This window comes from Pan troglodytes, chromosome 23, assembly GCF_028858775.2.
Source record: "Pan troglodytes isolate AG18354 chromosome 23, NHGRI_mPanTro3-v2.0_pri, whole genome shotgun sequence".
NCBI classification, from domain to species: domain Eukaryota; kingdom Metazoa; phylum Chordata; class Mammalia; order Primates; family Hominidae; genus Pan; species Pan troglodytes.
The window spans coordinates 3,698,492-4,851,924 of NC_086016.1; positions in this window are offsets into that span (position 1 = coordinate 3,698,492).

Below are 1,153,433 nucleotides of genomic sequence, written 5' to 3' on the forward strand. Positions count from 1 at the left end.
TACATAAAATATCAAAGAGTACACCAAATATGTGTTATATATATTGTAAATAAACTATCAAAAACTACAGTAATTATATGTAATATACTGTAAATAAACTATCAAAAATTACAGTAATTATATATAATATACTGTACATAAAATATCAAAAATTACACCAAATCTATATTATATACTGTAAATAAAATATCAAAAAGTACAGTAAATATACATTACATACTGTACATAAAATATCAAAAAGTACACCAAATATGTGTTATATATACTGTAAATAAATTATCAAAAACTACAGTAATTATATGTAATATACTGTAAATAAACTATCAAAAATTACAGTAATTATATTTCATATACTGTACATAAAATATCAAAAATTACACCAACTCTACATTATATACTGTAAATAAAATATCAAAAAGCACAGTAAATATACATTACATACTGTACATAAAATATCGAAAAGTACACCAAATATGTGTTATATATACTGTAAATAAACTATCAAAATCTACAGTAATTATATGTAATATACTGTAAATAAACTATCAAAAATTACAGTAATTATATTTAATATACTGTACATAAAATATCAAAAATTACACCAAATGTTTATTATATACTGTAAATAAAATATCAAAAAGTACAGTAAATATACATTACATACTGTACATAAAATATCAAAAATACACCAAATATGTGTTATATATACTGTAAATAAATTATCAAAAACTACAGTAATTATATGTAATATACTGTAAATAAACTATCAAAAATTACAGTAATTATATTTAATATACTGTACATAAAATATCAAAAATTACACCAAATCTATATTATATACTGTAAATAAAATATCAAAAAGTACAGTAAATATACATTACATACTGTACATAAAATATAAAAAAGTACACCAAATATGTGTCTTATATACTGTAAATAAACAATCAAAAACTACAGTCATTATATTTAATATACTGTACATAAAATATCAAAAATTACACCAAATCTATATTGTATACTGTAAATAAAATATCAAAAAGTACAGTAAATATACATTACATACTGTACATAAAATATCAAAAATTACACCAAATATGTGTTATATATACTGTAAATAAACTATCAAAACCTACAGTAATTATATGTAATATACTGTACATAAAATATCAAAAATTGCACCAAATGTTTATTATATACTGTAAATAAAATATCAAAAAGTACAGTAAATATACATTACATACTGTACATAAAATATCAAAAAGTACACCAAATATGTGTTATATATACTGTAAATAAACTATCAAAAACTACAGTAATTATATGTAATACACTGTAAATAAACTATCAAAAATTACAGTAATTATATTTAATATACCGTACATAAAATATCAAAAATTACACCAAATCTATATTATATACTGTAAATAAAATATCAAAAAGTACAGTAAATACACATTACATACTGTACATAAAATATCAAAAAGTACACCAAATGTGTGTCATATATACTGTAAATAAACTATCAAAAACTACAGTAATTATATTTAATATACTGTACATAAAATATCAAAAATTACACCAAATCTATATTATATACTGTAAATAAAATATCAAAAAGTACAGTAAATATACATTACATACTGTACATAAAATATCAAAAAGTACACCAAATATATGTTATATATGCTGTAAATAAACTATCAAAAACTACAGTAATTATATTTAATATACTGTACATAAAATATCAAAAATTACACCAAATCTATATTATATACTGTAAATAAAATATCAAAAAGTACAGTAAATATACATTACATACTGTACATAAAATATCAAAAAGTACACCAAATATATGTGTCATATATACTGTAAATAAACTATCAAAAACTACAGTCATTATATTTAATATACTGTACATAAAATATCAAAAATTACACCAAATCTATATTATATACTGTAAATAAAATATCAAAAAGTACAGTAAATATACATTACATACTGTACATAAAATGTCAAAAAGTACACCAAATATGTGCTATATATACTGTAAATAAACTATCTAAAACTACAGTAATTATATGTAATATTCTGTAAATAAACTATCAAAAATTACAGTAATTATATTTAATCTACTGTACATAAAATATCAAAAATTACACCAAATCTATATTATATACTGTAAATAAAATATCAAAAAGTACAGTAAATATACATTACATACTGTACCTAAAATATCAAAAAGTACACCAAATATGTGTTATATATACTGTACATAAACTATAAAAAACTACAGTAATTATATGTAATATACTGTAAATAAACTATCAAAAACTACAGTAATTATATTTAATATACTGTACATAAAATATCAAAAATTACAGCAAATGTTTATTATATACTGTAAATAAAATATCAAAAAGTACAGTAAATATACATTACATACTGTACATAAAATATCAAAAAGTACACCAAATATGTGTTATATATACTGTAAATAAACTATCAAAAACTACAGTAATTATATGTAATACACTGTAAATAAACTATCAAAAATTACAGTAAGTATATTTAATATACTGTACATAAAATATCAAAAATTACACCAAATCTATATTATATACTGTAAATAAAATATCAAAAAGTACAGTAAATACACATTACATACTGTACATAAAATATCAAAAAGTACACCAAATGTGTGTCATATATACTGTAAATAAACTATCAAAAACTACAGTAATTATATTTAATATACTGTACATAAAATATCAAAAATTACACCAAATCTATATTATATACTGTAAATAAAATATCAAAAAGTACAGTAAATATACATTACATAGTGTATATAAAATATCAAAAAGTACACCAAATATGTGTTATATATACTGTAAATAAACTATCAAAAACTACACTAATTATATGTAATATACTGTACATAAAATATCAAAAATTACACCAAATGTTTATTATATACTCTAAATAAAATATCAAAAAGTACAGTAAATATACATCACATACTGTACATAAAATATCAAAAAGTACACCAAATATGTGTTATATATACTGTAAATAAACTATCTAAAACTACAGTAATTATATGTAATATACTGTAAATAAACTATCAAAAATTACAGTAATTATATTTAATATACTGTATATAAAATATCAAAAATTACACCAAATCTATATTATATACTGTAAATAAAATATCAAAAAGTACAGTAAATATACATTACATACTGTACATAAAATATCAAAAAGTACACCAAATATGTGTCATATATACTGTAAATAAACTATCAAAAACTACAGTAATTATATTTAATATACTGTATATAAAATATCAAAAATTACACCAAATCTATATTATATACTGCAAATAAAATGTCAAAAAGTACAGTAAATATACATTACATACTGTACATAAAATATCAAAAATTACACCAAATACGTGTTATATATACTGTAAATAAACTATCAAAAACTACAGTAATTATATGTAATATACTGTACATAAAATATCAAAAATTACACCAAATCTATATTATATACTGCAAATAAAATATCAAAAAGTACAGTAAATATACATTACATACTGTACATAAAATATCAAAAATTACACCAAATATGTGTTATATATACTGTAAATAAACTATCAAAAACTACAGTAATTATATGTAATATACTGTACATAAAATATCAAAAATTGCACCAAATGTTTATTATATACTGTAAAAATATCAAAAAGTACAGTAAATATACATTACATACTGTACATAAAATATCAAAAAGTACACCAAATATGTGTTATATATACTGTAAATAAACTATCAAAAACTACAGTAATTATATGTAATACACTGTAAATAAACTATCAAAAATTACAGTAAGTATATTTAATATACTGTACATAAAATATCAAAAATTACACCAAGTGTATATTATATACTGTAAATAAAATATCAAATAGTACAGTAAATACACATTACATACTGTACATAAAATATCAAAAAGTACACCAAATGTGTGTCATATATACTGTAAATAAACTATCAAAAACTACAGTAATGATATTTAATATACTGTACATAAAATATCAAAAATTACACCAAATGTTTATTATATACTCTAAATAAAATATCAAAAAGTACAGTAAATATACATTACATACTGTACATAAAATGTCAAAAAGTACACCAAATATGTGCTATATATACTGTAAATAAACTATCTAAAACTACAGTAATTATATGTAATATTCTGTAAATAAACTATCAAAAATTACAGTAATTATATTTAATCTGCTGTACATAAAATATCAAAAATTACACCAAATCTATATTATATACTGTAAATAAAATATCAAAAAGTACAGTAAATATACATTACATACTGTACCTAAAATATCAAAAAGTACACCAAATATGTGTTATATATACTGTACATAAACTATAAAAAACTACAGTAATTATATGTAATATACTGTAAATAAACTATCAAAAACGACAGTAATTATATTTAATATACTGTACATAAAATATCAAAAATTACAGCAAATGTTTATTATATACTGTAAATAAAATATCAAAAAGTACAGTAAATATACATTACATACTGTACATAAAATATCAAAAAGTACACCAAATATGTGTTATATATACTGTAAATAAACTATCAAAAACTACAGTAATTATATGTAATACACTGTAAATAAACTATCAAAAATTACAGTAAGTATATTTAATATACTGTACATAAAATATCAAAAATTACACCAAATCTATATTATATACTGTAAATAAAATATCAAAAAGTACAGTAAATACACATTACATACTGTACATAAAATATCAAAAAGTACACCAAATGTGTGTCATATATACTGTAAATAAACTATCAAAAACTACAGTAATTATATTTAATATACTGTACATAAAATATCAAAAATTACACCAAATCTATATTATATACTGTAAATAAAATATCAAAAAGTACAGTAAATATACATTACATAGTGTATATAAAATATCAAAAAGTACACCAAATATGTGTTATATATACTGTAAATAAACTATCAAAAACTACACTAATTATATGTAATATACTGTACATAAAATATCAAAAATTACACCAAATGTTTATTATATACTCTAAATAAAATATCAAAAAGTACAGTAAATATACATCACATACTGTACATAAAATATCAAAAAGTACACCAAATATGTGTTATATATACTGTAAATAAACTATCTAAAACTACAGTAATTATATGTAATATACTGTAAATAAACTATCAAAAATTACAGTAATTATATTTAATATACTGTATATAAAATATCAAAAATTACACCAAATCTATATTATATACTGTAAATAAAATATCAAAAAGTACAGTAAATATACATTACATACTGTACATAAAATATCAAAAAGTACACCAAATATGTGTCATATATACTGTAAATAAACTATCAAAAACTACAGTAATTATATTTAATATACTGTATATAAAATATCAAAAATTACACCAAATCTATATTATATACTGCAAATAAAATGTCAAAAAGTACAGTAAATATACATTACATACTGTACATAAAATATCAAAAATTACACCAAATACGTGTTATATATACTGTAAATAAACTATCAAAAACTACAGTAATTATATGTAATATACTGTACATAAAATATCAAAAATTACACCAAATCTATATTATATACTGCAAATAAAATATCAAAAAGTACAGTAAATATACATTACATACTGTACATAAAATATCAAAAATTACACCAAATATGTGTTATATATACTGTAAATAAACTATCAAAAACTACAGTAATTATATGTAATATACTGTACATAAAATATCAAAAATTGCACCAAATGTTTATTATATACTGTAAAAATATCAAAAAGTACAGTAAATATACATTACATACTGTACATAAAATATCAAAAAGTACACCAAATATGTGTTATATATACTGTAAATAAACTATCAAAAACTACAGTAATTATATGTAATACACTGTAAATAAACTATCAAAAATTACAGTAAGTATATTTAATATACTGTACATAAAATATCAAAAATTACACCAAGTGTATATTATATACTGTAAATAAAATATCAAATAGTACAGTAAATACACATTACATACTGTACATAAAATATCAAAAAGTACACCAAATGTGTGTCATATATACTGTAAATAAACTATCAAAAACTACAGTAATGATATTTAATATACTGTACATAAAATATCAAAAATTACACCAAATGTTTATTATATACTCTAAATAAAATATCAAAAAGTACAGTAAATATACATTACATACTGTACATAAAATGTCAAAAAGTACACCAAATATGTGCTATATATACTGTAAATAAACTATCTAAAACTACAGTAATTATATGTAATATTCTGTAAATAAACTATCAAAAATTACAGTAATTATATTTAATCTGCTGTACATAAAATATCAAAAATTACACCAAATCTATATTATATACTGTAAATAAAATATCAAAAAGTACAGTAAATATACATTACATACTGTACCTAAAATATCAAAAAGTACACCAAATATGTGTTATATATACTGTACATAAACTATAAAAAACTACAGTAATTATATGTAATATACTGTAAATAAACTATCAAAAACGACAGTAATTATATTTAATATACTGTACATAAAATATCAAAAATTACACCAAATGTTTATTATATACTCTAAATAAAATATCAAAAAGTACAGTAAATATACATTACATACTGTACATAAAATATCAAAAAGTACACCAAATATGTGTTATATATACTGTAAATAAACTATCAAAAACTACAGTAATTATATGTAATACACTGTAAATAAACTATCAAAAATTACAGTAAGTATATTTAATATACTGTACATAAAATATCAAAAATTACACCAAATCTATATTATATACTGTAAATAAAATATCAAAAAGTACAGTAAATACACATTACATACTGTACGTAAAATATCAAAAAGTACACCAAATGTGTGTCATATATACTGTAAATAAACTATCAAAAACTACAGTAATTATATTTAATATACTGTACATAAAATATCAAAAATTACACCAAATCTATATTATATACTGTAAATAAAATATCAAAAAGTACAGTAAATATACATTACATACTGTACATAAAATATCAAAAAGTACACCAAATATGTGTTATATATACTGTAAATAAACTATCAAAAACTACAGTAATTATATTTAATATACTGTACATAAAATATCAAAAATTACACCAAATGTTTATTATATACTGTAAATAAAATATCAAAAAGTACAGTAAATATACATTACATACTGTACATAAAATATCAAAAAGTACACCAAATATGTGTTATATATTCTGTAAATAAACTATCAAAAACTACAGTAATTATATGTAATAGACTATAAATAAACTATCAAAAATTACAGTAATTATATTTAATATACTGTACATAAAATACTAAAAATTACACCAAATCTATATTATATACTGTAAATAAAATATCAAAAAGTACAGTAAATATACATTACATACTGTACATAAAATATCAAAAAGTACACCAAATATGTGTTATATATACTGTAAATAAACTATCAAAAACTACAGTAATTATATGTAATATACTGTACATAAAATATCAAAAATTACACCAAATGTTTATTATATACTGTAAATAAAATATCAAAAAGTACAGTAAATATACATTACATACTGTACATAAAATATCAAGAAGTACACCAAAAATGTGTTATATATACTGTAAATAAACTATCAAAATCTACAGTAATTATATGTAATATACTGTAAATATACTATCAAAAATTACAGTAATTATATTTAATCTACTGTACATAAAATATCAAAAATTACACCAAATCTATATTATATACTGTAAATAAAATATCAAAAATTACAGTAAATATACATTACATACTGTACATAAAATATCAAAAAGTACACCAAATATGTGTTATATATACTGTAAATAAACTATCAAAAACTACAGTAATTATATGCAATATACTGTACATAAAATATCAAAAATTACGCCAAATCTATATTATATGCTGTAAATAAAATATCAAAGAGTACAGTAAATATACATTACATACTGCACATAAAATATCAAAAAGTACACCAAATATGTGTCATATATACTGTAAATAAACTATCCAAACTACAGTAATTATATTAAATACACTGTACATAAAATATCAAAAATTACACCAAATCTATATTATATACTGTAAATAAAATATCAAAAAGTACAGTAAATATACATTACATACTGTACATAAAATATCAAAAAGTACACCAAATATGTGTTATATATACTGTAAATAAACTATGAAAAACTACAGTAATTATATGTAATATACTGTATATAAAATATCAAAAATTACACCAAATGTTTATTATATACTGTAAATAAAATATCAAAAAGTACAGTAAATATACATTACATACCGTACATAAAATATCAAAAAGTACACCAAATATATGTTATATATACTGTAAATAAACTATCAAAAACTACAGTAATTATATGTAATATACTGTAAATAAACTATCAAAAATTACAGTAATTATATTTAATATACTGTACATAAAATATCAAAAATTACACCAAATCTATATTATATACTGTAAATAAAATATCAAAAAGTACAGTAAATATACATTACATACTGTACATAAAATATCAAAAATACACCAAATATGTGTTATATATACTGTAAATAAACTATCAAAAACTACAGTAATTATATTTAATATACTGTACAAAAAATATCAAAAATTACACCAAATGTTTATTATATACTGTAAATAAAATATCAAAAATTACAGTAAATATACATTACATACTGTACATAAAATATCAAAAAGTACACCAAATATGTGTTATATATACTGTAAATAAACTATCAAAAACTACAGTAATTATATGTAATATACTGTAAATAAACTATCAAAAATTACAGTAATTATATTTAATATACTGTACATAAAATATCAAAAATTACACCAAATCTATATTATATACTGTAAATAAAATATCAAAAAGTACAGTAAATACACATTACATACTGTACATAAAATATCAAAAAGTACACCAAATATGTGTCATATATACTGTAAATAAACTATCAAAAACTACAGTAATTATATTTAATATACTGTACATAAAATATCAAAAATTACACCAAATGTTTATTATATACTGTAAATAAAATATCAAAAAGTACAGTAAATATACATTACATACTGTACATAAAATATCAAAAAGTACACCAAATATGTGTTATATATACTGTAAATAAACTATCAAAAGCTACAGTAATTATATTTAATATACTGTACATAAAATATCAAAAATTACACCAAATGTATATTATATACTGTAAATAAAATATCAACAAGGACAGTAAATATATACTACACACACTATGTAAAATATCAAAAACTGCACCAAATATATATTATATAATTTACATAAAATATCAAAAGGACACCAAATATCTCTTATATACTGGACATAAAATATCAAAAATTACAGTAAATATATTTCATATATTGTACATATAATAATAACTAAAAGTACACAAAATACATTTTATATACTGTAAATGAAATATCAAAAGGTACAGAAAATATATATAACATACTGTACGTAAAACATCAAAAAGTACACCAAATATGTGTTATATATACTGTAAATAAACTATCAAAAACTACAGTAATAATATGTAATATACTGTAAATAAACTATCAAAAACTACAGTAATAATATGTAATATACTGTAAATAAACTATCAAAAACTACAGTAATTATATGTAATATACTGTAAATAAACTATCAAAAATTACAGTAATTATATTTAATATACTGTACATAAAATATCAAAAATTACACCAAGTGTTTATTATATACTGTAAATAAAATATCAAAAAGTACAGTAAATATACATTACATACTGTACATAAAATATCAAAAAGTACACCAAATATGTGTTATATATACTGTAAATAAACTATCAAAAGCTACAGTAATTATATTTAATATACTGTACATAAAATATCAAAAATTACATCAAATGTATATTATATACTGTAAATAAAATATCAACAAGGACAGTAAATATATACTACACACACTATGTAAAATATCAAAAACTGCACCAAATATATATTATATAATTTACATAAAATATCAAAAGGACACCAAATATCTCTTATATACTGGACATAAAATATCAAAAATTACAGTAAATATATTTCATATATTGTACATATAATAATAACTAAAAGTACACAAAATACATTTTATATACTGTAAATGAAATATCAAAACGTACAGTAAATATATATAACATACTGTACGTAAAACATCAAAAAGTATACCAAATATGTGTTATATATACTGTAAATAAACTATCTAAAACTACAGTAATAATATTTAATATACTGTACATAAAATATCAAAAATTACACCAAATGTATATTATATACTGCAAATAAAATATCAAAAAGACAGTAAATATATACTACACACCCTATGTAACATATCAAAAACTACAACAAATATATATGATATAATTTACATAAAATATCAAAAGGACACCAGATATATCTCATATACTGTACATAAAATATCAAAAATTACAGTAAATATATTTCATATATTGTTCATATAATATTAACTAAAAGTACACCAAATACATTTTATATACTGTAAATAAAATATCAAAATGTACTGTAAATATATATTACATACTGTACATAAAATATCAAAAAGTACAGCAAATATGTGTTATATATACTGTAAATAAACTATCAAAAACTACAGTAATTATATGTAATATACTGTAATTAACTATCAAAAACTACAGTAATTATATTTAATATACTGTACATAAAATATCAAAAATTACACCAAATGTTTATTATATACTGTAAATAAAATATCAAAAAGTACAGTAAATATACATTACATACTGTACATAAAATATCAAAAAGTACACCAAATATGTGTTATATATACTGTAAATAAACTATCAAAAACTTCAGTAATTATATGTAATATACTGTAAATAAACTATCAAAAATTACAGTAATATTTAATATACTGTACATAAAATATCAAAAATTACACCAAATGTTTATTATATACTGTAAAAAAAATCAAAAAGTACAGTAAATATTCATTACATACTGTACATAAAATATCAAAAAGTACACCAAATATGTGATATATATACTGTAAATAAACTATCAAAAACGACAGTAAATATATGTAATATACTGTAAATAAACTATCAAAAACTACAGTAATTATATTTAATATACTGTACATAAAATATCAAAAATTACACCAAATCTATATTATATACTGTAAATAAAATATCAAAAAGTACAGTAAATATACATTACATACTGTACATAAAATATCAAAAAGTACACCAAATATGTGATATATATACTGTAAATAAACTATGAAAAACTACAGTAATTATATGTAATATACTGTAAATAAACTATCCAAAGCTACAGTAATTATATTTAATATACTGTACATAAAATATCAAAAATTACACCAAATGTTTATTATATACTGTAAATAAAATATCAAAAAGTACATTAAATATACATTACATACTGTACATAAAATATCAAAAAGTACACCAAATATGTGTTATATATACTGTAAATAAACTATCAAAAACTACAGTAATTATATGTAATATACTGTAAATAAACTATCCAAAGCTACAGTAATTATATTTAATATACTGTACATAAAATATCAAAAATTACACCAAATGTTTATTATATACTGTAAATAAAATATCAAAAAGTACATTAAATATACATTACATACTGTACATAAAATATCAAAAAGTACACCAAATATGTGTTATATATACTGTAAATAAACTATCAAAAACTACAGTAATTATATGTAATATACTGTAAATAAACTATCAAAAATTACAGTAATTATATTTAATATACTGTACATAAAATATCAAAAATTACACTAAATCTATATTATATACTGTAAATAAAATATCAAAGTTACAGTAAATATACATTACATACTGTACATAAAATATCAAAAATACACCAAATATGTGTTATATATACTGTAAATAAACTATCAAAAACTACAGTAATTATATTTAATATACTGTACATAAAATATCAAAAATTACACCAAATCTATATTATATACTGTAAATAAAATATCAAAAACTACAGTAAATACACATTACATACTGTACATAAAATATCAAAAAGTACACCAAATATGTGTCATATATACTGTAAATAAACTATCAAAAACTACAGTAATTATATTTAATATACTGTACATAAAATATCAAAAATTACACCAAATCTATATTATATACTGTAAATAAAATATCAAAAAGTACAGTAAATGTACATTACATACTGTACATAAAATATCAAAAAGTACACCAAATATGTGTTATATATACTGTAAATAAACTATCAAAAACTACAGTAATTATATGTAATATACTGTAAATAAACTATCAAAAATTACAGTAATTATATTTAATATACTGTACATAAAATATCAAAAATTACACCAAATCTACATTATATACTGTAAATAAAATATCAAAAAGTACAGTAAATATACATTACATACTGTATATAAAATATCGAAAAGTACACCAAATATGCGTTATATATACTGTAAATAAACTATCCAAAAGTACAGTAATTATATTTAATATACTGTACATAAAATATCAAAAATTACACCAAATGTTTATTATATACTGTAAATAAAATAACAAAAATTCAGTAAATATACATTACATGCTATACATAAAATATCAAAAAGTACACCAAATATGTGCTATATATACTGTAAATAAACTATCTAAAACTACAGTAATTATATGTAATATACAGTAAATAAACTATCAAAAATTACAGTTATTATATTTAATATACTGTACATAAAATATCAAAAATTACACCAAATCTATATTATATACTGTAAATAAAATATCAAAATGTACAGTAAATATACATTACATACTGTACATAAAATATCAAAAAGTACACCAAATATGTGTCATATATACGGTAAATAAACTATCAAAAACTACAGTAATTATATGTAATATACTGTAAATAAACTATCAAAAATTACCTTAATTATATTTAATATACTGTACATTAAATATCAAAAATTACACCAAGTGTTTATTATATACTGTAAATAAAATATCAATAAGTACAGTAAATATACATTACATACTGTACATAAAATATCAAAAAGTACACCAAATATGTGTTATATATACTGTAAATAAACTATCAAAATCTACAGTAATTATATTTAATATACTGTACATAAAATATCAAAAATTACACCAAATGTATATTATATACTGTAAATAAAATATCAACAAGGACAGTAAATATATACTACACACACTATGTAAAATATCAAAAACTGCACCAAATATATATTATATAATTTACATAAAATATCAAAAGGACACCAAATATCTCTTATATACTGGACATAAAATATCAAAAATTACAGTAAATATATTTCATATATTGTACATATAATAATAACTAAAAGTACACAAAATACATTTTATATACTGTAAATGAAATATCAAAAGGTACAGAAAATATATATAACATACTGTACGTAAAACATCAAAAAGTACACCAAATATGTATTATATATACTGTAAATAAACTATCAAAAACTACAGTAATAATATTTAATATACTGTACATATAATATCAAAAATTACACCAAATGTATATTATATAATGTAAATAAAATATCAAAAAGGACAGTAAATATATACTACACACCCTATGTAACATATCAAAAACTACAACAAATATATATGATATAATTTACATAAAATATCAAAAGGACACCAGATATATCTCATATACTGTACATAAAATATCAAAAATTACAGTAAATATATTTCATATATTGTTCATATAATATTAACTAAAAGTACACCAAATACATTTTATATACTGTAAATAAAATATCAAAATGTACTGTAAATATATATTACATACTGTACATAAAATATCAAAAAGTACACCAAATATGTGTTATATATACTGTAAATAAACTATCAAAAACTACAGTAATTATATGTAATATACTGTAATTAACTATCAAAAACTACAGTAATTATATTTAATATACTGTACATAAAATATCAAAAATTACACCAAATATTTATTATATACTGTAAATAAAATATCAAAATGTACAGTAAATATACATTACATACTGTACATAAAATATCAAAAAGTACACCAAATATGTGTTATATATACTGTAAATAAACTATCAAAACTTCAGTAATTATATGTAATATACTGTAAATAAACTATCAAAAATTACAGTAATATTTAATATACTGTACATAAAATATCAAAAATTACACCAAATGTTTATTATATACTGTAAATAAAATATCAAAAAGTACAGTAAATATTCATTACATACTGTACATAAAATATCAAAAAGTACACCAAATATGTGATATATATACTGTAAATAAACTATCAAAAACTACAGTAAATATATGTAATATACTGTAAATAAACTATCAAAAACTACAGTAATTATATTTAATATACTGTACATAAAATATCAAAAATTACACCAAATCTATATTACATAGTGTAAATAAAATATCAAAAAGTACAGTAAATATACATTACATACTGTACATAAAATATCAAAAAGTACACCAAATATGTGATATATATACTGTAAATAAACTATGAAAAACTACAGTAATTATATGTAATATACTGTAAATAAACTATCCAAAACTACAGTAATTATATTTAATATACTGTACATAAAATATCAAAAATTACACCAAATGTTTATTATATACTGTAAATAAAATATCAAAAAGTACAGTAAATATACATTACATACTGTACATAAAATATCAAAAAGTACACCAAATATGTGTTATATATACTGTAAATAAACTATCAAAAACTACAGTAATTATATGTAATATACTGTAAATAAACTATCAAAAATTACAGTAATTATATTTAATATACTGTACATAAAATATCAAAAATTACACCAAATCTATATTATATACTGTAAATAAAATATCAAAAATTACAGTAAATATACATTACATACTGTACATAAAATATCAAAAATACACCAAATATGTGTTATATATACTGTAAATAAACTATCAAATACTACAGTAATGATATTTAATATACTGTACATAAAATATCAAAAATTACACCAAATGTTTATTATATACTGTAAATAAAATATCAAAAAGTACAGTAAATACACATTACATACTGTACATAAAATATCAAAAAGTACACCAAATATGTGTCATATATACTGTAAATAAACTATCAAAAACTACAGTAATTATATTTAATATACTGTACATAAAATATCAAAAATTACACCAAATCTATATTATATACTGTAAATAAAATATCAAAAAGTACAGTAAATATACATTACATACTGTACATAAAATATCAAAAAGTACACCAAATATGTGTTATATATACTGTAAATAAACTATCAAAAACTACAGTAATTATATGTAATATACTGTAAATAAACTATCAAAAATTACAGTAATTATATTTAATATACGGTACATAAAATATCAAAAATTACACCAAATCTACATTATATACTGTAAATAAAATATCAAAAAGTACAGTAAATATACATTACATACTGTATATAAAATATCAAAAAGTACACCAAATATGCGTTATATATACTGTAAATAAACTAACAAAAACTACAGTAATTATATTTAATATACTGTACATAAAATATCAAAAATTACACCAAATGTTTATTATATACTGTAAATAAAATAACAAAAATTCAGTAAATATACATTACATGCTGTACATAAAATATCAAAAAGTACACCAAATATGTGCTATATATACTGTAAATAAACTATCAAAAACTACAGTAATTATATGTAATATAGTGTAAATAAACTATCAAAAATTACAGTAATTATATTTAATGTACTGTACATAAAATATCAAAAATTACACCAAATGTATAGTATATACTGTAAATAAAATATCAAAAAGTACATTAAATATACATTACATACTGTACGTAAAATATCAAAAACTACACCAAATATGTGTTATATATACTGTAAATAAACTATCAAAAACTACAGTAATTATATGTAATATACTGTAAATAAACTATCAAAAATTACAGTAATTATATTTAATATACTGTACATAAAATATCAAAAATTACACCAAGTGTTTATTATATACTGTAAATAAAATATCAAAAAGTACAGTAAATATACATTACATACTGTACATAAAATATCAAAAAGTACACCAAATATGTGTTATATATACTGTAAATAAACTATCAAAAGCTACAGTAATTATATTTAATATACTGTACATAAAATATCAAAAATTACACCAAATGTATATTTTATACTGTAAATAAAATATCAACAAGGACAGTAAATATATACTACACACGCTATGTAAAATATCAAAAACTGCACCAAATATATATTATATAATTTACATAAAATATCAAAAGGACACCAAATATCTCTTATATACTGGACATAAAATATCAAAAATTACAGTAAATATATTTCATATATTGTACATATAATAATAACTAAAAGTACACAAAATACATTTTATATACTGTAAATGAAATATCAAAAGGTACAGTAAATATATATAACATACTGTACGTAAAACATCAAAAAGTACACCAAATATGTGTTATATATACTGTAAATAAACTATCAAAAACTACAGTAATAATATTTAATATACTGTACCTATAATATCAAAAATTACACCAAATGTATATTATATACTGTAAATAAAATATCAAAAAGGACAGTAAATATATACTACACACCCTATGTAACATATCAAAAACTACAACAAATATATATGATATAATTTACATAAAATATCAAAAGGACACCAGATATATCTCATATACTGTACATAAAATATCAAAAATTACAGTAAATATATTTCATATATTGTTCATATAATATTAACTAAAAGTACACCAAATACATTTTATATACTGTAAATAAAATATCAAAATGTACTGTAAATATATATTACATACAGTACGTAAAATATCAAAAAGTACACCAAATATGTGTTATATATACTGTAAATAAACTATCAAAAACTACAGTAATTATATTTAATATACTGTATATAAAATATCAAAAATTACACCTAATGTTTATTATATACTGTAAATAAAATATCAAAAAGTACAGTAAATATACATTACATACTGTACATAAAATATCAAAAAGTACACCAAATATGTGTTATATGTACTGTAAATAAACTATCAAAAACTACAGTAATTATATGTAATATACTGTAAATAAACTATCAAAAATTACAGTAATTATATTTAATATACTGTACATAAAATATCAAAAATTACACCAAATCTATATTATATACTGTAAATAAAATATGAAAAATTACATTAAATATACATTACGTACTGTACATAAAATATCAAAAAGTACACCAAATATGTGTTATATATTCTGTAAATAAACTATCAAAAACTACAGTAATTATATGTAATATACTGTATATAAACTATCAAAAATTACAGTAATTATATTTATTATACTGTACATAAAATATCAAAAATTACACCAAATGTTTATTATATACTGTAAATAAAATAACAAAAAGTACAGTAAATATACATTACATACTGTACATAAAATATCAAAAAGTACACCAAATATGTGTTATATATATTGTAAATAAACTATCAAAAACTACAGTAATTATATGTAATATACTGTAAATAAACTATCAAAAATTACAGTAATTATATTTAATATACTGTACATAAAATATCAAAAATTACACCAAATCTATATTATATACTGTAAATAAAATATCAAAAACTACAGTAAATATACATTACATACTGTACATAAAATATCAAAAAGTACACCAAATATGTGTTATATATACTGTAAATAAACAATCAAAAACTACAGTAATTATATTTAATATACTGTATATAAAATATCAAAAATTACACCAAATGTTTATTATATACTGTAAATAAAATATCAAAAATTACAGTAAATATACATTACATACTGTACATAAAATATCAAAAAGTACACCAAATATGTGTTATATATACTGTAAATAAACTATCAAAAACTACAGTAATTATATGTAATACACTGTAAATAAACTATCAAAAATTACAGTAAGTATATTTAATATACTGTACATAAAATATCAAAAATTACACCAAATCTATATTATATACTGTAAATAAAATATCAAAAAGTACAGTAAATACACATTACATACTGTACATAAAATATCAAAAAGTACACCAAATGTGTGTCATATATACTGTAAATAAACTATCAAAAACTACAGTAATTATATTTAATATACTGTACATAAAATATCAAAAATTACACCAAATCTATATTATATACTGTAAATAAAATATCAAAAAGTACAGTAAATATACATTACATACTGTACATAAAATATCAAAAAGTACACCAAATATATGTTATATATACTGTAAATAAACTATCAAAAACTACAGTAATTATATTTCATATACTGTACATAAAATATCAAAAATTACACCAAATCTATATTATATACTGTAAATAAAATATCAAAAAGTACAGTAAATATACATTACATACTGTACATAAAATATCGAAAAGTACACCAAATATGTGTTATATATACTGTAAATAAATTATCAAAAACTACAGTAATTATATGTAATATACTGTAAATAAACTATCAAAAATTACAGTAATTATATTTCATATACTGTACATAAAATATCAAAAATTACACCAACTCTACATTATATACTGTAAATAAAATATCAAAAAGCACAGTAAATATACATTACATACTGTACATAAAATATCAAAAATACACCAAATATGTGTTATATATACTGTAAATAAACTATCAAAAACTACAGTAATTATATGTAATATACTGTAAATAAACTATCAAAAATTACAGTAATTATATTTAATATACTGTACATAAAATATCAAAAATTACACCAAATCTATATTATATACTGTAAATAAAATATGAAAAATTACATTAAATATACATTACGTACTGTACATAAAATATCAAAAAGTACACCAAATATGTGTTATATACTCTGTAAATAAACTATCAAAAACTACAGTAATTATATGTAATATACTGTAAATAAACTATCAAAAATTACAGTAAGTATATTTAATATACTGTACATAAAATATCAAAAATTACACCAAATCTATATTATATACTGTAAATAAAATATCAAAAAGTACAGTAAATACACATTACATACTGTACATAAAATATCAAAAAGTACACCAAATGTGTGTCATATATACTGTAAATAAACTATCAAAAACTACAGTAATTATATTTAATATACTGTACATAAAATATCAAAAATTACACCAAATCTATATTATATACTGTAAATAAAATATCAAAAAGTACAGTAAATATACATTACATACTGTACATAAAATATCAAAAAGTACACCAAATATGTGTTATATATACTGTAAATAAACTATCAAAAACGACACTAATTATATGTAATATACTGTACATAAAATATCAAAAATTACACCAAATGTTTATTATATACTCTAAATAAAATATCAAAATGTACAGTAAATATACATCACATACTGTACATAAAATATCAAAAAGTACACCAAATATGTGTTATATATACTGTAAAACTATCTAAAACTACAGTAATTATATGTAATATACTGTAAATAAACTATCAAAAATTACAGTAATTATATTTAATATACTGTACATAAAATATCAAAAATTACACCAAATCTATATTATATACTGTAAATAAAATATCAAAATGTACAGTAAATATACATTACATACTGTACATAAAATATCAAAAAGTACACCAAATATGTGTCATATATACGGTAAATAAACTATCAAAAACTACAGTAATTATATTTAATATACTGTACATAAAATATCAAAAATTACACCAAATCTATATTATATACTGTAAATAAAATATCAAAATGTACAGTAAATATACATTACATACTGTACATAAAATATCAAAAATTACACCAAATATGTGTTATATATACTGTAAATAAACTATCAAAAACTACAGTAATTATATGTAATATACTGTACATAAAATATCAAAAATTACACCAAATGTTTATTATATACTGTAAATAAAATATCAAAAAGTACAGTAAATATACATTACATACTGTACATAAAATATCAAAAAGTACACCAAATATGTGTTATATATACTGTAAATAAACTATCAAAAACTACAGTAATTATATGTAATACACTGTAAATAAACTATCAAAAATTACAGTAAGTATATTTAATATACTGTACATAAAATATCAAAAATTACACCAAATCTATATTATATACTGTAAATAAAATATCAAAAAGTACAGTAAATACACATTACATACTGTACATAAAATATCAAAAAGTACACCAAATGTGTGTCATATATACTGTAAATAAACTATCAAAAACTACAGTAATTATATTTAATATACTGTACATAAAATATCAAAAATTACACCAAATCTATATTATATACTGTAAATAAAATATCAAAAAGTACAGTAAATATACATTACATACTGCACATAAAATATCAAAAAGTACACCAAATATGTGTTATATATACTGTAAATAAACTATCAAAAAGTACAGTAATTATATGCAATATACTTTACGTAAAATATCAAAAATTACACCAAATGGTTATTATATACTCTAAATAAAATATCAAAAAGTACAGTAAATATACATTACATACTGTACATAAAATGTCAAAAAGTACACCAAATATGTGCTATATATACTGTAAATAAACTATCTAAAACTACAGTAATTATATGTAATATTCTGTAAATAAACTATCAAAAATTACAGTAATTATATTTAATCTACTGTACATAAAATATCAAAAATTACACCAAATCTATATTATATACTGTAAATAAAATATCAAAAAGTACAGTAAATATACATTACATACTGTACATAAAATATCAAAAAGTACACCAAATATGTGCTATATATACTGTAAATAAACTATCAAAAACTACAGTAATTATATTTAACATACTGTACATAAAATATCAAAAATTACACCAAATGTTTATTATATACTGTAAATAAAATAACAAAAATTCAGTAAATATACATTACATACTGTACATAAAATATCAAAAAGTACACCAAATATGTGCTATATATACTGTAAGTAAACTATCAAAAACTACAGTAATTATATGTAATATACTGTAAATAAACTACCAAAAATTACAGTAATTATATTTAATATACTGTACATAAAATATCAAAAATTACACCAAATGTTTATTATATACTGTAAATAAAATATCAAAAAGTACAGTAAATATACATTACATACTGTACATAAAATATCAAAGAGTACACCAAATATGTGTTATATATATTGTAAATAAACTATCAAAAACTACAGTAATTATATGTAATATACTGTAAATAAACTATCAAAAATTACAGTAATTATATATAATATACTGTACATAAAATATCAAAAATTACACCAAATCTATATTATATACTGTAAATAAAATATCAAAAAGTACAGTAAATATACATTACATACTGTACATAAAATATCGAAAAGTACACCAAATATGTGTTATATATACTGTAAATAAATTATCAAAAACTACAGTAATTATATGTAATATACTGTAAATAAACTATCAAAAATTACAGTAATTATATTTCATATACTGTACATAAAATATCAAAAATTACACCAACTCTACATTATATACTGTAAATAAAATATCAAAAAGCACAGTAAATATACATTACATACTGTACATAAAATATCAAAAATACACCAAATATGTGTTATATATACTGTAAATAAATTATCAAAAACTACAGTAATTATATGTAATATACTGTAAATAAACTATCAAAAATTACAGTAATTATATTTAATATACTGTACATAAAATATCAAAAATTACACCAAATCTATATTATATACTGTAAATAAAATATCAAAAAGTACAGTAAATATACATTACATACTGTACATAAAATATAAAAAAGTACACCAAATATGTGTCTTATATACTGTAAATAAACTATCAAAAACTACAGTCATTATATTTAATATACTGTACATAAAATATCAAAAATTACACCAAATCTATATTGTATACTGTAAATAAAATATCAAAAAGTACAGTAAATATACATTACATACTGTACATAAAATATCAAAAATTACACCAAATATGTGTTATATATACTGTAAATAAACTATCAAAACCTACAGTAATTATATGTAATATACTGTACATAAAATATCAAAAATTGCACCAAATGTTTATTATATACTGTAAATAAAATATCAAAAAGTACAGTAAATATACATTACATACTGTACATAAAATATCAAAAAGTACACCAAATATGTGTTATATATACTGTAAATAAACTATCAAAAACTACAGTAATTATATGTAATACATTGTAAATAAACTATCAACAATTACAGTAATTATATTTAATATACTGTACATAAAATATCAAAAATTACACCAAATCTATATTATATACTGTAAATAAAATATCAAAAAGTACAGTAAATACACATTACATACTGTACATAAAATATCAAAAAGTACACCAAATGTGTGTCATATATACTGTAAATAAACTATCAAAAACTACAGTAATTATATTTAATATACTGTACATAAAATATCAAAAATTACACCAAATCTATATTATATACTGTAAATAAAATATCAAAAAGTACAGTAAATATACATTACATACTGTACATAAAATATCAAAAAGTACACCAAATATATGTTATATATGCTGTAAATAAACTATCAAAAACTACAGTAATTATATTTAATATACTGTACATAAAATATCAAAAAGTACAGTAAATATACATTACATACTGTACATAAAATATCAAAAAGTACACCAAATATATGTGTCATATATACTGTAAATAAACTATCAAAAACTACAGTCATTATATTTAATATACTGTACATAAAATATCAAAAATTACACCAAATCTATATTGTATACTGTAAATAAAATATCAAAAAGTACAGTAAATATACATTACATACTGTACATAAAATGTCAAAAAGTACACCAAATATGTGCTATATATACTGTAAATAAACTATCTAAAACTACAGTAATTATATGTAATATTCTGTAAATAAACTATCAAAAATTACAGTAATTATATTTAATCTACTGTACATAAAATATCAAAAATTACACCAAATCTATATTATATACTGTAAATAAAATATCAAAAAGTACAGTAAATATACATTACATACTGTACCTAAAATATCAAAAAGTACACCAAATATGTGTTATATATACTGTACATAAACTATAAAAAACTACAGTAATTATATGTAATATACTGTAAATAAACTATCAAAAACTACAGTAATAATATTTAATATACTGTACCTATAATATCAAAAATTACACCAAATGTATATTATATACTGTAAATAAAATATCAAAAAGGACAGTAAATATATACTACACACCCTATGTAACATATCAAAAACTACAACAAATATATATGATATAATTTACATAAAATATCAAAAGGACACCAGATATATCTCATATACTGTACATAAAATATCAAAAATTACAGTAAATATATTTCATATATTGTTCATATAATATTAACTAAAAGTACACCAAATACATTTTATATACTGTAAATAAAATATCAAAATGTACTGTAAATATATATTACATACAGTACGTAAAATATCAAAAAGTACACCAAATATGTGTTATATATACTGTAAATAAACTATCAAAAACTACAGTAATTATATTTAATATACTGTATATAAAATATCAAAAATTACACCTAATGTTTATTATATACTGTAAATAAAATATCAAAAAGTACAGTAAATATACATTACATACTGTACATAAAATATCAAAAAGTACACCAAATATGTGTTATATGTACTGTAAATAAACTATCAAAAACTACAGTAATTATATGTAATATACTGTAAATAAACTATCAAAAATTACAGTAATTATATTTAATATACTGTACATAAAATATCAAAAATTACACCAAATCTATATTATATACTGTAAATAAAATATGAAAAATTACATTAAATATACATTACGTACTGTACATAAAATATCAAAAAGTACACCAAATATGTGTTATATATTCTGTAAATAAACTATCAAAAACTACAGTAATTATATGTAATATACTGTATATAAACTATCAAAAATTACAGTAATTATATTTATTATACTGTACATAAAATATCAAAAATTACACCAAATGTTTATTATATACTGTAAATAAAATAACAAAAAGTACAGTAAATATACATTACATACTGTACATAAAATATCAAAAAGTACACCAAATATGTGTTATATATATTGTAAATAAACTATCAAAAACTACAGTAATTATATGTAATATACTGTAAATAAACTATCAAAAATTACAGTAATTATATTTAATATACTGTACATAAAATATCAAAAATTACACCAAATCTATATTATATACTGTAAATAAAATATCAAAAACTACAGTAAATATACATTACATACTGTACATAAAATATCAAAAAGTACACCAAATATGTGTTATATATACTGTAAATAAACAATCAAAAACTACAGTAATTATATTTAATATACTGTATATAAAATATCAAAAATTACACCAAATGTTTATTATATACTGTAAATAAAATATCAAAAATTACAGTAAATATACATTACATACTGTACATAAAATATCAAAAAGTACACCAAATATGTGTTATATATACTGTAAATAAACTATCAAAAACTACAGTAATTATATGTAATACACTGTAAATAAACTATCAAAAATTACAGTAAGTATATTTAATATACTGTACATAAAATATCAAAAATTACACCAAATCTATATTATATACTGTAAATAAAATATCAAAAAGTACAGTAAATACACATTACATACTGTACATAAAATATCAAAAAGTACACCAAATGTGTGTCATATATACTGTAAATAAACTATCAAAAACTACAGTAATTATATTTAATATACTGTACATAAAATATCAAAAATTACACCAAATCTATATTATATACTGTAAATAAAATATCAAAAAGTACAGTAAATATACATTACATACTGCACATAAAATATCAAAAAGTACACCAAATATGTGTTATATATACTGTAAATAAACTATCAAAAAGTACAGTAATTATATGCAATATACTTTACGTAAAATATCAAAAATTACACCAAATGGTTATTATATACTCTAAATAAAATATCAAAAAGTACAGTAAATATACATTACATACTGTACATAAAATGTCAAAAAGTACACCAAATATGTGCTATATATACTGTAAATAAACTATCTAAAACTACAGTAATTATATGTAATATTCTGTAAATAAACTATCAAAAATTACAGTAATTATATTTAATCTACTGTACATAAAATATCAAAAATTACACCAAATCTATATTATATACTGTAAATAAAATATCAAAAAGTACAGTAAATATACATTACATACTGTACATAAAATATCAAAAAGTACACCAAATATGTGCTATATATACTGTAAATAAACTATCAAAAACTACAGTAATTATATTTAACATACTGTACATAAAATATCAAAAATTACACCAAATGTTTATTATATACTGTAAATAAAATAACAAAAATTCAGTAAATATACATTACATACTGTACATAAAATATCAAAAAGTACACCAAATATGTGCTATATATACTGTAAGTAAACTATCAAAAACTACAGTAATTATATGTAATATACTGTAAATAAACTACCAAAAATTACAGTAATTATATTTAATATACTGTACATAAAATATCAAAAATTACACCAAATGTTTATTATATACTGTAAATAAAATATCAAAAAGTACAGTAAATATACATTACATACTGTACATAAAATATCAAAGAGTACACCAAATATGTGTTATATATATTGTAAATAAACTATCAAAAACTACAGTAATTATATGTAATATACTGTAAATAAACTATCAAAAATTACAGTAATTATATATAATATACTGTACATAAAATATCAAAAATTACACCAAATCTATATTATATACTGTAAATAAAATATCAAAAAGTACAGTAAATATACATTACATACTGTACATAAAATATCGAAAAGTACACCAAATATGTGTTATATATACTGTAAATAAATTATCAAAAACTACAGTAATTATATGTAATATACTGTAAATAAACTATCAAAAATTACAGTAATTATATTTCATATACTGTACATAAAATATCAAAAATTACACCAACTCTACATTATATACTGTAAATAAAATATCAAAAAGCACAGTAAATATACATTACATACTGTACATAAAATATCAAAAATACACCAAATATGTGTTATATATACTGTAAATAAATTATCAAAAACTACAGTAATTATATGTAATATACTGTAAATAAACTATCAAAAATTACAGTAATTATATTTAATATACTGTACATAAAATATCAAAAATTACACCAAATCTATATTATATACTGTAAATAAAATATCAAAAAGTACAGTAAATATACATTACATACTGTACATAAAATATAAAAAAGTACACCAAATATGTGTCTTATATACTGTAAATAAACTATCAAAAACTACAGTCATTATATTTAATATACTGTACATAAAATATCAAAAATTACACCAAATCTATATTGTATACTGTAAATAAAATATCAAAAAGTACAGTAAATATACATTACATACTGTACATAAAATATCAAAAATTACACCAAATATGTGTTATATATACTGTAAATAAACTATCAAAACCTACAGTAATTATATGTAATATACTGTACATAAAATATCAAAAATTGCACCAAATGTTTATTATATACTGTAAATAAAATATCAAAAAGTACAGTAAATATACATTACATACTGTACATAAAATATCAAAAAGTACACCAAATATGTGTTATATATACTGTAAATAAACTATCAAAAACTACAGTAATTATATGTAATACATTGTAAATAAACTATCAACAATTACAGTAATTATATTTAATATACTGTACATAAAATATCAAAAATTACACCAAATCTATATTATATACTGTAAATAAAATATCAAAAAGTACAGTAAATACACATTACATACTGTACATAAAATATCAAAAAGTACACCAAATGTGTGTCATATATACTGTAAATAAACTATCAAAAACTACAGTAATTATATTTAATATACTGTACATAAAATATCAAAAATTACACCAAATCTATATTATATACTGTAAATAAAATATCAAAAAGTACAGTAAATATACATTACATACTGTACATAAAATATCAAAAAGTACACCAAATATATGTTATATATGCTGTAAATAAACTATCAAAAACTACAGTAATTATATTTAATATACTGTACATAAAATATCAAAAAGTACAGTAAATATACATTACATACTGTACATAAAATATCAAAAAGTACACCAAATATATGTGTCATATATACTGTAAATAAACTATCAAAAACTACAGTCATTATATTTAATATACTGTACATAAAATATCAAAAATTACACCAAATCTATATTGTATACTGTAAATAAAATATCAAAAAGTACAGTAAATATACATTACATACTGTACATAAAATGTCAAAAAGTACACCAAATATGTGCTATATATACTGTAAATAAACTATCTAAAACTACAGTAATTATATGTAATATTCTGTAAATAAACTATCAAAAATTACAGTAATTATATTTAATCTACTGTACATAAAATATCAAAAATTACACCAAATCTATATTATATACTGTAAATAAAATATCAAAAAGTACAGTAAATATACATTACATACTGTACCTAAAATATCAAAAAGTACACCAAATATGTGTTATATATACTGTACATAAACTATAAAAAACTACAGTAATTATATGTAATATACTGTAAATAAACTATCAAAAACTACAGTAATTATATTTAATATACTGTACATAAAATATCAAAAATTACAGCAAATGTTTATTATATACTGTAAATAAAATATCAAAAAGTACAGTAAATATACATTACATACTGTACATAAAATATCAAAAAGTACACCAAATATGTGTTATATATACTGTAAATAAACTATCAAAAACTACAGTAATTATATGTAATACACTGTAAATAAACTATCAAAAATTACAGTAAGTATATTTAATATACTGTACATAAAATATCAAAAATTACACCAAATCTATATTATATACTGTAAATAAAATATCAAAAAGTACAGTAAATACACATTACATACTGTACATAAAAAAACAAAAAGTACACCAAATGTGTGTCATATATACTGTAAATAAACTATCAAAAACTACAGTAATTATATTTAATATACTGTACATAAAATATCAAAAATTACACCAAATCTATAGTATATACTGTAAATAAAATATCAAAAAGTACAGTAAATATACATTACATAGTGTATATAAAATATCAAAAAGTACACCAAATATGTGTTATATATACTGTAAATAAACTATCAAAAACTACACTAATTATATGTAATATACTGTACATAAAATATCAAAAATTACACCAAATGTTTATTATATACTCTAAATAAAATATCAAAAAGTACAGTAAATATACATCACATACTGTACATAAAATATCAAAAAGTACACCAAATATGTGTTATATATACTGTAAATAAACTATCTAAAACTACAGTAATTATATGTAATATACTGTAAATAAACTATCAAAAATTACAGTAATTATATTTAATATACTGTATATAAAATATCAAAAATTACACCAAATCTATATTATATACTGTAAATAAAATATCAAAAAGTACAGTAAATATACATTACATACTGTACATAAAATATCAAAAAGTACACCAAATATGTGTCATATATACTGTAAATAAACTATCAAAAACTACAGTAATTATATTTAATATACTGTACATAAAATATCAAAAATTACACCAAATCTATATTATATACTGCAAATAAAATGTCAAAAAGTACAGTAAATATACATTACATACTGTACATAAAATATCAAAAATTACACCAAATATGTGTTATATATACTGTAAATAAACTATCAAAAATTACAGTAAGTATATTTAATATACTGTACATAAAATATCAAAAATTACACCAAATCTATATTATATACTGCAAATAAAATATCAAAAAGTACAGTAAATATACATTACATACTGTACATAAAATATCAAAAATTACACCAAATATGTGTTATATATACTGTAAATAAACTATCAAAAACTACAGTAATTATATGTAATATACTGTACATAAAATATCAAAAATTGCACCAAATGTTTATTATATACTGTAAATAAAATATCAAAAAGTACAGTAAATATACATTACATACTGTACATAAAATATCAAAAAGTACACCAAATATGTGTTATATATACTGTAAATAAACTATCAAAAACTACAGTAATTATATGTAATACACTGTAAATAAACTATCAAAAATTACAGTAATTATATTTAATATACTGTACATAAAATATCAAAAATTACACCAAGTGTATATTATATACTGTAAATAAAATATCAAATAGTACAGTAAATACACATTACATACTGTACATAAAATATCAAAAAGTACACCAAATGTGTGTCATATATACTGTAAATAAACTATCAAAAACTACAGTAATGATATTTAATATACTGTACATAAAATATCAAAAATTACACCAAATGTTTATTATATACTCTAAATAAAATATCAAAAAGTACAGTAAATATACATTACATACTGTACATAAAATGTCAAAAAGTTCACCAAATATGTGCTATATATACTGTAAATAAACTATCTAAAACTACAGTAATTATATGTAATATTCTGTAAATAAACTATCAAAAATTACAGTAATTATATTTAATCTGCTGTACATAAAATATCAAAAATTACACCAAATATATATTATATACTGTAAATAAAATATCAAAAAGTACTGTAAATATACATTACATACTGTACCTAAAATATCAAAAAGTACACCAAATATGTGTTATATATACTGTACATAAACTATAAAAAACTACAGTAATTATATGTAATATACTGTAAATAAACTATCAAAAACGACAGTAATTATATTTAATATACTGTACATAAAATATCAAAAATTACACCAAATGTTTATTATATACTCTAAATAAAATATCAAAAAGTACAGTAAATATACATTACATACTGTACATAAAATATCAAAAAGTACACCAAATATGTGTTATATATACTGTAAATAAACTATCAAAAACTACAGTAATTATATGTAATACACTGTAAATAAACTATCAAAAATTACAGTAAGTATATTTAATATACTGTACATAAAATATCAAAAATTACACCAAATCTATATTATATACTGTAAATAAAATATCAAAAAGTACAGTAAATACACATTACATACTGTACATAAAATATCAAAAAGTACACCAAATGTGTGTCATATATACTGTAAATAAACTATCAAAAACTACAGTAATTATATTTAATATACTGTACATAAAATATCAAAAATTACACCAAATCTATATTATATACTGTAAATAAAATATCAAAAAGTACAGTAAATATACATTACATACTGTACATAAAATATCAAAAAGTACACCAAATATGTGTTATATATACTGTAAATAAACTATCAAAAACGACAGTAATTATATTTAATATACTGTACATAAAATATCAAAAATTACACCAAATGTTTATTATATACTCTAAATAAAATATCAAAAAGTACAGTAAATATACATTACATACTGTACATAAAATATCAAAAAGTACACCAAATATGTGTTATATATACTGTAAATAAACTATCAAAAACTACAGTAATTATATGTAATACACTGTAAATAAACTATCAAAAATTACAGTAAGTATATTTAATATACTGTACATAAAATATCAAAAATTACACCAAATCTATATTATATACTGTAAATAAAATATCAAAAAGTACAGTAAATACACATTACATACTGTACATAAAATATCAAAAATTACACCAAATGTGTGTCATATATACTCTAAATAAACTATCAAAAACTACAGTAATTATATTTAATATACTGTACATAAAATATCAAAAATTACACCAAATCTATATTATATACTGTAAATAAAATATCAAAAAGTACAGTAAATACACATTACATACTGTACATAAAATATCAAAAAGTACACCAAATATGTGTTATATATACCGTAAATAAACTATCAAAAACTACAGTAATTATATTTAATATACTGTACATAAAATATCAAAAATTACACCAAATCTATATTATATACTGTAAATAAAATATCAAAAAGTACAGTAAATACACATTACATACTGTACATAAAATATCAAAAAGTACACCAAATGTGTGTCATATATACTGTAAATAAACTATCAAAAACTACAGTAATTATATTTAATATACTGTACATAAAATATCAAAAATTACACCAAATCTATATTATATACTGTAAATAAAATACCAAAAAGTACAGTAAATATACATTACATACTGCACATAAAATATCAAAAAGTACACCAAATATGAGTTATATATACTGTAAATAAACTATCAAAAACTACAGTAATTATATGCAATATACTTTACGTAAAATATCAAAAATTACACCAAATGTTTATTATATACTCTAAATAAAATATCAAAAAGTACAGTAAATATACATTACATACCGTACATAAAATGTCAAAAAGTACACCAAATATGTGCTATATATACTGTAAATAAACTATCTAAAACTACAGTAATTATATGTAATATTCTGTAAATAAACTATCAAAAATTACAGTAATTATATTTAATATACTGTACATAAAATATCAAAAATTACACCAAATCTATATTATATACTGTAAATAAAATATCAAAAAGTACAGTAAATATACATTACATACTGTACCTAAAATATCAAAAAGTACACCAAATATGTGTTATATATACTGTACATAAACTATAAAAAACTACAGTAATTATATGTAATATACTGTAAATAAACTATCAAAAACTACAGTAATTATATTTAATATACTGTACATAAAATATCAAAAATTACACCAAATGTTTATTATATACTGTAAATAAAATATCAAAAAGTACAGTAAATATACATTACATACTGTACATAAAATATCAAAAAGTACACCAAATATGTGTTATATATACTGTAAATAAACTATCAAAAACTACAGTAATTATATGTAATACACTGTAAATAAACTATCAAAAATTACAGTAAGTATATTTAATATACTGTATATAAAATATCAAAAATTACACCAAATCTATATTATATACTGTAAATAAAATATCAAAAAGTACAGTAAATACACATTACATACTGTACATAAAATATCAAAAAGTACACCAAATGTGTGTCATATATACTGTAAATAAACTATCAAAAACTACAGTAATTATATTTAATATACTGTACATAAAATATCAAAAATTACACCAAATCTATATTATATACTGTAAATAAAATATCAAAAAGTACAGTAAATATACATTACATACTGTACATAAAATATCAAAAAGTACACCAAATATGTGTTATATATACTGTAAATAAACTATCAAAAACGACAGTAATTATATTTAATATACTGTACATAAAATATCAAAAATTACACCAAATGTTTATTATATACTCTAAATAAAATATCAAAAAGTACAGTAAATATACATTACATACTGTACATAAAATATCAAAAAGTACACCAAATATGTGTTATATATACTGTAAATAAACTATCAAAAACTACAGTAATTATATGTAATACACTGTAAATAAACTATCAAAAATTACAGTAAGTATATTTAATATACTGTACATAAAATATCAAAAATTACACCAAATCTATATTATATACTGTAAATAAAATATCAAAAAGTACAGTAAATACACATTACATACTGTACATAAAATATCAAAAATTACACCAAATGTGTGTCATATATACTGTAAATAAACTATCAAAAACTACAGTAATTATATTTAATATACTGTACATAAAATATCAAAAATTACACCAAATGTTTATTATATACTCTAAATAAAATATCAAAAAGTACAGTAAATATACATTACATACTGTACATAAAATATCAAAAAGTACACCAAATATGTGTTATATATACTGTAAAAAAACTATCAAAAACTACAGTAATTATATGTAATACACTGTAAATAAACTATCAAAAATTACAGTAAGTATATTTAATATACTGTACATAAAATATCAAAAATTACACCAAATCTATATTATATACTGTAAATAAAATATCAAAAATTACAATAAGTATATTTAATATACTGTACATAAAATATCAAAAATTACACCAAATCTATATTATATACTGTAAATAAAATATCAAAAAGTACAGTAAATACACATTACATACTGTACATAAAATATCAAAAAGTACACCAAATGTGTGTCATATATACTGTAAATAAACTATCAAAAACTACAGTAATTATATTTAATATACTGTACATAAAATATCAAAAATTACACCAAATCTATATTATATACTGTAAATAAAATATCAAAAAGTACAGTAAATATACATTACATACTGCACATAAAATATCAAAAAGTACACCAAATATGTGTTATATATACTGTAAATAAACTATCAAAAACTACAGTAATTATATGCAATATACTTTACGTAAAATATCAAAAATTACACCAAATGTTTATTATATACTCTAAATAAAATATCAAAAAGTACAGTAAATATACATTACCTACTGTACATAAAATGTCAAAAAGTACACCAAATATGTGCTATATATACTGTAAATAAACTATCTAAAACTACAGTAATTATATGTAATATTCTGTAAATAAACTATCAAAAATTACAGTAATTATATTTAATCTACTGTACATAAAATATCAAAAATTACACCAAATCTATATTACATACTGTAAATAAAATATCAAAAAGTACAGTAAATATACATTACATACTGTACCTAAAATATCAAAAAGTACACCAAATATGTGTTATATATACTGTACATAAACTATAAAAAACTACAGTAATTATATGTAATATACTGTAAATAAACTATCAAAAACTACAGTAATTATATTTAATATACTGTACATAAAATATCAAAAATTACACCAAATGTTTATTATATACTGTAAATAAAATATCAAAAAGTACAGTAAATATACATTACATACTGTACATAAAATATCAAAAAGTACACCAAATATGTGTTATATATACTGTAAATAAACTATCAAAAACTACAGTAATTATATGTAATACACTGTAAATAAACTATCAAAAATTACAGTAAGTATATTTAATATACTGTACATAAAATATCAAAAATTACACCAAATCTATATTATATACTGTAAATAAAATATCAAAAAGTACAGTAAATACACATTACATACTGTACATAAAATATCAAAAAGTACACCAAATGTGTGTCATATATACTGTAAATAAACTATCAAAAACTACAGTAATTATATTTAATATACTGTACATAAAATATCAAAAATTACACCAAATGTTTATTATATACTCTAAATAAAATATCAAAAAGTACAGTAAATATACATTACATACGGTACATAAAATATCAAAAAGTACACCAAATATGTGTTATATATACTGTAAATAAACTATCAAAAACTACAGTAATTATATGTAATATACTGTAAATAAACTATCAAAAATTACAGTAATTATATTTAATATACTGTACATAAAATATCAAAAATTACACCAAATCTATATTATATACTGTAAATAAAATATGAAAAATTACATTAAATATACATTACATACTGTACATAAAATATCAAAAAGTACACCAAATATGTGTTATATATTCTGTAAATAAACTATCAAAAACTACAGTAATTATATGTAATATACTGTATATAAACTATCAAAAATTACAGTAATTATATTTATTATACTGTACATAAAATATCAAAACTTACACCAAATGTTTATTATATACTGTAAATAAAATATCAAAAATTACAGTAAATATACATTACATACTGTACATAAAATATCAAAAAGTACACCAAATATGTGTTATATATACTGTAAATAAACTATCAAAAACTACAGTAATTATATGTAATACACTGTAAATAAACTATCAAAAATTACAGTAAGTATATTTAATATACTGTACATAAAATATCAAAAATTACACCAAATCTATATTATATACTGTAAATAAAATATCAAAAAGTACAGTAAATACACATTACATACTGTACATAAAATATCAAAAAGTACACCAAATGTGTGTCATATATACTGTAAATAAACTATCAAAAACTACAGTAATTATATTTAATATACTGTACATAAAATATCAAAAATTACACCAAATCTATATTATATACTGTAAATAAAATATCAAAAAGTACAGTAAATATACATTACATACTGCACATAAAATATCAAAAAGTACACCAAATATGTGTTATATATACTGTAAATAAACTATCAAAAAGTACAGTAATTATATGCAATATACTTTACGTAAAATATCAAAAATTACACCAAATGGTTATTATATACTCTAAATAAAATATCAAAAAGTACAGTAAATATACATTACATACTGTACATAAAATGTCAAAAAGTACACCAAATATGTGCTATATATACTGTAAATAAACTATCTAAAACTACAGTAATTATATGTAATATTCTGTAAATAAACTATCAAAAATTACAGTAATTATATTTAATCTACTGTACATAAAATATCAAAAATTACACCAAATCTATATTATATACTGTAAATAAAATATCAAAAAGTACAGTAAATATACATTACATACTGTACATAAAATATCAAAAAGTACACCAAATATGTGCTATATATACTGTAAATAAACTATCAAAAACTACAGTAATTATATTTAACATACTGTACATAAAATATCAAAAATTACACCAAATGTTTATTATATACTGTAAATAAAATAACAAAAATTCAGTAAATATACATTACATACTGTACATAAAATATCAAAAAGTACACCAAATATGTGCTATATATACTGTAAGTAAACTATCAAAAACTACAGTAATTATATGTAATATACTGTAAATAAACTACCAAAAATTACAGTAATTATATTTAATATACTGTACATAAAATATCAAAAATTACACCAAATGTTTATTATATACTGTAAATAAAATATCAAAAAGTACAGTAAATATACATTACATACTGTACATAAAATATCAAAGAGTACACCAAATATGTGTTATATATATTGTAAATAAACTATCAAAAACTACAGTAATTATATGTAATATACTGTAAATAAACTATCAAAAATTACAGTAATTATATATAATATACTGTACATAAAATATCAAAAATTACACCAAATCTATATTATATACTGTAAATAAAATATCAAAAAGTACAGTAAATATACATTACATACTGTACATAAAATATCGAAAAGTACACCAAATATGTGTTATATATACTGTAAATAAATTATCAAAAACTACAGTAATTATATGTAATATACTGTAAATAAACTATCAAAAATTACAGTAATTATATTTCATATACTGTACATAAAATATCAAAAATTACACCAACTCTACATTATATACTGTAAATAAAATATCAAAAAGCACAGTAAATATACATTACATACTGTACATAAAATATCAAAAATACACCAAATATGTGTTATATATACTGTAAATAAATTATCAAAAACTACAGTAATTATATGTAATATACTGTAAATAAACTATCAAAAATTACAGTAATTATATTTAATATACTGTACATAAAATATCAAAAATTACACCAAATCTATATTATATACTGTAAATAAAATATCAAAAAGTACAGTAAATATACATTACATACTGTACATAAAATATAAAAAAGTACACCAAATATGTGTCTTATATACTGTAAATAAACTATCAAAAACTACAGTCATTATATTTAATATACTGTACATAAAATATCAAAAATTACACCAAATCTATATTGTATACTGTAAATAAAATATCAAAAAGTACAGTAAATATACATTACATACTGTACATAAAATATCAAAAATTACACCAAATATGTGTTATATATACTGTAAATAAACTATCAAAACCTACAGTAATTATATGTAATATACTGTACATAAAATATCAAAAATTGCACCAAATGTTTATTATATACTGTAAATAAAATATCAAAAAGTACAGTAAATATACATTACATACTGTACATAAAATATCAAAAAGTACACCAAATATGTGTTATATATACTGTAAATAAACTATCAAAAACTACAGTAATTATATGTAATACATTGTAAATAAACTATCAACAATTACAGTAATTATATTTAATATACTGTACATAAAATATCAAAAATTACACCAAATCTATATTATATACTGTAAATAAAATATCAAAAAGTACAGTAAATACACATTACATACTGTACATAAAATATCAAAAAGTACACCAAATGTGTGTCATATATACTGTAAATAAACTATCAAAAACTACAGTAATTATATTTAATATACTGTACATAAAATATCAAAAATTACACCAAATCTATATTATATACTGTAAATAAAATATCAAAAAGTACAGTAAATATACATTACATACTGTACATAAAATATCAAAAAGTACACCAAATATATGTTATATATGCTGTAAATAAACTATCAAAAACTACAGTAATTATATTTAATATACTGTACATAAAATATCAAAAAGTACAGTAAATATACATTACATACTGTACATAAAATATCAAAAAGTACACCAAATATATGTGTCATATATACTGTAAATAAACTATCAAAAACTACAGTCATTATATTTAATATACTGTACATAAAATATCAAAAATTACACCAAATCTATATTGTATACTGTAAATAAAATATCAAAAAGTACAGTAAATATACATTACATACTGTACATAAAATGTCAAAAAGTACACCAAATATGTGCTATATATACTGTAAATAAACTATCTAAAACTACAGTAATTATATGTAATATTCTGTAAATAAACTATCAAAAATTACAGTAATTATATTTAATCTACTGTACATAAAATATCAAAAATTACACCAAATCTATATTATATACTGTAAATAAAATATCAAAAAGTACAGTAAATATACATTACATACTGTACCTAAAATATCAAAAAGTACACCAAATATGTGTTATATATACTGTACATAAACTATAAAAAACTACAGTAATTATATGTAATATACTGTAAATAAACTATCAAAAACTACAGTAATTATATTTAATATACTGTACATAAAATATCAAAAATTACAGCAAATGTTTATTATATACTGTAAATAAAATATCAAAAAGTACAGTAAATATACATTACATACTGTACATAAAATATCAAAAAGTACACCAAATATGTGTTATATATACTGTAAATAAACTATCAAAAACTACAGTAATTATATGTAATACACTGTAAATAAACTATCAAAAATTACAGTAAGTATATTTAATATACTGTACATAAAATATCAAAAATTACACCAAATCTATATTATATACTGTAAATAAAATATCAAAAAGTACAGTAAATACACATTACATACTGTACATAAAAAAACAAAAAGTACACCAAATGTGTGTCATATATACTGTAAATAAACTATCAAAAACTACAGTAATTATATTTAATATACTGTACATAAAATATCAAAAATTACACCAAATCTATAGTATATACTGTAAATAAAATATCAAAAAGTACAGTAAATATACATTACATAGTGTATATAAAATATCAAAAAGTACACCAAATATGTGTTATATATACTGTAAATAAACTATCAAAAACTACACTAATTATATGTAATATACTGTACATAAAATATCAAAAATTACACCAAATGTTTATTATATACTCTAAATAAAATATCAAAAAGTACAGTAAATATACATCACATACTGTACATAAAATATCAAAAAGTACACCAAATATGTGTTATATATACTGTAAATAAACTATCTAAAACTACAGTAATTATATGTAATATACTGTAAATAAACTATCAAAAATTACAGTAATTATATTTAATATACTGTACATAAAATATCAAAAATTACACCAAATCTATATTATATACTGTAAATAAAATATCAAAAAGTACAGTAAATATACATTACATACTGTACATAAAATATCAAAAAGTACACCAAATATGTGTCATATATACTGTAAATAAACTATCAAAAACTACAGTAATTATATTTAATATACTGTACATAAAATATCAAAAATTACACCAAATCTATATTATATACTGCAAATAAAATGTCAAAAAGTACAGTAAATATACATTACATACTGTACATAAAATATCAAAAATTACACCAAATATGTGTTATATATACTGTAAATAAACTATCAAAAATTACAGTAAGTATATTTAATATACTGTACATAAAATATCAAAAATTACACCAAATCTATATTATATACTGCAAATAAAATATCAAAAAGTACAGTAAATATACATTACATACTGTACATAAAATATCAAAAATTACACCAAATATGTGTTATATATACTGTAAATAAACTATCAAAAACTACAGTAATTATATGTAATATACTGTACATAAAATATCAAAAATTGCACCAAATGTTTATTATATACTGTAAATAAAATATCAAAAAGTACAGTAAATATACATTACATACTGTACATAAAATATCAAAAAGTACACCAAATATGTGTTATATATACTGTAAATAAACTATCAAAAACTACAGTAATTATATGTAATACACTGTAAATAAACTATCAAAAATTACAGTAATTATATTTAATATACTGTACATAAAATATCAAAAATTACACCAAGTGTATATTATATACTGTAAATAAAATATCAAATAGTACAGTAAATACACATTACATACTGTACATAAAATATCAAAAAGTACACCAAATGTGTGTCATATATACTGTAAATAAACTATCAAAAACTACAGTAATGATATTTAATATACTGTACATAAAATATCAAAAATTACACCAAATGTTTATTATATACTCTAAATAAAATATCAACAAGGACAGTAAATATATACTACACACACTATGTAAAATATCAAAAACTGCACCAAATATATATTATATAATTTACATAAAATATCAAAAGGACACCAAATATCTCTTATATACTGGACATAAAATATCAAAAATTACAGTAAATATATTTCATATATTGTACATATAATAATAACTAAAAGTACACAAAATACATTTTATATACTGTAAATGAAATATCAAAAGGTACAGAAAATATATATAACATACTGTACGTAAAACATCAAAAAGTACACCAAATATGTGTTATATATACTGTAAATAAACTATCAAAAACTACAGTAATAATATGTAATATACTGTAAATAAACTATCAAAAACTACAGTAATAATATGTAATATACTGTAAATAAACTATCAAAAACTACAGTAATTATATGTAATATACTGTAAATAAACTATCAAAAATTACAGTAATTATATTTAATATACTGTACATAAAATATCAAAAATTACACCAAGTGTTTATTATATACTGTAAATAAAATATCAAAAAGTACAGTAAATATACATTACATACTGTACATAAAATATCAAAAAGTACACCAAATATGTGTTATATATACTGTAAATAAACTATCAAAAGCTACAGTAATTATATTTAATATACTGTACATAAAATATCAAAAATTACATCAAATGTATATTATATACTGTAAATAAAATATCAACAAGGACAGTAAATATATACTACACACACTATGTAAAATATCAAAAACTGCACCAAATATATATTATATAATTTACATAAAATATCAAAAGGACACCAAATATCTCTTATATACTGGACATAAAATATCAAAAATTACAGTAAATATATTTCATATATTGTACATATAATAATAACTAAAAGTACACAAAATACATTTTATATACTGTAAATGAAATATCAAAACGTACAGTAAATATATATAACATACTGTACGTAAAACATCAAAAAGTACACCAAATATGTGTTATATATACTGTAAATAAACTATCAAAAACTACAGTAATAATATTTAATATACTGTACATAAAATATCAAAAATTACACCAAATGTATATTATATACTGCAAATAAAATATCAAAAAGGACAGTAAATATATACTACACACCCTATGTAACATATCAAAAACTACAACAAATATATATGATATAATTTACATAAAATATCAAAAGGACACCAGATATATCTCATATACTGTACATAAAATATCAAAAATTACAGTAAATATATTTCGTATATTGTTCATATAATATTAACTAAAAGTACACCAAATACATTTTATATACTATAAATAAAATATCAAAATGTACTGTAAATATATATTACATACTGTACATAAAATATCAAAAAGTACAGCAAATATGTGTTATATATACTGTAAATAAACTATCAAAAACTACAGTAATTATATGTAATATACTGTAATTAACTATCAAAAACTACAGTAATTATATTTAATATACTGTACATAAAATATCAAAAATTACACCAAATGTTTATTATATACTGTAAATAAAATATCAAAAAGTACAGTAAATATACATTACATACTGTACATAAAATATCAAAAAGTACACCAAATATGTGTTATATATACTGTAAATAAACTATCAAAAACTTCAGTAATTATATGTAATATACTGTAAATAAACTATCAAAAATTACAGTAATATTTAATATACTGTACATAAAATATCAAAAATTACACCAAATGTTTATTATATACTGTAAAAAAAATCAAAAAGTACAGTAAATATTCATTACATACTGTACATAAAATATCAAAAAGTACACCAAATATGTGATATATATACTGTAAATAAACTATCAAAAACGACAGTAAATATATGTAATATACAGTAAATAAACTATCAAAAACTACAGTAATTATATTTAATATACTGTACATAAAATATCAAAAATTACACCAAATCTATATTATATACTGTAAATAAAATATCAAAAAGTACAGTAAATATACATTACATACTGTACATAAAATATCAAAAAGTACACCAAATATGTGATATATATACTGTAAATAAACTATGAAAAACTACAGTAATTATATGTAATATACTGTCAATAAACTATCCAAAGCTACAGTAATTATATTTAATATACTGTACATAAAATATCAAAAATTACACCAAATGTTTATTATATACTGTAAATAAAATATCAAAAAGTACATTAAATATACATTACATACTGTACATAAAATATCAAAAAGTACACCAAATATGTGTTATATATACTGTAAATAAACTATCAAAAACTACAGTAATTATATGTAATATACTGTAAATAAACTATCAAAAATTACAGTAATTATATTTAATATACTGTACATAAAATATCAAAAATTACACCAAATCTATATTATATACTGTAAATAAAATATCAAAGTTACAGTAAATATACATTACATACTGTACATAAAATATCAAAAATACACCAAATATGTGTTATATATACTGTAAATAAACTATCAAAAACTACAGTAATTATATTTAATATACTGTACATAAAATATCAAAAATTACACCAAATCTATATTATATACTGTAAATAAAATATCAAAAACTACAGTAAATACACATTACATACTGTACATAAAATATCAAAAAGTACACCAAATATGTGTCATATATACTGTAAATAAACTATCAAAAACTACAGTAATTATATTTAATATACTGTACATAAAATATCAAAAATTACACCAAATCTATATTATATACTGTAAATAAAATATCAAAAAGTACAGTAAATGTACATTACATACTGTACATAAAATATCAAAAAGTACACCAAATATGTGTTATATATACTGTAAATAAACTATCAAAAACTACAGTAATTATATGTAATATACTGTAAATAAACTATCAAAAATTACAGTAATTATATTTAATATACTGTACATAAAATATCAAAAATTACACCAAATCTACATTATATACTGTAAATAAAATATCAAAAAGTACAGTAAATATACATTACATACTGTATATAAAATATCAAAAAGTACACCAAATATGCGTTATATATACTGTAAATAAACTATCCAAAAGTACAGTAATTATATTTAATATACTGTACATAAAATATCAAAAATTACACCAAATGTTTATTATATACTGTAAATAAAATAACAAAAATTCAGTAAATATACATTACATGCTGGACATAAAATATCAAAAAGTACACCAAATATGTGCTATATATACTGTAAATAAACTATCTAAAACTACAGTAATTATATGTAATATACTGTAAATAAACTATCAAAAATTACAGTAATTATATTTAATATACTGTACATAAAATATCAAAAATTACACCAAATCTATATTATATACTGTAAATAAAATATCAAAAAGTACAGTAAATATACATTACATACTGTACATAAAATATCAAAAATACACCAAATATGTGTTATATATACTGTAAATAAACTATCAAAAACTACAGTAATTATATTTAATATACTGTACAAAAAATATCAAAAATTACACCAAATGTTTATTATATACTGTAAATAAAATATCAAAAATTACAGTAAATATACATTACATACTGTACATAAAATATCAAAAAGTACACCAAATATGTGTTATATATACTGTAAATAAACTATCAAAAACTACAGTAATTATATGTAATATACTGTAAATAAACTATCAAAAATTACAGTAATTATATTTAATATACTGTACATAAAATATCAAAAATTACACCAAATCTATATTATATACTGTAAATAAAATATCAAAAAGTACAGTAAATACACATTACATACTGTACATAAAATATCAAAAAGTACACCAAATATGTGTCATATATACTGTAAATAAACTAACAAAAACTAGAGTAATTATATTTAATATACTGTACATAAAATATCAAAAATTACACCAAATCTATATTAGATACTGTAAATAAAATATCAAAAATACAGTAAATATACATTACATACTGTACATAAAATATCAAAAAGTACACCAAATATGTGTTATATATACTGTAAATAAACTATCAAAAACTACAGTAATTATATGTAATATACAGTACATAAAATATCAAAAATTACACCAAATGTTTATTATATACTGTAAATAAAATATCAAAAAGTACAGTAAATATACATTACATACTGTACATAAAATATCAAAAAGTACACCAAATATGTGTTATATATACTGTAAATAAACTATCAAAAACTACAGTAATTATATGTAATATACTGTAAATAAACTATCAAAAATTACAGTAATTATATTTAATCTACTGTACATAAAATATCAAAAATTACACCATATCTATATTATATACTGTAAATAAAATATCAAAAATAACAGTAAATATACATTACATACTGTACATAAAATATCAAAAAGTACACCAAATATGTGTTATATATACTGTAAATAAACTATCAAAAACTACAGTAATTATATGCAATATACTGTACAGAAAATATCAAAAATTACGCCAAATCTATATTATATACTGTAAACAAAATATCAAAAAGTACAGTAAATATACATTACATACTGCACATAAAATATCAAAAAGTACACCAAATATGTGTTATATATACTGTAAATAAACTATCAAAAACTACAGTAATTATATGAAATATACTTTACGTAAAATATCAAAAAATACACCAAATGTTTATTATATACTGTAAATAAAATATCAAAAAGTACAGTAAATATACATTACATACTGTACATAAAATGTCAAAAAGTACACCAAATATGTGCTATATATACTGTAAATAAACTATCAAAAACTACAGTAATTATATATAATATACTGTAAATAAACTATCAAAAATTACAGTAATTATATTTAATATACTGTCCATAAAATATCAAAAATTACACCAAATGTTTATTATATACTGTAAATAAAATATCAAAAAGTACAGTAAATATACATTACATACTGTACATAAAATATCAAAAAGTACACCAAATATGTGTTATATATACTGTACATAAACTATCAAAAACTACAGTAATTATATGTAATATACTGTAAATAAACTATCAAAAATTACAGTAATTATATTTAATATACTGTACATAAAATATCAAAAATTACACCAAATCTATATTATATACTGTAAATAAAATATCAAAAAGTACAGTAAATATACATTACATACTGTACATAAAATATCAAAAATACACCAAATATGTGTTATATATACTGTAAATAAACTAGCAAAAACTACAGTAATTATATTTAATATACAGTACATAAAATATCAAAAATTACACCAAATGTTTATTATATACTGTAAATAAAATATCAAAAAGTACAGTAAATATACATTACATACTGTACATAAAATATCAAAAAGTACACCTAATATGTGTTATATATTCTGTAAATAAACTATAAAAAACTACAGTAATTATATGTAATAGACTATAAATAAACTATCAAAAATTACAGTAATTATATTTAATATACTGTACATAAAATACTAAAAATTACACCAAATCTATATTATATACTGTAAATAAAATATCAAAAAGTACAGTAAATATACATTACATACTGTACATAAAATATCAAAAAGTACACCAAATATGTGTTATATATACTGTAAATAAACTATCAAAAACTACAGTAATTATATGTAATATACTGTACATAAAATATCAAAAATTACACCAAATGTTTATTATATACTGTAAATAAAATATCAAAAAGTACAGTAAATATACATTACATACTGTACATAAAATATCAAAAAGTACACCAAAAATGTGTTATATATACTGTAAATAAACTATCAAAATCTACAGTAATTATATGTAATATACTGTAAATATACTATCAAAAATTACAGTAATTATATTTAATCTACTGTGCATAAAATATCAAAAATTACACCAAATCTAAATTATATACTGTAAATAAAATATCAAAAATTACAGTAAATATACATTACATACTGTACATAAAATATCAAAAAGTACACCAAATATGTGTTATATATACTGTAAATAAACTATCAAAAACTACAGTAATTATATGCAATATACTGTACATAAAATATCAAAAATTACGCCAAATCTATATTATATGCTGTAAATAAAATATCAAAGAGTACAGTAAATATAAATTACATACTGCACATAAAATATCAAAAAGTACACCAAATATGTGTCATATATACTGTAAATAAACTATCCAAACTACAGTAATTATATTTAATACACTGTACATAAAATATCAAAAATTACACCAAATCTATATTATATACTGTAAATAAAATATCAAAAAGTACAGTAAATATACATTACATACTGTACATAAAATATCAAAAAGTACACCAAATATGTGTTATATATACTGTAAATAAACTATGAAAAACTACAGTAATTATATGTAATATACTGTATATAAAATATCAAAAATTACACCAAATGTTTATTATATACTGTAAATAAAATATCAAAAAGTACAGTAAATATACATTACATACCGTACATAAAATATCAAAAAGTACACCAAATATATGTTATATATACTGTAAATAAACTATCAAAAACTACAGTAATTATATGTAATATACTGTAAATAAACTATCAAAAATTACAGTAATTATATTTAATATACTGTACATAAAATATCAAAAATTACACCAAATCTATATTATATACTGTAAATAAAATATCAAAAAGTACAGTAAATATACATTACATACTGTACATAAAATATCAAAAATACACCAAATATGTGTTATATATACTGTAAATAAACTATCAAAAACTACAGTAATTATATTTAATATACTGTACAAAAAATATCAAAAATTACACCAAATGTTTATTATATACTGTAAATAAAATATCAAAAATTACAGTAAATATACATTACATACTGTACATAAAATATCAAAAAGTACACCAAATATGTGTTATATATACTGTAAATAAACTATCAAAAACTACAGTAATTATATGTAATATACTGTAAATAAACTATCAAAAATTACAGTAATTATATTTAATATACTGTACATAAAATATCAAAAATTACACCAAATCTATATTATATACTGTAAATAAAATATCAAAAAGTACAGTAAATACACATTACATACTGTACATAAAATATCAAAAAGTACACCAAATATGTGTCATATATACTGTAAATAAACTATCAAAAACTACAGTAATTATATTTAATATACTGTACATAAAATATCAAAAATTACACCAAATGTTTATTATATACTGTAAATAAAATATCAAAAAGTACAGTAAATATACATTACATACTGTACATAAAATATCAAAAAGTACACCAAATATGTGTTATATATACTGTAAATAAACTATCAAAAGCTACAGTAATTATATTTAATATACTGTACATAAAATATCAAAAATTACACCAAATGTATATTATATACTGTAAATAAAATATCAACAAGGACAGTAAATATATACTACACACACTATGTAAAATATCAAAAACTGCACCAAATATATATTATATAATTTACATAAAATATCAAAAGGACACCAAATATCTCTTATATACTGGACATAAAATATCAAAAATTACAGTAAATATATTTCATATATTGTACATATAATAATAACTAAAAGTACACAAAATACATTTTATATACTGTAAATGAAATATCAAAAGGTACAGAAAATATATATAACATACTGTACGTAAAACATCAAAAAGTACACCAAATATGTGTTATATATACTGTAAATAAACTATCAAAAACTACAGTAATAATATGTAATATACTGTAAATAAACTATCAAAAACTACAGTAATAATATGTAATATACTGTAAATAAACTATCAAAAACTACAGTAATTATATGTAATATACTGTAAATAAACTATCAAAAATTACAGTAATTATATTTAATATACTGTACATAAAATATCAAAAATTACACCAAGTGTTTATTATATACTGTAAATAAAATATCAAAAAGTACAGTAAATATACATTACATACTGTACATAAAATATCAAAAAGTACACCAAATATGTGTTATATATACTGTAAATAAACTATCAAAAGCTACAGTAATTATATTTAATATACTGTACATAAAATATCAAAAATTACATCAAATGTATATTATATACTGTAAATAAAATATCAACAAGGACAGTAAATATATACTACACACACTATGTAAAATATCAAAAACTGCACCAAATATATATTATATAATTTACATAAAATATCAAAAGGACACCAAATATCTCTTATATACTGGACATAAAATATCAAAAATTACAGTAAATATATTTCATATATTGTACATATAATAATAACTAAAAGTACACAAAATACATTTTATATACTGTAAATGAAATATCAAAACGTACAGTAAATATATATAACATACTGTACGTAAAACATCAAAAAGTACACCAAATATGTGTTATATATACTGCAAATAAACTATCAAAAACTACAGTAATAATATTTAATATACTGTACATAAAATATCAAAAATTACACCAAATGTATATTATATACTGCAAATAAAATATCAAAAAGGACAGTAAATATATACTACACACCCTATGTAACATATCAAAAACTACAACAAATATATATGATATAATTTACATAAAATATCAAAAGGACACCAGATATATCTCATATACTGTACATAAAATATCAAAAATTACAGTAAATATATTTCGTATATTGTTCATATAATATTAACTAAAAGTACACCAAATACATTTTATATACTGTAAATAAAATATCAAAATGTACTGTAAATATATATTACATACTGTACATAAAATATCAAAAAGTACAGCAAATATGTGTTATATATACTGTAAATAAACTATCAAAAACTACAGTAATTATATGTAATATACTGTAATTAACTATCAAAAACTACAGTAATTATATTTAATATACTGTACATAAAATATCAAAAATTACACCAAATGTTTATTATATACTGTAAATAAAATATCAAAAAGTACAGTAAATATACATTACATACTGTACATAAAATATCAAAAAGTACACCAAATATGTGTTATATATACTGTAAATAAACTATCAAAAACTTCAGTAATTATATGTAATATACTGTAAATAAACTATCAAAAATTACAGTAATATTTAATATACTGTACATAAAATATCAAAAATTACACCAAATGTTTATTATATACTGTAAAAAAAATCAAAAAGTACAGTAAATATTCATTACATACTGTACATAAAATATCAAAAAGTACACCAAATATGTGATATATATACTGTAAATAAACTATCAAAAACGACAGTAAATATATGTAATATACAGTAAATAAACTATCAAAAACTACAGTAATTATATTTAATATACTGTACATAAAATATCAAAAATTACACCAAATCTATATTATATACTGTAAATAAAATATCAAAAAGTACAGTAAATATACATTACATACTGTACATAAAATATCAAAAAGTACACCAAATATGTGATATATATACTGTAAATAAACTATGAAAAACTACAGTAATTATATGTAATATACTGTAAATAAACTATCCAAAGCTACAGTAATTATATTTAATATACTGTACATAAAATATCAAAAATTACACCAAATGTTTATTATATACTGTAAATAAAATATCAAAAAGTACATTAAATATACATTACATACTGTACATAAAATATCAAAAAGTACACCAAATATGTGTTATATATACTGTAAATAAACTATCAAAAACTACAGTAATTATATGTAATATACTGTAAATAAACTATCAAAAATTACACTAATTATATTTAATATACTGTACATAAAATATCAAAAATTACACCAAATCTATATTATATACTGTAAATAAAATATCAAAGTTACAGTAAATATACATTACATACTGTACATAAAATATCAAAAGTACACCAAATATGTGTTATATATACTGTAAATAAACTATCAAAAACTACAGTAATTATATTTAATATACTGTACATAAAATATCAAAAATTACACCAAATCTATATTATATACTGTAAATAAAATATCAAAAACTACAGTAAATACACATTACATACTGTACATAAAATATCAAAAAGTACACCAAATATGTGTCATATATACTGTAAATAAACTATCAAAAACTACAGTAATTATATTTAATATACTGTACATAAAATATCAAAAATTACACCAAATGTTTATTATATACTGTAAATAAAATAACAAAAATTCAGTAAATATACATTACATGCTGTACATAAAATATCAAAAAGTACACCAAATATGTGCTATATATACTGTAAATAAACTATCTAAAACTACAGTAATTATATGTAATATACTGTAAATAAACTATCAAAAATTACAGTAATTATATTTAATATACTGTACATAAAATATCAAAAATTACACCAAATCTATATTATATACTGTAAATAAAATATCAAAAAGTACAGTAAATATACATTACATACTGTACATAAAATATCAAAAATACACCAAATATGTGTTATATATACTGTAAATAAACTATCAAAAACTACAGTAATTATATTTAATATACTGTACAAAAAATATCAAAAATTACACCAAATGTTTATTATATACTGTAAATAAAATATCAAAAATTACAGTAAATATACATTACATACTGTACATAAAATATCAAAAAGTACACCAAATATGTGTTATATATACTGTAAATAAACTATCAAAAACTACAGTAATTATATGTAATATACTGTAAATAAACTATCAAAAATTACAGTTATTATATTTAATATACTGTACATAAAATATCAAAAATTACACCAAATCTATATTATATACTGTAAATAAAATATCAAAAAGTACAGTAAATACACATTACATACTGTACATAAAATATCAAAAAGTACACCAAATATGTGTCATATATACTGTAAATAAACTATCAAAAACTACAGTAATTATATTTAATATACTGTACATAAAATATCAAAAATTACACCAAATGTTTATTATATACTGTAAATAAAATATCAAAAAGTACAGTAAATATACATTACATACTGTACATAAAATATCAAAAAGTACACCAAATATGTGTTATATATACTGTAAATAAACTATCAAAAGCTACAGTAATTATATTTAATATACTGTACATAAAATATCAAAAATTACACCAAATGTATATTATATACTGTAAATAAAATATCAACAAGGACAGTAAATATATACTACACACACTATGTAAAATATCAAAAACTGCACCAAATATATATTATATAATTTACATAAAATATCAAAAGGACACCAAATATCTCTTATATACTGGACATAAAATATCAAAAATTACAGTAAATATATTTCATATATTGTACATATAATAATAACTAAAAGTACACAAAATACATTTTATATACTGTAAATGAAATATCGAAAGGTACAGAAAATATATATAACATACTGTACGTAAAACATCAAAAAGTACACCAAATATGTGTTATATATACTGTAAATAAACTATCAAAAACTACAGTAATAATATGTAATATACTGTAAATAAACTATCAAAAACTACAGTAATAATATGTAATATACTGTAAATAAACTATCAAAAACTACAGTAATTATATGTAATATACTGTAAATAAACTATCAAAAATTACAGTAACTATATTTAATATACTGTACATAAAATATCAAAAATTACACCAAGTGTTTATTATATACTGTAAATAAAATATCAAAAAGTACAGTAAATATACATTACATACTGTACATAAAATATCAAAAAGTACACCAAATATGTGTTATATATACTGTAAATAAACTATCAAAAGCTACAGTAATTATATTTAATATACTGTACATAAAATATCAAAAATTACATCAAATGTATATTATATACTGTAAATAAAATATCAACAAGGACAGTAAATATATACTACACACACTATGTAAAATATCAAAAACTGCACCAAATATATATTATATAATTTGCATAAAATATCAAAAGGACACCAAATATCTCTTATATACTGGACATAAAATATCAAAAATTACAGTAAATATATTTCATATATTGTACATATAATAATAACTAAAAGTACACAAAATACATTTTATATACTGTAAATGAAATATCAAAACGTACAGTAAATATATATAACATACTGTACGTAAAACATCAAAAAGTACACCAAATATGTGTTATATATACTGTAAATAAACTATCAAAAACTACAGTAATAATATTTAATATACTGTACATAAAATATCAAAAATTACACCAAATGTATATTATATACTGCAAATAAAATATCAAAAAGGACAGTAAATATATACTACACACCCTATGTAACATATCAAAAACTACAACAAATATATATGATATAATTTACATAAAATATCAAAAGGACACCAGATATATCTCATATACTGTACATAAAATATCAAAAATTACAGTAAATGTATTTCATATATTGTTCATATAATATTAACTAAAAGTACACCAAATACATTTTATATACTGTAAATAAAATATCAAAATGTACTGTAAATATATATTACATACTGTACATAAAATATCAAAAAGTACAGCAAATATGTGTTATATATACTGTAAATAAACTATCAAAAACTACAGTAATTATATGTAATATACTGTAATTAACTATCAAAAACTACAGTAATTATATTTAATATACTGTACATAAAATATCAAAAATTACACCAAATGTTTATTATATACTGTAAATAAAATATCAAAAAGTACAGTAAATATACATTACATACTGTACATAAAATATCAAAAAGTACACCAAATATGTGTTATATATACTGTAAATAAACTATCAAAAACTTCAGTAATTATATGTAATATACTGTAAATAAACTATCAAAAATTACAGTAATATTTAATATACTGTACATAAAATATCAAAAATTACACCAAATGTTTATTATATACTGTAAAAAAAATCAAAAAGTACAGTAAATATTCATTACATACTGTACATAAAATATCAAAAAGTACACCAAATATGTGATATATATACTGTAAATAAACTATCAAAAACGACAGTAAATATATGTAATATACTGTAAATAAACTATCAAAAACTACAGTAATTATATTTAATATACTGTACATAAAATATCAAAAATTACACCAAATCTATATTATATACTGTAAATAAAATATCAAAAAGTACAGTAAATATACATTACATACTGTACATAAAATATCAAAAAGTACACCAAATATGTGATATATATACTGTAAATAAACTATGAAAAACTACAGTAATTATATGTAATATACTGTAAATAAACTATCCAAAGCTACAGTAATTATATTTAATATACTGTACATAAAATATCAAAAATTACACCAAATGTTTATTATATACTGTAAATAAAATATCAAAAAGTACATTAAATATACATTACATACTGTACATAAAATATCAAAAAGTACACCAAATATGTGTTATATATACTGTAAATAAACTATCAAAAACTACAGTAATTATATGTAATATACTGTAAATAAACTATCAAAAATTACAGTAATTATATTTAATATACTGTACATAAAATATCAAAAATTACACTAAATCTATATTATATACTGTAAATAAAATATCAAAGTTACAGTAAATATACATTACATACTGTACATAAAATATCAAAAATACACCAAATATGTGTTATATATACTGTAAATAAACTATCAAAAACTACAGTAATTATATTTAATATACTGTACATAAAATATCAAAAATTACACCAAATCTATATTATATACTGTAAATAAAATATCAAAAACTACAGTAAATACACATTACATACTGTACATAAAATATCAAAAAGTACACCAAATATGTGTCATATATACTGTAAATAAACTATCAAAAACTACAGTAATTATATTTAATATACTGTACATAAAATATCAAAAATTACACCAAATCTATATTATATACTGTAAATAAAATATCAAAAAGTACAGTAAATGTACATTACATACTGTACATAAAATATCAAATAGTACACCAAATATGTGTTATATATACTGTAAATAAACTATCAAAAACTACAGTAATTATATGTAATATACTGTAAATAAACTATCAAAAATTACAGTAATTATATTTAATATACTGTACATAAAATATCAAAAATTACACCAAATCTACATTATATACTGTAAATAAAATATCAAAAAGTACAGTAAATATACATTACATACTGTACATAAAATATCAAAAAGTACACCAAATATGTGTTATATATACTGTACATAAACTATCAAAAACTACAGTAATTATATGTAATATACTGTAAATAAACTATCAAAAATTACAGTAATTATATTTAATATACTGTACATAAAATATCAAAAATTACACCAAATCTATATTATATACTGTAAATAAAATATCAAAAAGTACAGTAAATATACATTACATACTGTACATAAAATATCAAAAATACACCAAATATGTGTTATATATACTGTAAATAAACTAGCAAAAACTACAGTAATTATATTTAATATACAGTACATAAAATATCAAAAATTACACCAAATGTTTATTATATACTGTAAATAAAATATCAAAAAGTACAGTAAATATACATTACATACTGTACATAAAATATCAAAAAGTACACCTAATATGTGTTATATATTCTGTAAATAAACTATAAAAAACTACAGTAATTATATGTAATAGACTATAAATAAACTATCAAAAATTACAGTAATTATATTTAATATACTGTACATAAAATACTAAAAATTACACCAAATCTATATTATATACTGTAAATAAAATATCAAAAAGTACAGTAAATATACATTACATACTGTACATAAAATATCAAAAAGTACACCAAATATGTGTTATATATACTGTAAATAAACTATCAAAAACTACAGTAATTATATGTAATATACTGTACATAAAATATCAAAAATTACACCAAATGTTTATTATATACTGTAAATAAAATATCAAAAAGTACAGTAAATATACATTACATACTGTACATAAAATATCAAAAAGTACACCAAAAATGTGTTATATATACTGTAAATAAACTATCAAAATCTACAGTAATTATATGTAATATACTGTAAATATACTATCAAAAATTACAGTAATTATATTTAATCTACTGTGCATAAAATATCAAAAATTACACCAAATCTAAATTATATACTGTAAATAAAATATCAAAAATTACAGTAAATATACATTACATACTGTACATAAAATATCAAAAAGTACACCAAATATGTGTTATATATACTGTAAATAAACTATCAAAAACTACAGTAATTATATGCAATATACTGTACATAAAATATCAAAAATTACGCCAAATCTATATTATATGCTGTAAATAAAATATCAAAGAGTACAGTAAATATAAATTACATACTGCACATAAAATATCAAAAAGTACACCAAATATGTGTCATATATACTGTAAATAAACTATCCAAACTACAGTAATTATATTTAATACACTGTACATAAAATATCAAAAATTACACCAAATCTATATTATATACTGTAAATAAAATATCAAAAAGTACAGTAAATATACATTACATACTGTACATAAAATATCAAAAAGTACACCAAATATGTGTTATATATACTGTAAATAAACTATGAAAAACTACAGTAATTATATGTAATATACTGTATATAAAATATCAAAAATTACACCAAATGTTTATTATATACTGTAAATAAAATATCAAAAAGTACAGTAAATATACATTACATACCGTACATAAAATATCAAAAAGTACACCAAATATATGTTATATATACTGTAAATAAACTATCAAAAACTACAGTAATTATATGTAATATACTGTAAATAAACTATCAAAAATTACAGTAATTATATTTAATATACTGTACATAAAATATCAAAAATTACACCAAATCTATATTATATACTGTAAATAAAATATCAAAAAGTACAGTAAATATACATTACATACTGTACATAAAATATCAAAAATACACCAAATATGTGTTATATATACTGTAAATAAACTATCAAAAACTACAGTAATTATATTTAATATACTGTACAAAAAATATCAAAAATTACACCAAATGTTTATTATATACTGTAAATAAAATATCAAAAATTACAGTAAATATACATTACATACTGTACATAAAATATCAAAAAGTACACCAAATATGTGTTATATATACTGTAAATAAACTATCAAAAACTACAGTAATTATATGTAATATACTGTAAATAAACTATCAAAAATTACAGTAATTATATTTAATATACTGTACATAAAATATCAAAAATTACACCAAATCTATATTATATACTGTAAATAAAATATCAAAAAGTACAGTAAATACACATTACATACTGTACATAAAATATCAAAAAGTACACCAAATATGTGTCATATATACTGTAAATAAACTATCAAAAACTACAGTAATTATATTTAATATACTGTACATAAAATATCAAAAATTACACCAAATGTTTATTATATACTGTAAATAAAATATCAAAAAGTACAGTAAATATACATTACATACTGTACATAAAATATCAAAAAGTACACCAAATATGTGTTATATATACTGTAAATAAACTATCAAAAGCTACAGTAATTATATTTAATATACTGTACATAAAATATCAAAAATTACACCAAATGTATATTATATACTGTAAATAAAATATCAACAAGGACAGTAAATATATACTACACACACTATGTAAAATATCAAAAACTGCACCAAATATATATTATATAATTTACATAAAATATCAAAAGGACACCAAATATCTCTTATATACTGGACATAAAATATCAAAAATTACAGTAAATATATTTCATATATTGTACATATAATAATAACTAAAAGTACACAAAATACATTTTATATACTGTAAATGAAATATCAAAAGGTACAGAAAATATATATAACATACTGTACGTAAAACATCAAAAAGTACACCAAATATGTGTTATATATACTGTAAATAAACTATCAAAAACTACAGTAATAATATGTAATATACTGTAAATAAACTATCAAAAACTACAGTAATAATATGTAATATACTGTAAATAAACTATCAAAAACTACAGTAATTATATGTAATATACTGTAAATAAACTATCAAAAATTACAGTAATTATATTTAATATACTGTACATAAAATATCAAAAATTACACCAAGTGTTTATTATATACTGTAAATAAAATATCAAAAAGTACAGTAAATATACATTACATACTGTACATAAAATATCAAAAAGTACACCAAATATGTGTTATATATACTGTAAATAAACTATCAAAAGCTACAGTAATTATATTTAATATACTGTACATAAAATATCAAAAATTACATCAAATGTATATTATATACTGTAAATAAAATATCAACAAGGACAGTAAATATATACTACACACACTATGTAAAATATCAAAAACTGCACCAAATATATATTATATAATTTACATAAAATATCAAAAGGACACCAAATATCTCTTATATACTGGACATAAAATATCAAAAATTACAGTAAATATATTTCATATATTGTACATATAATAATAACTAAAAGTACACAAAATACATTTTATATACTGTAAATGAAATATCAAAACGTACAGTAAATATATATAACATACTGTACGTAAAACATCAAAAAGTACACCAAATATGTGTTATATATACTGCAAATAAACTATCAAAAACTACAGTAATAATATTTAATATACTGTACATAAAATATCAAAAATTACACCAAATGTATATTATATACTGCAAATAAAATATCAAAAAGGACAGTAAATATATACTACACACCCTATGTAACATATCAAAAACTACAACAAATATATATGATATAATTTACATAAAATATCAAAAGGACACCAGATATATCTCATATACTGTACATAAAATATCAAAAATTACAGTAAATATATTTCGTATATTGTTCATATAATATTAACTAAAAGTACACCAAATACATTTTATATACTGTAAATAAAATATCAAAATGTACTGTAAATATATATTACATACTGTACATAAAATATCAAAAAGTACAGCAAATATGTGTTATATATACTGTAAATAAACTATCAAAAACTACAGTAATTATATGTAATATACTGTAATTAACTATCAAAAACTACAGTAATTATATTTAATATACTGTACATAAAATATCAAAAATTACACCAAATGTTTATTATATACTGTAAATAAAATATCAAAAAGTACAGTAAATATACATTACATACTGTACATAAAATATCAAAAAGTACACCAAATATGTGTTATATATACTGTAAATAAACTATCAAAAACTTCAGTAATTATATGTAATATACTGTAAATAAACTATCAAAAATTACAGTAATATTTAATATACTGTACATAAAATATCAAAAATTACACCAAATGTTTATTATATACTGTAAAAAAAATCAAAAAGTACAGTAAATATTCATTACATACTGTACATAAAATATCAAAAAGTACACCAAATATGTGATATATATACTGTAAATAAACTATCAAAAACGACAGTAAATATATGTAATATACAGTAAATAAACTATCAAAAACTACAGTAATTATATTTAATATACTGTACATAAAATATCAAAAATTACACCAAATCTATATTATATACTGTAAATAAAATATCAAAAAGTACAGTAAATATACATTACATACTGTACATAAAATATCAAAAAGTACACCAAATATGTGATATATATACTGTAAATAAACTATGAAAAACTACAGTAATTATATGTAATATACTGTAAATAAACTATCCAAAGCTACAGTAATTATATTTAATATACTGTACATAAAATATCAAAAATTACACCAAATGTTTATTATATACTGTAAATAAAATATCAAAAAGTACATTAAATATACATTACATACTGTACATAAAATATCAAAAAGTACACCAAATATGTGTTATATATACTGTAAATAAACTATCAAAAACTACAGTAATTATATGTAATATACTGTAAATAAACTATCAAAAATTACACTAATTATATTTAATATACTGTACATAAAATATCAAAAATTACACCAAATCTATATTATATACTGTAAATAAAATATCAAAGTTACAGTAAATATACATTACATACTGTACATAAAATATCAAAAATACACCAAATATGTGTTATATATACTGTAAATAAACTATCAAAAACTACAGTAATTATATTTAATATACTGTACATAAAATATCAAAAATTACACCAAATGTTTATTATATACTGTAAATAAAATATCAAAAACTACAGTAAATACACATTACATACTGTACATAAAATATCAAAAAGTACACCAAATATGTGTCATATATACTGTAAATAAACTATCAAAAACTACAGTAATTATATTTAATATACTGTACATAAAATATCAAAAATTACACCAAATCTATATTATATACTGTAAATAAAATATCAAAAAGTACAGTAAATGTACATTACATACTGTACATAAAATATCAAAAAGTACACCAAATATGTGTTATATATACTGTAAATAAACTATCAAAAACTACAGTAATTATATGTAATATACTGTAAATAAACTATCAAAAATTACAGTAATTATATTTAATATACTGTACATAAAATATCAAAAATTACACCAAATGTTTATTATATACTGTAAATAAAATAACAAAAATTCAGTAAATATACATTACATGCTGTACATAAAATATCAAAAAGTACACCAAATATGTGCTATATATACTGTAAATAAACTATCTAAAACTACAGTAATTATATGTAATATACTGTAAATAAACTATCAAAAATTACAGTAATTATATTTAATATACTGTACATAAAATATCAAAAATTACACCAAATCTATATTATATACTGTAGATAAAATATCAAAAAGTACAGTAAATATACATTACATACTGTACATAAAATATCAAAAATACACCAAATATGTGTTATATATACTGTAAATAAACTATCAAAAACTACAGTAATTATATTTAATATACTGTACAAAAAATATCAAAAATTACACCAAATGTTTATTATATACTGTAAATAAAATATCAAAAATTACAGTAAATATACATTACATACTGTACATAAAATATCAAAAAGTACACCAAATATGTGTTATATATACTGTAAATAAACTATCAAAAACTACAGTAATTATATGTAATATACTGTAAATAAACTATCAAAAATTACAGTTATTATATTTAATATACTGTACATAAAATATCAAAAATTACACCAAATCTATATTATATACTGTAAATAAAATATCAAAAAGTACAGTAAATACACATTACATACTGTACATAAAATATCAAAAAGTACACCAAATATGTGTCATATATACTGTAAATAAACTATCAAAAACTACAGTAATTATATTTAATATACTGTACATAAAATATCAAAAATTACACCAAATGTTTATTATATACTGTAAATAAAATATCAAAAAGTACAGTAAATATACATTACATACTGTACATAAAATATCAAAAAGTACACCAAATATGTGTTATATATACTGTAAATAAACTATCAAAAGCTACAGTAATTATATTTAATATACTGTACATAAAATATCAAAAATTACACCAAATGTATATTATATACTGTAAATAAAATATCAACAAGGACAGTAAATATATACTACACACACTATGTAAAATATCAAAAACTGCACCAAATATATATTATATAATTTACATAAAATATCAAAAGGACACCAAATATCTCTTATATACTGGACATAAAATATCAAAAATTACAGTAAATATATTTCATATATTGTACATATAATAATAACTAAAAGTACACAAAATACATTTTATATACTGTAAATGAAATATCAAAAGGTACAGAAAATATATATAACATACTGTACGTAAAACATCAAAAAGTACACCAAATATGTGTTATATATACTGTAAATAAACTATCAAAAACTACAGTAATAATATGTAATATACTGTAAATAAACTATCAAAAACTACAGTAATAATATGTAATATACTGTAAATAAACTATCAAAAACTACAGTAATTATATGTAATATACTGTAAATAAACTATCAAAAATTACAGTAATTATATTTAATATACTGTACATAAAATATCAAAAATTACACCAAGTGTTTATTATATACTGTAAATAAAATATCAAAAAGTACAGTAAATATACATTACATACTGTACATAAAATATCAAAAAGTACACCAAATATGTGTTATATATACTGTAAATAAACTATCAAAAGCTACAGTAATTATATTTAATATACTGTACATAAAATATCAAAAATTACATCAAATGTATATTATATACTGTAAATAAAATATCAACAAGGACAGTAAATATATACTACACACACTATGTAAAATATCAAAAACTGCACCAAATATATATTATATAATTTGCATAAAATATCAAAAGGACACCAAATATCTCTTATATACTGGACATAAAATATCAAAAATTACAGTAAATATATTTCATATATTGTACATATAATAATAACTAAAAGTACACAAAATACATTTTATATACTGTAAATGAAATATCAAAACGTACAGTAAATATATATAACATACTGTACGTAAAACATCAAAAAGTACACCAAATATGTGTTATATATACTGTAAATAAACTATCAAAAACTACAGTAATAATATTTAATATACTGTACATAAAATATCAAAAATTACACCAAATGTATATTATATACTGCAAATAAAATATCAAAAAGGACAGTAAATATATACTACACACCCTATGTAACATATCAAAAACTACAACAAATATATATGATATAATTTACATAAAATATCAAAAGGACACCAGATATATCTCATATACTGTACATAAAATATCAAAAATTACAGTAAATGTATTTCATATATTGTTCATATAATATTAACTAAAAGTACACCAAATACATTTTATATACTGTAAATAAAATATCAAAATGTACTGTAAATATATATTACATACTGTACATAAAATATCAAAAAGTACAGCAAATATGTGTTATATATACTGTAAATAAACTATCAAAAACTACAGTAATTATATGTAATATACTGTAATTAACTATCAAAAACTACAGTAATTATATTTAATATACTGTACATAAAATATCAAAAATTACACCAAATGTTTATTATATACTGTAAATAAAATATCAAAAAGTACAGTAAATATACATTACATACTGTACATAAAATATCAAAAAGTACACCAAATATGTGTTATATATACTGTAAATAAACTATCAAAAACTTCAGTAATTATATGTAATATACTGTAAATAAACTATCAAAAATTACAGTAATATTTAATATACTGTACATAAAATATCAAAAATTACACCAAATGTTTATTATATACTGTAAAAAAAATCAAAAAGTACAGTAAATATTCATTACATACTGTACATAAAATATCAAAAAGTACACCAAATATGTGATATATATACTGTAAATAAACTATCAAAAACGACAGTAAATATATGTAATATACTGTAAATAAACTATCAAAAACTACAGTAATTATATTTAATATACTGTACATAAAATATCAAAAATTACACCAAATCTATATTATATACTGTAAATAAAATATCAAAAAGTACAGTAAATATACATTACATACTGTACATAAAATATCAAAAAGTACACCAAATATGTGATATATATACTGTAAATAAACTATGAAAAACTACAGTAATTATATGTAATATACTGTAAATAAACTATCCAAAGCTACAGTAATTATATTTAATATACTGTACATAAAATATCAAAAATTACACCAAATGTTTATTATATACTGTAAATAAAATATCAAAAAGTACATTAAATATACATTACATACTGTACATAAAATATCAAAAAGTACACCAAATATGTGTTATATATACTGTAAATAAACTATCAAAAACTACAGTAATTATATGTAATATACTGTAAATAAACTATCAAAAATTACAGTAATTATATTTAATATACTGTACATAAAATATCAAAAATTACACTAAATCTATATTATATACTGTAAATAAAATATCAAAGTTACAGTAAATATACATTACATACTGTACATAAAATATCAAAAATACACCAAATATGTGTTATATATACTGTAAATAAACTATCAAAAACTACAGTAATTATATTTAATATACTGTACATAAAATATCAAAAATTACACCAAATCTATATTATATACTGTAAATAAAATATCAAAAACTACAGTAAATACACATTACATACTGTACATAAAATATCAAAAAGTACACCAAATATGTGTCATATATACTGTAAATAAACTATCAAAAACTACAGTAATTATATTTAATATACTGTACATAAAATATCAAAAATTACACCAAATCTATATTATATACTGTAAATAAAATATCAAAAAGTACAGTAAATGTACATTACATACTGTACATAAAATATCAAATAGTACACCAAATATGTGTTATATATACTGTAAATAAACTATCAAAAACTACAGTAATTATATGTAATATACTGTAAATAAACTATCAAAAATTACAGTAATTATATTTAATATACTGTACATAAAATATCAAAAATTACACCAAATCTACATTATATACTGTAAATAAAATATCAAAAAGTACAGTAAATATACATTACATACTGTATATAAAATATCAAAAAGTACACCAAATATGCGTTATATATACTGTAAGTAACTATCCAAAAGTACAGTAATTATATTTAATATACTGTACATAAAATATCAAAAATTACACCAAATGTTTATTATATACTGTAAATAAAATAACAAAGATTCAGTAAATATACATTACATGCTGTACATAAAATATCAAAAAGTACACCAAATATGTGCTATATATACTGTAAATAAACTATCTAAAACTACAGTAATTATATGTAATATACTGTAAATAAACTATCAAAAATTACAGTTATTATATTTAATATACTGTACATAAAATATCAAAAATTACACCAAATCTATATTATATACTGTAAATAAAATATCAAAATGTACAGTAAATATACATTACATACTGTACATAAAATATCAAAAAGTACACCAAATATGTGTCATATATACGGTAAATAAACTATCAAAAACTACAGTAATTATATGTAATATACTGTAAATAAACTATCAAAAATTACCTTAATTATATTTAATATACTGTACATTAAATATCAAAAATTACACCAAGTGTTTATTATATACTGTAAATAAAATATCAATAAGTACAGTAAATATACATTACATACTGTACATAAAATATCAAAAAGTACACCAAATATGTGTTATATATACTGTAAATAAACTATCAAAATCTACAGTAATTATATTTAATATACTGTACATAAAATATCAAAAATTACACCAAATGTATATTATATACTGTAAATAAAATATCAACAAGGACAGTAAATATATACTACACACACTATGTAAAATATCAAAAACTGCACCAAATATATATTATATAATTTACATAAAATATCAAAAGGACACCAAATATCTCTTATATACTGGACATAAAATATCAAAAATTACAGTAAATATATTTCATATATTGTACATATAATAATAACTAAAAGTACACAAAATACATTTTATATACTGTAAATGAAATATCAAAAGGTACAGAAAATATATATAACATACTGTACGTAAAACATCAAAAAGTACACCAAATATGTGTTATATATACTGTAAATAAACTATCAAAAACTACAGTAATAATATTTAATATACTGTACATAAAATATCAAAAATTACACCAAATGTATATTATATAATGTAAATAAAATATCAAAAAGGACAGTAAATATATACTACACACCCTATGTAACATATCAAAAACTACAACAAATATATATGATATAATTTACATAAAATATCAAAAGGACACCAGATATATCTCATATACTGTACATAAAATATCAAAAATTACAGTAAATATATTTCATATATTGTTCATATAATATTAACTAAAAGTACACCAAATACATTTTATATACTGTAAATAAAATATCAAAATGTACTGTAAATATATATTACATACTGTACATAAAATATCAAAAAGTACACCAAATATGTGTTCTATATACTGTAAATAAACTATCAAAAACTACAGTAATTATATGTAATATACTGTAATTAACTATCAAAAACTACAGTAATTATATTTAATATACTGTACATAAAATATCAAAAATTACACCAAATGTTTATTATATACTGTAAATAAAATATCAAAAAGTACAGTAAATATACATTACATACTGTACATAAAATATCAAAACGTACACCAAATATGTGTTATATATACTGTAAATAAACTATCAAAACTTCAGTAATTATATGTAATATACTGTAAATAAACTATCAAAAATTACAGTAATATTTAATATACTGTACATAAAATATCAAAAATTACACCAAATGTTTATTATATACTGTAAATAAAATATCAAAAAGTACAGTAAATATTCATTACATACTGTACATAAAATATCAAAAAGTACACCAAATATGTGATATATATACTGTAAATAAACTATCAAAAACTACAGTAAATATATGTAATATACTGTAAATAAACTATCAAAAACTACAGTAATTATATTTAATATACTGTACATAAAATATCAAAAATTACACCAAATCTATATTACATACTGTAAATAAAATATCAAAAAGTACAGTAAATATACATTACATACTGTACATAAAATCTCAAAAAGTACACCAAATATGTGTTATATATACTGTAAATAAACTATCAAAAACTACAGTAATTATATGTAATATACTGTAAATAAACTATCAAAAATTACAGTAATTATATTTAATATACTGTACATAAAATATCAAAAATTACACCAAGTGTTTATTATATACTGTAAATAAAATATCAAAAAGTACAGTAAATATACATTACATACTGTACATAAAATATCAAAAAGTACACCAAATATGTGTTATATATACTGTAAATAAACTATCAAAAGCTACAGTAATTATATTTAATATACTGTACATAAAATATCAAAAATTACACCAAATGTATATTTTATACTGTAAATAAAATATCAACAAGGACAGTAAATATATACTACACACGCTATGTAAAATATCAAAAACTGCACCAAATATATATTATAAAATTTACATAAAATATCAAAAGGAGACCAAATATCTCTTATATACTGGACATAAAATATCAAAAATTACAGTAAATATATTTCATATATTGTACATATAATAATAACTAAAAGTACACAAAATACATTTTATATACTGTAAATGAAATATCAAAAGGTACAGTAAATATATATAACATACTGTACGTAAAACATCAAAAAGTACACCAAATATGTGTTATATATACTGTAAATAAACTATCAAAAACTACAGTAATAATATTTAATATACTGTACATATAATATCAAAAATTACACCAAATGTATATTATATACTGTAAATAAAATATCAAAAAGGACAGTAAATATATACTACACACCCTATGTAACATATCAAAAACTACAACAAATATATATGATATAATTTACATAAAATATCAAAAGGACACCAGATATATCTCATATACTGTACATAAAATATCAAAAATTACAGTAAATATATTTCATATATTGTTCATATAATATTAACTAAAAGTACACCAAATACATTTTATATACTGTAAATAAAATATCAAAATGTACTGTAAATATATATTACATACAGTACGTAAAATATCAAAAAGTACACCAAATATGTGTTATATATACTGTAAATAAACTATCAAAAACTACAGTAATTATATTTAATATACTGTATATAAAATATCAAAAATTACACCTAATGTTTATTATATACTGTAAATAAAATATCAAAAAGTACAGTAAATATACATTACATACTGTACATAAAATATCAAAAAGTACACCAAATATGTGTTATATGTACTGTAAATAAACTATCAAAAACTACAGTAATTATATGTAATATACTGTAAATAAACTATCAAAAATTACAGTAATTATATTTAATATACTGTACATAAAATATCAAAAATTACACCAAATCTATATTATATACTGTAAATAAAATATGAAAAATTACATTAAATATACATTACGTACTGTACATAAAATATCAAAAAGTACACGAAATATGTGTTATATATTCTGTAAATAAACTATCAAAAACTACAGTAATTATATGTAATATACTGTATATAAACTATCAAAAATTACAGTAATTATATTTATTATACTGTACATAAAATATCAAAAATTACACCAAATGTTTATTATATACTGTAAATAAAATAACAAAAAGTACAGTAAATATACATTACATACTGTACATAAAATATCAAAAAGTACACCAAATATGTGTTATATATATTGTAAATAAACTATCAAAAACTACAGTAATTATATGTAATATACTGTAAATAAACTATCAAAAATTACAGTAATTATATTTAATATACTGTACATAAAATATCAAAAATTACACCAAATCTATATTATATACTGTAAATAAAATATCAAAAACTACAGTAAATATACATTACATACTGTACATAAAATATCAAAAAGTACACCAAATATGTGTTATATATACTGTAAATAAACAATCAAAAACTACAGTAATTATATTTAATATACTGTATATAAAATATCAAAAATTACACCAAATGTTTATTATATACTGTAAATAAAATATCAAAAATTACAGTAAATATACATTACATACTGTACATAAAATATCAAAAAATACACCAAATATGTGTTATATATACTGTAAATAAACTATCAAAAACTACAGTAATTATATGTAATATACTGTAAATAAACTATCAAAAATTACAGTAATTATATTTCATATACTGTACATAAAATATCAAAAATTACACCAACTCTACATTATATACTGTAAATAAAATATCAAAAAGCACAGTAAATATACATTACATACTGTACATAAAATATCAAAAAGTACACCAAATATGTGTTATATATACTGTAAATAAACTATCAAAAACTACAGTAATTATATGTAATACACTGTAAATAAACTATCAAAAATTACAGTAAGTATATTTAATATACTGTACATAAAATATCAAAAATTACACCAAATCTATATTATATAATGTAAATAAAATATCAAAAAGTACAGTAAATACACATTACATACTGTACATAAAATATCAAAAAGTACACCAAATGTGTGTCATATATACTGTAAATAAACTATCAAAAACTACAGTAATTATATTTAATATACTGTACATAAAATATCAAAAATTACACCAAATCTATATTATATACTGTAAATAAAATATCAAAAAGTGCAGTAAATATACATTACATACTGTACATAAAATATCAAAAAGTACACCAAATATGTGTTATATATACTGTAAATAAACTATCAAAAACTACAGTAATTATATTTAATATACTGTACATAAAATATCAAAAATTACACCAAATGTTTATTATATACTCTAAATAAAATATCAAAAATACAGTAAATATACATTACATACTGTACATAAAATATCAAAAAGTACACCAAATATGTGTTATATATACTGTAAATAAACTATCAAAAACTACAGTAATTATATGTAATATACTGTAAATAAACTATCAAAACTTACAGTAATTATATTTAATATACTGTACATAAAATATCAAAAATTACACCAAATCTATATTATATACTGTAAATAAAATATCAAAAAGTACAGTAAATACACATTACATACTGTACATAAAATATCAAAAAGTACACCAAATGTGTGTCATATATACTGTAAATAAACTATCAAAAACTACAGTAATTATATTTAATATACTGTACATAAAATATCAAAAATTACACCAAATCTATATTATATACTGTAAATAAAATATCAAAAAGTACAGTAAATATACATTACATACTGTACATAAAATATCAAAAAGTACACCAAATATATGTTATATATACTGTAAATAAACTATCAAAAACTACAGTAATTATATTTAATATACTGTACATAAAATATCAAAAATTACACCAAATCTATATTATATACTGTAAATAAAATATCAAAAAGTATAGTAAATATACATTACATACTGTACATAAAATATCAAAAAGTACACCAAATATGTGTTATATATACTGTAAATAAACTATCAAAAACTACAGTAATTATATGTAATATACTGTAAATAAACTATCAAAACTTACAGTAATTATATTTAATATACTGTACATAAAATATCAAAAATTACACCAAATCTATATTATATACTGTAAATAAAATATCAAAAAGTACAGTAAATACACATTACATACTGTACATAAAATATCAAAAAGTACACCAAATGTGTGTCATATATACTGTAAATAAACTATCAAAAACTACAGTAATTATATTTAATATACTGTACATAAAATATCAAAAATTACACCAAATCTATATTATATACTGTAAATAAAATATCAAAAAGTACAGTAAATATACATTACATACTGTACATAAAATATCAAAAAGTACACCAAATATATGTTATATATACTGTAAATAAACTATCAAAAACTACAGTAATTATATTTAATATACTGTACATAAAATATCAAAAATTACACCAAATCTATATTATATACTGTAAATAAAATATCAAAAAGTACAGTAAATATACATTACATACTGTACATAAAATATCAAAAAGTACACCAAATATGTGTTATATATACTGTAAATAAACTATCAAAAACTACAGTAATTATATGTAATATACTGTAAATAAACTATCAAAAATTACAGTAATTATATTTAATATACTGTACATAAAATATCAAAAATTACACCAAATCTATATTATATACTGTAAATAAAATATGAAAAATTACATTAAATATACATTACGTACTGTACATAAAATATCAAAAAGTACACCAAATATGTGTTATATACTCTGTAAATAAACTATCAAAAACTACAGTAATTATATGTAATATACTGTATTTAAACTCTCAAAAATTACAGTAATTATATTTATTATACTGTACATAAAATATCAAAAATTACACCAAATGTTTATTATATACTGTAAATAAAATAACAAAAAGTACAGTAAATATACATTACATACTGTACATAAAATATCAAAAAGTACACCAAATATGTGTTATATATATTGTAAATAAACTATCAAAAACTACAGTAATTATATGTAATATACTGTAAATAAACTATCAAAAATTACAGTAATTATATTTAATATACTGTACATAAAATATCAAAAATTACACCAAATCTATATTATATACTGTAAATAAAATATCAAAAAGTACAGTAAATATACATTAAATACTGTACATAAAATATCAAAAAGTACACCAAATATGTGTCATATATACTGTAAATAAACAATCAAAAACTACAGTAATTATATTTAATATACTGTATATAAAATATCAAAAATTACACCAAATGTTTATTATATACTGTAAATAAAATATCAAAAATTACAGTAAATATACATTACATACTGTACATAAAATATCAAAAAGTACACCAAATATGTGTTATATATACTGTAAATAAACTATCAAAAACTACAGTAATTATATGTAATACACTGTAAATAAACTATCAAAAATTACAGTAAGTATATTTAATATACTGTACATAAAATATCAAAAATTACACCAAATCTATATTATATACTGTAAATAAAATATCAAAAAGTACAGTAAATACACATTACATACTGTACATAAAATATCAAAAAGTACACCAAATGTGTGTCATATATACTGTAAATAAACTATCAAAAACTACAGTAATTATATTTAATATACTGTACATAAAATATCAAAAATTACACCAAATCTATATTATATACTGTAAATAAAATATCAAAAAGTACAGTAAATATACATTACATACTGTACATAAAATATCAAAAAGTACACCAAATATGTGTTATATATACTGTAAATAAACTATCAAAAACTACAGTAATTATATTTAATATACTGTACATAAAATATCAAAAATTACACCAAATGTTTATTATATACTCTAAATAAAATATCAAAAATACAGTAAATATACATTACATACTGTACATAAAATATCAAAAAGTACACCAAATATGTGTTATATATACTGTAAATAAACTATCAAAAACTACAGTAATTATATGTAATATACTGTAAATAAACTATCAAAACTTACAGTAATTATATTTAATATACTGTACATAAAATATCAAAAATTACACCAAATCTATATTATATACTGTAAATAAAATATCAAAAAGTACAGTAAATACACATTACATACTGTACATAAAATATCAAAAAGTACACCAAATGTGTGTCATATATACTGTAAATAAACTATCAAAAACTACAGTAATTATATTTAATATACTGTACATAAAATATCAAAAATTACACCAAATCTATATTATATACTGTAAATAAAATATCAAAAAGTACAGTAAATATACATTACATACTGTACATAAAATATCAAAAAGTACACCAAATATATGTTATATATACTGTAAATAAACTATCAAAAACTACAGTAATTATATTTAATATACTGTACATAAAATATCAAAAATTACACCAAATCTATATTATATACTGTAAATAAAATATCAAAAAGTACAGTAAATATACATTACATACTGTACATAAAATATCAAAAAGTACACCAAATATGTGTTATATATACTGTAAATAAACTATCAAAAACTACAGTAATTATATGTAATATACTGTAAATAAACTATCAAAACTTACAGTAATTATATTTAATATACTGTACATAAAATATCAAAAATTACACCAAATCTATATTATATACTGTAAATAAAATATCAAAAAGTACAGTAAATACACATTACATACTGTACATAAAATATCAAAAAGTACACCAAATGTGTGTCATATATACTGTAAATAAACTATCAAAAACTACAGTAATTATATTTAATATACTGTACATAAAATATCAAAAATTACACCAAATCTATATTATATACTGTAAATAAAATATCAAAAAGTACAGTAAATATACATTACATACTGTACATAAAATATCAAAAAGTACACCAAATATATGTTATATATACTGTAAATAAACTATCAAAAACTACAGTAATTATATTTAATATACTGTACATAAAATATCAAAAATTACACCAAATCTATATTATATACTGTAAATAAAATATCAAAAAGTACAGTAAATATACATTACATACTGTACATAAAATATCAAAAAGTACACCAAATATGTGTTATATATACTGTAAATAAACTATCAAAAACTACAGTAATTATATGTAATATACTGTAAATAAACTATCAAAAATTACAGTAATTATATTTAATATACTGTACATAAAATATCAAAAATTACACCAAATCTATATTATATACTGTAAATAAAATATGAAAAATTACATTAAATATACATTACGTACTGTACATAAAATATCAAAAAGTACACCAAATATGTGTTATATACTCTGTAAATAAACTATCAAAAACTACAGTAATTATATGTAATATACTGTATTTAAACTCTCAAAAATTACAGTAATTATATTTATTATACTGTACATAAAATATCAAAAATTACACCAAATGTTTATTATATACTGTAAATAAAATAACAAAAAGTACAGTAAATATACATTACATACTGTACATAAAATATCAAAAAGTACACCAAATATGTGTTATATATATTGTAAATAAACTATCAAAAACTACAGTAATTATATGTAATATACTGTAAATAAACTATCAAAAATTACAGTAATTATATTTAATATACTGTACATAAAATATCAAAAATTACACCAAATCTATATTATATACTGTAAATAAAATATCAAAAAGTACAGTAAATATACATTACATACTGTACATAAAATATCAAAAAGTACACCAAATATGTGTTATATATACTGTAAATAAACAATCAAAAACTACAGTAATTATATTTAATATACTGTATATAAAATATCAAAAATTACACCAAATGTTTATTATATACTGTAAATAAAATATCAAAAATTACAGTAAATATACATTACATACTGTACATAAAATATCAAAAAGTACACCAAATATGTGTTATATATACTGTAAATAAACTATCAAAAACTACAGTAATTATATGTAATACACTGTAAATAAACTATCAAAAATTACAGTAAGTATATTTAATATACTGTACATAAAATATCAAAAATTACACCAAATCTATATTATATACTGTAAATAAAATATCAAAAAGTACAGTAAATACACATTACATACTGTACATAAAATATCAAAAAGTACACCAAATGTGTGTCATATATACTGTAAATAAACTATCAAAAACTACAGTAATTATATTTAATATACTGTACATAAAATATCAAAAATTACACCAAATCTATATTATATACTGTAAATAAAATATCAAAAAGTACAGTAAATATACATTACATACTGTACATAAAATATCAAAAAGTACACCAAATATGTGTTATATATACTGTAAATAAACTATCAAAAACTACACTAATTATATGTAATATACTGTACATAAAATATCAAAAATTACACCAAATGTTTATTATATACTCTAAATAAAATATCAAAATGTACAGTAAATATACATCACATACTGTACATAAAATATCAAAAAGTACACCAAATATGTGTTATATATACTGTAAATAAACTATCTAAAACTACAGTAATTATATGTAATATACTGTAAATAAACTATCAAAAATTACAGTAATTATATTTAATATACTGTACATAAAATATCAAAAATTACACCAAATCTATATTATATACTGTAAATAAAATATCAAAATGTACAGTAAATATACATTACATACTGTACATAAAATATCAAAAAGTACACCAAATATGTGTCATATATACGGTAAATAAACTATCAAAAACTACAGTAATTATATTTAATATACTGTACATAAAATATCAAAAATTACACCAAATCTATATTATATACTGTAAATAAAATATCAAAAAGTACAGTAAATATACATTACATACTGTACATAAAATATCAAAAATTACACCAAATATGTGTTATATATACTGTAAATAAACTATCAAAAACTACAGTAATTATATGTAATATACTGTACATAAAATATCAAAAATTACACCAAATGTTTATTATATACTGTAAATAAAATATCAAAAAGTACAGTAAATATACATTACATACTGTACATAAAATATCAAAAAGTACACCAAATATGTGTTATATATACTGTAAATAAACTATCAAAAACTACAGTAATTATATGTAATACACTGTAAATAAACTATCAAAAATTACAGTAAGTATATTTAATATACTGTACATAAAATATCAAAAATTACACCAAATCTATATTATATACTGTAAATAAAATATCAAAAAGTACAGTAAATACACATTACATACTGTACATAAAATATCAAAAAGTACACCAAATGTGTGTCATATATACTGTAAATAAACTATCAAAAACTACAGTAATTATATTTAATATACTGTACATAAAATATCAAAAATTACACCAAATCTATATTATATACTGTAAATAAAATATCAAAAAGTACAGTAAATATACATTACATACTGCACATAAAATATCAAAAAGTACACCAAATATGTGTTATATATACTGTAAATAAACTATCAAAAAGTACAGTAATTATATGCAATATACTTTACGTAAAATATCAAAAATTACACCAAATGGTTATTATATACTCTAAATAAAATATCAAAAAGTACAGTAAATATACATTACATACTGTACATAAAATGTCAAAAAGTACACCAAATATGTGCTATATATACTGTAAATAAACTATCTAAAACTACAGTAATTATATGTAATATTCTGTAAATAAACTATCAAAAATTACAGTAATTATATTTAATCTACTGTACATAAAATATCAAAAATTACACCAAATCTATATTATATACTGTAAATAAAATATCAAAAAGTACAGTAAATATACATTACATACTGTACATAAAATATCAAAAAGTACACCAAATATGTGCTATATATACTGTAAATAAACTATCAAAAACTACAGTAATTATATTTAACATACTGTACATAAAATATCAAAAATTACACCAAATGTTTATTATATACTGTAAATAAAATAACAAAAATTCAGTAAATATACATTACATACTGTACATAAAATATCAAAAAGTACACCAAATATGTGCTATATATACTGTAAGTAAACTATCAAAAACTACAGTAATTATATGTAATATACTGTAAATAAACTACCAAAAATTACAGTAATTATATTTAATATACTGTACATAAAATATCAAAAATTACACCAAATGTTTGTTATATACTGTAAATAAAATATCAAAAAGTACAGTAAATATACATTACATACTGTACATAAAATATCAAAGAGTACACCAAATATGTGTTATATATATTGTAAATAAACTATCAAAAACTACAGTAATTATATGTAATATACTGTAAATAAACTATCAAAAATTACAGTAATTATATATAATATACTGTACATAAAATATCAAAAATTACACCAAATCTATATTATATACTGTAAATAAAATATCAAAAAGTACAGTAAATATACATTACATACTGTACATAAAATATCAAAAAGTACACCAAATATGTGTTATATATACTGTAAATAAATTATCAAAAACTACAGTAATTATATGTAATATACTGTAAATAAACTATCAAAAATTACAGTAATTATATTTCATATACTGTACATAAAATATCAAAAATTACACCAACTCTACATTATATACTGTAAATAAAATATCAAAAAGCACAGTAAATATACATTACATACTGTACATAAAATATCGAAAAGTACACCAAATATGTGTTATATATACTGTAAATAAACTATCAAAATCTACAGTAATTATATGTAATATACTGTAAATAAACTATCAAAAATTACAGTAATTATATTTAATATACTGTACATAAAATATCAAAAATTACACCAAATGTTTATTATATACTGTAAATAAAATATCAAAAAGTACAGTAAATATACATTACATACTGTACATAAAATATCAAAAATACACCAAATATGTGTTATATATACTGTAAATAAATTATCAAAAACTACAGTAATTATATGTAATATACTGTAAATAAACTATCAAAAATTACAGTAATTATATTTAATATACTGTACATAAAATATCAAAAATTACACCAAATCTATATTATATACTGTAAATAAAATATCAAAAAGTACAGTAAATATACATTACATACTGTACATAAAATATAAAAAAGTACACCAAATATGTGTCTTATATACTGTAAATAAACAATCAAAAACTACAGTCATTATATTTAATATACTGTACATAAAATATCAAAAATTACACCAAATCTATATTGTATACTGTAAATAAAATATCAAAAAGTACAGTAAATATACATTACATACTGTACATAAAATATCAAAAATTACACCAAATATGTGTTATATATACTGTAAATAAACTATCAAAACCTACAGTAATTATATGTAATATACTGTACATAAAATATCAAAAATTGCACCAAATGTTTATTATATACTGTAAATAAAATATCAAAAAGTACAGTAAATATACATTACATACTGTACATAAAATATCAAAAAGTACACCAAATATGTGTTATATATACTGTAAATAAACTATCAAAAACTACAGTAATTATATGTAATACACTGTAAATAAACTATCAAAAATTACAGTAATTATATTTAATATACCGTACATAAAATATCAAAAATTACACCAAATCTATATTATATACTGTAAATAAAATATCAAAAAGTACAGTAAATACACATTACATACTGTACATAAAATATCAAAAAGTACACCAAATGTGTGTCATATATACTGTAAATAAACTATCAAAAACTACAGTAATTATATTTAATATACTGTACATAAAATATCAAAAATTACACCAAATCTATATTATATACTGTAAATAAAATATCAAAAAGTACAGTAAATATACATTACATACTGTACATAAAATATCAAAAAGTACACCAAATATATGTTATATATGCTGTAAATAAACTATCAAAAACTACAGTAATTATATTTAATATACTGTACATAAAATATCAAAAATTACACCAAATCTATATTATATACTGTAAATAAAATATCAAAAAGTACAGTAAATATACATTACATACTGTACATAAAATATCAAAAAGTACACCAAATATATGTGTCATATATACTGTAAATAAGCTATCAAAAACTACAGTCATTATATTTAATATACTGTACATAAAATATCAAAAATTACACCAAATCTATATTATATACTGTAAATAAAATATCAAAAAGTACAGTAAATATACATTACATACTGTACATAAAATGTCAAAAAGTACACCAAATATGTGCTATATATACTGTAAATAAACTATCTAAAACTACAGTAATTATATGTAATATTCTGTAAATAAACTATCAAAAATTACAGTAATTATATTTAATCTACTGTACATAAAATATCAAAAATTACACCAAATCTATATTATATACTGTAAATAAAATATCAAAAAGTACAGTAAATATACATTACATACTGTACCTAAAATATCAAAAAGTACACCAAATATGTGTTATATATACTGTACATAAACTATAAAAAACTACAGTAATTATATGTAATATACTGTAAATAAACTATCAAAAACTACAGTAATTATATTTAATATACTGTACATAAAATATCAAAAATTACAGCAAATGTTTATTATATACTGTAAATAAAATATCAAAAAGTACAGTAAATATACATTACATACTGTACATAAAATATCAAAAAGTACACCAAATATGTGTTATATATACTGTAAATAAACTATCAAAAACTACAGTAATTATATGTAATACACTGTAAATAAACTATCAAAAATTACAGTAAGTATATTTAATATACTGTACATAAAATATCAAAAATTACACCAAATCTATATTATATACTGTAAATAAAATATCAAAAAGTACAGTAAATACACATTACATACTGTACATAAAATATCAAAAAGTACACCAAATGTGTGTCATATATACTGTAAATAAACTATCAAAAACTACAGTAATTATATTTAATATACTGTACATAAAATATCAAAAATTACACCAAATCTATATTATATACTGTAAATAAAATATCAAAAAGTACAGTAAATATACATTACATAGTGTATATAAAATATCAAAAAGTACACCAAATATGTGTTATATATACTGTAAATAAACTATCAAAAACTACACTAATTATATGTAATATACTGTACATAAAATATCAAAAATTACACCAAATGTTTATTATATACTCTAAATAAAATATCAAAAAGTACAGTAAATATACATCACATACTGTACATAAAATATCAAAAAGTACACCAAATATGTGTTATATATACTGTAAATAAACTATCTAAAACTACAGTAATTATATGTAATATACTGTAAATAAACTATCAAAAATTACAGTAATTATATTTAATATACTGTATATAAAATATCAAAAATTACACCAAATCTATATTATATACTGTAAATAAAATATCAAAAAGTACAGTAAATATACATTACATACTGTACATAAAATATCAAAAAGTACACCAAATATGTGTCATATATACTGTAAATAAACTATCAAAAACTACAGTAATTATATTTAATATACTGTATATAAAATATCAAAAATTACACCAAATCTATATTATATACTGCAAATAAAATGTCAAAAAGTACAGTAAATATACATTACATACTGTACATAAAATATCAAAAATTACACCAAATACGTGTTATATATACTGTAAATAAACTATCAAAAACTACAGTAATTATATGTAATATACTGTACATAAAATATCAAAAATTACACCAAATCTATATTATATACTGCAAATAAAATATCAAAAAGTACAGTAAATATACATTACATACTGTACATAAAATATCAAAAATTACACCAAATATGTGTTATATATACTGTAAATAAACTATCAAAAACTACAGTAATTATATGTAATATACTGTACATAAAATATCAAAAATTGCACCAAATGTTTATTATATACTGTAAAAATATCAAAAAGTACAGTAAATATACATTACATACTGTACATAAAATATCAAAAAGTACACCAAATATGTGTTATATATACTGTAAATAAACTATCAAAAACTACAGTAATTATATGTAATACACTGTAAATAAACTATCAAAAATTACAGTAAGTATATTTAATATACTGTACATAAAATATCAAAAATTACACCAAGTGTATATTATATACTGTAAATAAAATATCAAATAGTACAGTAAATACACATTACATACTGTACATAAAATATCAAAAAGTACACCAAATGTGTGTCATATATACTGTAAATAAACTATCAAAAACTACAGTAATGATATTTAATATACTGTACATAAAATATCAAAAATTACACCAAATGTTTATTATATACTCTAAATAAAATATCAAAAAGTACAGTAAATATACATTACATACTGTACATAAAATGTCAAAAAGTACACCAAATATGTGCTATATATACTGTAAATAAACTATCTAAAACTACAGTAATTATATGTAATATTCTGTAAATAAACTATCAAAAATTACAGTAATTATATTTAATCTGCTGTACATAAAATATCAAAAATTACACCAAATCTATATTATATACTGTAAATAAAATATCAAAAAGTACAGTAAATATACATTACATACTGTACCTAAAATATCAAAAAGTACACCAAATATGTGTTATATATACTGTACATAAACTATAAAAAACTACAGTAATTATATGTAATATACTGTAAATAAACTATCAAAAACGACAGTAATTATATTTAATATACTGTACATAAAATATCAAAAATTACACCAAATGTTTATTATATACTCTAAATAAAATATCAAAAAGTACAGTAAATATACATTACATACTGTACATAAAATATCAAAAAGTACACCAAATATGTGTTATATATACTGTAAATAAACTATCAAAAACTACAGTAATTATATGTAATACACTGTAAATAAACTATCAAAAATTACAGTAAGTATATTTAATATACTGTACATAAAATATCAAAAATTACACCAAATCTATATTATATACTGTAAATAAAATATCAAAAAGTACAGTAAATACACATTACATACTGTACGTAAAATATCAAAAAGTACACCAAATGTGTGTCATATATACTGTAAATAAACTATCAAAAACTACAGTAATTATATTTAATATACTGTACATAAAATATCAAAAATTACACCAAATCTATATTATATACTGTAAATAAAATATCAAAAAGTACAGTAAATATACATTACATACTGTACATAAAATATCAAAAAGTACACCAAATATGTGTTATATATACTGTAAATAAACTATCAAAAACTACAGTAATTATATTTAATATACTGTACATAAAATATCAAAAATTACACCAAATGTTTATTATATACTGTAAATAAAATATCAAAAAGTACAGTAAATATACATTACATACTGTACATAAAATATCAAAAAGTACACCAAATATGTGTTATATATTCTGTAAATAAACTATCAAAAACTACAGTAATTATATGTAATAGACTATAAATAAACTATCAAAAATTACAGTAATTATATTTAATATACTGTACATAAAATACTAAAAATTACACCAAATCTATATTATATACTGTAAATAAAATATCAAAAAGTACAGTAAATATACATTACATACTGTACATAAAATATCAAAAAGTACACCAAATATGTGTTATATATACTGTAAATAAACTATCAAAAACTACAGTAATTATATGTAATATACTGTACATAAAATATCAAAAATTACACCAAATGTTTATTATATACTGTAAATAAAATATCAAAAAGTACAGTAAATATACATTACATACTGTACATAAAATATCAAGAAGTACACCAAAAATGTGTTATATATACTGTAAATAAACTATCAAAATCTACAGTAATTATATGTAATATACTGTAAATATACTATCAAAAATTACAGTAATTATATTTAATCTACTGTACATAAAATATCAAAAATTACACCAAATCTATATTATATACTGTAAATAAAATATCAAAAATTACAGTAAATATACATTACATACTGTACATAAAATATCAAAAAGTACACCAAATATGTGTTATATATACTGTAAATAAACTATCAAAAACTACAGTAATTATATGCAATATACTGTACATAAAATATCAAAAATTACGCCAAATCTATATTATATGCTGTAAATAAAATATCAAAGAGTACAGTAAATATACATTACATACTGCACATAAAATATCAAAAAGTACACCAAATATGTGTCATATATACTGTAAATAAACTATCCAAACTACAGTAATTATATTAAATACACTGTACATAAAATATCAAAAATTACACCAAATCTATATTATATACTGTAAATAAAATATCAAAAAGTACAGTAAATATACATTACATACTGTACATAAAATATCAAAAAGTACACCAAATATGTGTTATATATACTGTAAATAAACTATGAAAAACTACAGTAATTATATGTAATATACTGTATATAAAATATCAAAAATTACACCAAATGTTTATTATATACTGTAAATAAAATATCAAAAAGTACAGTAAATATACATTACATACCGTACATAAAATATCAAAAAGTACACCAAATATATGTTATATATACTGTAAATAAACTATCAAAAACTACAGTAATTATATGTAATATACTGTAAATAAACTATCAAAAATTACAGTAATTATATTTAATATACTGTACATAAAATATCAAAAATTACACCAAATCTATATTATATACTGTAAATAAAATATCAAAAAGTACAGTAAATATACATTACATACTGTACATAAAATATCAAAAATACACCAAATATGTGTTATATATACTGTAAATAAACTATCAAAAACTACAGTAATTATATTTAATATACTGTACAAAAAATATCAAAAATTACACCAAATGTTTATTATATACTGTAAATAAAATATCAAAAATTACAGTAAATATACATTACATACTGTACATAAAATATCAAAAAGTACACCAAATATGTGTTATATATACTGTAAATAAACTATAAAAAACTACAGTAATTATATGTAATATACTGTAAATAAACTATCAAAAACGACAGTAATTATATTTAATATACTGTACATAAAATATCAAAAATTACACCAAATGTTTATTATATACTCTAAATAAAATATCAAAAAGTACAGTAAATATACATTACATACTGTACATAAAATATCAAAAAGTACACCAAATATGTGTTATATATACTGTAAATAAACTATCAAAAACTACAGTAATTATATGTAATACACTGTAAATAAACTATCAAAAATTACAGTAAGTATATTTAATATACTGTACATAAAATATCAAAAATTACACCATATCTATATTATATACTGTAAATAAAATATCAAAAAGTACAGTAAATACACATTACATACTGTACGTAAAATATCAAAAAGTACACCAAATGTGTGTCATATATACTGTAAATAAACTATCAAAAACTACAGTAATTATATTTAATATACTGTACATAAAATATCAAAAATTACACCAAATCTATATTATATACTGTAAATAAAATATCAAAAAGTACAGTAAATATACATTACATACTGTACATAAAATATCAAAAAGTACACCAAATATGTGTTATATATACTGTAAATAAACTATCAAAAACTACAGTAATTATATTTAATATACTGTACATAAAATATCAAAAATTACACCAAATGTTTATTATATACTGTAAATAAAATATCAAAAAGTACAGTAAATATACATTACATACTGTACATAAAATATCAAAAAGTACACCAAATATGTGTTATATATTCTGTAAATAAACTATCAAAAACTACAGTAATTATATGTAATAGACTATAAATAAACTATCAAAAATTACAGTAATTATATTTAATATACTGTACATAAAATACTAAAAATTACACCAAATCTATATTATATACTGTAAATAAAATATCAAAAAGTACAGTAAATATACATTACATACTGTACATAAAATATCAAAAAGTACACCAAATATGTGTTATATATACTGTAAATAAACTATCAAAAACTACAGTAATTATATGTAATATACTGTACATAAAATATCAAAAATTACACCAAATGTTTATTATATACTGTAAATAAAATATCAAAAAGTACAGTAAATATACATTACATACTGTACATAAAATATCAAGAAGTACACCAAAAATGTGTTATATATACTGTAAATAAACTATCAAAATCTACAGTAATTATATGTAATATACTGTAAATATACTATCAAAAATTACAGTAATTATATTTAATCTACTGTACATAAAATATCAAAAATTACACCAAATCTATATTATATACTGTAAATAAAATATCAAAAATTACAGTAAATATACATTACATACTGTACATAAAATATCAAAAAGTACACCAAATATGTGTTATATATACTGTAAATAAACTATCAAAAACTACAGTAATTATATGCAATATACTGTACATAAAATATCAAAAATTACGCCAAATCTATATTATATGCTGTAAATAAAATATCAAAGAGTACAGTAAATATACATTACATACTGCACATAAAATATCAAAAAGTACACCAAATATGTGTCATATATACTGTAAATAAACTATCCAAACTACAGTAATTATATTAAATACACTGTACATAAAATATCAAAAATTACACCAAATCTATATTATATACTGTAAATAAAATATCAAAAAGTACAGTAAATATACATTACATACTGTACATAAAATATCAAAAAGTACACCAAATATGTGTTATATATACTGTAAATAAACTATGAAAAACTACAGTAATTATATGTAATATACTGTATATAAAATATCAAAAATTACACCAAATGTTTATTATATACTGTAAATAAAATATCAAAAAGTACAGTAAATATACATTACATACCGTACATAAAATATCAAAAAGTACACCAAATATATGTTATATATACTGTAAATAAACTATCAAAAACTACAGTAATTATATGTAATATACTGTAAATAAACTATCAAAAATTACAGTAATTATATTTAATATACTGTACATAAAATATCAAAAATTACACCAAATCTATATTATATACTGTAAATAAAATATCAAAAAGTACAGTAAATATACATTACATACTGTACATAAAATATCAAAAATACACCAAATATGTGTTATATATACTGTAAATAAACTATCAAAAACTACAGTAATTATATTTAATATACTGTACAAAAAATATCAAAAATTACACCAAATGTTTATTATATACTGTAAATAAAATATCAAAAATTACAGTAAATATACATTACATACTGTACATAAAATATCAAAAAGTACACCAAATATGTGTTATATATACTGTAAATAAACTATCAAAAACTACAGTAATTATATGTAATATACTGTAAATAAACTATCAAAAATTACAGTAATTATATTTAATATACTGTACATAAAATATCAAAAATTACACCAAATCTATATTATATACTGTAAATAAAATATCAAAAAGTACAGTAAATACACATTACATACTGTACATAAAATATCAAAAAGTACACCAAATATGTGTCATATATACTGTAAATAAACTATCAAAAACTACAGTAATTATATTTAATATACTGTACATAAAATATCAAAAATTACACCAAATGTTTATTATATACTGTAAATAAAATATCAAAAAGTACAGTAAATATACATTACATACTGTACATAAAATATCAAAAAGTACACCAAATATGTGTTATATATACTGTAAATAAACTATCAAAAGCTACAGTAATTATATTTAATATACTGTACATAAAATATCAAAAATTACACCAAATGTATATTATATACTGTAAATAAAATATCAACAAGGACAGTAAATATATACTACACACACTATGTAAAATATCAAAAACTGCACCAAATATATATTATATAATTTACATAAAATATCAAAAGGACACCAAATATCTCTTATATACTGGACATAAAATATCAAAAATTACAGTAAATATATTTCATATATTGTACATATAATAATAACTAAAAGTACACAAAATACATTTTATATACTGTAAATGAAATATCAAAAGGTACAGAAAATATATATAACATACTGTACGTAAAACATCAAAAAGTACACCAAATATGTGTTATATATACTGTAAATAAACTATCAAAAACTACAGTAATAATATGTAATATACTGTAAATAAACTATCAAAAACTACAGTAATAATATGTAATATACTGTAAATAAACTATCAAAAACTACAGTAATTATATGTAATATACTGTAAATAAACTATCAAAAATTACAGTAATTATATTTAATATACTGTACATAAAATATCAAAAATTACACCAAGTGTTTATTATATACTGTAAATAAAATATCAAAAAGTACAGTAAATATACATTACATACTGTACATAAAATATCAAAAAGTACACCAAATATGTGTTATATATACTGTAAATAAACTATCAAAAGCTACAGTAATTATATTTAATATACTGTACATAAAATATCAAAAATTACATCAAATGTATATTATATACTGTAAATAAAATATCAACAAGGACAGTAAATATATACTACACACACTATGTAAAATATCAAAAACTGCACCAAATATATATTATATAATTTACATAAAATATCAAAAGGACACCAAATATCTCTTATATACTGGACATAAAATATCAAAAATTACAGTAAATATATTTCATATATTGTACATATAATAATAACTAAAAGTACACAAAATACATTTTATATACTGTAAATGAAATATCAAAACGTACAGTAAATATATATAACATACTGTACGTAAAACATCAAAAAGTACACCAAATATGTGTTATATATACTGTAAATAAACTATCTAAAACTACAGTAATAATATTTAATATACTGTACATAAAATATCAAAAATTACACCAAATGTATATTATATACTGCAAATAAAATATCAAAAAGACAGTAAATATATACTACACACCCTATGTAACATATCAAAAACTACAACAAATATATATGATATAATTTACATAAAATATCAAAAGGACACCAGATATATCTCATATACTGTACATAAAATATCAAAAATTACAGTAAATATATTTCATATATTGTTCATATAATATTAACTAAAAGTACACCAAATACATTTTATATACTGTAAATAAAATATCAAAATGTACTGTAAATATATATTACATACTGTACATAAAATATCAAAAAGTACAGCAAATATGTGTTATATATACTGTAAATAAACTATCAAAAACTACAGTAATTATATGTAATATACTGTAATTAACTATCAAAAACTACAGTAATTATATTTAATATACTGTACATAAAATATCAAAAATTACACCAAATGTTTATTATATACTGTAAATAAAATATCAAAAAGTACAGTAAATATACATTACATACTGTACATAAAATATCAAAAAGTACACCAAATATGTGTTATATATACTGTAAATAAACTATCAAAAACTTCAGTAATTATATGTAATATACTGTAAATAAACTATCAAAAATTACAGTAATATTTAATATACTGTACATAAAATATCAAAAATTACACCAAATGTTTATTATATACTGTAAAAAAAATCAAAAAGTACAGTAAATATTCATTACATACTGTACATAAAATATCAAAAAGTACACCAAATATGTGATATATATACTGTAAATAAACTATCAAAAACGACAGTAAATATATGTAATATACTGTAAATAAACTATCAAAAACTACAGTAATTATATTTAATATACTGTACATAAAATATCAAAAATTACACCAAATCTATATTATATACTGTAAATAAAATATCAAAAAGTACAGTAAATATACATTACATACTGTACATAAAATATCAAAAAGTACACCAAATATGTGATATATATACTGTAAATAAACTATGAAAAACTACAGTAATTATATGTAATATACTGTAAATAAACTATCCAAAGCTACAGTAATTATATTTAATATACTGTACATAAAATATCAAAAATTACACCAAATGTTTATTATATACTGTAAATAAAATATCAAAAAGTACATTAAATATACATTACATACTGTACATAAAATATCAAAAAGTACACCAAATATGTGTTATATATACTGTAAATAAACTATCAAAAACTACAGTAATTATATGTAATATACTGTAAATAAACTATCAAAAATTACAGTAATTATATTTAATATACTGTACATAAAATATCAAAAATTACACTAAATCTATATTATATACTGTAAATAAAATATCAAAGTTACAGTAAATATACATTACATACTGTACATAAAATATCAAAAATACACCAAATATGTGTTATATATACTGTAAATAAACTATCAAAAACTACAGTAATTATATGTAATACACTGTAAATAAACTATCAAAAATTACAGTAAGTATATTTAATATACTGTACATAAAATATCAAAAATTACACCAAATCTATATTATATACTGTAAATAAAATATCAAAAAGTACAGTAAATACACATTACATACTGTACATAAAATATCAAAAAGTACACCAAATGTGTGTCATATATACTGTAAATAAACTATCAAAAACTACAGTAATTATATTTAATATACTGTACATAAAATATCAAAAATTACACCAAATCTATATTATATACTGTAAATAAAATATCAAAAAGTACAGTAAATATACATTACATAGTGTATATAAAATATCAAAAAGTACACCAAATATGTGTTATATATACTGTAAATAAACTATCAAAAACTACACTAATTATATGTAATATACTGTACATAAAATATCAAAAATTACACCAAATGTTTATTATATACTCTAAATAAAATATCAAAAAGTACAGTAAATATACATCACATACTGTACATAAAATATCAAAAAGTACACCAAATATGTGTTATATATACTGTAAATAAACTATCTAAAACTACAGTAATTATATGTAATATACTGTAAATAAACTATCAAAAATTACAGTAATTATATTTAATATACTGTATATAAAATATCAAAAATTACACCAAATCTATATTATATACTGTAAATAAAATATCAAAAAGTACAGTAAATATACATTACATACTGTACATAAAATATCAAAAAGTACACCAAATATGTGTCATATATACTGTAAATAAACTATCAAAAACTACAGTAATTATATTTAATATACTGTATATAAAATATCAAAAATTACACCAAATCTATATTATATACTGCAAATAAAATGTCAAAAAGTACAGTAAATATACATTACATACTGTACATAAAATATCAAAAATTACACCAAATACGTGTTATATATACTGTAAATAAACTATCAAAAACTACAGTAATTATATGTAATATACTGTACATAAAATATCAAAAATTACACCAAATCTATATTATATACTGCAAATAAAATATCAAAAAGTACAGTAAATATACATTACATACTGTACATAAAATATCAAAAATTACACCAAATATGTGTTATATATACTGTAAATAAACTATCAAAAACTACAGTAATTATATGTAATATACTGTACATAAAATATCAAAAATTGCACCAAATGTTTATTATATACTGTAAAAATATCAAAAAGTACAGTAAATATACATTACATACTGTACATAAAATATCAAAAAGTACACCAAATATGTGTTATATATACTGTAAATAAACTATCAAAAACTACAGTAATTATATGTAATACACTGTAAATAAACTATCAAAAATTACAGTAAGTATATTTAATATACTGTACATAAAATATCAAAAATTACACCAAGTGTATATTATATACTGTAAATAAAATATCAAATAGTACAGTAAATACACATTACATACTGTACATAAAATATCAAAAAGTACACCAAATGTGTGTCATATATACTGTAAATAAACTATCAAAAACTACAGTAATGATATTTAATATACTGTACATAAAATATCAAAAATTACACCAAATGTTTATTATATACTCTAAATAAAATATCAAAAAGTACAGTAAATATACATTACATACTGTACATAAAATGTCAAAAAGTACACCAAATATGTGCTATATATACTGTAAATAAACTATCTAAAACTACAGTAATTATATGTAATATTCTGTAAATAAACTATCAAAAATTACAGTAATTATATTTAATCTGCTGTACATAAAATATCAAAAATTACACCAAATCTATATTATATACTGTAAATAAAATATCAAAAAGTACAGTAAATATACATTACATACTGTACCTAAAATATCAAAAAGTACACCAAATATGTGTTATATATACTGTACATAAACTATAAAAAACTACAGTAATTATATGTAATATACTGTAAATAAACTATCAAAAACGACAGTAATTATATTTAATATACTGTACATAAAATATCAAAAATTACACCAAATGTTTATTATATACTCTAAATAAAATATCAAAAAGTACAGTAAATATACATTACATACTGTACATAAAATATCAAAAAGTACACCAAATATGTGTTATATATACTGTAAATAAACTATCAAAAACTACAGTAATTATATGTAATACACTGTAAATAAACTATCAAAAATTACAGTAAGTATATTTAATATACTGTACATAAAATATCAAAAATTACACCAAATCTATATTATATACTGTAAATAAAATATCAAAAAGTACAGTAAATACACATTACATACTGTACGTAAAATATCAAAAAGTACACCAAATGTGTGTCATATATACTGTAAATAAACTATCAAAAACTACAGTAATTATATTTAATATACTGTACATAAAATATCAAAAATTACACCAAATCTATATTATATACTGTAAATAAAATATCAAAAAGTACAGTAAATATACATTACATACTGTACATAAAATATCAAAAAGTACACCAAATATGTGTTATATATACTGTAAATAAACTATCAAAAACTACAGTAATTATATTTAATATACTGTACATAAAATATCAAAAATTACACCAAATGTTTATTATATACTGTAAATAAAATATCAAAAAGTACAGTAAATATACATTACATACTGTACATAAAATATCAAAAAGTACACCAAATATGTGTTATATATTCTGTAAATAAACTATCAAAAACTACAGTAATTATATGTAATAGACTATAAATAAACTATCAAAAATTACAGTAATTATATTTAATATACTGTACATAAAATACTAAAAATTACACCAAATCTATATTATATACTGTAAATAAAATATCAAAAAGTACAGTAAATATACATTACATACTGTACATAAAATATCAAAAAGTACACCAAATATGTGTTATATATACTGTAAATAAACTATCAAAAACTACAGTAATTATATGTAATATACTGTACATAAAATATCAAAAATTACACCAAATGTTTATTATATACTGTAAATAAAATATCAAAAAGTACAGTAAATATACATTACATACTGTACATAAAATATCAAGAAGTACACCAAAAATGTGTTATATATACTGTAAATAAACTATCAAAATCTACAGTAATTATATGTAATATACTGTAAATATACTATCAAAAATTACAGTAATTATATTTAATCTACTGTACATAAAATATCAAAAATTACACCAAATCTATATTATATACTGTAAATAAAATATCAAAAATTACAGTAAATATACATTACATACTGTACATAAAATATCAAAAAGTACACCAAATATGTGTTATATATACTGTAAATAAACTATCAAAAACTACAGTAATTATATGCAATATACTGTACATAAAATATCAAAAATTACGCCAAATCTATATTATATGCTGTAAATAAAATATCAAAGAGTACAGTAAATATACATTACATACTGCACATAAAATATCAAAAAGTACACCAAATATGTGTCATATATACTGTAAATAAACTATCCAAACTACAGTAATTATATTAAATACACTGTACATAAAATATCAAAAATTACACCAAATCTATATTATATACTGTAAATAAAATATCAAAAAGTACAGTAAATATACATTACATACTGTACATAAAATATCAAAAAGTACACCAAATATGTGTTATATATACTGTAAATAAACTATGAAAAACTACAGTAATTATATGTAATATACTGTATATAAAATATCAAAAATTACACCAAATGTTTATTATATACTGTAAATAAAATATCAAAAAGTACAGTAAATATACATTACATACCGTACATAAAATATCAAAAAGTACACCAAATATATGTTATATATACTGTAAATAAACTATCAAAAACTACAGTAATTATATGTAATATACTGTAAATAAACTATCAAAAATTACAGTAATTATATTTAATATACTGTACATAAAATATCAAAAATTACACCAAATCTATATTATATACTGTAAATAAAATATCAAAAAGTACAGTAAATATACATTACATACTGTACATAAAATATCAAAAATACACCAAATATGTGTTATATATACTGTAAATAAACTATCAAAAACTACAGTAATTATATTTAATATACTGTACAAAAAATATCAAAAATTACACCAAATGTTTATTATATACTGTAAATAAAATATCAAAAATTACAGTAAATATACATTACATACTGTACATAAAATATCAAAAAGTACACCAAATATGTGTTATATATACTGTAAATAAACTATCAAAAACTACAGTAATTATATGTAATATACTGTAAATAAACTATCAAAAATTACAGTAATTATATTTAATATACTGTACATAAAATATCAAAAATTACACCAAATCTATATTATATACTGTAAATAAAATATCAAAAAGTACAGTAAATACACATTACATACTGTACATAAAATATCAAAAAGTACACCAAATATGTGTCATATATACTGTAAATAAACTATCAAAAACTACAGTAATTATATTTAATATACTGTACATAAAATATCAAAAATTACACCAAATGTTTATTATATACTGTAAATAAAATATCAAAAAGTACAGTAAATATACATTACATACTGTACATAAAATATCAAAAAGTACACCAAATATGTGTTATATATACTGTAAATAAACTATCAAAAGCTACAGTAATTATATTTAATATACTGTACATAAAATATCAAAAATTACACCAAATGTATATTATATACTGTAAATAAAATATCAACAAGGACAGTAAATATATACTACACACACTATGTAAAATATCAAAAACTGCACCAAATATATATTATATAATTTACATAAAATATCAAAAGGACACCAAATATCTCTTATATACTGGACATAAAATATCAAAAATTACAGTAAATATATTTCATATATTGTACATATAATAATAACTAAAAGTACACAAAATACATTTTATATACTGTAAATGAAATATCAAAAGGTACAGAAAATATATATAACATACTGTACGTAAAACATCAAAAAGTACACCAAATATGTGTTATATATACTGTAAATAAACTATCAAAAACTACAGTAATAATATGTAATATACTGTAAATAAACTATCAAAAACTACAGTAATAATATGTAATATACTGTAAATAAACTATCAAAAACTACAGTAATTATATGTAATATACTGTAAATAAACTATCAAAAATTACAGTAATTATATTTAATATACTGTACATAAAATATCAAAAATTACACCAAGTGTTTATTATATACTGTAAATAAAATATCAAAAAGTACAGTAAATATACATTACATACTGTACATAAAATATCAAAAAGTACACCAAATATGTGTTATATATACTGTAAATAAACTATCAAAAGCTACAGTAATTATATTTAATATACTGTACATAAAATATCAAAAATTACATCAAATGTATATTATATACTGTAAATAAAATATCAACAAGGACAGTAAATATATACTACACACACTATGTAAAATATCAAAAACTGCACCAAATATATATTATATAATTTACATAAAATATCAAAAGGACACCAAATATCTCTTATATACTGGACATAAAATATCAAAAATTACAGTAAATATATTTCATATATTGTACATATAATAATAACTAAAAGTACACAAAATACATTTTATATACTGTAAATGAAATATCAAAACGTACAGTAAATATATATAACATACTGTACGTAAAACATCAAAAAGTACACCAAATATGTGTTATATATACTGTAAATAAACTATCTAAAACTACAGTAATAATATTTAATATACTGTACATAAAATATCAAAAATTACACCAAATGTATATTATATACTGCAAATAAAATATCAAAAAGACAGTAAATATATACTACACACCCTATGTAACATATCAAAAACTACAACAAATATATATGATATAATTTACATAAAATATCAAAAGGACACCAGATATATCTCATATACTGTACATAAAATATCAAAAATTACAGTAAATATATTTCATATATTGTTCATATAATATTAACTAAAAGTACACCAAATACATTTTATATACTGTAAATAAAATATCAAAATGTACTGTAAATATATATTACATACTGTACATAAAATATCAAAAAGTACAGCAAATATGTGTTATATATACTGTAAATAAACTATCAAAAACTACAGTAATTATATGTAATATACTGTAATTAACTATCAAAAACTACAGTAATTATATTTAATATACTGTACATAAAATATCAAAAATTACACCAAATGTTTATTATATACTGTAAATAAAATATCAAAAAGTACAGTAAATATACATTACATACTGTACATAAAATATCAAAAAGTACACCAAATATGTGTTATATATACTGTAAATAAACTATCAAAAACTTCAGTAATTATATGTAATATACTGTAAATAAACTATCAAAAATTACAGTAATATTTAATATACTGTACATAAAATATCAAAAATTACACCAAATGTTTATTATATACTGTAAAAAAAATCAAAAAGTACAGTAAATATTCATTACATACTGTACATAAAATATCAAAAAGTACACCAAATATGTGATATATATACTGTAAATAAACTATCAAAAACGACAGTAAATATATGTAATATACTGTAAATAAACTATCAAAAACTACAGTAATTATATTTAATATACTGTACATAAAATATCAAAAATTACACCAAATCTATATTATATACTGTAAATAAAATATCAAAAAGTACAGTAAATATACATTACATACTGTACATAAAATATCAAAAAGTACACCAAATATGTGATATATATACTGTAAATAAACTATGAAAAACTACAGTAATTATATGTAATATACTGTAAATAAACTATCCAAAGCTACAGTAATTATATTTAATATACTGTACATAAAATATCAAAAATTACACCAAATGTTTATTATATACTGTAAATAAAATATCAAAAAGTACATTAAATATACATTACATACTGTACATAAAATATCAAAAAGTACACCAAATATGTGTTATATATACTGTAAATAAACTATCAAAAACTACAGTAATTATATGTAATATACTGTAAATAAACTATCAAAAATTACAGTAATTATATTTAATATACTGTACATAAAATATCAAAAATTACACCAAATCTACATTATATACTGTAAATAAAATATCAAAAAGTACAGTAAATATACATTACATACTGTATATAAAATATCAAAAAGTACACCAAATATGCGTTATATATACTGTAAATAAACTATCCAAAAGTACAGTAATTATATTTAATATACTGTACATAAAATATCAAAAATTACACCAAATGTTTATTATATACTGTAAATAAAATAACAAAAATTCAGTAAATATACATTACATGCTGTACATAAAATATCAAAAAGTACACCAAATATGTGCTATATATACTGTAAATAAACTATCTAAAACTACAGTAATTATATGTAATATACTGTAAATAAACTATCAAAAATTACAGTAATTATATTTAATATACTGTACATAAAATATCAAAAATTACACCAAATCTATATTATATACTGTAAATAAAATATCAAAAAGTACAGTAAATATACATTACATACTGTACATAAAATATCAAAAATACACCAAATATGTGTTATATATACTGTAAATAAACTATCAAAAACTACAGTAATTATATTTAATATACTGTACAAAAAATATCAAAAATTACACCAAATGTTTATTATATACTGTAAATAAAATATCAAAAATTACAGTAAATATACATTACATACTGTACATAAAATATCAAAAAGTACACCAAATATGTGTTATATATACTGTAAATAAACTATCAAAAACTACAGTAATTATATGTAATATACTGTAAATAAACTATCAAAAATTACAGTAATTATATTTAATATACTGTACATAAAATATCAAAAATTACACCAAATCTATATTATATACTGTAAATAAAATATCAAAAAGTACAGTAAATACACATTACATACTGTACATAAAATATCAAAAAGTACACCAAATATGTGTCATATATACTGTAAATAAACTATCAAAAACTACAGTAATTATATTTAATATACTGTACATAAAATATCAAAAATTACACCAAATGTTTATTATATACTGTAAATAAAATATCAAAAAGTACAGTAAATATACATTACATACTGTACATAAAATATCAAAAAGTACACCAAATATGTGTTATATATACTGTAAATAAACTATCAAAAGCTACAGTAATTATATTTAATATACTGTACATAAAATATCAAAAATTACACCAAATGTATATTATATACTGTAAATAAAATATCAACAAGGACAGTAAATATATACTACACACACTATGTAAAATATCAAAAACTGCACCAAATATATATTATATAATTTACATAAAATATCAAAAGGACACCAAATATCTCTTATATACTGGACATAAAATATCAAAAATTACAGTAAATATATTTCATATATTGTACATATAATAATAACTAAAAGTACACAAAATACATTTTATATACTGTAAATGAAATATCAAAAGGTACAGAAAATATATATAACATACTGTACGTAAAACATCAAAAAGTACACCAAAGATGTGTTATATATACTGTAAATAAACTATCAAAAACTACAGTAATAATATGTAATATACTGTAAATAAACTATCAAAAACTACAGTAATAATATGTAATATACTGTAAATAAACTATCAATAACTACAGTAATTATATGTAATATTCTGTAAATAAACTATCAAAAATTACAGTAATTATATTTAATATACTGTACATAAAATATCAAAAATTACACCAAGTGTTTATTATATACTGTAAATAAAATATCAAAAAGTACAGTAAATATACATTACATACTGTACATAAAATATCAAAAAGTACACCAAATATGTGTTATATATACTGTAAATAAACTATCAAAAGCTACAGTAATTATATTTAATATACTGTACATAAAATATCAAAAATTACATCAAATGTATATTATATACTGTAAATAAAATATCAACAAGGACAGTAAATATATACTACACACACTATGTAAAATATCAAAAACTGCACCAAATATATATTATATAATTTACATAAAATATCAAAAGGACACCAAATATCTCTTATATACTGGACATAAAATATCAAAAATTACAGTAAATATATTTCATATATTGTACATATAATAATAACTAAAAGTACACAAAATACATTTTATATACTGTAAATGAAATATCAAAAGGTACAGTAAATATATATAACATACTGTACGTAAAACATCAAAAAGTACACCAAATATGTGTTATATATACTGTAAACAAACTATCAAAAACAACAGTAATAATATTTAATATACTGTACATAAAATATCAAAAATTACACCAAATGTATATTATATACTGCAAATAAAATATCAAAAAGGACAGTAAATATATACTACACACCCTATGTAACATATCAAAAACTACAACAAATATATATGATATAATTTACATAAAATATCAAAAGGACACCAGATATATCTCATATACTGTACATAAAATATCAAAAATTACAGTAAATGTATTTCATATATTGTTCATATAATATTAACTAAAAGTACACCAAATACATTTTATATACTGTAAATAAAATATCAAAATGTACTGTAAATATATATTACATACTGTACATAAAATATCAAAAAGTACAGCAAATATGTGTTATATATACTGTAAATAAACTATCAAAAACTACAGTAATTATATGTAATATACTGTAATTAACTATCAAAAACTACAGTAATTATATTTAATATACTGTACATAAAATATCAAAAATTACACCAAATGTTTATTATATACTGTAAATAAAATATCAAAAAGTACAGTAAATATACATTACATACTGTACATAAAATATCAAAAAGTACACCAAATATGTGTTATATATACTGTAAATAAACTATCAAAAACTTCAGTAATTATATGTAATATACTGTAAATAAACTATCAAAAATTACAGTAATATTTAATATACTGTACATAAAATATCAAAAATTACACCAAATGTTTATTATATACTGTAAAAAAAATCAAAAAGTACAGTAAATATTCATTACATACTGTACATAAAATATCAAAAAGTACACCAAATATGTGATATATATACTGTAAATAAACTATCAAAAACGACAGTAAATATATGTAATATACTGTAAATAAACTATCAAAAACTACAGTAATTATATTTAATATACTGTACATAAAATATCAAAAATTACACCAAATCTATATTATATACTGTAAATAAAATATCAAAAAGTACAGTAAATATACATTACATACTGTACATAAAATATCAAAAAGTACACCAAATATGTGATATATATACTGTAAATAAACTATGAAAAACTACAGTAATTATATGTAATATACTGTAAATAAACTATCCAAAGCTACAGTAATTATATTTAATATACTGTACATAAAATATCAAAAATTACACCAAATGTTTATTATATACTGTAAATAAAATATCAAAAAGTACATTAAATATACATTACATACTGTACATAAAATATCAAAAAGTACACCAAATATGTGTTATATATACTGTAAATAAACTATCAAAAACTACAGTAATTATATGTAATATACTGTAAATAAACTATCAAAAATTACAGTAATTATATTTAATATACTGTACATAAAATATCAAAAATTACACTAAATCTATATTATATACTGTAAATAAAATATCAAAGTTACAGTAAATATACATTACATACTGTACATAAAATATCAAAAATACACCAAATATGTGTTATATATACTGTAAATAAACTATCAAAAACTACAGTAATTATATTTAATATACTGTACATAAAATATCAAAAATTACACCAAATCTATATTATATACTGTAAATAAAATATCAAAAACTACAGTAAATACACATTACATACTGTACATAAAATATCAAAAAGTACACCAAATATGTGTCATATATACTGTAAATAAACTATCAAAAACTACAGTAATTATATTTAATATACTGTACATAAAATATCAAAAATTACACCAAATCTATATTATATACTGTAAATAAAATATCAAAAAGTACAGTAAATGTACATTACATACTGTACATAAAATATCAAAAAGTACACCAAATATGTGTTATATATACTGTAAATAAACTATCAAAAACTACAGTAATTATATGTAATATACTGTAAATAAACTATCAAAAATTACAGTAATTATATTTAATATACTGTACATAAAATATCAAAAATTACACCAAATCTACATTATATACTGTAAATAAAATATCAAAAAGTACAGTAAATATACATTACATACTGTATATAAAATATCGAAAAGTACACCAAATATGCGTTATATATACTGTAAATAAACTATCCAAAAGTACAGTAATTATATTTAATATACTGTACATAAAATATCAAAAATTACACCAAATGTTTATTATATACTGTAAATAAAATAACAAAAATTCAGTAAATATACATTACATGCTATACATAAAATATCAAAAAGTACACCAAATATGTGCTATATATACTGTAAATAAACTATCTAAAACTACAGTAATTATATGTAATATACAGTAAATAAACTATCAAAAATTACAGTTATTATATTTAATATACTGTACATAAAATATCAAAAATTACACCAAATCTATATTATATACTGTAAATAAAATATCAAAATGTACAGTAAATATACATTACATACTGTACATAAAATATCAAAAAGTACACCAAATATGTGTCATATATACGGTAAATAAACTATCAAAAACTACAGTAATTATATGTAATATACTGTAAATAAACTATCAAAAATTACCTTAATTATATTTAATATACTGTACATTAAATATCAAAAATTACACCAAGTGTTTATTATATACTGTAAATAAAATATCAATAAGTACAGTAAATATACATTACATACTGTACATAAAATATCAAAAAGTACACCAAATATGTGTTATATATACTGTAAATAAACTATCAAAATCTACAGTAATTATATTTAATATACTGTACATAAAATATCAAAAATTACACCAAATGTATATTATATACTGTAAATAAAATATCAACAAGGACAGTAAATATATACTACACACACTATGTAAAATATCAAAAACTGCACCAAATATATATTATATAATTTACATAAAATATCAAAAGGACACCAAATATCTCTTATATACTGGACATAAAATATCAAAAATTACAGTAAATATATTTCATATATTGTACATATAATAATAACTAAAAGTACACAAAATACATTTTATATACTGTAAATGAAATATCAAAAGGTACAGAAAATATATATAACATACTGTACGTAAAACATCAAAAAGTACACCAAATATGTATTATATATACTGTAAATAAACTATCAAAAACTACAGTAATAATATTTAATATACTGTACATATAATATCAAAAATTACACCAAATGTATATTATATAATGTAAATAAAATATCAAAAAGGACAGTAAATATATACTACACACCCTATGTAACATATCAAAAACTACAACAAATATATATGATATAATTTACATAAAATATCAAAAGGACACCAGATATATCTCATATACTGTACATAAAATATCAAAAATTACAGTAAATATATTTCATATATTGTTCATATAATATTAACTAAAAGTACACCAAATACATTTTATATACTGTAAATAAAATATCAAAATGTACTGTAAATATATATTACATACTGTACATAAAATATCAAAAAGTACACCAAATATGTGTTATATATACTGTAAATAAACTATCAAAAACTACAGTAATTATATGTAATATACTGTAATTAACTATCAAAAACTACAGTAATTATATTTAATATACTGTACATAAAATATCAAAAATTACACCAAATATTTATTATATACTGTAAATAAAATATCAAAATGTACAGTAAATATACATTACATACTGTACATAAAATATCAAAAAGTACACCAAATATGTGTTATATATACTGTAAATAAACTATCAAAACTTCAGTAATTATATGTAATATACTGTAAATAAACTATCAAAAATTACAGTAATATTTAATATACTGTACATAAAATATCAAAAATTACACCAAATGTTTATTATATACTGTAAATAAAATATCAAAAAGTACAGTAAATATTCATTACATACTGTACATAAAATATCAAAAAGTACACCAAATATGTGATATATATACTGTAAATAAACTATCAAAAACTACAGTAAATATATGTAATATACTGTAAATAAACTATCAAAAACTACAGTAATTATATTTAATATACTGTACATAAAATATCAAAAATTACACCAAATCTATATTACATAGTGTAAATAAAATATCAAAAAGTACAGTAAATATACATTACATACTGTACATAAAATATCAAAAAGTACACCAAATATGTGATATATATACTGTAAATAAACTATGAAAAACTACAGTAATTATATGTAATATACTGTAAATAAACTATCCAAAACTACAGTAATTATATTTAATATACTGTACATAAAATATCAAAAATTACACCAAATGTTTATTATATACTGTAAATAAAATATCAAAAAGTACAGTAAATATACATTACATACTGTACATAAAATATCAAAAAGTACACCAAATATGTGTTATATATACTGTAAATAAACTATCAAAAACTACAGTAATTATATGTAATATACTGTAAATAAACTATCAAAAATTACAGTAATTATATTTAATATACTGTACATAAAATATCAAAAATTACACCAAATCTATATTATATACTGTAAATAAAATATCAAAAATTACAGTAAATATACATTACATACTGTACATAAAATATCAAAAATACACCAAATATGTGTTATATATACTGTAAATAAACTATCAAATACTACAGTAATGATATTTAATATACTGTACATAAAATATCAAAAATTACACCAAATGTTTATTATATACTGTAAATAAAATATCAAAAAGTACAGTAAATACACATTACATACTGTACATAAAATATCAAAAAGTACACCAAATATGTGTCATATATACTGTAAATAAACTATCAAAAACTACAGTAATTATATTTAATATACTGTACATAAAATATCAAAAATTACACCAAATCTATATTATATACTGTAAATAAAATATCAAAAAGTACAGTAAATATACATTACATACTGTACATAAAATATCAAAAAGTACACCAAATATGTGTTATATATACTGTAAATAAACTATCAAAAACTACAGTAATTATATGTAATATACTGTAAATAAACTATCAAAAATTACAGTAATTATATTTAATATACGGTACATAAAATATCAAAAATTACACCAAATCTACATTATATACTGTAAATAAAATATCAAAAAGTACAGTAAATATACATTACATACTGTATATAAAATATCAAAAAGTACACCAAATATGCGTTATATATACTGTAAATAAACTAACAAAAACTACAGTAATTATATTTAATATACTGTACATAAAATATCAAAAATTACACCAAATGTTTATTATATACTGTAAATAAAATAACAAAAATTCAGTAAATATACATTACATGCTGTACATAAAATATCAAAAAGTACACCAAATATGTGCTATATATACTGTAAATAAACTATCAAAAACTACAGTAATTATATGTAATATAGTGTAAATAAACTATCAAAAATTACAGTAATTATATTTAATGTACTGTACATAAAATATCAAAAATTACACCAAATGTATAGTATATACTGTAAATAAAATATCAAAAAGTACATTAAATATACATTACATACTGTACGTAAAATATCAAAAACTACACCAAATATGTGTTATATATACTGTAAATAAACTATCAAAAACTACAGTAATTATATGTAATATACTGTAAATAAACTATCAAAAATTACAGTAATTATATTTAATATACTGTACATAAAATATCAAAAATTACACCAAGTGTTTATTATATACTGTAAATAAAATATCAAAAAGTACAGTAAATATACATTACATACTGTACATAAAATATCAAAAAGTACACCAAATATGTGTTATATATACTGTAAATAAACTATCAAAAGCTACAGTAATTATATTTAATATACTGTACATAAAATATCAAAAATTACACCAAATGTATATTTTATACTGTAAATAAAATATCAACAAGGACAGTAAATATATACTACACACGCTATGTAAAATATCAAAAACTGCACCAAATATATATTATATAATTTACATAAAATATCAAAAGGACACCAAATATCTCTTATATACTGGACATAAAATATCAAAAATTACAGTAAATATATTTCATATATTGTACATATAATAATAACTAAAAGTACACAAAATACATTTTATATACTGTAAATGAAATATCAAAAGGTACAGTAAATATATATAACATACTGTACGTAAAACATCAAAAAGTACACCAAATATGTGTTATATATACTGTAAATAAACTATCAAAAACTACAGTAATAATATTTAATATACTGTACCTATAATATCAAAAATTACACCAAATGTATATTATATACTGTAAATAAAATATCAAAAAGGACAGTAAATATATACTACACACCCTATGTAACATATCAAAAACTACAACAAATATATATGATATAATTTACATAAAATATCAAAAGGACACCAGATATATCTCATATACTGTACATAAAATATCAAAAATTACAGTAAATATATTTCATATATTGTTCATATAATATTAACTAAAAGTACACCAAATACATTTTATATACTGTAAATAAAATATCAAAATGTACTGTAAATATATATTACATACAGTACGTAAAATATCAAAAAGTACACCAAATATGTGTTATATATACTGTAAATAAACTATCAAAAACTACAGTAATTATATTTAATATACTGTATATAAAATATCAAAAATTACACCTAATGTTTATTATATACTGTAAATAAAATATCAAAAAGTACAGTAAATATACATTACATACTGTACATAAAATATCAAAAAGTACACCAAATATGTGTTATATGTACTGTAAATAAACTATCAAAAACTACAGTAATTATATGTAATATACTGTAAATAAACTATCAAAAATTACAGTAATTATATTTAATATACTGTACATAAAATATCAAAAATTACACCAAATCTATATTATATACTGTAAATAAAATATGAAAAATTACATTAAATATACATTACGTACTGTACATAAAATATCAAAAAGTACACCAAATATGTGTTATATATTCTGTAAATAAACTATCAAAAACTACAGTAATTATATGTAATATACTGTATATAAACTATCAAAAATTACAGTAATTATATTTATTATACTGTACATAAAATATCAAAAATTACACCAAATGTTTATTATATACTGTAAATAAAATAACAAAAAGTACAGTAAATATACATTACATACTGTACATAAAATATCAAAAAGTACACCAAATATGTGTTATATATATTGTAAATAAACTATCAAAAACTACAGTAATTATATGTAATATACTGTAAATAAACTATCAAAAATTACAGTAATTATATTTAATATACTGTACATAAAATATCAAAAATTACACCAAATCTATATTATATACTGTAAATAAAATATCAAAAACTACAGTAAATATACATTACATACTGTACATAAAATATCAAAAAGTACACCAAATATGTGTTATATATACTGTAAATAAACAATCAAAAACTACAGTAATTATATTTAATATACTGTATATAAAATATCAAAAATTACACCAAATGTTTATTATATACTGTAAATAAAATATCAAAAATTACAGTAAATATACATTACATACTGTACATAAAATATCAAAAAGTACACCAAATATGTGTTATATATACTGTAAATAAACTATCAAAAACTACAGTAATTATATGTAATACACTGTAAATAAACTATCAAAAATTACAGTAAGTATATTTAATATACTGTACATAAAATATCAAAAATTACACCAAATCTATATTATATACTGTAAATAAAATATCAAAAAGTACAGTAAATACACATTACATACTGTACATAAAATATCAAAAAGTACACCAAATGTGTGTCATATATACTGTAAATAAACTATCAAAAACTACAGTAATTATATTTAATATACTGTACATAAAATATCAAAAATTACACCAAATCTATATTATATACTGTAAATAAAATATCAAAAAGTACAGTAAATATACATTACATACTGTACATAAAATATCAAAAAGTACACCAAATATATGTTATATATACTGTAAATAAACTATCAAAAACTACAGTAATTATATTTAATATACTGTACATAAAATATCAAAAATTACACCAAATCTATATTATATACTGTAAATAAAATATCAAAAAGTACAGTAAATATACATTACATACTGTACATAAAATATCAAAAAGTACACCAAATATGTGTTATATATACTGTAAATAAACTATCAAAAACTACAGTAATTATATGTAATATACTGTAAATAAACTATCAAAAATTACAGTAATTATATTTAATATACTGTACATAAAATATCAAAAATTACACCAAATCTATATTATATACTGTAAATAAAATATGAAAAATTACATTAAATATACATTACGTACTGTACATAAAATATCAAAAAGTACACCAAATATGTGTTATATACTCTGTAAATAAACTATCAAAAACTACAGTAATTATATGTAATATACTGTAAATAAACTATCAAAAATTACAGTAAGTATATTTAATATACTGTACATAAAATATCAAAAATTACACCAAATCTATATTATATACTGTAAATAAAATATCAAAAAGTACAGTAAATACACATTACATACTGTACATAAAATATCAAAAAGTACACCAAATGTGTGTCATATATACTGTAAATAAACTATCAAAAACTACAGTAATTATATTTAATATACTGTACATAAAATATCAAAAATTACACCAAATCTATATTATATACTGTAAATAAAATATCAAAAAGTACAGTAAATATACATTACATACTGTACATAAAATATCAAAAAGTACACCAAATATGTGTTATATATACTGTAAATAAACTATCAAAAACGACACTAATTATATGTAATATACTGTACATAAAATATCAAAAATTACACCAAATGTTTATTATATACTCTAAATAAAATATCAAAATGTACAGTAAATATACATCACATACTGTACATAAAATATCAAAAAGTACACCAAATATGTGTTATATATACTGTAAAACTATCTAAAACTACAGTAATTATATGTAATATACTGTAAATAAACTATCAAAAATTACAGTAATTATATTTAATATACTGTACATAAAATATCAAAAATTACACCAAATCTATATTATATACTGTAAATAAAATATCAAAATGTACAGTAAATATACATTACATACTGTACATAAAATATCAAAAAGTACACCAAATATGTGTCATATATACGGTAAATAAACTATCAAAAACTACAGTAATTATATTTAATATACTGTACATAAAATATCAAAAATTACACCAAATCTATATTATATACTGTAAATAAAATATCAAAATGTACAGTAAATATACATTACATACTGTACATAAAATATCAAAAATTACACCAAATATGTGTTATATATACTGTAAATAAACTATCAAAAACTACAGTAATTATATGTAATATACTGTACATAAAATATCAAAAATTACACCAAATGTTTATTATATACTGTAAATAAAATATCAAAAAGTACAGTAAATATACATTACATACTGTACATAAAATATCAAAAAGTACACCAAATATGTGTTATATATACTGTAAATAAACTATCAAAAACTACAGTAATTATATGTAATACACTGTAAATAAACTATCAAAAATTACAGTAAGTATATTTAATATACTGTACATAAAATATCAAAAATTACACCAAATCTATATTATATACTGTAAATAAAATATCAAAAAGTACAGTAAATACACATTACATACTGTACATAAAATATCAAAAAGTACACCAAATGTGTGTCATATATACTGTAAATAAACTATCAAAAACTACAGTAATTATATTTAATATACTGTACATAAAATATCAAAAATTACACCAAATCTATATTATATACTGTAAATAAAATATCAAAAAGTACAGTAAATATACATTACATACTGCACATAAAATATCAAAAAGTACACCAAATATGTGTTATATATACTGTAAATAAACTATCAAAAAGTACAGTAATTATATGCAATATACTTTACGTAAAATATCAAAAATTACACCAAATGGTTATTATATACTCTAAATAAAATATCAAAAAGTACAGTAAATATACATTACATACTGTACATAAAATGTCAAAAAGTACACCAAATATGTGCTATATATACTGTAAATAAACTATCTAAAACTACAGTAATTATATGTAATATTCTGTAAATAAACTATCAAAAATTACAGTAATTATATTTAATCTACTGTACATAAAATATCAAAAATTACACCAAATCTATATTATATACTGTAAATAAAATATCAAAAAGTACAGTAAATATACATTACATACTGTACATAAAATATCAAAAAGTACACCAAATATGTGCTATATATACTGTAAATAAACTATCAAAAACTACAGTAATTATATTTAACATACTGTACATAAAATATCAAAAATTACACCAAATGTTTATTATATACTGTAAATAAAATAACAAAAATTCAGTAAATATACATTACATACTGTACATAAAATATCAAAAAGTACACCAAATATGTGCTATATATACTGTAAGTAAACTATCAAAAACTACAGTAATTATATGTAATATACTGTAAATAAACTACCAAAAATTACAGTAATTATATTTAATATACTGTACATAAAATATCAAAAATTACACCAAATGTTTATTATATACTGTAAATAAAATATCAAAAAGTACAGTAAATATACATTACATACTGTACATAAAATATCAAAGAGTACACCAAATATGTGTTATATATATTGTAAATAAACTATCAAAAACTACAGTAATTATATGTAATATACTGTAAATAAACTATCAAAAATTACAGTAATTATATATAATATACTGTACATAAAATATCAAAAATTACACCAAATCTATATTATATACTGTAAATAAAATATCAAAAAGTACAGTAAATATACATTACATACTGTACATAAAATATCGAAAAGTACACCAAATATGTGTTATATATACTGTAAATAAATTATCAAAAACTACAGTAATTATATGTAATATACTGTAAATAAACTATCAAAAATTACAGTAATTATATTTCATATACTGTACATAAAATATCAAAAATTACACCAACTCTACATTATATACTGTAAATAAAATATCAAAAAGCACAGTAAATATACATTACATACTGTACATAAAATATCAAAAATACACCAAATATGTGTTATATATACTGTAAATAAATTATCAAAAACTACAGTAATTATATGTAATATACTGTAAATAAACTATCAAAAATTACAGTAATTATATTTAATATACTGTACATAAAATATCAAAAATTACACCAAATCTATATTATATACTGTAAATAAAATATCAAAAAGTACAGTAAATATACATTACATACTGTACATAAAATATAAAAAAGTACACCAAATATGTGTCTTATATACTGTAAATAAACTATCAAAAACTACAGTCATTATATTTAATATACTGTACATAAAATATCAAAAATTACACCAAATCTATATTGTATACTGTAAATAAAATATCAAAAAGTACAGTAAATATACATTACATACTGTACATAAAATATCAAAAATTACACCAAATATGTGTTATATATACTGTAAATAAACTATCAAAACCTACAGTAATTATATGTAATATACTGTACATAAAATATCAAAAATTGCACCAAATGTTTATTATATACTGTAAATAAAATATCAAAAAGTACAGTAAATATACATTACATACTGTACATAAAATATCAAAAAGTACACCAAATATGTGTTATATATACTGTAAATAAACTATCAAAAACTACAGTAATTATATGTAATACATTGTAAATAAACTATCAACAATTACAGTAATTATATTTAATATACTGTACATAAAATATCAAAAATTACACCAAATCTATATTATATACTGTAAATAAAATATCAAAAAGTACAGTAAATACACATTACATACTGTACATAAAATATCAAAAAGTACACCAAATGTGTGTCTTATATACTGTAAATAAACTATCAAAAACTACAGTAATTATATTTAATATACTGTACATAAAATATCAAAAATTACACCAAATCTATATTATATACTGTAAATAAAATATCAAAAAGTACAGTAAATATACATTACATACTGTACATAAAATATCAAAAAGTACACCAAATATATGTTATATATGCTGTAAATAAACTATCAAAAACTACAGTAATTATATTTAATATACTGTACATAAAATATCAAAATGTACAGTAAATATACATTACATACTGTACATAAAATATCAAAAAGTACACCAAATATATGTGTCATATATACTGTAAATAAACTATCAAAAACTACAGTCATTATATTTAATATACTGTACATAAAATATCAAAAATTACACCAAATCTATATTGTATACTGTAAATAAAATATCAAAAAGTACAGTAAATATACATTACATACTGTACATAAAATGTCAAAAAGTACACCAAATATGTGCTATATATACTGTAAATAAACTATCTAAAACTACAGTAATTATATGTAATATTCTGTAAATAAACTATCAAAAATTACAGTAATTATATTTAATCTACTGTACATAAAATATCAAAAATTACACCAAATCTATATTATATACTGTAAATAAAATATCAAAAAGTACAGTAAATATACATTACATACTGTACCTAAAATATCAAAAAGTACACCAAATATGTGTTATATATACTGTACATAAACTATAAAAAACTACAGTAATTATATGTAATATACTGTAAATAAACTATCAAAAACTACAGTAATTATATTTAATATACTGTACATAAAATATCAAAAATTACAGCAAATGTTTATTATATACTGTAAATAAAATATCAAAAAGTACAGTAAATATACATTACATACTGTACATAAAATATCAAAAAGTACACCAAATATGTGTTATATATACTGTAAATAAACTATCAAAAACTACAGTAATTATATGTAATACACTGTAAATAAACTATCAAAAATTACAGTAAGTATATTTAATATACTGTACATAAAATATCAAAAATTACACCAAATCTATATTATATACTGTAAATAAAATATCAAAAAGTACAGTAAATACACATTACATACTGTACATAAAAAAACAAAAAGTACACCAAATGTGTGTCATATATACTGTAAATAAACTATCAAAAACTACAGTAATTATATTTAATATACTGTACATAAAATATCAAAAATTACACCAAATCTATAGTATATACTGTAAATAAAATATCAAAAAGTACAGTAAATATACATTACATAGTGTATATAAAATATCAAAAAGTACACCAAATATGTGTTATATATACTGTAAATAAACTATCAAAAACTACACTAATTATATGTAATATACTGTACATAAAATATCAAAAATTACACCAAATGTTTATTATATACTCTAAATAAAATATCAAAAAGTACAGTAAATATACATCACATACTGTACATAAAATATCAAAAAGTACACCAAATATGTGTTATATATACTGTAAATAAACTATCTAAAACTACAGTAATTATATGTAATATACTGTAAATAAACTATCAAAAATTACAGTAATTATATTTAATATACTGTATATAAAATATCAAAAATTACACCAAATCTATATTATATACTGTAAATAAAATATCAAAAAGTACAGTAAATATACATTACATACTGTACATAAAATATCAAAAAGTACACCAAATATGTGTCATATATACTGTAAATAAACTATCAAAAACTACAGTAATTATATTTAATATACTGTACATAAAATATCAAAAATTACACCAAATCTATATTATATACTGCAAATAAAATGTCAAAAAGTACAGTAAATATACATTACATACTGTACATAAAATATCAAAAATTACACCAAATATGTGTTATATATACTGTAAATAAACTATCAAAAATTACAGTAAGTATATTTAATATACTGTACATAAAATATCAAAAATTACACCAAATCTATATTATATACTGCAAATAAAATATCAAAAAGTACAGTAAATATACATTACATACTGTACATAAAATATCAAAAATTACACCAAATATGTGTTATATATACTGTAAATAAACTATCAAAAACTACAGTAATTATATGTAATATACTGTACATAAAATATCAAAAATTGCACCAAATGTTTATTATATACTGTAAATAAAATATCAAAAAGTACAGTAAATATACATTACATACTGTACATAAAATATCAAAAAGTACACCAAATATGTGTTATATATACTGTAAATAAACTATCAAAAACTACAGTAATTATATGTAATACACTGTAAATAAACTATCAAAAATTACAGTAATTATATTTAATATACTGTACATAAAATATCAAAAATTACACCAAGTGTATATTATATACTGTAAATAAAATATCAAATAGTACAGTAAATACACATTACATACTGTACATAAAATATCAAAAAGTACACCAAATGTGTGTCATATATACTGTAAATAAACTATCAAAAACTACAGTAATGATATTTAATATACTGTACATAAAATATCAAAAATTACACCAAATGTTTATTATATACTCTAAATAAAATATCAAAAAGTACAGTAAATATACATTACATACTGTACATAAAATGTCAAAAAGTTCACCAAATATGTGCTATATATACTGTAAATAAACTATCTAAAACTACAGTAATTATATGTAATATTCTGTAAATAAACTATCAAAAATTACAGTAATTATATTTAATCTGCTGTACATAAAATATCAAAAATTACACCAAATATATATTATATACTGTAAATAAAATATCAAAAAGTACTGTAAATATACATTACATACTGTACCTAAAATATCAAAAAGTACACCAAATATGTGTTATATATACTGTACATAAACTATAAAAAACTACAGTAATTATATGTAATATACTGTAAATAAACTATCAAAAACGACAGTAATTATATTTAATATACTGTACATAAAATATCAAAAATTACACCAAATGTTTATTATATACTCTAAATAAAATATCAAAAAGTACAGTAAATATACATTACATACTGTACATAAAATATCAAAAAGTACACCAAATATGTGTTATATATACTGTAAATAAACTATCAAAAACTACAGTAATTATATGTAATACACTGTAAATAAACTATCAAAAATTACAGTAAGTATATTTAATATACTGTACATAAAATATCAAAAATTACACCAAATCTATATTATATACTGTAAATAAAATATCAAAAAGTACAGTAAATACACATTACATACTGTACATAAAATATCAAAAAGTACACCAAATGTGTGTCATATATACTGTAAATAAACTATCAAAAACTACAGTAATTATATTTAATATACTGTACATAAAATATCAAAAATTACACCAAATCTATATTATATACTGTAAATAAAATATCAAAAAGTACAGTAAATATACATTACATACTGTACATAAAATATCAAAAAGTACACCAAATATGTGTTATATATACTGTAAATAAACTATCAAAAACGACAGTAATTATATTTAATATACTGTACATAAAATATCAAAAATTACACCAAATGTTTATTATATACTCTAAATAAAATATCAAAAAGTACAGTAAATATACATTACATACTGTACATAAAATATCAAAAAGTACACCAAATATGTGTTATATATACTGTAAATAAACTATCAAAAACTACAGTAATTATATGTAATACACTGTAAATAAACTATCAAAAATTACAGTAAGTATATTTAATATACTGTACATAAAATATCAAAAATTACACCAAATCTATATTATATACTGTAAATAAAATATCAAAAAGTACAGTAAATACACATTACATACTGTACATAAAATATCAAAAATTACACCAAATGTGTGTCATATATACTCTAAATAAACTATCAAAAACTACAGTAATTATATTTAATATACTGTACATAAAATATCAAAAATTACACCAAATCTATATTATATACTGTAAATAAAATATCAAAAAGTACAGTAAATATACATTACATACTGTACATAAAATATCAAAAAGTACACCAAATATGTGTTATATATACCGTAAATAAACTATCAAAAACTACAGTAATTATATTTAATATACTGTACATAAAATATCAAAAATTACACCAAATCTATATTATATACTGTAAATAAAATATCAAAAAGTACAGTAAATACACATTACATACTGTACATAAAATATCAAAAAGTACACCAAATGTGTGTCATATATACTGTAAATAAACTATCAAAAACTACAGTAATTATATTTAATATACTGTACATAAAATATCAAAAATTACACCAAATCTATATTATATACTGTAAATAAAATACCAAAAAGTACAGTAAATATACATTACATACTGCACATAAAATATCAAAAAGTACACCAAATATGAGTTATATATACTGTAAATAAACTATCAAAAACTACAGTAATTATATGCAATATACTTTACGTAAAATATCAAAAATTACACCAAATGTTTATTATATACTCTAAATAAAATATCAAAAAGTACAGTAAATATACATTACATACTGTACATAAAATGTCAAAAAGTACACCAAATATGTGCTATATATACTGTAAATAAACTATCTAAAACTACAGTAATTATATGTAATATTCTGTAAATAAACTATCAAAAATTACAGTAATTATATTTAATATACTGTACATAAAATATCAAAAATTACACCAAATCTATATTATATACTGTAAATAAAATATCAAAAAGTACAGTAAATATACATTACATACTGTACCTAAAATATCAAAAAGTACACCAAATATGTGTTATATATACTGTACATAAACTATAAAAAACTACAGTAATTATATGTAATATACTGTAAATAAACTATCAAAAACTACAGTAATTATATTTAATATACTGTACATAAAATATCAAAAATTACACCAAATGTTTATTATATACTGTAAATAAAATATCAAAAAGTACAGTAAATATACATTACATACTGTACATAAAATATCAAAAAGTACACCAAATATGTGTTATATATACTGTAAATAAACTATCAAAAACTACAGTAATTATATGTAATACACTGTAAATAAACTATCAAAAATTACAGTAAGTATATTTAATATACTGTATATAAAATATCAAAAATTACACCAAATCTATATTATATACTGTAAATAAAATATCAAAAAGTACAGTAAATACACATTACATACTGTACATAAAATATCAAAAAGTACACCAAATGTGTGTCATATATACTGTAAATAAACTATCAAAAACTACAGTAATTATATTTAATATACTGTACATAAAATATCAAAAATTACACCAAATCTATATTATATACTGTAAATAAAATATCAAAAAGTACAGTAAATATACATTACATACTGTACATAAAATATCAAAAAGTACACCAAATATGTGTTATATATACTGTAAATAAACTATCAAAAACGACAGTAATTATATTTAATATACTGTACATAAAATATCAAAAATTACACCAAATGTTTATTATATACTCTAAATAAAATATCAAAAAGTACAGTAAATATACATTACATACTGTACATAAAATATCAAAAAGTACACCAAATATGTGTTATATATACTGTAAATAAACTATCAAAAACTACAGTAATTATATGTAATACACTGTAAATAAACTATCAAAAATTACAGTAAGTATATTTAATATACTGTACATAAAATATCAAAAATTACACCAAATCTATATTATATACTGTAAATAAAATATCAAAAAGTACAGTAAATACACATTACATACTGTACATAAAATATCAAAAATTACACCAAATGTGTGTCATATATACTGTAAATAAACTATCAAAAACTACAGTAATTATATTTAATATACTGTACATAAAATATCAAAAATTACACCAAATGTTTATTATATACTCTAAATAAAATATCAAAAAGTACAGTAAATATACATTACATACTGTACATAAAATATCAAAAAGTACACCAAATATGTGTTATATATACTGTAAAAAAACTATCAAAAACTACAGTAATTATATGTAATACACTGTAAATAAACTATCAAAAATTACAGTAAGTATATTTAATATACTGTACATAAAATATCAAAAATTACACCAAATCTATATTATATACTGTAAATAAAATATCAAAAATTACAATAAGTATATTTAATATACTGTACATAAAATATCAAAAATTACACCAAATCTATATTATATACTGTAAATAAAATATCAAAAAGTACAGTAAATACACATTACATACTGTACATAAAATATCAAAAAGTACACCAAATGTGTGTCATATATACTGTAAATAAACTATCAAAAACTACAGTAATTATATTTAATATACTGTACATAAAATATCAAAAATTACACCAAATCTATATTATATACTGTAAATAAAATATCAAAAAGTACAGTAAATATACATTACATACTGCACATAAAATATCAAAAAGTACACCAAATATGTGTTATATATACTGTAAATAAACTATCAAAAACTACAGTAATTATATGCAATATACTTTACGTAAAATATCAAAAATTACACCAAATGTTTATTATATACTCTAAATAAAATATCAAAAAGTACAGTAAATATACATTACCTACTGTACATAAAATGTCAAAAAGTACACCAAATATGTGCTATATATACTGTAAATAAACTATCTAAAACTACAGTAATTATATGTAATATTCTGTAAATAAACTATCAAAAATTACAGTAATTATATTTAATCTACTGTACATAAAATATCAAAAATTACACCAAATCTATATTACATACTGTAAATAAAATATCAAAAAGTACAGTAAATATACATTACATACTGTACCTAAAATATCAAAAAGTACACCAAATATGTGTTATATATACTGTACATAAACTATAAAAAACTACAGTAATTATATGTAATATACTGTAAATAAACTATCAAAAACTACAGTAATTATATTTAATATACTGTACATAAAATATCAAAAATTACACCAAATGTTTATTATATACTGTAAATAAAATATCAAAAAGTACAGTAAATATACATTACATACTGTACATAAAATATCAAAAAGTACACCAAATATGTGTTATATATACTGTAAATAAACTATCAAAAACTACAGTAATTATATGTAATACACTGTAAATAAACTATCAAAAATTACAGTAAGTATATTTAATATACTGTACATAAAATATCAAAAATTACACCAAATCTATATTATATACTGTAAATAAAATATCAAAAAGTACAGTAAATACACATTACATACTGTACATAAAATATCAAAAAGTACACCAAATGTGTGTCATATATACTGTAAATAAACTATCAAAAACTACAGTAATTATATTTAATATACTGTACATAAAATATCAAAAATTACACCAAATGTTTATTATATACTCTAAATAAAATATCAAAAAGTACAGTAAATATACATTACATACGGTACATAAAATATCAAAAAGTACACCAAATATGTGTTATATATACTGTAAATAAACTATCAAAAACTACAGTAATTATATGTAATATACTGTAAATAAACTATCAAAAATTACAGTAATTATATTTAATATACTGTACATAAAATATCAAAAATTACACCAAATCTATATTATATACTGTAAATAAAATATGAAAAATTACATTAAATATACATTACATACTGTACATAAAATATCAAAAAGTACACCAAATATGTGTTATATATTCTGTAAATAAACTATCAAAAACTACAGTAATTATATGTAATATACTGTATATAAACTATCAAAAATTACAGTAATTATATTTATTATACTGTACATAAAATATCAAAACTTACACCAAATGTTTATTATATACTGTAAATAAAATATCAAAAATTACAGTAAATATACATTACATACTGTACATAAAATATCAAAAAGTACACCAAATATGTGTTATATATACTGTAAATAAACTATCAAAAACTACAGTAATTATATGTAATACACTGTAAATAAACTATCAAAAATTACAGTAAGTATATTTAATATACTGTACATAAAATATCAAAAATTACACCAAATCTATATTATATACTGTAAATAAAATATCAAAAAGTACAGTAAATACACATTACATACTGTACATAAAATATCAAAAAGTACACCAAATGTGTGTCATATATACTGTAAATAAACTATCAAAAACTACAGTAATTATATTTAATATACTGTACATAAAATATCAAAAATTACACCAAATCTATATTATATACTGTAAATAAAATATCAAAAAGTACAGTAAATATACATTACATACTGCACATAAAATATCAAAAAGTACACCAAATATGTGTTATATATACTGTAAATAAACTATCAAAAAGTACAGTAATTATATGCAATATACTTTACGTAAAATATCAAAAATTACACCAAATGGTTATTATATACTCTAAATAAAATATCAAAAAGTACAGTAAATATACATTACATACTGTACATAAAATGTCAAAAAGTACACCAAATATGTGCTATATATACTGTAAATAAACTATCTAAAACTACAGTAATTATATGTAATATTCTGTAAATAAACTATCAAAAATTACAGTAATTATATTTAATCTACTGTACATAAAATATCAAAAATTACACCAAATCTATATTATATACTGTAAATAAAATATCAAAAAGTACAGTAAATATACATTACATACTGTACATAAAATATCAAAAAGTACACCAAATATGTGCTATATATACTGTAAATAAACTATCAAAAACTACAGTAATTATATTTAACATACTGTACATAAAATATCAAAAATTACACCAAATGTTTATTATATACTGTAAATAAAATAACAAAAATTCAGTAAATATACATTACATACTGTACATAAAATATCAAAAAGTACACCAAATATGTGCTATATATACTGTAAGTAAACTATCAAAAACTACAGTAATTATATGTAATATACTGTAAATAAACTACCAAAAATTACAGTAATTATATTTAATATACTGTACATAAAATATCAAAAATTACACCAAATGTTTATTATATACTGTAAATAAAATATCAAAAAGTACAGTAAATATACATTACATACTGTACATAAAATATCAAAGAGTACACCAAATATGTGTTATATATATTGTAAATAAACTATCAAAAACTACAGTAATTATATGTAATATACTGTAAATAAACTATCAAAAATTACAGTAATTATATATAATATACTGTACATAAAATATCAAAAATTACACCAAATCTATATTATATACTGTAAATAAAATATCAAAAAGTACAGTAAATATACATTACATACTGTACATAAAATATCGAAAAGTACACCAAATATGTGTTATATATACTGTAAATAAATTATCAAAAACTACAGTAATTATATGTAATATACTGTAAATAAACTATCAAAAATTACAGTAATTATATTTCATATACTGTACATAAAATATCAAAAATTACACCAACTCTACATTATATACTGTAAATAAAATATCAAAAAGCACAGTAAATATACATTACATACTGTACATAAAATATCAAAAATACACCAAATATGTGTTATATATACTGTAAATAAATTATCAAAAACTACAGTAATTATATGTAATATACTGTAAATAAACTATCAAAAATTACAGTAATTATATTTAATATACTGTACATAAAATATCAAAAATTACACCAAATCTATATTATATACTGTAAATAAAATATCAAAAAGTACAGTAAATATACATTACATACTGTACATAAAATATAAAAAAGTACACCAAATATGTGTCTTATATACTGTAAATAAACTATCAAAAACTACAGTCATTATATTTAATATACTGTACATAAAATATCAAAAATTACACCAAATCTATATTGTATACTGTAAATAAAATATCAAAAAGTACAGTAAATATACATTACATACTGTACATAAAATATCAAAAATTACACCAAATATGTGTTATATATACTGTAAATAAACTATCAAAACCTACAGTAATTATATGTAATATACTGTACATAAAATATCAAAAATTGCACCAAATGTTTATTATATACTGTAAATAAAATATCAAAAAGTACAGTAAATATACATTACATACTGTACATAAAATATCAAAAAGTACACCAAATATGTGTTATATATACTGTAAATAAACTATCAAAAACTACAGTAATTATATGTAATACATTGTAAATAAACTATCAACAATTACAGTAATTATATTTAATATACTGTACATAAAATATCAAAAATTACACCAAATCTATATTATATACTGTAAATAAAATATCAAAAAGTACAGTAAATACACATTACATACTGTACATAAAATATCAAAAAGTACACCAAATGTGTGTCATATATACTGTAAATAAACTATCAAAAACTACAGTAATTATATTTAATATACTGTACATAAAATATCAAAAATTACACCAAATCTATATTATATACTGTAAATAAAATATCAAAAAGTACAGTAAATATACATTACATACTGTACATAAAATATCAAAAAGTACACCAAATATATGTTATATATGCTGTAAATAAACTATCAAAAACTACAGTAATTATATTTAATATACTGTACATAAAATATCAAAAAGTACAGTAAATATACATTACATACTGTACATAAAATATCAAAAAGTACACCAAATATATGTGTCATATATACTGTAAATAAACTATCAAAAACTACAGTCATTATATTTAATATACTGTACATAAAATATCAAAAATTACACCAAATCTATATTGTATACTGTAAATAAAATATCAAAAAGTACAGTAAATATACATTACATACTGTACATAAAATGTCAAAAAGTACACCAAATATGTGCTATATATACTGTAAATAAACTATCTAAAACTACAGTAATTATATGTAATATTCTGTAAATAAACTATCAAAAATTACAGTAATTATATTTAATCTACTGTACATAAAATATCAAAAATTACACCAAATCTATATTATATACTGTAAATAAAATATCAAAAAGTACAGTAAATATACATTACATACTGTACCTAAAATATCAAAAAGTACACCAAATATGTGTTATATATACTGTACATAAACTATAAAAAACTACAGTAATTATATGTAATATACTGTAAATAAACTATCAAAAACTACAGTAATTATATTTAATATACTGTACATAAAATATCAAAAATTACAGCAAATGTTTATTATATACTGTAAATAAAATATCAAAAAGTACAGTAAATATACATTACATACTGTACATAAAATATCAAAAAGTACACCAAATATGTGTTATATATACTGTAAATAAACTATCAAAAACTACAGTAATTATATGTAATACACTGTAAATAAACTATCAAAAATTACAGTAAGTATATTTAATATACTGTACATAAAATATCAAAAATTACACCAAATCTATATTATATACTGTAAATAAAATATCAAAAAGTACAGTAAATACACATTACATACTGTACATAAAAAAACAAAAAGTACACCAAATGTGTGTCATATATACTGTAAATAAACTATCAAAAACTACAGTAATTATATTTAATATACTGTACATAAAATATCAAAAATTACACCAAATCTATAGTATATACTGTAAATAAAATATCAAAAAGTACAGTAAATATACATTACATAGTGTATATAAAATATCAAAAAGTACACCAAATATGTGTTATATATACTGTAAATAAACTATCAAAAACTACACTAATTATATGTAATATACTGTACATAAAATATCAAAAATTACACCAAATGTTTATTATATACTCTAAATAAAATATCAAAAAGTACAGTAAATATACATCACATACTGTACATAAAATATCAAAAAGTACACCAAATATGTGTTATATATACTGTAAATAAACTATCTAAAACTACAGTAATTATATGTAATATACTGTAAATAAACTATCAAAAATTACAGTAATTATATTTAATATACTGTATATAAAATATCAAAAATTACACCAAATCTATATTATATACTGTAAATAAAATATCAAAAAGTACAGTAAATATACATTACATACTGTACATAAAATATCAAAAAGTACACCAAATATGTGTCATATATACTGTAAATAAACTATCAAAAACTACAGTAATTATATTTAATATACTGTACATAAAATATCAAAACTTACACCAAATCTATATTATATACTGCAAATAAAATGTCAAAAAGTACAGTAAATATACATTACATACTGTACATAAAATATCAAAAATTACACCAAATATGTGTTATATATACTGTAAATAAACTATCAAAAATTACAGTAAGTATATTTAATATACTGTACATAAAATATCAAAAATTACACCAAATCTATATTATATACTGCAAATAAAATATCAAAAAGTACAGTAAATATACATTACATACTGTACATAAAATATCAAAAATTACACCAAATATGTGTTATATATACTGTAAATAAACTATCAAAAACTACAGTAATTATATGTAATATACTGTACATAAAATATCAAAAATTGCACCAAATGTTTATTATATACTGTAAATAAAATATCAAAAAGTACAGTAAATATACATTACATACTGTACATAAAATATCAAAAAGTACACCAAATATGTGTTATATATACTGTAAATAAACTATCAAAAACTACAGTAATTATATGTAATACACTGTAAATAAACTATCAAAAATTACAGTAATTATATTTAATATACTGTACATAAAATATCAAAAATTACACCAAGTGTATATTATATACTGTAAATAAAATATCAAATAGTACAGTAAATACACATTACATACTGTACATAAAATATCAAAAAGTACACCAAATGTGTGTCATATATACTGTAAATAAACTATCAAAAACTACAGTAATGATATTTAATATACTGTACATAAAATATCAAAAATTACACCAAATGTTTATTATATACTCTAAATAAAATATCAAAAAGTACAGTAAATATACATTACATACTGTACATAAAATGTCAAAAAGTTCACCAAATATGTGCTATATATACTGTAAATAAACTATCTAAAACTACAGTAATTATATGTAATATTCTGTAAATAAACTATCAAAAATTACAGTAATTATATTTAATCTGCTGTACATAAAATATCAAAAATTACACCAAATATATATTATATACTGTAAATAAAATATCAAAAAGTACTGTAAATATACATTACATACTGTACCTAAAATATCAAAAAGTACACCAAATATGTGTTATATATACTGTACATAAACTATAAAAAACTACAGTAATTATATGTAATATACTGTAAATAAACTATCAAAAACGACAGTAATTATATTTAATATACTGTACATAAAATATCAAAAATTACACCAAATGTTTATTATATACTCTAAATAAAATATCAAAAAGTACAGTAAATATACATTACATACTGTACATAAAATATCAAAAAGTACACCAAATATGTGTTATATATACTGTAAATAAACTATCAAAAACTACAGTAATTATATGTAATACACTGTAAATAAACTATCAAAAATTACAGTAAGTATATTTAATATACTGTACATAAAATATCAAAAATTACACCAAATCTATATTATATACTGTAAATAAAATATCAAAAAGTACAGTAAATACACATTACATACTGTACATAAAATATCAAAAAGTACACCAAATGTGTGTCATATATACTGTAAATAAACTATCAAAAACTACAGTAATTATATTTAATATACTGTACATAAAATATCAAAAATTACACCAAATCTATATTATATACTGTAAATAAAATATCAAAAAGTACAGTAAATATACATTACATACTGTACATAAAATATCAAAAAGTACACCAAATATGTGTTATATATACTGTAAATAAACTATCAAAAACGACAGTAATTATATTTAATATACTGTACATAAAATATCAAAAATTACACCAAATGTTTATTATATACTCTAAATAAAATATCAAAAAGTACAGTAAATATACATTACATACTGTACATAAAATATCAAAAAGTACACCAAATATGTGTTATATATACTGTAAATAAACTATCAAAAACTACAGTAATTATATGTAATACACTGTAAATAAACTATCAAAAATTACAGTAAGTATATTTAATATACTGTACATAAAATATCAAAAATTACACCAAATCTATATTATATACTGTAAATAAAATATCAAAAAGTACAGTAAATACACATTACATACTGTACATAAAATATCAAAAATTACACCAAATGTGTGTCATATATACTCTAAATAAACTATCAAAAACTACAGTAATTATATTTAATATACTGTACATAAAATATCAAAAATTACACCAAATCTATATTATATACTGTAAATAAAATATCAAAAAGTACAGTAAATATACATTACATACTGTACATAAAATATCAAAAAGTACACCAAATATGTGTTATATATACCGTAAATAAACTATCAAAAACTACAGTAATTATATTTAATATACTGTACATAAAATATCAAAAATTACACCAAATCTATATTATATACTGTAAATAAAATATCAAAAAGTACAGTAAATACACATTACATACTGTACATAAAATATCAAAAAGTACACCAAATGTGTGTCATATATACTGTAAATAAACTATCAAAAACTACAGTAATTATATTTAATATACTGTACATAAAATATCAAAAATTACACCAAATCTATATTATATACTGTAAATAAAATACCAAAAAGTACAGTAAATATACATTACATACTGCACATAAAATATCAAAAAGTACACCAAATATGAGTTATATATACTGTAAATAAACTATCAAAAACTACAGTAATTATATGCAATATACTTTACGTAAAATATCAAAAATTACACCAAATGTTTATTATATACTCTAAATAAAATATCAAAAAGTACAGTAAATATACATTACATACTGTACATAAAATGTCAAAAAGTACACCAAATATGTGCTATATATACTGTAAATAAACTATCTAAAACTACAGTAATTATATGTAATATTCTGTAAATAAACTATCAAAAATTACAGTAATTATATTTAATATACTGTACATAAAATATCAAAAATTACACCAAATCTATATTATATACTGTAAATAAAATATCAAAAAGTACAGTAAATATACATTACATACTGTACCTAAAATATCAAAAAGTACACCAAATATGTGTTATATATACTGTACATAAACTATAAAAAACTACAGTAATTATATGTAATATACTGTAAATAAACTATCAAAAACTACAGTAATTATATTTAATATACTGTACATAAAATATCAAAAATTACACCAAATGTTTATTATATACTGTAAATAAAATATCAAAAAGTACAGTAAATATACATTACATACTGTACATAAAATATCAAAAAGTACACCAAATATGTGTTATATATACTGTAAATAAACTATCAAAAACTACAGTAATTATATGTAATACACTGTAAATAAACTATCAAAAATTACAGTAAGTATATTTAATATACTGTATATAAAATATCAAAAATTACACCAAATCTATATTATATACTGTAAATAAAATATCAAAAAGTACAGTAAATACACATTACATACTGTACATAAAATATCAAAAAGTACACCAAATGTGTGTCATATATACTGTAAATAAACTATCAAAAACTACAGTAATTATATTTAATATACTGTACATAAAATATCAAAAATTACACCAAATCTATATTATATACTGTAAATAAAATATCAAAAAGTACAGTAAATATACATTACATACTGTACATAAAATATCAAAAAGTACACCAAATATGTGTTATATATACTGTAAATAAACTATCAAAAACGACAGTAATTATATTTAATATACTGTACATAAAATATCAAAAATTACACCAAATGTTTATTATATACTCTAAATAAAATATCAAAAAGTACAGTAAATATACATTACATACTGTACATAAAATATCAAAAAGTACACCAAATATGTGTTATATATACTGTAAATAAACTATCAAAAACTACAGTAATTATATGTAATACACTGTAAATAAACTATCAAAAATTACAGTAAGTATATTTAATATACTGTACATAAAATATCAAAAATTACACCAAATCTATATTATATACTGTAAATAAAATATCAAAAAGTACAGTAAATACACATTACATACTGTACATAAAATATCAAAAATTACACCAAATGTGTGTCATATATACTGTAAATAAACTATCAAAAACTACAGTAATTATATTTAATATACTGTACATAAAATATCAAAAATTACACCAAATGTTTATTATATACTCTAAATAAAATATCAAAAAGTACAGTAAATATACATTACATACTGTACATAAAATATCAAAAAGTACACCAAATATGTGTTATATATACTGTAAAAAAACTATCAAAAACTACAGTAATTATATGTAATACACTGTAAATAAACTATCAAAAATTACAGTAAGTATATTTAATATACTGTACATAAAATATCAAAAATTACACCAAATCTATATTATATACTGTAAATAAAATATCAAAAATTACAATAAGTATATTTAATATACTGTACATAAAATATCAAAAATTACACCAAATCTATATTATATACTGTAAATAAAATATCAAAAAGTACAGTAAATACACATTACATACTGTACATAAAATATCAAAAAGTACACCAAATGTGTGTCATATATACTGTAAATAAACTATCAAAAACTACAGTAATTATATTTAATATACTGTACATAAAATATCAAAAATTACACCAAATCTATATTATATACTGTAAATAAAATATCAAAAAGTACAGTAAATATACATTACATACTGCACATAAAATATCAAAAAGTACACCAAATATGTGTTATATATACTGTAAATAAACTATCAAAAACTACAGTAATTATATGCAATATACTTTACGTAAAATATCAAAAATTACACCAAATGTTTATTATATACTCTAAATAAAATATCAAAAAGTACAGTAAATATACATTACCTACTGTACATAAAATGTCAAAAAGTACACCAAATATGTGCTATATATACTGTAAATAAACTATCTAAAACTACAGTAATTATATGTAATATTCTGTAAATAAACTATCAAAAATTACAGTAATTATATTTAATCTACTGTACATAAAATATCAAAAATTACACCAAATCTATATTACATACTGTAAATAAAATATCAAAAAGTACAGTAAATATACATTACATACTGTACCTAAAATATCAAAAAGTACACCAAATATGTGTTATATATACTGTACATAAACTATAAAAAACTACAGTAATTATATGTAATATACTGTAAATAAACTATCAAAAACTACAGTAATTATATTTAATATACTGTACATAAAATATCAAAAATTACACCAAATGTTTATTATATACTGTAAATAAAATATCAAAAAGTACAGTAAATATACATTACATACTGTACATAAAATATCAAAAAGTACACCAAATATGTGTTATATATACTGTAAATAAACTATCAAAAACTACAGTAATTATATGTAATACACTGTAAATAAACTATCAAAAATTACAGTAAGTATATTTAATATACTGTACATAAAATATCAAAAATTACACCAAATCTATATTATATACTGTAAATAAAATATCAAAAAGTACAGTAAATACACATTACATACTGTACATAAAATATCAAAAAGTACACCAAATGTGTGTCATATATACTGTAAATAAACTATCAAAAACTACAGTAATTATATTTAATATACTGTACATAAAATATCAAAAATTACACCAAATGTTTATTATATACTCTAAATAAAATATCAAAAAGTACAGTAAATATACATTACATACGGTACATAAAATATCAAAAAGTACACCAAATATGTGTTATATATACTGTAAATAAACTATCAAAAACTACAGTAATTATATGTAATATACTGTAAATAAACTATCAAAAATTACAGTAATTATATTTAATATACTGTACATAAAATATCAAAAATTACACCAAATCTATATTATATACTGTAAATAAAATATGAAAAATTACATTAAATATACATTACATACTGTACATAAAATATCAAAAAGTACACCAAATATGTGTTATATATTCTGTAAATAAACTATCAAAAACTACAGTAATTATATGTAATATACTGTATATAAACTATCAAAAATTACAGTAATTATATTTATTATACTGTACATAAAATATCAAAACTTACACCAAATGTTTATTATATACTGTAAATAAAATATCAAAAATTACAGTAAATATACATTACATACTGTACATAAAATATCAAAAAGTACACCAAATATGTGTTATATATACTGTAAATAAACTATCAAAAACTACAGTAATTATATGTAATACACTGTAAATAAACTATCAAAAATTACAGTAAGTATATCTAATATACTGTACATAAAATATCAAAAATTACACCAAATCTATATTATATACTGTAAATAAAATATCAAAAAGTACAGTAAATACACATTACATACTGTACATAAAATATCAAAAAGTACACCAAATGTGTGTCATATATACTGTAAATAAACTATCAAAAACTACAGTAATTATATTTAATATACTGTACATAAAATATCAAAAATTACACCAAATCTATATTATATACTGTAAATAAAATATGAAAAATTACATTAAATATACATTACATACTGTACATAAAATATCAAAAAGTACACCAAATATGTGTTATATATTCTGTAAATAAACTATCAAAAACTACAGTAATTATATGTAATATACTGTATATAAACTATCAAAAATTACAGTAATTATATTTATTATACTGTACATAAAATATCAAAAATTACACCAAATGTTTATTATATACTGTAAATAAAATATCAAAAAGTACAGTAAATATACATTACATACTGTACATAAAATATCAAAAAGTACACCAAATGTGTGTCATATATACTGTAAATAAACTATCAAAAACTACAGTAATTATATTTAATATACTGTACATAAAATATCAAAAATTACACCAAATGTTTATTATATACTCTAAATAAAATATCAAAAAGTACAGTAAATATACATTACATACTGTACATAAAATATCAAAAAGTACACCAAATATGTGTTATATATACTGTAAATAAACTATCAAAAACTACAGTAATTATATGTAATATACTGTAAATAAACTATCAAAAATTACAGTAATTATATTTAATATACTGTACATAAAATATCAAAAATTACACCAAATCTATATTATATACTGTAAATAAAATATGAAAAATTACATTAAATATACATTACATACTGTACATAAAATATCAAAAAGTACACCAAATATGTGTTATATATTCTGTAAATAAACTATCAAAAACTACAGTAATTATATGTAATATACTGTATATAAACTATCAAAAATTACAGTAATTATATTTATTATACTGTACATAAAATATCAAAACTTACACCAAATGTTTATTATATACTGTAAATAAAATATCAAAAATTACAGTAAATATACATTACATACTGTACATAAAATATCAAAAAGTACACCAAATATGTGTTATATATACTGTAAATAAACTATCAAAAACTACAGTAATTATATGTAATACACTGTAAATAAACTATCAAAAATTACAGTAAGTATATTTAATATACTGTACATAAAATATCAAAAATTACACCAAATCTATATTATATACTGTAAATAAAATATCAAAAAGTACAGTAAATACACATTACATACTGTACATAAAATATCAAAAAGTACACCAAATGTGTGTCATATATACTGTAAATAAACTATCAAAAACTACAGTAATTATATTTAATATACTGTACATAAAATATCAAAAATTACACCAAATCTATATTATATACTGTAAATAAAATATCAAAAAGTACAGTAAATATACATTACATACTGCACATAAAATATCAAAAAGTACACCAAATATGTGTTATATATACTGTAAATAAACTATCAAAAACTACAGTAATTATATGCAATATACTGTAAATAAACTATCAAAAATTACAGTAATTATATTTAATATACTGTACATAAAATATCAAAAATTACACCAAATCTATATTTTATACTGTAAATAAAATATCAAAAGTACAGTAAATATACATTACATACTGTACATAAAATATCAAAAATTACACCAAATATGTGTTATATATACTGTAAATAAACTATCAAAAACTACAGTAATTATATTTAATATACTGTACATAAAATATCAAAAATTACACCAAATGTTTATTATATACTGTAAATAAAATATGAAAATGTACAGTAAATATACATTACATACTGTACATAAAATATCAAAAAGTACACCAAATATGTGTTATATATACTGTAAATAAACTATCTAAAACTACAGTAATTATATGTAATATACTGTAAATAAACTATCAAAAATTACAGTAATTATATTTAATATACTGTACATAAAATATCAAAAATTACACCAAATCTATATTATATACTGTAAATAAAATATCAAAAAGTACAGTAAATATACATTACATACTGTACATAAAATATCAAAAAGTACACCAAATATGTGTCATATATACTGTAAATAAACTATCAAAAACTACAGTAATTATATTTAATATACTGTACATAAAATATCAAAAATTACACAAAATCTATATTATATACTGTAAATAAAATATCAAAAAGTACAGTAAATATACATTACATACTGTACATAAAATATCAAAAAGTACACCAAATATGTGTTATATATACTGTAAATAAACTATCAAAAACTACAGTAATTATATGTAATACACTGTAAATAAACTATCAAAAACTACAGTAATTATATGCAATATACTTTACGTAAAATATCAAAAATTACACCAAATGTTTATTATATACTCTAAATAAAATATCAAAAAGTACAGTAAATATACATTACATACTGTACATAAAATGTCAAAAAGTACACCAAATATGTGCTATATATACTGTAAATAAACTATCTAAAACTACAGTAATTATATGTAATATTCTGTAAATAAACTATCAAAAATTACAGTAATTATATTTAATCTACTGTACATAAAATATCAAAAATTACACCAAATCTATATTACATACTGTAAATAAAATATCAAAAAGTACAGTAAATATACATTACATACTGTACCTAAAATATCAAAAAGTACACCAAATATGTGTTATATATACTGTACATAAACTATAAAAAACTTCAGTAATTATATGTAATATACTGTAAATAAGCTATCAAAAACTACAGTAATTATATTTAATATACTGTACATAAAATATCAAAAATTACACCAAATGTTTATTATATACTGTAAATAAAATATCAAAAGTACAGTAAATATACATTACATACTGTACATAAAATATCAAAAAGTACACCAAATATGTGTTATATATACTGTAAATAAACTATCAAAAACTACAGTAATTATATGTAATACACTGTAAATAAACTATCAAAAATTACAGTAAGTATATTTAATATACTGTACATAAAATATCAAAAATTACACCAAATCTATATTATATACTGTAAATAAAATATCAAAAAGTACAGTAAATACACATTACATACTGTACATAAAATATCAAAAAGTACACCAAATGTGTGTCATATATACTGTAAATAAACTATCAAAAACTACAGTAATTATATTTAATATACTGTACATAAAATATCAAAAATTACACCAAATGTTTATTATATACTCTAAATAAAATATCAAAAAGTACAGTAAATATACATTACATACTGTACATAAAATATCAAAAAGTACACCAAATATGTGTTATATATACTGTAAATAAACTATCAAAAACTACAGTAATTATATGTAATATACTGTAAATAAACTATCAAAAATTACATTAATTATATTTAATATACTGTACATAAAATATCAAAAATTACACCAAATCTATATTATATACTGTAAATAAAATATGAAAAATTACATTAAATATACATTACATACTGTACATAAAATATCAAAAAGTACACCAAATATGTGTTATATATTCTGTAAATAAACTATCAAAAACTACAGTAATTATATGTAATATACTGTATATAAAGTATCAAAAATTACAGTAATTATATTTATTATACTGTACATAAAATATCAAAACTTACACCAAATCTTTATTATATACTGTAAATAAAATATCAAAAATTACAGTAAATATACATTACATACTGTACATAAAATATCAAAAAGTACACCAAATATGTGTTATATATACTGTAAATAAACTATCAAAAACTACAGCAATTATATGTAATACACTGTAAATAAACTATCAAAAATTACAGTAAGTATATTTAATATACTGTACATAAAATATCAAAAATTACACCAAATCTATATTATATACTGTAAATAAAATATCAAAAAGTACAGTAAATACACATTACATACTGTACATAAAATATCAAAAAGTACACCAAATGTGTGTCATATATACTGTAAATAAACTATCAAAAACTACAGTAATTATATTTAATATACTGTACATAAAATATCAAAAATTACACCAAATCTATATTATATACTGTAAATAAAATATCAAAAAGTACAGTAAATATACATTACATACTGCACATAAAATATCAAAAAGTACAGCAAATATGTGTTATATATACTGTAAATAAACTATCAAAAACTACAGTAATTATATGCAATATACTTTACGTAAAATATCAAAAATTACACCAAATGTTTATTATATACTCTAAATAAAATATCAAAAAGTACAGTAAATATACATTACATACTGTACATAAAATGTCAAAAAGTACACCAAATATGTGCTATATATACTGTAAATAAACTATCTAAAACTACAGTAATTATATGTAATATTCTGTAAATAAACTATCAAAAATTACAGTAATTATATTTAATCTACTGTACATAAAATATCAAAAATTACACCAAATCTATATTACATACTGTAAATAAAATATCAAAAAGTACAGTAAATATACATTACATACTGTACCTAAAATATCAAAAAGTACACCAAATATGTGTTATATATACTGTACATAAACTATAAAAAACTACAGTAATTATATGTAATATACTGTAAATAAACTATCAAAAACTACAGTAATTATATTTAATATACTGTACATAAAATATCAAAAATTACACCAAATGTTTATTATATACTGTAAATAAAATATCAAAAAGTACAGTAAATATACATTACATACTGTACATAAAATATCAAAAAGTACACCAAATATGTGTTATATATACTGTAAATAAACTATCAAAAACTACAGTAATTATATGTAATACACTGTAAATAAACTATCAAAAATTACAGTAAGTATATTTAATATACTGTACATAAAATATCAAAAATTACACCAAATCTATATTATATACTGTAAATAAAATATCAAAAAGTACAGTAAATACACATTACATACTGTACATAAAATATCAAAAAGTACACCAAATGTGTGTCATATATACTGTAAATAAACTATCAAAAACTACAGTAATTATATTTAATATACTGTACATAAAATATCAAAAATTACACCAAATGTTTATTATATACTCTAAATAAAATATCAAAAAGTACAGTAAATATACATTACATACTGTACATAAAATATCAAAAAGTACACCAAATATGTGTTATATATACTGTAAATAAACTATCAAAAACTACAGTAATTATATGTAATATACTGTAAATAAACTATCAAAAATTACAGTAATTATATTTAATATACTGTACATAAAATATCAAAAATTACACCAAATCTATATTATATACTGTAAATAAAATATGAAAAATTACATTAAATATACATTACATACTGTACATAAAATATCAAAAAGTACACCAAATATGTGTTATATCTTCTGTAAATAAACTATCAAAAACTACAGTAATTATATGTAATATACTGTATATAAACTATCAAAAATTACAGTAATTATATTTATTATACTGTACATAAAATATCAAAAATTACACCAAATGTTTATTATATACTGTAAATAAAATAACAAAAAGTACAGTAAATATACATTACATACTGTACATAAAATATCAAAAAGTACACCAAATATGTGTTATATATATTGTAAATAAACTATCAAAAACTACAGTAATTATATGTAATATACTGTAAATAAACTATCAAAAATTACAGTAATTATATTTAATATACTGTACATAAAATATCAAAAATTACACCAAATCTATATTTTATACTGTAAATAAAATATCAAAATTACAGTAAATATACATTACATACTGTACATAAAATATCAAAAATTACACCAAATATGTGTTATATATACTGTAAATAAACTATCAAAAACTACAGTAATTATATTTAATATACTGTACATAAAATATCAAAAATTACACCAAATGTTTATTATATACTGTAAATAAAATATGAAAAAGTACAGTAAATATACATTACATACTGTACATAAAATATCAAAAAGTACACCAAATATGTGTTATATATACTGTAAATAAACTATCTAAAACTACAGTAATTATATGTAATATACTGTAAATAAACTATCAAAAATTACAGTAATTATATTTAATATACTGTACATAAAATATCAAAAATTACACCAAATCTATATTATATACTGTAAATAAAATATCAAAAAGTACAGTAAATATACATTACATACTGTACATAAAATATCAAAAAGTACACCAAATATGTGTCATATATACTGTAAATAAACTATCAAAAACTACAGTAATTATATTTAATATACTGTACATAAAATATCAAAAATTACACAAAATCTATATTATATACTGTAAATAAAATATCAAAAAGTACAGTAAATATACATTACATACTGTACATAAAATATCAAAAAGTACACCAAATATGTGTTATATATACTGTAAATAAACTATCAAAAACTACAGTAATTATATGTAATACACTGTAAATAAACTATCAAAAATTACAGTAAGTATATTTAATATACTGTACATAAAATATCAAAAATTACACCAAATCTATATTATATACTGTAAATAACATATCAAAAAGTACAGTAAATACACATTACATACTGTACATAAAATATCAAAAAGTACACCAAATGTGTGTCATATATACTGTAAATAAACTATCAAAAACTACAGTAATTATATTTAATATACTGTACATAAAATATCAAAAATTACACCAAATCTATATTATATACTGTAAATAAAATATCAAAAAGTACAGTAAATATACATTACATACTGCACATAAAATATCAAAAAGTACACCAAATATGTGTTATATATATTGTAAATAAACTATCAAAAACTACAGTAATTATATGTAATATACTGTAAATAAACTATCAAAAATTACAGTAATTATATTTAATATACTGTACATAAAATATCAAAAATTACACCAAATCTATATTTTATACTGTAAATAAAATATCAAAATTACAGTAAATATACATTACATACTGTACATAAAATATCAAAAATTACACCAAATATGTGTTATATATACTGTAAATAAACTATCAAAAACTACAGTAATTATATTTAATATACTGTACATAAAATATCAAAAATTACACCAAATGTTTATTATATACTGTAAATAAAATATGAAAAAGTACAGTAAATATACATTACATACTGTACATAAAATATCAAAAAGTACACCAAATATGTGTTATATATACTGTAAATAAACTATCTAAAACTACAGTAATTATATGTAATATACTGTAAATAAACTATCAAAAATTACAGTAATTATATTTAATATACTGTACATAAAATATCAAAAATTACACCAAATCTATATTATATACTGTAAATAAAATATCAAAAAGTACAGTAAATATACATTACATACTGTACATAAAATATCAAAAAGTACACCAAATATGTGTCATATATACTGTAAATAAACTATCAAAAACTACAGTAATTATATTTAATATACTGTACATAAAATATCAAAAATTACACAAAATCTATATTATATACTGTAAATAAAATATCAAAAAGTACAGTAAATATACATTACATACTGTACATAAAATATCAAAAAGTACACCAAATATGTGTTATATATACTGTAAATAAACTATCAAAAACTACAGTAATTATATGTAATACACTGTAAATAAACTATCAAAAATTACAGTAAGTATATTTAATATACTGTACATAAAATATCAAAAATTACACCAAATCTATATTATATACTGTAAATAACATATCAAAAAGTACAGTAAATACACATTACATACTGTACATAAAATATCAAAAAGTACACCAAATGTGTGTCATATATACTGTAAATAAACTATCAAAAACTACAGTAATTATATTTAATATACTGTACATAAAATATCAAAAATTACACCAAATCTATATTATATACTGTAAATAAAATATCAAAAAGTACAGTAAATATACATTACATACTGCACATAAAATATCAAAAAGTACACCAAATATGTGTTATATATACTGTAAATAAACTATCAAAAACTACAGTAATTATATGCAATATACTTTACGTAAAATATCAAAAATTACACCAAATGTTTATTATATACTCTAAATAAAATATCAAAAAGTACAGTAAATATACATTACATACTGTACATAAAATGTCAAAAAGTACACCAAATATGTGCTATATATACTGTAAATAAACTATCTAAAACTACAGTAATTATATGTAATATTCTGTAAATAAACTATCAAAAATTACAGTAATTATATTTAATCTACTGTACATAAAATATCAAAAATTACACCAAATCTATATTATATACTGTAAATAAAATATCAAAAAGTACAGTAAATATACATTACATACTGTACCAAAAATATCAAAAAGTACACCAAATATGTGTTATATATACTGTACATAAACTATAAAAAACTACAGTAATTATATGTAATATACTGTAAATAAACTATCAAAAACTACAGTAATTATATTTAATATACTGTACATAAAATATCAAAAATTACACCAAATGTTTATTATATACTGTAAATAAAATATCAAAAAGTACAGTAAATATACATTACATACTGTATATAAAATATCAAAAAGTACACCAAATATGTGTTATATATACCGTAAATAAACTATCAAAAACTACAGTAATTATATGTAATACACTGTAAATAAACTATGAAAAATTACAGTAAGTATATTTAATATACTGTACATAAAATATCAAAAATTACACCAAATCTATATTATATACTGTAAATAAAATATCAAAAAGTACAGTAAATACACATTACATACTGTACATAAAATATCAAAAAGTACACCAAATGTGTGTCATATATACTGTAAATAAACTATCAAAAACTACAGTAATTATATTTAATATACTGTACATAAAATATCAAAAATTGCACCAAGTGTTTATTATATACTGTAAATAAAATATCAAAAAGTACAGTAAATATACATTACATACTGTACATAAAATATCAAAAAGTACACCAAATATGTGTTATATATACTGTAAATAAACTATCAAAAACTACAGTAATTATATGTAATACACTGTAAATAAACTATGAAAAATTACACTAAGTATATTTAATATACTGTACATAAAATATCAAAAATTACACCAAATCTATATTATATACTGTAAATAAAATATCAAAAAGTACAGTAAATACACATTACATACTATACATAAAATATCAAAAAGTACACCAAATGTGTGTCATATATACTGTAAATAAACTATCAAAAACTACAGTAATTATATTTAATATACTGTACATAAAATATCAAAAATTACACCAAATGTTTATTATATACTGTAAATAAAATATCAAAAAGTACAGTAAATATACATTACATACCGCATATAAAATATCAAAAAGTACACCAAATATGTGTTATATATACTGTAAATAAATTATCAAAAACTACAGTAATTATATGTAATACACTGTAAATAAACTATCAAAAATTACAGTAAGTATATTTAATATACTGTACATAAAATATCAAAAATTACACCAAATCTATATTATATACTGTAAATAAAATATCATAAAGTACAGTAAATACACATTACATACTGTACATAAAATATCAAAAAGTACACCAAATGTGTGTCATATATACTGTAAATAAACTATCAAAAACTACAGTAATTATATTTAATATACTGTACATAAAATATCAAAAATTGCACCAAGTGTTTATTATATACTGTAAATAAAATATCAAAAAGTACAGTAAGTATACATTACATACTGTACATAAAATATCAAAAAGTACACCAAATATGTGTTATATATACTGTAAATAAACTATCAAAAACTACAGTAATTATATGTAATACACTGTAAATAAACTATGAAAAATTACAGTAAGTATATTTAATATACTGTACATAAAATATCAATAATTACACCAAATCTATATTATATACTGCAAATAAAATATCAAAAAGTACAGTAAATACACATTACATACTATACATAAAATATCAAAAAGTACACCAAATGTGTGTCATATATACTGTAAATAAACTATCAAAAACTACAGTAATTATATTTAATATACTGTACATAAAATATCAAAAATTACACCAAATCTATATTATATACTGTAAATAAAATATCAAAAAGTACAGTAAATATACATTACATACCGCATATAAAATATCAAAAAGTACACCAAATATGTGTTATATATACTGTAAATAAACTATCAAAAACTACAGTAATTATATGCAATAAACTTTACGTAAAATATCAAAAATTACACCAAATGTTTATTATATACTCTAAATAAAATATCAAAAAGTACAGTAACTATACATTACATACTGTACATAAAATGTCAAAAAGTACACCAAATATGTGCTATATATACTGTAAATAAACTATCTAAAACTACAGTAATTATATGTAATATTCTGTAAATAAACTATCAAAAATTACAGTAATTATATTTAATCTACTGTACATAAAATATCAAAAATTACACCAAATCTATATTATATACTGTAAATAAAATATCAAAAAGTACAGTAAATATACATTACATACTGTACATAAAATATCAAAAAGTACACCAAATCTGTGTTATATATACTGTACATAAACTATAAAAAACTACAGTAATTATATGTAATATACTGTAAATAAACTATCAAAAACTACAGTAATTATATTTAATATACTGTACATAAAATATCAAAAATTACACCAAATGTTTATTATATACTGTAAATAAAATATCAAAAAGTACAGTAAATATACATTACCTACTGTATATAAAATATCAAAAAGTACACCAAATATGTGTTATATATACCGTAAATAAACTATCAAAAACTACAGTAATTATATGTAATACACTGTAAATAAACTATGAAAAATTACAGTAAGTATATTTAATATACTGTACATAAAATATCAAAAATTACACCAAATCTATATTATATACTGTAAATAAAATATCAAAAAGTACAGTAAATACACATTACATACTGTACATAAAATATCAAAAAGTACACCAAATGTGTGTCATATATACTGTAAATAAACTATCAAAAACTACAGTAATTATATTTAATATACTGTACATAAAATATCAAAAATTGCACCAAGTGTTTATTATATACTGTAAATAAAATATCAAAAAGTACAGTAAATATACATTACATACTGTACATAAAATATCAAAAAGTACACCAAATATGTGTTATATATACTGTAAATAAACTATCAAAAACTACAGTAATTATATGTAATACACTTTAAATAAACTATGAAAAATTACAGTAAGTATATTTAATATACTGTACATAAAATATCAATAATTACACCAAATCTATATTATATACTGCAAATAAAATATCAAAAAGTACAGTAAATACACATTACATACTATACATAAAATATCAAAAAGTACACCAAATGTGTGTCATATATACTGTAAATAAACTATCAAAAACTACAGTAATTATATTTAATATACTGTACATAAAATATCAAAAATTACACCAAATCTATATTATATACTGTAAATAAAATATCAAAAAGTACAGTAAATATACATTACATACCGCATATAAAATATCAAAAAGTACACCAAATATGTGTTATATATACTGTAAATAAACTATCAAAAACTACAGTAATTATATGTAATACACTGTAAATAAACTATCAAAAATTACAGTAAGTATATTTAATATACTGTACATAAAATATCAAAAATTACACCAAATCTATATTATATACTGTAAATAAAATATCATAAAGTACAGTAAATACACATTACATACTGTACATAAAATATCAAAAAGTACACCAAATGTGTGTCATATATACTGTAAATAAACTATCAAAAACTACAGTAATTATATTTAATATACTGTACATAAAATATCAAAAATTGCACCAAGTGTTTATTATATACTGTAAATAAAATATCAAAAAGTACAGTAAATATACATTACATACTGTACATAAAATATCAAAAAGTACACCAAATATGTGTTATATATACTGTAAATAAACTATCAAAAACTACAGTAATTATATGTAATACACTGTAAATAAACTATGAAAAATTACAGTAAGTATATTTAATATACTGTACATAAAATATCAATAATTACACCAAATCTATATTATATACTGCAAATAAAATATCAAAAAGTACAGTAAATACACATTACATACTATACATAAAATATCAAAAAGTACACCAAATGTGTGTCATATATACTGTAAATAAACTATCAAAAACTACAGTAATTATATTTAATATACTGTACATAAAATATCAAAAATTACACCAAATCTATATTATATACTGTAAATAAAATATCAAAAAGTACAGTAAATATACATTACATACCGCATATAAAATATCAAAAAGTACACCAAATATGTGTTATATATACTGTAAATAAACTATCAAAAACTACAGTAATTATATGCAATAAACTTTACGTAAAATATCAAAAATTACACCAAATGTTTATTATATACTCTAAATAAAATATCAAAAAGTACAGTAACTATACATTACATACTGTACATAAAATGTCAAAAAGTACACCAAATATGTGCTATATATACTGTAAATAAACTATCTAAATCTACAGTAATTATATGTAATATTCTGTAAATAAACTATCAAAAATTACAGTAATTATATTTAATCTACTGTACATAAAATATCAAAAATTACACCAAATCTATATTATATACTGTAAATAAAATATCAAAAAGTACAGTAAATATACATTACATACTGTACATAAAATATCAAAAAGTACACCAAATCTGTGTTATATATACTGTACATAAACTATAAAAAACTACAGTAATTATATGTAATATACTGTAAATAAACTATCAAAAACTACAGTAATTATATTTAATATACTGTACATAAAATATCAAAAATTACACCAAATGTTTATTATATACTGTAAATAAAATATCAAAAAGTACAGCAAATATACATTACATACTGTACATAAAATATCAAAAAGTACACCAAATATGTGTTATATATACTGTAAATAAACTATCAAAAACTACAGTAATTATATGTAATACACTGTAAATAAACTATCAAAAATTACAGTAAGTATATTTAATATACTGTACATAAAATATCAAAAATTACACCAAATCTATATTATATACTGTAAATAAAATATCAAAAAGTACAGTAAATACACATTACATACTGTACATAAAATATCAAAAAGTACACCAAATGTGTGTCATATATACTGTAAATAAACTATCAAAAACTACACTAATTATATGTAATATACTGTACATAAAATATCAAAAATTACACCATATGTTTATTATATACTCTAAATAAAATATCAAAAAGTACAGTAAATATACATCACATACTGTACATAAAATATCAAAAAGTACACCAAATATGTGTTATATATACTGTAAATAAACTATCTAAAACTACAGTAATTATATGTAATATACTGTAAATAAACTATCAAAAATTACAGTAACTATATTTAATATACTGTACATAAAATATCAAAAATTACACCAAATCTATATTATATACTGTAAATAAAATATCAAAAAGTACAGTAAATATACATTACATACTGTACATAAAATATCAAAATGTACACCAAATATGTGTCATATATACTGTAAATAAACTATCAAAAACTACAGTAATTATATTTAATATACTGTACATAAAATATCAAAAATTACACCAAATCTATATTATATACTGTAAATAAAATATCAAAAAGTACAGTAAATATACATTACATACTGTACATAAAATTTCAAAAATTACACCAAATATGTGTTATATATACTGTAAATAAACTATCAAAAACTACAGTAATTATATGTAATATATTGTACATAAAATATCAAAAATTACACCAAATGTTTATTATATACTGTAAATAAAATATCAAAAAGTACAGTAAATATACATTACATACTGTACATAAAATATCAAAAAGTACACCAAATATGTGTTATATATACTGTAAATAAACTATCAAAAACTACAGTAATTATATGTAATACACTGTAAATAAACTATCAAAAATTACAGTAAGTATATTTAATATACTGTACATAAAATATCAAAAATTACACTAAATCTATATTATATACTGTAAATAAAATATCAAAAAGTACAGTAAATACACATTACATACTGTACATAAAATATCAAAAAGTACACCAAATGTGTGTCATATATACTGTAAATAAACTATCAAAAACTACAGTAATTATATGTAATATACTGTACATAAAATATCAAAAATTACACCAAATGTTTATTATATACTGTAAATAAAATATCAAAAAGTACAGAAAATATACATTACATACTGTACATAAAATATCAAAAAGTACACCAAATATGTGTTATCTATACTGTAAATAAACTATCAAAAACTACAGTAATTATATTTAATATACTGTACATAAAATATCAAAAATTACACCAAATGTTTATTATATACTGTAAATAAAATATCAAAAAGTACAGTAAATATACATTACATACTGTACATAAAATATCAAAAAGTACACCAAATATGTGTTATATATACTGTAAATAAACTATCAAAATCTACAGTAATTATATGTAATATACTGTACATAAAATATCAAAAATTACACCAAATGTTTATTATATACTCTAAATAAAATATCAAAAAGTACAGTAAATATACATCACATACTGTACATAAAATATCAAAAGGTACACCAAATATGTGTTATATATACTGTAAATAAACTATCTAAAACTACAGTAATTATATGTAATATACTGTAAATAAACTATCAAAAATTACAGTAATTATATTTAATATACTGTACATAAAATATCAAAAATTACACCAAATCTATATTATATACTGTAAATAAAATATCAAAAAGTACAGTAAATATACATTACATACTGTACATAAAATATCAAAAAGTACACCAAATACGTGTCATATATACTGTAAATAAACTATCAAAAACTACAGTAATTATATTTAATATACTGTACATAAAATATCAAAAATTACACCAAATCTATATTATATACTGTAAATAAAATATCAAAAAGTACAGTAAATATACATTACATACTGTACATAAAATATCAAAAAGTACACCAAATATGTGTTATATATACTGTAAATAAACTATCAAAAACTACACTAATTATATGTAATATACTGTACATAAAATATCAAAAATTACACCAAATGTTTATTATATACTCTAAATAAAATATCAAAAAGTACAGTAAATATACATCACATACTGTACATAAAATATCAAAAAGTACACCAAATATGTGTTATATATACTGTAAATAAACTATCTAAAACTACAGTAATTATATGTAATATACTGTAAATAAACTATCAAAAATTACAGTAATTATATTTAATATACTGTACATAAAATATCAAAAATTACACCAAATCTATATTATATACTGTAAATAAAATATCAAAAAGTACAGTAAATATACATTACATACTGTACATAAGATATCAAAAAGTACACCAAATATGTGTCATATATACTGTAAATAAACTATCAAAAACTACAGTAATTATCTTTAATATACTGTACATAAAATACCAAAAATTACACCAAATCTATATTATATACTGTAAATAAAATATCAAAAAGTACAGTAAATATACATTACATACTGTACATAAAATATCAAAAATTACACCAAATATGTGTTATATATACTGTAAATAAACTATCAAAAACTACAGTAATTATATGTAATATACTGTACATAAAATATCAAAAATTACACCAAATGTTTATTATATACTGTAAATAAAATATCAAAAAGTACAGAAAATATACATTACATACTGTACATAAAATATCAAAAAGTACACCAAATATGTGTTATATATATTGTAAATAAACTATCAAAAACTACAGTAATTATATGTAATATACTGTAAATAAACTATCAAAAATTACAGTAAGTATATTTAATGTACTGTGCATAAAATATCAAAAATTACACCAAATCTATATTATATACTGTAAATAAAATATCAAAAAGTACAGTAAATATACATTACATACTGTACATAAAATATCAAAAAGTACACCAAATATGTGCTATATATACTGTAAATAAACTATCTAAAACTACAGTAATTATATGTAATATACTGTAAATAAACTATAAAAAATTACAGTAATTATATTTAATATACTGTACATAAAATATCAAAAATTACACCAAATCTATATTATATACTGTAAATAAAATATCAAAAAGTACAGTAAATATACATTACATACTGTACATAAAATATCAAAAAGTACACCAAATATGTGTTATATATACTGTAAATAAACTATCAAAAACTACAGTAATTATATGCAATATACTTTACGTAAAATATCAAAAATTACACCAAATGTTTATTATATACTCTAAATAAAATATCAAAAAGTACAGTAAATATACATTACATACTGTACTTAAAATGTCAAAAAGTACACCAAATATGTGCTATATATACTGTAAATAAACTATCTAAAACTACAGTAATTATATGTAATATTCTGTAAATAAACTATCAAAAATTACAGTAATTATATTTAATCTACTGTACATAAAATATCAAAAATTACACCAAATCTATATTATATACTGTAAATAAAATATCAAAAAGTACAGTAAATATACATTACATACTGTACATAAAATATCAAAAAGTACACCAAATATGTGTCATATATACTGTAAATAAACTATCAAAAACTACAGTCACTATATTTAATATACTGTACATAAAATATCAAAAATTACACCAAATCTATATTATATACTGTAAATAAAATATCAAAAAGTACAGTAAATATACATTACATACTGTACATAAAATATCAAAAATTACACCAAATATGTGTTATATATACTGTAAATAAACTATCAAAAACTACAGTAATTATATGTAATGTACTGTACATAAAATATCAAAAATTGCACCAAATGTTTATTATATACTGTAAATAAAATATCAAAAAGTACAGTAAATATACATTACATACTGTACATAAAATATCAAAGAGTACACCAAATATGTGTTATATATATTGTAAATAAACTATCAAAAACTACAGTAATTATATGTAATATACTGTAAATAAACTATCAAAAATTACAGTAATTATATTTAATATACTGTACATAAAATATCAAAAATTACACCAAATCTATATTATATACTGTAAATAAAATATCAAAAAGTACAGTAAATATACATTACATACTGTACATAAAATATCAAAAAGTACACCAAATATGTGCTATATATACTGTAAATAAACTATCAAAAACTACAGTAATTATATGTAATATACTGTAAATAAACTATCTAAAATTACAGTAATTATATTTAATATACTGTACATAAAATATCAAAAATTACACCAAATCTATATTATATACTGTAAAAAAAATATCAAAAAGCACAGTAAATATACATTACATACTGTACATAAAATATCGAAAAGTACACCAAATATGTGTTATATATACTGTAAGTAAACTATCAAAAACTACAGTAATTATATGTAATATACTGTAAATAAACTACCAAAAATTACAGTAATTATATTTAATATACTGTACATAAAATATCAAAAATTACACCAAATCTATATTATATACTGTAAATAAAATATCAAAAAGTACAGTAAATATACATTACATACTGTACATAAAATATCAAAAAGTACACCAAATATGTGCTATATATACTGTAAATAAACTACCAAAACTACAGTAATTATATGTAATATACTGTAAATAAACTATCAAAAATTACAGTAATTATATTTAATATACTGTACATAAAATATCAAAAATTACACCAAATCTATATTATATACTGTAAATAAAATATCAAAAAGTACAGTAAATATACATTACATACTGTACATAAAATATCAAAAAGTACACCAAATATGTGTTATATATACTGTAAATTATCAAAAACTACAGTAATTATATTTAATATACTGTACATAAAATATCAAAAATTACACCAAATGTTTATTATATACTGTAAATAAAATATCAAATAGTACAGTAAATATACATTACATACTGTACATAAAATATCAAAAAGTACACCAAATATGTGTTATATATACTGTAAATAAACTATCAAAATCTACAGTAATTATATGTAATATACTGTAAATAAACTATCAAAAATTACAGTAATTATATTTAATATACTGTACATAAAATATCAAAAATTACACCAAATCTATATTATATACTGCAAATAAAATATCAAAAATTACAGTAAATACACATTACATACTGTACATAAAATATCAAAAAGTACACCAAATATGTGTTATATATACTGTAAATAAACTACCAAAAATTACAGTAATTATATTTAATATACTGTACATAAAATATCAAAAATTTCACCAAATGTTTATTATATACTGTAAATAAAATATCAAAAAGTACAGTAAATATACATTACATACTGTACATAAAATATCAAAGAGTACACCAAATATGTGTTATATATATTGTAAATAAACTATCAAAAACTTCAATAATTATATGTAATATACTGTAAATAAACTATCAAAAATTACAGTAATTATATTTAATGTACTGTACATAAAATATCAAAAATTACACCAAATCTATATTATATACTGTTAATAAAATATCAAAAAGTACAGTAAATATACATTACATACTGTACATAAAATATCAAAAAGTACACCAAATATGTGCTATATATACTGTAAATAAACTATCAAAATCTACAGTAATTATATGTAATATACTGTAAATAAACTATCAAAAATTACAGTAATTATATTTAATATACTGTACATAAAATATCAAAAATTACACCAAATCTATATTATATACTGTAAATAAAATATCAAAAAGTACAGTAAATATACATTACATACTGTACATAAAATATCAAAAAGTACACCAAATATGTGTCATATATACTGTAAATAAACTATCAAAAACTACAGTAATTATATTTAATATACTGTACATAAAATATCAAAAATTACACCAAATCTATATTATATACTGTAAATAAAATATCAAAAAGTACAGTAAATATACTTTACATACTGTACATAAAATATCAAAAAGTACACCAAATATGTGTTATATATACTGTAAATAAACTATCAAAAACTACAGTAATTATATGTAATATACTGTACATAAAATATCAAAAATTACACCAAATGTTTATTATATACTGTAAATAAAATATCAAAAAGTACAGAAAATATACATTACACACTGTACATAAAATATCAAAAAGTACAGCAAATATGTGTTATATATACTGTAAATAAACTATCAAAAACTACAGTAATTATATGTAATACACTGTAAATAAACTATCAAAAATTACAGTAAGTATATTTAATATACTGTACATAAAATATCAAAAATTACACCAAATCTATATTATATACTGTAAATAAAATATCAAAAAGTACAGTAAATACACATTACATACTGTACATAAAATATCAAAAAGTACACCAAATATGTGCTATATATACTGTAAATAAACTATCAAAAACTACAGTAATTATATGTAATATACTGTAAATAAACTATCTAAAATTACAGTAATTATATTTAATATACTGTAGATAAAATATCAAAAATTACACCAAATCTATATTATATACTGTAAATAAAATATCAAAAAGCACAGTAAATATACATTACATACTGTACATAAAATATCGAAAAGTACACCAAATATGTGTTATATATACTGTAAGTAAACTATCAAAAACTACAGTAATTATATGTAATATACTGTAAATAAACTATCTAAAATTACAGTAATTATATTTAATATACTGTAGATAAAATATCAAAAATTACACCAAATCTATATTATATACTGTAAATAAAATATCAAAAAGCACAGTAAATATACATTACATACTGTACATAAAATATCGAAAAGTACACCAAATATGTGTTATATATACTGTAAGTAAACTATCAAAGTCTACAGTAATTATATGTAATATACTGTAAATAAACTACCAAAAATTACAGTAATTATATTTAATATACTGTACATAAAATATCAAAAATTACACCAAATCTATATTATATACTGTAAATAAAATATCAAAAAGTACAGTAAATATACATTACATACTGTACATAAAATATCAAAAAGTACACCAAATATGTGCTATATATACTGTAAATAAACTACCAAAACTACAGTAATTATATGTAATATACTGTAAATAAACTATCAAAAATTACAGTAATTATATTTAATATACTGTACATAAAATATCAAAAATTACACCAAATCTATATTATATACTGTAAATAAAATATCAAAAAGTACAGTAAATATACATTACATACTGTACATAAAATATCAAAAAGTACACCAAATATGTGTTATATATACTGTAAATTATCAAAAACTACAGTAATTATATTTAATATACTGTACATAAAATATCAAAAATTTCACCAAATGTTTATTATATACTGTAAATAAAATATCAAAAAGTACAGTAAATATACATTACATACTGTACATAAAATATCAAAAAGTACACCAAATATGTGTTATATATACTGTAAATAAACCATCAAAATCTACAGTAATTATATGTAATATACTGTAAATAAACTATCAAAAATTACAGTAATTACATTTAATATACTGTACATAAAATATCAAAAATTACACCAAATCTATATTATATACTGCAAATAAAATATCAAAAATTACAGTAAATACACATTACATACTGTACATAAAACATCAAAAAGTACATCAAATATGTGTTATATATACTGTAAATAAACTACCAAAAATTACAGTAATTATATTTAATATACTGTACATAAAATATCAAAAATTTCACCAAATGTTTATTATATACTGTAAATAAAATATCAAAAAGTACAGTAAATATACATTACATACTGTACATAAAATATCAAAAAGTACACCAAATATGTGCTATATATACTGTAAATAAACTATCAAAAACTACAGTAATTATATGTAATATACTGTAAATAAACTATCTAAAATTACAGTAATTATATTTAATATACTGTACATAAAATATCAAAAATTACACCAAATCTATATTATATACTGTAAATAAAATATCAAAAAGCACAGTAAATATACATTACATACTGTACATAAAATATCGAAAAGTACACCAAATATGTGTTATATATACTGTAAGTAAACTATCAAAAACTACAGTAATTATATGTAATATACTGTAAATAAACTAACAAAAATTACAGTAATTATATTTAATATACTGTACATAAAATATCAAAAATTACACCAAATGTTTATTATATACTGTAAATAAAATATCAAAAAGTACAGTAAATATACATTACATACTGTACATAAAATATCAAAGAGTACACCAAATATGTGTTATATATATTGTAAATAAACTACCAAAAACTACAGTAATTATATGTAATATACTGTAAATAAACTATCAAAAATTACACTAATTATATGTAATATACTGTACATAAAATATCAAAAATTACACCAAATCTATACTATATACTGTAAATAAAATATCAAAAAGTACAGTAAATATACATTACATACTGTACATAAAATATCAAAAAGTACACCAAATATGTGTTATATATACTCTAAATAAACTATCAAAAACTACAGTAATTATATGTAATATACTGTAAATAAACCACCAAAAATTACAGTAATTATATTTAATATACTGTACATAAAATATCAAAAATTACACCAAATGTTTATTATATACTGTAAATAAAATATCAAAAAGTACAGTAAATATACATTACATACTGTACATAAAATATCAAAAATACACCAAATATGTGTTATATATACTGTAAATAAATTATCAAAAACTACAGTAATTATATGTAATATACTGTAAATAAACTATCAAAAATTACAGTAATTATATTTAATATACTGTACATAAAATATCAAAAATTACACCAAATCTATATTATATACTGCAAATAAAATATCAAAAATTACAGTAAATACACATTACATACTGTACATAAAATATCAAAAAGTACACCAAATATGTGTTATATATACTGTAAATAAACTACCAAAAATTACAGTAATTATATTTAATATACTGTACATAAAATATCAAAAATTTCACCAAATGTTTATTATATACTGTAAATAAAATATCAAAAAGTACAGTAAATATACATTACATACTGTACATAAAATATCAAAGAGTACACCAAATATGTGTTATATATATTGTAAATAAACTATCAAAAACTTCAATAATTATATGTAATATACTGTAAATAAACTATCAAAAATTACAGTAATTATATTTAATGTACTGTACATAAAATATCAAAAATTACACCAAATCTATATTATATACTGTTAATAAAATATCAAAAAGTACAGTAAATATACATTACATACTGTACATAAAATATCAAAAAGTACACCAAATATGTGCTATATATACTGTAAATAAACTATCAAAATCTACAGTAATTATATGTAATATACTGTAAATAAACTATCAAAAATTACAGTAATTATATTTAATATACTGTACATAAAATATCAAAAATTACACCAAATCTATATTATATACTGTAAATAAAATATCAAAAAGTACAGTAAATATACATTACATACTGTACATAAAATATCAAAAAGTACACCAAATATGTGTCATATATACTGTAAATAAACTATCAAAAACTACAGTAATTATATTTAATATACTGTACATAAAATATCAAAAATTACACCAAATCTATATTATATACTGTAAATAAAATATCAAAAAGTACAGTAAATATACTTTACATACTGTACATAAAATATCAAAAAGTACACCAAATATGTGTTATATATACTGTAAATAAACTATCAAAAACTACAGTAATTATATGTAATATACTGTACATAAAATATCAAAAATTACACCAAATGTTTATTATATACTGTAAATAAAATATCAAAAAGTACAGAAAATATACATTACACACTGTACATAAAATATCAAAAAGTACAGCAAATATGTGTTATATATACTGTAAATAAACTATCAAAAACTACAGTAATTATATGTAATACACTGTAAATAAACTATCAAAAATTACAGTAAGTATATTTAATATACTGTACATAAAATATCAAAAATTACACCAAATCTATATTATATACTGTAAATAAAATATCAAAAAGTACAGTAAATACACATTACATACTGTACATAAAATATCAAAAAGTACACCAAATATGTGCTATATATACTGTAAATAAACTATCAAAAACTACAGTAATTATATGTAATATACTGTAAATAAACTATCTAAAATTACAGTAATTATATTTAATATACTGTAGATAAAATATCAAAAATTACACCAAATCTATATTATATACTGTAAATAAAATATCAAAAAGCACAGTAAATATACATTACATACTGTACATAAAATATCGAAAAGTACACCAAATATGTGTTATATATACTGTAAGTAAACTATCAAAAACTACAGTAATTATATGTAATATACTGTAAATAAACTATCTAAAATTACAGTAATTATATTTAATATACTGTAGATAAAATATCAAAAATTACACCAAATCTATATTATATACTGTAAATAAAATATCAAAAAGCACAGTAAATATACATTACATACTGTACATAAAATATCGAAAAGTACACCAAATATGTGTTATATATACTGTAAGTAAACTATCAAAGTCTACAGTAATTATATGTAATATACTGTAAATAAACTACCAAAAATTACAGTAATTATATTTAATATACTGTACATAAAATATCAAAAATTACACCAAATCTATATTATATACTGTAAATAAAATATCAAAAAGTACAGTAAATATACATTACATACTGTACATAAAATATCAAAAAGTACACCAAATATGTGCTATATATACTGTAAATAAACTACCAAAACTACAGTAATTATATGTAATATACTGTAAATAAACTATCAAAAATTACAGTAATTATATTTAATATACTGTACATAAAATATCAAAAATTACACCAAATCTATATTATATACTGTAAATAAAATATCAAAAAGTACAGTAAATATACATTACATACTGTACATAAAATATCAAAAAGTACACCAAATATGTGTTATATATACTGTAAATTATCAAAAACTACAGTAATTATATTTAATATACTGTACATAAAATATCAAAAATTTCACCAAATGTTTATTATATACTGTAAATAAAATATCAAAAAGTACAGTAAATATACATTACATACTGTACATAAAATATCAAAAAGTACACCAAATATGTGTTATATATACTGTAAATAAACCATCAAAATCTACAGTAATTATATGTAATATACTGTAAATAAACTATCAAAAATTACAGTAATTACATTTAATATACTGTACATAAAATATCAAAAATTACACCAAATCTATATTATATACTGCAAATAAAATATCAAAAATTACAGTAAATACACATTACATACTGTACATAAAACATCAAAAAGTACATCAAATATGTGTTATATATACTGTAAATAAACTACCAAAAATTACAGTAATTATATTTAATATACTGTACATAAAATATCAAAAATTTCACCAAATGTTTATTATATACTGTAAATAAAATATCAAAAAGTACAGTAAATATACATTACATACTGTACATAAAATATCAAAAAGTACACCAAATATGTGCTATATATACTGTAAATAAACTATCAAAAACTACAGTAATTATATGTAATATACTGTAAATAAACTATCTAAAATTACAGTAATTATATTTAATATACTGTACATAAAATATCAAAAATTACACCAAATCTATATTATATACTGTAAATAAAATATCAAAAAGCACAGTAAATATACATTACATACTGTACATAAAATATCGAAAAGTACACCAAATATGTGTTATATATACTGTAAGTAAACTATCAAAAACTACAGTAATTATATGTAATATACTGTAAATAAACTAACAAAAATTACAGTAATTATATTTAATATACTGTACATAAAATATCAAAAATTACACCAAATGTTTATTATATACTGTAAATAAAATATCAAAAAGTACAGTAAATATACATTACATACTGTACATAAAATATCAAAGAGTACACCAAATATGTGTTATATATATTGTAAATAAACTACCAAAAACTACAGTAATTATATGTAATATACTGTAAATAAACTATCAAAAATTACACTAATTATATGTAATATACTGTACATAAAATATCAAAAATTACACCAAATCTATACTATATACTGTAAATAAAATATCAAAAAGTACAGTAAATATACATTACATACTGTACATAAAATATCAAAAAGTACACCAAATATGTGTTATATATACTCTAAATAAACTATCAAAAACTACAGTAATTATATGTAATATACTGTAAATAAACCACCAAAAATTACAGTAATTATATTTAATATACTGTACATAAAATATCAAAAATTACACCAAATGTTTATTATATACTGTAAATAAAATATCAAAAAGTACAGTAAATATACATTACATACTGTACATAAAATATCAAAAATACACCAAATATGTGTTATATATACTGTAAATAAATTATCAAAAACTACAGTAATTATATGTAATATACTGTAAATAAACTATCAAAAATTACAGTAATTATATTTAATATACTGTACATAAAATATCAAAAATTACACCAAATCTATATTATATACTGTAAATAAAATATCAAAAAGTACAGTAAATATACATTACATACTGTACATAAAATATCAAAAAGTACACCAAATATGTGCTATATATACTGTAAATAAACTATCAAAAAATACAGTAATTATATGTAATATACTGTAAATAAACTATCTAAAATTACAGTAATTATATTTAATATACTGTACATAAAATATCAAAAATTACACCAAATCTATATTATATACTGTAAATAAAATATCAAAAAGTACAGTAAATATACATTACATACTGTACATAAAATATCAAAAAGTACACCAAATATGTGTTATATATACTGTAAATAAACTATCAAAAACTACAGTAATTATATGTAATATACTGTACATAAAATATCAAAAATTACAGTAATTATATTTCATATACTGTACATAAAATATCAAAAATTACACCAACTCTATATTATATACTGTAAATGAAATATCAAAAAGCACAGTAAATATACATTACATACTGTACATAAAATATCAAAAAGTACACCAAATATGTGTTATATATACTGTAAATAAACTATCAAAATCTACAGTAATTATATGTAATATACTGTAAATAAACTATCAAAAATTACAGTAATTATATTTAATATACTGTACATAAAATATCAAAAATTACACCAATTGTTTATTATATACTGTAAATAAAATATCAAAAAGTACAGTAAATATACATTACATACTGTACATAAAATATCAAAAATACACCAAATATGTGTTATATATACTGTAAATAAATTATCAAAAACTACAGTAATTATATGTAATATACTGTAAATAAACTATCAATAATTACAGTAATTATATTTAATATACTGTACATAAAATATCAAAAATTACACCAAATCTATATTATATACTGTAAATAAAATATCAAAAAGTACAGTAAATATACATTACATACTGTACATAAAATATCAAAAAGTACACCAAATATGTGCTATATATACTGTAAATAAACTACCAAAACTACAGTAATTATATGTAATATACTGTAAATAAACTATCAAAAATTACAGTAATTATATTTAATATACTGTACATAAAATATCAAAAATTACACCAAATCCATATTATATCCTGTAAATAAAATATCAAAAAGCACAGTAAATATACATTACATACTGTACATAAAATATCGAAAAGTACACCAAATATGTGTTATATATACTGTAAGTAAACTATCAAAAACTACAGTAATTATATGTAATATACTGTAAATAAACCACCAAAAATTACAGTAATTATATTTAATATACTGTACATAAAATATCAAAAATTACACCAAATGTTTATTATATACTGTAAATAAAATATCAAAAAGTACAGTAAATATACATTACATACTGTACATAAAATATCAAAGAGTACACCAAATATGTGTTATATATATTGTAAATAAACTATCAAAAACTACAGTAATTATATGTAATATACTGTAAATATACTATCAAAAATTACAGTAATTATATTTAATATACTGTACATAAAATATCAAAAATTACACCAAATCTATATTATATACTGTAAAAAAAATATCAAAAAGTACAGTAAATATACATTACATACTGTACATAAAATATCAAAAAGTACACCAAATATGTGTTATATATACTGTAAATAAACTATCAAAACCTACAGTAATTATATGTAATATACTGTAAATAAACTATCTAAAATTACAGTAATTATATTTAATATACTGTACATAAAATATCAAAAATTACACCAAATCTATATTATATACTGTAAATAAAATATCAAAAAGCACAGTAAATATACATTACATACTGTACATAAAATATCGAAAAGTACACCAAATATGTGTTATATATACTGTAAGTAAACTATCAAAAACTACAGTAATTATATGTAATATACTGTAAATAAACTACAAAAATTACAGTAATTATATTTAATATACTGTACATAAAATATCAAAAATTACACCAAATGTTTATTATATACTGTAAATAAAATATCAAAAAGTACAGTAAATATACATTACATACTGTAGATAAAATATCAAAGAGTACACCAAATATGTGTTATATATATTGTAAATAAACTATCAAAAACTACAGTAATTATATGTAATATACTGTAAATAAACTATCAAAAATTACACTAATTATATATAATATACTGTACATAAAATATCAAAAATTACACCAAATCTATATTATATACTGTAAATAAAATATCAAAAAGTACAGTAAATATGCGTTACATACTGTACATAAAATATCAAAAATTACACCAAATATGTGTTATATATACTGTAAATAAACTATCAAAAACTACAGTAATTATATGTAATATACTGTACATAAAATATCAAAAATTGCACCAAACGTTTATTATATACTGTAAATAATATATCAAAAAGTACAGTAAATATACATTACATACTGTACATAAAATATCAAAGAGTACACCAAATATGTGTTATATATATTGTAAATAAACTATCAAAAACTACAGTAATTATATGTAATATACTGTAAATAAACTATCAAAAATTACACTAATTATATATAATATACTGTACATAAAATATCAAAAATTACACCAAATCTATATTATATACTGTAAATAAAATATCAAAAAGTACAGTAAATATACATTACATACTGTACAAAAAATATCAAAAAGTACACCAAATATGTGTTATATATACTGTAAATAAACTATCAAAAACTACAGTAATTATATGTAATATACTGTAAATAAACTATCAAAAATTACAGTAATTATATTTCATATACTGTACATAAAATATCAAAAATTACACCAACTCTATATTATATACTGTAAATAAAATATCAAAAAGCACAGTAAATATACATTACATACTGTACATAAAATATCAAAAAGTACACCAAATATGTGTTATATATACTGTAAATAAACTATCAAAATCTACAGTAATTATATGTAATATACTGTAAATAAACTACCAAAATTACAGTAATTATATTTAATATACTGTACATAAAATATCAAAAATTACACCAAATGTTTATTATATACTGTAAATAAAATATCAAAAAGTACAGTAAATATACATTACATACTGTACATAAAATATCAAAAATACACCAAATATGTGTTATATATACTGTAAATAAATTATCAAAAACTACAGTAATTATATGTAATATACTGTAAATAAACTATCAAAAATTACAGTAATTATATTTAATATACTGTACATAAAATATCAAAAATTACACCAAATCTATATTATATACTGTAAATAAAATATCAAAAAGTACAGTAAATATACATTACATACTGTACATAAAATATCAAAAAGTACACCAAATATGTGCTATATATACTGTAAATAAACTATCAAAAACTACAGTAATTATATGTAATATACTGTAAATAAACTATCTAAAATTACAGTAATTATATTTAATATACTGTACATAAAATATCAAAAATTACACCAAATCTATATTATATACTGTAAATAAAATATCAAAAAGCACAGTAAATATACATTACATACTGTACATAAAATATCGAAAAGTACACCAAATATGTGTTATATATACTGTAAATAAACTACCAAAAATTACAGTAATTATATTTAATATACTGTACATAAAATATCAAAAATTACACCAAATGTTTATTATATACTGTAAATAAAATATCAAAAAGTACAGTAAATATACATTATATACTGTACATAAAATATCAAAGAGTACACCAAATATGTGTTATATGTATTGTAAATAAACTATCAAAAACTACAGTAATTATATGTAATATACTGTAAATAAACTATCAAAAATTACAGTAATTATATTTAATGTACTGTACATAAAATATCAAAAATTACACCAAATCTATATTATATACTGTAAATAAAATATCAAAAAGTACAGTAAATATACATTACATACTGTACATAAAATATCAAAAAGTACACCAAATATGTGCTATATATACTGTAAATAAACTATCTAAAACTACAGTAATTATATGTAATATACTGTAAATAAACTATCAAAAATTACAGTAATTATATTTAATATACTGTACATAAAATATCAAAAATTACACCAAATCTATATTATATACTGTAAATAAAATATCAAAAAGTACAGTAAATATACATTACATACTGTACATAAAATATCAAAAAGTACACCAAATATGTGTTATATATACTGTAAATAAACTATCAAAAACTACAGTAATTATATGCAATATACTTTACATAAAATATCAAAAATTACACCAAATGTTTATTATATACTCTAAATAAAATATCAAAAAGTACAGTAAATATACATTACATACTGTACTTAAAATGTCAAAAAGTACACCAAGTATGTGCTATATATACTGTAAATAAACTATCTAAAACTACAGTAATTATATGTAATATTCTGTAAATAAACTATCAAAAATTACAGTAATTATATTTAATCTACTGTACATAAAATATCAAAAATTACACCAAATCTATATTATATACTGTAAATAAAATATCAAAAAGTACAGTAAATATACATTACATACTGTACATAAAATATCAAAAAGTACACCAAATATGTGTTATATATACTGTAAATAAACTATCAAAATCTACAGTAATTATATGTAATATACTGTAAATAAACTATCAAAAATTACAGTAATTACATTTAATATACTGTACATAAAATATCAAAAATTACACCAAATCTATATTATATACTGCAAATAAAATATCAAAAATTACAGTAAATACACATTACATACTGTACATAAAATATCAAAAAGTACATCAAATATGTGTTATATATACTGTAAATAAACTACCAAAAATTACAGTAATTATATTTAATATACTGTACATAAAATATCAAAAATTACACCAAATCTATATTATATACTGTAAATAAAATATCAAAAAGTACAGTAAATATACATTACATACTGTACATAAAATATCAAAACGTACACCAAATATGTGCTATATATACTGTAAATAAACTATCAAAAACTACAGTAATTATATGTAATATACTGTAAATAAACTATCTAAAATTACAGTAATTATATTTAATATACTGTACATAAAATATCAAAAATTACACCAAATCTATATTATATACTGTAAATAAAATATCAAAAAGCACAGTAAATATACATTACATACTGTACATAAAATATCAAAAATACACCAAATATGTGTTATATATACTGTAAATAAATTATCAAAAACTACAGTAATTATATGTAATATACGGTAAATAAACTATCAAAAATTACAGTAATTATATTTAATATACTGTACATAAAATATCAAAAATTACACCAAATCTATATTATATACTGTAAATAAAATATCAAAAAGTACAGTAAATATACATTACATACTGTACATAAAATATCAAAACGTACACCAAATATGTGCTATATATACTGTAAATAAACTATCAAAAACTACAGTAATTATATGTAATATACTGTAAATAAACTATCTAAAATTACAGTAATTATATTTAATATACTGTACATAAAATATCAAAAATTACACCAAATCTATATTATATACTGTAAATAAAATATCAAAAAGCACAGTAAATATACATTACATACTGTACATAAAATATCGAAAAGTACACCAAATATGTGTTATATATACTGTAAGTAAACTATCAAAAACTACAGTAATTATATGTAATATACTGTAAATAAACTATCAAAAATTACAGTAATTATATTTAATATACTGTACATAAAATATCAAAAATTACACCAAATCTATATTATATACTGTAAATAAAATATCAAAAAGTACAGTAAATATACATTACATACTGTACATAAAATATCAAAAAGTACACCAAATATGTGCTATATATACTGTAAATAAACTACCAAAACTACAGTAATTATATGTAATATACGGTAAATAAACTATCAAAAATTACAGTAATTATATTTAATATACTGTACATAAAATATCAAAAATTACACCAAATCTATATTATATACTGTAAATAAAATATCAAAAAGTACAGTAAATATACATTACATACTGTACATAAAATATCAAAACGTACACCAAATATGTGCTATATATACTGTAAATAAACTATCAAAAACTACAGTAATTATATGTAATATACTGTAAATAAACTATCTAAAATTACAGTAATTATATTTAATATACTGTACATAAAATATCAAAAATTACACCAAATCTATATTATATACTGTAAATAAAATATCAAAAAGCACAGTAAATATACATTACATACTGTACATAAAATATCGAAAAGTACACCAAATATGTGTTATATATACTGTAAGGAAACTATCAAAAACTACAGTAATTATATGTAATATACTGTAAATAAACTATCAAAAATTACAGTAATTATATTTAATATACTGTACATAAAATATCAAAAATTACACCAAATCTATATTATATACTGTAAATAAAATATCAAAAAGTACAGTAAATACACATTACATACTGTACATAAAATATCAAAAAGTACACCAAATGTGTGTCATATATACTGTAAATAAACTATCAAAAACTACAGTAATTATATTTAATATACTGTACATAAAATATCAAAAATTGCACCAAGTGTTTATTATATACTGTAAATAAAATATCAAAAAGTACAGTAAATATACATTACATACTGTACATAAAATATCAAAAAGTACACCAAATATGTGTTATATATACTGTAAATAAACTATCAAAAACTACAGTAATTATATGTAATACACTGTAAATAAACTATGAAAAATTACAGTAAGTATATTTAATATACTGTACATAAAATATCAAAAATTACACCAAATCTATATTATATACTGTAAATAAAATATCAAAAAGTACAGTAAATACACATTACATACTATACATAAAATATCAAAAAGTACACCAAATGTGTGTCATATATACTGTAAATAAACTATCAAAAACTACAGTAATTATATTTAATATACTGTACATAAAATATCAAAAATTACACCAAATGTTTATTATATACTGTAAATAAAATATCAAAAAGTACAGTAAATATACATTACATACCGCATATAAAATATCAAAAAGTACACCAAATATGTGTTATATATACTGTAAATAAACTATCAAAAACTACAGTAATTATATGTAATACACTGTAAATAAACTATCAAAAATTACAGTAAGTATATTTAATATACTGTACATAAAATATCAAAAATTACACCAAATCTATATTATATACTGTAAATAAAATATCATAAAGTACAGTAAATACACATTACATACTGTACATAAAATATCAAAAAGTACACCAAATGTGTGTCATATATACTGTAAATAAACTATCAAAAACTACAGTAATTATATTTAATATACTGTACATAAAATATCAAAAATTGCACCAAGTGTTTATTATATACTGTAAATAAAATATCAAAAAGTACAGTAAATATACATTACATACTGTACATAAAATATCAAAAAGTACACCAAATATGTGTTATATATACTGTAAATAAACTATCAAAAACTACAGTAATTATATGTAATACACTGTAAATAAACTATGAAAAATTACAGTAAGTATATTTAATATACTGTACATAAAATATCAATAATTACACCAAATCTATATTATATACTGCAAATAAAATATCAAAAAGTACAGTAAATACACATTACATACTATACATAAAATATCAAAAAGTACACCAAATGTGTGTCATATATACTGTAAATAAACTATCAAAAACTACAGTAATTATATTTAATATACTGTACATAAAATATCAAAAATTACACCAAATCTCTATTATATACTGTAAATAAAATATCAAAAAGTACAGTAAATATACATTACATACCGCATATAAAATATCAAAAAGTACACCAAATATGTGTTATATATACTGTAAATAAACTATCAAAAACTACAGTAATTATATGCAATAAACTTTACGTAAAATATCAAAAATTACACCAAATGTTTATTATATACTCTAAATAAAATATCAAAAAGTACAGTAACTATACATTACATACTGTACATAAAATGTCAAAAAGTACACCAAATATGTGCTATATATACTGTAAATAAACTATCTAAAACTACAGTAATTATATGTAATACACTGTAAATAAACTATGAAAAATTACAGTAAGTATATTTAATCTACTGTACATAAAATATCAAAAATTACACCAAATCTATATTATATACTGTAAATAAAATATCAAAAAGTACAGTAAATATACATTACATACTGTACATAAAATATCAAAAAGTACACCAAATCTGTGTTATATATACTGTACATAAACTATAAAAAACTACAGTAATTATATGTAATATACTGTAAATAAACTATCAAAAACTACAGTAATTATATTTAATATACTGTACATAAAATATCAAAAATTACACCAAATGTTTATTATATACTGTAAATAAAATATCAAAAAGTACAGTAAATATACATTACATAATGTATATAAAATATCAAAAAGTACACCAAATATGTGTTATATATACCGTAAATAAACTATCAAAAACTACAGTAATTATATGTAATACACTGTAAATAAACTATGAAAAATTACAGTAAGTATATTTAATATACTGTACATAAAATATCAAAAATTACACCAAATCTATATTATATACTGTAAATAAAATATCAAAAAGTACAGTAAATACACATTACATACTGTACATAAAATATCAAAAAGTACACCAAATGTGTGTCATATATACTGTAAATAAACTATCAAAAACTACAGTAATTATATTTAATATACTGTACATAAAATATCAAAAATTGCACCAAGTGTTTATTATATACTGTAAATAAAATATCAAAAAGTACAGTAAATATACATTACATACTGTACATAAAATATCAAAAAGTACACCAAATATGTGTTATATATACTGTAAATAAACTATCAAAAACTACAGTAATTATATGTAATACACTGTAAATAAACTATGAAAAATTACAGTAAGTATATTTAATATACTGTACATAAAATATCAAAAATTACACCAAATCTATATTATATACTGTAAATAAAATATCAAAAAGTACAGTAAATACACATTACATACTATACATAAAATATCAAAAAGTACACCAAATGTGTGTCATATATACTGTAAATAAACTATCAAAAACTACAGTAATTATATTTAATATACTGTACATAAAATATCAAAAATTACACCAAATGTTTATTATATACTGTAAATAAAATATCAAAAAGTACAGTAAATATACATTACATACCGCATATAAAATATCAAAAAGTACACCAAATATGTGTTATATATACTGTAAATAAACTATCAAAAACTACAGTAATTATATGTAATACACTGTAAATAAACTATCAAAAATTACAGTAAGTATATTTAATATACTGTACATAAAATATCAAAAATTACACCAAATCTATATTATATACTGTAAATAAAATATCAAAAAGTACAGTAAATATACATTACATACTGTACATAAAATATCAAAACGTACACCAAATATGTGCTATATATACTGTAAATAAACTATCAAAAACTACAGTAATTATATGTAATATACTGTAAATAAACTATCTAAAATTACAGTAATTATATTTAATATACTGTACATAAAATATCAAAAATTACACCAAATCTATATTATATACTGTAAATAAAATATCAAAAAGCACAGTAAATATACATTACATACTGTACATAAAATATCAAAAATACACCAAATATGTGTTATATATACTGTAAATAAATTATCAAAAACTACAGTAATTATATGTAATATACGGTAAATAAACTATCAAAAATTACAGTAATTATATTTAATATACTGTACATAAAATATCAAAAATTACACCAAATCTATATTATATACTGTAAATAAAATATCAAAAAGTACAGTAAATATACATTACATACTGTACATAAAATATCAAAACGTACACCAAATATGTGCTATATATACTGTAAATAAACTATCAAAAACTACAGTAATTATATGTAATATACTGTAAATAAACTATCTAAAATTACAGTAATTATATTTAATATACTGTACATAAAATATCAAAAATTACACCAAATCTATATTATATACTGTAAATAAAATATCAAAAAGCACAGTAAATATACATTACATACTGTACATAAAATATCGAAAAGTACACCAAATATGTGTTATATATACTGTAAGTAAACTATCAAAAACTACAGTAATTATATGTAATATACTGTAAATAAACTATCAAAAATTACAGTAATTATATTTAATATACTGTACATAAAATATCAAAAATTACACCAAATCTATATTATATACTGTAAATAAAATATCAAAAAGTACAGTAAATATACATTACATACTGTACATAAAATATCAAAAAGTACACCAAATATGTGCTATATATACTGTAAATAAACTACCAAAACTACAGTAATTATATGTAATATACGGTAAATAAACTATCAAAAATTACAGTAATTATATTTAATATACTGTACATAAAATATCAAAAATTACACCAAATCTATATTATATACTGTAAATAAAATATCAAAAAGTACAGTAAATATACATTACATACTGTACATAAAATATCAAAACGTACACCAAATATGTGCTATATATACTGTAAATAAACTATCAAAAACTACAGTAATTATATGTAATATACTGTAAATAAACTATCTAAAATTACAGTAATTATATTTAATATACTGTACATAAAATATCAAAAATTACACCAAATCTATATTATATACTGTAAATAAAATATCAAAAAGCACAGTAAATATACATTACATACTGTACATAAAATATCGAAAAGTACACCAAATATGTGTTATATATACTGTAAGGAAACTATCAAAAACTACAGTAATTATATGTAATATACTGTAAATAAACTATCAAAAATTACAGTAATTATATTTAATATACTGTACATAAAATATCAAAAATTACACCAAATCTATATTATATACTGTAAATAAAATATCAAAAAGTACAGTAAATACACATTACATACTGTACATAAAATATCAAAAAGTACACCAAATGTGTGTCATATATACTGTAAATAAACTATCAAAAACTACAGTAATTATATTTAATATACTGTACATAAAATATCAAAAATTGCACCAAGTGTTTATTATATACTGTAAATAAAATATCAAAAAGTACAGTAAATATACATTACATACTGTACATAAAATATCAAAAAGTACACCAAATATGTGTTATATATACTGTAAATAAACTATCAAAAACTACAGTAATTATATGTAATACACTGTAAATAAACTATGAAAAATTACAGTAAGTATATTTAATATACTGTACATAAAATATCAAAAATTACACCAAATCTATATTATATACTGTAAATAAAATATCAAAAAGTACAGTAAATACACATTACATACTATACATAAAATATCAAAAAGTACACCAAATGTGTGTCATATATACTGTAAATAAACTATCAAAAACTACAGTAATTATATTTAATATACTGTACATAAAATATCAAAAATTACACCAAATGTTTATTATATACTGTAAATAAAATATCAAAAAGTACAGTAAATATACATTACATACCGCATATAAAATATCAAAAAGTACACCAAATATGTGTTATATATACTGTAAATAAACTATCAAAAACTACAGTAATTATATGTAATACACTGTAAATAAACTATCAAAAATTACAGTAAGTATATTTAATATACTGTACATAAAATATCAAAAATTACACCAAATCTATATTATATACTGTAAATAAAATATCATAAAGTACAGTAAATACACATTACATACTGTACATAAAATATCAAAAAGTACACCAAATGTGTGTCATATATACTGTAAATAAACTATCAAAAACTACAGTAATTATATTTAATATACTGTACATAAAATATCAAAAATTGCACCAAGTGTTTATTATATACTGTAAATAAAATATCAAAAAGTACAGTAAATATACATTACATACTGTACATAAAATATCAAAAAGTACACCAAATATGTGTTATATATACTGTAAATAAACTATCAAAAACTACAGTAATTATATGTAATACACTGTAAATAAACTATGAAAAATTACAGTAAGTATATTTAATATACTGTACATAAAATATCAATAATTACACCAAATCTATATTATATACTGCAAATAAAATATCAAAAAGTACAGTAAATACACATTACATACTATACATAAAATATCAAAAAGTACACCAAATGTGTGTCATATATACTGTAAATAAACTATCAAAAACTACAGTAATTATATTTAATATACTGTACATAAAATATCAAAAATTACACCAAATCTATATTATATACTGTAAATAAAATATCAAAAAGTACAGTAAATATACATTACATACCGCATATAAAATATCAAAAAGTACACCAAATATGTGTTATATATACTGTAAATAAACTATCAAAAACTACAGTAATTATATGCAATAAACTTTACGTAAAATATCAAAAATTACACCAAATGTTTATTATATACTCTAAATAAAATATCAAAAAGTACAGTAACTATACATTACATACTGTACATAAAATGTCAAAAAGTACACCAAATATGTGCTATATATACTGTAAATAAACTATCTAAAACTACAGTAATTATATGTAATATTCTGTAAATAAACTATCAAAAATTACAGTAATTATATTTAATCTACTGTACATAAAATATCAAAAATTACACCAAATCTATATTATATACTGTAAATAAAATATCAAAAAGTACAGTAAATATACATTACATACTGTACATAAAATATCAAAAAGTACACCAAATCTGTGTTATATATACTGTACATAAACTATAAAAAACTACAGTAATTATATGTAATATACTGTAAATAAACTATCAAAAACTACAGTAATTATATTTAATATACTGTACATAAAATATCAAAAATTACACCAAATGTTTATTATATACTGTAAATAAAATATCAAAAACTACAGTAAATATACATTACATACTGTATATAAAATATCAAAAAGTACACCAAATATGTGTTATATATACCGTAAATAAACTATCAAAAACTACAGTAATTATATGTAATACACTGTAAATAAACTATGAAAAATTACAGTAAGTATATTTAATATACTGTACATAAAATATCAAAAATTACACCAAATCTATATTATATACTGTAAATAAAATATCAAAAAGTACAGTAAATACACATTACATACTGTACATAAAATATCAAAAAGTACACCAAATGTGTGTCATATATACTGTAAATAAACTATCAAAAACTACAGTAATTATATTTAATATACTGTACATAAAATATCAAAAATTGCACCAAGTGTTTATTATATACTGTAAATAAAATATCAAAAAGTACAGTAAATATACATTACATACTGTACATAAAATATCAAAAAGTACACCAAATATGTGTTATATATACTGTAAATAAACTATCAAAAACTACAGTAATTATATGTAATACACTGTAAATAAACTATGAAAAATTACAGTAAGTATATTTAATATACTGTACATAAAATATCAAAAATTACACCAAATCTATATTATATACTGTAAATAAAATATCAAAAAGTACAGTAAATACACATTACATACTATACATAAAATATCAAAAAGTACACCAAATGTGTGTCATATATACTGTAAATAAACTATCAAAAACTACAGTAATTATATTTAATATACTGTACATAAAATATCAAAAATTACACCAAATGTTTATTATATACTGTAAATAAAATATCAAAAAGTACAGTAAATATACATTACATACCGCATATAAAATATCAAAAAGTACACCAAATATGTGTTATATATACTGTAAATAAACTATCAAAAACTACAGTAATTATATGTAATACACTGTAAATAAACTATCAAAAATTACAGTAAGTATATTTAATATACTGTACATAAAATATCAAAAATTACACCAAATCTATATTATATACTGTAAATAAAATATCATAAAGTACAGTAAATACACATTACATACTGTACATAAAATATCAAAAAGTACACCAAATGTGTGTCATATATACTGTAAATAAACTATCAAAAACTACAGTAATTATATTTAATATACTGTACATAAAATATCAAAAATTGCACCAAGTGTTTATTATATACTGTAAATAAAATATCAAAAAGTACAGTAAATATACATTACATACTGTACATAAAATATCAAAAAGTACACCAAATATGTGTTATATATACTGTAAATAAACTATCAAAAACTACAGTAATTATATGTAATACACTGTAAATAAACTATGAAAAATTACAGTAAGTATATTTAATATACTGTACATAAAATATCAATAATTACACCAAATCTATATTATATACTGCAAATAAAATATCAAAAAGTACAGTAAATACACATTACATACTATACATAAAATATCAAAAAGTACACCAAATGTGTGTCATATATACTGTAAATAAACTATCAAAAACTACAGTAATTATATTTAATATACTGTACATAAAATATCAAAAATTACACCAAATCTATATTATATACTGTAAATAAAATATCAAAAAGTACAGTAAATATACATTACATACCGCATATAAAATATCAAAAAGTACACCAAATATGTGTTATATATACTGTAAATAAACTATCAAAAACTACAGTAATTATATGCAATAAACTTTACGTAAAATATCAAAAATTACACCAAATGTTTATTATATACTCTAAATAAAATATCAAAAAGTACAGTAACTATACATTACATACTGTACATAAAATGTCAAAAAGTACACCAAATATGTGCTATATATACTGTAAATAAACTATCTAAAACTACAGTAATTATATGTAATATTCTGTAAATAAACTATCAAAAATTACAGTAATTATATTTAATCTACTGTACATAAAATATCAAAAATTACACCAAATCTATATTATATACTGTAAATAAAATATCAAAAAGTACAGTAAATATACATTACATACTGTACATAAAATATCAAAAAGTACACCAAATCTGTGTTATATATACTGTACATAAACTATAAAAAACTACAGTAATTATATGTAATATACTGTAAATAAACTATCAAAAACTACAGTAATTATATTTAATATACTGTACATAAAATATCAAAAATTACACCAAATGTTTATTATATACTGTAAATAAAATATCAAAAAGTACAGTAAATATACATTACATACTGTATATAAAATATCAAAAAGTACACCAAATATGTGTTATATATACCGTAAATAAACTATCAAAAACTACAGTAATTATATGTAATACACTGTAAATAAACTATGAAAAATTACAGTAAGTATATTTAATATACTGTACATAAAATATCAAAAATTACACCAAATCTATATTATATACTGTAAATAAAATATCAAAAAGTACAGTAAATACACATTACATACTGTACATAAAATATCAAAAAGTACACCAAATGTGTGTCATATATACTGTAAATAAACTATCAAAAACTACAGTAATTATATTTAATATACTGTACATAAAATATCAAAAATTGCACCAAGTGTTTATTATATACTGTAAATAAAATATCAAAAAGTACAGTAAATATACATTACATACTGTACATAAAATATCAAAAAGTACACCAAATATGTGTTATATATACTGTAAATAAACTATCAAAAACTACAGTAATTATATGTAATACACTGTAAATAAACTATGAAAAATTACAGTAAGTATATTTAATATACTGTACATAAAATATCAAAAATTACACCAAATCTATATTATATACTGTAAATAAAATATCAAAAAGTACAGTAAATACACATTACATACTATACATAAAATATCAAAAAGTACACCAAATGTGTGTCATATATACTGTAAATAAACTATCAAAAACTACAGTAATTATATTTAATATACTGTACATAAAATATCAAAAATTACACCAAATGTTTATTATATACTGTAAATAAAATATCAAAAAGTACAGTAAATATACATTACATACCGCATATAAAATATCAAAAAGTACACCAAATATGTGTTATATATACTGTAAATAAACTATCAAAAACTACAGTAATTATATGTAATACACTGTAAATAAACTATCAAAAATTACAGTAAGTATATTTAATATACTGTACATAAAATATCAAAAATTACACCAAATCTATATTATATACTGTAAATAAAATATCATAAAGTACAGTAAATACACATTACATACTGTACATAAAATATCAAAAAGTACACCAAATGTGTGTCATATATACTGTAAATAAACTATCAAAAACTACAGTAATTATATTTAATATACTGTACATAAAATATCAAAAATTGCACCAAGTGTTTATTATATACTGTAAATAAAATATCAAAAAGTACAGTAAATATACATTACATACTGTACATAAAATATCAAAAAGTACACCAAATATGTGTTATATATACTGTAAATAAACTATCAAAAACTACAGTAATTATATGTAATACACTGTAAATAAACTATGAAAAATTACAGTAAGTATATTTAATATACTGTACATAAAATATCAATAATTACACCAAATCTATATTATATACTGCAAATAAAATATCAAAAAGTACAGTAAATACACATTACATACTATACATAAAATATCAAAAAGTACACCAAATGTGTGTCATATATACTGTAAATAAACTATCAAAAACTACAGTAATTATATTTAATATACTGTACATAAAATATCAAAAATTACACCAAATCTATATTATATACTGTAAATAAAATATCAAAAAGTACAGTAAATATACATTACATACCGCATATAAAATATCAAAAAGTACACCAAATATGTGTTATATATACTGTAAATAAACTATCAAAAACTACAGTAATTATATGCAATAAACTTTACGTAAAATATCAAAAATTACACCAAATGTTTATTATATACTCTAAATAAAATATCAAAAAGTACAGTAACTATACATTACATACTGTACATAAAATGTCAAAAAGTACACCAAATATGTGCTATATATACTGTAAATAAACTATCTAAAACTACAGTAATTATATGTAATATTCTGTAAATAAACTATCAAAAATTACAGTAATTATATTTAATCTACTGTACATAAAATATCAAAAATTACACCAAATCTATATTATATACTGTAAATAAAATATCAAAAAGTACAGTAAATATACATTACATACTGTACATAAAATATCAAAAAGTACACCAAATCTGTGTTATATATACTGTACATAAACTATAAAAAACTACAGTAATTATATGTAATATACTGTAAATAAACTATCAAAAACTACAGTAATTATATTTAATATACTGTACATAAAATATCAAAAATTACACCAAATGTTTATTATATACTGTAAATAAAATATCAAAAAGTACAGCAAATATACATTACATACTGTACATAAAATATCAAAAAGTACACCAAATATGTGTTATATATACTGTAAATAAACTATCAAAAACTACAGTAATTATATGTAATACACTGTAAATAAACTATCAAAAATTACAGTAAGTATATTTAATATACTGTACATAAAATATCAAAAATTACACCAAATCTATATTATATACTGTAAATAAAATATCAAAAAGTACAGTAAATACACATTACATACTGTACATAAAATATCAAAAAGTACACCAAATGTGTGTCATATATACTGTAAATAAACTATCAAAAACTACACTAATTATATGTATTATACTGTACATAAAATATCAAAAATTACACCATATGTTTATTATATACTCTAAATAAAATATCAAAAAGTACAGTAAATATACATCACATACTGTACATAAAATATCAAAAAGTACACCAAATATGTGTTATATATACTGTAAATAAAATATCTAAAACTACAGTAATTATATGTAATATACTGTACATAAACTATCAAAAATTACAGTAACTATATTTAATATACTGTACATAAAATATCAAAAATTACACCAAATCTATATTATATACTGTAAATAAAATATCAAAAAGTACAGTAAATATACATTACATACTGTACATAAAATATCAAAATGTACACCAAATATGTGTCATATATACTGTAAATAAACTATCAAAAACTACAGTAATTATATTTAATATACTGTACATAAAATATCAAAAATTACACCAAATCTATATTATATACTGTAAATAAAATATCAAAAAGTACAGTAAATATACATTACATACTGTACATAAAATATCAAAAATTACACCAAATATGTGTTATATATACTGTAAATAAACTATCAAAAACTACAGTAATTATATGTAATATACTGTACATAAAATATCAAAAATTACACCAAATGTTTATTATATACTGTAAATAAAATATCAAAAAGTACAGTAAATATACATTACATACTGTACATAAAATATCAAAAAGTACACCAAATATGTGTTATATATACTGTAAATAAACTATCAAAAACTACAGTAATTATATGTAATACACTGTAAATAAACTATCAAAAATTACAGTAAGTATATTTAATATACTGTACATAAAATATCAAAAATTACACTAAATCTATATTATATACTGTAAATAAAATATCAAAAAGTACAGTAAATACACATTACATACTGTACATAAAATATCAAAAAGTACACCAAATGTGTGTCATATATACTGTAAATAAACTATCAAAAACTACAGTAAATATATGTAATATACTGTAAATAAACTATCAAAAACTACAGTAATTATATTTAATATACTGTACATAAAATATCAAAAATTACACCAAATCTATATTACATACTGTAAATAAAATATCAAAAAGTACAGTAAATATACATTACATACTGTACATAAAATCTCAAAAACTACACCAAATATGTGATATATATACTGTAAATAAACTATGAAAAACTACAGTAATTATATGTAATATACTGTAAATAAACTATCCAAAACTACAGTAATTATATTTAATATACTGTACATAAAATATCAAAAATTACACCAAATGTTTATTATATACTGTAAATAAAATATCAAAAAGTACAGTAAATATACATTACATACTGTACATAAAATATCAAAAAGTACACCAAATATGTGTTATATATACTGTAAATAAACTATCAAAAACTACAGTAATTATATGTAATATACTGTAAATAAACTATCAAAAATTACAGTAATCATATTTAATATACTGTACATAAAATATCAAAAATTACACCAAATCTATATTATATACTGTAAATAAAATATCAAAAATTACAGTAAATATACATTACATACTGTACATAAAATATCAAAAATACACCAAATATGTGTTATATATACTGTAAATAAACTATCAAATACTACAGTAATGATATTTAATATACTGTACATAAAATATCAAAAATTACACCAAATGTTTATTATATACTGTAAATAAAATATCAAAAAGTACAGTAAATACACATTACATACTGTACATAAAATATCAAAAAGTACACCAAATATGTGTCATATATACTGTAAATAAACTATCAAAAACTACAGTAATTATATTTAATATACTGTACATAAAATATCAAAAATTACACCAAATCTATATTATATACTGTAAATAAAATATCAAAAAGTACAGTAAATATACATTACATACTGTACATAAAATATCAAAAAGTACACCAAATATGTGTTATATATACTGTAAATAAACTATCAAAAACTACAGTAATTATATGTAATATACTGTAAATAAACTATCAAAAATTACAGTAATTATATTTAATATACGGTACATAAAATATCAAAAATTACACCAAATCTACATTATATACTGTAAATAAAATATCAAAAAGTACAGTAAATATACATTACATACTGTATATAAAATATCAAAAAGTACACCAAATATGCGTTATATATACTGTAAATAAACTATCAAAAACTACAGTAATTATATTTAATATACTGTACATAAAATATCAAAAATTACACCAAATGTTTATTATATACTGTAAATAAAATAACAAAAATTCAGTAAATATACATTACATGCTGTACATAAAATATCAAAAAGTACACCAAATATGTGCTATATATACTGTAAATAAACTATCAAAAACTACAGTAATTATATGTAATATAGTGTAAATAAACTATCAAAAATTACAGTAATTATATTTAATGTACTGTACATAAAATATAAAAAATTACACCAAATGTATAGTATATACTGTAAATAAAATATCAAAAAGTACATTAAATATACATTACATACTGTACGTAAAATATCAAAAACTACACCAAATATGTGTTATATATACTGTAAATAAACTATCAAAAACTACAGTAATTATATGTAATATACTGTAAATAAACTATCAAAAATTACAGTAATTATATTTAATATACTGTACATAAAATATCAAAAATTACACCAAGTGTTTATTATATACTGTAAATAAAATATCAAAAAGTACAGTAAATATACATTACATACTGTACATAAAATATCAAAAAGTACACCAAATATGTGTTATATATACTGTAAATAAACTATCAAAAGCTACAGTAATTATATTTAATATACTGTACATAAAATATCAAAAATTACACCAAATGTATATTTTATACTGTAAATAAAATATCAACAAGGACAGTAAATATATACTACACACGCTATGTAAAATATCAAAAACTGCACCAAATATATATTATAAAATTTACATAAAATATCAAAAGGAGACCAAATATCTCTTATATACTGGACATAAAATATCAAAAATTACAGTAAATATATTTCATATATTGTACATATAATAATAACTAAAAGTACACAAAATACATTTTATATACTGTAAATGAAATATCAAAAGGTACAGTAAATATATATAACATACTGTACGTAAAACATCAAAAAGTACACCAAATATGTGTTATATATACTGTAAATAAACTATCAAAAACTACAGTAATAATATTTAATATACTGTACATATAATATCAAAAATTACACCAAATGTATATTATATACTGTAAATAAAATATCAAAAAGGACAGTAAATATATACTACACACCCTATGTAACATATCAAAAACTACAACAAATATATATGATATAATTTACATAAAATATCAAAAGGACACCAGATATATCTCATATACTGTACATAAAATATCAAAAATTACAGTAAATATATTTCATATATTGTTCATATAATATTAACTAAAAGTACACCAAATACATTTTATATACTGTAAATAAAATATCAAAATGTACTGTAAATATATATTACATACAGTACGTAAAATATCAAAAAGTACACCAAATATGTGTTATATATACTGTAAATAAACTATCAAAAACTACAGTAATTATATTTAATATACTGTATATAAAATATCAAAAATTACACCTAATGTTTATTATATACTGTAAATAAAATATCAAAAAGTACAGTAAATATACATTACATACTGTACATAAAATATCAAAAAGTACACCAAATATGTGTTATATGTACTGTAAATAAACTATCAAAAACTACAGTAATTATATGTAATATACTGTAAATAAACTATCAAAAATTACAGTAATTATATTTAATATACTGTACATAAAATATCAAAAATTACACCAAATCTATATTATATACTGTAAATAAAATATGAAAAATTACATTAAATATACATTACGTACTGTACATAAAATATCAAAAAGTACACGAAATATGTGTTATATATTCTGTAAATAAACTATCAAAAACTACAGTAATTATATGTAATATACTGTATATAAACTATCAAAAATTACAGTAATTATATTTATTATACTGTACATAAAATATCAAAAATTACACCAAATGTTTATTATATACTGTAAATAAAATAACAAAAAGTACAGTAAATATACATTACATACTGTACATAAAATATCAAAAAGTACACCAAATATGTGTTATATATATTGTAAATAAACTATCAAAAACTACAGTAATTATATGTAATATACTGTAAATAAACTATCAAAAATTACAGTAATTATATTTAATATACTGTACATAAAATATCAAAAATTACACCAAATCTATATTATATACTGTAAATAAAATATCAAAAACTACAGTAAATATACATTACATACTGTACATAAAATATCAAAAAGTACACCAAATATGTGTTATATATACTGTAAATAAACAATCAAAAACTACAGTAATTATATTTAATATACTGTATATAAAATATCAAAAATTACACCAAATGTTTATTATATACTGTAAATAAAATATCAAAAATTACAGTAAATATACATTACATACTGTACATAAAATATCAAAAAATACACCAAATATGTGTTATATATACTGTAAATAAACTATCAAAAACTACAGTAATTATATGTAATATACTGTAAATAAACTATCAAAAATTACAGTAATTATATTTCATATACTGTACATAAAATATCAAAAATTACACCAACTCTACATTATATACTGTAAATAAAATATCAAAAAGCACAGTAAATATACATTACATACTGTACATAAAATATCAAAAAGTACACCAAATATGTGTTATATATACTGTAAATAAACTATCAAAAACTACAGTAATTATATGTAATACACTGTAAATAAACTATCAAAAATTACAGTAAGTATATTTAATATACTGTACATAAAATATCAAAAATTACACCAAATCTATATTATATAATGTAAATAAAATATCAAAAAGTACAGTAAATACACATTACATACTGTACATAAAATATCAAAAAGTACACCAAATGTGTGTCATATATACTGTAAATAAACTATCAAAAACTACAGTAATTATATTTAATATACTGTACATAAAATATCAAAAATTACACCAAATCTATATTATATACTGTAAATAAAATATCAAAAAGTACAGTAAATATACATTACATACTGTACATAAAATATCAAAAAGTACACCAAATATGTGTTATATATACTGTAAATAAACTATCAAAAACTACAGTAATTATATTTAATATACTGTACATAAAATATCAAAAATTACACCAAATGTTTATTATATACTCTAAATAAAATATCAAAAATACAGTAAATATACATTACATACTGTACATAAAATATCAAAAAGTACACCAAATATGTGTTATATATACTGTAAATAAACTATCAAAAACTACAGTAATTATATGTAATATACTGTAAATAAACTATCAAAACTTACAGTAATTATATTTAATATACTGTACATAAAATATCAAAAATTACACCAAATCTATATTATATACTGTAAATAAAATATCAAAAAGTACAGTAAATACACATTACATACTGTACATAAAATATCAAAAAGTACACCAAATGTGTGTCATATATACTGTAAATAAACTATCAAAAACTACAGTAATTATATTTAATATACTGTACATAAAATATCAAAAATTACACCAAATCTATATTATATACTGTAAATAAAATATCAAAAAGTACAGTAAATATACATTACATACTGTACATAAAATATCAAAAAGTACACCAAATATATGTTATATATACTGTAAATAAACTATCAAAAACTACAGTAATTATATTTAATATACTGTACATAAAATATCAAAAATTACACCAAATCTATATTATATACTGTAAATAAAATATCAAAAAGTATAGTAAATATACATTACATACTGTACATAAAATATCAAAAAGTACACCAAATATGTGTTATATATACTGTAAATAAACTATCAAAAACTACAGTAATTATATGTAATATACTGTAAATAAACTATCAAAACTTACAGTAATTATATTTAATATACTGTACATAAAATATCAAAAATTACACCAAATCTATATTATATACTGTAAATAAAATATCAAAAAGTACAGTAAATACACATTACATACTGTACATAAAATATCAAAAAGTACACCAAATGTGTGTCATATATACTGTAAATAAACTATCAAAAACTACAGTAATTATATTTAATATACTGTACATAAAATATCAAAAATTACACCAAATCTATATTATATACTGTAAATAAAATATCAAAAAGTACAGTAAATATACATTACATACTGTACATAAAATATCAAAAAGTACACCAAATATATGTTATATATACTGTAAATAAACTATCAAAAACTACAGTAATTATATTTAATATACTGTACATAAAATATCAAAAATTACACCAAATCTATATTATATACTGTAAATAAAATATCAAAAAGTACAGTAAATATACATTACATACTGTACATAAAATATCAAAAAGTACACCAAATATGTGTTATATATACTGTAAATAAACTATCAAAAACTACAGTAATTATATGTAATATACTGTAAATAAACTATCAAAAATTACAGTAATTATATTTAATATACTGTACATAAAATATCAAAAATTACACCAAATCTATATTATATACTGTAAATAAAATATGAAAAATTACATTAAATATACATTACGTACTGTACATAAAATATCAAAAAGTACACCAAATATGTGTTATATACTCTGTAAATAAACTATCAAAAACTACAGTAATTATATGTAATATACTGTATTTAAACTCTCAAAAATTACAGTAATTATATTTATTATACTGTACATAAAATATCAAAAATTACACCAAATGTTTATTATATACTGTAAATAAAATAACAAAAAGTACAGTAAATATACATTACATACTGTACATAAAATATCAAAAAGTACACCAAATATGTGTTATATATATTGTAAATAAACTATCAAAAACTACAGTAATTATATGTAATATACTGTAAATAAACTATCAAAAATTACAGTAATTATATTTAATATACTGTACATAAAATATCAAAAATTACACCAAATCTATATTATATACTGTAAATAAAATATCAAAAAGTACAGTAAATATACATTAAATACTGTACATAAAATATCAAAAAGTACACCAAATATGTGTCATATATACTGTAAATAAACAATCAAAAACTACAGTAATTATATTTAATATACTGTATATAAAATATCAAAAATTACACCAAATGTTTATTATATACTGTAAATAAAATATCAAAAATTACAGTAAATATACATTACATACTGTACATAAAATATCAAAAAGTACACCAAATATGTGTTATATATACTGTAAATAAACTATCAAAAACTACAGTAATTATATGTAATACACTGTAAATAAACTATCAAAAATTACAGTAAGTATATTTAATATACTGTACATAAAATATCAAAAATTACACCAAATCTATATTATATACTGTAAATAAAATATCAAAAAGTACAGTAAATACACATTACATACTGTACATAAAATATCAAAAAGTACACCAAATGTGTGTCATATATACTGTAAATAAACTATCAAAAACTACAGTAATTATATTTAATATACTGTACATAAAATATCAAAAATTACACCAAATCTATATTATATACTGTAAATAAAATATCAAAAAGTACAGTAAATATACATTACATACTGTACATAAAATATCAAAAAGTACACCAAATATGTGTTATATATACTGTAAATAAACTATCAAAAACTACAGTAATTATATTTAATATACTGTACATAAAATATCAAAAATTACACCAAATGTTTATTATATACTCTAAATAAAATATCAAAAAGTACAGTAAATATACATTACATACTGTACATAAAATATCAAAAAGTACACCAAATATGTGTTATATATACTGTAAATAAACTATCAAAAACTACAGTAATTATATGTAATATACTGTAAATAAACTATCAAAACTTACAGTAATTATATTTAATATACTGTACATAAAATATCAAAAATTACACCAAATCTATATTATATACTGTAAATAAAATATCAAAAAGTACAGTAAATACACATTACATACTGTACATAAAATATCAAAAAGTACACCAAATGTGTGTCATATATACTGTAAATAAACTATCAAAAACTACAGTAATTATATTTAATATACTGTACATAAAATATCAAAAATTACACCAAATCTATATTATATACTGTAAATAAAATATCAAAAAGTACAGTAAATATACATTACATACTGTACATAAAATATCAAAAAGTACACCAAATATATGTTATATATACTGTAAATAAACTATCAAAAACTACAGTAATTATATTTAATATACTGTACATAAAATATCAAAAATTACACCAAATCTATATTATATACTGTAAATAAAATATCAAAAAGTACAGTAAATATACATTACATACTGTACATAAAATATCAAAAAGTACACCAAATATGTGTTATATATACTGTAAATAAACTATCAAAAACTACAGTAATTATATGTAATATACTGTAAATAAACTATCAAAACTTACAGTAATTATATTTAATATACTGTACATAAAATATCAAAAATTACACCAAATCTATATTATATACTGTAAATAAAATATCAAAAAGTACAGTAAATACACATTACATACTGTACATAAAATATCAAAAAGTACACCAAATGTGTGTCATATATACTGTAAATAAACTATCAAAAACTACAGTAATTATATTTAATATACTGTACATAAAATATCAAAAATTACACCAAATCTATATTATATACTGTAAATAAAATATCAAAAAGTACAGTAAATATACATTACATACTGTACATAAAATATCAAAAAGTACAACAAATATATGTTATATATACTGTAAATAAACTATCAAAAACTACAGTAATTATATTTAATATACTGTACATAAAATATCAAAAATTACACCAAATCTATATTATATACTGTAAATAAAATATCAAAAAGTACAGTAAATATACATTACATACTGTACATAAAATATCAAAAAGTACACCAAATATGTGTTATATATACTGTAAATAAACTATCAAAAACTACAGTAATTATATGTAATATACTGTAAATAAACTATCAAAAATTACAGTAATTATATTTAATATACTGTACATAAAATATCAAAAATTACACCAAATCTATATTATATACTGTAAATAAAATATGAAAAATTACATTAAATATACATTACGTACTGTACATAAAATATCAAAAAGTACACCAAATATGTGTTATATACTCTGTAAATAAACTATCAAAAACTACAGTAATTATATGTAATATACTGTATTTAAACTCTCAAAAATTACAGTAATTATATTTATTATACTGTACATAAAATATCAAAAATTACACCAAATGTTTATTATATACTGTAAATAAAATAACAAAAAGTACAGTAAATATACATTACATACTGTACATAAAATATCAAAAAGTACACCAAATATGTGTTATATATATTGTAAATAAACTATCAAAAACTACAGTAATTATATGTAATATACTGTAAATAAACTATCAAAAATTACAGTAATTATATTTAATATACTGTACATAAAATATCAAAAATTACACCAAATCTATATTATATACTGTAAATAAAATATCAAAAAGTACAGTAAATATACATTACATACTGTACATAAAATATCAAAAAGTACACCAAATATGTGTTATATATACTGTAAATAAACAATCAAAAACTACAGTAATTATATTTAATATACTGTATATAAAATATCAAAAATTACACCAAATGTTTATTATATACTGTAAATAAAATATCAAAAATTACAGTAAATATACATTACATACTGTACATAAAATATCAAAAAGTACACCAAATATGTGTTATATATACTGTAAATAAACTATCAAAAACTACAGTAATTATATGTAATACACTGTAAATAAACTATCAAAAAGTACAGTAAGTATATTTAATATACTGTACATAAAATATCAAAAATTACACCAAATCTATATTATATACTGTAAATAAAATATCAAAAAGTACAGTAAATACACATTACATACTGTACATAAAATATCAAAAAGTACACCAAATGTGTGTCATATATACTGTAAATAAACTATCAAAAACTACAGTAATTATATTTAATATACTGTACATAAAATATCAAAAATTACACCAAATCTATATTATATACTGTAAATAAAATATCAAAAAGTACAGTAAATATACATTACATACTGTACATAAAATATCAAAAAGTACACCAAATATGTGTTATATATACTGTAAATAAACTATCAAAAACTACACTAATTATATGTAATATACTGTACATAAAATATCAAAAATTACACCAAATGTTTATTATATACTCTAAATAAAATATCAAAATGTACAGTAAATATACATCACATACTGTACATAAAATATCAAAAAGTACACCAAATATGTGTTATATATACTGTAAATAAACTATCTAAAACTACAGTAATTATATGTAATATACTGTAAATAAACTATCAAAAATTACAGTAATTATATTTAATATACTGTACATAAAATATCAAAAATTACACCAAATCTATATTATATACTGTAAATAAAATATCAAAATGTACAGTAAATATACATTACATACTGTACATAAAATATCAAAAAGTACACCAAATATGTGTCATATATACGGTAAATAAACTATCAAAAACTACAGTAATTATATTTAATATACTGTACATAAAATATCAAAAATTACACCAAATCTATATTATATACTGTAAATAAAATATCAAAAAGTACAGTAAATATACATTACATACTGTACATAAAATATCAAAAATTACACCAAATATGTGTTATATATACTGTAAATAAACTATCAAAAACTACAGTAATTATATGTAATATACTGTACATAAAATATCAAAAATTACACCAAATGTTTATTATATACTGTAAATAAAATATCAAAAAGTACAGTAAATATACATTACATACTGTACATAAAATATCAAAAAGTACACCAAATATGTGTTATATATACTGTAAATAAACTATCAAAAACTACAGTAATTATATGTAATACACTGTAAATAAACTATCAAAAATTACAGTAAGTATATTTAATATACTGTACATAAAATATCAAAAATTACACCAAATCTATATTATATACTGTAAATAAAATATCAAAAAGTACAGTAAATACACATTACATACTGTACATAAAATATCAAAAAGTACACCAAATGTGTGTCATATATACTGTAAATAAACTATCAAAAACTACAGTAATTATATTTAATATACTGTACATAAAATATCAAAAATTACACCAAATCTATATTATATACTGTAAATAAAATATCAAAAAGTACAGTAAATATACATTACATACTGCACATAAAATATCAAAAAGTACACCAAATATGTGTTATATATACTGTAAATAAACTATCAAAAAGTACAGTAATTATATGCAATATACTTTACGTAAAATATCAAAAATTACACCAAATGGTTATTATATACTCTAAATAAAATATCAAAAAGTACAGTAAATATACATTACATACTGTACATAAAATGTCAAAAAGTACACCAAATATGTGCTATATATACTGTAAATAAACTATCTAAAACTACAGTAATTATATGTAATATTCTGTAAATAAACTATCAAAAATTACAGTAATTATATTTAATCTACTGTACATAAAATATCAAAAATTACACCAAATCTATATTATATACTGTAAATAAAATATCAAAAAGTACAGTAAATATACATTACATACTGTACATAAAATATCAAAAAGTACACCAAATATGTGCTATATATACTGTAAATAAACTATCAAAAACTACAGTAATTATATTTAACATACTGTACATAAAATATCAAAAATTACACCAAATGTTTATTATATACTGTAAATAAAATAACAAAAATTCAGTAAATATACATTACATACTGTACATAAAATATCAAAAAGTACACCAAATATGTGCTATATATACTGTAAGTAAACTATCAAAAACTACAGTAATTATATGTAATATACTGTAAATAAACTACCAAAAATTACAGTAATTATATTTAATATACTGTACATAAAATATCAAAAATTACACCAAATGTTTGTTATATACTGTAAATAAAATATCAAAAAGTACAGTAAATATACATTACATACTGTACATAAAATATCAAAGAGTACACCAAATATGTGTTATATATATTGTAAATAAACTATCAAAAACTACAGTAATTATATGTAATATACTGTAAATAAACTATCAAAAATTACAGTAATTATATATAATATACTGTACATAAAATATCAAAAATTACACCAAATCTATATTATATACTGTAAATAAAATATCAAAAAGTACAGTAAATATACATTACATACTGTACATAAAATATCAAAAAGTACACCAAATATGTGTTATATATACTGTAAATAAATTATCAAAAACTACAGTAATTATATGTAATATACTGTAAATAAACTATCAAAAATTACAGTAATTATATTTCATATACTGTACATAAAATATCAAAAATTACACCAACTCTACATTATATACTGTAAATAAAATATCAAAAAGCACAGTAAATATACATTACATACTGTACATAAAATATCGAAAAGTACACCAAATATGTGTTATATATACTGTAAATAAACTATCAAAATCTACAGTAATTATATGTAATATACTGTAAATAAACTATCAAAAATTACAGTAATTATATTTAATATACTGTACATAAAATATCAAAAATTACACCAAATGTTTATTATATACTGTAAATAAAATATCAAAAAGTACAATAAATATACATTACATACTGTACATAAAATATCAAAAATACACCAAATATGTGTTATATATACTGTAAATAAATTATCAAAAACTACAGTAATTATATGTAATATACTGTAAATAAACTATCAAAAATTACAGTAATTATATTTAATATACTGTACATAAAATATCAAAAATTACACCAAATCTATATTATATACTGTAAATAAAATATCAAAAAGTACAGTAAATATACATTACATACTGTACATAAAATATAAAAAAGTACACCAAATATGTGTCTTATATACTGTAAATAAACAATCAAAAACTACAGTCATTATATTTAATATACTGTACATAAAATATCAAAAATTACACCAAATCTATATTGTATACTGTAAATAAAATATCAAAAAGTACAGTAAATATACATTACATACTGTACATAAAATATCAAAAATTACACCAAATATGTGTTATATATACTGTAAATAAACTATCAAAACCTACAGTAATTATATGTAATATACTGTACATAAAATATCAAAAATTGCACCAAATGTTTATTATATACTGTAAATAAAATATCAAAAAGTACAGTAAATATACATTACATACTGTACATAAAATATCAAAAAGTACACCAAATATGTGTTATATATACTGTAAATAAACTATCAAAAACTACAGTAATTATATGTAATACACTGTAAATAAACTATCAAAAATTACAGTAATTATATTTAATATACCGTACATAAAATATCAAAAATTACACCAAATCTATATTATATACTGTAAATAAAATATCAAAAAGTACAGTAAATACACATTACATACTGTACATAAAATATCAAAAAGTACACCAAATGTGTGTCATATATACTGTAAATAAACTATCAAAAACTACAGTAATTATATTTAATATACTGTACATAAAATATCAAAAATTACACCAAATCTATATTATATACTGTAAATAAAATATCAAAAAGTACAGTAAATATACATTACATACTGTACATAAAATATCAAAAAGTACACCAAATATATGTTATATATGCTGTAAATAAACTATCAAAAACTACAGTAATTATATTTAATATACTGTACATAAAATATCAAAAATTACACCAAATCTATATTATATACTGTAAATAAAATATCAAAAAGTACAGTAAATATACATTACATACTGTACATAAAATATCAAAAAGTACACCAAATATATGTGTCATATATACTGTAAATAAACTATCAAAAACTACAGTCATTATATTTAATATACTGTACATAAAATATCAAAAATTACACCAAATCTATATTATATACTGTAAATAAAATATCAAAAAGTACAGTAAATATACATTACATACTGTACATAAAATGTCAAAAAGTACACCAAATATGTGCTATATATACTGTAAATAAACTATCTAAAACTACAGTAATTATATGTAATATTCTGTAAATAAACTATCAAAAATTACAGTAATTATATTTAATCTACTGTACATAAAATATCAAAAATTACACCAAATCTATATTATATACTGTAAATAAAATATCAAAAAGTACAGTAAATATACATTACATACTGTACCTAAAATATCAAAAAGTACACCAAATATGTGTTATATATACTGTACATAAACTATAAAAAACTACAGTAATTATATGTAATATACTGTAAATAAACTATCAAAAACTACAGTAATTATATTTAATATACTGTACATAAAATATCAAAAATTACAGCAAATGTTTATTATATACTGTAAATAAAATATCAAAAAGTACAGTAAATATACATTACATACTGTACATAAAATATCAAAAAGTACACCAAATATGTGTTATATATACTGTAAATAAACTATCAAAAACTACAGTAATTATATGTAATACACTGTAAATAAACTATCAAAAATTACAGTAAGTATATTTAATATACTGTACATAAAATATCAAAAATTACACCAAATCTATATTATATACTGTAAATAAAATATCAAAAAGTACAGTAAATACACATTACATACTGTACATAAAATATCAAAAAGTACACCAAATGTGTGTCATATATACTGTAAATAAACTATCAAAAACTACAGTAATTATATTTAATATACTGTACATAAAATATCAAAAATTACACCAAATCTATATTATATACTGTAAATAAAATATCAAAAAGTACAGTAAATATACATTACATAGTGTATATAAAATATCAAAAAGTACACCAAATATGTGTTATATATACTGTAAATAAACTATCAAAAACTACACTAATTATATGTAATATACTGTACATAAAATATCAAAAATTACACCAAATGTTTATTATATACTCTAAATAAAATATCAAAAAGTACAGTAAATATACATCACATACTGTACATAAAATATCAAAAAGTACACCAAATATGTGTTATATATACTGTAAATAAACTATCTAAAACTACAGTAATTATATGTAATATACTGTAAATAAACTATCAAAAATTACAGTAATTATATTTAATATACTGTATATAAAATATCAAAAATTACACCAAATCTATATTATATACTGTAAATAAAATATCAAAAAGTACAGTAAATATACATTACATACTGTACATAAAATATCAAAAAGTACACCAAATATGTGTCATATATACTGTAAATAAACTATCAAAAACTACAGTAATTATATTTAATATACTGTATATAAAATATCAAAAATTACACCAAATCTATATTATATACTGCAAATAAAATGTCAAAAAGTACAGTAAATATACATTACATACTGTACATAAAATATCAAAAATTACACCAAATACGTGTTATATATACTGTAAATAAACTATCAAAAACTACAGTAATTATATGTAATATACTGTACATAAAATATCAAAAATTACACCAAATCTATATTATATACTGCAAATAAAATATCAAAAAGTACAGTAAATATACATTACATACTGTACATAAAATATCAAAAATTACACCAAATATGTGTTATATATACTGTAAATAAACTATCAAAAACTACAGTAATTATATGTAATATACTGTACATAAAATATCAAAAATTGCACCAAATGTTTATTATATACTGTAAAAATATCAAAAAGTACAGTAAATATACATTACATACTGTACATAAAATATCAAAAAGTACACCAAATATGTGTTATATATACTGTAAATAAACTATCAAAAACTACAGTAATTATATGTAATACACTGTAAATAAACTATCAAAAATTACAGTAAGTATATTTAATATACTGTACATAAAATATCAAAAATTACACCAAGTGTATATTATATACTGTAAATAAAATATCAAATAGTACAGTAAATACACATTACATACTGTACATAAAATATCAAAAAGTACACCAAATGTGTGTCATATATACTGTAAATAAACTATCAAAAACTACAGTAATGATATTTAATATACTGTACATAAAATATCAAAAATTACACCAAATGTTTATTATATACTCTAAATAAAATATCAAAAAGTACAGTAAATATACATTACATACTGTACATAAAATGTCAAAAAGTACACCAAATATGTGCTATATATACTGTAAATAAACTATCTAAAACTACAGTAATTATATGTAATATTCTGTAAATAAACTATCAAAAATTACAGTAATTATATTTAATCTGCTGTACATAAAATATCAAAAATTACACCAAATCTATATTATATACTGTAAATAAAATATCAAAAAGTACAGTAAATATACATTACATACTGTACCTAAAATATCAAAAAGTACACCAAATATGTGTTATATATACTGTACATAAACTATAAAAAACTACAGTAATTATATGTAATATACTGTAAATAAACTATCAAAAACGACAGTAATTATATTTAATATACTGTACATAAAATATCAAAAATTACAGCAAATGTTTATTATATACTGTAAATAAAATATCAAAAAGTACAGTAAATATACATTACATACTGTACATAAAATATCAAAAAGTACACCAAATATGTGTTATATATACTGTAAATAAACTATCAAAAACTACAGTAATTATATGTAATACACTGTAAATAAACTATCAAAAATTACAGTAAGTATATTTAATATACTGTACATAAAATATCAAAAATTACACCAAATCTATATTATATACTGTAAATAAAATATCAAAAAGTACAGTAAATACACATTACATACTGTACATAAAATATCAAAAAGTACACCAAATGTGTGTCATATATACTGTAAATAAACTATCAAAAACTACAGTAATTATATTTAATATACTGTACATAAAATATCAAAAATTACACCAAATCTATATTATATACTGTAAATAAAATATCAAAAAGTACAGTAAATATACATTACATAGTGTATATAAAATATCAAAAAGTACACCAAATATGTGTTATATATACTGTAAATAAACTATCAAAAACTACACTAATTATATGTAATATACTGTACATAAAATATCAAAAATTACACCAAATGTTTATTATATACTCTAAATAAAATATCAAAAAGTACAGTAAATATACATCACATACTGTACATAAAATATCAAAAAGTACACCAAATATGTGTTATATATACTGTAAATAAACTATCTAAAACTACAGTAATTATATGTAATATACTGTAAATAAACTATCAAAAATTACAGTAATTATATTTAATATACTGTATATAAAATATCAAAAATTACACCAAATCTATATTATATACTGTAAATAAAATATCAAAAAGTACAGTAAATATACATTACATACTGTACATAAAATATCAAAAAGTACACCAAATATGTGTCATATATACTGTAAATAAACTATCAAAAACTACAGTAATTATATTTAATATACTGTATATAAAATATCAAAAATTACACCAAATCTATATTATATACTGCAAATAAAATGTCAAAAAGTACAGTAAATATACATTACATACTGTACATAAAATATCAAAAATTACACCAAATACGTGTTATATATACTGTAAATAAACTATCAAAAACTACAGTAATTATATGTAATATACTGTACATAAAATATCAAAAATTACACCAAATCTATATTATATACTGCAAATAAAATATCAAAAAGTACAGTAAATATACATTACATACTGTACATAAAATATCAAAAATTACACCAAATATGTGTTATATATACTGTAAATAAACTATCAAAAACTACAGTAATTATATGTAATATACTGTACATAAAATATCAAAAATTGCACCAAATGTTTATTATATACTGTAAAAATATCAAAAAGTACAGTAAATATACATTACATACTGTACATAAAATATCAAAAAGTACACCAAATATGTGTTATATATACTGTAAATAAACTATCAAAAACTACAGTAATTATATGTAATACACTGTAAATAAACTATCAAAAATTACAGTAAGTATATTTAATATACTGTACATAAAATATCAAAAATTACACCAAGTGTATATTATATACTGTAAATAAAATATCAAATAGTACAGTAAATACACATTACATACTGTACATAAAATATCAAAAAGTACACCAAATGTGTGTCATATATACTGTAAATAAACTATCAAAAACTACAGTAATGATATTTAATATACTGTACATAAAATATCAAAAATTACACCAAATGTTTATTATATACTCTAAATAAAATATCAAAAAGTACAGTAAATATACATTACATACTGTACATAAAATGTCAAAAAGTACACCAAATATGTGCTATATATACTGTAAATAAACTATCTAAAACTACAGTAATTATATGTAATATTCTGTAAATAAACTATCAAAAATTACAGTAATTATATTTAATCTGCTGTACATAAAATATCAAAAATTACACCAAATCTATATTATATACTGTAAATAAAATATCAAAAAGTACAGTAAATATACATTACATACTGTACCTAAAATATCAAAAAGTACACCAAATATGTGTTATATATACTGTACATAAACTATAAAAAACTACAGTAATTATATGTAATATACTGTAAATAAACTATCAAAAACGACAGTAATTATATTTAATATACTGTACATAAAATATCAAAAATTACACCAAATGTTTATTATATACTCTAAATAAAATATCAAAAAGTACAGTAAATATACATTACATACTGTACATAAAATATCAAAAAGTACACCAAATATGTGTTATATATACTGTAAATAAACTATCAAAAACTACAGTAATTATATGTAATACACTGTAAATAAACTATCAAAAATTACAGTAAGTATATTTAATATACTGTACATAAAATATCAAAAATTACACCAAATCTATATTATATACTGTAAATAAAATATCAAAAAGTACAGTAAATACACATTACATACTGTACGTAAAATATCAAAAAGTACACCAAATGTGTGTCATATATACTGTAAATAAACTATCAAAAACTACAGTAATTATATTTAATATACTGTACATAAAATATCAAAAATTACACCAAATCTATATTATATACTGTAAATAAAATATCAAAAAGTACAGTAAATATACATTACATACTGTACATAAAATATCAAAAAGTACACCAAATATGTGTTATATATACTGTAAATAAACTATCAAAAACTACAGTAATTATATTTAATATACTGTACATAAAATATCAAAAATTACACCAAATGTTTATTATATACTGTAAATAAAATATCAAAAAGTACAGTAAATATACATTACATACTGTACATAAAATATCAAAAAGTACACCAAATATGTGTTATATATTCTGTAAATAAACTATCAAAAACTACAGTAATTATATGTAATAGACTATAAATAAACTATCAAAAATTACAGTAATTATATTTAATATACTGTACATAAAATACTAAAAATTACACCAAATCTATATTATATACTGTAAATAAAATATCAAAAAGTACAGTAAATATACATTACATACTGTACATAAAATATCAAAAAGTACACCAAATATGTGTTATATATACTGTAAATAAACTATCAAAAACTACAGTAATTATATGTAATATACTGTACATAAAATATCAAAAATTACACCAAATGTTTATTATATACTGTAAATAAAATATCAAAAAGTACAGTAAATATACATTACATACTGTACATAAAATATCAAGAAGTACACCAAAAATGTGTTATATATACTGTAAATAAACTATCAAAATCTACAGTAATTATATGTAATATACTGTAAATATACTATCAAAAATTACAGTAATTATATTTAATCTACTGTACATAAAATATCAAAAATTACACCAAATCTATATTATATACTGTAAATAAAATATCAAAAATTACAGTAAATATACATTACATACTGTACATAAAATATCAAAAAGTACACCAAATATGTGTTATATATACTGTAAATAAACTATCAAAAACTACAGTAATTATATGCAATATACTGTACATAAAATATCAAAAATTACGCCAAATCTATATTATATGCTGTAAATAAAATATCAAAGAGTACAGTAAATATACATTACATACTGCACATAAAATATCAAAAAGTACACCAAATATGTGTCATATATACTGTAAATAAACTATCCAAACTACAGTAATTATATTAAATACACTGTACATAAAATATCAAAAATTACACCAAATCTATATTATATACTGTAAATAAAATATCAAAAAGTACAGTAAATATACATTACATACTGTACATAAAATATCAAAAAGTACACCAAATATGTGTTATATATACTGTAAATAAACTATGAAAAACTACAGTAATTATATGTAATATACTGTATATAAAATATCAAAAATTACACCAAATGTTTATTATATACTGTAAATAAAATATCAAAAAGTACAGTAAATATACATTACATACCGTACATAAAATATCAAAAAGTACACCAAATATATGTTATATATACTGTAAATAAACTATCAAAAACTACAGTAATTATATGTAATATACTGTAAATAAACTATCAAAAATTACAGTAATTATATTTAATATACTGTACATAAAATATCAAAAATTACACCAAATCTATATTATATACTGTAAATAAAATATCAAAAAGTACAGTAAATATACATTACATACTGTACATAAAATATCAAAAATACACCAAATATGTGTTATATATACTGTAAATAAACTATCAAAAACTACAGTAATTATATTTAATATACTGTACAAAAAATATCAAAAATTACACCAAATGTTTATTATATACTGTAAATAAAATATCAAAAATTACAGTAAATATACATTACATACTGTACATAAAATATCAAAAAGTACACCAAATATGTGTTATATATACTGTAAATAAACTATCAAAAACTACAGTAATTATATGTAATATACTGTAAATAAACTATCAAAAATTACAGTAATTATATTTAATATACTGTACATAAAATATCAAAAATTACACCAAATCTATATTATATACTGTAAATAAAATATCAAAAAGTACAGTAAATACACATTACATACTGTACATAAAATATCAAAAAGTACACCAAATATGTGTCATATATACTGTAAATAAACTATCAAAAACTACAGTAATTATATTTAATATACTGTACATAAAATATCAAAAATTACACCAAATGTTTATTATATACTGTAAATAAAATATCAAAAAGTACAGTAAATATACATTACATACTGTACATAAAATATCAAAAAGTACACCAAATATGTGTTATATATACTGTAAATAAACTATCAAAAGCTACAGTAATTATATTTAATATACTGTACATAAAATATCAAAAATTACACCAAATGTATATTATATACTGTAAATAAAATATCAACAAGGACAGTAAATATATACTACACACACTATGTAAAATATCAAAAACTGCACCAAATATATATTATATAATTTACATAAAATATCAAAAGGACACCAAATATCTCTTATATACTGGACATAAAATATCAAAAATTACAGTAAATATATTTCATATATTGTACATATAATAATAACTAAAAGTACACAAAATACATTTTATATACTGTAAATGAAATATCAAAAGGTACAGAAAATATATATAACATACTGTACGTAAAACATCAAAAAGTACACCAAATATGTGTTATATATACTGTAAATAAACTATCAAAAACTACAGTAATAATATGTAATATACTGTAAATAAACTATCAAAAACTACAGTAATAATATGTAATATACTGTAAATAAACTATCAAAAACTACAGTAATTATATGTAATATACTGTAAATAAACTATCAAAAATTACAGTAATTATATTTAATATACTGTACATAAAATATCAAAAATTACACCAAGTGTTTATTATATACTGTAAATAAAATATCAAAAAGTACAGTAAATATACATTACATACTGTACATAAAATATCAAAAAGTACACCAAATATGTGTTATATATACTGTAAATAAACTATCAAAAGCTACAGTAATTATATTTAATATACTGTACATAAAATATCAAAAATTACATCAAATGTATATTATATACTGTAAATAAAATATCAACAAGGACAGTAAATATATACTACACACACTATGTAAAATATCAAAAACTGCACCAAATATATATTATATAATTTACATAAAATATCAAAAGGACACCAAATATCTCTTATATACTGGACATAAAATATCAAAAATTACAGTAAATATATTTCATATATTGTACATATAATAATAACTAAAAGTACACAAAATACATTTTATATACTGTAAATGAAATATCAAAACGTACAGTAAATATATATAACATACTGTACGTAAAACATCAAAAAGTATACCAAATATGTGTTATATATACTGTAAATAAACTATCTAAAACTACAGTAATAATATTTAATATACTGTACATAAAATATCAAAAATTACACCAAATGTATATTATATACTGCAAATAAAATATCAAAAAGACAGTAAATATATACTACACACCCTATGTAACATATCAAAAACTACAACAAATATATATGATATAATTTACATAAAATATCAAAAGGACACCAGATATATCTCATATACTGTACATAAAATATCAAAAATTACAGTAAATATATTTCATATATTGTTCATATAATATTAACTAAAAGTACACCAAATACATTTTATATACTGTAAATAAAATATCAAAATGTACTGTAAATATATATTACATACTGTACATAAAATATCAAAAAGTACAGCAAATATGTGTTATATATACTGTAAATAAACTATCAAAAACTACAGTAATTATATGTAATATACTGTAATTAACTATCAAAAACTACAGTAATTATATTTAATATACTGTACATAAAATATCAAAAATTACACCAAATGTTTATTATATACTGTAAATAAAATATCAAAAAGTACAGTAAATATACATTACATACTGTACATAAAATATCAAAAAGTACACCAAATATGTGTTATATATACTGTAAATAAACTATCAAAAACTTCAGTAATTATATGTAATATACTGTAAATAAACTATCAAAAATTACAGTAATATTTAATATACTGTACATAAAATATCAAAAATTACACCAAATGTTTATTATATACTGTAAAAAAAATCAAAAAGTACAGTAAATATTCATTACATACTGTACATAAAATATCAAAAAGTACACCAAATATGTGATATATATACTGTAAATAAACTATCAAAAACGACAGTAAATATATGTAATATACTGTAAATAAACTATCAAAAACTACAGTAATTATATTTAATATACTGTACATAAAATATCAAAAATTACACCAAATCTATATTATATACTGTAAATAAAATATCAAAAAGTACAGTAAATATACATTACATACTGTACATAAAATATCAAAAAGTACACCAAATATGTGATATATATACTGTAAATAAACTATGAAAAACTACAGTAATTATATGTAATATACTGTAAATAAACTATCCAAAGCTACAGTAATTATATTTAATATACTGTACATAAAATATCAAAAATTACACCAAATGTTTATTATATACTGTAAATAAAATATCAAAAAGTACATTAAATATACATTACATACTGTACATAAAATATCAAAAAGTACACCAAATATGTGTTATATATACTGTAAATAAACTATCAAAAACTACAGTAATTATATGTAATATACTGTAAATAAACTATCCAAAGCTACAGTAATTATATTTAATATACTGTACATAAAATATCAAAAATTACACCAAATGTTTATTATATACTGTAAATAAAATATCAAAAAGTACATTAAATATACATTACATACTGTACATAAAATATCAAAAAGTACACCAAATATGTGTTATATATACTGTAAATAAACTATCAAAAACTACAGTAATTATATGTAATATACTGTAAATAAACTATCAAAAATTACAGTAATTATATTTAATATACTGTACATAAAATATCAAAAATTACACTAAATCTATATTATATACTGTAAATAAAATATCAAAGTTACAGTAAATATACATTACATACTGTACATAAAATATCAAAAATACACCAAATATGTGTTATATATACTGTAAATAAACTATCAAAAACTACAGTAATTATATTTAATATACTGTACATAAAATATCAAAAATTACACCAAATCTATATTATATACTGTAAATAAAATATCAAAAACTACAGTAAATACACATTACATACTGTACATAAAATATCAAAAAGTACACCAAATATGTGTCATATATACTGTAAATAAACTATCAAAAACTACAGTAATTATATTTAATATACTGTACATAAAATATCAAAAATTACACCAAATCTATATTATATACTGTAAATAAAATATCAAAAAGTACAGTAAATGTACATTACATACTGTACATAAAATATCAAAAAGTACACCAAATATGTGTTATATATACTGTAAATAAACTATCAAAAACTACAGTAATTATATGTAATATACTGTAAATAAACTATCAAAAATTACAGTAATTATATTTAATATACTGTACATAAAATATCAAAAATTACACCAAATCTACATTATATACTGTAAATAAAATATCAAAAAGTACAGTAAATATACATTACATACTGTATATAAAATATCGAAAAGTACACCAAATATGCGTTATATATACTGTAAATAAACTATCCAAAAGTACAGTAATTATATTTAATATACTGTACATAAAATATCAAAAATTACACCAAATGTTTATTATATACTGTAAATAAAATAACAAAAATTCAGTAAATATACATTACATGCTATACATAAAATATCAAAAAGTACACCAAATATGTGCTATATATACTGTAAATAAACTATCTAAAACTACAGTAATTATATGTAATATACAGTAAATAAACTATCAAAAATTACAGTTATTATATTTAATATACTGTACATAAAATATCAAAAATTACACCAAATCTATATTATATACTGTAAATAAAATATCAAAATGTACAGTAAATATACATTACATACTGTACATAAAATATCAAAAAGTACACCAAATATGTGTCATATATACGGTAAATAAACTATCAAAAACTACAGTAATTATATGTAATATACTGTAAATAAACTATCAAAAATTACCTTAATTATATTTAATATACTGTACATTAAATATCAAAAATTACACCAAGTGTTTATTATATACTGTAAATAAAATATCAATAAGTACAGTAAATATACATTACATACTGTACATAAAATATCAAAAAGTACACCAAATATGTGTTATATATACTGTAAATAAACTATCAAAATCTACAGTAATTATATTTAATATACTGTACATAAAATATCAAAAATTACACCAAATGTATATTATATACTGTAAATAAAATATCAACAAGGACAGTAAATATATACTACACACACTATGTAAAATATCAAAAACTGCACCAAATATATATTATATAATTTACATAAAATATCAAAAGGACACCAAATATCTCTTATATACTGGACATAAAATATCAAAAATTACAGTAAATATATTTCATATATTGTACATATAATAATAACTAAAAGTACACAAAATACATTTTATATACTGTAAATGAAATATCAAAAGGTACAGAAAATATATATAACATACTGTACGTAAAACATCAAAAAGTACACCAAATATGTATTATATATACTGTAAATAAACTATCAAAAACTACAGTAATAATATTTAATATACTGTACATATAATATCAAAAATTACACCAAATGTATATTATATAATGTAAATAAAATATCAAAAAGGACAGTAAATATATACTACACACCCTATGTAACATATCAAAAACTACAACAAATATATATGATATAATTTACATAAAATATCAAAAGGACACCAGATATATCTCATATACTGTACATAAAATATCAAAAATTACAGTAAATATATTTCATATATTGTTCATATAATATTAACTAAAAGTACACCAAATACATTTTATATACTGTAAATAAAATATCAAAATGTACTGTAAATATATATTACATACTGTACATAAAATATCAAAAAGTACACCAAATATGTGTTATATATACTGTAAATAAACTATCAAAAACTACAGTAATTATATGTAATATACTGTAATTAACTATCAAAAATTACAGTAATTATATTTCATATACTGTACATAAAATATCAAAAATTACACCAACTCTACATTATATACTGTAAATAAAATATCAAAAAGCACAGTAAATATACATTACATACTGTACATAAAATATCAAAAATACACCAAATATGTGTTATATATACTGTAAATAAATTATCAAAAACTACAGTAATTATATGTAATATACTGTAAATAAACTATCAAAAATTACAGTAATTATATTTAATATACTGTACATAAAATATCAAAAATTACACCAAATCTATATTATATACTGTAAATAAAATATCAAAAAGTACAGTAAATATACATTACATACTGTACATAAAATATAAAAAAGTACACCAAATATGTGTCTTATATACTGTAAATAAACTATCAAAAACTACAGTCATTATATTTAATATACTGTACATAAAATATCAAAAATTACACCAAATCTATATTGTATACTGTAAATAAAATATCAAAAAGTACAGTAAATATACATTACATACTGTACATAAAATATCAAAAATTACACCAAATATGTGTTATATATACTGTAAATAAACTATCAAAACCTACAGTAATTATATGTAATATACTGTACATAAAATATCAAAAATTGCACCAAATGTTTATTATATACTGTAAATAAAATATCAAAAAGTACAGTAAATATACATTACATACTGTACATAAAATATCAAAAAGTACACCAAATATGTGTTATATATACTGTAAATAAACTATCAAAAACTACAGTAATTATATGTAATACATTGTAAATAAACTATCAACAATTACAGTAATTATATTTAATATACTGTACATAAAATATCAAAAATTACACCAAATCTATATTATATACTGTAAATAAAATATCAAAAAGTACAGTAAATACACATTACATACTGTACATAAAATATCAAAAAGTACACCAAATGTGTGTCATATATACTGTAAATAAACTATCAAAAACTACAGTAATTATATTTAATATACTGTACATAAAATATCAAAAATTACACCAAATCTATATTATATACTGTAAATAAAATATCAAAAAGTACAGTAAATATACATTACATACTGTACATAAAATATCAAAAAGTACACCAAATATATGTTATATATGCTGTAAATAAACTATCAAAAACTACAGTAATTATATTTAATATACTGTACATAAAATATCAAAAAGTACAGTAAATATACATTACATACTGTACATAAAATATCAAAAAGTACACCAAATATATGTGTCATATATACTGTAAATAAACTATCAAAAACTACAGTCATTATATTTAATATACTGTACATAAAATATCAAAAATTACACCAAATCTATATTGTATACTGTAAATAAAATATCAAAAAGTACAGTAAATATACATTACATACTGTACATAAAATGTCAAAAAGTACACCAAATATGTGCTATATATACTGTAAATAAACTATCTAAAACTACAGTAATTATATGTAATATTCTGTAAATAAACTATCAAAAATTACAGTAATTATATTTAATCTACTGTACATAAAATATCAAAAATTACACCAAATCTATATTATATACTGTAAATAAAATATCAAAAAGTACAGTAAATATACATTACATACTGTACCTAAAATATCAAAAAGTACACCAAATATGTGTTATATATACTGTACATAAACTATAAAAAACTACAGTAATTATATGTAATATACTGTAAATAAACTATCAAAAACTACAGTAATAATATTTAATATACTGTACCTATAATATCAAAAATTACACCAAATGTATATTATATACTGTAAATAAAATATCAAAAAGGACAGTAAATATATACTACACACCCTATGTAACATATCAAAAACTACAACAAATATATATGATATAATTTACATAAAATATCAAAAGGACACCAGATATATCTCATATACTGTACATAAAATATCAAAAATTACAGTAAATATATTTCATATATTGTTCATATAATATTAACTAAAAGTACACCAAATACATTTTATATACTGTAAATAAAATATCAAAATGTACTGTAAATATATATTACATACAGTACGTAAAATATCAAAAAGTACACCAAATATGTGTTATATATACTGTAAATAAACTATCAAAAACTACAGTAATTATATTTAATATACTGTATATAAAATATCAAAAATTACACCTAATGTTTATTATATACTGTAAATAAAATATCAAAAAGTACAGTAAATATACATTACATACTGTACATAAAATATCAAAAAGTACACCAAATATGTGTTATATGTACTGTAAATAAACTATCAAAAACTACAGTAATTATATGTAATATACTGTAAATAAACTATCAAAAATTACAGTAATTATATTTAATATACTGTACATAAAATATCAAAAATTACACCAAATCTATATTATATACTGTAAATAAAATATGAAAAATTACATTAAATATACATTACGTACTGTACATAAAATATCAAAAAGTACACCAAATATGTGTTATATATTCTGTAAATAAACTATCAAAAACTACAGTAATTATATGTAATATACTGTATATAAACTATCAAAAATTACAGTAATTATATTTATTATACTGTACATAAAATATCAAAAATTACACCAAATGTTTATTATATACTGTAAATAAAATAACAAAAAGTACAGTAAATATACATTACATACTGTACATAAAATATCAAAAAGTACACCAAATATGTGTTATATATATTGTAAATAAACTATCAAAAACTACAGTAATTATATGTAATATACTGTAAATAAACTATCAAAAATTACAGTAATTATATTTAATATACTGTACATAAAATATCAAAAATTACACCAAATCTATATTATATACTGTAAATAAAATATCAAAAACTACAGTAAATATACATTACATACTGTACATAAAATATCAAAAAGTACACCAAATATGTGTTATATATACTGTAAATAAACAATCAAAAACTACAGTAATTATATTTAATATACTGTATATAAAATATCAAAAATTACACCAAATGTTTATTATATACTGTAAATAAAATATCAAAAATTACAGTAAATATACATTACATACTGTACATAAAATATCAAAAAGTACACCAAATATGTGTTATATATACTGTAAATAAACTATCAAAAACTACAGTAATTATATGTAATACACTGTAAATAAACTATCAAAAATTACAGTAAGTATATTTAATATACTGTACATAAAATATCAAAAATTACACCAAATCTATATTATATACTGTAAATAAAATATCAAAAAGTACAGTAAATACACATTACATACTGTACATAAAATATCAAAAAGTACACCAAATGTGTGTCATATATACTGTAAATAAACTATCAAAAACTACAGTAATTATATTTAATATACTGTACATAAAATATCAAAAATTACACCAAATCTATATTATATACTGTAAATAAAATATCAAAAAGTACAGTAAATATACATTACATACTGCACATAAAATATCAAAAAGTACACCAAATATGTGTTATATATACTGTAAATAAACTATCAAAAAGTACAGTAATTATATGCAATATACTTTACGTAAAATATCAAAAATTACACCAAATGGTTATTATATACTCTAAATAAAATATCAAAAAGTACAGTAAATATACATTACATACTGTACATAAAATGTCAAAAAGTACACCAAATATGTGCTATATATACTGTAAATAAACTATCTAAAACTACAGTAATTATATGTAATATTCTGTAAATAAACTATCAAAAATTACAGTAATTATATTTAATCTACTGTACATAAAATATCAAAAATTACACCAAATCTATATTATATACTGTAAATAAAATATCAAAAAGTACAGTAAATATACATTACATACTGTACATAAAATATCAAAAAGTACACCAAATATGTGCTATATATACTGTAAATAAACTATCAAAAACTACAGTAATTATATTTAACATACTGTACATAAAATATCAAAAATTACACCAAATGTTTATTATATACTGTAAATAAAATAACAAAAATTCAGTAAATATACATTACATACTGTACATAAAATATCAAAAAGTACACCAAATATGTGCTATATATACTGTAAGTAAACTATCAAAAACTACAGTAATTATATGTAATATACTGTAAATAAACTACCAAAAATTACAGTAATTATATTTAATATACTGTACATAAAATATCAAAAATTACACCAAATGTTTATTATATACTGTAAATAAAATATCAAAAAGTACAGTAAATATACATTACATACTGTACATAAAATATCAAAGAGTACACCAAATATGTGTTATATATATTGTAAATAAACTATCAAAAAGTACAGTAATTATATGTAATATACTGTAAATAAACTATCAAAAATTACAGTAATTATATATAATATACTGTACATAAAATATCAAAAATTACACCAAATCTATATTATATACTGTAAATAAAATATCAAAAAGTACAGTAAATATACATTACATACTGTACATAAAATATCGAAAAGTACACCAAATATGTGTTATATATACTGTAAATAAATTATCAAAAACTACAGTAATTATATGTAATATACTGTAAATAAACTATCAAAAATTACAGTAATTATATTTCATATACTGTACATAAAATATCAAAAATTACACCAACTCTACATTATATACTGTAAATAAAATATCAAAAAGCACAGTAAATATACATTACATACTGTACATAAAATATCAAAAATACACCAAATATGTGTTATATATACTGTAAATAAATTATCAAAAACTACAGTAATTATATGTAATATACTGTAAATAAACTATCAAAAATTACAGTAATTATATTTAATATACTGTACATAAAATATCAAAAATTACACCAAATCTATATTATATACTGTAAATAAAATATCAAAAAGTACAGTAAATATACATTACATACTGTACATAAAATATAAAAAAGTACACCAAATATGTGTCTTATATACTGTAAATAAACTATCAAAAACTACAGTCATTATATTTAATATACTGTACATAAAATATCAAAAATTACACCAAATCTATATTGTATACTGTAAATAAAATATCAAAAAGTACAGTAAATATACATTACATACTGTACATAAAATATCAAAAATTACACCAAATATGTGTTATATATACTGTAAATAAACTATCAAAACCTACAGTAATTATATGTAATATACTGTACATAAAATATCAAAAATTGCACCAAATGTTTATTATATACTGTAAATAAAATATCAAAAAGTACAGTAAATATACATTACATACTGTACATAAAATATCAAAAAGTACACCAAATATGTGTTATATATACTGTAAATAAACTATCAAAAACTACAGTAATTATATGTAATACATTGTAAATAAACTATCAACAATTACAGTAATTATATTTAATATACTGTACATAAAATATCAAAAATTACACCAAATCTATATTATATACTGTAAATAAAATATCAAAAAGTACAGTAAATACACATTACATACTGTACATAAAATATCAAAAAGTACACCAAATGTGTGTCATATATACTGTAAATAAACTATCAAAAACTACAGTAATTATATTTAATATACTGTACATAAAATATCAAAAATTACACCAAATCTATATTATATACTGTAAATAAAATATCAAAAAGTACAGTAAATATACATTACATACTGTACATAAAATATCAAAAAGTACACCAAATATATGTTATATATGCTGTAAATAAACTATCAAAAACTACAGTAATTATATTTAATATACTGTACATAAAATATCAAAAAGTACAGTAAATATACATTACATACTGTACATAAAATATCAAAAAGTACACCAAATATATGTGTCATATATACTGTAAATAAACTATCAAAAACTACAGTCATTATATTTAATATACTGTACATAAAATATCAAAAATTACACCAAATCTATATTGTATACTGTAAATAAAATATCAAAAAGTACAGTAAATATACATTACATACTGTACATAAAATGTCAAAAAGTACACCAAATATGTGCTATATATACTGTAAATAAACTATCTAAAACTACAGTAATTATATGTAATATTCTGTAAATAAACTATCAAAAATTACAGTAATTATATTTAATCTACTGTACATAAAATATCAAAAATTACACCAAATCTATATTATATACTGTAAATAAAATATCAAAAAGTACAGTAAATATACATTACATACTGTACCTAAAATATCAAAAAGTACACCAAATATGTGTTATATATACTGTACATAAACTATAAAAAACTACAGTAATTATATGTAATATACTGTAAATAAACTATCAAAAACTACAGTAATTATATTTAATATACTGTACATAAAATATCAAAAATTACACCAAATGTTTATTATATACTGTAAATAAAATATCAAAAAGTACAGTAAATATACATTACATACTGTACATAAAATATCAAAAAGTACACCAAATATGTGTTATATATACTGTAAATAAACTATCAAAAACTACAGTAATTATATGTAATACACTGTAAATAAACTATCAAAAATTACAGTAAGTATATTTAATATACTGTACATAAAATATCAAAAATTACACCAAATCTATATTATATACTGTAAATAAAATATCAAAAAGTACAGTAAATACACATTACATACTGTACATAAAATATCAAAAAGTACACCAAATGTGTGTCATATATACTGTAAATAAACTATCAAAAACTACAGTAATTATATTTAATATACTGTACATAAAATATCAAAAATTACACCAAATGTTTATTATATACTCTAAATAAAATATCAAAAAGTACAGTAAATATACATTACATACGGTACATAAAATATCAAAAAGTACACCAAATATGTGTTATATATACTGTAAATAAACTATCAAAAACTACAGTAATTATATGTAATATACTGTAAATAAACTATCAAAAATTACAGTAATTATATTTAATATACTGTACATAAAATATCAAAAATTACACCAAATCTATATTATATACTGTAAATAAAATATGAAAAATTACATTAAATATACATTACATACTGTACATAAAATATCAAAAAGTACACCAAATATGTGTTATATATTCTGTAAATAAACTATCAAAAACTACAGTAATTATATGTAATATACTGTATATAAACTATCAAAAATTACAGTAATTATATTTATTATACTGTACATAAAATATCAAAACTTACACCAAATGTTTATTATATACTGTAAATAAAATATCAAAAATTACAGTAAATATACATTACATACTGTACATAAAATATCAAAAAGTACACCAAATATGTGTTATATATACTGTAAATAAACTATCAAAAACTACAGTAATTATATGTAATACACTGTAAATAAACTATCAAAAATTACAGTAAGTATATTTAATATACTGTACATAAAATATCAAAAATTACACCAAATCTATATTATATACTGTAAATAAAATATCAAAAAGTACAGTAAATACACATTACATACTGTACATAAAATATCAAAAAGTACACCAAATGTGTGTCATATATACTGTAAATAAACTATCAAAAACTACAGTAATTATATTTAATATACTGTACATAAAATATCAAAAATTACACCAAATCTATATTATATACTGTAAATAAAATATCAAAAAGTACAGTAAATATACATTACATACTGCACATAAAATATCAAAAAGTACACCAAATATGTGTTATATATACTGTAAATAAACTATCAAAAAGTACAGTAATTATATGCAATATACTTTACGTAAAATATCAAAAATTACACCAAATGGTTATTATATACTCTAAATAAAATATCAAAAAGTACAGTAAATATACATTACATACTGTACATAAAATGTCAAAAAGTACACCAAATATGTGCTATATATACTGTAAATAAACTATCTAAAACTACAGTAATTATATGTAATATTCTGTAAATAAACTATCAAAAATTACAGTAATTATATTTAATCTACTGTACATAAAATATCAAAAATTACACCAAATCTATATTATATACTGTAAATAAAATATCAAAAAGTACAGTAAATATACATTACATACTGTACATAAAATATCAAAAAGTACACCAAATATGTGCTATATATACTGTAAATAAACTATCAAAAACTACAGTAATTATATTTAACATACTGTACATAAAATATCAAAAATTACACCAAATGTTTATTATATACTGTAAATAAAATAACAAAAATTCAGTAAATATACATTACATACTGTACATAAAATATCAAAAAGTACACCAAATATGTGCTATATATACTGTAAGTAAACTATCAAAAACTACAGTAATTATATGTAATATACTGTAAATAAACTACCAAAAATTACAGTAATTATATTTAATATACTGTACATAAAATATCAAAAATTACACCAAATGTTTATTATATACTGTAAATAAAATATCAAAAAGTACAGTAAATATACATTACATACTGTACATAAAATATCAAAGAGTACACCAAATATGTGTTATATATATTGTAAATAAACTATCAAAAACTACAGTAATTATATGTAATATACTGTAAATAAACTATCAAAAATTACAGTAATTATATATAATATACTGTACATAAAATATCAAAAATTACACCAAATCTATATTATATACTGTAAATAAAATATCAAAAAGTACAGTAAATATACATTACATACTGTACATAAAATATCGAAAAGTACACCAAATATGTGTTATATATACTGTAAATAAATTATCAAAAACTACAGTAATTATATGTAATATACTGTAAATAAACTATCAAAAATTACAGTAATTATATTTCATATACTGTACATAAAATATCAAAAATTACACCAACTCTACATTATATACTGTAAATAAAATATCAAAAAGCACAGTAAATATACATTACATACTGTACATAAAATATCAAAAATACACCAAATATGTGTTATATATACTGTAAATAAATTATCAAAAACTACAGTAATTATATGTAATATACTGTAAATAAACTATCAAAAATTACAGTAATTATATTTAATATACTGTACATAAAATATCAAAAATTACACCAAATCTATATTATATACTGTAAATAAAATATCAAAAAGTACAGTAAATATACATTACATACTGTACATAAAATATAAAAAAGTACACCAAATATGTGTCTTATATACTATAAATAAACTATCAAAAACTACAGTCATTATATTTAATATACTGTACATAAAATATCAAAAATTACACCAAATCTATATTGTATACTGTAAATAAAATATCAAAAAGTACAGTAAATATACATTACATACTGTACATAAAATATCAAAAATTACACCAAATATGTGTTATATATACTGTAAATAAACTATCAAAACCTACAGTAATTATATGTAATATACTGTACATAAAATATCAAAAATTGCACCAAATGTTTATTATATACTGTAAATAAAATATCAAAAAGTACAGTAAATATACATTACATACTGTACATAAAATATCAAAAAGTACACCAAATATGTGTTATATATACTGTAAATAAACTATCAAAAACTACAGTAATTATATGTAATACATTGTAAATAAACTATCAACAATTACAGTAATTATATTTAATATACTGTACATAAAATATCAAAAATTACACCAAATCTATATTATATACTGTAAATAAAATATCAAAAAGTACAGTAAATACACATTACATACTGTACATAAAATATCAAAAAGTACACCAAATGTGTGTCATATATACTGTAAATAAACTATCAAAAACTACAGTAATTATATTTAATATACTGTACATAAAATATCAAAAATTACACCAAATCTATATTATATACTGTAAATAAAATATCAAAAAGTACAGTAAATATACATTACATACTGTACATAAAATATCAAAAAGTACACCAAATATATGTTATATATGCTGTAAATAAACTATCAAAAACTACAGTAATTATATTTAATATACTGTACATAAAATATCAAAAAGTACAGTAAATATACATTACATACTGTACATAAAATATCAAAAAGTACACCAAATATATGTGTCATATATACTGTAAATAAACTATCAAAAACTACAGTCATTATATTTAATATACTGTACATAAAATATCAAAAATTACACCAAATCTATATTGTATACTGTAAATAAAATATCAAAAAGTACAGTAAATATACATTACATACTGTACATAAAATGTCAAAAAGTACACCAAATATGTGCTATATATACTGTAAATAAACTATCTAAAACTACAGTAATTATATGTAATATTCTGTAAATAAACTATCAAAAATTACAGTAATTATATTTAATCTACTGTACATAAAATATCAAAAATTACACCAAATCTATATTATATACTGTAAATAAAATATCAAAAAGTACAGTAAATATACATTACATACTGTACCTAAAATATCAAAAAGTACACCAAATATGTGTTATATATACTGTACATAAACTATAAAAAACTACAGTAATTATATGTAATATACTGTAAATAAACTATCAAAAACTACAGTAATTATATTTAATATACTGTACATAAAATATCAAAAATTACAGCAAATGTTTATTATATACTGTAAATAAAATATCAAAAAGTACAGTAAATATACATTACATACTGTACATAAAATATCAAAAAGTACACCAAATATGTGTTATATATACTGTAAATAAACTATCAAAAACTACAGTAATTATATGTAATACACTGTAAATAAACTATCAAAAATTACAGTAAGTATATTTAATATACTGTACATAAAATATCAAAAATTACACCAAATCTATATTATATACTGTAAATAAAATATCAAAAAGTACAGTAAATACACATTACATACTGTACATAAAAAAACAAAAAGTACACCAAATGTGTGTCATATATACTGTAAATAAACTATCAAAAACTACAGTAATTATATTTAATATACTGTACATAAAATATCAAAAATTACACCAAATCTATAGTATATACTGTAAATAAAATATCAAAAAGTACAGTAAATATACATTACATAGTGTATATAAAATATCAAAAAGTACACCAAATATGTGTTATATATACTGTAAATAAACTATCAAAAACTACACTAATTATATGTAATATACTGTACATAAAATATCAAAAATTACACCAAATGTTTATTATATACTCTAAATAAAATATCAAAAAGTACAGTAAATATACATCACATACTGTACATAAAATATCAAAAAGTACACCAAATATGTGTTATATATACTGTAAATAAACTATCTAAAACTACAGTAATTATATGTAATATACTGTAAATAAACTATCAAAAATTACAGTAATTATATTTAATATACTGTATATAAAATATCAAAAATTACACCAAATCTATATTATATACTGTAAATAAAATATCAAAAAGTACAGTAAATATACATTACATACTGTACATAAAATATCAAAAAGTACACCAAATATGTGTCATATATACTGTAAATAAACTATCAAAAACTACAGTAATTATATTTAATATACTGTACATAAAATATCAAAAATTACACCAAATCTATATTATATACTGCAAATAAAATGTCAAAAAGTACAGTAAATATACATTACATACTGTACATAAAATATCAAAAATTACACCAAATATGTGTTATATATACTGTAAATAAACTATCAAAAATTACAGTAAGTATATTTAATATACTGTACATAAAATATCAAAAATTACACCAAATCTATATTATATACTGCAAATAAAATATCAAAAAGTACAGTAAATATACATTACATACTGTACATAAAATATCAAAAATTACACCAAATATGTGTTATATATACTGTAAATAAACTATCAAAAACTACAGTAATTATATGTAATATACTGTACATAAAATATCAAAAATTGCACCAAATGTTTATTATATACTGTAAATAAAATATCAAAAAGTACAGTAAATATACATTACATACTGTACATAAAATATCAAAAAGTACACCAAATATGTGTTATATATACTGTAAATAAACTATCAAAAACTACAGTAATTATATGTAATACACTGTAAATAAACTATCAAAAATTACAGTAATTATATTTAATATACTGTACATAAAATATCAAAAATTACACCAAGTGTATATTATATACTGTAAATAAAATATCAAATAGTACAGTAAATACACATTACATACTGTACATAAAATATCAAAAAGTACACCAAATGTGTGTCATATATACTGTAAATAAACTATCAAAAACTACAGTAATGATATTTAATATACTGTACATAAAATATCAAAAATTACACCAAATGTTTATTATATACTCTAAATAAAATATCAAAAAGTACAGTAAATATACATTACATACTGTACATAAAATGTCAAAAAGTTCACCAAATATGTGCTATATATACTGTAAATAAACTATCTAAAACTACAGTAATTATATGTAATATTCTGTAAATAAACTATCAAAAATTACAGTAATTATATTTAATCTGCTGTACATAAAATATCAAAAATTACACCAAATATATATTATATACTGTAAATAAAATATCAAAAAGTACTGTAAATATACATTACATACTGTACCTAAAATATCAAAAAGTACACCAAATATGTGTTATATATACTGTACATAAACTATAAAAAACTACAGTAATTATATGTAATATACTGTAAATAAACTATCAAAAACGACAGTAATTATATTTAATATACTGTACATAAAATATCAAAAATTACACCAAATGTTTATTATATACTCTAAATAAAATATCAAAAAGTACAGTAAATATACATTACATACTGTACATAAAATATCAAAAAGTACACCAAATATGTGTTATATATACTGTAAATAAACTATCAAAAACTACAGTAATTATATGTAATACACTGTAAATAAACTATCAAAAATTACAGTAAGTATATTTAATATACTGTACATAAAATATCAAAAATTACACCAAATCTATATTATATACTGTAAATAAAATATCAAAAAGTACAGTAAATACACATTACATACTGTACATAAAATATCAAAAAGTACACCAAATGTGTGTCATATATACTGTAAATAAACTATCAAAAACTACAGTAATTATATTTAATATACTGTACATAAAATATCAAAAATTACACCAAATCTATATTATATACTGTAAATAAAATATCAAAAAGTACAGTAAATATACATTACATACTGTACATAAAATATCAAAAAGTACACCAAATATGTGTTATATATACTGTAAATAAACTATCAAAAACGACAGTAATTATATTTAATATACTGTACATAAAATATCAAAAATTACACCAAATGTTTATTATATACTCTAAATAAAATATCAAAAAGTACAGTAAATATACATTACATACTGTACATAAAATATCAAAAAGTACACCAAATATGTGTTATATATACTGTAAATAAACTATCAAAAACTACAGTAATTATATGTAATACACTGTAAATAAACTATCAAAAATTACAGTAAGTATATTTAATATACTGTACATAAAATATCAAAAATTACACCAAATCTATATTATATACTGTAAATAAAATATCAAAAAGTACAGTAAATACACATTACATACTGTACATAAAATATCAAAAATTACACCAAATGTGTGTCATATATACTCTAAATAAACTATCAAAAACTACAGTAATTATATTTAATATACTGTACATAAAATATCAAAAATTACACCAAATCTATATTATATACTGTAAATAAAATATCAAAAAGTACAGTAAATATACATTACATACTGTACATAAAATATCAAAAAGTACACCAAATATGTGTTATATATACCGTAAATAAACTATCAAAAACTACAGTAATTATATTTAATATACTGTACATAAAATATCAAAAATTACACCAAATCTATATTATATACTGTAAATAAAATATCAAAAAGTACAGTAAATACACATTACATACTGTACATAAAATATCAAAAAGTACACCAAATGTGTGTCATATATACTGTAAATAAACTATCAAAAACTACAGTAATTATATTTAATATACTGTACATAAAATATCAAAAATTACACCAAATCTATATTATATACTGTAAATAAAATACCAAAAAGTACAGTAAATATACATTACATACTGCACATAAAATATCAAAAAGTACACCAAATATGAGTTATATATACTGTAAATAAACTATCAAAAACTACAGTAATTATATGCAATATACTTTACGTAAAATATCAAAAATTACACCAAATGTTTATTATATACTCTAAATAAAATATCAAAAAGTACAGTAAATATACATTACATACTGTACATAAAATGTCAAAAAGTACACCAAATATGTGCTATATATACTGTAAATAAACTATCTAAAACTACAGTAATTATATGTAATATTCTGTAAATAAACTATCAAAAATTACAGTAATTATATTTAATATACTGTACATAAAATATCAAAAATTACACCAAATCTATATTATATACTGTAAATAAAATATCAAAAAGTACAGTAAATATACATTACATACTGTACCTAAAATATCAAAAAGTACACCAAATATGTGTTATATATACTGTACATAAACTATAAAAAACTACAGTAATTATATGTAATATACTGTAAATAAACTATCAAAAACTACAGTAATTATATTTAATATACTGTACATAAAATATCAAAAATTACACCAAATGTTTATTATATACTGTAAATAAAATATCAAAAAGTACAGTAAATATACATTACATACTGTACATAAAATATCAAAAAGTACACCAAATATGTGTTATATATACTGTAAATAAACTATCAAAAACTACAGTAATTATATGTAATACACTGTAAATAAACTATCAAAAATTACAGTAAGTATATTTAATATACTGTATATAAAATATCAAAAATTACACCAAATCTATATTATATACTGTAAATAAAATATCAAAAAGTACAGTAAATACACATTACATACTGTACATAAAATATCAAAAAGTACACCAAATGTGTGTCATATATACTGTAAATAAACTATCAAAAACTACAGTAATTATATTTAATATACTGTACATAAAATATCAAAAATTACACCAAATCTATATTATATACTGTAAATAAAATATCAAAAAGTACAGTAAATATACATTACATACTGTACATAAAATATCAAAAAGTACACCAAATATGTGTTATATATACTGTAAATAAACTATCAAAAACGACAGTAATTATATTTAATATACTGTACATAAAATATCAAAAATTACACCAAATGTTTATTATATACTCTAAATAAAATATCAAAAAGTACAGTAAATATACATTACATACTGTACATAAAATATCAAAAAGTACACCAAATATGTGTTATATATACTGTAAATAAACTATCAAAAACTACAGTAATTATATGTAATACACTGTAAATAAACTATCAAAAATTACAGTAAGTATATTTAATATACTGTACATAAAATATCAAAAATTACACCAAATCTATATTATATACTGTAAATAAAATATCAAAAAGTACAGTAAATACACATTACATACTGTACATAAAATATCAAAAATTACACCAAATGTGTGTCATATATACTGTAAATAAACTATCAAAAACTACAGTAATTATATTTAATATACTGTACATAAAATATCAAAAATTACACCAAATGTTTATTATATACTCTAAATAAAATATCAAAAAGTACAGTAAATATACATTACATACTGTACATAAAATATCAAAAAGTACACCAAATATGTGTTATATATACTGTAAAAAAACTATCAAAAACTACAGTAATTATATGTAATACACTGTAAATAAACTATCAAAAATTACAGTAAGTATATTTAATATACTGTACATAAAATATCAAAAATTACACCAAATCTATATTATATACTGTAAATAAAATATCAAAAATTACAATAAGTATATTTAATATACTGTACATAAAATATCAAAAATTACACCAAATCTATATTATATACTGTAAATAAAATATCAAAAAGTACAGTAAATACACATTACATACTGTACATAAAATATCAAAAAGTACACCAAATGTGTGTCATATATACTGTAAATAAACTATCAAAAACTACAGTAATTATATTTAATATACTGTACATAAAATATCAAAAATTACACCAAATCTATATTATATACTGTAAATAAAATATCAAAAAGTACAGTAAATATACATTACATACTGCACATAAAATATCAAAAAGTACACCAAATATGTGTTATATATACTGTAAATAAACTATCAAAAACTACAGTAATTATATGCAATATACTTTACGTAAAATATCAAAAATTACACCAAATGTTTATTATATACTCTAAATAAAATATCAAAAAGTACAGTAAATATACATTACCTACTGTACATAAAATGTCAAAAAGTACACCAAATATGTGCTATATATACTGTAAATAAACTATCTAAAACTACAGTAATTATATGTAATATTCTGTAAATAAACTATCAAAAATTACAGTAATTATATTTAATCTACTGTACATAAAATATCAAAAATTACACCAAATCTATATTACATACTGTAAATAAAATATCAAAAAGTACAGTAAATATACATTACATACTGTACCTAAAATATCAAAAAGTACACCAAATATGTGTTATATATACTGTACATAAACTATAAAAAACTACAGTAATTATATGTAATATACTGTAAATAAACTATCAAAAACTACAGTAATTATATTTAATATACTGTACATAAAATATCAAAAATTACACCAAATGTTTATTATATACTGTAAATAAAATATCAAAAAGTACAGTAAATATACATTACATACTGTACATAAAATATCAAAAAGTACACCAAATATGTGTTATATATACTGTAAATAAACTATCAAAAACTACAGTAATTATATGTAATACACTGTAAATAAACTATCAAAAATTACAGTAAGTATATTTAATATACTGTACATAAAATATCAAAAATTACACCAAATCTATATTATATACTGTAAATAAAATATCAAAAAGTACAGTAAATACACATTACATACTGTACATAAAATATCAAAAAGTACACCAAATGTGTGTCATATATACTGTAAATAAACTATCAAAAACTACAGTAATTATATTTAATATACTGTACATAAAATATCAAAAATTACACCAAATGTTTATTATATACTCTAAATAAAATATCAAAAAGTACAGTAAATATACATTACATACGGTACATAAAATATCAAAAAGTACACCAAATATGTGTTATATATACTGTAAATAAACTATCAAAAACTACAGTAATTATATGTAATATACTGTAAATAAACTATCAAAAATTACAGTAATTATATTTAATATACTGTACATAAAATATCAAAAATTACACCAAATCTATATTATATACTGTAAATAAAATATGAAAAATTACATTAAATATACATTACATACTGTACATAAAATATCAAAAAGTACACCAAATATGTGTTATATATTCTGTAAATAAACTATCAAAAACTACAGTAATTATATGTAATATACTGTATATAAACTATCAAAAATTACAGTAATTATATTTATTATACTGTACATAAAATATCAAAACTTACACCAAATGTTTATTATATACTGTAAATAAAATATCAAAAATTACAGTAAATATACATTACATACTGTACATAAAATATCAAAAAGTACACCAAATATGTGTTATATATACTGTAAATAAACTATCAAAAACTACAGTAATTATATGTAATACACTGTAAATAAACTATCAAAAATTACAGTAAGTATATCTAATATACTGTACATAAAATATCAAAAATTACACCAAATCTATATTATATACTGTAAATAAAATATCAAAAAGTACAGTAAATACACATTACATACTGTACATAAAATATCAAAAAGTACACCAAATGTGTGTCATATATACTGTAAATAAACTATCAAAAACTACAGTAATTATATTTAATATACTGTACATAAAATATCAAAAATTACACCAAATCTATATTATATACTGTAAATAAAATATGAAAAATTACATTAAATATACATTACATACTGTACATAAAATATCAAAAAGTACACCAAATATGTGTTATATATTCTGTAAATAAACTATCAAAAACTACAGTAATTATATGTAATATACTGTATATAAACTATCAAAAATTACAGTAATTATATTTATTATACTGTACATAAAATATCAAAAATTACACCAAATGTTTATTATATACTGTAAATAAAATATCAAAAAGTACAGTAAATATACATTACATACTGTACATAAAATATCAAAAAGTACACCAAATGTGTGTCATATATACTGTAAATAAACTATCAAAAACTACAGTAATTATATTTAATATACTGTACATAAAATATCAAAAATTACACCAAATGTTTATTATATACTCTAAATAAAATATCAAAAAGTACAGTAAATATACATTACATACTGTACATAAAATATCAAAAAGTACACCAAATATGTGTTATATATACTGTAAATAAACTATCAAAAACTACAGTAATTATATGTAATATACTGTAAATAAACTATCAAAAATTACAGTAATTATATTTAATATACTGTACATAAAATATCAAAAATTACACCAAATCTATATTATATACTGTAAATAAAATATGAAAAATTACATTAAATATACATTACATACTGTACATAAAATATCAAAAAGTACACCAAATATGTGTTATATATTCTGTAAATAAACTATCAAAAACTACAGTAATTATATGTAATATACTGTATATAAACTATCAAAAATTACAGTAATTATATTTATTATACTGTACATAAAATATCAAAACTTACACCAAATGTTTATTATATACTGTAAATAAAATATCAAAAATTACAGTAAATATACATTACATACTGTACATAAAATATCAAAAAGTACACCAAATATGTGTTATATATACTGTAAATAAACTATCAAAAACTACAGTAATTATATGTAATACACTGTAAATAAACTATCAAAAATTACAGTAAGTATATTTAATATACTGTACATAAAATATCAAAAATTACACCAAATCTATATTATATACTGTAAATAAAATATCAAAAAGTACAGTAAATACACATTACATACTGTACATAAAATATCAAAAAGTACACCAAATGTGTGTCATATATACTGTAAATAAACTATCAAAAACTACAGTAATTATATTTAATATACTGTACATAAAATATCAAAAATTACACCAAATCTATATTATATACTGTAAATAAAATATCAAAAAGTACAGTAAATATACATTACATACTGCACATAAAATATCAAAAAGTACACCAAATATGTGTTATATATACTGTAAATAAACTATCAAAAACTACAGTAATTATATGCAATATACTGTAAATAAACTATCAAAAATTACAGTAATTATATTTAATATACTGTACATAAAATATCAAAAATTACACCAAATCTATATTTTATACTGTAAATAAAATATCAAAAGTACAGTAAATATACATTACATACTGTACATAAAATATCAAAAATTACACCAAATATGTGTTATATATACTGTAAATAAACTATCAAAAACTACAGTAATTATATTTAATATACTGTACATAAAATATCAAAAATTACACCAAATGTTTATTATATACTGTAAATAAAATATGAAAATGTACAGTAAATATACATTACATACTGTACATAAAATATCAAAAAGTACACCAAATATGTGTTATATATACTGTAAATAAACTATCTAAAACTACAGTAATTATATGTAATATACTGTAAATAAACTATCAAAAATTACAGTAATTATATTTAATATACTGTACATAAAATATCAAAAATTACACCAAATCTATATTATATACTGTAAATAAAATATCAAAAAGTACAGTAAATATACATTACATACTGTACATAAAATATCAAAAAGTACACCAAATATGTGTCATATATACTGTAAATAAACTATCAAAAACTACAGTAATTATATTTAATATACTGTACATAAAATATCAAAAATTACACAAAATCTATATTATATACTGTAAATAAAATATCAAAAAGTACAGTAAATATACATTACATACTGTACATAAAATATCAAAAAGTACACCAAATATGTGTTATATATACTGTAAATAAACTATCAAAAACTACAGTAATTATATGTAATACACTGTAAATAAACTATCAAAAACTACAGTAATTATATGCAATATACTTTACGTAAAATATCAAAAATTACACCAAATGTTTATTATATACTCTAAATAAAATATCAAAAAGTACAGTAAATATACATTACATACTGTACATAAAATGTCAAAAAGTACACCAAATATGTGCTATATATACTGTAAATAAACTATCTAAAACTACAGTAATTATATGTAATATTCTGTAAATAAACTATCAAAAATTACAGTAATTATATTTAATCTACTGTACATAAAATATCAAAAATTACACCAAATCTATATTACATACTGTAAATAAAATATCAAAAAGTACAGTAAATATACATTACATACTGTACCTAAAATATCAAAAAGTACACCAAATATGTGTTATATATACTGTACATAAACTATAAAAAACTTCAGTAATTATATGTAATATACTGTAAATAAGCTATCAAAAACTACAGTAATTATATTTAATATACTGTACATAAAATATCAAAAATTACACCAAATGTTTATTATATACTGTAAATAAAATATCAAAAGTACAGTAAATATACATTACATACTGTACATAAAATATCAAAAAGTACACCAAATATGTGTTATATATACTGTAAATAAACTATCAAAAACTACAGTAATTATATGTAATACACTGTAAATAAACTATCAAAAATTACAGTAAGTATATTTAATATACTGTACATAAAATATCAAAAATTACACCAAATCTATATTATATACTGTAAATAAAATATCAAAAAGTACAGTAAATACACATTACATACTGTACATAAAATATCAAAAAGTACACCAAATGTGTGTCATATATACTGTAAATAAACTATCAAAAACTACAGTAATTATATTTAATATACTGTACATAAAATATCAAAAATTACACCAAATGTTTATTATATACTCTAAATAAAATATCAAAAAGTACAGTAAATATACATTACATACTGTACATAAAATATCAAAAAGTACACCAAATATGTGTTATATATACTGTAAATAAACTATCAAAAACTACAGTAATTATATGTAATATACTGTAAATAAACTATCAAAAATTACATTAATTATATTTAATATACTGTACATAAAATATCAAAAATTACACCAAATCTATATTATATACTGTAAATAAAATATGAAAAATTACATTAAATATACATTACATACTGTACATAAAATATCAAAAAGTACACCAAATATGTGTTATATATTCTGTAAATAAACTATCAAAAACTACAGTAATTATATGTAATATACTGTATATAAAGTATCAAAAATTACAGTAATTATATTTATTATACTGTACATAAAATATCAAAACTTACACCAAATCTTTATTATATACTGTAAATAAAATATCAAAAATTACAGTAAATATACATTACATACTGTACATAAAATATCAAAAAGTACACCAAATATGTGTTATATATACTGTAAATAAACTATCAAAAACTACAGCAATTATATGTAATACACTGTAAATAAACTATCAAAAATTACAGTAAGTATATTTAATATACTGTACATAAAATATCAAAAATTACACCAAATCTATATTATATACTGTAAATAAAATATCAAAAAGTACAGTAAATACACATTACATACTGTACATAAAATATCAAAAAGTACACCAAATGTGTGTCATATATACTGTAAATAAACTATCAAAAACTACAGTAATTATATTTAATATACTGTACATAAAATATCAAAAATTACACCAAATCTATATTATATACTGTAAATAAAATATCAAAAAGTACAGTAAATATACATTACATACTGCACATAAAATATCAAAAAGTACAGCAAATATGTGTTATATATACTGTAAATAAACTATCAAAAACTACAGTAATTATATGCAATATACTTTACGTAAAATATCAAAAATTACACCAAATGTTTATTATATACTCTAAATAAAATATCAAAAAGTACAGTAAATATACATTACATACTGTACATAAAATGTCAAAAAGTACACCAAATATGTGCTATATATACTGTAAATAAACTATCTAAAACTACAGTAATTATATGTAATATTCTGTAAATAAACTATCAAAAATTACAGTAATTATATTTAATCTACTGTACATAAAATATCAAAAATTACACCAAATCTATATTACATACTGTAAATAAAATATCAAAAAGTACAGTAAATATACATTACATACTGTACCTAAAATATCAAAAAGTACACCAAATATGTGTTATATATACTGTACATAAACTATAAAAAACTACAGTAATTATATGTAATATACTGTAAATAAACTATCAAAAACTACAGTAATTATATTTAATATACTGTACATAAAATATCAAAAATTACACCAAATGTTTATTATATACTGTAAATAAAATATCAAAAAGTACAGTAAATATACATTACATACTGTACATAAAATATCAAAAAGTACACCAAATATGTGTTATATATACTGTAAATAAAGTATCAAAAACTACAGTAATTATATGTAATACACTGTAAATAAACTATCAAAAATTACAGTAAGTATATTTAATATACTGTACATAAAATATCAAAAATTACACCAAATCTATATTATATACTGTAAATAAAATATCAAAAAGTACAGTAAATACACATTACATACTGTACATAAAATATCAAAAAGTACACCAAATGTGTGTCATATATACTGTAAATAAACTATCAAAAACTACAGTAATTATATTTAATATACTGTACATAAAATATCAAAAATTACACCAAATGTTTATTATATACTCTAAATAAAATATCAAAAAGTACAGTAAATATACATTACATACTGTACATAAAATATCAAAAAGTACACCAAATATGTGTTATATATACTGTAAATAAACTATCAAAAACTACAGTAATTATATGTAATATACTGTAAATAAACTATCAAAAATTACAGTAATTATATTTAATATACTGTACATAAAATATCAAAAATTACACCAAATCTATATTATATACTGTAAATAAAATATGAAAAATTACATTAAATATACATTACATACTGTACATAAAATATCAAAAAGTACACCAAATATGTGTTATATCTTCTGTAAATAAACTATCAAAAACTACAGTAATTATATGTAATATACTGTATATAAACTATCAAAAATTACAGTAATTATATTTATTATACTGTACATAAAATATCAAAAATTACACCAAATGTTTATTATATACTGTAAATAAAATAACAAAAAGTACAGTAAATATACATTACATACTGTACATAAAATATCAAAAAGTACACCAAATATGTGTTATATATATTGTAAATAAACTATCAAAAACTACAGTAATTATATGTAATATACTGTAAATAAACTATCAAAAATTACAGTAATTATATTTAATATACTGTACATAAAATATCAAAAATTACACCAAATCTATATTTTATACTGTAAATAAAATATCAAAATTACAGTAAATATACATTACATACTGTACATAAAATATCAAAAATTACACCAAATATGTGTTATATATACTGTAAATAAACTATCAAAAACTACAGTAATTATATTTAATATACTGTACATAAAATATCAAAAATTACACCAAATGTTTATTATATACTGTAAATAAAATATGAAAAAGTACAGTAAATATACATTACATACTGTACATAAAATATCAAAAAGTACACCAAATATGTGTTATATATACTGTAAATAAACTATCTAAAACTACAGTAATTATATGTAATATACTGTAAATAAACTATCAAAAATTACAGTAATTATATTTAATATACTGTACATAAAATATCAAAAATTACACCAAATCTATATTATATACTGTAAATAAAATATCAAAAAGTACAGTAAATATACATTACATACTGTACATAAAATATCAAAAAGTACACCAAATATGTGTCATATATACTGTAAATAAACTATCAAAAACTACAGTAATTATATTTAATATACTGTACATAAAATATCAAAAATTACACAAAATCTATATTATATACTGTAAATAAAATATCAAAAAGTACAGTAAATATACATTACATACTGTACATAAAATATCAAAAAGTACACCAAATATGTGTTATATATACTGTAAATAAACTATCAAAAACTACAGTAATTATATGTAATACACTGTAAATAAACTATCAAAAATTACAGTAAGTATATTTAATATACTGTACATAAAATATCAAAAATTACACCAAATCTATATTATATACTGTAAATAACATATCAAAAAGTACAGTAAATACACATTACATACTGTACATAAAATATCAAAAAGTACACCAAATGTGTGTCATATATACTGTAAATAAACTATCAAAAACTACAGTAATTATATTTAATATACTGTACATAAAATATCAAAAATTACACCAAATCTATATTATATACTGTAAATAAAATATCAAAAAGTACAGTAAATATACATTACATACTGCACATAAAATATCAAAAAGTACACCAAATATGTGTTATATATATTGTAAATAAACTATCAAAAACTACAGTAATTATATGTAATATACTGTAAATAAACTATCAAAAATTACAGTAATTATATTTAATATACTGTACATAAAATATCAAAAATTACACCAAATCTATATTTTATACTGTAAATAAAATATCAAAATTACAGTAAATATACATTACATACTGTACATAAAATATCAAAAATTACACCAAATATGTGTTATATATACTGTAAATAAACTATCAAAAACTACAGTAATTATATTTAATATACTGTACATAAAATATCAAAAATTACACCAAATGTTTATTATATACTGTAAATAAAATATGAAAAAGTACAGTAAATATACATTACATACTGTACATAAAATATCAAAAAGTACACCAAATATGTGTTATATATACTGTAAATAAACTATCTAAAACTACAGTAATTATATGTAATATACTGTAAATAAACTATCAAAAATTACAGTAATTATATTTAATATACTGTACATAAAATATCAAAAATTACACCAAATCTATATTATATACTGTAAATAAAATATCAAAAAGTACAGTAAATATACATTACATACTGTACATAAAATATCAAAAAGTACACCAAATATGTGTCATATATACTGTAAATAAACTATCAAAAACTACAGTAATTATATTTAATATACTGTACATAAAATATCAAAAATTACACAAAATCTATATTATATACTGTAAATAAAATATCAAAAAGTACAGTAAATATACATTACATACTGTACATAAAATATCAAAAAGTACACCAAATATGTGTTATATATACTGTAAATAAACTATCAAAAACTACAGTAATTATATGTAATACACTGTAAATAAACTATCAAAAATTACAGTAAGTATATTTAATATACTGTACATAAAATATCAAAAATTACACCAAATCTATATTATATACTGTAAATAACATATCAAAAAGTACAGTAAATACACATTACATACTGTACATAAAATATCAAAAAGTACACCAAATGTGTGTCATATATACTGTAAATAAACTATCAAAAACTACAGTAATTATATTTAATATACTGTACATAAAATATCAAAAATTACACCAAATCTATATTATATACTGTAAATAAAATATCAAAAAGTACAGTAAATATACATTACATACTGCACATAAAATATCAAAAAGTACACCAAATATGTGTTATATATACTGTAAATAAACTATCAAAAACTACAGTAATTATATGCAATATACTTTACGTAAAATATCAAAAATTACACCAAATGTTTATTATATACTCTAAATAAAATATCAAAAAGTACAGTAAATATACATTACATACTGTACATAAAATGTCAAAAAGTACACCAAATATGTGCTATATATACTGTAAATAAACTATCTAAAACTACAGTAATTATATGTAATATTCTGTAAATAAACTATCAAAAATTACAGTAATTATATTTAATCTACTGTACATAAAATATCAAAAATTACACCAAATCTATATTATATACTGTAAATAAAATATCAAAAAGTACAGTAAATATACATTACATACTGTACCAAAAATATCAAAAAGTACACCAAATATGTGTTATATATACTGTACATAAACTATAAAAAACTACAGTAATTATATGTAATATACTGTAAATAAACTATCAAAAACTACAGTAATTATATTTAATATACTGTACATAAAATATCAAAAATTACACCAAATGTTTATTATATACTGTAAATAAAATATCAAAAAGTACAGTAAATATACATTACATACTGTATATAAAATATCAAAAAGTACACCAAATATGTGTTATATATACCGTAAATAAACTATCAAAAACTACAGTAATTATATGTAATACACTGTAAATAAACTATGAAAAATTACAGTAAGTATATTTAATATACTGTACATAAAATATCAAAAATTACACCAAATCTATATTATATACTGTAAATAAAATATCAAAAAGTACAGTAAATACACATTACATACTGTACATAAAATATCAAAAAGTACACCAAATGTGTGTCATATATACTGTAAATAAACTATCAAAAACTACAGTAATTATATTTAATATACTGTACATAAAATATCAAAAATTGCACCAAGTGTTTATTATATACTGTAAATAAAATATCAAAAAGTACAGTAAATATACATTACATACTGTACATAAAATATCAAAAAGTACACCAAATATGTGTTATATATACTGTAAATAAACTATCAAAAACTACAGTAATTATATGTAATACACTGTAAATAAACTATGAAAAATTACACTAAGTATATTTAATATACTGTACATAAAATATCAAAAATTACACCAAATCTATATTATATACTGTAAATAAAATATCAAAAAGTACAGTAAATACACATTACATACTATACATAAAATATCAAAAAGTACACCAAATGTGTGTCATATATACTGTAAATAAACTATCAAAAACTACAGTAATTATATTTAATATACTGTACATAAAATATCAAAAATTACACCAAATGTTTATTATATACTGTAAATAAAATATCAAAAAGTACAGTAAATATACATTACATACCGCATATAAAATATCAAAAAGTACACCAAATATGTGTTATATATACTGTAAATAAATTATCAAAAACTACAGTAATTATATGTAATACACTGTAAATAAACTATCAAAAATTACAGTAAGTATATTTAATATACTGTACATAAAATATCAAAAATTACACCAAATCTATATTATATACTGTAAATAAAATATCATAAAGTACAGTAAATACACATTACATACTGTACATAAAATATCAAAAAGTACACCAAATGTGTGTCATATATACTGTAAATAAACTATCAAAAACTACAGTAATTATATTTAATATACTGTACATAAAATATCAAAAATTGCACCAAGTGTTTATTATATACTGTAAATAAAATATCAAAAAGTACAGTAAGTATACATTACATACTGTACATAAAATATCAAAAAGTACACCAAATATGTGTTATATATACTGTAAATAAACTATCAAAAACTACAGTAATTATATGTAATACACTGTAAATAAACTATGAAAAATTACAGTAAGTATATTTAATATACTGTACATAAAATATCAATAATTACACCAAATCTATATTATATACTGCAAATAAAATATCAAAAAGTACAGTAAATACACATTACATACTATACATAAAATATCAAAAAGTACACCAAATGTGTGTCATATATACTGTAAATAAACTATCAAAAACTACAGTAATTATATTTAATATACTGTACATAAAATATCAAAAATTACACCAAATCTATATTATATACTGTAAATAAAATATCAAAAAGTACAGTAAATATACATTACATACCGCATATAAAATATCAAAAAGTACACCAAATATGTGTTATATATACTGTAAATAAACTATCAAAAACTACAGTAATTATATGCAATAAACTTTACGTAAAATATCAAAAATTACACCAAATGTTTATTATATACTCTAAATAAAATATCAAAAAGTACAGTAACTATACATTACATACTGTACATAAAATGTCAAAAAGTACACCAAATATGTGCTATATATACTGTAAATAAACTATCTAAAACTACAGTAATTATATGTAATATTCTGTAAATAAACTATCAAAAATTACAGTAATTATATTTAATCTACTGTACATAAAATATCAAAAATTACACCAAATCTATATTATATACTGTAAATAAAATATCAAAAAGTACAGTAAATATACATTACATACTGTACATAAAATATCAAAAAGTACACCAAATCTGTGTTATATATACTGTACATAAACTATAAAAAACTACAGTAATTATATGTAATATACTGTAAATAAACTATCAAAAACTACAGTAATTATATTTAATATACTGTACATAAAATATCAAAAATTACACCAAATGTTTATTATATACTGTAAATAAAATATCAAAAAGTACAGTAAATATACATTACCTACTGTATATAAAATATCAAAAAGTACACCAAATATGTGTTATATATACCGTAAATAAACTATCAAAAACTACAGTAATTATATGTAATACACTGTAAATAAACTATGAAAAATTACAGTAAGTATATTTAATATACTGTACATAAAATATCAAAAATTACACCAAATCTATATTATATACTGTAAATAAAATATCAAAAAGTACAGTAAATACACATTACATACTGTACATAAAATATCAAAAAGTACACCAAATGTGTGTCATATATACTGTAAATAAACTATCAAAAACTACAGTAATTATATTTAATATACTGTACATAAAATATCAAAAATTGCACCAAGTGTTTATTATATACTGTAAATAAAATATCAAAAAGTACAGTAAATATACATTACATACTGTACATAAAATATCAAAAAGTACACCAAATATGTGTTATATATACTGTAAATAAACTATCAAAAACTACAGTAATTATATGTAATACACTTTAAATAAACTATGAAAAATTACAGTAAGTATATTTAATATACTGTACATAAAATATCAATAATTACACCAAATCTATATTATATACTGCAAATAAAATATCAAAAAGTACAGTAAATACACATTACATACTATACATAAAATATCAAAAAGTACACCAAATGTGTGTCATATATACTGTAAATAAACTATCAAAAACTACAGTAATTATATTTAATATACTGTACATAAAATATCAAAAATTACACCAAATCTATATTATATACTGTAAATAAAATATCAAAAAGTACAGCAAATATACATTACATACTGTACATAAAATATCAAAAAGTACACCAAATATGTGTTATATATACTGTAAATAAACTATCAAAAACTACAGTAATTATATGTAATACACTGTAAATAAACTATCAAAAATTACAGTAAGTATATTTAATATACTGTACATAAAATATCAAAAATTACACCAAATCTATATTATATACTGTAAATAAAATATCAAAAAGTACAGTAAATACACATTACATACTGTACATAAAATATCAAAAAGTACACCAAATGTGTGTCATATATACTGTAAATAAACTATCAAAAACTACACTAATTATATGTAATATACTGTACATAAAATATCAAAAATTACACCATATGTTTATTATATACTCTAAATAAAATATCAAAAAGTACAGTAAATATACATCACATACTGTACATAAAATATCAAAAAGTACACCAAATATGTGTTATATATACTGTAAATAAACTATCTAAAACTACAGTAATTATATGTAATATACTGTAAATAAACTATCAAAAATTACAGTAACTATATTTAATATACTGTACATAAAATATCAAAAATTACACCAAATCTATATTATATACTGTAAATAAAATATCAAAAAGTACAGTAAATATACATTACATACTGTACATAAAATATCAAAATGTACACCAAATATGTGTCATATATACTGTAAATAAACTATCAAAAACTACAGTAATTATATTTAATATACTGTACATAAAATATCAAAAATTACACCAAATCTATATTATATACTGTAAATAAAATATCAAAAAGTACAGTAAATATACATTACATACTGTACATAAAATTTCAAAAATTACACCAAATATGTGTTATATATACTGTAAATAAACTATCAAAAACTACAGTAATTATATGTAATATACTGTACATAAAATATCAAAAATTACACCAAATGTTTATTATATACTGTAAATAAAATATCAAAAAGTACAGTAAATATACATTACATACTGTACATAAAATATCAAAAAGTACACCAAATATGTGTTATATATACTGTAAATAAACTATCAAAAACTACAGTAATTATATGTAATACACTGTAAATAAACTATCAAAAATTACAGTAAGTATATTTAATATACTGTACATAAAATATCAAAAATTACACTAAATCTATATTATATACTGTAAATAAAATATCAAAAAGTACAGTAAATACACATTACATACTGTACATAAAATATCAAAAAGTACACCAAATGTGTGTCATATATACTGTAAATAAACTATCAAAAACTACAGTAATTATATGTAATATACTGTACATAAAATATCAAAAATTACACCAAATGTTTATTATATACTGTAAATAAAATATCAAAAAGTACAGAAAATATACATTACATACTGTACATAAAATATCAAAAAGTACACCAAATATGTGTTATCTATACTGTAAATAAACTATCAAAAACTACAGTAATTATATTTAATATACTGTACATAAAATATCAAAAATTACACCAAATGTTTATTATATACTGTAAATAAAATATCAAAAAGTACAGTAAATATACATTACATACTGTACATAAAATATCAAAAAGTACACCAAATATGTGTTATATATACTGTAAATAAACTATCAAAATCTACAGTAATTATATGTAATATACTGTACATAAAATATCAAAAATTACACCAAATGTTTATTATATACTCTAAATAAAATATCAAAAAGTACAGTAAATATACATCACATACTGTACATAAAATATCAAAAGGTACACCAAATATGTGTTATATATACTGTAAATAAACTATCTAAAACTACAGTAATTATATGTAATATACTGTAAATAAACTATCAAAAATTACAGTAATTATATTTAATATACTGTACATAAAATATCAAAAATTACACCAAATCTATATTATATACTGTAAATAAAATATCAAAAAGTACAGTAAATATACATTACATACTGTACATAAAATATCAAAAAGTACACCAAATACGTGTCATATATACTGTAAATAAACTATCAAAAACTACAGTAATTATATTTAATATACTGTACATAAAATATCAAAAATTACACCAAATCTATATTATATACTGTAAATAAAATATCAAAAAGTACAGTAAATATACATTACATACTGTACATAAAATATCAAAAAGTACACCAAATATGTGTTATATATACTGTAAATAAACTATCAAAAACTACACTAATTATATGTAATATACTGTACATAAAATATCAAAAATTACACCAAATGTTTATTATATACTCTAAATAAAATATCAAAAAGTACAGTAAATATACATCACATACTGTACATAAAATATCAAAAAGTACACCAAATATGTGTTATATATACTGTAAATAAACTATCTAAAACTACAGTAATTATATGTAATATACTGTAAATAAACTATCAAAAATTACAGTAATTATATTTAATATACTGTACATAAAATATCAAAAATTACACCAAATCTATATTATATACTGTAAATAAAATATCAAAAAGTACAGTAAATATACATTACATACTGTACATAAGATATCAAAAAGTACACCAAATATGTGTCATATATACTGTAAATAAACTATCAAAAACTACAGTAATTATCTTTAATATACTGTACATAAAATACCAAAAATTACACCAAATCTATATTATATACTGTAAATAAAATATCAAAAAGTACAGTAAATATACATTACATACTGTACATAAAATATCAAAAATTACACCAAATATGTGTTATATATACTGTAAATAAACTATCAAAAACTACAGTAATTATATGTAATATACTGTACATAAAATATCAAAAATTACACCAAATGTTTATTATATACTGTAAATAAAATATCAAAAAGTACAGAAAATATACATTACATACTGTACATAAAATATCAAAAAGTACACCAAATATGTGTTATATATATTGTAAATAAACTATCAAAAACTACAGTAATTATATGTAATATACTGTAAATAAACTATCAAAAATTACAGTAAGTATATTTAATGTACTGTGCATAAAATATCAAAAATTACACCAAATCTGTATTATATACTGTAAATAAAATATCAAAAAGTACAGTAAATATACATTACATACTGTACATAAAATATCAAAAAGTACACCAAATATGTGCTATATATACTGTAAATAAACTATCTAAAACTACAGTAATTATATGTAATATACTGTAAATAAACTATAAAAAATTACAGTAATTATATTTAATATACTGTACATAAAATATCAAAAATTACACCAAATCTATATTATATACTGTAAATAAAATATCAAAAAGTACAGTAAATATACATTACATACTGTACATAAAATATCAAAAAGTACACCAAATATGTGTTATATATACTGTAAATAAACTATCAAAAACTACAGTAATTATATGCAATATACTTTACGTAAAATATCAAAAATTACACCAAATGTTTATTATATACTCTAAATAAAATATCAAAAAGTACAGTAAATATACATTACATACTGTACTTAAAATGTCAAAAAGTACACCAAATATGTGCTATATATACTGTAAATAAACTATCTAAAACTACAGTAATTATATGTAATATTCTGTAAATAAACTATCAAAAATTACAGTAATTATATTTAATCTACTGTACATAAAATATCAAAAATTACACCAAATCTATATTATATACTGTAAATAAAATATCAAAAAGTACAGTAAATATACATTACATACTGTACATAAAATATCAAAAAGTACACCAAATATGTGTCATATATACTGTAAATAAACTATCAAAAACTACAGTCACTATATTTAATATACTGTACATAAAATATCAAAAATTACACCAAATCTATATTATATACTGTAAATAAAATATCAAAAAGTACAGTAAATATACATTACATACTGTACATAAAATATCAAAAATTACACCAAATATGTGTTATATATACTGTAAATAAACTATCAAAAACTACAGTAATTATATGTAATGTACTGTACATAAAATATCAAAAATTGCACCAAATGTTTATTATATACTGTAAATAAAATATCAAAAAGTACAGTAAATATACATTACATACTGTACATAAAATATCAAAGAGTACACCAAATATGTGTTATATATATTGTAAATAAACTATCAAAAACTACAGTAATTATATGTAATATACTGTAAATAAACTATCAAAAATTACAGTAATTATATTTAATATACTGTACATAAAATATCAAAAATTACACCAAATCTATATTATATACTGTAAATAAAATATCAAAAAGTACAGTAAATATACATTACATACTGTACATAAAATATCAAAAAGTACACCAAATATGTGCTATATATACTGTAAATAAACTATCAAAAACTACAGTAATTATATGTAATATACTGTAAATAAACTATCTAAAATTACAGTAATTATATTTAATATACTGTACATAAAATATCAAAAATTACACCAAATCTATATTATATACTGTAAAAAAAATATCAAAAAGCACAGTAAATATACATTACATACTGTACATAAAATATCGAAAAGTACACCAAATATGTGTTATATATACTGTAAGTAAACTATCAAAAACTACAGTAATTATATGTAATATACTGTAAATAAACTACCAAAAATTACAGTAATTATATTTAATATACTGTACATAAAATATCAAAAATTACACCAAATCTATATTATATACTGTAAATAAAATATCAAAAAGTACAGTAAATATACATTACATACTGTACATAAAATATCAAAAAGTACACCAAATATGTGCTATATATACTGTAAATAAACTACCAAAACTACAGTAATTATATGTAATATACTGTAAATAAACTATCAAAAATTACAGTAATTATATTTAATATACTGTACATAAAATATCAAAAATTACACCAAATCTATATTATATACTGTAAATAAAATATCAAAAAGTACAGTAAATATACATTACATACTGTACATAAAATATCAAAAAGTACACCAAATATGTGTTATATATACTGTAAATTATCAAAAACTACAGTAATTATATTTAATATACTGTACATAAAATATCAAAAATTACACCAAATGTTTATTATATACTGTAAATAAAATATCAAATAGTACAGTAAATATACATTACATACTGTACATAAAATATCAAAAAGTACACCAAATATGTGTTATATATACTGTAAATAAACTATCAAAATCTACAGTAATTATATGTAATATACTGTAAATAAACTATCAAAAATTACAGTAATTATATTTAATATACTGTACATAAAATATCAAAAATTACACCAAATCTATATTATATACTGCAAATAAAATATCAAAAATTACAGTAAATACACATTACATACTGTACATAAAATATCAAAAAGTACACCAAATATGTGTTATATATACTGTAAATAAACTACCAAAAATTACAGTAATTATATTTAATATACTGTACATAAAATATCAAAAATTTCACCAAATGTTTATTATATACTGTAAATAAAATATCAAAAAGTACAGTAAATATACATTACATACTGTACATAAAATATCAAAGAGTACACCAAATATGTGTTATATATATTGTAAATAAACTATCAAAAACTTCAATAATTATATGTAATATACTGTAAATAAACTATCAAAAATTACAGTAATTATATTTAATGTACTGTACATAAAATATCAAAAATTACACCAAATCTATATTATATACTGTTAATAAAATATCAAAAAGTACAGTAAATATACATTACATACTGTACATAAAATATCAAAAAGTACACCAAATATGTGCTATATATACTGTAAATAAACTATCAAAATCTACAGTAATTATATGTAATATACTGTAAATAAACTATCAAAAATTACAGTAATTATATTTAATATACTGTACATAAAATATCAAAAATTACACCAAATCTATATTATATACTGTAAATAAAATATCAAAAAGTACAGTAAATATACATTACATACTGTACATAAAATATCAAAAAGTACACCAAATATGTGTCATATATACTGTAAATAAACTATCAAAAACTACAGTAATTATATTTAATATACTGTACATAAAATATCAAAAATTACACCAAATCTATATTATATACTGTAAATAAAATATCAAAAAGTACAGTAAATATACTTTACATACTGTACATAAAATATCAAAAAGTACACCAAATATGTGTTATATATACTGTAAATAAACTATCAAAAACTACAGTAATTATATGTAATATACTGTACATAAAATATCAAAAATTACACCAAATGTTTATTATATACTGTAAATAAAATATCAAAAAGTACAGAAAATATACATTACACACTGTACATAAAATATCAAAAAGTACAGCAAATATGTGTTATATATACTGTAAATAAACTATCAAAAACTACAGTAATTATATGTAATACACTGTAAATAAACTATCAAAAATTACAGTAAGTATATTTAATATACTGTACATAAAATATCAAAAATTACACCAAATCTATATTATATACTGTAAATAAAATATCAAAAAGTACAGTAAATACACATTACATACTGTACATAAAATATCAAAAAGTACACCAAATATGTGCTATATATACTGTAAATAAACTATCAAAAACTACAGTAATTATATGTAATATACTGTAAATAAACTATCTAAAATTACAGTAATTATATTTAATATACTGTAGATAAAATATCAAAAATTACACCAAATCTATATTATATACTGTAAATAAAATATCAAAAAGCACAGTAAATATACATTACATACTGTACATAAAATATCGAAAAGTACACCAAATATGTGTTATATATACTGTAAGTAAACTATCAAAAACTACAGTAATTATATGTAATATACTGTAAATAAACTATCTAAAATTACAGTAATTATATTTAATATACTGTAGATAAAATATCAAAAATTACACCAAATCTATATTATATACTGTAAATAAAATATCAAAAAGCACAGTAAATATACATTACATACTGTACATAAAATATCGAAAAGTACACCAAATATGTGTTATATATACTGTAAGTAAACTATCAAAGTCTACAGTAATTATATGTAATATACTGTAAATAAACTACCAAAAATTACAGTAATTATATTTAATATACTGTACATAAAATATCAAAAATTACACCAAATCTATATTATATACTGTAAATAAAATATCAAAAAGTACAGTAAATATACATTACATACTGTACATAAAATATCAAAAAGTACACCAAATATGTGCTATATATACTGTAAATAAACTACCAAAACTACAGTAATTATATGTAATATACTGTAAATAAACTATCAAAAATTACAGTAATTATATTTAATATACTGTACATAAAATATCAAAAATTACACCAAATCTATATTATATACTGTAAATAAAATATCAAAAAGTACAGTAAATATACATTACATACTGTACATAAAATATCAAAAAGTACACCAAATATGTGTTATATATACTGTAAATTATCAAAAACTACAGTAATTATATTTAATATACTGTACATAAAATATCAAAAATTTCACCAAATGTTTATTATATACTGTAAATAAAATATCAAAAAGTACAGTAAATATACATTACATACTGTACATAAAATATCAAAAAGTACACCAAATATGTGTTATATATACTGTAAATAAACCATCAAAATCTACAGTAATTATATGTAATATACTGTAAATAAACTATCAAAAATTACAGTAATTACATTTAATATACTGTACATAAAATATCAAAAATTACACCAAATCTATATTATATACTGCAAATAAAATATCAAAAATTACAGTAAATACACATTACATACTGTACATAAAACATCAAAAAGTACATCAAATATGTGTTATATATACTGTAAATAAACTACCAAAAATTACAGTAATTATATTTAATATACTGTACATAAAATATCAAAAATTTCACCAAATGTTTATTATATACTGTAAATAAAATATCAAAAAGTACAGTAAATATACATTACATACTGTACATAAAATATCAAAAAGTACACCAAATATGTGCTATATATACTGTAAATAAACTATCAAAAACTACAGTAATTATATGTAATATACTGTAAATAAACTATCTAAAATTACAGTAATTATATTTAATATACTGTACATAAAATATCAAAAATTACACCAAATCTATATTATATACTGTAAATAAAATATCAAAAAGCACAGTAAATATACATTACATACTGTACATAAAATATCGAAAAGTACACCAAATATGTGTTATATATACTGTAAGTAAACTATCAAAAACTACAGTAATTATATGTAATATACTGTAAATAAACTAACAAAAATTACAGTAATTATATTTAATATACTGTACATAAAATATCAAAAATTACACCAAATGTTTATTATATACTGTAAATAAAATATCAAAAAGTACAGTAAATATACATTACATACTGTACATAAAATATCAAAGAGTACACCAAATATGTGTTATATATATTGTAAATAAACTACCAAAAACTACAGTAATTATATGTAATATACTGTAAATAAACTATCAAAAATTACACTAATTATATGTAATATACTGTACATAAAATATCAAAAATTACACCAAATCTATACTATATACTGTAAATAAAATATCAAAAAGTACAGTAAATATACATTACATACTGTACATAAAATATCAAAAAGTACACCAAATATGTGTTATATATACTCTAAATAAACTATCAAAAACTACAGTAATTATATGTAATATACTGTAAATAAACCACCAAAAATTACAGTAATTATATTTAATATACTGTACATAAAATATCAAAAATTACACCAAATGTTTATTATATACTGTAAATAAAATATCAAAAAGTACAGTAAATATACATTACATACTGTACATAAAATATCAAAAATACACCAAATATGTGTTATATATACTGTAAATAAATTATCAAAAACTACAGTAATTATATGTAATATACTGTAAATAAACTATCAAAAATTACAGTAATTATATTTAATATACTGTACATAAAATATCAAAAATTACACCAAATCTATATTATATACTGTAAATAAAATATCAAAAAGTACAGTAAATATACATTACATACTGTACATAAAATATCAAAAAGTACACCAAATATGTGCTATATATACTGTAAATAAACTATCAAAAAATACAGTAATTATATGTAATATACTGTAAATAAACTATCTAAAATTACAGTAATTATATTTAATATACTGTACATAAAATATCAAAAATTACACCAAATCTATATTATATACTGTAAATAAAATATCAAAAAGTACAGTAAATATACATTACATACTGTACATAAAATATCAAAAAGTACACCAAATATGTGTTATATATACTGTAAATAAACTATCAAAAACTACAGTAATTATATGTAATATACTGTACATAAAATATCAAAAATTACAGTAATTATATTTCATATACTGTACATAAAATATCAAAAATTACACCAACTCTATATTATATACTGTAAATGAAATATCAAAAAGCACAGTAAATATACATTACATACTGTACATAAAATATCAAAAAGTACACCAAATATGTGTTATATATACTGTAAATAAACTATCAAAATCTACAGTAATTATATGTAATATACTGTAAATAAACTATCAAAAATTACAGTAATTATATTTAATATACTGTACATAAAATATCAAAAATTACACCAATTGTTTATTATATACTGTAAATAAAATATCAAAAAGTACAGTAAATATACATTACATACTGTACATAAAATATCAAAAATACACCAAATATGTGTTATATATACTGTAAATAAATTATCAAAAACTACAGTAATTATATGTAATATACTGTAAATAAACTATCAATAATTACAGTAATTATATTTAATATACTGTACATAAAATATCAAAAATTACACCAAATCTATATTATATACTGTAAATAAAATATCAAAAAGTACAGTAAATATACATTACATACTGTACATAAAATATCAAAAAGTACACCAAATATGTGCTATATATACTGTAAATAAACTACCAAAACTACAGTAATTATATGTAATATACTGTAAATAAACTATCAAAAATTACAGTAATTATATTTAATATACTGTACATAAAATATCAAAAATTACACCAAATCCATATTATATCCTGTAAATAAAATATCAAAAAGCACAGTAAATATACATTACATACTGTACATAAAATATCGAAAAGTACACCAAATATGTGTTATATATACTGTAAGTAAACTATCAAAAACTACAGTAATTATATGTAATATACTGTAAATAAACCACCAAAAATTACAGTAATTATATTTAATATACTGTACATAAAATATCAAAAATTACACCAAATGTTTATTATATACTGTAAATAAAATATCAAAAAGTACAGTAAATATACATTACATACTGTACATAAAATATCAAAGAGTACACCAAATATGTGTTATATATATTGTAAATAAACTATCAAAAACTACAGTAATTATATGTAATATACTGTAAATATACTATCAAAAATTACAGTAATTATATTTAATATACTGTACATAAAATATCAAAAATTACACCAAATCTATATTATATACTGTAAAAAAAATATCAAAAAGTACAGTAAATATACATTACATACTGTACATAAAATATCAAAAAGTACACCAAATATGTGTTATATATACTGTAAATAAACTATCAAAACCTACAGTAATTATATGTAATATACTGTAAATAAACTATCTAAAATTACAGTAATTATATTTAATATACTGTACATAAAATATCAAAAATTACACCAAATCTATATTATATACTGTAAATAAAATATCAAAAAGCACAGTAAATATACATTACATACTGTACATAAAATATCGAAAAGTACACCAAATATGTGTTATATATACTGTAAGTAAACTATCAAAAACTACAGTAATTATATGTAATATACTGTAAATAAACTACAAAAATTACAGTAATTATATTTAATATACTGTACATAAAATATCAAAAATTACACCAAATGTTTATTATATACTGTAAATAAAATATCAAAAAGTACAGTAAATATACATTACATACTGTAGATAAAATATCAAAGAGTACACCAAATATGTGTTATATATATTGTAAATAAACTATCAAAAACTACAGTAATTATATGTAATATACTGTAAATAAACTATCAAAAATTACACTAATTATATATAATATACTGTACATAAAATATCAAAAATTACACCAAATCTATATTATATACTGTAAATAAAATATCAAAAAGTACAGTAAATATGCGTTACATACTGTACATAAAATATCAAAAATTACACCAAATATGTGTTATATATACTGTAAATAAACTATCAAAAACTACAGTAATTATATGTAATATACTGTACATAAAATATCAAAAATTGCACCAAACGTTTATTATATACTGTAAATAATATATCAAAAAGTACAGTAAATATACATTACATACTGTACATAAAATATCAAAGAGTACACCAAATATGTGTTATATATATTGTAAATAAACTATCAAAAACTACAGTAATTATATGTAATATACTGTAAATAAACTATCAAAAATTACACTAATTATATATAATATACTGTACATAAAATATCAAAAATTACACCAAATCTATATTATATACTGTAAATAAAATATCAAAAAGTACAGTAAATATACATTACATACTGTACAAAAAATATCAAAAAGTACACCAAATATGTGTTATATATACTGTAAATAAACTATCAAAAACTACAGTAATTATATGTAATATACTGTAAATAAACTATCAAAAATTACAGTAATTATATTTCATATACTGTACATAAAATATCAAAAATTACACCAACTCTATATTATATACTGTAAATAAAATATCAAAAAGCACAGTAAATATACATTACATACTGTACATAAAATATCAAAAAGTACACCAAATATGTGTTATATATACTGTAAATAAACTATCAAAATCTACAGTAATTATATGTAATATACTGTAAATAAACTACCAAAATTACAGTAATTATATTTAATATACTGTACATAAAATATCAAAAATTACACCAAATGTTTATTATATACTGTAAATAAAATATCAAAAAGTACAGTAAATATACATTACATACTGTACATAAAATATCAAAAATACACCAAATATGTGTTATATATACTGTAAATAAATTATCAAAAACTACAGTAATTATATGTAATATACTGTAAATAAACTATCAAAAATTACAGTAATTATATTTAATATACTGTACATAAAATATCAAAAATTACACCAAATCTATATTATATACTGTAAATAAAATATCAAAAAGTACAGTAAATATACATTACATACTGTACATAAAATATCAAAAAGTACACCAAATATGTGCTATATATACTGTAAATAAACTATCAAAAACTACAGTAATTATATGTAATATACTGTAAATAAACTATCTAAAATTACAGTAATTATATTTAATATACTGTACATAAAATATCAAAAATTACACCAAATCTATATTATATACTGTAAATAAAATATCAAAAAGCACAGTAAATATACATTACATACTGTACATAAAATATCGAAAAGTACACCAAATATGTGTTATATATACTGTAAATAAACTACCAAAAATTACAGTAATTATATTTAATATACTGTACATAAAATATCAAAAATTACACCAAATGTTTATTATATACTGTAAATAAAATATCAAAAAGTACAGTAAATATACATTATATACTGTACATAAAATATCAAAGAGTACACCAAATATGTGTTATATGTATTGTAAATAAACTATCAAAAACTACAGTAATTATATGTAATATACTGTAAATAAACTATCAAAAATTACAGTAATTATATTTAATGTACTGTACATAAAATATCAAAAATTACACCAAATCTATATTATATACTGTAAATAAAATATCAAAAAGTACAGTAAATATACATTACATACTGTACATAAAATATCAAAAAGTACACCAAATATGTGCTATATATACTGTAAATAAACTATCTAAAACTACAGTAATTATATGTAATATACTGTAAATAAACTATCAAAAATTACAGTAATTATATTTAATATACTGTACATAAAATATCAAAAATTACACCAAATCTATATTATATACTGTAAATAAAATATCAAAAAGTACAGTAAATATACATTACATACTGTACATAAAATATCAAAAAGTACACCAAATATGTGTTATATATACTGTAAATAAACTATCAAAAACTACAGTAATTATATGCAATATACTTTACATAAAATATCAAAAATTACACCAAATGTTTATTATATACTCTAAATAAAATATCAAAAAGTACAGTAAATATACATTACATACTGTACTTAAAATGTCAAAAAGTACACCAAGTATGTGCTATATATACTGTAAATAAACTATCTAAAACTACAGTAATTATATGTAATATTCTGTAAATAAACTATCAAAAATTACAGTAATTATATTTAATCTACTGTACATAAAATATCAAAAATTACACCAAATCTATATTATATACTGTAAATAAAATATCAAAAAGTACAGTAAATATACATTACATACTGTACATAAAATATCAAAAAGTACACCAAATATGTGTTATATATACTGTAAATAAACTATCAAAATCTACAGTAATTATATGTAATATACTGTAAATAAACTATCAAAAATTACAGTAATTACATTTAATATACTGTACATAAAATATCAAAAATTACACCAAATCTATATTATATACTGCAAATAAAATATCAAAAATTACAGTAAATACACATTACATACTGTACATAAAATATCAAAAAGTACATCAAATATGTGTTATATATACTGTAAATAAACTACCAAAAATTACAGTAATTATATTTAATATACTGTACATAAAATATCAAAAATTACACCAAATCTATATTATATACTGTAGATAAAATATCAAAAAGTACAGTAAATATACATTACATACTGTACATAAAATATCAAAACGTACACCAAATATGTGCTATATATACTGTAAATAAACTATCAAAAACTACAGTAATTATATGTAATATACTGTAAATAAACTATCTAAAATTACAGTAATTATATTTAATATACTGTACATAAAATATCAAAAATTACACCAAATCTATATTATATACTGTAAATAAAATATCAAAAAGCACAGTAAATATACATTACATACTGTACATAAAATATCAAAAATACACCAAATATGTGTTATATATACTGTAAATAAATTATCAAAAACTACAGTAATTATATGTAATATACGGTAAATAAACTATCAAAAATTACAGTAATTATATTTAATATACTGTACATAAAATATCAAAAATTACACCAAATCTATATTATATACTGTAAATAAAATATCAAAAAGTACAGTAAATATACATTACATACTGTACATAAAATATCAAAACGTACACCAAATATGTGCTATATATACTGTAAATAAACTATCAAAAACTACAGTAATTATATGTAATATACTGTAAATAAACTATCTAAAATTACAGTAATTATATTTAATATACTGTACATAAAATATCAAAAATTACACCAAATCTATATTATATACTGTAAATAAAATATCAAAAAGCACAGTAAATATACATTACATACTGTACATAAAATATCGAAAAGTACACCAAATATGTGTTATATATACTGTAAGTAAACTATCAAAAACTACAGTAATTATATGTAATATACTGTAAATAAACTATCAAAAATTACAGTAATTATATTTAATATACTGTACATAAAATATCAAAAATTACACCAAATCTATATTATATACTGTAAATAAAATATCAAAAAGTACAGTAAATATACATTACATACTGTACATAAAATATCAAAAAGTACACCAAATATGTGCTATATATACTGTAAATAAACTACCAAAACTACAGTAATTATATGTAATATACGGTAAATAAACTATCAAAAATTACAGTAATTATATTTAATATACTGTACATAAAATATCAAAAATTACACCAAATCTATATTATATACTGTAAATAAAATATCAAAAAGTACAGTAAATATACATTACATACTGTACATAAAATATCAAAACGTACACCAAATATGTGCTATATATACTGTAAATAAACTATCAAAAACTACAGTAATTATATGTAATATACTGTAAATAAACTATCTAAAATTACAGTAATTATATTTAATATACTGTACATAAAATATCAAAAATTACACCAAATCTATATTATATACTGTAAATAAAATATCAAAAAGCACAGTAAATATACATTACATACTGTACATAAAATATCGAAAAGTACACCAAATATGTGTTATATATACTGTAAGGAAACTATCAAAAACTACAGTAATTATATGTAATATACTGTAAATAAACTATCAAAAATTACAGTAATTATATTTAATATACTGTACATAAAATATCAAAAATTACACCAAATCTATATTATATACTGTAAATAAAATATCAAAAAGTACAGTAAATACACATTACATACTGTACATAAAATATCAAAAAGTACACCAAATGTGTGTCATATATACTGTAAATAAACTATCAAAAACTACAGTAATTATATTTAATATACTGTACATAAAATATCAAAAATTGCACCAAGTGTTTATTATATACTGTAAATAAAATATCAAAAAGTACAGTAAATATACATTACATACTGTACATAAAATATCAAAAAGTACACCAAATATGTGTTATATATACTGTAAATAAACTATCAAAAACTACAGTAATTATATGTAATACACTGTAAATAAACTATGAAAAATTACAGTAAGTATATTTAATATACTGTACATAAAATATCAAAAATTACACCAAATCTATATTATATACTGTAAATAAAATATCAAAAAGTACAGTAAATACACATTACATACTATACATAAAATATCAAAAAGTACACCAAATGTGTGTCATATATACTGTAAATAAACTATCAAAAACTACAGTAATTATATTTAATATACTGTACATAAAATATCAAAAATTACACCAAATGTTTATTATATACTGTAAATAAAATATCAAAAAGTACAGTAAATATACATTACATACCGCATATAAAATATCAAAAAGTACACCAAATATGTGTTATATATACTGTAAATAAACTATCAAAAACTACAGTAATTATATGTAATACACTGTAAATAAACTATCAAAAATTACAGTAAGTATATTTAATATACTGTACATAAAATATCAAAAATTACACCAAATCTATATTATATACTGTAAATAAAATATCATAAAGTACAGTAAATACACATTACATACTGTACATAAAATATCAAAAAGTACACCAAATGTGTGTCATATATACTGTAAATAAACTATCAAAAACTACAGTAATTATATTTAATATACTGTACATAAAATATCAAAAATTGCACCAAGTGTTTATTATATACTGTAAATAAAATATCAAAAAGTACAGTAAATATACATTACATACTGTACATAAAATATCAAAAAGTACACCAAATATGTGTTATATATACTGTAAATAAACTATCAAAAACTACAGTAATTATATGTAATACACTGTAAATAAACTATGAAAAATTACAGTAAGTATATTTAATATACTGTACATAAAATATCAATAATTACACCAAATCTATATTATATACTGCAAATAAAATATCAAAAAGTACAGTAAATACACATTACATACTATACATAAAATATCAAAAAGTACACCAAATGTGTGTCATATATACTGTAAATAAACTATCAAAAACTACAGTAATTATATTTAATATACTGTACATAAAATATCAAAAATTACACCAAATCTCTATTATATACTGTAAATAAAATATCAAAAAGTACAGTAAATATACATTACATACCGCATATAAAATATCAAAAAGTACACCAAATATGTGTTATATATACTGTAAATAAACTATCAAAAACTACAGTAATTATATGCAATAAACTTTACGTAAAATATCAAAAATTACACCAAATGTTTATTATATACTCTAAATAAAATATCAAAAAGTACAGTAACTATACATTACATACTGTACATAAAATGTCAAAAAGTACACCAAATATGTGCTATATATACTGTAAATAAACTATCTAAAACTACAGTAATTATATGTAATATTCTGTAAATAAACTATCAAAAATTACAGTAATTATATTTAATCTACTGTACATAAAATATCAAAAATTACACCAAATCTATATTATATACTGTAAATAAAATATCAAAAAGTACAGTAAATATACATTACATACTGTACATAAAATATCAAAAAGTACACCAAATCTGTGTTATATATACTGTACATAAACTATAAAAAACTACAGTAATTATATGTAATATACTGTAAATAAACTATCAAAAACTACAGTAATTATATTTAATATACTGTACATAAAATATCAAAAATTACACCAAATGTTTATTATATACTGTAAATAAAATATCAAAAAGTACAGTAAATATACATTACATACTGTATATAAAATATCAAAAAGTACACCAAATATGTGTTATATATACCGTAAATAAACTATCAAAAACTACAGTAATTATATGTAATACACTGTAAATAAACTATGAAAAATTACAGTAAGTATATTTAATATACTGTACATAAAATATCAAAAATTACACCAAATCTATATTATATACTGTAAATAAAATATCAAAAAGTACAGTAAATACACATTACATACTGTACATAAAATATCAAAAAGTACACCAAATGTGTGTCATATATACTGTAAATAAACTATCAAAAACTACAGTAATTATATTTAATATACTGTACATAAAATATCAAAAATTGCACCAAGTGTTTATTATATACTGTAAATAAAATATCAAAAAGTACAGTAAATATACATTACATACTGTACATAAAATATCAAAAAGTACACCAAATATGTGTTATATATACTGTAAATAAACTATCAAAAACTACAGTAATTATATGTAATACACTGTAAATAAACTATGAAAAATTACAGTAAGTATATTTAATATACTGTACATAAAATATCAAAAATTACACCAAATCTATATTATATACTGTAAATAAAATATCAAAAAGTACAGTAAATACACATTACATACTATACATAAAATATCAAAAAGTACACCAAATGTGTGTCATATATACTGTAAATAAACTATCAAAAACTACAGTAATTATATTTAATATACTGTACATAAAATATCAAAAATTACACCAAATGTTTATTATATACTGTAAATAAAATATCAAAAAGTACAGTAAATATACATTACATACCGCATATAAAATATCAAAAAGTACACCAAATATGTGTTATATATACTGTAAATAAACTATCAAAAACTACAGTAATTATATGTAATACACTGTAAATAAACTATCAAAAATTACAGTAAGTATATTTAATATACTGTACATAAAATATCAAAAATTACACCAAATCTATATTATATACTGTAAATAAAATATCAAAAAGTACAGTAAATATACATTACATACTGTACATAAAATATCAAAACGTACACCAAATATGTGCTATATATACTGTAAATAAACTATCAAAAACTACAGTAATTATATGTAATATACTGTAAATAAACTATCTAAAATTACAGTAATTATATTTAATATACTGTACATAAAATATCAAAAATTACACCAAATCTATATTATATACTGTAAATAAAATATCAAAAAGCACAGTAAATATACATTACATACTGTACATAAAATATCAAAAATACACCAAATATGTGTTATATATACTGTAAATAAATTATCAAAAACTACAGTAATTATATGTAATATACGGTAAATAAACTATCAAAAATTACAGTAATTATATTTAATATACTGTACATAAAATATCAAAAATTACACCAAATCTATATTATATACTGTAAATAAAATATCAAAAAGTACAGTAAATATACATTACATACTGTACATAAAATATCAAAACGTACACCAAATATGTGCTATATATACTGTAAATAAACTATCAAAAACTACAGTAATTATATGTAATATACTGTAAATAAACTATCTAAAATTACAGTAATTATATTTAATATACTGTACATAAAATATCAAAAATTACACCAAATCTATATTATATACTGTAAATAAAATATCAAAAAGCACAGTAAATATACATTACATACTGTACATAAAATATCGAAAAGTACACCAAATATGTGTTATATATACTGTAAGTAAACTATCAAAAACTACAGTAATTATATGTAATATACTGTAAATAAACTATCAAAAATTACAGTAATTATATTTAATATACTGTACATAAAATATCAAAAATTACACCAAATCTATATTATATACTGTAAATAAAATATCAAAAAGTACAGTAAATATACATTACATACTGTACATAAAATATCAAAAAGTACACCAAATATGTGCTATATATACTGTAAATAAACTACCAAAACTACAGTAATTATATGTAATATACGGTAAATAAACTATCAAAAATTACAGTAATTATATTTAATATACTGTACATAAAATATCAAAAATTACACCAAATCTATATTATATACTGTAAATAAAATATCAAAAAGTACAGTAAATATACATTACATACTGTACATAAAATATCAAAACGTACACCAAATATGTGCTATATATACTGTAAATAAACTATCAAAAACTACAGTAATTATATGTAATATACTGTAAATAAACTATCTAAAATTACAGTAATTATATTTAATATACTGTACATAAAATATCAAAAATTACACCAAATCTATATTATATACTGTAAATAAAATATCAAAAAGCACAGTAAATATACATTACATACTGTACATAAAATATCGAAAAGTACACCAAATATGTGTTATATATACTGTAAGGAAACTATCAAAAACTACAGTAATTATATGTAATATACTGTAAATAAACTATCAAAAATTACAGTAATTATATTTAATATACTGTACATAAAATATCAAAAATTACACCAAATCTATATTATATACTGTAAATAAAATATCAAAAAGTACAGTAAATACACATTACATACTGTACATAAAATATCAAAAAGTACACCAAATGTGTGTCATATATACTGTAAATAAACTATCAAAAACTACAGTAATTATATTTAATATACTGTACATAAAATATCAAAAATTGCACCAAGTGTTTATTATATACTGTAAATAAAATATCAAAAAGTACAGTAAATATACATTACATACTGTACATAAAATATCAAAAAGTACACCAAATATGTGTTATATATACTGTAAATAAACTATCAAAAACTACAGTAATTATATGTAATACACTGTAAATAAACTATGAAAAATTACAGTAAGTATATTTAATATACTGTACATAAAATATCAAAAATTACACCAAATCTATATTATATACTGTAAATAAAATATCAAAAAGTACAGTAAATACACATTACATACTATACATAAAATATCAAAAAGTACACCAAATGTGTGTCATATATACTGTAAATAAACTATCAAAAACTACAGTAATTATATTTAATATACTGTACATAAAATATCAAAAATTACACCAAATGTTTATTATATACTGTAAATAAAATATCAAAAAGTACAGTAAATATACATTACATACCGCATATAAAATATCAAAAAGTACACCAAATATGTGTTATATATACTGTAAATAAACTATCAAAAACTACAGTAATTATATGTAATACACTGTAAATAAACTATCAAAAATTACAGTAAGTATATTTAATATACTGTACATAAAATATCAAAAATTACACCAAATCTATATTATATACTGTAAATAAAATATCATAAAGTACAGTAAATACACATTACATACTGTACATAAAATATCAAAAAGTACACCAAATGTGTGTCATATATACTGTAAATAAACTATCAAAAACTACAGTAATTATATTTAATATACTGTACATAAAATATCAAAAATTGCACCAAGTGTTTATTATATACTGTAAATAAAATATCAAAAAGTACAGTAAATATACATTACATACTGTACATAAAATATCAAAAAGTACACCAAATATGTGTTATATATACTGTAAATAAACTATCAAAAACTACAGTAATTATATGTAATACACTGTAAATAAACTATGAAAAATTACAGTAAGTATATTTAATATACTGTACATAAAATATCAATAATTACACCAAATCTATATTATATACTGCAAATAAAATATCAAAAAGTACAGTAAATACACATTACATACTATACATAAAATATCAAAAAGTACACCAAATGTGTGTCATATATACTGTAAATAAACTATCAAAAACTACAGTAATTATATTTAATATACTGTACATAAAATATCAAAAATTACACCAAATCTCTATTATATACTGTAAATAAAATATCAAAAAGTACAGTAAATATACATTACATACCGCATATAAAATATCAAAAAGTACACCAAATATGTGTTATATATACTGTAAATAAACTATCAAAAACTACAGTAATTATATGCAATAAACTTTACGTAAAATATCAAAAATTACACCAAATGTTTATTATATACTCTAAATAAAATATCAAAAAGTACAGTAACTATACATTACATACTGTACATAAAATGTCAAAAAGTACACCAAATATGTGCTATATATACTGTAAATAAACTATCTAAAACTACAGTAATTATATGTAATATTCTGTAAATAAACTATCAAAAATTACAGTAATTATATTTAATCTACTGTACATAAAATATCAAAAATTACACCAAATCTATATTATATACTGTAAATAAAATATCAAAAAGTACAGTAAATATACATTACATACTGTACATAAAATATCAAAAAGTACACCAAATCTGTGTTATATATACTGTACATAAACTATAAAAAACTACAGTAATTATATGTAATATACTGTAAATAAACTATCAAAAACTACAGTAATTATATTTAATATACTGTACATAAAATATCAAAAATTACACCAAATGTTTATTATATACTGTAAATAAAATATCAAAAAGTACAGTAAATATACATTACATACTGTATATAAAATATCAAAAAGTACACCAAATATGTGTTATATATACCGTAAATAAACTATCAAAAACTACAGTAATTATATGTAATACACTGTAAATAAACTATGAAAAATTACAGTAAGTATATTTAATATACTGTACATAAAATATCAAAAATTACACCAAATCTATATTATATACTGTAAATAAAATATCAAAAAGTACAGTAAATACACATTACATACTGTACATAAAATATCAAAAAGTACACCAAATGTGTGTCATATATACTGTAAATAAACTATCAAAAACTACAGTAATTATATTTAATATACTGTACATAAAATATCAAAAATTGCACCAAGTGTTTATTATATACTGTAAATAAAATATCAAAAAGTACAGTAAATATACATTACATACTGTACATAAAATATCAAAAAGTACACCAAATATGTGTTATATATACTGTAAATAAACTATCAAAAACTACAGTAATTATATGTAATACACTGTAAATAAACTATGAAAAATTACAGTAAGTATATTTAATATACTGTACATAAAATATCAAAAATTACACCAAATCTATATTATATACTGTAAATAAAATATCAAAAAGTACAGTAAATACACATTACATACTATACATAAAATATCAAAAAGTACACCAAATGTGTGTCATATATACTGTAAATAAACTATCAAAAACTACAGTAATTATATTTAATATACTGTACATAAAATATCAAAAATTACACCAAATGTTTATTATATACTGTAAATAAAATATCAAAAAGTACAGTAAATATACATTACATACCGCATATAAAATATCAAAAAGTACACCAAATATGTGTTATATATACTGTAAATAAACTATCAAAAACTACAGTAATTATATGTAATACACTGTAAATAAACTATCAAAAATTACAGTAAGTATATTTAATATACTGTACATAAAATATCAAAAATTACACCAAATCTATATTATATACTGTAAATAAAATATCAAAAAGTACAGTAAATATACATTACATACTGTACATAAAATATCAAAACGTACACCAAATATGTGCTATATATACTGTAAATAAACTATCAAAAACTACAGTAATTATATGTAATATACTGTAAATAAACTATCTAAAATTACAGTAATTATATTTAATATACTGTACATAAAATATCAAAAATTACACCAAATCTATATTATATACTGTAAATAAAATATCAAAAAGCACAGTAAATATACATTACATACTGTACATAAAATATCAAAAATACACCAAATATGTGTTATATATACTGTAAATAAATTATCAAAAACTACAGTAATTATATGTAATATACGGTAAATAAACTATCAAAAATTACAGTAATTATATTTAATATACTGTACATAAAATATCAAAAATTACACCAAATCTATATTATATACTGTAAATAAAATATCAAAAAGTACAGTAAATATACATTACATACTGTACATAAAATATCAAAACGTACACCAAATATGTGCTATATATACTGTAAATAAACTATCAAAAACTACAGTAATTATATGTAATATACTGTAAATAAACTATCTAAAATTACAGTAATTATATTTAATATACTGTACATAAAATATCAAAAATTACACCAAATCTATATTATATACTGTAAATAAAATATCAAAAAGCACAGTAAATATACATTACATACTGTACATAAAATATCGAAAAGTACACCAAATATGTGTTATATATACTGTAAGTAAACTATCAAAAACTACAGTAATTATATGTAATATACTGTAAATAAACTATCAAAAATTACAGTAATTATATTTAATATACTGTACATAAAATATCAAAAATTACACCAAATCTATATTATATACTGTAAATAAAATATCAAAAAGTACAGTAAATATACATTACATACTGTACATAAAATATCAAAAAGTACACCAAATATGTGCTATATATACTGTAAATAAACTACCAAAACTACAGTAATTATATGTAATATACGGTAAATAAACTATCAAAAATTACAGTAATTATATTTAATATACTGTACATAAAATATCAAAAATTACACCAAATCTATATTATATACTGTAAATAAAATATCAAAAAGTACAGTAAATATACATTACATACTGTACATAAAATATCAAAACGTACACCAAATATGTGCTATATATACTGTAAATAAACTATCAAAAACTACAGTAATTATATGTAATATACTGTAAATAAACTATCTAAAATTACAGTAATTATATTTAATATACTGTACATAAAATATCAAAAATTACACCAAATCTATATTATATACTGTAAATAAAATATCAAAAAGCACAGTAAATATACATTACATACTGTACATAAAATATCGAAAAGTACACCAAATATGTGTTATATATACTGTAAGGAAACTATCAAAAACTACAGTAATTATATGTAATATACTGTAAATAAACTATCAAAAATTACAGTAATTATATTTAATATACTGTACATAAAATATCAAAAATTACACCAAATCTATATTATATACTGTAAATAAAATATCAAAAAGTACAGTAAATACACATTACATACTGTACATAAAATATCAAAAAGTACACCAAATGTGTGTCATATATACTGTAAATAAACTATCAAAAACTACAGTAATTATATTTAATATACTGTACATAAAATATCAAAAATTGCACCAAGTGTTTATTATATACTGTAAATAAAATATCAAAAAGTACAGTAAATATACATTACATACTGTACATAAAATATCAAAAAGTACACCAAATATGTGTTATATATACTGTAAATAAACTATCAAAAACTACAGTAATTATATGTAATACACTGTAAATAAACTATGAAAAATTACAGTAAGTATATTTAATATACTGTACATAAAATATCAAAAATTACACCAAATCTATATTATATACTGTAAATAAAATATCAAAAAGTACAGTAAATACACATTACATACTATACATAAAATATCAAAAAGTACACCAAATGTGTGTCATATATACTGTAAATAAACTATCAAAAACTACAGTAATTATATTTAATATACTGTACATAAAATATCAAAAATTACACCAAATGTTTATTATATACTGTAAATAAAATATCAAAAAGTACAGTAAATATACATTACATACCGCATATAAAATATCAAAAAGTACACCAAATATGTGTTATATATACTGTAAATAAACTATCAAAAACTACAGTAATTATATGTAATACACTGTAAATAAACTATCAAAAATTACAGTAAGTATATTTAATATACTGTACATAAAATATCAAAAATTACACCAAATCTATATTATATACTGTAAATAAAATATCATAAAGTACAGTAAATACACATTACATACTGTACATAAAATATCAAAAAGTACACCAAATGTGTGTCATATATACTGTAAATAAACTATCAAAAACTACAGTAATTATATTTAATATACTGTACATAAAATATCAAAAATTGCACCAAGTGTTTATTATATACTGTAAATAAAATATCAAAAAGTACAGTAAATATACATTACATACTGTACATAAAATATCAAAAAGTACACCAAATATGTGTTATATATACTGTAAATAAACTATCAAAAACTACAGTAATTATATGTAATACACTGTAAATAAACTATGAAAAATTACAGTAAGTATATTTAATATACTGTACATAAAATATCAATAATTACACCAAATCTATATTATATACTGCAAATAAAATATCAAAAAGTACAGTAAATACACATTACATACTATACATAAAATATCAAAAAGTACACCAAATGTGTGTCATATATACTGTAAATAAACTATCAAAAACTACAGTAATTATATTTAATATACTGTACATAAAATATCAAAAATTACACCAAATCTATATTATATACTGTAAATAAAATATCAAAAAGTACAGTAAATATACATTACATACCGCATATAAAATATCAAAAAGTACACCAAATATGTGTTATATATACTGTAAATAAACTATCAAAAACTACAGTAATTATATGTAATACACTGTAAATAAACTATCAAAAATTACAGTAAGTATATTTAATATACTGTACATAAAATATCAAAAATTACACCAAATCTATATTATATACTGTAAATAAAATATCAAAAAGTACAGTAAATATACATTACATACTGTACATAAAATATCAAAACGTACACCAAATATGTGCTATATATACTGTAAATAAACTATCAAAAACTACAGTAATTATATGTAATATACTGTAAATAAACTATCTAAAATTACAGTAATTATATTTAATATACTGTACATAAAATATCAAAAATTACACCAAATCTATATTATATACTGTAAATAAAATATCAAAAAGCACAGTAAATATACATTACATACTGTACATAAAATATCAAAAATACACCAAATATGTGTTATATATACTGTAAATAAATTATCAAAAACTACAGTAATTATATGTAATATACGGTAAATAAACTATCAAAAATTACAGTAATTATATTTAATATACTGTACATAAAATATCAAAAATTACACCAAATCTATATTATATACTGTAAATAAAATATCAAAAAGTACAGTAAATATACATTACATACTGTACATAAAATATCAAAACGTACACCAAATATGTGCTATATATACTGTAAATAAACTATCAAAAACTACAGTAATTATATGTAATATACTGTAAATAAACTATCTAAAATTACAGTAATTATATTTAATATACTGTACATAAAATATCAAAAATTACACCAAATCTATATTATATACTGTAAATAAAATATCAAAAAGCACAGTAAATATACATTACATACTGTACATAAAATATCGAAAAGTACACCAAATATGTGTTATATATACTGTAAGTAAACTATCAAAAACTACAGTAATTATATGTAATATACTGTAAATAAACTATCAAAAATTACAGTAATTATATTTAATATACTGTACATAAAATATCAAAAATTACACCAAATCTATATTATATACTGTAAATAAAATATCAAAAAGTACAGTAAATATACATTACATACTGTACATAAAATATCAAAAAGTACACCAAATATGTGCTATATATACTGTAAATAAACTACCAAAACTACAGTAATTATATGTAATATACGGTAAATAAACTATCAAAAATTACAGTAATTATATTTAATATACTGTACATAAAATATCAAAAATTACACCAAATCTATATTATATACTGTAAATAAAATATCAAAAAGTACAGTAAATATACATTACATACTGTACATAAAATATCAAAACGTACACCAAATATGTGCTATATATACTGTAAATAAACTATCAAAAACTACAGTAATTATATGTAATATACTGTAAATAAACTATCTAAAATTACAGTAATTATATTTAATATACTGTACATAAAATATCAAAAATTACACCAAATCTATATTATATACTGTAAATAAAATATCAAAAAGCACAGTAAATATACATTACATACTGTACATAAAATATCGAAAAGTACACCAAATATGTGTTATATATACTGTAAGGAAACTATCAAAAACTACAGTAATTATATGTAATATACTGTAAATAAACTATCAAAAATTACAGTAATTATATTTAATATACTGTACATAAAATATCAAAAATTACACCAAATCTATATTATATACTGTAAATAAAATATCAAAAAGTACAGTAAATACACATTACATACTGTACATAAAATATCAAAAAGTACACCAAATGTGTGTCATATATACTGTAAATAAACTATCAAAAACTACAGTAATTATATTTAATATACTGTACATAAAATATCAAAAATTGCACCAAGTGTTTATTATATACTGTAAATAAAATATCAAAAAGTACAGTAAATATACATTACATACTGTACATAAAATATCAAAAAGTACACCAAATATGTGTTATATATACTGTAAATAAACTATCAAAAACTACAGTAATTATATGTAATACACTGTAAATAAACTATGAAAAATTACAGTAAGTATATTTAATATACTGTACATAAAATATCAAAAATTACACCAAATCTATATTATATACTGTAAATAAAATATCAAAAAGTACAGTAAATACACATTACATACTATACATAAAATATCAAAAAGTACACCAAATGTGTGTCATATATACTGTAAATAAACTATCAAAAACTACAGTAATTATATTTAATATACTGTACATAAAATATCAAAAATTACACCAAATGTTTATTATATACTGTAAATAAAATATCAAAAAGTACAGTAAATATACATTACATACCGCATATAAAATATCAAAAAGTACACCAAATATGTGTTATATATACTGTAAATAAACTATCAAAAACTACAGTAATTATATGTAATACACTGTAAATAAACTATCAAAAATTACAGTAAGTATATTTAATATACTGTACATAAAATATCAAAAATTACACCAAATCTATATTATATACTGTAAATAAAATATCATAAAGTACAGTAAATACACATTACATACTGTACATAAAATATCAAAAAGTACACCAAATGTGTGTCATATATACTGTAAATAAACTATCAAAAACTACAGTAATTATATTTAATATACTGTACATAAAATATCAAAAATTGCACCAAGTGTTTATTATATACTGTAAATAAAATATCAAAAAGTACAGTAAATATACATTACATACTGTACATAAAATATCAAAAAGTACACCAAATATGTGTTATATATACTGTAAATAAACTATCAAAAACTACAGTAATTATATGTAATACACTGTAAATAAACTATGAAAAATTACAGTAAGTATATTTAATATACTGTACATAAAATATCAATAATTACACCAAATCTATATTATATACTGCAAATAAAATATCAAAAAGTACAGTAAATACACATTACATACTATACATAAAATATCAAAAAGTACACCAAATGTGTGTCATATATACTGTAAATAAACTATCAAAAACTACAGTAATTATATTTAATATACTGTACATAAAATATCAAAAATTACACCAAATCTATATTATATACTGTAAATAAAATATCAAAAAGTACAGTAAATATACATTACATACCGCATATAAAATATCAAAAAGTACACCAAATATGTGTTATATATACTGTAAATAAACTATCAAAAACTACAGTAATTATATGCAATAAACTTTACGTAAAATATCAAAAATTACACCAAATGTTTATTATATACTCTAAATAAAATATCAAAAAGTACAGTAACTATACATTACATACTGTACATAAAATGTCAAAAAGTACACCAAATATGTGCTATATATACTGTAAATAAACTATCTAAAACTACAGTAATTATATGTAATATTCTGTAAATAAACTATCAAAAATTACAGTAATTATATTTAATCTACTGTACATAAAATATCAAAAATTACACCAAATCTATATTATATACTGTAAATAAAATATCAAAAAGTACAGTAAATATACATTACATACTGTACATAAAATATCAAAAAGTACACCAAATCTGTGTTATATATACTGTACATAAACTATAAAAAACTACAGTAATTATATGTAATATACTGTAAATAAACTATCAAAAACTACAGTAATTATATTTAATATACTGTACATAAAATATCAAAAATTACACCAAATGTTTATTATATACTGTAAATAAAATATCAAAAACTACAGTAAATATACATTACATACTGTATATAAAATATCAAAAAGTACACCAAATATGTGTTATATATACCGTAAATAAACTATCAAAAACTACAGTAATTATATGTAATACACTGTAAATAAACTATGAAAAATTACAGTAAGTATATTTAATATACTGTACATAAAATATCAAAAATTACACCAAATCTATATTATATACTGTAAATAAAATATCAAAAAGTACAGTAAATACACATTACATACTGTACATAAAATATCAAAAAGTACACCAAATGTGTGTCATATATACTGTAAATAAACTATCAAAAACTACAGTAATTATATTTAATATACTGTACATAAAATATCAAAAATTGCACCAAGTGTTTATTATATACTGTAAATAAAATATCAAAAAGTACAGTAAATATACATTACATACTGTACATAAAATATCAAAAAGTACACCAAATATGTGTTATATATACTGTAAATAAACTATCAAAAACTACAGTAATTATATGTAATACACTGTAAATAAACTATGAAAAATTACAGTAAGTATATTTAATATACTGTACATAAAATATCAAAAATTACACCAAATCTATATTATATACTGTAAATAAAATATCAAAAAGTACAGTAAATACACATTACATACTATACATAAAATATCAAAAAGTACACCAAATGTGTGTCATATATACTGTAAATAAACTATCAAAAACTACAGTAATTATATTTAATATACTGTACATAAAATATCAAAAATTACACCAAATGTTTATTATATACTGTAAATAAAATATCAAAAAGTACAGTAAATATACATTACATACCGCATATAAAATATCAAAAAGTACACCAAATATGTGTTATATATACTGTAAATAAACTATCAAAAACTACAGTAATTATATGTAATACACTGTAAATAAACTATCAAAAATTACAGTAAGTATATTTAATATACTGTACATAAAATATCAAAAATTACACCAAATCTATATTATATACTGTAAATAAAATATCATAAAGTACAGTAAATACACATTACATACTGTACATAAAATATCAAAAAGTACACCAAATGTGTGTCATATATACTGTAAATAAACTATCAAAAACTACAGTAATTATATTTAATTTACTGTACATAAAATATCAAAAATTGCACCAAGTGTTTATTATATACTGTAAATAAAATATCAAAAAGTACAGTAAATATACATTACATACTGTACATAAAATATCAAAAAGTACACCAAATATGTGTTATATATACTGTAAATAAACTATCAAAAACTACAGTAATTATATGTAATACACTGTAAATAAACTATGAAAAATTACAGTAAGTATATTTAATATACTGTACATAAAATATCAATAATTACACCAAATCTATATTATATACTGCAAATAAAATATCAAAAAGTACAGTAAATACACATTACATACTATACATAAAATATCAAAAAGTACACCAAATGTGTGTCATATATACTGTAAATAAACTATCAAAAACTACAGTAATTATATTTAATATACTGTACATAAAATATCAAAAATTACACCAAATCTATATTATATACTGTAAATAAAATATCAAAAAGTACAGTAAATATACATTACATACCGCATATAAAATATCAAAAAGTACACCAAATATGTGTTATATATACTGTAAATAAACTATCAAAAACTACAGTAATTATATGCAATAAACTTTACGTAAAATATCAAAAATTACACCAAATGTTTATTATATACTCTAAATAAAATATCAAAAAGTACAGTAACTATACATTACATACTGTACATAAAATGTCAAAAAGTACACCAAATATGTGCTATATATACTGTAAATAAACTATCTAAAACTACAGTAATTATATGTAATATTCTGTAAATAAACTATCAAAAATTACAGTAATTATATTTAATCTACTGTACATAAAATATCAAAAATTACACCAAATCTATATTATATACTGTAAATAAAATATCAAAAAGTACAGTAAATATACATTACATACTGTACATAAAATATCAAAAAGTACACCAAATCTGTGTTATATATACTGTACATAAACTATAAAAAACTACAGTAATTATATGTAATATACTGTAAATAAACTATCAAAAACTACAGTAATTATATTTAATATACTGTACATAAAATATCAAAAATTACACCAAATGTTTATTATATACTGTAAATAAAATATCAAAAAGTACAGTAAATATACATTACATACTGTATATAAAATATCAAAAAGTACACCAAATATGTGTTATATATACCGTAAATAAACTATCAAAAACTACAGTAATTATATGTAATACACTGTAAATAAACTATGAAAAATTACAGTAAGTATATTTAATATACTGTACATAAAATATCAAAAATTACACCAAATCTATATTATATACTGTAAATAAAATATCAAAAAGTACAGTAAATACACATTACATACTGTACATAAAATATCAAAAAGTACACCAAATGTGTGTCATATATACTGTAAATAAACTATCAAAAACTACAGTAATTATATTTAATATACTGTACATAAAATATCAAAAATTGCACCAAGTGTTTATTATATACTGTAAATAAAATATCAAAAAGTACAGTAAATATACATTACATACTGTACATAAAATATCAAAAAGTACACCAAATATGTGTTATATATACTGTAAATAAACTATCAAAAACTACAGTAATTATATGTAATACACTGTAAATAAACTATGAAAAATTACAGTAAGTATATTTAATATACTGTACATAAAATATCAAAAATTACACCAAATCTATATTATATACTGTAAATAAAATATCAAAAAGTACAGTAAATACACATTACATACTATACATAAAATATCAAAAAGTACACCAAATGTGTGTCATATATACTGTAAATAAACTATCAAAAACTACAGTAATTATATTTAATATACTGTACATAAAATATCAAAAATTACACCAAATGTTTATTATATACTGTAAATAAAATATCAAAAAGTACAGTAAATATACATTACATACCGCATATAAAATATCAAAAAGTACACCAAATATGTGTTATATATACTGTAAATAAACTATCAAAAACTACAGTAATTATATGTAATACACTGTAAATAAACTATCAAAAATTACAGTAAGTATATTTAATATACTGTACATAAAATATCAAAAATTACACCAAATCTATATTATATACTGTAAATAAAATATCATAAAGTACAGTAAATACACATTACATACTGTACATAAAATATCAAAAAGTACACCAAATGTGTGTCATATATACTGTAAATAAACTATCAAAAACTACAGTAATTATATTTAATATACTGTACATAAAATATCAAAAATTGCACCAAGTGTTTATTATATACTGTAAATAAAATATCAAAAAGTACAGTAAATATACATTACATACTGTACATAAAATATCAAAAAGTACACCAAATATGTGTTATATATACTGTAAATAAACTATCAAAAACTACAGTAATTATATGTAATACACTGTAAATAAACTATGAAAAATTACAGTAAGTATATTTAATATACTGTACATAAAATATCAATAATTACACCAAATCTATATTATATACTGCAAATAAAATATCAAAAAGTACAGTAAATACACATTACATACTATACATAAAATATCAAAAAGTACACCAAATGTGTGTCATATATACTGTAAATAAACTATCAAAAACTACAGTAATTATATTTAATATACTGTACATAAAATATCAAAAATTACACCAAATCTATATTATATACTGTAAATAAAATATCAAAAAGTACAGTAAATATACATTACATACCGCATATAAAATATCAAAAAGTACACCAAATATGTGTTATATATACTGTAAATAAACTATCAAAAACTACAGTAATTATATGCAATAAACTTTACGTAAAATATCAAAAATTACACCAAATGTTTATTATATACTCTAAATAAAATATCAAAAAGTACAGTAACTATACATTACATACTGTACATAAAATGTCAAAAAGTACACCAAATATGTGCTATATATACTGTAAATAAACTATCTAAAACTACAGTAATTATATGTAATATTCTGTAAATAAACTATCAAAAATTACAGTAATTATATTTAATCTACTGTACATAAAATATCAAAAATTACACCAAATCTATATTATATACTGTAAATAAAATATCAAAAAGTACAGTAAATATACATTACATACTGTACATAAAATATCAAAAAGTACACCAAATCTGTGTTATATATACTGTACATAAACTATAAAAAACTACAGTAATTATATGTAATATACTGTAAATAAACTATCAAAAACTACAGTAATTATATTTAATATACTGTACATAAAATATCAAAAATTACACCAAATGTTTATTATATACTGTAAATAAAATATCAAAAAGTACAGCAAATATACATTACATACTGTACATAAAATATCAAAAAGTACACCAAATATGTGTTATATATACTGTAAATAAACTATCAAAAACTACAGTAATTATATGTAATACACTGTAAATAAACTATCAAAAATTACAGTAAGTATATTTAATATACTGTACATAAAATATCAAAAATTACACCAAATCTATATTATATACTGTAAATAAAATATCAAAAAGTACAGTAAATACACATTACATACTGTACATAAAATATCAAAAAGTACACCAAATGTGTGTCATATATACTGTAAATAAACTATCAAAAACTACACTAATTATATGTATTATACTGTACATAAAATATCAAAAATTACACCATATGTTTATTATATACTCTAAATAAAATATCAAAAAGTACAGTAAATATACATCACATACTGTACATAAAATATCAAAAAGTACACCAAATATGTGTTATATATACTGTAAATAAACTATCTAAAACTACAGTAATTATATGTAATATACTGTAAATAAACTATCAAAAATTACAGTAACTATATTTAATATACTGTACATAAAATATCAAAAATTACACCAAATCTATATTATATACTGTAAATAAAATATCAAAAAGTACAGTAAATATACATTACATACTGTACATAAAATATCAAAATGTACACCAAATATGTGTCATATATACTGTAAATAAACTATCAAAAACTACAGTAATTATATTTAATATACTGTACATAAAATATCAAAAATTACACCAAATCTATATTATATACTGTAAATAAAATATCAAAAAGTACAGTAAATATACATTACATACTGTACATAAAATATCAAAAATTACACCAAATATGTGTTATATATACTGTAAATAAACTATCAAAAACTACAGTAATTATATGTAATATACTGTACATAAAATATCAAAAATTACACCAAATGTTTATTATATACTGTAAATAAAATATCAAAAAGTACAGTAAATATACATTACATACTGTACATAAAATATCAAAAAGTACACCAAATATGTGTTATATATACTGTAAATAAACTATCAAAAACTACAGTAATTATATGTAATACACTGTAAATAAACTATCAAAAATTACAGTAAGTATATTTAATATACTGTACATAAAATATCAAAAATTACACTAAATCTATATTATATACTGTAAATAAAATATCAAAAAGTACAGTAAATACACATTACATACTGTACATAAAATATCAAAAAGTACACCAAATGTGTGTCATATATACTGTAAATAAACTATCAAAAACTACAGTAATTATATGTAATATACTGTACATAAAATATCAAAAATTACACCAAATGTTTATTATATACTGTAAATAAAATATCAAAAAGTACAGAAAATATACATTACATACTGTACATAAAATATCAAAAAGTACACCAAATATGTGTTATCTATACTGTAAATAAACTATCAAAAACTACAGTAATTATATTTAATATACTGTACATAAAATATCAAAAATTACACCAAATGTTTATTATATACTGTAAATAAAATATCAAAAAGTACAGTAAATATACATTACATACTGTACATAAAATATCAAAAAGTACACCAAATATGTGTTATATATACTGTAAATAAACTATCAAAATCTACAGTAATTATATGTAATATACTGTACATAAAATATCAAAAATTACACCAAATGTTTATTATATACTCTAAATAAAATATCAAAAAGTACAGTAAATATACATCACATACTGTACATAAAATATCAAAAGGTACACCAAATATGTGTTATATATACTGTAAATAAACTATCTAAAACTACAGTAATTATATGTAATATACTGTAAATAAACTATCAAAAATTACAGTAATTATATTTAATATACTGTACATAAAATATCAAAAATTACACCAAATCTATATTATATACTGTAAATAAAATATCAAAAAGTACAGTAAATATACATTACATACTGTACATAAAATATCAAAAAGTACACCAAATACGTGTCATATATACTGTAAATAAACTATCAAAAACTACAGTAATTATATTTAATATACTGTACATAAAATATCAAAAATTACACCAAATCTATATTATATACTGTAAATAAAATATCAAAAAGTACAGTAAATATACATTACATACTGTACATAAAATATCAAAAAGTACACCAAATATGTGTTATATATACTGTAAATAAACTATCAAAAACTACACTAATTATATGTAATATACTGTACATAAAATATCAAAAATTACACCAAATGTTTATTATATACTCTAAATAAAATATCAAAAAGTACAGTAAATATACATCACATACTGTACATAAAATATCAAAAAGTACACCAAATATGTGTTATATATACTGTAAATAAACTATCTAAAACTACAGTAATTATATGTAATATACTGTAAATAAACTATCAAAAATTACAGTAATTATATTTAATATACTGTACATAAAATATCAAAAATTACACCAAATCTATATTATATACTGTAAATAAAATATCAAAAAGTACAGTAAATATACATTACATACTGTACATAAGATATCAAAAAGTACACCAAATATGTGTCATATATACTGTAAATAAACTATCAAAAACTACAGTAATTATCTTTAATATACTGTACATAAAATATCAAAAATTACACCAAATCTATATTATATACTGTAAATAAAATATCAAAAAGTACAGTAAATATACATTACATACTGTACATAAAATATCAAAAATTACACCAAATATGTGTTATATATACTGTAAATAAACTATCAAAAACTACAGTAATTATATGTAATATACTGTACATAAAATATCAAAAATTACACCAAATGTTTATTATATACTGTAAATAAAATATCAAAAAGTACAGAAAATATACATTACATACTGTACATAAAATATCAAAAAGTACACCAAATATGTGTTATATATATTGTAAATAAACTATCAAAAACTACAGTAATTATATGTAATATACTGTAAATAAACTATCAAAAATTACAGTAAGTATATTTAATGTACTGTGCATAAAATATCAAAAATTACACCAAATCTATATTATATACTGTAAATAAAATATCAAAAAGTACAGTAAATATACATTACATACTGTACATAAAATATCAAAAAGTACACCAAATATGTGCTATATATACTGTAAATAAACTATCTAAAACTGCAGTACTTATATGTAATATACTGTAAATAATCTATAAAAAATTACAGTAATTATATTTAATATACTGTACATAAAATATCAAAAATTACACCAAATCTATATTATATACTGTAAATAAAATATCAAAAAGTACAGTAAATATACATTACATACTGTACATAAAATATCAAAAAGTACACCAAATATGTGTTATATATACTGTAAATAAACTATCAAAAACTACAGTAATTATATGCAATATACTTTACGTAAAATATCAAAAATTACACCAAATGTTTATTATATACTCTAAATAAAATATCAAAAAGTACAGTAAATATACATTACATACTGTACTTAAAATGTCAAAAAGTACACCAAATATGTGCTATATATACTGTAAATAAACTATCTAAAACTACAGTAATTATATGTAATATTCTGTAAATAAACTATCAAAAATTACAGTAATTATATTTAATCTACTGTACATAAAATATCAAAAATTACACCAAATCTATATTATATACTGTAAATAAAATATCAAAAAGTACAGTAAATATACATTACATACTGTACATAAAATATCAAAAAGTACACCAAATATGTGTCATATATACTGTAAATAAACTATCAAAAACTACAGTCACTATATTTAATATACTGTACATAAAATATCAAAAATTACACCAAATCTATATTATATACTGTAAATAAAATATCAAAAAGTACAGTAAATATACATTACATACTGTACATAAAATATCAAAAATTACACCAAATATGTGTTATATATACTGTAAATAAACTATCAAAAACTACAGTAATTATATGTAATGTACTGTACATAAAATATCAAAAATTGCACCAAATGTTTATTATATACTGTAAATAAAATATCAAAAAGTACAGTAAATATACATTACATACTGTACATAAAATATCAAAGAGTACACCAAATATGTGTTATATATATTGTAAATAAACTATCAAAAACTACAGTAATTATATGTAATATACTGTAAATAAACTATCAAAAATTACAGTAATTATATTTAATATACTGTACATAAAATATCAAAAATTACACCAAATCTATATTATATACTGTAAATAAAATATCAAAAAGTACAGTAAATATACATTACATACTGTACATAAAATATCAAAAAGTACACCAAATATGTGCTATATATACTGTAAATAAACTATCAAAAACTACAGTAATTATATGTAATATACTGTAAATAAACTATCTAAAATTACAGTAATTATATTTAATATACTGTACATAAAATATCAAAAATTACACCAAATCTATATTATATACTGTAAAAAAAATATCAAAAAGCACAGTAAATATACATTACATACTGTACATAAAATATCGAAAAGTACACCAAATATGTGTTATATATACTGTAAGTAAACTATCAAAAACTACAGTAATTATATGTAATATACTGTAAATAAACTACCAAAAATTACAGTAATTATATTTAATATACTGTACATAAAATATCAAAAATTACACCAAATCTATATTATATACTGTAAATAAAATATCAAAAAGTACAGTAAATATACATTACATACTGTACATAAAATATCAAAAAGTACACCAAATATGTGCTATATATACTGTAAATAAACTACCAAAACTACAGTAATTATATGTAATATACTGTAAATAAACTATCAAAAATTACAGTAATTATATTTAATATACTGTACATAAAATATCAAAAATTACACCAAATCTATATTATATACTGTAAATAAAATATCAAAAAGTACAGTAAATATACATTACATACTGTACATAAAATATCAAAAAGTACACCAAATATGTGTTATATATACTGTAAATTATCAAAAACTACAGTAATTATATTTAATATACTGTACATAAAATATCAAAAATTACACCAAATGTTTATTATATACTGTAAATAAAATATCAAAAAGTACAGTAAATATACATTACATACTGTACATAAAATATCAAAAAGTACACCAAATATGTGTTATATATACTGTAAATAAACTATCAAAATCTACAGTAATTATATGTAATATACTGTAAATAAACTATGAAAAATTACAGTAATTATATTTAATATACTGTACATAAAATATCAAAAATTACACCAAATCTATATTATATACTGCAAATAAAATATCAAAAATTACAGTAAATACACATTACATACTGTACATAAAATATCAAAAAGTACACCAAATATGTGTTATATATACTGTAAATAAACTACCAAAAATTACAGTAATTATATTTAATATACTGTACATAAAATATCAAAAATTTCACCAAATGTTTATTATATACTGTAAATAAAATATCAAAAAGTACAGTAAATATACATTACATACTGTACATAAAATATCAAAGAGTACACCAAATATGTGTTATATATATTGTAAATAAACTATCAAAAACTTCAGTAATTATATGTAATATACTGTAAATAAACTATCAAAAATTACAGTAATTATATTTAATGTACTGTACATAAAATATCAAAAATTACACCAAATCTATATTATATACTGTAAATAAAATATCAAAAAGTACAGTAAATATACATTACATACTGTACATAAAATATCAAAAAGTACACCAAATATGTGCTATATATACTGTAAATTATCAAAAACTACAGTAATTATATTTAATATACTGTACATAAAATATCAAAAATTACACCAAATGTTTATTATATACTGTAAATAAAATATCAAAAAGTACAGTAAATATACATTACATACTGTACATAAAATATCAAAAAGTACACCAAATATGTGTTATATATACTGTAAATAAACTATCAAAATCTACAGTAATTATATGTAATATACTGTAAATAAACTATCAAAAATTACAGTAATTATATTTAATATACTGTACATAAAATATCAAAAATTACACCAAATCTATATTATATACTGCAAATAAAATATCAAAAATTACAGTAAATACACATTACATACTGTACATAAAATATCAAAAAGTACACCAAATATGTGTTATATATACTGTAAATAAACTACCAAAAATTACAGTAATTATATTTAATATACTGTACATAAAATATCAAAAATTTCACCAAATGTTTATTATATACTGTAAATAAAATATCAAAAAGTACAGTAAATATACATTACATACTGTACATAAAATATCAAAGAGTACACCAAATATGTGTTATATATATTGTAAATAAACTATCAAAAACTTCAGTAATTATATGTAATATACTGTAAATAAACTATCAAAAATTACAGTAATTATATTTAATGTACTGTACATAAAATATCAAAAATTACACCAAATCTATATTATATACTGTTAATAAAATATCAAAAAGTACAGTAAATATACATTACATACTGTACATAAAATATCAAAAAGTACACCAAATATGTGCTATATATACTGTAAATAAACTATCAAAATCTACAGTAATTATATGTAATATACTGTAAATAAACTATCAAAAATTACAGTAATTATATTTAATATACTGTACATAAAATATCAAAAATTACACCAAATCTATATTATATACTGTAAATAAAATATCAAAAAGTACAGTAAATATACATTACATACTGTACATAAAATATCAAAAAGTACACCAAATATGTGTCATATATACTGTAAATAAACTATCAAAAACTACAGTAATTATATTTAATATACTGTACATAAAATATCAAAAATTACACCAAATCTATATTATATACTGTAAATAAAATATCAAAAAGTACAGTAAATATACTTTACATACTGTACATAAAATATCAAAAAGTACACCAAATATGTGTTATATATACTGTAAATAAACTATCAAAAACTACAGTAATTATATGTAATATACTGTACATAAAATATCAAAAATTACACCAAATGTTTATTATATACTGTAAATAAAATATCAAAAAGTACAGAAAATATACATTACACACTGTACATAAAATATCAAAAAGTACAGCAAATATGTGTTATATATACTGTAAATAAACTATCAAAAACTACAGTAATTATATGTAATACACTGTAAATAAACTATCAAAAATTACAGTAAGTATATTTAATATACTGTACATAAAATATCAAAAATTACACCAAATCTATATTATATACTGTAAATAAAATATCAAAAAGTACAGTAAATACACATTACATACTGTACATAAAATATCAAAAAGTACACCAAATATGTGCTATATATACTGTAAATAAACTATCAAAAACTACAGTAATTATATGTAATATACTGTAAATAAACTATCTAAAATTACAGTAATTATATTTAATATACTGTAGATAAAATATCAAAAATTACACCAAATCTATATTATATACTGTAAATAAAATATCAAAAAGCACAGTAAATATACATTACATACTGTACATAAAATATCGAAAAGTACACCAAATATGTGTTATATATACTGTAAGTAAACTATCAAAAACTACAGTAATTATATGTAATATACTGTAAATAAACTATCTAAAATTACAGTAATTATATTTAATATACTGTAGATAAAATATCAAAAATTACACCAAATCTATATTATATACTGTAAATAAAATATCAAAAAGTACAGTAAATATACATTACATACTGTACATAAAATATCGAAAAGTACACCAAATATGTGTTATATATACTGTAAGTAAACTATCAAAATCTACAGTAATTATATGTAATATACTGTAAATAAACTACCAAAAATTACAGTAATTATATTTAATATACTGTACATAAAATATCAAAAATTACACCAAATCTATATTATATACTGTAAATAAAATATCAAAAAGTACAGTAAATATACATTACATACTGTACATAAAATATCAAAAAGTACACCAAATATGTGCTATATATACTGTAAATAAACTACCAAAACTACAGTAATTATATGTAATATACTGTAAATAAACTATCAAAAATTACAGTAATTATATTTAATATACTGTACATAAAATATCAAAAATTACACCAAATCTATATTATATACTGTAAATAAAATATCAAAAAGTACAGTAAATATACATTACATACTGTACATAAAATATCAAAAAGTACACCAAATATGTGTTATATATACTGTAAATTATCAAAAACTACAGTAATTATATTTAATATACTGTACATAAAATATCAAAAATTTCACCAAATGTTTATTATATACTGTAAATAAAATATCAAAAAGTACAGTAAATATACATTACATACTGTACATAAAATATCAAAAAGTACACCAAATATGTGTTATATATACTGTAAATAAACTATCAAAATCTACAGTAATTATATGTAATATACTGTAAATAAACTATCAAAAATTACAGTAATTACATTTAATATACTGTACATAAAATATCAAAAATTACACCAAATCTATATTATATACTGCAAATAAAATATCAAAAATTACAGTAAATACACATTACATACTGTACATAAAACATCAAAAAGTACATCAAATATGTGTTATATATACTGTAAATAAACTACCAAAAATTACAGTAATTATATTTAATATACTGTACATAAAATATCAAAAATTTCACCAAATGTTTATTATATACTGTAAATAAAATATCAAAAAGTACAGTAAATATACATTACATACTGTACATAAAATATCAAAAAGTACACCAAATATGTGCTATATATACTGTAAATAAACTATCAAAAACTACAGTAATTATATGTAATATACTGTAAATAAACTATCTAAAATTACAGTAATTATATTTAATATACTGTACATAAAATATCAAAAATTACACCAAATCTATATTATATACTGTAAATAAAATATCAAAAAGCACAGTAAATATACATTACATACTGTACATAAAATATCGAAAAGTACACCAAATATGTGTTATATATACTGTAAGTAAACTATCAAAAACTACAGTAATTATATGTAATATACTGTAAATAAACTACCAAAAATTACAGTAATTATATTTAATATACTGTACATAAAATATCAAAAATTACACCAAATGTTTATTATATACTGTAAATAAAATATCAAAAAGTACAGTAAATATACATTACATACTGTACATAAAATATCAAAGAGTACACCAAATATGTGTTATATATATTGTAAATAAACTACCAAAAACTACAGTAATTATATGTAATATACTGTAAATAAACTATCAAAAATTACACTAATTATATGTAATATACTGTACATAAAATATCAAAAATTACACCAAATCTATACTATATACTGTAAATAAAATATCAAAAAGTACAGTAAATATACATTACATACTGTACATAAAATATCAAAAAGTACACCAAATATGTGTTATATATACTGTAAATAAACTATCAAAAACTACAGTAATTATATGTAATATACTGTAAATAAACCACCAAAAATTACAGTAATTATATTTAATATACTGTACATAAAATATCAAAAATTACACCAAATGTTTATTATATACTGTAAATAAAATATCAAAAAGTACAGTAAATATACATTACATACTGTACATAAAATATCAAAAATACACCAAATATGTGTTATATATACTGTAAATAAATTATCAAAAACTACAGTAATTATATGTAATATACTGTAAATAAACTATCAAAAATTACAGTAATTATATTTAATATACTGTACATAAAATATCAAAAATTACACCAAATCTATATTATATACTGTAAATAAAATATCAAAAAGTACAGTAAATATACATTACATACTGTACATAAAATATCAAAAAGTACACCAAATATGTGCTATATATACTGTAAATAAACTATCAAAAAATACAGTAATTATATGTAATATACTGTAAATAAACTATCTAAAATTACAGTAATTATATTTAATATACTGTACATAAAATATCAAAAATTACACCAAATCTATATTATATACTGTAAATAAAATATCAAAAAGTACAGTAAATATACATTACATACTGTACATAAAATATCAAAAATTACACCAAATATGTGTTATATATACTGTAAATAAACTATCAAAAACTACAGTAATTATATGTAATATACTGTACATAAAATATCAAAAATTACAGTAATTATATTTCATATACTGTACATAAAATATCAAAAATTACACCAACTCTATATTATATACTGTAAATGAAATATCAAAAAGCACAGTAAATATACATTACATACTGTACATAAAATATCAAAAAGTACACCAAATATGTGTTATATATACTGTAAATAAACTATCAAAATCTACAGTAATTATATGTAATATACTGTAAATAAACTATCAAAAATTACAGTAATTATATTTAATATACTGTACATAAAATATCAAAAATTACACCAATTGTTTATTATATACTGTAAATAAAATATCAAAAAGTACAGTAAATATACATTACATACTGTACATAAAATATCAAAAGTACACCAAATATGTGTTATATATACTGTAAATAAATTATCAAAAACTACAGTAATTATATGTAATATACTGTAAATAAACTATCAAAAATTACAGTAATTATATTTAATATACTGTACATAAAATATCAAAAATTACACCAAATCTATATTATATACTGTAAATAAAATATCAAAAAGTACAGTAAATATACATTACATACTGTACATAAAATATCAAAAAGTACACCAAATATGTGCTATATATACTGTAAATAAACTACCAAAACTACAGTAATTATATGTAATATACTGTAAATAAACTATCAAAAATTACAGTAATTATATTTAATATACTGTACATAAAATATCAAAAATTACACCAAATCCATATTATATACTGTAAATAAAATATCAAAAAGCACAGTAAATATACATTACATACTGTACATAAAATATCGAAAAGTACACCAAATATGTGTTATATATACTGTAAGTAAACTATCAAAAACTACAGTAATTATATGTAATATACTGTAAATAAACCACCAAAAATTACAGTAATTATATTTAATATACTGTACATAAAATATCAAAAATTACACCAAATGTTTATTATATACTGTAAATAAAATATCAAAAAGTACAGTAAATATACATTACATACTGTACATAAAATATCAAAGAGTACACCAAATATGTGTTATATATATTGTAAATAAACTATCAAAAACTACAGTAATTATATGTAATATACTGTAAATATACTATCAAAAATTACAGTAATTATATTTAATATACTGTACATAAAATATCAAAAATTACACCAAATCTATATTATATACTGTAAAAAAAATATCAAAAAGTACAGTAAATATACATTACATACTGTACATAAAATATCAAAAAGTACACCAAATATGTGTTATATATACTGTAAATAAACTATCAAAACCTACAGTAATTATATGTAATATACTGTAAATAAACTATCTAAAATTACAGTAATTATATTTAATATACTGTACATAAAATATCAAAAATTACACCAAATCTATATTATATACTGTAAATAAAATATCAAAAAGCACAGTAAATATACATTACATACTGTACATAAAATATCGAAAAGTACACCAAATATGTGTTATATATACTGTAAGTAAACTATCAAAAACTACAGTAATTATATGTAATATACTGTAAATAAACTACAAAAATTACAGTAATTATATTTAATATACTGTACATAAAATATCAAAAATTACACCAAATGTTTATTATATACTGTAAATAAAATATCAAAAAGTACAGTAAATATACATTACATACTGTAGATAAAATATCAAAGAGTACACCAAATATGTGTTATATATATTGTAAATAAACTATCAAAAACTACAGTAATTATATGTAATATACTGTAAATAAACTATCAAAAATTACACTAATTATATATAATATACTGTACATAAAATATCAAAAATTACACCAAATCTATATTATATACTGTAAATAAAATATCAAAAAGTACAGTAAATATGCGTTACATACTGTACATAAAATATCAAAAATTACACCAAATATGTGTTATATATACTGTAAATAAACTATCAAAAACTACAGTAATTATATGTAATATACTGTACATAAAATATCAAAAATTGCACCAAACGTTTATTATATACTGTAAATAATATATCAAAAAGTACAGTAAATATACATTACATACTGTACATAAAATATCAAAGAGTACACCAAATATGTGTTATATATATTGTAAATAAACTATCAAAAACTACAGTAATTATATGTAATATACTGTAAATAAACTATCAAAAATTACACTAATTATATATAATATACTGTACATAAAATATCAAAAATTACACCAAATCTATATTATATACTGTAAATAAAATATCAAAAAGTACAGTAAATATACATTACATACTGTACATAAAATATCAAAAAGTACACCAAATATGTGTTATATATACTGTAAATAAACTATCAAAAACTACAGTAATTATATGTAATATACTGTAAATAAACTATCAAAAATTACAGTAATTATATTTCATATACTGTACATAAAATATCAAAAATTACACCAACTCTATATTATATACTGTAAATAAAATATCAAAAAGCACAGTAAATATACATTACATACTGTACATAAAATATCAAAAAGTACACCAAATATGTGTTATATATACTGTAAATAAACTATCAAAATCTACAGTAATTATATGTAATATACTGTAAATAAACTACCAAAATTACAGTAATTATATTTAATATACTGTACATAAAATATCAAAAATTACACCAAATGTTTATTATATACTGTAAATAAAATATCAAAAAGTACAGTAAATATACATTACATACTGTACATAAAATATCAAAAATACACCAAATATGTGTTATATATACTGTAAATAAATTATCAAAAACTACAGTAATTATATGTAATATACTGTAAATAAACTATCAAAAATTACAGTAATTATATTTAATATACTGTACATAAAATATCAAAAATTACACCAAATCTATATTATATACTGTAAATAAAATATCAAAAAGTACAGTAAATATACATTACATACTGTACATAAAATATCAAAAAGTACACCAAATATGTGCTATATATACTGTAAATAAACTATCAAAAACTACAGTAATTATATGTAATATACTGTAAATAAACTATCTAAAATTACAGTAATTATATTTAATATACTGTACATAAAATATCAAAAATTACACCAAATCTATATTATATACTGTAAATAAAATATCAAAAAGCACAGTAAATATACATTACATACTGTACATAAAATATCGAAAAGTACACCAAATATGTGTTATATATACTGTAAATAAACTACCAAAAATTACAGTAATTATATTTAATATACTGTACATAAAATATCAAAAATTACACCAAATGTTTATTATATACTGTAAATAAAATATCAAAAAGTACAGTAAATATACATTATATACTGTACATAAAATATCAAAGAGTACACCAAATATGTGTTATATGTATTGTAAATAAACTATCAAAAACTACAGTAATTATATGTAATATACTGTAAATAAACTATCAAAAATTACAGTAATTATATTTAATGTACTGTACATAAAATATCAAAAATTACACCAAATCTATATTATATACTGTAAATAAAATATCAAAAAGTACAGTAAATATACATTACATACTGTACATAAAATATCAAAAAGTACACCAAATATGTGCTATATATACTGTAAATAAACTATCTAAAACTACAGTAATTATATGTAATATACTGTAAATAAACTATCAAAAATTACAGTAATTATATTTAATATACTGTACATAAAATATCAAAAATTACACCAAATCTATATTATATACTGTAAATAAAATATCAAAAAGTACAGTAAATATACATTACATACTGTACATAAAATATCAAAAAGTACACCAAATATGTGTTATATATACTGTAAATAAACTATCAAAAACTACAGTAATTATATGCAATATACTTTACATAAAATATCAAAAATTACACCAAATGTTTATTATATACTCTAAATAAAATATCAAAAAGTACAGTAAATATACATTACATACTGTACTTAAAATGTCAAAAAGTACACCAAGTATGTGCTATATATACTGTAAATAAACTATCTAAAACTACAGTAATTATATGTAATATTCTGTAAATAAACTATCAAAAATTACAGTAATTATATTTAATCTACTGTACATAAAATATCAAAAATTACACCAAATCTATATTATATACTGTAAATAAAATATCAAAAAGTACAGTAAATATACATTACATACTGTACATAAAATATCAAAAAGTACACCAAATATGTGTTATATATACTGTAAATAAACTATCAAAATCTACAGTAATTATATGTAATATACTGTAAATAAACTATCAAAAATTACAGTAATTACATTTAATATACTGTACATAAAATATCAAAAATTACACCAAATCTATATTATATACTGCAAATAAAATATCAAAAATTACAGTAAATACACATTACATACTGTACATAAAATATCAAAAAGTACATCAAATATGTGTTATATATACTGTAAATAAACTACCAAAAATTACAGTAATTATATTTAATATACTGTACATAAAATATCAAAAATTTCACCAAATGTTTATTATATACTGTAAATAAAATATCAAAAAGTACAGTAAATATACATTACATACTGTACATAAAATATCAAAAAGTACACCAAATATGTGCTATATATACTGTAAATAAACTATCAAAAACTACAGTAATTATATGTAATATACTGTAAATAAACTATCTAAAATTACAGTAATTATATTTAATATACTGTACATAAAATATCAAAAATTACACCAAATCTATATTATATACTGTAAATAAAATATCAAAAAGCACAGTAAATATACATTACATACTGTACATAAAATATCGAAAAGTACACCAAATATGTGTTATATATACTGTAAGTAAACTATCAAAAACTACAGTAATTATATGTAATATACTGTAAATAAACTATCAAAAATTACAGTAATTATATTTAATATACTGTACATAAAATATCAAAAATTACACCAAATCTATATTATATACTGTAAATAAAATATCAAAAAGTACAGTAAATATACATTACATACTGTACATAAAATATCAAAAAGTACACCAAATATGTGCTATATATACTGTAAATAAACTATCAAAAACTACAGTAATTATATGTAATATACTGTAAATAAACTATCTAAAATTACAGTAATTATATTTAATATACTGTACATAAAATATCAAAAATTACACCAAATCTATATTATATACTGTAAATAAAATATCAAAAAGCACAGTAAATATACATTACATACTGTACATAAAATATCGAAAAGTACACCAAATATGTGTTATATATACTGTAAATAAACTACCAAAAATTACAGTAATTATATTTAATATACTGTACATAAAATATCAAAAATTACACCAAATGTTTATTATATACTGTAAATAAAATATCAAAAAGTACAGTAAATATACATTATATACTGTACATAAAATATCAAAGAGTACACCAAATATGTGTTATATGTATTGTAAATAAACTATCAAAAACTACAGTAATTATATGTAATATACTGTAAATAAACTATCAAAAATTACAGTAATTATATTTAATGTACTGTACATAAAATATCAAAAATTACACCAAATCTATATTATATACTGTAAATAAAATATCAAAAAGTACAGTAAATATACATTACATACTGTACATAAAATATCAAAAAGTACACCAAATATGTGCTATATATACTGTAAATAAACTATCTAAAACTACAGTAATTATATGTAATATACTGTAAATAAACTATCAAAAATTACAGTAATTATATTTAATATACTGTACATAAAATATCAAAAATTACACCAAATCTATATTATATACTGTAAATAAAATATCAAAAAGTACAGTAAATATACATTACATACTGTACATAAAATATCAAAAAGTACACCAAATATGTGTTATATATACTGTAAATAAACTATCAAAAACTACAGTAATTATATGCAATATACTTTACGTAAAATATCAAAAATTACACCAAATGTTTATTATATACTCTAAATAAAATATCAAAAAGTACAGTAAATATACATTACATACTGTACTTAAAATGTCAAAAAGTACACCAAGTATGTGCTATATATACTGTAAATAAACTATCTAAAACTACAGTAATTATATGTAATATTCTGTAAATAAACTATCAAAAATTACAGTAATTATATTTAATCTACTGTACATAAAATATCAAAAATTACACCAAATCTATATTATATACTGTAAATAAAATATCAAAAAGTACAGTAAATATACATTACATACTGTACATAAAATATCAAAAAGTACACCAAATATGTGCTATATATACTGTAAATAAACTATCTAAAACTACAGTAATTATATGTAATATACTGTAAATAAACTATCAAAAATTACAGTAATTATATTTAATATACTGTACATAAAATATCAAAAATTACACCAAATCTATATTATATACTGTAAATAAAATATCAAAAAGTACAGTAAATATACATTACATACTGTACATAAAATATCAAAAAGTACACCAAATATGTGTTATATATACTGTAAATAAACTATCAAAAACTACAGTAATTATATGCAATATACTTTACGTAAAATATCAAAAATTACACCAAATGTTTATTATATACTCTAAATAAAATATCAAAAAGTACAGTAAATATACATTACATACTGTACTTAAAATGTCAAAAAGTACACCAAGTATGTGCTATATATACTGTAAATAAACTATCTAAAACTACAGTAATTATATGTAATATTCTGTAAATAAACTATCAAAAATTACAGTAATTATATTTAATCTACTGTACATAAAATATCAAAAATTACACCAAATCTATATTATATACTGTAAATAAAATATCAAAAAGTACAGTAAATATACATTACATACTGTACATAAAATATCAAAAAGTACACCAAATATGTGTCATATATACTGTAAATAAACTATCAAAAACTACAGTAATTATATTTAATATACTGTACATAAAATATCAAAAATTACACCAAATCTATATTATATACTGTAAATAAAATATCAAAAAGTACAGTAAATATACTTTACATACTGTACATAAAATATCAAAAAGTACACCAAATATGTGTTATATATACTGTAAATAAACTATCAAAAACTACAGTAATTATATGTAATATACTGTACATAAAATATCAAAAATTACACCAAATGTTTATTATATACTGTAAATAAAATATCAAAAAGTACAGAAAATATACATTACACACTGTACATAAAATATCAAAAAGTACAGCAAATATGTGTTATATATACTGTAAATAAACTATCAAAAACTACAGTAATTATATGTAATACACTGTAAATAAACTATCAAAAATTACAGTAAGTATATTTAATATACTGTACATAAAATATCAAAAATTACACCAAATCTATATTATATACTGTAAATAAAATATCAAAAAGTACAGTAAATACACATTACATACTGTACATAAAATATCAAAAAGTACACCAAATATGTGCTATATATACTGTAAATAAACTATCAAAAACTACAGTAATTATATGTAATATACTGTAAATAAACTATCTAAAATTACAGTAATTATATTTAATATACTGTAGATAAAATATCAAAAATTACACCAAATCTATATTATATACTGTAAATAAAATATCAAAAAGCACAGTAAATATACATTACATACTGTACATAAAATATCGAAAAGTACACCAAATATGTGTTATATATACTGTAAGTAAACTATCAAAAACTACAGTAATTATATGTAATATACTGTAAATAAACTATCTAAAATTACAGTAATTATATTTAATATACTGTAGATAAAATATCAAAAATTACACCAAATCTATATTATATACTGTAAATAAAATATCAAAAAGTACAGTAAATATACATTACATACTGTACATAAAATATCAAAAAGTACACCAAATATGTGCTATATATACTGTAAATAAACTACCAAAACTACAGTAATTATATGTAATATACTGTAAATAAACTATCAAAAATTACAGTAATTATATTTAATATACTGTACATAAAATATCAAAAATTACACCAAATCTATATTATATACTGTAAATAAAATATCAAAAAGTACAGTAAATATACATTACATACTGTACATAAAATATCAAAAAGTACACCAAATATGTGTTATATATACTGTAAATAAACTATCAAAAACTACAGTAATTATATGTAATATACTGTAAATAAACTATCAAAAATTACAGTAATTATATTTCATATACTGTACATAAAATATCAAAAATTACACCAACTCTATGTTATATACTGTAAATAAAATATCAAAAAGTACAGTAAATATACATTACATACTGTACATAAAATATCAAAGAGTACACCAAATATGTGTTATATATACTGTAAATAAACTATCAAAAACTACAGTAATTATATGTAATATACTGTACATAAAATATCAAAAATTACACCAACTCTATATTATATACTGTAAATAAAATATCAAAAAGTACAGTAAATATACATTACATACTGTACATAAAATATCAAAGAGTACACCAAATATGTGTTATATATACTGTAAATAAACTATCAAAAACTACAGTAATTATATGTAATATACTGTAAATAAACTACCAAAAATTACAGTAATTATATTTAATATACTGTACATAAAATATCAAAAATTACACCAAATCTATATTATATACTGTAAATAAAATATCAAAAAGTACAGTAAGTATACATTACATACTGTACATAAAATATCAAAAAGTACACCAAATATGTGCGATATATACTGTAAATAAACTACCAAAACTACAGTAATTATATGTAATATACTGTAAATAAACTATCAAAAATTACAGTAATTATATTTAATATACTGTACATAAAATATCAAAAATTACACCAAATCTATATTATATACTGTAAATAAAATATCAAAAAGTACAGTAAATATACATTACATACTGTACATAAAATATCAAAAAGTACACCAAATATGTGTTATATATACTGTAAATAAACTATCAAAACTACAGTAATTATCTGTAATATACTGTAAATAAACTATCAAAAATTACAGTAATTATATTTCATATACTGTACATAAAATATCAAAAATTACACCAACTCTATATTATATACTGTAAATAAAATATCAAAAAGCACAGTAAATATACATTACATACTGTACATAAAATATCAAAAATTACACCAAATATGTGTTATATATACTGTAAATAAACTATCAAAAACTACAGTAATTATATGTAATATACTGTACATAAAATATCAAAAATTGCACCAAATGTTTATTATATACTGTAAATAAAATATCAAAAAGTACAGTAAATATACATTACATACTGTACATAAAATATCAAAGAGTACACCAAATATGTGTTATATATATTGTAAATAAACTATCAAAAACTACAGTAATTATATGTAATATACTGTAAATAAACTACCAAAAATTACAGTAATTATATTTAATATACTGTACATAAAATATCAAAAATTACACCAAATCTATATTATATACTGTAAATAAAATATCAAAAAGTACAGTAAATATACATTACATACTGTACATAAAATATCGAAAAGTACACCAAATATGTGTTATATATACTGTAAGGAAACTATCAAAAACTACAGTAATTATATGTAATATACTGTAAATAAACTACCAAAAATTACAGTAATTATATTTAATATACTGTACATAAAATATCAAAAATTACACCAAATGTTTATTATATACTGTAAATAAAATATCAGAAAGTACAGTAAATATACATTAAATACTGTACATAAAATATCGAAAAGTACACCAAATATGTGTTATATATACTGTAAGGAAACTATCAAAAACTACAGTAATTATATGTAATATACTGTAAATAAACTACCAAAAATTACAGTAATTATATTTAATATACTGTACATAAAATATCAAAAATTACACCAAATCTATATTATATACTGTAAATAAAATATCAAAAAGTACAGTAAATATACATTACATACTGTACATAAAATATCAAAAAGTACACCAAATATGTGCTATATATACTGTAAATAAACTACCAAAACTACAGTAATTATATGTAATATACTGTAAATAAACTATCAAAAATTACAGTAATTATATTTAATATACTGTACATAAAATATCAAAAATTACACCAAATCTATATTATATACTGTAAATAAAATATCAAAAAGTACAGTAAATATACATTACATACTGTACATAAAATATCAAAAAGTACACCAAATATGTGTTATATATACTGTAAATAAACTATCAAAAACTACAGTAATTATATGTAATATACTGTAAATAAACTATCAAAAATTACAGTAATTATATTTCATATACTGTACATAAAATATCAAAAATTACACCAACTCTATATTATATACTGTAAATAAAATATCAAAAAGTACAGTAAATATACATTACATACTGTACATAAAATATCAAAAAGTACACCAAATATGCGCTATATATACTGTAAATAAACTACCAAAACTACAGTAATTATATGTAATATACTGTAAATAAACTATCAAAAATTACAGTAATTATATTTAATATACTGTACATAAAATATCAAAAATTACACCAAATCTATATTATATACTGTAAATAAAATATCAAAAAGTACAGTAAATATACATTACATACTGTACATAAAATATCAAAAAGTACACCAAATATGTGTTATATATACTGTAAATAAACTATCAAAAACTACAGTAATTATATGTAATATACTGTAAATAAACTATCAAAAATTACAGTAATTATATTTCATATACTGTACATAAAATATCAAAAATTACACCAACTCTATATTATATACTGTAAATAAAATATCAAAAAGTACAGTAAATATACATTACATACTGTACATAAAATATCAAAAAGTACACCAAATATGTGCTATATATACTGTAAATAAACTACCAAAACTACAGTAATTATATGTAATATACTGTAAATAAACTATCAAAAATTACAGTAATTATATTTAATATACTGTACATAAAATATCAAAAATTACACCAAATCTATATTATATACTGTAAATAAAATATCAAAAAGTACAGTAAATATACATTACATACTGTACATAAAATATCAAAAAGTACACCAAATATGTGTTATATATACTGTAAATAAACTATCAAAAACTACAGTAATTATATGTAATATACTGTAAATAAACTATCAAAAATTACAGTAATTATATTTCATATACTGTACATAAAATATCAAAAATTACACCAACTCTATATTATATACTGTAAATAAAATATCAAAAAGCACAGTAAATATACATTACATACTGTACATAAAATATCAAAAATTACACCAAATATGTGTTATATATACTGTAAATAAACTATCAAAAACTACAGTAATTATATGTAATATACTGTACATAAAATATCAAAAATTGCACCAAATGTTTATTATATACTGTAAATAAAATATCAAAAAGTACAGTAAATATACATTACATACTGTACATAAAATATCAAAGAGTACACCAAATATGTGTTATATATACTGTAAGGAAACTATCAAAAACTACAGTAATTATATGTAATATACTGTAAATAAACTACCAAAAATTACAGTAATTATATTTAATATACTGTACATAAAATATCAAAAATTACACCAAATCTATATTATATACTGTAAATAAAATATCAAAAAGTACAGTAAATATACATTACATACTGTACATAAAATATCAAAAAGTACACCAAATATGTGTTATATATACTGTAAATAAACTATCAAAAACTACAGTAATTATATGTAATATACTGTAAATAAACTATCTAAAATTACAGTAATTATATTTAATATACTGTACATAAAATATCAAAAATTACACAAAATCTATATTATATACTGTAAATAAAATATCAAAAAGCACAGTAAATATACATTACATACTGTACATAAAATATCGAAAAGTACACCAAATATGTGTTATATATACTGTAAGGAAACTATCAAAAACTACAGTAATTATATGTAATATACTGTAAATAAACTACCAAAAATTACAGTAATTATATTTAATATACTGTACATAAAATATCAAAAATTACACCAAATCTATATTATATACTGTAAATAAAATATCAAAAAGTACAGTAAATATACATTACATACTGTACATAAAATATCAAAAAGTACACCAAATATGTGCTATATATACTGTAAATAAACTACCAAAACTACAGTAATTATATGTAATATACTGTAAATAAACTATCAAAAATTACAGTAATTATATTTAATATACTGTACATAAAATATCAAAAATTACACCAAATCTATATTATATACTGTAAATAAAATATCAAAAAGTACAGTAAATATACATTACATACTGTACATAAAATATCAAAAAGTACACCAAATATGTGTTATATATACTGTAAATAAACTATCAAAAACTACAGTAATTATATGTAATATACTGTAAATAAACTATCAAAAATTACAGTAATTATATTTCATATACTGTACATAAAATATCAAAAATTACACCAACTCTATATTATATACTGTAAATAAAATATCAAAAAGCACAGTAAATATACATTACATACTGTACATAAAATATCAAAAATTACACCAAATATGTGTTATATATACTGTAAATAAACTATCAAAAACTACAGTAATTATATGTAATATACTGTACATAAAATATCAAAAATTGCACCAAATGTTTATTATATACTGTAAATAAAATATCAAAAAGTACAGTAAATATACATTACATACTGTACATAAAATATCAAAGAGTACACCAAATATGTGTTATATATATGTAAATAAACTATCAAAAACTACAGTAATTATATGTAATATACTGTAAATAAACTACCAAAAATTACAGTAATTATATTTAATATACTGTACATAAAATATCAAAAATTACACCAAATCTATATTATATACTGTAAATAAAATATCAAAAAGTACAGTAAATATACATTACATACTGTACATAAAATATCAAAAAGTACACCAAATATGTGCGATATATACTGTAAATAAACTACCAAAACTACAGTAATTATATGTAATATACTGTAAATAAACTATCAAAAATTACAGTAATTATATTTAATATACTGTACATAAAATATCAAAAATTACACCAACTCTATATTATATACTGTAAATAAAATATCAAAAAGCACAGTAAATATACATTACATACTGTACATAAAATATCAAAAATTACACCAAATATGTGTTATATATACTGTAAATAAACTATCAAAAACTACAGTAATTATATGTAATATACTGTACATAAAATATCAAAAATTGCACCAAATGTTTATTATATACTGTAAATAAAATATCAAAAAGTACAGTAAATATACATTACCTACTGTACATAAAATATCAAAGAGTACACCAAATATGTGTTATATATATTGTAAATAAACTATCAAAAACTACAGTAATTATATGTAATATACTGTAAATAAACTACGAAAAATTACAGTAATTATATTTAATATACTGTACATAAAATATCAAAAATTACACCAAATCTATATTATATACTGTAAATAAAATATCAAAAAGTACAGTAAATATACATTACATACTGTACATAAAATATCGAAAAGTACACCAAATATGTGTTATATATACTGTAAGGAAACTATCAAAAACTACAGTAATTATATGTAATATACTGTAAATAAACTACCAAAAATTACAGTAATTATATTTAATATACTGTACATAAAATATCAAAAATTACACCAAATCTATATTATATACTGTAAATAAAATATCAAAAAGTACAGTAAATATACATTACATACTGTACATAAAATATCAAAAAGTACACCAAATATGTGCTATATATACTGTAAATAAACTACCAAAACTACAGTAATTATATGTAATATACTGTAAATAAACTATCAAAAATTACAGTAATTATATTTAATATACTGTACATAAAATATCAAAAATTACACCAAATCTATATTATATACTGTAAATAAAATATCAAAAAGTACAGTAAATATACATTACATACTGTACATAAAATATCAAAAAGTACACCAAATATGTGTTATATATACTGTAAATAAACTATCAAAAACTACAGTAATTATATGTAATATACTGTAAATAAACTATCAAAAATTACAGTAATTATATTTCATATACTGTACATAAAATATCAAAAATTACACCAACTCTATATTATATACTGTAAATAAAATATCAAAAAGCACAGTAAATATACACTACATACTGTACATAAAATATCAAAAATTACACCAAATATGTGTTATATATATTGTAAATAAACTATCAAAAACTACAGTAATTATATGTAATATACTGTACATAAAATATCAAAAATTGCACCAAATGTTTATTATATACTGTAAATAAAATATCAAAAAGTACAGTAAATATACATTACATACTGTACATAAAATATCAAAGAGTACACCAAATATGTGTTATATATATTGTAAATAAACTATCAAAAACTACAGTAATTATATGTAATATACTGTAAATAAACTACCAAAAATTACAGTAATTATATTTAATATACTGTACATAAAATATCAAAAATTACACCAAATCTATATTATATACTGTAAATAAAATATCAAAAAGTACAGTAAATATACATTACATACTGTACATAAAATATCAAAAAGTACACCAAATATGTGCTATATATACTGTAAATAAACTACCAAAACTACAGTAATTATATGTAATATACTGTAAATAAACTATCAAAAATTACAGTAATTATATTTCATATACTGTACATAAAATATCAAAAATTACACCAAATCTATATTATATACTGTAAATAAAATATCAAAAAGTACAGTAAATATACATTACATACTGTACATAAAATATCAAAAAGTACACCAAATATGTGTTATATATACTGTAAATAAACTATCAAAAACTACAGTAATTATATGTAATATACTGTAAATAAACTATCAAAAATTACAGTAATTATATTTCATATACTGTACATAAAATATCAAAAATTACACCAACTCTATATTATATACTGTAAATAAAATATCAAAAAGCACAGTAAATATACATTACATACTGTACATAAAATATCAAAAATTACACCAAATATGTGTTATATATACTGTAAATAAACTATCAAAAACTACAGTAATTATATGTAATATACTGTACATAAAATATCAAAAATTGCACCAAATGTTTATTATATACTGTAAATAAAATATCAAAAAGTACAGTAAATATACATTACATACTGTACATAAAATATCAAAGAGTACACCAAATATGTGTTATATATACTGTAAGGAAACTATCAAAAACTACAGTAATTATATGTAATATACTGTAAATAAACTACCAAAAATTACAGTAATTATATTTAATATACTGTACATAAAATATCAAAAATTACACCAAATCTATATTATATACTGTAAATAAAATATCAAAAAGTACAGTAAATATACATTACATACTGTACATAAAATATCAAAAAGTACACCAAATATGTGTTATATATACTGTAAATAAACTATCAAAAACTACAGTAATTATATGTAATATACTGTAAATAAACTATCAAAAATTACAGTAATTATATTTCATATACTGTACATAAAATATCAAAAATTACACCAACTCTATATTATATACTGTAAATAAAATATCAAAAAGCACAGTAAATATACACTACATACTGTACATAAAATATCAAAAATTACACCAAATATGTGTTATATATATTGTAAATAAACTATCAAAAACTACAGTAATTATATGTAATATACTGTACATAAAATATCAAAAATTGCACCAAATGTTTATTATATACTGTAAATAAAATATCAAAAAGTACAGTAAATATACATTACATACTGTACATAAAATATCAAAGAGTACACCAAATATGTGTTATATATATTGTAAATAAACTATCAAAAACTACAGTAATTATATGTAATATACTGTAAATAAACTACCAAAAATTACAGTAATTATATTTAATATACTGTACATAAAATATCAAAAATTACACCAAATCTATATTATATACTGTAAATAAAATATCAAAAAGTACAGTAAATATACATTACATACTGTACATAAAATATCAAAAAGTACACCAAATATGTGCTATATATACTGTAAATAAACTACCAAAACTACAGTAATTATATGTAATATACTGTAAATAAACTATCAAAAATTACAGTAATTATATTTCATATACTGTACATAAAATATCAAAAATTACACCAAATCTATATTATATACTGTAAATAAAATATCAAAAAGTACAGTAAATATACATTACATACTGTACATAAAATATCAAAAAGTACACCAAATATGTGTTATATATACTGTAAATAAACTATCAAAAACTACAGTAATTATATGTAATATACTGTAAATAAACTATCAAAAATTACAGTAATTATATTTCATATACTGTACATAAAATATCAAAAATTACACCAACTCTATATTATATACTGTAAATAAAATATCAAAAAGCACAGTAAATATACATTACATACTGTACATAAAATATCAAAAATTACACCAAATATGTGTTATATATACTGTAAATAAACTATCAAAAACTACAGTAATTATATGTAATATACTGTACATAAAATATCAAAAATTGCACCAAATGTTTATTATATACTGTAAATAAAATATCAAAAAGTACAGTAAATATACATTACATACTGTACATAAAATATCAAAGAGTACACCAAATATGTGTTATATATACTGTAAGGAAACTATCAAAAACTACAGTAATTATATGTAATATACTGTAAATAAACTACCAAAAATTACAGTAATTATATTTAATATACTGTACATAAAATATCAAAAATTACACCAAATCTATATTATATACTGTAAATAAAATATCAAAAAGTACAGTAAATATACATTACATACTGTACATAAAATATCAAAAAGTACACCAAATATGTGCTATATATACTGTAAATAAACTATCAAAAACTACAGTAATTATATGTAATATACTGTAAATAAACTATCTAAAATTACAGTAATTATATTTAATATACTGTACATAAAATATCAAAAATTACACCAAATCTATATTATATACTGTAAATAAAATATCAAAAAGCACAGTAAATATACATTACATACTGTACATAAAATATCGAAAAGTACACCAAATATGTGTTATATATACTGTAAGGAAACTATCAAAAACTACAGTAATTATATGTAATATACTGTAAATAAACTACCAAAAATTACAGTAATTATATTTAATATACTGTACATAAAATATCAAAAATTACACCAAATCTATATTATATACTGTAAATAAAATATCAAAAAGTACAGTAAATATACATTACATACTGTACATAAAATATCAAAAAGTACACCAAATATGTGCTATATATACTGTAAATAAACTACCAAAACTACAGTAATTATATGTAATATACTGTAAATAAACTATCAAAAATTACAGTAATTATATTTCATATACTGTACATAAAATATCAAAAATTACACCAAATCTATATTATATACTGTAAATAAAATATCAAAAAGTACAGTAAATATACATTACATACTGTACATAAAATATCAAAAAGTACACCAAATATGTGTTATATATACTGTAAATAAACTATCAAAAACTACAGTAATTATATGTAATATACTGTAAATAAACTATCAAAAATTACAGTAATTATATTTCATATACTGTACATAAAATATCAAAAATTACACCAACTCTATATTATATACTGTAAATAAAATATCAAAAAGCACAGTAAATATACATTACATACTGTACATAAAATATCAAAAATTACACCAAATATGTGTTATATATACTGTAAATAAACTATCAAAAACTACAGTAATTATATGTAATATACTGTACATAAAATATCAAAAATTGCACCAAATGTTTATTATATACTGTAAATAAAATATCAAAAAGTACAGTAAATATACATTACATACTGTACATAAAATATCAAAGAGTACACCAAATATGTGTTATATATATTGTAAATAAACTATCAAAAACTACAGTAATTATATGTAATATACTGTAAATAAACTACCAAAAATTACAGTAATTATATTTAATATACTGTACATAAAATATCAAAAATTACACCAAATCTATATTATATACTGTAAATAAAATATCAAAAAGTACAGTAAATATACATTACATACTGTACATAAAATATCAAAAAGTACACCAAATATGTGCGATATATACTGTAAATAAACTACCAAAACTACAGTAATTATATGTAATATACTGTAAATAAACTATCAAAAATTACAGTAATTATATTTAATATACTGTACATAAAATATCAAAAATTACACCAAATCTATATTATATACTGTAAATAAAATATCAAAAAGTACAGTAAATATACATTACATACTGTACATAAAATATCAAAAAGTACACCAAATATGTGTTATATATACTGTAAATAAACTATCAAAACTACAGTAATTATATGTAATATACTGTAAATAAACTATCAAAAATTACAGTAATTATATTTCATATACTGTACATAAAATATCAAAAATTACACCAACTCTATATTATATACTGTAAATAAAATATCAAAAAGCACAGTAAATATACATTACATACTGTACATAAAATATCAAAAATTACACCAAATATGTGTTATATATACTGTAAATAAACTATCAAAAACTACAGTAATTATATGTAATATACTCTACATAAAATATCAAAAATTGCACCAAATGTTTATTATATACTGTAAATAAAATATCAAAAAGTACAGTAAATATACATTACATACTGTACATAAAATATCAAAGAGTACACCAAATATGTGTTATATATATTGTAAATAAACTATCAAAAACTACAGTAATTATATGTAATATACTGTAAATAAACTACCAAAAATTACAGTAATTATATTTAATATACTGTACATAAAATATCAAAAATTACACCAAATCTATATTATATACTGTAAATAAAATATCAAAAAGTACAGTAAATATACATTACATACTGTACATAAAATATCGAAAAGTACACCAAATATGTGTTATATATACTGTAAGGAAACTATCAAAAACTACAGTAATTATATGTAATATACTGTAAATAAACTACCAAAAATTACAGTAATTATATTTAATATACTGTACATAAAATATCAAAAATTACACCAAATCTATATTATATACTGTAAATAAAATATCAAAAAGTACAGTAAATATACATTACATACTGTACATAAAATATCAAAAAGTACACCAAATATGTGCTATATATACTGTAAATAAACTACCAAAACTACAGTAATTATATGTAATATACTGTAAATAAACTATCAAAAATTACAGTAATTATATTTAATATACTGTACATAAAATATCAAAAATTACACCAAATCTATATTATATACTGTAAATAAAATATCAAAAAGTACAGTAAATATACATTACATACTGTACATAAAATATCAAAAAGTACACCAAATATGTGTTATATATACTGTAAATAAACTATCAAAAACTACAGTAATTATATGTAATATACTGTAAATAAACTATCAAAAATTACAGTAATTATATTTCATATACTGTACATAAAATATCAAAAATTACACCAACTCTATATTATATACTGTAAATAAAATATCAAAAAGCACAGTAAATATACACTACATACTGTACATAAAATATCAAAAATTACACCAAATATGTGTTATATATACTGTAAATAAACTATCAAAAACTACAGTAATTATATGTAATATACTGTACATAAAATATCAAAAATTGCACCAAATGTTTATTATATACTGTAAATAAAATATCAAAAAGTACAGTAAATATACATTACATACTGTACATAAAATATCAAAGAGTACACCAAATATGTGTTATATATATTGTAAATAAACTATCAAAAACTACAGTAATTATATGTAATATACTGTAAATAAACTACCAAAAATTACAGTAATTATATTTAATATACTGTACATAAAATATCAAAAATTACACCAAATCTATATTATATACTGTAAATAAAATATCAAAAAGTACAGTAAATATACATTACATACTGTACATAAAATATCAAAAATTACACCAAATATGTGCTATATATACTGTAAATAAACTACCAAAACTACAGTAATTATATGTAATATACTGTAAATAAACTATCAAAAATTACAGTAATTATATTTAATATACTGTACATAAAATATCAAAAATTACACCAAATCTATATTATATACTGTAAATAAAATATCAAAAAGTACAGTAAATATACATTACATACTGTACATAAAATATCAAAAAGTACACCAAATATGTGTTATATATACTGTAAATAAACTATCAAAAACTACAGTAATTATATGTAATATACTGTACATAAAATATCAAAAATTGCACCAAATGTTTATTATATACTGTAAATAAAATATCAAAAAGTACAGTAAATATACATTACATACTGTACATAAAATATCAAAGAGTACACCAAATATGTGTTATATATATTGTAAATAAACTATCAAAAACTACAGTAATTATATGTAATATACTGTAAATAAACTACCAAAAATTACAGTAATTATATTTAATATACTGTACATAAAATATCAAAAATTACACCAAATCTATATTATATACTGTAAATAAAATATCAAAAAGTACAGTAAATATACATTACATACTGTACATAAAATATCAAAAAGTACACCAAATATGTGCTATATATACTGTAAATAAACTATCAAAAACTACAGTAATTATATGTAATATACTGTAAATAAACTATCTAAAATTACAGTAATTATATTTAATATACTGTACATAAAATATCAAAAATTACACCAAATCTATATTATATACTGTAAATAAAATATCAAAAAGCACAGTAAATATACATTACATACTGTACATAAAATATCGAAAAGTACACCAAATATGTGTTATATATACTGTAAGGAAACTATCAAAAACTACAGTAATTATATGTAATATACTGTAAATAAACTACCAAAAATTACAGTAATTATATTTAATATACTGTACATAAAATATCAAAAATTACACCAAATCTATATTATATACTGTAAATAAAATATCAAAAAGTACAGTAAATATACATTACATACTGTACATAAAATATCAAAAAGTACACCAAATATGTGCTATATATACTGTAAATAAACTACCAAAACTACAGTAATTATATGTAATATACTGTAAATAAACTATCAAAAATTACAGTAATTATATTTAATATACTGTACATAAAATATCAAAAATTACACCAAATCTATATTATATACTGTAAATAAAATATCAAAAAGTACAGTAAATATACATTACATACTGTACATAAAATATCAAAAAGTACACCAAATATGTGTTATATATACTGTAAATAAACTATCAAAAACTACAGTAATTATATGTAATATACTGTAAATAAACTATCAAAAATTACAGTAATTATATTTCATATACTGTACATAAAATATCAAAAATTACACCAACTCTATATTATATACTGTAAATAAAATATCAAAAAGCACAGTAAATATACATTACATACTGTACATAAAATATCAAAAATTACACCAAATATGTGTTATATATACTGTAAATAAACTATCAAAAACTACAGTAATTATATGTAATATACTGTACATAAAATATCAAAAATTGCACCAAATGTTTATTATATACTGTAAATAAAATATCAAAAAGTACAGTAAATATACATTACATACTGTACATAAAATATCAAAGAGTACACCAAATATGTGTTATATATACTGTAAGGAAACTATCAAAAACTACAGTAATTATATGTAATATACTGTAAATAAACTACCAAAAATTACAGTAATTATATTTAATATACTGTACATAAAATATCAAAAATTACACCAAATCTATATTATATACTGTAAATAAAATATCAAAAAGTACAGTAAATATACATTACATACTGTACATAAAATATCAAAAAGTACACCAAATATGTGCTATATATACTGTAAATAAACTACCAAAACTACAGTAATTATATGTAATATACTGTAAATAAACTATCAAAAATTACAGTAATTATATTTCATATACTGTACATAAAATATCAAAAATTACACCAAATCTATATTATATACTGTAAATAAAATATCAAAAAGTACAGTAAATATACATTACATACTGTACATAAAATATCAAAAAGTACACCAAATATGTGTTATATATACTGTAAATAAACTATCAAAAACTACAGTAATTATATGTAATATACTGTAAATAAACTATCAAAAATTACAGTAATTATATTTCATATACTGTACATAAAATATCAAAAATTACACCAACTCTATATTATATACTGTAAATAAAATATCAAAAAGCACAGTAAATATACACTACATACTGTACATAAAATATCAAAAATTACACCAAATATGTGTTATATATACTGTAAATAAACTATCAAAAACTACAGTAATTATATGTAATATACTGTACATAAAATATCAAAAATTGCACCAAATGTTTATTATATACTGTAAATAAAATATCAAAAAGTACAGTAAATATACATTACATACTGTACATAAAATATCAAAGAGTACACCAAATATGTGTTATATATATTGTAAATAAACTATCAAAAACTACAGTAATTATATGTAATATACTGTAAATAAACTACCAAAAATTACAGTAATTATATTTAATATACTGTACATAAAATATCAAAAATTACACCAAATCTATATTATATACTGTAAATAAAATATCAAAAAGTACAGTAAATATACATTACATACTGTACATAAAATATCAAAAATTACACCAAATATGTGCTATATATACTGTAAATAAACTACCAAAACTACAGTAATTATATGTAATATACTGTAAATAAACTATCAAAAATTACAGTAATTATATTTAATATACTGTACATAAAATATCAAAAATTACACCAAATCTATATTATATACTGTAAATAAAATATCAAAAAGTACAGTAAATATACATTACATACTGTACATAAAATATCAAAAAGTACACCAAATATGTGTTATATATACTGTAAATAAACTATCAAAAACTACAGTAATTATATGTAATATACTGTACATAAAATATCAAAAATTGCACCAAATGTTTATTATATACTGTAAATAAAATATCAAAAAGTACAGTAAATATACATTACATACTGTACATAAAATATCAAAGAGTACACCAAATATGTGTTATATATATTGTAAATAAACTATCAAAAACTACAGTAATTATATGTAATATACTGTAAATAAACTACCAAAAATTACAGTAATTATATTTAATATACTGTACATAAAATATCAAAAATTACACCAAATCTATATTATATACTGTAAATAAAATATCAAAAAGTACAGTAAATATACATTACATACTGTACATAAAATATCAAAAAGTACACCAAATATGTGCTATATATACTGTAAATAAACTATCAAAAACTACAGTAATTATATGTAATATACTGTAAATAAACTATCTAAAATTACAGTAATTATATTTAATATACTGTACATAAAATATCAAAAATTACACCAAATCTATATTATATACTGTAAATAAAATATCAAAAAGCACAGTAAATATACATTACATACTGTACATAAAATATCGAAAAGTACACCAAATATGTGTTATATATACTGTAAGGAAACTATCAAAAACTACAGTAATTATATGTAATATACTGTAAATAAACTACCAAAAATTACAGTAATTATATTTAATATACTGTACATAAAATATCAAAAATTACACCAAATCTATATTATATACTGTAAATAAAATATCAAAAAGTACAGTAAATATACATTACATACTGTACATAAAATATCAAAAAGTACACCAAATATGTGCTATATATACTGTAAATAAACTACCAAAACTACAGTAATTATATGTAATATACTGTAAATAAACTATCAAAAATTACAGTAATTATATTTAATATACTGTACATAAAATATCAAAAATTACACCAAATCTATATTATATACTGTAAATAAAATATCAAAAAGTACAGTAAATATACATTACATACTGTACATAAAATATCAAAAAGTACACCAAATATGTGTTATATATACTGTAAATAAACTATCAAAAACTACAGTAATTATATGTAATATACTGTAAATAAACTATCAAAAATTACAGTAATTATATTTCATATACTGTACATAAAATATCAAAAATTACACCAACTCTATATTATATACTGTAAATAAAATATCAAAAAGCACAGTAAATATACATTACATACTGTACATAAAATATCAAAAATTACACCAAATATGTGTTATATATACTGTAAATAAACTATCAAAAACTACAGTAATTATATGTAATATACTGTACATAAAATATCAAAAATTGCACCAAATGTTTATTATATACTGTAAATAAAATATCAAAAAGTACAGTAAATATACATTACATACTGTACATAAAATATCAAAGAGTACACCAAATATGTGTTATATATACTGTAAGGAAACTATCAAAAACTACAGTAATTATATGTAATATACTGTAAATAAACTACCAAAAATTACAGTAATTATATTTAATATACTGTACATAAAATATCAAAAATTACACCAAATCTATATTATATACTGTAAATAAAATATCAAAAAGTACAGTAAATATACATTACATACTGTACATAAAATATCAAAAAGTACACCAAATATGTGCTATATATACTGTAAATAAACTACCAAAACTACAGTAATTATATGTAATATACTGTAAATAAACTATCAAAAATTACAGTAATTATATTTCATATACTGTACATAAAATATCAAAAATTACACCAAATCTATATTATATACTGTAAATAAAATATCAAAAAGTACATTAAATATACATTACATACTGTACATAAAATATCAAAAAGTACACCAAATATGTGTTATATATACTGTAAATAAACTATCAAAAACTACAGTAATTATATGTAATATACTGTAAATAAACTATCAAAAATTACAGTAATTATATTTCATATACTGTACATAAAATATCAAAAATTACACCAACTCTATATTATATACTGTAAATAAAATATCAAAAAGCACAGTAAATATACATTACATACTGTACATAAAATATCAAAAATTACACCAAATATGTGTTATATATACTGTAAATAAACTATCAAAAACTACAGTAATTATATGTAATATACTGTACATAAAATATCAAAAATTGCACCAAATGTTTATTATATACTGTAAATAAAATATCAAAAAGTACAGTAAATATACATTACATACTGTACATAAAATATCAAAGAGTACACCAAATATGTGTTATATATACTGTAAGGAAACTATCAAAAACTACAGTAATTATATGTAATATACTGTAAATAAACTACCAAAAATTACAGTAATTATATTTAATATACTGTACATAAAATATCAAAAATTACACCAAATCTATATTATATACTGTAAATAAAATATCAAAAAGTACAGTAAATATACATTACATACTGTACATAAAATATCAAAAAGTACACCAAATATGTGCTATATATACTGTAAATAAACTACCAAAACTACAGTAATTATATGTAATATACTGTAAATAAACTATCAAAAATTACAGTAATTATATTTAATATACTGTACATAAAATATCAAAAATTACACCAAATCTATATTATATACTGTAAATAAAATATCAAAAAGTACAGTAAATATACATTACATACTGTACATAAAATATCAAAAAGTACACCAAATATGTGTTATATATACTGTAAATAAACTATCAAAAACTACAGTAATTATATGTAATATACTGTAAATAAACTATCAAAAATTACAGTAATTATATTTCATATACTGTACATAAAATATCAAAAATTACACCAACTCTATATTATATACTGTAAATAAAATATCAAAAAGCACAGTAAATATACATTACATACTGTACATAAAATATCAAAAATTACACCAAATATGTGTTATATATACTGTAAATAAACTATCAAAAACTACAGTAATTATATGTAATATACTGTACATAAAATATCAAAAATTGCACCAAATGTTTATTATATACTGTAAATAAAATATCAAAAAGTACAGTAAATATACATTACATACTGTACATAAAATATCAAAGAGTACACCAAATATGTGTTATATATACTGTAAGGAAACTATCAAAAACTACAGTAATTATATGTAATATACTGTAAATAAACTACCAAAAATTACAGTAATTATATTTAATATACTGTACATAAAATATCAAAAATTACACCAAATCTATATTATATACTGTAAATAAAATATCAAAAAGTACAGTAAATATACATTACATACTGTACATAAAATATCAAAAAGTACACCAAATATGTGCTATATATACTGTAAATAAACTACCAAAACTACAGTAATTATATGTAATATACTGTAAATAAACTATCAAAAATTACAGTAATTATATTTCATATACTGTACATAAAATATCAAAAATTACACCAAATCTATATTATATACTGTAAATAAAATATCAAAAAGTACAGTAAATATACATTACATACTGTACATAAAATATCAAAAAGTACACCAAATATGTGTTATATATACTGTAAATAAACTATCAAAAACTACAGTAATTATATGTAATATACTGTAAATAAACTATCAAAAATTACAGTAATTATATTTCATATACTGTACATAAAATATCAAAAATTACACCAACTCTATATTATATACTGTAAATAAAATATCAAAAAGCACAGTAAATATACATTACATACTGTACATAAAATATCAAAAATTACACCAAATATGTGTTATATATACTGTAAATAAACTATCAAAAACTACAGTAATTATATGTAATATACTGTACATAAAATATCAAAAATTGCACCAAATGTTTATTATATACTGTAAATAAAATATCAAAAAGTACAGTAAATATACATTACATACTGTACATAAAATATCAAAGAGTACACCAAATATGTGTTATATATACTGTAAGGAAACTATCAAAAACTACAGTAATTATATGTAATATACTGTAAATAAACTACCAAAAATTACAGTAATTATATTTAATATACTGTACATAAAATATCAAAAATTACACCAAATCTATATTATATACTGTAAATAAAATATCAAAAAGTACAGTAAATATACATTACATACTGTACATAAAATATCAAAAAGTACACCAAATATGTGCTATATATACTGTAAATAAACTACCAAAACTACAGTAATTATATGTAATATACTGTAAATAAACTATCAAAAATTACAGTAATTATATTTAATATACTGTACATAAAATATCAAAAATTACACCAAATCTATATTATATACTGTAAATAAAATATCAAAAAGTACAGTAAATATACATTACATACTGTACATAAAATATCAAAAAGTACACCAAATATGTGTTATATATACTGTAAATAAACTATCAAAAACTACAGTAATTATATGTAATATACTGTAAATAAACTATCAAAAATTACAGTAATTATATTTCATATACTGTACATAAAATATCAAAAATTACACCAACTCTATATTATATACTGTAAATAAAATATCAAAAAGCACAGTAAATATACATTACATACTGTACATAAAATATCAAAAATTACACCAAATATGTGTTATATATACTGTAAATAAACTATCAAAAACTACAGTAATTATATGTAATATACTGTACATAAAATATCAAAAATTGCACCAAATGTTTATTATATACTGTAAATAAAATATCAAAAAGTACAGTAAATATACATTACATACTGTACATAAAATATCAAAGAGTACACCAAATATGTGTTATATATATTGTAAATAAACTATCAAAAACTACAGTAATTATATGTAATATACTGTAAATAAACTACAAAAAATTACAGTAATTATATTTAATATACTGTACATAAAATATCAAAAATTACACCAAATCTATATTATATACTGTAAATAAAATATCAAAAAGTACAGTAAATATACATTACATACTGTACATAAAATATCAAAAAGTACACCAAATATGTGCTATATATACTGTAAATAAACTACCAAAACTACAGTAATTATATGTAATATACTGTAAATAAACTATCAAAAATTACAGTAATTATATTTAATATACTGTACATAAAATATCAAAAATTACACCAAATCTATATTATATACTGTAAATAAAATATCAAAAAGTACAGTAAATATACATTACATACTGTACATAAAATATCAAAAAGTACACCAAATATGTGTTATATATACTGTAAATAAACTATCAAATCTACAGTAATTATATGTAATATACTGTAAATAAACTATCAAAAATTACAGTAATTATATTTCATATACTGTACATAAAATATCAAAAATTACACCAACTCTATATTATATACTGTAAATAAAATATCAAAAAGCACAGTAAATATACATTACATACTGTACATAAAATATCAAAAATTACACCAAATATGTGTTATATATACTGTAAATAAACTATCAAAAACTACAGTAATTATATGTAATATACTGTACATAAAATATCAAAAATTGCACCAAATGTTTATTATATACTGTAAATAAAATATCAAAAAGTACAGTAAATATACATTACATACTGTACATAAAATATCAAAGAGTACACCAAATATGTGTTATATATATTGTAAATAAACTATCAAAAACTACAGTAATTATATGTAATATACTGTAAATAAACTACCAAAAATTACAGTAATTATATTTAATATACTGTACATAAAATATCAAAAATTACACCAAATCTATATTATATACTGTAAATAAAATATCAAAAAGTACAGTAAATATACATTACATACTGTACATAAAATATCAAAAAGTACACCAAATATGTGCGATATATACTGTAAATAAACTACCAAAACTACAGTAATTATATGTAATATACTGTAAATAAACTATCAAAAATTACAGTAATTATATTTAATATACTGTACATAAAATATCAAAAATTACACCAAATCTATATTATATACTGTAAATAAAATATCAAAAAGTACAGTAAATATACATTACATACTGTACATAAAATATCAAAAAGTACACCAAATATGTGTTATATATACTGTAAATAAACTATCAAAACTACAGTAATTATATGTAATATACTGTAAATAAACTATCAAAAATTACAGTAATTATATTTCATATACTGTACATAAAATATCAAAAATTACACCAACTCTATATTATATACTGTAAATAAAATATCAAAAAGCACAGTAAATATACATTACATACTGTACATAAAATATCAAAAATTACACCAAATATGTCTTATATATACTGTAAATAAACTATCAAAAACTACAGTAATTATATGTAATATACTCTACATAAAATATCAAAAATTGCACCAAATGTTTATTATATACTGTAAATAAAATATCAAAAAGTACAGTAAATATACATTACATACTGTACATAAAATATCAAAGAGTACACCAAATATGTGTTATATATATTGTAAATAAACTATCAAAAACTACAGTAATTATATGTAATATACTGTAAATAAACTACCAAAAATTACAGTAATTATATTTAATATACTGTACATAAAATATCAAAAATTACACCAAATCTATATTATATACTGTAAATAAAATATCAAAAAGTACAGTAAATATACATTACATACTGTACATAAAATATCGAAAAGTACACCAAATATGTGTTATATATACTGTAAGGAAACTATCAAAAACTACAGTAATTATATGTAATATACTGTAAATAAACTACCAAAAATTACAGTAATTATATTTAATATACTGTACATAAAATATCAAAAATTACACCAAATCTATATTATATACTGTAAATAAAATATCAAAAAGTACAGTAAATATACATTACATACTGTACATAAAATATCAAAAAGTACACCAAATATGTGCTATATATACTGTAAATAAACTACCAAAACTACAGTAATTATATGTAATATACTGTAAATAAACTATCAAAAATTACAGTAATTATATTTAATATACTGTACATAAAATATCAAAAATTACACCAAATCTATATTATATACTGTAAATAAAATATCAAAAAGTACAGTAAATATACATTACATACTGTACATAAAATATCAAAAAGTACACCAAATATGTGTTATATATACTGTAAATAAACTATCAAAAACTACAGTAATTATATGTAATATACTGTAAATAAACTATCAAAAATTACAGTAATTATATTTCATATACTGTACATAAAATATCAAAAATTACACCAACTCTATATTATATACTGTAAATAAAATATCAAAAAGCACAGTAAATATACACTACATACTGTACATAAAATATCAAAAATTACACCAAATATGTGTTATATATACTGTAAATAAACTATCAAAAACTACAGTAATTATATGTAATATACTGTACATAAAATATCAAAAATTGCACCAAATGTTTATTATATACTGTAAATAAAATATCAAAAAGTACAGTAAATATACATTACATACTGTACATAAAATATCAAAGAGTACACCAAATATGTGTTATATATATTGTAAATAAACTATCAAAAACTACAGTAATTATATGTAATATACTGTAAATAAACTACCAAAAATTACAGTAATTATATTTAATATACTGTACATAAAATATCAAAAATTACACCAAATCTATATTATATACTGTAAATAAAATATCAAAAAGTACAGTAAATATACATTACATACTGTACATAAAATATCAAAAATTACACCAAATATGTGCGATATATACTGTAAATAAACTACCAAAACTACAGTAATTATATGTAATATACTGTAAATAAACTATCAAAAATTACAGTAATTATATTTAATATACTGTACATAAAATATCAAAAATTACACCAAATCTATATTATATACTGTAAATAAAATATCAAAAAGTACAGTAAATATACATTACATACTGTACATAAAATATCAAAAATTACACCAAATATGTGTTATATATACTGTAAATAAACTATCAAAACTACAGTAATTATATGTAATATACTGTAAATAAACTATCAAAAATTACAGTAATTATATTTCATATACTGTACATAAAATATCAAAAATTACACCAACTCTATATTATATACTGTAAATAAAATATCAAAAAGCACAGTAAATATACACTACATACTGTACATAAAATATCAAAAATTACACCAAATATGTGTTATATATACTGTAAATAAACTATCAAAAACTACAGTAATTATATGTAATATACTGTACATAAAATATCAAAAATTGCACCAAATGTTTATTATATACTGTAAATAAAATATCAAAAAGTACAGTAAATATACATTACATACTGTACATAAAATATCAAAGAGTACACCAAATATGTGTTATATATATTGTAAATAAACTATCAAAAACTACAGTAATTATATGTAATATACTGTAAATAAACTACCAAAAATTACAGTAATTATATTTAATATACTGTACATAAAATATCAAAAATTACACCAAATCTATATTATATACTGTAAATAAAATATCAAAAAGTACAGTAAATATACATTACATACTGTACATAAAATATCAAAAATTACACCAAATATGTGCTATATATACTGTAAATAAACTACCAAAACTACAGTAATTATATGTAATATACTGTAAATAAACTATCAAAAATTACAGTAATTATATTTAATATACTGTACATAAAATATCAAAAATTACACCAAATCTATATTATATACTGTAAATAAAATATCAAAAAGTACAGTAAATATACATTACATACTGTACATAAAATATCAAAAAGTACACCAAATATGTGTTATATATACTGTAAATAAACTATCAAAAACTACAGTAATTATATGTAATATACTGTACATAAAATATCAAAAATTGCACCAAATGTTTATTATATACTGTAAATAAAATATCAAAAAGTACAGTAAATATACATTACATACTGTACATAAAATATCAAAGAGTACACCAAATATGTGTTATATATATTGTAAATAAACTATCAAAAACTACAGTAATTATATGTAATATACTGTAAATAAACTACCAAAAATTACAGTAATTATATTTAATATACTGTACATAAAATATCAAAAATTACACCAAATCTATATTATATACTGTAAATAAAATATCAAAAAGTACAGTAAATATACATTACATACTGTACATAAAATATCAAAAAGTACACCAAATATGTGCTATATATACTGTAAATAAACTATCAAAAACTACAGTAATTATATGTAATATACTGTAAATAAACTATCTAAAATTACAGTAATTATATTTAATATACTGTACATAAAATATCAAAAATTACACCAAATCTATATTATATACTGTAAATAAAATATCAAAAAGCACAGTAAATATACATTACATACTGTACATAAAATATCGAAAAGTACACCAAATATGTGTTATATATACTGTAAGGAAACTATCAAAAACTACAGTAATTATATGTAATATACTGTAAATAAACTACCAAAAATTACAGTAATTATATTTAATATACTGTACATAAAATATCAAAAATTACACCAAATCTATATTATATACTGTAAATAAAATATCAAAAAGTACAGTAAATATACATTACATACTGTACATAAAATATCAAAAAGTACACCAAATATGTGCTATATATACTGTAAATAAACTACCAAAACTACAGTAATTATATGTAATATACTGTAAATAAACTATCAAAAATTACAGTAATTATATTTAATATACTGTACATAAAATATCAAAAATTACACCAAATCTATATTATATACTGTAAATAAAATATCAAAAAGTACAGTAAATATACATTACATACTGTACATAAAATATCAAAAAGTACACCAAATATGTGTTATATATACTGTAAATAAACTATCAAAAACTACAGTAATTATATGTAATATACTGTAAATAAACTATCAAAAATTACAGTAATTATATTTCATATACTGTACATAAAATATCAAAAATTACACCAACTCTATATTATATACTGTAAATAAAATATCAAAAAGCACAGTAAATATACATTACATACTGTACATAAAATATCAAAAATTACACCAAATATGTGTTATATATACTGTAAATAAACTATCAAAAACTACAGTAATTATATGTAATATACTGTACATAAAATATCAAAAATTGCACCAAATGTTTATTATATACTGTAAATAAAATATCAAAAAGTACAGTAAATATACATTACATACTGTACATAAAATATCAAAGAGTACACCAAATATGTGTTATATATACTGTAAGGAAACTATCAAAAACTACAGTAATTATATGTAATATACTGTAAATAAACTACCAAAAATTACAGTAATTATATTTAATATACTGTACATAAAATATCAAAAATTACACCAAATCTATATTATATACTGTAAATAAAATATCAAAAAGTACAGTAAATATACATTACATACTGTACATAAAATATCAAAAAGTACACCAAATATGTGCTATATATACTGTAAATAAACTACCAAAACTACAGTAATTATATGTAATATACTGTAAATAAACTATCAAAAATTACAGTAATTATATTTCATATACTGTACATAAAATATCAAAAATTACACCAAATCTATATTATATACTGTAAATAAAATATCAAAAAGTACATTAAATATACATTACATACTGTACATAAAATATCAAAAAGTACACCAAATATGTGTTATATATACTGTAAATAAACTATCAAAAACTACAGTAATTATATGTAATATACTGTAAATAAACTATCAAAAATTACAGTAATTATATTTCATATACTGTACATAAAATATCAAAAATTACACCAACTCTATATTATATACTGTAAATAAAATATCAAAAAGCACAGTAAATATACATTACATACTGTACATAAAATATCAAAAATTACACCAAATATGTGTTATATATACTGTAAATAAACTATCAAAAACTACAGTAATTATATGTAATATACTGTACATAAAATATCAAAAATTGCACCAAATGTTTATTATATACTGTAAATAAAATATCAAAAAGTACAGTAAATATACATTACATACTGTACATAAAATATCAAAGAGTACACCAAATATGTGTTATATATACTGTAAGGAAACTATCAAAAACTACAGTAATTATATGTAATATACTGTAAATAAACTACCAAAAATTACAGTAATTATATTTAATATACTGTACATAAAATATCAAAAATTACACCAAATCTATATTATATACTGTAAATAAAATATCAAAAAGTACAGTAAATATACATTACATACTGTACATAAAATATCAAAAAGTACACCAAATATGTGCTATATATACTGTAAATAAACTACCAAAACTACAGTAATTATATGTAATATACTGTAAATAAACTATCAAAAATTACAGTAATTATATTTAATATACTGTACATAAAATATCAAAAATTACACCAAATCTATATTATATACTGTAAATAAAATATCAAAAAGTACAGTAAATATACATTACATACTGTACATAAAATATCAAAAAGTACACCAAATATGTGTTATATATACTGTAAATAAACTATCAAAAACTACAGTAATTATATGTAATATACTGTAAATAAACTATCAAAAATTACAGTAATTATATTTCATATACTGTACATAAAATATCAAAAATTACACCAACTCTATATTATATACTGTAAATAAAATATCAAAAAGCACAGTAAATATACATTACATACTGTACATAAAATATCAAAAATTACACCAAATATGTGTTATATATACTGTAAATAAACTATCAAAAACTACAGTAATTATATGTAATATACTGTACATAAAATATCAAAAATTGCACCAAATGTTTATTATATACTGTAAATAAAATATCAAAAAGTACAGTAAATATACATTACATACTGTACATAAAATATCAAAGAGTACACCAAATATGTGTTATATATACTGTAAGGAAACTATCAAAAACTACAGTAATTATATGTAATATACTGTAAATAAACTACCAAAAATTACAGTAATTATATTTAATATACTGTACATAAAATATCAAAAATTACACCAAATCTATATTATATACTGTAAATAAAATATCAAAAAGTACAGTAAATATACATTACATACTGTACATAAAATATCAAAAAGTACACCAAATATGTGCTATATATACTGTAAATAAACTACCAAAACTACAGTAATTATATGTAATATACTGTAAATAAACTATCAAAAATTACAGTAATTATATTTCATATACTGTACATAAAATATCAAAAATTACACCAAATCTATATTATATACTGTAAATAAAATATCAAAAAGTACAGTAAATATACATTACATACTGTACATAAAATATCAAAAAGTACACCAAATATGTGTTATATATACTGTAAATAAACTATCAAAAACTACAGTAATTATATGTAATATACTGTAAATAAACTATCAAAAATTACAGTAATTATATTTCATATACTGTACATAAAATATCAAAAATTACACCAACTCTATATTATATACTGTAAATAAAATATCAAAAAGCACAGTAAATATACATTACATACTGTACATAAAATATCAAAAATTACACCAAATATGTGTTATATATACTGTAAATAAACTATCAAAAACTACAGTAATTATATGTAATATACTGTACATAAAATATCAAAAATTGCACCAAATGTTTATTATATACTGTAAATAAAATATCAAAAAGTACAGTAAATATACATTACATACTGTACATAAAATATCAAAGAGTACACCAAATATGTGTTATATATACTGTAAGGAAACTATCAAAAACTACAGTAATTATATGTAATATACTGTAAATAAACTACCAAAAATTACAGTAATTATATTTAATATACTGTACATAAAATATCAAAAATTACACCAAATCTATATTATATACTGTAAATAAAATATCAAAAAGTACAGTAAATATACATTACATACTGTACATAAAATATCAAAAAGTACACCAAATATGTGCTATATATACTGTAAATAAACTACCAAAACTACAGTAATTATATGTAATATACTGTAAATAAACTATCAAAAATTACAGTAATTATATTTAATATACTGTACATAAAATATCAAAAATTACACCAAATCTATATTATATACTGTAAATAAAATATCAAAAAGTACAGTAAATATACATTACATACTGTACATAAAATATCAAAAAGTACACCAAATATGTGTTATATATACTGTAAATAAACTATCAAAAACTACAGTAATTATATGTAATATACTGTAAATAAACTATCAAAAATTACAGTAATTATATTTCATATACTGTACATAAAATATCAAAAATTACACCAACTCTATATTATATACTGTAAATAAAATATCAAAAAGCACAGTAAATATACATTACATACTGTACATAAAATATCAAAAATTACACCAAATATGTGTTATATATACTGTAAATAAACTATCAAAAACTACAGTAATTATATGTAATATACTGTACATAAAATATCAAAAATTGCACCAAATGTTTATTATATACTGTAAATAAAATATCAAAAAGTACAGTAAATATACATTACATACTGTACATAAAATATCAAAGAGTACACCAAATATGTGTTATATATATTGTAAATAAACTATCAAAAACTACAGTAATTATATGTAATATACTGTAAATAAACTACAAAAAATTACAGTAATTATATTTAATATACTGTACATAAAATATCAAAAATTACACCAAATCTATATTATATACTGTAAATAAAATATCAAAAAGTACAGTAAATATACATTACATACTGTACATAAAATATCAAAAAGTACACCAAATATGTGCTATATATACTGTAAATAAACTACCAAAACTACAGTAATTATATGTAATATACTGTAAATAAACTATCAAAAATTACAGTAATTATATTTAATATACTGTACATAAAATATCAAAAATTACACCAAATCTATATTATATACTGTAAATAAAATATCAAAAAGTACAGTAAATATACATTACATACTGTACATAAAATATCAAAAAGTACACCAAATATGTGTTATATATACTGTAAATAAACTATCAAATCTACAGTAATTATATGTAATATACTGTAAATAAACTATCAAAAATTACAGTAATTATATTTCATATACTGTACATAAAATATCAAAAATTACACCAACTCTATATTATATACTGTAAATAAAATATCAAAAAGCACAGTAAATATACATTACATACTGTACATAAAATATCAAAAATTACACCAAATATGTGTTATATATACTGTAAATAAACTATCAAAAACTACAGTAATTATATGTAATATACTGTACATAAAATATCAAAAATTGCACCAAATGTTTATTATATACTGTAAATAAAATATCAAAAAGTACAGTAAATATACATTACATACTGTACATAAAATATCAAAGAGTACACCAAATATGTGTTATATATATTGTAAATAAACTATCAAAAACTACAGTAATTATATGTAATATACTGTAAATAAACTACCAAAAATTACAGTAATTATATTTAATATACTGTACATAAAATATCAAAAATTACACCAAATCTATATTATATACTGTAAATAAAATATCAAAAAGTACAGTAAATATACATTACATACTGTACATAAAATATCAAAAAGTACACCAAATATGTGCGATATATACTGTAAATAAACTACCAAAACTACAGTAATTATATGTAATATACTGTAAATAAACTATCAAAAATTACAGTAATTATATTTAATATACTGTACATAAAATATCAAAAATTACACCAAATCTATATTATATACTGTAAATAAAATATCAAAAAGTACAGTAAATATACATTACATACTGTACATAAAATATCAAAAAGTACACCAAATATGTGTTATATATACTGTAAATTAACTATCAAAACTACAGTAATTATATGTAATATACTGTAAATAAACTATCAAAAATTACAGTAATTATATTTCATATACTGTACATAAAATATCAAAAATTACACCAACTCTATATTATATACTGTAAATAAAATATCAAAAAGCACAGTAAATATACATTACATACTGTACATAAAATATCAAAAATTACACCAAATATGTGTTATATATACTGTAAATAAACTATCAAAAACTACAGTAATTATATGTAATATACTGTACATAAAATATCAAAAATTGCACCAACTCTATATTATATACTGTAAATAAAATATCAAAAAGTACAGTAAATATACATTACATACTGTACATAAAATATCAAAAAGTACACCAAATATGTGCTATATATACTGTAAATAAACTACCAAAACTACAGTAATTATATGTAATATACTGTAAATAAACTATCAAAAATTACAGTAATTATATTTAATATACTGTACATAAAATATCAAAAATTACACCAAATCTATATTATATACTGTAAATAAAATATCAAAAAGTACAGTAAATATACATTACATACTGTACATAAAATATCAAAAAGTACACCAAATATGTGTTATATATACTGTAAATAAACTATCAAAAACTACAGTAATTATATGTAATATACTGTAAATAAACTATCAAAAATTACAGTAATTATATTTCATATACTGTACATAAAATATCAAAAATTACACCAACTCTATATTATATACTGTAAATAAAATATCAAAAAGCACAGTAAATATACATTACATACTGTACATAAAATATCAAAAATTACACCAAATATGTGTTATATATACTGTAAATAAACTATCAAAAACTACAGTAATTATATGTAATATACTGTACATAAAATATCAAAAATTGCACCAAATGTTTATTATATACTGTAAATAAAATATCAAAAAGTACAGTAAATATACATTACATACTGTACATAAAATATCAAAGAGTACACCAAATATGTGTTATATATACTGTAAGGAAACTATCAAAAACTACAGTAATTATATGTAATATACTGTAAATAAACTACCAAAAATTACAGTAATTATATTTAATATACTGTACATAAAATATCAAAAATTACACCAAATCTATATTATATACTGTAAATAAAATATCAAAAAGTACAGTAAATATACATTACATACTGTACATAAAATATCAAAAAGTACACCAAATATGTGCTATATATACTGTAAATAAACTACCAAAACTACAGTAATTATATGTAATATACTGTAAATAAACTATCAAAAATTACAGTAATTATATTTCATATACTGTACATAAAATATCAAAAATTACACCAAATCTATATTATATACTGTAAATAAAATATCAAAAAGTACATTAAATATACATTACATACTGTACATAAAATATCAAAAAGTACACCAAATATGTGTTATATATACTGTAAATAAACTATCAAAAACTACAGTAATTATATGTAATATACTGTAAATAAACTATCAAAAATTACAGTAATTATATTTCATATACTGTACATAAAATATCAAAAATTACACCAACTCTATATTATATACTGTAAATAAAATATCAAAAAGCACAGTAAATATACATTACATACTGTACATAAAATATCAAAAATTACACCAAATATGTGTTATATATACTGTAAATAAACTATCAAAAACTACAGTAATTATATGTAATATACTGTACATAAAATATCAAAAATTGCACCAAATGTTTATTATATACTGTAAATAAAATATCAAAAAGTACAGTAAATATACATTACATACTGTACATAAAATATCAAAGAGTACACCAAATATGTGTTATATATACTGTAAGGAAACTATCAAAAACTACAGTAATTATATGTAATATACTGTAAATAAACTACCAAAAATTACAGTAATTATATTTAATATACTGTACATAAAATATCAAAAATTACACCAAATCTATATTATATACTGTAAATAAAATATCAAAAAGTACAGTAAATATACATTACATACTGTACATAAAATATCAAAAAGTACACCAAATATGTGCTATATATACTGTAAATAAACTACCAAAACTACAGTAATTATATGTAATATACTGTAAATAAACTATCAAAAATTACAGTAATTATATTTAATATACTGTACATAAAATATCAAAAATTACACCAAATCTATATTATATACTGTAAATAAAATATCAAAAAGTACAGTAAATATACATTACATACTGTACATAAAATATCAAAAAGTACACCAAATATGTGTTATATATACTGTAAATAAACTATCAAAAACTACAGTAATTATATGTAATATACTGTAAATAAACTATCAAAAATTACAGTAATTATATTTCATATACTGTACATAAAATATCAAAAATTACACCAACTCTATATTATATACTGTAAATAAAATATCAAAAAGCACAGTAAATATACATTACATACTGTACATAAAATATCAAAAATTACACCAAATATGTGTTATATATACTGTAAATAAACTATCAAAAACTACAGTAATTATATGTAATATACTGTACATAAAATATCAAAAATTGCACCAAATGTTTATTATATACTGTAAATAAAATATCAAAAAGTACAGTAAATATACATTACATACTGTACATAAAATATCAAAGAGTACACCAAATATGTGTTATATATACTGTAAGGAAACTATCAAAAACTACAGTAATTATATGTAATATACTGTAAATAAACTACCAAAAATTACAGTAATTATATTTAATATACTGTACATAAAATATCAAAAATTACACCAAATCTATATTATATACTGTAAATAAAATATCAAAAAGTACAGTAAATATACATTACATACTGTACATAAAATATCAAAAAGTACACCAAATATGTGCTATATATACTGTAAATAAACTACCAAAACTACAGTAATTATATGTAATATACTGTAAATAAACTATCAAAAATTACAGTAATTATATTTCATATACTGTACATAAAATATCAAAAATTACACCAAATCTATATTATATACTGTAAATAAAATATCAAAAAGTACAGTAAATATACATTACATACTGTACATAAAATATCAAAAAGTACACCAAATATGTGTTATATATACTGTAAATAAACTATCAAAAACTACAGTAATTATATGTAATATACTGTAAATAAACTATCAAAAATTACAGTAATTATATTTCATATACTGTACATAAAATATCAAAAATTACACCAACTCTATATTATATACTGTAAATAAAATATCAAAAAGCACAGTAAATATACATTACATACTGTACATAAAATATCAAAAATTACACCAAATATGTGTTATATATACTGTAAATAAACTATCAAAAACTACAGTAATTATATGTAATATACTGTACATAAAATATCAAAAATTGCACCAAATGTTTATTATATACTGTAAATAAAATATCAAAAAGTACAGTAAATATACATTACATACTGTACATAAAATATCAAAGAGTACACCAAATATGTGTTATATATACTGTAAGGAAACTATCAAAAACTACAGTAATTATATGTAATATACTGTAAATAAACTACCAAAAATTACAGTAATTATATTTAATATACTGTACATAAAATATCAAAAATTACACCAAATCTATATTATATACTGTAAATAAAATATCAAAAAGTACAGTAAATATACATTACATACTGTACATAAAATATCAAAAAGTACACCAAATATGTGCTATATATACTGTAAATAAACTACCAAAACTACAGTAATTATATGTAATATACTGTAAATAAACTATCAAAAATTACAGTAATTATATTTAATATACTGTACATAAAATATCAAAAATTACACCAAATCTATATTATATACTGTAAATAAAATATCAAAAAGTACAGTAAATATACATTACATACTGTACATAAAATATCAAAAAGTACACCAAATATGTGTTATATATACTGTAAATAAACTATCAAAAACTACAGTAATTATATGTAATATACTGTAAATAAACTATCAAAAATTACAGTAATTATATTTCATATACTGTACATAAAATATCAAAAATTACACCAACTCTATATTATATACTGTAAATAAAATATCAAAAAGCACAGTAAATATACATTACATACTGTACATAAAATATCAAAAATTACACCAAATATGTGTTATATATACTGTAAATAAACTATCAAAAACTACAGTAATTATATGTAATATACTGTACATAAAATATCAAAAATTGCACCAAATGTTTATTATATACTGTAAATAAAATATCAAAAAGTACAGTAAATATACATTACATACTGTACATAAAATATCAAAGAGTACACCAAATATGTGTTATATATATTGTAAATAAACTATCAAAAACTACAGTAATTATATGTAATATACTGTAAATAAACTACAAAAAATTACAGTAATTATATTTAATATACTGTACATAAAATATCAAAAATTACACCAAATCTATATTATATACTGTAAATAAAATATCAAAAAGTACAGTAAATATACATTACATACTGTACATAAAATATCAAAAAGTACACCAAATATGTGCTATATATACTGTAAATAAACTACCAAAACTACAGTAATTATATGTAATATACTGTAAATAAACTATCAAAAATTACAGTAATTATATTTAATATACTGTACATAAAATATCAAAAATTACACCAAATCTATATTATATACTGTAAATAAAATATCAAAAAGTACAGTAAATATACATTACATACTGTACATAAAATATCAAAAAGTACACCAAATATGTGTTATATATACTGTAAATAAACTATCAAATCTACAGTAATTATATGTAATATACTGTAAATAAACTATCAAAAATTACAGTAATTATATTTCATATACTGTACATAAAATATCAAAAATTACACCAACTCTATATTATATACTGTAAATAAAATATCAAAAAGCACAGTAAATATACATTACATACTGTACATAAAATATCAAAAATTACACCAAATATGTGTTATATATACTGTAAATAAACTATCAAAAACTACAGTAATTATATGTAATATACTGTACATAAAATATCAAAAATTGCACCAAATGTTTATTATATACTGTAAATAAAATATCAAAAAGTACAGTAAATATACATTACATACTGTACATAAAATATCAAAGAGTACACCAAATATGTGTTATATATATTGTAAATAAACTATCAAAAACTACAGTAATTATATGTAATATACTGTAAATAAACTACCAAAAATTACAGTAATTATATTTAATATACTGTACATAAAATATCAAAAATTACACCAAATCTATATTATATACTGTAAATAAAATATCAAAAAGTACAGTAAATATACATTACATACTGTACATAAAATATCAAAAAGTACACCAAATATGTGCGATATATACTGTAAATAAACTACCAAAACTACAGTAATTATATGTAATATACTGTAAATAAACTATCAAAAATTACAGTAATTATATTTAATATACTGTACATAAAATATCAAAAATTACACCAAATCTATATTATATACTGTAAATAAAATATCAAAAAGTACAGTAAATATACATTACATACTGTACATAAAATATCAAAAAGTACACCAAATATGTGTTATATATACTGTAAATTAACTATCAAAACTACAGTAATTATATGTAATATACTGTAAATAAACTATCAAAAATTACAGTAATTATATTTCATATACTGTACATAAAATATCAAAAATTACACCAACTCTATATTATATACTGTAAATAAAATATCAAAAAGCACAGTAAATATACATTACATACTGTACATAAAATATCAAAAATTACACCAAATATGTCTTATATATACTGTAAATAAACTATCAAAAACTACAGTAATTATATGTAATATACTCTACATAAAATATCAAAAATTGCACCAAATGTTTATTATATACTGTAAATAAAATATCAAAAAGTACAGTAAATATACATTACATACTGTACATAAAATATCAAAGAGTACACCAAATATGTGTTATATATATTGTAAATAAACTATCAAAAACTACAGTAATTATATGTAATATACTGTAAATAAACTACCAAAAATTACAGTAATTATATTTAATATACTGTACATAAAATATCAAAAATTACACCAAATCTATATTATATACTGTAAATAAAATATCAAAAAGTACAGTAAATATACATTACATACTGTACATAAAATATCGAAAAGTACACCAAATATGTGTTATATATACTGTAAGGAAACTATCAAAAACTACAGTAATTATATGTAATATACTGTAAATAAACTACCAAAAATTACAGTAATTATATTTAATATACTGTACATAAAATATCAAAAATTACACCAAATCTATATTATATACTGTAAATAAAATATCAAAAAGTACAGTAAATATACATTACATACTGTACATAAAATATCAAAAAGTACACCAAATATGTGCTATATATACTGTAAATAAACTACCAAAACTACAGTAATTATATGTAATATACTGTAAATAAACTATCAAAAATTACAGTAATTATATTTAATATACTGTACATAAAATATCAAAAATTACACCAAATCTATATTATATACTGTAAATAAAATATCAAAAAGTACAGTAAATATACATTACATACTGTACATAAAATATCAAAAAGTACACCAAATATGTGTTATATATACTGTAAATAAACTATCAAAAACTACAGTAATTATATGTAATATACTGTAAATAAACTATCAAAAATTACAGTAATTATATTTCATATACTGTACATAAAATATCAAAAATTACACCAACTCTATATTATATACTGTAAATAAAATATCAAAAAGCACAGTAAATATACACTACATACTGTACATAAAATATCAAAAATTACACCAAATATGTGTTATATATACTGTAAATAAACTATCAAAAACTACAGTAATTATATGTAATATACTGTACATAAAATATCAAAAATTGCACCAAATGTTTATTATATACTGTAAATAAAATATCAAAAAGTACAGTAAATATACATTACATACTGTACATAAAATATCAAAGAGTACACCAAATATGTGTTATATATATTGTAAATAAACTATCAAAAACTACAGTAATTATATGTAATATACTGTAAATAAACTACCAAAAATTACAGTAATTATATTTAATATACTGTACATAAAATATCAAAAATTACACCAAATCTATATTATATACTGTAAATAAAATATCAAAAAGTACAGTAAATATACATTACATACTGTACATAAAATATCGAAAAGTACACCAAATATGTGTTATATATACTGTAAGGAAACTATCAAAAACTACAGTAATTATATGTAATATACTGTAAATAAACTACCAAAAATTACAGTAATTATATTTAATATACTGTACATAAAATATCAAAAATTACACCAAATCTATATTATATACTGTAAATAAAATATCAAAAAGTACAGTAAATATACATTACATACTGTACATAAAATATCAAAAAGTACACCAAATATGTGCTATATATACTGTAAATAAACTACCAAAACTACAGTAATTATATGTAATATACTGTAAATAAACTATCAAAAATTACAGTAATTATATTTAATATACTGTACATAAAATATCAAAAATTACACCAAATCTATATTATATACTGTAAATAAAATATCAAAAAGTACAGTAAATATACATTACATACTGTACATAAAATATCAAAAAGTACACCAAATATGTGTTATATATACTGTAAATAAACTATCAAAAACTACAGTAATTATATGTAATATACTGTAAATAAACTATCAAAAATTACAGTAATTATATTTCATATACTGTACATAAAATATCAAAAATTACACCAACTCTATATTATATACTGTAAATAAAATATCAAAAAGCACAGTAAATATACACTACATACTGTACATAAAATATCAAAAATTACACCAAATATGTGTTATATATACTGTAAATAAACTATCAAAAACTACAGTAATTATATGTAATATACTGTACATAAAATATCAAAAATTGCACCAAATGTTTATTATATACTGTAAATAAAATATCAAAAAGTACAGTAAATATACATTACATACTGTACATAAAATATCAAAGAGTACACCAAATATGTGTTATATATATTGTAAATAAACTATCAAAAACTACAGTAATTATATGTAATATACTGTAAATAAACTACCAAAAATTACAGTAATTATATTTAATATACTGTACATAAAATATCAAAAATTACACCAAATCTATATTATATACTGTAAATAAAATATCAAAAAGTACAGTAAATATACATTACATACTGTACATAAAATATCAAAAATTACACCAAATATGTGCGATATATACTGTAAATAAACTACCAAAACTACAGTAATTATATGTAATATACTGTAAATAAACTATCAAAAATTACAGTAATTATATTTAATATACTGTACATAAAATATCAAAAATTACACCAAATCTATATTATATACTGTAAATAAAATATCAAAAAGTACAGTAAATATACATTACATACTGTACATAAAATATCAAAAAGTACACCAAATATGTGTTATATATACTGTAAATAAACTATCAAAACTACAGTAATTATATGTAATATACTGTAAATAAACTATCAAAAATTACAGTAATTATATTTCATATACTGTACATAAAATATCAAAAATTACACCAACTCTATATTATATACTGTAAATAAAATATCAAAAAGCACAGTAAATATACATTACATACTGTACATAAAATATCAAAAATTACACCAAATATGTGTTATATATACTGTAAATAAACTATCAAAAACTACAGTAATTATATGTAATATACTCTACATAAAATATCAAAAATTGCACCAAATGTTTATTATATACTGTAAATAAAATATCAAAAAGTACAGTAAATATACATTACATACTGTACATAAAATATCAAAGAGTACACCAAATATGTGTTATATATATTGTAAATAAACTATCAAAAACTACAGTAATTATATGTAATATACTGTAAATAAACTACCAAAAATTACAGTAATTATATTTAATATACTGTACATAAAATATCAAAAATTACACCAAATCTATATTATATACTGTAAATAAAATATCAAAAAGTACAGTAAATATACATTACATACTGTACATAAAATATCGAAAAGTACACCAAATATGTGTTATATATACTGTAAGGAAACTATCAAAAACTACAGTAATTATATGTAATATACTGTAAATAAACTACCAAAAATTACAGTAATTATATTTAATATACTGTACATAAAATATCAAAAATTACACCAAATCTATATTATATACTGTAAATAAAATATCAAAAAGTACAGTAAATATACATTACATACTGTACATAAAATATCAAAAAGTACACCAAATATGTGCTATATATACTGTAAATAAACTACCAAAACTACAGTAATTATATGTAATATACTGTAAATAAACTATCAAAAATTACAGTAATTATATTTCATATACTGTACATAAAATATCAAAAATTACACCAAATCTATATTATATACTGTAAATAAAATATCAAAAAGTACAGTAAATATACATTACATACTGTACATAAAATATCAAAAAGTACACCAAATATGTGTTATATATACTGTAAATAAACTATCAAAAACTACAGTAATTATATGTAATATACTGTAAATAAACTATCAAAAATTACAGTAATTATATTTCATATACTGTACATAAAATATCAAAAATTACACCAACTCTATATTATATACTGTAAATAAAATATCAAAAAGCACAGTAAATATACACTACATACTGTACATAAAATATCAAAAATTACACCAAATATGTGTTATATATACTGTAAATAAACTATCAAAAACTACAGTAATTATATGTAATATACTGTACATAAAATATCAAAAATTGCACCAAATGTTTATTATATACTGTAAATAAAATATCAAAAAGTACAGTAAATATACATTACATACTGTACATAAAATATCAAAGAGTACACCAAATATGTGTTATATATATTGTAAATAAACTATCAAAAACTACAGTAATTATATGTAATATACTGTAAATAAACTACCAAAAATTACAGTAATTATATTTAATATACTGTACATAAAATATCAAAAATTACACCAAATCTATATTATATACTGTAAATAAAATATCAAAAAGTACAGTAAATATACATTACATACTGTACATAAAATATCAAAAATTACACCAAATATGTGCTATATATACTGTAAATAAACTACCAAAACTACAGTAATTATATGTAATATACTGTAAATAAACTATCAAAAATTACAGTAATTATATTTAATATACTGTACATAAAATATCAAAAATTACACCAAATCTATATTATATACTGTAAATAAAATATCAAAAAGTACAGTAAATATACATTACATACTGTACATAAAATATCAAAAAGTACACCAAATATGTGTTATATATACTGTAAATAAACTATCAAAAACTACAGTAATTATATGTAATATACTGTACATAAAATATCAAAAATTACAGTAATTATATTTCATATACTGTACATAAAATATCAAAAATTACACCAACTCTATATTATATACTGTAAATAAAATATCAAAAAGCACAGTAAATATACACTACATACTGTACATAAAATATCAAAAATTACACCAAATATGTGTTATATATACTGTAAATAAACTATCAAAAACTACAGTAATTATATGTAATATACTGTACATAAAATATCAAAAATTGCACCAAATGTTTATTATATACTGTAAATAAAATATCAAAAAGTACAGTAAATATACATTACATACTGTACATAAAATATCAAAGAGTACACCAAATATGTGTTATATATATTGTAAATAAACTATCAAAAACTACAGTAATTATATGTAATATACTGTAAATAAACTACCAAAAATTACAGTAATTATATTTAATATACTGTACATAAAATATCAAAAATTACACCAAATCTATATTATATACTGTAAATAAAATATCAAAAAGTACAGTAAATATACATTACATACTGTACATAAAATATCAAAAATTACACCAAATATGTGCGATATATACTGTAAATAAACTACCAAAACTACAGTAATTATATGTAATATACTGTAAATAAACTATCAAAAATTACAGTAATTATATTTAATATACTGTACATAAAATATCAAAAATTACACCAAATCTATATTATATACTGTAAATAAAATATCAAAAAGTACAGTAAATATACATTACATACTGTACATAAAATATCAAAAAGTACACCAAATATGTGTTATATATACTGTAAATAAACTATCAAAACTACAGTAATTATATGTAATATACTGTAAATAAACTATCAAAAATTACAGTAATTATATTTCATATACTGTACATAAAATATCAAAAATTACACCAACTCTATATTATATACTGTAAATAAAATATCAAAAAGCACAGTAAATATACATTACATACTGTACATAAAATATCAAAGAGTACACCAAATATGTGTTATATATACTGTAAATAAACTATCAAAAACTACAGTAATTATATGTAATATACTGTACATAAAATATCAAAAATTACACCAACTCTATATTATATACTGTAAATAAAATATCAAAAAGTACAGTAAATATACATTACATACTGTACATAAAATATCAAAGAGTACACCAAATATGTGTTATATATACTGTAAATAAACTATCAAAAACTACAGTAATTATATGTAATATACTGTAAATAAACTACCAAAAATTACAGTAATTATATTTAATATACTGTACATAAAATATCAAAAATTACACCAAATCTATATTATATACTGTAAATAAAATATCAAAAAGTACAGTAAGTATACATTACATACTGTACATAAAATATCAAAAAGTACACCAAATATGTGCGATATATACTGTAAATAAACTACCAAAACTACAGTAATTATATGTAATATACTGTAAATAAACTATCAAAAATTACAGTAATTATATTTAATATACTGTACATAAAATATCAAAAATTACACCAAATCTATATTATATACTGTAAATAAAATATCAAAAAGTACAGTAAATATACATTACATACTGTACATAAAATATCAAAAAGTACACCAAATATGTGTTATATATACTGTAAATAAACTATCAAAACTACAGTAATTATCTGTAATATACTGTAAATAAACTATCAAAAATTACAGTAATTATATTTCATATACTGTACATAAAATATCAAAAATTACACCAACTCTATATTATATACTGTAAATAAAATATCAAAAAGCACAGTAAATATACATTACATACTGTACATAAAATATCAAAAATTACACCAAATATGTGTTATATATACTGTAAATAAACTATCAAAAACTACAGTAATTATATGTAATATACTGTACATAAAATATCAAAAATTGCACCAAATGTTTATTATATACTGTAAATAAAATATCAAAAAGTACAGTAAATATACATTACATACTGTACATAAAATATCAAAGAGTACACCAAATATGTGTTATATATATTGTAAATAAACTATCAAAAACTACAGTAATTATATGTAATATACTGTAAATAAACTACCAAAAATTACAGTAATTATATTTAATATACTGTACATAAAATATCAAAAATTACACCAAATCTATATTATATACTGTAAATAAAATATCAAAAAGTACAGTAAATATACATTACATACTGTACATAAAATATCGAAAAGTACACCAAATATGTGTTATATATACTGTAAGGAAACTATCAAAAACTACAGTAATTATATGTAATATACTGTAAATAAACTACCAAAAATTACAGTAATTATATTTAATATACTGTACATAAAATATCAAAAATTACACCAAATGTTTATTATATACTGTAAATAAAATATCAGAAAGTACAGTAAATATACATTAAATACTGTACATAAAATATCGAAAAGTACACCAAATATGTGTTATATATACTGTAAGGAAACTATCAAAAACTACAGTAATTATATGTAGTATACTGTAAATAAACTACCAAAAATTACAGTAATTATATTTAATATACTGTACATAAAATATCAAAAATTACACCAAATCTATATTATATACTGTAAATAAAATATCAAAAAGTACAGTAAATATACATTACATACTGTACATAAAATATCAAAAAGTACACCAAATATGTGCTATATATACTGTAAATAAACTACCAAAACTACAGTAATTATATGTAATATACTGTAAATAAACTATCAAAAATTACAGTAATTATATTTAATATACTGTACATAAAATATCAAAAATTACACCAAATCTATATTATATACTGTAAATAAAATATCAAAAAGTACAGTAAATATACATTACATACTGTACATAAAATATCAAAAAGTACACCAAATATGTGTTATATATACTGTAAATAAACTATCAAAAACTACAGTAATTATATGTAATATACTGTAAATAAACTATCAAAAATTACAGTAATTATATTTCATATACTGTACATAAAATATCAAAAATTACACCAACTCTATATTATATACTGTAAATAAAATATCAAAAAGTACAGTAAATATACATTACATACTGTACATAAAATATCAAAAAGTACACCAAATATGCGCTATATATACTGTAAATAAACTACCAAAACTACAGTAATTATATGTAATATACTGTAAATAAACTATCAAAAATTACAGTAATTATATTTAATATACTGTACATAAAATATCAAAAATTACACCAAATCTATATTATATACTGTAAATAAAATATCAAAAAGTACAGTAAATATACATTACATACTGTACATAAAATATCAAAAAGTACACCAAATATGTGTTATATATACTGTAAATAAACTATCAAAAACTACAGTAATTATATGTAATATACTGTAAATAAACTATCAAAAATTACAGTAATTATATTTCATATACTGTACATAAAATATCAAAAATTACACCAACTCTATATTATATACTGTAAATAAAATATCAAAAAGTACAGTAAATATACATTACATACTGTACATAAAATATCAAAAAGTACACCAAATATGTGCTATATATACTGTAAATAAACTACCAAAACTACAGTAATTATATGTAATATACTGTAAATAAACTATCAAAAATTACAGTAATTATATTTAATATACTGTACATAAAATATCAAAAATTACACCAAATCTATATTATATACTGTAAATAAAATATCAAAAAGTACAGTAAATATACATTACATACTGTACATAAAATATCAAAAAGTACACCAAATATGTGTTATATATACTGTAAATAAACTATCAAAAACTACAGTAATTATATGTAATATACTGTAAATAAACTATCAAAAATTACAGTAATTATATTTCATATACTGTACATAAAATATCAAAAATTACACCAACTCTATATTATATACTGTAAATAAAATATCAAAAAGCACAGTAAATATACATTACATACTGTACATAAAATATCAAAAATTACACCAAATATGTGTTATATATACTGTAAATAAACTATCAAAAACTACAGTAATTATATGTAATATACTGTACATAAAATATCAAAAATTGCACCAAATGTTTATTATATACTGTAAATAAAATATCAAAAAGTACAGTAAATATACATTACATACTGTACATAAAATATCAAAGAGTACACCAAATATGTGTTATATATACTGTAAGGAAACTATCAAAAACTACAGTAATTATATGTAATATACTGTAAATAAACTACCAAAAATTACAGTAATTATATTTAATATACTGTACATAAAATATCAAAAATTACACCAAATCTATATTATATACTGTAAATAAAATATCAAAAAGTACAGTAAATATACATTACATACTGTACATAAAATATCAAAAAGTACACCAAATATGTGCTATATATACTGTAAATAAACTATCAAAAACTACAGTAATTATATGTAATATACTGTAAATAAACTATCTAAAATTACAGTAATTATATTTAATATACTGTACATAAAATATCAAAAATTACACAAAATCTATATTATATACTGTAAATAAAATATCAAAAAGCACAGTAAATATACATTACATACTGTACATAAAATATCGAAAAGTACACCAAATATGTGTTATATATACTGTAAGGAAACTATCAAAAACTACAGTAATTATATGTAATATACTGTAAATAAACTACCAAAAATTACAGTAATTATATTTAATATACTGTACATAAAATATCAAAAATTACACCAAATCTATATTATATACTGTAAATAAAATATCAAAAAGTACAGTAAATATACATTACATACTGTACATAAAATATCAAAAAGTACACCAAATATGTGCTATATATACTGTAAATAAACTACCAAAACTACAGTAATTATATGTAATATACTGTAAATAAACTATCAAAAATTACAGTAATTATATTTAATATACTGTACATAAAATATCAAAAATTACACCAAATCTATATTATATACTGTAAATAAAATATCAAAAAGTACAGTAAATATACATTACATACTGTACATAAAATATCAAAAAGTACACCAAATATGTGTTATATATACTGTAAATAAACTATCAAAAACTACAGTAATTATATGTAATATACTGTAAATAAACTATCAAAAATTACAGTAATTATATTTCATATACTGTACATAAAATATCAAAAATTACACCAACTCTATATTATATACTGTAAATAAAATATCAAAAAGCACAGTAAATATACATTACATACTGTACATAAAATATCAAAAATTACACCAAATATGTGTTATATATACTGTAAATAAACTATCAAAAACTACAGTAATTATATGTAATATACTGTACATAAAATATCAAAAATTGCACCAAATGTTTATTATATACTGTAAATAAAATATCAAAAAGTACAGTAAATATACATTACATACTGTACATAAAATATCAAAGAGTACACCAAATATGTGTTATATATATGTAAATAAACTATCAAAAACTACAGTAATTATATGTAATATACTGTAAATAAACTACCAAAAATTACAGTAATTATATTTAATATACTGTACATAAAATATCAAAAATTACACCAAATCTATATTATATACTGTAAATAAAATATCAAAAAGTACAGTAAATATACATTACATACTGTACATAAAATATCAAAAAGTACACCAAATATGTGCGATATATACTGTAAATAAACTACCAAAACTACAGTAATTATATGTAATATACTGTAAATAAACTATCAAAAATTACAGTAATTATATTTAATATACTGTACATAAAATATCAAAAATTACACCAACTCTATATTATATACTGTAAATAAAATATCAAAAAGCACAGTAAATATACATTACATACTGTACATAAAATATCAAAAATTACACCAAATATGTGTTATATATACTGTAAATAAACTATCAAAAACTACAGTAATTATATGTAATATACTGTACATAAAATATCAAAAATTGCACCAAATGTTTATTATATACTGTAAATAAAATATCAAAAAGTACAGTAAATATACATTACCTACTGTACATAAAATATCAAAGAGTACACCAAATATGTGTTATATATATTGTAAATAAACTATCAAAAACTACAGTAATTATATGTAATATACTGTAAATAAACTACGAAAAATTACAGTAATTATATTTAATATACTGTACATAAAATATCAAAAATTACACCAAATCTATATTATATACTGTAAATAAAATATCAAAAAGTACAGTAAATATACATTACATACTGTACATAAAATATCGAAAAGTACACCAAATATGTGTTATATATACTGTAAGGAAACTATCAAAAACTACAGTAATTATATGTAATATACTGTAAATAAACTACCAAAAATTACAGTAATTATATTTAATATACTGTACATAAAATATCAAAAATTACACCAAATCTATATTATATACTGTAAATAAAATATCAAAAAGTACAGTAAATATACATTACATACTGTACATAAAATATCAAAAAGTACACCAAATATGTGCTATATATACTGTAAATAAACTACCAAAACTACAGTAATTATATGTAATATACTGTAAATAAACTATCAAAAATTACAGTAATTATATTTAATATACTGTACATAAAATATCAAAAATTACACCAAATCTATATTATATACTGTAAATAAAATATCAAAAAGTACAGTAAATATACATTACATACTGTACATAAAATATCAAAAAGTACACCAAATATGTGTTATATATACTGTAAATAAACTATCAAAAACTACAGTAATTATATGTAATATACTGTAAATAAACTATCAAAAATTACAGTAATTATATTTCATATACTGTACATAAAATATCAAAAATTACACCAACTCTATATTATATACTGTAAATAAAATATCAAAAAGCACAGTAAATATACACTACATACTGTACATAAAATATCAAAAATTACACCAAATATGTGTTATATATATTGTAAATAAACTATCAAAAACTACAGTAATTATATGTAATATACTGTACATAAAATATCAAAAATTGCACCAAATGTTTATTATATACTGTAAATAAAATATCAAAAAGTACAGTAAATATACATTACATACTGTACATAAAATATCAAAGAGTACACCAAATATGTGTTATATATATTGTAAATAAACTATCAAAAACTACAGTAATTATATGTAATATACTGTAAATAAACTACCAAAAATTACAGTAATTATATTTAATATACTGTACATAAAATATCAAAAATTACACCAAATCTATATTATATACTGTAAATAAAATATCAAAAAGTACAGTAAATATACATTACATACTGTACATAAAATATCAAAAAGTACACCAAATATGTGCTATATATACTGTAAATAAACTACCAAAACTACAGTAATTATATGTAATATACTGTAAATAAACTATCAAAAATTACAGTAATTATATTTCATATACTGTACATAAAATATCAAAAATTACACCAAATCTATATTATATACTGTAAATAAAATATCAAAAAGTACAGTAAATATACATTACATACTGTACATAAAATATCAAAAAGTACACCAAATATGTGTTATATATACTGTAAATAAACTATCAAAAACTACAGTAATTATATGTAATATACTGTAAATAAACTATCAAAAATTACAGTAATTATATTTCATATACTGTACATAAAATATCAAAAATTACACCAACTCTATATTATATACTGTAAATAAAATATCAAAAAGCACAGTAAATATACATTACATACTGTACATAAAATATCAAAAATTACACCAAATATGTGTTATATATACTGTAAATAAACTATCAAAAACTACAGTAATTATATGTAATATACTGTACATAAAATATCAAAAATTGCACCAAATGTTTATTATATACTGTAAATAAAATATCAAAAAGTACAGTAAATATACATTACATACTGTACATAAAATATCAAAGAGTACACCAAATATGTGTTATATATACTGTAAGGAAACTATCAAAAACTACAGTAATTATATGTAATATACTGTAAATAAACTACCAAAAATTACAGTAATTATATTTAATATACTGTACATAAAATATCAAAAATTACACCAAATCTATATTATATACTGTAAATAAAATATCAAAAAGTACAGTAAATATACATTACATACTGTACATAAAATATCAAAAAGTACACCAAATATGTGTTATATATACTGTAAATAAACTATCAAAAACTACTGTAATTATATGTAATATACTGTAAATAAACTATCAAAAATTACAGTAATTATATTTCATATACTGTACATAAAATATCAAAAATTACACCAACTCTATATTATATACTGTAAATAAAATATCAAAAAGCACAGTAAATATACACTACATACTGTACATAAAATATCAAAAATTACACCAAATATGTGTTATATATATTGTAAATAAACTATCAAAAACTACAGTAATTATATGTAATATACTGTACATAAAATATCAAAAATTGCACCAAATGTTTATTATATACTGTAAATAAAATATCAAAAAGTACAGTAAATATACATTACATACTGTACATAAAATATCAAAGAGTACACCAAATATGTGTTATATATATTGTAAATAAACTATCAAAAACTACAGTAATTATATGTAATATACTGTAAATAAACTACCAAAAATTACAGTAATTATATTTAATATACTGTACATAAAATATCAAAAATTACACCAAATCTATATTATATACTGTAAATAAAATATCAAAAAGTACAGTAAATATACATTACATACTGTACATAAAATATCAAAAAGTACACCAAATATGTGCTATATATACTGTAAATAAACTACCAAAACTACAGTAATTATATGTAATATACTGTAAATAAACTATCAAAAATTACAGTAATTATATTTCATATACTGTACATAAAATATCAAAAATTACACCAAATCTATATTATATACTGTAAATAAAATATCAAAAAGTACAGTAAATATACATTACATACTGTACATAAAATATCAAAAAGTACACCAAATATGTGTTATATATACTGTAAATAAACTATCAAAAACTACAGTAATTATATGTAATATACTGTAAATAAACTATCAAAAATTACAGTAATTATATTTCATATACTGTACATAAAATATCAAAAATTACACCAACTCTATATTATATACTGTAAATAAAATATCAAAAAGCACAGTAAATATACATTACATACTGTACATAAAATATCAAAAATTACACCAAATATGTGTTATATATACTGTAAATAAACTATCAAAAACTACAGTAATTATATGTAATATACTGTACATAAAATATCAAAAATTGCACCAAATGTTTATTATATACTGTAAATAAAATATCAAAAAGTACAGTAAATATACATTACATACTGTACATAAAATATCAAAGAGTACACCAAATATGTGTTATATATACTGTAAGGAAACTATCAAAAACTACAGTAATTATATGTAATATACTGTAAATAAACTACCAAAAATTACAGTAATTATATTTAATATACTGTACATAAAATATCAAAAATTACACCAAATCTATATTATATACTGTAAATAAAATATCAAAAAGTACAGTAAATATACATTACATACTGTACATAAAATATCAAAAAGTACACCAAATATGTGCTATATATACTGTAAATAAACTATCAAAAACTACAGTAATTATATGTAATATACTGTAAATAAACTATCTAAAATTACAGTAATTATATTTAATATACTGTACATAAAATATCAAAAATTACACCAAATCTATATTATATACTGTAAATAAAATATCAAAAAGCACAGTAAATATACATTACATACTGTACATAAAATATCGAAAAGTACACCAAATATGTGTTATATATACTGTAAGGAAACTATCAAAAACTACAGTAATTATATGTAATATACTGTAAATAAACTACCAAAAATTACAGTAATTATATTTAATATACTGTACATAAAATATCAAAAATTACACCAAATCTATATTATATACTGTAAATAAAATATCAAAAAGTACAGTAAATATACATTACATACTGTACATAAAATATCAAAAAGTACACCAAATATGTGCTATATATACTGTAAATAAACTACCAAAACTACAGTAATTATATGTAATATACTGTAAATAAACTATCAAAAATTACAGTAATTATATTTCATATACTGTACATAAAATATCAAAAATTACACCAAATCTATATTATATACTGTAAATAAAATATCAAAAAGTACAGTAAATATACATTACATACTGTACATAAAATATCAAAAAGTACACCAAATATGTGTTATATATACTGTAAATAAACTATCAAAAACTACAGTAATTATATGTAATATACTGTAAATAAACTATCAAAAATTACAGTAATTATATTTCATATACTGTACATAAAATATCAAAAATTACACCAACTCTATATTATATACTGTAAATAAAATATCAAAAAGCACAGTAAATATACATTACATACTGTACATAAAATATCAAAAATTACACCAAATATGTGTTATATATACTGTAAATAAACTATCAAAAACTACAGTAATTATATGTAATATACTGTACATAAAATATCAAAAATTGCACCAAATGTTTATTATATACTGTAAATAAAATATCAAAAAGTACAGTAAATATACATTACATACTGTACATAAAATATCAAAGAGTACACCAAATATGTGTTATATATATTGTAAATAAACTATCAAAAACTACAGTAATTATATGTAATATACTGTAAATAAACTACCAAAAATTACAGTAATTATATTTAATATACTGTACATAAAATATCAAAAATTACACCAAATCTATATTATATACTGTAAATAAAATATCAAAAAGTACAGTAAATATACATTACATACTGTACATAAAATATCAAAAAGTACACCAAATATGTGCGATATATACTGTAAATAAACTACCAAAACTACAGTAATTATATGTAATATACTGTAAATAAACTATCAAAAATTACAGTAATTATATTTAATATACTGTACATAAAATATCAAAAATTACACCAAATCTATATTATATACTGTAAATAAAATATCAAAAAGTACAGTAAATATACATTACATACTGTACATAAAATATCAAAAAGTACACCAAATATGTGTTATATATACTGTAAATAAACTATCAAAACTACAGTAATTATATGTAATATACTGTAAATAAACTATCAAAAATTACAGTAATTATATTTCATATACTGTACATAAAATATCAAAAATTACACCAACTCTATATTATATACTGTAAATAAAATATCAAAAAGCACAGTAAATATACATTACATACTGTACATAAAATATCAAAAATTACACCAAATATGTGTTATATATACTGTAAATAAACTATCAAAAACTACAGTAATTATATGTAATATACTCTACATAAAATATCAAAAATTGCACCAAATGTTTATTATATACTGTAAATAAAATATCAAAAAGTACAGTAAATATACATTACATACTGTACATAAAATATCAAAGAGTACACCAAATATGTGTTATATATATTGTAAATAAACTATCAAAAACTACAGTAATTATATGTAATATACTGTAAATAAACTACCAAAAATTACAGTAATTATATTTAATATACTGTACATAAAATATCAAAAATTACACCAAATCTATATTATATACTGTAAATAAAATATCAAAAAGTACAGTAAATATACATTACATACTGTACATAAAATATCGAAAAGTACACCAAATATGTGTTATATATACTGTAAGGAAACTATCAAAAACTACAGTAATTATATGTAATATACTGTAAATAAACTACCAAAAATTACAGTAATTATATTTAATATACTGTACATAAAATATCAAAAATTACACCAAATCTATATTATATACTGTAAATAAAATATCAAAAAGTACAGTAAATATACATTACATACTGTACATAAAATATCAAAAAGTACACCAAATATGTGCTATATATACTGTAAATAAACTACCAAAACTACAGTAATTATATGTAATATACTGTAAATAAACTATCAAAAATTACAGTAATTATATTTAATATACTGTACATAAAATATCAAAAATTACACCAAATCTATATTATATACTGTAAATAAAATATCAAAAAGTACAGTAAATATACATTACATACTGTACATAAAATATCAAAAAGTACACCAAATATGTGTTATATATACTGTAAATAAACTATCAAAAACTACAGTAATTATATGTAATATACTGTAAATAAACTATCAAAAATTACAGTAATTATATTTCATATACTGTACATAAAATATCAAAAATTACACCAACTCTATATTATATACTGTAAATAAAATATCAAAAAGCACAGTAAATATACACTACATACTGTACATAAAATATCAAAAATTACACCAAATATGTGTTATATATACTGTAAATAAACTATCAAAAACTACAGTAATTATATGTAATATACTGTACATAAAATATCAAAAATTGCACCAAATGTTTATTATATACTGTAAATAAAATATCAAAAAGTACAGTAAATATACATTACATACTGTACATAAAATATCAAAGAGTACACCAAATATGTGTTATATATATTGTAAATAAACTATCAAAAACTACAGTAATTATATGTAATATACTGTAAATAAACTACCAAAAATTACAGTAATTATATTTAATATACTGTACATAAAATATCAAAAATTACACCAAATCTATATTATATACTGTAAATAAAATATCAAAAAGTACAGTAAATATACATTACATACTGTACATAAAATATCAAAAATTACACCAAATATGTGCTATATATACTGTAAATAAACTACCAAAACTACAGTAATTATATGTAATATACTGTAAATAAACTATCAAAAATTACAGTAATTATATTTAATATACTGTACATAAAATATCAAAAATTACACCAAATCTATATTATATACTGTAAATAAAATATCAAAAAGTACAGTAAATATACATTACATACTGTACATAAAATATCAAAAAGTACACCAAATATGTGTTATATATACTGTAAATAAACTATCAAAAACTACAGTAATTATATGTAATATACTGTACATAAAATATCAAAAATTGCACCAAATGTTTATTATATACTGTAAATAAAATATCAAAAAGTACAGTAAATATACATTACATACTGTACATAAAATATCAAAGAGTACACCAAATATGTGTTATATATATTGTAAATAAACTATCAAAAACTACAGTAATTATATGTAATATACTGTAAATAAACTACCAAAAATTACAGTAATTATATTTAATATACTGTACATAAAATATCAAAAATTACACCAAATCTATATTATATACTGTAAATAAAATATCAAAAAGTACAGTAAATATACATTACATACTGTACATAAAATATCAAAAAGTACACCAAATATGTGCTATATATACTGTAAATAAACTATCAAAAACTACAGTAATTATATGTAATATACTGTAAATAAACTATCTAAAATTACAGTAATTATATTTAATATACTGTACATAAAATATCAAAAATTACACCAAATCTATATTATATACTGTAAATAAAATATCAAAAAGCACAGTAAATATACATTACATACTGTACATAAAATATCGAAAAGTACACCAAATATGTGTTATATATACTGTAAGGAAACTATCAAAAACTACAGTAATTATATGTAATATACTGTAAATAAACTACCAAAAATTACAGTAATTATATTTAATATACTGTACATAAAATATCAAAAATTACACCAAATCTATATTATATACTGTAAATAAAATATCAAAAAGTACAGTAAATATACATTACATACTGTACATAAAATATCAAAAAGTACACCAAATATGTGCTATATATACTGTAAATAAACTACCAAAACTACAGTAATTATATGTAATATACTGTAAATAAACTATCAAAAATTACAGTAATTATATTTAATATACTGTACATAAAATATCAAAAATTACACCAAATCTATATTATATACTGTAAATAAAATATCAAAAAGTACAGTAAATATACATTACATACTGTACATAAAATATCAAAAAGTACACCAAATATGTGTTATATATACTGTAAATAAACTATCAAAAACTACAGTAATTATATGTAATATACTGTAAATAAACTATCAAAAATTACAGTAATTATATTTCATATACTGTACATAAAATATCAAAAATTACACCAACTCTATATTATATACTGTAAATAAAATATCAAAAAGCACAGTAAATATACATTACATACTGTACATAAAATATCAAAAATTACACCAAATATGTGTTATATATACTGTAAATAAACTATCAAAAACTACAGTAATTATATGTAATATACTGTACATAAAATATCAAAAATTGCACCAAATGTTTATTATATACTGTAAATAAAATATCAAAAAGTACAGTAAATATACATTACATACTGTACATAAAATATCAAAGAGTACACCAAATATGTGTTATATATACTGTAAGGAAACTATCAAAAACTACAGTAATTATATGTAATATACTGTAAATAAACTACCAAAAATTACAGTAATTATATTTAATATACTGTACATAAAATATCAAAAATTACACCAAATCTATATTATATACTGTAAATAAAATATCAAAAAGTACAGTAAATATACATTACATACTGTACATAAAATATCAAAAAGTACACCAAATATGTGCTATATATACTGTAAATAAACTACCAAAACTACAGTAATTATATGTAATATACTGTAAATAAACTATCAAAAATTACAGTAATTATATTTCATATACTGTACATAAAATATCAAAAATTACACCAAATCTATATTATATACTGTAAATAAAATATCAAAAAGTACATTAAATATACATTACATACTGTACATAAAATATCAAAAAGTACACCAAATATGTGTTATATATACTGTAAATAAACTATCAAAAACTACAGTAATTATATGTAATATACTGTAAATAAACTATCAAAAATTACAGTAATTATATTTCATATACTGTACATAAAATATCAAAAATTACACCAACTCTATATTATATACTGTAAATAAAATATCAAAAAGCACAGTAAATATACATTACATACTGTACATAAAATATCAAAAATTACACCAAATATGTGTTATATATACTGTAAATAAACTATCAAAAACTACAGTAATTATATGTAATATACTGTACATAAAATATCAAAAATTGCACCAAATGTTTATTATATACTGTAAATAAAATATCAAAAAGTACAGTAAATATACATTACATACTGTACATAAAATATCAAAGAGTACACCAAATATGTGTTATATATACTGTAAGGAAACTATCAAAAACTACAGTAATTATATGTAATATACTGTAAATAAACTACCAAAAATTACAGTAATTATATTTAATATACTGTACATAAAATATCAAAAATTACACCAAATCTATATTATATACTGTAAATAAAATATCAAAAAGTACAGTAAATATACATTACATACTGTACATAAAATATCAAAAAGTACACCAAATATGTGCTATATATACTGTAAATAAACTACCAAAACTACAGTAATTATATGTAATATACTGTAAATAAACTATCAAAAATTACAGTAATTATATTTAATATACTGTACATAAAATATCAAAAATTACACCAAATCTATATTATATACTGTAAATAAAATATCAAAAAGTACAGTAAATATACATTACATACTGTACATAAAATATCAAAAAGTACACCAAATATGTGTTATATATACTGTAAATAAACTATCAAAAACTACAGTAATTATATGTAATATACTGTAAATAAACTATCAAAAATTACAGTAATTATATTTCATATACTGTACATAAAATATCAAAAATTACACCAACTCTATATTATATACTGTAAATAAAATATCAAAAAGCACAGTAAATATACATTACATACTGTACATAAAATATCAAAAATTACACCAAATATGTGTTATATATACTGTAAATAAACTATCAAAAACTACAGTAATTATATGTAATATACTGTACATAAAATATCAAAAATTGCACCAAATGTTTATTATATACTGTAAATAAAATATCAAAAAGTACAGTAAATATACATTACATACTGTACATAAAATATCAAAGAGTACACCAAATATGTGTTATATATACTGTAAGGAAACTATCAAAAACTACAGTAATTATATGTAATATACTGTAAATAAACTACCAAAAATTACAGTAATTATATTTAATATACTGTACATAAAATATCAAAAATTACACCAAATCTATATTATATACTGTAAATAAAATATCAAAAAGTACAGTAAATATACATTACATACTGTACATAAAATATCAAAAAGTACACCAAATATGTGCTATATATACTGTAAATAAACTACCAAAACTACAGTAATTATATGTAATATACTGTAAATAAACTATCAAAAATTACAGTAATTATATTTCATATACTGTACATAAAATATCAAAAATTACACCAAATCTATATTATATACTGTAAATAAAATATCAAAAAGTACAGTAAATATACATTACATACTGTACATAAAATATCAAAAAGTACACCAAATATGTGTTATATATACTGTAAATAAACTATCAAAAACTACAGTAATTATATGTAATATACTGTAAATAAACTATCAAAAATTACAGTAATTATATTTCATATACTGTACATAAAATATCAAAAATTACACCAACTCTATATTATATACTGTAAATAAAATATCAAAAAGCACAGTAAATATACATTACATACTGTACATAAAATATCAAAAATTACACCAAATATGTGTTATATATACTGTAAATAAACTATCAAAAACTACAGTAATTATATGTAATATACTGTACATAAAATATCAAAAATTGCACCAAATGTTTATTATATACTGTAAATAAAATATCAAAAAGTACAGTAAATATACATTACATACTGTACATAAAATATCAAAGAGTACACCAAATATGTGTTATATATACTGTAAGGAAACTATCAAAAACTACAGTAATTATATGTAATATACTGTAAATAAACTACCAAAAATTACAGTAATTATATTTAATATACTGTACATAAAATATCAAAAATTACACCAAATCTATATTATATACTGTAAATAAAATATCAAAAAGTACAGTAAATATACATTACATACTGTACATAAAATATCAAAAAGTACACCAAATATGTGCTATATATACTGTAAATAAACTACCAAAACTACAGTAATTATATGTAATATACTGTAAATAAACTATCAAAAATTACAGTAATTATATTTAATATACTGTACATAAAATATCAAAAATTACACCAAATCTATATTATATACTGTAAATAAAATATCAAAAAGTACAGTAAATATACATTACATACTGTACATAAAATATCAAAAAGTACACCAAATATGTGTTATATATACTGTAAATAAACTATCAAAAACTACAGTAATTATATGTAATATACTGTAAATAAACTATCAAAAATTACAGTAATTATATTTCATATACTGTACATAAAATATCAAAAATTACACCAACTCTATATTATATACTGTAAATAAAATATCAAAAAGCACAGTAAATATACATTACATACTGTACATAAAATATCAAAAATTACACCAAATATGTGTTATATATACTGTAAATAAACTATCAAAAACTACAGTAATTATATGTAATATACTGTACATAAAATATCAAAAATTGCACCAAATGTTTATTATATACTGTAAATAAAATATCAAAAAGTACAGTAAATATACATTACATACTGTACATAAAATATCAAAGAGTACACCAAATATGTGTTATATATACTGTAAATAAACTATCAAAAACTACAGTAATTATATGTAATATACTGTAAATAAACTACAAAAAATTACAGTAATTATATTTAATATACTGTACATAAAATATCAAAAATTACACCAAATCTATATTATATACTGTAAATAAAATATCAAAAAGTACAGTAAATATACATTACATACTGTACATAAAATATCAAAAAGTACACCAAATATGTGCTATATATACTGTAAATAAACTACCAAAACTACAGTAATTATATGTAATATACTGTAAATAAACTATCAAAAATTACAGTAATTATATTTAATATACTGTACATAAAATATCAAAAATTACACCAAATCTATATTATATACTGTAAATAAAATATCAAAAAGTACAGTAAATATACATTACATACTGTACATAAAATATCAAAAAGTACACCAAATATGTGTTATATATACTGTAAATAAACTATCAAAAACTACAGTAATTATATGTAATATACTGTAAATAAACTATCAAAAATTACAGTAATTATATTTCATATACTGTACATAAAATATCAAAAATTACACCAACTCTATATTATATACTGTAAATAAAATATCAAAAAGCACAGTAAATATACATTACATACTGTACATAAAATATCAAAAATTACACCAAATATGTGTTATATATACTGTAAATAAACTATCAAAAACTACAGTAATTATATGTAATATACTGTACATAAAATATCAAAAATTGCACCAAATGTTTATTATATACTGTAAATAAAATATCAAAAAGTACAGTAAATATACATTACATACTGTACATAAAATATCAAAGAGTACACCAAATATGTGTTATATATACTGTAAGGAAACTATCAAAAACTACAGTAATTATATGTAATATACTGTAAATAAACTACCAAAAATTACAGTAATTATATTTAATATACTGTACATAAAATATCAAAAATTACACCAAATCTATATTATATACTGTAAATAAAATATCAAAAAGTACAGTAAATATACATTACATACTGTACATAAAATATCAAAAAGTACACCAAATATGTGCTATATATACTGTAAATAAACTACCAAAACTACAGTAATTATATGTAATATACTGTAAATAAACTATCAAAAATTACAGTAATTATATTTAATATACTGTACATAAAATATCAAAAATTACACCAAATCTATATTATATACTGTAAATAAAATATCAAAAAGTACAGTAAATATACATTACATACTGTACATAAAATATCAAAAAGTACACCAAATATGTGTTATATATACTGTAAATAAACTATCAAAAACTACAGTAATTATATGTAATATACTGTAAATAAACTATCAAAAATTACAGTAATTATATTTCATATACTGTACATAAAATATCAAAAATTACACCAACTCTATATTATATACTGTAAATAAAATATCAAAAAGCACAGTAAATATACATTACATACTGTACATAAAATATCAAAAATTACACCAAATATGTGTTATATATACTGTAAATAAACTATCAAAAACTACAGTAATTATATGTAATATACTGTACATAAAATATCAAAAATTGCACCAAATGTTTATTATATACTGTAAATAAAATATCAAAAAGTACAGTAAATATACATTACATACTGTACATAAAATATCAAAGAGTACACCAAATATGTGTTATATATATTGTAAATAAACTATCAAAAACTACAGTAATTATATGTAATATACTGTAAATAAACTACAAAAAATTACAGTAATTATATTTAATATACTGTACATAAAATATCAAAAATTACACCAAATCTATATTATATACTGTAAATAAAATATCAAAAAGTACAGTAAATATACATTACATACTGTACATAAAATATCAAAAAGTACACCAAATATGTGCTATATATACTGTAAATAAACTACCAAAACTACAGTAATTATATGTAATATACTGTAAATAAACTATCAAAAATTACAGTAATTATATTTAATATACTGTACATAAAATATCAAAAATTACACCAAATCTATATTATATACTGTAAATAAAATATCAAAAAGTACAGTAAATATACATTACATACTGTACATAAAATATCAAAAAGTACACCAAATATGTGTTATATATACTGTAAATAAACTATCAAATCTACAGTAATTATATGTAATATACTGTAAATAAACTATCAAAAATTACAGTAATTATATTTCATATACTGTACATAAAATATCAAAAATTACACCAACTCTATATTATATACTGTAAATAAAATATCAAAAAGCACAGTAAATATACATTACATACTGTACATAAAATATCAAAAATTACACCAAATATGTGTTATATATACTGTAAATAAACTATCAAAAACTACAGTAATTATATGTAATATACTGTACATAAAATATCAAAAATTGCACCAAATGTTTATTATATACTGTAAATAAAATATCAAAAAGTACAGTAAATATACATTACATACTGTACATAAAATATCAAAGAGTACACCAAATATGTGTTATATATATTGTAAATAAACTATCAAAAACTACAGTAATTATATGTAATATACTGTAAATAAACTACCAAAAATTACAGTAATTATATTTAATATACTGTACATAAAATATCAAAAATTACACCAAATCTATATTATATACTGTAAATAAAATATCAAAAAGTACAGTAAATATACATTACATACTGTACATAAAATATCAAAAAGTACACCAAATATGTGCGATATATACTGTAAATAAACTACCAAAACTACAGTAATTATATGTAATATACTGTAAATAAACTATCAAAAATTACAGTAATTATATTTAATATACTGTACATAAAATATCAAAAATTACACCAAATCTATATTATATACTGTAAATAAAATATCAAAAAGTACAGTAAATATACATTACATACTGTACATAAAATATCAAAAAGTACACCAAATATGTGTTATATATACTGTAAATAAACTATCAAAACTACAGTAATTATATGTAATATACTGTAAATAAACTATCAAAAATTACAGTAATTATATTTCATATACTGTACATAAAATATCAAAAATTACACCAACTCTATATTATATACTGTAAATAAAATATCAAAAAGCACAGTAAATATACATTACATACTGTACATAAAATATCAAAAATTACACCAAATATGTCTTATATATACTGTAAATAAACTATCAAAAACTACAGTAATTATATGTAATATACTCTACATAAAATATCAAAAATTGCACCAAATGTTTATTATATACTGTAAATAAAATATCAAAAAGTACAGTAAATATACATTACATACTGTACATAAAATATCAAAGAGTACACCAAATATGTGTTATATATATTGTAAATAAACTATCAAAAACTACAGTAATTATATGTAATATACTGTAAATAAACTACCAAAAATTACAGTAATTATATTTAATATACTGTACATAAAATATCAAAAATTACACCAAATCTATATTATATACTGTAAATAAAATATCAAAAAGTACAGTAAATATACATTACATACTGTACATAAAATATCGAAAAGTACACCAAATATGTGTTATATATACTGTAAGGAAACTATCAAAAACTACAGTAATTATATGTAATATACTGTAAATAAACTACCAAAAATTACAGTAATTATATTTAATATACTGTACATAAAATATCAAAAATTACACCAAATCTATATTATATACTGTAAATAAAATATCAAAAAGTACAGTAAATATACATTACATACTGTACATAAAATATCAAAAAGTACACCAAATATGTGCTATATATACTGTAAATAAACTACCAAAACTACAGTAATTATATGTAATATACTGTAAATAAACTATCAAAAATTACAGTAATTATATTTAATATACTGTACATAAAATATCAAAAATTACACCAAATCTATATTATATACTGTAAATAAAATATCAAAAAGTACAGTAAATATACATTACATACTGTACATAAAATATCAAAAAGTACACCAAATATGTGTTATATATACTGTAAATAAACTATCAAAAACTACAGTAATTATATGTAATATACTGTAAATAAACTATCAAAAATTACAGTAATTATATTTCATATACTGTACATAAAATATCAAAAATTACACCAACTCTATATTATATACTGTAAATAAAATATCAAAAAGCACAGTAAATATACACTACATACTGTACATAAAATATCAAAAATTACACCAAATATGTGTTATATATACTGTAAATAAACTATCAAAAACTACAGTAATTATATGTAATATACTGTACATAAAATATCAAAAATTGCACCAAATGTTTATTATATACTGTAAATAAAATATCAAAAAGTACAGTAAATATACATTACATACTGTACATAAAATATCAAAGAGTACACCAAATATGTGTTATATATATTGTAAATAAACTATCAAAAACTACAGTAATTATATGTAATATACTGTAAATAAACTACCAAAAATTACAGTAATTATATTTAATATACTGTACATAAAATATCAAAAATTACACCAAATCTATATTATATACTGTAAATAAAATATCAAAAAGTACAGTAAATATACATTACATACTGTACATAAAATATCAAAAATTACACCAAATATGTGCGATATATACTGTAAATAAACTACCAAAACTACAGTAATTATATGTAATATACTGTAAATAAACTATCAAAAATTACAGTAATTATATTTAATATACTGTACATAAAATATCAAAAATTACACCAAATCTATATTATATACTGTAAATAAAATATCAAAAAGTACAGTAAATATACATTACATACTGTACATAAAATATCAAAAATTACACCAAATATGTGTTATATATACTGTAAATAAACTATCAAAACTACAGTAATTATATGTAATATACTGTAAATAAACTATCAAAAATTACAGTAATTATATTTCATATACTGTACATAAAATATCAAAAATTACACCAACTCTATATTATATACTGTAAATAAAATATCAAAAAGCACAGTAAATATACACTACATACTGTACATAAAATATCAAAAATTACACCAAATATGTGTTATATATACTGTAAATAAACTATCAAAAACTACAGTAATTATATGTAATATACTGTACATAAAATATCAAAAATTGCACCAAATGTTTATTATATACTGTAAATAAAATATCAAAAAGTACAGTAAATATACATTACATACTGTACATAAAATATCAAAGAGTACACCAAATATGTGTTATATATATTGTAAATAAACTATCAAAAACTACAGTAATTATATGTAATATACTGTAAATAAACTACCAAAAATTACAGTAATTATATTTAATATACTGTACATAAAATATCAAAAATTACACCAAATCTATATTATATACTGTAAATAAAATATCAAAAAGTACAGTAAATATACATTACATACTGTACATAAAATATCAAAAATTACACCAAATATGTGCTATATATACTGTAAATAAACTACCAAAACTACAGTAATTATATGTAATATACTGTAAATAAACTATCAAAAATTACAGTAATTATATTTAATATACTGTACATAAAATATCAAAAATTACACCAAATCTATATTATATACTGTAAATAAAATATCAAAAAGTACAGTAAATATACATTACATACTGTACATAAAATATCAAAAAGTACACCAAATATGTGTTATATATACTGTAAATAAACTATCAAAAACTACAGTAATTATATGTAATATACTGTACATAAAATATCAAAAATTGCACCAAATGTTTATTATATACTGTAAATAAAATATCAAAAAGTACAGTAAATATACATTACATACTGTACATAAAATATCAAAGAGTACACCAAATATGTGTTATATATATTGTAAATAAACTATCAAAAACTACAGTAATTATATGTAATATACTGTAAATAAACTACCAAAAATTACAGTAATTATATTTAATATACTGTACATAAAATATCAAAAATTACACCAAATCTATATTATATACTGTAAATAAAATATCAAAAAGTACAGTAAATATACATTACATACTGTACATAAAATATCAAAAAGTACACCAAATATGTGCTATATATACTGTAAATAAACTATCAAAAACTACAGTAATTATATGTAATATACTGTAAATAAACTATCTAAAATTACAGTAATTATATTTAATATACTGTACATAAAATATCAAAAATTACACCAAATCTATATTATATACTGTAAATAAAATATCAAAAAGCACAGTAAATATACATTACATACTGTACATAAAATATCGAAAAGTACACCAAATATGTGTTATATATACTGTAAGGAAACTATCAAAAACTACAGTAATTATATGTAATATACTGTAAATAAACTACCAAAAATTACAGTAATTATATTTAATATACTGTACATAAAATATCAAAAATTACACCAAATCTATATTATATACTGTAAATAAAATATCAAAAAGTACAGTAAATATACATTACATACTGTACATAAAATATCAAAAAGTACACCAAATATGTGCTATATATACTGTAAATAAACTACCAAAACTACAGTAATTATATGTAATATACTGTAAATAAACTATCAAAAATTACAGTAATTATATTTAATATACTGTACATAAAATATCAAAAATTACACCAAATCTATATTATATACTGTAAATAAAATATCAAAAAGTACAGTAAATATACATTACATACTGTACATAAAATATCAAAAAGTACACCAAATATGTGTTATATATACTGTAAATAAACTATCAAAAACTACAGTAATTATATGTAATATACTGTAAATAAACTATCAAAAATTACAGTAATTATATTTCATATACTGTACATAAAATATCAAAAATTACACCAACTCTATATTATATACTGTAAATAAAATATCAAAAAGCACAGTAAATATACATTACATACTGTACATAAAATATCAAAAATTACACCAAATATGTGTTATATATACTGTAAATAAACTATCAAAAACTACAGTAATTATATGTAATATACTGTACATAAAATATCAAAAATTGCACCAAATGTTTATTATATACTGTAAATAAAATATCAAAAAGTACAGTAAATATACATTACATACTGTACATAAAATATCAAAGAGTACACCAAATATGTGTTATATATACTGTAAGGAAACTATCAAAAACTACAGTAATTATATGTAATATACTGTAAATAAACTACCAAAAATTACAGTAATTATATTTAATATACTGTACATAAAATATCAAAAATTACACCAAATCTATATTATATACTGTAAATAAAATATCAAAAAGTACAGTAAATATACATTACATACTGTACATAAAATATCAAAAAGTACACCAAATATGTGCTATATATACTGTAAATAAACTACCAAAACTACAGTAATTATATGTAATATACTGTAAATAAACTATCAAAAATTACAGTAATTATATTTCATATACTGTACATAAAATATCAAAAATTACACCAAATCTATATTATATACTGTAAATAAAATATCAAAAAGTACATTAAATATACATTACATACTGTACATAAAATATCAAAAAGTACACCAAATATGTGTTATATATACTGTAAATAAACTATCAAAAACTACAGTAATTATATGTAATATACTGTAAATAAACTATCAAAAATTACAGTAATTATATTTCATATACTGTACATAAAATATCAAAAATTACACCAACTCTATATTATATACTGTAAATAAAATATCAAAAAGCACAGTAAATATACATTACATACTGTACATAAAATATCAAAAATTACACCAAATATGTGTTATATATACTGTAAATAAACTATCAAAAACTACAGTAATTATATGTAATATACTGTACATAAAATATCAAAAATTGCACCAAATGTTTATTATATACTGTAAATAAAATATCAAAAAGTACAGTAAATATACATTACATACTGTACATAAAATATCAAAGAGTACACCAAATATGTGTTATATATACTGTAAGGAAACTATCAAAAACTACAGTAATTATATGTAATATACTGTAAATAAACTACCAAAAATTACAGTAATTATATTTAATATACTGTACATAAAATATCAAAAATTACACCAAATCTATATTATATACTGTAAATAAAATATCAAAAAGTACAGTAAATATACATTACATACTGTACATAAAATATCAAAAAGTACACCAAATATGTGCTATATATACTGTAAATAAACTACCAAAACTACAGTAATTATATGTAATATACTGTAAATAAACTATCAAAAATTACAGTAATTATATTTAATATACTGTACATAAAATATCAAAAATTACACCAAATCTATATTATATACTGTAAATAAAATATCAAAAAGTACAGTAAATATACATTACATACTGTACATAAAATATCAAAAAGTACACCAAATATGTGTTATATATACTGTAAATAAACTATCAAAAACTACAGTAATTATATGTAATATACTGTAAATAAACTATCAAAAATTACAGTAATTATATTTCATATACTGTACATAAAATATCAAAAATTACACCAACTCTATATTATATACTGTAAATAAAATATCAAAAAGCACAGTAAATATACATTACATACTGTACATAAAATATCAAAAATTACACCAAATATGTGTTATATATACTGTAAATAAACTATCAAAAACTACAGTAATTATATGTAATATACTGTACATAAAATATCAAAAATTGCACCAAATGTTTATTATATACTGTAAATAAAATATCAAAAAGTACAGTAAATATACATTACATACTGTACATAAAATATCAAAGAGTACACCAAATATGTGTTATATATACTGTAAGGAAACTATCAAAAACTACAGTAATTATATGTAATATACTGTAAATAAACTACCAAAAATTACAGTAATTATATTTAATATACTGTACATAAAATATCAAAAATTACACCAAATCTATATTATATACTGTAAATAAAATATCAAAAAGTACAGTAAATATACATTACATACTGTACATAAAATATCAAAAAGTACACCAAATATGTGCTATATATACTGTAAATAAACTACCAAAACTACAGTAATTATATGTAATATACTGTAAATAAACTATCAAAAATTACAGTAATTATATTTCATATACTGTACATAAAATATCAAAAATTACACCAAATCTATATTATATACTGTAAATAAAATATCAAAAAGTACAGTAAATATACATTACATACTGTACATAAAATATCAAAAAGTACACCAAATATGTGTTATATATACTGTAAATAAACTATCAAAAACTACAGTAATTATATGTAATATACTGTAAATAAACTATCAAAAATTACAGTAATTATATTTCATATACTGTACATAAAATATCAAAAATTACACCAACTCTATATTATATACTGTAAATAAAATATCAAAAAGCACAGTAAATATACATTACATACTGTACATAAAATATCAAAAATTACACCAAATATGTGTTATATATACTGTAAATAAACTATCAAAAACTACAGTAATTATATGTAATATACTGTACATAAAATATCAAAAATTGCACCAAATGTTTATTATATACTGTAAATAAAATATCAAAAAGTACAGTAAATATACATTACATACTGTACATAAAATATCAAAGAGTACACCAAATATGTGTTATATATACTGTAAGGAAACTATCAAAAACTACAGTAATTATATGTAATATACTGTAAATAAACTACCAAAAATTACAGTAATTATATTTAATATACTGTACATAAAATATCAAAAATTACACCAAATCTATATTATATACTGTAAATAAAATATCAAAAAGTACAGTAAATATACATTACATACTGTACATAAAATATCAAAAAGTACACCAAATATGTGCTATATATACTGTAAATAAACTACCAAAACTACAGTAATTATATGTAATATACTGTAAATAAACTATCAAAAATTACAGTAATTATATTTAATGTACTGTACATAAAATATCAAAAATTACACCAAATCTATATTATATACTGTAAATAAAATATCAAAAAGTACAGTAAATATACATTACATACTGTACATAAAATATCAAAAAGTACACCAAATATGTGTTATATATACTGTAAATAAACTATCAAAAACTACAGTAATTATATGTAATATACTGTAAATAAACTATCAAAAATTACAGTAATTATATTTCATATACTGTACATAAAATATCAAAAATTACACCAACTCTATATTATATACTGTAAATAAAATATCAAAAAGCACAGTAAATATACATTACATACTGTACATAAAATATCAAAAATTACACCAAATATGTGTTATATATACTGTAAATAAACTATCAAAAACTACAGTAATTATATGTAATATACTGTACATAAAATATCAAAAATTGCACCAAATGTTTATTATATACTGTAAATAAAATATCAAAAAGTACAGTAAATATACATTACATACTGTACATAAAATATCAAAGAGTACACCAAATATGTGTTATATATATTGTAAATAAACTATCAAAAACTACAGTAATTATATGTAATATACTGTAAATAAACTACAAAAAATTACAGTAATTATATTTAATATACTGTACATAAAATATCAAAAATTACACCAAATCTATATTATATACTGTAAATAAAATATCAAAAAGTACAGTAAATATACATTACATACTGTACATAAAATATCAAAAAGTACACCAAATATGTGCTATATATACTGTAAATAAACTACCAAAACTACAGTAATTATATGTAATATACTGTAAATAAACTATCAAAAATTACAGTAATTATATTTAATATACTGTACATAAAATATCAAAAATTACACCAAATCTATATTATATACTGTAAATAAAATATCAAAAAGTACAGTAAATATACATTACATACTGTACATAAAATATCAAAAAGTACACCAAATATGTGTTATATATACTGTAAATAAACTATCAAATCTACAGTAATTATATGTAATATACTGTAAATAAACTATCAAAAATTACAGTAATTATATTTCATATACTGTACATAAAATATCAAAAATTACACCAACTCTATATTATATACTGTAAATAAAATATCAAAAAGCACAGTAAATATACATTACATACTGTACATAAAATATCAAAAATTACACCAAATATGTGTTATATATACTGTAAATAAACTATCAAAAACTACAGTAATTATATGTAATATACTGTACATAAAATATCAAAAATTGCACCAAATGTTTATTATATACTGTAAATAAAATATCAAAAAGTACAGTAAATATACATTACATACTGTACATAAAATATCAAAGAGTACACCAAATATGTGTTATATATATTGTAAATAAACTATCAAAAACTACAGTAATTATATGTAATATACTGTAAATAAACTACCAAAAATTACAGTAATTATATTTAATATACTGTACATAAAATATCAAAAATTACACCAAATCTATATTATATACTGTAAATAAAATATCAAAAAGTACAGTAAATATACATTACATACTGTACATAAAATATCAAAAAGTACACCAAATATGTGCGATATATACTGTAAATAAACTACCAAAACTACAGTAATTATATGTAATATACTGTAAATAAACTATCAAAAATTACAGTAATTATATTTAATATACTGTACATAAAATATCAAAAATTACACCAAATCTATATTATATACTGTAAATAAAATATCAAAAAGTACAGTAAATATACATTACATACTGTACATAAAATATCAAAAAGTACACCAAATATGTGTTATATATACTGTAAATTAACTATCAAAACTACAGTAATTATATGTAATATACTGTAAATAAACTATCAAAAATTACAGTAATTATATTTCATATACTGTACATAAAATATCAAAAATTACACCAACTCTATATTATATACTGTAAATAAAATATCAAAAAGCACAGTAAATATACATTACATACTGTACATAAAATATCAAAAATTACACCAAATATGTGTTATATATACTGTAAATAAACTATCAAAAACTACAGTAATTATATGTAATATACTGTACATAAAATATCAAAAATTGCACCAACTCTATATTATATACTGTAAATAAAATATCAAAAAGTACAGTAAATATACATTACATACTGTACATAAAATATCAAAAAGTACACCAAATATGTGCTATATATACTGTAAATAAACTACCAAAACTACAGTAATTATATGTAATATACTGTAAATAAACTATCAAAAATTACAGTAATTATATTTAATATACTGTACATAAAATATCAAAAATTACACCAAATCTATATTATATACTGTAAATAAAATATCAAAAAGTACAGTAAATATACATTACATACTGTACATAAAATATCAAAAAGTACACCAAATATGTGTTATATATACTGTAAATAAACTATCAAAAACTACAGTAATTATATGTAATATACTGTAAATAAACTATCAAAAATTACAGTAATTATATTTCATATACTGTACATAAAATATCAAAAATTACACCAACTCTATATTATATACTGTAAATAAAATATCAAAAAGCACAGTAAATATACATTACATACTGTACATAAAATATCAAAAATTACACCAAATATGTGTTATATATACTGTAAATAAACTATCAAAAACTACAGTAATTATATGTAATATACTGTACATAAAATATCAAAAATTGCACCAAATGTTTATTATATACTGTAAATAAAATATCAAAAAGTACAGTAAATATACATTACATACTGTACATAAAATATCAAAGAGTACACCAAATATGTGTTATATATACTGTAAGGAAACTATCAAAAACTACAGTAATTATATGTAATATACTGTAAATAAACTACCAAAAATTACAGTAATTATATTTAATATACTGTACATAAAATATCAAAAATTACACCAAATCTATATTATATACTGTAAATAAAATATCAAAAAGTACAGTAAATATACATTACATACTGTACATAAAATATCAAAAAGTACACCAAATATGTGCTATATATACTGTAAATAAACTACCAAAACTACAGTAATTATATGTAATATACTGTAAATAAACTATCAAAAATTACAGTAATTATATTTCATATACTGTACATAAAATATCAAAAATTACACCAAATCTATATTATATACTGTAAATAAAATATCAAAAAGTACATTAAATATACATTACATACTGTACATAAAATATCAAAAAGTACACCAAATATGTGTTATATATACTGTAAATAAACTATCAAAAACTACAGTAATTATATGTAATATACTGTAAATAAACTATCAAAAATTACAGTAATTATATTTCATATACTGTACATAAAATATCAAAAATTACACCAACTCTATATTATATACTGTAAATAAAATATCAAAAAGCACAGTAAATATACATTACATACTGTACATAAAATATCAAAAATTACACCAAATATGTGTTATATATACTGTAAATAAACTATCAAAAACTACAGTAATTATATGTAATATACTGTACATAAAATATCAAAAATTGCACCAAATGTTTATTATATACTGTAAATAAAATATCAAAAAGTACAGTAAATATACATTACATACTGTACATAAAATATCAAAGAGTACACCAAATATGTGTTATATATACTGTAAGGAAACTATCAAAAACTACAGTAATTATATGTAATATACTGTAAATAAACTACCAAAAATTACAGTAATTATATTTAATATACTGTACATAAAATATCAAAAATTACACCAAATCTATATTATATACTGTAAATAAAATATCAAAAAGTACAGTAAATATACATTACATACTGTACATAAAATATCAAAAAGTACACCAAATATGTGCTATATATACTGTAAATAAACTACCAAAACTACAGTAATTATATGTAATATACTGTAAATAAACTATCAAAAATTACAGTAATTATATTTAATATACTGTACATAAAATATCAAAAATTACACCAAATCTATATTATATACTGTAAATAAAATATCAAAAAGTACAGTAAATATACATTACATACTGTACATAAAATATCAAAAAGTACACCAAATATGTGTTATATATACTGTAAATAAACTATCAAAAACTACAGTAATTATATGTAATATACTGTAAATAAACTATCAAAAATTACAGTAATTATATTTCATATACTGTACATAAAATATCAAAAATTACACCAACTCTATATTATATACTGTAAATAAAATATCAAAAAGCACAGTAAATATACATTACATACTGTACATAAAATATCAAAAATTACACCAAATATGTGTTATATATACTGTAAATAAACTATCAAAAACTACAGTAATTATATGTAATATACTGTACATAAAATATCAAAAATTGCACCAAATGTTTATTATATACTGTAAATAAAATATCAAAAAGTACAGTAAATATACATTACATACTGTACATAAAATATCAAAGAGTACACCAAATATGTGTTATATATACTGTAAGGAAACTATCAAAAACTACAGTAATTATATGTAATATACTGTAAATAAACTACCAAAAATTACAGTAATTATATTTAATATACTGTACATAAAATATCAAAAATTACACCAAATCTATATTATATACTGTAAATAAAATATCAAAAAGTACAGTAAATATACATTACATACTGTACATAAAATATCAAAAAGTACACCAAATATGTGCTATATATACTGTAAATAAACTACCAAAACTACAGTAATTATATGTAATATACTGTAAATAAACTATCAAAAATTACAGTAATTATATTTCATATACTGTACATAAAATATCAAAAATTACACCAAATCTATATTATATACTGTAAATAAAATATCAAAAAGTACAGTAAATATACATTACATACTGTACATAAAATATCAAAAAGTACACCAAATATGTGTTATATATACTGTAAATAAACTATCAAAAACTACAGTAATTATATGTAATATACTGTAAATAAACTATCAAAAATTACAGTAATTATATTTCATATACTGTACATAAAATATCAAAAATTACACCAACTCTATATTATATACTGTAAATAAAATATCAAAAAGCACAGTAAATATACATTACATACTGTACATAAAATATCAAAAATTACACCAAATATGTGTTATATATACTGTAAATAAACTATCAAAAACTACAGTAATTATATGTAATATACTGTACATAAAATATCAAAAATTGCACCAAATGTTTATTATATACTGTAAATAAAATATCAAAAAGTACAGTAAATATACATTACATACTGTACATAAAATATCAAAGAGTACACCAAATATGTGTTATATATACTGTAAGGAAACTATCAAAAACTACAGTAATTATATGTAATATACTGTAAATAAACTACCAAAAATTACAGTAATTATATTTAATATACTGTACATAAAATATCAAAAATTACACCAAATCTATATTATATACTGTAAATAAAATATCAAAAAGTACAGTAAATATACATTACATACTGTACATAAAATATCAAAAAGTACACCAAATATGTGCTATATATACTGTAAATAAACTACCAAAACTACAGTAATTATATGTAATATACTGTAAATAAACTATCAAAAATTACAGTAATTATATTTAATATACTGTACATAAAATATCAAAAATTACACCAAATCTATATTATATACTGTAAATAAAATATCAAAAAGTACAGTAAATATACATTACATACTGTACATAAAATATCAAAAAGTACACCAAATATGTGTTATATATACTGTAAATAAACTATCAAAAACTACAGTAATTATATGTAATATACTGTAAATAAACTATCAAAAATTACAGTAATTATATTTCATATACTGTACATAAAATATCAAAAATTACACCAACTCTATATTATATACTGTAAATAAAATATCAAAAAGCACAGTAAATATACATTACATACTGTACATAAAATATCAAAAATTACACCAAATATGTGTTATATATACTGTAAATAAACTATCAAAAACTACAGTAATTATATGTAATATACTGTACATAAAATATCAAAAATTGCACCAAATGTTTATTATATACTGTAAATAAAATATCAAAAAGTACAGTAAATATACATTACATACTGTACATAAAATATCAAAGAGTACACCAAATATGTGTTATATATATTGTAAATAAACTATCAAAAACTACAGTAATTATATGTAATATACTGTAAATAAACTACAAAAAATTACAGTAATTATATTTAATATACTGTACATAAAATATCAAAAATTACACCAAATCTATATTATATACTGTAAATAAAATATCAAAAAGTACAGTAAATATACATTACATACTGTACATAAAATATCAAAAAGTACACCAAATATGTGCTATATATACTGTAAATAAACTACCAAAACTACAGTAATTATATGTAATATACTGTAAATAAACTATCAAAAATTACAGTAATTATATTTAATATACTGTACATAAAATATCAAAAATTACACCAAATCTATATTATATACTGTAAATAAAATATCAAAAAGTACAGTAAATATACATTACATACTGTACATAAAATATCAAAAAGTACACCAAATATGTGTTATATATACTGTAAATAAACTATCAAATCTACAGTAATTATATGTAATATACTGTAAATAAACTATCAAAAATTACAGTAATTATATTTCATATACTGTACATAAAATATCAAAAATTACACCAACTCTATATTATATACTGTAAATAAAATATCAAAAAGCACAGTAAATATACATTACATACTGTACATAAAATATCAAAAATTACACCAAATATGTGTTATATATACTGTAAATAAACTATCAAAAACTACAGTAATTATATGTAATATACTGTACATAAAATATCAAAAATTGCACCAAATGTTTATTATATACTGTAAATAAAATATCAAAAAGTACAGTAAATATACATTACATACTGTACATAAAATATCAAAGAGTACACCAAATATGTGTTATATATATTGTAAATAAACTATCAAAAACTACAGTAATTATATGTAATATACTGTAAATAAACTACCAAAAATTACAGTAATTATATTTAATATACTGTACATAAAATATCAAAAATTACACCAAATCTATATTATATACTGTAAATAAAATATCAAAAAGTACAGTAAATATACATTACATACTGTACATAAAATATCAAAAAGTACACCAAATATGTGCGATATATACTGTAAATAAACTACCAAAACTACAGTAATTATATGTAATATACTGTAAATAAACTATCAAAAATTACAGTAATTATATTTAATATACTGTACATAAAATATCAAAAATTACACCAAATCTATATTATATACTGTAAATAAAATATCAAAAAGTACAGTAAATATACATTACATACTGTACATAAAATATCAAAAAGTACACCAAATATGTGTTATATATACTGTAAATTAACTATCAAAACTACAGTAATTATATGTAATATACTGTAAATAAACTATCAAAAATTACAGTAATTATATTTCATATACTGTACATAAAATATCAAAAATTACACCAACTCTATATTATATACTGTAAATAAAATATCAAAAAGCACAGTAAATATACATTACATACTGTACATAAAATATCAAAAATTACACCAAATATGTCTTATATATACTGTAAATAAACTATCAAAAACTACAGTAATTATATGTAATATACTCTACATAAAATATCAAAAATTGCACCAAATGTTTATTATATACTGTAAATAAAATATCAAAAAGTACAGTAAATATACATTACATACTGTACATAAAATATCAAAGAGTACACCAAATATGTGTTATATATATTGTAAATAAACTATCAAAAACTACAGTAATTATATGTAATATACTGTAAATAAACTACCAAAAATTACAGTAATTATATTTAATATACTGTACATAAAATATCAAAAATTACACCAAATCTATATTATATACTGTAAATAAAATATCAAAAAGTACAGTAAATATACATTACATACTGTACATAAAATATCGAAAAGTACACCAAATATGTGTTATATATACTGTAAGGAAACTATCAAAAACTACAGTAATTATATGTAATATACTGTAAATAAACTACCAAAAATTACAGTAATTATATTTAATATACTGTACATAAAATATCAAAAATTACACCAAATCTATATTATATACTGTAAATAAAATATCAAAAAGTACAGTAAATATACATTACATACTGTACATAAAATATCAAAAAGTACACCAAATATGTGCTATATATACTGTAAATAAACTACCAAAACTACAGTAATTATATGTAATATACTGTAAATAAACTATCAAAAATTACAGTAATTATATTTAATATACTGTACATAAAATATCAAAAATTACACCAAATCTATATTATATACTGTAAATAAAATATCAAAAAGTACAGTAAATATACATTACATACTGTACATAAAATATCAAAAAGTACACCAAATATGTGTTATATATACTGTAAATAAACTATCAAAAACTACAGTAATTATATGTAATATACTGTAAATAAACTATCAAAAATTACAGTAATTATATTTCATATACTGTACATAAAATATCAAAAATTACACCAACTCTATATTATATACTGTAAATAAAATATCAAAAAGCACAGTAAATATACACTACATACTGTACATAAAATATCAAAAATTACACCAAATATGTGTTATATATACTGTAAATAAACTATCAAAAACTACAGTAATTATATGTAATATACTGTACATAAAATATCAAAAATTGCACCAAATGTTTATTATATACTGTAAATAAAATATCAAAAAGTACAGTAAATATACATTACATACTGTACATAAAATATCAAAGAGTACACCAAATATGTGTTATATATATTGTAAATAAACTATCAAAAACTACAGTAATTATATGTAATATACTGTAAATAAACTACCAAAAATTACAGTAATTATATTTAATATACTGTACATAAAATATCAAAAATTACACCAAATCTATATTATATACTGTAAATAAAATATCAAAAAGTACAGTAAATATACATTACATACTGTACATAAAATATCAAAAAGTACACCAAATATGTGTTATATATACTGTAAGGAAACTATCAAAAACTACAGTAATTATATGTAATATACTGTAAATAAACTACCAAAAATTACAGTAATTATATTTAATATACTGTACATAAAATATCAAAAATTACACCAAATCTATATTATATACTGTAAATAAAATATCAAAAAGTACAGTAAATATACATTACATACTGTACATAAAATATCAAAAAGTACACCAAATATGTGCTATATATACTGTAAATAAACTACCAAAACTACAGTAATTATATGTAATATACTGTAAATAAACTATCAAAAATTACAGTAATTATATTTAATATACTGTACATAAAATATCAAAAATTACACCAAATCTATATTATATACTGTAAATAAAATATCAAAAAGTACAGTAAATATACATTACATACTGTACATAAAATATCAAAAAGTACACCAAATATGTGTTATATATACTGTAAATAAACTATCAAAAACTACAGTAATTATATGTAATATACTGTAAATAAACTATCAAAAATTACAGTAATTATATTTCATATACTGTACATAAAATATCAAAAATTACACCAACTCTATATTATATACTGTAAATAAAATATCAAAAAGCACAGTAAATATACACTACATACTGTACATAAAATATCAAAAATTACACCAAATATGTGTTATATATACTGTAAATAAACTATCAAAAACTACAGTAATTATATGTAATATACTGTACATAAAATATCAAAAATTGCACCAAATGTTTATTATATACTGTAAATAAAATATCAAAAAGTACAGTAAATATACATTACATACTGTACATAAAATATCAAAGAGTACACCAAATATGTGTTATATATATTGTAAATAAACTATCAAAAACTACAGTAATTATATGTAATATACTGTAAATAAACTACCAAAAATTACAGTAATTATATTTAATATACTGTACATAAAATATCAAAAATTACACCAAATCTATATTATATACTGTAAATAAAATATCAAAAAGTACAGTAAATATACATTACATACTGTACATAAAATATCAAAAATTACACCAAATATGTGCGATATATACTGTAAATAAACTACCAAAACTACAGTAATTATATGTAATATACTGTAAATAAACTATCAAAAATTACAGTAATTATATTTAATATACTGTACATAAAATATCAAAAATTACACCAAATCTATATTATATACTGTAAATAAAATATCAAAAAGTACAGTAAATATACATTACATACTGTACATAAAATATCAAAAAGTACACCAAATATGTGTTATATATACTGTAAATAAACTATCAAAACTACAGTAATTATATGTAATATACTGTAAATAAACTATCAAAAATTACAGTAATTATATTTCATATACTGTACATAAAATATCAAAAATTACACCAACTCTATATTATATACTGTAAATAAAATATCAAAAAGCACAGTAAATATACATTACATACTGTACATAAAATATCAAAAATTACACCAAATATGTGTTATATATACTGTAAATAAACTATCAAAAACTACAGTAATTATATGTAATATACTCTACATAAAATATCAAAAATTGCACCAAATGTTTATTATATACTGTAAATAAAATATCAAAAAGTACAGTAAATATACATTACATACTGTACATAAAATATCAAAGAGTACACCAAATATGTGTTATATATATTGTAAATAAACTATCAAAAACTACAGTAATTATATGTAATATACTGTAAATAAACTACCAAAAATTACAGTAATTATATTTAATATACTGTACATAAAATATCAAAAATTACACCAAATCTATATTATATACTGTAAATAAAATATCAAAAAGTACAGTAAATATACATTACATACTGTACATAAAATATCGAAAAGTACACCAAATATGTGTTATATATACTGTAAGGAAACTATCAAAAACTACAGTAATTATATGTAATATACTGTAAATAAACTACCAAAAATTACAGTAATTATATTTAATATACTGTACATAAAATATCAAAAATTACACCAAATCTATATTATATACTGTAAATAAAATATCAAAAAGTACAGTAAATATACATTACATACTGTACATAAAATATCAAAAAGTACACCAAATATGTGCTATATATACTGTAAATAAACTACCAAAACTACAGTAATTATATGTAATATACTGTAAATAAACTATCAAAAATTACAGTAATTATATTTCATATACTGTACATAAAATATCAAAAATTACACCAAATCTATATTATATACTGTAAATAAAATATCAAAAAGTACAGTAAATATACATTACATACTGTACATAAAATATCAAAAAGTACACCAAATATGTGTTATATATACTGTAAATAAACTATCAAAAACTACAGTAATTATATGTAATATACTGTAAATAAACTATCAAAAATTACAGTAATTATATTTCATATACTGTACATAAAATATCAAAAATTACACCAACTCTATATTATATACTGTAAATAAAATATCAAAAAGCACAGTAAATATACACTACATACTGTACATAAAATATCAAAAATTACACCAAATATGTGTTATATATACTGTAAATAAACTATCAAAAACTACAGTAATTATATGTAATATACTGTACATAAAATATCAAAAATTGCACCAAATGTTTATTATATACTGTAAATAAAATATCAAAAAGTACAGTAAATATACATTACATACTGTACATAAAATATCAAAGAGTACACCAAATATGTGTTATATATATTGTAAATAAACTATCAAAAACTACAGTAATTATATGTAATATACTGTAAATAAACTACCAAAAATTACAGTAATTATATTTAATATACTGTACATAAAATATCAAAAATTACACCAAATCTATATTATATACTGTAAATAAAATATCAAAAAGTACAGTAAATATACATTACATACTGTACATAAAATATCAAAAATTACACCAAATATGTGCTATATATACTGTAAATAAACTACCAAAACTACAGTAATTATATGTAATATACTGTAAATAAACTATCAAAAATTACAGTAATTATATTTAATATACTGTACATAAAATATCAAAAATTACACCAAATCTATATTATATACTGTAAATAAAATATCAAAAAGTACAGTAAATATACATTACATACTGTACATAAAATATCAAAAAGTACACCAAATATGTGTTATATATACTGTAAATAAACTATCAAAAACTACAGTAATTATATGTAATATACTGTACATAAAATATCAAAAATTACAGTAATTATATTTCATATACTGTACATAAAATATCAAAAATTACACCAACTCTATATTATATACTGTAAATAAAATATCAAAAAGCACAGTAAATATACACTACATACTGTACATAAAATATCAAAAATTACACCAAATATGTGTTATATATACTGTAAATAAACTATCAAAAACTACAGTAATTATATGTAATATACTGTACATAAAATATCAAAAATTGCACCAAATGTTTATTATATACTGTAAATAAAATATCAAAAAGTACAGTAAATATACATTACATACTGTACATAAAATATCAAAGAGTACACCAAATATGTGTTATATATATTGTAAATAAACTATCAAAAACTACAGTAATTATATGTAATATACTGTAAATAAACTACCAAAAATTACAGTAATTATATTTAATATACTGTACATAAAATATCAAAAATTACACCAAATCTATATTATATACTGTAAATAAAATATCAAAAAGTACAGTAAATATACATTACATACTGTACATAAAATATCAAAAATTACACCAAATATGTGCGATATATACTGTAAATAAACTACCAAAACTACAGTAATTATATGTAATATACTGTAAATAAACTATCAAAAATTACAGTAATTATATTTAATATACTGTACATAAAATATCAAAAATTACACCAAATCTATATTATATACTGCAAATAAAATATCAAAAAGTACAGTAAATATACATTACATACTGTACATAAAATATCAAAAAGTACACCAAATATGTGTTATATATACTGTAAATAAACTATCAAAACTACAGTAATTATATGTAATATACTGTAAATAAACTATCAAAAATTACAGTAATTATATTTCATATACTGTACATAAAATATCAAAAATTACACCAACTCTATATTATATACTGTAAATAAAATATCAAAAAGCACAGTAAATATACATTACATACTGTACATAAAATATCAAAAATTACACCAAATATGTGTTATATATACTGTAAATAAACTATCAAAAACTACAGTAATTATATGTAATATACTCTACATAAAATATCAAAAATTGCACCAAATGTTTATTATATACTGTAAATAAAATATCAAAAAGTACAGTAAATATACATTACATACTGTACATAAAATATCAAAGAGTACACCAAATATGTGTTATATATATTGTAAATAAACTATCAAAAACTACAGTAATTATATGTAATATACTGTAAATAAACTACCAAAAATTACAGTAATTATATTTAATATACTGTACATAAAATATCAAAAATTACACCAAATCTATATTATATACTGTAAATAAAATATCAAAAAGTACAGTAAATATACATTACATACTGTACATAAAATATCGAAAAGTACACCAAATATGTGTTATATATACTGTAAGGAAACTATCAAAAACTACAGTAATTATATGTAATATACTGTAAATAAACTACCAAAAATTACAGTAATTATATTTAATATACTGTACATAAAATATCAAAAATTACACCAAATCTATATTATATACTGTAAATAAAATATCAAAAAGTACAGTAAATATACATTACATACTGTACATAAAATATCAAAAAGTACACCAAATATGTGCTATATATACTGTAAATAAACTACCAAAACTACAGTAATTATATGTAATATACTGTAAATAAACTATCAAAAATTACAGTAATTATATTTAATATACTGTACATAAAATATCAAAAATTACACCAAATCTATATTATATACTGTAAATAAAATATCAAAAAGTACAGTAAATATACATTACATACTGTACATAAAATATCAAAAAGTACACCAAATATGTGTTATATATACTGTAAATAAACTATCAAAAACTACAGTAATTATATGTAATATACTGTAAATAAACTATCAAAAATTACAGTAATTATATTTCATATACTGTACATAAAATATCAAAAATTACACCAACTCTATATTATATACTGTAAATAAAATATCAAAAAGCACAGTAAATATACACTACATACTGTACATAAAATATCAAAAATTACACCAAATATGTGTTATATATACTGTAAATAAACTATCAAAAACTACAGTAATTATATGTAATATACTGTACATAAAATATCAAAAATTGCACCAAATGTTTATTATATACTGTAAATAAAATATCAAAAAGTACAGTAAATATACATTACATACTGTACATAAAATATCAAAGAGTACACCAAATATGTGTTATATATATTGTAAATAAACTATCAAAAACTACAGTAATTATATGTAATATACTGTAAATAAACTACCAAAAATTACAGTAATTATATTTAATATACTGTACATAAAATATCAAAAATTACACCAAATCTATATTATATACTGTAAATAAAATATCAAAAAGTACAGTAAATATACATTACATACTGTACATAAAATATCAAAAATTACACCAAATATGTGCTATATATACTGTAAATAAACTACCAAAACTACAGTAATTATATGTAATATACTGTAAATAAACTATCAAAAATTACAGTAATTATATTTAATATACTGTACATAAAATATCAAAAATTACACCAAATCTATATTATATACTGTAAATAAAATATCAAAAAGTACAGTAAATATACATTACATACTGTACATAAAATATCAAAAAGTACACCAAATATGTGTTATATATACTGTAAATAAACTATCAAAAACTACAGTAATTATATGTAATATACTGTACATAAAATATCAAAAATTGCACCAAATGTTTATTATATACTGTAAATAAAATATCAAAAAGTACAGTAAATATACATTACATACTGTACATAAAATATCAAAGAGTACACCAAATATGTGTTATATATATTGTAAATAAACTATCAAAAACTACAGTAATTATATGTAATATACTGTAAATAAACTACCAAAAATTACAGTAATTATATTTAATATACTGTACATAAAATATCAAAAATTACACCAAATCTATATTATATACTGTAAATAAAATATCAAAAAGTACAGTAAATATACATTACATACTGTACATAAAATATCAAAAAGTACACCAAATATGTGCTATATATACTGTAAATAAACTATCAAAAACTACAGTAATTATATGTAATATACTGTAAATAAACTATCTAAAATTACAGTAATTATATTTAATATACTGTACATAAAATATCAAAAATTGCACCAAATGTTTATTATATACTGTAAATAAAATATCAAAAAGTACAGTAAATATACATTACATACTGTACATAAAATATCAAAGAGTACACCAAATATGTGTTATATATATTGTAAATAAACTATCAAAAACTACAGTAATTATATGTAATATACTGTAAATAAACTACCAAAAATTACAGTAATTATATTTAATATACTGTACATAAAATATCAAAAATTACACCAAATCTATATTATATACTGTAAATAAAATATCAAAAAGTACAGTAAATATACATTACATACTGTACATAAAATATCAAAAAGTACACCAAATATGTGCTATATATACTGTAAATAAACTATCAAAAACTACAGTAATTATATGTAATATACTGTAAATAAACTATCTAAAATTACAGTAATTATATTTAATATACTGTACATAAAATATCAAAAATTACACCAAATCTATATTATATACTGTAAATAAAATATCAAAAAGCACAGTAAATATACATTACATACTGTACATAAAATATCGAAAAGTACACCAAATATGTGTTATATATACTGTAAGGAAACTATCAAAAACTACAGTAATTATATGTAATATACTGTAAATAAACTACCAAAAATTACAGTAATTATATTTAATATACTGTACATAAAATATCAAAAATTACACCAAATCTATATTATATACTGTAAATAAAATATCAAAAAGTACAGTAAATATACATTACATACTGTACATAAAATATCAAAAAGTACACCAAATATGTGCTATATATACTGTAAATAAACTAACAAAACTACAGTAATTATATGTAATATACTGTAAATAAACTATCAAAAATTACAGTAATTATATTTAATATACTGTACATAAAATATCAAAAATTACACCAAATCTATATTATATACTGTAAATAAAATATCAAAAAGTACAGTAAATATACATTACATACTGTACATAAAATATCAAAAAGTACACCAAATATGTGTTATATATACTGTAAATAAACTATCAAAAACTACAGTAATTATATGTAATATACTGTAAATAAACTATCAAAAATTACAGTAATTATATTTCATATACTGTACATAAAATATCAAAAATTACACCAACTCTATATTATATACTGTAAATAAAATATCAAAAAGCACAGTAAATATACACTACATACTGTACATAAAATATCAAAAATTACACCAAATATGTGTTATATATACTGTAAATAAACTATCAAAAACTACAGTAATTATATGTAATATACTGTACATAAAATATCAAAAATTGCACCAAATGTTTATTATATACTGTAAATAAAATATCAAAAAGTACAGTAAATATACATTACATACTGTACATAAAATATCAAAGAGTACACCAAATATGTGTTATATATATTGTAAATAAACTATCAAAAACTACAGTAATTATATGTAATATACTGTAAATAAACTACCAAAAATTACAGTAATTATAATTAATATACTGTACATAAAATATCAAAAATTACACCAAATCTATATTATATACTGTAAATAAAATATCAAAAAGTACAGTAAATATACATTACATACTGTACATAAAATATCAAAAATTACACCAAATATGTGCTATATATACTGTAAATAAACTACCAAAACTACAGTAATTATATGTAATATACTGTAAATAAACTATCAAAAATTACAGTAATTATATTTAATATACTGTACATAAAATATCAAAAATTACACCAAATCTATATTATATACTGTAAATAAAATATCAAAAAGTACAGTAAATATACATTACATACTGTACATAAAATATCAAAAAGTACACCAAATATGTGTTATATATACTGTAAATAAACTATCAAAAACTACAGTAATTATATGTAATATACTGTACATAAAATATCAAAAATTGCACCAAATGTTTATTATATACTGTAAATAAAATATCAAAAAGTACAGTAAATATACATTACATACTGTACATAAAATATCAAAGAGTACACCAAATATGTGTTATATATATTGTAAATAAACTATCAAAAACTACAGTAATTATATGTAATATACTGTAAATAAACTACCAAAAATTACAGTAATTATATTTAATATACTGTACATAAAATATCAAAAATTACACCAAATCTATATTATATACTGTAAATAAAATATCAAAAAGTACAGTAAATATACATTACATACTGTACATAAAATATCAAAAAGTACACCAAATATGTGCTATATATACTGTAAATAAACTATCAAAAACTACAGTAATTATATGTAATATACTGTAAATAAACTATCTAAAATTACAGTAATTATATTTAATATACTGTACATAAAATATCAAAAATTGCACCAAATGTTTATTATATACTGTAAATAAAATATCAAAAAGTACAGTAAATATACATTACATACTGTACATAAAATATCAAAGAGTACACCAAATATGTGTTATATATATTGTAAATAAACTATCAAAAACTACAGTAATTATATGTAATATACTGTAAATAAACTACCAAAAATTACAGTAATTATATTTAATATACTGTACATAAAATATCAAAAATTACACCAAATCTATATTATATACTGTAAATAAAATATCAAAAAGTACAGTAAATATACATTACATACTGTACATAAAATATCAAAAAGTACACCAAATATGTGCTATATATACTGTAAATAAACTATCAAAAACTACAGTAATTATATGTAATATACTGTAAATAAACTATCTAAAATTACAGTAATTATATTTAATATACTGTACATAAAATATCAAAAATTACACCAAATCTATATTATATACTGTAAATAAAATATCAAAAAGCACAGTAAATATACATTACATACTGTACATAAAATATCGAAAAGTACACCAAATATGTGTTATATATACTGTAAGGAAACTATCAAAAACTACAGTAATTATATGTAATATACTGTAAATAAACTACCAAAAATTACAGTAATTATATTTAATATACTGTACATAAAATATCAAAAATTACACCAAATCTATATTATATACTGTAAATAAAATATCAAAAAGTACAGTAAATATACATTACATACTGTACATAAAATATCAAAAAGTACACCAAATATGTGCTATATATACTGTAAATAAACTACCAAAACTACAGTAATTATATGTAATATACTGTAAATAAACTATCAAAAATTACAGTAATTATATTTAATATACTGTACATAAAATATCAAAAATTACACCAAATCTATATTATATACTGTAAATAAAATATCAAAAAGTACAGTAAATATACATTACATACTGTACATAAAATATCAAAAAGTACACCAAATATGTGTTATATATACTGTAAATAAACTATCAAAAACTACAGTAATTATATGTAATATACTGTAAATAAACTATCAAAAATTACAGTAATTATATTTCATATACTGTACATAAAATATCAAAAATTACACCAACTCTATATTATATACTGTAAATAAAATATCAAAAAGCACAGTAAATATACACTACATACTGTACATAAAATATCAAAAATTACACCAAATATGTGTTATATATACTGTAAATAAACTATCAAAAACTACAGTAATTATATGTAATATACTGTACATAAAATATCAAAAATTGCACCAAATGTTTATTATATACTGTAAATAAAATATCAAAAAGTACAGTAAATATACATTACATACTGTACATAAAATATCAAAGAGTACACCAAATATGTGTTATATATATTGTAAATAAACTATCAAAAACTACAGTAATTATATGTAATATACTGTAAATAAACTACCAAAAATTACAGTAATTATATTTAATATACTGTACATAAAATATCAAAAATTACACCAAATCTATATTATATACTGTAAATAAAATATCAAAAAGTACAGTAAATATACATTACATACTGTACATAAAATATCAAAAATTACACCAAATATGTGCTATATATACTGTAAATAAACTACCAAAACTACAGTAATTATATGTAATATACTGTAAATAAACTATCAAAAATTACAGTAATTATATTTAATATACTGTACATAAAATATCAAAAATTACACCAAATCTATATTATATACTGTAAATAAAATATCAAAAAGTACAGTAAATATACATTACATACTGTACATAAAATATCAAAAAGTACACCAAATATGTGTTATATATACTGTAAATAAACTATCAAAAACTACAGTAATTATATGTAATATACTGTACATAAAATATCAAAAATTGCACCAAATGTTTATTATATACTGTAAATAAAATATCAAAAAGTACAGTAAATATACATTACATACTGTACATAAAATATCAAAGAGTACACCAAATATGTGTTATATATATTGTAAATAAACTATCAAAAACTACAGTAATTATATGTAATATACTGTAAATAAACTACCAAAAATTACAGTAATTATATTTAATATACTGTACATAAAATATCAAAAATTACACCAAATCTATATTATATACTGTAAATAAAATATCAAAAAGTACAGTAAATATACATTACATACTGTACATAAAATATCAAAAAGTACACCAAATATGTGCTATATATACTGTAAATAAACTATCAAAAACTACAGTAATTATATGTAATATACTGTAAATAAACTATCTAAAATTACAGTAATTATATTTAATATACTGTACATAAAATATCAAAAATTGCACCAAATGTTTATTATATACTGTAAATAAAATATCAAAAAGTACAGTAAATATACATTACATACTGTACATAAAATATCAAAGAGTACACCAAATATGTGTTATATATATTGTAAATAAACTATCAAAAACTACAGTAATTATATGTAATATACTGTAAATAAACTACCAAAAATTACAGTAATTATATTTAATATACTGTACATAAAATATCAAAAATTACACCAAATCTATATTATATACTGTAAATAAAATATCAAAAAGTACAGTAAATATACATTACATACTGTACATAAAATATCAAAAAGTACACCAAATATGTGCTATATATACTGTAAATAAACTATCAAAAACTACAGTAATTATATGTAATATACTGTAAATAAACTATCTAAAATTACAGTAATTATATTTAATATACTGTACATAAAATATCAAAAATTACACCAAATCTATATTATATACTGTAAATAAAATATCAAAAAGCACAGTAAATATACATTACATACTGTACATAAAATATCGAAAAGTACACCAAATATGTGTTATATATACTGTAAGGAAACTATCAAAAACTACAGTAATTATATGTAATATACTGTAAATAAACTACCAAAAATTACAGTAATTATATTTAATATACTGTACATAAAATATCAAAAATTACACCAAATCTATATTATATACTGTAAATAAAATATCAAAAAGTACAGTAAATATACATTACATACTGTACATAAAATATCAAAAAGTACACCAAATATGTGCTATATATACTGTAAATAAACTACCAAAACTACAGTAATTATATGTAATATACTGTAAATAAACTATCAAAAATTACAGTAATTATATTTAATATACTGTACATAAAATATCAAAAATTACACCAAATCTATATTATATACTGTAAATAAAATATCAAAAAGTACAGTAAATATACATTACATACTGTACATAAAATATCAAAAAGTACACCAAATATGTGTTATATATACTGTAAATAAACTATCAAAAACTACAGTAATTATATGTAATATACTGTAAATAAACTATCAAAAATTACAGTAATTATATTTCATATACTGTACATAAAATATCAAAAATTACACCAACTCTATATTATATACTGTAAATAAAATATCAAAAAGCACAGTAAATATACATTACATACTGTACATAAAATATCAAAAATTACACCAAATATGTGTTATATATACTGTAAATAAACTATCAAAAACTACAGTAATTATATGTAATATACTGTACATAAAATATCAAAAATTGCACCAAATGTTTATTATATACTGTAAATAAAATATCAAAAAGTACAGTAAATATACATTACATACTGTACATAAAATATCAAAGAGTACACCAAATATGTGTTATATATACTGTAAGGAAACTATCAAAAACTACAGTAATTATATGTAATATACTGTAAATAAACTATCAAAAATTACAGTAATTATATTTAATATACTGTACATAAAATATCAAAAATTACACCAAATCTATATTATATACTGTAAATAAAATATCAAAAAGTACAGTAAATATACATTACATACTGTACATAAAATATCAAAAAGTACACCAAATATGTGTTATATATACTGTAAATAAACTATCAAAAACTACAGTAATTATATGTAATATACTGTAAATAAACTATCAAAAATTACAGTAATTATATTTCATATACTGTACATAAAATATCAAAAATTACACCAACTCTATATTATATACTGTAAATAAAATATCAAAAAGCACAGTAAATATACATTACATACTGTACATAAAATATCAAAAATTACACCAAATATGTGTTATATATACTGTAAATAAACTATCAAAAACTACAGTAATTATATGTAATATACTGTACATAAAATATCAAAAATTGCACCAAATGTTTATTATATACTGTAAATAATATATCAAAAAGTACAGTAAATATACATTACATACTGTACATAAAATATCAAAGAGTACACCAAATATGTGTTATATATACTGTAAGGAAACTATCAAAAACTACAGTAATTATATGTAATATACTGTAAATAAACTACCAAAAATTACAGTAATTATATTTAATATACTGTACATAAAATATCAAAAATTACACCAAATCTATATTATATACTGTAAATAAAATATCAAAAAGTACAGTAAATATACATTACATACTGTACATAAAATATCAAAAAGTACACCAAATATGTGCTATATATACTGTAAGGAAACTATCAAAAACTACAGTAATTATATGTAATATACTGTAAATAAACTACCAAAAATTACAGTAATTATATTTAATATACTGTACATAAAATATCAAAAATTACACCAAATCTATATTATATACTGTAAATAAAATATCAAAAAGTACAGTAAATATACATTACATACTGTACATAAAATATCAAAAAGTACACCAAATATGTGCTATATATACTGTAAATAAACTACCAAAACTACAGTAATTATATGTAATATACTGTAAATAAACTATCAAAAATTACAGTAATTATATTTCATATACTGTACATAAAATATCAAAAATTACACCAAATCTATATTATATACTGTAAATAAAATATCAAAAAGTACAGTAAATATACATTACATACTGTACATAAAATATCAAAAAGTACACCAAATATGTGTTATATATACTGTAAATAAACTATCAAAAACTACAGTAATTATATGTAATATACTGTAAATAAACTATCAAAAATTACAGTAATTATATTTCATATACTGTACATAAAATATCAAAAATTACACCAACTCTATATTATATACTGTAAATAAAATATCAAAAAGCACAGTAAATATACATTACATACTGTACATAAAATATCAAAAATTACACCAAATATGTGTTATATATACTGTAAATAAACTATCAAAAACTACAGTAATTATATGTAATATACTGTACATAAAATATCAAAAATTGCACCAAATGTTTATTATATACTGTAAATAAAATATCAAAAAGTACAGTAAATATACATTACATACTGTACATAAAATATCAAAGAGTACACCAAATATGTGTTATATATACTGTAAGGAAACTATCAAAAACTACAGTAATTATATGTAATATACTGTAAATAAACTACCAAAAATTACAGTAATTATATTTAATATACTGTACATAAAATATCAAAAATTACACCAAATCTATATTATATACTGTAAATAAAATATCAAAAAGTACAGTAAATATACATTACATACTGTACATAAAATATCAAAAAGTACACCAAATATGTGCTATATATACTGTAAATAAACTACCAAAACTACAGTAATTATATGTAATATACTGTAAATAAACTATCAAAAATTACAGTAATTATATTTCATATACTCTACATAAAATATCAAAAATTACACCAAATCTATATTATATACTGTAAATAAAATATCAAAAAGTACAGTAAATATACATTACATACTGTACATAAAATATCAAAAAGTACACCAAATATGTGTTATATATACTGTAAATAAACTATCAAAAACTACAGTAATTATATGTAATATACTGTAAATAAACTATCAAAAATTACAGTAATTATATTTCATATACTGTACATAAAATATCAAAAATTACACCAACTCTATATTATATACTGTAAATAAAATATCAAAAAGCACAGTAAATATACATTACATACTGTACATAAAATATCAAAAATTACACCAAATATGTGTTATATATACTGTAAATAAACTATCAAAAACTACAGTAATTATATGTAATATACTGTACATAAAATATCAAAAATTGCACCAAATGTTTATTATATACTGTAAATAAAATATCAAAAAGTACAGTAAATATACATTACATACTGTACATAAAATATCAAAGAGTACACCAAATATGTGTTATATATATTGTAAATAAACTATCAAAAACTACAGTAATTATATGTAATATACTGTAAATAAACTACAAAAAATTACAGTAATTATATTTAATATACTGTACATAAAATATCAAAAATTACACCAAATCTATATTATATACTGTAAATAAAATATCAAAAAGTACAGTAAATATACATTACATACTGTACATAAAATATCAAAAAGTACACCAAATATGTGCTATATATACTGTAAATAAACTATCAAAAACTACAGTAATTATATGTAATATACTGTAAATAAACTATCTAAAATTACAGTAATTATATTTAATATACTGTACATAAAATATCAAAAATTACACCAAATCTATATTATATACTGTAAATAAAATATCAAAAAGCACAGTAAATATACATTACATACTGTACATAAAATATCGAAAAGTACACCAAATATGTGTTATATATACTGTAAGGAAACTATCAAAAACTACAGTAATTATATGTAATATACTGTAAATAAACTACCAAAAATTACAGTAATTATATTTAATATACTGTACATAAAATATCAAAAATTACACCAAATCTATATTATATACTGTAAATAAAATATCAAAAAGTACAGTAAATATACATTACATACTGTACATAAAATATCAAAAAGTACACCAAATATGTGCTATATATACTGTAAATAAACTACCAAAACTACAGTAATTATATGTAATATACTGTAAATAAACTATCAAAAATTACAGTAATTATATTTAATATACTGTACATAAAATATCAAAAATTACACCAAATCTATATTATATACTGTAAATAAAATATCAAAAAGTACAGTAAATATACATTACATACTGTACATAAAATATCAAAAAGTACACCAAATATGTGTTATATATACTGTAAATAAACTATCAAAAACTACAGTAATTATATGTAATATACTGTAAATAAACTATCAAAAATTACAGTAATTATATTTCATATACTGTACATAAAATATCAAAAATTACACCAACTCTATATTATATACTGTAAATAAAATATCAAAAAGCACAGTAAATATACATTACATACTGTACATAAAATATCAAAAATTACACCAAATATGTGTTATATATACTGTAAATAAACTATCAAAAACTACAGTAATTATATGTAATATACTGTACATAAAATATCAAAAATTGCACCAAATGTTTATTATATACTGTAAATAAAATATCAAAAAGTACAGTAAATATACATTACATACTGTACATAAAATATCAAAGAGTACACCAAATATGTGTTATATATACTGTAAGGAAACTATCAAAAACTACAGTAATTATATGTAATATACTGTAAATAAACTATCAAAAATTACAGTAATTATATTTAATATACTGTACATAAAATATCAAAAATTACACCAAATCTATATTATATACTGTAAATAAAATATCAAAAAGTACAGTAAATATACATTACATACTGTACATAAAATATCAAAAAGTACACCAAATATGTGTTATATATACTGTAAATAAACTATCAAAAACTACAGTAATTATATGTAATATACTGTAAATAAACTATCAAAAATTACAGTAATTATATTTCATATACTGTACATAAAATATCAAAAATTACACCAACTCTATATTATATACTGTAAATAAAATATCAAAAAGCACAGTAAATATACATTACATACTGTACATAAAATATCAAAAATTACACCAAATATGTGTTATATATACTGTAAATAAACTATCAAAAACTACAGTAATTATATGTAATATACTGTACATAAAATATCAAAAATTGCACCAAATGTTTATTATATACTGTAAATAAAATATCAAAAAGTACAGTAAATATACATTACATACTGTACATAAAATATCAAAGAGTACACCAAATATGTGTTATATATACTGTAAGGAAACTATCAAAAACTACAGTAATTATATGTAATATACTGTAAATAAACTACCAAAAATTACAGTAATTATATTTAATATACTGTACATAAAATATCAAAAATTACACCAAATCTATATTATATACTGTAAATAAAATATCAAAAAGTACAGTAAATATACATTACATACTGTACATAAAATATCAAAAAGTACACCAAATATGTGCTATATATACTGTAAGGAAACTATCAAAAACTACAGTAATTATATGTAATATACTGTAAATAAACTACCAAAAATTACAGTAATTATATTTAATATACTGTACATAAAATATCAAAAATTACACCAAATCTATATTATATACTGTAAATAAAATATCAAAAAGTACAGTAAATATACATTACATACTGTACATAAAATATCAAAAAGTACACCAAATATGTGCTATATATACTGTAAATAAACTACCAAAACTACAGTAATTATATGTAATATACTGTAAATAAACTATCAAAAATTACAGTAATTATATTTCATATACTGTACATAAAATATCAAAAATTACACCAAATCTATATTATATACTGTAAATAAAATATCAAAAAGTACAGTAAATATACATTACATACTGTACATAAAATATCAAAAAGTACACCAAATATGTGTTATATATACTGTAAATAAACTATCAAAAACTACAGTAATTATATGTAATATACTGTAAATAAACTATCAAAAATTACAGTAATTATATTTCATATACTGTACATAAAATATCAAAAATTACACCAACTCTATATTATATACTGTAAATAAAATATCAAAAAGCACAGTAAATATACATTACATACTGTACATAAAATATCAAAAATTACACCAAATATGTGTTATATATACTGTAAATAAACTATCAAAAACTACAGTAATTATATGTAATATACTGTACATAAAATATCAAAAATTGCACCAAATGTTTATTATATACTGTAAATAAAATATCAAAAAGTACAGTAAATATACATTACATACTGTACATAAAATATCAAAGAGTACACCAAATATGTGTTATATATACTGTAAGGAAACTATCAAAAACTACAGTAATTATATGTAATATACTGTAAATAAACTACCAAAAATTACAGTAATTATATTTAATATACTGTACATAAAATATCAAAAATTACACCAAATCTATATTATATACTGTAAATAAAATATCAAAAAGTACAGTAAATATACATTACATACTGTACATAAAATATCAAAAAGTACACCAAATATGTGCTATATATACTGTAAATAAACTACCAAAACTACAGTAATTATATGTAATATACTGTAAATAAACTATCAAAAATTACAGTAATTATATTTCATATACTCTACATAAAATATCAAAAATTACACCAAATCTATATTATATACTGTAAATAAAATATCAAAAAGTACAGTAAATATACATTACATACTGTACATAAAATATCAAAAAGTACACCAAATATGTGTTATATATACTGTAAATAAACTATCAAAAACTACAGTAATTATATGTAATATACTGTAAATAAACTATCAAAAATTACAGTAATTATATTTCATATACTGTACATAAAATATCAAAAATTACACCAACTCTATATTATATACTGTAAATAAAATATCAAAAAGCACAGTAAATATACATTACATACTGTACATAAAATATCAAAAATTACACCAAATATGTGTTATATATACTGTAAATAAACTATCAAAAACTACAGTAATTATATGTAATATACTGTACATAAAATATCAAAAATTGCACCAAATGTTTATTATATACTGTAAATAAAATATCAAAAAGTACAGTAAATATACATTACATACTGTACATAAAATATCAAAGAGTACACCAAATATGTGTTATATATATTGTAAATAAACTATCAAAAACTACAGTAATTATATGTAATATACTGTAAATAAACTACAAAAAATTACAGTAATTATATTTAATATACTGTACATAAAATATCAAAAATTACACCAAATCTATATTATATACTGTAAATAAAATATCAAAAAGTACAGTAAATATACATTACATACTGTACATAAAATATCAAAAAGTACACCAAATATGTGTTATATATACTGTAAATAAACTATCAAAAACTACAGTAATTATATGTAATATACTGTAAATAAACTATCAAAAATTACAGTAATTATATTTAATATACTGTACATAAAATATCAAAAAGTACAGTAAATATACATTACGTACTGTACATAAAATATCAAAAAGTACACCAAATATGTGTTATATATACTGTAAATAAACTATCAAAAACTACAGTAATTATATGTAATATACTGTAAATAAACTATCAAAAACTACAGTAATTATATTTAATATACTGTACATAAAATACCAAAAATTACACCAAATCTATATTATATACTGTAAATAAAATATCAAAAGTACAGTAAATATACATTACGTACTGTACATAAAATATCAAAAAGTACACCAAATATGTGTTATATATACTGTAAATAAACTATCAAAAACTACAGTAATTATATGTAATATACTGTACATAAACTATCAAAAACTACAGTAATTATATTTAATACACTGTACATAAAATATCAAAAATTACACCAAATCTATATTATATACTGTAAATAAAATATCAAAAAGTACAGTAAATATACAATACATACTGTACATAAAATATCAAAAAGTACACCAAATATGTGTCATATATACTGTAAATAAACTATCAAAAACTACAGTAATTATACTTAATATACTGTAAATAAACTATCTAAAATTACACCAAATGTTTATTATATACTGTAAATAAAATATCAAATAGTACAGTAAATATACATTACATACTGTACATAAAATATCAAAAAGTACAGCAAATATGAGTTATATATACTGTAAATAAACTATCAAAAACTACAGTAATTATATTTAATATACTGTACATAAAATACCAAAAATTACACCAAATCTATATTATATACTGTAAATAAAATATCAAAAAGTACAGTAAATATACATTACATACTGTACATAAAATATCAAGAAGTACACCAAACATGTGTTATATATACTGTAAATAAACTATCAAAAACTACAGTAATTATATGTAATATACTGTAAATAAACTATCAAAAATTACAGTAATTATATTTAATATACTGTACATAAAATATCAAAAAGTACAGTAAATATACATTACATACTGTACATAAAATATCAAAAAGTACACCAAATATGTGTTATATATATTGTAAATAAACTATCAAAAACTACAGTAATTATATGTAATATACTGTAAATAAACTATCAAAAATTACAGTAATTATATTTAATATACTGTACATAAATATCAAAAATTACACCAAATCTATATTATGTACAGTAAATAAAATATCAAAAAGTACAGTAAATATACATTACGTACTGTACATAAAATATCAAAAAGTACACCAAATATGTGTTATATATACTGTAAATAAACTATCAAAAACTACAGTAATTATATGTAATATACTGTACATAAACTATCAAAAACTACAGTAATTATATTTAATATACTGTACATAAAATATCAAAAATTACACCAAATCTATATTATATACTGTAAATAAAATATCAAAAAGTACAGTAAATATACAATACATACTGTACATAAAATATCAAAATGTACACCAAATATGTCATATATACTGTAAGTAAACTATCAAAAACTACAGTAATTATACTTAATATACTGTAAATAAACTATCTAAAATTACACCAAATGTTTATTATATACTGTAAATAAAATATCAAATAGTACAGTAAATATACATTACGTACTGTACATAAAATATCAAAAAGTACACCAAATATGTGTTATATATACTGTAAATAAACTATCAAAAACTACAGTAATTATATGTAATATACTGTACATAAACTATCAAAAACTACAGTAATTATATTTAATATACTGTACATAAAATATCAAAAATTACACCAAATCTATATTATATACTGTAAATAAAATATCAAAAAGTACAGTAAATATACAATACATACTGTACATAAAATATCAAAAAGTACACCAACTATGTGTCATATATACTGTAAGTAAACTATCAAAAACTACAGTAATTATACTTAATATACTGTAAATAAACTATCTAAAATTACACCAAATGTTTATTATATACTGTAAATAAAATATCAAATAGTACAGTAAATATACATTACATACTGTACATAAAATATCAAAAAGTACAGCAAATATGAGTTATGTATACTGTAAATAAACTATCAAAAACTACAGTAATTATATTTAATATACTGTACATAAAATACCAAAAATTACACCAAATCTATATTATATACTGTAAATAAAATATCAAAAAGTACAGTAAATATACATTACATACTGTACATAAAATATCAAGAAGTACACCAAATATGTGTTATATATACTGTAAATAAACTATCAAAAACTACAGTAATTATATGTAATATACTGTAAATAAACTATCAAAAATTACAGTAATTATATTTAATATACTGTACATAAAATATCAAAAAGTACAGTAAATATACATTACATACTGTACATAAAATATCAAAAAGTACACCAAATATGTGTTATATATACTGTAAATAAACTATCAAAAACTACAGTAATTATATGTAATATACTGTAAATAAACTATCAAAAATTACAGTAATTATATTTAATATACTGTACATAAAATATCAAAAATTACACCAAATCTATATTATATACTGTAAATAAAATATCAAAAAGTACAGTAAATATACATTACATACTGTACATAAAATATCATAAAGTACACCAACTATGTGTTATATATACTGTAAATAAACTGTCAAAAACTACAGTAATTATATGTAATATACTGTACATAAAATATCAAAAACTACAGTAATTATATTTAATATACTGTACATAAAATATCAAAAATTACACCAAATCTATATTATGTACTGTAAATAAAATATCAAAAAGTACAGTAAATATACAATACATACTGTACATAAAATATCAAAAAGTACACCAAATATGTGTCATATATACTGTAAATAAACTATCAAAAACTACCGTAATTATACTTAATATACTGTAAATAAACTATCAAAAATTACACCAAATGTTTATTATATACTGTAAATAAAATATCAAATAGTACAGTAAATATACATTACATACTGTACATAAAATATCAAAAAGTACAGCAAATATGAGTTATATATACTGTAAATAAACTATCAAAAACTACAGTAATTATATTTAATATACTGTACATAAAATACCAAAAATTACACCAAATCTATATTATATACTGTAAATAAAATATCAAAAAGTACAGTAAATATACATTACATACTGTACATAAAATATCAAGAAGTACACCAAATATGTGTTATATATACTGTAAATAAACTATCAAAAACTACAGTAATTATATGTAATATACTGTAAATAAACTATCAAAAATTACAGTAATTATATTTAATATACTGTACATAAAATATCAAAAAGTACAGTAAATATACATTACATACTGTACATAAAATATCAAAAAGTACACCAAATATGTGTTATATATACTGTAAATAAACTATCAAAAACTACAGTAATTATATGTAATATACTGTAAATAAACTATCAAAAATTACAGTAATTATAATTAATATACTGTACATAAAATACCAAAAATTACACCAAATCTATATTATATACTGTAAATAAAATATCAAAAAGTACAGTAAATATACATTACATACTGTACATAAAATATCAAAAAGTACACCAAATATGTGTTATATATACTATAAATAAACTATCAAAAACTACAGTAATTATATGTAATATACTGTAAATAAACTCTCAAAAATTACAATAATTATATTTAATATACTGTACATAAAATATCAAAAAGTACAGTAAATATACATTACATACTGTACATAAAATATCAAAAAGTACACCAAATATGTGTTATATATACTGTAAATAAACTATCAAAAACTACAGTAATTATATGTAATATACTGTAAATAAACTATCAAAAATTACAGTAATTATATTTAATATACTGTACATAAAATATCAAAAAGTACAGTAAATATACATTACGTACTGTACATAAAATATCAAAAAGTACACCAAATATGTGTTATATATACTGTAAATAAACTATCAAAAACTACAGTAATTATATGTAATATACTGTAAATAAACTATCAAAAATTACAGTAATTATATTTAATATACTGTAGATAAAATATCAAAAATTACACCAAATCTATATTATATACTGTAAATAAAATATCAAAAAGTACAGTAAATATACATTACGTACTGTACATAAAATATCAAAAAGTACACCAAATATGTGTTATATATACTGTAAATAAACTATCAAAAACTACAGTAATTATATGTAATATACTGTACATAAACTATCAAAAACTACAGTAAATATATTTAATATACTGTACATAAAATATCAAAAATTACACCAAATCTATATTATATACTGTAAATAAAATATCAAAAAGTACAGTAAATATACAATACATACTGTACATAAAATATCAAAAAGTACACCAAATATGTGTCATATATACTGTAAATAAACTATCAAAAACTACAGTAATTATATTTAATATACTGTACATAAAATACCAAAAATTACACCAAATCTATATTATATACTGTAAATAAAATATCAAAAGTACAGTAAATATACATTACGTACTGTACATAAAATATCAAAAAGTACACCAAATATGTGTTATATATACTGTAAATAAACTATCAAAAACTACAGTAATTATATGTAATATACTGTACATAAACTATCAAAAACTACAGTAATTATATTTAATATACTGTACATAAAATATCAAAAATTACACCAAATCTATATTATATACTGTAAATAAAATATCAAAAAGTACAGTAAATATACAATACATACTGTACATAAAATATCAAAAAGTACACCAACTATGTGTCATATATACTGTAAGTAAACTATCAAAAACTACAGTAATTATACTTAATATACTGTAAATAAACTATCTAAAATTACACCAAATGTTTATTATATACTGTAAATAAAATATCAAATAGTACAGTAAATATACATTACATACTGTACATAAAATATCAAAAAGTACAGCAAATATGAGTTATGCATACTGTAAATAAACTATCAAAAACTACAGTAATTATATTTAATATACTGTACATAAAATACCAAAAATTACACCAAATCTATATTATATACTGTAAATAAAATATCAAAAAGTACAGTAAATATACATTACATACTGTACATAAAATATCAAGAAGTACACCAAATATGTGTTATATATACTGTAAATAAACTATCAAAAACTACAGTAATTATATGTAATATACTGTAAATAAACTATCAAAAATTACAGTAATTATATTTAATATACTGTACATAAAATATCAAAAAGTACAGTAAATATACATTACATACTGTACATAAAATATCAAAAAGTACACCAAATATGTGTTATATATACTGTAAATAAACTATCAAAAACTACAGTAATTATATGTAAAATACTGTAAATAAACTATCAAAAATTACAGTAATTATATTTAATATACTGTACATAAAATATCAAAAATTACACCAAATCTATATTATATACTGTAAATAAAATATCAAAAAGTACAGTAAATATACATTACATACTGTACATAAAATATCATAAAGTACACCAAATATGTGTTATATATACTGTAAATAAACTGTCAAAAACTACAGTAATTATATGTAATATACTGTACATAAAATATCAAAAACTACAGTAATTATATTTAATATACTGTACATAAAATATCAAAAATTACACCAAATCTATATTATGTACTGTAAATAAAATATCAAAAAGTACAGTAAATATACAATACATACTGTACATAAAATATCAAAAAGTACACCAAATATGTGTCATATATACTGTAAATAAACTATCAAAAACTACCGTAATTATACTTAATATACTGTAAATAAATTATCAAAAATTACACCAAATGTTTATTGTATACTGTAAATAAAATATCAAATAGTACAGTAAATATACATTACATACTGTACATAAAATATCAAAAAGTACAGCAAATATGAGTTATGTATACTGTAAATAAACTATCAAAAACTACAGTAATTATATTTAATATACTGTACATAAAATACCAAAAATTACACCAAATCTATATTATATACTGTAAATAAAATATCAAAAAGTACAGTAAATATACATTACATACTGTACATAAAATATCAAGAAGTACACCAAATATGTGTTATATATAGTGTAAATAAACTATCAAAAACTACAGTAATTATATGTAATATACTGTAAATAAACTATCAAAAATTACAGTAATTATATTTAATATACTGTACATAAAATATCAAAAAGTACAGTAAATATACATTACATACTGTACATAAAATATCAAAAAGTACACCAAATATGTGTTATATATACTGTAAATAAACTATCAAAAACTACAGTAATTATATGTAATATACTGTAAATAAACTATCAAAAATTACAGTAATTATATTTAATATACTGTACATAAAATATCAAAAATTACACCAAATCTATATTATATAATGTAAATAAAATATCAAAAAGTACAGTAAATATACATTACGTACTGTACATAAAATATCAAAAAGTACACCAAATATGTGTTATATATACTGTAAATAAACTATCAAAAACTACAGTAATTATATGTAATATACTGTACATAAACTATCAAAAACTACAGTAATTATATTTAATATACTGTACATAAAATATCAAAAATTACACCAAATCTATATTATATACTGTAAATAAAATATCAAAAAGTACAGTAAATATACAATACATACTGTACATAAAATATCAAAAAGTACACCAAATATGTCATATATACTGTAAGTAAACTATCAAAAACTACAGTAATTATACTTAATATACTGTAAATAAACTATCTAAAATTACACCAAATGTTTATTATATACTGTAAATAAAATATCAAATAGTACAGTAAATATACATTACATACTGTACATAAAATATCAAAAAGTACAGCAAATATGAGTTATATATACTGTAAATAAACTATCAAAAACTACAGTAATTATATTTAATATACTGTACATAAAATACCAAAAATTACACCAAATCTATATTATATACTGTAAATAAAATATCAAAAGTACAGTAAATATACATTACGTACTGTACATAAAATATCAAAAAGTACACCAAATATGTGTTATATATACTGTAAATAAACTATCAAAAACTACAGTAATTATATGTAATATACTGTACATAAACTATCAAAAACTACAGTAATTATATTTAATATACTGTACATAAAATATCAAAAATTACACCAAATCTATATTATATACTGTAAATAAAATATCAAAAAGTACAGTAAATATCCAATACATACTGTACATAAAATATCAAAAAGTACACCAAATATGTGTCATATATACTGTAAGTAAACTATCAAAAACTACAGTAATTATACTTAATATACTGTAAATAAACTATCTAAAATTACACCAAATGTTTATTATATACTGTAAATAAAATATCAAATAGTACAGTAAATATACATTACATACTGTATATAAAATATCAAAAAGTACAGCGAATATGAGTTATGTATACTGTAAATAAACTATCAAAAACTACAGTAATTATATTTAATATACTGTACATAAAATACCAAAAATTACACCAAATCTATATTATATACTGTCAATAAAATATCAAAAAGTACAGTAAATATACATTACATACTGTACATAAAATATCAAGAAGTACACCAAATATGTGTTATATATACTGTAAATAAACTATCAAAAACTACAGTAATTATATGTAATATACTGTAAATAAACTCTCAAAAATTACAGTAATTATATTTAATATACTGTACATAAAATATCAAAAAGTACAGTAAATATACATTACATACTGTACATAAAATATCAAAAAGTACACCAAATATGTGTTATATATACTGTAAATAAACTATCAAAAACTACAGTAATTATATGTAATATACTGTAAATAAACTATCCAAAATTACAGTAATTATATTTAATATACTGTACATAAAATATCAAAAATTACACCAAATCTATATTATATACTGTAAATAAAATATCAAAAAGTACAGTAAATATACATTACGTACTGTACATAAAATATCAAAAAGTACACCAAATATGTGTTATATATACTGTAAATAAACTATCAAAAACTACAGTAATTATATGTAATATACTGTACATAAACTATCAAAAACTACAGTAATTATATTTAATATACTGTACATAAAATATCAAAAATTACACCAAATCTATATTATATACTGTAAATAAAATATCAAAAAGTACAGTAAATATACAATACATACTGTACATAAAATATCAAAATGTACACCAAATATGTCATATATACTGTAAGTAAACTATCAAAAACTACAGTAATTATACTTAATATACTGTAAATAAACTATCTAAAATTACACCAAATGTTTATTATATACTGTAAATAAAATATCAAATAGTACAGTAAATATACATTACATACTGTACATAAAATATCAAAAAGTACAGCAAATATGAGTTATGTATACTGTAAATAAACTACCAAAAACTACAGTAATTATATTTAATATACTGTACATAAAATACCAAAAATTACACCAAATCTATATTATATACTGTAAATAAAATATCAAAAAGTACAGTAAATATACATTACATACTGTACATAAAATATCAAGAAGTACACCAAATATGTGTTATATATACTGTAAATAAACTATCAAAAACTACAGTAATTATATGTAATATACTGTAAATAAACTATCAAAAATTACAGTAATTATATTTAATATACTGTACATAAAATATCAAAAAGTACAGTAAATATACATTACATACTGTACATAAAATATCAAAAAGTACACCAAATATGTGTTATATATACTGTAAATAAACTATCAAAAACTACAGTAATTATAGGTAATATACTGTAAATAAACTATCAAAAATTACAGTAATTATATTTAATATACTGTACATAAAATATCAAAAAGTACAGTAAATATACATTACGTACTGTACATAAAATATCAAAAAGTACACCAAATATGTGTTATATATACTGTAAATAAACTATCAAAAACTACAGTAATTATATGTAATATACTGTAAATAAACTATCAAAAATTACAGTAATTATATTTAATATACTGTAGATAAAATATCAAAAATTACACCAAATCTATATTATATACTGTAAATAAAATATCAAAAAGTACAGTAAATATACATTACGTACTGTACATAAAATATCAAAAAGTACACCAAATATGTGTTATATATACTGTAAATAAACTATCAAAAACTACAGTAATTATATGTAATATACTGTACATAAACTATCAAAAACTACAGTAATTATATTTAATATACTGTACATAAAATATCAAAAATTACACCAAATCTATATTATATACTGTAAATAAAATATCAAAAAGTACAGTAAATATACAATACATACTGTACATAAAATATCAAAAAGTACACCAAATATGTGTCATATATACTGTAAATAAACTATCAAAAACTACAGTAATTATACTTAATATACTGTAAATAAACTATCTAAAATTACACCAAATGTTTATTATATACTGTAAATAAAATATCAAATAGTACAGTAAATATACATTACATACTGTACATAAAATATCAAAAAGTACAGCAAATATGAGTTATATATACTGTAAATAAACTATCAAAAACTACAGTAATTATATTTAATATACTGTACATAAAATACCAAAAATTACACCAAATCTATATTATATACTGTAAATAAAATATCAAAAAGTACAGTAAATATACATTACATACTGTACATAAAATATCAAAAAGTACACCAAATATGTGTTATATATACTGTAAATAAACTATCAAAAACTACAGTAATTATATGTAATATACTGTAAATATACTATCAAAAATTACAGTAATTATATTTAATATACTGTACATAAAATATCAAAAATTACACCAAATCTATATTATATACTGTAAATAAAATATCAAAAAGTACAGTAAATATACAATACATACTGTACATAAAATATCAAAAAGTACACCAACTATGTGTCATATATACTGTAAGTAAACTATCAAAAACTACAGTAATTATACTTAATATACTGTAAATAAACTATCTAAAATTACACCAAATGTTTATTATATACTGTAAATAAAATATCAAATAGTACAGTAAATATACATTACATACTGTACATAAAATATCAAAAAGTACAGCAAATATGAGTTATGTATACTGTAAATAAACTATCAAAAACTACAGTAATTATATTTAATATACTGTACATAAAATACCAAAAATTACACCAAATCTATATTATATACTGTAAATAAAATATCAAAAAGTACAGTAAATATACATTACATACTGTACATAAAATATCAAGAAGTACACCAAATATGTGTTATATATACTGTAAATAAACTATCAAAAACTACAGTAATTATATGTAATATACTGTAAATAAACTATCAAAAATTACAGTAATTATATTTAATATACTGTACATAAAATATCAAAAAGTACAGTAAATATACATTACATACTGTACATAAAATATCAAAAAGTACACCAAATATGTGTTATATATACTGTAAATAAACTATCAAAAACTACACTAATTATATGTAATATACTGTAAATAAACTATCAAAAATTACAGTAATTATATTTAATATACTGTACATAAAATATCAAAAATTACACCAAATCTATATTATATACTGTAAATAAAATATCAAAAAGTACAGTAAATATACATTACATACTGTACATAAAATATCATAAAGTACACCAAATATGTGTTATATATACTGTAAATAAACTGTCAAAAACTACAGTAATTATATGTAATATACTGTACATAAAATATCAAAAACTACAGTAATTATATTTAATATACTGTACATAAAATATCAAAAATTACACCAAATCTATATTATATACTGTAAATAAAATATCAAAAAGTACAGTTAATATACAATACATACTGTACATAAAATATCAAAAAGTACACCAAATATGTGTCATATATACTGTAAATAAACTATCAAAAACTACCGTAATTATACTTAATATACTGTAAATAAACTATCAAAAATTACACCAAATGTTTATTATATACTGTAAATAAAATATCAAATAGTACAGTAAATATACATTACATACTGTACATAAAATATCAAAAAGTACAGCAAATATGAGTTATATATACTGTAAATAAACTATCAAAAACTACAGTAATTATATTTAATATACTGTACATAAAATACCAAAAATTACACCAAATCTATATTATATACTGTAAATAAAATATCAAAAAGTACAGTAAATATACATTACATACTATACATAAAATATCAAGAAGTACACCAAATATGTGTTATATATACTGTAAATAAACTATCAAAAACTACAGTAATTATATGTAATATACTGTAAATAAACTATCAAAAATTACAGTAATTATATTTAATATACTGTACATAAAATATCAAAAAGTACAGTAAATATACATTACATACTGTACATAAAATATCAAAAAGTACACCAAATATGTGTTATATATACTGTAAATAAACTATCAAAAACTACAGTAATTATATGTAATATACTGTAAATAAACTATCAAAAATTACAGTAATTATAATTAATATACTGTACATAAAATACCAAAAATTACACCAAATCTATATTATATACTGTAAATAAAATATCAAAAAGTACGGTAAATATACATTACATACTGTACATAAAATATCAAAAAGTACACCAAATATGTGTTATATATACTATAAATAAACTATCAAAAACTACAGTAATTATAAGTAATATACTGTAAATAAACTCTCAAAAATTACAATAATTATATTTAATATACTGTACATAAAATATCAAAAAGTACAGTTAATATACATTACATACTGTACATAAAATATCAAAAAGTACACCAAATATGTGTTATATATACTGTAAATAAACTATCAAAAACTACAGTAATTATATGTAATATACTGTAAATAAACTATCAAAAATTACAGTAATTATATTTAATATACTGTACATAAAATATCAAAAATTACACCAAATCTATATTATATACTGTAAATAAAATATCAAAAAGTACAGTAAATATACATTACATACTGTACATAAAATATCATAAAGTACACCAAATATGTGTTATATATACTGTAAATAAACTGTCAAAAACTACAGTAATTATATGTAATATACTGTACATAAAATATCAAAAACTACAGTAATTATATTTAATATACTGTACATAAAATATCAAAAATTACACCAAATCTATATTATGTACTGTAAATAAAATATCAAAAAGTACAGTAAATATACAATACATACTGTACATAAAATATCAAAAAGTACACCAAATATGTGTCATATATACTGTAAATAAACTATCAAAAACTACCGTAATTATACTTAATATACTGTAAATAAACTATCAAAAATTACACCAAATGTTTATTATATACTGTAAATAAAATATCAAATAGTACAGTAAATATACATTACATACTGTACATAAAATATCAAAAAGTACAGCAAATATGAGTTATATATACGGTAAATAAACTATCAAAAACTACAGTAATTATATTTAATATACTGTACATAAAATACCAAAAATTACACCAAATCTATTTTATATACTGTAAATAAAATATCAAAAAGTACAGTACATATACATTACATACTGTACATAAAATATCAAGAAGTACACCAAATATGTGTTATATATACTGTAAATAAACTATCAAAAACTACAGTAATTATATGTAATATACTGTAAATAAACTATCAAAAATTACAGTAATTATATTTAATATACTGTACATAAAATATCAAAAAGTACAGTAAATATACATTACATACTGTACATAAAATATCAAAAAGTACACCAAATATGTGTTATATATACTGTAAATAAACTATCAAAAACTACAGTAATTATATGTAATATACTGTAAATAAACTATCAAAAATTACAGTAATTATAATTAATATACTGTACATAAAATACCAAAAATTACACCAAATCTATATTATATACTGTAAATAAAATATCAAAAAGTACAGTAAATATACATTACATACTGTACATAAAATATCAAAAAGTACACCAAATATGTGTTATATATACTATAAATAAACTATCAAAAACTACAGTAATTATATGTAATATACTGTAAATAAACTCTCAAAAATTACAATAATTATATTTAATATACTGTACATAAAATATCAAAAAGTACAGTAAATATACATTACATACTGTACATAAAATATCAAAAAGTACACCAAATATGTGTTATATATACTGTAAATAAACTATCAAAAACTACAGTAATTATATGTAATATACTGTAAATAAACTATCAAAAATTACAGTAATTATATTTAATATACTGTACATAAAATATCAAAAAGTACAGTAAATATACATTACGTACTGTACATAAAATATCAAAAAGTACACCAAATATGTGTTATATATACTGTAAATAAACTATCAAAACTACAGTAATTATATGTAATATACTGTAAATAAACTATCAAAAATTACAGTAATTATATTTAATATACTGTAGATAAAATATCAAAAATTACACCAAATCTATATTATATACTGTAAATAAAATATCAAAAAGTACAGTAAATATACATTACGTACTGTACATAAAATATCAAAAAGTACACCAAATATGTGTTATATATACTGTAAATAAACTATCAAAAACTACAGTAATTATATGTAATATACTGTACATAAACTATCAAAAACTACAGTAAATATATTTAATATACTGTACATAAAATATCAAAAATTACACCAAATCTATATTATATACTGTAAATAAAATATCAAAAAGTACAGTAAATATACAATACATACTGTACATAAAATATCAAAAAGTACACCAAATATGTGTCATATATACTGTAAATAAACTATCAAAAACTACAGTAATTATATTTAATATACTGTACATAAAATACCAAAAATTACACCAAATCTATATTATATACTGTAAATAAAATATCAAAAGTACAGTACATATACATTACGTACTGTACATAAAATATCAAAAAGTACACCAAATATGTGTTATATATACTGTAAATAAACTATCAAAAACTACAGTAATTATAGGTAATATACTGTAAATAAACTATCAAAAATTACAGTAATTATATTTAATATACTGTACATAAAATATCAAAAAGTACAGTAAATATACATTACATACTGTACATAAAATATCAAAAAGTACACCAAATATGTGTTATATATACTGTAAATAAACTATCAAAAACTACAGTAATTATATGTAATATACTGTAAATAAACTATCAAAAATTACAGTAATTATATTTAATATACTGTAGATAAAATATCAAAAATTACACCAAATCTATATTATATACTGTAAATAAAATATCAAAAAGTACAGTAAATATACATTACGTACTGTACATAAAATATCAAAAAGTACACCAAATATGTGTTATATATACTGTAAATAAACTATCAAAAACTACAGTAATTATATGTAATATACTGTACATAAACTATCAAAAACTACAGTAAATATATTTAATATACTGTACATAAAATATCAAAAATTACACCAAATCTATATTATATACTGTAAATAAAATATCAAAAAGTACAGTAAATATACAATACATACTGTACATAAAATATCAAAATGTACACCAAATATGTCATATATACTGTAAGTAAACTATCAAAAACTACAGTAATTATACTTAATATACTGTAAATAAACTATCTAAAATTACACCAAATGTTTATTATATACTGTAAATAAAATATCAAATAGTACAGTAAATATACATTACATACTGTACATAAAATATCAAAAAGTACAGCAAATATGACTTATATATACTGTAAATAAACTATCAAAAACTACAGTAATTATATTTAATATACTGTACATAAAATACCAAAAATTACACCAAATCTATATTATATACTGTAAATAAAATATCAAAAGTACAGTAAATATACATTACGTACTGTACATAAAATATCAAAAAGTACACCAAATATGTGTTATATATACTGTAAATAAACTATCAAAAACTACAGTAATTATATGTAATATACTGTACATAAACTATCAAAAACTACAGTAATTATATTTAATATACTGTACATAAAATATCAAAAATTACACCAAATCTATATTATATACTGTAAATAAAATATCAAAAAGTACAGTAAATATACAATACATACTGTACATAAAATATCAAAAAGTACACCAACTATGTGTCATATATACTGTAAGTAAACTATCAAAAACTACAGTAATTATACTTAATATACTGTAAATAAACTATCTAAAATTACACCAAATGTTTATTATATACTGTAAATAAAATATCAAATAGTACAGTAAATATACATTACATACTGTACATAAAATATCAAAAAGTACAGCAAATATGAGTTATGTATACTGTAAATAAACTACCAAAAACTACAGTAATTATATTTAATATACTGTACATAAAATACCAAAAATTACACCAAATCTATATTATATACTGTAAATAAAATATCAAAAAGTACAGTAAATATACATTACATACTGTACATAAAATATCAAGAAGTACACCAAATATGTGTTATATATACTGTAAATAAACTATCAAAAACTACAGTAATTATATGTAATATACTGTAAATAAACTATCAAAAATTACAGTAATTATATTTAATATACTGTACATAAAATATCAAAAAGTACAGTAAATATACATTACATACTGTACATAAAATATCAAAAAGTACACCAAATATGTGTTATATATACTGTAAATAAACTATCAAAAACTACAGTAATTATAGGTAATATACTGTAAATAAACTATCAAAAATTACAGTAATTATATTTAATATACTGTACATAAAATATCAAAAAGTACAGTAAATATACATTACGTACTGTACATAAAATATCAAAAAGTACACCAAATATGTGTTATATATACTGTAAATAAACTATCAAAAACTACAGTAATTATATGTAATATACTGTAAATAAACTATCAAAAATTACAGTAATTATATTTAATATACTGTAGATAAAATATCAAAAATTACACCAAATCTATATTATATACTGTAAATAAAATATCAAAAAGTATAGTAAATATACATTACGTACTGTACATAAAATATCAAAAAGTACACCAAATATGTGTTATATATACTGTAAATAAACTATCAAAAACTACAGTAATTATATGTAATATACTGTACATAAACTATCAAAAACTACAGTAATTATATTTAATATACTGTACATAAAATATCAAAAATTACACCAAATCTATATTATATACTGTAAATAAAATATCAAAAAGTACAGTAAATATACAATACATACTGTACATAAAATATCAAAAAGTACACCAAATATGTGTCATATATACTGTAAATAAACTATCAAAAACTACAGTAATTATACTTAATATACTGTAAATAAACTATCTAAAATTACACCAAATGTTTATTATATACTGTAAATAAAATATCAAATAGTACAGTAAATATACATTACATACTGTACATAAAATATCAAAAAGTACAGCAAATATGAGTTATATATACTGTAAATAAACTATCAAAAACTACAGTAATTATATTTAATATACTGTACATAAAATACCAAAAATTACACCAAATCTATATTATATAATGTAAATAAAATATCAAAAAGTACAGTAAATATACATTACATACTGTACATAAAATATCAAAAAGTACACCAAATATGTGTTATATATACTGTAAATAAACTATCAAAAACTACAGTAATTATATGTAATATACTGTAAATATACTATCAAAAATTACAGTAATTATATTTAATATACTGTACATAAAATATCAAAAATTACACCAAATCTATATTATATACTGTAAATAAAATATCAAAAAGTACAGTTAATATACAATACATACTGTACATAAAATATCAAAAAGTACACCAAATATGTGTCATATATACTGTAAATAAACTATCAAAAACTACCGTAATTATACTTAATAAACTGTAAATAAACTAACAAAAATTACACCAAATGTTTATTATATACTGTAAATAAAATATCAAATAGTACAGTAAATATACATTACATACTGTACATAAAATATCAAAAAGTACAGCAAATATGAGTTATATATACTGTAAATAAACTATCAAAAACTACAGTAATTATATTTAATATACTGTACATAAAATACCAAAAATTACACCAAATCTATATTATATACTGTAAATAAAATATCAAAAAGTACAGTAAATATACATTACATACTATACATAAAATATCAAGAAGTACACCAAATATGTGTTATATATACTGTAAATAAACTATCAAAAACTACAGTAATTATATGTAATATACTGTAAATAAACTATCAAAAATTACAGTAATTATATTTAATATACTGTACATAAAATATCAAAAAGTACAGTAAATATACATTACATACTGTACATAAAATATCAAAAAGTACACCAAATATGTGTTATATATACTGTAAATAAACTATCAAAAACTACAGTAATTATATGTAATATACTGTAAATAAACTATCAAAAATTACAGTAATTATAATTAATATACTGTACATAAAATACCAAAAATTACACCAAATCTATATTATATACTGTAAATAAAATATCAAAAAGTACAGTAAATATACATTACGTACTGTACATAAAATATCAAAAAGTACACCAAATATGTGTTATATATACTGTAAATAAACTATCAAAAACTACAGTAATTATATGTAATATACTGTACATAAACTATCAAAAACTACAGTAATTATATTTAATATACTGTACATAAAATATCAAAAATTACACCAAATCTATATTATATACTGTAAATAAAATATCAAAAAGTACAGTAAATATACAATACATACTGTACATAAAATATCAAAATGTACACCAAATATGTCATATATACTGTAAGTAAACTATCAAAAACTACAGTAATTATACTTAATATACTGTAAATAAACTATCTAAAATTACACCAAATGTTTATTATATACTGTAAATAAAATATCAAATAGTACAGTAAATATACATTACATACTGTACATAAAATATCAAAAAGTACAGCAAATATGAGTTATGTATACTGTAAATAAACTACCAAAAACTACAGTAATTATATTTAATATACTGTACATAAAATACCAAAAATTACACCAAATCTATATTATATACTGTAAATAAAATATCAAAAAGTACAGTAAATATACATTACATACTGTACATAAAATATCAAGAAGTACACCAAATATGTGTTATATATACTGTAAATAAACTATCAAAAACTACAGTAATTATATGTAATATACTGTAAATAAACTATCAAAAATTACAGTAATTATATTTAATATACTGTACATAAAATATCAAAAAGTACAGTAAATATACATTACATACTGTACATAAAATATCAAAAAGTACACCAAATATGTGTTATATATACTGTAAATAAACTATCAAAAACTACAGTAATTATAGGTAATATACTGTAAATAAACTATCAAAAATTACAGTAATTATATTTAATATACTGTACATAAAATATCAAAAAGTACAGTAAATATACATTACGTACTGTACATAAAATATCAAAAAGTACACCAAATATGTGTTATATATACTGTAAATAAACTATCAAAAACTACAGTAATTATATGTAATATACTGTAAATAAACTATCAAAAATTACAGTAATTATATTTAATATACTGTAGATAAAATATCAAAAATTACACCAAATCTATATTATATACTGTAAATAAAATATCAAAAAGTACAGTAAATATACATTACGTACTGTACATAAAATATCAAAAAGTACACCAAATATGTGTTATATATACTGTAAATAAACTATCAAAAACTACAGTAATTATATGTAATATACTGTAAATATACTATCAAAAATTACAGTAATTATATTTAATATACTGTACATAAAATATCAAAAATTACACCAAATCTATATTATATACTGTAAATAAAATATCAAAAAGTACAGTAAATATACAATACATACTGTACATAAAATATCAAAAACTACACCAACTATGTGTCATATATACTGTAAGTAAACTATCAAAAACTACAGTAATTATACTTAATATACTGTAAATAAACTATCTAAAATTACACCAAATGTTTATTATATACTGTAAATAAAATATCAAATAGTACAGTAAATATACATTACATACTGTACATAAAATATCAAAAAGTACAGCAAATATGAGTTATGTATACTGTAAATAAACTATCAAAAACTACAGTAATTATATTTAATATACTGTACATAAAATACCAAAAATTACACCAAATCTATATTATATACTGTAAATAAAATATCAAAAAGTACAGTAAATATACATTACATACTGTACATAAAATATCAAGAAGTACACCAAATATGTGTTATATATACTGTAAATAAACTATCAAAAACTACAGTAATTATATGTAATATACTGTAAATAAACTATCAAAAATTACAGTAATTATATTTAATATACTGTACATAAAATATCAAAAAGTACAGTAAATATACATTACATACTGTACATAAAATATCAAAAAGTACACCAAATATGTGTTATATATACTGTAAATAAACTATCAAAAACTACACTAATTATATGTAATATACTGTAAATAAACTATCAAAAATTACAGTAATTATATTTAATATACTGTACATAAAATATCAAAAATTACACCAAATCTATATTATATACTGTAAATAAAATATCAAAAAGTACAGTAAATATACATTACATACTGTACATAAAATATCATAAAGTACACCAAATATGTGTTATATATACTGTAAATAAACTGTCAAAAACTACAGTAATTATATGTAATATACTGTACATAAAATATCAAAAACTACAGTAATTATATTTAATATACTGTACATAAAATATCAAAAATTACACCAAATCTATATTATATACTGTAAATAAAATATCAAAAAGTACAGTTAATATACAATACATACTGTACATAAAATATCAAAAAGTACACCAAATATGTGTCATATATACTGTAAATAAACTATCAAAAACTACCGTAATTATACTTAATATACTGTAAATAAACTATCAAAAATTACACCAAATGTTTATTATATACTGTAAATAAAATATCAAATAGTACAGTAAATATACATTACATACTGTACATAAAATATCAAAAAGTACAGCAAATATGAGTTATATATACTGTAAATAAACTATCAAAAACTACAGTAATTATATTTAATATACTGTACATAAAATACCAAAAATTACACCAAATCTATATTATATACTGTAAATAAAATATCAAAAAGTACAGTAAATATACATTACATACTATACATAAAATATCAAGAAGTACACCAAATATGTGTTATATATACTGTAAATAAACTATCAAAAACTACAGTAATTATATGTAATATACTGTAAATATACTATCAAAAATTACAGTAATTATATTTAATATACTGTACATAAAATATCAAAAATTACACCAAATCTATATTATATACTGTAAATAAAATATCAAAAAGTACAGTTAATATACAATACATACTGTACATAAAATATCAAAAAGTACACCAAATATGTGTCATATATACTGTAAATAAACTATCAAAAACTACCGTAATTATACTTAATAAACTGTAAATAAACTAACAAAAATTACACCAAATGTTTATTATATACTGTAAATAAAATATCAAATAGTACAGTAAATATACATTACATACTGTACATAAAATATCAAAAAGTACAGCAAATATGAGTTATATATACTGTAAATAAACTATCAAAAACTACAGTAATTATATTTAATATACTGTACATAAAATACCAAAAATTACACCAAATCTATATTATATACTGTAAATAAAATATCAAAAAGTACAGTAAATATACATTACATACTATACATAAAATATCAAGAAGTACACCAAATATGTGTTATATATACTGTAAATAAACTATCAAAAACTACAGTAATTATATGTAATATACTGTAAATAAACTATCAAAAATTACAGTAATTATATTTAATATACTGTACATAAAATATCAAAAAGTACAGTAAATATACATTACATACTGTACATAAAATATCAAAAAGTACACCAAATATGTGTTATATATACTGTAAATAAACTATCAAAAACTACAGTAATTATATGTAATATACTGTAAATAAACTATCAAAAATTACAGTAATTATAATTAATATACTGTACATAAAATACCAAAAATTACACCAAATCTATATTATATACTGTAAATAAAATATCAAAAAGTACAGTAAATATACATTACGTACTGTACATAAAATATCAAAAAGTACACCAAATATGTGTTATATATACTGTAAATAAACTATCAAAAACTACAGTAATTATATGTAATATACTGTACATAAACTATCAAAAACTACAGTAATTATATTTAATATACTGTACATAAAATATCAAAAATTACACCAAATCTATATTATATACTGTAAATAAAATATCAAAAAGTACAGTAAATATCCAATACATACTGTACATAAAATATCAAAAAGTACACCAAATATGTGTCATATATACTGTAAGTAAACTATCAAAAACTACAGTAATTATACTTAATATACTGTAAATAAACTATCTAAAATTACACCAAATGTTTATTATATACTGTAAATAAAATATCAAATAGTACAGTAAATATACATTACATAATGTATATAAAATATCAAAAAGTACAGCGAATATGAGTTATGTATACTGTAAATAAACTATCAAAAACTACAGTAATTATATTTAATATACTGTACATAAAATACCAAAAATTACACCAAATCTATATTATATACTGTCAATAAAATATCAAAAAGTACAGTAAATATACATTACATACTGTACATAAAATATCAAGAAGTACACCAAATATGTGTTATATATACTGTAAATAAACTATCAAAAACTACAGTAATTATATGTAATATACTGTAAATAAACTCTCAAAAATTACAGTAATTATATTTAATATACTGTACATAAAATATCAAAAAGTACAGTAAATATACATTACATACTGTACATAAAATATCAAAAAGTACACCAAATATGTGTTATATATACTGTAAATAAACTATCAAAAACTACAGTAATTATATGTAATATACTGTAAATAAACTATCAAAAATTACAGTAATTATATTTAATATACTGTACATAAAATATCAAAAATTACACCAAATCTATATTATATACTGTAAATAAAATATCAAAAAGTACAGTAAATATACATTACGTACTGTACATAAAATATCAAAAAGTACACCAAATATGTGTTATATATACTGTAAATAAACTATCAAAAACTACAGTAATTATATGTAATATACTGTACATAAACTATCAAAAACTACAGTAATTATATTTAATATACTGTACATAAAATATCAAAAATTACACCAAATCTATATTATATACTGTAAATAAAATATCAAAAAGTACAGTAAATATACAATACATACTGTACATAAAATATCAAAATGTACACCAAATATGTCATATATACTGTAAGTAAACTATCAAAAACTACAGTAATTATACTTAATATACTGTAAATAAACTATCTAAAATTACACCAAATGTTTATTATATACTGTAAATAAAATATCAAATAGTACAGTAAATATACATTACATACTGTACATAAAATATCAAAAAGTACAGCAAATATGAGTTATGTATACTGTAAATAAACTACCAAAAACTACAGTAATTATATTTAATATACTGTACATAAAATACCAAAAATTACACCAAATCTATATTATATACTGTAAATAAAATATCAAAAAGTACAGTAAATATACATTACATACTGTACATAAAATATCAAGAAGTACACCAAATATGTGTTATATATACTGTAAATAAACTATCAAAAACTACAGTAATTATATGTAATATACTGTAAATAAACTATCAAAAATTACAGTAATTATATTTAATATACTGTACATAAAATATCAAAAAGTACAGTAAATATACATTACATACTGTACATAAAATATCAAAAAGTACACCAAATATGTGTTATATATACTGTAAATAAACTATCAAAAACTACAGTAATTATAGGTAATATACTGTAAATAAACTATCAAAAATTACAGTAATTATATTTAATATACTGTACATAAAATATCAAAAAGTACAGTAAATATACATTACGTACTGTACATAAAATATCAAAAAGTACACCAAATATGTGTTATATATACTGTAAATAAACTATCAAAAACTACAGTAATTATATGTAATATACTGTAAATAAACTATCAAAAATTACAGTAATTATATTTAATATACTGTAGATAAAATATCAAAAATTACACCAAATCTATATTATATACTGTAAATAAAATATCAAAAAGTACAGTAAATATACATTACGTACTGTACATAAAATATCAAAAAGTACACCAAATATGTGTTATATATACTGTAAATAAACTATCAAAAACTACAGTAATTATATGTAATATACTGTAAATATACTATCAAAAATTACAGTAATTATATTTAATATACTGTACATAAAATATCAAAAATTACACCAAATCTATATTATATACTGTAAATAAAATATCAAAAAGTACAGTAAATATACAATACATACTGTACATAAAATATCAAAAAGTACACCAACTATGTGTCATATATACTGTAAGTAAACTATCAAAAACTACAGTAATTATACTTAATATACTGTAAATAAACTATCTAAAATTACACCAAATGTTTATTATATACTGTAAATAAAATATCAAATAGTACAGTAAATATACATTACATACTGTACATAAAATATCAAAAAGTACAGCAAATATGAGTTATGTATACTGTAAATAAACTATCAAAAACTACAGTAATTATATTTAATATACTGTACATAAAATACCAAAAATTACACCAAATCTATATTATATACTGTAAATAAAATATCAAAAAGTACAGTAAATATACATTACATACTGTACATAAAATATCAAGAAGTACACCAAATATGTGTTATATATACTGTAAATAAACTATCAAAAACTACAGTAATTATATGTAATATACTGTAAATAAACTATCAAAAATTACAGTAATTATATTTAATATACTGTACATAAAATATCAAAAAGTACAGTAAATATACATTACATACTGTACATAAAATATCAAAAAGTACACCAAATATGTGTTATATATACTGTAAATAAACTATCAAAAACTACACTAATTATATGTAATATACTGTAAATAAACTATCAAAAATTACAGTAATTATATTTAATATACTGTACATAAAATATCAAAAATTACACCAAATCTATATTATATACTGTAAATAAAATATCAAAAAGTACAGTAAATATACATTACATACTGTACATAAAATATCATAAAGTACACCAAATATGTGTTATATATACTGTAAATAAACTGTCAAAAACTACAGTAATTATATGTAATATACTGTACATAAAATATCAAAAACTACAGTAATTATATTTAATATACTGTACATAAAATATCAAAAATTACACCAAATCTATATTATATACTGTAAATAAAATATCAAAAAGTACAGTTAATATACAATACATACTGTACATAAAATATCAAAAAGTACACCAAATATGTGTCATATATACTGTAAATAAACTATCAAAAACTACCGTAATTATACTTAATATACTGTAAATAAACTATCAAAAATTACACCAAATGTTTATTATATACTGTAAATAAAATATCAAATAGTACAGTAAATATACATTACATACTGTACATAAAATATCAAAAAGTACAGCAAATATGAGTTATATATACTGTAAATAAACTATCAAAAACTACAGTAATTATATTTAATATACTGTACATAAAATACCAAAAATTACACCAAATCTATATTATATACTGTAAATAAAATATCAAAAAGTACAGTAAATATACATTACATACTATACATAAAATATCAAGAAGTACACCAAATATGTGTTATATATACTGTAAATAAACTATCAAAAACTACAGTAATTATATGTAATATACTGTAAATAAACTATCAAAAATTACAGTAATTATATTTAATATACTGTACATAAAATATCAAAAAGTACAGTAAATATACATTACATACTGTACATAAAATATCAAAAAGTACACCAAATATGTGTTATATATACTGTAAATAAACTATCAAAAACTACAGTAATTATATGTAATATACTGTAAATAAACTATCAAAAATTACAGTAATTATAATTAATATACTGTACATAAAATACCAAAAATTACACCAAATCTATATTATATACTGTAAATAAAATATCAAAAAGTACGGTAAATATACATTACATACTGTACATAAAATATCAAAAAGTACACCAAATATGTGTTATATATACTATAAATAAACTATCAAAAACTACAGTAATTATATGTAATATACTGTAAATAAACTCTCAAAAATTACAATAATTATATTTAATATACTGTACATAAAATATCAAAAAGTACAGTTAATATACATTACATACTGTACATAAAATATCAAAAAGTACACCAAATATGTGTTATATATACTGTAAATAAACTATCAAAAACTACAGTAATTATATGTAATATACTGTAAATAAACTATCAAAAATTACAGTAATTATATTTAATATACTGTACATAAAATATCAAAAATTACACCAAATCTATATTATATACTGTAAATAAAATATCAAAAAGTACAGTAAATATACATTACATACTGTACATAAAATATCATAAAGTACACCAAATATGTGTTATATATACTGTAAATAAACTGTCAAAAACTACAGTAATTATATGTAATATACTGTACATAAAATATCAAAAACTACAGTAATTATATTTAATATACTGTACATAAAATATCAAAAATTACACCAAATCTATATTATGTACTGTAAATAAAATATCAAAAAGTACAGTAAATATACAATACATACTGTACATAAAATATCAAAAAGTACACCAAATATGTGTCATATATACTGTAAATAAACTATCAAAAACTACCGTAATTATACTTAATATACTGTAAATAAACTATCAAAAATTACACCAAATGTTTATTATATACTGTAAATAAAATATCAAATAGTACAGTAAATATACATTACATACTGTACATAAAATATCAAAAAGTACAGCAAATATGAGTTATATATACGGTAAATAAACTATCAAAAACTACAGTAATTATATTTAATATACTGTACATAAAATACCAAAAATTACACCAAATCTATTTTATATACTGTAAATAAAATATCAAAAAGTACAGTACATATACATTACATACTGTACATAAAATATCAAGAAGTACACCAAATATGTGTTATATATACTGTAAATAAACTATCAAAAACTACAGTAATTATATGTAATATACTGTAAATAAACTATCAAAAATTACAGTAATTATATTTAATATACTGTACATAAAATATCAAAAAGTACAGTAAATATACATTACATACTGTACATAAAATATCAAAAAGTACACCAAATATGTGTTATATATACTGTAAATAAACTATCAAAAACTACAGTAATTATATGTAATATACTGTAAATAAACTATCAAAAATTACAGTAATTATAATTAATATACTGTACATAAAATACCAAAAATTACACCAAATCTATATTATATACTGTAAATAAAATATCAAAAAGTACAGTAAATATACATTACATACTGTACATAAAATATCAAAAAGTACACCAAATATGTGTTATATATACTATAAATAAACTATCAAAAACTACAGTAATTATATGTAATATACTGTAAATAAACTCTCAAAAATTACAATAATTATATTTAATATACTGTACATAAAATATCAAAAAGTACAGTAAATATACATTACATACTGTACATAAAATATCAAAAAGTACACCAAATATGTGTTATATATACTGTAAATAAACTATCAAAAACTACAGTAATTATATGTAATATACTGTAAATAAACTATCAAAAATTACAGTAATTATATTTAATATACTGTACATAAAATATCAAAAAGTACAGTAAATATACATTACGTACTGTACATAAAATATCAAAAAGTACACCAAATATGTGTTATATATACTGTAAATAAACTATCAAAAACTACAGTAATTATATGTAATATACTGTAAATAAACTATCAAAAATTACAGTAATTATATTTAATATACTGTAGATAAAATATCAAAAATTACACCAAATCTATATTATATACTGTAAATAAAATATCAAAAAGTACAGTAAATATACATTACGTACTGTACATAAAATATCAAAAAGTACACCAAATATGTGTTATATATACTGTAAATAAACTATCAAAAACTACAGTAATTATATGTAATATACTGTACATAAACTATCAAAAACTACAGTAAATATATTTAATATACTGTACATAAAATATCAAAAATTACACCAAATCTATATTATATACTGTAAATAAAATATCAAAAAGTACAGTAAATATACAATACATACTGTACATAAAATATCAAAAAGTACACCAAATATGTGTCATATATACTGTAAATAAACTATCAAAAACTACAGTAATTATATTTAATATACTGTACATAAAATACCAAAAATTACACCAAATCTATATTATATACTGTAAATAAAATATCAAAAGTACAGTACATATACATTACGTACTGTACATAAAATATCAAAAAGTACACCAAATATGTGTTATATATACTGTAAATAAACTATCAAAAACTACAGTAATTATATGTAATATACTGTACATAAACTATCAAAAACTACAGTAATTATATTTAATATACTGTACATAAAATATCAAAAATTACACCAAATCTATATTATATACTGTAAATAAAATATCAAAAAGTACAGTAAATATACAATACATACTGTACATAAAATATCAAAAAGTACACCAAATATGTGTCATATATACTGTAAGTAAACTAACAAAAACTACAGTAATTATACTTAATATACTGTAAATAAACTATCTAAAATTACACCAAATGTTTATTATATACTGTAAATAAAATATCAAATAGTACAGTAAATATACATTACATACTGTACATAAAATATCAAAAAGTACAGCAAATATGAGTTATGTATACTGTAAATAAACTATCAAAAACTACAGTAATTATATTTAATATACTGTACATAAAATACCAAAAATTACACTAAATCTATATTATATACTGTAAATAAAATATCAAAAAGTACAGTAAATATACATTACATACTGTACATAAAATATCAAGAAGTACACCAAATATGTGTTATATATAGTGTAAATAAACTATCAAAAACTACAGTAATTATATGTAATATACTGTAAATAAACTATCAAAAATTACAGTAATTATATTTAATATACTGTACATAAAATATCAAAAAGTACAGTAAATATACATTACATACTGTACATAAAATATCAAAAAGTACACCAAATATGTGTTATATATACTGTAAATAAACTATCAAAAACTACAGTAATTATATGTAATATACTGTAAATAAACTATCAAAAATTACAGTAATTATAATTAATATACTGTACATAAAATACCAAAAATTACACCAAATCTATATTATATACTGTAAATAAAATATCAAAAAGTACAGTAAATATACATTACATACTGTACATAAAATATCAAAAAGTACACCAAATATGTGTTATATATACTGTAAATAAACTATCAAAAACTACAGTAATTATATGTAATATACTGTACATAAACTATCAAAAACTACAGTAAATATATTTAATATACTGTACATAAAATATCAAAAATTACACCAAATCTATATTATATACTGTAAATAAAATATCAAAAAGTACAGTAAATATACAATACATACTGTACATAAAATATCAAAAAGTACACCAAATATGTGTCATATATACTGTAAATAAACTATCAAAAACTACAGTAATTATATTTAATATACTGTACATAAAATACCAAAAATTACACCAAATCTATATTATATACTGTAAATAAAATATCAAAAGTACAGTACATATACATTACGTACTGTACATAAAATATCAAAAAGTACACCAAATATGTGTTATATATACTGTAAATAAACTATCAAAAACTACAGTAATTATATGTAATATACTGTACATAAACTATCAAAAACTACAGTAATTATATTTAATATACTGTACATAAAATATCAAAAATTACACCAAATCTATATTATATACTGTAAATAAAATATCAAAAAGTACAGTAAATATACAATACATACTGTACATAAAATATCAAAAAGTACACCAAATATGTGTCATATATACTGTAAGTAAACTAACAAAAACTACAGTAATTATACTTAATATACTGTAAATAAACTATCTAAAATTACACCAAATGTTTATTATATACTGTAAATAAAATATCAAATAGTACAGTAAATATACATTACATACTGTACATAAAATATCAAAAAGTACAGCAAATATGAGTTATGTATACTGTAAATAAACTATCAAAAACTACAGTAATTATATTTAATATACTGTACATAAAATACCAAAAATTACACTAAATCTATATTATATACTGTAAATAAAATATCAAAAAGTACAGTAAATATACATTACATACTGTACATAAAATATCAAGAAGTACACCAAATATGTGTTATATATAGTGTAAATAAACTATCAAAAACTACAGTAATTATATGTAATATACTGTAAATAAACTATCAAAAATTACAGTAATTATATTTAATATACTGTACATAAAATATCAAAAAGTACAGTAAATATACATTACATACTGTACATAAAATATCAAAAAGTACACCAAATATGTGTTATATATACTGTAAATAAACTATCAAAAACTACAGTAATTATATGTAATATACTGTAAATAAACTATCAAAAATTACAGTAAGTATATTTAATATACTGTACATAAAATATCAAAAATTACACCAAATCTATATTATATAATGTAAATAAAATATCAAAAAGTACAGTAAATATACATTACGTACTGTACATAAAATATCAAAAAGTACACCAAATATGTGTTATATATACTGTAAATAAACTATCAAAAACTACAGTAATTATATGTAATATACTGTACATAAACTATCAAAAACTACAGTAATTATATTTAATATACTGTACATAAAATATCAAAAATTACACCAAATCTATATTATATACTGTAAATAAAATATCAAAAAGTACAGTAAATATACAATACATACTGTACATAAAATATCAAAAAGTACACCAAATATGTCATATATACTGTAAGTAAACTATCAAAAACTACAGTAATTATACTTAATATACTGTAAATAAACTATCTAAAATTACACCAAATGTTTATTATATACTGTAAATAAAATATCAAATAGTACAGTAAATATACATTACATACTGTACATAAAATATCAAAAAGTACAGCAAATATGAGTTATATATACTGTAAATAAACTATCAAAAACTACAGTAATTATATTTAATATACTGTACATAAAATACCAAAAATTACACCAAATCTATATTATATACTGTAAATAAAATATCAAAAGTACAGTAAATATACATTACGTACTGTACATAAAATATCAAAAAGTACACCAAATATGTGTTATATATACTGTAAATAAACTATCAAAAACTACAGTAATTATATGTAATATACTGTACATAAACTATCAAAAACTACAGTAATTATATTTAATATACTGTACATAAAATATCAAAAATTACACCAAATCTATATTATATACTGTAAATAAAATATCAAAAAGTACAGTAAATATACAATACATACTGTACATAAAATATCAAAAAGTACACCAAATATGTGTCATATATACTGTAAGTAAACTATCAAAAACTACAGTAATTATACTTAATATACTGTAAATAAACTATCTAAAATTACACCAAATGTTTATTATATACTGTAAATAAAATATCAAATAGTACAGTAAATATACATTACATACTGTACATAAAATATCAAAAAGTACAGCAAATATGAGTTATGTATACTGTAAATAAACTATCAAAAACTACAGTAATTATATTTAATATACTGTACATAAAATACCAAAAATTACACCAAATCTATATTATATACTGTCAATAAAATATCAAAAAGTACAGTAAATATACATTACATACTGTACATAAAATATCAAGAAGTACACCAAATATGTGTTATATATACTGTAAATAAACTATCAAAAACTACAGTAATTATAGGTAATATACTGTAAATAAACTATCAAAAATTACAGTAATTATATTTAATATACTGTACATAAAATATCAAAAAGTACAGTAAATATACATTACATACTGTACATAAAATATCAAAAAGTACACCAAATATGTGTTATATATACTGTAAATAAACTATCAAAAACTACAGTAATTATATGTAATATACTGTAAATAAACTATCAAAAATTACAGTAATTATATTTAATATACTGTAGATAAAATATCAAAAATTACACCAAATCTATATTATATACTGTAAATAAAATATCAAAAAGTACAGTAAATATACATTACGTACTGTACATAAAATATCAAAAAGTACACCAAATATGTGTTATATATACTGTAAATAAACTATCAAAAACTACAGTAATTATATGTAATATACTGTACATAAACTATCAAAAACTACAGTAAATATATTTAATATACTGTACATAAAATATCAAAAATTACACCAAATCTATATTATATACTGTAAATAAAATATCAAAAAGTACAGTAAATATACAATACATACTGTACATAAAATATCAAAATGTACACCAAATATGTCATATATACTGTAAGTAAACTATCAAAAACTACAGTAATTATACTTAATATACTGTAAATAAACTATCTAAAATTACACCAAATGTTTATTATATACTGTAAATAAAATATCAAATAGTACAGTAAATATACATTACATACTGTACATAAAATATCAAAAAGTACAGCAAATATGACTTATATATACTGTAAATAAACTATCAAAAACTACAGTAATTATATTTAATATACTGTACATAAAATACCAAAAATTACACCAAATCTATATTATATACTGTAAATAAAATATCAAAAGTACAGTAAATATACATTACGTACTGTACATAAAATATCAAAAAGTACACCAAATATGTGTTATATATACTGTAAATAAACTATCAAAAACTACAGTAATTATATGTAATATACTGTACATAAACTATCAAAAACTACAGTAATTATATTTAATATACTGTACATAAAATATCAAAAATTACACCAAATCTATATTATATACTGTAAATAAAATATCAAAAAGTACAGTAAATATACAATACATACTGTACATAAAATATCAAAAAGTACACCAACTATGTGTCATATATACTGTAAGTAAACTATCAAAAACTACAGTAATTATACTTAATATACTGTAAATAAACTATCTAAAATTACACCAAATGTTTATTATATACTGTAAATAAAATATCAAATAGTACAGTAAATATACATTACATACTGTACATAAAATATCAAAAAGTACAGCAAATATGAGTTATGTATACTGTAAATAAACTACCAAAAACTACAGTAATTATATTTAATATACTGTACATAAAATACCAAAAATTACACCAAATCTATATTATATACTGTAAATAAAATATCAAAAAGTACAGTAAATATACATTACATACTGTACATAAAATATCAAGAAGTACACCAAATATGTGTTATATATACTGTAAATAAACTATCAAAAACTACAGTAATTATATGTAATATACTGTAAATAAACTATCAAAAATTACAGTAATTATATTTAATATACTGTACATAAAATATCAAAAAGTACAGTAAATATACATTACATACTGTACATAAAATATCAAAAAGTACACCAAATATGTGTTATATATACTGTAAATAAACTATCAAAAACTACAGTAATTATAGGTAATATACTGTAAATAAACTATCAAAAATTACAGTAATTATATTTAATATACTGTACATAAAATATCAAAAAGTACAGTAAATATACATTACGTACTGTACATAAAATATCAAAAAGTACACCAAATATGTGTTATATATACTGTAAATAAACTATCAAAAACTACAGTAATTATATGTAATATACTGTAAATAAACTATCAAAAATTACAGTAATTATATTTAATATACTGTAGATAAAATATCAAAAATTACACCAAATCTATATTATATACTGTAAATAAAATATCAAAAAGTATAGTAAATATACATTACGTACTGTACATAAAATATCAAAAAGTACACCAAATATGTGTTATATATACTGTAAATAAACTATCAAAAACTACAGTAATTATATGTAATATACTGTACATAAACTATCAAAAACTACAGTAATTATATTTAATATACTGTACATAAAATATCAAAAATTACACCAAATCTATATTATATACTGTAAATAAAATATCAAAAAGTACAGTAAATATACAATACATACTGTACATAAAATATCAAAAAGTACACCAAATATGTGTCATATATACTGTAAATAAACTATCAAAAACTACAGTAATTATACTTAATATACTGTAAATAAACTATCTAAAATTACACCAAATGTTTATTATATACTGTAAATAAAATATCAAATAGTACAGTAAATATACATTACATACTGTACATAAAATATCAAAAAGTACAGCAAATATGAGTTATATATACTGTAAATAAACTATCAAAAACTACAGTAATTATATTTAATATACTGTACATAAAATACCAAAAATTACACCAAATCTATATTATATAATGTAAATAAAATATCAAAAAGTACAGTAAATATACATTACATACTGTACATAAAATATCAAAAAGTACACCAAATATGTGTTATATATACTGTAAATAAACTATCAAAAACTACAGTAATTATATGTAATATACTGTAAATATACTATCAAAAATTACAGTAATTATATTTAATATACTGTACATAAAATATCAAAAATTACACCAAATCTATATTATATACTGTAAATAAAATATCAAAAAGTACAGTTAATATACAATACATACTGTACATAAAATATCAAAAAGTACACCAAATATGTGTCATATATACTGTAAATAAACTATCAAAAACTACCGTAATTATACTTAATAAACTGTAAATAAACTAACAAAAATTACACCAAATGTTTATTATATACTGTAAATAAAATATCAAATAGTACAGTAAATATACATTACATACTGTACATAAAATATCAAAAAGTACAGCAAATATGAGTTATATATACTGTAAATAAACTATCAAAAACTACAGTAATTATATTTAATATACTGTACATAAAATACCAAAAATTACACCAAATCTATATTATATACTGTAAATAAAATATCAAAAAGTACAGTAAATATACATTACATACTATACATAAAATATCAAGAAGTACACCAAATATGTGTTATATATACTGTAAATAAACTATCAAAAACTACAGTAATTATATGTAATATACTGTAAATAAACTATCAAAAATTACAGTAATTATATTTAATATACTGTACATAAAATATCAAAAAGTACAGTAAATATACATTACATACTGTACATAAAATATCAAAAAGTACACCAAATATGTGTTATATATACTGTAAATAAACTATCAAAAACTACAGTAATTATATGTAATATACTGTAAATAAACTATCAAAAATTACAGTAATTATAATTAATATACTGTACATAAAATACCAAAAATTACACCAAATCTATATTATATACTGTAAATAAAATATCAAAAAGTACGGTAAATATACATTACATACTGTACATAAAATATCAAAAAGTACACCAAATATGTGTTATATATACTATAAATAAACTATCAAAAACTACAGTAATTATATGTAATATACTGTAAATAAACTCTCAAAAATTACAATAATTATATTTAATATACTGTACATAAAATATCAAAAAGTACAGTAAATATACATTACATACTGTACATAAAATATCAAAAAGTACACCAAATATGTGTTATATATACTGTAAATAAACTATCAAAAACTACAGTAATTATAGGTAATATAATGTAAATAAACTATCAAAAATTACAGTAATTATATTTAATATACTGTACATAATATATCAAAAAGTACAGTAAATATACATTACGTACTGTACATAAAATATCAAAAAGTACACCAAATATGTGTTATATATACTGTAAATAAACTATCAAAAACTACAGTAATTATATGTAATATACTGTAAATAAACTATCAAAAATTACAGTAATTATATTTAATATACTGTAGATAAAATATCAAAAATTACACCAAATCTATATTATATACTGTAAATAAAATATCAAAAAGTACAGTAAATATACATTACGTACTGTACATAAAATATCAAAAAGTACACCAAATATGTGTTATATATACTGTAAATAAACTATCAAAAACTACAGTAATTATATGTAATATACTGTACATAAACTATCAAAAACTACAGTAAATATATTTAATATACTGTACATAAAATATCAAAAATTACACCAAATCTATATTATATACTGTAAATAAAATATCAAAAAGTACAGTAAATATACAATACATACTGTACATAAAATATCAAAAAGTACACCAAATATGTGTCATATATACTGTAAATAAACTATCAAAAACTACAGTAATTATATTTAATATACTGTACATAAAATACCAAAAATTACACCAAATCTATATTATATACTGTAAATAAAATATCAAAAGTACAGTAAATATACATTACGTACTGTACATAAAATATCAAAAAGTACACCAAATATGTGTTATATATACTGTAAATAAACTATCAAAAACTACAGTAATTATATGTAATATACTGTACATAAACTATCAAAAACTACAGTAATTATATTTAATATACTGTACATAAAATATCAAAAATTACACCAAATCTATATTATATACTGTAAATAAAATATCAAAAAGTACAGTAAATATACAATACATACTGTACATAAAATATCAAAAAGTACACCAACTATGTGTCATATATACTGTAAGTAAACTATCAAAAACTACAGTAATTATACTTAATATACTGTAAATAAACTATCTAAAATTACACCAAATGTTTATTATATACTGTAAATAAAATATCAAATAGTACAGTAAATATACATTACATACTGTACATAAAATATCAAAAAGTACAGCAAATATGAGTTATGTATACTGTAAATAAACTATCAAAAACTACAGTAATTATATTTAATATACTGTACATAAAATACCAAAAATTACACCAAATCTATATTATATACTGTAAATAAAATATCAAAAAGTACAGTAAATATACATTACATACTGTACATAAAATATCAAGAAGTACACCAAATATGTGTTATATATACTGTAAATAAACTATCAAAAACTACAGTAATTATATGTAATATACTGTAAATAAACTATCAAAAATTACAGTAATTATATTTAATATACTGTACATAAAATATCAAAAAGTACAGTAAATATACATTACATACTGTACATAAAATATCAAAAAGTACACCAAATATGTGTTATATATACTGTAAATAAACTATCAAAAACTACAGTAATTATATGTAAAATACTGTAAATAAACTATGAAAAGTACAGTAATTATATTTAATATACTGTACATAAAATATCAAAAATTACACCAAATCTATATTATATACTGTAAATAAAATATCAAAAAGTACAGTAAATATACATTACATACTGTACATAAAATATCATAAAGTACACCAAATATGTGTTATATATACTGTAAATAAACTGTCAAAAACTACAGTAATTATATGTAATATACTGTACATAAAATATCAAAAACTACAGTAATTATATTTAATATACTGTACATAAAATATCAAAAATTACACCAAATCTATATTATGTACTGTAAATAAAATATCAAAAAGTACAGTAAATATACAATACATACTGTACATAAAATATCAAAAAGTACACCAAATATGTGTCATATATACTGTAAATAAACTATCAAAAACTACCGTAATTATACTTAATATACTGTAAATAAATTATCAAAAATTACACCAAATGTTTATTATATACTGTAAATAAAATATCAAATAGTACAGTAAATATACATTACATACTGTACATAAAATATCAAAAAGTACAGCAAATATGAGTTATATATACTGTAAATAAACTATCAAAAACTACAGTAATTATATTTAATATACTGTACATAAAATACCAAAAATTACACCAAATCTATATTATATACTGTAAATAAAATATCAAAAAGTACAGTAAATATACATTACATACTGTACATAAAATATCAAGAAGTACACCAAATATGTGTTATATATACTGTAAATAAACTATCAAAAACTACAGTAATTATATGTAATATACTGTAAATAAACTATCAAAAATTACAGTAATTATATTTAATATACTGTACATAAAATATCAAAAAGTACAGTAAATATACATTACATACTGTACATAAAATATCAAAAAGTACACCAAATATGTGTTATATATACTGTAAATAAACTATCAAATACTACAGTAATTATATGTAATATACTGTAAATAAACTATCAAAAATTACAGTAATTATAATTAATATACTGTACATAAAATACCAAAAATTACACCAAATCTATATTATATACTGTAAATAAAATATCAAAAAGTACAGTAAATATACATTACATACTGTACATAAAATATCAAAAAGTACACCAAATATGTGTTATATATACTATAAATAAACTATCAAAAACTACAGTAATTATATGTAATATACTGTAAATAAACTCTCAAAAATTACAATAATTATATTTAATATACTGTACATAAAATATCAAAAAGTACAGTAAATATACATTACATACTGTACATAAAATATCAAAAAGTACACCAAATATGTGTTATATATACTGTAAATAAACTATCAAAAACTACAGTAATTATATGTAATATACTGTAAATAAACTATCAAAAATTACAGTAATTATATTTAATATACTGTACATAAAATATCAAAAAGTACAGTAAATATACATTACGTACTGTACATAAAATATCAAAAAGTACACCAAATATGTGTTATATATACTGTAAATAAACTATCAAAAACTACAGTAATTATATGTAATATACTGTAAATAAACTATCAAAAATTACAGTAATTATATTTAATATACTGTAGATAAAATATCAAAAATTACACCAAATCTATATTATGTACTGTAAATAAAATATCAAAAAGTACAGTAAATATACATTACGTACTGTACATAAAATATCAAAAAGTACACCAAATATGTGTTATATATACTGTAAATAAACTATCAAAAACTACAGTAATTATATGTAATATACTGTACATAAACTATCAAAAACTACAGTAAATATATTTAATATACTGTACATAAAATATCAAAAATTACACCAAATCTATATTATATACTGTAAATAAAATATCAAAAAGTACAGTAAATATACAATACATACTGTACATAAAATATCAAAAAGTACACCAAATATGTGTCATATATACTGTAAATAAACTATCAAAAACTACAGTAATTATATTTAATATACTGTACATAAAATACCAAAAATTACACCAAATCTATATTATATACTGTAAATAAAATATCAAAAGTACAGTACATATACATTACGTACTGTACATAAAATATCAAAAAGTACACCAAATATGTGTTATATATACTGTAAATAAACTATCAAAAACTACAGTAATTATATGTAATATACTGTACATAAACTATCAAAAACTACAGTAATTATATTTAATATACTGTACATAAAATATCAAAAATTACACCAAATCTATATTATATACTGTAAATAAAATATCAAAAAGTACAGTAAATATACAATACATACTGTACATAAAATATCAAAAAGTACACCAAATATGTGTCATATATACTGTAAGTAAACTAACAAAAACTACAGTAATTATACTTAATATACTGTAAATAAACTATCTAAAATTACACCAAATGTTTATTATATACTGTAAATAAAATATCAAATAGTACAGTAAATATACATTACATACTGTACATAAAATATCAAAAAGTACAGCAAATATGAGTTATGTATACTGTAAATAAACTATCAAAAACTACAGTAATTATATTTAATATACTGTACATAAAATACCAAAAATTACACTAAATCTATATTATATACTGTAAATAAAATATCAAAAAGTACAGTAAATATACATTACATACTGTACATAAAATATCAAGAAGTACACCAAATATGTGTTATATATAGTGTAAATAAACTATCAAAAACTACAGTAATTATATGTAATATACTGTAAATAAACTATCAAAAATTACAGTAATTATATTTAATATACTGTACATAAAATATCAAAAAGTACAGTAAATATACATTACATACTGTACATAAAATATCAAAAAGTACACCAAATATGTGTTATATATACTGTAAATAAACTATCAAAAACTACAGTAATTATATGTAATATACTGTAAATAAACTATCAAAAATTACAGTAAGTATATTTAATATACTGTACATAAAATATCAAAAATTACACCAAATCTATATTATATAATGTAAATAAAATATCAAAAAGTACAGTAAATATACATTACGTACTGTACATAAAATATCAAAAAGTACACCAAATATGTGTTATATATACTGTAAATAAACTATCAAAAACTACAGTAATTATATGTAATATACTGTACATAAACTATCAAAAACTACAGTAATTATATTTAATATACTGTACATAAAATATCAAAAATTACACCAAATCTATATTATATACTGTAAATAAAATATCAAAAAGTACAGTAAATATACAATACATACTGTACATAAAATATCAAAAAGTACACCAAATATGTCATATATACTGTAAGTAAACTATCAAAAACTACAGTAATTATACTTAATATACTGTAAATAAACTATCTAAAATTACACCAAATGTTTATTATATACTGTAAATAAAATATCAAATAGTACAGTAAATATACATTACATACTGTACATAAAATATCAAAAAGTACAGCAAATATGAGTTATATATACTGTAAATAAACTATCAAAAACTACAGTAATTATATTTAATATACTGTACATAAAATACCAAAAATTACACCAAATCTATATTATATACTGTAAATAAAATATCAAAAGTACAGTAAATATACATTACGTACTGTACATAAAATATCAAAAAGTACACCAAATATGTGTTATATATACTGTAAATAAACTATCAAAAACTACAGTAATTATATGTAATATACTGTACATAAACTATCAAAAACTACAGTAATTATATTTAATATACTGTACATAAAATATCAAAAATTACACCAAATCTATATTATATACTGTAAATAAAATATCAAAAAGTACAGTAAATATACAATACATACTGTACATAAAATATCAAAAAGTACACCAAATATGTGTCATATATACTGTAAGTAAACTATCAAAAACTACAGTAATTATACTTAATATACTGTAAATAAACTATCTAAAATTACACCAAATGTTTATTATATACTGTAAATAAAATATCAAATAGTACAGTAAATATACATTACATACTGTACATAAAATATCAAAAAGTACAGCGAATATGAGTTATGTATACTGTAAATAAACTATCAAAAACTACAGTAATTATATTTAATATACTGTACATAAAATACCAAAAATTACACCAAATCTATATTATATACTGTCAATAAAATATCAAAAAGTACAGTAAATATACATTACATACTGTACATAAAATATCAAGAAGTACACCAAATATGTGTTATATATACTGTAAATAAACTATCAAAAACTACAGTAATTATAGGTAATATACTGTAAATAAACTCTCAAAAATTACAGTAATTATATTTAATATACTGTACATAAAATATCAAAAAGTACAGTAAATATACATTACATACTGTACATAAAATATCAAAAAGTACACCAAATATGTGTTATATATACTGTAAATAAACTATCAAAAACTACAGTAATTATATGTAATATACTGTAAATAAACTATCAAAAATTACAGTAATTATATTTAATATACTGTAGATAAAATATCAAAAATTACACCAAATCTATATTATATACTGTAAATAAAATATCAAAAAGTACAGTAAATATACATTACGTACTGTACATAAAATATCAAAAAGTACACCAAATATGTGTTATATATACTGTAAATAAACTATCAAAAACTACAGTAATTATATGTAATATACTGTACATAAACTATCAAAAACTACAGTAAATATATTTAATATACTGTACATAAAATATCAAAAATTACACCAAATCTATATTATATACTGTAAATAAAATATCAAAAAGTACAGTAAATATACAATACATACTGTACATAAAATATCAAAAAGTACACCAAATATGTGTCATATATACTGTAAATAAACTATCAAAAACTACAGTAATTATATTTAATATACTGTACATAAAATACCAAAAATTACACCAAATCTATATTATATACTGTAAATAAAATATCAAAAGTACAGTAAATATACATTACGTACTGTACATAAAATATCAAAAAGTACACCAAATATGTGTTATATATACTGTAAATAAACTATCAAAAACTACAGTAATTATATGTAATATACTGTACATAAACTATCAAAAACTACAGTAATTATATTTAATATACTGTACATAAAATATCAAAAATTACACCAAATCTATATTATATACTGTAAATAAAATATCAAAAAGTACAGTAAATATACAATACATACTGTACATAAAATATCAAAAAGTACACCAACTATGTGTCATATATACTGTAAGTAAACTATCAAAAACTACAGTAATTATACTTAATATACTGTAAATAAACTATCTAAAATTACACCAAATGTTTATTATATACTGTAAATAAAATATCAAATAGTACAGTAAATATACATTACATACTGTACATAAAATATCAAAAAGTACAGCAAATATGAGTTATGTATACTGTAAATAAACTACCAAAAACTACAGTAATTATATTTAATATACTGTACATAAAATACCAAAAATTACACCAAATCTATATTATATACTGTAAATAAAATATCAAAAAGTACAGTAAATATACATTACATACTGTACATAAAATATCAAGAAGTACACCAAATATGTGTTATATATACTGTAAATAAACTATCAAAAACTACAGTAATTATATGTAATATACTGTAAATAAACTATCAAAAATTACAGTAATTATATTTAATATACTGTACATAAAATATCAAAAAGTACAGTAAATATACATTACATACTGTACATAAAATATCAAAAAGTACACCAAATATGTGTTATATATACTGTAAATAAACTATCAAAAACTACAGTAATTATAGGTAATATACTGTAAATAAACTATCAAAAATTACAGTAATTATATTTAATATACTGTACATAAAATATCAAAAAGTACAGTAAATATACATTACGTACTGTACATAAAATATCAAAAAGTACACCAAATATGTGTTATATATACTGTAAATAAACTATCAAAAACTACAGTAATTATATGTAATATACTGTAAATAAACTATCAAAAATTACAGTAATTATATTTAATATACTGTAGATAAAATATCAAAAATTACACCAAATCTATATTATATACTGTAAATAAAATATCAAAAAGTACAGTAAATATACATTACGTACTGTACATAAAATATCAAAAAGTACACCAAATATGTGTTATATATACTGTAAATAAACTATCAAAAACTACAGTAATTATATGTAATATACTGTACATAAACTATCAAAAACTACAGTAATTATATTTAATATACTGTACATAAAATATCAAAAATTACACCAAATCTATATTATATACTGTAAATAAAATATCAAAAAGTACAGTAAATATACAATACATACTGTACATAAAATATCAAAAAGTACACCAAATATGTGTCATATATACTGTAAATAAACTATCAAAAACTACAGTAATTATACTTAATATACTGTAAATAAACTATCTAAAATTACACCAAATGTTTATTATATACTGTAAATAAAATATCAAATAGTACAGTAAATATACATTACATACTGTACATAAAATATCAAAAAGTACAGCAAATATGAGTTATATATACTGTAAATAAACTATCAAAAACTACAGTAATTATATTTAATATACTGTACATAAAATACCAAAAATTACACCAAATCTATATTATATACTGTAAATAAAATATCAAAAAGTACAGTAAATATACATTACATACTGTACATAAAATATCAAAAAGTACACCAAATATGTGTTATATATACTGTAAATAAACTATCAAAAACTACAGTAATTATATGTAATATACTGTAAATATACTATCAAAAATTACAGTAATTATATTTAATATACTGTACATAAAATATCAAAAATTACACCAAATCTATATTATATACTGTAAATAAAATATCAAAAAGTACAGTTAATATACAATACATACTGTACATAAAATATCAAAAAGTACACCAAATATGTGTCATATATACTGTAAATAAACTATCAAAAACTACCGTAATTATACTTAATAAACTGTAAATAAACTAACAAAAATTACACCAAATGTTTATTATATACTGTAAATAAAATATCAAATAGTACAGTAAATATACATTACATACTGTACATAAAATATCAAAAAGTACAGCAAATATGAGTTATATATACTGTAAATAAACTATCAAAAACTACAGTAATTATATTTAATATACTGTACATAAAATACCAAAAATTACACCAAATCTATATTATATACTGTAAATAAAATATCAAAAAGTACAGTAAATATACATTACATACTATACATAAAATATCAAGAAGTACACCAAATATGTGTTATATATACTGTAAATAAACTATCAAAAACTACAGTAATTATATGTAATATACTGTAAATAAACTATCAAAAATTACAGTAATTATATTTAATATACTGTACATAAAATATCAAAAAGTACAGTAAATATACATTACATACTGTACATAAAATATCAAAAAGTACACCAAATATGTGTTATATATACTGTAAATAAACTATCAAAAACTACAGTAATTATATGTAATATACTGTAAATAAACTATCAAAAATTACAGTAATTATAATTAATATACTGTACATAAAATACCAAAAATTACACCAAATCTATATTATATACTGTAAATAAAATATCAAAAAGTACGGTAAATATACATTACATACTGTACATAAAATATCAAAAAGTACACCAAATATGTGTTATATATACTGTAAATAAACTATCAAAAACTACAGTAATTATATGTAATATACTGTAAATAAACTCTCAAAAATTACAATAATTATATTTAATATACTGTACATAAAATATCAAAAAGTACAGTAAATATACATTACATACTGTACATAAAATATCAAAAAGTACACCAAATATGTGTTATATATACTGTAAATAAACTATCAAAAACTACAGTAATTATAGGTAATATACTGTAAATAAACTATCAAAAATTACAGTAATTATATTTAATATACTGTACATAAAATATCAAAAAGTACAGTAAATATACATTACGTACTGTACATAAAATATCAAAAAGTACACCAAATATGTGTTATATATACTGTAAATAAACTATCAAAAACTACAGTAATTATATGTAATATACTGTAAATAAACTATCAAAAATTACAGTAATTATATTTAATATACTGTAGATAAAATATCAAAAATTACACCAAATCTATATTATATACTGTAAATAAAATATCAAAAAGTACAGTAAATATACATTACGTACTGTACATAAAATATCAAAAAGTACACCAAATATGTGTTATATATACTGTAAATAAACTATCAAAAACTACAGTAATTATATGTAATATACTGTACATAAACTATCAAAAACTACAGTAATTATATTTAATATACTGTACATAAAATATCAAAAATTACACGAAATCTATATTATATACTGTAAATAAAATATCAAAAAGTACAGTAAATATACAATACATACTGTACATAAAATATCAAAAAGTACACCAAATATGTGTCATATATACTGTAAATAAACTATCAAAAACTACAGTAATTATACTTAATATACTGTAAATAAACTATCTAAAATTACACCAAATGTTTATTATATACTGTAAATAAAATATCAAATAGTACAGTAAATATACATTACATACTGTACATAAAATATCAAAAAGTACAGCAAATATGAGTTATATATACTGTAAATAAACTATCAAAAACTACAGTAATTATATTTAATATACTGTACATAAAATACCAAAAATTACACCAAATCTATATTATATACTGTAAATAAAATATCAAAAAGTACAGTAAATATACATTACATACTGTACATAAAATATCAAAAAGTACACCAAATATGTGTTATATATACTGTAAATAAACTATCAAAAACTACAGTAATTATATGTAATATACTGTAAATATACTATCAAAAATTACAGTAATTATATTTAATATACTGTACATAAAATATCAAAAAGTACAGTAAATATACATTACATACTGTACATAAAATATCAAAAAGTACACCAAATATGTGTTATATATACTGTAAATAAACTATCAAAAACTACAGTAATTATATGTAATATACTGTAAATAAACTATCAAAAATTACAGTAATTATATTTAATATACTGTACATAAAATATCAAAAATTACACCAAATCTATATTATGTACAGTAAATAAAATATCAAAAAGTACAGTAAATATACATTACGTACTGTACATAAAATATCAAAAAGTACATCAAATATGTGTTATATATACTGTAAATAAACTATCAAAAACCACAGTAATTATATGTAATATACTGTACATAAACTATCAAAAACTACAGTAATTATATTTAATATACTGTACATAAAATATCAAAAATTACACCAAATCTATATTATATACTATAAATAAAATATCAAAAAGTACAGTAAATATACAATACATACTGTACATAAAATATCAAAAATTACACCAAATATGTGTCATATATACTGTAAATAAACTATCAAAAACTACAGTAATTATATTTAATATACTGTAAATAAACTATCTAAAATTACACCAAATGTTTATTATATACTGTAAATAAAATATCAAATAGTACAGTAAATATACATTACATACTGTACATAAAATAACAAAAAGTACAGCAAATATGAGTTATATATACTGTAAATAAACCATCAAAAACTTCAGTAATTATATTTAATATACTGTACATAAAATACCAAAAATTACACCAAATCTATATTATATACTGTAAATAAAATATCAAAAAGTACAGTAAATATACATTACATACTGTACATAAAATATCAAGAAGTACACCAGATATGTGTTATATATACTGTAAATAAACTATCAAAAACTACAGTAATTATATGTAATATACTGTAAATAAACTATCAAAAATTACAGTAATTATATTTAATATACTGTACATAAAATATCAAAAAGTACAGTAAATATACATTACAAACTGTAGATAAAATATCAAAAAGTACACCAAATATGTGTTATATATATTGTAAATAAACTATCAAAAACTACAGTAATTATATGTAATATACTGTAAATAAACTATCAAAAATTACAGTAATTATATTTAATATACTGTACATAAAATATCCAAAATTACACCAAATCTATATTATATACAGTAAATAAAATATCAAAAAGTACAGTAAATATACATTACATACTGTACATAAAATATCATAAAGTACACCAAATATGTGTTATATATACTGTAAATAAACTATCAAAAACTACAGTAATGATATGTAATATACTGTACATAAACTATCAAAAACTACAGTAATTATATTTAATATACTGTACATAAAATATCAAAAATTACACCAAATCTATATTATATACTGTAAATAAAATATCAAAAAGTACAGTAAATATACAATACATACTGTACATAAAATATCAAAAAGTACACCAAATATGTGTCATATATACTGTAAATAAACTATCAAAAACTACAGTAATTATACTTAATATACTGTAAATAAACTATCAAAAGTTACACCAAATGTTTATTATATACTGTAAATAAAATATCAAATAGTACAGTAAATATACATTACTTACTGTACATAACATATCAAAAAGTACAGCAAATATGAGTTATATATACTGTAAATAAACTATCAAAAACTACAGTAATTATATTTAATATACTGTACATAAAATACCAAAAATTACACCAAATCTATATTATATACTGTAAATAAAATATCAAAAAGTACAGTAAATATACATTACATACTGTACATAAAATATCAAAAAGTACACCAAATATGTGTTATATATACTGTAAATAAACTATCAAAAACTACAGTAATTATATGTAATATACTGTAAATAAACTATGAAAAATTACAGTAATTATAATTAATATACTGTACATAAAATATCAAAAATTACACCAAATCTATATTATATACTGTAAATAAAATATCAAAAAGGACAGTAAATATACATTACATACTGTACATAAAATATCAAAAAGTACACCAAATATGTGTTATATATACTGTAAATAAACTATCAAAAACTACAGTAATTATATGTAATATACTGTAAATAAACTATCAAAAATTACAGTAATTATATTTAATATACTGTACATAAAATATCAAAAAGTACAGTAAATATACATTACATACTGTACATAAAATATCAAAAAGTACACCAAATATGTGTTATATATACTGTAAATAAACTATCGAAAACTACAGTAATTATATGTAATATACTGTAAATAAACTATCAAAAATTACAATAATTATATTTAATATACTGTACATAAAATATCAAAAAGTACAGTAAATATACAATACATACTGTACATAAAATATCAAAAAGTACACCAAATATGTGTTATATATACTGTAAATAAACTATCAAAAACTACAGTAATTATATGTAATATACTGTAAATAAACTATCAAAAATTACAGTAATTATATTTAATATACTGTACATAAAATATCAAAAAGTACAGTAAAGATACATTACGTACTGTACATAAAATATCAAAAAGTACACCAAATATGTGTTATATATACTGTAAATAAACTATCAAAAACTACAGTAATTATATGTAATATACTGTAAATAAACTATCAAAAATTACAGTAATTATATTTAATATACTGTAGATAAAATATCAAAAATTACACCAAATCTATATTATATACTGTAAATAAAATATCAAAAAGTACAGTAAATATACATTACGTACTGTACATAAAATATCAAAAAGTACACCAAATATGTGTTATATATACTGTAAATAAACTATCAAAAACTACAGTAATTATATGTAATATACTGTACATAAACTATCAGAAATTACAGTAATTATATTTAATATACTGTACATAAAATATCAAAAATTACACCAAATCTATATTATATACTGTAAATAAAATATCAAAAAGTACAGTAAATATACATTACATACTGTACATAAAATAACATAAAGTACACCAAATATGTGTTATATATACTGTAAATAAACTGTCAAAAACTACAGTAATTATATGTAATATACTGTACATAAAATATCAAAAACTACAGTAATTATATTTAATATACTGTACATAAAATATCAAAAATTACACCAAATCTATATTATATACTGTAAAGAAAATATCAAAAAGTACAGTAAATATACAATACATACTGTTCATAAAATATCAAAAAGTACACCAAATATGTGTCATATATACTGTAAATAAACTATCAAAAACTACCGTAATTATACTTAATATACTGTAAATAAACTATCAAAAATTACACCAAATGTTTATTATATACTGTAAATAAAATATCAAATAGTACAGTAAATATACATTACATACTGTACATAAAATATCAAAAAGTACAGCAAATATGAGTTATATATACTGTAAATAAACTATCAAAAACTACAGTAATTATATTTAATATACTGTACATAAAATACCAAAAATTACACCAAATCTATATTATATACTGTAAATAAAATATCAAAAAGTACAGTAAATATACATTACATACTGTACATAAAATATCAAAAAGTACACCAAATATGTGTTATATATACTGTAAATAAACTATCAAAAACTACAGTAATTATATGTAATATACTGTAAATAAACTATCAAAAATTACAGTAATTATATTTAATATACTGTACATAAAATATCAAAAAGTACAGTAAATATACATTACATACTGTACATAAAATATCAAAAAGTACACCAAATATGTGTTATATATACTGTAAATAAACTATCAAAAACTACAGTAATTATATGTAATATACTGTAAATAAACTATCAAAAATTACAGTAATTATAATTAATATACTGTACATAAAATACCAAAAATTACACCAAATCTATATTATATACTGTAAATAAAATATCAAAAAGTACAGTAAATATACATTACATACTGTACATAAAATATCAAAAAGTACACCAAATATGTGTTATATATACTATAAATAAACTATCAAAAACTACAGTAATTATATGTAATATACTGTAAATAAACTCTCAAAAATTACAATAATTATATTTAATATACTGTACATAAAATATCAAAAAGTACAGTAAATATACATTACATACTGTACATAAAATATCAAAAAGTACACCAAATATGTGTTATATATACTGTAAATAAACTATCAAAAACTACAGTAATTATATGTAATATACTGTAAATAAACTATCAAAAATTACAGTAATTATATTTAATATACTGTACATAAAATATCAAAAAGTACAGTAAATATACATTACATACTGTACATAAAATATCAAAAAGTACACCAAATATGTGTTATATATACTGTAAATAAACTATCGAAAACTACAGTAATTATATGTAATATACTGTAAATAAACTATCAAAAATTACAATAATTATATTTAATATACTGTACATAAAATATCAAAAAGTACAGTAAATATACATTACATACTGTACATAAAATATCAAAAAGTACACCAAATATGTGTTATATATACTGTAAATAAACTATCAAAAACTACAGTAATTATATGTAATATACTGTAAATAAACTATCAAAAATTACAGTAATTATATTTAATATACTGTACATAAAATATCAAAAAGTACAGTAAAGATACATTACGTACTGTACATAAAATATCAAAAAGTACACCAAATATGTGTTATATATACTGTAAATAAACTATCAAAAACTACAGTAATTATATGTAATATACTGTAAATAAACTATCAAAAATTACAGTAATTATATTTAATATACTGTAGATAAAATATCAAAAATTACACCAAATCTATATTATATACTGTAAATAAAATATCAAAAAGTACAGTAAATATACATTACGTACTGTACATAAAATATCAAAAAGTACACCAAATATGTGTTATATATACTGTAAATAAACTATCAAAAACTACAGTAATTATATGTAATATACTGTACATAAACTATCAAAAATTACAGTAATTATATTTAATATACTGTACATAAAATATCAAAAATTACACCAAATCTATATTATGTACAGTAAATAAAATATCAAAAAGTACAGTAAATATACAATACATACTGTACATAAAATATCAAAAAGTACACCAAATATGTGTCATATATACTGTAAATAAACTATCAAAAACTACAGTAATTATACTTAATATACTGTAAATAAACTATCAAAAGTTACACCAAATGTTTATTATATACTGTAAATAAAATATCAAATAGTACAGTAAATATACATTACTTACTGTACATAACATATCAAAAAGTACAGCAAATATGAGTTATATATACTGTAAATAAACTATCAAAAACTACAGTAATTATATTTAATATACTGTACATAAAATACCAAAAATTACACCAAATCTATATTATATACTGTAAATAAAATATCAAAAAGTACAGTAAATATACATTACATACTGTACATAAAATATCAAAAAGTACACCAAATATGTGTTATATATACTGTAAATAAACTATCAAAAACTACAGTAATTATATGTAATATACTGTAAATAAACTATGAAAAATTACAGTAATTATAATTAATATACTGTACATAAAATATCAAAAATTACACCAAATCTATATTATATACTGTAAATAAAATATCAAAAAGGACAGTAAATATACATTACATACTGTACATAAAATATCAAAAAGTACACCAAATATGTGTTATATATACTGTAAATAAACTATCAAAAACTACAGTAATTATATGTAATATACTGTAAATAAACTATCAAAAATTACAGTAATTATATTTAATATACTGTACATAAAATATCAAAAAGTACAGTAAATATACATTACATACTGTACATAAAATATCAAAAAGTACACCAAATATGTGTTATATATACTGTAAATAAACTATCGAAAACTACAGTAATTATATGTAATATACTGTAAATAAACTATCAAAAATTACAATAATTATATTTAATATACTGTACATAAAATATCAAAAAGTACAGTAAATATACATTACATACTGTACATAAAATATCAAAAAGTACACCAAATATGTGTTATATATACTGTAAATAAACTATCAAAAACTACAGTAATTATATGTAATATACTGTAAATAAACTATCAAAAATTACAGTAATTATATTTAATATACTGTACATAAAATATCAAAAAGTACAGTAAAGATACATTACGTACTGTACATAAAATATCAAAAAGTACACCAAATATGTGTTATATATACTGTAAATAAACTATCAAAAACTACAGTAATTATATGTAATATACTGTAAATAAACTATCAAAAATTACAGTAATTATATTTAATATACTGTAGATAAAATATCAAAAATTACACCAAATCTATATTATATACTGTAAATAAAATATCAAAAAGTACAGTAAATATACATTACGTACTGTACATAAAATATCAAAAAGTACACCAAATATGTGTTATATATACTGTAAATAAACTATCAAAAACTACAGTAATTATATGTAATATACTGTACATAAACTATCAGAAATTACAGTAATTATATTTAATATACTGTACATAAAATATCAAAAATTACACCAAATCTATATTATATACTGTAAATAAAATATCAAAAAGTACAGTAAATATACATTACATACTGTACATAAAATAACATAAAGTACACCAAATATGTGTTATATATACTGTAAATAAACTGTCAAAAACTACAGTAATTATATGTAATATACTGTACATAAAATATCAAAAACTACAGTAATTATATTTAATATACTGTACATAAAATATCAAAAATTACACCAAATCTATATTATATACTGTAAAGAAAATATCAAAAAGTACAGTAAATATACAATACATACTGTTCATAAAATATCAAAAAGTACACCAAATATGTGTCATATATACTGTAAATAAACTATCAAAAACTACCGTAATTATACTTAATATACTGTAAATAAACTATCAAAAATTACACCAAATGTTTATTATATACTGTAAATAAAATATCAAATAGTACAGTAAATATACATTACATACTGTACATAAAATATCAAAAAGTACAGCAAATATGAGTTATATATACTGTAAATAAACTATCAAAAACTACAGTAATTATATTTAATATACTGTACATAAAATACCAAAAATTACACCAAATCTATATTATATACTGTAAATAAAATATCAAAAAGTACAGTAAATATACATTACATACTGTACATAAAATATCAAAAAGTACACCAAATATGTGTTATATATACTGTAAATAAACTATCAAAAACTACAGTAATTATATGTAATATACTGTAAATAAACTATCAAAAATTACAGTAATTATATTTAATATACTGTACATAAAATATCAAAAAGTACAGTAAATATACATTACATACTGTACATAAAATATCAAAAAGTACACCAAATATGTGTTATATATACTGTAAATAAACTATCAAAAACTACAGTAATTATATGTAATATACTGTAAATAAACTATCAAAAATTACAGTAATTATAATTAATATACTGTACATAAAATACCAAAAATTACACCAAATCTATATTATATACTGTAAATAAAATATCAAAAAGTACAGTAAATATACATTACATACTGTACATAAAATATCAAAAAGTACACCAAATATGTGTTATATATACTATAAATAAACTATCAAAAACTACAGTAATTATATGTAATATACTGTAAATAAACTCTCAAAAATTACAATAATTATATTTAATATACTGTACATAAAATATCAAAAAGTACAGTAAATATACATTACATACTGTACATAAAATATCAAAAAGTACACCAAATATGTGTTATATATACTGTAAATAAACTATCAAAAACTACAGTAATTATATGTAATATACTGTAAATAAACTATCAAAAATTACAGTAATTATATTTAATATACTGTACATAAAATATCAAAAAGTACAGTAAATATACATTACATACTGTACATAAAATATCAAAAAGTACACCAAATATGTGTTATATATACTGTAAATAAACTATCGAAAACTACAGTAATTATATGTAATATACTGTAAATAAACTATCAAAAATTACAATAATTATATTTAATATACTGTACATAAAATATCAAAAAGTACAGTAAATATACATTACATACTGTACATAAAATATCAAAAAGTACACCAAATATGTGTTATATATACTGTAAATAAACTATCAAAAACTACAGTAATTATATGTAATATACTGTAAATAAACTATCAAAAATTACAGTAATTATATTTAATATACTGTACATAAAATATCAAAAAGTACAGTAAAGATACATTACGTACTGTACATAAAATATCAAAAAGTACACCAAATATGTGTTATATATACTGTAAATAAACTATCAAAAACTACAGTAATTATATGTAATATACTGTAAATAAACTATCAAAAATTACAGTAATTATATTTAATATACTGTAGATAAAATATCAAAAATTACACCAAATCTATATTATATACTGTAAATAAAATATCAAAAAGTACAGTAAATATACATTACGTACTGTACATAAAATATCAAAAAGTACACCAAATATGTGTTATATATACTGTAAATAAACTATCAAAAACTACAGTAATTATATGTAATATACTGTACATAAACTATCAAAAATTACAGTAATTATATTTAATATACTGTACATAAAATATCAAAAATTACACCAAATCTATATTATGTACAGTAAATAAAATATCAAAAAGTACAGTAAATATACATTACGTACTGTACATAAAATATCAAAAAGTACATCAAATATGTGTTATATATACTGTAAATAAACTATCAAAAACCACAGTAATTATATGTAATATACTGTACATAAACTATCAAAAACTACAGTAATTATATTTAATATACTGTACATAAAATATCAAAAATTACACCAAATCTATATTATATACTATAAATAAAATATCAAAAAGTACAGTAAATATACAATACATACTGTACATAAAATATCAAAAATTACACCAAATATGTGTCATATATACTGTAAATAAACTATCAAAAACTACAGTAATTATATTTAATATACTGTAAATAAACTATCTAAAATTACACCAAATGTTTATTATATACTGTAAATAAAATATCAAATAGTACAGTAAATATACATTACATACTGTACATAAAATAACAAAAAGTACAGCAAATATGAGTTATATATACTGTAAATAAACCATCAAAAACTTCAGTAATTATATTTAATATACTGTACATAAAATACCAAAAATTACACCAAATCTATATTATATACTGTAAATAAAATATCAAAAAGTACAGTAAATATACATTACATACTGTACATAAAATATCAAGAAGTACACCAGATATGTGTTATATATACTGTAAATAAACTATCAAAAACTACAGTAATTATATGTAATATACTGTAAATAAACTATCAAAAATTACAGTAATTATATTTAATATACTGTACATAAAATATCAAAAAGTACAGTAAATATACATTACAAACTGTAGATAAAATATCAAAAAGTACACCAAATATGTGTTATATATATTGTAAATAAACTATCAAAAACTACAGTAATTATATGTAATATACTGTAAATAAACTATCAAAAATTACAGTAATTATATTTAATATACTGTACATAAAATATCCAAAATTACACCAAATCTATATTATATACAGTACATAAAATATCAAAAAGTACAGTAAATATACATTACATACTGTACATAAAATATCATAAAGTACACCAAATATGTGTTATATATACTGTAAATAAACTATCAAAAACTACAGTAATGATATGTAATATACTGTACATAAACTATCAAAAACTACAGTAATTATATTTAATATACTGTACATAAAATATCAAAAATTACACCAAATCTATATTATATACTGTAAATAAAATATCAAAAAGTACAGTAAATATACAATACATACTGTACATAAAATATCAAAAAGTACACCAAATATGTGTCATATATACTGTAAATAAACTATCAAAAACTACAGTAATTATACTTAATATACTGTAAATAAACTATCAAAAGTTACACCAAATGTTTATTATATACTGTAAATAAAATATCAAATAGTACAGTAAATATACATTACTTACTGTACATAACATATCAAAAAGTACAGCAAATATGAGTTATATATACTGTAAATAAACTATCAAAAACTACAGTAATTATATTTAATATACTGTACATAAAATACCAAAAATTACACCAAATCTATATTATATACTGTAAATAAAATATCAAAAAGTACAGTAAATATACATTACATACTGTACATAAAATATCAAAAAGTACACCAAATATGTGTTATATATACTGTAAATAAACTATCAAAAACTACAGTAATTATATGTAATATACTGTAAATAAACTATGAAAAATTACAGTAATTATAATTAATATACTGTACATAAAATATCAAAAATTACACCAAATCTATATTATATACTGTAAATAAAATATCAAAAAGGACAGTAAATATACATTACATACTGTACATAAAATATCAAAAAGTACACCAAATATGTGTTATATATACTGTAAATAAACTATCAAAAACTACAGTAATTATATGTAATATACTGTAAATAAACTATCAAAAATTACAGTAATTATATTTAATATACTGTACATAAAATATCAAAAAGTACAGTAAATATACATTACATACTGTACATAAAATATCAAAAAGTACACCAAATATGTGTTATATATACTGTAAATAAACTATCGAAAACTACAGTAATTATATGTAATATACTGTAAATAAACTATCAAAAATTACAATAATTATATTTAATATACTGTACATAAAATATCAAAAAGTACAGTAAATATACATTACATACTGTACATAAAATATCAAAAAGTACACCAAATATGTGTTATATATACTGTAAATAAACTATCAAAAACTACAGTAATTATATGTAATATACTGTAAATAAACTATCAAAAATTACAGTAATTATATTTAATATACTGTACATAAAATATCAAAAAGTACAGTAAAGATACATTACGTACTGTACATAAAATATCAAAAAGTACACCAAATATGTGTTATATATACTGTAAATAAACTATCAAAAACTACAGTAATTATATGTAATATACTGTAAATAAACTATCAAAAATTACAGTAATTATATTTAATATACTGTAGATAAAATATCAAAAATTACACCAAATCTATATTATATACTGTAAATAAAATATCAAAAAGTACAGTAAATATACATTACGTACTGTACATAAAATATCAAAAAGTACACCAAATATGTGTTATATATACTGTAAATAAACTATCAAACCTACAGTAATTATATGTAATATACTGTACATAAACTATCAGAAATTACAGTAATTATATTTAATATACTGTACATAAAATATCAAAAATTACACCAAATCTATATTATATACTGTAAATAAAATATCAAAAAGTACAGTAAATATACATTACATACTGTACATAAAATAACATAAAGTACACCAAATATGTGTTATATATACTGTAAATAAACTGTCAAAAACTACAGTAATTATATGTAATATACTGTACATAAAATATCAAAAACTACAGTAATTATATTTAATATACTGTACATAAAATATCAAAAATTACACCAAATCTATATTATATACTGTAAAGAAAATATCAAAAAGTACAGTAAATATACAATACATACTGTTCATAAAATATCAAAAAGTACACCAAATATGTGTCATATATACTGTAAATAAACTATCAAAAACTACCGTAATTATACTTAATATACTGTAAATAAACTATCAAAAATTACACCAAATGTTTATTATATACTGTAAATAAAATATCAAATAGTACAGTAAATATACATTACATACTGTACATAAAATATCAAAAAGTACAGCAAATATGAGTTATATATACTGTAAATAAACTATCAAAAACTACAGTAATTATATTTAATATACTGTACATAAAATACCAAAAATTACACCAAATCTATATTATATACTGTAAATAAAATATCAAAAAGTACAGTAAATATACATTACATACTGTACATAAAATATCAAAAAGTACACCAAATATGTGTTATATATACTGTAAATAAACTATCAAAAACTACAGTAATTATATGTAATATACTGTAAATAAACTATCAAAAATTACAGTAATTATATTTAATATACTGTACATAAAATATCAAAAAGTACAGTAAATATACATTACATACTGTACATAAAATATCAAAAAGTACACCAAATATGTGTTATATATACTGTAAATAAACTATCAAAAACTACAGTAATTATATGTAATATACTGTAAATAAACTATCAAAAATTACAGTAATTATAATTAATATACTGTACATAAAATACCAAAAATTACACCAAATCTATATTATATACTGTAAATAAAATATCAAAAAGTACAGTAAATATACATTACATACTGTACATAAAATATCAAAAAGTACACCAAATATGTGTTATATATACTATAAATAAACTATCAAAAACTACAGTAATTATATGTAATATACTGTAAATAAACTCTCAAAAATTACAATAATTATATTTAATATACTGTACATAAAATATCAAAAAGTACAGTAAATATACATTACATACTGTACATAAAATATCAAAAAGTACACCAAATATGTGTTATATATACTGTAAATAAACTATCAAAAACTACAGTAATTATATGTAATATACTGTAAATAAACTATCAAAAATTACAGTAATTATATTTAATATACTGTACATAAAATATCAAAAAGTACAGTAAATATACATTACATACTGTACATAAAATATCAAAAAGTACACCAAATATGTGTTATATATACTGTAAATAAACTATCGAAAACTACAGTAATTATATGTAATATACTGTAAATAAACTATCAAAAATTACAATAATTATATTTAATATACTGTACATAAAATATCAAAAAGTACAGTAAATATACATTACATACTGTACATAAAATATCAAAAAGTACACCAAATATGTGTTATATATACTGTAAATAAACTATCAAAAACTACAGTAATTATATGTAATATACTGTAAATAAACTATCAAAAATTACAGTAATTATATTTAATATACTGTACATAAAATATCAAAAAGTACAGTAAAGATACATTACGTACTGTACATAAAATATCAAAAAGTACACCAAATATGTGTTATATATACTGTAAATAAACTATCAAAAACTACAGTAATTATATGTAATATACTGTAAATAAACTATCAAAAATTACAGTAATTATATTTAATATACTGTAGATAAAATATCAAAAATTACACCAAATCTATATTATATACTGTAAATAAAATATCAAAAAGTACAGTAAATATACATTACGTACTGTACATAAAATATCAAAAAGTACACCAAATATGTGTTATATATACTGTAAATAAACTATCAAAAACTACAGTAATTATATGTAATATACTGTACATAAACTATCAGAAATTACAGTAATTATATTTAATATACTGTACATAAAATATCAAAAATTACACCAAATCTATATTATATACTGTAAATAAAATATCAAAAAGTACAGTAAATATACATTACATACTGTACATAAAATAACATAAAGTACACCAAATATGTGTTATATATACTGTAAATAAACTGTCAAAAACTACAGTAATTATATGTAATATACTGTACATAAAATATCAAAAACTACAGTAATTATATTTAATATACTGTACATAAAATATCAAAAATTACACCAAATCTATATTATATACTGTAAAGAAAATATCAAAAAGTACAGTAAATATACAATACATACTGTACATAAAATATCAAAAAGTACACCAAATATGTGTCATATATACTGTAAATAAACTATCAAAAACTACCGTAATTATACTTAATATACTGTAAATAAACTATCAAAAATTACACCAAATGTTTATTATATACTGTAAATAAAATATCAAATAGTACAGTAAATATACATTACATACTGTACATAAAATATCAAAAAGTACAGCAAATATGAGTTATATATACTGTAAATAAACTATCAAAAACTACAGTAATTATATTTAATATACTGTACATAAAATACCAAAAATTACACCAAATCTATATTATATACTGTAAATAAAATATCAAAAAGTACAGTAAATATACATTACATACTGTACATAAAATATCAAAAAGTACACCAAATATGTGTTATATATACTGTAAATAAACTATCAAAAACTACAGTAATTATATGTAATATACTGTAAATAAACTATCAAAAATTACAGTAATTATATTTAATATACTGTACATAAAATATCAAAAAGTACAGTAAATATACATTACATACTGTACATAAAATATCAAAAAGTACACCAAATATGTGTTATATATACTGTAAATAAACTATCAAAAACTACAGTAATTATATGTAATATACTGTAAATAAACTATCAAAAATTACAGTAATTATAATTAATATACTGTACATAAAATACCAAAAATTACACCAAATCTATATTATATACTGTAAATAAAATATCAAAAAGTACAGTAAATATACATTACATACTGTACATAAAATATCAAAAAGTACACCAAATATGTGTTATATATACTATAAATAAACTATCAAAAACTACAGTAATTATATGTAATATACTGTAAATAAACTCTCAAAAATTACAATAATTATATTTAATATACTGTACATAAAATATCAAAAAGTACAGTAAATATACATTACATACTGTACATAAAATATCAAAAAGTACACCAAATATGTGTTATATATACTGTAAATAAACTATCGAAAACTACAGTAATTATATGTAATATACTGTAAATAAACTATCAAAAATTACAATAATTATATTTAATATACTGTACATAAAATATCAAAAAGTACAGTAAATATACATTACATACTGTACATAAAATATCAAAAAGTACACCAAATATGTGTTATATATACTGTAAATAAACTATCAAAAACTACAGTAATTATATGTAATATACTGTAAATAAACTATCAAAAATTACAGTAATTATAATTAATATACTGTACATAAAATACCAAAAATTACACCAAATCTATATTATATACTGTAAATAAAATATCAAAAAGTACAGTAAATATACATTACATACTGTACATAAAATATCAAAAAGTACACCAAATATGTGTTATATATACTATAAATAAACTATCAAAAACTACAGTAATTATATGTAATATACTGTAAATAAACTCTCAAAAATTACAATAATTATATTTAATATACTGTACATAAAATATCAAAAAGTACAGTAAATATACATTACATACTGTACATAAAATATCAAAAAGTACACCAAATATGTGTTATATATACTGTAAATAAACTATCAAAAACTACAGTAATTATATGTAATATACTGTAAATAAACTATCAAAAATTACAGTAATTATATTTAATATACTGTACATAAAATATCAAAAAGTACAGTAAATATACATTACATACTGTACATAAAATATCAAAAAGTACACCAAATATGTGTTATATATACTGTAAATAAACTATCGAAAACTACAGTAATTATATGTAATATACTGTAAATAAACTATCAAAAATTACAATAATTATATTTAATATACTGTACATAAAATATCAAAAAGTACAGTAAATATACATTACATACTGTACATAAAATATCAAAAAGTACACCAAATATGTGTTATATATACTGTAAATAAACTATCAAAAACTACAGTAATTATATGTAATATACTGTAAATAAACTATCAAAAATTACAGTAATTATATTTAATATACTGTACATAAAATATCAAAAAGTACAGTAAAGATACATTACGTACTGTACATAAAATATCAAAAAGTACACCAAATATGTGTTATATATACTGTAAATAAACTATCAAAAACTACAGTAATTATATGTAATATACTGTAAATAAACTATCAAAAATTACAGTAATTATATTTAATATACTGTAGATAAAATATCAAAAATTACACCAAATCTATATTATATACTGTAAATAAAATATCAAAAAGTACAGTAAATATACATTACGTACTGTACATAAAATATCAAAAAGTACACCAAATATGTGTTATATATACTGTAAATAAACTATCAAAAACTACAGTAATTATATGTAATATACTGTACATAAACTATCAGAAATTACAGTAATTATATTTAATATACTGTACATAAAATATCAAAAATTACACCAAATCTATATTATATACTGTAAATAAAATATCAAAAAGTACAGTAAATATACATTACATACTGTACATAAAATAACATAAAGTACACCAAATATGTGTTATATATACTGTAAATAAACTGTCAAAAACTACAGTAATTATATGTAATATACTGTACATAAAATATCAAAAACTACAGTAATTATATTTAATATACTGTACATAAAATATCAAAAATTACACCAAATCTATATTATATACTGTAAAGAAAATATCAAAAAGTACAGTAAATATACAATACATACTGTACATAAAATATCAAAAAGTACACCAAATATGTGTCATATATACTGTAAATAAACTATCAAAAACTACCGTAATTATACTTAATATACTGTAAATAAACTATCAAAAATTACACCAAATGTTTATTATATACTGTAAATAAAATATCAAATAGTACAGTAAATATACATTACATACTGTACATAAAATATCAAAAAGTACAGCAAATATGAGTTATATATACTGTAAATAAACTATCAAAAACTACAGTAATTATATTTAATATACTGTACATAAAATACCAAAAATTACACCAAATCTATATTATATACTGTAAATAAAATATCAAAAAGTACAGTAAATATACATTACATACTGTACATAAAATATCAAAAAGTACACCAAATATGTGTTATATATACTGTAAATAAACTATCAAAAACTACAGTAATTATATGTAATATACTGTAAATAAACTATCAAAAATTACAGTAATTATATTTAATATACTGTACATAAAATATCAAAAAGTACAGTAAATATACATTACATACTGTACATAAAATATCAAAAAGTACACCAAATATGTGTTATATATACTGTAAATAAACTATCAAAAACTACAGTAATTATATGTAATATACTGTAAATAAACTATCAAAAATTACAGTAATTATAATTAATATACTGTACATAAAATACCAAAAATTACACCAAATCTATATTATATACTGTAAATAAAATATCAAAAAGTACAGTAAATATACATTACATACTGTACATAAAATATCAAAAAGTACACCAAATATGTGTTATATATACTATAAATAAACTATCAAAAACTACAGTAATTATATGTAATATACTGTAAATAAACTCTCAAAAATTACAATAATTATATTTAATATACTGTACATAAAATATCAAAAAGTACAGTAAATATACATTACATACTGTACATAAAATATCAAAAAGTACACCAAATATGTGTTATATATACTGTAAATAAACTATCAAAAACTACAGTAATTATATGTAATATACTGTAAATAAACTATCAAAAATTACAGTAATTATATTTAATATACTGTACATAAAATATCAAAAAGTACAGTAAATATACATTACATACTGTACATAAAATATCAAAAAGTACACCAAATATGTGTTATATATACTGTAAATAAACTATCGAAAACTACAGTAATTATATGTAATATACTGTAAATAAACTATCAAAAATTACAATAATTATATTTAATATACTGTACATAAAATATCAAAAAGTACAGTAAATATACATTACATACTGTACATAAAATATCAAAAAGTACACCAAATATGTGTTATATATACTGTAAATAAACTATCAAAAACTACAGTAATTATATGTAATATACTGTAAATAAACTATCAAAAATTACAGTAATTATATTTAATATACTGTACATAAAATATCAAAAAGTACAGTAAAGATACATTACGTACTGTACATAAAATATCAAAAAGTACACCAAATATGTGTTATATATACTGTAAATAAACTATCAAAAACTACAGTAATTATATGTAATATACTGTAAATAAACTATCAAAAATTACAGTAATTATATTTAATATACTGTAGATAAAATATCAAAAATTACACCAAATCTATATTATATACTGTAAATAAAATATCAAAAAGTACAGTAAATATACATTACGTACTGTACATAAAATATCAAAAAGTACACCAAATATGTGTTATATATACTGTAAATAAACTATCAAAAACTACAGTAATTATATGTAATATACTGTACATAAACTATCAGAAATTACAGTAATTATATTTAATATACTGTACATAAAATATCAAAAATTACACCAAATCTATATTATATACTGTAAATAAAATATCAAAAAGTACAGTAAATATACATTACATACTGTACATAAAATAACATAAAGTACACCAAATATGTGTTATATATACTGTAAATAAACTGTCAAAAACTACAGTAATTATATGTAATATACTGTACATAAAATATCAAAAACTACAGTAATTATATTTAATATACTGTACATAAAATATCAAAAATTACACCAAATCTATATTATATACTGTAAAGAAAATATCAAAAAGTACAGTAAATATACAATACATACTGTACATAAAATATCAAAAAGTACACCAAATATGTGTCATATATACTGTAAATAAACTATCAAAAACTACCGTAATTATACTTAATATACTGTAAATAAACTATCAAAAATTACACCAAATGTTTATTATATACTGTAAATAAAATATCAAATAGTACAGTAAATATACATTACATACTGTACATAAAATATCAAAAAGTACAGCAAATATGAGTTATATATACTGTAAATAAACTATCAAAAACTACAGTAATTATATTTAATATACTGTACATAAAATACCAAAAATTACACCAAATCTATATTATATACTGTAAATAAAATATCAAAAAGTACAGTAAATATACATTACATACTGTACATAAAATATCAAAAAGTACACCAAATATGTGTTATATATACTGTAAATAAACTATCAAAAACTACAGTAATTATATGTAATATACTGTAAATAAACTATCAAAAATTACAGTAATTATATTTAATATACTGTACATAAAATATCAAAAAGTACAGTAAATATACATTACATACTGTACATAAAATATCAAAAAGTACACCAAATATGTGTTATATATACTGTAAATAAACTATCAAAAACTACAGTAATTATATGTAATATACTGTAAATAAACTATCAAAAATTACAGTAATTATAATTAATATACTGTACATAAAATACCAAAAATTACACCAAATCTATATTATATACTGTAAATAAAATATCAAAAAGTACAGTAAATATACATTACATACTGTACATAAAATATCAAAAAGTACACCAAATATGTGTTATATATACTATAAATAAACTATCAAAAACTACAGTAATTATATGTAATATACTGTAAATAAACTCTCAAAAATTACAATAATTATATTTAATATACTGTACATAAAATATCAAAAAGTACAGTAAATATACATTACATACTGTACATAAAATATCAAAAAGTACACCAAATATGTGTTATATATACTGTAAATAAACTATCAAAAACTACAGTAATTATATGTAATATACTGTAAATAAACTATCAAAAATTACAGTAATTATATTTAATATACTGTACATAAAATATCAAAAAGTACAGTAAATATACATTACATACTGTACATAAAATATCAAAAAGTACACCAAATATGTGTTATATATACTGTAAATAAACTATCGAAAACTACAGTAATTATATGTAATATACTGTAAATAAACTATCAAAAATTACAATAATTATATTTAATATACTGTACATAAAATATCAAAAAGTACAGTAAATATACATTACATACTGTACATAAAATATCAAAAAGTACACCAAATATGTGTTATATATACTGTAAATAAACTATCAAAAACTACAGTAATTATATGTAATATACTGTAAATAAACTATCAAAAATTACAGTAATTATATTTAATATACTGTACATAAAATATCAAAAAGTACAGTAAAGATACATTACGTACTGTACATAAAATATCAAAAAGTACACCAAATATGTGTTATATATACTGTAAATAAACTATCAAAAACTACAGTAATTATATGTAATATACTGTAAATAAACTATCAAAAATTACAGTAATTATATTTAATATACTGTAGATAAAATATCAAAAATTACACCAAATCTATATTATATACTGTAAATAAAATATCAAAAAGTACAGTAAATATACATTACGTACTGTACATAAAATATCAAAAAGTACACCAAATATGTGTTATATATACTGTAAATAAACTATCAAAAACTACAGTAATTATATGTAATATACTGTACATAAACTATCAGAAATTACAGTAATTATATTTAATATACTGTACATAAAATATCAAAAATTACACCAAATCTATATTATATACTGTAAATAAAATATCAAAAAGTACAGTAAATATACATTACATACTGTACATAAAATAACATAAAGTACACCAAATATGTGTTATATATACTGTAAATAAACTGTCAAAAACTACAGTAATTATATGTAATATACTGTACATAAAATATCAAAAACTACAGTAATTATATTTAATATACTGTACATAAAATATCAAAAATTACACCAAATCTATATTATATACTGTAAAGAAAATATCAAAAAGTACAGTAAATATACAATACATACTGTACATAAAATATCAAAAAGTACACCAAATATGTGTCATATATACTGTAAATAAACTATCAAAAACTACCGTAATTATACTTAATATACTGTAAATAAACTATCAAAAATTACACCAAATGTTTATTATATACTGTAAATAAAATATCAAATAGTACAGTAAATATACATTACATACTGTACATAAAATATCAAAAAGTACAGCAAATATGAGTTATATATACTGTAAATAAACTATCAAAAACTACAGTAATTATATTTAATATACTGTACATAAAATACCAAAAATTACACCAAATCTATATTATATACTGTAAATAAAATATCAAAAAGTACAGTAAATATACATTACATACTGTACATAAAATATCAAAAAGTACACCAAATATGTGTTATATATACTGTAAATAAACTATCAAAAACTACAGTAATTATATGTAATATACTGTAAATAAACTATCAAAAATTACAGTAATTATATTTAATATACTGTACATAAAATATCAAAAAGTACAGTAAATATACATTACATACTGTACATAAAATATCAAAAAGTACACCAAATATGTGTTATATATACTGTAAATAAACTATCAAAAACTACAGTAATTATATGTAATATACTGTAAATAAACTATCAAAAATTACAGTAATTATAATTAATATACTGTACATAAAATACCAAAAATTACACCAAATCTATATTATATACTGTAAATAAAATATCAAAAAGTACAGTAAATATACATTACATATTGTACATAAAATATCAAAAAGTACACCAAATATGTGTTATATATACTATAAATAAACTATCAAAAACTACAGTAATTATATGTAATATACTGTAAATAAACTCTCAAAAATTACAATAATTATATTTAATATACTGTACATAAAATATCAAAAAGTACAGTAAATATACATTACATACTGTACATAAAATATCAAAAAGTACACCAAATATGTGTTATATATACTGTAAATAAACTATCGAAAACTACAGTAATTATATGTAATATACTGTAAATAAACTATCAAAAATTACAATAATTATATTTAATATACTGTACATAAAATATCAAAAAGTACAGTAAATATACATTACATACTGTACATAAAATATCAAAAAGTACACCAAATATGTGTTATATATACTGTAAATAAACTATCAAAAACTACAGTAATTATATGTAATATACTGTAAATAAACTATCAAAAATTACAGTAATTATAATTAATATACTGTACATAAAATACCAAAAATTACACCAAATCTATATTATATACTGTAAATAAAATATCAAAAAGTACAGTAAATATACATTACATACTGTACATAAAATATCAAAAAGTACACCAAATATGTGTTATATATACTATAAATAAACTATCAAAAACTACAGTAATTATATGTAATATACTGTAAATAAACTCTCAAAAATTACAATAATTATATTTAATATACTGTACATAAAATATCAAAAAGTACAGTAAATATACATTACATACTGTACATAAAATATCAAAAAGTACACCAAATATGTGTTATATATACTGTAAATAAACTATCAAAAACTACAGTAATTATATGTAATATACTGTAAATAAACTATCAAAAATTACAGTAATTATATTTAATATACTGTACATAAAATATCAAAAAGTACAGTAAATATACATTACATACTGTACATAAAATATCAAAAAGTACACCAAATATGTGTTATATATACTGTAAATAAACTATCGAAAACTACAGTAATTATATGTAATATACTGTAAATAAACTATCAAAAATTACAATAATTATATTTAATATACTGTACATAAAATATCAAAAAGTACAGTAAATATACATTACATACTGTACATAAAATATCAAAAAGTACACCAAATATGTGTTATATATACTGTAAATAAACTATCAAAAACTACAGTAATTATATGTAATATACTGTAAATAAACTATCAAAAATTACAGTAATTATATTTAATATACTGTACATAAAATATCAAAAAGTACAGTAAAGATACATTACATACTGTACATAAAATATCAAAAAGTACACCAAATATGTGTTATATATACTGTAAATAAACTATCAAAAACTACAGTAATTATATGTAATATACTGTAAATAAACTATCAAAAATTACAGTAATTATATTTAATATACTGTAGATAAAATATCAAAAATTACACCAAATCTATATTATATACTGTAAATAAAATATCAAAAAGTACAGTAAATATACATTACGTACTGTACATAAAATATCAAAAAGTACACCAAATATGTGTTATATATACTGTAAATAAACTATCAAAAACTACAGTAATTATATGTAATATACTGTACATAAACTATCAGAAATTACAGTAATTATATTTAATATACTGTACATAAAATATCAAAAATTACACCAAATCTATATTATATACTGTAAATAAAATATCAAAAAGTACAGTAAATATACATTACATACTGTACATAAAATAACATAAAGTACACCAAATATGTGTTATATATACTGTAAATAAACTGTCAAAAACTACAGTAATTATATGTAATATACTGTACATAAAATATCAAAAACTACAGTAATTATATTTAATATACTGTACATAAAATATCAAAAATTACACCAAATCTATATTATATACTGTAAAGAAAATATCAAAAAGTACAGTAAATATACAATACATACTGTACATAAAATATCAAAAAGTACACCAAATATGTGTCATATATACTGTAAATAAACTATCAAAAACTACCGTAATTATACTTAATATACTGTAAATAAACTATCAAAAATTACACCAAATGTTTATTATATACTGTAAATAAAATATCAAATAGTACAGTAAATATACATTACATACTGTACATAAAATATCAAAAAGTACAGCAAATATGAGTTATATATACTGTAAATAAACTATCAAAAACTACAGTAATTATATTTAATATACTGTACATAAAATACCAAAAATTACACCAAATCTATATTATATACTGTAAATAAAATATCAAAAAGTACAGTAAATATACATTACATACTGTACATAAAATATCAAAAAGTACACCAAATATGTGTTATATATACTGTAAATAAACTATCAAAAACTACAGTAATTATATGTAATATACTGTAAATAAACTATCAAAAATTACAGTAATTATATTTAATATACTGTACATAAAATATCAAAAAGTACAGTAAATATACATTACATACTGTACATAAAATATCAAAAAGTACACCAAATATGTGTTATATATACTGTAAATAAACTATCAAAAACTACAGTAATTATATGTAATATACTGTAAATAAACTATCAAAAATTACAGTAATTATAATTAATATACTGTACATAAAATACCAAAAATTACACCAAATCTATATTATATACTGTAAATAAAATATCAAAAAGTACAGTAAATATACATTACATACTGTACATAAAATATCAAAAAGTACACCAAATATGTGTTATATATACTATAAATAAACTATCAAAAACTACAGTAATTATATGTAATATACTGTAAATAAACTCTCAAAAATTACAATAATTATATTTAATATACTGTACATAAAATATCAAAAAGTACAGTAAATATACATTACATACTGTACATAAAATATCAAAAAGTACACCAAATATGTGTTATATATACTGTAAATAAACTATCGAAAACTACAGTAATTATATGTAATATACTGTAAATAAACTATCAAAAATTACAATAATTATATTTAATATACTGTACATAAAATATCAAAAAGTACAGTAAATATACATTACATACTGTACATAAAATATCAAAAAGTACACCAAATATGTGTTATATATACTGTAAATAAACTATCAAAAACTACAGTAATTATATGTAATATACTGTAAATAAACTATCAAAAATTACAGTAATTATATTTAATATACTGTACATAAAATATCAAAAAGTACAGTAAAGATACATTACGTACTGTACATAAAATATCAAAAAGTACACCAAATATGTGTTATATATACTGTAAATAAACTATCAAAAACTACAGTAATTATATGTAATATACTGTAAATAAACTATCAAAAATTACAGTAATTATATTTAATATACTGTAGATAAAATATCAAAAATTACACCAAATCTATATTATATACTGTAAATAAAATATCAAAAAGTACAGTAAATATACATTACGTACTGTACATAAAATATCAAAAAGTACACCAAATATGTGTTATATATACTGTAAATAAACTATCAAAAACTACAGTAATTATATGTAATATACTGTACATAAACTATCAGAAATTACAGTAATTATATTTAATATACTGTACATAAAATATCAAAAATTACACCAAATCTATATTATATACTGTAAATAAAATATCAAAAAGTACAGTAAATATACATTACATACTGTACATAAAATAACATAAAGTACACCAAATATGTGTTATATATACTGTAAATAAACTGTCAAAAACTACAGTAATTATATGTAATATACTGTACATAAAATATCAAAAACTACAGTAATTATATTTAATATACTGTACATAAAATATCAAAAATTACACCAAATCTATATTATATACTGTAAAGAAAATATCAAAAAGTACAGTAAATATACAATACATACTGTACATAAAATATCAAAAAGTACACCAAATATGTGTCATATATACTGTAAATAAACTATCAAAAACTACCGTAATTATACTTAATATACTGTAAATAAACTATCAAAAATTACACCAAATGTTTATTATATACTGTAAATAAAATATCAAATAGTACAGTAAATATACATTACATACTGTACATAAAATATCAAAAAGTACAGCAAATATGAGTTATATATACTGTAAATAAACTATCAAAAACTACAGTAATTATATTTAATATACTGTACATAAAATACCAAAAATTACACCAAATCTATATTATATACTGTAAATAAAATATCAAAAAGTACAGTAAATATACATTACATACTGTACATAAAATATCAAAAAGTACACCAAATATGTGTTATATATACTGTAAATAAACTATCAAAAACTACAGTAATTATATGTAATATACTGTAAATAAACTATCAAAAATTACAGTAATTATATTTAATATACTGTACATAAAATATCAAAAAGTACAGTAAATATACATTACATACTGTACATAAAATATCAAAAAGTACACCAAATATGTGTTATATATACTGTAAATAAACTATCAAAAACTACAGTAATTATATGTAATATACTGTAAATAAACTATCAAAAATTACAGTAATTATAATTAATATACTGTACATAAAATACCAAAAATTACACCAAATCTATATTATATACTGTAAATAAAATATCAAAAAGTACAGTAAATATACATTACATACTGTACATAAAATATCAAAAAGTACACCAAATATGTGTTATATATACTATAAATAAACTATCAAAAACTACAGTAATTATATGTAATATACTGTAAATAAACTCTCAAAAATTACAATAATTATATTTAATATACTGTACATAAAATATCAAAAAGTACAGTAAATATACATTACATACTGTACATAAAATATCAAAAAGTACACCAAATATGTGTTATATATACTGTAAATAAACTATCAAAAACTACAGTAATTATATGTAATATACTGTAAATAAACTATCAAAAATTACAGTAATTATATTTAATATACTGTACATAAAATATCAAAAAGTACAGTAAATATACATTACGTACTGTACATAAAATATCAAAAAGTACACCAAATATGTGTTATATATACTGTAAATAAACTATCAAAAACTACAGTAATTATATGTAATATACTGTAAATAAACTATCAAAAATTACAGTAATTATATTTAATATACTGTAGATAAAATATCAAAAATTACACCAAGTCTATATTATATACTGTAAATAAAATATCAAAAAGTACAGTAAATATACATTACGTACTGTACATAAAATATCAAAAAGTACACCAAATATGTGTTATATATACTGTAAATAAACTATCAAAAACTACAGTAATTATATGTAATATACTGTACATAAACTATCAAAAACTACAGTAATTATATTTAATATACTGTACATAAAATATCAAAAATTACACCAACTCTATATTATATACTGTAAATAAAATATCAAAAAGTACAGTAAATATACAATACATACTGTACATAAAATATCAAAAAGTACACCAAATATGTGTCATATATACTGTAAATAAACTATCAAAAACTACAGTAATTATACTTAATATACTGTAAATAAACTATCTAAAATTACACCAAATGTTTATTATATACTGTAAATAAAATATCAAATAGTACAGTAAATATACATTACATACTGTACATAAAATATCAAAAAGTACAGCAAATATGAGTTATATATACTGTAAATAAACTATCAAAAACTACAGTAATTATATTTAATATACTGTACATAAAATACCAAAAATTACACCAAATCTATATTATATACTGTAAATAAAATATCAAAAAGTACAGTAAATATACGTTACATACTGTACATAAAATATCAAAAAGTACACCAAATATGTGTTATATATACTGTAAATAAACTATCAAAAACTACAGTAATTATATGTAATATACTGTAAATAAACTATCAAAAATTACAGTAATTATATTTAATATACTGTACATAAAATATCAAAAATTACAGTAAATATACATTACGTACTGTACATAAAATATCAAAAAGTACACCAAATATGTGTTATATATACTGTAAATAAACTATCAAAAACTACAGTAATTATATGTAATATACTGTAAATAAACTATCAAAAATTACAGTAATTATATTTAATATACTGTACATAAAATATCAAAAATTACACCAAATCTATATTATATACTGTAAATAAAATATCAAAAAGTACAGTAAATATACATTACGTACTGTACATAAAATATCAAAAAGTACACCAAATATGTGTTATATATACTGTAAATAAACTATCAAAAACTACAGTAATTATATGTAATATACTGTACATAAACTATCAAAAACTACAGTAATTATATTTAATATACTGTACATAAAATATCAAAAATTACACCAAATCTATATTATATACTGTAAATAAAATATCAAAAAGTACAGTAAATATACAATACATACTGTACATAAAATATCAAAAAGTACACCAAATATGTGTCATATATACTGTAAGTAAACTATCAAAAACTACAGTAATTATACTTAATATACTGTAAATAAACTATCTAAAATTACACCAAATGTTTATTATATACTGTAAATAAAATATCAAATAGTACAGTAAATATACATTACATACTGTACATAAAATATCAAAAAGTACAGCAAATATGAGTTATATATACTGTAAATAAACTATCAAAAACTACAGTAATTATATGTAATATACTGTAAATAAACTCTCAAAAATTACAATAATTATATTTAATATACTGTACATAAAATATCAAAAAGTACAGTAAATATACATTACATACTGTACATAAAATATCAAAAAGTACACCAAATATGTGTTATATATACTGTAAATAAACTATCAAAAACTACAGTAATTATATGTAATATACTGTAAATAAACTATCAAAAATTACAGTAATTATATTTAATATACTGTACATAAAATATCAAAAAGTACAGTAAATATACATTACATACTGTACATAAAATATCAAAAAGTACACCAAATATGTGTTATATATACTGTAAATAAACTATCAAAAACTACAGTAATTATATGTAATATACTGTAAATAAACTATCAAAAATTACAGTAATTATAATTAATATACTGTACATAAAATACCAAAAATTACACCAAATCTATATTATATACTGTAAATAAAATATCAAAAAGTACAGTAAATATACATTACATACTGTACATAAAATATCAAAAAGTACACCAAATATGTGTTATATATACTATAAATAAACTATCAAAAACTACAGTAATTATATGTAATATACTGTAAATAAACTCTCAAAAATTACAATAATTATATTTAATATACTGTACATAAAATATCAAAAAGTACAGTAAATATACATTACATACTGTACATAAAATATCAAAAAGTACACCAAATATGTGTTATATATACTGTAAATAAACTATCAAAAACTACAGTAATTATATGTAATATACTGTAAATAAACTATCAAAAATTACAGTAATTATATTTAATATACTGTACATAAAATATCAAAAAGTACAGTAAATATACATTACGTACTGTACATAAAATATCAAAAAGTACACCAAATATGTGTTATATATACTGTAAATAAACTATCAAAAACTACAGTAATTATATGTAATATACTGTAAATAAACTATCAAAAATTACAGTAATTATATTTAATATACTGTAGATAAAATATCAAAAATTACACCAAGTCTATATTATATACTGTAAATAAAATATCAAAAAGTACAGTAAATATACATTACGTACTGTACATAAAATATCAAAAAGTACACCAAATATGTGTTATATATACTGTAAATAAACTATCAAAAACTACAGTAATTATATGTAATATACTGTATATAAACTATCAAAAACTACAGTAATTATATTTAATATACTGTACATAAAATATCAAAAATTACACCAAATCTATATTATATACTGTAAATAAAATATCAAAAAGTACAGTAAATATACAATACATACTGTACATAAAATATCAAAAAGTACACCAAATATGTGTCATATATACTGTAAATAAACTATCAAAAACTACAGTAATTATACTTAATATACTGTAAATAAACTATCTAAAATTACACCAAATGTTTATTATATACTGTAAATAAAATATCAAATAGTACAGTAAATATACATTACATACTGTACATAAAATATCAAAAAGTACAGCAAATATGAGTTATATATACTGTAAATAAACTATCAAAAACTACAGTAATTATATTTAATATACTGTACATAAAATACCAAAAATTACACCAAATCTATATTATATACTGTAAATAAAATATCAAAAAGTACAGTAAATATACATTACATACTGTACATAAAATATCAAACAGTACACCAAATATGTGTTATATATACTGTAAATAAACTATCAAAAACTACAGTAATTATATGTAATATACTGTAAATAAACTATCAAAAATTACAGTAATTATATTTAATATACTGTACATAAAATATCAAAAATTACAGTAAATATACATTACGTACTGTACATAAAATATCAAAAAGTACACCAAATATGTGTTATATATACTGTAAATAAACTATCAAAAACTACAGTAATTATATGTAATATACTGTAAATAAACTATCAAAAATTACAGTAATTATATTTAATATACTGTACATAAAATATCAAAAATTACACCAAATCTATATTATATACTGTAAATAAAATATCAAAAAGTACAGTAAATATACATTACGTACTGTACATAAAATATCAAAAAGTACACCAAATATGTGTTATATATACTGTAAATAAACTATCAAAAACTACAGTAATTATATGTAATATACTGTACATAAACTATCAAAAACTACAGTAATTATATTTAATATACTGTACATAAAATATCAAAAATTACACCAAATCTATATTATATACTGTAAATAAAATATCAAAAAGTACAGAAAATATACAATACATACTGTACATAAAATATCAAAAAGTACACCAAATATGTGTCATATATACTGTAAGTAAACTATCAAAAACTACAGTAATTATACTTAATATACTGTAAATAAACTATCTAAAATTACACCAAATGTTTATTATATACTGTAAATAAAATATCAAATAGTACAGTAAATATACATTACATACTGTACATAAAATATCAAAAAGTACAGCAAATATGAGTTATGTATACTGTAAATAAACTATCAAAAACTACAGTAATTATATTTAATATACTGTACATAAAATACCAAAAATTACACCAAATCTATATTATATACTGTAAATAAAATATCAAAAAGTACAGTAAATATACATTACATACTGTACATAAAATATCAAGAAGTACACCAAATATGTGTTATATATACTGTAAATAAACTATCAAAAACTACAGTAATTATATGTAATATACTGTAAATAAACTATCAAAAATTACAGTAATTATATTTAATATACTGTACATAAAATATCAAAAAGTACAGTAAATATACATTACATACTGTACATAAAATATCAAAAAGTACACCAAATATGTGTTATATATACTGTAAATAAACTATCAAAAACTACAGTAATTATATGTAATATACTGTAAATAAACTATCAAAAATTACAGTAATTATATTTAATATACTGTACATAAAATATCAAAAATTACACCAAATCTATATTATATACTGTAAATAAAATATCAAAAAGTACAGTAAATATACATTACGTACTGTACATAAAATATCAAAAAGTACACCAAATATGTGTTATATATACTGTAAATAAACTATCAAAAACTACAGTAATTATATGTAATATACTGTACATAAACTATCAAAAACTACAGTAATTATATTTAATATACTGTACATAAAATATCAAAAATTACACCAAATCTATATTATATACTGTAAATAAAATATCAAAAAGTACAGTAAATATACAATACATACTGTACATAAAATATCAAAAAGTACACCAAATATGTCATATATACTGTAAGTAAACTATCAAAAACTACAGTAATTATACTTAATATACTGTAAATAAACTATCTAAAATTACACCAAATGTTTATTATATACTGTAAATAAAATATCAAATAGTACAGTAAATATACATTACATACTGTACATAAAATATCAAAAAGTACAGCAAATATGACTTATATATACTGTAAATAAACTATCAAAAACTACAGTAATTATATTTAATATACTGTACATAAAATACCAAAAATTACACCAAATCTATATTATATACTGTAAATAAAATATCAAAAGTACAGTAAATATACATTACGTACTGTACATAAAATATCAAAAAGTACACCAAATATGTGTTATATATACTGTAAATAAACTATCAAAAACTACAGTAATTATATGTAATATACTGTACATAAACTATCAAAAACTACAGTAATTATATTTAATATACTGTACATAAAATATCAAAAATTACACCAAATCTATATTATATACTGTAAATAAAATATCAAAAAGTACAGTAAATATACAATACATACTGTACATAAAATATCAAAAAGTACACCAAATATGTGTCATATATACTGTAAGTAAACTATCAAAAACTACAGTAATTATACTTAATATACTGTAAATAAACTATCTAAAATTACACCAAATGTTTATTATATACTGTAAATAAAATATCAAATAGTACAGTAAATATACATTACATACTGTACATAAAATATCAAAAAGTACAGCAAATATGAGTTATGTATACTGTAAATAAACTATCAAAAACTACAGTAATTATATTTAATATACTGTACATAAAATACCAAAAATTACACCAAATCTATATTATATACTGTCAATAAAATATCAAAAAGTACAGTAAATATACATTACATACTGTACATAAAATATCAAGAAGTACACCAAATATGTGTTATATATACTGTAAATAAACTATCAAAAACTACAGTAATTATATGTAATATACTGTAAATAAACTATCAAAAATTACAGTAATTATATTTAATATACTGTACATAAAATATCAAAAAGTACAGTAAATATACATTACATGCTGTACATAAAATATCAAAAAGTACACCAAATATGTGTTATATATACTGTAAATAAACTATCAAAAACTACAGTAATTATATGTAATATACTGTAAATAAACTATCAAAAATTACAGTAATTATATTTAATATACTGTACATAAAATATCAAAAATTACACCAAATCTATATTATATACAGTAAATAAAATATCAAAAAGTACAGTAAATATACATTACATACTGTACATAAAATATCATAAAGTACACCAAATATGTGTTATATATACTGTAAATAAACTATCAAAAACTACAGTAATTATATGTAATATACTGTAAATAAACTATCAAAAATTACAGTAATTATATTTAATATACTGTACATAAAATATCAAAAATTACACCAAATCTATATTATATACTGTAAATAAAATATCAAAAAGTACAGTAAATATACATTACGTACTGTACATAAAATATCAAAAAGTACACCAAATATGTGTTATATATACTGTAAATAAACTATCAAAAACTACAGTAATTATATGTAATATACTGTACATAAACTATCAAAAACTACAGTAATTATATTTAATATACTGTACATAAAATATCAAAAATTACACCAAATCTATATTATATACTGTAAATAAAATATCAAAAAGTACAGTAAATATACAATACATACTGTACATAAAATATCAAAAAGTACACCAAATATGTCATATATACTGTAAGTAAACTATCAAAAACTACAGTAATTATACTTAATATACTGTAAATAAACTATCTAAAATTACACCAAATGTTTATTATATACTGTAAATAAAATATCAAATAGTACAGTAAATATACATTACATACTGTACATAAAATATCAAAAAGTACAGCAAATATGAGTTATGTATACTGTAAATAAACTATCAAAAACTACAGTAATTATATTTAATATACTGTACATAAAATATCAAAAATTACACCAAATCTATATTATATACTGTAAATAAAATATCAAAAAGTACAGTAAATATACATTACGTACTGTACATAAAATATCAAAAAGTACACCAAATATGTGTTATATATACTGTAAATAAACTATCAAAAACTACAGTAATTATATGTAATATACTGTACATAAACTATCAAAAACTACAGTAATTATATTTAATATACTGTACATAAAATATCAAAAATTACACCAAATCTATATTATATACTGTAAATAAAATATCAAAAAGTACAGTAAATATACAATACATACTGTACATAAAATATCAAAAAGTACACCAAATATGTGTCATATATACTGTAAGTAAACTATCAAAAACTACAGTAATTATACTTAATATACTGTAAATAAACTATCTAAAATTACACCAAATGTTTATTATATACTGTAAATAAAATATCAAATAGTACAGTAAATATACATTACATACTGTACATAAAATATCAAAAAGTACAGCAAATATGAGTTATGTATACTGTAAATAAACTATCAAAAACTACAGTAATTATATTTAATATACTGTACATAAAATACCAAAAATTACACCAAATCTATATTATATACTGTAAATAAAATATCAAAAAGTACAGTAAATATACATTACATACTGTACATAAAATATCAAGAAGTACACCAAATATGTGTTATATATACTGTAAATAAACTATCAAAAACTACAGTAATTATATGTAATATAGTGTAAATAAACTATCAAAAATTACAGTAATTATATTTAATATACTGTACATAAAATATCAAAAAGTACAGTAAATATACATTACATACTGTACATAAAATATCAAAAAGTACACCAAATATGTGTTATATATACTGTAAATAAACTATCAAAAACTACAGTAATTATATGTAATATACTGTAAATAAACTATCAAAAATTACAGTAATTATATTTAATATACTGTACATAAAATAACAAAAATTACACCAAATCTATATTATATACTGTAAATAAAATATCAAAAAGTACAGTAAATATACATTACGTACTGTACATAAAATATCAAAAAGTACACCAAATATGGGTTATATATACTGTAAATAAACTATCAAAAACTACAGTAATTATATGTAATATACTGTACATAAACTATCAAAAACTACAGTAATTATATTTAATATACTGTACATAAAATATCAAAAATTACACCAAATCTATATTATATACTGTAAATAAAATATCAAAAAGTACAGTAAATATACAATACATACTGTACATAAAATATCAAAAAGTACACCAAATATGTCATATATACTGTAAGTAAACTATCAAAAACTACAGTAATTATACTTAATATACTGTAAATAAACTATCTAAAATTACACCAAATGTTTATTATATACTGTAAATAAAATATCAAATAGTACAGTAAATATACATTACATACTGTACATAAAATATCAAAAAGTACAGCAAATATGAGTTATATATACTGTAAATAAACTATCAAAAACTACAGTAATTATATTTAATATACTGTACATAAAATACCAAAAATTACACCAAATCTATATTATATACTGTAAATAAAATATCAAAAGTACAGTAAATATACATTACATACTGTACATAAAATATCAAAAAGTACACCAAATATGTGTTATATATACTGTAAATAAACTATCAAAAACTACAGTAATTATATGTAATATACTGTACATAAACTATCAAAAACTACAGTAATTATATTTAATATACTGTACATAAAATATCAAAAATTACACCAAATCTATATTATATACTGTAAATAAAATATCAAAAAGTACAGTAAATATACAATACATACTGTACATAAAATATCAAAAAGTACACCAAATATGTGTCATATATACTGTAAGTAAACTATCAAAAACTACAGTAATTATACTTAATATACTGTAAATAAACTATCTAAAATTACACCAAATGTTTATTATATACTGTAAATAAAATATCAAATAGTACAGTAAATATACATTACATACTGTACATAAAATATCAAAAAGTACAGCAAATATGAGTTATGTATACTGTAAATAAACTATCAAAAACTACAGTAATTATATTTAATATACTGTACATAAAATACCAAAAATTACACCAAATCTATATTATATACTGTCAATAAAATATCAAAAAGTACAGTAAATATACATTACATACTGTACATAAAATATCAAGAAGTACACCAAATATGTGTTACATATACTGTAAATAAACTATCAAAAACTACAGTAATTATATGTAATATACTGTAAATAAACTATCAAAAATTACAGTAATTATATTTAATATACTGTAAATAAAATATCAAAAAGTACAGTAAATATACATTACATACTGTACATAAAATATCAAAAAGTACAGCAAATATGAGTTATATATACTGTAAATAAACTATCAAAAACTACAGTAATTATATTTAATATACTCTACATAAAATACCAAAAATTACACCAAATCTATATTATATACTGTAAATAAAATATCAAAAAGTACAGTAAATATACATTACATACTGTACATAAAATATCAAACAGTACACCAAATATGTGTTATATATACTGTAAATAAACTATCAAAAACTACAGTAATTATATGTAATATACTGTAAATAAACTATCAAAAATTACAGTAATTATATTTAATATACTGTACATAAAATATCAAAAATTACAGTAAATATACATTACGTACTGTACATAAAATATCAAAAAGTACACCAAATATGTGTTATATATACTGTAAATAAACTATCAAAAACTACAGTAATTATATGTAATATACTGTAAATAAACTATCAAAAATTACAGTAATTATATTTAATATACTGTACATAAAATATCAAAAATTACACCAAATCTATATTATATACTGTAAATAAAATATCAAAAAGTACAGTAAATATACATTACGTACTGTACATAAAATATCAAAAAGTACACCAAATATGTGTTATATATACTGTAAATAAACTATCAAAAACTACAGTAATTATATGTAATATACTGTACATAAACTATCAAAAACTACAGTAATTATATTTAATATACTGTACATAAAATATCAAAAATTACACCAAATCTATATTATATACTGTAAATAAAATATCAAAAAGTACAGTAAATATACAATACATACTGTACATAAAATATCAAAAAGTACACCAAATATGTCATATATACTGTAAGTAAACTATCAAAAACTACAGTAATTATACTTAATATACTGTAAATAAACTATCTAAAATTACACCAAATGTTTATTATATACTGTAAATAAAATATCAAATAGTACAGTAAATATACATTACATACTGTACATAAAATATCAAAAAGTACAGCAAATATGAGTTATATATACTGTAAATAAACTATCAAAAACTACAGTAATTATATTTAATATACTGTACATAAAATACCAAAAATTACACCAAATCTATATTATATACTGTAAATAAAATATCAAAAGTACAGTAAATATACATTACGTACTGTACATAAAATATCAAAAAGTACACCAAATATGTGTTATATATACTGTAAATAAACTATCAAAAACTACAGTAATTATATGTAATATACTGTACATAAACTATCAAAAACTACAGTAATTATATTTAATATACTGTACATAAAATATCAAAAATTACACCAAATCTATATTATATACTGTAAATAAAATATCAAAAAGTACAGTAAATATACAATACATACTGTACATAAAATATCAAAAAGTACACCAAATATGTGTCATATATACTGTAAGTAAACTATCAAAAACTACAGTAATTATACTTAATATACTGTAAATAAACTATCTAAAATTACACCAAATGTTTATTATATACTGTAAATAAAATATCAAATAGTACAGTAAATATACATTACATACTGTACATAAAATATCAAAAAGTACAGCAAATATGAGTTATGTATACTGTAAATAAACTATCAAAAACTACAGTAATTATATTTAATATACTGTACATAAAATACCAAAAATTACACCAAATCTATATTATATACTGTAAATAAAATATCAAAAAGTACAGTAAATATACATTACATACTGTACATAAAATATCAAGAAGTACACCAAATATGTGTTATATATACTGTAAATAAACTATCAAAAACTACAGTAATTATATGTAATATACTGTAAATAAACTATCAAAAATTACAGTAATTATATTTAATATACTCTACATAAAATATCAAAAAGTACAGTAAATATACATTACATACTGTACATAAAATATCAAATAGTACACCAAATATGTGTTATATATACTGTAAATAAACTATCAAAAACTACAGTAATTATATGTAATATACTGTAAATAAACTATCAAAAATTACAGTAATTATATTTAATATACTGTACATAAAATATCAAAAATTACAGTAAATATACATTACGTACTGTACATAAAATATCAAAAAGTACACCAAATATGTGTTATATATACTGTAAATAAACTATCAAAAACTACAGTAATTATATGTAATATACTGTACATAAACTATCAAAAATTACAGTAATTATATTTAATATACTGTACATAAAATATCAAAAATTACACCAAATCTATATTATATACTGTAAATAAAATATCAAAAAGTACAGTAAATATACAATACATACTGTACATAAAATATCAAAAAGTACACCAAATATGTCATATATACTGTAAGTAAACTATCAAAAACTACAGTAATTATACTTAATATACTGTAAATAAACTATCTAAAATTACACCAAATGTTTATTATATACTGTAAATAAAATATCAAATAGTACAGTAAATATACATTACATACTGTACATAAAATATCAAAAAGTACAGCAAATATGAGTTATATATACTGTAAATAAACTATCAAAAACTACAGTAATTATATTTAATATACTGTACATAAAATACCAAAAATTACACCAAATCTATATTATATACTGTAAATAAAATATCAAAAGTACAGTAAATATACATTACGTACTGTACATAAAATATCAAAAAGTACACCAAATATGTGTTATATATACTGTAAATAAACTATCAAAAACTACAGTAATTATATGTAATATACTGTACATAAACTATCAAAAACTACAGTAATTATATTTAATATACTGTACATAAAATATCAAAAATTACACCAAATCTATATTATATACTGTAAATAAAATATCAAAAAGTACAGTAAATATACAATACATACTGTACATAAAATATCAAAAAGTACACCAAATATGTGTCATATATACTGTAAGTAAACTATCAAAAACTACAGTAATTATACTTAATATACTGTAAATAAACTATCTAAAATTACACCAAATGTTTATTATATACTGTAAATAAAATATCAAATAGTACAGTAAATATACATTACATACTGTACATAAAATATCAAAAAGTACAGCAAATATGAGTTATGTATACTGTAAATAAACTATCAAAAACTACAGTAATTATATTTAATATACTGTACATAAAATACCAAAAATTACACCAAATCTATATTATATACTGTCAATAAAATATCAAAAAGTACAGTAAATATACATTACATACTGTACATAAAATATCAAGAAGTACACCAAATATGTGTTATATATACTGTAAATAAACTATCAAAAACTACAGTAATTATATGTAATATACTGTAAATAAACTATCAAAAATTACAGTAATTATATTTAATATACTGTACATAAAATATCAAAAAGTACAGTAAATATACATTACATGCTGTACATAAAATATCAAAAAGTACACCAAATATGTGTTATATATACTGTAAATAAACTATCAAAAACTACAGTAATTATATGTAATATACTGTAAATAAACTATCAAAAATTACAGTAATTATATTTAATATACTGTACATAAAATATCAAAAATTACACCAAATCTATATTATATACAGTAAATAAAATATCAAAAAGTACAGTAAATATACATTACATACTGTACATAAAATATCATAAAGTACACCAAATATGTGTTATATATACTGTAAATAAACTGTCAAAAACTACAGTAATTATATGTAATATACTGTACATAAAATATCAAAAACTACAGTAATTATATTTAATATACTGTACATAAAATATCAAAAATTACACCCAATCTATATTATATATTGTAAAGAAAATATCAAAAAGTACAGTAAATATACAATACATACTGTACATAAAATATCAAAAAGTACACCAAATATGTGTCATATATACTGTAAATAAACTATCAAAAACTACCGTAATTATACTTAATATACTGTAAATAAACTATCAAAAATTACACCAAATGTTTATTATATACTGTAAATAAAATATCAAATAGTACAGTAAATATACATTACATACTGTACATAAAATATCAAAAAGTACAGCAAATATGAGTTATATATACTGTAAATAAACTATCAAAAACTACAGTAATTATATTTAATATACTGTACATAAAATACCAAAAATTACACCAAATCTATATTATATACTGTAAATAAAATATCAAAAAGTACAGTAAATATACATTACATACTGTACATAAAATATCAAAAAGTACACCAAATATGTGTTATATATACTGTAGATAAACTATCAAAAACTACAGTAATTATACTTAATATACTGTAAATAAACTATCAAAAATTACAGTAATTATAATTAATATACTGTACATAAAATATCAAAAATTACACCAAATCTATATTATATACTGTAAATAAAATATCAAAAAGGACAGTAAATATACATTACATACTGTACATAAAATATCAAAAAGTACACCAAATATGTGTTATATATACTGTAAATAAACTATCAAAAACTGCAGTAATTATATGTAATATACTGTAAATAAACTATCAAAAATTACAGTAATTATATTTAATATACTGTACATAAAATATCAAAAATTACACCAAATCTATATTATATACTGTAAATAAAATATCAAAAAGTACAGTAAATATACATTACGTACTGTTCATAAAATATCAAAAACTACACCGAATATGTGTTATATATACTGTAAATAAACTATCAAAAACTACAGTAATTATATGTAAAATACTGTACATAAACTATCAAAAACTACAGTAATTATATTTAATATACTGTACATAAAATATCAAAAATTACACCAAATCTATATTATATACTGTAAATAAAATATCAAAAAGTACAGTAAATATACAATACATACTGTACATAAAATATCAAAAAGTACACCAAATATGTCATATATACTGTAAGTAAACTATCAAAAACTACAGTAATTATACTTAATATACTGTAAATAAACTATCTAAAATTACACCAAATGTTTATTATATACTGTAAATAAAATATCAAATAGTACAGTAAATATACATTACGTACTGTACATAAAATATCAAAAAGTACACCAAATATGTGTTATATATACTGTAAATAAACTATCAAAAACTACAGTAATTATATGTAATATACTGTACATAAACTATCAAAAACTACAGTAATTATATTTAATATACTGTACATAAACTATCAAAAATTACACCAAATCTATATTATATACTGTACATAAAATATCAAAAAGTACAGTAAATATACAATACATACTGTACATAAAATATCAAAAAGTACACCAAATATGTCATATATACTGTAAGTAAACTATCAAAAACTACAGTAATTATACTTAATATACTGTAAATAAACTATTTAAAATTACACCAAATGTTTATTATATACTGTAAATAAAATATCAAATAGTACAGTAAATATACATTACATACTGTACATAAAATATCAAAAAGTACAGCAAATATGAGTTATATATACTGTAAATAAACTATCAAAAACTACAGTAATTATATTTCATATACTGTACATAAAATACCAAAAATTACACCAAATCTATATTATATACTGTAAATAAAATATCAAAAGTACAGTAAATATACATTACGTACTGTACATAAAATATCAAAAAGTACACCAAATATGTGTTATATATACTGTAAATAAACTATCAAAAACTACAGTAATTATATGTAATATACTGTACATAAACTATCAAAAACTACAGTAATTATATTTAATATACTGTACATAAAATATCAAAAATTACACCAAATCTATATTATATACTGTAAATAAAATATCAAAAAGTACAGTAAATATACACTACATACTGTACATAGAATATCAAAAAGTACACCAAATATGTGTCATATATACTGTAAGTAAACTATCAAAAACTACAGTAATTATACTTAATATACTGTAAATAAACTATCTAAAATTACACCAAATGTTTATTATATACTGTAAATAAAATATCAAATAGTACAGTAAATATACATTACATACTGTACATAAAATATCAAAAAGTACAGCAAATATGAGTTATGTATACTGTAAATAAACTATCAAAAACTACAGTAATTATATTTAATATACTGTACATAAAATACCAAAAATTACACCAAATCTATATTATATACTGTCAATAAAATATCAAAAAGTACAGTAAATATACATTACATACTGTACATAAAATATCAAGAAGTACACCAAATATGTGTTATATATACTGTAAATAAACTATCAAAAACTACAGTAATTATATGTAATATACTGTAAATAAACTATCAAAAATTACAGTAATTATATTTAATATACTGTACATAAAATATCAAAAAGTACAGTAAATATACATTACATGCTGTACATAAAATATCAAAAAGTACACCAAATATGTGTTATATATACTGTAAATAAACTATCAAAAACTACAGTAATTATATGTAATATACTGTAAATAAACTATCAAAAATTACAGTAATTATATTTAATATACTGTACATAAAATATCAAAAATTACACCAAATCTATATTATATACAGTAAATAAAATATCAAAAAGTACAGTAAATATACATTACATACTGTACATAAAATATCATAAAGTACACCAAATATGTGTTATATATACTGTAAATAAACTGTCAAAAACTACAGTAATTATATGTAATATACTGTACATAAAATATCAAAAACTACAGTAATTATTTTTAATATACTGTACATAAAATATCAAAAATTACACCAAATCTATATTATATACTGTAAAGAAAATATCAAAAAGTACAGTAAATATACAATACATACTGTACATAAAATATCAAAAAGTACACCAAATATGTGTCATATATACTGTAAATAAACTATCAAAAACTACCGTAATTATACTTAATATACTGTAAATAAACTATCAAAAATTACACCAAATGTTTATTATATACTGTAAATAAAATATCAAATAGTACAGTAAATATACATTACATACTGTACATAAAATATCAAAAAGTACAGCAAATATGAGTTATATATACTGTAAATAAACTATCAAAAACTACAGTAATTATATTTAATATACTGTACATAAAATACCAAAAATTACACCAAATCTATATTATATACTGTAAATAAAATATCAAAAAGTACAGTAAATATACATTACATACTGTACATAAAATATCAAAAAGTACACCAAATATGTGTTATATATACTGTAAATAAACTATCAAAAACTACAGTAATTATATGTAATATACTGTAAATAAACTATCAAAATTTACAGTAATTATAATTAATATACTGTACATAAAATATCAAAAATTACACCAAATCTATATTATATACTGTAAATAAAATATCAAAAAGGACAGTAAATATACATTACATACTGTACATAAAATATCAAAAAGTACACCAAATATGTGTTATATATACTGTAAATAAACTATCAAAAACTACAGTAATTATATGTAATATACTGTAAATAAACTATCAAAAATTACAGTAATTATATTTAATATACTGTACATAAAATATCAAAAAGTACAGTAAATATACATTACATACTGTACATAAAATATCAAAAAGTACACCAAATATGTGTTATATATACTGTAAATAAACTATCAAAAACTACAGTAATTATATGTAATATACTGTAAATAAACTATCAAAAATTACAGTAATTATATTTAATATACTGTACATAAAATATCAAAAATTACACCAAATCTATATTATATACTGTAAATAAAATATCAAAAAGTACAGTAAATATACATTACGTACTGTACATAAAATATCAAAAAGTACACCAAATATGTGTTATATATACTGTAAATAAACCATCAAAAACTACAGTAATTATATGTAATATACTGTACATAAACTATCAAAAACTACAGTAATTATATTTAATATACTGTACATAAAATATCAAAAATTACACCAAATCTATATTATATACTGTAAATAAAATATCAAAAAGTACAGTAAATATACAATACATACTGTACATAAAATATCAAAAAGTACACCAAATATGTCATATATACTGTAAGTAAACTATCAAAAACTACAGTAATTATACTTAATATACTGTAAATAAACTATCTAAAATTACACCAAATGTTTATTATATACTGTAAATAAAATATCAAATAGTACAGTAAATATACATTACATACTGTACATAAAATATCAAAAAGTACAGCAAATATGAGTTATATATACTGTAAATAAACTATCAAAAACTACAGTAATTATATTTAATATACTGTACATAAAATACCAAAAATTACACCAAATCTATATTATATACTGTAAATAAAATATCAAAAAGTACAGTAAATATACATTACATACTGTACATAAAATACCAAAAAGTACACCAAATATGTGTTATATATACTGTAAATAAACTATCAAAAACTACAGTAATTATATGTAATATACTGTAAATAAACTATCAAAAATTACAGTAATTATATTTAATATACTGTACATAAAATATCAAAAATTACACCAAATCTATATTATATACTGTAAATAAAATATCAAAAAGTACAGTAAATATACATTACGTACTGTACATAAAATATCAAAAAGTACACCAAATATGTGTTATATATACTGTAAATAAACCATCAAAAACTACAGTAATTATATGTAATATACTGTACATAAACTATCAAAAACTACAGTAATTATATTTAATATACTGTACATAAAATATCAAAAATTACACCAAATCTATATTATATACTGTAAATAAAATATCAAAAAGTACAGTAAATATACAATACATACTGTACATAAAATATCAAAAAGTACACCAAATATGTGTCATATATACTGTAAATAAACTATCAAAAACTACAGTAATTATACTTAATATACTGTAAATAAACTATCTAAAATTACACCAAATGTTTATTATATACTGTAAATAAAATATCAAATAGTACAGTAAATATACATTACACACTGTACATAAAATATCAAAAAGTACAGCAAATATGAGTTATATATACTGTAAATAAACTATCAAAAACTACAGTAATTATATTTAATATACTGTACATAAAATACCAAAAATTACACCAAATCTATATTATATACTGTAAATAAAATATCAAAAAGTACAGTAAATATACATTACATACTGTACATAAAATATCAAAAAGTACACCAAATATGTGTTATATATACTGTAAATAAACTATCAAAAACTACAGTAATTATATGTAATATACTGTAAATAAACTATGAAAAATTACAGTAATTATAATTAATATACTGTACATAAAATATCAAAAATTACACCAAATCTATATTATATACTGTAAATAAAATATCAAAAAGGACAGTAAATATACATTACATACTGTACATAAAATATCAAAAAGTACACCAAATATGTGTTATATATACTGTAAATAAACCATCAAAAACTACAGTAATTATATGTAATATACTGTACATAAACTATCAAAAATTACAGTAATTATATTTAATATACTGTACATAAAATATCAAAAAGTACAGTAAATATACATTACATACTGTACATAAAATATCAAAAAGTACACCAAATATGTGTTATATATACTGTAAATAAACTATCAAAAACTACAGTAATTATATGTAATATACTGTAAATAAACTATCAAAAATTACAGTAATTATAATTAATATACTGTACATAAAATACCAAAAATTACACCAAATCTATATTATATACTGTAAATAAAATATCAAAAAGTACAGTAAATATACATTACATACTGTACATAAAATATCAAAAAGTACACCAAATATGTGTTATATATACTGTAAATAAACTATCAAAAACTACAGTAATTATATGTAATATACTGTAAATAAACTCTCAAAAATTACAATAATTATATTTAATATACTGTATATAAAATATCAAAAAGTACAGTAAATATACATTACGTACTGTACATAAAATATCAAAAAGTACACCAAATATGTGTTATATATACTGTAAATAAACCATCAAAAACTACAGTAATTATATGTAATATACTGTACATAAACTATCAAAAACTACAGTAATTATATTTAATATACTGTACATAAAATATCAAAAATTACACCAAATCTATATTATATACTGTAAATAAAATATCAAAAAGTACAGTAAATATACATTACGTACTGTACATAAAATATCAAAAAGTACACCAAATATGTGTTATATATACTGTAAATAAACCATCAAAAACTACAGTAATTATATGTAATATACTGTACATAAACTATCAAAAACTACAGTAATCATATTTAATATACTGTACATAAAATATCAAAAATTACACCAAATCTATATTATATACTGTAAATAAAATATCAAAAAGTACAGTAAATATACAATACATACTGTACATAAAATATCAAAAAGTACACCAAATATGTCATATATACTGTAAGTAAACTATCAAAAACTACAGTAATTATACTTAATATACTGTAAATAAACTATCTAAAATTACACCAAATGTTTATTATATACTGTAAATAAAATATCAAATAGTACAGTAAATATACATTACATACTGTACATAAAATATCAAAAAGTACAGCAAATATGAGTTATATATACTGTAAATAAACTATCAAAAACTACAGTAATTATATTTAATATACTGTACATAAAATACCAAAAATTACACCAAATCTATATTATATACTGTAAATAAAATATCAAAAAGTACAGTAAATATACATTACATACTGTACATAAAATACCAAAAAGTACACCAAATATGTGTTATATATACTGTAAATAAACTATCAAAAACTACAGTAATTATATGTAATATACTGTAAATAAACTATCAAAAATTACAGTAATTATATTTAATATACTGTACATAAAATATCAAAAATTACACCAAATCTATATTATATACTGTAAATAAAATATCAAAAAGTACAGTAAATATACATTACGTACTGTACATAAAATATCAAAAAGTACACCAAATATGTGTTATATATACTGTAAATAAACCATCAAAAACTACAGTAATTATATGTAATATACTGTACATAAACTATCAAAAACTACAGTAATTATATTTAATATACTGTACATAAAATATCAAAAATTACACCAAATCTATATTATATACTGTAAATAAAATATCAAAAAGTACAGTAAATATACAATACATACTGTACATAAAATATCAAAAAGTACACCAAATATGTCATATATACTGTAAGTAAACTATCAAAAACTACAGTAATTATACTTAATATACTGTAAATAAACTATCTAAAATTACACCAAATGTTTATTATATACTGTAAATAAAATATCAAAAAGTACAGTAAATATACATTACATACTGTACATAAAATATCAAAAAGTACAGCAAATATGAGTTATATATACTGTAAATAAACTATCAAAAACTACAGTAATTATATTTAATATACTGTACATAAAATACCAAAAATTACACCAAATCTATATTATATACTGTAAATAAAATATCAAAAAGTACAGTAAATATACATTACATACTGTACATAAAATATCAAAAAGTACACCAAATATGTGTTATATATTCTGTAAATAAACTATCAAAAACTACAGTAATTATATGTAATATACTGTAAATAAACTATGAAAAATTACAGTAATTATAATTAATATACTGTACATAAAATATCAAAAATTACACCAAATCTATATTATATAGTGTAAATAAAATATCAAAAAGGACAGTAAATATACATTACATACTGTACATAAAATATCAAAAAGTACACCAAATATGTGTTATATATACTGTAAATAAACTATCAAAAACTACAGTAATTATATTTAATATACTGTACATAAAATACCAAAAATTACACCAAATCTATATTATATACTGTAAATAAAATATCAAAAAGTACAGTAAATATACATTACATACTGTACATAAAATATCAAAAAGTACACCAAATATGTGTTATATATACTGTAAATAAACTATCAAAAACTACAGTAATTATATGTAATATACTGTAAATAAACTATCAAAAATTACAGTAATTATATTTAATATACTGTACATAAAATATCAAAAATTACACCAAATCTATATTATATACTGTAAATAAAATATCAAAAAGTACAGTAAATATACATTACATACTGTACATAAAATATCAAAAAGTACACCAAATATGTGTTATATATACTGTAAATAAACCATCAAAAACTACAGTAATTATATGTAATATACTGTACATAAACTATCAAAAATTACAGTAATTATATTTAATATACTGTACATAAAATATCAAAAAGTACAGTAAATATACATTACATACTGTACATAAAATATCAAAAAGTACACCAAATATGTGTTATATATACTGTAAATAAACTATCAAAAACTACAGTAATTATATGTAATATACTGTAAATAAACTATCAAAAATTACAGTAATTATATTTAATATACTGTACATAAAATATCAAAAATTACACCAAATCTATATTATATACTGTAAATAAAATATCAAAAAGTACAGTAAATATACATTACGTACTGTACATAAAATATCAAAAAGTACACCAAATATGTGTTATATATACTGTAAATAAACCATCAAAAACTACAGTAATTATATGTAATATACTGTACATAAACTATCAAAAACTACAGTAATTATATTTAATATACTGTACATAAAATATCAAAAATTACACCAAATCTATATTATATACTGTAAATAAAATATCAAAAAGTACAGTAAATATACAATACATACTGTACATAAAATATCAAAAAGTACACCAAATATGTCATATATACTGTAAGTAAACTATCAAAAACTACAGTAATTATACTTAATATACTGTAAATAAACTATCTAAAATTACACCAAATGTTTATTATATACTGTAAATAAAATATCAAATAGTACAGTAAATATACATTACATACTGTACATAAAATATCAAAAAGTACAGCAAATATGAGTTATATATACTGTAAATAAACTATCAAAAACTACAGTAATTATATTTAATATACTGTACATAAAATACCAAAAATTACACCAAATCTATATTATATACTGTAAATAAAATATCAAAAAGTACAGTAAATATACATTACATACTGTACATAAAATATCAAAAAGTACACCAAATATGTGTTATATATACTGTAAATAAACTATCAAAAACTACAGTAATTATATGTAATATACTGTAAATAAACTATCAAAAATTACAGTAATTATATTTAATATACTGTACATAAAATATCAAAAATTACACCAAATCTATATTATATACTGTACATAAAATATCAAAAAGTACAGTAAATATACATTACATACTGTACATAAAATATCAAAAAGTACACCAAATATGTGTTATATATACTGTAAATAAACCATCAAAAACTACAGTAATTATATGTAATATACTGTACATAAATTATCAAAAATTACAGTAATTATATTTAATATACTGTACATAAAATATCAAAAAGTACAGTAAATATACATTACATACTGTACATAAAATATCAAAAAGTACACCAAATATGTGTTATATATACTGTAAATAAACTATCAAAAACTACAGTAATTATATGTAATATACTGTAAATAAACTATCAAAAATTACAGTAATTATATTTAATATACTGTACATAAAATATCAAAAATTACACCAAATCTATATTATATACTGTAAATAAAATATCAAAAAGTACAGTAAATATACATTACATACTGTGCATAAAATATCAAAAAGTACACCAAATATGTGTTATATATACTGTAAATAAACCATCAAAAACTACAGTAATTATATGTAATATACTGTACATAAACTATCAAAAATTACAGTAATTATATTTAATATACTGTACATAAAATATCAAAAAGTACAGTAAATATACATTACATACTGTACATAAAATATCAAAAAGTACACCAAATATGTGTTATATATACTGTAAATAAACTATCAAAAACTACAGTAATTATATGTAATATACTGTAAATAAACTATCAAAAATTACAGTAATTATAATTAATATACTGTACATAAAATACCAAAAATTACACCAAATCTATATTATATACTGTAAATAAAATATCAAAAAGTACAGTAAATATACATTACATACTGTACATAAAATATCAAAAAGTACACCAAATATGTATTATATATACTGTAAATAAACTATCAAAAGCTACAGTAATTATATGTAATATACTGTAAATAAACTCTCAAAAATTACAATAATTATATTTAATATACTGTATATAAAATATCAAAAAGTACAGTAAATATACATTACATACTGTACATAAAATATCAAGAAGTACACCAAATATGTGTTATATATACTGTAAATAAACTATCAAAAACTACAGTAGTTATATGTAATATACTGTAAATAAACTATCAAAAATTACAGTAATTATATTTAATATACTGTACATAAAATATCAAAAAGTACAGTAAATATACATTACGTACTGTACATAAAATATCAAAAATACACCAAATATGTTTTATATATACTGTAAATAAACTATCAAAAACTACAGTAATTATATGTAATATACTGTAAATAAACTATCAAAAATTACTGTAATTATATTTAATATACTGTAGATAAAATATCAAAAATTACACCAAATCTATATTATATACTGTAAATAAAATATCAAAAAGTACAGTAAATATACATTACGTACTGTACATAAAATATCAAAAAGTACACCAAATATGTGTTATATATACTGTAAATAAACTATCAAAAACTACAGTAATTATATGTAATATACTGTACATAAACTATCAAAAACTACAGTAATTATATTTAATATACTGTACATAAAATATCAAAAATTACACCAAATCTATATTATATACTGTAAATAAAATATCAAAAAGTACAGTAAATATACAATACATACTGTACATAAAATATCAAAAAGTACACCAAATATGTGTCATATATACTGTAAATAAACTATCAAAAACTACCGTAATTATACTTAATATACTGTAAATAAACTATCAAAAATTACACCAAATGTTTATTATATACTGTAAATAAAATATCAAATAGTACAGTAAATATACATTACATACTGTACATAAAATATCAAAAAGTACAGCAAATATGAGTTATACTGTAAATAAACTATCGAAAACTACAGTAATTATATTTAATATACTGTACATAAAATACCAAAAATTACACCAAATCTATATTATATACTGTAAATAAAATATCAAAAAGTACAGTAAATATACATTACATACTGTACATAAAATATCAAAAAGTACACCAAATATGTGTTATATATACTGTAAATAAACTATCAAAAACTACAGTAATTATATGTAATATACTGTAAATAAACTATCAAAAATTACAGTAATTATATTTAATATACTGTACATAAAATATCAAAAAGTACAGTAAATATACATTACATACTGTACATAAAATATCAAAAAGTACACCAAATATGTGTTATATATACTGTAAATAAACTATCAAAAACTACAGTAATTATATGTAATATACTGTACATAAACTATCAAAAACTACAGTAATTATATTTAATATACTGTACATAAAATATCAAAAATTACACCAAATCTATATTATATACTGTAAATAAAATATCAAAAAGTACAGTAAATATACAATACATACTGTACATAAAATATCAAAAAGTACACCAAATATGTGTCATATATACTGTAAATAAACTATCAAAAACTACAGTAATTATACTTAATATACTGTAAATAAACTATCAAAAATTACACCAAATGTTTATTATATACTGTAAATAAAATATCAAATAGTACAGTAAATATACATTACACACTGTACATAAAATATCAAAAAGTACAGCAAATATGAGTTATATATACTGTAAATAAACTATCAAAAACTACAGTAATTATATTTAATATACTGTACATAAAATACCAAAAATTACACCAAATCTATATTATATACTGTAAATAAAATATCAAAAAGTACAGTAAATATACATTACATACTGTACATAAAATATCAAAAAGTACACCAAATATGTGTTATATATACTGTAAATAAACTATCAAAAACTACAGTAATTATATGTAATATACTGTAAATAAACTATGAAAAATTACAGTAATTATAATTAATATACTGTACATAAAATATCAAAAATTACACCAAATCTATATTATATACTGTAAATAAAATATCAAAAAGGACAGTAAATATACATTACATACTGTACATAAAATATCAAAAAGTACACCAAATATGTGTTATATATACTGTAAATAAACCATCAAAAACTACAGTAATTATATGTAATATACTGTACATAAACTATCAAAAATTACAGTAATTATATTTAATATACTGTACATAAAATATCAAAAAGTACAGTAAATATACATTACATACTGTACATAAAATATCAAAAAGTACACCAAATATGTGTTATATATACTGTAAATAAACTATCAAAAACTACAGTAATTATATGTAATATACTGTAAATAAACTATCAAAAATTACAGTAATTATAATTAATATACTGTACATAAAATACCAAAAATTACACCAAATCTATATTATATACTGTAAATAAAATATCAAAAAGTACAGTAAATATACATTACATACTGTACATAAAATATCAAAAAGTACACCAAATATGTGTTATATATACTGTAAATAAACTATCAAAAACTACAGTAATTATATGTAATATACTGTAAATAAACTCTCAAAAATTACAATAATTATATTTAATATACTGTATATAAAATATCAAAAAGTACAGTAAATATACATTACATACTGTACATAAAATATCAAGAAGTACACCAAATATGTGTTATATATACTGTAAATAAACTATCAAAAACTACAGTAGTTATATGTAATATACTGTAAATAAACTATCAAAAATTACAGTAATTATATTTAATATACTGTACATAAAATATCAAAAAGTACAGTAAATATACATTACGTACTGTACATAAAATATCAAAAATACACCAAATATGTGTTATATATACTGTAAATAAACTATCAAAAACTACAGTAATTATATGTAATATACTGTAAATAAACTATCAAAAATTACAGTAATTATATTTAATATACTGTAGATAAAATATCAAAAATTACACCAAATCTATATTATATACTGTAAATAAAATATCAAAAAGTACAGTAAATATACATTACGTACTGTACATAAAATATCAAAAAGTACACCAAATATGTGTTATATATACTGTAAATAAACTATCAAAAACTACAGTAATTATATGTAATATACTGTACATAAACTATCAAAAACTACAGTAATTATATTTAATATACTGTACATAAAATATCAAAAATTACACCAAATCTATATTATATACTGTAAATAAAATATCAAAAAGTACAGTAAATATACATTACATACTGTACATAAAATATCAAAAAGTACAGCAAATATGAGTTATACTGTAAATAAACTATCGAAAACTACAGTAATTATATTTAATATACTGTACATAAAATACCAAAAATTACACCAAATCTATATTATATACTGTAAATAAAATATCAAAAAGTACAGTAAATATACATTACATACTGTACATAAAATATCAAAAAGTACACCAAATATGTGTTATATATACTGTAAATAAACTATCAAAAACTACAGTAATTATATGTAATATACTGTAAATAAACTATCAAAAATTACAGTAATTATATTTAATATACTGTACATAAAATATCAAAAAGTACAGTAAATATACATTACATACTGTACATAAAATATCAAAAAGTACACCAAATATGTGTTATATATACTGTAAATAAACTATCAAAAACTACAGTAATTATATGTAATATACTGTACATAAACTATCAAAAACTACAGTAATTATATTTAATATACTGTACATAAAATATCAAAAATTACACCAAATCTATATTATATACTGTAAATAAAATATCAACAAGTACAGTAAATATACAATACATACTGTACATAAAATATCAAAAAGTACACCAAATATGTGTCATATATACTGTAAATAAACTATCAAAAACTACAGTAATTATACTTAATATACTGTAAATAAACTATCAAAAATTACACCAAATGTTTATTATATACTGTAAATAAAATATCAAATAGTACAGTAAATATACATTACACACTGTACATAAAATATCAAAAAGTACAGCAAATATGAGTTATATATACTGTAAATAAACTATCAAAAACTACAGTAATTATATTTAATATACTGTACATAAAATACCAAAAATTACACCAAATCTATATTATATACTGTAAATAAAATATCAAAAAGTACAGTAAATATACATTACATACTGTACATAAAATATCAAAAAGTACACCAAATATGTGTTATATATACTGTAAATAAACTATCAAAAACTACAGTAATTATATGTAATATACTGTAAATAAACTATGAAAAATTACAGTAATTATAATTAATATACTGTACATAAAATATCAAAAATTACACCAAATCTATATTATATACTGTAAATAAAATATCAAAAAGTACAGTAAATATACATTACATACTGTACATAAAATATCAAAAAGTACACCAAATATGTGTTATATATACTGTAAATAAACTATCAAAAACTACAGTAATTATATGTAATATACTGTAAATAAACTATCAAAAATTACAGTAATTATATTTAATATACTGTACATAAAATATCAAAAAGTACAGTAAATATACATTACATACTGTACATAAAATATCAAAAAGTACACCAAATATGTGTTATATATACTGTAAATAAACTATCAAAAACTACAGTAATTATATGTAATATACTGTACATAAACTATCAAAAACTACAGTAATTATATTTAATATACTGTACATAAAATATCAAAAATTACACCAAATCTATATTATATACTGTAAATAAAATATCAAAAAGTACAGTAAATATACAATACATACTGTACATAAAATATCAAAAAGTACACCAAATATGTGTCATATATACTGTAAATAAACTATCAAAAACTACAGTAATTATACTTAATATACTGTAAATAAACTATCAAAAATTACACCAAATGTTTATTATATACTGTAAATAAAATATCAAATAGTACAGTAAATATACATTACACACTGTACATAAAATATCAAAAAGTACAGCAAATATGAGTTATATATACTGTAAATAAACTATCAAAAACTACAGTAATTATATTTAATATACTGTACATAAAATACCAAAAATTACACCAAATCTATATTATATACTGTAAATAAAATATCAAAAAGTACAGTAAATATACATTACATACTGTACATAAAATATCAAAAAGTACACCAAATATGTGTTATATATACTGTAAATAAACTATCAAAAACTACAGTAATTATATGTAATATACTGTAAATAAACTATGAAAAATTACAGTAATTATAATTAATATACTGTACATAAAATATCAAAAATTACACCACATCTATATTATATACTGTAAATAAAATATCAAAAAGGACAGTAAATATACATTACATACTGTACATAAAATATCAAAAAGTACACCAAATATGTGTTATATATACTGTAAATAAACTATCAAAAACTACAGTAATTATATGTAATATACTGTAAATAAACTATCAAAAATTACAGTAATTATATTTAATATACTGTACATAAAATATCAAAAAGTACAGTAAATATACATTACATACTGTACATAAAATATCAAAAAGTACACCAAATATGTGTTATATATACTGTAAATAAACTATCAAAAACTACAGTAATTTTATGTAATATACTGTAAATAAACTATCAAAAATTACAGTAATTATATTTAATATACTGTACATAAAATATCAAAAATTACACCAAATCTATATTATATACTGTAAATAAAATATCAAAAAGTACAGTAAATATACATTACATACTGTACATAAAATATCAAAAAGTACACCAAATATGTGTTATATATACTGTAAATAAACCATCAAAAACTACAGTAATTATATGTAATATACTGTACATAAACTATCAAAAATTACAGTAATTATATTTAATATACTGTACATAAAATATCAAAAAGTACAGTAAATATACATTACATACTGTACATAAAATATCAAAAAGTACACCAAATATGTGTTATATATACTGTAAATAAACTATCAAAAACTACAGTAATTATATGTAATATACTGTAAATAAACTATCAAAAATTACAGTAATTATAATTAATATACTGTACATAAAATACCAAAAATTACACCAAATCTATATTATATACTGTAAATAAAATATCAAAAAGTACAGTAAATATACATTACATACTGTACATAAAATATCAAAAAGTACACCAAATATGTGTTATATATACTGTAAATAAACTATCAAAAACTACAGTAATTATATGTAATATACTGTAAATAAACTCTCAAAAATTACAATAATTATATTTAATATACTGTACATAAAATATCAAAAAGTACAGTAAATATACATTACATACTGTACATAAAATATCAAAAAGTACACCAAATATGTGTTATATATACTGTAAATAAACTATCAAAAACTACAGTAATTATATGTAATATACTGTAAATAAACTATGAAAAATTACAGTAATTATATTTAATATACTGTACATAAAATATCAAAAAGTACAGTAAATATACATTACGTACTGTACATAAAATATCAAAAATACACCAAATATGTGTTATATATACTGTAAATAAACTATCAAAAACTACAGTAATTATATGTAATATACTGTAAATAAACTATCAAAAATTACAGTAATTATATTTAATATACTGTAGATAAAATATCAAAAATTACACCAAATCTATATTATATACTGTAAATAAAATATCAAAAAGTACAGTAAATATACATTACGTACTGTACATAAAATATCAAAAAGTACACCAAATATGTGTTATATATACTGTAAATAAACTATCAAAAACTACAGTAATTATATGTAATATACTGTACATAAACTATCAAAAACTACAGTAATTATATTTAATATACTGTACATAAAATATCAAAAATTACACCAAATCTATATTATATACTGTAAATAAAATATCAAAAAGTACAGTAAATATACAATACATACTGTACATAAAATATCAAAAAGTACACCAAATATGTGTCATATATACTGTAAATAAACTATCAAAAACTACCGTAATTATACTTAATATACTGTAAATAAACTATCAAAAATTACACCAAATGTTTATTATATACTGTAAATAAAATATCAAATAGTACAGTAAATATACATTACATACTGTACATAAAATATCAAAAAGTACAGCAAATATGAGTTATACTGTAAATAAACTATTGAAAACTACAGTAATTATATTTAATATACTGTACATAAAATACCAAAAATTACACCAAATCTATATTATATACTGTAAATAAAATATCAAAAAGTACAGTAAATATACATTACATACTGTACATAAAATATCAAAAAGTACACCAAATATGTGTTATATATACTGTAAATAAACTATCAAAAACTACAGTAATTATATGTAATATACTGTAAATAAACTATCAAAAATTACAGTAATTATAATTAATATACTGTACATAAAATATCAAAAATTACACCAAATCTATATTATATACTGTAAATAAAATATCAAAAAGGACAGTGAATATACATTACATACTGTACATAAAATATCAAACAGTACACCAAATATGTGTTATATATACTGTAAATAAACTATCAAAAACTACAGTAATTATATGTAATATACTGTAAATAAACTATCAAAAATTACAGTAATTATATTTAATATACTGTACATAAAATATCAAAAATTACACCAAATCTATATTATATACTGTAAATAAAATATCAAAAAGTACAGTAAATATACATTACGTACTGTTCATAAAATATCAAAAACTACACCGAATATGTGTTATATATACTGTAAATAAACTATCAAAAACTACAGTAATTATATGTAAAATACTGTACATAAACTATCAAAAACTACAGTAATTATATTTAATATACTGTACATAAAATATCAAAAATTACACCAAATCTATATTATATACTGTAAATAAAATATCAAAAAGTACAGTAAATATACAATACATACTGTACATAAAATATCAAAAAGTACACCAAATATGTCATATATACTGTAAGTAAACTATCAAAAACTACAGTAATTATACTTAATATACTGTAAATAAACTATCTAAAATTACACCAAATGTTTATTATATACTGTAAATAAAATATCAAATAGTACAGTAAATATACATTACATACTGTACATAAAATATCAAAAAGTACAGCAAATATGAGTTATATATACTGTAAATAAACTATCAAAAACTACAGTAATTATATTTAATATACTGTACATAAAATACCAAAAATTACACCAAATCTATATTATATACTGTAAATAAAATATCAAAAAGTACAGTAAATATACATTACATACTGTACATAAAATATCAAAAAGTACACCAAATATGTGTTATATATACTGTAAATAAACTATCAAAAACTACAGTAATTATATGTAATATACTGTAAATAAACTATGAAAAATTACAGTAATTATAATTAATATACTGTACATAAAATATCAAAAATTACACCAAATCTATATTATATACTGTAAATAAAATATCAAAAAGGACAGTAAATATACATTACATACTGTACATAAAATATCAAAAAGTACACCAAATATGTGTTATATATACTGTAAATAAACTATCAAAAACTACAGTAATTATATGTAATATACTGTAAATAAACTATCAAAAATTACAGTAATTATATTTAATATACTGTACATAAAATATCAAAAAGTACAGTAAATATACATTACATACTGTACATAAAATATCAAAAAGTACACCAAATATGTGTTATATATACTGTAAATAAACTATCAAAAACTACAGTAATTTTATGTAATATACTGTAAATAAACTATCAAAAATTACAGTAATTATATTTAATATACTGTACATAAAATATCAAAAATTACCCCAAATCTATATTATATACTGTAAATAAAATATCAAAAAGTACAGTAAATATACATTACATACTGTACATAAAATATCAAAAAGTACACCAAATATGTGTTATATATACTGTAAATAAACCATCAAAAACTACAGTAATTATATGTAATATACTGTACATAAACTATCAAAAATTACAGTAATTATATTTAATATACTGTACATAAAATATCAAAAAGTACAGTAAATATACATTACATACTGTACATAAAATATCAAAAAGTACACCAAATATGTGTTATATATACTGTAAATAAACTATCAAAAACTACAGTAATTATATGTAATATACTGTAAATAAACTATCAAAAATTACAGTAATTATAATTAATATACTGTACATAAAATACCAAAAATTACACCAAATCTATATTATATACTGTAAATAAAATATCAAAAAGTACAGTAAATATACATTACATACTGTACATAAAATATCAAAAAGTACACCAAATATGTGTTATATATACTGTAAATAAACTATCAAAAACTACAGTAATTATATGTAATATACTGTAAATAAACTCTCAAAAATTACAATAATTATATTTAATATACTGTACATAAAATATCAAAAAGTACAGTAAATATACATTACATACTGTACATAAAATATCAAAAAGTACACCAAATATGTGTTATATATACTGTAAATAAACTATCAAAAACTACAGTAATTATATGTAATATACTGTAAATAAACTATGAAAAATTACAGTAATTATATTTAATATACTGTACATAAAATATCAAAAAGTACAGTAAATATACATTACGTACTGTACATAAAATATCAAAAATACACCAAATATGTGTTATATATACTGTAAATAAACTATCAAAAACTACAGTAATTATATGTAATATACTGTAAATAAACTATCAAAAATTACAGTAATTATATTTAATATACTGTAGATAAAATATCAAAAATTACACCAAATCTATATTATATACTGTAAATAAAATATCAAAAAGTACAGTAAATATACATTACGTACTGTACATAAAATATCAAAAAGTACACCAAATATGTGTTATATATACTGTAAATAAACTATCAAAAACTACAGTAATTATATGTAATATACTGTACATAAACTATCAAAAACTACAGTAATTATATTTAATATACTGTACATAAAATATCAAAAATTACACCAAATCTATATTATATACTGTAAATAAAATATCAAAAAGTACAGTAAATATACAATACATACTGTACATAAAATATCAAAAAGTACACCAAATATGTGTCATATATACTGTAAATAAACTATCAAAAACTACCGTAATTATACTTAATATACTGTAAATAAACTATCAAAAATTACACCAAATGTTTATTATATACTGTAAATAAAATATCAAATAGTACAGTAAATATACATTACATACTGTACATAAAATATCAAAAAGTACAGCAAATATGAGTTATACTGTAAATAAACTATTGAAAACTACAGTAATTATATTTAATATACTGTACATAAAATACCAAAAATTACACCAAATCTATATTATATACTGTAAATAAAATATCAAAAAGTACAGTAAATATACATTACATACTGTACATAAAATATCAAAAAGTACACCAAATATGTGTTATATATACTGTAAATAAACTATCAAAAACTACAGTAATTATATGTAATATACTGTAAATAAACTATCAAAAATTACAGTAATTATAATTAATATACTGTACATAAAATATCAAAAATTACACCAAATCTATATTATATACTGTAAATAAAATATCAAAAAGGACAGTAAATATACATTACATACTGTACATAAAATATCAAACAGTACACCAAATATGTGTTATATATACTGTAAATAAACTATCAAAAACTACAGTAATTATATGTAATATACTGTAAATAAACTATCAAAAATTACAGTAATTATATTTAATATACTGTACATAAAATATCAAAAATTACACCAAATCTATATTATATACTGTAAATAAAATATCAAAAAGTACAGTAAATATACATTACGTACTGTTCATAAAATATCAAAAACTACACCGAATATGTGTTATATATACTGTAAATAAACTATCAAAAACTACAGTAATTATATGTAAAATACTGTACATAAACTATCAAAAACTACAGTAATTATATTTAATATACTGTACATAAAATATCAAAAATTACACCAAATCTATATTATATACTGTAAATAAAATATCAAAAAGTACAGTAAATATACAATACATACTGTACATAAAATATCAAAAAGTACACCAAATATGTCATATATACTGTAAGTAAACTATCAAAAACTACAGTAATTATACTTAATATACTGTAAATAAACTATCTAAAATTACACCAAATGTTTATTATATACTGTAAATAAAATATCAAATAGTACAGTAAATATACATTACATACTGTACATAAAATATCAAAAAGTACAGCAAATATGAGTTATATATACTGTAAATAAACTATCAAAAACTACAGTAATTATATTTAATATACTGTACATAAAATACCAAAAATTACACCAAATCTATATTATATACTGTAAATAAAATATCAAAAGTACAGTAAATATACATTACGTACTGTACATAAAATATCAAAAAGTACACCAAATATGTGTTATATATACTGTAAATAAACTATCAAAAACTACAGTAATTATATGTAATATACTGTACATAAACTATCAAAAACTACAGTAATTATATTTAATATACTGTACATAAAATATCAAAAATTACACCAAATCTATATTATATACTGTAAATAAAATATCAAAAAGTACAGTAAATATACAATACATACTGTACATAGAATATCAAAAAGTACACCAAATATGTGTCATATATACTGTAAGTAAACTATCAAAAACTACAGTAATTATACTTAATATACTGTAAATAAAGTATCAAAAATTACACCAAATGTTTATTATATACTGTAAATAAAATATCAAATAGTACAGTAAATATACATTACATACTGTACATAAAATATCAAAAAGTACAGCAAATATGAGTTATATATACTGTAAATAAACTATCAAAAACTACAGTAATTATATTTAATATACTGTACATAAAATACCAAAAATTACACCAAATCTATATTATATACTGTAAATAAAATATCAAAAAGTACAGTAAATATACATTACATACTGTACATAAAATATCAAAAAGTACACCAAATATGTGTTATATATACTGTAAATAAACTATCAAAAACTACAGTAATTATATGTAATATACTGTAAATAAACTATCAAAAATTACAGTAATTATAATTAATATACTGTACATAAAATATCAAAAATTACACCAAATCTATATTATATACTGTAAATAAAATATCAAAAAGGACAGTAAATATACATTACATACTGTACATAAAATATCAAACAGTACACCAAATATGTGTTATATATACTGTAAATAAACTATCAAAAACTACAGTAATTATATGTAATATACTGTAAATAAACTATCAAAAATTACAGTAATTATATTTAATATACTGTACATAAAATATCAAAAAGTACAGTAAATATACATTACGTACTGTACATAAAATATCAAAAAGTACGCCAAATATGTGTTATATATACTGTAAATAAACTATCAAAAACTACAGTAATTATATGTAATATACTGTAAATAAACTATCAAAAATTACAGTAATTATATTTAATACACTGTACATAAAATATCAAAAATTACACCAAATCTATATTATATACTGTAAATAAAATATCAAAAAGGACAGTAAATATACATTACGTACTGTACATAAAATATCAAAAAGTACACCAAATATGTGTTATATATACTGTAAATAAACTATCAAAAACGACAGTAATTATATGTAATATACTGTACATAAACTATCAAAAATTACAGTAATTATATTTAATATACTGTACATAAAATATCAAAAAGTACAGTAAATATACATTACATACTGTACATAAAATATCAAAAAGTACACCAAATATGTGTTATATATACTGTAAATAAACTATCAAAAACTACAGTAATTATATGTAATATACTGTAAATAAACTATCAAAAATTACAGTAATTATATTTAATATACTGTACATAAAATATCAAAAATTACACCAAATCTATATTATGTACAGTAAATAAAATATCAAATAGTACAGTAAATATACATTACATACTGTACATAAAATATCAAAAAGTACAGCAAATATGAGTTATATATACTGTAAATAAACTATCAAAAACTACAGTAATTATATTTAATATACTGTACATAAAATACCAAAAATTACACCAAATCTATATTATATACTGTAAATAAAATATCAAAAGTACAGTAAATATACATTATGTACTGTACATAAAATATCAAAAAGTACACCAAATATGTGTTATATATACTGTAAATAAACTATCAAAAACTACAGTAATTATATGTAATATACTGTACATAAACTATCAAAAACTACAGTAATTATATTTAATATACTGTACATAAAATATCAAAAATTACACCAAATCTATATTATATACTGTAAATAAAATATCAAAAAGTACAGTAAATATACAATACATACTGTACATAAAATATCAAAAAGTACACCAAATATGTCATATATACTGTAAGTAAACTATCAAAAACTACAGTAATTATACTTAATATACTGTAAATAAACTATCAAAAATTACACCAAATGTTTATTATATACTGTAAATAAAATATCAAATAGTACAGTAAATATACATTACATACTGTACATAAAATATCAAAAAGTACAGCAAATATGAGTTATATATACTGTAAATAAACTATCAAAAACTACAGTAATTATATTTAATATACTGTACATAAAATACCAAAAATTACACCAAATCTATATTATATACTGTAAATAAAATATCAAAAAGTACAGTAAATATACATTACATACTGTACATAAAATATCAAAAAGTACACCAAATATGTGTTATATATACTGTAAATAAACTATCAAAAACTACAGTAATTATATGTAATATACTGTAAATAAACTATCAAAAATTACAGTAATTATAATTAATATACTGTACATAAAATATCAAAAATTACACCAAATCTATATTATATACTGTAAATAAAATATCAAAAAGGACAGTAAATATACATTACATACTGTACATAAAATATCAAACAGTACACCAAATATGTGTTATATATACTGTAAATAAACTATCAAAAACTACAGTAATTATATGTAATATACTGTAAATAAACTATCAAAAATTACAGTAATTATATTTAATATACTGTACATAAAATATCAAAAATTACACCAAATCTATATTATATACTGTAAATAAAATATCAAAAAGTACAGTAAATATACATTACGTACTGTTCATAAAATATCAAAAACTACACCAAATATGTGTTATATATACTGTAAATAAACTATCAAAAACTACAGTAATTATATGTAAAATACTGTACATAAACTATCAAAAACTACAGTAATTATATTTAATATACTGTACATAAAATATCAAAAATTACACCAAATCTATATTATATACTGTAAAGAAAATATCAAAAAGTACAGTAAATATACAATACATACTGTACATAAAATATCAAAAAGTACACCAAATATGTGTCATATATACTGTAAATAAACTATCAAAAACTACAGTAATTATACTTAATATACTGTAAATAAACTATCAAAAATTACACCAAATGTTTATTATATACTGTAAATAAAATATCAAATAGTACAGTAAATATACATTACATACTGTACATAAAATATCAAAAAGTACAGCAAATATGAGTTATATATACTGTAAATAAACTATCAAAAACTACAGTAATTATATTTAATATACTGTACATAAAATACCAAAAATTACACCAAATCTATATTATATACTGTAAATAAAATATCAAAAAGTACAGTAAATATACATTACATACTGTACATAAAATATCAAAAAGTACACCAAATATGTGTTATATATACTATAAATAAACTATCAAAAACTACAGTAATTATATGTAATATACTGTAAATAAACTATCAAAAATTACAGTAATTATAATTAATATACTGTACATAAAATATCAAAAATTACACCAAATCTATATTATATACTGTAAATAAAATATCAAAAAGGACAGTAAATATACATTACATACTGTACATAAAATATCAAAAAGTACAGCAAATATGAGTTATATATACTGTAAATAAACTATCAAAACTACAGTAATTATATTTAATATACTGTACATAAAATACCAAAAATTACACCAAATCTATATTATATACTGTAAATAAAATATCAAAAAGTACAGTAAATATACATTACATACTGTCCATAAAATATCAAAAAGTACACCAAATATGTGTTATATATACTGTAAATAAACTATCAAAAACTACAGTAATTATATGTAATATACTGTAAATAAACTATCAAAAATTACAGTAATTATATTTAATATACTGTACATAAAATATCAAAAAGTTCAGTAAATATACATTATATACTGTACATAAAATATCAAAAAGTACACCAAATATGTGTTATATATACTGTAAATAAACTATCAAAAACTACAGTAATTATATGTAATATACTGTAAATAAACTATCAAAAATTACAGTAATTATAATTAATATACTGTACATAAAATACCAAAAATTACACCAAATCTATATTATATACTGTAAATAAAATATCAAAAAGTACAGTAAATATACATTACATACTGTACATAAAATATCAAAAAGTACACCAAATATGTGTTATATATACTGTAAATAAACTATCAAAAACTACAGTAATTATATGTAATATACTGTAAATAAACTCTCAAAAATTACAATAATTATATTTAATATACTGTACATAAAATATCAAAAAGTACAGTAAATATACATTACATACTGTACATAAAATATCAAAAAGTACACCAAATATGTGTTATATATACTGTAAATAAACTATCAAAAACTACAGTAATTATATGTAATATACTGTAAATAAACTATCAAAAATTACAGTAATTATATTTAATATACTGTACATAAAATATCAAAAAGTACAGTAAATATACATTACGTACTGTACATAAAATATCAAAAAGTACACCAAATATGTGTTATATATACTGTAAATAAACTATCAAAAACTACAGTAATTATATGTAATATACTGTAAATAAACTATCAAAAATTACAGTAATTGTATTTAATATACTGTAGATAAAATATCAAAAATTACACCAAATCTATATTATATACTGTAAATAAAATATCAAAAAGTACAGTAAATATACATTACGTACTGTACATAAAATATCAAAAAGTACACCAAATATGTGTTATATATACTGTAAATAAACTATCAAAAACTACAGTAATTATATGTAATATACTGTACATAAACTATCAAAAACTACAGTAATTATATTTAATATACTGTACATAAAATATCAAAAATTACACCAAATGTATATTATATACTGTAAATAAAATATCAAAAAGTACAGTAAATATACAATACATACTGTACATAAAATATCAAAAAGTACACCAAATATGTGTCATATATACTGTAAATAAACTATCAAAAACTACAGTAATTATACTTAATATACTGTAAATAAACTATCTAAAATTACACCAAATGTTTATTATATACTGTAAATAAAATATCAAATAGTACAGTAAATATACATTACATACTGTACATAAAATATCAAAAAGTACAGCAAATATGAGTTTTATATACTGTAAATAAACTATCAAAAACTACAGTAATTATATGTAATATACTGTAAATAAACTATCGAAAATTACAGTAATTATAATTAATATACTGTACATAAAATATCAAAAATTACACCAAATCTATATTATATACTGTAAATAAAATATCAAAAAGGACAGTAAATATACATTACATACTGTACATAAAATATCAAAAAGTACACCAAATATGTGTTATATATACTGTAAATAAACTATCAAAAACTACAGTAATTATATGTAATATACTGTAAATAAACTATCAAAAATTACAGTAATTATATTTAATATACTGTACATAAAATATCAAAAAGTACAGTAAATATACATTACATACTGTACATAAAATATCAAAAAGTACACCAAATATGTGTTATATGTACTGTAAATAAACTATCAAAAACTACAGTAATTATATGTAATATACTGTAAATAAACTATCAAAAATTACAGTAATTATATTTAATATACTGTACATAAAATATCAAAAATTACACCAAATCTATATTATATACTGTAAATAAAATATCAAAAAGTACAGTAAATATACATTACATACTGTACATAAAATATCAAAAAGTACACCAAATATGTGTTATATATACTGTAAATAAACCATCAAAAACTACAGTAATTATATGTAATATACTGTACATAAACTATCAAAAATTACAGTAATTATATTTAATATACTGTACATAAAATATCAAAAAGTACAGTAAATATACATAACATACTGTACATAAAATATCAAAAAGTACACCAAATATGTGTTATATATACTGTAAATAAACTATCAAAAACTACAGTAATTATATGTAATATACTGTAAATAAACTATCAAAAATTACAGTAATTATATTTAATATACTGTACATAAAATATCAAAAATTACACCAAATCTATATTATATACTGTAAATAAAATATCAAAAAGTACAGTAAATATACATTACGTACTGTACATAAAATATCAAAAAGTACACCAAATATGTGTTATATATACTGTAAATAAACCATCAAAAACTACAGTAATTATATGTAATATACTGTACATAAACTATCAAAAACTACAGTAATTATATTTAATATACTGTACATAAAATATCAAAAATTACACCAAATCTATATTATATACTGTAAATAAAATATCAAAAAGTACAGTAAATATACAATACATACTGTACATAAAATATCAAAAAGTACACCAAATATGTCATATATACTGTAAGTAAACTATCAAAAACTACAGTAATTATACTTAATATACTGTAAATAAACTATCTAAAATTACACCAAATGTTTATTATATACTGTAAATAAAATATCAAATAGTACAGTAAATATACATTACATACTGTACATAAAATATCAAAAAGTACAGCAAATATGAGTTATATATACTGTAAATAAACTATCAAAAACTACAGTAATTATATTTAATATACTGTACATAAAATACCAAAAATTACACCAAATCTATATTATATACTGTACATAAAATATCAAAAAGTACACCAAATATGTGTTATATATACTGTAAATAAACTATCAAAAACTACAGTAATTATATGTAATATATTGTAAATAAACTATGAAAAATTACAGTAATTATAATTAATATACTGTACATAAAATATCAAAAATTACACCAAATCTATATTATATACTGTAAATAAAATATCAAAAAGTACAGTAAATATACATTACATACTGTACATAAAATATCAAGAAGTACACCAAATATGTGTTATATATACTGTAAATAAACTATCAAAAACTACAGTAATTATATGTAATATACTGTAAATAAACTATCAAAAATTACAGTAATTATATTTAATATACTGTACATAAAATATCAAAAAGTACAGTAAATATACATTACATACTGTACATAAAATATCAAAAAGTACACCAAATATGTGTTATATATACTGTAAATAAACTATCAAAAACTACAGTAATTATATGTAATATACTGTAAATAAACTATCAAAAATTACAGTAATTATATTTAATATACTGTACATAAAATATCAAAAATTACACCAAATCTATATTATATACTGTAAATAAAATATCAAAAAGTACAGTAAATATACATTACATACTGTACATAAAATATCAAAAAGTACACCAAATATGTGTTATATATACTGTAAATAAACTATCAAAAACTACAGTAATTATATGTAATATACTGTACATAAACTATCAAAAATTACAGTAATTATATTTAATATACTGTACATAAAATATCAAAAAGTACAGTAAATATACATTACATACTGTACATAAAATATCAAAAAGTACACCAAATATGTGTTATAAATACTGTAAATAAACTATCAAAAACTACAGTAATTATATGTAATATACTGTAAATAAACTATCAAAAATTACAGTAATTATATTTAATATACTGTACATAAAATATCAAAAATTACACCAAATCTATATTATATACTGTAAATAAAATATCAAAAAGTACAGTAAATATACATTACGTACTGTACATAAAATATCAAAAAGTACACCAAATATGTGTTATATATACTGTAAATAAACCATCAAAAACTACAGTAATTATATGTAATATACTGTACATAAACTATCAAAAACTACAGTAATTATATTTAATATACTGTACATAAAATATCAAAAATTACACCAAATCTATATTATATACTGTAAATAAAATATCAAAAAGTACAGTAAATATACAATACATACTGTACATAAAATATCAAAAAGTACACCAAATATGTCATATATACTGTAAGTAAACTATCAAAAACTACAGTAATTATACTTAATATACTGTAAATAAACTATCTAAAATTACACCAAATGTTTATTATATACTGTAAATAAAATATCAAATAGTACAGTAAATATACATAACATACTGTACATAAAATATCAAAAAGTACAGCAAATATGAGTTATATATACTGTAAATAAACTATCAAAAACTATAGTAATTATATTTAATATACTGTACATAAAATACCAAAAATTACACCAAATCTATATTATATACTGTAAATAAAATATCAAAAAGTACAGTAAATATACATTACATACTGTACATAAAATATCAAAAAGTACACCAAATATGTGTTATATATACTGTAAATAAACTATCAAAAACTACAGTAATTATATGTAATATACTGTAAATAAACTATGAAAAATTACAGTAATTATAATTAATATACTGTACATAAAATATCAAAAATTACACCAAATCTATATTATATACTGTAAATAAAATATCAAAAAGGACAGTAAATATACATTACATACTGTACATAAAATATCAAAAAGTACACCAAATATGTGTTATATATACTGTAAATAAACTATCAAAAACTACAGTGATTATATGTAATATACTGTAAATAAACTATCAAAAATTACAGTAATTATATTTAATATACTGTACATAAAATATCAAAAAGTACAGTAAATATACATTACATACTGTACATAAAATATCAAAAAGTACACCAAATATGTGTTATATATACTGTAAATAAACTATCAAAAACTACAGTAATTATATGTAATATACTGTAAATAAACTATCAAAAATTACAGTAATTATATTTAATATACTGTACATAAAATATCAAAAAGTACAGTAAATATACATTACATACTGTACATAAAATATCAAAAAGTACACCAAATATGTGTTATATATACTGTAAATAAACTATCAAAAACTACAGTAATTATATGTAATATACTGTACATAAACTATCAAAAATTACAGTAATTATATTTAATATACTGTACATAAAATATCAAAAAGTACAGTAAATATACATTACATACTGTACATAAAATATCAAAAAGTACACCAAATATGTGTTATATATACTGTAAATAAACTATCAAAAACTACAGTAATTATATGTAATATACTGTAAATAAACTATCAAAAATTACAGTAATTATATTTAATATACTGTACATAAAATATCAAAAATTACACCAAATCTATATTATATACTGTAAATAAAATATCAAAAAGTACAGTAAATATACATTACGTACTGTACATAAAATATCAAAAAGTACACCAAATATGTGTTATATATACTGTAAATAAACCATCAAAAACTACAGTAATTATATGTAATATACTGTACATAAACTATCAAAAACTACAGTAATTATATTTAATATACTGTACATAAAATATCAAAAATTACACCAAATCTATATTATATACTGTAAATAAAATATCAAAAAGTACAGTAAATATACAATACATACTGTACATAAAATATCAAAAAGTACACCAAATATGTCATATATACTGTAAGTAAACTATCAAAAACTACAGTAATTATACTTAATATACTGTAAATAAACTATCTAAAATTACACCAAATGTTTATTATATACTGTAAATAAAATATCAAATAGTACAGTAAATATACATTACATACTGTACATAAAATATCAAAAAGTACAGCAAATATGAGTTATATATACTGTAAATAAACTATCAAAAACTATAGTAATTATATTTAATATACTGTACATAAAATACCAAAAATTACACCAAATCTATATTATATACTGTAAATAAAATATCAAAAAGTACAGTAAATATACATTACATACTGTACATAAAATATCAAAAAGTACACCAAATATGTGTTATATATACTGTAAATAAACTATCAAAAACTACAGTAATTATATGTAATATACTGTAAATAAACTATGAAAAATTACAGTAATTATAATTAATATACTGTACATAAAATATCAAAAATTACACCAAATCTATATTATATACTGTAAATAAAATATCAAAAAGGACAGTAAATATACATTACATACTGTACATAAAATATCAAAAAGTACACCAAATATGTGTTATATATACTGTAAATAAACTATCAAAAACTACAGTGATTATATGTAATATACTGTACATAAAATATCAAAAATTACACCAAATCTATATTATATACTGTAAATAAAATATCAAAAAGTACAGTAAATATACAATACATACTGTACATAAAATATCAAAAAGTACACCAAATATGTGTTATATATACTGTAAATAAACTATCAAAAACTACAGTAATTATATGTAATATACTGTACATAAACTATCAAAAATTACAGTAATTATATTTAATATACTGTACATAAAATATCAAAAAGTACAGTAAATATACATTACATACTGTACATAAAATATCAAAAAGTACACCAAATATGTGTTATATATACTGTAAATAAACTATCAAAAACTACAGTAATTATATGTAATATACTGTACATAAACTATCAAAAATTACAGTAATTATATTTAATATACTGTACATAAAATATCAAAAAGTACAGTAAATATACATTACATACTGTACATAAAATATCAAAAAGTACACCAAATATGTGTTATACATACTGTAAATAAACTATCAAAAACTACAGTAATTATATGTAATATACTGTAAATAAACTATCAAAAACTACAGTAATTATATTTAATATACTGTACATAAAATATCAAAAATTACACCAAATCTATATTATATACTGTAAATAAAATATCAAAAAGTACAGTAAATATACATTACGTACTGTACATAAAATATCAAAAAGTACACCAAATATGTGTTATATATACTGTAAATAAACCATCAAAAACTACAGTAATTATATGTAATATACTGTACATAAACTATCAAAAACTACAGTAATTATATTTAATATACTGTACATAAAATATCAAAAATTACACCAAATCTATATTATATACTGTAAATAAAATATCAAAAAGTACAGTAAATATACAATACATACTGTACATAAAATATCAAAAAGTACACCAAATATGTCATATATACTGTAAGTAAACTATCAAAAACTACAGTAATTATACTTAATATACTGTAAATAAACTATCTAAAATTACACCAAATGTTTATTATATACTGTAAATAAAATATCAAATAGTACAGTAAATATACATTACATACTGTACATAAAATATCAAAAAGTACAGCAAATATGAGTTATATATACTGTAAATAAACTATCAAAAACTACAGTAATTATATTTAATATACTGTACATAAAATACCAAAAATTACACCAAATCTATATTATATACTGTAAATAAAATATCAAAAAGTACAGTAAATATACATTACATACTGTACATAAAATATCAAAAAGTACACCAAATATGTGTTATATATACTGTAAATAAACTATCAAAAACTACAGTAATTATATGTAATATACTGTAAATAAACTATGAAAAATTACAGTAATTATAATTAATATACTGTACATAAAATATCAAAAATTACACCAAATCTATATTATATACTGTAAATAAAATATCAAAAAGGACAGTAAATATACATTACATACTGTACATAAAATATCAAAAAGTACACCAAATATGTGTTATATATACTGTAAATAAACTATCAAAAACTACAGTAATTATATGTAATATACTGTAAATAAACTATCAAAAATTACAGTAATTATATTTAATATACTGTACATAAAATATCAAAAAGTACAGTAAATATACATTACATACTGTACATAAAATATCAAAAAGTACACCAAATATGTGTTATATATACTGTAAATAAACTATCAAAAACTACAGTAATTATATGTAATATACTGTAAATAAACTATCAAAAATTACAGTAATTATATTTAATATACTGTACATAAAATATCAAAAAGTACAGTAAATATACATTACATACTGTACATAAAATATCAAAAAGTACAGTAAATATACATTACATACTGTACATAAAATATCAAAAAGTACACCAAATATGTGTTATATATACTGTAAATAAACTATCAAAAACTACAGTAATTATATGTAATATACTGTACATAAACTATCAAAAATTACAGTAATTATATTTAATATACTGTACATAAAATATCAAAAAGTACAGTAAATATACATTACATACTGTACATAAAATATCAAAAAGTACACCAAATATGTGTTATATATACTGTAAATAAACTATCAAAAACTACAGTAATTATATGTAATATACTGTAAATAAACTATCAAAAATTACAGTAATTATATTTAATATACTGTACATAAAATATCAAAAATTACACCAAATCTATATTATATACTGTAAATAAAATATCAAAAAGTACAGTAAATATACATTACGTACTGTACATAAAATATCAAAAAGTACACCAAATATGTGTTATATATACTGTAAATAAACCATCAAAAACTACAGTAATTTTATGTAATATACTGTACATAAACTATCAAAAACTACAGTAATTATATTTAATATACTGTACATAAAATATCAAAAATTACACCAAATCTATATTATATACTGTAAATAAAATATCAAAAAGTACAGTAAATATACAATACATACTGTACATAAAATATCAAAAAGTACACCAAATATGTCATATATACTGTAAGTAAACTATCAAAAACTACAGTAATTATACTTAATATACTGTAAATAAACTATCAAAAATTACACCAAATGTTTATTATATACTGTAAATAAAATATCAAAAAGTACAGTAAATATACATTACATACTGTACATAAAATATCAAAAAGTACAGCAAATATGAGTTATATATACTGTAAATAAACTATCAAAAACTACAGTAATTATATTTAATATACTGTACATAAAATACCAAAAATTACACCAAATCTATATTATATACTGTAAATAAAATATCAAAAAGTACAGTAAATATACATTACATACTGTACATAAAATATCAAAAAGTACACCAAATATGTGTTATATATACTGTAAATAAACTATCAAAAACTACAGTAATTATATGTAATATACTGTAAATAAACTATCAAAAATTACAGTAATTATATTTAATATACTGTACATAAAATATCAAAAATTACACCAAATCTATATTATATACTGTAAATAAAATATCAAAAAGTACAGTAAATATACATTACATACTGTACATAAAATATCAAAAAGTACACCAAATATGTGTTATATATACTGTAAATAAACCATCAAAAACTACAGTAATTATATGTAATATACTGTACATAAACTATCAAAAATTACAGTAATGATATTTAATATACTGTACATAAAATATCAAAAAGTACAGTAAATATACATTACATACTGTACATAAAATATCAAAAAGTACACCAAATATGTGTTATATATACTGTAAATAAACTATCAAAAACTACAGTAATTATATGTAATATACTGTAAATAAACTATCAAAAATTACAGTAATTATATTTAATATACTGTACATAAAATATCAAAAATTACACCAAATCTATATTATATACTGTAAATAAAATATCAAAAAGTACAGTAAATATACATTACGTACTGTACATAAAATATCAAAAAGTACACCAAATATGTGTTATATATACTGTAAATAAACCATCAAAAACTACAGTAATTATATGTAATATACTGTACATAAACTATCAAAAACTACAGTAATTATATTTAATATACTGTACATAAAATATCAAAAATTACACCAAATCTATATTATATACTGTAAATAAAATATCAAAAAGTACAGTAAATATACATTACGTACTGTACATAAAATATCAAAAAGTACACCAAATATGTGTTATATATACTGTAAATAAACCATCAAAAACTACAGTAATTATATGTAATATACTGTACATAAACTATCAAAAACTACAGTAATTATATTTAATATACTGTACATAAAATATCAAAAATTACACCAAATCTATATTATATACTGTAAATAAAATATCAAAAAGTACAGTAAATATACAATACATACTGTACATAAAATATCAAAAAGTACACCAAATATGTCATATATACTGTAAGTAAACTATCAAAAACTACAGTAATTATACTTAATATACTGTAAATAAACTATCTAAAATTACACCAAATGTTTATTATATACTGTAAATAAAATATCAAATAGTACAGTAAATATACATTACATACTGTACATAAAATATCAAAAAGTACAGCAAATATGAGTTATATATACTGTAAATAAACTATCAAAAACTACAGTAATTATATTTAATATACTGTACATAAAATACCAAAAATTACACCAAATCTATATTATATACTGTAAATAAAATATCAAAAAGTACAGTAAATATACATTACATACTGTACATAAAATATCAAAAAGTACACCAAATATGTGTTATATATACTGTAAATAAACTATCAAAAACTACAGTAATTATATGTAATATACTGTAAATAAACTATCAAAAATTACAGTAATTATATTTAATATACTGTACATAAAATATCAAAAATTACACCAAATCTATATTATATACTGTAAATAAAATATCAAAAAGGACAGTAAATATACATTACATACTGTACATAAAATATCAAAAAGTACACCAAATATGTGTTATATATACTGTAAATAAACCATCAAAAACTACAGTAATTATATGTAATATACCGTACATAAACTATCAAAAATTACAGTAATTATATTTAATATACTGTACATAAAATATCAAAAAGTACAGTAAATATACATTACATACTGTACATAAAATATCAAAAAGTACACCAAATATGTGTTATATATACTGTAAATAAACTATCAAAAACTACAGTAATTATATGTAATATACTGTAAATAAACTATCAAAAATTACAGTAATTATAATTAATATACTGTACATAAAATACCAAAAATTACACCAAATCTATATTATATACTGTAAATAAAATATCAAAAAGTACAGTAAATATACATTACATACTGTACATAAAATATCAAAAAGTACACCAAATATGTGTTATATATACTGTAAATAAACTATCAAAAACTACAGTAATTATATGTAATATACTGTAAATAAACTCTCAAAAATTACAATAATTATATTTAATATACTGTATATAAAATATCAAAAAGTACAGTAAATATACATTACGTACTGTACATAAAATATCAAAAAGTACACCAAATATGTGTTATATATACTGTAAATAAACCATCAAAAACTACAGTAATTATATGTAATATACTGTACATAAACTATCAAAAACTACAGTAATTATATTTAATATACTGTACATAAAATATCAAAAATTACACCAAATCTATATTATATACTGTAAATAAAATATCAAAAAGTACAGTAAATATACATTACGTACTGTACATAAAATATCAAAAAGTACACCAAATATGTGTTATATATACTGTAAATAAACCATCAAAAACTACAGTAATTATATGTAATATACTGTACATAAACTATCAAAAACTACAGTAATCATATTTAATATACTGTACATAAAATATCAAAAATTACACCAAATCTATATTATATACTGTAAATAAAATATCAAAAAGTACAGTAAATATACAATACATACTGTACATAAAATATCAAAAAGTACACCAAATATGTCATATATACTGTAAGTAAACTATCAAAAACTACAGTAATTATACTTAATATACTGTAAATAAACTATCTAAAATTACACCAAATGTTTATTATATACTGTAAATAAAATATCAAATAGTACAGTAAATATACATTACATACTGTACATAAAATATCAAAAAGTACAGCAAATATGAGTTATATATACTGTAAATAAACTATCAAAAACTACAGTAATTATATTTAATATACTGTACATAAAATACCAAAAATTACACCAAATCTATATTATATACTGTAAATAAAATATCAAAAAGTACAGTAAATATACATTACATACTGTACATAAAATATCAAAAAGTACACCAAATATGTGTTATATATACTGTAAATAAACTATCAAAAACTACAGTAATTATATGTAATATACTGTAAATAAACTATCAAAAATTACAGTAATTATATTTAATATACTGTACATAAAATATCAAAAATTACACCAAATCTATATTATATACTGTAAATAAAATATCAAAAAGTACAGTAAATATACATTACATACTGTACATAAAATATCAAAAAGTACACCAAATATGTGTTATATATACTGTAAATAAACCATCAAAAACTACAGTAATTATATGTAATATACTGTACATAAACTATCAAAAATTACAGTAATTATATTTAATATACTGTACATAAAATATCAAAAAGTACAGTAAATATACATTACGTACTGTACATAAAATATCAAAAAGTACAGTAAATATACATTACATACTGTACATAAAATATCAAAAAGTACACCAAATATGTGTTATATATACTGTAAATAAACTATCAAAAACTACAGTAATTATAGGTAATATACTGTAAATAAACTATCAAAAATTACAGTAATTATATTTAATATACTGTACATAAAATATCAAAAAGTACAGTAAATATACATTACGTACTGTACATAAAATATCAAAAAGTACACCAAATATGTGTTATATATACTGTAAATAAACTATCAAAAACTACAGTAATTATATGTAATATACTGTAAATAAACTATCAAAAATTACAGTAATTATATTTAATATACTGTAGATAAAATATCAAAAATTACACCAAATCTATATTATATACTGTAAATAAAATATCAAAAAGTACAGTAAATATACATTACGTACTGTACATAAAATATCAAAAAGTACACCAAATATGTGTTATATATACTGTAAATAAACTATCAAAAACTACAGTAATTATATGTAATATACTGTACATAAACTATCAAAAACTACAGTAAATATATTTAATATACTGTACATAAAATATCAAAAATTACACCAAATCTATATTATATACTGTAAATAAAATATCAAAAAGTACAGTAAATATACAATACATACTGTACATAAAATATCAAAAAGTACACCAAATATGTGTCATATATACTGTAAATAAACTATCAAAAACTACAGTAATTATATTTAATATACTGTACATAAAATACCAAAAATTACACCAAATCTATATTATATACTGTAAATAAAATATCAAAAGTACAGTAAATATACATTACGTACTGTACATAAAATATCAAAAAGTACACCAAATATGTGTTATATATACTGTAAATAAACTATCAAAAACTACAGTAATTATATGTAATATACTGTACATAAACTATCAAAAACTACAGTAATTATATTTAATATACTGTACATAAAATATCAAAAATTACACCAAATCTATATTATATACTGTAAATAAAATATCAAAAAGTACAGTAAATATACAATACATACTGTACATAAAATATCAAAAAGTACACCAACTATGTGTCATATATACTGTAAGTAAACTATCAAAAACTACAGTAATTATACTTAATATACTGTAAATAAACTATCTAAAATTACACCAAATGTTTATTATATACTGTAAATAAAATATCAAATAGTACAGTAAATATACATTACATACTGTACATAAAATATCAAAAAGTACAGCAAATATGAGTTATGTATACTGTAAATAAACTATCAAAAACTACAGTAATTATATTTAATATACTGTACATAAAATACCAAAAATTACACCAAATCTATATTATATACTGTAAATAAAATATCAAAAAGTACAGTAAATATACATTACATACTGTACATAAAATATCAAGAAGTATACCAAATATGTGTTATATATACTGTAAATAAACTATCAAAAACTACAGTAATTATATGTAATATACTGTAAATAAACTATCAAAAATTACAGTAATTATATTTAATATACTGTACATAAAATATCAAAAAGTACAGTAAATATACATTACATACTGTACATAAAATATCAAAAAGTACACCAAATATGTGTTATATATACTGTAAATAAACTATCAAAAACTACAGTAATTATATGTAAAATACTGTAAATAAACTATCAAAAGTACAGTAATTATATTTAATATACTGTACATAAAATATCAAAAATTACACCAAATCTATATTATATACTGTAAATAAAATATCAAAAAGTACAGTAAATATACATTACATACTGTACATAAAATATCATAAAGTACACCAAATATGTGTTATATATACTGTAAATAAACTGTCAAAAACTACAGTAATTATATGTAATATACTGTACATAAAATATCAAAAACTACAGTAATTATATTTAATATACTGTACATAAAATATCAAAAATTACACCAAATCTATATTATGTACTGTAAATAAAATATCAAAAAGTACAGTAAATATACAATACATACTGTACATAAAATATCAAAAAGTACACCAAATATGTGTCATATATACTGTAAATAAACTATCAAAAACTACCGTAATTATACTTAATATACTGTAAATAAATTATCAAAAATTACACCAAATGTTTATTATATACTGTAAATAAAATATCAAATAGTACAGTAAATATACATTACATACTGTACATAAAATATCAAAAAGTACAGCAAATATGAGTTATATATAGTGTAAATAAACTATCAAAAACTACAGTAATTATATTTAATATACTGTACATAAAATACCAAAAATTACACCAAATCTATATTATATACTGTAAATAAAATATCAAAAAGTACAGTAAATATACATTACATACTGTACATAAAATATCAAGAAGTACACCAAATATGTGTTATATATACTGTAAATAAACTATCAAAAACTACAGTAATTATATGTAATATACTGTAAATAAACTATCAAAAATTACAGTAATTATATTTAATATACTGTACATAAAATATCAAAAAGTACAGTAAATATACATTACATACTGTACATAAAATATCAAAAAGTACACCAAATATGTGTTATATATACTGTAAATAAACTATCAAATACTACAGTAATTATATGTAATATACTGTAAATAAACTATCAAAAATTACAGTAATTATAATTAATATACTGTACATAAAATACCAAAAATTACACCAAATCTATATTATATACTGTAAATAAAATATCAAAAAGTACAGTAAATATACATTACATACTGTACATAAAATATCAAAAAGTACACCAAATATGTGTTATATATACTATAAATAAACTATCAAAAACTACAGTAATTATATGTAATATACTGTAAATAAACTCTCAAAAATTACAATAATTATATTTAATATACTGTACATAAAATATCAAAAAGTACAGTAAATATACATTACATACTGTACATAAAATATCAAAAAGTACACCAAATATGTGTTATATATACTGTAAATAAACTATCAAAAACTACAGTAATTATATGTAATATACTGTAAATAAACTATCAAAAATTACAGTAATTATATTTAATATACTGTACATAAAATATCAAAAAGTACAGTAAATATACATTACGTACTGTACATAAAATATCAAAAAGTACACCAAATATGTGTTATATATACTGTAAATAAACTATCAAAAACTATAGCAATTATATGTAATATACTGTAAATAAACTATCAAAAATTACAGTAATTATATTTAATATACTGTAGATAAAATATCAAAAATTACACCAAATCTATATTATATACTGTAAATAAAATATCAAAAAGTACAGTAAATATACATTACGTACTGTACATAAAATATCAAAAAGTACACCAAATATGTGTTATATATACTGTAAATAAACTATCAAAAACTACAGTAATTATATGTAATATACTGTACATAAACTATCAAAAACTACAGTAAATATATTTAATATACTGTACATAAAATATCAAAAATTACACCAAATCTATATTATATACTGTAAATAAAATATCAAAAAGTACAGTAAATATACAATACATACTGTACATAAAATATCAAAAAGTACACCAAATATGTGTCATATATACTGTAAATAAACTATCAAAAACTACAGTAATTATATTTAATATACTGTACATAAAATACCAAAAATTACACCAAATCTATATTATATACTGTAAATAAAATATCAAAAGTACAGTAAATATACATTACGTACTGTACATAAAATATCAAAAAGTACACCAAATATGTGTTATATATACTGTAAATAAACTATCAAAAACTACAGTAATTATATGTAATATACTGTACATAAACTATCAAAAACTACAGTAATTATATTTAATATACTGTACATAAAATATCAAAAATTACACCAAATCTATATTATATACTGTAAATAAAATATCAAAAAGTACAGTAAATATACAATACATACTGTACATAAAATATCAAAAAGTACACCAAATATGTGTCATATATACTGTAAGTAAACTAACAAAAACTACAGTAATTATACTTAATATACTGTAAATAAACTATCTAAAATTACACCAAATGTTTATTATATACTGTAAATAAAATATCAAATAGTACAGTAAATATACATTACATACTGTACATAAAATATCAAAAAGTACAGCAAATATGAGTTATGTATACTGTAAATAAACTATCAAAAACTACAGTAATTATATTTAATATACTATACATAAAATACCAAAAATTACACCAAATCTATATTATATACTGTAAATAAAATATCAAAAAGTACAGTAAATATACATTACATACTGTACATAAAATATCAAGAAGTACACCAAATATGTGTTATATATAGTGTAAATAAACTATCAAAAGCTACAGTAATTATATGTAATATACTGTAAATAAACTATCAAAAATTACAGTAATTATATTTAATATACTGTACATAAAATATCAAAAAGTACAGTAAATATACATTACATACTGTACATAAAATATCAAAAAGTACACCAAATATGTGTTATATATACTGTAAATAAACTATCAAAAACTACAGTAATTATATGTAATATACTGTAAATAAACTATCAAAAATTACAGTAATTATATTTAATATACTGTACATAAAATATCAAAAATTACACCAAATCTATATTATATAATGTAAATAAAATATCAAAAAGTACAGTAAATATACATTACGTACTGTACATAAAATATCAAAAAGTACACCAAATATGTGTTATATATACTGTAAATAAACTATCAAAAACTACAGTAATTATATGTAATATACTGTACATAAACTATCAAAAACTACAGTAATTATATTTAATATACTGTACATAAAATATCAAAAATTACACCAAATCTATATTATATACTGTAAATAAAATATCAAAAAGTACAGTAAATATACAATACATACTGTACATAAAATATCAAAAAGTACACCAAATATGTGTCATATATACTGTAAGTAAACTATCAAAAACTACAGTAATTATACTTAATATACTGTAAATAAACTATCTAAAATTACACCAAATGTTTATTATATACTGTAAATAAAATATCAAATAGTACAGTAAATATACATTACATACTGTACATAAAATATCAAAAAGTACAGCAAATATGAGTTATATATACTGTAAATAAACTATCAAAAACTACAGTAATTATATTTAATATACTGTACATAAAATACCAAAAATTACACCAAATCTATATTATATACTGTAAATAAAATATCAAAAGTACAGTAAATATACATTACGTACTGTACATAAAATATCAAAAAGTACACCAAATATGTGTTATATATACTGTAAATAAACTATCAAAAACTACAGTAATTATATGTAATATACTGTACATAAACTATCAAAAACTACAGTAATTATATTTAATATACTGTACATAAAATATCAAAAATTACACCAAATCTATATTATATACTGTAAATAAAATATCAAAAAGTACAGTAAATATCCAATACATACTGTACATAAAATATCAAAAAGTACACCAAATATGTGTCATATATACTGTAAGTAAACTATCAAAAACTACAGTAATTATACTTAATATACTGTAAATAAACTATCTAAAATTACACCAAATGTTTATTATATACTGTAAATAAAATATCAAATAGTACAGTAAATATACATTACATACTGTATATAAAATATCAAAAAGTACAGCAAATATGAGTTATGTATACTGTAAATAAACTATCAAAAACTACAGTAATTATATTTAATATACTGTACATAAAATACCAAAAATTACACCAAATCTATATTATATACTGTAAATAAAATATCAAAAAGTACAGTAAATATACATTACATACTGTACATAAAATATCAAGAAGTACACCAAATATGTGTTATATATACTGTAAATAAACTATCAAAAACTACAGTAATTATATGTAATATACTGTAAATAAACTATCAAAAATTACAGTAATTATATTTAATATACTGTACATAAAATATCAAAAAGTACAGTAAATATACATTACATACTGTACATAAAATATCAAAAAGTACACCAAATATGTGTTATATATACTGTAAATAAACTATCAAAAACTACAGTAATTATATGTAATATACTGTAAATAAACTATCAAAAATTACAGTAATTATATTTAATATACTGTACATAAAATATCAAAAATTACACCAAATCTATATTATATACTGTAAATAAAATATCAAAAAGTACAGTAAATATACATTACGTACTGTACATAAAATATCAAAAAGTACACCAAATATGTGTTATATATACTGTAAATAAACTATCAAAAACTACAGTAATTATATGTAATATACTGTACATAAACTATCAAAAACTACAGTAATTATATTTAATATACTGTACATAAAATATCAAAAATTACACCAAATCTATATTATATACTGTAAATAAAATATCAAAAAGTACAGTAAATATACAATACATACTGTACATAAAATATCAAAATGTACACCAAATATGTCATATATACTGTAAGTAAACTATCAAAAACTACAGTAATTATACTTAATATACTGTAAATAAACTATCTAAAATTACACCAAATGTTTATTATATACTGTAAATAAAATATCAAATAGTACAGTAAATATACATTACATACTGTACATAAAATATCAAAAAGTACAGCAAATATGACTTATATATACTGTAAATAAACTATCAAAAACTACAGTAATTATATTTAATATACTGTACATAAAATACCAAAAATTACACCAAATCTATATTATATACTGTAAATAAAATATCAAAAGTACAGTAAATATACATTACGTACTGTACATAAAATATCAAAAAGTACACCAAATATGTGTTATATATACTGTAAATAAACTATCAAAAACTACAGTAATTATATGTAATATACTGTACATAAACTATCAAAAACTACAGTAATTATATTTAATATACTGTACATAAAATATCAAAAATTACACCAAATCTATATTATATACTGTAAATAAAATATCAAAAAGTACAGTAAATATACAATACATACTGTACATAAAATATCAAAAAGTACACCAACTATGTGTCATATATACTGTAAGTAAACTATCAAAAACTACAGTAATTATACTTAATATACTGTAAATAAACTATCTAAAATTACACCAAATGTTTATTATATACTGTAAATAAAATATCAAATAGTACAGTAAATATACATTACATACTGTACATAAAATATCAAAAAGTACAGCAAATATGAGTTATGTATACTGTAAATAAACTATCAAAAACTACAGTAATTATATTTAATATACTGTACATAAAATACCAAAAATTACACCAAATCTATATTATATACTGTAAATAAAATATCAAAAAGTACAGTAAATATACATTACATACTGTACATAAAATATCAAGAAGTACACCAAATATGTGTTATATATACTGTAAATAAACTATCAAAAACTACAGTAATTATATGTAATATACTGTAAATAAACTATCAAAAATTACAGTAATTATATTTAATATACTGTACATAAAATATCAAAAAGTACAGTAAATATACATTACATACTGTACATAAAATATCAAAAAGTACACCAAATATGTGTTATATATACTGTAAATAAACTATCAAAAACTACACTAATTATATGTAATATACTGTAAATAAACTATCAAAAATTACAGTAATTATATTTAATATACTGTACATAAAATATCAAAAATTACACCAAATCTATATTATATACTGTAAATAAAATATCAAAAAGTACAGTAAATATACATTACATACTGTACATAAAATATCATAAAGTACACCAAATATGTGTTATATATACTGTAAATAAACTGTCAAAAACTACAGTAATTATATGTAATATACTGTACATAAAATATCAAAAACTACAGTAATTATATTTAATATACTGTACATAAAATATCAAAAATTACACCAAATCTATATTATATACTGTAAATAAAATATCAAAAAGTACAGTTAATATACAATACATACTGTACATAAAATATCAAAAAGTACACCAAATATGTGTCATATATACTGTAAATAAACTATCAAAAACTACCGTAATTATACTTAATATACTGTAAATAAACTATCAAAAATTACACCAAATGTTTATTATATACTGTAAATAAAATATCAAATAGTACAGTAAATATACATTACATACTGTACATAAAATATCAAAAAGTACAGCAAATATGAGTTATATATACTGTAAATAAACTATCAAAAACTACAGTAATTATATTTAATATACTGTACATAAAATACCAAAAATTACACCAAATCTATATTATATACTGTAAATAAAATATCAAAAAGTACAGTAAATATACATTACATACTATACATAAAATATCAAGAAGTACACCAAATATGTGTTATATATACTGTAAATAAACTATCAAAAACTACAGTAATTATATGTAATATACTGTAAATAAACTATCAAAAATTACAGTAATTATATTTAATATACTGTACATAAAATATCAAAAAGTACAGTAAATATACATTACATACTGTACATAAAATATCAAAAAGTACACCAAATATGTGTTATATATACTGTAAATAAACTATCAAAAACTACAGTAATTATATGTAATATACTGTAAATAAACTATCAAAAATTACAGTAATTATAATTAATATACTGTACATAAAATACCAAAAATTACACCAAATCTATATTATATACTGTAAATAAAATATCAAAAAGTACGGTAAATATACATTACATACTGTACATAAAATATCAAAAAGTACACCAAATATGTGTTATATATACTATAAATAAACTATCAAAAACTACAGTAATTATATGTAATATACTGTAAATAAACTCTCAAAAATTACAATAATTATATTTAATATACTGTACATAAAATATCAAAAAGTACAGTTAATATACATTACATACTGTACATAAAATATCAAAAAGTACACCAAATATGTGTTATATATACTGTAAATAAACTATCAAAAACTACAGTAATTATATGTAATATACTGTAAATAAACTATCAAAAATTACAGTAATTATAATTAATATACTGTACATAAAATATCAAAAATTACACCAAATCTATATTATATACTGTAAATAAAATATCAAAAAGTACAGTAAATATACATTACATACTGTACATAAAATATCATAAAGTACACCAAATATGTGTTATATATACTGTAAATAAACTGTCAAAAACTACAGTAATTATATGTAATATACTGTACATAAAATATCAAAAACTACAGTAATTATATTTAATATACTGTACATAAAATATCAAAAATTACACCAAATCTATATTATGTACTGTAAATAAAATATCAAAAAGTACAGTAAATATACAATACATACTGTACATAAAATATCAAAAAGTACACCAAATATGTGTCATATATACTGTAAATAAACTATCAAAAACTACCGTAATTATACTTAATATACTGTAAATAAACTATCAAAAATTACACCAAATGTTTATTATATACTGTAAATAAAATATCAAATAGTACAGTAAATATACATTACATACTGTACATAAAATATCAAAAAGTACAGCAAATATGAGTTATATATACTGTAAATAAACTATCAAAAACTACAGTAATTATATTTAATATACTGTACATAAAATACCAAAAATTACACCAAATCTATATTATATACTGTAAATAAAATATCAAAAAGTACAGTAAATATACATTACATACTGTACATAAAATATCAAAAAGTACACCAAATATGTGTTATGTATACTGTAAATAAACTATCAAAAACTACAGTAATTATATGTAATATACTGTAAATATACTATCAAAAATTACAGTAATTATATTTAATATACTGTACATAAAATATCAAAAATTACACCAAATCTATATTATATACTGTAAATAAAATATCAAAAAGTACAGTTAATATACAATACATACTGTACATAAAATATCAAAAAGTACACCAAATATGTGTCATATATACTGTAAATAAACTATCAAAAACTACCGTAATTATACTTAATAAACTGTAAATAAACTAACAAAAATTACACCAAATGTTTATTATATACTGTAAATAAAATATCAAATAGTACAGTAAATATACATTACATACTGTACATAAAATATCAAAAAGTACAGCAAATATGAGTTATATATACTGTAAATAAACTATCAAAAACTACAGTAATTATATTTAATATACTGTACATAAAATACCAAAAATTACACCAAATCTATATTATATACTGTAAATAGAATATCAAAAAGTACAGTAAATATACATTACATACTATACATAAAATATCAAGAAGTACACCAAATATGTGTTATATATACTGTAAATAAACTATCAAAAACTACAGTAATTATATGTAATATACTGTAAATAAACTATCAAAAATTACAGTAATTATATTTAATATACTGTACATAAAATATCAAAAAGTACAGTAAATATACATTACATACTGTACATAAAATATCAAAAAGTACACCAAATATGTGTTATATATACTGTAAATAAACTATCAAAAACTACAGTAATTATATGTAATATACTGTAAATAAACTATCAAAAATTACAGTAATTATATTTAATATACTGTACATAAAATATCAAAAAGTACAGTAAATATACATTACGTACTGTACATAAAATATCAAAAAGTACACCAAATATGTGTTATATATACTGTAAATAAACTATCAAAAACTACAGTAATTATATGTAATATACTGTAAATAAACTATCAAAAATTACAGTAATTATATTTAATATACTGTAGATAAAATATCAAAAATTACACCAAATCTATATTATGTACTGTAAATAAAATATCAAAAAGTACAGTAAATATACATTACGTACTGTACATAAAATATCAAAAAGTACACCAAATATGTGTTATATATACTGTAAATAAACTATCAAAAACTACAGTAATTATATGTAATATACTGTACATAAACTATCAAAAACTACAGTAAATATATTTAATATACTGTACATAAAATATCAAAAATTACACCAAATCTATATTATATACTGTAAATAAAATATCAAAAAGTACAGTAAATATACAATACATACTGTACATAAAATATCAAAAAGTACACCAAATATGTGTCATATATACTGTAAATAAACTATCAAAAACTACAGTAATTATATTTAATATACTGTACATAAAATACCAAAAATTACACCAAATCTATATTATATACTGTAAATAAAATATCAAAAGTACAGTACATATACATTACGTACTGTACATAAAATATCAAAAAGTACACCAAATATGTGTTATATATACTGTAAATAAACTATCAAAAACTACAGTAATTATATGTAATATACTGTACATAAACTATCAAAAACTACAGTAATTATATTTAATATACTGTACATAAAATATCAAAAATTACACCAAATCTATATTATATACTGTAAATAAAATATCAAAAAGTACAGTAAATATACAATACATACTGTACATAAAATATCAAAAAGTACACCAAATATGTGTCATATATACTGTAAGTAAACTAACAAAAACTACAGTAATTATACTTAATATACTGTAAATAAACTATCTAAAATTACACCAAATGTTTATTATATACTGTAAATAAAATATCAAATAGTACAGTAAATATACATTACATACTGTACATAAAATATCAAAAAGTACAGCAAATATGAGTTATGTATACTGTAAATAAACTATCAAAAACTACAGTAATTATATTTAATATACTGTACATAAAATACCAAAAATTACACTAAATCTATATTATATACTGTAAATAAAATATCAAAAAGTACAGTAAATATACATTACATACTGTACATAAAATATCAAGAAGTACACCAAATATGTGTTATATATAGTGTAAATAAACTATCAAAAACTACAGTAATTATATGTAATATACTGTAAATAAACTATCAAAAATTACAGTAATTATATTTAATATACTGTACATAAAATATCAAAAAGTACAGTAAATATACATTACATACTGTACATAAAATATCAAAAAGTACACCAAATATGTGTTATATATACTGTAAATAAACTATCAAAAACTACAGTAATTATATGTAATATACTGTAAATAAACTATCAAAAATTACAGTAAGTATATTTAATATACTGTACATAAAATATCAAAAATTACACCAAATCTATATTATATAATGTAAATAAAATATCAAAAAGTACAGTAAATATACATTACGTACTGTACATAAAATATCAAAAAGTACACCAAATATGTGTTATATATACTGTAAATAAACTATCAAAAACTACAGTAATTATATGTAATATACTGTACATAAACTATCAAAAACTACAGTAATTATATTTAATATACTGTACATAAAATATCAAAAATTACACCAAATCTATATTATATACTGTAAATAAAATATCAAAAAGTACAGTAAATATACAATACATACTGTACATAAAATATCAAAAAGTACACCAAATATGTCATATATACTGTAAGTAAACTATCAAAAACTACAGTAATTATACTTAATATACTGTAAATAAACTATCTAAAATTACACCAAATGTTTATTATATACTGTAAATAAAATATCAAATAGTACAGTAAATATACATTACATACTGTACATAAAATATCAAAAAGTACAGCAAATATGAGTTATATATACTGTAAATAAACTATCAAAAACTACAGTAATTATATTTAATATACTGTACATAAAATACCAAAAATTACACCAAATCTATATTATATACTGTAAATAAAATATCAAAAGTACAGTAAATATACATTACGTACTGTACATAAAATATCAAAAAGTACACCAAATATGTGTTATATATACTGTAAATAAACTATCAAAAACTACAGTAATTATATGTAATATACTGTACATAAACTATCAAAAACTACAGTAATTATATTTAATATACTGTACATAAAATATCAAAAATTACACCAAATCTATATTATATACTGTAAATAAAATATCAAAAAGTACAGTAAATATACAATACATACTGTACATAAAATATCAAAAAGTACACCAAATATGTGTCATATATACTGTAAGTAAACTATCAAAAACTACAGTAATTATACTTAATATACTGTAAATAAACTATCTAAAATTACACCAAATGTTTATTATATACTGTAAATAAAATATCAAATAGTACAGTAAATATACATTACATACTGTACATAAAATATCAAAAAGTACAGCGAATATGAGTTATGTATACTGTAAATAAACTATCAAAAACTACAGTAATTATATTTAATATACTGTACATAAAATACCAAAAATTACACCAAATCTATATTATATACTGTCAATAAAATATCAAAAAGTACAGTAAATATACATTACATACTGTACATAAAATATCAAGAAGTACACCAAATATGTGTTATATATACTGTAAATAAACTATCAAAAACTACAGTAATTATAGGTAATATACTGTAAATACACTCTCAAAAATTACAGTAATTATATTTAATATACTGTACATAAAATATCAAAAAGTACAGTAAATATACATTACATACTGTACATAAAATATCAAAAAGTACACCAAATATGTGTTATATATACTGTAAATAAACTATCAAAAACTACAGTAATTATATGTAATATACTGTAAATAAACTATCAAAAATTACAGTAATTATATTTAATATACTGTAGATAAAATATCAAAAATTACACCAAATCTATATTATATACTGTAAATAAAATATCAAAAAGTACAGTAAATATACATTACGTACTGTACATAAAATATCAAAAAGTACACCAAATATGTGTTATATATACTGTAAATAAACTATCAAAAACTACAGTAATTATATGTAATATACTGTACATAAACTATCAAAAACTACAGTAAATATATTTAATATACTGTACATAAAATATCAAAAATTACACCAAATCTATATTATATACTGTAAATAAAATATCAAAAAGTACAGTAAATATACAATACATACTGTACATAAAATATCAAAAAGTACACCAAATATGTGTCATATATACTGTAAATAAACTATCAAAAACTACAGTAATTATATTTAATATACTGTACATAAAATACCAAAAATTACACCAAATCTATATTATATACTGTAAATAAAATATCAAAAGTACAGTAAATATACATTACGTACTGTACATAAAATATCAAAAAGTACACCAAATATGTGTTATATATACTGTAAATAAACTATCAAAAACTACAGTAATTATATGTAATATACTGTACATAAACTATCAAAAACTACAGTAATTATATTTAATATACTGTACATAAAATATCAAAAATTACACCAAATCTATATTATATACTGTAAATAAAATATCAAAAAGTACAGTAAATATACAATACATACTGTACATAAAATATCAAAAAGTACACCAACTATGTGTCATATATACTGTAAGTAAACTATCAAAAACTACAGTAATTATACTTAATATACTGTAAATAAACTATCTAAAATTACACCAAATGTTTATTATATACTGTAAATAAAATATCAAATAGTACAGTAAATATACATTACATACTGTACATAAAATATCAAAAAGTACAGCAAATATGAGTTATGTATACTGTAAATAAACTACCAAAAACTACAGTAATTATATTTAATATACTGTACATAAAATACCAAAAATTACACCAAATCTATATTATATACTGTAAATAAAATATCAAAAAGTACAGTAAATATACATTACATACTGTACATAAAATATCAAGAAGTACACCAAATATGTGTTATATATACTGTAAATAAACTATCAAAAACTACAGTAATTATATGTAATATACTGTAAATAAACTATCAAAAATTACAGTAATTATATTTAATATACTGTACATAAAATATCAAAAAGTACAGTAAATATACATTACATACTGTACATAAAATATCAAAAAGTACACCAAATATGTGTTATATATACTGTAAATAAACTATCAAAAACTACAGTAATTATAGGTAATATACTGTAAATAAACTATCAAAAATTACAGTAATTATATTTAATATACTGTACATAAAATATCAAAAAGTACAGTAAATATACATTACGTACTGTACATAAAATATCAAAAAGTACACCAAATATGTGTTATATATACTGTAAATAAACTATCAAAAACTACAGTAATTATATGTAATATACTGTAAATAAACTATCAAAAATTACAGTAATTATATTTAATATACTGTAGATAAAATATCAAAAATTACACCAAATCTATATTATATACTGTAAATAAAATATCAAAAAGTACAGTAAATATACATTACGTACTGTACATAAAATATCAAAAAGTACACCAAATATGTGTTATATATACTGTAAATAAACTATCAAAAACTACAGTAATTATATGTAATATACTGTACATAAACTATCAAAAACTACAGTAATTATATTTAATATACTGTACATAAAATATCAAAAATTACACCAAATCTATATTATATACTGTAAATAAAATATCAAAAAGTACAGTAAATATACAATACATACTGTACATAAAATATCAAAAAGTACACCAAATATGTGTCATATATACTGTAAATAAACTATCAAAAACTACAGTAATTATACTTAATATACTGTAAATAAACTATCTAAAATTACACCAAATGTTTATTATATACTGTAAATAAAATATCAAATAGTACAGTAAATATACATTACATACTGTACATAAAATATCAAAAAGTACAGCAAATATGAGTTATATATACTGTAAATAAACTATCAAAAACTACAGTAATTATATTTAATATACTGTACATAAAATACCAAAAATTACACCAAATCTATATTATATACTGTAAATAAAATATCAAAAAGTACAGTAAATATACATTACATACTGTACATAAAATATCAAAAAGTACACCAAATATGTGTTATATATACTGTAAATAAACTATCAAAAACTACAGTAATTATATGTAATATACTGTAAATAAACTATCAAAAATTACAGTAATTATATTTAATATACTGTACATAAAATATCAAAAATTACACCAAATCTATATTATATACTGTAAATAAAATATCAAAAAGTACAGTTAATATACAATACATACTGTACATAAAATATCAAAAAGTACACCAAATATGTGTCATATATACTGTAAATAAACTATCAAAAACTACCGTAATTATACTTAATATACTGTAAATAAACTATCAAAAATTACACCAAATGTTTATTATATACTGTAAATAAAATATCAAATAGTACAGTAAATATACATTACATACTGTACATAAAATATCAAAAAGTACAGCAAATATGAGTTATATATACTGTAAATAAACTATCAAAAACTACAGTAATTATATTTAATATACTGTACATAAAATACCAAAAATTACACCAAATCTATATTATATACTGTAAATAAAATATCAAAAAGTACAGTAAATATACATTACATACTATACATAAAATATCAAGAAGTACACCAAATATGTGTTATATATACTGTAAATAAACTATCAAAAACTACAGTAATTATATGTAATATACTGTAAATAAACTATCAAAAATTACAGTAATTATATTTAATATACTGTACATAAAATATCAAAAAGTACAGTAAATATACATTACATACTGTACATAAAATATCAAAAAGTACACCAAATATGTGTTATATATACTGTAAATAAACTATCAAAAACTACAGTAATTATATGTAATATACTGTAAATAAACTATCAAAAATTACAGTAATTATAATTAATATACTGTACATAAAATACCAAAAATTACACCAAATCTATATTATATACTGTAAATAAAATATCAAAAAGTACGGTAAATATACATTACATACTGTACATAAAATATCAAAAAGTACACCAAATATGTGTTATATATACTATAAATAAACTATCAAAAACTACAGTAATTATATGTAATATACTGTAAATAAACTCTCAAAAATTACAATAATTATATTTAATATACTGTACATAAAATATCAAAAAGTACAGTTAATATACATTACATACTGTACATAAAATATCAAAAAGTACACCAAATATGTGTTATATATACTGTAAATAAACTATCAAAAACTACAGTAATTATATGTAATATACTGTAAATAAACTATCAAAAATTACAGTAATTATAATTAATATACTGTACATAAAATATCAAAAATTACACCAAATCTATATTATATACTGTAAATAAATTATCAAAAAGTACAGTAAATATACATTACATACTGTACATAAAATATCATAAAGTACACCAAATATGTGTTATATATACTGTAAATAAACTGTCAAAAACTACAGTAATTATATGTAATATACTGTACATAAAATATCAAAAACTACAGTAATTATATTTAATATACTGTACATAAAATATCAAAAATTACACCAAATCTATATTATGTACTGTAAATAAAATATCAAAAAGTACAGTAAATATACAATACATACTGTACATAAAATATCAAAAAGTACACCAAATATGTGTCATATATACTGTAAATAAACTATCAAAAACTACCGTAATTATACTTAATATACTGTAAATAAACTATCAAAAATTACACCAAATGTTTATTATATACTGTAAATAAAATATCAAATAGTACAGTAAATATACATTACATACTGTACATAAAATATCAAAAAGTACAGCAAATATGAGTTATATATACTGTAAATAAACTATCAAAAACTACAGTAATTATATTTAATATACTGTACATAAAATACCAAAAATTACACCAAATCTATATTATATACTGTAAATAAAATATCAAAAAGTACAGTAAATATACATTACATACTGTACATAAAATATCAAAAAGTACACCAAATATGTGTTATGTATACTGTAAATAAACTATCAAAAACTACAGTAATTATATGTAATATACTGTAAATATACTATCAAAAATTACAGTAATTATATTTAATATACTGTACATAAAATATCAAAAATTACACCAAATCTATATTATATACTGTAAATAAAATATCAAAAAGTACAGTTAATATACAATACATACTGTACATAAAATATCAAAAAGTACACCAAATATGTGTCATATATACTGTAAATAAACTATCAAAAACTACCGTAATTATACTTAATAAACTGTAAATAAACTAACAAAAATTACACCAAATGTTTATTATATACTGTAAATAAAATATCAAATAGTACAGTAAATATACATTACATACTGTACATAAAATATCAAAAAGTACAGCAAATATGAGTTATATATACTGTAAATAAACTATCAAAAACTACAGTAATTATATTTAATATACTGTACATAAAATACCAAAAATTACACCAAATCTATATTATATACTGTAAATAGAATATCAAAAAGTACAGTAAATATACATTACATACTATACATAAAATATCAAGAAGTACACCAAATATGTGTTATATATACTGTAAATAAACTATCAAAAACTACAGTAATTATATGTAATATACTGTAAATAAACTATCAAAAATTACAGTAATTATATTTAATATACTGTACATAAAATATCAAAAAGTACAGTAAATATACATTACATACTGTACATAAAATATCAAAAAGTACACCAAATATGTGTTATATATACTGTAAATAAACTATCAAAAACTACAGTAATTATATGTAATATACTGTAAATAAACTATCAAAAATTACAGTAATTATATTTAATATACTGTACATAAAATATCAAAAAGTACAGTAAATATACATTACGTACTGTACATAAAATATCAAAAAGTACACCAAATATGTGTTATATATACTGTAAATAAACTATCAAAAACTACAGTAATTATATGTAATATACTGTAAATAAACTATCAAAAATTACAGTAATTATATTTAATATACTGTAGATAAAATATCAAAAATTACACCAAATCTATATTATGTACTGTAAATAAAATATCAAAAAGTACAGTAAATATACATTACGTACTGTACATAAAATATCAAAAAGTACACCAAATATGTGTTATATATACTGTAAATAAACTATCAAAAACTACAGTAATTATATGTAATATACTGTACATAAACTATCAAAAACTACAGTAAATATATTTAATATACTGTACATAAAATATCAAAAATTACACCAAATCTATATTATATACTGTAAATAAAATATCAAAAAGTACAGTAAATATACAATACATACTGTACATAAAATATCAAAAAGTACACCAAATATGTGTCATATATACTGTAAATAAACTATCAAAAACTACAGTAATTATATTTAATATACTGTACATAAAATACCAAAAATTACACCAAATCTATATTATATACTGTAAATAAAATATCAAAAGTACAGTACATATACATTACGTACTGTACATAAAATATCAAAAAGTACACCAAATATGTGTTATATATACTGTAAATAAACTATCAAAAACTACAGTAATTATATGTAATATACTGTACATAAACTATCAAAAACTACAGTAATTATATTTAATATACTGTACATAAAATATCAAAAATTACACCAAATCTATATTATATACTGTAAATAAAATATCAAAAAGTACAGTAAATATACAATACATACTGTACATAAAATATCAAAAAGTACACCAAATATGTGTCATATATACTGTAAGTAAACTAACAAAAACTACAGTAATTATACTTAATATACTGTAAATAAACTATCTAAAATTACACCAAATGTTTATTATATACTGTAAATAAAATATCAAATAGTACAGTAAATATACATTACATACTGTACATAAAATATCAAAAAGTACAGCAAATATGAGTTATGTATACTGTAAATAAACTATCAAAAACTACAGTAATTATATTTAATATACTGTACATAAAATACCAAAAATTACACTAAATCTATATTATATACTGTAAATAAAATATCAAAAAGTACAGTAAATATACATTACATACTGTACATAAAATATCAAGAAGTACACCAAATATGTGTTATATATAGTGTAAATAAACTATCAAAAACTACAGTAATTATATGTAATATACTGTAAATAAACTATCAAAAATTACAGTAATTATATTTAATATACTGTACATAAAATATCAAAAAGTACAGTAAATATACATTACATACTGTACATAAAATATCAAAAAGTACACCAAATATGTGTTATATATACTGTAAATAAACTATCAAAAACTACAGTAATTATATGTAATATACTGTAAATAAACTATCAAAAATTACAGTAAGTATATTTAATATACTGTACATAAAATATCAAAAATTACACCAAATCTATATTATATAATGTAAATAAAATATCAAAAAGTACAGTAAATATACATTACGTACTGTACATAAAATATCAAAAAGTACACCAAATATGTGTTATATATACTGTAAATAAACTATCAAAAACTACAGTAATTATATGTAATATACTGTACATAAACTATCAAAAACTACAGTAATTATATTTAATATACTGTACATAAAATATCAAAAATTACACCAAATCTATATTATATACTGTAAATAAAATATCAAAAAGTACAGTAAATATACAATACATACTGTACATAAAATATCAAAAAGTACACCAAATATGTCATATATACTGTAAGTAAACTATCAAAAACTACAGTAATTATACTTAATATACTGTAAATAAACTATCTAAAATTACACCAAATGTTTATTATATACTGTAAATAAAATATCAAATAGTACAGTAAATATACATTACATACTGTACATAAAATATCAAAAAGTACAGCAAATATGAGTTATATATACTGTAAATAAACTATCAAAAACTACAGTAATTATATTTAATATACTGTACATAAAATACCAAAAATTACACCAAATCTATATTATATACTGTAAATAAAATATCAAAAGTACAGTAAATATACATTACGTACTGTACATAAAATATCAAAAAGTACACCAAATATGTGTTATATATACTGTAAATAAACTATCAAAAACTACAGTAATTATATGTAATATACTGTACATAAACTATCAAAAACTACAGTAATTATATTTAATATACTGTACATAAAATATCAAAAATTACACCAAATCTATATTATATACTGTAAATAAAATATCAAAAAGTACAGTAAATATACAATACATACTGTACATAAAATATCAAAAAGTACACCAAATATGTGTCATATATACTGTAAGTAAACTATCAAAAACTACAGTAATTATACTTAATATACTGTAAATAAACTATCTAAAATTACACCAAATGTTTATTATATACTGTAAATAAAATATCAAATAGTACAGTAAATATACATTACATACTGTACATAAAATATCAAAAAGTACAGCGAATATGAGTTATGTATACTGTAAATAAACTATCAAAAACTACAGTAATTATATTTAATATACTGTACATAAAATACCAAAAATTACACCAAATCTATATTATATACTGTCAATAAAATATCAAAAAGTACAGTAAATATACATTACATACTGTACATAAAATATCAAGAAGTACACCAAATATGTGTTATATATACTGTAAATAAACTATCAAAAACTACAGTAATTATAGGTAATATACTGTAAATAAACTCTCAAAAATTACAGTAATTATATTTAATATACTGTACATAAAATATCAAAAAGTACAGTAAATATACATTACATACTGTACATAAAATATCAAAAAGTACACCAAATATGTGTTATATATACTGTAAATAAACTATCAAAAACTACAGTAATTATATGTAATATACTGTAAATAAACTATCAAAAATTACAGTAATTATATTTAATATACTGTAGATAAAATATCAAAAATTACACCAAATCTATATTATATACTGTAAATAAAATATCAAAAAGTACAGTAAATATACATTACGTACTGTACATAAAATATCAAAAAGTACACCAAATATGTGTTATATATACTGTAAATAAACTATCAAAAACTACAGTAATTATATGTAATATACTGTACATAAACTATCAAAAACTACAGTAAATATATTTAATATACTGTACATAAAATATCAAAAATTACACCAAATCTATATTATATACTGTAAATAAAATATCAAAAAGTACAGTAAATATACAATACATACTGTACATAAAATATCAAAAAGTACACCAAATATGTGTCATATATACTGTAAATAAACTATCAAAAACTACAGTAATTATATTTAATATACTGTACATAAAATACCAAAAATTACACCAAATCTATATTATATACTGTAAATAAAATATCAAAAGTACAGTAAATATACATTACGTACTGTACATAAAATATCAAAAAGTACACCAAATATGTGTTATATATACTGTAAATAAACTATCAAAAACTACAGTAATTATATGTAATATACTGTACATAAACTATCAAAAACTACAGTAATTATATTTAATATACTGTACATAAAATATCAAAAATTACACCAAATCTATATTATATACTGTAAATAAAATATCAAAAAGTACAGTAAATATACAATACATACTGTACATAAAATATCAAAAAGTACACCAACTATGTGTCATATATACTGTAAGTAAACTATCAAAAACTACAGTAATTATACTTAATATACTGTAAATAAACTATCTAAAATTACACCAAATGTTTATTATATACTGTAAATAAAATATCAAATAGTACAGTAAATATACATTACATACTGTACATAAAATATCAAAAAGTACAGCAAATATGAGTTATGTATACTGTAAATAAACTACCAAAAACTACAGTAATTATATTTAATATACTGTACATAAAATACCAAAAATTACACCAAATCTATATTATATACTGTAAATAAAATATCAAAAAGTACAGTAAATATACATTACATACTGTACATAAAATATCAAGAAGTACACCAAATATGTGTTATATATACTGTAAATAAACTATCAAAAACTACAGTAATTATATGTAATATACTGTAAATAAACTATCAAAAATTACAGTAATTATATTTAATATACTGTACATAAAATATCAAAAAGTACAGTAAATATACATTACATACTGTACATAAAATATCAAAAAGTACACCAAATATGTGTTATATATACTGTAAATAAACTATCAAAAACTACAGTAATTATAGGTAATATACTGTAAATAAACTATCAAAAATTACAGTAATTATATTTAATATACTGTACATAAAATATCAAAAAGTACAGTAAATATACATTACGTACTGTACATAAAATATCAAAAAGTACACCAAATATGTGTTATATATACTGTAAATAAACTATCAAAAACTACAGTAATTATATGTAATATACTGTAAATAAACTATCAAAAATTACAGTAATTATATTTAATATACTGTAGATAAAATATCAAAAATTACACCAAATCTATATTATATACTGTAAATAAAATATCAAAAAGTACAGTAAATATACATTACGTACTGTACATAAAATATCAAAAAGTACACCAAATATGTGTTATATATACTGTAAATAAACTATCAAAAACTACAGTAATTATATGAAATATACTGTACATAAACTATCAAAAACTACAGTAATTATATTTAATATACTGTACATAAAATATCAAAAATTACACCAAATCTATATTATATACTGTAAATAAAATATCAAAAAGTACAGTAAATATACAATACATACTGTACATAAAATATCAAAAAGTACACCAAATATGTGTCATATATACTGTAAATAAACTATCAAAAACTACAGTAATTATACTTAATATACTGTAAATAAACTATCTAAAATTACACCAAATGTTTATTATATACTGTAAATAAAATATCAAATAGTACAGTAAATATACATTACATACTGTACATAAAATATCAAAAAGTACAGCAAATATGAGTTATATATACTGTAAATAAACTATCAAAAACTACAGTAATTATATTTAATATACTGTACATAAAATACCAAAAATTACACCAAATCTATATTATATACTGTAAATAAAATATCAAAAAGTACAGTAAATATACATTACATACTGTACATAAAATATCAAAAAGTACACCAAATATGTGTTATATATACTGTAAATAAACTATCAAAAACTACAGTAATTATATGTAATATACTGTAAATATACTATCAAAAATTACAGTAATTATATTTAATATACTGTACATAAAATATCAAAAATTACACCAAATCTATATTATATACTGTAAATAAAATATCAAAAAGTACAGTTAATATACAATACATACTGTACATAAAATATCAAAAAGTACACCAAATATGTGTCATATATACTGTAAATAAACTATCAAAAACTACCGTAATTATACTTAATAAACTGTAAATAAACTAACAAAAATTACACCAAATGTTTATTATATACTGTAAATAAAATATCAAATAGTACAGTAAATATACATTACATACTGTACATAAAATATCAAAAAGTACAGCAAATATGAGTTATATATACTGTAAATAAACTATCAAAAACTACAGTAATTATATTTAATATACTGTACATAAAATACCAAAAATTACACCAAATCTATATTATATACTGTAAATAAAATATCAAAAAGTACAGTAAATATACATTACATACTATACATAAAATATCAAGAAGTACACCAAATATGTGTTATATATACTGTAAATAAACTATCAAAAACTACAGTAATTATATGTAATATACTGTAAATAAACTATCAAAAATTACAGTAATTATATTTAATATACTGTACATAAAATATCAAAAAGTACAGTAAATATACATTACATACTGTACATAAAATATCAAAAAGTACACCAAATATGTGTTATATATACTGTAAATAAACTATCAAAAACTACAGTAATTATATGTAATATACTGTAAATAAACTATCAAAAATTACAGTAATTATAATTAATATACTGTACATAAAATACCAAAAATTACACCAAATCTATATTATATACTGTAAATAAAATATCAAAAAGTACGGTAAATATACATTACATACTGTACATAAAATATCAAAAAGTACACCAAATATGTGTTATATATACTGTAAATAAACTATCAAAAACTACAGTAATTATATGTAATATACTGTAAATAAACTCTCAAAAATTACAATAATTATATTTAATATACTGTACATAAAATATCAAAAAGTACAGTAAATATACATTACATACTGTACATAAAATATCAAAAAGTACACCAAATATGTGTTATATATACTGTAAATAAACTATCAAAAACTACAGTAATTATAGGTAATATACTGTAAATAAACTATCAAAAATTACAGTAATTATATTTAATATACTGTACATAAAATATCAAAAAGTACAGTAAATATACATTACGTACTGTACATAAAATATCAAAAAGTACACCAAATATGTGTTATATATACTGTAAATAAACTATCAAAAACTACAGTAATTATATGTAATATACTGTAAATAAACTATCAAAAATTACAGTAATTATATTTAATATACTGTAGATAAAATATCAAAAATTACACCAAATCTATATTATATACTGTAAATAAAATATCAAAAAGTACAGTAAATATACATTACGTACAGTACATAAAATATCAAAAAGTACACCAAATATGTGTTATATATACTGTAAATAAACTATCAAAAACTACAGTAATTATATGTAATATACTGTACATAAACTATCAAAAACTACAGTAATTATATTTAATATACTGTACATAAAATATCAAAAATTACACCAAATCTATATTATATACTGTAAATAAAATATCAAAAAGTACAGTAAATATACAATACATACTGTACATAAAATATCAAAAAGTACACCAAATATGTGTCATATATACTGTAAATAAACTATCAAAAACTACAGTAATTATACTTAATATACTGTAAATAAACTATCTAAAATTACACCAAATGTTTATTATATACTGTAAATAAAATATCAAATAGTACAGTAAATATACATTACATACTGTACATAAAATATCAAAAAGTACAGCAAATATGAGTTATATATACTGTAAATAAACTATCAAAAACTACAGTAATTATATTTAATATACTGTACATAAAATACCAAAAATTACACCAAATCTATATTATATACTGTAAATAAAATATCAAAAAGTACAGTAAATATACATTACATACTGTACATAAAATATCAAAAAGTACACCAAATATGTGTTATATATACTGTAAATAAACTATCAAAAACTACAGTAATTATATGTAATATACTGTAAATATACTATCAAAAATTACAGTAATTATATTTAATATACTGTACATAAAATATCAAAAAGTACAGTAAATATACATTACATACTGTACATAAAATATCAAAAAGTACACCAAATATGTGTTATATATACTGTAAATAAACTATCAAAAACTACAGTAATTATATGTAATATACTGTAAATAAACTATCAAAAATTACAGTAATTATATTTAATATACTGTACATAAAATATCAAAAATTACACCAAATCTATATTATGTACAGTAAATAAAATATCAAAAAGTACAGTAAATATACATTACGTACTGTACATAAAATATCAAAAAGTACATCAAATATGTGTTATATATACTGTAAATAAACTATCAAAAACCACAGTAATTATATGTAATATACTGTACATAAACTATCAAAAACTACAGTAATTATATTTAATATACTGTACATAAAATATCAAAAATTACACCAAATCTATATTATATACTATAAATAAAATATCAAAAAGTACAGTAAATATACAATACATACTGTACATAAAATATCAAAAATTACACCAAATATGTGTCATATATACTGTAAATAAACTATCAAAAACTACAGTAATTATATTTAATATACTGTAAATAAACTATCTAAAATTACACCAAATGTTTATTATATACTGTAAATAAAATATCAAATAGTACAGTAAATATACATTACATACTGTACATAAAATAACAAAAAGTACAGCAAATATGAGTTATATATACTGTAAATAAACCATCAAAAACTTCAGTAATTATATTTAATATACTGTACATAAAATACCAAAAATTACACCAAATCTATATTATATACTGTAAATAAAATATCAAAAAGTACAGTAAATATACATTACATACTGTACATAAAATATCAAGAAGTACACCAGATATGTGTTATATATACTGTAAATAAACTATCAAAAACTACAGTAATTATATGTAATATACTGTAAATAAACTATCAAAAATTACAGTAATTATATTTAATATACTGTACATAAAATATCAAAAAGTACAGTAAATATACATTACAAACTGTAGATAAAATATCAAAAAGTACACCAAATATGTGTTATATATATTGTAAATAAACTATCAAAAACTACAGTAATTATATGTAATATACTGTAAATAAACTATCAAAAATTACAGTAATTATATTTAATATACTGTACATAAAATATCCAAAATTACACCAAATCTATATTATATACAGTAAATAAAATATCAAAAAGTACAGTAAATATACATTACATACTGTACATAAAATATCATAAAGTACACCAAATATGTGTTATATATACTGTAAATAAACTATCAAAAACTACAGTAATGATATGTAATATACTGTACATAAACTATCAAAAACTACAGTAATTATATTTAATATACTGTACATAAAATATCAAAAATTACACCAAATCTATATTATATACTGTAAATAAAATATCAAAAAGTACAGTAAATATACAATACATACTGTACATAAAATATCAAAAAGTACACCAAATATGTGTCATATATACTGTAAATAAACTATCAAAAACTACAGTAATTATACTTAATATACTGTAAATAAACTATCAAAAGTTACACCAAATGTTTATTATATACTGTAAATAAAATATCAAATAGTACAGTAAATATACATTACTTACTGTACATAACATATCAAAAAGTACAGCAAATATGAGTTATATATACTGTAAATAAACTATCAAAAACTACAGTAATTATATTTAATATACTGTACATAAAATACCAAAAATTACACCAAATCTATATTATATACTGTAAATAAAATATCAAAAAGTACAGTAAATATACATTACATACTGTACATAAAATATCAAAAAGTACACCAAATATGTGTTATATATACTGTAAATAAACTATCAAAAACTACAGTAATTATATGTAATATACTGTAAATAAACTATGAAAAATTACAGTAATTATAATTAATATACTGTACATAAAATACCAAAAATTACACCAAATCTATATTATATACTGTAAATAAAATATCAAAAAGTACAGTAAATATACATTACATACTGTACATAAAATATCAAAAAGTACACCAAATATGTGTTATATATACTGTAAATAAACTATCAAAAACTACAGTAATTATATGTAATATACTGTAAATATACTATCAAAAATTACAGTAATTATATTTAATATACTGTACATAAAATATCAAAAAGTACAGTAAATATACATTACATACTGTACATAAAATATCAAAAAGTACACCAAATATGTGTTATATATACTGTAAATAAACTATCAAAAACTACAGTAATTATATGTAATATACTGTAAATAAACTATCAAAAATTACAGTAATTATATTTAATATACTGTACATAAAATATCAAAAATTACACCAAATCTATATTATGTACAGTAAATAAAATATCAAAAAGTACAGTAAATATACATTACGTACTGTACATAAAATATCAAAAAGTACACCAAATATGTGTTATATATACTGTAAATAAACTATCAAAAACTACAGTAATGATATGTAATATACTGTACATAAACTATCAAAAACTACAGTAATTATATTTAATATACTGTACATAAAATATCAAAAATTACACCAAATCTATATTATATACTGTAAATAAAATATCAAAAAGTACAGTAAATATACAATACATACTGTACATAAAATATCAAAAAGTACACCAAATATGTGTCATATATACTGTAAATAAACTATCAAAAACTACAGTAATTATACTTAATATACTGTAAATAAACTATCAAAAGTTACACCAAATGTTTATTATATACTGTAAATAAAATATCAAATAGTACAGTAAATATACATTACTTACTGTACATAACATATCAAAAAGTACAGCAAATATGAGTTATATATACTGTAAATAAACTATCAAAAACTACAGTAATTATATTTAATATACTGTACATAAAATACCAAAAATTACACCAAATCTATATTATATACTGTAAATAAAATATCAAAAAGTACAGTAAATATACATTACATACTGTACATAAAATATCAAAAAGTACACCAAATATGTGTTATATATACTGTAAATAAACTATCAAAAACTACAGTAATTATATGTAATATACTGTAAATAAACTATGAAAAATTACAGTAATTATAATTAATATACTGTACATAAAATACCAAAAATTACACCAAATCTATATTATATACTGTAAATAAAATATCAAAAAGTACAGTAAATATACATTACATACTGTACATAAAATATCAAAAAGTACACCAAATATGTGTTATATATACTGTAAATAAACTATCAAAAACTACAGTAATTATATGTAATATACTGTAAATATACTATCAAAAATTACAGTAATTATATTTAATATACTGTACATAAAATATCAAAAAGTACAGTAAATATACATTACATACTGTACATAAAATATCAAAAAGTACACCAAATATGTGTTATATATACTGTAAATAAACTATCAAAAACTACAGTAATTATATGTAATATACTGTAAATAAACTATCAAAAATTACAGTAATTATATTTAATATACTGTACATAAAATATCAAAAAGTACAGTAAATATACATTACAAACTGTAGATAAAATATCAAAAAGTACACCAAATATGTGTTATATATATTGTAAATAAACTATCAAAAACTACAGTAATTATATGTAATATACTGTAAATAAACTATCAAAAATTACAGTAATTATATTTAATATACTGTACATAAAATATCCAAAATTACACCAAATCTATATTATATACAGTAAATAAAATATCAAAAAGTACAGTAAATATACATTACATACTGTACATAAAATATCATAAAGTACACCAAATATGTGTTATATATACTGTAAATAAACTATCAAAAACTACAGTAATGATATGTAATATACTGTACATAAACTATCAAAAACTACAGTAATTATATTTAATATACTGTACATAAAATATCAAAAATTACACCAAATCTATATTATATACTGTAAATAAAATATCAAAAAGTACAGTAAATATACAATACATACTGTACATAAAATATCAAAAAGTACACCAAATATGTGTCATATATACTGTAAATAAACTATCAAAAACTACAGTAATTATACTTAATATACTGTAAATAAACTATCAAAAGTTACACCAAATGTTTATTATATACTGTAAATAAAATATCAAATAGTACAGTAAATATACATTACTTACTGTACATAACATATCAAAAAGTACAGCAAATATGAGTTATATATACTGTAAATAAACTATCAAAAACTACAGTAATTATATTTAATATACTGTACATAAAATACCAAAAATTACACCAAATCTATATTATATACTGTAAATAAAATATCAAAAAGTACAGTAAATATACATTACATACTGTACATAAAATATCAAAAAGTACACCAAATATGTGTTATATATACTGTAAATAAACTATCAAAAACTACAGTAATTATATGTAATATACTGTAAATAAACTATGAAAAATTACAGTAATTATAATTAATATACTGTACATAAAATACCAAAAATTACACCAAATCTATATTATATACTGTAAATAAAATATCAAAAAGTACAGTAAATATACATTACATACTGTACATAAAATATCAAAAAGTACACCAAATATGTGTTATATATACTGTAAATAAACTATCAAAAACTACAGTAATTATATGTAATATACTGTAAATATACTATCAAAAATTACAGTAATTATATTTAATATACTGTACATAAAATATCAAAAAGTACAGTAAATATACATTACATACTGTACATAAAATATCAAAAAGTACACCAAATATGTGTTATATATACTGTAAATAAACTATCAAAAACTACAGTAATTATATGTAATATACTGTAAATAAACTATCAAAAATTACAGTAATTATATTTAATATACTGTACATAAAATATCAAAAATTACACCAAATCTATATTATATACAGTAAATAAAATATCAAAAAGTACAGTAAATATACATTACATACTGTACATAAAATATCATAAAGTACACCAAATATGTGTTATATATACTGTAAATAAACTATCAAAAACTACAGTAATGATATGTAATATACTGTACATAAACTATCAAAAACTACAGTAATTATATTTAATATACTGTACATAAAATATCAAAAATTACACCAAATCTATATTATATACTGTAAATAAAATATCAAAAAGTACAGTAAATATACAATACATACTGTACATAAAATATCAAAAAGTACACCAAATATGTGTCATATATACTGTAAATAAACTATCAAAAACTACAGTAATTATACTTAATATACTGTAAATAAACTATCAAAAGTTACACCAAATGTTTATTATATACTGTAAATAAAATATCAAATAGTACAGTAAATATACATTACTTACTGTACATAACATATCAAAAAGTACAGCAAATATGAGTTATATATACTGTAAATAAACTATCAAAAACTACAGTAATTATATTTAATATACTGTACATAAAATACCAAAAATTACACCAAATCTATATTATATACTGTAAATAAAATATCAAAAAGTACAGTAAATATACATTACATACTGTACATAAAATATCAAAAAGTACACCAAATATGTGTTATATATACTGTAAATAAACTATCAAAAACTACAGTAATTATATGTAATATACTGTAAATAAACTATGAAAAATTACAGTAATTATAATTAATATACTGTACATAAAATACCAAAAATTACACCAAATCTATATTATATACTGTAAATAAAATATCAAAAAGTACAGTAAATATACATTACATACTGTACATAAAATATCAAAAAGTACACCAAATATGTGTTATATATACTGTAAATAAACTATCAAAAACTACAGTAATTATATGTAATATACTGTAAATATACTATCAAAAATTACAGTAATTATATTTAATATACTGTACATAAAATATCAAAAAGTACAGTAAATATACATTACATACTGTACATAAAATATCAAAAAGTACACCAAATATGTGTTATATATACTGTAAATAAACTATCAAAAACTACAGTAATTATATGTAATATACTGTAAATATACTATCAAAAATTACAGTAATTATATTTAATATACTGTACATAAAATATCAAAAAGTACAGTAAATATACATTACATACTGTACATAAAATATCAAAAAGTACACCAAATATGTGTTATATATACTGTAAATAAACTATCAAAAACTACAGTAATTATATGTAATATACTGTAAATAAACTATCAAAAATTACAGTAATTATATTTAATATACTGTACATAAAATATCCAAAATTACACCAAATCTATATTATATACAGTAAATAAAATATCAAAAAGTACAGTAAATATACATTACATACTGTACATAAAATATCATAAAGTACACCAAATATGTGTTATATATACTGTAAATAAACTATCAAAAACTACAGTAATGATATGTAATATACTGTACATAAACTATCAAAAACTACAGTAATTATATTTAATATACTGTACATAAAATATCAAAAATTACACCAAATCTATATTATATACTGTAAATAAAATATCAAAAAGTACAGTAAATATACAATACATACTGTACATAAAATATCAAAAAGTACACCAAATATGTGTCATATATACTGTAAATAAACTATCAAAAACTACAGTAATTATACTTAATATACTGTAAATAAACTATCAAAAGTTACACCAAATGTTTATTATATACTGTAAATAAAATATCAAATAGTACAGTAAATATACATTACTTACTGTACATAACATATCAAAAAGTACAGCAAATATGAGTTATATATACTGTAAATAAACTATCAAAAACTACAGTAATTATATTTAATATACTGTACATAAAATACCAAAAATTACACCAAATCTATATTATATACTGTAAATAAAATATCAAAAAGTACAGTAAATATACATTACATACTGTACATAAAATATCAAAAAGTACACCAAATATGTGTTATATATACTGTAAATAAACTATCAAAAACTACAGTAATTATATGTAATATACTGTAAATAAACTATCAAAAATTACAGTAATTATAATTAATATACTGTACATAAAATACCAAAAATTACACCAAATCTATATTATATACTGTAAATAAAATATCAAAAAGTACAGTAAATATACATTACATACTGTACATAAAATATCAAAAAGTACACCAAATATGTGTTATATATACTATAAATAAACTATCAAAAACTACAGTAATTATATGTAATATACTGTAAATAAACTCTCAAAAATTACAATAATTATATTTAATATACTGTACATAAAATATCAAAAAGTACAGTAAATATACATTACATACTGTACATAAAATATCAAAAAGTACACCAAATATGTGTTATATATACTGTAAATAAACTATCAAAAACTACAGTAATTATATGTAATATACTGTAAATAAACTATCAAAAATTACAGTAATTATATTTAATATACTGTACATAAAATATCAAAAAGTACAGTAAATATACATTACATACTGTACATAAAATATCAAAAAGTACACCAAATATGTGTTATATATACTGTAAATAAACTATCGAAAACTACAGTAATTATATGTAATATACTGTAAATAAACTATCAAAAATTACAATAATTATATTTAATATACTGTACATAAAATATCAAAAAGTACAGTAAATATACATTACATACTGTACATAAAATATCAAAAAGTACACCAAATATGTGTTATATATACTGTAAATAAACTATCAAAAACTACAGTAATTATATGTAATATACTGTAAATAAACTATCAAAAATTACAGTAATTATATTTAATATACTGTACATAAAATATCAAAAAGTACAGTAAAGATACATTACGTACTGTACATAAAATATCAAAAAGTACACCAAATATGTGTTATATATACTGTAAATAAACTATCAAAAACTACAGTAATTATATGTAATATACTGTAAATAAACTATCAAAAATTACAGTAATTATATTTAATATACTGTAGATAAAATATCAAAAATTACACCAAATCTATATTATATACTGTAAATAAAATATCAAAAAGTACAGTAAATATACATTACGTACTGTACATAAAATATCAAAAAGTACACCAAATATGTGTTATATATACTGTAAATAAACTATCAAAAACTACAGTAATTATATGTAATATACTGTACATAAACTATCAAAAATTACAGTAATTATATTTAATATACTGTACATAAAATATCAAAAATTACACCAAATCTATATTATATACTGTAAATAAAATATCAAAAAGTACAGTAAATATACATTACGTACTGTACATAAAATATCAAAAAGTACACCAAATATGTGTTATATATACTGTAAATAAACTATCAAAAACTACAGTAATTATATGTAATATACTGTACATAAACTATCAGAAATTACAGTAATTATATTTAATATACTGTACATAAAATATCAAAAATTACACCAAATCTATATTATATACTGTAAATAAAATATCAAAAAGTACAGTAAATATACATTACATACTGTACATAAAATAACATAAAGTACACCAAATATGTGTTATATATACTGTAAATAAACTGTCAAAAACTACAGTAATTATATGTAATATACTGTACATAAAATATCAAAAACTACAGTAATTATATTTAATATACTGTACATAAAATATCAAAAATTACACCAAATCTATATTATATACTGTAAAGAAAATATCAAAAAGTACAGTAAATATACTATACATACTGTACATAAAATATCAAAAAGTACACCAAATATGTGTCATATATACTGTAAATAAACTATCAAAAACTACCGTAATTATACTTAATATACTGTAAATAAACTATCAAAAATTACACCAAATGTTTATTATATACTGTAAATAAAATATCAAATAGTACAGTAAATATACATTACATACTGTACATAAAATATCAAAAAGTACAGCAAATATGAGTTATATATACTGTAAATAAACTATCAAAAACTACAGTAATTATATTTAATATACTGTACATAAAATACCAAAAATTACACCAAATCTATATTATATACTGTAAATAAAATATCAAAAAGTACAGTAAATATACATTACATACTGTACATAAAATATCAAAAAGTACACCAAATATGTGTTATATATACTGTAAATAAACTATCAAAAACTACAGTAATTATATGTAATATACTGTAAATAAACTATCAAAAATTACAGTAATTATATTTAATATACTGTACATAAAATATCAAAAAGTACAGTAAATATACATTACATACTGTACATAAAATATCAAAAAGTACACCAAATATGTGTTATATATACTGTAAATAAACTATCAAAAACTACAGTAATTATATGTAATATACTGTAAATAAACTATCAAAAATTACAGTAATTATAATTAATATACTGTACATAAAATACCAAAAATTACACCAAATCTATATTATATACTGTAAATAAAATATCAAAAAGTACAGTAAATATACATTACATACTGTACATAAAATATCAAAAAGTACACCAAATATGTGTTATATATACTATAAATAAACTATCAAAAACTACAGTAATTATATGTAATATACTGTAAATAAACTCTCAAAAATTACAATAATTATATTTAATATACTGTACATAAAATATCAAAAAGTACAGTAAATATACATTACATACTGTACATAAAATATCAAAAAGTACACCAAATATGTGTTATATATACTGTAAATAAACTATCGAAAACTACAGTAATTATATGTAATATACTGTAAATAAACTATCAAAAATTACAATAATTATATTTAATATACTGTACATAAAATATCAAAAAGTACAGTAAATATACATTACATACTGTACATAAAATATCAAAAAGTACACCAAATATGTGTTATATATACTGTAAATAAACTATCAAAAACTACAGTAATTATATGTAATATACTGTAAATAAACTATCAAAAATTACAGTAATTATAATTAATATACTGTACATAAAATACCAAAAATTACACCAAATCTATATTATATACTGTAAATAAAATATCAAAAAGTACAGTAAATATACATTACATACTGTACATAAAATATCAAAAAGTACACCAAATATGTGTTATATATACTATAAATAAACTATCAAAAACTACAGTAATTATATGTAATATACTGTAAATAAACTCTCAAAAATTACAATAATTATATTTAATATACTGTACATAAAATATCAAAAAGTACAGTAAATATACATTACATACTGTACATAAAATATCAAAAAGTACACCAAATATGTGTTATATATACTGTAAATAAACTATCAAAAACTACAGTAATTATATGTAATATACTGTAAATAAACTATCAAAAATTACAGTAATTATATTTAATATACTGTACATAAAATATCAAAAAGTACAGTAAATATACATTACATACTGTACATAAAATATCAAAAAGTACACCAAATATGTGTTATATATACTGTAAATAAACTATCGAAAACTACAGTAATTATATGTAATATACTGTAAATAAACTATCAAAAATTACAATAATTATATTTAATATACTGTACATAAAATATCAAAAAGTACAGTAAATATACATTACATACTGTACATAAAATATCAAAAAGTACACCAAATATGTGTTATATATACTGTAAATAAACTATCAAAAACTACAGTAATTATATGTAATATACTGTAAATAAACTATCAAAAATTACAGTAATTATATTTAATATACTGTACATAAAATATCAAAAAGTACAGTAAAGATACATTACGTACTGTACATAAAATATCAAAAAGTACACCAAATATGTGTTATATATACTGTAAATAAACTATCAAAAACTACAGTAATTATATGTAATATACTGTAAATAAACTATCAAAAATTACAGTAATTATATTTAATATACTGTAGATAAAATATCAAAAATTACACCAAATCTATATTATATACTGTAAATAAAATATCAAAAAGTACAGTAAATATACATTACGTACTGTACATAAAATATCAAAAAGTACACCAAATATGTGTTATATATACTGTAAATAAACTATCAAAAACTACAGTAATTATATGTAATATACTGTACATAAACTATCAGAAATTACAGTAATTATATTTAATATACTGTACATAAAATATCAAAAATTACACCAAATCTATATTATATACTGTAAATAAAATATCAAAAAGTACAGTAAATATACATTACATACTGTACATAAAATAACATAAAGTACACCAAATATGTGTTATATATACTGTAAATAAACTGTCAAAAACTACAGTAATTATATGTAATATACTGTACATAAAATATCAAAAACTACAGTAATTATATTTAATATACTGTACATAAAATATCAAAAATTACACCAAATCTATATTATATACTGTAAAGAAAATATCAAAAAGTACAGTAAATATACAATACATACTGTACATAAAATATCAAAAAGTACACCAAATATGTGTCATATATACTGTAAATAAACTATCAAAAACTACCGTAATTATACTTAATATACTGTAAATAAACTATCAAAAATTACACCAAATGTTTATTATATACTGTAAATAAAATATCAAATAGTACAGTAAATATACATTACATACTGTACATAAAATATCAAAAAGTACAGCAAATATGAGTTATATATACTGTAAATAAACTATCATAAACTACAGTAATTATATTTAATATACTGTACATAAAATACCAAAAATTACACCAAATCTATATTATATACTGTAAATAAAATATCAAAAAGTACAGTAAATATACATTACATACTGTACATAAAATATCAAAAAGTACACCAAATATGTGTTATATATACTGTAAATAAACTATCAAAAACTACAGTAATTATATGTAATATACTGTAAATAAACTATCAAAAATTACAGTAATTATATTTAATATACTGTACATAAAATATCAAAAAGTACAGTAAATATACATTACATACTGTACATAAAATATCAAAAAGTACACCAAATATGTGTTATATATACTGTAAATAAACTATCAAAAACTACAGTAATTATATGTAATATACTGTAAATAAACTATCAAAAATTACAGTAATTATAATTAATATACTGTACATAAAATACCAAAAATTACACCAAATCTATATTATATACTGTAAATAAAATATCAAAAAGTACAGTAAATATACATTACATACTGTACATAAAATATCAAAAAGTACACCAAATATGTGTTATATATACTATAAATAAACTATCAAAAACTACAGTAATTATATGTAATATACTGTAAATAAACTCTCAAAAATTACAATAATTATATTTAATATACTGTACATAAAATATCAAAAAGTACAGTAAATATACATTACATACTGTACATAAAATATCAAAAAGTACACCAAATATGTGTTATATATACTGTAAATAAACTATCGAAAACTACAGTAATTATATGTAATATACTGTAAATAAACTATCAAAAATTACAATAATTATATTTAATATACTGTACATAAAATATCAAAAAGTACAGTAAATATACATTACATACTGTACATAAAATATCAAAAAGTACACCAAATATGTGTTATATATACTGTAAATAAACTATCAAAAACTACAGTAATTATATGTAATATACTGTAAATAAACTATCAAAAATTACAGTAATTATATTTAATATACTGTACATAAAATATCAAAAAGTACAGTAAAGATACATTACGTACTGTACATAAAATATCAAAAAGTACACCAAATATGTGTTATATATACTGTAAATAAACTATCAAAAACTACAGTAATTATATGTAATATACTGTAAATAAACTATCAAAAATTACAGTAATTATATTTAATATACTGTAGATAAAATATCAAAAATTACACCAAATCTATATTATATACTGTAAATAAAATATCAAAAAGTACAGTAAATATACATTACGTACTGTACATAAAATATCAAAAAGTACACCAAATATGTGTTATATATACTGTAAATAAACTATCAAAAACTACAGTAATTATATGTAATATACTGTACATAAACTATCAGAAATTACAGTAATTATATTTAATATACTGTACATAAAATATCAAAAATTACACCAAATCTATATTATATACTGTAAATAAAATATCAAAAAGTACAGTAAATATACATTACATACTGTACATAAAATAACATAAAGTACACCAAATATGTGTTATATATACTGTAAATAAACTGTCAAAAACTACAGTAATTATATGTAATATACTGTACATAAAATATCAAAAACTACAGTAATTATATTTAATATACTGTACATAAAATATCAAAAATTACACCAAATCTATATTATATACTGTAAAGAAAATATCAAAAAGTACAGTAAATATACAATACATACTGTACATAAAATATCAAAAAGTACACCAAATATGTGTCATATATACTGTAAATAAACTATCAAAAACTACCGTAATTATACTTAATATACTGTAAATAAACTATCAAAAATTACACCAAATGTTTATTATATACTGTAAATAAAATATCAAATAGTACAGTAAATATACATTACATACTGTACATAAAATATCAAAAAGTACAGCAAATATGAGTTATATATACTGTAAATAAACTATCAAAAACTACAGTAATTATATTTAATATACTGTACATAAAATACCAAAAATTACACCAAATCTATATTATATACTGTAAATAAAATATCAAAAAGTACAGTAAATATACATTACATACTGTACATAAAATATCAAAAAGTACACCAAATATGTGTTATATATACTGTAAATAAACTATCAAAAACTACAGTAATTATATGTAATATACTGTAAATAAACTATCAAAAATTACAGTAATTATATTTAATATACTGTACATAAAATATCAAAAAGTACAGTAAATATACATTACATACTGTACATAAAATATCAAAAAGTACACCAAATATGTGTTATATATACTGTAAATAAACTATCAAAAACTACAGTAATTATATGTAATATACTGTAAATAAACTATCAAAAATTACAGTAATTATAATTAATATACTGTACATAAAATACCAAAAATTACACCAAATCTATATTATATACTGTAAATAAAATATCAAAAAGTACAGTAAATATACATTACATACTGTACATAAAATATCAAAAAGTACACCAAGTATGTGTTATATATACTATAAATAAACTATCAAAAACTACAGTAATTATATGTAATATACTGTAAATAAACTCTCAAAAATTACAATAATTATATTTAATATACTGTACATAAAATATCAAAAAGTACAGTAAATATACATTACATACTGTACATAAAATATCAAAAAGTACACCAAATATGTGTTATATATACTGTAAATAAACTATCAAAAACTACAGTAATTATATGTAATATACTGTAAATAAACTATCAAAAATTACAGTAATTATATTTAATATACTGTACATAAAATATCAAAAAGTACAGTAAATATACATTACGTACTGTACATAAAATATCAAAAAGTACACCAAATATGTGTTATATATACTGTAAATAAACTATCAAAAACTACAGTAATTATATGTAATATACTGTAAATAAACTATCAAAAATTACAGTAATTATATTTAATATACTGTAGATAAAATATCAAAAATTACACCAAGTCTATATTATATACTGTAAATAAAATATCAAAAAGTACAGTAAATATACATTACGTACTGTACATAAAATATCAAAAAGTACACCAAATATGTGTTATATATACTGTAAATAAACTATCAAAAACTACAGTAATTATATGTAATATACTGTACATAAACTATCAAAAACTACAGTAATTATATTTAATATACTGTACATAAAATATCAAAAATTACACCAACTCTATATTATATACTGTAAATAAAATATCAAAAAGTACAGTAAATATACAATACATACTGTACATAAAATATCAAAAAGTACACCAAATATGTGTCATATATACTGTAAATAAACTATCAAAAACTACAGTAATTATACTTAATATACTGTAAATAAACTATCTAAAATTACACCAAATGTTTATTATATACTGTAAATAAAATATCAAATAGTACAGTAAATATACATTACATACTGTACATAAAATATCAAAAAGTACAGCAAATATGAGTTATATATACTGTAAATAAACTATCAAAAACTACAGTAATTATATTTAATATACTGTACATAAAATACCAAAAATTACACCAAATCTATATTATATACTGTAAATAAAATATCAAAAAGTACAGTAAATATACGTTACATACTGTACATAAAATATCAAAAAGTACACCAAATATGTGTTATATATACTGTAAATAAACTATCAAAAACTACAGTAATTATATGTAATATACTGTAAATAAACTATCAAAAATTACAGTAATTATATTTAATATACTGTACATAAAATATCAAAAATTACAGTAAATATACATTACGTACTGTACATAAAATATCAAAAAGTACACCAAATATGTGTTATATATACTGTAAATAAACTATCAAAAACTACAGTAATTATATGTAATATACTGTAAATAAACTATCAAAAATTACAGTAATTATATTTAATATACTGTACATAAAATATCAAAAATTACACCAAATCTATATTATATACTGTAAATAAAATATCAAAAAGTACAGTAAATATACATTACGTACTGTACATAAAATATCAAAAAGTACACCAAATATGTGTTATATATACTGTAAATAAACTATCAAAAACTACAGTAATTATATGTAATATACTGTACATAAACTATCAAAAACTACAGTAATTATATTTAATATACTGTACATAAAATATCAAAAATTACACCAAATCTATATTATATACTGTAAATAAAATATCAAAAAGTACAGTAAATATACAATACATACTGTACATAAAATATCAAAAAGTACACCAAATATGTGTCATATATACTGTAAGTAAACTATCAAAAACTACAGTAATTATACTTAATATACTGTAAATAAACTATCTAAAATTACACCAAATGTTTATTATATACTGTAAATAAAATATCAAATAGTACAGTAAATATACATTACATACTGTACATAAAATATCAAAAAGTACAGCAAATATGAGTTATATATACTGTAAATAAACTATCAAAAACTACAGTAATTATATGTAATATACTGTAAATAAACTCTCAAAAATTACAATAATTATATTTAATATACTGTACATAAAATATCAAAAAGTACAGTAAATATACATTACATACTGTACATAAAATATCAAAAAGTACACCAAATATGTGTTATATATACTGTAAATAAACTATCAAAAACTACAGTAATTATATGTAATATACTGTAAATAAACTATCAAAAATTACAGTAATTATATTTAATATACTGTACATAAAATATCAAAAAGTACAGTAAATATACATTACATACTGTACATAAAATATCAAAAAGTACACCAAATATGTGTTATATATACTGTAAATAAACTATCAAAAACTACAGTAATTATATGTAATATACTGTAAATAAACTATCAAAAATTACAGTAATTATAATTAATATACTGTACATAAAATACCAAAAATTACACCAAATCTATATTATATACTGTAAATAAAATATCAAAAAGTACAGTAAATATACATTACATACTGTACATAAAATATCAAAAAGTACACCAAATATGTGTTATATATACTATAAATAAACTATCAAAAACTACAGTAATTATATGTAATATACTGTAAATAAACTCTCAAAAATTACAATAATTATATTTAATATACTGTACATAAAATATCAAAAAGTACAGTAAATATACATTACATACTGTACATAAAATATCAAAAAGTACACCAAATATGTGTTATATATACTGTAAATAAACTATCAAAAACTACAGTAATTATATGTAATATACTGTAAATAAACTATCAAAAATTACAGTAATTATATTTAATATACTGTACATAAAATATCAAAAAGTACAGTAAATATACATTACGTACTGTACATAAAATATCAAAAAGTACACCAAATATGTGTTATATATACTGTAAATAAACTATCAAAAACTACAGTAATTATATGTAATATACTGTAAATAAACTATCAAAAATTACAGTAATTATATTTAATATACTGTAGATAAAATATCAAAAATTACACCAAGTCTATATTATATACTGTAAATAAAATATCAAAAAGTACAGTAAATATACATTACGTACTGTACATAAAATATCAAAAAGTACACCAAATATGTGTTATATATACTGTAAATAAACTATCAAAAACTACAGTAATTATATGTAATATACTGTATATAAACTATCAAAAACTACAGTAATTATATTTAATATACTGTACATAAAATATCAAAAATTACACCAAATCTATATTATATACTGTAAATAAAATATCAAAAAGTACAGTAAATATACAATACATACTGTACATAAAATATCAAAAAGTACACCAAATATGTGTCATATATACTGTAAATAAACTATCAAAAACTACAGTAATTATACTTAATATACTGTAAATAAACTATCTAAAATTACACCAAATGTTTATTATATACTGTAAATAAAATATCAAATAGTACAGTAAATATACATTACATACTGTACATAAAATATCAAAAAGTACAGCAAATATGAGTTATATATACTGTAAATAAACTATCAAAAACTACAGTAATTATATTTAATATACTGTACATAAAATACCAAAAATTACACCAAATCTATATTATATACTGTAAATAAAATATCAAAAAGTACAGTAAATATACATTACATACTGTACATAAAATATCAAACAGTACACCAAATATGTGTTATATATACTGTAAATAAACTATCAAAAACTACAGTAATTATATGTAATATACTGTAAATAAACTATCAAAAATTACAGTAATTATATTTAATATACTGTACATAAAATATCAAAAATTACAGTAAATATACATTACGTACTGTACATAAAATATCAAAAAGTACACCAAATATGTGTTATATATACTGTAAATAAACTATCAAAAACTACAGTAATTATATGTAATATACTGTAAATAAACTATCAAAAATTACAGTAATTATATTTAATATACTGTACATAAAATATCAAAAATTACACCAAATCTATATTATATACTGTAAATAAAATATCAAAAAGTACAGTAAATATACATTACGTACTGTACATAAAATATCAAAAAGTACACCAAATATGTGTTATATATACTGTAAATAAACTATCAAAAACTACAGTAATTATATGTAATATACTGTACATAAACTATCAAAAACTACAGTAATTATATTTAATATACTGTACATAAAATATCAAAAATTACACCAAATCTATATTATATACTGTAAATAAAATATCAAAAAGTACAGAAAATATACAATACATACTGTACATAAAATATCAAAAAGTACACCAAATATGTGTCATATATACTGTAAGTAAACTATCAAAAACTACAGTAATTATACTTAATATACTGTAAATAAACTATCTAAAATTACACCAAATGTTTATTATATACTGTAAATAAAATATCAAATAGTACAGTAAATATACATTACATACTGTAGATAAAATATCAAAAAGTACAGCAAATATGAGTTATGTATACTGTAAATAAACTATCAAAAACTACAGTAATTATATTTAATATACTGTACATAAAATACCAAAAATTACACCAAATCTATATTATATACTGTAAATAAAATATCAAAAAGTACAGTAAATATACATTACATACTGTACATAAAATATCAAGAAGTACACCAAATATGTGTTATATATACTGTAAATAAACTATCAAAAACTACAGTAATTATATGTAATATACTGTAAATAAACTATCAAAAATTACAGTAATTATATTTAATATACTGTACATAAAATATCAAAAAGTACAGTAAATATACATTACATACTGTACATAAAATATCAAAAAGTACACCAAATATGTGTTATATATACTGTAAATAAACTATCAAAAACTACAGTAATTATATGTAATATACTGTAAATAAACTATCAAAAATTACAGTAATTATATTTAATATACTGTACATAAAATATCAAAAATTACACCAAATCTATATTATATACTGTAAATAAAATATCAAAAAGTACAGTAAATATACATTACGTACTGTACATAAAATATCAAAAAGTACACCAAATATGTGTTATATATACTGTAAATAAACTATCAAAAACTACAGTAATTATATGTAATATACTGTACATAAACTATCAAAAACTACAGTAATTATATTTAATATACTGTACATAAAATATCAAAAATTACACCAAATCTATATTATATACTGTAAATAAAATATCAAAAAGTACAGTAAATATACAATACATACTGTACATAAAATATCAAAAAGTACACCAAATATGTCATATATACTGTAAGTAAACTATCAAAAACTACAGTAATTATACTTAATATACTGTAAATAAACTATCTAAAATTACACCAAATGTTTATTATATACTGTAAATAAAATATCAAATAGTACAGTAAATATACATTACATACTGTACATAAAATATCAAAAAGTACAGCAAATATGACTTATATATACTGTAAATAAACTATCAAAAACTACAGTAATTATATTTAATATACTGTACATAAAATACCAAAAATTACACCAAATCTATATTATATACTGTAAATAAAATATCAAAAGTACAGTAAATATACATTACGTACTGTACATAAAATATCAAAAAGTACACCAAATATGTGTTATATATACTGTAAATAAACTATCAAAAACTACAGTAATTATATGTAATATACTGTACATAAACTATCAAAAACTACAGTAATTATATTTAATATACTGTACATAAAATATCAAAAATTACACCAAATCTATATTATATACTGTAAATAAAATATCAAAAAGTACAGTAAATATACAATACATACTGTACATAAAATATCAAAAAGTACACCAAATATGTGTCATATATACTGTAAGTAAACTATCAAAAACTACAGTAATTATACTTAATATACTGTAAATAAACTATCTAAAATTACACCAAATGTTTATTATATACTGTAAATAAAATATCAAATAGTACAGTAAATATACATTACATACTGTACATAAAATATCAAAAAGTACAGCAAATATGAGTTATGTATACTGTAAATAAACTATCAAAAACTACAGTAATTATATTTAATATACTGTACATAAAATACCAAAAATTACACCAAATCTATATTATATACTGTCAATAAAATATCAAAAAGTACAGTAAATATACATTACATACTGTACATAAAATATCAAGAAGTACACCAAATATGTGTTATATATACTGTAAATAAACTATCAAAAACTACAGTAATTATATGTAATATACTGTAAATAAACTATCAAAAATTACAGTAATTATATTTAATATACTGTACATAAAATATCAAAAAGTACAGTAAATATACATTACATGCTGTACATAAAATATCAAAAAGTACACCAAATATGTGTTATATATACTGTAAATAAACTATCAAAAACTACAGTAATTATATGTAATATACTGTAAATAAACTATCAAAAATTACAGTAATTATATTTAATATACTGTACATAAAATATCAAAAATTACACCAAATCTATATTATATACAGTAAATAAAATATCAAAAAGTACAGTAAATATACATTACATACTGTACATAAAATATCATAAAGTACACCAAATATGTGTTATATATACTGTAAATAAACTGTCAAAAACTACAGTAATTATATGTAATATACTGTACATAAAATATCAAAAACTACAGTAATTATATTTAATATACTGTACATAAAATATCAAAAATTACACCAAATATATATTATATACTGTAAAGAAAATATCAAAAAGTACAGTAAATATACAATACATACTGTACATAAAATATCAAAAAGTACACCAAATATGTGTCATATATACTGTAAATAAACTATCAAAAACTACCGTAATTATACTTAATATACTGTAAATAAACTATCAAAAATTACACCAAATGTTTATTATATACTGTAAATAAAATATCAAATAGTACAGTAAATATACATTACATACTGTACATAAAATATCAAAAAGTACAGCAAATATGAGTTATATATACTGTAAATAAACTATCAAAAACTACAGTAATTATATTTAATATACTGTACATAAAATACCAAAAATTACACCAAATCTATATTATATACTGTAAATAAAATATCAAAAAGTACAGTAAATATACATTACATACTGTACATAAAATATCAAAAAGTACACCAAATATGTGTTATATATACTGTAAATAAACTATCAAAAACTACAGTAATTATATGTAATATACTGTAAATAAACTATCAAAAATTACAGTAATTATATTTAATATACTGTACATAAAATATCAAAAAGTACAGTAAATATACATTACATACTGTACATAAAATATCAAAAAGTACACCAAATATGTGTTATATATACTGTAAATAAACTATCAAAAACTACAGTAATTATATGTAATATACTGTAAATAAACTATCAAAAATTACAGTAATTATATTTAATATACTGTACATAAAATATCAAAAATTACACCAAATCTATATTATATACTGTAAATAAAATATCAAAAAGTACAGTAAATATACATTACGTACTGTTCATAAAATATCAAAAACTACACCGAATATGTGTTATATATACTGTAAATAAACTATCAAAAACTACAGTAATTATATGTAAAATACTGTACATAAACTATCAAAAACTACAGTAATTATATTTAATATACTGTACATAAAATATCAAAAATTACACCAAATCTATATTATATACTGTAAATAAAATATCAAAAAGTACAGTAAATATACAATACATACTGTACATAAAATATCAAAAAGTACACCAAATATGTCATATATACTGTAAGTAAACTATCAAAAACTACAGTAATTATACTTAATATACTGTAAATAAACTATCTAAAATTACACCAAATGTTTATTATATACTGTAAATAAAATATCAAATAGTACAGTAAATATACATTACGTACTGTACATAAAATATCAAAAAGTACACCAAATATGTGTTATATATACTGTAAATAAACTATCAAAAACTACAGTAATTATATGTAATATACTGTACATAAACTATCAAAAACTACAGTAATTATATTTAATATACTGTACATAAACTATCAAAAATTACACCAAATCTATATTATATACTGTACATAAAATATCAAAAAGTACAGTAAATATACAATACATACTGTACATAAAATATCAAAAAGTACACCAAATATGTCATATATACTGTAAGTAAACTATCAAAAACTACAGTAATTATACTTAATATACTGTAAATAAACTATCTAAAATTACACCAAATGTTTATTATATACTGTAAATAAAATATCAAATAGTACAGTAAATATACATTACATACTGTACATAAAATATCAAAAAGTACAGCAAATATGAGTTATATATACTGTAAATAAACTATCAAAAACTACAGTAATTATATTTCATATACTGTACATAAAATACCAAAAATTACACCAAATCTATATTATATACTGTAAATAAAATATCAAAAGTACAGTAAATATACATTACGTACTGTACATAAAATATCAAAAAGTACACCAAATATGTGTTATATATACTGTAAATAAACTATCAAAAACTACAGTAATTATATGTAATATACTGTACATAAACTATCAAAAACTACAGTAATTATATTTAATATACTGTACATAAAATATCAAAAATTACACCAAATCTATATTATATACTGTAAATAAAATATCAAAAAGTACAGTAAATATACACTACATACTGTACATAGAATATCAAAAAGTACACCAAATATGTGTCATATATACTGTAAGTAAACTATCAAAAACTACAGTAATTATACTTAATATACTGTAAATAAACTATCTAAAATTACACCAAATATTTATTATATACTGTAAATAAAATATCAAATAGTACAGTAAATATACATTACATACTGTACATAAAATATCAAAAAGTACAGCAAATATGAGTTATGTATACTGTAAATAAACTATCAAAAACTACAGTAATTATATTTAATATACTGTACATAAAATACCAAAAATTACACCAAATCTATATTATATACTGTCAATAAAATATCAAAAAGTACAGTAAATATACATTACATACTGTACATAAAATATCAAGAAGTACACCAAATATGTGTTATATATACTGTAAATAAACTATCAAAAACTACAGTAATTATATGTAATATACTGTAAATAAACTATCAAAAATTACAGTAATTATATTTAATATACTGTACATAAAATATCAAAAAGTACAGTAAATATACATTACATGCTGTACATAAAATATCAAAAAGTACACCAAATATGTGTTATATATACTGTAAATAAACTATCAAAAACTACAGTAATTATATGTAATATACTGTAAATAAACTATCAAAAATTACAGTAATTATATTTAATATACTGTACATAAAATATCAAAAATTACACCAAATCTATATTATATACAGTAAATAAAATATCAAAAAGTACAGTAAATATACATTACATACTGTACATAAAATATCATAAAGTACACCAAATATGTGTTATATATACTGTAAATAAACTGTCAAAAACTACAGTAATTATATGTAATATACTGAACATAAAATATCAAAAACTACAGTAATTATTTTTAATATACTGTACATAAAATATCAAAAATTACACCAAATCTATATTATATACTGTAAAGAAAATATCAAAAAGTACAGTAAATATACAATACATACTGTACATAAAATATCAAAAAGTACACCAAATATGTGTCATATATACTGTAAATAAACTATCAAAAACTACCGTAATTATACTTAATATACTGTAAATAAACTATCAAAAATTACACCAAATGTTTATTATATACTGTAAATAAAATATCAAAAAGTACAGTAAATATACATTACATACTGTACATAAAATATCAAAAAGTACACCAAATATGTGTTATATATACTGTAAATAAACTATCAAAAACTACAGTAATTATATGTAATATACTGTAAATAAACTATCAAAAATTACAGTAATTATAATTAATATACTGTACATAAAATATCAAAAATTACACCAAATCTATATTATATACTGTAAATAAAATATCAAAAAGGACAGTAAATATACATTACATACTGTACATAAAATATCAAACAGTACACCAAATATGTGTTATATATACTGTAAATAAACTATCAAAAACTACAGTAATTATATGTAATATACTGTAAATAAACTATCAAAAATTACAGTAATTATATTTAATATACTGTACATAAAATATCAAAAATTACACCAAATCTATATTATATACTGTAAATAAAATATCAAAAAGTACAGTAAATATACATTACGTACTGTTCATAAAATATCAAAAACTACACCGAATATGTGTTATATATACTGTAAATAAACTATCAAAAACTACAGTAATTATATGTAAAATACTGTACATAAACTATCAAAAACTACAGTAATTATATTTAATATACTGTACATAAAATATCAAAAATTACACCAAATCTATATTATATACTGTAAATAAAATATCAAAAAGTACAGTAAATATACAATACATACTGTACATAAAATATCAAAAAGTACACCAAATATGTCATATATACTGTAAGTAAACTATCAAAAACTACAGTAATTATACTTAATATACTGTAAATAAACTATCTAAAATTACACCAAATGTTTATTATATACTGTAAATAAAATATCAAATAGTACAGTAAATATACATTACATACTGTACATAAAATATCAAAAAGTACAGCAAATATGAGTTATATATACTGTAAATAAACTATCAAAAACTACAGTAATTATATTTAATATACTGTACATAAAATACCAAAAATTACACCAAATCTATATTATATACTGTAAATAAAATATCAAAAGTACAGTAAATATACATTACGTACTGTACATAAAATATCAAAAAGTACACCAAATATGTGTTATATATACTGTAAATAAACTATCAAAAACTACAGTTATTATATGTAATATACTGTACATAAACTATCAAAAATTACAGTAATTATATTTAATATACTGTACATAAAATATCAAAAATTACACCAAAGCTATATTATATACTGTAAATAAAATATCAAAAAGTACAGTAAATATACAATACATACTGTACATAGAATATCAAAAAGTACACCAAATATGTGTCATATATACTGTAAGTAAACTATCAAAAACTACAGTAATTATACTTAATATACTGTGAATAAAGTATCAAAAATTACACCAAATGTTTATTATATACTGTAAATAAAATATCAAATAGTACAGTAAATATACATTACATACTGTACATAAAATATCAAAAAGTACAGCAAATATGAGTTATATATACTGTAAATAAACTATCAAAAACTACAGTAATTATATTTAATATACTGTACATAAAATACCAAAAATTACACCAAATCTATATTATATACTGTAAATAAAATATCAAAAAGTACAGTAAATATACATTACATACTGTACATAAAATATCAAAAAGTACACCAAATATGTGTTATATATACTGTAAATAAACTATCAAAAACTACAGTAATTATATGTAATATACTGTAAATAAACTATCAAAAATTACAGTAATTATAATTAATATACTGTACATAAAATATCAAAAATTACACCAAATCTATATTATATACTGTAAATAAAATATCAAAAAGGACAGTAAATATACATTACATACTGTACATAAAATATCAAACAGTACACCAAATATGTGTTATATATACTGTAAATAAACTATCAAAAACTACAGTAATTATATGTAATATACTGTAAATAAACTATCAAAAATTACAGTAATTATATTTAATATACTGTACATAAAATATCAAAAAGTACAGTAAATATACATTACGTACTGTACATAAAATATCAAAAAGTACGCCAAATATGTGTTATATATACTGTAAATAAACTATCAAAAACTACAGTAATTATATGTAATATACTGTAAATAAACTATCAAAAATTACAGTAATTATATTTAATACACTGTACATAAAATATCAAAAATTACACCAAATCTATATTATATACTGTAAATAAAATATCAAAAAGGACAGTAAATATACATTACGTACTGTACATAAAATATCAAAAAGTACACCAAATATGTGTTATATATACTGTAAATAAACTATCAAAAACGACAGTAATTATATGTAATATACTGTACATAAACTATCAAAAATTACAGTAATTATATTTAATATACTGTACATAAAATATCAAAAAGTACAGTAAATATACATTACATACTGTACATAAAATATCAAAAAGTACACCAAATATGTGTTATATATACTGTAAATAAACTATCAAAAACTACAGTAATTATATGTAATATACTGTAAATAAACTATCAAAAATTACAGTAATTATATTTAATATACTGTACATAAAATATCAAAAATTACACCAAATCTATATTATGTACAGTAAATAAAATATCAAATAGTACAGTAAATATACATTACATACTGTACATAAAATATCAAAAAGTACAGCAAATATGAGTTATATATACTGTAAATAAACTATCAAAAACTACAGTAATTATATTTAATATACTGTACATAAAATACCAAAAATTACACCAAATCTATATTATATACTGTAAATAAAATATCAAAAGTACAGTAAATATACATTATGTACTGTACATAAAATATCAAAAAGTACACCAAATATGTGTTATATATACTGTAAATAAACTATCAAAAACTACAGTAATTATATGTAATATACTGTACATAAACTATCAAAAACTACAGTAATTATATTTAATATACTGTACATAAAATATCAAAAATTACACCAAATCAATATTATATACTGTAAATAAAATATCAAAAATTACAGTAAATATACAATACATACTGTACATAAAATATCAAAAAGTACACCAAATATGTCATATATACTGTAAGTAAACTATCAAAAACTACAGTAATTATACTTAATATACTGTAAATAAACTATCTAAAATTACACCAAATGTTTATTATATACTGTAAATAAAATATCAAATAGTACAGTAAATATACATTACATACTGTACATAAAATATCAAAAAGTACAGCAAATATGAGTTATATATACTGTAAATAAACTATCAAAAACTACAGTAATTATATTTAATATACTGTACATAAAATACCAAAAATTACACCAAATCTATATTATATACTGTAAATAAAATATCAAAAGTACAGTAAATATACATTACGTACTGTACATAAAATATCAAAAAGTACACCAAATATGTGTTATATATACTGTAAATAAACTATCAAAAACTACAGTAATTATATGTAATATACTGTACATAAACTATCAAAAACTACAGTAATTATATTTAATATACTGTACATAAAATATCAAAAATTACACCAAATCTATATTATATACTGTAAATAAAATATCAAAAAGTACAGTAAATCTACAATACATACTGTACATAAAATATCAAAAAGTACACCAAATATGTGTCATATATACTGTAAGTAAACTATCAAAAACTACAGTAATTATACTTAATATACTGTAAATAAACTATCTAAAATTACACCAAATGTTTATTATATACTGTAAATAAAATATCAAATAGTACAGTAAATATACATTACATACTGTACATAAAATATCAAAAAGTACAGCAAATATGAGTTATGTATACTGTAAATAAACTATCAAAAACTACAGTAATTATATTTAATATACTGTACATAAAATATCAAAAATTACACCAAATCTATATTATATACTGTAAATAAAATATCAAAAAGTACAGTAAATATACATTACGTACTGTACATAAAATATCAAAAAGTACACCAAATATGTGTTATATATACTGTAAATAAACTATCAAAAACTACAGTAATTATATGTAATATACTGTACATAAACTATCAAAAACTACAGTAATTATATTTAATATACTGTACATAAAATATCAAAAATTACACCAAATCTATATTATATACTGTAAATAAAATATCAAAAAGTACAGTAAATATACAATACATACTGTACATAAAATATCAAAAAGTACACCAAATATGTGTCATATATACTGTAAGTAAACTATCAAAAACTACAGTAATTATACTTAATATACTGTAAATAAACTATCTAAAATTACACCAAATGTTTATTATATACTGTAAATAAAATATCAAATAGTACAGTAAATATACATTACATACTGTACATAAAATATCAAAAAGTACAGCAAATATGAGTTATGTATACTGTAAATAAACTATCAAAAACTACAGTAATTATATTTAATATACTGTACATAAAATACCAAAAATTACACCAAATCTATATTATATACTGTAAATAAAATATCAAAAAGTACAGTAAATATACATTACATACTGTACATAAAATATCAAGAAGTACACCAAATATGTGTTATATATACTGTAAATAAACTATCAAAAACTACAGTAATTATATGTAATATACTGTAAATAAACTATCAAAAATTACAGTAATTATATTTAATATACTGTACATAAAATATCAAAAAGTACAGTAAATATACATTACATACTGTACATAAAATATCAAAAAGTACACCAAATATGTGTTATATATACTGTAAATAAACTATCAAAAACTACAGTAATTATATGTAATATACTGTAAATAAACTATCAAAAATTACAGTAATTATATTTAATATACTGTACATAAAATAACAAAAATTACACCAAATCTATATTATATACTGTAAATAAAATATCAAAAAGTACAGTAAATATACATTACGTACTGTACATAAAATATCAAAAAGTACACCAAATATGGGTTATATATACTGTAAATAAACTATCAAAAACTACAGTAATTATATGTAATATACTGTACATAAACTATCAAAAACTACAGTAATTATATTTAATATACTGTACATAAAATATCAAAAATTACACCAAATCTATATTATATACTGTAAATAAAATATCAAAAAGTACAGTAAATATACAATACATACTGTACATAAAATATCAAAAAGTACACCAAATATGTCATATATACTGTAAGTAAACTATCAAAAACTACAGTAATTATACTTAATATACTGTAAATAAACTATCTAAAATTACACCAAATGTTTATTATATACTGTAAATAAAATATCAAATAGTACAGTAAATATACATTACATACTGTACATAAAATATCAAAAAGTACAGCAAATATGAGTTATATATACTGTAAATAAACTATCAAAAACTACAGTAATTATATTTAATATACTGTACATAAAATACCAAAAATTACACCAAATCTATATTATATACTGTAAATAAAATATCAAAAGTACAGTAAATATACATTACATACTGTACATAAAATATCAAAAAGTACACCAAATATGTGTTATATATACTGTAAATAAACTATCAAAAACTACAGTAATTATATGTAATATACTGTACATAAACTATCAAAAACTACAGTAATTATATTTAATATACTGTACATAAAATATCAAAAATTACACCAAATCTATATTATATACTGTAAATAAAATATCAAAAAGTACAGTAAATATACAATACATACTGTACATAAAATATCAAAAAGTACACCAAATATGTGTCATATATACTGTAAGTAAACTATCAAAAACTACAGTAATTATACTTAATATACTGTAAATAAACTATCTAAAATTACACCAAATGTTTATTATATACTGTAAATAAAATATCAAATAGTACAGTAAATATACATTACATACTGTACATAAAATATCAAAAAGTACAGCAAATATGAGTTATGTATACTGTAAATAAACTATCAAAAACTACAGTAATTATATTTAATATACTGTACATAAAATACCAAAAATTACACCAAATCTATATTATATACTGTCAATAAAATATCAAAAAGTACAGTAAATATACATTACATACTGTACATAAAATATCAAGAAGTACACCAAATATGTGTTACATATACTGTAAATAAACTATCAAAAACTACAGTAATTATATGTAATATACTGTAAATAAACTATCAAAAATTACAGTAATTATATTTAATATACTGTAAATAAAATATCAAAAAGTACAGTAAATATACATTACATACTGTACATAAAATATCAAAAAGTACAGCAAATATGAGTTATATATACTGTAAATAAACTATCAAAAACTACAGTAATTATATTTAATATACTCTACATAAAATACCAAAAATTACACCAAATCTATATTATATACTGTAAATAAAATATCAAAAAGTACAGTAAATATACATTACATACTGTACATAAAATATCAAACAGTACACCAAATATGTGTTATATATACTGTAAATAAACTATCAAAAACTACAGTAATTATATGTAATATACTGTAAATAAACTATCAAAAATTACAGTAATTATATTTAATATACTGTACATAAAATATCAAAAATTACAGTAAATATACATTACGTACTGTACATAAAATATCAAAAAGTACACCAAATATGTGTTATATATACTGTAAATAAACTATCAAAAACTACAGTAATTATATGTAATATACTGTAAATAAACTATCAAAAATTACAGTAATTATATTTAATATACTGTACATAAAATATCAAAAATTACACCAAATCTATATTATATACTGTAAATAAAATATCAAAAAGTACAGTAAATATACATTACGTACTGTACATAAAATATCAAAAAGTACACCAAATATGTGTTATATATACTGTAAATAAACTATCAAAAACTACAGTAATTATATGTAATATACTGTACATAAACTATCAAAAACTACAGTAATTATATTTAATATACTGTACATAAAATATCAAAAATTACACCAAATCTATATTATATACTGTAAATAAAATATCAAAAAGTACAGTAAATATACAATACATACTGTACATAAAATATCAAAAAGTACACCAAATATGTCATATATACTGTAAGTAAACTATCAAAAACTACAGTAATTATACTTAATATACTGTAAATAAACTATCTAAAATTACACCAAATGTTTATTATATACTGTAAATAAAATATCAAATAGTACAGTAAATATACATTACATACTGTACATAAAATATCAAAAAGTACAGCAAATATGAGTTATATATACTGTAAATAAACTATCAAAAACTACAGTAATTATATTTAATATACTGTACATAAAATACCAAAAATTACACCAAATCTATATTATATACTGTAAATAAAATATCAAAAGTACAGTAAATATACATTACGTACTGTACATAAAATATCAAAAAGTACACCAAATATGTGTTATATATACTGTAAATAAACTATCAAAAACTACAGTAATTATATGTAATATACTGTACATAAACTATCAAAAACTACAGTAATTATATTTAATATACTGTACATAAAATATCAAAAATTACACCAAATCTATATTATATACTGTAAATAAAATATCAAAAAGTACAGTAAATATACAATACATACTGTACATAAAATATCAAAAAGTACACCAAATATGTGTCATATATACTGTAAGTAAACTATCAAAAACTACAGTAATTATACTTAATATACTGTAAATAAACTATCTAAAATTACACCAAATGTTTATTATATACTGTAAATAAAATATCAAATAGTACAGTAAATATACATTACATACTGTACATAAAATATCAAAAAGTACAGCAAATATGAGTTATGTATACTGTAAATAAACTATCAAAAACTACAGTAATTATATTTAATATACTGTACATAAAATACCAAAAATTACACCAAATCTATATTATATACTGTAAATAAAATATCAAAAAGTACAGTAAATATACATTACATACTGTACATAAAATATCAAGAAGTACACCAAATATGTGTTATATATACTGTAAATAAACTATCAAAAACTACAGTAATTATATGTAATATACTGTAAATAAACTATCAAAAATTACAGTAATTATATTTAATATACTCTACATAAAATATCAAAAAGTACAGTAAATATACATTACATACTGTACATAAAATATCAAATAGTACACCAAATATGTGTTATATATACTGTAAATAAACTATCAAAAACTACAGTAATTATATGTAATATACTGTAAATAAACTATCAAAAATTACAGTAATTATATTTAATATACTGTACATAAAATATCAAAAATTACAGTAAATATACATTACGTACTGTACATAAAATATCAAAAAGTACACCAAATATGTGTTATATATACTGTAAATAAACTATCAAAAACTACAGTAATTATATGTAATATACTGTACATAAACTATCAAAAATTACAGTAATTATATTTAATATACTGTACATAAAATATCAAAAATTACACCAAATCTATATTATATACTGTAAATAAAATATCAAAAAGTACAGTAAATATACAATACATACTGTACATAAAATATCAAAAAGTACACCAAATATGTCATATATACTGTAAGTAAACTATCAAAAACTACAGTAATTATACTTAATATACTGTAAATAAACTATCTAAAATTACACCAAATGTTTATTATATACTGTAAATAAAATATCAAATAGTACAGTAAATATACATTACATACTGTACATAAAATATCAAAAAGTACAGCAAATATGAGTTATATATACTGTAAATAAACTATCAAAAACTACAGTAATTATATTTAATATACTGTACATAAAATACCAAAAATTACACCAAATCTATATTATATACTGTAAATAAAATATCAAAAGTACAGTAAATATACATTACGTACTGTACATAAAATATCAAAAAGTACACCAAATATGTGTTATATATACTGTAAATAAACTATCAAAAACTACAGTAATTATATGTAATATACTGTACATAAACTATCAAAAACTACAGTAATTATATTTAATATACTGTACATAAAATATCAAAAATTACACCAAATCTATATTATATACTGTAAATAAAATATCAAAAAGTACAGTAAATATACAATACATACTGTACATAAAATATCAAAAAGTACACCAAATATGTGTCATATATACTGTAAGTAAACTATCAAAAACTACAGTAATTATACTTAATATACTGTAAATAAACTATCTAAAATTACACCAAATGTTTATTATATACTGTAAATAAAATATCAAATAGTACAGTAAATATACATTACATACTGTACATAAAATATCAAAAAGTACAGCAAATATGAGTTATGTATACTGTAAATAAACTATCAAAAACTACAGTAATTATATTTAATATACTGTACATAAAATACCAAAAATTACACCAAATCTATATTATATACTGTCAATAAAATATCAAAAAGTACAGTAAATATACATTACATACTGTACATAAAATATCAAGAAGTACACCAAATATGTGTTATATATACTGTAAATAAACTATCAAAAACTACAGTAATTATATGTAATATACTGTAAATAAACTATCAAAAATTACAGTAATTATATTTAATATACTGTACATAAAATATCAAAAAGTACAGTAAATATACATTACATGCTGTACATAAAATATCAAAAAGTACACCAAATATGTGTTATATATACTGTAAATAAACTATCAAAAACTACAGTAATTATATGTAATATACTGTAAATAAACTATCAAAAATTACAGTAATTATATTTAATATACTGTACATAAAATATCAAAAATTACACCAAATCTATATTATATACAGTAAATAAAATATCAAAAAGTACAGTAAATATACATTACATACTGTACATAAAATATCATAAAGTACACCAAATATGTGTTATATATACTGTAAATAAACTGTCAAAAACTACAGTAATTATATGTAATATACTGTACATAAAATATCAAAAACTACAGTAATTATATTTAATATACTGTACATAAAATATCAAAAATTACACCCAATCTATATTATATATTGTAAAGAAAATATCAAAAAGTACAGTAAATATACAATACATACTGTACATAAAATATCAAAAAGTACACCAAATATGTGTCATATATACTGTAAATAAACTATCAAAAACTACCGTAATTATACTTAATATACTGTAAATAAACTATCAAAAATTACACCAAATGTTTATTATATACTGTAAATAAAATATCAAATAGTACAGTAAATATACATTACATACTGTACATAAAATATCAAAAAGTACAGCAAATATGAGTTATATATACTGTAAATAAACTATCAAAAACTACAGTAATTATATTTAATATACTGTACATAAAATACCAAAAATTACACCAAATCTATATTATATACTGTAAATAAAATATCAAAAAGTACAGTAAATATACATTACATACTGTACATAAAATATCAAAAAGTACACCAAATATGTGTTATATATACTGTAGATAAACTATCAAAAACTACAGTAATTATACTTAATATACTGTAAATAAACTATCAAAAATTACAGTAATTATAATTAATATACTGTACATAAAATATCAAAAATTACACCAAATCTATATTATATACTGTAAATAAAATATCAAAAAGGACAGTAAATATACATTACATACTGTACATAAAATATCAAAAAGTACACCAAATATGTGTTATATATACTGTAAATAAACTATCAAAAACTGCAGTAATTATATGTAATATACTGTAAATAAACTATCAAAAATTACAGTAATTATATTTAATATACTGTACATAAAATATCAAAAATTACACCAAATCTATATTATATACTGTAAATAAAATATCAAAAAGTACAGTAAATATACATTACGTACTGTTCATAAAATATCAAAAACTACACCGAATATGTGTTATATATACTGTAAATAAACTATCAAAAACTACAGTAATTATATGTAAAATACTGTACATAAACTATCAAAAACTACAGTAATTATATTTAATATACTGTACATAAAATATCAAAAATTACACCAAATCTATATTATATACTGTAAATAAAATATCAAAAAGTACAGTAAATATACAATACATACTGTACATAAAATATCAAAAAGTACACCAAATATGTCATATATACTGTAAGTAAACTATCAAAAACTACAGTAATTATACTTAATATACTGTAAATAAACTATCTAAAATTACACCAAATGTTTATTATATACTGTAAATAAAATATCAAATAGTACAGTAAATATACATTACGTACTGTACATAAAATATCAAAAAGTACACCAAATATGTGTTATATATACTGTAAATAAACTATCAAAAACTACAGTAATTATATGTAATATACTGTACATAAACTATCAAAAACTACAGTAATTATATTTAATATACTGTACATAAACTATCAAAAATTACACCAAATCTATATTATATACTGTACATAAAATATCAAAAAGTACAGTAAATATACAATACATACTGTACATAAAATATCAAAAAGTACACCAAATATGTCATATATACTGTAAGTAAACTATCAAAAACTACATTAATTATACTTAATATACTGTAAATAAACTATTTAAAATTACACCAAATGTTTATTATATACTGTAAATAAAATATCAAATAGTACAGTAAATATACATTACATACTGTACATAAAATATCAAAAAGTACAGCAAATATGAGTTATATATACTGTAAATAAACTATCAAAAACTACAGTAATTATATTTCATATACTGTACATAAAATACCAAAAATTACACCAAATCTATATTATATACTGTAAATAAAATATCAAAAGTACAGTAAATATACATTACGTACTGTACATAAAATATCAAAAAGTACACCAAATATGTGTTATATATACTGTAAATAAACTATCAAAAACTACAGTAATTATATGTAATATACTGTACATAAACTATCAAAAACTACAGTAATTATATTTGATATACTGTACATAAAATATCAAAAATTACACCAAATCTATATTATATACTGTAAATAAAATATCAAAAAGTACAGTAAATATACACTACATACTGTACATAGAATATCAAAAAGTACACCAAATATGTGTCATATATACTGTAAGTAAACTATCAAAAACTACAGTAATTATACTTAATATACTGTAAATAAACTATCTAAAATTACACCAAATGTTTATTATATACTGTAAATAAAATATCAAATAGTACAGTAAATATACATTACATACTGTACATAAAATATCAAAAAGTACAGCAAATATGAGTTATGTATACTGTAAATAAACTATCAAAAACTACAGTAATTATATTTAATATATTGTACATAAAATACCAAAAATTACACCAAATCTATATTATATACTGTCAATAAAATATCAAAAAGTACAGTAAATATACATTACATACTGTACATAAAATATCAAGAAGTACACCAAATATGTGTTATATATACTGTAAATAAACTATCAAAAACTACAGTAATTATATGTAATATACTGTAAATAAACTATCAAAAATTACAGTAATTATATTTAATATACTGTACATAAAATATCAAAAAGTACAGTAAATATACATTACATGCTGTACATAAAATATCAAAAAGTACACCAAATATGTGTTATATATACTGTAAATAAACTATCAAAAACTACAGTAATTATATGTAATATACTGTAAATAAACTATCAAAAATTACAGTAATTATATTTAATATACTGTACATAAAATATCAAAAATTACACCAAATCTATATTATATACAGTAAATAAAATATCAAAAAGTACAGTAAATATACATTACATACTGTACATAAAATATCATAAAGTACACCAAATATGTGTTATATATACTGTAAATAAACTGTCAAAAACTACAGTAATTATATGTAATATACTGTACATAAAATATCAAAAACTACAGTAATTATTTTTAATATACTGTACATAAAATATCAAAAATTACACCAAATCTATATTATATACTGTAAAGAAAATATCAAAAAGTACAGTAAATATACAATACATACTGTACATAAAATATCAAAAAGTACACCAAATATGTGTCATATATACTGTAAATAAACTATCAAAAACTACCGTAATTATACTTAATATACTGTAAATAAACTATCAAAAATTACACCAAATGTTTATTATATACTGTAAATAAAATATCAAATAGTACAGTAAATATACATTACATACTGTACATAAAATATCAAAAAGTACAGCAAATATGAGTTATATATACTGTAAATAAACTATCAAAAACTACAGTAATTATATTTAATATACTGTACATAAAATACCAAAAATTACACCAAATCTATATTATATACTGTAAATAAAATATCAAAAAGTACAGTAAATATACATTACATACTGTACATAAAATATCAAAAAGTACACCAAATATGTGTTATATATACTGTAAATAAACTATCAAAAACTACAGTAATTATATGTAATATACTGTAAATAAACTATCAAAATTTACAGTAATTATAATTAATATACTGTACATAAAATATCAAAAATTACACCAAATCTATATTATATACTGTAAATAAAATATCAAAAAGGACAGTAAATATACATTACATACTGTACATAAAATATCAAAAAGTACACCAAATATGTGTTATATATACTGTAAATAAACTATCAAAAACTACAGTAATTATATGTAATATACTGTAAATAAACTATCAAAAATTACAGTAATTATATTTAATATACTGTACATAAAATATCAAAAAGTACAGTAAATATACATTACATACTGTACATAAAATATCAAAAAGTACACCAAATATGTGTTATATATACTGTAAATAAACTATCAAAAACTACAGTAATTATATGTAATATACTGTAAATAAACTATCAAAAATTACAGTAATTATATTTAATATACTGTACATAAAATATCAAAAATTACACCAAATCTATATTATATACTGTAAATAAAATATCAAAAAGTACAGTAAATATACATTACGTACTGTACATAAAATATCAAAAAGTACACCAAATATGTGTTATATATACTGTAAATAAACCATCAAAAACTACAGTAATTATATGTAATATACTGTACATAAACTATCAAAAACTACAGTAATTATATTTAATATACTGTACATAAAATATCAAAAATTACACCAAATCTATATTATATACTGTAAATAAAATATCAAAAAGTACAGTAAATATACAATACATACTGTACATAAAATATCAAAAAGTACACCAAATATGTCATATATACTGTAAGTAAACTATCAAAAACTACAGTAATTATACTTAATATACTGTAAATAAACTATCTAAAATTACACCAAATGTTTATTATATACTGTAAATAAAATATCAAATAGTACAGTAAATATACATTACATACTGTACATAAAATATCAAAAAGTACAGCAAATATGAGTTATATATACTGTAAATAAACTATCAAAAACTACAGTAATTATATTTAATATACTGTACATAAAATACCAAAAATTACACCAAATCTATATTATATACTGTAAATAAAATATCAAAAAGTACAGTAAATATACATTACATACTGTACATAAAATACCAAAAAGTACACCAAATATGTGTTATATATACTGTAAATAAACTATCAAAAACTACAGTAATTATATGTAATATACTGTAAATAAACTATCAAAAATTACAGTAATTATATTTAATATACTGTACATAAAATATCAAAAATTACACCAAATCTATATTATATACTGTAAATAAAATATCAAAAAGTACAGTAAATATACATTACGTACTGTACATAAAATATCAAAAAGTACACCAAATATGTGTTATATATACTGTAAATAAACCATCAAAAACTACAGTAATTATATGTAATATACTGTACATAAACTATCAAAAACTACAGTAATTATATTTAATATACTGTACATAAAATATCAAAAATTACACCAAATCTATATTATATACTGTAAATAAAATATCAAAAAGTACAGTAAATATACAATACATACTGTACATAAAATATCAAAAAGTACACCAAATATGTGTCATATATACTGTAAATAAACTATCAAAAACTACAGTAATTATACTTAATATACTGTAAATAAACTATCTAAAATTACACCAAATGTTTATTATATACTGTAAATAAAATATCAAATAGTACAGTAAATATACATTACACACTGTACATAAAATATCAAAAAGTACAGCAAATATGAGTTATATATACTGTAAATAAACTATCAAAAACTACAGTAATTATATTTAATATACTGTACATAAAATACCAAAAATTACACCAAATCTATATTATATACTGTAAATAAAATATCAAAAAGTACAGTAAATATACATTACATACTGTACATAAAATATCAAAAAGTACACCAAATATGTGTTATATATACTGTAAATAAACTATCAAAAACTACAGTAATTATATGTAATATACTGTAAATAAACTATGAAAAATTACAGTAATTATAATTAATATACTGTACATAAAATATCAAAAATTACACCAAATCTATATTATATACTGTAAATAAAATATCAAAAAGGACAGTAAATATACATTACATACTGTACATAAAATATCAAAAAGTACACCAAATATGTGTTATATATACTGTAAATAAACCATCAAAAACTACAGTAATTATATGTAATATACTGTACATAAACTATCAAAAATTACAGTAATTATATTTAATATACTGTACATAAAATATCAAAAAGTACAGTAAATATACATTACATACTGTACATAAAATATCAAAAAGTACACCAAATATGTGTTATATATACTGTAAATAAACTATCAAAAACTACAGTAATTATATGTAATATACTGTAAATAAACTATCAAAAATTACAGTAATTATAATTAATATACTGTACATAAAATACCAAAAATTACACCAAATCTATATTATATACTGTAAATAAAATATCAAAAAGTACAGTAAATATACATTACATACTGTACATAAAATATCAAAAAGTACACCAAATATGTGTTATATATACTGTAAATAAACTATCAAAAACTACAGTAATTATATGTAATATACTGTAAATAAACTCTCAAAAATTACAATAATTATATTTAATATACTGTATATAAAATATCAAAAAGTACAGTAAATATACATTACGTACTGTACATAAAATATCAAAAAGTACACCAAATATGTGTTATATATACTGTAAATAAACCATCAAAAACTACAGTAATTATATGTAATATACTGTACATAAACTATCAAAAACTACAGTAATTATATTTAATATACTGTACATAAAATATCAAAAATTACACCAAATCTATATTATATACTGTAAATAAAATATCAAAAAGTACAGTAAATATACATTACGTACTGTACATAAAATATCAAAAAGTACACCAAATATGTGTTATATATACTGTAAATAAACCATCAAAAACTACAGTAATTATATGTAATATACTGTACATAAACTATCAAAAACTACAGTAATCATATTTAATATACTGTACATAAAATATCAAAAATTACACCAAATCTATATTATATACTGTAAATAAAATATCAAAAAGTACAGTAAATATACAATACATACTGTACATAAAATATCAAAAAGTACACCAAATATGTCATATATACTGTAAGTAAACTATCAAAAACTACAGTAATTATACTTAATATACTGTAAATAAACTATCTAAAATTACACCAAATGTTTATTATATACTGTAAATAAAATATCAAATAGTACAGTAAATATACATTACATACTGTACATAAAATATCAAAAAGTACAGCAAATATGAGTTATATATACTGTAAATAAACTATCAAAAACTACAGTAATTATATTTAATATACTGTACATAAAATACCAAAAATTACACCAAATCTATATTATATACTGTAAATAAAATATCAAAAAGTACAGTAAATATACATTACATACTGTACATAAAATACCAAAAAGTACACCAAATATGTGTTATATATACTGTAAATAAACTATCAAAAACTACAGTAATTATATGTAATATACTGTAAATAAACTATCAAAAATTACAGTAATTATATTTAATATACTGTACATAAAATATCAAAAATTACACCAAATCTATATTATATACTGTAAATAAAATATCAAAAAGTACAGTAAATATACATTACGTACTGTACATAAAATATCAAAAAGTACACCAAATATGTGTTATATATACTGTAAATAAACCATCAAAAACTACAGTAATTATATGTAATATACTGTACATAAACTATCAAAAACTACAGTAATTATATTTAATATACTGTACATAAAATATCAAAAATTACACCAAATCTATATTATATACTGTAAATAAAATATCAAAAAGTACAGTAAATATACAATACATACTGTACATAAAATATCAAAAAGTACACCAAATATGTCATATATACTGTAAGTAAACTATCAAAAACTACAGTAATTATACTTAATATACTGTAAATAAACTATCTAAAATTACACCAAATGTTTATTATATACTGTAAATAAAATATCAAAAAGTACAGTAAATATACATTACATACTGTACATAAAATATCAAAAAGTACAGCAAATATGAGTTATATATACTGTAAATAAACTATCAAAAACTACAGTAATTATATTTAATATACTGTACATAAAATACCAAAAATTACACCAAATCTATATTATATACTGTAAATAAAATATCAAAAAGTACAGTAAATATACATTACATACTGTACATAAAATATCAAAAAGTACACCAAATATGTGTTATATATTCTGTAAATAAACTATCAAAAACTACAGTAATTATATGTAATATACTGTAAATAAACTATGAAAAATTACAGTAATTATAATTAATATACTGTACATAAAATATCAAAAATTACACCAAATCTATATTATATAGTGTAAATAAAATATCAAAAAGGACAGTAAATATACATTACATACTGTACATAAAATATCAAAAAGTACACCAAATATGTGTTATATATACTGTAAATAAACTATCAAAAACTACAGTAATTATATTTAATATACTGTACATAAAATACCAAAAATTACACCAAATCTATATTATATACTGTAAATAAAATATCAAAAAGTACAGTAAATATACATTACATACTGTACATAAAATATCAAAAAGTACACCAAATATGTGTTATATATACTGTAAATAAACTATCAAAAACTACAGTAATTATATGTAATATACTGTAAATAAACTATCAAAAATTACAGTAATTATATTTAATATACTGTACATAAAATATCAAAAATTACACCAAATCTATATTATATACTGTAAATAAAATATCAAAAAGTACAGTAAATATACATTACATACTGTACATAAAATATCAAAAAGTACACCAAATATGTGTTATATATACTGTAAATAAACCATCAAAAACTACAGTAATTATATGTAATATACTGTACATAAACTATCAAAAATTACAGTAATTATATTTAATATACTGTACATAAAATATCAAAAAGTACAGTAAATATACATTACATACTGTACATAAAATATCAAAAAGTACACCAAATATGTGTTATATATACTGTAAATAAACTATCAAAAACTACAGTAATTATATGTAATATACTGTAAATAAACTATCAAAAATTACAGTAATTATATTTAATATACTGTACATAAAATATCAAAAATTACACCAAATCTATATTATATACTGTAAATAAAATATCAAAAAGTACAGTAAATATACATTACGTACTGTACATAAAATATCAAAAAGTACACCAAATATGTGTTATATATACTGTAAATAAACCATCAAAAACTACAGTAATTATATGTAATATACTGTACATAAACTATCAAAAACTACAGTAATTATATTTAATATACTGTACATAAAATATCAAAAATTACACCAAATCTATATTATATACTGTAAATAAAATATCAAAAAGTACAGTAAATATACAATACATACTGTACATAAAATATCAAAAAGTACACCAAATATGTCATATATACTGTAAGTAAACTATCAAAAACTACAGTAATTATACTTAATATACTGTAAATAAACTATCTAAAATTACACCAAATGTTTATTATATACTGTAAATAAAATATCAAATAGTACAGTAAATATACATTACATACTGTACATAAAATATCAAAAAGTACAGCAAATATGAGTTATATATACTGTAAATAAACTATCAAAAACTACAGTAATTATATTTAATATACTGTACATAAAATACCAAAAATTACACCAAATCTATATTATATACTGTAAATAAAATATCAAAAAGTACAGTAAATATACATTACATACTGTACATAAAATATCAAAAAGTACACCAAATATGTGTTATATATACTGTAAATAAACTATCAAAAACTACAGTAATTATATGTAATATACTGTAAATAAACTATCAAAAATTACAGTAATTATATTTAATATACTGTACATAAAATATCAAAAATTACACCAAATCTATATTATATACTGTACATAAAATATCAAAAAGTACAGTAAATATACATTACATACTGTACATAAAATATCAAAAAGTACACCAAATATGTGTTATATATACTGTAAATAAACCATCAAAAACTACAGTAATTATATGTAATATACTGTACATAAATTATCAAAAATTACAGTAATTATATTTAATATACTGTACATAAAATATCAAAAAGTACAGTAAATATACATTACATACTGTACATAAAATATCAAAAAGTACACCAAATATGTGTTATATATACTGTAAATAAACTATCAAAAACTACAGTAATTATATGTAATATACTGTAAATAAACTATCAAAAATTACAGTAATTATATTTAATATACTGTACATAAAATATCAAAAATTACACCAAATCTATATTATATACTGTAAATAAAATATCAAAAAGTACAGTAAATATACATTACATACTGTGCATAAAATATCAAAAAGTACACCAAATATGTGTTATATATACTGTAAATAAACCATCAAAAACTACAGTAATTATATGTAATATACTGTACATAAACTATCAAAAATTACAGTAATTATATTTAATATACTGTACATAAAATATCAAAAAGTACAGTAAATATACATTACATACTGTACATAAAATATCAAAAAGTACACCAAATATGTGTTATATATACTGTAAATAAACTATCAAAAACTACAGTAATTATATGTAATATACTGTAAATAAACTATCAAAAATTACAGTAATTATAATTAATATACTGTACATAAAATACCAAAAATTACACCAAATCTATATTATATACTGTAAATAAAATATCAAAAAGTACAGTAAATATACATTACATACTGTACATAAAATATCAAAAAGTACACCAAATATGTATTATATATACTGTAAATAAACTATCAAAAGCTACAGTAATTATATGTAATATACTGTAAATAAACTCTCAAAAATTACAATAATTATATTTAATATACTGTATATAAAATATCAAAAAGTACAGTAAATATACATTACATACTGTACATAAAATATCAAGAAGTACACCAAATATGTGTTATATATACTGTAAATAAACTATCAAAAACTACAGTAGTTATATGTAATATACTGTAAATAAACTATCAAAAATTACAGTAATTATATTTAATATACTGTACATAAAATATCAAAAAGTACAGTAAATATACATTACGTACTGTACATAAAATATCAAAAATACACCAAATATGTGTTATATATACTGTAAATAAACTATCAAAAACTACAGTAATTATATGTAATATACTGTAAATAAACTATCAAAAATTACTGTAATTATATTTAATATACTGTAGATAAAATATCAAAAATTACACCAAATCTATATTATATACTGTAAATAAAATATCAAAAAGTACAGTAAATATACATTACGTACTGTACATAAAATATCAAAAAGTACACCAAATATGTGTTATATATACTGTAAATAAACTATCAAAAACTACAGTAATTATATGTAATATACTGTACATAAACTATCAAAAACTACAGTAATTATATTTAATATACTGTACATAAAATATCAAAAATTACACCAAATCTATATTATATACTGTAAATAAAATATCAAAAAGTACAGTAAATATACAATACATACTGTACATAAAATATCAAAAAGTACACCAAATATGTGTCATATATACTGTAAATAAACTATCAAAAACTACCGTAATTATACTTAATATACTGTAAATAAACTATCAAAAATTACACCAAATGTTTATTATATACTGTAAATAAAATATCAAATAGTACAGTAAATATACATTACATACTGTACATAAAATATCAAAAAGTACAGCAAATATGAGTTATACTGTAAATAAACTATCGAAAACTACAGTAATTATATTTAATATACTGTACATAAAATACCAAAAATTACACCAAATCTATATTATATACTGTAAATAAAATATCAAAAAGTACAGTAAATATACATTACATACTGTACATAAAATATCAAAAAGTACACCAAATATGTGTTATATATACTGTAAATAAACTATCAAAAACTACAGTAATTATATGTAATATACTGTAAATAAACTATCAAAAATTACAGTAATTATATTTAATATACTGTACATAAAATATCAAAAAGTACAGTAAATATACATTACATACTGTACATAAAATATCAAAAAGTACACCAAATATGTGTTATATATACTGTAAATAAACTATCAAAAACTACAGTAATTATATGTAATATACTGTACATAAACTATCAAAAACTACAGTAATTATATTTAATATACTGTACATAAAATATCAAAAATTACACCAAATCTATATTATATACTGTAAATAAAATATCAAAAAGTACAGTAAATATACAATACATACTGTACATAAAATATCAAAAAGTACACCAAATATGTGTCATATATACTGTAAATAAACTATCAAAAACTACAGTAATTATACTTAATATACTGTAAATAAACTATCAAAAATTACACCAAATGTTTATTATATACTGTAAATAAAATATCAAATAGTACAGTAAATATACATTACACACTGTACATAAAATATCAAAAAGTACAGCAAATATGAGTTATATATACTGTAAATAAACTATCAAAAACTACAGTAATTATATTTAATATACTGTACATAAAATACCAAAAATTACACCAAATCTATATTATATACTGTAAATAAAATATCAAAAAGTACAGTAAATATACATTACATACTGTACATAAAATATCAAAAAGTACACCAAATATGTGTTATATATACTGTAAATAAACTATCAAAAACTACAGTAATTATATGTAATATACTGTAAATAAACTATGAAAAATTACAGTAATTATAATTAATATACTGTACATAAAATATCAAAAATTACACCAAATCTATATTATATACTGTAAATAAAATATCAAAAAGGACAGTAAATATACATTACATACTGTACATAAAATATCAAAAAGTACACCAAATATGTGTTATATATACTGTAAATAAACCATCAAAAACTACAGTAATTATATGTAATATACTGTACATAAACTATCAAAAATTACAGTAATTATATTTAATATACTGTACATAAAATATCAAAAAGTACAGTAAATATACATTACATACTGTACATAAAATATCAAAAAGTACACCAAATATGTGTTATATATACTGTAAATAAACTATCAAAAACTACAGTAATTATATGTAATATACTGTAAATAAACTATCAAAAATTACAGTAATTATAATTAATATACTGTACATAAAATACCAAAAATTACACCAAATCTATATTATATACTGTAAATAAAATATCAAAAAGTACAGTAAATATACATTACATACTGTACATAAAATATCAAAAAGTACACCAAATATGTGTTATATATACTGTAAATAAACTATCAAAAACTACAGTAATTATATGTAATATACTGTAAATAAACTCTCAAAAATTACAATAATTATATTTAATATACTGTATATAAAATATCAAAAAGTACAGTAAATATACATTACATACTGTACATAAAATATCAAGAAGTACACCAAATATGTGTTATATATACTGTAAATAAACTATCAAAAACTACAGTAGTTATATGTAATATACTGTAAATAAACTATCAAAAATTACAGTAATTATATTTAATATACTGTACATAAAATATCAAAAAGTACAGTAAATATACATTACGTACTGTACATAAAATATCAAAAATACACCAAATATGTGTTATATATACTGTAAATAAACTATCAAAAACTACAGTAATTATATGTAATATACTGTAAATAAACTATCAAAAATTACAGTAATTATATTTAATATACTGTAGATAAAATATCAAAAATTACACCAAATCTATATTATATACTGTAAATAAAATATCAAAAAGTACAGTAAATATACATTACGTACTGTACATAAAATATCAAAAAGTACACCAAATATGTGTTATATATACTGTAAATAAACTATCAAAAACTACAGTAATTATATGTAATATACTGTACATAAACTATCAAAAACTACAGTAATTATATTTAATATACTGTACATAAAATATCAAAAATTACACCAAATCTATATTATATACTGTAAATAAAATATCAAAAAGTACAGTAAATATACATTACATACTGTACATAAAATATCAAAAAGTACAGCAAATATGAGTTATACTGTAAATAAACTATCGAAAACTACAGTAATTATATTTAATATACTGTACATAAAATACCAAAAATTACACCAAATCTATATTATATACTGTAAATAAAATATCAAAAAGTACAGTAAATATACATTACATACTGTACATAAAATATCAAAAAGTACACCAAATATGTGTTATATATACTGTAAATAAACTATCAAAAACTACAGTAATTATATGTAATATACTGTAAATAAACTATCAAAAATTACAGTAATTATATTTAATATACTGTACATAAAATATCAAAAAGTACAGTAAATATACATTACATACTGTACATAAAATATCAAAAAGTACACCAAATATGTGTTATATATACTGTAAATAAACTATCAAAAACTACAGTAATTATATGTAATATACTGTACATAAACTATCAAAAACTACAGTAATTATATTTAATATACTGTACATAAAATATCAAAAATTACACCAAATCTATATTATATACTGTAAATAAAATATCAACAAGTACAGTAAATATACAATACATACTGTACATAAAATATCAAAAAGTACACCAAATATGTGTCATATATACTGTAAATAAACTATCAAAAACTACAGTAATTATACTTAATATACTGTAAATAAACTATCAAAAATTACACCAAATGTTTATTATATACTGTAAATAAAATATCAAATAGTACAGTAAATATACATTACACACTGTACATAAAATATCAAAAAGTACAGCAAATATGAGTTATATATACTGTAAATAAACTATCAAAAACTACAGTAATTATATTTAATATACTGTACATAAAATACCAAAAATTACACCAAATCTATATTATATACTGTAAATAAAATATCAAAAAGTACAGTAAATATACATTACATACTGTACATAAAATATCAAAAAGTACACCAAATATGTGTTATATATACTGTAAATAAACTATCAAAAACTACAGTAATTATATGTAATATACTGTAAATAAACTATGAAAAATTACAGTAATTATAATTAATATACTGTACATAAAATATCAAAAATTACACCAAATCTATATTATATACTGTAAATAAAATATCAAAAAGTACAGTAAATATACATTACATACTGTACATAAAATATCAAAAAGTACACCAAATATGTGTTATATATACTGTAAATAAACTATCAAAAACTACAGTAATTATATGTAATATACTGTAAATAAACTATCAAAAATTACAGTAATTATATTTAATATACTGTACATAAAATATCAAAAAGTACAGTAAATATACATTACATACTGTACATAAAATATCAAAAAGTACACCAAATATGTGTTATATATACTGTAAATAAACTATCAAAAACTACAGTAATTATATGTAATATACTGTACATAAACTATCAAAAACTACAGTAATTATATTTAATATACTGTACATAAAATATCAAAAATTACACCAAATCTATATTATATACTGTAAATAAAATATCAAAAAGTACAGTAAATATACAATACATACTGTACATAAAATATCAAAAAGTACACCAAATATGTGTCATATATACTGTAAATAAACTATCAAAAACTACAGTAATTATACTTAATATACTGTAAATAAACTATCAAAAATTACACCAAATGTTTATTATATACTGTAAATAAAATATCAAATAGTACAGTAAATATACATTACACACTGTACATAAAATATCAAAAAGTACAGCAAATATGAGTTATATATACTGTAAATAAACTATCAAAAACTACAGTAATTATATTTAATATACTGTACATAAAATACCAAAAATTACACCAAATCTATATTATATACTGTAAATAAAATATCAAAAAGTACAGTAAATATACATTACATACTGTACATAAAATATCAAAAAGTACACCAAATATGTGTTATATATACTGTAAATAAACTATCAAAAACTACAGTAATTATATGTAATATACTGTAAATAAACTATGAAAAATTACAGTAATTATAATTAATATACTGTACATAAAATATCAAAAATTACACCACATCTATATTATATACTGTAAATAAAATATCAAAAAGGACAGTAAATATACATTACATACTGTACATAAAATATCAAAAAGTACACCAAATATGTGTTATATATACTGTAAATAAACTATCAAAAACTACAGTAATTATATGTAATATACTGTAAATAAACTATCAAAAATTACAGTAATTATATTTAATATACTGTACATAAAATATCAAAAAGTACAGTAAATATACATTACATACTGTACATAAAATATCAAAAAGTACACCAAATATGTGTTATATATACTGTAAATAAACTATCAAAAACTACAGTAATTTTATGTAATATACTGTAAATAAACTATCAAAAATTACAGTAATTATATTTAATATACTGTACATAAAATATCAAAAATTACACCAAATCTATATTATATACTGTAAATAAAATATCAAAAAGTACAGTAAATATACATTACATACTGTACATAAAATATCAAAAAGTACACCAAATATGTGTTATATATACTGTAAATAAACCATCAAAAACTACAGTAATTATATGTAATATACTGTACATAAACTATCAAAAATTACAGTAATTATATTTAATATACTGTACATAAAATATCAAAAAGTACAGTAAATATACATTACATACTGTACATAAAATATCAAAAAGTACACCAAATATGTGTTATATATACTGTAAATAAACTATCAAAAACTACAGTAATTATATGTAATATACTGTAAATAAACTATCAAAAATTACAGTAATTATAATTAATATACTGTACATAAAATACCAAAAATTACACCAAATCTATATTATATACTGTAAATAAAATATCAAAAAGTACAGTAAATATACATTACATACTGTACATAAAATATCAAAAAGTACACCAAATATGTGTTATATATACTGTAAATAAACTATCAAAAACTACAGTAATTATATGTAATATACTGTAAATAAACTCTCAAAAATTACAATAATTATATTTAATATACTGTACATAAAATATCAAAAAGTACAGTAAATATACATTACATACTGTACATAAAATATCAAAAAGTACACCAAATATGTGTTATATATACTGTAAATAAACTATCAAAAACTACAGTAATTATATGTAATATACTGTAAATAAACTATGAAAAATTACAGTAATTATATTTAATATACTGTACATAAAATATCAAAAAGTACAGTAAATATACATTACGTACTGTACATAAAATATCAAAAATACACCAAATATGTGTTATATATACTGTAAATAAACTATCAAAAACTACAGTAATTATATGTAATATACTGTAAATAAACTATCAAAAATTACAGTAATTATATTTAATATACTGTAGATAAAATATCAAAAATTACACCAAATCTATATTATATACTGTAAATAAAATATCAAAAAGTACAGTAAATATACATTACGTACTGTACATAAAATATCAAAAAGTACACCAAATATGTGTTATATATACTGTAAATAAACTATCAAAAACTACAGTAATTATATGTAATATACTGTACATAAACTATCAAAAACTACAGTAATTATATTTAATATACTGTACATAAAATATCAAAAATTACACCAAATCTATATTATATACTGTAAATAAAATATCAAAAAGTACAGTAAATATACAATACATACTGTACATAAAATATCAAAAAGTACACCAAATATGTGTCATATATACTGTAAATAAACTATCAAAAACTACCGTAATTATACTTAATATACTGTAAATAAACTATCAAAAATTACACCAAATGTTTATTATATACTGTAAATAAAATATCAAATAGTACAGTAAATATACATTACATACTGTACATAAAATATCAAAAAGTACAGCAAATATGAGTTATACTGTAAATAAACTATTGAAAACTACAGTAATTATATTTAATATACTGTACATAAAATACCAAAAATTACACCAAATCTATATTATATACTGTAAATAAAATATCAAAAAGTACAGTAAATATACATTACATACTGTACATAAAATATCAAAAAGTACACCAAATATGTGTTATATATACTGTAAATAAACTATCAAAAACTACAGTAATTATATGTAATATACTGTAAATAAACTATCAAAAATTACAGTAATTATAATTAATATACTGTACATAAAATATCAAAAATTACACCAAATCTATATTATATACTGTAAATAAAATATCAAAAAGGACAGTGAATATACATTACATACTGTACATAAAATATCAAACAGTACACCAAATATGTGTTATATATACTGTAAATAAACTATCAAAAACTACAGTAATTATATGTAATATACTGTAAATAAACTATCAAAAATTACAGTAATTATATTTAATATACTGTACATAAAATATCAAAAATTACACCAAATCTATATTATATACTGTAAATAAAATATCAAAAAGTACAGTAAATATACATTACGTACTGTTCATAAAATATCAAAAACTACACCGAATATGTGTTATATATACTGTAAATAAACTATCAAAAACTACAGTAATTATATGTAAAATACTGTACATAAACTATCAAAAACTACAGTAATTATATTTAATATACTGTACATAAAATATCAAAAATTACACCAAATCTATATTATATACTGTAAATAAAATATCAAAAAGTACAGTAAATATACAATACATACTGTACATAAAATATCAAAAAGTACACCAAATATGTCATATATACTGTAAGTAAACTATCAAAAACTACAGTAATTATACTTAATATACTGTAAATAAACTATCTAAAATTACACCAAATGTTTATTATATACTGTAAATAAAATATCAAATAGTACAGTAAATATACATTACATACTGTACATAAAATATCAAAAAGTACAGCAAATATGAGTTATATATACTGTAAATAAACTATCAAAAACTACAGTAATTATATTTAATATACTGTACATAAAATACCAAAAATTACACCAAATCTATATTATATACTGTAAATAAAATATCAAAAAGTACAGTAAATATACATTACATACTCTACATAAAATATCAAAAAGTACACCAAATATGTGTTATATATACTGTAAATAAACTATCAAAAACTACAGTAATTATATGTAATATACTGTAAATAAACTATGAAAAATTACAGTAATTATAATTAATATACTGTACATAAAATATCAAAAATTACACCACATCTATATTATATACTGTAAATAAAATATCAAAAAGGACAGTAAATATACATTACATACTGTACATAAAATATCAAAAAGTACACCAAATATGTGTTATATATACTGTAAATAAACTATCAAAAACTACAGTAATTATATGTAATATACTGTAAATAAACTATCAAAAATTACAGTAATTATATTTAATATACTGTACATAAAATATCAAAAAGTACAGTAAATATACATTACATACTGTACATAAAATATCAAAAAGTACACCAAATATGTGTTATATATACTGTAAATAAACTATCAAAAACTACAGTAATTTTATGTAATATACTGTAAATAAACTATCAAAAATTACAGTAATTATATTTAATATACTGTACATAAAATATCAAAAATTACCCCAAATCTATATTATATACTGTAAATAAAATATCAAAAAGTACAGTAAATATACATTACATACTGTACATAAAATATCAAAAAGTACACCAAATATGTGTTATATATACTGTAAATAAACCATCAAAAACTACAGTAATTATATGTAATATACTGTACATAAACTATCAAAAATTACAGTAATTATATTTAATATACTGTACATAAAATATCAAAAAGTACAGTAAATATACATTACATACTGTACATAAAATATCAAAAAGTACACCAAATATGTGTTATATATACTGTAAATAAACTATCAAAAACTACAGTAATTATATGTAATATACTGTAAATAAACTATCAAAAATTACAGTAATTATAATTAATATACTGTACATAAAATACCAAAAATTACACCAAATCTATATTATATACTGTAAATAAAATATCAAAAAGTACAGTAAATATACATTACATACTGTACATAAAATATCAAAAAGTACACCAAATATGTGTTATATATACTGTAAATAAACTATCAAAAACTACAGTAATTATATGTAATATACTGTAAATAAACTCTCAAAAATTACAATAATTATATTTAATATACTGTACATAAAATATCAAAAAGTACAGTAAATATACATTACATACTGTACATAAAATATCAAAAAGTACACCAAATATGTGTTATATATACTGTAAATAAACTATCAAAAACTACAGTAATTATATGTAATATACTGTAAATAAACTATGAAAAATTACAGTAATTATATTTAATATACTGTACATAAAATATCAAAAAGTACAGTAAATATACATTACGTACTGTACATAAAATATCAAAAATACACCAAATATGTGTTATATATACTGTAAATAAACTATCAAAAACTACAGTAATTATATGTAATATACTGTAAATAAACTATCAAAAATTACAGTAATTATATTTAATATACTGTAGATAAAATATCAAAAATTACACCAAATCTATATTATATACTGTAAATAAAATATCAAAAAGTACAGTAAATATACATCACGTACTGTACATAAAATATCAAAAAGTACACCAAATATGTGTTATATATACTGTAAATAAACTATCAAAAACTACAGTAATTATATGTAATATACTGTACATAAACTATCAAAAACTACAGTAATTATATTTAATATACTGTACATAAAATATCAAAAATTACACCAAATCTATATTATATACTGTAAATAAAATATCAAAAAGTACAGTAAATATACAATACATACTGTACATAAAATATCAAAAAGTACACCAAATATGTGTCATATATACTGTAAATAAACTATCAAAAACTACCGTAATTATACTTAATATACTGTAAATAAACTATCAAAAATTACACCAAATGTTTATTATATACTGTAAATAAAATATCAAATAGTACAGTAAATATACATTACATACTGTACATAAAATATCAAAAAGTACAGCAAATATGAGTTATACTGTAAATAAACTATTGAAAACTACAGTAATTATATTTAATATACTGTACATAAAATACCAAAAATTACACCAAATCTATATTATATACTGTAAATAAAATATCAAAAAGTACAGTAAATATACATTACATACTGTACATAAAATATCAAAAAGTACACCAAATATGTGTTATATATACTGTAAATAAACTATCAAAAACTACAGTAATTATATGTAATATACTGTAAATAAACTATCAAAAATTACAGTAATTATAATTAATATACTGTACATAAAATATCAAAAATTACACCAAATCTATATTATATACTGTAAATAAAATATCAAAAAGGACAGTGAATATACATTACATACTGTACATAAAATATCAAACAGTACACCAAATATGTGTTGTATATACTGTAAATAAACTATCAAAAACTACAGTAATTATATGTAATATACTGTAAATAAACTATCAAAAATTACAGTAATTATATTTAATATACTGTACATAAAATATCAAAAATTACACCAAATCTATATTATATACTGTAAATAAAATATCAAAAAGTACAGTAAATATACATTACGTACTGTTCATAAAATATCAAAAACTACACCGAATATGTGTTATATATACTGTAAATAAACTATCAAAAACTACAGTAATTATATGTAAAATACTGTACATAAACTATCAAAAACTACAGTAATTATATTTAATATACTGTACATAAAATATCAAAAATTACACCAAATCTATATTATATACTGTAAATAAAATATCAAAAAGTACAGTAAATATACAATACATACTGTACATAAAATATCAAAAAGTACACCAAATATGTCATATATACTGTAAGTAAACTATCAAAAACTACAGTAATTATACTTAATATACTGTAAATAAACTATCTAAAATTACACCAAATGTTTATTATATACTGTAAATAAAATATCAAATAGTACAGTAAATATACATTACACACTGTACATAAAATATCAAAAAGTACAGCAAATATGAGTTATATATACTGTAAATAAACTATCAAAAACTACAGTAATTATATTTAATATACTGTACATAAAATACCAAAAATTACACCAAATCTATATTATATACTGTAAATAAAATATCAAAAAGTACAGTAAATATACATTACATACTCTACATAAAATATCAAAAAGTACACCAAATATGTGTTATATATACTGTAAATAAACTATCAAAAACTACAGTAATTATATGTAATATACTGTAAATAAACTATGAAAAATTACAGTAATTATAATTAATATACTGTACATAAAATATCAAAAATTACACCAAATCTATATTATATACTGTAAATAAAATATCAAAAAGGACAGTAAATATACATTACATACTGTACATAAAATATCAAAAAGTACACCAAATATGTGTTATATATACTGTAAATAAACTATCAAAAACTACAGTAATTATATGTAATATACTGTAAATAAACTATCAAAAATTACAGTAATTATATTTAATATACTGTACATAAAATATCAAAAAGTACAGTAAATATACATTACATACTGTACATAAAATATCAAAAAGTACACCAAATATGTGTTATATATACTGTAAATAAACTATCAAAAACTACAGTAATTTTATGTAATATACTGTACATAAACTATCAAAAATTACAGTAATTATATTTAATATACTGTACATAAAATATCAAAAATTACCCCAAATCTATATTATATACTGTAAATAAAATATCAAAAAGTACAGTAAATATACATTACATACTGTACATAAAATATCAAAAAGTACACCAAATATGTGTTATATATACTGTAAATAAACCATCAAAAACTACAGTAATTATATGTAATATACTGTACATAAACTATCAAAAATTACAGTAATTATATTTAATATACTGTACATAAAATATCAAAAAGTACAGTAAATATACATTACATACTGTACATAAAATATCAAAAAGTACACCAAATATGTGTTATATATACTGTAAATAAACTATCAAAAACTACAGTAATTATATGTAATATACTGTAAATAAACTATCAAAAATTACAGTAATTATAATTAATATACTGTACATAAAATACCAAAAATTACACCAAATCTATATTATATACTGTAAATAAAATATCAAAAAGTACAGTAAATATACATTACATACTGTACATAAAATATCAAAAAGTACACCAAATATGTGTTATATATACTGTAAATAAACTATCAAAAACTACAGTAATTATATGTAATATACTGTAAATAAACTCTCAAAAATTACAATAATTATATTTAATATACTGTACATAAAATATCAAAAAGTACAGTAAATATACATTACATACTGTACATAAAATATCAAAAAGTACACCAAATATGTGTTATATATACTGTAAATAAACTATCAAAAACTACAGTAATTATATGTAATATACTGTAAATAAACTATGAAAAATTACAGTAATTATATTTAATATACTGTACATAAAATATCAAAAAGTACAGTAAATATACATTACGTACTGTACATAAAATATCAAAAATACACCAAATATGTGTTATATATACTGTAAATAAACTATCAAAAACTACAGTAATTATATGTAATATACTGTAAATAAACTATCAAAAATTACAGTAATTATATTTAATATACTGTAGATAAAATATCAAAAATTACACCAAATCTATATTATATACTGTAAATAAAATATCAAAAAGTACAGTAAATATACATTACGTACTGTACATAAAATATCAAAAAGTACACCAAATATGTGTTATATATACTGTAAATAAACTATCAAAAACTACAGTAATTATATGTAATATACTGTACATAAACTATCAAAAACTACAGTAATTATATTTAATATACTGTACATAAAATATCAAAAATTACACCAAATCTATATTATATACTGTAAATAAAATATCAAAAAGTACAGTAAATATACAATACATACTGTACATAAAATATCAAAAAGTACACCAAATATGTGTCATATATACTGTAAATAAACTATCAAAAACTACCGTAATTATACTTAATATACTGTAAATAAACTATCAAAAATTACACCAAATGTTTATTATATACTGTAAATAAAATATCAAATAGTACAGTAAATATACATTACATACTGTACATAAAATATCAAAAAGTACAGCAAATATGAGTTATACTGTAAATAAACTATTGAAAACTACAGTAATTATATTTAATATACTGTACATAAAATACCAAAAATTACACCAAATCTATATTATATACTGTAAATAAAATATCAAAAAGTACAGTAAATATACATTACATACTGTACATAAAATATCAAAAAGTACACCAAATATGTGTTATATATACTGTAAATAAACTATCAAAAACTACAGTAATTATATGTAATATACTGTAAATAAACTATCAAAAATTACAGTAATTATAATTAATATACTGTACATAAAATATCAAAAATTACACCAAATCTATATTATATACTGTAAATAAAATATCAAAAAGGACAGTAAATATACATTACATACTGTACATAAAATATCAAACAGTACACCAAATATGTGTTATATATACTGTAAATAAACTATCAAAAACTACAGTAATTATATGTAATATACTGTAAATAAACTATCAAAAATTACAGTAATTATATTTAATATACTGTACATAAAATATCAAAAATTACACCAAATCTATATTATATACTGTAAATAAAATATCAAAAAGTACAGTAAATATACATTACGTACTGTTCATAAAATATCAAAAACTACACCGAATATGTGTTATATATACTGTAAATAAACTATCAAAAACTACAGTAATTATATGTAAAATACTGTACATAAACTATCAAAAACTACAGTAATTATATTTAATATACTGTACATAAAATATCAAAAATTACACCAAATCTATATTATATACTGTAAATAAAATATCAAAAAGTACAGTAAATATACAATACATACTGTACATAAAATATCAAAAAGTACACCAAATATGTCATATATACTGTAAGTAAACTATCAAAAACTACAGTAATTATACTTAATATACTGTAAATAAACTATCTAAAATTACACCAAATGTTTATTATATACTGTAAATAAAATATCAAATAGTACAGTAAATATACATTACATACTGTACATAAAATATCAAAAAGTACAGCAAATATGAGTTATATATACTGTAAATAAACTATCAAAAACTACAGTAATTATATTTAATATACTGTACATAAAATACCAAAAATTACACCAAATCTATATTATATACTGTAAATAAAATATCAAAAGTACAGTAAATATACATTACGTACTGTACATAAAATATCAAAAAGTACACCAAATATGTGTTATATATACTGTAAATAAACTATCAAAAACTACAGTAATTATATGTAATATACTGTACATAAACTATCAAAAACTACAGTAATTATATTTAATATACTGTACATAAAATATCAAAAATTACACCAAATCTATATTATATACTGTAAATAAAATATCAAAAAGTACAGTAAATATACAATACATACTGTACATAGAATATCAAAAAGTACACCAAATATGTGTCATATATACTGTAAGTAAACTATCAAAAACTACAGTAATTATACTTAATATACTGTAAATAAAGTATCAAAAATTACACCAAATGTTTATTATATACTGTAAATAAAATATCAAATAGTACAGTAAATATACATTACATACTGTACATAAAATATCAAAAAGTACAGCAAATATGAGTTATATATACTGTAAATAAACTATCAAAAACTACAGTAATTATATTTAATATACTGTACATAAAATACCAAAAATTACACCAAATCTATATTATATACTGTAAATAAAATATCAAAAAGTACAGTAAATATACATTACATACTGTACATAAAATATCAAAAAGTACACCAAATATGTGTTATATATACTGTAAATAAACTATCAAAAACTACAGTAATTATATGTAATATACTGTAAATAAACTATCAAAAATTACAGTAATTATAATTAATATACTGTACATAAAATATCAAAAATTACACCAAATCTATATTATATACTGTAAATAAAATATCAAAAAGGACAGTAAATATACATTACATACTGTACATAAAATATCAAACAGTACACCAAATATGTGTTATATATACTGTAAATAAACTATCAAAAACTACAGTAATTATATGTAATATACTGTAAATAAACTATCAAAAATTACAGTAATTATATTTAATATACTGTACATAAAATATCAAAAAGTACAGTAAATATACATTACGTACTGTACATAAAATATCAAAAAGTACGCCAAATATGTGTTATATATACTGTAAATAAACTATCAAAAACTACAGTAATTATATGTAATATACTGTAAATAAACTATCAAAAATTACAGTAATTATATTTAATACACTGTACATAAAATATCAAAAATTACACCAAATCTATATTATATACTGTAAATAAAATATCAAAAAGGACAGTAAATATACATTACGTACTGTACATAAAATATCAAAAAGTACACCAAATATGTGTTATATATACTGTAAATAAACTATCAAAAACGACAGTAATTATATGTAATATACTGTACATAAACTATCAAAAATTACAGTAATTATATTTAATATACTGTACATAAAATATCAAAAAGTACAGTAAATATACATTACATACTGTACATAAAATATCAAAAAGTACACCAAATATGTGTTATATATACTGTAAATAAACTATCAAAAACTACAGTAATTATATGTAATATACTGTAAATAAACTATCAAAAATTACAGTAATTATATTTAATATACTGTACATAAAATATCAAAAATTACACCAAATCTATATTATGTACAGTAAATAAAATATCAAATAGTACAGTAAATATACATTACATACTGTACATAAAATATCAAAAAGTACAGCAAATATGAGTTATATATACTGTAAATAAACTATCAAAAACTACAGTAATTATATTTAATATACTGTACATAAAATACCAAAAATTACACCAAATCTATATTATATACTGTAAATAAAATATCAAAAGTACAGTAAATATACATTATGTACTGTACATAAAATATCAAAAAGTACACCAAATATGTGTTATATATACTGTAAATAAACTATCAAAAACTACAGTAATTATATGTAATATACTGTACATAAACTATCAAAAACTACAGTAATTATATTTAATATACTGTACATAAAATATCAAAAATTACACCAAATCTATATTATATACTGTAAATAAAATATCAAAAAGTACAGTAAATATACAATACATACTGTACATAAAATATCAAAAAGTACACCAAATATGTCATATATACTGTAAGTAAACTATCAAAAACTACAGTAATTATACTTAATATACTGTAAATAAACTATCAAAAATTACACCAAATGTTTATTATATACTGTAAATAAAATATCAAATAGTACAGTAAATATACATTACATACTGTACATAAAATATCAAAAAGTACAGCAAATATGAGTTATATATACTGTAAATAAACTATCAAAAACTACAGTAATTATATTTAATATACTGTACATAAAATACCAAAAATTACACCAAATCTATATTATATACTGTAAATAAAATATCAAAAAGTACAGTAAATATACATTACATACTGTACATAAAATATCAAAAAGTACACCAAATATGTGTTATATATACTGTAAATAAACTATCAAAAACTACAGTAATTATATGTAATATACTGTAAATAAACTATCAAAAATTACAGTAATTATAATTAATATACTGTACATAAAATATCAAAAATTACACCAAATCTATATTATATACTGTAAATAAAATATCAAAAAGGACAGTAAATATACATTACATACTGTACATAAAATATCAAACAGTACACCAAATATGTGTTATATATACTGTAAATAAACTATCAAAAACTACAGTAATTATATGTAATATACTGTAAATAAACTATCAAAAATTACAGTAATTATATTTAATATACTGTACATAAAATATCAAAAATTACACCAAATCTATATTATATACTGTAAATAAAATATCAAAAAGTACAGTAAATATACATTACGTACTGTTCATAAAATATCAAAAACTACACCAAATATGTGTTATATATACTGTAAATAAACTATCAAAAACTACAGTAATTATATGTAAAATACTGTACATAAACTATCAAAAACTACAGTAATTATATTTAATATACTGTACATAAAATATCAAAAATTACACCAAATCTATATTATATACTGTAAAGAAAATATCAAAAAGTACAGTAAATATACAATACATACTGTACATAAAATATCAAAAAGTACACCAAATATGTGTCATATATACTGTAAATAAACTATCAAAAACTACAGTAATTATACTTAATATACTGTAAATAAACTATCAAAAATTACACCAAATGTTTATTATATACTGTAAATAAAATATCAAATAGTACAGTAAATATACATTACATACTGTACATAAAATATCAAAAAGTACAGCAAATATGAGTTATATATACTGTAAATAAACTATCAAAAACTACAGTAATTATATTTAATATACTGTACATAAAATACCAAAAATTACACCAAATCTATATTATATACTGTAAATAAAATATCAAAAAGTACAGTAAATATACATTACATACTGTACATAAAATATCAAAAAGTACACCAAATATGTGTTATATATACTATAAATAAACTATCAAAAACTACAGTAATTATATGTAATATACTGTAAATAAACTATCAAAAATTACAGTAATTATAATTAATATACTGTACATAAAATATCAAAAATTACACCAAATCTATATTATATACTGTAAATAAAATATCAAAAAGGACAGTAAATATACATTACATACTGTACATAAAATATCAAAAAGTACAGCAAATATGAGTTATATATACTGTAAATAAACTATCAAAACTACAGTAATTATATTTAATATACTGTACATAAAATACCAAAAATTACACCAAATCTATATTATATACTGTAAATAAAATATCAAAAAGTACAGTAAATATACATTACATACTGTCCATAAAATATCAAAAAGTACACCAAATATGTGTTATATATACTGTAAATAAACTATCAAAAACTACAGTAATTATATGTAATATACTGTAAATAAACTATCAAAAATTACAGTAATTATATTTAATATACTGTACATAAAATATCAAAAAGTTCAGTAAATATACATTATATACTGTACATAAAATATCAAAAAGTACACCAAATATGTGTTATATATACTGTAAATAAACTATCAAAAACTACAGTAATTATATGTAATATACTGTAAATAAACTATCAAAAATTACAGTAATTATAATTAATATACTGTACATAAAATACCAAAAATTACACCAAATCTATATTATATACTGTAAATAAAATATCAAAAAGTACAGTAAATATACATTACATACTGTACATAAAATATCAAAAAGTACACCAAATATGTGTTATATATACTGTAAATAAACTATCAAAAACTACAGTAATTATATGTAATATACTGTAAATAAACTCTCAAAAATTACAATAATTATATTTAATATACTGTACATAAAATATCAAAAAGTACAGTAAATATACATTACATACTGTACATAAAATATCAAAAAGTACACCAAATATGTGTTATATATACTGTAAATAAACTATCAAAAACTACAGTAATTATATGTAATATACTGTAAATAAACTATCAAAAATTACAGTAATTATATTTAATATACTGTACATAAAATATCAAAAAGTACAGTAAATATACATTACGTACTGTACATAAAATATCAAAAAGTACACCAAATATGTGTTATATATACTGTAAATAAACTATCAAAAACTACAGTAATTATATTTAATATACTGTACATAAAATATCAAAAATTACACCAAATGTATATTATATACTGTAAATAAAATATCAAAAAGTACAGTAAATATACAATACATACTGTACATAAAATATCAAAAAGTACACCAAATATGTGTCATATATACTGTAAATAAACTATCAAAAACTACAGTAATTATACTTAATATACTGTAAATAAACTATCTAAAATTACACCAAATGTTTATTATATACTGTAAATAAAATATCAAATAGTACAGTAAATATACATTACATACTGTACATAAAATATCAAAAAGTACAGCAAATATGAGTTTTATATACTGTAAATAAACTATCAAAAACTACAGTAATTATATGTAATATACTGTAAATAAACTATCGAAAATTACAGTAATTATAATTAATATACTGTACATAAAATATCAAAAATTACACCAAATCTATATTATATACTGTAAATAAAATATCAAAAAGGACAGTAAATATACATTACATACTGTACATAAAATATCAAAAAGTACACCAAATATGTGTTATATATACTGTAAATAAACTATCAAAAACTACAGTAATTATATGTAATATACTGTAAATAAACTATCAAAAATTACAGTAATTATATTTAATATACTGTACATAAAATATCAAAAAGTACAGTAAATATACATTACATACTGTACATAAAATATCAAAAAGTACACCAAATATGTGTTATATGTACTGTAAATAAACTATCAAAAACTACAGTAATTATATGTAATATACTGTAAATAAACTATCAAAAATTACAGTAATTATATTTAATATACTGTACATAAAATATCAAAAATTACACCAAATCTATATTATATACTGTAAATAAAATATCAAAAAGTACAGTAAATATACATTACATACTGTACATAAAATATCAAAAAGTACACCAAATATGTGTTATATATACTGTAAATAAACCATCAAAAACTACAGTAATTATATGTAATATACTGTACATAAACTATCAAAAATTACAGTAATTATATTTAATATACTGTACATAAAATATCAAAAAGTACAGTAAATATACATAACATACTGTACATAAAATATCAAAAAGTACACCAAATATGTGTTATATATACTGTAAATAAACTATCAAAAACTACAGTAATTATATGTAATATACTGTAAATAAACTATCAAAAATTACAGTAATTATATTTAATATACTGTACATAAAATATCAAAAATTACACCAAATCTATATTATATACTGTAAATAAAATATCAAAAAGTACAGTAAATATACATTACGTACTGTACATAAAATATCAAAAAGTACACCAAATATGTGTTATATATACTGTAAATAAACCATCAAAAACTACAGTAATTATATGTAATATACTGTACATAAACTATCAAAAACTACAGTAATTATATTTAATATACTGTACATAAAATATCAAAAATTACACCAAATCTATATTATATACTGTAAATAAAATATCAAAAAGTACAGTAAATATACAATACATACTGTACATAAAATATCAAAAAGTACACCAAATATGTCATATATACTGTAAGTAAACTATCAAAAACTACAGTAATTATACTTAATATACTGTAAATAAACTATCTAAAATTACACCAAATGTTTATTATATACTGTAAATAAAATATCAAATAGTACAGTAAATATACATTACATACTGTACATAAAATATCAAAAAGTACAGCAAATATGAGTTATATATACTGTAAATAAACTATCAAAAACTACAGTAATTATATTTAATATACTGTACATAAAATACCAAAAATTACACCAAATCTATATTATATACTGTACATAAAATATCAAAAAGTACACCAAATATGTGTTATATATACTGTAAATAAACTATCAAAAACTACAGTAATTATATGTAATATATTGTAAATAAACTATGAAAAATTACAGTAATTATAATTAATATACTGTACATAAAATATCAAAAATTACACCAAATCTATATTATATACTGTAAATAAAATATCAAAAAGTACAGTAAATATACATTACATACTGTACATAAAATATCAAGAAGTACACCAAATATGTGTTATATATACTGTAAATAAACTATCAAAAACTACAGTAATTATATGTAATATACTGTAAATAAACTATCAAAAATTACAGTAATTATATTTAATATACTGTACATAAAATATCAAAAAGTACAGTAAATATACATTACATACTGTACATAAAATATCAAAAAGTACACCAAATATGTGTTATATATACTGTAAATAAACTATCAAAAACTACAGTAATTATATGTAATATACTGTAAATAAACTATCAAAAATTACAGTAATTATATTTAATATACTGTACATAAAATATCAAAAATTACACCAAATCTATATTATATACTGTAAATAAAATATCAAAAAGTACAGTACATATACATTACATACTGTACATAAAATATCAAAAAGTACACCAAATATGTGTTATATATACTGTAAATAAACTATCAAAAACTACAGTAATTATATGTAATATACTGTACATAAACTATCAAAAATTACAGTAATTATATTTAATATACTGTACATAAAATATCAAAAAGTACAGTAAATATACATTACATACTGTACATAAAATATCAAAAAGTACACCAAATATGTGTTATAAATACTGTAAATAAACTATCAAAAACTACAGTAATTATATGTAATATACTGTAAATAAACTATCAAAAATTACAGTAATTATATTTAATATACTGTACATAAAATATCAAAAATTACACCAAATCTATATTATATACTGTAAATAAAATATCAAAAAGTACAGTAAATATACATTACGTACTGTACATAAAATATCAAAAAGTACACCAAATATGTGTTATATATACTGTAAATAAACCATCAAAAACTACAGTAATTATATGTAATATACTGTACATAAACTATCAAAAACTACAGTAATTATATTTAATATACTGTACATAAAATATCAAAAATTACACCAAATCTATATTATATACTGTAAATAAAATATCAAAAAGTACAGTAAATATACAATACATACTGTACATAAAATATCAAAAAGTACACCAAATATGTCATATATACTGTAAGTAAACTATCAAAAACTACAGTAATTATACTTAATATACTGTAAATAAACTATCTAAAATTACACCAAATGTTTATTATATACTGTAAATAAAATATCAAATAGTACAGTAAATATACATAACATACTGTACATAAAATATCAAAAAGTACAGCAAATATGAGTTATATATACTGTAAATAAACTATCAAAAACTATAGTAATTATATTTAATATACTGTACATAAAATACCAAAAATTACACCAAATCTATATTATATACTGTAAATAAAATATCAAAAAGTACAGTAAATATACATTACATACTGTACATAAAATATCAAAAAGTACACCAAATATGTGTTATATATACTGTAAATAAACTATCAAAAACTACAGTAATTATATGTAATATACTGTAAATAAACTATGAAAAATTACAGTAATTATAATTAATATACTGTACATAAAATATCAAAAATTACACCAAATCTATATTATATACTGTAAATAAAATATCAAAAAGGACAGTAAATATACATTACATACTGTACATAAAATATCAAAAAGTACACCAAATATGTGTTATATATACTGTAAATAAACTATCAAAAACTACAGTGATTATATGTAATATACTGTAAATAAACTATCAAAAATTACAGTAATTATATTTAATATACTGTACATAAAATATCAAAAAGTACAGTAAATATACATTACATACTGTACATAAAATATCAAAAAGTACACCAAATATGTGTTATATATACTGTAAATAAACTATCAAAAACTACAGTAATTATATGTAATATACTGTAAATAAACTATCAAAAATTACAGTAATTATATTTAATATACTGTACATAAAATATCAAAAAGTACAGTAAATATACATTACATACTGTACATAAAATATCAAAAAGTACACCAAATATGTGTTATATATACTGTAAATAAACTATCAAAAACTACAGTAATTATATGTAATATACTGTACATAAACTATCAAAAATTACAGTAATTATATTTAATATACTGTACATAAAATATCAAAAAGTACAGTAAATATACATTACATACTGTACATAAAATATCAAAAAGTACACCAAATATGTGTTATATATACTGTAAATAAACTATCAAAAACTACAGTAATTATATGTAATATACTGTAAATAAACTATCAAAAATTACAGTAATTATATTTAATATACTGTACATAAAATATCAAAAATTACACCAAATCTATATTATATACTGTAAATAAAATATCAAAAAGTACAGTAAATATACATTACGTACTGTACATAAAATATCAAAAAGTACACCAAATATGTGTTATATATACTGTAAATAAACCATCAAAAACTACAGTAATTATATGTAATATACTGTACATAAACTATCAAAAACTACAGTAATTATATTTAATATACTGTACATAAAATATCAAAAATTACACCAAATCTATATTATATACTGTAAATAAAATATCAAAAAGTACAGTAAATATACAATACATACTGTACATAAAATATCAAAAAGTACACCAAATATGTCATATATACTGTAAGTAAACTATCAAAAACTACAGTAATTATACTTAATATACTGTAAATAAACTATCTAAAATTACACCAAATGTTTATTATATACTGTAAATAAAATATCAAATAGTACAGTAAATATACATTACATACTGTACATAAAATATCAAAAAGTACAGCAAATATGAGTTATATATACTGTAAATAAACTATCAAAAACTATAGTAATTATATTTAATATACTGTACATAAAATACCAAAAATTACACCAAATCTATATTATATACTGTAAATAAAATATCAAAAAGTACAGTAAATATACATTACATACTGTACATAAAATATCAAAAAGTACACCAAATATGTGTTATATATACTGTAAATAAACTATCAAAAACTACAGTAATTATATGTAATATACTGTAAATAAACTATGAAAAATTACAGTAATTATAATTAATATACTGTACATAAAATATCAAAAATTACACCAAATCTATATTATATACTGTAAATAAAATATCAAAAAGGACAGTAAATATACATTACATACTGTACATAAAATATCAAAAAGTACACCAAATATGTGTTATATATACTGTAAATAAACTATCAAAAACTACAGTGATTATATGTAATATACTGTACATAAAATATCAAAAATTACACCAAATCTATATTATATACTGTAAATAAAATATCAAAAAGTACAGTAAATATACAATACATACTGTACATAAAATATCAAAAAGTACACCAAATATGTGTTATATATACTGTAAATAAACTATCAAAAACTACAGTAATTATATGTAATATACTGTACATAAACTATCAAAAATTACAGTAATTATATTTAATATACTGTACATAAAATATCAAAAAGTACAGTAAATATACATTACATACTGTACATAAAATATCAAAAAGTACACCAAATATGTGTTATATATACTGTAAATAAACTATCAAAAACTACAGTAATTATATGTAATATACTGTACATAAACTATCAAAAATTACAGTAATTATATTTAATATACTGTACATAAAATATCAAAAAGTACAGTAAATATACATTACATACTGTACATAAAATATCAAAAAGTACACCAAATATGTGTTATACATACTGTAAATAAACTATCAAAAACTACAGTAATTATATGTAATATACTGTAAATAAACTATCAAAAACTACAGTAATTATATTTAATATACTGTACATAAAATATCAAAAATTACACCAAATCTATATTATATACTGTAAATAAAATATCAAAAAGTACAGTAAATATACATTACGTACTGTACATAAAATATCAAAAAGTACACCAAATATGTGTTATATATACTGTAAATAAACCATCAAAAACTACAGTAATTATATGTAATATACTGTACATAAACTATCAAAAACTACAGTAATTATATTTAATATACTGTACATAAAATATCAAAAATTACACCAAATCTATATTATATACTGTAAATAAAATATCAAAAAGTACAGTAAATATACAATACATACTGTACATAAAATATCAAAAAGTACACCAAATATGTCATATATACTGTAAGTAAACTATCAAAAACTACAGTAATTATACTTAATATACTGTAAATAAACTATCTAAAATTACACCAAATGTTTATTATATACTGTAAATAAAATATCAAATAGTACAGTAAATATACATTACATACTGTACATAAAATATCAAAAAGTACAGCAAATATGAGTTATATATACTGTAAATAAACTATCAAAAACTACAGTAATTATATTTAATATACTGTACATAAAATACCAAAAATTACACCAAATCTATATTATATACTGTAAATAAAATATCAAAAAGTACAGTAAATATACATTACATACTGTACATAAAATATCAAAAAGTACACCAAATATGTGTTATATATACTGTAAATAAACTATCAAAAACTACAGTAATTATATGTAATATACTGTAAATAAACTATGAAAAATTACAGTAATTATAATTAATATACTGTACATAAAATATCAAAAATTACACCAAATCTATATTATATACTGTAAATAAAATATCAAAAAGGACAGTAAATATACATTACATACTGTACATAAAATATCAAAAAGTACACCAAATATGTGTTATATATACTGTAAATAAACTATCAAAAACTACAGTAATTATATGTAATATACTGTAAATAAACTATCAAAAATTACAGTAATTATATTTAATATACTGTACATAAAATATCAAAAAGTACAGTAAATATACATTACATACTGTACATAAAATATCAAAAAGTACACCAAATATGTGTTATATATACTGTAAATAAACTATCAAAAACTACAGTAATTATATGTAATATACTGTAAATAAACTATCAAAAATTACAGTAATTATATTTAATATACTGTACATAAAATATCAAAAAGTACAGTAAATATACATTACATACTGTACATAAAATATCAAAAAGTACAGTAAATATACATTACATACTGTACATAAAATATCAAAAAGTACACCAAATATGTGTTATATATACTGTAAATAAACTATCAAAAACTACAGTAATTATATGTAATATACTGTACATAAACTATCAAAAATTACAGTAATTATATTTAATATACTGTACATAAAATATCAAAAAGTACAGTAAATATACATTACATACTGTACATAAAATATCAAAAAGTACACCAAATATGTGTTATATATACTGTAAATAAACTATCAAAAACTACAGTAATTATATGTAATATACTGTAAATAAACTATCAAAAATTACAGTAATTATATTTAATATACTGTACATAAAATATCAAAAATTACACCAAATCTATATTATATACTGTAAATAAAATATCAAAAAGTACAGTAAATATACATTACGTACTGTACATAAAATATCAAAAAGTACACCAAATATGTGTTATATATACTGTAAATAAACCATCAAAAACTACAGTAATTTTATGTAATATACTGTACATAAACTATCAAAAACTACAGTAATTATATTTAATATACTGTACATAAAATATCAAAAATTACACCAAATCTATATTATATACTGTAAATAAAATATCAAAAAGTACAGTAAATATACAATACATACTGTACATAAAATATCAAAAAGTACACCAAATATGTCATATATACTGTAAGTAAACTATCAAAAACTACAGTAATTATACTTAATATACTGTAAATAAACTATCTAAAATTACACCAAATGTTTATTATATACTGTAAATAAAATATCAAAAAGTACAGTAAATATACATTACATACTGTACATAAAATATCAAAAAGTACAGCAAATATGAGTTATATATACTGTAAATAAACTATCAAAAACTACAGTAATTATATTTAATATACTGTACATAAAATACCAAAAATTACACCAAATCTATATTATATACTGTAAATAAAATATCAAAAAGTACAGTAAATATACATTACATACTGTACATAAAATATCAAAAAGTACACCAAATATGTGTTATATATACTGTAAATAAACTATCAAAAACTACAGTAATTATATGTAATATACTGTAAATAAACTATCAAAAATTACAGTAATTATATTTAATATACTGTACATAAAATATCAAAAATTACACCAAATCTATATTATATACTGTAAATAAAATATCAAAAAGTACAGTAAATATACATTACATACTGTACATAAAATATCAAAAAGTACACCAAATATGTGTTATATATACTGTAAATAAACCATCAAAAACTACAGTAATTATATGTAATATACTGTACATAAACTATCAAAAATTACAGTAATGATATTTAATATACTGTACATAAAATATCAAAAAGTACAGTAAATATACATTACATACTGTACATAAAATATCAAAAAGTACACCAAATATGTGTTATATATACTGTAAATAAACTATCAAAAACTACAGTAATTATATGTAATATACTGTAAATAAACTATCAAAAATTACAGTAATTATATTTAATATACTGTACATAAAATATCAAAAATTACACCAAATCTATATTATATACTGTAAATAAAATATCAAAAAGTACAGTAAATATACATTACGTACTGTACATAAAATATCAAAAAGTACACCAAATATGTGTTATATATACTGTAAATAAACCATCAAAAACTACAGTAATTATATGTAATATACTGTACATAAACTATCAAAAACTACAGTAATTATATTTAATATACTGTACATAAAATATCAAAAATTACACCAAATCTATATTATATACTGTAAATAAAATATCAAAAAGTACAGTAAATATACATTACGTACTGTACATAAAATATCAAAAAGTACACCAAATATGTGTTATATATACTGTAAATAAACCATCAAAAACTACAGTAATTATATGTAATATACTGTACATAAACTATCAAAAACTACAGTAATTATATTTAATATACTGTACATAAAATATCAAAAATTACACCAAATCTATATTATATACTGTAAATAAAATATCAAAAAGTACAGTAAATATACAATACATACTGTACATAAAATATCAAAAAGTACACCAAATATGTCATATATACTGTAAGTAAACTATCAAAAACTACAGTAATTATACTTAATATACTGTAAATAAACTATCTAAAATTACACCAAATGTTTATTATATACTGTAAATAAAATATCAAATAGTACAGTAAATATACATTACATATTGTACATAAAATATCAAAAAGTACAGCAAATATGAGTTATATATACTGTAAATAAACTATCAAAAACTACAGTAATTATATTTAATATACTGTACATAAAATACCAAAAATTACACCAAATCTATATTATATACTGTAAATAAAATATCAAAAAGTACAGTAAATATACATTACATACTGTACATAAAATATCAAAAAGTACACCAAATATGTGTTATATATACTGTAAATAAACTATCAAAAACTACAGTAATTATATGTAATATACTGTAAATAAACTATCAAAAATTACAGTAATTATATTTAATATACTGTACATAAAATATCAAAAATTACACCAAATCTATATTATATACTGTAAATAAAATATCAAAAAGGACAGTAAATATACATTACATACTGTACATAAAATATCAAAAAGTACACCAAATATGTGTTATATATACTGTAAATAAACCATCAAAAACTACAGTAATTATATGTAATATACTGTACATAAACTATCAAAAATTACAGTAATTATATTTAATATACTGTACATAAAATATCAAAAAGTACAGTAAATATACATTACATACTGTACATAAAATATCAAAAAGTACACCAAATATGTGTTATATATACTGTAAATAAACTATCAAAAACTACAGTAATTATATGTAATATACTGTAAATAAACTATCAAAAATTACAGTAATTATAATTAATATACTGTACATAAAATACCAAAAATTACACCAAATCTATATTATATACTGTAAATAAAATATCAAAAAGTACAGTAAATATACATTACATACTGTACATAAAATATCAAAAAGTACACCAAATATGTGTTATATATACTGTAAATAAACTATCAAAAACTACAGTAATTATATGTAATATACTGTAAATAAACTCTCAAAAATTACAATAATTATATTTAATATACTGTATATAAAATATCAAAAAGTACAGTAAATATACATTACGTACTGTACATAAAATATCAAAAAGTACACCAAATATGTGTTATATATACTGTAAATAAACCATCAAAAACTACAGTAATTATATGTAATATACTGTACATAAACTATCAAAAACTACAGTAATTATATTTAATATACTGTACATAAAATATCAAAAATTACACCAAATCTATATTATATACTGTAAATAAAATATCAAAAAGTACAGTAAATATACATTACGTACTGTACATAAAATATCAAAAAGTACACCAAATATGTGTTATATATACTGTAAATAAACCATCAAAAACTACAGTAATTATATGTAATATACTGTACATAAACTATCAAAAACTACAGTAATCATATTTAATATACTGTACATAAAATATCAAAAATTACACCAAATCTATATTATATACTGTAAATAAAATATCAAAAAGTACAGTAAATATACAATACATACTGTACATAAAATATCAAAAAGTACACCAAATATGTCATATATACTGTAAGTAAACTATCAAAAACTACAGTAATTATACTTAATATACTGTAAATAAACTATCTAAAATTACACCAAATGTTTATTATATACTGTAAATAAAATATCAAATAGTACAGTAAATATACATTACATACTGTACATAAAATATCAAAAAGTACAGCAAATATGAGTTATATATACTGTAAATAAACTATCAAAAACTACAGTAATTATATTTAATATACTGTACATAAAATACCAAAAATTACACCAAATCTATATTATATACTGTAAATAAAATATCAAAAAGTACAGTAAATATACATTACATACTGTACATAAAATATCAAAAAGTACACCAAATATGTGTTATATATACTGTAAATAAACTATCAAAAACTACAGTAATTATATGTAATATACTGTAAATAAACTATCAAAAATTACAGTAATTATATTTAATATACTGTACATAAAATATCAAAAATTACACCAAATCTATATTATATACTGTAAATAAAATATCAAAAAGTACAGTAAATATACATTACATACTGTACATAAAATATCAAAAAGTACACCAAATATGTGTTATATATACTGTAAATAAACCATCAAAAACTACAGTAATTATATGTAATATACTGTACATAAACTATCAAAAATTACAGTAATTATATTTAATATACTGTACATAAAATATCAAAAAGTACAGTAAATATACATTACATACTGTACATAAAATATCAAAAAGTACACCAAATATGTGTTATATATACTGTAAATAAACTATCAAAAACTACAGTAATTATATGTAATATACTGTAAATAAACTATCAAAAATTACAGTAATTATATTTAATATACTGTACATAAAATATCAAAAATTACACCAAATCTATATTATATACTGTAAATAAAATATCAAAAAGTACAGTAAATATACATTACGTACTGTACATAAAATATCAAAAAGTACACCAAATATGTGTTATATATACTGTAAATAAACCATCAAAAACTACAGTAATTATATGTAATATACTGTACATAAACTATCAAAAACTACAGTAATTATATTTAATATACTGTACATAAAATATCAAAAATTACACCAAATCTATATTATATACTGTAAATAAAATATCAAAAAGTACAGTAAATATACAATACATACTGTACATAAAATATCAAAAAGTACACCAAATATGTCATATATACTGTAAGTAAACTATCAAAAACTACAGTAATTATACTTAATATACTGTAAATAAACTATCTAAAATTACACCAAATGTTTATTATATACTGTAAATAAAATATCAAATAGTACAGTAAATATACATTACATACTGTACATAAAATATCAAAAAGTACAGCAAATATGAGTTATATATACTGTAAATAAACTATCAAAAACTACAGTAATTATATTTAATATACTGTACATAAAATACCAAAAATTACACCAAATCTATATTATATACTGTAAATAAAATATCAAAAAGTACAGTAAATATACATTACATACTGTACATAAAATACCAAAAAGTACACCAAATATGTGTTATATATACTGTAAATAAACTATCAAAAACTACAGTAATTATATGTAATATACTGTAAATAAACTATCAAAAATTACAGTAATTATATTTAATATACTGTACATAAAATATCAAAAATTACACCAAATCTATATTATATACTGTAAATAAAATATCAAAAAGTACAGTAAATATACATTACGTACTGTACATAAAATATCAAAAAGTACACCAAATATGTGTTATATATACTGTAAATAAACCATCAAAAACTACAGTAATTATATGTAATATACTGTACATAAACTATCAAAAACTACAGTAATTATATTTAATATACTGTACATAAAATATCAAAAATTACACCAAATCTATATTATATACTGTAAATAAAATATCAAAAAGTACAGTAAATATACAATACATACTGTACATAAAATATCAAAAAGTACACCAAATATGTCATATATACTGTAAGTAAACTATCAAAAACTACAGTAATTATACTTAATATACTGTAAATAAACTATCTAAAATTACACCAAATGTTTATTATATACTGTAAATAAAATATCAAAAAGTACAGTAAATATACATTACATACTGTACATAAAATATCAAAAAGTACAGCAAATATGAGTTATATATACTGTAAATAAACTATCAAAAACTACAGTAATTATATTTAATATACTGTACATAAAATACCAAAAATTACACCAAATCTATATTATATACTGTAAATAAAATATCAAAAAGTACAGTAAATATACATTACATACTGTACATAAAATATCAAAAAGTACACCAAATATGTGTTATATATTCTGTAAATAAACTATCAAAAACTACAGTAATTATATGTAATATACTGTAAATAAACTATGAAAAATTACAGTAATTATAATTAATATACTGTACATAAAATATCAAAAATTACACCAAATCTATATTATATAGTGTAAATAAAATATCAAAAAGGACAGTAAATATACATTACATACTGTACATAAAATATCAAAAAGTACACCAAATATGTGTTATATATACTGTAAATAAACTATCAAATACTACAGTAATTATATTTAATATACTGTACATAAAATACCAAAAATTACACCAAATCTATATTATATACTGTAAATAAAATATCAAAAAGTACAGTAAATATACATTACATACTGTACATAAAATATCAAAAAGTACACCAAATATGTGTTATATATACTGTAAATAAACTATCAAAAACTACAGTAATTATATGTAATATACTGTAAATAAACTATCAAAAATTACAGTAATTATATTTAATATACTGTACATAAAATATCAAAAATTACACCAAATCTATATTATATACTGTAAATAAAATATCAAAAAGTACAGTAAATATACATTACATACTGTACATAAAATATCAAAAAGTACACCAAATATGTGTTATATATACTGTAAATAAACCATCAAAAACTACAGTAATTATATGTAATATACTGTACATAAACTATCAAAAATTACAGTAATTATATTTAATATACTGTACATAAAATATCAAAAAGTACAGTAAATATACATTACATACTGTACATAAAATATCAAAAAGTACACCAAATATGTGTTATATATACTGTAAATAAACTATCAAAAACTACAGTAATTATATGTAATATACTGTAAATAAACTATCAAAAATTACAGTAATTATATTTAATATACTGTACATAAAATATCAAAAATTACACCAAATCTATATTATATACTGTAAATAAAATATCAAAAAGTACAGTAAATATACATTACGTACTGTACATAAAATATCAAAAAGTACACCAAATATGTGTTATATATACTGTAAATAAACCATCAAAAACTACAGTAATTATATGTAATATACTGTACATAAACTATCAAAAACTACAGTAATTATATTTAATATACTGTACATAAAATATCAAAAATTACACCAAATCTATATTATATACTGTAAATAAAATATCAAAAAGTACAGTAAATATACAATACATACTGTACATAAAATATCAAAAAGTACACCAAATATGTCATATATACTGTAAGTAAACTATCAAAAACTACAGTAATTATACTTAATATACTGTAAATAAACTATCTAAAATTACACCAAATGTTTATTATATACTGTAAATAAAATATCAAATAGTACAGTAAATATACATTACATACTGTACATAAAATATCAAAAAGTACAGCAAATATGAGTTATATATACTGTAAATAAACTATCAAAAACTACAGTAATTATATTTAATATACTGTACATAAAATACCAAAAATTACACCAAATCTATATTATATACTGTAAATAAAATATCAAAAAGTACAGTAAATATACATTACATACTGTACATAAAATATCAAAAAGTACACCAAATATGTGTTATATATACTGTAAATAAACTATCAAAAACTACAGTAATTATATGTAATATACTGTAAATAAACTATCAAAAATTACAGTAATTATATTTAATATACTGTACATAAAATATCAAAAATTACACCAAATCTATATTATATACTGTACATAAAATATCAAAAAGTACAGTAAATATACATTACATACTGTACATAAAATATCAAAAAGTACACCAAATATGTGTTATATATACTGTAAATAAACCATCAAAAACTACAGTAATTATATGTAATATACTGTACATAAATTATCAAAAATTACAGTAATTATATTTAATATACTGTACATAAAATATCAAAAAGTACAGTAAATATACATTACATACTGTACATAAAATATCAAAAAGTACACCAAATATGTGTTATATATACTGTAAATAAACTATCAAAAACTACAGTAATTATATGTAATATACTGTAAATAAACTATCAAAAATTACAGTAATTATATTTAATATACTGTACATAAAATATCAAAAATTACACCAAATCTATATTATATACTGTAAATAAAATATCAAAAAGTACAGTAAATATACATTACATACTGTACATAAAATATCAAAAAGTACACCAAATATGTGTTATATATACTGTAAATAAACCATCAAAAACTACAGTAATTATATGTAATATACTGTAAATAAACTCTCAAAAATTACAATAATTATATTTAATATACTGTACATAAAATATCAAAAAGTACAGTAAATATACATTACATACTGTACATAAAATATCAAAAAGTACACCAAATATGTGTTATATATACTGTAAATAAACTATCAAAAACTACAGTAATTATATGTAATATACTGTAAATAAACTATCAAAAATTACAGTAATTATATTTAATATACTGTACATAAAATATCAAAAATTACACCAAATCTATATTATATACTGTAAATAAAATATCAAAAAGTACAGTAAATATACATTACGTACTGTACATAAAATATCAAAAAGTACACCAAATATGTGTTATATATACTGTAAATAAACCATCAAAAACTACAGTAATTATATGTAATATACTGTACATAAACTATCAAAAACTACAGTAATTATATTTAATATACTGTACATAAAATATCAAAAATTACACCAAATCTATATTATATACTGTAAATAAAATATCAAAAAGTACAGTAAATATACAATACATACTGTACATAAAATATCAAAAAGTACACCAAATATGTCATATATACTGTAAGTAAACTATCAAAAACTACAGTAATTATACTTAATATACTGTAAATAAACTATCTAAAATTACACCAAATGTTTATTATATACTGTAAATAAAATATCAAATAGTACAGTAAATATACATTACATACTGTACATAAAATATCAAAAAGTACAGCAAATATGAGTTATATATACTGTAAATAAACTATCAAAAACTACAGTAATTATATTTAATATACTGTACATAAAATACCAAAAATTACACCAAATCTATATTATATACTGTAAATAAAATATCAAAAAGTACAGTAAATATACATTACATACTGTACATAAAATATCAAAAAGTACACCAAATATGTGTTATATATACTGTAAATAAACTATCAAAAACTACAGTAATTATATGTAATATACTGTAAATAAACTATCAAAAATTACAGTAATTATATTTAATATACTGTACATAAAATATCAAAAATTACACCAAATCTATATTATATACTGTACATAAAATATCAAAAAGTACAGTAAATATACATTACATACTGTACATAAAATATCAAAAAGTACACCAAATATGTGTTATATATACTGTAAATAAACCATCAAAAACTACAGTAATTATATGTAATATACTGTACATAAATTATCAAAAATTACAGTAATTATATTTAATATACTGTACATAAAATATCAAAAAGTACAGTAAATATACATTACATACTGTACATAAAATATCAAAAAGTACACCAAATATGTGTTATATATACTGTAAATAAACTATCAAAAACTACAGTAATTATATGTAATATACTGTAAATAAACTATCAAAAATTACAGTAATTATATTTAATATACTGTACATAAAATATCAAAAATTACACCAAATCTATATTATATACTGTAAATAAAATATCAAAAAGTACAGTAAATATACATTACATACTGTGCATAAAATATCAAAAAGTACACAAAATATGTGTTATATATACTGTAAATAAACCATCAAAAACTACGGTAATTATATGTAATATACTGTACATAAACTATCAAAAATTACAGTAATTATATTTAATATACTGTACATAAAATATCAAAAAGTACAGTAAATATACATTACATACTGTACATAAAATATCAAAAAGTACACCAAATATGTGTTATATATACTGTAAATAAACTATCAAAAACTACAGTAATTATATGTAATATACTGTAAATAAACTATCAAAAATTACAGTAATTATAATTAATATACTGTACATAAAATACCAAAAATTACACCAAATCTATATTATATACTGTAAATAAAATATCAAAAAGTACAGTAAATATACATTACATACTGTACATAAAATATCAAAAAGTACACCAAATATGTATTATATATACTGTAAATAAACTATCAAAAGCTACAGTAATTATATGTAATATACTGTAAATAAACTCTCAAAAATTACAATAATTATATTTAATATACTGTATATAAAATATCAAAAAGTACAGTAAATATACATTACATACTGTACATAAAATATCAAGAAGTACACCAAATATGTGTTATATATACTGTAAATAAACTATCAAAAACTACAGTAGTTATATGTAATATACTGTAAATAAACTATCAAAAATTACAGTAATTATATTTAATATACTGTACATAAAATATCAAAAAGTACAGTAAATATACATTACATACTGTACATAAAATATCAAAAAGTACACCAAATATGTGTTATATATACTGTAAATAAACTATCAAAAACTACAGTAATTATATGTAATATACTGTACATAAACTATCAAAAACTACAGTAATTATATTTAATATACTGTACATAAAATATCAAAAATTACACCAAATCTATATTATATACTGTAAATAAAATATCAAAAAGTACAGTAAATATACAATACATACTGTACATAAAATATCAAAAAGTACACCAAATATGTGTCATATATACTGTAAATAAACTATCAAAAACTACAGTAATTATACTTAATATACTGTAAATAAACTATCAAAAATTACACCAAATGTTTATTATATACTGTAAATAAAATATCAAATAGTACAGTAAATATACATTACACACTGTACATAAAATATCAAAAAGTACAGCAAATATGAGTTATATATACTGTAAATAAACTATCAAAAACTACAGTAATTATATTTAATATACTGTACATAAAATACCAAAAATTACACCAAATCTATATTATATACTGTAAATAAAATATCAAAAAGTACAGTAAATATACATTACATACTGTACATAAAATATCAAAAAGTACACCAAATATGTGTTATATATACTGTAAATAAACTATCAAAAACTACAGTAATTATATGTAATATACTGTAAATAAACTATGAAAAATTACAGTAATTATAATTAATATACTGTACATAAAATATCAAAAATTACACCAAATCTATATTATATACTGTAAATAAAATATCAAAAAGGACAGTAAATATACATTACATACTGTACATAAAATATCAAAAAGTACACCAAATATGTGTTATATATACTGTAAATAAACCATCAAAAACTACAGTAATTATATGTAATATACTGTACATAAACTATCAAAAATTACAGTAATTATATTTAATATACTGTACATAAAATATCAAAAAGTACAGTAAATATACATTACATACTGTACATAAAATATCAAAAAGTACACCAAATATGTGTTATATATACTGTAAATAAACTATCAAAAACTACAGTAATTATATGTAATATACTGTAAATAAACTATCAAAAATTACAGTAATTATAATTAATATACTGTACATAAAATACCAAAAATTACACCAAATCTATATTATATACTGTAAATAAAATATCAAAAAGTACAGTAAATATACATTACATACTGTACATAAAATATCAAAAAGTACACCAAATATGTGTTATATATACTGTAAATAAACTATCAAAAACTACAGTAATTATATGTAATATACTGTAAATAAACTCTCAAAAATTACAATAATTATATTTAATATACTGTATATAAAATATCAAAAAGTACAGTAAATATACATTACATACTGTACATAAAATATCAAGAAGTACACCAAATATGTGTTATATATACTGTAAATAAACTATCAAAAACTACAGTAGTTATATGTAATATACTGTAAATAAACTATCAAAAATTACAGTAATTATATTTAATATACTGTACATAAAATATCAAAAAGTACAGTAAATATACATTACGTACTGTACATAAAATATCAAAAATACACCAAATATGTGTTATATATACTGTAAATAAACTATCAAAAACTACAGTAATTATATGTAATATACTGTAAATAAACTATCAAAAATTACAGTAATTATATTTAATATACTGTAGATAAAATATCAAAAATTACACCAAATCTATATTATATACTGTAAATAAAATATCAAAAAGTACAGTAAATATACATTACGTACTGTACATAAAATATCAAAAAGTACACCAAATATGTGTTATATATACTGTAAATAAACTATCAAAAACTACAGTAATTATATGTAATATACTGTACATAAACTATCAAAAACTACAGTAATTATATTTAATATACTGTACATAAAATATCAAAAATTACACCAAATCTATATTATATACTGTAAATAAAATATCAAAAAGTACAGTAAATATACAATACATACTGTACATAAAATATCAAAAAGTACACCAAATATGTGTCATATATACTGTAAATAAACTATCAAAAACTACCGTAATTATACTTAATATACTGTAAATAAACTATCAAAAATTACACCAAATGTTTATTATATACTGTAAATAAAATATCAAATAGTACAGTAAATATACATTACATACTGTACATAAAATATCAAAAAGTACAGCAAATATGAGTTATACTGTAAATAAACTATCGAAAACTACAGTAATTATATTTAATATACTGTACATAAAATACCAAAAATTACACCAAATCTATATTATATACTGTAAATAAAATATCAAAAAGTACAGTAAATATACATTACATACTGTACATAAAATATCAAAAAGTACACCAAATATGTGTTATATATACTGTAAATAAACTATCAAAAACTACAGTAATTATATGTAATATACTGTAAATAAACTATCAAAAATTACAGTAATTATATTTAATATACTGTACATAAAATATCAAAAAGTACAGTAAATATACATTACATACTGTACATAAAATATCAAAAAGTACACCAAATATGTGTTATATATACTGTAAATAAACTATCAAAAACTACAGTAATTATATGTAATATACTGTACATAAACTATCAAAAACTACAGTAATTATATTTAATATACTGTACATAAAATATCAAAAATTACACCAAATCTATATTATATACTGTAAATAAAATATCAACAAGTACAGTAAATATACAATACATACTGTACATAAAATATCAAAAAGTACACCAAATATGTGTCATATATACTGTAAATAAACTATCAAAAACTACAGTAATTATACTTAATATACTGTAAATAAACTATCAAAAATTACACCAAATGTTTATTATATACTGTAAATAAAATATCAAATAGTACAGTAAATATACATTACACACTGTACATAAAATATCAAAAAGTACAGCAAATATGAGTTATATATACTGTAAATAAACTATCAAAAACTACAGTAATTATATTTAATATACTGTACATAAAATACCAAAAATTACACCAAATCTATATTATATACTGTAAATAAAATATCAAAAAGTACAGTAAATATACATTACATACTGTACATAAAATATCAAAAAGTACACCAAATATGTGTTATATATACTGTAAATAAACTATCAAAAACTACAGTAATTATATGTAATATACTGTAAATAAACTATGAAAAATTACAGTAATTATAATTAATATACTGTACATAAAATATCAAAAATTACACCAAATCTATATTATATACTGTAAATAAAATATCAAAAAGTACAGTAAATATACATTACATACTGTACATAAAATATCAAAAAGTACACCAAATATGTGTTATATATACTGTAAATAAACTATCAAAAACTACAGTAATTTGTAATATACTGTAAATAAACTATCAAAAATTACAGTAATTATATTTAATATACTGTACATAAAATATCAAAAAGTACAGTAAATATACATTACATACTGTACATAAAATATCAAAAAGTACACCAAATATGTGTTATATATACTGTAAATAAACTATCAAAAACTACAGTAATTATATGTAATATACTGTACATAAACTATCAAAAACTACAGTAATTATATTTAATATACTGTACATAAAATATCAAAAATTACACCAAATCTATATTATATACTGTAAATAAAATATCAAAAAGTACAGTAAATATACAATACATACTGTACATAAAATATCAAAAAGTACACCAAATATGTGTCATATATACTGTAAATAAACTATCAAAAACTACAGTAATTATACTTAATATACTGTAAATAAACTATCAAAAATTACACCAAATGTTTATTATATACTGTAAATAAAATATCAAATAGTACAGTAAATATACATTACACACTGTACATAAAATATCAAAAAGTACAGCAAATATGAGTTATATATACTGTAAATAAACTATCAAAAACTACAGTAATTATATTTAATATACTGTACATAAAATACCAAAAATTACACCAAATCTATATTATATACTGTAAATAAAATATCAAAAAGTACAGTAAATATACATTACATACTGTACATAAAATATCAAAAAGTACACCAAATATGTGTTATATATACTGTAAATAAACTATCAAAAACTACAGTAATTATATGTAATATACTGTAAATAAACTATGAAAAATTACAGTAATTATAATTAATATACTGTACATAAAATATCAAAAATTACATCAAATCTATATTATATACTGTAAATAAAATATCAAAAAGGACAGTAAATATACATTACATACTGTACATAAAATATCAAAAAGTACACCAAATATGTGTTATATATACTGTAAATAAACTATCAAAAACTACAGTAATTATATGTAATATACTGTAAATAAACTATCAAAAATTACAGTAATTATATTTAATATACTGTACATAAAATATCAAAAAGTACAGTAAATATACATTACATACTGTACATAAAATATCAAAAAGTACACCAAATATGTGTTATATATACTGTAAATAAACTATCAAAAACTACAGTAATTTTATGTAATATACTGTAAATAAACTATCAAAAATTACAGTAATTATATTTAATATACTGTACATAAAATATCAAAAATTACACCAAATCTATATTATATACTGTAAATAAAATATCAAAAAGTACAGTAAATATACATTACATACTGTACATAAAATATCAAAAAGTACACCAAATATGTGTTATATATACTGTAAATAAACCATCAAAAACTACAGTAATTATATGTAATATACTGTACATAAACTATCAAAAATTACAGTAATTATATTTAATATACTGTACATAAAATATCAAAAAGTACAGTAAATATACATTACATACTGTACATAAAATATCAAAAAGTACACCAAATATGTGTTATATATACTGTAAATAAACTATCAAAAACTACAGTAATTATATGTAATATACTGTAAATAAACTATCAAAAATTACAGTAATTATAATTAATATACTGTACATAAAATACCAAAAATTACACCAAATCTATATTATATACTGTAAATAAAATATCAAAAAGTACAGTAAATATACATTACATACTGTACATAAAATATCAAAAAGTACACCAAATATGTGTTATATATACTGTAAATAAACTATCAAAAACTACAGTAATTATATGTAATATACTGTACATAAACTATCAAAAACTACAGTAATTATATTTAATATACTGTACATAAAATATCAAAAATTACACCAAATCTATATTATATACTGTAAATAAAATATCAAAAAGTACAGTAAATATACAATACATACTGTACATAAAATATCAAAAAGTACACCAAATATGTGTCATATATACTGTAAATAAACTATCAAAAACTACCGTAATTATACTTAATATACTGTAAATAAACTATCAAAAATTACACCAAATGTTTATTATATACTGTAAATAAAATATCAAATAGTACAGTAAATATACATTACATACTGTACATAAAATATCAAAAAGTACAGCAAATATGAGTTATACTGTAAATAAACTATCGAAAACTACAGTAATTATATTTAATATACTGTACATAAAATACCAAAAATTACACCAAATCTATATTATATACTGTAAATAAAATATCAAAAAGTACAGTAAATATACATTACATACTGTACATAAAATATCAAAAAGTACACCAAATATGTGTTATATATACTGTAAATAAACTATCAAAAACTACAGTAATTATATGTAATATACTGTAAATAAACTATCAAAAATTACAGTAATTATATTTAATATACTGTACATAAAATATCAAAAAGTACAGTAAATATACATTACATACTGTACATAAAATATCAAAAAGTACACCAAATATGTGTTATATATACTGTAAATAAACTATCAAAAACTACAGTAATTATATGTAATATACTGTACATAAACTATCAAAAACTACAGTAATTATATTTAATATACTGTACATAAAATATCAAAAATTACACCAAATCTATATTATATACTGTAAATAAAATATCCAAAAGTACAGTAAATATACAATACATACTGTACATAAAATATCAAAAAGTACACCAAATATGTGTCATATATACTGTAAATAAACTATCAAAAACTACAGTAATTATACTTAATATACTGTAAATAAACTATCAAAAATTACACCAAATGTTTATTATATACTGTAAATAAAATATCAAATAGTACAGTAAATATACATTACACACTGTACATAAAATATCAAAAAGTACAGCAAATATGAGTTATATATACTGTAAATAAACTATCAAAAACTACAGTAATTATATTTAATATACTGTACATAAAATACCAAAAATTACACCAAATCTATATTATATACTGTAAATAAAATATCAAAAAGTACAGTAAATATACATTACATACTGTACATAAAATATCAAAAAGTACACCAAATATGTGTTATATATACTGTAAATAAACTATCAAAAACTACAGTAATTATATGTAATATACTGTAAATAAACTATGAAAAATTACAGTAATTATAATTAATATACTGTACATAAAATATCAAAAATTACACCACATCTATATTATATACTGTAAATAAAATATCAAAAAGGACAGTAAATATACATTACATACTGTACATAAAATATCAAAAAGTACACCAAATATGTGTTATATATACTGTAAATAAACTATCAAAAACTACAGTAATTATATGTAATATACTGTAAATAAACTATCAAAAATTACAGTAATTATATTTAATATACTGTACATAAAATATCAAAAAGTACAGTAAATATACATTACATACTGTACATAAAATATCAAAAAGTACACCAAATATGTGTTATATATACTGTAAATAAACTATCAAAAACTACAGTAATTTTATGTAATATACTGTAAATAAACTATCAAAAATTACAGTAATTATAATTAATATACTGTACATAAAATACCAAAAATTACACCAAATCTATATTATATACTGTAAATAAAATATCAAAAAGTACAGTAAATATACATTACATACTGTACATAAAATATCAAAAAGTACACCAAATATGTGTTATATATACTGTAAATAAACTATCAAAAACTACAGTAATTATATGTAATATACTGTAAATAAACTATCAAAAATTACAGTAATTATATTTAATATACTGTACATAAAATATCAAAAAGTACAGTAAATATACATTACATACTGTACATAAAATATCAAAAAGTACACCAAATATGTGTTATATATACTGTAAATAAACTATCAAAAACTACAGTAATTATATGTAATATACTGTACATAAACTATCAAAAACTACAGTAATTATATTTAATATACTGTACATAAAATATCAAAAATTACACCAAATCTATATTATATACTGTAAATAAAATATCCAAAAGTACAGTAAATATACAATACATACTGTACATAAAATATCAAAAAGTACACCAAATATGTGTCATATATACTGTAAATAAACTATCAAAAACTACAGTAATTATACTTAATATACTGTAAATAAACTATCAAAAATTACACCAAATGTTTATTATATACTGTAAATAAAATATCAAATAGTACAGTAAATATACATTACACACTGTACATAAAATATCAAAAAGTACAGCAAATATGAGTTATATATACTGTAAATAAACTATCAAAAACTACAGTAATTATATTTAATATACTGTACATAAAATATCAAAAATTACACCAAATCTATATTATATACTGTAAATAAAATATCAAAAAGTACAGTAAATATACATTACGTACTGTACATAAAATATCAAAAAGTACACCAAATATGTGTTATATATACTGTAAATAAACTATCAAAAACTACAGTAATTATATGTAATATACTGTACATAAACTATCAAAAACTACAGTAATTATATTTAATATACTGTACATAAAATACCAAAAATTACACCAAATCTATATTATATACTGTAAATAAAATATCAAAAAGTACAGTAAATATACATTACATACTGTACATAAAATATCAAAAAGTACACCAAATATGTGTTATATATACTGTAAATAAACTATCAAAAACTACAGTAATTATATGTAATATACTGTAAATAAACTATCAAAAATTACAGTAATTATAATTAATATACTGTACATAAAATATCAAAAATTACACCAAATCTATATTATATACTGTAAATAAAATATCAAAAAGGACAGTAAATATACATTACATACTGTACATAAAATATCAAACAGTACACCAAATATGTGTTATATATACTGTAAATAAACTATCAAAAACTACAGTAATTATATGTAATATACTGTAAATAAACTATCAAAAATTACAGTAATTATATTTAATATACTGTACATAAAATATCAAAAATTACACCAAATCTATATTATATACTGTAAATAAAATATCAAAAAGTACAGTAAATATACATTACGTACTGTTCATAAAATATCAAAAACTACACCGAATATGTGTTATATATACTGTAAATAAACTATCAAAAACTACAGTAATTATATGTAAAATACTGTACATAAACTATCAAAAACTACAGTAATTATATTTAATATACTGTACATAAAATATCAAAAATTACACCAAATCTATATTATATACTGTAAATAAAATATCAAAAAGTACAGTAAATATACAATACATACTGTACATAAAATATCAAAAAGTACACCAAATATGTCATATATACTGTAAGTAAACTATCAAAAACTACAGTAATTATACTTAATATACTGTAAATAAACTATCTAAAATTACACCAAATGTTTATTATATACTGTAAATAAAATATCAAATAGTACAGTAAATATACATTACATACTGTACATAAAATATCAAAAAGTACAGCAAATATGAGTTATACTGTAAATAAACTATCGAAAACTACAGTAATTATATTTAATATACTGTACATAAAATACCAAAAATTACACCAAATCTATATTATATACTGTAAATAAAATATCAAAAAGTACAGTAAATATACATTACATACTGTACATAAAATATCAAAAAGTACACCAAATATGTGTTATATATACTGTAAATAAACTATCAAAAACTACAGTAATTATATGTAATATACTGTAAATAAACTATCAAAAATTACAGTAATTATATTTAATATACTGTACATAAAATATCAAAAAGTACAGTAAATATACATTACATACTGTACATAAAATATCAAAAAGTACACCAAATATGTGTTATATATACTGTAAATAAACTATCAAAAACTACAGTAATTATATGTAATATACTGTACATAAACTATCAAAAACTACAGTAATTATATTTAATATACTGTACATAAAATATCAAAAATTACACCAAATCTATATTATATACTGTAAATAAAATATCCAAAAGTACAGTAAATATACAATACATACTGTACATAAAATATCAAAAAGTACACCAAATATGTGTCATATATACTGTAAATAAACTATCAAAAACTACAGTAATTATACTTAATATACTGTAAATAAACTATCAAAAATTACACCAAATGTTTATTATATACTGTAAATAAAATATCAAATAGTACAGTAAATATACATTACACACTGTACATAAAATATCAAAAAGTACAGCAAATATGAGTTATATATACTGTAAATAAACTATCAAAAACTACAGTAATTATATTTAATATACTGTACATAAAATACCAAAAATTACACCAAATCTATATTATATACTGTAAATAAAATATCAAAAAGTACAGTAAATATACATTACATACTGTACATAAAATATCAAAAAGTACACCAAATATGTGTTATATATACTGTAAATAAACTATCAAAAACTACAGTAATTATATGTAATATACTGTAAATAAACTATGAAAAATTACAGTAATTATAATTAATATACTGTACATAAAATATCAAAAATTACACCACATCTATATTATATACTGTAAATAAAATATCAAAAAGGACAGTAAATATACATTACATACTGTACATAAAATATCAAAAAGTACACCAAATATGTGTTATATATACTGTAAATAAACTATCAAAAACTACAGTAATTATATGTAATATACTGTAAATAAACTATCAAAAATTACAGTAATTATATTTAATATACTGTACATAAAATATCAAAAAGTACAGTAAATATACATTACATACTGTACATAAAATATCAAAAAGTACACCAAATATGTGTTATATATACTGTAAATAAACTATCAAAAACTACAGTAATTTTATGTAATATACTGTAAATAAACTATCAAAAATTACAGTAATTATAATTAATATACTGTACATAAAATACCAAAAATTACACCAAATCTATATTATATACTGTAAATAAAATATCAAAAAGTACAGTAAATATACATTACATACTGTACATAAAATATCAAAAAGTACACCAAATATGTGTTATATATACTGTAAATAAACTATCAAAAACTACAGTAATTATATGTAATATACTGTAAATAAACTCTCAAAAATTACAATAATTATATTTAATATACTGTACATAAAATATCAAAAAGTACAGTAAATATACATTACATACTGTACATAAAATATCAAAAAGTACACCAAATATGTGTTATATATACTGTAAATAAACTATCAAAAACTACAGTAATTATATGTAATATACTGTAAATAAACTATGAAAAATTACAGTAATTATATTTAATATACTGTACATAAAATATCAAAAAGTACAGTAAATATACATTACGTACTGTACATAAAATATCAAAAATACACCAAATATGTGTTATATATACTGTAAATAAACTATCAAAAACTACAGTAATTATATGTAATATACTGTAAATAAACTATCAAAAATTACAGTAATTATATTTAATATACTGTAGATAAAATATCAAAAATTACACCAAATCTATATTATATACTGTAAATAAAATATCAAAAAGTACAGTAAATATACATTACGTACTGTACATAAAATATCAAAAAGTACACCAAATATGTGTTATATATACTGTAAATAAACTATCAAAAACTACAGTAATTATATGTAATATACTGTACATAAACTATCAAAAACTACAGTAATTATATTTAATATACTGTACATAAAATATCAAAAATTACACCAAATCTATATTATATACTGTAAATAAAATATCAAAAAGTACAGTAAATATACAATACATACTGTACATAAAATATCAAAAAGTACACCAAATATGTGTCATATATACTGTAAATAAACTATCAAAAACTACCGTAATTATACTTAATATACTGTAAATAAACTATCAAAAATTACACCAAATGTTTATTATATACTGTAAATAAAATATCAAATAGTACAGTAAATATACATTACATACTGTACATAAAATATCAAAAAGTACAGCAAATATGAGTTATACTGTAAATAAACTATTGAAAACTACAGTAATTATATTTAATATACTGTACATAAAATACCAAAAATTACACCAAATCTATATTATATACTGTAAATAAAATATCAAAAAGTACAGTAAATATACATTACATACTGTACATAAAATATCAAAAAGTACACCAAATATGTGTTATATATACTGTAAATAAACTATCAAAAACTACAGTAATTATATGTAATATACTGTAAATAAACTATCAAAAATTACAGTAATTATAATTAATATACTGTACATAAAATATCAAAAATTACACCAAATCTATATTATATACTGTAAATAAAATATCAAAAAGGACAGTGAATATACATTACATACTGTACATAAAATATCAAACAGTACACCAAATATGTGTTATATATACTGTAAATAAACTATCAAAAACTACAGTAATTATATGTAATATACTGTAAATAAACTATCAAAAATTACAGTAATTATATTTAATATACTGTACATAAAATATCAAAAATTACACCAAATCTATATTATATACTGTAAATAAAATATCAAAAAGTACAGTAAATATACATTACGTACTGTTCATAAAATATCAAAAACTACACCGAATATGTGTTATATATACTGTAAATAAACTATCAAAAACTACAGTAATTATATGTAAAATACTGTACATAAACTATCAAAAACTACAGTAATTATATTTAATATACTGTACATAAAATATCAAAAATTACACCAAATCTATATTATATACTGTAAATAAAATATCAAAAAGTACAGTAAATATACAATACATACTGTACATAAAATATCAAAAAGTACACCAAATATGTCATATATACTGTAAGTAAACTATCAAAAACTACAGTAATTATACTTAATATACTGTAAATAAACTATCTAAAATTACACCAAATGTTTATTATATACTGTAAATAAAATATCAAATAGTACAGTAAATATACATTACATACTGTACATAAAATATCAAAAAGTACAGCAAATATGAGTTATATATACTGTAAATAAACTATCAAAAACTACAGTAATTATATTTAATATACTGTACATAAAATACCAAAAATTACACCAAATCTATATTATATACTGTAAATAAAATATCAAAAAGTACAGTAAATATACATTACATACTGTACATAAAATATCAAAAAGTACACCAAATATGTGTTATATATACTGTAAATAAACTATCAAAAACTACAGTAATTATATGTAATATACTGTAAATAAACTATGAAAAATTACAGTAATTATAATTAATATACTGTACATAAAATATCAAAAATTACACCAAATCTATATTATATACTGTAAATAAAATATCAAAAAGGACAGTAAATATACATTACATACTGTACATAAAATATCAAAAAGTACACCAAATATGTGTTATATATACTGTAAATAAACTATCAAAAACTACAGTAATTATATGTAATATACTGTAAATAAACTATCAAAAATTACAGTAATTATATTTAATATACTGTACATAAAATATCAAAAAGTACAGTAAATATACATTACATACTGTACATAAAATATCAAAAAGTACACCAAATATGTGTTATATATACTGTAAATAAACTATCAAAAACTACAGTAATTTTATGTAATATACTGTAAATAAACTATCAAAAATTACAGTAATTATATTTAATATACTGTACATAAAATATCAAAAATTACCCCAAATCTATATTATATACTGTAAATAAAATATCAAAAAGTACAGTAAATATACATTACATACTGTACATAAAATATCAAAAAGTACACCAAATATGTGTTATATATACTGTAAATAAACCATCAAAAACTACAGTAATTATATGTAATATACTGTACATAAACTATCAAAAATTACAGTAATTATATTTAATATACTGTACATAAAATATCAAAAAGTACAGTAAATATACATTACATACTGTACATAAAATATCAAAAAGTACACCAAATATGTGTTATATATACTGTAAATAAACTATCAAAAACTACAGTAATTATATGTAATATACTGTAAATAAACTATCAAAAATTACAGTAATTATAATTAATATACTGTACATAAAATACCAAAAATTACACCAAATCTATATTATATACTGTAAATAAAATATCAAAAAGTACAGTAAATATACATTACATACTGTACATAAAATATCAAAAAGTACACCAAATATGTGTTATATATACTGTAAATAAACTATCAAAAACTACAGTAATTATATGTAATATACTGTAAATAAACTCTCAAAAATTACAATAATTATATTTAATATACTGTACATAAAATATCAAAAAGTACAGTAAATATACATTACATACTGTACATAAAATATCAAAAAGTACACCAAATATGTGTTATATATACTGTAAATAAACTATCAAAAACTACAGTAATTATATGTAATATACTGTAAATAAACTATGAAAAATTACAGTAATTATATTTAATATACTGTACATAAAATATCAAAAAGTACAGTAAATATACATTACGTACTGTACATAAAATATCAAAAATACACCAAATATGTGTTATATATACTGTAAATAAACTATCAAAAACTACAGTAATTATATGTAATATACTGTAAATAAACTATCAAAAATTACAGTAATTATATTTAATATACTGTAGATAAAATATCAAAAATTACACCAAATCTATATTATATACTGTAAATAAAATATCAAAAAGTACAGTAAATATACATTACGTACTGTACATAAAATATCAAAAAGTACACCAAATATGTGTTATATATACTGTAAATAAACTATCAAAAACTACAGTAATTATATGTAATATACTGTACATAAACTATCAAAAACTACAGTAATTATATTTAATATACTGTACATAAAATACCAAAAATTACACCAAATCTATATTATATACTGTAAATAAAATATCAAAAAGTACAGTAAATATACATTACATACTGTACATAAAATATCAAAAAGTACACCAAATATGTGTTATATATACTGTAAATAAACTATCAAAAACTACAGTAATTATATGTAATATACTGTAAATAAACTATCAAAAATTACAGTAATTATAATTAATATACTGTACATAAAATATCAAAAATTACACCAAATCTATATTATATACTGTAAATAAAATATCAAAAAGGACAGTAAATATACATTACATACTGTACATAAAATATCAAACAGTACACCAAATATGTGTTATATATACTGTAAATAAACTATCAAAAACTACAGTAATTATATGTAATATACTGTAAATAAACTATCAAAAATTACAGTAATTATATTTAATATACTGTACATAAAATATCAAAAATTACACCAAATCTATATTATATACTGTAAATAAAATATCAAAAAGTACAGTAAATATACATTACGTACTGTTCATAAAATATCAAAAACTACACCGAATATGTGTTATATATACTGTAAATAAACTATCAAAAACTACAGTAATTATATGTAAAATACTGTACATAAACTATCAAAAACTACAGTAATTATATTTAATATACTGTACATAAAATATCAAAAATTACACCAAATCTATATTATATACTGTAAATAAAATATCAAAAAGTACAGTAAATATACAATACATACTGTACATAAAATATCAAAAAGTACACCAAATATGTCATATATACTGTAAGTAAACTATCAAAAACTACAGTAATTATACTTAATATACTGTAAATAAACTATCTAAAATTACACCAAATGTTTATTATATACTGTAAATAAAATATCAAATAGTACAGTAAATATACATTACATACTGTACATAAAATATCAAAAAGTACAGCAAATATGAGTTATATATACTGTAAATAAACTATCAAAAACTACAGTAATTATATTTAATATACTGTACATAAAATACCAAAAATTACACCAAATCTATATTATATACTGTAAATAAAATATCAAAAGTACAGTAAATATACATTACGTACTGTACATAAAATATCAAAAAGTACACCAAATATGTGTTATATATACTGTAAATAAACTATCAAAAACTACAGTAATTATATGTAATATACTGTACATAAACTATCAAAAACTACAGTAATTATATTTAATATACTGTACATAAAATATCAAAAATTACACCAAATCTATATTATATACTGTAAATAAAATATCAAAAAGTACAGTAAATATACAATACATACTGTACATAGAATATCAAAAAGTACACCAAATATGTGTCATATATACTGTAAGTAAACTATCAAAAACTACAGTAATTATACTTAATATACTGTAAATAAAGTATCAAAAATTACACCAAATGTTTATTATATACTGTAAATAAAATATCAAATAGTACAGTAAATATACATTACATACTGTACATAAAATATCAAAAAGTACAGCAAATATGAGTTATATATACTGTAAATAAACTATCAAAAACTACAGTAATTATATTTAATATACTGTACATAAAATACCAAAAATTACACCAAATCTATATTATATACTGTAAATAAAATATCAAAAAGTACAGTAAATATACATTACATACTGTACATAAAATATCAAAAAGTACACCAAATATGTGTTATATATACTGTAAATAAACTATCAAAAACTACAGTAATTATATGTAATATACTGTAAATAAACTATCAAAAATTACAGTAATTATAATTAATATACTGTACATAAAATATCAAAAATTACACCAAATCTCTATTATATACTGTAAATAAAATATCAAAAAGGACAGTAAATATACATTACATACTGTACATAAAATATCAAACAGTACACCAAATATGTGTTATATATACTGTAAATAAACTATCAAAAACTACAGTAATTATATGTAATATACTGTAAATAAACTATCAAAAATTACAGTAATTATATTTAATATACTGTACATAAAATATCAAAAAGTACAGTAAATATACATTACGTACTGTACATAAAATATCAAAAAGTACGCCAAATATGTGTTATATATACTGTAAATAAACTATCAAAAACTACAGTAATTATATGTAATATACTGTAAATAAACTATCAAAAATTACAGTAATTATATTTAATACACTGTACATAAAATATCAAAAATTACACCAAATCTATATTATATACTGTAAATAAAATATCAAAAAGGACAGTAAATATACATTACGTACTGTACATAAAATATCAAAAAGTACACCAAATATGTGTTATATATACTGTAAATAAACTATCAAAAACGACAGTAATTATATGTAATATACTGTACATAAACTATCAAAAATTACAGTAATTATATTTAATATACTGTACATAAAATATCAAAAAGTACAGTAAATATACATTACATACTGTACATAAAATATCAAAAAGTACACCAAATATGTGTTATATATACTGTAAATAAACTATCAAAAACTACAGTAATTATATGTAATATACTGTAAATAAACTATCAAAAATTACAGTAATTATATTTAATATACTGTACATAAAATATCAAAAATTACACCAAATCTATATTATGTACAGTAAATAAAATATCAAATAGTACAGTAAATATACATTACATACTGTACATAAAATATCAAAAAGTACAGCAAATATGAGTTATATATACTGTAAATAAACTATCAAAAACTACAGTAATTATATTTAATATACTGTACATAAAATACCAAAAATTACACCAAATCTATATTATATACTGTAAATAAAATATCAAAAGTACAGTAAATATACATTATGTACTGTACATAAAATATCAAAAAGTACACCAAATATGTGTTATATATACTGTAAATAAACTATCAAAAACTACAGTAATTATATGTAATATACTGTACATAAACTATCAAAAACTACAGTAATTATATTTAATATACTGTACAAAAAATATCAAAAATTACACCAAATCTATATTATATACTGTAAATAAAATATCAAAAAGTACAGTAAATATACAATACATACTGTACATAAAATATCAAAAAGTACACCAAATATGTCATATATACTGTAAGTAAACTATCAAAAACTACAGTAATTATACTTAATATACTGTAAATAAACTATCAAAAATTACACCAAATGTTTATTATATACTGTAAATAAAATATCAAATAGTACAGTAAATATACATTACATACTGTACATAAAATATCAAAAAGTACAGCAAATATGAGTTATATATACTGTAAATAAACTATCAAAAACTACAGTAATTATATTTAATATACTGTACATAAAATACCAAAAATTACACCAAATCTATATTATATACTGTAAATAAAATATCAAAAAGTACAGTAAATATACATTACATACTGTACATAAAATATCAAAAAGTACACCAAATATGTGTTATATATACTGTAAATAAACTATCAAAAACTACAGTAATTATATGTAATATACTGTAAATAAACTATCAAAAATTACAGTAATTATAATTAATATACTGTACATAAAATATCAAAAATTACACCAAATCTATATTATATACTGTAAATAAAATATCAAAAAGGACAGTAAATATACATTACATACTGTACATAAAATATCAAACAGTACACCAAATATGTGTTATATATACTGTAAATAAACTATCAAAAACTACAGTAATTATATGTAATATACTGTAAATAAACTATCAAAAATTACAGTAATTATATTTAATATACTGTACATAAAATATCAAAAATTACACCAAATCTATATTATATACTGTAAATAAAATATCAAAAAGTACAGTAAATATACATTACGTACTGTTCATAAAATATCAAAAACTACACCAAATATGTGTTATATATACTGTAAATAAACTATCAAAAACTACAGTAATTATATGTAAAATACTGTACATAAACTATCAAAAACTACAGTAATTATATTTAATATACTGTACATAAAATATCAAAAATTACACCAAATCTATATTATATACTGTAAAGAAAATATCAAAAAGTACAGTAAATATACAATACATACTGTACATAAAATATCAAAAAGTACACCAAATATGTGTCATATATACTGTAAATAAACTATCAAAAACTACAGTAATTATACTTAATATACTGTAAATAAACTATCAAAAATTACACCAAATGTTTATTATATACTGTAAATAAAATATCAAATAGTACAGTAAATATACATTACATACTGTACATAAAATATCAAAAAGTACAGCAAATATGAGTTATATATACTGTAAATAAACTATCAAAAACTACAGTAATTATATTTAATATACTGTACATAAAATACCAAAAATTACACCAAATCTATATTATATACTGTAAATAAAATATCAAAAAGTACAGTAAATATACATTACATACTGTACATAAAATATCAAAAAGTACACCAAATATGTGTTATATATACTATAAATAAACTATCAAAAACTACAGTAATTATATGTAATATACTGTAAATAAACTATCAAAAATTACAGTAATTATAATTAATATACTGTACATAAAATATCAAAAATTACACCAAATCTATATTATATACTGTAAATAAAATATCAAAAAGGACAGTAAATATACATTACATACTGTACATAAAATATCAAAAAGTACAGCAAATATGAGTTATATATACTGTAAATAAACTATCAAAACTACAGTAATTATATTTAATATACTGTACATAAAATACCAAAAATTACACCAAATCTATATTATATACTGTAAATAAAATATCAAAAAGTACAGTAAATATACATTACATACTGTCCATAAAATATCAAAAAGTACACCAAATATGTGTTATATATACTGTAAATAAACTATCAAAAACTACAGTAATTATATGTAATATACTGTAAATAAACTATCAAAAATTACAGTAATTATATTTAATATACTGTACATAAAATATCAAAAAGTTCAGTAAATATACATTATATACTGTACATAAAATATCAAAAAGTACACCAAATATGTGTTATATATACTGTAAATAAACTATCAAAAACTACAGTAATTATATGTAATATACTGTAAATAAACTATCAAAAATTACAGTAATTATAATTAATATACTGTACATAAAATACCAAAAATTACACCAAATCTATATTATATACTGTAAATAAAATATCAAAAAGTACAGTAAATATACATTACATACTGTACATAAAATATCAAAAAGTACACCAAATATGTGTTATATATACTGTAAATAAACTATCAAAAACTACAGTAATTATATGTAATATACTGTAAATAAACTCTCAAAAATTACAATAATTATATTTAATATACTGTACATAAAATATCAAAAAGTACAGTAAATATACATTACATACTGTACATAAAATATCAAAAAGTACACCAAATATGTGTTATATATACTGTAAATAAACTATCAAAAACTACAGTAATTATATGTAATATACTGTAAATAAACTATCAAAAATTACAGTAATTATATTTAATATACTGTACATAAAATATCAAAAAGTACAGTAAATATACATTACGTACTGTACATAAAATATCAAAAAGTACACCAAATATGTGTTATATATACTGTAAATAAACTATCAAAAACTACAGTAATTATATGTAATATACTGTAAATAAACTATCAAAAATTACAGTAATTGTATTTAATATACTGTAGATAAAATATCAAAAATTACACCAAATCTATATTATATACTGTAAATAAAATATCAAAAAGTACAGTAAATATACATTACGTACTGTACATAAAATATCAAAAAGTACACCAAATATGTGTTATATATACTGTAAATAAACTATCAAAAACTACAGTAATTATATGTAATATACTGTACATAAACTATCAAAAACTACAGTAATTATATTTAATATACTGTACATAAAATATCAAAAATTACAGTAATTATATTTAATATACTGTACATAAAATATCAAAAATTACACCAAATCTATATTATATACTGTAAATAAAATATCAAAAAGTACAGTAAATATACATTACGTACTGTTCATAAAATATCAAAAACTACACCGAATATGTGTTATATATACTGTAAATAAACTATCAAAAACTACAGTAATTATATGTAAAATACTGTACATAAACTATCAAAAACTACAGTAATTATATTTAATATACTGTACATAAAATATCAAAAATTACACCAAATCTATATTATATACTGTAAATAAAATATCAAAAAGTACAGTAAATATACAATACATACTGTACATAAAATATCAAAAAGTACACCAAATATGTCATATATACTGTAAGTAAACTATCAAAAACTACAGTAATTATACTTAATATACTGTAAATAAACTATCTAAAATTACACCAAATGTTTATTATATACTGTAAATAAAATATCAAATAGTACAGTAAATATACATTACATACTGTACATAAAATATCAAAAAGTACAGCAAATATGAGTTATATATACTGTAAATAAACTATCAAAAACTACAGTAATTATATTTAATATACTGTACATAAAATACCAAAAATTACACCAAATCTATATTATATACTGTAAATAAAATATCAAAAGTACAGTAAATATACATTACGTACTGTACATAAAATATCAAAAAGTACACCAAATATGTGTTATATATACTGTAAATAAACTATCAAAAACTACAGTAATTATATGTAATATACTGTACATAAACTATCAAAAACTACAGTAATTATATTTAATATACTGTACATAAAATATCAAAAATTACACCAAATCTATATTATATACTGTAAATAAAATATCAAAAAGTACAGTAAATATACAATACATACTGTACATAGAATATCAAAAAGTACACCAAATATGTGTCATATATACTGTAAGTAAACTATCAAAAACTACAGTAATTATACTTAATATACTGTAAATAAAGTATCAAAAATTACACCAAATGTTTATTATATACTGTAAATAAAATATCAAATAGTACAGTAAATATACATTACATACTGTACATAAAATATCAAAAAGTACAGCAAATATGAGTTATATATACTGTAAATAAACTATCAAAAACTACAGTAATTATATTTAATATACTGTACATAAAATACCAAAAATTACACCAAATCTATATTATATACTGTAAATAAAATATCAAAAAGTACAGTAAATATACATTACATACTGTACATAAAATATCAAAAAGTACACCAAATATGTGTTATATATACTGTAAATAAACTATCAAAAACTACAGTAATTATATGTAATATACTGTAAATAAACTATCAAAAATTACAGTAATTATAATTAATATACTGTACATAAAATATCAAAAATTACACCAAATCTCTATTATATACTGTAAATAAAATATCAAAAAGGACAGTAAATATACATTACATACTGTACATAAAATATCAAACAGTACACCAAATATGTGTTATATATACTGTAAATAAACTATCAAAAACTACAGTAATTATATGTAATATACTGTAAATAAACTATCAAAAATTACAGTAATTATATTTAATATACTGTACATAAAATATCAAAAAGTACAGTAAATATACATTACGTACTGTACATAAAATATCAAAAAGTACGCCAAATATGTGTTATATATACTGTAAATAAACTATCAAAAACTACAGTAATTATATGTAATATACTGTAAATAAACTATCAAAAATTACAGTAATTATATTTAATACACTGTACATAAAATATCAAAAATTACACCAAATCTATATTATATACTGTAAATAAAATATCAAAAAGGACAGTAAATATACATTACGTACTGTACATAAAATATCAAAAAGTACACCAAATATGTGTTATATATACTGTAAATAAACTATCAAAAACGACAGTAATTATATGTAATATACTGTACATAAACTATCAAAAATTACAGTAATTATATTTAATATACTGTACATAAAATATCAAAAAGTACAGTAAATATACATTACATACTGTACATAAAATATCAAAAAGTACACCAAATATGTGTTATATATACTGTAAATAAACTATCAAAAACTACAGTAATTATATGTAATATACTGTAAATAAACTATCAAAAATTACAGTAATTATATTTAATATACTGTACATAAAATATCAAAAATTACACCAAATCTATATTATGTACAGTAAATAAAATATCAAATAGTACAGTAAATATACATTACATACTGTACATAAAATATCAAAAAGTACAGCAAATATGAGTTATATATACTGTAAATAAACTATCAAAAACTACAGTAATTATATTTAATATACTGTACATAAAATACCAAAAATTACACCAAATCTATATTATATACTGTAAATAAAATATCAAAAGTACAGTAAATATACATTATGTACTGTACATAAAATATCAAAAAGTACACCAAATATGTGTTATATATACTGTAAATAAACTATCAAAAACTACAGTAATTATATGTAATATACTGTACATAAACTATCAAAAACTACAGTAATTATATTTAATATACTGTACAAAAAATATCAAAAATTACACCAAATCTATATTATATACTGTAAATAAAATATCAAAAAGTACAGTAAATATACAATACATACTGTACATAAAATATCAAAAAGTACACCAAATATGTCATATATACTGTAAGTAAACTATCAAAAACTACAGTAATTATACTTAATATACTGTAAATAAACTATCAAAAATTACACCAAATGTTTATTATATACTGTAAATAAAATATCAAATAGTACAGTAAATATACATTACATACTGTACATAAAATATCAAAAAGTACAGCAAATATGAGTTATATATACTGTAAATAAACTATCAAAAACTACAGTAATTATATTTAATATACTGTACATAAAATACCAAAAATTACACCAAATCTATATTATATACTGTAAATAAAATATCAAAAAGTACAGTAAATATACATTACATACTGTACATAAAATATCAAAAAGTACACCAAATATGTGTTATATATACTGTAAATAAACTATCAAAAACTACAGTAATTATATGTAATATACTGTAAATAAACTATCAAAAATTACAGTAATTATAATTAATATACTGTACATAAAATATCAAAAATTACACCAAATCTATATTATATACTGTAAATAAAATATCAAAAAGGACAGTAAATATACATTACATACTGTACATAAAATATCAAACAGTACACCAAATATGTGTTATATATACTGTAAATAAACTATCAAAAACTACAGCAATTATATGTAATATACTGTAAATAAACTATCAAAAATTACAGTAATTATATTTAATATACTGTACATAAAATATCAAAAATTACACCAAATCTATATTATATACTGTAAATAAAATATCAAAAAGTACAGTAAATATACATTACGTACTGTTCATAAAATATCAAAAACTACACCAAATATGTGTTATATATACTGTAAATAAACTATCAAAAACTACAGTAATTATATGTAAAATACTGTACATAAACTATCAAAAACTACAGTAATTATATTTAATATACTGTACATAAAATATCAAAAATTACACCAAATCTATATTATATACTGTAAAGAAAATATCAAAAAGTACAGTAAATATACAATACATACTGTACATAAAATATCAAAAAGTACACCAAATATGTGTCATATATACTGTAAATAAACTATCAAAAACTACAGTAATTATACTTAATATACTGTAAATAAACTATCAAAAATTACACCAAATGTTTATTATATACTGTAAATAAAATATCAAATAGTACAGTAAATATACATTACATACTGTACATAAAATATCAAAAAGTACAGCAAATATGAGTTATATATACTGTAAATAAACTATCAAAAACTACAGTAATTATATTTAATATACTGTACATAAAATACCAAAAATTACACCAAATCTATATTATATACTGTAAATAAAATATCAAAAAGTACAGTAAATATACATTACATACTGTACATAAAATATCAAAAAGTACACCAAATATGTGTTATATATACTATAAATAAACTATCAAAAACTACAGTAATTATATGTAATATACTGTAAATAAACTATCAAAAATTACAGTAATTATAATTAATATACTGTACATAAAATATCAAAAATTACACCAAATCTATATTATATACTGTAAATAAAATATCAAAAAGGACAGTAAATATACATTACATACTGTACATAAAATATCAAAAAGTACAGCAAATATGAGTTATATATACTGTAAATAAACTATCAAAACTACAGTAATTATATTTAATATACTGTACATAAAATACCAAAAATTACACCAAATCTATATTATATACTGTAAATAAAATATCAAAAAGTACAGTAAATATACATTACATACTGTCCATAAAATATCAAAAAGTACACCAAATATGTGTTATATATACTGTAAATAAACTATCAAAAACTACAGTAATTATATGTAATATACTGTAAATAAACTATCAAAAATTACAGTAATTATATTTAATATACTGTACATAAAATATCAAAAAGTTCAGTAAATATACATTATATACTGTACATAAAATATCAAAAAGTACACCAAATATGTGTTATATATACTGTAAATAAACTATCAAAAACTACAGTAATTATATGTAATATACTGTAAATAAACTATCAAAAATTACAGTAATTATAATTAATATACTGTACATAAAATACCAAAAATTACACCAAATCTATATTATATACTGTAAATAAAATATCAAAAAGTACAGTAAATATACATTACATACTGTACATAAAATATCAAAAAGTACACCAAATATGTGTTATATATACTGTAAATAAACTATCAAAAACTACAGTAATTATATGTAATATACTGTAAATAAACTCTCAAAAATTACAATAATTATATTTAATATACTGTACATAAAATATCAAAAAGTACAGTAAATATACATTACATACTGTACATAAAATATCAAAAAGTACACCAAATATGTGTTATATATACTGTAAATAAACTATCAAAAACTACAGTAATTATATGTAATATACTGTAAATAAACTATCAAAAATTACAGTAATTATATTTAATATACTGTACATAAAATATCAAAAAGTACAGTAAATATACATTACGTACTGTACATAAAATATCAAAAAGTACACCAAATATGTGTTATATATACTGTAAATAAACTATCAAAAACTACAGTAATTATATGTAATATACTGTAAATAAACTATCAAAAATTACAGTAATTGTATTTAATATACTGTAGATAAAATATCAAAAATTACACCAAATCTATATTATATACTGTAAATAAAATATCAAAAAGTACAGTAAATATACATTACGTACTGTACATAAAATATCAAAAAGTACACCAAATATGTGTTATATATACTGTAAATAAACTATCAAAAACTACAGTAATTATATGTAATATACTGTACATAAACTATCAAAAACTACAGTAATTATATTTAATATACTGTACATAAAATATCAAAAATTACACCAAATGTATATTATATACTGTAAATAAAATATCAAAAAGTACAGTAAATATACAATACATACTGTACATAAAATATCAAAAAGTACACCAAATATGTGTCATATATACTGTAAATAAACTATCAAAAACTACAGTAATTATACTTAATATACTGTAAATAAACTATCTAAAATTACACCAAATGTTTATTATATACTGTAAATAAAATATCAAATAGTACAGTAAATATACATTACATACTGTACATAAAATATCAAAAAGTACAGCAAATATGAGTTTTATATACTGTAAATAAACTATCAAAAACTACAGTAATTATATGTAATATACTGTAAATAAACTATCGAAAATTACAGTAATTATAATTAATATACTGTACATAAAATATCAAAAATTACACCAAATCTATATTATATACTGTAAATAAAATATCAAAAAGGACAGTAAATATACATTACATACTGTACATAAAATATCAAAAAGTACACCAAATATGTGTTATATATACTGTAAATAAACTATCAAAAACTACAGTAATTATATGTAATATACTGTAAATAAACTATCAAAAATTACAGTAATTATATTTAATATACTGTACATAAAATATCAAAAAGTACAGTAAATATACATTACATACTGTACATAAAATATCAAAAAGTACACCAAATATGTGTTATATGTACTGTAAATAAACTATCAAAAACAACAGTAATTATATGTAATATACTGTAAATAAACTATCAAAAATTACAGTAATTATATTTAATATACTGTACATAAAATATCAAAAATTACACCAAATCTATATTATATACTGTAAATAAAATATCAAAAAGTACAGTAAATATACATTACATACTGTACATAAAATATCAAAAAGTACACCAAATATGTGTTATATATACTGTAAATAAACCATCAAAAACTACAGTAATTATATGTAATATACTGTACATAAACTATCAAAAATTACAGTAATTATATTTAATATACTGTACATAAAATATCAAAAAGTACAGTAAATATACATAACATACTGTACATAAAATATCAAAAAGTACACCAAATATGTGTTATATATACTGTAAATAAACTATCAAAAACTACAGTAATTATATGTAATATACTGTAAATAAACTATCAAAAATTACAGTAATTATATTTAATATACTGTACATAAAATATCAAAAATTACACCAAATCTATATTATATACTGTAAATAAAATATCAAAAAGTACAGTAAATATACATTACGTACTGTACATAAAATATCAAAAAGTACACCAAATATGTGTTATATATACTGTAAATAAACCATCAAAAACTACAGTAATTATATGTAATATACTGTACATAAACTATCAAAAACTACAGTAATTATATTTAATATACTGTACATAAAATATCAAAAATTACACCAAATCTATATTATATACTGTAAATAAAATATCAAAAAGTACAGTAAATATACAATACATACTGTACATAAAATATCAAAAAGTACACCAAATATGTCATATATACTGTAAGTAAACTATCAAAAACTACAGTAATTATACTTAATATACTGTAAATAAACTATCTAAAATTACACCAAATGTTTATTATATACTGTAAATAAAATATCAAATAGTACAGTAAATATACATTACATACTGTACATAAAATATCAAAAAGTACAGCAAATATGAGTTATATATACTGTAAATAAACTATCAAAAACTACAGTAATTATATTTAATATACTGTACATAAAATACCAAAAATTACACCAAATCTATATTATATACTGTACATAAAATATCAAAAAGTACACCAAATATGTGTTATATATACTGTAAATAAACTATCAAAAACTACAGTAATTATATGTAATATATTGTAAATAAACTATGAAAAATTACAGTAATTATAATTAATATACTGTACATAAAATATCAAAAATTACACCAAATCTATATTATATACTGTAAATAAAATATCAAAAAGTACAGTAAATATACATTACATACTGTACATAAAATATCAAGAAGTACACCAAATATGTGTTATATATACTGTAAATAAACTATCAAAAACTACAGTAATTATATGTAATATACTGTAAATAAACTATCAAAAATTACAGTAATTATATTTAATATACTGTACATAAAATATCAAAAAGTACAGTAAATATACATTACATACTGTACATAAAATATCAAAAAGTACACCAAATATGTGTTATATATACTGTAAATAAACTATCAAAAACTACAGTAATTATATGTAATATACTGTAAATAAACTATCAAAAATTACAGTAATTATATTTAATATACTGTACATAAAATATCAAAAATTACACCAAATCTATATTATATACTGTAAATAAAATATCAAAAAGTACAGTAAATATACATTACATACTGTACATAAAATATCAAAAAGTACACCAAATATGTGTTATATATACTGTAAATAAACTATCAAAAACTACAGTAATTATATGTAATATACTGTACATAAACTATCAAAAATTACAGTAATTATATTTAATATACTGTACATAAAATATCAAAAAGTACAGTAAATATACATTACATACTGTACATAAAATATCAAAAAGTACACCAAATATGTGTTATAAATACTGTAAATAAACTATCAAAAACTACAGTAATTATATGTAATATACTGTAAATAAACTATCAAAAATTACAGTAATTATATTTAATATACTGTACATAAAATATCAAAAATTACACCAAATCTATATTATATACTGTAAATAAAATATCAAAAAGTACAGTAAATATACATTACGTACTGTACATAAAATATCAAAAAGTACACCAAATATGTGTTATATATACTGTAAATAAACCATCAAAAACTACAGTAATTATATGTAATATACTGTACATAAACTATCAAAAACTACAGTAATTATATTTAATATACTGTACATAAAATATCAAAAATTACACCAAATCTATATTATATACTGTAAATAAAATATCAAAAAGTACAGTAAATATACAATACATACTGTACATAAAATATCAAAAAGTACACCAAATATGTCATATATACTGTAAGTAAACTATCAAAAACTACAGTAATTATACTTAATATACTGTAAATAAACTATCTAAAATTACACCAAATGTTTATTATATACTGTAAATAAAATATCAAATAGTACAGTAAATATACATAACATACTGTACATAAAATATCAAAAAGTACAGCAAATATGAGTTATATATACTGTAAATAAACTATCAAAAACTATAGTAATTATATTTAATATACTGTACATAAAATACCAAAAATTACACCAAATCTATATTATATACTGTAAATAAAATATCAAAAAGTACAGTAAATATACATTACATACTGTACATAAAATATCAAAAAGTACACCAAATATGTGTTATATATACTGTAAATAAACTATCAAAAACTACAGTAATTATATGTAATATACTGTAAATAAACTATGAAAAATTACAGTAATTATAATTAATATACTGTACATAAAATATCAAAAATTACACCAAATCTATATTATATACTGTAAATAAAATATCAAAAAGGACAGTAAATATACATTACATACTGTACATAAAATATCAAAAAGTACACCAAATATGTGTTATATATACTGTAAATAAACTATCAAAAACTACAGTGATTATATGTAATATACTGTAAATAAACTATCAAAAATTACAGTAATTATATTTAATATACTGTACATAAAATATCAAAAAGTACAGTAAATATACATTACATACTGTACATAAAATATCAAAAAGTACACCAAATATGTGTTATATATACTGTAAATAAACTATCAAAAACTACAGTAATTATATGTAATATACTGTAAATAAACTATCAAAAATTACAGTAATTATATTTAATATACTGTACATAAAATATCAAAAAGTACAGTAAATATACATTACATACTGTACATAAAATATCAAAAAGTACACCAAATATGTGTTATATATACTGTAAATAAACTATCAAAAACTACAGTAATTATATGTAATATACTGTACATAAACTATCAAAAATTACAGTAATTATATTTAATATACTGTACATAAAATATCAAAAAGTACAGTAAATATACATTACATACTGTACATAAAATATCAAAAAGTACACCAAATATGTGTTATATATACTGTAAATAAACTATCAAAAACTACAGTAATTATATGTAATATACTGTAAATAAACTATCAAAAATTACAGTAATTATATTTAATATACTGTACATAAAATATCAAAAATTACACCAAATCTATATTATATACTGTAAATAAAATATCAAAAAGTACAGTAAATATACATTACGTACTGTACATAAAATATCAAAAAGTACACCAAATATGTGTTATATATACTGTAAATAAACCATCAAAAACTACAGTAATTATATGTAATATACTGTACATAAACTATCAAAAACTACAGTAATTATATTTAATATACTGTACATAAAATATCAAAAATTACACCAAATCTATATTATATACTGTAAATAAAATATCAAAAAGTACAGTAAATATACAATACATACTGTACATAAAATATCAAAAAGTACACCAAATATGTCATATATACTGTAAGTAAACTATCAAAAACTACAGTAATTATACTTAATATACTGTAAATAAACTATCTAAAATTACACCAAATGTTTATTATATACTGTAAATAAAATATCAAATAGTACAGTAAATATACATTACATACTGTACATAAAATATCAAAAAGTACAGCAAATATGAGTTATATATACTGTAAATAAACTATCAAAAACTATAGTAATTATATTTAATATACTGTACATAAAATACCAAAAATTACACCAAATCTATATTATATACTGTAAATAAAATATCAAAAAGTACAGTAAATATACATTACATACTGTACATAAAATATCAAAAAGTACACCAAATATGTGTTATATATACTGTAAATAAACTATCAAAAACTACAGTGATTATATGTAATATACTGTACATAAAATATCAAAAATTACACCAAATCTATATTATATACTGTAAATAAAATATCAAAAAGTACAGTAAATATACAATACATACTGTACATAAAATATCAAAAAGTACACCAAATATGTGTTATATATACTGTAAATAAACTATCAAAAACTACAGTAATTATATGTAATATACTGTACATAAACTATCAAAAATTACAGTAATTATATTTAATATACTGTACATAAAATATCAAAAAGTACAGTAAATATACATTACATACTGTACATAAAATATCAAAAAGTACACCAAATATGTGTTATATATACTGTAAATAAACTATCAAAAACTACAGTAATTATATGTAATATACTGTACATAAACTATCAAAAATTACAGTAATTATATTTAATATACTGTACATAAAATATCAAAAAGTACAGTAAATATACATTACATACTGTACATAAAATATCAAAAAGTACACCAAATATGTGTTATACATACTGTAAATAAACTATCAAAAACTACAGTAATTATATGTAATATACTGTAAATAAACTATCAAAAACTACAGTAATTATATTTAATATACTGTACATAAAATATCAAAAATTACACCAAATCTATATTATATACTGTAAATAAAATATCAAAAAGTACAGTAAATATACATTACGTACTGTACATAAAATATCAAAAAGTACACCAAATATGTGTTATATATACTGTAAATAAACCATCAAAAACTACAGTAATTATATGTAATATACTGTACATAAACTATCAAAAACTACAGTAATTATATTTAATATACTGTACATAAAATATCAAAAATTACACCAAATCTATATTATATACTGTAAATAAAATATCAAAAAGTACAGTAAATATACAATACATACTGTACATAAAATATCAAAAAGTACACCAAATATGTCATATATACTGTAAGTAAACTATCAAAAACTACAGTAATTATACTTAATATACTGTAAATAAACTATCTAAAATTACACCAAATGTTTATTATATACTGTAAATAAAATATCAAATAGTACAGTAAATATACATTACATACTGTACATAAAATATCAAAAAGTACAGCAAATATGAGTTATATATACTGTAAATAAACTATCAAAAACTACAGTAATTATATTTAATATACTGTACATAAAATACCAAAAATTACACCAAATCTATATTATATACTGTAAATAAAATATCAAAAAGTACAGTAAATATACATTACATACTGTACATAAAATATCAAAAAGTACACCAAATATGTGTTATATATACTGTAAATAAACTATCAAAAACTACAGTAATTATATGTAATATACTGTAAATAAACTATGAAAAATTACAGTAATTATAATTAATATACTGTACATAAAATATCAAAAATTACACCAAATCTATATTATATACTGTAAATAAAATATCAAAAAGGACAGTAAATATACATTACATACTGTACATAAAATATCAAAAAGTACACCAAATATGTGTTATATATACTGTAAATAAACTATCAAAAACTACAGTAATTATATGTAATATACTGTAAATAAACTATCAAAAATTACAGTAATTATATTTAATATACTGTACATAAAATATCAAAAAGTACAGTAAATATACATTACATACTGTACATAAAATATCAAAAAGTACACCAAATATGTGTTATATATACTGTAAATAAACTATCAAAAACTACAGTAATTATATGTAATATACTGTAAATAAACTATCAAAAATTACAGTAATTATATTTAATATACTGTACATAAAATATCAAAAAGTACAGTAAATATACATTACATACTGTACATAAAATATCAAAAAGTACAGTAAATATACATTACATACTGTACATAAAATATCAAAAAGTACACCAAATATGTGTTATATATACTGTAAATAAACTATCAAAAACTACAGTAATTATATGTAATATACTGTACATAAACTATCAAAAATTACAGTAATTATATTTAATATACTGTACATAAAATATCAAAAAGTACAGTAAATATACATTACATACTGTACATAAAATATCAAAAAGTACACCAAATATGTGTTATATATACTGTAAATAAACTATCAAAAACTACAGTAATTATATGTAATATACTGTAAATAAACTATCAAAAATTACAGTAATTATATTTAATATACTGTACATAAAATATCAAAAATTACACCAAATCTATATTATATACTGTAAATAAAATATCAAAAAGTACAGTAAATATACATTACATACTGTACATAAAATATCAAAAAGTACACCAAATATGTGTTATATATACTGTAAATAAACCATCAAAAACTACAGTAATTTTATGTAATATACTGTACATAAACTATCAAAAACTACAGTAATTATATTTAATATACTGTACATAAAATATCAAAAATTACACCAAATCTATATTATATACTGTAAATAAAATATCAAAAAGTACAGTAAATATACAATACATACTGTACATAAAATATCAAAAAGTACACCAAATATGTCATATATACTGTAAGTAAACTATCAAAAACTACAGTAATTATACTTAATATACTGTAAATAAACTATCTAAAATTACACCAAATGTTTATTATATACTGTAAATAAAATATCAAAAAGTACAGTAAATATACATTACATACTGTACATAAAATATCAAAAAGTACAGCAAATATGAGTTATATATACTGTAAATAAACTATCAAAAACTACAGTAATTATATTTAATATACTGTACATAAAATACCAAAAATTACACCAAATCTATATTATATACTGTAAATAAAATATCAAAAAGTACAGTAAATATACATTACATACTGTACATAAAATATCAAAAAGTACACCAAATATGTGTTATATATACTGTAAATAAACTATCAAAAACTACAGTAATTATATGTAATATACTGTAAATAAACTATCAAAAATTACAGTAATTATATTTAATATACTGTACATAAAATATCAAAAATTACACCAAATCTATATTATATACTGTAAATAAAATATCAAAAAGTACAGTAAATATACATTACATACTGTACATAAAATATCAAAAAGTACACCAAATATGTGTTATATATACTGTAAATAAACCATCAAAAACTACAGTAATTATATGTAATATACTGTACATAAACTATCAAAAATTACAGTAATTATATTTAATATACTGTACATAAAATATCAAAAAGTACAGTAAATATACATTACATACTGTACATAAAATATCAAAAAGTACACCAAATATGTGTTATATATACTGTAAATAAACTATCAAAAACTACAGTAATTATATGTAATATACTGTAAATAAACTATCAAAAATTACAGTAATTATATTTAATATACTGTACATAAAATATCAAAAATTACACCAAATCTATATTATATACTGTAAATAAAATATCAAAAAGTACAGTAAATATACATTACGTACTGTACATAAAATATCAAAAAGTACACCAAATATGTGTTATATATACTGTAAATAAACCATCAAAAACTACAGTAATTATATGTAATATACTGTACATAAACTATCAAAAACTACAGTAATTATATTTAATATACTGTACATAAAATATCAAAAATTACACCAAATCTATATTATATACTGTAAATAAAATATCAAAAAGTACAGTAAATATACATTACGTACTGTACATAAAATATCAAAAAGTACACCAAATATGTGTTATATATACTGTAAATAAACCATCAAAAACTACAGTAATTATATGTAATATACTGTACATAAACTATCAAAAACTACAGTAATTATATTTAATATACTGTACATAAAATATCAAAAATTACACCAAATCTATATTATATACTGTAAATAAAATATCAAAAAGTACAGTAAATATACAATACATACTGTACATAAAATATCAAAAAGTACACCAAATATGTCATATATACTGTAAGTAAACTATCAAAAACTACAGTAATTATACTTAATATACTGTAAATAAACTATCTAAAATTACACCAAATGTTTATTATATACTGTAAATAAAATATCAAATAGTACAGTAAATATACATTACATACTGTACATAAAATATCAAAAAGTACAGCAAATATGAGTTATATATACTGTAAATAAACTATCAAAAACTACAGTAATTATATTTAATATACTGTACATAAAATACCAAAAATTACACCAAATCTATATTATATACTGTAAATAAAATATCAAAAAGTACAGTAAATATACATTACATACTGTACATAAAATATCAAAAAGTACACCAAATATGTGTTATATATACTGTAAATAAACCATCAAAAACTACAGTAATTATATGTAATATACTGTACATAAACTATCAAAAATTACAGTAATTATATTTAATATACTGTACATAAAATATCAAAAATACAGTAAATATACATTACATACTGTACATAAAATATCAAAAAGTACACCAAATATGTGTTATATATACTGTAAATAAACTATCAAAAACTACAGTAATTATATGTAATATACTGTAAATAAACTATCAAAAATTACAGTAATTATATTTAATATACTGTACATAAAATATCAAAAATTACACCAAATCTATATTATATACTGTAAATAAAATATCAAAAAGTACAGTAAATATACATTACGTACTGTACATAAAATATCAAAAAGTACACCAAATATGTGTTATATATACTGTAAATAAACCATCAAAAACTACAGTAATTATATGTAATATACTGTACATAAACTATCAAAAACTACAGTAATTATATTTAATATACTGTACATAAAATATCAAAAATTACACCAAATCTATATTATATACTGTAAATAAAATATCAAAAAGTACAGTAAATATACAATACATACTGTACATAAAATATCAAAAAGTACACCAAATATGTCATATATACTGTAAGTAAACTATCAAAAACTACAGTAATTATACTTAATATACTGTAAATAAACTATCTAAAATTACACCAAATGTTTATTATATACTGTAAATAAAATATCAAATAGTACAGTAAATATACATTACATACTGTACATAAAATATCAAAAAGTACAGCAAATATGAGTTATATATACTGTAAATAAACTATCAAAAACTACAGTAATTATATTTAATATACTGTACATAAAATACCAAAAATTACACCAAATCTATATTATATACTGTAAATAAAATATCAAAAAGTACAGTAAATATACATTACATACTGTACATAAAATACCAAAAAGTACACCAAATATGTGTTATATATACTGTAAATAAACTATCAAAAACTACAGTAATTATATGTAATATACTGTAAATAAACTATCAAAAATTACAGTAATTATATTTAATATACTGTACATAAAATATCAAAAATTACACCAAATCTATATTATATACTGTAAATAAAATATCAAAAAGTACAGTAAATATACATTACGTACTGTACATAAAATATCAAAAAGTACACCAAATATGTGTTATATATACTGTAAATAAACCATCAAAAACTACAGTAATTATATGTAATATACTGTACATAAACTATCAAAAACTACAGTAATTATATTTAATATACTGTACATAAAATATCAAAAATTACACCAAATCTATATTATATACTGTAAATAAAATATCAAAAAGTACAGTAAATATACAATACATACTGTACATAAAATATCAAAAAGTACACCAAATATGTCATATATACTGTAAGTAAACTATCAAAAACTACAGTAATTATACTTAATATACTGTAAATAAACTATCTAAAATTACACCAAATGTTTATTATATACTGTAAATAAAATATCAAAAAGTACAGTAAATATACATTACATACTGTACATAAAATATCAAAAAGTACAGCAAATATGAGTTATATATACTGTAAATAAACTATCAAAAACTACAGTAATTATATTTAATATACTGTACATAAAATACCAAAAATTACACCAAATCTATATTATATACTGTAAATAAAATATCAAAAAGTACAGTAAATATACATTACATACTGTACATAAAATATCAAAAAGTACACCAAATATGTGTTATATATTCTGTAAATAAACTATCAAAAACTACAGTAATTATATGTAATATACTGTAAATAAACTATGAAAAATTACAGTAATTATAATTAATATACTGTACATAAAATATCAAAAATTACACCAAATCTATATTATATAGTGTAAATAAAATATCAAAAAGGACAGTAAATATACATTACATACTGTACATAAAATATCAAAAAGTACACCAAATATGTGTTATATATACTGTAAATAAACTATCAAAAACTACAGTAATTATATTTAATATACTGTACATAAAATACCAAAAATTACACCAAATCTATATTATATACTGTAAATAAAATATCAAAAAGTACAGTAAATATACATTACATACTGTACATAAAATATCAAAAAGTACACCAAATATGTGTTATATATACTGTAAATAAACTATCAAAAACTACAGTAATTATATGTAATATACTGTAAATAAACTATCAAAAATTACAGTAATTATATTTAATATACTGTACATAAAATATCAAAAATTACACCAAATCTATATTATATACTGTAAATAAAATATCAAAAAGTACAGTAAATATACATTACATACTGTACATAAAATATCAAAAAGTACACCAAATATGTGTTATATATACTGTAAATAAACCATCAAAAACTACAGTAATTATATGTAATATACTGTACATAAACTATCAAAAATTACAGTAATTATATTTAATATACTGTACATAAAATATCAAAAAGTACAGTAAATATACATTACATACTGTACATAAAATATCAAAAAGTACACCAAATATGTGTTATATATACTGTAAATAAACTATCAAAAACTACAGTAATTATATGTAATATACTGTAAATAAACTATCAAAAATTACAGTAATTATATTTAATATACTGTACATAAAATATCAAAAATTACACCAAATCTATATTATATACTGTAAATAAAATATCAAAAAGTACAGTAAATATACATTACGTACTGTACATAAAATATCAAAAAGTACACCAAATATGTGTTATATATACTGTAAATAAACCATCAAAAACTACAGTAATTATATGTAATATACTGTACATAAACTATCAAAAACTACAGTAATTATATTTAATATACTGTACATAAAATATCAAAAATTACACCAAATCTATATTATATACTGTAAATAAAATATCAAAAAGTACAGTAAATATACAATACATACTGTACATAAAATATCAAAAAGTACACCAAATATGTCATATATACTGTAAGTAAACTATCAAAAACTACAGTAATTATACTTAATATACTGTAAATAAACTATCTAAAATTACACCAAATGTTTATTATATACTGTAAATAAAATATCAAATAGTACAGTAAATATACATTACATACTGTACATAAAATATCAAAAAGTACAGCAAATATGAGTTATATATACTGTAAATAAACTATCAAAAACTACAGTAATTATATTTAATATACTGTACATAAAATACCAAAAATTACACCAAATCTATATTATATACTGTAAATAAAATATCAAAAAGTACAGTAAATATACATTACATACTGTACATAAAATATCAAAAAGTACACCAAATATGTGTTATATATACTGTAAATAAACTATCAAAAACTACAGTAATTATATGTAATATACTGTAAATAAACTATCAAAAATTACAGTAATTATATTTAATATACTGTACATAAAATATCAAAAATTACACCAAATCTATATTATATACTGTAAATAAAATATCAAAAAGTACAGTAAATATACATTACATACTGTACATAAAATATCAAAAAGTACACCAAATATGTGTTATATATACTGTAAATAAACTATCAAAAACTACAGTAATTATATGTAATATACTGTAAATAAACTATCAAAAATTACAGTAATTATATTTAATATACTGTACATAAAATATCAAAAAGTACAGTAAATATACATTACATACTGTACATAAAATATCAAAAAGTACACCAAATATGTGTTATATATACTGTAAATAAACTATCAAAAACTACAGTAATTATATGTAATATACTGTAAATAAACTATCAAAAATTACAGTAATTATATTTAATATACTGTACATAAAATATCAAAAATTACACCAAATCTATATTATATACTGTAAATAAAATATCAAAAAGTACAGTAAATATACATTACATACTGTACATAAAATATCAAAAAGTACACCAAATATGTGTTATATATACTGTAAATAAACTATCAAAAACTACAGTAATTATATGTAATATACTGTAAATAAACTCTCAAAAATTACAATAATTATATTTAATATACTGTATATAAAATATCAAAAAGTACAGTAAATATACATTACGTACTGTACATAAAATATCAAAAAGTACACCAAATATGTGTTATATATACTGTAAATAAACCATCAAAAACTACAGTAATTATATGTAATATACTGTACATAAACTATCAAAAACTACAGTAATTATATTTAATATACTGTACATAAAATATCAAAAATTACACCAAATCTATATTATATACTGTAAATAAAATATCAAAAAGTACAGTAAATATACATTACGTACTGTACATAAAATATCAAAAAGTACACCAAATATGTGTTATATATACTGTAAATAAACCATCAAAAACTACAGTAATTATATGTAATATACTGTACATAAACTATCAAAAACTACAGTAATCATATTTAATATACTGTACATAAAATATCAAAAATTACACCAAATCTATATTATATACTGTAAATAAAATATCAAAAAGTACAGTAAATATACAATACATACTGTACATAAAATATCAAAAAGTACACCAAATATGTCATATATACTGTAAGTAAACTATCAAAAACTACAGTAATTATACTTAATATACTGTAAATAAACTATCTAAAATTACACCAAATGTTTATTATATACTGTAAATAAAATATCAAATAGTACAGTAAATATACATTACATACTGTACATAAAATATCAAAAAGTACAGCAAATATGAGTTATATATACTGTAAATAAACTATCAAAAACTACAGTAATTATATTTAATATACTGTACATAAAATACCAAAAATTACACCAAATCTATATTATATACTGTAAATAAAATATCAAAAAGTACAGTAAATATACATTACATACTGTACATAAAATATCAAAAAGTACACCAAATATGTGTTATATATACTGTAAATAAACTATCAAAAACTACAGTAATTATATGTAATATACTGTAAATAAACTATCAAAAATTACAGTAATTATATTTAATATACTGTACATAAAATATCAAAAATTACACCAAATCTATATTATATACTGTAAATAAAATATCAAAAAGTACAGTAAATATACATTACATACTGTACATAAAATATCAAAAAGTACACCAAATATGTGTTATATATACTGTAAATAAACCATCAAAAACTACAGTAATTATATGTAATATACTGTACATAAACTATCAAAAATTACAGTAATTATATTTAATATACTGTACATAAAATATCAAAAAGTACAGTAAATATACATTACATACTGTACATAAAATATCAAAAAGTACACCAAATATGTGTTATATATACTGTAAATAAACTATCAAAAACTACAGTAATTATATGTAATATACTGTAAATAAACTATCAAAAATTACAGTAATTATATTTAATATACTGTACATAAAATATCAAAAATTACACCAAATCTATATTATATACTGTAAATAAAATATCAAAAAGTACAGTAAATATACATTACGTACTGTACATAAAATATCAAAAAGTACACCAAATATGTGTTATATATACTGTAAATAAACCATCAAAAACTACAGTAATTATATGTAATATACTGTACATAAACTATCAAAAACTACAGTAATTATATTTAATATACTGTACATAAAATATCAAAAATTACACCAAATCTATATTATATACTGTAAATAAAATATCAAAAAGTACAGTAAATATACAATACATACTGTACATAAAATATCAAAAAGTACACCAAATATGTCATATATACTGTAAGTAAACTATCAAAAACTACAGTAATTATACTTAATATACTGTAAATAAACTATCTAAAATTACACCAAATGTTTATTATATACTGTAAATAAAATATCAAATAGTACAGTAAATATACATTACATACTGTACATAAAATATCAAAAAGTACAGCAAATATGAGTTATATATACTGTAAATAAACTATCAAAAACTACAGTAATTATATTTAATATACTGTACATAAAATACCAAAAATTACACCAAATCTATATTATATACTGTAAATAAAATATCAAAAAGTACAGTAAATATACATTACATACTGTACATAAAATACCAAAAAGTACACCAAATATGTGTTATATATACTGTAAATAAACTATCAAAAACTACAGTAATTATATGTAATATACTGTAAATAAACTATCAAAAATTACAGTAATTATATTTAATATACTGTACATAAAATAACAAAAATTACACCAAATCTATATTATATACTGTAAATAAAATATCAAAAAGTACAGTAAATATACATTACGTACTGTACATAAAATATCAAAAAGTACACCAAATATGTGTTATATATACTGTAAATAAACCATCAAAAACTACAGTAATTATATGTAATATACTGTACATAAACTATCAAAAACTACAGTAATTATATTTAATATACTGTACATAAAATATCAAAAATTACACCAAATCTATATTATATACTGTAAATAAAATATCAAAAAGTACAGTAAATATACAATACATACTGTACATAAAATATCAAAAAGTACACCAAATATGTCATATATACTGTAAGTAAACTATCAAAAACTACAGTAATTATACTTAATATACTGTAAATAAACTATCTAAAATTACACCAAATGTTTATTATATACTGTAAATAAAATATCAAATAGTACAGTAAATATACATTACATACTGTACATAAAATATCAAAAAGTACAGCAAATATGAGTTATATATACTGTAAATAAACTATCAAAAACTACAGTAATTATATTTAATATACTGTACATAAAATACCAAAAATTACACCAAATCTATATTATATACTGTAAATAAAATATCAAAAAGTACAGTAAATATACATTACATACTGTACATAAAATATCAAAAAGTACACCAAATATGTGTTATATATACTGTAAATAAACTATCAAAAACTACAGTAATTATATGTAATATACTGTAAATAAACTATCAAAAATTACAGTAATTATATTTAATATACTGTACATAAAATATCAAAAATTACACCAAATCTATATTATATACTGTAAATAAAATATCAAAAAGTACAGTAAATATACATTACATACTGTACATAAAATATCAAAAAGTACACCAAATATGTGTTATATATACTGTAAATAAACTATCAAAAACTACAGTAATTATATGTAATATACTGTAAATAAACTATCAAAAATTACAGTAATTATATTTAATATACTGTACATAAAATATCAAAAAGTACAGTAAATATACATTACATACTGTACATAAAATATCAAAAAGTACACCAAATATGTGTTATATATACTGTAAATAAACTATCAAAAACTACAGTAATTATATGTAATATACTGTAAATAAACTATCAAAAATTACAGTAATTATATTTAATATACTGTACATAAAATATCAAAAATTACACCAAATCTATATTATATACTGTAAATAAAATATCAAAAAGTACAGTAAATATACATTACATACTGTACATAAAATATCAAAAAGTACACCAAATATGTGTTATATATACTGTAAATAAACTATCAAAAACTACAGTAATTATATGTAATATACTGTAAATAAACTCTCAAAAATTACAATAATTATATTTAATATACTGTATATAAAATATCAAAAAGTACAGTAAATATACATTACGTACTGTACATAAAATATCAAAAAGTACACCAAATATGTGTTATATATACTGTAAATAAACCATCAAAAACTACAGTAATTATATGTAATATACTGTACATAAACTATCAAAAACTACAGTAATTATATTTAATATACTGTACATAAAATATCAAAAATTACACCAAATCTATATTATATACTGTAAATAAAATATCAAAAAGTACAGTAAATATACATTACGTACTGTACATAAAATATCAAAAAGTACACCAAATATGTGTTATATATACTGTAAATAAACCATCAAAAACTACAGTAATTATATGTAATATACTGTACATAAACTATCAAAAACTACAGTAATCATATTTAATATACTGTACATAAAATATCAAAAATTACACCAAATCTATATTATATACTGTAAATAAAATATCAAAAAGTACAGTAAATATACAATACATACTGTACATAAAATATCAAAAAGTACACCAAATATGTCATATATACTGTAAGTAAACTATCAAAAACTACAGTAATTATACTTAATATACTGTAAATAAACTATCTAAAATTACACCAAATGTTTATTATATACTGTAAATAAAATATCAAATAGTACAGTAAATATACATTACATACTGTACATAAAATATCAAAAAGTACAGCAAATATGAGTTATATATACTGTAAATAAACTATCAAAAACTACAGTAATTATATTTAATATACTGTACATAAAATACCAAAAATTACACCAAATCTATATTATATACTGTAAATAAAATATCAAAAAGTACAGTAAATATACATTACATACTGTACATAAAATATCAAAAAGTACACCAAATATGTGTTATATATACTGTAAATAAACTATCAAAAACTACAGTAATTATATGTAATATACTGTAAATAAACTATCAAAAATTACAGTAATTATATTTAATATACTGTACATAAAATATCAAAAATTACACCAAATCTATATTATATACTGTAAATAAAATATCAAAAAGTACAGTAAATATACATTACATACTGTACATAAAATATCAAAAAGTACACCAAATATGTGTTATATATACTGTAAATAAACCATCAAAAACTACAGTAATTATATGTAATATACTGTACATAAACTATCAAAAATTACAGTAATTATATTTAATATACTGTACATAAAATATCAAAAAGTACAGTAAATATACATTACATACTGTACATAAAATATCAAAAAGTACACCAAATATGTGTTATATATACTGTAAATAAACTATCAAAAACTACAGTAATTATATGTAATATACTGTAAATAAACTATCAAAAACTACAGTAATTATATTTAATATACTGTACATAAAATATCAAAAATTACACCAAATCTATATTATATACTGTAAATAAAATATCAAAAAGTACAGTAAATATACATTACGTACTGTACATAAAATATCAAAAAGTACACCAAATATGTGTTATATATACTGTAAATAAACCATCAAAAACTACAGTAATTATATGTAATATACTGTACATAAACTATCAAAAACTACAGTAATCATATTTAATATACTGTACATAAAATATCAAAAATTACACCAAATCTATATTATATACTGTAAATAAAATATCAAAAAGTACAGTAAATATACAATACATACTGTACATAAAATATCAAAAAGTACACCAAATATGTCATATATACTGTAAGTAAACTATCAAAAACTACAGTAATTATACTTAATATACTGTAAATAAACTATCTAAAATTACACCAAATGTTTATTATATACTGTAAATAAAATATCAAATAGTACAGTAAATATACATTACATACTGTACATAAAATATCAAAAAGTACAGCAAATATGAGTTATATATACTGTAAATAAACTATCAAAAACTACAGTAATTATATTTAATATACTGTACATAAAATACCAAAAATTACACCAAATCTATATTATATACTGTAAATAAAATATCAAAAAGTACAGTAAATATACATTACATACTGTACATAAAATACCAAAAAGTACACCAAATATGTGTTATATATACTGTAAATAAACTATCAAAAACTACAGTAATTATATGTAATATACTGTAAATAAACTATCAAAAATTACAGTAATTATATTTAATATACTGTACATAAAATAACAAAAATTACACCAAATCTATATTATATACTGTAAATAAAATATCAAAAAGTACAGTAAATATACATTACGTACTGTACATAAAATATCAAAAAGTACACCAAATATGTGTTATATATACTGTAAATAAACCATCAAAAACTACAGTAATTATATGTAATATACTGTACATAAACTATCAAAAACTACAGTAATTATATTTAATATACTGTACATAAAATATCAAAAATTACACCAAATCTATATTATATACTGTAAATAAAATATCAAAAAGTACAGTAAATATACAATACATACTGTACATAAAATATCAAAAAGTACACCAAATATGTGTCATATATACTGTAAATAAACTATCAAAAACTACAGTAATTATACTTAATATACTGTAAATAAACTATCTAAAATTACACCAAATGTTTATTATATACTGTAAATAAAATATCAAATAGTACAGTAAATATACATTACACACTGTACATAAAATATCAAAAAGTACAGCAAATATGAGTTATATATACTGTAAATAAACTATCAAAAACTACAGTAATTATATTTAATATACTGTACATAAAATACCAAAAATTACACCAAATCTATATTATATACTGTAAATAAAATATCAAAAAGTACAGTAAATATACATTACATACTGTACATAAAATATCAAAAAGTACACCAAATATGTGTTATATATACTGTAAATAAACTATCAAAAACTACAGTAATTATATGTAATATACTGTAAATAAACTATGAAAAATTACAGTAATTATAATTAATATACTGTACATAAAATATCAAAAATTACACCAAATCTATATTATATACTGTAAATAAAATATCAAAAAGGACAGTAAATATACATTACATACTGTACATAAAATATCAAAAAGTACACCAAATATGTGTTATATATACTGTAAATAAACCATCAAAAACTACAGTAATTATATGTAATATACTGTACATAAACTATCAAAAATTACAGTAATTATATTTAATATACTGTACATAAAATATCAAAAAGTACAGTAAATATACATTACATACTGTACATAAAATATCAAAAAGTACACCAAATATGTGTTATATATACTGTAAATAAACTATCAAAAACTACAGTAATTATATGTAATATACTGTAAATAAACTATCAAAAATTACAGTAATTATAATTAATATACTGTACATAAAATACCAAAAATTACACCAAATCTATATTATATACTGTAAATAAAATATCAAAAAGTACAGTAAATATACATTACATACTGTACATAAAATATCAAAAAGTACACCAAATATGTGTTATATATACTGTAAATAAACTATCAAAAACTACAGTAATTATATGTAATATACTGTAAATAAACTCTCAAAAATTACAATAATTATATTTAATATACTGTATATAAAATATCAAAAAGTACAGTAAATATACATTACGTACTGTACATAAAATATCAAAAAGTACACCAAATATGTGTTATATATACTGTAAATAAACCATCAAAAACTACAGTAATTATATGTAATATACTGTACATAAACTATCAAAAACTACAGTAATTATATTTAATATACTGTACATAAAATATCAAAAATTACACCAAATCTATATTATATACTGTAAATAAAATATCAAAAAGTACAGTAAATATACATTACGTACTGTACATAAAATATCAAAAAGTACACCAAATATGTGTTATATATACTGTAAATAAACCATCAAAAACTACAGTAATTATATGTAATATACTGTACATAAACTATCAAAAACTACAGTAATCATATTTAATATACTGTACATAAAATATCAAAAATTACACCAAATCTATATTATATACTGTAAATAAAATATCAAAAAGTACAGTAAATATACAATACATACTGTACATAAAATATCAAAAAGTACACCAAATATGTCATATATACTGTAAGTAAACTATCAAAAACTACAGTAATTATACTTAATATACTGTAAATAAACTATCTAAAATTACACCAAATGTTTATTATATACTGTAAATAAAATATCAAATAGTACAGTAAATATACATTACATACTGTACATAAAATATCAAAAAGTACAGCAAATATGAGTTATATATACTGTAAATAAACTATCAAAAACTACAGTAATTATATTTAATATACTGTACATAAAATACCAAAAATTACACCAAATCTATATTATATACTGTAAATAAAATATCAAAAAGTACAGTAAATATACATTACATACTGTACATAAAATATCAAAAAGTACACCAAATATGTGTTATATATACTGTAAATAAACTATCAAAAACTACAGTAATTATATGTAATATACTGTAAATAAACTATCAAAAATTACAGTAATTATATTTAATATACTGTACATAAAATATCAAAAATTACACCAAATCTATATTATATACTGTAAATAAAATATCAAAAAGTACAGTAAATATACATTACATACTGTACATAAAATATCAAAAAGTACACCAAATATGTGTTATATATACTGTAAATAAACCATCAAAAACTACAGTAATTATATGTAATATACTGTACATAAACTATCAAAAATTACAGTAATTATATTTAATATACTGTACATAAAATATCAAAAAGTACAGTAAATATACATTACATACTGTACATAAAATATCAAAAAGTACACCAAATATGTGTTATATATACTGTAAATAAACTATCAAAAACTACAGTAATTATATGTAATATACTGTAAATAAACTATCAAAAATTACAGTAATTATATTTAATATACTGTACATAAAATATCAAAAATTACACCAAATCTATATTATATACTGTAAATAAAATATCAAAAAGTACAGTAAATATACATTACGTACTGTACATAAACTATCAAAAAGTACACCAAATATGTGTTATATATACTGTAAATAAACCATCAAAAACTACAGTAATTATATGTAATATACTGTACATAAACTATCAAAAACTACAGTAATTATATTTAATATACTGTACATAAAATATCAAAAATTACACCAAATCTATATTATATACTGTAAATAAAATATCAAAAAGTACAGTAAATATACAATACATACTGTACATAAAATATCAAAAAGTACACCAAATATGTCATATATACTGTAAGTAAACTATCAAAAACTACAGTAATTATACTTAATATACTGTAAATAAACTATCTAAAATTACACCAAATGTTTATTATATACTGTAAATAAAATATCAAATAGTACAGTAAATATACATTACATACTGTACATAAAATATCAAAAAGTACAGCAAATATGAGTTATATATACTGTAAATAAACTATCAAAAACTACAGTAATTATATTTAATATACTGTACATAAAATACCAAAAATTACACCAAATCTATATTATATACTGTAAATAAAATATCAAAAAGTACAGTAAATATACATTACATACTGTACATAAAATACCAAAAAGTACACCAAATATGTGTTATATATACTGTAAATAAACTATCAAAAACTACAGTAATTATATGTAATATACTGTAAATAAACTATCAAAAATTACAGTAATTATATTTAATATACTGTACATAAAATATCAAAAATTACACCAAATCTATATTATATACTGTAAATAAAATATCAAAAAGTACAGTAAATATACATTACGTACTGTACATAAAATATCAAAAAGTACACCAAATATGTGTTATATATACTGTAAATAAACCATCAAAAACTACAGTAATTATATGTAATATACTGTACATAAACTATCAAAAACTACAGTAATTATATTTAATATACTGTACATAAAATATCAAAAATTACACCAAATCTATATTATATACTGTAAATAAAATATCAAAAAGTACAGTAAATATACAATACATACTGTACATAAAATATCAAAAAGTACACCAAATATGTCATATATACTGTAAGTAAACTATCAAAAACTACAGTAATTATACTTAATATACTGTAAATAAACTATCTAAAATTACACCAAATGTTTATTATATACTGTAAATAAAATATCAAAAAGTACAGTAAATATACATTACATACTGTACATAAAATATCAAAAAGTACAGCAAATATGAGTTATATATACTGTAAATAAACTATCAAAAACTACAGTAATTATATTTAATATACTGTACATAAAATACCAAAAATTACACCAAATCTATATTATATACTGTAAATAAAATATCAAAAAGTACAGTAAATATACATTACATACTGTACATAAAATACCAAAAAGTACACCAAATATGTGTTATATATTCTGTAAATAAACTATCAAAAACTACAGTAATTATATGTAATATACTGTAAATAAACTATGAAAAATTACAGTAATTATAATTAATATACTGTACATAAAATATCAAAAATTACACCAAATCTATATTATATAGTGTAAATAAAATATCAAAAAGGACAGTAAATATACATTACATACTGTACATAAAATATCAAAAAGTACACCAAATATGTGTTATATATACTGTAAATAAACTATCAAAAACTACAGTAATTATATGTAATATACTGTAAATAAACTATCAAAAATTACAGTAATTATATTTAATATACTGTACATAAAATATCAAAAAGTACAGTAAATATACATTACATACTGTACATAAAATATCAAAAAGTACACCAAATATGTGTTATATATACTGTAAATAAACTATCAAAAACTACAGTAATTATATGTAATATACTGTAAATAAACTATCAAAAATTACAGTAATTATATTTAATATACTGTACATAAAATATCAAAAATTACACCAAATCTATATTATATACTGTAAATAAAATATCAAAAAGTACAGTAAATATACATTACATACTGTACATAAAATATCAAAAAGTACACCAAATATGTGTTATATATACTGTAAATAAACCATCAAAAACTACAGTAATTATATGTAATATACTGTACATAAACTATCAAAAATTACAGTAATTATATTTAATATATTGTACATAAAATATCAAAAAGTACAGTAAATATACATTACATACTGTACATAAAATATCAAAAAGTACACCAAATATGTGTTATATATACTGTAAATAAACTATCAAAAACTACAGTAATTATATGTAATATACTGTAAATAAACTATCAAAAACTACAGTAATTATATTTAATATACTGTACATAAAATACCAAAAATTACACCAAATCTATATTATATACTGTAAATAAAATATCAAAAAGTACAGTAAATATACATTACATACTGTACATAAAATATCAAGAAGTACACCAAATATGTGTTATATATACTGTAAATAAACTATCAAAAACTACAGTAATTATATGTAATATACTGTAAATAAACTATCAAAAATTACAGTAATTATATTTAATATACTGTACATAAAATATCAAAAAGTACAGTAAATATACATTACATACTGTACATAAAATATCAAAAAGTACACCAAATATGTGTTATATATACTGTAAATAAACTATCAAAAACTACAGTAATTATATGTAATATACTGTAAATAAACTATCAAAAATTACAGTAATTATATTTAATATACTGTACATAAAATATCAAAAAGTACAGTAAATATACATTACATACTGTACATAAAATATCAAAAAGTACACCAAATATGTGTTATATATACTGTAAATAAACTATCAAAAACTACAGTAATTATATGTAATATACTGTACATAAACTATCAAAAATTACAGTAATTATATTTAATATACTGTACATAAAATATCAAATAGTACAGTAAATATACATTACATACTGTACATAAAATATCAAAAAGTACAGCAAATATGAGTTATATATACTGTAAATAAACTATCAAAAACTACAGTAATTATATTTAATATACTGTACATAAAATACCAAAAATTACACCAAATCTATATTATATACTGTAAATAAAATATCAAAAAGTACAGTAAATATACATTACATACTGTACATAAAATATCAAAAAGTACACCAAATATGTGTTATATATACTGTAAATAAACTATCAAAAACTACAGTAATTATATGTAATATACTGTAAATAAACTATCAAAAATTACAGTAATTATAATTAATATACTGTACATAAAATACCAAAAATTACACCAAATCTATATTATATACTGTAAATAAAATATCAAAAAGTACAGTAAATATACATTACATACTGTACATAAAATATCAAAAAGTACACCAAATATGTGTTATATATACTGTAAATAAACTATCAAAAACTACAGTAATTATATGTAATATACTGTAAATAAACTCTCAAAAATTACAATAATTATATTTAATATACTGTACATAAAATATCAAAAAGTACAGTAAATATACATTACATACTGTACATAAAATATCAAAAAGTACACCAAATATGTGTTATATATACTGTAAATAAACTATCAAAAACTACAGTAATTATATGTAATATACTGTAAATAAACTATCAAAAATTACAGTAATTATATTTAATATACTGTACATAAAATATCAAAAAGTACAGTAAATATACATTACGTACTGTACATAAAATATCAAAAAGTACACCAAATATGTGTTATATATACTGTAAATAAACTATCAAAAACTACAGTAATTATATGTAATATACTGTAAATAAACTATCAAAAATTACAGTAATTGTATTTAATATACTGTAGATAAAATATCAAAAATTACACCAAATCTATATTATATACTGTAAATAAAATATCAAAAAGTACAGTAAATATACATTACGTACTGTACATAAAATATCAAAAAGTACACCAAATATGTGTTATATATACTGTAAATAAACCATCAAAAACTACAGTAATTATATGTAATATACTGTACATAAACTATCAAAAACTACAGTAATTATATTTAATATACTGTACATAAAATATCAAAAATTACACCAAATCTATATTATATACTGTAAATAAAATATCAAAAAGTACAGTAAATATACAATACATACTGTACATAAAATATCAAAAAGTACACCAAATATGTCATATATACTGTAAGTAAACTATCAAAAACTACAGTAATTATACTTAATATACTGTAAATAAACTATCTAAAATTACACCAAATGTTTATTATATACTGTAAATAAAATATCAAATAGTACAGTAAATATACATTACATACTGTACATAAAATATCAAAAAGTACAGCAAATATGAGTTTTATATACTGTAAATAAACTATCAAAAACTACAGTAATTATATTTAATATACTGTACATAAAATACCAAAAATTACACCAAATCTATATTATATACTGTAAATAAAATATCAAAAAGTACAGTAAATATACATTACATACTGTACATAAAATATCAAGAAGTACACCAAATATGTGTTATATATACTGTAAATAAACTATCAAAAACTACAGTAATTATATGTAATATACTGTAAATAAACTATCAAAAATTACAGTAATTATATTTAATATACTGTACATAAAATATCAAAAAGTACAGTAAATATACATTACATACTGTACATAAAATATCAAAAAGTACACCAAATATGTGTTATATATACTGTAAATAAACTATCAAAAACTACAGTAATTATATGTAATATACTGTAAATAAACTATCAAAAATTACAGTAATTATATTTAATATACTGTACATAAAATATCAAAAATTACACCAAATCTATATTATATACTGTAAATAAAATATCAAAAAGTACAGTAAATATACATTACATACTGTACATAAAATATCAAAAAGTACACCAAATATGTGTTATATATACTGTAAATAAACTATCAAAAACTACAGTAATTATATGTAATATACTGTTCATAAACTATCAAAAATTACAGTAATTATATTTAATATACTGTACATAAAATATCAAAAAGTACAGTAAATATACATTACATACTGTACATAAAATATCAAAAAGTACACCAAATATGTGTTATAAATACTGTAAATAAACTATCAAAAACTACAGTAATTATATGTAATATACTGTAAATAAACTATCAAAAATTACAGTAATTATATTTAATATACTGTACATAAAATATCAAAAATTACACCAAATCTATATTATATACTGTAAATAAAATATCAAAAAGTACAGTAAATATACATTACGTACTGTACATAAAATATCAAAAAGTACACCAAATATGTGTTATATATACTGTAAATAAACCATCAAAAACTACAGTAATTATATGTAATATACTGTACATAAACTATCAAAAACTACAGTAATTATATTTAATATACTGTACATAAAATATCAAAAATTACACCAAATCTATATTATATACTGTAAATAAAATATCAATAAGTACAGTAAATATACAATACATACTGTACATAAAATATCAAAAAGTACACCAAATATGTCATATATACTGTAAGTAAACTATCAAAAACTACAGTAATTATACTTAATATACTGTAAATAAACTATCTAAAATTACACCAAATGTTTATTATATACTGTAAATAAAATATCAAATAGTACAGTAAATATACATTACATACTGTACATAAAATATCAAAAAGTACAGCAAATATGAGTTTTATATACTGTAAATAAACTATCAAAAACTACAGTAATTATATTTAATATACTGTACATAAAATACCAAAAATTACACCAAATCTATATTATATACTGTAAATAAAATATCAAAAAGTACAGTAAATATACATTACATACTGTACATAAAATATCAAGAAGTACACCAAATATGTGTTATATATACTGTAAATAAACTATCAAAAACTACAGTAATTATATGTAATATACTGTAAATAAACTATCAAAAATTACAGTAATTATATTTAATATACTGTACATAAAATATCAAAAAGTACAGTAAATATACATTACATACTGTACATAAAATATCAAAAAGTACACCAAATATGTGTTATATATACTGTAAATAAACTATCAAAAACTACAGTGATTATATGTAATATACTGTAAATAAACTATCAAAAATTACAGTAATTATATTTAATATACTGTACATAAAATATCAAAAAGTACAGTAAATATACATTACATACTGTACATAAAATATCAAAAAGTACACCAAATATGTGTTATATATACTGTAAATAAACTATCAAAAACTACAGTAATTATATGTAATATACTGTAAATAAACTATCAAAAATTACAGTAATTATATTTAATATACTGTACATAAAATATCAAAAAGTACAGTAAATATACATTACATACTGTACATAAAATATCAAAAAGTACACCAAATATGTGTTATATATACTGTAAATAAACTATCAAAAACTACAGTAATTATATGTAATATACTGTACATAAACTATCAAAAATTACAGTAATTATATTTAATATACTGTACATAAAATATCAAAAAGTACAGTAAATATACATTACATACTGTACATAAAATATCAAAAAGTACACCAAATATGTGTTATATATACTGTAAATAAACTATCAAAAACTACAGTAATTATATGTAATATACTGTAAATAAACTATCAAAAATTACAGTAATTATATTTAATATACTGTACATAAAATATCAAAAATTACACCAAATCTATATTATATACTGTAAATAAAATATCAAAAAGTACAGTAAATATACATTACGTACTGTACATAAAATATCAAAAAGTACACCAAATATGTGTTATATATACTGTAAATAAACCATCAAAAACTACAGTAATTATATGTAATATACTGTACATAAACTATCAAAAACTACAGTAATTATATTTAATATACTGTACATAAAATATCAAAAATTACACCAAATCTATATTATATACTGTAAATAAAATATCAAAAAGTACAGTAAATATACAATACATACTGTACATAAAATATCAAAAAGTACACCAAATATGTCATATATACTGTAAGTAAACTATCAAAAACTACAGTAATTATACTTAATATACTGTAAATAAACTATCTAAAATTACACCAAATGTTTATTATATACTGTAAATAAAATATCAAATAGTACAGTAAATATACATTACATACTGTACATAAAATATCAAAAAGTACAGCAAATATGAGTTATATATACTGTAAATAAACTATCAAAAACTATAGTAATTATATTTAATATACTGTACATAAAATACCAAAAATTACACCAAATCTATATTATATACTGTAAATAAAATATCAAAAAGTACAGTAAATATACATTACATACTGTACATAAAATATCAAAAAGTACACCAAATATGTGTTATATATACTGTAAATAAACTATCAAAAACTACAGTAATTATATGTAATATACTGTAAATAAACTATGAAAAATTACAGTAATTATAATTAATATACTGTACATAAAATATCAAAAATTACACCAAATCTATATTATATACTGTAAATAAAATATCAAAAAGGACAGTAAATATACATTACATACTGTACATAAAATATCAAAAAGTACACCAAATATGTGTTATATATACTGTAAATAAACTATCAAAAACTACAGTGATTATATGTAATATACTGTACATAAAATATCAAAAATTACACCAAATCTATATTATATACTGTAAATAAAATATCAAAAAGTACAGTAAATATACAATACATACTGTACATAAAATATCAAAAAGTACACCAAATATGTGTTATATATACTGTAAATAAACTATCAAAAACTACAGTAATTATATGTAATATACTGTACATAAACTATCAAAAATTACAGTAATTATATTTAATATACTGTACATAAAATATCAAAAAGTACAGTAAATATACATTACATACTGTACATAAAATATCAAAAAGTACACCAAATATGTGTTATATATACTGTAAATAAACTATCAAAAACTACAGTAATTATATGTAATATACTGTACATAAACTATCAAAAATTACAGTAATTATATTTAATATACTGTACATAAAATATCAAAAAGTACAGTAAATATACATTACATACTGTACATAAAATATCAAAAAGTACACCAAATATGTGTTATACATACTGTAAATAAACTATCAAAAACTACAGTAATTATATGTAATATACTGTAAATAAACTATCAAAAACTACAGTAATTATATTTAATATACTGTACATAAAATATCAAAAATTACACCAAATCTATATTATATACTGTAAATAAAATATCAAAAAGTACAGTAAATATACATTACGTACTGTACATAAAATATCAAAAAGTACACCAAATATGTGTTATATATACTGTAAATAAACCATCAAAAACTACAGTAATTATATGTAATATACTGTACATAAACTATCAAAAACTACAGTAATTATATTTAATATACTGTACATAAAATATCAAAAATTACACCAAATCTATATTATATACTGTAAATAAAATATCAAAAAGTACAGTAAATATACAATACATACTGTACATAAAATATCAAAAAGTACACCAAATATGTCATATATACTGTAAGTAAACTATCAAAAACTACAGTAATTATACTTAATATACTGTAAATAAACTATCTAAAATTACACCAAATGTTTATTATATACTGTAAATAAAATATCAAATAGTACAGTAAATATACATTACATACTGTACATAAAATATCAAAAAGTACAGCAAATATGAGTTATATATACTGTAAATAAACTATCAAAAACTACAGTAATTATATTTAATATACTGTACATAAAATACCAAAAATTACACCAAATCTATATTATATACTGTAAATAAAATATCAAAAAGTACAGTAAATATACATTACATACTGTACATAAAATATCAAAAAGTACACCAAATATGTGTTATATATACTGTAAATAAACTATCAAAAACTACAGTAATTATATGTAATATACTGTAAATAAACTATGAAAAATTACAGTAATTATAATTAATATACTGTACATAAAATATCAAAAATTACACCAAATCTATATTATATACTGTAAATAAAATATCAAAAAGGACAGTAAATATACATTACATACTGTACATAAAATATCAAAAAGTACACCAAATATGTGTTATATATACTGTAAATAAACTATCAAAAACTACAGTAATTATATGTAATATACTGTAAATAAACTATCAAAAATTACAGTAATTATATTTAATATACTGTACATAAAATATCAAAAAGTACAGTAAATATACATTACATACTGTACATAAAATATCAAAAAGTACACCAAATATGTGTTATATATACTGTAAATAAACTATCAAAAACTACAGTAATTATATGTAATATACTGTAAATAAACTATCAAAAATTACAGTAATTATATTTAATATACTGTACATAAAATATCAAAAAGTACAGTAAATATACATTACATACTGTACATAAAATATCAAAAAGTACACCAAATATGTGTTATATATACTGTAAATAAACTATCAAAAACTACAGTAATTATATGTAATATACTGTACATAAACTATCAAAAATTACAGTAATTATATTTAATATACTGTACATAAAATATCAAAAAGTACAGTAAATATACATTACATACTGTACATAAAATATCAAAAAGTACACCAAATATGTGTTATATATACTGTAAATAAACTATCAAAAACTACAGTAATTATATGTAATATACTGTAAATAAACTATCAAAAATTACAGTAATTATATTTAATATACTGTACATAAAATATCAAAAATTACACCAAATCTATATTATATACTGTAAATAAAATATCAAAAAGTACAGTAAATATACATTACGTACTGTACATAAAATATCAAAAAGTACACCAAATATGTGTTATATATACTGTAAATAAACCATCAAAAACTACAGTAATTATATGTAATATACTGTACATAAACTATCAAAAACTACAGTAATTATATTTAATATACTGTACATAAAATATCAAAAATTACACCAAATCTATATTATATACTGTAAATAAAATATCAAAAAGTACAGTAAATATACAATACATACTGTACATAAAATATCAAAAAGTACACCAAATATGTCATATATACTGTAAGTAAACTATCAAAAACTACAGTAATTATACTTAATATACTGTAAATAAACTATCTAAAATTACACCAAATGTTTATTATATACTGTAAATAAAATATCAAAAAGTACAGTAAATATACATTACATACTGTACATAAAATATCAAAAAGTACAGCAAACATGAGTTATATATACTGTAAATAAACTATCAAAAACTACAGTAATTATATTTAATATACTGTACATAAAATACCAAAAATTACACCAAATCTATATTATATACTGTAAATAAAATATCAAAAAGTACAGTAAATATACATTACATACTGTACATAAAATATCAAAAAGTACACCAAATATGTGTTATATATACTGTAAATAAACTATCAAAAACTACAGTAATTATATGTAATATACTGTAAATAAACTATCAAAAATTACAGTAATTATATTTAATATACTGTACATAAAATATCAAAAATTACACCAAATCTATATTATATACTGTAAATAAAATATCAAAAAGTACAGTAAATATACATTACATACTGTACATAAAATATCAAAAAGTACACCAAATATGTGTTATATATACTGTAAATAAACCATCAAAAACTACAGTAATTATATGTAATATACTGTACATAAACTATCAAAAATTACAGTAATTATATTTAATATACTGTACATAAAATATCAAAAAGTACAGTAAATATACATTACATACTGTACATAAAATATCAAAAAGTACACCAAATATGTGTTATATATACTGTAAATAAACTATCAAAAACTACAGTAATTATATGTAATATACTGTAAATAAACTATCAAAAATTACAGTAATTATATTTAATATACTGTACATAAAATATCAAAAATTACACCAAATCTATATTATATACTGTAAATAAAATATCAAAAAGTACAGTAAATATACATTACGTACTGTACATAAAATATCAAAAAGTACACCAAATATGTGTTATATATACTGTAAATAAACCATCAAAAACTAGAGTAATTATATGTAATATACTGTACATAAACTATCAAAAACTACAGTAATTATATTTAATATACTGTACATAAAATATCAAAAATTACACCAAATCTATATTATATACTGTAAATAAAATATCAAAAAGTACAGTAAATATACATTACGTACTGTACATAAAATATCAAAAAGTACACCAAATATGTGTTATATATACTGTAAATAAACCATCAAAAACTACAGTAATTATATGTAATATACTGTACATAAACTATCAAAAACTACAGTAATTATATTTAATATACTGTACATAAAATATCAAAAATTACACCAAATCTATATTATATACTGTAAATAAAATATCAAAAAGTACAGTAAATATACAATACATACTGTACATAAAATATCAAAAAGTACACCAAATATGTCATATATACTGTAAGTAAACTATCAAAAACTACAGTAATTATACTTAATATACTGTAAATAAACTATCTAAAATTACACCAAATGTTTATTATATACTGTAAATAAAATATCAAATAGTACAGTAAATATACATTACATACTGTACATAAAATATCAAAAAGTACAGCAAATATGAGTTATATATACTGTAAATAAACTATCAAAAACTACAGTAATTATATTTAATATACTGTACATAAAATACCAAAAATTACACCAAATCTATATTATATACTGTAAATAAAATATCAAAAAGTACAGTAAATATACATTACATACTGTACATAAAATATCAAAAAGTACACCAAATATGTGTTATATATACTGTAAATAAACTATCAAAAACTACAGTAATTATATGTAATATACTGTAAATAAACTATCAAAAATTACAGTAATTATATTTAATATACTGTACATAAAATATCAAAAATTACACCAAATCTATATTACATACTGTAAATAAAATATCAAAAAGTACAGTAAATATACATTACATACTGTACATAAAATATCAAAAAGTACACCAAATATGTGTTATATATACTGTAAATAAACCATCAAAAACTACAGTAATTATATGTAATATACTGTACATAAACTATCAAAAATTACAGTAATTATATTTAATATACTGTACATAAAATATCAAAAAGTACAGTAAATATACATTACATACTGTACATAAAATATCAAAAAGTACACCAAATATGTGTTATATATACTGTAAATAAACTATCAAAAACTACAGTAATTATATGTAATATACTGTAAATAAACTATCAAAAATTACAGTAATTATATTTAATATACTGTACATAAAATATCAAAAATTACACCAAATCTATATTATATACTGTAAATAAAATATCAAAAAGTACAGTAAATATACATTACATACTGTACATAAAATATCAAAAAGTACACCAAATATGTGTTATATATACTGTAAATAAACCATCAAAAACTACAGTAATTATATGTAATATACTGTACATAAACTATCAAAAATTACAGTAATTATATTTAATATACTGTACATAAAATATCAAAAAGTACAGTAAATATACATTACATACTGTACATAAAATATCAAAAAGTACACCAAATATGTGTTATATATACTGTAAATAAACTATCAAAAACTACAGTAATTATATGTAATATACTGTAAATAAACTATCAAAAATTACAGTAATTATATTTAATATACTGTACATAAAATATCAAAAAGTACAGTAAATATACATTACATACTGTACATAAAATATCAAAAAGTACACCAAATATGTGTTATATATACTGTAAATAAACTATCAAAAACTACAGTAATTATATGTAATATACTGTAAATAAACTATCAAAAATTACAGTAATTATATTTAATATACTGTACATAAAATATCAAAAAGTACAGTAAATATACATTACATACTGTACATAAAATATCAAAAAGTACACCAAATATGTGTTATATATACTGTAAATAAACTATCAAAAACTACAGTAATTATATGTAATATACTGTACATAAACTATCAAAAATTACAGTAATTATATTTAATATACTGTACATAAAATATCAAAAAGTACAGTAAATATACATTACATACTGTACATAAAATATCAAAAAGTACACCAAATATGTGTTATATATACTGTAAATAAACTATCAAAAACTACAGTAATTATATGTAATATACTGTAAATAAACTATCAAAAATTACAGTAATTATATTTAATATACTGTACATAAAATATCAAAAATTACACCAAATCTATATTATATACTGTAAATAAAATATCAAAAAGTACAGTAAATATACATTACGTACTGTACATAAAATATCAAAAAGTACACCAAATATGTGTTATATATACTGTAAATAAACCATCAAAAACTACAGTAATTATATGTAATATACTGTACATAAACTATCAAAAACTACAGTAATTATATTTAATATACTGTACATAAAATATCAAAAATTACACCAAATCTATATTATATACTGTAAATAAAATATCAAAAAGTACAGTAAATATACAATACATACTGTACATAAAATATCAAAAAGTACACCAAATATGTCATATATACTGTAAGTAAACTATCAAAAACTACAGTAATTATACTTAATATACTGTAAATAAACTATCTAAAATTACACCAAATGTTTATTATATACTGTAAATAAAATATCAAAAAGTACAGTAAATATACATTACATACTGTACATAAAATATCAAAAAGTACAGCAAACATGAGTTATATATACTGTAAATAAACTATCAAAAACTACAGTAATTATATTTAATATACTGTACATAAAATACCAAAAATTACACCAAATCTATATTATATACTGTAAATAAAATATCAAAAAGTACAGTAAATATACATTACATACTGTACATAAAATATCAAAAAGTACACCAAATATGTGTTATATATACTGTAAATAAACTATCAAAAACTACAGTAATTATATGTAATATACTGTAAATAAACTATCAAAAATTACAGTAATTATATTTAATATACTGTACATAAAATATCAAAAATTACACCAAATCTATATTATATACTGTAAATAAAATATCAAAAAGTACAGTAAATATACATTACATACTGTACATAAAATATCAAAAAGTACACCAAATATGTGTTATATATACTGTAAATAAACCATCAAAAACTACAGTAATTATATGTAATATACTGTACATAAACTATCAAAAATTACAGTAATTATATTTAATATACTGTACATAAAATATCAAAAAGTACAGTAAATATACATTACATACTGTACATAAAATATCAAAAAGTACACCAAATATGTGTTATATATACTGTAAATAAACTATCAAAAACTACAGTAATTATATGTAATATACTGTAAATAAACTATCAAAAATTACAGTAATTATATTTAATATACTGTACATAAAATATCAAAAATTACACCAAATCTATATTATATACTGTAAATAAAATATCAAAAAGTACAGTAAATATACATTACGTACTGTACATAAAATATCAAAAAGTACACCAAATATGTGTTATATATACTGTAAATAAACCATCAAAAACTACAGTAATTATATGTAATATACTGTACATAAACTATCAAAAACTACAGTAATTATATTTAATATACTGTACATAAAATATCAAAAATTACACCAAATCTATATTATATACTGTAAATAAAATATCAAAAAGTACAGTAAATATACATTACGTACTGTACATAAAATATCAAAAAGTACACCAAATATGTGTTATATATACTGTAAATAAACCATCAAAAACTACAGTAATTATATGTAATATACTGTACATAAACTATCAAAAACTACAGTAATTATATTTAATATACTGTACATAAAATATCAAAAATTACACCAAATCTATATTATATACTGTAAATAAAATATCAAAAAGTACAGTAAATATACAATACATACTGTACATAAAATATCAAAAAGTACACCAAATATGTCATATATACTGTAAGTAAACTATCAAAAACTACAGTAATTATACTTAATATACTGTAAATAAACTATCTAAAATTACACCAAATGTTTATTATATACTGTAAATAAAATATCAAAAAGTACAGTAAATATACATTACATACTGTACATAAAATATCAAAAAGTACAGCAAACATGAGTTATATATACTGTAAATAAACTATCAAAAACTACAGTAATTATATTTAATATACTGTACATAAAATACCAAAAATTACACCAAATCTATATTATATACTGTAAATAAAATATCAAAAAGTACAGTAAATATACATTACATACTGTACATAAAATATCAAAAAGTACACCAAATATGTGTTATATATACTGTAAATAAACTATCAAAAACTACAGTAATTATATGTAATATACTGTAAATAAACTATCAAAAATTACAGTAATTATATTTAATATACTGTACATAAAATATCAAAAATTACACCAAATCTATATTATATACTGTAAATAAAATATCAAAAAGTACAGTAAATATACATTACATACTGTACATAAAATATCAAAAAGTACACCAAATATGTGTTATATATACTGTAAATAAACCATCAAAAACAACAGTAATTATATGTAATATACTGTACATAAACTATCAAAAATTACAGTAATTATATTTAATATACTGTACATAAAATATCAAAAAGTACAGTAAATATACATTACATACTGTACATAAAATATCAAAAAGTACACCAAATATGTGTTATATATACTGTAAATAAACTATCAAAAACTACAGTAATTATATGTAATATACTGTAAATAAACTATCAAAAATTACAGTAATTATATTTAATATACTGTACATAAAATATCAAAAATTACACCAAATCTATATTATATACTGTAAATAAAATATCAAAAAGTACAGTAAATATACATTACGTACTGTACATAAAATATCAAAAAGTACACCAAATATGTGTTATATATACTGTAAATAAACCATCAAAAACTACAGTAATTATATGTAATATACTGTACATAAACTATCAAAAACTACAGTAATTATATTTAATATACTGTACATAAAATATCAAAAATTACACCAAATCTATATTATATACTGTAAATAAAATATCAAAAAGTACAGTAAATATACATTACGTACTGTACATAAAATATCAAAAAGTACACCAAATATGTGTTATATATACTGTAAATAAACCATCAAAAACTACAGTAATTATATGTAATATACTGTACATAAACTATCAAAAACTACAGTAATTATATTTAATATACTGTACATAAAATATCAAAAATTACACCAAATCTATATTATATACTGTAAATAAAATATCAAAAAGTACAGTAAATATACAATACATACTGTACATAAAATATCAAAAAGTACACCAAATATGTCATATATACTGTAAGTAAACTATCAAAAACTACAGTAATTATACTTAATATACTGTAAATAAACTATCTAAAATTACACCAAATGTTTATTATATACTGTAAATAAAATATCAAATAGTACAGTAAATATACATTACATACTGTACATAAAATATCAAAAAGTACAGCAAATATGAGTTATATATACTGTAAATAAACTATCAAAAACTACAGTAATTATATTTAATATACTGTACATAAAATACCAAAAATTACACCAAATCTATATTATATACTGTAAATAAAATATCAAAAAGTACAGTAAATATACATTACATACTGTACATAAAATATCAAAAAGTACACCAAATATGTGTTATATATACTGTAAATAAACTATCAAAAACTACAGTAATTATATGTAATATACTGTAAATAAACTATCAAAAATTACAGTAATTATATTTAATATACTGTACATAAAATATCAAAAATTACACCAAATCTATATTACATACTGTAAATAAAATATCAAAAAGTACAGTAAATATACATTACATACTGTACATAAAATATCAAAAAGTACACCAAATATGTGTTATATATACTGTAAATAAACCATCAAAAACTACAGTAATTATATGTAATATACTGTACATAAACTATCAAAAATTACAGTAATTATATTTAATATACTGTACATAAAATATCAAAAAGTACAGTAAATATACATTACATACTGTACATAAAATATCAAAAAGTACACCAAATATGTGTTATATATACTGTAAATAAACTATCAAAAACTACAGTAATTATATGTAATATACTGTAAATAAACTATCAAAAATTACAGTAATTATATTTAATATACTGTACATAAAATATCAAAAATTACACCAAATCTATATTATATACTGTAAATAAAATATCAAAAAGTACAGTAAATATACATTACATACTGTACATAAAATATCAAAAAGTACACCAAATATGTGTTATATATACTGTAAATAAACCATCAAAAACTACAGTAATTATATGTAATATACTGTACATAAACTATCAAAAATTACAGTAATTATATTTAATATACTGTACATAAAATATCAAAAAGTACAGTAAATATACATTACATACTGTACATAAAATATCAAAAAGTACACCAAATATGTGTTATATATACTGTAAATAAACTATCAAAAACTACAGTAATTATATGTAATATACTGTAAATAAACTATCAAAAATTACAGTAATTATATTTAATATACTGTACATAAAATATCAAAAAGTACAGTAAATATACATTACATACTGTACATAAAATATCAAAAAGTACACCAAATATGTGTTATATATACTGTAAATAAACTATCAAAAACTACAGTAATTATATGTAATATACTGTAAATGAACTATCAAAAATTACAGTAATTATATTTAATATACTGTACATAAAATATCAAAAAGTACAGTAAATATACATTACATACTGTACATAAAATATCAAAAAGTACACCAAATATGTGTTATATATACTGTAAATAAACTATCAAAAACTACAGTAATTATATGTAATATACTGTACATAAACTATCAAAAATTACAGTAATTATATTTAATATACTGTACATAAAATATCAAAAAGTACAGTAAATATACATTACATACTGTACATAAAATATCAAAAAGTACACCAAATATGTGTTATATATACTGTAAATAAACTATCAAAAACTACAGTAATTATATGTAATATACTGTAAATAAACTATCAAAAATTACAGTAATTATATTTAATATACTGTACATAAAATATCAAAAATTACACCAAATCTATATTATATACTGTAAATAAAATATCAAAAAGTACAGTAAATATACATTACGTACTGTACATAAAATATGAAAAAGTACACCAAATATGTGTTATATATACTGTAAATAAACCATCAAAAACTACAGTAATTATATGTAATATACTGTACATAAACTATCAAAAACTACAGTAATTATATTTAATATACTGTACATAAAATATCAAAAATTACACCAAATCTATATTATATACTGTAAATAAAATATCAAAAAGTACAGTAAATATACAATACATACTGTACATAAAATATCAAAAAGTACACCAAATATGTCATATATACTGTAAGTAAACTATCAAAAACTACAGTAATTATACTTAATATACTGTAAATAAACTATCTAAAATTACACCAAATGTTTATTATATACTGTAAATAAAATATCAAAAAGTACAGTAAATATACATTACATACTGTACATAAAATATCAAAAAGTACAGCAAACATGAGTTATATATACTGTAAATAAACTATCAAAAACTACAGTAATTATATTTAATATACTGTACATAAAATACCAAAAATTACACCAAATCTATATTATATACTGTAAATAAAATATCAAAAAGTACAGTAAATATACATTACATACTGTACATAAAATATCAAAAAGTACACCAAATATGTGTTATATATACTGTAAATAAACTATCAAAAACTACAGTAATTATATGTAATATACTGTAAATAAACTATCAAAAATTACAGTAATTATATTTAATATACTGTACATAAAATATCAAAAATTACACCAAATCTATATTATATACTGTAAATAAAATATCAAAAAGTACAGTAAATATACATTACATACTGTACATAAAATATCAAAAAGTACACCAAATATGTGTTATATATACTGTAAATAAACCATCAAAAACTACAGTAATTATATGTAATATACTGTACATAAACTATCAAAAATTACAGTAATTATATTTAATATACTGTACATAAAATATCAAAAAGTACAGTAAATATACATTACATACTGTACATAAAATATCAAAAAGTACACCAAATATGTGTTATATATACTGTAAATAAACTATCAAAAACTACAGTAATTATATGTAATATACTGTAAATAAACTATCAAAAATTACAGTAATTATATTTAATATACTGTACATAAAATATCAAAAATTACACCAAATCTATATTATATACTGTAAATAAAATATCAAAAAGTACAGTAAATATACATTACGTACTGTACATAAAATATCAAAAAGTACACCAAATATGTGTTATATATACTGTAAATAAACCATCAAAAACTACAGTAATTATATGTAATATACTGTACATAAACTATCAAAAACTACAGTAATTATATTTAATATACTGTACATAAAATATCAAAAATTACACCAAATCTATATTATATACTGTAAATAAAATATCAAAAAGTACAGTAAATATACATTACGTACTGTACATAAAATATCAAAAAGTACACCAAATATGTGTTATATATACTGTAAATAAACCATCAAAAACTACAGTAATTATATGTAATATACTGTACATAAACTATCAAAAACTACAGTAATTATATTTAATATACTGTACATAAAATATCAAAAATTACACCAAATCTATATTATATACTGTAAATAAAATATCAAAAAGTACAGTAAATATACAATACATACTGTACATAAAATATCAAAAAGTACACCAAATATGTCATATATACTGTAAGTAAACTATCAAAAACTACAGTAATTATACTTAATATACTGTAAATAAACTATCTAAAATTACACCAAATGTTTATTATATACTGTAAATAAAATATCAAAAAGTACAGTAAATATACATTACATACTGTACATAAAATATCAAAAAGTACAGCAAACATGAGTTATATATACTGTAAATAAACTATCAAAAACTACAGTAATTATATTTAATATACTGTACATAAAATACCAAAAATTACACCAAATCTATATTATATACTGTAAATAAAATATCAAAAAGTACAGTAAATATACATTACATACTGTACATAAAATATCAAAAAGTACACCAAATATGTGTTATATATACTGTAAATAAACTATCAAAAACTACAGTAATTATATGTAATATACTGTAAATAAACTATCAAAAATTACAGTAATTATATTTAATATACTGTACATAAAATATCAAAAATTACACCAAATCTATATTACATACTGTAAATAAAATATCAAAAAGTACAGTAAATATACATTACATACTGTACATAAAATATCAAAAAGTACACCAAATATGTGTTATATATACTGTAAATAAACCATCAAAAACTACAGTAATTATATGTAATATACTGTACATAAACTATCAAAAATTACAGTAATTATATTTAATATACTGTACATAAAATATCAAAAAGTACAGTAAATATACATTACATACTGTACATAAAATATCAAAAAGTACACCAAATATGTGTTATATATACTGTAAATAAACTATCAAAAACTACAGTAATTATATGTAATATACTGTAAATAAACTATCAAAAATTACAGTAATTATATTTAATATACTGTACATAAAATATCAAAAAGTACAGTAAATATACATTACATACTGTACATAAAATATCAAAAAGTACACCAAATATGTGTTATATATACTGTAAATAAACTATCAAAAACTACAGTAATTATATGTAATATACTGTAAATAAACTATCAAAAATTACAGTAATTATATTTAATATACTGTACATAAAATATCAAAAAGTACAGTAAATATACATTACATACTGTACATAAAATATCAAAAAGTACACCAAATATGTGTTATATATACTGTAAATAAACTATCAAAAACTACAGTAATTATATGTAATATACTGTACATAAACTATCAAAAATTACAGTAATTATATTTAATATACTGTACATAAAATATCAAAAAGTACAGTAAATATACATTACATACTGTACATAAAATATCAAAAAGTACACCAAATATGTGTTATATATACTGTAAATAAACTATCAAAAACTACAGTAATTATATGTAATATACTGTAAATAAACTATCAAAAATTACAGTAATTATATTTAATATACTGTACATAAAATATCAAAAATTACACCAAATCTATATTATATACTGTAAATAAAATATCAAAAAGTACAGTAAATATACATTACGTACTGTACATAAAATATCAAAAAGTACACCAAATATGTGTTATATATACTGTAAATAAACCATCAAAAACTACAGTAATTATATGTAATATACTGTACATAAACTATCAAAAATTACAGTAATTATATTTAATATACTGTAAATAAAATATCAAATAGTACAGTAAATATACATTACATACTGTACATAAAATATCAAAAAGTACAGCAAATATGAGTTATATATACTGTAAATAAACTATCAAAAACTACAGTAATTATATTTAATATACTGTACATAAAATACCAAAAATTACACCAAATCTATATTATATACTGTAAATAAAATATCAAAAAGTACAGTAAATATACATTACATACTGTACATAAAATATCAAAAAGTACACCAAATATGTGTTATATATACTGTAAATAAACTATCAAAAACTACAGTAATTATATGTAATATACTGTAAATAAACTATCAAAAATTACAGTAATTATATTTAATATACTGTACATAAAATATCAAAAAGTACAGTAAATATACATTACATACTGTACATAAAATATCAAAAAGTACACCAAATATGTGTTATATATACTGTAAATAAACTATCAAAAACTACAGTAATTATATGTAATATACTGTAAATAAACTATCAAAAATTACAGTAATTATATTTAATATACTGTACATAAAATATCAAAAAGTACAGTAAATATACATTACATACTGTACATAAAATATCAAAAAGTACACCAAATATGTGTTATATATACTGTAAATAAACTATCAAAAACTACAGTAATTATATGTAATATACTGTACATAAACTATCAAAAATTACAGTAATTATATTTAATATACTGTACATAAAATATCAAAAAGTACAGTAAATATACATTACATACTGTACATAAAATATCAAAAAGTACACCAAATATGTGTTATATATACTGTAAATAAACTATCAAAAACTACAGTAATTATATGTAATATACTGTAAATAAACTATCAAAAATTACAGTAATTATATTTAATATACTGTACATAAAATATCAAAAATTACACCAAATCTATATTATATACTGTAAATAAAATATCAAAAAGTACAGTAAATATACATTACGTACTGTACATAAAATATCAAAAAGTACACCAAATATGTGTTATATATACTGTAAATAAACCATCAAAAACTACAGTAATTATATGTAATATACTGTACATAAACTATCAAAAATTACAGTAATTATATTTAATATACTGTAAATAAAATATCAAATAGTACAGTAAATATACATTACATACTGTACATAAAATATCAAAAAGTACAGCAAATATGAGTTATATATACTGTAAATAAACTATCAAAAACTACAGTAATTATATTTAATATACTGTACATAAAATACCAAAAATTACACCAAATCTATATTATATACTGTAAATAAAATATCAAAAAGTACAGTAAATATACATTACATACTGTACATAAAATATCAAAAAGTACACCAAATATGTGTTATATATACTGTAAATAAACTATCAAAAACTACAGTAATTATATGTAATATACTGTAAATAAACTATCAAAAATTACAGTAATTATATTTAATATACTGTACATAAAATATCAAAAATTACACCAAATCTATATTACATACTGTAAATAAAATATCAAAAAGTACAGTAAATATACATTACATACTGTACATAAAATATCAAAAAGTACACCAAATATGTGTTATATATACTGTAAATAAACCATCAAAAACTACAGTAATTATATGTAATATACTGTACATAAACTATCAAAAATTACAGTAATTATATTTAATATACTGTACATAAAATATCAAAAAGTACAGTAAATATACATTACATACTGTACATAAAATATCAAAAAGTACACCAAATATGTGTTATATATACTGTAAATAAACTATCAAAAACTACAGTAATTATATGTAATATACTGTAAATAAACTATCAAAAATTACAGTAATTATATTTAATATACTGTACATAAAATATCAAAAATTACACCAAATCTATATTATATACTGTAAATAAAATATCAAAAAGTACAGTAAATATACATTACATACTGTACATAAAATATCAAAAAGTACACCAAATATGTATTATATATACTGTAAATAAACCATCAAAAACTACAGTAATTATATGTAATATACTGTACATAAACTATCAAAAATTACAGTAATTATATTTAATATACTGTACATAAAATATCAAAAAGTACAGTAAATATACATTACATACTGTACATAAAATATCAAAAAGTACACCAAATATGTGTTATATATACTGTAAATAAACTATCAAAAACTACAGTAATTATATGTAATATACTGTAAATAAACTATCAAAAATTACAGTAATTATATTTAATATACTGTACATAAAATATCAAAAAGTACAGTAAATATACATTACATACTGTACATAAAATATCAAAAAGTACACCAAATATGTGTTATATATACTGTAAATAAACTATCAAAAACTACAGTAATTATATGTAATATACTGTAAATAAACTATCAAAAATTACAGTAATTATATTTAATATACTGTACATAAAATATCAAAAAGTACAGTAAATATACATTACATACTGTACATAAAATATCAAAAAGTACACCAAATATGTGTTATATATACTGTAAATAAACTATCAAAAACTACAGTAATTATATGTAATATACTGTACATAAACTATCAAAAATTACAGTAATTATATTTAATATACTGTACATAAAATATCAAAAAGTACAGTAAATATACATTACATACTGTACATAAAATATCAAAAAGTACACCAAATATGTGTTATATATACTGTAAATAAACTATCAAAAACTACAGTAATTATATGTAATATACTGTAAATAAACTATCAAAAATTACAGTAATTATATTTAATATACTGTACATAAAATATCAAAAATTACACCAAATCTATATTATATACTGTAAATAAAATATCAAAAAGTACAGTAAATATACATTACGTACTGTACATAAAATATCAAAAAGTACACCAAATATGTGTTATATATACTGTAAATAAACCATCAAAAACTACAGTAATTATATGTAATATACTGTACATAAACTATCAAAAACTACAGTAATTATATTTAATATACTGTACATAAAATATCAAAAATTACACCAAATCTATATTATATACTGTAAATAAAATATCAAAAAGTACAGTAAATATACAATACATACTGTACATAAAATATCAAAAAGTACACCAAATATGTCATATATACTGTAAGTAAACTATCAAAAACTACAGTAATTATACTTAATATACTGTAAATAAACTATCTAAAATTACACCAAATGTTTATTATATACTGTAAATAAAATATCAAAAAGTACAGTAAATATACATTACATACTGTACATAAAATATCAAAAAGTACAGCAAACATGAGTTATATATACTGTAAATAAACTATCAAAAACTACAGTAATTATATTTAATATACTGTACATAAAATACCAAAAATTACACCAAATCTATATTATATACTGTAAATAAAATATCAAAAAGTACAGTAAATATACATTACATACTGTACATAAAATATCAAAAAGTACACCAAATATGTGTTATATATACTGTAAATAAACTATCAAAAACTACAGTAATTATATGTAATATACTGTAAATAAACTATCAAAAATTACAGTAATTATATTTAATATACTGTACATAAAATATCAAAAATTACACCAAATCTATATTATATACTGTAAATAAAATATCAAAAAGTACAGTAAATATACATTACATACTGTACATAAAATATCAAAAAGTACACCAAATATGTGTTATATATACTGTAAATAAACCATCAAAAACTACAGTAATTATATGTAATATACTGTACATAAACTATCAAAAATTACAGTAATTATATTTAATATACTGTACATAAAATATCAAAAAGTACAGTAAATATACATTACATACTGTACATAAAATATCAAAAAGTACACCAAATATGTGTTATATATACTGTAAATAAACTATCAAAAACTACAGTAATTATATGTAATATACTGTAAATAAACTATCAAAAATTACAGTAATTATATTTAATATACTGTACATAAAATATCAAAAATTACACCAAATCTATATTATATACTGTAAATAAAATATCAAAAAGTACAGTAAATATACATTACGTACTGTACATAAAATATCAAAAAGTACACCAAATATGTGTTATATATACTGTAAATAAACCATCAAAAACTACAGTAATTATATGTAATATACTGTACATAAACTATCAAAAACTACAGTAATTATATTTAATATACTGTACATAAAATATCAAAAATTACACCAAATCTATATTATATACTGTAAATAAAATATCAAAAAGTACAGTAAATATACATTACGTACTGTACATAAAATATCAAAAAGTACACCAAATATGTGTTATATATACTGTAAATAAACCATCAAAAACTACAGTAATTATATGTAATATACTGTACATAAACTATCAAAAACTACAGTAATTATATTTAATATACTGTACATAAAATATCAAAAATTACACCAAATCTATATTATATACTGTAAATAAAATATCAAAAAGTACAGTAAATATACAATACATACTGTACATAAAATATCAAAAAGTACACCAAATATGTCATATATACTGTAAGTAAACTATCAAAAACTACAGTAATTATACTTAATATACTGTAAATAAACTATCTAAAATTACACCAAATGTTTATTATATACTGTAAATAAAATATCAAATAGTACAGTAAATATACATTACATACTGTACATAAAATATCAAAAAGTACAGCAAATATGAGTTATATATACTGTAAATAAACTATCAAAAACTACAGTAATTATATTTAATATACTGTACATAAAATACCAAAAATTACACCAAATCTATATTATATACTGTAAATAAAATATCAAAAAGTACAGTAAATATACATTACATACTGTACATAAAATATCAAAAAGTACACCAAATATGTGTTATATATACTGTAAATAAACTATCAAAAACTACAGTAATTATATGTAATATACTGTAAATAAACTATCAAAAATTACAGTAATTATATTTAATATACTGTACATAAAATATCAAAAATTACACCAAATCTATATTACATACTGTAAATAAAATATCAAAAAGTACAGTAAATATACATTACATACTGTACATAAAATATCAAAAAGTACACCAAATATGTGTTATATATACTGTAAATAAACCATCAAAAACTACAGTAATTATATGTAATATACTGTACATAAACTATCAAAAATTACAGTAATTATATTTAATATACTGTACATAAAATATCAAAAAGTACAGTAAATATACATTACATACTGTACATAAAATATCAAAAAGTACACCAAATATGTGTTATATATACTGTAAATAAACTATCAAAAACTACAGTAATTATATGTAATATACTGTAAATAAACTATCAAAAATTACAGTAATTATATTTAATATACTGTACATAAAATATCAAAAAGTACAGTAAATATACATTACATACTGTACATAAAATATCAAAAAGTACACCAAATATGTGTTATATATACTGTAAATAAACTATCAAAAACTACAGTAATTATATGTAATATACTGTAAATAAACTATCAAAAATTACAGTAATTATATTTAATATACTGTACATAAAATATCAAAAAGTACAGTAAATATACATTACATACTGTACATAAAATATCAAAAAGTACACCAAATATGTGTTATATATACTGTAAATAAACTATCAAAAACTACAGTAATTATATGTAATATACTGTACATAAACTATCAAAAATTACAGTAATTATATTTAATATACTGTACATAAAATATCAAAAAGTACAGTAAATATACATTACATACTGTACATAAAATATCAAAAAGTACACCAAATATGTGTTATATATACTGTAAATAAACTATCAAAAACTACAGTAATTATATGTAATATACTGTAAATAAACTATCAAAAATTACAGTAATTATATTTAATATACTGTACATAAAATATCAAAAATTACACCAAATCTATATTATATACTGTAAATAAAATATCAAAAAGTACAGTAAATATACATTACGTACTGTACATAAAATATCAAAAAGTACACCAAATATGTGTTATATATACTGTAAATAAACCATCAAAAACTACAGTAATTATATGTAATATACTGTACATAAACTATCAAAAACTACAGTAATTATATTTAATATACTGTACATAAAATATCAAAAATTACACCAAATCTATATTATATACCGTAAATAAAATATCAAAAAGTACAGTAAATATACAATACATACTGTACATAAAATATCAAAAAGTACACCAAATATGTCATATATACTGTAAGTAAACTATCAAAAACTACAGTAATTATACTTAATATACTGTAAATAAACTATCTAAAATTACACCAAATGTTTATTATATACTGTAAATAAAATATCAAAAAGTACAGTAAATATACATTACATACTGTACATAAAATATCAAAAAGTACAGCAAACATGAGTTATATATACTGTAAATAAACTATCAAAAACTACAGTAATTATATTTAATATACTGTACATAAAATACCAAAAATTACACCAAATCTATATTATATACTGTAAATAAAATATCAAAAAGTACAGTAAATATACATTACATACTGTACATAAAATATCAAAAAGTACACCAAATATGTGTTATATATACTGTAAATAAACTATCAAAAACTACAGTAATTATATGTAATATACTGTAAATAAACTATCAAAAATTACAGTAATTATATTTAATATACTGTACATAAAATATCAAAAATTACACCAAATCTATATTATATACTGTAAATAAAATATCAAAAAGTACAGTAAATATACATTACATACTGTACATAAAATATCAAAAAGTACACCAAATATGTGTTATATATACTGTAAATAAACCATCAAAAACTACAGTAATTATATGTAATATACTGTACATAAACTATCAAAAATTACAGTAATTATATTTAATATACTGTAAATAAAATATCAAATAGTACAGTAAATATACATTACATACTGTACATAAAATATCAAAAAGTACAGCAAATATGAGTTATATATACTGTAAATAAACTATCAAAAACTACAGTAATTATATTTAATATACTGTACATAAAATACCAAAAATTACACCAAATCTATATTATATACTGTAAATAAAATATCAAAAAGTACAGTAAATATACATTACATACTGTACATAAAATATCAAAAAGTACACCAAATATGTGTTATATATACTGTAAATAAACTATCAAAAACTACAGTAATTATATGTAATATACTGTAAATAAACTATCAAAAATTACAGTAATTATATTTAATATACTGTACATAAAATATCAAAAATTACACCAAATCTATATTACATACTGTAAATAAAATATCAAAAAGTACAGTAAATATACATTACATACTGTACATAAAATATCAAAAAGTACACCAAATATGTGTTATATATACTGTAAATAAACCATCAAAAACTACAGTAATTATATGTAATATACTGTACATAAACTATCAAAAATTACAGTAATTATATTTAATATACTGTACATAAAATATCAAAAAGTACAGTAAATATACATTACATACTGTACATAAAATATCAAAAAGTACACCAAATATGTGTTATATATACTGTAAATAAACTATCAAAAACTACAGTAATTATATGTAATATACTGTAAATAAACTATCAAAAATTACAGTAATTATATTTAATATACTGTACATAAAATATCAAAAATTACACCAAATCTATATTATATACTGTAAATAAAATATCAAAAAGTACAGTAAATATACATTACATACTGTACATAAAATATCAAAAAGTACACCAAATATGTATTATATATACTGTAAATAAACCATCAAAAACTACAGTAATTATATGTAATATACTGTACATAAACTATCAAAAATTACAGTAATTATATTTAATATACTGTACATAAAATATCAAAAAGTACAGTAAATATACATTACATACTGTACATAAAATATCAAAAAGTACACCAAATATGTCATATATACTGTAAGTAAACTATCAAAAACTACAGTAATTATACTTAATATACTGTAAATAAACTATCTAAAATTACACCAAATGTTTATTATATACTGTAAATAAAATATCAAAAAGTACAGTAAATATACATTACATACTGTACATAAAATATCAAAAAGTACAGCAAACATGAGTTATATATACTGTAAATAAACTATCAAAAACTACAGTAATTATATTTAATATACTGTACATAAAATACCAAAAATTACACCAAATCTATATTATATACTGTAAATAAAATATCAAAAAGTACAGTAAATATACATTACATACTGTACATAAAATATCAAAAAGTACACCAAATATGTGTTATATATACTGTAAATAAACTATCAAAAACTACAGTAATTATATGTAATATACTGTACATAAACTATCAAAAATTACAGTAATTATATTTAATATACTGTACATAAAATATCAAAAAGTACAGTAAATATACATTACATACTGTACATAAAATATCAAAAAGTACACCAAATATGTGTTATATATACTGTAAATAAACTATCAAAAACTACAGTAATTATATGTAATATACTGTAAATAAACTATCAAAAATTACAGTAATTATAATTAATATACTGTACATAAAATACCAAAAATTACACCAAATCTATATTATATACTGTAAATAAAATATCAAAAAGTACAGTAAATATACATTACATACTGTACATAAAATATCAAAAAGTACACCAAATATGTGTTATATATACTGTAAATAAACTATCAAAAACTACAGTAATTATATGTAATATACTGTAAATAAACTCTCAAAAATTACAATAATTATATTTAATATACTGTATATAAAATATCAAAAAGTACAGTAAATATACATTACATACTGTACATAAAATATCAAGAAGTACACCAAATATGTGTTATATATACTGTAAATAAACTATCAAAAACTACAGTAGTTATATGTAATATACTGTAAATAAACTATCAAAAATTACAGTAATTATATTTAATATACTGTACATAAAATATCAAAAAGTACAGTAAATATACATTACGTACTGTACATAAAATATCAAAAATACACCAAATATGTGTTATATATACTGTAAATAAACTATCAAAAACTACAGTAATTATATGTAATATACTGTAAATAAACTATCAAAAATTACAGTAATTATATTTAATATACTGTAGATAAAATATCAAAAATTACACCAAATCTATATTATATACTGTAAATAAAATATCAAAAAGTACAGTAAATATACATTACGTACTGTACATAAAATATCAAAAAGTACACCAAATATGTGTTATATATACTGTAAATAAACTATCAAAAACTACAGTAATTATATGTAATATACTGTACATAAACTATCAAAAACTACAGTAATTATATTTAATATACTGTACATAAAATATCAAAAATTACACCAAATCTATATTATATACTGTAAATAAAATATCAAAAAGTACAGTAAATATACAATACATACTGTACATAAAATATCAAAAAGTACACCAAATATGTGTCATATATACTGTAAATAAACTATCAAAAACTACCGTAATTATACTTAATATACTGTAAATAAACTATCAAAAATTACACCAAATGTTTATTATATACTGTAAATAAAATATCAAATAGTACAGTAAATATACATTACATACTGTACATAAAATATCAAAAAGTACAGCAAATATGAGTTATACTGTAAATAAACTATCGAAAACTACAGTAATTATATTTAATATACTGTACATAAAATACCAAAAATTACACCAAATCTATATTATATACTGTAAATAAAATATCAAAAAGTACAGTAAATATACATTACATACTGTACATAAAATATCAAAAAGTACACCAAATATGTGTTATATATACTGTAAATAAACTATCAAAAACTACAGTAATTATATGTAATATACTGTAAATAAACTATCAAAAATTACAGTAATTATATTTAATATACTGTACATAAAATATCAAAAAGTACAGTAAATATACATTACATACTGTACATAAAATATCAAAAAGTACACCAAATATGTGTTATATATACTGTAAATAAACTATCAAAAACTACAGTAATTATATGTAATATACTGTACATAAACTATCAAAAACTACAGTAATTATATTTAATATACTGTACATAAAATATCAAAAATTACACCAAATCTATATTATATACTGTAAATAAAATATCAAAAAGTACAGTAAATATACAATACATACTGTACATAAAATATCAAAAAGTACACCAAATATGTGTCATATATACTGTAAATAAACTATCAAAAACTACAGTAATTATACTTAATATACTGTAAATAAACTATCAAAAATTACACCAAATGTTTATTATATACTGTAAATAAAATATCAAATAGTACAGTAAATATACATTACACACTGTACATAAAATATCAAAAAGTACAGCAAATATGAGTTATATATACTGTAAATAAACTATCAAAAACTACAGTAATTATATTTAATATACTGTACATAAAATACCAAAAATTACACCAAATCTATATTATATACTGTAAATAAAATATCAAAAAGTACAGTAAATATACATTACATACTGTACATAAAATATCAAAAAGTACACCAAATATGTGTTATATATACTGTAAATAAACTATCAAAAACTACAGTAATTATATGTAATATACTGTAAATAAACTATGAAAAATTACAGTAATTATAATTAATATACTGTACATAAAATATCAAAAATTACACCAAATCTATATTATATACTGTAAATAAAATATCAAAAAGGACAGTAAATATACATTACATACTGTACATAAAATATCAAAAAGTACACCAAATATGTGTTATATATACTGTAAATAAACCATCAAAAACTACAGTAATTATATGTAATATACTGTACATAAACTATCAAAAATTACAGTAATTATATTTAATATACTGTACATAAAATATCAAAAAGTACAGTAAATATACATTACATACTGTACATAAAATATCAAAAAGTACACCAAATATGTGTTATATATACTGTAAATAAACTATCAAAAACTACAGTAATTATATGTAATATACTGTAAATAAACTATCAAAAATTACAGTAATTATAATTAATATACTGTACATAAAATACCAAAAATTACACCAAATCTATATTATATACTGTAAATAAAATATCAAAAAGTACAGTAAATATACATTACATACTGTACATAAAATATCAAAAAGTACACCAAATATGTGTTATATATACTGTAAATAAACTATCAAAAACTACAGTAATTATATGTAATATACTGTAAATAAACTCTCAAAAATTACAATAATTATATTTAATATACTGTATATAAAATATCAAAAAGTACAGTAAATATACATTACATACTGTACATAAAATATCAAGAAGTACACCAAATATGTGTTATATATACTGTAAATAAACTATCAAAAACTACAGTAGTTATATGTAATATACTGTAAATAAACTATCAAAAATTACAGTAATTATATTTAATATACTGTACATAAAATATCAAAAAGTACAGTAAATATACATTACGTACTGTACATAAAATATCAAAAATACACCAAATATGTGTTATATATACTGTAAATAAACTATCAAAAACTACAGTAATTATATGTAATATACTGTAAATAAACTATCAAAAATTACAGTAATTATATTTAATATACTGTAGATAAAATATCAAAAATTACACCAAATCTATATTATATACTGTAAATAAAATATCAAAAAGTACAGTAAATATACATTACGTACTGTACATAAAATATCAAAAAGTACACCAAATATGTGTTATATATACTGTAAATAAACTATCAAAAACTACAGTAATTATATGTAATATACTGTACATAAACTATCAAAAACTACAGTAATTATATTTAATATACTGTACATAAAATATCAAAAATTACACCAAATCTATATTATATACTGTAAATAAAATATCAAAAAGTACAGTAAATATACAATACATACTGTACATAAAATATCAAAAAGTACACCAAATATGTGTCATATATACTGTAAATAAACTATCAAAAACTACCGTAATTATACTTAATATACTGTAAATAAACTATCAAAAATTACACCAAATGTTTATTATATACTGTAAATAAAATATCAAATAGTACAGTAAATATACATTACATACTGTACATAAAATATCAAAAAGTACAGCAAATATGAGTTATACTGTAAATAAACTATCGAAAACTACAGTAATTATATTTAATATACTGTACATAAAATACCAAAAATTACACCAAATCTATATTATATACTGTAAATAAAATATCAAAAAGTACAGTAAATATACATTACATACTGTACATAAAATATCAAAAAGTACACCAAATATGTGTTATATATACTGTAAATAAACTATCAAAAACTACAGTAATTATATGTAATATACTGTAAATAAACTATCAAAAATTACAGTAATTATATTTAATATACTGTACATAAAATATCAAAAAGTACAGTAAATATACATTACATACTGTACATAAAATATCAAAAAGTACACCAAATATGTGTTATATATACTGTAAATAAACTATCAAAAACTACAGTAATTATATGTAATATACTGTACATAAACTATCAAAAACTACAGTAATTATATTTAATATACTGTACATAAAATATCAAAAATTACACCAAATCTATATTATATACTGTAAATAAAATATCAAAAAGTACAGTAAATATACAATACATACTGTACATAAAATATCAAAAAGTACACCAAATATGTGTCATATATACTGTAAATAAACTATCAAAAACTACAGTAATTATACTTAATATACTGTAAATAAACTATCAAAAATTACACCAAATGTTTATTATATACTGTAAATAAAATATCAAATAGTACAGTAAATATACATTACACACTGTACATAAAATATCAAAGAGTACAGCAAATATGAGTTATATATACTGTAAATAAACTATCAAAAACTACAGTAATTATATTTAATATACTGTACATAAAATACCAAAAATTACACCAAATCTATATTATATACTGTAAATAAAATATCAAAAAGTACAGTAAATATACATTACATACTGTACATAAAATATCAAAAAGTACACCAAATATGTGTTATATATACTGTAAATAAACTATCAAAAACTACAGTAATTATATGTAATATACTGTAAATAAACTATGAAAAATTACAGTAATTATAATTAATATACTGTACATAAAATATCAAAAATTACACCAAATCTATATTATATACTGTAAATAAAATATCAAAAAGGACAGTAAATATACATTACATACTGTACATAAAATATCAAAAAGTACACCAAATATGTGTTATATATACTGTAAATAAACTATCAAAAACTACAGTAATTATATGTAATATACTGTAAATAAACTATCAAAAATTACAGTAATTATATTTAATATACTGTACATAAAATATCAAAAAGTACAGTAAATATACATTACATACTGTACATAAAATATCAAAAAGTACACCAAATATGTGTTATATATACTGTAAATAAACTATCAAAAACTACAGTAATTATATGTAATATACTGTAAATAAACTATCAAAAATTACAGTAATTATATTTAATATACTGTACATAAAATATCAAAAATTACACCAAATCTATATTATATACTGTAAATAAAATATCAAAAAGTACAGTAAATATACATTACATACTGTACATAAAATATCAAAAAGTACACCAAATATGTGTTATATATACTGTAAATAAACCATCAAAAACTACAGTAATTATATGTAATATACTGTACATAAACTATCAAAAATTACAGTAATTATATTTAATATACTGTACATAAAATATCAAAAAGTACAGTAAATATACATTACATACTGTACATAAAATATCCAAAAGTACACCAAATATGTGTTATATATACTGTAAATAAACTATCAAAAACTACAGTAATTATATGTAATATACTGTAAATAAACTATCAAAAATTACAGTAATTATAATTAATATACTGTACATAAAATACCAAAAATTACACCAAATCTATATTATATACTGTAAATAAAATATCAAAAAGTACAGTAAATATACATTACATACTGTACATAAAATATCAAAAAGTACACCAAATATGTGTTATATATACTGTAAATAAACTATCAAAAACTACAGTAATTATATGTAATATACTGTAAATAAACTCTCAAAAATTACAATAATTATATTTAATATACTGTACATAAAATATCAAAAAGTACAGTAAATATACATTACATACTGTACATAAAATATCAAAAAGTACACCAAATATGTGTTATATATACTGTAAATAAACTATCAAAAACTACAGTAATTATATGTAATATACTGTAAATAAACTATGAAAAATTACAGTAATTATATTTAATATACTGTACATAAAATATCAAAAAGTACAGTAAATATACATTACGTACTGTACATAAAATATCAAAAATACACCAAATATGTGTTATATATACTGTAAATAAACTATCAAAAACTACAGTAATTATATGTAATATACTGTAAATAAACTATCAAAAATTACAGTAATTATATTTAATATACTGTAGATAAAATATCAAAAATTACACCAAATCTATATTATATACTGTAAATAAAATATCAAAAAGTACAGTAAATATACATTACGTACTGTACATAAAATATCAAAAAGTACACCAAATATGTGTTATATATACTGTAAATAAACTATCAAAAACTACAGTAATTATATGTAATATACTGTACATAAACTATCAAAAACTACAGTAATTATATTTAATATACTGTACATAAAATATCAAAAATTACACCAAATCTATATTATATACTGTAAATAAAATATCAAAAAGTACAGTAAATATACAATACATACTGTACATAAAATATCAAAAAGTACACCAAATATGTGTCATATATACTGTAAATAAACTATCAAAAACTACCGTAATTATACTTAATATACTGTAAATAAACTATCAAAAATTACACCAAATGTTTATTATATACTGTAAATAAAATATCAAATAGTACAGTAAATATACATTACATACTGTACATAAAATATCAAAAAGTACAGCAAATATGAGTTATACTGTAAATAAACTATTGAAAACTACAGTAATTATATTTAATATACTGTACATAAAATACCAAAAATTACACCAAATCTATATTATATACTGTAAATAAAATATCAAAAAGTACAGTAAATATACATTACATACTGTACATAAAATATCAAAAAGTACACCAAATATGTGTTATATATACTGTAAATAAACTATCAAAAACTACAGTAATTATATGTAATATACTGTAAATAAACTATCAAAAATTACAGTAATTATATTTAATATACTGTACATAAAATATCAAAAAGTACAGTAAATATACATTACATACTGTACATAAAATATCAAAAAGTACACCAAATATGTGTTATATATACTGTAAATAAACTATCAAAAACTACAGTAATTATATGTAATATACTGTAAATAAACTATCAAAAATTACAATAATTATATTTAATATACTGTACATAAAATATCAAAAAGTACAGTAAATATACATTACATACTGTACATAAAATATCAAAAAGTACACCAAATATGTGTTATATATACTGTAAATAAACTATCAAAAACTACAGTAATTATATGTAATATACTGTAAATAAACTATCAAAAATTACAGTAATTATATTTAATATACTGTACATAAAATATCAAAAAGTACAGTAAAGATACATTACGTACTGTACATAAAATATCAAAAAGTACACCAAATATGTGTTATATATACTGTAAATAAACTATCAAAAACTACAGTAATTATATGTAATATACTGTAAATAAACTATCAAAAATTACAGTAATTATATTTAATATACTGTACATAAAATATCAAAAATTACACCAAATCTATATTATATACTGTAAATAAAATATCAAAAAGTACAGTAAATATACATTACATACTGTACATAAAATATCAAAAAGTACACCAAATATGTGTTATATATACTGTAAATAAACCATCAAAAACTACAGTAATTATATGTAATATACTGTACATAAACTATCAAAAATTACAGTAATTATATTTAATATACTGTAAATAAAATATCAAATAGTACAGTAAATATACATTACATACTGTACATAAAATATCAAAAAGTACAGCAAATATGAGTTATATATACTGTAAATAAACTATCAAAAACTACAGTAATTATATTTAATATACTGTACATAAAATACCAAAAATTACACCAAATCTATATTATATACTGTAAATAAAATATCAAAAAGTACAGTAAATATACATTACATACTGTACATAAAATATCAAAAAGTACACCAAATATGTGTTATATATACTGTAAATAAACTATCAAAAACTACAGTAATTATATGTAATATACTGTAAATAAACTATCAAAAATTACAGTAATTATATTTAATATACTGTACATAAAATATCAAAAATTACACCAAATCTATATTACATACTGTAAATAAAATATCAAAAAGTACAGTAAATATACATTACATACTGTACATAAAATATCAAAAAGTACACCAAATATGTGTTATATATACTGTAAATAAACTATCAAAATCTACAGTAATTATACTTAATATACTGTAAATAAACTATCTAAAATTACACCAAATGTTTATTATATACTGTAAATAAAATATCAAATAGTACAGTAAATATACATTACATACTGTACATAAAATATCAAAAAGTACAGCAAATATGAGTTATATATACTGTAAATAAACTATCAAAAACTACAGTAATTATATTTAATATACTGTACATAAAATACCAAAAATTACACCAAATCTATATTATATACTGTAAATAAAATATCAAAAAGTACAGTAAATATACATTACATACTGTACATAAAATATCAAGAAGTACACCAAATATGTGTTATATATACTGTAAATAAACTATCAAAAACTACAGTAGTTATATGTAATATACTGTAAATAAACTATCAAAAATTACAGTAATTATATTTAATATACTGTACATAAAATATCAAAAAGTACAGTAAATATACATTACATACTGTACATAAAATATCAAAAAGTACACCAAATATGTGTTATATATATTGTAAATAAACTATCAAAAACTACAGTAATTATATGTAATATACTGTAAATAAACTATCAAAAATTACAGTAATTATATTTAATATACTCTACATAAAATATCCAAAATTACACCAAATCTATATTATATACAGTAAATAAAATATGAAAAAGTACAGTAAATATACATTACATACTGTACATAAAATATCATAAAGTACACCAAATATGTGTTATATATACTGTAAATAAACTATCAAAAACTACAGTAATTATATGTAATATACTGTACATAAACTATCAAAAACTACAGTAATTATATTTAATATACTGTACATAAAATATCAAAAATTACACCAAATCTATATTATATACTGTAAATAAAATATCAAAAAGTACAGTAAATATACAATACATACTGTACATAAAATATCAAAAAGTACACCAAATATGTGTCATATATACTGTAAATAAACTATCAAAAACTACAGTAATTATACTTAATATACTGTAAATAAACTATCAAAAATTACACCAAATGTTTATTATATACTGTAAATAAAATATCAATAGTACAGTAAATATACATTACATACTGTACATAAAATATCAAAAAGTACAGCAAATATGAGTTATATATACTGTAAATAAACTATCAAAAACTACAGTAATTATATTTAATATACTGTACATAAAATACCAAAAATTACACCAAATCTATATTATATACTGTAAATAAAATATCAAAAAGTACAGTAAATATACATTACATACTGTACATAAAATATCAAAAAGTACACCAAATATGTGTTATATATACTGTAAATAAACTATCAAAAACTACAGTAATTATATGTAATATACTGTAAATAAACTATGAAAAATTACAGTAATTATAATTAATATACTGTACATAAAATATCAAAAATTACACCAAATCTATATTATATACTGTAAATAAAATATCAAAAAGGACAGTAAATATACATTACATACTGTACATAAAATATCAAAAAGTACACCAAATATGTGTTATATATACTGTAAATAAACTATCAAAAACTACAGTAATTATATGTAATATACTGTAAATAAACTATCAAAAATTACAGTAATTATATTTAATATACTGTACATAAAATATCAAAAAGTACAGTAAATATACATTACATACTGTACATAAAATATCAAAAAGTACACCAAATATGTGTTATATATACTGTAAATAAACTATCAAAAACTACAGTAATTATATGTAATATACTGTAAATAAACTATCAAAAATTACAATAATTATATTTAATATACTGTACATAAAATATCAAAAAGTACAGTAAATATACATTACATACTGTACATAAAATATCAAAAAGTACACCAAATATGTGTTATATATACTGTAAATAAACTATCAAAAACTACAGTAATTATATGTAATATACTGTAAATAAACTATCAAAAATTACAGTAATTATATTTAATATACTGTACATAAAATATCAAAAAGTACAGTAAAGATACATTACGTACTGTACATAAAATATCAAAAAGTACACCAAATATGTGTTATATATACTGTAAATAAACTATCAAAAACTTCAGTAATTATATGTAATATACTGTAAATAAACTATCAAAAATTACAGTAATTATATTTAATATACTGTACATAAAATATCAAAAATTACACCAAATCTATATTATATACTGTAAATAAAATATCAAAAAGTACAGTAAATATACATTACATACTGTACATAAAATATCAAAAAGTACACCAAATATGTGTTATATATACTGTAAATAAACCATCAAAAACTACAGTAATTATATGTAATATACTGTACATAAACTATCAAAAATTACAGTAATTATATTTAATATACTGTAAATAAAATATCAAATAGTACAGTAAATATACATTACATACTGTACATAAAATATCAAAAAGTACAGCAAATATGAGTTATATATACTGTAAATAAACTATCAAAAACTACAGTAATTATATTTAATATACTGTACATAAAATACCAAAAATTACACCAAATCTATATTATATACTGTAAATAAAATATCAAAAAGTACAGTAAATATACATTACATACTGTACATAAAATATCAAAAAGTACACCAAATATGTGTTATATATACTGTAAATAAACTATCAAAAACTACAGTAATTATATGTAATATACTGTAAATAAACTATCAAAAATTACAGTAATTATATTTAATATACTGTACATAAAATATCAAAAATTACACCAAATCTATATTACATACTGTAAATAAAATATCAAAAAGTACAGTAAATATACATTACATACTGTACATAAAATATCAAAAAGTACACCAAATATGTGTTATATATACTGTAAATAAACCATCAAAAACTACAGTAATTATATGTAATATACTGTACATAAACTATCAAAAATTACAGTAATTATATTTAATATACTGTACATAAAATATCAAAAAGTACAGTAAATATACATTACATACTGTACATAAAATATCAAAAAGTACACCAAATATGTGTTATATATACTGTAAATAAACTATCAAAAACTACAGTAATTATATGTAATATACTGTAAATAAACTATCAAAAATTACAGTAATTATATTTAATATACTGTACATAAAATATCAAAAATTACACCAAATCTATATTATATACTGTAAATAAAATATCAAAAAGTACAGTAAATATACATTACATACTGTACATAAAATATCAAAAAGTACACCAAATATGTATTATATATACTGTAAATAAACCATCAAAAACTACAGTAATTATATGTAATATACTGTACATAAACTATCAAAAATTACAGTAATTATATTTAATATACTGTACATAAAATATCAAAAAGTACAGTAAATATACATTACATACTGTACATAAAATATCAAAAAGTACACCAAATATGTGTTATATATACTGTAAATAAACTATCAAAAACTACAGTAATTATATGTAATATACTGTAAATAAACTATCAAAAATTACAGTAATTATATTTAATATACTGTACATAAAATATCAAAAAGTACAGTAAATATACATTACATACTGTACATAAAATATCAAAAAGTACACCAAATATGTGTTATATATACTGTAAATAAACTATCAAAAACTACAGTAATTATATGTAATATACTGTAAATAAACTATCAAAAATTACAGTAATTATATTTAATATACTGTACATAAAATATCAAAAAGTACAGTAAATATACATTACATACTGTACATAAAATATCAAAAAGTACACCAAATATGTGTTATATATACTGTAAATAAACTATCAAAAACTACAGTAATTATATGTAATATACTGTACATAAACTATCAAAAATTACAGTAATTATATTTAATATACTGTACATAAAATATCAAAAAGTACAGTAAATATACATTACATACTGTACATAAAATATCAAAAAGTACACCAAATATGTGTTATATATACTGTAAATAAACTATCAAAAACTACAGTAATTATATGTAATATACTGTAAATAAACTATCAAAAATTACAGTAATTATATTTAATATACTGTACATAAAATATCAAAAATTACACCAAATCTATATTATATACTGTAAATAAAATATCAAAAAGTACAGTAAATATACATTACGTACTGTACATAAAATATCAAAAAGTACACCAAATATGTGTTATATATACTGTAAATAAACCATCAAAAACTACAGTAATTATATGTAATATACTGTACATAAACTATCAAAAACTACAGTAATTATATTTAATATACTGTACATAAAATATCAAAAATTACACCAAATCTATATTATATACTGTAAATAAAATATCAAAAAGTACAGTAAATATACAATACATACTGTACATAAAATATCAAAAAGTACACCAAATATGTCATATATACTGTAAGTAAACTATCAAAAACTACAGTAATTATACTTAATATACTGTAAATAAACTATCTAAAATTACACCAAATGTTTATTATATACTGTAAATAAAATATCAAAAAGTACAGTAAATATACATTACATACTGTACATAAAATATCAAAAAGTACAGCAAACATGAGTTATATATACTGTAAATAAACTATCAAAAACTACAGTAATTATATTTAATATACTGTACATAAAATACCAAAAATTACACCAAATCTATATTATATACTGTAAATAAAATATCAAAAAGTACAGTAAATATACATTACATACTGTACATAAAATATCAAAAAGTACACCAAATATGTGTTATATATACTGTAAATAAACTATCAAAAACTACAGTAATTATATGTAATATACTGTACATAAACTATCAAAAATTACAGTAATTATATTTAATATACTGTACATAAAATATCAAAAAGTACAGTAAATATACATTACATACTGTACATAAAATATCAAAAAGTACACCAAATATGTGTTATATATACTGTAAATAAACTATCAAAAACTACAGTAATTATATGTAATATACTGTAAATAAACTATCAAAAATTACAGTAATTATAATTAATATACTGTACATAAAATACCAAAAATTACACCAAATCTATATTATATACTGTAAATAAAATATCAAAAAGTACAGTAAATATACATTACATACTGTACATAAAATATCAAAAAGTACACCAAATATGTGTTATATATACTGTAAATAAACTATCAAAAACTACAGTAATTATATGTAATATACTGTAAATAAACTCTCAAAAATTACAATAATTATATTTAATATACTGTATATAAAATATCAAAAAGTACAGTAAATATACATTACATACTGTACATAAAATATCAAGAAGTACACCAAATATGTGTTATATATACTGTAAATAAACTATCAAAAACTACAGTAGTTATATGTAATATACTGTAAATAAACTATCAAAAATTACAGTAATTATATTTAATATACTGTACATAAAATATCAAAAAGTACAGTAAATATACATTACGTACTGTACATAAAATATCAAAAATACACCAAATATGTGTTATATATACTGTAAATAAACTATCAAAAACTACAGTAATTATATGTAATATACTGTAAATAAACTATCAAAAATTACAGTAATTATATTTAATATACTGTAGATAAAATATCAAAAATTACACCAAATCTATATTATATACTGTAAATAAAATATCAAAAAGTACAGTAAATATACATTACGTACTGTACATAAAATATCAAAAAGTACACCAAATATGTGTTATATATACTGTAAATAAACTATCAAAAACTACAGTAATTATATGTAATATACTGTACATAAACTATCAAAAACTACAGTAATTATATTTAATATACTGTACATAAAATATCAAAAATTACACCAAATCTATATTATATACTGTAAATAAAATATCAAAAAGTACAGTAAATATACAATACATACTGTACATAAAATATCAAAAAGTACACCAAATATGTGTCATATATACTGTAAATAAACTATCAAAAACTACCGTAATTATACTTAATATACTGTAAATAAACTATCAAAAATTACACCAAATGTTTATTATATACTGTAAATAAAATATCAAATAGTACAGTAAATATACATTACATACTGTACATAAAATATCAAAAAGTACAGCAAATATGAGTTATACTGTAAATAAACTATCGAAAACTACAGTAATTATATTTAATATACTGTACATAAAATACCAAAAATTACACCAAATCTATATTATATACTGTAAATAAAATATCAAAAAGTACAGTAAATATACATTACATACTGTACATAAAATATCAAAAAGTACACCAAATATGTGTTATATATACTGTAAATAAACTATCAAAAACTACAGTAATTATATGTAATATACTGTAAATAAACTATCAAAAATTACAGTAATTATATTTAATATACTCTACATAAAGTATCAAAAAGTACAGTAAATATACATTACATACTGTACATAAAATATCAAAAAGTACACCAAATATGTGTTATATATACTGTAAATAAACTATCAAAAACTACAGTAATTATATGTAATATACTGTACATAAACTATCAAAAACTACAGTAATTATATTTAATATACTGTACATAAAATATCAAAAATTACACCAAATCTATATTATATACTGTAAATAAAATATCAAAAAGTACAGTAAATATACAATACATACTGTACATAAAATATCAAAAAGTACACCAAATATGTGTCATATATACTGTAAATAAACTATCAAAAACTACAGTAATTATACTTAATATACTGTAAATAAACTATCAAAAATTACACCAAATGTTTATTATATACTGTAAATAAAATATCAAATAGTACAGTAAATATACATTACACACTGTACATAAAATATCAAAAAGTACAGCAAATATGAGTTATATATACTGTAAATAAACTATCAAAAACTACAGTAATTATATTTAATATACTGTACATAAAATACCAAAAATTACACCAAATCTATATTATATACTGTAAATAAAATATCAAAAAGTACAGTAAATATACATTACATACTGTACATAAAATATCAAAAAGTACACCAAATATGTGTTATATATACTGTAAATAAACTATCAAAAACTACAGTAATTATATGTAATATACTGTAAATAAACTATGAAAAATTACAGTAATTATAATTAATATACTGTACATAAAATATCAAAAATTACACCAAATCTATATTATATACTGTAAATAAAATATCAAAAAGGACAGTAAATATACATTACATACTGTACATAAAATATCAAAAAGTACACCAAATATGTGTTATATATACTGTAAATAAACCATCAAAAACTACAGTAATTATATGTAATATACTGTACATAAACTATCAAAAATTACAGTAATTATATTTAATATACTGTACATAAAATATCAAAAAGTACAGTAAATATACATTACATACTGTACATAAAATATCAAAAAGTACACCAAATATGTGTTATATATACTGTAAATAAACTATCAAAAACTACAGTAATTATATGTAATATACTGTAAATAAACTATCAAAAATTACAGTAATTATAATTAATATACTGTACATAAAATACCAAAAAATACACCAAATCTATATTATATACTGTAAATAAAATATCAAAAAGTACAGTAAATATACATTACATACTGTACATAAAATATCAAAAAGTACACCAAATATGTGTTATATATACTGTAAATAAACTATCAAAAACTACAGTAATTATATGTAATATACTGTAAATAAACTCTCAAAAATTACAATAATTATATTTAATATACTGTATATAAAATATCAAAAAGTACAGTAAATATACATTACATACTGTACATAAAATATCAAGAAGTACACCAAATATTTGTTATATATACTGTAAATAAACTATCAAAAACTACAGTAGTTATATGTAATATACTGTAAATAAACTATCAAAAATTACAGTAATTATATTTAATATACTGTACATAAAATATCAAAAAGTACAGTAAATATACATTACGTACTGTACATAAAATATCAAAAATACACCAAATATGTGTTATATATACTGTAAATAAACTATCAAAAACTACAGTAATTATATGTAATATACTGTAAATAAACTATCAAAAATTACAGTAATTATATTTAATATACTGTAGATAAAATATCAAAAATTACACCAAATCTATATTATATACTGTAAATAAAATATCAAAAAGTACAGTAAATATACATTACGTACTGTACATAAAATATCAAAAAGTACACCAAATATGTGTTATATATACTGTAAATAAACTATCAAAAACTACAGTAATTATATGTAATATACTGTACATAAACTATCAAAAACTACAGTAATTATATTTAATATACTGTACATAAAATATCAAAAATTACACCAAATCTATATTATATACTGTAAATAAAATATCAAAAAGTACAGTAAATATACAATACATACTGTACATAAAATATCAAAAAGTACACCAAATATGTGTCATATATACTGTAAATAAACTATCAAAAACTACCGTAATTATACTTAATATACTGTAAATAAACTATCAAAAATTACACCAAATGTTTATTATATACTGTAAATAAAATATCAAATAGTACAGTAAATATACATTACATACTGTACATAAAATATCAAAAAGTACAGCAAATATGAGTTATACTGTAAATAAACTATCGAAAACTACAGTAATTATATTTAATATACTGTACATAAAATACCAAAAATTACACCAAATCTATATTATATACTGTAAATAAAATATCAAAAAGTACAGTAAATATACATTACATACTGTACATAAAATATCAAAAAGTACACCAAATATGTGTTATATATACTGTAAATAAACTATCAAAAACTACAGTAATTATATGTAATATACTGTAAATAAACTATCAAAAATTACAGTAATTATATTTAATATACTGTACATAAAATATCAAAAAGTACAGTAAATATACATTACATACTGTACATAAAATATCAAAAAGTACACCAAATATGTGTTATATATACTGTAAATAAACTATCAAAAACTACAGTAATTATATGTAATATACTGTACATAAACTATCAAAAACTACAGTAATTATATTTAATATACTGTACATAAAATATCAAAAATTACACCAAATCTATATTATATACTGTAAATAAAATATCAAAAAGTACAGTAAATATACAATACATACTGTACATAAAATATCAAAAAGTACACCAAATATGTGTCATATATACTGTAAATAAACTATCAAAAACTACAGTAATTATACTTAATATACTGTAAATAAACTATCAAAAATTACACCAAATGTTTATTATATACTGTAAATAAAATATCAAATAGTACAGTAAATATACATTACACACTGTACATAAAATATCAAAAAGTACAGCAAATATGAGTTATATATACTGTAAATAAACTATCAAAAACTACAGTAATTATATTTAATATACTGTACATAAAATACCAAAAATTACACCAAATCTATATTATATACTGTAAATAAAATATCAAAAAGTACAGTAAATATACATTACATACTGTACATAAAATATCAAAAAGTACACCAAATATGTGTTATATATACTGTAAATAAACTATCAAAAACTACAGTAATTATATGTAATATACTGTAAATAAACTATGAAAAATTACAGTAATTATAATTAATATACTGTACATAAAATATCAAAAATTACACCAAATCTATATTATATACTGTAAATAAAATATCAAAAAGGACAGTAAATATACATTACATACTGTACATAAAATATCAAAAAGTACACCAAATATGTGTTATATATACTGTAAATAAACTATCAAAAACTACAGTAATTATATGTAATATACTGTAAATAAACTATCAAAAATTACAGTAATTATATTTAATATACTGTACATAAAATATCAAAAAGTACAGTAAATATACATTACATACTGTACATAAAATATCAAAAAGTACACCAAATATGTGTTATATATACTGTAAATAAACTATCAAAAACTACAGTAATTATATGTAATATACTGTAAATAAACTATCAAAAATTACAGTAATTATATTTAATATACTGTACATAAAATACCAAAAAATACACCAAATCTATATTATATACTGTAAATAAAATATCAAAAAGTACAGTAAATATACATTACATACTGTACATAAAATATCAAAAAGTACACCAAATATGTGTTATATATACTGTAAATAAACCACCAAAAACTACAGTAATTATATGTAATATACTGTAAATAAACTCTCAAAAATTACAATAATTATATTTAATATACTGTATATAAAATATCAAAAAGTACAGTAAATATACATTACATACTGTACATAAAATATCAAGAAGTACACCAAATATGTGTTATATATACTGTAAATAAACTATCAAAAACTACAGTAGTTATATGTAATATACTGTAAATAAACTATCAAAAATTACAGTAATTATATTTAATATACTGTACATAAAATATCAAAAAGTACAGTAAATATACATTACGTACTGTACATAAAATATCAAAAATACACCAAATATGTGTTATATATACTGTAAATAAACTATCAAAAACTACAGTAATTATATGTAATATACTGTAAATAAACTATCAAAAATTACAGTAATTATATTTAATATACTGTAGATAAAATATCAAAAATTACACCAAATCTATATTATATACTGTAAATAAAATATCAAAAAGTACAGTAAATATACATTACGTACTGTACATAAAATATCAAAAAGTACACCAAATATGTGTTATATATACTGTAAATAAACTATCAAAAACTACAGTAATTATATGTAATATACTGTACATAAACTATCAAAAACTACAGTAATTATATTTAATATACTGTACATAAAATATCAAAAATTACACCAAATCTATATTATATACTGTAAATAAAATATCAAAAAGTACAGTAAATATACAATACATACTGTACATAAAATATCAAAAAGTACACCAAATATGTGTCATATATACTGTAAATAAACTATCAAAAACTACCGTAATTATACTTAATATACTGTAAATAAACTATCAAAAATTACACCAAATGTTTATTATATACTGTAAATAAAATATCAAATAGTACAGTAAATATACATTACATACTGTACATAAAATATCAAAAAGTACAGCAAATATGAGTTATACTGTAAATAAACTATTGAAAACTACAGTAATTATATTTAATATACTGTACATAAAATACCAAAAATTACACCAAATCTATATTATATACTGTAAATAAAATATCAAAAAGTACAGTAAATATACATTACATACTGTACATAAAATATCAAAAAGTACACCAAATATGTGTTATATATACTGTAAATAAACTATCAAAAACTACAGTAATTATATGTAATATACTGTAAATAAACTATCAAAAATTACAGTAATTATAATTAATATACTGTACATAAAATATCAAAAAGTACAGTAAATATACATTACATACTGTAAATAAAATATCAAAAAGTACAGTAAATATACATTACATACTGTACATAAAATATCAAAAAGTACACCAAATATGTGTTATATATACTGTAAATAAACTATCAAAAACTACAGTAATTATATGTAATATACTGTAAATAAACTCTCAAAAATTACAATAATTATATTTAATATACTGTATATAAAATATCAAAAAGTACAGTAAATATACATTACATACTGTACATAAAATATCAAGAAGTACACCAAATATTTGTTATATATACTGTAAATAAACTATCAAAAACTACAGTAGTTATATGTAATATACTGTAAATAAACTATCAAAAATTACAGTAATTATATTTAATATACTGTACATAAAATATCAAAAAGTACAGTAAATATACATTACGTACTGTACATAAAATATCAAAAATACACCAAATATGTGTTATATATACTGTAAATAAACTATCAAAAACTACAGTAATTATATGTAATATACTGTAAATAAACTATCAAAAATTACAGTAATTATATTTAATATACTGTAGATAAAATATCAAAAATTACACCAAATCTATATTATATACTGTAAATAAAATATCAAAAAGTACAGTAAATATACATTACGTACTGTACATAAAATATCAAAAAGTACACCAAATATGTGTTATATATACTGTAAATAAACTATCAAAAACTACAGTAATTATATGTAATATACTGTACATAAACTATCAAAAACTACAGTAATTATATTTAATATACTGTACATAAAATATCAAAAATTACACCAAATCTATATTATATACTGTAAATAAAATATCAAAAAGTACAGTAAATATACAATACATACTGTACATAAAATATCAAAAAGTACACCAAATATGTGTCATATATACTGTAAATAAACTATCAAAAACTACCGTAATTATACTTAATATACTGTAAATAAACTATCAAAAATTACACCAAATGTTTATTATATACTGTAAATAAAATATCAAATAGTACAGTAAATATACATTACATACTGTACATAAAATATCAAAAAGTACAGCAAATATGAGTTATACTGTAAATAAACTATCGAAAACTACAGTAATTATATTTAATATACTGTACATAAAATACCAAAAATTACACCAAATCTATATTATATACTGTAAATAAAATATCAAAAAGTACAGTAAATATACATTACATACTGTACATAAAATATCAAAAAGTACACCAAATATGTGTTATATATACTGTAAATAAACTATCAAAAACTACAGTAATTATATGTAATATACTGTAAATAAACTATCAAAAATTACAGTAATTATATTTAATATACTGTACATAAAATATCAAAAAGTACAGTAAATATACATTACATACTGTACATAAAATATCAAAAAGTACACCAAATATGTGTTATATATACTGTAAATAAACTATCAAAAACTACAGTAATTATATGTAATATACTGTACATAAACTATCAAAAACTACAGTAATTATATTTAATATACTGTACATAAAATATCAAAAATTACACCAAATCTATATTATATACTGTAAATAAAATATCAAAAAGTACAGTAAATATACAATACATACTGTACATAAAATATCAAAAAGTACACCAAATATGTGTCATATATACTGTAAATAAACTATCAAAAACTACAGTAATTATACTTAATATACTGTAAATAAACTATCAAAAATTACACCAAATGTTTATTATATACTGTAAATAAAATATCAAATAGTACAGTAAATATACATTACACACTGTACATAAAATATCAAAAAGTACAGCAAATATGAGTTATATATACTGTAAATAAACTATCAAAAACTACAGTAATTATATTTAATATACTGTACATAAAATACCAAAAATTACACCAAATCTATATTATATACTGTAAATAAAATATCAAAAAGTACAGTAAATATACATTACATACTGTACATAAAATATCAAAAAGTACACCAAATATGTGTTATATATACTGTAAATAAACTATCAAAAACTACAGTAATTATATGTAATATACTGTAAATAAACTATGAAAAATTACAGTAATTATAATTAATATACTGTACATAAAATATCAAAAATTACACCAAATCTATATTATATACTGTAAATAAAATATCAAAAAGGACAGTAAATATACATTACATACTGTACATAAAATATCAAAAAGTACACCAAATATGTGTTATATATACTGTAAATAAACTATCAAAAACTACAGTAATTATATGTAATATACTGTAAATAAACTATCAAAAATTACAGTAATTATATTTAATATACTGTACATAAAATATCAAAAAGTACAGTAAATATACATTACATACTGTACATAAAATATCAAAAAGTACACCAAATATGTGTTATATATACTGTAAATAAACTATCAAAAACTACAGTAATTATATGTAATATACTGTAAATAAACTATCAAAAATTACAGTAATTATATTTAATATACTGTACATAAAATATCAAAAATTACACCAAATCTATATTATATACTGTAAATAAAATATCAAAAAGTACAGTAAATATACATTACATACTGTACATAAAATATCAAAAAGTACACCAAATATGTGTTATATATACTGTAAATAAACCATCAAAAACTACAGTAATTATATGTAATATACTGTACATAAACTATCAAAAATTACAGTAATTATATTTAATATACTGTACATAAAATATCAAAAAGTACAGTAAATATACATTACATACTGTACATAAAATATCCAAAAGTACACCAAATATGTGTTATATATACTGTAAATAAACTATCAAAAACTACAGTAATTATATGTAATATACTGTAAATAAACTATCAAAAATTACAGTAATTATAATTAATATACTGTACATAAAATACCAAAAATTACACCAAATCTATATTATATACTGTAAATAAAATATCAAAAAGTACAGTAAATATACATTACATACTGTACATAAAATATCAAAAAGTACACCAAATATGTGTTATATATACTGTAAATAAACTATCAAAAACTACAGTAATTATATGTAATATACTGTAAATAAACTCTCAAAAATTACAATAATTATATTTAATATACTGTACATAAAATATCAAAAAGTACAGTAAATATACATTACATACTGTACATAAAATATCAAAAAGTACACCAAATATGTGTTATATATACTGTAAATAAACTATCAAAAACTACAGTAATTATATGTAATATACTGTAAATAAACTATGAAAAATTACAGTAATTATATTTAATATACTGTACATAAAATATCAAAAAGTACAGTAAATATACATTACGTACTGTACATAAAATATCAAAAATACACCAAATATGTGTTATATATACTGTAAATAAACTATCAAAAACTACAGTAATTATATGTAATATACTGTAAATAAACTATCAAAAATTACAGTAATTATATTTAATATACTGTAGATAAAATATCAAAAATTACACCAAATCTATATTATATACTGTAAATAAAATATCAAAAAGTACAGTAAATATACATTACGTACTGTACATAAAATATCAAAAAGTACACCAAATATGTGTTATATATACTGTAAATAAACTATCAAAAACTACAGTAATTATATGTAATATACTGTACATAAACTATCAAAAACTACAGTAATTATATTTAATATACTGTACATAAAATATCAAAAATTACACCAAATCTATATTATATACTGTAAATAAAATATCAAAAAGTACAGTAAATATACAATACATACTGTACATAAAATATCAAAAAGTACACCAAATATGTGTCATATATACTGTAAATAAACTATCAAAAACTACCGTAATTATACTTAATATACTGTAAATAAACTATCAAAAATTACACCAAATGTTTATTATATACTGTAAATAAAATATCAAATAGTACAGTAAATATACATTACATACTGTACATAAAATATCAAAAAGTACAGCAAATATGAGTTATACTGTAAATAAACTATTGAAAACTACAGTAATTATATTTAATATACTGTACATAAAATACCAAAAATTACACCAAATCTATATTATATACTGTAAATAAAATATCAAAAAGTACAGTAAATATACATTACATACTGTACATAAAATATCAAAAAGTACACCAAATATGTGTTATATATACTGTAAATAAACTATCAAAAACTACAGTAATTATATGTAATATACTGTAAATAAACTATCAAAAATTACAGTAATTATATTTAATATACTGTACATAAAATATCAAAAAGTACAGTAAATATACATTACATACTGTACATAAAATATCAAAAAGTACACCAAATATGTGTTATATATACTGTAAATAAACTATCAAAAACTACAGTAATTATATGTAATATACTGTAAATAAACTATCAAAAATTACAGTAATTATATTTAATATACTGTACATAAAATATCAAAAATTACACCAAATCTATATTATGTACAGTAAATAAAATATCAAAAAGTACAGTAAATATACATTACGTACTGTACATAAAATATCAAAAAGTACATCAAATATGTGTTATATATACTGTAAATAAACTATCAAAAACTACAGTAATTATATGTAATATACTGTACATAAACTATCAAAAACTACAGTAATTATATTTAATATACTGTACATAAAATATCAAAAATTACACCAAATCTATATTATATACTATAAATAAAATATCAAAAAGTACAGTAAATATACAATACATACTGTACATAAAATATCAAAAATTACACCAAATATGTGTCATATATACTGTAAATAAACTATCAAAATCTACAGTAATTATACTTAATATACTGTAAATAAACTATCTAAAATTACACCAAATGTTTATTATATACTGTAAATAAAATATCAAATAGTACAGTAAATATACATTACATACTGTACATAAAATATCAAAAAGTACAGCAAATATGAGTTATATATACTGTAAATAAACTATCAAAAACTACAGTAATTATATTTAATATACTGTACATAAAATACCAAAAATTACACCAAATCTATATTATATACTGTAAATAAAATATCAAAAAGTACAGTAAATATACATTACATACTGTACATAAAATATCAAGAAGTACACCAAATATGTGTTATATATACTGTAAATAAACTATCAAAAACTACAGTAGTTATATGTAATATACTGTAAATAAACTATCAAAAATTACAGTAATTATATTTAATATACTGTACATAAAATATCAAAAAGTACAGTAAATATACATTACATACTGTACATAAAATATCAAAAAGTACACCAAATATGTGTTATATATATTGTAAATAAACTATCAAAAACTACAGTAATTATATGTAATATACTGTAAATAAACTATCAAAAATTACAGTAATTATATTTAATATACTCTACATAAAATATCCAAAATTACACCAAATCTATATTATATACAGTAAATAAAATATGAAAAAGTACAGTAAATATACATTACATACTGTACATAAAATATCATAAAGTACACCAAATATGTGTTATATATACTGTAAATAAACTATCAAAAACTACAGTAATTATATGTAATATACTGTACATAAACTATCAAAAACTACAGTAATTATATTTAATATACTGTACATAAAATATCAAAAATTACACCAAATCTATATTATATACTGTAAATAAAATATCAAAAAGTACAGTAAATATACAATACATACTGTACATAAAATATCAAAAAGTACACCAAATATGTGTCATATATACTGTAAATAAACTATCAAAAACTACAGTAATTATACTTAATATACTGTAAATAAACTATCAAAAATTACACCAAATGTTTATTATATACTGTAAATAAAATATCAATAGTACAGTAAATATACATTACATACTGTACATAAAATATCAAAAAGTACAGCAAATATGAGTTATATATACTGTAAATAAACTATCAAAAACTACAGTAATTATATTTAATATACTGTACATAAAATACCAAAAATTACACCAAATCTATATTATATACTGTAAATAAAATATCAAAAAGTACAGTAAATATACATTACATACTGTACATAAAATATCAAAAAGTACACCAAATATGTGTTATATATACTGTAAATAAACTATCAAAAACTACAGTAATTATATGTAATATACTGTAAATAAACTATGAAAAATTACAGTAATTATAATTAATATACTGTACATAAAATATCAAAAATTACACCAAATCTATATTATATACTGTAAATAAAATATCAAAAAGGACAGTAAATATACATTACATACTGTACATAAAATATCAAAAAGTACACCAAATATGTGTTATATATACTGTAAATAAACTATCAAAAACTACAGTAATTATATGTAATATACTGTAAATAAACTATCAAAAATTACAGTAATTATATTTAATATAATGTACATAAAATATCAAAAAGTACAGTAAATATACATTACATACTGTACATAAAATATCAAAAAGTACACCAAATATGTGTTATATATACTGTAAATAAACTATCAAAAACTACAGTAATTATATGTAATATACTGTAAATAAACTATCAAAAATTACAATAATTATATTTAATATACTGTACATAAAATATCAAAAAGTACAGTAAATATACATTGCATACTGTACATAAAATATCAAAAAGTACACCAAATATGTGTTATATATACTGTAAATAAACTATCAAAAACTACAGTAATTATATGTAATATACTGTAAATAAACTATCAAAAATTACAGTAATTATATTTAATATACTGTACATAAAATATCAAAAAGTACAGTAAAGATACATTACGTACTGTACATAAAATATCAAAAAGTACACCAAATATGTGTTATATATACTGTAAATAAACTATCAAAAACTATAGTAATTATATGTAATATACTGTAAATAAACTATCAAAAATTACAGTAATTATATTTAATATAATGTAGATAAAATATCAAAAATTACACCAAATCTATATTATATACTGTAAATAAAATATCAAAAAGTACAGTAAATATACATTACGTACTGTACATAAAATATCAAAAAGTACACCAAATATGTGTTATATATACTGTAAATAAACCATCAAAAACTACAGTAATTATATGTAATATACTGTACATAAACTATCAAAAACTACAGTAATTATATTTAATATACTGTACATAAAATATCAAAAATTACACCAAATCTATATTATATACTGTAAATAAAATATCAAAAAGTACAGTAAATATACAATACATACTGTACATAAAATATCAAAAAGTACACCAAATATGTCATATATACTGTAAGTAAACTATCAAAAACTACAGTAATTATGCTTAATATACTGTAAATAAACTATCTAAAATTACACCAAATGTTTATTATATACTGTAAATAAAATATCAAAAAGTACAGTAAATATACATTACATACTGTACATAAAATATCAAAAAGTACAGCAAATATGAGTTATATATACTGTAAATAAACTATCAAAAACTACAGTAATTATATTTAATATACTGTACATAAAATACCAAAAATTACACCAAATCTATATTATATACTGTAAATAAAATATCAAAAAGTACAGTAAATATACATTACGTACTGTACATAAAATATCAAAAAGTACACCAAATATGTGTTATATGTACTGTAAATAAACTATCAAAAACTACAGTAATTATATGTAATATACTGTAAATAAACTATCAAAAATTACAGTAATTATATTTAATATACTGTACATAAAATATCAAAAATTACACCAAATCTATATTATATACTGTAAATAAAATATCAAAAAGTACAGTAAATATACATTACATACTGTACATAAAATATCAAAAAGTACACCAAATATGTGTTATATATACTGTAAATAAACCATCAAAAACTACAGTAATTATATGTAATATACTGTACATAAACTATCAAAAATTACAGTAATTATATTTAATATACTGTACATAAAATATCAAAAAGTACAGTAACTATACATTACATACTGTACATAAAATATCAAAAAGTACACCAAATATGTGTTATATATACTGTAAATAAACTATCAAAAACTACAGTAATTATATGTAATATACTGTAAATAAACTATCAAAAATTACAGTAATTATATTTAATATACTGTACATAAAATATCAAAAATTACACCAAATCTATATTATATACTGTAAATAAAATATCAAAAAGTACAGTAAATATACATTACGTACTGTACATAAAATAACAAAAAGTACACCAAATATGTGTTATATATACTGTAAATAAACCATCAAAAACTACAGTAATTATATGTAATATACTGTACATAAACTATCAAAAACTACAGTAATTATATTTAATATACTGTACATAAAATATCAAAAATTACACCAAATCTATATTATATACTGTAAATAAAATATCAAAAAGTACAGTAAATATACAATACATACTGTACATAAAATATCAAAAAGTACACCAAATATGTCATATATACTGTAAGTAAACTATCAAAAACTACAGTAATTATACTTAATATACTGTAAATAAACTATCTAAAATTACACCAAATGTTTATTATATACTGCAAATAAAATATCAAATAGTACAGTAAATATACATTACATACTGTACATAAAATATCAAAAAGTACAGCAAATATGAGTTATATATACTGTAAATAAACTATCAAAAACTACAGTAATTATATTTAATATAGTGTACATAAAATAAAAAAAATTACACCAAATCTATATTATATACTGTAAATAAAATATCAAAAGTACAGTAAATATACATTACGTACTGTACATAAAATATCAAAAAGTACACCAAATATGTGTTATATATACTGTAAATAAACTATCAAAAACTACAGTAATTATATGTAATATACTGTAAATAAACTATCAAAAATTACAGTAATTATATTTAATATACTGTACATAAAATATCAAAAAGTACAGTAAATATACATTACATACTGTACATAAAATATCAAAAAGTACACCAAATATGTGTTATATATACTGTAAATAAACTATCAAAAACTACAGTAATTATATGTAATATACTGTAAATAAACTATCAAAAATTACAGTAATTATATTTAATATACTGTACATAAAATATCAAAAATTACACCAAATCTATATTATATACAGTAAATAAAATATCAAAAATTACAGTAAATATACATTACATACTGTACATAAAATATCAAAAAGTACACCAAATATGTGTTATATATACTGTAAATAAACTATCAAAAACTACAGTAATTATATGTAATATACTGTAAATAAACTATCAAAAATTACAGTAATTATATTTAATATACTGTACATAAAATATCAAAAATTACACCAAATCTATATTATATACTGTAAATAAAATATCAAAAAGTACAGTAAATATACATTACGTACTGTACATAAAATATCAAAAAGTACACCAAATATGTGTTATATATACTGTAAATAAACCATCAAAAACTACAGTAATTATATGTAATATACTGTACATAAACTATCAAAAATTACAGTAATTATATTTAATATACTGTACATAAAATATCAAAAAGTACAGTAAATATACATTACATACTGTACATAAAATATCAAAAAGTACACCAAATATGTGTTATATATACTGTAAATAAACTATCAAAAACTACAGTAATTATATGTAATATACTGTAAATAAACTATCAAAAATTACAGTAATTATATTTAATATACTGTACATAAAATATCAAAAATTACACCAAATCTATATTATATACTGTAAATAAAATATCAAAAAGTACAGTAAATATACATTACGTACTGTACATAAAATATCAAAAAGTACACCAAATATGTGTTATATATACTGTAAATAAACCATCAAAAACTACAGTAATTATATGTAATATACTGTACATAAACTATCAAAAACTACAGTAATTATATTTAATATACTGTACATAAAATATCAAAAATTACACCAAATCTATATTATATACTGTAAATAAAATATCAAAAAGTACAGTAAATATACAATACATACTGTACATAAAATATCAAAAAGTACACCAAATATGTCATATATACTGTAAGTAAACTATCAAAAACTACAGTAATTATACTTAATATACTGTAAATAAACTATCTAAAATTACACCAAATGTTTATTATATACTGTAAATAAAATATCAAATAGTACAGTAAATATACATTACATACTGTACATAAAATATCAAAAAGTACAGCAAATATGAGTTATATATACTGTAAATAAACTATCAAAAACTACAGTAATTATATTTAATATACTGTACATAAAATACCAAAAATTACACCAAATCTATATTATATACTGTAAATAAAATATCAAAAAGTACAGTAAATATACATTACATACTGTACATAAAATATCAAAAAGTACACCAAATATGTGTTATATATACTGTAAATAAACTATCAAAAACTACAGTAATTATATGTAATATACTGTAAATAAACTATCAAAAATTACAGTAATTATATTTAATATACTGTACATAAAATATCAAAAATTACACCAAATCTATATTATATACTGTAAATAAAATATCAAAAAGTACAGTAAATATACATTACGTACTGTACATAAAATATCAAAAAGTACACCAAATATGTGTTATATATACTGTAAATAAACCATCAAAAACTACAGTAATTATATGTAATATACTGTACATAAACTATCAAAAATTACAGTAATTATATTTAATATACTGTACATAAAATATCAAAAAGTACAGTAAATATACATTACATACTGTACATAAAATATCAAAAAGTACACCAAATATGTGTTATATATACTGTAAATAAACTATCAAAAACTACAGTAATTATATGTAATATACTGTAAATAAACTATCAAAAATTACAGTAATTATATTTAATATACTGTACATAAAATATCAAAAATTACACCAAATCTATATTATATACTGTAAATAAAATATCAAAAAGTACAGTAAATATACATTACGTACTGTACATAAAATATCAAAAAGTACACCAAATATGTGTTATATATACTGTAAATAAACCATCAAAAACTACAGTAATTATATGTAATATACTGTACATAAACTATCAAAAACTACAGTAATTATATTTAATATGCTGTACATAAAATATCAAAAATTACACCAAATCTATATTATATACTGTAAATAAAATATCAAAAAGTACAGTAAATATACAATACATACTGTACATAAAATATCAAAAAGTACACCAAATATGTCATATATACTGTAAGTAAACTATCAAAAACTACAGTAATTATGCTTAATATACTGTAAATAAACTATCTAAAATTACACCAAATGTTTATTATATACTGTAAATAAAATATCAAAAAGTACAGTAAATATACATTACATACTGTACATAAAATATCAAAAAGTACAGCAAATATGAGTTATATATACTGTAAATAAACTATCAAAAACTACAGTAATTATATTTAATATACTGTACATAAAATACCAAAAATTACACCAAATCTATATTATATACTGTAAATAAAATATCAAAAAGTACAGTAAATATACATTACATACTGTACATAAAATATCAAAAAGTACACCAAATATGTGTTATATATTCTGTAAATAAACTATCAAAAACTACAGTAATTATATGTAATATACTGTAAATAAACTATGAAAAATTACAGTAATTATAATTAATATACTGTACATAAAATATCAAAAATTACACCAAATCTATATTATATACTGTAAATAAAATATCAAAAAGGACAGTAAATATACATTACATACTGTACATAAAATATCAAAAAGTACACCAAATATGTGTTATATATACTGTAAATAAACTATCAAAAACTACAGTAATTATATTTAATATACTGTACATAAAATACCAAAAATTACACCAAATCTATATTATATACTGTAAATAAAATATCAAAAAGTACAGTAAATATACATTACATACTGTACATAAAATATCAAAAAGTACACCAAATATGTGTTATATATACTGTAAATAAACTATCAAAAACTACAGTAATTATATGTAATATACTGTAAATAAACTATCAAAAATTACAGTAATTATATTTAATATACTGTACATAAAATATCAAAAATTACACCAAATCTATATTATATACTGTAAATAAAATATCAAAAAGTACAGTAAATATACATTACATACTGTACATAAAATATCAAAAAGTACACCAAATATGTGTTATATATACTGTAAATAAACCATCAAAAACTACAGTAATTATATGTAATATACTGTACATAAACTATCAAAAATTACAGTAATTATATTTAATATACTGTACATAAAATATCAAAAAGTACAGTAAATATACATTACATACTGTACATAAAATATCAAAAAGTACACCAAATATGTGTTATATATACTGTAAATAAACTATCAAAAACTACAGTAATTATATGTAATATACTGTAAATAAACTATCAAAAATTACAGTAATTATATTTAATATACTGTACATAAAATATCAAAAATTACACCAAATCTATATTATATACTGTAAATAAAATATCAAAAAGTACAGTAAATATACATTACGTACTGTACATAAAATATCAAAAAGTACACCAAATATGTGTTATATATACTGTAAATAAACCATCAAAAACTACAGTAATTATATGTAATATACTGTACATAAACTATCAAAAACTACAGTAATTATATTTAATATACTGTACATAAAATATCAAAAATTACACCAAATCTATATTATATACTGTAAATAAAATATCAAAAAGTACAGTAAATATACAATACATACTGTACATAAAATATCAAAAAGTACACCAAATATGTCATATATACTGTAAGTAAACTATCAAAAACTACAGTAATTATACTTAATATACTGTAAATAAACTATCTAAAATTACACCAAATGTTTATTATATACTGTAAATAAAATATCAAATAGTACAGTAAATATACATTACATACTGTACATAAAATATCAAAAAGTACAGCAAATATGAGTTATATATACTGTAAATAAACTATCAAAAACTACAGTAATTATATTTAATATACTGTACATAAAATACCAAAAATTACACCAAATCTATATTATATACTGTAAATAAAATATCAAAAAGTACAGTAAATATACATTACATACTGTACATAAAATATCAAAAAGTACACCAAATATGTGTTATATATACTGTAAATAAACTATCAAAAACTACAGTAATTATATGTAATATACTGTAAATAAACTATCAAAAATTACAGTAATTATATTTAATATACTGTACATAAAATATCAAAAATTACACCAAATCTATATTATATACTGTAAATAAAATATCAAAAAGTACAGTAAATATACATTACATACTGTACATAAAATATCAAAAAGTACACCAAATATGTGTTATATATACTGTAAATAAACCATCAAAAACTACAGTAATTATATGTAATATACTGTACATAAACTATCAAAAATTACAGTAATTATATTTAATATACTGTACATAAAATATCAAAAAGTACAGTAAATATACATTACATACTGTACATAAAATATCAAAAAGTACACCAAATATGTGTTATATATACTGTAAATAAACTATCAAAAACTACAGTAATTATATGTAATATACTGTAAATAAACTATCAAAAATTACAGTAATTATATTTAATATACTGTACATAAAATATCAAAAATTACACCAAATCTATATTATATACTGTAAATAAAATATCAAAAAGTACAGTAAATATACATTACGTACTGTACATAAAATATCAAAAAGTACACCAAATATGTGTTATATATACTGTAAATAAACCATCAAAAACTACAGTAATTATATGTAATATACTGTACATAAACTATCAAAAACTACAGTAATTATATTTAATATACTGTACATAAAATATCAAAAATTACACCAAATCTATATTATATACTGTAAATAAAATATCAAAAAGTACAGTAAATATACAATACATACTGTACATAAAATATCAAAAAGTACACCAAATATGTCATATATACTGTAAGTAAACTATCAAAAACTACAGTAATTATACTTAATATACTGTAAATAAACTATCTAAAATTACACCAAATGTTTATTATATACTGTAAATAAAATATCAAAAAGTACAGTAAATATACATTACATACTGTACATAAAATATCAAAAAGTACAGCAAATATGAGTTATATATACTGTAAATAAACTATCAAAAACTACAGTAATTATATTTAATATACTGTACATAAAATACCAAAAATTACACCAAATCTATATTATATACTGTAAATAAAATATCAAAAAGTACAGTAAATATACATTACATACTGTACATAAAATATCAAAAAGTACACCAAATATGTGTTATATATACTGTAAATAAACTATCAAAAACTACAGTAATTATATGTAATATACTGTAAATAAACTATCAAAAATTACAGTAATTATATTTAATATACTGTACATAAAATATCAAAAATTACACCAAATCTATATTATATACAGTAAATAAAATATCAAAAAGTACAGTAAATATACATTACATACTGTACATAAAATATCAAAAAGTACACCAAATATGTGTTATATATACTGTAAATAAACTATCAAAAACTACAGTAATTATATGTAATATACTGTAAATAAACTATCAAAAATTACAGTAATTATATTTAATATACTGTACATAAAATATCAAAAATTACACCAAATCTATATTATATACTGTAAATAAAATATCAAAAAGTACAGTAAATATACATTACATACTGTACATAAAATATCAAAAAGTACACCAAATATGTGTTATATATACTGTAAATAAACCATCAAAAACTACAGTAATTATATGTAATATACTGTACATAAACTATCAAAAATTACAGTAATTATATTTAATATACTGTACATAAAATATCAAAAAGTACAGTAAATATACATTACATACTGTACATAAAACATCAAAAAGTACACCAAATATGTGTTATATATACTGTAAATAAACTATCAAAAACTACAGTAATTATATGTAATATACTGTAAATAAACTATCAAAAATTACAGTAATTATATTTAATATACTGTACATAAAATATCAAAAATTACACCAAATCTATATTATATACTGTAAATAAAATATCAAAAAGTACAGTAAATATACATTACGTACTGTACATAAAATATCAAAAAGTACACCAAATATGTGTTATATATACTGTAAATAAACCATCAAAAACTACAGTAATTATATGTAATATACTGTACATAAACTATCAAAAACTACAGTAATTATATTTAATATACTGTACATAAAATATCAAAAATTACACCAAATCTATATTATATACTGTAAATAAAATATCAAAAAGTACAGTAAATATACAATACATACTGTACATAAAATATCAAAAAGTACACCAAATATGTCATATATACTGTAAGTAAACTATCAAAAACTACAGTAATTATACTTAATATACTGTAAATAAACTATCTAAAATTACACCAAATGTTTATTATATACTGTAAATAAAATATCAAATAGTACAGTAAATATACATTACATACTGTACATAAAATATCAAAAAGTACAGCAAATATGAGTTATATATACTGTAAATAAACTATCAAAAACTACAGTAATTATATTTAATATACTGTACATAAAATACCAAAAATTACACCAAATCTATATTATATACTGTAAAAAAAATATCAAAAAGTACAGTAAATATACATTACATACTGTACATAAAATATCAAAAAGTACACCAAATATGTGTTATATATACTGTAAATAAACTATCAAAAACTACAGTAATTATATGTAATATACTGTAAATAAACTATCAAAAATTACAGTAATTATATTTAATATACTGTACATAAAATATCAAAAATTACACCAAATCTATATTATATACTGTAAATAAAATATCAAAAAGTACAGTAAATATACATTACATACTGTACATAAAATATCAAAAAGTACACCAAATATGTGTTATATATACTGTAAATAAACCATCAAAAACTACAGTAATTATATGTAATATACTGTACATAAACTATCAAAAATTACAGTAATTATATTTAATATACTGTACATAAAATATCAAAAAGTACAGTAAATATACATTACATACTGTACATAAAATATCAAAAAGTACACCAAATATGTGTTATATATACTGTAAATAAACTATCAAAAACTACAGTAATTATATGTAATATACTGTAAATAAACTATCAAAAATTACAGTAATTATATTTAATATACTGTACATAAAATATCAAAAATTACACCAAATCTATATTATATACTGTAAATAAAATATCAAAAAGTACAGTAAATATACATTACGTACTGTACATAAAATATCAAAAAGTACACCAAATATGTGTTATATATACTGTAAATAAACCATCAAAAACTACAGTAATTATATGTAATATACTGTACATAAACTATCAAAAACTACAGTAATTATATTTAATATGCTGTACATAAAATATCAAAAATTACACCAAATCTATATTATATACTGTAAATAAAATATCAAAAAGTACAGTAAATATACAATACATACTGTACATAAAATATCAAAAAGTACACCAAATATGTCATATATACCGTAAGTAAACTATCAAAAACTACAGTAATTATACTTAATATACTGTAAATAAACTATCTAAAATTACACCAAATGTTTATTATATACTGTAAATAAAATATCAAAAAGTACAGTAAATATACATTACATACTGTACATAAAATATCAAAAAGTACAGCAAATATGAGTTATATATACTGTAAATAAACTATCAAAAACTACAGTAATTATATTTAATATACTGTACATAAAATACCAAAAATTACACCAAATCTATATTATATACTGTAAATAAAATATCAAAATACAGTAAATATACATTACATACTGTACATAAAATTTCAAAAAGTACACCAAATATGTGTTATATATTCTGTAAATAAACTATCAAAAACTACAGTAATTATATGTAATATACTGTAAATAAACTATGAAAAATTACAGTAATTATAATTAATATACTGTACATAAAATATCAAAAATTACACCAAATCTATATTATATACTGTAAATAAAATATCAAAAAGGACAGTAAATATACATTACATACTGTACATAAAATATCAAAAAGTACACCAAATATGTGTTATATATACTGTAAATAAACTATCAAAAACTACAGTAATTATATTTAATATACTGTACATAAAATACCAAAAATTACACCAAATCTATATTATATACTGTAAATAAAATATCAAAAAGTACAGTAAATATACATTACATACTGTACATAAAATATCAAAAAGTACACCAAATATGTGTTATATATACTGTAAATAAACTATCAAAAACTACAGTAATTATATGTAATATACTGTAAATAAACTATCAAAAATTACAGTAATTATATTTAATATACTGTACATAAAATATCAAAAATTACACCAAATCTATATTATATACTGTAAATAAAATATCAAAAAGTACAGTAAATATACATTACGTACTGTACATAAAATATCAAAAAGTACACCAAATATGTGTTATATATACTGTAAATAAACCATCAAAAACTACAGTAATTATATGTAATATACTGTACATAAACTATCAAAAACTACAGTAATTATATTTAATATACTGTACATAAAATATCAAAAATTACACCAAATCTATATTATATACTGTAAATAAAATATCAAAAAGTACAGTAAATATACAATACATACTGTACATAAAATATCAAAAAGTACACCAAATATGTCATATATACTGTAAGTAAACTATCAAAAACTACAGTAATTATACTTAATATACTGTAAATAAACTATCTAAAATTACACCAAATGTTTATTATATACTGTAAATAAAATATCAAATAGTACAGTAAATATACATTACATACTGTACATAAAATATCAAAAAGTACAGCAAATATGAGTTATATATACTGTAAATAAACTATCAAAAACTACAGTAATTATATTTAATATACTGTACATAAAATACCAAAAATTACACCAAATCTATATTATATACTGTAAATAAAATATCAAAAAGTACAGTAAATATACATTACATACTGTACATAAAATATCAAAAAGTACACCAAATATGTGTTATATATACTGTAAATAAACTATCAAAAACTACAGTAATTATATGTAATATACTGTAAATAAACTATCAAAAATTACAGTAATTATATTTAATATACTGTACATAAAATATCAAAAATTACACCAAATCTATATTATATACTGTAAATAAAATATCAAAAAGTACAGTAAATATACATTACATACTGTACATAAAATATCAAAAAGTACACCAAATATGTGTTATATATACTGTAAATAAACCATCAAAAACTACAGTAATTATATGTAATATACTGTACATAAACTATCAAAAATTACAGTAATTATATTTAATATACTGTACATAAAATATCAAAAAGTACAGTAAATATACATTACATACTGTACATAAAATATCAAAAAGTACACCAAATATGTGTTATATATACTGTAAATAAACTATCAAAAACTACAGTAATTATATGTAATATACTGTAAATAAACTATCAAAAATTACAGTAATTATATTTAATATACTGTACATAAAATATCAAAAATTACACCAAATCTATATTATATACTGTAAATAAAATATCAAAAAGTACAGTAAATATACATTACGTACTGTACATAAAATATCAAAAAGTACACCAAATATGTGTTATATATACTGTAAATAAACCATCAAAAACTACAGTAATTATATGTAATATACTGTACATAAACTATCAAAAACTACAGTAATTATATTTAATATGCTGTACATAAAATATCAAAAATTACACCAAATCTATATTATATACTGTAAATAAAATATCAAAAAGTACAGTAAATATACAATACATACTGTACATAAAATATCAAAAAGTACACCAAATATGTCATATATACCGTAAGTAAACTATCAAAAACTACAGTAATTATACTTAATATACTGTAAATAAACTATCTAAAATTACACCAAATGTTTATTATATACTGTAAATAAAATATCAAAAAGTACAGTAAATATACATTACATACTGTACATAAAATATCAAAAAGTACAGCAAATATGAGTTATATATACTGTAAATAAACTATCAAAAACTACAGTAATTATATTTAATATACTGTACATAAAATACCAAAAATTACACCAAATCTATATTATATACTGTAAATAAAATATCAAAATACAGTAAATATACATTACATACTGTACATAAAGTTTCAAAAAGTACACCAAATATGTGTTATATATTCTGTAAATAAACTATCAAAAACTACAGTAATTATATGTAACATACTGTAAATAAACTATGAAAAATTACAGTAATTATAATTAATATACTGTACATAAAATATCAAAAATTACACCAAATCTATATTATATACTGTAAATAAAATATCAAAAAGGACAGTAAATATACATTACATACTGTACATAAAATATCAAAAAGTACACCAAATATGTGTTATATATACTGTAAATAAACTATCAAAAACTACAGTAATTATATTTAATATACTGTACATAAAATACCAAAAATTACACCAAATCTATATTATATACTGTAAATAAAATATCAAAAAGTACAGTAAATATACATTACATACTGTACATAAAATATCAAAAAGTACACCAAATATGTGTTATATATACTGTAAATAAACTATCAAAAACTACAGTAATTATATGTAATATACTGTAAATAAACTATCAAAAATTACAGTAATTATATTTAATATACTGTACATAAAATATCAAAAATTACACCAAATCTATATTATATACTGTAAATAAAATATCAAAAAGTACAGTAAATATACATTACATACTGTACATAAAATATCAAAAAGTACACCAAATATGTGTTATATATACTGTAAATAAACCATCAAAAACTACAGTAATTATATGTAATATACTGTACATAAACTATCAAAAATTACAGTAATTATATTTAATATACTGTACATAAAATATCAAAAAGTACAGTAAATATACATTACATACTGTACATAAAATATCAAAAAGTACACCAAATATGTGTTATATATACTGTAAATAAACTATCAAAAACTACAGTAATTATATGTAATATACTGTAAATAAACTATCAAAAATTACAGTAATTATATTTAATATACTGTACATAAAATATCAAAAATTACACCAAATCTATATTATATACTGTAAATAAAATATCAAAAAGTACAGTAAATATACATTACATACTGTACATAAAATATCAAAAAGTACACCAAATATGTGTTATATATACTGCAAATAAGCTATCAAAAACTACAGTAATTATATGTAATATACTGTACATAAAATATCAAAAATTACACCAAATGTTTATTATATACTGTAAATAAAATATCAAAAAGTACAGTAAATATACATTACATACTGTACATAAAATATCAAAAATTACACCAAATATGTGTTATATATACTGTAAATAAACTATCAAAAACTACAGTAATTATATGTAATATACTGTAAATAAACTATCAAAAATTACAGTAATTATATTTAATATACTGTACGTAAAATATCAAAAATTACACCAAATCTATATTATATACTGTAAATAAAATATCAAAAAGTACAGTAAATATACATTACATACTGTACATAAAATATCAAAAAGTACACCAAATATGTGTTATATATACTGTAAATAAACTATCAAAACCTACAGTAATTATATGTAATATACTGTACATAAACTATCAAAAATTACAGTAATTATGTTTAATCTACTGTACATAAAATATCAAAAATTACACCAAATCTATATTATATACTGTAAATAAAATATCAAAAAGTACAGTAAATATACATTACATACTGTACATAAAATATCAAAAAGTACACCAAATATGTGTTATATATACTGTAAATAAACTATCAAAAACTACAGTAATTATATGCAATATACTGTACATAAAATATCAAAAATTATGCCAAATCTATATTATATACTGTAAATAAAATATCAAAAAGTACAGTAAATATACATTACATACTGTACATAAAATATCAAAAAGTACACCAAATATGTGTTATATATACTGTAAATAAACTATCAAAAACTACAGTAATTATATGCAATATACTTTACGTAAAATATCAAAAAATACACCAAATGTTTATTATATACTGTAAATAAAATATCAAAAATTACAGTAAATATACATTACATACTGTACATAAAATATCAAAAAGTACACCAAATATGTGTTATATATACTGTAAATAAACTATCAAAAACTACAGTAATTTTATGTAATATACTGTAAATAAACTATCAAAAATTACAGTAAGTATATTTAATATACTGTACATAAAATATCAAAAATTACACCAAATCTATATTATATACTGTAAATAAAATATCAAAAAGTACAGTAAATACACATTACATACTGTAAATAAAATATCCAAATGTACACCAAATATGTGTCATATATACTGTAAATAAACTATCAAAAACTACAGTAATTATATTTAATATACTGTACATAAAATATCAAAAATTACACCAAATCTATATTATATACTGTAAATAAAATATCAAAAAGTACAGTAAATATACATTACATACTGTACATAAAATATCAAAAAGTACACCAAATATGTGTTATATATACTGTAAATAAACTATCAAAAACTACAGTAATTATATGTAATATACTGTAAATAAACTATCAAAAATTACAGTAATTATATTTAATATACTGTACATAAAATATCAAAAATTACACCAAATCTATATTATATACTGTAAATAAAATATCAAAAAGTACAGTAAATATACATTACATACTGTACATAAAATATCAAAAAGTACACCAAATATGTGTTATATATACTGTAAATAAGCTATCAAAAACTACAGTAATTATATGTAATATACTGTACATAAAATATCAAAAATTACACCAAATGTTTATTATATACTGTAAATAAAATATCAAAAAGTACAGTAAATATACATTACATACTGTACATAAAATATCAAAAATTACACCAAATATGTGTTATATATACTGTAAATAAACTATCAAAAACTACAGTAATTATATGTAATATACTGTAAATAAACTATCAAAAATTACAGTAAGTATATTTAATGTACTGTACATAAAATATCAAAAATTACACTAAATCTTTATTATATACTGTAAATAAAATATCAAAAAGTAGAGTAAATACACATTACATACTGTACATAAAATATCAAAAAGTACACCAAATATGTGTCATATATACTGTAAATAAACTATCAAAAACTACAGTAATTATATTTAATATACTGTACATAAAATATCAAAAATTACACCAAATCTATATTATATACTGTAAATAAAATATCAAAAAGTACAGTAAATATACATTACATACTGTACATAAAATATCAAAAAGTACACCAAATATGTGTTATATATACTGTAAATAAACTATCAAAAACTACAGTAATTATATGTAATATACTGTAAATAAACTATCAAAAATTACAGTAAGTATGTTTAATCTACTGTACATAAAATATCAAAAATTACACCAAATCTATATTATATACTGTAAATAAAATATCAAAAAGTACAGTAAATATACATTACATACTGTACATAAAATATCAAAAAGTACACCAAATATGTGTTATATATACTGTAAATAAACTATCAAAAACTACAGTAATTATATGTAATATACTGTACATAAACTATCAAAAATTACACTAATTATGTTTAATCTACTGTACATAAAATATCAAAAATTACACCAAATCTATATTATATACTGTAAATAAAATATCAAAAAGTACAGTAAATATACATTACATACTGTACATAAAATATCAAAAAGTACACCAAATATGTGTTATATATACTGTAAATAAACTATCAAAAACTACAGTAATTATATTTAATATACTGTACATAAAATATCAAAAATTACACCAAATGTTTATTATATACTGTAAATAAAATATCAAAAATTACAGTAAATATACATTACATACTGTACATAAAATATCAAAAAGTACACCAAATATGTGTTATATATACTGTAAATAAACTATCAAAAACTACAGTAATTATATGTAATATACTGTACATAAACTATCAAAAATTTCAGTAATTATGTTTAATCTACTGTACATAAAATATCAAAAATTACACCAAATCTATATTATATAATGTAAATAAAATATCAAAAAGTACAGTAAATATACATTACATACTGTACATAAAATATCAAAAAGTACACCAAGTATGTGTTATATATACTGTAAATAAACTATCAAAAACTACAGTAAGTATATGCAATATACAGTACATAAAATATCAAAAATTATGCCAAATCTATATTATATACTGTAAATAAAATATCAAAAAGTACAGTAAATATACATTACATACTGTACATAAAATTTCAAAAAGTACACCAAATATGTGTTATATATACTGTAAATAAACTATCAAAAACTACAGTTATTATATGCAATATACTTTACGTAAAATATCAAAAAATACACCAAATGTTTATTATATACTGTAAATAAAATATCAAAAAGTACAGTAAATATACATTACATACTGTACATAAAATATCTAAAAGTACACCAAATATGTGTTATATATACTGTAAATAAACTATCAAAAACTACAGTAATTATATGTAATATACTGTAAATATACTATCAAAAATTACAGTAATTATATTTAATATACTGTACGTAAAATATCAAAAATTACACCAAATCTATATTATATACTGTAAATAAAATATCAAAAAGTACAGTAAATATACATTACATACTGTACATAAAATATCAAAAAGTACACCAAATATGTGTTATATATATTGTAAATAAACTATCAAAAACTACAGTAATAATATTTAATATACTGTACATAAAATATCAAAAATTACACCAAATGTTTATTATATACTGTAAATAAAATATCAAAAAGTACAGTAAATATACATTACATACTGTACATAAAATATCAAAAAGTACACCAAATATGTGTTATATATACTGTAAATAAACTATCAAAAACTACAGTAATTATATGTAATATACTGTACATAAACTATCAAAAATTACAGTAATTATGTTTAATCTACTGTACATAAAATATCAAAAATTACACCAAATCTATATTATATACTGTAAATAAAATACCAAAAAGTACAGTAAATACACATTACATACTGTACATAAAATATCAAAAAGTACACCAAATATGTGTTATATATACTGTAAATAAACTATCAAAAACTACAGTAATTATATGCAATATACTGTACATAAAATATCAAAAATTATGCCAAATCTTTATTATATACTGTAAATAAAATATCAAAAAGTACAGTAAATATACATTACATACTGTACATAAAATATCAAAAAGTACACCAAATATGTGTTATATATACTGTAAATAAACTATCAAAAACTACAGTAATTATATGCAATATACTGTACATAAAATATCAAAAATTATGCCAAATCTATATTATATACTGTAAATAAAATATCAAAAAGTACAGTAAATATACATTACATACTGTACATAAAATATCAAAAAGTACACCAAATATGTGTTATATATACTGTAAATAAACTATCAAAAACTACAGTAATTATATGCAATATACTTTACGTAAAATATCAAAAAATACACCAAATGTTTATTATATACTGTAAATAAAATATCAAAAAGTACAGTAAATATACATTACATACTGTACATAAAATATCTAAAAGGACACCAAATATGTGTTATATATACTGTAAATAAACTATCAAAAACTACAGTAATTATATGTAATATACTGTAAATAAACTATCAAAAATTACAGTAATTATATTTAATATAATGTACGTAAAATATCAAAAATTACACCAAATCTATATTATATACTGTAAATAAAATATCAAAAAGTACAGTAAATATACATTACATACTGTACATAAAATATCAAAAAGTACACCAAATATGTGTTATATATACTGTAAATAAACTATCAAAAACTACAGTAATAATATTTAATATACTGTACATAAAATATCAAAAATTACACCAAATGTTTATTATATACTGTAAATAAAATATCAAAAAGTACAGTAAATATACATTACATACTGTACATAAAATATCAAAAAGTACACCAAATATGTGTTATATATACTGTAAATAAACTATCAAAAACTACAGTAATTATATGTAATATACTGTACATAAACTATCAAAAATTACAGTAATTATGTTTAATCTACTGTACATAAAATATCAAAAATTACACCAAATCTCTATTATATACTGTAAATAAAATACCAAAAAGTACAGTAAATACACATTACATACTGTACATAAAATATCAAAAAGTACACCAAATATGTGTTATATATACTGTAAATAAACTATCAAAAACTACAGTAATTATATGCAATATACTGTACATAAAATATCAAAAATTATGCCAAATCTATATTATATACTGTAAATAAAATATCAAAAAGTACAGTAAATATACATTACATACTGTACATAAAATATCAAAAAGTACACCAAATATGTGTTATATATACTGTAAATAAACTATCAAAAACTACACTAATTATATGCAATATACTTTACGTAAAATATCAAAAAATACACCAAATGTTTATTATATACTGTAAATAAAATATCAAAAAGTACAGTAAATATACATTACATACTGTACATAAAAAAATTACAGTAATTATGTTTAATCTACTGTACATAAAATATCAAAAATTACACCAAATCTATATTATATACTGTAAATAAAATACTAAAAAGTACAGTAAATACACATTACATACTGTACAGAAAATATCAAAAAGTACACCAAATATGTGTTATATATACTGTAAATAAACTATCAAAAACTACAGTAATTATATGCAATATACTTTACATAAAATATCAAAAATTATGCCAAATCTATATTATATACTGTAAATAAAATATCAAAAAGTACAGTAAATATACATTACATACTGTATATAAAATATCAAAAAGTACACCAAATATGTGTTATATATACTGTAAATAAACTATCAAAAACTACAGTAATTATATGCAATATACTGTACATAAAATATCAAAAATTATGCCAAATCTATATTATATACTGTAAATAAAATATCAAAAAGTACAGTAAATATACATTACATACTGTACATAAAATATCAAAAAGTACACCAAATATGTGTTATATATACTGTAAATAAACTATCAAAAACTACAGTAATTATATGCAATATACTTTACGTAAAATATCAAAAAATACACCAAATGTTTATTATATACTGTAAATAAAATATCAAAAAGTACAGTAAATATACATTACATACTGTACATAAAATATCTAAAAGGACACCAAATATGTGTTATATATACTGTAAATAAACTATCAAAAACTACAGTAATTATATGTAATATACTGTAAATAAACTATCAAAAATTACAGTAATTATATTTAATATAATGTACGTAAAATATCAAAAATTACACCAAATCTATATTATATACTGTAAATAAAATATCAAAAAGTACAGTAAATATACATTACATACTGTACATAAAATATCAAAAAGTACACCAAATATGTGTTATATATACTGTAAATAAACTATCAAAAACTACAGTAATTATATGTAATATACTGTACATAAACTATCAAAAATTACAGTAATTATGTTTAATCTACTGTACATAAAATATCAAAAATTACACCAAATCTCTATTATATACTGTAAATAAAATACCAAAAAGTACAGTAAATACACATTACATACTGTACATAAAATATCAAAAAGTACACCAAATATGTGTTATATATACTGTAAATAAACTATCAAAAACTACAGTAATTATATGCAATATACTGTACATAAAATATCAAAAATTATGCCAAATCTATATTATATACTGTAAATAAAATATCAAAAAGTACAGTAAATATACATTACATACTGTACATAAAATATCAAAAAGTACACCAAATATGTGTTATATATACTGTAAATAAACTATCAAAAACTACAGTAATTATATGCAATATACTTTACGTAAAATATAAAAAATACACCAAATGTTTATTATATACTGTAAATAAAATATCAAAAAGTACAGTAAATATACATTACATACTGTACATAAAATATCTAAAAGTACACCAAATATGTGTTATATATACTGTAAATAAACTATCAAAAACTACAGTAATTATATGTAATATACTGTAAATAAACTATCAAAAATTACAGTAATTATATTTAATATACTGTACGTAAAATATCAAAAATTACACCAAATCTATATTATATACTGTAAATAAAATATCAAAAAGTACAGTAAATATACATTACATACTGTACATAAAATATCTAAAAGGACACCAAATATGTGTTATATATACTGTAAACTATCAAAAACTACAGTAATAATATTTAATATACTGTACATAAAATATCAAAAATTACACCAAATGTTTATTATATACTGTAAATAAAATATCAAAAAGTACAGTAAATATACATTACATACTGTACATAAAATATCAAAAAGTACACCAAATATGTGTTATATATACTGTAAATAAACTATCAAAAACTACAGTAATTATATGTAATATACTGTACATAAACTATCAAAAATTACAGTAATTATGTTTAATCTACTGTACATAAAATATCAAAAATTACACCAAATCTCTATTATATACTGTAAATAAAATACCAAAAAGTACAGTAAATACACATTACATACTGTACATAAAATATCAAAAAGTACACCAAATATGTGTTATATATACTGTAAATAAACTATCAAAAACTACAGTAATTATATGCAATATACTGTACATAAAATATCAAAAATTATGCCAAATCTATATTATATACTGTAAATAAAATATCAAAAAGTACAGTAAATATACATTACATACTGTACATAAAATATCAAAAAGTACACCAAATATGTGTTATATATACTGTAAATAAACTATCAAAAAGTACAGTAATTATATGCAATATACTGTACATAAAATATCAAAAATTATGCCAAATCTATATTATATACTGTAAATAAAATATCAAAAAGTACAGTAAATATACATTACATACTGTACATAAAATATCAAAAAGTACACCAAATATGTGTTATATATACTGTAAATAAACTATCAAAAACTACAGTAATTATATGCAATATACTTTACGTAAAATATCAAAAAATACACCAAATGTTTATTATATACTGTAAATAAAATATCAAAAAGTACAGTAAATATACATTACATACTGTACATAAAATATCTAAAAGGACACCAAATATGTGTTATATATACTGTAAATAAACTATCAAAAACTACAGTAATTATATGTAATATACTGTAAATAAACTATCAAAAATTACAGTAATTATATTTAATATACTGTACGTAAAATATCAAAAATTACACCAAATCTATATTATATACTGTAAATAAAATATCAAAAAGTACAGTAAATATACATTACATACTGTACATAAAATATCAAAAAGTACACCAAATATGTGTTATATATACTGTAAATAAACTATCAAAAACTACAGTAATAATATTTAATATACTGTACATAAAATATCAAAAATTACACCAAATGTTTATTATATACTGTAAATAAAATATCAAAAAGTACAGTAAATATACATTACATACTGTACATAAAATATCAAAAAGTACACCAAATATGTGTTATATATACTGTAAATAAGCTATCAAAAACTACAGTAATTATATGTAATATACTGTACATAAAATATCAAAAATTACACCAAATGTTTATTATATACTGTAAATAAAATATCAAAAAGTACAGTAAATATACATTACATACTGTACATAAAATATCAAAAATTACACCAAATATGTGTTATATATACTGTAAATAAACTATCAAAAACTACAGTAATTATATGTAATATACTGTAAATAAACTATCAAAAATTACAGTAATTATATTTAATATACTGTACGTAAAATATCAAAAATTACACCAAATCTATATTATATACTGTAAATAAAATATCAAAAAGTACAGTAAATATACATTACATACTGTACATAAAATATCAAAAAGTACACCAAATATGTGTTATATATACTGTAAATAAACTATCAAAACCTACAGTAATTATATGTAATATACTGTACATAAACTATCAAAAATTACAGTAATTATGTTTAATCTACTGTACATAAAATATCAAAAATTACACCAAATCTATATTATATACTGTAAATAAAATATCAAAAAGTACAGTAAATATACATTACATACTGTACATAAAATATCAAAAAGTACACCAAATATGTGTTATATATACTGTAAATAAACTATCAAAAACTACAGTAATTATATGCAATATACTGTACATAAAATATCAAAAATTATGCCAAATCTATATTATATACTGTAAATAAAATATCAAAAAGTACAGTAAATATACATTACATACTGTACATAAAATATCAAAAAGTACACCAAATATGTGTTATATATACTGTAAATAAACTATCAAAAACTACAGTAATTATATGCAATATACTTTACGTAAAATATCAAAAAATACACCAAATGTTTATTATATACTGTAAATAAAATATCAAAAAGTACAGTAAATATACATTACATACTGTACATAAAATATCAAAAAGTACACCAAATATGTGTTATATATACTGTAAATAAACTATCAAAAACTACAGTAATTATATGTAATATACTGTAAATAAACTATCAAAAATTACAGTAATTATATTTAATATACTGTACATAAAATATCAAAAAGTACAGTAAATATACATTACGTACTGTACATAAAATATCAAAAAGTACACCAAATATGTGTTATATATACTGTAAATAAACTATCAAAAACTACAGTAATTATATGTAATATACTGTAAATAAACTATCAAAAATTACAGTAATTATATTTAATATACTGTAGATAAAATATCAAAAATTACACCAAATCTATATTATGTACTGTAAATAAAATATCAAAAAGTACAGTAAATATACATTACGTACTGTACATAAAATATCAAAAAGTACACCAAATATGTGTTATATATACTGTAAATAAACTATCAAAAACTACAGTAATTATATGTAATATACTGTACATAAACTATCAAAAACTACAGTAAATATATTTAATATACTGTACATAAAATATCAAAAATTACACCAAATCTATATTATATACTGTAAATAAAATATCAAAAAGTACAGTAAATATACAATACATACTGTACATAAAATATCAAAAAGTACACCAAATATGTGTCATATATACTGTAAATAAACTATCAAAAACTACAGTAATTATATTTAATATACTGTACATAAAATACCAAAAATTACACCAAATCTATATTATATACTGTAAATAAAATATCAAAAGTACAGTACATATACATTACGTACTGTACATAAAATATCAAAAAGTACACCAAATATGTGTTATATATACTGTAAATAAACTATCAAAAACTACAGTAATTATATGTAATATACTGTACATAAACTATCAAAAACTACAGTAATTATATTTAATATACTGTACATAAAATATCAAAAATTACACCAAATCTATATTATATACTGTAAATAAAATATCAAAAAGTACAGTAAATATACAATACATACTGTACATAAAATATCAAAAAGTACACCAAATATGTGTCATATATACTGTAAGTAAACTAACAAAAACTACAGTAATTATACTTAATATACTGTAAATAAACTATCTAAAATTACACCAAATGTTTATTATATACTGTAAATAAAATATCAAATAGTACAGTAAATATACATTACATACTGTACATAAAATATCAAAAAGTACAGCAAATATGAGTTATGTATACTGTAAATAAACTATCAAAAACTACAGTAATTATATTTAATATACTGTACATAAAATACCAAAAATTACACTAAATCTATATTATATATTGTAAATAAAATATCAAAAAGTACAGTAAATATACATTACATACTGTACATAAAATATCAAAAAGTACACCAAATATGTGTTATATATACTGTAAATAAACTATCAAAAACTACAGTAATTATATGTAATATACTGTAAATAAACTATCAAAAATTACAGTAATTATATTTAATATACTGTACATAAAATATCAAAAAGTACAGTAAATATACATTACGTACTGTACATAAAATATCAAAAAGTACACCAAATATGTGTTATATATACTGTAAATAAACTATCAAAAACTACAGTAATTATATGTAATATACTGTAAATAAACTATCAAAAATTACAGTAATTATATTTAATATACTGTAGATAAAATATCAAAAATTACACCAAATCTATATTATGTACTGTAAATAAAATATCAAAAAGTACAGTAAATATACATTACGTACTGTACATAAAATATCAAAAAGTACACCAAATATGTGTTATATATACTGTAAATAAACTATCAAAAACTACAGTAATTATATGTAATATACTGTACATAAACTATCAAAAACTACAGTAAATATATTTAATATACTGTACATAAAATATCAAAAATTACACCAAATCTATATTATATACTGTAAATAAAATATCAAAAAGTACAGTAAATATACAATACATACTGTACATAAAATATCAAAAAGTACACCAAATATGTGTCATATATACTGTAAATAAACTATCAAAAACTACAGTAATTATATTTAATATACTGTACATAAAATACCAAAAATTACACCAAATCTATATTATATACTGTAAATAAAATATCAAAAGTACAGTACATATACATTACGTACTGTACATAAAATATCAAAAAGTACACCAAATATGTGTTATATATACTGTAAATAAACTATCAAAAACTACAGTAATTATATGTAATATACTGTACATAAACTATCAAAAACTACAGTAATTATATTTAATATACTGTACATAAAATATCAAAAATTACACCAAATCTATATTATATACTGTAAATAAAATATCAAAAAGTACAGTAAATATACAATACATACTGTACATAAAATATCAAAAAGTACACCAAATATGTGTCATATATACTGTAAGTAAACTAACAAAAACTACAGTAATTATACTTAATATACTGTAAATAAACTATCTAAAATTACACCAAATGTTTATTATATACTGTAAATAAAATATCAAATAGTACAGTAAATATACATTACATACTGTACATAAAATATCAAAAAGTACAGCAAATATGAGTTATGTATACTGTAAATAAACTATCAAAAACTACAGTAATTATATTTAATATACTGTACATAAAATACCAAAAATTACACTAAATCTATATTATATACTGTAAATAAAATATCAAAAAGTACAGTAAATATACATTACATACTGTACATAAAATATCAAGAAGTACACCAAATATGTGTTATATATAGTGTAAATAAACTATCAAAAACTACAGTAATTATATGTAATATACTGTAAATAAACTATCAAAAATTACAGTAATTATATTTAATATACTGTACATAAAATATCAAAAAGTACAGTAAATATACATTACATACTGTACATAAAATATCAAAAAGTACACCAAATATGTGTTATATATACTGTAAATAAACTATCAAAAACTACAGTAATTATATGTAATATACTGTAAATAAACTATCAAAAATTACAGTAAGTATATTTAATATACTGTACATAAAATATCAAAAATTACACCAAATCTATATTATATAATGTAAATAAAATATCAAAAAGTACAGTAAATATACATTACGTACTGTACATAAAATATCAAAAAGTACACCAAATATGTGTTATATATACTGTAAATAAACTATCAAAAACTACAGTAATTATATGTAATATACTGTACATAAACTATCAAAAACTACAGTAATTATATTTAATATACTGTACATAAAATATCAAAAATTACACCAAATCTATATTATATACTGTAAATAAAATATCAAAAAGTACAGTAAATATACAATACATACTGTACATAAAATATCAAAAAGTACACCAAATATGTCATATATACTGTAAGTAAACTATCAAAAACTACAGTAATTATACTTAATATACTGTAAATAAACTATCTAAAATTACACCAAATGTTTATTATATACTGTAAATAAAATATCAAATAGTACAGTAAATATACATTACATACTGTACATAAAATATCAAAAAGTACAGCAAATATGAGTTATATATACTGTAAATAAACTATCAAAAACTACAGTAATTATATTTAATATACTGTACATAAAATACCAAAAATTACACCAAATCTATATTATATACTGTAAATAAAATATCAAAAGTACAGTAAATATACATTACGTACTGTACATAAAATATCAAAAAGTACACCAAATATGTGTTATATATACTGTAAATAAACTATCAAAAACTACAGTAATTATATGTAATATACTGTACATAAACTATCAAAAACTACAGTAATTATATTTAATATACTGTACATAAAATATCAAAAATTACACCAAATCTATATTATATACTGTAAATAAAATATCAAAAAGTACAGTAAATATACAATACATACTGTACATAAAATATCAAAAAGTACACCAAATATGTGTCATATATACTGTAAGTAAACTATCAAAAACTACAGTAATTATACTTAATATACTGTAAATAAACTATCTAAAATTACACCAAATGTTTATTATATACTGTAAATAAAATATCAAATAGTACAGTAAATATACATTACATACTGTACATAAAATATCAAAAAGTACAGCGAATATGAGTTATGTATACTGTAAATAAACTATCAAAAACTACAGTAATTATATTTAATATACTGTACATAAAATACCAAAAATTACACCAAATCTATATTATATACTGTCAATAAAATATCAAAAAGTACAGTAAATATACATTACATACTGTACATAAAATATCAAGAAGTACACCAAATATGTGTTATATATACTGTAAATAAACCATCAAAAACTACAGTAATTATATGTAATATACTGTACATAAACTATCAAAAACTACAGTAATCATATTTAATATACTGTACATAAAATATCAAAAATTACACCAAATCTATATTATATACTGTAAATAAAATATCAAAAAGTACAGTAAATATACAATACATACTGTACATAAAATATCAAAAAGTACACCAAATATGTCATATATACTGTAAGTAAACTATCAAAAACTACAGTAATTATACTTAATATACTGTAAATAAACTATCTAAAATTACACCAAATGTTTATTATATACTGTAAATAAAATATCAAATAGTACAGTAAATATACATTACATACTGTACATAAAATATCAAAAAGTACAGCAAATATGAGTTATATATACTGTAAATAAACTATCAAAAACTACAGTAATTATATTTAATATACTGTACATAAAATACCAAAAATTACACCAAATCTATATTATATACTGTAAATAAAATATCAAAAAGTACAGTAAATATACATTACATACTGTACATAAAATATCAAAAAGTACACCAAATATGTGTTATATATACTGTAAATAAACTATCAAAAACTACAGTAATTATATGTAATATACTGTAAATAAACTATCAAAAATTACAGTAATTATATTTAATATACTGTACATAAAATATCAAAAATTACACCAAATCTATATTATATACTGTAAATAAAATATCAAAAAGTACAGTAAATATACATTACATACTGTACATAAAATATCAAAAAGTACACCAAATATGTGTTATATATACTGTAAATAAACCATCAAAAACTACAGTAATTATATGTAATATACTGTACATAAACTATCAAAAATTACAGTAATTATATTTAATATACTGTACATAAAATATCAAAAAGTACAGTAAATATACATTACATACTGTACATAAAATATCAAAAAGTACACCAAATATGTGTTATATATACTGTAAATAAACTATCAAAAACTACAGTAATTATATGTAATATACTGTAAATAAACTATCAAAAATTACAGTAAGTATATTTAATATACTGTACATAAAATATCAAAAATTACACCAAATCTATATTATATAATGTAAATAAAATATCAAAAAGTACAGTAAATATACATTACGTACTGTACATAAAATATCAAAAAGTACACCAAATATGTGTTATATATACTGTAAATAAACTATCAAAAACTACAGTAATTATATGTAATATACTGTACATAAACTATCAAAAACTACAGTAATTATATTTAATATACTGTACATAAAATATCAAAAATTACACCAAATCTATATTATATACTGTAAATAAAATATCAAAAAGTACAGTAAATATACAATACATACTGTACATAAAATATCAAAAAGTACACCAAATATGTCATATATACTGTAAGTAAACTATCAAAAACTACAGTAATTATACTTAATATACTGTAAATAAACTATCTAAAATTACACCAAATGTTTATTATATACTGTAAATAAAATATCAAATAGTACAGTAAATATACATTACATACTGTACATAAAATATCAAAAAGTACAGCAAATATGAGTTATATATACTGTAAATAAACTATCAAAAACTACAGTAATTATATTTAATATACTGTACATAAAATACCAAAAATTACACCAAATCTATATTATATACTGTAAATAAAATATCAAAAGTACAGTAAATATACATTACGTACTGTACATAAAATATCAAAAAGTACACCAAATATGTGTTATATATACTGTAAATAAACTATCAAAAACTACAGTAATTATATGTAATATACTGTACATAAACTATCAAAAACTACAGTAATTATATTTAATATACTGTACATAAAATATCAAAAATTACACCAAATCTATATTATATACTGTAAATAAAATATCAAAAAGTACAGTAAATATACAATACATACTGTACATAAAATATCAAAAAGTCCACCAAATATGTGTCATATATACTGTAAGTAAACTATCAAAAACTACAGTAATTATACTTAATATACTGTAAATAAACTATCTAAAATTACACCAAATGTTTATTATATACTGTAAATAAAATATCAAATAGTACAGTAAATATACATTACATACTGTACATAAAATATCAAAAAGTACAGCGAATATGAGTTATGTATACTGTAAATAAACTATCAAAAACTACAGTAATTATATTTAATATACTGTACATAAAATACCAAAAATTACACCAAATCTATATTATATACTGTCAATAAAATATCAAAAAGTACAGTAAATATACATTACATACTGTACATAAAATATCAAGAAGTACACCAAATATGTGTTATATATACTGTAAATAAACCATCAAAAACTACAGTAATTATATGTAATATACTGTACATAAACTATCAAAAACTACAGTAATCATATTTAATATACTGTACATAAAATATCAAAAATTACACCAAATCTATATTATATACTGTAAATAAAATATCAAAAAGTACAGTAAATATACAATACATACTGTACATAAAATATCAAAAAGTACACCAAATATGTCATATATACTGTAAGTAAACTATCAAAAACTACAGTAATTATACTTAATATACTGTAAATAAACTATCTAAAATTACACCAAATGTTTATTATATACTGTAAATAAAATATCAAATAGTACAGTAAATATACATTACATACTGTACATAAAATATCAAAAAGTACAGCAAATATGAGTTATATATACTGTAAATAAACTATCAAAAACTACAGTAATTATATTTAATATACTGTACATAAAATACCAAAAATTACACCAAATCTATATTATATACTGTAAATAAAATATCAAAAAGTACAGTAAATATACATTACATACTGTACATAAAATATCAAAAAGTACACCAAATATGTGTTATATATACTGTAAATAAACTATCAAAAACTACAGTAATTATATGTAATATACTGTAAATAAACTATCAAAAATTACAGTAATTATATTTAATATACTGTACATAAAATATCAAAAATTACACCAAATCTATATTATATACTGTAAATAAAATATCAAAAAGTACAGTAAATATACATTACATACTGTACATAAAATATCAAAAAGTACACCAAATATGTGTTATATATACTGTAAATAAACCATCAAAAACTACAGTAATTATATGTAATATACTGTACATAAACTATCAAAAATTACAGTAATTATATTTAATATACTGTACATAAAATATCAAAAAGTACAGTAAATATACATTACATACTGTACATAAAATATCAAAAAGTACACCAAATATGTGTTATATATACTGTAAATAAACTATCAAAAACTACAGTAATTATATGTAATATACTGTAAATAAACTATCAAAAATTACAGTAATTATATTTAATATACTGTACATAAAATATCAAAAATTACACCAAATCTATATTATATACTGTAAATAAAATATCAAAAAGTACAGTAAATATACATTACGTACTGTACATAAAATATCAAAAAGTACACCAAATATGTGTTATATATACTGTAAATAAACCATCAAAAACTACAGTAATTATATGTAATATACTGTACATAAACTATCAAAAACTACAGTAATTATATTTAATATACTGTACATAAAATATCAAAAATTACACCAAATCTATATTATATACTGTAAATAAAATATCAAAAAGTACAGTAAATATACAATACATACTGTACATAAAATATCAAAAAGTACACCAAATATGTCATATATACTGTAAGTAAACTATCAAAAACTACAGTAATTATACTTAATATACTGTAAATAAACTATCTAAAATTACACCAAATGTTTATTATATACTGTAAATAAAATATCAAAAAGTACAGTAAATATACATTACATACTGTACATAAAATATCAAAAAGTACAGCAAATATGAGTTATATATACTGTAAATAAACTATCAAAAACTACAGTAATTATATTTAATATACTGTACATAAAATACCAAAAATTACACCAAATCTATATTATATACTGTAAATAAAATATCAAAAAGTACAGTAAATATACATTACATACTGTACATAAAATATCAAAAAGTACACCAAATATGTGTTATATATACTGTAAATAAACTATCAAAAACTACAGTAATTATATGTAATATACTGTAAATAAACTATCAAAAATTACAGTAATTATATTTAATATACTGTACATAAAATATCAAAAATTACACCAAATCTATATTATATACAGTAAATAAAATATCAAAAAGTACAGTAAATATACATTACATACTGTACATAAAATATCAAAAAGTACACCAAATATGTGTTATATATACTGTAAATAAACTATCAAAAACTACAGTAATTATATGTAATATACTGTAAATAAACTATCAAAAATTACAGTAATTATATTTAATATACTGTACATAAAATATCAAAAATTACACCAAATCTATATTATATACTGTAAATAAAATATCAAAAAGTACAGTAAATATACATTACATACTGTACATAAAATATCAAAAAGTACACCAAATATGTGTTATATATACTGTAAATAAACCATCAAAAACTACAGTAATTATATGTAATATACTGTACATAAACTATCAAAAATTACAGTAATTATATTTAATATACTGTACATAAAATATCAAAAAGTACAGTAAATATACATTACATACTGTACATAAAATATCAAAAAGTACACCAAATATGTGTTATATATACTGTAAATAAACTATCAAAAACTACAGTAATTATATGTAATATACTGTAAATAAACTATCAAAAATTACAGTAATTATATTTAATATACTGTACATAAAATATCAAAAATTACACCAAATCTATATTATATACTGTAAATAAAATATCAAAAAGTACAGTAAATATACATTACGTACTGTACATAAAATATCAAAAAGTACACCAAATATGTGTTATATATACTGTAAATAAACCATCAAAAACTACAGTAATTATATGTAATATACTGTACATAAACTATCAAAAACTACAGTAATTATATTTAATATACTGTACATAAAATATCAAAAATTACACCAAATCTATATTATATACTGTAAATAAAATATCAAAAAGTACAGTAAATATACAATACATACTGTACATAAAATATCAAAAAGTACACCAAATATGTCATATATACTGTAAGTAAACTATCAAAAACTACAGTAATTATACTTAATATACTGTAAATAAACTATCTAAAATTACACCAAATGTTTATTATATACTGTAAATAAAATATCAAATAGTACAGTAAATATACATTACATACTGTACATAAAATATCAAAAAGTACAGCAAATATGAGTTATATATACTGTAAATAAACTATCAAAAACTACAGTAATTATATTTAATATACTGTACATAAAATACCAAAAATTACACCAAATCTATATTATATACTGTAAATAAAATATCAAAAAGTACAGTAAATATACATTACATACTGTACATAAAATATCAAAAAGTACACCAAATATGTGTTATATATACTGTAAATAAACTATCAAAAACTACAGTAATTATATGTAATATACTGTAAATAAACTATCAAAAATTACAGTAATTATATTTAATATACTGTACATAAAATATCAAAAATTACACCAAATCTATATTATATACTGTAAATAAAATATCAAAAAGTACAGTAAATATACATTACATACTGTACATAAAATATCAAAAAGTACACCAAATATGTGTTATATATACTGTAAATAAACCATCAAAAACTACAGTAATTATATGTAATATACTGTACATAAACTATCAAAAATTACAGTAATTATATTTAATATACTGTACATAAAATATCAAAAAGTACAGTAAATATACATTACATACTGTACATAAAATATCAAAAAGTACACCAAATATGTGTTATATATACTGTAAATAAACTATCAAAAACTACAGTAATTATATGTAATATACTGTAAATAAACTATCAAAAATTACAGTAATTATATTTAATATACTGTACATAAAATATCAAAAATTACACCAAATCTATATTATATACTGTAAATAAAATATCAAAAAGTACAGTAAATATACATTACGTACTGTACATAAAATATCAAAAAGTACACCAAATATGTGTTATATATACTGTAAATAAACCATCAAAAACTACAGTAATTATATGTAATATACTGTACATAAACTATCAAAAACTACAGTAATTATATTTAATATGCTGTACATAAAATATCAAAAATTACACCAAATCTATATTATATACTGTAAATAAAATATCAAAAAGTACAGTAAATATACAATACATACTGTACATAAAATATCAAAAAGTACACCAAATATGTCATATATACCGTAAGTAAACTATCAAAAACTACAGTAATTATACTTAATATACTGTAAATAAACTATCTAAAATTACACCAAATGTTTATTATATACTGTAAATAAAATATCAAAAAGTACAGTAAATATACATTACATACTGTACATAAAATATCAAAAAGTACAGCAAATATGAGTTATATATACTGTAAATAAACTATCAAAAACTACAGTAATTATATTTAATATACTGTACATAAAATACCAAAAATTACACCAAATCTATATTATATACTGTAAATAAAATATCAAAATACAGTAAATATACATTACGTACTGTACATAAAATATCAAAAAGTACACCAAATATGTGTTATATATACTGTAAATAAACTATCAAAAACTACAGTAATTATATGTAATATACTGTACATAAACTATCAAAAACTACAGTAATTATATTTAATATACTGTACATAAAATATCAAAAATTACACCAAATCTATATTATATACTGTAAATAAAATATCAAAAAGTACAGTAAATATACAATACATACTGTACATAAAATATCAAAAAGTCCACCAAATATGTGTCATATATACTGTAAGTAAACTATCAAAAACTACAGTAATTATACTTAATATACTGTAAATAAACTATCTAAAATTACACCAAATGTTTATTATATACTGTAAATAAAATATCAAATAGTACAGTAAATATACATTACATACTGTACATAAAATATCAAAAAGTACAGCGAATATGAGTTATGTATACTGTAAATAAACTATCAAAAACTACAGTAATTATATTTAATATACTGTACATAAAATACCAAAAATTACACCAAATCTATATTATATACTGTCAATAAAATATCAAAAAGTACAGTAAATATACATTACATACTGTACATAAAATATCAAAAAGTACACCAAATATGTGTTATATATACTGTAAATAAACCATCAAAAACTACAGTAATTATATGTAATATACTGTACATAAACTATCAAAAACTACAGTAATCATATTTAATATACTGTACATAAAATATCAAAAATTACACCAAATCTATATTATATACTGTAAATAAAATATCAAAAAGTACAGTAAATATACAATACATACTGTACATAAAATATCAAAAAGTACACCAAATATGTCATATATACTGTAAGTAAACTATCAAAAACTACAGTAATTATACTTAATATACTGTAAATAAACTATCTAAAATTACACCAAATGTTTATTATATACTGTAAATAAAATATCAAATAGTACAGTAAATATACATTACATACTGTACATAAAATATCAAAAAGTACAGCAAATATGAGTTATATATACTGTAAATAAACTATCAAAAACTACAGTAATTATATTTAATATACTGTACATAAAATACCAAAAATTACACCAAATCTATATTATATACTGTAAATAAAATATCAAAAAGTACAGTAAATATACATTACATACTGTACATAAAATATCAAAAAGTACACCAAATATGTGTTATATATACTGTAAATAAACTATCAAAAACTACAGTAATTATATGTAATATACTGTAAATAAACTATCAAAAATTACAGTAATTATATTTAATATACTGTACATAAAATATCAAAAATTACACCAAATCTATATTATATACTGTAAATAAAATATCAAAAAGTACAGTAAATATACATTACATACTGTACATAAAATATCAAAAAGTACACCAAATATGTGTTATATATACTGTAAATAAACCATCAAAAACTACAGTAATTATATGTAATATACTGTACATAAACTATCAAAAATTACAGTAATTATATTTAATATACTGTACATAAAATATCAAAAAGTACAGTAAATATACATTACATACTGTACATAAAATATCAAAAAGTACACCAAATATGTGTTATATATACTGTAAATAAACTATCAAAAACTACAGTAATTATATGTAATATACTGTAAATAAACTATCAAAAATTACAGTAATTATATTTAATATACTGTACATAAAATATCAAAAATTACACCAAATCTATATTATATACTGTAAATAAAATATCAAAAAGTACAGTAAATATACATTACGTACTGTACATAAAATATCAAAAAGTACACCAAATATGTGTTATATATACTGTAAATAAACCATCAAAAACTACAGTAATTATATGTAATATACTGTACATAAACTATCAAAAACTACAGTAATTATATTTAATATACTGTACATAAAATATCAAAAATTACACCAAATCTATATTATATACTGTAAATAAAATATCAAAAAGTACAGTAAATATACAATACATACTGTACATAAAATATCAAAAAGTACACCAAATATGTCATATATACTGTAAGTAAACTATCAAAAACTACAGTAATTATACTTAATATACTGTAAATAAACTATCTAAAATTACACCAAATGTTTATTATATACTGTAAATAAAATATCAAAAAGTACAGTAAATATACATTACATACTGTACATAAAATATCAAAAAGTACAGCAAATATGAGTTATATATACTGTAAATAAACTATCAAAAACTACAGTAATTATATTTAATATACTGTACATAAAATACCAAAAATTACACCAAATCTATATTATATACTGTAAATAAAATATCAAAAAGTACAGTAAATATACATTACATACTGTACATAAAATATCAAAAAGTACACCAAATATGTGTTATATATACTGTAAATAAACTATCAAAAACTACAGTAATTATATGTAATATACTGTAAATAAACTATCAAAAATTACAGTAATTATATTTAATATACTGTACATAAAATATCAAAAATTACACCAAATCTATATTATATACAGTAAATAAAATATCAAAAAGTACAGTAAATATACATTACATACTGTACATAAAATATCAAAAAGTACACCAAATATGTGTTATATATACTGTAAATAAACTATCAAAAACTACAGTAATTATATGTAATATACTGTAAATAAACTATCAAAAATTACAGTAATTATATTTAATATACTGTACATAAAATATCAAAAATTACACCAAATCTATATTATATACTGTAAATAAAATATCAAAAAGTACAGTAAATATACATTACATACTGTACATAAAATATCAAAAAGTACACCAAATATGTGTTATATATACTGTAAATAAACCATCAAAAACTACAGTAATTATATGTAATATACTGTACATAAACTATCAAAAATTACAGTAATTATATTTAATATACTGTACATAAAATATCAAAAAGTACAGTAAATATACATTACATACTGTACATAAAATATCAAAAAGTACACCAAATATGTGTTATATATACTGTAAATAAACTATCAAAAACTACAGTAATTATATGTAATATACTGTAAATAAACTATCAAAAATTACAGTAATTATATTTAATATACTGTACATAAAATATCAAAAATTACACCAAATCTATATTATATACTGTAAATAAAATATCAAAAAGTACAGTAAATATACATTACGTACTGTACATAAAATATCAAAAAGTACACCAAATATGTGTTATATATACTGTAAATAAACCATCAAAAACTACAGTAATTATATGTAATATGCTGTACATAAACTATCAAAAACTACAGTAATTATATTTAATATACTGTACATAAAATATCAAAAATTACACCAAATCTATATTATATACTGTAAATAAAATATCAAAAAGTACAGTAAATATACAATACATACTGTACATAAAATATCAAAAAGTACACCAAATATGTCATATATACTGTAAGTAAACTATCAAAAACTACAGTAATTATACTTAATATACTGTAAATAAACTATCTAAAATTACACCAAATGTTTATTATATACTGTAAATAAAATATCAAAAAGTACAGTAAATATACATTACATACTGTACATAAAATATCAAAAAGTACAGCAAATATGAGTTATATATACTGTAAATAAACTATCAAAAACTACAGTAATTATATTTAATATACTGTACATAAAATACCAAAAATTACACCAAATCTATATTATATACTGTAAATAAAATATCAAAAAGTACAGTAAATATACATTACATACTGTACATAAAATATCAAAAAGTACACCAAATATGTGTTATATATACTGTAAATAAACTATCAAAAACTACAGTAATTATATGTAATATACTGTAAATAAACTATCAAAAATTACAGTAATTATATTTAATATACTGTACATAAAATATCAAAAATTACACCAAATCTATATTATATACAGTAAATAAAATATCAAAAAGTACAGTAAATATACATTACATACTGTACATAAAATATCAAAAAGTACACCAAATATGTGTTATATATACTGTAAATAAACTATCAAAAACTACAGTAATTATATGTAATATACTGTAAATAAACTATCAAAAATTACAGTAATTATATTTAATATACTGTACATAAAATATCAAAAATTACACCAAATCTATATTATATACTGTAAATAAAATATCAAAAAGTACAGTAAATATACATTACATACTGTACATAAAATATCAAAAAGTACACCAAATATGTGTTATATATACTGTAAATAAACCATCAAAAACTACAGTAATTATATGTAATATACTGTACATAAACTATCAAAAATTACAGTAATTATATTTAATATACTGTACATAAAATATCAAAAAGTACAGTAAATATACATTACATACTGTACATAAAATATCAAAAAGTACACCAAATATGTGTTATATATACTGTAAATAAACTATCAAAAACTACAGTAATTATATGTAATATACTGTAAATAAACTATCAAAAATTACAGTAATTATATTTAATATACTGTACATAAAATATCAAAAATTACACCAAATCTATATTATATACTGTAAATAAAATATCAAAAAGTACAGTAAATATACATTACGTACTGTACATAAAATATCAAAAAGTACACCAAATATGTGTTATATATACTGTAAATAAACCATCAAAAACTACAGTAATTATATGTAATATACTGTACATAAACTATCAAAAACTACAGTAATTATATTTAATATACTGTACATAAAATATCAAAAATTACACCAAATCTATATTATATACTGTAAATAAAATATCAAAAAGTACAGTAAATATACAATACATACTGTACATAAAATATCAAAAAGTACACCAAATATGTCATATATACTGTAAGTAAACTATCAAAAACTACAGTAATTATACTTAATATACTGTAAATAAACTATCTAAAATTACACCAAATGTTTATTATATACTGTAAATAAAATATCAAATAGTACAGTAAATATACATTACATACTGTACATAAAATATCAAAAAGTACAGCAAATATGAGTTATATATACTGTAAATAAACTATCAAAAACTACAGTAATTATATTTAATATACTGTACATAAAATACCAAAAATTACACCAAATCTATATTATATACTGTAAATAAAATATCAAAAAGTACAGTAAATATACATTACATACTGTACATAAAATATCAAAAAGTACACCAAATATGTGTTATATATACTGTAAATAAACTATCAAAAACTACAGTAATTATATGTAATATACTGTAAATAAACTATCAAAAATTACAGTAATTATATTTAATATACTGTACATAAAATATCAAAAATTACACCAAATCTATATTATATACTGTAAATAAAATATCAAAAAGTACAGTAAATATACATTACATACTGTACATAAAATATCAAAAAGTACACCAAATATGTGTTATATATACTGTAAATAAACCATCAAAAACTACAGTAATTATATGTAATATACTGTACATAAACTATCAAAAACTACAGTAATTATATTTAATATACTGTACATAAAATATCAAAAATTACACCAAATCTATATTATATACTGTAAATAAAATATCAAAAAGTACAGTAAATATACAATACATACTGTACATAAAATATCAAAAAGTACACCAAATATGTCATATATACTGTAAGTAAACTATCAAAAACTACAGTAATTATACTTAATATACTGTAAATAAACTATCTAAAATTACACCAAATGTTTATTATATACTGTAAATAAAATATCAAAAAGTACAGTAAATATACATTACATACTGTACATAAAATATCAAAAAGTACAGCAAATATGAGTTATATATACTGTAAATAAACTATCAAAAACTACAGTAATTATATTTAATATACTGTACATAAAATACCAAAAATTACACCAAATCTATATTATATACTGTAAATAAAATATCAAAAAGTACAGTAAATATACATTACATACTGTACATAAAATATCAAAAAGTACACCAAATATGTGTTATATATACTGTAAATAAACTATCAAAAACTACAGTAATTATATGTAATATACTGTAAATAAACTATCAAAAATTACAGTAATTATATTTAATATACTGTACATAAAATATCAAAAATTACACCAAATCTATATTATATACAGTAAATAAAATATCAAAAAGTACAGTAAATATACATTACATACTGTACATAAAATATCAAAAAGTACACCAAATATGTGTTATATATACTGTAAATAAACTATCAAAAACTACAGTAATTATATGTAATATACTGTAAATAAACTATCAAAAATTACAGTAATTATATTTAATATACTGTACATAAAATATCAAAAATTACACCAAATCTATATTATATACTGTAAATAAAATATCAAAAAGTACAGTAAATATACATTACATACTGTACATAAAATATCAAAAAGTACACCAAATATGTGTTATATATACTGTAAATAAACCATCAAAAACTACAGTAATTATATGTAATATACTGTACATAAACTATCAAAAATTACAGTAATTATATTTAATATACTGTACATAAAATATCAAAAAGTACAGTAAATATACATTACATACTGTACATAAAATATCAAAAAGTACACCAAATATGTGTTATATATACTGTAAATAAACTATCAAAAACTACAGTAATTATATGTAATATACTGTAAATAAACTATCAAAAATTACAGTAATTATATTTAATATACTGTACATAAAATATCAAAAATTACACCAAATCTATATTATATACTGTAAATAAAATATCAAAAAGTACAGTAAATATACATTACGTACTGTACATAAAATATCAAAAAGTACACCAAATATGTGTTATATATACTGTAAATAAACCATCAAAAACTACAGTAATTATATGTAATATACTGTACATAAACTATCAAAAACTACAGTAATTATATTTAATATACTGTACATAAAATATCAAAAATTACACCAAATCTATATTATATACTGTAAATAAAATATCAAAAAGTACAGTAAATATACAATACATACTGTACATAAAATATCAAAAAGTACACCAAATATGTCATATATACTGTAAGTAAACTATCAAAAACTACAGTAATTATACTTAATATACTGTAAATAAACTATCTAAAATTACACCAAATGTTTATTATATACTGTAAATAAAATATCAAAAAGTACAGTAAATATACATTACATACTGTACATAAAATATCAAAAAGTACAGCAAATATGAGTTATATATACTGTAAATAAACTATCAAAAACTACAGTAATTATATTTAATATACTGTACATAAAATACCAAAAATTACACCAAATCTATATTATATACTGTAAATAAAATATCAAAAAGTACAGTAAATATACATTACATACTGTACATAAAATATCAAAAAGTACACCAAATATGTGTTATATATACTGTAAATAAACTATCAAAAACTACAGTAATTATATGTAATATACTGTAAATAAACTATCAAAAATTACAGTAATTATATTTAATATACTGTACATAAAATATCAAAAATTACACCAAATCTATATTATATACAGTAAATAAAATATCAAAAAGTACAGTAAATATACATTACATACTGTACATAAAATATCAAAAAGTACACCAAATATGTGTTATATATACTGTAAATAAACTATCAAAAACTACAGTAATTATATGTAATATACTGTAAATAAACTATCAAAAATTACAGTAATTATATTTAATATACTGTACATAAAATATCAAAAATTACACCAAATCTATATTATATACTGTAAATAAAATATCAAAAAGTACAGTAAATATACATTACATACTGTACATAAAATATCAAAAAGTACACCAAATATGTGTTATATATACTGTAAATAAACCATCAAAAACTACAGTAATTATATGTAATATACTGTACATAAACTATCAAAAATTACAGTAATTATATTTAATATACTGTACATAAAATATCAAAAAGTACAGTAAATATACATTACATACTGTACATAAAATATCAAAAAGTACACCAAATATGTGTTATATATACTGTAAATAAACTATCAAAAACTACAGTAATTATATGTAATATACTGTAAATAAACTATCAAAAATTACAGTAATTATATTTAATATACTGTACATAAAATATCAAAAATTACACCAAATCTATATTATATACTGTAAATAAAATATCAAAAAGTACAGTAAATATACATTACGTACTGTACATAAAATATCAAAAAGTACACCAAATATGTGTTATATATACTGTAAATAAACCATCAAAAACTACAGTAATTATATGTAATATACTGTACATAAACTATCAAAAACTACAGTAATTATATTTAATATACTGTACATAAAATATCAAAAATTACACCAAATCTATATTATATACTGTAAATAAAATATCAAAAAGTACAGTAAATATACAATACATACTGTACATAAAATATCAAAAAGTACACCAAATATGTCATATATACTGTAAGTAAACTATCAAAAACTACAGTAATTATACTTAATATACTGTAAATAAACTATCTAAAATTACACCAAATGTTTATTATATACTGTAAATAAAATATCAAATAGTACAGTAAATATACATTACATACTGTACATAAAATATCAAAAAGTACAGCAAATATGAGTTATATATACTGTAAATAAACTATCAAAAACTACAGTAATTATATTTAATATACTGTACATAAAATACCAAAAATTACACCAAATCTATATTATATACTGTAAATAAAATATCAAAAAGTACAGTAAATATACATTACATACTGTACATAAAATATCAAAAAGTACACCAAATATGTGTTATATATACTGTAAATAAACCATCAAAAACTACAGTAATTATATGTAATATACTGTACATAAACTATCAAAAACTACAGTAATTATATTTAATATGCTGTACATAAAATATCAAAAATTACACCAAATCTATATTATATACTGTAAATAAAATATCAAAAAGTACAGTAAATATACAATACATACTGTACATAAAATATCAAAAAGTACACCAAATATGTCATATATACCGTAAGTAAACTATCAAAAACTACAGTAATTATACTTAATATACTGTAAATAAACTATCTAAAATTACACCAAATGTTTATTATATACTGTAAATAAAATATCAAAAAGTACAGTAAATATACATTACATACTGTACATAAAATATCAAAAAGTACAGCAAATATGAGTTATATATACTGTAAATAAACTATCAAAAACTACAGTAATTATATTTAATATACTGTACATAAAATACCAAAAATTACACCAAATCTATATTATATACTGTAAATAAAATATCAAAATACAGTAAATATACATTACATACTGTACATAAAATTTCAAAAAGTACACCAAATATGTGTTATATATTCTGTAAATAAACTATCAAAAACTACAGTAATTATATGTAATATACTGTAAATAAACTATGAAAAATTACAGTAATTATAATTAATATACTGTACATAAAATATCAAAAATTACACCAAATCTATATTATATACTGTAAATAAAATATCAAAAAGGACAGTAAATATACATTACATACTGTACATAAAATATCAAAAAGTACACCAAATATGTGTTATATATACTGTAAATAAACTATCAAAAACTACAGTAATTATATTTAATATACTGTACATAAAATACCAAAAATTACACCAAATCTATATTATATACTGTAAATAAAATATCAAAAAGTACAGTAAATATACATTACATACTGTACATAAAATATCAAAAAGTACACCAAATATGTGTTATATATACTGTAAATAAACTATCAAAAACTACAGTAATTATATGTAATATACTGTAAATAAACTATCAAAAATTACAGTAATTATATTTAATATACTGTACATAAAATATCAAAAATTACACCAAATCTATATTATATACTGTAAATAAAATATCAAAAAGTACAGTAAATATACATTACATACTGTACATAAAATATCAAAAAGTACACCAAATATGTGTTATATATACTGTAAATAAACCATCAAAAACTACAGTAATTATATGTAATATACTGTACATAAACTATCAAAAATTACAGTAATTATATTTAATATACTGTACATAAAATATCAAAAAGTACAGTAAATATACATTACATACTGTACATAAAATATCAAAAAGTACACCAAATATGTGTTATATATACTGTAAATAAACTATCAAAAACTACAGTAATTATATGTAATATACTGTAAATAAACTATCAAAAATTACAGTAATTATATTTAATATACTGTACATAAAATATCAAAAATTACACCAAATCTATATTATATACTGTAAATAAAATATCAAAAAGTACAGTAAATATACATTACGTACTGTACATAAAATATCAAAAAGTACACCAAATATGTGTTATATATACTGTAAATAAACCATCAAAAACTACAGTAATTATATGTAATATACTGTACATAAACTATCAAAAACTACAGTAATTATATTTAATATGCTGTACATAAAATATCAAAAATTACACCAAATCTATATTATATACTGTAAATAAAATATCAAAAAGTACAGTAAATATACAATACATACTGTACATAAAATATCAAAAAGTACACCAAATATGTCATATATACCGTAAGTAAACTATCAAAAACTACAGTAATTATACTTAATATACTGTAAATAAACTATCTAAAATTACACCAAATGTTTATTATATACTGTAAATAAAATATCAAAAAGTACAGTAAATATACATTACATACTGTACATAAAATATCAAAAAGTACAGCAAATATGAGTTATATATACTGTAAATAAACTATCAAAAACTACAGTAATTATATTTAATATACTGTACATAAAATACCAAAAATTACACCAAATCTATATTATATACTGTAAATAAAATATCAAAATACAGTAAATATACATTACATACTGTACATAAAATATCAAAAAGTACACCAAATATGTGTTATATATTCTGTAAATAAACTATCAAAAACTACAGTAATTATATGTAATATACTGTAAATAAACTATGAAAAATTACAGTAATTATAATTAATATACTGTACATAAAATATCAAAAATTACACCAAATCTATATTATATACTGTAAATAAAATATCAAAAAGGACAGTAAATATACATTACATACTGTACATAAAATATCAAAAAGTACACCAAATATGTGTTATATATACTGTAAATAAACTATCAAAAACTACAGTAATTATATGTAATATACTGTACATAAAATACCAAAAATTACACCAAATCTATATTATATACTGTAAATAAAATATCAAAAAGTACAGTAAATATACATTACATACTGTACATAAAATATCAAAAAGTACACCAAATATGTGTTATATATACTGTAAATAAACTATCAAAAACTACAGTAATTATATGTAATATACTGTAAATAAACTATCAAAAATTACAGTAATTATATTTAATATACTGTACATAAAATATCAAAAATTACACCAAATCTATATTATATACTGTAAATAAAATATCAAAAAGTACAGTAAATATACATTACATACTGTACATAAAATATCAAAAAGTACACCAAATATGTGTTATATATACTGTAAATAAACCATCAAAAACTACAGTAATTATATGTAATATACTGTACATAAACTATCAAAAATTACAGTAATTATATTTAATATACTGTACATAAAATATCAAAAAGTACAGTAAATATACATTACATACTGTACATAAAATATCAAAAAGTACACCAAATATGTGTTATATATACTGTAAATAAACTATCAAAAACTACAGTAATTATATGTAATATACTGTAAATAAACTATCAAAAATTACAATAATTATATTTAATATACTGTACATAAAATATCAAAAATTACACCAAATCTATATTATATACTGTAAATAAAATATCAAAAAGTACAGTAAATATACATTACGTACTGTACATAAAATATCAAAAAGTACACCAAATATGTGTTATATATACTGTAAATAAACCATCAAAAACTACAGTAATTATATGTAATATACTGTACATAAACTATCAAAAACTACAGTAATTATATTTAATATACTGTACATAAAATATCAAAAATTACACCAAATCTATATTATATACTGTAAATAAAATATCAAAAAGTACAGTAAATATACAATACATACTGTACATAAAATATCAAAAAGTACACCAAATATGTCATATATACTGTAAGTAAACTATCAAAAACTACAGTAATTATACTTAATATACTGTAAATAAACTATCTAAAATTACACCAAATGTTTATTATATACTGTAAATAAAATATCAAATAGTACAGTAAATATACATTACATACTGTACATAAAATATCAAAAAGTACAGCAAATATGAGTTATATATACTGTAAATAAACTATCAAAAACTACAGTAATTATATTTAATATACTGTACATAAAATACCAAAAATTACACCAAATCTATATTATATACTGTAAATAAAATATCAAAAAGTACAGTAAATATACATTACATACTGTACATAAAATATCAAAAAGTACACCAAATATGTGTTATATATACTGTAAATAAACTATCAAAAACTACAGTAATTATATGTAATATACTGTAAATAAACTATCAAAAATTACAGTAATTATATTTAATATACTGTACATAAAATATCAAAAATTACACCAAATCTATATTATATACTGTAAATAAAATATCAAAAAGTACAGTAAATATACATTACATACTGTACATAAAATATCAAAAAGTACACCAAATATGTGTTATATATACTGTAAATAAACCATCAAAAACTACAGTAATTATATGTAATATACTGTACATAAACTATCAAAAATTACAGTAATTATATTTAATATACTGTACATAAAATATCAAAAAGTACAGTAAATATACATTACATACTGTACATAAAATATCAAAAAGTACACCAAATATGTGTTATATATACTGTAAATAAACTATCAAAAACTACAGTAATTATATGTAATATACTGTAAATAAACTATCAAAAATTACAGTAATTATATTTAATATACTGTACATAAAATATCAAAAATTACACCAAATCTATATTATATACTGTAAATAAAATATCAAAAAGTACAGTAAATATACATTACGTACTGTACATAAAATATCAAAAAGTACACCAAATATGTGTTATATATACTGTAAATAAACCATCAAAAACTACAGTAATTATATGTAATATACTGTACATAAACTATCAAAAACTACAGTAATTATATTTAATATACTGTACATAAAATATCAAAAATTACACCAAATCTATATTATATACTGTAAATAAAATATCAAAAAGTACAGTAAATATACAATACATACTGTACATAAAATATCAAAAAGTACACCAAATATGTCATATATACTGTAAGTAAACTATCAAAAACTACAGTAATTATACTTAATATACTGTAAATAAACTATCTAAAATTACACCAAATGTTTATTATATACTGTAAATAAAATATCAAAAAGTACAGTAAATATACATTACATACTGTACATAAAATATCAAAAAGTACAGCAAATATGAGTTTTATATACTGTAAATAAACTATCAAAAACTACAGTAATTATATTTAATATACTGTACATAAAATACCAAAAATTACACCAAATCTATATTATATACTGTAAATAAAATATCAAAAAGTACAGTAAATATACATTACATACTGTACATAAAATATCAAAAAGTACACCAAATATGTGTTATATATACTGTAAATAAACTATCAAAAACTACAGTAATTATATGTAATATACTGTAAATAAACTATCAAAAATTACAGTAATTATATTTAATATACTGTACATAAAATATCAAAAATTACACCAAATCTATATTATATACTGTAAATAAAATATCAAAAAGTACAGTAAATATACATTACATACTGTACATAAAATATCAAAAAGTACACCAAATATGTGTTATATATACTGTAAATAAACGATCAAAAACTACAGTAATTATATGTAATATACTGTACATAAACTATCAAAAATTACAGTAATTATATTTAATATACTGTACATAAAATATCAAAAAGTACAGTAACTATACATTACATACTGTACATAAAATATCAAAAAGTACACCAAATATGTGTTATATATACTGTAAATAAACTATCAAAAACTACAGTAATTATATGTAATATACTGTAAATAAACTATCAAAAATTACAGTAATTATATTTAATATACTGTACATAAAATATCAAAAATTACACCAAATCTATATTATATACTGTAAATAAAATATCAAAAAGTACAGTAAATATACATTACGTACTGTACATAAAATATCAAAAAGTACACCAAATATGTGTTATATATACTGTAAATAAACCATCAAAAACTACAGTAATTATATGTAATATACTGTACATAAACTATCAAAAACTACAGTAATTATATTTAATATACTGTACATAAAATATCAAAAATTACACCAAATCTATATTATATACTGTAAATAAAATATCAAAAAGTACAGTAAATATACAATACATACTGTACATAAAATATCAAAAAGTACACCAAATATGTCATATATACTGTAAGTAAACTATCAAAAACTACAGTAATTATACTTAATATACTGTAAATAAACTATCTAAAATTACACCAAATGTTTATTATATACTGTAAATAAAATATCAAATAGTACAGTAAATATACATTACATACTGTACATAAAATATCAAAAAGTACAGCAAATATGAGTTATATATACTGTAAATAAACTATCAAAAACTACAGTAATTATATTTAATATACTGTACATAAAATAAAAAAAATTACACCAAATCTATATTATATACTGTAAATAAAATATCAAAAAGTACAGTAAATATACATTACATACTGTACATAAAATATCAAAAAGTACACCAAATATGTGTTATATATACTGTAAATAAACTATCAAAAACTACAGTAATTATATGTAATATACTGTAAATAAACTATGAAAAATTACAGTAATTATAATTAATATACTGTACATAAAATATCAAAAATTACACCAAATCTATATTATATACTGTAAATAAAATATCAAAAAGGACAGTAAATATACATTACATACTGTACATAAAATATCAAAAAGTACACCAAATATGCGTTATATATACTGTAAATAAACTATCAAAAACTACAGTAATTATATGTAATATACTGTAAATAAACTATCAAAAATTACAGTAATTATATTTAATATACTGTACATAAAATATCAAAAATTACACCAAATCTATATTATATACTGTAAATAAAATATCAAAAAGTACAGTAAATATACATTACATACTGTACATAAAATATCAAAAAGTACACCAAATATGTGTTATATATACTGTAAATAAACCATCAAAAACTACAGTAATTATATGTAATATACTGTACATAAACTATCAAAAATTACAGTAATTATATTTAATATACTGTACATAAAATATCAAAAAGTACAGTAAATATACATTACATACTGTACATAAAATATCAAAAAGTACACCAAATATGTGTTATATATACTGTAAATAAACTATCAAAAACTACAGTAATTATATGTAATATACTGTAAATAAACTATCAAAAATTACAGTAATTATATTTAATATACTGTACATAAAATATCAAAAATTACACCAAATCTATATTATATACTGTAAATAAAATATCAAAAAGTACAGTAAATATACATTACGTACTGTACATAAAATATCAAAAAGTACACCAAATATGTGTTATATATACTGTAAATAAACCATCAAAAACTACAGTAATTATATGTAATATACTGTACATAAACTATCAAAAACTACAGTAATTATATTTAATATACTGTACATAAAATATCAAAAATTACACCAAATCTATATTATATACTGTAAATAAAATATCAAAAAGTACAGTAAATATACAATACATACTGTACATAAAATATCAAAAAGTACACCAAATATGTCATATATACTGTAAGTAAACTATCAAAAACTACAGTAATTATACTTAATATACTGTAAATAAACTATCTAAAATTACACCAAATGTTTATTATATACTGTAAATAAAATATCAAAAAGTACAGTAAATATACATTACATACTGTACATAAAATATCAAAAAGTACAGCAAATATGAGTTATATATACTGTAAATAAACTATCAAAAACTACAGTAATTATATTTAATATACTGTACATAAAATACCAAAAATTACACCAAATCTATATTATATACTGTAAATAAAATATCAAAAAGTACAGTAAATATACATTACATACTGTACATAAAATATCAAAAAGTACACCAAATATGTGTTATATATACTGTAAATAAACTATCAAAAACTACAGTAATTATATGTAATATACTGTAAATAAACTATCAAAAATTACAGTAATTATATTTAATATACTGTACATAAAATATCAAAAATTACACCAAATCTATATTATATACAGTAAATAAAATATCAAAAAGTACAGTAAATATACATTACATACTGTACATAAAATATCAAAAAGTACACCAAATATGTGTTATATATACTGTAAATAAACTATCAAAAACTACAGTAATTATATGTAATATACTGTAAATAAACTATCAAAAATTACAGTAATTATATTTAATATACTGTACATAAAATATCAAAAATTACACCAAATCTATATTATATACTGTAAATAAAATATCAAAAAGTACAGTAAATATACATTACATACTGTACATAAAATATCAAAAAGTACACCAAATATGTGTTATATATACTGTAAATAAACCATCAAAAACTACAGTAATTATATGTAATATACTGTACATAAACTATCAAAAATTACAGTAATTATATTTAATATACTGTACATAAAATATCAAAAAGTACAGTAAATATACATTACATACTGTACATAAAATATCAAAAAGTACACCAAATATGTGTTATATATACTGTAAATAAACTATCAAAAACTACAGTAATTATATGTAATATACTGTAAATAAACTATCAAAAATTACAGTAATTATATTTAATATACTGTACATAAAATATCAAAAATTACACCAAATCTATATTATATACTGTAAATAAAATATCAAAAAGTACAGTAAATATACATTACGTACTGTACATAAAATATCAAAAAGTACACCAAATATGTGTTATATATACTGTAAATAAACCATCAAAAACTACAGTAATTATATGTAATATACTGTACATAAACTATCAAAAACTACAGTAATTATATTTAATATACTGTACATAAAATATCAAAAATTACACCAAATCTATATTATATACTGTAAATAAAATATCAAAAAGTACAGTAAATATACAATACATACTGTACATAAAATATCAAAAAGTACACCAAATATGTCATATATACTGTAAGTAAACTATCAAAAACTACAGTAATTATACTTAATATACTGTAAATAAACTATCTAAAATTACACCAAATGTTTATTATATACTGTAAATAAAATATCAAATAGTACAGTAAATATACATTACATACTGTACATAAAATATCAAAAAGTACAGCAAATATGAGTTATATATACTGTAAATAAACTATCAAAAACTACAGTAATTATATTTAATATACTGTACATAAAATACCAAAAATTACACCAAATCTATATTATATACTGTAAATAAAATATCAAAAAGTACAGTAAATATACATTACATACTGTACATAAAATATCAAAAAGTACACCAAATATGTGTTATATATACTGTAAATAAACTATCAAAAACTACAGTAATTATATGTAATATACTGTAAATAAACTATCAAAAATTACAGTAATTATATTTAATATACTGTACATAAAATATCAAAAATTACACCAAATCTATATTATATACTGTAAATAAAATATCAAAAAGTACAGTAAATATACATTACATACTGTACATAAAATATCAAAAAGTACACCAAATATGTGTTATATATACTGTAAATAAACCATCAAAAACTACAGTAATTATATGTAATATACTGTACATAAACTATCAAAAATTACAGTAATTATATTTAATATACTGTACATAAAATATCAAAAAGTACAGTAACTATACATTACATACTGTACATAAAATATCAAAAAGTACACCAAATATGTGTTATATATACTGTAAATAAACTATCAAAAACTACAGTAATTATATGTAATATACTGTAAATAAACTATCAAAAATTACAGTAATTATATTTAATATACTGTACATAAAATATCAAAAATTACACCAAATCTATATTATATACTGTAAATAAAATATCAAAAAGTACAGTAAATATACATTACGTACTGTACATAAAATATCAAAAAGTACACCAAATATGTGTTATATATACTGTAAATAAACCATCAAAAACTACAGTAATTATATGTAATATACTGTACATAAACTATCAAAAACTACAGTAATTATATTTAATATACTGTACATAAAATATCAAAAATTACACCAAATCTATATTATATACTGTAAATAAAATATCAAAAAGTACAGTAAATATACAATACATACTGTACATAAAATATCAAAAAGTACACCAAATATGTCATATATACTGTAAGTAAACTATCAAAAACTACAGTAATTATACTTAATATACTGTAAATAAACTATCTAAAATTACACCAAATGTTTATTATATACTGTAAATAAAATATCAAATAGTACAGTAAATATACATTACATACTGTACATAAAATATCAAAAAGTACAGCAAATATGAGTTATATATACTGTAAATAAACTATCAAAAACTACAGTAATTATATTTAATATACTGTACATAAAATAAAAAAAATTACACCAAATCTATATTATATACTGTAAATAAAATATCAAAAAGTACAGTAAATATACATTACATACTGTACATAAAATATCAAAAAGTACACCAAATATGTGTTATATATACTGTAAATAAACTATCAAAAACTACAGTAATTATATGTAATATACTGTAAATAAACTATCAAAAATTACAGTAATTATAATTAATATACTGTACATAAAATATCAAAAATTACACCAAATCTATATTATATACTGTAAATAAAATATCAAAAAGGACAGTAAATATACATTACATACTGTACATAAAATATCAAAAAGTACACCAAATATGCGTTATATATACTGTAAATAAACTATCAAAAACTACAGTAATTATATGTAATATACTGTAAATAAACTATCAAAAATTACAGTAATTATATTTAATATACTGTACATAAAATATCAAAAATTACACCAAATCTATATTATATACTGTAAATAAAATATCAAAAAGTACAGTAAATATACATTACGTACTGTACATAAAATATCAAAAAGTACACCAAATATGTGTTATATATACTGTAAATAAACCATCAAAAACTACAGTAATTATATGTAATATACTGTACATAAACTATCAAAAACTACAGTAATTATATTTAATATACTGTACATAAAATATCAAAAATTACACCAAATCTATATTATATACTGTAAATAAAATATCAAAAAGTACAGTAAATATACAATACATACTGTACATAAAATATCAAAAAGTACACCAAATATGTCATATATACTGTAAGTAAACTATCAAAAACTACAGTAATTATACTTAATATACTGTAAATAAACTATCTAAAATTACACCAAATGTTTATTATATACTGTAAATAAAATATCAAATAGTACAGTAAATATACATTACATACTGTACATAAAATATCAAAAAGTACAGCAAATATGAGTTATATATACTGTAAATAAACTATCAAAAACTACAGTAATTATATTTAATATACTGTACATAAAATAAAAAAAATTACACCAAATCTATATTATATACTGTAAATAAAATATCAAAAAGTACAGTAAATATACATTACATACTGTACATAAAATATCAAAAAGTACACCAAATATGTGTTATATATACTGTAAATAAACTATCAAAAACTACAGTAATTATATGTAATATACTGTAAATAAACTATCAAAAATTACAGTAATTATAATTAATATACTGTACATAAAATATCAAAAATTACACCAAATCTATATTATATACTGTAAATAAAATATCAAAAAGGACAGTAAATATACATTACATACTGTACATAAAATATCAAAAAGTACACCAAATATGCGTTATATATACTGTAAATAAACTATCAAAAACTACAGTAATTATATGTAATATACTGTAAATAAACTATCAAAAATTACAGTAATTATATTTAATATACTGTACATAAAATATCAAAAATTACACCAAATCTATATTATATACTGTAAATAAAATATCAAAAAGTACAGTAAATATACATTACATACTGTACATAAAATATCAAAAAGTACACCAAATATGTGTTATATATACTGTAAATAAACCATCAAAAACTACAGTAATTATATGTAATATACTGTACATAAACTATCAAAAATTACAGTAATTATATTTAATATACTGTACATAAAATATCAAAAAGTACAGTAAATATACATTACATACTGTACATAAAATATCAAAAAGTACACCAAATATGTGTTATATATACTGTAAATAAACTATCAAAAACTACAGTAATTATATGTAATATACTGTAAATAAACTATCAAAAATTACAGTAATTATATTTAATATACTGTACATAAAATATCAAAAATTACACCAAATCTATATTATATACTGTAAATAAAATATCAAAAAGTACAGTAAATATACATTACGTACTGTACATAAAATATCAAAAAGTACACCAAATATGTGTTATATATACTGTAAATAAACCATCAAAAACTACAGTAATTATATGTAATATACTGTACATAAACTATCAAAAACTACAGTAATTATATTTAATATACTGTACATAAAATATCAAAAATTACACCAAATCTATATTATATACTGTAAATAAAATATCAAAAAGTACAGTAAATATACAATACATACTGTACATAAAATATCAAAAAGTACACCAAATATGTCATATATACTGTAAGTAAACTATCAAAAACTACAGTAATTATACTTAATATACTGTAAATAAACTATCTAAAATTACACCAAATGTTTATTATATACTGTAAATAAAATATCAAAAAGTACAGTAAATATACATTACATACTGTACATAAAATATCAAAAAGTACAGCAAATATGAGTTATATATACTGTAAATAAACTATCAAAAACTACAGTAATTATATTTAATATACTGTACATAAAATACCAAAAATTACACCAAATCTATATTATATACTGTAAATAAAATATCAAAAAGTACAGTAAATATACATTACATACTGTACATAAAATATCAAAAAGTACACCAAATATGTGTTATATATACTGTAAATAAACTATCAAAAACTACAGTAATTATATGTAATATACTGTAAATAAACTATCAAAAATTACAGTAATTATATTTAATATACTGTACATAAAATATCAAAAATTACACCAAATCTATATTATATACAGTAAATAAAATATCAAAAAGTAGAGTAAATATACATTACATACTGTACATAAAATATCAAAAAGTACACCAAATATGTGTTATATATACTGTAAATAAACTATCAAAAACTACAGTAATTATATGTAATATACTGTAAATAAACTATCAAAAATTACAGTAATTATATTTAATATACTGTACATAAAATATCAAAAATTACACCAAATCTATATTATATACTGTAAATAAAATATCAAAAAGTACAGTAAATATACATTACATACTGTACATAAAATATCAAAAAGTACACCAAATATGTGTTATATATACTGTAAATAAACCATCAAAAACTACAGTAATTATATGTAATATACTGTACATAAACTATCAAAAATTACAGTAATTATATTTAATATACTGTACATAAAATATCAAAAAGTACAGTAAATATACATTACATACTGTACATAAAATATCAAAAAGTACACCAAATATGTGTTATATATACTGTAAATAAACTATCAAAAACTACAGTAATTATATGTAATATACTGTAAATAAACTATCAAAAATTACAGTAATTATATTTAATATACTGTACATAAAATATCAAAAATTACACCAAATCTATATTATATACTGTAAATAAAATATCAAAAAGTACAGTAAATATACATTACGTACTGTACATAAAATATCAAAAAGTACACCAAATATGTGTTATATATACTGTAAATAAACCATCAAAAACTACAGTAATTATATGTAATATACTGTACATAAACTATCAAAAACTACAGTAATTATATTTAATATACTGTACATAAAATATCAAAAATTACACCAAATCTATATTATATACTGTAAATAAAATATCAAAAAGTACAGTAAATATACAATACATACTGTACATAAAATATCAAAAAGTACACCAAATATGTCATATATACTGTAAGTAAACTATCAAAAACTACAGTAATTATACTTAATATACTGTAAATAAACTATCTAAAATTACACCAAATGTTTATTATATACTGTAAATAAAATATCAAATAGTACAGTAAATATACATTACATACTGTACATAAAATATCAAAAAGTACAGCAAATATGAGTTATATATACTGTAAATAAACTATCAAAAACTACAGTAATTATATTTAATATACTGTACATAAAATACCAAAAATTACACCAAATCTATATTATATACTGTAAATAAAATATCAAAAAGTACAGTAAATATACATTACATACTGTACATAAAATATCAAAAAGTACACCAAATATGTGTTATATATACTGTAAATAAACTATCAAAAACTACAGTAATTATATGTAATATACTGTAAATAAACTATCAAAAATTACAGTAATTATATTTAATATACTGTACATAAAATATCAAAAATTACACCAAATCTATATTATATACTGTAAATAAAATATCAAAAAGTACAGTAAATATACATTACATACTGTACATAAAATATCAAAAAGTACACCAAATATGTGTTATATATACTGTAAATAAACCATCAAAAACTACAGTAATTATATGTAATATACTGTACATAAACTATCAAAAATTACAGTAATTATATTTAATATACTGTACATAAAATATCAAAAAGTACAGTAAATATACATTACATACTGTACATAAAATATCAAAAAGTACACCAAATATGTGTTATATATACTGTAAATAAACTATCAAAAACTACAGTAATTATATGTAATATACTGTAAATAAACTATCAAAAATTACAGTAATTATATTTAATATACTGTACATAAAATATCAAAAATTACACCAAATCTATATTATATACTGTAAATAAAATATCAAAAAGTACAGTAAATATACATTACGTACTGTACATAAAATATCAAAAAGTACACCAAATATGTGTTATATATACTGTAAATAAACCATGAAAAACTACAGTAATTATATGTAATATACTGTACATAAACTATCAAAAACTACAGTAATTATATTTAATATGCTGTACATAAAATATCAAAAATTACACCAAATCTATATTATATACTGTAAATAAAATATCAAAAAGTACAGTAAATATACAATACATACTGTACATAAAATATCAAAAAGTACACCAAATATGTCATATATACCGTAAGTAAACTATCAAAAACTACAGTAATTATACTTAATATACTGTAAATAAACTATCTAAAATTACACCAAATGTTTATTATATACTGTAAATAAAATATCAAAAAGTACAGTAAATATACATTACATACTGTACATAAAATATCAAAAAGTACAGCAAATATGAGTTATATATACTGTAAATAAACTATCAAAAACTACAGTAATTATATTTAATATACTGTACATAAAATACCAAAAATTACACCAAATCTATATTATATACTGTAAATAAAATATCAAAATACAGTAAATATACATTACATACTGTACATAAAATTTCAAAAAGTACACCAAATATGTGTTATATATTCTGTAAATAAACTATCAAAAACTACAGTAATTATATGTAATATACTGTAAATAAACTATGAAAAATTACAGTAATTATAATTAATATACTGTACATAAAATATCAAAAATTACACCAAATCTATATTATATACTGTAAATAAAATATCAAAAAGGACAGTAAATATACATTACATACTGTACATAAAATATCAAAAAGTACACCAAATATGTGTTATATATACTGTAAATAAACTATCAAAAACTACAGTAATTATATTTAATATACTGTACATAAAATACCAAAAATTACACCAAATCTATATTATATACTGTAAATAAAATATCAAAAAGTACAGTAAATATACATTACATACTGTACATAAAATATCAAAAAGTACACCAAATATGTGTTATATATACTGTAAATAAACTATCAAAAACTACAGTAATTATATGTAATATACTGTAAATAAACTATCAAAAATTACAGTAATTATATTTAATATACTGTACATAAAATATCAAAAATTACACCAAATCTATATTATATACTGTAAATAAAATATCAAAAAGTACAGTAAATATACATTACATACTGTACATAAAATATCAAAAAGTACACCAAATATGTGTTATATATACTGTAAATAAACCATCAAAAACTACAGTAATTATATGTAATATACTGTACATAAACTATCAAAAATTACAGTAATTATATTTAATATACTGTACATAAAATATCAAAAAGTACAGTAAATATACATTACATACTGTACATAAAATATCAAAAAGTACACCAAATATGTGTTATATATACTGTAAATAAACTATCAAAAACTACAGTAATTATATGTAATATACTGTAAATAAACTATCAAAAATTACAGTAAGTATATTTAATATACTGTACATAAAATATCAAAAATTACACCAAATCTATATTATATACTGTAAATAAAATATCAAAAAGTACAGTAAATATACATTACGTACTGTACATAAAATATCAAAAAGTACACCAAATATGTGTTATATATACTGTAAATAAACCATCAAAAACTACAGTAATTATATGTAATATACTGTACATAAACTATCAAAAACTACAGTAATTATATTTAATATGCTGTACATAAAATATCAAAAATTACACCAAATCTATATTATATACTGTAAATAAAATATCAAAAAGTACAGTAAATATACAATACATACTGTACATAAAATATCAAAAAGTACACCAAATATGTCATATATACCGTAAGTAAACTATCAAAAACTACAGTAATTATACTTAATATACTGTAAATAAACTATCTAAAATTACACCAAATGTTTATTATATACTGTAAATAAAATATCAAAAAGTACAGTAAATATACATTACATACTGTACATAAAATATCAAAAAGTACAGCAAATATGAGTTATATATACTGTAAATAAACTATCAAAAACTACAGTAATTATATTTAATATACTGTACATAAAATACCAAAAATTACACCAAATCTATATTATATACTGTAAATAAAATATCAAAATACAGTAAATATACATTACATACTGTACATAAAATATCAAAAAGTACACCAAATATGTGTTATATATTCTGTAAATAAACTATCAAAAACTACAGTAATTATATGTAATATACTGTAAATAAACTATGAAAAATTACAGTAATTATAATTAATATACTGTACATAAAATATCAAAAATTACACCAAATCTATATTATATACTGTAAATAAAATATCAAAAAGGACAGTAAATATACATTACATACTGTACATAAAATATCAAAAAGTACACCAAATATGTGTTATATATACTGTAAATAAACTATCAAAAACTACAGTAATTATATTTAATATACTGTACATAAAATACCAAAAATTACACCAAATCTATATTATATACTGTAAATAAAATATCAAAAAGTACAGTAAATATACATTACATACTGTACATAAAATATCAAAAAGTACACCAAATATGTGTTATATATACTGTAAATAAACTATCAAAAACTACAGTAATTATATGTAATATACTGTAAATAAACTATCAAAAATTACAGTAATTATATTTAATATACTGTACATAAAATATCAAAAATTACACCAAATCTATATTATATACTGTAAATAAAATATCAAAAAGTACAGTAAATATACATTACATACTGTACATAAAATATCAAAAAGTACACCAAATATGTGTTATATATACTGTAAATAAACCATCAAAAACTACAGTAATTATATGTAATATACTGTACATAAACTATCAAAAATTACAGTAATTATATTTAATATACTGTACATAAAATATCAAAAAGTACAGTAAATATACATTACATACTGTACATAAAATATCAAAAAGTACACCAAATATGTGTTATATATACTGTAAATAAACTAACAAAAACTACAGTAATTATATGTAATATACTGTAAATAAACTATCAAAAATTACAGTAATTATATTTAATATACTGTACATAAAATATCAAAAATTACACCAAATCTATATTATATACTGTAAATAAAATATCAAAACGTACAGTAAATATACATTACGTACTGTACATAAAATATCAAAAAGTACACCAAATATGTGTTATATATACTGTAAATAAACCATCAAAAACTACAGTAATTATATGTAATATACTGTACATAAACTATCAAAAACTACAGTAATTATATTTAATATACTGTACATAAAATATCAAAAATTACACCAAATCTATATTATATACTGTAAATAAAATATCAAAAAGTACAGTAAATATACAATACATACTGTACATAAAATATCAAAAAGTACACCAAATATGTCATATATACTGTAAGTAAACTATCAAAAACTACAGTAATTATACTTAATATACTGTAAATAAACTATCTAAAATTACACCAAATGTTTATTATATACTGTAAATAAAATATCAAATAGTACAGTAAATATACATTACATACTGTACATAAAATATCAAAAAGTACAGCAAATATGAGTTATATATACTGTAAATAAACTATCAAAAACTACAGTAATTATATTTAATATACTGTACATAAAATACCAAAAATTACACCAAATCTATATTATATACTGTAAATAAAATATCAAAAAGTACAGTAAATATACATTACATACTGTACATAAAATATCAAAAAGTACACCAAATATGTGTTATATATACTGTAAATAAACTATCAAAAACTACAGTAATTATATGTAATATACTGTAAATAAACTATCAAAAATTACAGTAATTATATTTAATATACTGTACATAAAATATCAAAAATTACACCAAATCTATATTATATACTGTAAATAAAATATCAAAAAGTACAGTAAATATACATTACATACTGTACATAAAATATCAAAAAGTACACCAAATATGTGTTATATATACTGTAAATAAACCATCAAAAACTACAGTAATTATATGTAATATACTGTACATAAACTATCAAAAATTACAGTAATTATATTTAATATACTGTACATAAAATATCAAAAAGTACAGTAAATATACATTACATACTGTACATAAAATATCAAAAAGTACACCAAATATGTGTTATATATACTGTAAATAAACTATCAAAAACTACAGTAATTATATGTAATATACTGTAAATAAACTATCAAAAATTACAGTAATTATATTTAATATACTGTACATAAAATATCAAAAATTACACCAAATCTATATTATATACTGTAAATAAAATATCAAAAAGTACAGTAAATATACATTACGTACTGTACATAAAATATCAAAAAGTACACCAAATATGTGTTATATATACTGTAAATAAACCATCAAAAACTACAGTAATTATATGTAATATACTGTACATAAACTATCAAAAACTACAGTAATTATATTTAATATACTGTACATAAAATATCAAAAATTACACCAAATCTATATTATATACTGTAAATAAAATATCAAAAAGTACAGTAAATATACAATACATACTGTACATAAAATATCAAAAAGTACACCAAATATGTCATATATACTGTAAGTAAACTATCAAAAACTACAGTAATTATACTTAATATACTGTAAATAAACTATCTAAAATTACACCAAATGTTTATTATATACTGTAAATAAAATATCAAAAAGTACAGTAAATATACATTACATACTGTACATAAAATATCAAAAAGTACAGCAAATATGAGTTATATATACTGTAAATAAACTATCAAAAACTACAGTAATTATATTTAATATACTGTACATAAAATACCAAAAATTACACCAAATCTATATTATATACTGTAAATAAAATATCAAAAAGTACAGTAAATATACATTACATACTGTACATAAAATATCAAAAAGTACACCAAATATGTGTTATATATACTGTAAATAAACTATCAAAAACTACAGTAATTATATGTAATATACTGTAAATAAACTATCAAAAATTACAGTAATTATATTTAATATACTGTACATAAAATATCAAAAATTACACCAAATCTATATTATATACTGTAAATAAAATATCAAAAAGTACAGTAAATATACATTACATACTGTACATAAAATATCAAAAAGTACACCAAATATGTGTTATATATACTGTAAATAAACGATCAAAAACTACAGTAATTATATGTAATATACTGTACATAAACTATCAAAAATTACAGTAATTATATTTAATATACTGTACATAAAATATCAAAAAGTACAGTAACTATACATTACATACTGTACATAAAATATCAAAAAGTACACCAAATATGTGTTATATATACTGTAAATAAACTATCAAAAACTACAGTAATTATATGTAATATACTGTAAATAAACTATCAAAAATTACAGTAATTATATTTAATATACTGTACATAAAATATCAAAAATTACACCAAATCTATATTATATACTGTAAATAAAATATCAAAAAGTACAGTAAATATACATTACGTACTGTACATAAAATATCAAAAAGTACACCAAATATGTGTTATATATACTGTAAATAAACCATCAAAAACTACAGTAATTATATGTAATATACTGTACATAAACTATCAAAAACTACAGTAATTATATTTAATATACTGTACATAAAATATCAAAAATTACACCAAATCTATATTATATACTGTAAATAAAATATCAAAAAGTACAGTAAATATACAATACATACTGTACATAAAATATCAAAAAGTACACCAAATATGTCATATATACTGTAAGTAAACTATCAAAAACTACAGTAATTATACTTAATATACTGTAAATAAACTATCTAAAATTACACCAAATGTTTATTATATACTGTAAATAAAATATCAAATAGTACAGTAAATATACATTACATACTGTACATAAAATATCAAAAAGTACAGCAAATATGAGTTATATATACTGTAAATAAACTATCAAAAACTACAGTAATTATATTTAATATACTGTACATAAAATAAAAAAAATTACACCAAATCTATATTATATACTGTAAATAAAATATCAAAAAGTACAGTAAATATACATTACATACTGTACATAAAATATCAAAAAGTACACCAAATATGTGTTATATATACTGTAAATAAACTATCAAAAACTACAGTAATTATATGTAATATACTGTAAATAAACTATGAAAAATTACAGTAATTATAATTAATATACTGTACATAAAATATCAAAAATTACACCAAATCTATATTATATACTGTAAATAAAATATCAAAAAGGACAGTAAATATACATTACATACTGTACATAAAATATCAAAAAGTACACCAAATATGTGTTATATATACTGTAAATAAACTATCAAAAACTACAGTAATTATATGTAATATACTGTAAATAAACTATCAAAAATTACAGTAATTATATTTAATATACTGTACATAAAATATCAAAAATTACACCAAATCTATATTATATACTGTAAATAAAATATCAAAAAGTACAGTAAATATACATTACATACTGTACATAAAATATCAAAAAGTACACCAAATATGTGTTATATATACTGTAAATAAACCATCAAAAACTACAGTAATTATATGTAATATACTGTACATAAACTATCAAAAATTACAGTAATTATATTTAATATACTGTACATAAAATATCAAAAAGTACAGTAACTATACATTACATACTGTACATAAAATATCAAAAAGTACACCAAATATGTGTTATATATACTGTAAATAAACTATCAAAAACTACAGTAATTATATGTAATATACTGTAAATAAACTATCAAAAATTACAGTAATTATATTTAATATACTGTACATAAAATATCAAAAATTACACCAAATCTATATTATATACTGTAAATAAAATATCAAAAAGTACAGTAAATATACATTACGTACTGTACATAAAATATCAAAAAGTACACCAAATATGTGTTATATATACTGTAAATAAACCATCAAAAACTACAGTAATTATATGTAATATACTGTACATAAACTATCAAAAACTACAGTAATTATATTTAATATACTGTACATAAAATATCAAAAATTACACCAAATCTATATTATATACTGTAAATAAAATATCAAAAAGTACAGTAAATATACAATACATACTGTACATAAAATATCAAAAAGTACACCAAATATGTCATATATACTGTAAGTAAACTATCAAAAACTACAGTAATTATACTTAATATACTGTAAATAAACTATCTAAAATTACACCAAATGTTTATTATATACTGTAAATAAAATATCAAATAGTACAGTAAATATACATTACATACTGTACATAAAATATCAAAAAGTACAGCAAATATGAGTTATATATACTGTAAATAAACTATCAAAAACTACAGTAATTATATTTAATATACTGTACATAAAATAAAAAAAATTACACCAAATCTATATTATATACTGTAAATAAAATATCAAAAAGTACAGTAAATATACATTACATACTGTACATAAAATATCAAAAAGTACACCAAATATGTGTTATATATACTGTAAATAAACTATCAAAAACTACAGTAATTATATGTAATATACTGTAAATAAACTATGAAAAATTACAGTAATTATAATTAATATACTGTACATAAAATATCAAAAATTACACCAAATCTATATTATATACTGTAAATAAAATATCAAAAAGGACAGTAAATATACATTACATACTGTACATAAAATATCAAAAAGTACACCAAATATGTGTTATATATACTGTAAATAAACTATCAAAAACTACAGTAATTATATGTAATATACTGTACATAAACTATCAAAAATTACAGTAATTATATTTAATATACTGTACATAAAATATCAAAAATTACACCAAATCTATATTATATACTGTAAATAAAATATCAAAAAGTACAGTAAATATACATTACATACTGTACATAAAATATCAAAAAGTACACCAAATATGTGTTATATATACTGTAAATAAACCATCAAAAACTACAGTAATTATATGTAATATACTGTACATAAACTATCAAAAATTACAGTAATTATATTTAATATACTGTACATAAAATATCAAAAAGTACAGTAAATATACATTACATACTGTACATAAAATATCAAAAAGTACACCAAATATGTGTTATATATACTGTAAATAAACTATCAAAAACTACAGTAATTATATGTAATATACTGTAAATAAACTATCAAAAATTACAGTAATTATATTTAATATACTGTAGATAAAATATCAAAAATTACACCAAATCTATATTATATACTGTAAATAAAATATCAAAAAGTACAGTAAATATACATTACGTACTGTACATAAAATATCAAAAAGTACACCAAATATGTGTTATATATACTGTAAATAAACCATCAAAAACTACAGTAATTATATGTAATATACTGTACATAAACTATCAAAAACTACAGTAATTATATTTAATATACTGTACATAAAATATCAAAAATTACACCAAATCTATATTATATACTGTAAATAAAATATCAAAAAGTACAGTAAATATACAATACATACTGTACATAAAATATCAAAAAGTACACCAAATATGTGTCATATATACTGTAAATAAACTATCAAAAACTACCGTAATTATACTTAATATACTGTAAATAAACTATCAAAAATTACACCAAATGTTTATTATATACTGTAAATAAAATATCAAATAGTACAGTAAATATACATTACATACTGTACATAAAATATCAAAAAGTACAGCAAATATGAGTTATACTGTAAATAAACTATCGAAAACTACAGTAATTATATTTAATATACTGTACATAAAATACCAAAAATTACACCAAATCTATATTATATACTGTAAATAAAATATCAAAAAGTACAGTAAATATACATTACATACTGTACATAAAATATCAAAAAGTACACCAAATATGTGTTATATATACTGTAAATAAACTATCAAAAACTACAGTAATTATATGTAATATACTGTAAATAAACTACCAAAAATTACAGTAATTATATTTAATATACTGTACATAAAATATCAAAAAGTACAGTAAATATACATTACATACTGTACATAAAATATCAAAAAGTACACCAAATATGTGTTATATATACTGTAAATAAACTATCAAAAACTACAGTAATTATATGTAATATACTGTACATAAACTATCAAAAACTACAGTAATTATATTTAATATACTGTACATAAAATATCAAAAATTACACCAAATCTATATTATATACTGTAAATAAAATATCAAAAAGTACAGTAAATATACAATACATACTGTACATAAAATATCAAAAAGTACACCAAATATGTGTCATATATACTGTAAATAAACTATCAAAAACTACAGTAATTATACTTAATATACTGTAAATAAACTATCAAAAATTACACCAAATGTTTATTATATACTGTAAATAAAATATCAAATAGTACAGTAAATATACATTACACACTGTACATAAAATATCAAAAAGTACAGCAAATATGAGTTATATATACTGTAAATAAACTATCAAAAACTACAGTAATTATATTTAATATACTGTACATAAAATACCAAAAATTACACCAAATCTATATTATATACTGTAAATAAAATATCAAAAAGTACAGTAAATATACATTACATACTGTACATAAAATATCAAAAAGTACACCAAATATGTGTTATATATACTGTAAATAAACTATCAAAAACTACAGTAATTATATGTAATATACTGTAAATAAACTATGAAAAATTACAGTAATTATAATTAATATACTGTACATAAAATATCAAAAATTACACCAAATCTATATTATATACTGTAAATAGAATATCAAAACGGACAGTAAATATACATTACATACTGTACATAAAATATCAAAAAGTACACCAAATATGTGTTATATATACTGTAAATAAACTATCAAAAACTACAGTAATTATATGTAATATACTGTAAATAAACTACCAAAAATTACAGTAATTATATTTAATATACTGTACATAAAATATCAAAAAGTACAGTAAATATACATTACATACTGTACATAAAATATCAAAAAGTACACCAAATATGTGTTATATATACTGTAAATAAACTATCAAAAACTACAGTAATTATATGTAATATACTGTACATAAACTATCAAAAACTACAGTAATTATATTTAATATACTGTACATAAAATATCAAAAATTACACCAAATCTATATTATATACTGTAAATAAAATATCAAAAAGTACAGTAAATATACAATACATACTGTACATAAAATATCAAAAAGTACACCAAATATGTGTCATATATACTGTAAATAAACTATCAAAAACTACAGTAATTATACTTAATATACTGTAAATAAACTATCAAAAATTACACCAAATGTTTATTATATACTGTAAATAAAATATCAAATAGTACAGTAAATATACATTACACACTGTACATAAAATATCAAAAAGTACAGCAAATATGAGTTATATATACTGTAAATAAACTATCAAAAACTACAGTAATTATATTTAATATACTGTACATAAAATACCAAAAATTACACCAAATCTATATTATATACTGTAAATAAAATATCAAAAAGTACAGTAAATATACATTACATACTGTACATAAAATATCAAAAAGTACACCAAATATGTGTTATATATACTGTAAATAAACTATCAAAAACTACAGTAATTATATGTAATATACTGTAAATAAACTATGAAAAATTACAGTAATTATAATTAATATACTGTACATAAAATATCAAAAATTACACCAAATCTATATTATATACTGTAAATAGAATATCAAAACGGACAGTAAATATACATTACATACTGTACATAAAATATCAAAAAGTACACCAAATATGTGTTATATATACTGTAAATAAACTATCAAAAACTACAGTAATTATATGTAATATACTGTAAATAAACTATCAAAAATTACAGTAATTATATTTAATATACTGTACATAAAATATCAAAAAGTACAGTAAATATACATTACATACTGTACATAAAATATCAAAAAGTACACCAAATATGTGTTATATATACTGTAAATAAACTATCAAAAACTACAGTAATTTTATGTAATATACTGTAAATAAACTATCAAAAATTACACTAATTATATTTAATATACTGTACATAAAATATCAAAAATTACACCAAATCTATATTATATACTGTAAATAAAATATCAAAAAGTACAGTAAATATACATTACATACTGTACATAAAATATCAAAAAGTACACCAAATATGTGTTATATATACTGTAAATAAACCATCAAAAACTACAGTAATTATATGTAATATACTGTACATAAACTATCAAAAATTACAGTAATTATATTTAATATACTGTACATAAAATATCAAAAAGTACAGTAAATATACATTACATACTGTACATAAAATATCAAAAAGTACACCAAATATGTGTTATATATACTGTAAATAAACTATCAAAAACTACAGTAATTATATGTAATATACTGTAAATAAACTATCAAAAATTACAGTAATTATAATTAATATACTGTACATAAAATACCAAAAATTACACCAAATCTATATTATATACTGTAAATAAAATATCAAAAGGTACAGTAAATATACATTACATACTGTACATAAAATATCAAAAAGTACACCAAATATGTGTTATATATACTGTAAATAAACTATCAAAAACTACAGTAATTATATGTAATATACTGTAAATAAACTCTCAAAAATTACAATAATTATATTTAATATACTGTACATAAAATATCAAAAAGTACAGTAAATATACATTACATACTGTACATAAAATATCAAAAAGTACACCAAATATGTGTTATATATACTGTAAATAAACTATCAAAAACTACAGTAATTATATGTAATATACTGTAAATAAACTATCAAAAATTACAGTAATTATATTTAATATACTGTACATAAAATATCAAAAAGTACAGTAAATATACATTACGTACTGTACATAAAATATCAAAAATACACCAAATATGTGTTATATATACTGTAAATAAACTATCAAAAACTACAGTAATTATATGTAATATACTGTAAATAAACTATCAAAAATTACAGTAATTATATTTAATATACTGTAGATAAAATATCAAAAATTACACCAAATCTATATTATATACTGTAAATAAAATATCAAAAAGTACAGTAAATATACATTACGTACTGTACATAAAATATCAAAAAGTACACCAAATATGTGTTATATATACTGTAAATAAACTATCAAAAACTACAGTAATTATATGTAATATACTGTACATAAACTATCAAAAACTACAGTAATTATATTTAATATACTGTACATAAAATATCAAAAATTACACCAAATCTATATTATATACTGTAAATAAAATATCAAAAAGTACAGTAAATATACAATACATACTGTACATAAAATATCAAAAAGTACACCAAATATGTGTCATATATACTGTAAATAAACTATCAAAAACTACCGTAATTATACTTAATATACTGTAAATAAACTATCAAAAATTACACCAAATGTTTATTATATACTGTAAATAAAATATCAAATAGTACAGTAAATATACATTACATACTGTACATAAAATATCAAAAAGTACAGCAAATATGAGTTATACTGTAAATAAACTATCGAAAACTACAGTAATTATATTTAATATACTGTACATAAAATACCAAAAATTACACCAAATCTATATTATATACTGTAAATAAAATATCAAAAAGTACAGTAAATATACATTACATACTGTACATAAAATATCAAAAAGTACACCAAATATGTGTTATATATACTGTAAATAAACTATCAAAAACTACAGTAATTATATGTAATATACTGTAAATAAACTATCAAAAATTACAGTAATTATATTTAATATACTGTACATAAAATATCAAAAAGTACAGTAAATATACATTACATACTGTACATAAAATATCAAAAAGTACACCAAATATGTGTTATATATACTGTAAATAAACTATCAAAAACTACAGTAATTATATGTAATATACTGTAAATAAACTATCAAAAATTACAGTAATTATATTTAATATACTGTACATAAAATATCAAAAATTACACCAAATCTATATTATGTACAGTAAATAAAATATCAAAAAGTACAGTAAATATACATTACGTACTGTACATAAAATATCAAAAAGTACATCAAATATGTGTTATATATACTGTAAATAAACTATCAAAAACTACAGTAATTATATGTAATATACTGTACATAAACTATCAAAAACTACAGTAATTATATTTAATATACTGTACATAAAATATCAAAAATTACACCAAATCTATATTATATACTATAAATAAAATATCAAAAAGTACAGTAAATATACAATACATACTGTACATAAAATATCAAAAATTACACCAAATATGTGTCATATATACTGTAAATAAACTATCAAAATCTACAGTAATTATACTTAATATACTGTAAATAAACTATCTAAAATTACACCAAATGTTTATTATATACTGTAAATAAAATATCAAATAGTACAGTAAATATACATTACATACTGTACATAAAATATCAAAAAGTACAGCAAATATGAGTTATATATACTGTAAATAAACTATCAAAAACTACAGTAATTATATTTAATATACTGTACATAAAATACCAAAAATTACACCAAATCTATATGATATACTGTAAATAAAATATCAAAAAGTACAGTAAATATACATTACATACTGTACATAAAATATCAAGAAGTACACCAAATATGTGTTATATATACTGTAAATAAACTATCAAAAACTACAGTAGTTATATGTAATATACTGTAAATAAACTATCAAAAATTACAGTAATTATATTTAATATACTGTACATAAAATATCAAAAAGTACAGTAAATATACATTACATACTGTACATAAAATATCAAAAAGTACACCAAATATGTGTTATATATATTGTAAATAAACTATCAAAAACTACAGTAATTATATGTAATATACTGTAAATAAAGTATCAAAAATTACAGTAATTATATTTAATATACTCTACATAAAATATCCAAAATTACACCAAATCTATATTATATACAGTAAATAAAATATCAAAAAGTACAGTAAATATACATTACATACTGTACATAAAATATCATAAAGTACACCAAATATGTGTTATATATACTGTAAATAAACTATCAAAAACTACAGTAATTATATGTAATATACTGTACATAAACTATCAAAAACTACAGTAATTATATTTAATATACTGTACATAAAATATCAAAAATTACACCAAATCTATATTATATACTGTAAATAAAATATCAAAAAGTACAGTAAATATACAATACATACTGTACATAAAATATCAAAAAGTACACCAAATATGTGTCATATATACTGTAAATAAACTATCAAAAACTACAGTAATTATACTTAATATACTGTAAATAAACTATCTAAAATTACACCAAATGTTTATTATATACTGTAAATAAAATATCAAATAGTACAGTAAATATACATTACATACTGTACATAAAATATCAAAAAGTACAGCAAATATGAGTTATACTGTAAATAAACTATCGAAAACTACAGTAATTATATTTAATATACTGTACATAAAATACCAAAAATTACACCAAATCTATATTATATACTGTAAATAAAATATCAAAAAGTACAGTAAATATACATTACATACTGTACATAAAATATCAAAAAGTACACCAAATATGTGTTATATATACTGTAAATAAACTATCAAAAACTACAGTAATTATATGTAATATACTGTAAATAAACTATCAAAAATTACAGTAATTATATTTAATATACTGTACATAAAATATCAAAAAGTACAGTAAATATACATTACATACTGTACATAAAATATCAAAAAGTACACCAAATATGTGTTATATATACTGTAAATAAACTATCAAAAACTACAGTAATTATATGTAATATACTGTAAATAAACTATCAAAAATTACAGTAATTATATTTAATATACTGTACATAAAATATCAAAAATTACACCAAATCTATATTATGTACAGTAAATAAAATATCAAAAAGTACAGTAAATATACATTACGTACTGTACATAAAATATCAAAAAGTACATCAAATATGTGTTATATATACTGTAAATAAACTATCAAAAACTACAGTAATTATATGTAATATACTGTACATAAACTATCAAAAACTACAGTAATTATATTTAATATACTGTACATAAAATATCAAAAATTACACCAAATCTATATTATATACTATAAATAAAATATCAAAAAGTACAGTAAATATACAATACATACTGTACATAAAATATCAAAAATTACACCAAATATGTGTCATATATACTGTAAATAAACTATCAAAATCTACAGTAATTATACTTAATATACTGTAAATAAACTATCTAAAATTACACCAAATGTTTATTATATACTGTAAATAAAATATCAAATAGTACAGTAAATATACATTACATACTGTACATAAAATATCAAAAAGTACAGCAAATATGAGTTATATATACTGTAAATAAACTATCAAAAACTACAGTAATTATATTTAATATACTGTACATAAAATACCAAAAATTACACCAAATCTATATGATATACTGTAAATAAAATATCAAAAAGTACAGTAAATATACATTACATACTGTACATAAAATATCAAGAAGTACACCAAATATGTGTTATATATACTGTAAATAAACTATCAAAAACTACAGTAGTTATATGTAATATACTGTAAATAAACTATCAAAAATTACAGTAATTATATTTAATATACTGTACATAAAATATCAAAAAGTACAGTAAATATACATTACATACTGTACATAAAATATCAAAAAGTACACCAAATATGTGTTATATATATTGTAAATAAACTATCAAAAACTACAGTAATTATATGTAATATACTGTAAATAAAGTATCAAAAATTACAGTAATTATATTTAATATACTCTACATAAAATATCCAAAATTACACCAAATCTATATTATATACAGTAAATAAAATATCAAAAAGTACAGTAAATATACATTACATACTGTACATAAAATATCATAAAGTACACCAAATATGTGTTATATATACTGTAAATAAACTATCAAAAACTACAGTAATTATATGTAATATACTGTACATAAACTATCAAAAACTACAGTAATTATATTTAATATACTGTACATAAAATATCAAAAATTACACCAAATCTATATTATATACTGTAAATAAAATATCAAAAAGTACAGTAAATATACAATACATACTGTACATAAAATATCAAAAAGTACACCAAATATGTGTCATATATACTGTAAATAAACTATCAAAAACTACAGTAATTATACTTAATATACTGTAAATAAACTATCAAAAATTACACCAAATGTTTATTATATACTGTAAATAAAATATCAATAGTACAGTAAATATACATTACATACTGTACATAAAATATCAAAAAGTACAGCAAATATGAGTTATATATACTGTAAATAAACTATCAAAAACTACAGTAATTATATTTAATATACTGTACATAAAATACCAAAAATTACACCAAATCTATATTATATACTGTAAATAAAATATCAAAAAGTACAGTAAATATACATTACATACTGTACATAAAATATCAAAAAGTACACCAAATATGTGTTATATATACTGTAAATAAACTATCAAAAACTACAGTAATTATATGTAATATACTGTAAATAAACTATGAAAAATTACAGTAATAATAATTAATATACTGTACATAAAATATCAAAAATTACACCAAATCTATATTATATACTGTAAATAAAATATCAAAAAGGACAGTAAATATACATTACATACTGTACATAAAATATCAAAAAGTACACCAAATATGTGTTATATATACTGTAAATAAACTATCAAAAACTACAGTAATTATATGTAATATACTGTAAATAAACTATCAAAAATTACAGTAATTATATTTAATATACTGTACATAAAATATCAAAAATTACACCAAATCTATATTATATACTGTAAATAAAATATCAAAAAGGACAGTAAATATACATTACATACTGTACATAAAATATCAAAAAGTACACCAAATATGTGTTATATATACTGTAAATAAACCATCAAAAACTACAGTAATTATATGTAATATACTGTACATAAACTATCAAAAATTACAGTAATTATATTTAATATACTGTACATAAAATATCAAAAAGTACAGTAAATATACATTACATACTGTACATAAAATATCAAAAAGTACACCAAATATGTGTTATATATACTGTAAATAAACTATCAAAAACTACAGTAATTATATGTAATATACTGTAAATAAACTATCAAAAATTACAGTAATTATAATTAATATACTGTACATAAAATACCAAAAATTACACCAAATCTATATTATATACTGTAAATAAAATATCAAAAAGTACAGTAAATATACATTACATACTGTACATAAAATATCAAAAAGTACACCAAATATGTGTTATATATACTGTAAATAAACTATCAAAAACTACAGTAATTATATGTAATATACTGTAAATAAACTCTCAAAAATTACAATAATTATATTTAATATACTGTATATAAAATATCAAAAAGTACAGTAAATATACATTACATACTGTACATAAAATATCAAGAAGTACACCAAATATGTGTTATATATACTGTAAATAAACTATCAAAAACTACAGTAGTTATATGTAATATACTGTAAATAAACTATCAAAAATTACAGTAATTATATTTAATATACTGTACATAAAATATCAAAAAGTACAGTAAATATACATTACGTACTGTACATAAAATATCAAAAATACACCAAATATGTGTTATATATACTGTAAATAAACTATCAAAAACTACAGTAATTATATGTAATATACTGTAAATAAACTATCAAAAATTAAAGTAATTATATTTAATATACTGTAGATAAAATATCAAAAATTACACCAAATCTATATTATATACTGTAAATAAAATATCAAAAAGTACAGTAAATATACATTACGTACTGTACATAAAATATCAAAAAGTACACCAAATATGTGTTATATATACTGTAAATAAACTATCAAAAACTACAGTAATTATATGTAATATACTGTACATAAACTATCAAAAACTACAGTAATTATATTTAATATACTGTACATAAAATATCAAAAATTACACCAAATCTATATTATATACTGTAAATAAAATATCAAAAAGTACAGTAAATATACAATACATACTGTACATAAAATATCAAAAAGTACACCAAATATGTGTCATATATACTGTAAATAAACTATCAAAAACTACCGTAATTATACTTAATATACTGTAAATAAACTATCAAAAATTACACCAAATGTTTATTATATACTGTAAATAAAATATCAAATAGTACAGTAAATATACATTACATACTGTACATAAAATATCAAAAAGTACAGCAAATATGAGTTATACTGTAAATAAACTATCGAAAACTACAGTAATTATATTTAATATACTGTACATAAAATACCAAAAATTACACCAAATCTATATTATATACTGTAAATAAAATATCAAAAAGTACAGTAAATATACATTACATACTGTACATAAAATATCAAAAAGTACACCAAATATGTGTTATATATACTGTAAATAAACTATCAAAAACTACAGTAATTATATGTAATATACTGTAAATAAACTACCAAAAATTACAGTAATTATATTTAATATACTGTACATAAAATATCAAAAAGTACAGTAAATATACATTACATACTGTACATAAAATATCAAAAAGTACACCAAATATGTGTTATATATACTGTAAATAAACTATCAAAAACTACAGTAATTATATTTAATATACTGTACATAAAATATCAAAAATTACACCAAATCTATATTATATACTGTAAATAAAATATCAAAAAGTACAGTAAATATACAATACATACTGTACATAAAATATCAAAAAGTACACCAAATATGTGTCATATATACTGTAAATAAACTATCAAAAACTACAGTAATTATACTTAATATACTGTAAATAAACTATCAAAAATTACACCAAATGTTTATTATATACTGTAAATAAAATATCAAATAGTACAGTAAATATACATTACACACTGTACATAAAATATCAAAAAGTACAGCAAATATGAGTTATATATACTGTAAATAAACTATCAAAAACTACAGTAATTATATTTAATATACTGTACATAAAATACCAAAAATTACACCAAATCTATATTATATACTGTAAATAAAATATCAAAAAGTACAGTAAATATACATTACATACTGTACATAAAATATCAAAAAGTACACCAAATATGTGTTATATATACTGTAAATAAACTATCAAAAACTACAGTAATTATATGTAATATACTGTAAATAAACTATGAAAAATTACAGTAATTATAATTAATATACTGTACATAAAATATCAAAAATTACACCAAATCTATATTATATACTGTAAATAGAATATCAAAAAGGACAGTAAATATACATTACATACTGTACATAAAATATCAAAAAGTACACCAAATATGTGTTATATATACTGTAAATAAACTATCAAAAACTACAGTAATTATATGTAATATACTGTAAATAAACTATCAAAAATTACAGTAATTATATTTAATATACTGTACATAAAATATCAAAAAGTACAGTAAATATACATTACATACTGTACATAAAATATCAAAAAGTACACCAAATATGTGTTATATATACTGTAAATAAACTATCAAAAACTACAGTAATTATATGTAATATACTGTAAATAAACTATCAAAAATTACAGTAATTATATTTAATATACTGTACATAAAATATCAAAAATTACACCAAATCTATATTATATACTGTAAATAAAATATCAAAAAGTACAGTAAATATACATTACATACTGTACATAAAATATCAAAAAGTACACCAAATATGTGTTATATATACTGTAAATAAACCATCAAAAACTACAGTAATTATATGTAATATACTGTACATAAACTATCAAAAATTACAGTAATTATATTTAATATACTGTACATAAAATATCAAAAAGTACAGTAAATATACATTACGTACTGTACATAAAATATCAAAAATACACCAAATATGTGTTATATATACTGTAAATAAACTATCAAAAACTACAGTAATTATATGTAATATACTGTAAATAAACTATCAAAAATTACAGTAATTATATTTAATATACTGTAGATAAAATATCAAAAATTACACCAAATCTATATTATATACTGTAAATAAAATATCAAAAAGTACAGTAAATATACATTACGTACTGTACATAAAATATCAAAAAGTACACCAAATATGTGTTATATATACTGTAAATAAACTATCAAAAACTACAGTAATTATATGTAATATACTGTACATAAACTATCAAAAACTACAGTAATTATATTTAATATACTGTACATAAAATATCAAAAATTACACCAAATCTATATTATATACTGTAAATAAAATATCAAAAAGTACAGTAAATATACAATACGTACTGTACATAAAATATCAAAAAGTACACCAAATATGTGTCATATATACTGTAAGTAAACTATCAAAAACTACAGTAATTATACTTAATATACTGTAAATAAACTATCTAAAATTACACCAAATGTTTATTATATACTGTAAATAAAATATCAAATAGTACAGTAAATATACATTACATACTGTACATAAAATATCAAAAAGTACAGCAAATATGAGTTATGTATACTGTAAATAAACTATCAAAAACTACAGTAATTATATTTAATATACTGTACATAAAATACCAAAAATTACACCAAATCTATATTATATACTGTAAATAAAATATCAAAAAGTACAGTAAATATACATTACATACTGTACATAAAATATCAAGAAGTACACCAAATATGTGTTATATATACTGTAAATAAACTATCAAAAACTACAGTAATTATATGTAATATACTGTAAATAAACTATCAAAAATTACAGTAATTATATTTAATATACTGTACATAAAATATCAAAAAGTACAGTAAATATACATTACATACTGTACATAAAATATCAAAAAGTACACCAAATATGTGTTATATATACTGTAAATAAACTATCAAAAACTACAGTAATTATATGTAATATACTGTAAATAAACTATCAAAAATTACAGTAATTATATTTAATATACTGTACATAAAATATCAAAAATTACACCAAATTTATATTATATACAGTAAATAAAATATCAAAAAGTACAGTAAATATACATTACATACTGTACATAAAATATCATAAAGTACACCAAATATGTGTTATATATACTGTAAATAAACTGTCAAAAACTACAGTAATTATATGTAATATACTGTACATAAAATATCAAAAACTACAGTAATTATATTTAATATACTGTACATAAAATATCAAAAATTACACCAAATCTATATTATATACTGTAAAGAAAATATCAAAAAGTACAGTAAATATACAATACACACTGTACATAAAATATCAAAAAGTACACCAAATATGTGTCATATATACTGTAAATAAACTATCAAAAACTACAGTAATTATACTTAATATACTGTAAATAAACTATCAAAAATTACACCAAATGTTTATTATATACTGTAAATAAAATATCAAATAGTACAGTAAATATACATTACATACTGTACATAAAATATCAAAAAGTACAGCAAATATGAGTTATATATACTGTAAATAAACTATCAAAAACTACAGTAATTATATTTAATATACTGTACATAAAATACCAAAAATTACACCAAATCTATATTATATACTGTAAATAAAATATCAAAAAGTACAGTAAATATACATTACATACTGTACATAAAATATCAAAAAGTACAGCAAATATGAGTTATATATACTGTAAATAAACTATCAAAAACTACAGTAATTATATTTAATATACTCTACATAAAATACCAAAAATTACACCAAATCTATATTATATACTGTAAATAAAATATCAAAAAGTACAGTAAATATACATTACATACTGTACATAAAATATCAAACAGTACACCAAATATGTGTTATATATACTGTAAATAAACTATCAAAAACTACAGTAATCATATGTAATATACTGTAAATAAACTATCAAAAATTACAGTAATTATATTTAATATAATGTACATAAAATATCAAAAAGTACAGTAAATATACATTACGTACTGTACATAAAATATCAAAAAGTACACCAAATATGTGTTATATATACTGTAAATAAACTATCAAAAACTACAGTGATTATATGTAATATACTGTAAATAAACTATCAAAAATTACAGTAATTATATTTAATATACTGTACATAAAATATCAAAAATTACACCAAATCTATATTATATACTGTAAATAAAATATCAAAAAGTACAGTAAATATACATTACGTACTGTACATAAAATATCAAAAAGTACACCAAATATGTGTTATATATACTGTAAATAAACCATCAAAAACTACAGTAATTATATGTAATATACTGTACATAAACTATCAAAAACTACAGTAATTATATTTAATATACTGTACATAAAATATCAAAAATTACACCAAATCTATATTATATACTGTAAATAAAATATCAAAAAGTACAGTAAATATACAATACATACTGTACATAAAATATCAAAAAGTACACCAAATATGTCATATATACTGTAAGTAAACTATCAAAAACTACAGTAATTATACTTAATATACTGTAAATAAACTATCAAAAATTACACCAAATGTTTATTATATACTGTAAATAAAATATCAAATAGTACAGTAAATATACATTACATACTGTACATAAAATATCAAAAAGTACAGCAAATATGAGTTATATATACTGTAAATAAACTATCAAAAACTACAGTAATTATATTTAATATACTGTACATAAAATACCAAAAATTACACCAAATCTATATTATATACTGTAAATAAAATATCAAAAAGTACAGTAAATATACATTACATACTGTACATAAAATATCAAAAAGTACAGCAAATATGAGTTATATATACTGTAAATAAACTATCAAAAACTACAGTAATTATATTTAATATACTCTACATAAAATACCAAAAATTACACCAAATCTATATTATATACTGTAAATAAAATATCAAAAAGTACAGTAAATATACATTACATACTGTACATAAAATATCAAACAGTACACCAAATATGTGTTATATATACTGTAAATAAACTATCAAAAACTACAGTAATCATATGTAATATACTGTAAATAAACTATCAAAAATTACAGTAATTATATTTAATATAATGTACATAAAATATCAAAAAGTACAGTAAATATACATTACGTACTGTACATAAAATATCAAAAAGTACACCAAATATGTGTTATATATACTGTAAATAAACTATCAAAAACTACAGTGATTATATGTAATATACTGTAAATAAACTATCAAAAATTACAGTAATTATATTTAATATACTGTACATAAAATATCAAAAATTACACCAAATCTATATTATATACTGTAAATAAAATATCAAAAAGTACAGTAAATATACATTACGTACTGTACATAAAATATCAAAAAGTACACCAAATATGTGTTATATATACTGTAAATAAACCATCAAAAACTACAGTAATTATATGTAATATACTGTACATAAACTATCAAAAACTACAGTAATTATATTTAATATACTGTACATAAAATATCAAAAATTACACCAAATCTATATTATATACTGTAAATAAAATATCAAAAAGTACAGTAAATATACAATACATACTGTACATAAAATATCAAAAAGTACACCAAATATGTCATATATACTGTAAGTAAACTATCAAAAACTACAGTAATTATACTTAATATACTGTAAATAAACTATCTAAAATTACACCAAATGTTTATTATATACTGTAAATAAAATATCAAATAGTACAGTAAATATACATTACATACTGTACATAAAATATCAAAAAGTACAGCAAATATGAGTTATATATACTGTAAATAAACTATCAAAAACTACAGTAATTATATTTAATATACTGTACATAAAATAAAAAAAATTACACCAAATCTATATTATATACTGTAAATAAAATATCAAAAAGTACAGTAAATATACATTACATACTGTACATAAAATATCAAAAAGTACACCAAATATGTGTTATATATACTGTAAATAAACTATCAAAAACTACAGTAATTATATGTAATATACTGTAAATAAACTATGAAAAATTACAGTAATTATAATTAATATACTGTACATAAAATATCAAAAATTACACCAAATCTATATTATATACTGTAAATAAAATATCAAAAAGGACAGTAAATATACATTACATACTGTACATAAAATATCAAAAAGTACACCAAATATGTGTTATATATACTGTAAATAAACTATCAAAAACTACAGTAATTATATGTAATATACTGTAAATAAACTATCAAAAATTACAGTAATTATATTTAATATACTGTACATAAAATATCAAAAAGTACAGTAAATATACATTACATACTGTACATAAAATATCAAAAAGTACACCAAATATGTGTTATATATACTGTAAATAAACTATCAAAAACTACAGTAATTATATGTAATATACTGTAAATAAACTATCAAAAATTACAGTAATTATATTTAATATACTGTACATAAAATATCAAAAATTACACCAAATCTATATTATATACTGTAAATAAAATATCAAAAAGTACAGTAAATATACATTACATACTGTACATAAAATATCAAAAAGTACACCAAATATGTGTTATATATACTGTAAATAAACCATCAAAAACTACAGTAATTATATGTAATATACTGTACATAAACTATCAAAAATTACAGTAATTATATTTAATATACTGTACATAAAATATCAAAAAGTACAGTAAATATACATTACATACTGTACATAAAATATCAAAAAGTACACCAAATATGTGTTATATATACTGTAAATAAACTATCAAAAACTACAGTAATTATATGTAATATACTGTAAATAAACTATCAAAAATTACAGTAATTATAATTAATATACTGTACATAAAATACCAAAAATTACACCAAATCTATATTATATACTGTAAATAAAATATCAAAAAGTACAGTAAATATACATTACATACTGTACATAAAATATCAAAAAGTACACCAAATATGTGTTATATATACTGTAAATAAACTATCAAAAACTACAGTAATTATATGTAATATACTGTAAATAAACTCTCAAAAATTACAATAATTATATTTAATATACTGTATATAAAATATCAAAAAGTACAATAAATATACATTACATACTGTACATAAAATATCAAGAAGTACACCAAATATGTGTTATATATACTGTAAATAAACTATCAAAAACTACAGTAGTTATATGTAATATACTGTAAATAAACTATCAAAAATTACAGTAATTATATTTAATATACTGTACATAAAATATCAAAAAGTACAGTAAATATACATTACGTACTGTACATAAAATATCAAAAATACACCAAATATGTGTTATATATACTGTAAATAAACTATCAAAAACTACAGTAATTATATGTAATATACTGTAAATAAACTATCAAAAATTACAGTAATTATATTTAATATACTGTAGATAAAATATCAAAAATTACACCAAATCTATATTATATACTGTAAATAAAATATCAAAAAGTACAGTAAATATACATTACGTACTGTACATAAAATATCAAAAAGTACACCAAATATGTGTTATATATACTGTAAATAAACTATCAAAAACTACAGTAATTATATGTAATATACTGTACATAAACTATCAAAAACTACAGTAATTATATTTAATATACTGTACATAAAATATCAAAAATTACACCAAATCTATATTATATACTGTAAATAAAATATCAAAAAGTACAGTAAATATACAATACATACTGTACATAAAATATCAAAAAGTACACCAAATATGTGTCATATATACTGTAAATAAACTATCAAAAACTACCGTAATTATACTTAATATACTGTAAATAAACTATCAAAAATTACACCAAATGTTTATTATATACTGTAAATAAAATATCAAATAGTACAGTAAATATACATTACATACTGTACATAAAATATCAAAAAGTACAGCAAATATGAGTTATACTGTAAATAAACTATCGAAAACTACAGTAATTATATTTAATATACTGTACATAAAATACCAAAAATTACACCAAATCTATATTATATACTGTAAATAAAATATCAAAAAGTACAGTAAATATACATTACATACTGTACATAAAATATCAAAAAGTACACCAAATATGTGTTATATATACTGTAAATAAACTATCAAAAACTACAGTAATTATATGTAATATACTGTAAATAAACTACCAAAAATTACAGTAATTATATTTAATATACTGTACATAAAATATCAAAAAGTACAGTAAATATACATTACATACTGTACATAAAATATCAAAAAGTACACCAAATATGTGTTATATATACTGTAAATAAACTATCAAAAACTACAGTAATTATATGTAATATACTGTACATAAACTATCAAAAACTACAGTAATTATATTTAATATACTGTACATAAAATATCAAAAATTACACCAAATCTATATTATATACTGTAAATAAAATATCAAAAAGTACAGTAAATATACAATACATACTGTACATAAAATATCAAAAAGTACACCAAATATGTGTCATATATACTGTAAATAAACTATCAAAAACTACAGTAATTATACTTAATATACTGTAAATAAACTATCAAAAATTTCACCAAATGTTTATTATATACTGTAAATAAAATATCAAATAGTACAGTAAATATACATTACACACTGTACATAAAATATCAAAAAGTACAGCAAATATGAGTTATATATACTGTAAATAAACTATCAAAAACTACAGTAATTATATTTAATATACTGTACATAAAATACCAAAAATTACACCAAATCTATATTATATACTGTAAATAAAATATCAAAAAGTACAGTAAATATACATTACATACTGTACATAAAATATCAAAAAGTACACCAAATATGTGTTATATATACTGTAAATAAACTATCAAAAACTACAGTAATTATATGTAATATACTGTAAATAAACTATCAAAAATTACAGTAATTATATTTAATATACTGTACATAAAATATCAAAAATTACACCAAATCTATATTATATACTGTAAATAAAATATCAAAAAGTACAGTAAATATACATTACATACTGTACATAAAATATCAAAAAGTACACCAAATATGTGTTATATATACTGTAAATAAACCATCAAAAACTACAGTAATTATATGTAATATACTGTACATAAACTATCAAAAATTACAGTAATTATATTTAATATACTGTACATAAAATATCAAAAAGTACAGTAAATATACATTACATACTGTACATAAAATATCAAAAAGTACACCAAATATGTGTTATATATACTGTAAATAAACTATCAAAAACTACAGTAATTATATGTAATATACTGTAAATAAACTATCAAAAATTACAGTAATTATAATTAATATACTGTACATAAAATACCAAAAATTACACCAAATCTATATTATATACTGTAAATAAAATATCAAAAAGTACAGTAAATATACATTACATACTGTACATAAAATATCAAAAAGTACACCAAATATGTGTTATATATACTGTAAATAAACTATCAAAAACTACAGTAATTATATGTAATATACTGTAAATAAACTCTCAAAAATTACAATAATTATATTTAATATACTGTACATAAAATATCAAAAAGTACAGTAAATATACATTACATACTGTACATAAAATATCAAAAAGTACACCAAATATGTGTTATATATACTGTAAATAAACTATCAAAAACTACAGTAATTATATGTAATATACTGTAAATAAACTATCAAAAATTACAGTAATTATATTTAATATACTGTACATAAAATATCAAAAAGTACAGTAAATATACATTACGTACTGTACATAAAATATCAAAAATACACCAAATATGTGTTATATATACTGTAAATAAACTATCAAAAACTACAGTAATTATATGTAATATACTGTAAATAAACTATCAAAAATTACAGTAATTATATTTAATATACTGTAGATAAAATATCAAAAATTACACCAAATCTATATTATATACTGTAAATAAAATATCAAAAAGTACAGTAAATATACATTACGTACTGTACATAAAATATCAAAAAGTACACCAAATATGTGTTATATATACTGTAAATAAACTATCAAAAACTACAGTAATTATATGTAATATACTGTACATAAACTATCAAAAACTACAGTAATTATATTTAATATACTGTACATAAAATATCAAAAATTACACCAAATCTATATTATATACTGTAAATAAAATATCAAAAAGTACAGTAAATATACAATACATACTGTACATAAAATATCAAAAAGTACACCAAATATGTGTCATATATACTGTAAATAAACTATCAAAAACTACCGTAATTATACTTAATATACTGTAAATAAACTATCAAAAATTACACCAAATGTTTATTATATACTGTAAATAAAATATCAAATAGTACAGTAAATATACATTACATACTGTACATAAAATATCAAAAAGTACAGCAAATATGAGTTATACTGTAAATAAACTATCGAAAACTACAGTAATTATATTTAATATACTGTACATAAAATACCAAAAATTACACCAAATCTATATTATATAGTGTAAATAAAATATCAAAAAGTACAGTAAATATACATTACATACTGTACATAAAATATCAAAAAGTACACCAAATATGTGTTATATATACTGTAAATAAACTATCAAAAACTACAGTAATTATATGTAATATACTGTAAATAAACTATCAAAAATTACAGTAAATATACATTACATACTGTACATAAAATATCAAAAAGTACAGTAAATATACATTACATACTGTACATAAAATATCAAAAAGTACACCAAATATGTGTTATATATACTGTAAATAAACTATCAAAAACTACAGTAATTATATGTAATATACTGTAAATAAACTATCAAAAATTACAGTAATTATATTTAATATACTGTACATAAAATATCAAAAATTACACCAAATCTATATTATGTACAGTAAATAAAATATCAAAAAGTACAGTAAATATACATTACGTACTGTACATAAAATATCAAAAAGTACATCAAATATGTGTTATATATACTGTAAATAAACTATCAAAAACTACAGTAATTATATGTAATATACTGTACATAAACTATCAAAAACTACAGTAATTATATTTAATATACTGTACATAAAATATCAAAAATTACACCAAATCTATATTATATACTATAAATAAAATATCAAAAAGTACAGTAAATATACAATACATACTGTACATAAAATATCAAAAATTACACCAAATATGTGTCATATATACTGTAAATAAACTATCAAAATCTACAGTAATTATACTTAATATACTGTAAATAAACTATCTAAAATTACACCAAATGTTTATTATATACTGTAAATAAAATATCAAATAGTACAGTAAATATACATTACATACTGTACATAAAATATCAAAAAGTACAGCAAATATGAGTTATATATACTGTAAATAAACTATCAAAAACTACAGTAATTATATTTAATATACTGTACATAAAATACCAAAAATTACACCAAATCTATATTATATACTGTAAATAAAATATCAAAAAGTACAGTAAATATACATTACATACTGTACATAAAATATCAAGAAGTACACCAAATATGTGTTATATATACTGTAAATAAACTATCAAAAACTACAGTAGTTATATGTAATATACTGTAAATAAACTATCAAAAATTACAGTAATTATATTTAATATACTGTACATAAAATATCAAAAAGTACAGTAAATATACATTACATACTGTACATAAAATATCAAAAAGTACACCAAATATGTGTTATATATATTGTAAATAAACTATCAAAAACTACAGTAATTATATGTAATATACTGTAAATAAAGTATCAAAAATTACAGTAATTATATTTAATATACTCTACATAAAATATCCAAAATTACACCAAATCTATATTATATACAGTAAATAAAATATCAAAAAGTACAGTAAATATACATTACATACTGTACATAAAATATCATAAAGTACACCAAATATGTGTTATATATACTGTAAATAAACTATCAAAAACTACAGTAATTATATGTAATATACTGTACATAAACTATCAAAAACTACAGTAATTATATTTAATATACTGTACATAAAATATCAAAAATTACACCAAATCTATATTATATACTGTAAATAAAATATCAAAAAGTACAGTAAATATACAATACATACTGTACATAAAATATCAAAAAGTACACCAAATATGTGTCATATATACTGTAAATAAACTATCAAAAACTACAGTAATTATACTTAATATACTGTAAATAAACTATCAAAAATTACACCAAATGTTTATTATATACTGTAAATAAAATATCAATAGTACAGTAAATATACATTACATACTGTACATAAAATATCAAAAAGTACAGCAAATATGAGTTATATATACTGTAAATAAACTATCAAAAACTACAGTAATTATATTTAATATACTGTACATAAAATACCAAAAATTACACCAAATCTATATTATATACTGTAAATAAAATATCAAAAAGTACAGTAAATATACATTACATACTGTACATAAAATATCAAAAAGTACACCAAATATGTGTTATATATACTGTAAATAAACTATCAAAAACTACAGTAATTATATGTAATATACTGTAAATAAACTATGAAAAATTACAGTAATAATAATTAATATACTGTACATAAAATATCAAAAATTACACCAAATCTATATTATATACTGTAAATAAAATATCAAAAAGGACAGTAAATATACATTACATACTGTACATAAAATATCAAAAAGTACACCAAATATGTGTTATATATACTGTAAATAAACTATCAAAAACTACAGTAATTATATGTAATATACTGTAAATAAACTATCAAAAATTACAGTAATTATATTTAATATACTGTACATAAAATATCAAAAATTACACCAAATCTATATTATATACTGTAAATAAAATATCAAAAAGGACAGTAAATATACATTACATACTGTACATAAAATATCAAAAAGTACACCAAATATGTGTTATATATACTGTAAATAAACCATCAAAAACTACAGTAATTATATGTAATATACTGTACATAAACTATCAAAAATTACAGTAATTATATTTAATATACTGTACATAAAATATCAAAAAGTACAGTAAATATACATTACATACTGTACATAAAATATCAAAAAGTACACCAAATATGTGTTATATATACTGTAAATAAACTATCAAAAACTACAGTAATTATATGTAATATACTGTAAATAAACTATCAAAAATTACAGTAATTATAATTAATATACTGTACATAAAATACCAAAAATTACACCAAATCTATATTATATACTGTAAATAAAATATCAAAAAGTACAGTAAATATACATTACATACTGTACATAAAATATCAAAAAGTACACCAAATATGTGTTATATATACTGTAAATAAACTATCAAAAACTACAGTAATTATATGTAATATACTGTAAATAAACTCTCAAAAATTACAATAATTATATTTAATATACTGTATATAAAATATCAAAAAGTACAGTAAATATACATTACATACTGTACATAAAATATCAAGAAGTACACCAAATATGTGTTATATATACTGTAAATAAACTATCAAAAACTACAGTAGTTATATGTAATATACTGTAAATAAACTATCAAAAATTACAGTAATTATATTTAATATACTGTACATAAAATATCAAAAAGTACAGTAAATATACATTACGTACTGTACATAAAATATCAAAAATACACCAAATATGTGTTATATATACTGTAAATAAACTATCAAAAACTACAGTAATTATATGTAATATACTGTAAATAAACTATCAAAAATTACAGTAATTATATTTAATATACTGTAGATAAAATATCAAAAATTACACCAAATCTATATTATATACTGTAAATAAAATATCAAAAAGTACAGTAAATATACATTACGTACTGTACATAAAATATCAAAAAGTACACCAAATATGTGTTATATATACTGTAAATAAACTATCAAAAACTACAGTAATTATATGTAATATACTGTACATAAACTATCAAAAACTACAGTAATTATATTTAATATACTGTACATAAAATATCAAAAATTACACCAAATCTATATTATATACTGTAAATAAAATATCAAAAAGTACAGTAAATATACAATACATACTGTACATAAAATATCAAAAAGTACACCAAATATGTGTCATATATACTGTAAATAAACTATCAAAAACTACCGTAATTATACTTAATATACTGTAAATAAACTATCAAAAATTACACCAAATGTTTATTATATACTGTAAATAAAATATCAAATAGTACAGTAAATATACATTACATACTGTACATAAAATATCAAAAAGTACAGCAAATATGAGTTATACTGTAAATAAACTATCGAAAACTACAGTAATTATATTTAATATACTGTACATAAAATACCAAAAATTACACCAAATCTATATTATATACTGTAAATAAAATATCAAAAAGTACAGTAAATATACATTACATACTGTACATAAAATATCAAAAAGTACACCAAATATGTGTTATATATACTGTAAATAAACTATCAAAAACTACAGTAATTATATGTAATATACTGTAAATAAACTACCAAAAATTACAGTAATTATATTTAATATACTGTACATAAAATATCAAAAAGTACAGTAAATATACATTACATACTGTACATAAAATATCAAAAAGTACACCAAATATGTGTTATATATACTGTAAATAAACTATCAAAAACTACAGTAATTATATGTAATATACTGTACATAAACTATCAAAAACTACAGTAATTATATTTAATATACTGTACATAAAATATCAAAAATTACACCAAATCTATATTATATACTGTAAATAAAATATCAAAAAGTACAGTAAATATACAATACATACTGTACATAAAATATCAAAAAGTACACCAAATATGTGTCATATATACTGTAAATAAACTATCAAAAACTACAGTAATTATACTTAATATACTGTAAATAAACTATCAAAAATTACACCAAATGTTTATTATATACTGTAAATAAAATATCAAATAGTACAGTAAATATACATTACACACTGTACATAAAATATCAAAAAGTACAGCAAATATGAGTTATATATACTGTAAATAAACTATCAAAAACTACAGTAATTATATTTAATATACTGTACATAAAATACCAAAAATTACACCAAATCTATATTATATACTGTAAATAAAATATCAAAAAGTACAGTAAATATACATTACATACTGTACATAAAATATCAAAAAGTACACCAAATATGTGTTATATATACTGTAAATAAACTATCAAAAACTACAGTAATTATATGTAATATACTGTAAATAAACTATGAAAAATTACAGTAATTATAATTAATATACTGTACATAAAATATCAAAAATTACACCAAATCTATATTATATACTGTAAATAGAATATCAAAAAGGACAGTAAATATACATTACATACTGTACATAAAATATCAAAAAGTACACCAAATATGTGTTATATATACTGTAAATAAACTATCAAAAACTACAGTAATTATATGTAATATACTGTAAATAAACTATCAAAAATTACAGTAATTATATTTAATATACTGTACATAAAATATCAAAAAGTACAGTAAATATACATTACATACTGTACATAAAATATCAAAAAGTACACCAAATATGTGTTATATATACTGTAAATAAACTATCAAAAACTACAGTAATTATATGTAATATACTGTAAATAAACTATCAAAAATTACAGTAATTATATTTAATATACTGTACATAAAATATCAAAAATTACACCAAATCTATATTATATACTGTAAATAAAATATCAAAAAGTACAGTAAATATACATTACATACTGTACATAAAATATCAAAAAGTACACCAAATATGTGTTATATATACTGTAAATAAACCATCAAAAACTACAGTAATTATATGTAATATACTGTACATAAACTATCAAAAATTACAGTAATTATATTTAATATACTGTACATAAAATATCAAAAAGTACAGTAAATATACATTACGTACTGTACATAAAATATCAAAAATACACCAAATATGTGTTATATATACTGTAAATAAACTATCAAAAACTACAGTAATTATATGTAATATACTGTAAATAAACTATCAAAAATTACAGTAATTATATTTAATATACTGTAGATAAAATATCAAAAATTACACCAAATCTATATTATATACTGTAAATAAAATATCAAAAAGTACAGTAAATATACATTACGTACTGTACATAAAATATCAAAAAGTACACCAAATATGTGTTATATATACTGTAAATAAACTATCAAAAACTACAGTAATTATATGTAATATACTGTACATAAACTATCAAAAACTACAGTAATTATATTTAATATACTGTACATAAAATATCAAAAATTACACCAAATCTATATTATATACTGTAAATAAAATATCAAAAAGTACAGTAAATATACAATACGTACTGTACATAAAATATCAAAAAGTACACCAAATATGTGTCATATATACTGTAAGTAAACTATCAAAAACTACAGTAATTATACTTAATATACTGTAAATAAACTATCTAAAATTACACCAAATGTTTATTATATACTGTAAATAAAATATCAAATAGTACAGTAAATATACATTACATACTGTACATAAAATATCAAAAAGTACAGCAAATATGAGTTATGTATACTGTAAATAAACTATCAAAAACTACAGTAATTATATTTAATATACTGTACATAAAATACCAAAAATTACACCAAATCTATATTATATACTGTAAATAAAATATCAAAAAGTACAGTAAATATACATTACATACTGTACATAAAATATCAAGAAGTACACCAAATATGTGTTATATATACTGTAAATAAACTATCAAAAACTACAGTAATTATATGTAATATACTGTAAATAAACTATCAAAAATTACAGTAATTATATTTAATATACTGTACATAAAATATCAAAAAGTACAGTAAATATACATTACATACTGTACATAAAATATCAAAAAGTACACCAAATATGTGTTATATATACTGTAAATAAACTATAAAAAACTACAGTAATTATATGTAATATACTGTAAATAAACTATCAAAAATTACAGTAATTATATTTAATATACTGTACATAAAATATCAAAAATTACACCAAATTTATATTATATACAGTAAATAAAATATCAAAAAGTACAGTAAATATACATTACATACTGTACATAAAATATCATAAAGTACACCAAATATGTGTTATATATACTGTAAATAAACTGTCAAAAACTACAGTAATTATATGTAATATACTGTACATAAAATATCAAAAACTACAGTAATTATATTTAATATACTGTACATAAAATATCAAAAATTACACCAAATCTATATTATATACTGTAAAGAAAATATCAAAAAGTACAGTAAATATACAATACACACTGTACATAAAATATCAAAAAGTACACCAAATATGTGTCATATATACTGTAAATAAACTATCAAAAACTACAGTAATTATACTTAATATACTGTAAATAAACTATCAAAAATTACACCAAATGTTTATTATATACTGTAAATAAAATATCAAATAGTACAGTAAATATACATTACATACTGTACATAAAATATCAAAAAGTACAGCAAATATGAGTTATATATACTGTAAATAAACTATCAAAAACTACAGTAATTATATTTAATATACTGTACATAAAATACCAAAAATTACACCAAATCTATATTATATACTGTAAATAAAATATCAAAAAGTACAGTAAATATACATTACATACTGTACATAAAATATCAAAAAGTACAGCAAATATGAGTTATATATACTGTAAATAAACTATCAAAAACTACAGTAATTATATTTAATATACTCTACATAAAATACCAAAAATTACACCAAATCTATATTATATACTGTAAATAAAATATCAAAAAGTACAGTAAATATACATTACATACTGTACATAAAATATCAAACAGTACACCAAATATGTGTTATATATACTGTAAATAAACTATCAAAAACTACAGTAATCATATGTAATATACTGTAAATAAACTATCAAAAATTACAGTAATTATATTTAATATAATGTACATAAAATATCAAAAAGTACAGTAAATATACATTACGTACTGTACATAAAATATCAAAAAGTACACCAAATATGTGTTATATATACTGTAAATAAACTATCAAAAACTACAGTGATTATATGTAATATACTGTAAATAAACTATCAAAAATTACAGTAATTATATTTAATATACTGTACATAAAATATCAAAAATTACACCAAATCTATATTATATACTGTAAATAAAATATCAAAAAGTACAGTAAATATACATTACGTACTGTACATAAAATATCAAAAAGTACACCAAATATGTGTCATATATACTGTAAGTAAACTATCAAAAACTACAGTAATTATATGTAATATACTGTAAATAAACTATCAAAAATTACAGTAATTATATTTAATATACTGTACATAAAATATCAAAAAGTACAGTAAATATACATTACATACTGTACATAAAATATCAAAAAGTACAGCAAATATGAGTTATATATACTGTAAATAAACTATCAAAAACTACAGTAATTATATTTAATATACTCTACATAAAATACCAAAAATTACACCAAATCTATATTATATACTGTAAATAAAATATCAAAAAGTACAGTAAATATACATTACATACTGTACATAAAATATCAAACAGTACACCAAATATGTGTTATATATACTGTAAATAAACTATCAAAAACTACAGTAATCATATGTAATATACTGTAAATAAACTATCAAAAATTACAGTAATTATATTTAATATAATGTACATAAAATATCAAAAAGTACAGTAAATATACATTACGTACTGTACATAAAATATCAAAAAGTACACCAAATATGTGTTATATATACTGTAAATAAACTATCAAAAACTACAGTGATTATATGTAATATACTGTAAATAAACTATCAAAAATTACAGTAATTATATTTAATATACTGTACATAAAATATCAAAAATTACACCAAATCTATATTATATACTGTAAATAAAATATCAAAAAGTACAGTAAATATACAATACGTACTGTACATAAAATATCAAAAAGTACACCAAATATGTGTCATATATACTGTAAGTAAACTATCAAAAACTACAGTAATTATACTTAATATACTGTAAATAAACTATCTAAAATTACACCAAATGTTTATTATATACTGTAAATAAAATATCAAATAGTACAGTAAATATACATTACATACTGTACATAAAATATCAAAAAGTACAGCAAATATGAGTTATGTATACTGTAAATAAACTATCAAAAACTACAGTAATTATATTTAATATACTGTACATAAAATACCAAAAATTACACCAAATCTATATTATATACTGTAAATAAAATATCAAAAAGTACAGTAAATATACATTACATACTGTACATAAAATATCAAGAAGTACACCAAATATGTGTTATATATACTGTAAATAAACTATCAAAAACTACAGTAATTATATGTAATATACTGTAAATAAACTATCAAAAATTACAGTAATTATATTTAATATACTGTACATAAAATATCAAAAAGTACAGCAAATATACATTACATACTGTACATAAAATATCAAAAAGTACACCAAATATGTGTTATATATACTGTAAATAAACTATCAAAAACTACAGTAATTATATGTAATATACGGTAAATAAACTATCAAAAATTACAGTAATTATATTTAATATACTGTACATAAAATATCAAAAATTACACCAAATTTATATTATATACAGTAAATAAAATATCAAAAAGTACAGTAAATATACATTACATACTGTACATAAAATATCAAACAGTACACCAAATATGTGTTATATATACTGTAAATAAACTGTCAAAAACTACAGTAATTATATGTAATATACTGTACATAAAATATCAAAAACTACAGTAATTATATTTAATATACTGTACATAAAATATCAAAAATTACACCAAATCTATATTATATACTGTAAAGAAAATATCAAAAAGTACAGTAAATATACAATACACACTGTACATAAAATATCAAAAAGTACACCAAATATGTGTCATATATACTGTAAATAAACTATCAAAAACTACAGTAATTATACTTAATATACTGTAAATAAACTATCAAAAATTACACCAAATGTTTATTATATACTGTAAATAAAATATCAAATAGTACAGTAAATATACATTACATACTGTACATAAAATATCAAAAAGTACAGCAAATATGAGTTATATATACTGTAAATAAACTATCAAAAACTACAGTAATTATATTTAATATACTGTACATAAAATACCAAAAATTACACCAAATCTATATTATATACTGTAAATAAAATATAAAAAAGTACAGTAAATATACATTACATACTGTACATAAAATATCAAAAAGTACAGCAAATATGAGTTATATATACTGTAAATAAACTATCAAAAACTACAGTAATTATATTTAATATACTCTACATAAAATACCAAAAATTACACCAAATCTATATTATATACTGTAAATAAAATATCAAAAAGTACAGTAAATATACATTACATACTGTACATAAAATATCAAACAGTACACCAAATATGTGTTATATATACTGTAAATAAACTATCAAAAACTACAGTAATCATATGTAATATACTGTAAATAAACTATCAAAAATTACAGTAATTATATTTAATATAATGTACATAAAATATCAAAAAGTACAGTAAATATACATTACGTACTGTACGTAAAATATCAAAAAGTACACCAAATATGTGTTATATATACTGTAAATAAACTATCAAAAACTACAGTGATTATATGTAATATACTGTAAATAAACTATCAAAAATTACAGTAATTATATTTAATATACTGTACATAAAATATCAAAAATTACACCAAATCTATATTATATACTGTAAATAAAATATCAAAAAGTACAGTAAATATACATTACGTACTGTACATAAAATATCAAAAAGTACACCAAATATGTGTCATATATACTGTAAGTAAACTATCAAAAACTACAGTAATTATACTTAATATACTGTAAATAAACTATCTAAAATTACACCAAATGTTTATTATATACTGTAAATAAAATATCAAATAGTACAGTAAATATACATTACATACTGTACATAAAATATCAAAAAGTACAGCAAATATGAGTTATGTATACTGTAAATAAACTATCAAAAACTACAGTAATTATATTTAATATACTGTACATAAAATACCAAAAATTACACCAAATCTATATTATATACTGTAAATAAAATATCAAAATTACAGTAAATATACATTACATACTGTACATAAAATATCAAGAAGTACACCAAATATGTGTTATATATACTGTAAATAAACTATCAAAAACTACAGTAATTATATGTAATATACTGTAAATAAACTATCAAAAATTACAGTAATTATATTTAATATACTGTACATAAAATATCAAAAAGTACAGTAAATATACATTACATACTGTACATAAAATATCAAAAAGTACACCAAATATGTGTTATATATACTGTAAATAAACTATCAAAAACTACAGTAATTATATGTAATATACTGTAAATAAACTATCAAAAATTACAGTAATTATATTTAATATACTGTACATAAAATATCAAAAAGTACAGTAAATATACATTACATACTGTACATAAAATATCAAAAAGTACAGCAAATATGAGTTATATATACTGTAAATAAACTATCAAAAACTACAGTAATTATATTTAATATACTCTACATAAAATACCAAAAATTACACCAAATCTATATTATATACTGTAAATAAAATATCAAAAAGTACAGTAAATATACATTACATACTGTACATAAAATATCAAACAGTACACCAAATATGTGTTATATATACTGTAAATAAACTATCAAAAACTACAGTAATCATATGTAATATACTGTAAATAAACTATCAAAAATTACAGTAATTATATTTAATATAATGTACATAAAATATCAAAAAGTACAGTAAATATACATTACGTACTGTACATAAAATATCAAAAAGTACACCAAATATGTGTTATATATACTGTAAATAAACTATCAAAAACTACAGTGATTATATGTAATATACTGTAAATAAACTATCAAAAATTACAGTAATTATATTTAATATACTGTACATAAAATATCAAAAATTACACCAAATCTATATTATATACTGTAAATAAAATATCAAAAAGTACAGTAAATATACAATACGTACTGTACATAAAATATCAAAAAGTACACCAAATATGTGTCATATATACTGTAAGTAAACTATCAAAAACTACAGTAATTATACTTAATATACTGTAAATAAACTATCTAAAATTACACCAAATGTTTATTATATACTGTAAATAAAATATCAAATAGTACAGTAAATATACATTACATACTGTACATAAAATATCAAAAAGTACAGCAAATATGAGTTATGTATACTGTAAATAAACTATCAAAAACTACAGTAATTATATTTAATATACTGTACATAAAATACCAAAAATTACACCAAATCTATATTATATACTGTAAATAAAATATCAAAAAGTACAGTAAATATACATTACATACTGTACATAAAATATCAAGAAGTACACCAAATATGTGTTATATATACTGTAAATAAACTATCAAAAACTACAGTAATTATATGTAATATACTGTAAATAAACTATCAAAAATTACAGTAATTATATTTAATATACTGTACATAAAATATCAAAAAGTACAGTAAATATACATTACATACTGTACATAAAATATCAAAAAGTACACCAAATATGTGTTATATATACTGTAAATAAACTATCAAAAACTACAGTAATTATATGTAATATACTGTAAATAAACTATCAAAAATTACAGTAATTATATTTAATATACTGTACATAAAATATCAAAAATTACACCAAATTTATATTATATACAGTAAATAAAATATCAAAAAGTACAGTAAATATACATTACATACTGTACATAAAATATCATAAAGTACACCAAATATGTGTTATATATACTGTAAATAAACTGTCAAAAACTACAGTAATTATATGTAATATACTGTACATAAAATATCAAAAACTACAGTAATTATATTTAATATACTGTACATAAAATATCAAAAATTACACCAAATCTATATTATATACTGTAAAGAAAATATCAAAAAGTACAGTAAATATACAATACACACTGTACATAAAATATCAAAAAGTACACCAAATATGTGTCATATATACTGTAAATAAACTATCAAAAACTACAGTAATTATACTTAATATACTGTAAATAAACTATCAAAAATTACACCAAATGTTTATTATATACTGTAAATAAAATATCAAATAGTACAGTAAATATACATTACATACTGTACATAAAATATCAAAAAGTACAGCAAATATGAGTTATATATACTGTAAATAAACTATCAAAAACTACAGTAATTATATTTAATATACTGTACATAAAATACCAAAAATTACACCAAATCTATATTATATACTGTAAATAAAATATCAAAAAGTACAGTAAATATACATTACATACTGTACATAAAATATCAAAAAGTACAGCAAATATGAGTTATATATACTGTAAATAAACTATCAAAAACTACAGTAATTATATTTAATATACTCTACATAAAATACCAAAAATTACACCAAATCTATATTATATACTGTAAATAAAATATCAAAAAGTACAGTAAATATACATTACATACTGTACATAAAATATCAAACAGTACACCAAATATGTGTTATATATACTGTAAATAAACTATCAAAAACTACAGTAATCATATGTAATATACTGTAAATAAACTATCAAAAATTACAGTAATTATATTTAATATAATGTACATAAAATATCAAAAAGTACAGTAAATATACATTACGTACTGTACATAAAATATCAAAAAGTACACCAAATATGTGTTATATATACTGTAAATAAACTATCAAAAACTACAGTGATTATATGTAATATACTGTAAATAAACTATCAAAAATTACAGTAATTATATTTAATATACTGTACATAAAATATCAAAAATTACACCAAATCTATATTATATACTGTAAATAAAATATCAAAAAGTACAGTAAATATACATTACGTACTGTACATAAAATATCAAAAAGTACACCAAATATGTGTTATATATACTGTAAATAAACTATCAAAAACTACAGTTATTATATGTAATATACTGTACATAAACTATCAAAAACTACAGTAATTATACTTAATATACTGTAAATAAACTATCTAAAATTACACCAAATGTTTATTATATACTGTAAATAAAATATCAAATAGTACAGTAAATATACATTACATACTGTACATAAAATATCAAAAAGTACAGCAAATATGAGTTATATATAGTGTAAATAAACTATCAAAAACTACAGTAATTATATTTAATATACTGTACATAAAATACCAAAAATTACACCAAATCTATATTATATACTGTAAATAAAATATCAAAAGTACAGTAAATATACATTACGTACTGTACATAAAATATCAAAAAGTACACCAAATATGTGTTATATATACTGTAAATAAATTATCAAAAACTACAGTAATTATATGTAATATACTGTAAATAAACTATCAAAAATTACAGTAATTATATTTAATATACTGTACATAAAATATCAAAAAGTACAGTAAATATACATTACATACTGTACATAAAATATCAAAAAGTACACCAAATATGTGTTATATATACTGTAAATAAACTATCAAAAACTACAGTAATTATATGTAATATACTGTAAATAAACTATCAAAAATTACAGTAATTATATTTAATATACTGTACATAAAATATCAAAAATTACACCAAATCTATATTATATACTGTAAATAAAATATCAAAAAGTACAGTAAATATACATTACATACTGTACATAAAATATCAAAAAGTACACCAAATATGTGTTATATATACTGTAAATAAACCATCAAAAACTACAGTAATTATATGTAATATACTGTACATAAACTATCAAAAATTACAGTAATTATATTTAATATACTGTACATAAAATATCAAAAAGTACAGTAAATATACATTACGTACTGTACATAAAATATCAAAAATACACCAAATATGTGTTATATATACTGTAAATAAACTATCAAAAACTACAGTAATTATATGTAATATACTGTAAATAAACTATCAAAAATTACAGTAATTATATTTAATATACTGTAGATAAAATATGAAAAATTACACCAAATCTATATTATATACTGTAAATAAAATATCAAAAAGTACAGTAAATATACATTACGTACTGTACATAAAATATCAAAAAGTACACCAAATATGTGTTATATATACTGTAAATAAACTATCAAAAACCACAGTAATTATATGTAATATACTGTACATAAACTATCAAAAACTACAGTAATTATATTTAATATACTGTACATAAAATATCAAAAATTACACCAAATCTATATTATATACTGTAAATAAAATATCAAAAAGTACAGTAAATATACAATACGTACTGTACATAAAATATCAAAAAGTACACCAAATATGTGTCATATATACTGTAAGTAAACTATCAAAAACTACAGTAATTATACTTAATATACTGTAAATAAACTATCTAAAATTACACCAAATGTTTATTATATACTGTAAATAAAATATCAAATAGTACAGTAAATATACATTACATACTGTACATAAAATATCAAAAAGTACAGCAAATATGAGTTATGTATACTGTAAATAAACTATCAAAAACTACAGTAATTATATTTAATATACTGTACATAAAATACCAAAAATTACACCAAATCTATATTATATACTGTAAATAAAATATCAAAAAGTACAGTAAATATACATTACATACTGTACATAAAATATCAAGAAGTACACCAAATATGTGTTATATATACTGTAAATAAACTATCAAAAACTGCAGTAATTATATGTAATATACTGTAAATAAACTATCAAAAATTACAGTAATTATATTTAATATACTGTACATAAAATATCAAAAAGTACAGTAAATATACATTACATACTGTACATAAAATATCAAAAAGTACACCAAATATGTGTTATATATACTGTAAATAAACTATCAAAAACTACAGTAATTATATGTAATATACTGTAAATAAACTATCAAAAATTACAGTAATTATATTTAATATACTGTACATAAAATATCAAAAATTACACCAAATTTATATTATATACAGTAAATAAAATATCAAAAAGTACAGTAAATATACATTACATACTGTACATAAAATATCATAAAGTACACCAAATATGTGTTATATATACTGTAAATAAACTGTCAAAAACTACAGTAATTATATGTAATATACTGTACATAAAATATCAAAAACTACAGTAATTATATTTAATATACTGTACATAAAATATCAAAAATTACACCAAATCTATATTATATACTGTAAAGAAAATATCAAAAAGTACAGTAAATATACAATACACACTGTACATAAAATATCAAAAAGTACACCAAATATGTGTCATATATACTGTAAATAAACTATCAAAAACTACAATAATTATACTTAATATACTGTAAATAAACTATCAAAAATTACACCAAATGTTTATTATATACTGTAAATAAAATATCAAATAGTACAGTAAATATACATTACATACTGTACATAAAATATCAAAAAGTACAGCAAATATGAGTTATATATACTGTAAATAAACTATCAAAAACTACAGTAATTATATTTAATATACTGTACATAAAATACCAAAAATTACACCAAATCTATATTATATACTGTAAATAAAATATCAAAAAGTACAGTAAATATACATTACATACTGTACATAAAATATCAAAAAGTACAGCAAATATGAGTTATATATACTGTAAATAAACTATCAAAAACTACAGTAATTATATTTAATATACTCTACATAAAATACCAAAAATTACACCAAATCTATATTATATACTGTAAATAAAATATCAAAAAGTACAGTAAATATACATTACATACTGTACATAAAATATCAAACAGTACACCAAATATGTGTTATATATACTGTAAATAAACTATCAAAAACTACAGTAATCATATGTAATATACTGTAAATAAACTATCAAAAATTACAGTAATTATATTTAATATAATGTACATAAAATATCAAAAAGTACAGTAAATATACATTACGTACTGTACATAAAATATCAAAAAGTACACCAAATATGTGTTATATATACTGTAAATAAACTATCAAAAACTACAGTGATTATATGTAATATACTGTAAATAAACTATCAAAAATTACAGTAATTATATTTAATATACTGTACATAAAATATCAAAAATTACACCAAATCTATATTATATACTGTAAATAAAATATCAAAAGTACAGTAAATATACATTACGTACTGTACATAAAATATCAAAAAGTACACCAAATATGTGTTATATATACTGTAAATAAATTATCAAAAACTACAGTAATTATATGTAATATACTGTAAATAAACTATCAAAAATTACAGTAATTATATTTAATATACTGTACATAAAATATCAAAAAGTACAGTAAATATACATTACATACTGTACATAAAATATCAAAAAGTACACCAAATATGTGTTATATATACTGTAAATAAACTATCAAAAACTACAGTAATTATATGTAATATACTGTAAATAAACTATCAAAAATTACAGTAATTATATTTAATATACTGTACATAAAATATCAAAAATTACACCAAATCTATATTATATACTGTAAATAAAATATCAAAAAGTACAGTAAATATACATTACATACTGTACATAAAATATCAAAAAGTACACCAAATATGTGTTATATATACTGTAAATAAACCATCAAAAACTACAGTAATTATATGTAATATACTGTACATAAACTATCAAAAATTACAGTAATTATATTTAATATACTGTACATAAAATATCAAAAAGTACAGTAAATATACATTACGTACTGTACATAAAATATCAAAAATACACCAAATATGTGTTATATATACTGTAAATAAACTATCAAAAACTACAGTAATTATATGTAATATACTGTAAATAAACTATCAAAAATTACAGTAATTATATTTAATATACTGTAGATAAAATATCAAAAATTACACCAAATCTATATTATATACTGTAAATAAAATATCAAAAAGTACAGTAAATATACATTACGTACTGTACATAAAATATCAAAAAGTACACCAAATATGTGTTATATATACTGTAAATAAACTATCAAAAACCACAGTAATTATATGTAATATACTGTACATAAACTATCAAAAACTACAGTAATTATATTTAATATACTGTACATAAAATATCAAAAATTACACCAAATCTATATTATATACTGTAAATAAAATATCAAAAAGTACAGTAAATATACAATACGTACTGTACATAAAATATCAAAAAGTACACCAAATATGTGTCATATATACTGTAAGTAAACTATCAAAAACTACAGTAATTATACTTAATATACTGTAAATAAACTATCTAAAATTACACCAAATGTTTATTATATACTGTAAATAAAATATCAAATAGTACAGTAAATATACATTACATACTGTACATAAAATATCAAAAAGTACAGCAAATATGAGTTATGTATACTGTAAATAAACTATCAAAAACTACAGTAATTATATTTAATATACTGTACATAAAATACCAAAAATTACACCAAATCTATATTATATACTGTAAATAAAATATCAAAAAGTACAGTAAATATACATTACATACTGTACATAAAATATCAAGAAGTACACCAAATATGTGTTATATATACTGTAAATAAACTATCAAAAACTGCAGTAATTATATGTAATATACTGTAAATAAACTATCAAAAATTACAGTAATTATATTTAATATACTGTACATAAAATATCAAAAAGTACAGTAAATATACATTACATACTGTACATAAAATATCAAAAAGTACACCAAATATGTGTTATATATACTGTAAATAAACTATCAAAAACTACAGTAATTATATGTAATATACTGTAAATAAACTATCAAAAATTACAGTAATTATATTTAATATACTGTACATAAAATATCAAAAATTACACCAAATTTATATTATATACAGTAAATAAAATATCAAAAAGTACAGTAAATATACATTACATACTGTACATAAAATATCATAAAGTACACCAAATATGTGTTATATATACTGTAAATAAACTGTCAAAAACTACAGTAATTATATGTAATATACTGTACATAAAATATCAAAAACTACAGTAATTATATTTAATATACTGTACATAAAATATCAAAAATTACACCAAATCTATATTATATACTGTAAAGAAAATATCAAAAAGTACAGTAAATATACAATACACACTGTACATAAAATATCAAAAAGTACACCAAATATGTGTCATATATACTGTAAATAAACTATCAAAAACTACAGTAATTATACTTAATATACTGTAAATAAACTATCAAAAATTACACCAAATGTTTATTATATACTGTAAATAAAATATCAAATAGTACAGTAAATATACATTACATACTGTACATAAAATATCAAAAAGTACAGCAAATATGAGTTATATATACTGTAAATAAACTATCAAAAACTACAGTAATTATATTTAATATACTGTACATAAAATACCAAAAATTACACCAAATCTATATTATATACTGTAAATAAAATATCAAAAAGTACAGTAAATATACATTACATACTGTACATAAAATATCAAAAAGTACAGCAAATATGAGTTATATATACTGTAAATAAACTATCAAAAACTACAGTAATTATATTTAATATACTCTACATAAAATACCAAAAATTACACCAAATCTATATTATATACTGTAAATAAAATATCAAAAAGTACAGTAAATATACATTACATACTGTACATAAAATATCAAACAGTACACCAAATATGTGTTATATATACTGTAAATAAACTATCAAAAACTACAGTAATCATATGTAATATACTGTAAATAAACTATCAAAAATTACAGTAATTATATTTAATATAATGTACATAAAATATCAAAAAGTACAGTAAATATACATTACGTACTGTACATAAAATATCAAAAAGTACACCAAATATGTGTTATATATACTGTAAATAAACTATCAAAAACTACAGTGATTATATGTAATATACTGTAAATAAACTATCAAAAATTACAGTAATTATATTTAATATACTGTACATAAAATATCAAAAATTACACCAAATCTATATTATATACTGTAAATAAAATATCAAAAAGTACAGTAAATATACATTACGTACTGTACATAAAATATCAAAAAGTACACCAAATATGTGTCATATATACTGTAAGTAAACTATCAAAAACTACAGTAATTATATGTAATATACTGTAAATAAACTATCAAAAATTACAGTAATTATATTTAATATACTGTACATAAAATATCAAAAAGTACAGTAAATATACATTACATACTGTACATAAAATATCAAAAAGTACAGCAAATATGAGTTATATATACTGTAAATAAACTATCAAAAACTACAGTAATTATATTTAATATACTCTACATAAAATACCAAAAATTACACCAAATCTATATTATATACTGTAAATAAAATATCAAAAAGTACAGTAAATATACATTACATACTGTACATAAAATATCAAACAGTACACCAAATATGTGTTATATATACTGTAAATAAACTATCAAAAACTACAGTAATCATATGTAATATACTGTAAATAAACTATCAAAAATTACAGTAATTATATTTAATATAATGTACATAAAATATCAAAAAGTACAGTAAATATACATTACGTACTGTACATAAAATATCAAAAAGTACACCAAATATGTGTTATATATACTGTAAATAAACTATGAAAAACTACAGTGATTATATGTAATATACTGTAAATAAACTATCAAAAATTACAGTAATTATATTTAATATACTGTACATAAAATATCAAAAATTACACCAAATCTATATTATATACTGTAAATAAAATATCAAAAAGTACAGTAAATATACAATACGTACTGTACATAAAATATCAAAAAGTACACCAAATATGTGTCATATATACTGTAAGTAAACTATCAAAAACTACAGTAATTATACTTAATATACTGTAAATAAACTATCTAAAATTACACCAAATGTTTATTATATACTGTAAATAAAATATCAAATAGTACAGTAAATATACATTACATACTGTACATAAAATATCAAAAAGTACAGCAAATATGAGTTATGTATACTGTAAATAAACTATCAAAAACTACAGTAATTATATTTAATATACTGTACATAAAATACCAAAAATTACACCAAATCTATATTATATACTGTAAATAAAATATCAAAAAGTACAGTAAATATACATTACATACTGTACATAAAATATCAAGAAGTACACCAAATATGTGTTATATATACTGTAAATAAACTATCAAAAACTACAGTAATTATATGTAATATACTGTAAATAAACTATCAAAAATTACAGTAATTATATTTAATATACTGTACATAAAATATCAAAAAGTACAGTAAATATACATTACATACTGTACATAAAATATCAAAAAGTACACCAAATATGTGTTATATATACTGTAAATAAACTATCAAAAACTACAGTAATTATATGTAATATACTGTAAATAAACTATCAAAAATTACAGTAATTATATTTAATATACTGTACATAAAATATCAAAAATTACACCAAATTTATATTATATACAGTAAATAAAATATCAAAAAGTACAGTAAATATACATTACATACTGTACATAAAATATCAAACAGTACACCAAATATGTGTTATATATACTGTAAATAAACTGTCAAAAACTACAGTAATTATATGTAATATACTGTACATAAAATATCAAAAACTACAGTAATTATATTTAATATACTGTACATAAAATATCAAAAATTACACCAAATCTATATTATATACTGTAAAGAAAATATCAAAAAGTACAGTAAATATACAATACACACTGTACATAAAATATCAAAAAGTACACCAAATATGTGTCATATATACTGTAAATAAACTATCAAAAACTACAGTAATTATACTTAATATACTGTAAATAAACTATCAAAAATTACACCAAATGTTTATTATATACTGTAAATAAAATATCAAATAGTACAGTAAATATACATTACATACTGTACATAAAATATCAAAAAGTACAGCAAATATGAGTTATATATACTGTAAATAAACTATCAAAAACTACAGTAATTATATTTAATATACTGTACATAAAATACCAAAAATTACACCAAATCTATATTATATACTGTAAATAAAATATAAAAAAGTACAGTAAATATACATTACATACTGTACATAAAATATCAAAAAGTACAGCAAATATGAGTTATATATACTGTAAATAAACTATCAAAAACTACAGTAATTATATTTAATATACTCTACATAAAATACCAAAAATTACACCAAATCTATATTATATACTGTAAATAAAATATCAAAAAGTACAGTAAATATACATTACATACTGTACATAAAATATCAAACAGTACACCAAATATGTGTTATATATACTGTAAATAAACTATCAAAAACTACAGTAATCATATGTAATATACTGTAAATAAACTATCAAAAATTACAGTAATTATATTTAATATAATGTACATAAAATATCAAAAAGTACAGTAAATATACATTACGTACTGTACATAAAATATCAAAAAGTACACCAAATATGTGTTATATATACTGTAAATAAACTATCAAAAACTACAGTGATTATATGTAATATACTGTAAATAAACTATCAAAAATTACAGTAATTATATTTAATATACTGTACATAAAATATCAAAAATTACACCAAATCTATATTATATACTGTAAATAAAATATCAAAAAGTACAGTAAATATACATTACGTACTGTACATAAAATATCAAAAAGTACACCAAATATGTGTCATATATACTGTAAGTAAACTATCAAAAACTACAGTAATTATACTTAATATACTGTAAATAAACTATCTAAAATTACACCAAATGTTTATTATATACTGTAAATAAAATATCAAATAGTACAGTAAATATACATTACATACTGTACATAAAATATCAAAAAGTACAGCAAATATGAGTTATGTATACTGTAAATAAACTATCAAAAACTACAGTAATTATATTTAATATACTGTACATAAAATACCAAAAATTACACCAAATCTATATTATATACTGTAAATAAAATATCAAAATTACAGTAAATATACATTACATACTGTACATAAAATATCAAGAAGTACACCAAATATGTGTTATATATACTGTAAATAAACTATCAAAAACTACAGTAATTATATGTAATATACTGTAAATAAACTATCAAAAATTACAGTAATTATATTTAATATACTGTACATAAAATATCAAAAAGTACAGTAAATATACATTACATACTGTACATAAAATATCAAAAAGTACACCAAATATGTGTTATATATACTGTAAATAAACTATCAAAAACTACAGTAATTATATGTAATATACTGTAAATAAACTATCAAAAATTACAGTAATTATATTTAATATACTGTACATAAAATATCAAAAAGTACAGTAAATATACATTACATACTGTACATAAAATATCAAAAAGTACAGCAAATATGAGTTATATATACTGTAAATAAACTATCAAAAACTACAGTAATTATATTTAATATACTCTACATAAAATACCAAAAATTACACCAAATCTATATTATATACTGTAAATAAAATATCAAAAAGTACAGTAAATATACATTACATACTGTACATAAAATATCAAACAGTACACCAAATATGTGTTATATATACTGTAAATAAACTATCAAAAACTACAGTAATCATATGTAATATACTGTAAATAAACTATCAAAAATTACAGTAATTATATTTAATATAATGTACATAAAATATCAAAAAGTACAGTAAATATACATTACGTACTGTACATAAAATATCAAAAAGTACACCAAATATGTGTTATATATACTGTAAATAAACTATCAAAAACTACAGTGATTATATGTAATATACTGTAAATAAACTATCAAAAATTACAGTAATTATATTTAATATACTGTACATAAAATATCAAAAATTACACCAAATCTATATTATATACTGTAAATAAAATATCAAAAAGTACAGTAAATATACAATACGTACTGTACATAAAATATCAAAAAGTACACCAAATATGTGTCATATATACTGTAAGTAAACTATCAAAAACTACAGTAATTATACTTAATATACTGTAAATAAACTATCTAAAATTACACCAAATGTTTATTATATACTGTAAATAAAATATCAAATAGTACAGTAAATATACATTACATACTGTACATAAAATATCAAAAAGTACAGCAAATATGAGTTATGTATACTGTAAATAAACTATCAAAAACTACAGTAATTATATTTAATATACTGTACATAAAATACCAAAAATTACACCAAATCTATATTATATACTGTAAATAAAATATCAAAAAGTACAGTAAATATACATTACATACTGTACATAAAATATCAAGAAGTACACCAAATATGTGTTATATATACTGTAAATAAACTATCAAAAACTACAGTAATTATATGTAATATACTGTAAATAAACTATCAAAAATTACAGTAATTATATTTAATATACTGTACATAAAATATCAAAAAGTACAGTAAATATACATTACATACTGTACATAAAATATCAAAAAGTACACCAAATATGTGTTATATATACTGTAAATAAACTATCAAAAACTACAGTAATTATATGTAATATACTGTAAATAAACTATCAAAAATTACAGTAATTATATTTAATATACTGTACATAAAATATCAAAAATTACACCAAATTTATATTATATACAGTAAATAAAATATCAAAAAGTACAGTAAATATACATTACATACTGTACATAAAATATCATAAAGTACACCAAATATGTGTTATATATACTGTAAATAAACTATCAAAAACTACAGTAATTATATGTAATATACTGTACATAAAATATCAAAAACTACAGTAATTATATTTAATATACTGTACATAAAATATCAAAAATTACACCAAATCTATATTATATACTGTAAAGAAAATATCAAAAAGTACAGTAAATATACAATACACACTGTACATAAAATATCAAAAAGTACACCAAATATGTGTCATATATACTGTAAATAAACTATCAAAAACTACAGTAATTATACTTAATATACTGTAAATAAACTATCAAAAATTACACCAAATGTTTATTATATACTGTAAATAAAATATCAAATAGTACAGTAAATATACATTACATACTGTACATAAAATATCAAAAAGTACAGCAAATATGAGTTATATATACTGTAAATAAACTATCAAAAACTACAGTAATTATATTTAATATACTGTACATAAAATACCAAAAATTACACCAAATCTATATTATATACTCTAAATAAAATATCAAAAAGTACAGTAAATATACATTACATACTGTACATAAAATATCAAAAAGTACAGCAAATATGAGTTATATATACTGTAAATAAACTATCAAAAACTACAGTAATTATATTTAATATACTCTACATAAAATACCAAAAATTACACCAAATCTATATTATATACTGTAAATAAAATATCAAAAAGTACAGTAAATATACATTACATACTGTACATAAAATATCAAACAGTACACCAAATATGTGTTATATATACTGTAAATAAACTATCAAAAACTACAGTAATCATATGTAATATACTGTAAATAAACTATCAAAAATTACAGTAATTATATTTAATATAATGTACATAAAATATCAAAAAGTACAGTAAATATACATTACGTACTGTACATAAAATATCAAAAAGTACACCAAATATGTGTTATATATACTGTAAATAAACTATCAAAAACTACAGTGATTATATGTAATATACTGTAAATAAACTATCAAAAATTACAGTAATTATATTTAATATACTGTACATAAAATATCAAAAATTACACCAAATCTATATTATATACTGTAAATAAAATATCAAAAAGTACAGTAAATATACATTACGTACTGTACATAAAATATCAAAAAGTACACCAAATATGTGTTATATATACTGTAAATAAACTATCAAAAACTACAGTTATTATATGTAATATACTGTACATAAACTATCAAAAACTACAGTAATTATACTTAATATACTGTAAATAAACTATCTAAAATTACACCAAATGTTTATTATATACTGTAAATAAAATATCAAATAGTACAGTAAATATACATTACATACTGTACATAAAATATCAAAAAGTACAGCAAATATGAGTTATATATACTGTAAATAAACTATCAAAAACTACAGTAATTATATTTAATATACTGTACATAAAATACCAAAAATTACACCAAATCTATATTATATACTGTAAATAAAATATCAAAAGTACAGTAAATATACATTACGTACTGTACATAAAATATCAAAAAGTACACCAAATATGTGTTATATATACTGTAAATAAACTATCAAAAACTACAGTAATTATATGTAATATACTGTACATAAACTATCAAAAACTACAGTAATTATATTTAATATACTGTACATAAAATATCAAAAATTACACCAAATCTATATTATATACTGTAAATAAAATATCAAAAAGTACAGTAAATATACAATACATACTGTACATAAAATATCAAAAAGTACACCAAATATGTGTCATATATACTGTAAGTAAACTATCAAAAACTACAGTAATTATACTTAATATACTGTAAATAAACTATCTAAAATTACACCAAATGTTTATTATATACTGTAAATAAAATATCAAATAGTACAGTAAATATACATTACATACTGTACATAAAATATCAAAAAGTACAGCAAATATGAGTTATGTATACTGTAAATAAACTATCAAAAAGTACAGTAATTATATTTAATATACTGTACATAAAATACCAAAAATTACACCAAATCTATATTATATACTGTAAATAAAATATCAAAAAGTACAGTAAATATACATTACATACTGTACATAAAATATCAAGAAGTACACCAAATATGTGTTATATATACTGTAAATAAACTATCAAAAACTACAGTAATTATATGTAATATACTGTAAATAAACTATCAAAAATTACAGTAATTATATTTAATATACTGTACATAAAATATCAAAAAGTACAGTAAATATACATTACATGCTGTACATAAAATATCAAAAAGTAAACCAAATATGTGTTATATATACTGTAAATAAACTATCAAAAACTACAGTAATTATATATAATATATTGTAAATAAACTATCAAAAATTACAGTAATTATATTTAATATACTGTACATAAAATATCAAAAATTACACCAAATCTATATTATATACAGTAAATAAAATATCAAAAAGTACAGTAAATATACATTACATACTGTACATAAAATATCATAAAGTACACCAAATATGTGTTATATATACTGTAAATAAACTGTCAAAAACTACAGTAATTATATGTAATATACTGTACATAAAATATCAAAAACTACAGTAATTATATTCAATATACTGTACATAAAATATCAAAAATTACACCAAATCTATATTATATACTGTAAAGAAAATATCAAAAAGTACAGTAAATATACAATACATACTGTACATAAAATATCAAAAAGTACACCAAATATGTGTCATATATACTGTAAATAAACTATCAAAAACTACCGTAATTATACTTAATATACTGTAAATAAACTATCTAAAATTACACCAAATGTTTATTATATCCTGTAAATAAAATATCAAATAGTACAGTAAATATACATTACATACTGTACATAAAATATCAAACAGTACACCAAATATGTGATATATATAGTGTAAATAAACTATCAAAAACTACAGTAATCATATGTAATATACTGTAAATAAACTATCAAAAATTACAGTAATTATATTTAATATAATGTACATAAAATATCAAAAAGTACAGTAAATATACATTACGTACTGTACATAAAATATCAAAAAGTACACCAAATATGTGTTATATATACTGTAAATAAACTATCAAAAACTACAGTAATTATATGTAATATACTGTAAATAAACTATCAAAAATTACAGTAATTATATTTAATATACTGTACATAAAATATCAAAAATTACACCAAATCTATATTATATACTGTAAATAAAATATCAAAAAGTACAGTAAATATACATTACGTACTGTACATAAAATATCAAAAAGTACACCAAATATGTGTTATATATACTGTAAATAAACTATCAAAAACTACAGTAATTATATGTAATATACTGTAAATAAACTATCAAAAATTACAGTAATTATATTTAATATACTGTACATAAAATATCAAAAATTACACCAAATCTATATTATATACTGTAAATAAAATATCAAAAAGTACAGTAAATATACATTACGTACTGTACATAAAATATCAAAAAGTACACCAAATATGTGTTATATATACTGTAAATAAACTATCAAAAACTACAGTAATTATATGTAATATACTGTACATAAACTATCAAAAACTACAGTAATTATACTTAATATACTGTAAATAAACTATCTAAAATTACACCAAATGTTTATTATATACTGTAAATAAAATATCAAATAGTACAGTAAATATACATTACATACTGTACATAAAATATCAAAAAGTACAGCAAATATGAGTTATATATACTGTAAATAAACTATCAAAAACTACAGTAATTATATTTAATATACTGTACATAAAATACCAAAAATTACACCAAATCTATATTATATACTGTAAATAAAATATCAAAAGTACAGTAAATATACATTACGTACTGTACATAAAATATCAAAAAGTACACCAAATATGTGTTATATATACTGTAAATAAACTATCAAAAACTACAGTAATTATATGTAATATACTGTACATAAACTATCAAAAACTACAGTAATTATATTTAATATACTGTACATAAAATATCAAAAATTACACCAAATCTATATTATATACTGTAAATAAAATATCAAAAAGTACAGTAAATATACAATACGTACTGTACATAAAATATCAAAAAGTACACCAAATATGTGTCATATATACTGTAAGTAAACTATCAAAAACTACAGTAATTATACTTAATATACTGTAAATAAACTATCTAAAATTACACCAAATGTTTATTATATACTGTAAATAAAATATCAAATAGTACAGTAAATATACATTACATACTGTACATAAAATATCAAAAAGTACAGCAAATATGAGTTATGTATACTGTAAATAAACTATCAAAAACTACAGTAATTATATTTAATATACTGTACATAAAATACCAAAAATTACACCAAATCTATATTATATACTGTAAATAAAATATCAAAAAGTACAGTAAATATACATTACATACTGTACATAAAATATCAAGAAGTACACCAAATATGTGTTATATATACTGTAAATAAACTATCAAAAACTACAGTAATTATATGTAATATACTGTAAATAAACTATCAAAAATTACAGTAATTATATTTAATATACTGTACATAAAATATCAAATAGCACAGTAAATATACATTACATACTGTACATAAAATATCAAAAAGTACACCAAATATGTGTTATATATACTGTAAATAAACTATCAAAAACTACAGTAATTATATGTAATATACTGTACATAAACTATCAAAAACTACAGTAATTATATTTAATATACTGTACATAAAATACCAAAAATTACACCAAATCTATATTATATACTGTAAATAAAATATCAAAAAGTACAGTAAATATACATTACATACTGTACATAAAATATCAAAAAGTACACCAAATATGTGTTATATATACTGTAAATAAACTATCAAAAACTACAGTAATTATATGTAATATACTGTAAATAAACTACCAAAAATTACAGTAATTATATTTAATATACTGTACATAAAATATCAAAAAGTACAGTAAATATACATTACATACTGTACATAAAATATCAAAAAGTACACCAAATATGTGTTATATATACTGTAAATAAACTATCAAAAACTACAGTAATTATATGTAATATACTGTACATAAACTATCAAAAACTACAGTAATTATATTTAATATACTGTACATAAAATATCAAAAATTACACCAAATCTATATTATATACTGTAAATAAAATATCAAAAAGTACAGTAAATATACAATACATACTGTACATAAAATATCAAAAAGTACACCAAATATGTGTCATATATACTGTAAATAAACTATCAAAAACTACAGTAATTATACTTAATATACTGTAAATAAACTATCAAAAATTACACCAAATGTTTATTATATACTGTAAATAAAATATCAAATAGTACAGTAAATATACATTACACACTGTACATAAAATATCAAAAAGTACAGCAAATATGAGTTATATATACTGTAAATAAACTATCAAAAACTACAGTAATTATATTTAATATACTGTACATAAAATACCAAAAATTACACCAAATCTATATTATATACTGTAAATAAAATATCAAAAAGTACAGTAAATATACATTACATACTGTACATAAAATATCAAAAAGTACACCAAATATGTGTTATATATACTGTAAATAAACTATCAAAAACTACAGTAATTATATGTAATATACTGTAAATAAACTATGAAAAATTACAGTAATTATAATAAATATACTGTACATAAAATATCAAAAATTACACCAAATCTATATTATATACTGTAAATAGAATATCAAAAAGGACAGTAAATATACATTACATACTGTACATAAAATATCAAAAAGTACACCAAATATGTGTTATATATACTGTAAATAAACTATCAAAAACTACAGTAATTATATGTAATATACTGTAAATAAACTATCAAAAATTACAGTAATTATATTTAATATACTGTACATAAAATATCAAAAAGTACAGTAAATATACATTACATACTGTACATAAAATATCAAAAAGTACACCAAATATGTGTTATATATACTGTAAATAAACTATCAAAAACTACAGTAATTATATGTAATATACTGTAAATAAACTATCAAAAATTACAGTAATTATATTTAATATACTGTACATAAAATATCAAAAATTACACCAAATCTATATTATATACTGTAAATAAAATATCAAAAGGTACAGTAAATATACATTACATACTGTACATAAAATATCAAAAAGTACACCAAATATGTGTTATATATACTGTAAATAAACCATCAAAAACTACAGTAATTATATGTAATATACTGTACATAAACTATCAAAAATTACAGTAATTATATTTAATATACTGTACATAAAATATCAAAAAGTACAGTAAATATACATTACGTACTGTACATAAAAAATCAAAAATACACCAAATATGTGTTATATATACTGTAAATAAACTATCAAAAACTACAGTAATTATATGTAATATACTGTAAATAAACTATCAAAAATTACAGTAATTATATTTAATATACTGTAGATAAAATATCAAAAATTACACCAAATCTATATTATATACTGTAAATAAAATATCAAAAAGTACAGTAAATATACATTACGTACTGTACATAAAATATCAAAAAGTACACCAAATATGTGTTATATATACTGTAAATAAACTATCAAAAACTACAGTAATTATATGTAATATACTGTACATAAACTATCAAAAACTACAGTAATTATATTTAATATACTGTACATAAAATATCAAAAATTACACCAAATCTATATTATATACTGTAAATAAAATATCAAAAAGTACAGTAAATATACAATACGTACTGTACATAAAATATCAAAAAGTACACCAAATATGTGTCATATATACTGTAAGTAAACTATCAAAAACTACAGTAATTATACTTAATATACTGTAAATAAACTATCTAAAATTACACCAAATGTTTATTATATACTGTAAATAAAATATCAAATAGTACAGTAAATATACATTACATACTGTACATAAAATATCAAAAAGTACAGCAAATATGAGTTATGTATACTGTAAATAAACTATCAAAAACTACAGTAATTATATTTAATATACTGTACATAAAATACCAAAAATTACACCAAATCTATATTATATACTGTAAATAAAATATCAAAAAGTACAGTAAATATACATTACATACTGTACATAAAATATCAAGAAGTACACCTAATATGTGTTATATATACTGTAAATAAACTATCAAAAACTACAGTAATTATATGTAATATACTGTAAATAAACTATCAAAAATTACAGTAATTATATTTAATATACTGTACATAAAATATCAAAAAGTACAGTAAATATACATTACATACTGTACATAAAATATCAAAAAGTACACCAAATATGTGTTATATATACTGTAAATAAACTATCAAAAACTACAGTAATTATATGTAATATACTGTAAATAAACTATCAAAAATTACAGTAATTATATTTAATATACTGTACATAAAATATCAAAAATTACACCAAATTTATATTATATACAGTAAATAAAATATCAAAAAGTACAGTAAATATACATTACATACTGTACATAAAATATCATAAAGTACACCAAATATGTGTTATATATACTGTAAATAAACTGTCAAAAACTACAGTAATTATATGTAATATACTGTACATAAAATATCAAAAACTACAGTAATTATATTTAATATACTGTACATAAAATATCAAAAATTACACCAAATCTATATTATATACTGTAAAGAAAATATCAAAATGTACAGTAAATATACAATACACACTGTACATAAAATATCAAAAAGTACACCAAATATGTGTCATATATACTGTAAATAAACTATCAAAAACTACAGTAATTATACTTAATATACTGTAAATAAACTATCAAAAATTACACCAAATGTTTATTATATACTGTAAATAAAATATCAAATAGTACAGTAAATATACATTACATACTGTACATAAAATATCAAAAAGTACACCAAATATGTGTTATATATACTGTAAATAAACTATCAAAAACTACAGTAATTATATGTAATATACTGTAAATAAACTATCAAAAATTACAGTAATTATATTTAATATACTGTACATAAAATATCAAAAATTACACCAAATTTATATTATATACAGTAAATAAAATATCAAAAAGTACAGTAAATATACATTACATACTGTACATAAAATATCATAAAGTACACCAAATATGTGTTATATATACTGTAAATAAACTGTCAAAAACTACAGTAATTATATGTAATATACTGTACATAAAATATCAAAAACTACAGTAATTATATTTAATATACTGTACATAAAATATCAAAAATTACACCAAATCTATATTATATACTGTAAAGAAAATATCAAAATGTACAGTAAATATACAATACACACTGTACATAAAATATCAAAAAGTACACCAAATATGTGTCATATATACTGTAAATAAACTATCAAAAACTACAGTAATTATACTTAATATACTGTAAATAAACTATCAAAAATTACACCAAATGTTTATTATATACTGTAAATAAAATATCAAATAGTACAGTAAATATACATTACATACTGTACATAAAATATCAAAAAGTACAGCAAATATGAGTTATATATACTGTAAATAAACTATCAAAAACTACAGTAATTATATTTAATATACTGTACATAAAATACCAAAAATTACACCAAATCTATATTATATACTGTAAATAAAATATCAAAAAGTACAGTAAATATACATTACATACTGTACATAAAATATCAAAAAGTACAGCAAATATGAGTTATATATACTGTAAATAAACTATCAAAAACTACAGTAATTATATTTAATATACTCTACATAAAATACCAAAAATTACACCAAATCTATATTATATACTGTAAATAAAATATCAAAAAGTACAGTAAATATACATTACATACTGTACATAAAATATCAAACAGTACACCAAATATGTGTTATATATACTGTAAATAAACTATCAAAAACTACAGTAATCATATGTAATATACTGTAAATAAACTATCAAAAATTACAGTAATTATATTTAATATAATGTACATAAAATATCAAAAAGTACAGTAAATATACATTACGTACTGTACATAAAATATCAAAAAGTACACCAAATATGTGTTATATATACTGTAAATAAACTATCAAAAACTACAGTAATTATATGTAATATACTGTAAATAAACTATCAAAAATTACAGTAATTATATTTAATATACTGTACATAAAATATCAAAAATTACACCAAATCTATATTATATACTGTAAATAAAATATCAAAAAGTACAGTAAATATACATTACGTACTGTACATAAAATATCAAAAAGTACACCAAATATGTGTTATATATACTGTAAATAAACTATCAAAAACTACAGTAATTATATGTAATATACTGTACATAAACTATCAAAAACTACAGTAATTATACTTAATATACTGTAAATAAACTATCTAAAATTACACCAAATGTTTATTATATACTGTAAATAAAATATCAAATAGTACAGTAAATATACATTACATACTGTACATAAAATATCAAAAAGTACAGCAAATATGAGTTATATATACTGTAAATAAACTATCAAAAACTACAGTAATTATATTTAATATACTGTACATAAAATACCAAAAATTACACCAAATCTATATTATATACTGTAAATAAAATATCAAAAGTACAGTAAATATACATTACGTACTGTACATAAAATATCAAAAAGTACACCAAATATGTGTTATATATACTGTAAATAAACTATCAAAAACTACAGTAATTATATGTAATATACTGTACATAAACTATCAAAAACTACAGTAATTATATTTAATATACTGTACATAAAATATCAAAAATTACACCAAATCTATATTATATACTGTAAATAAAATATCAAAAAGTACAGTAAATATACAATACATACTGTACATAAAATATCAAAAAGTACACCAAATATGTGTCATATATACTGTAAGTAAACTATCAAAAACTACAGTAATTATACTTAATATACTGTAAATAAACTATCTAAAATTACACCAAATGTTTATTATATACTGTAAATAAAATATCAAATAGTACAGTAAATATACATTACATACTGTACATAAAATATCAAAAAGTACAGCAAATATGAGTTATGTATACTGTAAATAAACTATCAAAAACTACAGTAATTATATTTAATATACTGTACATAAAATACCAAAAATTACACCAAATCTATATTATATACTGTAAATAAAATATCAAAAAGTACAGTAAATATACATTACATACTGTACATAAAATATCAAGAAGTACACCAAATATGTGTTATATATACTGTAAATAAACTATCAAAAACTACAGTAATTATATGTAATATACTGTAAATAAACTATCAAAAATTACAGTAATTATATTTAATATACTGTACATAAAATATCAAAAAGTACAGTAAATATACATTACATGCTGTACATAAAATATCAAAAAGTAAACCAAATATGTGTTATATATACTGTAAATAAACTATCAAAAACTACAGTAATTATATATAATATATTGTAAATAAACTATCAAAAATTACAGTAATTATATTTAATATACTGTACATAAAATATCAAAAATTACACCAAATCTATATTATATACAGTAAATAAAGTATCAAAAAGTACAGTAAATATACATTACATACTGTACATAAAATATCATAAAGTACACCAAATATGTGTTATATATACTGTAAATAAACTGTCAAAAACTACAGTAATTATATGTAATATACTGTACATAAAATATCAAAAACTACAGTAATTATATTTAATATACTGTACATAAAATATCAAAAATTACACCAAATCTATATTATATACTGTAAAGAAAATATCAAAAAGTACAGTAAATATACAATACATACTGTACATAAAATATCAAAAAGTACACCAAATATGTGTCATATATACTGTAAATAAACTATCAAAAACTACCGTAATTATACTTAATATACTGTAAATAAACTATCTAAAATTACACCAAATGTTTATTATATACTGTAAATAAAATATCAAATAGTACAGTAAATATACATTACATACTGTACATAAAATATCAAACAGTACACCAAATATGTGTTATATATACTGTAAATAAACTATCAAAAACTACAGTAATCATATGTAATATACTGTAAATAAACTATCAAAAATTACAGTAATTATATTTAATATAATGTACATAAAATATCAAAAAGTACAGTAAATATACATTACGTACTGTACATAAAATATCAAAAAGTACACCAAATATGTGTTATATATACTGTAAATAAACTATCAAAAACTACAGTAATTATATGTAATATACTGTAAATAAACTATCAAAAATTACAGTAATTATATTTAATATACTGTACATAAAATATCAAAAATTACACCAAATCTATATTATATACTGTAAATAAAATATCAAAAAGTACAGTAAATATACATTACGTACTGTACATAAAATATCAAAAAGTACACCAAATATGTGTTATATATACTGTAAATAAACTATCAAAAACTACAGTAATTATATGTAATATACTGTAAATAAACTATCAAAAATTACAGTAATTATATTTAATATACTGTACATAAAATATCAAAAATTACACCAAATCTATATTATATACTGTAAATAAAATATCAAAAAGTACAGTAAATATACATTACGTACTGTACATAAAATATCAAAAAGTACACCAAATATGTGTTATATATACTGTAAATAAACTATCAAAAACTACAGTAATTATATGTAATATACTGTACATAAACTATCAAAAACTACAGTAATTATACTTAATATACTGTAAATAAACTATCTAAAATTACACCAAATGTTTATTATATACTGTAAATAAAATATCAAATAGTACAGTAAATATACATTACATACTGTACATAAAATATCAAAAAGTACAGCAAATATGAGTTATATATACTGTAAATAAACTATCAAAAACTACAGTAATTATATTTAATATACTGTACATAAAATACCAAAAATTACACCAAATCTATATTATATACTGTAAATAAAATATCAAAAGTACAGTAAATATACATTACGTACTGTACATAAAATATCAAAAAGTACACCAAATATGTGTTATATATACTGTAAATAAACTATCAAAAACTACAGTAATTATATGTAATATACTGTACATAAACTATCAAAAACTACAGTAATTATATTTAATATACTGTACATAAAATATCAAAAATTACACCAAATCTATATTATATACTGTAAATAAAATATCAAAAAGTACAGTAAATATACAATACATACTGTACATAAAATATCAAAAAGTACACCAAATATGTGTCATATATACTGTAAGTAAACTATCAAAAACTACAGTAATTATACTTAATATACTGTAAATAAACTATCTAAAATTACACCAAATGTTTATTATATACTGTAAATAAAATATCAAATAGTACAGTAAATATACATTACATACTGTACATAAAATATCAAAAAGTACAGCAAATATGAGTTATGTATACTGTAAATAAACTATCAAAAACTACAGTAATTATATTTAATATACTGTACATAAAATACCAAAAATTACACCAAATCTATATTATATACTGTAAATAAAATATCAAAAAGTACAGTAAATATACATTACATACTGTACATAAAATATCAAGAAGTACACCAAATATGTGTTATATATACTGTAAATAAACTATCAAAAACTACAGTAATTATATGTAATATACTGTAAATAAACTATCAAAAATTACAGTAATTATATTTAATATACTGTACATAAAATATCAAATAGCACAGTAAATATACATTACATACTGTACATAAAATATCAAAAAGTAAACCAAATATGTGTTATATATACTGTAAATAAACTATCAAAAACTACAGTAATTATATGTAATATACTGTAAATAAACTATCAAAAATTACAGTAATTATATTTAATATACTGTACATAAAATATCAAAAATTACACCAAATCTATATTATATACTGTAAATAAAATATCAAAAAGTACAGTAAATATACATTACGTACTGTACATAAAATATCAAAAAGTACACCAAATATGTGTTATATATACTGTAAATAAACTATCAAAAACTACAGTAATTATATGTAATATACTGTACATAAACTATCAAAAACTACAGTAATTATATTTAATATACTGTACATAAAATATCAAAAATTACACCAAATCTATATTATATACTGTAAATAAAATATCAAAAAGTACAGTAAATATACAATACATACTGTACATAAAATATCAAAAAGTACACCAAATATGTCATATATACTGTAAGTAAACTATCAAAAACTACAGTAATTATACTTAATATACTGTAAATAAACTATCTAAAATTACACCAAATGTTTATTATATACTGTAAATAAAATATCAAATAGTACAGTAAATATACATTACATACTGTACATAAAATATCAAAAAGTACAGCAAATATGAGTTATATATACTGTAAATAAACTATCAAAAACTTCAGTAATTATATTTAATATACTGTACATAAAATACCAAAAATTACACCAAATCTATATTATATACTGTAAATAAAATATCAAAAGTACAGTAAATATACATTACGTACTGTACATAAAATATCAAAAAGTACACCAAATATGTGTTATATATACTGTAAATAAACTATCAAAAACTACAGTAATTATATGTAATATACTGTACATAAACTATCAAAAACTACAGTAATTATATTTAATATACTGTACATAAAATATCAAAAATTACACCAAATCTATATTATATACTGTAAATAAAATATCAAAAAGTACAGTAAATATACAATACATACTGTACATAAAATATCAAAAAGTACACCAAATATGTGTCATATATACTGTAAATAAACTATCAAAAACTACCGTAATTATACTTAATATACTGTAAATAAACTATCAAAAATTACACCAAATGTTTATTATATACTGTAAATAAAATATCAAATAGTACAGTAAATATACATTACATACTGTACATAAAATATCAAAAAGTACAGCAAATATGAGTTATACTGTAAATAAACTATTGAAAACTACAGTAATTATATTTAATATACTGTACATAAAATACCAAAAATTACACCAAATCTATATTATATACTGTAAATAAAATATCAAAAAGTACAGTAAATATACATTACATACTGTACATAAAATATCAAAAAGTACACCAAATATGTGTTATATATACTGTAAATAAACTATCAAAAACTACAGTAATTATATGTAATATACTGTAAATAAACTATCAAAAATTACAGTAATTATAATTAATATACTGTACATAAAATATCAAAAATTACACCAAATCTATATTATATACTGTAAATAAAATATCAAAAAGGACAGTAAATATACATTACATACTGTACATAAAATATCAAACAGTACACCAAATATGTGTTATATATACTGTAAATAAACTATCAAAAACTACAGTAATTATATGTAATATACTGTAAATAAACTATCAAAAATTACAGTAATTATATTTAATATACTGTACATAAAATATCAAAAATTACACCAAATCTATATTATATACTGTAAATAAAATATCAAAAAGTACAGTAAATATACATTACGTACTGTTCATAAAATATCAAAAACTACACCGAATATGTGTTATATATACTGTAAATAAACTATCAAAAACTACAGTAATTATATGTAAAATACTGTACATAAACTATCAAAAACTACAGTAATTATATTTAATATACTGTACATAAAATATCAAAAATTACACCAAATCTATATTATATACTGTAAATAAAATATCAAAAAGTACAGTAAATATACAATACATACTGTACATAAAATATCAAAAAGTACACCAAATATGTCATATATACTGTAAGTAAACTATCAAAAACTACAGTAATTATACTTAATATACTGTAAATAAACTATCTAAAATTACACCAAATGTTTATTATATACTGTAAATAAAATATCAAATAGTACAGTAAATATACATTACATACTGTACATAAAATATCAAAAAGTACAGCAAATATGAGTTATATATACTGTAAATAAACTATCAAAAACTACAGTAATTATATTTAATATACTGTACATAAAATACCAAAAATTACACCAAATCTATATTATATACTGTAAATAAAATATCAAAAGTACAGTAAATATACATTACGTACTGTACATAAAATATCAAAAAGTACACCAAATATGTGTTATATATACTGTAAATAAACTATCAAAAACTACAGTAATTATATGTAATATACAGTGCATAAACTATCAAAAACTACAGTAATTATATTTAATATACTGTACATAAAATATCAAAAATTACACCAAATCTATATTATATACTGTAAATAAAATATCAAAAAGTACAGTAAATATACAATACATACTGTACATAGAATATCAAAAAGTACACCAAATATGTGTCATATATACTGTAAGTAAACTATCAAAAACTACAGTAATTATACTTAATATACTGTAAATAAAGTATCAAAAATTACACCAAATGTTTATTATATACTGTAAATAAAATATCAAATAGTACAGTAAATATACATTACATACTGTACATAAAATATCAAAAAGTACAGCAAATATGAGTTATATATACTGTAAATAAACTATCAAAAACTACAGTAATTATATTTAATATACTGTACATAAAATACCAAAAATTACACCAAATCTATATTATATACTGTAAATAAAATATCAAAAAGTACAGTAAATATACATTACATACTGTACATAAAATATCAAAAAGTACACCAAATATGTGTTATATATACTGTAAATAAACTATCAAAAACTACAGTAATTATATGTAATATACTGTAAATAAACTATCAAAAATTACAGTAATTATAATTAATATACTGTACATAAAATATCAAAAATTACACCAAATCTATATTATATACTGTAAATAAAATATCAAAAAGGACAGTAAATATACATTACATACTGTACATAAAATATCAAACAGTACACCAAATATGTGTTATATATACTGTAAATAAACTATCAAAAACTACAGTAATTATATGTAATATACTGTAAATAAACTATCAAAAATTACAGTAATTATATTTAATATACTGTACATAAAATATCAAAAAGTACAGTAAATATACATTACGTACTGTACATAAAATATCAAAAAGTACGCCAAATATGTGTTATATATACTGTAAATAAACTATCAAAAACTACAGTAATTATATGTAATATACTGTAAATAAACTATCAAAAATTACAGTAATTATATTTAATACACTGTACATAAAATATCAAAAATTACACCAAATCTATATTATATACTGTAAATAAAATATCAAAAAGGACAGTAAATATACATTACGTACTGTACATAAAATATCAAAAAGTACACCAAATATGTGTTATATATACTGTAAATAAACTATCAAAAACGACAGTAATTATATGTAATATACTGTACATAAACTATCAAAAATTACAGTAATTATATTTAATATACTGTACATAAAATATCAAAAAGTACAGTAAATATACATTACATACTGTACATAAAATATCAAAAAGTACACCAAACATGTGTTATATATACTGTAAATAAACTATCAAAAACTACAGTAATTATATGTAATATACTGTAAATAAACTATCAAAAATTACAGTAATTATATTTAATATACTGTACATAAAATATCAAAAATTACACCAAATCTATATTATGTACAGTAAATAAAATATCAAATAGTACAGTAAATATACATTACATACTGTACATAAAATATCAAAAAGTACAGCAAATATGAGTTATATATACTGTAAATAAACTATCAAAAACTACAGTAATTATATTTAATATACTGTACATAAAATACCAAAAATTACACCAAATCTATATTATATACTGTACATAAAATATCAAAAGTACAGTAAATATACATTATGTACTGTACATAAAATATCAAAAAGTACACCAAATATGTGTTATATATACTGTAAATAAACTATCAAAAACTACAGTAATTATATGTAATATACTGTACATAAACTATCAAAAACTACAGTAATTATATTTAATATACTGTACATAAAATATCAAAAATTACACCAAATCTATATTATATACTGTAAATAAAATATCAAAAAGTACAGTAAATATACAATACATACTGTACATAAAATATCAAAAAGTACACCAAATATGTCATATATACTGTAAGTAAACTATCAAAAACTACAGTAATTATACTTAATATACTGTAAATAAACTATCAAAAATTACACCAAATGTTTATTATATACTGTAAATAAAATATCAAATAGTACAGTAAATATACATTACATACTGTACATAAAATATCAAAAAGTACAGCAAATGTGAGTTTTATATACTGTAAATAAACTATCAAAAACTACAGTAATTATATTTAATATACTGTACATAAAATACCAAAAATTACACCAAATCTATATTATATACTGTAAATAAAATATCAAAAAGTACAGTAAATATACATTACATACTGTACATAAAATATCAAAAAGTACACCAAATATGTGTTATATATACTGTAAATAAACTATCAAAAACTACAGTAATTATATGTAATATACTGTAAATAAACTATCAAAAATTACAGTAATTATAATTAATATACTGTACATAAAATATCAAAAATTACACCAAATCTATATTATATACTGTAAATAAAATATCAAAAAGGACAGTAAATATACATTACATACTGTACATAAAATATCAAACAGTACACCAAATATGTGTTATATATACTGTAAATAAACTATCAAAAACTACAGTAATTATATGTAATATACTGTAAATAAACTATCAAAAATTACAGTAATTATATTTAATATACTGTACATAAAATATCAAAAATTACACCAAATCTATATTATATACTGTAAATAAAATATCAAAAAGTACAGTAAATATACATTACGTACTGTTCATAAAATATCAAAAACTACACCAAATATGTGTTATATATACTGTAAATAAACTATCAAAAACTACAGTAATTATATGTAAAATACTGTACATAAACTATCAAAAACTACAGTAATTATATTTAATATACTGTACATAAAATATCAAAAATTACACCAAATCTATATTATATACTGTAAAGAAAATATCAAAAAGTACAGTAAATATACAATACATACTGTACATAAAATATCAAAAAGTACACCAAATATGTGTCATATATACTGTAAACAAACTATCAAAAACTACAGTAATTATACTTAATATACTGTAAATAAACTATCAAAAATTACACCAAATGTTTATTATATACTGTAAATAAAATATCAAATAGTACAGTAAATATACATTACATACTGTACATAAAATATCAAAAAGTACAGCAAATATGAGTTATATATACTGTAAATAAACTATCAAAAACTACAGTAATTATATTTAATATACTGTACATAAAATACCAAAAATTACACCAAATCTATATTATATACTGTAAATAAAATATCAAAAAGTACAGTAAATATACATTACATACTGTACATAAAATATCAAAAAGTACACCAAATATGTGTTATATATACTATAAATAAACTATCAAAAACTACAGTAATTATATGTAATATACTGTAAATAAACTATCAAAAATTACAGTAATTATAATTAATATACTGTACATAAAATATCAAAAATTACACCAAATCTATATTATATACTGTAAATAAAATATCAAAAAGGACAGTAAATATACATTACATACTGTACATAAAATATCAAAAAGTACAGCAAATATGAGTTATATATACTGTAAATAAACTATCAAAACTACAGTAATTATATTTAATATACTGTACATAAAATACCAAAAATTACACCAAATCTATATTATATACTGTAAATAAAATATCAAAAAGTACAGTAAATATACATTACATACTGTCCATAAAATATCAAAAAGTACACCAAATATGTGTTATATATACTGTAAATAAACTATCAAAAACTACAGTAATTATATGTAATATACTGTAAATAAACTATCAAAAATTACAGTAATTATATTTAATATACTGTACATAAAATATCAAAAAGTTCAGTAAATATACATTACATACTGTACATAAAATATCAAAAAGTACACCAAATATGTGTTATATATACTGTAAATAAACTATCAAAAACTACAGTAATTATATGTAATATACTGTAAATAAACTATCAAAAATTACAGTAATTATAATTAATATACTGTACATAAAATACCAAAAATTACACCAAATCTATATTATATACTGTAAATAAAATATCAAAAAGTACAGTAAATATACATTACATACTGTACATAAAATATCAAAAAGTACACCAAATATGTGTTATATATACTGTAAATAAACTATCAAAAACTACAGTAATTATATGTAATATACTGTAAATAAACTCTCAAAAATTACAATAATTATATTTAATATACTGTACATAAAATATCAAAAAGTACAGTAAATATACATTACATACTGTACATAAAATATCAAAAAGTACACCAAATATGTGTTATATATACTGTAAATAAACTATCAAAAACTACAGTAATTATATGTAATATACTGTAAATAAACTATCAAAAATTACAGTAATTATATTTAATATACTGTACATAAAATATCAAAAAGTACAGTAAATATACATTACGTACTGTACATAAAATATCAAAAAGTACACCAAATATGTGTTATATATACTGTAAATAAACTATCAAAAACTACAGTAATTATATGTAATATACTGTAAATAAACTATCAAAAATTACAGTAATTGTATTTAATATACTGTAGATAAAATATCAAAAATTACACCAAATCTATATTATATACTGTAAATAAAATATCAAAAAGTACAGTAAATATACATTACGTACTGTACATAAAATATCAAAAAGTACACCAAATATGTGTTATATATACTGTAAATAAACTATCAAAAACTACAGTAATTATATGTAATATACTGTACATAAACTATCAAAAACTACAGTAATTATATTTAATATACTGTACATAAAATATCAAAAATTACACCAAATCTATATTATATACTGTAAATAAAATATCAAAAAGTACAGTAAATATACAATACATACTGTACATAAAATATCAAAAAGTACACCAAATATGTGTCATATATACTGTAAATAAACTATCAAAAACTACAGTAATTATACTTAATATACTGTAAATAAACTATCTAAAATTACACCAAATGTTTATTATATACTGTAAATAAAATATCAAATAGTACAGTAAATATACATTACATACTGTACATAAAATATCAAAAAGTACAGCAAATATGAGTTTTATATACTGTAAATAAACTATCAAAAAGTACAGTAATTATATTTAATATACTGTACATAAAATACCAAAAATTACACCAAATCTATATTATATACTGTAAATAAAATATCAAAAAGTACAGTAAATATACATTACATACTGTACATAAAATATCAAGAAGTACACCAAATATGTGTTATATATACTGTAAATAAACTATCAAAAACTACAGTAATTATATGTAATATACTGTAAATAAACTATCAAAAATTACAGTAATTATATTTAATATACTGTACATAAAATATCAAAAAGTACAGTAAATATACATTACATACTGTACATAAAATATCAAAAAGTACACCAAATATGTGTTATATATACTGTAAATAAACTATCAAAAACTACAGTAATTATATGTAATATACTGTAAATAAACTATCAAAAATTACAGTAATTATATTTAATATACTGTACATAAAATATCAAAAAGTACAGTAAATATACATTACATACTGTACATAAAATATCAAAAAGTACACCAAATATGTGTTATATATACTGTAAATAAACTATCAAAAACTACAGTAATTATATGTAATATACTGTACATAAACTATCAAAAATTACAGTAATTATATTTAATATACTGTACATAAAATATCAAATAGTACAGTAAATATACATTACATACTGTACATAAAATATCAAAAAGTACAGCAAATATGAGTTATATATACTGTAAATAAACTATCAAAAACTACAGTAATTATATTTAATATACTGTACATAAAATACCAAAAATTACACCAAATCTATATTATATACTGTAAATAAAATATCAAAAAGTACAGTAAATATACATTACATACTGTACATAAAATATCAAAAAGTACACCAAATATGTGTTATATATACTGTAAATAAACTATCAAAAACTACAGTAATTATATGTAATATACTGTAAATAAACTATGAAAATTACAGTAATTATAATTAATATACTGTACATAAAATATCAAAAATTACACCAAATCTATATTATATACTGTAAATAAAATATCAAAAAGGACAGTAAATATACATTACATACTGTACATAAAATATCAAAAAGTACACCAAATATGTGTTATATATACTGTAAATAAACTATCAAAAACTACAGTAATTATATGTAATATACTGTAAATAAACTATCAAAAATTACAGTAATTATATTTAATATACTGTACATAAAATATCAAAAAGTACAGTAAATATACATTACATACTGTACATAAAATATCAAAAAGTACACCAAATATGTGTTATATGTACTGTAAATAAACTATCAAAAACTACAGTAATTATATGTAATATACTGTAAATAAACTATCAAAAATTACAGTAATTATATTTAATATACTGTACATAAAATATCAAAAATTACACCAAATCTATATTATATACTGTAAATAAAATATCAAAAAGTACAGTAAATATACATTACATACTGTACATAAAATATCAAAAAGTACACCAAATATGTGTTATATATACTGTAAATAAACCATCAAAAACTACAGTAATTATATGTAATATACTGTACATAAACTATCAAAAATTACAGTAATTATATTTAATATACTGTACATAAAATATCAAAAAGTACAGTAAATATACATTACATACTGTACATAAAATATCAAAAAGTACACCAAATATGTGTTATATATACTGTAAATAAACTATCAAAAACTACAGTAATTATATGTAATATACTGTAAATAAACTATCAAAAATTACAGTAATTATATTTAATATACTGTACATAAAATATCAAAAATTACACCAAATCTATATTATATACTGTAAATAAAATATCAAAAAGTACAGTAAATATACATTACATACTGTACATAAAATATCAAAAAGTACACCAAATATGTGTTATATATACTGTAAATAAACCATCAAAAACTACAGTAATTATATGTAATATACTGTACATAAACTATCAAAAATTACAGTAATTATATTTAATATACTGTACATAAAATATCAAAAAGTACAGTAAATATACATTACATACTGTACATAAAATATCAAAAAGTACACCAAATATGTGTTATATATACTGTAAATAAACTATCAAAAACTACAGTAATTATATGTAATATACTGTAAATAAACTATCAAAAATTACAGTAATTATATTTAATATACTGTACATAAAATATCAAAAATTACACCAAATCTATATTATATACTGTAAATAAAATATCAAAAAGTACAGTAAATATACATTACGTACTGTACATAAAATATCAAAAAGTACACCAAATATGTGTTATATATACTGTAAATAAACCATCAAAAACTACAGTAATTATATGTAATATACTGTACATAAACTATCAAAAACTACAGTAATTATATTTAATATACTGTACATAAAATATCAAAAATTACACCAAATCTATATTATATACTGTAAATAAAATATCAAAAAGTACAGTAAATATACAATACATACTGTACATAAAATATCAAAAAGTACACCAAATATGTCATATATACTGTAAGTAAACTATCAAAAACTACAGTAATTATACTTAATATACTGTAAATAAACTATCTAAAATTACACCAAATGTTTATTATATACTGTAAATAAAATATCAAATAGTACAGTAAATATACATTACATACTGTACATAAAATATCAAAAAGTACAGCAAATATGAGTTATATATACTGTAAATAAACTATCAAAAACTACAGTAATTATATTTAATATACTCTACATAAAATACCAAAAATTACACCAAATCTATATTATATACTGTACATAAAATATCAAAAAGTACACCAAATATGTGTTATATATACTGTAAATAAACTATCAAAAACTACAGTAATTATATGTAATATATTGTAAATAAACTATGAAAAATTACAGTAATTATAATTAATATACTGTACATAAAATATCAAAAATTACACCAAATCTATATTATATACTGTAAATAAAATATCAAAAAGTACAGTAAATATACATTACATACTGTACATAAAATATCAAGAAGTACACCAAATATGTGTTATATATACTGTAAATAAACTATCAAAAACTACAGTAATTATATGTAATATACTGTAAATAAACTATCAAAAATTACAGTAATTATATTTAATATACTGTACATAAAATATCAAAAAGTACAGTAAATATACATTACATACTGTACATAAAATATCAAAAAGTACACCAAATATGTGTTATATATACTGTAAATAAACTATCAAAAACTACAGTAATTATATGTAATATACTGTAAATAAACTATCAAAAATTACAGTAATTATATTTAATATACTGTACATAAAATATCAAAAATTACACCAAATCTATATTATATACTGTAAATAAAATATCAAAAAGTACAGTAAATATACATTACATACTGTACATAAAATATCAAAAAGTACACCAAATATGTGTTATATATACTGTAAATAAACTATCAAAAACTACAGTAATTATATGTAATATACTGTACATAAACTATCAAAAATTACAGTAATTATATTTAATATACTGTACATAAAATATCAAAAAGTACAGTAAATATACATTACATACTGTACATAAAATATCAAAAAGTACACCAAATATGTGTTATAAATACTGTAAATAAACTATCAAAAACTACAGTAATTATATGTAATATACTGTAAATAAACTATCAAAAATTACAGTAATTATATTTAATATACTGTACATAAAATATCAAAAATTACACCAAATCTATATTATATACTGTAAATAAAATATCAAAAAGTACAGTAAATATACATTACGTACTGTACATAAAATATCAAAAAGTACACCAAATATGTGTTATATATACTGTAAATAAACCATCAAAAACTACAGTAATTATATGTAATATACTGTACATAAACTATCAAAAACTACAGTAATTATATTTAATATACTGTACATAAAATATCAAAAATTACACCAAATCTATATTATATACTGTAAATAAAATATCAAAAAGTACAGTAAATATACAATACATACTGTACATAAAATATCAAAAAGTACACCAAATATGTCATATATACTGTAAGTAAACTATCAAAAACTACAGTAATTATACTTAATATACTGTAAATAAACTATCTAAAATTACACCAAATGTTTATTATATACTGTAAATAAAATATCAAATAGTACAGTAAATATACATAACATACTGTACATAAAATATCAAAAAGTACAGCAAATATGAGTTATATATACTGTAAATAAACTATCAAAAACTATAGTAATTATATTTAATATACTGTACATAAAATACCAAAAATTACACCAAATCTATATTATATACTGTAAATAAAATATCAAAAAGTACAGTAAATATACATTACATACTGTACATAAAATATCAAAAAGTACACCAAATATGTGTTATATATACTGTAAATAAACTATCAAAAACTACAGTAATTATATGTAATATACTGTAAATAAACTATGAAAAATTACAGTAATTATAATTAATATACTGTACATAAAATATCAAAAATTACACCAAATCTATATTATATACTGTAAATAAAATATCAAAAAGGACAGTAAATATACATTACATACTGTACATAAAATATCAAAAAGTACACCAAATATGTGTTATATATACTGTAAATAAACTATCAAAAACTACAGTGATTATATGTAATATACTGTAAATAAACTATCAAAAATTACAGTAATTATATTTAATATACTGTACATAAAATATCAAAAAGTACAGTAAATATACATTACATACTGTACATAAAATATCAAAAAGTACACCAAATATGTGTTATATATACTGTAAATAAACTATCAAAAACTACAGTAATTATATGTAATATACTGTAAATAAACTATCAAAAATTACAGTAATTATATTTAATATACTGTACATAAAATATCAAAAAGTACAGTAAATATACATTACATACTGTACATAAAATATCAAAAAGTACACCAAATATGTGTTATATATACTGTAAATAAACTATCAAAAACTACAGTAATTATATGTAATATACTGTACATAAACTATCAAAAATTACAGTAATTATATTTAATATACTGTACATAAAATATCAAAAAGTACAGTAAATATACATTACATACTGTACATAAAATATCAAAAAGTACACCAAATATGTGTTATATATACTGTAAATAAACTATCAAAAACTACAGTAATTATATGTAATATACTGTAAATAAACTATCAAAAATTACAGTAATTATATTTAATATACTGTACATAAAATATCAAAAATTACACCAAATCTATATTATATACTGTAAATAAAATATCAAAAAGTACAGTAAATATACATTACGTACTGTACATAAAATATCAAAAAGTACACCAAATATGTGTTATATATACTGTAAATAAACCATCAAAAACTACAGTAATTATATGTAATATACTGTACATAAACTATCAAAAACTACAGTAATTATATTTAATATACTGTACATAAAATATCAAAAATTACACCAAATCTATATTATATACTGTAAATAAAATATCAAAAAGTACAGTAAATATACAATACATACTGTACATAAAATATCAAAAAGTACACCAAATATGTCATATATACTGTAAGTAAACTATCAAAAACTACAGTAATTATACTTAATATACTGTAAATAAACTATCTAAAATTACACCAAATGTTTATTATATACTGTAAATAAAATATCAAATAGTACAGTAAATATACATTACATACTGTACATAAAATATCAAAAAGTACAGCAAATATGAGTTATATATACTGTAAATAAACTATCAAAAACTATAGTAATTATATTTAATATACTGTACATAAAATACCAAAAATTACACCAAATCTATATTATATACTGTAAATAAAATATCAAAAAGTACAGTAAATATACATTACATACTGTACATAAAATATCAAAAAGTACACCAAATATGTGTTATATATACTGTAAATAAACTATCAAAAACTACAGTAATTATATGTAATATACTGTAAATAAACTATGAAAAATTACAGTAATTATAATTAATATACTGTACATAAAATATCAAAAATTACACCAAATCTATATTATATACTGTAAATAAAATATCAAAAAGGACAGTAAATATACATTACATACTGTACATAAAATATCAAAAAGTACACCAAATATGTGTTATATATACTGTAAATAAACTATCAAAAACTACAGTGATTATATGTAATATACTGTACATAAAATATCAAAAATTACACCAAATCTATATTATATACTGTAAATAAAATATCAAAAAGTACAGTAAATATACAATACATACTGTACATAAAATATCAAAAAGTACACCAAATATGTGTTATATATACTGTAAATAAACTATCAAAAACTACAGTAATTATATGTAATATACTGTACATAAACTATCAAAAATTACAGTAATTATATTTAATATACTGTACATAAAATATCAAAAAGTACAGTAAATATACATTACATACTGTACATAAAATATCAAAAAGTACACCAAATATGTGTTATATATACTGTAAATAAACTATCAAAAACTACAGTAATTATATGTAATATACTGTACATAAACTATCAAAAATTACAGTAATTATATTTAATATACTGTACATAAAATATCAAAAAGTACAGTAAATATACATTACATACTGTACATAAAATATCAAAAAGTACACCAAATATGTGTTATACATACTGTAAATAAACTATCAAAAACTACAGTAATTATATGTAATATACTGTAAATAAACTATCAAAAACTACAGTAATTATATTTAATATACTGTACATAAAATATCAAAAATTACACCAAATCTATATTATATACTGTAAATAAAATATCAAAAAGTACAGTAAATATACATTACGTACTGTACATAAAATATCAAAAAGTACACCAAATATGTGTTATATATACTGTAAATAAACCATCAAAAACTACAGTAATTATATGTAATATACTGTACATAAACTATCAAAAACTACAGTAATTATATTTAATATACTGTACATAAAATATCAAAAATTACACCAAATCTATATTATATACTGTAAATAAAATATCAAAAAGTACAGTAAATATACAATACATACTGTACATAAAATATCAAAAAGTACACCAAATATGTCATATATACTGTAAGTAAACTATCAAAAACTACAGTAATTATACTTAATATACTGTAAATAAACTATCTAAAATTACACCAAATGTTTATTATATACTGTAAATAAAATATCAAAAAGTACAGTAAATATACATTACATACTGTACATAAAATATCAAAAAGTACAGCAAATATGAGTTATATATACTGTAAATAAACTATCAAAAACTACAGTAATTATATTTAATATACTGTACATAAAATATCAAAAATTACACCAAATCTATATTATATACTGTAAATAAAATATCAAAAAGTACAGTAAATATACATTACGTACTGTACATAAAATATCAAAAAGTACACCAAATATGTGTTATATATACTGTAAATAAACCATCAAAAACTACAGTAATTATATGTAATATACTGTACATAAACTATCAAAAACTACAGTAATTATATTTAATATACTGTACATAAAATATCAAAAATTACACCAAATCTATATTATATACTGTAAATAAAATATCAAAAAGTACAGTAAATATACAATACATACTGTACATAAAATATCAAAAAGTACACCAAATATGTCATATATACTGTAAGTAAACTATCAAAAACTACAGTAATTATACTTAATATACTGTAAATAAACTATCTAAAATTACACCAAATGTTTATTATATACTGTAAATAAAATATCAAATAGTACAGTAAATATACATTACATACTGTACATAAAATATCAAAAAGTACAGCAAATATGAGTTATATATACTGTAAATAAACTATCAAAAACTACAGTAATTATATTTAATATACTGTACATAAAATACCAAAAATTACACCAAATCTATATTATATACTGTACATAAAATATCAAAAAGTACACCAAATATGTGTTATATATACTGTAAATAAACTATCAAAAACTACAGTAATTATATGTAATATATTGTAAATAAACTATGAAAAATTACAGTAATTATAATTAATATACTGTACATAAAATATCAAAAATTACACCAAATCTATATTATATACTGTAAATAAAATATCAAAAAGGACAGTAAATATACATTACATACTGTACATAAAATATCAAAAAGTACACCAAATATGTGTTATATATACTGTAAATAAACTATCAAAAACTACAGTAATTATATGTAATATACTGTAAATAAACTATCAAAAATTACAGTAATTATATTTAATATACTGTACATAAAATATCAAAAAGTACAGTAAATATACATTACATACTGTACATAAAATATCAAAAAGTACACCAAATATGTGTTATATATACTGTAAATAAACTATCGAAAACTACAGTAATTATATGTAATATACTGTAAATAAACTATCAAAAATTACAATAATTATATTTAATATACTGTACATAAAATATCAAAAAGTACAGTAAATATACATGACATACTGTACATAAAATATCAAAAAGTACACCAAATATGTGTTATATATACTGTAAATAAACTATCAAAAACTACAGTAATTATATGTAATATACTGTAAATAAACTATCAAAAATTACAGTAATTATATTTAATATACTGTAAATAAAATATCAAAAAGTACAGTAAATATACATTACGTACTGTACATAAAATATCAAAAAGTACACCAAATATGTGTTATATATACTGTAAATAAACTATCAAAAACTACAGTAATTATATGTAATATACTGTACATAAACTATCAAAAACTAATTATATTTAATATACTGTACATAAAATATCAAAAATTACACCAAATCTATATTATATACTGTAAATAAAATATCAAAAAGTACAGTAAATATACAATACATACTGTACATAAAATATCAAAAAGTACACCAAATATGTGTCATATATACTGTAAGTAAACTATCAAAAACTACAGTAATTATACTTAATATACTGTAAATAAACTATCTAAAATTACACCAAATGTTTATTATATACTGTAAATAAAATATCAAATAGTACAGTAAGTATACATTACATACTGTACATAAAATATCAAAAAGTACAGCAAATATGAGTTATATATACTGTAAATAAACTATCAAAAACTACAGTAATTATATTTAATATACTGTACATAAAATACCAAAAATTACACCAAATCTATATTATATACTGTAAATAAAATATCAAAAGTATAGTAAATATACATTACGTACTGTACATAAAATATCAAGAAGTACACCAAATATGTGTTATATATACTGTAAATAAACTATCAAAAACTACAGTAATTATATGTAATATACTGCACATAAACTATCAAAAACTACAGTAATTATATTTAATATACTGTACATAAAATATCAAAAATTACACCAAATCTATATTATATACTGTAAATAAAATATCAAAAAGTACAGTAAATATACAATACATACTGTACATAAAATATCAAAAAGTACACCAAATATGTGTCATATATACTGTAAGTAAACTATCAAAAACTACAGTAATTATACTTAATATACTGTAAACTATCTAAAATTACACCAAATGTTTATTATATACTGTAAATAAAATATCAAGTAGTACAGTAAATATACATTACATACTGTACATAAAATATCAAAAAGTACAGCAAATATGAGTTATATATACTGTAAATAAACTATCAAAAACTACAGTAATTATATTTAATATACTGTACATAAAATACCAAAAATTACACCAAATCTATATTATATACTGTAAATAAAATATCAAAAAGTACAGTAAATATACATTACATACTGTACATAAAATATCAAGAAGTACACCAAATATGTGTTATATATACTGTAAATAAACTATAAAAAACTACAGTAATTATATGTAATATACTGTAAATAAACTATCAAAAATTACAGTAATTATATTTAATATACTGTACATAAAATATCAAAAAGTACAGTAAATATACATTACATACTGTACATAAAATATCAAAAAGTACACCAAATATGTGTTATATATACTGTAAATAAACTATCAAAAACTACAGTAATTATATGTAATATACTGTAAATAAACTATCAAAAATTACAGTAATTATATTTAATATACTGTACATAAAATATCCAAAATTACACCAAATCTATATTATATACAGTAAATAAAATATCAAAAAGTACAGTAAATATACATTACATACTGTACATAAAATATCATAAAGTACACCAAATATGTGTTATATATACTGTAAATAAACTATCAAAAACTACAGTAATTATATGGAATATACTGTACATAAACTATCAAAAACTACAGTAATTATATTTAATATACTGTACATAAAATATCAAAAATTACACCAAATCTATATTATATACTGTAAATAAAATATCAATAAGTACAGTAAATATACAATACATACTGTACATAAAATATCAAAAAGTACACCAAATATGTGTCATATATACTGTAAATAAACTATCAAAAACTACAGTAATTATACTTAATATACTGTAAATAAACTATCAAAAATTACACCAAATGTTTATTATATACTGTAAATAAAATATCAAATAGTACAGTAAATATACATTACATACTGTACATAAAATATCAAAAAGTACAGCAAATATGAGTTATATATACTGTAAATAAACTATCAAAAACTACAGTAATTATATTTAATATACTGTACATAAAATACCAAAAATTACACCAAATCTATATTATATACTGTAAATAAAATATCAAAAAGTACAGTAAATATACATTACATACTGTACATAAAATATCAAAAAGTACACCAAATATGTGTTATATATACTGTAAATAAACTATCAAAAACTACAGTAATTATATGTAATATACTGTAAATAAACTATCAAAAATTACAGTAATTATAATTAATATACTGTACATAAAATATCAAAAATTACACCAAATCTATATTATATACTGTAAATAAAATATCAAAAAGGACAGTAAATATACATTACATACTGTACATAAAATATCAAAAAGTACACCAAATATGTGTTATATATACTGTAAATAAACTATCAAAAACTACAGTAATTATATGTAATATACTGTAAATAAACTATCAAAAATTACAGTAATTATATTTAATATACTGTACATAAAATATCAAAAAGTACAGTAAATATACATTACATACTGTACATAAAATATCAAAAAGTACACCAAATATGTGTTATATATACTGTAAATAAACTATCGAAAACTACAGTAATTATATGTAATATACTGTAAATAAACTATCAAAAATTACAATAATTATATTTAATATACTGTACATAAAATATCAAAAAGTACAGTAAATATACATGACATACTGTACATAAAATATCAAAAAGTACACCAAATATGTGTTATATATACTGTAAATAAACTATCAAAAACTACAGTAATTATATGTAATATACTGTAAATAAACTATCAAAAATTACAGTAATTATATTTAATATACTGTAAATAAAATATCAAAAAGTACAGTAAATATACATTACGTACTGTACATAAAATATCAAAAAGTACACCAAATATGTGTTATATATACTGTAAATAAACTATCAAAAACTACAGTAATTATATGTAATATACTGTACATAAACTATCAAAAACTAATTATATTTAATATACTGTACATAAAATATCAAAAATTACACCAAATCTATATTATATACTGTAAATAAAATATCAAAAAGTACAGTAAATATACAATACATACTGTACATAAAATATCAAAAAGTACACCAAATATGTGTCATATATACTGTAAGTAAACTATCAAAAACTACAGTAATTATACTTAATATACTGTAAATAAACTATCTAAAATTACACCAAATGTTTATTATATACTGTAAATAAAATATCAAATAGTACAGTAAGTATACATTACATACTGTACATAAAATATCAAAAAGTACAGCAAATATGAGTTATATATACTGTAAATAAACTATCAAAAACTACAGTAATTATATTTAATATACTGTACATAAAATACCAAAAATTACACCAAATCTATATTATATACTGTAAATAAAATATCAAAAGTACAGTAAATATACATTACGTACTGTACATAAAATATCAAGAAGTACACCAAATATGTGTTATATATACTGTAAATAAACTATCAAAAACTACAGTAATTATATGTAATATACTGCACATAAACTATCAAAAACTACAGTAATTATATTTAATATACTGTACATAAAATATCAAAAATTACACCAAATCTATATTATATACTGTAAATAAAATATCAAAAAGTACAGTAAATATACAATACATACTGTACATAAAATATCAAAAAGTACACCAAATATGTGTCATATATACTGTAAGTAAACTATCAAAAACTACAGTAATTATACTTAATATACTGTAAACTATCTAAAATTACACCAAATGTTTATTATATACTGTAAATAAAATATCAAGTAGTACAGTAAATATACATTACATACTGTACATAAAATATCAAAAAGTACAGCAAATATGAGTTATATATACTGTAAATAAACTATCAAAAACTACAGTAATTATATTTAATATACTGTACATAAAATACCAAAAATTACACCAAATCTATATTATATACTGTAAATAAAATATCAAAAAGTACAGTAAATATACATTACATACTGTACATAAAATATCAAGAAGTACACCAAATATGTGTTATATATACTGTAAATAAACTATAAAAAACTACAGTAATTATATGTAATATACTGTAAATAAACTATCAAAAATTACAGTAATTATATTTAATATACTGTACATAAAATATCAAAAAGTACAGTAAATATACATTACATACTGTACATAAAATATCAAAAAGTACACCAAATATGTGTTATATAAACTGTAAATAAACTATCAAAAACTACAGTAATTATATGTAATATACTGTAAATAAACTATCAAAAATTACAGTAATTATATTTAATATACTGTACATAAAATATCAAAAATTACACCAAATCTATATTATATACTGTAAATAAAATATCAAAAAGTACAGTAAATATACATTACGTACTGTACATAAAATATCAAAAAGTACACCAAATATGTGTTATATATACTGTAAATAAACTATCAAAAACTACAGTAATTATATGTAATATACTGTACATAAACTATCAAAAACTACAGTAATTATATTTAATATACTGTACATAAAATATCAAAAATTACACCAAATCTATATTATATACTGTAAATAAAATATCAAAAAGTACAGTAAATATACAATACATACTGTACATAAAATATCAAAAAGTACACCAAATATGTGTCATATATACTGTAAATAAACTATCAAAAACTACAGTAATTATACTTAATATACTGTAAATAAACTATCAAAAATTACACCAAATGTTTATTATATACTGTAAATAAAATATCAAATAGTACAGTAAATATACATTACATACTGTACATAAAATATCAAAAAGTACAGCAAATATGAGTTATATATACTGTAAATAAACTATCAAAAACTACAGTAATTATATTTAATATACTCTACATAAAATACCAAAAATTACACCAAATCTATATTATATACTGTAAATAAAATATCAAAAAGTACAGTAAATATACATTACATACTGTACATAAAATATGAAAAAGTACACCAAATATGTGTTATATATACTGTAAATAAACTATCAAAAACTACAGTAATATATGTAATATACTGTAAATAAACTATCAAAAATTACAGTAATTATATTTAATATACTGTACATAAAATATCAAAAAGTACAGTAAATATACATTACATACTGTACATAAAATATCAAAAAGTACACCAAATATGTGTTATATATACTGTAAATAAACTATCAAAAACTACAGTAATTATATGTAATATACTGTAAATAAACTATCAAAAATTACAGTAATTATATTTAATATACTGTATATAAAATATCAAAAATTACACCAAATCTATATTATGTACAGTAAATAAAATATCAAAAAGTACAGTAAATATACATTACGTACTGTACATAAAATATCAAAAAGTACATCAAATATGTGTTATATATACTGTAAATAAACTATCAAAAACTACAGTAATTATATGTAATATACTGTACATAAACTATCAAAAACTACAGTAATTATATTTAATATACTGTACATAAAATATCAAAAATTACACCAAATCTATATTATATACTGTAAATAAAATATCAAAAAGTACAGTAAATATACAATACATACTGTACATAAAATATCAAAAAGTACACCAAATATGTGTCATATATACTGTAAATAAACTATCAAAAACTACAGTAATTATACTTAATATACTGTAAATAAACTATCTAAAATTACACCAAATGTTTATTATATACTGTAAATAAAATATCAAATAGTACAGTAAATATACATTACATACTGTACATAAAATATCAAAAAGTACAGCAAATATGAGTTATATATACTGTAAATAAACTATCAAAAACTACAGTAATTATATTTAATATACTGTACATAAAATACCAAAACTTACACCAAATCTATATTATATACTGTAAATAAAATATCAAAAAGTACAGTAAATATACATTACATACTGTACATAAAATATCAAGAAGTACACCAAATATGTGTTATATATACTGTAAATAAACTATCAAAAACTACAGTAATTATATGTAATATACTGTAAATAAACTATCAAAAATTACAGTAATTATATTTAATATACTGTACATAAAATATCAAAAAGTACAGTTAATATACATTACATACTGTACATAAAATATCAAAAAGTACACCAAATATGTGTTATATATACTGTAAATAAACTATCAAAAACTACAGTAATTATATGTAATATACTGTAAATAAACTATCAAAAATTACAGTAATTATATTTAATATACTGTAAATAAAATATCAAAAAGTACAGTAAGTATACATTACGTACTGTACATAAAATATCAAAAAGTACACCAAATATGTGTTATATATACTGTAAATAAACTATCAAAAACTACAGTAATTATATGTAATATACTGTACATAAACTATCAAAAACTACAGTAATTATATTTAATATACTGTACATAAAATATCAAAAATTACACCAAATCTATATTATATACTGTAAATAAAATATCAAAAAGTACAGTAAATATACAATACATACTGTACATAAAATATCAAAAAGTACACCAAATATGTGTCATATATACTGTAAGTAAACTATCAAAAACTACAGTAATTATACTTAATATACTGTAAATAAACTATCTAAAATTACACCAAATGTTTATTATATACTGTAAATAAAATATCAAATAGTACAGTAAATATACATTACATACTGTACATAAAATATCAAAAAGTACAGCAAATATGAGTTATATATACTGTAAATAAACTATCAAAAACTACAGTAATTATATTTAATATACTGTACATAAAATACCAAAAATTACACCAAATCTATATTATATACTGTAAATAAAATATCAAAAGTACAGTAAATATACATTACGTACTGTACATAAAATATCAAGAAGTGCACCAAATATGTGTTATATATACTGTAAATAAACTATCAAAAACTACAGTAATTATATGTAATATACTGCACATAAACTATCAAAAACTACAGTAATTATATTTAATATACTGTACATAAAATATCAAAAATTACACCAAATCTATATTATATACTGTAAATAAAATATCAAAAAGTACAGTAAATATACAATACATACTGTACATAAAATATCAAAAAGTACACCAACTATGTGTCATATATACTGTAAGTAAACTATCAAAAACTACAGTAATTATACTTAATATACTGTAAATAAACTATCTAAAATTACACCAAATGTTTATTATATACTGTAAATAAAATATCAAATAGTACAGTAAATATACATTACATACTGTACATAAAATATCAAAAAGTACAGCAAATATGAGTTATATATACTGTAAATAAACTATCAAAAACTACAGTAATTATATTTAATATACTGTACATAAAATACCAAAAATTACACCAAATCTATATTATATACTGTAAATAAAATATCAAAAAGTACAGTAAATATACATTACATACTGTACATAAAATATCAAGAAGTACACCAAATATGTGTTATATATACTGTAAATAAACTATAAAAAACTACAGTAATTATATGTAATATACTGTAAATAAACTATCAAAAATTACAGTAATTATATTTAATATACTGTACATAAAATATCAAAAAGTACAGTAAATATACATTACATACTGTACATAAAATATCAAAAAGTACACCAAATATGTGTTATATAAACTGTAAATAAACTATCAAAAACTACAGTAATTATATGTAATATACTGTAAATAAACTATCAAAAATTACAGTAATTATATTTAATATACTGTACATAAAATATCAAAAATTACACCAAATCTATATTATATACTGTAAATAAAATATCAAAAAGTACAGTAAATATACAATACATACTGTACATAAAATATCAAAAAGTACACCAAATATGTGTCATATATACTGTAAATAAACTATCAAAAACTACAGTAATTATACTTAATATACTGTAAATAAACTATCAAAAATTACACCAAATGTTTATTATATACTGTAAATAAAATATCAAATAGTACAGTAAATATACATTACATACTGTACATAAAATATCAAAAAGTACAGCAAATATGAGTTATATATACTGTAAATAAACTATCAAAAACTACAGTAATTATATTTAATATACTCTACATAAAATACCAAAAATTACACCAAATCTATATTATATACTGTAAATAAAATATCAAAAAGTACAGTAAATATACATTACATACTGTACATAAAATATCAAGAAGTACACCAAATATGTGTTATATATACTGTAAATAAACTATCAAAAACTACAGTAATTATATGTAATATACTGTACATAAACTATCAAAAATTACAGTAATTATATTTAATATACTGTACATAAAATATCAAAAAGTACAGTAAATATACATTACATACTGTACATAAAATATCAAAAAGTACACCAAATATGTGTTATATATACTGTAAATAAACTATCAAAAACTACAGTAATTATATGTAATATACTGTAAATAAACTATCAAAAATTACAGTAATTATATTTAATATACTGTAAATAAAATATCAAAAAGTACAGTAAGTATACATTACGTACTGTACATAAAATATCAAAAAGTACACCAAATATGTGTTATATATACTGTAAATAAACTATCAAAAACTACAGTAATTATATGTAATATACTGTACATAAACTATCAAAAACTACAGTAATTATATTTAATATACTGTACATAAAATATCAAAAATTACACCAAATCTATATTATATACTGTAAATAAAATATCAAAAAGTACAGTAAATATACAATACATACTGTACATAAAATATCAAAAAGTACACCAAATATGTGTCATATATACTGTAAGTAAACTATCAAAAACTACAGTAATTATACTTAATATACTGTAAATAAACTATCTAAAATTACACCAAATGTTTATTATATACTGTAAATAAAATATCAAATAGTACAGTAAATATACATTACATACTGTACATAAAATATCAAAAAGTACAGCAAATATGAGTTATATATACTGTAAATAAACTATCAAAAACTACAGTAATTATATTTAATATACTGTACATAAAATACCAAAAATTACACCAAATCTATATTATATACTGTAAATAAAATATCAAAAGTACAGTAAATATACATTACGTACTGTACATAAAATATCAAGAAGTGCACCAAATATGTGTTATATATACTGTAAATAAACTATCAAAAACTACAGTAATTACATGTAATATACTGCACATAAACTATCAAAAACTACAGTAATTATATTTAATATACTGTACATAAAATATCAAAAATTACACCAAATCTATATTATATACTGTAAATAAAATATCAAAAAGTACAGTAAATATACAATACATACTGTACATAAAATATCAAAAAGTACACCAAATATGTGTCATATATACTGTAAATAAACTATCAAAAACTACAGTAATTATACTTAATATACTGTAAATAAACTATCAAAAATTACACCAAATGTTTATTATATACTGTAAATAAAATATCAAATAGTACAGTAAATATACATTACATACTGTACATAAAATATCAAAAAGTACAGCAAATATGAGTTATATATACTGTAAATAAACTATCAAAAACTACAGTAATTATATTTAATATACTCTACATAAAATACCAAAAATTACACCAAATCTATATTATATACTGTAAATAAAATATCAAAAAGTACAGTAAATATACATTACATACTGTACATAAAATATGAAAAAGTACACCAAATATGTGTTATATATACTGTAAATAAACTATCAAAAACTACAGTAATTATATGTAATATACTGTAAATAAACTATCAAAAATTACAGTAATTATATTTAATATACTGTAAATAAAATATCAAAAAGTACAGTAAATATACATTACATACTGTACATAAAATATCAAAAAGTACACCAAATATGTGTTATATATACTGTAAATAAACTATCAAAAACTACAGTAATTATATGTAATATACTGTAAATAAACTATCAAAAATTACAGTAATTATATTTAATATACTGTAAATAAAATATCAAAAAGTACAGTAAGTATACATTACGTACTGTACATAAAATATCAAAAAGTACACCAAATATGTGTTATATATACTGTAAATAAACTATCAAAAACTACAGTAATTATATGTAATATACTGTACATAAACTATCAAAAACTACAGTAATTATATTTAATATACTGTACATAAAATATCAAAAATTACACCAAATCTATATTATATACTGTAAATAAAATATCAAAAAGTACAGTAAATATACAATACATACTGTACATAAAATATCAAAAAGTACACCAAATATGTGTCATATATACTGTAAGTAAACTATCAAAAACTACAGTAATTATACTTAATATACTGTAAATAAACTATCTAAAATTACACCAAATGTTTATTATATACTGTAAATAAAATATCAAATAGTACAGTAAATATACATTACATACTGTACATAAAATATCAAAAAGTACAGCAAATATGAGTTATATATACTGTAAATAAACTATCAAAAACTACAGTAATTATATTTAATATACTGTACATAAAATACCAAAAATTACACCAAATCTATATTATATACTGTAAATAAAATATCAAAAGTACAGTAAATATACATTACGTACTGTACATAAAATATCAAGAAGTGCACCAAATATGTGTTATATATACTGTAAATAAACTATCAAAAACTACAGTAATTATATGTAATATACTGCACATAAACTATCAAAAACTACAGTAATTATATTTAATATACTGTACATAAAATATCAAAAATTACACCAAATCTATATTATATACTGTAAATAAAATATCAAAAAGTACAGTAAATATACAATACATACTGTACATAAAATATCAAAAAGTACACCAAATATGTGTCATATATACTGTAAATAAACTATCAAAAACTACAGTAATTATACTTAATATACTGTAAATAAACTATCAAAAATTACACCAAATGTTTATTATATACTGTAAATAAAATATCAAATAGTACAGTAAATATACATTACATACTGTACATAAAATATCAAAAAGTACAGCAAATATGAGTTATATATACTGTAAATAAACTATCAAAAACTACAGTAATTATATTTAATATACTCTACATAAAATACCAAAAATTACACCAAATCTATATTATATACTGTAAATAAAATATCAAAAAGTACAGTAAATATACATTACATACTGTACATAAAATATGAAAAAGTACACCAAATATGTGTTATATATACTGTAAATAAACTATCAAAAACTACAGTAATATATGTAATATACTGTAAATAAACTATCAAAAATTACAGTAATTATATTTAATATACTGTACATAAAATATCAAAAAGTACAGTAAATATACATTACATACTGTACATAAAATATCAAAAAGTACACCAAATATGTGTTATATATACTGTAAATAAACTATCAAAAACTACAGTAATTATATGTAATATACTGTAAATAAACTATCAAAAATTACAGTAATTATATTTAATATACTGTATATAAAATATCAAAAATTACACCAAATCTATATTATGTACAGTAAATAAAATATCAAAAAGTACAGTAAATATACATTACGTACTGTACATAAAATATCAAAAAGTACATCAAATATGTGTTATATATACTGTAAATAAACTATCAAAAACTACAGTAATTATATGTAATATACTGTACATAAACTATCAAAAACTACAGTAATTATATTTAATATACTGTACATAAAATATCAAAAATTACACCAAATCTATATTATATACTGTAAATAAAATATCAAAAAGTACAGTAAATATACAATACATACTGTACATAAAATATCAAAAAGTACACCAAATATGTGTCATATATACTGTAAATAAACTATCAAAAACTACAGTAATTATACTTAATATACTGTAAATAAACTATCTAAAATTACACCAAATGTTTATTATATACTGTAAATAAAATATCAAATAGTACAGTAAATATACATTACATACTGTACATAAAATATCAAAAAGTACAGCAAATATGAGTTATATATACTGTAAATAAACTATCAAAAACTACAGTAATTATATTTAATATACTGTACATAAAATACCAAAACTTACACCAAATCTATATTATATACTGTAAATAAAATATCAAAAAGTACAGTAAATATACATTACATACTGTACATAAAATATCAAGAAGTACACCAAATATGTGTTATATATACTGTAAATAAACTATCAAAAACTACAGTAATTATATGTAATATACTGTAAATAAACTATCAAAAATTACAGTAATTATATTTAATATACTGTACATAAAATATCAAAAAGTACAGTTAATATACATTACATACTGTACATAAAATATCAAAAAGTACACCAAATATGTGTTATATATACTGTAAATAAACTATCAAAAACTACAGTAATTATATGTAATATACTGTAAATAAACTATCAAAAATTACAGTAATTATATTTAATATACTGTACATAAAATATCAAAAATTACACCAAATCTATATTATGTACAGTAAATAAAATATCAAAAAGTACAGTAAATATACATTACGTACTGTACATAAAATATCAAAAAGTACATCAAATATGTGTTATATATACTGTAAATAAACTATCAAAAACTACAGTAATTATATGTAATATACTGTACATAAACTATCAAAAACTACAGTAATTATATTTAATATACTGTACATAAAATATCAAAAATTACACCAAATCTATATTATATACTGTAAATAAAATATCAAAAAGTACAGTAAATATACAATACATACTGTACATAAAATATCAAAAAGTACACCAAATATGTGTCATATATACTGTAAATAAACTATCAAAAACTACAGTAATTATACTTAATATACTGTAAATAAACTATCTAAAATTACACCAAATGTTTATTATATACTGTAAATAAAATGTCAAATAGTACAGTAAATATACATTACATACTGTACATAAAATATCAAAAAGTACAGCAAATATGAGTTATATATACTGTAAATAAACTATCAAAAACTACAGTAATTATATTTAATATACTGTACATAAAATACCAAAAATTACACCAAATCTATATTATATACTGTAAATAAAATATCAAAAAGTACAGTAAATATACATTACATACTGTACATAAAATATCAAGAAGTACACCAAATATGTGTTATATATACTGTAAATAAACTATCAAAAACTACAGTAATTATATGTAATATACTGTAAATAAACTATCAAAAATTACAGTAATTATATTTAATATACTGTACATAAAATATCAAAAAGTACAGTAAATATACATTACATACTGTACATAAAATATCAAAAAGTACACCAAATATGTGTTATATATACTGTAAATAAACTATCAAAAACTACAGTAATTATATGTAATATACTGTAAATAAACTATCAAAAATTACAGTAATTATATTTAATATACTGTACATAAAATACCAAAAATTACACCAAATCTATATTATATACTGTAAATAAAATATCAAAAAGTACAGTAAATATACATTACATACTGTACATAAAATATCAAGAAGTACACCAAATATGTGTTATATATACTGTAAATAAACTATAAAAAACTACAGTAATTATATGTAATATACTGTAAATAAACTATCAAAAATTACAGTAATTATATTTAATATACTGTACATAAAATATCAAAAAGTACAGTAAATATACATTACATACTGTACATAAAATATCAAAAAGTACACCAAATATGTGTTATATAAACTGTAAATAAACTATCAAAAACTACAGTAATTATATGTAATATACTGTAAATAAACTATCAAAAATTACAGTAATTATATTTAATATACTGTACATAAAATATCAAAAATTACACCAAATCTATATTATATACTGTAAATAAAATATCAAAAAGTACAGTAAATATACAATACATACTGTACATAAAATATCAAAAAGTACACCAAATATGTGTCATATATACTGTAAATAAACTATCAAAAACTACAGTAATTATACTTAATATACTGTAAATAAACTATCAAAAATTACACCAAATGTTTATTATATACTGTAAATAAAATATCAAATAGTACAGTAAATATACATTACATACTGTACATAAAATATCAAAAAGTACAGCAAATATGAGTTATATATACTGTAAATAAACTATCAAAAACTACAGTAATTATATTTAATATACTCTACATAAAATACCAAAAATTACACCAAATCTATATTATATACTGTAAATAAAATATCAAAAAGTACAGTAAATATACATTACATACTGTACATAAAATATGAAAAAGTACACCAAATATGTGTTATATATACTGTAAATAAACTATCAAAAACTACAGTAATTATATGTAATATACTGTAAATAAACTATCAAAAATTACAGTAATTATATTTAATATACTGTACATAAAATATCAAAAAGTACAGTAAATATACATTACATACTGTACATAAAATATCAAAAAGTACACCAAATATGTGTTATATATACTGTAAATAAACTATCAAAAACTACAGTAATTATATGTAATATACTGTAAATAAACTATCAAAAATTACAGTAATTATATTTAATATACTGTACATAAAATATCAAAAATTACACCAAATCTATATTATGTACAGTAAATAAAATATCAAAAAGTACAGTAAATATACATTACGTACTGTACATAAAATATCAAAAAGTACATCAAATATGTGTTATATATACTGTAAATAAACTATCAAAAACTACAGTAATTATATGTAATATACTGTACATAAACTATCAAAAACTACAGTAATTATATTTAATATACTGTACATAAAATATCAAAAATTACACCAAATCTATATTATATACTGTAAATAAAATATCAAAAAGTACAGTAAATATACAATACATACTGTACATAAAATATCAAAAAGTACACCAAATATGTGTCATATATACTGTAAATAAACTATCAAAAACTACAGTAATTATACTTAATATACTGTAAATAAACTATCTAAAATTACACCAAATGTTTATTATATACTGTAAATAAAATGTCAAATAGTACAGTAAATATACATTACATACTGTACATAAAATATCAAAAAGTACAGCAAATATGAGTTATATATACTGTAAATAAACTATCAAAAACTACAGTAATTATATTTAATATACTGTACATAAAATACCAAAAATTACACCAAATCTATATTATATACTGTAAATAAAATATCAAAAAGTACAGTAAATATACATTACATACTGTACATAAAATATCAAGAAGTACACCAAATATGTGTTATATATACTGTAAATAAACTATCAAAAACTACAGTAATTATATGTAATATACTGTAAATAAACTATCAAAAATTACAGTAATTATATTTAATATACTGTACATAAAATATCAAAAAGTACAGTAAATATACATTACATACTGTACATAAAATATCAAAAAGTACACCAAATATGTGTTATATATACTGTAAATAAACTATCAAAAACTACAGTAATTATATGTAATATACTGTAAATAAACTATCAAAAATTACAGTAATTATATTTAATATACTGTACATAAAATATCAAAAATTACACCAAATCTATATTATATACTGTAAATAAAATATCAAAAAGTACAGTAAATATACATTACGTACTGTACATAAAATATCAAAAAGTACACCAAATATGTGTTATATATACTGTAAATAAACTATCAAAAACTACAGTAATTATATGTAATATACTGTACATAAACTATCAAAAACTACAGTAATTATATTTAATATACTGTACATAAAATATCAAAAATTACACCAAATCTATATTATATACTGTAAATAAAATATCAAAAAGTACAGTAAATATACAATACATACTGTACATAAAATATCAAAAAGTACACCAAATATGTGTCATATATACTGTAAGTAAACTATCAAAAACTACAGTAATTATACTTAATATACTGTAAATAAACTATCAAAAATTACACCAAATGTTTATTATATACTGTAAATAAAATATCAAATAGTACAGTAAATATACATTACATACTGTACATAAAATATCAAAAAGTACAGCAAATATGAGTTATATATACTGTAAATAAACTATCAAAAACTACAGTAATTATATTTAATATACTGTACATAAAATACCAAAAATTACACCAAATCTATATTATATACTGTAAATAAAATATCAAAAAGTACAGTAAATATACATTACATACTGTACATAAAATATCAAAAAGTACACCAAATATGTGTTATATATACTGTAAATAAACTATCAAAAACTACAGTAATTATATGTAATATACTGTAAATAAACTATCAAAAATTACAGTAATTATAATTAATATACTGTACATAAAATATCAAAAATTACACCAAATCTATATTATATACTGTAAATAAAATATCAAAAAGGACAGTAAATATACATTACATACTGTACATAAAATATCAAAAAGTACACCAAATATGTGTTATATATACTGTAAATAAACTATCAAAAACTACAGTAATTATATGTAATATACTGTAAATAAACTATCAAAAATTACAGTAATTATATTTAATATACTGTTCATAAAATATCAAAAAGTACAGTAAATATACATTACGTACTGTACATAAAATATCAAAAAGTACACCAAATATGTGTTATATATACTGTAAATAAACTATCGAAAACTACAGTAATTATATGTAATATACTGTAAATAAACTATCAAAAATTACAATAATTATATTTAATATACTGTACATAAAATATCAAAAAGTACAGTAAATATACATTACATACTGTACATAAAATATCAAAAAGTACACCAAATATGTGTTATATATACTGTAAATAAACTATCAAAAACTACAGTAATTATATGTAATATACTGTAAATAAACTATCAAAAATTACAGTAATTATATTTAATATACTGTACATAAAATATCAAAAAGTACAGTAAATATACATTACGTACTGTACATAAAATATCAAAAAGTACACCAAATATGTGTTATATATACTGTAAATAAACTATCAAAAACTACAGTAATTATATGTAATATACTGTAAATAAACTATCAAAAATTACAGTAATTATATTTAATATACTGTACATAAAATATCAAAAATTACACCAAATCTATATTATATACTGTAAATAAAATATCAAAAAGTACAGTAAATATACATTACGTACTGTACATAAAATATCAAAAAGTACACCAAATATGTGTTATATATACTGTAAATAAACTATCAAAAACTACAGTAATTATATGTAATATACTGTACATAAACTATCAAAAACTACAGTAATTATATTTAATATACTGTACATAAAATATCAAAAATTACACCAAATCTATATTATATACTGTAAATAAAATATCAAAAAGGACAGTAAATATACATGACATACTGTACATAAAATATCAAAAAGTACACCAAATATGTGTTATATATACTGTAAATAAACTATCAAAAACTACAGTAATTATATGTAATATAGTGTAAATAAACTATCAAAAATTACAGTAATTATATTTAATATACTGTACATAAAATATCAAAAAGTACAGTAAATATACATTACATACTGTACATAAAATATCAAAAAGTACACCAAATATGTGTTATATATACTGTAAATAAACTATCGAAAACTACAGTAATTATATGTAATATACTGTAAATAAACTATCAAAAATTACAATAATTATATTTAATATACTGTACATAAAATATCAAAAAGTACAGTAGATATACATTACATACTGTACATAAAATATCAAAAAGTACACCAAATATGTGTTATATATACTGTAAATAAACTATCAAAAACTACAGTAATTATATGTAATATACTGTAAATAAACTATCAAAAATTACAGTAATTATATTTAATATACTGTACATAAAATATCAAAAAGTACAGTAAATATACATTACGTACTGTACATAAAATATCAAAAAGTACACCAGATATGTGTTATATATACTGTAAATAAACTATCAAAAACTACAGTAATTATATGTAATATACTGTACATAAACTATCAAAAACTACAGTAATTATATTTAATATACTGTACATAAAATATCAAAAATTACACCAAATCTATATTATATACTGTAAATAAAATATCAAAAAGTACAGTAAATATACAATACATACTGTACATAAAATATCAAAAAGTACACCAAATATGTGTCATATATACTGTAAATAAACTATCAAAAACTACAGTAATTATACTTAATATACTGTAAATAAACTATCAAAAATTACACCAAATGTTTATTATATACTGTAAATAAAATATCAAATAGTACAGTAAATATACATTACATACTGTACATAAAATATCAAAAAGTACACCAAATATGTGTTATATATACTGTAAATAAACTATCAAAAACTACAGTAATTATATGTAATATACTGTACATAAACTATCAAAAACTACAGTAATTATATTTAATATACTGTACATAAAATATCAAAAATTACACCAAATCTATATTATATACTGTAAATAAAATATCAAAAAGGACAGTAAATATACATTACATACTGTACATAAAATATCAAAAAGTACACCAAATATGTGTTATATATACTGTAAATAAACTATCAAAAACTACAGTAATTATATGTAATATACTGTAAATAAACTATCAAAAATTACAGTAATTATATTTAATATACTGTACATAAAATATCAAAAAGTACAGTAAATATACATTACATACTGTACATAAAATATCAAAAAGTACACCAAATATGTGTTATATATACTGTAAATAAACTATCGAAAACTACAGTAATTATATGTAATATACTGTAAATAAACTATCAAAAATTACAATAATTATATTTAATATACTGTACATAAAATATCAAAAAGTACAGTAAATATACATTACATACTGTACATAAAATATCAAAAAGTACACCAAATATGTGTTATATATACTGTAAATAAACTATCAAAAACTACAGTAATTATATGTAATATACTGTAAATAAACTATCAAAAATTACAGTAATTATATTTAATATACTGTACATAAAATATCAAAAAGTACAGTAAATATACATTACGTACTGTACATAAAATATCAAAAAGTACACCAGATATGTGTTATATATACTGTAAATAAACTATCAAAAACTACAGTAATTATATGTAATATACTGTACATAAACTATCAAGAACTACAGTAATTATATTTAATATACTGTACATAAAATATCAAAAATTACACCAAATCTATATTATATACTGTAAATAAAATATCAAAAAGTACAGTAAATATACAATACATACTGTACATAAAATATCAAAAAGTACACCAAATATGTGTCATATATACTGTAAATAAACTATCAAAAACTACAGTAATTATACTTAATATACTGTAAATAAACTATCAAAAATTACACCAAATGTTTATTATATACTGTAAATAAAATATCAAATAGTACAGTAAATATACATTACATACTGTACATAAAATATCAAAAAGTACAGCAAATATGAGTTATATATACTGTAAATAAACTATCAAAAACTACAGTAATTATATTTAATATACTGTACATAAAATACCAAAAATTACACCAAATCTATATTATATACTGTAAATAAAATATCAAAAAGTACAGTAAATATACATTACATACTGTACATAAAATATCAAAAAGTACACCAAACATGTGTTATATATACTGTAAATAAACTATCAAAAACTACAGTAATTATATGTAATATACTGTAAATAAACTATCAAAAATTACAGTAATTATATTTAATATACTGTACATAAAATATCAAAAAGTACAGTAAATATACATTACATACTGTACATAAAATATCAAAAAGTACACCAAATATGTGTTATATATACTGTAAATAAACTATCAATACTACAGTAATTATATGTAATATACTGTAAATAAACTATCAAAAATAACAGTAATTATATTTAATATACTGTACATAAAATATCAAAAATTACACCAAATCTATATTATGTACAGTAAATAAAATATCAAAAAGTACAGTAAATATACATTACGTACTGTACATAAAATATCAAAAAGTACACCAAATATGTGTTATATATACTGTAAATAAACTATCAAAAACTACAGTAATTATATGTAATATACTGTACATAAACTATCAAAAACTACAGTAATTATATTTAATATACTGTACATAAAATATCAAAAATTACACCAAATCTATATTATATACTGTAAATAAAATATCAAAAAGTACAGTAAATATACAATACATACTGTACATAAAATATCAAAAAGTACACCAAATATGTGTCATATATACTGTAAATAAACTATCAAAAACTACAGTAATTATACTTAATATACTGTAAATAAACTATCTAAAATTACACCAAATGTTTATTATATACTGTAAATAAAATATCAAATAGTACAGTAAATATACATTACATACTGTACATAAAATATCAAAAAGTACAGCAAATATGAGTTATATATACTGTAAATAAACTATCAAAAACTACAGTAACTATATTTAATATACTGTACATAAAATACCAAAAATTACACCAAATCTATATTATATACTGTAAATAAAATATCAAAAAGTACAGTAAATATACATTACATACTGTACATAAAATATCAAGAAGTACACCAAACATGTGTTATATATACTGTAAATAAACTATCAAAAACTACAGTAATTATATGTAATATACTGTAAATAAACTATCAAAAATTACAGTAATTATATTTAATATACTGTACATAAAATATCAAAAAGTACAGTAAATATACATTACATACTGTACATAAAATATCAAAAAGTACACCAAATATGTGTTATATATACTGTAAATAAACTATCAAAAACTACAGTAATTATATGTAATATACTGTAAATAAACTATCAAAAATTACAGTAATTATATTTAATATACTGTACATAAAATATCAAAAATTACACCAAATCTATATTATGTACAGTAAATAAAATATCAAAAAGTACAGTAAATATACATTACGTACTGTACATAAAATATCAAAAAGTACATCAAATATGTGTTATATATACGGTAAATAAACTATCAAAAACTACAGTAATTATATGTAATATACTGTACATAAACTATCAAAAACTACAGTAATTATATTTAATATACTGTACATAAAATATCAAAAATTACACCAAATCTATATTATATACTGTAAATAAAATATGAAAAAGTACAGTAAATATACAATACATACTGTACATAAAATATCAAAAAGTACACCAAATATGTGTCATATATACTGTAAATAATCTATCAAAAACTACAGTAATTATACTTAATATACTGTAAATAAACTATCTAAAATTACACCAAATGTTTATTATATACTGTAAATAAAATATCAAATAGTACAGTAAATATACATTACATACTGTACATAAAATATCAAAAAGTACAGCAAATATGAGTTATATATACTGTAAATAAACTATCGAAAACTACAGTAATTATATGTAATATACTGTAAATAAACTATCAAAAATTACAATAATTATATTTAATATACTGTACATAAAATATCAAAAAGTACAGTAGATATACATTACATACTGTACATAAAATATCAAAAAGTACACCAAATATGTGTTATATATACTGTAAATAAACTATCAAAAACTACAGTAATTATATGTAATATACTGTAAATAAACTATCAAAAATTACAGTAATTATATTTAATATACTGTACATAAAATATCAAAAAGTACAGTAAATATACATTACGTACTGTACATAAAATATCAAAAAGTACACCAGATATGTGTTATATATACTGTAAATAAACTATCAAAAACTACAGTAATTATATGTAATATACTGTACATAAACTATCAAAAACTACAGTAATTATATTTAATATACTGTACATAAAATATCAAAAATTACACCAAATCTATATTATATACTGTAAATAAAATATCAAAAAGTACAGTAAATATACAATACATACTGTACATAAAATATCAAAAAGTACACCAAATATGTGTCATATATACTGTAAATAAACTATCAAAAACTACAGTAATTATACTTAATATACTGTAAATAAACTATCAAAAATTACACCAAATGTTTATTATATACTGTAAATAAAATATCAAATAGTACAGTAAATATACATTACATACTGTACATAAAATATCAAAAAGTACACCAAATATGTGTTATATATACTGTAAATAAACTATCAAAAACTACAGTAATTATATGTAATATACTGTACATAAACTATCAAAAACTACAGTAATTATATTTAATATACTGTACATAAAATATCAAAAATTACACCAAATCTATATTATATACTGTAAATAAAATATCAAAAAGGACAGTAAATATACATTACATACTGTACATAAAATATCAAAAAGTACACCAAATATGTGTTATATATACTGTAAATAAACTATCAAAAACTACAGTAATTATATGTAATATACTGTAAATAAACTATCAAAAATTACAGTAATTATATTTAATATACTGTACATAAAATATCAAAAAGTACAGTAAATATACATTACATACTGTACATAAAATATCAAAAAGTACACCAAATATGTGTTATATATACTGTAAATAAACTATCGAAAACTACAGTAATTATATGTAATATACTGTAAATAAACTATCAAAAATTACAATAATTATATTTAATATACTGTACATAAAATATCAAAAAGTACAGTAAATATACATTACATACTGTACATAAAATATCAAAAAGTACACCAAATATGTGTTATATATACTGTAAATAAACTATCAAAAACTACAGTAATTATATGTAATATACTGTAAATAAACTATCAAAAATTACAGTAATTATATTTAATATACTGTACATAAAATATCAAAAAGTACAGTAAATATACATTACGTACTGTACATAAAATATCAAAAAGTACACCAGATATGTGTTATATATACTGTAAATAAACTATCAAAAACTACAGTAATTATATGTAATATACTGTACATAAACTATCAAGAACTACAGTAATTATATTTAATATACTGTACATAAAATATCAAAAATTACACCAAATCTATATTATATACTGTAAATAAAATATCAAAAAGTACAGTAAATATACAATACATACTGTACATAAAATATCAAAAAGTACACCAAATATGTGTCATATATACTGTAAATAAACTATCAAAAACTACAGTAATTATACTTAATATACTGTAAATAAACTATCAAAAATTACACCAAATGTTTATTATATACTGTAAATAAAATATCAAATAGTACAGTAAATATACATTACATACTGTACATAAAATATCAAAAAGTACAGCAAATATGAGTTATATATACTGTAAATAAACTATCAAAAACTACAGTAATTATATTTAATATACTGTACATAAAATACCAAAAATTACACCAAATCTATATTATATACTGTAAATAAAATATCAAAAAGTACAGTAAATATACATTACATACTGTACATAAAATATCAAAAAGTACACCAAACATGTGTTATATATACTGTAAATAAACTATCAAAAACTACAGTAATTATATGTAATATACTGTAAATAAACTATCAAAAATTACAGTAATTATATTTAATATACTGTACATAAAATATCAAAAAGTACAGTAAATATACATTACATACTGTACATAAAATATCAAAAAGTACACCAAATATGTGTTATATATACTGTAAATAAACTATCAATACTACAGTAATTATATGTAATATACTGTAAATAAACTATCAAAAATAACAGTAATTATATTTAATATACTGTACATAAAATATCAAAAATTACACCAAATCTATATTATGTACAGTAAATAAAATATCAAAAAGTACAGTAAATATACATTACGTACTGTACATAAAATATCAAAAAGTACACCAAATATGTGTTATATATACTGTAAATAAACTATCAAAAACTACAGTAATTATATGTAATATACTGTACATAAACTATCAAAAACTACAGTAATTATATTTAATATACTGTACATAAAATATCAAAAATTACACCAAATCTATATTATATACTGTAAATAAAATATCAAAAAGTACAGTAAATATACAATACATACTGTACATAAAATATCAAAAAGTACACCAAATATGTGTCATATATACTGTAAATAAACTATCAAAAACTACAGTAATTATACTTAATATACTGTAAATAAACTATCTAAAATTACACCAAATGTTTATTATATACTGTAAATAAAATATCAAATAGTACAGTAAATATACATTACATACTGTACATAAAATATCAAAAAGTACAGCAAATATGAGTTATATATACTGTAAATAAACTATCAAAAACTACAGTAACTATATTTAATATACTGTACATAAAATACCAAAAATTACACCAAATCTATATTATATACTGTAAATAAAATATCAAAAAGTACAGTAAATATACATTACATACTGTACATAAAATATCAAGAAGTACACCAAACATGTGTTATATATACTGTAAATAAACTATCAAAAACTACAGTAATTATATGTAATATACTGTAAATAAACTATCAAAAATTACAGTAATTATATTTAATATACTGTACATAAAATATCAAAAAGTACAGTAAATATACATTACATACTGTACATAAAATATCAAAAAGTACACCAAATATGTGTTATATATACTGTAAATAAACTATCAAAAACTACAGTAATTATATGTAATATACTGTAAATAAACTATCAAAAATTACAGTAATTATATTTAATATACTGTACATAAAATATCAAAAATTACACCAAATCTATATTATGTACAGTAAATAAAATATCAAAAAGTACAGTAAATATACATTACGTACTGTACATAAAATATCAAAAAGTACATCAAATATGTGTTATATATACGGTAAATAAACTATCAAAAACTACAGTAATTATATGTAATATACTGTACATAAACTATCAAAAACTACAGTAATTATATTTAATATACTGTACATAAAATATCAAAAATTACACCAAATCTATATTATATACTGTAAATAAAATATGAAAAAGTACAGTAAATATACAATACATACTGTACATAAAATATCAAAAAGTACACCAAATATGTGTCATATATACTGTAAATAATCTATCAAAAACTACAGTAATTATACTTAATATACTGTAAATAAACTATCTAAAATTACACCAAATGTTTATTATATACTGTAAATAAAATATCAAATAGTACAGTAAATATACATTACATACTGTACATAAAATATCAAAAAGTACAGCAAATATGAGTTATATATACTGTAAATAAACTATCAAAAACTACAGTAATTATATTTAATATACTGTACATAAAATACCAAAAATTACACCAAATCTATATTATATACTGTAAATAAAATATCAAAAAGTACAGTAAATATACATTACATACTGTACATAAAATATCAAGAAGTACACCAAATATGTGTTATATATACTGTAAATAAACTATCAAAAACTACAGTAATTATATGTAATATACTGTAAATAAACTATCAAAAATTACAGTAATTATATTTAATATACTGTACATAAAATATGAAAAAGTACAGTAAATATACATTACATACTGTACATAAAATATCAAAAAGTACACCAAATATGTGTTATATATATTGTAAATAAACTATCAAAAACTACAGTAATTATATGTAATATACTCTAAATAAACTATCAAAAATTACAGTAATTATATTTAATATACTGTACATAAAATATCAAAAATTACACCAAATCTATATTATATACAGTAAATAAAATATCAAAAAGTACAGTAAATATACATTACATACTGTACATAAAATATCAAAAAGTACACCAAATATGTGTTATATATATTGTAAATAAACTATCAAAAACTACAGTAATTATATGTAATATACTGTAAATAAACTATCAAAAATTACAGTAATTATATTTAATATACTGTACATAAAATATCAAAAAGTACAGTAAATATACATTACATACTGTACATAAAATATCAAAAAGTACACCAAATATGTGTTATATATATTGTAAATAAACTATCAAAAACTACAGTAATTATATGTAATATACTGTAAATAAACTATCAAAAATTACAGTAATTATATTTAATATACTGTACATAAAATATCAAAAAGTACAGTAAATATACATTACATACTGTACATAAAATATCAAAAAGTACACCAAATATGTGTTATATATACTGTAAATAAACTATCAAAAACTACAGTAATTATATGTAATATACTGTAAATAAACTATCAAAAATTACAGTAATTATATTTAATATACTGTACATAAAATATCAAAAATTACACCAAATCTATATTATGTACAGTAAATAAAATATCAAAAAGTACAGTAAATATACATTACGTACTGTACATAAAATATCAAAAAGTACATCAAATATGTGTTATATATACGGTAAATAAACTATCAAAAACTACAGTAATTATATGTAATATACTGTACATAAACTATCAAAAACTACAGTAATTATATTTAATATACTGTACATAAAATATCAAAAATTACACCAAATCTATATTATATACTGTAAATAAAATATGAAAAAGTACAGTAAATATACAATACATACTGTACATAAAATATCAAAAAGTACACCAAATATGTGTCATATATACTGTAAATAATCTATCAAAAACTACAGTAATTATACTTAATATACTGTAAATAAACTATCTAAAATTACACCAAATGTTTATTATATACTGTAAATAAAATATCAAATAGTACAGTAAATATACATTACATACTGTACATAAAATATCAAAAAGTACAGCAAATATGAGTTATATATACTGTAAATAAACTATCAAAAACTACAGTAATTATATTTAATATACTGTACATAAAATACCAAAAATTACACCAAATCTATATTATATACTGTAAATAAAATATCAAAAAGTACAGTAAATATACATTACATACTGTACATAAAATATCAAGAAGTACACCAAATATGTGTTATATATACTGTAAATAAACTATCAAAAACTACAGTAATTATATGTAATATACTGTAAATAAACTATCAAAAATTACAGTAATTATATTTAATATACTGTACATAAAATATCAAAAAGTACAGTAAATATACATTACATACTGTACATAAAATATCAAAAAGTACACCAAATATGTGTTATATATATTGTAAATAAACTATCAAAAACTACAGTAATTATATGTAATATACTCTAAATAAACTATCAAAAATTACAGTAATTATATTTAATATACTGTACATAAAATATCAAAAATTACACCAAATCTATATTATATACAGTAAATAAAATATCAAAAAGTACAGTAAATATACATTACATACTGTACATAAAATATCAAAAAGTACACCAAATATGTGTTATATATATTGTAAATAAACTATCAAAAACTACAGTAATTATATGTAATATACTGTAAATAAACTATCAAAAATTACAGTAATTATATTTAATATACTGTACATAAAATATCAAAAATTACACCAAATCTATATTATGTACAGTAAATAAAATATCAAAAAGTACAGTAAATATACATTACGTACTGTACATAAAATATCAAAAAGTACATCAAATATGTGTTATATATACGGTAAATAAACTATCAAAAACTACAGTAATTATATGTAATATACTGTACATAAACTATCAAAAACTACAGTAATTATATTTAATATACTGTACATAAAATATCAAAAATTACACCAAATCTATATTATATACTGTAAATAAAATATGAAAAAGTACAGTAAATATACAATACATACTGTACATAAAATATCAAAAAGTACACCAAATATGTGTCATATATACTGTAAATAATCTATCAAAAACTACAGTAATTATACTTAATATACTGTAAATAAACTATCTAAAATTACACCAAATGTTTATTATATACTGTAAATAAAATATCAAATAGTACAGTAAATATACATTACATACTGTACATAAAATATCAAAAAGTACAGCAAATATGAGTTATATATACTGTAAATAAACTATCAAAAACTACAGTAATTATATTTAATATACTGTACATAAAATACCAAAAATTACACCAAATCTATATTATATACTGTAAATAAAATATCAAAAAGTACAGTAAATATACATTACATACTGTACATAAAATATCAAGAAGTACACCAAATATGTGTTATATATACTGTAAATAAACTATCAAAAACTACAGTAATTATATGTAATATACTGTAAATAAACTATCAAAAATTACAGTAATTATATTTAATATACTGTACATAAAATATCAAAAAGTACAGTAAATATACATTACATACTGTACATAAAATATCAAAAAGTACACCAAATATGTGTTATATATATTGTAAATAAACTATCAAAAACTACAGTAATTATATGTAATATACTGTAAATAAACTATCAAAAATTACAGTAATTATATTTAATATACTGTACATAAAATATCAAAAAGTACAGTAAATATACATTACATACTGTACATAAAATATCAAAAAGTACACCAAATATGTGTTATATATACTGTAAATAAACTATCAAAAACTACAGTAATTATATGTAATATACTGTAAATAAACTATCAAAAATTACAGTAATTATATTTAATATACTGTACATAAAATATCAAAAAGTACAGTAAATATACATTACGTACTGTACATAAAATATCAAAAAGTACACCAGATATGTGTTATATATACTGTAAATAAACTATCAAAAACTACAGTAATTATATGTAATATACTGTACATAAACTATCAAAAACTACAGTAATTATATTAATATACTGTACATAAAATATCAAAAATTACACCAAATCTATATTATATACTGTAAATAAAATATCAAAAAGTACAGTAAATATACAATACATACTGTACATAAAATATCAAAAAGTACACCAAATATGTGTCATATATACTGTAAATAAACTATCAAAAACTACAGTAATTATACTTAATATACTGTAAATAAACTATCAAAAATTACACCAAATGTTTATTATATACTGTAAATAAAATATCAAATAGTACAGTAAATATACATTACATACTGTACATAAAATATCAAAAAGTACAGCAAATATGAGTTATATATACTGTAAATAAACTATCAAAAACTACAGTAATTATATTTAATATACTGTACATAAAATACCAAAAATTACACCAAATCTATATTATATACTGTAAATAAAATATCAAAAAGTACAGTAAATATACATTACATACTGTACATAAAATATCAAAAAGTACACCAAACATGTGTTATATATACTGTAAATAAACTATCAAAAACTACAGTAATTATATGTAATATACTGTAAATAAACTATCAAAAATTACAGTAATTATATTTAATATACTGTACATAAAATATCAAAAAGTACAGTAAAGATACATTACATACTGTACATAAAATATCAAAAAGTACACCAAATATGTGTTATATATACTGTAAATAAACTATCAAAAACTACAGTAATTATATGTAATATACTGTAAATAAACTATCAAAAATTACAGTAATTATATTTAATATACTGTACATAAAATATCAAAAATTACACCAAATCTATATTATGTACAGTAAATAAAATATCAAAAAGTACAGTAAATATACATTACGTACTGTACATAAAATATCAAAAAGTACATCAAATATGTGTTATATATACGGTAAATAAACTATCAAAAACTACAGTAATTATATGTAATATACTGTACATAAACTATCAAAAACTACAGTAATTATATTTAATATACTGTACATAAAATATCAAAAATTACACCAAATCTATATTATATACTGTAAATAAAATATGAAAAAGTACAGTAAATATACAATACATACTGTACATAAAATATCAAAAAGTACACCAAATATGTGTCATATATACTGTAAATAATCTATCAAAAACTACAGTAATTATACTTAATATACTGTAAATAAACTATCTAAAATTACACCAAATGTTTATTATATACTGTAAATAAAATATCAAATAGTACAGTAAATATACATTACATACTGTACATAAAATATCAAAAAGTACAGCAAATATGAGTTATATATACTGTAAATAAACTATCAAACACTACAGTAATTATATTTAATATACTGTACATAAAATACCAAAAATTACACCAAATCTATATTATATACTGTAAATAAAATATCAAAAAGTACAGTAAATATACATTACATACTGTACATAAAATATCAAGAAGTACACCAAATATGTGTTATATATACTGTAAATAAACTATCAAAAACTACAGTAATTATATGTAATATACTGTAAATAAACTATCAAAAATTACAGTAATTATATTTAATATACTGTACATAAAATATCAAAAAGTACAGTAAATATACATTACATACTGTACATAAAATATCAAAAAGTACACCAAATATGTGTTATATATATTGTAAATAAACTATCAAAAACTACAGTAATTATATGTAATATACTCTAAATAAACTATCAAAAATTACAGTAATTATATTTAATATACTGTACATAAAATATCAAAAATTACACCAAATCTATATTATATACAGTAAATAAAATATCAAAAAGTACAGTAAATATACATTACATACTGTACATAAAATATCATAAAGTACACCAAATATGTGTTATATATACTGTAAATAAACTATCAAAAACTACAGTAATTATATGTAATATACTGTACATAAACTATCAAAAACTACAGTAATTATATTTAATATACTGTACATAAAATATCAAAAATTACACCAAATCTACATTATGTACAGTAAATAAAATATCAAAAAGTACAGTAAATATACAATACATACTGTACATAAAATATCAAAAAGTACACCAAATATGTGTCATATATACTGTAAATAAACTATAAAAACTACAGTAATTATACTTAATATACTGTAAATAAACTATCAAAAATTACACCAAATGTTTATTATATACTGTAAATAAAATATCAAATAGTACAGTAAATATACATTACATACTGTACATAAAATATCAAAAAGTACAGCAAATATGAGTTATATATACTGTAAATAAACTATCAAAAACTACAGTAATTATATTTAATATACTGTACATAAAATACCAAAAATTACACCAAATCTATATTATATACTGTAAATAAAATATCAAAAAGTACAGTAAATATACATTACATACTGTACATAAAATATCAAAAAGTACACCAAATATGTGTTATATATACTGTAAATAAACTATCAAAAACTACAGTAATTATATGTAATATACTGTAAATAAACTATCAAAAATTACAGTAATTATAATTAATATACTGTACATAAAATATCAAAAATTACACCAAATCTATATTATATACTGTAAATAAAATATCAAAAAGGACAGTAAATATACATTACATACTGTACATAAAATATCAAAAAGTACACCAAATATGTGTTATATATACTGTAAATAAACTATCAAAAACTACAGTAATTATATGTAATATACTGTAAATAAACTATCAAAAATTACATTAATTATATTTAATATACTGTACATAAAATATCAAAAAGTACAGTAAATATACATTACATACTGTACATAAAATATCAAAAAGTACACCAAATATGTGTTATATATACTGTAAATAAACTATCAAAAACTACAGTAATTATATGTAATATACTGTAAATAAACTATCAAAAATTACAGTAATTATAATTAATATACTGTACATAAAATATCAAAAATTACACCAAATCTATATTATATACTGTAAATAAAATATCAAAAAGGACAGTAAATATACATTACATACTGTACATAAAATATCAAAAAGTACACCAAATATGTGTTATATATACTGTAAATAAACTATCAAAAACTACAGTAATTATATGTAATATACTGTAAATAAACTATCAAAAATTACAGTAATTATATTTAATATACTGTACATAAAATATCAAAAATTACACCAAATCTATATTATGTACAGTAAATAAAATATCAAAAAGTACAGTAAATATACATTACGTACTGTACATAAAATATCAAAAAGTACATCAAATATGTGTTATATATACGGTAAATAAACTATCAAAAACTACAGTAATTATATGTAATATACTGTACATAAACTATCAAAAACTACAGTAATTATATTTAATATACTGTACATAAAATATCAAAAATTACACCAAATCTATATTATATACTGTAAATAAAATATGAAAAAGTACAGTAAATATACAATACATACTGTACATAAAATATCAAAAAGTACACCAAATATGTGTCATATATACTGTAAATAATCTATCAAAAACTACAGTAATTATACTTAATATACTGTAAATAAACTATCTAAAATTACACCAAATGTTTATTATATACTGTAAATAAAATATCAAATAGTACAGTAAATATACATTACATACTGTACATAAAATATCAAAAAGTACAGCAAATATGAGTTATATATACTGTAAATAAACTATCAAACACTACAGTAATTATATTTAATATACTGTACATAAAATACCAAAAATTACACCAAATCTATATTATATACTGTAAATAAAATATCAAAAAGTACAGTAAATATACATTACATACTGTACATAAAATATCAAGAAGTACACCAAATATGTGTTATATATACTGTAAATAAACTATCAAAAACTACAGTAATTATATGTAATATACTGTAAATAAACTATCAAAAATTACAGTAATTATATTTAATATACTGTACATAAAATATCAAAAAGTACAGTAAATATACATTACATACTGTACATAAAATATCAAAAAGTACACCAAATATGTGTTATATATATTGTAAATAAACTATCAAAAACTACAGTAATTATATGTAATATACTCTAAATAAACTATCAAAAATTACAGTAATTATATTTAATATACTGTACATAAAATATCAAAAATTACACCAAATCTATATTATATACAGTAAATAAAATATCAAAAAGTACAGTAAATATACATTACATACTGTACATAAAATATCATAAAGTACACCAAATATGTGTTATATATACTGTAAATAAACTATCAAAAACTACAGTAATTATATGTAATATACTGTACATAAACTATCAAAAACTACAGTAATTATATTTAATATACTGTACATAAAATATCAAAAATTACACCAAATCTACATTATGTACAGTAAATAAAATATCAAAAAGTACAGTAAATATACAATACATACTGTACATAAAATATCAAAAAGTACACCAAATATGTGTCATATATACTGTAAATAAACTATAAAAACTACAGTAATTATACTTAATATACTGTAAATAAACTATCAAAAATTACACCAAATGTTTATTATATACTGTAAATAAAATATCAAATAGTACAGTAAATATACATTACATACTGTACATAAAATATCAAAAAGTACAGCAAATATGAGTTATATATACTGTAAATAAACTATCAAAAACTACAGTAATTATATTTAATATACTGTACATAAAATACCAAAAATTACACCAAATCTATATTATATACTGTAAATAAAATATCAAAAAGTACAGTAAATATACATTACATACTGTACATAAAATATCAAAAAGTACACCAAATATGTGTTATATATACTGTAAATAAACTATCAAAAACTACAGTAATTATATGTAATATACTGTAAATAAACTATCAAAAATTACAGTAATTATAATTAATATACTGTACATAAAATATCAAAAATTACACCAAATCTATATTATATACTGTAAATAAAATATCAAAAAGGACAGTAAATATACATTACATACTGTACATAAAATATCAAAAAGTACACCAAATATGTGTTATATATACTGTAAATAAACTATCAAAAACTACAGTAATTATATGTAATATACTGTAAATAAACTATCAAAAATTACAGTAATTATATTTAATATACTGTACATAAAATATCAAAAAGTACAGTAAATATACATTACATACTGTACATAAAATATCAAAAAGTACACCAAATATGTGTTATATATACTGTAAATAAACTATCAAAAACTACAGTAATTATATGTAATATACTGTAAATAAACTATCAAAAATTACAGTAATTATAATTAATATACTGTACATAAAATATCAAAAATTACACCAAATCTATATTATATACTGTAAATAAAATATCAAAAAGGACAGTAAATATACATTACATACTGTACATAAAATATCAAAAAGTACACCAAATATGTGTTATATATACTGTAAATAAACTATCAAAAACTACAGTAATTATATGTAATATACTGTAAATAAACTATCAAAAATTACAGTAATTATATTTAATATACTGTACATAAAATATCAAAAAGTACAGTAAATATACATTACATACTGTACATAAAATATCAAAAAGTACACCAAATATGTGTTATATATACTGTAAATAAACTATCGAAAACTACAGTAATTATATGTAATATACTGTAAATAAACTATCAAAAATTACAATAATTATATTTAATATACTGTACATAAAATATCAAAAAGTACAGTAAATATACATTACATACTGTACATAAAATATCAAAAAGTACACCAAATATGTGTTATATATACTGTAAATAAACTATCAAAAACTACAGTAATTATATGTAATATACTGTAAATAAACTATCGAAAATTACAGTAATTATATTTAATATACTGTACATAAAATATCAGAAAGTACAGTAAATATACATTACGTACTGTACATAAAATATCAAAAAGTACACCAGATATGTGTTATATATACTGTAAATAAACTATCAAAAACTACAGTAATTATATGTAATATACTGTAAATAAACTATCAAAAATTACAGTAATTATATTTAATATACTGTACATAAAATATCAAAAATTACACCAAATCTATATTATATACTGTAAATAAAATATCAAAAAGTACAGTAAATATACATTACGTACTGTACATAAAATATCAAAAAGTACACCAAATATGTGTTATATATACTGTAAATAAACTATCAAAAACTACAGTAATTATATGTAATATACTGTACATAAACTATCAAAAACTACAGTAATTATATTCAATATACTGTACATAAAATATCAAAAATTACACCAAATCTATATTATATACTGTAAATAAAATATCAAAAAGTACAGTAAATATACAATACATACTGTACATAAAATATCAAAAAGTACACCAAATATGTGTCATATATACTGTAAATAAACTATCAAGAACTACAGTAATTATACTTAATATACTGTAAATAAACTATCTAAAATTACACCAAATGTTTATTATATACTGTAAATAAAATATCAAATAGTACAGTAAATATACATTACATACTGTACATAAAATATCAAAAAGTACAGCAAATATGAGTTATATATACTGTAAATAAACTATCAAAAACTACAGTAATTATATTTAATATGCTGTACATAAAATACCAAAAATTACACCAAATCTATATTATATACTGTAAATAAAATATCAAAAAGTACAGTAAATATACATTACATACTGTACATAAAATATCAAGAAGTACACCAAATATGTGTTATATATACTGTAAATAAACTATCAAAAACTACAGTAATTATATGTAATATACTGTAAATAAACTATCAAAAATTACAGTAATTATATTTAATATACTGTACATAAAATATCAAAAAGTACAGTAAATATACATTACATACTGTACATAAAATTTCAAAAAGTACACCAAATATGTGTTATATATACTGTAAATAAACTATCAAAAACTACAGTAATTATATGTAATATACTGTAAATAAACTATCAAAAATTACAGTAATTATATTTAATATACTGTAGATAAAATATCAAAAATTACACCAAATCTATATTATATACTGTAAATAAAATATCAAAAAGTACAGTAAATATACATTACGTACTGTACATAAAATATCAAAAAGTACATCAAATATGTGTTATATATACTGTAAATAAACTATCAAAAACTACAGTAATTATATGTAATATACTGTACATAAACTATCAAAAACTACAGTAATTATATTTAATATACTGTAAATAAAATATCAAAAATTACACCAAATCTATATTATATACTGTAAATAAAATATGAAAAAGTACAGTAAATATACAATACATACTGTACATAAAATATCAAAAAGTACACCAAATATGTGTCATATATACTGTAAATAATCTATCAAAAACTACAGTAATTATACTTAATATACTGTAAATAAACTATCTAAAATTACACCAAATGTTTATTATATACTGTAAATAAAATATCAAATAGTACAGTAAATATACATTACATACTGTACATAAAATATCAAAAAGTACAGCAAATATGAGTTATATATACTGTAAATAAACTATCGAAAACTACAGTAATTATATGTAATATACTGTAAATAAACTATCAAAAATTACAGTAATTATATTTAATATACTGTACATAAAATATCAAAAAGTACAGTAAATATACATTACATACTGTACATAAAATATCAAAAAGTACACCAAATATGTGTTATATATATTGTAAATAAACTATCAAAAACTACAGTAATTATATGTAATATACTGTAAATAAACTATCAAAAATTACAGTAATTATATTTAATATACTGTACATAAAATATCAAAAATTACACCAAATCTATATTATATACAGTAAATAAAATATCAAAAAGTACAGTAAATATACATTACATACTGTACATAAAATATCATAAAGTACACCAAATATGTGTTATATATACTGTAAATAAACTATCAAAAACTACAGTAATTATAGGTAATATACTGTACATAAACTATCAAAAACTACAGTAATTATATTTAATATACTGTACATAAAATATCAAAAATTACACCAAATCTATATTATGTACAGTAAATAAAATATCAAAAAGTACAGTAAATATACAATACATACTGTACATAAAATATCAAAAAGTACACCAAATATGTGTCATATATACTGTAAATAAACTATCAAAAACTACAGTAATTATACTTAATATACTGTAAATAAACTATCAAAAATTACACCAAATGTTTATTATATACTGTAAATAAAATATCAAATAGTACAGTAAATATACATTACATACTGTACATAAAATATCAAAAAGTACAGCAAATATGAGTTATATATACTGTAAATAAACTATCAAAAACTACAGTAATTATATTTAATATACTGTACATAAAATACCAAAAATTACACCAAATCTATATTATATACTGTAAATAAAATATCAAAAAGTACAGTAAATATACATTACATACTGTACATAAAATATCAAAAAGTACACCAAATATGTGTTATATATACTGTAAATAAACTATCAAAAACTACAGTAATTATATGTAATATACTGTAAATAAACTATGAAAAATTACAGTAATTATAATTAATATACTGTACATAAAATATCAAAAATTACACCAAATCTATATTATATACTGTAAATAAAATATCAAAAAGGACAGTAAATATACATTACATACTGTACATAAAATATCAAAAAGTACACCAAATATGTGTTATATATACTGTAAATAAACTATCAAAAACTACAGTAATTATATGTAATATACTGTAAATAAACTATCAAAAATTACAGTAATTATATTTAATATACTGTACATAAAATATCAAAAAGTACAGTAAATATACATTACATACTGTACATAAAATATCAAAAAGTACACCAAATATGTGTTATATATACTGTAAATAAACTATCGAAAACTACAGTAATTATATGTAATATACTGTAAATAAACTATCAAAAATTACAATAATTATATTTAATATACTGTACATAAAATATCAAAAAGTACAGTAAATATACATTACATACTGTACATAAAATATCAAAAAGTACACCAAATATGTGTTATATATACTGTAAATAAACTATCAAAAACTACAGTAATTATATGTAATATACTGTAAATAAACTATCAAAAATTACAGTAATTATATTTAATATACTGTACATAAAATATCAAAAAGTACAGTAAATATACATTACGTACTGTACATAAAATATCAAAAAGTACACCAAATATGTGTTATATATACTGTAAATAAACTATCAAAAACTACAGTAATTATATGTAATATACTGTAAATAAACTATCAAAAATTACAGTAATTATATTTAATATACTGTACATAAAATATCAAAAATTACACCAAATCTATATTATATACTGTAAATAAAATATCAAAAAGTACAGTAAATATACATTACGTACTGTACATAAAATATCAAAAAGTACATCAAATATGTGTTATATATACTGTAAATAAACTATCAAAAACTACAGTAATTATATGTAATATACTGTACATAAACTATCAAAAACTACAGTAATTATATTTAATATACTGTACATAAAATATCAAAAATTACACCAAATCTATATTATATACTGTAAATAAAATATGAAAAAGAACAGTAAATATACAATACATACTGTACATAAAATATCAAAAAGTACACCAAATATGTGTCATATATACTGTAAATAATCTATCAAAAACTACAGTAATTATACTTAATATACTGTAAATAAACTATCTAAAATTACACCAAATGTTTATTATATACTGTAAATAAAATATCAAATAGTACAGTAAATATACATTACATACTGTACATAAAATATCAAAAAGTACAGCAAATATGAGTTATATATACTGTAAATAAACTATCAAAAACTACAGTAATTATATTTAATATACTGTACATAAAATACCAAAAATTACACCAAATCTATATTATATACTGTAAATAAAATATCAAAAAGTACAGTAAATATACATTACATACTGTACATAAAATATCAAGAAGTACACCAAACATGTGTTATATATACTGTAAATAAACTATCAAAAACTACAGTAATTATATGTAATATACTGTAAATAAACTATCAAAAATTACAGTAATTATATTTAATATACTGTACATAAAATATCAAAAAGTACAGTAAATATACATTACATACTGTACATAAAATATCAAAAAGTACACCAAATATGTGTTATATATACTGTAAATAAACTATCAAAAACTACAGTAATTATATGTAATATACTGTAAATAAACTATCAAAAATTACAGTAATTATATTTAATATACTGTACATAAAATATCAAAAATTACACCAAATCTATATTATGTACAGTAAATAAAATATCAAAAAGTACAGTAAATATACATTACGTACTGTACATAAAATATCAAAAAGTACATCAAATATGTGTTATATATACTGTAAATAAACTATCAAAAACTACAGTAATTATATGTAATATACTGTACATAAACTATCAAAAACTACAGTAATTATATTTAATATACTGTACATAAAATATCAAAAATTACACCAAATCTATATTATATACTGTAAATAAAATATGAAAAAGAACAGTAAATATACAATACATACTGTACATAAAATATCAAAAAGTACACCAAATATGTGTCATATATACTGTAAATAATCTATCAAAAACTACAGTAATTATACTTAATATACTGTAAATAAACTATCAAAAATTACACCAAATGTTTATTATATACTGTAAATAAAATATCAAATAGTACAGTAAATATACATTACATACTGTACATAAAATATCAAAAAGTACAGCAAATATGAGTTATATATACTGTAAATAAACTATCAAAAACTACAGTAATTATATTTAATATACTGTACATAAAATACCAAAAATTACACCAAATCTATATTATATACTGTAAATAAAATATCAAAAAGTACAGTAAATATACATTACATACTGTACATAAAATATCAAGAAGTACACCAAATATGTGTTATATATACTGTAAATAAACTATCAAAAACTACAGTAATTATATGTAATATACTGTAAATAAACTATCAAAAATTACAGTAATTATAATTAATATACTGTACATAAAATATCAAAAATTACACCAAATCTATATTATATACTGTAAATAAAATATCAAAAAGGACAGTAAATATACATTACATACTGTACATAAAATATCAAAAAGTACACCAAATATGTGTTATATATACTGTAAATAAACTATCAAATACTACAGTAATTATATGTAATATACTGTAAATAAACTATCAAAAATTACAGTAATTATATTTAATATACTGTACATAAAATATCAAAAAGTACAGTAAATATACATTACATACTGTACATAAAATATCAAAAAGTACACCAAATATGTGTTATATATACTGTAAATAAACTATCGAAAACTACAGTAATTATATGTAATATACTGTAAATAAACTATCAAAAATTACAATAATTATATTTAATATACTGTACATAAAATATCAAAAAGTACAGTAAATATACATTACATACTGTACATAAAATATCAAAAAGTACACCAAATATGTGTTATATATACTGTAAATAAACTATCAAAAACTACAGTAATTATATGTAATATACTGTAAATAAACTATCAAAAATTACAGTAATTATATTTAATATACTGTACATAAAATATCAAAAAGTACAGTAAATATACATTACGTACTGTACATAAAATATCAAAAAGTACACCAAATATGTGTTATATATACTGTAAATAAACTATCAAAAACTACAGTAATTATATGTAATATACTGTAAATAAACTATCAAAAATTACAGTAATTATATTTAATATACTGTACATAAAATATCAAAAATTACACCAAATCTATATTATATACTGTAAATAAAATATCAAAAAGTACAGTAAATATACATTACATACTGTACATAAAATATCAAAAAGTACACCAAATATGTGTTATATATACTGTAAATAAACTATAAAAAACTACAGTAATTATATGTAATATACTGTACATAAACTATCAAAAACTACAGTAATTATATTTAATATACTGTACATAAAATATCAAAAATTACACCAAATCTATATTATATACTGTAAATAAAATATCAAAAAGTACAGTAAATATACAATACATACTGTACATAAAATATCAAAAAGTACACCAAATATGTGTCATATATACTGTAAATAAACTATCAAAAACTACAGTAATTATACTTAATATACTGTAAATAAACTATCTAAAATTACACCAAATGTTTATTATATACTGTAAATAAAATATCAAATAGTACAGTAAATATACATTACATACTGTACATAAAATATCAAAAAGTACAGCAAATATGAGTTATATATACTGTAAATAAACTATCAAAAACTACAGTAATTATATTTAATATACTGTACATAAAATACCAAAAATTACACCAAATCTATATTATATACTGTAAATAACATATCAAAAAGTACAGTAAATATACATTACATACTGTACATAAAATATCAAGAAGTACACCAAACATGTGTTATATATACTGTAAATAAACTATCAAAAACTACAGTAATTATATGTAATATACTGTAAATAAACTATCAAAAATTACAGTAATTATATTTAATATACTGTACATAAAATATCAAAAAGTACAGTAAATATACATTACATACTGTACATAAAATATCAAAAAGTACACCAAATATGTGTTATATATACTGTAAATAAACTATCAAAAACTACAGTAATTATATGTAATATACTGTAAATAAACTATCAAAAACTACAGTAATTATATTTAATATACTGTACATAAAATATCAAAAATTACACCAAATCTATATTATGTACAGTAAATAAAATATCAAAAAGTACAGTAAATATACATTACGTACTGTACATAAAATATCAAAAAGTACATCAAATATGTGTTATATATACTGTAAATAAACTATCAAAAACTACAGTAATTATATGTAATATACTGTACATAAACTATCAAAAACTACAGTAATTATATCTAATATACTGTACATAAAATATCAAAAATTACACCAAATCTATATTATATACTGTAAATAAAATATGAAAAAGAACAGTAAATATACAATACATACTGTACATAAAATATCAAAAAGTACACCAAATATGTGTCATATATACTGTAAATAATCTATCAAAAACTACAGTAATTATACTTAATATACTGTAAATAAACTATCAAAAATTACACCAAATGTTTATTATATACTGTAAATAAAATATCAAATAGTACAGTAAATATACATTACATACTGTACATAAAATATCAAAAAGTACAGCAAATATGAGTTATATATACTGTAAATAAACTATCAAAAACTACAGTAATTATATTTAATATACTGTACATAAAATACCAAAAATTACACCAAATCTATATTATATACTGTAAATAAAATATCAAAAAGTACAGTAAATATACATTACATACTGTACATAAAATATCAAGAAGTACACCAAATATGTGTTATATATACTGTAAATAAACTATCAAAAACTACAGTAATTATATGTAATGTACTGTAAATAAACTATCAAAAATTACAGTAATTATAATTAATATACTGTACATAAAATATCAAAAATTACACCAAATCTATATTATATACTGTAAATAAAATATCAAAAAGGACAGTAAATATACATTACATACTGTACATAAAATATCAAAAAGTACACCAAATATGTGTTATATATACTGTAAATAAACTATCAAAAACTACAGTAATTATATGTAATATACTGTAAATAAACTATCAAAAATTACAGTAATTATAATTAATATACTGTACATAAAATATCAAAAAGTACAGTAAATATACATTACATACTGTACATAAAATATCAAAAAGTACACCAAATATGTGTTATATATACTGTAAATAAACTATCAAAAACTACAGTAATTATATGTAATATACTGTAAATAAACTATCAAAAATTACAGTAATTATATTTAATATACTGTACATAAAATATCAAAAATTACACCAAATCTATATTATGTACAGTAAATAAAATATCAAAAAGTACAGTAAATATACATTACGTACTGTACATAAAATATCAAAAAGTACATCAAATATGTGTTATATATACTGTAAATAAACTATCAAAAACTACAGTAATTATATGTAATATACTGTACATAAACTATCAAAAACTACAGTAATTATATTTAATATACTGTACATAAAATATCAAAAATTACACCAAATCTATATTATATACTGTAAATAAAATATGAAAAAGAACAGTAAATATACAATACATACTGTACATAAAATATCAAAAAGTACACCAAATATGTGTCATATATACTGTAAATAATCTATCAAAAACTACAGTAATTATACTTAATATACTGTAAATAAACTATCAAAAATTACACCAAATGTTTATTATATACTGTAAATAAAATATCAAATAGTACAGTAAATATACATTACATACTGTACATAAAATATCAAAAAGTACAGCAAATATGAGTTATATATACTGTAAATAAACTATCAAAAACTACAGTAATTATATTTAATATACTGTACATAAAATACCAAAAATTACACCAAATCTATATTATATACTGTAAATAAAATATCAAAAAGTACAGTAAATATACATTACATACTGTACATAAAATATCAAGAAGTACACCAAATATGTGTTATATATACTGTAAATAAACTATCAAAAACTACAGTAATTATATGTAATATACTGTAAATAAACTATCAAAAATTACAGTAATTATAATTAATATACTGTACATAAAATATCAAAAATTACACCAAATCTATATTATATACTGTAAATAAAATATCAAAAAGGACAGTAAATATACATTACATACTGTACATAAAATATCAAAAAGTACACCAAATATGTGTTATATATACTGTAAATAAACTATCAAATACTACAGTAATTATATGTAATATACTGTAAATAAACTATCAAAAATTACAGTAATTATATTTAATATACTGTACATAAAATATCAAAAAGTACAGTAAATATACATTACATACTGTACATAAAATATCAAAAAGTACACCAAATATGTGTTATATATACTGTAAATAAACTATCGAAAACTACAGTAATTATATGTAATATACTGTAAATAAACTATCAAAAATTACAATAATTATATTTAATATACTGTACATAAAATATCAAAAAGTACAGTAAATATACATTACATACTGTACATAAAATATCAAAAAGTACACCAAATATGTGTTATATATACTGTAAATAAACTATCAAAAACTACAGTAATTATATGTAATATACTGTAAATAAACTATCAAAAATTACAGTAATTATATTTAATATACTGTACATAAAATATCAAAAAGTACAGTAAATATACATTACGTACTGTACATAAAATATCAAAAAGTACACCAAATATGTGTTATATATACTGTAAATAAACTATCAAAAACTACAGTAATTATATGTAATATACTGTAAATAAACTATCAAAAATTACAGTAATTATATTTAATATACTGTACATAAAATATCAAAAATTACACCAAATCTATATTATATACTGTAAATAAAATATCAAAAAGTACAGTAAATATACATTACATACTGTACATAAAATATCAAAAAGTACACCAAATATGTGTTATATATACTGTAAATAAACTATAAAAAACTACAGTAATTATATGTAATATACTGTACATAAACTATCAAAAACTACAGTAATTATATTTAATATACTGTACATAAAATATCAAAAATTACACCAAATCTATATTATATACTGTAAATAAAATATCAAAAAGTACAGTAAATATACAATACATACTGTACATAAAATATCAAAAAGTACACCAAATATGTGTCATATATACTGTAAATAAACTATCAAAAACTACAGTAATTATACTTAATATACTGTAAATAAACTATCTAAAATTACACCAAATGTTTATTATATACTGTAAATAAAATATCAAATAGTACAGTAAATATACATTACATACTGTACATAAAATATCAAAAAGTACAGCAAATATGAGTTATATATACTGTAAATAAACTATCAAAAACTACAGTAATTATATTTAATATACTGTACATAAAATACCAAAAATTACACCAAATCTATATTATATACTGTAAATAACATATCAAAAAGTACAGTAAATATACATTACATACTGTACATAAAATATCAAGAAGTACACCAAACATGTGTTATATATACTGTAAATAAACTATCAAAAACTACAGTAATTATATGTAATATACTGTAAATAAACTATCAAAAATTACAGTAATTATATTTAATATACTGTACATAAAATATCAAAAAGTACAGTAAATATACATTACATACTGTACATAAAATATCAAAAAGTACACCAAATATGTGTTATATATACTGTAAATAAACTATCAAAAACTACAGTAATTATATGTAATATACTGTAAATAAACTATCAAAAATTACAGTAATTATATTTAATATACTGTACATAAAATATCAAAAATTACACCAAATCTATATTATGTACAGTAAATAAAATATCAAAAAGTACAGTAAATATACATTACGTACTGTACATAAAATATCAAAAAGTACATCAAATATGTGTTATATATACTGTAAATAAACTATCAAAAACTACAGTAATTATATGTAATATACTGTACATAAACTATCAAAAACTACAGTAATTATATCTAATATACTGTACATAAAATATCAAAAATTACACCAAATCTATATTATATACTGTAAATAAAATATGAAAAAGAACAGTAAATATACAATACAAACTGTACATAAAATATCAAAAAGTACACCAAATATGTGTCATATATACTGTAAATAATCTATCAAAAACTACAGTAATTATACTTAATATACTGTAAATAAACTATCAAAAATTACACCAAATGTTTATTATATACTGTAAATAAAATATCAAATAGTACAGTAAATATACATTACATACTGTACATAAAATATCAAAAAGTACAGCAAATATGAGTTATATATACTGTAAATAAACTATCAAAAACTACAGTAATTATATTTAATATACTGTACATAAAATACCAAAAATTACACCAAATCTATATTATATACTGTAAATAAAATATCAAAAAGTACAGTAAATATACATTACATACTGTACATAAAATATCAAGAAGTACACCAAATATGTGTTATATATACTGTAAATAAACTATCAAAAACTACAGTAATTATATGTAATGTACTGTAAATAAACTATCAAAAATTACAGTAATTATAATTAATATACTGTACATAAAATATCAAAAATTACACCAAATCTATATTATATACTGTAAATAAAATATCAAAAAGGACAGTAAATATACATTACATACTGTACATAAAATATCAAAAAGTACACCAAATATGTGTTATATATACTGTAAATAAACTATCAAAAACTACAGTAATTATATGTAATATACTGTAAATAAACTATCAAAAATTACAGTAATTATATTTAATATACTGTAGATAAAATATCAAAAATTACACCAAATCTATATTATATACTGTAAATAAAATATCAAAAAGTACAGTAAATATACATTACGTACTGTACATAAAATATCAAAAAGTACACCAAATATGTGTAATATATACTGTAAATAAACTATCAAAAACTACAGTAATTATATGTAATATACTGTACATAAACTATCAAAAACTACAGTAATTATATTTAATACACTGTACATAAAATATCAAAAATTACACCAAATCTATATTATATACTGTAAATAAAATATCAAAAAGTACAGTAAATATACAATACATACTGTACATAAAATATCAAAAAGTACACCAAATATGTGTCATATATACTGTAAATAAACTATCAAAAACTACAGTAATTATACTTAATATACTGTAAATAAACTATCTAAAATTACACCAAATGTTTATTATATACTGTAAATAAAATATCAAATAGTACAGTAAATATACATTACATACTGTACATAAAATATCAAAAAGTACAGCAAATATGAGTTATATATACTGTAAATAAACTATCAATAACTACAGTAATTATATTTAATATACTGTACATAAAATACCAAAAATTACACCAAATCTATATTATATACTGTAAATAAAATATCAAAAAGTACAGTAAATATACATTACATACTGTACATAAAATATCAAGAAGTACACCAAATATGTGTTATATATACTGTAAATAAACTATCAAAAACTACAGTAATTATATGTAATATACTGTAAATAAACTATCAAAAATTACAGTAATTATATTTAATATACTGTACATAAAATATCAAAAAGTACACTAAATATACATTACATACTGTACATAAAATATCAAAAAGTACACCAAATATGTGTTATATATACTGTAAATAAACTATCAAAAACTACAGTAATTATATGTAATATACTGTAAATAAACTATCAAAAATTACAGTAATTATATTTAATATACAGTACATAAAATATCAAAAATTACACCAAATCTATATTATATACTGTAAATAAAATATCAAAAAGTACAGTAAATATACATTACATACTGTACATAAAATATCAAAAAGTACACCAAATATGTGTTATATATACTGTAAATAAACTATCAAAAACTACAGTAATTATATGTAATATACTGTAAATAAACTATGAAAAATTACAGTAATTATAATTAATATACTGTACATAAAATATCAAAAATTACACCAAATCTATATTATATACTGTAAATAAAATATCAAAAAGGACAGTAAATATACATTACATACTGTACATAAAATATCAAAAAGTACACCAAATATGTGTTATATATACTGTAAATAAACTATCAAAAACTACAGTAATTATATGTAATATACTGTAAATAAACTATCAAAAATTACAGTAATTATATTTAATATACTGTAGATAAAATATCAAAAATTACACCAAATCTATATTATATACTGTAAATAAAATATCAAAAAGTACAGTAAATATACATTACGTACTGTACATAAAATATCAAAAAGTACACCAAATATGTGTAATATATACTGTAAATAAACTATCAAAAACTACAGTAATTATATGTAATATACTGTACATAAACTATCAAAAACTACAGTAATTATATTTAATACACTGTACATAAAATATCAAAAATTACACCAAATCTATAGTATATACTGTAAATAAAATATCAAAAAGTACAGTAAATATACAATACATACTGTACATAAAATATCAAAAAGTACACCAAATATGTGTCATATATACTGTAAATAAACTATCAAAAACTACAGTAGTTATACTTAATATACTGTAAATAAACTATCTAAAATTACACCAAATGTTTATTATATACTGTAAATAAAATATCAAATAGTACAGTAAATATACATTACATACTGTACATAAAATATCAAAAAGTACAGCAAATATGAGTTATATATACTGTAAATAAACTATCAATAACTACAGTAATTATATTTAATATACTGTACATAAAATACCAAAAATTACACCAAATCTATATTATATACTGTAAATAAAATATCAAAAAGTACAGTAAATATACATTACATACTGTACATAAAATATCAAAAAGTACACCAAATATGTGTTATATATACTGTAAATAAACTATCAAAAACTACAGTAATTATATGTAATATACTGTAAATAAACTATCAAAAATTACAGTAATTATAATTAATATACTGTACATAAAATATCAAAAATTACACCAAATCTATATTATATACTGTAAATAAAATATCAAAAAGGACAGTAAATATACATTACATACTGTACATAAAATATCGAAAAGTACACCAAATATGTGTTATATATACTGTAAATAAACTATCAAAAACTACAGTAATTATATGTAATATACTGTACATAAACTATCAAAAATTACAGTAATTATATTTAATATACTGTACATAAAATATCAAAAAGTAGAGTAAATATACATTACATACTGTACATAAAATATCAAAAAGTACACCAAATATGTGTTATATATACTGTAAATAAACTATCGAAAACTACAGTAATTATATGTAATATACTGTAAATAAACTATCAAAAATTACAATAATTATATTTAATATACTGTACATAAAATATCAAAAAGTACAGTAAATATACATTACATACTGTACATAAAATATCAAAAAGTACACCAAATATGTGTTATATATACTGTAAATAAACTATCAAAAACTACAGTAATTATATGTAATATACTGTAAATAAACTATCAAAAATTACAGTAATTATATTTAATATACTGTACATAAAATATCAAAAAGTACAGTAAATATACATTACGTACTGTACATAAAATATCAAAAAGTACACCAAATATGTGTTATATATACTGTAAATAAACTATCAAAAACTACAGTAATTATATGTAATATACTGTAAATAAACTATCAAAAATTACAGTAATTATATTTAATATACTGTACATAAAATATCAAAAAGTACAGTAAATATACATTACGTACTGTACATAAAATACCAAAAAGTACACCAAATATGTGTTATATATACTGTAAATAAACTATCAAAAACTACAGTAATTATATGTAATATACTGTAAATAAACTATCAAAAATTACAGTAATTATATTTAATATACTGTAGATAAAATATCAAAAATTACACCAAATCTATATTATATACTGTAAATAAAATATCAAAAAGTACAGTAAATATACATAACGTACTGTACATAAAATATCAAAAAGTACACCAAATATGTGTTATATATACTGTAAATAAACTATCAAAAACTACAGTAATTATATGTAATATACTGTACATAAACTATCAAAAACTACAGTAATTATATTTAATATACTGTACATAAAATATCAAAAATTACACCAAATCTATATTATATACTGTAAATAAAATATCAAAAAGTACAGTAAATATAGAATACATACTGTACATAAAATATCAAAAAGTACACCAAATATGTGTCATATATACTGTAAATAAACTATCAAAAACTACAGTAATTATACTTAATATACTGTAAATAAACTATCTAAAATTACACCAAATGTTTATTATATACTGTAAATAAAATATCAAATAGTACAGTAAATATACATTACATACTGTACATAAAATATCAAAAAGTACAGCAAATATGAGTTATATATACTGTAAATAAACTATCAAAAACTACAGTAATTATATTTAATATACTGTACATAAAATACCAAAAATTACACCAAATCTATATTATATACTGTAAATAAAATATCAAAAAGTACAGTAAATATACATTACATACTGTACATAAAATATCAAGAAGTACACCAAATATGTGTTATATATACTGTAAATAAACTATCAAAAACTACAGTAATTATATGTAATATACTGTAAATAAACTATCAAAAATTACAGTAATTATATTTAATATACTGTACATAAAATATCAAAAAGTACAGTAAATATACATTACATACTGTACATAAAATATCAAAAAGTACACCAAATATGTGTTATATATACTGTAAATAAACTATCAAAAACTACAGTAATTATATGTAATATACTGTAAATAAACTATCAAAAATTACAGTAATTATAATTAATATACTGTACATAAAATATCAAAAATTACACCAAATCTATATTATATACTGTAAATAAAATATCAAAAAGTACAGTAAATATACATTACATACTGTACATAAAATATCAAAAAGTACACCAAATATGTGTTATATATACTGTAAATAAACTATCAAATACTACAGTAATTATATGTAATATACTGTAAATAAACTATCAAAAATTACAGTAATTATATTTAATATACTGTACATAAAATATCAAAAAGTACAGTAAATATACATTACATACTGTACATAAAATATCAAAAAGCACACCAAATATGTGTTATATATACTGTAAATAAACTATCGAAAACTACAGTAATTATATGTAATATACTGTAAATAAACTATCAAAAATTACAATAATTATATTTAATATACTGTACATAAAATATCAAAAAGTACAGTAAATATACATTACATACTGTACATAAAATATCAAAAAGTACACCAAATATGTGTTATATATACTGTAAATAAACTATCAAAAACTACAGTAATTATATGTAATATACTGTAAATAAACTATCAAAAATTACAGTAATTATATTTAATATACTGTACATAAAATATCAAAAAGTACAGTAAATATACATTACGTACTGTACATAAAATATCAAAAAGTACACCAAATATGTGTTATATATACTGTAAATAAACTATCAAAAACTACAGTAATTATATGTAATATACTGTAAATAAACTATCAAAAATTACAGTAATTATATTTAATATACTGTACATAAAATATCAAAAATTACACCAAATCTATATTATATACTGTAAATAAAATATCAAAAAGTACAGTAAATATACATTACATACTGTACATAAAATATCAAAAAGTACACCAAATATGTGTTATATATACTGTAAATAAACTATAAAAAACTACAGTAATTATATGTAATATACTGTACATAAACTATCAAAAACTACAGTAATTATATTTAATATACTGTACATAAAATATCAAAAATTACACCAAATCTATATTATATACTGTAAATAAAATATCAAAAAGTACAGTAAATATACAATACATACTGTACATAAAATATCAAAAAGTACACCAAATATGTGTCATATATACTGTAAATAAACTATCAAAAACTACAGTAATTATACTTAATATACTGTAAATAAACTATCTAAAATTACACCAAATGTTTATTATATACTGTAAATAAAATATCAAATAGTACAGTAAATATACATTACATACTGTACATAAAATATCAAAAAGTACAGCAAATATGAGTTATATATACTGTAAATAAACTATCAAAAACTACAGTAATTATATTTAATATACTGTACATAAAATACCAAAAATTACACCAAATCTATATTATATACTGTAAATAACATATCAAAAAGTACAGTAAATATACATTACATACTGTACATAAAATATCAAGAAGTACACCAAACATGTGTTATATATACTGTAAATAAACTATCAAAAACTACAGTAATTATATGTAATATACTGTAAATAAACTATCAAAAATTACAGTAATTATATTTAATATACTGTACATAAAATATCAAAAAGTACAGTAAATATACATTACATACTGTACATAAAATATCAAAAAGTACACCAAATATGTGTTATATATACTGTAAATAAACTATCAAAAACTACAGTAATTATATGTAATATACTGTAAATAAACTATCAAAAATTACAGTAATTATATTTAATATACTGTACATAAAATATCAAAAATTACACCAAATCTATATTATGTACAGTAAATAAAATATCAAAAAGTACAGTAAATATACATTACGTACTGTACATAAAATATCAAAAAGTACATCAAATATGTGTTATATATACTGTAAATAAACTATCAAAAACTACAGTAATTATATGTAATATACTGTACATAAACTATCAAAAACTACAGTAATTATATCTAATATACTGTACATAAAATATCAAAAATTACACCAAATCTATATTATATACTGTAAATAAAATATGAAAAAGAACAGTAAATATACAATACATACTGTACATAAAATATCAAAAAGTACACCAAATATGTGTCATATATACTGTAAATAATCTATCAAAAACTACAGTAATTATACTTAATATACTGTAAATAAACTATCAAAAATTACACCAAATGTTTATTATATACTGTAAATAAAATATCAAATAGTACAGTAAATATACATTACATACTGTACATAAAATATCAAAAAGTACAGCAAATATGAGTTATATATACTGTAAATAAACTATCAAAAACTACAGTAATTATATTTAATATACTGTACATAAAATACCAAAAATTACACCAAATCTATATTATATACTGTAAATAAAATATCAAAAAGTACAGTAAATATACATTACATACTGTACATAAAATATCAAGAAGTACACCAAATATGTGTTATATATACTGTAAATAAACTATCAAAAACTACAGTAATTATATGTAATGTACTGTAAATAAACTATCAAAAATTACAGTAATTATAATTAATATACTGTACATAAAATATCAAAAATTACACCAAATCTATATTATATACTGTAAATAAAATATCAAAAAGGACAGTAAATATACATTACATACTGTACATAAAATATCAAAAAGTACACCAAATATGTGTTATATATACTGTAAATAAACTATCAAAAACTACAGTAATTATATGTAATATACTGTAAATAAACTATCAAAAATTACAGTAATTATATTTAATATACTGTAGATAAAATATCAAAAATTACACCAAATCTATATTATATACTGTAAATAAAATATCAAAAAGTACAGTAAATATACATTACGTACTGTACATAAAATATCAAAAAGTACACCAAATATGTGTAATATATACTGTAAATAAACTATCAAAAACTACAGTAATTATATGTAATATACTGTACATAAACTATCAAAAACTACAGTAATTATATTTAATACACTGTACATAAAATATCAAAAATTACACCAAATCTATATTATATACTGTAAATAAAATATCAAAAAGTACAGTAAATATACAATACATACTGTACATAAAATATCAAAAAGTACACCAAATATGTGTCATATATACTGTAAATAAACTATCAAAAACTACAGTAATTATACTTAATATACTGTAAATAAACTATCTAAAATTACACCAAATGTTTATTATATACTGTAAATAAAATATCAAATAGTACAGTAAATATACATTACATACTGTACATAAAATATCAAAAAGTACAGCAAATATGAGTTATATATACTGTAAATAAACTATCAATAACTACAGTAATTATATTTAATATACTGTACATAAAATACCAAAAATTACACCAAATCTATATTATATACTGTAAATAAAATATCAAAAAGTACAGTAAATATACATTACATACTGTACATAAAATATCAAGAAGTACACCAAATATGTGTTATATATACTGTAAATAAACTATCAAAAACTACAGTAATTATATGTAATATACTGTAAATAAACTATCAAAAATTACAGTAATTATATTTAATATACTGTACATAAAATATCAAAAAGTACACTAAATATACATTACATACTGTACATAAAATATCAAAAAGTACACCAAATATGTGTTATATATACTGTAAATAAACTATCAAAAACTACAGTAATTATATGTAATATACTGTAAATAAACTATCAAAAATTACAGTAATTATATTTAATATACAGTACATAAAATATCAAAAATTACACCAAATCTATATTATATACTGTAAATAAAATATCAAAAAGTACAGTAAATATACATTACATACTGTACATAAAATATCAAAAAGTACACCAAATATGTGTTATATATACTGTAAATAAACTATCAAAAACTACAGTAATTATATGTAATATACTGTAAATAAACTATGAAAAATTACAGTAATTATAATTAATATACTGTACATAAAATATCAAAAATTACACCAAATCTATATTATATACTGTAAATAAAATATCAAAAAGGACAGTAAATATACATTACATACTGTACATAAAATATCAAAAAGTACACCAAATATGTGTTATATATACTGTAAATAAACTATCAAAAACTACAGTAATTATATGTAATATACTGTAAATAAACTATCAAAAATTACAGTAATTATATTTAATATACTGTAGATAAAATATCAAAAATTACACCAAATCTATATTATATACTGTAAATAAAATATCAAAAAGTACAGTAAATATACATTACGTACTGTACATAAAATATCAAAAAGTACACCAAATATGTGTAATATATACTGTAAATAAACTATCAAAAACTACAGTAATTATATGTAATATACTGTACATAAACTATCAAAAACTACAGTAATTATATTTAATACACTGTACATAAAATATCAAAAATTACACCAAATCTATAGTATATACTGTAAATAAAATATCAAAAAGTACAGTAAATATACAATACATACTGTACATAAAATATCAAAAAGTACACCAAATATGTGTCATATATACTGTAAATAAACTATCAAAAACTACAGTAATTATACTTAATATACTGTAAATAAACTATCTAAAATTACACCAAATGTTTATTATATACTGTAAATAAAATATCAAATAGTACAGTAAATATACATTACATACTGTACATAAAATATCAAAAAGTACAGCAAATATGAGTTATATATACTGTAAATAAACTATCAATAACTACAGTAATTATATTTAATATACTGTACATAAAATACCAAAAATTACACCAAATCTATATTATATACTGTAAATAAAATATCAAAAAGTACAGTAAATATACATTACATACTGTACATAAAATATCAAAAAGTACACCAAATATGTGTTATATATACTGTAAATAAACTATCAAAAACTACAGTAATTATATGTAATATACTGTAAATAAACTATCAAAAATTACAGTAATTATAATTAATATACTGTACATAAAATATCAAAAATTACACCAAATCTATATTATATACTGTAAATAAAATATCAAAAAGGACAGTAAATATACATTACATACTGTACATAAAATATCGAAAAGTACACCAAATATGTGTTATATATACTGTAAATAAACTATCAAAAACTACAGTAATTATATGTAATATACTGTACATAAACTATCAAAAATTACAGTAATTATATTTAATATACTGTACATAAAATATCAAAAAGTAGAGTAAATATACATTACATACTGTACATAAAATATCAAAAAGTACACCAAATATGTGTTATATATACTGTAAATAAACTATCGAAAACTACAGTAATTATATGTAATATACTGTAAATAAACTATCAAAAATTACAATAATTATATTTAATATACTGTACATAAAATATCAAAAAGTACACCAAATATGTGTTATATATACTGTAAATAAACTATCAAAAACTACAGTAATTATATGTAATATACTGTACATAAACTATCAAAAACTACAGTAATTATATTTAATACACTGTACATAAAATATCAAAAATTACACCAAATCTATATTATATACTGTAAATAAAATATCAAAAAGTACAGTAAATATACAATACATACTGTACATAAAATATCAAAAAGTACACCAAATATGTGTCATATATACTGTAAATAAACTATCAAAAACTACAGTAATTATACTTAATATACTGTAAATAAACTATCTAAAATTACACCAAATGTTTATTATATACTGTAAATAAAATATCAAATAGTACAGTAAATATACATTACATACTGTACATAAAATATCAAAAAGTACAGCAAATATGAGTTATATATACTGTAAATAAACTATCAATAACTACAGTAATTATATTTAATATACTGTACATAAAATACCAAAAATTACACCAAATCTATATTATATACTGTAAATAAAATATCAAAAAGTACAGTAAATATACATTACATACTGTACATAAAATATCAAAAAGTACACCAAATATGTGTTATATATACTGTAAATAAACTATCAAAAACTACAGTAATTATATGTAATATACTGTAAATAAACTATCAAAAATTACAGTAATTATAATTAATATACCGTACATAAAATATCAAAAATTACACCAAATCTATATTATATACTGTAAATAAAATATCAAAAAGGACAGTAAATATACATTACATACTGTACATAAAATATCGAAAAGTACACCAAATATGTGTTATATATACTGTAAATAAACTATCAAAAACTACAGTAATTATATGTAATATACTGTACATAAACTATCAAAAATTACAGTAATTATATTTAATATACTGTACATAAAATATCAAAAAGTAGAGTAAATATACATTACATACTGTACATAAAATATCAAAAAGTACACCAAATATGTGTTATATATACTGTAAATAAACTATCGAAAACTACAGTAATTATATGTAATATACTGTAAATAAACTATCAAAAATTACAATAATTATATTTAATATACTGTACATAAAATATCAAAAAGTACAGTAAATATACATTACATACTGTACATAAAATATCAAAAAGTACACCAAATATGTGTTATATATACTGTAAATAAACTATCAAAAACTACAGTAATTATATGTAATATACTGTAAATAAACTATCAAAAATTACAGTAATTATATTTAATATACTGTACATAAAATATCAAAAAGTACAGTAAATATACATTACGTACTGTACATAAAATATCAAAAAGTACACCAAATATGTGTTATATATACTGTAAATAAACTATCAAAAACTACAGTAATTATATGTAATATACTGTAAATAAACTATCAAAAATTACAGTAATTATATTTAATATACTGTACATAAAATATCAAAAAGTACAGTAAATATACATTACATACTGTACATAAAATATCAAAAAGTACACCAAATATGTGTTATATATACTGTAAATAAACTATCAAAAACTACAGTAATTATATGTAATATACTGTAAATAAACTATCAAAAACTACAGTAATTATATTTAATATACTGTACATAAAATATCAAAAAGTACAGTAAATATACATTACGTACTGTACATAAAATACCAAAAAGTACACCAAATATGTGTTATATATACTGTAAATAAACTATCAAAAACTACAGTAATTATATGTAATATACTGTAAATAAACTATCAAAAACTACAGTAATTATATTTAATATACTGTACATAAAATACCAAAAATTACACCAAATCTATATTATATACTGTAAATAAAATATCAAAAGTACAGTAAATATACATTACGTACTGTACATAAAATATCAAAAAGTACACCAAATATGTGTTATATATACTGTAAATAAACTATCAAAAACTACAGTAATTATATGTAATATACTGTACATAAACTATCAAAAACTACAGTAATTATATTTAATATACTGTACATAAAATATCAAAAATTACGCCAAATCTATATTATATACTGTAAATAAAATATCAAAAAGTACAGTAAATATACAATACATACTGTACATAAAATATCAAAAAGTACACCAACTATGTGTCATATATACTGTAAGTAAACTATCAAAAACTACAGTAATTATACTTAATATAGTGTAAATAAACTATCTAAAATTACACCAAATGTTTATTATATACTGTAAATAAAATATCAAATAGTACAGTAAATATACATTACATACTGTACATAAAATATCAAAAAGTACAGCAAATATGAGTTATGTATACTGTAAATAAACTATCAAAAACTACAGTAATTATATTTAATATACTGTACATAAAATACCAAAAATTACACCAAATCTATATTATATACTGTAAATAAAATATCAAAAAGTACAGTAAATATACATTACATACTGTACATAAAATATCAAGAAGTACACCAAATATGTGTTATATATACTGTAAATAAACTATCAAAAACTACAGTAATTATATGTAATATACTGTAAATAAACTATCAAAAATTACAGTAATTATATTTAATATACTGTACATAAAATATCAAAAAGTACAGTAAATATACATTACATACTGTACATAAAATATCAAAAAGTACACCAAATATGTGTTATATATACTGTAAATAAACTATCAAAAACTACAGTAATTATATGTAATATACTGTAAATAAACTATCAAAAATTACAGTAATTATATTTAATATACAGTACATAAAATATCAAAAATTACACCAAATCTATATTATATACTGTAAATAAAATATCAAAAAGTACAGTAAATATACATTACGTACTGTACATAAAATATCAAAAAGTACACCAAATATGTGTTTTATATACTGTAAATAAACTATCAAAAACTACAGTAATTATATGTAATATACTGTACATAAACTATCAAAAACTACAGTAATTATATTTAATATACTGTACATAAAATATCAAAAATTACACCAAATCTATATTATATACTGTAAATAAAATATCAAAAAGTACAGTAAATATACAATACATACTGTACATAAAATATCAAAAAGTACACCAAATATGTCATATATACTGTAAGTAAACTATCAAAAACTACAGTAATTATACTTAATATACTGTAAATAAACTATCTAAAATTACACCAAATGTTTATTATATACTGTAAATAAAATATCAAATAGTACAGTAAATATACATTACATACTGTACATAAAATACCAAAAAGTACACCAAATATGTGTTATATATAGTGTAAATAAACTATCAAAAACTACAGTAATTATATGTAATATACTGTAAATAAACTATCAAAAATTACAGTAATTATATTTAATATACTGTACATAAAATATCAAAAAGTACAGTAAATATACATTACATACTGTACATAAAATATCAAAAAGTACACCAAATATGTGTTATATATACTGTAAATAAACTATCAAAAACTACAGTAATTATATGTAATATACTGTAAATAAACTATCAAAAATTACAGTAATTATAATTAATATACTGTACATAAAATACCAAAAATTACACCATATCTATATTATATACTGTAAATAAAATATCAAAAAGTACAGTAAATATACATTACATACTGTACATAAAATATCAAAAAGTACACCAAATATGTGTTATATATACTATAAATAAACTATCAAAAACTACAGTAATTATATGTAATATACTGTAAATAAACTCTCAAAAATTACAATAATTATATTTAATATACTGTACATAAAATATCAAAAAGTACAGTAAATATACATTACATACTGTACATAAAATATCAAAAAGTACACCAAATATGTGTTATATATACTGTAAATAAACTATCAAAAACTACAGTAATTATATGTAATATACTGTAAATAAACTATCAAAAATTACAGTAATTATATTTAATATACTGTACATAAAATATCAAAAAGTACAGTAAATATACATTACGTACTGTACATAAAATATCAAAAAGTACACCAAATATGTGTTATATATACTGTAAATAAACTATCAAAAACTACAGTAATTATATGTAATATACTGTAAATAAACTATCAAAAACTACAGTAATTATATTTAATATACTGTACATAAAATACCAAAAATTACACCAAATCTATATTATATACTGTAAATAAAATATCAAAAGTACAGTAAATATACATTACGTACTGTACATAAAATATCAAAAAGTACACCAAATATGTGTTATATATACTGTAAATAAACTATCAAAAACTACAGTAATTATATGTAATATACTGTACATAAACTATCAAAAACTACAGTAATTATATTTAATACACTGTACATAAAATATCAAAAATTACACCAAATCTATATTATATACTGTAAATAAAATATCAAAAAGTACAGTAAATATACAATACATACTGTACATAAAATATCAAAAAGTACACCAAATATGTGTCATATATACTGTAAATAAACTATCAAAAACTACAGTAATTATACTTAATATACTGTAAATAAACTATCTAAAATTACACCAAATGTTTATTATATACTGTAAATAAAATATCAAATAGTACAGTAAATATACATTACATACTGTACATAAAATATCAAAAAGTACAGCAAATATGAGTTATATATACTGTAAATAAACTATCAAAAACTACAGTAATTATATTTAATATACTGTACATAAAATACCAAAAATTACACCAAATCTATATTATATACTGTAAATAAAATATCAAAAAGTACAGTAAATATACATTACATACTGTACATAAAATATCAAGAAGTACACCAAACATGTGTTATATATACTGTAAATACAACTATCAAAAACTACAGTAATTATATGTAATATACTGTAAATAAACTATCAAAAATTACAGTAATTATATTTAATATACTGTACATAAAATATCAAAAAGTACAGTAAATATACATTACATACTGTACATAAAATATCAAAAAGTACACCAAATATGTGTTATATATATTGTAAATAAACTATCAAAAACTACAGTAATTATATGTAATATACTGTAAATAAACTATCAAAAATTACAGTAATTATATTTAATATACTGTACATAAAATATCAAAAATTACACCAAATCTATATTATGTACAGTAAATAAAATATCAAAAAGTACAGTAAATATACATTACGTACTGTACATAAAATATCAAAAAGTACACCAAATATGTGTTATATATACTGTAAATAAACTATCAAAAACTACAGTAATTATATGTAATATACTGTACATAAACTATCAAAAACTACAGTAATTATATTTAATATACTGTACATAAAATATCAAAAATTACACCAAATCTATATTATATACTGTAAATAAAATATCAAAAAGTACAGTAAATATACAATACATACTGTACATAAAATATCAAAATGTACACCAAATATGTCATATATACTGTAAGTAAACTATCAAAAACTACAGTAATTATACTTAATATACTGTAAATAAACTATCTAAAATTACACCAAATGTTTATTATATACTGTAAATAAAATATCAAATAGTACAGTAAATATACATTACGTACTGTACATAAAATATCAAAAAGTACACCAAATATGTGTTATATATACTGTAAATAAACTATCAAAAACTACAGTAATTATATGTAATATACTGTACATAAACTATCAAAAACTACAGTAATTATATTTAATATACTGTACATAAAATATCAAAAATTACACCAAATCTATATTATATACTGTAAATAAAATATCAAAAAGTACAGTAAATATACAATACATACTGTACATAAAATATCAAAAAGTACACCAACTATGTGTCATATATACTGTAAGTAAACTATCAAAAACTACAGTAATTATACTTAATATACTGTAAATAAACTATCTAAAATTACACCAAATGTTTATTATATACTGTAAATAAAATATCAAATAGTACAGTAAATATACATTACATACTGTACATAAAATATCAAAAAGTACAGCAAATATGAGTTATGTATACTGTAAATAAACTATCAAAAACTACAGTAATTATATTTAATATACTGTACATAAAATACCAAAAATTACACCAAATCTATATTATATACTGTAAATAAAATATCAAAAAGTACAGTAAATATACATTACATACTGTACATAAAATATCAAGAAGTACACCAAATATGTGTTATATATAGTGTAAATAAACTATCAAAAACTACAGTAATTATATGTAATATACTGTAAATAAACTATCAAAAATTACAGTAATTATATTTAATATACTGTACATAAAATATCAAAAAGTACAGTAAATATACATTACATACTGTACATAAAATATCAAAAAGTACACCAAATATGTGTTATATATACTGTAAATAAACTATCAAAAACTACAGTAATTATATGTAATATACTGTAAATAAACTATCAAAAATTACAGTAATTATATTTAATATACTGTACATAAAATATCAAAAATTACACCAAATCTATATTATATACTGTAAATAAAATATCAAAAAGTACAGTAAATATACATTACGTACTGTACATAAAATATCAAAAAGTACACCAAATATGTGTTATATATACTGTAAATAAACTATCAAAAACTACAGTAATTATATGTAATATACTGTACATAAACTATCAAAAACTACAGTAATTATATTTAATATACTGTACATAAAATATCAAAAATTACACCAAATCTATATTATATACTGTAAATAAAATATCAAAAAGTACAGTAAATATACAATACATACTGTACATAAAATATCAAAAAGTACACCAAATATGTCATATATACTGTAAGTAAACTATCAAAAACTACAGTAATTATACTTAATATACTGTAAATAAACTATCTAAAATTACACCAAATGTTTATTATATACTGTAAATAAAATATCAAAAAGTACAGTAAATATACATTACATACTGTACATAAAATATCAAAAAGTACAGCAAATATGAGTTATATATACTGTAAATAAACTATCAAAAACTACAGTAATTATATTTAATATACTGTACATAAAATACCAAAAATTACACCAAATCTATATTATATACTGTAAATAAAATATCAAAAGTACAGTAAATATACATTACGTACTGTACATAAAATATCAAAAAGTACACCAAATATGTGTTATATATACTGTAAATAAACTATCAAAAACTACAGTAATTATATGTAATATACTGTACATAAACTATCAAAAACTACAGTAATTATATTTAATATACTGTACATAAAATATCAAAAATTACACCAAATCTATATTATATACTGTAAATAAAATATCAAAAAGTACAGTAAATATACAATACATACTGTACATAAAATATCAAAAAGTACACCAACTATGTGTCATATATACTGTAAGTAAACTATCAAAAACTACAGTAATTATACTTAATATACTGTAAATAAACTATCTAAAATTACACCAAATGTTTATTATATACTGTAAATAAAATATCAAATAGTACAGTAAATATACATTACATACTGTACATAAAATATCAAAAAGTACAGCAAATATGAGTTATGTATACTGTAAATAAACTATCAAAAACTACAGTAATTATATTTAATATACTGTACATAAAATACCAAAAATTACACCAAATCTATATTATATACTGTAAATAAAATATCAAAAAGTACAGTAAATATACATTACATACTGTACATAAAATATCAAGAAGTACACCAAATATGTGTTATATATAGTGTAAATAAACTATCAAAAACTACAGTAATTATATGTAATATACTGTAAATAAACTATCAAAAATTACAGTAATTATATTTAATATACTGTACATAAAATATCAAAAAGTACAGTAAATATACATTACATACTGTACATAAAATATGAAAAAGTACACCAAATATGTGTTATATATACTGTAAATAAACTATCAAAAACTACAGTAATTATATGTAATATACTGTAAATAAACTATCAAAAATTACAGTAATTATATTTAATATACTGTACATAAAATATCAAAAATTACACCAAATCTATATTATATACTGTAAATAAAATATCAAAAAGTACAGTAAATATACATTACATACTGTACATAAAATATCAAAAAGTACACCAAATATGTGTTATATATACTATAAATAAACTATCAAAAACTACAGTAATTATATGTAATATACTGTAAATAAACTCTCAAAAATTACAATAATTATATTTAATATACTGTACATAAAATATCAAAAAGTACAGTAAATATACATTACATACTGTACATAAAATATCAAAAAGTACACCAAATATGTGTTATATATACTGTAAATAAACTATCAAAAACTACAGTAATTATATGTAATATACTGTAAATAAACTATCAAAAATTACAGTAATTATATTTAATATACTGTACATAAAATATCAAAAAGTACAGTAAATATACATTATGTACTGTACATAAAATATCAAAAAGTACACCAAATATGTGTTATATATACTGTAAATAAACTATCAAAAACTACAGTAATTATATGTAATATACTGTAAATAAACTATCAAAAATTACAGTAATTATATTTAATATACTGTAGATAAAATATCAAAAATTACACCAAATCTATATTATATACTGTAAATAAAATATCAAAAAGTACAGTAAATATACATTACGTACTGTACATAAAATATCAAAAAGTACACCAAATATGTGTTATATATACTGTAAATAAACTATCAAAAACTACAGTAATTATATGTAATATACTGTACATAAACTATCAAAAACTACAGTAAATATATTTAATATACTGTACATAAAATATCAAAAATTACACCAAATCTATATTATATACTGTAAATAAAATATCAAAAAGTACAGTAAATATACAATACATACTGTACATAAAATATCAAAAAGTACACCAAATATGTGTCATATATACTGTAAATAAACTATCAAAAACTACAGTAATTATATTTAATATACTGTACATAAAATACCAAAAATTACACCAAATCTATATTATATACTGTAAATAAAATATCAAAAGTACAGTACATATACATTACGTACTGTACATAAAATATCAAAAAGTACACCAAATATGTGTTATATATACTGTAAATAAACTATCAAAAACTACAGTAATTATATGTAATATACTGTACATAAACTATCAAAAACTACAGTAATTATATTTAATATACTGTACATAAAATATCAAAAATTACACCAAATCTATATTATATACTGTAAATAAAATATCAAAAAGTACAGTAAATATACAATACATACTGTACATAAAATATCAAAAAGTACACCAAATATGTGTCATATATACTGTAAGTAAACTAACAAAAACTACAGTAATTATACTTAATATACTGTAAATAAACTATCTAAAATTACACCAAATGTTTATTATATACTGTAAATAAAATATCAAATAGTACAGTAAATATACATTACATACTGTACATAAAATATCAAAAAGTACAGCAAATATGAGTTATGTATACTGTAAATAAACTATCAAAAACTACAGTAATTATATTTAATATACTGTACATAAAATACCAAAAATTACACTAAATCTATATTATATACTGTAAATAAAATATCAAAAAGTACAGTAAATATACATTACATACTGTACATAAAATATCAAGAAGTACACCAAATATGTGTTATATATAGTGTAAATAAATTATCAAAAACTACAGTAATTATATGTAATATACTGTAAATAAACTATCAAAAATTACAGTAATTATATTTAATATACTGTACATAAAATATCAAAAAGTACAGTAAATATACATTACATACTGTACATAAAATATCAAAAAGTACACCAAATATGTGTTATATATACTGTAAATAAACTATCAAAAACTACAGTAATTATATGTAATATACTGTACATAAACTATCAAAAACTACAGTAATTATATTTAATATACTGTACATAAAATATCAAAAATTACACCAAATCTATATTATATACTGTAAATAAAATATCAAAAAGTACAGTAAATATACAATACATACTGTACATAAAATATCAAAAAGTACACCAACTATGTGTCATATATACTGTAAGTAAACTATCAAAAACTACAGTAATTATACTTAATATACTGTAAATAAACTATCTAAAATTACACCAAATGTTTATTATATACTGTAAATAAAATATCAAATAGTACAGTAAATATACATTACATACTGTACATAAAATATCAAAAAGTACAGCAAATATGAGTTATGTATACTGTAAATAAACTATCAAAAACTACAGTAATTATATTTAATATACTGTACATAAAATACCAAAAATTACACCAAATCTATATTATATACTGTAAATAAAATATCAAAAGTACAGTAAATATACATTACGTACTGTACATAAAATATCAAAAAGTACACCAAATATGTGTTATATATACTGTAAATAAACTATCAAAAACTACAGTAATTATATGTAATATACTGTACATAAACTATCAAAAACTACAGTAATTATATTTAATATACTGTACATAAAATATCAAAAATTACACCAAATCTATATTATATACTGTAAATAAAATATCAAAAAGTACAGTAAATATACAATACATACTGTACATAAAATATCAAAAAGTACACCAACTATGTGTCATATATACTGTAAGTAAACTATCAAAAACTACAGTAATTATACTTAATATACTGTAAATAAACTATCTAAAATTACACCAAATGTTTATTATATACTGTAAATAAAATATCAAATAGTACAGTAAATATACATTACATACTGTACATAAAATATCAAAAAGTACAGCAAATATGAGTTATGTATACTGTAAATAAACTATCAAAAACTACAGTAATTATATTTAATATACTGTACATAAAATACCAAAAATTACACCAAATCTATATTATATACTGTAAATAAAATATCAAAAAGTACAGTAAATATACATTACATACTGTACATAAAATATCAAGAAGTACACCAAATATGTGTTATATATACTGTAAATAAACTATCAAAAACTACAGTAATTATATGTAATATACTGTAAATAAACTATCAAAAATTACAGTAATTATATTTAATATACTGTACATAAAATATCAAAAAGTACAGTAAATATACATTACATACTGTACATAAAATATCAAAAAGTACACCAAATATGTGTTATATATACTGTAAATAAACTATCAAAAACTACACTAATTATATGTAATATACTGTAAATAAACTATCAAAAATTACAGTAATTATATTTAATATACTGTACATAAAATATCAAAAATTACACCAAATCTATATTATATACTGTAAATAAAATATCAAAAAGTACAGTAAATATACATTACATACTGTACATAAAATATCATAAAGTACACCAAATATGTGTTATATATACTGTAAATAAACTGTCAAAAACTACAGTAATTATATGTAATATACTGTACATAAAATATCAAAAACTACAGTAATTATATTTAATATACTGTACATAAAATATCAAAAATTACACCAAATCTATATTATATACTGTAAATAAAATATCAAAAAGTACAGTTAATATACAATACATACTGTACATAAAATATCAAAAAGTACACCAAATATGTGTCATATATACTGTAAATAAACTATCAAAAACTACCGTAATTATACTTAATATACTGTAAATAAACTATCAAAAATTACACCAAATGTTTATTATATACTGTAAATAAAATATCAAATAGTACAGTAAATATACATTACATACTGTACATAAAATATCAAAAAGTACAGCAAATATGAGTTATATATACTGTAAATAAACTATCAAAAACTACAGTAATTATATTTAATATACTGTACATAAAATACCAAAAATTACACCAAATCTATATTATATACTGTAAATAAAATATCAAAAAGTACAGTAAATATACATTACATACTATACATAAAATATCAAGAAGTACACCAAATATGTGTTATATATACTGTAAATAAACTATCAAAAACTACAGTAATTATATGTAATATACTGTAAATAAACTATCAAAAATTACAGTAATTATATTTAATATACTGTACATAAAATATCAAAAAGTACAGTAAATATACATTACATACTGTACATAAAATATCAAAAAGTACACCAAATATGTGTTATATATACTGTAAATAAACTATCAAAAACTACAGTAATTATATGTAATATACTGTAAATAAACTATCAAAAATTACAGTAATTATAATTAATATACTGTACATAAAATACCAAAAATTACACCAAATCTATATTATATACTGTAAATAAAATATCAAAAAGTACGGTAAATATACATTACATACTGTACATAAAATATCAAAAAGTACACCAAATATGTGTTATATATACTATAAATAAACTATCAAAAACTACAGTAATTATATGTAATATACTGTAAATAAACTCTCAAAAATTACAATAATTATATTTAATATACTGTACATAAAATATCAAAAAGTACAGTAAATATACATTACATACTGTACATAAAATATCAAAAAGTACACCAAATATGTGTTATATATACTGTAAATAAACTATCAAAAACTACAGTAATTATATGTAATATACTGTAAATAAACTATCAAAAATTACAGTAATTATATTTAATATACTGTACATAAAATATCAAAAATTACACCAAATCTATATTATATACTGTAAATAAAATATCAAAAAGTACAGTAAATATACATTACATACTGTACATAAAATATCATAAAGTACACCAAATATGTGTTATATATACTGTAAATAAACTGTCAAAAACTACAGTAATTATATGTAATATACTGTACATAAAATATCAAAAACTACAGTAATTATATTTAATATACTGTACATAAAATATCAAAAATTACACCAAATCTATATTATGTACTGTAAATAAAATATCAAAAAGTACAGTAAATATACAATACATACTGTACATAAAATATCAAAAAGTACACCAAATATGTGTCATATATACTGTAAATAAACTATCAAAAACTACCGTAATTATACTTAATATACTGTAAATAAACTATCAAAAATTACACCAAATGTTTATTATATACTGTAAATAAAATATCAAATAGTACAGTAAATATACATTACATACTGTACATAAAATATCAAAAAGTACAGCAAATATGAGTTATATATACTGTAAATAAACTATCAAAAACTACAGTAATTATATTTAATATACTGTACATAAAATACCAAAAATTACACCAAATCTATTTTATATACTGTAAATAAAATATCAAAAAGTACAGTACATATACATTACATACTGTACATAAAATATCAAGAAGTACACCAAATATGTGTTATATATACTGTAAATAAACTATCAAAAACTACAGTAATTATATGTAATATACTGTAAATAAACTATCAAAAATTACAGTAATTATATTTAATATACTGTACATAAAATATCAAAAAGTACAGTAAATATACATTACATACTGTACATAAAATATCAAAAAGTACACCAAATATGTGTTATATATACTGTAAATAAACTATCAAAAACTACAGTAATTATATGTAATATACTGTAAATAAACTATCAAAAATTACAGTAATTATAATTAATATACTGTACATAAAATACCAAAAATTACACCAAATCTATATTATATACTGTAAATAAAATATCAAAAAGTACAGTAAATATACATTACATACTGTACATAAAATATCAAAAAGTACACCAAATATGTGTTATATATACTATAAATAAACTATCAAAAACTACAGTAATTATATGTAATATACTGTAAATAAACTCTCAAAAATTACAATAATTATATTTAATATACTGTACATAAAATATCAAAAAGTACAGTAAATATACATTACATACTGTACATAAAATATCAAAAAGTACACCAAATATGTGTTATATATACTGTAAATAAACTATCAAAAACTACAGTAATTATATGTAATATACTGTAAATAAACTATCAAAAATTACAGTAATTATATTTAATATACTGTACATAAAATATCAAAAAGTACAGTAAATATACATTACGTACTGTACATAAAATATCAAAAAGTACACCAAATATGTGTTATATATACTGTAAATAAACTATCAAAAACTACAGTAATTATATGTAATATACTGTAAATAAACTATCAAAAATTACAGTAATTATATTTAATATACTGTAGATAAAATATCAAAAATTACACCAAATCTATATTATATACTGTAAATAAAATATCAAAAAGTACAGTAAATATACATTACGTACTGTACATAAAATATCAAAAAGTACACCAAATATGTGTTATATATACTGTAAATAAACTATCAAAAACTACAGTAATTATATGTAATATACTGTACATAAACTATCAAAAACTACAGTAAATATATTTAATATACTGTACATAAAATATCAAAAATTACACCAAATCTATATTATATACTGTAAATAAAATATCAAAAAGTACAGTAAATATACAATACATACTGTACATAAAATATCAAAAAGTACACCAAATATGTGTCATATATACTGTAAATAAACTATCAAAAACTACAGTAATTATATTTAATATACTGTACATAAAATACCAAAAATTACACCAAATCTATATTATATACTGTAAATAAAATATCAAAAGTACAGTACATATACATTACGTACTGTACATAAAATATCAAAAAGTACACCAAATATGTGTTATATATACTGTAAATAAACTATCAAAAACTACAGTAATTATATGTAATATACTGTACATAAACTATCAAAAACTACAGTAATTATATTTAATATACTGTACATAAAATATCAAAAATTACACCAAATCTATATTATATACTGTAAATAAAATATCAAAAAGTACAGTAAATATACAATACATACTGTACATAAAATATCAAAAAGTACACCAAATATGTGTCATATATACTGTAAGTAAACTAACAAAAACTACAGTAATTATACTTAATATACTGTAAATAAACTATCTAAAATTACACCAAATGTTTATTATATACTGTAAATAAAATATCAAATAGTACAGTAAATATACATTACATACTGTACATAAAATATCAAAAAGTACAGCAAATATGACTTATGTATACTGTAAATAAACTATCAAAAACTACAGTAATTATATTTAATATACTGTACATAAAATACCAAAAATTACACTAAATCTATATTATATACTGTAAATAAAATATCAAAAAGTACAGTAAATATACATTACATACTGTACATAAAATATCAAGAAGTACACCAAATATGTGTTATATATAGTGTAAATAAACTATCAAAAACTACAGTAATTATATGTAATATACTGTAAATAAACTATCAAAAATTACAGTAATTATATTTAATATACTGTACATAAAATATCAAAAAGTACAGTAAATATACATTACATACTGTACATAAAATATCAAAAAGTACACCAAATATGTGTTATATATACTGTAAATAAACTATCAAAAACTACAGTAATTATATGTAATATACTGTAAATAAACTATCAAAAATTACAGTAAGTATATTTAATATACTGTACATAAAATATCAAAAATTACACCAAATCTATATTATATAATGTAAATAAAATATCAAAAAGTACAGTAAATATACATTACGTACTGTACATAAAATATCAAAAAGTACACCAAATATGTGTTATATATACTGTAAATAAACTATCAAAAACTACAGTAATTATATGTAATATACTGTACATAAACTATCAAAAACTACAGTAATTATATTTAATATACTGTACATAAAATATCAAAAATTACACCAAATCTATATTATATACTGTAAATAAAATATCAAAAAGTACAGTAAATATACAATACATACTGTACATAAAATATCAAAAAGTACACCAAATATGTCATATATACTGTAAGTAAACTATCAAAAACTACAGTAATTATACTTAATATACTGTAAATAAACTATCTAAAATTACACCAAATGTTTATTATATACTGTAAATAAAATATCAAATAGTACAGTAAATATACATTACATACTGTACATAAAATATCAAAAAGTACAGCAAATATGAGTTATATATACTGTAAATAAACTATCAAAAACTACAGTAATTATATTTAATATACTGTACATAAAATACCAAAAATTACACCAAATCTATATTATATACTGTAAATAAAATATCAAAAGTACAGTAAATATACATTACGTACTGTACATAAAATATCAAAAAGTACACCAAATATGTGTTATATATACTGTAAATAAACTATCAAAAACTACAGTAATTATATTTAATATACTGTACATAAAATATCGAAAATTACACCAAATGTACATTATATACTGTAAATATAATATCAAAAAGGACAGTAAATATATATGACACACCCTATGTAAAATATCAAAAACTACACCAAATATATATTATATAATTTACATAAAATATCAACAGGCCACCAAATATATCTTATATACTGTGCATAAAATATCAAAAATACAGTAAATATGTTTCATATATTGTACATATAATATTAACTAAAAGTACACCAAATACATTTTATATACTGTACATAAACTATCAAAAATACAGTAAATATATATTACATACTGTACATAAAATATCAAAAAGTACACCAAATATGTGTTATATATACTGTAAATAAACTATCAAAATCTACAGTAATTATATTTAATATACTGTACATAAAATATCAAAAATTACACCAAATGTATAGTATATACTGTAAAAATTAATCAAAAAGGACAGTAAATACATATGACACACCCTATGTAAAATATCAAAAAAACACCAAATATGTATTATATAATTTACATAAAATATCAAAAGGACACCAAATATATCTTATATACTGTACATAAAATATCAAAAATACAGTAAATATATTTCATATTTTGTAAATATAATATTAACAAAGAGTGCACCAAATACATTTTATATACTGTAAATAAAATATCAAAAAGTACAGTAAATATATATTACATACTGTACATAAAATATCAAAAAGTACACCAAATATGTGTTGTATATATTGTAAATAAACTATCAAAAACTACAGTAATTGTATTAAATATACTGTACATATAACATCAAAAATTACACCAGATGTACATTATATACTGTAAATAAAATATCAAAAAGGACAGTAAATATATACTACACACCCTATGTAAAATATCAAAACTACACCAAACATATATTATATAATTTATATAAAATATAAAAAGGACACCAAATATATCTTATATACTGTACATAAAATATCAAAAAGTACAGTAAATATATTTCATATATTGTACATATAATATTAACAAAAAGTACACCAAATACATTTTGTATACTGTAAATAAAATATCAAAAACTACAGTAAATATATATTACATACTGTACATAAACTATCAAAAAGTACACCAAATATGTGTTATATATACTGTAAATAAACTATCAAATACTACAGTAATTATGTTTAATATACTGTACATAAAATATCAAAAATTACACCAAATGTACATTTATACTGTAAATAAAATATCAAAAAGGACAGTAAATATATATGACACACCCTATGTAAAATATCAAAAACTACACCAAATATATATTATATAATTTATATAAAATATCAAAAGGACACAAAATATATCTTCTATACTGTACATAAAATATCAAAAAGTACGGTAAATATATTTCATATATTGTACATATAATATTAACAAAAAGTACACCAAATACATTTTATATACTCTACATAAAATATCAAAAATTACAGTAAATATATATTACATACTGTACATAAAATATCAAAAAGTACACCAAATATGTGTTATATATACTGTAAATAAACTATCAAAAACTACAGTAATTATATTTAATATACTGTACATAAAATATCAAAAATTACACCAAATGTACATTATATACTGTAAATATAATATCAAAAAGGCCAGTAAATATATATGACACACCCTATGTAAAATATCGAAAACTACACCAAATATATATAATTTATATAAAATATCAAAAGGCCACCAAATATATCTTATATACTGTACATAAAATATCAAAAAGTACAGTAAATATGTTTCATATATTGTACATATAATATTAACTAAAAGTACACCAATACATTTTATATACTGTACATAAAATATCAAAATTTACAGTAAATATATATTGCATACTGCACATAAAATATCAAAAAGTACACCAAATATGTGTTATATATACTGTAAATAAACTATGAAAATCTACAGTAATTATATTTAATATATTGTACATAAAATATCAATAATTACACCAAATGTATAGTATATACTGTAAATAAAATATCAAAAAGGACAGTAAATACATATGACACACCCTATGTAAAATATCAAAAACTACACCAAATATGTATTTTAAAATTTACAGAAAATATCAAAAGGACACCAAATATATCTTATATACTGTACATAAAATATCAAAAATACAGTAAATATATTTCATATATTGTACATATAATATTAACTAAAAGTACACCAAATACATTTTATATACTGTAAATAAAATATCAAAAAGTACAGTAAATATATATTACATACTGTACATAAAATATCAAAAATTACACCATATATGTGTTATATCTACTGTAAATAAACTATCAAAAACTACAGTAATTATATTTAAAATATTGTACATAAAATATCAAAAATTACACCAAATGTACATTATATACTGTAAATAAAATATCAAAAAGGACAGTAAATATATACTACACACCCTATGTAAAATATCAAAAACTACAACAAATATATATTTTATAATTTATATAAAATATCAAAAGGACACCAAATATATCTTATATACTGTACATAAAATATCAAAAAGCACAGTAAATATATTTCATATATTGTACATATAATATTAACAAAAAGTACACCAAATACATTTTATATACTCTACATGAAATATCAAAAACTACACCAAATGTATATTTTATAACTTATATAAAATATCAAAAGGACACAAAATATATCTTATATACTGTACATAAAATATCAAAAAGTACAGTAAATATATTTCATATATTGTACATATAATATTAACAAAAAGTACACCAAATACATTTTATATACTGTAAATAAAATATCAAAAATACAGTAAATATATATTACATACTGTACATAAAATTTCAAAAAGTACACCAAATATATATTATATAATTTACATAAAATATCAAAAGGCCACCAAATATATCTTATATACTGTACATCAAATATCAAAAAGTTCAGTACATATGTCTCATATATTGTACATATTATATTAACTAAAAGTACACCAAATACATTTTATATACTGTACATAAAATATCAAAAAGTACACTAAATATATATTACATACTGTACATAAAATATCAAAAAGTACACCAAATATGTGTTATATATACTGTAAATAAACTATCAAAATCTACAGTAATTATATTTAATTTACTGTACATAAAATATAAAAATTACACCAAATGTATAGTTTATACTGTAAATAAAATATCAAAAAGGACAGTAAATATATATGACACACCCTATGTAAAATATCAAAAACTACACCAAATATGTATTTTATAATTTACATAAAATATCAAAAGGACACCAAATATATCTTATATACTGTACATACAATATCAAAAATACAGTAAATATATTTCATATATTGTACATATAATATTAACTAAAAGTACACCAAATACATTTTATATACTGTACATAAAATATCAAAAAGTAGAGCAAATATATATTACATACTGTACATAAAATATCAAAAAGTACACCAAATATGTGTTATATATACTGTAAATAAACTATCCAAATCTACAGTAATTATATTTAATATACTGTACATAAAATATCAAAAATTACACCAAATGTATAGTATATACTGTAAATAAAATATCAAAAAGGACAGTAAATATATATGACACACCCTATGTAAAATATCAAAAACTACACCAAATATGTATTATATAATTTATATAAAATATCAAAAGGACACCAAATATATCTTATATACTGTACATAAAATATCAAAAATACAGTAAATATATTTCATATATTGTACATAAAATATTAACTAAAAGTACACCAAATACATTTTATATACTGTAAATAAAATATCAAAAAGTACAGTAAATATATATTACATACTGTACATAAAATATCAAAAAGTACACCAAATAAGCGTTATATATACTGTAAATAAACTATCAAAAACTACAGTAATTATATTTAATATACTGTACATAAAATATCAAAAATTACACCAAATGTACATTATATACTGTCAATAAAATATCAAAAAGGACAGTAAATATATACTACACACCCTATGTAAAATATCAAAAACTACACCAAATATATGTTATATAATTTATATAAAATATCAAAAGGACACCAAATATATCTTATATAATGTACACAAAATATCAAAAAGTACAGTAAATATATTTCATATATTGTACATATAATATTAACAAAAAGTACACCAAATACATTTTATATACTCTACATAAAATATCAAAAAGTACAGTAAATATATATTACATACTGTACATAAAATATCAAAAAGTACACCAAATATGTGTTCTATATACTGTAAATAAACTATCAAAAACTACAGTAATTATATTTAATATACAGTACATAAAATATCAAAAATTACACCAAATGTACATTATATAATGTACATATAATATCAAAAAGACAGTAAATATATATGACAAACCCTATGTAAAATATCAAAAACTACACCAAATATATACTATATAATTTACATAAAATATCAAAAGGACACCAAATATATCTTATATACTGTACATAAAATATCAAAAAGTACAGTAAATATGTTTCATATATTGTACATATAATATTAACTAAAAGTACACCAATACATTTTATATACTGTACATAAAATATCAAAAAGTACAGTAAATATATATTACATACTGTACGTAAAATATCAAAAAGTACACCAAATATGTGTTATATATACTGTAAATAAACTATCAAAATCTACAGTAATTATATTTAATATACTGTACATAAAATATCAAAAATTACACCAAATGTATAGTATATACTGTAAATAAAATATCAAAAAGGACAGTAAATATATATGACACACGCTATGTAAAATATCAAAAACTACACCAAATATGTATTTTATAATTTACATAAAATATCAAAAGGCCACCAAATATATCTTATATACTGTACATAAAATATCAAAAATACAGTAAATATATTTCATATATTGTACATATAATATTAGCTAAAAGTACACCAAATACATTTTATATACTGTAAATAAAATATCAAAAAGTACAGTAAATATATATTACATACTGTACATAAAATATCAAAAAGTACACCAAATATGTGTTATATATACTGTAAATAAACTATCAAAAACTACAGTAATTATATTTAATATACTGTACATAAAATATCAAAAATTACACCAAATGTACATTATATACTGTAAATATAATATCAAAAAGGCCAGTAAATATATATGACACACCCTATGTAAAATATCGAAAACTACACCAAATATATATAATTTATATAAAATATCAAAAGGCCACCAAATATATCTTATATACTGTACATAAAATATCAAAAAGTACAGTAAATATGTTTCATATATTGTACATATGATATTAACTAAAAGTACACCAATACATTTTATATACTGTACATAAAATATCAAAATGTACAGTAAATATATATTGCATACTGTACATAAAATATCAAAAAGTACACCAAATATGTGTTATATATACTGTAAATAAACTATTAAAATCTACAGTAATTATATTTAATATATTGTACATAAAATATCAATAATTACACCAAATGTATAGTATATACTGTAAATAAAATATCAAAAAGGACAGTAAATACATATGACACACCCTATGTAAAATATCAAAAACTACACCAAATATGTATTTTAAAATTTACATAAAATATCAAAAGGACACCAAATATATCTTATATACTGTACATAAAATATCAAAAATACAGTAAATATATTTCATATATTGTACATATAATATTAACAAAGAGTGCACCAAATACATTTTATATACTCTACATAAAATATCAAAAATTACAGTAAATATATATTACATACTGTACATAAAATATCAAAAAGTACACCAAATATGTGTTATATATACTGTAAATAAACTATCAAAAACTACAGTAATTATATTTAATATACTGTACATAAAATATCAAAAATTACACCAAATGTACATTATATACTGTAAATATAATATCAAAAAGGCCAGTAAATATATATGACACACCCTATGTAAAATATCAAAAACTACACCAAATATATATAATTTATATAAAATATCAAAAGGCCACCAAATATATCTTATATACTGTACATAAAATATCAAAAAGTACAGTAAATATGTTTCATATATTGTACATATAATATTAACTAAAAGTACACCAATACATTTTATATACTGTACATAAAATATCAAAATGTACAGTAAATATATATTGCATACTGCACATAAAATATCAAAAAGTACACCAAATATGTGTTATATATACTGTAAATAAACTATGAAAATCTACAGTAATTATATTTAATATATTGTACATAAAATATCAATAATTACACCAAATGTATAGTACATACTGTAAATAAAATATCAAAAAGGACAGTAAATACATATGACACACCCTATGTAAAATATCAAAAACTACACCAAATATGTATTTTAAAATTTACATAAAATATCAAAAGGACACCAAATATATCTTATATACTGTACATAAAATATCAAAAATACAGTAAATATATTTCATATATTGTACATATAATATTAACTAAAAGTACACCAAATACATTTTATATACTGTAAATAAAATATCAAAAATTACAGTAAATATATATTACATACTGTACATAAAATATCAAAAATTACACCATATATGTGTTACATCTACTGTAAATAAACTATCAAAAACTACAGTAATTATATTTAAAATATTGTACATATAATATCAAAAATTACACCAAATGTACATTATATACTGTAAATAAAATATCAAAAAGGACAGTAAATATATACTACACACCCTATGTAAAATATCAAAAACTACAACAAATATATATTTTATAATTTATATAAAATATCAAAAGGACACCAAATATATCTTATATACTGTACATAAAATATCAAAAAGCACAGTAAATATATTTCATATATTGTACATATAATATTAACAAAAAGTACACCAAATACATTTTATATACTCTACATGAAATATCAAAAACTACACCAAATATATATTTTATAACTTATATAAAATATCAAAAGGACACCAAATTTATCTTATATACTGTGCATAAAATATCAAAAAGTACAGTAAATATATTTCATATATTGTACATATAATATTAACAAAAAGTACACCAAATACATTTTATATACTGTAAATAAAATATCAAAAATACAGTAAATATATATTACATACTGTACATAAAATTTCAAAAAGTACACCAAATATATATTATATAATTTACATAAAATATCAAAAGGCCACCAAATATATCTTATATACTGTACATCAAATATCAAAAAGTTCAGTACATATGTCTCATATATTGTACATATTATATTAACTAAAAGTACACCAAATACATTTTATATACTGTACATAAAATATCAAAAAGTACACTAAATATATATTACATACTGTACATAAAATATCAAAAAGTACACCAAATATGTGTTATATATACTGTAAATAAACTATCAAAATCTACAGTAATTATATTTAATTTACTGTACATAAAATATAAAAATTACACCAAATGTATAGTTTATACTGTAAATAAAATACCAAAAGGACAGTAAATATATATGACACACCCTATGTAAAATATCAAAAACTACACCAAATATGTATTTTATAATTTACATAAAATATCAAAAGGACACCAAATATATCTTATATACTGTACATACAATATCAAAAATACAGTAAATATATTTCATATATTGTACATATAATATTAACTAAAAGTACACCAAATACATTTTATATACTGTACATAAAATATCAAAAATTAGAGCAAATATATATTACATACTGTACATAAAATATCAAAAAGTACACCAAATATGTGTTATATATACTGTAAATAAACTATCCAAATCTACAGTAATTATATTTAATATACTGTACATAAAATATCAAAAATTACACCAAATGTATAGTATATACTGTAAATAAAATATCAAAAAGGACAGTAAATATATATGACACACCCTATGTAAAATATCAAAAACTACACCAAATATGTATTATATAATTTATATAAAATATCAAAAGGACACCAAATATATCTTATATACTGTACATAAAATATCAAAAATACAGTAAATATATTTCATATATTGTACATAAAATATTAACTAAAAGTACACCAAATACATTTTATATACTGTAAATAAAATATCAAAAAGTACAGTAAATATATATTACATACTGTACATAAAATATCAAAAAGTACACCAAATAAGCGTTATATATACTGTAAATAAACTATCAAAAACTACAGTAATTATATTTAATATACTGTACATAAAATATCAAAAATTACACCAAATGTACATTATATACTGTAAATAAAATATCAAAAAGGACAGTAAATATATACTACACACCCTATGTAAAATATCAAAAACTACACCAAATATATGTTATATAATTTATATAAAATATCAAAAGGACACCAAATATATCTTATATAATGTACACAAAATATCAAAAAGTACAGTAAATATATTTCATATATTGTACATATAATATTAACAAAAAGTACACCAAATACATTTTATATACTCTACATAAAATATCAAAAAGTACAGTAAATATATATTACATACTGTACATAAAATATCAAAAAGTACACCAAATATGTGTTCTATATACTGTAAATAAACTATCAAAAACTACAGTAATTAAATTTAATATACTGTACATAAAATATCAAAAATTACACCAAATGTACATTATATAATGTAAATATAGTATCAAAAAGACAGTAAATATATATGACACACCCTATGTAAAATATCAAAAACTACACCAAATATATACTATATAATTTACATAAAATATCAAAAGGACACCAAATATATCTTATATACTGTACATAAAATATCAAAAAGTACAGTAAATATGTTTCATATATTGTACATATAATATTAACTAAAAGTACACCAAATACATTTTATATACTGTACATAAAATATCAAAAAGTACAGTAAATATATATTACATACTGTACGTAAAATATCAAAAAGTACACCAAATATGTGTTATATATACTGTAAATAAACTATCAAAATCTACAGTAATTATATTTAATATACTGTACATAAAATATCAAAAATTACACCAAATGTATAGTATATACTGTAAATAAATTATCAAAAAGGACAGTAAATATATATGACACACGCTATGTAAAATATCAAAAACTACACCAAATATGTATTTTATAATTTACATAAAATATCAAAAGGCCACCAAATATATCTTATATACTGTACATAAAATATCAAAAATACAGTAAATATATTTCATATATTGTACATATAATATTAGCTAAAAGTACACCAAATACATTTTATATACTGTAAATAAAATATCAAAAATACAGTAAATATATATCACATACTGTACATAAAATATGAAAAAGTACACCAAATAAGCGTTATATATACTGTAAATAAACTATCAAAAACTACAGTAACTATATTTAATATATTGTACATAAAATATCAAAAATTACACAAAATGTACATTATATACTGTAAATAAAATATCAAAAAGGACAGAAAATATATAGTACACACACTATGTAAAATATCAAAAACTACACCAAATATATATTATATAATTTACATAAAATATCGAAAGGACACCAAATATATCTTATATACTCTACAGATAATATCAAAAAGTACAGTAAATATATTTCATATATTGTACATATACTATTAACAAAAAGTATACCAAATACATTTTATATACTGTAAATAAAATATCAAAAAGTACAGTAAATATATATTACATACTCTATATAAAATATCAAAAAGTACACCAAATATATATTTTATAATTTACATAAAATATCAAAAGGCCACCAAACATATCTTATATACTGTACATCAAATATCAAAAAGTACAGTAAATATGTTTCATATATTGTACATATTATATTAACTAAAAGAACACCAAATACATTTTATATACTCTACATAAAATATCAAAATGTACAGTAAATATATATTACATACTGTACATAAAATATCAAAAAGAACAATAAATATGTGTTATATATACTGTAAATAAACTATCAAAATCTACAGTAATTATATTTAATATACTGTACATAAAATATAAAAATTACACCAAATGTATAGTATATACTGTAAATAAAATATCAAAAAGGACAGTAAATATATATGAGACCCCCTATGTAAAATATCAAAAACTACACCAAATATGTATTATATAATTTACATAAAATATCAAAAGGACACCAAGTATATCTTATACACTGTACATAAAATATCAAAAATACAGTAAATATATTTCATATATTGTACATATAATATTAACTAAAAGTACACCAAATACATTTTATATACTGTAAATAAAATATCAAAAAGTACAGTAAATATATATTACATACTGTACATAAATTATCAAAAAGTACAACAAATATGCGTTATATATACTGTTAATAAACTATCAAAAACTACAGTAATTATATTTAATATACTGTACATAAAATATCAAAAATTACACCAAATATACATTATATACTGTAAATAAAATATCAAAAAGCACCGTAAATATATACTACACACCCTATGTAAAATATCAAAAACTACACCAAATATATATTATAAAATTTATATAAAATATCAAAAGGACACCAAATATATCTAATATACTGTACATAAAATATCAAAAAGTACAGTAAATATGTTTAATATATTGGACATATAATATTAACTAAAAGTACACCAAATACATTTTATATACTGTACATAAAATATCAAAAAGTACAGTAAATATATATTACATACTGTACATTAAATATCAAAAAGTACACCAAATATGTGTTATATATACTGTAAATAAACTATCAAAATCTACAGTAATTATATTTAATATACTGTACATAAAATATCAAAAATTACACCAAATGTATAGTATATACTGTAAATAAAATATCATAGGACAGTAAATATATATGACACACCCTATGTAAAATATCAAAAGCTACACCAAATATGTATTATATAATTAACATAAAATATCAAAAGGACACCAAATATATCTAATATAGTGTACATAAAATATCAAAAATACAGTAAATATATTTCATATATTGTACATATAATATTAACTAAAAGTACACCAAATACATTTTAAATACTCTAAATAAAATATCAAAAACTACAGTAAATATATATTACATCTGCACATAAAATATGAAAAAGTACACCAAATATGTGTTATATCTACTGTAAATAAACTATCAAAAACTACAGTAATTATATTTAATATATTGTAAATAAAATATCAAAAATTACACCAAATGTCCATTATATACTGTAAATAAAATATCAAAAAGGACAGTAAATATATACTACACACCCTATGTAAAATATCAAAAACTACACCAAATATATATTATATAATTTATATAAAATAAAAAAAGGACACCAAACATATCTTATATACTGTACATAAAATATCAAAAAGTACAGTAAAAATATTTCATATATTGTACATATAATATTAACAAAAAGTACACCAAATACATTTTATATACTCTACATACAATATCAAAAACTACACCAAATATATATTATATAATTTACATAAAATATCAAAAGACCACCAAATATATCTTATATACTGTACATCAAATATCAAAAAGCACAGTAAATACGTTTCATATATTGTACATATTATATTAACTAAATGTATACCAAATACATTTTATATACTGTACATAAAATATCAAAAATTACAGTAAATATATACTACATACTGTGGATAAAATATCAAAAGTACACCAAATATGTGTTATATATACTGTAAATAAACTATCAAAATCTACAGTAATTATATTTAATATACTGTACATAAAATATCAAAAATTACACCAAATGTACATTATATACTGTAAATATAATATCAAAAAGACAGTAAATATATATGACACACCCTATGTAAAATATCAAAAACTACACCAAATATATATTATATAATTTACATAAAATATCAAAAGGCTACCAAATATATCTTACATACTGTACATAAAATATCAAAAAGTACAGTAAATATGTTTCATATATTGTACATATAATATTAACTAAAAGTACACCAAATACATTTTATATACTGTACATAAAATATCAAAAAGTACAGTAAATATATATTACTTACTGTACATAAAATATCAAAATGTACACCAAATATGTGTTATATATACTGTAAATAAACTATCAAAATCTACAGTAATTATATTTAATATACTCTACATAAAATATCAAAAATTACACCAAATGTATAGTATATACTGTAAATATCAAAAAGGACAGTAAATATATATGACACACACTATGTAAAATATCAAAAGCTACACCAAATATGTATTGTATAATTTACATAAAATATGAAAAGGACACTAAATATATCTAATATACTGTACAAAAAATATCAAAAATACAGTACATATATTTCATATATTGTACATATAATATTAACTAAAAGTACACCAAATACATTTTATATACTGTAAATAAAATATCAAAAACTACAGTAAATATACATTACATACTGCACATAAAATATCAAAAAGTACACAAAATATGTGTTATATCTACTGTAAATAAACTATCAAAAACTACAGTAATTATATTTAATATATTGTACATAAAATATCAAAAATTACACCAAATGTCCATTATATACTGTAAATAAAATATCAAAAAGGACACTAAATATATACTATACACCCTATGTAAAATATCAAAAACTACACCAAATATATATTATATCATTTACATAAAATATCAAAAGGCCACCAAATATATCTTATATACTGTACATCAAATATCAAAAAGTACAGTAAATATGTTTCATATATTGTACATATTATATTAACTAAAAGTACGCCAAATACATTTTATATACTGTACATAAAATATCAAAAAGTACAGTAAATATATATTACATACTGTACATAAAATATCAAATGTACACCAAATATGTGTTATATATACTGTAAATAAACTATCAAAATCTACAGTAATTATATTTAATATAGTGTACATATAATATAAAAATTACACCAAATGTATATTATATACTGTAAATAAAATATCAAAAAGGACAGTAAATATATATGACACACCCTATGTAAAATATCAAAAACTACACCAAATATATATTATATAATTTACATAAAACCTCAAACGGCCACCAAATATATCTTATATACTGTACATAAAATATCAAAAAGTACAGTAAATATGTTTCATATATTGTACATATAATATTAACTAAAAGTACACCAAATACATTTTATATACTGTACATAAAATATCAAAAAGTACAGTAAATATGTTTCATATATTGTACATATAATACTAACTAAAAGTACACCAAATACATTTTATATACTGTACATAAAATATCAAAAAGTACAGTAAATATATATTACATACTGTACATAAAATATCAAAAAGTACACCAAATATGTGTTATATATACTGTAAATAAACTATCAAAATCTACAGTAATTATATTTAATATACTGTACATAAAATATCAAAAATTACACCAAATGTGTAGTATATACTGTAAATAAAATATCAAAAAGGACAGTAAATATATATGACACACCCTATGTAATATATCAAAAACTGCACCAAATATGTATTATATAATTTACGTAAAATATAAAAAGGACACCAAATATATCTTATATACTGTGCATAAAATATCAAAAATGCAGTAAATATATTTCATGTATTGTACATATAATATTAACTAAAAGTACACCAAATACATTTTATATACTGTAAATAAAATATCAAAATGTACAGTAAATATATATGACATACTGTACATAAAATATCAAAAAGTACACCAAATATGTGTTCTATATACTGTAAATAAACTATCAATAACTACAGTAATTATATTTAATATATTGTACATAAAATATGAAAAATTACACCAAATGTACATTATATACTGTAAATAAAATATCAAAAAGGACAGTAAATATATACTACACACCCTATGTAAAATATCAAAAACTACACCAAATATATATTATATAATTTATATAAAATATCAAAAGGACACCAAATATATCTTATATACTGTACATAAAATATCAAAAAGTACGGTAAATATATTTCATATATTGTACATATAATATTAAAAAAAAGTACACCAAACACATTTTATATACTCTACATAAACTATCCAAAACTACACCAAATATATATTATTTAATTTATATAAATTATCTAAAGGACACCAAATATATCTTATATACTGTACATAAAATATCAAAAAGTACAGTAAATATATTTCATATATTGTACAAATAATATTAAGAAAAAGTACACCAAATACATTTTATATACTGTAAATAAAATATCAAAAAGGACAGTAAATATATATTACATACTGTACATAAAATATCAAAAAGTACACCAAATATATATTATATAATTTATATAAAATATCAAAAGGCCACCAAATATATCTTATAAACTGTACATAAAATATCAAAAAGTACAGTAAATATGTTTCATATATTGTACATATTATATTAACTAAAAGTACACCAGATACATTTTATATACTGTACATAAAATATCAAAAAGTACAGTAAATTTATATTACATACAGTACATAAAATATCAAAAAGTTCAGTAAATATATTTCATATATTGTACATATAATATTAACAAAAAGTACACCAAATGCATTTTATATACTGTAAATAAAATATCAAAAAGTACAGTAAATATATATTACATACTGTACATAAAATATCAAAAAGGACACCAAATATGTGTTATATATACTGTAAATAAACTATCAAATACTACAGTAATTATATTTAATATACTTTACATAAAATATCAAAAATTACACCAAATGTATACTATATTCTGTAAATAAAATACCAAAAAAGACAGTAAATATATACTACACACCCTATGTAAAATATCAAAAACTACACCAAATATATATTATATAATTTATATAAAATATCAAAAGGACACCAAATATATCTTATATACTGTACATAAAATATCGAAAAGTGCAGTAAATATATTTCATATATTGTACATATAATATTAACTGAAAGTACACCAAATACATTTTATATACTGTAAATAAAATATCAAAATTATACTAAATATATATGACATACTGTACATAAAATATCAAAAAGTACACCAAATATGTGTTATATATACTGTAAATAAACTATCAAAATCTACAGTAGTTATATTTAATATACTGTACATAAAATATCAAAAATTACACCAAATGTACATTATATACTGTAAATAAATATCAAAAAGGACAGTAAATATATGTGACACACCTTACGTAAAATATCAAAAACTACACCAAATACATAATATAATTTACTTAAAATATCAAAAGGCCACCAAATATATCTTATATACTGTACATAAAATATCAAAAAGTGCAGTAAATATATTTCATATATTTTACATATAATATTAACTAAAAGTACACAAAATACATTTTATATACTGAACAAAAAATATCAAAAAGTACAGTAAATATATATTAAATACTGTACATAAAATATCAAAAAGTACACCAAATATGTGTTATATATACTGTAAATAAACTATCAAAAACTACAGTAATTATATTTAATATACTGTACATAAAATATCAAAATTACACCAAATGTATAGTATATACTGCAAATAAAATATCAAAAAGGACAGTAAATATATATGACACACCCTATGTAAAATATCAAAAACTACACCAAATATGTATTATATAATTTACATAAAATATCAAAAGGACACCGAATATATCTTATATACTGTACATAAAATATCAAAAATACAGTAATTATATTTCATATATTCTACATATAATATTAACGAAAAGTACACCAAATACATTTTATATACTGTAAATAAAATATCAAAAAGTACAGTAAATATATATTACATAATGTACATAAAATATCAAAAAGTACACGAAATATGTGTTATATATACTGTAAATAAACTATCGAATACTACAGAAATTATATTTAATATACTGTACATAAAATATCAAAAATTACACCAAATGTATATTATATACTGTAAATAAAATATCAAAAAGGACAGTAAATATATACTACACACCCTATGTAAAATATCAAAAACTACACCAAATATATATTATATAATTTATATAAAATATCAAAAGGACACCAAATATATCTTATATACTGTACATAATATATCAAAAAGTACAGTAAATATATTTCATACATTGTATATATAATATTAACAAAAAGTACACCAAATGCATTTTATATACTGTAAATAAAATATCAAAAAGTACAGTAAATATATATTACATACTGTACATAAAATATCAAAAAGGACACCAAATATGTGTTATATATACTGTAAATAAACTAACAAAAACTACAGTAATTATATTTAATATACTGTACATAAAATATCAAAAATTACACCAAATGTATATTATATACTGTAAATAAAATCTCAAAAAGAACAGTAAATATATATGACACACTCTATGTAAAATATCAAAAACTACACCTAATATGTATTACATAATTTACATAAAATATCAAAAGGACACAAAGTATATCTTATATACTGTACATAAAATATCAAAAAGTACAGTAAATATATTTCATATATTGTACATATAATATTAACTGAAAGTACACCAAATACATTTTATATAGTGTAAATAAAATATCAAAAAGTACAGTAAATATATATGACATACTGTACATAAAATATCAAAAAGTACACCAAATATGTGTTATATATACTGTAAATAAACTATCAAAAACTACAGTAATTATATTTAATATACTGTACATAAAATATTAAAAATTACACCAAATGTATATTATATACTGTAAATAAATTATCAAAAAGGACAGTAAATATATACTACACACCCTATGTAACATATCAAAAACTACACCAAATATATATTCTATAATTTACATAAAATATCAAAAGGACACCAAATATATCTTATATACTGTACATAAAATATCAAAAAGTACAGTAAATATATTTCATATATTGTACATATAATATTAACAAAAAGTACACCAAATACATTTTATATACTGTAAATAAAATATCAAAAAGTACAGTAAATATATATTACATACAGTACATGAAATATCAAAAAGTACACCAAATATGTGTTATATATACTGTAAATAAACTATCAAAATCTACAGTAATTATATTTAATATACTGTACATAAAATATCAAAAATTACACCAATTGTATAGTATATACTGTAAAAAATAATCAAAAAGGACAGTAAATACATATGACACACCCTATGTAAAATATCAAAAACTACACCAAATATGTATTATATAATTTACATAAAATATCAAAAGGACACCAAATATATCTTATATTCTGTACATAAAATATCAAAAAGTACAGTAAATATATTTCATATATTGTACATATAATATTAACTAAAAGTACACCAATTACATTTTATATACTGTAAATAAAATATCAAAAAGTACAGTAAATATATATTACATACTGTACATAAAATATCAAAAAGTACACCAAATATGTGTTATATATACTGTAAATAAACTATCAAAATCTACAGTAATTATATTTAATATACTGTACATAAAATATCAAAAATTACACCAAATGTATAGTATATACTGTAAAAAAAATATCAAAAAGGTCACTAAATATATATGACACACCCTATGTAAAATATAAAAAACTACACCAAATATGTATTATATAATTTACATAAAATATGAAAAGGACACCAAATATATCTTATATACTCCACATAAAATATCAAAAATACAGTAAATATATTTCATATATTGTACATATAATATTAACTGAAAGTACACCAAATACATTTTATATACCGTAAATAAAATATCAAATAGTACAGTAAATATATATTACATACTGTACATAAAATATCAAAAAGTACACCAAATATGTGTTATATATACTGTAAGTAAACTATCAAATACTACAGTAATTATATATAATATATTGTATATAAAATATCAAAAATTACACCAAATGTATATTATATACTGTAAATAAAATATCAAAAAGGACAGTAAATATATGCTACACACACTTTGTAAAATATCAAAAACTACACCAAATATATATTATGTAATTTATATAAAATATCAAAAGGACACCTAGTATTAACTAAAAGTACACCAAATACATTTTATATACTGTACATAAAATATCAAAAAGTACAGTAAATATATATTACATACAGTACATAAAAAATCAAAAAGTACACCAAATATGTGTTATATATACTGTAAATAAACTATCAAATACTACAGTAATTATATTTAATATACTGTACATAAAATATCAAAAATTACACCAAATGTACATTATATACTCTTAATATAATATCAAAAAGGACAGTAAATATATATGACACACCCTATGTAAAATATCAAAAACTACACCAAATATATATTATATAATTTACAATAAATATCAAAAAGCCACCAAATATATCTTATATACTGTACATAAAATATGAAAAATACAGTAATTATGTTTCATATATTGTACATATAATATTAACTAAAAGTACACCAAATACATTTTATATACTGTACCTAAACTATCAAAAAGTACAGTAAATATATATTACATACTGTACATAAAATATCAAAAAGTACACAAAATATATATTATATAATTTACATAAAATATCAAAAGGCCACCAAATATATCTTATATACTGAACATAAAATATCAAAAAGTACAGTAAATATGTTTCATATATTGTACATATTATATTAACTAAAAGTACACCAAATACATTTTATAAACTGTACATAAAATATCAAAAATACAGTAAATATATATTACATACTGTACATAAAATATCAAAAAGTACACCAAATATGTGTTATATATACTGTAAATAAACTATCGAAACCTACAGTAATTATATTTAATATTCTGTACATAAAATATTAAAAATTACACCAAATGTATATTATATACTGTAAATAAAATATCAAAAAGAACAGTAACTATATAGTACACACACTATGTAAAATATCAAAAACTGCACCAAATATATATTATATAATTTACATAAAATATCAAAAGGCCACAAAATATATCTTATATACTGTACAAAAAATATCAAAAAGTACAGTAAATATGTTTCATATATTGTACATGTAATATTAACTAAAAGTACACGAAATACATTTTATATACTGTAAATAAAATATCAAAAAGTAAAGTAAATATATATTACATACTGTACATAAAATATCAAAAAGTACACCAAATATGTGTTATATATACTGTAAATAAACTATCAAAAACTACAGTAATTATATTTAATATACTGTACATAAAATATCAAAAATTACACCAAATGTTTATTATATACTGTAAATAAAATATCAAAAAGTACAGTAAATATACATTACATACTGTACATAAAATATCAAAAAGTACACCAAATATGTGTTATATATACTGTAAATAAACTATCAAAAACTACAGTAATTATATGTAATATACTGTAAATAAACTATCAAAAATTACAGTAATTATATTTAATATACTGTACATAAAATATCAAAAATTACACCAAATCTATATTATATACTGTAAATAAAATATCAAAAAGTACAGTAAATATACATTACATACTGTACATAAAATATCAAAAAGTACACCAAATATGTGTTATATATACTGTAAATAAACTATCAAAAACTACAGTAATTATATTTAATATACTGTACATAAAATATCAAAAATTACACCAAATGTTTATTATATACTGTAAATAAAATATCAAAAATTACAGTAAATATACATTACATACTGTACATAAAATATCAAAAAGTACACCAAATATGTGTTATATATACTGTGAATAAACTATCAAAAACTACAGTAATTATATGTAATATACTGTAAATAAACTATCAAAAATTACAGTAATTATATTTAATATACTGTACATAAAATATCAAAAATTACACCAAATCTATATTATATACTGTAAATAAAATATCAAAAAGTACAATAAATACACATTACATACTGTACATAAAATATCAAAAAGTACACCAAATATGTGTCATATATACTGTAAATAAACTATCAAAAATTACAGTAATTATATTTAATATACTGTACATAAAATATCAAAAATTACACCAAATCTATATTATATACTGTAAATAAAATATCAAAAATACAGTAAATATACATTACATACTGTACATAAAATATCAAAAAGTACACCAAATATCTGTTATATATACTGTAAATAAACTATCAAAACCTACAGTAATTATATTTAATATTCTGTACATAAAATATTAAAAATTACACCAAATCTATATTATATACTGTAAATAAAATATCAAAAAGAACAGTAACTATATAGTACACACACTATGTAAAATATAAAAAACTGCACCAAATATATATTATATAATTTACATAAAATATCAAAAGGCCAAAAAATATATCTTATATACTGTACAAAAAATATCAAAAAGTACAGTAAATATGTTTCATATATTGTACATGTAATATTAACTAAAAGTACACGAAATACATTTTATATACTGTAAATAAAATATCAAAAAGTAAAGTAAATATATATTACATACTGTACATAAAATATCAAAAAGTACACCAAATATGTGTTATATATACTGTAAATAAACTATCAAAAACTACAGTAATTATATTTAATATACTGTACATAAAATATCAAAAATTACACCAAATGTTTATTATATACTGTAAATAAAATATCAAAAAGTACAGTAAATATACATTACATACTGTACATAAAATATCAAAAAGTACACCAAATATGTGTTATATATACTGTAAATAAACTATCAAAAACTACAGTAATTATATGTAATATACTGTAAATAAACTATCAAAAATTACAGTAATTATATTTAATATACTGTATATAAAATATCAAAAATTACACCAAATCTATATTATATACTGTAAATAAAATATCAAAAAGTACAGTAAATATACATTACATACTGTACATAAAATATCAAAAAGTACACCAAATATGTGTTATATATACTGTAAATAAACTATCAAAAACTACAGTAATTATATTTAATATACTGTACATAAAATATCAAAAATTACACCAAATGTTTATTATATACTGTAAATAAAATATCAAAAATTACAGTAAATATACATTACATACTGTACATAAAATATCAAAAAGTACACCAAATATGTGTTATATATACTGTACATAAACTATCAAAAACTACAGTAATTATATGTAATATACTGTAAATAAACTATCAAAAATTACGGTAAATATATTTAATATACTGTACATAAAATATCAAAAATTACACCAAATCTATATTATATACTGTAAATAAAATATCAAAAATAACAGTAAATATACATTACATACTGTACATAAAATATCAAAAAGTACACCAAATATGTGTTATATATACTGTAAATAAACTATCAAAAACTACAGTAATTATATGCAATATAGTGTACAGAAAATATCAAAAATTACGCCAAATCTATATTATATACTGTAAACAAAATATCAAAAAGTACAGTAAATATACATTACATACTGCACATAAAATATCAAAAAGTACACCAAATATGTGTTATATATCCTGTAAATAAACTATCAAAAACTACAGTAATTATATGAAATATACTTTACGTAAAATATCAAAAAATACACCAAATGTTTATTATATACTGTAAATAAAATATCAAAAAGTACAGTAAATATACATTACATACTGTACATAAAATGTCAAAAAGTACACCAAATATGTGCTATATATACTGTAAATAAACTATCAAAAACTACAGTAATTATATGTAATATACTGTAAATAAACTATCAAAAATTACAGTAATTATATTTAATATACTGTCCATAAAATATCAAAAATTACACCAAATGTTCATTATATACTGTAAATAAAATATCAAAAAGTACAGTAAGTATACATTACATACTGTACATAAAATATCAAAAAGTACACCAAATATGTGTTATATCTACTGTACACAAACTATCAAAAACTACAGTAATTATATGTAATATACTGTAAATAAACTATCAAAAATTGCAGTAATTATATTTAATATACTGTACATAAAATATCAAAAATTACACCAAATCTATATTATATACTGTAAATAAAATATCAAAAAGTACAGTAAATATACATTACATACTGTACATAAAATATCAAAAATACACCAAATATGTGTTATATATACTGTAAATAAATTATCAAAAACTACAGTAATTATATTTAATATACTGTACATAAAATATCAAAAATTACACCAAATGTTTATTATGTACTGTAAATAAAATATCAAAAAGTACAGTAAATATACATTACATACTGTACATAAAATATCAAAAAGTACACCAAATATGTGTTATATATACTGTAAAAAAACTATCAAAAACTACAGTAATTATATTTAATATACTGTACATAAAATATCAAAAATTACACCAAATCTATATTATATACTGTAAATAAAATATCAAAAAGTACAGTAAATTCACATTACATACTGTACATAAAACATCAAAAAGTACACCAAATATGTGTCATATATACTGTAAATAAACTATCAAAAACTACAGTAATTATATTTAATATACTGTACATAAAATATCAAAAATTACAACAAATGTTTATTATATACTGTAAATAAAATATCAAAAATTACAGTAAATATACATTACATACTGTACATAAAATATCAAAAAGTACACCAAATATGTGTTATATATACTGTAAATAAACTATCAAAAGCTACATTAATTATATTTAATATACTGTACATAAAATATCAAAAATTACACCAAATGTATATTATATACTGTAAATAAAATATCAACAAGGACAGTAAATATATACTACACACACTATGTAAAATATCAAAAACTGCACCAAATATATAATATATAATTTACATAAAATATCAAAAGGACACCAAATATCTCTTATATACTGGACATAAAATATCAAAAATTACAGTAAATATATTTCATATATTGTACATATAATATTAACTAAAAGTACACAAAATACATTTTATATACTGTAAATAAAATATCAAAAATTACAGTAAATATATATAACATACTGTACGTAAAACATCAAAAAGTACACCAAATATGTGTTATATATACTGTAAATAAACTATCAAAAACTACAGTAATTATATTTAATATACTGTACATAAAATATCAAAATTTACACCAAATGTATATTATGTACTGTAAATAAAATATCAAAAAGGACAGTAAATATATACTACACACCCTATGTAACATATCAAAAACTACAACAAATATATATGATATAATTTACATAAAATATCAAAAGGACACCAGATATATCTCATATACTGTACATAAAATATCAAAAATTACAGTAAATATATTTCATATATTGTTCATATAATATTAACTAAAAGTACACCAAATACATTTTATATTCTGTAAATAAAATATCAAAATGTACTGTAAATATATATTACATACTGTACATAAAATATCAAAAAGTACACCAAATATGTGTTATATATACTGTAAATAAACTATCAAAAACTACAGTAATTATATGTAATATACTGTAATTAACTATCAAAAACTACAGTAATTATATGTAATATACTGTACATAAAATATCAAAAATTACACCAAATGTTTATTATATAATGTAAATAAAATATCAAAAAGTACAGTAAATATACATTACATACTGTACATAAAATATCAAAAAGTACACCAAATATGTGTTATATATACTGTAAATAAACTATCAAAAACTTCAGTAATTATATGTAATATACTGTAAATAAACTATCAAAAATTACAGTAATATTTAATATACTGTACATAAAATATCAAAAATTACACCAAATGTTTATTATATACTGTAAATAAAATATCAAAAAGTACAGTAAATATTCATTACATACTGTACATAAAATATCAAAAAGTACACCAAATATGTGATATATATACTGTAAATAAACTATCAAAAACTACAGTAAATATATGTAATATACTGTAAATAAACTATCAAAAACTACAGTAATTATATTTAATATACTGTACATAAAATATCAAAAATTACACCAAATGTTTATTATATACTGTAAATAAAATATCAAAAATTACAGTAAATATACATTACATACTGTACATAAAATATCAAAAAGTACACCAAATATGTGTTATATATATTGTAAATAAACTATCAAAAACTACAGTAATTATATGTAATATACTGTAAATAAACTATCAAAAATTACAGTAATTATATTTAATATACTGTACATAAAATATCAAAAATTACACCAAATCTATATTATATACTGTAAATAAAATATCAAAAAGTACAGTAAATATACATTACATACTGTACATAAAATATCAAAAAGTACACCAAATATGTGTCATATATACTGTAAATAAACTATCAAAAACTACAGTAATTATATTTAATATACTGTACATAAAATATCAAAAATTACACCAAATCTATATCATATACTCTAAATAAAATATCAAAAAGACAGTAAATATATACTACACACCCTATGTAAAATATCAAAAACTACAGCAAATATATATTCTATAATTTACATAAAATATCAAAAGGACACCAAATATATCTTATATACTGTACATAAAATATCAAAATGTACAGTAAATATATTTCATATATTGTATATATAATATTAACTAAAAATACACCAAATACATTTTATATACTGTAAATAAAATATCAAAAATTACAGTAAATATATATTACATACTGTATTTAAAATATCAAACAGTACACCAAATATGTGTTATATATACTGTAAATAAACTATCAAAAACTACAGTAATTATATTTAATATACTGTACATAAAATATCAAAAATTACACCAAATGTATATTATATACTGTAAATAAAATATCAAAACGGACAGTAAATATATACTACACACCATATGTAACATATCAAAAACTACACCAAATATATATTATATAATTTACATAAAATATCAAAAGGACACCAAATATATCTTATATACTGTAGAGAAAATATCAAAAAGTACAGTAAATATATTTCCTATATTGTACATATAATATTAACTAAAAGTACACCAAATACATTTTATATACTGTAAATAAAATATCAAAAAGTACAGTAAATATATATTACATACTGTACATAAAATATCAAAAAGTACACCAAATATGTGTTATATACACTGTAAATAAACTATCAAAAACTTCAGTAATTATATTTAATATACTGTAAAGAAAATATCAAAAATTACCCCAAATCTATATCATATACTCTAAATAAAATATCAAAAAGGACAGTAAATATATACTACACACCCTATGTAAAATATCAAAAACTACACCAAATATATATTCTGTAATTTACATAAAATATCAAAAGGACACCAAATATATCTTATATGCTGTACATAAAATATCAAAATGTACAGTAAATATATTTCATATATTGTATATATAATATTAACTAAAAGTACACCAAATACATTTTATATACTGTAAATAAAATATCAAAAAGTACAGTAAATATGTATTACATACTGTACATAAAATATCAAACAGTACACCAAATATGTGTTATATATACTGTAAATAAACTATCAAAAACTACAGTAATTATATTTAATATACTGTACATGAAATATCAAAATTACACCAAATGTATATTATATACTGTAAATAAATTATCAAAAAGGACAGTAAATATATAATACGCACCCTATATAACATATCAAAAACTACACAAAATATATATTATTTAATTTACATAAAATATCAAAAGGACACCAAATATATCTTATATACTGTACATAAAATATCAAAAAGTACAGTAAATATATTTCATATATTGTACATATAATATTAACTAAAAGTACACCAAATACATTTTATATACTGTAAATAAAGTATCAAAAAGTACAGTAAATATATATTACATACTGTACATAAAATATCAAAAAGTACACCAAATGTGTGTTATATATACTGTAAATAAACTCTCAAAAACTACAGTAATTATATTTAATATGCTGTACATAAAATATCAAAAATTACACCAAATCTATATCATATAATCTAAATAAAATATCAAAAAGACAGTAAATATATACTACACCCCCTATGTAAAATATCAAAAACTACACCAAATATATATTCTATAATTTACATAAAATATCAGAAGGACACCAAATATATCTTATATACTGTACATAAAATATCAAAAATACAGTAAATATGTTTCATATATTGTACATATAATATTAACTAAAAGTACACCAAATACATTTTATATACTGTACATAAAATATCAAAAAGTACAGTAAATATATATTACATACTGTACATAAAATATCAAACAGTACACCAAATATGTGTTATATATACTCTAAATAAACTATCAAAAACTACAGAAATTATATTTAATATACCGTACATAAATTATCAAAAATTACACCAAATGTATATTATATACTGTAAATAAAATATCAAAAAAGAAAGTAAATATATACTACACACACTATGTAAAACATCAAAAACTACACCAAATATATATGATATAATTTACATAAAATATCCAAAGGACACGAAATATATCTTATATACTGTACATAAAATATCAAAAAGTATAGTAAATATATATCATATTTTGTATATATAATAATAACTAAAAGTACACCAAATACATTTTATATACTGTAAATTAAATATCAAAAAGTATAGTAAATATATATTACATAATGTATGTGAAATATCAAAAAGTACATCAAATATGTGTTATATATGCTGTAAATAAACTATCAAAAACTACAGTAATTATATTTAATATACTGTACATAAAATAACAATAATGACACCAAATGTATATTAAATACTCTAAATAAAATATCAAAAAGGACAGTAAATATATATTACACTCTATGTAAAATATCAAAAACTCCACCAAATATATATTATATAGTTTACATAAAATATAAAAATACACCAAATATATATAATATAATGTGCATAAAATATCAAAAAGTACAGTAAATATATTTCGTATATTGTACATATAATATTAACTAAAAGTACACCAAATACATTTTATATACTGTCAATAAAATATCACAAATGCAGTAAATATATATTACATACTGTACATAAAATATCAAAAAGTACACCAAATATGTGTCATATATACTGTAAATAAACTATCAAAAACTACAGTAACTTTTTTTAATATACTGTACATAAAATACCAAAAATTACACAAAATGTATATTATATACTGTACATAAAATATCAAAAAGAACAGTAAATATATTTCTTATATTGCACATATAATATTAACTAAAAGTACACCAAATACATTTTATATACTGTAAACAAAATATCAAAAAGTACAGTAAATATATATTACATACTGTACATAAAATATCAAAAAGTACAACAAATATGTGTTATATAAACTGTAAATGAACTATCAAAAACTACAGTAATTATATTTAATATACTGTACATAAAATATCAAAAATTACACCAAATGTATATTATATACTCTAAATAAAATATCAAAAATGACAGTAAATATATATTACCCTCTATGTAAAATATCAAAAACTCCACCAAATATATATTATATAGTTTACATAAAATTTAAAAAGTACACCAAATATATCTTATATACTGTACATAAAATATCAAAAATTACAGTAAATATATTTCATATATTGTACATATAATATTATCCAAAAGTACACCAAATACATTTTATATACTGTAAATAAAATATCAAAAGTACAGTAAATATATATTACATACTGTACATAAAATATCAAAAAGTACACCAAATATGTGTTATATATACTGTAAATAAACTATCAAAAACTACAGTAATTATATTTAATATACTGTACATAAAATATCAAAATTACACCAAATGTATATTATATACTGTAAATAAAATATCAAAAAGGACAGTAAATATATAATACACATCCTATATAACATATCAAAAACTACACAAAATATATATTATATAATTTACATAAAATATCAAAAGGACACCAAATATCTCTTATATACTGTACATAAAATATCAAAAAGTACAGTAAATATATTTCCTATATTGTACATATAATATTAACTAAAAGTACACCAAATACATTTTATATACTGTAAATAAAATATCAAAAATTACAGTAAATATATATTACATACTGTACATAAATTATCCAAAAGTACACCAAATATGTGTTATATATACTGTAAATAAACTATCAAAAACTACAGTAATTATATTTAATATACTGTACATAAAATATCAAAAATTACACCAAATCTATATCATATACTCTAAATAAAATATCAAAACGAACAGTAAATATATATGACACACCCTATTTAAAATATCAAAAACTACACCAAATATGTATTACATAATTTACATAAAATATCAAAAGGACACCAAGGATATCTTATATACTGTACATAAAATATCAAAAAGTACAGTAAATATATTTCATATATTCTACATATAATATTAACTGAAAGTACACCAAATATTCTGTACATAAAATATTAAAATTACACCAAATGTATATTATATACTGTAAATAAAATATCAAAAAGAACAGTAACTATATCGTACACACACTATGTAAATATACAATACATACTGTACATAAAATATCAAAATGTACACCAAATATGTCATATATACTGTAAGTAAACTATCAAAAACTACAGTAATTATACTTAATATACTGTAAATAAACTATCTAAAATTACACCAAATGTTTATTATATACTGTAAATAAAATATCAAATAGTACAGTAAATATACATTACGTACTGTACATAAAATATCAAAAAGTACACCAAATATGTGTTATATATACTGTAAATAAACTATCAAAAACTACAGTAATTATATGTAATATACTGTACATAAACTATCAAAAACTACAGTAATTATATTTAATATACTGTACATAAAATATCAAAAATTACACCAAATCTATATTATATACTGTAAATAAAATATCAAAAAGTACAGTAAATATACAATACATACTGTACATAAAATATCAAAAAGTACACCAACTATGTGTCATATATACTGTAAGTAAACTATCAAAAACTACAGTAATTATACTTAATATACTGTAAATAAACTATCTAAAATTACACCAAATGTTTATTATATACTGTAAATAAAATATCAAATAGTACAGTAAATATACATTACATACTGTACATAAAATATCAAAAAGTACAGCAAATATGAGTTATGTATACTGTAAATAAACTATCAAAAACTACAGTAATTATATTTAATATACTGTACATAAAATACCAAAAATTACACCAAATCTATATTATATACTGTAAATAAAATATCAAAAAGTACAGTAAATATACATTACATACTGTACATAAAATATCAAGAAGTACACCAAATATGTGTTATATATAGTGTAAATAAACTATCAAAAACTACAGTAATTATATGTAATATACTGTAAATAAACTATCAAAAATTACAGTAATTATATTTAATATACTGTACATAAAATATCAAAAAGTACAGTAAATATACATTACATACTGTACATAAAATATCAAAAAGTACACCAAATATGTGTTATATATACTGTAAATAAACTATCAAAAACTACAGTAATTATATGTAATATACTGTAAATAAACTATCAAAAATTACAGTAATTATATTTAATATACTGTACATAAAATATCAAAAATTACACCAAATCTATATTATATAATGTAAATAAAATATCAAAAAGTACAGTAAATATACATTACGTACTGTACATAAAATATCAAAAAGTACACCAAATATGTGTTATATATACTGTAAATAAACTATCAAAAACTACAGTAATTATATGTAATATACTGTACATAAACTATCAAAAACTACAGTAATTATATTTAATATACTGTACATAAAATATCAAAAATTACACCAAATCTATATTATATACTGTAAATAAAATATCAAAAAGTACAGTAAATATACAATACATACTGTACATAAAATATCAAAAAGTACACCAAATATGTCATATATACTGTAAGTAAACTATCAAAAACTACAGTAATTATACTTAATATACTGTAAATAAACTATCTAAAATTACACCAAATGTTTATTATATACTGTAAATAAAATATCAAATAGTACAGTAAATATACATTACATACTGTACATAAAATATCAAAAAGTACAGCAAATATGAGTTATATATACTGTAAATAAACTATCAAAAACTACAGTAATTATATTTAATATACTGTACATAAAATACCAAAAATTACACCAAATCTATATTATATACTGTAAATAAAATATCAAAAGTACAGTAAATATACATTACGTACTGTACATAAAATATCAAAAAGTACACCAAATATGTGTTATATATACTGTAAATAAACTATCAAAAACTACAGTAATTATATGTAATATACTGTACATAAACTATCAAAAACTACAGTAATTATATTTAATATACTGTACATAAAATATCAAAAATTACACCAAATCTATATTATATACTGTAAATAAAATATCAAAAAGTACAGTAAATATACAATACATACTGTACATAAAATATCAAAAAGTACACCAACTATGTGTCATATATACTGTAAGTAAACTATCAAAAACTACAGTAATTATACTTAATATACTGTAAATAAACTATCTAAAATTACACCAAATGTTTATTATATACTGTAAATAAAATATCAAATAGTACAGTAAATATACATTACATACTGTACATAAAATATCAAAAAGTACAGCAAATATGAGTTATGTATACTGTAAATAAACTATCAAAAACTACAGTAATTATATTTAATATACTGTACATAAAATACCAAAAATTACACCAAATCTATATTATATACTGTAAATAAAATATCAAAAAGTACAGTAAATATACATTACATACTGTACATAAAATATCAAGAAGTACACCAAATATGTGTTATATATAGTGTAAATAAACTATCAAAAACTACAGTAATTATATGTAATATACTGTAAATAAACTATCAAAAATTACAGTAATTATATTTAATATACTGTACATAAAATATCAAAAAGTACAGTAAATATACATTACATACTGTACATAAAATATCAAAAAGTACACCAAATATGTGTTATATATACTGTAAATAAACTATCAAAAACTACAGTAATTATATGTAATATACTGTAAATAAACTATCAAAAATTACAGTAATTATATTTAATATACTGTACATAAAATATCAAAAATTACACCAAATCTATATTATATACTGTAAATAAAATATCAAAAAGTACAGTAAATATACATTACATACTGTACATAAAATATCAAAAAGTACACCAAATATGTGTTATATATACTATAAATAAACTATCAAAAACTACAGTAATTATATGTAATATACTGTAAATAAACTCTCAAAAATTACAATAATTATATTTAATATACTGTACATAAAATATCAAAAAGTACAGTAAATATACATTACATACTGTACATAAAATATCAAAAAGTACACCAAATATGTGTTATATATACTGTAAATAAACTATCAAAAACTACAGTAATTATATGTAATATACTGTAAATAAACTATCAAAAATTACAGTAATTATATTTAATATACTGTACATAAAATATCAAAAAGTACAGTAAATATACATTACGTACTGTACATAAAATATCAAAAAGTACACCAAATATGTGTTATATATACTGTAAATAAACTATCAAAAACTACAGTAATTATATGTAATATACTGTAAATAAACTATCAAAAATTACAGTAATTATATTTAATATACTGTAGATAAAATATCAAAAATTACACCAAATCTATATTATATACTGTAAATAAAATATCAAAAAGTACAGTAAATATACATTACGTACTGTACATAAAATATCAAAAAGTACACCAAATATGTGTTATATATACTGTAAATAAACTATCAAAAACTACAGTAATTATATGTAATATACTGTACATAAACTATCAAAAACTACAGTAAATATATTTAATATACTGTACATAAAATATCAAAAATTACACCAAATCTATATTATATACTGTAAATAAAATATCAAAAAGTACAGTAAATATACAATACATACTGTACATAAAATATCAAAAAGTACACCAAATATGTGTCATATATACTGTAAATAAACTATCAAAAACTACAGTAATTATATTTAATATACTGTACATAAAATACCAAAAATTACACCAAATCTATATTATATACTGTAAATAAAATATCAAAAGTACAGTACATATACATTACGTACTGTACATAAAATATCAAAAAGTACACCAAATATGTGTTATATATACTGTAAATAAACTATCAAAAACTACAGTAATTATATGTAATATACTGTACATAAACTATCAAAAACTACAGTAATTATATTTAATATACTGTACATAAAATATCAAAAATTACACCAAATCTATATTATATACTGTAAATAAAATATCAAAAAGTACAGTAAATATACAATACATACTGTACATAAAATATCAAAAAGTACACCAAATATGTGTCATATATACTGTAAGTAAACTAACAAAAACTACAGTAATTATACTTAATATACTGTAAATAAACTATCTAAAATTACACCAAATGTTTATTATATACTGTAAATAAAATATCAAATAGTACAGTAAATATACATTACATACTGTACATAAAATATCAAAAAGTACAGCAAATATGAGTTATGTATACTGTAAATAAACTATCAAAAACTACAGTAATTATATTTAATATACTGTACATAAAATACCAAAAATTACACTAAATCTATATTATATACTGTAAATAAAATATCAAAAAGTACAGTAAATATACATTACATACTGTACATAAAATATCAAGAAGTACACCAAATATGTGTTATATATAGTGTAAATAAACTATCAAAAACTACAGTAATTATATGTAATATACTGTAAATAAACTATCAAAAATTACAGTAATTATATTTAATATACTGTACATAAAATATCAAAAAGTACAGTAAATATACATTACATACTGTACATAAAATATCAAAAAGTACACCAAATATGTGTTATATATACTGTAAATAAACTATCAAAAACTACAGTAATTATATGTAATATACTGTACATAAACTATCAAAAACTACAGTAATTATATTTAATATACTGTACATAAAATATCAAAAATTACACCAAATCTATATTATATACTGTAAATAAAATATCAAAAAGTACAGTAAATATACAATACATACTGTACATAAAATATCAAAAAGTACACCAACTATGTGTCATATATACTGTAAGTAAACTATCAAAAACTACAGTAATTATACTTAATATACTGTAAATAAACTATCTAAAATTACACCAAATGTTTATTATATACTGTAAATAAAATATCAAATAGTACAGTAAATATACATTACATACTGTACATAAAATATCAAAAAGTACAGCAAATATGAGTTATGTATACTGTAAATAAACTATCAAAAACTACAGTAATTATATTTAATATACTGTACATAAAATACCAAAAATTACACCAAATCTATATTATATACTGTAAATAAAATATCAAAAGTACAGTAAATATACATTACGTACTGTACATAAAATATCAAAAAGTACACCAAATATGTGTTATATATACTGTAAATAAACTATCAAAAACTACAGTAATTATATGTAATATACTGTACATAAACTATCAAAAACTACAGTAATTATATTTAATATACTGTACATAAAATATCAAAAATTACACCAAATCTATATTATATACTGTAAATAAAATATCAAAAAGTACAGTAAATATACAATACATACTGTACATAAAATATCAAAAAGTACACCAACTATGTGTCATATATACTGTAAGTAAACTATCAAAAACTACAGTAATTATACTTAATATACTGTAAATAAACTATCTAAAATTACACCAAATGTTTATTATATACTGTAAATAAAATATCAAATAGTACAGTAAATATACATTACATACTGTACATAAAATATCAAAAAGTACAGCAAATATGAGTTATGTATACTGTAAATAAACTATCAAAAACTACAGTAATTATATTTAATATACTGTACATAAAATACCAAAAATTACACCAAATCTATATTATATACTGTAAATAAAATATCAAAAAGTACAGTAAATATACATTACATACTGTACATAAAATATCAAGAAGTACACCAAATATGTGTTATATATACTGTAAATAAACTATCAAAAACTACAGTAATTATATGTAATATACTGTAAATAAACTATCAAAAATTACAGTAATTATATTTAATATACTGTACATAAAATATCAAAAAGTACAGTAAATATACATTACATACTGCACATAAAATATCAAAAAGTACACCAAATATGTGTTATATATACTGTAAATAAACTATCAAAAACTACAGTAATTATATGTAATATACTGTAAATAAACTATCAAAAATTACAGTAATTATATTTAATATACTGTACATAAAATATCAAAAATTACACCAAATCTATATTATATACTGTAAATAAAATATCAAAAAGTACAGTAAATATACATTACATACTGTACATAAAATATCATAAAGTACACCAAATATGTGTTATATATACTGTAAATAAACTGTCAAAAACTACAGTAATTATATGTAATATACTGTACATAAAATATCAAAAACTACAGTAATTATATTTAATATACTGTACATAAAATATCAAAAATTACACCAAATCTATATTATATACTGTAAATAAAATATCAAAAAGTACAGTTAATATACAATACATACTGTACATAAAATATCAAAAAGTACACCAAATATGTGTCATATATACTGTAAATAAACTATCAAAAACTACCGTAATTATACTTAATATACTGTAAATAAACTATCAAAAATTACACCAAATGTTTATTATATACTGTAAATAAAATATCAAATAGTACAGTAAATATACATTACATACTGTACATAAAATATCAAAAAGTACAGCAAATATGAGTTATATATACTGTAAATAAACTATCAAAAACTACAGTAATTATATTTAATATACTGTACATAAAATACCAAAAATTACACCAAATCTATATTATATACTGTAAATAAAATATCAAAAAGTACAGTAAATATACATTACATACTATACATAAAATATCAAGAAGTACACCAAATATGTGTTATATATACTGTAAATAAACTATCAAAAACTACAGTAATTATATGTAATATACTGTAAATAAACTATCAAAAATTACAGTAATTATATTTAATATACTGTACATAAAATATCAAAAAGTACAGTAAATATACATTACATACTGTACATAAAATATCAAAAAGTACACCAAATATGTGTTATATATACTGTAAATAAACTATCAAAAACTACAGTAATTATATGTAATATACTGTAAATAAACTATCAAAAATTACAGTAATTATAATTAATATACTGTACATAAAATACCAAAAATTACACCAAATCTATATTATATACTGTAAATAAAATATCAAAAAGTACGGTAAATATACATTACATACTGTACATAAAATATCAAAAAGTACACCAAATATGTGTTATATATACTATAAATAAACTATCAAAAACTACAGTAATTATATGTAATATACTGTAAATAAACTCTCAAAAATTACAATAATTATATTTAATATACTGTACATAAAATATCAAAAAGTACAGTAAATATACATTACATACTGTACATAAAATATCAAAAAGTACACCAAATATGTGTTATATATACTGTAAATAAACTATCAAAAACTACAGTAATTATATGTAATATACTGTAAATAAACTATCAAAAATTACAGTAATTATATTTAATATACTGTACATAAAATATCAAAAATTACACCAAATCTATATTATATACTGTAAATAAAATATCAAAAAGTACAGTAAATATACATTACATACTGTACATAAAATATCATAAAGTACACCAAATATGTGTTATATATACTGTAAATAAACTGTCAAAAACTACAGTAATTATATGTAATATACTGTACATAAAATATCAAAAACTACAGTAATTATATTTAATATACTGTACATAAAATATCAAAAATTACACCAAATCTATATTATGTACTGTAAATAAAATATCAAAAAGTACAGTAAATATACAATACATACTGTACATAAAATATCAAAAAGTACACCAAATATGTGTCATATATACTGTAAATAAACTATCAAAAACTACCGTAATTATACTTAATATACTGTAAATAAACTATCAAAAATTACACCAAATGTTTATTATATACTGTAAATAAAATATCAAATAGTACAGTAAATATACATTACATACTGTACATAAAATATCAAAAAGTACAGCAAATATGAGTTATATATACTGTAAATAAACTATCAAAAACTACAGTAATTATATTTAATATACTGTACATAAAATACCAAAAATTACACCAAATCTATTTTATATACTGTAAATAAAATATCAAAAAGTACAGTACATATACATTACATACTGTACATAAAATATCAAGAAGTACACCAAATATGTGTTATATATACTGTAAATAAACTATCAAAAACTACAGTAATTATATGTAATATACTGTAAATAAACTATCAAAAATTACAGTAATTATATTTAATATACTGTACATAAAATATCAAAAAGTACAGTAAATATACATTACATACTGTACATAAAATATCAAAAAGTACACCAAATATGTGTTATATATACTGTAAATAAACTATCAAAAACTACAGTAATTATATGTAATATACTGTAAATAAACTATCAAAAATTACAGTAATTATAATTAATATACTGTACATAAAATACCAAAAATTACACCAAATCTATATTATATACTGTAAATAAAATATCAAAAAGTACAGTAAATATACATTACATACTGTACATAAAATATCAAAAAGTACACCAAATATGTGTTATATATACTATAAATAAACTATCAAAAACTACAGTAATTATATGTAATATACTGTAAATAAACTCTCAAAAATTACAATAATTATATTTAATATACTGTACATAAAATATCAAAAAGTACAGTAAATATACATTACATACTGTACATAAAATATCAAAAAGTACACCAAATATGTGTTATATATACTGTAAATAAACTATCAAAAACTACAGTAATTATATGTAATATACTGTAAATAAACTATCAAAAATTACAGTAATTATATTTAATATACTGTACATAAAATATCAAAAAGTACAGTAAATATACATTACGTACTGTACATAAAATATCAAAAAGTACACCAAATATGTGTTATATATACTGTAAATAAACTATCAAAAACTACAGTAATTATATGTAATATACTGTAAATAAACTGTCAAAAACTACAGTAATTATATGTAATATACTGTAGATAAAATATCAAAAATTACACCAAATCTATATTATATACTGTAAATAAAATATCAAAAAGTACAGTAAATATACATTACGTACTGTACATAAAATATCAAAAAGTACACCAAATATGTGTTATATATACTGTAAATAAACTATCAAAAACTACAGTAATTATATGTAATATACTGTACATAAACTATCAAAAACTACAGTAAATATATTTAATATACTGTACATAAAATATCAAAAATTACACCAAATCTATATTATATACTGTAAATAAAATATCAAAAAGTACAGTAAATATACAATACATACTGTACATAAAATATCAAAAAGTACACCAAATATGTGTCATATATACTGTAAATAAACTATCAAAAACTACAGTAATTATATTTAATATACTGTACATAAAATACCAAAAATTACACCAAATCTATATTATATACTGTAAATAAAATATCAAAAGTACAGTACATATACATTACGTACTGTACATAAAATATCAAAAAGTACACCAAATATGTGTTATATATACTGTAAATAAACTATCAAAAACTACAGTAATTATATGTAATATACTGTACATAAACTATCAAAAACTACAGTAATTATATTTAATATACTGTACATAAAATATCAAAAATTACACCAAATCTATATTATATACTGTAAATAAAATATCAAAAAGTACAGTAAATATACAATACATACTGTACATAAAATATCAAAAAGTACACCAAATATGTGTCATATATACTGTAAGTAAACTAACAAAAACTACAGTAATTATACTTAATATACTGTAAATAAACTATCTAAAATTACACCAAATGTTTATTATATACTGTAAATAAAATATCAAATAGTACAGTAAATATACATTACATACTGTACATAAAATATCAAAAAGTACAGCAAATATGAGTTATGTATACTGTAAATAAACTATCAAAAACTACAGTAATTATATTTAATATACTGTACATAAAATACCAAAAATTACACTAAATCTATATTATATACTGTAAATAAAATATCAAAAAGTACAGTAAATATACATTACATACTGTACATAAAATATCAAGAAGTACACCAAATATGTGTTATATATAGTGTAAATAAACTATCAAAAACTACAGTAATTATATGTAATATACTGTAAATAAACTATCAAAAATTACAGTAATTATATTTAATATACTGTACATAAAATATCAAAAAGTACAGTAAATATACATTACATACTGTACATAAAATATCAAAAAGTACACCAAATATGTGTTATATATACTGTAAATAAACTATCAAAAACTACAGTAATTATATGTAATATACTGTAAATAAACTATCAAAAATTACAGTAAGTATATTTAATATACTGTACATAAAATATCAAAAATTACACCAAATCTATATTATATAATGTAAATAAAATATCAAAAAGTACAGTAAATATACATTACGTACTGTACATAAAATATCAAAAAGTACACCAAATATGTGTTATATATACTGTAAATAAACTATCAAAAACTACAGTAATTATATGTAATATACTGTACATAAACTATCAAAAACTACAGTAATTATATTTAATATACTGTACATAAAATATCAAAAATTACACCAAATCTATATTATATACTGTAAATAAAATATCAAAAAGTACAGTAAATATACAATACATACTGTACATAAAATATCAAAAAGTACACCAAATATGTCATATATACTGTAAGTAAACTATCAAAAACTACAGTAATTATACTTAATATACTGTAAATAAACTATCTAAAATTACACCAAATGTTTATTATATACTGTAAATAAAATATCAAATAGTACAGTAAATATACATTACATACTGTACATAAAATATCAAAAAGTACAGCAAATATGAGTTATATATACTGTAAATAAACTATCAAAAACTACAGTAATTATATTTAATATACTGTACATAAAATACCAAAAATTACACCAAATCTATATTATATACTGTAAATAAAATATCAAAAGTACAGTAAATATACATTACGTACTGTACATAAAATATCAAAAAGTACACCAAATATGTGTTATATATACTGTAAATAAACTATCAAAAACTACAGTAATTATATGTAATATACTGTACATAAACTATCAAAAACTACAGTAATTATATTTAATATACTGTACATAAAATATCAAAAATTACACCAAATCTATATTATATACTGTAAATAAAATATCAAAAAGTACAGTAAATATACAATACATACTGTACATAAAATATCAAAAAGTACACCAAATATGTGTCATATATACTGTAAGTAAACTATCAAAAACTACAGTAATTATACTTAATATACTGTAAATAAACTATCTAAAATTACACCAAATGTTTATTATATACTGTAAATAAAATATCAAATAGTACAGTAAATATACATTACATACTGTACATAAAATATCAAAAAGTACAGCAAATATGAGTTATGTATACTGTAAATAAACTATCAAAAACTACAGTAATTATATTTAATATACTGTACATAAAATACCAAAAATTACACCAAATCTATATTATATACTGTCAATAAAATATCAAAAAGTACAGTAAATATACATTACATACTGTACATAAAATATCAAGAAGTACACCAAATATGTGTTATATATACTGTAAATAAACTATCAAAAACTACAGTAATTATATGTAATATACTGTAAATAAACTATCAAAAATTACAGTAATTATATTTAATATACTGTACATAAAATATCAAAAAGTACAGTAAATATACATTACATATTGTACATAAAATATCAAAAAGTACACCAAATATGTGTTATATATACTGTAAATAAACTATCAAAAACTACAGTAATTATATGTAATATACTGTAAATAAACTATCAAAAATTACAGTAATTATATTTAATATACTGTACATAAAATATCAAAAATTACACCAAATCTATATTATATACTGTAAATAAAATATCAAAAAGTACAGTAAATAAACATTACGTACTGTACATAAAATATCAAAAAGTTCACCAAATATGTGTTATATATACTGTAAATAAACTATCAAAAACTACAGTAATTATATGTAATATACTGTACATAAACTATCAAAAACTACAGTAATTATATTTAATATACTGTACATAAAATATCAAAAATTACACCAAATCTATATTATATACTGTAAATAAAATATCAAAAAGTACAGTAAATATACAATACATACTGTACATAAAATATCAAAATGTACACCAAATATGTCATATATACTGTAAGTAAACTATCAAAAACTACAGTAATTATACTTAATATACTGTAAATAAACTATCTAAAATTACACCAAATGTTTATTATATACTGTAAATAAAATATCAAATAGTACAGTAAATATACATAACATACTGTACATAAAATATCAAAAAGTACAGCAAATATGACTTATATATACTGTAAATAAACTATCAAAAACTACAGTAATTATATTTAATATACTGTACATAAAATACCAAAAATTACACCAAATCTATATTATATACTGTAAATAAAATATCAAAAGTACAGTAAATATACATTACGTACTGTACATAAAATATCAAAAAGTACACCAAATATGTGTTATATATACTGTAAATAAACTATCAAAAACTACAGTAATTATATGTAATATACTGTACATAAACTATCAAAAACTACAGTAATTATATTTAATATACTGTACATAAAATATCAAAAATTACACCAAATCTATATTATATACTGTAAATAAAATATCAAAAAGTACAGTAAATATACAATACATACTGTACATAAAATATCAAAAAGTACACCAACTATGTGTCATATATACTGTAAGTAAACTATCAAAAACTACAGTAATTATACTTAATATACTGTAAATAAACTATCTAAAATTACACCAAATGTTTATTATATACTGTAAATAAAATATCAAATAGTACAGTAAATATACATTACATACTGTACATAAAATATCAAAAAGTACAGCAAATATGAGTTATGTATACTGTAAATAAACTACCAAAAACTACAGTAATTATATTTAATATACTGTACATAAAATACCAAAAATTACACCAAATCTATATTATATACTGTAAATAAAATATCAAAAAGTACAGTAAATATACATTACATACTGTACATAAAATATCAAGAAGTACACCAAATATGTGTTATATATACTGTAAATAAACTATCAAAAACTACAGTAATTATATGTAATATACTGTAAATAAACTATCAAAAATTACAGTAATTATATTTAATATACTGTACATAAAATATCAAAAAGTACAGTAAATATACATTACATACTGTACATAAAATATCAAAAAGTACACCAAATATGTGTTATATATACTGTAAATAAACTATCAAAAACTACAGTAATTATATGTAATATACTGTAAATAAACTATCAAAAATTACAGTAATTATATTTAATATACTGTACATAAAATATCAAAAATTACACCAAATCTATATTATATACTGTAAATAAAATATCAAAAAGTACAGTAAATATACATTACATACTGTACATAAAATATCATAAAGTACACCAAATATGTGTTATATATACTGTAAATAAACTGTCAAAAACTACAGTAATTATATGTAATATACTGTACATAAAATATCAAAAACTACAGTAATTATATTTAATATACTGTACATAAAATATCAAAAATTACACCAAATCTATATTATATACTGTAAATAAAATATCAAAAAGTACAGTTAATATACAATACATACTGTACATAAAATATCAAAAAGTACACCAAATATGTGTCATATATACTGTAAATAAACTATCAAAAACTACCGTAATTATACTTAATATACTGTAAATAAACTATCAAAAATTACACCAAATGTTTATTATATACTGTAAATAAAATATCAAATAGTACAGTAAATATACATTACATACTGTACATAAAATATCAAAAAGTACAGCAAATATGAGTTATATATACTGTAAATAAACTATCAAAAACTACAGTAATTATATTTAATATACTGTACATAAAATACCAAAAATTACACCAAATCTATATTATATACTGTAAATAAAATATCAAAAAGTACAGTAAATATACATTACATACTATACATAAAATATCAAGAAGTACACCAAATATGTGTTATATATACTGTAAATAAACTATCAAAAACTACAGTAATTATATGTAATATACTGTAAATAAACTATCAAAAATTACAGTAATTATATTTAATATACTGTACATAAAATATCAAAAAGTACAGTAAATATACATTACATACTGTACATAAAATATCAAAAAGTACACCAAATATGTGTTATATATACTGTAAATAAACTATCAAAAACTACAGTAATTATATGTAATATACTGTAAATAAACTATCAAAAATTACAGTAATTATAATTAATATACTGTACATAAAATACCAAAAATTACACCAAATCTATATTATATACTGTAAATAAAATATCAAAAAGTACGGTAAATATACATTACATACTGTACATAAAATATCAAAAAGTACACCAAATATGTGTTATATATACTATAAATAAACTATCAAAAACTACAGTAATTATATGTAATATACTGTAAATAAACTCTCAAAAATTACAATAATTATATTTAATATACTGTACATAAAATATCAAAAAGTACAGTAAATATACATTACATACTGTACATAAAATATCAAAAAGTACACCAAATATGTGTTATATATACTGTAAATAAACTATCAAAAACTACAGTAATTATAGGTAATATACTGTAAATAAACTATCAAAAATTACAGTAATTATATTTAATATACTGTACATAAAATATCAAAAAGTACAGTAAATATACATTACGTACTGTACATAAAATATCAAAAAGTACACCAAATATGTGTTATATATACTGTAAATAAACTATCAAAAACTACAGTAATTATATGTAATATACTGTAAATAAACTATCAAAAATTACAGTAATTATATTTAATATACTGTAGATAAAATATCAAAAATTACACCAAATCTATATTATATACTGTAAATAAAATATCAAAAAGTACAGTAAATATACATTACGTACTGTACATAAAATATCAAAAAGTACACCAAATATGTGTTATATATACTGTAAATAAACTATCAAAAACTACAGTAATTATATGTAATATACTGTACATAAACTATCAAAAACTACAGTAATTATATTTAATATACTGTACATAATATATCAAAAATTACACCAAATCTATATTATATACTGTAAATAAAATATCAAAAAGTACAGTAAATATACAATACATACTGTACATAAAATATCAAAAAGTACACCAAATATGTGTCATATATACTGTAAATAAACTATCAAAAACTACAGTAATTATACTTAATATACTGTAAATAAACTATCTAAAATTACACCAAATGTTTATTATATACTGTAAATAAAATATCAAATAGTACAGTAAATATACATTACATACTGTACATAAAATATCAAAAAGTACAGCAAATATGAGTTATATATACTGTAAATAAACTATCAAAAACTACAGTAATTATATTTAATATACTGTACATAAAATACCAAAAATTACACCAAATCTATATTATATACTGTAAATAAAATATCAAAAAGTACAGTAAATATACATTACATACTGTACATAAAATATCAAAAAGTACACCAAATATGTGTTATATATACTGTAAATAAACTATCAAAAACTACAGTAATTATATGTAATATACTGTAAATATACTATCAAAAATTACAGTAATTATATTTAATATACTGTACATAAAATATCAAAAAGTACAGTAAATATACATTACATACTGTACATAAAATATCAAAAAGTACACCAAATATGTGTTATATATACTGTAAATAAACTATCAAAAACTACAGTAATTATATGTAATATACTGTAAATAAACTATCAAAAATTACAGTAATTATATTTAATATACTGTACATAAAATATCAAAAATTACACCAAATCTATATTATGTACAGTAAATAAAATATCAAAAAGTACAGTAAATATACATTACGTACTGTACATAAAATATCAAAAAGTACATCAAATATGTGTTATATATACTGTAAATAAACTATCAAAAACCACAGTAATTATATGTAATATACTGTACATAAACTATCAAAAACTACAGTAATTATATTTAATATACTGTACATAAAATATCAAAAATTACACCAAATCTATATTATATACTATAAATAAAATATCAAAAAGTACAGTAAATATACAATACATACTGTACATAAAATATCAAAAATTACACCAAATATGTGTCATATATACTGTAAATAAACTATCAAAAACTACAGTAATTATATTTAATATACTGTAAATAAACTATCTAAAATTACACCAAATGTTTATTATATACTGTAAATAAAATATCAAATAGTACAGTAAATATACATTACATACTGTACATAAAATAACAAAAAGTACAGCAAATATGAGTTATATATACTGTAAATAAACTATCAAAAACTTCAGTAATTATATTTAATATACTGTACATAAAATACCAAAAATTACACCAAATCTATATTATATACTGTAAATAAAATATCAAAAAGTACAGTAAATATACATTACATACTGTACATAAAATATCAAGAAGTACACCAGATATGTGTTATATATACTGTAAATAAACTATCAAAAACTACAGTAATTATATGTAATATACTGTAAATAAACTATCAAAAATTACAGTAATTATATTTAATATACTGTACATAAAATATCAAAAAGTACAGTAAATATACATTACAAACTGTAGATAAAATATCAAAAAGTACACCAAATATGTGTTATATATATTGTAAATAAACTATCAAAAACTACAGTAATTATATGTAATATACTGTAAATAAACTATCAAAAATTACAGTAATTATATTTAATATACTGTACATAAAATATCCAAAATTACACCAAATCTATATTATATACAGTAAATAAAATATCAAAAAGTACAGTAAATATACATTACATACTGTACATAAAATATCATAAAGTACACCAAATATGTGTTATATATACTGTAAATAAACTATCAAAAACTACAGTAATTATATGTAATATACTGTACATAAACTATCAAAAACTACAGTAATTATATTTAATATACTGTACATAAAATATCAAAAATTACACCAAATCTATATTATATACTGTAAATAAAATATCAAAAAGTACAGTAAATATACAATACATACTGTACATAAAATATCAAAAAGTACACCAAATATGTGTCATATATACTGTAAATAAACTATCAAAAACTACAGTAATTATACTTAATATACTGTAAATAAACTATCAAAAGTTACACCAAATGTTTATTATATACTGTAAATAAAATATCAAATAGTACAGTAAATATACATTACTTACTGTACATAACATATCAAAAAGTACAGCAAATATGAGTTATATATACTGTAAATAAACTATCAAAAACTACAGTAATTATATTTAATATACTGTACATAAAATACCAAAAATTACACCAAATCTATATTATATACTGTAAATAAAATATCAAAAAGTACAGTAAATATACATTACATACTGTACATAAAATATCAAAAAGTACACCAAATATGTGTTATATATACTGTAAATAAACTATCAAAAACTACAGTAATTATATGTAATATACTGTAAATAAACTATGAAAAATTACAGTAATTATAATTAATATACTGTACATAAAATATCAAAAATTACACCAAATCTATATTATATACTGTAAATAAAATATCAAAAAGGACAGTAAATATACATTACATACTGTACATAAAATATCAAAAAGTACACCAAATATGTGTTATATATACTGTAAATAAACTATCAAAAACTACAGTAATTATATGTAATATACTGTAAATAAACTATCAAAAATTACAGTAATTATATTTAATATACTGTACATAAAATATCAAAAAGTACAGTAAATATACATTACATACTGTACATAAAATATCAAAAAGTACACCAAATATGTGTTATATATACTGTAAATAAACTATCGAAAACTACAGTAATTATATGTAATATACTGTAAATAAACTATCAAAAATTACAATAATTATATTTAATATACTGTACATAAAATATCAAAAAGTACAGTAAATATACATTACATACTGTACATAAAATATCAAAAAGTACACCAAATATGTGTTATATATACTGTAAATAAACTATCAAAAACTACAGTAATTATATGTAATATACTGTAAATAAACTATCAAAAATTACAGTAATTATATTTAATATACTGTACATAAAATATCAAAAAGTACAGTAAAGATACATTACGTACTGTACATAAAATATCAAAAAGTACACCAAATATGTGTTATATATACTGTAAATAAACTATCAAAAACTACAGTAATTATATGTAATATACTGTAAATAAACTATCAAAAATTACAGTAATTATATTTAATATACTGTAGATAAAATATCAAAAATTACACCAAATCTATATTATATACTGTAAATAAAATATCAAAAAGTACAGTAAATATACATTACATACTGTACATAAAATAACATAAAGTACACCAAATATGTGTTATATATACTGTAAATAAACTGTCAAAAACTACAGTAATTATATGTAATATACTGTACATAAAATATCAAAAACTACAGTAATTATATTTAATATACTGTACATAAAATATCAAAAATTACACCAAATCTATATTATATACTGTAAAGAAAATATCAAAAAGTACAGTAAATATACAATACATACTGTACATAAAATATCAAAAAGTACACCAAATATGTGTCATATATACTGTAAATAAACTATCAAAAACTACCGTAATTATACTTAATATACTGTAAATAAACTATCAAAAATTACACCAAATGTTTATTATATACTGTAAATAAAATATCAAATAGTACAGTAAATATACATTACATACTGTACATAAAATATCAAAAAGTACAGCAAATATGAGTTATATATACTGTAAATAAACTATCAAAAACTACAGTAATTATATTTAATATACTGTACATAAAATACCAAAAATTACACCAAATCTATATTATATACTGTAAATAAAATATCAAAAAGTACAGTAAATATACATTACATACTGTACATAAAATATCAAAAAGTACACCAAATATGTGTTATATATACTGTAAATAAACTATCAAAAACTACAGTAATTATATGTAATATACTGTAAATAAACTATCAAAAATTACAGTAATTATATTTAATATACTGTACATAAAATATCAAAAAGTACAGTAAATATACATTACATACTGTACATAAAATATCAAAAAGTACACCAAATATGTGTTATATATACTGTAAATAAACTATCAAAAACTACAGTAATTATATGTAATATACTGTAAATAAACTATCAAAAATTACAGTAATTATAATTAATATACTGTACATAAAATACCAAAAATTACACCAAATCTATATTATATACTGTAAATAAAATATCAAAAAGTACAGTAAATATACATTACATACTGTACATAAAATATCAAAAAGTACACCAAATATGTGTTATATATACTATAAATAAACTATCAAAAACTACAGTAATTATATGTAATATACTGTAAATAAACTCTCAAAAATTACAATAATTATATTTAATATACTTTACATAAAATATCAAAAAGTACAGTAAATATACATTACATACTGTACATAAAATATCAAAAAGTACACCAAATATGTGTTATATATACTGTAAATAAACTATCGAAAACTACAGTAATTATATGTAATATACTGTAAATAAACTATCAAAAATTACAATAATTATATTTAATATACTGTACATAAAATATCAAAAAGTACAGTAAATATACATTACATACTGTACATAAAATATCAAAAAGTACACCAAATATGTGTTATATATACTGTAAATAAACTATCAAAAACTACAGTAATTATATGTAATATACTGTAAATAAACTATCAAAAATTACAGTAATTATATTTAATATACTGTACATAAAATATCAAAAAGTACAGTAAAGATACATTACGTACTGTACATAAAATATCAAAAAGTACACCAAATATGTGTTATATATACTGTAAATAAACTATCAAAAACTACAGTAATTATATGTAATATACTGTACATAAACTATCAAAAACTACAGTAAATATATTTAATATACTGTACATAAAATATCAAAAATTACACCAAATCTATATTATATACTGTAAATAAAATATCAAAAAGTACAGTAAATATACATTACGTACTGTACATAAAATATCAAAAAGTACACCAAATATGTGTTATATATACTGTAAATAAACTATCAAAAACTACAGTAATTATATGTAATATACTGTACATAAACTATCAGAAATTACAGTAATTATATTTAATATACTGTACATAAAATATCAAAAATTACACCAAATCTATATTATATACTGTAAATAAAATATCAAAAAGTACAGTAAATATACATTACATACTGTACATAAAATAACATAAAGTACACCAAATATGTGTTATATATACTGTAAATAAACTGTCAAAAACTACAGTAATTATATGTAATATACTGTACATAAAATATCAAAAACTACAGTAATTATATTTAATATACTGTACATAAAATATCAAAAATTACACCAAATCTATATTATATACTGTAAAGAAAATATCAAAAAGTACAGTAAATATACAATACATACTGTACATAAAATATCAAAAAGTACACCAAATATGTGTCATATATACTGTAAATAAACTATCAAAAACTACCGTAATTATACTTAATATACTGTAAATAAACTATCAAAAATTACACCAAATGTTTATTATATACTGTAAATAAAATATCAAATAGTACAGTAAATATACATTACATACTGTACATAAAATATCAAAAAGTACAGCAAATATGAGTTATATATACTGTAAATAAACTATCAAAAACTACAGTAATTATATTTAATATACTGTACATAAAATACCAAAAATTACACCAAATCTATATTATATACTGTAAATAAAATATCAAAAAGTACAGTAAATATACATTACATACTGTACATAAAATATCAAAAAGTACACCAAATATGTGTTATATATACTGTAAATAAACTATCAAAAACTACAGTAATTATATGTAATATACTGTAAATAAACTATCAAAAATTACAGTAATTATATTTAATATACTGTACATAAAATATCAAAAAGTACAGTAAATATACATTACATACTGTACATAAAATATCAAAAAGTACACCAAATATGTGTTATATATACTGTAAATAAACTATCAAAAACTACAGTAATTATATGTAATATACTGTAAATAAACTATCAAAAATTACAGTAATTATAATTAATATACTGTACATAAAATACCAAAAATTACACCAAATCTATATTATATACTGTAAATAAAATATCAAAAAGTACAGTAAATATACATTACATACTGTACATAAAATATCAAAAAGTACACCAAATATGTGTTATATATACTATAAATAAACTATCAAAAACTACAGTAATTATATGTAATATACTGTAAATAAACTCTCAAAAATTACAATAATTATATTTAATATACTGTACATAAAATATCAAAAAGTACAGTAAATATACATTACATACTGTACATAAAATATCAAAAAGTACACCAAATATGTGTTATATATACTGTAAATAAACTATCAAAAACTACAGTAATTATATGTAATATACTGTAAATAAACTATCAAAAATTACAGTAATTATATTTAATATACTGTACATAAAATATCAAAAAGTACAGTAAATATACATTACGTACTGTACATAAAATATCAAAAAGTACACCAAATATGTGTCATATATACTGTAAGTAAACTATCAAAAACTACAGTAATTATACTTAATATACTGTAAATAAACTATCTAAAATTACACCAAATGTTTATTATATACTGTAAATAAAATATCAAATAGTACAGTAAATATACATTACATACTGTACATAAAATATCAAAAAGTACAGCAAATATGAGTTATGTATACTGTAAATAAACTATCAAAAACTACAGTAATTATATTTAATATACTGTACATAAAATACCAAAAATTACACCAAATCTATATTATATACTGTCAATAAAATATCAAAAAGTACAGTAAATATACATTACATACTGTACATAAAATATCAAGAAGTACACCAAATATGTGTTATATATACTGTAAATAAACTATCAAAAACTACAGTAATTATATGTAATATACTGTAAATAAACTATCAAAAATTACAGTAATTATATTTAATATACTGTACATAAAATATCAAAAAGTACAGTAAATATACATTACATATTGTACATAAAATATCAAAAAGTACACCAAATATGTGTTATATATACTGTAAATAAACTATCAAAAACTACAGTAATTATATGTAATATACTGTAAATAAACTATCAAAAATTACAGTAATTATATTTAATATACTGTACATAAAATATCAAAAATTACACCAAATCTATATTATATACTGTAAATAAAATATCAAAAAGTACAGTAAATATACATTACGTACTGTACATAAAATATCAAAAAGTACACCAAATATGTGTTATATATACTGTAAATAAACTATCAAAAACTACAGTAATTATATGTAATATACTGTACATAAACTATCAAAAACTACAGTAATTATATTTAATATACTGTACATAAAATATCAAAAATTACACCAAATCTATATTATATACTGTAAATAAAATATCAAAAAGTACAGTAAATATACAATACATACTGTACATAAAATATCAAAATGTACACCAAATATGTCATATATACTGTAAGTAAACTATCAAAAACTACAGTAATTATACTTAATATACTGTAAATAAACTATCTAAAATTACACCAAATGTTTATTATATACTGTAAATAAAATATCAAATAGTACAGTAAATATACATTACATACTGTACATAAAATATCAAAAAGTACAGCAAATATGACTTATATATACTGTAAATAAACTATCAAAAACTACAGTAATTATATTTAATATACTGTACATAAAATACCAAAAATTACACCAAATCTATATTATATACTGTAAATAAAATATCAAAAGTACAGTAAATATACATTACGTACTGTACATAAAATATCAAAAAGTACACCAAATATGTGTTATATATACTGTAAATAAACTATCAAAAACTACAGTAATTATATGTAATATACTGTACATAAACTATCAAAAACTACAGTAATTATATTTAATATACTGTACATAAAATATCAAAAATTACACCAAATCTATATTATATACTGTAAATAAAATATCAAAAAGTACAGTAAATATACAATACATACTGTACATAAAATATCAAAAAGTACACCAACTATGTGTCATATATACTGTAAGTAAACTATCAAAAACTACAGTAATTATACTTAATATACTGTAAATAAACTATCTAAAATTACACCAAATGTTTATTATATACTGTAAATAAAATATCAAATAGTACAGTAAATATACATTACATACTGTACATAAAATATCAAAAAGTACAGCAAATATGAGTTATGTATACTGTAAATAAACTACCAAAAACTACAGTAATTATATTTAATATACTGTACATAAAATACCAAAAATTACACCAAATCTATATTATATACTGTAAATAAAATATCAAAAAGTACAGTAAATATACATTACATACTGTACATAAAATATCAAGAAGTACACCAAATATGTGTTATATATACTGTAAATAAACTATCAAAAACTACAGTAATTATATGTAATATACTGTAAATAAACTATCAAAAATTACAGTAATTATATTTAATATACTGTACATAAAATATCAAAAAGTACAGTAAATATACATTACATACTGTACATAAAATATCAAAAAGTACACCAAATATGTGTTATATATACTGTAAATAAACTATCAAAAACTACAGTAATTATATGTAATATACTGTAAATAAACTATCAAAAATTACAGTAATTATATTTAATATACTGTACATAAAATATCAAAAATTACACCAAATCTATATTATATACTGTAAATAAAATATCAAAAAGTACAGTAAATATACATTACATACTGTACATAAAATATCATAAAGTACACCAAATATGTGTTATATATACTGTAAATAAACTGTCAAAAACTACAGTAATTATATGTAATATACTGTACATAAAATATCAAAAACTACAGTAATTATATTTAATATACTGTACATAAAATATCAAAAATTACACCAAATCTATATTATATACTGTAAATAAAATATCAAAAAGTACAGTTAATATACAATACATACTGTACATAAAATATCAAAAAGTACACCAAATATGTGTCATATATACTGTAAATAAACTATCAAAAACTACCGTAATTATACTTAATATACTGTAAATAAACTATCAAAAATTACACCAAATGTTTATTATATACTGTAAATAAAATATCAAATAGTACAGTAAATATACATTACATACTGTACATAAAATATCAAAAAGTACAGCAAATATGAGTTATATATACTGTAAATAAACTATCAAAAACTACAGTAATTATATTTAATATACTGTACATAAAATACCAAAAATTACACCAAATCTATATTATATACTGTAAATAAAATATCAAAAAGTACAGTAAATATACATTACATACTATACATAAAATATCAAGAAGTACACCAAATATGTGTTATATATACTGTAAATAAACTATCAAAAACTACAGTAATTATATGTAATATACTGTAAATAAACTATCAAAAATTACAGTAATTATATTTAATATACTGTACATAAAATATCAAAAAGTACAGTAAATATACATTACATACTGTACATAAAATATCAAAAAGTACACCATATATGTGTTATATATACTGTAAATAAACTATCAAAAACTACAGTAATTATATGTAATATACTGTAAATAAACTATCAAAAATTACAGTAATTATAATTAATATACTGTACATAAAATACCAAAAATTACACCAAATCTATATTATATACTGTAAATAAAATATCAAAAAGTACGGTAAATATACATTACATACTGTACATAAAATATCAAAAAGTACACCAAATATGTGTTATATATACTATAAATAAACTATCAAAAACTACAGTAATTATATGTAATATACTGTAAATAAACTCTCAAAAATTACAATAATTATATTTAATATACTGTACATAAAATATCAAAATGTACAGTAAATATACATTACATACTGTACATAAAATATCAAAAAGTACACCAAATATGTGTTATATATACTGTAAATAAACTATCAAAAACTACAGTAATTATAGGTAATATACTGTAAATAAACTATCAAAAATTACAGTAATTATATTTAATATACTGTACATAAAATATCAAAAAGTACAGTAAATATACATTACGTACTGTACATAAAATATCAAAAAGTACACCAAATATGTGTTATATATACTGTAAATAAACTATCAAAAACTACAGTAATTATATGTAATATACTGTAAATAAACTATCAAAAATTACAGTAATTATATTTAATATACTGTAGATAAAATATCAAAAATTACACCAAATCTATATTATATACTGTAAATAAAATATCAAAAAGTACAGTAAATATACATTACGTACTGTACATAAAATATCAAAAAGTACACCAAATATGTGTTATATATACTGTAAATAAACTATCAAAAACTACAGTAATTATATGTAATATACTGTACATAAACTATCAAAAACTACAGTAATTATATTTAATATACTGTACATAATATATCAAAAATTACACCAAATCTATATTATATACTGTAAATAAAATATCAAAAAGTACAGTAAATATACAATACATACTGTACATAAAATATCAAAAAGTACACCAAATATGTGTCATATATACTGTAAATAAACTATCAAAAACTACAGTAATTATACTTAATATACTGTAAATAAACTATCTAAAATTACACCAAATGTTTATTATATACTGTAAATAAAATATCAAATAGTACAGTAAATATACATTACATACTGTACATAAAATATCAAAAAGTACAGCAAATATGAGTTATATATACTGTAAATAAACTATCAAAAACTACAGTAATTATATTTAATATACTGTACATAAAATACCAAAAATTACACCAAATCTATATTATATACTGTAAATAAAATATCAAAAAGTACAGTAAATATACATTACATACTGTACATAAAATATCAAAAAGTACACCAAATATGTGTTATATATACTGTAAATAAACTATCAAAAACTACAGTAATTATATGTAATATACTGTAAATATACTATCAAAAATTACAGTAATTATATTTAATATACTGTACATAAAATATCAAAAAGTACAGTAAATATACATTACATACTGTACATAAAATATCAAAAAGTACACCAAATATGTGTTATATATACTGTAAATAAACTATCAAAAACTACAGTAATTATATGTAATATACTGTAAATAAACTATCAAAAATTACAGTAATTATATTTAATATACTGTACATAAAATATCAAAAATTACACCAAATCTATATTATGTACAGTAAATAAAATATCAAAAAGTACAGTAAATATACATTACGTACTGTACATAAAATATCAAAAAGTACATCAAATATGTGTTATATATACTGTAAATAAACTATCAAAAACCACAGTAATTATATGTAATATACTGTACATAAACTATCAAAAACTACAGTAATTATATTTAATATACTGTACATAAAATATCAAAAATTACACCAAATCTATATTATATACTATAAATAAAATATCAAAATGTACAGTAAATATACAATACATACTGTACATAAAATATCAAAAATTACACCAAATATGTGTCATATATACTGTAAATAAACTATCAAAAACTACAGTAATTATATTTAATATACTGTAAATAAACTATCTAAAATTACACCAAATGTTTATTATATACTGTAAATAAAATATCAAATAGTACAGTAAATATACATTACATACTGTACATAAAATAACAAAAAGTACAGCAAATATGAGTTATATATACTGTAAATAAACTATCAAAAACTTCAGTAATTATATTTAATATACTGTACATAAAATACCAAAAATTACACCAAATCTATATTATATACTGTAAATAAAATATCAAAAAGTACAGTAAATATACATTACATACTGTACATAAAATATCAAGAAGTACACCAGATATGTGTTATATATACTGTAAATAAACTATCAAAAACTACAGTAATTATATGTAATATACTGTAAATAAACTATCAAAAATTACAGTAATTATATTTAATATACTGTACATAAAATATCAAAAAGTACAGTAAATATACATTACAAACTGTAGATAAAATATCAAAAAGTACACCAAATATGTGTTATATATATTGTAAATAAACTATCAAAAACTACAGTAATTATATGTAATATACTGTAAATAAACTATCAAAAATTACAGTAATTATATTTAATATACTGTACATAAAATATCCAAAATTACACCAAATCTATATTATATACAGTAAATAAAATATCAAAAAGTACAGTAAATATACATTACATACTGTACATAAAATATCATAAAGTACACCAAATATGTGTTATATATACTGTAAATAAACTATCAAAAACTACAGTAATTATATGTAATATACTGTACATAAACTATCAAAAACTACAGTAATTATATTTAATATACTGTACATAAAATATCAAAAATTACACCAAATCTATATTATATACTGTAAATAAAATATCAAAAAGTACAGTAAATATACAATACATACTGTACATAAAATATCAAAAAGTACACCAAATATGTGTCATATATACTGTAAATAAACTATCAAAAACTACAGTAATTATACTTAATATACTGTAAATAAACTATCAAAAGTTACACCAAATGTTTATTATATACTGTAAATAAAATATCAAATAGTACAGTAAATATACATTACTTACTGTACATAACATATCAAAAAGTACAGCAAATATGAGTTATATATACTGTAAATAAACTATCAAAAACTACAGTAATTATATTTAATATACTGTACATAAAATACCAAAAATTACACCAAATCTATATTATATACTGTAAATAAAATATCAAAAAGTACAGTAAATATACATTACATACTGTACATAAAATATCAAAAAGTACACCAAATATGTGTTATATATACTGTAAATAAACTATCAAAAACTACAGTAATTATATGTAATATACTGTAAATAAACTATGAAAAATTACAGTAATTATAATTAATATACTGTACATAAAATATCAAAAATTACACCAAATCTATATTATATACTGTAAATAAAATATCAAAAAGGACAGTAAATATACATTACATACTGTACATAAAATATCAAAAAGTACACCAAATATGTGTTATATATACTGTAAATAAACTATCAAAAACTACAGTAATTATATGTAATATACTGTAAATAAACTATCAAAAATTACAGTAATTATATTTAATATACTGTACATAAAATATCAAAAAGTACAGTAAATATACATTACATACTGTACATAAAATATCAAAAAGTACACCAAATATGTGTTATATATACTGTAAATAAACTATCGAAAACTACAGTAATTATATGTAATATACTGTAAATAAACTATCAAAAATTACAATAATTATATTTAATATACTGTACATAAAATATCAAAAAGTACAGTAAATATACATTACATACTGTACATAAAATATCAAAAAGTACACCAAATATGTGTTATATATACTGTAAATAAACTATCAAAAACTACAGTAATTATATGTAATATACTGTAAATAAACTATCAAAAATTACAGTAATTATATTTAATATACTGTACATAAAATATCAAAAAGTACAGTAAAGATACATTACGTACTGTACATAAAATATCAAAAAGTACACCAAATATGTGTTATATATACTGTAAATAAACTATCAAAAACTACAGTAATTATATGTAATATACTGTAAATAAACTATCAAAAATTACAGTAATTATATTTAATATACTGTAGATAAAATATCAAAAATTACACCAAATCTATATTATATACTGTAAATAAAATATCAAAAAGTACAGTAAATATACATTACATACTGTACATAAAATAACATAAAGTACACCAAATATGTGTTATATATACTGTAAATAAACTGTCAAAAACTACAGTAATTATATGTAATATACTGTACATAAAATATCAAAAACTACAGTAATTATATTTAATATACTGTACATAAAATATCAAAAATTACACCAAATCTATATTATATACTGTAAAGAAAATATCAAAAAGTACAGTAAATATACAATACATACTGTACATAAAATATCAAAAAGTACACCAAATATGTGTCATATATACTGTAAATAAACTATCAAAAACTACCGTAATTATACTTAATATACTGTAAATAAACTATCAAAAATTACACCAAATGTTTATTATATACTGTAAATAAAATATCAAATAGTACAGTAAATATACATTACATACTGTACATAAAATATCAAAAAGTACAGCAAATATGAGTTATATATACTGTAAATAAACTATCAAAAACTACAGTAATTATATTTAATATACTGTACATAAAATACCAAAAATTACACCAAATCTATATTATATACTGTAAATAAAATATCAAAAAGTACAGTAAATATACATTACATACTGTACATAAAATATCAAAAAGTACACCAAATATGTGTTATATATACTGTAAATAAACTATCAAAAACTACAGTAATTATATGTAATATACTGTAAATAAACTATCAAAAATTACAGTAATTATATTTAATATACTGTACATAAAATATCAAAAAGTACAGTAAATATACATTACATACTGTACATAAAATATCAAAAAGTACACCAAATATGTGTTATATATACTGTAAATAAACTATCAAAAACTACAGTAATTATATGTAATATACTGTAAATAAACTATCAAAAATTACAGTAATTATAATTAATATACTGTACATAAAATACCAAAAATTACACCAAATCTATATTATATACTGTAAATAAAATATCAAAAAGTACAGTAAATATACATTACATACTGTACATAAAATATCAAAAAGTACACCAAATATGTGTTATATATACTATAAATAAACTATCAAAAACTACAGTAATTATATGTAATATACTGTAAATAAACTATCAAAAATTACAGTAATTATATTTAATATACTGTAGATAAAATATCAAAAAGTACAGTAAATATACATTACGTACTGTACATAAAATATCAAAAAGTACACCAAATATGTGTTATATATACTGTAAATAAACTATCAAAAACTACAGTAATTATATGTAATATACTGTAAATAAACTATCAAAAATTACAGTAATTATATTTAATATACTGTAGATAAAATATCAAAAATTACACCAAATCTATATTATATACTGTAAATAAAATATCAAAAAGTACAGTAAATATACATTACGTACTGTACATAAAATATCAAAAAGTACACCAAATATGTGTTATATATACTGTAAATAAACTATCAAAAACTACAGTAATTATATGTAATATACTGTACATAAACTATCAAAAACTACAGTAATTATATTTAATATACTGTACATAATATATCAAAAATTACACCAAATCTATATTATATACTGTAAATAAAATATCAAAAAGTACAGTAAATATACAATACATACTGTACATAAAATATCAAAAAGTACACCAAATATGTGTCATATATACTGTAAATAAACTATCAAAAACTACAGTAATTATACTTAATATACTGTAAATAAACTATCTAAAATTACACCAAATGTTTATTATATACTGTAAATAAAATATCAAATAGTACAGTAAATATACATTACATACTGTACATAAAATATCAAAAAGTACAGCAAATATGAGTTATATATACTGTAAATAAACTATCAAAAACTACAGTAATTATATTTAATATACTGTACATAAAATACCAAAAATTACACCAAATCTATATTATATACTGTAAATAAAATATCAAAAAGTACAGTAAATATACATTACATACTGTACATAAAATATCAAAAAGTACACCAAATATGTGTTATATATACTGTAAATAAACTATCAAAAACTACAGTAATTATATGTAATATACTGTAAATATACTATCAAAAATTACAGTAATTATATTTAATATACTGTACATAAAATATCAAAAAGTACAGTAAATATACATTACATACTGTACATAAAATATCAAAAAGTACACCAAATATGTGTTATATATACTGTAAATAAACTATCAAAAACTACAGTAATTATATGTAATATACTGTAAATAAACTATCAAAAATTACAGTAATTATATTTAATATACTGTACATAAAATATCAAAAATTACACCAAATCTATATTATGTACAGTAAATAAAATATCAAAAAGTACAGTAAATATACATTACGTACTGTACATAAAATATCAAAAAGTACATCAAATATGTGTTATATATACTGTAAATAAACTATCAAAAACCACAGTAATTATATGTAATATACTGTACATAAACTATCAAAAACTACAGTAATTATATTTAATATACTGTACATAAAATATCAAAAATTACACCAAATCTATATTATATACTATAAATAAAATATCAAAATGTACAGTAAATATACAATACATACTGTACATAAAATATCAAAAATTACACCAAATATGTGTCATATATACTGTAAATAAACTATCAAAAACTACAGTAATTATATTTAATATACTGTAAATAAACTATCTAAAATTACACCAAATGTTTATTATATACTGTAAATAAAATATCAAATAGTACAGTAAATATACATTACATACTGTACATAAAATAACAAAAAGTACAGCAAATATGAGTTATATATACTGTAAATAAACTATCAAAAACTTCAGTAATTATATTTAATATACTGTACATAAAATACCAAAAATTACACCAAATCTATATTATATACTGTAAATAAAATATCAAAAAGTACAGTAAATATACATTACATACTGTACATAAAATATCAAGAAGTACACCAGATATGTGTTATATATACTGTAAATAAACTATCAAAAACTACAGTAATTATATGTAATATACTGTAAATAAACTATCAAAAATTACAGTAATTATATTTAATATACTGTACATAAAATATCAAAAAGTACAGTAAATATACATTACAAACTGTAGATAAAATATCAAAAAGTACACCAAATATGTGTTATATATATTGTAAATAAACTATCAAAAACTACAGTAATTATATGTAATATACTGTAAATAAACTATCAAAAATTACAGTAATTATATTTAATATACTGTACATAAAATATCCAAAATTACACCAAATCTATATTATATACAGTAAATAAAATATCAAAAAGTACAGTAAATATACATTACATACTGTACATAAAATATCATAAAGTACACCAAATATGTGTTATATATACTGTAAATAAACTATCAAAAACTACAGTAATTATATGTAATATACTGTACATAAACTATCAAAAACTACAGTAATTATATTTAATATACTGTACATAAAATATCAAAAATTACACCAAATCTATATTATATACTGTAAATAAAATATCAAAAAGTACAGTAAATATACAATACATACTGTACATAAAATATCAAAAAGTACACCAAATATGTGTCATATATACTGTAAATAAACTATCAAAAACTACAGTAATTATACTTAATATACTGTAAATAAACTATCAAAAGTTACACCAAATGTTTATTATATACTGTAAATAAAATATCAAATAGTACAGTAAATATACATTACTTACTGTACATAACATATCAAAAAGTACAGCAAATATGAGTTATATATACTGTAAATAAACTATCAAAAACTACAGTAATTATATTTAATATACTGTACATAAAATACCAAAAATTACACCAAATCTATATTATATACTGTAAATAAAATATCAAAAAGTACAGTAAATATACATTACATACTGTACATAAAATATCAAAAAGTACACCAAATATGTGTTATATATACTGTAAATAAACTATCAAAAACTACAGTAATTATATGTAATATACTGTAAATAAACTATGAAAAATTACAGTAATTATAATTAATATACTGTACATAAAATATCAAAAATTACACCAAATCTATATTATATACTGTAAATAAAATATCAAAAAGGACAGTAAATATACATTACATACTGTACATAAAATATCAAAAAGTACACCAAATATGTGTTATATATACTGTAAATAAACTATCAAAAACTACAGTAATTATATGTAATATACTGTAAATAAACTATCAAAAATTACAGTAATTATATTTAATATACTGTACATAAAATATCAAAAAGTACAGTAAATATACATTACATACTGTACATAAAATATCAAAAAGTACACCAAATATGTGTTATATATACTGTAAATAAACTATCGAAAACTACAGTAATTATATGTAATATACTGTAAATAAACTATCAAAAATTACAATAATTATATTTAATATACTGTACATAAAATATCAAAAAGTACAGTAAATATACATTACATACTGTACATAAAATATCAAAAAGTACACCAAATATGTGTTATATATACTGTAAATAAACTATCAAAAACTACAGTAATTATATGTAATATACTGTAAATAAACTATCAAAAATTACAGTAATTATATTTAATATACTGTACATAAAATATCAAAAAGTACAGTAAAGATACATTACGTACTGTACATAAAATATCAAAAAGTACACCAAATATGTGTTATATATACTGTAAATAAACTATCAAAAACTACAGTAATTATATGTAATATACTGTAAATAAACTATCAAAAATTACAGTAATTATATTTAATATACTGTAGATAAAATATCAAAAATTACACCAAATCTATATTATATACTGTAAATAAAATATCAAAAAGTACAGTAAATATACATTACATACTGTACATAAAATAACATAAAGTACACCAAATATGTGTTACATATACTGTAAATAAACTGTCAAAAACTACAGTAATTATATGTAATATACTGTACATAAAATATCAAAAACTACAGTAATTATATTTAATATACTGTACATAAAATATCAAAAATTACACCAAATCTATATTATATACTGTAAAGAAAATATCAAAAAGTACAGTAAATATACAATACATACTGTACATAAAATATCAAAAAGTACACCAAATATGTGTCATATATACTGTAAATAAACTATCAAAAACTACCGTAATTATACTTAATATACTGTAAATAAACTATCAAAAATTACACCAAATGTTTATTATATACTGTAAATAAAATATCAAATAGTACAGTAAATATACATTACATACTGTACATAAAATATCAAAAAGTACAGCAAATATGAGTTATATATACTGTAAATAAACTATCAAAAACTACAGTAATTATATTTAATATACTGTACATAAAATACCAAAAATTACACCAAATCTATATTATATACTGTAAATAAAATATCAAAAAGTACAGTAAATATACATTACATACTGTACATAAAATATCAAAAAGTACACCAAATATGTGTTATATATACTGTAAATAAACTATCAAAAACTACAGTAATTATATGTAATATACTGTAAATAAACTATCAAAAATTACAGTAATTATATTTAATATACTGTACATAAAATATCAAAAAGTACAGTAAATATACATTACATACTGTACATAAAATATCAAAAAGTACACCAAATATGTGTTATATATACTGTAAATAAACTATCAAAAACTACAGTAATTATATGTAATATACTGTAAATAAACTATCAAAAATTACAGTAATTATAATTAATATACTGTACATAAAATACCAAAAATTACACCAAATCTATATTATATACTGTAAATAAAATATCAAAAAGTACAGTAAATATACATTACATACTGTACATAAAATATCAAAAAGTACACCAAATATGTGTTATATATACTATAAATAAACTATCAAAAACTACAGTAATTATATGTAATATACTGTAAATAAACTCTCAAAAATTACAATAATTATATTTAATATACTTTACATAAAATATCAAAAAGTACAGTAAATATACATTACATACTGTACATAAAATATCAAAAAGTACACCAAATATGTGTTATATATACTGTAAATAAACTATCGAAAACTACAGTAATTATATGTAATATACTGTAAATAAACTATCAAAAATTACAATAATTATATTTAATATACTGTACATAAAATATCAAAAAGTACAGTAAATATACATTACATACTGTACATAAAATATCAAAAAGTACACCAAATATGTGTTATATATACTGTAAATAAACTATCAAAAACTACAGTAATTATATGTAATATACTGTAAATAAACTATCAAAAATTACAGTAATTATATTTAATATACTGTACATAAAATATCAAAAAGTACAGTAAAGATACATTACGTACTGTACATAAAATATCAAAAAGTACACCAAATATGTGTTATATATACTGTAAATAAACTATCAAAAACTACAGTAATTATATGTAATATACTGTAAATAAACTATCAAAAATTACAGTAATTATATTTAATATACTGTAGATAAAATATCAAAAATTACACCAAATCTATATTATATACTGTAAATAAAATATCAAAAAGTACAGTAAATATACATTACGTACTGTACATAAAATATCAAAAAGTACACCAAATATGTGTTATATATACTGTAAATAAACTATCAAAAACTACAGTAATTATATGTAATATACTGTACATAAACTATCAGAAATTACAGTAATTATATTTAATATACTGTACATAAAATATCAAAAATTACACCAAATCTATATTATATACTGTAAATAAAATATCAAAAAGTACAGTAAATATACATTACATACTGTACATAAAATAACATAAAGTACACCAAATATGTGTTATATATACTGTAAATAAACTGTCAAAAACTACAGTAATTATATGTAATATACTGTACATAAAATATCAAAAACTACAGTAATTATATTTAATATACTGTACATAAAATATCAAAAATTACACCAAATCTATATTATATACTGTAAAGAAAATATCAAAAAGTACAGTAAATATACAATACATACTGTACATAAAATATCAAAAAGTACACCAAATATGTGTCATATATACTGTAAATAAACTATCAAAAACTACCGTAATTATACTTAATATACTGTAAATAAACTATCAAAAATTACACCAAATGTTTATTATATACTGTAAATAAAATATCAAATAGTACAGTAAATATACATTACATACTGTACATAAAATATCAAAAAGTACAGCAAATATGAGTTATATATACTGTAAATAAACTATCAAAAACTACAGTAATTATATTTAATATACTGTACATAAAATACCAAAAATTACACCAAATCTATATTATATACTGTAAATAAAATATCAAAAAGTACAGTAAATATACATTACATACTGTACATAAAATATCAAAAAGTACACCAAATATGTGTTATATATACTGTAAATAAACTATCAAAAACTACAGTAATTATATGTAATATACTGTAAATAAACTATCAAAAATTACAGTAATTATATTTAATATACTGTACATAAAATATCAAAAAGTACAGTAAATATACATTACATACTGTACATAAAATATCAAAAAGTACACCAAATATGTGTTATATATACTGTAAATAAACTATCAAAAACTACAGTAATTATATGTAATATACTGTAAATAAACTATCAAAAATTACAGTAATTATAATTAATATACTGTACATAAAATACCAAAAATTACACCAAATCTATATTATATACTGTAAATAAAATATCAAAAAGTACAGTAAATATACATTACATACTGTACATAAAATATCAAAAAGTACACCAAATATGTGTTATATATACTATAAATAAACTATCAAAAACTACAGTAATTATATGTAATATACTGTAAATAAACTCTCAAAAATTACAATAATTATATTTAATATACTGTACATAAAATATCAAAAAGTACAGTAAATATACATTACATACTGTACATAAAATATCAAAAAGTACACCAAATATGTGTTATATATACTGTAAATAAACTATCAAAAACTACAGTAATTATATGTAATATACTGTAAATAAACTATCAAAAATTACAGTAATTATATTTAATATACTGTACATAAAATATCAAAAAGTACAGTAAATATACATTACGTACTGTACATAAAATATCAAAAAGTACACCAAATATGTGTTATATATACTGTAAATAAACTATCAAAAACTACAGTAATTATATGTAATATACTGTAAATAAACTATCAAAAATTACAGTAATTATATTTAATATACTGTAGATAAAATATCAAAAATTACACCAAGTCTATATTATATACTGTGAATAAAATATCAAAAAGTACAGTAAATATACATTACGTACTGTACATAAAATATCAAAAAGTACACCAAATATGTGTTATATATACTGTAAATAAACTATCAAAAACTACAGTAATTATATGTAATATACTGTACATAAACTATCAAAAACTACAGTAATTATATTTAATATACTGTACATAAAATATCAAAAATTACACCAAATCTATATTATATACTGTAAATAAAATATCAAAAAGTACAGTAAATATACAATACATACTGTACATAAAATATCAAAAAGTACACCAAATATGTGTCATATATACTGTAAATAAACTATCAAAAACTACAGTAATTATACTTAATATACTGTAAATAAACTATCTAAAATTACACCAAATGTTTATTATATACTGTAAATAAAATATCAAATAGTACAGTAAATATACATTACATACTGTACATAAAATATCAAAAAGTACAGCAAATATGAGTTATATATACTGTAAATAAACTATCAAAAACTACAGTAATTATATTTAATATACTGTACATAAAATACCAAAAATTACACCAAATCTATATTATATACTGTAAATAAAATATCAAAAAGTACAGTAAATATACGTTACATACTGTACATAAAATATCAAAAAGTACACCAAATATGTGTTATATATACTGTAAATAAACTATCAAAAACTACAGTAATTATATGTAATATACTGTAAATAAACTATCAAAAATTACAGTAATTATATTTAATATACTGTACATAAAATATCAAAAATTACAGTAAATATACATTACGTACTGTACATAAAATATCAAAAAGTACACCAAATATGTGTTATATATACTGTAAATAAACTATCAAAAACTACAGTAATTATATGTAATATACTGTAAATAAACTATCAAAAATTACAGTAATTATATTTAATATACTGTACATAAAATATCAAAAATTACACCAAATCTATATTATATACTGTAAATAAAATATCAAAAAGTACAGTAAATATACATTACGTACTGTACATAAAATATCAAAAAGTACACCAAATATGTGTTATATATACTGTAAATAAACTATCAAAAACTACAGTAATTATATGTAATATACTGTACATAAACTATCAAAAACTACAGTAATTATATTTAATATACTGTACATAAAATATCAAAAATTACACCAAATCTATATTATATACTGTAAATAAAATATCAAAAAGTACAGTAAATATACAATACATACTGTACATAAAATATCAAAAAGTACACCAAATATGTGTCATATATACTGTAAGTAAACTATCAAAAACTACAGTAATTATACTTAATATACTGTAAATAAACTATCTAAAATTACACCAAATGTTTATTATATACTGTAAATAAAATATCAAATAGTACAGTAAATATACATTACATACTGTACATAAAATATCAAAAAGTACAGCAAATATGAGTTATATATACTGTAAATAAACTATCAAAAACTACAGTAATTATATTTAATATACTGTACATAAAATACCAAAAATTACACCAAATCTATATTATATACTGTAAATAAAATAACAAAAAGTACAGTAAATATACATTACATACTGTACATAAAATATCAAAAAGTACACCAAATATGTGTTATATATACTGTAAATAAACTATCAAAAACTACAGTAATTATATGTAATATACTGTAAATAAACTATCAAAAATTACAGTAATTATATTTAATATACTGTACATAAAATATCAAAAAGTACAGTAAATATACATTACATACTGTACATAAAATATCAAAAAGTACACCAAATATGTGTTATATATACTGTAAATAAACTATCAAAAACTACAGTAATTATATGTAATATACTGTAAATAAACTATCAAAAATTACAGTAATTATAATTAATATACTGTACATAAAATACCAAAAATTACACCAAATCTATATTATATACTGTAAATAAAATATCAAAAAGTACAGTAAATATACATTACATACTGTACATAAAATATCAAAAAGTACACCAAATATGTGTTATATATACTATAAATAAACTATCAAAAACTACAGTAATTATATGTAATATACTGTAAATAAACTCTCAAAAATTACAATAATTATATTTAATATACTGTACATAAAATATCAAAAAGTACAGTAAATATACATTACATACTGTACATAAAATATCAAAAAGTACACCAAATATGTGTTATATATACTGTAAATAAACTATCAAAAACTACAGTAATTATATGTAATATACTGTAAATAAACTATCAAAAATTACAGTAATTATATCTAATATACTGTACATAAAATATCAAAAAGTACAGTAAATATACATTACGTACTGTACATAAAATATCAAAAAGTACACCAAATATGTGTTATATATACTGTAAATAAACTATCAAAAACTACAGTAATTATATGTAATATACTGTAAATAAACTATCAAAAATTACAGTAATTATATTTAATATACTGTAGATAAAATATCAAAAATTACACCAAGTCTATATTATATACTGTAAATAAAATATCAAAAAGTACAGTAAATATACATTACGTACTGTACATAAAATATCAAAAAGTACACCAAATATGTGTTATATATACTGTAAATAAACTATCAAAAACTACAGTAATTATATGTAATATACTGTATATAAACTATCAAAAACTACAGTAATTATATTTAATATACTGTACATAAAATATCAAAAATTACACCAAATCTATATTATATACTGTAAATAAAATATCAAAAAGTACAGTAAATATACAATACATACTGTACATAAAATATCAAAAAGTACACCAAATATGTGTCATATATACTGTAAATAAACTATCAAAAACTACAGTAATTATATGTAATATACTGTAAATAAACTATCAAAAATTACAGTAATTATATTTAATATACTGTACATAAAATATCAAAAATTACACCAAATCTATATTATATACTGTAAATAAAATATCAAAAAGTACAGTAAATATACATTACGTACTGTACATAAAATATCAAAAAGTACACCAAATATGTGTTATATATACTGTAAATAAACTATCAAAAACTACAGTAATTATATGTAATATACTGTACATAAACTATCAAAAACTACAGTAATTATATTTAATATACTGTACATAAAATATCAAAAATTACACCAAATCTATATTATATACTGTAAATAAAATATCAAAAAGTACAGTAAATATACAATACATACTGTACATAAAATATCAAAAAGTACACCAAATATGTGTCATATATACTGTAAGTAAACTATCAAAAACTACAGTAATTATACTTAATATACTGTAAATAAACTATCTAAAATTACACCAAATGTTTATTATATACTGTAAATAAAATATCAAATAGTACAGTAAATATACATTACATACTGTACATAAAATATCAAAAAGTACACCAAATATGTGTTATATATACTATAAATAAACTATCAAAAACTACAGTAATTATATGTAATATACTGTAAATAAACTCTCAAAAATTACAATAATTATATTTAATATACTGTACATAAAATATCAAAAAGTACAGTAAATATACATTACATACTGTACATAAAATATCAAAAAGTACACCAAATATGTGTTATATATACTGTAAATAAACTATCAAAAACTACAGTAATTATATGTAATATACTGTAAATAAACTATCAAAAATTACAGTAATTATATCTAATATACTGTACATAAAATATCAAAAAGTACAGTAAATATACATTACGTACTGTACATAAAATATCAAAAAGTACACCAAATATGTGTTATATATACTGTAAATAAACTATCAAAAACTACAGTAATTATATGTAATATACTGTAAATAAACTATCAAAAATTACAGTAATTATATTTAATATACTGTAGATAAAATATCAAAAATTACACCAAGTCTATATTATATACTGTAAATAAAATATCAAAAAGTACAGTAAATATACATTACGTACTGTACATAAAATATCAAAAAGTACACCAAATATGTGTTATATATACTGTAAATAAACTATCAAAAACTACAGTAATTATATGTAATATACTGTATATAAACTATCAAAAACTACAGTAATTATATTTAATATACTGTACATAAAATATCAAAAATTACACCAAATCTATATTATATACTGTAAATAAAATATCAAAAAGTACAGTAAATATACAATACATACTGTACATAAAATATCAAAAAGTACACCAAATATGTGTCATATATACTGTAAATAAACTATCAAAAACTACAGTAATTATATGTAATATACTGTAAATAAACTATCAAAAATTACAGTAATTATATTTAATATACTGTACATAAAATATCAAAAATTACACCAAATCTATATTATATACTGTAAATAAAATATCAAAAAGTACAGTAAATATACATTACGTACTGTACATAAAATATCAAAAAGTACACCAAATATGTGTTATATATACTGTAAATAAACTATCAAAAACTACAGTAATTATATGTAATATACTGTACATAAACTATCAAAAACTACAGTAATTATATTTAATATACTGTACATAAAATATCAAAAATTACACCAAATCTATATTATATACTGTAAATAAAATATCAAAAAGTACAGTAAATATACAATACATACTGTACATAAAATATCAAAAAGTACACCAAATATGTGTCATATATACTGTAAGTAAACTATCAAAAACTACAGTAATTATACTTAATATACTGTAAATAAACTATCTAAAATTACACCAAATGTTTATTATATACTGTAAATAAAATATCAAATAGTACAGTAAATATACATTACATACTGTACATAAAATATCAAAAAGTACAGCAAATATGAGTTATATATACTGTAAATAAACTATCAAAAACTACAGTAATTATATTTAATATACTGTACATAAAATACCAAAAATTACACCAAATCTATATTATATACTGTAAATAAAATATCAAAAAGTACAGTAAATATACGTTACATACTGTACATAAAATATCAAAAAGTACACCAAATATGTGTTATATATACTGTAAATAAACTATCAAAAACTACAGTAATTATATGTAATATACTGTAAATAAACTATCAAAAATTACAGTAATTATATTTAATATACTGTACATAAAATATCAAAAATTACAGTAAATATACATTACGTACTGTACATAAAATATCAAAAAGTACACCAAATATGTGTTATATATACTGTAAATAAACTATCAAAAACTACAGTAATTATATGTAATATACTGTACATAAACTATCAAAAACTACAGTAATTATATTTAATATACTGTACATAAAATATCAAAAATTACACCAAATCTATATTATATACTGTAAATAAAATATCAAAAAGTACAGTAAATATACAATACATACTGTACATAAAATATCAAAAAGTACACCAAATATGTCATATATACTGTAAGTAAACTATCAAAAACTACAGTAATTATACTTAATATACTGTAAATAAACTATCTAAAATTACACCAAATGTTTATTATATACTGTAAATAAAATATCAAATAGTACAGTAAATATACATTACATACTGTACATAAAATATCAAAAAGTACAGCAAATATGAGTTATATATACTGTAAATAAACTATCAAAAACTACAGTAATTATATTTAATATACTGTACATAAAATACCAAAAATTACACCAAATCTATATTATATACTGTAAATAAAATATCAAAAAGTACAGTAAATATACATTACATACTGTACATAAAATACCAAAAAGTACACCAAATATGTGTTATATATACTGTAAATAAACTATCAAAAACTACAGTAATTATATGTAATATACTGTAAATAAACTATCAAAAATTACAGTAATTATATTTAATATACTGTACATAAAATATCAAAAATTACACCAAATCTATATTATATACTGTAAATAAAATATCAAAAAGTACAGTAAATATACATTACGTACTGTACATAAAATATCAAAAAGTACACCAAATATGTGTTATATATACTGTAAATAAACCATCAAAAACTACAGTAATTATATGTAATATACTGTACATAAACTATCAAAAACTACAGTAATTATATTTAATATACTGTACATAAAATATCAAAAATTACACCAAATCTATATTATATACTGTAAATAAAATATCAAAAAGTACAGTAAATATACAATACATACTGTACATAAAATATCAAAAAGTACACCAAATATGTGTCATATATACTGTAAATAAACTATCAAAAACTACAGTAATTATACTTAATATACTGTAAATAAACTATCTAAAATTACACCAAATGTTTATTATATACTGTAAATAAAATATCAAATAGTACAGTAAATATACATTACACACTGTACATAAAATATCAAAAAGTACAGCAAATATGAGTTATATATACTGTAAATAAACTATCAAAAACTACAGTAATTATATTTAATATACTGTACATAAAATACCAAAAATTACACCAAATCTATATTATATACTGTAAATAAAATATCAAAAAGTACAGTAAATATACCTTACATACTGTACATAAAATATCAAAAAGTACACCAAATATGTGTTATATATACTGTAAATAAACTATCAAAAACTACAGTAATTATATGTAATATGCTGTAAATAAACTATGAAAAATTACAGTAATTATAATTAATATACTGTACATAAAATATCAAAAATTACACCAAATCTATATTATATACTGTAAATAAAATATCAAAAAGGACAGTAAATATACATTACATACTGTACATAAAATATCAAAAAGTACACCAAATATGTGTTATATATACTGTAAATAAACCATCAAAAACTACAGTAATTATATGTAATATACTGTACATAAACTATCAAAAATTACAGTAATTATATTTAATATACTGTACATAAAATATCAAAAAGTACAGTAAATATACATTACATACTGTACATAAAATATCAAAAAGTACACCAAATATGTGTTATATATACTGTAAATAAACTATCAAAAACTACAGTAATTATATGTAATATACTGTAAATAAACTATCAAAAATTACAGTAATTATAATTAATATACTGTACATAAAATACCAAAAATTACACCAAATCTATATTATATACTGTAAATAAAATATCAAAAAGTACAGTAAATATACATTACATACTGTACATAAAATATCAAAAAGTACACCAAATATGTGTTATATATACTGTAAATAAACTATCAAAAACTACAGTAATTATATGTAATATACTGTAAATAAACTCTCAAAAATTACAATAATTATATTTAATATACTGTATATAAAATATCAAAAAGTACAGTAAATATACATTACGTACTGTACATAAAATATCAAAAAGTACACCAAATATGTGTTATATATACTGTAAATAAACCATCAAAAACTACAGTAATTATATGTAATATACTGTACATAAACTATCAAAAACTACAGTAATTATATTTAATATACTGTACATAAAATATCAAAAATTACACCAAATCTATATTATATACTGTAAATAAAATATCAAAAAGTACAGTAAATATACATTACGTACTGTACATAAAATATCAAAAAGTACACCAAATATGTGTTATATATACTGTAAATAAACCATCAAAAACTACAGTAATTATATGTAATATACTGTACATAAACTATCAAAAACTACAGTAATCATATTTAATATACTGTACATAAAATATCAAAAATTACACCAAATCTATATTATATACTGTAAATAAAATATCAAAAAGTACAGTAAATATACAATACATACTGTACATAAAATATCAAAAAGTACACCAAATATGTCATATATACTGTAAGTAAACTATCAAAAACTACAGTAATTATACTTAATATACTGTAAATAAACTATCTAAAATTACACCAAATGTTTATTATATACTGTAAATAAAATATCAAATAGTACAGTAAATATACATTACATACTGTACATAAAATATCAAAAAGTACAGCAAATATGAGTTATATATACTGTAAATAAACTATCAAAAACTACAGTAATTATATTTAATATACTGTACATAAAATACCAAAAATTACACCAAATCTATATTATATACTGTAAATAAAATATCAAAAAGTACAGTAAATATACATTACATACTGTACATAAAATATCAAAAAGTACACCAAATATGTGTTATATATACTGTAAATAAACTATCAAAAACTACAGTAATTATATGTAATATACTGTAAATAAACTATCAAAAATTACAGTAATTATATTTAATATACTGTACATAAAATATCAAAAATTACACCAAATCTATATTATATACTGTAAATAAAATATCAAAAAGTACAGTAAATATACATTACATACTGTACATAAAATATCAAAAAGTACACCAAATATGTGTTATATATACTGTAAATAAACCATCAAAAACTACAGTAATTATATGTAATATACTGTACATAAACTATCAAAAATTACAGTAATTATATTTAATATACTGTACATAAAATATCAAAAAGTACAGTAAATATACATTACATACTGTACATAAAATATCAAAAAGTACACCAAATATGTGTTATATATACTGTAAATAAACTATCAAAAACTACAGTAATTATATGTAATATACTGTAAATAAACTATCAAAAATTACAGTAATTATATTTAATATACTGTACATAAAATATCAAAAATTACACCAAATCTATATTATATACTGTAAATAAAATATCAAAAAGTACAGTAAATATACATTACGTACTGTACATAAAATATCAAAAAGTACACCAAATATGTGTTATATATACTGTAAATAAACCATCAAAAACTACAGTAATTATATGTAATATACTGTACATAAACTATCAAAAACTACAGTAATTATATTTAATATACTGTACATAAAATATCAAAAATTACACCAAATCTATATTATATACTGTAAATAAAATATCAAAAAGTACAGTAAATATACAATACATACTGTACATAAAATATCAAAAAGTACACCAAATATGTCATATATACTGTAAGTAAACTATCAAAAACTACAGTAATTATACTTAATATACTGTAAATAAACTATCTAAAATTACACCAAATGTTTATTATATACTGTAAATAAAATATCAAATAGTACAGTAAATATACATTACATACTGTACATAAAATATCAAAAAGTACAGCAAATATGAGTTATATATACTGTAAATAAACTATCAAAAACTACAGTAATTATATTTAATATACTGTACATAAAATACCAAAAATTACACCAAATCTATATTATATACTGTAAATAAAATATCAAAAAGTACAGTAAATATACATTACATACTGTACATAAAATACCAAAAAGTACACCAAATATGTGTTATATATACTGTAAATAAACTATCAAAAACTACAGTAATTATATGTAATATACTGTAAATAAACTATCAAAAATTACAGTAATTATATTTAATATACTGTACATAAAATATCAAAAATTACACCAAATCTATATTATATACTGTAAATAAAATATCAAAAAGTACAGTAAATATACATTACGTACTGTACATAAAATATCAAAAAGTACACCAAATATGTGTTATATATACTGTAAATAAACCATCAAAAACTACAGTAATTATATGTAATATACTGTACATAAACTATCAAAAACTACAGTAATTATATTTAATATACTGTACATAAAATATCAAAAATTACACCAAATCTATATTATATACTGTAAATAAAATATCAAAAAGTACAGTAAATATACAATACATACTGTACATAAAATATCAAAAAGTACACCAAATATGTCATATATACTGTAAGTAAACTATCAAAAACTACAGTAATTATACTTAATATACTGTAAATAAACTATCTAAAATTACACCAAATGTTTATTATATACTGTAAATAAAATATCAAAAAGTACAGTAAATATACATTACATACTGTACATAAAATATCAAAAAGTACAGCAAATATGAGTTATATATACTGTAAATAAACTATCAAAAACTACAGTAATTATATTTAATATACTGTACATAAAATACCAAAAATTACACCAAATCTATATTATATACTGTAAATAAAATATCAAAAAGTACAGTAAATATACATTACATACTGTACATAAAATACCAAAAAGTACACCAAATATGTGTTATATATTCTGTAAATAAACTATCAAAAACTACAGTAATTATATATAATATACTGTAAATAAACTATGAAAAATTACAGTAATTATATTTAATATACTGTACATAAAATATCAAAAAGTACAGTAAATATACATTACATACTGTACATAAAATATCAAAAAGTACAGTAAATATACATTACATACTGTACATAAAATATCAAAAAGTACACCAAATATGTGTTATATATACTGTAAATAAACTATCAAAAACTACAGTAATTATATGTAATATACTGTAAATAAACTATCAAAAACTACAGTAATTATATTTAATATACTGTACATAAAATACCAAAAATTACACCAAATCTATATTATATACTGTAAATAAAATATCAAAAAGTACAGTAAATATACATTACATACTGTACATAAAATATCAAGAAGTACACCAAATATGTGTTATATATACTGTAAATAAACTATCAAAAACTACAGTAATTATATGTAATATACTGTAAATAAACTATCAAAAATTACAGTAATTATATTTAATATACTGTACATAAAATATCAAAAAGTACAGTAAATATACATTACATACTGTACATAAAATATCAAAAAGTACACCAAATATGTGTTATATATACTGTAAATAAACTATCAAAAACTACAGTAATTATATGTAATATACTGTAAATAAACTATCAAAAATTACAGTAATTATATTTAATATACTGTACATAAAATATCAAAAAGTACAGTAAATATACATTACATACTGTACATAAAATATCAAAAAGTACACCAAATATGTGTTATATATACTGTAAATAAACTATCAAAAACTACAGTAATTATATGTAATATACTGTACATAAACTATCAAAAATTACAGTAATTATATTTAATATACTGTACATAAAATATCAAATAGTACAGTAAATATACATTACATACTGTACATAAAATATCAAAAAGTACAGCAAATATGAGTTATATATACTGTAAATAAACTATCAAAAACTACAGTAATTATATTTAATATACTGTACATAAAATACCAAAAATTACACCAAATCTATATTATATACTGTAAATAAAATATCAAAAAGTACAGTAAATATACATTACATACTGTACATAAAATATCAAAAAGTACACCAAATATGTGTTATATATACTGTAAATAAACTATCAAAAACTACAGTAATTATATGTAATATACTGTAAATAAACTATCAAAAATTACAGTAATTATAATTAATATACTGTACATAAAATACCAAAAATTACACCAAATCTATATTATATACTGTAAATAAAATATCAAAAAGTACAGTAAATATACATTACATACTGTACATAAAATATCAAAAAGTACACCAAATATGTGTTATATATACTGTAAATAAACTATCAAAAACTACAGTAATTATATGTAATATACTGTAAATAAACTCTCAAAAATTACAATAATTATATTTAATATACTGTACATAAAATATCAAAAAGTACAGTAAATATACATTACATACTGTACATAAAATATCAAAAAGTACACCAAATATGTGTTATATATACTGTAAATAAACTATCAAAAACTACCGTAATTATATGTAATATACTGTAAATAAACTATCAAAAATTACAGTAATTATATTTAATATACTGTACATAAAATATCAAAAAGTACAGTAAATATACATTACGTACTGTACATAAAATATCAAAAAGTACACCAAATATGTGTTATATATACTGTAAATAAACTATCAAAAACTACAGTAATTATATGTAATATACTGTAAATAAACTATCAAAAATTACAGTAATTGTATTTAATATACTGTAGATAAAATATCAAAAATTACACCAAATCTATATTATATACTGTAAATAAAATATCAAAAAGTACAGTAAATATACATTACGTACTGTACATAAAATATCAAAAAGTACACCAAATATGTGTTATATATACTGTAAATAAACCATCAAAAACTACAGTAATTATATGTAATATACTGTACATAAACTATCAAAAACTACAGTAATTATATTTAATATACTGTACATAAAATATCAAAAATTACACCAAATCTATATTATATACTGTAAATAAAATATCAAAAAGTACAGTAAATATACAATACATACTGTACATAAAATATCAAAAAGTACACCAAATATGTCATATATACTGTAAGTAAACTATCAAAAACTACAGTAATTATACTTAATATACTGTAAATAAACTATCTAAAATTACACCAAATGTTTATTATATACTGTAAATAAAATATCAAATAGTACAGTAAATATACATTACATACTGTACATAAAATATCAAAAAGTACAGCAAATATGAGTTATATATACTGTAAATAAACTATCAAAAACTACAGTAATTATATTTAATATACTGTACATAAAATACCAAAAATTACACCAAATCTATATTATATACTGTAAATAAAATATCAAAAAGTACAGTAAATATACATTACATACTGTACATAAAATATCAAGAAGTACACCAAATATGTGTTATATATACTGTAAATAAACTATCAAAAACTACAGTAATTATATGTAATATACTGTAAATAAACTATCAAAAATTACAGTAATTATATTTAATATACTGTACATAAAATATCAAAAAGTACAGTAAATATACATTACATACTGTACATAAAATATCAAAAAGTACACCAAATATGTGTTATATATACTGTAAATAAACTATCAAAAACTACAGTAATTATATGTAATATACTGTAAATAAACTATCAAAAATTACAGTAATTATATTTAATATACTGTACATAAAATATCAAAAATTACACCAAATCTATATTATATACTGTAAATAAAATATCAAAAAGTACAGTAAATATACATTACATACTGTACATAAAATATCAAAAAGTACACCAAATATGTGTTATATATACTGTAAATAAACTATCAAAAACTACAGTAATTATATGTAATATACTGTTCATAAACTATCAAAAATTACAGTAATTATATTTAATATACTGTACATAAAATATCAAAAAGTACAGTAAATATACATTACATACTGTACATAAAATATCAAAAAGTACACCAAATATGTGTTATAAATACTGTAAATAAACTATCAAAAACTACAGTAATTATATGTAATATACTGTAAATAAACTATCAAAAATTACAGTAATTATATTTAATATACTGTACATAAAATATCAAAAATTACACCAAATCTATATTATATACTGTAAATAAAATATCAAAAAGTACAGTAAATATACATTACGTACTGTACATAAAATATCAAAAAGTACACCAAATATGTGTTATATATACTGTAAATAAACCATCAAAAACTACAGTAATTATATGTAATATACTGTACATAAACTATCAAAAACTACAGTAATTATATTTAATATACTGTACATAAAATATCAAAAATTACACCAAATCTATATTATATACTGTAAATAAAATATCAATAAGTACAGTAAATATACAATACATACTGTACATAAAATATCAAAAAGTACACCAAATATGTCATATATACTGTAAGTAAACTATCAAAAACTACAGTAATTATACTTAATATACTGTAAATAAACTATCTAAAATTACACCAAATGTTTATTATATACTGTAAATAAAATATCAAATAGTACAGTAAATATACATAACATACTGTACATAAAATATCAAAAAGTACAGCAAATATGAGTTATATATACTGTAAATAAACTATCAAAAACTATAGTAATTATATTTAATATACTGTACATAAAATACCAAAAATTACACCAAATCTATATTATATACTGTAAATAAAATATCAAAAAGTACAGTAAATATACATTACATACTGTACATAAAATATCAAAAAGTACACCAAATATGTGTTATATATACTGTAAATAAACTATCAAAAACTACAGTAATTATATGTAATATACTGTAAATAAACTATGAAAAATTACAGTAATTATAATTAATATACTGTACATAAAATATCAAAAATTACACCAAATCTATATTATATACTGTAAATAAAATATCAAAAAGGACAGTAAATATACATTACATACTGTACATAAAATATCAAAAAGTACACCAAATATGTGTTATATATACTGTAAATAAACTATCAAAAACTACAGTGATTATATGTAATATACTGTAAATAAACTATCAAAAATTACAGTAATTATATTTAATATACTGTACATAAAATATCAAAAAGTACAGTAAATATACATTACATACTGTACATAAAATATCAAAAAGTACACCAAATATGTGTTATATATACTGTAAATAAACTATCAAAAACTACAGTAATTATATGTAATATACTGTAAATAAACTATCAAAAATTACAGTAATTATATTTAATATACTGTACATAAAATATCAAAAAGTACAGTAAATATACATTACATACTGTACATAAAATATCAAAAAGTACACCAAATATGTGTTATATATACTGTAAATAAACTATCAAAAACTACAGTAATTATATGTAATATACTGTACATAAACTATCAAAAATTACAGTAATTATATTTAATATACTGTACATAAAATATCAAAAAGTACAGTAAATATACATTACATACTGTACATAAAATATCAAAAAGTACACCAAATATGTGTTATATATACTGTAAATAAACTATCAAAAACTACAGTAATTATATGTAATATACTGTAAATAAACTATCAAAAATTACAGTAATTATATTTAATATACTGTACATAAAATATCAAAAATTACACCAAATCTATATTATATACTGTAAATAAAATATCAAAAAGTACAGTAAATATACATTACGTACTGTACATAAAATATCAAAAAGTACACCAAATATGTGTTATATATACTGTAAATAAACCATCAAAAACTACAGTAATTATATGTAATATACTGTACATAAACTATCAAAAACTACAGTAATTATATTTAATATACTGTACATAAAATATCAAAAATTACACCAAATCTATATTATATACTGTAAATAAAATATCAAAAAGTACAGTAAATATACAATACATACTGTACATAAAATATCAAAAAGTACACCAAATATGTCATATATACTGTAAGTAAACTATCAAAAACTACAGTAATTATACTTAATATACTGTAAATAAACTATCTAAAATTACACCAAATGTTTATTATATACTGTAAATAAAATATCAAATAGTACAGTAAATATACATTACATACTGTACATAAAATATCAAAAAGTACAGCAAATATGAGTTATATATACTGTAAATAAACTATCAAAAACTATAGTAATTATATTTAATATACTGTACATAAAATACCAAAAATTACACCAAATCTATATTATATACTGTAAATAAAATATCAAAAAGTACAGTAAATATACATTACATACTGTACATAAAATATCAAAAAGTACACCAAATATGTGTTATATATACTGTAAATAAACTATCAAAAACTACAGTAATTATATGTAATATACTGTAAATAAACTATGAAAAATTACAGTAATTATAATTAATATACTGTACATAAAATATCAAAAATTACACCAAATCTATATTATATACTGTAAATAAAATATCAAAAAGGACAGTAAATATACATTACATACTGTACATAAAATATCAAAAAGTACACCAAATATGTGTTATATATACTGTAAATAAACTATCAAAAACTACAGTGATTATATGTAATATACTGTACATAAAATATCAAAAATTACACCAAATCTATATTATATACTGTAAATAAAATATCAAAAAGTACAGTAAATATACAATACATACTGTACATAAAATATCAAAAAGTACACCAAATATGTGTTATATATACTGTAAATAAACTATCAAAAACTACAGTAATTATATGTAATATACTGTACATAAACTATCAAAAATTACAGTAATTATATTTAATATACTGTACATAAAATATCAAAAAGTACAGTAAATATACATTACATACTGTACATAAAATATCAAAAAGTACACCAAATATGTGTTATATATACTGTAAATAAACTATCAAAAACTACAGTAATTATATGTAATATACTGTACATAAACTATCAAAAATTACAGTAATTATATTTAATATACTGTACATAAAATATCAAAAAGTACAGTAAATATACATTACATACTGTACATAAAATATCAAAAAGTACACCAAATATGTGTTATACATACTGTAAATAAACTATCAAAAACTACAGTAATTATATGTAATATACTGTAAATAAACTATCAAAAACTACAGTAATTATATTTAATATACTGTACATAAAATATCAAAAATTACACCAAATCTATATTATATACTGTAAATAAAATATCAAAAAGTACAGTAAATATACATTACGTACTGTACATAAAATATCAAAAAGTACACCAAATATGTGTTATATATACTGTAAATAAACCATCAAAAACTACAGTAATTATATGTAATATACTGTACATAAACTATCAAAAACTACAGTAATTATATTTAATATACTGTACATAAAATATCAAAAATTACACCAAATCTATATTATATACTGTAAATAAAATATCAAAAAGTACAGTAAATATACAATACATACTGTACATAAAATATCAAAAAGTACACCAAATATGTCATATATACTGTAAGTAAACTATCAAAAACTACAGTAATTATACTTAATATACTGTAAATAAACTATCTAAAATTACACCAAATGTTTATTATATACTGTAAATAAAATATCAAATAGTACAGTAAATATACATTACATACTGTACATAAAATATCAAAAAGTACAGCAAATATGAGTTATATATACTGTAAATAAACTATCAAAAACTACAGTAATTATATTTAATATACTGTACATAAAATACCAAAAATTACACCAAATCTATATTATATACTGTAAATAAAATATCAAAAAGTACAGTAAATATACATTACATACTGTACATAAAATATCAAAAAGTACACCAAATATGTGTTATATATACTGTAAATAAACTATCAAAAACTACAGTAATTATATGTAATATACTGTAAATAAACTATGAAAAATTACAGTAATTATAATTAATATACTGTACATAAAATATCAAAAATTACACCAAATCTATATTATATACTGTAAATAAAATATCAAAAAGGACAGTAAATATACATTACATACTGTACATAAAATATCAAAAAGTACACCAAATATGTGTTATATATACTGTAAATAAACTATCAAAAACTACAGTAATTATATGTAATATACTGTAAATAAACTATCAAAAATTACAGTAATTATATTTAATATACTGTACATAAAATATCAAAAAGTACAGTAAATATACATTACATACTGTACATAAAATATCAAAAAGTACACCAAATATGTGTTATATATACTGTAAATAAACTATCAAAAACTACAGTAATTATATGTAATATACTGTAAATAAACTATCAAAAATTACAGTAATTATATTTAATATACTGTACATAAAATATCAAAAAGTACAGTAAATATACATTACATACTGTACATAAAATATCAAAAAGTACACCAAATATGTGTTATATATACTGTAAATAAACTATCAAAAACTACAGTAATTATATGTAATATACTGTACATAAACTATCAAAAATTACAGTAATTATATTTAATATACTGTACATAAAATATCAAAAAGTACAGTAAATATACATTACATACTGTACATAAAATATCAAAAAGTACACCAAATATGTGTTATATATACTGTAAATAAACTATCAAAAACTACAGTAATTATATGTAATATACTGTAAATAAACTATCAAAAATTACAGTAATTATATTTAATATACTGTACATAAAATATCAAAAATTACACCAAATCTATATTATATACTGTAAATAAAATATCAAAAAGTACAGTAAATATACATTACGTACTGTACATAAAATATCAAAAAGTACACCAAATATGTGTTATATATACTGTAAATAAACCATCAAAAACTACAGTAATTATATGTAATATACTGTACATAAACTATCAAAAACTACAGTAATTATATTTAATATACTGTACATAAAATATCAAAAATTACACCAAATCTATATTATATACTGTAAATAAAATATCAAAAAGTACAGTAAATATACAATACATACTGTACATAAAATATCAAAAAGTACACCAAATATGTCATATATACTGTAAGTAAACTATCAAAAACTACAGTAATTATACTTAATATACTGTAAATAAACTATCTAAAATTACACCAAATGTTTATTATATACTGTAAATAAAATATCAAAAAGTACAGTAAATATACATTACATACTGTACATAAAATATCAAAAAGTACAGCAAACATGAGTTATATATACTGTAAATAAACTATCAAAAACTACAGTAATTATATTTAATATACTGTACATAAAATACCAAAAATTACACCAAATCTATATTATATACTGTAAATAAAATATCAAAAAGTACAGTAAATATACATTACATACTGTACATAAAATATCAAAAAGTACACCAAATATGTGTTATATATACTGTAAATAAACTATCAAAAACTACAGTAATTATATGTAATATACTGTAAATAAACTATCAAAAATTACAGTAATTATATTTAATATACTGTACATAAAATATCAAAAATTACACCAAATCTATATTATATACTGTAAATAAAATATCAAAAAGTACAGTAAATATACATTATACTGTAAATAAAATATCAAAAAGTACAGTAAATATACAATACATACTGTACATAAAATATCAAAAAGTACACCAAATATGTGTCATATATACTGTAAATAAACTATCAAAAACTACAGTAATTATACTTAATATACTGTAAATAAACTATCAAAAATTACACCAAATGTTTATTATATACTGTAAATAAAATATCAAATAGTACAGTAAATATACATTACACACTGTACATAAAATATCAAAAAGTACAGCAAATATGAGTTATATATACTGTAAATAAACTATCAAAAACTACAGTAATTATATTTAATATACTGTACATAAAATACCAAAAATTACACCAAATCTATATTATATACTGTAAATAAAATATCAAAAAGTACAGTAAATATACATTACATACTGTACATAAAATATCAAAAAGTACACCAAATATGTGTTATATATACTGTAAATAAACTATCAAAAACTACAGTAATTATATGTAATATACTGTAAATAAACTATCAAAAATTACAGTAATTATATTTAATATACTGTACATAAAATATCAAAAATTACACCAAATCTATATTATATACTGTAAATAAAATATCAAAAAGTACAGTAAATATACATTACATACTGTACATAAAATATCAAAAAGTACACCAAATATGTGTTATATATACTGTAAATAAACCATCAAAAACTACAGTAATTATATGTAATATACTGTACATAAACTATCAAAAATTACAGTAATTATATTTAATATACTGTACATAAAATATCAAAAAGTACAGTAAATATACATTACATACTGTACATAAAATATCAAAAAGTACACCAAATATGTGTTATATATACTGTAAATAAACTATCAAAAACTACAGTAATTATATGTAATATACTGTAAATAAACTATCAAAAATTACAGTAATTATAATTAATATACTGTACATAAAATACCAAAAATTACACCAAATCTATATTATATACTGTAAATAAAATATCAAAAAGTACAGTAAATATACATTACATACTGTACATAAAATATCAAAAAGTACACCAAATATGTGTTATATATACTGTAAATAAACTATCAAAAACTACAGTAATTATATGTAATATACTGTAAATAAACTCTCAAAAATTACAATAATTATATTTAATATACTGTACATAAAATATCAAAAAGTACAGTAAATATACATTACATACTGTACATAAAATATCAAAAAGTACACCAAATATGTGTTATATATACTGTAAATAAACTATCAAAAACTACAGTAATTATATGTAATATACTGTAAATAAACTATCAAAAATTACAGTAATTATATTTAATATACTGTACATAAAATATCAAAAAGTACAGTAAATATACATTACGTACTGTACATAAAATATCAAAAATACACCAAATATGTGTTATATATACTGTAAATAAACTATCAAAAACTACAGTAATTATATGTAATATACTGTAAATAAACTATCAAAAATTACAGTAATTATATTTAATATACTGTAGATAAAATATCAAAAATTACACCAAATCTATATTATATACTGTAAATAAAATATCAAAAAGTACAGTAAATATACATTACGTACTGTACATAAAATATCAAAAAGTACACCAAATATGTGTTATATATACTGTAAATAAACTATCAAAAACTACAGTAATTATATGTAATATACTGTACATAAACTATCAAAAACTACAGTAATTATATTTAATATACTGTACATAAAATATCAAAAATTACACCAAATCTATATTATATACTGTAAATAAAATATCAAAAAGTACAGTAAATATACAATACATACTGTACATAAAATATCAAAAAGTACACCAAATATGTGTCATATATACTGTAAATAAACTATCAAAAACTACCGTAATTATACTTAATATACTGTAAATAAACTATCAAAAATTACACCAAATGTTTATTATATACTGTAAATAAAATATCAAATAGTACAGTAAATATACATTACATACTGTACATAAAATATCAAAAAGTACAGCAAATATGAGTTATACTGTAAATAAACTATCGAAAACTACAGTAATTATATTTAATATACTGTACATAAAATACCAAAAATTACACCAAATCTATATTATATACTGTAAATAAAATATCAAAAAGTACAGTAAATATACATTACATACTGTACATAAAATATCAAAAAGTACACCAAATATGTGTTATATATACTGTAAATAAACTATCAAAAACTACAGTAATTATATGTAATATACTGTAAATAAACTATCAAAAATTACAGTAATTATATTTAATATACTGTACATAAAATATCAAAAAGTACAGTAAATATACATTACATACTGTACATAAAATATCAAAAAGTACACCAAATATGTGTTATATATACTGTAAATAAACTATCAAAAACTACAGTAATTATATGTAATATACTGTAAATAAACTATCAAAAATTACAGTAATTATATTTAATATACTGTACATAAAATATCAAAAATTACACCAAATCTATATTATGTACAGTAAATAAAATATCAAAAAGTACAGTAAATATACATTACGTACTGTACATAAAATATCAAAAAGTACATCAAATATGTGTTATATATACTGTAAATAAACTATCAAAAACTACAGTAATTATATGTAATATACTGTACATAAACTATCAAAAACTACAGTAATTATATTTAATATACTGTACATAAAATATCAAAAATTACACCAAATCTATATTATATACTATAAATAAAATATCAAAAAGTACAGTAAATATACAATACATACTGTACATAAAATATCAAAAATTACACCAAATATGTGTCATATATACTGTAAATAAACTATCAAAATCTACAGTAATTATACTTAATATACTGTAAATAAACTATCTAAAATTACACCAAATGTTTATTATATACTGTAAATAAAATATCAAATAGTACAGTAAATATACATTACATACTGTACATAAAATATCAAAAAGTACAGCAAATATGAGTTATATATACTGTAAATAAACTATCAAAAACTACAGTAATTATATTTAATATACTGTACATAAAATACCAAAAATTACACCAAATCTATATTATATACTGTAAATAAAATATCAAAAAGTACAGTAAATATACATTACATACTGTACATAAAATATCAAGAAGTACACCAAATATGTGTTATATATACTGTAAATAAACTATCAAAAACTACAGTAGTTATATGTAATATACTGTAAATAAACTATCAAAAATTACAGTAATTATATTTAATATACTGTACATAAAATATCAAAAAGTACAGTAAATATACATTACATACTGTACATAAAATATCAAAAAGTACACCAAATATGTGTTATATATATTGTAAATAAACTATCAAAAACTACAGTAATTATATGTAATATACTGTAAATAAAGTATCAAAAATTACAGTAATTATATTTAATATACTCTACATAAAATATCCAAAATTACACCAAATCTATATTATATACAGTAAATAAAATATCAAAAAGTACAGTAAATATACATTACATACTGTACATAAAATATCATAAAGTACACCAAATATGTGTTATATATACTGTAAATAAACTATCAAAAACTACAGTAATTATATGTAATATACTGTACATAAACTATCAAAAACTACAGTAATTATATTTAATATACTGTACATAAAATATCAAAAATTACACCAAATCTATATTATATACTGTAAATAAAATATCAAAAAGTACAGTAAATATACAATACATACTGTACATAAAATATCAAAAAGTACACCAAATATGTGTCATATATACTGTAAATAAACTATCAAAAACTACAGTAATTATACTTAATATACTGTAAATAAACTATCAAAAATTACACCAAATGTTTATTATATACTGTAAATAAAATATCAATAGTACAGTAAATATACATTACATACTGTACATAAAATATCAAAAAGTACAGCAAATATGAGTTATATATACTGTAAATAAACTATCAAAAACTACAGTAATTATATTTAATATACTGTACATAAAATACCAAAAATTACACCAAATCTATATTATATACTGTAAATAAAATATCAAAAAGTACAGTAAATATACATTACATACTGTACATAAAATATCAAAAAGTACACCAAATATGTGTTATATATACTGTAAATAAACTATCAAAAACTACAGTAATTATATGTAATATACTGTAAATAAACTATGAAAAATTACAGTAATAATAATTAATATACTGTACATAAAATATCAAAAATTACACCAAATCTATATTATATACTGTAAATAAAATATCAAAAAGGACAGTAAATATACATTACATACTGTACATAAAATATCAAAAAGTACACCAAATATGTGTTATATATACTGTAAATAAACTATCAAAAACTACAGTAATTATATGTAATATACTGTAAATAAACTATCAAAAATTACAGTAATTATATTTAATATACTGTACATAAAATATCAAAAATTACACCAAATCTATATTATATACTGTAAATAAAATATCAAAAAGGACAGTAAATATACATTACATACTGTACATAAAATATCAAAAAGTACACCAAATATGTGTTATATATACTGTAAATAAACCATCAAAAACTACAGTAATTATATGTAATATACTGTACATAAACTATCAAAAATTACAGTAATTATATTTAATATACTGTACATAAAATATCAAAAAGTACAGTAAATATACATTACATACTGTACATAAAATATCAAAAAGTACACCAAATATGTGTTATATATACTGTAAATAAACTATCAAAAACTACAGTAATTATATGTAATATACTGTAAATAAACTATCAAAAATTACAGTAATTATAATTAATATACTGTACATAAAATACCAAAAATTACACCAAATCTATATTATATACTGTAAATAAAATATCAAAAAGTACAGTAAATATACATTACATACTGTACATAAAATATCAAAAAGTACACCAAATATGTGTTATATATACTGTAAATAAACTATCAAAAACTACAGTAATTATATGTAATATACTGTAAATAAACTCTCAAAAATTACAATAATTATATTTAATATACTGTATATAAAATATCAAAAAGTACAGTAAATATACATTACATACTGTACATAAAATATCAAGAAGTACACCAAATATGTGTTATATATACTGTAAATAAACTATCAAAAACTACAGTAGTTATATGTAATATACTGTAAATAAACTATCAAAAATTACAGTAATTATATTTAATATACTGTACATAAAATATCAAAAAGTACAGTAAATATACATTACGTACTGTACATAAAATATCAAAAATACACCAAATATGTGTTATATATACTGTAAATAAACTATCAAAAACTACAGTAATTATATGTAATATACTGTAAATAAACTATCAAAAATTACAGTAATTATATTTAATATACTGTAGATAAAATATCAAAAATTACACCAAATCTATATTATATACTGTAAATAAAATATCAAAAAGTACAGTAAATATACATTACGTACTGTACATAAAATATCAAAAAGTACACCAAATATGTGTTATATATACTGTAAATAAACTATCAAAAACTACAGTAATTATATGTAATATACTGTACATAAACTATCAAAAACTACAGTAATTATATTTAATATACTGTACATAAAATATCAAAAATTACACCAAATCTATATTATATACTGTAAATAAAATATCAAAAAGTACAGTAAATATACAATACATACTGTACATAAAATATCAAAAAGTACACCAAATATGTGTCATATATACTGTAAATAAACTATCAAAAACTACCGTAATTATACTTAATATACTGTAAATAAACTATCAAAAATTACACCAAATGTTTATTATATACTGTAAATAAAATATCAAATAGTACAGTAAATATACATTACATACTGTACATAAAATATCAAAAAGTACAGCAAATATGAGTTATACTGTAAATAAACTATCGAAAACTACAGTAATTATATTTAATATACTGTACATAAAATACCAAAAATTACACCAAATCTATATTATATACTGTAAATAAAATATCAAAAAGTACAGTAAATATACATTACATACTGTACATAAAATATCAAAAAGTACACCAAATATGTGTTATATATACTGTAAATAAACTATCAAAAACTACAGTAATTATATGTAATATACTGTAAATATACTATCAAAAACTACAGTAATTATATGTAATATACTGTAAATAAACTACCAAAAATTACAGTAATTATATTTAATATACTGTACATAAAATATCAAAAAGTACAGTAAATATACATTACATACTGTACATAAAATATCAAAAAGTACACCAAATATGTGTTATATATACTGTAAATAAACTATCAAAAACTACAGTAATTATATGTAATATACTGTACATAAACTATCAAAAACTACAGTAATTATATTTAATATACTGTACATAAAATATCAAAAATTACACCAAATCTATATTATATACTGTAAATAAAATATCAAAAAGTACAGTAAATATACAATACATACTGTACATAAAATATCAAAAAGTACACCAAATATGTGTCATATATACTGTAAATAAACTATCAAAAACTACAGTAATTATACTTAATATACTGTAAATAAACTATCAAAAATTACACCAAATGTTTATTATATACTGTAAATAAAATATCAAATAGTACAGTAAATATACATTACACACTGTACATAAAATATCAAAAAGTACAGCAAATATGAGTTATATATACTGTAAATAAACTATCAAAAACTACAGTAATTATATTTAATATACTGTACATAAAATACCAAAAATTACACCAAATCTATATTATATACTGTAAATAAAATATCAAAAAGTACAGTAAATATACATTACATACTGTACATAAAATATCAAAAAGTACACCAAATATGTGTTATATATACTGTAAATAAACTATCAAAAACTACAGTAATTATATGTAATATACTGTAAATAAACTATGAAAAATTACAGTAATTATAATTAATATACTGTACATAAAATATCAAAAATTACACCAAATCTATATTATATACTGTAAATAGAATATCAAAAAGGACAGTAAATATACATTACATACTGTACATAAAATATCAAAAAGTACACCAAATATGTGTTATATATACTGTAAATAAACTATCAAAAACTACAGTAATTATATGTAATATACTGTAAATAAACTATCAAAAATTACAGTAATTATATTTAATATACTGTACATAAAATATCAAAAAGTACAGTAAATATACATTACATACTGTACATAAAATATCAAAAAGTACACCAAATATGTGTTATATATACTGTAAATAAACTATCAAAAACTACAGTAATTATATGTAATATACTGTAAATAAACTATCAAAAATTACAGTAATTATATTTAATATACTGTACATAAAATATCAAAAATTACACCAAATCTATATTATATACTGTAAATAAAATATCAAAAAGTACAGTAAATATACATTACATACTGTACATAAAATATCAAAAAGTACACCAAATATGTGTTATATATACTGTAAATAAACCATCAAAAACTACAGTAATTATATGTAATATACTGTACATAAACTATCAAAAATTACAGTAATTATATTTAATATACTGTACATAAAATATCAAAAAGTACAGTAAATATACATTACGTACTGTACATAAAATATCAAAAATACACCAAATATGTGTTATATATACTGTAAATAAACTATCAAAAACTACAGTAATTATATGTAATATACTGTAAATAAACTATCAAAAATTACAGTAATTATATTTAATATACTGTAGATAAAATATCAAAAATTACACCAAATCTATATTATATACTGTAAATAAAATATCAAAAAGTACAGTAAATATACATTACGTACTGTACATAAAATATCAAAAAGTACACCAAATATGTGTTATATATACTGTAAATAAACTATCAAAAACTACAGTAATTATATGTAATATACTGTACATAAACTATCAAAAACTACAGTAATTATATTTAATATACTGTACATAAAATATCAAAAATTACACCAAATCTATATTATATACTGTAAATAAAATATCAAAAAGTACAGTAAATATACAATACGTACTGTACATAAAATATCAAAAAGTACACCAAATATGTGTCATATATACTGTAAGTAAACTATCAAAAACTACAGTAATTATACTTAATATACTGTAAATAAACTATCTAAAATTACACCAAATGTTTATTATATACTGTAAATAAAATATCAAATAGTACAGTAAATATACATTACATACTGTACATAAAATATCAAAAAGTACAGCAAATATGAGTTATGTATACTGTAAATAAACTATCAAAAACTACAGTAATTATATTTAATATACTGTACATAAAATACCAAAAATTACACCAAATCTATATTATATACTGTAAATAAAATATCAAAAAGTACAGTAAATATACATTACATACTGTACATAAAATATCAAGAAGTACACCAAATATGTGTTATATATACTGTAAATAAACTATCAAAAACTACAGTAATTATATGTAATATACTGTAAATAAACTATCAAAAATTACAGTAATTATATTTAATATACTGTACATAAAATATCAAAAAGTACAGTAAATATACATTACATACTGTACATAAAATATCAAAAAGTACACCAAATATGTGTTATATATACTGTAAATAAACTATCAAAAACTACAGTAATTATATGTAATATACTGTAAATAAACTATCAAAAATTACAGTAATTATATTTAATATACTGTACATAAAATATCAAAAATTACACCAAATTTATATTATATACAGTAAATAAAATATCAAAAAGTACAGTAAATATACATTACATACTGTACATAAAATATCATAAAGTACACCAAATATGTGTTATATATACTGTAAATAAACTGTCAAAAACTACAGTAATTATATGTAATATACTGTACATAAAATATCAAAAACTACAGTAATTATATTTAATATACTGTACATAAAATATCAAAAATTACACCAAATCTATATTATATACTGTAAAGAAAATATCAAAAAGTACAGTAAATATACAATACACACTGTACATAAAATATCAAAAAGTACACCAAATATGTGTCATATATACTGTAAATAAACTATCAAAAACTACAGTAATTATACTTAATATACTGTAAATAAACTATCAAAAATTACACCAAATGTTTATTATATACTGTAAATAAAATATCAAATAGTACAGTAAATATACATTACATACTGTACATAAAATATCAAAAAGTACAGCAAATATGAGTTATATATACTGTAAATAAACTATCAAAAACTACAGTAATTATATTTAATATACTGTACATAAAATACCAAAAATTACACCAAATCTATATTATATACTGTAAATAAAATATCAAAAAGTACAGTAAATATACATTACATACTGTACATAAAATATCAAAAAGTACAGCAAATATGAGTTATATATACTGTAAATAAACTATCAAAAACTACAGTAATTATATTTAATATACTCTACATAAAATACCAAAAATTACACCAAATCTATATTATATACTGTAAATAAAATATCAAAAAGTACAGTAAATATACATTACATACTGTACATAAAATATCAAACAGTACACCAAATATGTGTTATATATACTGTAAATAAACTATCAAAAACTACAGTAATCATATGTAATATACTGTAAATAAACTATCAAAAATTACAGTAATTATATTTAATATAATGTACATAAAATATCAAAAAGTACAGTAAATATACATTACGTACTGTACATAAAATATCAAAAAGTACACCAAATATGTGTTATATATACTGTAAATAAACTATCAAAAACTACAGTGATTATATGTAATATACTGTAAATAAACTATCAAAAATTACAGTAATTATATTTAATATACTGTACATAAAATATCAAAAATTACACCAAATCTATATTATATACTGTAAATAAAATATCAAAAAGTACAGTAAATATACATTACGTACTGTACATAAAATATCAAAAAGTACACCAAATATGTGTCATATATACTGTAAGTAAACTATCAAAAACTACAGTAATTATACTTAATATACTGTAAATAAACTATCTAAAATTACACCAAATGTTTATTATATACTGTAAATAAAATATCAAATAGTACAGTAAATATACATTACATACTGTACATAAAATATCAAAAAGTACAGCAAATATGAGTTATGTATACTGTAAATAAACTATCAAAAACTACAGTAATTATATTTAATATACTGTACATAAAATACCAAAAATTACACCAAATCTATATTATATACTGTAAATAAAATATCAAAAAGTACAGTAAATATACATTACATACTGTACATAAAATATCAAGAAGTACACCAAATATGTGTTATATATACTGTAAATAAACTATCAAAAACTACAGTAATTATATGTAATATACTGTAAATAAACTATCAAAAATTACAGTAATTATATTTAATATACTGTACATAAAATATCAAAAAGTACAGTAAATATACATTACATACTGTACATAAAATATCAAAAAGTACACCAAATATGTGTTATATATACTGTAAATAAACTATCAAAAACTACAGTAATTATATGTAATATACTGTAAATAAACTATCAAAAATTACAGTAATTATATTTAATATACTGTACATAAAATATCAAAAAGTACAGTAAATATACATTACATACTGTACATAAAATATCAAAAAGTACAGCAAATATGAGTTATATATACTGTAAATAAACTATCAAAAACTACAGTAATTATATTTAATATACTCTACATAAAATACCAAAAATTACACCAAATCTATATTATATACTGTAAATAAAATATCAAAAAGTACAGTAAATATACATTACATACTGTACATAAAATATCAAACAGTACACCAAATATGTGTTATATATACTGTAAATAAACTATCAAAAACTACAGTAATCATATGTAATATACTGTAAATAAACTATCAAAAATTACAGTAATTATATTTAATATAATGTACATAAAATATCAAAAAGTACAGTAAATATACATTACGTACTGTACATAAAATATCAAAAAGTACACCAAATATGTGTTATATATACTGTAAATAAACTATCAAAAACTACAGTGATTATATGTAATATACTGTAAATAAACTATCAAAAATTACAGTAATTATATTTAATATACTGTACATAAAATATCAAAAATTACACCAAATCTATATTATATACTGTAAATAAAATATCAAAAAGTACAGTAAATATACAATACGTACTGTACATAAAATATCAAAAAGTACACCAAATATGTGTCATATATACTGTAAGTAAACTATCAAAAACTACAGTAATTATACTTAATATACTGTAAATAAACTATCTAAAATTACACCAAATGTTTATTATATACTGTAAATAAAATATCAAATAGTACAGTAAATATACATTACATACTGTACATAAAATATCAAAAAGTACAGCAAATATGAGTTATGTATACTGTAAATAAACTATCAAAAACTACAGTAATTATATTTAATATACTGTACATAAAATACCAAAAATTACACCAAATCTATATTATATACTGTAAATAAAATATCAAAAAGTACAGTAAATATACATTACATACTGTACATAAAATATCAAGAAGTACACCAAATATGTGTTATATATACTGTAAATAAACTATCAAAAACTACAGTAATTATATGTAATATACTGTAAATAAACTATCAAAAATTACAGTAATTATATTTAATATACTGTACATAAAATATCAAAAAGTACAGTAAATATACATTACATACTGTACATAAAATATCAAAAAGTACACCAAATATGTGTTATATATACTGTAAATAAACTATCAAAAACTACAGTAATTATATGTAATATACTGTAAATAAACTATCAAAAATTACAGTAATTATATTTAATATACTGTACATAAAATATCAAAAATTACACCAAATTTATATTATATACAGTAAATAAAATATCAAAAAGTACAGTAAATATACATTACATACTGTACATAAAATATCAAACAGTACACCAAATATGTGTTATATATACTGTAAATAAACTGTCAAAAACTACAGTAATTATATGTAATATACTGTACATAAAATATCAAAAACTACAGTAATTATATTTAATATACTGTACATAAAATATCAAAAATTACACCAAATCTATATTATATACTGTAAAGAAAATATCAAAAAGTACAGTAAATATACAATACACACTGTACATAAAATATCAAAAAGTACACCAAATATGTGTCATATATACTGTAAATAAACTATCAAAAACTACAGTAATTATACTTAATATACTGTAAATAAACTATCAAAAATTACACCAAATGTTTATTATATACTGTAAATAAAATATCAAATAGTACAGTAAATATACATTACATACTGTACATAAAATATCAAAAAGTACAGCAAATATGAGTTATATATACTGTAAATAAACTATCAAAAACTACAGTAATTATATTTAATATACTGTACATAAAATACCAAAAATTACACCAAATCTATATTATATACTGTAAATAAAATATAAAAAAGTACAGTAAATATACATTACATACTGTACATAAAATATCAAAAAGTACAGCAAATATGAGTTATATATACTGTAAATAAACTATCAAAAACTACAGTAATTATATTTAATATACTCTACATAAAATACCAAAAATTACACCAAATCTATATTATATACTGTAAATAAAATATCAAAAAGTACAGTAAATATACATTACATACTGTACATAAAATATCAAACAGTACACCAAATATGTGTTATATATACTGTAAATAAACTATCAAAAACTACAGTAATCATATGTAATATACTGTAAATAAACTATCAAAAATTACAGTAATTATATTTAATATAATGTACATAAAATATCAAAAAGTACAGTAAATATACATTACGTACTGTACATAAAATATCAAAAAGTACACCAAATATGTGTTATATATACTGTAAATAAACTATCAAAAACTACAGTGATTATATGTAATATACTGTAAATAAACTATCAAAAATTACAGTAATTATATTTAATATACTGTACATAAAATATCAAAAATTACACCAAATCTATATTATATACTGTAAATAAAATATCAAAAAGTACAGTAAATATACATTACGTACTGTACATAAAATATCAAAAAGTACACCAAATATGTGTCATATATACTGTAAGTAAACTATCAAAAACTACAGTAATTATACTTAATATACTGTAAATAAACTATCTAAAATTACACCAAATGTTTATTATATACTGTAAATAAAATATCAAATAGTACAGTAAATATACATTACATACTGTACATAAAATATCAAAAAGTACAGCAAATATGAGTTATGTATACTGTAAATAAACTATCAAAAACTACAGTAATTATATTTAATATACTGTACATAAAATACCAAAAATTACACCAAATCTATATTATATACTGTAAATAAAATATCAAAAAGTACAGTAAATATACATTACATACTGTACATAAAATATCAAGAAGTACACCAAATATGTGTTATATATACTGTAAATAAACTATCAAAAACTACAGTAATTATATGTAATATACTGTAAATAAACTATCAAAAATTACAGTAATTATATTTAATATACTGTACATAAAATATCAAAAAGTACAGTAAATATACATTACATACTGTACATAAAATATCAAAAAGTACACCAAATATGTGTTATATATACTGTAAATAAACTATCAAAAACTACAGTAATTATATGTAATATACTGTAAATAAACTATCAAAAATTACAGTAATTATATTTAATATACTGTACATAAAATATCAAAAAGTACAGTAAATATACATTACATACTGTACATAAAATATCAAAAAGTACAGCAAATATGAGTTATATATACTGTAAATAAACTATCAAAAACTACAGTAATTATATTTAATATACTCTACATAAAATACCAAAAATTACACCAAATCTATATTATATACTGTAAATAAAATATCAAAAAGTACAGTAAATATACATTACATACTGTACATAAAATATCAAACAGTACACCAAATATGTGTTATATATACTGTAAATAAACTATCAAAAACTACAGTAATCATATGTAATATACTGTAAATAAACTATCAAAAATTACAGTAATTATATTTAATATAATGTACATAAAATATCAAAAAGTACAGTAAATATACATTACGTACTGTACATAAAATATCAAAAAGTACACCAAATATGTGTTATATATACTGTAAATAAACTATCAAAAACTACAGTGATTATATGTAATATACTGTAAATAAACTATCAAAAATTACAGTAATTATATTTAATATACTGTACATAAAATATCAAAAATTACACCAAATCTATATTATATACTGTAAATAAAATATCAAAAAGTACAGTAAATATACAATACGTACTGTACATAAAATATCAAAAAGTACACCAAATATGTGTCATATATACTGTAAGTAAACTATCAAAAACTACAGTAATTATACTTAATATACTGTAAATAAACTATCTAAAATTACACCAAATGTTTATTATATACTGTAAATAAAATATCAAATAGTACAGTAAATATACATTACATACTGTACATAAAATATCAAAAAGTACAGCAAATATGAGTTATGTATACTGTAAATAAACTATCAAAAACTACAGTAATTATATTTAATATACTGTACATAAAATACCAAAAATTACACCAAATCTATATTATATACTGTAAATAAAATATCAAAAAGTACAGTAAATATACATTACATACTGTACATAAAATATCAAGAAGTACACCAAATATGTGTTATATATACTGTAAATAAACTATCAAAAACTACAGTAATTATATGTAATATACTGTAAATAAACTATCAAAAATTACAGTAATTATATTTAATATACTGTACATAAAATATCAAAAAGTACAGTAAATATACATTACATACTGTACATAAAATATCAAAAAGTACACCAAATATGTGTTATATATACTGTAAATAAACTATCAAAAACTACAGTAATTATATGTAATATACTGTAAATAAACTATCAAAAATTACAGTAATTATATTTAATATACTGTACATAAAATATCAAAAATTACACCAAATTTATATTATATACAGTAAATAAAATATCAAAAAGTACAGTAAATATACATTACATACTGTACATAAAATATCATAAAGTACACCAAATATGTGTTATATATACTGTAAATAAACTGTCAAAAACTACAGTAATTATATGTAATATACTGTACATAAAATATCAAAAACTACAGTAATTATATTTAATATACTGTACATAAAATATCAAAAATTACACCAAATCTATATTATATACTGTAAAGAAAATATCAAAAAGTACAGTAAATATACAATACACACTGTACATAAAATATCAAAAAGTACACCAAATATGTGTCATATATACTGTAAATAAACTATCAAAAACTACAGTAATTATACTTAATATACTGTAAATAAACTATCAAAAATTACACCAAATGTTTATTATATACTGTAAATAAAATATCAAATAGTACAGTAAATATACATTACATACTGTACATAAAATATCAAAAAGTACAGCAAATATGAGTTATATATACTGTAAATAAACTATCAAAAACTACAGTAATTATATTTAATATACTGTACATAAAATACCAAAAATTACACCAAATCTATATTATATACTCTAAATAAAATATCAAAAAGTACAGTAAATATACATTACATACTGTACATAAAATATCAAAAAGTACAGCAAATATGAGTTATATATACTGTAAATAAACTATCAAAAACTACAGTAATTATATTTAATATACTCTACATAAAATACCAAAAATTACACCAAATCTATATTATATACTGTAAATAAAATATCAAAAAGTACAGTAAATATACATAACATACTGTACATAAAATATCAAACAGTACACCAAATATGTGTTATATATACTGTAAATAAACTATCAAAAACTACAGTAATCATATGTAATATACTGTAAATAAACTATCAAAAATTACAGTAATTATATTTAATATAATGTACATAAAATATCAAAAAGTACAGTAAATATACATTACGTACTGTACATAAAATATCAAAAAGTACACCAAATATGTGTTATATATACTGTAAATAAACTATCAAAAACTACAGTGATTATATGTAATATACTGTAAATAAACTATCAAAAATTACAGTAATTATATTTAATATACTGTACATAAAATATCAAAAATTACACCAAATCTATATTATATACTGTAAATAAAATATCAAAAAGTACAGTAAATATACATTACGTACTGTACATAAAATATCAAAAAGTACACCAAATATGTGTTATATATACTGTAAATAAACTATCAAAAACTACAGTTATTATATGTAATATACTGTACATAAACTATCAAAAACTACAGTAATTATACTTAATATACTGTAAATAAACTATCTAAAATTACACCAAATGTTTATTATATACTGTAAATAAAATATCAAATAGTACAGTAAATATACATTACATACTGTACATAAAATATCAAAAAGTACAGCAAATATGAGTTATGTATACTGTAAATAAACTATCAAAAACTACAGTAATTATATTTAATATACTGTACATAAAATACCAAAAATTACACCAAATCTATATTATATACTGTAAATAAAATATCAAAAGTACAGTAAATATACATTACGTACTGTACATAAAATATCAAAAAGTACACCAAATATGTGTTATATATACTGTAAATAAACTATCAAAAACTACAGTAATTATATGTAATATACTGTACATAAACTATCAAAAACTACAGTAATTATATTTAATATACTGTACATAAAATATCAAAAATTACACCAAATCTATATTATATACTGTAAATAAAATATCAAAAAGTACAGTAAATATACAATACATACTGTACATAAAATATCAAAAAGTACACCAAATATGTGTCATATATACTGTAAGTAAACTATCAAAAACTACAGTAATTATACTTAATATACTGTAAATAAACTATCTAAAATTACACCAAATGTTTATTATATACTGTAAATAAAATATCAAATAGTACAGTAAATATACATTACATACTGTACATAAAATATCAAAAAGTACAGCAAATATGAGTTATGTATACTGTAAATAAACTATCAAAAACTACAGTAATTATATTTAATATACTGTACATAAAATACCAAAAATTACACCAAATCTATATTATATACTGTAAATAAAATATCAAAAAGTACAGTAAATATACATTACATACTGTACATAAAATATCAAGAAGTACACCAAATATGTGTTATATATACTGTAAATAAACTATCAAAAACTACAGTAATTATATGTAATATACTGTAAATAAACTATCAAAAATTACAGTAATTATATTTAATATACTGTACATAAAATATCAAAAAGTACAGTAAATATACATTACATGCTGTACATAAAATATCAAAAAGTAAACCAAATATGTGTTATATATACTGTAAATAAACTATCAAAAACTACAGTAATTATATATAATATATTGTAAATAAACTATCAAAAATTACAGTAATTATATTTAATATACTGTACATAAAATATCAAAAATTACACCAAATCTATATTATATACAGTAAATAAAATATCAAAAAGTACAGTAAATATACATTACATACTGTACATAAAATATCATAAAGTACACCAAATATGTGTTATATATACTGTAAATAAACTGTCAAAAACTACAGTAATTATATGTAATATACTGTACATAAAATATCAAAAACTACAGTAATTATATTTAATATACTGTACATAAAATATCAAAAATTACACCAAATCTATATTATATACTGTAAAGAAAATATCAAAAAGTACAGTAAATATACAATACATACTGTACATAAAATATCAAAAAGTACACCAAATATGTGTCATATATACTGTAAATAAACTATCAAAAACTACCGTAATTATACTTAATATACTGTAAATAAACTATCTAAAATTACACCAAATGTTTATTATATACTGTAAATAAAATATCAAATAGTACAGTAAATATACATTACATACTGTACATAAAATATCAAACAGTACACCAAATATGTGATATATATAGTGTAAATAAACTATCAAAAACTACAGTAATCATATGTAATATACTGTAAATAAACTATCAAAAATTACAGTAATTATATTTAATATAATGTACATAAAATATCAAAAAGTACAGTAAATATACATTACGTACTGTACATAAAATATCAAAAAGTACACCAAATATGTGTTATATATACTGTAAATAAACTATCAAAAACTACAGTAATTATATGTAATATACTGTAAATAAACTATCAAAAATTACAGTAATTATATTTAATATACTGTACATAAAATATCAAAAATTACACCAAATCTATATTATATACTGTAAATAAAATATCAAAAAGTACAGTAAATATACATTACGTACTGTACATAAAATATCAAAAAGTACACCAAATATGTGTTATATATACTGTAAATAAACTATCAAAAACTACAGTAATTATATGTAATATACTGTAAATAAACTATCAAAAATTACAGTAATTATATTTAATATACTGTACATAAAATATCAAAAATTACACCAAATCTATATTATATACTGTAAATAAAATATCAAAAAGTACAGTAAATATACATTACGTACTGTACATAAAATATCAAAAAGTACACCAAATATGTGTTATATATACTGTAAATAAACTATCAAAAACTACAGTAATTATATGTAATATACTGTACATAAACTATCAAAAACTACAGTAATTATACTTAATATACTGTAAATAAACTATCTAAAATTACACCAAATGTTTATTATATACTGTAAATAAAATATCAAATAGTACAGTAAATATACATTACATACTGTACATAAAATATCAAAAAGTACAGCAAATATGAGTTATATATACTGTAAATAAACTATCAAAAACTACAGTAATTATATTTAATATACTGTACATAAAATACCAAAAATTACACCAAATCTATATTATATACTGTAAATAAAATATCAAAAGTACAGTAAATATACATTACGTACTGTACATAAAATATCAAAAAGTACACCAAATATGTGTTATATATACTGTAAATAAACTATCAAAAACTACAGTAATTATATGTAATATACTGTACATAAACTATCAAAAACTACAGTAATTATATTTAATATACTGTACATAAAATATCAAAAATTACACCAAATCTATATTATATACTGTAAATAAAATATCAAAAAGTACAGTAAATATACAATACGTACTGTACATAAAATATCAAAAAGTACACCAAATATGTGTCATATATACTGTAAGTAAACTATCAAAAACTACAGTAATTATACTTAATATACTGTAAATAAACTATCTAAAATTACACCAAATGTTTATTATATACTGTAAATAAAATATCAAATAGTACAGTAAATATACATTACATACTGTACATAAAATATCAAAAAGTACAGCAAATATGAGTTATGTATACTGTAAATAAACTATCAAAAACTACAGTAATTATATTTAATATACTGTACATAAAATACCAAAAATTACACCAAATCTATATTATATACTGTAAATAAAATATCAAAAAGTACAGTAAATATACATTACATACTGTACATAAAATATCAAGAAGTACACCAAATATGTGTTATATATACTGTAAATAAACTATCAAAAACTACAGTAATTATATGTAATATACTGTAAATAAACTATCAAAAATTACAGTAATTATATTTAATATACTGTACATAAAATATCAAATAGCACAGTAAATATACATTACATACTGTACATAAAATATCAAAAAGTAAACCAAATATGTGTTATATATACTGTAAATAAACTATCAAAAACTACAGTAATTATATGTAATATACTGTAAATAAACTATCAAAAATTACAGTAATTATATTTAATATACTGTACATAAAATATCAAAAATTACACCAAATCTATATTATATACTGTAAATAAAATATCAAAAAGTACAGTAAATATACATTACGTACTGTACATAAAATATCAAAAAGTACACCAAATATGTGTTATATATACTGTAAATAAACTATCAAAAACTACAGTAATTATATGTAATATACTGTACATAAACTATCAAAAACTACAGTAATTATATTTAATATACTGTACATAAAATACCAAAAATTACACCAAATCTATATTATATACTGTAAATAAAATATCAAAAAGTACAGTAAATATACATTACATACTGTACATAAAATATCAAAAAGTACACCAAATATGTGTTATATATACTGTAAATAAACTATCAAAAACTACAGTAATTATATGTAATATACTGTAAATAAACTACCAAAAATTACAGTAATTATATTTAATATACTGTACATAAAATATCAAAAAGTACAGTAAATATACATTACATACTGTACATAAAATATCAAAAAGTACACCAAATATGTGTTATATATACTGTAAATAAACTATCAAAAACTACAGTAATTATATGTAATATACTGTACATAAACTATCAAAAACTACAGTAATTATATTTAATATACTGTACATAAAATATCAAAAATTACACCAAATCTATATTATATACTGTAAATAAAATATCAAAAAGTACAGTAAATATACAATACATACTGTACATAAAATATCAAAAAGTACACCAAATATGTGTCATATATACTGTAAATAAACTATCAAAAACTACAGTAATTATACTTAATATACTGTAAATAAACTATCAAAAATTACACCAAATGTTTATTATATACTGTAAATAAAATATCAAATAGTACAGTAAATATACATTACACACTGTACATAAAATATCAAAAAGTACAGCAAATATGAGTTATATATACTGTAAATAAACTATCAAAAACTACAGTAATTATATTTAATATACTGTACATAAAATACCAAAAATTACACCAAATCTATATTATATACTGTAAATAAAATATCAAAAAGTACAGTAAATATACATTACATACTGTACATAAAATATCAAAAAGTACACCAAATATGTGTTATATATACTGTAAATAAACTATCAAAAACTACAGTAATTATATGTAATATACTGTAAATAAACTATGAAAAATTACAGTAATTATAATAAATATACTGTACATAAAATATCAAAAATTACACCAAATCTATATTATATACTGTAAATAGAATATCAAAAAGGACAGTAAATATACATTACATACTGTACATAAAATATCAAAAAGTACACCAAATATGTGTTATATATACTGTAAATAAACTATCAAAAACTACAGTAATTATATGTAATATACTGTAAATAAACTATCAAAAATTACAGTAATTATATTTAATATACTGTACATAAAATATCAAAAAGTACAGTAAATATACATTACATACTGTACATAAAATATCAAAAAGTACACCAAATATGTGTTATATATACTGTAAATAAACTATCAAAAACTACAGTAATTATATGTAATATACTGTAAATAAACTATCAAAAATTACAGTAATTATATTTAATATACTGTACATAAAATATCAAAAATTACACCAAATCTATATTATATACTGTAAATAAAATATCAAAAAGTACAGTAAATATACATTACATACTGTACATAAAATATCAAAAAGTACACCAAATATGTGTTATATATACTGTAAATAAACCATCAAAAACTACAGTAATTATATGTAATATACTGTACATAAACTATCAAAAATTACAGTAATTATATTTAATATACTGTACATAAAATATCAAAAAGTACAGTAAATATACATTACGTACTGTACATAAAAAATCAAAAATACACCAAATATGTGTTATATATACTGTAAATAAACTATCAAAAACTACAGTAATTATATGTAATATACTGTAAATAAACTATCAAAAATTACAGTAATTATATTTAATATACTGTAGATAAAATATCAAAAATTACACCAAATCTATATTATATACTGTAAATAAAATATCAAAAAGTACGGTAAATATACATTACGTACTGTACATAAAATATCAAAAAGTACACCAAATATGTGTTATATATACTGTAAATAAACTATCAAAAACTACAGTAATTATATGTAATATACTGTACATAAACTATCAAAAACTACAGTAATTATATTTAATATACTGTACATAAAATATCAAAAATTACACCAAATCTATATTATATACTGTAAATAAAATATCAAAAAGTACAGTAAATATACAATACGTACTGTACATAAAATATCAAAAAGTACACCAAATATGTGTCATATATACTGTAAGTAAACTATCAAAAACTACAGTAATTATACTTAATATACTGTAAATAAACTATCTAAAATTACACCAAATGTTTATTATATACTGTAAATAAAATATCAAATAGTACAGTAAATATACATTACATACTGTACATAAAATATCAAAAAGTACAGCAAATATGAGTTATGTATACTGTAAATAAACTATCAAAAACTACAGTAATTATATTTAATATACTGTACATAAAATACCAAAAATTACACCAAATCTATATTATATACTGTAAATAAAATATCAAAAAGTACAGTAAATATACATTACATACTGTACATAAAATATCAAGAAGTACACCTAATATGTGTTATATATACTGTAAATAAACTATCAAAAACTACAGTAATTATATGTAATATACTGTAAATAAACTATCAAAAATTACAGTAATTATATTTAATATACTGTACATAAAATATCAAAAAGTACAGTAAATATACATTACATACTGTACATAAAATATCAAAAAGTACACCAAATATGTGTTATATATACTGTAAATAAACTATCAAAAACTACAGTAATTATATGTAATATACTGTAAATAAACTATCAAAAATTACAGTAATTATATTTAATATACTGTACATAAAATATCAAAAATTACACCAAATTTATATTATATACAGTAAATAAAATATCAAAAAGTACAGTAAATATACATTACATACTGTACATAAAATATCATAAAGTACACCAAATATGTGTTATATATACTGTAAATAAACTGTCAAAAACTACAGTAATTATATGTAATATACTGTACATAAAATATCAAAAACTACAGTAATTATATTTAATATACTGTACATAAAATATCAAAAATTACACCAAATCTATATTATATACTGTAAAGAAAATATCAAAAAGTACAGTAAATATACAATACACACTGTACATAAAATATCAAAAAGTACACCAAATATGTGTCATATATACTGTAAATAAACTATCAAAAACTACAGTAATTATACTTAATATACTGTAAATAAACTATCAAAAATTACACCAAATGTTTATTATATACTGTAAATAAAATATCAAATAGTACAGTAAATATACATTACATACTGTACATAAAATATCAAAAAGTACAGCAAATATGAGTTATATATACTGTAAATAAACTATCAAAAACTACAGTAATTATATTTAATATACTGTACATAAAATACCAAAAATTACACCAAATCTATATTATATACTGTAAATAAAATATCAAAAAGTACAGTAAATATACATTACATACTGTACATAAAATATCAAAAAGTACAGCAAATATGAGTTATATATACTGTAAATAAACTATCAAAAACTACAGTAATTATATTTAATATACTCTACATAAAATACCAAAAATTACACCAAATCTATATTATATACTGTAAATAAAATATCAAAAAGTACAGTAAATATACATTACATACTGTACATAAAATATCAAACAGTACACCAAATATGTGTTATATATACTGTAAATAAACTATCAAAAACTACAGTAATCATATGTAATATACTGTAAATAAACTATCAAAAATTACAGTAATTATATTTAATATAATGTACATAAAATATCAAAAAGTACAGTAAATATACATTACGTACTGTACATAAAATATCAAAAAGTACACCAAATATGTGTTATATATACTGTAAATAAACTATCAAAAACTACAGTAATTATATGTAATATACTGTAAATAAACTATCAAAAATTACAGTAATTATATTTAATATACTGTACATAAAATATCAAAAATTACACCAAATCTATATTATATACTGTAAATAAAATATCAAAAAGTACAGTAAATATACATTACGTACTGTACATAAAATATCAAAAAGTACACCAAATATGTGTTATATATACTGTAAATAAACTATCAAAAACTACAGTAATTATATGTAATATACTGTACATAAACTATCAAAAACTACAGTAATTATACTTAATATACTGTAAATAAACTATCTAAAATTACACCAAATGTTTATTATATACTGTAAATAAAATATCAAATAGTACAGTAAATATACATTACATACTGTACATAAAATATCAAAAAGTACAGCAAATATGAGTTATATATACTGTAAATAAACTATCAAAAACTACAGTAATTATATTTAATATACTGTACATAAAATACCAAAAATTACACCAAATCTATATTATATACTGTAAATAAAATATCAAAAGTACAGTAAATATACATTACGTACTGTACATAAAATATCAAAAAGTACACCAAATATGTGTTATATATACTGTAAATAAACTATCAAAAACTACAGTAATTATATGTAATATACTGTACATAAACTATCAAAAACTACAGTAATTATATTTAATATACTGTACATAAAATATCAAAAATTACACCAAATCTATATTATATACTGTAAATAAAATATCAAAAAGTACAGTAAATATACAATACATACTGTACATAAAATATCAAAAAGTACACCAAATATGTGTCATATATACTGTAAGTAAACTATCAAAAACTACAGTAATTATACTTAATATACTGTAAATAAACTATCTAAAATTACACCAAATGTTTATTATATACTGTAAATAAAATATCAAATAGTACAGTAAATATACATTACATACTGTACATAAAATATCAAAAAGTACAGCAAATATGAGTTATGTATACTGTAAATAAACTATCAAAAACTACAGTAATTATATTTAATATACTGTACATAAAATACCAAAAATTACACCAAATCTATATTATATACTGTAAATAAAATATCAAAAAGTACAGTAAATATACATTACATACTGTACATAAAATATCAGGAAGTACACCAAATATGTGTTATATATACTGTAAATAAACTATCAAAAACTACAGTAATTATATGTAATATACTGTAAATAAACTATCAAAAATTACAGTAATTATATTTAATATACTGTACATAAAATATCAAAAAGTACAGTAAATATACATTACATGCTGTACATAAAATATCAAAAAGTAAACCAAATATGTGTTATATATACTGTAAATAAACTATCAAAAACTACAGTAATTATATATAATATATTGTAAATAAACTATCAAAAATTACAGTAATTATATTTAATATACTGTACATAAAATATCAAAAATTACACCAAATCTATATTATATACAGTAAATAAAGTATCAAAAAGTACAGTAAATATACATTACATACTGTACATAAAACATCATAAAGTACACCAAATATGTGTTATATATACTGTAAATAAACTGTCAAAAACTACAGTAATTATATGTAATATACTGTACATAAAATATCAAAAACTACAGTAATTATATTTAATATACTGTACATAAAATATCAAAAATTACACCAAATCTATATTATATACTGTAAAGAAAATATCAAAAAGTACAGTAAATATACAATACATACTGTACATAAAATATCAAAAAGTACACCAAATATGTGTCATATATACTGTAAATAAACTATCAAAAACTACCGTAATTATACTTAATATACTGTAAATAAACTATCTAAAATTACACCAAATGTTTATTATATACTGTAAATAAAATATCAAATAGTACAGTAAATATACATTACATACTGTACATAAAATATCAAACAGTACACCAAATATGTGTTATATATACTGTAAATAAACTATCAAAAACTACAGTAATCATATGTAATATACTGTAAATAAACTATCAAAAATTACAGTAATTATATTTAATATAATGTACATAAAATATCAAAAAGTACAGTAAATATACATTACGTACTGTACATAAAATATCAAAAAGTACACCAAATATGTGTTATATATACTGTAAATAAACTATCAAAAACTACAGTAATTATATGTAATATACTGTAAATAAACTATCAAAAATTACAGTAATTATATTTAATATACTGTACATAAAATATCAAAAATTACACCAAATCTATATTATATACTGTAAATAAAATATCAAAAAGTACAGTAAATATACATTACGTACTGTACATAAAATATCAAAAAGTACACCAAATATGTGTTATATATACTGTAAATAAACTATCAAAAACTACAGTAATTATATGTAATATACTGTAAATAAACTATCAAAAATTACAGTAATTATATTTAATATACTGTACATAAAATATCAAAAATTACACCAAATCTATATTATATACTGTAAATAAAATATCAAAAAGTACAGTAAATATACATTACGTACTGTACATAAAATATCAAAAAGTACACCAAATATGTGTTATATATACTGTAAATAAACTATCAAAAACTACAGTAATTATATGTAATATACTGTACATAAACTATCAAAAACTACAGTAATTATACTTAATATACTGTAAATAAACTATCTAAAATTACACCAAATGTTTATTATATACTGTAAATAAAATATCAAATAGTACAGTAAATATACATTACATACTGTACATAAAATATCAAAAAGTACAGCAAATATGAGTTATATATACTGTAAATAAACTATCAAAAACTACAGTAATTATATTTAATATACTGTACATAAAATACCAAAAATTACACCAAATCTATATTATATACTGTAAATAAAATATCAAAAGTACAGTAAATATACATTACGTACTGTACATAAAATATCAAAAAGTACACCAAATATGTGTTATATATACTGTAAATAAACTATCAAAAACTACAGTAATTATATGTAATATACTGTACATAAACTATCAAAAACTACAGTAATTATATTTAATATACTGTACATAAAATATCAAAAATTACACCAAATCTATATTATATACTGTAAATAAAATATCAAAAAGTACAGTAAATATACAATACATACTGTACATAAAATATCAAAAAGTACACCAAATATGTGTCATATATACTGTAAGTAAACTATCAAAAACTACAGTAATTATACTTAATATACTGTAAATAAACTATCTAAAATTACACCAAATGTTTATTATATACTGTAAATAAAATATCAAATAGTACAGTAAATATACATTACATACTGTACATAAAATATCAAAAAGTACAGCAAATATGAGTTATGTATACTGTAAATAAACTATCAAAAACTACAGTAATTATATTTAATATACTGTACATAAAATACCAAAAATTACACCAAATCTATATTATATACTGTAAATAAAATATCAAAAAGTACAGTAAATATACATTACATACTGTACATAAAATATCAAGAAGTACACCAAATATGTGTTATATATACTGTAAATAAACTATCAAAAACTACAGTAATTATATGTAATATACTGTAAATAAACTATCAAAAATTACAGTAATTATATTTAATATACTGTACATAAAATATCAAATAGCACAGTAAATATACATTACATACTGTACATAAAATATCAAAAAGTAAACCAAATATGTGTTATATATACTGTAAATAAACTATCAAAAACTACAGTAATTATATGTAATATACTGTAAATAAACTATCAAAAATTACAGTAATTATATTTAATATACTGTACATAAAATATCAAAAATTACACCAAATCTATATTATATACTGTAAATAAAATATCAAAAAGTACAGTAAATATACATTACGTACTGTACATAAAATATCAAAAAGTACACCAAATATGTGTTATATATACTGTAAATAAACTATCAAAAACTACAGTAATTATATGTAATATACTGTACATAAACTATCAAAAACTACAGTAATTATATTTAATATACTGTACATAAAATATCAAAAATTACACCAAATCTATATTATATACTGTAAATAAAATATCAAAAAGTACAGTAAATATACAATACATACTGTACATAAAATATCAAAAAGTACACCAAATATGTCATATATACTGTAAGTAAACTATCAAAAACTACAGTAATTATACTTAATATACTGTAAATAAACTATCTAAAATTACACCAAATGTTTATTATATACTGTAAATAAAATATCAAATAGTACAGTAAATATACATTACATACTGTACATAAAATATCAAAAAGTACAGCAAATATGAGTTATATATACTGTAAATAAACTATCAAAAACTTCAGTAATTATATTTAATATACTGTACATAAAATACCAAAAATTACACCAAATCTATATTATATACTGTAAATAAAATATCAAAAGTACAGTAAATATACATTACGTACTGTACATAAAATATCAAAAAGTACACCAAATATGTGTTATATATACTGTAAATAAACTATCAAAAACTACAGTAATTATATGTAATATACTGTACATAAACTATCAAAAACTACAGTAATTATATTTAATATACTGTACATAAAATATCAAAAATTACACCAAATCTATATTATATACTGTAAATAAAATATCAAAAAGTACAGTAAATATACAATACATACTGTACATAAAATATCAAAAAGTACACCAAATATGTGTCATATATACTGTAAATAAACTATCAAAAACTACCGTAATTATACTTAATATACTGTAAATAAACTATCAAAAATTACACCAAATGTTTATTATATACTGTAAATAAAATATCAAATAGTACAGTAAATATACATTACATACTGTACATAAAATATCAAAAAGTACAGCAAATATGAGTTATACTGTAAATAAACTATTGAAAACTACAGTAATTATATTTAATATACTGTACATAAAATACCAAAAATTACACCAAATCTATATTATATACTGTAAATAAAATATCAAAAAGTACAGTAAATATACATTACATACTGTACATAAAATATCAAAAAGTACACCAAATATGTGTTATATATACTGTAAATAAACTATCAAAAACTACAGTAATTATATGTAATATACTGTAAATAAACTATCAAAAATTACAGTAATTATAATTAATATACTGTACATAAAATATCAAAAATTACACCAAATCTATATTATATACTGTAAATAAAATATCAAAAAGGACAGTAAATATACATTACATACTGTACATAAAATATCAAACAGTACACCAAATATGTGTTATATATACTGTAAATAAACTATCAAAAACTACAGTAATTATATGTAATATACTGTAAATAAACTATCAAAAATTACAGTAATTATATTTAATATACTGTACATAAAATATCAAAAATTACACCAAATCTATATTATATACTGTAAATAAAATATCAAAAAGTACAGTAAATATACATTACGTACTGTTCATAAAATATCAAAAACTACACCGAATATGTGTTATATATACTGTAAATAAACTATCAAAAACTACAGTAATTATATGTAAAATACTGTACATAAACTATCAAAAACTACAGTAATTATATTTAATATACTGTACATAAAATATCAAAAATTACACCAAATCTATATTATATACTGTAAATAAAATATCAAAAAGTACAGTAAATATACAATACATACTGTACATAAAATATCAAAAAGTACACCAAATATGTCATATATACTGTAAGTAAACTATCAAAAACTACAGTAATTATACTTAATATACTGTAAATAAACTATCTAAAATTACACCAAATGTTTATTATATACTGTAAATAAAATATCAAATAGTACAGTAAATATACATTACATACTGTACATAAAATATCAAAAAGTACAGCAAATATGAGTTATATATACTGTAAATAAACTATCAAAAACTACAGTAATTATATTTAATATACTGTACATAAAATACCAAAAATTACACCAAATCTATATTATATACTGTAAATAAAATATCAAAAGTACAGTAAATATACATTACGTACTGTACATAAAATATCAAAAAGTACACCAAATATGTGTTATATATACTGTAAATAAACTATCAAAAACTACAGTAATTATATGTAATATACTGTGCATAAACTATCAAAAACTACAGTAATTATATTTAATATACTGTACATAAAATATCAAAAATTACACCAAATCTATATTATATACTGTAAATAAAATATCAAAAAGTACAGTAAATATACAATACATACTGTACATAGAATATCAAAAAGTACACCAAATATGTGTCATATATACTGTAAGTAAACTATCAAAAACTACAGTAATTATACTTAATATACTGTAAATAAAGTATCAAAAATTACACCAAATGTTTATTATATACTGTAAATAAAATATCAAATAGTACAGTAAATATACATTACATACTGTACATAAAATATCAAAAAGTACAGCAAATATGAGTTATATATACTGTAAATAAACTATCAAAAACTACAGTAATTATATTTAATATACTGTACATAAAATACCAAAAATTACACCAAATCTATATTATATACTGTAAATAAAATATCAAAAAGTACAGTAAATATACATTACATACTGTACATAAAATATCAAAAAGTACACCAAATATGTGTTATATATACTGTAAATAAACTATCAAAAACTACAGTAATTATATGTAATATACTGTAAATAAACTATCAAAAATTACAGTAATTATAATTAATATACTGTACATAAAATATCAAAAATTACACCAAATCTATATTATATACTGTAAATAAAATATCAAAAAGGACAGTAAATATACATTACATACTGTACATAAAATATCAAACAGTACACCAAATATGTGTTATATATACTGTAAATAAACTATCAAAAACTACAGTAATTATATGTAATATACTGTAAATAAACTATCAAAAATTACAGTAATTATATTTAATATACTGTACATAAAATATCAAAAAGTACAGTAAATATACATTACGTACTGTACATAAAATATCAAAAAGTACGCCAAATATGTGTTATATATACTGTAAATAAACTATCAAAAACTACAGTAATTATATGTAATATACTGTAAATAAACTATCAAAAATTACAGTAATTATATTTAATACACTGTACATAAAATATCAAAAATTACACCAAATCTATATTATATACTGTAAATAAAATATCAAAAAGGACAGTAAATATACATTACGTACTGTACATAAAATATCAAAAAGTACACCAAATATCTGTTATATATACTGTAAATAAACTATCAAAAACGACAGTAATTATATGTAATATACTGTACATAAACTATCAAAAATTACAGTAATTATATTTAATATACTGTACATAAAATATCAAAAAGTACAGTAAATATACATTACATACTGTACATAAAATATCAAAAAGTACACCAAATATGTGTTATATATACTGTAAATAAACTATCAAAAACTACAGTAATTATATGTAATATACTGTAAATAAACTATCAAAAATTACAGTAATTATATTTAATATACTGTACATAAAATATCAAAAATTACACCAAATCTATATTATGTACAGTAAATAAAATATCAAATAGTACAGTAAATATACATTACATACTGTACATAAAATATCAAAAAGTACAGCAAATATGAGTTATATATACTGTAAATAAACTATCAAAAACTACAGTAATTATATTTAATATACTGTACATAAAATACCAAAAATTACACCAAATCTATATTATATACTGTACATAAAATATCAAAAGTACAGTAAATATACATTATGTACTGTACATAAAATATCAAAAAGTACACCAAATATGTGTTATATATACTGTAAATAAACTATCAAAAACTACAGTAATTATATGTAATATACTGTACATAAACTATCAAAAACTACAGTAATTATATTTAATATACTGTACATAAAATATCAAAAATTACACCAAATCTATATTATATACTGTAAATAAAATATCAAAAAGTACAGTAAATATACAATACATACTGTACATAAAATATCAAAAAGTACACCAAATATGTCATATATACTGTAAGTAAACTATCAAAAACTACAGTAATTATACTTAATATACTGTAAATAAACTATCAAAAATTACACCAAATGTTTATTATATACTGTAAATAAAATATCAAATAGTACAGTAAATATACATTACATACTGTACATAAAATATCAAAAAGTACAGCAAATATGAGTTTTATATACTGTAAATAAACTATCAAAAACTACAGTAATTATATTTAATATACTGTACATAAAATACCAAAAATTACACCAAATCTATATTATATACTGTAAATAAAATATCAAAAAGTACAGTAAATATACATTACATACTGTACATAAAATATCAAAAAGTACACCAAATATGTGTTATATATACTGTAAATAAACTATCAAAAACTACAGTAATTATATGTAATATACTGTAAATAAACTATCAAAAATTACAGTAATTATAATTAATATACTGTACATAAAATATCAAAAATTACACCAAATCTATATTATATACTGTAAATAAAATATCAAAAAGGACAGTAAATATACATTACATACTGTACATAAAATATCAAACAGTACACCAAATATGTGTTATATATACTGTAAATAAACTATCAAAAACTACAGTAATTATATGTAATATACTGTAAATAAACTATCAAAAATTACAGTAATTATATTTAATATACTGTACATAAAATATCAAAAATTACACCAAATCTATATTATATACTGTAAATAAAATATCAAAAAGTACAGTAAATATACATTACGTACTGTTCATAAAATATCAAAAACTACACCAAATATGTGTTATATATACTGTAAATAAACTATCAAAAACTACAGTAATTATATGTAAAATACTGTACATAAACTATCAAAAACTACAGTAATTATATTTAATATACTGTACATAAAATATCAAAAATTACACCAAATCTATATTATATACTGTAAAGAAAATATCAAAAAGTACAGTAAATATACAATACATACTGTACATAAAATATCAAAAAGTACACCAAATATGTGTCATATATACTGTAAACAAACTATCAAAAACTACAGTAATTATACTTAATATACTGTAAATAAACTATCAAAAATTACACCAAATGTTTATTATATACTGTAAATAAAATATCAAATAGTACAGTAAATATACATTACATACTGTACATAAAATATCAAAAAGTACAGCAAATATGAGTTATATATACTGTAAATAAACTATCAAAAACTACAGTAATTATATTTAATATACTGTACATAAAATACCAAAAATTACACCAAATCTATATTATATACTGTAAATAAAATATCAAAAAGTACAGTAAATATACATTACATACTGTACATAAAATATCAAAAAGTACACCAAATATGTGTTATATATACTATAAATAAACTATCAAAAACTACAGTAATTATATGTAATATACTGTAAATAAACTATCAAAAATTACAGTAATTATAATTAATATACTGTACATAAAATATCAAAAATTACACCAAATCTATATTATATACTGTAAATAAAATATCAAAAAGGACAGTAAATATACATTACATACTGTACATAAAATATCAAAAAGTACAGCAAATATGAGTTATATATACTGTAAATAAACTATCAAAACTACAGTAATTATATTTAATATACTGTACATAAAATACCAAAAATTACACCAAATCTATATTATATACTGTAAATAAAATATCAAAAAGTACAGTAAATATACATTACATACTGTCCATAAAATATCAAAAAGTACACCAAATATGTGTTATATATACTGTAAATAAACTATCAAAAACTACAGTAATTATATGTAATATACTGTAAATAAACTATCAAAAATTACAGTAATTATATTTAATATACTGTACATAAAATATCAAAAAGTTCAGTAAATATACATTACATACTGTACATAAAATATCAAAAAGTACACCAAATATGTGTTATATATACTGTAAATAAACTATCAAAAACTACAGTAATTATATGTAATATACTGTAAATAAACTATCAAAAATTACAGTAATTATAATTAATATACTGTACATAAAATACCAAAAATTACACCAAATCTATATTATATACTGTAAATAAAATATCAAAAAGTACAGTAAATATACATTACATACTGTACATAAAATATCAAAAAGTACACCAAATATGTGTTATATATACTGTAAATAAACTATCAAAAACTACAGTAATTATATGTAATATACTGTAAATAAACTCTCAAAAATTACAATAATTATATTTAATATACTGTACATAAAATATCAAAAAGTACAGTAAATATACATTACATACTGTACATAAAATATCAAAAAGTACACCAAATATGTGTTATATATACTGTAAATAAACTATCAAAAACTACAGTAATTATATGTAATATATTGTAAATAAACTATCAAAAATTACAGTAATTATATTTAATATACTGTACATAAAATATCAAAAAGTACAGTAAATATACATTACGTACTGTACATAAAATATCAAAAAGTACACCAAATATGTGTTATATATACTGTAAATAAACTATCAAAAACTACAGTAATTATATGTAATATACTGTAAATAAACTATCAAAAATTACAGTAATTGTATTTAATATACTGTAGATAAAATATCAAAAATTACACCAAATCTATATTATATACTGTAAATAAAATATCAAAAAGTACAGTAAATATACATTACGTACTGTACATAAAATATCAAAAAGTACACCAAATATGTGTTATATATACTGTAAATAAACTATCAAAAACTACAGTAATTATATGTAATATACTGTACATAAACTATCAAAAACTACAGTAATTATATTTAATATACTGTACATAAAATATCAAAAATTACACCAAATCTATATTATATACTGTAAATAAAATATCAAAAAGTACAGTAAATATACAATACATACTGTACATAAAATATCAAAAAGTACACCAAATATGTGTCATATATACTGTAAATAAACTATCAAAAACTACAGTAATTATACTTAATATACTGTAAATAAACTATCTAAAATTACACCAAATGTTTATTATATACTGTAAATAAAATATCAAATAGTACAGTAAATATACATTACATACTGTACATAAAATATCAAAAAGTACAGCAAATATGAGTTTTATATACTGTAAATAAACTATCAAAAAGTACAGTAATTATATTTAATATACTGTACATAAAATACCAAAAATTACACCAAATCTATATTATATACTGTAAATAAAATATCAAAAAGTACAGTAAATATACATTACATACTGTACATAAAATATCAAGAAGTACACCAAATATGTGTTATATATACTGTAAATAAACTATCAAAAACTACAGTAATTATATGTAATATACTGTAAATAAACTATCAAAAATTACAGTAATTATATTTAATATACTGTACATAAAATATCAAAAAGTACAGTAAATATACATTACATACTGTACATAAAATATCAAAAAGTACACCAAATATGTGTTATATATACTGTAAATAAACTATCAAAAACTACAGTAATTATATGTAATATACTGTACATAAACTATCAAAAATTACAGTAATTATATTTAATATACTGTACATAAAATATCAAAAAGTACAGTAAATATACATTACATACTGTACATAAAATATCAAGAAGTACACCAAATATGTGTTATATATACTATAAATAAACTATCAAAAACTACAGTAATTATATGTAATATACTGTACATAAACTATCAAAAATTACAGTAATTATATTTAATATACTGTACATAAAATATCAAATAGTACAGTAAATATACATTACATACTGTACATAAAATATCAAAAAGTACAGCAAATATGAGTTATATATACTGTAAATAAACTATCAAAAACTACAGTAATTATATTTAATATACTGTACATAAAATACCAAAAATTACACCAAATCTATATTATATACTGTAAATAAAATATCAAAAAGTACAGTAAATATACATTACATACTTTACATAAAATATCAAAAAGTACACCAAATATGTGTTATATATACTGTAAATAAACTATCAAAAACTACAGTAATTATATGTAATATACTGTAAATAAACTATGAAAATTACAGTAATTATAATTAATATACTGTACATAAAATATCAAAAATTACACCAAATCTATATTATATACTGTAAATAAAATATCAAAAAGGACAGTAAATATACATTACATACTGTACATAAAATATCAAAAAGTACACCAAATATGTGTTATATATACTGTAAATAAACTATCAAAAACTACAGTAATTATATGTAATATACTGTAAATAAACTATCAAAAATTACAGTAATTATATTTAATATACTGTACATAAAATATCAAAAAGTACAGTAAATATACATTACATACTGTACATAAAATATCAAAAAGTACACCAAATATGTGTTATATGTACTGTAAATAAACTATCAAAAACTACAGTAATTATATGTAATATACTGTACATAAACTATCAAAAATTACAGTAATTATATTTAATATACTGTACATAAAATATCAAAAATTACACCAAATCTATATTATATACTGTAAATAAAATATCAAAAAGTACAGTAAATATACATTACATACTGTACATAAAATATCAAAAAGTACACCAAATATGTGTTATATATACTGTAAATAAACCATCAAAAACTACAGTAATTATATGTAATATACTGTACATAAACTATCAAAAATTATAGTAATTATATTTAATATACTGTACATAAAATATCAAAAAGTACAGTAAATATACATTACATACTGTACATAAAATATCAAAAAGTACACCAAATATGTGTTATATATACTGTAAATAAACTATCAAAAACTACAGTAATTATATGTAATATACTGTAAATAAACTATCAAAAATTACAGTAATTATATTTAATATACTGTACATAAAATATCAAAAATTACACCAAATCTATATTATATACTGTAAATAAAATATCAAAAAGTACAGTAAATATACATTACATACTGTACATAAAATATCAAAAAGTACACCAAATATGTGTTATATATACTGTAAATAAACCATCAAAAACTACAGTAATTATATGTAATATACTGTACATAAACTATCAAAAATTACAGTAATTATATTTAATATACTGTACATAAAATATCAAAAAGTACAGTAAATATACATTACATACTGTACATAAAATATCAAAAAGTACACCAAATATGTGTTATATATACTGTAAATAAACTATCAAAAACTACAGTAATTATATGTAATATACTGTAAATAAACTATCAAAAATTACAGTAATTATATTTAATATACTGTACATAAAATATCAAAAATTACACCAAATCTATATTATATACTGTAAATAAAATATCAAAAAGTACAGTAAATATACATTACGTACTGTACATAAAATATCAAAAAGTACACCAAATATGTGTTATATATACTGTAAATAAACCATCAAAAACTACAGTAATTATATGTAATATACTGTACATAAACTATCAAAAACTACAGTAATTATATTTAATATACTGTACATAAAATATCAAAAATTACACCAAATCTATATTATATACTGTAAATAAAATATCAAAAAGTACAGTAAATATACAATACATACTGTACATAAAATATCAAAAAGTACACCAAATATGTCATATATACTGTAAGTAAACTATCAAAAACTACAGTAATTATACTTAATATACTGTAAATAAACTATCTAAAATTACACCAAATGTTTATTATATACTGTAAATAAAATATCAAATAGTACAGTAAATATACATTACATACTGTACATAAAATATCAAAAAGTACAGCAAATATGAGTTATATATACTGTAAATAAACTATCAAAAACTACAGTAATTATATTTAATATACTGTACATAAAATACCAAAAATTACACCAAATCTATATTATATACTGTACATAAAATATCAAAAAGTACACCAAATATGTGTTATATATACTGTAAATAAACTATCAAAAACTACAGTAATTATATGTAATATATTGTAAATAAACTATGAAAAATTACAGTAATTATAATTAATATACTGTACATAAAATATCAAAAATTACACCAAATCTATATTATATACTGTAAATAAAATATCAAAAAGTACAGTAAATATACATTACATACTGTACATAAAATATCAAGAAGTACACCAAATATGTGTTATATATACTGTAAATAAACTATCAAAAACTACAGTAATTATATGTAATATACTGTAAATAAACTATCAAAAATTACAGTAATTATATTTAATATACTGTACATAAAATATCAAAAAGTACAGTAAATATACATTACATACTGTACATAAAATATCAAAAAGTACACCAAATATGTGTTATATATACTGTAAATAAACTATCAAAAACTACAGTAATTATATGTAATATACTGTAAATAAACTATCAAAAATTACAGTAATTATATTTAATATACTGTACATAAAATATCAAAAATTACACCAAATCTATATTATATACTGTAAATAAAATATCAAAAAGTACAGTAAATATACATTACATACTGTACATAAAATATCAAAAAGTACACCAAATATGTGTTATATATACTGTAAATAAACTATCAAAAACTACAGTAATTATATGTAATATACTGTACATAAACTATCAAAAATTACAGTAATTATATTTAATATACTGTACATAAAATATCAAAAAGTACAGTAAATATACATTACATACTGTACATAAAATATCAAAAAGTACACCAAATATGTGTTATATATACTGTAAATAAACTATCAAAAACTACAGTAATTATATGTAATATACTGTAAATAAACTATCAAAAATTACAGTAATTATATTTAATATACTGTACATAAAATATCAAAAAGTACAGTAAATATACATTACATACTGTACATAAAATATCAAAAAGTACACCAAATATGTGTTATATATACTGTAAATAAACTATCAAAAACTACAGTAATTATATGTAATATACTGTACATAAACTATCAAAAATTACAGTAATTATATTTAATATACTGTACATAAAATATCAAAAAGTACAGTAAATATACATTACATACTGTACATAAAATATCAAAAAGTACACCAAATATGTGTTATATATACTGTAAATAAACTATCAAAAACTACAGTAATTATATGTAATATACTGTAAATAAACTATGAAAAATTACAGTAATTATAATTAATATACTGTACATAAAATATCAAAAATTACACCAAATCTATATTATATACTGTAAATAAAATATCAAAAAGGACAGTAAATATACATTACATACTGTACATAAAATATCAAAAAGTACACCAAATATGTGTTATATATACTGTAAATAAACTATCAAAAACTACAGTGATTATATGTAATATACTGTAAATAAACTATCAAAAATTACAGTAATTATATTTAATATACTGTACATAAAATATCAAAAAGGACAGTAAATATACATTACATACTGTACATAAAATATCAAAAAGTACACCAAATATGTGTTATATATACTGTAAATAAACTATCAAAAACTACAGTGATTATATGTAATATACTGTAAATAAACTATCAAAAATTACAGTAATTATATTTAATATACTGTACATAAAATATCAAAAAGTACAGTAAATATACATTACATACTGTACATAAAATATCAAAAAGTACACCAAATATGTGTTATATATACTGTAAATAAACTATCAAAAACTACAGTAATTATATGTAATATACTGTAAATAAACTATCAAAAATTACAGTAATTATATTTAATATACTGTACATAAAATATCAAAAAGTACAGTAAATATACATTACATACTGTACATAAAATATCAAAAAGTACACCAAATATGTGTTATATATACTGTAAATAAACTATCAAAAACTACAGTAATTATATGTAATATACTGTACATAAACTATCAAAAATTACAGTAATTATATTTAATATACTGTACATAAAATATCAAAAAGTACAGTAAATATACATTACATACTGTACATAAAATATCAAAAAGTACACCAAATATGTGTTATATATACTGTAAATAAACTATCAAAAACTACAGTAATTATATGTAATATACTGTAAATAAACTATCAAAAATTACAGTAATTATATTTAATATACTGTACATAAAATATCAAAAATTACACCAAATCTATATTATATACTGTAAATAAAATATCAAAAAGTACAGTAAATATACATTACGTACTGTACATAAAATATCAAAAAGTACACCAAATATGTGTTATATATACTGTAAATAAACCATCAAAAACTACAGTAATTATATGTAATATACTGTACATAAACTATCAAAAACTACAGTAATTATATTTAATATACTGTACATAAAATATCAAAAATTACACCAAATCTATATTATATACTGTAAATAAAATATCAAAAAGTACAGTAAATATACAATACATACTGTACATAAAATATCAAAAAGTACACCAAATATGTCATATATACTGTAAGTAAACTATCAAAAACTACAGTAATTATACTTAATATACTGTAAATAAACTATCTAAAATTACACCAAATGTTTATTATATACTGTAAATAAAATATCAAATAGTACAGTAAATATACATTACATACTGTACATAAAATATCAAAAAGTACAGCAAATATGAGTTATATATACTGTAAATAAACTATCAAAAACTATAGTAATTATATTTAATATACTGTACATAAAATACCAAAAATTACACCAAATCTATATTATATACTGTAAATAAAATATCAAAAAGTACAGTAAATATACATTACATACTGTACATAAAATATCAAAAAGTACACCAAATATGTGTTATATATACTGTAAATAAACTATCAAAAACTACAGTAATTATATGTAATATACTGTAAATAAACTATGAAAAATTACAGTAATTATAATTAATATACTGTACATAAAATATCAAAAATTACACCAAATCTATATTATATACTGTAAATAAAATATCAAAAAGGACAGTAAATATACATTACATACTGTACATAAAATATCAAAAAGTACACCAAATATGTGTTATATATACTGTAAATAAACTATCAAAAACTACAGTGATTATATGTAATATACTGTACATAAAATATCAAAAATTACACCAAATCTATATTATATACTGTAAATAAAATATCAAAAAGTACAGTAAATATACAATACATACTGTACATAAAATATCAAAAAGTACACCAAATATGTGTTATATATACTGTAAATAAACTATCAAAAACTACAGTAATTATATGTAATATACTGTACATAAACTATCAAAAATTACAGTAATTATATTTAATATACTGTACATAAAATATCAAAAAGTACAGTAAATATACATTACATACTGTACATAAAATATCAAAAAGTACACCAAATATGTGTTATATATACTGTAAATAAACTATCAAAAACTACAGTAATTATATGTAATATACTGTACATAAACTATCAAAAATTACAGTAATTATATTTAATATACTGTACATAAAATATCAAAAAGTACAGTAAATATACATTACATACTGTACATAAAATATCAAAAAGTACACCAAATATGTGTTATACATACTGTAAATAAACTATCAAAAACTACAGTAATTATATGTAATATACTGTAAATAAACTATCAAAAACTACAGTAATTATATTTAATATACTGTACATAAAATATCAAAAATTACACCAAATCTATATTATATACTGTAAATAAAATATCAAAAAGTACAGTAAATATACATTACGTACTGTACATAAAATATCAAAAAGTACACCAAATATGTGTTATATATACTGTAAATAAACCATCAAAAACTACAGTAATTATATGTAATATACTGTACATAAACTATCAAAAACTACAGTAATTATATTTAATATACTGTACATAAAATATCAAAAATTACACCAAATCTATATTATATACTGTAAATAAAATATCAAAAAGTACAGTAAATATACAATACATACTGTACATAAAATATCAAAAAGTACACCAAATATGTCATATATACTGTAAGTAAACTATCAAAAACTACAGTAATTATACTTAATATACTGTAAATAAACTATCTAAAATTACACCAAATGTTTATTATATACTGTAAATAAAATATCAAAAAGTACAGTAAATATACATTACATACTGTACATAAAATATCAAAAAGTACAGCAAATATGAGTTATATATACTGTAAATAAACTATCAAAAACTACAGTAATTATATTTAATATACTGTACATAAAATATCAAAAATTACACCAAATCTATATTATATACTGTAAATAAAATATCAAAAAGTACAGTAAATATACATTACGTACTGTACATAAAATATCAAAAAGTACACCAAATATGTGTTATATATACTGTAAATAAACCATCAAAAACTACAGTAATTATATGTAATATACTGTACATAAACTATCAAAAACTACAGTAATTATATTTAATATACTGTACATAAAATATCAAAAATTACACCAAATCTATATTATATACTGTAAATAAAATATCAAAAAGTACAGTAAATATACAATACATACTGTACATAAAATATCAAAAAGTACACCAAATATGTCATATATACTGTAAGTAAACTATCAAAAACTACAGTAATTATACTTAATATACTGTAAATAAACTATCTAAAATTACACCAAATGTTTATTATATACTGTAAATAAAATATCAAATAGTACAGTAAATATACATTACATACTGTACATAAAATATCAAAAAGTACAGCAAATATGAGTTATATATACTGTAAATAAACTATCAAAAACTACAGTAATTATATTTAATATACTGTACATAAAATACCAAAAATTACACCAAATCTATATTATATACTGTACATAAAATATCAAAAAGTACACCAAATATGTGTTATATATACTGTAAATAAACTATCAAAAACTACAGTAATTATATGTAATATATTGTAAATAAACTATGAAAAATTACAGTAATTATAATTAATATACTGTACATAAAATATCAAAAATTACACCAAATCTATATTATATACTGTAAATAAAATATCAAAAAGGACAGTAAATATACATTACATACTGTACATAAAATATCAAAAAGTACACCAAATATGTGTTATATATACTGTAAATAAACTATCAAAAACTACAGTAATTATATGTAATATACTGTAAATAAACTATCAAAAATTACAGTAATTATATTTAATATACTGTACATAAAATATCAAAAAGTACAGTAAATATACATTACATACTGTACATAAAATATCAAAAAGTACACCAAATATGTGTTATATATACTGTAAATAAACTATCGAAAACTACAGTAATTATATGTAATATACTGTAAATAAACTATCAAAAATTACAATAATTATATTTAATATACTGTACATAAAATATCAAAAAGTACAGTAAATATACATGACATACTGTACATAAAATATCAAAAAGTACACCAAATATGTGTTATATATACTGTAAATAAACTATCAAAAACTACAGTAATTATATGTAATATACTGTAAATAAACTATCAAAAATTACAGTAATTATATTTAATATACTGTAAATAAAATATCAAAAAGTACAGTAAATATACATTACGTACTGTACATAAAATATCAAAAAGTACACCAAATATGTGTTATATATACTGTAAATAAACTATCAAAAACTACAGTAATTATATGTAATATACTGTACATAAACTATCAAAAACTAATTATATTTAATATACTGTACATAAAATATCAAAAATTACACCAAATCTATATTATATACTGTAAATAAAATATCAAAAAGTACAGTAAATATACAATACATACTGTACATAAAATATCAAAAAGTACACCAAATATGTGTCATATATACTGTAAGTAAACTATCAAAAACTACAGTAATTATACTTAATATACTGTAAATAAACTATCTAAAATTACACCAAATGTTTATTATATACTGTAAATAAAATATCAAATAGTACAGTAAGTATACATTACATACTGTACATAAAATATCAAAAAGTACAGCAAATATGAGTTATATATACTGTAAATAAACTATCAAAAACTACAGTAATTATATTTAATATACTGTACATAAAATACCAAAAATTACACCAAATCTATATTATATACTGTAAATAAAATATCAAAAGTATAGTAAATATACATTACGTACTGTACATAAAATATCAAGAAGTACACCAAATATGTGTTATATATACTGTAAATAAACTATCAAAAACTACAGTAATTATATGTAATATACTGCACATAAACTATCAAAAACTACAGTAATTATATTTAATATACTGTACATAAAATATCAAAAATTACACCAAATCTATATTATATACTGTAAATAAAATATCAAAAAGTACAGTAAATATACAATACATACTGTACATAAAATATCAAAAAGTACACCAAATATGTGTCATATATACTGTAAGTAAACTATCAAAAACTACAGTAATTATACTTAATATACTGTAAACTATCTAAAATTACACCAAATGTTTATTATATACTGTAAATAAAATATCAAGTAGTACAGTAAATATACATTACATACTGTACATAAAATATCAAAAAGTACAGCAAATATGAGTTATATATACTGTAAATAAACTATCAAAAACTACAGTAATTATATTTAATATACTGTACATAAAATACCAAAAATTACACCAAATCTATATTATATACTGTAAATAAAATATCAAAAAGTACAGTAAATATACATTACATACTGTACATAAAATATCAAGAAGTACACCAAATATGTGTTATATATACTGTAAATAAACTATAAAAAACTACAGTAATTATATGTAATATACTGTAAATAAACTATCAAAAATTACAGTAATTATATTTAATATACTGTACATAAAATATCAAAAAGTACAGTAAATATACATTACATACTGTACATAAAATATCAAAAAGTACACCAAATATGTGTTATATAAACTGTAAATAAACTATCAAAAACTACAGTAATTATATGTAATATACTGTAAATAAACTATCAAAAATTACAGTAATTATATTTAATATACTGTACATAAAATATCAAAAATTACACCAAATCTATATTATATACTGTAAATAAAATATCAAAAAGTACAGTAAATATACATTATGTACTGTACATAAAATATCAAAAAGTACACCAAATATGTGTTATATATACTGTAAATAAACTATGAAAAACTACAGTAATTATATGTAATATACTGTACATAAACTATCAAAAACTACAGTAATTATATTTAATATACTGTACATAAAATATCAAAAATTACACCAAATCTATATTATATACTGTAAATAAAATATCAAAAAGTACAGTAAATATACAATACATACTGTACATAAAATATCAAAAAGTACACCAAATATGTGTCATATATACTGTAAATAAACTATCAAAAACTACAGTAATTATACTTAATATACTGTAAATAAACTATCAAAAATTACACCAAATGTTTATTATATACTGTAAATAAAATATCAAATAGTACAGTAAATATACATTACATACTGTACATAAAATATCAAAAAGTACAGCAAATATGAGTTATATATACTGTAAATAAACTATCAAAAACTACAGTAATTATATTTAATATACTCTACATAAAATACCAAAACTTACACCAAATCTATATTATATACTGTAAATAAAATATCAAAAAGTACAGTAAATATACATTACATACTGTACATAAAATATCAAGAAGTACACCAAATATGTGTTATATATACTGTAAATAAACTATCGAAAACTACAGTAATTATATGTAATATACTGTAAATAAACTATCAAAAATTACAGTAATTATATTTAATATACTGTACATAAAATATCAAAAAGTACAGTTAATATACATTACATACTGTACATAAAATATCAAAAAGTACACCAAATATGTGTTATATATACTGTAAATAAACTATCAAAAACTACAGTAATTATATGTAATATACTGTAAATAAACTATCAAAAATTACAGTAATTATATTTAATATACTGTAAATAAAATATCAAAAAGTACAGTAAGTATACATTACGTACTGTACATAAAATATCAAAAAGTACACCAAATATGTGTTATATATACTGTAAATAAACTATCAAAAACTACAGTAATTATATGTAATATACTGTACATAAACTATCAAAAACTACAGTAATTATATTTAATATACTGTACATAAAATATCAAAAATTACACCAAATCTATATTATATACTGTAAATAAAATATCAAAAAGTACAGTAAATATACAATACATACTGTACATAAAATATCAAAAAGTACACCAAATATGTGTCATATATACTGTAAGTAAACTATCAAAAACTACAGTAATTATACTTAATATACTGTAAATAAACTATCTAAAATTACACCAAATGTTTATTATATACTGTAAATAAAATATCAAATAGTACAGTAAATATACATTACATACTGTACATAAAATATCAAAAAGTACACCAAATATGTGTCATATATACTGTAAGTAAACTATCAAAAACTACAGTAATTATACTTAATATACTGTAAACTATCTAAAATTACACCAAATGTTTATTATATACTGTAAATAAAATATCAAGTAGTACAGTAAATATACATTACATACTGTACATAAAATATCAAAAAGTACAGCAAATATGAGTTATATATACTGTAAATAAACTATCAAAAACTACAGTAATTATATTTAATATACTGTACATAAAATACCAAAAATTACACCAAATCTATATTATATACTGTAAATAAAATATCAAAAAGTACAGTAAATATACATTACATACTGTACATAAAATATCAAGAAGTACACCAAATATGTGTTATATATACTGTAAATAAACTATAAAAAACTACAGTAATTATATGTAATATACTGTAAATAAACTATCAAAAATTACAGTAATTATATTTAATATACTGTACATAAAATATCAAAAAGTACAGTAAATATACATTACATACTGTACATAAAATATCAAAAAGTACACCAAATATGTGTTATATAAACTGTAAATAAACTATCAAAAACTACAGTAATTATATGTAATATACTGTAAATAAACTATCAAAAATTACAGTAATTATATTTAATATACTGTACATAAAATATCAAAAATTACACCAAATCTATATTATATACTGTAAATAAAATATCAAAAAGTACAGTAAATATACATTACGTACTGTACATAAAATATCAAAAAGTACACCAAATATGTGTTATATATACTGTAAATAAACTATCAAAAACTACAGTAATTATATGTAATATACTGTACATAAACTATCAAAAACTACAGTAATTATATTTAATATACTGTACATAAAATATCAAAAATTACACCAAATCTATATTATATACTGTAAATAAAATATCAAAAAGTACAGTAAATATACAATACATACTGTACATAAAATATCAAAAAGTACACCAAATATGTGTCATATATACTGTAAATAAACTATCAAAAACTACAGTAATTATACTTAATATACTGTAAATAAACTATCAAAAATTACACCAAATGTTTATTATATACTGTAAATAAAATATCAAATAGTACAGTAAATATACATTACATACTGTACATAAAATATCAAAAAGTACACCAAATATGTGTTATATAAACTGTAAATAAACTATCAAAAACTACAGTAATTATATGTAATATACTGTAAATAAACTATCAAAAATTACAGTAATTATATTTAATATACTGTACATAAAATATCAAAAATTACACCAAATCTATATTATATACTGTAAATAAAATATCAAAAAGTACAGTAAATATACAATACATACTGTACATAAAATATCAAAAAGTACACCAAATATGTGTCATATATACTGTAAATAAACTATCAAAAACTACAGTAATTATACTTAATATACTGTAAATAAACTATCAAAAATTACACCAAATGTTTATTATATACTGTAAATAAAATATCAAATAGTACAGTAAATATACATTACATACTGTACATAAAATATCAAAAAGTACAGCAAATATGAGTTATATATACTGTAAATAAACTATCAAAAACTACAGTAATTATATTTAATATACTCTACATAAAATACCAAAAATTACACCAAATCTATATTATATACTGTAAATAAAATATCAAAAAGTACAGTAAATATACATTACATACTGTACATAAAATATGAAAAAGTACACCAAATATGTGTTATATATACTGTAAATAAACTATCAAAAACTACAGTAATTATATGTAATATACTGTAAATAAACTATCAAAAATTACAGTAATTATATTTAATATACTGTACATAAAATATCAAAAAGTACAGTAAATATACATTACATACTGTACATAAAATATCAAAAAGTACACCAAATATGTGTTATATATACTGTAAATAAACTATCAAAAACTACAGTAATTATATGTAATATACTGTAAATAAACTATCAAAAATTACAGTAATTATATTTAATATACTGTAAATAAAATATCAAAAAGTACAGTAAGTATACATTACGTACTGTACATAAAATATCAAAAAGTACACCAAATATGTGTTATATATACTGTAAATAAACTATCAAAAACTACAGTAATTATATGTAATATACTGTACATAAACTATCAAAAACTACAGTAATTATATTTAATATACTGTACATAAAATATCAAAAATTACACCAAATCTATATTATATACTGTAAATAAAATATCAAAAAGTACAGTAAATATACAATACATACTGTACATAAAATATCAAAAAGTACACCAAATATGTGTCATATATACTGTAAGTAAACTATCAAAAACTACAGTAATTATACTTAATATACTGTAAATAAACTATCTAAAATTACACCAAATGTTTATTATATACTGTAAATAAAATATCAAATAGTACAGTAAATATACATTACATACTGTACATAAAATATCAAAAAGTACAGCAAATATGAGTTATATATACTGTAAATAAACTATCAAAAACTACAGTAATTATATTTAATATACTGTACATAAAATACCAAAAATTACACCAAATCTATATTATATACTGTAAATAAAATATCAAAAGTACAGTAAATATACATTACGTACTGTACATAAAATATCAAGAAGTGCACCAAATATGTGTTATATATACTGTAAATAAACTATCAAAAACTACAGTAATTACATGTAATATACTGCACATAAACTATCAAAAACTACAGTAATTATATTTAATATACTGTACATAAAATATCAAAAATTACACCAAATCTATATTATATACTGTAAATAAAATATCAAAAAGTACAGTAAATATACAATACATACTGTACATAAAATATCAAAAAGTACACCAAATATGTGTCATATATACTGTAAATAAACTATCAAAAACTACAGTAATTATACTTAATATACTGTAAATAAACTATCAAAAATTACACCAAATGTTTATTATATACTGTAAATAAAATATCAAATAGTACAGTAAATATACATTACATACTGTACATAAAATATCAAAAAGTACAGCAAATATGAGTTATATATACTGTAAATAAACTATCAAAAACTACAGTAATTATATTTAATATACTCTACATAAAATACCAAAAATTACACCAAATCTATATTATATACTGTAAATAAAATATCAAAAAGTACAGTAAATATACATTACATACTGTACATAAAATATGAAAGAGTACACCAAATATGTGTTATATATACTGTAAATAAACTATCAAAAACTACAGTAATTATATGTAATATACTGTAAATAAACTATCAAAAATTACAGTAATTATATTTAATATACTGTACATAAAATATCAAAAAGTACAGTAAATATACATTACATACTGTACATAAAATATCAAAAAGTACACCAAATATGTGTTATATATACTGTAAATAAACTATCAAAAACTACAGTAATTATATGTAATATACTGTAAATAAACTATCAAAAATTACAGTAATTATATTTAATATACTGTAAATAAAATATCAAAAAGTACAGTAAGTATACATTACGTACTGTACATAAAATATCAAAAAGTACACCAAATATGTGTTATATATACTGTAAATAAACTATCAAAAACTACAGTAATTATATGTAATATACTGTACATAAACTATCAAAAACTACAGTAATTATATTTAATATACTGTACATAAAATATCAAAAATTACACCAAATCTATATTATATACTGTAAATAAAATATCAAAAAGTACAGTAAATATACAATACATACTGTACATAAAATATCAAAAAGTACACCAAATATGTGTCATATATACTGTAAGTAAACTATCAAAAACTACAGTAATTATACTTAATATACTGTAAATAAACTATCTAAAATTACACCAAATGTTTATTATATACTGTAAATAAAATATCAAATAGTACAGTAAATATACATTACATACTGTACATAAAATATCAAAAAGTACAGCAAATATGAGTTATATATACTGTAAATAAACTATCAAAAACTACAGTAATTATATTTAATATACTGTACATAAAATACCAAAAATTACACCAAATCTATATTATATACTGTAAATAAAATATCAAAAGTACAGTAAATATACATTACGTACTGTACATAAAATATCAAGAAGTGCACCAAATATGTGTTATATATACTGTAAATAAACTATCAAAAACTACAGTAATTACATGTAATATACTGCACATAAACTATCAAAAACTACAGTAATTATATTTAATATACTGTACATAAAATATCAAAAATTACACCAAATCTATATTATATACTGTAAATAAAATATCAAAAAGTACAGTAAATATACAATACATACTGTACATAAAATATCAAAAAGTACACCAAATATGTGTCATATATACTGTAAATAAACTATCAAAAACTACAGTAATTATACTTAATATACTGTAAATAAACTATCAAAAATTACACCAAATGTTTATTATATACTGTAAATAAAATATCAAATAGTACAGTAAATATACATTACATACTGTACATAAAATATCAAAAAGTACAGCAAATATGAGTTATATATACTGTAAATAAACTATCAAAAACTACAGTAATTATATTTAATATACTCTACATAAAATACCAAAAATTACACCAAATCTATATTATATACTGTAAATAAAATATCAAAAAGTACAGTAAATATACATTACATACTGTACATAAAATATGAAAAAGTACACCAAATATGTGTTATATATACTGTAAATAAACTATCAAAAACTACAGTAATATATGTAATATACTGTAAATAAACTATCAAAAATTACAGTAATTATATTTAATATACTGTACATAAAATATCAAAAAGTACAGTAAATATACATTACATACTGTACATAAAATATCAAAAAGTACACCAAATATGTGTTATATATACTGTAAATAAACTATCAAAAACTACAGTAATTATATGTAATATACTGTAAATAAACTATCAAAAATTACAGTAATTATATTTAATATACTGTATATAAAATATCAAAAATTACACCAAATCTATATTATGTACAGTAAATAAAATATCAAAAAGTACAGTAAATATACATTACGTACTGTACATAAAATATCAAAAAGTACACCAAATATGTGTTATATATACTGTAAATAAACTATCAAAAACTACAGTAATTATATGTAATATACTGTACATAAACTATCAAAAACTACAGTAATTATATTTAATATACTGTACATAAAATATCAAAAATTACACCAAATCTATATTATATACTGTAAATAAAATATCAAAAAGTACAGTAAATATACAATACATACTGTACATAAAATATCAAAAAGTACACCAAATATGTGTCATATATACTGTAAATAAACTATCAAAAACTACAGTAATTATACTTAATATACTGTAAATAAACTATCTAAAATTACACCAAATGTTTATTATATACTGTAAATAAAATATCAAATAGTACAGTAAATATACATTACATACTGTACATAAAATATCAAAAAGTACAGCAAATATGAGTTATATATACTGTAAATAAACTATCAAAAACTACAGTAATTATATTTAATATACTGTACATAAAATACCAAAAATTACACCAAATCTATATTATATACTGTAAATAAAATATCAAAAGTACAGTAAATATACATTACGTACTGTACATAAAATATCAAGAAGTGCACCAAATATGTGTTATATATACTGTAAATAAACTATCAAAAACTACAGTAATTACATGTAATATACTGCACATAAACTATCAAAAACTACAGTAATTATATTTAATATACTGTACATAAAATATCAAAAATTACACCAAATCTATATTATATACTGTAAATAAAATATCAAAAAGTACAGTAAATATACAATACATACTGTACATAAAATATCAAAAAGTACACCAAATATGTGTCATATATACTGTAAATAAACTATCAAAAACTACAGTAATTATACTTAATATACTGTAAATAAACTATCAAAAATTACACCAAATGTTTATTATATACTGTAAATAAAATATCAAATAGTACAGTAAATATACATTACATACTGTACATAAAATATCAAAAAGTACAGCAAATATGAGTTATATATACTGTAAATAAACTATCAAAAACTACAGTAATTATATTTAATATACTCTACATAAAATACCAAAAATTACACCAAATCTATATTATATACTGTAAATAAAATATCAAAAAGTACAGTAAATATACATTACATACTGTACATAAAATATGAAAGAGTACACCAAATATGTGTTATATATACTGTAAATAAACTATCAAAAACTACAGTAATTATATGTAATATACTGTAAATAAACTATCAAAAATTACAGTAATTATATTTAATATACTGTACATAAAATATCAAAAAGTACAGTAAATATACATTACATACTGTACATAAAATATCAAAAAGTACACCAAATATGTGTTATATATACTGTAAATAAACTATCAAAAACTACAGTAATTATATGTAATATACTGTAAATAAACTATCAAAAATTACAGTAATTATATTTAATATACTGTAAATAAAATATCAAAAAGTACAGTAAGTATACATTACGTACTGTACATAAAATATCAAAAAGTACACCAAATATGTGTTATATATACTGTAAATAAACTATCAAAAACTACAGTAATTATATGTAATATACTGTACATAAACTATCAAAAACTACAGTAATTATATTTAATATACTGTACATAAAATATCAAAAATTACACCAAATCTATATTATATACTGTAAATAAAATATCAAAAAGTACAGTAAATATACAATACATACTGTACATAAAATATCAAAAAGTACACCAAATATGTGTCATATATACTGTAAGTAAACTATCAAAAACTACAGTAATTATACTTAATATACTGTAAATAAACTATCTAAAATTACACCAAATGTTTATTATATACTGTAAATAAAATATCAAATAGTACAGTAAATATACATTACATACTGTACATAAAATATCAAAAAGTACAGCAAATATGAGTTATATATACTGTAAATAAACTATCAAAAACTACAGTAATTATATTTAATATACTGTACATAAAATACCAAAAATTACACCAAATCTATATTATATACTGTAAATAAAATATCAAAAGTACAGTAAATATACATTACGTACTGTACATAAAATATCAAGAAGTGCACCAAATATGTGTTATATATACTGTAAATAAACTATCAAAAACTACAGTAATTACATGTAATATACTGCACATAAACTATCAAAAACTACAGTAATTATATTTAATATACTGTACATAAAATATCAAAAATTACACCAAATCTATATTATATACTGTAAATAAAATATCAAAAAGTACAGTAAATATACAATACATACTGTACATAAAATATCAAAAAGTACACCAAATATGTGTCATATATACTGTAAATAAACTATCAAAAACTACAGTAATTATACTTAATATACTGTAAATAAACTATCAAAAATTACACCAAATGTTTATTATATACTGTAAATAAAATATCAAATAGTACAGTAAATATACATTACATACTGTACATAAAATATCAAAAAGTACAGCAAATATGAGTTATATATACTGTAAATAAACTATCAAAAACTACAGTAATTATATTTAATATACTCTACATAAAATACCAAAAATTACACCAAATCTATATTATATACTGTAAATAAAATATCAAAAAGTACAGTAAATATACATTACATACTGTACATAAAATATGAAAAAGTACACCAAATATGTGTTATATATACTGTAAATAAACTATCAAAAACTACAGTAATATATGTAATATACTGTAAATAAACTATCAAAAATTACAGTAATTATATTTAATATACTGTACATAAAATATCAAAAAGTACAGTAAATATACATTACATACTGTACATAAAATATCAAAAAGTACACCAAATATGTGTTATATATACTGTAAATAAACTATCAAAAACTACAGTAATTATATGTAATATACTGTAAATAAACTATCAAAAATTACAGTAATTATATTTAATATACTGTATATAAAATATCAAAAATTACACCAAATCTATATTATGTACAGTAAATAAAATATCAAAAAGTACAGTAAATATACATTACGTACTGTACATAAAATATCAAAAAGTACATCAAATATGTGTTATATATACTGTAAATAAACTATCAAAAACTACAGTAATTATATGTAATATACTGTACATAAACTATCAAAAACTACAGTAATTATATTTAATATACTGTACATAAAATATCAAAAATTACACCAAATCTATATTATATACTGTAAATAAAATATCAAAAAGTACAGTAAATATACAATACATACTGTACATAAAATATCAAAAAGTACACCAAATATGTGTCATATATACTGTAAATAAACTATCAAAAACTACAGTAATTATACTTAATATACTGTAAATAAACTATCTAAAATTACACCAAATGTTTATTATATACTGTAAATAAAATATCAAATAGTACAGTAAATATACATTACATACTGTACATAAAATATCAAAAAGTACAGCAAATATGAGTTATATATACTGTAAATAAACTATCAAAAACTACAGTAATTATATTTAATATACTGTACATAAAATACCAAAAATTACACCAAATCTATATTATATACTGTAAATAAAATATCAAAAGTACAGTAAATATACATTACGTACTGTACATAAAATATCAAGAAGTGCACCAAATATGTGTTATATATACTGTAAATAAACTATCAAAAACTACAGTAATTATATGTAATATACTGCACATAAACTATCAAAAACTACAGTAATTATATTTAATATACTGTACATAAAATATCAAAAATTACACCAAATCTATATTATATACTGTAAATAAAATATCAAAAAGTACAGTAAATATACAATACATACTGTACATAAAATATCAAAAAGTACACCAAATATGTGTCATATATACTGTAAATAAACTATCAAAAACTACAGTAATTATACTTAATATACTGTAAATAAACTATCAAAAATTACACCAAATGTTTATTATATACTGTAAATAAAATATCAAATAGTACAGTAAATATACATTACATACTGTACATAAAATATCAAAAAGTACAGCAAATATGAGTTATATATACTGTAAATAAACTATCAAAAACTACAGTAATTATATTTAATATACTCTACATAAAATACCAAAAATTACACCAAATCTATATTATATACTGTAAATAAAATATCAAAAAGTACAGTAAATATACATTACATACTGTACATAAAATATGAAAAAGTACACCAAATATGTGTTATATATACTGTAAATAAACTATCAAAAACTACAGTAATATATGTAATATACTGTAAATAAACTATCAAAAATTACAGTAATTATATTTAATATACTGTACATAAAATATCAAAAAGTACAGTAAATATACATTACATACTGTACATAAAATATCAAAAAGTACACCAAATATGTGTTATATATACTGTAAATAAACTATCAAAAACTACAGTAATTATATGTAATATACTGTAAATAAACTATCAAAAATTACAGTAATTATATTTAATATACTGTATATAAAATATCAAAAATTACACCAAATCTATATTATGTACAGTAAATAAAATATCAAAAAGTACAGTAAATATACATTACGTACTGTACATAAAATATCAAAAAGTACATCAAATATGTGTTATATATACTGTAAATAAACTATCAAAAACTACAGTAATTATATGTAATATACTGTACATAAACTATCAAAAACTACAGTAATTATATTTAATATACTGTACATAAAATATCAAAAATTACACCAAATCTATATTATATACTGTAAATAAAATATCAAAAAGTACAGTAAATATACAATACATACTGTACATAAAATATCAAAAAGTACACCAAATATGTGTCATATATACTGTAAATAAACTATCAAAAACTACAGTAATTATACTTAATATACTGTAAATAAACTATCTAAAATTACACCAAATGTTTATTATATACTGTAAATAAAATATCAAATAGTACAGTAAATATACATTACATACTGTACATAAAATATCAAAAAGTACAGCAAATATGAGTTATATATACTGTAAATAAACTATCAAAAACTACAGTAATTATATTTAATATACTGTACATAAAATACCAAAACTTACACCAAATCTATATTATATACTGTAAATAAAATATCAAAAAGTACAGTAAATATACATTACATACTGTACATAAAATATCAAGAAGTACACCAAATATGTGTTATATATACTGTAAATAAACTATCAAAAACTACAGTAATTATATGTAATATACTGTAAATAAACTATCAAAAATTACAGTAATTATATTTAATATACTGTACATAAAATATCAAAAAGTACAGTTAATATACATTACATACTGTACATAAAATATCAAAAAGTACACCAAATATGTGTTATATATACTGTAAATAAACTATCAAAAACTACAGTAATTATATGTAATATACTGTAAATAAACTATCAAAAATTACAGTAATTATATTTAATATACTGTACATAAAATATCAAAAATTACACCAAATCTATATTATGTACAGTAAATAAAATATCAAAAAGTACAGTAAATATACATTACGTACTGTACATAAAATATCAAAAAGTACATCAAATATGTGTTATATATACTGTAAATAAACTATCAAAAACTACAGTAATTATATGTAATATACTGTACATAAACTATCAAAAACTACAGTAATTATATTTAATATACTGTACATAAAATATCAAAAATTACACCAAATCTATATTATATACTGTAAATAAAATATCAAAAAGTACAGTAAATATACAATACATACTGTACATAAAATATCAAAAAGTACACCAAATATGTGTCATATATACTGTAAATAAACTATCAAAAACTACAGTAATTATACTTAATATACTGTAAATAAACTATCTAAAATTACACCAAATGTTTATTATATACTGTAAATAAAATGTCAAATAGTACAGTAAATATACATTACATACTGTACATAAAATATCAAAAAGTACAGCAAATATGAGTTATATATACTGTAAATAAACTATCAAAAACTACAGTAATTATATTTAATATACTGTACATAAAATACCAAAAATTACACCAAATCTATATTATATACTGTAAATAAAATATCAAAAAGTACAGTAAATATACATTACATACTGTACATAAAATATCAAGAAGTACACCAAATATGTGTTATATATACTGTAAATAAACTATCAAAAACTACAGTAATTATATGTAATATACTGTAAATAAACTATCAAAAATTACAGTAATTATATTTAATATACTGTACATAAAATATCAAAAAGTACAGTAAATATACATTACATACTGTACATAAAATATCAAAAAGTACACCAAATATGTGTTATATATACTGTAAATAAACTATCAAAAACTACAGTAATTATATGTAATATACTGTAAATAAACTATCAAAAATTACAGTAATTATATTTAATATACTGTACATAAAATACCAAAAATTACACCAAATCTATATTATATACTGTAAATAAAATATCAAAAAGTACAGTAAATATACATTACATACTGTACATAAAATATCAAGAAGTACACCAAATATGTGTTATATATACTGTAAATAAACTATAAAAAACTACAGTAATTATATGTAATATACTGTAAATAAACTATCAAAAATTACAGTAATTATATTTAATATACTGTACATAAAATATCAAAAAGTACAGTAAATATACATTACATACTGTACATAAAATATCAAAAAGTACACCAAATATGTGTTATATAAACTGTAAATAAACTATCAAAAACTACAGTAATTATATGTAATATACTGTAAATAAACTATCAAAAATTACAGTAATTATATTTAATATACTGTACATAAAATATCAAAAATTACACCAAATCTATATTATATACTGTAAATAAAATATCAAAAAGTACAGTAAATATACAATACATACTGTACATAAAATATCAAAAAGTACACCAAATATGTGTCATATATACTGTAAATAAACTATCAAAAACTACAGTAATTATACTTAATATACTGTAAATAAACTATCAAAAATTACACCAAATGTTTATTATATACTGTAAATAAAATATCAAATAGTACAGTAAATATACATTACATACTGTACATAAAATATCAAAAAGTACAGCAAATATGAGTTATATATACTGTAAATAAACTATCAAAAACTACAGTAATTATATTTAATATACTCTACATAAAATACCAAAAATTACACCAAATCTATATTATATACTGTAAATAAAATATCAAAAAGTACAGTAAATATACATTACATACTGTACATAAAATATGAAAAAGTACACCAAATATGTGTTATATATACTGTAAATAAACTATCAAAAACTACAGTAATTATATGTAATATACTGTAAATAAACTATCAAAAATTACAGTAATTATATTTAATATACTGTACATAAAATATCAAAAAGTACAGTAAATATACATTACATACTGTACATAAAATATCAAAAAGTACACCAAATATGTGTTATATATACTGTAAATAAACTATCAAAAACTACAGTAATTATATGTAATATACTGTAAATAAACTATCAAAAATTACAGTAATTATATTTAATATACTGTACATAAAATATCAAAAATTACACCAAATCTATATTATGTACAGTAAATAAAATATCAAAAAGTACAGTAAATATACATTACGTACTGTACATAAAATATCAAAAAGTACATCAAATATGTGTTATATATACTGTAAATAAACTATCAAAAACTACAGTAATTATATGTAATATACTGTACATAAACTATCAAAAACTACAGTAATTATATTTAATATACTGTACATAAAATATCAAAAATTACACCAAATCTATATTATATACTGTAAATAAAATATCAAAAAGTACAGTAAATATACAATACATACTGTACATAAAATATCAAAAAGTACACCAAATATGTGTCATATATACTGTAAATAAACTATCAAAAACTACAGTAATTATACTTAATATACTGTAAATAAACTATCTAAAATTACACCAAATGTTTATTATATACTGTAAATAAAATGTCAAATAGTACAGTAAATATACATTACATACTGTACATAAAATATCAAAAAGTACAGCAAATATGAGTTATATATACTGTAAATAAACTATCAAAAACTACAGTAATTATATTTAATATACTGTACATAAAATACCAAAAATTACACCAAATCTATATTATATACTGTAAATAAAATATCAAAAAGTACAGTAAATATACATTACATACTGTACATAAAATATCAAGAAGTACACCAAATATGTGTTATATATACTGTAAATAAACTATCAAAAACTACAGTAATTATATGTAATATACTGTAAATAAACTATCAAAAATTACAGTAATTATATTTAATATACTGTACATAAAATATCAAAAAGTACAGTAAATATACATTACATACTGTACATAAAATATCAAAAAGTACACCAAATATGTGTTATATATACTGTAAATAAACTATCAAAAACTACAGTAATTATATGTAATATACTGTAAATAAACTATCAAAAATTACAGTAATTATATTTAATATACTGTACATAAAATATCAAAAATTACACCAAATCTATATTATATACTGTAAATAAAATATCAAAAAGTACAGTAAATATACATTACGTACTGTACATAAAATATCAAAAAGTACACCAAATATGTGTTATATATACTGTAAATAAACTATCAAAAACTACAGTAATTATATGTAATATACTGTACATAAACTATCAAAAACTACAGTAATTATATTTAATATACTGTACATAAAATATCAAAAATTACACCAAATCTATATTATATACTGTAAATAAAATATCAAAAAGTACAGTAAATATACAATACATACTGTACATAAAATATCAAAAAGTACACCAAATATGTGTCATATATACTGTAAGTAAACTATCAAAAACTACAGTAATTATACTTAATATACTGTAAATAAACTATCAAAAATTACACCAAATGTTTATTATATACTGTAAATAAAATATCAAATAGTACAGTAAATATACATTACATACTGTACATAAAATATCAAAAAGTACAGCAAATATGAGTTATATATACTGTAAATAAACTATCAAAAACTACAGTAATTATATTTAATATACTGTACATAAAATACCAAAAATTACACCAAATCTATATTATATACTGTAAATAAAATATCAAAAAGTACAGTAAATATACATTACATACTGTACATAAAATATCAAAAAGTACACCAAATATGTGTTATATATACTGTAAATAAACTATCAAAAACTACAGTAATTATATGTAATATACTGTAAATAAACTATCAAAAATTACAGTAATTATAATTAATATACTGTACATAAAATATCAAAAATTACACCAAATCTATATTATATACTGTAAATAAAATATCAAAAAGGACAGTAAATATACATTACATACTGTACATAAAATATCAAAAAGTACACCAAATATGTGTTATATATACTGTAAATAAACTATCAAAAACTACAGTAATTATATGTAATATACTGTAAATAAACTATCAAAAATTACAGTAATTATATTTAATATACTGTTCATAAAATATCAAAAAGTACAGTAAATATACATTACGTACTGTACATAAAATATCAAAAAGTACACCAAATATGTGTTATATATACTGTAAATAAACTATCGAAAACTACAGTAATTATATGTAATATACTGTAAATAAACTATCAAAAATTACAATAATTATATTTAATATACTGTACATAAAATATCAAAAAGTACAGTAAATATACATTACATACTGTACATAAAATATCAAAAAGTACACCAAATATGTGTTATATATACTGTAAATAAACTATCAAAAACTACAGTAATTATATGTAATATACTGTAAATAAACTATCAAAAATTACAGTAATTATATTTAATATACTGTACATAAAATATCAAAAAGTACAGTAAATATACATTACGTACTGTACATAAAATATCAAAAAGTACACCAAATATGTGTTATATATACTGTAAATAAACTATCAAAAACTACAGTAATTATATGTAATATACTGTAAATAAACTATCAAAAATTACAGTAATTATATTTAATATACTGTACATAAAATATCAAAAATTACACCAAATCTATATTATATACTGTAAATAAAATATCAAAAAGTACAGTAAATATACATTACGTACTGTACATAAAATATCAAAAAGTACACCAAATATGTGTTATATATACTGTAAATAAACTATCAAAAACTACAGTAATTATATGTAATATACTGTACATAAACTATCAAAAACTACAGTAATTATATTTAATATACTGTACATAAAATATCAAAAATTACACCAAATCTATATTATATACTGTAAATAAAATATCAAAAAGGACAGTAAATATACATTACATACTGTACATAAAATATCAAAAAGTACACCAAATATGTGTTATATATACTGTAAATAAACTATCAAAAACTACAGTAATTATATGTAATATAGTGTAAATAAACTATCAAAAATTACAGTAATTATATTTAATATACTGTACATAAAATATCAAAAAGTACAGTAAATATACATTACATACTGTACATAAAATATCAAAAAGTACACCAAATATGTGTCATATATACTGTAAATAAACTATCGAAAACTACAGTAATTATATGTAATATACTGTAAATAAACTATCAAAAATTACAATAATTATATTTAATATACTGTACATAAAATATCAAAAAGTACAGTAGATATACATTACATACTGTACATAAAATATCAAAAAGTACACCAAATATGTGTTATATATACTGTAAATAAACTATCAAAAACTACAGTAATTATATGTAATATACTGTAAATAAACTATCAAAAATTACAGTAATTATATTTAATATACTGTACATAAAATATCAAAAAGTACAGTAAATATACATTACGTACTGTACATAAAATATCAAAAAGTACACCAGATATGTGTTATATATACTGTAAATAAACTATCAAAAACTACAGTAATTATATGTAATATACTGTACATAAACTATCAAAAACTACAGTAATTATATTTAATATACTGTACATAAAATATCAAAAATTACACCAAATCTATATTATATACTGTAAATAAAATATCAAAAAGTACAGTAAATATACAATACATACTGTACATAAAATATCAAAAAGTACACCAAATATGTGTCATATATACTGTAAATAAACTATCAAAAACTACAGTAATTATACTTAATATACTGTAAATAAACTATCAAAAATTACACCAAATGTTTATTATATACTGTAAATAAAATATCAAATAGTACAGTAAATATACATTACATACTGTACATAAAATATCAAAAAGTACACCAAATATGTGTTATATATACTGTAAATAAACTATCAAAAACTACAGTAATTATATGTAATATACTGTACATAAACTATCAAAAACTACAGTAATTATATTTAATATACTGTACATAAAATATCAAAAATTACACCAAATCTATATTATATACTGTAAATAAAATATCAAAAAGGACAGTAAATATACATTACATACTGTACATAAAATATCAAAAAGTACACCAAATATGTGTTATATATACTGTAAATAAACTATCAAAAACTACAGTAATTATATGTAATATACTGTAAATAAACTATCAAAAATTACAGTAATTATATTTAATATACTGTACATAAAATATCAAAAAGTACAGTAAATATACATTACATACTGTACATAAAATATCAAAAAGTACACCAAATATGTGTTATATATACTGTAAATAAACTATCGAAAACTACAGTAATTATATGTAATATACTGTAAATAAACTATCAAAAATTACAATAATTATATTTAATATACTGTACATAAAATATCAAAAAGTACAGTAAATATACATTACATACTGTACATAAAATATCAAAAAGTACACCAAATATGTGTTATATATACTGTAAATAAACTATCAAAAACTACAGTAATTATATGTAATATACTGTAAATAAACTATCAAAAATTACAGTAATTATATTTAATATACTGTACATAAAATATCAAAAAGTACAGTAAATATACATTACGTACTGTACATAAAATATCAAAAAGTACACCAGATATGTGTTATATATACTGTAAATAAACTATCAAAAACTACAGTAATTATATGTAATATACTGTACATAAACTATCAAGAACTACAGTAATTATATTTAATATACTGTACATAAAATATCAAAAATTACACCAAATCTATATTATATACTGTAAATAAAATATCAAAAAGTACAGTAAATATACAATACATACTGTACATAAAATATCAAAAAGTACACCAAATATGTGTCATATATACTGTAAATAAACTATCAAAAACTACAGTAATTATACTTAATATACTGTAAATAAACTATCAAAAATTACACCAAATGTTTATTATATACTGTAAATAAAATATCAAATAGTACAGTAAATATACATTACATACTGTACATAAAATATCAAAAAGTACAGCAAATATGAGTTATATATACTGTAAATAAACTATCAAAAACTACAGTAATTATATTTAATATACTGTACATAAAATACCAAAAATTACACCAAATCTATATTATATACTGTAAATAAAATATCAAAAAGTACAGTAAATATACATTACATACTGTACATAAAATATCAAAAAGTACACCAAACATGTGTTATATATACTGTAAATAAACTATCAAAAACTACAGTAATTATATGTAATATACTGTAAATAAACTATCAAAAATTACAGTAATTATATTTAATATACTGTACATAAAATATCAAAAAGTACAGTAAATATACATTACATACTGTACATAAAATATCAAAAAGTACACCAAATATGTGTTATATATACTGTAAATAAACTATCAATACTACAGTAATTATATGTAATATACTGTAAATAAACTATCAAAAATAACAGTAATTATATTTAATATACTGTACATAAAATATCAAAAATTACACCAAATCTATATTATGTACAGTAAATAAAATATCAAAAAGTACAGTAAATATACATTACGTACTGTACATAAAATATCAAAAAGTACACCAAATATGTGTTATATATACTGTAAATAAACTATCAAAAACTACAGTAATTATATGTAATATACTGTAGATAAACTATCAAAAACTACAGTAATTATATTTAATATACTGTACATAAAATATCAAAAATTACACCAAATCTATATTATATACTGTAAATAAAATATCAAAAAGTACAGTAAATATACAATACATACTGTACATAAAATATCAAAAAGTACACCAAATATGTGTCATATATACTGTAAATAAACTATCAAAAACTACAGTAATTATACTTAATATACTGTAAATAAACTATCTAAAATTACACCAAATGTTTATTATATACTGTAAATAAAATATCAAATAGTACAGTAAATATACATTACATACTGTACATAAAATATCAAAAAGTACAGCAAATATGAGTTATATATACTGTAAATAAACTATCAAAAACTACAGTAACTATATTTAATATACTGTACATAAAATACCAAAAATTACACCAAATCTATATTATATACTGTAAATAAAATATCAAAAAGTACAGTAAATATACATTACATACTGTACATAAAATATCAAGAAGTACACCAAACATGTGTTATATATACTGTAAATAAACTATCAAAAACTACAGTAATTATATGTAATATACTGTAAATAAACTATCAAAAATTACAGTAATTATATTTAATATACTGTACATAAAATATCAAAAAGTACAGTAAATATACATTACATACTGTACATAAAATATCAAAAAGTACACCAAATATGTGTTATATATACTGTAAATAAACTATCAAAAACTACAGTAATTATATGTAATATACTGTAAATAAACTATCAAAAATTACAGTAATTATATTTAATATACTGTACATAAAATATCAAAAATTACACCAAATCTATATTATGTACAGTAAATAAAATATCAAAAAGTACAGTAAATATACATTACGTACTGTACATAAAATATCAAAAAGTACATCAAATATGTGTTATATATACGGTAAATAAACTATCAAAAACTACAGTAATTATATGTAATATACTGTACATAAACTATCAAAAACTACAGTAATTATATTTAATATACTGTACATAAAATATCAAAAATTACACCAAATCTATATTATATACTGTAAATAAAATATGAAAAAGTACAGTAAATATACAATACATACTGTACATAAAATATCAAAAAGTACACCAAATATGTGTCATATATACTGTAAATAATCTATCAAAAACTACAGTAATTATACTTAATATACTGTAAATAAACTATCTAAAATTACACCAAATGTTTATTATATACTGTAAATAAAATATCAAATAGTACAGTAAATATACATTACATACTGTACATAAAATATCAAAAAGTACAGCAAATATGAGTTATATATACTGTAAATAAACTATCAAAAACTACAGTAATTATATTTAATATACTGTACATAAAATACCAAAAATTACACCAAATCTATATTATATACTGTAAATAAAATATCAAAAAGTACAGTAAATATACATTACATACTGTACATAAAATATCAAGAAGTACACCAAATATGTGTTATATATACTGTAAATAAACTATCAAAAACTACAGTAATTATATGTAATATACTGTAAATAAACTATCAAAAATTACAGTAATTATATTTAATATACTGTACATAAAATATCAAAAAGTACAGTAAATATACATTACATACTGTACATAAAATATCAAAAAGTACACCAAATATGTGTTATATATATTGTAAATAAACTATCAAAAACTACAGTAATTATATGTAATATACTCTAAATAAACTATCAAAAATTACAGTAATTATATTTAATATACTGTACATAAAATATCAAAAATTACACCAAATCTATATTATATACAGTAAATAAAATATCAAAAAGTACAGTAAATATACATTACATACTGTACATAAAATATCAAAAAGTACACCAAATATGTGTTATATATATTGTAAATAAACTATCAAAAACTACAGTAATTATATGTAATATACTGTAAATAAACTATCAAAAATTACAGTAATTATATTTAATATACTGTACATAAAATATCAAAAAGTACAGTAAATATACATTACATACTGTACATAAAATATCAAAAAGTACACCAAATATGTGTTATATATATTGTAAATAAACTATCAAAAACTACAGTAATTATATGTAATATACTGTAAATAAACTATCAAAAATTACAGTAATTATATTTAATATACTGTACATAAAATATCAAAAAGTACAGTAAATATACATTACATACTGTACATAAAATATCAAAAAGTACACCAAATATGTGTTATATATACTGTAAATAAACTATCAAAAACTACAGTAATTATATGTAATATACTGTAAATAAACTATCAAAAATTACAGTAATTATATTTAATATACTGTACATAAAATATCAAAAATTACACCAAATCTATATTATGTACAGTAAATAAAATATCAAAAAGTACAGTAAATATACATTACGTACTGTACATAAAATATCAAAAAGTACATCAAATATGTGTTATATATACGGTAAATAAACTATCAAAAACTACAGTAATTATATGTAATATACTGTACATAAACTATCAAAAACTACAGTAATTATATTTAATATACTGTACATAAAATATCAAAAATTACACCAAATCTATATTATATACTGTAAATAAAATATGAAAAAGTACAGTAAATATACAATACATACTGTACATAAAATATCAAAAAGTACACCAAATATGTGTCATATATACTGTAAATAATCTATCAAAAACTACAGTAATTATACTTAATATACTGTAAATAAACTATCTAAAATTACACCAAATGTTTATTATATACTGTAAATAAAATATCAAATAGTACAGTAAATATACATTACATACTGTACATAAAATATCAAAAAGTACAGCAAATATGAGTTATATATACTGTAAATAAACTATCAAAAACTACAGTAATTATATTTAATATACTGTACATAAAATACCAAAAATTACACCAAATCTATATTATATACTGTAAATAAAATATCAAAAAGTACAGTAAATATACATTACATACTGTACATAAAATATCAAGAAGTACACCAAATATGTGTTATATATACTGTAAATAAACTATCAAAAACTACAGTAATTATATGTAATATACTGTAAATAAACTATCAAAAATTACAGTAATTATATTTAATATACTGTACATAAAATATCAAAAAGTACAGTAAATATACATTACATACTGTACATAAAATATCAAAAAGTACACCAAATATGTGTTATATATATTGTAAATAAACTATCAAAAACTACAGTAATTATATGTAATATACTCTAAATAAACTATCAAAAATTACAGTAATTATATTTAATATACTGTACATAAAATATCAAAAATTACACCAAATCTATATTATATACAGTAAATAAAATATCAAAAAGTACAGTAAATATACATTACATACTGTACATAAAATATCAAAAAGTACACCAAATATGTGTTATATATATTGTAAATAAACTATCAAAAACTACAGTAATTATATGTAATATACTGTAAATAAACTATCAAAAATTACAGTAATTATATTTAATATACTGTACATAAAATATCAAAAATTACACCAAATCTATATTATGTACAGTAAATAAAATATCAAAAAGTACAGTAAATATACATTACGTACTGTACATAAAATATCAAAAAGTACATCAAATATGTGTTATATATACGGTAAATAAACTATCAAAAACTACAGTAATTATATGTAATATACTGTACATAAACTATCAAAAACTACAGTAATTATATTTAATATACTGTACATAAAATATCAAAAATTACACCAAATCTATATTATATACTGTAAATAAAATATGAAAAAGTACAGTAAATATACAATACATACTGTACATAAAATATCAAAAAGTACACCAAATATGTGTCATATATACTGTAAATAATCTATCAAAAACTACAGTAATTATACTTAATATACTGTAAATAAACTATCTAAAATTACACCAAATGTTTATTATATACTGTAAATAAAATATCAAATAGTACAGTAAATATACATTACATACTGTACATAAAATATCAAAAAGTACAGCAAATATGAGTTATATATACTGTAAATAAACTATCAAAAACTACAGTAATTATATTTAATATACTGTACATAAAATACCAAAAATTACACCAAATCTATATTATATACTGTAAATAAAATATCAAAAAGTACAGTAAATATACATTACATACTGTACATAAAATATCAAGAAGTACACCAAATATGTGTTATATATACTGTAAATAAACTATCAAAAACTACAGTAATTATATGTAATATACTGTAAATAAACTATCAAAAATTACAGTAATTATATTTAATATACTGTACATAAAATATCAAAAAGTACAGTAAATATACATTACATACTGTACATAAAATATCAAAAAGTACACCAAATATGTGTTATATATATTGTAAATAAACTATCAAAAACTAGAGTAATTATATGTAATATACTGTAAATAAACTATCAAAAATTACAGTAATTATATTTAATATACTGTACATAAAATATCAAAAAGTACAGTAAATATACATTACATACTGTACATAAAATATCAAAAAGTACACCAAATATGTGTTATATATACTGTAAATAAACTATCAAAAACTACAGTAATTATATGTAATATACTGTAAATAAACTATCAAAAATTACAGTAATTATATTTAATATACTGTACATAAAATATCAAAAAGTACAGTAAATATACATTACGTACTGTACATAAAATATCAAAAAGTACACCAGATATGTGTTATATATACTGTAAATAAACTATCAAAAACTACAGTAATTATATGTAATATACTGTACATAAACTATCAAAAACTACAGTAATTATATTAATATACTGTACATAAAATATCAAAAATTACACCAAATCTATATTATATACTGTAAATAAAATATCAAAAAGTACAGTAAATATACAATACATACTGTACATAAAATATCAAAAAGTACACCAAATATGTGTCATATATACTGTAAATAAACTATCAAAAACTACAGTAATTATACTTAATATACTGTAAATAAACTATCAAAAATTACACCAAATGTTTATTATATACTGTAAATAAAATATCAAATAGTACAGTAAATATACATTACATACTGTACATAAAATATCAAAAAGTACAGCAAATATGAGTTATATATACTGTAAATAAACTATCAAAAACTACAGTAATTATATTTAATATACTGTACATAAAATACCAAAAATTACACCAAATCTATATTATATACTGTAAATAAAATATCAAAAAGTACAGTAAATATACATTACATACTGTACATAAAATATCAAAAAGTACACCAAACATGTGTTATATATACTGTAAATAAACTATCAAAAACTACAGTAATTATATGTAATATACTGTAAATAAACTATCAAAAATTACAGTAATTATATTTAATATACTGTACATAAAATATCAAAAAGTACAGTAAAGATACATTACATACTGTACATAAAATATCAAAAAGTACACCAAATATGTGTTATATATACTGTAAATAAACTATCAAAAACTACAGTAATTATATGTAATATACTGTAAACTATCAAAAATTACAGTAATTATATTTAATATACTGTACATAAAATATCAAAAATTACACCAAATCTATATTATGTACAGTAAATAAAATATCAAAAAGTACAGTAAATATACATTACGTACTGTACATAAAATATCAAAAAGTACATCAAATATGTGTTATATATACGGTAAATAAACTATCAAAAACTACAGTAATTATATGTAATATACTGTACATAAACTATCAAAAACTACAGTAATTATATTTAATATACTGTACATAAAATATCAAAAATTACACCAAATCTATATTATATACTGTAAATAAAATATGAAAAAGTACAGTAAATATACAATACATACTGTACATAAAATATCAAAAAGTACACCAAATATGTGTCATATATACTGTAAATAATCTATCAAAAACTACAGTAATTATACTTAATATACTGTAAATAAACTATCTAAAATTACACCAAATGTTTATTATATACTGTAAATAAAATATCAAATAGTACAGTAAATATACATTACATACTGTACATAAAATATCAAAAAGTACAGCAAATATGAGTTATATATACTGTAAATAAACTATCAAACACTACAGTAATTATATTTAATATACTGTACATAAAATACCAAAAATTACACCAAATCTATATTATATACTGTAAATAAAATATCAAAAAGTACAGTAAATATACATTACATACTGTACATAAAATATCAAGAAGTACACCAAATATGTGTTATATATACTGTAAATAAACTATCAAAAACTACAGTAATTATATGTAATATACTGTAAATAAACTATCAAAAATTACAGTAATTATATTTAATATACTGTACATAAAATATCAAAAAGTACAGTAAATATACATTACATACTGTACATAAAATATCAAAAAGTACACCAAATATGTGTTATATATATTGTAAATAAACTATCAAAAACTACAGTAATTATATGTAATATACTCTAAATAAACTATCAAAAATTACAGTAATTATATTTAATATACTGTACATAAAATATCAAAAATTACACCAAATCTATATTATATACAGTAAATAAAATATCAAAAAGTACAGTAAATATACATTACATACTGTACATAAAATATCATAAAGTACACCAAATATGTGTTATATATACTGTAAATAAACTATCAAAAACTACAGTAATTATATGTAATATACTGTACATAAACTATCAAAAACTACAGTAATTATATTTAATATACTGTACATAAAATATCAAAAATTACACCAAATCTACATTATGTACAGTAAATAAAATATCAAAAAGTACAGTAAATATACAATACATACTGTACATAAAATATCAAAAAGTACACCAAATATGTGTCATATATACTGTAAATAAACTATAAAAACTACAGTAATTATACTTAATATACTGTAAATAAACTATCAAAAATTACACCAAATGTTTATTATATACTGTAAATAAAATATCAAATAGTACAGTAAATATACATTACATACTGTACATAAAATATCAAAAAGTACAGCAAATATGAGTTATATATACTGTAAATAAACTATCAAAAACTACAGTAATTATATTTAATATACTGTACATAAAATACCAAAAATTACACCAAATCTATATTATATACTGTAAATAAAATATCAAAAAGTACAGTAAATATACATTACATACTGTACATAAAATATCAAAAAGTACACCAAATATGTGTTATATATACTGTAAATAAACTATCAAAAACTACAGTAATTATATGTAATATACTGTAAATAAACTATCAAAAATTACAGTAATTATAATTAATATACTGTACATAAAATATCAAAAATTACACCAAATCTATATTATATACTGTAAATAAAATATCAAAAAGGACAGTAAATATACATTACATACTGTACATAAAATATCAAAAAGTACACCAAATATGTGTTATATATACTGTAAATAAACTATCAAAAACTACAGTAATTATATGTAATATACTGTAAATAAACTATCAAAAATTACAGTAATTATATTTAATATACTGTACATAAAATATCAAAAAGTACAGTAAATATACATTACATACTGTACATAAAATATCAAAAAGTACACCAAATATGTGTTATATATACTGTAAATAAACTATCAAAAACTACAGTAATTATATGTAATATACTGTAAATAAACTATCAAAAATTACAGTAATTATAATTAATATACTGTACATAAAATATCAAAAATTACACCAAATCTATATTATATACTGTAAATAAAATATCAAAAAGGACAGTAAATATACATTACATACTGTACATAAAATATCAAAAAGTACACCAAATATGTGTTATATATACTGTAAATAAACTATCAAAAACTACAGTAATTATATGTAATATACTGTAAATAAACTATCAAAAATTACAGTAATTATATTTAATATACTGTACATAAAATATCAAAAAGTACAGTAAATATACATTACATACTGTACATAAAATATCAAAAAGTACACCAAATATGTGTTATATATACTGTAAATAAACTATCGAAAACTACAGTAATTATATGTAATATACTGTAAATAAACTATCAAAAATTACAATAATTATATTTAATATACTGTACATAAAATATCAAAAAGTACAGTAAATATACATTACATACTGTACATAAAATATCAAAAAGTACACCAAATATGTGTTATATATACTGTAAATAAACTATCAAAAACTACAGTAATTATATGTAATATACTGTAAATAAACTATCAAAAATTACAGTAATTATATTTAATATACTGTACATAAAATATCAGAAAGTACAGTAAATATACATTACGTACTGTACATAAAATATCAAAAAGTACACCAGATATGTGTTATATATACTGTAAATAAACTATCAAAAACTACAGTAATTATATGTAATATACTGTAAATAAACTATCAAAAATTACAGTAATTATATTTAATATACTGTACATAAAATATCAAAAATTACACCAAATCTATATTATATACTGTAAATAAAATATCAAAAAGTACAGTAAATATACATTACGTACTGTACATAAAATATCAAAAAGTACACCAAATATGTGTAATATATACTGTAAATAAACTATCAAAAACTACAGTAATTATATGTAATATACTGTACATAAACTATCAAAAACTACAGTAATTATATTCAATATACTGTACATAAAATATCAAAAATTACACCAAATCTATATTATATACTGTAAATAAAATATCAAAAAGTACAGTAAATATACAATACATACTGTACATAAAATATCAAAAAGTACACCAAATATGTGTCATATATACTGTAAATAAACTATCAAGAACTACAGTAATTATACTTAATATACTGTAAATAAACTATCTAAAATTACACCAAATGTTTATTATATACTGTAAATAAAATATCAAATAGTACAGTAAATATACATTACATACTGTACATAAAATATCAAAAAGTACAGCAAATATGAGTTATATATACTGTAAATAAACTATCAAAAACTACAGTAATTATATTTAATATGCTGTACATAAAATACCAAAAATTACACCAAATCTATATTATATACTGTAAATAAAATATCAAAAAGTACAGTAAATATACATTACATACTGTACATAAAATATCAAGAAGTACACCAAATATGTGTTATATATACTGTAAATAAACTATCAAAAACTACAGTAATTATATGTAATATACTGTAAATAAACTATCAAAAATTACAGTAATTATATTTAATATACTGTACATAAAATATCAAAAAGTACAGTAAATATACATTACATACTGTACATAAAATTTCAAAAAGTACACCAAATATGTGTTATATATACTGTAAATAAACTATCAAAAACTACAGTAATTATATGTAATATACTGTAAATAAACTATCAAAAATTACAGTAATTATATTTAATATACTGTAGATAAAATATCAAAAATTACACCAAATCTATATTATGTACTGTAAATAAAATATCAAAAAGTACAGTAAATATACATTACGTACTGTACATAAAATATCAAAAAGTACATCAAATATGTGTTATATATACTGTAAATAAACTATCAAAAACTACAGTAATTATATGTAATATACTGTACATAAACTATCAAAAACTACAGTAATTATATTTAATATACTGTAAATAAAATATCAAAAATTACACCAAATCTATATTATATACTGTAAATAAAATATGAAAAAGTACAGTAAATATACAATACATACTGTACATAAAATATCAAAAAGTACACCAAATATGTGTCATATATACTGTAAATAATCTATCAAAAACTACAGTAATTATACTTAATATACTGTAAATAAACTATCTAAAATTACACCAAATGTTTATTATATACTGTAAATAAAATATCAAATAGTACAGTAAATATACATTACATACTGTACATAAAATATCAAAAAGTACAGCAAATATGAGTTATATATACTGTAAATAAACTATCGAAAACTACAGTAATTATATGTAATATACTGTAAATAAACTATCAAAAATTACAGTAATTATATTTAATATACTGTACATAAAATATCAAAAAGTACAGTAAATATACATTACATACTGTACATAAAATATCAAAAAGTACACCAAATATGTGTTATATATATTGTAAATAAACTATCAAAAACTACAGTAATTATATGTAATATACTGTAAATAAACTATCAAAAATTACAGTAATTATATTTAATATACTGTACATAAAATATCAAAAATTACACCAAATCTATATTATATACAGTAAATAAAATATCAAAAAGTACAGTAAATATACATTACATACTGTACATAAAATATCATAAAGTACACCAAATATGTGTTATATATACTGTAAATAAACTATCAAAAACTACAGTAATTATAGGTAATATACTGTACATAAACTATCAAAAACTACAGTAATTATATTTAATATACTGTACATAAAATATCAAAAATTACACCAAATCTATATTATGTACAGTAAATAAAATATCAAAAAGTACAGTAAATATACAATACATACTGTACATAAAATATCAAAAAGTACACCAAATATGTGTCATATATACTGTAAATAAACTATCAAAAACTACAGTAATTATACTTAATATACTGTAAATAAACTATCAAAAATTACACCAAATGTTTATTATATACTGTAAATAAAATATCAAATAGTACAGTAAATATACATTACATACTGTACATAAAATATCAAAAAGTACAGCAAATATGAGTTATATATACTGTAAATAAACTATCAAAAACTACAGTAATTATATTTAATATACTGTACATAAAATACCAAAAATTACACCAAATCTATATTATATACTGTAAATAAAATATCAAAAAGTACAGTAAATATACATTACATACTGTACATAAAATATCAAAAAGTACACCAAATATGTGTTATATATACTGTAAATAAACTATCAAAAACTACAGTAATTATATGTAATATACTGTAAATAAACTATGAAAAATTACAGTAATTATAATTAATATACTGTACATAAAATATCAAAAATTACACCAAATCTATATTATATACTGTAAATAAAATATCAAAAAGGACAGTAAATATACATTACATACTGTACATAAAATATCAAAAAGTACACCAAATATGTGTTATATATACTGTAAATAAACTATCAAAAACTACAGTAATTATATGTAATATACTGTAAATAAACTATCAAAAATTACAGTAATTATATTTAATATACTGTACATAAAATATCAAAAAGTACAGTAAATATACATTACATACTGTACATAAAATATCAAAAAGTACACCAAATATGTGTTATATATACTGTAAATAAACTATCGAAAACTACAGTAATTATATGTAATATACTGTAAATAAACTATCAAAAATTACAATAATTATATTTAATATACTGTACATAAAATATCAAAAAGTACAGTAAATATACATTACATACTGTACATAAAATATCAAAAAGTACACCAAATATGTGTTATATATACTGTAAATAAACTATCAAAAACTACAGTAATTATATGTAATATACTGTAAATAAACTATCAAAAATTACAGTAATTATATTTAATATACTGTACATAAAATATCAAAAAGTACAGTAAATATACATTACGTACTGTACATAAAATATCAAAAAGTACACCAAATATGTGTTATATATACTGTAAATAAACTATCAAAAACTACAGTAATTATATGTAATATACTGTAAATAAACTATCAAAAATTACAGTAATTATATTTAATATACTGTACATAAAATATCAAAAATTACACCAAATCTATATTATATACTGTAAATAAAATATCAAAAAGTACAGTAAATATACATTACGTACTGTACATAAAATATCAAAAAGTACATCAAATATGTGTTATATATACTGTAAATAAACTATCAAAAACTACAGTAATTATATGTAATATACTGTACATAAACTATCAAAAACTACAGTAATTATATTTAATATACTGTACATAAAATATCAAAAATTACACCAAATCTATATTATATACTGTAAATAAAATATGAAAAAGAACAGTAAATATACAATACATACTGTACATAAAATATCAAAAAGTACACCAAATATGTGTCATATATACTGTAAATAATCTATCAAAAACTACAGTAATTATACTTAATATACTGTAAATAAACTATCTAAAATTACACCAAATGTTTATTATATACTGTAAATAAAATATCAAATAGTACAGTAAATATACATTACATACTGTACATAAAATATCAAAAAGTACAGCAAATATGAGTTATATATACTGTAAATAAACTATCAAAAACTACAGTAATTATATTTAATATACTGTACATAAAATACCAAAAATTACACCAAATCTATATTATATACTGTAAATAAAATATCAAAAAGTACAGTAAATATACATTACATACTGTACATAAAATATCAAGAAGTACACCAAACATGTGTTATATATACTGTAAATAAACTATCAAAAACTACAGTAATTATATGTAATATACTGTAAATAAACTATCAAAAATTACAGTAATTATATTTAATATACTGTACATAAAATATCAAAAAGTACAGTAAATATACATTACATACTGTACATAAAATATCAAAAAGTACACCAAATATGTGTTATATATACTGTAAATAAACTATCAAAAACTACAGTAATTATATGTAATATACTGTAAATAAACTATCAAAAATTACAGTAATTATATTTAATATACTGTACATAAAATATCAAAAATTACACCAAATCTATATTATGTACAGTAAATAAAATATCAAAAAGTACAGTAAATATACATTACGTACTGTACATAAAATATCAAAAAGTACATCAAATATGTGTTATATATACTGTAAATAAACTATCAAAAACTACAGTAATTATATGTAATATACTGTACATAAACTATCAAAAACTACAGTAATTATATTTAATATACTGTACATAAAATATCAAAAATTACACCAAATCTATATTATATACTGTAAATAAAATATGAAAAAGAACAGTAAATATACAATACATACTGTACATAAAATATCAAAAAGTACACCAAATATGTGTCATATATACTGTAAATAATCTATCAAAAACTACAGTAATTATACTTAATATACTGTAAATAAACTATCAAAAATTACACCAAATGTTTATTATATACTGTAAATAAAATATCAAATAGTACAGTAAATATACATTACATACTGTACATAAAATATCAAAAAGTACAGCAAATATGAGTTATATATACTGTAAATAAACTATCAAAAACTACAGTAATTATATTTAATATACTGTACATAAAATACCAAAAATTACACCAAATCTATATTATATACTGTAAATAAAATATCAAAAAGTACAGTAAATATACATTACATACTGTACATAAAATATCAAGAAGTACACCAAATATGTGTTATATATACTGTAAATAAACTATCAAAAACTACAGTAATTATATGTAATATACTGTAAATAAACTATCAAAAATTACAGTAATTATAATTAATATACTGTACATAAAATATCAAAAATTACACCAAATCTATATTATATACTGTAAATAAAATATCAAAAAGGACAGTAAATATACATTACATACTGTACATAAAATATCAAAAAGTACACCAAATATGTGTTATATATACTGTAAATAAACTATCAAATACTACAGTAATTATATGTAATATACTGTAAATAAACTATCAAAAATTACAGTAATTATATTTAATATACTGTACATAAAATATCAAAAAGTACAGTAAATATACATTACATACTGTACATAAAATATCAAAAAGTACACCAAATATGTGTTATATATACTGTAAATAAACTATCGAAAACTACAGTAATTATATGTAATATACTGTAAATAAACTATCAAAAATTACAATAATTATATTTAATATACTGTACATAAAATATCAAAAAGTACAGTAAATATACATTACATACTGTACATAAAATATCAAAAAGTACACCAAATATGTGTTATATATACTGTAAATAAACTATCAAAAACTACAGTAATTATATGTAATATACTGTAAATAAACTATCAAAAATTACAGTAATTATATTTAATATACTGTACATAAAATATCAAAAAGTACAGTAAATATACATTACGTACTGTACATAAAATATCAAAAAGTACACCAAATATGTGTTATATATACTGTAAATAAACTATCAAAAACTACAGTAATTATATGTAATATACTGTAAATAAACTATCAAAAATTACAGTAATTATATTTAATATACTGTACATAAAATATCAAAAATTACACCAAATCTATATTATATACTGTAAATAAAATATCAAAAAGTACAGTAAATATACATTACATACTGTACATAAAATATCAAAAAGTACACCAAATATGTGTTATATATACTGTAAATAAACTATAAAAAACTACAGTAATTATATGTAATATACTGTACATAAACTATCAAAAACTACAGTAATTATATTTAATATACTGTACATAAAATATCAAAAATTACACCAAATCTATATTATATACTGTAAATAAAATATCAAAAAGTACAGTAAATATACAATACATACTGTACATAAAATATCAAAAAGTACACCAAATATGTGTCATATATACTGTAAATAAACTATCAAAAACTACAGTAATTATACTTAATATACTGTAAATAAACTATCTAAAATTACACCAAATGTTTATTATATACTGTAAATAAAATATCAAATAGTACAGTAAATATACATTACATACTGTACATAAAATATCAAAAAGTACAGCAAATATGAGTTATATATACTGTAAATAAACTATCAAAAACTACAGTAATTATATTTAATATACTGTACATAAAATACCAAAAATTACACCAAATCTATATTATATACTGTAAATAACATATCAAAAAGTACAGTAAATATACATTACATACTGTACATAAAATATCAAGAAGTACACCAAACATGTGTTATATATACTGTAAATAAACTATCAAAAACTACAGTAATTATATGTAATATACTGTAAATAAACTATCAAAAATTACAGTAATTATATTTAATATACTGTACATAAAATATCAAAAAGTACAGTAAATATACATTACATACTGTACATAAAATATCAAAAAGTACACCAAATATGTGTTATATATACTGTAAATAAACTATCAAAAACTACAGTAATTATATGTAATATACTGTAAATAAACTATCAAAAATTACAGTAATTATATTTAATATACTGTACATAAAATATCAAAAATTACACCAAATCTATATTATGTACAGTAAATAAAATATCAAAAAGTACAGTAAATATACATTACGTACTGTACATAAAATATCAAAAAGTACATCAAATATGTGTTATATATACTGTAAATAAACTATCAAAAACTACAGTAATTATATGTAATATACTGTACATAAAGTATCAAAAACTACAGTAATTATATCTAATATACTGTACATAAAATATCAAAAATTACACCAAATCTATATTATATACTGTAAATAAAATATGAAAAAGAACAGTAAATATACAATACATACTGTACATAAAATATCAAAAAGTACACCAAATATGTGTCATATATACTGTAAATAATCTATCAAAAACTACAGTAATTATACTTAATATACTGTAAATAAACTATCAAAAATTACACCAAATGTTTATTATATACTGTAAATAAAATATCAAATAGTACAGTAAATATACATTACATACTGTACATAAAATATCAAAAAGTACAGCAAATATGAGTTATATATACTGTAAATAAACTATCAAAAACTACAGTAATTATATTTAATATACTGTACATAAAATACCAAAAATTACACCAAATCTATATTATATACTGTAAATAAAATATCAAAAAGTACAGTAAATATACATTACATACTGTACATAAAATATCAAGAAGTACACCAAATATGTGTTATATATACTGTAAATAAACTATCAAAAACTACAGTAATTATATGTAATGTACTGTAAATAAACTATCAAAAATTACAGTAATTATAATTAATATACTGTACATAAAATATCAAAAATTACACCAAATCTATATTATATACTGTAAATAAAATATCAAAAAGGACAGTAAATATACATTACATACTGTACATAAAATATCAAAAAGTACACCAAATATGTGTTATATATACTGTAAATAAACTATCAAAAACTACAGTAATTATATGTAATATACTGTAAATAAACTATCAAAAATTACAGTAATTATATTTAATATACTGTAGATAAAATATCAAAAATTACACCAAATCTATATTATATACTGTAAATAAAATATCAAAAAGTACAGTAAATATACATTACGTACTGTACATAAAATATCAAAAAGTACACCAAATATGTGTAATATATACTGTAAATAAACTATCAAAAACTACAGTAATTATATGTAATATACTGTACATAAACTATCAAAAACTACAGTAATTATATTTAATACACTGTACATAAAATATCAAAAATTACACCAAATCTATATTATATACTGTAAATAAAATATCAAAAAGTACAGTAAATATACAATACATACTGTACATAAAATATCAAAAAGTACACCAAATATGTGTCATATATACTGTAAATAAACTATCAAAAACTACAGTAATTATACTTAATATACTGTAAATAAACTATCTAAAATTACACCAAATGTTTATTATATACTGTAAATAAAATATCAAATAGTACAGTAAATATACATTACATACTGTACATAAAATATCAAAAAGTACAGCAAATATGAGTTATATATACTGTAAATAAACTATCAATAACTACAGTAATTATATTTAATATACTGTACATAAAATACCAAAAATTACACCAAATCTATATTATATACTGTAAATAAAATATCAAAAAGTACAGTAAATATACATTACATACTGTACATAAAATATCAAGAAGTACACCAAATATGTGTTATATATACTGTAAATAAACTATCAAAAACTACAGTAATTATATGTAATATACTGTAAATAAACTATCAAAAATTACAGTAATTATATTTAATATACTGTACATAAAATATCAAAAAGTACACTAAATATACATTACATACTGTACATAAAATATCAAAAAGTACACCAAATATGTGTTATATATACTGTAAATAAACTATCAAAAACTACAGTAATTATATGTAATATACTGTAAATAAACTATCAAAAATTACAGTAATTATATTTAATATACAGTACATAAAATATCAAAAATTACACCAAATCTATATTATATACTGTAAATAAAATATCAAAAAGTACAGTAAATATACATTACATACTGTACATAAAATATCAAAAAGTACACCAAATATGTGTTATATATACTGTAAATAAACTATCAAAAACTACAGTAATTATATGTAATATACTGTAAATAAACTATGAAAAATTACAGTAATTATAATTAATATACTGTACATAAAATATCAAAAATTACACCAAATCTATATTATATACTGTAAATAAAATATCAAAAAGGACAGTAAATATACATTACATACTGTACATAAAATATCAAAAAGTACACCAAATATGTGTTATATATACTGTAAATAAACTATCAAAAACTACAGTAATTATATGTAATATACTGTAAATAAACTATCAAAAATTACAGTAATTATATTTAATATACTGTAGATAAAATATCAAAAATTACACCAAATCTATATTATATACTGTAAATAAAATATCAAAAAGTACAGTAAATATACATTACGTACTGTACATAAAATATCAAAAAGTACACCAAATATGTGTAATATATACTGTAAATAAACTATCAAAAACTACAGTAATTATATGTAATATACTGTACATAAACTATCAAAAACTACAGTAATTATATTTAATACACTGTACATAAAATATCAAAAATTACACCAAATCTATAGTATATACTGTAAATAAAATATCAAAAAGTACAGTAAATATACAATACATACTGTACATAAAATATCAAAAAGTACACCAAATATGTGTCATATATACTGTAAATAAACTATCAAAAACTACAGTAATTATACTTAATATACTGTAAATAAACTATCTAAAATTACACCAAATGTTTATTATATACTGTAAATAAAATATCAAATAGTACAGTAAATATACATTACATACTGTACATAAAATATCAAAAAGTACAGCAAATATGAGTTATATATACTGTAAATAAACTATCAATAACTACAGTAATTATATTTAATATACTGTACATAAAATACCAAAAATTACACCAAATCTATATTATATACTGTAAATAAAATATCAAAAAGTACAGTAAATATACATTACATACTGTACATAAAATATCAAAAAGTACACCAAATATGTGTTATATATACTGTAAATAAACTATCAAAAACTACAGTAATTATATGTAATATACTGTAAATAAACTATCAAAAATTACAGTAATTATAATTAATATACTGTACATAAAATATCAAAAATTACACCAAATCTATATTATATACTGTAAATAAAATATCAAAAAGGACAGTAAATATACATTACATACTGTACATAAAATATCGAAAAGTACACCAAATATGTGTTATATATACTGTAAATAAACTATCAAAAACTACAGTAATTATATGTAATATACTGTACATAAACTATCAAAAATTACAGTAATTATATTTAATATACTGTACATAAAATATCAAAAAGTAGAGTAAATATACATTACATACTGTACATAAAATATCAAAAAGTACACCAAATATGTGTTATATATACTGTAAATAAACTATCGAAAACTACAGTAATTATATGTAATATACTGTAAATAAACTATCAAAAATTACAATAATTATATTTAATATACTGTACATAAAATATCAAAAAGTACAGTAAATATACATTACATACTGTACATAAAATATCAAAAAGTACACCAAATATGTGTTATATATACTGTAAATAAACTATCAAAAACTACAGTAATTATATGTAATATACTGTAAATAAACTATCAAAAATTACAGTAATTATATTTAATATACTGTACATAAAATATCAAAAAGTACAGTAAATATACATTACGTACTGTACATAAAATATCAAAAAGTACACCAAATATGTGTTATATATACTGTAAATAAACTATCAAAAACTACAGTAATTATATGTAATATACTGTAAATAAACTATCAAAAATTACAGTAATTATATTTAATATACTGTACATAAAATATCAAAAAGTACAGTAAATATACATTACGTACTGTACATAAAATACCAAAAAGTACACCAAATATGTGTTATATATACTGTAAATAAACTATCAAAAACTACAGTAATTATATGTAATATACTGTAAATAAACTATCAAAAATTACAGTAATTATATTTAATATACTGTAGATAAAATATCAAAAATTACACCAAATCTATATTATATACTGTAAATAAAATATCAAAAAGTACAGTAAATATACATTACGTACTGTACATAAAATATCAAAAAGTACACCAAATATGTGTTATATATACTGTAAATAAACTATCAAAAACTACAGTAATTATATGTAATATACTGTACATAAACTATCAAAAACTACAGTAATTATATTTAATATACTGTACATAAAATATCAAAAATTACACCAAATCTATATTATATACTGTAAATAAAATATCAAAAAGTACAGTAAATATAGAATACATACTGTACATAAAATATCAAAAAGTACACCAAATATGTGTCATATATACTGTAAATAAACTATCAAAAACTACAGTAATTATACTTAATATACTGTAAATAAACTATCTAAAATTACACCAAATGTTTATTATATACTGTAAATAAAATATCAAATAGTACAGTAAATATACATTACATACTGTACATAAAATATCAAAAAGTACAGCAAATATGAGTTATATATACTGTAAATAAACTATCAAAAACTACAGTAATTATATTTAATATACTGTACATAAAATACCAAAAATTACACCAAATCTATATTATATACTGTAAATAAAATATCAAAAAGTACAGTAAATATACATTACATACTGTACATAAAATATCAAGAAGTACACCAAATATGTGTTATATATACTGTAAATAAACTATCAAAAACTACAGTAATTATATGTAATATACTGTAAATAAACTATCAAAAATTACAGTAATTATATTTAATATACTGTACATAAAATATCAAAAAGTACAGTAAATATACATTACATACTGTACATAAAATATCAAAAAGTACACCAAATATGTGTTATATATACTGTAAATAAACTATCAAAAACTACAGTAATTATATGTAATATACTGTAAATAAACTATCAAAAATTACAGTAATTATAATTAATATACTGTACATAAAATATCAAAAATTACACCAAATCTATATTATATACTGTAAATAAAATATCAAAAAGGACAGTAAATATACATTACATACTGTACATAAAATATCAAAAAGTACACCAAATATGTGTTATATATACTGTAAATAAACTATCAAATACTACAGTAATTATATGTAATATACTGTAAATAAACTATCAAAAATTACAGTAATTATATTTAATATACTGTACATAAAATATCAAAAAGTACAGTAAATATACATTACATACTGTACATAAAATATCAAAAAGTACACCAAATATGTGTTATATATACTGTAAATAAACTATCGAAAACTACAGTAATTATATGTAATATACTGTAAATAAACTATCAAAAATTACAATAATTATATTTAATATACTGTACATAAAATATCAAAAAGTACAGTAAATATACATTACATACTGTACATAAAATATCAAAAAGTACACCAAATATGTGTTATATATACTGTAAATAAACTATCAAAAACTACAGTAATTATATGTAATATACTGTAAATAAACTATCAAAAATTACAGTAATTATATTTAATATACTGTACATAAAATATCAAAAAGTACAGTAAATATACATTACGTACTGTACATAAAATATCAAAAAGTACACCAAATATGTGTTATATATACTGTAAATAAACTATCAAAAACTACAGTAATTATATGTAATATACTGTAAATAAACTATCAAAAATTACAGTAATTATATTTAATATACTGTACATAAAATATCAAAAATTACACCAAATCTATATTATATACTGTAAATAAAATATCAAAAAGTACAGTAAATATACATTACATACTGTACATAAAATATCAAAAAGTACACCAAATATGTGTTATATATACTGTAAATAAACTATAAAAAACTACAGTAATTATATGTAATATACTGTACATAAACTATCAAAAACTACAGTAATTATATTTAATATACTGTACATAAAATATCAAAAATTACACCAAATCTATATTATATACTGTAAATAAAATATCAAAAAGTACAGTAAATATACAATACATACTGTACATAAAATATCAAAAAGTACACCAAATATGTGTCATATATACTGTAAATAAACTATCAAAAACTACAGTAATTATACTTAATATACTGTAAATAAACTATCTAAAATTACACCAAATGTTTATTATATACTGTAAATAAAATATCAAATAGTACAGTAAATATACATTACATACTGTACATAAAATATCAAAAAGTACAGCAAATATGAGTTATATATACTGTAAATAAACTATCAAAAACTACAGTAATTATATTTAATATACTGTACATAAAATACCAAAAATTACACCAAATCTATATTATATACTGTAAATAACATATCAAAAAGTACAGTAAATATACATTACATACTGTACATAAAATATCAAGAAGTACACCAAACATGTGTTATATATACTGTAAATAAACTATCAAAAACTACAGTAATTATATGTAATATACTGTAAATAAACTATCAAAAATTACAGTAATTATATTTAATATACTGTACATAAAATATCAAAAAGTACAGTAAATATACATTACATACTGTACATAAAATATCAAAAAGTACACCAAATATGTGTTATATATACTGTAAATAAACTATCAAAAACTACAGTAATTATATGTAATATACTGTAAATAAACTATCAAAAATTACAGTAATTATATTTAATATACTGTACATAAAATATCAAAAATTACACCAAATCTATATTATGTACAGTAAATAAAATATCAAAAAGTACAGTAAATATACATTACGTACTGTACATAAAATATCAAAAAGTACATCAAATATGTGTTATATATACTGTAAATAAACTATCAAAAACTACAGTAATTATATGTAATATACTGTACATAAACTATCAAAAACTACAGTAATTATATCTAATATACTGTACATAAAATATCAAAAATTACACCAAAACTATATTATATACTGTAAATAAAATATGAAAAAGAACAGTAAATATACAATACATACTGTACATAAAATATCAAAAAGTACACCAAATATGTGTCATATATACTGTAAATAATCTATCAAAAACTACAGTAATTATACTTAATATACTGTAAATAAACTATCAAAAATTACACCAAATGTTTATTATATACTGTAAATAAAATATCAAATAGTACAGTAAATATACATTACATACTGTACATAAAATATCAAAAAGTACAGCAAATATGAGTTATATATACTGTAAATAAACTATCAAAAACTACAGTAATTATATTTAATATACTGTACATAAAATACCAAAAATTACACCAAATCTATATTATATACTGTAAATAAAATATCAAAAAGTACAGTAAATATACATTACATACTGTACATAAAATATCAAGAAGTACACCAAATATGTGTTATATATACTGTAAATAAACTATCAAAAACTACAGTAATTATATGTAATGTACTGTAAATAAACTATCAAAAATTACAGTAATTATAATTAATATACTGTACATAAAATATCAAAAATTACACCAAATCTATATTATATACTGTAAATAAAATATCAAAAAGGACAGTAAATATACATTACATACTGTACATAAAATATCAAAAAGTACACCAAATATGTGTTATATATACTGTAAATAAACTATCAAAAACTACAGTAATTATATGTAATATACTGTAAATAAACTATCAAAAATTACAGTAATTATATTTAATATACTGTAGATAAAATATCAAAAATTACACCAAATCTATATTATATACTGTAAATAAAATATCAAAAAGTACAGTAAATATACATTACGTACTGTACATAAAATATCAAAAAGTACACCAAATATGTGTAATATATACTGTAAATAAACTATCAAAAACTACAGTAATTATATGTAATATACTGTACATAAACTATCAAAAACTACAGTAATTATATTTAATACACTGTACATAAAATATCAAAAATTACACCAAATCTATATTATATACTGTAAATAAAATATCAAAAAGTACAGTAAATATACAATACATACTGTACATAAAATATCAAAAAGTACACCAAATATGTGTCATATATACTGTAAATAAACTATCAAAAACTACAGTAATTATACTTAATATACTGTAAATAAACTATCTAAAATTACACCAAATGTTTATTATATACTGTAAATAAAATATCAAATAGTACAGTAAATATACATTACATACTGTACATAAAATATCAAAAAGTACAGCAAATATGAGTTATATATACTGTAAATAAACTATCAATAACTACAGTAATTATATTTAATATACTGTACATAAAATACCAAAAATTACACCAAATCTATATTATATACTGTAAATAAAATATCAAAAAGTACAGTAAATATACATTACATACTGTACATAAAATATCAAGAAGTACACCAAATATGTGTTATATATACTGTAAATAAACTATCAAAAACTACAGTAATTATATGTAATATACTGTAAATAAACTATCAAAAATTACAGTAATTATATTTAATATACTGTACATAAAATATCAAAAAGTACACTAAATATACATTACATACTGTACATAAAATATCAAAAAGTACACCAAATATGTGTTATATATACTGTAAATAAACTATCAAAAACTACAGTAATTATATGTAATATACTGTAAATAAACTATCAAAAATTACAGTAATTATATTTAATATACAGTACATAAAATATCAAAAATTACACCAAATCTATATTATATACTGTAAATAAAATATCAAAAAGTACAGTAAATATACATTACATACTGTACATAAAATATCAAAAAGTACACCAAATATGTGTTATATATACTGTAAATAAACTATCAAAAACTACAGTAATTATATGTAATATACTGTAAATAAACTATGAAAAATTACAGTAATTATAATTAATATACTGTACATAAAATATCAAAAATTACACCAAATCTATATTATATACTGTAAATAAAATATCAAAAAGGACAGTAAATATACATTACATACTGTACATAAAATATCAAAAAGTACACCAAATATGTGTTATATATACTGTAAATAAACTATCAAAAACTACAGTAATTATATGTAATATACTGTAAATAAACTATCAAAAATTACAGTAATTATATTTAATATACTGTAGATAAAATATCAAAAATTACACCAAATCTATATTATATACTGTAAATAAAATATCAAAAAGTACAGTAAATATACATTACGTACTGTACATAAAATATCAAAAAGTACACCAAATATGTGTAATATATACTGTAAATAAACTATCAAAAACTACAGTAATTATATGTAATATACTGTACATAAACTATCAAAAACTACAGTAATTATATTTAATACACTGTACATAAAATATCAAAAATTACACCAAATCTATAGTATATACTGTAAATAAAATATCAAAAAGTACAGTAAATATACAATACATACTGTACATAAAATATCAAAAAGTACACCAAATATGTGTCATATATACTGTAAATAAACTATCAAAAACTACAGTAATTATACTTAATATACTGTAAATAAACTATCTAAAATTACACCAAATGTTTATTATATACTGTAAATAAAATATCAAATAGTACAGTAAATATACATTACATACTGTACATAAAATATCAAAAAGTACAGCAAATATGAGTTATATATACTGTAAATAAACTATCAATAACTACAGTAATTATATTTAATATACTGTACATAAAATACCAAAAATTACACCAAATCTATATTATATACTGTAAATAAAATATCAAAAAGTACAGTAAATATACATTACATACTGTACATAAAATATCAAAAAGTACACCAAATATGTGTTATATATACTGTAAATAAACTATCAAAAACTACAGTAATTATATGTAATATACTGTAAATAAACTATCAAAAATTACAGTAATTATAATTAATATACTGTACATAAAATATCAAAAATTACACCAAATCTATATTATATACTGTAAATAAAATATCAAAAAGGACAGTAAATATACATTACATACTGTACATAAAATATCGAAAAGTACACCAAATATGTGTTATATATACTGTAAATAAACTATCAAAAACTACAGTAATTATATGTAATATACTGTACATAAACTATCAAAAATTACAGTAATTATATTTAATATACTGTACATAAAATATCAAAAAGTAGAGTAAATATACATTACATACTGTACATAAAATATCAAAAAGTACACCAAATATGTTTTATATATACTGTAAATAAACTATCGAAAACTACAGTAATTATATGTAATATACTGTAAATAAACTATCAAAAATTACAATAATTATATTTAATATACCGTACATAAAATATCAAAAAGTACAGTAAATATACATTACATACTGTACATAAAATATCAAAAAGTACACCAAATATGTGTTATATATACTGTAAATAAACTATCAAAAACTACAGTAATTATATGTAATATACTGTAAATAAACTATCAAAAATTACAGTAATTATATTTAATATACTGTACATAAAATATCAAAAAGTACAGTAAATATACATTACGTACTGTACATAAAATATCAAAAAGTACACCAAATATGTGTTATATATACTGTAAATAAACTATCAAAAACTACAGTAATTATATGTAATATACTGTAAATAAACTATCAAAAATTACAGTAATTATATTTAATATACTGTACATAAAATATCAAAAAGTACAGTAAATATACATTACGTACTGTACATAAAATACCAAAAAGTACACCAAATATGTGTTATATATACTGTAAATAAACTATCAAAAACTACAGTAATTATATGTAATATACTGTAAATAAACTATCAAAAATTACAGTAATTATATTTAATATACTGTAGATAAAATATCAAAAATTACACCAAATCTATATTATATACTGTAAATAAAATATCAAAAAGTACAGTAAATATACATTACGTACTGTACATAAAATATCAAAAAGTACACCAAATATGTGTTATATATACTGTAAATAAACTATCAAAAACTACAGTAATTATATGTAATATACTGTACATAAACTATCAAAAACTACAGTAATTATATTTAATATACTGTACATAAAATATCAAAAATTACACCAAATCTATATTATATACTGTAAATAAAATATCAAAAAGTACAGTAAATATAGAATACATACTGTACATAAAATATCAAAAAGTACACCAAATATGTGTCATATATACTGTAAATAAACTATCAAAAACTACAGTAATTATACTTAATATACTGTAAATAAACTATCTAAAATTACACCAAATGTTTATTATATACTGTAAATAAAATATCAAATAGTACAGTAAATATACATTACATACTGTACATAAAATATCAAAAAGTACAGCAAATATGAGTTATATATACTGTAAATAAACTATCAAAAACTACAGTAATTATATTTAATATACTGTACATAAAATACCAAAAATTACACCAAATCTATATTATATACTGTAAATAAAATATCAAAAAGTACAGTAAATATACATTACATACTGTACATAAAATATCAAGAAGTACACCAAATATGTGTTATATATACTGTAAATAAACTATCAAAAACTACAGTAATTATATGTAATATACTGTAAATAAACTATCAAAAATTACAGTAATTATATTTAATATACTGTACATAAAATATCAAAAAGTACAGTAAATATACATTACATACTGTACATAAAATATCAAAAAGTACACCAAATATGTGTTATATATACTGTAAATAAACTATCAAAAACTACAGTAATTATATGTAATATACTGTAAATAAACTATCAAAAATTACAGTAATTATATTTAATATACAGTACATAAAATATCAAAAATTACACCAAATCTATATTATATACTGTAAATAAAATATCAAAAAGTACAGTAAATATACATTACGTACTGTACATAAAATATCAAAAAGTACACCAAATATGTGTTTTATATACTGTAAATAAACTATCAAAAACTACAGTAATTATATGTAATATACTGTACATAAACTATCAAAAACTACAGTAATTATATTTAATATACTGTACATAAAATATCAAAAATTACACCAAATCTATATTATATACTGTAAATAAAATATCAAAAAGTACAGTAAATATACAATACATACTGTACATAAAATATCAAAAAGTACACCAAATATGTCATATATACTGTAAGTAAACTATCAAAAACTACAGTAATTATACTTAATATACTGTAAATAAACTATCTAAAATTACACCAAATGTTTATTATATACTGTAAATAAAATATCAAATAGTACAGTAAATATACATTACATACTGTACATAAAATATCAAAAAGTACACCAAATATGTGTTATATATAGTGTAAATAAACTATCAAAAACTACAGTAATTATATGTAATATACTGTAAATAAACTATCAAAAATTACAGTAATTATATTTAATATACTGTACATAAAATATCAAAAAGTACAGTAAATATACATTACATACTGTACATAAAATATCAAAAAGTACACCAAATATGTGTTATATATACTGTAAATAAACTATCAAAAACTACAGTAATTATATGTAATATACTGTAAATAAACTATCAAAAATTACAGTAATTATAATTAATATACTGTACATAAAATACCAAAAATTACACCATATCTATATTATATACTGTAAATAAAATATCAAAAAGTACAGTAAATATACATTACATACTGTACATAAAATATCAAAAAGTACACCAAATATGTGTTATATATACTATAAATAAACTATCAAAAACTACAGTAATTATATGTAATATACTGTAAATAAACTCTCAAAAATTACAATAATTATATTTAATATACTGTACATAAAATATCAAAAAGTACAGTAAATATACATTACATACTGTACATAAAATATCAAAAAGTACACCAAATATGTGTTATATATACTGTAAATAAACTATCAAAAACTACAGTAATTATATGTAATATACTGTAAATAAACTATCAAAAATTACAGTAATTATATTTAATATACTGTACATAAAATATCAAAAAGTACAGTAAATATACATTACGTACTGTACATAAAATATCAAAAAGTACACCAAATATGTGTTATATATACTGTAAATAAACTATCAAAAACTACAGTAATTATATGTAATATACTGTAAATAAACTATCAAAAACTACAGTAATTATATTTAATATACTGTACATAAAATACCAAAAATTACACCAAATCTATATTATATACTGTAAATAAAATATCAAAAGTACAGTAAATATACATTACGTACTGTACATAAAATATCAAAAAGTACACCAAATATGTGTTATATATACTGTAAATAAACTATCAAAAACTACAGTAATTATATGTAATATACTGTACATAAACTATCAAAAACTACAGTAATTATATTTAATACACTGTACATAAAATATCAAAAATTACACCAAATCTATATTATATACTGTAAATAAAATATCAAAAAGTACAGTAAATATACAATGCATACTGTACATAAAATATCAAAAAGTACACCAAATATGTGTCATATATACTGTAAATAAACTATCAAAAACTACAGTAATTATACTTAATATACTGTAAATAAACTATCTAAAATTACACCAAATGTTTATTATATACTGTAAATAAAATATCAAATAGTACAGTAAATATACATTACATACTGTACATAAAATATCAAAAAGTACAGCAAATATGAGTTATATATACTGTAAATAAACTATCAATAACTACAGTAATTATATTTAATATACTGTACATAAAATACCAAAAATTACACCAAATCTATATTATATACTGTAAATAAAATATCAAAAAGTACAGTAAATATACATTACATACTGTACATAAAATATCAAAAAGTACACCAAATATGTGTTATATATACTGTAAATAAACTATCAAAAACTACAGTAATTATATGTAATATACTGTAAATAAACTATCAAAAATTACAGTAATTATAATTAATATACTGTACATAAAATATCAAAAATTACACCAAATCTATATTATATACTGTAAATAAAATATCAAAAAGGACAGTAAATATACATTACATACTGTACATAAAATATCGAAAAGTACACCAAATATGTGTTATATATACTGTAAATAAACTATCAAAAACTACAGTAATTATATGTAATATACTGTACATAAACTATCAAAAATTACAGTAATTATATTTAATATACTGTACATAAAATATCAAAAAGTAGAGTAAATATACATTACATACTGTACATAAAATATCAAAAAGTACACCAAATATGTGTTATATATACTGTAAATAAACTATCGAAAACTACAGTAATTATATGTAATATACTGTAAATAAACTATCAAAAATTACAATAATTATATTTAATATACTGTACATAAAATATCAAAATACAGTAAATATACATTTCATACTGTACATAAAATATCAAAAAGTACACCAAATATGTGTTATATATACTGTAAATAAACTATCAAAAACTACAGTAATTATATGTAATATACTGTAAATAAACTATCAAAAATTACAGTAATTATATTTAATATACTGTACATAAAATATCAAAAAGTACAGTAAATATACATTACGTACTGTACATAAAATATCAAAAAGTACACCAAATATGTGTTATATATACTGTAAATAAACTATCAAAAACTACAGTAATTATATGTAATATACTGTAAATAAACTATCAAAAATTACAGTAATTATATTTAATATACTGTACATAAAATATCAAAAAGTACAGTAAATATACATTACATACTGTACATAAAATATCAAAAAGTACACCAAATATGTGTTATATATACTGTAAATAAACTATCAAAAACTACAGTAATTATATGTAATATACTGTAAATAAACTATCAAAAACTACAGTAATTATATTTAATATACTGTACATAAAATATCAAAAAGTACAGTAAATATACATTACGTACTGTACATAAAATACCAAAAAGTACACCAAATATGTGTTATATATACTGTAAATAAACTATCAAAAACTACAGTAATTATATGTAATATACTGTAAATAAACTATCAAAAATTACAGTAATTATATTTAATATACTGTAGATAAAATATCAAAAATTACACCAAATCTATATTATATACTGTAAATAAAATATCAAAAAGTACAGTAAATATACATTACGTACTGTACATAAAATATCAAAAAGTACACCAAATATGTGTTATATATACTGTAAATAAACTATCAAAAACTACAGTAATTATATGTAATATACTGTACATAAACTATCAAAAACTACAGTAATTATATTTAATATACTGTACATAAAATATCAAAAATTACACCAAATCTATATTATATACTGTAAATAAAATATCAAAAAGTACAGTAAATATAGAATACATACTGTACATAAAATATCAAAAAGTACACCAAATATGTGTCATATATACTGTAAATAAACTATCAAAAACTACAGTAATTATACTTAATATACTGTAAATAAACTATCTAAAATTACACCAAATGTTTATTATATACTGTAAATAAAATATCAAATAGTACAGTAAATATACATTACATACTGTACATAAAATATCAAAAAGTACAGCAAATATGAGTTATATATACTGTAAATAAACTATCAAAAACTACAGTAATTATATTTAATATACTGTACATAAAATACCAAAAATTACACCAAATCTATATTATATACTGTAAATAAAATATCAAAAAGTACAGTAAATATACATTACATACTGTACATAAAATATCAAGAAGTACACCAAATATGTGTTATATATACTGTAAATAAACTATCAAAAACTACAGTAATTATATGTAATATACTGTAAATAAACTATCAAAAATTACAGTAATTATATTTAATATACTGTACATAAAATATCAAAAAGTACAGTAAATATACATTACATACTGTACATAAAATATCAAAAAGTACGCCAAATATGTGTTATATATACTGTAAATAAACTATCAAAAACTACAGTAATTATATGTAATATACTGTAAATAAACTATCAAAAATTACAGTAATTATAATTAATATACTGTACATAAAATACCAAAAATTACACCAAATCTATATTATATACTGTAAATAAAATATCAAAAAGTACAGTAAATATACATTACATACTGTACATAAAATATCAAAAAGTACACCAAATATGTGTTATATATACTGTAAATAAACTATCAAAAACTACAGTAATTATATGTAATATACTGTAAATAAACTATCAAAAATTACAGTAATTATATTTAATATACTGTACATAAAATATCAAAAAGTACAGTAAATATACATTACGTACTGTACATAAAATATCAAAAAGTACACCAAATATGTGTTATATATACTGTAAATAAACTATCGAAAACTACAGTAATTATATGTAATATACTGTAAATAAACTATCAAAAATTACAATAATTATATTTAATATACTGTACATAAAATATCAAAAAGTACAGTAAATATACATTACATACTGTACATAAAATATCAAAAAGTACACCAAATATGTGTTATATATACTGTAAATAAACTATCAAAAACTACAGTAATTATATGTAATATACTGTAAATAAACTATCAAAAATTACAGTAATTATATTTAATATACTGTACATAAAATATCAAAAAGTACAGTAAATATACATTACGTACTGTACATAAAATATCAAAAAGTACACCAAATATGTGTTATATATACTGTAAATAAACTATCAAAAACTACAGTAATTATATGTAATATACTGTAAATAAACTATCAAAAATTACAGTAATTATATTTAATATACTGTACATAAAATATCAAAAATTACACCAATTCTATATTATATACTGTAAATAAAATATCAAAAAGTACAGTAAATATACATTACGTACTGTACATAAAATATCAAAAAGTACACCAAATATGTGTTATATATACTGTAAATAAACTATAAAAAACTACAGTAATTATATGTAATATACTGTACATAAACTATCAAAAACTACAGTAATTATATTTAATATACTGTACATAAAATATCAAAAATTACACCAAATCTATATTATATACTGTAAATAAAATATCAAAAAGTACAGTAAATATACAATACATACTGTACATAAAATATCAAAAAGTACACCAAATATGTGTCATATATACTGTAAATAAACTATCAAAAACTACAGTAATTATACTTAATATACTGTAAATAAACTATCTAAAATTACACCAAATGTTTATTATATACTGTAAATAAAATATCAAATAGTACAGTAAATATACATTACATACTGTACATAAAATATCAAAAAGTACAGCAAATATGAGTTATATATACTGTAAATAAACTATCAAAAACTACAGTAATTATATTTAATATACTGTACATAAAATACCAAAAATTACACCAAATCTATATTATATACTGTAAATAAAATATCAAAAAGTACAGTAAATATACATTACATACTGTACATAAAATATCAAGAAGTACACCAAATATGTGTTATATATACTGTAAATAAACTATCAAAAACTACAGTAATTATATGTAATATACTGTAAATAAACTATCAAAAATTACAGTAATTATATTTAATATACTGTACATAAAATATCAAAAAGTACAGTAAATATACATTACATACTGTACATAAAATATCAAAAAGTACGCCAAATATGTGTTATATATACTGTAAATAAACTATCAAAAACTACAGTAATTATATGTAATATACTGTAAATAAACTATCAAAAATTACAGTAATTATAATTAATATACTGTACATAAAATACCAAAAATTACACCAAATCTATATTATATACTGTAAATAAAATATCAAAAAGTACAGTAAATATACATTACATACTGTACATAAAATATCAAAAAGTACACCAAATATGTGTTATATATACTGTAAATAAACTATCAAAAACTACAGTAATTATATGTAATATACTGTAAATAAACTATCAAAAATTACAGTAATTATATTTAATATACTGTACATAAAATATCAAAAAGTACAGTAAATATACATTACGTACTGTACATAAAATATCAAAAAGTACACCAAATATGTGTTATATATACTGTAAATAAACTATCGAAAACTACAGTAATTATATGTAATATACTGTAAATAAACTATCAAAAATTACAATAATTATATTTAATATACTGTACATAAAATATCAAAAAGTACAGTAAATATACATTACATACTGTACATAAAATATCAAAAAGTACACCAAATATGTGTTATATATACTGTAAATAAACTATCAAAAACTACAGTAATTATATGTAATATACTGTAAATAAACTATCAAAAATTACAGTAATTATATTTAATATACTGTACATAAAATATCAAAAAGTACAGTAAATATACATTACGTACTGTACATAAAATATCAAAAAGTACACCAAATATGTGTTATATATACTGTAAATAAACTATCAAAAACTACAGTAATTATATGTAATATACTGTAAATAAACTATCAAAAATTACAGTAATTATATTTAATATACTGTACATAAAATATCAAAAATTACACCAATTCTATATTATATACTGTAAATAAAATATCAAAAAGTACAGTAAATATACATTACGTACTGTACATAAAATATCAAAAAGTACACCAAATATGTGTTATATATACTGTAAATAAACTATAAAAAACTACAGTAATTATATGTAATATACTGTACATAAACTATCAAAAACTACAGTAATTATATTTAATATACTGTACATAAAATATCAAAAATTACACCAAATCTATATTATATACTGTAAATAAAATATCAAAAAGTACAGTAAATATACAATACATACTGTACATAAAATATCAAAAAGTACACCAAATATGTGTCATATATACTGTAAATAAACTATCAAAAACTACAGTAATTATACTTAATATACTGTAAATAAACTATCTAAAATTACACCAAATGTTTATTATATACTGTAAATAAAATATCAAATAGTACAGTAAATATACATTACATACTGTACATAAAATATCAAAAAGTACAGCAAATATGAGTTATATATACTGTAAATAAACTATCAAAAACTACAGTAATTATATTTAATATACTGTACATAAAATACCAAAAATTACACCAAATCTATATTATATACTGTAAATAAAATATCAAAAAGTACAGTAAATATACATTACATACTGTACATAAAATATCAAGAAGTACACCAAACATGTGTTATATATACTGTAAATAAACTATCAAAAACTACAGTAATTATATGTAATATACTGTAAATAAACTATCAAAAATTACAGTAATTATATTTAATATACTGTACATAAAATATCAAAAAGTACAGTAAATATACATTACATACTGTACATAAAATATCAAAAAGTACACCAAATATGTGTTATATATACTGTAAATAAACTATCAAAAACTACAGTAATTATATGTAATATACTGTAAATAAACTATCAAAAATTACAGTAATTATATTTAATATACTGTACATAAAATATCAAAAATTACACCAAATCTATATTATGTACAGTAAATAAAATATCAAAAAGTACAGTAAATATACATTACGTACTGTACATAAAATATCAAAAAGTACATCAAATATGTGTTATATATACTGTAAATAAACTATCAAAAACTACAGTAATTATATGTAATATACTGTACATAAACTATCAAAAACTACAGTAATTATATTTAATATACTGTACATAAAATATCAAAAATTACACCAAATCTATATTATATACTGTAAATAAAATATGAAAAAGAACAGTAAATATACAATACATACTGTACATAAAATATCAAAAAGTACACCAAATATGTGTCATATATACTGTAAATAATCTATCAAAAACTACAGTAATTATACTTAATATACTGTAAATAAACTATCAAAAATTACACCAAATGTTTATTATATACTGTAAATAAAATATCAAATAGTACAGTAAATATACATTACATACTGTACATAAAATATCAAAAAGTACAGCAAATATGAGTTATATATACTGTAAATAAACTATCAAAAACTACAGTAATTATATTTAATATACTGTACATAAAATACCAAAAATTACACCAAATCTATATTATATACTGTAAATAATATATCAAAAAGTACAGTAAATATACATTACATACTGTACATAAAATATCAAGAAGTACACCAAATATGTGTTATATATACTGTAAATAAACTATCAAAAACTACAGTAATTATATGTAATATACTGTAAATAAACTATCAAAAATTACAGTAATTATAATTAATATACTGTACATAAAATATCAAAAATTACACCAAATCTATATTATATACTGTAAATAAAATATCAAAAAGGACAGTAAATATACATAACATAGTGTACATAAAATATCAAAAAGTACACCAAATATGTGTTATATATACTGTAAATAAACTATCAAAAACTACAGTAATTATATGTAATATACTGTAAATAAACTATCAAAAATTACAGTAATTATATTTAATATACTGTAGATAAAATATCAAAAATTACACCAAATCTATATTATATACTGTAAATAAAATATCAAAAAGTACAGTAAATATACATTACGTACTGTACATAAAATATCAAAAAGTACACCAAATATGTGTAATATATACTGTAAATAAACTATCAAAAACTACAGTAATTATATGTAATATACTGTACATAAACTATCAAAAACTACAGTAATTATATTTAATACACTGTACATAAAATATCAAAAATTACACCAAATCTATATTATATACTGTAAATAAAATATCAAAAAGTACAGTAAATATACAATACATACTGTACATAAAATATCAAAAAGTACACCAAATATGTGTCATATATACTGTAAATAAACTATCAAAAACTACAGTAATTATACTTAATATACTGTAAATAAACTATCTAAAATTACACCAAATGTTTATTATATACTGTAAATAAAATATCAAATAGTACAGTAAATATACATTACATACTGTACATAAAATATCAAAAAGTACAGCAAATATGAGTTATATATACTGTAAATAAACTATCAATAACTACAGTAATTATATTTAATATACTGTACATAAAATACCAAAAATTACACCAAATCTATATTATATACTGTAAATAAAATATCAAAAAGTACAGTAAATATACATTACATACTGTACATAAAATATCAAGAAGTACACCAAATATGTGTTATATATACTGTAAATAAACTATCAAAAACTACAGTAATTATATGTAATATACTGTAAATAAACTATCAAAAATTACAGTAATTATATTTAATATACTGTACATAAAATATCAAAAAGTACAGTAAATATACATTACGTACTGTACATAAAATATCAAAAAGTACACCAAATATGTGTTATATATACTGTAAATAAACTATCAAAAACTACAGTAATTATATGTAATATACTGTAAATAAACTATCAAAAATTACAATAATTATATTTAATATACTGTAGATAAAATATCAAAAAGTACAGTAAATATACATTACATACTGTACATAAAATATCAAAAAGTACACCAAATATGTGTTATATATACTGTAAATAAACTATCAAAAACTACAGTAATTATATGTAATATACTGTAAATAAACTATCAAAAATTACAGTAATTATATTTAATATACTGTACATAAAATATCAAAAAGTACAGTAAATATACATTACGTACTGTACATAAAATATCAAAAAGTACACCAAATATGTGTTATATATACTGTAAATAAACTATCAAAAACTACAGTAATTATATGTAATATACTGTAAATAAACTATCAAAAATTACAGTAATTATATTTAATATACTGTACATAAAATATCAAAAATTACACCAAATCTATATTATATACTGTAAATAAAATATCAAAAAGTACAGTAAATATACATTACGTACTGTACATAAAATATCAAAAAGTACACCAAATATGTGTTATATATACTGTAAATAAACTATAAAAAACTACAGTAATTATATGTAATATACTGTACATAAACTATCAAAAACTACAGTAATTATATTTAATATACTGTACATAAAATATCAAAAATTACACCAAATCTATATTATATACTGTAAATAAAATATCAAAAAGTACAGTAAATATACAATACATACTGTACATAAAATATCAAAAAGTACACCAAATATGTGTCATATATACTGTAAATAAACTATCAAAAACTACAGTAATTATACTTAATATACTGTAAATAAACTATCTAAAATTACACCAAATGTTTATTATATACTGTAAATAAAATATCAAATAGTACAGTAAATATACATTACATACTGTACATAAAATATCAAAAAGTACAGCAAATATGAGTTATATATACTGTAAATAAACTATCAAAAACTACAGTAATTATATTTAATATACTGTACATAAAATACCAAAAATTACACCAAATCTATATTATATACTGTAAATAAAATATCAAAAAGTACAGTAAATATACATTACATACTGTACATAAAATATCAAGAAGTACACCAAACATGTGTTATATATACTGTAAATAAACTATCAAAAACTACAGTAATTATATGTAATATACTGTAAATAAACTATCAAAAATTACAGTAATTATATTTAATATACTGTACATAAAATATCAAAAAGTACAGTAAATATACATTACATACTGTACATAAAATATCAAAAAGTACACCAAATATGTGTTATATATACTGTAAATAAACTATCAAAAACTACAGTAATTATATGTAATATACTGTAAATAAACTATCAAAAATTACAGTAATTATATTTAATATACTGTACATAAAATATCAAAAATTACACCAAATCTATATTATGTACAGTAAATAAAATATCAAAAAGTACAGTAAATATACATTACGTACTGTACATAAAATATCAAAAAGTACATCAAATATGTGTTATATATACTGTAAATAAACTATCAAAAACTACAGTAATTATATGTAATATACTGTACATAAACTATCAAAAACTACAGTAATTATATTTAATATACTGTACATAAAATATCAAAAATTACACCAAATCTATATTATATACTGTAAATAAAATATGAAAAAGAACAGTAAATATACAATACATACTGTACATAAAATATCAAAAAGTACACCAAATATGTGTCATATATACTGTAAATAATCTATCAAAAACTACAGTAATTATACTTAATATACTGTAAATAAACTATCAAAAATTACACCAAATGTTTACTATATACTGTAAATAAAATATCAAATAGTACAGTAAATATACATTACATACTGTACATAAAATATCAAAAAGTACAGCAAATATGAGTTATATATACTGTAAATAAACTATCAAAAACTACAGTAATTATATTTAATATACTGTACATAAAATACCAAAAATTACACCAAATCTATATTATATACTGTAAATAAAATATCAAAAAGTACAGTAAATATACATTACATACTGTACATAAAATATCAAGAAGTACACCAAATATGTGTTATATATACTGTAAATAAACTATCAAAAACTACAGTAATTATATGTAATATACTGTAAATAAACTATCAAAAATTACAGTAATTATAATTAATATACTGTACATAAAATATCAAAAATTACACCAAATCTATATTATATACTGTAAATAAAATATCAAAAAGGACAGTAAATATACATAACATAGTGTACATAAAATATCAAAAAGTACACCAAATATGTGTTATATATACTGTAAATAAACTATCAAAAACTACAGTAATTATATGTAATATACTGTAAATAAACTATCAAAAATTACAGTAATTATATTTAATATACTGTAGATAAAATATCAAAAATTACACCAAATCTATATTATATACTGTAAATAAAATATCAAAAAGTACAGTAAATATACATTACGTACTGTACATAAAATATCAAAAAGTACACCAAATATGTGTAATATATACTGTAAATAAACTATCAAAAACTACAGTAATTATATGTAATATACTGTAAATAAACTATCAAAAATTACAGTAATTATAATTAATATACTGTACATAAAATATCAAAAATTACACCAAATCTATATTATATACTGTAAATAAAATATCAAAAAGGACAGTAAATATACAATACATACTGTACATAAAATATCAAAAAGTACACCAAATATGTGTTATATATACTGTTAATAAACTATCAAAAACTACAGTAATTATATGTAATATACTGTAAATAAACTATCAAAAATTACAGTAATTATATTTAATATACTGTAGATAAAATATCAAAAATTACACCAAATCTATATTATATACTGTAAATAAAATATCAAAAAGTACAGTAAATATACATTACGTACTGTACATAAAATATCAAAAAGTACACCAAATATGTGTAATATATACTGTAAATAAACTATCAAAAACTACAGTAATTATATGTAATATACTGTACATAAACTATCAAAAACTACAGTAATTATATTTAATACACTGTACATAAAATATCAAAAATTACACCAAATCTATATTATATACTGTAAATAAAATATCAAAAAGTACAGTAAATATACAATACATACTGTACATAAAATATCAAAAAGTACACCAAATATGTGTCATATATACTGTAAATAAACTATCAAAAACTACAGTAATTATACTTAATATACTGTAAATAAACTATCTAAAATTACACCAAATGTTTATTATATACTGTAAATAAAATATCAAATAGTACAGTAAATATACATTACATACTGTACATAAAATATCAAAAAGTACAGCAAATATGAGTTATATATACTGTAAATAAACTATCAATAACTACAGTAATTATATTTAATATACTGTACATAAAATACCAAAAATTACACCAAATCTATATTATATACTGTAAATAAAATATCAAAAAGTACAGTAAATATACATTACATACTGTACATAAAATATCAAGAAGTACACCAAATATGTGTTATATATACTGTAAATAAACTATCAAAAACTACAGTAATTATATGTAATATACTGTAAATAAACTATCAAAAATTACAGTAATTATATTTAATATACTGTACATAAAATATCAAAAAGTACAGTAAATATACATTACGTACTGTACATAAAATATCAAAAAGTACACCAAATATGTGTTATATATACTGTAAATAAACTATCGAAAACTACAGTAATTATATGTAATATACTGTAAATAAACTATCAAAAATTACAATAATTATATTTAATATACTGTAGATAAAATATCAAAAAGTACAGTAAATATACATTACATACTGTACATAAAATATCAAAAAGTACACCAAATATGTGTTATATATACTGTAAATAAACTATCAAAAACTACAGTAATTATATGTAATATACTGTAAATAAACTATCAAAAATTACAGTAATTATATTTAATATACTGTACATAAAATATCAAAAAGTACAGTAAATATACATTACGTACTGTACATAAAATATCAAAAAGTACACCAAATATGTGTTATATATACTGTAAATAAACTATCAAAAACTACAGTAATTATATGTAATATACTGTAAATAAACTATCAAAAATTACAGTAATTATATTTAATATACTGTACATAAAATATCAAAAATTACACCAAATCTATATTATATACTGTAAATAAAATATCAAAAAGTACAGTAAATATACATTACGTACTGTACATAAAATATCAAAAAGTACACCAAATATGTGTTATATATACTGTAAATAAACTATAAAAAACTACAGTAATTATATGTAATATACTGTACATAAACTATCAAAAACTACAGTAATTATATTTAATATACTGTACATAAAATATCAAAAATTACACCAAATCTATATTATATACTGTAAATAAAATATCAAAAAGTACAGTAAATATACAATACATACTGTACATAAAATATCAAAAAGTACACCAAATATGTGTCATATATACTGTAAATAAACTATCAAAAACTACAGTAATTATACTTAATATACTGTAAATAAACTATCTAAAATTACACCAAATGTTTATTATATACTGTAAATAAAATATCAAATAGTACAGTAAATATACATTACATACTGTACATAAAATATCAAAAAGTACAGCAAATATGAGTTATATATACTGTAAATAAACTATCAAAAACTACAGTAATTATATTTAATATACTGTACATAAAATACCAAAAATTACACCAAATCTATATTATATACTGTAAATAAAATATCAAAAAGTACAGTAAATATACATTACATACTGTACATAAAATATCAAGAAGTACACCAAACATGTGTTATATATACTGTAAATAAACTATCAAAAACTACAGTAATTATATGTAATATACTGTAAATAAACTATCAAAAATTACAGTAATTATATTTAATATACTGTACATAAAATATCAAAAAGTACAGTAAATATACATTACATACTGTACATAAAATATCAAAAAGTACACCAAATATGTGTTATATATACTGTAAATAAACTATCAAAAACTACAGTAATTATATGTAATATACTGTAAATAAACTATCAAAAATTACAGTAATTATATTTAATATACTGTACATAAAATATCAAAAATTACACCAAATCTATATTATGTACAGTAAATAAAATATCAAAAAGTACAGTAAATATACATTACGTACTGTACATAAAATATCAAAAAGTACATCAAATATGTGTTATATATACTGTAAATAAACTATCAAAAACTACAGTAATTATATGTAATATACTGTACATAAACTATCAAAAACTACAGTAATTATATTTAATATACTGTACATAAAATATCAAAAATTACACCAAATCTATATTATATACTGTAAATAAAATATGAAAAAGAACAGTAAATATACAATACATACTGTACATAAAATATCAAAAAGTACACCAAATATGTGTCATATATACTGTAAATAATCTATCAAAAACTACAGTAATTATACTTAATATACTGTAAATAAACTATCAAAAATTACACCAAATGTTTATTATATACTGTAAATAAAATATCAAATAGTACAGTAAATATACATTACATACTGTACATAAAATATCAAAAAGTACAGCAAATATGAGTTATATATACTGTAAATAAACTATCAAAAACTACAGTAATTATATTTAATATACTGTACATAAAATACCAAAAATTACACCAAATCTATATTATATACTGTAAATAAAATATCAAAAAGTACAGTAAATATACATTACATACTGTACATAAAATATCAAGAAGTACACCAAATATGTGTTATATATACTGTAAATAAACTATCAAAAACTACAGTAATTATATGTAATATACTGTAAATAAACTATCAAAAATTACAGTAATTATAATTAATATACTGTACATAAAATATCAAAAATTACACCAAATCTATATTATATACTGTAAATAAAATATCAAAAAGGACAGTAAATATACATAACATAGTGTACATAAAATATCAAAAAGTACACCAAATATGTGTTATATATACTGTAAATAAACTATCAAAAACTACAGTAATTATATGTAATATACTGTAAATAAACTATCAAAAATTACAGTAATTATATTTAATATACTGTAGATAAAATATCAAAAATTACACCAAATCTATATTATATACTGTAAATAAAATATCAAAAAGTACAGTAAATATACATTACGTACTGTACATAAAATATCAAAAAGTACACCAAATATGTGTAATATATACTGTAAATAAACTATCAAAAACTACAGTAATTATATGTAATATACTGTACATAAACTATCAAAAACTACAGTAATTATATTTAATACACTGTACATAAAATATCAAAAATTACACCAAATCTATATTATATACTGTAAATAAAATATCAAAAAGTACAGTAAATATACAATACATACTGTACATAAAATATCAAAAAGTACACCAAATATGTGTCATATATACTGTAAATAAACTATCAAAAACTACAGTAATTATACTTAATATACTGTAAATAAACTATCTAAAATTACACCAAATGTTTATTATATACTGTAAATAAAATATCAAATAGTACAGTAAATATACATTACATACTGTACATAAAATATCAAAAAGTACACCAAATATGTGTTATATATACTGTAAATAAACTATCAAAAACTACAGTAATTATATGTAATATACTGTAAATAAACTATGAAAAATTACAGTAATTATATTTAATATACTGTACATAAAATACCAAAAATTACACCAAATCTATATTATATACTGTAAATAAAATATCAAAAAGTACAGTAAATATACATTACATACTGTACATAAAATATCAAGAAGTACACCAAATATGTGTTATATATACTGTAAATAAACTATCAAAAACTACAGTAATTATATGTAATATACTGTAAATAAACTATCAAAAATTACAGAAATTATATTTAATATACTGTACATAAAATATCAAAAAGTACAGTAAATATACATTACATACTGTACATAAAATATCAAAAAGTACACCAAATATGTGTTATATATATTGTAAATAAACTATCAAAAACTACAGTAATTATATGTAATATACTGTAAATAAACTATCAAAAATTACAGTAATTATATTTAATATACTGTACATAAAATATCAAAAATTACACCAAATCTATATTATGTACAGTAAATAAAATATCAAAAAGTACAGTAAATATACATTACGTACTGTACATAAAATATCAAAAAGTACACCAAATATGTGTTATATATACTGTAAATAAACTATCAAAAACTACAGTAATTATATGTAATATACTGTACATAAACTATCAAAAACTACAGTAATTATATTTAATATACTGTACATAAAATATCAAAAATTACACCAAATCTATATTATATACTGTAAATAAAATATGAAAAAGAACAGTAAATATACAATACATACTGTACATAAAATATCAAAAAGTACACCAAATATGTGTCATATATACTGTAAATAATCTATCAAAAACTACAGTAATTATACTTAATATACTGTAAATAAACTATCAAAAATTACACCAAATGTTTATTATATACTGTAAATAAAATATCAAAAAGTACAGTAAATATACATTACATACTGTACATAAAATATCAAAAAGTACAGCAAATATGAGTTATATATACTGTAAATAAACTATCAAAAACTACAGTAATTATATTTAATATACTGTACATAAAATACCAAAAATTACACCAAATCTATATTATATACTGTAAATAAAATATCAAAAAGTACAGTAAATATACATTACATACTGTACATAAAATATCAAAAAGTACACCAAATATGTGTTATATATACTGTAAATAAACTATCAAAAACTACAGTAATTATATGTAATATACTGTAAATAAACTATGAAAAATTACAGTAATTATAATTAATATACTGTACATAAAATATCAAAAATTACACCAAATCTATATTATATACTGTAAATAAAATATCAAAAAGTACAGTAAATATACATTACATACTGTACATAAAATATCAAAAAGTACACCAAATATGTGTTATATATACTGTAAATAAACTATCAAAAACTACAGTAATTATATGTAATATACTGTAAATAAACTATCAAAAATTACAGTAATTATATTTAATATACTGTACATAAAATATCAAAAAGTACAGTAAATATACATTACATACTGTACATAAAATATCAAAAAGTACACCAAATATGTGTTATATATACTGTAAATAAACTATCAAAAACTACAGTAATTATATGTAATATACTGTAAATAAACTATCAAAAATTACAGTAATTATATTTAATATACTGTACATAAAATATCAAAAATTACACCAAATCTATATTATATACTGTAAATAAAATATCAAAAAGTACAGTAAATATACATTACATACTGTACATAAAATATCAAAAAGTACAGCAAATATGAGTTATATATACTGTAAATAAACTATCAATAACTACAGTAATTATATTTAATATACTGTACATAAAATACCAAAAATTACACCAAATCTATATTATATACTGTAAATAAAATATCAAAAAGTACAGTAAATATACATTACATACTGTACATAAAATATCAAGAAGTACACCAAATATGTGTTATATATACTGTAAATAAACTATCAAAAACTACAGTAATTATATGTAATATACTGTAAATAAACTATCAAAAATTACAGTAATTATATTTAATATACTGTACATAAAATATCAAAAAGTACAGTAAATATACATTACATACTGTACATAAAATATCAAAAAGTACACCAAATATGTGTTATATATATTGTAAATAAACTATCAAAAACTACAGTAATTATATGTAATATACTGTAAATAAACTATCAAAAATTACAGTAATTATATTTAATATACTGTACATAAAATATCAAAAATTACACCAAATCTATATTATGTACAGTAAATAAAATATCAAAAAGTACAGTAAATATACATTACGTACTGTACATAAAATATCAAAAAGTACACCAAATATGTGTTATATATACTGTAAATAAACTATCAAAAACTACAGTAATTATATGTAATATACTGTACATAAACTATCAAAAACTACAGTAATTATATTTAATATACTGTACATAAAATATCAAAAATTACACCAAATCTATATTATATACTGTAAATAAAATATCAAAAAGTACAGTAAATATACAATACATACTGTACATAAAATATCAAAATGTACACCAAATATGTCATATATACTGTAAGTAAACTATCAAAAACTACAGTAATTATACTTAATATACTGTAAATAAACTATCTAAAATTACACCAAATGTTTATTATATACTGTAAATAAAATATCAAATAGTACAGTAAATATACATTACATACTGTACATAAAATATCAAAAAGTACAGCAAATATGAGTTATATATACTGTAAATAAACTATCAAAAACTACAGTAATTATATTTAATATACTGTACATAAAATACCAAAAATTACACCAAATCTATATTATATACTGTAAATAAAATATCAAAAGTACAGTAAATATACATTACGTACTGTACATAAAATATCAAAAAGTACACCAAATATGTGTTATATATACTGTAAATAAACTATCAAAAACTACAGTAATTATATGTAATATACTGTACATAAACTATCAAAAACTACAGTAATTATATTTAATATACTGTACATAAAATATCAAAAATTACGCCAAATCTATATTATATACTGTAAATAAAATATCAAAAAGTACAGTAAATATACAATACATACTGTACATAAAATATCAAAAAGTACACCAACTATGTGTCATATATACTGTAAGTAAACTATCAAAAACTACAGTAATTATACTTAATATACTGTAAATAAACTATCTAAAATTACACCAAATGTTTATTATATACTGTAAATAAAATATCAAATAGTACAGTAAATATACATTACATACTGTACATAAAATATCAAAAAGTACAGCAAATATGAGTTATGTATACTGTAAATAAACTATCAAAAACTACAGTAATTATATTTAATATCTATATTATATACTGTAAATAAAATATCAAAAAGTACAGTAAATATACATTACATACTGTACATAAAATATCAAGAAGTACACCAAATATGTGTTATATATACTGTAAATAAACTATCAAAAACTACAGTAATTATATGTAATATACTGTAAATAAACTATCAAAAATTACAGTAATTATATTTAATATACTGTACATAAAATATCAAAAAGTACAGTAAATATACATTACATACTGTACATAAAATATCAAAAAGTACACCAAATATGTGTTATATATACTGTAAATAAACTATCAAAAACTACAGTAATTATATGTAATATACTGTACATAAACTATCAAAAACTACAGTAATTATATTTAATACACTGTACATAAAATATCAAAAATTACACCAAATCTATATTATATACTGTAAATAAAATATCAAAAAGTACAGTAAATATACAATACATACTGTACATAAAATATCAAAAAGTACACCAAATATGTGTCATATATACTGTAAATAAACTATCAAAAACTACAGTAATTATACTTAATATACTGTAAATAAACTATCTAAAATTACACCAAATGTTTATTATATACTGTAAATAAAATATCAAATAGTACAGTAAATATACATTACATACTGTACATAAAATATCAAAAAGTACAGCAAATATGAGTTATATATACTGTAAATAAACTATCAATAACTACAGTAATTATATTTAATATACTGTACATAAAATACCAAAAATTACACCAAATCTATATTATATACTGTAAATAAAATATCAAAAAGTACAGTAAATATACATTACATACTGTACATAAAATATCAAGAAGTACACCAAATATGTGTTATATATACTGTAAATAAACTATCAAAAACTACAGTAATTATATGTAATATACTGTAAATAAACTATCAAAAATTACAGAAATTATATTTAATATACTGTACATAAAATATCAAAAAGTACAGTAAATATACATTACATACTGTACATAAAATATCAAAAAGTACACCAAATATGTGTTATATATATTGTAAATAAACTATCAAAAACTACAGTAATTATATGTAATATACTGTAAATAAACTATCAAAAATTACAGTAATTATATTTAATATACTGTACATAAAATATCAAAAATTACACCAAATCTATATTATGTACAGTAAATAAAATATCAAAAAGTACAGTAATTATACATTACGTACTGTACATAAAATATCAAAAAGTACATCAAATATGTGTTATATATACTGTAAATAAACTATCAAAAACTACAGTAATTATATGTAATATACTGTACATAAACTATCAAAAACTACAGTAATTATATTTAATATACTGTACATAAAATATCAAAAATTACACCAAATCTATATTATATACTGTAAATAAAATATGAAAAAGAACAGTAAATATACAATACATACTGTACATAAAATATCAAAAAGTACACCAAATATGTGTCATATATACTGTAAATAATCTATCAAAAACTACAGTAATTATACTTAATATACTGTAAATAAACTATCAAAAATTACACCAAATGTTTATTATATACTGTAAATAAAATATCAAAAAGTACAGTAAATATACATTACATACTGTACATAAAATATCAAAAAGTACAGCAAATATGAGTTATGTATACTGTAAATAAACTATCAAAAACTACAGTAATTATATTTAATATACTGTACATAAAATACCAAAAATTACACCAAATCTATATTATATACTGTAAATAAAATATCAAAAAGTACAGTAAATATACATTACATACTGTACATAAAATATCAAGAAGTACACCAAATATGTGTTATATATACTGTAAATAAACTATCAAAAACTACAGTAATTATATGTAATATACTGTAAATAAACTATCAAAAATTACAGTAATTATATTTAATATACTGTACATAAAATATCAAAAAGTACAGTAAATATACATTACATACTGTACATAAAATATCAAAAAGTACACCAAATATGTGTTATATATACTGTAAATAAACTATCAAAAACTACAGTAATTATATGTAATATACTGTACATAAACTATCAAAAACTACAGTAATTATATTTAATACACTGTACATAAAATATCAAAAATTACACCAAATCTATATTATATACTGTAAATAAAATATCAAAAAGTACAGTAAATATACAATACATACTGTACATAAAATATCAAAAAGTACACCAAATATGTGTCATATATACTGTAAATAAACTATCAAAAACTACAGTAATTATACTTAATATACTGTAAATAAACTATCTAAAATTACACCAAATGTTTATTATATACTGTAAATAAAATATCAAATAGTACAGTAAATATACATTACATACTGTACATAAAATATCAAAAAGTACAGCAAATATGAGTTATATATACTGTAAATAAACTATCAATAACTACAGTAATTATATTTAATATACTGTACATAAAATACCAAAAATTACACCAAATCTATATTATATACTGTAAATAAAATATCAAAAAGTACAGTAAATATACATTACATACTGTACATAAAATATCAAGAAGTACACCAAATATGTGTTATATATACTGTAAATAAACTATCAAAAACTACAGTAATTATATGTAATATACTGTAAATAAACTATCAAAAATTACAGAAATTATATTTAATATACTGTACATAAAATATCAAAAAGTACAGTAAATATACATTACATACTGTACATAAAATATCAAAAAGTACACCAAATATGTGTTATATATATTGTAAATAAACTATCAAAAACTACAGTAATTATATGTAATATACTGTAAATAAACTATCAAAAATTACAGTAATTATATTTAATATACTGTACATAAAATATCAAAAATTACACCAAATCTATATTATGTACAGTAAATAAAATATCAAAAAGTACAGTAATTATACATTACGTACTGTACATAAAATATCAAAAAGTACATCAAATATGTGTTATATATACTGTAAATAAACTATCAAAAACTACAGTAATTATATGTAATATACTGTACATAAACTATCAAAAACTACAGTAATTATATTTAATATACTGTACATAAAATATCAAAAATTACACCAAATCTATATTATATACTGTAAATAAAATATGAAAAAGAACAGTAAATATACAATACATACTGTACATAAAATATCAAAAAGTACACCAAATATGTGTCATATATACTGTAAATAATCTATCAAAAACTACAGTAATTATACTTAATATACTGTAAATAAACTATCAAAAATTACACCAAATGTTTATTATATACTGTAAATAAAATATCAAAAAGTACAGTAAATATACATTACATACTGTACATAAAATATCAAAAAGTACAGCAAATATGAGTTATATATACTGTAAATAAACTATCAAAAACTACAGTAATTATATTTAATATACTGTACATAAAATACCAAAAATTACACCAAATCTATATTATATACTGTAAATAAAATATCAAAAAGTACAGTAAATATACATTACATACTGTACATAAAATATCAAAAAGTACACCAAATATGTGTTATATATACTGTAAATAAACTATCAAAAACTACAGTAATTATATGTAATATACTGTAAATAAACTATGAAAAATTACAGTAATTATAATTAATATACTGTACATAAAATATCAAAAATTACACCAAATCTATATTATATACTGTAAATAAAATATCAAAAAGTACAGTAAATATACATTACATACTGTACATAAAATATCAAAAAGTACAGCAAATATGAGTTATATATACTGTAAATAAACTATCAATAACTACAGTAATTATATTTAATATACTGTACATAAAATACCAAAAATTACACCAAATCTATATTATATACTGTAAATAAAATATCAAAAAGTACAGTAAATATACATTACATACTGTACATAAAATATCAAGAAGTACACCAAATATGTGTTATATATACTGTAAATAAACTATCAAAAACTACAGTAATTATATGTAATATACTGTAAATAAACTATCAAAAATTACAGTAATTATATTTAATATACTGTACATAAAATATCAAAAAGTACAGTAAATATACATTACATACTGTACATAAAATATCAAAAAGTACACCAAATATGTGTTATATATATTGTAAATAAACTATCAAAAACTACAGTAATTATATGTAATATACTGTAAATAAACTATCAAAAATTACAGTAATTATATTTAATATACTGTACATAAAATATCAAAAATTACACCAAATCTATATTATGTACAGTAAATAAAATATCAAAAAGTACAGTAAATATACATTACGTACTGTACATAAAATATCAAAAAGTACACCAAATATGTGTTATATATACTGTAAATAAACTATCAAAAACTACAGTAATTATATGTAATATACTGTACATAAACTATCAAAAACTACAGTAATTATATTTAATATACTGTACATAAAATATCAAAAATTACACCAAATCTATATTATATACTGTAAATAAAATATCAAAAAGTACAGTAAATATACAATACATACTGTACATAAAATATCAAAATGTACACCAAATATGTCATATATACTGTAAGTAAACTATCAAAAACTACAGTAATTATACTTAATATACTGTAAATAAACTATCTAAAATTACACCAAATGTTTATTATATACTGTAAATAAAATATCAAATAGTACAGTAAATATACATTACATACTGTACATAAAATATCAAAAAGTACAGCAAATATGAGTTATATATACTGTAAATAAACTATCAAAAACTACAGTAATTATATTTAATATACTGTACATAAAATACCAAAAATTACACCAAATCTATATTATATACTGTAAATAAAATATCAAAAGTACAGTAAATATACATTACGTACTGTACATAAAATATCAAAAAGTACACCAAATATGTGTTATATATACTGTAAATAAACTATCAAAAACTACAGTAATTATATGTAATATACTGTACATAAACTATCAAAAACTACAGTAATTATATTTAATATACTGTACATAAAATATCAAAAATTACGCCAAATCTATATTATATACTGTAAATAAAATATCAAAAAGTACAGTAAATATACAATACATACTGTACATAAAATATCAAAAAGTACACCAACTATGTGTCATATATACTGTAAGTAAACTATCAAAAACTACAGTAATTATACTTAATATACTGTAAATAAACTATCTAAAATTACACCAAATGTTTATTATATACTGTAAATAAAATATCAAATAGTACAGTAAATATACATTACATACTGTACATAAAATATCAAAAAGTACAGCAAATATGAGTTATGTATACTGTAAATAAACTATCAAAAACTACAGTAATTATATTTAATATACTGTACATAAAATACCAAAAATTACACCAAATCTATATTATATACTGTAAATAAAATATCAAAAAGTACAGTAAATATACATTACATACTGTACATAAAATATCAAGAAGTACACCAAATATGTGTTATATATACTGTAAATAAACTATCAAAAACTACAGTAATTATATGTAATATACTGTAAATAAACTATCAAAAATTACAGTAATTATATTTAATATACTGTACATAAAATATCAAAAAGTACAGTAAATATACATTACATACTGTACATAAAATATCAAAAAGTACACCAAATATGTGTTATATATAGTGTAAATAAACTATCAAAAACTACAGTAATTATATGTAATATACTGTAAATAAACTATCAAAAATTACAGTAATTATATTTAATATACTGTAGATAAAATATCAAAAATTACACCAAATCTATATTATATACTGTAAATAAAATATCAAAAAGTACAGTAAATATACATTACGTACTGTACATAAAATATCAAAAAGTACACCAAATATGTGTTATATATACTGTAAATAAACTATCAAAAACTACAGTAATTATATGTAATATACTGTACATAAACTATCAAAAACTACAGTAATTATATTTAATATACTGTACATAAAATATCAAAAATTACACCAAATCTATATTATATACTGTAAATAAAATATCAAAAAGTACAGTAAATATAGAATACATACTGTACATAAAATATCAAAAAGTACACCAAATATGTGTCATATATACTGTAAATAAACTATCAAAAACTACAGTAATTATACTTAATATACTGTAAATAAACTATCTAAAATTACACCAAATGTTTATTATATACTGTAAATAAAATATCAAATAGTACAGTAAATATACATTACATACTGTACATAAAATATCAAAAAGTACAGCAAATATGAGTTATATATACTGTAAATAAACTATCAAAAACTACAGTAATTATATTTAATATACTGTACATAAAATACCAAAAATTACACCAAATCTATATTATATACTGTAAATAAAATATCAAAAAGTACAGTAAATATACATTACATACTGTACATAAAATATCAATAAGTACACCAAATATGTGTTATATATACTGTAAATAAACTATCAAAAACTACAGTAATTATATGTAATATACTGTAAATAAACTATCAAAAATTACAGTAATTATATTTAATATACTGTACATAAAATATCAAAAAGTACAGTAAATATACATTACATACTGTACATAAAATATCAAAAAGTACACCAAATATGTGTTATATATACTGTAAATAAACTATCAAAAACTACAGTAATTATATGTAATATACTGTAAATAAACTATCAAAAATTACACTAATTATATTTAATATACAGTACATAAAATATCAAAAATTACACCAAATCTATATTATATACTGTAAATAAAATATCAAAAAGTACAGTAAATATACATTACGTACTGTACATAAAATATCAAAAAGTACACCAAATATGTGTTTTATATACTGTAAATAAACTATCAAAAACTACAGTAATTATATGTAATATACTGTACATAAACTATCAAAAACTACAGTAATTATATTTAATATACTGTACATAAAATATCAAAAATTACACCAAATCTATATTATATACTGTAAATAAAATATCAAAAAGTACAGTAAATATACAATACATACTGTACATAAAATATCAAAAAGTACACCAAATATGTCATATATACTGTAAGTAAACTATCAAAAACTACAGTAATTATACTTAATATACTGTAAATAAACTATCTAAAATTACACCAAATGTTTATTATATACTGTAAATAAAATATCAAATAGTACAGTAAATATACATTACATACTGTACATAAAATATCAAAAAGTACAGCAAATATGAGTTATATATACTGTAAATAAACTATCAAAAACTACAGTAATTATATTTAATATACTGTACATAAAATACCAAAAATTACACCAAATCTATATTATATACTGTAAATAAAATATCAAAAAGTACAGTAAATATACATTACATACTGTACATAAAATATCAAAAAGTACACCAAATATGTGTTATATATACTGTAAATAAACTATCAAAAACTACAGTAATTATATGTAATATACTGTAAATAAACTATCAAAAATTACAGTAATTATATTTAATATACTGTACATAAAATATCAAAAATTACACCAAATCTATATTACATACTGTAAATAAAATATCAAAAAGTACAGTAAATATACATTACATACTGTACATAAAATATCAAAAAGTACACCAAATATGTGTTATATATACTGTAAATAAACCATCAAAAACTACAGTAATTATATGTAATATACTGTACATAAACTATCAAAAATTACAGTAATTATATTTAATATACTGTACATAAAATATCAAAAAGTACAGTAAATATACATTACATACTGTACATAAAATATCAAAAAGTACACCAAATATGTGTTATATATACTGTAAATAAACTATCAAAAACTACAGTAATTATATGTAATATACTGTAAATAAACTATCAAAAATTACAGTAATTATATTTAATATACTGTACATAAAATATCAAAAATTACACCAAATCTATATTATATACTGTAAATAAAATATCAAAAAGTACAGTAAATATACATTACATACTGTACATAAAATATCAAAAAGTACACCAAATATGTGTTATATATACTGTAAATAAACCATCAAAAACTACAGTAATTATATGTAATATACTGTACATAAACTATCAAAAATTACAGTAATTATATTTAATATACTGTACATAAAATATCAAAAAGTACAGTAAATATACATTACATACTGTACATAAAATATCAAAAAGTACACCAAATATGTGTTATATATACTGTAAATAAACTATCAAAAACTACAGTAATTATATGTAATATACTGTAAATAAACTATCAAAAATTACAGTAATTATATTTAATATACTGTACATAAAATATCAAAAAGTACAGTAAATATACATTACATACTGTACATAAAATATCAAAAAGTACACCAAATATGTGTTATATATACTGTAAATAAACTATCAAAAACTACAGTAATTATATGTAATATACTGTAAATAAACTATCAAAAATTACAGTAATTATATTTAATATACTGTACATAAAATATCAAAAAGTACAGTAAATATACATTACATACTGTACATAAAATATCAAAAAGTACACCAAATATGTGTTATATATACTGTAAATAAACTATCAAAAACTACAGTAATTATATGTAATATACTGTACATAAACTATCAAAAATTACAGTAATTATATTTAATATACTGTACATAAAATATCAAAAAGTACAGTAAATATACATTACATACTGTACATAAAATATCAAAAAGTACACCAAATATGTGTTATATATACTGTAAATAAACTATCAAAAACTACAGTAATTATATGTAATATACTGTAAATAAACTATCAAAAATTACAGTAATTATATTTAATATACTGTACATAAAATATCAAAAATTACACCAAATCTATATTATATACTGTAAATAAAATATCAAAAAGTACAGTAAATATACATTACGTACTGTACATAAAATATCAAAAAGTACACCAAATATGTGTTATATATACTGTAAATAAACCATCAAAAACTACAGTAATTATATGTAATATACTGTACATAAACTATCAAAAACTACAGTAATTATATTTAATATACTGTACATAAAATATCAAAAATTACACCAAATCTATATTATATACTGTAAATAAAATATCAAAAAGTACAGTAAATATACAATACATACTGTACATAAAATATCAAAAAGTACACCAAATATGTCATATATACTGTAAGTAAACTATCAAAAACTACAGTAATTATACTTAATATACTGTAAATAAACTATCTAAAATTACACCAAATGTTTATTATATACTGTAAATAAAATATCAAAAAGTACAGTAAATATACATTACATACTGTACATAAAATATCAAAAAGTACAGCAAACATGAGTTATATATACTGTAAATAAACTATCAAAAACTACAGTAATTATATTTAATATACTGTACATAAAATACCAAAAATTACACCAAATCTATATTATATACTGTAAATAAAATATCAAAAAGTACAGTAAATATACATTACATACTGTACATAAAATATCAAAAAGTACACCAAATATGTGTTATATATACTGTAAATAAACTATCAAAAACTACAGTAATTATATGTAATATACTGTAAATAAACTATCAAAAATTACAGTAATTATATTTAATATACTGTACATAAAATATCAAAAATTACACCAAATCTATATTATATACTGTAAATAAAATATCAAAAAGTACAGTAAATATACATTACATACTGTACATAAAATATCAAAAAGTACACCAAATATGTGTTATATATACTGTAAATAAACCATCAAAAACTACAGTAATTATATGTAATATACTGTACATAAACTATCAAAAATTACAGTAATTATATTTAATATACTGTACATAAAATATCAAAAAGTACAGTAAATATACATTACATACTGTACATAAAATATCAAAAAGTACACCAAATATGTGTTATATATACTGTAAATAAACTATCAAAAACTACAGTAATTATATGTAATATACTGTAAATAAACTATCAAAAATTACAGTAATTATATTTAATATACTGTACATAAAATATCAAAAATTACACCAAATCTATATTATATACTGTAAATAAAATATCAAAAAGTACAGTAAATATACATTACGTACTGTACATAAAATATCAAAAAGTACACCAAATATGTGTTATATATACTGTAAATAAACCATCAAAAACTACAGTAATTATATGTAATATACTGTACATAAACTATCAAAAACTACAGTAATTATATTTAATATACTGTACATAAAATATCAAAAATTACACCAAATCTATATTATATACTGTAAATAAAATATCAAAAAGTACAGTAAATATACATTACGTACTGTACATAAAATATCAAAAAGTACACCAAATATGTGTTATATATACTGTAAATAAACCATCAAAAACTACAGTAATTATATGTAATATACTGTACATAAACTATCAAAAACTACAGTAATTATATTTAATATACTGTACATAAAATATCAAAAATTACACCAAATCTATATTATATACTGTAAATAAAATATCAAAAAGTACAGTAAATATACAATACATACTGTACATAAAATATCAAAAAGTACACCAAATATGTCATATATACTGTAAGTAAACTATCAAAAACTACAGTAATTATACTTAATATACTGTAAATAAACTATCTAAAATTACACCAAATGTTTATTATATACTGTAAATAAAATATCAAAAAGTACAGTAAATATACATTACATACTGTACATAAAATATCAAAAAGTACAGCAAACATGAGTTATATATACTGTAAATAAACTATCAAAAACTACAGTAATTATATTTAATATACTGTACATAAAATACCAAAAATTACACCAAATCTATATTATATACTGTAAATAAAATATCAAAAAGTACAGTAAATATACATTACATACTGTACATAAAATATCAAAAAGTACACCAAATATGTGTTATATATACTGTAAATAAACTATCAAAAACTACAGTAATTATATGTAATATACTGTAAATAAACTATCAAAAATTACAGTAATTATATTTAATATACTGTACATAAAATATCAAAAATTACACCAAATCTATATTACATACTGTAAATAAAATATCAAAAAGTACAGTAAATATACATTACATACTGTACATAAAATATCAAAAAGTACACCAAATATGTGTTATATATACTGTAAATAAACCATCAAAAACTACAGTAATTATATGTAATATACTGTACATAAACTATCAAAAATTACAGTAATTATATTTAATATACTGTACATAAAATATCAAAAAGTACAGTAAATATACATTACATACTGTACATAAAATATCAAAAAGTACACCAAATATGTGTTATATATACTGTAAATAAACTATCAAAAACTACAGTAATTATATGTAATATACTGTAAATAAACTATCAAAAATTACAGTAATTATATTTAATATACTGTACATAAAATATCAAAAAGTACAGTAAATATACATTACATACTGTACATAAAATATCAAAAAGTACACCAAATATGTGTTATATATACTGTAAATAAACTATCAAAAACTACAGTAATTATATGTAATATACTGTAAATAAACTATCAAAAATTACAGTAATTATATTTAATATACTGTACATAAAATATCAAAAAGTACAGTAAATATACATTACATACTGTACATAAAATATCAAAAAGTACACCAAATATGTGTTATATATACTGTAAATAAACTATCAAAAACTACAGTAATTATATGTAATATACTGTACATAAACTATCAAAAATTACAGTAATTATATTTAATATACTGTACATAAAATATCAAAAAGTACAGTAAATATACATTACATACTGTACATAAAATATCAAAAAGTACACCAAATATGTGTTATATATACTGTAAATAAACTATCAAAAACTACAGTAATTATATGTAATATACTGTAAATAAACTATCAAAAATTACAGTAATTATATTTAATATACTGTACATAAAATATCAAAAATTACACCAAATCTATATTATATACTGTAAATAAAATATCAAAAAGTACAGTAAATATACATTACGTACTGTACATAAAATATCAAAAAGTACACCAAATATGTGTTATATATACTGTAAATAAACCATCAAAAACTACAGTAATTATATGTAATATACTGTACATAAACTATCAAAAATTACAGTAATTATATTTAATATACCGTAAATAAAATATCAAATAGTACAGTAAATATACATTACATACTGTACATAAAATATCAAAAAGTACAGCAAATATGAGTTATATATACTGTAAATAAACTATCAAAAACTACAGTAATTATATTTAATATACTGTACATAAAATACCAAAAATTACACCAAATCTATATTATATACTGTAAATAAAATATCAAAAAGTACAGTAAATATACATTACATACTGTACATAAAATATCAAAAAGTACACCAAATATGTGTTATATATACTGTAAATAAACTATCAAAAACTACAGTAATTATATGTAATATACTGTAAATAAACTATCAAAAATTACAGTAATTATATTTAATATACTGTACATAAAATATCAAAAATTACACCAAATCTATATTACATACTGTAAATAAAATATCAAAAAGTACAGTAAATATACATTACATACTGTACATAAAATATCAAAAAGTACACCAAATATGTGTTATATATACTGTAAATAAACCATCAAAAACTACAGTAATTATATGTAATATACTGTACATAAACTATCAAAAATTACAGTAATTATATTTAATATACTGTACATAAAATATCAAAAAGTACAGTAAATATACATTACATACTGTACATAAAATATCAAAAAGTACACCAAATATGTGTTATATATACTGTAAATAAACTATCAAAAACTACAGTAATTATATGTAATATACTGTAAATAAACTATCAAAAATTACAGTAATTATATTTAATATACTGTACATAAAATATCAAAAATTACACCAAATCTATATTATATACTGTAAATAAAATATCAAAAAGTACAGTAAATATACATTACATACTGTACATAAAATATCAAAAAGTACACCAAATATGTATTATATATACTGTAAATAAACCATCAAAAACTACAGTAATTATATGTAATATACTGTACATAAACTATCAAAAATTACAGTAATTATATTTAATATACTGTACATAAAATATCAAAAAGTACAGTAAATATACATTACATACTGTACATAAAATATCAAAAAGTACACCAAATATGTGTTATATATACTGTAAATAAACTATCAAAAACTACAGTAATTATATGTAATATACTGTAAATAAACTATCAAAAATTACAGTAATTATATTTAATATACTGTACATAAAATATCAAAAAGTACAGTAAATATACATTACATACTGTACATAAAATATCAAAAAGTACACCAAATATGTGTTATATATACTGTAAATAAACTATCAAAAACTACAGTAATTATATGTAATATACTGTAAATAAACTATCAAAAATTACAGTAATTATATTTAATATACTGTACATAAAATATCAAAAAGTACAGTAAATATACATTACATACTGTACATAAAATATCAAAAAGTACACCAAATATGTGTTATATATACTGTAAATAAACTATCAAAAACTACAGTAATTATATGTAATATACTGTACATAAACTATCAAAAATTACAGTAATTATATTTAATATACTGTACATAAAATATCAAAAAGTACAGTAAATATACATTACATACTGTACATAAAATATCAAAAAGTACACCAAATATGTGTTATATATACTGTAAATAAACTATCAAAAACTACAGTAATTATATGTAATATACTGTAAATAAACTATCAAAAATTACAGTAATTATATTTAATATACTGTACATAAAATATCAAAAATTACACCAAATCTATATTATATACTGTAAATAAAATATCAAAAAGTACAGTAAATATACATTACGTACTGTACATAAAATATCAAAAAGTACACCAAATATGTGTTATATATACTGTAAATAAACCATCAAAAACTACAGTAATTATATGTAATATACTGTACATAAACTATCAAAAACTACAGTAATTATATTTAATATACTGTACATAAAATATCAAAAATTACACCAAATCTATATTATATACTGTAAATAAAATATCAAAAAGTACAGTAAATATACAATACATACTGTACATAAAATATCAAAAAGTACACCAAATATGTCATATATACTGTAAGTAAACTATCAAAAACTACAGTAATTATACTTAATATACTGTAAATAAACTATCTAAAATTACACCAAATGTTTATTATATACTGTAAATAAAATATCAAAAAGTACAGTAAATATACATTACATACTGTACATAAAATATCAAAAAGTACAGCAAACATGAGTTATATATACTGTAAATAAACTATCAAAAACTACAGTAATTATATTTAATATACTGTACATAAAATACCAAAAATTACACCAAATCTATATTATATACTGTAAATAAAATATCAAAAAGTACAGTAAATATACATTACATACTGTACATAAAATATCAAAAAGTACACCAAATATGTGTTATATATACTGTAAATAAACTATCAAAAACTACAGTAATTATATGTAATATACTGTAAATAAACTATCAAAAATTACAGTAATTATATTTAATATACTGTACATAAAATATCAAAAATTACACCAAATCTATATTATATACTGTAAATAAAATATCAAAAAGTACAGTAAATATACATTACATACTGTACATAAAATATCAAAAAGTACACCAAATATGTGTTATATATACTGTAAATAAACCATCAAAAACTACAGTAATTATATGTAATATACTGTACATAAACTATCAAAAATTACAGTAATTATATTTAATATACTGTACATAAAATATCAAAAAGTACAGTAAATATACATTACATACTGTACATAAAATATCAAAAAGTACACCAAATATGTGTTATATATACTGTAAATAAACTATCAAAAACTACAGTAATTATATGTAATATACTGTAAATAAACTATCAAAAATTACAGTAATTATATTTAATATACTGTACATAAAATATCAAAAATTACACCAAATCTATATTATATACTGTAAATAAAATATCAAAAAGTACAGTAAATATACATTACGTACTGTACATAAAATATCAAAAAGTACACCAAATATGTGTTATATATACTGTAAATAAACCATCAAAAACTACAGTAATTATATGTAATATACTGTACATAAACTATCAAAAACTACAGTAATTATATTTAATATACTGTACATAAAATATCAAAAATTACACCAAATCTATATTATATACTGTAAATAAAATATCAAAAAGTACAGTAAATATACATTACGTACTGTACATAAAATATCAAAAAGTACACCAAATATGTGTTATATATACTGTAAATAAACCATCAAAAACTACAGTAATTATATGTAATATACTGTACATAAACTATCAAAAACTACAGTAATTATATTTAATATACTGTACATAAAATATCAAAAATTACACCAAATCTATATTATATACTGTAAATAAAATATCAAAAAGTACAGTAAATATACAATACATACTGTACATAAAATATCAAAAAGTACACCAAATATGTCATATATACTGTAAGTAAACTATCAAAAACTACAGTAATTATACTTAATATACTGTAAATAAACTATCTAAAATTACACCAAATGTTTATTATATACTGTAAATAAAATATCAAATAGTACAGTAAATATACATTACATACTGTACATAAAATATCAAAAAGTACAGCAAATATGAGTTATATATACTGTAAATAAACTATCAAAAACTACAGTAATTATATTTAATATACTGTACATAAAATACCAAAAATTACACCAAATCTATATTATATACTGTAAATAAAATATCAAAAAGTACAGTAAATATACATTACATACTGTACATAAAATATCAAAAAGTACACCAAATATGTGTTATATATACTGTAAATAAACTATCAAAAACTACAGTAATTATATGTAATATACTGTAAATAAACTATCAAAAATTACAGTAATTATATTTAATATACTGTACATAAAATATCAAAAATTACACCAAATCTATATTACATACTGTAAATAAAATATCAAAAAGTACAGTAAATATACATTACATACTGTACATAAAATATCAAAAAGTACACCAAATATGTGTTATATATACTGTAAATAAACCATCAAAAACTACAGTAATTATATGTAATATACTGTACATAAACTATCAAAAATTACAGTAATTATATTTAATATACTGTACATAAAATATCAAAAAGTACAGTAAATATACATTACATACTGTACATAAAATATCAAAAAGTACACCAAATATGTGTTATATATACTGTAAATAAACTATCAAAAACTACAGTAATTATATGTAATATACTGTAAATAAACTATCAAAAATTACAGTAATTATATTTAATATACTGTACATAAAATATCAAAAAGTACAGTAAATATACATTACATACTGTACATAAAATATCAAAAAGTACACCAAATATGTGTTATATATACTGTAAATAAACTATCAAAAACTACAGTAATTATATGTAATATACTGTAAATAAACTATCAAAAATTACAGTAATTATATTTAATATACTGTACATAAAATATCAAAAAGTACAGTAAATATACATTACATACTGTACATAAAATATCAAAAAGTACACCAAATATGTGTTATATATACTGTAAATAAACTATCAAAAACTACAGTAATTATATGTAATATACTGTACATAAACTATCAAAAATTACAGTAATTATATTTAATATACTGTACATAAAATATCAAAAAGTACAGTAAATATACATTACATACTGTACATAAAATATCAAAAAGTACACCAAATATGTGTTATATATACTGTAAATAAACTATCAAAAACTACAGTAATTATATGTAATATACTGTAAATAAACTATCAAAAATTACAGTAATTATATTTAATATACTGTACATAAAATATCAAAAATTACACCAAATCTATATTATATACTGTAAATAAAATATCAAAAAGTACAGTAAATATACATTACGTACTGTACATAAAATATCAAAAAGTACACCAAATATGTGTTATATATACTGTAAATAAACCATCAAAAACTACAGTAATTATATGTAATATACTGTACATAAACTATCAAAAACTACAGTAATTATATTTAATATACTGTACATAAAATATCAAAAATTACACCAAATCTATATTATATACCGTAAATAAAATATCAAAAAGTACAGTAAATATACAATACATACTGTACATAAAATATCAAAAAGTACACCAAATATGTCATATATACTGTAAGTAAACTATCAAAAACTACAGTAATTATACTTAATATACTGTAAATAAACTATCTAAAATTACACCAAATGTTTATTATATACTGTAAATAAAATATCAAAAAGTACAGTAAATATACATTACATACTGTACATAAAATATCAAAAAGTACAGCAAACATGAGTTATATATACTGTAAATAAACTATCAAAAACTACAGTAATTATATTTAATATACTGTACATAAAATACCAAAAATTACACCAAATCTATATTATATACTGTAAATAAAATATCAAAAAGTACAGTAAATATACATTACATACTGTACATAAAATATCAAAAAGTACACCAAATATGTGTTATATATACTGTAAATAAACTATCAAAAACTACAGTAATTATATGTAATATACTGTAAATAAACTATCAAAAATTACAGTAATTATATTTAATATACTGTACATAAAATATCAAAAATTACACCAAATCTATATTATATACTGTAAATAAAATATCAAAAAGTACAGTAAATATACATTACATACTGTACATAAAATATCAAAAAGTACACCAAATATGTGTTATATATACTGTAAATAAACCATCAAAAACTACAGTAATTATATGTAATATACTGTACATAAACTATCAAAAATTACAGTAATTATATTTAATATACTGTAAATAAAATATCAAATAGTACAGTAAATATACATTACATACTGTACATAAAATATCAAAAAGTACAGCAAATATGAGTTATATATACTGTAAATAAACTATCAAAAACTACAGTAATTATATTTAATATACTGTACATAAAATACCAAAAATTACACCAAATCTATATTATATACTGTAAATAAAATATCAAAAAGTACAGTAAATATACATTACATACTGTACATAAAATATCAAAAAGTACACCAAATATGTGTTATATATACTGTAAATAAACTATCAAAAACTACAGTAATTATATGTAATATACTGTAAATAAACTATCAAAAATTACAGTAATTATATTTAATATACTGTACATAAAATATCAAAAATTACACCAAATTTATATTACATACTGTAAATAAAATATCAAAAAGTACAGTAAATATACATTACATACTGTACATAAAATATCAAAAAGTACACCAAATATGTGTTATATATACTGTAAATAAACCATCAAAAACTACAGTAATTATATGTAATATACTGTACATAAACTATCAAAAATTACAGTAATTATATTTAATATACTGTACATAAAATATCAAAAAGTACAGTAAATATACATTACATACTGTACATAAAATATCAAAAAGTACACCAAATATGTGTTATATATACTGTAAATAAACTATCAAAAACTACAGTAATTATATGTAATATACTGTAAATAAACTATCAAAAATTACAGTAATTATATTTAATATACTGTACATAAAATATCAAAAATTACACCAAATCTATATTATATACTGCAAATAAAATATCAAAAAGTACAGTAAATATACATTACATACTGTACATAAAATATCAAAAAGTACACCAAATATGTATTATATATACTGTAAATAAACCATCAAAAACTACAGTAATTATATGTAATATACTGTACATAAACTATCAAAAATTACAGTAATTATATTTAATATACTGTACATAAAATATCAAAAAGTACAGTAAATATACATTACATACTGTACATAAAATATCAAAAAGTACACCAAATATGTGTTATATATACTGTAAATAAACTATCAAAAACTACAGTAATTATATGTAATATACTGTAAATAAACTATCAAAAATTACAGTAATTATATTTAATATACTGTACATAAAATATCAAAAAGTACAGTAAATATACATTACATACTGTACATAAAATATCAAAAAGTACACCAAATATGTGTTATATATACTGTAAATAAACTATCAAAAACTACAGTAATTATATGTAATATACTGTAAATAAACTATCAAAAATTACAGTAATTATATTTAATATACTGTACATAAAATATCAAAAAGTACAGTAAATATACATTACATACTGTACATAAAATATCAAAAAGTACACCAAATATGTGTTATATATACTGTAAATAAACTATCAAAAACTACAGTAATTATATGTAATATACTGTACATAAACTATCAAAAATTACAGTAATTATATTTAATATACTGTACATAAAATATCAAAAAGTACAGTAAATATACATTACATACTGTACATAAAATATCAAAAAGTACACCAAATATGTGTTATATATACTGTAAATAAACTATCAAAAACTACAGTAATTATATGTAATATACTGTAAATAAACTATCAAAAATTACAGTAATTATATTTAATATACTGTACATAAAATATCAAAAATTACACCAAATCTATATTATATACTGTAAATAAAATATCAAAAAGTACAGTAAATATACATTACGTACTGTACATAAAATATCAAAAAGTACACCAAATATGTGTTATATATACTGTAAATAAACCATCAAAAACTACAGTAATTATATGTAATATACTGTACATAAACTATCAAAAACTACAGTAATTATATTTAATATACTGTACATAAAATATCAAAAATTACACCAAATCTATATTATATACCGTAAATAAAATATCAAAAAGTACAGTAAATATACAATACATACTGTACATAAAATATCAAAAAGTACACCAAATATGTCATATATACTGTAAGTAAACTATCAAAAACTACAGTAATTATACTTAATATACTGTAAATAAACTATCTAAAATTACACCAAATGTTTATTATATACTGTAAATAAAATATCAAAAAGTACAGTAAATATACATTACATACTGTACATAAAATATCAAAAAGTACAGCAAACATGAGTTATATATACTGTAAATAAACTATCAAAAACTACAGTAATTATATTTAATATACTGTACATAAAATACCAAAAATTACACCAAATCTATATTATATACTGTAAATAAAATATCAAAAAGTACAGTAAATATACATTACATACTGTACATAAAATATCAAAAAGTACACCAAATATGTGTTATATATACTGTAAATAAACTATCAAAAACTACAGTAATTATATGTAATATACTGTAAATAAACTATCAAAAATTACAGTAATTATATTTAATATACTGTACATAAAATATCAAAAATTACACCAAATCTATATTATATACTGTAAATAAAATATCAAAAAGTACAGTAAATATACATTACATACTGTACATAAAATATCAAAAAGTACACCAAATATGTGTTATATATACTGTAAATAAACCATCAAAAACTACAGTAATTATATGTAATATACTGTACATAAACTATCAAAAATTACAGTAATTATATTTAATATACTGTAAATAAAATATCAAATAGTACAGTAAATATACATTACATACTGTACATAAAATATCAAAAAGTACAGCAAATATGAGTTATATATACTGTAAATAAACTATCAAAAACTACAGTAATTATATTTAATATACTGTACATAAAATACCAAAAATTACACCAAATCTATATTATATACTGTAAATAAAATATCAAAAAGTACAGTAAATATACATTACATACTGTACATAAAATATCAAAAAGTACACCAAATATGTGTTATATATACTGTAAATAAACTATCAAAAACTACAGTAATTATATGTAATATACTGTAAATAAACTATCAAAAATTACAGTAATTATATTTAATATACTGTACATAAAATATCAAAAATTACACCAAATTTATATTACATACTGTAAATAAAATATCAAAAAGTACAGTAAATATACATTACATACTGTACATAAAATATCAAAAAGTACACCAAATATGTGTTATATATACTGTAAATAAACCATCAAAAACTACAGTAATTATATGTAATATACTGTACATAAACTATCAAAAATTACAGTAATTATATTTAATATACTGTACATAAAATATCAAAAAGTACAGTAAATATACATTACATACTGTACATAAAATATCAAAAAGTACACCAAATATGTGTTATATATACTGTAAATAAACTATCAAAAACTACAGTAATTATATGTAATATACTGTAAATAAACTATCAAAAATTACAGTAATTATATTTAATATACTGTACATAAAATATCAAAAATTACACCAAATCTATATTATATACTGTAAATAAAATATCAAAAAGTACAGTAAATATACATTACATACTGTACATAAAATATCAAAAAGTACACCAAATATGTATTATATATACTGTAAATAAACCATCAAAAACTACAGTAATTATATGTAATATACTGTACATAAACTATCAAAAATTACAGTAATTATATTTAATATACTGTACATAAAATATCAAAAAGTACAGTAAATATACATTACATACTGTACATAAAATATCAAAAAGTACACCAAATATGTGTTATATATACTGTAAATAAACTATCAAAAACTACAGTAATTATATGTAATATACTGTAAATAAACTATCAAAAATTACAGTAATTATATTTAATATACTGTACATAAAATATCAAAAAGTACAGTAAATATACATTACATACTGTACATAAAATATCAAAAAGTACACCAAATATGTGTTATATATACTGTAAATAAACTATCAAAAACTACAGTAATTATATGTAATATACTGTAAATAAACTATCAAAAATTACAGTAATTATATTTAATATACTGTACATAAAATATCAAAAAGTACAGTAAATATACATTACATACTGTACATAAAATATCAAAAAGTACACCAAATATGTGTTATATATACTGTAAATAAACTATCAAAAACTACAGTAATTATATGTAATATACTGTACATAAACTATCAAAAATTACAGTAATTATATTTAATATACTGTACATAAAATATCAAAAAGTACAGTAAATATACATTACATACTGTACATAAAATATCAAAAAGTACACCAAATATGTGTTATATATACTGTAAATAAACTATCAAAAACTACAGTAATTATATGTAATATACTGTAAATAAACTATCAAAAATTACAGTAATTATATTTAATATACTGTACATAAAATATCAAAAATTACACCAAATCTATATTATATACTGTAAATAAAATATCAAAAAGTACAGTAAATATACATTACGTACTGTACATAAAATATCAAAAAGTACACCAAATATGTGTTATATATACTGTAAATAAACCATCAAAAACTACAGTAATTATATGTAATATACTGTACATAAACTATCAAAAACTACAGTAATTATATTTAATATACTGTACATAAAATATCAAAAATTACACCAAATCTATATTATATACCGTAAATAAAATATCAAAAAGTACAGTAAATATACAATACATACTGTACATAAAATATCAAAAAGTACACCAAATATGTCATATATACTGTAAGTAAACTATCAAAAACTACAGTAATTATACTTAATATACTGTAAATAAACTATCTAAAATTACACCAAATGTTTATTATATACTGTAAATAAAATATCAAAAAGTACAGTAAATATACATTACATACTGTACATAAAATATCAAAAAGTACAGCAAACATGAGTTATATATACTGTAAATAAACTATCAAAAACTACAGTAATTATATTTAATATACTGTACATAAAATACCAAAAATTACACCAAATCTATATTATATACTGTAAATAAAATATCAAAAAGTACAGTAAATATACATTACATACTGTACATAAAATATCAAAAAGTACACCAAATATGTGTTATATATACTGTAAATAAACTATCAAAAACTACAGTAATTATATGTAATATACTGTACATAAACTATCAAAAATTACAGTAATTATATTTAATATACTGTACATAAAATATCAAAAAGTACAGTAAATATACATTACATACTGTACATAAAATATCAAAAAGTACACCAAATATGTGTTATATATACTGTAAATAAACTATCAAAAACTACAGTAATTATATGTAATATACTGTAAATAAACTATCAAAAATTACAGTAATTATAATTAATATACTGTACATAAAATACCAAAAATTACACCAAATCTATATTATATACTGTAAATAAAATATCAAAAAGTACAGTAAATATACATTACATACTGTACATAAAATATCAAAAAGTACACCAAATATGTGTTATATATACTGTAAATAAACTATCAAAAACTACAGTAATTATATGTAATATACTGTAAATAAACTCTCAAAAATTACAATAATTATATTTAATATACTGTATATAAAATATCAAAAAGTACAGTAAATATACATTACATACTGTACATAAAATATCAAGAAGTACACCAAATATGTGTTATATATACTGTAAATAAACTATCAAAAACTACAGTAGTTATATGTAATATACTGTAAATAAACTATCAAAAATTACAGTAATTATATTTAATATACTGTACATAAAATATCAAAAAGTACAGTAAATATACATTACGTACTGTACATAAAATATCAAAAATACACCAAATATGTGTTATATATACTGTAAATAAACTATCAAAAACTACAGTAATTATATGTAATATACTGTAAATAAACTATCAAAAATTACAGTAATTATATTTAATATACTGTAGATAAAATATCAAAAATTACACCAAATCTATATTATATACTGTAAATAAAATATCAAAAAGTACAGTAAATATACATTACGTACTGTACATAAAATATCAAAAAGTACACCAAATATGTGTTATATATACTGTAAATAAACTATCAAAAACTACAGTAATTATATGTAATATACTGTACATAAACTATCAAAAACTACAGTAATTATATTTAATATACTGTACATAAAATATCAAAAATTACACCAAATCTATATTATATACTGTAAATAAAATATCAAAAAGTACAGTAAATATACAATACATACTGTACATAAAATATCAAAAAGTACACCAAATATGTGTCATATATACTGTAAATAAACTATCAAAAACTACCGTAATTATACTTAATATACTGTAAATAAACTATCAAAAATTACACCAAATGTTTATTATATACTGTAAATAAAATATCAAATAGTACAGTAAATATACATTACATACTGTACATAAAATATCAAAAAGTACAGCAAATATGAGTTATACTGTAAATAAACTATCGAAAACTACAGTAATTATATTTAATATACTGTACATAAAATACCAAAAATTACACCAAATCTATATTATATACTGTAAATAAAATATCAAAAAGTACAGTAAATATACATTACATACTGTACATAAAATATCAAAAAGTACACCAAATATGTGTTATATATACTGTAAATAAACTATCAAAAACTACAGTAATTATATGTAATATACTGTAAATAAACTATCAAAAATTACAGTAATTATATTTAATATACTGTACATAAAATATCAAAAAGTACAGTAAATATACATTACATACTGTACATAAAATATCAAAAAGTACACCAAATATGGTTATATATACTGTAAATAAACTATCAAAAACTACAGTAATTATATGTAATATACTGTACATAAACTATCAAAAACTACAGTAATTATATTTAATATACTGTACATAAAATATCAAAAATTACACCAAATCTATATTATATACTGTAAATAAAATATCAAAAAGTACAGTAAATATACAATACATACTGTACATAAAATATCAAAAAGTACACCAAATATGTGTCATATATACTGTAAATAAACTATCAAAAACTACAGTAATTATACTTAATATACTGTAAATAAACTATCAAAAATTACACCAAATGTTTATTATATACTGTAAATAAAATATCAAATAGTACAGTAAATATACATTACACACTGTACATAAAATATCAAAAAGTACAGCAAATATGAGTTATATATACTGTAAATAAACTATCAAAAACTACAGTAATTATATTTAATATACTGTACATAAAATACCAAAAATTACACCAAATCTATATTATATACTGTAAATAAAATATCAAAAAGTACAGTAAATATACATTACATACTGTACATAAAATATCAAAAAGTACACCAAATATGTGTTATATATACTGTAAATAAACTATCAAAAACTACAGTAATTATATGTAATATACTGTAAATAAACTATGAAAAATTACAGTAATTATAATTAATATACTGTACATAAAATATCAAAAATTACACCAAATCTATATTATATACTGTAAATAAAATATCAAAAAGGACAGTAAATATACATTACATACTGTACATAAAATATCAAAAAGTACACCAAATATGTGTTATATATACTGTAAATAAACCATCAAAAACTACAGTAATTATATGTAATATACTGTACATAAACTATCAAAAATTACAGTAATTATATTTAATATACTGTACATAAAATATCAAAAAGTACAGTAAATATACATTACATACTGTACATAAAATATCAAAAAGTACACCAAATATGTGTTATATATACTGTAAATAAACTATCAAAAACTACAGTAATTATATGTAATATACTGTAAATAAACTATCAAAAATTACAGTAATTATAATTAATATACTG